Here is a 1,153,433-nt window from a genome sequence, read left to right on the forward strand (position 1 = left end):
CTTTAACATAATTTATATATACATATGTGTATGTGTATTTATGTATGTATTATATATATTAGTCTTTATTATAATTTATATATGTGTGCATGTGTATATATGTATGTATATGCATGTACACACACACACACACATTTTAAGGGGCTCCAACACTTGCCCTTATAATTGGAAACTGCTTGTGTAAGCTTTTCTTAACAATCAATCCAGTTTTGTTTCATTTATACAGCCATAATCAATGTTTGAAAAAAAAAGAAAGAAAGAAACCAAGAAAGTTAGTGTCAGGAGATCACTTCTACAGCCATGTAAACTTTTGTAATTTGGTGACCTCTGCATATCACCCAAACATTGCAGATATACCCCAGGAGCATGAAATTATGCAAACTAATAGAGCCTTCCTTAGAGAATGTGTGAGGCCCTCCGGGGCTGCGCTCACATGACCACGTGTTTGGAGATTAGGGGAAATCTGCTTTGCCCAGCCAGGCCTCGGGTGCCAGAGCCTGTCCTCGCGTAACCTTGGAACGGCCCACTCCCTCGTCTGTGCTGCGTGTGGGGCTTCAGCTGACGAAGCAGTTGCAAGCCCTGGGCTCTGTTGCTATTAGCGCCTTGGCCAGATCTCTGTAAACCATCTGCTGGCTTTCCCTGCAACCACGATTCTGCAGAGATCACGGTTCAGTCTGTTCTATGGCCCCCAGGCCAAGGCTCCCTGATGGACAGTGTTCATCAATGCCAAAGTCAGGACTCACCCACAACAGGTGATTTCTTAGATTCTTTGTGCCTCCCCAACTCCCCTTTTTACAAGTAATATTGATGGTGGCCTTTGAAATCCAGAGGCATTTCCTTAGTTCTCAACCTACAGGAAACAGGGGGGCAGATGCCTGAACCATATCTTGTTGTCCTTCTTGGACTGACCACTAGCTCATGGTGAGATGGGTGGGTCCACCTTTCCTGGCTGTAGGAGAACATCCTTAGTATCCTCAGAGCTTCCTCTTCTCCCAGCTACCACCCCATATCTCCCTGACTACGCAGAAGAACTACCCTCTGGGAAACCTGACCTCCCAGCCAGTCACCCGCCATCTTGGAGAATGCGGCCTTTCATAGCAAGCTACCCAGACTTCAGGTTTCCTTCTGCCCGGACACTGGCTCTTTAGCAATCTCCGACCCAAGTCCAAAGGAATGAGCTGGTCGGGCTAATGCAGGCCCCAGCGTCAAACTGCTGGGAGACCCATGCCATGCCCACCCCGAGCCAGTCTAGACAGCCTGCCTGCATCACAGGCCTCCTCACGGCGCCCCTCTCCTGTGGGATGATTCGATTACTCTAGCACTGAGAAATAGCAAAATAAAAATAAATACAATCTGTACATGTTTTATTTGTCCTCTTCCCACTATCAGCTATTTCTTAAATCCAGGCATTTGTTGTTTTTGTTGTTATTGTTGTTGTTGTTCATCATATGAGTAGAAAATGGTGTCTTCTGTGGTTTGAATGTCCCTTTCCAAACTCATGTTGAAGTCAACTGCCACCGTAAACCTTGAGAGGCCACTGGTCATAGGGCCTTCAAGAATGGATCATTGTCGTCATTGTGAGAGTGGATTAGCTCTTGGGGGAGTTTGGCCCCTCTCCTTCTCCCTCTCTTCCCTGCACTCCCCTGGGATGCATTCTGCCAGGTTATGATGCAACAGGAAGGTCCTCGCCAGGTAGTGGCCCCTGATCTAGACTTCCCAGACTTGAGAACTGTAGGTCAAGTAGACCTTTGTTGTTTATGCTCTACCTGATCTGTGGGATTTTGTTATAGTAGTAGAAAATGGACTAAGAGTGTTCATGTTCATGGTGGTGGAAATCCTGGATGCTCACCCATCGGCTGAGCTCTCCTGTACCGCCATGACCACACAGAAATGAGCCAGAACACAGTGCATTCGGTCACTCTTTTGGGATCAGTGGCTCTGAAGTGTTTGGGGCTGGTCTCCTACAGCATGAATGTTCTCTACTCTGACCTAGACTATACTTCTGTTTCATGAATGAATTTCCTTGTTTATTCTGTTTAATACAGATGAAACATCACCTGATTATTCTCTCATTAAATGCATCATTAGACTCTCCCACTAATTCTGCAAATTATTCTTTTCAGTGGTGTGTGGAAGCTTGCAGAATAATAATAAAGATAATTAATAAGTGATGTGTTGATGTATTTGTCTTGTTTCAGAGGCTTCTGAAGGAAAGAGCATAACAATTACTACCACAATCTTTTGGGTACTTAAGGCTGGTGTCATAACTAATTTCATGAATCTTTATAATAATCAAAATCTCCTCTCACACCTTCTGCCAGAGTTTTTGGGTCCTGCTAAAAGTGCCTCTAAAATCATGGGAAGTAGGTTCAAAGTAATTTAAGAGAACAAACTTTACACCTTTGCAAAAATAGCCCGCTGGGAATTATGGGTGTCAATTCCAAACCCTGGCAGACTGCCTGGTGTGAATTTCACCTGCTACTTGTTAGTACCCCAGGGCTTGATGCAGGGCAGGCTGGGAAGAAAACAGGAGACCTAAGGAAATATAATTAGAAGGGGACTCCTTGTCCCATGAGGTTTCTAAAAATTTCCTTCCTGCTCGCTGTAGAATGGGCCCCCAGCCTTCAAACACCACCTGATAGAAGCAGCCTAAGAGCCACGGGCACATGCATTCCTGTCTGCCATGCAAAGCTAGCACATGCCACTCGCGCTGACTGGGATGTTTTGTTTTAAACCAACTTGTAAATAAATGCATTACCAGCATCTGCAGCCTTGGCTGGAGGTCTCACCTCCGCGGCTGTTTGTCACGTGCCGGCAGGGGCTGGCAGGTGCCGAGGCGCGCGCGGGTCCCAGTCTCGAGTCCTGCTAGGCGCCCTCATCTCCGCATACCTCCTTGGTGAACCCTCAGGAGAGGCCTCTACTCTTCCAGGTGTGAAACCAGCACCATGACAACCTCACACATTAGGCATCTTGTCGCGGGGACTGGCCTCAGCCGCGTGGCATCTCTGTCTGTGTCCCAGCACTTGCCTGTACCTGCAAGACCCATGTGGAAATTTGCACAGGGGTAGGGGGGGGGGTCCTGCTTCTCTGTCTCTCTCCCAGCCGCTTTTCCTACTCCTGCTGCTATGCTGTCCCCCACTTCTACTAACCTCCATCTGGCTGCCAACTTCTTCCCACAGACCAGATGGACGACAGCCCAGCACAGCGCAGCCTGAGTGAGGGTCACCCACTGGCTCTGTACGCCCCTCCTGTGTTTGGGTGAAACTGGAATCTTTGGACATCATAAAATGATGATTCCCTTTCGTAGTGGTGTGTGTTCAAAGGTCAAGAAGAAAAAAAGGAGGAGAGTCTTTTCCAGTTTCTCTTTTCAACCTTCTGAGTCCCCTCCACCCAGGGGGGCTCTAGAGTAAACTTGTAAAAGAAGTAATTTTGCATGGATCGCCTGCTAATCTGGAAACACGAAATAGGGGGAGTGGTAGGGCTTTAATTTAATTAGCTCGGGCTTACCCTGCTCCTGCAGGGCCTGCCGGGTTAGGTCAATGAGACCATCACCTGCTTGGGGATTAGAAAGAAAGTAGCAGTAGAGGAATAAAACCGGGGTTCTCCAGCGCCAGCCCACAGGCAGCTTTCCTTACTTCTACTTGTAAAGAGAAATGGGCTCAGTATTATTTTCAAGACCAACTTTAAAAGCAAGGATCTTATCATTACTCCTCGGAAAACCTTTAAGAAGAAATACACGTACCAATACGGTACTTGGAGGCAGGGTTACGTGAGAAAGGCGGAGCCATCGCCCACAGACCCACAGGGAAGTCCTTGCTCTGCTACTCACCCTCTTTGTGACCTGGAACAGGCTACCAAGCCTCGGTTTCCTCATCTGCAAAAGAGGAGTGAGGAGTTGTTGTGAAGTGTAAGTGGCATTGCCTACATAAAAGAGGCGAAACATAAATAATGATGCAGAGCCTGGCATCGCTTACAAGGTGGGTGACTTTTGACAAATTATGCAACCTTTGGGCTGCTGTAGATTCAGAGACTCAATTGCAAGGGTTGAGCAAGCTTTTCCTTAAAGGGTAAGATAGCAAATATTTTGGTCACAACTTCTCGACTCTGTCTGGTTGTATGAAAGCAGCCACAGACCTGCACATTTGTGCTGCAGTCAAACTCTGCTTACAAAACCAGGTGATTAAAAAACAAAAACCGAAAACCAGGTGATGGGTCACATTCAGTCTGTGGCCCATAATGTGCTGATCCCTGCTGTAGTAGATGATTGATAAGTGATAAAACTCTAGCACGACATAGAAGCTTTTAAAATTAAGGCCATTGATAAAAGACGAGAGGTAAAGGGAAGGCACTGATGGACTCAATCTTGGTCTAGACCACTGTAAATTTTCCCACGATCACTCCACGTGAGAGTTCCATGTGGATCCCACAAACATCAGTGCAAATCACTTCCTTCTGACAATATCCATTGTGAAAAGTTGGCATTTCTGGCAAAGAGAGAGAGAGAGAGAGAGAGAGAGAGAGAGAGAGAGAGAGAGAGAGAGAGAGAGATATCAACAACAAAGACAAAAAGGCAAGATTACAAAACACCAAGCGAATCTAAATGTTTTTATCACAGAAATCAAAAATAATTACCAAACAGAAAGGGACAGCAAAATGACAGGCAGCGAGTTCTGCACTGTGGTGGACTTGGCCACGTCCCCCAAGACCTCAAAGCAAGAAGAAATGATCTCATATCCTCTAGGCTGTGCACTTGTTGCTTGTTGCTGGGCTGAGGAGGAGACCCAGGGTGCTCGACCATGGAGCCACATCCCCAGCTCTTTTATTTATTGGTTTGTTTGTTTGTTTATTTGGGGAGGAGATGGGGGCCTCACTAAGTTGCTGAGGCTGGCCTCAAACTCGCAATCCTCGTGCCTCAGCCTCCTGAGTTGCTGGGATTGCAGACATGTGCCACCATGCCCAGCCATGACCTGTTCAAGAATAGAATTCATGTAGCATTGATGATGTTCTTAAGAAACAAAAATCAAAGCTAAATTGCAGTGGTTTTTAAGATTGCAAAAAAAGGAACAGCACACCGAAAATACAGAACAAGAAGATCCAACCTAAAGCTAATAGGGACAGTAAAACAGATTGGGCCAGACAGAGAAGCACTGTGTGTCAACACAGCTCGGCTCGTCGTCAACTCAATATCCATTCTTGTTATTGTGAGGGAACCGTGTGGAAGAGAGCTTCATGCTGAGAATAGAAGAGTAGAAAAATAGAAGGGAACCCGGGCTGTCCGTGGGAATCATGATGGGTCCCATCACAGAGATGCCAGGCCAGCCCAGAACCACCTGGCTCCACATGCTTCCTGCCATGTGAGAAAAACAAACTATATTTACCAAATTTGATTTAGTTTTTCTTACACGGAGCTGAATACGATCCTGAACTGATCATATGCACTGTGTTGAAGCATAATTGCTATTTTTTTTCCTTAATAAGTGGTGGTCATTTGCCATTTGCACCCCCCCCTTCCCAGACCATTTTTCTCTGCTCCAAGCCCTCTCTCAGGCTATGAGACTGGGCTACATTTGACTTTCTTGTTTTGAAATGTCATCAATCTGTTCTAAAGGATCCCAGAGGAATGATAAAGGAGGCATTCACACAGTCTCAGGGACTAAACCAAACCTACCTGTGTGCACCTTCTTGTTTTAGGTCCCCAAAGCGTGCGGCTTTGACTTCTCAAGGTCACTGTGTGGTCACGTGGCCTGAGTTTTACACAACAGCACCTGAGCGCAAGGGTAAACGGAGCTGAAACCCAGCCCAGCTCTGGTATTTTGGCAACATGGCTGTTACCAAAAGGAGGGAGGGAAATCTGCCGTGACGCATCTGATTGGCACAAAGGCTCAACGCGGGATGGCTACAGCCCTGGCCCTGAGAACATGGTGGACAAAGGGAAGAGGGTTTCTGACAGGGTTGCTCCTACAGTCCTAAGGGGAAGAAAGATGAAGGACAATGGGGTGTCATGTGGAGGAGGAGACGCTCTGGAACCCAAGGCAGGGACAGAGGCTGGAACCTCCTGTGTGGAGGTGACTGGGTGAAGGGACAGCTTGGGGACGAGGAGCATGGCAGGAAGAAGAAGGGTGGTAGCCTGGATGAATGAAGGGAACACGTGATTGAGGAAGGAGTGACTCTACGAGAAGAATGTGGGGAGGGACTTTTAAAAATGGGGCAAGAACACATTGATGAGCCGAGGTCAAAAGAGGTAGGTTGTGTGGACCCTGATGAGCCTCAGCCTGAGGCAAACAGAGACCCGTCACAGGATTTCAGCCTGGAGAACAGCAGGATGGAGCTTGTGTTCTGCAAAACAGTGTGGAGAGGGGATGAGAGGTGTGGCCTGGGAATCTTTCACAGAGCCCAGGTGTGACGTCGCGGTAGGCAGTGTCCCCTGAACTGAGAGAGCTCTTCCCAGCCACTCCACCCCCGGCCTCCTGACCTGTTCTTCTCCTCCACTTTTCTCCTCTCCCGAGTCCAAGGCCCCAGGTTTTAGGTAGTCACCTCTCAGCACAAGACAGAAACAGGAAAAAAAAAAAAAAGTTTTAGGTTTTAAATTGGTGCATTATAATGATCCATAACAGCGGGATTCGTTGTGATATAGTCACACACACACATCACATAATTTGGTCAATTTCGTTCCTACACACCTGCCCCATTTTCCTTCCTTCTTCCCTCCCCAGATACCCCGTCCTCTCCTCGATTGGTCTCATAATCCCCTTTTCACTTTTTTTCTCCCTAAAAAAGAAAACATCTGGTCCTTGACTTTCTGAGTCTGGTTTATTTCACCTACCTTGATATTCTCTGGTTCCCTGGATTTTCCTGAAAAATGACATCATTTCATTCCATAATGGCTAAAACCCCATTGTGTCTATGCACTGCTTTTTCTCTTTATCCACCCATCTGTTGACAGACCCCTAGGCTGGTTCCATGACTTGGCCATTGGGAGTTGACCTGATGTGTGGGTACGCATCACTACAGTTTGCTGACTTTAGTTCTTTGGGATAAATACCAATAAAAATATATGAATGAGAAGGATTAACAAGTAACAAAGGATTAACAATTCCCAGAGAAGACACTTAACAGGAAGGCACTGAGCAAAGCATTGCGTACCAGAGTCTGAAGCAGTGCTGCCGATGGATTTTGTCCACTGGCCTGGACACTCCCCACGGTGATGGACGAATAGCCACCTTGCATCTGCTGAGTGAGAATGGCCTCTAGTGGGCTCCTTCTCAGAAGACAGCAAGAGGGCATTTGAAAGGCAGATTCTAACTTCTCTCCTTAGAGCCACCGAGGGTTCTAATCCCCCTGATACACCCATCACAACACAGTGAAAATAAATCCGTGGTCTTCTCCTGGCTTTACCTGCAGAACCCCTTTGTGTTAAGGATGGGCAACACCTGAGATGGGGACTCTTGTGCCAGGGATTGGTGGAGGAATTGCACCTGCCCTAGAGGAGGGAGGAACACAGAACAGGGCAGGAGGGAAGAGCCGGACAAGGGTGTGGTCTCAGCCTGAGCCTAGCTTCTTCCAGAGCTTTGGGACCGCTGGATGTAACCAACTGGCTACAGAGACTGAGTTGTGACTCCCAGGGGAGACAGCTCCATGCCAAGGGCAGTTCTGTGGATTAAGAACAGCTGTGGGTCAGAAGCAGCTAGAATTCACAGCACAGGGGTGGGCACACCAGGCTTGGGAAAGGGAACCTGAACAGAGGAGAAATGGCTTTCTTCAAATCAAACTCTCTCTCTCTCTCTCTCTCTCTCTCTCTCTCTCTCTCTCTCTCTCTGCCACAGTCTGGCTGGGCACAAATCACGAGCCACTGAAGCAGGAACAAACTTTATTTCTGAACTCCACCAGCACACTCCACACACGCTCCCGGGAATTCTCCCGACCGCCACCCACGAGGCTCCTCTCTGGACACACCCCACACCAACTGGAAATCCCGCCTCTGGCACTTCCCCAACCAATGGGAACTCTCCGGGAATCCCCATGAGAACTCCAAAGTTGCAGGCCTAGGCGAACAGCAGGGGTCTAATATACACAGCTTAACATCACCATTATCATCTCAACGGCTTGCTGGCCACCTCTCAACCACTCCGTTCTGGCAAAAATGCCATGCGTCATTCGGACTCGGCTATGGCTCTCAGCATCTCTCTCTCTCTCTCTCTCTCTCTCTCTCTCTATCTCTCTCTCTCACACACACACACACAAACTGCTGCCAGATGGTTCTGCCCATACCTCTGCCCCTGAGGCAGCTTCATAAAATACATTTTGATTCTTAGGAGCTGGGTGTGGTGGTGCACACCTGCAATCCCAGTGTCTCAGGACGCTGAGGCAGGAGGATCACAAGTTTGAGGCCAACCTGGGCAGATTACTGAGGCCCTAACCAATTTAGGGAGACACTGTCTCAAAATAAGCAGGGCTGGGGATGTAGCTCAATGATAAAACGTCCCTGGGTTTAATCCCTAATGCCTGCTCCTCCCCTACCCCCACCCCCCCAAAAAAAACCCAAACATCTTTTGACCCCTTATTCCCCCATTAGGAGAGAAAGTTCACCAGTTTATATGAGAAACGTATAGGAGTAAGCTCTGTGTTTAAATATGTAGTGTTCGAAAATGTTAGAAAATCTTATCAAAATAGATAAGATCATTATCTCAAAAGGAAATCAAGAGTTTGAAGCATACTGTTAAACTCCTCAAACGCAGGAAGAAAGAAGAGCTAAAATAAAGACATATTTGATAAGAAAATGAAAAAAAAAAAAAAAGTACTAGCTCAATTACCAAGCCCAACACATGCTAAGTACTTAATAAAGATTCCTTGGGGGCTCCAGGCGTAGCTCAGTGGTAACGTACTTGGGTTCAATTTCCAGCATTTAAAAAAAAAAAAAAATCAGTTGAATGGAATTGAATTGAACTCCCCTAAAACATCATATACCAAATGTTTAACTTTTTGAAGTTTTATAAAAACACCGAAAACCTAAAGAGATAAGCAAACCAAATGTGAAGCAGTGGTTTGCTAGGTCATTCCCCAGCCTTCCCTGCCAACCAAAACGCCCTTCCATGAAAATCACTCCTCAGTCGCAGAACCGCACATTAAAGGCTTTTGCTTGGGGGGGGGGGGGGACACATTTGCATATTTTTAAACTGCTATTTCCCAAGCGTACTATTCCAGAATTCCTTTAACTTTTTATAAAATTATAAGTATGCTATTGTGGGTTAAATTGTGACCCCCTCAAAATTCATGTGCTGAACTCCTAACCTCCCCACCCAAAACTCACCATGTGGCTGGTCATCTGGGGCGGGGGAGGTCTCTAAGAGGGAATCGAGTTAAAATAAGGTCACTGGGGTGGGCCCTAATGACCAGTGTCCTCCTAAAGAGGGGAGAGATGTGGACAGAGACACATGGAAGGAAGACGACGTGCAGAGCCTGGGCACCAGGAGCCACCCACAAACCCGGGAGAGCCGGGAAGAGCTCCCTGCCCCCCTCCAGAGGCGCCCACCCTCCCGGCCCCGGCCTCCAGCCTCAGGCCTCCAGCCTCCAGAACTGCAGGACGGCCGCTGTTTATGGCCCGGTGTGAGGCAGCTGTGCAGCAGGCCCAGGGCCCAGGGCCAGGGCGGGGAAACCCCAGGGGGCGTGGCAGCCCCTCTGGGTGATGGAGGAGATGCCAGAGGGAAACGCAGATGAAGACAGGCTTTGTGGGGTGAGAAAGTTCTAGCCAAGAAGAGACCAAGAACAACGGAGCCCTGCAGGAGGAAGACACAGGCGGAAACAGAACGAAATCTGAAATGTCGGGGTTCCACGCGACCAATCAAGAGGATCTGCCTTTAAGGAAGAAAGCATCGAGCTGATGAGTGAAATGGATTAGGGGAATTAACAGACTGGAGAACCCAGAAGTTAGGGCCTTTTTTCCCAGTGAATGGGTCGCCAAAAATATCCCCCAGATCAGGTAAAAGAACTGTCTTCACAGGAAGAGAAAAAGGGCAGAGCTTCTGCAGGACATAGTCCCAAAGCAAGAGGAGAACTGGACAAAGAGGAAAAAGTCAGGGCTGGGGTCGCAGCTCAGTGGTGGAGCGCTCGCCTGGCCCGGGAGGGGTACTGAGTTGGATCCTCAGCACCACTTATAAATAAACGAATAAAATAAAGGTCCATCAACAACTAAAAGACATATTTTCAAAAGCTATTAAGAACAGAACAGAATCAGAACTCATTAAACATTTAAACTAGGGCCTTGGGATGTAGTTCTGTGGTAGAGCATGTACTTAGTATGTACGAGGCTCTGGGTTCCATCCCCATCACCGAAAAAATGGGGAGGGGGCGCACTGGGGATGGAACTCAGGGGCACTTGACCACTGAGCCCCATCCCCAGCCCTATTTTGTATTTTATTTAGAGACAGGGTCTCACTGAGTTGCTTAGCTCGGAGCCACTGGGATTACAGGCTCATACCACGGTGTCTGGTTAAAAGTTTTTTAAATTGATCTCTTAAATAATAATCTTCATCACAAAAGAAATCTTCCAGTGAGAGGGGTAGGGAATAAGTATGGGAGGTAAGGTGGGGAGGGGGCTTCAGCTTTTTATGTATAAACATCCATTTCTCTTGAAGACTGCAAGTAAATATATGAAGACACTGGCTAATTCTGGATTGTGGTATATGGATAGCTTGTCTTATTTTTTTGTACTTTTCTGTATTTTTAAAATTTCTCAAAGTTAATAAGAATGGGGATCAGGATGGGAACTTTGTACCTGTAGAAGTTATGTTATAATGAACTAATTCCCAATCAGATACTAAAGTTTTTATAGAAAATATTTCTAAAACTTTATCAACAATGAGTGGGTAGACTTGCTCTCTATGTAATATGAAATTATCTATTTTATTGAATTGAAATGACAGCAAAAAAGAAAAAGAAATCTGCCATAAAATCCCAATATGTTCTTTTTTAAAAAGTCCCAATATATTGTAGAAAGTATATTCACATTATATAATGTACATACATGATCGACAAGATATAAAGTTGTACATAGAGCTCATTCATAATTATGTAAACAATAAAGAAGTAAATGCATCAAAACAACAAAAGTTGTCCTTGGGTTGTGGAGCTGAGGCATAATTTTTCTTATTTTATGCATCTTCTAAACTACTAGCTTTTTAAAAAGAAAGAAAGTCATTAAGAGAAAGTAGGAAAAGGAGAACAAATAAATTAAGCTTAAGTAAAAAGTAGAGGGAAAAAAAAACTAGAATCATCGACAAGAGATCCCCTGACAGTCTTTTAAAGTGTTAATCATTGAAATGAAAGGAGAACCCAGATTCGTAATGGGAAAAGCTATTATCATTGAAACCAACATTTTTTTTTTATTTCACTGAAATAGAGAAATAAATTTTCAATTGTATGTTAAAAACACTTGATAACCAAATTGAAATGGATGAGTTTTCAAAAATGTAAAATATAAGCACTAACAGAGCTGGCAGAAATGCAGGCCTTGCTCCCAATACGAGGGGACCTTGAAAAATAAATAGCTCACCAGGGTTTTGTTTTATGTCTGAGTACCAGGAATTGAACCCAGGGGCACCTAACTACTGAGCACATCCCCAGCCCTTCTTTTTTTTTTTATTATTGTTCTAATTTGTTATATATGTCGACAGTAGAATGCGTTACAATTCATATTATACTTACAGAGCACAGTTTTTCATGTCTCTGGTTGTATGCAATGTAGATTCACACCATCATGTCTTCTCACATATATTTAGGGGAATGATGTCCATCTCATTCCACCATCTTTTCCTACCCCCACACCCCCACCCTTCACCTCCCTCCCCTTAGTTCTAGCTAGAATTCATCTAACCCTCCCATGCTCCCCCACCAAACCCCATTATGAATCAGCATCTTTATATCAGAGAAGTCATTCAACATTTGGTTTTGGGGGATTGGCTAACTTCACTTAGCATTATATTCTCCAACTCCATCCATTTACTGCAAATGCCATGATTTTATTCTCTTTTAATGATGAGTAGTATTCCATTGTGTGTATATGCCACATTTTCCTTATCCATTCATCTACTGATGGGCATCTAGGTGGGTTCCACAGTTTAGCTATTGTGAATTGTGCTGCTATAAACATTGATGTGGCTGTGTCCCTGTAGTATGCTGTTTTAAGTCCTTTGGGTATAGACCAAGAAGTGGGATAGCTGGGTCAAATGGTGGTTCCATTCCCAGATTTCCTAGGAATCTCCATACTGCTTTCCATATTGGCTGTGCCAATTGGCAGTCCCACCAGCAGTGTATGAGTGTGCCTTTTTTCCCCACATCCTCACCAGCACTTATTGTTGTTTGTATTCTTAATAGCTGCCATTATGACTTAAGTGAGATGAAATATTAGAGTAGTTTTGATTTGCATTTCTCTACTTGCTAGAGATGTTGAACATTTTTTCATATATTTGTTGATTGATTGTATATCATCTTCTGAGAAGTGTCTGTTCAGTTCCTTGGCCCATTTATTGATTGGGTTATTTTTTGTTTGTTTATTTAGCTTTTTGAGTTCTTTATATATCCTAGAGATTAGTGCTCTATTCTGATGTGCATGTGGTAAAACTGTAGGCTCTCTATTCACATGATTGTTTCTTTTGCTGAGAAGAAGCCTTTAGTTTGAATCCATCCCATTTATTAATTCTTGATTTTAATTATTGTGCTATAGGAGTCTTATTCAGGAAGTCGGGCCTAATCTGACATGATGAAGATTTGGACCTACTTTTTCTTCTATTAGGTTCAGGGTGTCTGGTTAAATTCCTAGGTCCTTGATACACTTTGAGTTGAGTTTTTAGCATGGTGAGAGATAGGGGGTTTGATTTCATTTTGTTGCATATGGATTTCCAGTTTTCCCAGCACCATTTGTTGAAGAAGCTATCTTTTCTCCAATGTATGTTTTTGGCATCTTTGTCTAATCTAAGATAACTGTAGTTATTTAAGATTGTCTCTGTGTCCACTATTCTGTACTATTGATCTATAAATCTATTTTGGTGCCAGTACCATGCTGTTTTTGTTATCATTGCTCTGTAGTATAGTTTAAGGTCTGCTACAGTGATGCCACCTATTTCACTCTTCTTGTGAAAATTGCTTTAGCTATTATGGGTCTCTTATTTTTCCAGATGAATTTCATGACTGCTTTTTCTATTTCTATGAAGAATGTCATTGGGAATTTTGCTGAGGGCCATTAACCAAGTAGGTATGACAATTTCCTTGCCAGCGTACCCCATGTTGCTTAGTGGAAGGACACGTGGAAATAGGACTTGCATTAGACATTTTGCAGTGACATTGCATGTAAGGTGACCTTGCTCAAGGACCAGGGCGGATCCGGGTTTAGGGTGGTTTCAGGTTTAAGATTATTCCTGCTGGGAATAGGACGTATCCTGCTGCCTGAGTTCCTCTTGAGTTCTCCAGGGATTGAGAGAGTTTGTGGGAGGCAGAGGAGGTGGATTTGAGAGAGAACGTGGATTTCCCCAGAACGTGTTTGTAGACGGCCAGTGTGAGTTCGGGAATAAAGAATTGCTGTTTGAATCTACAAAGCTGTGAGTGGCTCGTGATTTTGTGCCCAGCCAGACTGCGGCAGAATTTGATTGGGATTGAATTAAATCTGTATAGTGCTTTTGGTAGTATGATCATTTTGATAATTAATATTGCCTGTCCAAGAACAAGGTAGATCTTTCTATCTTCTAAGGTAATTTCTTTCTTTAGCCTTCTGTAGTTTTTATTGTAGAAGTCTTTCACCTCTTTCATTAAGTTGATTCTAAAGTATTTTTTTGAGGCTATTGTAAATGGAGATGTGTTTCTCATTTCTCTTTCAGGGGATCTGTCACTGATATGCAGAAATGCCTTTGATTTATGGGTGTTGATTTTATAATACTGCTACCTTGCTGAATTCATTCACTATTCCTAGAAGTTTCTTATGGAATTTTTTTGTCTCCTAGGTATAGAATCATATCATCAGCAAATGGTGCTAATTTAAATTCTTCTTTTTCTATGTGTATCCCTTTGATTTCTTTCTTCTGCCTAATTGCTCTGGCCAGTGTTTCAAGAACTATGTTGAATAGAAGTGGTTGGCCTGGGGTTTGTCATAGATAGCCTTTATGATGTTGAGATATGTTCCTGTTATCCCTACTTTTTCTAGTGTTTCAAACATAAAGTGGTGCTGTATTTTGTCAAATGTTTTTTCTGCATCTATTGAGATGATCATATGATTCTTATCATTAAGTCTATTGATGTAATGAATTACATTTATTGATTTCTGTGTGTTGAACCAACCTTGCATCCCTGGGATGAACCCCACTTGATCATGGTGCACTATCTTTTTGATATGTTTTTATATTCAACTTGCCAGAATTTTATTGAGATTTTTTACATCTGTGTTCATTAGAGATATTGGTCTGAAGTTTTCTTTCTTTGATGTGTCTTTGCCTGTTTTTGAAATCAGGGTGATACTGGCCTCATAGAATGAGTTTAGAAGTGCTCCCTCTTTTTCAATTTCACAAAATAATTTGAGGAGTATTGGGGTTAGTTCTTCTTTTAAGGTCTTGTGGAACCCAGCTGTGTGTCCATCCAGTCCTGGGCTTTTCTTGGTTGGTAGGCTTCTGATGGCATCTTCTATTTCATTGCTTGAAATTGTGTATATCATCCTGATTCAATTTGGGCAAATCGTATGACTCGAGAAATTTGTCGATGCCTTAAATATTTTCTATTTTATTAGAGTACAAGTTTTTATACTCATTTCTAATTATCTTCTGTATTTCTGTGTTTTTGTAGTATGTATCGTGATATTTCCTTTTTCATCATATGTTAGTAATTTGAGTTTTCTCTCTCCTTCTCTTCATTAGCTTGGCTAAGCATTTGTCAATTGTATTTATGTTTTCAAAGAAGCAACTTTTTGTTTTGTCAATTTTTTAAATTGTTTCTTTTGTTTCAATTTCAGTGATTTTAGCTCTGATTTTAATTATTTCCTGTCTCCTACTAATTTTGTTGTTGGTTTGTTCTTCTTTTTCTAGGACTTTGAGATGTAGTGTTAATCATTTATTTGTTGACTTTTTCTTCTTTTAAGGAATGAACTCCATGCAATGAATTTTCCTCTTAGAACTGCCTTCATAGTGTCCCAGAGATTTTGACATGTTGTATGAGTGTTCTCATTTACCTCTAAGAATTTTTTAATATCCTCTTTGAAGTCTTTTGCAACCCATTGTTCATTCCATAGCATATTATTTAGTCTCCAGGTGTTGGAGTAGCTTTTATTTTTTATTTTATCATTGATTTCTAATTTCATTCCATTATGATCTGATAGAGCATGGTTGTATCTCTATTTTTCGTATTTTCTAAGAGTTTCTTTGTGGTCTATTTTAAAGAAGGGTCCATGTGTTGCTGAGAAGAAATCGTATTTTCTCATTGAAGGGTAACATACTCTATATAAGTCAGTTAAGTCTAAGTTATTGATTGTATTATTGAGTTCTATAGTTTCTTTGTTCAGTGGTGAAAGAAGTGTGTTAAAGTCACTCAGAATTATTGTGTTGTGGTCTATTTGAATCTTAAACTTGAGAAAAGTTTGTTTGATGAATGTAGACGCTCCATTGTTTGGAACCTACATGTTTATAATTGTTGTCTTGTTGGTGTATGGTTCCCTTGAGCAATATAAAGTGTCCTTCCTTGTTCCTTTTGATTAACTTTGGCTTGAAATCTACTTTATTTGATATGAGGATGGACACCCCTGCTTGTTTCTGCGGTCCATGTGTGTGGTATGATTTTTCCCAACCTTTCACCTTCAGTCTGTGGATGTCTTTTCCTATGAGATGAGTCTCTTGGAGGCAGCATATTGTTGGGTCTTTTTTTTTTTTTTAATCCAGTCTGCTAGTCTATGTCTTTTGATTGGTGAGTTTAGGTCATTAACATTCAGGTTTATTATTGAGACATGATTTGTATTCCCAGCCATTTTTGTTTATTTTTGGTATTTAACATGACTTGTTTTCTCCTCTGATTAGATTTTCCTTTAGTGTAATCCCTCCCTCTGCCAATTTTCATCACTGTTTTTCATTTCCTCTTCTTGGAATATTTTGCTGAGGATGTTCTGTAGTGCAGGCTTTCTAGTTGTAAATTCTTTTAACTTTTGTTTCTCATGGAAGGTTTTTATTTCATCATCAAATCTAAAGCTTAATTTTGCTGAATATAAGATTCTTGGTTGGCATACATTTTCTTTTAGAATTTGGTATATGTTCTTCCATGATCTCCTGGTTTTGAGGGTCTGGGTTGAAAAATCTGAGATACAAATTGGTCTCCCCCTATACGTGATTCTGATTTCTTTCTCTTGCAGCCTTTAAGATTCTATCCTTATTCTCTATGTCAGGCATTTTCATTATAATGTGCCTTGATGTAGGTCTGTTGTAATTTTGTACATTTGGGGTCCTGTAAGCCTCGTGTATTTGGTTTTCCAATTTGTTCTTCATGCTTGGGAAACTTTCTGATATTATCCCATTGAAGAGACTGTGCATTCCTTTGGTTTGAAACTCTGTGCCTTCCTCTATCCCATAACTCTTAGATTGGGTCTTCTGATGCTGCCCCATAATTCTTGGCTGTTCTGTTCATGGTTTCTGACTTTCTTCACTGTGTGATCAACTGTATTTTCCAGATTGTACTTTGTCTTCATTGTCTGACATTCTGTCTTCCAAGTGATCTAGTCTGTTGGCTGTGCTTTCTATTGAGTTTTTTATTTGGTTTATTGTTTCCTTCATTTCAAGGATTTCTGATTTTTTTTTCAGAGTCTCTTTTCCTTGAAGTAATCTTTTTCTATCTGTATTTGCTCCTTTGACTTTTGTGTGTGTGTGTGTGTGTGTGTGTGTGTGTGTGAGATCAATACCTCCCTCTGCTGATTTTGCTGTATTTGTCTCTCATCTCATTGTTGGAGTGATCAATTTTTGCTTGTATTTGCTCGTTTAGGTCATTCTTTAATTCACAGATCATTTTAACTATGAACCTATGACCTCCTCCTCTGACATTTCATTAACTCCGCTGTCCATGGGTTCTGTTATTACGCTCTCCTGGTTGGTTTGGGGCACTTTCCTCCCTTGTTTTCTCCTGTTGTCTATGTGATTTTCTTTCTTGCAGTGTGAATCTGAGGTATTACCGTTTCTATCCTATAATCTTGTAGTATCCTTGCAGATTATCTGTACCTCACCTTGATGTTGGGCTTCCAGACCCTGACAGTGTCCCACATGAATGCTACTGGAACTAAAGATGGTGGTGGCAATAGCAGAGGTGACTGGAGATAGCAGTGGAGGTGCCCCAAGATGGATGCAACGTCTTTCAAAGGTGGGGCTGAAAGGGTGGGCCTTACACTGGCTTTGGGAGGCCTGCTCCAAGATGCAGCTGCTTCTAGGCCCTGCCTGTTGTCCCAAGGTAGAGGCTACTGTAGGGGGAGGCTATGGCGATGGCTGCAGTGTCTCAAGATGGAAGTGGGTTAGGCTTGGGCTCCCAGGTGATGTGTTTGGGGTGATTGGGGTGGACCTGGGCCTATCCTGGGCCTGGGCTCCTTCGCAGGTTGGTGGAGGTGGATCTAGGCCAGGCCCTGAACTTTGGCGGGTAAGCAAGATGGACCTGGGCCTACTCTCTAGTTTTTATTTTGAGTCAGGGTCTCCTGAAATTGCTGCGGGCCTCACTAAGTTGCTGAGGCTGGCTTTGAACTCATGATCCTCCTGCCTCAGCCCCGCCCCCCAAGGCACTGGGATTGCAGGGGCTCACCAGGTTTTCTAGGGACTTCTCTACACCATGCCCAGGGCCACCAGCACCCTGGCAACCTCACCCTGCACAGAAAAAGCTCATTATTATCATAGGCTCGTTATAGGATAAAGAAAGCTAATTAGCTAGAAGAAAACAAAAGGAAGGAGCTTGTCCTGCTGAATCTGTAGGTCTTTCAGATAACAAATAATTATATCAGACATTGATTGTTTCAGAAAACTGAAAAATACAATGTGTGTCTGAAATGATTTGATAAGCTAAGTATGGAATAGTTTTCCAACCTAAGGCCCATATTAAAAAAGAAAATTATAATTATCAGTCTAGGCACAAAGGAAGAAAGAAAAGAGAAAGAAGGAAAAAAGCAAGAAAACAAAGGGAGAAAGGAAGAAAGAAAAAATAAAATCATTCCAAACACTTAAGAAGAAATCATCACCCACGGTCAGGTAAGGTCTGTTCCAGGAACGCAAGGCTGATAATCCAATGTTGAAATAAAACATTACGGAGACAATGCTTCTGATTAACAAGACAGAAAAAAGCTGTATAATTACATGAACAAGTGCAAAGAAAGTATCTATTAAATACAAATGTTTTCTTGATTAAGACTCTAGGAACTCTTTCTTAGTAGTGTGTGTTTAAACCTGACAGTGACAACCACACTTAGCACAGAACACTAGAAACGTTCGGCTTCCAAGTAGGAATCTGTCACCAGAGCCTCTACGGTTATCCTGCGTGTGTCACATCAGGGCTTGCTGAGCTGATGGAGAGCCCATAGGCGTGGTGAATGCTCCTAAAACCCGCTGCATTTTCTGTAAGAAGGGTGGCAAGCACCAGCCCACCAAGTGACACAGTACCTGAAGGGCAGGGTTCTCCGAGTACCCAGGGAAAGTGGCCTTGGGACAGGAAGCAGGTGGCTGTCATGGGCAGACCAAGCCACCTTCCAGGTAAAGTCTGAAGGTACAGGAGGTCGGACTGCAGCTGGGGTTGCTGAGCCCAGCTGCAGACCTCGGACGATGCTGCCATGGAGAGGTGAGCAGCTTGAACCACAGGAGGGGAGGAGGGGAAGGCCGGGCGAGCCAGTCCTCGGGTTCACCATCTGTTATATTATGATGGTGACAAAGTCTTGAGGTGATGCTCACTTCAAATAAATAGACATGCATTCATACATAGTTAAATATAGTTAAATATATGTGTATATACATACGTGTTACTAGAAAAATTGCCCATCATTATTTATAATAAAGAGTTGCAAATATGGAAGGAAAAAAAATACTGTATCACTTTTGACAAGATATTATGAATGAGTTCCATGAAGAAGCAGGTTAGAGAGAAGAGTCATATATTCTAATAGAAGTAGTTGTTTGTTTCAGAAAACAACAAACAATGACAACCAAAAGAATACAAACAGGAAAAGAGACATCAAGCTACTATTATTACTGGGATAACTGGATATTAATATCAAGAAATATGTTATTACCTCATATCATACAATGCAATCAAATCTGCTCTTAGAACTAGAAGCAATAAGGTAATATTATTCTAAATATGAAAGGTCAACAGTCACTGTGCCAGTCAGCTTTCTGTCACTATAACAAATGCCTCAGATAATCAACTTATAAAGAAAAACAGTTTATTTGGCTTAGAGTTTTGGAGATTTGAATCCATAGTCATTGGCCCCCTTGCTTTCAGGCCTGTGGTGAGGCAGCTCACAGAAGCGTGTGGAGAAAAACCACTTACCTCCCAGCAGAGAAGGGAAAGCAGGAACATCAGGGGCATGAACCCATGACCTAAGACGTTCCTATAGGCCCCACATCTTTTAAGATCCCATCACTTCCCAAAGGTATCAATTTGGGGACTGTTAGAGTCTGTAAACAAGTCTGGATGGCACCTGGCAAAATGCCAGAGGGAGTGGTTTGTGCAGTAACGCCAGTGAGCCATTAAGTGTGGAGATTCCTGATTGGTTGACTGCTGTATCTAGTTTATGTTTATTAGATAAGCTGTGTGGAATGTATATATACCCCTCCTGTCCTACAATAAACGGCTTCCACTCCTGCTGTATCAATCTACACAAGTTGCTCATCACCCCCCGGTTATTTTGCTGCAGCCGGACTGCGGCAGGGGACCAAGACTTTAACACATAGGCTTTTGGGGACACTTAAAATCTAAATGATAGCAGTCACTATTATCGAAATATCAAAGGAGATGAATGGGTAGCATGAGAAAATAGAGTGACACAATACATACTAATTCTCAGCCTCACCGTAGACTATGGAAATCAAGCTTTAAATGCTGGTGAGGATGTGGAAAAAAGGCACACTCATACATGGCTGGTGGGACTGCAAATTGATGCCACCACTATAGAAAGCAGTGTGGAGATTCCTCAAAAAATTGGGAATGGAACACCCATTTCACCCAGCTGTCCCACTCTTTACACCCAAAGGACTTAAAATCAGCTTACTGTAGTGACGCAGCCACATCAATGTTTATAGCAGCTCAATTCACAATAGCTAGACTATGGAACCAACCCAGGTGTCCCTCAATAGATGAGTGGATAACGAAAATGTGGTACATATAATCAATGGACTCAGCTTTAAAGAAGAGTAAAATTATAGCATTTGCTAGTAAATGGATGGAGTTGGAGAATATTATGCTAAGGAAATAAGCCAATCCCACAGAACCAAAAGCTGAATGTTTTCTCTAATATGCAGATGCTAATTCAAAATAAGGTGGGGGGCACTAGGGAAGAATAGTGTTACCTTAGATTAGGTAGAAGGAAGTGAAAGGAGGGGAGAGGAGGGGAGGGTGGACAGGAAAGACAGTAGAATTAAACAGACATTATTACTGTATGTATACATGTGACTGCATGACCAACGTGATTCTGCAACATGTTCACTCAGAAAAATGAGAAATTATATCCCATCTATGTATGAGATATCAAGGTGCATAAATGCATTCTACTGTCATGTATAGCTAATTAAAACAAATAAAAAAATTAAAATAAATAAATAACCCTAGGATCAACCTTTTAAATTAGGGTGTTAAAGTCAATTGAAATAGATACCAGGGGCCTGGGGGTGTGGCTCAGAGGTAGAGCGCTTACCTGGTAGGTGGGATGCCCTGGGTTGAATCCTCAGTACAGCATATAAATAAATAGATAAAATAAAGGTATATCGACAACTAAAAAAATATTAAAAGAAAGAAATAGATAGCAGGCCTGAAGAACCCATGATCAGACAAAGCCAGTCTGCCTCCTAAGTGCCCTTAACCTGGAGAGGCTTTGCCAATAGAAGCTAAACATCACTGGAGCTATTTCACGTAAATCCCTACTTTAAAGAAAAGCAGAGCTTAACTCCACCAATCAGAAGCAGCCCCAAAATAGGACATTACATAACTAGGAGCTTTCCATGGGATGGAAGGCAGCTTTATAGCTGTAGCCAATCACATGTCTTTGTGCTACTCCCAAATTCACTGTTTAAGTCTGACCTTTGTGCTTCTGTGACGGAGCCGAAACCCTCTTTGAGTTTGATGCTCCCCAAATCGCAAATTACTACGTGTTCAGATAAATGCTCTGAAGTCTTATTGTGCTTGACGATACCTCTCAACAAGCTGAAATTGATTTATGTCATAAGAGTGCAGTATGTTGGGACTGTGAACACGGAAGTGAACAGACAATATTGGTGAGCTATAAAGCAATGTGCCTTTCCAGGAAGCAACAGGGCAATACTGGAAAGCATTATAAAAATGTTTTGCATACTGACAAGATAATCATAATTAGGATGTAGAGTCTCATTCTCCCCAAACTCACAATTTTATACTTTTTTTTCCCTCCCTGTGGTGCTGGGGATTGAACCCAGGGCCTTCTACATGTTAGGCAAGGGCTCTACCAACCGAGCTATAGCCCCAGACCTTCCCAACTCCAAATTTTAAAGACAATTTATATAAGAATGTTCGTGGCAGCCCATTAACAGCAAGATGTCAGAAACAGCCCAAAGGTTGAACAGTAGGGGGCGCTTGTGCAGGTGAGGGTCAAGGCCATGAGGAGTCCCTCTTTTCTGCCTGGTGACTGTGAGTGACAGCTGTCTCAGTGAAGGACAGCTCCAGCCACCCAGGCACAACAGAGAAACCTGCCACTCCTTCCTTCACTCATTTCCACCCTTCCCCACCTGTTAGCTTCCTGCTTGGCCGGTGTCTTCCTGCCCCCGCTGGTTTTCCACGGTGGTGCCCGACTGCTGATTCTGAAGTGAGGCTCTGGGTCTACCTAGAATTCTATGATTCTCATCTTCCTCTCCACAACTGTCCCTAAAAGCAAAATCCAAAGAGCGTGGCACCCAAAGTCCTCCAGGACCTCACCCCACCTCCAGGGTCAGAAGCTCTGGACTCTCTTCAGGTATTTACAGCCCCGAGCCTCGCCTGGGCTGCCCAAGCGCCCTCTGGCCCTCCTGACTCATGCTCTCACCTCTCAGCCTTAACTCGGGTGTTGAGTCCTCACAAATCCTTCCTGGGGCACCGGGTGGAGAGGCACGCCCTCCACTCGGATCCGCCAGCATTTATGACCTTGTTCATTTCCTCTGGATTTTTCCTTGAAGTGGGAGCACCCCACCTTGCCAGTTAAAGGTAATCCAGACTCTTTAGGTTTGAAACTGCTGCTTTCGGGAAGGTAGGGCAGACTCCAATTCCCCACGAGGCCCGAAGTTCCAACTCTTCTTCCCTTTCAAAGGAGCTCAGGCAGCCCCGGGGCTTCCCAAGAGGGCGTTTGGAGGCATGAGGACACTCTCCTCAGTGTAGGGAGGTGACGGCTTGCGTTTCCTTACTGGCTCTGCTGCCATGTCACTTGCCTATTCAGGCTTCTGGTCATCCCACACAGGTAACCGCCAAGGCCTGGTTGTGTGCCTTGGCAATTAGTCACAATTAGATGCCATGATGATACCTGGTGCAGAAACCCGTGGCCTCTGGCACCTGGGGTTGAGAATCCCAGATTCGGAAGCCCCCCACATTCTGAGCCCAGGGGTCTTTCCCAGTCCCCTCATTTTTCAGCCCTGCCCTAGCCCTGCACTGACCCGTGGAGCCTCTGATCTTCTCAGGGCCAAGTGCAGGCTGCAGGACCCTGGTGCACCCTCTCACCCCCGCACAGTCAGACCAGACCCACCCTCTGCCAATGCTGCCTACTGTCCTGGCACCTGGTGGCACATAATCAAGGGATAAGTTGCCTCCCAACATGCCCAAGGATACACAGAATCTGCCCCCAGGATTCTTGGTGTCCACAATGCTACCCAATCCTGAAGGTGGAGTCTAATACTCAGGACTAAACTCTTGCTGTCCTCTCCCCTCTCCTGGGCACCTCCTTCAGGTGCAGGAATGGATTCCATAGCTCCTTTCCTGATCGACAGGACTTCTTCTACATCAGAGCTTCTCAAATTGACAGCTTCCTGTCCATATAAATCCCTCCAGCACCTTATTAAAATGCAGATTCCAATTCAGTGGTCTGGAATGAGGCCTGAGTGCATTTCCAGCAAGTTCCCACGCGATAGCACCGTGGGGCTGGTCAGTGACCACTCTTTGAGAAGCAAGGCTGATCAATCCTCGTCCTTCAGCGGATCATCTTTGCCTCCCCTACCCCCACTTCCAGAGAGCAATAATAGCTGACAAGGTGCAGAAAAAGGAAAATAGCTGAGCCATGGGGAAATGCCAGGAGTTTGTGCAAAGTGACCTCAGTTACGTACCACCGCCTGCGTTCCCACCTCCACGGCACCGCACTGCCTCGTGGGGACTGCTTCTGCACCGTGCACATTTCAGTCGCTGTCCCGTATTTGATTACATGTGTTTCTCCCTAAATATACCATAATTTTCTTGAAAGCATAGAGCAGAATTCCCAAACTGGTGGCGACAGGCCGCATATGGCCCCACAGATGTTTCGTTTTACCCTCGAAGTGTTTTAAAATATATGAATCGGTTGCTGAATGTAAAGCGCTGATTCTCAGCCCCAACTGCACATTAAAACCACCTGGGAAGCTCTCCCAAGAACGTCCGAGTCTGGGTCCCACCTTCTTAGCGATTTTCTTTAATCTGTCTAGGAAGGGTCCTAGACATCAATACTTGATTTTGATTTTTTTTTTTTAATTCTAGAGCAGTCATAAGCTTACAGAATGATTGAAAGGATAGGACAGGGTGTTGCCTGCACCTCATATTCGGTTTCCCCTCCTGTTGGTGTCTCCTGCTAGCATGGTACATTTGCCACGATCAATGAGCCAGTGCCACACATTGTTATTAACTAATGCCACGCCTAATTCAGCACTTCTTGAGTTATTTCTGCCTGTTGCGGAATCCCATCCAGGACAGCACATCATACTTAGCTATGTGTTCTCCATGGGCTATTCCTGGTTGACACAGTTTCTTAGATTGTGCTTTGGTAACCTTGACAGTCCTGGGGAGGATTGGCAGGTATTTGCAGAATGGCCTTCAGTTGGATTCATTTGATTCTTCTCATGATAAGACTGGGGTTTGCATCAATTTTTTTTAAAGTTTCCAGTAATTCTAACACATCCAGTTAGTAGTGCTTCAAAACCATTTGTTTTAAGATAAATGTGAAGAGTTTGCATGAAAGTTCAGATTCTAGCTTCTGTTAGTGTGGGGAGATCTGACCATGTTGAGACTTGGGTCTTTCCTGGAAAGGACTGGCTGAAGCGCAGGGCTTGCCCGCAGTGGAGGATGAGCTTAGGGGCAGAGCGCAGGCCTAGAATAAGAAAGGGCCTGGGTTCAACCCCGGTTCTCCACAACCCACTTCCCTGTTGGCCCTCATCATCCTAATCGCTCACACATAGTATCCAACATAGTGCCTGACGGGAGCATGCACCTGAAAATCGTTCATTAAATGGAAAAATGAATTTATAATGAGATGAATGTGTAGTGGCAGTAAATGGCAAATCTGCGGATTAAATGATCAGGTTAAAATATTGGGGTAAATATTGCAGATTGGCTTACTCAACATTCATTCTAACCCACTTCTGTGTAATTCAAGCCTCAAAAACTGAAAACTTTGTTTCCCAGACTCCTCGGCCGGTGGTTTCCTCTGAGGAAGCGAGTTCTGACGGGCTCGCCTCTCCAGAGTGCAGGGATGCAGGCAGAAGGGTCCCAGGTGGGGGGGAGACATTTGGTTATTTGGTTATCAGCAGCGTCCTGGTTGGTGGGGAGGGATGAGGTCCTGGGCCCTGGAAGCCACCTGGGCCAACAGGCAGCCCTGCAGGTGGCTCTGGAAGTTGTCCCTTGAAGCTTGACCTCCACAGGTCTGCCCTGTGGGTCTTACCAATTGTTGTAGGCAGCTTTTTTGCTGCTGTGACTAAAAGATCTAACCGGAACAATTGTAAAGGAGGGAAATTTATTTGGGGGTTCAAGGTTTCAGAGGTCTTAGTCCACAGAAGGCTGGCTCCATCCCTCAGGGCTCAAGGTGAGGCTGAACATCATGGCGGAGGAGTGTAGCAGAGGGAAACGGTTCAAATGATGATCAGGAAGCAGAGGGAGAGGTCTCCGCTTGCCGGATACAAATATATATCCCAAGCCATGTCCCCAGTGTCCACTTCCTCCAGCCATACCCTACCTTCCTTCAGCTGACCGCTCAGTCAATCCCATCTGGGGATTAATTCACTGATTGGGCTAAGACTCTCACAACACAACCCTTTCTCCTCTGAACCTTCTTGCATTGACTCACACCTGAGCCTTTGAGGGACACCTCACATCCAAACCATAACACCAACATTTCTCCTTGACCTTACAAGTTCTGTTAAATCCCTATACTCACCTCAAGTGAAACGACAATTGCCCAGAAGCTGCCGATTACCTACTCAGTATCTATTCTCCTCTTCTCTCACTTCAATACTGGGGAGGTGTTCTGCTTTTCTGTTCTTTCTTCTGGGGCTGGAGGAATGGGGTCTCCCTGAGTTGCCCGAGCTGGACTTGAACTCCTGGGCTCAAGCCACCCTCTTGCCTCAACCTCCCAAGAAGCTGGAACCGCAGACGCAAGCCCGTGCCCCTGGCTGGTATGTCACACCTTAAAGTCATGGGCTCTATTTCCCCATCCCATTGTGAAATGGAGGTCAGCAAAAGGAAATGGGAGATTTTAAACTTCTAGGAAAGCTCTTCACAGGAGTCCACTCAACTAGCAAGCACTCACCTGCCCTTCCAACTGGGTGAGATGTTTTTAGCTCAGGAAGGTATCTGCGGAAGATGGAAGAGAACACGGAGGTCAGGAGAGAAGAAGGAGCAGGTGGAATATTGATGCAACAGAAAAGCAACGTCATCTTGAAGCTACTGTCATCTTGGGGGAAGGGGTTTCAGTTTGCAAAAATTTAAAGAAGTGTTTCAATAATAGGCATATAAATGTAGCAGAATATCCAGCTGAAAATTAAGCTCTTTGAATGTTTTGTTCAGCTCTAGCAAAACAAGGACCCAGGTACACACCTGTAAATCCAGACACTTTGGAGGCTCAGGCAGAAGGAGGGCAAGTTTGAGGCTAGCCTCAGCAACTTAGTAAGACCCTTTCTCAAAATCAAAAATGAACTGGAGATGTAGTTCAGTGGTAGGGCACCCTTGGGTTTAACTCCTAGTACCACAAAACAAACAAAAACCACCAGAAGGTTCATTCGGCTTTTACCTGCACAGTCTAATCTCCTTTGACTCATTATCAAGAATATCTCAAGCTGGGTGCAGTGGTGTACACCTGTAATCCCAGCAGCTCAGGAGGCTGAGGCAGGAGGATCATGAGTTTAAAGCCAGCCTCAGAAACAGAGAGGCTAAAAAATAAAAAAATAACTAAAACAAAATAAAATAAAAATAAGGCTGGGGATGTGGCTCAGTGGTCAAGTGCCCCTGAGTTCAATATCTGGTACACCCCCCCACAAAAAAATAACATCTCAGCCTGCATCTTCGGAGCTGGCTTAAGTTTGTGGATGCTTAATCCCGGTAGCCAAGGAGGGAGGGTGGAATAGCCCTGTCATCTAGCACAGAGACTTGCAATCTAGTCAGGTTTTCAGAAATCAGACAGAGCCGTGGGGGGCGCTCGGGGGAGAGAAGGCAGGCTGGGCTCTGGGTTCCTTTGTTTCTGCAGACCCTCTTACATCTTTGTTGCGTGTCTCCTATGTGACAGGCACCATGCTCTGTGCGGAACAATGAATCAAAGATCAGGTTCCTGCCTTCAGGGAGCTTGCACAGACCTCTAGGGGACCTCTCCAAGGACAATTTGGTAACAATGTGTCACCAAATCAGCAAAGTGGAGGGGGCCGTGCCCTGAAACTGGCAAGACCTGTCCCCGGACCTCAGCCAGTGAAGCTGCAGCCTGGGAGGCAGCCCCTCACCCTCTTAGGAAGGCTCCCTCTCCCAGCCACCTGTCACTCTGATCTGCCCTCCCTCCTGTGATCCCAGCTGGACGCCTGCCCCACCAGCTCCCTGTTGCTTTGTAAGTGTGAACAGGAGCTCCTCCCCTCGCAATCTGGGGACAGAAGGGAGCAAATTGGGGTGCACTGAGCTTGGAGCAGAAGTGGAGGTCTGCCGCAGGCCAGCTGGTTGGGCAAAATATCCGGGGGGTGACGAATGACTTGTGTAGATTGATGCAGCAGGAATGGAAGCCGTTTATTGTAGGATCTGAGAGATATTTATACATTTTACACAGCTTATCTAATTAGCATAAAATAGATACAGCAGTCAACCAATCAGGAATCTCCACACTTAACGGCTCGATTTTGTTACTTCACAAACCACTCCCTCTGGCATTTGGCCAAGCGCCATCCAGACTTGTTTACAGACTCTAACATTTCTCTGGCAAAATAACAGGTGCCAATCTGACTTGTTTACAGACCTTAACAGAGGTCTGGCTAATCCTTATACTCTCTGGGCTTGGGAAGGAGCACCGGAGTCAAACAGGATGCCAACGCTGATCATAGCCCTTCACCGTCCACTCCTTCAGGTCAGGACAAACCGCCGGCTCGACAAGCAACGTGAGGGGCTCCCGATCCCGTTCATTTCTCATAGAAATCCTGGGAGCGAGGTCTGGTCATGTTCATTTCACACATGAGATGATCAGTGTGCTGAGGGGGTCATTATCTTGATTAGGTGCATTAAGAAATCAAAACAGAGCCTTCTGATTCTACAGCCACATCTTTCCACCTCGCTTTTCTGCCTCCCCTGAGCTGGTCTGCTGTCCTAGAGAATTCTGCCAGTCTTTACCCTGCAAGCCAGGCAAACACAAAACAGTCTCAGCAGCCCTCCACACAAGCTGTCCCTGAAAGCTGACCTAGGCTGTCCGACATGGAGGAGGACACAGGAGCCAGCCAAACCAGGAATCTGGCGCTCTTCAGTGGATCTTCCTGAAGAGGACGTCTAGCCCTAAGGAATACTTAACGGTGCAATACGTGCAGATGTCTCAGCCGTCTCCGCCTCCTCCATGACCTCTCCGCACACTGGAAGGGCCCTCCGTCAAGGACTGCTTCCTAACGACAGGAAAACCTTGTCCTGCCATTTCCCCTGCTTGGTCCGTGACAGTGCCATCTTCAGCACTATCCACCAGTTAGTGGAAACGTGCAGACAGGGGAAACTGGAGAAGAAAAGGGGTTGCCAGAAATGTTTTGCAGACCACTGGGTCCTCCTAGAACAATTAGCTGGAGGCATGTGAGGAACAGAGATTGTATGTCTTATGGTCAGTAGGAGTATAAGCTCGTCACCAACTGTCACCCTCCCCGGCTCAGGAGACTACTCCCCCAGACAGAATGCGTTTCTTGCTCTTCCCCCGTGGAGCCAGGAACTCGTGTCTGAGATCTCCCCCCACCACACTGTTGGATGCCTTCGGTGGGTCTGTCTACCACTCAGAATCAGGAGAGCTGTCTTTCCATCTCTGTCTCCGTATCAAAACTCAGTGTTGGTGGCAGAAGACATAAAAACTCATGCAAACTGGCTTCGGCTGAGGGGGAGGAGAAGGAAACCTATTGACTCGTCTCTCTGAGCACTTCAGGGCTAGTGCCACATTGATCTAGCCTGGATCTTGCAGCTCTAATATCATTTTCAAAACTCTGGGTTGTTTTTTTTTTTTTTTTTTATCTCAGTTCTGCTTCCTGCAGGATGGGTTTATTTTAGGTGCTACGTGGTGGCTCCTGGCAGTTCCAGGCTCATTTCATCCCTTCTGTTAGCAATCGCAGGAGAAAAATATCTTTCTGGTACTTCCCACTTGAGTCCTGATTCATCCGGGTTCTAGGAACCTCCATCACCTCTGAAGGAGTCCCCTCTACAGGGGGAATTCAGTGCAGCGACTGGCCAGCCCTGAGTCACAGGTTCCATTCTAGAACTGGGAGTGGAGTGAACGCCACACAGTGGGAGCTCAGAAGTCTTTGTTCAAGGCCAGGCACAGTGTGCACGCCTGTGAACCCAGCGGCTCAGGAGGCTGAGGCAGGAAGATTGCAAGTTCAAAGCCAGCCTCAGCAACAGGGAAGTGCTAAGCAACTCAGTGAGACCCTGTCTCTAAATAAAATACAAAATAGGGCTGGGGTGTGGCTCAGTGGTTGAGTTCAACCCTCACTAGACCCCCCCCACCACCACCACCAAAAAAAGTCTTTATTCAAGTGCTGTTGGGACAGACCTGGGCTTGAACTTGGCTCTAGACACCCATCTTGGCTTGTCGTCCTCTGTGGCTCCAATGCAGCGAGGTCACCTGCACGGGGCGAAGTCCTGTTTCCCAACATGTCTTCTGCTTTCCAGTCATGGTTGGTCTACCCTCTTTCATCCCAGACTCTGTAGATGGCAGGCCAGTCTCCTCTCTCCCAGGCCAGAGAGCTCGGCTGGACCTGAGCATCGTGGTGAGGCGTGAATTGGGCCAATTGCCTTGCTACATCAGGATGAAGGAAGTAAAGGAATGACAGATCCGACACTCTATCCTGCAGATCCACATTCCAGCCTCTTTCCAAGCAACCCATGGTCTCTTTTCCAGGTTTATCTGGATGATACCCCAAGAATTAACCCAGTGCCCTTTCAAGATGGTCGCTGCTGCACTGGGAGATTTCCATCTCACTCTTTCACCCGTTGAGCCCTGAGAAGAGTGTCAGCAGCTAAGCCCCATCTGGCATCTATGAGCAGGTGCCCTTGTTTTCAGGACATTTTAGAGAAAGTCTTCCACAGCTCCCAGAAGAACTTGGAGTTGACTGAATCTTCTAATGGCATAAAACTCTTCGGTGAAGTCAGCACAACAAGGTACTGGCAATCCGCTTTATTTTCCTACAATAATGAATTGATTTTTCCAATTTTTTTCCTATCTTTCCTCTTGATCAATATTCTCACTAAGAATTTATATAACAATAATAAGTTGTGCGCCACAAGATAAAATATCCAATTTCCTATTTTCAAAACCCATATCCTCTTAAATACACCTGAAATTTAAGACACTGAATTTAGGTAGGTATTCCAGTTCAGGCTTCATTTATAATCCTTGGGGGGTGACTGATTAACTTTTGATTCCTTATGCATTCCAAAGAAGAACTACAATAAAGGAGAATGGAAGTCATCATCCAGAACAGGGAACTGGCTGAATACCTGCAGATTTGTCTTAGAATATTGCTTTAGCAAAGTCTGATTAGAGAAAACTGAAAGTGAAATCCAGCATGGCTTAGGATGAGAGGAGGAACCATATCTACCATGCAGTGGATTTCTTTATAGCATTTTGTAATCCTTATCTTGGTGATCTTTATAACAACAAGGAGAGTCAGGTAGGTGGCTCAATAACTCCATTTTACAGATAAAGAAATTGAGTCACGGAATAATTGCATTTCTCAAAGTCTCATACATCAGAGATAAAGCTGAGAGTCAAATCCAATCCTTTAATTATCAGTCAGTCGAGAATGGCACCAACTCACATTTTTAGAAGCTGAGACCTAACCAGCTTGCTTATTAACCTTTATTCTCCATGTTGTTATTTTTCTGTCTTCCTTGTAATCCTGTTCTTGTTTTCTTCCCACATGTCAATTCTTTTTCTGACACCTGATTTTTTTTTCTAATCCTTAGTTGCTTCTCAGTATAAATCAATTTCCTGTTTGTGTTTCTGAAGCTCACGAAGACATTTATTTTACCAGCTAAAAGACATGTGCTCAAATCCTCATAACACAGATTGTATTGCAGTCAAGTCACTAAATGGAGCATGAAGCACTGCAGAAATCAAAGTGCAAAGGTGTTTGGGAGCCCAGTGTAGAAGTTTTACCTTCTCTACTCCTGACTTCCGGGGTGGGGCAGGGGTGTATGCCATCTGTCCATCCCTGATGTAAGTCTAAAATTGACAAATTGACTTTCTTTTTTCAGCCAATATTAAATAACTATTATTTTTCCTGGAGAATAACTTCCCTGAGGTGCTATAGCAAGATATCTTGGCAATGCCTGTTCCTGCCTAGGTGACAGAAAAGTTGAGTCTCTGGTTTTTAAATATGCTTTTGACAAGAAATAAGTAAAATGTTCAGAATGCCTCCCATGACTGGCACTCAGTTTCCAGCTCTTTCTTGATCGTAACGGTTGCTCTTTAACTTAGTGCAGTTTCTGAAAAAGGAAGCATTTCCTCAGGGTGCATTGCCTTGTAGGACACTGAACTGATCCAGCCACTGTCTCCCTGATCAAAAATGTACTGTTTACAGTTAAATACAGACAGTGAAGGAGTGATACGTGAGCTGGCCTTTGATTGACAGGAGAGGCTTCTGAGAGATGTGGATTCAGAGCTCAGCTCTACCGCTTTGGACTTCCTTGCCTGAACCCTCACCTACAAAACAGTGCTGGTGACACCCACTTCCCAGTGTCGGGAGGAGGCTGAAATAAGAGGGTCTACACAAAGTGCTTATTATGTGCCAGGAGTAGTGATTATTTAAAAATAGACCATGTTGTATGCCCTGCTCGTATTTAATGTTTGTCAATGAAAAAGTTGAAAACGTAAATTTAAATAAATAAGTAAAGCTATAAATTTCTCTGGGTCTATGAGAATAGGCAAGGCAATTTATCCCCAGTGACGGGTGGTAGCTTGAACTCTGCACTCTGTCCTGACCATTTTACATAATGGTAGACATCAAGCACAACACAGCAGCCCCTGGCTTGTCTGCTCATCTTTTGAATGAGTACAGCCAGTCCCTTCCTCAGGCCTGTGTGGAGTTCAGCTTTACGCTAACATGAGAAATGAGAGAACTGATTTTCCATCTTCCCAGAAGGAAGGAAGGAGGGTTCTTTCCACTTCCTCTTGGGTCACAGAAAGGTGTTGTGCCTCCTTGAAGAGTAGAACGCTGAGCTTGTGACCTTTCAAGAAATAGAAAACCTTTGTTGATGTGAATGGAATTGAATTTAGCTAGTTTTTCAAATAGTCTGATTTGAAGCTCCAGGCAAATTGAGCCCACCCCCCTCAAAAAAAAAAAAAGAAAAAACACTCACCACAAGTTGAGCATAATTGGAGCTTGTCACACACACACCCTGGGACACCACTGTAGCCATAAGATGGCTGAGTCACAGGAGCTTGGAGGTAACTCAAACATAGCTTCTCTTCCACCCCCTTTGCGGTCTGGAATATGTGTAAATGAGCAGGAAAGCCCGGGGCCCATGTGCACGGCCTCCCGACCAACATGGTAGCTGGAGTCGCCGCTAGCTGGGCTTTGCTCTCAGGCCGCTGCATATTTCTTGAGGTGTCCTCTGCTGCAGGGCAGCGAGCCCCGAGGATGCGCTGCAGGTTGGATCAGGGTCCTCAGGGCGTGAATGGAGCTCATCGGGGCCTCCACTTCCTGCGTGAAAGGGGCCAAGGTCATAGTGTTCTATCAAGTGGCAGTTGACTGCAATCACACCCATAACCATCTAGAAGCCACCGACCCACTCACCTGTGGACCAGCAGTGCCATCAAAGCGCCATCAGCTTCCCTAGGAATCAAGTCAACAGAATCCCTCAGTGTTGGGGAGAGGGGCGGTCCTGCTAGAGGAAGACTCCTGACTGTTACTGGGAATAGCAAAGCAAGTATGCCTTCAGAAGGATCTGGAAGGAAGAGTAAGGATCGGGAATGAAGCAGGGAGCAGAAACCAAACAGGAGATAATGCTGGTTAGCTATTATAATAATAATAATAGTCACCTTTATTTTAACACCATGAAATGTACTGATGTGTACGTGAGGGTCAAAAATGTCCATCAGTGATGTATTAGGTAACGACTTTGATCACATGACTGAGTCTGATGTGGTTGGAAGCACATTCATAGCGTTTAAATTCTACCTGTCATTTAATGCCCAACTTAAGTCCCAGGGCCTCTGAAAGCCTGCACCACAAGAAGAATCTCTCCTTCCTCTCACCCTGCCTTCTAGATATCAGAATACTTACACTTCTTAAAGGTCTCATTCTCTTTAAAGCCAGAATAGTCTTTATTGAGGATAAACATTTTGCAGAAACCAGTGTGAGGCCCAGATATAAGAAGAGGGATTTGGTTGATGTGGCCTCCTGGGCCTAGCCTGAGGAACCCCTGGGTACACTGTTTGTCTGTATCATTTACTTGGCAGTTAATCCTACATTGTCCTGTGTTTTCCCTGATTCTTGGAGATTTGCTAACTCCATCACAAATCTCTATAAGGCTAAGGTTCAAATGAAAAACAATAGAAACAGCAAACGCTGGAAATTGGGAGACGGAAGTTCTGGGTCTGGCCTGACTGCTAGCCAGAGCTTGTGCATAAAACCACACCAGGAGCTGAACTAGGCAGCTGAACTAGGCAGCGTACAAGAATCAGAACCAGCCGGGCGTGGTGGCACACGTCTGTAATCCCAGCAGCTCCGAAGGCTGAGGCAGGAGGATTGCAAGTTTAAAGCCAGCCTCAGTAAAAGCAAGGCGCTAAGCAACTCAGTGAGACCTGTCTCTAAACACAATACAGACTAGGGCGGGGGATGGGGCTCAGTGGTAGAGTGCCCCTGAGCTCAATTCCTGGTACCAAAAAAAAAAAAACCAAGAATCAGGACCATACTTTCCAGTTTCCCATGACAGTCCTAAATCAAATAACTTGATGGTTTTAGGAACCTCCCGCTCTCCATCTGGATGATCGATCACATGATCTCTCTATCCGTGAGGCCTATTTTGACTCATGATGCTGTGTGTGCTGGACCTTGTCCCCTTACCCCACCCTGGGATCAGCATGGGCAAAGGACATAATAAGTGCTCAGTCCGTGTTAAACTAGTTCAAGATAAGACAGTTATTGCCCTAAAGGAGCCTGAAACCCAAGGGAGGAGGTGACTTACAAAAATGAAGCTTCTAGAAATCAATGCAAATCAGCACATGGTGGAGGCGGGTGGTTGCGAGACACGCGAGAAGAGCCCAGGGAGACACCATGCTTCTGGAACCACAGGCTGTCGCCATTCTCCTCAGGGCCCGTTAGATTTTGAACACCAGAGCCAGGGAGAGGGGGCAGGTGAGGAGCAGCCAGGCCCCAGGGAGAGCAGCTCCTGGAACACGCGATGGGGGTGGTGGAGTTACCAGGTGGACAGTGTCCGGAGACCGGGGCCCGGCTGGTGTCTGGCCAGCTGGAACCCTCCACGGAGCGAGGCAATGGGTGGTGATTCAGGAGGCAGTTGGTGTCAGTGGGTCCATATGTGGATGGGCCAAGAGCAGGGTGGGCAGCACAGCAGGGGAAAGCAGGCACTGGGTCCGGGGAACCCCGCACAGCCCCCAGACCTGAGTCCGGTGGCTCAGCAGGCACTGTCTGAGAGGTGGGTGGATGTGGATGCAAAGCTGGGCTCTGTGACCGCGGCATCCTGGGACCTCCGTCGGGGGTGAGCACCGAAAGAGTGAGCTCAAAATTGGCAGTGACCAAGCCAGAGGGATTAATTTGGCTTTTGGCCCAGCCTCAAGGAGAAGAGTCAGCTGTCCAAACCACAGATAGGGTCTGCCGTGGGTGGGGCCAGCATTCAAATCTCCAGCAGGAGAGGCGAAACTCCAGGGCAAAACTGCTAGGAGCTGGAGTAGGTCACCGGGCACTGCTGTCTCACCCAGGGCGGCAGTTCCCGTGAGCAAGGGCAGAGACGGGGAGTCAAGTCAAATCTCGGACAGCAAATCCATAGCCAGGTCATAAATCAAGAGTTTGATTAAGAGTAATTTGGGGTTAAAAAACTCAATGGGAGATCATGAGGCTGGTGGGGAAAGTGCAGAATGGACAATCAGGACACAGAGGTTACCTCCCGGGGCAGTTTCATAGCCGTCAAAGCAACTTACGTTTATGAGGTGGACCTTCTATGCAGCAGGACCTCATGGGCGGATGGACAGGCTCTTCAGCCCCTTGAAGGGGGCTGGCAGGGGACGAGGTAATGACACACCACCATCCAGGAAGGGGCCATGCACATAGCGAAGCAGGAGTGGGGATCATGGTTCTGGGAAAGCCTGGCCCCAGAGAGAGGAAATGGGTAAGGTCCCGATGGATGTGAAAGTCTCAGCAAAGTAAACCCAGGTCAGGGCAGAGCCTGAGTCCCAGCGGTAAAGGTCAGGATCCGGGACAGAACCCAGTCATGTAGACAGGGCGCAGGTGTGAGGGGGAGACGGGGAGGCGGAGCCTGTGGGACCACCTCAAGAGTCCTGGACATTGACCAGGGACAGCAAGACTTTGGGGCAGCAGAATCCGACCTGCAGTCTGGACTCAGACTCATTGGGGTTTTCACCTTTATTCTACCTCTTAATGACTGAGTTAATTAACTGGTCTCTGAATTGTGTATGCCTCATCTGAAGACGGGGCTGAGAACACAGACTTGGCAGGGTCACTGTGGCCAGTAAATGGTGTAATGAGTAGGAAGCACCGAGCCTGGAGCCTGGCACCGGCATGGATGCCCATAAACAGAACTATCACCATCATTGAGACTGCATCCAAACCGCACGGGCAGGGAGGGGGCGGGTGGAGCCTGAAGACCCTGCCAGGCTGGTCTGGATCCCAGGAACGGGACGAGGCTGAGCCCGAGGGCAGAATACTGGAGCAGGCTGAGGTATCCAGGTCTAGGAGTGGGCGTGGTCTACAGAGAAGCCAGGGCTGTGTTCCTAAAACACAAGGTCAAGTTCAGAGAAGGATCACACTTCTGAGAAGTGCTGACTGACTGGCCTTCTCTTCCCGATCACGGAGCACCGAGCTACAGGCCGGGTCACCCACCTGTGCAGGAAGAAGGAAGAGAAATGGAATTAGGAAACCCACCGGCCCGACACTGAGAGCCAGTGGATCCTGTCACTCCAGTGGATCCTGGTCCGTCTCCTGAATTCAGGGGGATGCCGTCGCAGGTTCCACTATTCTATGTTCATTTCTTTGAACTACATACAGTTCGCCCTCTGTATCCTCTGGCGCCACAACCAACGGCAGATCAAAAATATTTTTTGAAAATTGCATCGTACTGAACATGTACCAACTTTTTTCTTGTAATTATTCCCCAAAATGCAGTGTAGTGGCTCTTTGCTATGTGATATCTACATTTTCTTAGGTGTTTGAAGCCATCGGGAGGGAATTTAAAGCCTGGGGAAGTGGGCAGAGGTTCTTTGCCAACATTGCACTATTTATAAGGGACTTGAGGACCGAGGACCTCGCGTCTGTGAAGATTCTGGAACCGATCCTCCCGGGGAACCTGGGAAGCGACCGTGTTCTTCTCTCCAGGCATAACTGTTGGGCGGTCAGTGTTGCAGGTTGTGGACCACAGTGGTCCCTCGTGGTTTCTGAATCCAGGCCTTGATTGCTGAAATGCCTGCCAAGGACCCAGAGGATACATGTGAGCCTTGGCCTTCCCCAGACGCACAGCTGTGGTACCCGAGGAGACGGGCATCTGCGGAACCAGGAGTGTGGGGAAGGATTGGGAAGAGGCGGGAGCTCCCAGGGGACTTCCCTGCTGTGATATCAGGGCTTCAGACGCTGCGGCTCATGCATCAGTTCTCTGCGGCACAGAGGGTGCTGGGCGGACACAGAGGGTGCTGGGCGGCACAGAGGGTGCTGGGCAGCGCGGGGACAGCCTCTGGCCGGCAGGAAGATGCTCTTGGAGGCAGGGGAAGGACCAGCCCTCGTAAGTCCCCCCCTGGGCCACACCTCTGACGGGACCTGTGGTCTCCAGACTTCCCCTCCAAGCCCTGGGTATGAGGTGGCCTGGCCACCAGGGCTGCCCTGGAGTCGCAGGTGCTGCTGTCCAGCGAGGGCACCTTAGCCAGGAGTGGCTCCTGGGCCCTTGAGAAGGGGCCGCTCGGAGCTGAGATGACGGCAGGTGTCAAACACACGCCAGACTCCAGGCCTGCTCAAAACGACACACACACAGCGACTCTTTATTAGCTGTCTACCTTCCTCACCTGCTGAAATGACCGTGTCGAGGTAGGTGGGGTGAAGTGAAATATGACCATGAACTCCACCGATATTTTTTTTGGAGGGGTGCTTGTCTTATTTTTAATGTGACCATTACAAAAATTTTAAATTTTAATGTGGCTCACATGATATTTCTATCAGACATCTCTAGTTAAGGCAAATGGATGAGTGAGTTTTGCCCAGGGAGCCCCGAGGACTGGCCACCCCCGCTGTGACTTATCAGCCTGGTGGGTAACTGACCTTTGGTCAGTCACCAAGAGTCAGCTCATCTGGGGCGAGGAAGGGGGTGGCTCCAAGGATACTTGGGCCATCCCTTTGTGCCTGCTGTGGGGAGGTCTGTCTCTCTTCTCATCAGACAGAAGGACACACAGGCCCTTGAGAACATCTCCCAGGTCCTCTCTCCCCACGCCACCTCTCGGGCCTGTTTCTCTGCTTGGTGGGTCCCCAGCTCTGTGAAGTCCTGCTCATCTGCTCGAGCCCCATCTCAAAACTAAGAATTACCCCTGAACAAGATCAACAAGGGCGCTCACTTCACCTCATTTCTTATTCGTTCGACAAACATAAGGTATTCAGGTGGCATCTACTACATGCTCAGGGGAGAGAGAAGAGCTAATACTACAGACATGAAAAGCTGGCTCCACTGGGTCCCCAGACCCCCTTGGCCTCCTCCCTGTCCTCCCTCCAGTCGCTGTTCGACTGGCCCCTAGTTGCCCTCGGTCCCACCTCATCAACCCCCCAGATGTCACTTTTCTGGTGACTGTAAACACTATCTGTCCCCTGGCAATGCCAGGACTTCCCCAGGACCATCCCAGTTAGACGCCAAACTCGTATCCGGCCCCTCGTCAACATTTCCCCCGGCACGCCTAGTAGGCAGAACGTAACGCACCCGCAACCAACCCAGCTTCTCCTTTGAAGTTTGGTCCAACTTGGTCCAGGGAGACCCAGCTTCTGCTTGTTCAGGGGACAACAAAAATCTGGGAACCGCCTTGACTGCTCCTTCTCTACTGTCCCACCTCTAATCTGCCAGAAAATTCCATCAGCTCTACTTCAAAATATAGACCGACTTTCTCCAGGTCCCCTCTGCTCCTCGCGTTCACGCCGCGGTCATCTCACATGGGGACATTGCAAGGGCTTGTGAGGCGTCCCCCAGGTGCTGCGGTCCTTGCCTTCCCAGACGGCCTGTTCCTGAGTCGCAGCCAGAGCCTTGGAGTTTGCTCTGCCCCCCCCCCCCAAGACTTTCCTCCTACCTCGTGGCTTCCTTCCTTCCTTCAATCTGGCTCGACATTGTCTGCTTGAGGAGGCCATCCCTGGCCCCTCATGACGGGGCCCCCGCCATGCCTTTCCGTCAGCCTAACCTGCTGCACTTTTCTCCCAGGGCTTCCTCTCCACTCGAGGTGCTCTGAGCACCTGCCTGTCGGCCGCCCTCCCGCCTCCGGCTGGAACGTGAGATCCCTGACCACAGGGAGCACACCTTTCCTCTTCTCTGCTGTTTTCCAGTTTGGGCACAGTGCCCGGCACACTGTAGGTGCTCATTAAGTGCTTACCGCCTGCGCAAAGGCAAAGAAATGGTTCTCCTTTGTGAAGATGATGAGAAGCCCACAGTAAGCAAGTGAAGAACTATGTGAGCAGGCCGCAGGGGAAAGCCTCCTTTAAGCAGGTTTTCCACCTTCAGTTTGGGATTAGAGGGAAGAGATGGGGCTGGCCCTGCAAATAGGGACAGGCCACAGGCAGCGGGGAGCACATCAGGAACCCACCCCTGAGGCAGGACTGAGCTCGGCCCATCAAAGGATTGAAAGGGGGCTGTTGGGGAATGAGGAAAGAGACGCGTGTGATGCTGAAGAGGTATTTAGGGGACCTGGTTGGCGGGTCCTTTAGATTTTATCTACAGCCCTATCCAAGGTTAGACCTGTGAGTGGCAGGTGGAGAGGAGAATCTGAGATGCTGTCCAGAGGTGGGATTTGGAGATCTGGACCATTAGTTTAAGCTTCTGAGTGGTTTCAATGTCGGAGCCAGAAATGGAGTGTCTACAACAGGTGAGGACAGATCGAACCTCCTACAAACCAGCTGCCAAGATACTACTTCCTGTAACACCACAGCTCTGCCCTTCTGTCAGAACCAGCCCTCAGCTGCTCAAGCTCTCCTGTTATTTGTCCCCTCTTTAATTCTATAGCCAGTCTGCTCTCTCACTACCACAAAAATCACACAGACATATCCAGCCCCTCTTCCCTTCATCTTCACAGCAGCCCCAGGGCCTTTGCATATGCTGGTTCCTTGCAAAGACCGGTCCTGTGCCTCATCTGCATCTCTAAAACCCAGCTCTAGTTCTAACACAACCAGTAGATCAGATTCATAGGCCTGGGTCGAGTGTAAAATTTATTTCATTACTGTGGTAGGCTAAATCTCACCCCCCTCCCTCAAAGATTACCACCTTGTACTCTCCAGGTCCTGTAAATGTGAATTTCTGTGGCACAAAGGGGCTTTGGTACAGGGAGGTCATTCTGGATCATCTAGGTGAGTCCTAAGTGCAACCCCAGGTATCCTTATGAGAGAGGCAAAGAACTCACAAGTAGAAAAGAAGGCAAAGCGGTCCCGGGGACAGGGACCAGAGTGACGCAGCCCCAGCCCAGGACCACCAGAGGCCAGGAAAGGTGAGGAACAGCGTCCCCCGCAGAGTCTGCAGAGACAGGAGTGTGACCCCTTCGACACCCTGATGGCAGCCTTGTGGCCTCCAGAGCAGTCAGGGGGTAGACTCCCTTTGCCCCAAGCCACCAGGCTGTGGTCCCAGGTTGCACCAAGCACAGGTCACTGACACCTGCTCCCTGGCATCGTGTCCCTTCATGTCACCTTTACTGCTCCCCTGCTGGCTTTCCTGGTGAGCTGCCGGGACTTCCTGTGCCCCCTCCCTTCTTCCTGTTACACCCGCTGTACCCACTGCACATATTTCACAGGTGGATGCAGGCATTTCATCCCTCCTCTTCTCTTCATCTTCAAGCCGCGTGCTCAAGCCAGACAGACTCCAGACAGATAGATTCAGCTCTCTCCAGGACAGTCCCTGCAGACGGTCAGGGAGCCAGAGGTGCCAGCCGGGAGGCCAGTTCGACCTTCCCCAGGGAGGGCCCAGGTGTGCCCAGGTGGGCAGCCTTAGCTGGCTGGTTGCTTCGAGTCTTGGACTTTGACACTCCTGGGTGCCTGGAATGGTGGTGGCTAAAGGCAGGAGACGAGGTTTCTCCAGGCATTTTTAGAGTCCGGGCTTTGGGGGCCTGAAGTGTTAAGGGAAGAGCTGATCGGGCTTCATGGTCGCACGGTGCCCGGGGATGACACACAGAATCACCAGGTTTTGAGCCTGAGCCACTGGGGAAATCATCCTGCCATTTATAGAAACAGAGGAATGAGGAGGCACTGAGGTATCAGAGAACAGCGTGGATTCCTCCATTGGCATTTGAGTTTTAGCCAAGTGGAAACGACCGCGTAAAGATCATGTCCTAAAGGAAGCTCCCTCCACCCCATCTCCAAATCTGGTGCTTCCAGAATCTTCTGGTTATGTCTTTATCAGAACTGATGAGCTTGGATCACAGGTACAGGTCTTTTCTGACCATCTGTGGGCTCCTCGGGGAAGAGATCGTGCCTTATTGTATCTCCACCCTCAGCCTTATACTGCCTGGCACCTAGAAGATGCTCAATAAACACGTTTTAAATGAATTAGGAACACGACAGAGTTCAGGCAGGAGTTCTCGGTTGCAGAGAGAGCCTGGAGTGGGCTCACAGGTAAGAGTTGAAGCCATGATAAATAGCGCCACCGAGGGAGATGACAGCTTGATCTATCGTCCACCGTGTTCCACGGCCACGGGAGGTTGTTGTAGCTAAGTAGATTTTAAAACTTTGACCTAATATTCAAGTGTCAGGGATCATGATAATCGAATAAGGAAGAAAACGGGAGTCTGAAACTGCCATCTCTCCGGGGCTGAAGCTGAAAGTCCTTCTTCTTAGGCAGCCAGGTCAAGGTTCGCTCACCACTATCCGTGTTGTCACGGAACATCAGAATAAGCATCAGTCAACGGCTTAAAGACTCACTGCACGTGCCGCGCCCAACTTCTGGGTACTTGTCATTACGCCTGGCGCCGTATCAAAAGTCTGCTCAAGTGGGAAACCCCAGAGGGGGATCTTAGATATCATTGTTTCTAAGAAGCTGCCAAAGGCATGGAAGGTCCTTACAGATGCAGTTTGAGCACCACTATGGACCCTCTCCCTGTGTTTCCAGCCAGGGGCAGGGTCACATTCTTCTGAGGGTGGGAGAGAACAATCCCAGCTGTTTCAGACCCTGTGCTTCACTTCTTACCCTTGACCTCTAATGGGCTCTCCCTGGGAACTTTATGACACGTTGATTGAACCTCAGTTAAGAACCTGCTCCCTGTCTCTGCCATGGCTGCCTCGGCCCCGAGCTATCAACTCAAACCACATTGACTGAGCTACTACTTAGCGAGGGCCCTGTGCTGGGCACCCGGGAGACACAGCGGTTAAGGAGACATGGCGCCTTATTTTGCAGCAGGCCACAGTCCTGGAGGGGCTGACAACCTCAGCACCACGTTTGCCATCTCTTATTGGGCGGTAAACGGTAAATATCCAAATTACTAGTTTGAAGTGGTCACGGCTCTATCTACGATCTTGAGCGTGAGGAGTACTGACTCACCTGGTCTCCCGCGTCGCAGCCACGTCCTGCACAACCAGGGGGGACCCTTGTTCTGGTTTCTCCTCTTCTGAGCGGCTCTTTGCAGGGCTCAGGAAGACAGGTTGTCTCCTACAGAAACGTGGACCGTGCCTTGATGACCGTGGGTAGCTTTTGTTTGTTTCGCTGTAGAATCTCCATTTCACATTCTCATTACTTGACTTCTGACGGTTCCGCTCGGAGCTGCCCTGGAACTTGGGCCACTGAGGTTCAGCATTCCTGTGTGTGAGTCTCCTGTCCCCAGGACTCTGCCAAGGACCTTGGCAACACTACATGGTACAGAGTCAACACCATTCACGTTTCCTTCTTGCTCCTTCTCCACGAGAGACAATTCTTGCATGTCTCAACTGCTGTCAAGGCCTCAAGCCAAGCATTTAGGAACTAGAGAGGGCTGGAGGGACAGGTTCAGGGGTAGGGCCCTCGCCAGGAAGGCACAAGACCCTGGCTTTCATCCTCAGCACCTCAGGAAAAATAATAATAATAATAACCATCAAGTGAAACTAAGCTTTCAAACAGACACCTCTCTACCCCAACTTTTAAGAAGAATGACGTCCAAAGAAAATCATGTCTATTTCTCTGAGACATCATTTTACGTGATCCTATCCTATGATTCGAAGGTCATAATACTGAACTTATGTGTGTGTGCTGGTCCATGAAGTCGTCCCTCAGTATCTGCGGGGTGTTGGTTCTGGGATGAAACATGAAAATTCCTGGACGCTCAAATCCATATGTAAAATGCCATGGTATTTGCATTAAAAAAATGCCCATCCTCCTCCATATTTCACATCATCTCTAGATTACTTACCATAACACCTAGTGCAATGTGAATGTTGGGTAAATAGTTGTTATACTGTATTGTTTAGGAAAAAGGACAACGTGGAAGTATGTACGCATTGAGTACAAACAAAAACTTTTTCTGAATATTTTCAATCCACGTTTGGTGAAACCCACAGACACAGAGACCACAGACAAGGAGAGCAGGCCGCATGTGCTTGGGGGCCGGTGGGTGTCGGGGTGTCTCTTCACGCCTGCATATGCAGTGGGTATTAACCTGTAATTTCAGACTTAGTGGTTATTTTCAGAAACTGCACCCGCAATTAGAGCAGTCTGCAACCCAGCAGGAGGTGCTTGGACTGCATCGCACAGACTTCCAGACTCACACTGGACGTGTGGTTCATTCAGAAGTAGAGCAGCACGTCTGTCCTCCGCGGGTGGGCTGGAGCAGTCCTCTCACCCGTCTGCCCCTTTTACAAATGGGAGCGACAACACCTGCCCTCCTGTACTCCCAAGGTGGCTCCGAGGCACACAGATGATGTTGGTGGCGAAGCCTCCTCTAAGGGGAGGGGGTGTGGTTGACATTCTCCAGAGGGCTCCTCCGCGTGGGGTCCTTCCCCATCTCCAGACCAGCAGGCAGCTTAGCCACGAGGTTGCTGGGGCCGGACTTCTTTGTGTCTTTCCACAAAAATCACTTGTCCTCTGGGACCAGTAGCTACTCCACTCAGTTCTGGGGCTTGGGTCTCAGTTCCATGTGCCTAGAGCGCTTTATTAAATGTCACGTGCACCAGGCACAGCGACAGGCCTTGGAGACCCTCAGACAGATCATTTCCAGTCCTCAGGAATAAAGTGCTCAGAACCTGGCAGAAGGAAACAAATTCGTAAATACGATGCAGCTTTACAGGTGCCGTCTGGGGCATGTGTGGCGAGCAGAGCGCCCAGAGGAGGGACAGGTGGAATCTGGCCATGTGGGAGGGTGGCAAACCCCGGTCACCTCCCTAGCCGACGTTCCTTGCCTCTGCCCCCTCACCTCCCACTCAGTAGACTTGAAGGTCAGCTGTCCGCCCCACCCTTCCCAGCCACTGGGCATGCTTGTGTGACATGGGTGTGGTCCCTGAGATGTAAGAACAGGTTCACTTCAGGAAAGCCACACACAGCCAATAGGCTGTCTGTCCAACAGGACCACGTCTGTGTCTCCCACCCAGTGCGCAGGTCTGACAGTGTAATCCTAAAACTCCTCGCAGCATGAGAAGGTCACAACGTCCACCTTCCTCTGCCCCAGGTCCTGGAGTGAGCGTTATCATCCTCTTAAATACTACACTAAGGTGGACCTGACACCGAGGGTGACCTCTGAGGCTGGATCATAAAAACGCGTGTGTTTCCACCTGTTCGTCTGGAAAACTGAGTCTGGCAGTGAGCAGCCAGGCTGGGAGGAAGCCCAGCCCTGCCCATGCCCTGGCCCACAGCCCACAGACAAGGCCGACCACCAGAGCCGCGAAGGAGGGTGGCTCTCAGTGGCTGTGGCACCAGCCATCAAGTCCCCCCATCTTCAAGTCTCCCTAGCTGAGACCAGGACGTGGCAGAGCACAGTCAACCTCTGCACAAATCCCTGTGCCTCAGAATCCGTGGGCATCACGGGACGGTTGTTTGGTGCACTTAGCTCTGGGGTGATCCAGATAGGACTGGCACTGTCCTCTCAACCTGCTTCCATCCTTGACTCTAGGAGCGGGCAGAAGGGCATGGGGGCATCTTACACCCACCTGGTGGAAGCACACTGCTGGCTTCCCCGTTGTTGATTCGATGATCCAACACACACAACTGCCCACCTCCAGGCCTCTTGGAATACAACGAAAAAATAAGCATTTACATCTCTGCGTGCCGTGATTTTCTGCTGCTTGCAGTTAGACGCACTCCCGTCCCATACCGCTGGCCCCTACTGGAAAGGTTTGGTGGATTTGAGAGAGGATAAAATTCCATTTCAAAATGTTGCCGATGCCTAGGCAGAATAAGAGGAGAGGTTGCAATGGTTGCCTGTGAATCAAATGAGAAAAATGAATTGGTAGCTAGAGGGATCCTAAGGGCAGATTTTATGGACTTTGAGGATCTGGCAGAGCAAAAAGGATTAAGAAGAGAAAGAAGATCTGCAGTCTCTGTGGCAGGGGCTCCTGCGTTGCTCCCTTCTAACCAGCAAGTCCCAGGGACGGTCTTGGGTTTTTTTTAATTTTAATTTTATTTACTTTTTAGTTGTTGATGGACACAATACTTTTGTTTATTTCGTTTTATGTGGTTCTGGGGATCAAACCCAGGGCCTCACACATGCTAGTCAAGTGCTCTACCACTGAGCTACAACCCCAGCCCTGGACTTGGGGATTTTTAAAGCAGGACTTTCATTTTTATTAATATTTAAATTTTTGAATTTTCATTTGCGTACTTATTTATATTTATTAAGTTCTTCTATGGGCTTGTGACTTGTACAGTTGCAGGAGGCCCTGGGCAGAGAGGAACCCCACATTTGATTTAATGCTGTGTGTCACTGTCCTGGAATTGATGATTTTGAATGAGGAGCTCATGTTTTTGTTTTGCATAGAGTTCCATAAATAATAGTCAGTTTAGCCCCCGAATTCCCAGCTCCCATTTATGTGCCATGCTTAGAAACAACCTTGGCTTTGGTTATCAATCGCTTTCTGTCTTAAGGCCACTATATTTTTTCTGATTTTTTATTCACATGACCTTTGGGCTCCTTGAATTTATTCTATAAATTTATGCAAACCAGCATGGCCATTATTGTTAGAAGCCTATATTGTTTTCTAATAATGTGGCATATGTTGTCATATTATATACATTTACACGTCCTCTGGTGGGTACGAAGACAATGGCCTTATCCATCTGGGAAGTCTCGCAGCCCTGTGTATCCTGAGGTGTATGGTGAGCCCAGCTGGATTCCCGAATCTCCTTACTGAGGCCCATGTGTCTCTGGCCGGCACCTGCATTACAATAGCCAATTGCACTAGCAAACCTGAGAATTCATTCCTCTAAAACTATGCCACTCGTCACCCAGATGACTGGGCAGCTCAGTGGCCCACTGGTGACTAACCCTTCCATGTGACCTACAGGAATATCCCCTCCACAGTAATCATGGCCTCTCCCATCCAGCCTTCCCACAGCCCAGAACTACAGTTTTGCCTAGAGAGTGATCTCGATGTCAGTCTCTGGGATACACTTCATGAGGCAAAGCTTGGTGTGAGCTCCCTAAACAATGCAGCAGGCTACAGGCGGTCCTCCAGGGGGGATGACCGTGGGCGCGGGCTCCTCTCCCCTCACTAACCAGAGCTGAGGACGTCTCTCTGAGGACACGGGTAGCTCAAAAGATCAAGCCAGCGAGAGTCTATCCATCATGGCTGATGTGAGTGAGCAGAGCAGCCTCTCTGTTCTCCTCCGTGTTCGGCCTCCAGGACCTTGGACTCCACCTGTTGCTCCTCACGGAGGTAGCACAAGTGGGACAACAGAAGGTTCTGGACAGCTGTCACAGTCAGCCGTCAGGTGTGGGCCATTCTACAGATGAGGGTCCCAGAGGCAGAGTGCATGCTCTTTGTACACAAGAGCAAAGTGGTCAGGCCTCTGGCCAGCGGGGCTGTGTTAGTCCTACCGAGAGTGAAAACCAGGAGTGGGGACAGGAAGTCCGTTGGGCCACCTATGGTGAGGGTTTGGCTGGACAGAGAGAGGGACTTCAATGGATGTCCATGGGTCGTCTATGGCTCCATCTTCCCCAGAAATAAGATAGTGGACCAACGTCCCTCGTCCTCCCCACACAGGGCAGTGAGCCACCAGTGAACACCACCTGCCCTTGCTCTGAGTAGCTCTGGGCTTGGGTGAAGCTGATGGCTATTTCCAGCAGAGAGGGATGTGTGCGGTGGGTTGGGGACAACACAGGCAGGAACTTATCACCCCCTTCACTTCTCCCTGTGCTCAGGGACTTGTGGGAGGGTGTCTGCCTCTACCTTTGTTACCAGGGCTCAATGACTTTTTTCCTTTTTCATTCTTGTAGTCAATGTTTGGAACTTTAAAAAAAAAAAAAAGACTTTCTTTTTTTAAGAGTAATTTTTAGTTAGCAGCAAAATTGAGTGAAAAGCACGGGTCCCTATATACCCCACTCTCAACACCTCCCGAGACAGCAGGACACCGGTCACAACTGATGAACTCACGATGACCCATCATTATAGCCAAGGCCACAGTTTATACCAGGTGTATCCTTGGCGTTGTACATTTTGTGAATTCAGAAAAGGCGTGACATGGATCCGCAGTGACAGCATCATCAGAGCAGTCTTGCTGCCCTAAAGGTCCCCTGAGCTTTGCTGTTCGTCCCTCCCTGCCCTAACCTCTGGAAACCACCTACGTTACCTGTCATCCTCACAGGGCTGGTGTAAATCGAGATGCCCTACACTTGGGACCACATGGTATGGAGCCACTTGAGACTGGCTTCTGTCACTGAGTAATTCAAGTTTCCTCCATGACTTCTGTGGCTTCATATTCATTTCTTTTTACCACTGAGTAGAATCCCATTGTACGGAGGCACCACAGTGGACCTGTCAATCATCTGCTCTGGGCATCTTGGTTCCAAATTATGCCAATTGTGAATAAAACTCAGGAACCATTTTTGAAAACCGAATCTTAGCATTGTTTCTTAATTACAAATGGAAAAATAGTATCCAAAAAACCAAAAAGTAGAAAATGGAATTCTCCCCACCCAGAGGAAAAGCCTGGTAGCATCTTCAGGACCCCTCCCTTCTGTGTCTGGAGGAGACAGAAGCCAGATAATGGCTGTGTAGCTTGGCAGCCTGAGGTCATTGTGGCCCAAATATCTGGGGGAAGCATGTGACCCACAGGTACAGTTTTTTTAAATGTCCCTTTTCTTCTCCCACCCATGGTCTCCCACATGACGGCTCAGCTCTCACTTCTCAAAACCCCTCGGAAAGCACCCTCCTCTGACCCTATCCAAGGTGCCTTGTCTTTCTTCTCCTTCTTTCTTTTCAATTCTCATCAAAAAAAGTCCAAAGAATTTTGTCTGGCAAGGTCAGTCCTTCCACAGAGAATGGGAGAGAAAAAGAAACCTGGTGGGCAGAGTGGACTTCTCCTTCACAGGTGGAGAGAGGGAAAAGCGAGATCACACACACTGGTTGTTGGGAATACAAATCAAGTCAAGATGGCGCCTGGCACTTTGCCAGGAGGAGTGGTTTGTGAAGCAACGCCAGCGAGCCATTAAGATGATGAAGATTCCTTATTGGCTGACTGCTGTATCTAGATGATGTCAATTAAGTTAAGCTGTGTGTCATTAGTTAAGTATATGTACCTCTGCTGTCCGGCAGAGAAGCGGCTCCCGCTACCTTGGGTGCCGCTACTTTGAGTTCTCGCTCAGTTCCCACTGAGTTCACTTGCAATAAAGTAATTCCCGTTTCATCCTTCAAGTTGCTTGTCACCTCCTGGTTATTTGCCCAGCCAGACTGCGGCACTGGTAATTGTTTTCTTGTCTTATATGTGTATTTTTAAAAAATGAATGTCTGTTCTACAGTAAATGGTTTTCTACATAATTATTTGAATGGTTTTATAGTATTCCATTGTATAAAGTATAGTTTATTTAACCAAACTACTAGTTTATTTGCAACTTTAACATATATAGGAAGTCCTGTGACAGATTCCATCATTCCCTAAATATTTGCATGTATTTTCAATTGCTAACTTAGGGTGAAGCTCCAAAAGTGGGGATTCTGGTGCATTAGTTAGGATATTTTTTGGTTACGCTTGTGATATGCAGCACTTGAAATAATGGAAGAGTCTGTTGATATTGGAGATGAAGTCAGGGCTGGCCTGGTGATTTGTCCCATTGTCAAGGACCAAGATTCTTCCCTTATCATGGTTCTGCAACACTGTTACCTCTGGTCTGGTCATCACATCTCTATTCCTGGTGGCAAGAAGGGGCAGAGGGATCAAGAGATCACACGCCTGCTCTCTCAGGACACAACATATTACTTACATTGCTTTTGTTCTCACCCATTGACCAGAACTTACATGGGGTCCATTCCTAGCTGCAAGGAAAGGAGGGAGGTCATCTTTATTTGGGCAGCCTGGTTAAAAATCCTATGCCAGGAAGAGAAAGCTAATATGACTTTTCATACCTATTACCTTATCAGTCCGCAAAAAGACTAGCGATTTATACTTCAATCACCCTTGACAACACAGGATACTCCAAAATATCTTGCCAAATTAGTAAGTCAAGAAAACGACCCCCCTGCTTTATCTTACAGTTTCTTAATTTCTCCTGATGTTTACAGCATTCTTTTTCCCAGTGAAATACTTCTCAGAAGTGCAGGTGATTTTGAGCACAGGGTTATGTGGGAGGGGCAGATTTCAAGGTTGGAGACCCTCATCGGGTGCATGCCAGTGTGCCCACCAGTGTGCCCAGGGCTGTGCTGCTGCCCAGTCCTCACCCTGGTTCTAGGGTCAGCCCCTTCCTTCCACCACATGTGAACCTATTGCCAAAGGTACCAGCTGCTGGGATTTCATATTTCAATGTTCAAATGTCGTGGGGTGGCGCCTCCCTTGAAGCTTAGGGGCAAATCCTCAGAACTTGAGAGGACTGTTCTAACTCCAGCTGGATCAAGTTCAGTGTTGTCATTGCTCACTTAGTGTTGCAGGCCACCCAGGACCACCAGCCCAGCGTCAGACTGGACAGCCTGATCCACGTCCACCGAGACTCCTGCCCCGTCTCGGAGACGGCGCCTGTATCCATCAGGAAGACTGAGATTTACTGAGGTGGCAAACACTCTCAAATCCCAGTGGCCTAAAAAGAAAGTGGCTTTTTTATTTTTCATGCTTATGTTATTGTCTATCTTGGGCCCCTGTGGGACAGGAGTCTATCCCAGGTCACCCTGACTAACGGACCCGGCATTCTAGAGCCTCACCAGGGCAAGTTACGCACTCAGCGATGTCGTGTGTCACTCCCGCTCACACCTTATTGGCCAATTCTTCGGCTGTCCCTAATTTTAAAGCAGCGAAGTACAATTTCACTAAGTGCCTAGAAAGAGGACAAAGAGAGCGTTGGAGTTGCGCTCCTGTACCCCCATGGAATGGGGCCTCCGGCCTCAGGAGGAAGGGTCTCCAGAGCCATCTCACGTGGCTTCCTTCGGAGTCTGGGCATGCTCTCCCTGGTCCTCACCAGCCTGCAGGCTCCATGCCTATTTGACTTGCTTTGAATCTCTAACACCTGCCACATGGCTTGGCCTATGGTAATCGGTCAGCAAACATTTATTGAATGGGGAAAGAGACAGGGGATGCTGTCCCTGGAACAGCCGTGACATAAAAGGAAGAGGAGGCTGAAATGCATCAGATCAAACTATTGGGAAGGGTGGTCAGTGCCTACGGCAGTCCCAGTCACCACATGGAAGGAGCCAGAAGTAGCAAGTACACTTACTACAACCAGGGGGTGTGGGTGAAGTGGTGGGTGGCTGGCTGGCTGGGGTGGAAGGACAGTGGCCTGCTACTCTCCTTGTCACACCCACACAGCCTTCACTCACACACACTCCCAGGGGACCAAGTCCATACATGGGTCAATCAGAGACCCAGTTGTCACCTGAGGATGTCCACACATGTACCCCCAGTGCTAGCTGTGGACAATACGATATTCATTCTTAAAGGGGGCATGGACCAGCCTAAAAGAAAAGCAAGAGTCAGAGACCTGAGAGCTTCCATGGTTTAACTCTTCACAGGCAAGAGGAGAAAGCGAATTCATTTGATGTTTTATCATGTTACTCTTTAAAGCTAAACAAGTCATACAGTTATGACTGTAAAGATGTTTTTGTTGCAAGCCTCAAAGGCTCATTTAAACCAAAGATAAAACAAATAGAAGAAATGGAGTCACCCAAACCAGAGTAATTCCTAAAACCATCAAGAAAGACAAAAACCATAGAAATTCCAAGGATCCCTTTCGACACTTCGAACTTCAGACTGCCACCCATCCATTTGTGCCTGTGTCAAAACTCTGACCACAGGAGAGTGTCTGATTCACTAGGGTCACATGGGGGTCACATGGGCGTATTTTCACCTTTATGCTAAGTGGGGAGGGAACACAGGAGAAGAGAAGGGAGGAATTCTCCTAGTTCACTGGACATCCAGAGCCACATGGACCGGAGATAGCTCAGTTACCCAAAGGAAGGGAGACTGATCAGAACAAAGGTAACAGAAGTTTATGACCTGTGCTTGCATTTGTTAAAAGAAAAGAAAATAAGGGGACTGGGGATGTGGCTCAAGTGGTAGAGCGCTCGCCTAGCATGCACGAGGCACTGGGTTCGATTCTCAGCACCACATAAGAATAAAATAATGATATGTGTCCACCTTAAAACTAAAAAATAAATACTAAAAAAAAAAAAAAAGAAAAGAAAAGAAGCCTAAGTGTACAGGAAGAAAATTAAAGTCACCTAGGTTCCTCCACATTCATGGTTTGGTATACAGCATACCAGTCATTTCTCTTATTATATATAACTTTTTCCAGCATAAATTGAGATATACTGTATATCCTGCATTATAATTGCATTATAGTTTGTCTTTTTTAAAACTTAAAAATATTTTATAAAAACTACAAGTGACAGGATCACAATATAATTCAGGGAGGGGAGACCCAAATGCAAAGATAGTGACCGGTAAACAAGTTGGTCAACACTAGAGTGAGAAGTCCTGAATCTTGATTTCTAGAACTGGAGTCCTCCCACAAATAGCACCGACTATGGTCTGATTCAACATCTGTCTGTCTGTATCTATTTATGCATGTGGCCGTCCATCACCTAGCCAGCTATTCCTTCCCAGAGGTACCGTGCTACATAACACTCTCCTAACAAACACCCCTGCAGTGCAAGATGCTTAATAAGTGTATTTCTCTGTCCTACTACCTATCAATGCAGGTGGGAAGACTCAGGTGTAGGCAGTTGGGAGCCAGAATAAAGCAGGCTCCATTCCAACCCAGCAGAGAGTCAGAACATGGCCAAGTACCTGCTCCTTACTGCCGCCCCAGAGGGGGTAGGTTCTTACTTCCACTCACCATGTATTGGCCAAAGTAAGTCTCACGGTCAGACCAACTGCAAAGTGGCAATCATCCCAGGCAACCTCAGGGCTCCCCTGGAGGAATTAGAGTACTTGCTAATGGCCAGGGTGACACTTTGTTGGTTTTTTGGAGTTTGTAAACAATGTCATAGTAGGAATTGGGTTGGAATGGAGAGGAAATCTTTCCCAATTTGAAAATCCTTTAAGAGGATCAAACGTTTTAACCATATTAGTCAGAGTTTTCATCATAACCCTTTTCCATTTCTACCTCAAACTCTATTCCGTCCCTGCCCCTAATCCCCAGATCATACAATACCAAATAAACCAGAAAGTAAGGAAGTAGACAGCTGGTGCCAGTGTCTTGCGTCTAGGTGAGGTGGCAATGTGCGAAAAGGCCCCGTGGCGTTCATTCTGGCGGATATGGGTAGTTTTGATGGTTTAAATAGTTCTAGAAGGCTGTAGGGGAGAACTGAATGTTAACATCAGGGTGTCATCAGGAGTAATTTAGACCAAGAAACTCTTATGAAAATAAACTCAGGAATAACACATAGCTCTGGCACCAGGTTATTTAAAATGTTACCTAATGAAATCAACTGATAAAATGTTTGAGATCTTTCTTAAAAAGTAGTATATTACATAAATTATAGGAAAACTATATCCATAGTTTAAAGATTAAATTTACTGATGAGTACAGGTATGGTGGTGCACACCTAAATTCAGCTATTCAGGAGGTTGAGACAGGAGGATCGCAAGTTTGAGGCCAGCCTGGGCAACTTAGATTCTGTCTCAAAGCAAAATTTTTTAGAAAGGCCAGGAGTGTAGCTTAGTGGTAGAGCACTTCCTAACATATGCAAGAACTTGATAGTTGTTTTAACCAAAGATATCTTAGCTTTAAGAAAAGAACAAAAGAATACATCATCATAGAGCAATTGAAACAAAGTCACATTGGTTATCCACTGGAGCCAAAGTATATATAGTAGTCCCTTGGCATCCATCTACAAGATCCATGTAGATAAGAAGATCCACAGAAGCCCAAGTCCCTTGTATAAAATGGTACAGTACTTCCATATGACCTGCAACATCCTCCCATATAGTTTGAATAATTTCCAGATGACTTATAATAACTAATACAATGTAAATGTTATGTAAATAGTCATTGTACTATGTTATTTAGGGTATAATGACCAAAAAAAAATTCTATGTATGTTCAGTACAGATACAATTTTTTTAGGGGGGTTGGTCCCAAGGGTTGATAGGGGTGCTTAACCACTGAGCAACATCCCCAGCCCTTTTTATTTTTTTATTTTGAGACAGGTCTTGCTAAGTTGCTTAGGCCTCACTAAGTTTATGAGACTGGCCTTGAACTTGGGATCCTCCTGCCTCAGCCTTCCCAGTTGTTGGGATTCCAGATGTTTGCCACCACATCCAACTCCAGATATTCTTTGATGCAAAGTTGGTTGACTCCCTGGATGCAGGCCCCACAGATATGAAGCACCACCTGTAACCATCTGTCCAGGTTGGAGGCTGAGATGGAAAGCCAGGTAGCTGGTAGGGTCCTGTTGGAGGCCACGGACCTGGGGCAGACAGGTTTCAGGTGACTCTGGTGAGGCTAGAACCAACTTCATCCACTCACCTGTGAGCATGCCCTTGGCAATGAGGAGTGAGATGGGAAAAGTGGGTGACAGTTCGCAGCCCTTGGAAGGTGGAGTAACGTAGCAGCAGGCACAGCAGAGGACTCCCTGGGGCTCAGGAAGGTGGGCTGAGGTCAGGACAGAGGACGAGGTAGGGGAGAAGAAGAGCGTAGACACAGCCAAAGGCTGAAGAGCAAAGTCCGTTGTGGAGGAAAGCTCCTGGCTGGGCTGGGGACTGGGGTTTAGCTGCTTCCCTTCAGTCAGCAGCTGGGGAGGAGACCCTGGGCTGTGACACACACACCTCCTCCAGACCTTGCCTGCCCGGGCTGGGAGACGTTCTCCTAGTCCTGCAGTGGAGGGGCCGGCTGAGGAAACGCTATGGACAGGGCAGAACTGGGACCATGAAAACACTGCAAGTCCAGCTCCCCGTCAGCCTCGTCCATCCGCTCTTTTGGAGTCCAGAGGTATCCGTTTGGTGATCCTGCGATGGTCTGAATCTTTGTATTCCCCCAAATTCACATACTGAAATCCTAACCCTGAGGGGAGGGCTTTTGGGAGCTGGAGAGGCCATGAACAGGGAGTCCTCGTGAATGAGATTGGTGTCCCCATAAAAGAAGCCCAAAAGGAAGACCCAGCACCCATTCCACCATGTGAGGGCACCCCAGAATGCACCTAAGAGCCAGAAGGCGGGCTGTCACCCAAATCTGCTAGTCCATGATCTTGGACTTCCCAGTCTTCAGAATTGTGAGAAATAAATTTTTATCATGTGTGAGCTACCCAGTTTATAGCATTTTGTTATAGTCACCCAGTGGATTAAGTTCAAGTTTTTATCAAATCAATTTCAACTCATTATAATAAGCAAAATGGTTAAGAGCCACTGTTTCTCTTTGATGCAACAAATATGTTGAACTATTTTTTTTGGGGGGGAGTACCATGTATTGAATTCAAGGGCATTCAACCACTGGGCCAAATCCCCAGCCCTATTTTGTATTTTATTTAGAGACAGGGTCTCATTGAGTTGCTTAGCGTCTCTCCATTGCTGAGGCTGGCTTTGAACTTGCAGTCCTCCTACCTCAGCTGCTGGGATTATAGGCGTGTGCCACGGAGCCCAGCTAAATATGTTGAACATTTTATAAATTTTTTTCCTAATCACAAAAGTAATAATGTGAATTGTAGAAATTTGGGGGAAAATATAAACTATAAAGAAAATATTTTATTGACCTTAATCTGTCTAGAGATGTTCACTGATAATAATATTTGAGTATTTCCTTCTTATCTCTGTCTACACAATTTTTAATAATTCAGATTTTAAGACATTTTAGATCATGTTATACCTAATATGAACCCTACATTTATCATTTAACTTAAAAATAAAAACACTTTCCTATGTATTAAAAAATTCTTAGCCAAGCATGGTGGTACATGGTTGCTAACATGAAGCCATCCATGGGCACTCAAGAAGACTCCGTCTCAAAAAATAATCTTTCTAACATCAATTTAATAGCTTTATTATATCTTCATGATTTGCCAATATTTATCTATTCATTTTCCTATTCTTGGTCATTAAGCTTACTTCTAGGATTTTATAATTACAAATTCTACTAAGATAACATTTTGACATTAAGTTTTATTCTCCCCCTTTGGTGGTAGGGTCTCTGCATGCCCAGACCCTGCTCTACCACTCACCTGCACCCCTAGCTTTTCCCCTTTGTGGATTATTTATTTTATTAAGATAAATTCCTACAAGTAAAATCTCTGGATCAAAAAAAAAAAAAAGTAAACATGATAGTTTATGAAACTGGCCCCCAAATTCCTTAACACTCTTCCCATGGAGGGTGAGGTCTATTTTACATACTCTGGAATCCAGGCAGGCTCCTGGCAGCCCCCACGATGGAGTGAGCAAGCCCAATGCTCAGTGGTCTCTGAACCTGAAGGGCTGGCTCTGGACCTCTGAGCGGCCGCAGAAACCACACGGCCAGGCCACCAAGCTGCCAGGAAGCCAAGCCACCTGGGGGCCACGTGAGGCATGGGGGACTGGCGCACAGGGGTCCTTGTATTTGGGTCATACCAGTCTTGGCACTGGACTGAGTGAACAAGCCTTGCTTCAGAAGGCTCCAACCCAGAGGCCGAGCAGCCCAGGCTCCAAGCCTTACCAACGGATGCACTAGGAACTGTGAGCAAAGACCACTCTAGCTTGCCCAAATCCCTAAGCCACCAAATCTGTGTCCATATGAAACGGTCGGGTTAAGCCAAGCTTCTGCGTAGTTTCCCATGCAGCAATGGTAACTGCAGCAGACCCTTTCAGGTTCTTGACCGTCCCTGTCAAATTGTTGCCCAAGCACCTGGTCGCAATTTGGCTTCCCACCTGGAGTCCACGAGCGCTCCCATCTCACTGCACTTGATCCACACTGGCACATTCCAGCGTGCATCTCGTTTGATTTCTAAAATTTTTATTATAGAAAATGAATAGTCATAAAAAGGAGATACTAGTATAATGAATGTTCACATACCCAACACCCAGTTTCAATATCGCTGCTTATTTCATCTGTCCCTCTTCCTGTTGCTCCTTCTCTTTCTATCAGCAGGACTGTTAGGTTAGATACTAAACAAATGACAACAAAAAAAGAAAAGAAGATAAGGGTCTGGGGATAGCAGAGTTGGTAGAGACCTTGCCTCACGTGCTCAAGGCCCCGGGTTCAATCCCCAGCACCACACACACAAAAAAAGAACAGCTGTCACAAACTAAATGGGCACCATGAGGTGAGCACCACTCTAAACACGCCATGCAAATAACTTGGTTATGCTTCACAGGAACCCTAAGAAGTAGAGAAAAATTGTGTTTATCATCCCATTTTACAGATGGGAAAAAGAAGTACAGGAAACTAAGGAATTTGCTCAGGTTTTCACAGAGAGCCAGGAAATGGTAGAGACAGAAATTGGACTCGGGCAATCTGGCTCTAAAACCTACGCTGATCATCACTCCACACATCACTGCTCTTGAGGGAGACCTATTTCTGTGGCTGGTTTTTGCAAATTAGCTTGTGTGACACATGGAAGAATTCCCTACTCTACCATTACCTTGATTATTGGGATGATATTAGAAAATTGGAAATAAAGTATGATACCATTTGATCAGATGGTTCAAGGGAAACCATGGCTGACTGATGGGGAAAGCCTTGTAAGAAAACAGCCAACCGCCCCCCCCCCCGCAAAAAAAAAAAAGAATAATAATGCCAGGGTTTCTACTTCATGGGGAGTAGGGTCTCATCCACGGTAAAAGGAAAAAATACAGTTTCTAGATTAATATGGAGAAATGAGTCTGCCTCGTAGCAAATTCCTAAGGAAATACAGAAAAAAAGTAAAAGCAGGTCCTCCAAACATTGACCAGCAGTCACCCAATGAGGAAAGGGCTATTATCCAACCTCCAAAGGGTGGTCCAGGAAGAAGAGCCTGTGGAGCTCAGCAGAACAGCTTCTTGGAGGACCTCCAACCCCAACTTCTTTTCTCATGAGTCACAAAGGCTTGAACACTGTCATCAATATTCTAAAAATTCAAAGCCCCACTCTGCATGGTTATCCGTATCTTTTCTGTTCTCTGTTTGCACTGAATAAAAATGGCTGCCGGATGTCAATCAAATGGAAGGAAGACCCTGGTGAGAAGCTCCAGGGCCACACTCTTGATTGGAGAGGGGTGCCAAGGCCTGGGAAATGGGGTGCCCCAGGAGGAACCAACCCTGAGCTGGAAATCAGCACTGAGCTCCTGGAGGGCACACACGGCCCAGAGAAGCCCCCTGCCACACACAGCGGGCAGAGAAACAGCAAACGCCAAGCACACACATCACAGCAGTTTGGGGAAAACAACTGGTCCCCGGTAAGGTGGGAAGGCAGTCACGAAGTCACCCACACTCCATCAGAACAAACGGGGGGTTTGACAGAGCTGCCCGAACTTGAGCAAGATGAAAAGAACCAGCCCTGGCAAGGAGGCAGCCGTGCCTGGTGCCTGCAGGGCTGGGGGTGGAGCGGGGGCGGAAGGAACTCAGCCCAACAAGAGACAAACACCGCCGCCTGCGTGAACACTGGCGGCCAGGAGAGGCAGGAATTGCCCTTAGCACATGGCAAGGACAAGGCAGGGCCACCCTGGGATCCGGGCTTTCAAGTGAGAACCACCACAGGGGAGACGCCCAGGAGAAGATGGAGAGCGAGGGAACAGCCCCAGGGGACTCCCTGGGACACCTCTGCAGGACTGGGGGAGTCAGCTCCGGATTTAGGAACCCTTCCAAACAGCCCCTCAAGCACCACAATGAGCAGGGCTTGCAACTCCTTTGGGGCCTCCCTCATTCCAGCCTCCAGCAACCCCAAGACATAGATGCCACTGTCCTCCTTTTTAGTGGACAAGGAAGTTTGCCAGAGAGCCCAAGACTTGATGCCATCCATGCCCCCTGGCTGTCCTGTACTCAAAAAGATGTTTAAACCCCCTCCAGAGGTGGAGGACCCACCAGGTTTACCAGGTAGATAGGACTAACCACAGGCTGCCCTGCCCGGCTGAGTCCCTGTATCCTCCCTGCCATCTGTATCGCCAGAAAGTAGCTAGGAGGAGGGAAGGCAGCCCCCCATCCAGCTACACTTTCTTTTGCTAGCAAGCTGTATTTTGCGTGTAAATAACCCCTTGAAATTAATCTGATCTCTGCTAAGTGTCAAGATCTTTCTTTTAGGTAAATGAAAACCCTTCACCAACAGGTTTAGCTTCCCAGGCTGCAGACTACACCCATACGTAAAACACCCACACGGGCACACACAGCTTGCAGCCGTGTTTTAACACACAAATAATTATGACTCACAAATAAGCATGGCTGGAGCAGAAAGCACTCAACTACAAGTTACATAAGCATGGAGGCCATCCGCTTTCCACCCAAGCAGGACTGACATGGCGCAGCGTGGACTGGAGATTGGATTAACAGAAGACAGAGAGGGCCATTTGTTGTAATGAATTCCTGGAGGTGGGAATCTGCCTCGTAATCACTGTTCCGCTGTGGGGATGTAATAGTCCACCAATCAACAATAAACCCAGCCCTAAGCTCAAATGCTGCTTCTACAAAGGCATCTGGCCGCCAAACCCAGGACTCCAGAAGCTCTCTCCAGACTTCATACCTGTCTTTTAGAGTTGACCATCCTTCAGCGGTCCCATTCCCACTGGGAATGATGGTGCACTTGGATAACTTCAAAAAACATCAAAATGTAATCAAACTCTTCACATCAAAGATGAGAAAGAGGAGCAAAGCCCAGACCTCCACTGAGAAGCGTGGAGAAGCACAGCATGCCTATTTAAGGCCTCCACATTACCCTCCTCCCTGCTCAGCACCCCCGTCTTAATTGCTCTTTGGTCCTTGTCCACATTTTTTGATGGATGGATGTGTACAAAACTTGCAGGAATAGGAGAGACTCAGAGAGAGGAAGTTGATCATGGCCCTACTTCCAATGACGTATTCTTTATAATAATTATTTTATATTGTTGATATCTTCGTGGCACATCTACCTGTTGGCACATGTAAAGATGTTAACTGGGAAGCGAAGAAGGCGGAGAGAACCAGAGATCTCACATGGAGGTGACAGAGGGCCACAGTGGCCCAGGTACAAGTCACTCTTGGAGGGATGTAGCCTGGCCCAGAGGATAGTTTCACATCTGGGGAGACTCTGGAGGCTGGCCTCAGGCACTCTCCTGCGCTCAGAGTTCATTTTGAGCAAGTCAATAAGCACCACACTGGTTAGGAGCATCGGAGGTGCATGAGATTTTGGGGTGTGCATATGTTTAGGGGACAGAAGAAGGAGGAACACCAGGGGAGCAATCAGGAAGGAGAGAAAGGAAAGTTTCAAGGAGAAGGAATGCAAAGTGCCCAAACCTTAGGCTCCTTGGATCTTTTGACTCTTTTTTTTTTTTTTTTTTTGAAATCCTTTCCAGATTCCATGCCCCCCCCCCTCCGGCTCTCTCCCCACTACCATCTGACCTCGGTCTCTCAGTCTTCCTAAAGAGTCCTTTCCTCTCTCTCAACCCCTCCCTGCGTGATTCCATCTCTAGTCACGTGCCAGATAAGGGCCCCTGGGTGGTGACGGGCGGTGTGTGTGATGGTGCCATAGGATGATATCTCCTGGTGACGTCATAGCCATCTTGGTGCAGGTACAGTCCATGAGGGTGGAGCAGTGACAAAATTGACTAACCATGCATCCCTCCAGCGTGTCCCCCTCGTTGACCGTGCGCTTCCACACCTTCCACTGCCTCCCCTGCATGCTGGCTCTCCGCCTCTTCCTCCTGCCTGGACCTCGCTCTTCCTGCATTTAAGCCTTTGGGGGTTGGGGGGAAAGCCTTGCTAAGCGATTTTATCTGGATGTTCCGCAGTCCCAACGGAATTTCATTCTCCTGTTTGGTCCATTCCTCTTCTCTGGACCCACTATGGGCTAGAGACCTGGGAGCATCTTTGAAGATTCCTCGCTGCCTCAACCCTCACGTCCAATCCCTGAGACCCGATACGTTTGCCTCCTGAACAGTTCCAAGTTCATCCTCCCTCTTCAGCCCGGTTCCAGCCTCACGGTCCCCCTTTCCTCTGCCGCCTCTCTGGTTGTTGGTCTCCCCATCCCCAGTCCTGCCTCCTCTGCGTCCATTCTCCCCATGTCCCCGGGGTCATCTGAAGCACAGCTCATCATTTCACCCTGCTGCCTATTTTTAGTGCAGTCAGACATTGAGCTTTTTGAGGACTTGCTGGCCGCCGTCCCTCTGCTGATCCACTCTACCTCTCTCTCCTGTGGTGCGGGAGGCTGTGCGGGAACCACACCAATGAGGAAGGTCAGGGTGTTTGTCCCCAGCTCCCTCCTTGCTCAGTGGCCATTGACTGACCGTAGCTCCCACTCTGACCGGGAGCATAACCGTGCAGCTTGCTAGTCGTTCTTGACCTCCTGTGTTCCAGGAATAAATTAAGGAGAAAGGGAGTTTGGTTCTTTGGAATGTGAGGAAAGGTTGGAACAAGTGATGTGAGAAATGGGATAAGGAAGATAAAGAAAAAGAACTGTCACTCAGCAGGATAAGCTGAGTTGGTGTTATTGTTTGTTTACATTTGCAAATATTTCTTTTGCACCAGGGCAGCAATACTCTGGCTTGGATGTAGGAACAAAATCTAAATCAACATTGACTAAACACTCGTGTGGACCAGGCAGTGTGCTAGGATCTGGAGACAGAGTAATGAAAGAGATACAACTTCTAGCCTCAAAAGTCATAGCACAGAGGGGAAGATAAACACATATGCAGATTTCACCACCTGCTGAGCACCGTGGCTACTGTGTGGAGAAGACCAGCAGCCCTGGGAAGGCTCCTGCAATCCGCCTGAGGGGAGAAGGAGGAAGAAGTCCAGAAGGACTTCCCGAGGAGGGGAGCACTTGGAGGTGCCCAGAAGGACTCAGCCAGATGAAGGGCAGTCTTGAGCTGGGGCTGAGCACAGTGAGGGGACGGGAAGGTCCAAGGGTCGAAGGACAGAGACTCATACACCAAGGCCAAGATCCAAATTATGGCCTGCTTGGGGGAAAAAAATCCACTTAAAAAAACTTTTTTAGTTGTTGATAGACCTTTATTCTCTTTATTTATACCTGCGGCTGAGAATCAGACCCAGTGCCTCACACACGCCGGCCAAGTGCGCTAGCACTGAGCCTCAGCCCAGCCCCCGTTACTGTTTTTTAATCAGTGTTTTTTTAATTACAGAAGATAACATTAAAATATTTTTACAAATAATTCAAAGAAACAAAAAGAAGTTTTCAGAGTAAAAATAGAAAGTCTGTTTTCACTCGCTGTCAATCTCCTCCCGTCCCCAGCCACAAATGACGCTGGAAGTCAGGCAGAGTTCCTCAGTTTCCTTCTCTGTGGGATGGGAGAGTATTTGGTTGTATTAATCACTACAATTTTGTATTTAATATTTTTCCTTTGGTTTTTGTGGTTTCTTCAGATGGCCGTTGTTCGGGTTTAGTGCTGGTAGTCGCACCCCGCCACAGGCACAGTCAGGAAGGCCGGGTCGGGAGGCACTGGGTAGGGGCGCTGGGCAGGTGACTCACAGGCCAAGCTTTGAATTCCAGAGACTCCGGGACAAATCAACGTACCCTTAGTTACCAGATCTTGGTGTTATACATCAAAATCAAAGCCCCGAAATATTTAGAACTGAAAATTTATGGCATGAACAGCAGTAGTTTGGGAATAAAATATGAAGAGCCCACGGAATGTTCTCTCTGATAAGTGGATGCTGATCAATACTGGGGGAGGGGATTGGAAAAATGGAGGAACTGTGATTGGGCCGAGTGGCGGGAGGGGTGTGATCCAAGGAGTGTTCAGCCCTCGTCCTCACCTGAGGCCCACTGTGTGCTGGGCGGGGCTCTTCTGCCCAGGCTGTAGAGTCGTCAAGCTGGAGTTTCTCAGTCTACCCAGTGTGTGCACCAGGACGCGCTTTCCTGCACCACCACCTTCTCGTATCCTGGTCACCGAGAGGACCTCCAGGGAGGTCTATGAAGGACCAGGGCAGGAATAGGAGCCTCATCTCCAGGGAACCAATGGCTGCCAGCTGCTGCCATTCACCAAAGGGCAACTAGATCAACAGCTGAGGTGGGGAGGGGGCATGGGGACAGGAAAGATGTAGAATGAGATGGACATCATTACCCTAGGTACATGTGTGACCTCACATGTGGTGCAACTACGTCGTGTACAGAGAAATGAAAAGCGGCACTGGAAGTGTGTACAATGCGCTGCAATTGTGTACAGTGAATCAAAGTGCATTCGGCTGTCATACATACCCAATTAGAATACATAAATAAATAAACATTTAACCACTCAAAAAAAATTGAAGACCCCAATTTTCTTGCTCCAGAAACTAGGCAGGAAGAGGAAGTAGAGCAGTGTACTTGGTGCACTTAGTGGGACAGCACATGCCAGGAAATCTGTGCAACTGGGAGTGAGGGGCAGGACTGGCAGTAACCATGGCGAGAGAAGAGAAGAGAGTCAACTTCCTGCCTTGGAGCACCAGGTGGCCTAAGGGACCAAGACAATGTCCACAGAGGTTCTGCAGCCACTTGAATGCCTCAGCTGTTGATCTAGTTGCCCTTTGGTGAATGGCAGCAGCTGGCAGCCATTGGTTCCCTGGCAATGAGGCTCCTATTCCTGCCCTGGTCCTTCATAGACCTCCCTGGAAGTCCTCCCTGTGACCAGGATACGAGAAGGTGGTGGTGCAGGAAAGGGCATCCTGGTGCACACACTGGGTAGACTGAGAAACTCCAGCTTGACAACTCTACAGCCTGGGCAGAGGAGCCCAGGCCAGCACACAGTGGGCCTCAGGTGAGGACGAGGGCTGAACACTCCTTGGATCATACTATGGACTATTCCAGGCTACGATCCTTCTAACTCCCAGCACCTGCAACAGCCAGGACACAGCAAGTCCTCAATAAATATTTGTTGAACCTATGTATGAGTGATCTTTCCATGCCAGAACATGTAGATTTCCACTCTTCTTTGTATTGGCTGACGCAGTAGACTAATGTGTGATACAATTGGTTTAACTATCTCCTACCAGTGGGCATTTCAGCAAGCGTGTTTTTGTAGGTTACCTGCAAACAGCAGCTCCTGAGCCCAAAGCATACAGACATTCTGATAGATGCTGCCCAACTGCTCTCCAAGAGCAGGTACCAATTCGTGTCCCAGCACAGGCAAATGATAATGAGCCAAGGCTGATGAGAGCTTATGGTACCTGAGGCAGCGTCCCGAACGTTCTTCATAGATTGCCTTATTTATTCCCTAAATGGTTCTTTAAGAAAAGTCTTTTTTTCTCTCTCTCTCTTTAGAAACTGAAGCCCAGAAGAGTTAGAAAACTTGACCAATGTCATGGATTAGCAAGTTGGACTCTTGAGCGCGTCCTTGACCATGTGTCAGCCTCTTGAAGGAAGTGTATCTGTTCCCACCGCTGCATCAGGAACAGGGGCCTAACATTTTGGGCAACCTTTCATGAGATAGCGTAGGTGAACGGGCTATGACCTATAAAGTGGGTGTCAAGGAAAAAAGATTAGAACATTGACCCCATGGACTACTTTTCCAGGTGACCAATTATTCGTATTCTAGGACTAAATGAAAAGTTCTGGTGTTCTTCCCAACAGTGTGAGGGTGTCAGGGATCTTAGTGTCAGACAGCAGAACCCACTCTAGCTAGTTTCAAAAGAAATGGGTGTACAACCAGAAAATGAAAAATTGAGGTCTATATGTGTAATATGAATTGTAATGCATTCTGTTGTCATATATAACAAATTAAACTTTTTAAATGGATTTATTATTGTTACCTAAGATTACAGATTTCTGGGGTTTTTTTTTCTTTGTTTTATCTGTGGTGGGGATTGGACCCAGGGATGCTCTACCATGGAACTACATCCCCAACCTTTTAAATCTTTTTAAATTTTAAGACAGGGTCCCTCTAAATCGCCCAGGCTGGTCTGGAACTTGGGATCCTCTTGCCTCAGACTCCAAAGTAGCTGGGATTAGCATGCATCACCATACCCTGCTTAGCTTGCAGAATTTCTAAGGGGATCAGAACTAAATTTGGTGGCCACACAGCTAGGTATAATGTCATCAGGAAAAATAACTAACCATACAGGATCCTTTCCAACACTGGGAAACTTCTCAGCTCCTTCCAAGATCACTGGACACCAAACACTTGTGCCTCTGTGCAGGAGCCCCGGGAGGGACGGTTCACCACCTGGAGACCCTAGCTCTGTGGGCTGCCAGCTCATGCATTCACTTCTCCTTCCAAGTGTCTGGTAGAAGCTCCTTACCAAGGAGTCTAAAAAGCAGCTCTAGCTTTCTAACCTCCAAGACACAACCCAGAAGGCATAACCTACTATAACCAAACCCTATGCATATGTCTTTTTTCCCCTATGTATTCAAAAAAATATTATGTTCTCTCTAGGATTGAAAAAAAGTGGAGGAACAATTTTATAAGCATCTCATTTTTTCCCCAAACTGGCCCTTTTATTTTGTCCAGAAATTTAGGCAGGGCTGAGCTATGAGTAAGAATTGAGTATGACTGAGAGACTCTAGCTGCGATGAGAACCAAGAGCAGGACGAGAAACTGGTAAAGATTTAACATTGCCAAACCAAGACAGCTGGTCACCCGTTCATAGAGATGTGTCAGGGGAGGACATCAGTGGCACAGTCCACCCAGCATTGCACTCACTGCTTCTGGGAAGTGTATCCCCCGTGGTCACTCCAAACCCATGGCCACTATAGGACCTGTCTTCTTCATTGCTGTCTTTACAATCTTGCATGACTACGTGTCCCTGGCCAAAAATGATCACACTGCTCTAGGGGTGGCCACCTGACCCTGGTTAAGACAATCAATGCCTCCACTGGAGTCTTATTGGAATCTATGAGATGAAAAATGAGAGAGTCATTGGCAGCCCTGTCCCTTGCCACTTAGAGGAAGCCAGTCTGCATTGAAAAGAAATAAATCCAACCAAAGAGGGAAGCCAAGGTCATAGTCAGAGTTCCAGTGGTGTCTGAGCTCCTCGTTCAATGACCCCCGAGACCTACCCTTATTACAGGCTTTTCACAACTTGCTCTAAGTGGTGTCTCAGACACCATCAGTTTAAAAAAGCACCATCATGTTACATATGTGCTCATGTAAAATACACTTGAAGTGAAACTGGGATGTGCCACCAATTGTTAGGCACATTTTATGTCAGCGATATTGAAAAGAAATGTAACGCAGATCTATCATCTATCTATCTATCTATCTATCTATCTATCATCTATTTTTTAGTTGTGTATGGACTCAATGCCTTTATTTGTTTTTATGTGGTGCTAGGATTGAACCCAGCTTGCGAGGTAAGTGCTCTATCACTGAGCTACACCTCAGCCCTGTAACGCAGATTTTAAAATCAATGAAATAGAATTGTTATTCTAAATCAATCTGAGTTGGCTCGTCGTGACTTACAATCACAGGAATGGCTAATATATTACGGGCTTTCTTATGTGAATATGATGCAGAGAAAATTTCCAACCTGGGAATGGGATAATGTGAAAAAGACATGGCAGTAAGTACTTCTTAAGGGAACAAATGTCTCACAGAAGAATGATTAAGACCATAAATTACCCTGAAAGTAATTGTGACCGCCTGCATCCTCATTGGCTCCAGTATTACTTAGAAGCATCTAGTGACCTATCTCAAGGTGAAGAACTAATGATAGGAACGAGAGTTTCAAGCAAGTTAATCAAGATATTTTCCTATAATTATGAAACATAAAATTTTGAGTTTTAGAGAATATACTTGAGCATCTTCTCCTGAGTAGTGAGATCCTCAGAATCCATCATCCAAAAAGCATTCAATTGTATTATAATAATTAGTGATGAAAGGATGATTCAAACTAAAGAAAGCTTGGGAACAGTACAAATAAGCTCACTCTTCTTTGGTAACTGAACAATTTGGAAATTAGGATTCACCTCTTCCAGGGCAGGTGAAGGGCCCTGTCTGAAAAACTGCAGACAGGGCTAACTGCTAAAGGAAGAGAGGACTCAGGTGGCCCGACGGGGACCTTCTCTGGTCAGGTAAGACCGTGCTGTAGCCCACTTTTGCTTTCAGTTTGGCTGTGGTCTTGCTTCTGCTGTAACATGAGCTGTGAACTCACGCAGCCTGCCAGATGGCGGTGGGAATCCATTAGTTATGCATCACACATCCTGATCAAAACCAAAAGAAATCATGCTCAGATTGAGAAGAGCTGCTTGGGAGTGCCGCAATGATTAGAATTTTCTGTATTTCTACAGAAATTTTCACACCATCATTGTCCATAAATAAACTCATTCTTATGATATATGGACCCAAATCTGGGATAAATATCAGAGGAACTCCTGGCACGGTTTGGGTCATGATGTACATGTTCCCATGATATTAAAGAACACCATAGAGCTGGTGCCCTTTCAAGGTTATCTAGAAAAGTCTGAGAACCAGAGTGTGAACTAATACATTAAATGTTGTGCCTTTCAGAGAAGGTCCATTCCTTAGTAGGTATCAGGGAGAAAACAGAGGAATTTAGTTACCAGGGAAGCTTATTAGAATCTTTTGGAGAGACCTAGGTTGATGAAAATAAATGGGGAAAATACTGTGTGGGTATTGCTAATGAGGAAGCTTCCAAGATAGCATTTTGATAAAAGGGCTGAGCGGCCCAAAGTGCATAAAATAACATTAAATGACATCAAGTTTATAATCTTTCAAGTAAAACAGTAGATGCGTTCATGGTTCAACAAAACCACGAGGTTGTATCGTAATCATATATTATCAGTTTTCTGCTAACTAGAAGACATTTATGGAAGGGCTTGTTCTAGTTACTCTCCTAAAAAAAAAGACCTTTCTTTTTGTTGCTTAAGGAGAGCCAACCACTGTAAACCTGCCTGTGGAAGCCAGTTCAAGCTCTGCTTCAAACTTTTTTTTTTGACAAGAAGCAGATTAATAAATACTTCTGGTCCTCAGTTTCCCCGGGTATAAACTTAGAGGGAAAAATGCCTGTCCCCTTCCGTCCACTGGGATGCTGTGATGGAAAATGAGACTCGGAGAGACACTTTAAGGTGGGGAGCTTTCTAGGATGAAAAGAACAAAACGGTTCTTTCTTCCTTATCCCCACATTTTCTGAGAAAGCAAGACCAGGTCCACAGACGTTGGTTGAGCATCTATTTTAACTCTGGCAATCCTTAGAGGCAAAGTCAGCTCTGAGGGCTGACTTTTTTTTTTTTTTTCTTCCATTCTGGGAGACCACAGACATATTATTCCAGTGACAGAGGTAGAAAAATTACTGCTGAAATCTCAGGGGAACTCCAACTCCAGCTGTGAAGGACGCAACATGAATAGTCTGCGATCCCAGGGAGCATCTCGGGCCTGTGTCCCGTGGACCCTGAGAGCCGGTTTCCAAGGCCAGCTCTGCATCAGAATCACCGAGGAGACTTCCCAAGGATACCAGACCCTTGCCTGTCCTCAGACCCAGTGATCATAACTGTGACAAAGGAGGCAGGATGTCACTGGACTTCCCTCTGGACTTGTGTCCAAGTAGCTCTGTTCAGCAAGGGTTGTTTGAACAGAGAATCCAACATCTAAAGCAAAACAAAAAAACTTTGATTTTTTGAAACACCACAGGTCGAATGGGGTGTTCTCATAGACCATGAATTTTTCTGAGTTTTGTTCATTCAACAAATGAAATTTATTGGGCACCTGCTGGGGCCCTGGGATGTCAGCAATGAAAAGGACAAAGTCTCAGCTCTTGTGAAACTGTCACCAACATGCTCTGGACATAAAAAGGCCCCTGGCCTATTTTTCTTTTCCTTTCCTTTGTAGGTTTTATTCTTTATTTGAACCAGAAGTTCTTCCAATAATTCCACACATTCCTTCTTAACCTGCCCCTTCCTGCCACCTTCTCTTCCCTGCAGAAAGCCACTGTGCTCATTCACAAACACGGATCCTAACTCTGGATGGTCTGAAGCGCCTTAGCCCTGCACAGTGTGGTGGTTCAGGAGCGTCTGGGTAACACATGTGGCTCCCTGGCCTCGTTTCCTTCTGTTTTCTATTCAACATGACAAGTAGGAAATGCGTCCCGGGGCAGGATGTTTACATACCTGGGGTGGATATGGTTTGATGGGCAACGCAGACATAATCAATCAATAGACAAATATTTACTAAGGCATGTCTAAAAGTAGGAAATGGTATCCCCGTTGTAGGGAATGGCATCGAACTTCCAGTTTGAAGGTCACCTCCTTTGGTAATCTGAGAAGAGGAAAAGAAAGGCTTTCAAAGGTGATGGACAAATGATCTCCTGTTGCAGTCCAAAGCTAAAGTAATGACTACACAGGGGGCAACTTTTCCGTTAGGTTCTGTTTCTCTCTTTCACTCTTTTTCTTCCTTTCTTCTCTCCTCCCTTCCCCCTTCCTCCCCTGCCCCCTTGTTAGTCAGCTTTTCATTGCTGTAACAAAATACCTGGGAAAATCAACTTAGAGGAGGAAATATTTATTCTGGTTCGTGGTTTCAGAGGCCATGGTTGGCTGGCTCCATTGCTTTGGGCCCGAGATGAGGCAGAACATCATGGCAGAGGGTGTGATGGAGGAGAGTAGCTCAGCTCATGGCAACTGGGAAACAGAGAGAAGAGACCAGGGACAAGAAATGCCCTTCAGGACATGGCTCCAGGGACCTTCCTCCCTCAACAGGTCCCACCTCCTACAGTTTTACCACCTCCCTGTAGTCCATCAGCTGTCCGTGGATTAACCTACTGATGAGGTCGGAGCCTCAGGGTCCAGTCACTTCCCCAAAGCCCCACCTCGGAACATTGCTGCAACCTGGAGATTCTAGACTCCAACCTAGGACTCCGTCCAAGAACAGGACTAGTGGGGACGCGGAGGACTGAGCTTCTCGCGGTTCCTGATGGCATTCTCACCATTTGGGGCAGGAAAAAAATCAGGTCAACTCCAGATAAAACCAACTGCAAGGAAAGATGGCCCCCGAGTGTCCTTTCTTCTTCATTTCTCCCCTTATTCCCTTCCTTCCTGATCAGCCTCTGCCCCGGAACACCCTCCTTGCCAGGGTCTGAGGGTGCAGAATCTCAGCTTCCTCGCCTGCCTCCAGTCATGGACAGCGTGGACGCAGCTGCTCTTTGGTGGGAGGACCTTCCTCCCTCCCTGCTCCAGAATGTGCCCCCTGAAGCTGGCTGGTCAGAGGCAGAGGATGATCTTTTCAAATAGAGTCTCTCCAATGGGTTTGGCTCATAATCCCCAAAGACACAATCCCAAATGCCATAATCCCCAGTGTTGAAATCCTGAAAGACCAAAATCTCTAAAGCTAAATACATTGCAATCCCAAAAGATAAATCCAGAATGTTGAAATCCTGAAAGCCCAAGTCCCAAGAATCATCGTTCTGACTGGGAGGGATGCAAAGTCATATAAAAGGCAAAGTCACAGAGAGACAAATTCTTGGGAAGGGATTAGTGTATTCGGGTTGTCATTGGTGCTGTGAATACAGGCAACTGCTTAAGATAATGGCCAGTCAGAAACCAAATTTTCAAATGGTTGGGCTATACTTGTACAATCTCTGGCTCACAACCACTCATCATGGAGCAGTGAGGATCACAGAAGTAAAAACATAGGTTAAAAAGACAAGGAATCCCCCTGCCGACTTGTTCAGTCACACGCTACTTCTGCCCTTCACACAGAGCACCGTGCAACGTCTTCATCAGAGAACAGAAAGAATTCAACAAGCTCAGCGACCTTCTGAACCAAAGATGCTTGCTGATAGAGAGCTTCCTCCAGGGTTACAAAACACATTAAATGGTGAACTATTCTTGGTTAGTGATTTAACTGTTGAAGGAGATAGATTTCTGCTCACCGCCAAATCTAACATAGTCAAACTCGTGCATGCTTCACCTTGGCTAATGGATGGCACCTGTAAGACTGTCCCCCACTCTTTTTCTTTCACTAACTATATATGATTCATGTCCCCATTGGACCTAAAAAAATCTAGAATTTATTTGCACATTTATGTACTGATGACTCGAAAGTTCACAGTATTATATACATGTTTATCTGGATATTTGGTGGACTTTGTGGAAGAAAATAGATTTAAACTGGATACCTGAACCATAATGACAGATATGGAATTAGGTCCAATCAAGGTTTCTAAAGTGAATTTCAAATTGTTACCAATCAAGTTTGTTTTTTTCCATTCAGCCCAATATATTTGGCAGAAAATTCAGATGAGTGGATCGGCCACTCTATTTGGCAACGAGGTTGAAAACTAGAGTTTAAAAATGCATCATTTGTCTGCATTGGTATTCTTTCCAGCTGGTGAAATTCCAGGAGTTTTAATGAATTAAAGCCACATTTTCCTTAAGAAGCAGCAAAATTACTAACTGGTTCAAATATAATTATGTGCACAGTAGGATAAGAAGGCAAGGCGATCTTGATGGTCCACCACCAGTATTGTTCCTAACAAATATGTGGTCTGTGTATACCTGCGTGTGGAACGGATTTGCACGCCCCCCAAAACCTAGAAGTGTGGCAGAGAAGATGGAAACACATAATAGATAATTGTCACATTGGTAGCCAGCAAATCATACAAGAATTTCAAAAAGAGCCACGCATGTAGAACAGTGCCCTAAAAAGAAAGGTTGACAGAGACTTGGAAAGATAGTTAATGGTTGCTGCCGGGCACGGTGTCACACACTTGTAATCCCAGTGGCTCAGGAGGCTGAGGCAGGAGGATTGCAAGTTCAAAGCCAGCCTCAGCAACAGTGAGATGCTTAGCAACTCAGTGAAACCCTGTCTCTAAATAAAATACAAAATAGGGCTGGTTGAGCACCTCTGGTTCCTATTCCCAGCACCCGCCCCCCCCCCAAAAAATCCAGGCTCCCTGCAGCTGTCCACTGTCTGTGGCTGTAATACACTTTCTCATATGTTGAATTCTCTTGTTTGCTTTTTCTTTTCATTTTTCTTTACTTAGTACCCTCGCCAAATTGTTAGCTTTAGTTTTCACAGTGTGCTAGGCCGTGCATTTCCATCTCCACGTCACTTTTAGCATTGAAGTGTAATTGTGGACAGACTTTTGAGTCCTAACTGGTTTTGTTTCTATGTTTCCTGGTGAGTATAGTTCAGTTGCTCATGGCCGTCACATATGGGGTCTGTGATCACTAGCTAGGGTTTTGCTTGCAAAGTTATTACTGCCCATTTTATTATGTAAAGTGATCTCTGAAATGTCCTTTTTCATGTTTTTACATTTCTCAAATAAAACTCCTTTTAAACAATGTAAATAAATGTTTTTGAAATAATTTTCTACATTTTTTTTCCAGAACTATATTTTTGGGCTCTTGATCTTTGTGGATTTTAGATTTTAGAGAGTTTGATATTTTGGATTTCAGCATTTGGGATTGCATCTTTTGGAATCAGGGCCCCAAACCATTAGTGGAAACAGTGAGAGTATGTATTTGAAACTCAGAAAAAAAGACTGGATTAGAAAAAAAACTCAAACAGGCTGTAGATTTATGCTTTCAGTGTACTAGCCCACATGTGATTAAAATAAAATAAAGAAATATCTTTATTTTTATTTTTTTAGTATTTATTTTTTAGTTGTAGCTGAACATAATACCTCTATTTTATTACTCATTTTTTACGTGGTGCTGAGGATCGAACCCAGGGCCCCGTACGTGCTAGGTGAGCGTTCTACGACTGAGTCACAACCCAGCCCCTCATGTGTGGTTTTAAATAAGCTAAACAGAACTTTAAAATTCAGTTCCAAACTAGTTATGATTTTCTGTGCTCATTAGTCACATGTAGTTAATGGCTACCATATTCAATGGTATGGAATTATAGATCATTTTCACTATTGAAGGAAGTTCTACTGGACAACATCACATAAAGTATAGTTAGAGCTGGGTAAGAACAAGATTGTCTAGGAAGTTTCCCAAGAAGTTAAACATAGAACTACAATACGACTCACAAATCCCTCTCCTGGGTATGCATCCAGAAGGACTGAGAGCAGGGGTTTATTTGTACTCCAGTGATCATAACATTATTCACAACAGCCAAAGGTGGAAACAACCCAGTGTCAGGGATAAACAGATAAGCAGAACATGCCGGATCCATATATAATGAAACACTATTCTGCCATAAAATGGAGCAGAATTTTGACATATTTTGTTACATGAAAGGACTAAGATTGCATGATCCCACTTATATGAGGTACCTGGAAAAATCAAATCCATGGATCAGAAACTCTAATAGTGGATACAGATGACGGGGAGGAGCTGGCATGGGGAGCTATTGTTTAGTGGGAACACAGTTTCCCTGAGGGATAATGAAAAATTTGGGGGTACAAATAGTTGTGATGCTCACACAATATTGTGAATGTATTTAATTGTACACTGACAAATGGTTAAAATAATAAATGTTACCTCAAATGCATTTAGCCATGAGGGAAAAAAGGTGATCCATGGAAAATGTCTAGAACAGGAAAAAGAGAAGGAAGAAAAGCTTTCAAAGGAAATAAAGAAGAAAATGAAAACGAGATCCAGAAAGCCCGAGGAGTCGAAAGAGAACCAAGAGGGAGTGCTGTCAAGGAAACCAAGGTAGAAAAGAAAACGTAATTTTCTACCCACAGGCCCTTTTAGGATATGCTGCCAACAACGTTCCCTGTTTAAAACCCACAAGAAAGAGGTACAGCAAGACGCCCAAACATGAAAAGGTAGCGTGCTCCTCTGCTTCCTGCTATTCCAATTCTCTTTGCAATCACTGCCTCAGTGAACCCAGGACCCTGACTCCCTTCTCATCTTCAAGCCACTTTTGCAAGTGCTGAGAATCTGGAGAGAAAACAGCTCCTAATTCTCCTCTCTGTAATGCTTGCGGAAAAATCTGCCTGTGTGCCGTTATTCCAATGGGAACCCAACAGTGGGTTCAAAAACCAATGTTTTAGAGGAAAAGAAAGGTAAACCTGAAGATGGCCATAAGATAAAGCCCCAGAAAACTAACCACATAAAAATGAGCCGCAGACGAGCTGTGCCTTGTGCAGGAAATGGGAGGAATCGCAGTGGACCGTACCCGGGAGCGCACAACCTTCCCCACCCAGACCAGGAGGTTAAGTGACCACCGTCCCTTGAATGAGTTGAAACTACTGTAATCAGTTACTACATATTTCGTGATTTTAAATGACAATAATGTGTTCCCTCACGGTTTTGCAGCCCGTGGAATAGATCCTTCTGGAGTCGCCAGTACTCATCTCTCTCCTGGCTGCCGGTGGCTGCCGGTGGCTGCCCGCAATCCCTTGCTTTGGATGTTCACACTTCTGCCCCAGCCCCCATTTTCACTTGGCCTTTGTGTTTCTCCTTTTCTCTTCTTTTATAAGGGCTCTTGACATTGAATTTAGGGTCCATCCTAAATCTCCTTTTGCTATCCTAACCCAACTGTTCCACAAAGACCCCCTAAGTAGGGTGAAATTCATAACTTCTGATGGATGTATGGTGTGTGAGAGTGTGTGAGTGTGTGTGTGTGTGTGTGTGTGTGTGTGTGTCAGTGGGGGGACAGTCAGCCCATTACATTCTCCAAGATACATTGTAGCATAAATAAAAGGGATGGCTGAGAAACCATTGACCAGAGAGACTTATAAGACTTCTCAACATTTTTTAAATGGGCCAGACGAAATTGGTACTCCTAGAGATGCATGCCCAGGGGATGATGACTGGAAGAAACACAAGGGGGTGAAGGCTATAAATGTCAAGCTAGTACTTACTTTTGGGGGGAGGAAGGGGTTGTTCTCAGGATGGGGTTTATGAAAAGAAGTTTAAGGGGGCAGGGAGAGTTCTATTTTTGTACCTGGCTGCTCATTACAAGGATGTTCATCTTATAATAACCCACGAAGCCATATATTTATTTGGTTTGGTTTTATTTATCTGTATTTTAAGAATCTGTTTCAAAACAACAAGGAAATGCATCCTTTGATGTAATAACTTTCTTTTCCACCTGGTATATTTTGTCTGAATCACATTTCTTTTTAACTGAACAAGAACTTTCGCAAAAGAGGCAACTCCCAGTCGCAGTACAACCTGAACAAACCCTTCTGTTAATAATGGTGACATGGGTTGCATAAAAGGGAGTGTTCTATACCACAGTTGCCAAAGAAGCCAATTTGTAGTGCAGAGACTCTACATGGAGGTGTTTCTCAAAGTGTGTTCTGTGGCCACCTGCATTGAAGTTACCCTGCTCAGAATGCAGATTCTTGGATCCCAACCAAAGAATGGACTCCAAAGCTGAGATCCCGAACATTGCTGTATACCAGAAGTTCATCCCGGGTTTATTGAAAAACATGGAAGCTCTATCCAAACAGGACCTTCCTAGTCAAAGAACTGAAGACAAAAAATTCCACACTGGTATCTAGACCACTGTCTACAATAACTATAATGGTCAATTTTCTAGGATATGCTCTTAGAAATTTTGTTATTAGTGTTTGATGTGGTAATGACTTAAGAATATGCTCCTCTTTTTTCCAAAGCAGGAAGATGAAACAGAGAATGTTATTTCATTGTGGGCAACTAACTGAATTGCCATATAAAAGCCTTAAGCTCTTAAACTAGTTTTCTCCAGATCTTAAAATTTAAAGCTACATACTCTAAATCTGATGTGGCAAGCAGATTTGGCTAAGCTAAATGAAAGGCACAATTTAAACTCTTGTTATACTTATGTTCAGTTTCCTTAATCACCTAGAATATAATTTTTCCATCTGAAGATTTAATATTCAGTTATCACAGAACTGCTGAATGGGATTGTTTCTTGGGAGAAATTTCTATAGACCTTATGGATGTTGGCAAAATTATATTTCTAAATTGAAAATGAAGACTTTCAGAGAAGATTGTTATACCAAACTTTATTTAGGTATCTATCTATCTCCATCCCTGGTCCCTTCCTCCCCCACCCACTCCACTTTCCGGCTGCTATTAGCTGAGCAGCCTTTCCCTGCCACACCCCTCCACCTGATGTTCTGTCTCATCTCGGATGCAGAGTGTTGGAGTTGGCGGACTATGGACTCTGAATCCATGAGCCAAATACACTTTCCCTGTACTACGTGATTCTCATCAGGTGTTTTGGTCACAGAGACGAAAAGCTAGTGTATATATGTACACACACACACACACACACACACTCTGGGGTGGCAATTCTAGTTGTAGCAATGGGAAATAACAGGAAGAAGTCAAAAGTTAGATGAAGGCCTGATCCTCAGTCTCTAGTGCTCAAAAAGAATTACCTAGAAGGACTTGTGAAATGCAGACTCTTGTGCCCTCCCTCAAAGGATTCTGATTCAGCAGGTGGAAGCTCATGCATTTTCACAGGTTTCTTAGGTGAATCTGCATTTTCTCCTCAGCAGGTCATACTTAGGAAAATCAACAGTGTCTATATCTCAGATTAGCAATTTGTATCATTGGTGTCCAGCAAGGAGGGTCTCTTGTCTCAATAAAAATGAAGTGAGCAGGAGTTGAGAGGTTTGAAGATTGAGGTAGGCAGGATAACAGGCTGTGTTGGTTTTCTAGGCTGCCATGCAAATCACCACAAATGTGGTAGCATAAAATAACAGTCATGCATTCTATCACAGCTCTGCAGGCCAGAAGTCCAAAATCAAGGTGTTGGCAGGGCTCTGCTCTCTCCAGAGGGTCTAGCAGAGAATCTGTTCCTCACCTCTTCCAGCCTCTGATGGCTTGTACCTGATCACTCTGATTTCTGCCTCTATGTTTCTCCTCCTCTCTGGGTGTCTGTTTAAAGGACACTGTCATGGGCTTAGAACTCACTGTGAGATAATTCAGAATAATCTTATCTTGAGATTCTTAGCTACATCACCAGAGACCTTTTTCCCAAATAAGATCACAATCTCCACTTATGAAGACTAAAATGTAGACATATATTTTTGGGGGGCCCCATTCTACCAACAAAACAGGGTAATTCTTGGAGAACAAGCTATCAGGGCAAAAGGAGACAGGGTCTGACTCTAGCACTACGGAAATTCTTTTAAGGAGAAGTAAGGAACACCGAGACTTAGGAAGCAGACAGAAGCTGGCCACTAACAGAGGAGCGGGTTGGAGTAGGATGAACAGCAGAACTGACTTTTGTTATTATCCTGAGTTTCTGAATCAGGATTCTCTAATCCCTACTAACGGGGACATGACTGCACTCCTAGTCTGGGACAAAGCTAAGCTGTTCCATCAAGTAGACATCCAGGGGCTCTAGGAAGATTAGAAACTGGGAGTCAGAATGAACTACAAAGAGCTGCAAAATACGATTGCACAAATAAGCAGAATCATAAAGCGCCACTTCTTATTGAATACCTGCTACTTGACTGACACTTTACATTTATTATTGCTTCTTTTCAACACAACCTTGCAATATGGGTATTGCAATGTGAGTTCCCATTTAACCTATGAGAAAAGAGGCTTTTAAAAATTAAAGCTACATAGCAAGTAGACAGCAGGGCTAGAATAGAAACCCAGACTATTCTGACTCAAAAGCCCATTCTCTTTACATGCTACCTCTCGACAAACAAATAGCCTATCTCACATTTTAGCACGTTATCTTCCAATACCTCCTCTTGTCTCTTGGAATGCCTCCCTTCTCCTCCTCACCCTGGAGTTCACCAGACACAAAATGCCGAAGCATCTGTTTTTTCTACCAAAGACCCTACATTCAAAACATTGCTAAACCAGATTCACGAGTATGGCTCTGGGTTGTGAACTCTTGCTTTCTTGCGGCTGTTATATTTTTCTTACTGCAATCACTTATGGAGAACCCAAGTTTTCACAAGGCTGGGGTCCCAGGTTGTTTCTAATGTAAGATGCAGGTCTATAACTGTATGAGTGGCACCATCCCTTCTCCATAACTCGCCCCCACCCACATCCACTGACTGCATACTTTAGTGATATTATGCAGATGATAAGTACAAGCAGCTACACTACTGTAGTGGAAAGCGACACAGATGGAATGCGATAAAGGATGTGCTATTATACCTCTAGCTCAACCAGGAATTCATGTCTTTGAATACCACCATTATCTGCCCTGAAGATAGAATCAGTCCAATCAGTGTCAACAAATGTTTGCATCCTAGGCCATCAATCTTCTGCTTGTTAAATCCAAAACCAAAATATTCCTGAGCCTGGTGCAGGGTTTAATAGTACTTTTAATTCACCCAGTATCAGAAAAGGGAACACAACTGAAGTATTAAGGAGCCTTAGCCTGAATTGACCTATGTGGTCTGGCCCTTCATAGGACTGAGTATATGAGTTTGGGGAAAATAATAATAACGGTGAAAAGGCTCAAGATATTGCCATCTTCTTCGTCATGTATGCACTATTTCAGCTGCTTTACAGGATTCTCAGTGCCTGGAACTGTAAATGATGACGTGGTCTTCACGTTTAGGCCTCTCCCCACATTCCTGCAGGGGTCCCTGTTCCGCTGCTCAGCCTCACAAGAGGCTTCAATTTTAAGACCCTTGAAAACTTGCACCAGTACAGAAGTCAGCTTGATAATCATTTACAATATTTCCCTACTGACAATTTCTAGTTTACTGAAAGAAAAAAAATATATTTCTTAAAGTATTTTGGAATGGGTTTGGGTCACCGTTTTGCTTTCGGTGGGGGAACTTCCTAGGAAACCGAGGGTGTGGAGTGCTGGTGCCGGCGGCATTCGTGGGGAGCACCACGTCATCATGAAAGCGTGTACTTCTTGGGATTACTGCTGCGGGGATTAGAAGCCTGCAGATCAGTTCTAGGTTAGCCCTGATTAACTGCTCTGGGTGTTTCTGGGCCAGAGGAGTTGCCTGTTGGAATCCAACCAATACGGTGGTAAGATTTCATCTGACAAAGAGTTAATTTTTTACTTAAAACAGATCTAGGCTAACGACGAAGCGAGCAGGAATGATCTGGAATGGAAGCTAAACGGTGCCCACAATCGCGTCAGCCGAACCTTCTGCCCCCACGATTCTGTCTGCCCATATGCTTCTGTCTATCAGCCTCGCCTCGGGTTCAGCTCTCGCTGCGGCATTGGTTGGATTTCAGGAAGGGGAAACCCCACGATTTAAAGGGCTCGGTTCCCACCTGCCAGGCATCGTCCGCATAGTCAGACTTGCCTCTGGCACATATTTGGGAGAATCTCTTGCAGTTTTTCATCGATTACACTGACCGGTCAAAGGAAAGAGAGTTACCGAAACTGTCCCCTTGGTCACCTTGAATATTTCCAAAAGCGAAACTTGGGCTCCACACTAGATCCACACTGAGTCTGCGGGGTGCGGAGTCCCTGCCCAGGTCAGCAGTGCCGGCCCCGCGGGCGGGGACAGGGGCGGGGCCTGGAACAGGCGTGGTCTTCCGTGGGAGAGAAGGGAAGACTTTGCCCCACCTCCTAAAAACTCTCCTCTGTTCCCAACCAATCAAAGCGGCCTATGCAAATAGAGCCCGTGTCGCCCCGGTAACCATGATGCACGGCAGCCAATCGAAACCAACTACTCGCGGCCTTGCTCCACGATTGGGACTGAGGTAAGGAGGTAGAGACCCAATGGGCTGTAGGAACGATCCTCGGCGGGTTGAGGGGCGGGGATATGCAAATATGGTTTGAAAAGCCGGCGGGAAATCCGAGTTTCGCGGGAGGACCTTGGCGCGTAAACCGTATCCCTTCATTCATTGTCAGCAGCAGCTTCCTGGAGCCATTTTTCAGCTGCCGGCCGCAGCACCCGGGCTGCCGCCGCCGCTCAATCCGTTGCATCGGCTGCCCCCGACGCCTCCATCCCCCCTCGGGGCCTGATATCCTTGCGGCCGGGACCCTCCTCTCTCCAGAGCCCCGATTATTTTTGGCTCCCGGGGCTTGTGCGGTGCGGAAAAATAAAAAGAAAAGAGAGAGAGGGGGCTCGGAAGCGTCGGGCGGGGAGGAGAGAAGGAGAGACTTGGAAACTCCGACTGCAAATAATAAAGAAATTGAAAGCAATACGTTAATATTCCATAACACTAAAAAGAGCAGGAGCGAGAGATGAGAAAGGGGATCCAGCCCGCCCTGGAGCAGTATCTGGTGACCGCCGGGGGTGGGGAGGGGGCGGCTGTCGTCGCCGCCGCCGCTGCAGCCTCCATGGACAAAAGGGCACTGCTAGCCAGCCCCGGCTTCGCCGCCGCCGCTGCCGCCGCCCCGGGCGCATACATCCAGATCCTCACCACGAACACTTCCACCACCTCCTGTTCCTCCTCCCTCCAAAGTGGCACGGTCGCCGCCGGCCCCCTACTCCCCAGTGCCCCCGGCGCGGAGCAGACCGCCGGCAGCCTCCTCTACACCACGCCGCACGGACCCTCCAGCAGAGCCGGGTTGCTGCAGCAGCCACCAGCGCTAGGACGCGGCGGCGGCGGCGGCGGCCCTCCGGTAATACTCTCCCTCCCCACCGTCCCCAGCCCAGGCGGGAGGTGGGCTCGCCCCGCGTGGGGTGGTGGGCGCGCTGCGGGCCGCCTGGGCGAGCGCGAGGCCGAGCGCCGTGGGCCTCGGAGGCTGCCTCTCCAACGCGGGCTTATTGTTAGACTTGTGTGCTTCCCCCAGCCCTGGGAGGACGAGGGGTCTCGGCCCGGCGCGCGGGGCAGCGGGGACCGGCTTGGCGCGAACCACACCAAACACTCCAAAACTTTTCGCGGCCCCCCCTGCTTTTCCTGCACTTTCCCCTACCCCCACCCTCCCCTCCCCTCCAACTCGAAGCTTCCTCTTTCTCGGGCGTAGGAAGGGGTCACGCCCCGGATGGAGAAGGGGTGGGGGAGGGAGTAGTGAACTGGGGAGTCGGGGACCCCAGGGGGTGGGAACTGGGGCACGATTGGGGTGCTTGACCCCCGCCGGCCTCGGAGGCCCGAGCCCGGCCGGGGGTCCCTGCGGCGTGCGCCGAGCGCAGGGGGCTCCCCTGCTGCGCTCGGCTTGACACATTTGGGATCTGGAACTCTGCGCAACAAAGGGGCTGGGGAGGCGGCGGGGAGCCGGGGCCGGGGGAGGTCGGGCTGGCAGCCGGGTGCGGGCCGGGGCGTGGGCGGTCTGGGCTGAGGGCAGTGGGCTGGGGCTGGGGCTCCGGCCTGGGCGCATCCTGGCAGCGGCGGCGGCGCCCGCGTGGCCGGAGCGCCCGGGCCTTCCACGCCGGGCCCGGGCCTGCCCTTGACCCGCCTCTCCCCTTGCCCCTTCCTTCCCCGCCCTGTCCCCCTCCCCGCTCCCCGGCCACGGAGGGCGGGGGCAGCTGGGTTCCCGTCCCGCCGCCTGGGTCTGTCCCTCTCTCCGGGACCCGCCGGTGACGTTTCGCACACGTGCGCGGAGGACGCGCCTGTGACTGGGGAGGAGGCGGCGGCTGGAGGGGGAGAGGGGGCACCCACTTCCTCCTGCTCGCCGGCTCCCTGGCCTGGGACGGTCCCGGCGCCCTCGCACCCGCCCCCGGCACCGCCACCTCCCTCCTCTCCCCACCCCCGGCGCCCGCCCGCGCCCGGCGCCGCCGGTCTTCGGCCCTCGGGCCCCCTCTCCAGCCGGCCCCCCACCTCCCCCCGGAGCCAGGCGGGTTTCGGAAATGCCCTTACAGCAGCAGGTTAGTGACCGGACGGCCCGGGCCGCCGCCGCCGCGGGGCGCCGGGTCCCGGTGGGGGCTGAAGCCGCGAGGGTAGGCGGGTGAGCGGGGTTTTGGAGTGGGAACGGGGGGTTGGGTGCTTGAGGGAAATGAGTAAGCAAGAAAAATCTAACTAAGTAAATGCCCCGGCCTCCGGTCCTAGGAACCCCTGGGCGGGAGTGGCCGCCCCGGGGGGTGGGTATGGTGTTTACGTGGATTTTTTGTGGGGGGCCGATGGATGGGCGATTGAAAACCGGAGGGGCTGCTCGCCAATGGCCGAGTTGAGCTCTGTTTTCTGTCTTCCTTCCCTTGTGCTGGAGGGGGAGGGGGCGGGTCAGAGGGTAGGGTGTCTGTAGGGTTCCCAGGCCACCCGCCACCCCCTCCCTTTGTCCCTGTAATTTATAAAGCGCCTTTGAGAGATGATTTAGGTCAGTATGCGGCTTCTCTTTTTGTTGGTACTAGAAAGAAGTATGGCCCGGAGGTCTAACCCTTTTTCCTTTTCTCTCCTTCATTCCCTTCCTCCATGCCTCCTGGTCTGCACCCTCGTGGTGAGCCTTGGCCCCGTGAGGCTAGAACCGAACCAGGCTCCTTAGATAAATGGTTGCTTGATCATACCGGTAGTGGACCTCACCGTGTCTTAGCTCCAAATGGGTTCATTTTTTGCAGAATCCAGGTTTTGCGGGGGTCTGTAAGAAAGTCTGCACATGGGCAGCACTTTGGGAAATGGGGTGGGTGTGGGAATAATTGCAATTTTTATTTTTTCCTTGTTCCTAATTTCTCCCCGGGTTCCATCTGAAGTGCTTTCCAGTACCAGAGATACTTGCCGGGGATGTGTGATACAGTCTCAGTCAAAAAAGCTCATCGTTCTTTTAGTGACTAGGGTCTGCCAGCAGGGGGGAAGTGGAGTACAGTACCTGCTTACTCTACAGTATTTCTGTGCTGGGTTTTCAGTTCCAGGAATATTCCACAGTTTTATTAGCATTAAATGTCTTGCTATTTGACCTAAACATGCTTGGACATATTTTAAGCATATTTCCCCCTACACAGTTCTGTTACTACATCGTAAACCTAACCTGAAACAAACAGCTTATTGACATACTTCTTGGATCAGATTGAGATTTATGGGTGGTAGTTTTGATAATGGGAAATTGTGAAACCACTAAATACTTTTTTTTTTTTTTAATCTTAGAATGCTAGTTGGACCACATCTGCAGGACGGACTGACTGAATTTTATGTAGTTTGCTGTTTTTAAGTATTTAAAGTATAAAAATTTGCCTTCACCATCTTCCAAGTTATTTCAGAACTTTATCCCCATTGTGGAAGGGTTATTATTCCAAGAATATATGTTCGTTAGAATTTGTACCACCCAATAGTTTTTCATTACATGAATGAATGTGCATAATGCAACTATGAGTATTCAGAAGCAGTTTTGTGTGAGATTGCAGTGCTGAATAGTGGTCAGTCTGTGTTTTAATCGCTGGATCTTCTGGAAGGGGTAGGCAGTCAGTGCATACAAAGTCCTAAACACTACACATAAAGTTTGATTTCTTTTTTTCTCATCATAATTTTATCAGATTTCTATTTCAGTTTTGAAATTTGTTGATATTCTTTCCCTAAGCAGGAGCTACCGGATGGGATAGCTAAGTGATTGTGAATAGCCAGGCCCACCAAAACACTTTCTGTCCAAGAAGAGCTTGAGAATTCTTCATATGGCCAGAGCTGCAGATCCATCTGGTTTTGATTCCAACTTCTGTCTCAAGAACATCTAAGAACTTAACCAGGAACAAATTCCTCACCTTTTTTTGATGGGAGAGAAATAGATGAGGGAGGCTTACTGACACAGCCTCCTGTCATTTACAAGGTGTCTGGTTTAGGCAAATAGCTTAATCTCTCAAAACTAGTTTCCTTTTCTGTAAAATAAGGACAATAACAATACTAACTTCAAGGTTGTTTTAAAGAACTAAATGTGATAATGCATTTTAAATAGCACAGTGTCTGGCAAAGAGTAGATTTCTATAACATTATTCAGATATGTAATTTTTTTCCTAACAGTGAGATGGTATAAGACCACATGCCTACTGCTCCTTTGTTTACATGTGAACAGAATAGTTGAAAGTTTTCTAAAGTGGCATGTAATTGATTTATACGTAAATAATTTTAGGTTTTTAAGGAAATAAACCACGGTCATCCTAGCAGTGGATAAAACAGGGATATTTCAGTAAGGCATGCCTGTGGTAGAGGTGGTGGTATTGAGCTTCCTGAGTGTGTACCTTGGGCTGTGACAAATTTAGGTCAATTCATCCTCTACTTTTAATACCTGGGTTCCTGCTTCCCATGATTCCCTGGGCCTGCCAACTTAGGATGCAGTTCATGCTTAGTGGCCTTTGTGAGAACTGAACTTTCAACCTTTACCACTTTCACTACATAAATCCAGTCTTAGATTTGGAGCTGTTGGAAATTGACGAACTCCAAAGAAACCTCAAGTCAGAAGTGCTCTTTCCTGGAGCAGACGGGCTTCATCATTTTCTGCCTCTTCATTTTTCTAGAAAGAAGCTGATAATATTTCATTCTTCCAGAAAATTTGGGATCTATTAATGCAAGAGGCAGTGGCCTGTCACATCAGATTTAATTTAATCCAACCATAGCAACCTGCTGGTTATACTTTGGGAAAGAACTCTCGATGCTTGAAATGTTCATCTGAGAAGGGAGGAACCTTAGGTGCTATTTCAGCAGGGTCTCTTTTCCTGCACGAGTATAAAAGAAGAAAAATGCCGGGCTCCTGTGGTTCTGTACTCAATAATCTTGCTGCTGAGATACACGGTTGATGCCAAGTTTAAGCTGACAGAGAATTTTTAGTCACTACATACCCCAAAATGGAAGTTTTAATATAACCCACGGCCCAGACTCGGGGCAGTACCAATGACTTCACTATAACCGGTCCCAGGCGCCTCTGGTCATCCTAGGAACAAAGCGCCCTCCACCGGGGCACCCAGCAGGGCAACTCCAGCCTGAGAACAGGAAAGCAGTTTTTTTTGTTTTTCTATAAATTGCCACCTTGTGTAATTCCGAGATTAATGTGGGGCTGTGTAAAACTAACTTGAAAACAGAAAATACTCTAAGCTGAGATGTGAATAAATAACAACACCTGGAGACTGAGGGGGAGGGCCTGTGGTTTCTCAAATCTGAGGCAGTAGTTTTCCTTTAACTCCTCTCTCCACTGCCATCCTCAAGATGCACCACCCACACCCTAACCCCCTTTCCAGGGACTTGGAACCATTTGGCAAATGGCTTCAGATACTCAGGTTTATTTTCTGGCTGGTTTTCTAACTTAACCTGATTTATAAATATCCCGTGTGTATGGCCACTCACATCCGCTTTCCCAAGCTAACCATCTACTTTCTCATAATCATTAGGATATGTGGAAATCAGTCACCTTCACTCAGCAGATCGAGCCCCTCAGAGAAACTACTCCAAAGATTGCAAGGTAGAGGGGTAGACTTCAGTTCTTATCAGATTCTGTTTCATTTTGTTTCTTAAAGAGGGGGACTTCTCTGAATTCTTGGAGGTACTAAGTACGTGGTTTAGTGCATATTTTCATGCTTGTTAGCAGTTAAAAATAGTGTTTCAGGGGCTGTATTTACCATTGCTAAAGAGCTTTCTTTTCTGCTAATCATTTTTCATGGGACCAAGAAGGGAAGATAACTGGGAAAGCAGTAAATATAGGAAACCACTAATGTATCTCCTTCCTCCTCCCTTGGTCCTGTCTGCCTTCTAAGAGTGACTGAGGAAATGTATCTCTCACGAAGGAAAGTTATGCAGTGGAAGGTACAAAAAGCACCCACTGAGGTGGGGGCCCGGAAACTGGCAACTAGGGGCGGGGCTAAAGGGATGACCTAGGGGGTTTTACTTCAGTGGGAGGGAAGTCTGTTTATTTTCTGGATAAGACTTGCTTGACACACTCCCCTACTATGTATAAGGATATGTTCTTAGTCTCCTCCCACCCAAAACTTAATGGAGGTTGGAAGGTCTCTGGCCGCCACAGCTGTCTACACTGTAACTTGGCAAAGTGATGGGACCCATGGGTGCCCTGATGGGATCCCAGCACTGCCTGCACTGTGCTTTGTAAACTAAGGCAGGGGGTTTTAATTCAGCTGGAGCTTTATAGCAGTGAGAACTGACAGCTGTTGGAATATGGGAGGGGATACAAAGAATAATTGGCTGTCCGTGGCAGTAGCACACCTGTCTGGGGCCGTTTGTAGTGTCCAGAAAACGATCCTACAACTGGACAGTCCCTAAGACCAGTACTTGAGGTTAGCATAAGCAACACTTGATACTCGCCATGGTGTGAAGTCAACACTGAGAGCTCTACAACTCAGTGCTCATCACCCCGTCCCCTTCTCTTGCAGGTGAGGAAATTAAACGTAGTCAAATTGCTTGCTCAAGGTCACTAGCCAGCTTGTGGCAAAGCCAGAACTGAAACGGAACACTTGCATTCTTAGAAGAAGCCTCATGTGCCAAGAGAGGGTGAACCATGTCATAGGGGCCCTCTATGGGAAAATTACAATGTCTAGAACACATTTCAGATTTCTGTCGGGATTGGTTACATTTCTTTAACGAGCACATAAAAAAAAGTGTCCTTTGAACAATTGAGTATAGATCGACAACTTATTCCCAATGATACAGAATAAGCAAGGTGACTTTAGATGTTCACACGAAAGTGAAGTTAAAATATGAAAGGAATGAGTTGACTTCTAAAGTAATAGTAGTATTTTTGATATTTGCACATTTGATTATTTTCTATGGATGTGACATGTCTGCAGCACCCAAAGTAAGGAATAGTCTTGACAGAGGATAGAACCTAAAAGGATCTGTGAAGCTCTTGGAGAGGGGTGCAGCACAGCTCTGGCCTTGGAGGTTTTGACTGAGCATGGACCTTCTGAGTGACTGCCCTCCTCCCAGGGTGACACTGACTCTCTTCCTATGTGGTTGGCTTAGGGAAGATTTCTGCTTTAACAAAGTGGCTGATGAGTTAACTCTTGCAGAGAACATCATTATCCCCTAAAATCCAGAACTAATTTCCTTAAAATGCCGTATTTTGCTTGTGGAACTAACTGGGAAAGCTTACAACAGAGTTGCTTCAAGCCCTGAAGCCTGAAAGTGAAATAGTCCAACATGCAGTTCACTGCCCAGTTAGGGACAGGGATCTGTGGCTTCTAATTCACAGGCCCAAAGGCGCCCTGCACAGATAGGGCCTGGCAGCCAGTAAGGTCGCGTAGCTATTGATGAGAGTGTGGTTGCCAGGGAGGCTGACTTCCTCTGGAAGACTTGGAATCTAGAGGCTGTGTGAGGGAGCGCAGTTAAAGGCTCTTGGCCTTCCCAATCAGCTCTGGCCTGGCCACCCTGGAGAGCAGTGTGGCTCCTTGGCGTGCTCTAACTGCTGTGAGAGGCTTCTTCCTGTCCTGCTCTTCATGATCTGGATGTGTGGAGGATCTGCACTCCGGGCTGCCTTCTCTGCCTGATGCCATTTCCAATGCTTCGACGTTCAAGGAATATAAAAGAGATGGTGTCCCCTCTGCGCCCTTCTGCATCCTGCAGTGAGAAGGATCCTTGGAGAGAAGGCTGGTGTATAAAAGGCAGAGGGAATGACAGCTGAGTTAAGGTCAGGTGATGGCCCTGCAGTGAGTGGGCTCTCATTCTGCCTTCACTTACCAGTTGAGACTTTGGGCAAAAGACAGCCACGTGTCTTCATTTCCTCGCCTGTCTCTCCTTGTGGGGCCCTGGGAGAAGAGTAAGTGGGGTCTCACAGAGGAGGAGCTCAGACCAGTGCCCAGCCTGGGAGTTCCATGGATAGAAGGTGAATGTGCACTGGGCCATCGGTCGGTTGTCCTGGGATTTATTTGTTTAATGAAGCTTTCGTGTGTTTTTCAGTCCTAAATGGCACCTCTAAAAGTGGGGGAGACGGGAGGGGGCCCTGTAACCACAGATTTGCCTGATGGTCCTTGGGATTTAGGGTCTTTGTATTTCTTTACAAGCTGTCCATTGACTTGGGAGAAAAACGGAATAAGCTGCTTCTTGTGATAGTGCTATCAGTGGAGATGGTGTCGTGAATGGAGCCTTTTTTTCTTGTGACTCGATGTGCTAATAGATGGCACTCTTGACATAATTTCACCTCTGTGCTGTAGAAGCCAGGGCGCAGAGCCCCTGGACCCTGGCACCCGTGGAGTCCCCACTGTGTCTGTCTCACCAGGGGCATGGACTTACCTCTGGGCCTCTTTCCCTCTCTGCCTGGCTTGAAAGGGTGAGACTTGCAGCCTTCTGTGAATGCTTCCGGAGCTACAGCAGTAATTACCGGGTTTCCTCCGGTGAAGGAAGAGCAGCCTCACCTCCTCAGCTTGGGTGCTGGTTCTGGTTCGTGGCTGAGGTTGTCCTCCAGCGCATCTGCTTAGGGGACCTCTCCTCCCACTCCGCATCACACCCTTGCTGTTCTCCTTCCCCCTGTACCTTTAAGGCCACTTTATAGATCTTGAATCCCATGCACAGAGTCCTGGCTTCCCTGGCTAGTAACTGGTGCCTGGCATCCTAATCTTGGGTGCTCGTGACTCACTCCTCCAACCCAAGCCCTCCCAGGAGCCACCTGGCCTTTCCCTTGCTCCACAGCACCCTCTGTTGTCACCTTGCAGCTGCTTGAGGAGAGGGGCTCCTGCAAGGCACCAAGAATCCATGCTTGGGTCCTGTTGGGGACACATGGAGGCTGTCCACCCACTGGAGTTGACGCTGTATTTGGGGAGCTGAGCTTAAACACAAGTTGATGTGTGAGAAGACTGAACAGGAGTCCAGAGAGAACAAGACCCATTAGTCCTAGGTGTATGGTGTATGGTGTCCACAGAAAGCACCAGAGCAGCAGTCACCAGGCTCCAGCTGGGCCATGCAAATGGGAGGCCACTGCTCCCTTGGTTGTCAATCTTAGAGCACATCAGGGTGCACATTAGGATCTACTGGGGTGCTTTGAAAAAATGCTGATAACTGGCGCTTCACCCCGACTCTTTAGAATCTCTGAGGGGTACATACAGGGATTTTAATGTCCCACATGGTTTTAATGTGCTTTCTCCATTCGAACCTCTGAGCTAGGCAGAGAGGAGGCTGGGGGCAGTTCCTGGCTGGGGAAACAGCCGGTGGTGGGGAGGCAGAAAGTCGGCTAATGTAAGGAGGGAAGAGTTGGACTGCAGTCACCATGTGAGAGTAGCAAGACCATTAGGACGTGTGGGTGAAACTGGTCTAGAGTAGGAGTGGCCTTCATTCAAGGGCCAGGCAGGAAGTGAGTGGGGTGGGGGGAGTCTGTGCTTGCACAAAGAAGAAATGGAGCTATCAGTGGGGTCTGCAGGACCTGACCCAGGCCATGGCTGCCAGAGGGGAAGGCAGGCCCTGTGTGTTGCCAGATTCTCAACCTTCTCAAAATGCCAGAAATCTACCAGTTCTAAAATGTTGGCTCAATTAAAAAGGAAAATGTGCAGGCCAAACAAAATAGGTCTCTAGGCCAGATTTGGCTCAAGGGCCGCCACTCGGCAGTCTCTGGTCTGGGATAATAATAGCTGATGTTTACCGAGTGTCCACGTGCGTGGAGGGCCCTGGACCGAGTGCACGTTATCCACATAACAACCTATGAAGTGGGTATTATCGCCATCCTTGTTTGACACCGGAGGAAACAGACAGCTAGGGGTTAAGGGGCTGGCCCAGGGCCCTCCTAATAAGTGGGACAACCAAATTAAACCCGAGAAGTCTGGCTGCAAGGTCTCAGCTCATTCTGTTGTCATCTTCTGGTTTCTGGCCTTGTGTTAAGTATGCAGTAAGAGCCCAAGATACTTGTCAGAAAGAATAATCCAGTGTTTTCCAAGTTCCCCTGATGCAGGGTGAGGATCAGCCATCTGAGACTGAAAAGAAAGGTTTCAGGTTTGGGATTTTTTTTGGCGGGGGAGGTTTGGAATATTTGCATATGCATAATGAGATAATCTTCTGGTGGGACTTGAGTCAGCCTCAATTGCATTTGTGTTTCCTACACAAATAGCTTAGATACATAGCTTGCAGGTCATTTTTATACTCTACTTTTAATAATTTTGTGCTTGAAACAAGTTTCATGATGTGAGAGTTTTACTTATTGGGACCTGGTGGCGCTCAGTTTCTGATTCTAGAGCATTTCGTGGTTTTGAATTAGGTATGCTCAACCAGTAATGGGAGTTGCCTGCGGGCCTTGTTCCAGATGTAGATTTCCAGGCTCCATGCTGAGCCATCAACCTGGTCTGAAACCCTGGAGAGCGCTGCCTCAGGTGTTTGAGCACAGGTACAGGCTCTTGGATGGGACTCTGCTGGCCAGGGCGGAGCCTCCTACAGAATCCATGCACCTGCGGCTCCTTTCAACGCTTCCTTGGTTGTGGAGAACAGACCTGTCCTCAGGGACCCAGGGCTACCGCCCTCCCTTGTGGTACCCACTTGATCTCCATGACATCTCCAAGCACAGAACCCAAAGGGGTGAATCGAGAAGGGACCCCGAGGGGTACATGCCCTGCCTGGAGAGATTTAGTTCCTTAAGCCATGGGAAGCTTTTCCCTTCTTTTGGATCCAGGCCTACCTGAACCAGATGACCAAGAGGACAGATAACCAGAAATGTGACTGGGAAGAGAAGCGGGGCACATCATTTGGAGTGTGGGTGCTATGGAGCTGGTGAGCCTGGAAGTGGACGGCAGCGCGAGGGTGTGAAGAGGCCTGGGTGGGGAGAGGAGTGGGAGATCCTGTCTCCCAAGATGCTCATTTGCTGAGGCTGGAAGAATGGACGAGGCCGAGCTGGGCTCAGTGCAGCGGGATTTGTTAGATGGGGGTGAGGGACTGATTGTGACACTGTGGCCCCACGGGGTTTCTGAGGGCCTGGGGCTGAGGCCTGGAGGTTCTAGTGGAAGTCCTAGTGGTCAGGAGCAGAACTGATCTCCCTGTGTCCAGGGGAATGAATGTGGTGCCACAGAAACCCTTCATCATTGTCTCCTCTTCCTCTGTAATAAGAAAAGGAGACAAATTCAGCAGGTGGATTTTGGGAGATCGATACTGTCAGGGCTCCCAGAGATGAACCACCAGATTTACCAGGTCTGTGCCTGGCTCCTAGCTGCTTTGACAAAGCCCTAGTTTGCAACCTCTCAAAGCCTGTGCCAGCTGGAGATGCTGTGCATAAAGGAAGGTCACATAATTATGTCCCAAACCAAGATGGCCCTTTTTACTATAATTTTCTATGCACTGATTTTGCTGATTTAAATATATATATATATATATAAATTTTTTTAAGCTCTATCATATTAAAGTTTAAAAATGAGAGTCTGAATACTCTTCTGGAGGAAACAGTCATGTCAATTCTAAATATCCTTATAATCGATTGTTAAAGATGTAACTGTTGAGGCCTCTCCGCGGCCCTCCTGGAATTGGCTGATTTTGTTGCTGTATTGCATAGCGACACTTGTGACACCCACACTAATAATGGAGTAAAGTTTCCAGCCTTTCACGTTGCTTTCCCTGTTAGTGTCTCAGACATGCTAGTTCTGGGGGTGGTCTTCAGGGTGCAAGTTTTCAGTCTGGAGACCCAGGGCAGCTTCGTGGCATACAGAAAGAGCATGGGACTTGCAGATGTGCCTCTGGAATTGTGCTCTGCTACTTACCAGTATGTGACCTTTCACAAATTACATCTGTGAGTGACACCAACCAGAAATAATGACCCTGTCCTCTTCACAGCTGGAAAGATTAAGTGAGATAGTGTTTTTAGGAAATGCACTTTGTGTTCCTTGCTGCCCCCCAACCACCGCCATCCATCTACACCCCAGGGTGAGAAGTGGTGAGTGTGGATGGACTCTAAACTCAGGATTTTTACTCTCTTCAACCATTGGACAACAGTTATTGAACACTCACTTTGTACATTTGTGAAAACTAGTTCCTGGTACCGGGGAGGATTCAGGGTGACTCAGTTGTCCTCTGGCCCTCAAGGAGTTATCTGGAGACAGGAGATGAAACATGTTCTCTAATAATTAAGGTAAGATAGAAGGCGATGCGGACCATAAGGAAACAGCAGTGAACTTTCTTAAGCATTGAACTTGGGAGAGGACAAAAGAGGCTTCAGGAGGTGTTGATTGACAGCAGGGTTTCAGCACCATTGATGTCTGGTGTTTCTTTGTGGTGGAGGGCTGACCTGTGCATTTAGGATGTCTGGCTGCGTGCCTGACTTCACTTAGATGCCAGGGCACCCCGAGCTAGAACAATCGCAGCCATCTCCAGGCACTGCCAAAAATCCTCTGGGGCAGAACCACCACTGATTGAGAACCCCCGGACTAGACCTTGAGGAAAGGGCAGAAATAGGAACTACGTAAGCATCTGCTAAATGTAGTGCATGTGTAAAGTTTAAATTATTATAAATTTTAAGAACAAATGGTTTCTTGTAGCTGGGTTTGATTACTGAACTGCCCCAGAGCCCCAGGGAACCCCAGAGCTGTGATTCGCTGCGCCCACTCTTGGTGGACAGTGCAGAGAACCTGTGCTCTTTGTGGCCAGCTGAAGCTCTGTCCTTTTTACGGTTGGACATAATATTAATGGGAAGCAAGAAACCTCTCTGTAACTTGGAGAAGAAAAGATCAAAGTCTGCAGTTCAGGGAAGGAAGTTTTGCATTTATCATTGACTTGCCGGGTCACTGAGAGAGACCTGCTCCGGAGCTTCCCGGCTTGGTTCTTCATGCTGGCTTCACCACTGGGTAGCTTGATGACCTGGGCACATCACTGGCCCTCTGAGCTGTTTTCTCTCCAGTTCGAGGCGGAAGGTCCGAGTCCCTGTCCTGTGGGTTTATGATGAGGGTTGGGAGCAGTAGTGCCCATTGGTGCCGGCTCAGCCTAGGCCTGCACTAGGCACTTGGATGCCAGTGAGGACTTTGCAAATAGTATTGGGCACCTGGTGTACACCATTCTCCCTCCTGGGTGCAAGGGACTGTGTTAGGACAGACAGAATTCCCTGCCATTGTGTGGTTTTGTCATCATTGATCGAGATTTTGCTATCTAATAGATACCCAGTCTGGTCTTTGCTGAGGTCTGGTCTGGTTGTTATTGTTACTGTTGTCACAACAGTGGGTTTAAAATGTGTTCCCTCAGACCAGCAACGTCACTCGGGGGCCTGTTAGTAGTGGAAGCTTCCAGGTGGGACCCCAGGCCTATGGAGTCACCCGCTCTGGGGGTGCGGCCAGCGAGTGGTCTAAGAAGCCCCCGGTCATTCTGATGCACCAGGTGTGACAGCCTTCGGGGAAAGAAAGTCCCAAGGCTTAGATTGGGCTGAGTGCTGTGTGCAACCCGGTGTAGCACTCCTGCCAGGTTCCAGGCAGGGCTGTGTCCAGACGCCCAAGCCGGCAGCACCTCTTGATCTCCCCTGGGCTGTCCCTTCCTCCTGAAGGTGGGAGGGATCCCAGTCGCACAGCACAGGTCTGGGTGACAGAAACTCTCAGCCTTGGCTTTCTATCACCCGATGAATGCAGAAACTGCCTCTTCTACCCCATTTCTCCAAGGAATTTGGATATGTTTGACAGTCATTTTGCTTCTTTTAATTCCTTTAAATTGTCCTTACTAGTGCCATTAAAAACCTTTGATTCCGGGACTGGGGTTGTGGCTCAGTGGCAGAGCGCTTGCCTAGCACGTGTGAGGCACTGGGTTCAATCCTCAGTACCACATAAAAATAAATAAAATAAAGGTTTAAAAAAAAAAAAAAAGAAGAATGCTTAAAAAAAAAATCTTTGATTCTGTGATCGAATTGCCCGTGAGACTGGGAGGCTTATCTGGAGATGAAGCGGTGCCGCTCCTTGCCTGTCCGGGCTTTGGTCTTTAAGGATCCTGTGAGGAGTAGGTGAAGTGGTAGACCAGGGGAGGGCATCCAGCAAACGGGGCTCGGAGTGGTTGGTGCCTTTCCTGCCCCGTGCAGATCGTTGTTCGTACCAGGGAAGGCATCACGTAGGCACCACAGTTCCCTCAGGAAGAACTCTGAGGTTATTCAGAGTTTGAGTGAGTATGAATAGCCATCCTATGAGCTAGAACCGAAGCTATAGAATCCGAAGCCTAAATGGGTTAGAAATTCTATTGGCAAAGAAATACATAATCAAATAAACTTAAAAGCATAAAATTATAAAAAAAGTTCCTGGATATCTTTCATGATGATGGATTAAAAAAGTAAAAATGATAGAAAACTCATATCAGATTGGTAGAAATACTTTTCTTTGCTCTAGCCCCAACCTGGGTTCGCTTGTAAGTAACTTGTCCACTCAGCGCCACCACTTAATTTGCAAACACTGATTATTTGAGCCACATTCAAAGAGTGTCCGGACCGTTTGTAGCTCCTTCTGAAAGAAGACGGCGTCCTCAGGAGGCTAGAAGGGTTTTAAGGCTCTGCTGTGGTCCAGGTCTGTGTTGATTCTGAAAAATGCCTCCCTAGGCCCGGATGGGCATTTCCTCTTCTCTGTCCACCTTCAGCCCAAACGGCTTCTGGTTGCGCGACAGTTATAAGTTTGCCTGTTGTGGTTGGCGGTGCTCTAGAGGTGGGGAAGGCAGGTGGCGGTGCTCAGTTCTTGCTTCACAGTGTTGGGACGAGCGTCCCTCACCCTGGTTTTCAGTTCTCTTCTCTATTTAGTAAGGGTGGCCTGGGTGTGGCCCAGGACCCCACCCCCACCCCCGTCTGGCCTGGCTCAGCGGCTGCCATCCTGTCCAAAACCAGCTGTGGGAACCCACATGTAGCCTTCTGACTTGGGGAGTACAAGAAACCGGAATCTTAGAGCAACTCTGGCCGCTGAGTTTCACAAATACTTGTCAGAAGGTTCTAGTAAGGTCGTGTCACATTTGACAGCAGCAGGTGGCCAAAGGTTGAGCTCTTCCGAGTTCTACTCTTTGTTTCCTGTCAAGGAAGAGACCTGATGTTGGCTGCCCGTCTTGGCGCAGGTAGGTCTCTGGCAATGTCTGCACCTTAGCGAGACCTCCCTGGAATAGCAAAGCCTTCCGTTTTGCAGGTTCTGAATTCAGATCTGCTGCTTTGGAAGACTGCTTTGTGGTAGGTGGTTCTGAGGGCTGGTAAACTTATTCATTCACCCCGAGAAATAGAACTGTCAGGTGGAACTGCAGAGATTGGTATCATGAGCAGAGTCAGAATAAGTGAGTGGCACGATCCCATTGGACTCCTCTGGCTGTGACAATGGCTCCTCTCTGGAGTGGACCTGCCGAGGGGGGACACTGCTGCTGTTTAAGGAACGTGTGGACATTACCGTTTACTTGTGTGTCCAGTTCCGTGGCTAGCAGGAACTGACTTTGTCTCCTCTCTTATTGTTAGCATACGCTTATTTAATTCTTTAAATCAAAGAACATGAAGTGGAATGAAAATTAAAACACCTTCTTCATTCCCTCCTAGTCCTGCTGCCTTCCCAGAGGTAACCACAATGAAAGCTGGGCTATCCGAATCCATTTGCAAATGTCTATTTTATGTGAAAGTACAGATGGTTTTAGAATACAGGAGGAGGGTGGTGGCTTGCGGGTCTGGCTGGGCAGGTAGGGGGCCTAACTCCAGGTCAGTGTGTTGGTGCTCAGGAGTCCGCGTGGGTGTGCCCAGACGTGCTCAGTCATTTCCCCTCTGACGGTCCTCTGGTAGGGCTGACTAACTGTTTTGAACATTTCTACATTAGACACATGAATAGTCACATGTCACCTGGTGACATCCTGTGCAAGGGGTCATTGGCAATACAGCAGTAGAGATGGTGGCTTGCAGGTTTGACTCCATAAGCCTAGGTGCTGTGGGTGGGCGGCCTCTTGATGCCTCAAGACCCTGTAAACAGGAGATGCATGAAACTGCAGCCGCCACAACGTGGCATACAGTTCTATGGTCTGCATTTTTTTTTATAAGTCGAAGGAGTATGTTCTAAAATAATGATAAAAGCATCATATGGTTACTATGTCAATTGCATTGTCGTGTTCATTTTCTGGTACTGGGGACTGAACCTGGGGTACTTAGCCATATCTGCATCCTTTTTATTTTTTATTTTAAGACAGAGTCTCACTAAGTTGCTTAGGTCTCTCTAAGTTGCTGAGGCTGGCTTTGAACTCGTGAGCCTCCGGCCTCAGCCTCCTGAGCTGTTGGGAATACACATTGTCGTTTTATTATCAAGTATTACATTCTGTCCGAAGTTGTACATGATGTATAAACTTTTATATGACTGGCTATGCAGTAGGTTTGTTTACACGGGCATCTGACAAACATGAGTAATGCTGCCTTAGGGTAGCCACATTGTCCCTAGGTGATAGTGCCTTTTCACCTCCTTATTATATTATGAGACCAAGGCTGTATATGGGGTTGTCGCTGGTTGAAACTTCGTTAGATGACATGTGACTGTATATATTTTTGGTGTTTGTGTGTATTTCTGGAGGCTGTATTTCGTTTGTTTGTTTGTTTCATTGCTGGGGATGGAACCCAGGGCCTTGGCATGTGCTAAGCAGGCACGCTACCACTGAGCCACACCCCAGCCCTGCGTGTTGCACTTTTGTGTCTTCAACACATATGCTAAAGTGCAGGTAGATTGGTAATAGGGAGGGCCAAACTGTCCCCAGGGGAGGGCTGAACCAGCACCCAGGGGGCCTCTTTTTGGCACTTTTGCCAGCGGTGGTTGGTGGTTTCGTTGGTGATGAGAGGCGGGATCTCTTGTTTGTTATTATTCCTGTTGCTGCCGCCACTGCTGTCCCTGCTACTGGCGACATTATTATTGAATGATGACAAACGTCCAGTGGTCTTAAGCACTTTATGTGAAGTTCACTAATTTAAACTCCACTGTCCCTATGAAGTGGGTGTGATTATTGTCATCTTTTGTAGATAATGAAAGATAATAGGTAAGTAAATTAAAAAGCGTCTTGCTTCCATTTGCATTTCTCTGTTTTCTGTTGGCAAGGCTATTTATAGTTTTCTTATTGAGTTATTTGACCTTCAGTGACTCGTAGATAGTGGGCTTTCTGTGGTGTACATGTGTAGTAAAGATTTTTTCCCCTAGCTTGCCATTTTTCGTATAATTTTATATATGATGTGTTTCTCTCTGTAGAAGTTGTATTCATTCCATAGATATAATTACACCATTTGCAGTTTATGGGTTTGATGGCTTGCCTTGAAAAAAACTTTCCTAATCCCCAAAGTATAGCAATATTCTCCTGTATTTTCTTCTTGACCTCATGATTCTATTATTTTGACCTTTAACTTCCTTGGAAGGGTGTGTATGTGTGTTTCAAAGATCTGACTTCATGGTTTTCCCATTTACAAGAGTGCTCTTACCGAATGGTGAAGGCCACTCCTCAATTCCAAATGCCAGTTTCACCATATTAAAGTGTGTGTGCGTGCACGTGTGCTGTGCGTGTGCTTGCGTGTGTGCGTGTGTGCTTGTGAGTGTATGCAAATCACTGCTTCAAGTAGAGTAGCTCTATAAACAGGGAAAATCCATCTCCTCATACTATTTTTTCAGTGAAGTTATAGTTTTCATTAATATTCTTTCTTGTGTTTTTACAGAGTGGGGCTCCCTCTCTCCCATGTGAATTTAGGGTAATAAGGAGGTTAACAACTGCCTGCACTTAGAGGGTATTTTCCTGCACTGGGAATGGCAGTCAGCATTTTATGTTACTGTTCCTCTACGATGGCAACCCTAGAGGGCTGGTGCCAGCGTCCTGGTCTGTGAATGAGGACAAGGAGGCCACTTGCTGATGCATGTGTCCAAAGCTGCACTTCTGCACGTGGTGATTCTTCAACCTTAGCCACTGTGCTTGATTCAGGAGCCTCTTGCCACTTGTGCTCCTGGACTGGAGTCTTCTCCCAGGACACAGACAGGCCCCAGGGTGGGTGATCGGGGTTGCTCCATGTCCTGTGGCAGTGAGTGGCATTAGCAGAGTCAGGTTTGTCCTGGGTAACAGACAACCTAACAAGACCTCTGCTACATTAGACAGCCATGAATAGTCACGTGTCATCTGATGATGAGGACACATCCTGCGCAAGGGGTCATTGGCAATACAGCAGTAGAGAATGGTGGCTTGCAGGTTTGACTCCATAAGCCCAGGTGCTGTAGGTGGGCGGCCTCTTGATGCCTCAAGACCCCGTAAACAGGAGATGCATGAAACTGCAGCCACCACAACGTGGCATACAGTTCTATGGTCTGTGTTTTTTTTTATAAGTCAAAGGAGTATGTTCTAAGATAATGTTAAAAGCATCATATGGTTACTATGTCAATTGCATTGTCTTGTTCATTTTCTGGTACTGGGGACTGAACCTGGGGTACTTAGCCATATCTGCATCCTTTTTATTCTTTATTTCAAGACCGAATCTCACGAAGTTGCTTAGGACCTCACTAAGTTGCTGAGGCTGACTTTGAACTTGTGATCCTCCTGCCTCAGTCTCCTGAGCCGCTGGGACTTACACATCAGGGCAGCAAGACATGAAAACTAGCCTTGCCGAGGAGACTTGCTCAGACATGAGTCCAGGTGGGACTCGGATGTGAAATTCAGGTGGCCCATGAGAGAGGTTGATCAGGTGCTGCTTCGTATGCACGAGCTGCTGAACCCTCTGTGGCCCTGTTAGGGAGGTGGGTCTAGGTGTGGTTCCCAAGACAGCCAGCCCTCCATGTCTGTAAGTCCCATATCTGTGGATTCAACCCACAGGATACAAAACGTTATCAAAACACTGTGTGTACTAAAGGGGCACAGGCCTTTTTCATTACATTAATACAGGTGGCAGCTGCCGCCATGGCATTCACATTGTATCGGGTAAGTGATGCAGAATGATTGACGGTGCCCAGGAGGAAGCAGGCAAGTTACAGGCAACGGCTACACCATTTTACACAGGGATTGAGCATCCTTGGATTTGGGTGCCCTGCGGGGTGGGGTGGTCCTGTGACCCATCTCCCAGCCCAGACACTGAGGAGGGAGCTCCCTGGCAGGAGAAGCCACACCCACCCTGCCCCAGGAGTTTTCTACCACCTTGAAGAAGACGCAGCATGTGTTAGTGGTCTAGTGGAGGAAGAGGTCCCCGTAGATCCAGAGTCTCCAGCTCTGCTGGAGAGGAGCCTTTAAGCCGGAGCATCATTCCTGTGTATTTAAATCAATCATCCCGACTTCTAAGCCTCTTCCCCTCAGGTGGTTGCCTCTTGATTTAGATTCTCTCTGGTGCCTTCGCTTGATTCTTAGGGACAAACATCAGGAAAGTATTTTCTTTGGAGGACTTTGAAGGCTGCCTCCCCAACAGAAGGCCCACTGAGCTCCCACCAGGAGCCTTAGAAAACTAATCCCATTTATTAGTAGTAGTATATTGATTTTGTGTGTAAAATGGACCCAGAGGCCTGTGACAATGAGTCCATTTGAAATTATAATTTAAAATATCTAGCAGAATTGCTGTGTGGAAATACTACTCTAGAATATGAATGATTAGACGCTTAGTGAATTTCTTGTGGTCAAATAATTAATTGGCAAGTTTGTTTTCATATACTAAGTCCTTTAATGTACCTTTTCTTCCACAATTGCTGGTGTAAGTTAGGGGAATTAAATCTTAGAGGCCTTTATAAACATATGGTTGTGTTTTGCTGTTCATTTATTTATCGGCCTCCATCACCCGATCTGATCTTGTACAATAGAAGACACCTGATCGAAGACTTCTCACTTCCCCTGCATGACTACAATCTTAGTTTTGTGAAAGTCTAGAAGGTTTCCTTCTAGATTGAAGGGTAAGTGGATAATTATTTTGTCGTTTATTTAGCGTGTTTCTTCTATCTGCAGTCCTGGCCGGAATGCCTGCTCCATCCCCAGCCCTCCCCACTGATGGTGTCTGTCTGGTCACCTGGTGTCGCTTTGGGTTTGTGGCTACACGGCAGCCCAGGCTGCACGGGTAGTGACCACTGATGCCTGTGACCCTGAAGTCTTGGCCTGGCCTCGGCCAGCAGGCTTTCCCTCCTGCCCAGGCCTTAAACTTGAACTCAGCTCACTGTTCTCAGCTTTTCTCTACGTTTCTTTAAAAACATACTTGGGCTCCTTCCTTTCCACGCCCCCCCATTACAACTGCCCGGCACCCTGGCTTTTTCCATTCTTGACAAATGATCTGTCCACTGTAACTGTAGCCCTGCTGTGCTGATATCTGTTGAAATTAGACCTAGAATCTAAATGTGGCTTCATGAAACTATGGGTGAGACATTTTTCTCTTCAAATAGTCACGTCTGTTGGCGCCCAGAGTCACCTCCCAGCAGCTTCTTCACGGTGATGTTGGGGGAAGAAAGTGGGGGTGCTGTGTCTGAAACTCGTCTAGAATTAAAAGTCCTACATGAGGCAGTATCGCCTGTTGGGGTTTGGTTTGGTTTTGCATCTATGGTGAGGTAGTGAGTTTCCCCCACTGCTGCCTGCCTCCCCCATGGATCGAGCCAACTTCGACCTAATTGCTTTTCTTATCATGTCATAGGAATCGTGACCCCTCCCTGTGTCTGCTCCTAGAGCTGCTACTTCCCTTAATGAGGCCTTGAAACCCCAAGATTGTTTCATTTGTACTTTCTTGACTGAGTCACTAGAGCACTTCGTCTGTGGCCCTTTTTCTCTTAGAAGTTCAGAACAGTAGTTTGGCTCTGAAACTACTAATACAAAATGCAGGTCCGTGACAACTGTGAGTTAGTTGGTCTGAGCTGTACGCAGGCCAGACGGCGTGGCACCGAGGGAACCGGAGGCTGCTCCTAGCCACAGGCACTCACTGAGGCCATTGAGTTCTTGGGGATGCTGGGGAAGTTTTGCTGCCCAAGTGGCCGGTAATTCTGCTACTGGGTGCTAGGACTCTGGTCCCTGTTGTTCCACACCTAAGTGAACCGCACTGTGAGGCACTGTTATTTCCAAGTTAAACAGCATCAAATATTTAGTGATCCCTGTGCCCCCCCCCACACACACACACACACACACTCAGGTGAGAGGTGTGGCTAAGGGCTTGGACTTTGGAATGGATTGAGTTTAAAATCTCAAAAGCTGGGAAAGCTCAGGGCAAGTTATTTCACTTTCCTGGACCCGAGTGTCCTCAGCCGGAACATGGGGTAATTAGTGACCTACCTCTCGCCTGAAGGGTTGGGCCGAGTGAGCGCCCCCTGGAACACACAGGGTGCAAAAGGTTGGCTCCTCCTGTGTGCAGTGTGCAGCCAGAGAGTAGGGCCGAGACACAGCTTTTCTTACATAAAGAGAACAAAAAGCACCATTAGGAGTAGACCTATTTATTTTAATCATCCTGTAAGTCTCTTTAGGGCAGTTTTGGTCAGTGTGGATTTGGTGCAAATTTTGTTGTTTCCCTGTTATTTTAAGCTACCCTGCAATTGTGTTTTTAAATATTTCTGAGAGCTCAGAACTATATAATTGCCAGGGCAGATCCAAGTTATTAAAGCCCTCTTGGGTCAGTGGTTTTCCAGTGGGGACACTTATGTGCCCCAAGTGATTTGGCAACGTCTGGAGACCTGTTTGGTTGTGGTGATAGGGGACGGGAGGTGCTGTTGGCATCTCAACGGGAGAGCCCAGGGAGGCTGTTGAGCATCCTGCGATGCACAGGTCAGTCCCTCCTTAAGACAGTCAGCTGACCCCAAGCGTCAATGCCCTGTCCCCTTTATCTGCAGTTTCACTTTTCCCAGTTCCAGTTCCCTTCATTCCAGAAACAGATGGAAAACTCCAGAAATAAACAGTAAGCTTTCAGGCGCACACCGCTGGAGTAGTGTCATGGACTCTCACGTCTTCCTGTGGCCCGCCCTGCTGCCCACCCATTGTGGCCACTCCAGTCACCACCCCAACCATCAGCTTTGCGACGGGTGCTTCTGTTAGAGTAGCCCAGGTGTCAGCTAATGGGCTCAGAGCACAGAAGTGGCATTGCTGTCAGTCTGGGTTTGCCCCAGAGAAGCTGTAGAGTGCTTCCTGTGAGTGAAAGGTGAAGAGTCCCTGCTCAGTAAAGGGGGGAAGGTGTGCTGAGGTCACCAAGGTCCACAGTAAGAGTGAATCTTCTGTCTGTGAAACTGTGAAGAAGGAAAAAAATCTGTGCTGGTTTTGCTGTCGCACCTCAGACTGCAACAGTCCTGCCGCAGTGAGTGGTAGTGATCTGATTAGAAGGAAGAGACAGCGGGGCCCCGTGGTGCATGCTTGTGATCCCAGCAGCTCGGGAGGCTGAGGCAGGAGGATATCATCAGCAACGGTGAGGAGCTAAGCGACTTAGTGAGACCCTGTCTCTAAATTTAAAAGGCTAGGAATGTGGCTCAGTGGTTTAGCACCACTGAGTCCAATCCCTGATACAAAAAAAAAAAAAAAAAAGGAGGAGGAGGAAAAGGCGTTGGGGTTGGGGGTGGACCATGAGAAAAGAGCACATGTCCAGACTGATGACCATGTATTGCCCCAGAAGACATTGAGCTCATATGATGACTTCAGCCAGGGATCCCCCAGAAACCAGTAATGCCCAGACACTGGCTGCCAGGAAGGATGGTTACAGACTCGGGGTGGACTGGGACACAGAGAGAACATTCCCATAGCTAACTGTTAATACCTGTTCTATTTTAATATCGGTTACTGTAAACTGTTTCATAGGCTTGTGTGTATAGGAAAATCATAGCATATACAGGGCTCGATTCCATCTTTGTTTTTAAATGTCCTTGGGGGTCTTGGGACGTATCCCCCATGATACGGGCCCGCTGTGGTGCGGAGGTTAAGAAGCCATACTCAGGTGGTCTTCCTTGCAGGCAATCTTTGCCTAATATCACTGGAAAATTTAGGACCATTTCTCAAACTGAGGGGAGGAGGAAGACGGAGAGTAAGCCATTTCTCTTCCCCTATGTAGTTTGAAATATATAAAAGTCTGAGATCAAATCAGAAATCTTTCTCCACAGTTTTTTCCCAGGACCATAACCCACACTGATGTTTTAGTTTCTGTAAGTGCTAAACAGTGGAGGCTCTACAAATGAAATGTGTTTCTTACTACATTTTAATTGCTCTTTTCTATACAAATAATACATGGCTTTTGTTCTTATAAATTGATTCCTGGGGGAATTTTAATATTAGTTTTTAAGCAATTTAATTTCTTTCAAATTGAACTACCCCAGCTGCAAAGAACCATCAGTTATGAAATGTGTGTGTCCTCTATGTTAAGAGGGTAGGGTACACTAATCAATCCTGCTTGGAGCATTTTGCAGTTAATTGAATTTAAAACAGAAAGTCTTATTTTAAATGTAAATTCTTTTAAATTCTAATTTTGCTGATTTTTTTTCTATTCTGAAATATTGATAGGGTTGCCAGATATAAAATATAGTACACTGAGTTCAATTTGAATTTCAGATAAACAACAAATAACCTTTTTAGTGTAAGTAGTACAATGTTTAGGATAAACCTATTGAAAAAATTTTTGTTATCTGTCTGAAATTCTGATGTGATGTTCCGTGTTCTTAGCTGCCACATCACCCTAAAGATAGGACTCAGCATAATTGGGAAACCCCACTCCTGGGGGATATCTCCCTGCACAACTGTATCTCAGATGTTGTACTTCACACCAGGCTTAAGCAGTAAATCTCCATATACAAGGAGATGAGTTTCAGAAGGTAATGTAGAAAATTTGTTTTTCAGTCGTATTTATTTGTCTTAAAGTGTAACTCCAGTAAACTAAAACTCAGTGATCTGATGTGACATTCAGAAGTGCCATGTTTGACCTGTCACCTTCATTCCAGAGGGACAGCTGGGAGGGAGGGAGAAGCCTTTTTACACGTGGGGTTCCTGGGGCTTACCTAGAACTTCAGCAAGGTGATCAGACACCTCCCCGGCTCTTCCTAAGGGGGAAAACTAACTCTAGAACTGAGGACCAGGTAGCAAGTGGGACAGGTTGATGGCAGTATGATTGGATCAGTGTTGGGAACTAGAAGAAGAACAACAAACACCCAAGCAATGAAAAGCTCATTTAAGGCACAGAATTCTCCAGAGTGCTGACGGGGGTGTGCCAGAGAGCGGCACAGGTCCTCTCACAGTGACCCAGGACACCGGGATCATCTTTGGGGAGGAAGGAGCAGGCCAGCACCCCACCTTATGGTACAGAGGAGCTCATTGCAGATTCTGGCTGCCGCAGCCACCTTAGAAACAGTTGGCCCTTGAAGTGTGGCCTTCTGCCCACAGGCCCTCCAGGCCCACCCAGGGAGCTGAGGGTGGCCTCCCTGAGGCTTGTTCCTTCGGGCATCACCGCCCCGTGTGGTGCACCGCACACCCACAGCAGCCTGGGTTGGGAGTGGCTGCCCCAGGAATTGCCTCACCCAGGGGGAATGGGAACCGTTGAAGAGATGACCCTGGTACCCCTGTACAGTTCGGCGGGGCATGCGGGGTGCTTCCTGGGGTCCTGGCCTTGTTCAGACACCCCTAGTGACCAACCCCTGCCTCTCAGGATCACCTCCACTACCCGCACCCAGGTCCTCCTCGGGGTCTGTGCGCTCGGTGACGTTTCAGTGTAGACACCTTCTCTAGGGAAGCAGGAGGGCTGCTGTGCAGAACACTGAGTGGGTGGCCTAGGCAGCAGAAATTTATTTTCTCACTGTCCCGGAGGCTGCAAGTCCAGAATCAGGGTGTGGCAGGGTCAGCCTCTCTCCTTGGCCTTTGGAAGGCTGCCTGCCTCCCCATGGCCCTCCGTCTGGCCACACATGCCTGCACTCTCCTTCTCTTGTGAATCCACATTGGATTAGAGGCCATCCTGATGGCCTCAGTTTAACTCAGCCAGCTCTTTAGGTGCCCTGCTGTCTCCAAGCACAGTCACATTCTGGGGCACTGGGGTCTAGGATCCAGTGTGAGGATCCAGGGAAGGCACACTCTGCCCACAGCACCCGTGAAGAAGAACTTGATCTAAAGCATCAGTCACATCCTGGGGCACTGGGGTCTAGGATCCAGTGTGAGGATCCAGGGAAGGCACACTCTGCCCACAGCACCCGTGAAGAAGAACTTGATCTAAAGCATCAGCTTCTCCAACATGATTGTTGGGCCTCCAGATTGCATTGCTTTCACAAAACCTTTCCGAAGTCTGTCTCTAGGGCCTTGGGGAGGCGGGTCTGTCGCATTAGTTGGCCATCTCCCCCAAGTCTGGCGAGCGGCCTCTGCAGCTCCCGCTGCCCCGTGCGTCCTGGAGAAGACCTGGACCCTCGCAGGCCCAAAGCGGCTTCGGTCACGTGAGAAGACAAGACCATGAGGCGGGTGTCATATGAGGACAGTTCAGGCCTGTGTGACACAAGCGGTATGACACGGACTAGCAGAGATGAAGGGGGAGTGCTTCAGGGTGAAGCTGTCACTGAGGCGGTGGTTGAGTGCGATGACGTGGAACAACTTCTACCCTGAGTACCCGGCCACACCAGTGGCCTGGAGGGTGAAGTGCGGGCAGTGGAGGCAGGGGGTGGGTGGGGAGAAACGCGGGGGTCGGCGTGGGAGGTGAGGGAGCCTTGCACAGGGTGCCTGGCCTGTGGGGAACAGCAGGGGCCCGGGGTGCAGAGTGGTTGGGGAGGTAGCGGGAAGGAGGGCCAGGCAGGCCAGCAGCTGTGCATCTTCCTGCCCAGCCCTCTGCATGGCCCAGGTCCTGCCTGGATGGCCGGCCCCATCTCCCCACTGTGTCTTGGTACCCTATCATCCCGGCTCCGCCATCCCTCAGAAGACCCCTGCTGCCCTCCACTCTGTGGCCACTGCTCTGCGTCCATGTCTTCTTTTCTAATCTTTCACTACTGTTGGAAGTCAGACTCATGTTCACCCGGCACCTCAGTGTCACCAGACACGGGGTGATGTGTGAATGAGGAACTCGACTGGCCTTGGAGTTGGAAGTTCCTTGAAGCTGCCTGAGCCACTTCCCCATGTCTTTTTTTTTTTAAATGCAGAATTCCTTGTGTATTGCTTAGTTAAATTCACCTATTTGCCGATGAGATCTCAGGAATCGAAAATGAGCCAGACCTTACCTGGGTCACAGACCAGTTCCATAGTCCAGGTTCTTAACATGAATCCCTGGGTAGAATTAAAGATATTCTTTTACTACCCTCTAACTGGGATTTAGCCTTTCCTTCCACGATGAATGTCAGCGGTAACCCCCAGAATTTTGACATCATCACCCATAAAAATATGTGTTTTCATCGCATATTACACTTGGCTGCAGGGATCTTGACATTCTGCTCACGCTCATTGTGACTTCCTAACCACAGTAATTTTTTTAAATGTTTATATTCATCGTGTTTTCAAAAGTACAGTTTTGGCCTGAGACTCTCTTTTTTTTTTTTTTTTTTTTGGTACCAGGGATTGAACTCAGGGGCACTCAACCACTGAGCCACATCCCCAGCCCTGTTTTGTAGTTTATTTAGAGACAGGGTCTCACTGAGTTATTTAGTGCCTTGCAGTTTTGAACTTACAGTTTTGAACTTACAATTCTCCTGTCTCAGCCTCCCAAGCCGCTAGGATTACAGGCATGCACCACTGCGCCCAGCAGCAACTGAGTCTTTTTATTTGTGTACTGAGACACATATCACTGCATCATAAATTCCTGAACTGTGAAGAGGTGGATGTCAGTACAGAGGGTTTCTTTGGAATCCTGTGTATTTTATTTTAGATATATGAAAATGTCAGGTTGAGAAGGGCCCATAGTCCCCACCAGAAGCCACAGGGGAGTCTATGCACAGAAAGGCTAAGAGCCCTGGTGGAATCTGGGTAAGAGAGGCCCTGTCACCTGTGTCACCTGTCCTAACCGATGGCCATCAAGATCTCTAGCAGAAGACAGCCCCATCCATGCTCTGGGTCTGTTGCCCCCTCCCCTCTTTGTTAATTTCAGGTGGCCCTTTTGAGAAAGGCCCTTCTTGGAGGTTGGTTGGAAGAGGACTCATCAGAGAGGACATAGCAGGGTTTGATTGAGCAGGAAAATCCTGGGGCAGCCCTCCCTGGTGGGAGGGACAGGGCTTTCCAGATGATCTTTTGGTTAAGACTTTAATTAAAAACAGCCTAGATTCACTTGTGGCAAAAATTTATTAAAGGAAAATAACCACAAGCAAATCATGTTATTGTCTAAAAAAAGAAGTGCCCCTGTAAGAGTCAGAGGCTTGAATTCTGGAGAACTTCACATGGGCTGGGGGAGCCAAGAAGCTGTGGACTGGTTGCTTAACAACTGTGTGATCAGGGGGTGGATCAACCTCTGAGACCTGGGAATCTCTCAATTGAAGATGCTAGAATTTGTGGCTTCGATGTATAACCTGCTACCGAGGTGTGAAAAGAAAGATGGACAGTACCCCTCAGCGGCTTCTCTGCTGTGCTAAATCTCAAACCACGGGCAGCATCTAAATGTAACTGGATTTTTCACCCTTGCTAAACTTATCTTGTTTGTTCTTTCTCTGTAAACTATGGCGAGAAGTAGGCTTCTTGTAAAATGCTTTTAAAATAACTGTTGTACAGTTGTGCTTTGCTTTCTTAAGGACCAGAAGGGGGCTGGGCAGCTGAATGCCCACCCCCCCTTGCTGGTTCCCTGCCCGTGCCTTCTGATGCTCCTGACCACCCTTGGTGTGGACGAGCACCAGGGGCAGCACCACAGGCAACCCCGCACAGAGACAGCTTGGCAGATGGAGGAGGCTGGGAACCGAAAGAGGGACCAGCTCCAGGCCTTGTCATCCGGGAGAAGGGCTCAGGAGCACAGGGCCAGAACCCTTGGCACCAGCCCCAGTTGCAAATGGGTGTGGCCCTGGACGGGTGAGGTCCTGCTAGATTATTTAGGCATACTTCATGTTGATTTTATCTGAGTTGCTCTTTGAAGTTATTTGGAGGTACATCCCTCTTACCGAGGAAGAACTGGAGGCCCTGGTGGGTTACAACGTGCCCACAGTCGTGTGAGACCATCAGGAGTCCACCCAGGTTTCCTGTCCGGAGACTTCACGAGTATTGATTTGAGAGTGGGACCGGACCACTTTAGAATAATGAGGCGTGGAGGAGGTTACCAAGCCAATTTGTTAACTTTTTTCAAAAAGAGGGAACAATAAGCATTACTAAAATTAATTGAATTATTGAACACACCATAATTAAGGAGCTGCAGGAGGTAAGAATGGCTCTTTTTGTTATACGAGTAGTACTAGTAGTAGTGGTAGTGACCATTATTATTATGGCTCTTTCCTGGCTTCTTGTCCCTCCCTACCTCCTGGGGAAAGAATTTTTCCAAACTAAGACACTAAAGGATTTTCTTTATGAGAGAGTTACTCGGCTTAACTCTTAGTGTATTTATGTTGGAGTGGAGACTCTAAGTTTTCCTCCTCTACCTCTGTGTGCTGGATGATTTCCCACATTAGAAGCCCCTTAATATTTCCGGGCAGGCTGGGAGCAGTGATTCTCGCCTGTAATCCCAACAGCTCAGAGGCTGAGGCAGGAGGATTGCAAGTTCAAAGCCAGCCTCAGCAACTTAGTGCAGCCCTAAACAATTTAGCTAGGTCATGTCTCAAAATAACATATTAAAAGGGGGTAGGGGGCTGGGGATGTGGTTAAGTGACCCAGCCCTTCCTGCGTCTCCCCGAAAGCTTGCCAGGCAGGGTTAGAAAGCATAAAGACAGACGGACACACTCCTTGTGATACAAGCTGCGGAATTCCAGTGAGTTTTTAATATGAAGAGTTTTGTAAAGTTGGGTCCGATTAGGGAGCAGGAATGTTTTCCATAGGTTAGTATTCCTGGCCGGGACATCCCAATGAGGAATAAAGTCTCTTGGTCGGCACGGCCTTCATGGAATTCTAGGCAGCTCAGGTGGTCAGGGATTTGAGCAAAATTCAAAAGCTTTGGAAATGGCATCCATTGGAAAGGAATGGTTCGTGTCTCTCGGGCCAGGGCAGGACTACTCTGACGTCTTACTCCAATATCCTTGATCTGTGCAAAGGTGTAAAGATGGGCTGATGCCCATCAGGTTTGGGATGGCACTAAGCAATGTAATAACCACAGAAAACATTAGATCCTTCCCAAACGAGTTTCTCCTGTAGAGTTTATGTATTGTCTTCCTGATTGCATTGGGTGAAAGTTATTGGGAAGCGTTTTAGAACCAAGCTTTCATTTAGTTAAGGAGGATGGAAAGCCACTGAATTGGAGAGGCGTCTGACGTCCAGAAGAGGAAGAAAACTAACAAGCTCCCTTCCAAGTACTTGTGAACAGGAAAACCTGAGGCCACCAAGTCTCATGATCTGCTTAATGTGGAAGGGACATGGGTGAAGTCCCTTGCCTGGGATCAGGTAGGGCTGTTGGGAAGCAGCCTTCTTCATTTCCACCTTCGCCAGCCTCAAGCTGCACGGTGGTAAGATTTATTCTGTGACATGTGTGACTCTAAGACTATTCGTGATGGTGAATACCACAGGTTTGCCTGGGTAACGTGATATTTTTTATTTGCTTTAAGTTAACTTTAGCCTTAGGCATGGTGGGACGGAAAGGGCAGGAAGCTTGGATCAGAAGACCTGGGTTCAAGTTTCACTTTGACTTGACTTTTGCCTGAGCAGATCTGAGGGCTCTGTTTTCTTAATCCATGAAATGGGACAGACATTCCTCTCGCCAGCTCACCTTGCAGTCTTCTGAGGCTTTGTGAAAAGTATGAAGTGCTCTGTCAGCCAGAGGGTGTCAGTCTCATGTCTTTGGTGACAGGCTACAAGGACAAACTTGTTTCTAAATTCCAGCTACTCTATTTGCATGATCTTACACATTCCCGGTACATTTTTACTCAGTACGTTTCCTTTTAGGATGTGTTGATGTAGAGCGCTGTAGTATCTCTCTCCGGCGTGGCTCTGTCAGAAGCAGGTACACTTAAAACATCACTTCCAGCTCATTTTTGGGCCCCGGGGCGTATTTGCAGCTTTTGATGACTATATTCAGTGTGTGAAAGCCGTGTCCTGTAAGAGCATAGGGCACTTAGGCAGGTGTTAAAATTTGTACTGTGAAAACCCTGCTGGTCCTTCCGTGGGGTCAAGGATCCAGGATGGCTTGTGGTGCAGCCACCCCCTTGGAACAGCCCACCCAGGTGTGGTCTGGCCGCACATCAAAAGGGGACTTGGCAACTACCCTGTTCAGCTCTCCCATGAGCATACCCAGTCTGGGCGATTGGGGTAGCAGAGTGAATTTTTAGGCATGAATTATCTGGTTAAGTTAGCCAGATAATTGCCAGATGTCTCCTTTGCGTCTGCTCCTAAGACCCCAGCCTGAACAATAGGCTTCTCTTGACTCAAGCAAGCAAGTGCTCGTGTCCATTTTCAAAGGGAAGCCAGTGCCTGTTAGAGTGGTGTCATAATGGAGCTGTTCTTGTTGCTGATTCAAAGGTTCCACCCCCCCTTGCCAAGATGAGAACCCACTACCATTGCTGACTTGGGGTTACCCTTCTTGACTCTGAGGAATGTGGGATAGGGGATTGGGAAGCTGATGGTAAGGAGGTTTTGTAGAACGGTCAAAACTTAGCTCATATTCTTACCAAACATTTTTCTACTAATTTTCCTAACCAAATGGAAACTCCAGCTGTATAAATAATGATTTTTGTTTGAAAATATTTCTTCCCTTGTTTTTAAAGCCATCGGGGGAATTACATTATAAATAAGTAGCAGCAACAAACTGCTTTGCCAATGTGAAGCCGAATGCAAACTCACTTGCATTGTGATCTGAGTTGCAGGGTGCAGAGGCCAGTGTGGACACGGGTGGACGAAGCTAGCTGCCCTTCGGGGAGGAGAGCCATGCGCAGATGTTGCTTTGCTCTGCCCCTTTATTTACTAGTGCACTCGTCCATTCCTCTCTGATCTGATTTTCATTCTGCAGTTCTTTCCATGTGCTCTTAACAAGTGCGATGGCACGTCCCCAGCAGCCATCTTTTCCCCTGTCACTTTTTCTTTTTTTAAAAAAAAAAAAGTTACCTCTCAACCTCATCCTATTTAAGATTATGTAATGAGGGGCTGGGGATAGAGCTCAGTTGGTAGAGAGCTTGCCTCGCATGCACAAGGCCCTGGGCTCAATCCCCTGCACCACATGCACACATACAAAATTGGCAAATCTTACTATATGTTTATTGCACCTCAATAAAATCAACAAAAAAGTGTTTAAAAAAAAGTTTATATAATGAGAATACTTACATTTATGACCAGTATGGTTCCTTCTCTTCCTTTAGGGTTGTGTTTTGGTTATAAACTCCAGTGGGGAGAACAAGGGTACCTCCTCAGGCCAGGGTACCGTACCCAGCACCCCCTTACCTCCCACACAGAAACCACCAGTGTCATGTGCCCTCTGACCCCTTCACTGCGGTGCTCCTCACTGAAGAGCAAGGCTTTACCCAAGTTATTGAACCGCTGCTTTCTTCACGTTTTGACCTCAGCTTCTCAATGAGGAGGTTGTTTTTACTATATTCTTCATTCCACAAACACTGAGCCAACACATTTCACGACAGGTGCCTTACAACCAACCCAGTTAATTGGGACATTACTTAACTCAGTCGTCCAGAAATGTTGGGACAACTTCGGTCAGTAGTGTCAGCATCAGCTTCCTTTGAACATGTTTCCAGAACGTTCCAAAGCATACAAGATGCTATGGGAATTTTTACCTTAGTCCTAATCTACTTCCAGACTAGGCAGTTGTCACTAGAGAAATGGACCCATTGGTCCAAAGAGAGAGGGGAAAGTTGTCCCTGAGTGAGGGACAGTGAGTGATCCCCACCCTACACCCAGCAGCCCCTTTCTTTCCTGGGCGGAGGCCTTGTGGTATCTGTGGAGGAAGGCCTTTTTCCTTGGGCTGGGTCTTGTCCTCAACCCACTGGGTGTTTTCTTTCCATAAAGATCTCAAGTGATGACAGTTTCCGTCTTTGACGAACTCGTGAGAATGACCTGTTTTCCTTTGAAGGGGGTCAGGCTGGAGCGGGCAGTGGGGTATGGGCACCCAGGACTGTAGCCTGTGCTGTGCCTCGCTCGGCTCTCTAGGTTGGAGCCCACCGTGGCTGGGACTAAACTCGGAGGATGTCTCAAATGGAGGGACGCGCAGATGGATTAAGGAGGGGAAAGTGGGCAGGATGGGGCAGAGACACCGCCGACCAGCGTGGACAGGTGGGCAGCTCCCACCCTTTGTGTCACATGACATTCCATGTGAGTCAGCGGTGTGGCCCTTGGGGGCGCCCAGCTCAACAGCACTAGGTGCACTTCTGTGCATTGGAGCCATCATCACCACTTCCAGAACTTGTCGCCATCTCTATCAGGAGCGGCCCTTCCTTTCCCCAGGCCCTGGTGCCCTGTTCTGCTCTCTGGGAACTTGACGACTCTGAGAGGAACCTAGAGGGCTTGTCTTCCACGTGGCTTGCTGCTCTGAGCCCAGTGCTCTGCCCTCACCGTGTCCCAGCATGTATCAGGATCCCCTTCCCCCGTGACTTAATAGTGTCCCACTGTATGAGACCCCGTTGTGCTTCTCCACCCTGGGGTGGATGGGCCCTGGGAGGAGAGCGCCCGAGTCCCTGCTTCGGTTCCTGTCCCCACCGTGCTGGCCACGTCATTGCTGTGTTCAGCCCTTTGAGGACCTGCTGAGCTGCTCCCCACTTTACATCCTGCTGGCCGCACTGGGAGGGCAGGGGCGGGGCTGTTTTCACCCCCCTGGATGCCTCCCCCTGGTTTGCTGACCAGGCCTCACCCCTATGCATCCCGGGGTGTCCTGGGCTCTTGCTCCTGGGTGAGTCTGCCTGCCTCTCAGGGCCTGGCTGGAGAAAGGAGCAGGTTTGTTTTGTCATTGACCTGGCTGGATGTGCTGGGCAGGCGCTGGGGACTGTGTCCTTAGTGTCTAAGGGGGCCCTGGTGACTGCTTCCGCCTCCTAATAGCTGCAGCTTCACCTCAATGAAAAATTGATCCTCTTCTGCTTTCCAGTGAGCGGCTCTTCCCGTGTCAGGTGTCATTTCGCCATTATCCTGGTAACTTGGGTCCTTCTTAGTCCTAACACCAGGCTTAGAGTGCCGGGAGGGTCTGCAGCAGGCCACGCTGATGGCTGCTGACCGTCGCGCAGTAGCAGGAGGAGGAGCCAGGCTGGGAGGTGTTGGAAGTGCTCCTGGGTGTGCCCTCACAGCGGGGCTCTGGTCCTCACTGGCCTCGCAGACTCACTGAACACCTGATCGTCATTTTTATAGACGCCCCAAGTCCTTGTTGGTGGTTTATTTATGTATTTTTTAACCTTTGAAACCTTGGGTACAGCAGGTGTCTCACGGTCACCGCCACCTTCTTTTGGCAGATAAGGAAACCTAAGCAGGTCTGTCAACAAGGAAAGCTGGACCTGCCCTGGAATCGCTGGCAGGACATGGGGAGGCGTGGGGAACGGGAACTTCTGACTTGCTTCCTGGGCCTGACTCCCTGGACCCTCAAAGTCCACGCGGTCCCCGTCCACGCGTTCCTTTGCTCTTGGTTGGGTTCCTGGGTTGGGTTGGTACGTTCCAACTCAGGACTTTCCCTACCTTACTCTTTGCAAGGTCACGCTGTTTTCGTCAGAAATTCCCAGTTTGGGATTAGTAGTGACATTTGTCGAGAACCGTGGTGCTCAGTAGCCTTTAGAAACGGCAAGAGCTGCCCGCGTGCCTGTCGCACGTCTTCCTCAGACTAAACGTCATTTCACGTGAATTATCCGGTTAATGGTTTGGTTTTCGGATCAAGCACTTTATCACTGCTGCGCATTGCCAAGCCCTTTTTCAGGGGAAAGACTGACATGTCATTGTCCCGTGGTGTCCTGTACATGGTGGGAACCGTCCACGTGTGTAGGGTGAGTTCCTTGCTTATGTGCCCGGAGACTCCTACCAGTCCATTCTCATGAAGTAGACTTCCTTTCCATCCTTGAGAAGTCCATCTCTCACGGCAGCTGGAGTGGACACCTTCGACAAGTTCTGTCTGTTGCTTGCTCGTTCCTTCAGAACACAGGAGTACACAGGATCTAGCAGGATTCCTAGTGGACCCTGGAAAACGTTAGTGTCCTCTCCACTGAGATTGGAGATGGCCGCTCTCATCTCGGCCACTGGGTGTGCCTGGATCTGGAAGGACAGGCAGGAGAGTGGCGTGGGCCCTGACCTTGCTCTACAGCCTCATTTAGAAGCAGGATCCTTGGAAATGAGATGTTAATGTCAAACACACAAGCAAACAAACAGAGAAAGCCTATTTTCTTAACCATTTGATTCAAGAGTTTGGTATTAAGTCTTGGAAAAGGCTTCGAGTTGATCCAATGGTCCTGGAAAGTCCCCCTGAGTCATGGCTGGGTGTGGTGGGACTGGGATCTGGGGCTCGGAGCCTCTGGGCTTAGTTCTCAGGCTGGGTGCCCCAGAGCAGTGGCCAGGCTGAAAGAGTCGTAGGTGCCCAGTGCGTCTTGAGCGAGGCTGTGTTGGCCTCTGCTTCTTGGCCCTTGGACAGTTTATCTTCTAGGTCTCAAGTTCCTCCTCAAGGGAGAGGGAGCAGGGCATGATGTGTTGTCCTTCTGCATAAGAATCCCTGCTGACGGCAGCACCCATCCTTAAAAACACGAGTGCCCACCTCATCCTCCTCCCAGGAAAGCAAGCCCTTGGAGGGGTCGTCGTCCTCAGTGTCCGTGGTTCCAGGACCCGCCTCTGGAGCTACAGTCCACATGCTGTGGCTTGTATCTGATGTCCCTACAGAGACACTAGAGAGGTGGTGGAATTTGAGGAGGTGGGGTCTAGTGGAAGGAAATTGGGTCTCCAGGGGCCTCCAGCGGGGATTTGGGAACCAGCCCTTGCTTTCTCAGCTGCCAGGAGGAGGAAAGCTCTGCTACCCCTGCCCTCCCCACCATGCCTGGCCACTCACCACAGGCCCAAAGTGGGGGGCCAGTGCCCATGGACTGAGCCCATTAGCCAAAATAAGCCTTCCTCCTCACAAGTCGACTACCCCAGGCATTTTGTCACGGCAGCAGGGGGCTGACGACACACCACAGATGATCGGCCCCTTGTATAAAGTGGCACGATGTTCACGCAACCTCCAGGCTTTTGGTTATCTCTGGGTTACTTCTGACTGTACTCTGATTGAGGCTGTGTTACACTGTGGCTCAGGGAATGTTGATTAGGAAGAGTCTGTTCCTGTTGAATACAGACACTGGTTTCCCAAGTGTTTTCAATCCTCCGTTGGCTGAATGCTGGGATGCGGACAGTCTCCATGTTTCAAACGTGCATTTTCTCTCATTTGTACATGGGAGTCGTAACATGGACCTCTACGTTTCTGAGTGAGACTGCGGTGCCTCTTGTAATCAGTGCCTCCTTTCAGCGAGGGAATGCAGTTTCACTCTTGGGGGCACTACAAATTGGGCGTTAGAAGGGCGCTCTCCGCTTGGCCACGTTCTAGCAGATGTTCAGTTTCTCCTTGGTGACTTCAAAGTTTGGGGAAGGTGAAATGACGCCGGTCAGCACAGCAACCTGACTTACAGTGGCAGCTCAGTCTGTGTTAACTCTAATTCTTTTCATTGAATGATTTTACCAGAAGCTTTGGGACTGCCCTTGAAGGGGTTAGGGGTGCCAGGGGGCAGGCGTTGTATGTGACTCCAGCAGGTGGCTCTGGAGGTCAGAATCGCTGCTAACTCCAGTGTAAAATGCCGTTCCCAGACTTGGAAATGGAAAGCGAGATTTGTGATCCACCCTCGTATATCATGTTTGATTGGAGCGACAGCTCGACATGGAGAGGGAGTTGGAGAATTTAGAAGTAAAAACACGTGGTCTTAACAAAAGCCGCAGGACCGCCACTGCCTCGCTGCTCGTAGGCAGTGCAGCCGCCCTGGGCCCAGAGACGATCGCCTCTTTTTAATTGTCAAGTTAGCTCCACGTTGCCCTGTCCAGTCGGACTGAAGGGGACAGTCCCCAGCCAGTGCTCGTGGAGCAGGTGTAAGGGACAGATGAGCTGAGCACTACTGAGTTACAGGGCGTGTGTGTATGGGAGAGATACAGAGAGAGCTGCTAGGTCTTGCCATCTTTCTTTTTACGACTGTGTTCATAACCCCAAGCCACTGTGTTCTCTGCCTGGGCCTCTGCACTTGAGCGGGTCTGGGAAGCAGCGCCACGGCCCCAGACCGGGACCCCCAGCAGTCCGGGACCCCCAGCAGTCCGGGCAGGTTCCTCCCACCGCCCGGAACGGCAGTGATTTGTACCGATCTGGCCTCGAGGTAATGGCTGGGATGAAGTAGAGTTATTTCTGCGTTGTGTCGTCCCATGCAGAGACCCCTGTACACTCAGGGATCAGATGTAAAGGATCGGACCATGAAGCCGTTCGCCCGGGAGCTGGGTCACGGTGCTTTCCTTCATCCTAGACACTCACCAGCAGTCACTGCCATAATTTATTCTTGCCAGTCACTGGGTTTTCCAATGACAGCAAGCTGACAGAATCGCAGCCTGGGTTTCAGCACAGAGGGCTGGGGAGACCATCGTGAGGCTCGGCTGGTGAGGAGGCCCAGAGAAGGCAAGTGACTGGCCCAGGGACGCCGTGAGTGAGAGCCTGCCAGGCCTGGAGGTGGTACGTGACACGTGGATAGGGTTTTACTCATTTCATTCCTGGGGTTGATGGAAAGGTCTTTGCCCCTGCCTACCCCCAGCCTTTCTCCAGGTAGATGACCCCTGGCAGTTAGGAGCTGGCCGAGGCACTGTGAATGCCAGCGTGGAAAGGGCTCTTTCTGCTTTGGTTGTCGTGAGAGCTCCATGCAGAGCCTAGAAACAGCTCCAGAGAGATGACCATCAGCTCTCCAAGGAGCGTGGTGTGGCTGGGCCTGCTGCCTTGTTGCTGGTCTGTGCTCCTGGAGGCTCCTGGGGCTGGGGTCAGCGTAGGAGCGGCCGCACCTGCTGGCTTGCTCTGGGGTCCTTTGCATGACAGTCCTAGAGATGGGCCTCTGGTGCCTTGTCACATCCTGGAGCAGGTCATGTTTCATCTTTATTTTATGTACCCATGTGACATCTGAACGTGGGAGACACTTTTTAAAATAGGATCTTTTGGGGAATATTTGAAAACCAGCATAGGACGAAGAACCTGGTCCCGTGCCTGGTGTGATTTATTGTATTTTAGGTCCTATGCAAAGGTGTTTCCTCATTTGAATTGAGTAGGACACAGGTCTGAGATGAGGGGAAGGGTAGATTGCATTTCTTGTCGAATCTGGGGTGTTTTATATTCCTGAAGTGGATCACTGGGTGCCTACGTTGATTGTCTGTTAAAACAAGGCTGGGGGTACCCCACGGTGGAGAATTCCACGTCAGACATCTGAGCTTCACTTAAAAGCACCGACTGCAAAGAAATGTGAATCCATCGGCTTAATTGGAAGAGAGTATTTATAGAAATGGAATGATCCAGTAAATGGTAAAAGCCCGGCTTCCTTCATCTGCACAGACCTGCTATGGTAGCCGGGGTTCTGGAAAGCCCTGCCTGGGAGTGGAGTTTGCCGTCTGATTTCTGGCCTCCTGGAAGCCTGTGACTGGTGACCCTGTCACTTGACTCATGTTTACTACGTACTTTTTAATTTTTTTTTTAACTTTGGATTGTACAAAAAACATATGTAAAGAAAAAAATGTTGATGTAACTGGTTTTCTCATTTTTACATAGTTCCATAATTTGATTTCAAAAACTACTATAAAGATACTTATAAGAGTTCACACCTTGCCAGATTTTGCTGTCTGACCTGCTCCCATCCGCCCTGTCCTCCCCTGACTTTCAACAGGCCACACTTCATTAAGTTCTCATAGGTTTTATTCCACTGTTAACGTGAATTCAAAAATTAATATTTCTTATTTTCTTCTTACTTAGAGAAGATGACAGCTAGATGTTATTGTGTACTTTGTTTTTACATCAAACACTAAAGTAAGTTTTCCAGGTCACTACAGAGTTTTTTTTCATATCTTTAAAGACTGTACGGAATTTTGTTTTGTGTGGATGTCCTGAGTCATTAAACCGGTCCCTCTGAGCAGACTCTTTGGTTCTCTCTGCTTTCTTCTGTTACAGAGTTGTAACTTTGTGTGAGCGTCACTTCATGTGTGTAGAGGTACCTTTAAGGTAGTCCTGTGAGGGGTTTTGGGCTTGGGCTGGCGGCATGTACACAGGCACCCGTGACCATTGCCCTTCCTGTGGATTCTTTCATTTTGCACTTGCAGGAGGACTTCACTAACAGAGTGAGTCAGCACACAATTGGGGGTTTTGCCAATCTCATATGCAAAATACATTGTATCAATATGTTCTAGATTTGCATACTTAAAAAATACATGGGGCTAGGGCTGGGGCTCGGCGCTAGAGCACTTGCCTAGCATGTGTGAGGCACTGGGTTCCATCGTCACACCACATTAAAAAAAATAATAAAAATAAAGGTATTGTGCCCATCTACAGCTAAAAAAGAAATTCTTTTTTTAAAAAAAAATGTCCATTTGCCCCGCCCCGCTTCCCATGCTGGGTATTTCTGTACTGGCTTTCCTCTCCTGTTGGTTTGCTGGTCTTTTTGTTGAACTGGGAGACGAGCTCTCAGTCTAATCTCCAGTGTTTCCCCGGTTCATCATTTTCTTTAGACTTTGAGGTTTTTGTTTGCCTCTGCAGAAGTTAATTTTTATGTAGCATTGTTCCATTCATTCTTTTATTCTTTTGGCTTTCGGGTTTCAGGTCACAGAAGCACCTTCCACTGTCCCCCTCCACATATACATAGAAGATTGGATTCATTTTCCTTCAGAATATGATTACTGTTATTTTTACTTACGTATTTGTTCCGTTTAAGTTGATCCTGATACTCTGTAAACTGTGGGTTCAACTTTCTTTCCAGATGGCCACACAGTTGCCCTAAGTAGTTAGTCAAAAAGCCCACTTCTACCCCCACTTAAATGCCACCGTTATAACACTTTGTAAATGAAAAATAGCCACTGTCCCTTGTAAAACAAGAAGTTATGGGTCAACAATTTTGGAAAGAACGCTAAGGTCCTTCTCTAACTTAAGACGGCTCTTGCACTCTCTTCTCCGAGGGTAGTGTGTGTTCCTGAAGTTAACTGGACCCCCCTGTGGGTTCCTCCCTAGGGAGATGACAGAATTTTGCATCTTGGCGTAGATCCCAAGATTTACCTTAAGACAGTATCTCACTCCACTCGGAGTAGCCATGTCTGTCACAAAGCGTGAGGCTGGGTAGGACTCTCTCTTGGTATTTATTCAGGGATCGTGCCTTCTGTAAGCTCTGCAGATGAGGGAGGGTTCTGTGTGACCCCCACACCAGCAGCATCGACGTCGGCTGGGAACTTATCCAAGACGCAGACTCTCCTCCTTGACCTCCAGAGTCAGAGCCCTAGTGCGGAGAGGCCCCGCAAATCTGAATTGAACTCCAGATCATTCTGGGCGGGCTCCACCTTGAGACCCGGGACCTTGGAAGTTACCTTTAATTTTGTAATAGCACATCGCAGCCCTCCAGCACTGCCTTCTGAGTGGATAGGATTTGTCCTTATTTTCTTGGATGTAAAAATGTAAAGATTACCAGGAAACGACAGTATCTGTTCTTTGACACTGGCATTCTAAGGGTAGGAAAGGTCTATGGGTTTTTTCCCAAAAGTCACTAGTGCTTGGACTAGTACATGTTCCATCCAAAATTCTGCCCACTGGATCAGTGTTTTCCTTTGTCATATAATTAAAAACCAGCAAAACTGGTTTCTATAATATGCTAGGAAGTTTTGTTGCATTGGAGACTTGTCTCACCCCACAAAAGCATCATTGTTCCTCCCCATCCCTTTTCCCTCTACTGTTAAAAATAATTTGATACCAGAACAGAATCCGTATTAACCTCTGCCTGATAGTCCCTCCAGAATGGGACTTACATTTGGTGGGGAAAGGCAGAGAACCCCAACACAGTGGTCACCTCTGACCCTAATCGCCAGCCAGGGTTCAGTTTTTCAGGACATTAAAACCCCTGATGGCTTTGAAACTTTGGGACACAGGGATGGGTATTTTTTTTTTTTTTTAATTCTTATTGATTCCAATGACTTTTTTTTTTTTTTTAAACTAGAGACTGGAGGCAGAGTAAGGAACTTGGCCAACTTTCAGATCCTTCCCTGAGCCTCAGTTTCTTCATTGGTACAAAGTGAAGGAGGACTAGAAAATTCCCTGGAATGCTTCCCAGGGCTTGAATGCCAAGTTTTGAGAACCAGGACTTGTGCATTTGTTTTAAAATAGCTGGTTATTATAACAAGGACCCAAAGTACCACATGCAAAAACAGTGGTCCTGAGTGCCAGTCCGATCCGAACAAGAGGCGCGTAGTTGAGTTAGCAACTTGCCTGAAGCTTACATGGGCCCCTGGCGGATGCCTCTCTTGTCTTTTGAAGAACCCACATTGCAGAATCCATCCGCATCCTCCGTATTTCCTTGTAATAGTCTTGCTGATTGGTTTTGTTGGCTGCAAGCAAAGCGATAAAATGCCAACGGCCATCTGTGCCAGGGAGGTCAGGGCTGGACTTTCCAACTTGGCTCCATTCGGATGCAGTTAGCAGATTGATCCGAACCCTCTTTGAGCCTCTGTTGTCGGCAGCTCCTGGGACAGCAGTGCGCTCCCCCACAGCAGCACTGGGTGCCCCCCCCACCCCCACCCCTGCACAGAGTCCATGGTTTTATTCACTGGTTGTGCGCAGTCTTCCCTGTGGTGAGTTATATGTAGTTGGCTAAAGGGAAGATGGGGATTGGGTGAAAACCTGACGTCCTGTTTCTCCGCAGACAGGCTCTGCTCGTCATAAAGCCAACATTCTTTCACATGGGCCCTGAGGCAGGGGTGGTCCAGCCACCTTGACAAGGGTGCAGGAGCCTGGTGCCATTGGTCCTGAGCTGTGTGTCATCCCTTTTACACCTCCAACCACTTCTAGAACCCAGCCCTTGGGAATCCTGGCTTGAACTTCAGGCTGTTCCTGAAGTTCAAGGAGCTGGGGGAAGCGCTGTGTGTGGCTACAGACTGAGCCCAAGCCAGGAGCCTCTGGGTGCTCTTCAGTGTTCTTAGGATTCTGTGACGGTCGTTGAAGTACATCTTCCTTACTTTGTGTTCCCAGCATGATCTGGTCAAAGTTTCTGGCCAGTCTGGGGGTATGGCTCAGTGGTAGAGCGTCTGCCTAGCATGTGAGAGGCCCTGGACCTGGTCCCCAGCATTGTGGAAAAAAAAAAAAAAAAAAAAGTTTCTGGTGAATTAGTGCTTGCCAAGTTCTGGTCAGTCTTATGGAGATGGAAAGCATAAAGAAAAAAAGCGGTGAACTGGTAAACTTCATTAGCATGCGAGGCTTCAGGCAGCGTGAGTGACAGGCATTCAGTCCTGGAAAGCATTCCAGGGAATTTTCTAGTCCTCCTTCACTTTGTGCAAATGAAGAAACTGAGGCTCAGGGAGGGATCTGTAAGTTGACCAAGTTCCTTACCATTCTTCCAGTCTTGGTTTAAAAAAAGTATTAACTTATATTTTGCAAACTGACAAGAAGAATTATACACTTAATACCCATGGAAACGACATGCTTTTGAACGTCTGTGCCCTGGGTGTATCCACCTGTGTAGACCAGTCTGAGGGCATCAGCAGGAGCATTTCCTAACCTGGAATGTGGTTCACACAGTCCGGTCTCTTCCTCTTGCATTTTATGAAACGACGTGACAGCCTACATGCTCGTGCACAGATCCCAGTGAGCAACGCTACACACAGGTGCAAACACAAGCATATTTTGGGGAAAAAAATAAAAACACAGATGTCAGTCTACTGGTTGGGGAAAAAAAAAGACCAAAGTCAGTAGCCATATATCTAATAAAATTCTTGGCCTTTTTTCATTAGGTGGTTGTAATGTATAAATAATGTTCTCAGATCTGTGAACTTTGTGGCAATCATGAAGTTAACTTGGTAGTGGGCATCCCCAGATGAATTTCTAGGTAAGAGCACTTGCAGAGTTCTTTGAAGGTCATTTGGGGGTCAGCCATCAATGAAGTGCGTTTCAGGGTAATGAGCTCACTTGGCCACAGGTGAGCTGTTCCAACTGCGAACCAGAGGAAGAAGCTGTAGGAGGATCTCATGGAGGCAGCTTCAGAGATGATGGGAGTGTTTCCCCTCCGCAGCTGCCTTGTCTACATCTAGAAATAAGTGTAGCCGAGGGAGAGACGGTTTTGCCACTTGTGAGGTTCCACTAGCATGCTTTCTGGGGTCCTTAGCTCTCTCTTCAGCCTCCCGACTAGCGAGCAGCTCTCTGAGCAGCATCTAATACCTCGAACTATTGTAGGATGGTGAAGAGATTATCAGGTGCTACCTTCACACATGCCAGTAATCCTAGCTACTTGGGAGGCTGAAGCAGGAGGATGGCAAATTTGAGGCAAGCCTCAGCAATTTAGGGAGACCCTGTTTCAAAATAAAATTTTAAGAAGCACCTGTGATGCTGGATAGAGCAAGTGTTCTAGACAAACGTCTGGTTTGCTATTGATTTTATCATTCGTGTAAGTTCTATCATTGGCCCTCTCCTGCCCAACACCCTTGCATTGTTTTTTCTCCAGAATTCATTTGAAAACATTTTTGTCTCTATATGTTCATCAACTTCAGTATCATCAGAGCTAGGAATCGCTTGGCTTCCTGTCTACATTTTCCAAAACATTTTTTTCTTAGTGTGTTTTCAAGATTTTTTTTTTAATGTGCATTTGAAAAAATGAACATGGTTTCATACGTGTTCATTAGCCATCTCGGCCAGAGGCCTTTTACTTTGGTTTTTCTTCTGACCCTCAAAGGTAGTGGCTCATTATGAAGTAGGAAAAGGAAGCTCACAAAGACCTGGTCCTGATCCCTTCGTGGTGAGAGGCTTCTGAGCCCTAATCTCTATCAAAATGTTTGCCCGCATTCGTGTGATGGAGTTCAAGTCCCACTCGTGTGGCCATTCCCTGGGAGTCGCAAAGTCACAAAATGTGAGCGGAGAGATCTCACTCCTTTCAAGGAGCCGTGCGTTTCCTGCTTTGATGGCCATGTTCTTTGCCCAGAAGATCTAAGGAAGATCCATTTGCTGCGTCCTCAGACAGAGGGGTCTTGAAGTCCTCCTCCAGCAGCAATCTCTGCCCCCAGAGGCTTCTGCACTTCCTCAGCCTGCAAGAGAAACTCCGGGTGGAGTCAGAGGTCACTTTGTGTTCTTCGCTGGATGTCGGTTTTCAGGAGAGCTGAGTTTGCATCCTGCAGCCCAGCTTGTCTCAGTGTAGCTCACCTTCCAGGGGTCCCCTGTCTGTCCTCTGCTGAGATAGCACAGCAGCTGGTAGGTCTATTGGTCACACTGCCAGGGTCAGCGGAGCGGGGCCAGGGTCTTTCTCTGGAAGCTATGGGAAAAGCTATTGGAGTGATGGAGATCCTATGCCTCCGCCCCACTCTGGGTGTTCCGGGATGGTTCTCCCAGCTCACGTTTGCTTAACTCTGCAGGTGCCTTTGGGGAGCACATGAAGTGGGGTCTGCAGGAGGTTGCCCACGGTAGTTTGCTCTTTAGGGACAAAACCAGGAAGAACTTCAGTGGGAGGAGGAGCAGCAGGGATGAAAGTGTAGGGATCATCTGCAGAGACGTATTGATCCAGAACCCTGGTGCCAGCTGTGCCAACCGAGAACCACTCTGCCTTGGGGAAGAGAATGTTCCCGAGCTCCGGTTACCAACGCGTTATGTCACTGCTCATAAATAGTCAGTGCATCTGAGGACTGACATCTTGACTGCATTGATATTTTTTTAAATAAAAAGAAAATTTTATCTTCACAAATCAAAGATTTTTTTTCCTCTTAACTAATGGAATCAATATGAAAGTACCCAGTAAGCATCAGGTACTTTTTAGTTTCCTTTCTGAAAATTTGGGGTTACCTAGCTATGTGCAGGGCCGATACTGAGGGAGAGTCCAGTGGTCCCACACCGGAGGCAGCCATTGCCCCCCGTCTTGCTCCTGCTTCACTAGATGCTGCTGACAGTTTCCATGGAGGCCATCCAGAGCTGGGCTATCCAGTGGCCCTGCCTGCCCTCCCTCTCCCTCACCTTAATTTCGGGTTCCTCTAATATTTCATAACCTCTCTGGTCCCCAGACTTCTTTTTTTCAATGTGTGTTTCCTCCGTGCATATTTTTTTTTCTTTTTCCTTTTTTTTTTTTTTTTTTTTTTTGGTACTAGGAATTGAAACCAGGGGCACTTAACCACTGAGCCACATCCCTGGCCCTTTCTTATTTTGAGACTGGGTCTGCTGAGTTTCTTAGGGCCTTGCTAAATTACCAATGCTGGCTGGCTTTGAACCTGTGTTCCTCCTGCCTCAGCCTCCCAAGCCTGTGGGATTATACGTGTGTGCTACCACACCCTGCTCACCAGGTTTCAAGATGAATGACAACAATAAGATATTCTCACACACATTCCACTAATTTCTTTGCCCTCCTCACAGATGGGCTTCCTTCTGAGCCCTGTTCTGTGTGTTTCGACCGTGGTTGTTTTTTAATTTTGTTTGCATTCTGGGCATGGAACCCAGGGCCACACAGGCTTGGCAAGGCCTCTGCACAGAGGTACAGCCCCAGCCCCTCTGCCTTTGTGTTTATGTGTGAAACTGCACTGCACATAGTTAGCACTTGCTTTTTTTTTTTCTTTTTCTTTTTTCCTTGCTAGGTAAAGCAGAGATTTACCTTAGCCAAAGAATACCAGATCTACATAATGTTCTGTAATAGGAGAGCATATATAGAATGGTTTATGTAACCATTCTCTTACTAATGAGCAAGTCATTTGGATGGTTTTTAACTTTAACTGCACAGGCCTCTGTCTACGTATTTCTTAGTACCAACTTCATTTCTCCCCTCCTTCCCTTTGTACTATTGTGGACGTGCCTTTTACTGAAACATATGTTGTGATCTCCACAATACAACTTACTATGTATATTTTTAGAGAGTTGTCTTTTAAGGAGATTCAAATACCAGGAGGAGAAAACTTACATAGCTACCCATGTAGTTACCATTTCTGATGCTCTGAATTCTTTCATGTAGATCTATGTTTTCATCTACCATCATTTCCTTCTACTCAAAAGACTTCCCTCAATGTTTCTTCTAGTGCAGGCCTGCTGGTGAAGAATTCTCTGCAAATGTCTCATTTTGCCTTTGGGTTTTGAAAGATATTTTTGCAAGGCATGGGATTCCAGTTTGACAGTGCTCTTCGGTACTTGTAAAGGTGTTGTTCTCCTGGCTTCCTGATAACATTGTTACAAATTAGAATGTGCTGTCATTTTTGTTTCCTTATCTGTAAAAGTTTTGTCTTTATCATGGTTTTGAGCAAGGCTTGATATAACTTTCTTTCTGTTGGTTTGGTTTTGGATTCCTGGAGCTTCTGGGACCTATAGGTTTATATTAGCCATGTCTCCACTAAAAATCTTGAAATGTGGGATGCAATTAAACTTTTTTTCTACGTCCTTGTGTACTAAGTCTAACGTTGTATTGTTTTTTGAGCAGGTTTCGGTTGATTGATTGATTATTCTCATGAATATGGGTATATTTTTTATGACCATATTGAAAGGCTGCTAGTCTTTGTTGGATACCAGCCTTGTCTTTCTATAAATATTTTTCTCGACTTTTTTTTTTTTTTATTGGTGCATTGTAGTTGTACATAGTGATAGGATTTCCTGTTATACATTCTACACACACACACACACACACAATAGAACAGAGTTTGACTTATTTTGCTTACCATGAAGGACTCATTTACCTGAAATGCCATAATTTCATTTTCCTTTATGGCTAAATAAAATTCCATTGTGTACATACGCCACATTTTCTTTATCCATTCACCCATGAATGGACACCTAGGCTGCTTCTATAGTTTGGCTGTTGTGAATTGTGCTGCTGCGAGCACGGGTGTGCATGCGTCACTGTGTGTAACGTGTGACTTTCATTCTTCAGGATACATACTGGGGAGTGGCAGAGCTGGTCAGACCGTGGTTTCATGCCTAGTCTTTACAGGAACCTCCATGCTGATTTCCAGAGCAGTTATACGAATCCACAGTCCCACCAGCAGTGTAAGAGTATTCCCTTTTCTCCACATCCTCTTCAACATTTATTATTGTTTGTATTTTTGATGACTGCCATTCAGACTGGCGTGAGATTAAATCTGTGTACTTTTGATGTGCATTTCTCTATTAATGATATTGAAATTTTTTTCATATCTTTGTTGGCCATTTGTATTTCTTCTTTTGAGAAGTGTCTTTAATTCATTTGTCTTTATTAATTGGGTTATTTGATTTTTGTGTGTGTGTGTGTGTAAAGTTCTTTGAGCTCTTTATATTTTCTAGATAGTACAAATATTTTCTCCCATTCTGTAGGTTCTGTCTTCACATTTCTAGTTGTTTCCTTTGCTGTGCAGAAGCTTTTTAGTTTGATGCTGTACCATTTATTAACTCTTGGCATTATTCCTGAGTTTTAGGGGTCCTGTGTCTGTATGCTGGAGTGTGGGCTCTACCATTATCTCTAGGTATTGCATAGCTTCTGGTCTAATTCCAAGGTCTTTGATCCACTTTGAGGTTTTTTTGTTTTTGTGCAGGGTGAGACATGAGGCCTGGGGGCTGGTTTTATTCTACATATGGATAACCAGTTGCCCTGGCACCTTTGTCAAGGATCAGGTGATTGTAGGTGTGTGGGTGTGTCTCTGTGTCTTCTATTCTGCACCACTGGTCCATGTGTCTGTTTTATGCAGTACCATGCAGTTTCTGTTACGATAGCTCTGTGGTATAGTTTAAAGTCAGGTATTGTGATGCCTCCAGCATGGCTTTTTTGGCTTAAAATTCCTTTGGCTATTCAGGGTCTTTTTTGTCCTTCCAGATGAATTTTAGGGCTGATTTTTCTAGTTCTGTGAAGAATGTCATTGGTGCCTTGATGGGGATTGCGTTGAATCTGTGTGTTCAGCTCCCAGGCTGAAGCGGTCTCCTGTGGCTGTATATAATAGTGTGGCTATTAACAATATCACTTCTCCTGTCCGTGAACACGGAAGACCTTTCCATCTTCTGAGGTCTTCCTCAATTTCTTCAGTGTTCTGTAGTTTTCGTTTGTAGAGGTCTTTCACCTCCTTGGTTAGATTTATTTTCTAGGGTTTTGTTTATCTGTTTGTTGAGACTATTGTGAATTAAACTGTTTTCCTGATTTCTTTATCAGCACATGGGTTGTTGGTATATAGGAAAGGTACTGATTTTTTTGTATATTGATTTTCGTAACCTGCTGCTTTGTCTTTTTTTTTTTTTTTTTAATTAGCTCTAGCAGTCTTCTGGTGGGATATAGGATCATATCATCTAGCACTCTATTAAATAGGAGTGGTGAGAGTAGACATCCTTGTCTTGTCCCATATTTTAAAGAAATGTTTTCAGTTTTTCCCTGTAAACATTCTTGAGTGTCATTCCGACCTGCTGTTAGGAACCACTTGATGGTACATTTATTCTGGGCTCTCTCGCCTCCCTGATGGGCCAGCACCCTCCCAGCACTTTGACCTGTGTCTCGTGGTTCTTTGCTGGTCTGGGTGCAGTTTCTGGCCCTGCAGGAGCTCTGAGCTCCCAGGCTGAAGCGGTCTGCTGTGCCCAGTGCTCTGCGGGATCCTCGAGGTCCCAACGGCTCTCCAAGGTCCTCCCTTCCTCCCGGTACTCTTGGGTCTAGCCATGTTGACCTGCCCAGACTCTGATCTCACTCCTCAGCTCAAGAGGTTTTCCAGCTCCGCCACAGTTGCTCCTCAAGGTGCTGCAGCCTGGGAACTCCAGCCTCCAATGCCGGGATTCCAAATACCGGAATAGAGTTTGCCACTAAGTGAAGGCTGAGTGAGCAGGAAAACAGCACCCTGGGCCCTCAGGTCATTGTGTAAGTATTGTATGTCCCTGGCATGGGGTAGGACGGAAGATCCCAACTTCCTGTCTTTTATCGTCCCTAAAGCAACATTGGACTATCTGAAAGTTCTCTGTTCAAACGTCTTCCAAAGGTATCATTACTTCTTGGAGTTCATTTTTTATGCTCCTGCAACGGGATAGTCTGCAAAACTGTGTCCACCAGGACAGAGATACCTGCCCTTTTGAGCCACACTGGTGATTACCCGCATGTGCTTTGCTGAGGTTTAATGCACGAGTCCTGTGCCTAAGCGATTCAGCAACTCCATGCTGAAGCATGCGCCATGAGTGGCTCTGGGTTAGCTTTAGAAATTCTCCTGCTGCTTCAAGAACTCCTCACTGAAGGAGCTGGGCTTGGTGGTGCTCATCGGCAATCTCAGCTACTCCGGAGGCAGAGGCAGGAGGACTACAAGTTTGAAGGCAGCCTGGGTAACTTAGCGAGAGCCTGTCTCAAAATAAAAACTGAAAGAGTCTGGGGATGTGGCTCAGTGGCGAAGGCCCCTGAGTTCAGTCCCCAGCATAAGAAAGGAGAGAGGCGGGAAAGTCTCAATGGAAAAAAGGCTTGCTGAAAGCCAGTGTGCTGGTGCTAGAACGGAGCAGTTCAATAGCTCCTCTAAAATAGAGCTGTCAGCCCGTCGTAGAACCTGTTCACAGCTCCTCATTGAACCCAAACTACCATTTTAGCTCTGAATGGGCGAGGACATACAAAGGAGTCCACTCATTGTTCTCTGCAGGATTGGGTCCAGCTCTTCAAAGGGATTGCTCAGTGTTGCTTTTATTTTTAGTCCATGTTTCTGGTCCTCAAAGGACTAAGCATGACAGGGACTTGTAATTCCAATACCTGAAAAAGTGATTGGCTTTCTCGCTTCATAGAATTTTAGAATTGGGTGTGAGCAGCTTGGTAAGCTCTCAGGAAAACTAAACCAGCTGGAGGGGGACTTCATCCCAGGAGTCCACAGACTGGTCTGAGGGCCACGTGTGGCCTGCTGCCTGTGCTTATGATTCTGTGGGAACGTGGCCAGCCCACTCGTTGACACCCCAGTCTGTTCTTGCTATGCAGAGGAGCTACAGCGCCGTCTTACAAGGCCTCACTTATTCACTACCTTGCCCTTTACGGAAAATGTCGCCAACTCCTGGGCCATCGTCCTGGAGATGAAGCAAGATAAAAGACCGAAAATCAGGGCTCAGAAGGCAAGTGCCGACGGCCTGAGTAGCGCCCGGCTAGGAGTGCTGGGCACTGGGGCAGGGGGCGGGCGGCGCTGGGGCCCCGCTTTCCTGACCACCCGCCCGGGCTATTGGCTGTTGAAGTGCCTGGAGGAATCTCACATTCCGTTTTATGGGCAATATCTACATATTAAAGGTTAGCAGCAATTTTAGAGAAATGACACCATACAAATCTGATAATACGAGTACATTTTAAACCCTCTGGTAAGTTACCAGTTTAAGTGCACATTTGTCCTGCAGTTTCTGTAAAAGCATATGAAATTTAGGCATCAGACAGATGATGAAGCTCCAGGGTCATATGGGGTATTTGATTCCTGGGCCACTCTGATATCGAAACCACGGACTCACAGGTGCAAAAAGGGTCATCAAGACATTTCTCATTATTAGAAATATTCCTGGTTTGCTCTTATTTGTTCATCCGAGTAAAATTAGGTCTACTTAATGTATTAATTAGACCCTTTGCCTTAAGCTTCTTATCCATTTACTCTTAATTTGTTATTACATATCATTAATCTATAACAGATTTTCAGAGATTTTTACTTTTTTAATATTTATTTATTTATTTTTAAATATTTATTTTTCAGGTGTAGATGAACACAACACAATGCCTTTATTTTTATGTGGTGCTGAGGACCGAACCTGGGTGCCACCCATGCTAGGCGAGTGCTCTACCACTGAGCCACAATCCCAGCCCAATATTTATTTTTTAGTGATAGGTGGACAAATATCTTTATTTCATTGGATGTGGTGCTGAGGATCGAACCTAGTGCCTCATGTTTGCTAGGCAAGCACTCAACCTCTGAGCCACAATCCCAGCCCCAGAGGTTTTTACTTTTTAAGATCAATATTCAGTTGTTAGGGTAAAGATGGGTTGGAGAGATATTAGCAATTATTTCATGCAAAAGAAAGTGTCTCTCTATGTAAATTCATTTATTAGTATAAAGTGCCTCACAAGTTCCTTACCTGCAGTGGGCAGTTGGTGTGACTGGCTGATGAATGAGACTCAAGTACGCAGCTTGCTATACATGCTGCGTCTTTTCCCTAGAGACCCCATGAAAAAAATAATAATTTTTTTTTCTTTTTTTTAATCTTTGGAAACAAGAGATTAAGTGAACAAGGTTATGCTACAGATCTCTGGAACACCAAAAATAGATGCAGGAAACATTGAGTAGAACATTGGGAGCTGTGGCCAGAGCGTCCATCTGTCCTGGAGAGTCATGGAAGCTCCAGGGTAGAGCCAAGGGCACGAGGGGCCTTGTGGAGGTCCTTATGGAGAATAAATGTTCAGCATCTAAGAGTTTTTCCCTCCAAGACGTAATTGTTGAGAAATCTGCAAATAAGGAGATAGATTGGTTGTATTCTGGCCTTGAAGGACACCACCCCAACTTGAACTGTCCTCTTTCGGGCACTTTAAAAGTATACAGATTGACAAGACTTGTCCACATTCATATAGCTGCTGGTTGTCATTGCACTGCTTTATCTTTATATATGAACAGACAGGAAGCATGACTTGATGATTGTTAAGATAGGGAAAGACGGGGCAACCTGCTCTCCAGGCACCTCTCGCACTGTGAGAGTTGTGTTCATGTTTCATAAATCCTGTTCCTTTACGCTTTAAAAAGATGACTGGGGACAAAGCAGATTAAAAGGAAACAAAACACTTGCATTTTTTCAAGTGTTTGAAAAAATCCAATCAGTGTGATCAGAAAGAAGATACTTTTTTCATGAAACAAGAACAGGGTGCTATAGAAATAGCTCAGTCAGAGAGCAAAGCAGCTGCCCTTGAGGACTAAACATCTAACTGCTAAAATAAAAAAGGGGAAACCAAATTTGATGTTAAGACAAATAACTAGTACAAGAAGACCAGGAAACAGACCAAAGAAAATTAGGAATTCCTGACAGATTAGATAGACAATAAGAGAGAATGATTTACAATATAAATATTGCTCATAGCTGAAGGCCAGGAGGGCCCATGTGTTCTTCACACAGTGGAAAATAATGCTTATCTTTGACACCTGAAGTAAATTTTTACAGTAAATGTTAGGCCTAGAAGCTTCTAAAGACATTTAAAATCAGGGCTGGGGATGTAGCTCAGTGGTAGAGCACTTGCCTAGAATGCACAAGGCCCTGGGTTTGATGCCCAGCACCAAAAAAGAGAAAAAGCAAAAAATATCTATATGGCTTCCTGAGAACGCAAATGCAGTGGGTTTCTCATCATCACTAAGTATAAACCCAGTGGAGCAAAGGCCCTCTGCATCTGAGGCCGCTGATTTGCAGCCTCGAATTCCCAGTCAAACTACCAAGTGTGAAGGTAAAACACATTTTCAGATAATAAGGACTGAAAATTTGTCTTCCATACTACTGTTCGGATGTGTCCCAGGAAGGCGGCTGATTAACCGTGGGATCAGGAAGCCGAGTCTGTTGCAAGCAACAGGCACCAACTCTGACTCATTAAACCAGGAAAGGGATTTATTGAAAGGCAGCAGATCGCTCCCAGGATCAGCGGGAAGACGAGCCCTGCCTGGAGACCGGGCAGCAGCGAGAACCTCCGAGGCTGGGGCCCAGCTTCCACAGCCCAGGGCCACCCCAAGCGTTCTCCACTGCCGTGCAGGAGCAACGCCAGGTCCAGGGCCACTCTGGGGCTGTGCCGGGCCCACCCGGGAGCAGGCCTGGCTGAGCTTCCAGGAAGCTGGCCAGAGGGGCTTCCCAGCCCACGGGGGTGGGCTGCCCCCCACAAAGGTGGGTAAGTGGAGGTTTTCCTGTCATAGGAGAAAAGGCTCAGACACTGGCCAGTCAAGTGACAAATGTCCACCCCAGGCGTCAACCCTGTGAGCTGTGAAGGGAGATGGCAGACTGGCAGGCGCACACAGGCCTGGGGACAGCTGGCCAGGAGCAGCAGGAAACATGGGGACCTCATGGAATCTCTGAAAAGGAGGGGAGTCGGAAGAGCTGGAGGGGTGCGGTGGAGCCAACGAGCAGGAAAGATTGGAAACGCCACGGAGAACGAGAAAGGCGACTCGACTCCGGTGCATTGTTCCCTCTGTACAATCGTGGGCAGCACGGGCTTCTCATTATTCTGACGTGATGGTGTGGCTCAGGAGGAAGGGAGGAGGGGAGGCGTGGGTGATGTTGCTGAAGGACAGCTGCACATCATAATCCAAGCAGCTGAATCAAGAAATACCCGGCCGGGCGCGGTGGCGCACACCAGCGATCTCAGCAGTTTGGGAGACTGAGGCAGGAGGACTGCGAGTTCAAAGCCAGCCTCGGCGACTTAGCAAGGTCCTGAGTAACTCAGTGAGACCCTGTCACTAGATAAATTACAGAAAAGGGCTGGGGATGTGGCTCAGTGGTTGTGCACCCTGGATTTACTCCCCAGTACCAAAAAAAAAAAAGAAAGAAAAGAAATGTCTATGTGAACATATTACTTAGGGACACAGAGGAAGCCACCAGGAGAAATGGCAATATTAGTTCCTCTGAGATGGCCCAGCTTTTAAAAAACGGGTCAGCCTAGCATGGTGGTGCACACCTGTAATCCCAGCAACTCTGGAGGCTGAGGCAAGAGGATCAAAAATTTAAGACCAGCCTCAGCAACTTAAACAAGACCCTGTCTTAAAATAAAAATGGCTGGGGTTATAACTCAGTGGTAGAGCACCTCTGGGTTCAATGCCTAGTTCAGTGATCTGCCTCCCTCGAATCATTTCCATCTATTTATGTTTAAACTATCTTAAATGATTCTTAAAAACAAAATAAATGTATACATTGTAGAAAGGAAGACGCTAGTTTGTTAAGTGAATGGCTTCTATCTCACAAGTTGAGTCGCTGTGAGGTTTCTTTTCCTTTAGAAACCTACCTACCTTTCTCTCTCTCTCTCTCTCCCCCCACCACCCCAAATTAGCCCACTTGTAGAATTTATAGTGACTTTAAAATGCCCTAGTTAATAAGTCAAGAGAAGCAAAATGACCGCGCGTGGGATCCACCCCAGTACCCCGAGTGGGAAACGGTGGGGAGGCTAGCTGCTGACCCCTGAGCTCAGGGCTGGCTTTCCTGAGTGGCGCCTCACCGGGGAGAGATTCTGAACTCGTCCTCTCACAGAAGAAAGCTCAGCGAAGGCCTGAGATCTCGCCTAAAGATCTCCAGTGTAGCCTGGAGCTTGGCGTGTAGGGGACCGTGAGGTGTCCCCACCTTCGTCCTGGTGTGCCAGGGCCCCTTCCTGCCCACGAGGACGCCCACGCCGGGCCTCTCCCAGGGCTCTGTGCTCGGTGCACGCACAGCCCGTGAGATGACCCTGCTTCACTCCCTCCTGCAGGACAGAGCCGACTGCCACCAGAGGCCCCGCTCCGGCCTTGCCACCTCCGCGTCCTCTTTGATAAGCAGGGACCACTGTGCCCCCTTTAAAATCACATGCCCATCCAGGGCCTGGCACACAGCAGCACTTACAAAACATTTGAATGGGATGAAAGATGGCAGATTGAGCTGGCATGAGGTCACATCTAGAAACTGGGTACTCTTGAAATCCCATGCCCTTGCCCAGTGCATGAAGTCCAAGTGCGACTCTGCCTCGGTGGAATCCCCTCCTGTGGATCCTTTCCCTAGTGGGCTCACCCTGTCCTCGCTCTTTATTTTCCTTTTCTTTTCCTTCTTCTGTTCAAAGTACTGCATCTCATCTTTGACTTTGAAACAAACTATATCATCTGTTTAGTTCTAGCCTGGCCCAGATCTCCTATTCACTGGGGAAAGGGAATTTATTTTAGCATTTGGTTTGTTAATACACGGTAGGCCGTGCCTTGTTCTTGATCTAATGTTTTTCCTGGGGCTCAGCTGCGGGTGGATAAGGATGACTTGGGTCCCACCCTGACTCGAGGATGCCCTTTCTGTTAGCCTGTCCCAGCCGTTTTAAACCTGCACACACTGAATGGTACCTGACAGTCTAAGAAATAAACCAGCAGGCTTCTTTGGTTTAACCCCAAATGAAAGTGATTTTTGCTTTTCTTGTTATGCACTTAGCTCACATTTACTTTAAAATGATTTTGAAGTATGAAAAGGTAAGAAGAAAGTGAAATCACCATAAGCCTACCACTCAAAGATTAATGCTTTAATACTATTTGGTGTGGTATCAGTCTTCAGATACTTTTTCTATGCATATAATTTCCCCCACCAAAAAATTGTTTTACTATTCACAGCTACTTAAAAAAAACTTGCATATATAGATGTACATCATTATTAATTACATAACATTCCATTATATAAATGTACAATGACTTAGGGAATTTTTCTTCTGAGATTGGGCATTTAATTTAGACATGTGGAAAAATACAGATATTCAAGTAATTGCTGTTTTTAATAGACAAGCTCTAGAAACAATGTAAATGTTCAGGACATACTCTGGAATCGTTAGTTTGAGTGATAGAGATTTAATGTATATATGTAGACATGGTACTTTTAAAATGCAATAAAATGTTTCAAGATTATCAAAATGAAGTTGTCATCCATATTTAATTTTACTTCCCAGAGATAACATGGCCACCATTACTTAACGTTCTGTGTGGATCCTTCCAGAATTCTTTCTTCTATGGATGTATGGAAAATTTATTATGAGATTTACAGTTTTTACCCCCATAGGATAATTTTTTTACGTATCTTTCTCCACCTTTAAGTCAGCAACTTTAAATTTTCCTCTGTATACTTTTTAAAAATCTTTCCAAGACTTAAGTAGAGATTAACTCCAACATACACACACATGTACACACACATATCTGTCCCCTGAAGGTGGGTAATGTTGGAGCCTTGTGGTTTACCCATCAAAGAACTCCGGGAATTCCTTGGTTCATACAAACTGAATAAGAAATACGACTCCATGATGCCGTGTGTAAGGCTTTGGGGAATCTGAGCCACTTAAGACCTGGGCCTGAGGTCTGACAGGAGACGTGGAGCATGTGTCATTGTGAAATCATGCAGCGGAAGCCTCGACAGCTATAAAGCAGAGGAGGGACTTCTCGATGAGACCAAGGAAGTCACGGACACTGACAAATGCTGAACAGACCACAGTTCAGATGCTGGTCCTTGTCACTTGTTAACTGAATCCTCAGGTAAATCCTGGACCTCTCTCTGGCTCAGTGCAAGATGTGTACATACGCCACAGAGTCATATGAATATTTACAGGGAAATGGTTATAGTAGAGGAGTGTTGAATTTCCATTAGTATATTTATGGTTAAGTAAAGGGACCAAGTGTTCAATCAAAGCAGCATTCTATGAAAAGTAAGGTCCTTCTGTACGCGCCAACAGGCATTAAACCCTTGAGATGGGTTATTGTGGAATAGTATGTGGTTTGCTACCATTTGTGTGAACCTTTGTTTGAAAACTGGTGGTGTTAGATGTCTGTGTACATACTTACATTAACATAGACAATCGGAAAGAATAGCCAAGTATCTTAGTGATACCTATCTTTGAGAAAGGGAGCTAGAGATCAGGAATAAGAGCAACGTTTTCTTTCCATGGATACCCATTCATGCTACTTAAACTGTCATGTTCATTTATGGTATAAAAAAGTTTTGTTTTGTTTTTTAATTATGAGTGCATTTTTTTTTTCAAATTCTTTGTAAACATGGTATCAATTTAATATAGCTTTCCAAATGTTTTTATATGGCAATTTTCCACAATCATCTTTTCAGTAAGGTTTTTTTGTTTGTTTTTTGTTTTGATATTGGGGATTGAACCCAGGGGCGCTTAACCACTGAGCTACATCCCTAACCCTTTTTTATATTTTTATTTTGAGACAGGGTCTAGTGAAGTTGCTTAGGGCCTCATTAAGTTGCTGAGGCTGGCCTTGAACTTGCAATCCTCTTGCCTCAGCCTCCCAGGCCGCTGGGCAGGAAATGGTTTGAAGTATAGACTTGAGCAACCATACTTGCCAGCGCTGGGTCTTAGCAGATTGTTTTAGGTGCTCTAGATGAGAGTTTTCTCCTGAATAGGAAGTAATAATAACAACAACAATCTCATGGAGTTGCCTGAGAATGAGATAGTCCGGTGGAAAGCCGTTAACCTGATGCGTGGTGGTAAGCCTCAAGTGTTTGTTGTGTAGTAATTAACACTAACAGTCCATATCCGTCGGGACTCTTGATCACAAGTGGTAGTGACCTCGCTCACTTGCCTCGTGCCCCCAGAGGGAGTCTCTTGGCTCACACATTTACAGGTATACTGTCCACCTTGGGGCTGCGTGGAGCACCTCTCGAGGGCATTGGGCCAGCCTCTCTTCGGCTCTGAACGAGGCTTTTCTTCTGTGTTGACGCAGTCGCCAAGTGGCTTCAAGCTTCCATCTTACCAGCATTTGCCGGCAAAAAGAAGCCAGCGGTTCTGACACAGTCCCAGGCTCGACTGGGTGGTGTGCTGGTTGTGGGCCCCTCCGTGGACCAGTCGCTCGGGCTGTGCGATTGGTGCCTCCACATCACCGTGCTTGTCTCTGCGGCTTTGGCGGGAAGGCTCATCCTGAAATGCTGAGCAGTCGCAGGCCTTCTGCCCTTAGTCTGGAGAGTCAGAAGCCTCCTGAACTCCATGTTGCAGAAGAGTCGCCTCCCCAAAAGAAATACTAGGAGCAACAAATGCCCGGCAGGCAGTAGCCGGGTGTCGCCCTCACCCCCGCCTGCCTGCCCCGGGCTTTCATTCCCTGCTGCCCGTGGGTTTTCAGAAGCACTCAGGACAGGGGCCGAGGTTCCAAAGTCAGCACGAGCCTCGTTTACAGTAAAAGTTGCCCTTGAAACTACTGCAGGAAGGTGCCCTGGGAGCTCTGCATATCCAGTCTCTACTGCTCATGGGACCAAGTAGCATCAGACAGATCACTTACGTGCTTACAGGCAGCAGAGTGCCTCTTGTAAGAATATCGAGGGACAAGACACCGTCGGCACTCACAGCTCAGAAGACCTCTGTGACCAATCGTGGGGATGGTGTCCCTGACACCCAGTGGGCCAGCAGCTCTGCAGTGGTGTTCTCTGGTTCAGCTCAGTCCTGACTCTCTGCCTGGAGGTACTGTCGGGTCCCACAGGTGGAGGCTCAGTCCCAAAAGACTGACCCCTCTCCCAAGGCAACCACAGGCTCCGGGTTGCTGGCCCAGGCTTCTGACCAAACATCTATAAATCAGGGTTTTGTGAGCTTTCTTCAGGGTACAACTACCATGGTGTAGCCAATGCGCACAACTCAGAAAGACTTTATTGACTGTTTCTTATAAAGACATTGTGAAGGAAATGAATGGGTGAGTCGGGAGGACCATGGATGGAGTTCCTCCGTCTCCAGCTGTTCCACCCTCCGGGACCCTCCCTGTGGGCAGCCACCCAGGAGCTCTGCAAATTCCGTCTTTTCAAGTTTGTGGAGGCTTCATTACTCAGGCATGATTGTTTAAGCTCTTGCCACTGGTGATCAATTCAACCTTCAGCCCCATCCACGTCACCACCTTGGGGTTGGTGATGGGGCCAGAAGTCCCAACCCTCAGTCATGGTTTGGTCTTCCCGGTGACCAGCCATCTGTCAACTCATTAGCATTTTTTAAAAATCACTTTGGAGAGTCCAAGGGTTTTAGGATTTGTGTGCCAGAAAACTAGACGAAGAACAAATGCATGTCACCACATCACAACTCTCCATTCAGTAAGATTCTCACATTCTGGGAAAGCAAAAGTTGGAATTTCCATGGGCTCTGCTGCTCAGCCCAGAGCCGGGCAGCGTAGGCGGAGACCACCTGAACTATTGAAATCCTGCCACCTCATCCGTGTGTGCTTGGATCTGCTGTGCACTGAGACCATCCTGCTCCACCGTATGTCAGTGCTCAGCCTGTCCCCCAAAGGAACTTCAGTCAGCGCACCCCGTTCAGACCCAGGACCCAGGTAGCCTGCAGTCCTCAAGTCCGGGTCAGCTTCCCCATCCACAAAGCAGCGGAGGAAAAATAAAGGACGACCCTCCAGAGAACACCATTCAAGAAGGGGTCACGCCGTACAGGTGTCACCTGCTGCCATGGCTCACGTTCTCAACGAGCACCAGCCACTGGGCGGAAGTGGGCCTGGTTATGGAGCCACTGTGGTCGCCCCGGTTCTCCCCCTGGAAGGACTTCCAGGGCTGCCCTTCTTTCACGCCTCAATTTATTTCCGGTGTGGACTTATGGGTGGGCCTAGGGATCGATTCCCTTGAGAGGCTGGGACCTTAGAGGCCTTTCTTTTCTGAACTTAATGATTCTCTGGCAGTAAAAGTGCCTTTCATCTGGTGTTTAGGTTTAGGTTTGGTCATCTCATCTGGATGCTTAGTCACCAAATCACACCTGGAGACTAGCCATGGTCCTTGAAGTTCCCAGTCTCTGAGCAGCAGACCTCTGGGAATGTCCCTAGCCTGTGGCTTCATGCATCTGTAAGCCTCAGGTCAATTTGAACCACTAGTATGGGATGGAGGGAGAAAGTGACAGGGGCAATTCTTGAACCGAGGGATTGGTAGAGAATATAGTTCCAGAGGCCCAGGATTTCTAGGTCTCAAATCCTCTTCCAACTCTGTCCACCTTCTATTGACTATAGCTTGGGCAAAGGATAAGCCGTGTGTCCTCGTGGATCGCCTTCTTCAGAGAAGAAAAGGCTTCCATAGCGAAGCCATTGATTTACTTTTAGGTGGTATGGCCACTGAGCACCAGAAGGGACCCCCACAGTCCGCTGGTCTCCCCAGGCCTGCCAGCTCCCCTGGCAGCCCCGCCTGCCTGGCTCAGTCTGTGCAGCCGCCGTCCAGGATCCATCTCAAAGCTGATGCAAAAAGGAGACTTTGGGGGCTGGGGATGTAGCTCAGTTGGTAGAGAGCTTGCCTCACATGCACAAGGCCCTGGGTTCAATCCCCAGTTCCACCAAGACAAAAGGAAGATTTTGTTGGCCATACAACTGCAACTGGGGAAGACCAGCAGTCGCCCCACGTACGGCCCTACCGGGTGCTCAATCCCAGCCTGGAATGCCCTTCCATCTCCACTCTGCCTCCCCTGCGGGCTTCCTTCCCAGGTAGCCTCTGGCTCCTGGCTTATCAGCCCTGCTGGAAAGGACACAACTGCTTGCCAGTAGTTCCAGGAAAATTCCTGGGGTTGTCCCTTGTTCACCCTTGGCCACGTGCCTCCCAACCATTCACCAGGGGAGGGACAGGATGGAGCACAGTGATTAGCCAAGCCTGGGTCACTGTGTGCGGGTGATCTGGCTTGATGGGGAAGGTCAGCCCCCAAACAAAGCCGGAGTGTTTGCCAGGCCACCCAAAACAACAGTGCCCCCTGACCCCAGGATTCATGGCAGAGCTGGGAAGGCACAGTGACATGGAGAAAGCAGCTTGCTGGGCTGGGACAGAGCTCAGCAGCAGCACTTACCTCACGCTCAAGTGTTCAATCCTTAGCATGGCCCCTGCCCCCAAAACAAGAAAGCAGATTAACAAATTGCCCATATGTAGAGATAGCTTCATAGCTCAGCGCTGTCCCGATCTAGTGGACAGAGAATATGTGCCACAAATGGAGGCCACAGGGCAACATGTAGGAACCAGGTGAAGTAATCACCAGTAGGGCTGCACTTGCTTAATAATGTTATAAAGCCAAAGTTCATTTTAATGTGGAATCAATGTCACGTTATGGAGATTGTACTTTCTTTATTTTTTTGGCAAAATGTTTACCACTAAACCACATCCCCAGCTCCTGTGTCCCTTTTTTGTACCGTGTTTTTGGAATCCAGTGTGTATTTTACGCTCACCGCCCATGTAGATTCAGATGAGCTAGTGGCAGGGTTTGCTGTAGAGGACAGTAAGGTTTAGTTGGTCATTTTTTCATTTGGGAGCTAGATATCTCATCTTCTTGTAAGTCATTACTGTTCTTCCGTATCATGGGGAGTGATTAGAAGTGTCTTCCCCACAATGAGCCCAAGAACGCCATTTCCACACTGGGGCTGGTTGGAGCCACTTGGGTCTGAACACACATCCTGGCTGTGCAGTTGGTACCTAACAGTCACCTGATAGTCATCGGTCTTCAGTCCGAGATGGACTGTAAGCCCCAGGAAGACAGGAACTCTCATCGGTCTTGCTTAACCTCTGTACCCTAAGCACAGTTCCCAGTAATAGAAGACACTGCCCAGATATTTAAAAGTGGAATAGAATTAAGTTAAAAACATAGGGCTTCTCCTTTGCCAGGCTCGGTGATAAACTGGAGAAAGTAACCCTGGTTTGAAGCCCACGGTTGCATATTTGCAGTATTTGTTTTTCTGATGATGGACCGTTTGTAGTCTGTGGCTAGTTGTGTTACCACTCAATCACTCTTTTGATGAATAAATAGAGAGAGAATGATTGAATGCCTACAGAAACCCAGGCTCTGCGCCAAGCACTGGGTATACAAAGATAAATGGGAAACAGTCTCTGCCTTAAAATGAGAAACAGATAAGTACAGCAACTTCTACAGTAAAACCAATGAGTGTTACGATACAAATAAACCGTGTTTGGGGAGCATGCGGAAGGGGGTCCAAGTCAGGCCAGAGCCTGTGATGTTTGTAGCCTCCAGCCCCATTCCTGGCACGGATGTTGAATTAGTGGCTCAGTGAGCCAAGGGGCACCTGAACTGTTGATGAGGGTTGCCAGGTCTGCCCATCGAGAGAACGCACGATCGCTGCGGGTGCAGAGAGCGCTCTGTGCGGCCTGGCCCCTGGAGGCAGCCCGGAGGGCTGAGAGCTGGCAGAGCCTGCAGCATTTGGCAGGGCAGAGCGCGGGCAGCCTTCTGTGGCCGTCGGTGTGACTGGTGACAATCATTGCACTCTCTCACTACAGGCAAAGCGAAGGCTGGAGCTGGGAGACAGCGGCCATCAGTACCTCTCAGATGGTTTAAAAACCCCCAAGGGCAAAGGAAGAGCCGCGCTGCGAAGTCCAGACAGTCCAAAAAGTAAGGGTTCTTCCCCGTCCTTCCTTTTCTCCTCAGTGTGGGGTCCCAACTGCAGAGCTTGTGGCTGGAAGGTGGCAAGGCGTGGAAAATTCTGGCATGATTGGTTCATTTTCATCTATTTCTGAGCCTGTCCAAACTGAATACGTTGCCTGCAGACACCTACGTTCACTATAGGACCCCACTACTGACTCGGGGTGGGGAGACTTTTCTAGCGGAAGGCAGTTTGACTCTCCCCTCGGAGACAGGCTTTTGGCCTATTTTTGTTCTATAATCAAATTTTATTTTAACTTCCCTTCATGGGCATTACTGCAGACGCCGAGACTAGCTGGGTGTCGATGAACCGTGCCTGTCAGTCATGTCTGTGCCGACCTCCATCTCGGCCTCCCACGTGGTGCAGAAGAATCGATTGCACCCAATACACTGCAGCCGGTTCCCATTTCCATCAAACACTGTCATCATTTCTTTGGGGAGAGAAAGAGGCCAGGGGTTAGAAATAGCCAAGTAGCCCCTTTACAAATTATTGGCATTATTTCATGTGAGAGCTACTTTATTCTTTAGCTGCAGTCTGTGCTTTAGGCCGTCCGCAGCGTGCACCCACTGCTGAACATAAACCTCGGTCCTGCACCTATACAATGATAAAGACAATATTCAGTAAGGAAATTCCATTTGCAAGAGATGGAGAGAGTCGATGAAAGACTTTTCCCCGTATTCTTCATCAACATTTGAGAAATGTTTCAAATACTCCACACACACCAGAGCCAGCAAGGCCAGTTGACATGTGTCTGTTTGAGACCCTGTCCTAGAGAGGGGGGTGGCCCTGTCCCTGTGTTCAGCCCACAGGTCCAATTCCCAGAGGCTACAGAGGTTTTTTCACTCACTTAACAGATCCTTTTGAGCACCTACTGTGTGTGAGGTACTTCATTAGATCCCAGGAGTAGGGTAAGCCAAAGTAGAAGCCACTTAAAAAAGTCCAGGGAAAGTCTAGGATCACACACAGGAATTTATCAGCTCTCCTTTTTCTAATAAAGCAGTCGCATAGCTTTCTGTAACCCCACCCCTGGCCCCAACAAGAGCTTTGCTTCAGATGCTAATTCTTGGGCTGCAGCGGGTCGAGGGCTTGCTGAACTGCAGAGAAACCCTTCATTTCTTTACCTCTCCCCCTATCCCCCACCCGTTCGGGTTTTGTTTTTCTTTAAGCTCCAAAATCTCCCTCAGAAAAAACGCGGTATGATACGTCCCTGGGTCTGCTCACCAAGAAGTTCATTCAGCTGCTGAGCCAGTCGCCGGACGGGGTCCTGGACCTGAACAAGGCAGCGGAGGTGCTGAAGGTCCAGAAGAGGAGGATCTACGACATCACCAACGTGCTGGAGGGCATCCACCTCATCAAGAAGAAGTCCAAGAACAACGTGCAGTGGATGTGAGTGGCCCCCGCTCCCAGCTCCCCCTCCTCGCCTCCTGGGCAGAAGTTCAAAGTCTTGGGCACGCACAGCTCCCGTCCCCATACTGTCAGGGGTAGAAGGATTTCCGTTTGAATTGCATCAAGCCAGGGACCCTGGGTCCAGGAGGCAGTTGTTAAGGGAACATTGTTCCTCTGTCGCCTTGAGATCTGCCTCTCGCCACACGTGATCAGATAGAGTTCACACGTGTCTAGCCCGTCTCTGAGAGGATTTGGAGATTAGGGCTGTACAACCACACCGTCACGTAGTGTGTGTCCCCTGGTTCTGGCGGGCTGACTCCCATTCTGTGTAAATTAAGCAAGACACACCTGTCCCAGTCTCTTCTGTAAAGAAGAATGGTGTCCCTCGTCCCCAGTACGCCCACACGTCCGTCATGGGTGGATCCTGGGCAGAGCCTCTAAACAGCCAGTGTTTTGTAGGTACAGCTTTGAACTGTCACAGCACATCAGCAGGAATAAATCTGTTTTAGGGTGGCTTCGAAAAAATAGATTTCAAGCATTATAAGATGAATAGGTAACCTTTTGGCGCTTTTTGGAATCGGATGGTCTGGTGACCCATTTTGACCTGTGCTTTAGAGAAACCTGTTGAGTGCCGGCTTTTGTTCCTACAGATACTTAGCACATCTCTTTCCCTTACCTTCTTTATAGCTGCTGGTGTAAGACCCCCGGAAATTACCTGGGTCTTCTGTGCTTATGGATGATGTTTTTTTGAATTTCGAACCATTCCATCTTACTGTCTGTCTATCTTTTTATGTGTTTTTCCCCCATTCTCTCCCAGGAGGCCTGTGGTGGGTGGGGACAGTCGGGAGCAAGGTGGCTGCATTCTTTTTGCCCTCTGAATTTCTGCCTCTTCACCTAATTTCTATGGTATGAGGAGCACAGGGCTGTGTTTATGAAAACCATATCTAAGGTTCTCACTTTAACACCTGGTTAACAAGCACTGTGATCTCCTATGGTAAGAGGGGACATTGACCCGAAGGACCAACTCTCCCTGTCCTCTCTCTCCTGAGTAGCCACAAAGAGTCTGTGTTTGGGTTTTAGGGGCTGCAGTCTGTCTGAGGACGGGGGCATGCTGGCCCAGTGTCAAGGCCTGTCCAAAGAAGTGACCGAGCTCAGTCAGGAAGAGAAGAAATTAGATGAACTGATCCAAAGCTGCACCCTGGACCTCAAACTGTTAACCGAGGATTCAGAGAATCAAAGATATCCTTTGTGCCGCCGGTTCACTGGGGCTGTGCCTTCTGGACTATTTCCAGAGTTCACAGTCTGACTTATGCATAAGGTAGATTTTACTGTGGTTTTGTGCAAATGAGTGTGTATGCGTGTGTTTGTACACCCTTGTGCGTGCAAACTCTCATAGCTTTGTCTCCAAAGTCAGTGTTTATGGTAAGATAGTCATTCGACTGGATCTTGTCATTATCTATTTTGATAGCCAAGAGGGAACTGTTTTTTAAAGCATTATATTCATGTGTGGTTGGAACATATGGATACGCTCATAGCGTAATGCCACACTATTAAAAGATACGTAAAGTGTCAGTATTAATATTAATGACAACACTCAGCAGATTCGTCTTTGGCTTCCCAGATTTTTGGTGGGTGTTAGCTGTCACTGTTGGGGTTCTCACATTCTATTTTCTTTCCATCAGACATTGTAGCAATTAGAGTTTGGTGCATCTCTCCGCCTGGGCTATAGTGGAAGGGTTTGGAAGAGAATAGAAAAATTGTACTCTAACCCTGAAAGTGCATTATGCTGATTCCAAGAACTGATTTCACAAGCACCCCAAGACCTGAGAAATCTCAACTTGCCTGTTCCTCTTCAAACATTAGTCCTCAGAAATAAAAATATGAAAAGCCAATTCTTATTTTCAACTTGCTGACACTTTTTTTGACTGTTAAAGGAAAACTTGTTCTTCATCATCTCACCACAAACAAAATAAGAGGGAGTTTGCTTCATTATGTCGACAAGATTTGCCAGTATTCTCAGTGATCAGATAAAAACAACAATTCATATGTTACCTCATCCCTAACTTTAGGTTCAATCTTCTGATGACTCCACGTTTATCTTTGTTAGAAAATAAAATGTGTCCTGCCCATATTCACCTAGGGTCTCATTTCTAGCAGACCCTGTTTTGGAGGATCTGGGGACATTTATTTTTCAATGCAGGTAGTTTTTGTTTTGTTTTTTTTTTTTAAACTTGCAACTGTTCATTTCCTGTTGACCAGAGGATTGACCTTGCTGGCTGATCATTTGTGAGCTGGAGAAGAGGGGTGATGGCTTGAAGCCCCAGGGTGCCAAGTGGGTTTAGGGAGAGACCAGCAGTGAGTTTCACTCCTTGTTCAGTGGGGCGCCCCGCTGGGCAGTGCTCTGTGGCTGCACCTGATTGGCAGCTTTCTGGAACATGTGGCCTGTACCACTGTCACCTATGTTCGCCTTCTCTGGGGCCTTTATTGCAGAAAATAAAAGCTTCCTTGCAGGGGACGGCTCACCCGAGAAGCAGATTCAGGAGAGAGCCACAAAGGAAGCACTTTCAAGATTGGAAGATTAGAAAATGTGTTTGCACAATTTATTTCAGTTCGCCATTCATTTCCCAATTTGGAGCAGCTTGTTCACAAATGTGTTGAAAGTTTTCTTCCTGCATCATGTTGAGTAATTGTAGATGAATTTTCATTTTAATAAGTTCTCGTCACCTTGCTTTCTGACAGCGGGCTGTAGAGTGGGAGCCTGGTTGTTGGCTTCCCTGGGGCTCTCAGAAAGGACCAGAACGCTCTGGTCTTCTACAAAGGCCCCATTTGGCTTCCTTGGGATAAGTGATGACCCAACACCCAGACTCTTGAAAGGGCGGTCACCATGGCGCTCACCTGACCCTCCTATTGTCCGAACTGCCGAGAGTTGAAGAGGAGGGTCCATGACAATTGTCCCCACGTGCGAGTGCAGATTTTATGTGGCTGTGCTTCTTCCGGGACATGGACGCATACTTCCTTCAGTGTATGAGAAGCTACAGTTCTCGGGGACACCATCTGCCCAGGCTCCCCAAGGCCCCGATACAGGTTGGATCACAGACACTATTAGCTGTATCGCCTGCAGAAACGCTTTACTTGATTTTGCTGTTTTATCCTACCCATATTTTGTGGGTGTATATAAAAAGAAATTGGCTAAATACACTGTACATTAATTATGTTCCTCCATGTCCCTTACACAGAAAGCCATGCAGCCTATTCTCTGACAGTGCCAGGTAAAAGGAAGTGCCGTATTTTGTCACCATGTCTCTTGAGGCTTGGCTTCCGGGACACTTAAAAAGAAGGGTGCAGCACTCAGAAGTTTCTCCCAGGAGTAGTGAAACCGTCCTCCGTCAGCGTTGCTCCAGTTCATTCAGGTCGTGAGCACCTGGGAGCTGCTCCCCCCTTATGAACACTGAAATCTCTGCAGAGTTCATAATATCACACAAAGGACGATTTTTCTAACAGAAATAGTGACACTTATCTGTAGGCAATATATAATCAAACCAGCCCAGGTGCACTTAAGAAAACAAGCTGTCTGCCTGAGCAGCGTTTGGAGTTCTGACACTGACACGTTTGCTACTTATTCATCCACTTGGTGGCTGCTGACACTTACTAATAGCATATAGAAGTGACTGGAGCTCCAAAAAAATCATGATTGGTAGACCTTGAATTTTTCCTGCAATTTGGGATCAGCCATCATTCCATTTGAGTGACAGAATGCTTTGTTAGAGTTCATGGAATACCCTTGGCCAAAGGGACCTGACTTCGAAATCCCTGACCTAAGTGAGATTTGATGTTTTATTTGATGATTTAACTCTTCTGTTTCTGTGTTTATTGTAATACTTGAAATAGCCATAGACTTTTTTGAGAAATGGGCAGGGTCAAGTATACATTTCTTTTGTTGTCTACAACTTCGACCAGTAAAGATTCATTGGAGGAGCCCCATAGATTGAAGATTCGCAAGAAGAGACATATATATTCTTCCAAGTCACTCAGTGGTTTGAATTTTTTCCATGTGTCTGTTTGTCATATTTCATGATGGCTGTGTTCGAGGCAATTAGACGGAAGATTTCCTTAACGCTCACTACGTTAGCTTATGTTACATATCAAGATATTCGAAAAATTAGTGGCCTTAAAGACCAAACTGTTATAGTTGTGAAAGCCCCTCCAGAAACAAGACTTGAAGTGCCTGATTCCATAGAGGTAAGGAGCCGGCATCTGTGTGCCTCTGCAGAGGGACCTCTGCGCGGCCTGGTGCTCAAGAACCAGTGACTCTGGTTGGCGTCTGCCCCTGCTGAGCACTTGGACAGTTCCTTCCCATTTATTTTGCTTAACCCTAAATTTAAAAACATTTTAACAGTTCACTGTTTGTTAAATATCCAAAAAGTCTATTTTCAACCTAGCGGGACGTTTAACTAGAGCTGTTAGGCACCTTGTCCCTTCCTGCTTTCTTGTTCACAGTTGACTCTCTGCTGGTTCTGATCAGTTAGAACCACTCGGGAAATTCTACATCGATTCCCCTGTGCGTGGGCCCCCACCATGAACAGAGATACCCGTGTTTTCAAGTATCTCCGTAACCTAGCACATTTTAAGATTTTTTTAAAAAAATTATTCATAGTTTTAAGAACTTAAACATGACTTTGGGGAAATGGAAAGATTTAAGAAAGTAGGGAGTATATTTTTGTGATTGCTTTTGGATATTCTTTGATAATATAGTCCTAAACTATAAGATAGAGATTGCCTAGAAGATAGAAAGAGACTGTGATCTTAAGTGCCAGATGGTGCCTGGGTGTGGATTTGTGAGCCGTGCACCCTCTGTGCCGGCTGTTGGCTCCTGAACTCTGCCGCTGTAACATGAAAACAGCCACAAACGACTAGAACCATCTTGATTCAGTTCCAGTAAAATTTTATTTGCATGGCCAGTCGGGGGTTGGGATTCAGCCTTCAGGCTGTAGCCCACTGGCCCTGCTCTAGCGGTTGACAGTTGTTCCTGGAGCTAGACCACTATTGAAGACCCAAAAAGAACAATGAATGTTACCCTCACAGTCCACTCGTAGATGAAAATGGCTGAGGTTTTCATTTCTAAAAGAGCTTCTGGGTTGAACTTCTCCCACTTCTGTTCCCAGAGCCTACAAATACATTTGGCAAGTACCCAAGGACCCATTGAGGTTTACTTGTGTCCAGAAGAGACTGAAACCCACAGTCCAATGAAAGCAAACAACCAAGACCACAATGGGAATATCCCTAAACCCACTTCCAAAGGTAAACACCCCTTTTGTCTTTTGGAAACAATGTTCAGAATGAAGGTAACTAGAAGGATCCTGTGTCGGAACTTCTCCTGTTACTAAGGGAGAAGTTTTTAAAAGTCAGGCTGTTTACAGTTCAAAATAATGACCTTGGGCACATGGCTCCTCCTCTGCTACCAGAGTCCCTCGGGCTTCTGGTATCGGCAGAACCATTTCCTCAGCGCTTTGGGGGCTGCTGAAGTCAGGACTAGGTCATGCCACTCTTGGAGGGCATCAGCTACACCTGGCCATGCACCTGTGAACCCTGTACAGAGACTGAGGGACGTGAAAATGTGTGGACAGAAGAGGCTTGGCTGTTTTTGTCTTGTCTCCCTCCCATGGTGGGGACAGGATATGGGGGGAAAATAAACCTAACTTCTCCTTCCCCCTCTGTGGCTAGGACAAAGCTTTTTGCATTTTCAGCTTGGGAATATGTATTTAATTTTTTCCCCTGCCGTCTCCCAGTATAGCAGCAAAAATAGGAGTGATTTCAGTGAATTGGTCTGATTTAATACTGAGCAAATACACGGCACCCAAGCTGGTGAAACAAAAGACCACCCTTTTCACCATCGAGATTCCAAATGGATGTGTCTTATTCTATGCAAAATCTCTAATAAGCTGGTTGTTCAAAAAAGAAGTTAAAATTAGTGAATTCCTACTAGGGAGCCGACTTTTAACTCTGTATGTTTTGTTTTTCTCAAAACAATGAGTAGGTACTGGAGAGAAGTCTTTGAACTCGTTAGCCTCCAGTCTTTGAAGCTGCTGGGTTCTTGTTTTCTGACAGTGGGTGTTTGAAAGGATGAGTTAGACTAGGACACACTCTTCCATGCCTGTTCGCATAAAAGGTGATCCGTACCAGAAAGCCGTCCTGGGGCGAGCAGAGCGACGGTGACCTACTCATTCTTCCAGAAAAATGAATTTGATTTTTCTCCTAACACTTTGTTTGCACCAATTGTTTCCCTTTCAGACTTGGCTTCAAACAACTCAGGACATAGCGACTGCTCGGTTTCTATGGCGAACCTCTCTCCCCTGGCCTCCCCCGCCAACCTCCTACAGCAGACTGAGGACCAAATCCCTTCCAACCTGGAAGGGCCCTTTGTGAACTTGCTGCCCCCCCTGCTCCAGGAGGACTACTTGCTGAGCCTGGGCGAGGAAGAAGGCATCAGCGATCTCTTCGACGCTTACGATTTGGAAAAGCTCCCGCTGGTGGAAGACTTCATGTGCAGTTGATCGTGCTTGGTGTGAACTCTCCTGAGAGACCGATATTTTTTTATGGTGGAACCAGAGCATCTGTCTGCAGTGTTGACCCTTCCCACCTTCTTCCTCTAAGAGAGTACCGTGAAGTAGACTACAAACTTCAGAACAAAGCTGACATTTTAATGAATTTTTTTTTTTTTTAATTGTCTAAGCGCACAGTTGCAGGCTCCCTTGGGAAAGCCCTGCCTTGTCCCAGGCTCCAAAATCTCCTGGACGAGTCAACAAGTGAGAAAATGTGCAATCAGGTGTCTCTCACCTGTCCTTCCTCTCCCTGTCCCTCTGCCCCCCCTCCCCCGGATTGGCTTGCTGTGCCTGACGGATGCGCTGTAGAATGGGGGCTGGCCACCTGGCCCGCTGGGAAACAGCAATCTTCCTTAACAGCATTTCAAGCCGTGCCTTCTCTGCAGAATGCATGTCTTTGGGGTCTGCTAATCTGGAATGGAACTGCAGCCAATGCAAACTTGAAGTTATGCAAAAGTATGAAATGGATTTCTTCAGCTCTTCTTAGGAATATTTAAATTACTGTCATAATTCAGTTTAAGCTATGGACTGTGTGTCCCACCAGGAGGTCGCGAGATCCTCCGCAGCCTCTCGGATGAAGAACCTGTTCTCAGAGTACTTGATGCAGACACAGAAGCTCTTGGAGCTCTGGCGCTCGAAGCTGCTGTGGGTTTTCCTGCCTCCACACACCACTCCCACCCCCGTCCCCAGCGTATTGTGAGTTTCCAGTTGATTTGTAGCAGATGCCTACTTAGGTGTTCTTTGTGGATTGTTCTAGACTTTCTATATTTTTTAGCTGCCACTGAAGCATTCCTGTGGCTCCCATCACCATTCAGTTTAATTGTTTACTTTGAAGCAGTTTTTGCAAATTCGTATTTCTTTAGCAGAGGGAGAGAACCTCGTGAGCCTGTGTGACCTGAGGTCCACCAGCCTCTGCAGGAAGCATTGTCCCATCTTGCTTCCTTTCCTGGGAGGGGAGCCCAGGGCACGTCGGCCCTGGAGCTCGCTGACACTCGAGGCTGTGGGGAAGGACAGCAGGTCAGACGACGAAGCAGTCCCAGGGAGCAGCAGGCATGGACCCCTCCGTCCTTGGGCTTCCCGGGCCCCTGTGCCCGGGGAAAGGGCTCTTATGCCACACTCAGGGAGACCACTTCTCAGGGTGGGGTCAGATGGAGAGGCCTCTGGGGGGAAGGCATCCCGGGAGCGGCCTTCTGCAGGGCCCTTCCGTCAGCTGGTGAGACGGGGCCCCGCTGTCGGGTGGACGGTCCTGGCCGAACCCACGCCCCTTCTCCATGAAGGAGTGAGCTGGATGAAGGGGCGCGGGAGGGTGGGAAACCCGGCGCTAGAGGCCAGGGCGCCTGCCTCTACTCCTCAGGAACCGTGTCCCAATCACAGGCCTCCTGTCACTGCACATCCTACCGGTCATGTACGTCCCAGATGGCCTTCCTAGGGACAGGTGGCCGTGGCCGCCCTGTCCTGGGAGTGTGGCACAGTACCTCAAATCCATCCTTGGATGCAAGGGCTGCGGAAATGAGGGGTCTTGAAAAATAAACCTCCAAGCCAACAGCTGAATGGAAACGCCGTGTGCCCGGCCTGCCCCTGGGCACATGGTGGGCACTCGACGCGTCCAACTGAATTGAAAATGTCCCTTAGGAAAAACTTTTCCAAAACCACAAGAACCCCGGCCAGTTTACTCTAGGTAGATTTCCCCAATATGCAAAGTGGTGGTGGGGTCGAGACAGACGACACCAGCACTTTAAGCTCTGTGTGTGGGTATGCGTGGTGTGTGCTTGGGAAGAAAAACCAAGGTGCAGACTCTCTTCCTCTCTCCTCCTCAGCCTCCATCCCCGGCCTCCCTCACACACACTGGACTTGGTACGGAACAGCCGTGTGGTCCGAGATGCAGCATGGGGTGGAGGAGGGGGGGACTCTGTGTTAAGTGCCTACTGGAAATGCACTGTGGGGATTTTCCTGTGCGGGAAACCGTTGATGCCAAGCGTTCCCCATTTCCCGTGTCTGTGTCCTCCGGTTAGCTGCCTCTGCCTCCAGCTTTGTGTGATTCTCCTCGCCAGCTGCACAGAGCTGATCTTTTTCCCCAAAGTCTAAAGACTGAGCTCCCCCCCGGCTGGGTTGTTGTGTGTTTTGTTGACTTTCTCGTTGAACCTCTTCGTAATGTAATGCCGTATTTATTGTTTTAAAAGAGAAATGAAAGGAATACTAATAAGTCTTAAAAGTTCCTTCGTGCATAAGATTTTTCCCAGTTATGGGGCTTGCCTGGTGTACGTTCATGAGACGTCCATCCTGTCTTTCTGTTTGCATTAACCCCTTTCTTTTCACATAGTATCTGGCACACAAAGTGGGTTGGTACTACAGTATTTGTGTTCCTTTTAAGTACTGAGTATGCAGGTTTCCTGGTACCATTGAGTTGCTGCTACTAAAGCTCACACACGAAATGGCTAAGAGTTACGAGTGCGGATTATGACTGCGTGAGCCTTAGAAACTAGAGTGTACAGCGGGCGACACATGAGCTGTCAAACAGTGTTAGGCGTGTGTTCATATGTACAGACTTGTGCATAGCAATCGCTTTATTTAAGTGGACATGTAGTCGACTCACCTTTTTCATTATTTAGCAATTTTGTACAAAAAAAAAAATAGCAATTAATTTGTAAACACTGCCAGAATATTTTCTAGCTGGTTTGTAATTTTTTAAGAGTGTGACCTTGTTTTCGTCTTTCGTTGTGGTTCTTGTTTTCGTTTTTGTCGTCAGTGTAGATCTGTAAATAGAACCGCAGTATTTAAAGCTTTAGCTTTCAGGAAAGAGGAGGGAAGACCTCTACGTGCCTGGCAGGCCGAGTGGGCAGCGCAGCGGCAGGAAGGGGCCTCGCGGAGCCGGTCAGGTGGCACGCGTCAGGGTGAGGGGGGTTCTTCCTGTGGGGTACGCGATTTTGTAAAAAAAGGAAGTATTTCTCCCAAGATTGGGAGTAGGCAACCTACTAATCAGTTTAGCTTTGTGTTGTACCCTAGTTTAAAAAAGAAAGTATGTAATATAATGTAAAAAAAAAAAAAAAGAAAAAACCAAACAACAACAAAAAAAAGCTTTTATGATGGATTTTGTAAATAGATTTGTTACAGGGCGACCTGTTCTCTAGCTGTGATCTTACCACTTCAAATGGATGTAATTTGAATAAATTTTGTATGGTAAAGGATCAATAAAATGATTTTTTTTTAAGAGTTGAGACTTGTGGATGGCTTTTCTTAGTATTGTCTTGTGCTCCTGAACCAGCGTAACTTTTAAACACATTCTTTACAAAGCCAAGGACCGGTGGGCAGACGTTTTCCACCACGTGCCTGGTCCTTCACCAGGACCCTGCGGTGTCGGGCGCCCACGGGGGGCTCTGCTCTCTGAGCAACAGAGCTCGCCTTGTCCCCGTGGCCTGTCTGTGGAACCCACTCCCCAGCATCGAAGGGGGATTTTTGCCCTGAGAAAATGACAACAGGTCAAGTTTATCCTCTCATAAGGAGCGGGAAGCCAATACATTTTAGTTCTGAACTCTGGAAATCACCTCCCTGCACTCGATTCTGCATTTCTTACAGTACCCTCTCTGAGTAGATCAGGATGCTTGACTGCTGGGTCCCGGGGTTGACTCCGAGTTTGTCATCCAGAGCCCCAATGGGCTGTGACTATTCACCTGGAAAATCCATGTAGCAGGAATGAAGTTCATAACGAAAACATTGCCTGCTCCTGGTCTTCAGCCTGGAGGTGACCTGCTCTCCCTGGCCCGGTGCTGGCCTTCAGTCCTGTCACTTTCCAGACACGCATCAACCTATGTCCGTGGACATGTATGTTTTAACATGGTTCCCTTTCACTCTGCATCCTGGGAAGCCACATGTTAGTATCTTGTTCATGCTCTTAAAGATTGTGGTTGAAACCTGTGCCATCATTACCCACGTGGTCTCCTGTTTTGAGAGACATCTTTATTATTTCACTATAAGAAACAATATAGAAGGTTTGTGGGATGGCTGGCATATGCCAGGAACTTTTTATTTTCAATACAGTAGGTATAAAATTGACCATTATGATGTTGAATACATTCATAACATTGTACAACCATCACCTCCAGGTCCAGAATCATTTCCTCGCCCCAAAAGGAAACCTTGTACCCATTAAGCAATGGATCTCTTTCCCGGCTACTGGCAGTCGATAATTCATTTTCTCTCCCCCTGGATTTTCCTATTCTGGGTTTTCCTTATGAAAGAAATAATACAATATGTGACCTTTTGTGTCTGGTTTTGTAGCTTACCGATTTCAAGGTTCATCTGCATCAGTACCTCAACCTTTTTCATACCCAAATAATAATCCATCTGTTCATCCATCTTCAGCTGATGGGAATCTGTGTTGCTTCTACCCTTAGACTAGAAGAACGCCAGGGACTATTTTAAGTGTTTCTGTGAGTGCTCAGTATTTTTCAAAGCATGCTTTACTACTTCATACTATATACCTGTTATCTCTCTCCTACATAAGCTCAGTGAGGAGAGGTTCTTATAAACAGTGTTGACCTCAGTTCCTAGAACGGTGCCTGGCATGGAATAAACATTTAATGAATATTTACATGGGATATTCCTATGTTGCAAATGAGTGCTCTGTGGTTTAAAAAATGACTGGGTTGCGGGGAGCTGTCCAAAGGCAGCACACAGGGATGTAGATGTAGTGGGCACTGAGTCTTTTTCGTGTGTGCCTTCCTGCTCTTCCCCCACACTTTGCATTTCAGTTATAGTTCTGGGAAGAGTTCTGTTTGCTCAGTTTGGAAGCCTGAAATCCTGTCATCCTACCCAGTGATCTGCACGTCGGATCAGCAGGTGTTCAAGCCCATAGTCAAGCCAGTGATAAAAACTGACAACAGAAAAAAACAAAAGCGATACAAAGTCCTTCTTCCGAGTGCTCTGCCCACGGGGGACAAGGCTGGCAAATAAAAAAGAATTGTCCACCCTGGAAAGCAGTTGAAAAGTTGAGACAGTGAATTTGAGCTGATGGCATAGGGCTGCATTCTTTAGCACGATGGACGCAGGGCTGGGATGTGTCAGTATCCTAAGAACTCAGCCTACTTGAGATCGTTTAGAAATGGGCTCTGTGCAGAGGGAAGTTTGGAAAGCAGTTCTCAGCAGTCAAGGCAGAAAGTAAGATTCTTTGGGAAAAGTTAATTGCATTTCCTCCTCCACAGTCCATGAAGGAAAAGAGTTGTTCACTTATTTGGTTGTTCAGTCGCTCTTCGAACATGAAGTTTTGACTATATGTCAGGCACTGCTCCAGGTGCTGGGTTCCAAATTTCAAAAGGCATCATTCCTGTCAGCAAGAGGAAGGTTGCATTACCTCGGGGAGAAGCAAGTGCCGCCGTCCTGCTGCAGCAAAATAACCGGGGGGTGACGAGCAACTTGTGTACATTGATACAGCAGGAGTGGGAGCCGTTTATTGTAGGACAGGAGGGGTATACATACATTCCACACAGCTTATCTTAGTTAACCTAAACTAGATACAGCAGTCACCAATAAGGAATCTCCACACTTAATGGCTCGCTTAATGGTGTTACTTCACAAACCACTCCCTCTGCAAAATGCCAGGCGCCATCCTGACTTGTTTACAGACCCTAACAAGCAAGTTTAGCTAAGAGAAGCAAATATGGACGTCTTGAATGACCGACTTCTCTTTCTGAAGCCATTGGCGCAAGACCTGGGAGGACAGGTTGGCGGATGCAGCCGCTGGAGGCGCCCCGGAGCATCAGAGGGTGCTGCAGGAGCACTGAGCCACTCCCAAGCTCAGACTTGAACACCCGGAGGCAGGAGCTGTCGCAGAAGATTCCGGAGTGGGCATGACCCCATGGAAGAAACCACTAGATCCATCCCCTGGGATCCAGAGAGGAGGGAGCCCCAACCTAGCACTAGGCTCCAACGCTGATGGGAAGGCAAACAACAGGATTGAATTGTCGGTCAAGCATCAGGAAGTTAACAAGAGGCCCGACAGCGGCTGCCTGGAACCAACAGCTGGAGTCCATCAGAAGTCACAGTAACAGGTCAGCGGGAGGTCGCAATGTGTCCTATACTGCAAAGAACACGCCGAGCGCAGTGGCGTGAGCCTCCACCCTAGAGACCAAGGCAGGGGATCCCAGGTTCAAGGCCAGCCTCTGCGACTAAGCAAGGCCCAGTTTCCAACTAAAACAATAAAGAGGGCTGAGAGTGCCCCTCAGAAGTAGAACGTCCAAGTTCAAAAAATGCTGAGAGCAGAAGCCTTTCACCAGGCCCTTAAATCTGGATCTCCAAGTCGGAGGGATGTGAAGTGTTCCCAAGTTCTTACAACACCAGACATTGTGATTGAGAGGGCTGCCGGACAGCTGGGGAGGGCTGGGGGGTGGCTCAGTGGTGGAGCGCTTGCCTGGCGTGTGTGAGGCACGGGATTCGATTCTCAGCACCACATCTAAATAGATGAGTAAAATAAAGGTCCATCAACTTAAAAAAAAGACGGGGGCGTTCCCGACAGTGACGTGTCTGGGATGTGCTGTGGGGATAAATCTCGATGCTGGCCCGCCCGTGTTGTCGGGGACTTGCTGTGGACACAGCGTGGGAACCCAGAAAAGTTTCTGCTAGGCTGCCCCAGGACTTGGGCATGTGCCCTCGCGGAATATGTCAAGTTTTGCCTAGCCAAAGGACAGGGCCTCTCTGTCCTTGTCACATTAGCCACCGAGTCTGACTTGACATGGATCCGGGAGACAGAGCCACGGGAACTAAACCCAGGGGATTGAGAGGAACCAGCAAAACAGGGTCTGGTGTTTCCATCCCGACTGCGGCTGCCATGATCAGAGTCCCAGAGTCTGAGTGGGAACGACCTCACATCCCACAAAGGGCCTTTTTCTTCTTCCTTTTTTCCATCCAGGAGTGGTGCGCAGACCCCTCGCTCAACACTCTTCTGCTGCATCTCCAAAGGCTGCTGGTCCTCGGCTCTAGCATCACGGGAGCCCAGCCTCCTCCTAGCCTTCCTCCTGGAACTGAGCCTGGCTGGCCTCGCTCATTGGTCACTCTGGAGTAACCCAAGCTTCTAAAGACGCTGGTCCTGTCCCTTCACCAGGTTTCCCAAGTGCAAGGCCGTCATCCCTCAGCCTCTGCACCAGAAGTGGGGGAGATGAGAATCCTTGCCAAGAAGAGCTTTGGAGGACTTGGTGTTTCTTTTGTCGTCAGTGTTGGATAAAAATAGACACGTTCTATTTAAATAGAGGAAGAATCAAATTGGCAGCAGCTTCTAAATAAGATACTCCATTTCCTCCTTAAAAGACTTCTCTTCCTGGATAGACCACTTTCTGGCTTCAGAAGTCTTCAAGACACTTTTTCTGTATAATCAAAATCTCGGGGGTTTTTGCCTAGCTGCAGCCTGATTTATACCATCTTTATTCCTGAATGGTCCTAAGCATTGTAGGGGGCTTTACGGTTTCCAGAGTATTTTTTATGTGCCTTTCTCTTCCTTTAAAGCCATTGTAACTGATGGCAACAGCTGCAGAATAACTAATCCATCCAAAAACGACAGAACAGTACACGGGCAGCACTGTGAATGAAGAAAGAGAAGCACTTATCCTTGAGCAGACCCTGGAGACCAAAGGAACAAGAGAGAGCATCAAAGGTCCACAGGAGAGATCTGAAATAAGGACATCAGGCTCTAAAAATTAAAGCCTGCCACCAAAGAAAGCGTGTGGCGATGGGTGGGAATGGGAATTGGGCATGGGGTTGGGGTGTGTTCAGAAGAGGAAGGAGACCCCAGAAGTTAAGAAGAGCCAGGAGCTAAGTTCTGTCCTTGGCAAGAAACCAAAGAATGAGAGTTCCTTTAGTCAAAGAGGAAGTACCAGCACCGCTGACTCAGCCTGGGTGTCTGTTAAAGGAAGAGCAGATGCCAAGGAGAGGGGCAGGCCTAAGGTGGGATGAAGGGAGCGGAGGAGGCAGGAGTGCAGGAGAAGTCTGCACACACGGTCCTGGGAAGGAAATCAGCCAGCAACTGGGGGCCAAGATCACTTGTAAAAAATAAAAATAATGATAACAGAAAAAAAAGAACTGGAGGGAACTTCAACTTCTGGCAATGGGGGAGCCCCCCCATGACAAAGCATCTGGTAGGAACAGAAAACATGGATTTTGTTTGTTGTGGAGATTACAGGAAAGTCCCAAAGGAGAAGAACAAGAAAGAAAACGGAGCCGAAAGGCAAGGTTGAGAAGCACACCCATGAGAAGAGAGAGACTCCTCAGCACAGCTACCAGTTCCATGGAATGAGAAGGAAGGTCACGGGCAGCAGAGAAAAGTCAAAGAAAGGACCTGAAGACCCCAGCGCTCCAGGTCCTGGGCGTCTCCCTGGCTTCCAGCAAGAGCAGATGGGTCCTGTGTGGACAAGGCGTTCCGAATGTCCTCCCTCAGACTGGACCCACCAAGTATGAGCTGACCAGCAGAGATCACCGAGTGCCTCAGGAAGCAAGCCACAGCCATCGCCAAAGCAGCAAAGAACACACTTCCACCTTTAGGAATTCCAACAATGGAATTATCAGATGTGGAGCGAAAAATGAACATTTATGAAATGATTAAAGCAATGTCCCCACAGAAATGAGTGAGCAAGAAGAGATGATCGTAGTTTGCCAGATAGGTTAGAAAAAGAATGAAAGTGAACAGTACAAAGTAAAAATGCATCTGTTGAAAGAAATTCCAAGAAACCACTGATGACCAAATCAATAGTTTAGATACGGTGAAAGAAATAATAATAAACTGGAAAATATTTCTGACAAAATTACCAGAATGTAGCACAGAGAGAAAATGAGATGAGAAAAATAAAGAAATGTTGAGACATGGAGCAGAAAGTTGAAATATTTATTTATTTATTTATTGAAATATTTATTTCCTGTGAAGAGCTAGGAAATAAATATTTTAGGCATTGTGGGCCACAGGCCTCTGTCAAAACTACTGTATTCTGCACCCATATGTGAAAGTAGTTATAAACCTTATATAAATAAAAAAGCAAGGCTATGTTTCAGTAAAACTTTATGGATGTTAAAATTTTATTTTCAGGTAATTTTCACTTGTAAAGTTTTATTCTTGTTTTGCTTAGTCATTTAAAACGTACAGAAATCATCTTAATCTCACGGATTGTACACCACAGCTGGCAACAAGGGGAAAACTCAACCATCTGAACCCGGAGAGCTGTCCTGTAGGTGCACCTGAGAAAGGAGACGCAGACCACCACCTGGACACGGGGACAGGTGGCTCCCGTGAAGCACAGGCCTCCAGGCAGAGATTGCCCCCGGAACCAGCACTTGGTAGGAAACTCTAAAGGGTAAGCGATTGACAGTTAGAGCCTGGACAAGACAGCTTGAGAGAGAGAAATCTGAGGACCAGATCTGGGGGAAGCCCGCACACCACCGTGAGCTTTTCTTCCACTAACTCAACCAGGTCCTCAAAGTGGAGATTTGAGAAAATTTCCATCATGCTTCTGGCAGGGCAGGGCTCAGGGGGACGGTAACCAGAGCGTTCTGGTCTCCTTAACAAAGGCCTGCCCTCCAGAAAACGATTTTACCATAACCCAGCCAACGTGGGAGAAAGAAGACACCAAACCCAGCCAGTCCACCTAATGCAGCAGGTGGGGACATGTGAAGGTCACAGACCAGAGGCACTAAAAGACCGAAACCAGTCAGAGGTTCTCGAAGGCCTCCCTCCTCTCCCCACATCTGACCACCACATCAGTGGGTATGTCTGATGACAGGGAAGGAACTGCACGTCTCAGCTCTAGAGTTGAAAGGAATCTCTAGAGAAACCTAAAACCTCATGCTAAAACCCCGCCTCCTTCAGTTCCTTTTACCCAATTCATAATGTCTGGTTTTCAGCAAAAATTAAGAGCCGTGCCAAAAGGTAAAGACAGCCTGAAGAGTCAAAGCAAGCGTGAAAATCAGATTCAGACATGGCGGACGTTTGAGAATCGACTGGGAAGTCAACTGTGATTGACAGGCTCAGGGAGCTAATGTGAAATGTGGGCTTTCTATAAGAACAGATGGGCAACATAAGCAGGCAAATGGAAATCCTATGGAAAAAAAAAACGAAGAAAATCTATAAATCAAAAACATGGGAACAGAAATGAAGATCTTGGTTGGGCTCATCAGTAGACCAGACGTGTTGAAGTAAAGAAAGAATCAGTGAATTTGAAGATGTGTCAGTAGAAACTTCACAAATTGAAAACCAAAAAGAGAAAAGAGACTGCATAAAAAGACCTATAATATCCTAGTGGGAAAAAGGGTGGAAGAGAACAAATATTCAAGCTATTAGAGCTGAGAATTTTTTAAAAGTAGGGACAGGAACCAAACTACAGACGCAGGGAGCTCACAGATCACTAAGGGAGATAAATACCAAAAACTTGACACGTAGGCATCTCATAGTCAAACTGCAGAGAACCAGAGACAAAGAACCTTGAAAGACCCTCCTGGGGGTGGGGTGGGGGCAGAATGCGGTAGGATAGAGGAGCCAAGAGAAGACTTACATCAGAGCTCTTCTCAGAACCCGTGCAAGCAGGGTGAGTTCCCTGAAACATGTGAAGCGTTGAAAGATAGACGCCACCAACAGAGAATTCAGTATCCAGCACAATCGTCCTTCAAACATCCATGGAGTCTGCTGCCAGTAGACCCACCTTGGAAGAAAGACTAACAAGGGCTGGGGCTGGGGCTCAGGGGCAGAGCACTCGCCTAGTACACGTGAGGCCCTGGGCTCCATCCTCAGCACCACTTAAAAATCAATAAATAAAATAAAGGTATTGTGTCCAACTACAACTAAAAAAGAAAGAAAGGAATGAAGGCAAAATAGGTTTTTTTTTTCTTTTACCTAATTTATCTAATAGATAATAGTTTAAAATAATAATGGCAGTGTATAAGAAGATTATGATTTATGGATAAGTGAAGAAAATGACCGCAATGTTACAAGAGATGTGAAAGAGAATTAGGATACACTTTTGCACTACCAGTAAAGCAGAAGATAGGTTGCATATCCCTTATCCAAAATGCTTGGGCCTAGAAGTGCTTCTGATTTCAGATAGTTTTGGGATTTTGGAATACTTGCATATCTACAATGCGATATCTTGGGAATAGGACTCAAGTCTAAATATTAAGTTTTTTATGGCTTATACACTTTATGCACAGAGCCCAAAGGTGACTTTATTTTTTGTACACATGTGCTTTTACTTTTTTTTTTTGGTGGTGGTGGTGGTGCTTGGGATTGAACTCAGGGCCTTGGGCATATGAGGCAAACACTCTACCAACTGAGCTGTATCCCCAGCCCACCTGTGCTTTTACTGTGACCTTTCATGTGAAGTCAGATATGGAATTTTCCACTTGTGACATCAATCATGCCAGCACTCAAATTTTTCAGATTTTGGAGCATTTTAGGTTCTCAAGTTACCTATAGTGTCTCTATAAAGTAGATCTAGACTAGTTGTAAATGTCTTCTGCAAACTGTATGTCAAATACTAAAACTCTTTATGAGTAAGCACGCTAAGTACTTTTATACTTACTTATAAGCAATATGCCAAGAAAGGAAGAAAATGGACTCATCCAAAATGCTCATTTAAAATTAGGAAAGACAAAAAAGGGTTAAAGAAAAAAGAACAAAGGGTGACTTTGGAAAAAAAGTAACAAATATGGTAGGTATTAATCCCACACTATCAAGAATCACTTAAAATGTCGGTGGTCTAAAGACACTAATTCACACTGTTAAGAAACTGTCAGACTGACGGAGCTGGGCTGGGGCTCAGTGGTGGAGCGCCTGCCTGGCATGTGTGAGGCACTGGGTTCGATCCTCGGCACCACATATAAATAAATAAAATAAAGGTATTATGTCCACCTACAACTAAAAGTATAAAAAGGAAAAGAGACTGTCAGGCTGAATTAAAAAACAGAAGCCAACTATGTTACCTACAAAAGATCCACTTTGGGTACATGGGAAGGCTCACAGCCAACACCACACACTGGTGAGAAACCGAGAGCTTGTCCTTCAAGATGAGTAGCAAGGGGAGGCTGACCCCTCTGGCCTCTTCTGTTCAATTAGCACTAAACGTTCTAGCCAGAGAGATAGGGTAAGAAACATAAGTAAAAGAGATCTAAATCAAAAGGGAAAATCATTGAAACCAGTTTGAGATGGAGCCCGACTCTCTGCTTCTGTTAGCTGGTGGAGTCTGTGCAAGCTGCAGGCCTCTGCCGCCAAGAAAGCCTGTTTCTTCCCTGCTACCCTTGAGTGCTGCAGCTCTTTATGGTGGGCCATGACCCCCGGGGCTGGGGCAGATTCCCAGCAACTCACCGACAATTTCTTCTTTCTGGGTTTTTACCTCAGGAGTCCCACGAGGATGAGGGGTGAGTCTAAGAGCAGAATTGATTCCAGTGTGAGTAGAAATAGAAGTCCCCAGGGTAAGAGGGCGCCTGCCAGAGGTTGCCCCCTGAGTGGGGTAGTCTAGGGGTTATGTAGCACTTGGGTAAAATACATTTGGTCCAAGTTTTTGCCAATCCGGGTTTGGGAAGGTACTGATGCTGTTGGTTACTCTTGAGCCTGGACTTCCATTCAGGTCGCCCACTTCCATTCTCACTGCTGGTCAGGAAGGGGAGGCAGAGGTCCTCGGATGGTGGAGGCTGTGGTTATGAGCTGCAGCGCTGTGGGCCTCTGCAGCAGGCGGGCCACTGAGAGGCAGCAGACCGGCGTGCCCTTTGGGTGCTGTGGCACTGGCTTGGTGCACCTCAGGTATTCGTGCACCTGTCCCGCAGCCCGGTGCCACAGCCTGAGCTGTCCACGCTGCTGTTCTGCAGTGTCCTGACAAGGACTTGGCTTCATTGTCTCTGCTTGTAGATGACATGATTTTACATGTAGAAAACTCTAAGGAGCACGCACACACACACACACACACACACACACACACACACTTTTAGAACTAATAAATAAGTTCAATAGAATTTCAGGATGCTGAATCAACAACACTAATCAGTTGTATTTCTGTACACTGACAGCAAGCTATCTGAAAAGGAAATTAAAACAATCCTATTCACAACAGCACCAAAAATAAGTAAAATACTTAGAAATAAATTTAACGAAGGATGTGAAAGCCATGTACACTGAAAAACCGTGCAAAACACTGACGAGCCAGGCATGGTGGCACACACCTGCAATCCCAGCAGTTCAGCCGCTCAGGTGGAGGTTCGGACGGGTTCAGAGCCAGGCTCAGCAGTTTAGCGAGGCCCTGAACAACTTAGCAAGATTGTCTCAAAATAAAAAAGGCTGAGGATATGGCTCAGTGGTTAAGTGCCCTTGGATTCAATCCCGGTACCAAAACAAAACAACAACAAAAATTGATGAAAGGAATTAAATAAAACATAAATTACTGGGAAAGCCATCCTGTGACTATAGATTGGAAAACTTAATATTGTTAAAATATCAATGTTACCCAGAGGAATCTACAGTTTAATGCAATCCTTATTAAAAATATCAATGGCATTTTTATAGGAATAAAAAAAATTCTAAAATGTATTTAGAAACACAAAGGTCCCCAATTAAAAAAAAAAGGAATAGAGAGGAAGGCATCACCTTTTCCAATTTCAACGCACATTACAAACCTAGAATAATCCATCTGCGTGGGACGTTATGAAGACAGAGAGCGATGGTGCAGCAACTGATCTTTGATAAGGGTGCCAAGGATACACACTGGGGAGAAATATTTTGTTTTCCCCAGGGGAAACAAAAATGACACATTTGGACAGTTATCCTACACCAAAAATCAATCCAAATGAATCAAAGACTTAAGGGTGAAGTTTGAAACTAACATTCCTAGAAGAAAGTGGAGGGAAGGCCCTGAGTCTGGGCAGTGGTTTCCCGGGGATGACGCTGGAGACACAGGTCACCAAAGCAAAAGAAACAAGTGGAAGCCACTTAAACCAAGTAGTTTCTGCATAGCCAAGGGAACACGCAGCATGGGGGGAAATATCGGCAAACTCCATGTCTGATAAGGAGTTCTGTCCAATGAGTATATAGGTCTCCCTTAATAGCAAAAAAATAAATAAATAATAAAAACCAAATAATTGGATTGTTTAAATGTGCAAAGGACTTGAAGAGACATTTCTCCAAAGACATACAAATGGACAACGTGCCCGCGAGAAGGTGCTCAGTGTCACTCCTCGTTCGGGAATGCAGATCAAAGCCATTGTGAGATATCACCTCACACCTGTTGGGATGGCTGCTATTAAAAGTGAATGATGATAAACGTGAGTGAGTTTGTGGAGACACTGGAACCCTGAGACACTGCTGGTGAGAATGTCAGGCGGAAGGATCGCTATGCAAAACAGTATGGCAGGTCCTCAAAAATTAAAAATAAAGCCACCATATAACTCGGCACTTCTTTTTCTTGGTATTTATCTGAAAGTGTTGAAATCGGGCCTTCAGAGAGATGTTTATGACCCATTTTTATGGTAGCATTTTTCACGCCAGCCATGACGTTGAAACAACTTCAGTGTCCACCAGTGGACAAATGGCTGAAGAAATATGACACATGCATACAACGGAATATTATTCAGCCTCAAAGAGAAGGAAATCCTGCCCTGTGTGACAACCTGGGTGAATCTTGGGGACCTTAGGCTAAGTGAAATAATCCAGTCACAGAGGGGCAGAATGAGTCCAACCCTAGAAGTAGGTAGTAGAATAGTGACTTCCAGGGGCTGTAGGAGGGGGGATGGGAAGTCACTAGTCAATAAGTCTAATGCTTCAGTTATAAAGACAATTAAATTCTGCAGATCTGCTGTAAAGCATGGAGCCTATGGTTTCATGTTGCACACTTATAAATCTGTTAAGAAGGTACATCTCATGTTAAGTGTTCTTACTATGATAAAATAAGTTTAAATAAAGAAAGTAGAGAGATGGAGAAAGTTATACAAGTGCTAGTCAAAAGAAAGCTGGGGCCAGGCACAGTGGCGCACGCCTGTCATCCCAGCGGCTCGGGAGACTGAGACAGGAGAATCACGAGTTCAAAGCCAGCCTCAGCAAAAGCGAGGCACCAGGCAACTCAGCAAGACCCTGTCTCTAAATAAAATACAAAATAGGGTCGAGTATGTGGCTCAGTGGTCGAGTGCCCCTGAGTTTAATCCCCAAACAAAAGAAAGCTGGAGAACTATATTAATTTCACTGAAACATACTATAGTGCAAAGCAAGTATCAGGGATGGGGGCCATTACACAATAATAACGGGGTTCATCCTCCAAGAAGACATATTGATGCTTAATGTGTGTGCACCTAAACAGTAAGTGTCAAAATACACAAAGAAAAATATATAGCAGTGTGAGGAGAAACAGATGCATCTACTATTACAGTTGAAGACTTAAACACTCTTCTGTTAGCAATTAGCAGATTCACTAGGCAGAAAATCAGCAAGGACATAGTTGAATAAACAGCAACATCAACTAGATCTAATTGACACCTCTGGAATCCTTCCTCTAACAACCAAGAATAGACAGGCCTTCTGAGCACACATGGAACATTCGCCAATAAAAACTACACTGGAAATCCATGAAAGGTAACGGTAGACCGGCCAGTGGTGCATGCCTGTAATCCCAGCAACTTGCTAAGACAGGAGGATGGCAAGTTCAAAGCCAGCCTCAGCAACAGCGAGGCACTAAGCACCTCAGTGAGACCCTGTCTCTAAAGAAAATACAAAACAAGGCTGGGAATGTGGCTTAGTGCTCGAATGCTCCTGAGTTCAATCCCTGGTACTGCCCCCCCCCCACCACCAAAAAAAAAGGTAACTGGAAAATCCATAGAGTTAGACGTTAACACACTTCTAAATAACACATGGATCAAAGAAATCTCTAGGGACATTAAAAAGTATTTCCACTAAATTAAAATGACAGTAAGACTTAATAGCATTTGTGGAATGAAGTAAAAGTTATGCCTAGAGGGAAATTTACAGAAATGAATGTATACATCAGGTCAGAAGATAGGTCTAAAATTAATCATCTAGGTTTCCAACTTAGGAATCTAGAAAAAGAAGAACAAATTAAATTCAAGGTATGCAGGAGAAAAGAGCTAAAGAAAATTAGAGCAGAAATCAATAAAGTTGGAGATGGGAAATCAATAGAGAAAAATCAATAAAATCAAATTTGGTTCATTGGGAAAAAACAACACTAGAAGAGTGACCAGCAGTACACACCTCATGGTCATTAAAATGATAAAAAAAAAGGAATATTATGAACAAATTTATGCCCACAAATTTAATAAACTAGATGGATCAATTCTTTGAGGACACAATCAACCAAATCTTACACAAAGAGAGAGAGATGATCTGGATGGGTCAAAATCCATTAAAATTATTGACTCAATGCTTAATAAACTTCAAAACAGATAGCACTCGGCTCAGGTGGATTTACTAGTGAATTCTTCCAGACACCTAGGGGAGAAATTATGCCATTTGTCTAAAATCTTTTCCAGAAAACAGAAACAAAGGAAATGCTTCCTAACTGTTTCTATGGGGACCACATCACCCTCATGCCAGACTCAGACAAGACATTGTAAGAATGGAAAGCTACAAAGATCTCTCATGAAGATAAATGCAGAAATCCTCAACAAACTATAAATAAAAGAATTACACAACAATGAAGTGGGGAGTTTACTCCAAACACGCAAGGCTGTGTCAATATTCAAAAATCAATTAAAGTAATCCATCATGTCAACAGGCTAAAGAAGAACCATCATGGGATCATACCAATAGATGTAGAAAGAGCAGTTCACTGAGTCTAATGCCATTCAGGAAACACTTTCAGCAAACTAGAAGTGGAGGCAGCTGCCTCAACTTTAGAAAGAAGATTTATAAAACCCGGGCAGCTCACATCATATCTAATGGTGAGAAACTAGATGTTTTGCCTCGATAATGAAGAACAGAGAAAAAGATATTTCTTTACATTAATCTATTCAAAATCATACTGGAAGTCCTAATGCAATAAGACAAGTAAAGAAAATAAAAGGTCAACTGACTGGGAAAGAAGAAATAAAACTGTTTTCAGATTAGATGATTTTCTAGGCAGAAAATCCCAATGAACAACAATGAAAAACCTACTAGAACTAATGAGTGATCACAGCAATACTGCAAGATACAGTTTAGTATACAACTTCAGTTGTATTCCTATTTACCAGTGATGAACAACTGGGATTTAAAATAAAAAAACACACACACACACACACAACATCACTAACATTTTCACCAAATCAAGAAAAATAAGTAGGTGTGAACCTAAAAAACTGTACAGGATCTAAATGAGGAAAATTACCACCTTGGATGAAAGGAACCCAAGGTCTATATAAATGAAAAGCTCTTTCATGTTCCTGGTTGGAAAGAATTCATCTTTTGACACATCCGTTCTTCCCTGCTTGAGCTATGTATTTAATCTCAGTCAAAATCCCAGCAAGTTATTTTGTGAATATTGACACACTCTGAAGTTTATATGAAGAGGCAAAAACCCAGAATAGGCAACCAAATATTGAAGGAGAACAATGCTGGGGCTGGAGCCCTGTCATTACCCAACTTGAAGACTTCCCGCAAAGCATTGATCAAGAGTGCATGGCGGGGCTGCGACTGTGGCTCGGTGGTGGAGTGCTTGCCTACATGTGTGAGGCCCTGGGTTCCATCCTGCGCACCACATAAAAGAAAGACTAAACAAATAAAATAAAGTTCTTAAAAAAAAAAAGACCGGATGGCATTGGCAAAAGGATGATCCTTGAAAAAATAAATTTACAGGTTGGTCACAGTTTAATACAACAGTATAGATGGCCTCTTCTTAAGTGGTGAGCTCACAGGTACTTATTTTATCATCAAACACTTACATTTATACTACATGTCACCTTTTTGTGTCTAAATTATTACATGATTAAAAATGATTTTTGGCGTTGGACCCCCAGATGCCGGAAGGACAAAGTGAGGGATTGACAGGTTCTTGGACAACCATCTGGTCTTTAGAAGGGCGAGTATGATGTCTCATTAGCCAGGGTGCTGATTTAATCATGGCCGCTATCTAAATGATCTATCTAGAGGGGACTACCCTGCTCCTTCAGTGCTTCTGATAGAGATAAAAGTAGAGAATGAGTTGAATTAAGAGAAAGGAAAGAGGTTCATTTTTAAAAGAGTCAGACACAGAAAACCTAGAAGAGAAGCAAGAAGACAGAAGAAGGTAGACACTAACTGTGCTGACTCTATCGAGTCTACTCACGCCTCCTCGCAGGAGAGATGTGCACAGAGAGGGTCAGGAACTGCCTTGATTCAAAGCCGCTTTTCCTCCAGGTCCTGGGTTCCGCTGTTCCATTACTTTCCCCTCAAAGCCTTGGGCAAGGGGGGCTCGTTGACAGGGGCCAACCTCGCAGGCCAGGGAGGAGCAAAGGCCCCGAGCACGAGACGTCACTGACCCTTGCTGGGTGCCTTCTTCCTTCTGATGATTTTATGAAAATACCAGGAAAAAACAGTCTGGAGTAAGAAAGGCCTTTCTGGGCTATTCTTGCTGATTTTTCCTTTTCTTTGTTCTTTGTTTCTCATTCTTTTTCTTTCTGTCTGTTAGCTGGGCTTGGGCAGCCCATGCCATCCCAGTGAGACACACCCCGTTTTTACCCCTTGACTGCGTCGGCTCCACACTTCACTGCCCTCTCCATGCCCACTTTGCCCTCCCTCACTTCTCCCCTTTCCAGTGAGTGTGGAGTGACCTGGAGACACCTGCCCACTGCCCCTGCGGCCGGCCATCCCTGCTGCTGCCACCCCGAGATAGTACTTGGCACCAAAAGCCTTTGTTGAGAGCCACAGCCGAAGGGGCCCAGCAAACTTCCAGCTGCCAGCAAACTTCCAGCTGCCAGCTGATGATTGGCTCACAGCGGCCCCAGCAAACTTCTAGCTGCCAACTGATTGGCTCCTCTGCGGTGATGCTCATTGGGCTGTTTCCCCACCCTTTCAGACCATGGAGCTGCTCATTGGGGGACTTTTTTTGGCTCTGCCCACGCGACCCAGCCAATCAGCCTCAAGAGCAGGAGGAGTGGGGGAGGTGGAGAGGCTTGTGGGAAGCCGGTGGTGGCAGTTGGGCTCTGAAGGTTTTTCCTGAGGAGCTGTGTGGTTTGGCTTGTGTGGTTCTAAAAATAAAGTTCGTTTCTTTTGACAAGTGGCTCCTGAATTGTGCCCAGCCAGACTGCAGCAGGCCTCAGTGCTACAATTCTGGCCTTCACAGCCCACAGTTAGTGGAAGAGCCGATGATCAAATGATCTTCCTAATAAATATTTTCTGGAAATAGCCACCACTTAATTCAGTTTAAGACTTTCTTTAGGCCGGTGTTCTCCCCCCCCCCCCATTTTTTGTCCTTTGAGGGAAAATGTATTCCATAGACATTCCCCATCCTTTAATCATTTATCTCCTTAAGTTAAAATCACAAAGGTATTCTCTTTGGTACAATGACCAACTTTCCCCTCGCATGTTTCTTCAGGCCATTTTGTGGCATGACTGAAATAGGTCACCCGACCTTGTAGCCAGCAGAGTTCTAGATCACCTGTGGAAACTTCTGGCTTAGGGCCGTGTTACAGTCAGCTTTTCTGCTGCCGAGGCTGAAAGACCTGACAAGAACAATCAGAGGAGGAAAAGTGTATCTGGGGCTCATGGTGGTTTCAGAGGTCCAGTCCATAGCAGGCCATCTCCATTCCCCAGGGCTGGACATCACAACATAAAGGAAGAGTGTGGCGGCGAGAAGTGGCTCAGGACGTGGCCACCAGGAGGCAGAGAGAGCATTTCCCTCCACAAGGACTAAGCCCCAAAGGCACACCCCCAGGGATGGCCCTCCTCCAGCCATAGCCCACCCGCCCACAGTCACCACCGGTCATCCCCTCCCAGATTCATGCCCCATCAGGTTGAGGCTCCACAGCCATCTCACCTCTAAACCCTCTCGCATCACCTCACACATGAGCTTTTGGGGACATCTCACATCTGAACCCCAACAGGCTGTGTTTTCCTCACTCAGGCCAGAGGCGACCTGATTAGGGTTAGGGTTAGGGTTAGGGTTAGGGTTAGGGTTAGGGTGATGCAGAGTCTCCTCTGCCACCTTCTGTCTCGGCCTGCCCTGTGGGAAGCTCCATCTGAGTCTGTTGGTGGGACTCCAGATGGGATGTCACAGAGAGCCCCGCTCACGGTGACGCTCTGTCTCTTCAGCGGCCACCCATACAGCAGATGGCTCCACTGAGCTTTCCACGCCCCTCAGGTAGAAGCAGAAGGAAGGAGACTTTCCAGAATGTTCAGGAAAACTCCTCTCCAGCCATGTTGGTTGGACAGTTCAGATGAGATCATCACGTCTCCTCCTGAAGCCGTGGCTGCCCAGCAACTCCCTGGTTTGCACCTGACTCTTCAGCTTTGCCACCTCTGAACAAAGGGCTCTGTTAGAAGTCAGCATTTTTGAAGATCTGAGATAAAGAGCATATGTTTTAAGATGGTAAGAGAAGAGCAATTTAAACTAGTAGAAAAAAAAAAAAAAAAAACAGTGCCTGGAGGTGTTTGACAACACATTGCAGCTTGAGTGCTTGACTTTCCTTAAGCTTTGGTGAGAGGTTGATGGCACGCACTGAGTTCCTTTTAGAAGTGTAAACAGGAATCCCGGAATGGAAAGGATGTGGGAATCAGATCATATGACGACTTTTAAAAATGCCAATTGTTCATTTCAGCATCATTAAAAATGAAAAAGTTTGGTCTTTGCTCTATGAAAAGAACAAGAGTTTTGACAACTGCTTTCTCCGTGTATTCATACTCTTGTCATAAAGGGCTGTTAAGTAAACTTAAAAACAAATTAGCGAGGCAATTAAGAAATGGAAAATGAAGGTAGTTTTAAAGATGATGTGTGGATAGGAATGAGTTTAGTGTACAGAATGGAAGTTACTTCGTATTTGCTAAAAAGGCAACACTAACTCAATTCCAACTTTTCCTTGGGGCACAGGGGGAGGGTACTGGGGATTGAACTCAAGGGGCACTCGTTCACTGAGCCACATCCCCAGCCCTATTTTGTATTTTATTAGAGACAGGGTCTCGCTGAGTTGCTTAGCACCTTGCTGTTGTTGATGCTGGCTTTGAACTTGGGTTCCTCCTGCCTCAGCCTCTAGAGCTGCTGGGATTGCAGGTGTGCGCCACCACACTGGTCTCAACTTCAGCTTTTTAGACCCAATATGAAGAGAAATGAACCATTCCATGATTTCGGTTGCACCAGACACAACAAACCAGGGCCCAGGAGAATGCCTGACCATTTCTGGTGCTGAGATCCCTAATCACAATTCCTCTGAGGGTCTTCATAAAGAAATGGGAACAAAGGTGGTTTAACCCAACTATGGGGACAAGTGCATGGGGTACTGCATACATGGCATACGTTAAGGGCATCTGAGTGACAGGCCACTCCCCCCGCTAGGCATGTGAGCAGCAGGCCGCTTACCCTGTAGGCACAGTCCTGGGCGTGAGGCCGTGTGTTGCAGTCCCATGTGTTGCTCCACAGCCCACTCCTTGCTGCAAGGACAGTTAGCAGACATTGCATTGGTGGCTGCCTGTACTCTGCCTAGCTCCTGCCTGAGTCTATATACATGGTAAAACTGTGCAATAAAATCAGACCTGCTTCCTGCTTAGTCTCCGGAGGTCTTGATTAGGGACTCTGCAGCCCCACTCTCCTCTCCGCTGTTCCATAGACCTCCTCATTGGACGAGAGAGAGCCCACATACCCAACTGCTGTTTATCGAGCACTGGAATTATCTTCTGTGTGGACCTCGCTGGACTGTGGTGCCCAGATGCATGGTCCAACAGGAACTGGGGGTTTCTGTGAGGGTGTTTGGGAGGAGCTTAACACTAGAACCAGTGTGGGTGAGCCACATACAATCTGATGAAGGACTGAATAGAAAAGACGGAACTTAGAGCAGAGGGGATGCTGCCTGTGGACCTGAACTATGTCAGCCCTTCCCTGGGTCCCCTGTCTGCTCATCTACCCTGAAGATCATGCACTTGCCAGCCACCAGAGTTACAAGAGCCAATGCCTTCAATGACCCTTTCTCTCTCTCTCTCTCTCTCTCTCTCTCCACACACACACACACACACACACACACACACATACACACACACACACCATTGGTTCTGTGTTTTGGAGAAACCTAATACAACATCTATGTGGCAGAAACCGTCTCAGCACCTGGCCTTCCCCCACTATCAATCCACAGTGGCTGGGGACAGGCACACGTGCCAGCACACGAACTCTGTGCAGGTGGCCGCCAGGAGAAGCAGAGTGTGGCCACATTTAGAAAGCAAAGCCTTTAAATGACCTCATATTCTTTGAATTTCAGATCAACAGGGCATCATTTTTAGCGCAAGTTCATCCCAAATATCTCCCTTGACAATCTCAGAGATACATCACATACAGGGTTAGAAAAGGGGGCTTCAGTCAGGCTGAAGCATCCGAGAAATTCCATTTATCTATCTACTTATTTACTTATTTAGTGATTTTTTGCAGAAAACAATGTTACAGTTGGTCAAATTTTAAAGGACGTGTAGAAGTTCAGCAGGTGGAGGAAGGTGGAATATTTAAGGAAGAAACAGAAAACAATAGACTAGTACAACACTAGCACAGCAGTGTGTGTGTGTGTGTGTGTGTGCGCGCGCGCGCGCGTGTATGCACACACCTACTGGGAACTCAAGCACATGGGTGACTAACGCTCACAACAAGTACCAGGCAATGAGAGAGCAAGTGCCAGTGGATTAAGATGTCGTGCTAAGCATAAAGATGAGTCCCTCCCTGCACACACGCCTGCTGAAACATCAAGAAGGATCCTGTAAAAGCAGCCATTCATGATGACCCTAGAAGGCTTACGCAGCATGTCAGAGATCTGAAGACTCCTGGAGAAGGAAACATTTTCAGGGTCAGATCTGCAGGGAAATTGCAAACAAAACACAAAGAGCAGAAAGTGGCTTCAATGCTATTTCAAAGGTAAGAGTGAATTTTTTCTGAGGAAACTCCAAGTTTACTGTCAACAAACAGGAAAAAAGGAGAAGAGCCCAGAGGGGTCATCATGACCTGGCTAAAAGTCTGACCTGGAGCGCATCCCTGCTGGGTGCTCCCCAGCCCCACGCACTGCGCCTGGCTCACTCCCAGGAAGACCCAAGGACGTGCTCTTCTGAGCCTCCTGTGGAAGGCCAGTTAGGCTCATCTGGATATCTGGGTGAGAGAATAAATCAAGGAGGAGCCAGGGGTGACTTTAGACTTCGGCAAAGACTACAGAGGGTGCAAAATGAAAGTCATGATCACTGCTCTCCAAAGACACAGCCGTGTCCTACAAGATGACAAGAGGGCCCCAGGGAAGAGTGAGGTGCTTCCCAAAGTCTAAGGCCAGAGCGATGGGGGTGTTGTGTGTGTGCGTGAATCACATGTGTACGTGTGCATTGTACATACGCACATGCACACACGTGTGTTTTATATCTTTGTATTCATATATATGTAAATAATCCTCATATGTATATGCATGTAACTATATCAACCTTCTGCCTTGATAGATAACTGCCCCTTTATAACAACAAACATTTTTTTACTTTTTCCTTTTTTTTTTTTTTTGTACCTTTATTTCACTCATTTATTTTTTATGTGGTGCTGAGGATTGAACCCAGGGTCCCGTGCATGCGAGACGAGCACTCTACCGCTGAGCCACAACCCCAGCTCCTACAAACATTTTTAAAGTGTGCGAAACTGTGCTCTGGCTTTAACCAGAATTGCACCTGTCTGGACATCTATGATGGACCTATTGTGTTTAGATGTGGAAAAAAATAAGCGTAGACATGTAATTGATAAATTTTGTGGGTTTATTTCATAAATTTTATTTTTCTTGACTTATTTCACAAAAAACACTAATTACATAATAATAAAAATTCTCACATAATTTAGGATCTGACAGTAATAGCCTGAGATTAGAAATAAAACGTAATTATATTTAATGTGCACAAAATTCAACTTGTCTTTATCAAAATGTGTAAATTAAAATATTGGGAAATAAAATCATTTTTCAGTGGGGCATGGTGGCACATACCTCTAATCCCAGCAGCTCAGAAGCCTGAGGCAGGAGGATCAGGGGTTCAAAGCCAGACTTAGAAACTTGGCAAGGCCCTAAACAATTTAGCAGACCCTGTCTCTAAATAAAATATAAAAGCTGGTGGGGCTGGGGTTGAGGCTCACTGGTAGAGTGCTTGCCTCCAATGTTGGAGGCACTGGGTTCAATTCTCAGCACCACATATAAATAAAAAATAAAGGTCCATCAACAACTAAAATTAATAAATTATTTTAAAAAAAGAGGTGGGAGCTGGTGATGTGGCTCAGTGGTTAAACGCCCTTGGGTTCAATCTCTGGTACCAAAAAATTTCAAAAAAAAAATTATTTTTTACACAAAGTTTTAGGAAATGTCGTTTTCTTCCAAAATATTTAAAGCTATCTATTAAATGACCGTATACAAATTAAAGTTAATAAATAATGAGCTTTCAAATCATATCTTTTTTTTTGAAATTTTTTTTAGTTGTTGATAGAACTTTATTTTTATTTATTTATCTGTGGTGTTGAGAATCAAACCCAGTGCCTCACAGGTTAGGCAAGCGCTCTGCCACTGGGCTACAACCCCAGCCCCTCAAATCAAACCATTTTTAAAGATGAAATTTAAGTTTGGCTTTTTGAAATTTAAATTCAACTTTAGTCATGTTTAGATAAACAATACTAAAAAGTGTCCACAAATTTATTTTTCCATGTTCATGGAAAGAATCGGCCTCGTGTTACAAGCCTATTGTGTTTAGACCTATCTGGCTACAAAATATGAAGGGTATGAATTATTTATTCCACAAAATTTTGTACAGCTGTCATTTGCTTCAAACATCGAGCTAGTTCAAGAGACCCTCCAGGTCTGAGAGACGTGCGGAAAGTGGGTGCTCAAGCCCTCAGGGAAGGTGATCTATTATCAGGAACCTGCCACATTCCTCCCAGAGGACGGATGTGCCACCATAATGAATCTGAGTCCTCTCTCTCCTCAGAGTCTCTGCCCTCGACCTGTCCCTGCTGAAGCGGTGCCCACTCCTGGACCTTCCTGGCATCTGTCAGGATATCTCCTTTCCTTTCAAGATGAAGGATTCGAGGTCAGGAAATGTGCTTCTCTGGGGCCTGAGCAGTGCTAGTCTGAGGGCAGATGTTTAGGGATGCAGCCTGCTGACGTGGGACTGAGAGCTGAATCCTGAGTGGGAAAGGCTCTGAGGTCACCTTTAAACCTGTATGTCTAGGTCTGAGGGGGTGGCAGCTCCTACCCTCCACTGGCCGAGTCACCTGCATCCTCGGGAGTGCTTCCCTGTGGTGAGATCTTGAACTCGCTGATGGGCAGTCGGATAGTTTCCTGTGGGTGGGGCTGTTTAATCTAGACCCACATAGCAAATACGAACGAGGAGAGCAAAGCCCACCAGACCTCGAAGGACAGCAGCCCTCCAAACAGGCCAGATGCCACCAACCAGGGCGTTGCAGGAATGCACCATGCCTGGAGTCCACGGGTCATGCTGAGGGAAATGGACTTCCTACAGCTGCCGGGGGCCAGAGCCAGGATTCTGTGAGGGGAATGCCTCTGCACATGTGCCAACAGGCCACTGGCTGCAGGGTGAAGAACAGTTTCAAAGGGAAGAAGATTAGAGGCAGGAAACCATTTGCGAATCTATTATTTAATAGCCTAGATGGGAGGTGATAGAGAGCCGAACCACAGCGGTGGGGTAGAGATGAAGAAAATAATCTAAAGCACCTGGCAGATAGGATCATTAGACTGGAATGACCAGATACGGAGAGTGAAGGAGAAAATCCGTCCAGGACAATGTCTAGGTGTGGGGTGTTCTCACAATCCGGATTGCCATGCCACCAAATGATTTTGAAAAACAGGAGAAGCCGATCTGGTTAAAATTGAAATATAAAAATCATAGTAATAACAGCAACAGCAACTAATGATGATAATGGGTGTCATTTACTCAGCTTCTACTACATGCTATGACTTCATTTCATGCTTTAATATATCGATATATATTATTTCATTTAGTGCTATATAAGCTTTCGGAGAAATTTCCATCATCATAGCAAAGAGGTCACGACAGTTGTTCCTTTTAATGGCTGCTTTAATCTGTTGTCATATAACAAGACGCCCCAAGACGCATTTCCTTAAGACAACAGCAAACCTTTGTTCTCTCACGGGGCTTCCGAGGGTCAGGGTTAGGGGAGCTGGCTGGAGTGTGCCTTGCCCGAGATGGCTGTCAGGTGTTGGCAGGTGGGGTTATCTGAAGGCTGTCCTGCAAGCGGACACTCATTTTGGCGCTGGCTGTTGGCTGGAGGACTTCCCCGTGGACCCCTTCACAGGACTAGTTGAGTGTCCTCTCCACAGGGCCCCTGACTTCCCCAGAACACATGACCCAAGAGACAAAAGGGCAGACGCTCAATGTCCTTTCGGACCTGGCCTCAGAAGTCACCCACTCCCTTCCTCGGTGTCCCACTGAGGACGCAGGCCAGCCAGTGTCACCGTGGAAGGAGAATACACAAAGGTAAGGATCACTGAGGGCATTTACTTACTAGCTGCCACACGTCCCTTAATCTGGCCACATGGCCCCAAGTCCCAGAACCTTTCATCAGTGCAGGCCAGCTCTCTGCTCATCTGACTTAACCCGCCGACAGATTTCTAGAGACAAGCATGCACTCCATACCCTGAAGGCGATCCTCTATTAATATTGGATCTGTCAACCGAGCTTGAGTCTATGTGGAGCATCGGGAAGTTTGACATTGTAATCCCTGACAAATTCCTGGAGGGCAGTACGTATCTCTTGCTGATTAAGGGCACGGAAAGCCTGGCAGTGCTGATCTCTGCCTGAGACTAATTCCTCCCCACGCAGCCCTCTCCCTCTGTGCAGCGGGCTCCTGGCCCTCCCTCCCACCCCGGGGCCTGGGTCTGCCCTGCCCTGCACCTGGATGGCTTCCCCTCGCAGCCTCACACCCTCCCCACCCTGGTGCCTCTCATCCCAGGCTTCTGCTTAAATGTCACCACCTCAGAGAGAATTTCCCTGCTCTCTTGGAATATAATTGGGCCCCTGAGCAACACCCTGCGGTGCAGTGAGGGCGGAGGAACCCGGTCCCTTGTTCCCTTGGTCCCTCGGAGGGAGGGTCCTTCAGCACCCTCGCAGGGAAGGCAGGGGCCATTTGTTGTCTCTTTCGTGACCGATGCCACTGAACACAGGTCTTGCTTCCACTTGTCAGGGCCTAGAGAGCAGCTGGATCCTTGGCCCCCATTTGTTCAAGAATCTGCTCACATAAAAACATTAGTGAATAAAGGGACCTTCCCAAAAGCATAAAGGAAAGAAGAAGAAACCCCCAAACAACGCTCCCTTCGGTTGTCATTGTCCAAGCCACTCCCGGCGCAGTTCTGACCTGGGAGTACTTTTTTCAGTCATGCTGGTAAATGGTCGCCAGTTTGCTCTTTGGGTTGTGGGTGGGGGGATGTCGGATTTGTAGAGCTGCCAGGTTCCGTGGTGGGAACATTCCATCTCCTGTGGCTGATGCACTCCACCAACCACCTGCCATCTGAGTGTAGGGTGGGAAGAGTCACCATGGACCAGCCCCAGAGCCCACGGGAACCGCTCCCACTGCCCCCTGCTTGTCCATCAGCACCAACTTCATCTGATCTTTCCCTCTTCTCCCAGCCTGATTGGTCCTTTAACTCCCACCTGTCCAAACGGGCACACCCAGACCTGTTCACTCTGAGGAATAAAGAGGCGTAGTGAATGGGATTGACCCTCCTCTAAGTATCTTGATAGTAGAACTTCACTCCTGGAGCCGTAGCCCCAAGAAACACATCAAAGCATTTTTCTCATATTGACTTATTAGGTCATAAGAGACTTTCAGAAAGCGACATAGATTCTGTCTCCTTATACAGACATCACATTTATACTCCTCACAACTCTCATTGGGATACTATTATCCCAATCTTTTAAATTAAGAAATTAAAGGTACACACCTGTAATCCCAGCAGCTTGGGAGGCTGAGGCAGGAGATTTCAAGTTCAAGGCCAGCCACAGCAACTCACACCCTGCCTGTAAATAAAATACAAAAAAAGGACTGAGGATGTGGCTCGGTATTTGAGTTCCTTTGGGTTCAATCCCAGGTACTGAAACAAAAAAACAAAAACAAAGCAAAGTTCAGGGAATTTAAGTGATGCGCCCCTTCACTGAATTAGAATGTGGTACGTGATAGACCCAACCTGATTTTCTCTTAAGATTGGGAGCCATCTCGCTGGGGCCTCCAAAATGTTAGACCAAGACGCAAGAAAAGACCACTGACTCCAATTAAAATCAAATTAAAGCAAGCTTATTATTTCAACCGGCTGGGCTGTCTTGTTCTCGAGGTTTTGGGTGGGAGAGGCAGCCCGGCCGGTTGGAATAATAAGCTTGCTTTAATTTGATTTTAATTGGAGTCAGTGGTCTTTTCTTGCTTCTTGGACTAACAGTACAACTAAGATTCGAGGATAGGACCAACTGATTCCAAGTCAGGCTCTTAACCCTGACCCTGCATGACAGGCGCCTGTGAATCAGTTCTATGACAGGGTCCTGATGGGGAAGCCCTGCTGGGGGCATTTCTCAGTCAGCCAGAATGTTGCTGGGGAATGATGGACTTCACATCAGGACAGACAAAGAGCGGATTGAAAATGAGGAAATTCAGAAACTCGTCTTTTGTGTCTACTACAAAGGAAACCGAGAGCCAGGTAGAGAAGTGGATATAACCTACGACCAAGCCTTCTTCTGCGTGGGTAGAAGACCAGTGAATAAGGTGTTTTAAGCCAGGGTCTCCAAGAAGGGCCACCCAGGGGTGACTGTAGACTCTACAGGACTGTAGCTCTCAGACCTCTCAGGTAGCTTCCCGAGAAATCAGCCATGCCATCTAAACTCAGTTTGGGGGGCCAGCCCCCCTCTGCCTTCCTCTTCTCATGTCACTGTACTCTGGGAAGCCAGGCCCTGCAGGTGGCGCCACCCCATGTCCCAAACTTCCAAAGAGTTCACATGGTGTAGAGAATAATGTACGTGAATGATATCTCAATACACAAACATGTTCAGGGACAGCTATGTCCTCCAATCAAGTGAATAAAAACAAATCAGATAATGCCGGGATTACTAAAAGGCACACTTGAATTCTTTTTACCGAGTTGAATCAGGTCACTGTAGGCTGTCATCTTGCTGTCCCTGGAGCTGGAGAATAACACTAACCTTCTCAAGACACAAAATCAATGGCATTTCTGTTTAACCTTCATCCCAAACCAGCCTTGATTGATGTGAGATGAAAACCAAGGTTTTTCAGTTACATAAGCCAGTAACATTCCTTTAAAAAAAAATCTATGCCAGTTCAGATTGTGACTTCTGTTATTTGTATCCAAGAAGAAGTTCTAAATGGTGAAGGATTTTATCCTGGAATTGGGCATAAATTAAGGCACCAAATTATAGAATCATATAATCTAAGGGTAATTTCAAGAATGAGGACCTTTCTGTCCCAGGCTGAAAGTTAATAATCCTAACTTTTCTTATGAAATAGGAAACAGCTGGCCAAATGACTATCATGCATTTTATCTTGGGGACTAGGACCATTTTTTGGTAAAAGTCTGAAATGTTAGAGAACATAGTATAACAATGTCTGAATTTTGGAGCGTGTTGACTGTGTCATGTGGCCTGTGTCACAGCTGCAGAAGGAGGCCTTGGTTCAAAGTGGCTCTTCTGAAATCTAAGAGCTGGCATCAATATTTTTAAAACACTCCTGGTCCCACAGGTCTCATCCAGCCACCTCCCTTAATGCAGTTCTGCCTGACAAAGTGGCCAATTACCATTTACAAACGTGTGGCTGGAATGCGGGCTGGAGCAGACTAGCCTCTCATCCCGGCCCCAAAATGGCATTTTGAATTGCCTCAAGACAGATGTGGAGATGAAGGCCTTTATACCTAGGGCTAGAAGAGACGGACAGAGCATTAGAATCCACTGCTAAGAATCAGAAGCCCCTCGAGCCAGGTCTGTGGCTGGTCGTCTGACTTCGCCCAGAGGATTGCATGGAGGTGAACACTAACCAAAGTTCAGGTCTGGCAAAAAAGAAAGAAAAATAATCATTAGTCCTCCCCCCCTCCACCCCGAATTAGTCAGCTTTCTGTTACTATAACAAATGCCCAAGAAAATCAACTCATCATTAGGAAAAGGTTATTTTGGGTTGTGTTTTTAAAAGTTTCATTCCACTATCACATGGCTCCATGATTTTCGGGCCTGTGCTGAGGAGCACAGCGTGGTGGTGAGTACGTGGTGGAGCAGAGGAGCTCACCTCATGGCCAGCATGCAACAGAAGAGGAAAAGTAGGAGGTCCCAGTGTCCCCTTCAAGGACACGCCCCAGGAAGACCTCCCATCTCTTCAAGGTTCCACACTACCAACAGAGCAAAGTTGGGGACCAAGCCATTAACACATGGCCTTTGGGGCACACTCCCGATCCAAACTACAGCAACCTCTAACGTTCTTGCCACACGATTGGAAAAGGAAGGGTCCGTAACAAAGTATTACCTTTTCTTTCTCTTTTTATTTTTTAGGTACTAGGGATTGAACCGAGGGGTACTTAACCACTGAGCCACATCCCCCCGCCACCTGCTCTTTTTATTTTTTATTTTGAGACAGGGTATTGCTAAGTTGCTTAGAGCCTCACTAAGTCGCTGAGGCTGGTCTTGAACTTGAGATCCTCCTACCTCAGCCTCTGGAGTCAGTGGGAGTAGCCAGGTAGTTGTTTTTGGTTTTTTTTTTACAGACAAAAATAATTTTTTTTCACAATTATTTTTTGCAAGCACCTATAGTCTTACATAATTGGAGGCTGAGCCCAAGAGTTTGAGTTTAGCTTGGGCAACATAAGAAGGCTAAATTTCAATTAAAAAAAAAAAAAAAGTTTGGTTTCCTTAGTTTTCCTTTTGTTCCAGATTTCTGTTTAAATATAATTTAAATTTTAGCAGGGTTTGTGGCCTATAATCTGGGTTTAGGAGGCTGAAGCAGGGTTACAAGTTGGAGCCTCTGACAATTAGCAAGGCCCTAAGTAACTGAGTGAGACCCTACCTAACAATAAAAAAAAAAAATATGTATAACTTAAATTTTTGTTGTTATGGTATTTTTTTTAAATAAAAACTTTTTTTAGGGGCCAGGATATAGATCAATTGGGAGAGTGCTTGCTTTGCATGCATAAGGCCATAGGTTCAATCCCCAGCACCACATTAAAAAAAAAAAAGAAGAAGAAGAAGAGCACAAAAACTGTTTTTACTCATTTTTAGCATTATTCCTTTTGTGGGGGGTAACTGGGGATTGAACTCAGGTGCACTCAACCACTGAACCACATTCCCAGCCCTATTTTGTATTTTATTTAGTGAGACAGGGTCTCACTGAGTTGCTTAGAGCCTCAGTTTTTTGCTGAGGCTGGCTTTGAACTTGCGATCCTCCTATCTCAGCCTCCCAGGTCGCTAGTATTAGAGGCATGCACCCCTGTGCCCGGCTAGCATTATTCTTTAATTTTTTTGTTCGTTCAAAAAGTTTTAAAGTTAGGTTTGTTGAAGTATAATTTGTATACAGTAAAGTCCACTATTTTTAGTGCATACTTCTAAGAGTTTTGACAAATGCATATGCAGTCAGGCAACAAATACCATTACCAATACCGCAGAGACCGTGGCTGGGAAGGCAGAGGAACTTTGCTAGTCAGTCCCTCCCTTGTTCCCAGTTCCTGTCAGTCTCTGTTCTGTTTTAGGTTTTACCTTTTTTCAGGATGTTGTGTACTGTGCAGCCACTGGCATGGGGCTTCTTTCATGAATCCCAATGTGATTCCCCCACACTGATGTATGTATAAGTTCATTTTGGGGGGGTGACATGCCATTGTATTTATGTACCAGAGTTTATATATTAACTAGTTGAAGGACGCTGGGTTGTTTGCAGGTTGTTTCAAAGTGAATTTTATCAACATTTCCTAATTCTATAGAAGCTCTCTTATGATTTTTTTTCCCTTGTAAGTTCATGTCCCTTTTGACGTTTGCCATATCTGTCTTCTCATTTTTATGTATGTGTGCTTTTTCTTTTTATTGTGTTATATTCATCACTTCTTCATTTTATTGGTCTTTTAAAAAATATTTTTTTTAGTTGTAGTTGGTACAATATCTTTTATTTATTTATTTATTTAATGTGGTGCTGAGGATCCAACCCAGTACCTCACATGTGCGAGGCAAGCGCTCTGCCTCTGAGCTACAGCCCCGGCCCCTTGTTGGTCTTTATTTTAAAATCAGCTTTGGGTTTTGTCAAGTGTTTTTAATTGTTAATTTACTTAATATGCTTTTAGTTTTATTTCACTCAGGGTTTTACATTTTATTTTACTTTTCTTAGATTTTAATGGAACGTTTAACTAATTGTCTTTCTGTTAATAATAAAATAATTTAAAGGCATATATTTTCTTCTACAGAGTTTTCCTGCACTTTACGGTTTTAGAGACGTGCTTCCGCAAAGGTATTTTATTTATTTATGTATTGTAGTTGTAGATGGACAGCTTGTCTTTATTTATTTTCATGTGGTGCTGAGGATGGAACCCAGTGTCTTACACATGCTAGGCAAGCGCTCTGCCTCTGGCCCCAGCCCCAGCCTCACAAAGGTATTTTCTTAAATTATTATTTTTAAATGTATTTTTATTGTGTTCTTAGTTTTTTCCATGTTAAGTCAATTCTTTAGAAAGAAATTGACTTTTTTTCCTGTAATTTCTTTTTTTCTTATGTTTTCAGTATTAAATTATGTTTCCATGGCAAGTTGGAGGGGGAGCTAGAGGTTACTTAAATGCATTATAAATACATATCCTCTAGCTCATTTAATTTATTGCAGCTATCAACTAATTTTATATATGTTGGTGTCAGGACCTGTTATACAATTATATTTCATCTACTCAGTCTCAATTTATTGACACTGAGAATAAACTCTCCAATATAATTTGATTCTGTCAATTACCATATTTCTAGAAAACACGTTCTTCTCTACGTGACTTCAGCCACTTTCTTAGGTAACTTATACATTCCTTTCCTTAGCCTCACAGTCCCCACCTCCCTCCTACAACGAAGGCTTCCTACAATGACAGTCCACTCTCCCAGCCACATCCTGGATCTTGTTACAATTTAGGATTCATCTACTTTGCCATCTCACTCTTGGAATATATCCTGCTTTCCTTCCTCTCAGTTTCTGACACCCACAGGGCGGCAAACTCATACTGCCTTCCAAATCAGACCTGTTCTAGCTGCATTTATTCCATTTTGGATTCTCTTTCTTCTCAACCCAACTTGACCCCCATTTGGAGCCATAGAAACTACATTCCCGAGGGTCTATTCCATTCCTTCCTTTCCTGTCTTTTTACTCCCAGAATCCCCACCCTGGATCAATACATTCCTCTGCCTTCTCTGAAAACACCTTCAGGAGCTGCAGGATTAGTTAAGGCTCTTGACTGACAAGAAGAACCAACTAGAGCTGGTTTCCAGCAGGAAATGAATTGGAAGGGTCAAAGGCGAGCTCTTAGAGAACCAAGAATGGAGGGCGCAGCCTGGCCTCCGGGATCAATCAGGAAAGCTCCACTCATTTTCCCAAGGGGCTGCTCTCTGCCGGCTTCTTTCTCCCCCCACTTTCTCTCCAGAACAGCGTTCTCTCCTCCCACAGTCACAGGGTATTTTCCTAACGTACAATCTCTCTGTTAGAGCGAGGTACTGGACACTGGGCATACACTGCAAGGATGCTGGACTCTCAGTCCCAATTTCTCATCCATGAGGAAAGAACTCTGGTTTGCCCACAGGGGTAAGAGGTCTAGTGTAGACGGATCAGTCAGGGTCAGAGGGCACGGCTATGTCGGATTACAATGTTAACTAGGGACTTGGGGCCATTGCCTGTGGACTCTCATTCGTGGACTCTCTTTCAGGGAGGGTAGTGTGGGTTGAAGGGGCCACCGGGTCGTATGGACTCACCAAATCCTCTGCAGTGGCCGGAGGATACTAGGCTCCAGGAACTGGTCTTAGTTACATGCCCAACATAGAGGCCGAGGTGGCACATCCCTGCCCAGAATCGAGCAAGCAAGAGGAGGTCCTTCCCAACAGGAAACCGAGCACCGTCGCACATAGCTGTACAATAGATAAGGAAGCTGGGAAACTTCCAGGTGATCGATTCCCACGCGGTTATTGCAAGTTCAGTACGTGTAAGACCTGGCTCTGAACGTCATCTGTCTCTACTCCGTGTGTTCTCGTTGCTTTATTCGAAGACTTTAAGATCTTAGATTGTTAAAAATACCAGGATTCATTGCTATCTGACAATTCTTTCTTCAAAATCAAATATTAATGGCATTAGATTATTTTGGATTAACCACACCATTGTTTTCTTCCATTATTTCAGATGATCAACAATCAATTCAATAAACTGACATATGTCATTTGTATAACAATGCATCATATGTAAAAGCCAATCAACTTCAGGGAGTAGTTTTGCTGGGAGTAAATTCATTTAGGATGTGAATTCTGCCCATATTTAGACATAACCTAATCAAATATGTGCTTTGAAAATAAGTGCTGTAACAAGTCACTGTCTTCTTACCAATCATTTGAGAAATTGTAGAGGATGAATATAAGAACACAACAAAATTAAAACAAAATGTCTCGTTTCCTTTATTTTCTCCTGGCTTGCATTTTCTTTGATCTCTGCTCTTATTCTCCTATTGAATGGACAACCTCAAAGAGGCTCTTCAAGAAATTTAGAATAAGCAAATAATCTGAAACTGAATACTCTCCTCTGCTCTCTCCGCTCCCAGCTGTTGCAATTTAAATCTGCTTTTTCTGTAGGTTCAGGGAGTAAATTCTCATGAAATCAGTTGCTTCGAGGGTTCTGTTCTGTTCTCTGACAAAGAGTTTCTCAGTAGTAAAACCCTCTCTGACCTTTGTTATTCTCCTCGCTCACTCTCAAAGAGATTTGCTCTTGGTGGAATTGCAAATCTCTGAATTTCTCCTACAGATTCATCACTTGCAGGGAAATATTTGGAAAGAAGCCAGTGAGAGATGTAACCAATAGAGATCATTTAGTGAATGTGTTTTATCCCCAAATAAAAACCATGACTGCTCTATGGTGAGAGAGAGAGAGAGAGAGAGAGAGAGAGAGAGAGAGAGAGAGAGAGAGATATTTTTCTCTTTCCACATCTTCCTGGCAGTGACCACATGCTGATTCTTGCCAGCAAAATATATTTCCAGTATATTATAGTTGACTATTGACAGTCACTGCTGTCTTTCTAGAAAGCTCTAGTTTCTTAGGAAAATGACATCTTTCAATTTGGATTTGAAAATAACATCAGCCAAAGGTATTTGATTTTGAAAAGTAAGTAAACAACTCTCCTTCATTCCCCAGGTGTCTGTACCTACAGTGGTGTGACACGGTGCTTTGGAAATAAGTGGGGTAACAAGTCACAGAGAGTCAGTGGCCCTTCTCAGGCATCCCCCTGCAGCCCTCCCCCCCTCGCCCTTCATCCATCTCCTCATCTCCACAGGCCATTCCTATTTAGCATATGAGTGGGCTCCTGGTCCTCCTCTCTTAAAAATCAGTTCTTTCCTTCTGAACCTCCTTCCTCCGTGCTGTACCCCACGTCTGCTCCTCTCTGCAGCAAACCTTCCAGGAGCCGCCTGCACTCCCTCTGGCTCTCCCCTTCATCCTGGAATCCCTCCACTGGGCTCTCACATCACTGCTCCAGAACTGCCCTTCCAGGGCGTTCACTCTCACGACAATGCCCTCTTCATGGTACGTGGCCTGTCATTGCCACCCACCTGTGATACGCTTTCATCCCCTGGCGTCTGGGGCCCGATCCCCCACAGAAGTGTTCCTCCCTCCCTGGGTGATCCTCTCAGCATTGTTTCCGGGCTTAACATTGGGTGCCCTAAGCCTCAGTCTCACTCCATAGGTGATCTCATCCCCTCTCCTGGCTCTGTAGGTCACCTTCGTGCCAGTGACCCCCAAGTTCATATTGTCAGCCAAAAGTTCTCCTTAAAATCTCAGAATCAAGCTGGGCCCAGTGGCATACACCTGTAATACCAGTAGCTTGGGAGGCTGTGAGGCAGGAGGATGGCAAATTCAAAGCCAACCTCAGTAATTGTGCTGAGGCGCTAAGCAACTCAGTGAGACCCTGTCTCTAAATAAAATACAAAACAGGGCTGGGGGTGTGGCTCAGTGGTTGAGTGGCCTTGATTCAACTCCTGGTACCAAAAACAAAAAAACAAAGCCAAACAAAAACCCTTAGAATCATAAATCCAACCACCAAGCTAACCATGCTCTTGGATGCCTGATGGACACCTCTGACATCCCAGCTCCTGAGGCAGTGACCCAGACAAGCAGCGAGCACCTCTGGTGCCCACATCTTGGGCATTTCCAAATGCTATTTTAAACTAATGGGAACCATGGATTCCTGGAGAATTGCCTGATGCCAGGGTTGGGGCAGGGAAGGTGCAAGATGAGCCTGGAGCCTCTTGTGGTTACAGAATAAGAGGGAAATGTATATATATGTATATATGTATAACTGTATTTGTATATGTATATGTCCATGTATATTCATATCTAGATTTTTTTTTTGACATGGAAAAAAGGACACAGAAGTCAGCCTAACCATGGCCGACTTTGGAATAATACCGGCAACTAAATAATGCTAGTGGTGGATTACAAATCATAGCATAAAATAAACACCGTGAGTCCATCCTAATATAAATAATTACTAGACAAGTGAGAAGGAAAGCTCATTCAGGAATATAAGTGGGAGTGATGTAAATGGAAAAGCACCATTTGGCAAACACCACAGTAATAATCATTGCCTTCAAGTACCATTAAAGGATGCCTCAATTAGGGGGCAATAACTAGCTATGGCACTAGACACTTCTATAATCTCAAAGTGCCCTCCCACCAGACCCTTGTTAATAACAAAGGGAGCAGTGGTAATGTGACAGGGGGAGACCATGTTCGAAGGGTGTCCCTGCTCACAAGACTGAGCTGAGGCTTTGATCTGACTGGTGGAGAGGGCTTAGCGTCACTTCTGTGGGTTCTTGTCAAAAATCCACAACCTGAGTTCAGCTGTGAGGGACCATCAGATGACTCCCAGGGCGGGACATTTTACAAAATAACTGGTCATTTTTCTTCAGAAGTGTCCAGGTCATGAAAGATAAAGGATGAGGAACTGTTCTGCACTAGAATAGTGAATAGCATCCTGGGAATTCCCTGTGTGGATGACTGTGCTCCGGCTTTATAGAGCCTTATCATCTGGGGAAGCCGGGTGAAGGACACACGTGAATCAAGTGTAATATTTTTGCAACTTTTATGAACTCTGAAATTAAATTTCAAAACGAAAAGTCAGGTAGAAAGATTAAAAAGTTTCAAATCCTGAGTTCTTGATCTCAACCTTCCCACTCCCAGATGATCTCTGTCTACGTCTTTTCAGTGTCTGTTTAGGGAGATTTCATTCTTCTTGTCCAGGCCTAGACCTTTAAAGTCATCTTTATTTCTCTTTTTCTCTCTTATGTCAAATCCAAACTACAGAGAGTTCTGTGGGTAGTGTCTTTAGAGATGTCCTCAATCAAACCACTTCTCTCAACTCTCTTGAGTTCCCTACTATAGGACTGTTGGTGCTTTCCTGGGTTATTATTATTTTTACTGGTGCATTATAGTTATACATAATGGTGGGATTTATTATGCCATATTTGCACATGCATGTAATTTGATCAGTTTCATTCTCTAGTACCTTCCCTTTCCCTCCCTGATCTGCTTGCCAGGCGAGTGCTTGATGGCTGAGCCACAACCCCGGCCCTGCAATTCTTTTCTTCTCCGAGTAAAAGCCAAGGATGAGGTCCTCCACGATCTGGTTTCTTTCACTGTCTCCAGGATCTCGTTTGACCTCCTCTGTTACTACTCGGCCTCACTCCATCCCAAGTACTCTGGGCTTCCGCTGCTCCTCCAGCAGGCCAGGACTCTCCTATCAGGGCTCTCTCACCAGCTGGACTCTTTTTCTTGAATGTCTTTGGCTCACTCCCTCCCCCCTTCCAAGCCTTTTTTTTTTTGGAGGCCCTTTTTTCTCAATGAACCTACTCTGACCTCCATCCTTAAGAATCTCAAGCTCTGGTTCTTGGTTCTCTGTAATCTGCTGTCATTTTTTGGCCATCTTTATCACCACTGAACATGTAATGCGATCTTAACGTCATGTTTGTTTGGTCCGTCTCTTCCCGCTAGCATATAAATGCTTAAAAGGGCAGGACATTGGTATGTTCTGTTTCCTGAGCACTGAGAACAGTGCTTAGTATACTGCATATGTGCAATAAATGTGTTATTATATAACTTAACGAATTTGTTATATATTGAGTCATGCATTACAGAAGGATGGAGAAAACATGTTTCCCTCTGACACTTATAAGCAATTAGGGAGTTAGACAACAGATTCGAATTATTATTCCAGGGATTAACCACTTAACTGCTAAGCCACTTCCCCAACCCTTTTTATCTTTTATTCAGAGACATGGTCTTGCTAAGTTGCTTAGGGCCTGGTTAAGTTGCTAATGCCAGCTTTGAACTTGGGATCCTCCTGCCTCAGCCTCCAGAGCCACTGGGATTACAGGCGTGCACCACTGCACCTGACTCATATTGTTATTTTTAATCTTTAAGAGAATAGGAGCTTTAGCCAGAACTCTTTTGGTTGAAAATCATAAAAACCCATTTTAATTAGCTTAAGGGAAGAAAAGTGGAGACTTTTATTCACAAAACTGAAGCGCTCAGCTCCGGGTACGGCGGGTACAAGGGCCGTAGGTCCTTTTTGGAACTCGCTGACCTCTCTCTCATCAGTCACCCCTGCTTTCCTCTGAGATAGCTTTGGTGTCAGGCATGAGTCCTCCTCATGGCAGGTCTGGAGACTTCAGCCTCGGATTCTTGCAGTTGATGCTGAGCCCAGAATGTGCTCTGGTCTGGTGTGGGTTACATGCCCTCTGGCAAGAGAATGTGGTGCTCTCATTGCAAGGTCCTGGGCCACGGGCCACTTGTACAGCCTCTACACCACTTGTACTGAGAGTGGGAGAGTGAAAGATAGAATTAATTATGGAATTGAACCAAACAGGTTTGCATAAACTGTTAGGATGGCTGATATTAGAAGTATAGCACTCTGACCCCTAGTGGTCACATTACAAGGAGCATACTCGGGGCACATACAAAGGAGGCTATTTCATGTCAAGCTTTTCTATTACCTTCGATCAGTTTATTTAGGAACAGCAGCAGCCTTCTCTTTTACCCTCCACATTGATGCATTCATCCATTTCATTGATTTTTCTTTTGACCTAGCAATTACATTCTTCTTTATTTTCTTCTGTCTTTACCATCAACATCTTTCTTTTTGGATTTGTGTAACACACTTGATAAATCCTCCTAGAAAAACCACTTTAGTTGTATGGTGTCCAGGTGGGGAACTTTATTCTGACTCCCAATTTATTAGATTGAATTCAGATCACTATGTAATGTACCACTGATTGACATGTGCCAAGCTAACCTCTTACATAAGAAAAATTGGAGCCGGGTGGTAGCATGTGGCTCAGTGATAGCCTACTTGCGTTGCAGGCACAAGGCACTGGGGTCTGTCTCTAGCTTGGAAAAAACATTAGGGCTGGATTTTTGTCATATGCAATGAAAAGCTAATATAAATAACAATATACTTGTGCATGCACAGTGACTTACTGAACTTTAACAACAGCATTATTATTCTTTCCATCTCTGACATAAGAACTAGATTAACCTGTTTTAAATCTTTTTTTACTGTGTATCTAATATTCCACACTGAAAATTTCATGTTAACTTTTTAAAATCACTTTTCAATAGTGAATTAAATACATGAATTATTCCTCATAAAAGGATATTGATTGACATACATTTATAAGTACAATGGCTAATTGCTCAAATCATAAGCAAAATCTAAATACATGTTCCTACTTTGAAATTTATTTTATTTTATTCTTGCTTAATTCATGTCTGAGATAGTAAAGATTCTCTCATTTTATTATTGCTCACAATTCCCTTCCATTTTCATTATCAGACTAATATAAAACATCAGATCATTCTGAAGGCATATGGATTTTATTCCATACATTCTCTATCATTCCTTTCTGTTTTCTTGCCAATATTTTTTTAATTTGAAATTTTGCATTATTATTAATGGAAGTACACAGCTTCTTTCGAAGTACTCACAGAATTGTTAAAACGTTTGACAGCATAGCCTGAGAGAGAGGATGCTAAGAAGACAATATTCCTGATAATAAGAACTAGAACTAAGTAGGGCTACTTCAGAGCTCTAGGGATGAGTAAGGATGGTTATCCACAAAGAGGGCTTAACATGGTTACTGGTACACATTTAAAAGTGCTCCCCAAATTTAGCTTTCCCCATTATTTTATAGGTTCATTTGCATTTTAATGTGTCTTTGTCTATATTGGCTTGCCCACTGCTAAACATTTGGTAAGCATTAGTGTAAAATTGTGGGCTGAGAAAACAATGATAAAATGAGGTATATTATTTTTGGTGTATCTATTTTATAATCTGATTTGAGAAATAATGCATGAAAGTTTAAAATTGATAACAAAATGTAGTCTATACCTGCAATGGAATATTATTCAGCCTTAAAAAGGATGGACATTCTGACATGTTCCATGAACGAACTTCACAGGTATAAGAATGAGTGCAATAAATCAGTTGCAAAAGGACAAATAGTGTACGAGTCCAGTTATATGAGTCACCTAGAGTAGTCAACTTCATGGAAACAGGTAGCAGAAGGGCACTTGCCAGTAGTTGGGGAGAGGGAGAAATAAGAAGGGTGGGGAGATGAAGAAGTTCCAGAGACGGATGGTGGTGAGGGTTACACAAAAATGAACGTACTTAATGGCACAGAATTGCCTACTTAACATAATTAAAACGATAAATTATATTTTAAATTTATCTCACCGAATTGGAGATTTAAAACTTAAATATTACTATAAAGTTAAATCTCAAAATAATTGTTGAATAATATTACAATACAACAGATAAACTCTCAAATGTTATTTTAATTTTTCTTATAAAATCTGTTTTTTTGTAATTCACTTTTTGGATAAATAACACATTTGCAAAACATAAAAGGTATGAAATGATAAAGTAAGGAAAAGAACATTTCCTTTGAGCTACCTTGTTCTCTTAGTGCTTTATCTCAGGGACAACCCCATACCCCGTTACTTATATATCCTGCCAGAAATAATACGTATATTTTACTCCAATTACTATATACAACCCTGCACTTCCTTTCTTGCAAGTTGCTTTTTCCATTTAAGAAATAATCTTGTGTCGCAGATTAAAAGCATCTCATTCTTTTCCAACAGCTGTACAGATACTATAAATGCATGTAGGCAATTCTCTGTTGAGGAGCTGGAGAGGGTTTCTACTCTTGCTATTATAAGAGATGCTTCAAAAACACTTGGAACATATGTCATTTCTCTAAGAGAGATTCCTAGAGGCAGGGTCCCTGGCTTTTCAAATGGTTTAGACTAAAAGTATCTGAAGAGCAGATTTCCTGGAGGAGGAATCTGGGTTGATTGCTTCAGCCAAAAACCTGGAGACGTTCTTGCATCTTCTCCGTTTACAACCAGAGATCCCTAAGTCTCGCTGATTCTACCTCCTCAGTAGCTCTCCTGGTCCATCCTCCCTCCCCACTCCTCACAGTTAACAGCCCACTTTAGGCCTTCACTATTCCTCTGTGCCTGAAGTACTGTCCTCAAACCTGTTCTCCTGAGATAATAATTTGCTCAGATACTGCATGCTGCCTAATAAATCCATGGCTAGGACTAATGTCCATGGTTTACTGCACAAGGTTCACCTGAATCTGTTCCTGCCCTGCCCCTCTCCAGCTGACCTCTCCTGTCTCACTCGTTCTGCTTTACAGTGTTGAACCGTCCACAGTTCCAGGCCTCCATGGATTTGCTCTCCCCCATCCTGGAGTGAATCTGCCTATCTCCCTCACTACACCTTTGTCCTGTGCGCTCCTCTTTGCCACTCTCTACCAAAACTGCTTCTTCCCAGTAGCCTACAACCACCATGGAAGTCTCTTTCTTTCTCCGTAGCTCCAAAGCCTATCACAGTGCTTGCAGTAAAGGGGCGCACACTCAGTACAATTTTCTTAACCCAATTCAATTAGATCGTGGGGAAAAGAAGTAGAATCATTCATTCATTCATTCATTCATTCAACAAATATTTATTGAGAGGCTATAAATTCAAGGTTTTGTGTTAGGTAGTGGAATTACAACCAAGATGAGCCAGTGCCTACTTTTGGTGTAATGAAAGAACCAGAGTAATTTACTCATGCATAATTCTAGTAGGTAAGGGTTACAGATGGGTCCCAAGTCACAATTTAGATTGTCTTGTGGGAATGGATGAGCAAAAGGTGGAATTTGGAGTAGATGAGGTATACTAGGAAAGACATACTAGGAGAGACATTTGCAAAATAATTGCCTCAAATTGTGATGATACTCAAAGTGGGGCAGAGGACACGATTTCTGACTCCTGTTAACAGTCTGCTTCCTCCACTTTTTAAGCTGGAGAAACTTTTCTGGTAAACAAAGTCGAATAAATATACTGTCTTGGGCAAATACTAATAAAGTGAGATAACTTATATAAAGGTCAGAATCAGTACAGTCCATTGCAGGGACGTAGGAACTGCCTGGGTGTTAAATGATTCATATTAGATTTAATCTTCCAACTCTTCTTTATCCTTCCTACCAAAGTTTGGTCAAACTACCAAAATACAGCGAGGACAGCAGTTTCTCTGGGAGTCAGAAGTGGATTGGGCCTAGGGAGCATCACTCTGGTAGAGGAACTGTGGGTGTAAGCCAGGAACACTAATAATAAATAAATAGAGAGATTATGTTTATGTAAAGTGCTTCGCACAGTTCCTGACAAGTTGCAAGAGCTCGGGAGTTAAGTCAGTCGGCGATTCTAAGAACTCTGAGGACTTGGGGACTTATTTTGGCTCTTGCAACCAAAGGAACTGGAAACTCAAGCATTACTAAGTAGAGTTCAACCGGGAGTCGCGCTTTCAGCAGTGACGCAATTTGAACTCTCAGGGCCACCGTCGCCGAGCATGCGTACATAAACGTGGCGGGACGTCAGTGTCATGGCGCGCTCCTTGTAAACTCCGTGCAGTTTCCGGAAAGCGGCAGGTACATTTCCCCCACTTTGGAAAGGTGAGTTATTTCCCTACTGCGGTCAGAATGTGACCTGCACCACTTCTGTGGCAGAGCCTCGTTTCTGCGGTTGTCGTGGTCGCGCCGATCGCTCTCAGTCTCTGCCACCAGCTGGGACCGGGGTCGGCGGGGATCGGGTCTTCGGCCGCAGCCTTGGCCGGCGCGTCTGGCCATCTAGATCCCGGGTCCGCAGTTGGCCTGCTTCATTTGTCCTCCCACTGCCTGCGTGGCTGATTCGTGGGGCGACGGACCTTCGCAGGTGTCCGGCTGACCCGCCGGGGACCGGCGTCGACACCCGGGCGCTCCCCCGGAGCCCCAGCCCAGCCCGTCCGTTTCCGACGGTGAGACGGGGCCTCGCCAAACTGCAAGTCTGGCCTTGAACTTGGCGATCCTCCTGCCTCAGCCTCTGTCGCGGGGATGACAGGTGTGCGCCACTGATCTGGGCTTATCCTTAGTAAGGATTTGGACTCAGTCGGGCAGAGGGCCAGGTGCTGCCTGTTCACTTTGTGTTCTCTACTCCATAACCGCCCCCCACCCCAACCTCGGGACACGTCTCCTTGGTGTGATCTGGGAGGCGATCTGCACGCCTGGTCGGTACCTGCTTCCTGTGTGTAGCTGTGGGTTACTGCGACCGCCCGAGGTCTTGCAGCAGTGGGTAGCATCTTGTCAGAGGGCCAGATGCAGGTAGGCAGGTGTCTGCACCGGCAGCCTCTGTAAGCAGCAAGCCAGGCGTGGAGCTTCATTAACCCCGCTGTACAGAAAGGCCTTCCTAGGTAGTTTTGAAGAGTCCTTACAGTGGTTTTGTGAGCGTATTGAGGACTTGCATTTTCTAATCAGTTTTTATTTTCCAGACTCATCTTTCAAGAGGACTTGAGACTAATTGCAAATAATTAAGGTACTGATTTACTCTAAATCTTTTATGTTTGAGTGCCATATTGCACATTAGCATTGCAGAAAGGTAGCCCAATTTCTTAGTAATTTGCCATCATTTCATGAAAACACGATGATTTCTATATCATTAAGTCCAAGGGACATTTTCATTTATTTTAGTCTTTCATTTTTATTCAACAGTGCTGACCATATTCACCTCCTTCACATGTTCTCTTCTTTTGCCATCTTTGGCATGCTTACCTTCTTTGGTAGCTGCTGCTTGGTTTCTCTTATAGGCTCATTTTGCTCTGCTTGACAGTGAAATTTGGAGTTCTTTGAGGTTTGTTTCTGTACCCCTTCTACCTCTGTTTTTCTCTCTGGGTGATCTTACTCAAGTGTTGTCAATATAGTTAATCTGTTCATTTTATTCCAAGTGGTTGATCATTGTGGTTTTAATTTGCCTAGTGGCTAATGGGATTATCATATTTTCATGTGTTTATCAGCCATTTGTGTATCTTTTTTTTGGAAATGTCTGCTCAGATCCTTCAACCAAAATTTATTTTGGGTAGTTTGTAATTTGGGTTGTTTGGCGATCCTCCTGCTTCATCCTCTATCGATGGGATGGCAGGTGTGCACCACTGATCTGGGCTTATCCTTAGGATTTGGACTGAAATTGGGCAGGGGGCCAGGTGCTGCCTGTTCACTTTGTGTTCTCCTCTACTCCATAAAACCCCTCCCTGAACCACGGGACACGTCTCGGGCTTAGTTGTTGGTAATTTTCTTTTTGTCTTTTTTATTGGTGCTGGGGATTAAACACAAATTGTTGCTAATTTTCAAAAGCTCCTCAGGTGGCTAGAATGAACACTCAAAGGGCTTCTACCATTGCTGAAGGAGAACTCTGTGGGTTTTTTTTTTTTTTTTTTTTGGTATCAGGGATTGAACCTGGGGTGCTTAACCACTGAGACATCCTCATCCTATTTTTATGTTTTAAATATTTAGAGACAGTTTTTTACCGAGTTGCTTGGACTCTCTCTAAGTTGCTGAGGCTGCCTTTAGAATTCAAGATCCCCCTGCCTCAGCCTCCTGAGAAGCTAGGATTACAGGAGTGTGCCATCCTGCCTTTCTGTGGTTCTCAATTAGGGATGATTAGTGGCAGCATCTGGGAGGGATTTTTTTTTTTCCACGTGCTGGGAATTCATCCCCGGGGCCTCCAGTGTGCTGAGCCTGGGTGGCTGCTGAGCTCCACCCCCAGGCTTACCTGGGCGGCTTTTAAGTTCTTGTGCCTCTCGGAGATTCTGAGTCAGACCGGAGCCTGGGTGTGTGATGTTCTGAAGGCTCCGTGATAACTCTCCCAGGTAAGTGAACGTTGGTCTAGGATAGTGTCTGTTGTCAGAATTTCCCCTTTTCTCTGATTTACTATTCCCTTTATCAGACTTGATTGCCTCTGCCTTTGAGAAAATAATTTTGTATGATTCTGTTGCCTTATTTAAATGTTGTCTTCCTTTTCTTTTATACCCAAACTTTCATTTTTATTACTGATTAAAATTTTTCTTGAGGGCTTAATTCCTTCTATCAGTTTGTTTGAGGTCAGAACTTCTCATGGTGATGAATGAGATTGTGTATGTGCTCATGATATGCAGCCAGGTTTAGGAACCTCTACATCACGTTATAGTCATTTCCTTTGTCCCCAGCCAAAGGGAATTTCTAGAAATAGAATTGTTGGGTCAAAGGATATACAGGTTTCAAACTTTCAAATGGATTGCTGAGTTGCCCTGCAGTCCCTTTGAAACCCATTTTATACATGTTTTCAGGTAAAGGCCTTTTGTCAGTGTAATCTGTGAAGTGGAGAAAAATAGCAAGTATTGAAACAATCAGCTTTTAGTTCGGTTGTACATACTTTCCCATTTTTATTAGCTGTTTTTTTTTTTTTCCTTGTGATACTGAGGACCTAGTCTGAGACTTCCTATTCCTGAGCTATATCCTTGGCCCCTCTTATATTTTGAGATGGGGTCTTACCAAGTTGCCTAGGCCGGCTTGGAACTTGCAATCCTCCTGCCTCAACTTCCCGAGTTTTGGGGAATTACAGGTGTCCACCCATGTGTCCCGATATTTGTATTTAAGTTAATAGCCTGTTTTTCCTTTTCCCATTTTCTGGCACGTGTTGCCCCTCGGTGATACATTAGATTCTTGCATTGCTCTTTGCCAGTGAGGCCGAGCCACAGGGGGAAGAGCATGGTATTTCGAGGAAGCCTGCCTTCTAATTTTAGCTCCACTCTGGACTCCAGTTCTATAACGTAAGGAGCTTAGCAATACTCCCTGCTTCCTTAAGTCTGTAATGGCGTGGCGTGTCTCCTGCAGTAAACTCCTTCCACCCCTCTTTCCATTCTGTTTCCCTTCGGTGGATCTGTACTCAGTTGTGTATGGATGTAAACATTGTGTACTTCTTACAAAAGTATTGCTTTTAATTTGTCATTTGGTTATTCGGAGTCCTTCAGTAGTTCTCAAACTCTGAAAGGCATGACCTTGCCCTCTATTTATGCAAGCTTGGTAGTCAGGTAATGACTGTTACACGCCGCTGTGTGCTCAGCGCCCTTAGGTGTTGGAGAGAGTGGTGGAAAAGAGGCGACACCTGTGTCTATGGAACGTGAGCTGTAATGAGACACGAGGCTCGTGGAAGGTGTCGGTGAGTGCTGTGAAGAAGCACGGCGCAACAAGCAGGGGTGGTGAGGACACCTGGGCGGTGCAGGTGTTTAGGCAGGCAGCCAGTGAAGGCTGAGGAGGTATCAGCGGTAGAGAAGCGGGCAGCGAGCCATGCAGGGACCGGGGGCTGAATGTCCAGTGTTGGGAGGACAAGTGTGAAGGCCTTGGAGTAGACGAATTTGACTTACTCAGAATACCCAAGCCGGGCGCCGTAGCTCACGACTGTCATCCCAGCAACTTGGGAGGCTGAGGCGGGAGGATTATGTGTTCAAAGCCAGCCTCAGCAGATTAACGAGGCACCTAGCAATTTGGAAAGACGCTGTCTCTAAATTTAAAAAAAGGGCTTGGGAGGTGCTCCTGGGTTCAATCTCCAGTACCTCCCCCAAAATTTGAAATAGTGGGAGGTGGAAGAGGGAGGTAGCCAGCTCCATATCTTGTTTAAAAAAAAAAAAAAAAAAAAAAAACTGTTGTCTACACTAAAATATTTAGAACCTGGTGCTGGATATAGTTCCAGGCTTCTGAGATAAAGCTGTGAACAAAGCATGCAAAAGCCCTCACCCCCATGAGTAAATATTCTAGAACAAAGAGGCAGCAAAAGCCCGTAAGCAGGTGATGAAGTATGTGGTTAAAGAAAAGATTGGGAAGGATGGGAAGTTTGCAAGGGTGGCTTGCAAAGGCCTCGCTGGTGACGTGTGAGCAAGTACGTGAAGGGCTGGAGTGAACGGACTCGGCTGTGGAGGAAGAGCCCTCCAGGCAGGAGCGACTGTGACAGGGCTCTGCTCACAGGTGGATTCTGAATATATCTTAAAGGTAACACCAATAGGATTTTGCTGGTGGATTGAATTTGGGGTGAGGGAAAGGAAGGAGTCGGATAATCATATTGGTATGAGGAGGTTGGGGTGGGGGAAGCTGGGAGAGTCCAAGTTCTGGCTGACTGTTGAACTTTGAAATGGCTGATAGACATTCAAGCAGGGATGTCCAGCAGGCAGTCCGACATCTGAGTCAGAAGTTCGGGGAAGAGCGGGGCTGTTATATAAGCACACAGTTGGTATTTCAAGGCCACAGGACGGGATGAGATCACCACGGAGTGCCTGTAAACAGAGAAGAGCTCCTGTCAGGGAGCCATGGGCGTCCCAGGGGGAGAGGGACTGAGCCGGCTGGCCCCTGGAGGCTGGCCCCTGGAAGAGGAGAATGAGGAAAGGGCATCCTGGGCCCGTGGAGAAGAGTGCCTTGAGGTGAGAGTGGTCGGTATTGTCAGATGCCACAAATGGCGTCTCATCAGCCGGCTGAGTGTTGGTCATGGTCTGTATCATTGGCGGGTTTCCTGAGGGCCGTTTTGGTGGAGTGGTGGGTGTAAGAGTCTGGCTCGTGAGAATGGGAGGGGGAAATTGGAGACAGTAAATACAGGGAGCTTCTCTTTAAAGGTGAGCTGAGAGGAGCAGTGGGTTCATGAGAGGGATTTATTGTCTTTTAAATGAGAGAAGTAGTAGAAACAGTGTGTATCCATAGATCTTGATTCCATGGAGGGCGATCAGTGGTGGGGAAGAGGGAGCACTGCCGGGGTCCGGGCTGACCTAGAGAGTAGAAGGGTTGCCTTCAGGAGTGGTGGTTGGAAGGGAGAGTGCTGGGGTGAAGAGACCATGTCCCGGTAAAGGCAAGAGGCCACCGTATGTGCAGGGGCAGGGGGTGAAGGGGCTGCGCCAGTCGGGCCTGCTGTTTCAGGGCCATCTTTTAGTCTAAGGAGATCTGTAAGAAAAGAAATCTTAGAAAATTCCTAAGATAATGAGTTTAAAGTTTCCTGACTGCAGCTCTTCACAGTTCTTAATCATGTACACAGTGCATATAAAAGGAGGCAGAATTTCCCAAATTCCGCTGAAGACTTTTTCCCCAGAGTGACTTCAAGAGTAACTGGTAAAGACTAACTGGTGACTGGGGTTATGGCTCAGGAGAAGAGCGCTCCCCTAGCAGGCATGAGGCACTGGGTTCGATCCTTAGCACCACATAAAGATAAAGGTATTGTGTCCATCTTCAACTAAAAAATATTAAATAAAAAAGCCTGAAATTTGGTTCATTTCACTTTACCTGGGCTGTACCTGGGCTCTTGTTTGCAAGACCAGGAAGCCCAACTCAAACTAATTTAAGTCTCAGGGAATTTAATGGCTCACGTGGTTGGGCAGAAGTGGGCTGCACCAGGGTTCAAGCACTGGTTGGGTCCAGGTGCTCAAATGGCATCAGTGTGGCTGTTTCTCTCCCTGGCTCCTATTAGGCTTTGTTCCTTCGCGAGGCTTCCTCCTTGTGGCAGGCAAGATGGCCCCTGGGATCCCAAAGTTGACATCCTTCCAGTTTAGCCACTTGAAGGAGTAGAGAAGCCATCTCTTCTATTAGCTGTGGCTCAGAAGACCTTGCAGTCCTTTCTGGTTGGCTGGGCTTGTCCTGACCAATCGGTGACTTATCACTGTGCCCAAGGAGACAGGTGACTGGCGGAGTGGGGCTTGGGTCCTGTGCTTTGTCCTTGCTTTAGGGAAGGAGAGGGCTGGGATTGACAGTCCTACTTTGACCATGGATTATGTATGTTGATTACATCCAGGCCTAACGGTGGACATTTGGGTTATTTCTTACTAACAATAAAACTAGATGAGTTTCAAACATTCATTTGTCTGATGGACGGCACATAATTTGTTGTAAAGAACACTTTACAAAGGGCACAAAATGAGCCTGGCTGGAAGCCACTGTTAGTTGAGTGATATGAGTGGAAAGATGGGAATCTGGTGTGAAGAGAAGGGACCTTCATCAGGAAGGCTTGAGGCACCTGAGAACACAGGCTCTGGATGCTGGTTCAGTGACACCGCTGAGAACAGGTCAGCATGCGGTGGGTGGGCGTGGACGCATCCAGCTTGGGAGCCCTTGTCTTCTGTGGGCAGATTAGCCCCCTCTGCTTCCACTTGCTCACCATAGAGGGAGGCTAGTGCTGCCGTGTGCCTCCTGGGCTGTCTGCTGCGCCCACCCTGTGAAGGGCTCCAGACTCGCATTTCAGTCTGGTCTACACTGACAACTGTGGGCCTCATTGTTGGTTGGTTCAGAAGTCGGGGTCCTCGCCTGGCCTTCTGTGTCTCTACTCTCGTGGGGCGTGTCAGGGCATCGTGTAGGGGGAAGTTGGGCTCCCCACTTGACCCTATGACTGCCTGCGGGTGGGACTACAGTGCGTGTGTGGGGCTGAGGCTGGAGGAGATCGGCGATTATCCAAGCTTCCCCTCTTCTGGTTCCTGATGAGAGGCTGACTTGTTGGACCTGCGTTGTCTGCACCTGTGGGCATCCTGGACTGCTGGCTGCTTCGGCTCAAGTTTGGATATAGGAGGCAAAAGAGAACCCAAAGAACTTGCTGTCCTTTTCCAGGGTTCTGAGGTCCCTAGCTAGTGTGCCTTCTTTCAAAGTCTCATGTTTTCTTTGACGTATGACTCCAAAGTTGTGCTTTCTGTGAGGAATGTGTGTCTACCTGGAAGCTGTGTCCACATCTTCTTTAATTCCCAAAAATTTGGTATTCATTATATCAGGTATCATGATATAATGAACACCAAATAGCTGTTGTTGGGCTGCAGGTGTAGTTTTGTGGCAAAGTGATTGCCTAGCATGTGTGGGGCCCTGGGTTCCACACCACAGAAGAATAAAGAATAAGTAAGTGAAATAAAGGTATAAAAAGTACAATAGCATTTAACAGAAGAAACCTACCTATTTTCTGGTTTTCAGAGTTAAAAATGTTTTTGATCTTTTATTTTTTCGGTACCAGGGATTGAACCCAGGGACACTTAACCACTTGAGCCACATCCCCAACCCTTTTTTTTGTTTGACACAAGGCCTCACCAAGTTGCTTAGGGTCTCACTAAGCTTCTGGGGCTGGCTTTGAACTTGTGATCCTCCTTCCTCAGCCTCCTGCTGGGATTACAGGCATATGCCAATGCCCCTGGCTAATCTGTTTTTTTTTTCCCCCTGAGGAAAATCTGAGGTGGATATATATATAAATAAAATATAGTTGGACACAATACAACACAATTTTACGTGATTTGAACCTGTGCCTCTGCTGTGCTAAGCAAGTGCCCTACCACTGAGCCACGACCCCAGCCACCTCCTGAGGTGTTTTAAAATAAAATATAAACCCGATATTTCACCTTGAAGTGTTCAATATGTACCAATAAAAATAGTTTTTGAGGGCTGGGGTTGTGGCTCAGCGGTAGAGCACTCGCCTAGCACGTGCAAGGCCCTAGGTTTGATCCTCAGCACTGCATAAAAATAAGTAAAATAAAGTATTGTGCCCAACTATAACTAAAGAAAAAATAGTTTTGAACATAAGGACAATAATGATTTATAATAATATCCTCATCTAATATCTAGCTCATGTTCTGATTTTTTTTAACTAGTTCCCGAAGTTTATTATAGTTGGATAAAATAAGAACATGAATTGCATTAGTTGTTAGACCTTTTTTTAACAAAATTAGAGGAATGATTTCTTAGCTGACACAGGTCAGTGAGAAACTTCCATGGAACTCAATTCAAATAAATTTTTTATATTTAAAGATCATCTTGAAAGACAGCGGCCTCAGTCTTTCATGCAGTCATAATTTCTGTAGACATCTGCATGTGCCTGTCTTGACTTAGCCACAGTCGCCATAGAGAGTGGCAACCCCCAGGGACACAACATGAAACTGCTGAGGCTTTGCCTGAAGGCCACTGAATTTTTCCAAGCCCTGGAGACCATGGTAATTACTGTCAACAATGGCCGCCTTCCTAAGCTGGTGGAGTTCTTGAGCTTTTAAATCTTTTAAATCTCCTTTTATCTTTTTTTGGGGGGTGGGGTGGGGGCGGTGGTACCAAGCACTGGACCACTGAGCTGCATCCCCAGCTCTATATTGTGCTTTATTTAGAGACGGTCTCGCAGAGTTGCTTGGCACCTCACTTTTGTTGAGGCTGGCTTTGAGCTCTTTGTGATCTTCCTGCCTCAGCCTCCTGAGCTGCTGGGATTATGGGCACTTGGCACCATGCCTGGCTCCTTTCCTTTAATCTTGATGTCCTGCCTTACTTTTTTCCCCATGGAGTCGCTTTGTTGAGGAAATAGTTCTGTTGAATCTTGGAATGTCCCATTATCAGTGTGACTTCTGATCGTCTCCTTGTGTTTATCCCCTGCATTTTCTCTAAACTTGAAGTGGACTTAACAGGCTTGATTAGTTTGCTGAAATTATAGGTGATGTCGTGTTAAGCAGATTTCATAAGCTTGTGCTGTTTATGACTTTATGTGATAGAAAAGATGCCTTCTGCATCCTGTGATACCCTGCTGGATGACATAGAAGACATTGTGTCCCAGGAAGATTCAAAGCCACAAGACAGACATTCTTCAAGAAGGCAGGTTGTTCCGAAAGTGCGAAGGCGCAATACCCAGACGTTCCCGGAAGAGGAGAACCGCCCGCCAAGTGACAGGTAAGCTTTCCTGGAAACGTGTGCAGCTTAATTTCTGGCAAGATGCTGGCAGGACTAGTCTGTGTGATCTGCATAGGGTTTCTTTTTTGGGCTCTTTGGACTTTTGGTAGGAAACATGAGAGTTCCCCCACCCCCTATTTCAGTGGCTTTGAATTTGGCAAGGCAAGGTGATTGGTTAAAGAAAAGGATGTCCAGTTGGATGTTCTTGGAAGGCAGGGCCCAGAACAATAGAAACCTCTTTCACTGCAATTGGTATGTAATTCTGTGGTACTTGTAAATTAAAAATTTTATTGAGATTTGTGATTCTTATGAGGTGTTTTGGATCTTTGGTAGTGAATACTTACAGACCAGCTTAAGGCATTGGGCACAAGAGTTATTACCATTTCCACTGTTATGGTGGGATTCTAGTCAGTAAGATTCTAATGCCACATTGCCAAGAAGGATTGCCAAATTGTAAGGTTTTAAGGAGCTCTACAATTGTTCAGCATATTGTTGAGAAAGTTTTAATATAGTTGATTATTTTTATCTGGAACATTAAGCTTTTAAGCAATTTTTAAATTTATAAATTCTATTTTATGACTGAAGTTTATAATATTTGTCCTGAACACACCCTTAAGGTAGTTTCTTTTTACCTGAAATTATTAAAGTAACATAAGTTCTTTTTTCCCTTCCTAAAAATATTACATTTTAACCTCTATTTTTATAGATGGAGTACTTTTTAAAAACTGCACTATGAGGGATTGAACCTAGGGCATTCTACCACTGAGCTGCATTCTACCCTGTCCCTTTTTATTCTTAATTTTGAGACAGGGTTTTCTTAAATTGTCCAGGCTGGCCTTGAACCTGTACTCCTGAGCCTCCAAGTCGCTGGGGATTATGGGTGTGTGCCAGCACACCTAGATGGAATACTTTTAATAATGGTGTAGGGTGACAGTTTTTAATTTTGATTAAATTGTTCATTTTTAAAGTAGATAATGATTGCAGCTAATATGTAGGAGTCTGAAAAGATATATTATTTCATTTGCTATTGCTGCTAGATTCAGTTTCTGTGCTCTTATTGTGTGTATTTTTTTTAGAAGTTATGGTAGTATGGTCAGTAGTAGGATTTAAAAGCACAATTCAGGGGGCTGGGGTTGTGGCTCAGAGGTAGAGCACTCGCCTAGCATGCGTGAGCCACTAGGTTTGATCCTTAGCATCACATAAAAATAAAATGAAGGTATTATGTCCACCTACAACTAAAAAATGATTTTTTAAAAAGATACAGATCAGAGGGGCTGGGGTTGTGGCTCAGTGGTAGAGTGCTTGCCTAGCATGCATGAGGCCCTGGGTTCGACTCTTAGCACCACATATAAATACATGAATAAAATAAAAGGTCCATCAACATATAAAAGATATTAAAAAAAAATTCAGACACTTTTTTTTTTTAAACACTTTTTAATGTGGAGATTCTTGAACTTTTGTGGTTTATCTTGATTAGTCGTCTTGTAACAGGTTTTTAATTGGTGCCTTTAATGAACAGCCAGTGAATTAATTGTAGTTTGCTTTGTGTAATATGCTCTGAAATCATCCACTGCCTTTTTTTTTTAAAACACTTAATGAGACTGCTTATTTATTTTTTAAACAGCACTATTCCAGGCATACAGAAAATTTGGATACGAACATGGGGTTGCTCACATAATAATTCAGATGGAGAATATATGGCTGGACAGCTAGCTGCTTATGGCTATAAAATTACAGGTAATGTGTTCTGTAATGTATTAAGTCTGTTACAGGTTTCAAAGAGTCTGGTTGCAGCAATCGACAGGTATTTTAGCATAACGAATGATTTTAAAGCAAAATAATGATAGCTACTATACCTAGAAAACTAAGGATCTTTAAAGTTATTTTAAAATATATCCATTTATTTTGAAGGAAGTTTAGAATTTGAGAAGTAGCAAGCTGCAGAGAGCTCCCGTGTGCCCTTCACCCACCTTCTATTAGTGTTGCCACCTTACATAACTCTTATGTAATTAATAAACTAGGACATTAACACTCATGCAGTACTCTTGTCTAAACTGCACAGCCTTTTAGTCTTACCAGTTTTTCCTTTAACTTCTTTTTCTGTTCCAGGGTCTAGTTCAGGTCCTACCTTACATTATTGTGATATCTCCTTGGTCCTTTGAATCTGTGACAGTTTGTCCATTTTTGTTTTTCCTCTTCTTTCATTGCCTTGACACTTCTAAAGAAACTGACCTATTATTTAGTAGAGTGTTCTGAGTTTGTCTGATTTCTTGTGATTAGGACAAAATAAAAACATCTGGGGATGTAGGTCACTGGTAGAGTGTGCCTGGCTGGGGGCTGGGTTCAATCCCCATTACTGCCAAATAAAACAACAAAACCTCAAAAACAAAAACAAATTATTTTTGTATTAGTAGTTTTTACTCTGGGCATGCTTTAACACATTCCAATGGTATGGTTTTATTATTAAGAAAATAGCCTTTAAGATAATTTCCTAAAACATTAAAAAGATATCACATGTTGACTTAATATATTTTGATTTAAATTTAGTCCATTTGTTTGGTCTGATGATGGCTGTCTTCTGTATAAAAGAACAGTCCTCATATGTTTAAGAATGTTAATCTTTGCTTTGCACACATAATTTTGATTTTTTTATTTGGGAATATTTAAAAAGTTGTTTGAATATAAAATTTTCTTTTTTGCTGATGAGTATGTTACTCTTACATACTTGCATTATCTACACTTGTTTGTGATAATCATACTGTTGACTGTGCCTGCTGCAGATGCTCACAGTCCGTCTTTCCTTCTGAGGTGGCTGATGTGTAACAGACTGCAGGACTGCTTCCTCCACTGGTCCAGGTGCTCGAGGCCTAGGAAATACAAACCAGATTGCTTCTGTCAGGCACTTGGAATGAAATCTTATTTATTTTTATTTTTTTTTGTATTGGAACTTAGAATTGAACTTGAACTTACCGATTCTAGGCATTGAGCTCCACCACAGCTCTCTGTAGATCTGCTATTTAGATAAATGAGTTCTGGATTATACCTATGTCTGTGTGGTTTCATTATTATGTAGCAGTAGGAGTTTATAGAAATGAATAATTTGTCTTTGTTAATAAAATATGGACCTAAAATAGCAAATGTGTAATTGATATAAATAGGTACAAAATGTAGATTATGTATAACGTATACAGAGATTATTGAAAACAATACACAGAAGATTAAATCAAAATTAGCTCTCAATTGCAGTTATAGATGTTTGCACTATTTTGCAAAGAACAGCTGTGTGGGTAGTTACTTGAAGTTGCTTTTACTGTGTTGAGAATAATTCATAGTAAAACTTTATAAAGGCCCAGGGAAGTTGGCTGTTATTTTCAAACTTTTTAGTTTTGAAGAAAAAGCTGGTTCATAACTTTTGGATTAAGTATTAGAAATCAGTGCTTGCTTACCTCTCATCTCAAAGAATGAAACTTAGAGGAGAAATGATATTAGTCCCTAAAACTCAGGATATCGTGGATGCATGGAAACATGATTAAATTAGAATCGTGAGAAATGGTAAAACTTCCCCTGCAGATAGTATTGCTTTTTTAAGAAGTATGCTCTGAATGCACACATTCCAGGAATGTATTTTCCAAGTAAACCACTTTCGTAGGTGCCACTGTTTTCCCAGTAATGCTTTGGTTATTGCTTTTGAATTTTACCTTTGGACATACTGGCAAATTATTTTTGGTGTGGTCATTGGTGGCAAATTTCATATTTTGAGAGTATATTTAGTGTTAGCAATAGTCGGGACAGAGGCCAGATCTGGTGAGTGAGGTACGTGATGTGTTGAACAACGTTACTTTAAAGAATTTATCACCAGTCTCTAACCCAGTAGTGAAATAAAGGCTCAGTCTTCGAAGGTGACTACTTCAGGGATCACTCTCATTTGGATACGGCTGTGGTAGATACAGCTGTGTTAGGTGTAGTTTTTAGTTGCCTGCTGTGAATGGTAGTATGTGTATTTGGTTAGTGTAGTGGGGGAAAGAGTCCATCTCAAGGACACTGAGGCCCTAGCTCATAAAACAAGAGAATAATGTGTGCAATGCATACGAAATATTTGTGGATAAGCTTAGCTAAGTCAGAATTGTTCAGTTTGGAATCCCTTCATTCCAGAAAACAATCATTTTAAATTGCTGGCTGTTAAAATTCTTGATAGTTTCTTTGTACAAGTTGTGTATAGTTTATTCATTCAGTAAATGTTCTCTGAACCTGTCACATGTTATGGGTCTAGGAGGTGTAGAGATGTGAAATGAACTAGCCATGGATTTCAGCAGACAAGTTTATTTGGTTTTTGGCAAAGGAAAAGCCTCAGGTTCCATGTCAAATCTAGAAATTATTTTAGTAAATCTCGGGCTTATAATTATTTTTCCATTGTATAGTGCGGTAGCAGGACCTGTCTTAAAGGCATTTTTATGACCTGTATCTTCTGAATACTTTGCAATGATGTCAATTAAGGAAAATTTCTCTTCGTAAACACTAGTTTATTGGGTATAGAAGTTACTAAAATTGAGTGATTAATATAGCATGTTCTTTAGTTCAGACCATTTAACTTGAAGTGCCATTAAATTTTTTTAACTGAGGTCAATGGGATATCTGTATGGAAAAGTTTGCACAAGAAAAACATCCAAGAACCACACTAGTCATCAGAATTTGAAGGATGTTAGAGCAACCCTTTTGTGTTTAGAGAAATCATGCTTGTTGCACATAAAGTAGGAGTGTATGTAGTTTTTAAGAAGTGACAGATTTTGCCTCCTTATGTCAGTATTCTTTAAGAGTTGGCAACCTTGACATTTCAGACTAATCTTTTTTTGAGTACTCCCCGGTACTTTTTTTCCTTTCTTTTTTTTTTTTTTTTTTTTTTTGGAGTACTGGGGGCACTCGACCACTGAGCCACATTCCCAGTCCTATTTTGTATTTTATTTAGAGATAGGGTCTCGCTGAGTTGCTTAGTGCCTTGCTGTTGTTGAGGCTGGCTTTGAACTCGCAATCCTCCTGCCTCCGTCTCCTGAGCTGCTGGGATTATAGGTGTGTGCCACCACGCCCAGTCTCACACTAATATGTTGTGGAAAGCAAGAAAGCAGTAGACTCCAGCTCCTAGGATGCAACTAATGGAGAAGCCAAGGCATGTTGTGCTTATCTTGGGCAGAGCAGTTCTCAGTGGGGACAGGATTTTTGTATACATTCCTAGGAGGGGCATTGATTTGGTTGTAAGACAGCGTGTGTTGGGCATTACTGTGTTATTGCAGGAATCGGCTGACACAACTGGCATGAGGTACCTCAGTTTTAGAGTGAGATGGAGATGGGAGAAGACGGTGCACTGTGCCACTTCACCCAGCTAGTGCATGCTTGAGCCAACACTGGGCACAGCCTCACTTGTGTTAGCCACCTTATCTTTGTGCAAAAGACGGAAATCTGTCAATAGTAACAGCTTTTATCAGAGGAATTTTTGCTGCCCAACATTTTTGAGATTTTGTCCTTCCTGAGAGCCTTCCTTACATGTGACCCTTTATTAGAAGGCTTTCGGTCCTGGGAGGGGAAATGGGGGTAGATACTATTGTATTTGCCCTACAGGAGCATGCTCATATTAGTCTCATTGCCGAGTTAGGAGGTGGAAGTGAGTTTTTTAGTCACAGGTAGCAATGTCAGCTGAGAGCTGCCTGGTTTATCCCCACCTCCTTAATAAAAATACAAAGTCATCACCAGTGGAAAAACACATGGAAAATCCTTGAATTTTTTTTTTTTTAATTCTTCTTGAACCTTTTGTGGAAATCAGTGGGAAAAAAAAAAACCCATCTGCTTATCGTAGTACAGGGCTGTTGACTTGCTCTTTAAACTTCTTTTCCTTTATCTTCACCATGATTATATTGTATCATGTCATACAGACTGAAAAATTCTCCTCTATCTTGAAATTTTTATGTAGCATGCTCTTGAGGATAAAGGCCTGACTTTGTTGTCTTAAAAAAAGTTATTTAAAAATATCCTGACATTTTGGGTTTTGATTTCATATTATACCATATGTAATAGTAACGAGTAGTTATAATGAGCTATTTAGTTTTGTGTTGAATAGTATACTAAAAAAAAAAAAAAATGGGGGCTGGGGTCATGGCTCAGTGGTAGAGTGCTTGCCTAGCATGCGTGAGGCACTGGATTCAATCTTTGGCACCACATAAAAGAATAATTGAATGAAACAAACAAAAATAAGCTAGGGTACATTTGTAGAATTTCTTTTGGAGGTCAAAGATGATGACTTATAAGATTCTGAGATCCATCTGGTATTATAGAAGAAATAAATTATACTCTGATCATGTGCAGAGTGTCTGAAATAGTAAGCTTATAGATGTAGTTGAATCTTAGCATTATTAAAAAATAAAGTTTTTATTGGTGAATTATAATCATGCGTAACAGGCTTCCTCGGGGTACATTCTCACCTGCACAGAGCATAATTTGATTTCCTCTTTACCCTTGTACCTGACCCTTCCTTCCCCGATTCCCGTTTTCTATACCCCACTGGTCTCCCTTCCCTTTTCATGAGATTCTCTTTTTTTCCCTCTTTTTTTGTCTAACTTCTGAATTTCAACAGTGTTTTAAGGCTTAAAAGTTGGACGCAATAGGGTTATATAAAGATAAATAAAATGTTTCATGCTTTAAAATAGGAGCTGTATCTGCTGGTGTGTAAATTGCCCTTATGTGGGTATTCAAGCTAAATTTATAAGCTTTTACTTAATATACTTGGATTTCTGTATTCTATACTTAGATTTCTGTATTCTATATGATATTTATATATCTGTAGATATATATAGAACAAAGATCTCTCTCCTGTGTATGGGATGACTCTAGACTTGAGCTCTTTTATTTAAAGCACTTGTTTGACTTGCAGCAGCTCGCTGGCTCCTCTCCTGGTTCCTGGGAGTCTTCCTGTATTAACTTGTATGAACTAAGGTTGTTCATAAGCCTCATGCATTTCTAGTTCTTGTCCCCTTTCTCATGTAGAAAGCTGAGAATTTATTCAAAGCTGCCTAGAGAGGATCTGATAACACAGGGTGGTGGAGGTACACACTGTTCCAGGAGGTGACTCTGGAATTGTGGCAGGGGACTTTCTGACCATTCTCTCCAACTTTCAAGGAGAAAAGTCATAGAGGGGTTTTATCTTTCTGGATGACAAAAAGAAAACAATTCATAGTATTGGGATCTGGGAGAGAAAGTAATTTGGAGAAATCTAAATGTAGGATGAGACTTTTCTAGCATGTGACACTGTGGCATGTCTAATACACAACTAGGATTAAAAGAGTAAATGCAGCCTCTTTTTGACCAGACCTTGTCTTACAGGTGAATGAACTTTGGGAATCCTGTACTGGAGTTCTGGAATGGCTAGCCTGAGCCAGGAAAAGTCCCTTTGTGATCTCAGAAGGAATTTGAGTTAAGAGGATTTGCTCTTCACACCACATTTCCCTCTTATTAAGGAAAGTAGATTGGAAATAGTGACAAAGTAAAAGATGGTTGACGTTGTGGAAGATGAGCCTCAATTTATGGAGGTTAAAAGACATTTTTAAAGTGGAAATTACAGAGAACAGACTTGATTTTTCTAAGTAAAACCAAAGACAGCAATGAAACAAATGTAAGAAAATTAGAGCATGGTGTGTTTTGTGTATTAACGAATGACCCCTTCATTTGGAAGGATGTGGGCAAATGTAACGGAAACCATGTATGCAGCTGGATCTTAAAATGCTGCGGTTCAACAGGCCATTGACACATAACTGATTGTTACCTGATACATAACTGTGGAGAACTCACTATGGCCTTTGTGGCCTCAGGGATAAGTACACCTTGCAGAAGTGTGATGACATTATTAGGTGACTGCAGATAGACCTGAATGGATACGTTATTTAAGAGTGCTGTGGTAAAGATACTATATCGATTTATTGGCATATTGTGACCAGTATTTTCCTAATGAATCTTCAAAAAAATCTTAAGGTGCTTTTAAAACAAATTCTTAAATATAGTTTACGTCAGATTTACATAGAAACTTACTTTTTTTTCTATAAGACCTTTTAAGGACATTATTTTGAAATGAGTCCAAGATGACACAGAAATTGAGAAAAGTGGCTTTTTATAATATAAGGAGTTACATTTTATATTACAAACTGATTCAAATTCCTACAATAAGGTCTATAGTGAAGTTTATTAATACTAGGCATTGAAACCAGTCCTTTTTAAAAAAAAATTTATAGTTGAAGATGGATAGGATGCCTTTATTTTGTTTTATGTGGTGCCAAGGATTGAATCCATTGCCTCTCACATGCTCGGCAAGCGCTCTGCCACTGAGTACAGCCCTATCACCCATGAACCCAGCCTTTTTGAGGTGGTGTGTCTCTAAGTTGCTGAGGCTGGTCTTGAACTTGGTGATCTTTCTGCCTCAGCATCCTGAGTGGCTGGGGCTTACACTTTATTTTAATACACTTTTCATGTTCTTTCAGTTTTGTACTACTAAAGTTCTGTGAAAAGTTCATCTTTTTATTTTTTGTGAACTCAACATTTTTTTAATCCTGGTCAAGTTTGGCCTGACCTTTTCAGTCCCTCACACTTCTGGTTTGTACTTTTTGTAACATGTGGTAGTAATACTTCAGCACATACTTGTGTTAATTTTTATGAGTAAACTTTGTGTAGCATTAAACTGTTGTCTAGTTTTTCAAAAATTGCTTGCCTTCTGAAATTGAACAACCTAAAACATTCTTTTGTATTGAATTTTTGTGAATAAGTCAACATGCCCATAAATTTTCAGAAACTTGATATTTAATTAATCACTGAGTAATTCAAATTATTCTTGGAGATTTCATAAAACATTTTTTAGATGGTTCATTTATTAATAAACTTCAATATAGACCTTATTAAGATTTAAAATTAAATCTTAATTTTCTTTAAAAAAAATGAGCAGACACGTTACCATGAAGGTATCATTTAAAAATTATCTTACATCATCTTTAATTCTGGGGGGCAGGGGACCCTTCAGGGATGATAATTGAACATGTAGAATATTGCTGGCTCTTCTGGCATTCAGTTTAAAATGAAATGGTTTGCGTTGAAGATGCGATGATTTTTAGCTCTTGAACGATAGATGGCAGTGTTGTACCACATGATCACTGCTGTGGTCAGCACTGTTGTCTGAAAATGAGTTTCATGTCACAAATGGTCTCATAGTAAAATTATCAGAAGTTGTTAAATTAGTTGATGCTTTATTTTTTTTCCTCAAAAAAATTTTAGCAGCATTTATAAGAATTGGACAAACTTGCATTTTCCGAGGCAGCCTGATCCTGTGCAGACACCTGTTGCCATGTGTGGTGCAAGCCAGGTACAGGAAGATTCAAGACATTGGCTTGCTGCTTGACGCCCACTGCTCTGTTGCCCTAGATCTGGTCAGGTCACTGTCCGTATGAACATATTAAGGCAGGGCTCTTGAGTCTGAGGATAGTATATATCCCCTTTATCACCGTTACTTCCACACATAGGAAATAGTAACCTTTGCATAGGATTTGATGTTGAGGAGCTCATTGATTCTCAGAAGCACTAGTATACTCCGGTTAAAGAGGTTTAAAAGTACAACAGAATGGATTACGCTGCACTTTAAGATGCTGCCCCTCCCTGCTGTACCAACGTGTGTTTGGTACAACTAATTTGAGAGATGAACATCAAGCATCTGCAGGGACTTGCTTTTGCCTCATCATAGTTTGTTGATGCTCAAATTTCTAAGGTGTCCTCCCGCCCCCTTTAGTCTAAGAGGTTGAACCCTGAGGTACTTAAACACTGAGCCATATCCCCAGCCTGTTTTATTTTTTATTGAGATGAGGCAGGGTCTCGCTAGATTGCTTAGGGCCTTGCTAAGTTGCTGAGGCTGACTTTGAAGTTGCAGTCCTTCTGTCTCAGCCTCCCAAGCCACTGGGATTACAGGTGTACACAACTACACCCAGATTCAAATAATTTTTATATAGTATCAGACTTAAATTCCATAGGTGCTGTGTTTATGCTGATTTAAGGACTTTTTATTGATAATTGTGACAATATGTGATGATAATTACTTTTTTGTCCTAACCTGATCATTTTAGGTACCAAGTTCTACTTGTTTATTTGTCATTCACCTCTTTCCCCGATTTGGAGAAAGTAACTCTTTGTCCATTTCCTTTTTTAGGGTAATTGATCTGTTATATTTCCTTTTTCCTCTGGTGAGTTGTTTGTGTCTTGCTCATCTTTACCTTTGACATTTTAGAGATGCTGTTGCTCAGTGATTAAGAGCAGATGTCAGCCAGTTGTTAATATTAAGCCAGACTGGAAAACTACTGCCATTGATTAGCCATGTAATTTTGGGCAAATGACAGTATCTGTGCCTCAGTAATGAAGATAACGGTCCTTTCTGAAGAATGAATGAGTCAGGGTATGTAGGGTTCACTGGCTGATATTGCTGGCATCATTAAAAATGGCTCCTCATGCAAAATCGGAATTTGAGTGTGTGTGAGCATTAGTGAACAAGTGAAAAACACTTATTTGAATATAATGTATGGAAATAACTTTATTTTTAACTTTAAAATAATGAAAGATTGAGGTATATCCAGGAGGTTCAACGTATGGTGTGTGTGAGTCCCTCGTGGTGTTCAGTAGTATCCTGTTGAGGTGGCTGTCAAGTCCATTCTGCAGTCTTGACATGTCTTGGATAAGATCCTTACACCATCACTTTTCCTGACAGACTACAAATTATATGTAATCAGAAGTCTAGTTTAATCCATTCCTATTAAATTGGAAGCAGTGATTTTGCTTTCAATTTAATGGGATTGAATTTAGTATTAGAAATTCTGATGTTCCTTTAAAATTAATACGGTAAAGTTATATATTTCAATTTGTGTTCCTGTAACCTCCCAGAAAGAGAAAAGGTCTGGGAGCATTTCTTGTATTCAAAACTTGAGTTACTTGCAGTGATTGATAAACAGCCCAGTATAAAGATGGGAATGAGAATGACATTTTTCTTTTCTAGGGGAATAAAACAAATCTAAGGGCTTTCAAAATGGAATTTTCATCCACCCAGAAATAGGGGAAGGAAATGAGTCCCTAGAAAGGATCTGTAAGCTATTTGCTCCTAAATGTGAGTACCCGGCCCTCCTAAAGATGGAAAAGCTTTGGGGTCCTTATCTTAGGATATTATTTCAGTTTTCCCACTAAATCACATTTAGTTTGCCAATTTCCGTGTCTATGCTGTGCTTTCTCTTAAATGTGCTCTGAGGAAGTTCAGGCCAGACAGCCACCCAGGTACGTTTTGGAGTCAGTGTCTAATGCCTGCCTTTGATCCTGGGTTGGGCTTTAGAGGAGATGTGCATACAGCTTGCCCTTGGGCTCTCTGCTGTCACCCTTTTGGTGAGTTCAATGGCCATTTTGTCTTCATGTGATGTCTTTCTGATCTTTTTGCATTATTGTGTAACTTATGGTGAAATCATATGTTTAATCTTGATTTTAAAACCTCAAAAAAGAATTTGACTGTAATTTGAGTAAAATTATAGTAATAGTTGAATGAAAGCTAAGGATAGATGACTGGGTATAGTTTCTCCTTTCCCTGTGAATTGTTAGCTGGTTTACAAAGGAGTTGTGAGAATGTTCTGTGACAAATGTTATGGTCTGCTAACCCTGCTCAGGACATCACTGAAGAGTGAAAGTGGGAGACGGTGAAAATGGTGTGTGGACAACAGCATGAGGTGAAATTAAGCAAAGAAGCTGCAGGGAGAGTATTGGACGCTTATCATTTCTGTCTCATTTGTAGCAGCATTTTTGTGACTTGGACAAGGTGTGAATTATGAAAGTCATAAGGAAGGACTTTTGTTTTTTCTCTCTCATCGACATAGATAAGAATACTGTATTGCACAAAATTTTTTGCATTTGTAAAATGTAAATAGCTACGTGAATGCAGTCAGGGTTTATGTATTCATGTAATAGTTTAAGCATAAACATCTTTCCTTGCCAAATGTATAAAAGAAACATTGTAAAAACAATAAAACTGTTTTGTAAAATCTTACGCAATATAGAAATGTGTGCATTACTTGGAACATAATTATGATTTGGCTCATTACATAAATCTAATGAACTAATGTTGGAAATTGAAAAGAGGCAGTTTGAGCCAGTAGTGTTCAGCCATTCTTAACTGAGGGAGTTTTGCATCAGTCATTAACATTTTCCAAACCCGGTTAAGATGGGATGATGACCTACCAACCTCATGGAACTGAAGTGAAAACAAGGTAATAGTTTCTGAACATATTTATAAGTTAAAATAGCTAATCTTAAGTTTAGACACTCTAAAGTTAAAAACATTTTAAAATTTCTTGCTCTATCTTCTTTATCTGTGCACATTAAAGATATTTTGAACTTAGTTCCTAAATATGCCAAAAGATGGCACTGTTGACTCATGTTTAATATTTTAATTAATTTGCTTTTTGAGGAAATAATGTGTTGGATGTCTTATCTGCAAATGTCTTAAATTGAGGTTATATTTTTTACATTTAATTTTCTGTTTTGTAAATGGGTCTTTAATTCATGTATGGTTTCCTAGGACTTTTATTTTTATTTTGAGATGGTTTGGAAATTCATTTATTTAACAATCATTTTGTAGACATAAACTCATGTTTAATCCAGCATAATTAATGATAAAACCTTGTCTTAATGTGACAGCTAATGTGTCATGGAAAACATAGTTGCTTTTGTGTAGCAAAACCATTAATTTTTTTTAAGCCTCTAAAAACAATCCTGTGATTAAAACATAACAGCCATAAATAAATGATTTGTGTGGCTTTTAGGTCACACTACCTAGGTTCATCCATTTTGGAAAGTCATTTCATATTAAACTACCTTTGAAAATTTAGCAAAACCTTTCAGAGCTTGATTTTTTTTTTTTTTCCTCTGGCATTGTGTGATTAAAAAGGAGAATCTAGGTTCTACAAATAGCTTTTCTAGTGAGAAATGCAAGAATGAGATAATACGAATTTGACTTGAAGTGAGGATTATTTATACAGCAGGATGTGCTGAATCCTTCTCCTCTTTAAACCTCCTGTTGGCTGTTCTTGGAGCATGTTACCTCTAATACAGTTTGTGACCCAAGCAGGATAGTTCTAGACATAAAAATATTTTATTAGTATTATCTGCAGTTGTTTTTTTCCACTGTAAACAGCATTTGCCAGTGTGATTTTTTTTTTTTTTTTTTTTTTTTTTTTAAACCAGAAATAGAAAAGCACAAACCACCACCTCTTGCATAAATTCTTGACTCTCGTCTTGGGGTTAAGGTTAGAAATACAAGATACTGTAAGGTGCACTTTGTTTCCTTTATTTAAAAGTATAACTTGTACATTCAGCTTTTTCTCTAAAAATCATCTATTAGGATACAATGCCTTGGACACAGTTGTGTCTCATCCCATGAGAAGCCCATCCTCCTACCTCTGAGGGCTGCCTCAGTTATCATGTGTACGCACGCGTGTGCCTGCGCACTTGGGGGATGTGAAAACACACTTGGCAGTGAGGTGATGGTTTTTGGTTCATGGAGTATGTGTGCTCACATTTGAATGTTCACGCTCCTTGCTGTCTTTGTTGATGTTAGTAATGTGATACGTGTGTGGTGTGGCTGAGTTGTTGAAGAATGCATAATTAAGAGGATTTGATTATTCAGCAGTAGTTTAGTAGCTGAAGACCGCCTTCTAGATGTTTTCTTCCAGTATTTGACAGAGGTCCTGTGAGCTGGGGATAACATGAGAAGTATAAAGATTGTATTGTGACATTCAGTAGTTCCGAGGCCACATCTTGAGTTATTCCTGGTAGAGATTGAGTGGTGTTTTGATGATTGAACAAGAAATGAGTCTGCGATTGTGCCCCCTCTTTTTGTAGGTGTAAAATTCTACAGATTTGGTAAATAACAATGATGTATTTTCCTAGGTAGCTTCATGTTCCCAGATTTCATGGCCCCGGATTTTTGTAAGGAAATTAGAAAAAGCAAAAATGTATTCAGTATTTTTAAAAACATTTTGTTTTAGTTTTAGGTGGACAAAATATCTTTATTTTACATTTATGTGTTGCTGAGGATTGAACCCAGTGCCTCAAACATAATTGGCAAGCACTCTACCGCTGAGCCACAACCTCAGGCCATATTCAGTAATTTTTAAAAAAACCTTTGTTCTGAACAAAATGACAAAGATAATCAAGTATCTCAAAAGTGCTTTCCACCAGTTTCTCCCACCCCACTCTCCCTGAGCCTCCCTGGGTCCTCTGTATTCTCCAATTTGCATCTCGGGGTAGGAATTAAAGTAGTAAAATATAGTGTAATTTTTTTCTCCAAATAATACTTGTGATTAAAAGAAATCCAATCAAATAGCATTATATATTCCTTATGAAAAAAGATCTATCTTGCAGATTTGGTCTGGCTCTTCTAGATGCCTTGTAATGATGTGCTAATTTATGCTGATGATCTTACCTCATGACCCTCTGTGTGGCCTAGATATGCTAATATGTTATAGCTTTTTAATTTCAATCATCTGTGTTGGTTGAATCTGCTTGTTAGTCCATAGTACCACTCACCAGTCTGTGTCAAGGACTGGAAAAGAACAAGAAAAATGTATCTCAGAATCAATTTCTTTAAGCATGCATTAGTAATAGAGGAAATTATAAAATAGACATAATTTTAATAAGACTTTTATGTCTGAACATTCATTGCAAATAGTAAGTACTCCAAGTACTGTCAGCTTTTAATTAGGAAAGGGAGTTGGGTCATTGGTTTTATTAAGCAAGGGCTTATTAACATCTTCTGATTTAAAAAAAAAAAAAAATTTGTTTAATGCCAATGAGAAAATCTCACAAGAATGAAAGCTGGATGTCATAGGCAGTTTTAAAGAGGTAAACCACTGTATTACACCCAATTTTTAAATTTCCTGAACTTTGAGGGTTATGTGTTTAAAAATCCCCATGGTAGGAAAATGGTGTATAATATGTGGTTGAGAAATTTAAGACCTTATGTGGAAATGGGATAAAGAAGACCAAGCCCCAAAACAGCAGGGAGAACTCAAATATAAAAAAATCTGTTAAAACGAAAATTCCGTAGAAGTAATTTATATTTTTTAAATATGACTAATTCCATTTTTTCCTAATTTACACTTTCTTATAAATTATTTCTTTTTCCTTTCTATAGAAAATGATTATTAAGAGGAATATTTCTTTGTCTTGCCCTGTTTGTGAAAGAGGTAATACCATGTCTGTCTTGAGAGTGTTGTCTCCCAATTTTAGGTCTAATTTTGCTTTGAAAGACACTGTTAACTCAAATATCAAACTTGGGGCAATTTTTAAATTGGCATACCTGACATGATCAGAGAAATATTTCTAAAGACTCTGAGCCTGTGATTCTTGATCTAAAGTGGATTACAGTGTGGTGGTGGTTAATGAATAGTTGGTAAACGATAGCTATTAAAAATTAATGAATTTGAGCCTACCCAGGGACACCAACAAAAAAGAAAATTTGTTGTCAGTGTTTTAAACTTGAATCCCTGAAACAAACTGGTATGCTGATAAAATCGGATTTAAACAAATTTTTAATCCATTTTAATCTATTGAAATGTCCTTCAGATTTTTGTTTCTTTTCTGCACAACTTTTTCTGATGTCGAGTATTAGGAAGTGAGGCAAAGTAGGGTATTTAGCAGATGGCTTTTTTGGTAGCCAGCGAGGCAGAGTGGAGTGATGTCCTAAAAGGAGAGTAGGGCTGGGCGTGGTGGCACACACCTGTAATCCCAGCTGCTCTGGTGGATGAGGCAGGAAGATTGCAAATTCAAAGCCAGCCTCAGCAATGGTGAGGTGCTGAGCAAATCAGTGAGACCCTATCTCTAAATAAAATGCAAAATAGGACTGGGGTTGGGGCCCAGTGGTTGAGTGCCCTCAAGTTTAATCCCCAGTAACACCCCACTCTTGCATTTAAAAAAAAAAATCAGGAGTTGCAATATTTGGGGTCTCTCTGGGGGTGGTGAACGTTTCTAACTATTCCTCCTTACCATGACCCCTCCTGGTTGTGCTCTTCCTTGACACACTGTGACCTACTCTGTCCTCATTTCTTCTTGGCACGTAATTGCTCCTGTACAGCTGACTGTATATTTGTCTGCTATTAGCCTGAACTAGAGTGCAGACAGTCCCCTTTTTTCTTGCATTCATAGTACTACTACTCCCTTATTTTACCACAGTAAGCATTCAATTAGGTTATTTTAGATGAATTTGTATCCGTATTTGTCATTTATGGGAAACAAAACTATACAGAAGTGGTTTCTCATTTGTGTTGCTGTCAGTTTTGCTGTGGGGTACACTACATGGCATGAGTTAACACCTGGAAGAATTAAACGTAGCACCTTTCTACTTCAAGTTGTTCTTTGGTCAGGCTCATAAAAAGGCCTCAAAAACTAAAGTAAGTGGCCTTATTGGTGCTTTTCAAGCGCTGTGATTCATGGGCCCTGTAAGTATACATTTCATGTTTGAAGTGACGGAATAAAATAGGCACATTGTTCTTTGTTAGTTTCCTCAATTGGTTCTTTTCACGTTGGGGTTCTTCCTGGTGGTTCCTTGAGGCGCCTGGCCAGTGTGGAGTGTTTCTTCCTGACTCATCGTTCCTCTGCCACCTGCCAAGGAAATGCTTTTACTTCGGCCAGGAACAGTTGGAGTCAGTTAGACTTCATTGTTGGTGCAGATCATGGGCCACTGAGAAGTCTAACCATGTCATACCAATTGGCAGCAACTGCCTGCCACCAGAGTGCTGAGTGCTGGTGGTGTTTTAAGCTTAAAAGGTGTTACTGAGTCTGGAAAAACCCTTTATCCAAATATGCAAATAGCTATTAAATTGGAACCCCTCCTCCATGAAGTTTTCCTTTGTATGGATTCCAGTGGGTTGTACTATATTTACTTCTATATATAGTTTTAGAGTGATTAAAGCTTTCTCCTTTGTAGCTAAGTGCCCATTTTTGAGACTTAGAAAAGAGGAAATTGAGGATTGGGAATTAAAAGGGGAGAAAAGTGGCCGACAGAATACGTGTAGAAGTTTGAACTTTTCAGCCTTGGCGAGTGGTACTGGACCCTCGTACTTAGGTCAGAGTTGAGATGAAGCTATGTTGGAGGGTCCTGGGGCTGGCAAGACCCTAGAGAACGGGAATCTGATAAAACAAAGCCGACTGCACTTAAAAAGGTTCAGGTACACTGAAATCTTTTTGAATGCATTTTATCTGCTGCAACTCAAAAGATGCTTTTGAATGAAACTGTAGAAGGGAAGTGCTGAATTTTGTAGAAAGTGAAGAATGGTTAGAGAACTTGACAAGTGCAGTAGCCATTACTGTGGACTGAAAAGGTAAAACATCACCTGAGGGTCCTTATATTTGGTGTGCTGTCTTTATTCTGGTAAGTTTTAAAATGTTGATATGGGCTTCCATAGGAAGTTCCTGTGCTTCTGTCTTGCATGTTCTGTCTCACCATTAGATCTTAAAATTCCCCCCAAATATATTCTATTAACTCACGGATTTTCAGAAATATAAGCCCCTCATTGGGAAGGGATTGCTCCCCACCATGTTTCTGGAAGCGGCAGCCTATCTAAATTTCCACAGAATTGTGTTGAACTTAAGAAATCAACACTGCAGATGAAAGGAAGAAGGAAGAAAGAAAAAAAAAGGAAAAAGCTCAATGTTCGAGGAGCATCTCTTGAGCTAGAGCATGCAAGGCTGCCCAACTTGCCTCGGGATCTGAACAAGCTGTGTAATCTTCCAGCTCCTCTGTTTAGCATCAAGAAAGTGAATGAGTTGAAAGTGGACGTTGGGTGGTACTTTATGAGTTCATTTATTAGATATTCATCATTTGCCAGTTATGGTCTGCATTCAGAAGTGAACACTACAGTCTCCCCTTGTGAGAAGACCTCTGTTTTTCACTCTGTCCGCCTGTCCTCCTCTCTGTTCACTTATCTGGTAGTTGGGTGGATAATGAGGAAGTGAAGCAATGTGAAAGGATTAATTACTAATCTGGGGGGACCTGTCTGCTTTTATGTACACATGCATTGAATTTTTTTGGTGGGGGGGACCCTAAAGAAGACTGTTTGTATTACAAATTTTATTAAAATGAAGAGACACTACAGATTACGGCAGGTACAAATGGAAAGGACAGATCCTCGACATTGGAGAGCAGTTCCAGAGGATATCTGAGCATCTGGGTGGTAGTTACTCGTGCTGTTTCATGTTCTGAAAGTCAGATGGAATTCTATTTTTGGAAAATTAAACCTGTTTGGCATAAGTCAGGTCTACTATCTTGAGCTTTTGATTATTCAGGAGGACTGAAATTTATACTCCTAAAAAATGGAAAAATAATTTGGAGTTATTAAAAATGGAAGGACTGATTTAGAAATTCAGTGAGGCATCCAAAATGAAGATGGAACTCTTACTTGGCCTCTAGGTCTAAAAAGAAGCTCCAGACTGTAGGCTGCTTCAAGAGCAGTTGGCTCTGGAGCAGCCAGGTTAGCTTCAAGCAGGTTAATTCTGACTTCTCCTGAGACACTGATGAAAGCAACTGAATTCATTGGTTCCTAGGTAGCAAGTTTTCTCCAGACTCAGAGGTTGGTTCTAGCATACCTCATGCTTCAGCCTCAAGGCAGCCCCATTTGGGAGCTATTTTGGGGAGGTGACCTTGTGACACGATTTTTTTAAAATACATTTTTAGTTGTCAGTGGACCTTTATTTATGTGGTGCTGAAGATTGAACTCGGTACCTTGCACATGGTAGGCAAGTGCTCTATTACAGAGCTTCAGCCCCAGTGAGCACCTTCTGTGCCTGCGGAGGGCCACTTGGAGTGACTACCAACCTGCTTGGAAGTCTGCATTCAGATTGGTATGGTAGTCTGCATCCAGCCTGCAGCCATTCATTCTGTCGAGCACATGGAGTAAATTAATGGTTAAATCCTGAACACCTCAGGTTCAGCCAGTGCGCAGGCTCCGTCATAACCCTTCCGAAGTAGTGTTCCTAGATGTGCTGAGTGCTTGCTTACACTTTATCATTCATGTAGATGGGTCCGCATTGTAGTGTTTGCAACAAGCTTGACCTAGTCCTGGTTTTGCAGTCACATGTTTCAAAGTGGCCAAGGAACTTGACTTATTTTTGGACTTAATCTTTGCATATTTTAAGTAAACTTGGTACTTTTAAATATATTCCTGTGCCATGCAAGGCAACTTGTTACATTTTTATATTTTAAAATCAAGTTAATGCCTCACTTTATTTTTGTCAAATGATCCTAAAGATTTGAAAACATAACGTTAATTTAAAAAACATTGGTGGGGGTGGGGAGTAATGTATGTTTGTGATTATGTAACCAAGATGTTCTTGAGAGGATTTTCCTCACATACCACTTGTTCTTTATTGGTTAAGAAACATTCATGGCAGATGTAGTAATGGGGAAATTATATTAACATTTAAGTATTAAATTAGAGTGTAGCCAGAGTCTCCTCCTAATATGATGACATTCAGTAGGTTCAGGATTGTAAGGACTACATTGTATAACTCATTGTTGCACGTTTCCTGTTTATGGCTTTTTTTTTTTAAAAGATCTTTTTCAGATTGGAAATTTCCATTATGGATTTCAGTGTTAGTGTTTTACTCTGCTTGTCAGTATTTGATATTTATCTATTAAGAGTAAGCGTGTAGTGACCATAACAAGAATAGCATGATTGGTGCTGTATGTGAGCAGCAGTTTTCATAATGTTTTGCAGTTTCATTTTAAAGAAAATTCTCAAGTTATGTTTATTAGCAAACATATTTCAACTATGGACTTTTCATGTTATAAAAAGATGGCAGATGGAAGTGAACCTAGTATGTGTTTAAAGAAAATAGATTGCTCGTTTTTACTTTCTCGTCTATCAAGGATGCTTTGTGTGTCCTTAAAGTCAATGCCATGGTTTTGATGTAAAAATAAAAATCGGATTTCTTTTATGTTGGGCAATTTATTTTTCTGTTCAGAAATAAACTATATTAGGTTTCGGATATAGAACATCAAATAGCCACTGTTAGATTATACTTAATACACTTAGCATTTTCTGAATCTTGGGTATACCCAACATCAGAAGAAATGTGCTTTCCCTGTGGTACAGTAGCTTTAGATTGGATTTGGAAACGTTGTACAGAGAACACCTATTGTTTCCGTTGAATGATGTATGCCCTCCAGAGGTGAGCTTTGTGACCCACCACTCTTCCAGTAGTAATGGATTCGCACTGATTTGAGCACAGTCTCCTTCTTGGTCCTGTTCTCAGTTCTCGTGTGTAATAGCTGACTAGCACAATCAGACATCTGATTTGTGACTCTGGAAGGCAGTACAACTAGCTGGCTCAGACTGGTTCAGATTAGAAATTTTGACTTGTTAGTTTGGGTGTCAAAAGCAAACACTAACTAGTTATGTGTAGATAAACTATCACATGAATGTATTCATTTTGGTTCTGCGTGGAGAATTTTGGTGGTCCTGAAAGATTTTGGAGAATACTGTATCAGCGAGGATTAATTGGAGAATAAGCATTTTAATACCACCTGTCTTCTAGTCAGAGACTATGATTTTTTTTTTTTTAAACCCAAAGCTAATATGTAAGAGATGATTGGGGCTGTTATTTCCTGATCCAATTTTTAATTTGCTTCTATAATCTGCGGCCCCCCCCCCCCCCCCCCCCACACACACACACCATGTTATACCTCTCGGGGGTAAGAGGATGCTATCTGAGCTGTTGTGGGATGGAGTCTTCAGGGCCGTTTTCAGTGGAAGCTACCCCTGTTCCTCCATGGATAGAAATATGATGGCAGACATTTTCTTTGGTGAAAAGCAGCTCAGAGCTGACCAAGATCCGCTTCTTGTAGCCTTATAGATTTGCTTCTGAAGTCTGGTTACTCAGAGCAAAATATGTGCATGATTACATATAATCAAGGTTAATTTTTATCAAGGGTCACCATGTTTTTGCTATGGTCTGACAATCATGACCTACATTAAAAGAGCCCTGTGGGTCTGTCTGGTGTATTTTTGCTTGATGTCTGGGTAGTTTATTTCAGATGCTTGTCAGTTTCATTATATATTATCATTTGGGGCCCTTCCTGGATTTCCAGGTATACCATAAAAACAGTGTTCTTTGCAGTGAGATTGTCAGGAGGGAGCTTCTGTTTTATGGTGTGTAAACATTCTTTAATCTTAAAGGCTGAATAGTTGGGACATTTTCCATTCGGTGTTATGTTCAGTTGGTAGATTATTTTGAAATAGAATGGACTTCAGCTCTACAACCAAGATTCTAGATTTGGTTCCATTAATTTGTTCTTCAGGGTGCTTTTCTTGGGAAAATATTTTGGAATTTTCAATTTGAATGTATTTTCCTTAAGAAAAGCCTAGATGAACAGTTTGTTTTAGCATGAACCAACCAAATACAATTTAAAAAGACAAAAAATTTACAAATATTTCCCCCTTTGCTGGTACAAAAGGAATGGAGGCTGCTTTTTTTTTTTTTTTTAAATGTGATTTAGGAATTTTGGTATCTCAAAGAGAGAACTTAATGGCTGTTAAACTGGGTATTTGGTTTTGTAGTTTTAAAGTCACATTTAATTCTGGCCGTATTTATCTTATTTAGTAGTTTAAAGGATAAACAGTTCAAACAGTAAGAAGAAAAGCAGTTTGTGTTTTGTCAGTTTTCAACTTTAGATATCAGTAAATCATTGCTGTAGCCTTCTTTATCTTTTGTTTGCACAAAAAACCTGTTAGAATTATGTCTGGGGGGACCATCTGCTGTGGTTCCCAGTCTTGTCAGTGTGATAAGGGATAAGCTGTATAAACAGGGCACCACAGAAAGCGCAAAAAAAAAAAAAAAAAAGGTTGCTTTTTTTTTTTTGGTGGGGGGCGGGGTGGGTGTATGTGGATTCAATTTATAGCATTGCCACAGTAGCTCGCTTGTAGCCCATGAGGATTGAGGTTGTAATGTATATATTCAGAAACCATAGGTCCAGGTCATTTGTATGGTTTATCTTTATGTTAAAATTGTGTTTTTCTTTTTGATTATGGGAGTCCTATTTTGAAGGTCAGAGCTTTTAAAAGTTCTTTGAAAATATTTCAGTGCAGTGCTTGACATTGCAGTATTTTTCAGATTGTGTGTTTAGCTTTTGGATCCTTTTTTTCCTAGCCATTAATTTTTCTCTCAGTCGAATCCTCAGAAATCATCCTTTTCCGTTTTCATTTGCAGTGAGGTCATGGTGCTTCATGAGGAACAAGCCAGTCGTTTCCATGGCAACACGGTCTATCAAAACATCACAAATCTGTCTTGCCCCTTACCTTTAAACTCTCCAGTGTGTGCAGGGGGGAGGAGGGGCGTGAGCAGTAGTATTGTTCTTACAGTGAGGAACTGTGGGATCCCAGAGGAGAGAAAGCCCGTGTAAAGCAATTAATCTCTAAAGTACCTTAAATTCACTTAGGTATTGACTTAGATGTGTAAGGGCTTTTATTTTATACTGTATTAACTAGTATTTCTTCAGGATGGAAAGAAATGAAGATTTCTAAAGAATTGATTCTAAGACCCTTGTTTAGTAAGCACTGCAGTAAGAACAGAAAAAGAGTAAGTTGCTGAGATCACTTTTACATGGGAATGTGTTTCGCTCCAGCCACAGGAGTTGGCCTTTGCCTAAAGGCTCTGATTGTATTTGTCAGTCATTTGGGCCTGAGATAATAGAATTTTAGCCTCCTAGTGGCACTCTGAACTTTGACATGAGTTACAGAAAATTATTCTCTTTTCTTTATCCCTTTAAGTTGGGGCTGGTGAGATGGTGTGATTTCTTATTTATGGAATAGAATAATCTTATTATAGGAGAGAAATCTCACACCAGATATTATAAAGTATCTTAATTTTTGTTTGTGATTTTTATGGCACATCAATTACTATTTTATTAACTGTTTCAGAATTTTCAGCATTTCATTTTATGAATACCACTCTACTATATCTATATATATATATATATTTTTTTTCCTGGGAGGTGCATCTATTAGTGTGATTCATGAGGGTGCCGGTGCTGCCAGGCCCTTGCTGCCTCCCTGTGTTCTGTTCCATGCCTTGCAGTGGGCTCCATGCTGCATGCTGGTCCTTGTAGACCCCCCACCCCGCCCTTCCATTTAGAGTGTCTGTACTGATTACCTCCTGCCTCTAGACCAGCCTGGCATGGAGCAAATGTCCGATAAATGTCCACTGAAATAATGGTCAGTGGGAATGGAGTCCAAACTCTTTCTCCTGCAGAGGTATATATCTAATCTCTTCTGTATATGTATAAAATGAAATTGGAGTATGTTCTGCATACCTGTTTTTTTTTTTTTAATTTCCTACTGTGTTTTGATATCTTGGGGGCCGGTTTCCATGTACCTGTGTAGGCTTCAGGCATGGCTGTTATGACAGGACCCTTCAGCCTGTCAGTCCCCCGTTTCCCCTCATTTCTGGTGAGCTAACACTGGTATCTCCAAAGCTATTTGAGGGAGATGGAGCTGCTGGTGATGGAGGCTTTCAAAAGATACAGATACTGTGGCATTAAAATTTTTATTATGAAATGTTTGAGAAAAGCATTAAAAAAAATTAGAGAAGGCACAGTTGTATACCACCTACCCAGATTTAGAAATAAAGCATTCCCCTATAGCTGAAGCCCCCATGCATCCGGTGGAGTTGGGTGGGTGTATATTTTCTCATTTTCCCATTCTGCCTTTTTACACCAGAAAAGCTCTAACCTTCAAAGGAAATCTTGCCCTGCTCTGGGCTTTCATGGTACTCCCCAGACCTCTGTGTACTATTGAACCTGCCAATGTATTATAACCATCTGTTCAGACGTCTATCACCTCCAGCAGCCTGTGCTTCTCTTTGTGTTCTCAGCATTGTACAGAACAGCTGGAATGGAATGTGTGCTCAGTAAGTGCTTGTCGCGAGAGGGAGTGAATGAACCAAGAGGTGCAATTCTTTTTTGACGAACACCATTTGATCGCAGGGTTCCGTTTAGCAAAACCGTTTCCTTGTCTAGCCATAGTTAGAGGGCCTTGCTGCTCTGATGTGAACAAATTGAATTAAACATAGAGTCCTGTAGAACAGATGCATTTACAAGTCTCTGCTCACACAGCTGCTGGTCTATTTAATAAAAACATTGCTGTTTTGATTGGGTATTCATAGTCTTGCTCTTTGTTAACTCCATTAGTATCGTGGTCTAAGCAGCAACTGCAGACTAGGAGATGAGTGGAGGAAGGAACCGTGATCAGGCCTGAGCGACACAATAGGAGGATGTAAAGACGATGGGTAGGGACAGGGATTTGTGCTTAGCTATAATAGAATAGATAAAAATATTCGTCTTCCCTGGGCCGCAACTCATAAATCTTTGGCTCTGTATTTCTCAAGCAATTACTGTAATCTTCTCTCACCTGAATTGCTAATTGTGTATGATATATCTACACTACATACAAAGTGTATATACGGATGCATTTGCTATTCAAATTTTTTAAAAATCCAGGTGTAATTATGTTGAAATGCACAGATCTTAAGTGTTCTGCCCCTACTCATTCTTGTGAGACACATAAATGGAGTTCTAGTACGTGCCTGTATGTCTGGGTTCTTTCATCAAAAATATTTTGGACATGTATTCATTTTGTTACATGTATAAATTCCATTTGCTTCTAGCAACAAAAATGTATGCTAGCAGTCAAATACAAGTTCATTTTTTTGCCTTAAAAGTAGAAAATTGAGTTTTTTTTTTTAAGGAGGGGTGTTAGTTGAATTAGTAACTCACATTTACAGTGTGCCAGCCCTGAAATGAAATTCTTGACATGTATTTTTTTTTATTTGTGACCACAATTATTTGTTGATTTAGTTCCTTTTGGCAGACACATTGGGTAAGTCTTGACATCCAATGAAGGAATTAACATTTGCCAAAAGCAACTTGCAATACCAAATTCTGATGGTTGTCTTTAGGACTAAGTGCTGTTCACAGTGGGTGTTGATGATCTAATGTCAGGAACCAGGAGATGAATGTGGAAGGGCAGTGGCAGGAGACATCGGGTAAGAATGCCAGCAGCTCTGTGGCCCAGCCGAGGCTCCACTCGGGCCGGCGGGGAAGACGACATCTTTGTACATCTGTGTGAGGAGTCATGCTAAATGTTTCAACATCTCTCAGGCAAGGCCCTTCTCTGTTCAAAACTGTATCAGCCCAGCTTTGCGTTTGGATGTGTGGCTTGTACATCGCCTCCCGTGCGCCACTCCTAGCTGCTGCACATGTGTTCATTCTCGCAACTTGGAGAATTGGGAATTTTTCTTTTCCATTCTTGTTTTTCCAGTGGCCTCTGAGGGATTTAAAGGGTAAAGGACTGGGCTAGCTCGGATAGTAAGGGCGGAGCTGGGGACACTGGTTTCAGAGCCTGCACTTTCAGTCCCTGTGGTGTGACAGTCTCCCCTCCCTGTACCCCACATGCCCGCACTGGTACTCCATCCTGGGGATGAGGCAGGATGAGCATTCTGAGGGTGTGTAGGGATGGCGGTGTCAAACGGATTTAGTGGTTGAAATGTTTGTAACTTGTATAACTCACAGAATAGGTATTGAAATGCCATCGTTCTCTGGCGGGGGAGGAGGGTATATCTAGGATGGGATAATTTACGGTTTGAGTCTGCTGTGGTCGGCAGTGTAAGTACTTCAGGCCTCAGCAGAGCTCATTGTGTAAAGATTCGGTGCTTTTTCCAGCCTGCGCTCACAGCCCTGGCTAGTTGGCCCTGGGACTGCAGGCCTGGGGGTGGGGTCTCTGGGTGTGGGTGTGTCTGAATTAGTCAATAGTACCATGTGGGGTCCCTGTACTCTGGGAGACTGGGCCCACCTGCAGTAGATCCTTGACATTTGTGAATTTAACATTTGGGGCTTCAGTTGTTTGCAAGCACCCGAAAGTCCATGACATTCGGTAGCTTGTTGTGAGAATAATATCAGTTTCATAGAGTGGTGTGGTTGTGAGAATTAAATGAAAATAATGCCTTTAGGACTGGGCTGCTGGAGGGATGGAGCACAGGTTCCAGTCCCTTGTTTGTGAGCAGTGGTTCCTGTCTGCTTCACTTGGGAGGGAGATGAATTTGGAAGGCCTCAGAGTGCATCTTCACTGCCAAGGGCCTGCTGTGCTGTTGGGCCACTGCTGTTCCTGCTCACAGGCCTCCCACTTCCTTCCTTGACCTGGGCCTGCAGGGTGGCCTAGGGCCCCTTTCTTCACAGTGCTGCTTGTCACTTCTGTTTAAAGATGACGTTCCTTTACTTTGACTGTCATCTTTCCCAGCTCTGTGGTGAGGCATTCTGGATGCATCTTTTTGTTCCTGGGCCAGGGCCCCTGTCTTGCCCTCAACTCATGCTTAGACGGTTTTGCTGGCACTTGGTTGTCTTTTACCTTTTGCATCTTCAAGTCAATTATCAGTTTTTCCAAGAGAAGCCCAGATGTATTTGGGGGCCCACCCTTGATGTGGTAGAGCACCCCCTTCCCTCCTCCTAACCTGCTTCTTGATATTGTGAAACCCTGAGTGGGATTCTGATGAGATACACTTTTTAAAGTCAGACTTCCATATTCTGTACTATAATTTGAAAAATCGGTTAGATCACATTTATATTTGAATAAAGATACCATAGACTTTCTCTTTGAAGCTTGTTCTCATTTCACAATGTTTTGTAAAGGAATACTTTCCTTTGACTAAATCAAAGTATTTGTATTTGGTAAGAAGAATTTCAGGAGTCCTTTCACGGGCCTGGGCAGTGTCACCTTACTATGTAAAGGAAACTGAGTTAGATACTGTGGGGCCTCAGATGAAGCCCTGTCTTTTCCTCTTATAAAGCGATCATCCTTTTAAGACCCTTGTTAAAATAATGATTTGGACAGATCAAATTCCTTTTGTTATACTTCAGGGAAACACTTGAAGAAAAATTCTGTATACTCCGTCAAAGTATTAATTTGTCACCAGTTTCATTAGCTTTCGTTTTTAATGCTGTTCCTCATTAAATGTCAGTGTTGAAGTGACCCTAGCAGTATGACAGGCACAGGGTCAGCAGTGACGGCTTCCTTAGCCTTCAGAATCGGGGTGCGTGGGGATTGCCAGCCAGTGTAGATTGCCCCTCGGTGACTGTGGTACCCAAGTCTGGAATTTCTTTACTGGTATATAATTTATAGCAAATGACTTGAAAGTACAAGTTTTGACTTTTGCAATAAAATACAAGTCAGTAAATAATGTCACAACCTTTGACCCTTTTTCGGTTGAGTAGTTCATGGCACTGTCTGAAACTTCCTTGGCTTTTACCACGGGCTGGGCATTGTTCTGAGTGCTGCACAAACATGAGCTTCTTGCTAAGGATCAAGCATGATCAGAAAACAATAGTTTTCTTGTGGACTCTGGGTTTAGAAAGCCCATTTTTTTTTTTTTAATAGCGCACATCCAGATGCATAGAATAACGTATTCAAAAGTGGACATATAGAAAATTCACAATTGGGGATGGGGATAGAGCTCAGTTGGTAGAGAGCTTGCCTTGCATGCACAAGGCCCTGGGTTCAATCCCCAGTACCACCAAAAAGAAAAAAGAATTCACAATTGGCTTTTGAAGTTTTTTTTTTTCCCCCCTTATGAATCTAACCTTGTAAACATCAATTTTTTTCCCACAAGACATGGTGATTGTTTTCATTTATAGGAAGTAAAATATTAACTACCCGACCTATTTGATTATCTGCTCAAATGAGATTATGCTTTATGCTGGGGAATATAAAAAAGCAGAAGACTCTTTTTTCATACTTGCAGGTGGCAAATATAGATGATTCCCAAATAAAGTGATGCCCTCACTCTCCCAAGGAGAAGATAAAAGTCTTTCGGCTGACTTGAATACGTAAATTTAGGAATAAAGATGGAATTGTCAGTTATCCCTACATGTAATTAAGTTACATGTACATCTTTAAAATTTCCTTAAGATAATTTTTTAATGTTTTCTCCTGACTTACTGTGAGGCAGTCTTATTTAAATCCTATAGGTGCATCTTTAACAAATTAAAAAACTTTCTTTTTTGGTGGTGCTGGGCTTGAATCCAGGGCCTTGTGCATGTGAGGCAAGCATTCTACCAATGAGCTATATCCCCAGCCCAATGTAAGGATTTTTTTTTTCTCTTTAGAACAAGCTTTTGGTTGTTTTCTAGACTTGAGATCCATATGATTTGTTTGGAATCCAGCATATTCTGAAACCATTTATGAAGTGGTCATTTGTGATGAGTTCTCTCCCAGGTGTCCATGCTCCTGAGTACAGAATGGTGGTTTTGTCTTTGCTCCTGTGGAAGCATATATGTTGATCTGGACAGTGTAACCACTTATTAGTGTTTCTTAAAGTAAGTTTTGAAAGGCTTGTTTGCTGGGAAATCTGACATTGGCCAATGTGAGTCTGTATCTCTAGGGTTAAGTTGGTGGTCAGTCTCTGCAGCATTTGTAGGTTTTATAGTGAGTTGGGTGATGGGTGCCCAGGAGCTCCTGTAGGCTGCCAGAGGGCCTGTTGCCCAGGGTGGTGTCTGCCTCAAGTTTCAGACATCCTTCTATTTAAGAATATTTGAGTTCTCTAAGTGATGCTCTTTTTGGAATAAGGTGATAGATTAAGAGCTTCTGGTAATGAATAAGACTACGTCATTTGAAATACAGTATAGCTGGGAGTGGGGTACACACCTGACACCCCCCCTCCACACACCAAAACACACACTTGGGAGACTGAGGGAGGAGAATTCCAAGTTTGAGGCCAGCCTGAACAACTAAATGAGATCCTGTCTCAAAAAGGGCTGGGGCTGTAGCTCAGTGGTAGAGTGCCCCTGGGTTCAACCCCGGTACCAACCTGGGGGATACAGTTTTTGGGAAAGTCAGCTTTGCCTTGCCTTTTGGCATTGTTTAGTGGCTGACTCTCCTGGAGGACAGATAGGGTGTATTCCAACCAGGCTTTGTCGTCTTGGTGTTCTCTTCAACCTTGCGTACTGCGCTTCCTTGCTATGAATTTAGCCACCCCTCCCCGCTCGCCATTCTTCATTTTCACATGGCTGTTTTACATTAACCGATTAGATTTTTTTTCCCTCCTTGAGTTAGATTTATCAATATTGATGTCTTCAGTATCATAAATATCTGTAGTTCCTATTTCTGGTGTGAGAGTAATTTCAGATATAATGTTAAGATTGTATCAAATTGACTTCCAGTACATACTGATATATTTCTGGAAAGAATGATCCTGTGATCCTTGCCTGCACATTAAAGCCTTCATGTTTGAATCAGACCAGTACTAGGTGGAAAGACAAAATACACTCTTGAAATATTTGCATGATAATCCACGGAACAAAAACATTTGGTGGGAGTGGTGGTAGGAGGTTTTCAGGATCAACACTTGAATGCTATGGGAGAACACTTTTTTTTTTTTAAATGGATGGCAGGTGGCAGAGTTGAAAAACAGGTTTTTATAATGGAAATGCTAAGAGTCTTGGTTATAGTGGTGTGAATGGTATTGTTTCAATACATATAATAGATGTATTACATTATCTTGTCTAATCAGACACTTTTGTTAGTAAAAGCCCCCTCTCCCAATTAGTTTCAGCATGCTGTTGTAGAGAACTCCTTTCAACACTTCTTGCTACTCACAAAATTTTTGAGATTAAAGATTTTGTATCTCTGGCAAATTTTTGATTTAATAAGCATAGACTTCTCTATTGAAAATGAAGTCAGGAAAGTACGTTTAGGAAGCAGACTGGAATCACTCTGCAGTAGAGGGTCTTGATTGGCTCCTTTAATGAACATCAGTTCTGTTGAGATGTTTGCTGGTTTCCTTTAATGCAGCTACTCGCATTTCACATCTGATTTGTTTTCAATATCCTTACTCTTTGAATGGGGCTCAGGAAATTGAATTACGTTTTATATAGTTAGTTCCTAATCTCATTCTTATTTTAAAAATCTACCAATTGTAAAGGCTTTTTGTGAATAAGGGTCTGTGGTGTCTGTAAGTCTGGGGGAGGAGGTGTCAGGGGAACACACAGGGGTCAGGTCTGGTCACAGTGGATGAGGCCCTCTACAGTGTGCTTGAAGGCAAAGAGGATCAACTGTATTCCAAGGAGATCAGAACTGGGCAGTCTGCTCTGAGGAAAGAGGGTGGTCAGTGTCCGGGAGGTCAGTAGGAATAGTGGCTAGTTGCCATTTTGGGGTTTTAATAAAATAAGCAGGAAGTCATTTTGGGGCAGGGCGAACACACCCAGCCCTCCTACCCCACCCAGGAGTAGTGCAGTGCAGGAAGAGGATGGGAGAAGGGATGTGGGTGATGGCCGTGACCCTGTTTCCTCTGTGTAATGTCGGGGTTCACAGTTAGTTCAAAGCTGACACTAAGTCCTACATGAGTTAAGGATTAAACCCAGGTTCCTGGGTAGTTCTGAGTGTGTGTGTGTGTGTGTGTGTGTGTGTGTGTGTGTGTGTGAGAGAGAGAGAGAGAGAGAGAGAGAGAGAGAGAGAGAGAGAGAGAGAGAGAACACGAACACTCTTGAATAATTTAGTGTGTGGCAGCTTGTTAGTACCAAGATGACTGAAGCAGCCCGCTCCTTTGAAAAGCTGTCAGTGTGGGAGGTGCTGGTGGTAGAGCCACACCCGCTGGACTTGACTGGGTCTGCTGCACAGGCCCTGGGGACTGGTCCCCTGTGCTCCCTTGGAAGCCAGCCCCGCAGGCCGCGTGTGCACTTCCCTGTCACCTGCTCAGGGCCACTGCTCCTACAGTTTGCTCCTTTCTCTGCTGGGCGGTTCCTGTCCAACTATTGCATTTTTTCCTTTTCATGGCAGGACTCTGAGGAATTGGTATACTTACTGCTGCTGCTTCTCTCCCTACTCCTCTCCTCTTCTCTCCGTCCCTCTACTCAAAATGCCCTGCCAAGTTCACCAGTGCTCTCTTTGTGGCCAAATGCGACTGCCATTTCTCAGTCCTTATCTTTTTTTTTTTTGGTACTGGGGATTGAACCCAGGTGCTTGGCTACATCCTGAGCCCTTTTTATTGTGAGACAGGACCTCACCAAGTTGCAGAGGCTGGCCTGGAACTGCGATCCTCCTGTCTTGGCCTCCGAAGTCTCTGGGTCACAGGAGGCGCCACTGCCCTGGCTCTTGGTCCTTGTCTTCTAGGCTGTATCTGTTCGCGTTGGCCACCCTGGCCACTCAAGAGAACGGCTGTCTCGTGGACCTTCTGACTGCTCTTCCTTGGCTGCTGGTTCTTTTCCTAGTTCATTGGCTGCTCCTTGAAGCCGCTCTGGGTCTCCTTCATTTTATGAGGTCTACATGTTGGAGGGCCCCAAGGCACTATGCTTTACCTCTCCTCCCTGTACTCACTTAATTTGGAATTTTATGGCGCTCCATGGCTTTTAAGTACTTTGTATATGGGTATGCTTCCCAAATATTTCCTTTGAACTCTGGAACCTCTGCTTCCGTACCATCTGAATTTGGGTCTTTAAGAGGTACAGACTATTAGACTCCCCCCTAAATTTGCTCCTCTATACTTTCCTGCCTCAGTAAGAGGAACCTGTGTCCTTCTGGTCACTTGGGCCAGAGACTTTGGGGTTGAGGCTGACTATTCTTGTGTTCACGTCACACATCCGTCTGTCAGCACATCCAGCCAGCCCAGTTCCCCTTCTGTTTTATCACCACTCTTAGGCTGTCTCCTTGGTGGCCCAGCCTCATCTTGCCTAGTGTAGAGTAACCCGATTGCCCTGCTTTTCCACAGCTGTTTCCCGCACAGTAGCCAGAGAGTCTTAAAACCTCAGTTGGGTGCTGGGATTTGGCCTCATAGTAGAGCTCGTGCCAGGCCCTGGTTTCCATCCCAAGCACAGGGGTGGGGTATGAAAAGACCTGAGTCAGATTATTTTGTTCTTCTGCTCGGTGCCATCCAATAGAACTTTCTGCAGCAGTGGAAATGCTGTCCTGGGCCAACATGGCAGTCTCTGGCCGCCTGTGGCCTGCCTAGTTCAATGAGGAATTTAAAATTGTACTTAGTATAATTAAATAAATGTCAATAGCCACGAGTGAAAGCCGCAATTTTTTTTTTCTTTTTCATTTGTCCTGAGGTAGTGTTGGATGAGCTGAACCTCTCTTGGCTTCATCTCCTGCCACCACGCTCACTCCTGATTTCCTCCTGTTTGGACTTACTGAGCATGTGGCTGCACTCTGGCCCATGCCCTCCCTTCAGGTGTTTGCTGGAGTGTTACCTAATCAGAGGGGCCTTTCTTACCTCTGTATAAAATAGCCTTTTCCATCTCTGTTTTTGTATTTTGTTTGGGTACTGATCCCCATTAAAGTGGAAGTTCCAAGAGAGCAGGGGCCTTGTCTGCTGATACTGCTGTAGCACAACCTGGAGTGTGGCCAGCCTGCAGTAGGCATTAAATAAGAGTGAGTGAAGGAGTAGCAATTAGAGTCAAGGTGAGAGGCTCTTGTGGGCCAATGAGCAAAGACTTCCTACCCAGAGGAATTAGTGATGGCTTGCCTTAGGACTCAATGCTTCACCTTGAAGAATGAGGGGAGATACTAAAGTCATCTGACTTCACTTATATTTTAGCTTTACTTTGTTTTAAATACTGCCCATGCGTAGGCAACAAAAACGAGCATATGAGTTCTTTAGCATGGGGCCCTGGGTTCTGTCCTGGGCATTGCAGAAAACAAACACAAAAACCAATGTACCCCTCCCCCTGCCCCAACCAAAAATATAAACCAAACCCCCAAAAAACAAAAACCCAACAATGCTGAAAAATAAGGTAAGATGTTCTTGCTTCTTTCAGGGAATATCATATTTGTTATATGATGTAATAATGGTATCCACTGATTGGAAATAAAATAGTGAAAATGTCAGTATAGCTGTTTTAACACTTTAAATTTGTTTAATCTTTCAGAGATTAGTATTTAAAAATAAGAAATGTGTCTGATTGCAATAGCACCTATGGGGCATGTCTTTCAGTAGTTGACTGGCTGCAAGCAGCTGTTGATGGGATCGAAATGTTTTCTCCCTTTTCACCCCCCTCCTGCCTTTCTCGTGAAGGGGTGGGCATTCTGTAGAAAGCTAACTGGGATAATAACACTCAGCAGTTGTCTACAGACTTTCCAAAGTTGAAAATGTGAACTGAGGTCTTCAGAAGAGAGGCCCTAACTAGGCTTATGTGCTAATCTTGGGTTCTTGGCACAGCTGCTACATGCACGTTTGATGACTGAGGCTTGTGGAGTCCTAGTGGAGGTGCATGAGGCCATCCCTGGTCCTGTTGCACAGTGCTGTGGTTTTCTTAGGGGCCCCAAGTGAGGACCCGGCCTTCCATGCTCTTGCCTCCCCATAACCCAGAGGATGCTTTCCCCAGCTGCCTTCTGCACCCGGGACTCCTTTCCTCCTGCTGCCTTACGGTACTGTTTTGAGCCCACCTTTGAATTTAGGACTTGAAAAATGATAAACATTTATAAATGTTTGATCTCTATGTCCATGGAACAGCTTTAAAAATCTTCTTTAATCTCTGAGATGAGGTAGTCGAGAATAAGGCGTCTTCGATCACAGAATCTCTTTGAAGTTTTCTTTCTTTTTTGGTTTTTCCCTCTAGCACTCCTACTTTCAGTGGCTATGAGGTAAACTTTTATTGAAAAAAATTTCCCCCTTTGCTTAGGTCTCTTTGGCAGTCTTTCAAAAGTTCAGAGGGAAAATTAGTCCAATTATACTTCGATTGAACTTTGTTTATTGTTTTCTATCTCCTTTACTGACTTGCATGGGGTGGGTGGAGAGAGACTGCCTTTTAAAACATTTTCATGTACTTTGCATTTTATTGCTGCTTCTGTCATAGATACACTCCTGAGAACCAGCGGTTATTTTTCTTGTGGTTAATTAATCAACATGTCTCCAATCTAGTTTAGCAATTATCCATTTTTGTTTTATAGGATATGTACTTAAGTTTTATTTTGTGAAATGAAGACTTTGAAATCTTATAATGTAAGACTTTCCTTTCAGGTTTTACATGAAAAGGTCTTGTTCCTGGCAATGTAAAAATTTGACCTCAAAAAGTCGGTATCTTGTTTTTCCTCATTGAGGTAGTGCTGTGTGAAAGTGTTGGTGGTCTTTCTGTGTCTGTGGTACCCAGCAACATCCGAGTTTTCTTTGCGGTTTGTGTTCAGATTCACCCTTCAAGAATGCCCAGGCTGGGAGTGGGGGTGTGGCTCAGGGTAGTGTTGGCCTAGCATGCTCAAGGCCTTGGGTTGGATCCCCAGAACTGGAAACAACCTCAGCAAACATTCAGGCCGGATCGCATTAATCAGAACCACTAAAATACACTGTCACAGTGCCTTGCATATAAATGTTGCCTTTTTACTTTAGTAGTGGTTCATTTCTGTTTTTATATTTGTGTGTCTCTTTCACACATGTTCTGAGAAGAAAAGATTTCAGGTAATTTTGTTTGATTTTAGGCGTAATCAGTTCTCTTACTGAAACTCAGTGAAATTGAAAACCTTTGCAAGTAGAGTTGTTTCTAATTCTGTAATTGATGAGTGGTTTTCGAGGTTTTCTGGGGTGGATGTTCTCCTGGAGCACCTCAGGATCTTACTTCCAGTTTGATTAGATCATTGTTTGTCATCCCCTCAGCTCTGTAAGGGTGTGTGTGGTGGGGGATGCTCCTGATTCACAGCATGGAGCCCAGGTTTCAGGAAGAGAAACCTGCTGATCATTTGGCTAGGTAGTTTTCCTCCTAGGGAAGTGAAGTGTTAAGAATTGAGGCCCAGAATGATTTTTTTTTTTTTTTTTTTTTTTAAGATTAAAGCTTCAGAGTTGCTCAGGACTGTGGACTTACAAGGCTTTTTGCAGGGATTGGAGAGGGGTGCAGGGTAGCAGCTAAGAGTGTGGGTGAGGGCCCCAGGCTGCTTCATGCGCTGTGTGACCTGGAGCAAACTGTTCAGTCTCTCCCAGATCCTTCATCTACAGGAGGGTGACAGCCTCTGTTCCATGCAATTGTTATGTATTGCAAGTGAATTTAAAATATTCAAGGCACTGAAAGTTCTTCCTATGGGAAGAAATAGTGGATACAAAACTAGGGGGCTGCTGCTGCTTATTGTTGTGGCTGGTCCTATGAACATCAGCGGCCTGTACCTGAATTCTTGCGTGCCGTTTAGCTGTTATGAGACTGCTCACCAGCCCACTGTACTTTGAGTCTGATTTTTCATCTTTAAGGTGAAGATTGGTATGTTGTACTTAGTGAGGCTATCCTGCCTACTCTGGGCAGAGTAGAGGTGCTAATAGTAGTCTAGTTTTTATAAGTTTTCTCCTGAAGCCCTGCCTGATATGTTTCCTTTTTTCTTAATCTGTTGCAGTGTTTCAGTGTGTCCTGCTAAATGGAAACCTAGCAGGGACTGTTTTGGGTGTTGAGGTTTTAGATGTGATTGGAATGTCACAATTGCAGGGTGAGAGGAACGTGGTGGAGACCCATTAGGGTCTCCACCATTAGATTTAAAAAAGCGGGGGGATGCTGGGTTACTTCTCTCTCCCTCGTCTCCCATCATTCCCTCCTCGGTGTCCTCTGGTATCTGCTGTGAGCATGGTAGCTGGAGCTCGGGGCAGACCTCAGCTTACCCTGGGAGAGCAGCCTGTATGTTGTAGAGTCATGGGGTTGGGGTGCACGGACCCCGGGGCTCGCCAGGGTTGCAGGGTTTCAGAAGCATTGTTAGGTGAAGTTGCATTTCCTTGAATCCTTACATTTTGATGGTTAGAGTTGCAGGAAGCATGGAAAGTAATTTGGAACCTGGGGAAAGCAGTGGCTTGGTCTAGTTTTGTGTCAAAATTTGCTTTTGTTAATGTCACACACCAATTTTCTTTGTCCCCAGAAGGCAAAATTGTTTTATAACTGAAACCTCAGCTTACTGAGCTTAATATTGATTTTGAGGACTCTGCAGTGATGACTGAAAAATAGGTTACAGCCATTTTTTACAGCCATCTTTGAGCGTTTGCATTTAAGTGTGGCATGTGCTGTATGTCAGACACATCTTGCTAAAGCCGGTCATTAATGACATGACCTTCTGTCATGAGCGTAGACATGTTTGAAACTCATAAAAGTGGCCTACTGAGAAATGTCTGTGTTCATTAAAATATACATATGAAACTAGAATCAAATTGAATATTTCAAATAACTAATTTTATCAACTCAATAATTAACTAGTTTTTGGTACTGAGAATGAAGGTAATTAAAATAGATTTACTACATGCTGTAAGATTTCTGCCCCAGGAAGATGAAGGGGACATTTATTTTTCATAGACCTAAAACACTGGCATTTCTACTCATACAAAACTCTGGGGGTTTTGTATATAACGAGAACTGAGTTTAATACTATAAAATTACAGGAGAGCTTCAGTGCCTTTTGGTTTACTCAATTTTAATTGTAATCTGTTGGAATATTAAAATTCCATTTTTAACTTTTGTAGTTAATGAGTCTTTTCTGCTGTGATACTGGCATATCATTTTATTTACATTTTTTTATTGATATTAAAGTGGGCTATATCATTACATGGTTTAAAAATACTTAAAACTTGTAATCTTTTTTATATTTTATCTGCTCAGTTTTCATGCCCTTTCCAGGTTAAAACATTAGTTTCTTGTGTCCTTCCATATTTTACACAAATGCAAGCATGTACAAATATTTAAAGTTTTCTCCCCTTCATCACATCTTAAAAATATAAGTCCAGAGTTATTATTTAACAGATAATAAATGTTAGCTGACAATTTGCAAAGAATAAACTCATAGCATTTTAAACTTGGAAATAAATTCTTTCAGCTGTGTCTTCCCCTGATTTTCCCCAGGTGCTTCAGGTTGAAGGTGCATGTTTGCTTCATCTTCAGAATGGAAAGTTTCTGGAGAAGATCCGCCCTCCCTCCACCCTCCCTCCACCCTCCCTCCACCCTCCCTCCACCCTCCCTCCACCCTCCCTCCACCCTCCCTCCACCCTCCCTGGATCTGCTTATGTCTGACCCGTCCTATGCAAACTGACTCAATCATGCAAACACTGGGTGCTTTATTCAAATACTACCACCTGTATTTTTCATTTGTGTTTCTCAAAGGAGTTTTGTAAAATTTGCATAATGACTTAGCTTATTTAGCTTTGATGTTAAGAGTTCAAATGCTGTGTGTATGAAAGATTACATTGTGGGCCAAATAAAAAGGGGTCTGGCAGGTCAGGTTCCTGGGATAACTGTCTTAGGTATTTAAATGAAATTTGCATGTGGAATCTAGACCTATGATTATTAACCCAATTTCGTTTACACTTGATGAAAATTTGCATAAAATCAGTCTTGATAGCTTAAGGCACAGTGAGTGAGCAAATGTTAAGCCTTATGTAGCCTATGTGACTCTGGAATTGACTGTCGAGATGGAAAGCTAATCTTGGCACATCTGGTTTACTGGTTCCCTTTTCTAGAAATTAGCTGAGTGTCCTGTCAGGGTGTCAGCAACATGTCTGACAGTTTACCTTTTCAACTGGAGATGGTGGGTGGCGTGTTTGAGGTTCCGGCAGCTGTGCTGTATCAAATCTTGTCCACAGGAATCCCGTTCTTGGTAGTTGGATCAGAGGGGACCATGCCTGTGACTTGTTCTCTAATTTTGACACTAATTGTATGCACTTCATGTTGGCTCTTGGTTTTTGAAGGTTTTATTTGTGGCATTAATGGATGATTTCTCAATCCCTTGGTCCTTTTTGCGGTAATGGTGGTGTGGATGTGGCAGTTCTTTTTGTTAGAGATCATGTGTTTACATGTGTGTCAGACAGCTTGCTGGGACAGCGAGCTGATGCAGATCTCCTTTTCAGATGAGGTTCCTGGCTGTTGACCTCTGGGATTTGCAAAGGCACCCTGTGTTTTGCCTTCTGCTATCTGTGAGCACACCTATTGTAAATACATCAGTAAGAGTTTTAGGCATTGAAGAGACCTCTGTGTTTGAGACGTCTGATGCTGTCATTTTCATTGAAGCCATTATTGTTGGCAAGCTCTCAGGATGAATGCCACTTTTGAGGTGGTGACTAAACATTAGTCCTTAGTTTCCCAAATGTATCTCCTTTTATTATGAGTGCTCCGTTTGCCTTTTGAAATATATTTTAAATAAGATGGCAATTAAATAATACACAACATATTAATATATATAGTATTTGCTGTTATTTTTTTTATAAGGTTTTGTTTGCCTTGAGCTAATCTAAAGATGGTGTTTTAAAAAAAAAAAACCTGAATAGAGGGGAATATTGAAAGTTTGTGTATGATAAATTATTCTGTAATAGTCTATACATTCTTTATTTCTGGCTAGCAAACACCCTTAGTTTATTTAAAGGATTAGGTTTATAAAAATCACTTCCTGTACAGTGTTGGATGGGGATGAGTATTGCTTGAAGCGAGGCATGCCGTTTCAATGTCTAGCATGTCCTTATTTCTGCATTTTGTGTGTTGAATGAGTCAGTAGTGCCTTTGGTCAGCTTGATCCAGGATCCCTGAGGGTGCTGGCAGCTTCCTAGATGGTTTTGCTGAGTCTTGAGTTTCTTCGTATCTTGCTCTCCCCAGGGCCCACACTTTGGTCAGATTACTGAGAAAATCAGTGTTATTGATGAATGCCTTGTACATGATTATAAAAGCCTCAGTACCTCTGAGAAAGAGCAGAGACATACAATTAAATGTGAACGGTGTCAATTTGTTTAATTTTGAGTTAATGTAGGTTGATCCGATGCTATTGATCACTTGGCAGTAGCACTACTTGGGACCATCTAATAAAGATCATGATTTTTTTTTTTTTTTTTTTTTTGCATTGGCCAGTGAACCCAGGACTGCTCTACCACTGAGCTACATCCCTAGTCCTTTAATTTTTTTTTTTTTTAACTTTGCTACCAGGGATTGAACTCGGGGATGCTTAACCACTGAGACACATCCCCAGCTCTTTTTATATTTTATTTTGAGACAAGATCTCAATAAGTTGCTTAGGACCTCACTAAATTGCTGAGGCTGTCTTTCAACTTGTGAACCTCCTGCTTCAGCCTCCCAGGCCAATGGGATAATGGGGTATCACTGTGCCTGGCCAGTCTTTTAATTTTTAAATTCTGAGACAGGGCCTCACCTGGTTGCCCACGTTGGCTTTCAACTTGTGATCCTCCTGCCTCAACCTCCCGAATTCCTGGAATTAGAGGTGTGAGCCACTGGATGAGGCTTTTTTTAAAATTCTTTTTTTCTTATAGGTAAGTTAATGTTTGAATTTGAGAAGAACATTTTTATTTCAGAAATAATGCATAAGTTTTAACTTAAGTTTTTTTTGAGGGGGAGAATAATAAGTGATAAGTTAAAAGTTTTGAATTGACTGGATGGAGGGAAGAAAAATTGAGAATCATATTTTGGAATCATCCTTGGAAAAGAGGGGATTGAGTACTCAGCTCTTCCCTAGTATTGAGCTACTTATGAAATAAAATTTGAGAGGACTGATCAGAAGTATACTAATAACACAGAAATTCAATATGTAGTTATTGCATTGTAGACTCATGAAGGAGGAAAGAAGTCGAGACAATATTTAGCTTAAATTTGTTTTATAATTAAGAAAATGGAGGCACATAGAGATCGGGAGACTTGTGCCAAGTTATTGAATGAGTTACTGCAACCTGGCATCCAGGTTTTATTTATTTAACCTAGTGCCTTTTTCTGCACCATTCTTCTTTCATGTTTGTTAGTTACACATCATTGTTACTGGGTTGCCAGATGGTTAAGTGTGATTGGGAAAGGAGATAGGAGTACCTAATGGAAAAGTTGATTTCACAATTCTGCTGAAGGTCAGGGCTGCTGTCGGTCAGTTGATAGCAGTATTTAGTAGAACTTTGAGGACTTGCTGTGTAAGAGGCCCCGTGCAGAGAGCTTTATGTGTACTTGCATGTAATCCTCGAGAGATCTGGGAGATAGATGGTATTATTATACTATTTTATAGACAGAAGGCGAGTCTCAAAGGGCTGCAGTGACTTTGCTAAAGATACAGAGTGTGGGAGCAAAAACGGGAAGTTCTGCCACATCCCTGCTCCCCACTGTGTCAGTCAGCACTAAGGGATGCCTTGTGCTCTGATGTCCAGTGACTGCTAGGTCTTAGCATTGAAACTTTTTTCTGGGGCTGGGATTGTGGCTCAGTGGTAGAGCACTTGCCCAGCACTTGTGAGGCACTGGGTTCGATCCTCAGCAACACATAAAAATAAAGGAATTGTGTTCATCTACAACTAAATAAATACATTTTTCTTCCCCGATTTTCAGTTTTTATTTTCCATTATAATTGGAAAGGCAACTAACTCGTAAGATCTCCAGCTTCGAAGGCATTTGATGTGCTGTAGTTAATTCAGAAAGGTCTGCTGGCTCTTGGGAAGGGAGGCATGGGATTAGCTCGCTGTCATTTGGTCCTTGGAATTTCAGGCTTCCCATTGGTTATTGGTTTACAACCATCTTTAAAGAGGCGGGATTATGGTGTCATGAGGATCGGTGGCAAACTGCCAAGTTACTGATTCTCTTTTATGTGGGAAATTGGCAGACTTGCCCTTTCTGTCCATGTGTCCTTCTTCCTCTGATTCTTCAGAGGATGCTTCCTGAAAGGTTCAGCTGCCTCACCTGCTGTTTCTCTTATTTCCTTGGGACATCAGTTTTGTGGGCTGGGTGTAGAGCAGCAAGGTTCTTCATTCTCGCCCATCTTGGCTTCTAATTCCTTTCAATCATATTCATTGTATGTGTGTTCTAATATGAAGAAGAGGGTCACATCCAGTTTCTCAACGTAACGGCGAAAAGCTCACTGATAAGCTTTCTTATTGAACGGGACTGTAGCCCTACTGTTCCATTTCAACCTTAGGAGTGTAGGGTTAGGGAGTGGCATCCACTACATACCACTGAGTTTGGAAACAAGAAATGGTACTGTGAGTGAAGATTATAGTCAGTGATTTTTTTCTCCTACCTTTTCTTTTTTCTGCTTTTAATTGCCTTTGGCAAACACCAGTGGAGATTCACGGTGGAGACATTTAGGAATTTTGGAGCAAAGCTGTGCCTTTTCTGCGAATAATGGTTCTCCCTTTGAGAAACAGTTCCTGGCCTTCTGTTGGCCTTGCTAGAGGCTGAACACCTAATTCGGAGATGTCGGGTGAGCCTGCCATCCAGTTTCCCATCATGAATTAGTGGTGTTTGACCCATTTAGCCTTAGGTTATATGAAGAGCAACCTGTTATCAAATGGAAATGATAAATAAGAGAGCTTGGATAGGTGCAGAAGTGAAGATAAGTCATTGAGGACATGGCTCAGACTCCTTTGATGCCAGCTTATACTTCCCCCTTTCATTGGATCCGTGCCTGTGGCTTTCTTGGATGACACTTTTCACCAGGTGAGTGCCGAAGAAAGAAACTTGAGCCTGATTTACAAATGGGTCTGGACAATGCTGGTACTACTGAAAAGTAAACAGCACTAAAGCCCCACCCAAGACTAAGAAGGACAATGGCAAAGGAGAATCCTCCCAGTGGGCAGGACTTTGAGCAGGATGTTTTGTTGCCTGTTAATGTTTGAAGTAGGAGATGACCAGGGACAGATATCTGCATTGCTTACTGGACAGTGGCTAATGTTTTGCCTGGATGGTCATAGTCTTGGAACAAATGGGATCTGAACACTGAGGACAAGGACATCTAAGGAAGGGGTGTGTGCATGGACCTCTTTGAATGCCCACCAGAGAGCATCTACTGCAGAGAAGACTGTTCCTGATGAAGCGAAAAGATTGGCCTCTGTCTAGCCTCCCTAGGCCTTGCTCAGTGGACTAGTGAAGAAATGGCCATGTTGGCGGTGGTGAAGGCTATTCATGGGTTTCAGGAGCAGGACTATTGTTGGTGTGTGATGAGGCTCACCTAGCTAGTGTTACTGCTGAGTGCCTGGCCTGCCAACCGTAGAGTCCCAACACCGAGTCCCTGATGTGACACTATTCTCCAAGGAAACCAACCAGCCAACTGCTGGTCTTGGTTTATGGACCTCTTCCTTCATGGAGAGGGCAAAGAGAAATATCCTCACTGGAGTAGCCACACGTTCTGGACACAGATTTTAATCCTCTCCCTAGGATGCTTCTGACAGCAGCACCGTCTGTGGATCTGGAAAACCTTATCCATTGTCTCAGATTTCTGCATTCTGTTGTTTCTGGTCAAGGAACTTGCTCCACAGCAAAGAAGTGGTAGCTCTGGGCTCATGCCCTTGGAGAAACCTGGCCTTGCCGTGTACCCCATTGCCGCAGTCTCTGGCTGGGCACAAAGATATGCCAGCATTACCACAATTAACATGTGGTGCGCTGGCACCCCATTACTCAGAGGGGCTGGTCTAAGTGAGAGGTAGAATGGCTCACTGAATGTGCCATCACAGTGCCAGGAGAGAGACAAAACCAGGAAGGGACCAGGTTCTGTTTACAGGGTATAGTATACACTTTGAATTGGAGCCATTACCTGTGCTGTTTCTCTAGTAGCCGTAGTTCATGGCTTTGGGAGTCAAGGGGTGGAAGAGAGTGGCTCTACTCGCTGTGGTGCCTGGTAACCTTCATGGGGACTTGTGCTTTCTGTCCTGGAAACACTGATGCCTGCCAGTTTGGAGGTTGTGGTCTCCTCAGTGGAGACTGTTTCCATTCGTGGACACTCAGTGGTTACATTGAATTGCAAGATGGTGGATACTTGATCATGTGGGGTCCTCATCCCACTGAACCAGTGGGCACAGGAGCCAGTTTGCTTGTGGGAGTGACTGACTGATTACCAAGGAGAAGTTGCGTTGTTACACAGGGAATGGAGGAGATGCTATCTGGAATCCAGGGGATTCTCTGGGCCACTTGTAGTTCCATTGCCACTAGTAAAGGTTAACAGAAGATGACATCAGCCACACAAAGGGCAGGGTGAGTGGTGACTCGGATATCTTGAGAAGGAAGGTTTTAAGTCTCAGGTGAAGAACCCAGACTGAGATGTTTTCATTTCTAGAACTTCATTCTGAGTCTTTTGTTCTTTCCCCTTAAGGGGAAAGATCTTTTAGGTCAACACTTAAGTTTTGAACATAGGTAATGTAGTTACAATAGCTTGCTAAAGTTTTTGTCGACTTCTAACATCTGTCAATTCTGGGTCAGTTTTGATTTACTGATGTTTTTTCTTTTATGATCATATTTTCCCTTTTTTTTTTGGCATGCCTAGTTATTTTCGATTAGATTTTAAACATTATAAATTTTTCATAGTTGGATGCTGGATTTTTTTGTGTTCCTGTAAATATTCTGGAGGTGTGTTCTGGGTCACAGTGAAATTCCTCGGAAATGGTTAGAACCTTTTGAGCGTGACTGGAGCCATGCTCAGTCAGAGGCTAATCATTCCCTGGCTTTGAGGTAAGGTTCCTTTGTGCACCATGCCCAGGGCCGCATGAGTCATGAACTTTTCCCATCTTGCTGGAAAGAACAGGCATTTCCTAGCCCTGGGGGAGCTCTGGGCACTGTTGCCTTTATTCTTTTGAGGTCACCCTCCCTCCAGTTTTGGGTGCTTTGCTCACTCGTGGGCACTGATGAGTACTCAGTGGACATTGGGACTTTGTTGCAGACTGTTGCAGACTGTTGCGACTTTGATTTCTCCCGCCCTTCACTGTGTCTGCCTCTGGACTGCCTTGATCAACTGCGGGGGAGTGTGTGGCTCTCATGGCAACAGGGTGGCACAGTGTGAGACCCACCTCATTCCTTTCCCACCTTTCAGGGGTTATTTAGTTATGTCATATTGAGTGTTTTGAAAACCATCATTTTGTGTGTGTTGACTATTTTGATTATTTCAGGTGGGAGCTTTTAATTTCATATTTGAGACCATGTATTTATGCAGCCCTTAATGGGTTAAGATCATACAAACCCCCCCCCCCCCCATTTTTGAGTACTTAAAAAATTAAAACCTTTCTGTATGATGGGAACCTGTTTTTAGCCACTTGGAACCATTAAGTGATCCCGATGGATACTTTGTTTCCATGAGAGATCTGTCTCTCTCCAGGTTTCTTCCATCTAAACAGTCGAACACAGGCAAGAGACAGGCAGGAGAGATGCCCCTGACTGCCTCGCTAGGGTTGGGCCCAGAGAGAGGCTGAGTGTGTGGACTTTCAAGAAGGTCCCAGAAGTCGGAGTTGAGTTCCCCAAAGAATTGTTGGTGAAAACATGCAAGATGAGAAAAGTGAAGAATCAAAAAGAAGCTTCTGAAGCTTACTTAATATCTGGTGTCACAGTGTCAGCACTGATTCTGAAGCACAGTATGTCTTAAGGACATATTTTCATGCTGTTTATTGAATTTTGAGATCATCTTGGAGCTTCTTGGAAAATTTATCAGTCAGATAAGAGTGGATCCTAAAATGCTGAACAGAAGTTGCATGTAAAATGGAAAAGAGAACTCACTTTCCTGAAGTGCTTCATAAAATCTGTTCCAGCTCAGGGTGAAAACGGCAAAGCTGTGTGTCTGCTGGGGGTTTACTGGCTACTCAGGCTATTGTGATTCTTATGAACTGATGCATTTTACTTTTTAAATTCCTTTTGCCTGACTCGATGCAGGCGCTTTACGTGCATTATCTCAGCTTGTTCTCTGACCAAGTCCTGTGAGGTACGTGGTGTTAGTGTCATTTCAAAGATGGAGATTTGGACTGCTAGACTATGGTTGGTTGATGTGGGATGTGGGGCCACTGGCATTCAGCAGGGATTGTGCCCGGGACTTTGACCCCTCAGCGAGTCCTTCACGCCTCGCCACACACGGGTTGTAGTAGATGAAGACGTTCTTTTTCTGGAGTGAAAGAGGAAAAAGACAGGAAAGTAGTTCTTAAGTTATCAGTCTCTTCCAATGACCAAAAAAGGGTGAAGCATGGACCGAGGAACCAGGTAGCCCAGGTTTATGTTCCCCCTATTGTTGGGCTAAGGTAATTCCATTGAAATGCCCAAACTTATTTGTTGCAATAATCATACTTGATCCTAAATGAAATTGTTACGTATTTTTAAATGAATATTTTATCAATTTTGCTTTTATTAAAGGATCCATTGATTCTTAGATTTTTTTTTATATCATATGATACCTGGTGTCACAATGTCAGCACTAGAAGAAAGATTCAGAGTTCCATTTTTCAAAATAAAATCATCTGCCCCTGAAGCACAATTTGACACTATAAAAGCAGGATTGATGGGATAGCTATTTTGCCCATTTTTTTTGGCAGGATTTCATAAGAATACAGATGAACACTTTGAATCCCTGTTAGTATTTGTTTAAACCTTTTTCATTAAGAATGATAAGGGTTTGTTGAGATAGTGCTTAGTAGATACGGAGATAGCTCAGGATATTTTAAAAACAGCCCAGTGATAGCCAAGTGTGTTCTGTTCCTGAAATGAATTACCATGTGTGTAGTGTATGCTGAGATACTGCTGTTAGAGCGGTAAAGCTGTGCAGAAGAAAGAAGGCACTTGGTGTCTGTCTTGTGAACAGTGTCATTACTTCAAGCCACGTCTGAAGCCCATGGCCAAAGTTGAGGCAGTTTCTGAACTGATCATAAATTCTCATTGATTGAGAGAGTGAAATTAGTGTGCCTGCGTTTACTTTTGGAAACTGAAAGTTTAAAAAATTGAAAGACGGTAGAATGAATTGGGCATAGCTTTTCTATGTCCATGTATGAATACATGGCCAGTGTAACTCCACATCATGGACAGCCACAGGAATAGGAAGTTATGTTCCATGTTTGTGTAATATGTTCAAATACATTCTACTGTCACGGATAACTAAAAAGAACAAATTTTAAAAAGGTGAATATCTGTTTTTCCTTTTTAGTTTTTTTTCTTGGTTCCAAGTTAGCATAAGTTTGTTTAGCTACACGGTACTATGTTCTCGATCCAAAAATAAACAAGTCAGTAAAACTCAGTGTGCTGCTTCCTTGACGAGCAGCCTGCCTCGGGGCTGACATATGGCTAGTCATTAGCTGCATTCAGTACCTACCTTCCTCGTTTAATGGCACCATCTGCTAGAGCTGTGGCTGCCCCCAGCAGTGAGCAGGCCAGTTAGCTTTTGGTTTCTGAGCATGGGGTGAGGGGAGGAGTGTCTGAAGCTGCCTGCAGTCAGGTTCTTTCAGCTTGTTTAGTCAAACAGTTGAGCTGGTGCACCTTGGGCAACCCATCAGGATGCAGCACCCTGGTGCCTGTTTGGGGTCTTCACTTACTCATAGCAAGGTTTGATGTGCTGTGGCAAAAGCACATAATTGTTATTAAAAAAGATTTGCGTGTTGTGACTTCGATTTAATGGTATCAAACTGTTGGTGTGTGTGGTTTGTGACCACAGCTGGCAGATTGAGAGGTGGTGAAGGCTTTTCACGGAGGCAAAAGTTTTACAAGAAATATTTTTCAGTCTTTCTGGTTTGGGACAATATTATTATAAAGAGAATCTTAAAATTTTCAGACATTTATAATGGATTCCTTTTCATGTCTGACTCCTTGCTCCCCAACTGCACTAAGAAATAGTTTTGCTCTTTATGAGTTGATGGCGGAATGCCTGGCCTTGGGGCAAGGGGTCTTTGCAGTCACATGTTGCGTGTGGTGGCAGTGGGCGTGTGTGCCTTTGCTCTGCGGCTGTCCCCACCTGGGCTCTTGGACATCTTTGAAACTATGTGTGGGTATGTTTTCCTGCCCTCTCCCCTCGCCCCTCCTCAGGCCCAAACTCGCAGTGGGACAGTAGCCCAGAGGTCCAGCTTTCACTGCCTCCCGCCTGTGAGCACACTTTACCTGGATGAAAAAATACAATTGAAATCCAAAAGGAAGGGAGATGTAGCCATGAACTTCACTTTTGTCCAGTCTAGTCCAGTTCTTGAATGATGCTTCTAGAAAAGCTCTGTGGTAGTCAGTTCTCTTTCATGATTGAGAATGTTTTGTACTTATAGTGATGTCTCAATTTTTTGATTGAAAGTAGTTTTCTTACAGCTTTGAGGTTTTCTTTCCTGTTATTTTCCAAATTTTTAAATATATGAATGAATTCAAAGTTTCCCTCTCTATGTGGGTATATTTTCTCTATCAAAAATTCTCCAGAACCTGGTCTTTAGACTTAGTCACTATAAATATTAGCAGGATATTTCCATTTTTTTCTTTTTTTCAGGTACTGCTTAGGACTCTGAAATTCTGTCAGTTTGAAGCTTCCTGTCTTAGAGAAGTTTTCTTGTTCTGTTCTTTATTTCCAGGTGCTTATTTTTTTCTGTGTTGTTAATCAAGAATATTAAAAACATTGCTTTGAATGGATAATTTATTCATGTGATACAGAATTCAAAAGAATCAAAAGGAGGGGCTTGGGGTTGTGCTCAGTGGGAGAGCAATACCTAGCATGTGTGAGGTCCTGGACTCAATCCCAGTGTAGGGTGGTTGGGGAGGGGTCAAAAGTATGTGCGGCAATGACTCCAAAGGTCCTCTTTGCCTTTTAACTTTTCTTTCATATTTTCTGTTTGCCTTTTTACTTTGCTTTCTGGAATTTCCTCGACAGCAGTAAAGTATCCATGGTAGCAGTTAATTTTACTGCATGTTTAATCATCCATGTGTGCACTGACTGCCTAAGGAATCCGTGTTGAGCATTCCATGTTTTTATGCAGACTAGCCCTGCATTCCTGACACCATTTACCTGTAGTGGTTTTATGTGGTAGGTGACTGTCCCTGTTTCCTCAGTAATTTCTGGGCTCGTCTTTCATGCCGATGAAACTTTTCCACATTTTCTCTGTCGATACTTTTCTTCTTCTTTAAAATGTTTTAGTTGTTGATGTACCTTTATTTTTTTTATTTATGTGTGGTGCTGAGGATCAAACCCAGTGCCTCACACATGGTAGACAAGTGCTCTGCCCCTGAGCCACAACCCCAGCCCTGGTTACTTTCTTCTTACCATTTGCCTTACCTTACTTCTTTTTGGCCAGAGATGTCCAAAACTAACTGCTCCAGAGTAATTTCCTTCCATTGATGTCTATCTAATCCTCCAGGCAAACTGTGCATTGTTTCTTGTTAATTTGTACCTGTAAATATATTGATTGTGCCTGCTATCTCTCTAGTCTCCAGCGAGCTAATTACAGATTAAATATGATTTTAAAATGATAGTCACTTTTCAGGAGCTAACTCTATTTTGGCTATATATTGGGTGAGGAAGTTTCTCCCTATGACCCAGCCCCAACACATTTGTCAACTAGCGCAATTTACTAATGTATGTTCTCAAGACTCTGTCTCCTAGCACTGCCACAACTTTGGGCTAAACCAAGAATATGAAAAACATTGTTTTGAATGGATAATTTATTCATGGAATACAAAATTCAAAAGAATCAAAAGGAGGGGCTCCAAGCTGGACACAGTGGCACACCCCTGTAATCCCAGCCGCTTGGGAGGCAGAGGTGGGAGGATCGTGGTTTAAAAGCCAGCCTCAGCAATGGCGAGGTGTTGAGCAAGTCAGTGAGACCGTCTCTAAATAAAATAGGGCTGAGGATGTGGCTCGGTGGTCAAGAGTCCCTGAGTTCAATCTCTAGTACCCCCCCCCCCCCAAAAAAAAAAGGAGGGGTTCAGGTTTGTAGCTCAGGTGTAGAGCACTTACCTATATATGTGAGGCCTCGGTTCAATCCCAGTGCAGGGTGGGTGGGGACGGGTCAAATGAATGTGCAGCAATGACTCCATCCATCTCCTAGCTACTGTTTTGAAGAGAACCCAGTGTTGTGTGGGTTCAGAAGAACAAAAGTACAGACACTTGTTTTTGCCTTTTCCTTTTTCACAAAGGCTGTGCTTTGCTTCTTCATTTAATAATACAATTTAGTGACCACTTTCGACTAGTTCATTACAGATTCCTCATTCCATTTAGGTGGCATTGCATTCTGTTGCCTGGATGCAGGGACAGTTCATTTCACCGGGCCTTTATTCTGGACATTCATGTTGCTTCTTTTGGCTGTTCCTGACAGTGCTGCAGCGCTTCCCGTGACCTTGTCTGCATGTATGGTTTTACACATGTGAGAATAAATATATCTTTAGAATAAATACCTGAAAGTGTAATTACTGGGTCAAAAGGGTGCGAAATTTATAATTTTAATAGGTATATTGCTGAATTGCCTTCTGTGGAGATTACATTAATTTATACTCCCATCAGCAGTGTGCGAACCTGCTAGTTCCCTTGAGCCTCACCAACATATTACATTATGAGCTTTTCTGATCTTTGCTAATTTGACGAATAAAAAATGGTAGCTCAGTATCTCTTAATTTGCATTCCTCCTAAGAGCCATTTTTATTTGCTTTTCCATGACCTGTCCACATCCCTCCGTCGTTTTTCTGTTGGGTGACACTAATTTGAAGGTAGTCTGTCAGGGAAATTAGCCCTTTCTGGCACATCGCCCCCTTTGTTCTATTTATGGTTACTTTTGCTGTAAAGCAAGTACTTTTTCATTCAGATGAGTTTCTCAAAGTTTTCCCTATTCCACGATGGTGGTGATTCTCATTGCTTCTGCTGTTACTTAATTGGTTTCATTTTCCTGCATTTGAACCTTTGTCAAGTGGAATTGATTTTGATCTATGTGTGATGGATGGTCCAGCTCGGCTTTCCCCTCATGACTAACTGGATCTCCTGGTGCCATTAACTGAGTAATTTATCTTTCCTCTGCTAATTTGAAATGCTAGCATCATCACATACAAATTCCTAAATATGTTTGTATTCTTTCATATTTAAGAGTTTATTATGAAAAAATTCAAACATGCACAAAAGCAGAGAGAATAGGTGAATAAACCTCCACACCTGTCAAGAGATTCAGTAATTAAAGTTATCACTTGTTCATTTTTGTTTCTGCTGAAGACATTTAAAGAATCTTGGATACCTTGTCATTAGTCCCTTACATTTTTTCTGCATGTAACTCTAAAAAGTATGGGCATTTTAGAAGGTAAGTTAAATATTTTAATTTCATAAATAAGAAAAGCCCCTTGGAGGTATCACGTGGTACCTCTGCTTTTATTAGAAATTAGTTGCTTCAAGCTGGGCGGGGTGGTGCACGCCTGTAATCTCAGCGGCTGAGGCAGGAGGATGGCGAGTTCTCAAAGTCAGCCTCAGCTGATTAGTGAGGTACTTAGCAACTCGGTGAGACCCTGTCTCTAAATAAAATACAAAAAGGACTGGGGATGTTGCTCAGAGGTCAAGCACCTCTGGGTTCAATCCCTGGAACCAAAAAAAAAAAAATTTTTTTTTTTCTTTTTTAGAGAGTGATACCCTGTTAGCCCTTTAATTGCATAGTATTTAGGTTTGCACGAGGCTCCCTGCACTTATTTCTAGGGAGGCCTGCCTCGGTGGCTTTCCTGTGGTGTTGAGCATTTGGTTAGTGGAGCTGTCAGATGACCTCACTAGTTGGCCATGTGATGAGCCTGTGGTGTGGGCTGTGACCCTAAGACTGAGTGGTGGGCTGATCCAGCAGAGTGCGGCTAAGTCTCTCAAAGTGGGTAATGGTGCAATGCTATAAATTGATATTTTAATCAAATTTGTGGCTTAAAAATATGAGTGTCAAGGCACATGTTGTAGTTGAGTCTAGAATTAAACCACCAAACGGTTCAATTTATTGGTCTCATCCGAGAAGATGCTTCCCCATACTTCCATGACATTGAGTACAAATGTCTTACGTTGCTGTAAATTACAGTGTAGATCACATTTGTAAAGTCCGTGAACATGTGTTTCCTTTCAACTTAATCTATAATTTAGCTACTCTCACGGTGCTCCATATTGATAGCTGGGATATAGCCTTAGACTGGAATGCCAAATGCAGCTTCAGAAACTTAAGGCACGGTTCACGTTCTTTTTGACTATAAAACTTTTTTGAAGGTTCAGTTAGATAGGAGGACCGAGTATGGAAGATCTGTTGAACAACGTGGCAATTGTAGTTAACCATATATTCTTGGAAAACTCCCAAAGAATCAAAGTGTTCACAAAAACAACTATGTGAGGTAATACATGTGCCAGTCAGCTAAACTTGGTCATTTTACAATGTGTATACACTAGGCTTCAAGACATCACGTAAGGCCATTTCACCTGTCAATGATAAGCCATTTTCATCAAGTAGCCCTAGTATTCACAAAGTATTTACCAAATAATTAAAGTCTGTATTCACTCTATAATGCTGCAAGTTATCATTTGCATAATTTGCATGTCCAGTTTGAGAATTCTTCCTTTTTTGAGCAGATCGAGTTGGAAGTGTTCTGTTTGTCCTGTTGCATTGTGTCCACGTGCCTTGTTAGTCTGTTGCAGTCCAGAGAGTTCCATGATATGGCTGTTAGTCTTCTAGAGCTGTGCAGTTTCAGAAGAATCTGAGGAGGCACTTCTGAGTCAATCTGACAGTTTTTGCTGTCTGGTCATTTGAAAGTTCTTACATCTTTTAAATACCCCTGTAATTTCTGCATGTGTTCAACTCACTTGGAAAGGTCACAGCACATTGTCTTAATAAATGGCTTAATGTGGGCTGGGGAAGAGGCCCTGGTAGTGCTTATCCGCCATGCCCTGGGTTCCATCTCCAGTACCAAAAAAGGAAAACAATAATGACTTAATACCTCTCTGTTTTGACTTCGTGTAATGAACTGGAGTAATTTTTTTTCCTCCCTTTCATTCAATATATAGGCAAATTGTGAAAGCAAACTCCGTTTTCCATGTTTAGACAGAGTTTCTCAGTTTCCTCCTGGTACGTGCTTAGCTGTACTATTCACGTGTGTTGGTTAATGGATGAAACAAAGTTTATGATCAAAAGCTTATTTTTCTGTGAATGTAAAATGCTAACTTATCATCAGCTGGCCAGGCTGGCGATATGAACTGGGTTCAAGGAGCTAGCTGTATTGATAATTAAGAAATCGGGGAAGAATCCACGTTGCACACGAACGTAAGTTTCTAAGGCAGGACGGCTCGGTGACCCATGGGTCAGCTCCAGCCCTGGAAGGAGCAAGAGAGCGGGCACCTGGATTCTGTTTATTTTTATAGGGGGAGACACAAAAAGAAGTTCAATGGAATGTTCCATCCAAATTAGGGGAATTGAGTTTCAGGGGGTTGCCCATCCCCATTAGGTAAGGCCCAGGTAGGACTTGAGGTGGCTCTGTTCCCAGCAAGGGTGAAGGCCACTTGCCCCGCATAGCTTTCAGGTACGTGCCAGACCCACCCCCACCCCCACACTCAAGGGGCAGGAGCAAGCTCAGCCCAGGGGCGAAGGGTGGCCCTGTGTATCTGGGGTGGGGCACAGGGAGGAAAGCTCCTCAGTCTTTAAGGAGGGAGACGGTAAAATCTGGAATAGTTGGACCGGGTGATAGATATGTCCTTAACAGGATAGTGGAAGGCACTTCATTTCCACATCTGTGACGTCCTTTTCGAAATACTGAATTTAGAATTACTGAAAATTTTTCTATATTCAAGACATTTAAAGGACCTGAATATCTGTAGCCCTTGTTAAGCTTTCACACAGGCTGGATCCGTTGTAAAGGCAGCTGTGCTCCTTAATCTTCACGGCAAATCCACGGAGTCAACATTATTCCCATAGGTAGGTGGGAAAGCGGGGCTCCCCAGGTCAGATCTCTCGACTATCGCCTCCCATCTGGGGTGTGATAGTGAGGGCTGGAAGGCTGCGTTTCTGAGCACAGTGTTCTCTTCAACATTCGATGGTGTCTGTTGGATTCATGGAAAGTTGAAAAACTAGTGCTCTTACTTATTGTGTCTGTGATGGAAGGAACTTTAGATTTTAATGTTTTAATAACTTCATTCTTTGGCACAGATGCAGACGTGAAGGACCATGGAGTCGATGCTGGGGAGCGCTCCTCTGTGTCCCTCCCCTGGCTTCTGTTAGCACCTGACATCTGAGTGATGGTTTGTGACAAATAGTGAACCCCAGTGAAGCACTCTTATTAACCAGGTCTGAGGTGGTTTTGTATTACTCTGTTTTTGCCTCTGTCCCTTTTTGGTTCCAGGATGCCATCCAGGATGCCACATGACATCCACTCGTCTCCTCCCCGTGGGCTCCTGTCTCTGTGACAGTTCTTCAGACTTTCTTTGTTCCTGACACCTTGTCATTCTTAAGGAGCACTAGTTTTTGTTGTAGCATGCCCCTGTGTTGGAACTCCTCTAGGATCGTCTTTTGACTATGGTTTACGGGTTGTTTGGAGGACGAGTGCACAAGTGAAGTGCCATTTCATCTCCCTCCTCCTGGGTATGTGCTGTCAGCAGGCTTTGTAACTACTGCTGTTAACGTCAGGTCTTTCCTCTGTAAAAAGTCATCCTACCTTTTTCCAGGCTGCACTTTTTGGGGAGCTAGGTCCTCCTTCCTTTGGAGTGGACTACCTACATGATGTGTGTGGACTTCTGCACAGGAGATCTGTCACTCCCTCTCCTCGTTTATTAGTCTTGTATTTACCCTGCTGTAGATGCGTTGACATTATTTAACAGGGTGGGTTATGACGTCGTCCTGGTTGATGGATCCGGCTTTGGCCATTGGGAGATCTTTCATTTGCTCCTGCATCCTTTGTTATATATATCCCCATCAGTTTTTTGTTTTTGTTTTCGTTCTGGCCTTAATAAGTGCTCTAGACTTACCTTGTATGTTTCCTGCCACCCCCCCCCCCCGCCCCGCCCCCGATCCTTTTCAGGGTACTTTCCAAACTTGGTAAGAAAGCAAATTTCTGTTTTCAAATCTTGTTAAAATCCTATTGATACATTTTATAGAAAGGTTGTGGCAATTTTAAAAATGTTTGTATGATGCAGGATGCTTGCTGTATGTTTTACAAAATGAAGCATGTGGGAGTTAATAGGGAAAAATTGTTTTCTAAGGCAAGGTGCTTGACATGAAGAAAAACGGATTTACATGACAGCTCCTTATTTTATTACTCATCTATTTCTTGGTGCTCTTGAATGCATTTAACAGCCTTGGTGACTAAGATTGCAGAGTCTGGAGCCAGAGCATGAAATTCAAATGCCTGTCCCACCTTTTTGTAACTTGTGACCTTGGTGAGTTACGTAGGCTCAGTCTCCTCATCTGTAAAATGGGGATAATCGCCGTGTGCCTGCCTTGTGGAATTGCTGTACAGATTGAATGGATTTCTGCATGTGAAAAGTGTAGGCCATAGTACAAGGAACACACTCAATGCAGAGCAAGGAAATATATGCATCTGTACTAAGGAAAAGTGTGACTGTATTGTTGTTGTTTTAGGAACATGTTTTATTGGTGCATTTTCTTTGAAAGAGTGGAGAGCTTTTGCCATACAGCTCTTTTGGAGTTCTTTTCTTGATACTAGATCCTGTGCAGTTTGGAAGTTCACTACCTAATTCCAAGGATTGGGCTTCAGACTTTCCAAGTAGGCATTGGGTATTTTGGAGTGCTCCCGAAGGTGAGGGACGTGCAAAGGGGCTGCTGTTAGCTCTCCGCTCTGTTTATTAACCTTACACTGGAGGAGGCTGTTCAAAACTGAAACCAATGGCATCAGCCACCAGCGCGCCCCATCACGCCGTGTTCACCCCTTGTCAGTGAAGGGGGGCCGTTAAATAACAATTTTAAAAACCTGTCATATATATCTGCTCAGTATTTTCTTCCTTCCTGAAGATGTTTCATGTAACCAACCTCCTGCTTGGGGCAGACTTGGCAGACGATGGGCGTAGCTGACGCTGCATCCTGCATGTGCAACGTCAAGGTCCTGCCTTTGTGATTCAGTCCTTGCTTCTCTCATCCTAATGCCTTCTTAAAACCCCCATCACCCTGCACCCCACAAACTCGCACAAAACTGGGCCACAGTCTCACAGATTATATCTGAGGGCTAGAATGAATCACAACCATCCGTTTCTACAAATGAAGGAAAAAGTGGGGAAAAACTGAGATATGAACATTTGAGAAGTTCAAATTACATAAGATTGCTTAGCACTTTCCCCCTTTTTATATATGATTCTGTGTTCTATGTAGTACTGAATTTTTACAGAGTGTACAGAAGCCCAAGTTTCTGGAAATGTAATTGAGTTTATCATATTCATATCAGTGGGTATGAATATACTATGGAAGAGAAATGGCCTTTTTGTCATAATAATTTTGTTTGAGGTTCTGTTTGTAATGTTTTATACTTTTTGGCATAGACCACATAGATTATGGTTTATAACTTATTCTCTTTTCATCTGTTTTCTGAGTAATAGGATGATTTCCTGGAATATCTTGCACACCTAATTCAAAAAGACAATATTTGTCTATGCTCTGGTTACAATAAGATAAAAGTTCAAAGCATTCTGGATAAAGTTATTACAGAAAGTGAACTAGGAAAAATTATTCTGATTCTGTGGGGGAAGGTCTATCTTTTTGTAAGAATATACCTTAGATGAGACTTGTATCTGTCTTTATAACTAATTTTACATATTCTTTTCTACCTCAACAAACTTCTTTTGAATATATTGCAAAGCTATCATTATCTGTATTTTTTCTATGAAATATAAGAAGGCCGTCAAAGAAAATCTTACTGGTAATGTTAAAATGTTCAAGTAGGATACAGCCATTTTACCTTTTTTTTTTTTTTTTTTTTTTTTTGAGGGGGGATACAAGGGATTGAACCTGGGGGCACTCAACCCCTGAGCCACATCCCCAGCCCTTTTTTTATATTTTATTTAGAGACAGGGTCTCACTGAGTGCTTAGATCCTCACCGTTGTTGAGGCTGGATTTGAACCCACGATCCTCCTGTCTCAGCCTCCCGAGTCGCTGGGATTAGAGGCATGTGCCACTGCACCTGGCTCATTTTACCTTTTTGCAAAAGTTAAAATCAAGGGCTGGGGGATATAACTCGGGGGAGCGCTTGCCTTGTGTTAGAGTCTGTAAACAAGTCAGGATGGCACCTGGCATTTTGCAGAGGGAGTGGTTTGTGAAGTAACCCCAGCGAGCCATTAAGTGTGGAGATTCCTTATTGGTTGACTGCTGTATCTAGTTTATGTTAATTAAGATAAGCTGTGTGGAATGTATATATACCCCTCCTGTCCTACCATAAACGGCTCCCACTCCTGCTGTATCAATGTACACAAGTTGTCACCCCCGGGTTATTTGCTGCAGCCGGACTGTGGCAGCCTTGCATGCACAAGGCCGTGGGCTCAATCCCCAGCACCCCACCCCAAAAGAAAAAAGAAACTTAAGCTCGAGTTTCAGTAGTGTGTAAGTTTAGTGTGGTTCCCACAGTTCTCACCAGGGAAGTAAGTGCAGTTCACTAAATTAATTGAAAGGGTTTGAATGTTTTGTAGTTTACAATCCTTGAAGATTAGGGCCTTCTGAGGACTCCAGTTATATAGTGTATAAAAAGGTCAATATATTGCTATAAGGTACAGTTTAATAAGCATTTAATCTTTTTGGTCTGAGATGTGTTCTGTGTATTTTAACCTTCTTGAGTGATTTGTAATATTTAGATCTATTTTCCCTGTAGGCTTAGGCAAAAGTCAAGCATCTACAATCAATGAATTGCTTCTGGGTAGAGCTCAACGTAAACAGATTTTGTTGTAGTAAAGATTATAAATACCTCAAAAGAAAATGTAGACTGTCATATAAAAAAAAAAAAAAATCAAGTCAGATTCTGTGAAACTGTAGTTGGGAGACTTGCCTCTTTGACCAATTTTAGGTTTTCAGCTTTTCTTGGGCTTGAAACAACAGCACTGTGTGTAAACCCTCTTAGCTATGCTTCTGGTCCCCAGCCATTACAGTCTAACTTGGGATCTGAGTTTTCTTTCCTGTAGGTACCTTGCATGGGTGCTACAAGGGCTCATAGATGTGAGTGAGCATATACATTTTTTTCCTACCCCTTGTATTTTGTAGTAGTAGTAGTAGTTGTTGTTATTTTGGTACTGGGGATTGAACTCGGGGACACTCAACCTCTGAGCTACGTCCCCAGCCCTTTTTTCTGTTGTATTTAGAAACAGGGTCTCACTGAGTTGCTTAGGGCCTTGCTTTTTGCTGAGGCTGGCTTTCCATTCATGATCCTCCTGCCTCAGCCTCTCAAGCTGCTGGGATTACAGGCGTGTGCCTCTGTGCCTGGCTTGTAATTATTTCTAACTTCATTTTTGTTCCTTTTTTTCCCCCCTCCTAAACACAGTCTAACCATTCAGAAGCCCCTTCCTTTATTTTCTGATGTGTGGAGCCTAGCTTCAGTGCCTTGTAAGCAGCAGTGTTAGCAGAGGTCATCTCCCATCTGTCTTACTTTGCAAATAATCTTCTGACTAGAAACTGAGCTGGATGTTAGCAGGGGTCTTGATTAAGTTTCCATCAGCCTGTTGACCCAGCACCTAGAAGAGGATCTGACATGCAGTAGGCACTCAAAAATGCACGTTGGATGAGAGAGAGGAAGTGAGTTCCAAAGAGGCTAGGTGAAGTACGACAGGAGAATGTGTGACAGCGTATCAAGTGGGTATGTATGAAAGCACTGAAAAAGGCACTAGAAATATTAGTGTTAGTGCATTAATGATACTTGAATATTTATTAAATGTTTTAGTTTGGGGTGCTTTTCACTGTATGTAAAAGAATAACCAATTAATGGTAGCTTGAGTGAATGAGGGTGATTTCTTACATAGGAAACACTTTGGAGGTGTCTGCCTGCAGCGACTTTGGCTCTTGGTCTGTAGCTCCTTTGCCTTTCCTTAGTGGTTGCAAGATCCTGCTCCTGCTCTGAGTGTCAGCTTTCTGTTGGAGGTGTGACAAGGGGACATGGATTGACTTGCCCCTCTTCATTTTCCCAAGGAGCCAAAGGCCTTCCTGAGAACCTAGAGCCCAGCAGACTTCCCCTGTGTGTGTGTGTGTGTGTGTGTGTGTGTGTGTGTGTGTGGTGGGGGGCTGTGAATGTGGGTGAGGTGGGAGGGCTGAGGAGTCTGGGAGTAGTCACTGGGCTTGCTAACCCACATCTGTAAAATCTAACTGGAGTCCAAGTGTACCCTCTTTCTCAGGAATGCATTGTGCAGGCCACTGTCTCTTCAAGAGTGACAATGTGTATTCTTAGCCACAAGTGCATCTACCTCAAAGTCCAGAATTTTAATTTTCTCCATTCAGTTTGGTTGTAGCTTATTGTCAAGTGGCCAATCTAAGAGAAGATGTGTGCTGTCAGAACACTAGCAGACTGCAGCACATGAGGAACATAGTAGACCCCCCTTGCTTAGAATGGGGAGAATTAGAAGCTCAGAATAGCCCCTGGTCTGCCAGGATGTGAGCATCGCATGCTTTCTGTTCTGGCTGTGGAGTAAATGCCTCAGTTGATCTGGGGTTCTTGTTTCCTGGGAGGATCTCCTGTGTCACTTTAAATCGCAAAGTCTGGATTGCTAGAGCTATTTCAGTCCTTAAATCGGGTACACTGGTTCCTCCCACTTGATTCTGTTTTCAAAATTGTTTTGGCTATCTAGGAACTTTTCTTTTCCACGCAAATTCTGGAGTAAGTTGGTCTAAGTCTGACAGTAACCTTGCTGGGGTTTTGATAGGAATGTTCTGAACTTTGAGGTTAATCTAGGGAGAATTGGCATCCTTATTTACCATGTCGAGCCTTCCAGTCCAAGAACATTGTTAGTTCTTTCAAATTATTAAAACAATAATGAGATAATTTCTTTCCAAAATTTATGCTTTTTTAATATAAATTCTGAACATATTTTGGTAAATAAGTACATATTTCATTTTCTTTGAAGAACTGTAATTCTAAGGGATATTGCTTTTTTGTTTCAATTTCATTTGTCACTAAGGTATACATACTGATTTTGTATTTTGTGATCTTGGTCTCATTTGTCAGTTCTGTGAGTGTTTTTGTAAACTCCTTGGAATCTTTTTTGCATAGAAAACCAGGCTATTTGCAAATAGACACAGGTTTTTCCCCTTCCTTTCTGACGTGCATGCATTTTTTCTTGGTTTTGCTGGTAGAATTTCCTGTAGTGTGTTGAATTTGAATGGTGAGATTGGACATCTTGGCCTCATTCTTCATGTCGGGAGAGAATTCAATCTCAACTGTTAAGTCTCGTGTTAGTTGTAGGGTTTCTGGTAGATGCACTTTATGTGTTTGAAGTAAGTCTTGTCTCTTTCTAGTTTTATGAGTGTTTTTATCATGAGTGGGTGTTGGAAGCTTTATAGATACTTTCAGTATACAGGGAAACTGTATGATTCTTTTTTAGTTGGAAATAGAGTAGTAGATGAATAATAAAATGGGAAAGTCTGAATATCCAAGACAGAGTGCTTAGGGCACTGTGGACATCACCTGGCTCCGAATCAACTCGATGTGTTTCTCTCTGTATAGGGAGAGATTTATGAACATAATTACATGTGAGTATTCCTTTTTCTCTTTGGCTTTTAAAATGTTCCTTTCATATAAACATTTTTAAAGCACACTTTTTTAGAGTGTCTTGCTGCAGTCTGGCTGGGCACAAATCACGAGCCACTGAGGCAGGAACAAACTTTATTTCTGAACTCCACCAGCACACTCCACACACGCTCCCCGGGAACTCTCCCGAATGCCACCCACGAGGCTCCTCCAGGAACCACCAACCGGAAATCCCTCCTCCGGCACTTCCCCTACCAATGGGAACTCTCTGGGAATCCCTGCGAGAACTCCAAAGTAGCAGGCCAAGGCGGACAGCAGGGGTCTAATATACACAGCTTAACATAACCATTATCATCTCAGTGGCTTGCTGGTGTCACCTCTCAACCACTCTGTACTGGCAAAAATGCCATGTGTCATTTGGACTTGGCTATAGCTCTCAGCAGTGTTTCTTGGTCCTCACTTTGTTCCCATCACACTGATCCTTATTTTACTTCTAGAGAAGATACTTCCATGTGGTCGAAAGCCACGTTCCTTGTTTTAGGGTGCCTTTCATTCCTTTCCTTTTTTTGTGGGGGGCAACTATGTACTCTTACACTGCAGAGCATCCTGTCTAATCTCTTCTGTTTCACAAATAAGACTTAAAAAGAGAAAAATATTTACAGAAAATTATGAGAACAATTCAAATCATTTTTCCCTGAGCCATTTGATAATCAACTCCTCACTCAGTGCCATATCATCCCAAACACTTCAGTGTATATTTCCTATAAAATCATCCACAAAACCATACAGCCATCAATGATAGGAAATTGACATTTAGGTAATCCTCCCACCTAAGGCTCAAACCTTGTTCATGTCTTTCCTGTAGTGTCCTTTACAATGAGAAATCACGTTTTGCATTGAGTTACCATGTCTTTAGGATTCCTTTAATCTGGACAGGTTTCTCTGTCTTTCCTTTATGCCTTTGACATTCGTGACGTGTTCGGGCAGCTCTTGGACTGATCGTCCTGGACTGGGGTTTGCCAGCTGTCTCCTGGTGAGTAGGTTCACCTGTGCATATTTGGTGGGACCATCTCCAGAGGTGATACCGTCTTCCTCGCAGTGCATCCTGTCAAGTGTTGCCTGCCTTTGATTGATTCCCTTATTGATGACATTGACCTTGACTGTTGGTTTAGGTGGTGTTTGTTTTTTTTAAACTGTAAGAATTATTTCCCCCCTTGGTAGTTAGTATGGATTTTATGCGAAGGTTCTTTGAGGCTTGTAAACTTCCTGTTCTAGATTTCACCCCTTTTGGACGCCTTGTGGTCCACAGGTGCTGCCCCTCTAGAGGACATGCTCCTCACCCTGCAGGGGTTGTGGTGGGGAGGCTGTCTCGAAGCCCCAAGGCCGTTCTCCTGCATGGGTGCTCCCTCACCCCATTCATGTTTCACAGTGGACACTTGGGCAGCTGCGACCTCTTGCCCAGCTTGGATACCTTCTTTACCTCCTTGGGCTGTGACTGCCTAGGCCAGATGATGTTCATGCAGATGCTCACTTTGTTGCACTTGAGCTCTGCCAACCCATACTGGCTGTCCCTGCATGCGCTCATCTGGCCACCTTGGCCTCTCTGGCCCTGTGACGGGCACCCTGTGCTAGTGGATGCTTTTACCTTGCTCAGATGGACATCTTGTGCCAGGGTGCTCCCTTTTGTGGCCACCCCACCTTGCTTATTCTCAGGCATTGATGCCCATGTCATGCCTTGCTCCTCTGTTGTGTTTTGACTTCGTGTCCCTTGGGGTCTCTGGTCCCTTTCCTGAAGCTGCCTTATTCAGCTTCTCCCGGTGACTTGGTGGCTTTGTACTGAGTTGGTGTGGGAGGGGAATGTGAAGGTCCGCCAGGCTCCTCAGGGTTGGTGTCCCTCATAGTTCCCTGCTGATAGCTGCTAGATCTCTTCATGAAGAGTTACAAGAGGAAAACTATAACATTCCAAATACAAAAATAAATGAAAAACAGATGAAAAATATGCATAGCCTGGTTGTTTTGGACATTACAAAAGAAATAATCCCTGTACTTGGGCAACATCAGCTCACCTCACTGGACCTAATCTTGGGCGGGAAGCAGATGGAGCAGCTGAGCGGGCTTCATCCCTCCTGGGGAGCCCAGGCTCCCTCCTGGCCTTGCTGCCTGGCTTCTGGCTTACCATACTCACCTGCAAGTCACAAGATCTCTTTGTGTCCCTGTTTCCTCACCCATGAGATGGGGATTATAAATATCTCATAGGGCTGTTGGGGCGCTCAGAAGAGACATTATATTTGAAAATGCTTTGCAAGTGGTAAGATGCTGTGCAAATGTGGCTGTTGAGTTCTAACTTATTCCACAGTCAAAACCAAAATGTACAGGAAATTCAGTGTTTAATCGCACTAAACTTCACCACCTTGGCGGAGTCCATTGTCCTGTTGCTCAACCAGCAGGCGCTCCTCTCTGAAGTCCTGCCCACTCCTTATTCCTCTGACCTATTCCACCTTGATATTTTTGCCCCTGGTGTGCAGTGGTCCTTGCCACCCTGGTGCCTGTTTGACGTCTTTGGTGACATCAGTATCTTTCATTCAATGTGACTTCTCTGGTGCATCTTCAGGCTTATGGTGCAGTCCTGTCTGCATGCACACAGTGCAGGGATCTTGGCACGACCGTAGTTGACACTGGAGTCCTCTCTGACCTGCTCCCAGAGATTTCATTGATGTCACTGGGGTCACAGTTGTACTGGCCTTCTACATGGGAACCATGGCCTCGCCTCTTTGTTGATGGCCATTTCTACTTGGTAATCACATTATTAGTGTTAAAAGAACTTTAAGTATTAGGTCTTGGGCATCAGTTCCTTCCCACTCAAGCCCCTGTCTCCCACAGTCAACAGCGCACCTCAGGCCCTTGCTGATCTATTGATACAGGCTTTTTCAAGGCATATGTAAGAAACACAGCTCTTTGGGTCCCAGTGTGGGTCTCTGTTGTGCAGCTGGATGAAAAAGACCCTTGGCCATGAGCCAGCTCTCCAGATCAGGCAGGCAGGTAGGTGATGCTGAGCACCTTGCCAGAGACCTGTGAAAACCTGTTTGACGTCAGGCTGGGGGGAAAAGACTGGCCTTTCTGTGTCCAGATTCATGCCTTGAAGCATCTAGAATCTAGGAAGGCCAGACTTCAAGAACTCAATTCCATTATCTAAATATAGATGCTGTAAACATTTCAGTGCATTTTTTCTAGTCTGTTTTTAATGTAGTTTCTTTTCTTGGGCTTTTTCTATAATTACACAAAGGTATAAGTTTTCATAACATCCATTACACAGAAAAAGCATTTTCCATGATCTTTTATTAGTATGAATTTTTTAATTGGTACACAATATCCCGTAGAATCCAAGGTTGCTCTCTCCCTATAAGAAAAAGAAGATACCTTGGAGGAAATAGTCTCGATTAGAGCTTGATGCTTCCTACTGAAAGTGTTTCTCTAGTTTGAATTTTTGAGTATTTTCCCTTTTTCTTTTTACATGACAGAATGCATTTTGACATATTGTACACAATCGGAGCACAAATTCTTCCTCTGGCTGTACATGGTGCAGAGTCTCACTGGTCGTGCAATCATACATGTATATAGGGGAATAATGTCTCTTCCAACCGTCCTTCCCATCCCCACAGGGCCCTCCCCACTCCCTTCTACACAAACCAGAGTTCCTCACCTCCCACCCCACCACTATGGATCAGCATCTGCTTATCAGAGAAAACATTCAGCTTTGGTTTTTTAGGATTGGCTTATTTCACTTAGCACGATATTCTTTAGTTCCATCCATTTATCTACAAATGCCATGATTTCATCCTTTAAGGATAAGTAATATTCCACTTTGTATATGTTTTCTTTATCCACTCATCTGCCTGGTGGACTGCACATTGATGCAGCCAATATGGAAAACAGTATGGAGATTCCTCAGAAAACTGGGAATGGAACCACCGTTTGACCCAGCTGTCCCACTCCTTGGTTTATACCCAAAGGACTTAAAATCGGCATACTACAGGGACAGCCACATCAGTGTTTATAGTGGCACGATTCACAACAGCTTTTAAACTATGGAACCAACCTAGCTTGAGTTCTTGATTTGGACGGCCAGCCGGCCTGTTTCCCTGCCAGCTCGTCTTGTCCCTGCCTCCTTGGTCTTTGCTTGTCTCTTCACATTCGTTTGTTCGTTCATCAATAATCAGAGCACATCATCTTCCAGTTCTGAGCCTGTGGGGATTTAAGGGTCCACAGACTGAGGGACCATTTATTTATGGAGCAATGCCGGGATGTGCCTGGAGCCCTTCTGTGTGCACATGGGGAGCTGCGCCTTCCTCTTTGTGAAAAAAAGAGAAAGCTGCTTTTGGGAGGTGTGTGTAAACCCATCTATGAGAGATGAGTCAGAGTTTCTGTGGCAGATGCTGGGAGAGACCTTCAGGCAGCAAGCACAGGAGGGGGAGCCGAGTGACCGCGTGGCCCCAGCTCGTCTCTAGGTGCTCTTGTTTTTAACAGCGCGATTGAGGTTCTCGTTCAGGTGCCGTGCAGTTCATACACTGGATATGTAATTCAGTGTGTCTGCTAACATCACTAACGTTGGTCACCAGTTGTAAAACATTGCCGTCACCACATAAAGAAGTTCCACCTTCTTTAGCAGTCCCCGTTTGTCCCCTATCTTCCCTATTCCTAGGCAGTCACCAGTTTACTTTGGCCTTTGCATTAGTCTCTTCTGAACATGTCATTGAGATGGAGTCACATAGCATGTGGTTTCTGGCTGCTCTTTCACTTCACGTAACGTCTTCAAGATTCCTCTGCATTTTAGCAGGTATTGGCCTATCAGCCTGTCATGTCTTCTTCGTGCTGAATAATATTCCATAATGAATGCTACTGCATCGTGTTTATCCATCGAACACTGGATGGGCATTTGTTTTCACTTTTTGGCTGTTGGGAAAGATGTTACTGTGAACATCTATGTGTAAGTTTTTGTGTGAACACGTTTTGATTTCTCTAGGGCATAGACTGAGGGGATGAATCGCTGGACCATGAGTTAACTCTGTTTGAAAATCTGGGGAAATGTCAGATTACGTTTTGATCAGCAATGGCTGAGGGTTCGTTTCCCCATGTCCTTGCCAGCACATCTGTTTTTATGAAAAGTCGTAGCTCTCCTGGTTGGTGTGTAGTGCTTTCTCACTGTGGTTTTGGTTTGCATTTCCCTGGTGACCAATGATGTAGACCATATTTTTAATGTGCTTATTGGCTCTTTGTACGTCTTTGGAGAAATATCTATTCAGATCTCTTGCCCATTTCTAAATTGGATTATTTGTCTCTATCATTGAATTGTAATATTTCCTATTGTGTGCAGTTTTTTTTTTTAAGCCAAATTAGAGATTTGGAGTTGAGGGTGTTAGCATTAATTTAGAAAGGGTGTTATCAGTGCATTCTAGGAGTCAAGTTCCACTTAAATGATCTTGGTCATTTTATTAAGATAATTCTCCTTCCCTGTGTGCAGGAATGTCAGATAATTAAATGTCCATTTCTTTCCTCAACAAGTGTCCAGCTTCTGTGACATGTGTCATGTTTTCGGATAGTTCTTCTTTCCCAAATGGTCCTTTAAGGCAATATTGTTCCTTTGTGGCTGTTTACCTTTGTCTCAAACTGACGAAACATGTTTGTGACTTTAGAAAGCTTGACATGGTATATGGTGATATTGCTTGTGAATGTCTGTCGATCAGTTTGTAGCATTGGCACAGCTGGCTTGCTTTGCTTCTCTGCCAGGGTCAGGTCATTTTCAAAGTCTCTAGCATGAGTGTGGCATGACCACTGACCAGTTGAGGAGGACACTGGCCTCAAGCTACCTTGTTCTTTGTATTCAGTGTCATCATGTTACTCGTTAGATCTTTGATGTTATTTTTCTTTGCACTTTAGAGTCAAAACTTTATTATTGACCTGGATCTTCTTTGTCTTGGTAATTTCCTATAGTTGTCTTTCTTTTTTCAAAATTACCAAATTGGTCATTGTTTTGATCCAGTAAGTTTGCTGGGTTAAAACCCAGAGTGGCTTTTGCATTAAAGATGCTATTCAGCAGATAATCTACCCTTCCCTTTATCTAGAATTTTGGCTGATCCTGGAAAAGCACATTCTGAGCAGATCAATTACTGGTTTGTGCTAAACAGCTGAGTATAATCTGACTAGAAACCAGATGTTTGGCAGTTTACTAGTGAGTGAGTTTCTATGGTTGTTAAGATTTGCTCCTTGGTTACATAGGATTACTTTTGGTAAATCACTTCTATAATATTTGAATAAGAGGAGATTTTCTGTGCAGTCCACAGGTTAGAGGATATCGTCATATTCTGGAATTAACATATTAGGTCCTAAAGCTCTGTGTGGCAGGAAAAGAGCTTGCAAGATGGTGGATTGGGTGAGCTGTGGCTTGGATGGGGAGGAGTGGTGGCTAGATCATGAGTGACTTTGTAGCATACATTGAAGTATGTATCGATTCTTGGTTTATAAAACCTGTTTGATATATAGGTGTCCGATTTGTGATTATTTAGACACAGTAACATCTCAAGTAATTACGTGTCAGGATCAACAGACATTTAATTAGAAACGAAGACGGGATTATTAGTGTTCTTATGTAGTAAGTACAAGGTCTGTTGTGCACTCTCATCTTGATTATGAGCAGGATTACTTAGCTATATAATGGATTTTTCTGTAGTTATTGGTAGAACTTTGCCTGCTGTTATTTTTCACATTAAAAAAAGCCTTTTTTTCTCCCTTCAAACAGAGTTCAAGTTGACCCTCAGTTTCCTTATCTTATTTCTGTGAAGTGCTCAGCAGGACTATTTTAAAAGAGCAAACTCATTATGCAAGTAATACCCGAGAAAGACTGCTTCCCTGTGGGACTGTGTGTTCCGCCTCCGCGACTCCCCTGCAGACCCCACCGCCCAGTCCAGGGCATCCGTACTGGGAGAGCTTCAGACTGGGGCTGCAGGTTCCTCAGGCTCCCTTCTCCTTTTCCTCCTCCTCCCACTTCTTCATCCCAGGCCAGCTAAAGGGAGAATCCTGCCTTCCCTCTTCTTTCTCTCCTCCTTTTTAAATTTTAAAATTTATATATTTTTTTAGTTGTCGGTGAATTACCTATTTATATGAGGTGTTGAGCATCAAACCCAGGGCTCCCTCAAGCCAGGCAAGCTCTACCACCGAGCCCCAGCCCCAGGCCTCTTTCCCTTTCTTCCTTTCCTTCTCTGGGGATGGGACCCAGGGCCTCCAGGAGGCTAGAGGAGCATCCAGTCACTACCCGGAGGGAGAATACTTCTAATGAATCGCTGTGACTGCTCTTAGAAAACAGATTCAGAAAACACGGTGGCCACATGCTCCGCCTTATACAGTCCCATAAATGACATCTAGAGTAAAAAAATTCACTGACCAGGATTTTTATTTTGTCTTGTATTGGTTTCAAGAAGTTATTTTTCTAGATACACCTTAAAGGCGCTTTTCCTTCTTTATGAGAACATACTCTATCCTCTTAAGTTTTTAGTGGGCTTGCGGTGATGGGTGTTATGTAAATAAACTCGCTGGGCGTGATTCGGTGGAGTGGACATTTGAACTGGTTGGACGTGACTTGTCCTCCAGCAAGAAACTCCAAATGTGCCCTGGGGTCCAGAGCACCAACCGTCCCCTCTGTTGCTGGTGAGCTTGTGTTTGAGTCGCCTACTCCCCTCCCGGCTTAACTCTACCAAGAGCCTCCCTCACTGTGCTGCCTCTCTGGTTGGCTGTCAGAGGAATGTTGTGTGTTCCTGGGGGAGCTGCTGTGAGCCAGGCAGAGGGGCGACGGGGGTTGTGAGGCCCCCTGTGCTTCTGGGTAACAGTCCTGCCCTCATCATGAACTGTCCCTTTCCTTCCTGTCTGCCATTACCATTGATTACAGAAGGACCAAGGGCTGACAGAAATTTTGGTAATAGCAAAACAGCCGCTTTTGAAGCCTGATTGTTAGTCTTCTGAGAAAGACTCAGAGACACCCTCAAGGCCATGCGGTACTTCTCGGTTTTGTTTTCAGACATCATCTGCATTATGTTTGATCAAGGGACACAGAGCCACTAATGAGGCCTGCTAATTCCCCGAGTTCTCGGGCTGTGGAGTCGGTTTGTCTGGACTCCTAATCCCAGACCACCCTTACACTGTGTGATTTTAGGCAAGTAACTTTCCTTCCTAAACTTTAGATTCCTCTTCTGTAAATTGGAGGAGTGAACCCATGTCAGATTGGGGGCATTACAGGAAACGGGGCCTGTGACATGGTCGGCTCACCACTGGACATATGAGGACTACTCAGTAATGTTGGCGATTTCATTACTAATCAGGTTTTTATTGCTTTGGATTCAAGTATAATTTGTAGCATATGAGTTTAGAAAGTTAAGTTACTTCTGATTAAGACAAATAGTAGTTTCTTCTCCCACTCAAAGTGGCTGGTTTGTTGATGGCCCTCATTTTCTTCGTTCAGTGAATACAAAAGATTTTAGCATGGGGAGGAAAGTCCCTGGAAAATATGTACCAGGCCACTGTTTTTGTGATGGATCACAGCAGGAAATAGTTTATGTCCTCACCTTAAGAAGAAAGGAGCTATTGATTTCTAAGCTCCACAGAAAGCAAACTTTAAAAAGGAATACATGCTTGAAAATTCAAACAATGCAGGTGAATATCAATTTAGTATCCTCATGTACCTGTTGAGGATTAAAATTAAAAAAAAATTATAAAAGCAATGTCCATGCAAAGCTTAGAAAAAGAAAAATGTAAAATGGGGGCTCATAGGAATAGACCACGGGAGGATACCTGGTACCTCTAACTTCCAAGAGGCAGATAAATGCCTCCGTTGTGTGCATGCTTCTGAGATTTTCTTTACTCACAACAGAACATGCCTCTCTCCCTGTTCAGAGTGCAAGTGAGATGCTCGTGTGGTCTTCCACCCCTTGCTTTGCTGCACCCCAATGATGTGACAGGTCATTGCAAATTGGCATTTAGAGACCACACTGCTCTTAAAGTGCTACTGCTATTCCAGCTGCAGTCCCGTATTTATTCACCCATCTTTTATAAAGGACACGTGGGCTTGCTAGGTTTTTGCTTTGTCAGTAGTCTCCAGTGAGCATTCTGACATTTCTGTCTGTGGTATGTACGTACACATGTGCATGGGGTGTGTGTGCCCAACCAGGGCGCAGGAGAAATTCCAGTGTGCCTTCTAACACTGGCTGTTCCCCCGGCGACTTTCAGTGTATGTCAGCCGTGTAGACTGCCAGGAGCAGGGTAAAGGGGTGGCCGTTCCCCTGCGACTTTCAGTGTGTCAGCCGTGTAGACTGCCAGGAGCAGGGTAAAGGGGTGGCCGTTCCCCCATGACTTTCAGTGTGTCACCGTGTAGACACCAGGAGCAGGGTAAAGGTCTTCACCCTCCTTTCTGTGATTGCTGTGGGTAGCATCATGCTTTTAAATGTTTTCCAATTTAATGTGAGAAGATGGGACTTTGTTTAAATTCCTGAAAGATGACAGATCTAAATGTAAAACCACATGTATGTTAGAGGAAAACATGGGTGAGTTCCTTAGAAGAAATGTCATGAGTTACAATTCAGAAGCAATAAAAGCCTGATGAACTTGATATCTCAGAAATAATAAAGTACAAAGAAACTATAAAAAGGTAAAATGACTGCCCGGAGAAATACTGTGACTTGTATGACAGATATGGAACTAATGTCCTCTGTGATCTGTCCATAGAAGTGAACTGAGGTTGAAAATATCATTAGCCTGAATGAAAAACAGGCACAGGGTCAGAACAAGTGAAAACGGTGGGAAACCCAACAAACCAAAAACCCAGTGCCAAGAGCTGTTGCTCAGCTCATAGTACGAGAACCGCATTAATCCTGCCCTGGGTCCTGCTCCCTAGCAGACTGTCAAGAGTCCTGGAGTTGGATAACAGTGGGCAAGGCTGAGTGTGAATGACACTCATGTGCCTCAGTGGTGGGTGTGCACAGGGACACACCCTTATGGAGGGGAATAGGACAATATAATTCCGGTGAATTTTTTTAGAATCTATTTTTTTTGATTAGTTGTACATGACAGCAGAATGCTTTTCCTTTCATTATACACAAATGGAGCACAACTTTTCATTCCTCTGGTTGTACACAATGTAGAGTCGCACCATCTGTGCAATCTTCCCTGCATCCAGGGAGTGAACTTGCTTTTTGTCTTTGGACTGAAGTCCAAAAAGATTGGACTGTTGAATCTGGGAAAACATCAAAATGTTGTGTGCACAGTGCTGTTCACTGGAGTGCCACTCATAATGGTGAAGGACTGGGAAATCGGATCTTGAGGTCCCCTCTGGCCAGCCTGAAGTCGCAGGCTTCCAAGCCAGACCGACATCCTGCTTGGCGCTGGCGACATTCTCCTCAGCAGTGTACAGGCTCATCATGGCGGCAGGCCAGACCCCGCCGCAGGTGGACCTCTCGAGTCCGCATCAAGTCTGACCCCGAGCCTTGCGCCTTCTACCACCCGTCTGTTCATCGCCTTCCCTAACTGCTCTTCTCTAGTATTGCTCCTGCCGTGGCCCTGGGAGGCCCTCCTAGGTGCTTGATACAGACCATGCGTGTCCACCTGTGAGCCTGTCCTATCACAGCAAAGTCATCCACAGGTGGCAGGCTGCTTGCAGTCTTGGGTTTTGGGTGTGGAGTCCTGAAAGGCAGTCTCCCAGTGTTCCCTGCTTGTTCTGGATGTGGTCACTTCCAGGTGGACGTCAGTTGGTGGCTTCTTCCTCTCCAGGTATGTTTCCGCTGCTCCTCCACATGGGTGTTTGAAATGGGGACGTTTCTTTACAACTGGTAAGAATGTGAATGTAGCCTCCCACCTCTCTGGAAGAACGGTCACAGATTTGATAGCGTGGACACCATCTACCATTTTAGAAGCTAGAACCATGTTCATAATGGGGCAGGCCACATGGAATCGCCACTTTATTGGCGAATAGCCACACATAATTTTTCTATCCACTTTCCTTCTGTAGTGAGTTTTTCTGTTACTTGGTAAAAAGGGCCATAGCTAGGTGATTTGGGTTCAGGCAGAGTAAGCCAATACTCTAAATTGAGAATGGAAAATGAAAAATAGGAAGTATTTTCCTGTTTTATTAATAGTGTAAACATTTATCCCTAGGTTGTTCTTGAACTCTTGGTATTTGACATAATTCCTCTTCAAAAGCACTTTCTTCTTTGGACTTCTATGACATCATGCTTCCTAATAGCTTTCATTCTATCTTGTTTATTTTTGGGGGATGGGTTTCACTGTGTTGTGTCTAGTCTTGACCTCCTGGGCTCCAGCGATCCTCCTGCTTCAGCCTCCCCGAGTAGCTGCCTGCTTACCCTTGCACCCAGCTTCGTTCTCATTATTAACTTTCCTACCGGATCTCTGAATAACCCATGATTCTGCCTTGTACCACTCCCACCCATTTTTTTCCGTACTTTCTCGCTAGGTGAAACTGTCCATTTCTAGAATTTGAGTTATTCAGGTGTCTTTAGTAGACCGTTAATCCTCTCGGTCTGTCTTTAGTCCGAGACTCCCCCATGCTTCCATTTATGTGTGCAGAAGGCTGATGTGTGTTTCCAGCCGGATGTTCAATAGGGATCTCAAACATAGCACGGCTGAAACAAAAGTAATGATTCCCTGTTCCCCAAATCCTGCTTTCCACACCTCCTTCATCTCAGCAAACGGCATTGATACGTCTGCTGCTCAGGCAGAATCCTTCCCGTGTGCTTCGGAACCCGACTTGATTCCTCCTGCGGGTCTCCTGTTTAATCTGGCTTCTCGTTACTGTGCTCTGGTTTGGTCAGATGTTCCGTGAAGGCCCGTGTGTGAAAGGTTTGGCCTGCAGGACGGTGTTATTGGGTTGCGGTGGAGCCTAGAGGGAGGTCAGTGGACTGTGGACACTGGCCTCTTTTTCTTTTGCTTCCTGGCCATGAGTTGAACGGTTTTGCTCTTCCATTTCCTCCCTCCTTGATGTGCTGCCTCATAAGAGGCCCAAAAGAAGGGGGCCAATTGGTCATGGACTGGAACTTTAAAAGCTGGGCCAAAATGAACCCTCTCTTTATAAGTCAATAATCGCAGGTGTTTTGTTAGAGTGTTGGAAAGCTAACACTCTATTTTCAAAATATGCACCCCCTGCTTCTCTCTTGCCATAGCTGTGATCCCGGTTACCATGGTGTTTCATGTACTCCTAGGAACAGCTTTGCTGTCTTACTGCCTTTACTTTCTTTCCCCCACTGCCTTTACTGTTGTCCGTCTGCAGTCTTCACAGTGCAGCCAGGGTGTTCTTCCTGAAGTAGAAATTGGCTCTTGTTGGAAATCCAGTGGTGACTTTCTGTTACACTTAGAATAAAATCCTAAGTTGTTCATTTTCCAACAGACTCTGGGCCTTGCCTGCCTCTGACTTTTCTTCCCTACTCTCCAGGTATCCACACACACGGTCTTTTCCCTCTTCCCAGGACATGGTGAACGTGGTGCTGTTTCGGGGCCTCTGCTCTGTGGTGTGCTCTTCCTTCTCGTCTTTGCATGGCAGATTCCTTCCCATCATTTCCACCCCTGAGGGAGGGCTCTTCGAGTCAGCACCCCGGGTTTTCTCTGCTGCCCTTCTTAATCATCATCATGGGTTGGCATTTCAAATAATTCTGTTTATTTCTTTGCTTTTTGCTATTAAGTTTTTTTTGGAGTACCAGGGATTGAACTTGGGGGCACTCAACCACTGAGCCACCTCCGCAGCCCTATTGTGTATTTTATTTGGAGACAGGGTCTCACTGAGTTGCTTAGCGGCTCACTTTTGGTGAAGCTGGCTTTGAACTCACAATTCTTCTGCCTCAGCCTCCCAAGCTCTTGCAGGCATGCACTGCCATGCCCGACTTAATTTAAATTTTAATGTTTCATGTGTCAGACATCAAGACTGTGAGGAGGGTCTCTTCGCAGCCACGTTCCCGGTAGCTAGTCTGGAGCCTGCTCCTCAGAGATCCTTAGCGTGTGCTGGCTGCGTTGTAACTGATTGAAGCCTTTCAGTACAGCCGCTTTGTGACAATATTCAGTAAGATGTACTAACTCCAGATGGAGTTGAGAAACAATTAGGAATTTCCTGTGTTCATTGGAGAAGGCTTATTCTCTCTTGGGTGGGGGCTCTAAAAGTGTATGTAATTTTGCCTGCATTTGGTATGTTCACAGGGTTCTTGTTGATTGCAATTACTGGACCATCAAGCATAATATTGATGATCTTTATTTCGAAAGCCACCATTGGCAAAATTCCAAAGTAGGCTAATTTCTCTTATTTATTGCTGGAGTTTTCCTTGAGTGCCTGTGGCATGAGTTTTCTAATAATTTGAAGGTAATTGAATGGACGGATGGACCAGGAGGCAAGCTGGCATCTGGTACAGTTCTGTCGTTAGTGTGGCTTTTTTTTTTTTTTAAAATGTGCAGTCGCTACATGTTTTCAATCATCAGTTAACAGGTATCCACAAGTTTTTCTTGTCTGCATAGTGCATTGCTCAGAGCAGTGATGTGTTTTAAATCCAACATTTATTCAGTAAATATTTAATAAGCGACTGCCATGTTCCAGGCACTGACGTAAGTGGTGGGGATCTAGCTGTGAACAAGGGAGAAGTCCCGTAGTAGACATTTAAGTACATCAAACTTCTCTGAAGTTATTTCAGAAGGCCACGTTGGCCTCCAGAGCATTGGGAGGCTGGTGGGAATTGGTGGAAGTACCCTGTGCACGTGGCCCCACAGCATCCCACTGTCCCCCATCACCTCCCCTACCTACGTGCACCTCGGGTCTTCCATGGCCACTTGAGTGTCTGGTCTGTACCCATCTCAGCATTGGGATTTGGACATTGAGAGAACAGCAGATTAAAATACAGCCTTCAGTATCTAGGAGCAGGAAGACAGCCTGGAAAGGTGGATGATCTTAATACAGAATTTTAAAGTGGAAGAATATTCTCTGCATGGTCGGTGATGGGGGTGCAGAGTAGAGGCAGCCGACGAGCCTGCAGCTGAGACTGGAGGCTGGGCCGAGGGCACTGGCTGGACAGGGGCAGCGGGGAGAAATGCATACTGACTGGGGACAGCAGGTGGCTAGAACTGGATAGGCCGAGTCTCCGTCCTGAGAAGGCAGGCTGGGGACAGATTGGTGTTAGAGGAAGGACCTTTCAGGTGGCCTTGAGGGGAGAACTCTGAGGGACCTAAGAGGAGATTGGTGAATGCTCTTCTTTATCTGAGCAGGGAAGTGACATCAGGTTTGTCTCGGAGAAAGCTAATTGGTGACAAAACAGACCACAGGGTGGTGGTGGGGGAGTGAGAGGAAGGCGTGAGATGAGATGGAGGATTCTCGTGGTTGACATAGAGTAATAATGCCTTCGCCTTGCTTTTTGTTATTTCAAGAATTTTTTGATACTGCCTCTTTATTAAAAAAAAAAAAAAAAAAACTATCATTTTTTTAAAATTGAGGGGAAAGAAGTTCTTACTAAGTTGCAGCCTTTGCTCCAATCTGCCTTCCTGGGAAGGAGTGCACGGGCACCTGTCTGTCCTGGGAGTCCTGCAGCCGTCCGACCCGGCTTCGGTTGTTACTGCAGTGCTGTGGAAGCGCTCTGGGGCTCGGTTTTCGTTTTCCTTCCTTTAAGTCATTCTCCTTTAATGTCTAAGGTCCTGTTGGGAAACAAAAGTATCTAAACTAAAGGTAGAATAGGAACAAAGTTGTAGGTATTTGTAAATTCACTTTAAAATTTTTTTTTTAGTTGTACGTGGACATAATACCTTTATTTTGTTTAGTTTTTTATGTGGTGCCGGGGATCCAACCCAGGGCCTCACACATGCTAGGCAAGCGCTCTGCTATCGAGCCACAACCCTAGCCCAAAAATTCACTTTAAATAAGCATGAGTTTAGAATATTTCTTGTGTTGCCAGTATTATAATAATGATTTATATACATGTATGTACACCCCCATATATAGTGTGTAATTATATTTAATCAAATTGGTGATAGTAATGAAAGATTCATTTTGAAGTGACATTAATTTTCAAGGCAGACAAGTTATACTTTTAATAATTTCTCCAGCAACAGAATACACAGTGTATGCTGATACCTGTGCCTGAAAAGTGTTGAAATTATAAATAAATGACAACTAAATTTTGTTCTGGTACTGTGGATTGAACTGGGGAGCACTTAACCACTAAGCCACATTCCTAGTCTTTTTTTTGGTATTTATTTAGAGACAGGGTCTCACCGAGTTGCTTAGTCCTGCCTAAGTTGCTGAGGCTGGCTTTGGACTCATGATCCTCCTGCCTCAGCCTCCTGAGCCGCTAGGATTACAGGCGTGGGCCACTGAAAACTAATTTTGTGTTCAGGGATCAGATTGGGCCCGTTTCGCTTTGGGTCAGAAGTTGTGGAATGGAGCTCTGGTGGAGACGGGGGAGGGGACTGCTGTGCTTGTTATGTTGACATGCCAGGGGCCGCACAGAACACACCTTCAGGTCCACTGCTCCCAGTGGCCGCCACCCACCTCCTACCTTCTTCCCTCCCCAGCAGTCTCATGCCACGGGGTGAACACTTGGGTGTTTTTGATTTGATTAAAAGTGATACTTAATTTTTCTTTTGTGTTTGTTTTTTAAACCTAGAAAACGCATCAGATGCAGATCTGTGGCTCCTGAACAGTTGCACTGTGAAGAACCCAGCTGAAGACCACTTTAGAAACTCCATTAAGTAGGTGGAACTTGTTCCGTTTTACCTTTTTTTTTTAAATATTTTTTAGCTGTCAATGAATCTTTGCTTTATATGTGGTATTGAGAATCGAACCCAGTGCCTCACACATGCTAGGCGAGTGTGGTTCCCCTGAACTACATTCCCAGCCCTCATTTTCCTATTTTTAATAATCATGGAAAGAGTTAAAATCAGTTAAGTGGCCTTTAAAAGTTTCCAGGCATCAATATAAATAAGTAGACGGTGTCAGCGTCCGAGTTGGGCTTGTAAGATCTCACTGTTTTGAATTTGATGAAGAATGAAGCTGTAGTGGGGACCTTTCTTGTGACGCGGGTGTTTGCGGAGTTACCCAGCAGGTGGTGGAGGTGCATGGCTGTGGGTCTTGTGGTCCTCTTGGAACCCAGTGATGGTGTGGAGTCCCCAGGTCCGGCTCCTGCTGCCCCTAGGCCCTGCCTGCCAGCCCTGCTCCTCCCATGGAGTGGCAGGGCGTGGGGCAGATGGGTGCAGAGGCCCTGCCTGTGCCATTCCCTCAGGAACGTGGCAGGGGCGCTCTGTCTTCATCCCACCCACCTCCTGGGATACCTCTTCCCTACTTCAGCCTCTCCAATCCACCGGCGCCTTTCATCAGGGTTTACACCACCCCCAAGCCCCCCCCCCCCACCTGCCCCGGGGCCTGTTGTCCTGTCTTCCCCTGCCTTCCGGCTCAGACCTCCTCAGGTTCTCCGCTTCTTCACTTTACCCTCCTACTCACTCTCCCCTCACTGGTTTTACTATGAAATCTATTGCACAGACACAGCTTAAAATAACACGTACCACCTGGGTATAAACCAGCCAGCATGAGAACTGAATCATTTCAGAACCATAGAAACTGCCCTGTGTCCCTCTTTGAGTAATACCCCAGAGTCGTCCTTCTCCTGCGTTCTGAGTCATTGCCTTCGATCGTCCACCCAGGGTACCTTTAACCCCACTGTCGATCCCGTCTTGAACTTGATTCCATGGACACTGTTCTGAGATCTGCCTCTTTTCCTCACATTGTACTTTGTGGTTTATCCGTTTTGGTGGGTGTGTAATGACTCGGGCTGTTACCAGCATTTCCTTGAATGAATTTGCCACTGTTTGTTTGTCCATTGTACCATCGACCTTATTTTCATTTTCCCTGGTGTTTGGTTTCCTCTCCTCCCTTCCTTTGTCCCTTCTTTGGTACTGGGGATCGAACCCAGGAACCCAGGAGCTTTCTACCTCTGAGCTCCAGCCCCAGTCTTTTTTTTTTTTTTTTTTTTTGAGATAGGGTCTTGCTGAGGCTGTCCTCAAACTGTATGATCCTCCTGAGTCACTGGGATTGCATGCAGGTGCCACTGCTCTGGCCTGGTATTCCACTTTCGTGAACACTGCTGCCGTTGAAACCTTGCATCTGCACAAGAGTTGCTCTAGGCAGTGCACTGAGTCCTTGAACGGTTGGGTCACCGTGATGGATGTGTACGTTTGGTGTTCTCTGTTCTTGCTAGTGATGACAGTCAGGTTTTGAAAGTCTTGCAAATCTGACGAGGATGGTATCTCAGTGTGGTTTTAATTTGCATTTTCATTACAGTAATGAGCTTGGGCATCTTTGTGTGTTGGCCATTTGGGTCTTCCCTTTTTTGTGAAATGGCTTTGTAGATATTTTGTCCATTTTCCTGAGAATTTTTTCCTTTTATTTTGTGGCAAAAATACATCATCTAGCATCCTGAATCCCGAGATGTTGCACCTGGTGCAAGATGTCATGCGTTTCCAGTAGTGCTTTTCACTCTCGTCAGTGATTTATTTGAGAAGAAATGCTGGTTTAAAATTTGTTCATTCTTTTGGTCTGTGTTCTTAACAAGTCCTTACCGTGAAGCTGCTAAGACATTCTCCTGTATTTTCTTCTTAAAAGTTTCATGATTTTAACCCACATTGAGATCTGTACTCTATCTGGAATTGTTTTTTTCTGGTGTGGTCCTGGGAATTGGTCCAGTTTTATTTTTTTCTTTATCCATACAGGGGCTCCAGTGTCAGTTTTGTAAATTACACTTTTGCCTTTTACCCATGTATTACCCACTCTGACGAGTTGAGTGTAGTTGTGTGGGTCTGTCCCTGGGCTGTTTCGTTTCATTGACTAACTTCTTTATTCAGGTTCTTGTTTTCACAGTCCTAAGTGGTAGGAATCTGTATGAGGTCTAGGTATTTGGTAGTGCTAGTGCCCTTATGTGTCTTATCTCTCCCTGCTCTTTCCTTCCAGTAAACTTAATATCGGTTTTTAAGTTCAACAGGGAATGCCATTGGGATTTTAATTGTGAAGATACTGAAGTTTTAGATGACTTGGAGATTTGAACCTTCAATTTTGTGTTTTCCCCTCCATGAGGAGGTACAGTTCCTGGTCACTTAATGATGATAGGTGTCAGAACTGTATGGTTAGGTCACTGCATCTTTGCGGGATCATCCTAGAGTGTACTTACATTGCTTGGCTAAGGTGTTACCAGGTGCTGTCATCTCATGGGGACATTGCTATCTGGACATGTCTATAGTTAGGTCTACTCTGACTTTCTGAGGTTTTAAAAATTTTAAAATATTGCTCTTGTGCATCTTTTAGATATCCTCCATTGTAGTAGATACTGAATTGCTTCAGTATTATTTAAAAAGAAACATTCGTTCTTTTGACTTTTATCTGGATAGTATTTTAAATCTTTCTACTATTGTAAATGGTAAAATTATTATGATTATGATTATGATTATTATTTTGGTGATTCTGTGTTTGCTCCCTTGGTCTCAGGATTGTTTCTAGAAACAATGTGAGGGATGCTTGGGTGTAAGGAATAGGGTAGATTAGTCCTGTTAGGCCTGGACTGTCATAGTCCAGGATCTGAGGGGAATTGGAGTAGGAGGAAGGATTTCTTACACTTCTCAAGTTGAAGGTGACTCCAAGGTCTGTGGCTACAGTGCAATAAGGAATTTCAGAAAGGCCGATCAGCTGAGGGAGGGCTTGTTTTGTTTGGAACGTGCTCTTTGTAATCAAGTGGAAGGAATATATTAACAGGGTCATGACTGTGCTTGGCTCTTCTTCTGTGCGTGGCAGGCGCCGTTCCTTGCACTTTCATGAGTTGTCTATTATGTAGCATAATTCTTGCAGCTTGTCAGAGTGGTAGACTCCATTTTTAGTGTTGTTTTAGGGATGAAGTAACATCTGTCTGACAGATGAAGTTCTTTAAGGCTGTTCAGTTCATAAACGGTGGAGGTGGGATTTTAACCCAGGCAGTCTGACTATTGTGTGTGTTTAACCATTTTATTTTTCTCCACAGATGAAGATGTCACTAAGCAGTTGTAGTCTTGAGGCAGGGCAGGCATCAATGAATTGAACAGATTTAAAACTGCAAAGAAGTGATGGCTGGGTACCATTCTTCCTGAGCTGTGGCGGGAGGCGAGGAGGCAGGGTGGAGCTGGGAGGCTGGGTGACGCTGGGAGGCAGGAGAAGGGAGAGTTTCACTGGGGCAGAGATGGCTTCCACTAGATGCTATTCACTTTGGAGAATGCTTTTCTTACTTTTTCAAGTGAGAAGTCTGCCATATTCTCAACTTATGTATTTTCCCCATAAGAAAGAAAAATTAATATAGAGATATTTTATTGCTATTGCTACCCCCTAAGAATAGAACCCAGAGAATATTGTTTCCCATGTTTATTGTATAAGGTAGCTGGAGGGTATCTTCTAGACCATTTCTAAAAGTTAAGTGTTCACATATCATGGGTTGGTTGTGCAGCATGTGTGAGCTGTGTCAGAAATGTGGTTCACAGTAATGACACGGTGGTTAAATGATTAAGGGAAGTAGGAATGGCCCATACAAAAAGCTTGCAATTACAAAGAAAATTTGTAGTTGTAGACGGACAGCATGCCTTTATTTTTGTATGTGATGCTAAGGATTGAGCCCAGTACCTCACTTGTTCTAGGCAAGCGCTCTGCCACTGAGCCACGGCCCTAGCCCAAATGCTTGTAATTTTACCACCAGACTAGTGGTGGCAGGAACAGGTTCCTTTAGTCTACTGTTCTGCTTGTTTGAAAAATTAAAAAGAATATTATATGTGATAAAGTATATTTTAGTGACTTTGAAGACTTTTGATCATTAAAACTAGTTCTTTCTAAGGTAACGCTTTAGTTAACCATGGATTCGTTTCCTGAGTAAACATATTCTGTAAAAAGGTACAATAACAATCAACATTGAGAAGACATTAGATTCCAGTGTCGGTGCTGCCTTGAGAGGCGCTGAGTGACAAACTGCCAACTCAAGTCAAGCACCTGGATTTATTTAGGTGTCTTCACGCTTCTTGCCACCTCCTGGCAAAGAGGAGGAGGAGTTGATGAACCTCGCTGCACCCGAGTCACTCGTGCATGTGTCTGCTCTCACCCCTCAGCTCTGCCATCCCCTGCAGCCTCTCTCGCAGGCATTTCGTGTTTTTCCTTCCTTTCCCGAGAGGGAGGTAAAACGCAATCCAGAAGAGTGCAATGGCATGGTCTCCTTCCTCTGCAGCACCCAATCTATTTTGCCCAAATTCATTTAAAAAACTGCACTAGCGGTGGGCCCTGTGTTCTCCTGACCTGGACCACTTCCCCAGGGTGCTCGAGTTTGCACCCTCTTTGTTGGGCTGGGTGGAGCCCAGGGCTGTGCCCTCTGGCGAGCTCTACCTTGGCGCTTGGCTCTCCTCTCCTGTCTGCTTCTCTTTCTTTTCCAGAGTACTCTTGGTACTTAATAGTTGTCTTTAGTTATTTGTCACTTTATTTTACCTCTTGAGCCACCAGGCAGAAGACCCCCTCTTTGTCGCAGGAGCAAAGAAAAAGAACTGAGGGATTTCTGTGTTTCGTGTGATTGACGGTCTCTTTTATTAAGATCCAGGAATTGTGAATTCCTCAAGACAACCATGGACTGAGTTTCATGCATTTATTTTAATATTTTTAGTTTTAGATGGGCACAGTACCTTTATTTCGTTTTTATGTGGTGCTGGGGATTGAACCCAGTGCCTCACACATGCGAGGCAAGCACTCTGCCACTGAGCTGTAACCCCAGCCCCCATTCATTTATTTACTTTTCCTGAGGTTTTACAGTGCCTTCTTGTTCAGATTAATAAGAGTAGGAGTTTAGCAAAAATAGAGGTAGAACGACTTTGTGGGCCCCCTTTGAACTTGAATGCGTTTGCCTGCACTCGTTTAGAAGGAAGCATGCAGGGCCCTGTGCTTTATCAGGCAGACCATTTCCTCTGGAGCATTTCTCAGGTGCCCTGCCCTCGTTTTCTCCATTATTCCAATTTGATTTAGACAAGATGGCCTTTAACTTGAGGGGCTCTTGAGTAAATGGAAAAGATCAAAAGTTTTAAAAAAAACAAAATTTGCTCCTAATGAGAGTATCAAATAAGAAAAGTCCTTTGACTAGTGCTTTATAGAAATGTGGGATCTTTTCCATGCCACCTACAGGAGGTCATTCAGAGGCTGGTAAAAATAAACACATCCTGTGTGTTCTGTATAAATGACAGAAAGAATCGCCAGCTTGCTTTGATCATGAACTGACAACCTCTGTTTGACCTTGTGCATTATTAACCCAATGGGCACCGTGGTTTAGCCATACTGATAGTGGGTAGACGAGAGCCACCCGCTCTCTGAACTGCCTTTGCCTACAGAAGTAAATGGTGATGCCAGGGGATGGTCTGGGTTCCTGGAAAGAAAAGTTGAAAATCAGGGAGAAGTGGATCTAGAGGGAAAGAGAGTGTCTGGCAGAGGAGACCTGCTTTTGTAACATTGTTTTTTATAGTTTCCTGTAAATGCTCCTTAAGGAACGTTCCATTGAACAAACTTGTGAATTGTTGGATGCTCTTTTCTACTGTGAGAATATTCTTGTTTTATGTCCATTTATCTTTGAGTTCTTATTTATCTTTTGAGTTCTTATTGATAATTTAAAATTGGGGAGGTACAGGAATATTATTCCAGCTTGAATTCATAAAATAAATTGTCTTCAAAAATGCTGACTTAGGAATAGAGAAGTGAATGCCCTTTCAGTCAGTAATTATGAAGTTTAGAAGCAATTAAAACCCCCAGCTGATTCTGTTAACCAGACTCACTAGTAGCCAGGCTATTTATTTATAAGTAAAAACTTCTGGTTAATTTTTGATTAAAAATTTTTGGCATTGGAAGATAAAAGCACACTGGGTTTTAATTTGACTTTGGCTAGATTTTTTTTTTCATTTGTACTTTTTTTTTTTAAACACTGTTTGGGGAAGGTTGTGTTTTACTTGGTTATTTCCATTTAGACTTTTCTGCTGTGTTGTGGAAGTGTCAGTAGCAGCTGCAGCGGGCAGTCCATGTTTTGTGGTCATTATACTTCAGCCACCGTCCCTCAACAGTTTCCAGTTCAGAATGTTGTACTCTTTCACTTAATATGCATTATTGATCAGGTGTTGCCTTTAATAAGATTCTTTTCTCTCTACAGTGCCATGCTTAAATGTCAGTTTGTTTTCTTACTGTTTCTGTGTCCATTGTTCAGATGCTGATGGATAGATTTCTTCCAAGTTTGTTTCTGACCCTTGTCTTCTGAGATCCACAGTGTTCCCTGGACTTCTTCATGTGGTGACCCGTGGAAACCTCAGCTCCCCATGTCTGAGCCACCTCCGGGTCCACCTCGCCCTGTCCCCAGCTGGTGTTTCTGCAGCCGCCGCCATCTTGTTTGAGGCCAGCTGGGGGTTTTCATGGATTGGCATTTTCCGTTCTGTCCTTTACCCATCCTCAAGGCCTCCTCCTCCTGTCCTTGCGCCCTCCTTCCCCTTCTCTTGGGCCCTGGGTTGGCGTTGCACTGCTGCTATGCCTGATGAGTGTTTTTGGAACCTGCAGTGACAGACACACTGTGTCCTTTTGCTTTGGCAGATGGTTGCAGCCCGGGCACATGCCTGTTGACCCCCTCCTGTCTTCCTCGCTCTTGCCCTTGCTGGGGTGCGGTTCCCATCATCCTCCACTCTTAACATTGCAGTAAGTTGGAAGCTTATTCTCAGCGGCTTTTCTCTCCCGGTTCATGCTTTCCTCATCTTCAAACCTTTCACTGTCGTCTTTCCCCCTCAGCTCTAGGATAAAGATTGACATCTTGGTACAACACGATGGTTTAAAGTCTGTTACTTGCTTATCTCTGCCACCTTTTCTCTTGCTCCTCCCCTTAGGATTGTATCCTCTCTCCCAGGCGTAAAGTCTATAAGCACCTGCTGTGTTGGGTATACCCTTCCTTTGTCCTGGACAGTCCTCTTCCTCTCTCCCAGATGTGTGATGCGCTGTGCACACCCACAGCCACCTGCTCATTCATCCCACCCGACTCCTGTAGGGCACTTTGGCACTGATGTCACAGGCAGTACCACCTGGGAGGTATTACCCCGCCTCCAGGGTTCACAAAGTGAGCACCCGTGGTTCTGGCTGCATCCGTGCCAGGCCAACATCTATTGTTGCGTGTTGCATTTTATTATTTTAGCATTTGGCTCTTTTCTAGATTGTGAGTCTTGGTGTCAGGGGATTGACCTCAGGAAAGCCCTTTTCTATAGAGTTTGACTCTCAGACTACTGTTTTTCTTTGTCCTGGGAAACAGACGATTAATAGACTGCTCGTTGACTCTTCTAAGAACAATCTCCCAAGATTACTGTGAGTCCCTTGTCAAAGACAGTATGTATATTTCCAAAAAGAGGAAGAAACATTCTAATTTTTAAATATCAAAGGGTCTTCTTAAAAAAAAAAAAAGTCTTGCTTTGCTTTTTATGCTTTGCTTATGGGAGAGAAACCTGCCTCTCATCCTAGATGAGGTGAGAAGTTGTGTTTGTTACCACTGGTCCACACTTACCTTCCAAACGAAAGTTTGACAGGGCACAGTCCCCTGGTCATGCTGGCAGAGCAGGGCTGTGAACAGAAGGTTCTTACTCTCCCCACCAAACTGAAGAGCTGGGCCAGCTTCAGAATCACGATCAGTTGGATTAACGGAAGCATCTCATCATGAGTCAGCGTGTAGGGAGGGTGGATGAAAACCTGGTAGCCTTTGGCCTTGAGTTTGGCACACGATTATAATTACTCCATGCGTATTTGTATAATTAGGTTAAATGGATTCTTTCTTTTTTGCGGGGTAGGGGAAGAGTTTAAAAACCATCATTCTGTTATTGTATCAACAGGTTACAGCTAATGTTAGGAATATTGGAATTTGTATGACTGTATTTCTACATTAATATCACAACATTGCCTTACATCTGAGTATCAAATTGCTCAGTTTTGATGAATGAGCAAAAAATACCAGATATACCACCCAAATTGAAAGAAATGAAAAAAAAAACCCACAAACAAATTAATCAGGTGTTGTGAGGGAAGAAGTAGAAGTTTGGAAAGATCAACTTGACTTGGGAAGGATCTCCTGAGAGGAGACAGAGCTGTAAGGTTGGTGAGGTTGTCCCTCTCCTTGGGGAGGTAGAACAGTGGTGTCTAGAACAGTGCCTGGTAAATAGGTAGCATAGAGCTGTTCTAAACTGATCTGAAGGAGGCCAAATCTATCTGGACAAGTTGGTATCATGGGTTAGGGCTTCTGAACTCACTTTATTCACACGTGTGTGTTTGTCGCAGTTGTGTTGAATCTGCTTTCTGGGGTAGCTGGGACTTTGTAGTCTTCCCCACCTGCTAGAGCTCATTTGGAGTTAACAGTGGTCCCTGGAGGAAGAAGTTTCCTGGAAATATTCAATGAAGAGGTTTGTTGTCCATTCCTGAAGCTAGGGGCAAGAATTAGGTGTCCAGTGCAGGTTTTGGCTCAGTTTCCTCTGTGGACTTTGTTTGTCCCCAGACGATGGAAAGTGAGAGGTGAATGGATGTGGAAGGAAGGAAGTGGAAGATGATCACATGCCATGTTCCAGGAAGGAATCTGACTGGAAATAAACTGGGAAGTTATATTTCAGAGTTGAGTTCGTGGTTGACTTTTAAAAAGAACAAACACAATATGAAAGAATAAGTTCACAGTTAAAAAAAAAATTAGTAACTTAATTTGCAAATGAGGAACAGAAAGGCAGTTCAGGGGTAGTAAATCATTTAAAAATGCAAAATTAAGTTTTGTGGTTATCTCCAGTCTTTTTTGGAGACTAGTACTTTGCATATTTCATGATTACTGTCACATCAACAGTTGCTTTGTTTTTGCCATTTTATGCAAGAGAGTGAGTGAAAGAGGTCAGTGTATTATGTACTGGCAACAGCTGGCTGATAGCAGTGAGTACTTACGTAATTAAATATATGTGTTGGCTGTTGTCCTAACAGCTCTGTAGGTGGAGGCTCCGGAGAGCGTGCAGAAACTTGCTCTAGCAGGATTAAAGAAGAAATCAACATGATCTAAGCCTGTTCTTTCAGCCAAGAGTGATTTCCTATTGTTTTGGTTTGAAAGACATTCTACTTATTCTTGGTGTGTGTGTTTATACAACACAGAGAGAAGGAGAGAGAGAGGACTCTTGGTTTTTGCCTCCCCTTAGTCTGTGCTCCAAGTGTGACAACACAATTTTTCTTGATTTTTAGTCACTCCATAGTGTTTAATAACTGATAATAAATGAAGTAAAAGATGTTTCCTTTAAAACCACAGTGCGCGCTCCTGAAGTGTAAATATTAACTGTTTTGCTCCTTACTCCTGGTTGCACTTGGCTTTCCTGTTCTCTGGGCCACATTCATGAGGTGGCTTGGGTTTTAGAGGGCAGTAAGGCCTGGTTTTCTGAGACCCTGGAAAGCTGGATAGGGGTTGCAGTGCAGGAGAAATAAGATCCATAGGTGTAACACAATTCTGCTCTCAGCCAGTAAAAGTCCTTTAATGCTTTGAGGAGGGTTTTCATCCATAGTTACTTCCGAAGAGTACATTTACCTCTTGCATTGTTCTGTGTCTCTAATGTTTCAGCCAGTACCTGTGGCACATTTGAAGATGGGGTGCTACTTTTGTGGGTGTGAGTGACACAGTCCACCAGCTGTGTGACTGCCCTATGTAAATAATCTTATTTATTATTTTTGGTACCAGGGATTGAACCCAGGGGTGCTTAACCACTGAGCCATATCCTCAGATCTTTTTCATATTTTGAGAGAGGGTCTTGCTAAGTTGTTTAGGGCCTCTCTAAGTTGCTGCGGCTGGGCTTGGAACTTGCAATCCTCCTGCCTCGGCCTCCTGAGTAGCTTCGATTACAGATGTATGCCACTGAGCCCAGCAACTCTGTATTTTAAAAATCTCTTCATCTATCTTTTTTCCAAGTTCCTTGGGGGCCGCCACTGTGTCTTCTGTCTGTATCTCCGCACTGAGCTGGAGGGTGACATTGATAGGTACTCAGATGGATGCACCAACTCATGTTTGCTCTCTCTGTTCCTTTATGCTCCTGATTGTCTCCACCACTGCCTCTGTCAGAACTAATGCCTTCCCTCCTCTGTGGATTTTCAGGGATACTTTTTTGTATTACTTTCTTATTAGATTGTAATACTTTGAACTTAAGTTCAGCTATGTGTTACAAAAAATCTAAAAAGTAGAGGCTTAAATGACAATCTAATTTTCTATTATGTTGACAAGTGCGCACTTGCAAGTTGCTGGCCTTGGTTTACAGTTGAGCCTGCAGTTTCTGTGGTTTTATTGGTCTTTACCTTACGGTTGCTACTCTCTGGCCATCACATGCACCTTGCCAAAAGGAGGAAGTGGCAAAGGGGGCAGGCCAGCGAAGACTGCCCCTCCGTGGGAGGAGCTGTACAGGATGTCCTGTGCTGGCATCTCATTGACAGGAGCCACCGCAGAGGACTTCCGCTGGGAAATGGGTTTCATTTGATTTGTCCTCGTACATTGTTGTATCCAATAGAAGTGGAATTCTGTACTGAAGAAAGGGATGATGTTCCAGGGACTGACTTGATATCTGTGTTACTGGTCTAAAATTTGGCCCAAGAAGTTAGAATGGCAGTCATTCAGAATACAAATAATAGGGGCCGGGCTTGTGGCTCAGTGGCAGAGCACTTGCCTCACACATGTAAGGCACTGTGTTCAATCCTCAGTACCACTTTAAAAAAAAAAAATGCATCCAGCCAACTAAAAAAAATAAAAATAAAAAAGAATATAAACAATAATAAATGCTGGAGATGATGTGGAGAAAAAGAAACACTTTTATACTATTGGTGGGATTATAAAATAGTACAATCACTACGGAAATCAGTATGGAGGTTTCTCAAAAGACTAGGCATGAAAACACCGTTTGACAAGCTATACCATCCCTGGTATGTATCCTGAGGAATTGGTCTTACTACAGGGATGCATGCAGGCCCCTGTGGATAGCAGCACAATCACAAGAGACAAACTATGGAACCACCTAAGCGTCCATCAGCAGATGCATGGATAAAGAAAATGTTGTATATACCCACAATAGCTTTGTTCAGTCATAAACATGAAATTGTCATTTGCAGGAAAATAGATGGAACTTGAGATCATTATGTTAAGCAAAATAAAGCAGACATAGAAGGTTGAGGTTCGTGTTTTCTCTGAGGCAGAAGCTAGGGAGGAAAAAGGAAAAGAAAGGTGGTGCTGATCGCATAAAGAGCACAAGGAGATCAGTAGACAGAGGAGAGGGTCGGTGCTGGGGAGTGGTACTGAGTGATCATCTTGTCACACTGCGTGTCATCACCACATACACGCCTGTGTGTAGTTGGTCACCAGGATGTACGGTGGTCATCACCAGTCCACATAAAGAAAGGCAGGAAGGTTGAAATAGAGAAACAAAAATAAACTACTTAGAAAATGATAAGCAAAATGGCTGATGTAAAATCTCACACATACGCATTTAATTTTGTGTAATATGAACTCAAAAGTTTCGGGGCAAGATAGACATTTATCACTTCACAAGATCAGTGAACTGGAGGAGGTATTCATCATTTGTGAACAAAAGACCCTCCTCCCTGATTTCCTTTACTTCAACATTTAAGAAATAACAGTTGACACTTGAAATTTTCTTTTTGTTTACCCCGATTAGTCTTTGAAGTAACAACAAAATACACGAAAGTTCATGGCTGAGATACTATAAACAGACTTTTTAAAAAATTGGGAATTGCATTTATTTTCTGCTCTTAAGTGCAGTGATCTTATTCAAAATGGAATTTATAAAGAAAGGATCTTTCATTGTTTCTGAGATCCAGCTCCTTGAAGCAGTAATTATAATCCTGGTGTAGAAACTAGAAGTTTTAAAGAAGTTGATACTATAAACCAATTGGAAAAACCGTTGAATGAAGTTAAAATTATTTTGAAATTAAATGGTAGAAAAGAAGATTTTGTATGATTGCAAGAAGTTTATTACAGCTGAGAACAATGTATTTTTTCACTAAGATATAAATTGATCCTTTGGTGTTTAACCCGAAGGAAATAGAGAATGATATGAAATCGCTGAAAATCTAGCCAACGGGAGGGGGTTGCTGTGCGCTTGGTCTGGGCTGGTGTGGTTGGAGCTGTTGGAGGGGGTCACAGGTGTCAGATTGCCCTCAGAGTGCATCGCCTGTTCCTGTAGAGTTCTACCACTGGTCATGAGCTGCTGGGCGGGATTATGCTCTAATGGCCCTTGCTTGGGTGTTTTTCTCACAGCGACTGTATTCCTGTCTGCTTTTTTTCAGTGTGGGTACATTAAGAAAGAAACTGACATAATCACATGATAGAAGCTGTTTTAGGAAAAATACAAATTAAAGTGGATGTCAAGGATCTCCTTAACAATATGTTTTAAAAGTCAACAGCTCATCCTTTGTGCCAACCAATGATGTGCTTTCAAGCTCATAAATTTCTTTTCTATTACAAGAGGGATCAGATAAGCAGGTTTATAGCAAAACTAAAGTTTAATTTGGTGCTTTCCTTAAATGCCTTTCAATATTTTATGATAGTTTCTGAAAGGAAAGACATGCTTTTCTTTAAATGAGAAAATGGTTTGAGTCAACATATTTTCTAATTTGGTCACCCATAGTTTAAACATTAACTAATTCATTGTTTTAATGTTTTTACCATTTTAATGACTAACAAAGAAATTATGTCAATGATCAAGTAAATTTAAAAAAATGGAAATTATTCAAACACATGAGAGTGGAACTGGATATACCACTGAGAAAATTCTAAGAAACTTTAAGCTTCTCTTCTAGATTGCAAGCTTTTTGTTATTTACCTTGGCATTTCAGATTATTTGTATATAGAGAAATATGAAATAAACCTAGTTGGTAATAAGTAATGGGGGACTTTCACAACTCGTAGTGATCATGGGTCCAGTGGTGCCGGAGTTTCTGACTCTCACTGTCCCACTGCCTGCAACTACTGGAGCCTCAAGCTGGGTCTTGGGGAGCCTCGAGCTTGGTCTTAGAGAACACGGATACAGCAGGGATGCTAGGTCCTGGGCTGAAGATGGCCTGGGTTGGTGGAAAGTGGGGAGGAGCTTCATCTGATTTAGTGGTGATGGAGGGGAGGGTCAGACACTTAGAATCTGATGGGAAAGGTTGTTGTGTGTTTCAGATCTGGGGAAGTGTTTTTGAAACTGATCAGAGCTATTGAACCCCTTTATAATAAGTACTTTGCAATATACCTTTATTATTCCTGACTGAAACCCATGAGAATGTTATGATCTACCTATGCATTAATTACAAATCAGTTACCACAAAGCTCTGAATGTAATATAAGAAATAAAAAGGCAATATGATATATATTTCAAGGGGGAATGCTCAGGCATGCCTACTCAAGAAGACTTGATGACATGGCCTGTGTGGAGAGCGACAGGGAACGTGCGAAGGTACTCTGATGTTGGCGGAGGGAGCCTCAGCAGCTTAGCCAAGAGCCCAATGCCAAATCCCATGCGCCCTTCCAAAAGGGGTAGCCACTCTTGCTGAAGTTCTTAATAAAACAAAGTACGCTCTTCCCTGTTCGATCCCAGAAGTTGGATTCCTGAAACTCTACAAGAAATACTTGGTAATAAAATGCAGTTGGATTCCAAGGAAATGTCATAGACATGTTTTTTGTTTTCATGGTAGTAGGGCTTTAGAACCCGTGCAGTACACGTGGAACTCTTCATACAGGTGAAACCTGTGCAGTGGGAGATGCCTTGCACCTGACTTGACCACAGAGTGGCAGTTGCAACCTCAGTTTCACAGCCAGAGAGATTCAATAGGTTAAACTACCTAATTAAAATTTCTGTATGGCCTGACCACCCTTAGCAAAAAAGAAAAAAACCCCCAAAACCCAGGAGAATAGGGACACCCTCCCCCCACATACATATGTTACAGGGATATACATGACGTTATATACATGTTAGATATGCCACATATTATAAATAATGTTAAAGAACTCCTGAAATTTGGCAACTTGATTGAAAAATATCCAAAGGATATAAAGAAACAATTTATGGAAGAGGAATTGCTAGTGGCAAATAAAATTGGGAAGATTTTCATTTTTACCAGTAGTCAGGGAAAAGCATGTTAAAATGAGATGCTATTTTTTTGGCCCACTAGATTTTCTCAAAATGGGTTATTTGTTCCCAAGGGTGTGTAGAAATGGGTCTGCCTGGGTACATTGCTGGTTGAGTTGTGAATTGCTATGACCTTTTGGGAAACCAACTTTTCAATAAATACTATAAAAATATGTATGCTCCTTGAGCTAGCAACCCTGTGTTTTATGCCTTACTGGTAGGGAAAACACCTGTCTGCCAGGAGAGGAACATAATGTCATTTGTCACAATGTTATTTCTAGTACAAAGTCTTGTTGCGGGTTTTCCTTACGCTGTTTTAGGCCTTTGCCTCTGTAGGCAGGCATTAAGGCACTGTGGAGCTGCTGATCTTAGAATCTGCTCACATTGAGCTGCCCAGGTGAGAAGCAGCACGAGGATCTATCTGCTACTGGATTTCAGAGCACTTTTGACTTACTAGTGATCGTGATGGCGTTACTCTTTATTGACTTCCTTAAAACACAGAAAAATGTGCCCTGTGATATTTTTGAGGTGTCTGGATTCTGTTTGTTGCTGCTTAAATATTAAACTAGATCATTTTGTAAGTTAATAGTGAACCATGAGAACTTCATCTTACCACTCATAGAACAGATCACTTGGCTCATCTTTCTATTTTAGGGCTGGTCAGAAGAGACAAATTTCGAATATTAATGTAATGGGATTGATGCTTTTATCTAAAGTAAATGTTTATGTACTCTGGCCACTGCGTTAAATATGTATGGAGTGTCTCTCCCATTGGTTGCAAATAGTTTTTGCATTTGATTTCAGTTTTCACTGTCCTTAAAAATGAAATGTACTTGTCCTGAATGACATTCTTAAGGATTTTCCAAAGCAATGATGTTTGGCACCACACTCAACCAGCCATTTTTATGTGATACTCAGATGAGCATGGGTATTCATTATTTGATGAGTATTTGTTGAATGCATTCTACATGTTACAGGCTTTGGCAGTTCAGAGAATGACAGATGCAATCCCTGATCTCAGGAGTTGGTGGGTTAGTAAGAGGAGCAGGCTCAGCCAGATGGTGGTAGTGAGGTGAGGTAAATCGGTCGCCCTTTGGGGCAGGGATTCCTGAATTGAGAGGAATGTGCTTCGTTTTTTAAAATCTTGGGTCTTATTCCAGTTGGCACTCAGGCTGACTCTGTGTATCCCATTTTACAACTCTCTTAGCCCACCAATAAACAGAATTTATTATCTCCGAACAAGAGCCTTCACGGAAGCATAGCTCCACTATTGATTGATTATTTTGGTGGCTCGAAGATGTTATCAGAGATCCCGGTGTAGCTGCTCGTCTCCCTTATTTTCTTGGTTTGGCTGAGTTCAGGGTAACGGCTTGGTCTTGGGTGAGGTTGTGAGGTTACCAGCTTCATTAGAAGGCTGCCTCAGTTCCACATGCCATGTGCAGAGGCCTTTTTTTTTGGTGTGTTTTAAATTTCAACATAATTTTTGTACTGGGGATTGAACCTGTGGTGCCCTGCCATTAAGCTGCACCCCTTGCCTTTTTATTTTTCATTTTGAGACAGAGTCTCACTTAGTTGCTGAGGCTGGCCTTGAGCTTCTCAGCCTCAGCCTCTGGAGGCATTGGTGTTGTAGGCGAGCACCATCCTGCCTGGCTCAGTGTGGTTTTGAACTAACAGAAAAGTTACAAGAATCGTACACTGAAATTTTGTATGTATATTACCCAGGTTCCCCGGATGCTAACATTTCACTACATGTACTTTTCCCTTGGTGTAGGTAATATATTTCACAGCTGAAATTTCAAAAGAAACCAGCTTCGTCACCAACCATTCTGTACCCGCTGTCATAGTATATACAAGTGGGAATGGGTCCCTCCCCTCCCCTTCCCCTGTTTCCTCCTCTTTGTCCTCCAGTTCCCTGTCCCTCCCTGCCTCCCTTTCTTCCTCCTTCTGTAGATATTGGAATAATTCAATACGGGTAAAATTTTGCCTCCTGTTACTCGTGAGTCCATGCTCCTGTGTATAGATTCACAGTGTTATAGGTTTATGTACCTGAAATTTTATTTATCCACCTGTCTGTCGATAGATGTTTGGTTTTCTCCCTAATAATTGGCTATTATAAGTATCATTTATTAAAAAAGAAATGTCTTGGGCTGGGGATGTGACTGAAGCGGTAGCGTGCTCACCTGGCATGCATGCGGCCCGGATTCGATCCTCAGCACCACATACAAAGATGTTGGGTCCGCCGAAAACTAAACAATAAATATTAAAATTCTCTCTTTTTTTTTTTTTTTTAAAAAAAAGTCTTGTTGGAACTTTAAATAATTTTTAATTTGCATGTTGAAATAATATACCTACTGAAAATTGCAAAAAAAATAGTACAGAGCCTTGCTTAAACTTCTCGCCTTGCTTAAACTTATTCCTCACTATTTAAAAGTTTTATATAACCATTGTGCAAATATCAAACCAGGAAGTCAGTATTGATACAATGGGTTTTGTATGAACTCTATTCAAATTTTGTCTTTTCTCTGGTGTAGGATCTGATTTAGGGACTTGCATTTACATTTGGTTGTCATGTCCATCTCCTCTGGTCTGGGATGGTCCCTCAGTCCTTGTTTTTTATGACCTTGACACTTTGAAGAATATTCAATAGCTAGGTTCTAGAATACTGCTCCATTTGAGTTGGCCTAACATTTCCTGTGACATTCAGATGCTCTGTGTTGCCTTAAGTATACAGGTGTGATGTCCTGTTAGTCTTGGTGTATGTCACACCAAGGAGACTCGAGCCCTTTATGCATCTCTGTACTCATTAACTTTAATTAACTTTAACATGTAGTAATCAGGTGTTAATTTTACTTAGGATGGTTAACTGTCATTTTTCTCCATCATAAAATTAGCCATCTTTGTTTTTGAAATTAATGTGTATTTTATGATTCTTTGGGAAGCAGCGTCCTGTCCATCTTGCTTTCACCCTTATAGTTTTGGCAACATTGATGATGATCATAGCAATCAAAACATTGTTATTCCTGTAATAACTGAAACCATGGGACTTATCAAGTGGTGATTCGTCTACTGCCAGCCTGCCTTTTCCAGTTGTTAATTGGAATTTTAGTGCAAAGAATGATTTCTTTTCTCCATTTGTTCTGTCATTCATTTATTTATACCAGTATGTCTTTAAGATTACTCATTTTATGGGATGTGATCCATTACTATCCTATGATTGCTTAAATTGCTTCCAGTTTGGCCAGTGGAAACTTCTTTAAGTTTCTGTATATTTCTTTTCCCCTTCCTGAGATGGAATTTTAACAACAAATTGAGCTTGGCTTACTATGAATGCAAATGGCACAAGGTTGAACTGCTTTTTAAAGCCTTCTCACCCATTTTGAAGTGTGTAATTGGATGAAGTTGAATCCATTCACACTGTAATGTAGCTTCTGTGTCCTCGAATACACTTGTGTCTTTGGGACATTTCCTTACTTGTTGACTCTTGAAAGATTAAGTTTGGGCTCATCTCATTTTCCTCTAAAGCCTGCATTGGGCCATTTCTCCAAGGAGCCTGGTTCTGTTCATTGGTGAATTGCATCAGGACATGAGCCAAGAGCTGGGCGCTTGGCATGTCATTGCTGCTGAGATGCCCTTGTTTCTAAGTAGTAGTACTCTTACTGGACGGAGTTAGGTGATGTGTGTGTGTGTGTGTGTGTGTGTAAAAATCTAAAGGTGTTTTTGTTTTATCTCTGTATTTAGAAAAACATGATGTTGTATTTTTCCCTCTGATTGTTACAAGTTCATGAGACTTATTCTGCCCCTTTTCCTTTTCTTAGATGTATATCTATTCTGTATCAGTGAAAAACACAAATCATCTCATATGCTCAAATGTTTATTTAATCCTATTAATTTCAGAATTACCCATTCTCCTGTGAAAAATAAATTTTGCTAGTGAGAATATAATATTTATGCCCCCCCCTCTTTGTTTTTTTCTTTTGCTTTTTCCCAGTACGAGCGATTGAAACTAGGAGTACTTTATCACTAGTAACATCCCCGGCTTTTTAAATTTTTTATTTTGAAACAGATTATTGCTAAATTACTGAGACTGTCCTCAAACTTGTGATCTTCCTGCCTCAGCCTCCTGAGTCATTGGGATTGCAGGGGAACACCACTAAGCTCAACTTTTCAGTCCTTTTGATAAGTTATTTAGGTTAGTTCATTCCTTTGTCATCCCAATGTGATTTTTTTTTTTTTTTTTTTTTTTTTGGTACTGGGGATTGAACTTGGGGGCACTCAGCCCCTGAGCCACATCCCCAGCCCTATTTTATGTTTTATTTAGAGTCAGGATCTCAATGAGTTGCTTAGCACCTAGCTTTTGCAGAGGCTGGCTTTGAAATCGCAATCCTCCTGCCTCAGCCTCCAGAGCTGCTGGGATTACAGGAGTTCGACACTGAGGCCGTCACTAATGGGATTTTTTTTTTTTTTTAATTTGCAATGCAGTTTTGATCTGTTATCCCCTGTATGCCAGTAGGGATTCTGCCCACTTTCTAGCTGACTTTTGTTTTTGAGAATGTGAGTTGAGTGGTGGTTTTCTGTTTTGATCTGTTTTGATTTACATTTATTAGAATTTTATTATAAGGAAGGATTGTCTCATTCCTTATTTACTTAGTCAGTTAAATATGTCAGCATAGACTCATGGTTATTTTTAATAATTGCACAGATTATGTATAAAATCTATGTAATTAAAAGAATTTCCATTTGATCTTAAATGAGTATATTATGGATATTTTGTTGTGGAAAACTGCTCTATCAAGTGGATGCATGATGTTTTATTCAACTACTTACATGTGGGTATTTAGGTTATTTCCAATAGTTTGCAGTTCTTAATACTCCAATGAGCAAACTTTTTTGTATGTGTTTTTATATTAGAGATATATCTTCAAGATGCATTGCTAGAGTGAGGACTGCTGGATAAAAAGTTAAATTCACTTACAGAACAGGTAGTTGCCCTTCATCAGTATTTTCTCATTCTGTGGTGGCAGTTATCCATGGTCAATCATAGTCTGAAAATATTAAAAGGCAAATTTCAGAAATTAACAATTTATAAGTTTTAAATTACGTGCCATTCTGAGTAATGTGATGAAATCTTATGCAACACCGTTTCGTCTTACCTAGGATGTTAATCATCCCTTTTCCAGTGTATCCATTCTGTATTTTCTACCCACCTGTTGGTCACTTATTAGCTTTTCCTGATGGACTCCAGGGTATTGCATTGCTTGCATTCAGATAACCTTTACTTAGTAGCTAAACTGCATACAGTGTCTGCATCATTCTCCTCCCTTCGTCTCCCCATGTTGACATTGTCACATCATTATGAGAAGAAAGGTGAGTCCAGGTGAGTAAGATACTTTGAGACAGAGAAACCTCATTCTTTTAACTTTTGTTGCATCACATAGTTAGAATTATTCCATTTTATTGGTTGTCATTCGTTACTATTACATCCTGTACCTAATGACTTTATCATAGTTATGTAAATATGGGGGAAAGCATAGTATATGTAGATTTTGAAACTTTGTGGTTTGAAGCTTCCACTGGTGGTCCTGAAATGTACTCCCTGCAGATAAGGCAGTGACTACCATGTCATAACACCATGCTGTTTTCCTAAAGGGTTGTAAAAACTTGTATTCTTACCAGCAGTATGTGAAAATGGCATTTCCTAAATCTCTCAAATGGAATGTCATTGTTGTCATACTTTATAGTTTTCACTACTCAAGAGTAGAGAAATGGTATCTCAGGGTTTTAATTTTTATTTCTCTAGTTGAGTTTGAACACCTTTCATATGGTTGGCTGTGTGTGTGTATATAAAATATATATTTACTTATATAGATATAATCATGGATCTGTTTTTTAACCTGTTTCAATTTTTACAGGGTTTTTTTTTTTTCCCTGTAGTGCTGGGGATTGAACCTAGAGCCTTGTGCATGGGAGGCAAGCACTCTACCAACTGAGCTATATCCCTAGCCTTGATTTTTACAGATTCTTAAGTTTGTTATTTATGTTGTAGACCAGGCTTAGTCATAACTTTCTGTACTCTGAGGCTAAAGGGAGATCCCTTCATGTTTTCTCCTAGCACTTGTTATTGGGAGGCTTGGTTACAATAAAGAAAACCATGTGGAGTCTCAAGTATGGTGTGAGATAGGGGTCTGCCTGTGTCTTTGTCCAGCTGTCCGGGTGTCCTAGCGCTCTGTAGTGTGTGAGATGCCATCTCGATCGTCCCACATTTCCTGTTAGGTCTCTGTTGGGCAACCTGTTGTATTCCACACGTTTGTTTATCTGTGTTCCGTCCACACTGGTGTCTGGAAGTTCTATTTATATTATGATGTGACATTTGTTAGGAGTCATTCTGCCTTGAGGTTCTTTTTAAAATATTTTTATGATTATTCTTTCATGTCAATATTTTTCAAAGGAACTTTGATGTCTTGTCACAGTTCATGAAAAATCTAGTTGTTACTTTTATGGGTAAACTAGAAATTACAATAAATTGGGAGAAGTGACATTTTTATGAAGTCGGGTCATCCTTTCCGAGAACAGCAGGTAGCTTGGCATCTATTGAGGCCTACTTTTGAGTCTTTCAGCCGTGTTTGATATTATCCCAGTACAGATTTATGATGTGTCTTGTTATAATTATTTCTTTGTTCTTTTGTTTCTGTAGTAAATGTTTTTGCTACCTCATATAGAGGTTTTCTCTCTCATTGTGACCGGTTACCCTTTTCTAAATAAAGACTAGTGTTTCTTTATGTTCATTTTATAGTATCCTACTTAACTGAAGTTCTTTGTAGTTTATTTTTTATCATCTTTCCCCTGCCAGGATTCTTTAGTAGACTGTCATTTTATCTGCGAATAGTTCTAATTCTTTTTCACCAATTTTTAATACTCCAGCCTATTTATTTCTTGTAAATTGCTCTGGAAAACACTCACAGGTATTAAAGTGGTGCAGATGATGGCTGATCTTGGTCCCGTGATTCCTCTTACTGGAAGGGACATCAGTGTGTTCTTCATTAAGTAACATGTTGGTTTTGGAATAAAAAATTGTGTGTGTGTGTGAGAGAGATGTCCCATAGATTTCTGTTTTCTTAGTGTATCAGGTGTGGGTGAGGAATTGTGTTGAGAGCATTTTAGAAATAATTATGAATGTATATATAATAAATATAAATAAATAAATCTTCCCCCTTAGTTATTCATATGATGTCTAATATTAATGGGTTTTCTAATGTCAAAGCAACCTCTCACTATTGTTATGAATTCCATTTGCTTTGACTTCTCTGTGCAAAAATACTAAAAATATTACCATTGACACCCATTTATATTGGTGTACGTGTAATTTTTTCTAAAGCCTTTATTGAGTTCAGGTATTAGTATTGTACTTGCTTCAGAAAAAAAATTAGGACATTCTTCATATTTCACATTCTGGAACAATTTACAGAACATGAAACTGTCTGATCTTTGAAAACTTGGTAGAATTTCTCTTGTGAACTTACCTGGGTCTTCTGCTTTTTTGTGGGATGATTATTAAATAAACTTTTATCTTCTGTGGAAATTTGTCTAACTGTTCTATCTCTAATGAGGACAATTTTGGTACTCTGTATTTTCGTAAGCAATGACCTATGTCATCTTAGTTTGAAGATTTATTTGAGTTAGAAGTCTGTTAAAGTGATCTTATAATTTTAAGTTTCTTCTTTTTTATGCATATTTCCTGTCATTAATTTTGATGTTTTTGTTTTTGCCTCCTTTGTTGCTTTCTTGAGTTTTAAAAATATTTTTTGACCATGAAGTGTTTCTATCATAGTGAATCTTTTTTCTAATACCGTTTTTTTTTTTTTTTTAATGTGGTGCTGGGATCGAACCCAGTGCCTCACATGTGCTAGGCAAGTGCCCGACCACTGAGCCACAGCCCCAGCCCCTCCCTTGAGTTTTGAGCTAAGCAATTAATATTTTATTCTTTTTTAGTGGATAAGTTTGATCAATATTAAATTTCTTTGCTTAAATTGTTGGAGATTCTGATGCATAGTCTATTCAACATAATTTTTAGAAATTTTGTAATTTCAGTTTACATTTCCCTTTTCACCCAAGAGTTGTTTAGAGGAAGGAATTTTTCCTTTTTAATTTTCTTTCTCATCTTACTGCCTTGTGAGCAGTGTTTCAACATTTTCTGCTTAGAATACCTTCGTGATATGGGGATACTTTCTTTGTGATTTAGTGTGTCATTAATATGGAGAGTACTCAACGGGTGCTTGAGAGCACAGTGTACTCTCTTGCTAGGCTGTTCTATAGATCCCCGAGATCCGCCTCACCCACTTGTCTACCACCCCCACCTTGAATGTATCGCATTGGGAGAGTGTCTAAAAACTAAAGTCTCCTCTTGTTAGTGCTTTTCTTTCTTCCTCCTTCCTTCCTTTATTTGGCACCAGGGATTGAGCCCTGGGGTGCTTAACCACTGAAACACACTCCCCAGCCCTTTTTATATTTTATTTTGAGACAGTATCTCCCTAAATTGCCCAGGCTGGCTTTGAACTCATGATCCTCCTGCCTTAGCCTCCCAAGACTCTGGGTTTATAATCGTGTGCCACTGTGTCCAGTAGCTACTGCTTTTCTTTTGCAGGTTCACTTTTGTTTTGTGGAGTTGGCTCTGGGTTGTGTGTGTGTGTGTGTGGTCATTGGTTGTTGATCCTTTATAGTATGCTTCTGTTCGTGCTTCACTCTCATTTGCTGGAGTTCTACTTTGTTCTCTTGCCTGCCGTACCTTAGTTAGTACCTTTAATTGTATATATTCCGAATTGCTTAGTTTTAGGCATGTCTGTCTCTATAGAATAGTTGTATCTTTGTGAATTAAATTTAAAATGTTTTCCTTTTAATATACAAGTTAAGATTCTTTATATTTACTGATATGACTGCAATATTTGATCTCAACTCTATTATATATTTTTTATTTTCTATATTTCTTGATGTATTTTCTTTAAATTAATAAAATGTTATTTAGAAAGTTTTGTATTAAAATGTTTCTTTAGTTGTAGATGTGCATAATACCTTTGTTTTTATTTATTATTATTTTTTTGTGGGCACTGGGGATTGAACTCGGGGGCACTAGACCACTGAACCACATCCCCATTTTGTAATATATTTAGAGTCAGGGTCTCACTCAATTCTTAGCACCTCGCTTTTGCTGAGGCTGGCTTTGAACTCATGATTCCCCCTGCCTCAGGCTCCGAGCGGCTGGGATTACAGGCGTGCAGTTACGTTTATTTATTTACTTTTATGTGGTGCTGAGGAAGCACTCTACAGTTGAGCCATAACCTCAGCCTTGAAAGTTTTGTATTTCTTTCTTTTAGTCCATGCTTTTTGATTGCCTGTATCTTGTTATTTATTTCACTGTTCACTGTAGCTGTGTCAGTGTTTAATGATGATCTGCCTAACTTTGGCTTATCATTGAATTTTTTATCCTCCCCCCTTTTTTTCCTATTTCTGCTTTGTTGCAACATACATCATTTGCATACCCATCTTCTCCTTTATCTTCACTTTTTGATACATTGTATTTTCATGAGGTAAAGATTAATGTCCCCACCTTTTAGTTTTAGATCCACAGTTACATGTGGGAATGAGCTCATCTACTCCCTAACACCTGCTGACTGCATTCGTTCATCCTCTGGGAGATTCTTTAAGAAGCAACCGTGGATTCTTCTATATTTAACTCTTTTGATACTTAAAGTAGAGCTTAGTTGGATGTAAACTTCATTATTCTTAATTGAATTTGAAAAAGAGCTGTTTCTCCATTGTACATTGCATTTCATTTTGATAACTCTGATGCCCGTTAAATTTATTTGCAAAATAATGCTTGCCTTTCCCCGCCCCCCTTCCATTTTTTTTTTTTACAGAGTTTACAGAATCTGCCCTGGAATGGATTATTCCATGTAATTTCTCCCAGGTTCTGGTTAGCCCTTTCAATATAGGGTGTTTTTTTTTTTTTTTTTAAACTTTCTGGAAAGTTCTCTTGGATTATAGTTTTAAATACTGTTTTTATTTTTGCTTTTTTTTGAATGTTTCCTTTGTGAATTCTAATTGTATGATTTTTTTTCTAATTCCACCAATTTCTCTTTGACTTACTCTTTCCTATGTCTTGTTTTTATTATATTGATGGCTTTCCTGCATTTAATACTCCCTATTAAATTTTTATTAGAGTTTTAGAATGGAACTCTGTGTTAAATTGGATAATATTGGGGTAGGCCTAGTTGGGAAGGTTTTTTTTTTTTTTTTTTTTTTAAAGGCAAAAGTCCAAATCCAGGTCTCTAATGAATTCTAGGATCTTCATTCCCAGGCACTAACGGAGAAACACTGCAGACAGTAGGAAACACTCCAAGAACACTTTTGGCTCTGGCTGTTCCTTCCATGCCTCTCTACCGTTTAGGCCCTGCCCTTCCAGGTGAGGCCTAGATTAGTGCTGGGGGTGGAGATAATGTGAGCAGTGTTTGACTCTTTGAAGCCAGCTCACAAAGGCTCTTTTACAATTAGCAGCAGTGGATAGTTATTTTCCTGTTAGTAATTAGATTTTGTGGCTAGGAGGTAAAGAGAATGCCATTGTTATCCAAGCCCTGGGCTACCTTGAGTTCATACTGCTCTTTGGGGAGACCTTTTGGCCATTTGTTCAAAAGTCCGTCATCTTGGGTTGGTTGGACACCGCTAGGCACTGGAGATGTGCATCCCTATGCTCAGCTATAAATGGCACTTTTTAAAGGAGGGCTTCAGATCTAGTTCTACTGTGTTGAATGCTTTATGCAGAGGTGCAGGTTGCATAGCTCCTGAGAAATTAATGAATACCACTTTTGAAATGTATTGGGAGAATATATTTTTAAGAAAATAATCATGTTAGCAATGTTGATTCTGAATGAAGAATTTAAGTTTTTTTAGATTAGATTCCCAAGTGTTAGATTTTAAAGTTCCAACATTATGTTTGAAGTCAATGTTTTAATTTTTTTTAAAAAATAAATACATACCAAACTAAGGAACACCGAGGAAGAATTTTCTGCCAGTAGAACACTGTTAGCAATGTCCAGTTCCTTATGCTCACTTGTTTAAACCACAACATTCTGTGCTGGTCCTTTTGAAGGCTGGAATAGCAGCTATAGGTTGAAATCCCTCTGGAGTGGTTTTTTGTATAAGCAAGATTTTGTTAACAGTGAATGCTGTCTCCCTCTGAGTCTGTGTTTCTCTTGAAAGCACTTTATTCTGATTCAAAGATAATCTTTGCTTTGTAGATACTGCTCTATATACAAACGTGGCATGACAGGTCACTTGGATCAAATCTTGAACATTAAAAGACATTGAAAAAAATACAAATTATCAGTGCTGCCTCCGTTCAGCAAGGTGAAGCTGTTTTATCTGGCCAGAATTAAAGCTCTGCTCCTTGTTTGCTGTCCACAAAGAGGCATCTTGTTTTATCAATGTTTTCTGACATCAGGATGTGAATTTTAAGAAGGCAATGTAACAGCTTTTGACACCAAAGATAATAAAGTATTTAGTACCTTAAAGGAACAGATGGTATTCTGTGGACAGTGGAGAAATGGGGTGGGAATGACACAGGACTTGAGTTCTGCTTATGGCAGCACATCCTCTTCCCTGCCGGCCCACTTTACCTTAGCTGTTTTAGGGTGGTGTGTATGTATTCTCAGTTCTTCTAGAAGGTTCCTCCGCATGGAGATGCCTCCTGCAGAGTGTATTATAAAAAGCTGTGACAGTAACTTCCGAGTGTGATCTGGACTTCAGAAGTCTCTAGGCAGCAGTGGTCCTGTGCCTGCCTAACCTTTGGGAAACCCAGTTCTCCCTTCTGTTTGTCTGGTTAGACAACCCACCCACCTTGTGCCCTGGCTGACTGGGATCAGACTCTGCCTGAGTTGAAATTTTGTGTTCTTTCAATTATTCTGAGCTTTACAGACTTATCAAATAATATTTTATGCCTGACATTGTTTTAAGGGCCATGGATCAAAAGATGAATAGAGCAGAGTCTCATGTATTCTTGACAGAAAAGATAGTCCACAGTTTTCATTTATCATTTCTCACCACTCCTGAACTGCCTTTGCCTTGTTTTAGCCCTGGACCTGGACCTAGCCATGAGACAGTTGTCCTGGTAACTGGTGTACCGATTGCTTTGTAGGTAGAGGGTGCCAGGGGGAATCTGCAAGGTGGGTTCCAGCAGAAAGGCATTTCTTCAGGGTTCCAGTCCTAGTCAGTTTTCATTTGCTACAGGAGTCAGGGATGCTGTGTGGGAGGGCTGGTGGAGCTCACAGGATAGTATTGATCCTGCCTCCTTTCCAGTGATATTGCAGGCTGGCTTAGTTTGCTAGAGCTGCTGTAACAAAATCCCATAGGGTCGATGGCTTATAGAAAATGGAAGTTTATTTCTCAGTTTTGGAGGCTGGGAATCCTAAGATCAAGATGCTTTCAGATACAGTGTCTAGTGAGGACCTGCTTCTGGATTCCCCGAAGGCACTATGTAGTTTCTTTAAATAATAGAGATGGCAAGGTAGCTCTGTGGAACCTCTTTTATAAGGATACTGATCCCACTGACGAGGGCTCAGCTTCATGACCTCAACACCTGCTAATATTAACGCGTTCATGATTAGGTGTCAGCATGAGTATTTGGGGGAAGGTGGGCACAGTGATTTAGTCATAGCAAGAAACTTTTTTTTTGGTTACTGTGAATTGAACTCAGGGGCACTCAACCACTGAGCCACATCCCCAGCCCTATTTTGTATTTTACTTAGAGACAAGGAGGTCTCATTGAGTTGCTTAGTGCTTCACTTTTGCTGAGGCTGGCTTTGAACTTGAGATCTTCCTACCTCAGCCTCTCCAGCTGCTGGAATTATAGGCGTGCACCACTGCACCTAAAGTCTGGTTTTTGCCATAACAGTCACTGTCCTTAATGATCTTCCATTCCTTCTCTGGATGACACTTACTTTTTATCCAGATCCAGCAGCATGTCCCTCTTAAAGCCTTCCCTAAACCTCCAGCCCAGGTAGTCAACTCACTCTCCTTTGACACATCCTGAAGTTCCATAGTTGTACGACACCCTCTGTGTTTTAATTTTCGGTTAGGTTATATTTCCTCTTAATAACTCTGAGCTCTTTTTTATTTCAGGATCTTCAGGTTTAAATTGCCTCTGAAATACCAGGCTTAAATTGCCTCTGAAATACCGAATGAATGGATTTAAGTCTATTCCCTTCTTTACCCCTTCTTTCCACTTAGTGAAACAGCTTGTTTCTTTTATTGAGCAAAGTAAGAGACACTTTTATGCACTATACTTATTTAATCTCAAGTTTAGAGAAGTGTCAGCCCTTGAGTTTATGTGACTAAGAAGTGAAGGAGTTGATTTTTAAATTTCATTTTTGTTCCAAAAATCCTTAAATATCCAGAAGAGGTTAGAAGTTAAGTAAGTCTTGGGAATATAACCCTATTGAATATTTCCAAAGTTTGTTGTAGTGATCCAACATTAATTTAAGGAGCCCTAGTTCTATTTATAAAGCCTACCTGCCTTCTCTGTGGGTTCTACATCTGGGATTCAATCAACCATGAATGGAAAGTACTCAAAAAATTGTGACTTTACATGTATAGGCTTTTTTCTTGTCTTTATACCCTCAACAATTAGTATAACTATTTATATAGCATGCACATTGTTCAGGTGTTAAGTAAACTAGAGTTGATTCATTTTATATGGAGGGATGTATGTAGGTTGTATGCAAATACTGCACTCTTTCATGTAAAGGACTTGGTCATCCACAGATTTTAGATTCTTTGGGGGGTCCTGGAGCTAATCCCCACAGATAACAAGCAATGACTGTACTTGTAGATTGATTTATTAGCAGAAAATTGCTTATTGATCGTATCATCCTCTTAAAAAAACGAAATTAATAAATGATTCTTTCATCTTTTCCACAGTGAGTTCTTTTAAGAGATTTTCTTTTTTTAGAGCAGTTTTGGGTTCATAGCAACATGGAGAGGAAGGCATAGAGAATTCTTACAGGTCCCACATCTCCACACCAGCACAACCTCCTCCATTGTCAGTATCCCGGGAGTTGTCCATTTGTTAGCATTGATGAACCTACATCGACACATTGTTAAACCTACATCGACACATTGTTATTACCAAGGTAGTTTCATTAAGGTTCACTGTTGGTGTTGTATGTTCTGTTGGTTTGACAAATGTGTAATGCCATTTATGTACCAGTATGGTATCATGGAGTAATTTCTCTGCCCTAAAAATTCACTCTTCTCTGCCTTTTGATCCCTAGCCCTTGACCACCACTGACATTTTTACTCTTCATAGTTTTGCCTCTTTCAGGTAATCAAATAGTTGAAGTCACAGAGTTTGTACCCTTCTCAGACCTGTTTCTTTTACTTAGTAATGTGATATAATTTTTCTCCATATCATGATAGCTCCTTTTTTAATTGGTGAATTTTACTTATTTTTATTTTTTTAAATTTATATGACAGCAGAATGCATTAAAATTCTTATTACATACATAGAGCACAACTTTTCATATCCCTGTGTATCCTTGTATCCATAGTATATTCACACCATGGGGCATGGGGTAATTAATGATGGTGGAATGTGATGATCATTATTATCCAAAGTACAGGTATGAAGACATGAAATGGTATGAATATACTATGATAGCTTCTTTTTAAAAAAAAATGTTGAGCAGCATTCCATTATCTAATTGTACTGATTTATTTATCCATTTACTCAGTGATGGACATCTTGCTTGCAAAATTTTGAGTAAAGGTGATATAAACCTCACGTGTGGGATTTTGTTTGGACATGAATTTTTAACTCTGAGGTAGATACAAAGGAGGTCAATTGCTAGGTCTTTTGCTAGGACTATGTTTAGTTTTAGAGTATGTTTAGAAAAATTGCCAAACTGTCTAGCAAGTGAGTATCATGTCCCATTTGCAGCAACAGTGAATGAGAGCTCTTGTTGCTCCACATTCTTGCCACATTTAGTATTGCCAGGGTTGTGGATTTTGTCCAGTGTAAAAGGTGTGTGGTGGTATTTTATTGTTTTAATTTCATTTGCATGATGATATATGATGTGCTTACTTGCTTTATTTATATGCTTGGTGAGGAGTATGTTAAGGTTTTTAACTTATGTTTTTTTTTGTTTCATGTTAGGTTTTTTGTATATTTCGGACTAGTCTTTCATCAGATATATCTTTGCAAGTATTTTCTTCTAGTCTGTGGCTTTTTTTTTTTTTTTTTTTTTTTTGCTACTGAGGATTGAATCCAGGGGTGCTTATCTGCTGAATGATATCCCCAGTCCTTTTAAATATTTTATTTAGAGATAGGATCTCACTGAGTTGCTAAGTTACTGAGGCTGGTTTTGAACTTGCAATTCTCCTGCCTCAGCCTCCTGAGCTCCTGGTATCTGTGGCTTGTCTTTTAATTTCTTTGAGAATGTCTTTTGAGGAACAGATTTTCTTTTCCTTTTCTGGTATTTTGTTTTGTGTTGTTTTGGATTAATGATCTCTTCCCAGATCATGCCTTTGGTGGTGTTTCTAAAAACATTATCACACCCAAGGACATGTAGATTTTCCTCTCCTCTGGAGTTCTGTGGCTTTGTGTTGTACATTTTTGTCTGAGTTCTATTTTAGGCTGATTTTTGTGTGGGTGAAGTATTGGTCTATTCCTTTCCAGAGGTCAGTTGGCCATATGTATGGGAGTCTGTTTTGGGCTCTCTGTTTTGTTCTTTTAACTAACAGTATGTCTAGATTATTGTACTTTCATAAAGTATTAAGTAGTTCCATTCCTCTGAATTTGTTATTCTTCAGTTTTTTGTTTTAGTTCTTTGGCCTCTCCATGTTAACTTTAGAATCAGCTTGTTGCTATCTATGACACAACGTGCTGGGATTTTGATAGGGATTTCATTGACTCAAGTCAAGTTGGGAAGAACTGACATTTGGAAACTATCCAGCCTTCCTATCTATGAACATGGAATATCTCCTCATTTGTTCAATTCTTCTTTGATTTATTTGTCAGAGTTTTGTGGTTTTCTTCATATAGATCTTGTGTATATCTTATCTCCCTTATCTATGTCCTAAGTGCATTTGGCTTTTCAATAACACAGGGATTGAGGAGCCATCCCTCTCTCCAGTCAAAAATTCATGGACAATTTTTATCTCCTAGAAACCTTACTGGTAACAAACAGTGAATCAAAATATTTGTTGCATGTGCTATATGTACTGTGTATGGTGTAGAGTATGCAAGAACTGCGAAGGTCACATTTTACTGCAGTACAATTTACCGGAGAGCAGTGCTGCTCATGTGGCCATGAGGAGCGTTGCAGTGTTCCCAGTGAACCCTGCACCACCTCGGTTAGGATCTGACTTAATATTACGCTTCTGCACGCTTCTCTCCATGGCAAATGGTACCATGCATTGTCTGTTCTGTGTGCAAGTTTTGATGATTTTTAACTTTTGGTAATAGATTTGTGTGTTTTATGGTAATAAAGGATAAAATATAGCTACATATACTTTATGCATTCATAACATGTATATTTAATTTTTTTTTTTAGTATTTTTAGGTTACATGCTTTATCTGCAGGTTCCCCCCCCTCCCCCAATTGTTACAAATCTATGGGGGGGGAAAATGTGTAAAGTGGACCCTGCACAGTTCAAACCCTTGTCATTGAAGGACTAAGTGTACCAATTTTTTTTTTTGAGTGTTACTGTAGAATATTGTAGTTTTGATTTTACATTTCACTTGCCTATTGCTGATATATAATAAAGTGATTGACTTTTTGTATATTAACTATGTATTTTGCAACATTGCTAAAATAGTGAATTGCTCTAGGAGTAATTTTTGTCAATCCTTTTGAATTTCTACATAGACAGTCGTTTTATCTGTGAACAAAAAGAGTTTTAATCCTTTCTTCTCAATCTTTTCTTGTTGAATAACCTAGGACTTCCAGTATGAAGGTAAAAGGTAGTGGCGAGAGGGGACATCTTTGCTTTGTTCCAGATCTCAGTGGGGGAAAGTTTAAGTCTCTCACCATTGAGTACTACAATAGCTGTGAGGTTTTTCTTACTTAGTTTTTTTCCTCCTGTTGAGAAACTTGCTTTCTACTCCTGGCTTGCTTATGCTTTTTGTCATGAATGTGTGTTGGATTTTGTTGAGGGTTTCCCTACATCTATTGATAGGCTCATGTGATTTTTCTTCCTCTGTCTGTTGGTGTGATGAATTACACTCATTTCCAAATGTTGAACCAGACTTGCATACCTTCCACAGATACCACTTGCTCATGGGGTGTACTCATTGTTTTTTTTTTTTTTTTGTTTGTTTGTTTGGTTTTTGTATTGTTGGGTTGGATTTTTAAGATTTACTTTATTTTTATGTGGTACTGAGAATGGAACCCAGTGCCTCATATGTATGAGGCGCAAGTACTCTGCCACCAAGCCACAACCGCAGCCCCCTGGGTTAGATTTTGTTGTTGTTGTTGTTGTTGAGAATTTTGCATTTATGTTCATGAGAAGTGTTAGTCTGTTGCTTGTGTTGTCTTTGTTTGCTTGTTTTGTTGCTAGGGTAATGCTGGCCCTCAGAATGAGTTAAATTATTTTTTCCCTTAAATGTATTGTTGAATTTACCAGTGAACTCAACCTGGGCACTGTGCTTATTTTTAGAAAGTTATTCATTATTGATTCAGTTTCTTTAATAGATTTATGCCTATTCACAGAGTCTCCTGGGTTCAATATGTAGTATCAAAAAGTATTCATTAATTTCGTTGAGTATTCTCAAATCTTTTTAAAAATTTTTAAATATTTATTTTTTAGTTTTAGGTGGACACAATAACTTTGTTTTATTTCTATGTGGTGCTGAAGATCAAACCCAGTGCCTCATGCGTGCTAGGCAAGCACTCTACTATTGAGCCACAACCCCATCCCTGAGTTTCATCAAATTTATGGACATAAAAATTTTCAAAAGCTGCCTTTAATTTTCTTTGCATTCTTAGGATCCACAGTGATGTGCTTCTTTTATTTCAGATAGTCATATGTCATTTAATGAAAGGGAAGCATTCTGAGAAATGCCTCACTGTATTGATTTCATTGTAGTGTGAGCATGATAGAGTGTATTCACATAGAGATGGTACAGCCTGTTTCACATCTATGCTGGGGCATGCATGTACATATGTGTAGCACATATGCATACATACATGCACACCTGTTGAATATGTACATTTCTTGTGTGTGTATGTATGATATAGCCTACTTCTCACAGGGCCACAGCAAACAAAACAACACAAGATTAAATTAGGCACAAGAGAAAATGTTGCAGTCAAGAGATGGTAAATATGAGATGCATGCTGTTGGCATAACATGCATATTGTTTTATGGTAATTAAAAAAATAAACAGAAGCTGCATACTCAAAACTTGTGATCTAAAGTATAACATGGTTGATACATAAACTGGTAACATAGTAATTAATTACCATTATCAAGCATATGTACTGTGGGTAATTGTATGCACCTTTCTTTTGTACAACTGGTGATGCAGGAGGTTTGTGTACTCTGCCATCACCGTGAACCTTTACGTAACATGCGTGTTCTGGATTCAAAAGGGGATGGGAATTTTCATTTCTGCTCAATGTTGAGGAAGCTCCACCATATGTATGGTTCATCATGCGTGTGGTCATTTGTTTGATCAAAACATTTCGTGTGTTGCGTGATCACTGACCATTTGCTTCCACTATTTTTTCTTAGTTGGCCTTGGAAGAGACTTGGGGATTCATGATCTTTCCAGAGAACCAGTTTTTACTTTCATTGATTTCTCACTATTGATTTACTGTTTGAAATGGTATTGATTTCTGTCCTGATTTTAATATATGTTCTCTTCACTTGGGATCTAATTTCCTGTTTTCTTAGTCTCCTAAGGTGAAAGCTTAGGTGATTGGTTTCAGATCTGTTCTGTTGTGTGCATACGAGGCTATAAATGTCCCTCTAAGCATTGCCTTTGTTGCATCTCACAAATTTTGATAAGTTGTGTTCTCATTTTCACTTAATATCTTTAAATTCATCAAGAAGTTGTCTTTGACTCGTGTTATTGAGGAGTATGTTGTTTAACTTCCAAGCGTTTGGGGATTTTTAGCTAGCTTACTGTCGAGTGATTTCCACTTTTATTCTGTCGTGGTCTGAGAGCAGACATCATGTGATTTCTTCTCTTTAAAAAATTTAAGGTATGTTTTATGGCCCAGAATATGGTCTTTCTCGGTAATGTTTCATGTGATCTTGAGAAGAATATGCACTCTGCTGTTTTGGTTGATGTAGTTTATGGATGTCAATTGTATCCAGTTGATTGATGGTGCCTTTGAGTTCCACTGTGCCCTTAGTGATGTGATATATATATTTTATTTGCTGTTGTTCATTTCTGATAGTGACAAAATCTCTCACAGTACTGGATTCATTCATTTCTGTGATATTTTTCTTTGCTCTGAAGTTTGTTCTGTTGGAAATTAATATATTTACTCTTGCTTCTTTTGTGATAAATGTTAGCATAGTATATTTTCTCCACCTATTTACTTTAATATATTTGTGTCTTCATCTTTAAAGGGTTTTTTGTAGATGACATATGGTTGAGTCTTGTTTTTTTCCTGTTTGTCACTGATTTTAAAAGATTATCAATCTCTTTTACCAGTTTAAATGATCATTGATATTCAAAGGGATTGTTGATGTAGTTGATATAATCATGTGGTTAGTTCCTTGATAGCTTATGTGGCTTCTGTAGAGAAATCAATTGTGATTTCTGTCTTTGCTTCTGTATAGGTAAAGTATTTCTCCCCTTGAATTCTTTCAGGATGCTTCCTTTGTCTTTGGTTTTCTGTCATTTGAATATGAACTTAAATGGATTCATAGTCATTCAGTGAATGACTTCGAATGCATTGTTGCGGAACATCTCCGGTGTTTCTCCCATTCCTTTACCGCTCTTTCTGCACTGGCATCCCAGTGTAAGTTGTGCATTTGGTCTGCAGCCCTCCATTTCTTGCATATTCTGTGGTTCTCCAGTGGGCTGGCCTCAGTCCCACTTAGCGCAGACTTGGTGTCCTCACTAAGCCATGCCTAGTCTACTGAGGAGCATCAAAAGCACCCTTTATTATAGTGGCTTTGCTCTTGGGTGTGTCTTTTTGAGCATCTTTCCATTGCTCACCTGTTCCTGCATACTGTTTTATATACTAGAGCACTTGCGCCTTGATCATTGTTTTAAATTCCTGTTCTGATAATCCCAGCATCTCCACCATATCTTTTTGGTTCTGGTGTTGGCTGTCTCTTCAAATTGAGTTTTTTTTTTTTTTTTTCCTTCAGTAGCCTTATAATATGTTGCCTTGGCGCCTGGACATGGTATCCCCAGGGGAAAAGGAACTGCTCTCAGTAGGCCCCTAGGAATGTGGTCATGAGATGCTGGGGCAGAGAGGTGTGCTCTGAGGTCCTATGAATGGGTCTTGGTGTCTGGGTGAGCTTGGCCTCTGAACTGTGACCTTCATGGTGCTTCTGGTTCCCTCTGACAGAGACTGGATGCTAGCTAGAGTCAGCAGAAGGTGGGTATGCCCCTGTGGTCAGGTCTCTCGGGCTTTGAGCAACCCCAGCAGGTTTGGCTTTGGTTGGTTTTTCCTGGGTGCAGACCTTGTTAAGTACCAAGTACTTGCTGGGCATGGTGGCATACACCTGTAATTCCAGGAGGTGGAGGCAGGAGAAATGAAAGTTCAAAGCTGGCCAGAGCAACTCAATGAGGCTGTGAGCAACTCGGTGAAATCCTGTCTCAAACAAAAAAGGGCTGGGAAGCTGGTTACTGGGACCTCATCTACACTGAGAGCAGAATGTGCAAGTTGATCCAGTAGTTAATGTTTTAGACTTGTCTCTTCCCATTTCCAAATTACATGCTTATTGTATTCAGCCAAATCAACATGAGGCCAAGTCTGCAGATGTTTGAAAACTTCCCGATGATTCCTTAAGTTGTTCATTTTTGTCCTAATCTGAAGATGCCTATGTTCACGGACTATGTTGTATACTTTAAAAGTGTTCCAATAAAACCAAATGTTCTGACCAAAAAAAAAAAAAAAAAAAAAAAAAAGTTGGGGGTGGGGACTGGGGAGGTGGCTCAGAGGTTAAGTGCTTCTGGGTAGAACTCCTGGTACCAAGAAAGGGGGGGGGTAGTACTGTGGAACATTTCCAAATGGCCCCCTTTCCCTTTTCCCTCCTGGAAGCCTGAGGGGTTTTTCTCAGACAATGACTTTGAGAACCAGATCAAGATCCTGAAAGTAAAAGTCATGCAAGTGTGGGGCCACCATGAGGAGTCGCTGTGCACTGCGGAGTATTAACCCTTGGAGTTGTCCCTGGGAGCTCCTGCCACCTATCAAGACAGCTCGGGCTTCCTGCCCCAGCGCTGCTCCTGTGCAGGTCCGCCTGGGTACGCCGGTTCCACCTGCCTCTGGGTCCCTCTGATCCTAAGGGCAGTGCCCGTTCTCTTACCTCACTTTTGTAATGTGGCTAAGAGAGTTAACTGATCCCAGGGTGTTTAGTTTTTACGTAATGGGAAGAGGAAGCAGTATCTTCCAAGCTTCCTACATGCTGATCCAGAAACCTGAAATCCCCACAGTTGTCGATAGAAGAGCAAAAACCACTGGGGAAACCCATAATGCCCATTTCCTGAGTACTGTTGAGTGTTGCTTGTGGTGTTTTTACCATTGTCTGTTTCTAAGGTTATTTTGTGACATTGATCTTCAAAGAAATTACAGAATTATCCAGAAGTGTATGATAAATTGTTTTTATTGTATGTGGCTTGTCTTCCATGAAGCTGGTCCTTGTGTTAAAAATACCCAGTTTTCAAAAAGTTTGGTGTTGAATCATGGATTTTAAAACCTTTTTCTTGCCAAGTATAAAATAGCATACAAATTATAGAGCTTTTGGAAAATAGTTTAAAAGTCATCTGTATCCTCTGCTGCTGTGGCTAACATGCCAGTCTGCTTTTCCAACCTTCTGTATTGGTTTCTCATTTTAATTTAAAAAAATTTTTAAATTTATCTATGACAGTAGAATACATTACAAGTCTTATTACACACATAGAGCACAATTTTTCATATCTGTGGTTGTATACAAAGTAAATTTACACCAATTCATGTCTTCACACATGTACTTTGAATAATAATGACCATCACATTCCACCATCTATACAAAGGACTTAAAACAGCATACTACAGGGACACAGCTATATCAATGTTTATAGCAGCACAATTCACAATAGCTAAGCTGTGGAACCAACCTAGATGCCCTTCAGTAGATGAATGGATAAAAAAAAGTGTGGCATATATAAACAATGGAATATTACTCAGCAATAAAAGAGAATAAAATCATGGCATTTGCAGGCAAATGGATAGAGTTAGAGAAGATAATGCTAAGTGAAGTTAGCCAATCCCCCAAAATCAAATGACAAATGTTTCCTTTGATATAAGGAGGCTGATTCATAGTGGGATAGGGAGCTGGAGCATGGTAGGAAAAGACAAACTCTAGATAGGGCAGAGGGGTTGGAGAGGAAGGGAGAGAAGGGGTATGAGGTTAAAAATAGTTTCTTTTTATAGAGAGAAAATTGTTTAATAAATACTTCTGTATCTTTCTTTTAAAAAGCCACTTAAACTTATCACACAGTCATTTAAATATCTTTTAATATTTCATTTTAAGGATATAATATGTAGATATCCTTATTGCTGAGTATTTAGATTTTTTTCGAGTTTTCCATTTGCTACTATAAATGTATTGTAATCATCAATTCATTGAGCATCATTCGGCATAAACCTGTGCCATCATTTCTGAGTATCATTTTTTTTTTTTTTTTTTTTTAAGTGTAGGTCAGTTTCCTGAAGGTGTAATTTTGGGTCAAAAATAAAGCACTTTTAATGACTGCCCCATTGCTCTCTCGAATAGACAAATGAGTTAGCCTCCCTGCCCCAGCGCTGCTGGGGACACCCTTCCTTCGTGTGGTTTTGTATTACCATCATCATTTTTGCTAATTTAATGGCAAATAGGATGGTAGCTCATTGTTTTAATATGTATTTTTGATTATAAGTGAAATAGAATATTTTACATTATTTGGATTATTTTTCATTTCAATGTCTTTAGTATAGACTTCATACTTTCAGGTGTGCTTATGTGAGTTGCTCGTATGTTGAGAATTAGCCACGAAAGGATTTCTAAAGACGTAAGTGCTCTAAGCATGCTCATGGAAACAATCATGAACGAATTCAACATACAAGCCTTGAGAGAAGTTTTGCAAATGTCATGTGAATTCATCAAGTAATGTTCTGTTGCCAGTATTGCCTGCTTTTGTACCTTTATTACTGTAAAAACAAATCGACAACGATTAATATGAAAAAAAAATCGGATATGAAGGACTAATATTTTGCTCTTATATAATCAATATACTTTAAGATGAAATGTAGATCTGGTACAATAATACAGATTTTCAGAAAAGCAGGAATTACCCCAAGTAACAGATGATAGTGGCTTTGAGGTTCTTAGGGGATCTGGGTGGGTAAAATGTTGCAGGACCCCTCCTGCCAAGAGATTAAGTGGCTTGCATTTGAAAGCTGCCATTTCTTTCCCTTCTTTTTGGCTTTCTGCAGCTCTTCTTCCTGCAGGAAATATGAATTCACAGTGCTGCCCTGGGGCTGGGTGTCTCCCTGGGCAGTCCTGCTGCTGGGAGCAGGTGTGTGCAGATGTCTGGGGGCCAGCGTGCCTTCTGCTTGGTGATGCTGGAGAGGGTGATTGATAATGGAGCTTGCTCTGAGTAATGGCCTGAGACAGGGCCTGCTCAGGTACCTTGCTAGGTGACAGAATGAATCCAGACAATGTAGTCTATCGTTTTACTGAACTTCCTTATTAGTGTTCTTGGCCAGCAGCCTTGCTGCTGGTGGTTTGTCCCAGTCTTCGAGGAAGAGGATGTCCTGGGCACAGAGAGGGCTGAAGGCAGTGCTGCTGAGCTGTGAGGGCTTTCAGTGGGCAGTGCCTACCTAAGAGGGTTCCAAGGCTTTTGGGAAGGAAAGAATCTCTGCCTGGTGTTGTCTTTTCCTGTAGTTATCTCCAAAGTGGGGTGCACATGTCCCTATGCCAGGTGAAAGAGCACATGGCACGGGCCGAGAAAATGTTAAAAACTTTATTTTCAACTCAAAGTCAATTTGTGCAGTCATGCAAGTATCTTATTTACAAATATACATAAATTGGGCACACACTTAAGTGTTTTAAGTTTTTCTTGTGTGCCTTCTAAACATGTGGTAGAAGCCTGTTTTAGGGATTTGTTGGAGAGGTGTGGTCGCTTCTGCTGATCCTGAGCACTGGGACATCTGGACGTCCACATAAGCTGACTCTGATTTTTGCAGACTTTCTAGGATTCCTGTGAGGGACATGGAGCTGAGGACAGTTGTCAGTCTTCTTTGCTGGGATTTTAAGTTGAAGAGTATTACGTCAAAGTGACTGAATGTTTACGATGGCCAGCAGAGGAGTGATCTCCATGTGTTTCTTAGGCTCCACGTTTCCTGACCTTTGTGGGTGTGCTGGTCAGCTTTGCCTGGAGCCTGGACCTCATGAGATGATATGAATTGTGCAGTGAGCTTTCCTCAGTCGTCGCTTGTCTTTACATCTTTTCATATGCTTTGCTTATAGAGTTTGAAACTATTTGGGGCTTTTGATCGCAGAGACCACAGAATTCCTTCTGGGTTTCCTTGCTCTCAGAAACTTCATTCCTGGTTTCAGAAATAATGAACCTCAGATGAAAGCAGGGAGGGAAGCTTGTAGGGGGCATCATCTATGGGACATATTGAATTGAAAGGTGTCCTCGTGGATTCCAGTCACATGTTAGAGGATAGAATGGGATTAGCGCTGAGCAGCCCTGTCCTTAACTTCTGTAGCCACCCAGGACCCTGCCTGCTGCTTCCTTCCAGATTTTCATGGTTAGACTCGATGCACATGATGCAGATAAGGGGCATTCATTTTTTTTCCCCAATTTTTTCCTTTTTATTTTAATTAGTTATACATGACAGTAGAATGCATTTTGACACATCATGGAGTATAACTTCTCATTCTTCTGGTTGTACATGTGGCATTCGATTTTTGACAACATCACTTGTAATCAGTCTCAGCATTTTTCCATGTGTGCTCAGGGGGATTAAAAAAAACTCGTCTGTGTTGCTTTATCAGAACTTATCCACGAAGATAACCTGACTTCTAGCAGTGCTGCTGGTGGCTCAGTAGAATGCCATTTCCTTGTGCCAGTTCACTCAAGGTGGAAAAAACCTCAAAAGAATATTGGCTGTTCCCTAGCACTGGCTAGATTGGAAACCACACAATGTTTGGCAGACTTTTAGTGTGAAGGGCCTGTTGAATATGACTGAAATACAATTATGTTATTTTGGGACAAACTGAGAGGTGCAGACCATTTGTGTCTCTAGGTAAAATAGTTTGAAATCTAAAAATGCACCATGCATCAGCCTGACTTCCTCAAGACAGTTGGTTTCTGATTTGGCTTATCAGTTCGAAATGTCAAATTGTTTTCTTCTTATAGCGATCTTATCAGGTTTTTTTTTTTTGTCGTTGTTGTTGGATCAAAAGAGGAGCCAATTTTTGGAAAATGAAATTGCGTCATCTAAGGAAAAATGAATTTAATTAAAAAAACTTTGCCCATTAATTTGTAGGAATTTCTTTTAAGTAACCTACAGTTGATCAGAAGGGGATTCATGATAAAAATAGAAGATATTAGAGAGAAGTGGGGAATCTAACAATTGCCTCTGGAACTAATGATCATAGCAAAAAATGTCTTCATGTGAAATTTTGCTTTTGACGTTTTGGAAAACTAACTTTAATTAAAAGCAACTGTTGCTGTTAAGAGCTATGTGGTTTTGGGGGATGTTTGAGTCAGACTATTTTAATAATTCCCCACCCCCAAATCACATTTAAAAAGAATAAAAAAATTTCAAACAATCACATTTGGTTTCTGAAAGGCCATACCTGGATGTCAAGTTAGAAATACTTTCAATAAAATCGGCCCTAAATTAAGTTAGCTTTGTTATTTGCAAAACTTAGTTTTTGCTAAGCAAGTTTCAGACAGGTGAGCTGCTTTTCCTCAAGACTCAGGCCCCATTCTGCTGTACAGAATGTCATCAGTCATTGGTTTCTCTGGGCACTGAATTCTGATCAGAGAGCCTGGGGCCCACCTGCCTGAATGCCCTGGAGTTGAAGAGTGGACCTGGACACACACCTCATTCTTACTTAAGGATTTTAAAGTAACTTAGAGCTGTTGTGACAGAAATAACTCAGTCGTTATCACTGAGACTCCTTGTTTCAGACCGAAGTCCTTTAGCTGTGTGTCTGTACGTGGAGAGCTTCTGCCCAGCCATGGGTGTTACCTCCACTGTCATGGTGCTTTGTATTGTTCCTGGCTGCAGCACAGTGGATTTTGGTTGAAGAGACATTCAGAATTTCACTAAATGCGTTCTTTTTTTTTTTTTTTTGGTACCAGGTGTTGAACCTAGGGGTGTGTAACCACTGAGCCACATCCCCAGCCTTCTTTAAAAACTTGTTTATTTACAAAGTCTAAGTTGCTCAAGGCTTCATTAAGTTGCTGAGGCTGGTTTTGAACTCATGATCCTCCTGCCTCAGTCTCCCAAATTGCTGGGATTAAGGTGTGCCACTATACCTGGCACTAAATACATCTTTAGGCAATCTTTTTATTTTAACTTTGGATTAAGTGAAAAGTTGCAAAGATGACGTAGAACATTCCCATATATCTGCACTCAGTGTTTCTATTGTTACTGATACCATGATCCTTTTTTTTTTTTTTTTAAACAAAAAATGAGCGTTGGCCTGTCACTTACTGTTAACCAAATGCCATACTTTATAGAGTTTACTAGTTTCCCCTTTATGCCCCTTTTCTGAATGAATCACATCCAGAATGCCTCATCGCATTTAATTGGTGTGTCCTCTTAGTCTTCCCTAGTCTGACAGTTTTCAGATTGTTTTCGAGTTTATTCTTCAGTTTGGGGCTGGTCAGCTGTTTGGTAGGAAGTTCCTCAATTTGGTTTTGTCTGATGTTTCTCCCTTGTTTAGAGTAGCACTGGGGGTTTTTGGAAGGGAGACCACAGAGGTGACTTGCTGTTCTCATTACTTCTTATCAGGGGCATATGTTAAGTAATTTTATTTTTGATAGTTCAGTCTCATAGTGGAGGATGGAAAGACAAAGGAAGTGAAATTTATGTCAGTATTGCTTGGGTAAAAACTGTGGTAAAGATAAGGGAGAAAAACTGAATCTAAAAGAAAAATCTATTTGGAAGAAGTCAGTCCTTGGTGGTCTGTCTTGCCTCACTTTGGCTGTTTATTTTTTGCAGGACTGGGAACTGAGCCCAGTGGTGTTGTCCCACAGAGCTATATCCCCAACCCTTCTTATTATTTGAGAAAGGGTCTCACTAAAGTTGCTGAGGCTGGCCTTTAACTTAATCCTCCTGCCTCAGCCTCCTGAGTAGTTGAGATTACAGGCATGCCCCACTGTGTGAGCTTCACTTTGGATGTTTAAATGATAGAAGTCAAAATGAAAAAGCCATTAGTTTCTAGACATACATCAAGGCAGAACTGCAATGAAAATTTAGTCTCTTAAAGCCAAATTTTTTCCCATCCTTAATTGGATTTGTATTCCTCTTTCTCTTCTGCTATATATTTTTTTCTTTCCCTGTGTTCTTTTGCATCAGAGTTTGTTTTTCAAGTTGAGTTAATGATATTGAGAAATATTTCAAAGCATTTGTCACTAGAGTGGTTTATTCCTTAATTAATGGTGAGGCGGTTTTGCAGACAGGTGACAGGCTTTAATTTATTACACAGACTAGTCTTGTTAGTTATTGATTAGTGATGAATAAATTACTGCCATTTTTAATCATAAGAAATTTTCTTCTGGGGATAATTAATCAGAGCCTGCTCTTAAGCAGTGCAGCAGTACCCTCGTTAGTTACAGGAACGAAGCTGCGTGCCTCTGCCCTAGGTAAATTCAGGGCAGAGGCAGACAGGTTTCCAGGTTTGTATTTTGATCTTTACTTTTATTAAGCAGACGAGAAGTGTACTTGCTTAAAAATTGCTTCAAACTGCCTTTCCTGTTGAGTAGGTTTTGAACTACCTGCTTGACAGATGGCGTTGGAACTAATTACTGAAATCATGTGTTTACCTGCTCATGGACATGTGTTCACCAGATGCACCCTGTTTACCCAGGGCTGCTGATTTCTTAAAGAAATATGCACCTTCTGGATAGAGTTGCATAACTTAGGATAAGCAAAGCTCAGCAAAGCAGAGTTTTAAGTCTCTACATGGCAGAATGGGCTAGGGTGAGAAGACTCATTTACACTTCTTTACTAAGTGGTCACAGAGCTATTCTCAGTGTTGTTTACGCAGCCTGCTTTTGAATGAGGTGGGCTTTCATTTTACCTGCCCACTGAATCATTTAACATCTAGCCCCCCAGATTGGATTCATTTGTAGTGGTAATGACTAAATAGTCTTTTAAGATGATGGTGTTGGCTTATTATATTTTTGTATTACTTTGTAAAATGTGTTTTCAGACCGCATGTTAAAAATGTATCTTCCATCACCTTCATTTCTAAACTTTGCTTTGAGGGGTCTGGCTTTTGGATTCATTAATCATTTGCAGTTTTTTCTTTTTAAGAATTCATGGGTACTTCCTATGGTCATGAAGATGGAGATTGGCTACTTTAATATTTTACTGTCAAAATCCAGTTTATTTTTTCCACTCATTTTTATTTTACTTCTGTTAAAAAAAAAAAGTTTAGAGAACTGAGTGACAGTGAGCGCCTTCATATGCCTTAAGCGTTGGTTTTGAAACACTTAAGTTTGAATACCGTCTGTAAACCCCGAGAAACAAGGGGAGTCATTGTTGCAGAATTTTGACAGGTGCAAACTATAAGTAATTACAGGTCCAGGCAGAAACTGGAACAGAAGTTGCACAGCAGCTGGCAGGCCCGACCTGTGACAGGTCTGACCTAAGTTAAGTAGCCCAAATTTCATGGCAAGCTCAGATTTGTTTTATAGCATGAAATTCACCTTCTGCTGCAGGAAGAGTCTACTGATGGAGGCAAGATAGCAGCTGAATAGGGAGTAGCATATACAGTGGAGTGGGAAAGAAAGCTGCCCACTGAGCCTCTGTTGGTGTGACTTCAGGGCCAGATGGGACTTGTGTGGATGTATTTCAAAATGATATACACTTTGACTGAAATCACTCAACACCAAATGGTATACAGTGGTTACATCTGAGACGGGTGCTTTAGGGGATTTTTAAACCTTTTGTGTTATCTTTTTCTAAAAACGTTTGTAGACTTATGAGCATGTCTGGCTTTTGTGGAGAGGAAAGCAGTTTTAATTATTTGATGTTGGGGATGGATGTCTGAATAATTTCTTTTCCCAGTTTTCACAGCGTAATGCAAATTTGTAGAGATGTTTTCACTTGTGGGTTCCATTAGAGAGTTGCCTACCTTCAAATGTCAGATCTGCTGCTGATCCATGAAGAAACCTGCGCCCTGCCTGCGGCTTTTACCCACAGCTTCTGCCCACACATTGCTGCCACCCTGGAGAACTGCCGTGGGCAGGACAGGGTCTCGCTGGAACAGGATTAGTGCTGATGACTTGGGGCCCAAGGGAACCCATACATGAGTTTTCTTTGGCTTGCACATGATTTAAGAATCTGACAGTTTCACATTTCAAAACCTCTTTCTGGCCTAGAATAACTGCTCATATGCCCCGTCCTGCGTTCCTGCAGTTGGTAGGACCTGTGGAGTGGCTGCCCCTTCCGTCTCCAGTTGGTCCCTACCTTGTTCTCTGTTGTGGCTTCATTCACTTCCCTTACTTCCCTACCCACCTATGAGTTAGTGACTCTCCACGATAGACATGTGGCTCGGAGGTGGGCAGGTGTGCTAAGGAAGGACAGACCCTGGGAGTGGGCCAGAAGGCTCCTGCAGGATTGGTGGGCTGTGCAGTTTGGGGCCTCCCCTCCACACTCTCCGCTCCCCCACATGGTACAGCCCTGGAACTGTGAGTTTTGTCACCCCACCACCCTTATGAAGTGCCTGGGCAGAAGTTGTGCCAGTTAAAGGGCAGAAAATGTTCACAGGTTAATTATTTAGTTTAATTGGTTTTTCTCCTCGTTTCTTAGTAGAGATCAGCTTTATTAAAGGAGAAGAGATGCAGAAACGGAATGTGGACATCTTGAAAAGCTCCAGGCACTTGCGAGTGAGGGCGGATGGTGGCGAGTTGTCAGGGTGGGTGATGAGGGGCGGCGGGCAGCAGTGGGCTCTGTGAGTGGCCAGGAGCAGGGGAAGGGTGCCAGCGATGAGCACCCCTGGGGAGGCAGCACGATCGCCGCCTTCCGTCTCTGCCTGGTGCGCTCTGGTGTCCAAGTCTTAGGACCCGGGTCTGTGGAACGCGTGTTCCTCTGTGTATCTAGAATCTCTCAACTAGTTGTTACATAATTTCTGTTGGAATAAATTCTGCAAACATAGTCAATGTTAAAAACAAAATTGACTTTTGGCACGTGACCATTCCAAAGTTGGGTGGTTCTGGGCTTAAATAAAGTTAATCCAGTGTAAGTGATCAAGACCAGGGATTTGGCAAACTGTGGCCCTCAGGACGAATCTAGCTTGCTGCTTATGTGTGTAAGTTAAGTTTTATTGGAACGGCCTTGTACCGGTCAGCTAATATGCTCTCTCTGCTGCTTTCATACTGCTAAGGAGGTTGAGTAGGTTTAACATGGACAGTATTGTCCTCCACATCTAAAATGGTCAACTGGCACTTTGCAGGAAAACCGAACCCTTGGTTTAGTTGGCTCTGTCCAGAAAAGAAGCCGGCGGGGCGGGTGGTGGTGGTGGTGGTGGTAAAGCTCCTACCGGTGCATTTATGCTATGTAACTTTTATTTAGCTGTATAACTACTTAGCCATATAATACTTTTCCAAATCCACGTGACTGTTTGATGATTTTGGAAATATTTTAGTTATTATCCTATTTGTAAATTTTGAAATAATTTATTTAAAATAGTACTAAAATGAGTTAATGGTAAAATAAAGTAGAATCGTTTTATTAGTACTGTTTTTTCTAAATAATTAGTTATATGTAGATTTACTTATGTACTTAAATTTAATTTCAGGGTTTTAAAATTAATGTGCAATATTGTACATATTAACGAGTAGTATGATGTTTCTGCACAGGCAAAAATATGGAATGCTGCCAGGCGAAGTGATGCGTGCCTTTAATTTAGCTCCTCAGGAGGCTAGGACCACAAAGTCAAGGCCAGCCTTGGAAACTCAGTGAGACACTGTCTTGAAATTAAAAAGGCTGAGGATGTTGCTCAGTAGTGGAGTGCTTGCCTTGCAAGTGTCAGGCTGTGGATTCCATCCCTGGTAATCACCACCTCACCCCACACCCTGTGCACACACATACCCCAAACAAAGGGGAATGCTTCATGAATTTGTGTGCCATTGTTGCACATGCTAATCTTCTCTGTCAAAATTTCTCTCTCAAAATTTGAGAGCATTTATATCCCATTGAAGAAAGCACTATCCCACTTACAGACAATAAAATTGTTTATAATGTCTTGTGCTACAGTTGGTCTGTGTTAGTCAGCTTTCCATTGTTGTAACAAAATACATGGCCCAACTAACTTATAAAGAGAAGGTTCATTTAGGCTCAGACGTTTTATGGGTTCTAGTTCTAGTCTGGACCCCTTGCTTTTAGGTCTCTGGTGAGTGCATACACCAGGCCCTGGTTTCAATCCCGAGCACCACCACCAGGGACTGGGTTCCATCTCTAGCGCCACCATCAACCATAGTGATCATAGGTAGCAGGCCTGTATTGTGGTATTTAGTGTCTCAAATATTAAGCACTATTTTATCCACCGTGATTTCAGCACTGAATAAAATACAGTACTTTTTACTGTGGGGAAGGAAACAAATGCTTATGGGACTTTATCGAGTACTTCAAATCCTTGGGATATAGCAGTGACCAAAGCAAATTTTTTGCTTTCACGTAGTTTGCATCGCAGTTGGAAAAGGAGGTCAACACAGGTAGCAAATGCTGTGAAGAGGTGAGAGAGTCTCTTGGGGGATGTGGGGTGTTATTCTGCGAAGCTTGGTCAAGAAAGCCTTCCTCCATGAGAGGACCTGACGGAGCAGAGACCTGAAGGAAGTGGGACGGCAGCATTTAAGAACTTTGTCCACAGAGGGAGTAGCAGTGGGAAACCGGGAGGAGTGTGCTTGGTAGCTCAAGAAGCAACAGAGAGTCTAGGGGGTGGAGCTGAAGCAGCCAGAGGGCATGGTAGGTGAGGAGCTTCTTCCAGACTTCATGAGTGGCTCTGAACAGGAATCGGTTCAAGTCGCCTTGGACCAAGTTAAGTTCTATGTGAGGGGACAGCAGTGTGAGCAGAAAACAAAGATCCAAGGAAGAAGTCCCTAGACAGGCAGCCAGGAAAACGGTTAATCTGCTCGTTGTTCCTCAAATTAAACCTCACTTGTGTCAAGATGGAATTCTGAGTGAGATAGTGCAGTGCCCTGAGCCTGTGTATGTTGTTGGATTTATGGTATGCAGGTACCCATTGTGCACGGGTGGTCATCTGTTTAATTTGCAACAGAACACGAAGTTTGGAATCAATGGGTCAGAAAGCCTGACAAAAAGGAGAATAACAATTCACATTCAATTAAAATGTGCGTAGCCTGCAATAATTATTCATTGTACTAGGCTAAAGGGGAGAAAAGGAGGAGGATGATAATTAATAGTTGTAAATTTAAAAGTCAGCTTTACTCCATGTGTTAATTTTTCCTGGAAGTGTGGTACAAAACGGTCAAGTTCCTGAACTTGTAGAAACAATGATCCTGGAATTTGTAATTGCCACTCATGGTAGGTTGCAGACCTCAGTGGGAACTAATTAACCTAGGGCCTGTGTAACATATGTAAGCAAAGGTAGATATTTAAAAATAAACTGACTTTTCCCCCTCATTTTACAAATGATAATATATTTACGGGATTTTAGTTTTGTTTAATATCATTGAGCACATATTTTTATATGGTGTTTCTTTGTTATAAAGCAGGTATATATTGAATGTTCCTAATTCAAAAAATCTAAAATGCTCTGAGTCAAATGTTTGGAACTCTGACACGATATTAAAAAACTTGGATTTTGGAGTGTCTTGGATTTCAGATTTTTGAATCAGTGCATAATGGGTACTTGCATACCATAAATTTCAAATTTTTGGTAAAGTCTCTACAAATATTCCAAAATCTGAAAAACTATAAAACCTGAAATACTTCTGGTCATAAGCATTTAAGATAAAGGATGTGTATCAATAAATGAAATTTTGTTTCTGGCATAGTAACATAATTACTTAAGCTTTTCCACAAAACATATGTTTTATAAAAAATAGCACCAGTCACAACTATTATATAGCTACTGTTTTTGAAATAGTATAGACTGACATTCAGGGTTAGTGATAGTAATTGAAATACCACACAAATTTAAGACAAATGTAGACATTCAGACGTTTAGAGAAGTAGTCCCAGGAAGGTCCCCCACTTATAAACAGTTCAGTCAAAACTCTTTGCACACATTTTTTGGAATTAAGGACACATTTTTTTGCTCGGTAGTAATAATATGGTATTTCAATTCTCAAACCCAAAATGTATCAGGAATCTATATAGAGTTTGTGCGTTTTAGAGTTGTCTGTTACCGCCTTGGAGAAAATCTGAGTCTGTGTGAAAACCTAAACCATTTTCCTTGGTGTCCGCGTATCTGTAGTGCCGCCTGGTGCAAGCCTGTTTAGGGTTTTTCTGTTTGTGGTCTCTGTCTCTGTGCCTGGTGTGTTGAGTTGTACGTGTTTGCAGAGGAGCTGCTCTGTGAGTGGGTCTGCAGTGAGGCAGTTATTAATGTTGCCAAACATTTAGGCCACGTCTCTCTCATGGATGTCCATGCCCAGGACCAGCAGCCACAAGAAAGCACACATTTTGACACCACCCCCCCCCCCTCACTTCATAGGACAGAACGAGGTGGGACAGACCAGGCCCCTGAGGCTGGGGCAGGTGGGCCCTTTGAACAAAAAGCCTTAGGGTGCTACCCCTGAAGACTCCTCTGTCATACATAACTCCGCTGCTGGGGCAGGATGCTGTGCCCTCACTAACCTTGTCTGGTCTCCCATGTGGGTAGACCCTGTCTGTGGAGGGTGTGGTGGACAAGGGAGACAATGAATCATCTGTTGTCTTAACCGGCCCCTCTTCTTTTTGGATGAATTTGATGTGTACTGGTCTCCTTGGTCCAAGGGGAATAGTTCCAAGACTCTGGCTGCCCGAAACTCGATGGTACTAAATCTTGTATATACTATGTCTTTTCCAATATAAATGGACCTATCATAAAACTTAATTCATAAATTAGACACATTAAGAGATTATCAGTAGCAATAAAACAATGATACCAATGCAATGTAATAAAAGTTATTTGGAGCTCATGGAGGTGTGTGTGTTGGGGGGAGAGAGCTGCTGTAGTGATCAGAAGTTCATTGGCTGACCCAACCAGCTTCTGCCCACTTTGCCCTTTTAAATTTTAGTACAAATATCCTACAATTCAAAGCTTAAATGGCATTGGACACATCTTTCTTTTCATGGACTTTATTTATGATTTGTAACATTTTGCTTTATTTACTCAAACCAAAGTGCTCATTTAGTTTGGCTCCCTAACTTTACAACTGGGAAAATGGAATACCATCAAGTGCCTGCCCACACCTGAGTACATCTGTGTACGTCTGTTTGCACACATCATTTGCACGTCTGTTGTGCCAAGTCATAAATAACCCAGGAGCGCAGCATCTGCCTCACCTGTTCTTTATGATGTGAAGTGATGAGTCACATGAGTGATCGTCCCACTTGCATGAAGTCCTGGGAGGACAGTTGCACTCGCAGAAGTCCTGTGCCGTGCGTCATAAAGATGAAAAGTTGGAGCCATCTGTTACTTAAAAAAAGGACCCTGGTATACCACCTGGTGTTTAATGAGGCCTCAGGATTGTTCCAGATACTGCGCTGCTTCATTGAACAAATACTGGAGTGAGGGTGTTGGGTCAGTGCCACCTCTGGGTCTTGGGAGGGGCCCCTTTCACTGTGTCCTCGGCAGTATTCCTTGGACCATTGTTTTTTTCCTGTTGGGGCTTGTCTGTCATTAAAAATGATTTTGTCCTAATTTTGAAAATTGGATATGAGGGGTTGTATTACACCCAATATTATGCAGTGAGGGTGGTGGTGATCTGTGCAGCCTGATCTCCTTTGGAGCAGTGGATGGCCACCTGCTAGGCCTTTGTTCCTGTGGCAGCCTGGCAAGTGGCCCCAGTGTTTTGGTGCCTTCTGTGGTCACGTGGTTGTTGAGATCTGCCCGGGTTAGTTGCAAACCATTAATCTGGTGGCACAGAATGATGGAATATTTGACTACTGGGCGTTTGAATTATGAAAACAAATCCCTTTTAAAGTTATTATTCAGCAATCACAGAATGCTTTTATCATGTTGATATAACATGGGAGTCTTTACATTTTATCTAAGGGTAGCTTATTCTTATCTACAACATAAAAAAGAAATCTAGGCAATATTTGGCATTATGGTAACTAGCTACCATACAGCACCTGTCTGCTTACCCACCTTGGCAGGGTGACCATAATTCAGTGACTAAGCTGGGACACTTTTCAGAGTGACAAAGGGCTAGCTACTAGTCACATGCTGGGATGAGAGGTGCAGACAAGGACAGTTTTCCCATGTAGGAGCCACGGCCATTTCACTGTGCTCTTGAGCTGAGCCTAGCCAGTGTTCCTGGGTGTTTGACAGCGATTCCTATGGTTAGTGTCCCCCATCGGTGGCTTCCCCCGTGGAGCCACCCAACTTGGGACTGAAAAACAATTGCATTTGTGCTGAACACAGTCTTTTTTCCTTATTGCATTTTTTAAAAACATAGTTGTATCTCTCTACATAACACTTATAATACATTTGCAGCTGTTTCCATGGTGTTAGTTATTACAAGTAATCTGGAGTTGACATGAAGCATGTGGAGAGTGTGCAGGGGTTACAAGCAGGTAACGAGACATTTTGGGGAAGATGCTTTGAGCATGCATGTGTTTTGGTATGTGGGATCCTGGAACCAGCACCTGAAGATACTGACGGATGTGTGTGTATGCGCGTGCGCTTTCAGTGTTGGAAATATAATGCTGGGACTTGCACATGCTAGGCAAAAGTTACACCCCCAGCTTGACAACTGTATTTTAAATGGTATTAATTGTAGTTGGTATGGTGGCTCTGTATATACAAAGTCAACACTAAATAAACACTTGCAAATCAAATGTTTATAGTTTTTTTTTTGTTTTTTAAAGCTTTCTGCTAGATATCTTTTCAAATGAACATTTCAGAAGAGCTTTGGATAAAAATTCTCTGTTCTGTGGATTAAGGCTTAATCTCACACATCCCCATGGTGATGTTACCATTGATCTATGATTTGAACTCCTGAACCATTTTAATATGTAGAATATTAAAAGTGCAATATCATAGCACTTAAAAATTGCAATGACCTATTTTTTTCTAAAATAAACTACATATTAGAAGGATGACCCATTAGTTAGATGCTCTCCTGATAACTCACTTACTTTACTTTTTTACTTAAAGTTGTTTATTTTAGTGGCTACTTGGTGATTATATTTCTTTTGAGCAAATGAGTCCAAGTTATTTAATCTAATTGCCTAATAGCACCTGTCCGAAACTTGCATAGTAAGGAAAGACTGAAAATTTAATTTTTTCTGTTAATTAAAGAAATTGTCATCTAGCACCTTAGAATTTTTGTTTCTTAAATAATTTCCCTTTCTGCTTACAAGCCCCTATTTCCCATGAAATAGAAAAGGTTGCAGGAATTTGTCTTTTTTGGTAAGGTGCACTGTTCCTTGACTACTCGGCCCGCTCACGTGACAGGTGGACTTAGTAGGACAGTGGGCTGCTGTGGGTGGCCTAGGCAGAGTGAGCTTTGGCTTGGAGACACCCATGTGGGCTGGGGACCTGATCTTTCCTCATGCTCTGAGAGTCTTGAAAAGGTGTTGGGAGATCTCATGTTGGAGACCTCCTTAAGCTGATACCCCTCTGCCCCAGTTCCTGCTTCTCCAGTGGTGAAACTGAAACATGCTGTTTAACTTCCCTTCTCTTTATTTTTGGAAGGTGAGTATGTGTGTGAGGTGGTTTTGTAATCTTGGTCTTTCTGTATCTTTCCTTCTTCTATACTTCTCAGTAGTTTTGGTTTGATTTTTTTTTTTTTTTTCCCTGTTCAGATTTTCTTAATCTCATGGCTTTTTTTCTGTCTCTTTCACCCTACTTGAGTAAAAAAGTTCACCAAGACCATCTTGTCTATGTCTACCCAATGGGTCATAATTTCCAGATACTAGAACTTGCCTGGATGCTTCATGCTTTTTATACTGTGAGAACCAAATCCACGAGGAAGCTGCTTATGTTCTTATAATTGTGGGTGGGCTCCAAGAGCAGGTACTGTGGTCAGTTCACTGCTCTATCCCAGATCCCAGAGTACACTGGGTGCTAATAACTATTGGTTGGGGGGAATAGAAAAAGAACGAATGAATGAATAAATAAATAAATAGAATTATTTTTTAGTTTTTTGACAGTTTGCCAAATCAGATTATTTGCATCCAACCTGATGCAAAGCCCACGCCTGGGACCAGGCATGCTGGTGTTACCTGCCAAATCAGATATTATTTAGGGAGAGTGTTGGAGTCCCTCATGCTCTATAGAAAACCCATGCACTGCAGCTAGTATTTGAGCCATTTAATGAAGGAGAAGAACTTCTGTAGGATTCCTTTGATAATGCTGTAGGTTTATAGTCTTTCCTTTGGAGGGCTTGTTGTCTCTAGAGTAGAGTTTACTGCTTGATCAGTGAAGATGCTTTTTGCTTCAAGTAATAGAACTCTGAAGGGAAACTTCCTCAACAGTGAGGAAGAGGATTACGTTGCATGGTGGGAGGTTCCAGGAGGCTTCAGAGGGGGTTAACTGAACTCAGTGTTGTCATAAGGGACTCAGATTGGTCCCCTGCCTTCTCTGTCTTGGCTTTTCCTTTAAACCTGGAAATTTCTGTGATCTGAGGATAAGAGCAACAAGTGTATCCTTATTTTCCTTGTTTACATCTCCTGGGACAGAGAGTGGCCTGCCTTTCTTTGAAGAGTGAGAGTGTTTCTTCATATTCATTGGTCCACAGTGACTGCAGGCTGCTCTCTCCTGAATATGGGCAGAGGAGGTGAAATTACAGTGATTGCTTTGGGATAATCATCTTGAGTGACATGGATGTTGGAATCAACTGTGACATTCACTAAAATCCCACATGAATTAACCTTTATAAATAAGTTTCTAAAGACTATTGATTTCCTGAGCTCAAGGTTAAGACTTCCCAGAATAATTAGGTTCATAACCAAAAGGCTGCTGGGTGAAATCAACATTACATGATAATTACTTCATTAAGGCAATTACAGCATTTAGCTTAAAAAAATGCAAGTTTGATCTCCTTAAATTTAATAAATCTGAGATGCATCATTGTTTTTGAAAAGTAGAAAGTAGATACATAAAAATCAATTGAGACTGTGACTCCACTAAAACACGTTTGAATAGGTAACATATTTAAATAAAATGCAGTCATCCTGACTGGAAGAGAAGAAGAGACAAGTAGGACACAATGAAGCTCACTTACAAAAATAAAAAGTCAATGTATAAGGCAGTGTGCGTAATGGGCGTCTATCTTCTTGCTGAAAGGTTTTTGATTTACTTGAATATACAATAATGGATTATTTTTTGTGGCCAAGCTTGGAAGCATTCTGAGGTTGTGGAGAAGCCCTGAATTAGGAATTGGGATCCAGATGTCTGGTTCTGGGTCTGGGTCTGCCTGAGTATCTGTGATTCTAATAGAACATTGGGTCTCCGAGTCCTTGTTCCTTTACCTGTAAGTTCCCATGTGGTTTTCTAAAAGTGTCTCTCTCACTGGCTGTGACCACTCCTTTCCTGGGAACTGGTGGCCGTGCCTCTGTTCTCTAGAGGTGTGGCGTTTAGTGGAATTAAGGTCACATGTGAGGTGAGTTTATTTGAGCAGGGAGGGGCGAGTCAAAGGTGCAGCAAGGTTGTGCTCTGGACGTGTCCCCTGGCACTCAGTGATGGCAGACAGCTTTAGTTTTGAAGCATGTCGGTTCATCCAGTAGGGGTGCGCCTGTAACATCCCACTACCTCTAGTACCTCAGAGCCAAATATGAGCTGTGGTGGCTCCTGGTCTCGGAACACTGTCACAGAATAAGTGTGCAGATACAAGATGGCAGCGTGGGTTTCTGGGACCACCCGAATACCATCAAAGGAGGCGTGGTGGGGAGCCTGGCCCCACTGGCTAAGAAAGCCTGATGGCACCGTAGTGATAAAGGGCACCAGAGTTAGACGGGGTGTCCGCCAGTGTGGTTTCACAACTTGCTTTGCTACGTTTTGATGACAGGAAGTGATTTCAGCTTGATTATCTTTGGCTGTACCTAACAGACGACTCGACTCGGCTTGACCCATCAGAGTTCATCATCTGGCATAAGGGGAAGTCCGGAGACTGGTGGTCCTAGCTTGATGAACTCCGTGGCTCCGTGAAGTTAAGGTGGCAAGGGGCCTTCTGCCTCTGGGTTCTGACATTCTTACTTGTTCTGGAATCTTCCTCCATGGTGGCAGTAGTGCTGCAGTAGCAGCAGTTTGATGACATGTGCAGCCCCGAGGACAGCTGATGAAGACGTTCCCTCTCGTACTTGTCCTAGTTCAGAGGAAGACCATTTCCCCAGGATGGACTGCACACGAGTTGGCTGAGTCGGATCCTGGAGCTCCAGACTCGTGCAAGAGCTGTTCACTAGCTAGGGAGTGAGGACTCATGACTGAGTTAGCTTACTTTTATTTTTACCCACCTTTGAACTTTGGTGTGGGGAGGATTCTCTCCTGAGCACAGTGCCTCATAGGACAGATGACAGAATGCTAGGAGGAACTAGGTGTGTCGAGGAGACAATCAGAATTGCCTGGAGTCTAGTGCTAGACAGGCACATAAACCAGGAGAATTGAGGAGCAGAGCTAATACTGTCTAGAGGAGCTGAACAGGGGCAGCAGGAGAGCAGAAGGGGACATCTCAAGTCCAAAGCTGCAGTGATCGGGACTAGAGGAAACCCCCCAGTTATTACCTGAAGACCGAGTGGGCTTCGGGTAACCCTTCTTCCACGCTTACCAGAGTGCAGAGCCAGGCTGTGCTGGTGTGTCAGCGCCAAGTCAGTGGAAGGTGTAAAACAAGTGTTGGATTCAACACTCAGTCAGATTTAAGCCCTTGGTTAGCGAACACTATAATAGCCAATATTCAAACTGACACTTGGTCTTCAAGAAAAAGTTAGATAATTCTAAAAGTGCTGTTTATTTGCAGTATGAAACACTTTTTCCTGTGTAAGCTTTTAAGAATTCAAGACTTTCAATTATGTGGCTCTTACCTCTTCCATACAGCTTGATGCCTGTAGTAGAAAGAGCATGTTTAATTATTTCAGGAAGCACAGGTAAGAGGCTTCCCTCCGGCCTGATGCAAAGCCCACGCCTGGGACCAGGCATTCTGCCGTTACTCGCTTCCTTTAAAGCTGTTTCTTCTGGAGCTTTGGTTGGATTAATTCTGGAACGTGGGTAAGAGCTCACTAACAAGGGTTTTTTTCTTCTTGTGTAGAGATGAGTTCCCTTTTTCTGTCCTCTACTGACATTCCTAGTATCTGAAGTTTTTTTTGTTTTTTTTTTTAAAGAAATGATGGGGTGTTTCTAAGATGGGAATGGTGAGGATTGTTCTTGACTCCTGATCCTCACCCTCTAGAGACATCCTACCATGTCAGGAGGTTGACCACCTTTTTCATTACTCAAATAATTCATGGGCAAGTACATTCATGGAGAATGTTTGCAAGGCTAGCCAACAGGGTTTTCAGGGTCCCCAGAAAGAGGGTATGGTAAGAAGTGGTTCATGTAAATACTAGAACTAGAGTTTATGTAAGGTTAGATGATCACATTTTTGTGATTAACTTCAACTTGTGAATATTAACTTTTCTCACTAAAAACAAAGCAATGTAAGCTCAAGAAATGTAATAATTACAATTGAAATACAAAATTCAGACCTACCCTCTACCTGTAGAGCTTTTTAGTTCAATACGTTATTACACAATAAATGTGTTTGAAAAACGACTCACCTGCTTGGTTTGGTCTTTGTCAAACCAAAGTGTGTGAGAGAAGTGAACCTGGCCTTCAGTTTTTTCAGGGTATTCAAGCAAGCCAGTGATGTAAGCTTTGGTTGCATTTGGACTCCCAATAAAGTTACCCTGTTTTTCAAAATATAATTTCAAGGAAAACGATTCATGGCATATTATTTTAAGAATTTAAAAAATGATTTTATTTTTACTAATCAGTATTTTTATCTTTTTTTCACTAGCTTACATATATTGCTTTTGTGAAAAATAAGCATTAAAAGAGATTTCGTATTGGAAAAAAAATTGGAGGTGTTATGGAACGTGGCATTTTGCTGTGGTATAGGTTTATTTTACCATTTCATTTGTAATCTTTAAACTGAGATGTAGAATGTGGGGCGAGGGCAGGCTAGAGCATAATCATCTAGAAGGGAAGGGATTTCCTAGACTACCATGCATTTTTATTTGGCATTTGGGAAAGGGTGGCCCTGTTCTGGCTGTGTGAATACTGTGATGTTAGAGTTTCTCACCCTCATGGGGGTGGGAGATGTAAAAACCCAAACACTTGTATCTTTTGGGTTTTGAAAAGCTCATCAGGCTTAAACTATGAGTGGTGGAGCTGAAGGGGCCTGTGTTGTATGGAGTGGTCGGGACAAGCCTTCTGAGGGTGGCGACATCGGAGATGGGACTAATGCGGAAACAGCAGAAGTTTGTGAAGACCTGGAAAATAAGATTTTTGTTTGATTTTTGGTACTGAGGATTGAACTCGGTGACAGTCCACCACTGAGCCACATCCCCAGCCCTATTTTGTATTTAATTTAGAGACGGGATCTCACTGAGTTTCTTAGTGTCTCACCTTTGCTGAGGCTGGCTTTGAACTCAGGATCAACCTTCTTCAGCTTCCCAGCCCCTGGGATTACAGGCGTGCACTACTGCACCCGCTGAAGAATAAGATTTTAAGATCATTCTGCTCATGACTGGAGAGCCCAAGCCAGAGACGGCTGTCTTCCGGACAAGCGTGGTGGTGGTGGAAGGGCTTTCTGTTTTAAATGGAGTCAGTGGCCTTTGCAGGTAGTTGGTGGGATATGAGCAATGCAGGGGGACTTCTAGTTTTGCTTTTGGTGGCAGACAAGTTGATATTGGGCACATGTTGGTGTCATTCATCTTGGGGGGGGGGTTTCTAGATCTTGTGTGGGGTGAACATGGAATGGGAACCCAAGAGTTCTTTTGTGTCTACTGCTTGAGCTGCTCACTAGGTAGCTCAGTTGATATGTTATTTGTGGTCAGAGTTTGAGATGCAAGTTTGGGAAAAGTCATCTTGTAGGTGGTGTATAATGCCATCGGACTAAAGGACATCATTAGGGAGTCGGAGTGGGCAGAGAGACAACCTACAATGAGAACCAGCAGAGGCAGCCGAGGAGCACTGACATGGAGGCCAGAGTGTTAGTGAAGGATGTTTCCAGAAGAGGGTGGGTACGGCTGTGTAATATGCTGGGAGACTAAGTCCAGTGAAGGCTGAGGATGATCTATTGCATTTGCCAAGAGGGTACTGGTGGTGGTCTTTTATGAGCAGGTTTAATGGAGAGGTGGGGATGCAAGACTGATTTGAGTGGGTTTGAACAGAATGAGGTGAGGCTGTACTTGCATTCAGAAGAGGTTTGCTACGATGGTAAGCATAATTGGAGCTAGAATTGGGTAGGGAGAGGTAAAGGATCAGCAGGGAGTTTTTATTATATATTTTTAAGATGGATATTTGTATACTGTTGGCTGTGATCCATTGTAGAGGGACAGAGTGCCTAGTATAAGGAAAGAGGGTGATTACAGGAAGAGTGTGATCAAAGGGCTGGAATCTTGTGCACAGGCAGAAGCATCGGGCTTCCGAGGAGTAAGGGCAGGTGATCTGTAGGAGATCAAGTAGTTTGTTAGATGCGATGGTGTGAAGAAACAGCAGCTCCTTCCACTTCTGTTTCTATTTCCTGAGACTCTTAATTGGGGAAGACCATGTTAGAGACAAAGAAAATGTTTTATTTTCAAAATGATACGTTGGAAGCATTCTTCACGTAGTTAGATTTTTTTGTTGTTATGGTGAGCAGCATGCACCCAAACACCTTACTGAGAAGGGAGAGTTGAGTCTCACTGGGGCCATTTATGGTGCAGCACAAGCCCCCCGTTTTTGGTATGGGTTGTTGGAAATCTAGAAGCTGTGCCTTTTGCCTTCTCCTGGTTCTCTGAGAGCTATCATGGTAGAGCAGCAGACAGGGCCTTGAGAGTTGAGCTTCACCCCCCCAGATGGTGAAGTGTCCCACTTTCACGAAGTTCTGAGGCCTCCTGTTTCTGCACAGGTGACCTGAATCGAGCTGTTCTTTTCTCAGGTTTTAATGTGAAGTCCTATCTTTCTGTGCCAGCAGGGGGGATCCCCTCCTCCAACCCCTTGGGTGAGTCTTCCAAGGATCCCATTTTGCTGGTGATGGGGCCCATTGTTGATTCATCTCTCACTCTTGCATCCCGTATCTGTTCACGCCCCTGGCCTGCCCTTACCTGGTGTGTGAAGTACGTGTCTCTAACTCCCGGGTTCTGCCCGAGGAGCTCATGAGGGAGCATGTGATGCCTGTGAAGATGGTTGTGGCAGAGCCTGTAGCAGTGTAACGAGTGCAAGCACGACACTGGGCCCTTGTTGTCCCTCTCTCGGAGACACTGCTGGTTTCACAGGTCCACTCCCTAAGGCCTTGCCTTTGATCCTACAGAGATGTTCGGTTCTCATTTTGTGCTCCTCTGTTAGGCCTCAATGTCGTGACTGGGGATTGTTGAGGGTCTGATGTGTCAGGTTGACATTGGTGCAACACAAACCCGGGGCAAAAGGAACGGAGCTGAACTCATTGTCTGTTTTCTTGTATTTTATTTTTAGTTATAGATGGACACCATATCTTTATTTTATTTTGATGTGGTGCTGAGGATTGAACCCAGGGCCCCGCACCTGCTAGGCGATCACTCTACTGCTGAGCCACAACCCCAGCCTCATTGTCTGTTTTCTAATAGCATATTCTTTTAGCTTTTAAAAATCGTTCCCTCTTTTACAAATGGATATATGAAGAAAACAGAACTCAAGATGTTAAGATGACTTTTGTTCTTATATTTTTGTTTACTAATTTTCAAATATACTAAGGATTGTCTCAACTGGATGTGGAGAAATTGTACCCAGATTGAAGCTTTTTGGGGGTGGGCTCAAATAATTCTACCTTTTTATAATTCAAAAACATTACTATTTGGAAAATAAAAAAATTAATAATATCATTTGCTACTGTGGTATTTCTTAATCCTGTTTGAGTTTGGTGGCAATTATTGCCTGTGGGAGCCAGTGTTTCCTACCACAATCATAGATTCCTGAGTGCTGGAACAAGCTTCAGGGTTCATCTTGTTTAATCATTTTCATTTAATCTGTGAGAAAATTAAGATAGAAGAGATTTGCTTTTCTGTTATTTCCTGGCAGTGCCAGGATCTGAATTGAGGTCTTCAGATGGTCAGTGTGGGCTTTTCCTTCTTGAAATGTGCCGAGCCAGCGTCCCACGGCTAAAATGAAACACCCAGGACCGTCAACTTACAAAGAGTCAGTTTTGGTTTGGGAGGCTCCAGTCTGTATGGATTGGGCCCCTGCTTTGGGCCTTGGCAGCGCATCATGGAGAGAGAACATGGTGCAGCAAAAGCACTTCCACCAGGAGCTGGGAAGGGTGTGTCCCCTGTGACTCAAAGGCCTCTCACAGGCCCCTCCTCCTCAGGATCCACAGCTCCGCCCACTAGAGCACACCCTGGGGGCTGAGCCTTTCATGTGCACCTTTGGGGTAACTTGGCATTCCAACTGTAGCACACCTTGTCTTTGAAGCTGTTTTATTTTCAGAAAGAGCACCAATGACTTTGCCCAGGCGCACATGGCGTGGAAGGGAGCTCCGGAGCTGTGGGCCATGAACCTTTGTGCGTTTGGTTTTCCTGACAGTCTTCTCAATAGTGTAGGTTTTAATTACCATCGGATATAGAAAACAGGCTGGTTTGTGGTGCTCCCTGAAATCCCCGTCGTGACAATTCTGCATTAGTTGGTCTCTTCAGCGCCATCCTCGTCACTTGGGGGATGGTCAGAAAACCCAGTGCAGTTTCTGTGCCTCCCAAGAGTGTGCCTCAGGGTTCTCTTCCAGCTAACTGTGACATCCTGTTTATATGCCATGGGCTGAAACCGCGTCTGTGTGGGTTCTGAGATGCATAGGAAGGTTCAAAAGACTTCGGAGGCAGGTACCACAGCTTATTTCTCTTCCTCTTTTTGTTTTGTGGGAAGTCTCTGGTTATCTAGTTTTAGAGTAGTTTTTATGAAAGTATTTCATTTTTAAACTTTGTATTATGATGTGCAATAAAAATTTAAAGTCCCCCAACGATGTATAGTCTGGTGAATTATTTTAACTCAAACACCCGTGCAACTCTATTCAGGTCAAGAAGTAAGACATTGCCACGACCCCTAACCCTTCTGAGGTCCCATGAAAGTCACAGCTCTGTCCCGACCTCCACAAGTGGCCACTCTTTGATATTTATTTTAACTATTCTTTGTTTCATTTTGATTTTTTCCCCCTAAATGTTAGTTCTTAGGGAGTAAAGCTAAATGTTGTTGCTTAAAAAACCTGCCATATATATTGACTCTCTTAATCTACAGGTTTTCTTCCATTTTTTTTTTTTTGCTTTACAATTTACCTTCTAAAGACCCGTGGGCTTTTCTGAACTTTGCCAGTTGCATCTCCAAAGCTGGCAAGATCCTGGGATAGGAGACTGGATGGTCCCGAGGTGTGCTCTTGAGTCCTGCGGTGCGCTGACGTCAGGTGGAGATGCTCTCCTGCTCCCTGGATGCAGCGCTCATGTTCAGGGCCCTGTGTGTGGGCGCCTCCACTCCTGTGGGGAGATGCACTTGGGCGCTCAGCGACTGGCTGATTCTGTAAGCTGCTTGCTGTGAGCAGGGGACTCCAGTAGTCCCCTGTCCATTTGTAATCATGGGTATCAGCTTGCTCAGCCCCTTTCACCTTTGATTTGTGGCTTTCTTTGTAAATGTCACATTTAAAAATCTTATATGAGTTGCCCTGTAATTTGGGCTGCTCACAGCCCCTTCCCCCTAGTTTTCCATCAGTGTCACAGAGTGGCTCCTACTTCTGTGTACCTTTTTGTCTTTGTAATTTTGGGAAGACACAGGTACTAACTTGTGTTTATTTGCCTGCCACTCCTTTATAAGTTCAGACCATGTTATTTAGCTTCACCTTTTAGAAGGATTGAGAAGCCAGTCCTCTGCACCCTTGCGTGTGTTTTCAGTAAGATTATAGTCACAGGGCCACTGTAGTTCCAGTTATAACTTGCTCCAACACAGTGATTCCTGTGGTAATTCTGAGTGTAATTCCCCTGTTTCTTTGAAAACTCCATTACTTTTATTTCTAGCTTCAAATTAAGAATTTTAATGTCATTTATATGGCTGTTTATTTTTTATGTGTGTAGAAATGAAAAAAAGTGGCCCCTTACTAGTTCTGGGATTAAAACAGTGTTCAGCAATAGTGTCCATTCTCTCTCTCTCCTTAGGTCTTGTGTGTGCACATGTGTGTGATGTGCCTCTACGTGGCGCTCACTTCTGTTCACTAGTAGGAAATGCAGTTACTTCAAGGACACGTAATGATTAATGTCAGTAGAATTCAGAGAAACATCTCCAGAGACAAATGACATTTTTAAATCAACCACAGATGTCAGCTAGCCCTAATAATTAAAAGAGCATCATCCCAAGAATGACATGCTTTGTTTGCTTGGGTAATTAATAGGACTGTGTAGTTAAACCAGCTCTTTAATCTTATCCTTAGCATACATTTTGTTCTTCATGTGGTGCTCATGGTGCTAGAGATCGAGCCCCCGAGACTCTCTTCCACTGGGCAGCATCCCCGGTTGTTCTTATTTTTTATTTTGACACAGGGTCTCATTAGATTGCCTAGGCTGTTCTTGAACTTGACACCATCCGGCCTCAGCCTCTTGAGTCCCTGGGATTCCAGAGGTGTGACATGGTGTCCTAGAGCATGTGTGATTTTTGATCCTAAATATCATGCCTTTCCCACAGGGATCACTCAGTAACTGTTATTGACCAGGTAAAAACGTCCTGCTTGCTGCACGTGGATGTGGGTGGGCTTCTTACTGTGGCCACTGCCCAGGGAGCTGGGAACTGGAACCCAGAAGAGGCCTTCTCCCTGGTGTTTGTCTTCCAGAGCTGCCGGGGCCAAGGCTGACGCCTTTTCTGTATGGTCGCTGAGCTCAGTTCCTTCTGTGGTGGAGACACCAGTCTTACTGAACCTGGTGGGCAGTGAGGCCTGCGTCAGGCCTCCGAGCGGTGAGTGCAGCCGTCTTGGTTACTTCAGTTGGTGCTTTGAACTGGTGTCTGAGTTGGTCCTTCACCTGGCATTGCCAACAGACAAGCTGTGTGTCCATTCATGTGGACAAGGGAACATTTTCACACAGTGGTGGGCAGCGTTTCTTTAACTAAAATTGCTATGCTCTCTGGGACAGGGGTGCATGGTGACACTATTGCTGTTAAATGAACCTTCTTCCTTCTCTGCGGTTACAAATTTGCATTAAGTTACTTAGCTTGTGACAAATGACTTTCTGATCTGAGGACAGACTAGTCATAACCCGTAGTTGTATTACTCTTGGGATGACAAAATGGAAATAGTTTTCTTGTGGTGTTAGGGAAGGGAAAATGGAAGGGGCAGAAAGGAGAGGGTTGGGGTGGGGTGGTGTTTAAACATCAAGAAAATAAATTCTCAACAGTTCTACAGTAATTATAAACTAATTGTGAAAATGAAGGTGAAGGATTTGCTGTAAAATTCAAATGTAGATAAATGAGGTTGACCCTAACCAAATAAATTTTCTTTCATTGGATCCTCTCTATTTCAAATGATGAAAAAAATGGATACCTCTTTAAGGGTGACCTTTTAAAAGTTTTTTTTTGATTTGTTTGAATTGTTATACATGATAGTAGATGCATTTATGCACTTTGATGTATCATACGTAGATGGGATATAATTTCTCATTTTTCTGAGTGTACCTGTTGCAGAATCATATTGGTCATATAGTCCCATGTACACATATAATAATAATGTCTGTTTTATTCTACGATCTTTCCTTGAGAGGGCACAGCTATTAATCACAACTTGAGTTAATAATTCTAGTTTTATTTTCTGGTCATCAGGTTTTCTTTCATTTGTTAAATTGTGAGGAGAGAAGTCTACAGAAAGGGCCAGTGAGACAGGGGTGGTGACACATGCCTATAATCCCAGTGGCTCCAGAAGCTGAGGCAGGAGGATTGTGGGTTCAAAGCCAGCCTCAGCAGTGTCCAGGCACTAAGCAACTTAGTGAGAGGTTGTCTCTAAAGTACAAAATAGGGCTGTGGATGTGGCTCAGTGGCTGAGTGCCCCTGAGTTTAATCCCCTGTATCATGCCCCCCTCCCCCAAAAGGATGAGTGATCTGAATCAGTGCAGAACCTTTTAAATGATTTCCCCATAACACCTGTACTTTCTGAATTAGCTAGTTAACCAAGAGCATGTTAAAAATGAGTTTTTAAAAGTGTCCTAAAACATTTATGGCCCTCAGTGACACCTCTTGATCCTGCAGCAGTGGAGGCTTGCTGAAGGGGGGGGGGGGGTTGGTCTCTTTGCTCCTGTCCAGTAGGTGAGGGGTTTCATGGTCAGGGAGGAAGGAGCCAAGGAGACCATACCTGCAGATGCTGGCCTTTCCAAGGAGAGGTGACTTCTGGGAGAGGCTTGCCTTGCTACTTTCTAAAGCACTTTAAATAACAAAGGGCTTTTCACTTACACCTTTCTCCCAAGGGAACAGCTTTTACATTAGTACCTCTTTTGAAAAGTGACTTTGAAGAAGGATGTGAAGAACTGAAAGTTTTGCTCATGAATTTCTATGGGTTTTAAACACATTTTAAGTTCTAAATTTGGCTGGGTCTTCCACCAGAACCTGGACCGGAGTTTAATAGTCCTCCAACTCATGCAGTATTCAGGTAGGGGGAGCCAGAACAAAGCCCAAGTGTACATTTTCCTTTTAGAAAACATTAGAATTATCTTACAAGCTTTATCCTTTTAATTCAAGGAGCCAAAACTATGAATTTTCCCCCTAAAATAAGGTAGACTGATGCCTTCATTTAACTTTAGACATTCTTTTTTTTTTTTTTAATTGGATCAATTTGCACAGCAATTCTAGGAAATTGTATAGAGGTTTATACACATATGGTTATTCCAAAGTGTTTTTTTTTTTTTTTTGATAAAGTAACTAACAGGAGTCTTTTTTAATCTTCATCAACAGACAGCTAGTTACATATAAATTATCAGTCATTCCATACATTGCCATGCAAAGGTAAAAAGAAAAGTACCTGTACAATGCGCTGGTCTGGGAGGATCTTGAATATATATTATTTTAAAATATAAACTGAGAATAGCTGAACGTATACAGGCTTATATTTGCTTTGAAAATAAGTATTAACACACAGACCCAGCTCTCCTTTTCATAGTGAGAACAGTGTTCCTATAACCTATTTCAAGTTTGCCTGTCCATTTGCAGAAAAATAGATGTATTAGTCGTCTGCTGCTCTGTTTCTGCAGTGTCCAACAGTCAATGAATCTTATTGTCAGATCAGAACAAGAACACGGTCCCAGCCCGGAAGCTGGAAGGAGTCGCTGCTTTGGTGACTTTAGTCATTCTTGGCGATTGTGGTAATTACTGTAGAATGAGATGTGTGAGTTAGATGATAAATTCAATAAATGTGGCAGTTAGACCCAGGAACAGGGGCCTGGGCTTGTTGAGGGCTTGCACTGTGGAAAAGTAACTAAATTGGGGTGAATAGGGGTCATGGGAAAGTTTTATTTTTTAAAAATCAGATTAGGCTTGGTCTTGAAAGTATTCATTTGTATATCTGGATTTTGATACTTTTTTTTTTTTTTTGGGGGGGGGGCATCTTCTCAACTTCATGTGTCCTCCAAGCACAAATTCCCTTGGCAGCTGGTGGGCCTCTACGTATATGACATATACTATAACCAACAAATAAATATTGGGTGATGAATTTGCAAATGCAGTTGTTGATTTTCATTGTTTACTTTAGAAATTTCCATGGATTCATTGCATAGCAGTCAGGAATGGTGACATGGATTAGAAGTTGGCACACTGAGGAGAAGAACATACACCTGGCCTACTGAGATGAGCTCTTATGGGGCCTTAGAGCCCTGTGGCTTGGGCAACCCTTGGCTGAGGGCATCAGTATATCGAAGCAGAGGGCCAAAATGGCGGACCCAGGCTGACCTTGTCTTCACTGAGGCCTCTGGCCGCCTAGTTAATCCTTGTGATTCTCAGCTTCGTCTTCATTAAATGAAATGACAAGACTAGAAAGGTCGGGTGCCTCTTACGGAGGGGAGATTTCCTGTGTACAGGGATTACCTGAGGTGATCGCCCACAGGCCCTGTTGGGCTCACTGTGCTGTCCCTGAGGGGAATGGAAGCTCATCGGGGTTGCCAACATTTCCTGTAGAATACTGACTTTTTTTTCCTTTTTGACTAATGATGAATTGGGATGCAGCTGAGTGCAGGGGATGAAGGTATTTGATAAATCGGTGGAAGCTCGTTTGGAGGTGGAGTTTAATAAAAGAACGGTTTCCACTGGTTCACCCGGAAGTTTTGGGTAAGGAGGACTCTGTCTCTGAGGAAGGGAAGTAGAAGCCTCATTATTTCTAAAGGATATTGTACAAAATGTGGACCATTTGGGTCAAATCTATTCAGTTGAGCAAGCTTCTTGCCCAAGAGCAGCTCTGGGAACACTGGGTGTTGGAGGCTCAGGTCTGTGTAGCTCACTAGCAAGGTGGACGGGGAGGCGTGTGACTCCTTGGCCTTCATGGACTGGTCTTGGTCTTAGGATGATGCCCATGGAGGGACTGTGGAATGGATCCCTTCACAGCTGCCAGGACCGGTTTCTCTTGTTCAAGAATGATGTTGAGCTGTCGTCTTTATTTTCTTAATTCCTTATGGTGGAAATAGTTATTACAATTTAGAGTATTTCCTGTTATGTACAATTTAGAGTATTTCCTACATGTCCACCTTTTTGATACCTTCTGAATAACAGTAAGACAGTGTGCGTCCTGTGCTATAATCAGGTCTTTTCTCATGAGCATATACTGTCCGACTTTCCCTGATAGCGCTTGGTCTCCACGATTCTCTTAAATAACAGTGAATGTTGACCAAGCACTTCCCAAGTGCCGTCCCCTTCTAAATGCTTCTCATGTATCAGCACATCAACCTCTAAATGTATGAACTTTCATTGTAGATGAAGAAACTGAAGCACAGTTAAGTCATTCCCCTGTGGTTACAAAGTAAATAGCAGAGCCGCTGTTGGAACCCGGGCGTCTGGCTCCAGTCTGCACTCTTACCGCTCCGTTACCCTGTTGCTCTTCCCAAGGACCATGGTGTTCCTTGCTCTTTTTTCTTTTTTCCTAGGGATTGAACATGAACTGGCACTTGACCCCAGTACTTTTTGTTTCTTTGTTTTGAGATAGGGTCTTGCCAAGTTGCTGAGGGACTCACCAAATTACTGAGGTTAGCCTTGAACTAGTAATCCTCATGCCTCAGCCTCCTCAGTGCCTGGGATGACAGGTGTACGCCATTACACCCGGCAGGAACCTTGACGATAACCTTTGTGAGACAATGAACTGTAGACCTTGAGGGGTGGGGTGCTGAATTCTGGCTTCTGTCTTGGCGGGACCCCTCTGCTGCTGCGTGGGGACTGCTCTGTAAGGGCCCAAAGTTGGTAGCTGGCAGGGTGGGGACACCAGTGCCTCAGCCAGGGAACTGGGGCAAGTGTTGGAACCTGCCCATGTTTCCAAGGTACCGTCGGTGGGATTTCTTGGTGGGCCAAGTGGGAGGGAGCAGATATGTTGGGAATAATTCTGAGAGTTGGGAAGAACAGGAAGGATGACCTGCTGTTTGCTGGTTTGCCTTTAGTTTGCACAAGTGTGTTACTGCTGAACATCTGAATCAGAGAAACCCACGGCCTTCAGCTTTTCAGAAACACTTGTTGAGCTACACTTAGAAGGTGGACAGTCTGCACACTTCATTATAAAGGATTTGGGGTTTCGGTTCTGGAGAAATGGAAACACATGCCACAGAGGCAAGCTGACTTTCCACGTGACGCAACTAGGTGTCCCAGTATTTTTCCAGGGTGTGATCCTGCAGGTTCCGAAACTTGACACTGTAGGTTTACCTAGAACTAAATGAGCCCAGGCACCAAGTCACCAGCCTCACCACTCTCTAAGTTGTGGGTACCTGCCTCACCGTTGCTAGCCTCCCAGGATTACGTGGATTTCCCCCTGATTTTGGACTGCCAGGGTATCTGGGGAAGGTCAGGTTCCTGATGTCCATCCTGGCAGGCTTCAGAGATGAGCACCTCCCAGAAGCCCAAGGAATCATTACTGTTGTCTGCAGTGGTTCCCTATGGAGTCCCGAGTCTGCCTGACCCCCGGGGGCTCCTCATCCACATCATGTTTGTCACCCTTGACCACCTTGCAGGCACCACAGTCCATATTTTATGATTTCTCAGCCACATGTTGCCACTTCTTCCCGGCTCTCCTGTCTCTGGTCCAGTCATTGGCTCTCCTCTGTCACTTTCCCCTGTAACTGCTTTTAAAAACCTTTTTGTGTGTCATGTTGAAGTGCCTTCCTAAAGTGAACCGACTAAACCTCTTCCCAGAAGTCTGTGTTTTTATTCTTTTTCCTTTCCTTAAAATAAAGCCACAAAATCCTTTCTTCAAACAAAGTATTTCACAGTCCCTTGCTACTCCAAGTGGTCAACAGCAGTGACAGATTGTGCTTCGATGGAACAGGACTCTGGTCTCAGCCCCTCACCGCTGTCCCTGACCTTAACTGGGAGTCTTCGCTTCAGGGAAGCCACTGTCCATAATCATGCTACCCTGAGGTCTGGACAGTGGTGTGTGCGGATTGTCGCCAGGGCTACTTTTAGTCTTCCTTGCTACCTTTGTGTATTCTTTCTTTCTTTCCTAAGTTTTTTCCCAATTGTGAACATTATTTATTTAACTTATATATGACAGCGAAATGCATTACAATTACAATTCATATTACACATATAGAGCAGTTTTTCATATCTCTGGTTGTATACAAAGTATATTCACACCAATTCATGTCTTCATACATGTGCTTTGGATAATGTCCATCACATTCCACCATCATTTCTTTTTTTTTTTTAAATATTTATTTTTTAGTTGTAGTTAGACACAATACCTTTATTTACTTATATGTGGTGCTGAGGATTGAACCCAGGGCCTCAAATGTGCTAGGCGCGTGTTCTACCACTGAGCACAACCCCAGCCCCTCCTCCATCATTTCTAACCCTTGCCCCTCCCTTCTCCTCTCACCCCTCTGCTTCCCCTCCCTACCCTACTACGAATCATTCTCTTTATATCAGAGAAAATGGTCTATACCCAGAGGACTTAAAAATATAAAAACAGCATACTACAGGGACACAGGCACATCAATGTTTATAGCAGCATAATTCACAATAGCTAGACTGTGGAACCAACCTAGATGCCCTTCAATAAATGAATGGATAAAAAAAAAATGTGACATATATACACAATGGAATCTTACTCAGCAATAAAAGAGAATAAAATCATGGCATTTGCAGGTAAATGGATGGAGTTAGAGAAGATGATGCTAAGTGAAGTTAGCCAATCCCAAATAATCAAATGCCTTTGGGTCTTTCTTGTCCTTCATGTGAGGGAAACGGCTTCCAAGCCCATTTCTTCCTTCTTTCTCTAAAGTGAACTTGATTTTATTGACTTTTTATCTTCATTTTTCCTTGTATCTGGCATGAAGTCCACAAATGAGTGGTAGAATGAAAATAGAAATGCTGAATTATTTTTTAATAAGCAATAGTTCTTACAGGTGTTGGCAGTAAGCATAATAAAGGAACCTGGTTGAACTGGGAATCAAGGGGGAACTTCGTCCTCTGTGTGCATGCCCACGTGAGCACTGGGGATTCACCCCAGGGCCTTGTGCATGCTGAGCTCTCACTGTACCACCGAGCCACACCCATGGCCCCCAGGGGAACTTCTTCACTGGTTTATGGTGGCCACTTCTTCAAGGTGTGGCAGTTTGTTCTGTTAGGCACAGCAGCCATTTCTTTAAAAGTGAATCTAAATGGAAATGGGAGGAGACCCTCATTGTTATACAAAATTACATATAAGAGGAAGTGAGGGGAAAGGGAAAAAAAAACAAGGGGGAGAAATGAATTACAGTAGATGGGGTAGAGAGAGAAGATGGGAGGGGAGGGGAGGAGGGATAGTAGAGGATAGGAAAGGCAGCAGAACACATCAGACACTAGTATGGCAATATGTAAAACAGTGGATGTGTAACCGATGTGATTCTGCAATCTGTATACGGGGTAAAAATGGGAGTTCATAACCCACTTGAATCAAATGTATGAAACATGATATATGTCAAGAACTATGTAATGTTTTGAACAACCAATAATAAAAATAAAAAAAAGTGAATCTGAGAGGACTGTCTTGATCATCTGTGGGGGGCCCCATTTAGCTGCCCTTGTCACAGACATGGAGAAATGACTACCTTTGGGGCTCTTCTTTGGACACAGACTAATCCCCTTACTATTACAGTGTCTTCTCACAGAGCACAAAATATAGAATTATGTTTTTGTTTTGTCAGGTGTCGCATTCGGTCTTGTGATCTTGGGTTTGAACATGCACCCCAGTTACATGCATCAATGTAGGTAGATGGAGAAACCCACCGAGTCCTGTTGTGATTTTATTTCAACTGTGGGCAGTTCATAGCCTAACCCTCCAGCTTCTAGAGCGGAAGGCAGTGGCAGGCGGTTGCATGAATGCCAGCCCCCCCCCCCCCCCCCCCCCCCCCCGCCTGGTTCCAGAATTCAGAGAGGACTCCATGGCCAGTCCTTACCTGCTTCCTGTAGAGGATCGACCTTTTTGTGTTAGCCCATGAATTGACGGCTCTGTTGGAGTATTGTTTGGTGAGCAAGAGCTGCCAAAGTTTCCACTGTGTTGCTTTCTACCTGGAAGTCGAGGCATGTGTCACAGCTCTGTCGATTTCTGCGCTGCTCTCCTGAAGGGATGTGTCTCCACGGTTGGTCTCGCAGTGAGAACCCAAGTGGGACCTGTGTTTAGAAGGGTGCTCTTCAAGGAACTAGGAGGCCCTGGGTGTTCTTCCCTGCTGCAGTGCTGACCACCTCCATCTCTCTGCATCTTAATTTCCTGACCTGTAGAATAAGGAGATGGTATTCGGGCAGCATTAGGTAGTTTTGATGATGCCATGAATTTTAAGATTCACTGCAAATTATTTCTGATATGTGACGCTTGGAAGACGAAAGGCTTCTTATCTCTTCTGTTATTCGAATTAGTGCTCATGGCAAAGGTATGCCATATTTTTATTTGAAAATGTTTCAAGAGTATGAAACATTAAGTTAACTGTACGTTCAGTTTTCATTTAAATTAGCATGGGGGCCTTATAAGGGGAGATATGGTAATTTGTATTGTTTTAAGCTTTCTTAAGGTATTGTTCTTATCAACATTCATATTTTGAAGGATAAAAGCTTTTAAAAATATGTCTGTGCTGGGTACCTATCTGAATAAAAAAAAAAAATCAGGCTTTTATTAACCCAAACAAAGCTCCTAAAGAGAAAGAACAGGATGTATGAAGAGAATATTTAAAGGAAGACTCTTTTGAGAATTTGCATTTAAACTTTTGCCGCCCTGCTTGGTCCCATATAAAGTGTGGCATTATTGCTCCATGATTGGACTGTGATTTTTGTCTTCATTATAGTTCTGGTCTGCTCTTCCATTTTCAAGCCAAATTCAACAAAAGCCTGAAATAGTGTTTTAATAAACGGTTAAGTCGGGCATCTCTGTTCTGAAGCTCCCTTCCTGTGGAGTTTCTCATGGTGTCCTTCCTACCTCCTGGTCATCCCTGAGCGTCCCACCACCTGATCCAGGCTCCCAGGGGCCTGCTTTCTGCCTCGTGTCTTTGTCCCTGTGGCAGCAAGTCCCTGGTCGGCCTTCGCCTCTGTTCTGTGCCCTTCTCCCTCAGCTGATAGACGCCCTCCCAGGTGTCTCCGCCAGGCTGGTTCCTGTCTTCTTGCCGCACAAGTCTCGTCCCGTCCCTGTTGGTCACCGGTGTGGCCCTCTGTCACTGAAAGCTCCTTCCCTGATGCGGTGTGCTGTTCCTTGTCCTTTATCTCTCATCCACTCTGTGCCACAATTCACCGGCTCCGGACCTCTTCTGTCCTATGTCCTCAGACACTGAATAGTTAGGGATCGACCATTCACTTTCTAGGAAGCAGGCTCTGTGTGTGGGTTTGTGGATGGTCAGCGTCTCCTTGGCTGTTTGGTGACTCTGGGTGGCATGGCTGAAGTTCCTGGGAAAATCATCTCCTCATAGAGATTGTTAATGAAAATGGAAGGAATGTTCTATTTCTGGTGCATTTCACATTTACTGTAAGGAAAGTGTGTGTATGCAGTGATGTGCTTCATACTGATAAAAAGGTAGCAGAACAGGCAGTAATTCTCTTGCATGATTTGTGCAATCTACCAAAGTCGAATATTTAAAAACATTTATTAACAAGATTTCTCAGAATTCTAAATGCGAAAATTATATCAAAGTGCTCTAAGAAGTTACTGAAATGAAATATTCACAGGTGCTCTTAAAGTAGGACTTTGCTCTCTCTTTATTGAATTTTTCTCTTGTACTTCCCAGATTTTGGTGGTTCTCTTATCACAAAGAGCTAGTCCGTTAGTCCCAGTTTTGGTTGACTTGCAGTTTTAAAGGTGTGCTCCCGAAAAGGTTGACACAGTGTGCGAAGTGTTGTGATTGGCCATTTCACAATAAAGTCTCATGTCGAGAAACTGGGCTTAGACACCCTCAGCTTTGTCTTGGGTTTCAGGAACCTAGAGTGTGCTGGGGCACCAGGAGACCCAGATTAGTGCAGAAAACACAGAAATTAAGGTAAACAAGGGCACCAGAACACCCCAAAGCTCTCATCCCCACAGAAGAACTGAAGATCTGGAAGTTTAATTTCAAAGTGTGTAAAGGATATGAATAGTTTCTAGGAAAAGATAAAAGTTCTGCTGGGTTCCTTGCTGTCTCTAGCCCCAGAGCTGGGTGCAGTGTGCACCAAGGAGCTCTGTCCACTCCAGCTCCCTGTGCAGTGAAGGAATATTCAACAGCCAGACATGTACCCCTGCGGGCGACATTCTGCTTAGAGTTTGTTGTAGGGAAATCTGTGACAGATTGTGGATTTCACATCCAGGTTTGTGTATCACAGAAATCCATTCTGAAATAGTCAAGTGTGCGCGTGTATCAGTGTTGAGTGTGGATACGTGTGTATGTATACGTGTTTGTGTGTCTGTATCCCACAGGAATCTGGTTATGGTGGATGCTGGTGTGGACGTGGGTGGCAGGCTGGCAGAAAGCCTAAGCAGTCAATAACTGTAGGTTTTCTAGGGAGCAGAAATGGGAGGAGGGTGTCGGAAAGAAGTGGGAATGTCCAGGAGAGGGGATGCTACACCTTCTAGTTATTCTGCTCTCCTGTTTGAATCTTTTGAGATGTAATTTACTTTGATATTAATCTAAGAACTAGGAAAGATGATGTACAGTTTTAGGCCCATTTTATTAATATTTAAAATAGGTACCTAGTTAGAAGGGTCATCATGTGTACCTGGAAAATGTGGTTTTCAAGGATGGTTCAAATCCCTGTGAATGCTGTGTGATCCTTGTTTGGTAATGAGAGGATAATGATGCAGGCCACTCCCAGAGGGTCTGCTCTCATTCCATAGTGGTGTGGTAGACAGTGCAGAAGTCTGTTATTTTCCTCAGCAGTCGTAAGACGATCCTTCTGCTACAAGTAATGTTCATGGACAGCCTGTTATTCTTGGGGACCTGCCCTACTAAGAGCGGTTTCAAGGATGTATTTGTGAGCAAAAGAATTCACACTGTTCTTCCCTCACCTTTCAGAAAAGCTCAAGAGGAGAACAAGAAAGTCGTGCTTGCCGGGTGTGTGCCCCAGGCGCAGCCTCGCCAGGACTACCTCAAGGGACTGAGCATCATCGGGGTGAGCTGGCGCTTTGTGGCAGAAGCCACTCTTCTGCTGTGAGCAGATCAGAGCCACATTCCATTTCCTGTTATCCTAGACCTATTTCCTTTATTGCCTTTGAAGCTTGGTCACGTCTAACTTTTTTCATTTTGCCACAGGAACTTTCTGGGTTTTCTCATTAAGAAAGAGTAGCACAGTATAAAACACGGCCATGGGTTTGTGTCCCTGAGTGACCTGGTCTCTGTCCCTTGCCATCTTTCTCCATATCCTTTTCATTTTCCCATCTTCTGAACTTACCTGTCACCCCTAGTGCTAGGTGCCTTTCTGGAATGCCCCTCCCCACGTCTCGGCTCCAGCACGACATGTCCTGCCCTCTGCGTGCCACCCTGCCCCTGGGCCCCCCTGCTGTGCGTGCAGTTACCTGTCAGTTACCCTCACAGCATGCAGTTAAGAATTTTATGTTTAGAGTCATGCTTTTAGGTTTACATGTGATCTTTTTTTTAAGTCCAAATCTCTGTGGGAATTACTATCCTCATGAGGACCACTTTTCAGTCCTCCTTGTTTTCCTCCCCTCTTTCCCAGCCGTCCCCACAGTGCTGGCACAGTGGGCGCATGCTGTGCTCCCTGGCTGCCACCTCAGCCTTGCACTATCCTGCTGCCAGCTTGCTGTCCCTGATGGCAGTGGCTCTGTGGAGCCTGCAGCCTGCCCTGCTCTCTCCCTTCTCCTTTGGAGCCTTCTCTGTTCACAGAAAGCCATGTGTAGTGGTCAGTTGGTCAGCGTTGGTTTACAAATGGTGGCACTTCATTCCAAGCATTCTAGTAGGCAGTGCTCTGTAAGCTGACCAACAATCCTTTTTAACACAGGCTTTATTAATGTTTTGAAATATATTAAAATACCGCATGTACCTAGAAAGGTTCACATGGGCAGCTGGCATTGAGCTTGCTAATGGGGATTCCTCTTCTGACACCCTCCTGACAGGTCTCGTGTTGTAATAGGCTTGTTTTCTGCTGTGAAGCCCTTGTCCCCCTAGCAAATTTAATAATCTTTGAACAAACCTTCTCCCTTTAAACAAACAGCCTGAATGTTTGGTGACTCTAGTTTGTTTTCACCATTTGTCTATTTACATTGTGATTCTTCTGGTTTAAAGAATGAAATGAAAATGGGCCTCCTTAGTTGTCTCTTCATGTTGCACTAACTCTGCAAATAGAACCCTGCTGCGGTGGGGAAATGGGAAACTAGTCAGAGTTCTTTCTTAGGATGGAATGTGTACATGCTTGTAGTTCATCTTGGGTTTCATCCCAAGGAATTACATGGCTGGAAAAGCAGACTTTCTGGGGAATAGAAAAAGCCTCTTCTCTGTGTACCTTATGATGGTGTTTCTGAACTCTGTTGTGTGCAAGGAAGAGCTTCCTGTGTGTTTGGGTGCAGGGGAATTCTAACACCGTGTGGGGGTGCTGGGAGTGTAGCTCAGTGGTGGAGCCTTGCTCGAGGTCCTGGATTTGCACCTCAGCACCGAAAGAGAAAGAAGAGAATAGAATCCCTAGCATAAGGTAGGGTGCCTGGTGCTGTTTGTGGGATGCAGTTTGCAGTGCTGAGACACAGCCGTCTCCCTGACATTGCTTGTCTTGTTCAATAGCACCCCTTTTTTCTGTCTCATATTCCCATTTCATTGCCATTAGCATTCCTTGGATTTATTTTATTTGGCTCCTTTATGATGGGAGAAATAACTGAAGAACACATGTTTTGAAAAGTGAGTGTAAAGACATGTTTCTATACAAAATTATTATGACTGTTTATCCCTGTGAACATTTTAACCTTTGCATTGTTTACTTTGCAACCTCAAATTGTTTTGTATGTGTATGTTCTGTTTTTTACATGAGCTTTTTAACTATTGAAGTCCTGCAAATTGATGGTCTATTGAAGGGCTTGCCATCACTTGTTTCTTTATTGTTCAATATAAACATTTCCTGATATTTAGGAAATACACAAAATACATTAATTCCCACAGTGTGCTTTTTATTTTCACTTAGCATATTGTAAAATGTTTCCACAATTATATATCATTAACATTTCATGTAGTAATTTGATTTTATACTCACCAGCATGAAGTATTATCAAAGTGTTACTCTGTCAGTACCCTTTCATAGAACTTTTTTATTGTGAAAACTGTATGACATCTTATTTGTCTTCATTGACTTTATATATGAAGATTGGATACACAGGACTGAATTAAAAAAAATTTAGGTTAGGAAACCAAAACTATCTTTAATTGGATGCCTGTAGAGGACTGTTTCTGATTAGAATTCTTAGAAATGCTGCAAAATTAAAACTTTCTGAATTATAGTAAGTCACAATAAAATGAAGAAATGAATCACATTATTTTGTGCTAAGAAAGAGTAGTTCTTTTTTTAAAATATATATTTTTTAGTTGTAGATGGACACAATGCCTTTATTTTATTTATTGTTTATATGGTGCTGAGAATTGAACCCAGCTCTTCAGATGTGCTAGGCTAGTGCTCTACCACTGAGGTACAAACCCGGCCTGGAAAAGTAGTTCTTAAGTATTAAAAAGTTTACTTTCAGTGGCATGAGGAGCTGTTTTTAGCAGGATGCTCGGGGTTGTATTGCACAGTTGACTTGCAGGCCGAGTAAAGGATGAGACTTCTTCATACAGCTCCTGTGATGGAAGGTGTTAACAGGTGGAAGGAGAAACAGCTTTAATTGGATTCTGTGCTTCTACAAACTTCCACTGAGACTTTCCTGTGTCAGGGCACACCCACCACGGCACCTGTTCCCCAGGTGACCAGATGGTCTTACTGCATGCAGACCTGGTGTTGGAACCTTCTAGATGCTGGCCGTGCAGCTAATATGAAACGACCAAAGTTCCCTGTCCTCAAAGAGCTTGCATTCTGGTTCTGAGACACAATGGCTGGTTTGAGTCCAGAACTGCTCCAGCCTCCTAGAGACTTCAGTGGGATGATCCCTAGAACACATGGAATTGCTGGAAATGTCGACTGGTCAGGAGCAGTTAGTTCTTCCTGGAGTGGGGCTAATTCTCAGGTATCATCGCAGTATCCGCGTTAATAGAGATGGCGTTTGTTAATGACAGAACTTCCAGACGCGCCAGCTGTGTGCCCTGCAGGCAGAGGGCCTTGTCGGGGAGAGTGTGGAAGTGTGCAGAGCACAGGTGTCTGCTGTCTCGGGGACCGTTCTGGGTCGACTTGCAGTGGTTCCGACATCCTTTCAGGCTGGCTGCTGGAATCCTGAAGGTGCAGACTGTGCAGTAACTAACTGGTTCAGTGTGGACCCTTGGATTCTGCAAATCATGTGTGTGAGGCAGTCAGCGTGTGAAACAGGCTGAAATGCAACCTGTCTCTGCCATGTGCCATGCTGCCAAGGGCGAGCAGAGCCAGGTCGGCCTGGCACAGTAACAATGGTGTGGGTGCCAGGGCAGAGCTTGGGAAACTATTTCTGTTCATCTCTGCATCGTCTTCTAATAGTTTTTCTGTCATATTCCAGATTTTGACCCTCTAGTTATTGGGGAAAAAGAGGGAGGTGGGTGTCAGCACCATACCTGAAGGACACGCAAACTCAGAGCCCATTTTAAAATGTCACTCACATTGTGGTTAAGAGCATGAATTTGGGGGCTGGACTGCATGTGGGTGTCACCCTGCTGTACCACCTCCTAACCGAGTGACCTCACACAAGGTACTTAACTGTCGCTCTGCTTGGAGCCTGGGACGTAGTGTTGTGTATTGCTGCTGCTGTTCAGTGACTGCCATGGACTTCCTCAACTTTAACAGATTGGAAAATTCTGTTCTCTTCTGATACCATTTAAGGTAGGGACTTTCCTAACATCTTAGAGCAAAATTTTTAGAAATAAAACATTTTCTCTAGAGAAGTGAATATCAAACTTTGACCTGCCTGATGTTGTTACAGGTTCAAATCCCCATTATGGTAAAAGTGAAAAAATTGAATATATAATTGATGGGGAAGACTTTTTTACATGTATAATTCTTAACAAAGATGGACGTTATTTCTTCCCCTTTTACCAGACTCATTTATAATGTGAAACGTGCATCTGGTACATGTAAATCGAGAGGAGTTAGGGTAGCCAAGCAGATTGCTGTCCCTCCTCTGCTGTGATTGCCATGGAGTGTGCATGCAGAGGAGCACCTCGCCTCCCTCTTAGCAAGTTCATTGTAATATGACGTCACTAACCACAGTTCTTGGGAGGCCCACTGGGTCTCTGGTCTTAATCATTGTATGTGACTAAGTTTTCACTCTTTGACTTACTTCTCCAAATTTCCTTCCCACCTCTGGTAACCCTGGGGCTGTGCCCTGTTGCTGTGTGTTTGGCCGTTTTTCGTGTTTAGCTTCTACCTACGACTGAGATCATGCAGCACTTGCTTTTCTGTGTCTGGCTTATTGTCCTCCGCAGAGGGTCCTGTAGGTTCATCCATGCCTTGGCCATTGGTGGTGTTCCTTTTTATAGACTGAATAGTACTCCATCATTTATGTTTACTACAATTTCTTTTTCCATTCGTCTGCCACAGGGCACCTATTTTTTCTTTTTTTCAGGATGGTTGTCATGAGTGATGATGGAGTGATCAGAGAGACGGGCGTCTCTCCCAGGTGCTGATTTCCCTTCCTTGACTGTGTATTCATAGGCAGGCTTGCAGGGTCCTGTGGCGCATCCCTCCTTAGTCTTAGAGGAGCCTCCCCAGCTCTCCCACGGGGCTGCCGCAGCCTGCACTGCCCTTGGTGGTGTGCGGCTCCCTTCCCTCCCACCCACCCCTCCAGCATGCCTTAGTTCCTGTCTCGCTGATGACCATCCTAACAAGTGTGCCCTGGCATCTCACAGTGGCTTGGCTTTGCATTTGCCTGGAGATTGGTGACCCTGGGTACCTTACATGGACTTGTTGGCCATCTGTGTTCTTTCCTTAGAAGATTGTTATTCTGACTCTTGCCCACGTTTTAATTGGGCCCTTTGGTTTTCTGCTGCTGAGTTGTACACAAGTTGTCTTCACAAGTCCCAATGTTCTCGATTTCCCAGCCCACTCAGCAGCCTTTTCGTGTTGTGGATTGTTTGCAAGCCACAGGAGCTTTGGAGCTGGATGTAGCCCCCTTTGCTTATCTTTGCTTTCGTTAATGGAATCTTAGGTGTGATACCTCAAAAGTCTTAGCCAAGGTCAGCATCATGACGCTTCTCCCCATTTATTCTCCTGGAAGTTTTATGGTTTCAGGTCTGGTGTTTAAGCCTTCAACCTCTTTTGAGTAGATTTTTATGTGTGTGTAATACATAGATTTGATGCAATTCCTATCAAAATGCCAATGGCAGTTTTTCACACAATCGTAAAAACAATTCTAAAACTTACATGGAACCACGGAAGATCCCAAGTTGCTAGGACAATCCTGGCAAAGAAAAACAAAGTTGTGGGATCACACTTTCTGGTTTCAAATATTGTACAAAGTGACAGTGATGAAAACAGTGTGGTGCTGGCACAAGGAGACGCACAGACCAGTGAAACAGAAGAGAGTCCAGAAGTAGGTTTGCATGTATGCTTCTATTTGTCTTTTGTTTTCAACAAGAGATGACTTTCACCAAGAGCACCAAGAAGACCCAAAGGGGAAAGGTCAGTGTCTCAACCAGTAGTGCTGTGAGCGCTAGAGCTCACATCTGAAAGAATGAATCTGGACCAGTTTATTCCTTTAAAGAGACCTGAATTTCTGGGTGGTTTTGAAGTTCTGGTCTGATATTTCTCAATTAGAATGAAAATGACAGATTTTTTAAAAAATTGATCTAAGATTAAGAGAGCTGAGAAATTTCTTTTGTGTGCATTTGTGTGTCTATGATGTTTTAGCCCCTTACTTCTATAATAATTTGAGATGTCCTGGGATAACATCAAGAGACTGTAAAGCCCCAGCCAGATTCATGCAAGTATGAAGTGAGTCATACATTGCGGCTAAGCAGCAGTCCCTGCAGGTTCTCAGTAAACCGGTCTGAGCAATCTTCACATTGCTCTGCTAACTCCCAGTGGCTTTCTTTTGCAAGCAGACTTGAATCCAGACTGTGATTTACGATGTATCACATCATCATCTCCCCTGGGTATCTGGCCTCATCTCCTACCTCTGTGTCCCTCGTGTGCTGGCCTTCTAACCTCGTAATCCCTCATCATTTCTCTCTGGGCCCTTGTCCCCCCCCCCCCCCCCCCAGCTCTCACTGATGCCTGTGCTGTGTGGTTTAGGATTAATGCTGCCTGTTCCGATGTCACCTGCAACACTACTGCAGAGCCGTCCCGCCTACCCCTTATCATTCCCATGTCGTTCTTCTTTATAGTGTCTGTCAGGATAGGAAAGCACAATTTTCAGTTATCTGCATCTGCCTCCCCAGTTAGAATGTAAGGTCTGGAATGAGGACTCCGTTTTTCACCATGATGTCCCCAGTTTCTCTAACAGTGTGCGGGGCAGGGTTAGCTTCTCAGGTGATTGCATTTATAATGTGAGAGTTTGTGGGGAGAGTTTAGGGGGATGAGTGTCGTTGGGGTACCTGGAAGGTCTGGGGCCACTTGGATAGCATCCTCCCATTATTTGGGTTGGCCTCCGTGTTCCTAGGGCAAAGGAAGTTCAAAAGCAGGCCACCTGTCTGCCATTCTGGACCCAAGATCTGAGACTCGGGGGCAGAAATTTAGCTGGATATCCTTGTACCTTAGTCCCTCCGGCCTTGAAAATAGCAGTGTCTTCACTAGTGCATGTGAGGACCCATGGTGACAGTGCTTGTGAGGTATCAGCAGGGACCCTGAAGCCAAGCCGCTGTTGAAGAAGCACGGCTGTCACTGTGTTCTTACAGTCATTCACTTATCCAGCCCCTATGTTTTCGGTGTGTGGGGAGATACTTCATGGATGCTAGAGTAGAATCTCAGATTTTGGACAAGAGAAGGGCATTGGCTTATTCTCTGATGGCCTCACGTGATTGGACTTCTTTTCTAGCATAGTTGGCAGAGTTGTGTTCCAGAGTGCACTGGTTTTCTGGGTGGCCAGAGCAAGTGCTGCCATGAGCTACCTAGCCACAGGCGACGATTCAATCCAGATTTCTGTTGGTAGAATTTCAGCTCCTCAGAGCAGCCTGCCTCAGGTCTGTGCCACCCACGTGTGGCCAGTGACCACTGGGAACAGCCCAGCCTGGGGATGTGTCCACCACTGCAGAGGACACCAGGGACCGCTCTGCTCCCAGCAGTGAGGAGGTTTGGGGCAGCCCTCTCCTGGCTTTAGGCGCCGTTGTTTAGCCTTGTTTCTTCAATACATGATCAGTTATAAATTTGGAGTAGTTGATAATAGTGGGATAAAATATTTTTATGAACTTCTTTTTAAAGTTCCTCGGCAGAATGACTCATGAGCGTTATTTATGAGTTGTTTATTAACTCCTTTCCTCATTGTTGAGAACATATGGAGTCTGTAATGGAACACACTGCCTGCTTTTTTTCTGTGTATTTATAACTAAGTGCCTGAAGGACACAAGATACTGTTTTATTTATTTTATTTGAATTATATGCCAGAGAATAAGCTCTTGTGTATTCAGGGCTACAATTTATAGTATTAATTAAGAACAGCTTTCCTTTTCTCCGAGAATGAATTCGGTCTATTCTTTGTCAGCGTATGTGAATTTGGGGTTGTGCTCCTGCTCACATTGGCTTTTCCCCCTCTCCTGCCTCCCACCCCATCCACCTCCTGAGCTCTCCTTCCACTCCCGCCCCTCCTGCTTCTCTCTCACTCTCTTGTCATTTCTCCTTTTTCTTCCCTCACCGTTTCTTCCATTGCCCACTTCACTGGAAATGCAAATGGACATAGTACGTTGTTCTTGAAATCGTCTAGTGAGCTTCAACTGTTCTGCTGCTTTTTATCAAGTACTTACTTGTTTTTTGTTTTTGTTTTTTCCAGCGCTGGGCATGCAACAAGGGTCTAGAGCATGCTAAGCAAGTGCTCTACTGCTGAACTAGGTGCCCCCGCCCAACTTTGTACCTGTTTAAGTTTTGTGGACTCTTAAGCCCTAGAGTTTCTCATAACAGCCAGTAATTATCATGTGTGGGTAATACAGAATCTTTCACCTTTAAGACAAATGCTATCGAGTGCTTTTTAAAAATCAGAATATATTTTCAGCTATATTAATTGAAGCATATTCTGTGCAACCAGCAGGTTAAAAGGAGAACTGCCCTCATTTCCTCTATGCATATGTAAACATACACAGTGAAACTTTTAATTTTGATATAATATACTTACAGAAAACTTGGAAAAGTAAGCAAAGATTTCCGATATGCCCTCTACCCAGAATTCCCCAATATTACTGTTTTAACAAATTTGTTCTGTTTTCATATGCATGTGTTTTTTTCCTGATCCTCTTGAGTAAGCTGCAAGTGGTGCCTTTGCTGAGTACCTGTGTGTTTCAAAAAGGCAGGTCATCACCAAGATCACGAAGTTAACATTGGTAGAACACAGTAAGCTGGTATACAGACTTTTATTTCATTATGGTTATTGTCACTTGTCTCCGTAATGTCCTTTATACGAAAAGGGGTGGGGAGCACATCCAGGTTTCCACAGTAGCAATTAGTTTTCAGGTCTCTTAGTTCTTTAATCTAGAAAATTTCCTTTGACTTAATGATGTTGACACTAGAACAGGCGACCACCTTCTGCTTTTTCTTTGGCCACATCACTTTATTGAGCTACAATCCACACACTGTACAGTGCCTCCAGTTATATGGGTAGCATGGCTTTAGGTAGGCTCATGGTTGTGGTCATCACTGCATAAAGGAACCCAGCACTCTTCAGCACCTCGTTTCTCCCCAGGCAGTCACTACCCTCTTGTCATTCCCTTTGTGGACATTTCGAATAAATGGAATCATGTCACCTTTTTTTTGTCTGCCCTGTTCATTTAGTGTAATGCTGTATCAATGCTTCATTCCCTTTTATGACTTGATACTTAATTGTGTAGATATGCCACGTTTTGTTTACCCACCTATCAGCTGAAGGGTACTTGAGTTTCCATCTTTGGCCATTCTGAATAGAGCTGTGAACATTGTGCACTAGTTTTTATGTGGCTGAAACTTTAATTGCTCTTGGGTGTATGTCTGGGATTGGAATTGCTAGGTCATAGGGAAACTGGTCAGCCCTCTGAGGAGCTGCAGATCTGTCCAAGCTGGCTGCATTGAGTCTAGCTCCATTAGTGGTGCTTCCCGTTCTCACCATCGCTGTTATCAGCGTTTTTTATGATACCATCTCAGTGGGTGTGAAGTGAGAGCTCATCTCGGTGGTTTTTAAAAATTGTGGTAAAATATGCATGATGAAAATGACTATTTTAGCCATTTTTAAGTGCACAGGTCAGGGGCATGAAGTATGATCATCCTGTTTTGCAACCTTCACCACCGTCCATTTCCAAAATATTTTCATTTTTCTAAATTTCATTTTTCTAAATTGTATGCGCACAAAATCCCAGTCTCCTGCTTGTTGTCGTGATTCGCATCCTCTGGTTGGCTTAATGGTGCTGAGCATCTCTTTATTGGCCATTTGTATATCTCCTTGGAGAAGGGTCTATTCAGCTCCTTTGCCCATTTTTAATTGGTTTGTCTGTTATTCTTCAGTTGTGGGACTTCTCATAATTATAAATATCCCTTATCAGATTCATGATCTGTAAAAGTTTTCTTGCATTTTCTGTGTGTCTTTTTACTCTCTCTTAATGGTGTCCTTGGATTGACCAAGAGGTTTGGCTCTTGGTGATGTCTGGTTTATCTATTTTTTTTTCTTTCATTACTCATGCTTTGTTGTTATATTTGAGAGATCATTGTTTAATCCAAGGTTGACGTGGATTTATGTCTGTTTTCTTCCAAGAGTCTTATTGTTTTAACTCACCGTACTTGTAGCAGACTGCTCCTCCACATGTTTTCTTCCTTGGCAGTATGGCCTCTTAGTTGAGGTGGTCCAAGGCAGGGTGCAGTGCTCCCTTGAACTTCTGTATCTCCAAGTGCATGGGAGAGCACTCTTGTTCTGGCCCGCAACCGAGTTATTTCATATTTTGCTCTTTTCACTCTTATTCTTCAACTAATATTATCAGTTGATGTCTTGGTTGTTCATCTACATTCAGTGGAAAATTTGGACAACTCTTTCCCGTCCTGCCCAGCTCTCTGTCACCCTGGGCAGTGTCAGTGTCGTCCCTTATTTGATGTCTCACCAAACTCCAACCTCACCGTTCGTTATTCCTGAGCTCCACTGTGTTTCAGCAACCTATTTCTGTGACCAGATCTTGGAACTTGGAATTACTCAAAAAGACCAGATGCCTGTATCCATACTCTGGATTGTACCCTCTGCGTGACTTTCTTTTTCTCTCTCCTTCTTCCCCTCTCGCCCCAGCCCTACCCACTTCATTTCTTCGTTTTGGTTGTACTTCTTCACCTATGTTCCAAACTTCATGTTATCCAAAATGCTCAGTCAGCTTTTACCTTCCATTCCCCTCTAGTCTTTTCCATAACCTCTTAATGCTGCTTCTCTAGCCCTTTGGATCTGTGGCCCACATCAGATACCAATAAATGATGAGTGAGTGATGGAATCTTCAAGTTTGAATTGGCCTATTTGCCTCCTATACTGAAGCCGCTAGGCTTTGAGAGTGAGTCAGCTGTAGTGAACTCACTGCTAGAAATTTGCTTCTTAGTCCTGACGATTTTTACGAGTGCCTAGTCCCACTGGCTCCTGCTCTTATAACAGGCGATTGTGGACATTCCCTCTGTTCTTATTTCCTCATGTTTTCTCACTCTTAGCACATGAATTTCTTACTCCATTGAGACAGACTGAGGCCGGCAGACGAGAGCTTGCTTGGCCCTCTCCTCACCCCACGGGAGCATGGGCATCGCTCCCCTGCTGTCCTCTGACCTCTGCTTTCACAGGAAGCCTTGCACCCTGCCCCCATTCTCCAGGGCCCTTACACCATCATTTTTTTCTCCTGTAGTCAACTCTTCCTTCTCTATTCCTGTTCTTCTGTTAGCATATAAACTAGAAAAACAAAAAGGGAGAAAAGAAAGAAATGCACTGATCCAAACAAAAACACATCGAGTCTCCTTTTCCTCAGCTACCTGGAGTCTCCCTCCTTCCCTTTCTGCCCACAGCTTTGAGTGTCTCCATTTTGTTCATGATTTGTTACACAGAGCTGACTTCTTCCTCTAAGTTTGTCGACCCCTAAACACACGTTCATTTTAGGCTGTGTGTACTTACCACCTGAGCAGCCTTCGACACTGCTGGCTCCTCTCTGTCACTTTGCCTCTGGCAGGGCAGGGTTTATGCATGCTTGTCTTTCCCTGTTTTCCTGTAGGACACTGAGGGTGAAAGGAGATTTTAGGAGACTTGATATTGTATTTATAGTAAATTTTTTGAACAGGTTCTTCTCAGTTAAGTTCTTCCTAGCATTATTGTAGAGTGATGACATTCTTTCATCAGTAGGGTTGTGGATGAATACATTTTGAACATCCATGCAGTGAGAATGCACAAAGAAAAAAGTAGAGAAAAGTCAAGGGGCAAAGCCTGTCTCCCCCCCCCCCCCCCCCCCCGTTTCCAGAAAAGCACTACAGAGAGATTCAGGGGGAAAAAAAAAACTTAAGAAAACATTTGTAGTTGTAGATGGACAGAATACCTTTATTTTATTTATTTCTTATGTGGTGTTGAGGATCGAACTTCGTGCCTCACGCATGCAGGCGAGTGCTCTGCTGCTGAGCTGCAGCCTCAGCCCAGGAAAAAACTTTTTATATAAATGTTCAGCATGAGAAAAATACCTGGTGCCTCATCATAAAGTGATTTTATCTGTGGAGTGGAATTAGAGGAGGGGGATGTTGTTTGCTTTTTTTTAGTGGGGGAGTACTGGTAATGGAACTCCTGGGGGCACTCGACCACTGAGCCACATCCCCACCCCTGTTTTGTGTTCTATTTAGAGACAGGGTCTCACTGAGTTGCTTAGCGCCTTCCCTTTGCTGAGGCTGGCTTTGAACTCGAGATCCTCCTGCCTCAGCTTCCTGAGTCGCTGGGGCTACAGGCGTGCACCCCCACGCCCTGCTGCTGTTTTCTTTTGGTAGTTGTATTTGGTTTTAACTTTTCCAGTGCGCACAGGTTTCTTCTATATGAAGACAGTAATAATTTGAGCATCTTTAGAGAATCATCTTTGACCTCTACCTAATTCTTCCTGTAGCTTCTTGGATCATAATTTTACTTTGCCTTTTCCGTTTTCCTTCCGACCTCGAGCCATCCTTCTGCAGTCTGCTTGGTAGGCTTCTCCCGTCGGCACTCAAAAGTCACCTTGGTTCCCTTGGTCTGATTTTATTATCTTTGTCCTGTGTCCTGTGAGCCTGGGAGGGCTCCTCCAGTCACGGGCACATGGATCAGGAGCCTGTTATTCAACCTTGAATTTCATGGACTTGAATGCCTGGTAGAAATTCTTAGGGTTTTAACAATTAGAACAATAAAGCACAGCATTTGGGATAGCACTCCTTAGTATTAGCATGTCCTTTTGGGTAGATTGTCGTTATATCCTTTTTGCTTAAAGCTCTGTGGGAGGAGACATGTTTTAATTAAACTTAAATTTATATCTCCGATTACATTGAGACATAAATAGTCTATCCAGGCAGTTTGTTTGAATGCAGTACGATTATTTTTTTTAATTATCATTGGGGGAGAGGATGGTGATAATTTCATACTTCATTATTACACAAAACATTAGTATAGAATTTTTAAATAATCTCTCCAAATGTGTTAATTAAAGAAAATCAACATTGATGTGCTTAGGAAATACACATCGACTCGGGCAGAAACTTGAGTATGTTTTCTTCTCCATTACCATTGCTGTCTGTTTTTTCTTCTAGGTTCAACAGATAGATCGAGTGGTGGAAGTTGTGGAGGAAACAATTAAAGGTAATTGTTGAAAGTGTGATAAGCAGGCACCTGTATTTTCTGAACCATGTTATAAAAACACTTCTCTGTTCACACTTATGGGCCATCTTTATAAAAGTTATTTTACATCTAAAATCATCCAGTTTTGTCCTTGACTTCATGCATTGACCAGGAAGTGTATGTTTGATTGCCGTACAAATGAGTCAATGAAGTAGGCTCTAGTCAATTTTTTTAAATTTTATTTTTCTATATAATGGATTTAGTTTGAATCTTAGATCAGAAGACAGAATTTAATCAGTTTTAAAATAGTGAAATGTTTTTATTCACATCAGATAATTACAGTTTCTCATTTTAAGAGTACTATTTTATAGACTTTCAGGTATAAATTTGGTAGTGGCACTAGAAAATAGAATTGTGCTTTGTTTGTTTCATTAGCCAGTGCTCACTGAAGCATGTCCTGTGTCCAATGTCTTCCATATGTTTTTGTGCATTAATTTTGAACTTTTGTTTATCTGGGATTGACGATTATAGACTGAGAATGATACTTAGTTCATATTATTTTGGAATTTCAAAAGATGACTATCAGAATTAAAAATTTATAGTAGTGTTACTTTGAATTTTCAAAATTATACATTGGAGAAGGTATTGCAGACCACCCCCCCCACCCGACCCCGCACGCGTGTGTGCACGCACTTTCCTCCCTTTTCTTTTTTTGTTGGTGGTTGTTGTTTTGAGGTGCTGGGGATGGAAACCTAGTCTTTTCTTATGCTGGGCTATCACTTCACTGCTAAACTCCAGTCCCATGACTATCTACAGAGTAGCATTGTCTGTGCACTGTTGTAATATTTACGACAGTACTGTAAAGTAAAATGGGTTTAAATATTTTGCTCATTTTTGCCGCTAAGTTGAGACACCGGACCCATGACTAGTATGTGACAAAGATCCAGCCAGATCCCCTGGATCCAAAGCCTGTACTTTGACATTACACTGTGATTTCCCTGCTGTCATCCAGCAGCACTGTTGTCAAGATTGTTGGATGAGCTGCTTCAGCAGTGCCTAAAGATGCTTGAGAGGTTGCTGCCTGATCGGATCTTGAGCACCAGACACACATTGACCTTTCAGTAACTTTTAGAAAGATAAATAATGGTAATGAAGATACCATAGGAGAAGGTTTAGGTGACCTTGGATATGCAGCGACTTTAGATACAACATTAAAGGTCTGACTCATGAGGGAAATGATTGAAAAGTTGGACATCATTAAAGTTAAAAACTTTAGCTCTACAAAAGACTGCCAAGAAAATGAGAAATCACAGTATAGGAGGAAATATTTGTAAAAAGTACATCTGATAAAGGGTTTGTATTCAAAGTAAGTGAAGAACTATTGAAATTGGACAGTAAGAAAATGTGCAACACAATTAAAAAATGGACAAAAACCTAGCAGACACTTTGGCAAAGAAAATGTACACCTGGAAGTTAAGCATTTAAAAAAGATGTTCAACATCATGTGTCATTAGCGAATTTCAAGTTAAAGCAACAAGACTACATTGCTCATACCTAGTAAAATGGCCACAGTCCAAAATATTGACAGTACCAAATGCTAGTGCATTGTGGAGGAACGGAACTCTTCTGATGGGCCAGCAAAATGGTGCAGCCACTCTGGTAGACAGTTCGGCTGTTTCTTAACAAAAACTGTACTTCAGCAGTTATGCTCCTTGATATTTACCTAAGTCAGTCTGAAGTTAATGGGTGCCTGCACATGTTTATAAGAGCTTACTTCACAATTGCTAAAACTTAGAAGCAACAAAGGTGTCCTTCCATAAGTAAATGGATAAATAAACTGGGGTACATCTAGACAATGGACTACTATTTAGCACTTAAATGCACTGCCAAGCCTTGAAAAGATAGAGGGTCCCTAACTGCATATTACCAATTAGAAGAAGCCAATCTGAAAAGGCTACACATTGTATATGATGTTCTGCAAAAGGTGAACTGTGGCATCAGAGTGTCATTGGTTGTGGGTGGGGGTAGGGAGGAAGTGAATGGGCAGAGCACAGAAGATGCTCAGGACAGAGAGACTATTCTGTATAATACTCTAATGGTGGACACATGTCATTGTACGCTTGTTCAAAGCCACAGAACGTACCCTAAGTGAACTTTATTGGCTCTGGATGGTAATGATGTCAGTGTAGACTCTTTGTGATAAATGTACTAATCTAGTACAGCATATTGGTAGTGGGGAGGCAGTGGTTTATAGAAACTCTGTACTTCTGCTCAATTTTGCTGTGAACCTAAAATTGCTCCAAGAAATAGTATTTTAAAAAATTACTGATTGTCATCAACGTTCATAGAAGTTGCCCAGATGGCTTGCAGAGATGTAATTTCTTTGGAAATCATAGAAGGCCTTTTGTTCCCAGGCTGGGTTATCTAGGGATTATTTCTCACTGGTGAGTTTGGACTTGATTGGATTTATTGGAGAGGCTGTGAGAGTCTGCAGGAAGCCAGGAGTTGAAGATCAAGGTGATGGGAATACTCATGGGCTAGTTTGATTTGAGGATGGGAAAGCTGATGGATTAAGTGCTATTAGTGGGAAAAGATAGTTTTGGAAACAGGGGATTAATTTTGGTAGCTGCCCTTGGTTTGCAGTGAGCTATGAAGGAATCAGGTGATTTGTCTGGGATCTCCAAGTTGATGGAAAACAGGGCCTGGAGGTGAACTTCTGTTCTTTTGTCTCTCCTGGTTCTCCCTGGAGGCAGCTGCTTGTTGGTGAAATAATGTGGCCTTTGTAACCATCAGCCAGTTGTTGGTTGTCTTCCAAAGAGAGATTCTCCTGAGGCTGTTTTCTTACTTTAAAAAGGAGAGTATTAAAAGGATGTGAATTTTGAGGAACCCAGAACATATTAGGGGCTCAGTTCTTGTTAGTGTTGACCTTGTACTGCCCACTTAATATTTGGGTGGCTTGACAGACAAACTGGTCTAAGTCATCAGTGATGCTCCTTTCCATCTGACTTCGGGAGCTGCTGCCCTTGACCTGGGATTATTTCACTGACCTGCATGTGTACCTTTGTGGCAGCCTGATACCTTCAAATTATCTTGGTCCTTTGCAGCATGATGCTACTAGCTTTCTACTCCATTCTTCCATTTCCATTTTTCCTATATTAATGCCATTCATGTACCCTTAGCTCGAGACTTTGATCTATTTGATGTTTCTTACATAGTATTTTCAATTTTCTTTACATTTATCTTGGAGTTTGCAGCAGCAGTGGGCTATTTACCACTCCAGGTCTACCCCCACCTTGATCTTTGCTCATGGAGATGAACCTGCATCGGTTCCGTGGTCGGATCCCTGCCATCTGTCATTCCCTGTGTTTGGCCAGTAGAAGGTTGGAATTGTGATAGGAGTCTTGTCCCCATCTCTTGGCTCCCCCTTGTCTTGTTTCGGCTTTTGTCTGGTGACCCTCTGTATTGTTTCTTTGTTTGGGATCCTGGAGCTGTTCCTGTCTGTGCCTCTTCAGGCCTGGGGTGGAAACTGCCGCCTGTTCGCAACCCCCAGTATTGCATTGTCTCTTACTGTTTTCTAACCTGCCCTAACTGTCTGGAGTTGTCCCTTTATGAAATATTTGATTATGCAGAGAAGACATCTGGTTTGCTGCTACCATAGTTGTTAAAGAGGTAGCCACGGAGAGACCAGGCTCTGCTGTGTTCAGAGCCTGCTTTCCATGTTTGGGCCTTGCTGGCTTCTTCCTTGAAGGGGGTTTGGATGCATAGCTTCTGCCACAGACCGTTTGAGTTCTTATTGCTGCTTCTGCTACACCAAGTGATGTTTTAAAACGGTGTTATTAAGATACATCGATAAGGACTCAACTCTGTTGTCATGAACACAGTCAGACAGAACTCATTTTCATTTTTGTCTCTTTTGGTTGTATCCAAACAGAAAACTACTCTTGCCTTCCTGCATCCTGTTGCCCAGCAATCCTGGACAGTGGTGGGCTGTGTACTTCCCGTGTTGATGGAGAGCTTTTGTGTCTTTGAAGCCATTTTCATTTCCTGGGTTCATTTTGAACAACTCCTCATTGTTTCAAAGTGGGTCTGAAAATTTTATCTCCTGACAATTTTTGCTTTAGGTTTCACCAGGTTATAATGAATCTGTGTAAGTTTGATATTTTGGAAAGTTATAGGACTGAATCTAAGGGAAGAAAGGTACGCAATGTTGAAAGACTGCACATTCTTTTTTTTTTTTTTTTTTTTGCTTATTTTTATGTGGTGCTGAGGATCGAACCCAGTGTCTCACGCGTACAAGGCAAGTGCTCTACTGCTGAGCCACCAACCCCAGCCCCTGCACATCTTTCTTAAAAACATGTTCACGTTAGTCTTTTATGTGATCATTAAAAGCTTTTTTTTTTTTTTTTTGGTATGAAAGATCTGAAAGGAGTTAATTATATGTGAAGCCCCTAAACAACACTAAAATCATTAAAAATATTCTCATCTTTGTAAAACTGTAGTCTAACTGGATAACCTAAAGCACATGATTGCAAGTCAGTGTGGCCTATTGAAATCAGAAAAATATTTGTTATTAAGTCATATTTTCTCTCCTGTCAACCCTGTTGAAAGAGATCCTATTGTTCTTACTATGTCTGCTGGTATTTCATTCAGCCTAATTCCAAATGCCTCAAGTGGCGGTAATGCAGGGTTTTCCCAGTGTGGCCTAATCTACAAGTGTAATTGATTTTCTGTTTTCTCTAACTTCTCAGTAATTGATGCCATCTTGGTTAGACTGACCTAAATTCCCGGGTTGCTTCACAGGCAGCTGTTTCTTAGGTAAGCCATTGCTGCTGATTGTCACCATCAGGCTTTGCGCTCGGCTTGTGGCATCTTTTCTGAGTGTAAGCTGCTGGTAAACAGGCTGTGTCAGGGTGTGCAGGCAGAAGTGGATCACGTGTGGGCTCCCCCCCCCCCAACCATGATGCTCATCACCCCAATTAGTCCAGGGTGAATTTCTCTTCAGATGTTTTCTAGACTTAGGAGGTGGGACAGTATTTGACCCCCCCAAACCATGTGCTTTTTCACTAGAATACCATTATTTTTGGTACATGCTTTGAAAATACGCTTTCATGCATCCTGTTACGTGTAATCTCACACACCCTGAATGCTAGAAAAAGGTGTGCATTGGTTTTGCCAGTTAGGAATGGGAGGTAGTCTCACTGGTGTGAGTGAATAGGTGATGACTTTCCCCTTCTATTAACTAAAGGAACAGGGATTCCTGTCACTTTTTCCCAGTGAACCTGTTTGTTTTTAATTCATGCAAAGTGTTCATTTGTGGTTGGTTTGGTGGCCAGGCATTTTTTCACCTTATTAAATGCAGTCCGTTCATCTCCTTGGCTATTGCTCCTTTCTATTATCTCTTTTGTAGTTGTCTTCTACACAGATACATGTGTTCTTTCTAGAATGAACTTCTTTGTATTCATTGCATTCTTTCTAGAATGAACTTCTTTGTATTATCTCTTTGGTAACAGTTTTTCAAGTCGTAATATTTTTCAAAATAAGAGGAGATAAATTTCATTCTGGTCCCCTGGAGCAAAATTCTGCCAAGGACTTCATTTGGTTTTTCATGTTGCCTTATTCTGTGCCTTGGTTTCCCATCGTGACTGGGAAGGCGTCTCTGTTAGAGGAACCACTGTGTGATGTCTCGTCTATATATTTTGACTTTATGACCTCTTTAGCCAATGGGTTAGTCTTACTTCCAGCCACACACATATTCACCAGCATGGGTATTATTTATCAACTCTAGTGTGCGTGTAATTAACGTGTTGGAAAAAGTCTTCCTTAGGCAGTGTAAATGGTCTATTTTACCTTTTTCTTAGTACAAGTGGCTAATTAACTTTGTCTAATGTTTTTCGACCTTGAAACCATTTTGGAATGCAAATAAATGTGTAAATTTGTCTCCCAGGTGATTCTGCTGCTTTATGACAGCTTCAGAATTGTTTTACATTTTTCTTCTTTGTCTTAAATTTTAATTTTAATGTGCGGCTTTATTGTGTTCACCACTCACATTTTCTTTTCCACTCAGATGCATTTTCTCTCATTTGAAACTATCTTGCTTCAGTGATAGAATTTATAAGATGATTTGGGTGTTTCACTAGCTTCTATTTGGTGCACAGTGTGGAATAGACTCAGGGGATCATCTTATGGCAAATAACATGCTGTTACGATGCATTACTGGATCGGGTTGTTGAAGACAAAGGACATTCAGACCAAGGCTCCTGGGCTTTCCACGAACCAATCCTTTTGTTAGTAGTTCTTCTACCGATCTGGTCAAGTAGCCCATCATGCCTTGTTTAAATGCCGACAAGGACCTCCCTAACATTAAATTGTGTTTACATGCTTAAACTTGTGAACCTGGTAGTGTCTTGGAAGATTGCATAAAGATGAGACTACTTAAAAAATGTATTGTTAGTTTCTAGAATTTTGTGCAAACTGTTACTGTAAACCAGTTTATATTTAACAGCTTTATGTCTGTATGTTAATCATTTTCATTTCAGGTGTTCAGTATATTCAGATATGCCAATTTGACTTCTAAGGTTCTCAAACATTAATTTTTACTACAAAATAAATGACATAAAACCTCATTTCCAAAATTTGTGTTATATCTAATTTTATCCTATGTACTCTAATGGGAGTTGTATTATTAGAAACACACACATACACAAACACACATACACCCTCCACCCCCCAGTAAATCAGTTTACTTGTGTTTTGAAACTCCCACAGAAAACATGTTCACTTGTGTGTGTGTGTGTGTTTAACTTTTTGTTCTGGGGATTGAACCCAGGGCCTGTGCATGCTGCCACTGAGTTACATCCTCGGCCTAATAAATATATTTGTAAGAATTTTAGTATAATTCTTAAAATGAGAAATTTAAGCCAAATCACAGTTATGTACACCTATAGTTCCAGCAAATCTAGAGGCTGAGGCATGAGGATTGTGAAGTTCGAGGCTAGTCTCAGCAACTTAGACCCTGTCTTAAAATAAAAAATAAAATGGGCTGGGGGTGTAGCTTAGAGGCCTAGGATTTAATTCCCAGAACTGGAAAAAACAACAACAAAAAACATGCTTAAAGAAGACGAGATTTTTTTCATATCTTTTAAAAATGAATTTCTACTCTTCATATGTGTTATTAAGCACCTGAAGAGGTTATGTTTTTCATTTACAGAATCTCCTATTTTCAATTAGTAAAATATAATCACAATAGATGAGATCATGAACTTAGGGAAACATGCTAGCAAGCTTAACTGCAGTTTTCAAACGGGCTGAAATACTAGGTGCACTGAGGTGTTTTCTGTTTTGACCATTTTAAACAGTAAGTTAAACGGATAGTTCTCCTTTAGTACTGTATGTCTGAGTGCTCCCAAAACAAGTGGAAACCAGGTCCTCAGTATCTGAAATTTTGGTAGGAAGATAAATATACAAAAAAGTTATGATTTATAAGATGACTTGGGTGTTTCACTTGGGTGTTTGGTGCACAGTGTGGAATAGACTCAGCCATGATTTTATTGTCAGGGAAATAACTTATTTCACAACCAAGTGAATATAAAACTTTTCAGCTTAGAGTAATTTTACAGTTTAGATATGGCTTTATAGGAAATTTAAATTCAATTTTCTCTCTAAATAATTTACTATTAGAGTAATCACTTGTGGGATGGACCTTTATCAGAAAACCTAGTACTGAAGTATTATTGGCACATGTCGATTCTGACATTTCATTTGTAATATTTGGTGGATTTACACGTTTTCTTCATCCTATAACACACTAAAAGCATTTTACAGGTATGTTACAATCATTTCTGAGACCAAGAGTAAAAACCAGTTTCACGTACTTACTAGTTTGAGGGGGGGAAACTCATTTGCAGAATTTGTAGTTAAGATATCAACTGTGAATGGATCTTAGGTAGACGTTTATGGATTTTAGGTAGAAATTTATCTCAGTGCCACCATTTTGTAACAAAGTATACATTTTATTGAGTAATAAAGACATAGTAATTGAAATGTCCTTATAAAAAATGGCCTTGAACACATTAAATCTTTATTGTAACTCCAAAAATGCAGGTGCACTGTTTTTTAAAGGTACTCTGAAAAGTCAGGTGCTGTGGCAGACCAGGGTCCTAGACTGAGCCTGCGAAGAGCTGTGTTGAGACACTTGTGTCTGCCACTGACAGGGTCATTGCCAGCAACCCACACAGCCTCATTTGCTCTCGGTTTCCTGGGTTGTAAATTGTATGACATGGAAGGTCCCTTTACTCTGAAGTTCTTGAAGTGTGAGTCTATAATGGAAGATTGAGTTCAGAGTTTGTCATTGGAAATGAGATGCTGACATCTTTGACAGTGGTCTCTAGCAAAAGGGATTAGGATGTGACTAGAGTTTGTCCCACTTCCCGGTCTCTACTTGCCATATTTTACTTCTTCTGTTCCTTCCTGTTTACAAAACGAAGCTGTGGCGGGCATTCTGTACATTTTCTGTGGGGTAGTTCTGCATTGAGCTGGTGTTGGGTGGAGCCCAGCTCTTGGATTTTTTTTGCCTTCCCTGGGCTCAGTTGCCCTGGGATTCTGCACAGCAGGAGGCTGTGAACTGCTTAGTGTTGCTCAGGAACTTCCAGAGCAACTTTGATTTCCATCCAGGGCCATATTTATTTTTAGGATTTTGAGATTCATTTTGGGTGACAATTTTTAAGGAAAAAGGTACTTTGAGAAGATAAAAACAGAATTGTCACCTGGGTGGCCATGGTGGTGCATACCTGCTATCCCAGTGGCCTGGGAGGCTGGGGCAGGAGGATTCCAAATTCAAAGCTAGCCTCAGCAACTTTGCAAGACCCTGTCTCAAATATAAAATATAAAATGGGCTGGGTATGCGACTCAGTGGTTAAGCACCCTGAGTTTAATACCTGGTACTTCCGCAACCAAACAAAACCAAATACCTATTACCTGGAGCAGTGATTCTCGTGGGTGGTTGCTGGTCCCCTGGCCAGAGAGGGAGGACAGCAGGCTGGTGATCAGAACCTGGAGAAACTGTGGCTGGTGAGTCTTTCCTGTGGCCCTCCACCTAGACTCCTGGCCATGTGAGCCACTCTTACATCTGGGTATTGTTGACGTCACTTAGGTGTGCAAGGTGGAATAGCCATGGTCCCTCACCTTGCCCTGGAGTGCACACACCCAGCTTAGCCAGGATCCTGTGTCACCTCGGCCTCCTTCCCTCCTGTCCATGAAAGCACATCTCAGAGCAATGGAGCCATTTCATGGGAGTGAAATGGCTTTTTTTAACATATCTAATCTTTTTTATGTATCTAATAATTATTCACAAATATGATAATTATCAATACAATTATTTGTGACCCATTTCTTAGCCCCCCAAACTTTTTAAAGAAATGGGATTTGACTTTAACTTACAGTGTTTAAATGTTTTAAAGGCCTACTTGCCTTGCTTTAAGCAACATCATTAGGGGCTGGGTGTGGCGGCACACACCTGTAAGCCCAGGAATTCAGGAGGCTGAGGCAAAAAGAGCTCAAGTTCAATGCCAGCCTCAAAATAAAAAAGTAAAAAGTCTAGGGATGTGGTTAAGTGGTAAAGTGCCCCTGGGTTCATTCCCCAGTTCCACCCACCTCCCCACTGCCCCCACCAAGACATTGTCAGTCTCCATAGGAGCACAGTGGCAGTCATTACAGTGGCTGCTATAACTAACTTCCATTTACTCCTCTGGCTAACCCTCCATGTGCTCTCACCCTCCATCTGTACTCCGGCCTTACTGGCTGTGCGGCCAGGCCTTGGCTTAAGGTGAGGGGAACCTCATTCTCTGGTTCCAAAGCCCATGTGCCTTCTCTTCTGTGAAGTTGCTTATCTTGAACAGAGGGAAGGGAGACGGGGAGGCCCCTCCACTGTAATACCCTTCCTCACACATGTCATCCAGGATGCTGCTTTCTCGTTCTCTCCAAATCCTCCCGAGTATTTGCCTGGTCACACATCTCATTTTCTATCTGATCTCTTTTTCCATCTTCGGGTTTTTCTTGCCATCTAATTTTGTACCAGTGTGAAAACATTTTTTGGTAGGAAAGAAACCCTTTTTCCCCCCACACAACTTTATTTATAAAGATTTTTTTCTTTAAAAGTCTGGAGTAGACTATTTGAGCCTTCTCTTGCTGTAAGGTACTTCAGTTGGGAAATGAGTGGGTAAAAAGTATTTTTACTGTAGTCAGCAATGAAAAAAAATGGTTTAACCAATAAAAAGTTAATGAGATTCTACAGAGGAAATTATTTTGTCTATGTGTGTTTTTAAGGGTAATTTTTGAAATTTTTATGTAAAACACATAGGTTTTTATTGTCAAATGCTTAGGTCAAGAAAACTGTTGCACATTTTTTAAGAGAATGACTTATTTTAAAATTCTTGTTAGGCATTTAAGCCAGGTAAGTATTACAGCTCTAACCAGAAGTATTTTAAATCAGATAGTTTTAAATCTTTAACAGTTCTTATTCATCAGTTGTCAATTCTTAAAATTAAAAAAAATTTAAAACAACATTTGATTCATCTTTTGACCAGAGCTCAGAATCTTGAGCCCACGTAATTTTTGTAAATTATTTTGTAAATAAAAATATTTGGAATATTTTTATTTTCAAAGGTGTGCCTTTTCTCTGTGCAGCTTCTTCATGCCAAGTCTTAATCTCTTGAGGGCAGTCTGGCTTCAGTGAAAAGCCTTTAACTGGATTGGTTTTGAAGAAGTGGAAAATGGGCAACAATAGGAATTCTGGCAGACACTCTGTGAAGTACACACGATCCTGTGTAAAAATGGTGTCCTGTCACCTCTCCTCGAAGCTTTGCTGATTTTATTCCTGTGAGAGTCCATGGCTCCCTCCTGTGTCCCGCCCTACCTGGAATCCTTGATCAGATCTTCTGTCATTTACCAGTGGATTTTCCTGGAGATCTGAAGTCCCCTGAGGGTAGAAGTCAGTGTGGTAGCTCAGGACAGAATTTTTTAGGGGAGCCATGGGGGTTTGTATTTTGGCTGTCTTTATTTTGTATTTAACTTTTGAAGAATTTCTAAGTACCACTTAAGCTCATGTATAGGATCGTGAAGCTTTTGCTTCAGTCATATGTACTCATTAATGTATTTGTTTTTCTTGCATTTCTAAACTTTGCTTTCACCATTTCTGTAGCAGGGCCCTGCCGACTCCCTTCCCCAGGGGTGCAGGGATGAGACTGGCTTGAAGGCCCTGGGAGCTCCTTCCCCCTCCCTCTGCTCCTGTGTGTCCTGCCCACGGTACAGGGTGCAGCTCTTGGTTGTGATGTGTCAGCTGTGCATCGGATCAGAACTGAAAGGCCATGGGAGACTCAGGCCCATCTTAAGATGCGTGGATGGACGGATCCCCAGCTTCCTCTCCTTCCTGTCTCACACCTGGGGGTGGCTAGACTGGAACAGTAACAGGAGGGGACTTGACATTTTCATTTGTGGCTGGCAGTGGGAATCTGAGCTTCTGTTTGGAAGGTCAGCACCACTTGCAGGCTCCAGGTTTCTTGTCTTTTGCGGTTCTCATTTTCAGAAGGCCCGATGCCACCTTTTGTGTGGTCGGTTGCTGCTTTTCTTCCTGGTGTGGTAATTGAGGGAGTGTAGGTCTGAGCATGAGCGGTGCTGCTGCCCTTTATCGCTGTGTGGCTGCTTTAGGTACCGACAAGAGGCATTCACAGTTCTGTGTTGTAGGCCCTGAAGTTTCGGAGCTGTTGAACAAATTTGGGATTGAGGCCAGTCTCTTGTAGTAAGGCAGAGTGATCAGAGGAGCTCCATGAAGGTTCAGTGCTAATGCTGAGTTGCTGATGGGAGTCCTCTGGCTTGTGACTATGTCAATGCACATTTGGTTCAGATTCTGAGAAGTAAGTTGGTACTGCAGAAACCTCCCCGTCATAAAGGGTACATCTGCTTATACAAAATACAGTAGAGACATAAAGCTGACTGCTCATTGTAATTTGCCTCTGGAAGGCATCCTCGTTAGTCTGAGGGCATTTGCTTATGTGATTGTTTATCATAAGACTTTTGTTTACAAATAACTTATACCAGCTGTAACAAGCCAATGGAAGAAAAAATGCTTAAGAACCTTCCATTCCAACAAATGCTTTCATCTTTCCATGTCCTTGTTCATAGGCAGATTTCACATTATTGGTATCAGTGTGGGTGCTTTTTATGTGCAGTAGGAGTTTGGATACTGATCCTCATGTTTCTAGAGGTATATGTGACCTTACCTTGCTCTCCTCCTAGCCCACCTGCCTGCAGGTGAGCTGTTGGGTTCATTGTCCCCAGCCTGGCTCTGGAGACAGCAGAGATGATTTGAGTCCCATCGTGAGTGTCCTCTCTTCTCTTGCATTGATTTGCACTTGGACTTTTGTCTCTTTGGACAGTTTATTTTTATTGTTCTTTTCTCATTTTAAAGTCTTTTCTAGATGCTGTTGTAGCTGACATTTAAAGCTTTTCTACTGGCTGAAGGAGAAGCTGTCTAATCTTAATAGCTAAGAATTGGGTTTGAATCGGGAAGATGTTTTTGAGTCAATTCTGACGTCAATATGTGTGAAAAGTTTTGCAACCCAGACCCGTGACAAACCTGCTGCTTCCATTCAGCCCAACTTTTTGTTTCATTTTTCTTCTTTAAAGATGTTAAACACTTCAAGAGAGGTTTTCACTTTTGCATGGAATCAGAAAATGTTTTTTCCCCCAAGAAGTACTGGAAGTGAGGACCTGTATTGGATAGAGTAGTTGGAGAACAACTTTTGCTCTTCTTGGAAATTGGAAAGATATGTCCAGTGACAATGCTGAATGTTTGGTTAAAAATACAGATTAAATTGATCACTCTCATCTGGTAATCTCAAATGGTAGTCCAGTTGACCAGATTTACGTGAGAGTGGATGTCGTCAGTGTGTTAATTACTCTTTTCGCCTGAATTTTCTGCCAATCTCCTCCTGCCCTCTGCCCCCAGCATCGTGTTGGGTTGCTTTACTGGGATGTTTTCCAACAGGCTGACCCAGAGCTTAGAGTTCAGCTGGGTCTTCTGGGTGTGTACCCTACAGGGCGGAATCTGTGCAGTGAGTGCCATTGGCAAGAGACCAAGATGGCCTGGCAGGAGCGCTTTCTGGTGGTGAGGTAGGTGGTCACATGAAGGGAACAGTGAATGGCCTTCACAATTAGGCAGATTGAACAAAGTCCTGGAGGAGAGGCTGCCCATTTTATAGATCCTTGAGGAGGGGAAAAAACTAAATGGGGAAAAATTGGCAGGATCCCATTCTGCCAGATGAGAAGACTGGTGTTCCTGTGCCCGGTAGTGCAGCCTGGGGCCGATCTCCACCACCCCCTGGAGCTTGGGGGATCCCGAGCGGTGAGAGTGTGTGCAGCGGCCATCACCAGTCAGTCAGCACATCAGTTGTGGTTAAGCGTATTTCTGACCTTTAGCTGGTGCACACGTGCTCCAGGGCCGGCTCTCTGGCTTCCTGGGTGACAGCAGGCTGCTCCCCCCTGCTCATGGGGTGGGTTCCCTCTGCACTAGCAATGTGCAGTGCGGCCAGCTCTGTGGGATTCAGGAAGGATCTCTGCTCTTAAAGGTTTACGGACAACATCAAACCTCGATTCAACTGGCACAGGGCAATTACTGCAAGTAATACCTGGTGCCTGGGTACACTTCATGTAGGGTTTTCAGCATTATGAATTCAGGAGTGTGGACGCAACAGGGAATTATAGAAACAACTAGAGTTTTGGTACAGAAATTTTCAGTAAATAATAATTTCAGTTGATAAAATGCTTTAGTGACGTTCTTTGGATTAGATCAGATGTACAAATCAGCATGGCATTGGGGCTTTGTATCCGATTTATAAATACCTGCTGAAGGCTTTTGAGGTTTAAAATAAACTTAGTTTCATCAGAGTTGGATTTTATGTGATGCAAGTTACAAATTAGATGTTTATTAAAGTTGGTTAATAAAAACACTGAACTACCATTATTTAGATGAGAAGAGACATGAATTTACGTTTAAAATGGATGAGATAAAAGATCTCAAAGATGCAGCGTCCCAGCGTTTCCATCCGTGTACCAGCAGCCATGGTGCTCATCCTGCTATTGGAACTGAGTGTCTCCATTTCTGTCACTTCCACCTCCTCCTGTTCTTGTGTTCTCAGTGTCAGTTTGTCACACTGAGCACCCTTCCTCCCTCTCTTCCCACTAGCACTTCCTCCTCCAGGTTCTCCTTATGTGGAGTGGAAATGATGTCAAGGGATATTTCAGTCTTTATTTCCTGTCCCTTTCCTCAGCCAGAGGGGTGGTGACATTCACAACAGTCGGTGCTTGCTGAGCTGCCATCCTTTCTCCATCTCAGCTCTGGGCCTCGCTGGCTACGAGAAGGGGTCAGACAGGGGGGTGTGGGTGTCTGGCGGTAATAACGTGAGGTGCTTCGTGGATTTTGAGATCCGTTTGCTCCCACATTCCTTTTTACCCACATTCCTTTTTACCCGCATTCTGAGTCCCTCAGTGTGCTTCTCTGGCCCTGAGTCCTTGTTTCTTCTCCTTTTCTTCCTAAAGAGATGCATTCTTTAAGACATTGCTTCAGTTTTATTCCTCATCTGTCAAGGTGGTTGGTTAGGTGGCTCCAGTATTGATAGCTTGCACGTGGCTTAGATGATGTTCACAATATGTTCTTCTGTGGTTTCTGGTTTTAAGGAATTAAATTGAACCCGGAATTTCATATGAAATAGGATTTCTGAAAGAGGTGGGAGATCACAGAAGTTTTGTTTCATTATTCCATTTTTTAAAAAAATGATTGTTATATGGATGAAATTCCTTTCTTTTGTCTTTGGCCAGATATGACAAGCAACTTTTATATGATTTTCTACTTTGTCTTTAGTGTACTGTATTTTTCAGTTTAAAAGGAAAAAAAAAAAAGCCTGAGACTCATTGTTAGGTCTGCTGCTCTCTAATGAATCGTTGGATTGGAAAATAACTCATTATATCATCAGGCAGAGATATGTTCCTTTATTTGCATGTAGATAGTGAAGATGAATAATTTATCAAATGTTATTAGTGCAGGCTACATATTACTGGAGTCTCAGCAGGAATATAATGAAATTTGTCTCATCCTACTATGAACATAACATGCCTTTGCACAACCATGACGGCGCCTTGGGCATCTCTCAGAAAACTGTGGTGTAGCCATGCCAGTCTTGTTCACCTGCCCAACCGCTGGACTTTTGACTGAAGAGTTCAACTTTTCTTGAAAATCTATGGAATTTGGTTTGCCAAACACTTGCTTGACTCTAGTTGTGTTCTTGTGTCAAAGTAAAACTTTCCAGTATGAGTGGATTCCTTAATGTTTCTTATTAAAGTGATTAGTGCAAAAAGGCTGTGACTGATGGTTTTATTACTTCTGGTCGTGAGAAGCTGTCTGTTCAGGAGATGTTTAAGCGGTCTGTCTTTCTGAAATGAGGGGTGATGAGACGTGTATATAATTGCTTAGAATCTTATATCTGCACTAATTATGCATCTGCAGTATTTTAAATGATTGCCTTAAAGGTTGCCTTTGATTTGCCTTTGGCATGATTGCATTGGGAGCTCAACAAATTACCCCACAAAAGTCACAATAAAGCTGTACAAATGGTCAAAAGCAAATTATGCCTTATTTTGGAACTTGACTAAAAGCATTCAACGAATTGAGAAATTTATTCATGATGACAACTGAAGTCTCTTTAAAAACAGTATGAGTCTGTGGTGTTTGTACCGGGACTGCTCCTGTTTTCTCAGCTGATGGACAAGTTCGTTCAACCAGGGGGAAGCGGGCTGTGAAAGTGAGGAGCTTTATTGCTGCTACTAAGATGGCTCAGTTGATTTGGGGAACTGTCAGTTATGGTGGAGATTTTGGTGGCAAGTAATAGAGAAGGTCTGCAGCTCTACTGGACCTAGGTTGGTGGCATTTGATATACAAACTATGGACAGGCGAACTAGCCTGGATTTAACAGGGAATTCTGGTAGGTGAAGCAGTGATAGGAAGTTTGAGAAGCTCTCCACGTACTTTCAGTTGCCTGGAGCTTCTACGTGAACAGAGCAGAAACTGGAGTGAGCCCAAGCTACCCACCCTGTCTGCCTGATAGAGCCTGCATGCACATCCACAGGACCTCAGAGAGGACCCAGGGGTGCCCAGGAGAAAAGACAAGGTGGGGCCAACTGGACGTAGATTTAGTCTTCAGGAATCAACTGTCCTGGGGGGGTGGGCGATGTGAATTTTGCATTGCTTTGATATGTAATCCAAGAGGTCAAGTCTTCAGACTCTATTATGATTCATTTAAAGAAATCAAGTGTAACCATGTTCCTGATGAAGAATAGTTGATCCTTGTTCCTCAGTGACCATCAGTGTTGGATTTAGAAGACAAGGATTCAAGAAAGTAAGGGAAGGCATAGTGGAAAAATCCAAGAAAAGGATTGTGATAGTGACTTGAAAATTATGAAGAGGAACACATGGAGAATCTGGAGTTGAAAAGCGCAGAAACAGATTGAAGCCTTCGTTGGGGCCCCGTTGCACGTTTCTAGGTGGCTTTCGGAAAATTACCAGTCACGTTGGAGAGTGATTAGAGAAATGATCCTAACTGAAGAGCAGAACTAAAATGAGCAGGACCTCTCTCATTGCTGACTTGACTTGTCACCCTGACTGGATGAAGGGTACTCAGCTATCTGGTGAAGTATCTTTACTGTCAAGGCTGTGACAGGCACTGAGCCTTCCCCTCTGCTGAACGGGAAGCTGTGAGGTTTTGATTTGATGGGGATGCCCTGAGGGTGTCTGTGATTTGCTTCCAGAGGGGATGGCCTTGGGGGTTGGTGGACTGGGTGGTGAAGATTTGCCCTCAGTGTGGGTGGGGACTGTTCAGTCATCTGGAGACCCATGGACAAAATTGTGGAGGAAGGGTGAATTCTTATTCTCTTTTCAAGAGCCCGAGCACTTGTTTGCTCTTGGCTTTGGACTTCAGAACTTCAGATTCTTTAGCCTTTGATCTCTGAGACTGGTACCAGTTGCCTCCAGGGCTATTAGCCTGAGCCTTGACTGCAGATTTGCACCATCCACTTCCTGGGTTCTGAGGCTCTGAGTGCTTGGACTGAGCCAAGCTCCTGGCTTTCCTGTTCTCTGACTTGCAGATGGCCCATCATGGGAACTCTTGGCCTCCACAATCAAGTGAGCTTACTCTCTAATCAATCCCTTCCCATCTCTCTCTGTGTAGCCTCTCAGATCTGTCTTTCTGGAGAACCTTGAGTAGACAACCTCAGAGACCTCTGTGGCTACATCAGCACACTAACACAATGTCATGGGAGCCGCAGAGGACTAGGATAGAGAAAAGTGCGAAAACGAAAACAAAAACCTACTGGGTGAAAACATCACAAACCTAAGGAAAAACTTTGTGGATCAAAAAAGCTAACTCACTTCCATATGGAAAAATCAGATCTGTGCCTGGACTCGCCATCAGCAACTGTTGAAAGGCAAAGTGAAAATTTTGAAAGGATAGGAGAAGAAGTAACACTTACCAGGGAAACAACAATGAGATTAATAGTTGACATCAGAAGCCAAAAATGTCAAAGGAATGTGGCATGTTCAAAGAAAAAACAGGCAATTGGTAACCAATCAGTGAAAATTATCTTTCACAAATGAAGGAAAAATATATTCTCAAGTACAGAATGATTGTTGCTAAATGACTTGCTTTAGAAAATACTAGAAAGTTTTTTAGGCAGAAAGGAAGTGGTATCGCATGAATTTCAAGAAACAACAGAAAGTGCTAGAAATGGTATACAGGTGGGTTAATATACTCCAGTAAGAATGTATTTCATGTTTTTTCTCTTTTAAAATGAAAATTATAGTGCTGTTTTTAGCTTTGTGCAACTATGTATGTAAAGTGTGATAGCAGTTCCATTAAAGAGGAAGCAGGAAGAGAAAGGGTCTCAGCTGACTGAGAAGTGATCTCGGACCCCTGCTGTACAGAGAAGAGGCAAAGTAGTTCCTAGACCTCAACATAAGCAAATAAGAAGAAAACACAGAATCTTCACGTCCTTGGGATAGCAGATCTATGAGTTCTTAGATATGACACCAAATCCATGAGCCATGGAAGGAAAAATGGAAAAATTGGACGTTGAATTGAAAAGCATTCACTTTTAAATAGAAGCTACCATCATGAAAATGAAGCTTTGAGCCACAGACTGGGGGAAAATATTTACAAATCTCCTGATGAATGTGGGCATACAAAATGGTATCACTACTGTGGAAAAAAGTCTTTCTTAAAAAGGTAAACATAGATTCACCACTTGACAGTTTTAGGAATATGTGCAAGAGAAATGAAACATGTTCATAGAGACATTATTGTAACGGCCATTCTTTGAAACAATCCAAATATCCATCATCTGGTCAGTGGGTCAGCAAAATGTGCTGTATTTGGTATGGGGCTATTTTGAGAGGTGACAGAAATGGTCTAAAGTTGGGTAATTGTGTTGATTGCAAAACTGTATAAATTCACTTACAATCATTGAATTGTATGCTCACACTGGGTAAATCTTACAAGATACAGCATATGTCTCAATAAAGTTGTAGAAAATAGTACTGTACATAAAAAAAACCCAAATGACAAATCTGGTAAGACAAATGAAGAATGTGAAAGGGGTATGCAAATTCTTAGTACTGTCTTTTGTATAAGCCTTAAATTATTTTAGTGCTTAAAAAGTTATAAAATTGTAATGGCTGTTAGTAGTAGTCTGCTTTTCTTATGTGACATTTTATAAAAATAAGTTTAAAAAGTTGTGTTTTAAAATATTGAACCATAAAATGCGATTTTATCTTGGCTTTTGATTATTCTTTGATTTTCTGTTTGCTTTGAGGGGCTTCTGATTGTTTTTTTAATAGAGCATTCATACCTGTGGGACTCTATTCCGAGGACATGCCTCTTTCTGTTTCTCAAGTATAGAACATGAGTATGCAACTTAGCGTAAGCAAAATACTTTTAACTGCAGACCTAGAACACAGCTGTTTTTCTTACACTTTTTCCTAGGTTCAAATGACCACATCTTCTCTAGGGTGCTTTTTTCTTTCCCCTCATAAAAGACTAAATGCAAACGTTAGCGCATTTGTTGAAAGCGGAAAATTAAAGTGGAGTTGTGTGACTCACTGATGTGTACTTACGTTCTTGATTTGAAGGCCACTCTGTGCGACTTCTGGGCCAGAAGAAGGATAATGGAAAGCGGCTGGGGGGAGCGCGGTTGGATTTGCCCAAGATCAGGAAGAACCCACTGATAGAAATAATTTCCATCAATACCGGGTAAGCGTCTCTCAATCTTGCTCATAAAATATCCAGTATTCTGTATGCTCACCTTTTTTTTTTTTTTCCTGGAGACATGATGTTGAAAAGTAGTTGAGCATTTTCTTGGGAAGGAAAAATCACAAAAGTTCAAAAGTTGTGGATATAAGATTCTTCTAAAATGTTTTCTGTCTGCAGATCACAAGTTTGTAGTAGGATTTTATGTCTTTGATATTCTTCTCATTTTTGGTAGTAAATATAGGTTTCATTTTCTAGCTATGTCCTTGGTTAAAATCTTTTGTAAAAAGAACATTCTCTGGAAAAGCTAATGACCCATCGGCTTTGCTTACTTGTTCAATGGGCTCATGGTAAATGTGGTCCAAAACATAGGCTTTGATTATTAGTTATTAGAAGGGCTTTTTTTGTTAGGTTACTTTAGTAGTGCTGGGGTGGAGCCTGGGGTCCTGCCCACTCTTGGTAAGTGCTCTAGCGCTAAGCTGCATCCCAAGACCTGATGCCTATTTTAAAATGTCATTCTTTCAAACTGGAAAAAAAAGTAGCCACATGATTATGATTATCAAGTACATTTTTAATTCCCACACCTTTGTCTAAAATCCGTCTTGATCATGACTCTTTAACTACTAATTCTTGGTTCTATTTGCATTGATTTAATTTTGGTTTCTTTCTCTTGAAAGAGCTAGATTTTCTCTGAAAGTCCCAGGAGACCTGGGGCTTCTGTTCTGGGAAGTGCTGGGAGCGCCCATGTTCCCCAGGGATTAAGCTGTGCTGCTGTCTCCTGACTGCCACTTGCCTCCTGGCCTTGGGTCCCTTTCCCCCTCCTTTCCCCCGAGGACAGGTGGGCTGAGCGTCCTCCCTGTCTCTGTCTCCTGCTCTGCGGCAGCTGGGTTCCTCGGCTCATCTCTCCAGTCTCACTGCAACGTGGTTCATACTTCACTCTGTTGGCAAAGGCCAGAGAAGGCTGAAGGAGTCATCTGGTCTTTAGTTCCAAGCCCCGTAGGGTGGCGCCCAGTTGGCCTGGGGGATTGGTTGTAGCCCAACCTCTGGCCTTTAGCGCTGAGGATCAGAAACCCAGAGTTCAGGAGCTGGGAAACCAGAGACTAACCAGAGTGAACAGTGAGAAGCAAGGTGTCCCCTGGCTGAGCGCCTGTCACACTCCCCTGGCTGCAGTCACACTCCCGCACAGGGGTTTCTGTTCCCTTTTTTGTGTTGCTGTTCCCTCTTCCTGGACATAGCGGTGCCTGTTTCAGCTCCTGAGTTTCCTGTTTAAGATTGCCGTGTTCCTGTTCGCTTTCCCCGTATTTGCCCCATTTTCCTCTCTAACTTTCATCACCATATAAAAAATACACGTATGTTCATTTATATTTAATCATTGCTCTTCACTGGTGTGGAGCCCCATAAGGATAGGGACCTCTGATGGCTCTGTTACCACAGGACAGTGTACCCAGTGTGGCCCTCCTAAATGCTGATTACTGAAGGATTGGTTGAGCTATACAACTTGAAAGGAAAGGGATTATACTAAATTTTCTTCATAGTGCGGATTGCTTTGCCCATTGGACAGTAATTCTTGACGTTTGTAATTCTGTCAGGTATTTGGAAGTCGTTCTTTAGGTTTGCTGCCTAAGCATGCTTTCTCCCAACAGTGCCTAGAGGGCCAAGTCACAATGTTTTTGAGTCATCTTTTTTTTTTGTACATCAATTCCCTTTTGGGCAGACACATTCCTTTATCTGTGTTACCATGTCACCGTCTGTCAGCCCCTATTGACCAGGATCTGTGTGTGTCTTCAAGACAGCTTTGCCTACCTTAGCTGTCTTCTAGAACCTCTGTGCTTCTCCATTTTGTTTGCTCCCCATGGTTGGTCATCCTGAGGTCCCTGACACTGTCCCATCCAGGCCTTCTCTATCTTCATTCTAGGCCTTTCTGTACTCGGAAGGCTTTGCGCGCATGGCTGTCCTTTCCCATGATCCTTCAGTGCTCAGTCATGTCTGCTGTCCATGGATGGCGGTCCTGCTCCATGACTGGGTAACTTGCTCTCCTCCGTTATGCACCAGAGTGTTCCCTGCTTAGCAGACATGGCCCTTGGACCACGTCACTTACAGTCCTCTTGGGTACTGGCAGTACTCCAATTATTTTCACCTTCTTACCTCCAAGTTCAGTGTCTAGTACAAATTTAGTTCTTAGTAAATATTTGTTGAATAAATGTTTTAAGGCCAAAAAGTAAAATTAATTTTTTTAAATGTTTAAAATTTCAAATTAAAGAATTGCTTCAGGCTAACCATTTAAATGGCATTAGATTAAAATTTTTCACATAAACTCTCTCAATTTTCCTTGTGGATTTAGTATTTTCTTCAAATGGAACTGTATTCTAAACTACTTAGAACTCACTGGGAATTTGCTGTCCCTCTCATCTTCTCCTAGTACCTCATATTAGAGTATAGAATTGGCCCTTTGTAAGTACATTAGCAGACACACCTGGATATTGAGAGACTTCCATGCACCTTGTCTTGAATTGGATGCTAAGCTGCTGACTGCTCCTCCTCCTCACAGTAATTGCTACCCGCTCACATGCTCATGCATGGAAACAGCCTCATGAATACCTGTGCACAGCATCCTTCTGTAACAACGCAGCTTGACTTTCTAGTTGTCTTTTTTGCTGCCAGTGGAGTGCTGTCCTTTTTATTTTTTTTTAAACACTAGCTTTTAAATACTTTAAAATTGTATGACCATAGTTAATTTTTCAATAGAAAATTATCCTTAGGGACTGGGTTGTGGCTCAGCAATAGAGCGCTCATCTAGCACACGCAGGGCACTGGGTTTGATCCTCAGCACCACATAAAAAAATAAAGGTTTTAAAAAAAAAAGGAAAATTATTCTTATTACCACAGACCTAACATTCTTCAATAGTGATATAGCTATTTCATACAAATTTTTCATTTAAAAAGAGTGTCACATTTGCATCCAACTTTTATTACGTGCATTGGTGAATTGTGAAGCTACCATTAGATTGTACAGAGCTGTGATGCTGCACTATGTTTCTAAACTATAAAAGGAATTTTAGTTGCTTTCTTCAAGGCAGAAGTTGAACATGTGGATGGGCTGGAGGGACAGCTTATGTGATCACAGTATGTATAATAGGTTTGTTAGTCCTGTTTTCAAATTATTCCTATTATAAAGAAAGATACAGAAAACCATTACAAGGGGACCTTTCATTTTTAAAATAACATCTTTTTGCTTCATATTCTTCCTTAACTTTTTGTTCATTGATCCATTTCTATTTGTTTGCTATATTGACTGTATAAGTAGTTCTGTGAGATGCATATTGCTTCCTGTACTTAATCTTACAACAGCCTTTAGAGATTTTCTTTTAAGCATATAGATGAGGAATGTAAGGTATGGAGGTTAAGTGGCTTCACAACTGTGCAGCAAGGAAGTGACAAATATGGACTTACCTACCGATGTCCCCAGAAGGGATTGAAGTTCTCAGGAACCTGGAGTCCTGTTAGTACAGTCAGCAGAGAGGGCTTTTGTGGGAACAGAATAATCTTTGCATTTTAATGATCTTCCAAATGGTTCCTAAAAGATCCGTGGAGCTTTGGTAATTGCTTATGGAGCTATATTCTGTGTTGATGGCTGCTGTAAGAAATTAGCACAAACTTGGTGGCTTAACACCAATTTATTATTGCATGTTCTTTGAGGACAGAATTCCAGCATAGTTCTTGGTAAAATCAGGTTGGCAGGACTGCGTTGGAAGCTCTGGGGAGAACAGGTTTCCTTGCTTTCCAGCACCGACAGGCTGCCCACATTGCTCCGGGCTCTCGGCTTCGCTCTTAGGGCTGCAGTGCTCTCCTCCCTTGGCGGCTGTTCCGTGTTCCCTCTACCTCTTCTACTTTCAGTGGCTTCCTTGGACCACTGGAATCATCCCGGATCATTGGTTTTAATGTCAGCCCATTGGCAACTTAATCCCATGTGCATCTGAAATTCCCCTTTGCTACGCAAGCTTCTAGAAGTTAGAAGGTGGACATCTTTGGAGGCCCATTGTCCTGCTTATTGCTTGAGGTTTGAAGAGAAAATATAGGAGGAGAGAAAAAATAAAGGCATGGAAGTAGAATATGTGAGTTTTTTCACTTGTTATATGAAAAGTATGATTGTTTCCTCTTATCTGGAGTTCCCAGCATACAGAGGAAAATTGAGAAAAGTATCTTTTATGTAGATAATCTAGTTGTCCCCTAGAGGATGGGGGAGCCACTGTAGCTGGGGCAGGTGGCAGTCATGGTCAGACAGGCATCAGGAGAACCATCCTGCAGCAGTCGTAAGGTGGGTGCTATAGGGGGAGAGAGGGGCAGGAAGAGCGCCTAGCAGCCATTGTGGTCACCCAGCAGGGAAGGAAGGAGGGCAGAGGGTAGTTTGGGGGTGGGAAGCACATAGTCGTACTCCGGTGGAGTTTACAATAGTGGGTTTGGAATTCCAAAGAAAGGTTGGCGGTAGGATGGCAAGACCATAAAGAGGCTTCTGTGGGAGCCCAGGGAGCATATAGGGTGGCTCGTGAGTGTCTGGGTGGGAGCAGGAGGCAGGAGTCCTGCTGAGTCCCCCAACAGTCAGAGTTGACTGCCTTGCAGTGTCTCAGGGCACCCCATGCCTCAGGACATGAAGGGTGTTGTAGACTGAGAAAGTGAGAACCAGGTGAGAATAACAGAGGTGGTCTTTAGAGAATAGAAAGCCTGCCTCCCTCCCTCCCTCCCTCAGTCCGAGCTTGTTGGGGAGCAGATGGGCAAGGCTCAGGAGGCCCTGCAGGAGGAGGAGCAGATGGGCAAGGCTCAGGAGGCCCTGCAGGAGGAATAGTTTCCTGGGATCCAGGGCCCAGGAGGAGGAGTCGGCCCTGGTGGGAAGGGCTGCTTTCCTGCTCCCCAGAGACGGGAATTCAGAATGAGAGAAAGCACAACAAGTTGTCAGTTTGTTTTTACAAAAGAGTCTTCAGACAGCAGATCAGTGCTTTCATGATTCCAGGCCAAGTGAAGGGGAGCATTTCAGTTTAGTGTCAAGTAGTGTTTCTTTGATGACGCTGATAAGATGGAGCTGTTTCTGTCACTGTCCCTATCTGGATTTGTCAGCTGTCTCCCCCACCCTTTCCTTCCTGCCTTACCTGCTTCTATCCTTCTTGATCTGGTGGTGAGGGTCAGCTGTCTCTCTAACCTATGTATTTTCTATGAACCGGAAGCTATATCTAAACATGTTGGATTCCAATTAAATACCTGGTAGAAATAATCGAGTTTCTGCAGTGGAGATAGGAGACTTGAAGATTCATGCAGGAGTGTTTCATTCTTATTAAATTAGCAGGGTGAGGTCATCATTCTGAAGCATAATGGGGTAGGGTATGTGTGGATATTTGTGAAGACTTAAAAAAACAAAATATCAACCAAGTGCTGTAGTCCAAATAATCAGGAATCAACTTGTGCCTTGTGGAAGATGAGATGAGGTTGAGAATCTCGATTTTTGTCAGGCCCCACTTGTGTGCTTTCTTTATTTTTTGTAGCAGTGGGGATGGAGTGTGAGACAAGGGTAAGGGGCGGTGCAGGGGACAAAAATAAAAAGGTGGACATTGGGAAATCTGTGTTTTGCTTTCTCTATCATTGTTAAAGTCATCTTTTTTTTGATAATCCCTTGGCAGTTTTCATCTTCTAAAGTCAAGAGTTGGGTGCTGCTGAGTAGTTGTTAAGTTCTGTCATTTTTTAGATACCCTTACCAGATTATCCTTAGTTGGGAGATTTGAAATCCTCCCCTGGGTTGAGCACACCTTAGAAAGTCCTGCCCGCCTTTGATACTTACGGTTTCTCTATTCAAATTCATCTGGTCTGTCTGCTTGTTTGCTGTTAGTGAGACGTGAGACGATGGGGCATGTGGAATAATGGTGTATGGGGACTTTTCAGAGGAATTCAATTTTCCTTGAGAATACATTCTTCAGTATCATTTTAAGAGCATCTGTGCCCTCCCCTCATAACATCTTAGCTGTGGGAACGTTCTAACTCTTTTTGAAATGTGTAGAATTTAGGCATCTCTGTTCTAGTCCTGGATATACAGGCTCTGTCCAAATGTTTGAATAAGGTGAAAGAACAGAATGCAGGTTTATTCCATGTAAATGAAATTGTTTAAATATTACTGTCAATAACACTTTGTTAACTTTCTGGTTCTAATGATTAAAATACAAAAGAGTTATTAATAGATGTGTTTTATAGTGCCTTTGAAAATATAGCTATCATGTGCCTACAACATTACCAGCTACCGTGTTAGGCACTGGGGCACTCTCTTATTTGGGGAGGACTGTGCGTCCTAGTACATCGGACACTCATTGGTTAACGCCTGCCTTCTGTCTTAACGTGGAGTCCAGAGCAAAGAGCTCCCCATGTTTCTGTTCACTCCAGATAGTTGCTTAGCTGTTCTTCTCACATGAACCACGGGTCTGTTCTAAGTCTGCTTATGTGATGGCAGGACATTCAGCCTCAGTACTGTCCTAGGGACAACTGTTTGTGACACCTTTGTCCAAGGCAACTTCTCAAGATAAAACATTTTCTAAAAATAATTTAGACTTTATTGTCACTCAGAGATACAAAATTGTGGATCGGGATCACTTTTGTCTTTCATGCTCTGATGGCTGCAAATCGGCCTAAGCCTTTTGTCACATATAATTCCTAGTGTTGTTGGATGATTGTGAGGCTCTCCTGAGCCAGATGAGTCATGGAGTATGTCACTGTGGACCACCTGGCCTCAGCAGCCAGAATCCTCCGCCCAGTGAGGTGAGAGTGGCTCACATCCTTAATGGTTGAGGCCAGTTCTGCCCCAAGTGTGTACCGTGGACCAGTGTCATGTCACTAATGGTGGATTGCTGGTTTGTGACATGGACAGAAACTGAGAGCAGGAGTCTTAGAACTTTTTGGCAGTTGAACACTGCTACAGTGTCTCGTCATTAATGGTGGATTGCTGGTTTGTGACCTGGACAGAAACTGAGAGCAGGAGTCTTAGAACTTTTTAGCAGTTGAACACTGCTACAGTGTCTCGTCATTCATTCTTACTGTATTTTACATAAATACTAGTTTAGAAAAGGTTGGAAGTAACAGCCCTGTTCTGTCAGTGTAGATGGTTTGAGAAACGGTCTAGGCTTGTGTGTTGTGAGATTCTTCACCCTATTCTGGAAAATGTTTCAGGCAATCCACTTATTTAGAGCCCAGGTGATCTCACTACTAAGAACCTGTCTCATCTTTTGTGCCATTCGGTAACTACTATGGTTACTAGTTAACCACTACTTTCCAAAATGAAAATTTACTTATCATTTAATAGGCTAATTAGCAAAGCCTGTGGTATTGACCAACAGTAAAAGATGGAGAAGCCGTACAGAGTTGGAAAGAGCGTGACTGTTCTTAGAGTGATAGCCTAAACCAATTTCTGGTCTTTCTCTTCTGTACATTAATTTTTTTTTCAAAAGTATGAGTTTTCTAACATGGCACTTGTGAAACGTGAAATCTAGGAGTTATAACTGTAATTTTGGCACCTCCCTAAGAGGAGTCCAGAGTTGCTCTGGCTCATGTTCCTCTCTAGGCTGTGCAGAGCAGGAACTGTGTCTTGGGTATGATTCTGGAGTGTGACACCACCCTGTTCTGGACAATTCAGACTGTACAGAAGAAGAGCTCCGTGTTTGCGGTTGGGAGTCGAACGCTGGCCAAATCCCTCCAGTTAACAACCTCTTAGGGCCATCTCTTTCTGGACATGGACGGGTCCTGCTTACTGTCTGTAGCCTCACATAGACTAGTAAGTTTTTCCTTAGAATTTCGATGCTGCTATATCTTCTGGACTCTGCCGACATTCTCCAGGATCTTATCTGGTTTCACCTCTTCTCATCCTTTCTGCTGGAACTAGTATGTAGGTTTAGGACTTCTCCTGTTTACTGCCCTCAGTTCTATCTCCTGCTTCACCTCTTCTGTTGTGAGTGGTGCTTGACAAAGGACAGCGCAGAAAACCCCGTCTTGGTCTTTCCTGTAGCTTCTAGTCTACTGCCTCACAGTGTTTACTCCATAAACATTTGTTAAGCATTTCAATGACAGCAGGGTTACTCCAGTGCAGGAAAACTTTTCTGGCTGAGTTGGGATATAATTCTAGTTAATTTTCTTGCTATGGATAATTGTTTCGTTGAGAAAAAAAGAATGTTAATTTGGACTATGAATGGAGTGAAACTTAATTAAATCTGTGAAACTGTACTACTTATGGCCATTTTGAACTTGTGGCAGTTTTTTACCCTTTTATCCAAAAGTTACTTGTCCTGAAATTTGTGACTCTCTTGATGTCTTCCAGGGAGTCCCCAAATGTATTTTCACTAGATAGCGTATAGATGACAGTTGAAGGTACTGTTTCTTTGTGGTGCTTTATAAAGCTGTGTTGGGGAAGCTCATTCATAGGACAGTGGATGGCACTGTTGTCTCAACCTGTGAAGTCATCCTGAGTGTCACAACTCCCAAATCCAGCCTTGGGAATGTCTTCGAAGCTAGTGGCTCAGTTAACAAGGTTTAGACAGAATCAGGATTGGGATTTAATGTTAACCTTTGTAAATTTTCCTTTATGGAATCATTATTTTTTTATACTTTGAAATGCACCTATAAGTTTCTTACTAGCACTGAGTCAGAGAACCATTTATATTCTGTCATATTAGAGGGGTCTATTGGCCTCATTAGATACATGTTGCTTTTAACTTTTCTGACAAATCTATGTAGTTTGAAGACTTCACATTTGGTTAAAAAAGACAGTCAAATTTAGGCACACCAACGTAAAAACCTCAGTTTAAAGTTGAATAGAATGGTTAACACCTTCTTCTGTTCACAGTCTACATGGTATGGGCACACTTAATAGAACAACTCGGAATACTTTCACAGTTTAGCGAGTTTACTGTATTTGTAAATTCAAAAATTAGTTTATTTCACATGTAAAAGTTGTTTGGATTTGTTTTTTGAGAAAATCGAAGTGCTTTGCATTTGGACATTTATTCTACAAAAGTAGTTGAACATTTATTAATTTCTGAGACTATAATATGGGTTCCTTTTGTGTATGCCTTTGAGAGTCCTGAGTAAATGGGGAGTGATACATGCACAAAGCAATTCAATTGTAACATTGTAAACAAAGGAATTCTGGAGTGAACAAAGTTATCTTAGCACCATGATGGATGGTTTGGATGAGTTAGAGGGGTTTCATTGGAAAGTAATGGTTAGGCTGTGTATTAAAATTTGTCTCCTAAGTGGGTTCAGAGGTCAGTTTAAGCAAAGGGGGAAAAAAACCAACCAAACAAAAAAACCAAACCCCGAATGACACCCAGTAACAGTGGTGCTGAACTGTGAAGGCCACATCGTGCCCAGGAATGAAGAGAGGGTCGAGGTGGTGCTGTTTTGTGAGGGAACAGAGCAGGTGTGGGAAGGCTAGAAGGTGGGAGGAGGTCCTGTGGATTCCCATCTGGCCATGACCCTTTCATCGTTTGCAGGGACACTACATGGGTCTCTGTACCCCTCATTGATTTCACCTTCTTCACCTATAAGCCAGGGACAGTAACAGTGTTGTGAGAAGAGGTCATGTTAAGGTGATTAGCATAATGTCTGGTGTAGTATCTCTTCGTACATAAATAAGTTCATTACTCTGGTCACTGTGTGCAGACAAACCTCAGGCTTCGTGACACTGCAGTTGGCTGAGGATCACAGAGCCAGGAAGCAGCAGAGTTGTGATTCCAACCGCACCAGCTGACCAGGCCTTTTCTATTAAACCACAAGGTCAGTGGCTCATACCTGGTTTTCTGTGCACAGATTGGTTCTATGGTAGTTTAGCTAAAGGTGAAATTTGAGACTCATCTAGCAGGTAGCCTATTAAAGCTGAGAAGGACGTCATAGACACCAGTTTTTTGCAGAGAAGGGAGAACTTGGGCTACTGGACCGAGCTGGGCAAGCTGAGGTGGACTGGGGGAAAGTCTGCTACACGTTCAGCCTGTGCTGTGTCAGACACTCTTGAAATGCAGTTAGCTCATCGGTGGTATGAACTTGAATTGCTTACAGTGATGATTTTTTTAAACTATGGGACTCCTAAATCATATAGCTTTACACGGAGAGATAAGTACTGTACCCTTCTTTCTTATTTTTCTTTTTAGGCTCTATTTGAGTTTGGGATGCATGAAAAGAGTTGCACTTGGAAGGGCACAGGAGGTGTGGATGTGTCTAAAGAGGCACCATCTGTCAATTTCAAGAAAACCACTTTTCTAGCTCTGTCATTAGAAGGGGGAAAAATACCCCAATTTGTGCAGCCCAACTTTAATTATGTATAATTGGCTACACATGTAATTTTTGGATGGCGGCCTGTCAGTTTTCTCCAGTCAAGAATAACATATATCTCATATTTATTTTCCAAACCATGTTGCTTTTATTTTTCTGCATCTCAGCATGGTAGCCTAGTTGTTTTATTTTTTCTAACCCTGACAAAGCAGAATGTTTTGTTTGGCTTTTTAGAAAGGCAATAGTGCATGCAGTTAAGACCTCATTTGCTTTATCTGATGAAACAGTCTCTGAGGAATGTCTGTTTTTCTGTAACTCCACTGAAGAAACTTGAAGACAGGGTCATTTTTAAAAAATCTTGGTTTTCGTTTTTAAACAATGTATATAGCTTTGTGAGGTGAGATGTGTGTTTTTGCAGTTCTCCAGGCTGACCTGAAATAAGCACAAACTATGAGGTCATGTGGGTTTGTGAATGGCCTCTGTCTTGTCAGGTCCCTGTTAAGTCTGGTTCTGTGGTGCGCTGGGGAGTCGAGCTGTCTGAGTGGCTCCTCTGGTCTGTCTGTCGCTGCCTCCTCTTCCCCAACTCCTATTCCCCGCCCCTCACATCTATGTAAGTGTATGAAAGAAAATAGTGTTGTTTTACTGGAGGAATATGCCCTTTTCACATGGGTGGGAGTTAGAGTTCTGCACCTGACCACAGATAAGAGAATGGGAAAGCTGCGCCCGTGCTGTGGAGCCTGGTGACGAGTCTTGTGTCCTGTGCACAAGTGCCTGTCCTGTTAGCTGGTCGCCCCCACTTTGGTAATTGACTGCCACTGAGAAATCACCCACTATTATCATGTACTGTTTTTTACTCTGGAATTCGGGCAACACATGGTCCTTGAGACATTTATTTTGTGCACATTCTGCCAAAATAAGCACCTCTGATTTCACTTCTAGAGACGGAGATTGTTGAAGCCCTTTTATGCCTACTGCAACTTTTTCTCATTGTTTCTATTTTGAATTTGATTTTTTCCCACCCATTTTCTTACCTTAATTTTTCATTGTCTGCAAAGGAATGCAATGAAGTGTCAGTGGCGCTCTTGATGTGGCTTCTTGAATGCATCTTGGGATTAGAGATGTTCCTCTGTCAAATACCCACGGGTGGGCAATGAGGCTGGTTTTGCGGCTGGTGAAAGTGGGTTGGTTTTCAGGGTGCTTGGTGGGCTACCTGATGGTTGGCTGAGGAGAGTCGTCTGTGTGAATGAGTCGGCATGAACTTATGTATTTTGCTTTTTTAGTTATTTTTTAAATGATTGGCTTTCTTGGGCTGGAGTGGTTGCTCAGTGGTGGAGTCTTGCCTAGCACATGTGAGGCACTGGATTCCATCCTCAGCACCACATAAAAATAAAAGTATGAGAATTATTAATTTTCTTAATTTTATGGGAGCCTTGTTGTCCAGATACTCTAATTTTATTTGGAATGTAATGGACATATTGAACACACTGTTAACTTTCAATTCTTAATGTAGATTTTCAAGGGTGAGTGATGGAAGATCGAGAATAATGTAGATTCTTTGAGGCTTGTCTTTAATTTTTCATTCGACCACCTTGTTTTCCTACACCCTAATCCAGAACCCAGCGGTGCCTAGGGCTCCCTCCTAGGCATGTCCCTGTGGTGCCTCATGAGAGCTTATTTGGGGCAGCAGCAGCGTGGCGCCCAGTTCCTTCCTTCCTCCCTCCCTCGCTCCCTCCCTCCCTCCCAGGGCTGCTTGGCTTGTGTCTGACAGGTTGCTGAAGCTGGAAGCCTCCAGATCCTGGGCAGCTTGGATGGACTGGTGGTCTCGTGCCTGTGTTTTCTGTTGTCTTTTAGTTTTTTCCTTGTCTTTAAATCAGTGCTGTGTTTCCTTCCCATCTTCCCACCTTCTGCACCTCCAGAGGTCTTTTCCTTTTAAATCCACTCTTTGGACCTTGCTGTCGTGTGGTAGATGAGGAGGAAGTAGGTGAATTTGAGCATTTCTGCTGTAAATATGTGGACTCTGGATTCTTCCTTTGTGATGTTTCCTTGGCAAGTATTTGGATGGGCAGAAGGGAATCCGATAGCTCACGTTGTAAAAGAAGTTTGGTTCAAGCCATTTATTAAGGGGTTGGGCTGCTTAAGATCTTTTGCCAACCGATGAGAATAGTCTGAAGCTTTTTTTAATAAGGGATGGAAAAAAAGCCCTTTTAATTAGGGATAGCTTTTACAAAATATTCAATAAGTTCCTTTATTATTTGTAGCCCCCTGGCCATATCCCAACTGCCCACACACCTTCTTAATACAGATCTATTCTTAGATAAGTAAAACCCCTTTGGCATAGTCACACATTCATAGACTGAGCTGGAAAGGATTTTAGAGATCAAAATCTTTCTTTCATAGGCCCTCTGGGCTTCAGGGTCATCTCCTATCATCCCCTGGTTTGATGGCCTGCATATTGCTATCACCTTTGGGAGAAGGAGTTGCTCGCACAGGTAGCACACCTTTACCTTTAGGGGTTTGGGGGCTGATGGATGCGTTAGAAGCTTTCATGGTGTTCAAGACATGGTTAGAAGATGTTAGCTAGCATTGAATGTTAGCTAGTCAGAATACTAGAGAATGGCATGGCCGTGCCCGTAGTGTTCAGTCATTGTCTGGAGTGTGACCTGGATCCCCTGGATAAAGGGCTGTCCTTTTGCTGTTGTATGTCTTCACAAGAATTCCAGTTTTTGTGCCACTTTGGTGTCCTCTTCCTGAGAGAATTGGCTAGCGCGTGCCCTCTCCGACTGTTTCTGGACCCACCGTTGTCTTGTATTAATATAATTTCTTGTCCTTTCATCTCCAGCCCTTAATAGTGACTAGCACCTGGGAGCTCTCAGTAAAGAGTTCCATAGCTCAGCTTCCAAGTGTCAGTGATGTGGGTTTGTTCTGAAGTCTCGTGCTGTTTCCAGAGTGTTGACCATGTCAACACACAGCCTCTCCCTGTTTGTGTTCTCGGAGAGAACTCGGCTTAAACTTACACCTAAGCCACTCTTTGTAGTGAAATAGCTGCTCTCCCAAGCTTCTAGAATGATACCATCCTTGGAAGAATTGGAAAATAACCGCTCAAGTTCCCTTCTGTTGGCATAGTTGGCTTGGAGCACTGGAGGTAGGCTGATGGGTGCACCTCTCCAGATACTCTTAAGTCTTACTTTTCTAAGAAACACCATAATTGATTCGTTTCATGTTAACATTAATTCTTCTTTTTTGGTACATAAACTTGATTTTCACTGTGACTTATTGCCAAGTTGGTGTTTGGCTAAATAGCTTACAAGTAAATTTGGTTTATTCTTTGAAAATAAACAGAAGCTGTAAGTGTGCTTCTTCTCACGTTGCTGTGCTTTTCTTGTTTAAGGAGTACGCTACCTGAATGTCGAGCTGGTCTTTGCCTGGGTGGGCTGCGTGTGGGACCTGCTGGGTGGATGGGAATGCAAGCTCCAAGGGAAAAGGAAAGAGACTGAGTTGAGAGGGGTTGACGGTGAGTTGGCCTGAGAGCCAGCCTGTATTTATTTAGGGATGGCATTTGAGAGTAGTAACTGCCTGAGTTCTTTTTCCTGAAGAAGTCTTACTAGTTATGTCAGTTATGTGAGAAGGAAGAGATAAAAATGAACCTCTTCACTGATGTCTACATAGCAAATCCCACGGAGTTCACAATAAAGCTCTTAGAACTCAGTCGGCTTAGCACACTATTTGTATATACTAGCAGTACATAATTGGAAGCTGAAATTAAAAACATTTTGATTCTACACAGCTCCAAGAAGTGAAACATTTAGTTATAAATCTAACAAACTGTATAGAATCTGTACGTGGAAACCTTTCCAACCTGAGAAAGCGACGGGACCTAAGCACATAGTCCGTACAGTGTGTGTAAATCGACAGTGTCAATGCCATGAAGATGTCACATCTCCTCCAGTTCCTGTATGGAGTTAAAGAAGTTTCCATGTAGAGTCTAACAGGGTTTTTCTTGAAGAAATAGACAAGCTGATTCTAAATTGTACATGGACATTATAGAAAATAGTTACCTAATACAGTTTTGAGAAAGAATGAAGATGGAGGAATCACACTTTCCTATTTTGTGGTTGAGAGGACGTAACAGTTCGGGACGACATGGAAGCGCTCAGGGGATGGGCACAAAAGTCACAGAAGCAGGTGGTGAGACCAGAAGCAGACATGGTCAGTGCCAGAGTCTTTTCAAGGGAGAAAGCGGTGTTTTGCCAAATCTCACACACACACAAACACACACACACACACTCTCACACACACTCACACTTATATATATATAAAGCTTTATCAATTTCCTACGTATGTGGAAAGAGATCAAAGATCAAATATAAAACTTCACAGATTTAATACTATAATATGAAATGGAAAAAGAAAACAGTATTTCTGCAACTTGTGGTTAAGGCAAAGAGTTCATGCACAGGACACCCGAAGCACAGGCTAGAGAGGGACAGAAGATGGCCTTTGTTACAGTCAACCCTGGCTCTGGGAGCCATGTTGTTAGGAGGACAGAATGCACACGGCCTGGTGCAAGGTCTTATTTGCAAATCTCATATGCAGCCTAGGATTTGTATCCCAAATTCACAAAATAGTAGAATAACAACTCAATTTTAAAAAATGGAAGACTTGGACAAGTCTACAAAGAGAATGTATAAACAAGCATATGGAAAGCCTTTTTGTTCACATCATTACCATGGGGGATTCTAAAGCTACCTGTTACATTAGTGAATAGAACATATACTGTGGCTCAGGTGCTGGTGAGGGGGTTGAGCCTCTGGAATTCTCGAGCTCTGTTGCTGAGGAGGCCAAATGTACAGCCATTTTGAAATGGTTTTGCAGTTTCTTTAAAAAGGTAGGCATATACTATGACCAATATACTGTATATACAATATACTGTATATCCAATATACTGTATATCCAATATACTGTATATCCAATATACTGTATATCCAATATACAGTATATACCAATATACAGTATATACCAATATACAGTATATACCAATATACAGTATATACCAATATACAGTATATACCAATATACAGTATACATATACTATGACAATATGCATATACTATTCACTTTTGGGTATGAGAAAGGAAAAACTTAAACTCACACACAAGTGTAAAAAAAAAATGTGTAAAGCAGCTCCCTTTCTGATTGCCCCAAGACAAAGTAAACTCCCACATCCTTCAAGGGGTGAGTGGATAAATGAACTGGTTCATCCATTCAGTACAATACTGTTGAGCAACAGAAAGGAAGGAATGATCAAGGCCCTCAACATCTTGGATGAATCTTGCAAGCCTTGTGGTTGATTGATTGCTGGGTTCAACCCCTGGTATCAGTGTTTAACAACTGAGCCACATCCTCGGCCCTTTTTTAAATTTTAATTTTGACACAAGGTCTTGCTAAGTTGTTTACGGCCTTGGCAAATTGCCAAGGTTGGCCTCTAATATGAGATCCTCCTGCCTTGGCCTCCTGTATCACTGGGATTATAGGTGTGCACCACAAAGCCAGTCCCATGATTTATTTACATGATCTTTCCTAAAAGATAAATCCTAATGATGGAGATCAGTGGTTTCCTTTGGTAAGAAGTGTGCATGTTTGGGGCAAGGACAGAGTTCCTATGAAGGAATGGCGTGAAGGATTGTTTGGGGTAACGAAACTCTTCTGAGCCCTTATTTTGGTGGTAATTATATAATTCTATACATGTAGAACAGTATGCTGTCCAGCAATCAATCTTACTATGATAGTTTTAAAAAATGGATTTAAAAATTGATTCTCTCAAGTGTGTGTGTGTGTTTGTGTGTAAACATCTTTACAAATGATTAGGTGGAGAACCAAGGTAGATTGAAATTTATGCAAAAGTCGGTTCCTTATTTAAATAGGAAGCAGTGTTACCTGGACTGAGACTGGGTCTGGGTATCTGAGGTGAAATGAGCTTTGGAACAGTTGCTGAGGGCAAATGAAGGATGACTAGATTTGTCCTCGGTAGCAAATAGAATATTGTCACCTCTAGTAATACAAGAATAATAATAATAAGACAGTGAAATGACAGGACTGTGCCATGATTTATTAAATAAAACTTTTAAATTACATTGTGTCATTTCCCATTAACAAAAGTACTTCCGTTTTGGGAACTCTTGCCAATCTCCATTTGTTCCTCAAAAGACAACTTCAAACTGTTCTCTTGCTGCCAGAGGTAGGAGCTGGCAGGGGTAGAATCGGGTTGGAACAAGCGCATCATGGTTGCACACGGCAGGGTCTGGCCTGTAGGCAGGCTGACTTGTGCGTGACTTGCACATGCGAGTCCCCTAGCCTGGCGGCTTCCTTGCTCTGCACAGCAAAAGTTCACAAAAGGCCTTGTGATCTGTGCTATAGGAGGGGCAAACGTCTGCAAGTCTGCGGCCATTTTTATTCTCAGAACAATTTGTTTAAATTTAACCTTTTTCATCTGAAAAGGTACTGTACAGCCCTTCTTCAGGTTTCGGTATTCACTGGGATTCATCTTGACCATGTGGTTGGAAGAGAGACCCCCTATTACTGTGTGTGTGTGTGTGTGTGTGTGTGTGTGTGTGTAGCACTTGTCAAACTGTCATGAGCAGCCTCTTTAATTCTTTTGACCCTCAATAGGAGTTTTTTCCTGTTTTGATGACATCATTCTTTCCTCTTTTTCCCTAAATGATATCTATCCTCACCCCCCACCATCTATTGTTCTTAGAAAGTGAAGATGGGCGGAGGGGGAAGCTGCAGCCTGTGCCCGGATCTCCCAGTGCTGCAGGCCACAGGAAGCAGCTGCGTTCGCCATCCCTGGCTGCAATGTGTGCGTTCCAGGTTTTGTGTCCAGTCCCCTAAGGCGGTCACTGGCACATAGTAGGCACTCAGGGGTAGCCCAGCTGTTAGGAATCTCCAAATTTCTGACATTTAACTGACTCTGTTTAGAGATACCATTCATGATTCAGTTAGTGCTCGTCAATGCTTGTTACGGGTGTTAAGAAATGGGAAGGGTGGAAAGTCCCAGTGCAACCCCACTGTGTGTCAGTAGGGCATTACTAATGCCATCCTTATAACATGCTGCTTTTTGTGAATATCTGCATCAAGGTATACATTGTTTTTACTGATTTTTCCCTAGTTTTAATTTCTATGACTGCTGTGGCCCCTGTAATCAACATTTCACTTTTGGGTATTAGAAAGGAAAACTTAAACTCACACACAAGTTTAAAAAAAAAAAGTGTAAAGCAACTCTCTTTCTAATTGCCCCAAGGCAAAGTAAACCCCCCTCCCACCACCACAAAAGGTTGGGGGAGACAATACACATAGCACTTTACATGTTTCTGTGTATTCTCCTGGAAGTCACAGAATCTTTGAAACCCATATGGATACCCTTAGGGATTCAGGAACCCATATTAAAAACCTCTGGCCTTGGAGGTGATGCTTACTGACTTCCTTCCTCCTCTCCCATTCCCTAATCCCCTGGGCTGGAGGTCTAAGCCCAGGGATTACGTGCTCTGGCTCTGCCGGGTCTGTTCCCTGGGTGGGCTGCCTATAAAGGCTGTTAGTTTCCTGTTAATTTTCAGTGTAAGGCATAGTAACTCCTAAAGGTCGCGGCAGGTGCCCTTCGCAACCCTGTCCCTTTGTACCTCCCTGGTGTCATCAAATGGTATCTCAGCCTTCAGCATGTCAGACATTATGAAGGCTCTGGTGATCCTCTGTAGGTATCAACTTGGAAATTAACTCGGAATCACAGGAAATGTAATGGAACAACGAAAGCCGGTCAGCATGAAGGGTGATTGTGAGAGGCACTGTCTTGCTGATGCTGTTGGGTGGTTTAGGCAGTACGTTTATCCTGCAGTACTAGCTGGTAGGTGTGTGGATGACACCAAAGCAGGCTTGTTTACTTTGTCCTGGCATTTTATTTGGAAAGATTCCACGTGGCAAAGGTGAAAGGATTTTCCAGTGTATACCTGCACATGCACCATAAAGACCCTCTCCTTAATATTTTGCTATCCTTGTTATATCACAGAGGACACCTCAAGCCGTCCCTTTCCGCCTGCCCATCAGCCCGTTGTATTTTTTCAACTACATCTTCACATGGCAGGTGTCAGAGCCCTTAGCTCTAAATCCTTCATTAGACATGATATTAATTTTAGTTCAATGTTTGTTGTGAAGTTTTTATCTAACAATAGGAAATGACGCAATACATGTGTCTTAGGAGAATGTTGAATTTTGAAAAAAATCATATTCGGTATTTACTGTGTTGAGGGAAAATCTGTAAACACACTCTCTCCCCCACTCCCTCTACATCCTTGGAATAATGGAATGAGATTATTTTAGTATCCTTCTTAAATGTGTTAAACATTTTCAAGCTTGCTATTATGCAGCATACTTAATCAAATAGTATTTTCTTCAAAGATGTGTTTCCTTATCACTTGCAATATTTTCTGTTTACCCTAAAAAATTGAGTTGTTTTTCTTTTCCAAATGATTTGTCTTCATGTTAAAATACTTTGTCTATGTTTCTCAAATACTAAAAGCATACACATGTCCTTCTATTCATCCAGTCCTCTCACAAAGGGGAGGAAAATGAAAATATAATACTTCCTCAAGTATTCTCAGCCTTTGTCATAGTTTAAAAATTTTTTTTAGTTGTAGTTGGACACAATACCTTTGTTTTTTATTTATTTATTTTTATGGGGTGCTGAGGATTGAACCCAGGACCTTGCACACGCTAGGCGAGCGCTCTACTGAGCTGAGAGCCAGCCCCCTGTCATATTGTTTTATTAGTCAAACAAAAAGACCTTTATAGTCTGTGTGTCACACACACACACACACACACACACTCTCTCCTCCCCTCCCTCCCTCTCTCTCCTTCCCTCTCTCTCTCCCTCCCTCTCTCCCTTCCTCCCTCTCTCCCTTCCTCCCTCTCCCTCTCCCTCTCCCACTGAAAAATAACCATTCTTTTCAATTGGGTGATTACAAAGGGTTACCACAAAGTCAGACTTGAGAGTCAATTTAAAAATACCTCAAATCGCAGCCATTTATAAACAGCTTAATAGAAATTTTTGCTTTTTTTCTCTTTTACCATGGGCTTTCACAGTATGGAGGGCTGTTGGCATCTGACTGCTGAGGCTGGTGGGTGGTGGGAGCCGGCAGTCTGTGGTATGATAGAGCACCCTGACGGGAAGCTTTTTCATTGGACGGTGGGAGAGGAGGGCACTGCCAAAGGTGCTGTATAGAGTGCATCCCAGGCGTCCTGAGGTGCTGTCCTTCCAGCAGCAGGAATTACTTGAGGCCATTAATGGGCTCAACCTCCAAATAGCTGATAGTGTCTACCCTCAATCTGGGAAAAAAAAAAAAAAAAAGAATATTGAGCAAACCGATGCAAAGCCTATTGCATTTGTCACTTGTATGCGACTAGAATTGTGAAAAAACCCTCACCTAATATTTGCACGGGCATGCCTTTGGAATGGAGGTCAGAGAGTTCCCAAAGGAGTTAGAGGAAACGTTAGCAAGACTGCAGCCAAAGCCCCACGGCTCCCGTGGCCCCTCTCCTCCCTGCTGTGCGTGTGCTCGTGGGTGCTGGAGCGCTGATCTGGGCCTCTGTTCTGTAGCGCTGTCGATGGCTTGGCCTGCTGCTGTGCATGCTTGCTCTGCCTTGTCTGCCTGGCCAGCGCCACTGGTCTTCCAAAACTTGCTCGGCCTTCCCTGTGTTGGTGAATTCTTCCCTCATTCTCCAGGAAGGGCTCTTCTCTCTTTTGGGCTATGTGTATGTCGTGCTGAAGTCTCAAGGATGCAGAGTGGTGAACAGAACTTGAAGCCATTGAAATGGACGGTAAAGAGTTCATCAGAAACCTACAGCAATTTCAGGAGAAAGAAGTTTCTGCCATTGGGAGAGTCCAGACAGGGCTCTAGATTGGGAGAATCAAGGGAGCCAGTGTTATTGGTGTGGTTTTGGGAATGAAGAAGACAGAAGATAATTTTATATTTGGGAGAAATTACTATGGGAGAAGGTAAAAACCAGTTAAGAAACAAGACTATATGGTGCAATATGTTCCTGGTACATATGAGATGGAGAATGTACGACCTGTTTAGAATGGTGTAGCACCAAGGCAGAGCACTAGAAAAGGATGGATGGATTTTAATTTCAGTTCTGCTTAGAGAAAACAAATGAAATGTGACATTTAGATTATTTGTCAAAAAATTTCCAATATTTTGAAAATTATTTTCTCATTTGTGGACATCTGTGGTACTTTGTAGATCTGAATACAACTGCACTCTACTATTTTACAATGACCTACGACAGATTTCAAAGATATCTTCAGAGGTTCAAGGATTGCAGTACATGTTGAATATTACTTATCCAAAATGCTTGGAAACAAGTAGTTTGAATTTAAAAATTTTTAAGATTTTGAAGTATTTGCATATGAATAATGTGAGATCTTGGGAATGGGACCCAAGTTCAAACATGAAATTCATTTGTTTCATATACACCTTATGCTTTATGGTGTGGAATTCTCCACACTAGCATTGGCTTCAAGTCAACGCTCAGTTTTGGATTTTGGAGCAATTTAGAGTTTGGATTTTTCGTATAGTCACTCAGTAAAAACTATCTTGAGGGCTGGGGCTGTGGCTCAGCGGTAGAGTGCTTGCCTAGCACGTGTGAGGCCCTGGGTTCGATCCTCAGCACCACATGAAAATAAATAAAGAAAACAAAGGTATTGTGTCCAACTAAAAAATAAATAAATAAATAAATAAAGCCTATCTTGAGGGCCTACTGTGCTACTATAGTAAATGACAGGATACAATGATAAAGAGTGGTGAATTTTAAATTTCAGAAAGCAAACAATGATAATATGGACTCAGGGAGAGATAGTAGAAGGTGAGAGGCAAGAGTGACTGGGTTCCGGGGCACAGGTAACTGGTTAGTTCAAGAGCTGGCACGCTGCAGCCTGGAGGCTGAATCTAGCCACTGCCTGTGTTACTACAGCTCATAATTGGAGTGGCTTTTACATTTTTAAATAGCTTGGGAAGAAAGTCAAAAGAAAAATTGGTGACACATGAAAGTTACATGAAACTCCAATTTCAGTATTCATAAATAGTTTTTTTTTTTTTTTTTTTTATTGGAGCATAGCCACATTCATTTTTAACTCGTCTTTGGCTGCTATGGGGCTGCAGTGGCAGAGTTGGACAGAGCAGCAGAGAAGGCACGTGGTGCTGCTCGGGAAAGGGAAGCAGGTTTGCAGCTGTCAACTTCAGAAGAACAGGCATGGGCTTGAGGCTATGGGAGTGAGGTTGATTCCTGGGTGGCACCTGGTAACCTAGCTTGTAGAATTTTCATTACGTTTTTAAGACTGGCTTGCCTGCTTAGGTTACAGAACATCTGCTTTCCTTCTGGGGTCTGCCATTCTGAAGGTTATGACTAGACATTGTACCTTTGTGACCAACTGAAAATAAAATTCCTGAACTGAGTCTGGATTGGGCTATCTAAAGCTGAAAAAATCTCATATAGGTGTTGCTGCATTTCACTCCTAGAAGAAGTAGTGTGTTCTCTGTGGCACCTCCTGAAAGGAGAAACAGAAAACTGTGCCTAGACTCCTCTGGCCTTCACTGGGTGCATTTTTCCTCTTGCTGATAGCTGTGCATGCAGCTGTCTCCCCAGCACTGAGTCCTTGTGAATTGCTGAACGTGTGTGGTTTCAGGACTCCTGAAACAGGAGCTCTCAGTGTTCATATTGCTTCTTGGCCCACCAAGAATCACACTTATAACTAACTAAACAGCGTTTTGAGTGGATGTGTATCTCATTTTTTCATTTTACTTTTCGTGAGCAAGGCATACCCATTATGCCACAACAGAAGACAGCTATAGTGGTGCTAAAAGAATACAATATGCTTTAGAATCAGCAGATTAAGCACTCATCACGATACTCCCAATTCAGAGGAAAGTAACAGTCAAAAAAATTTTAAAAATTAAAGTTGAAATCACAGAATTCACAGCAGAGTATCTTGATAAAAGTAAAAAAAAAAAAAATGAAAATAAGACTACAACCAAAGTAAGTTTCTGACTGGCATATTTGTTAGCAAAATGAGGAAAGCTGTAATAGGATTAAATTATGTTTGTAGCAATGAAGTGTGTCCATCAAAAATAAACTAAGACTATTAACTTTTAGGTGAGAGCACTTACCCAAAGATTGGAGCACATAGGAAGCTACAGAAATAGTTAATTTGAAAATAAGGTAAATGGTTTCAAATGCTTGTCTTTGGAACTTGATTAGTCAACATACATTTCCAGTACTACTCAGTTGTTTATTAGAGAAGTCAATGCCAATTTTGAAATTAATGAAAATTAGCTTATCTGAATAGTCTCTGTAGAACAGCTACAAGTAAGAATATTTACAAAGAGGTTAAGAAAGCACTAATTCAGTTCCAGCTGAAGTGGAATCTACTAAGATGAGCTAAAACTAACGATGGTAGAGATGTGTCTGGAAAAAGTTGTAAATTTGCAAATTTGTAAACATGTAGGATATTTAAAGAATATATTTATTTCTTGTATTTGGTTATTTATTCAGTTATTCATTATTTATACTCATGGTATTATTCAAATATTGATGAAAATATTAAACTGTCATGTGTTGTTGAACCAATAGTGTCGTTGGTGGATTCTGTTTGCTTTTGAACACTTGTCCTTTGTCAGTTCCATGAATTGTTAGAGACTAACACTAAATATCTTGAATTGACCTTAAGGTTCACCATTTTGGTGTCTTAGCAGTGCCAATGTTTTACTGTGATCATCCCCCCCGCGGGCCCCCCCCCCCCCCCCCCCGCTGAGGGAGAAGAAGCACCCTCAACAACTACTACTACTAAACATTACATAGCTTTGAAGTCGGATTTTGCTGAAGACTTAACAATATTTAAGTTAAAACCAAAAAGCAAAATAATACTTATGTATAAAACTTACTTGAAAGTCATTTAAACATTTCTATCATAAGTCATGTCAAGCCGCTTGCTATACTTAATGCATTGTCGTTCTCTTCCAAATTTGTAGCAGATAAATATTCTGAACTCAGGGTGATATGGTGCACTCTTGTAATCCCAGTGACTTGGGAGACTAAGGCAGGAGGATGGCAAGTTTGAAGCCAGCACTAGCAACTTAGAACCTGTCTCTCCAAAAAAAAAAAGTTCAAAAGGGCTGGGCATATAGCTCGGTAGTAAAGCAGCCCTGAATTCAATCCCTTGCACCCACCCCCCAACAATTCTGAGACCAAACTTGAGTCCTAGAAGCATTTCTTTGGAACTCAATATAAGAGAAAAGAAAAATTTCATATTTTAAAACTCATTTAAGTGTTTAAGAAACTCTCACCTACCTTCATTGATGTTAATAATTTGCATTGTAAATACATCTTAAAAGACAAATGTGAAGAATTCTACACTTCCAAGTGATGAATTTGTCCAGTGAAAATCACATGCTTGTGAATTTTTATTTTATTAATATTTGCCATCTGTGTGAAAAGGCATTTTTATCTCCTTCCACATTTTTTTATTGGTACGTTATAGTTGCACAAATGATGGGATTTGTTGTTTCATACTTGTACATGCACACAATATAACAATATGATTTGGCCAATCTGACTTCCCATTTCTTCCTCGTCCTTCACCATTTCCCACCCTTTGGTCCTTTTCTCTATGGATCTTCCATTGACTTTCGTCAGATATCGCCCCCCCATACCCCCACTCCCCCCCGCAGCTTCCATGTGAGAAAAAACATGTAATCATTGATTTTCTGAGTTTGGTTTATTTCACTTAATATGATGGTCTCAATTTCCATCTATTTTCCTGCAAATGATATAATTTTTATTTTTGTTTATGGCTGAACAAAACTTCATTGTATATATGTACCACATTTTCTTCATCCATTCAGTCATTGATGGACACCTAGACTGGTTCCATAGTTTGGCTGTTGTGAATTGTGCTGCTTTAAATGTGGGTATGCATGTATCACTACAGTATGCTGACTTAATTCTTCAGGATGAATACTGAGTAGTGGTATACTGGATCGTATGGTGTTCCATGCCTTGTTTTGTTTTGGGAACCAGGGATTGAACTCAGGAGCACTCAACCACTGAGCCACATCCCTAGCCTTTTTAAAAATTTTATTTTATTTAGAGACAGGGCCTTACTGAGTTGCTTAGCACCTAAAGTTGCTGAGGCTGTTTTTGAACTTGTAATCCTTTTGCCTCAGCCTCCAGAGCCACTGGGATTACAGGTGTGCACCACTATGCCAGCCCATACCTAGTCTTGAACATGGATTTTAAAAGATGAACTTAAAAAAAAAGTCTCTTTACATATCGCTATTAACAGATGAACATTTTTAATCCATTTTACTATAAGGCTCATTACCTTTGAACCTAAATTAAACAAAAATTTTTTTACAAGAATAAATATTGCCTTCTTATTAATAGGCTTGTGCTAAAAATTAGTATTTGTATTAAAATTTTGTCAATGAAAAGCTTATTGTAATTTGTTTTCTCTCATTATATAAGGAGGTACATAATAACCTTGATATTGCCTTTTGGCATGGAAAGCTTGGCCTGCAAAAGTATTTACTATGTGTTTTGTTTTTGGTACTAGGGACTGAACTCGGGGCACTCTAACACTCTACCATCCTCAGCCCTTTTTATTTTTGAGAAAAGGTCTCACTAAGTTGTCCAGGGTGGCCTCAAATCTTTCATCCTCCTGCTTCAGCCTCCTGAATAGCTGGGATAACAGGTGTGTGCCACTGTGGTCAGCCTGTGCAGTCCTTCATAGAAGAAAAAGCTATCCTCCTACTGTTAGTTGATGGGATGTAGAAAGGAGGGAAGTGATGGAAATAGGGAGAGATGGTGCTCACAGTTTCTGGCTGGGAAATTTTGTCACTGTATTATGGCCAAGGAGCTCAGAAGGAAGGGGAGATCGGGGTGGGACAAAGGTAAGTTAGTGAGTTTTGGACCTATGTTTGAGATGCTTACGGGAAATTTTTAACAGGCAATGATTTGGATCTTGGCTCCATGAATGAAAGTGGAACTGGATGTGTTGTCATTAGTACAAGACTGTAATAGGTGTGGGTATGGTTTATGTGATCTGTATTCCTGCAGAAGGTAAATACAGAGGGCTGGGAGTGTGGCTCAGAGGCAGAGCACTTGCCTAGCATGCATGAGGCTCTGGGTTCAATTTCTAGCACTGCTCCCCCCCCACACCCCAAAGTAAAAATTTTAAAAATACACTGATTTTTCTCTTACGAAATAAGGCTAATTTTTAAATTGACCTCCTGAAATTCAGACTCTGGTCATTAAGTAGCTACCATTCTTTGATTTTAGGCTGAGGGAGATCTTTCACATTCTCTTGACTATGTGATTGTCTTTCACTATGTATAACTACTGTAATACTTGAAGTCGAATCCAGAAGAACTTTTTCTGAAGGCAAAGAGCATGCATGCATTCCAGCTCTGTTAATGTTGCTTACAGAAACCACAGTGTTTTTATCAGAGGGAAAGCAAAAACTTGTTTACAGTGGAAAACATAACAAAATCTATGATCTTTTTGCCTGAGGACTCTTTCCAAAACAACTTACTGTAACAGACATCTAAGGTCAGTATTTCCTAATTAAGAGTGTGCAGCTGGAGCTCCCAGTCCCAGCCGTCACTCTGGGGCCATACCTTCCCTGACTCAGTGTGCACCGCATGTTACTCATCAGCATCAAGGGCCATACCGTTTTTAGTTTAAATGAAATTTTTGTTTTACGTTATGTAACTAGTGATTTTCAACTTTTTGGGGTGCCTTTTGCTGGTATGAAATTCAGTAATGCAGCATGCCAAGTAGGAATCAGTCTCAGCCAGCTTTGAGCAGAAAATTTGATGTCAGTACATTAGTGCTGTAGAAATGGTGGGGATGAGGTACTTTCTTCCTGGTCTCTGAGGAGACAGCATACCTTTGTCCTTTTTTGTTTTTTTCTCACTTGTTCTTCATACAGTAAATACTCAATAAATATTTATTCAGTTGTATTGAATAAAATCAGCCAAATAGATAACCACTGAGAATAAATAAGCTTAGGAAGGAAGAAGGTACACATGTACTGCTTCCCATTCTCGAATCTACCAAGTGACCTGTTCAGGCTGATTGACCTGTTCCTTTTTGCTGTATTCCTAGCTGATTTTTGTCTCATTTAACTCTTGCAGAACAATTTTTTAATTTTGATTTTATTTAAGAAATTTGTTTCGTAGTTGTATATGGACAGAATGCTTTTATTTTGTTTATTTTTATGTAATGCTAATGATTGAATCCAGTGCCTCACATGTGCTAGGCAATGCTCTGCTGCTGAGCTATAGCCCCAGCCCGAACAAAGATATTTTTAATTTTGATGTCTTAGGAATAGAAATTGTTCAGAAATATTTATAATTTATAATTATAAAATTGTTCAGAAATTTTATAATGTGAAAAAAGTTTTAATACATGGAAAGAGAAGTAGCAGGTTGGTTGAAATGGACATTTCTAGAGAAGCACCGAATCACATCTAAACTTGTGTGTGGACAGCTCCACAGACTGACCTTGGTCATTTTTTTGTCCACATTTTCTACATATTACTATTCCACGTCTTTTCATCCCCTGTTTTCCTTTAAAATTTGAAAAACGATAACCAGCTTTAGACTCTTTGGAAAGAGAAGGTAGTATAAGAACCCTCAAGTTCTTAGCAAGCCCCAACCAGGGACCACCCACATCATTTCATCTCTCTTCCCCCACCTTTCCTTCTCCTGTGTCTTCAGCCAACCAGGATTGTTTTGAAGCGGATTCCAGGCACTATGCTATTTAATTGTAAATACCAGTTATGTGTCCCTAAAGAAAGCATCTCCTTCCCTCTTTCCTTGGACCCCTTGCAAAGGCAACATTACAAGGCAATGTCCTCGGGTTGGCAACAGCTTCTAGCACCATCCAGCACTGGTCAGGCTCTGGGCTTCCTCGGCTGGTTCTCTTGTTCATTTCCCCTCCACCCCCTGGTCTTCACAATTGGCCCAGATGAGAGCCACAGGGTGCTGTGGTTGACCCTCCACACCAGCACAGCTCTGATTGTGCGTCCAGGTTGGTCGTGTGGACTCCTGAGGCTCAGATGGCTTGAATGGTCTCCTATTGAGATTCATTTAAAGACCATGAGCAGGAGACAGGGCAGGTGCCGCTTCTTCGTCTTGGTAGGAAGGTGGCTTCTTTCAGCCCCTCACTGCCTTGAGTGTTCTGACTATCGGGGATGAGAGCCCAGGTGTGTGAGCCCCCCCCCCCCCAACACAGTGAGGTCCCAGCCTTCAATTCTGGAAGTTTCTGTTTTATATATTTTAAAGCTGTGATTTTATTTACATACAAATTTAGGATTGTTATTCCTCTTGATAAATGTGCGCTTTCTCAGTATGAAATGTTACTTTTAATCTCTGATAGTATTCATTGCTCTGAGATCTGTTCAGCAGACCCTTCAGATTTCACTACCTTGGTAAAGGCACACCTCATCCTTCTACACTGAGACTAGGACATTGTGCATAACAGATTTCTTTCAGAATTCAAATGCATTGCTCTTGTTTTTCATGGATTCTGACCATGTCTGCTTTTTATTGGTATCTTGAGGCCATTTTGAAATTTAACATGGATATACTTGTGTTGGATTTACTTCTCCCACTCTACTCTGTTCAGCTCATTTAATCTCATTTCTCTTTTCCTCTTCTGCTTTGTGTGCATTAAGTGTGTATTTTTATTTATTCTACTTTACCTCTTTATTTTGGTCCTGTTTCAGTAGCTGCTTCCCCGTTGACAGCGTTTGTCCTCAGCTCTGTGGTCTTGGGTGTTGCACTGTCCACCTTGGGTGTCCTTGAAGAACCCTGCAGCCACCCAGGCACTCCTGCCGCTCGGCTTCACTTCTGTGTATCGTGGACCACACAGTTAGTATGATTTTTGTCCACAGCAGACAAATGTTTATTGAAGATCTTTTCCAAACAGGCGTTCAGCTCTTCTGCGTGAACTCACTGCCTTCATTGGTCCAGGCACTTGTCATTTCTTTCAGAGGGTCCAGATCTGCTTGTGTTATTACTTTTTCTTTGGGAAGTTTTGACATTTCTGTGCTGGTCTGTGGCTGCTGAATTCCTTTAACTTCTGCAGGTCTGAGAACATCTTTGTGTCACTTTATTTTTGAGTGATACTTGCAGTGAGCTTAGGATTCTAACTTGGAGGTTGTTTTTTGTGGAATACTTAGAGGACGTTGTGCCATCTGTTACCCCTTCATTACTTCTGATCAGAAGTCAGCTGTCATTTAGATTTTTGTTCCTATAAAAAGGGTCCACTTTTTTTTTCTTCTGGGTGTTTTAAAGTTTTGTCCGTGGCTGTGACGTTGTAACTGGGATTGGTGTTGTGGTTTCTCTGGTTTCTACCCTGCATTCGCTGAGTTTCCTGGTTCTCCATGAGTTCTGAGTTGGGTCAGATTTCAGGAACTTTGGGCGGGTGATTCCTCCTGGAATCCCTGTTCATGCCCCCCACCACACTCTCCCCCACGCCCCTCCCAGGACTGGGGTTGTATGGGGCACTTTGCCTGCTTCCTGCAGTCCCACAGCTCACAGCCTGTCACTTCCAGCCTTCTCTCTGTATTTCATTCCGAGTTCCTATTTTGTCTTTAAGTTCCCTTAGTCTTATGGAGTAGTGTTGAATGTGCTGATTTTCCCATCTATTTGTTTTTCTTCTCTATTATTCTCTTTTTAATCTCTGGAAGCTCTACTTGGGTCTTTTCTGCATCTTCTGTGAATGTCTGTTCCTCTCCTGGATCCTCTACCTTGGGGACACATGGGATGTATTTAGCTGTTTGCACTCTTGCTGACTAATTTTATCATCTGTGTCACCCTCATTCTGTTTCTATTGACTTATTTTTCTCTTCATTATGGGTCACATTTCCCTACTTCTTTGCAGGTCTGGCAATTGTCTGAGGATCCAGGCTGTAAATTTTGTGTCATTGGGTGCTGGTTATTTTTATTCCCTGTGTTTTGGGCACAGTTAAGTTGCTTGGAAACAGTTGGTCTTTGCTGGGTTGCTCTTAATTTACGACAGGCAGGTACAGCCTAGCTTTTAGTGGAGGGCTAACTTTCCTCCTCTGTGAGGGCTGTCAAGGACACTGACTCTGCCCTGTCCTGTGCCCTGGGAGGTCATTTCTCCCAGTGGGTGAGAGGCGCTCTCTGTTTCCGGGCTTCCTCCCTGTGGGCCCTTTGGTAGGTAGGAAACCTGTCTGGAGTTCTCTCCAGAGTTCCCCCGAAACTTGCTCACTTTTGGCCCTGCCACCACTGACTGGGCTGACTTGGGCTGTGCGCCTCTTCTCATGTGGACAGGGTGCCTGCTCTAGTTGGACACCCATCTACACTCTGACTTCTGGAAGCCATTACACAGTGTGCTGCAGAATTAGAAGACCTGGGTCATGTATTTCTCTTCTCTCCTCTTACCACTGATTGGCACTGCCTTTCGTCCAGTAGATGTTTTTCATCTATCTTTTCTCATTTTTTAGTAATTTATTGAGGGAGGGTAAATCCAGTCCCTCACTCCTTGGCCAGAAGCAAAAGTCTTTTCCAGGTTTTTATTTAGCACTTTTATATTATTTTTTTCTGCAAATGGTAGCAGTTTTCTTTTTTGGTTTCTTTGTTAGTTTTTAAAATCTTACAGAAAGAAAAGTTTTGGATATTATCTTTCCTGTTTTTAGGAATAATTTATGTAGCACTTAAATCATCCAGTCTCCAAGGGTTGAGTGGAAGAAGTTTTTAGATTATCTATTTCTGTTATGGTAATTGGACTTTTTAGACTTCTTGTCTTTTCTGGGATCAGATTTGGCAAATTGTATTTTTCTGCAGAATTACCCATTTTATCTTGATTTTCAAAATCGTTTACTTAAGTTAGAATAAAGTAGTGTCTTATTTAAAATGCCTGTTTCCCTCTCTTTTGATGGTTTTTTCTTTCTTGTCCTTTCTGATTTTGCATGTTTTTTCTTTAAGGCTTGCATGCTGATTAGCTTAGCTCTCTACTGTTTTTTATGGGGTGACCATTATTGGCTTTTGTTCTGATTATAAAAGTAAACATGTTTATTGAAAAAAGGTTTAGAAGATTTGGAAAGAGCATAAATAGTAGGATAAAAGTCAGCCAGTCTACCACCCAGAGATAATCACTGTTAGCAGTTTGTTAACTTTCATGTTCTTGTATGCACATCATAGCCTGCTAATTTTAACATGGAGATCGGTTTTCTGAGCACATACTTGCTTGTATTAGTTTCCTATGACTGTCGTAGCAAAGTAGCAGAAACATAGTGGCTCAAAATAATGGAATATTGGTCTCTTACAGATCCAGAGTCTAGAATCCAAAATCAAGATGTAGGTTAGGGGAACAATCCTTCCTTACCTTGCCCCTTCTGGTGTCTGACAATTCTTGGCTTTGACAGCATAGCTCTGGGTTCATCTTGACGTGGCCTTTTGTTCTGACTTGGATCTAGAATATCCCCCAAAGGCTCATGAAGGCTTGGTCCCCAGTGCAGCAGTGATCAGAGGTGGGGCCCTTGGGAAGTGACTTGATCAGAGGCTCTGACCCCAGCAGTGGATGAATCCACTGATGGGTTAATAATCTGATGGCATTCTTGGGAGGTGGCAGCAGCTGCAGGAGTTGGGACAAAATTGGAGGAAGGAGGTCACTAGTGGTGTGCCCTGAAAGGGTGTAATTTGTTCCTGTTCCATTCTTGCTGGCTGTCTGCTTTCTGGCCACCGTGATGCTCTGCCTTGCCTCAGACCCAAAGTAATGGAGCCAGCTGACCATGACCTGGAACCTCAGAAACCATCAGCCAAAATAAGTCTTTTTTCCTGTACGTTGTTTCTCTTAGGTTTTTGGTCCCCGTAATGGATAACTAAGGCACTTTCTTTGCATCTGTGATCAAATTTCCCTGTTCTTTGAAGGACATCAGTGGTTGGATTAGGGCTTGCCCCTTTTGTAGTTGGACTTCCTCTTAATGACCTGTAGCTGACATAGGTTCCATGTAAATGCAAATTTGGAGGGAACTGCTACTAAAACCAGTGCAGTTTTTGGTTGTCATTTTCCTTTAGTGATTTCAAGGTATTCTATTCTGAAATGAATACTGCTGCCAGGCAAAATCAGCCTCAGAGTTTATCAATGTTGAGATGTGCTAGTTACCACCTATACTTACAGTTTACCCATAGATGCAAATTTTTATCATTACCCAGCAGAGCTTCAATATAGAAAGGGGAATCTGAGCTCATAAAATTTCCTTAGGGCTTGTATCTCAGTTAATATTAGAAGATGAGAATTTTCTTCTATCGTTCTAAAAACTAATTTCTTTGTATCTCTAAGTTCAATAAAATTAATGAATATGGTATCCTCCCCCCCAACTCATGTATCATAAAAGAGCAAAGGTAATCTAATTGCATCAGAAAATGCCAAAAATTAATGCTGGCTTGAGATTGCTTTAACTAGCCATTTCTAGCCCTTTTCTTGTGATATTCATGTAGCTCCTTATATAATTTGTAACAATTGTAACATTTTTTAGTCATTTTCTTCCTTTCTTGAATAAAAGTTTATTTACATCATTATTTTTGTTATTTTAAGAATTAATAACTCTATAGTATTATGGTGAGTTAATTATTTTTGTTGTGGTGGTCTTAACACTTTGCATTTTTAATTAGCCTGCGTAGTAGATTGTGGGGGCAGGTTATGGAGAAGGACCCCACATTCTGTGAGGTCTGTGGCGTCATGTACTGTGCTGTTACGTGCCATTCTTTTATTCTTGAAACTACAAAAGCTAGGAATTCGAATTATTTATGTATTAGAAAATGAAGATAAAATCATGTTGTAGTTATTGGTATAATTGGAACCAGACCTTAGGACTTAATTTCTACGATTCTGCTTGTAGCATTCATTGTTTCTGATTAAAAATAGGAGTAGACTGTACCTGTAGACTAAAGATAGGAGTTCTGTGTGAACAGCCCATATAAGCTGTTCTCAGGCCACTCATTTTTAAAAAATTGAAGTGGGATTTTGCTCAGTCTTTTAAGTTTTCATTCATATACCACCTCTTCAGAGTAAATCACAGGTTTTTAAACGTTGTCTATTTGTAGAAGATCAGGGAAAGAGGATGTGAAATTTTATGCTACTGAAGGTTTTTCATTAAATGAGATGGGAAATTTTTATGCTACTGAATTAAAAAATTGAGATGGGGAATTTTAGGTGTTCTAAGAACACTTTCTGGAGGGCTGGGGTGTGGCTCCAGGGGAGAGCTGCTTGCCTAGCCTCTGCCAGGCCCTGGTTTGATCCCCAGCTCCTCTCTCCAGAATCAAAGAGTTGGAAGGGCGGTTGGGTCGTTGTTGCTTGGCCCCGGGCAGCACAGACGCTCCATGTGTCTCAGCAGCTCTTCGTGGTCCAGGAGCTCACAGATTTGTTGTTGGTGGCTGAGGGTTTTCCTGATTGATACCACCAAGGAGCTTTTATCCAGGTTTAATGACAAGATGGCTTGTGCTCACGGAATGCTTATGATGGTGCCAGTCTGCGTGAGTGTGTCTCGGCCCGAAGGTCCGCCCTCCGTCCTCCTGACCTTGAGGAAAGGTCTTCACCTGCGCCAGGGCTCTCGCCCCCCTCGCCAGCCCCTCAGTCCTCTCCACCCTCGTGTGGGGCCAGCTGTTCCAGAGCTCCCTCAAGCTCATGAGTCATTTCTGAGAGGAGCGCTGATCTCAGAGGTTTCACAACGTCTTGTTTGGTCTGTCGGGTTAGTTTATGGTCTTGGCTAACATGTCTCACAGTGGAGTTAGCAATTTCTTCACCTGAGATGTGCTTCCGGATTAAATCCTACAAATTGCACATTAATCGTAATGTCATGGGTCTCACACTTCAGTCATTACATGCTGTGGAGCATTGGACTCAGATTATTATAGCATTGTCAGATGGTGTTATAAATAGCGATTCAAGTATCAACCAATTATCTCTTTTGTCTGTTTTATATTTAAGAAAATTGATGAGTCGTCTTACTAAAATTGAGCTACCAGGACTTTCTTGTCCTGTTAATTGAATCAATGTTTAAAAAAGTTACGGATTAAACAAAAGTTGTAGGACTGTATCCTGACCACTGAAAACAGCATGATTACACAATTACCCACTGTGGCTCAAATTTATTAGGCCTCATTCAGAATCAGGGAGGAGGCTGTGTTAGAACAGGTACTTAAAGTTAAGCAAACATTTAAGAATTTATATAAATTCATAGAGATTAAAGTTCTCTTAAGTATGTTACACCACACCAGTATGGTATTTCTTTTTAAGTGCTCTGTTCCCGTGAAGTCACAGAGGGGATATGGTACCCTTGAGGTAGTGAGAGAAGCTATTAATCCTAGTGAGACAGGTTGATTATTGCATAAGTTCAGAATTCAGATCAGATGGGATGTGTTTGGGAAAGCTCCTCGCTCCCCGTATGTTCCTAACTGGATGGGACAGGTGCCTGCCGATTTGTACTTTAATCATGTGGTTGAAGCAGAGTTATTTGTGTCTCAGAAGGAACTTGTTTCATCTGGCTCTATGGTACAATTTCTGGGCCTATCATTTTCATACGATATTTTCTATATTTTCCTGTTTCGTGTAGCTACCATACGTTATTACAAATCTTTGACTTGATGGAAAAGTAATGCAGCCTTCATTATCTGGAAGCTTAAATGCTTTAATCTAGAATTATTTTTTTGACCCGTGTTAAGGGATGATTCTCACTAAGATGACTATCTTCTGGTCTGTTCTGAGAAATTTCAGCTGACTTTTAAGCAAGCATCTCATATTGACAGGCAAATTGATTAGACTATATCTTTTAAGAATATCTGATAGGTGTGAATTGTAAACATCCCCTGACTCCAAAGTTCTAGGAGTACAGTGATTTTCTATCTTTAAAAAAAATCACAGCATATACATTTTTACTGGCAATTTTTTTATTATTTTGGGGGACGGGGGGCTCTATATTCTGTGCTCCTGATGGTCAGACTGATGTATGAACTTTGTTTCACAAAACTTTAGTTGCAGAACATTTAGCTCAGTAGGCTAAGAGGACCAGGTATTCATGGGTGAAATCTAAAGAGCATGACATATGCCATCTTGTGCTACGTTAAACGCTTCTATCAGTAATCACATGAGGCTCTTTTTAAAATACAAAGTGTGAAGTTTTTAAAATGTACATAAATTTCTTTATATTCTACTTTACGAAAGGATGTTGAGTATAGGAACAGGAAGATAGAAGTATATGTGATACCGAAAAATACCAGTGATCACTTTTGTTAAGTACTTACGGAGTTCTCTGTGGGCCACCCCTCACCAGAAGCCTTGTGCAGCAGAGCCAGCCCCCTCAGTGAGGCCACACACAGAGACACATGCTGCCTAGGGCCCTGGGGCTCCATCCAGAATAGACTTTCCTTGCCTGGAACCTGTGTAGACTTAGAACACCCTTTGTGTGCAGAGATCCAGTGTGTGGCCTGCCAGGGGGTAGGGTGGATCTTAAGAGCTTGTTCTTACTTTCTTTGCTCCCTAGAAGTCCCTAAAGTAAGCAGAGCCTCCTGGGCCCGAAAATATGTAGGCAGCACTATCGCCCCCCCACAGCTCCTCCCAAGGGAGCGCAGCAGGTGGAGAGCAGGTGGGCTTCTGATGCGAGTCACTCCTCTTCTGCTATCCTGGGTGCACCTACCTGCACTTCAGTCTAGTTGGGGTCAGGTTGTCATGCCTGGGAGCCATTTCAATCCAATCATCAAACCAGTCAAGTCAACGAAATCTATGCTGTTCCGGGTCTTTTCTAAGCAGTCGATGGATGTCAACTTCTTTATTCTTCCCATCTACCCTATAAGGTTAAGAACTTATATTACTATGGACTTATAGATGAGGCAGTTACAATTAGGTAATTCACTTGCTTATAACAAAGCTGTGAAACACAGGCTGGTGCTCTTCAGCAACAGCTCACCTGCTGTTAGAGTGACCTGGTCCATACTAGCATGGGCACTTCCTGATGTCTTCTCTGTCTGCTGCTTCCCAGGGCTAGGCCTTAACAGGTTGTTGGCGAGTGTCCAGTCGAATTAAGCCCGAGGCCTGGTGTGGCCGCTCTCGCCGCATGGTTTTGGGATAGCTTTAGTTCTTCTTCTATAAGGTGGTGCCTCTTTCCCTTGTTCATAGACATTTTAATTCAGAAGTGTGTATTGAAGGCTTTCTATGTGCTGGGCACTGTTGTTGGAGGTGTTAGGAGGCTGTACTGGGAGCAGTGTCTGTCTTCAGAGTTCGGATTCTAGAAGGAGAGGCAGGTGAACACATGGCTACTATCTAGAAATGTCAGCAGCAGAACGCGTAATGGGGAAAAGTGAAGCGGGCCTGGGGAACGTAGGGCGACAGAGACCCTGTGGGACAGGAGGGTTTGGAGGACAGCCTTTGGGGTCGTGGTATTGAGATGTGAAGGAGGTGTGGGAGACGGCCACGTGGATGTCTGGAGAAGAGTATCTGAGACCATGGCCAGAGGCCTGGGAGAGGAAGGTGCTTGGCAAGGCTCAGCGGAAGCCTCTGGGTGCAGGCCACTGTGTGGAACCACCCTGAAATGAGAGGGGAGGGCAGTAGGGTCCCAGTGAGGCTGCTCTGGTGGGATTCGCTGGACATGGCTGCCATAGGAGGACACTTGGGAATAGATCAGAATGGAAGGAGAGAGAGCAGGCCAGCTGCTGCAGCCCAGAGGCTTGGGGAAAGCCCTAGCCCCAGCCTCCTCTGGAGCAGTCTTCCTGGCCACTGGAGCCTAGCCTCCCCCACCATTTAAAATCCCCTCCCCCTTCCCTGGCACCGCCAGCCCACTATTTCTTCTCCTTTGCACAGAGCCCATGCACTGACTTATTAGGTTCACTGTTGTGGACATGATGCCTCTCCAGAATGCAAGCTCCCCTCCGTCAGGGCTTCTCTGTCTTGCCCTGTGGTGTCTGGGCACCTCCAACCTGTCCAGGCACAGAGTGTGTGTGCTTGGGAGTTGTTTGCTGAATGAGCAGCTCGAATGCTAGTGGTGGAGGTGAGAAGATGTCAGATTTGATTAGAGGACAAAGCTGACAGTATTCTCTTTTCTGTGTTCTTACCATTCATTTCCAAAAGCTATTGTATTAAATTGGAGGTAATAAACTTAACTTGGTACCTGGCATATAGTTCACCCTCCAGGAAGCATGACAGAATCAAATCATGAAAGGCCAGTGTGCAGAGAAGGGTTGTGTTGTACTCTTATGGGAAGGAAATCAGTGGAAGAAAATAGAGATTATGGGTCACCTGTGTATGGCTCAGGCCAAACCCTTCCCACTGACTGGTTTTGTAAATACCCACCCTTTGGTGGGGATTGTAAAAGAGACTCTGTGACCCTAAAACTTGATCTACTTACTTTGCAGAGAAGGTGTGCTAGCCCCCGATATTGAGCTGAGTTTATGATGTAATGCATTTTAGATCATAATTTTATTTGAAAAGTCATTCTAATGAAGAAATGTTGATGAAAACAGATTCCAAGCAACAAAAATCTATTTGGTTATGATTAATGCTGACTTATTTTCTCTGACATGGTTTATTTGCAAAATGTGAAGAGAGCCAGTGGAAAGGAGGCTCTCCATGGGATCAGCCAGACGGAATCATCCCTGAGTGTGTGGGTCCCGTCCAGTCCCACTCTCCATGCTCCCGACTGTGCTGACATCAGCCTAGCCCTGGGGATGCTGCTCGGATGTCACTTCTAGACTCTCATAGCACCAGGCCACCTGCACACAGCACCCCATTCTTGGGCCTGGTGTGTTTAAACTTCTGCTCTGGATCTCTAATAAACAAAGCAGATGCTTGTCAGCCTTGTTTGGTGGCCTCTGCAGTCTGATGAACAGCCCCTGCTGGGGACACGCAGGCTCACATTCTCCTTTTCTTTCTCTGCTTCCCTTTCCCTCTCTGTCAGTGTAAGGCGCTGGCTGTTGACTGCAGGAGACGGTATCACTCCTGGCCACGGCCCTGGTCCGTCTGTAACATGCTGCCTTCTTACTCGAAGCCTGTCTGAAATGTCCTTCATGGTGGCCCCCTGGATCTACTTAGGGCTCTTCCTTCCTTTGGTGGCTCTTGCTGCGGTCCTGTCATGTTTTCTTACATATGGCTACGAGTGCATGTGTCCCTTCCCACCTCTTGGATCTTTCCAGCTGATGACGGGTTGCCAACTGGTCAGTTGTTATAGAATTGAACTGAGTTGATACAGCGAGTGTTTACAAGGGTGCACTCTGCTATTTTCTAATCTGTTTTAATATTGAAATGTCTACCACAACTTACAGTTTAGCAAATGGTGCTTCAGGTCATTTTTGTGGCTGGCCATGGTGATGGCTGAGAGTTGCAGGATCACTAGTGCATGTGCCCTCCAGTGGGTCAGTGTGGGAGGGACCAGCAGAGCTGCAGTTCCTCTCTTGCCTGCCTTAGGCAGTGAGGCTAAGTATGTGACTGTGTCCTGACCCTCAGGTGATCATACACGTAGAAGATGTGACTGGTCTAGAAGCTCCGTCATAGTATTTACCAGTGTATGCGATATTCCCCCAACACAGCTCTTTCAAATGAGCTTCCCTACACCTGCAAGTTGGGAGTCTGTGCACAGGGTTGGGTTTCTTGCCAGGCTGCAGGCACGGTGTCTGAGAGCTGAGGTTTCCTCTGAAGTCTTGGCCAGGGAAAGAGGCTTCTCCAAGTTTCCATCTTGGCTGGGTGTGTCCTTATTGGCTGTTGGATCAAGGGCCTCTCTGTTTCTCGTTGTCAGCCAGAGGCCTCCCTCCCTGCAACACAGGCCCCTTGCAGTGTTGCCTGAACAGAGTGGCAGTTTACACTGTGACAGTGACATTTCCAGAGCCAGAAAAGGCTAGCTCCCTCACACCCGGAAGCTGCAGTCCTACAGCATGTATTGCCCAGGTGGCCTTGCGTCACCTTTCCCAAGGGCTGTTGGCTAGAAGTTAAATGTCTGCCACACTGAGGAGGAGGGACTACAGGGGCATGAATTCCAGCAGGTGGGATTGTGGAAGCCGCTCCGCAGATGCAAGAATGACGTATTTGCATTAGTGCCATGGAGAGGGACTGCTGTCTGTTCCTTCTGTTTTAAAACTCCTGGCTACTGCAGTGGCATATTTGTGATAATTAACAGAAGAGTAGTGAGGTATGCGCTCGTTCTAGGAGAGGGTTTGAGCGGGGTAGTGAGTGGAGATAGGTTAGTGTGTGTATCTCTGCTTTTTCTTGCCAGTGTGTCTCGGGAGCTGGCTGCAGAGAGCAAGTACCAGAGCTCGTCTTGGGAGGATCTGGAAATGCCGTTACTTTCCTGCCTTCACCCTTCACTTCCCTTCTGCGGAGCTCCTCTTCCAGTTCTCCTCCTCCTCCTTCTGTTCCTTTCCATTCTCCTCTCCCGGTTCATACCCTTAAAATCACTGTTTAATCACTTCTGAATTCTGCAAATACCCTTTGTATGTTCAGTGATTGTGTGTTGAGCATGATTTAATTGACAAGATCACCTGAAACCTGGTTCGGTAAGCCCTAGTTCTCAGACTTGAGTTCTGTTGAGCCTGCAGGTTTCCCAGAAAGGGGTGCAGGTGAAAAGCTACACAGAGAATCTACCCCAAATGGGGATGTGTGGGTTTGTGAGAGATGACTGCTGGTCTAGGACAGTACATACAGAGGAAAGAGTGTTGAGAAACTTTGGTTGGGTCTTACTTTGTTTGGCACTTTTGTTGTAAGTAATAATATTGTGTCACACCCTGTGCTTTTAAAGCAGCTCTTGTGAACTCTTAAAGCACTGCCTGATTCCTCTTGGCACTGTGTGTGACATGAAAGCATATCCCTTAGTGACAGGCTGTATTTACTGTAAATACTTTAAAACTGTTGCTGACAATACGAATGTAATTAATGAATCTTAAGTGGCTCCAATTTACTGATATAAAGCCTCTCTGATTATTAGTTCTGACTTAATAAAATATTGCCAAATTCCAAATATGGGCATGCTCTATAGACAGGCCCCTCCCCCCCACTGCAATTTTCTTTTTGTTTGTTGTTGGACTTAGGTCTTTTCTCCATCCTTTTTTTTTTTTTTTTTTTTTTTTTTTGTGGTGCTGGGGATTGAACCCAGGGCCTTGGGCATGCAAGGCAAGCGCTCTACCAAATGAGCTTTCTCCCCAGCCCATCTATTTTTTTTTTAATTGGGACATTTTAGGGAGATTACATTACATTTTAGAGACATGAGCTTCTTTGTCTCTATGCATAGAGAAGTACTGAATTTGATTCCAGAAAATGTGGTCTTGGTACATGTAGTTATTTCATGTTGTCATCTTCAAGCAGAATCCATGTTTAAATCTGTGTGTCCACCCTCGGTCTACTTTGAGATAGGAGCTGGGGTTTGAGGAAAGGTTTTTCTGATACAATTCTCAGCTAGGGAGACTTGGGGAGAGATGTTTGGCCTTTTAGAGTTCACTTCCATAGAGGGAGGAGAACCCACTCAAAATAATATAGCCAGTGTGACCAGGGTTTTTTTTAAATCCCTAAACATAGCAATTTCTTACTACAATATATTGTATCCTCTGACTTACATAGGGTCAGTCTCTTTTCTTTCTAGCTTGTCTTGTGAAACTTGCTATTTTCAGATGTTTTGAAATATTTTGGGAAGTTATAAATGGAGTTGTGTACTTCACAGAAGGTCAGATTCAGAAGTGATCTCTCATCATGTGCCTTTCTCCCCTTCTTATTTTTAAATGACACACGAGTGTCTGACTCGCACATGGTATTTCTTGCTTCTTAGGCTGGTGCCAGACTCATTGTCTTTTGTTTTTAAGAGATAAATGTCTGGTGGTTTTTGTTTTGCTGGGAGATGCCTGTGAGTCAGACTTATCGTCAGCTCTGTCCTTCCTCCACCTCTTATTTTGGACAATTTACCTATATCTCAACGTCTTGAGGCTCAGATGTTGAAAATGTTGACCCTGCGTTCATAAAAGTTCTCATTAATCACCTGCCTTTTTCATTCTCTGAAAAGTTTGTTTATTCCTTTGCTATTTGAAGTACCGGATTCCTTGGCTTTATTTTTATATTGTGTATTGATTGCAAAATTAGGAGAAGATTTTAAAGGAGTAGCCCTTCATCTTTATGACTTACCTTCTCCTGGATTTTGGACAGTACCAAAAAAATCTAGATTTTATTACTGTCTAATCCTGTGAATGATACTCTTCTAGTACGGTGCCTCACAGTTACAAAACAAACAATAGATCCAACAAAACTATGATCAAAAAGTCAGCTGAATTATTTTACAGTGTGTCATAATTACAGAGCTTGTTCAGAATTATCAGAATCATCCATTTCCCCCAGTGGGTTCCGATGGCTGGTGTGTGCCAAGGTTGAGAGTTCGGACACTACAGTCTCACCATCTGGGCTTTCCTGCTTAACCAGGTGTCTGATGTGTTTGATATTTGTCCAATTATTTTTGTTCTCCATGCCTTAATTTCATCTCTGTGAAACAGGAAATGATATTAGTACCTGCCTCTTGGGCTGGATTTCAGGATTAACAACCCATTATGTCCCCTTTCCCATTTATGGAATTGAGTAACAAATTGAGCAACAAATATATCACTGATGGTAAGTTTGAAATATTTGTTTTTATGGTTCTATTCTTTTGAGAGAATTCGCAAATGATGAGGAATAATATTCATAAACATTGGTGATGTCATTAATATCATTAATGGTTATAAATTATATAATAAGTTCTACATTTTGATTTCCCAGCTGTTTTAATACAGCTGAGTCAGTTTTATTGAACTGCTTGTGGAATTGAAAACTCAGGACTTAATGGGTTAATTCACACAGGTAGAGTACTTTTAGCAGACCCTAACTGTGCTGTCCCTGCAACTTTTGTGGTTCATCTTTGTGACAAGCTAGTGCTACAGATGGGTTTTTAGCAACAAAACTTCTTTATGAGATATTAAAAGTATTTGCTAGGGTTTAAGCTGTTTTAAGCTTCACATTTTCAATAGAAGCCAGTTTTCTACACCTCTAAGAAATGATCCATGAAAGCTAAACACTTTTATTATCAAGGACAATTGCAAAGTAGTTTTTAAACTATTTTTTGAAAAAGTTCATGAAATTATGGAATTGCATGAACTCAATAATCCCGTCTCCCCTTTTAAAGCATTTTGGACTTTTGAGTCTTTTATCATTTGTGAAGTTCCTAATTGAAGACATAAGGATAGGTGATTTTTCCCATGAGGAGCTACCAAGTTTTGCATGGCTTACATCTAGAACTCAAGTTTCACCAAGTTGCCATTTACATTTTCCAAAGACTGTGGATGCCCTTCCACATTATTTTTTTAAATAGCCTTTTTATTGAAAACATTTCCTTGAACCTTCACTTAGAGTATCAAAAGAAGTTTTGTTTGTGGTTGGGGAAAAATGTGTTCGGCTTGCCAACAGAACTTAAAGTTGCATAAGAAGATGGGTGTTGATGCTGAGAAGTGGTGTGTAGGCAGCAGACCTCTTGTTCTGTCTAAAAGCAGTGACGAAACACAGCAAATGTGGAGTCGCTCTTGCTGTCTTTCAGTGTGGGAAAAACAACCTCGAACTAGGAAGAACAATTTCTGCTGTTTCAAAAACTTTTATTATATTTAGACATGAGATTTAGTTGGCAGTCATTATAGGAATAACAGAGCTGATTCTATAAAAAGGACTACATTTCCTCTTTCATCATATTGTGTTGAAATTTAGCAGGCATTTATAATATGGGGTTCATTGATCGTTAGGTGATCAGTGAACTCTTGAAGTATTTATAGAATTTTCTTTAGAAGGTTTTATGGTGTGATGTCAGTAACCAGTCTTTTTTTAATTGTGGCAAAATATGCATTATATAAAGTTGATCGTGTTTACTGTTTTCACATGTCTGGCTCAGAAGCATTAATGTGTTCTTGTTGTGTAACTGACACCACCATCCATCTCCAGAACCTCTTCATTTTCTCAACCTGAAACTTAGTCTCATGAAACTTGGTCTCTTACATACCATTCTGCTTCCCATCTCTGAAATCAACTGCTCTTGGTACCTCGAAAGTGAAATCATTTAGTGTTTGTCTCTTGGTGAGTGGCTTTCCTGCTTTACAGATGTCCTCACGATTCACCCAGGATGTGCTGTGTGTCACCTTCTACTTTTTAAAGCCAGGTCTGTTACTTGTATATGTGCACCACAATGTGCTGATGCACACCTCCCCTGGGCGGCACTAGGCTTGCTCCCACAGCTTGGCTATTGCGTGTGAACCCTGCTGTGCAAACCTCCAAGTCCCTGCCTTCACTTGACCAGGAGTGGAATCCTGGGACATCTGGGAGTTTGACTATTGGCTCTTCGAGCATCAACTCGGCTGTTTGCCATAACAGCTTACCCTTTGCTTTCTCGCCATCTGCCACATTTTATTTTGTCCACTGTTCTTGAGAGTCTGTCATTACATTCCAGCAAAGCCTGAAAGGAATCCGTTCTTCTAGAACAGTCCTTAGTGGTTCATTTGGATCCCTGCATACTTCATGAAGTGAGTGCTATGGGTTACCTTAGGCCCTCCCCTCCTTTCCTCATTTCACCAACTGTCCCTGGATACGTGAGACACAAGGCATTGCCCTTCGGCTTCAGTCATACTGGTGAGTGAACTGGCTATATAGGTGAACCCTCGACTTAGGTAGAATACTGTGAACAGGAGTCTTAAACACTACTATGTTTACGGCCTACAAAAGACTGAAATAAGGAAGTAAAATATAACATCAAATGTTTTATCTGAGGTCTTGTACTGAGAGTATGGAACAGATTGGCATTAACACATTTGATTTCTGAGACCCATAGAATTAATGATTATCAACAAATTAATAGAGGTGTGACTACATTTTTACTTTCTCCAAATAAAGGTGACCTAGTTACAGAGAAAAGTACAATGCCGTCTTTTGTTCCCAGGTCTCTGAAGCACTTTACAGATATTATATTAGTCGAGAACAGTAATCTTAGATTCTATTCAATATTCCATTTATGATGCTTTGTTTTCAGAGACGGTGAATTTGTAAGAAGATTTTATTTTAATAAATTAAATTTAGAATGATGCATTTTGGAACTGAATTTAAAAACTAATACAAACTAATAGAAAGTGACAGAGGACACCTGAAGTAGTAAGATCACAATAAAAGAAGCTATTTTTCCACCAACATTGAGAATGCTCCCTCCGCCCCCGCCCCCTTCCTGTCTTCCTACACTGTTGTGGGTGGGACTGGGGCACATCTCAACCTTATCTTTGCTGTGGAAGACAGGTTAGTGTGGAGTATCGAACGAACTGCATTTCAGGAAACCTGGGCTTTTTTACTAAATCGGTTAGCTGAATCACTTGGTTTTCATTTCTTATTTATAAAACCAGAAGGTTGAGCTAGAATAACTTCAGTTTGGGGTTCTTTCTCTGATTGTTTTTTTTTCTTATGATTCTTAAGTCTTAGCAAACCCCAGAATTCAGGAAAGCTAACCTGTTCCCTGCAGAATATATTTTATAGAGTTTTGGGGTCATGACATTTCTAGTTTGAGGACAAGGATGCTCTGTTCATCTTGTAAATCTCATATGACCCAATACTTGGCATTTCTCAAAGTTGGCACATAGATTGCAAATGCAAACAGAACTGTTTAGGTTAAGAAGCATGTGAGATTATTGTCGCAAGCACCATTTAGTTGGCTCTTTGAGGGTCTCAGTGGATTTAGTGAATATGTTGCTTATTTAGTTCACATCTTTCAACTGCAGGTCATAAATGACCTGATGATAATGGGATGCAATGACAGGTGTAACTTGAGATTAAAAGCTGCACCTAACCCAGTGCCTTGACTGCATTCTTCTGTGGTTTCTGTGGTGATAGCTCTCCTGGGTATAGTCTGAGGATCAACTCATCCTGTCACCGTCTTTGAAAGGAAGGGACTCTGTTTTGAGACTAAAACACTGTTCTCTCACAGTGATTTTATTGATAGGAATCCTGTCCTGCATTTCTTAGCTGATTCCAGGTTCCATGGTAATGTCGCATGTTGATTGGCATGGGTCTGAGTTCATGAACTCTCCACTTATTGGAAGAGGAAAAGTATGCTCTACGCCAGAACTGGTGCAGGTTCGTTTCTCTCAAGCTGTCTAGTCCTGGAGAAAACCAGTACTCAGTTTCCTGCTCAGGGATTATCCTTAACAACACGCAGTACACCTTTAATTTCCAAATGACCACATACACTGTTCCTCCTGTATGTGTTCTTAACTAAGACTTACCCTTTCCTACCTCCCCAAACAGGGACACCCAGAGTCTCATCTGGTGCCAAGACCAGGATCTCTGGGTGATACACAGTCCATCCTCCCTGGTCTGATATCTCTCTTCATGTTCTTGCGGTTGACGGTGAAGGATGACATGTATGTCTATTCATAATGGTGAAGAATGACAAATGTGTCTCTCTTCATAATGGTGAGGCAAGTGCAAGATGAATGCATGCTCCCTACCCCTTTGGAACTGGGGATTGAGTCCCGGGACACTCTGCCAATGAACTACATCCCAGCTCTTTTTTTCTTTAAACACAGGGTCTCATTAAGTTGCCTAGGGCCTCACTATGTTGCAGAGGCTGACCTCGAAGTTGGGGTTCTCCTGCCTTAGCCTCCTGTATCACTGGGATTATAGATGTGCACGGTGTGCCTATCTAAGAATTCCCATTTTTAAGAGGAAGATAATGTGACTGGAGGTGTGGCTCAGTGATAGAGCACCTGTGTAGTATCCATGAGCCCCAGGTGCTATCCTCAGCACCACAAAAATAAAAAGTAAGGGAGGATGATACAAAGCAACACACGCTGGTCCTTCTTTCATACTCCAGGCATGTTGACTACCTGTACTGGCAGGAGGTTAATGTCACCATTTCTTAGTGTGGTGGGAGAACCCAGAGTGTATTTTCTTTCCTAACCCTCTGTGCCACACCCCAGGTGACCACCCTTTTGGGAACTGCAGCTCCACTTGGAATGAATGCAAGGCTGACCAGCAGGGCCTACAGGCTTGTCGCACAGCAGGGCACGGCAAAGTTTTGAATGTCACCTCTGAACTCCTAATGTGCTACAGTCTGTGCTTTGATCTGTCCTCCCAGTTTAAAAACCAAGACTGGGGTGCAGCTCAGGGGTAGAGTACCTGCCTTGCTGTGAGAAGCCCTAGGTTCCACCCTAGCCCTGCAAAAAGTAAACAAGAAGTTACTGACTTAGACATTGTGCGTGTGATTTGGGGGAGCTCCCTTTAAACCCACGTGATGGACTACAGTGGATTTGCTGTGGTCAGTTCCATTTGCAGTTAGCATACCAGAGCCCCTGCTGGCCATCCTGTCTGATCCTGGAGGTTTCTTGGAAAGCGAGCGGACTCCATTGGTACTCCTGGTCCTTGTGCAGAGTCCCTGGCCCTACCTCAGCCTCTGCTGTAGCATCTGGGCTGCTTCTCAGTTTGGCCTGCCTTGCTAGGTGGGGCATGCATTCCTGCAGGTGCTTGGGAAGGGACAGCTGTGCAGAGGGGGCTGGCTGTCTCTGCGTTCCAGTTTCGGCTCCTGTGAGTCTCTGACTTGGCCAGCTTCTGCTGTCACAGACCTACGCTTGACTTCCTCATTAGGCTTTCTGTTCTGTTGACTTTGGTTTGAACCCCACTGGAGACTTAGTGTTTTGGGGTTAGAAAGGCCAAGAAGGCTGTGCTGTCACAGTGCCATTTGCCCTTCTCTGCTGTCTGCCTCAGCTTGTGTGACTCTAGAAGAGAAGCAGCAGGCTGCACCTTGCGTCATTCTTCACTTTGTCTCCACTTGAAGTTCTTTTCGGTGAAGCAGCTATAATAATGGTTGGCAGGATCATGAAATTTAAGGCATAGCTCATTGGTTAAGAGTAGTGATGTTAGATTCTTTTTCACCTTTTGAAGGTGATGTTAGATTTTTCTCACCTTTTGAAGGTGGAAACTGGTGTTGGAAATGCAGACTGGAGAGATGTGAGTGTAGCTCATGGCAGGCACCTGCTTCGAGTATGCAAGGCCTTGGTTCCCTCCCCAGCACCCAGATCTAAGAGAGGATAAGCAAGATGGAGAAAGCCAGTCCCTCTCTCATCCAGGCCCTCTGTCTCCCTTTGTCCCCTCTACTGTCGTGGCTTTGGAGGGGGCGGCCCGCAAAGCTTGGTGTACATGGAAAACACTCAGCAGGAAAATGGAACAGACGGCCGTGCGCCCCACAGGTGATGCCCTGTCTCCTCTCTTGCCCTCTTCAGATGGAAACATGCCAGTGGGTCTCTCCCTCAGGCCTCCAGACATCCCCCTCCATGCATATGGAAAGAGAAGCCAGAGTGCAGCTCCTATGGAATGGCTGCAGCTACATTTTTTGTTAGTGAGTTGGTGGAGTCACTGTTTTGAAGTTGAAGATACCTTCAAGAATTAGCAATGGGGGTAATTCTGGGTATTCAGGAGCAGAGGCGGGAGGATTCCGAGTTCCAGGCCAGCAGCCTGGGCAATAGAGTGAGACCCTATTTAAAAAAAAAAAAAAAAAAAAAAAAAGGAGTGGTGAAAGAAAAGCCTTTAGGTAAATCAAATTGCTGCGTTACAAAGTCTGTTTGATATACCAAGTTCTAATCATATTATCAAAAATATACATGTACTTAGTATAAAGTGCTATCATGAAAAAAAACATGGGTGTTAGAGTCTGTAAACAAGTCTGGATGGCGCCTGGCAAAATTCCAGGGGGAGTGGTTTGTGAGGTGGAGCCAGCGAGCCATTAAGTGTAGAGATTTCTTATTGGTTGACTGCTGTATCAAGTTTATGTTAATTAGATAATCTGTGTGGATTGTATAAATACCGCTCCTGCCCTACAATAAGGGGCTTCCATTCCTGCTGTATCAATCTACACAAGTTGTTTGTCACCCGCCCCCACCCAGGGGTGTAGCTCAGTGGTACATACTTGCCTAGCATAGATGAGGCTCTGGGTTGGATTTCCAATACCACAGAGTAAATACAACTCCATTAAAAAAAAAAAAAAAAAAAAAAGCAGCTCAGTGAGGCAGTGAGGTAATCATATAAGGAAACTGCTTAATCCAGTATCGCCTGTCACGCAGGACCGCGTTGCAGTCGGAAAGAAAGTGATCTGGGGAAGCCAGGGCTTTCTGGTGAGTCACTTTGCCAGGATGGCTTCTAGATTAAACTGCACAGGGGCCACCAGTTCCTGGTAAGGAAATTCCCCTCCATACACATCTTGCTCGTCTCAAAGGTGTTGCCATCAGTGTTCATTTTGATTTTTTTTTTTTTTTTGACTGGGTGTTGAGGATAGAACCCAGGACCTCAGACATCTTAGGCAAGCCTTCTATTGCTCTTTCTGAGAATCCATGGTTCTTTGTAAGGGACAGAATTGTGCATTTAATGGGGTAGTTTTGACCACTTCCCTCATGCTAATAATGAGAGAGCTATTACAGAGTTAACAGATCCTTGCAGTCAGTCATGGAAATAGGGTGTGGCGTCCCAGGGAGAAGACACATTGGACCACTGGGCAGTAGAGGCCTGTGGGAGGAACTCTCCCGTCAGCGACCTTTGGGAATCAGCCTGATGACCAGGGGGCTGCTCAGCAGAGGGCCTGCTTGCTCCCTGGTGGGCGTGTCTGGTAAATGGCATTTGTCTGGACCCTGCTTTTGGTGGTAGTCTCAAAAGGTGGGGACAGGGATTTGAATTCTGCTTACGTTATTATAGTGCTTGCTGGAAGTATACCTCAAATTCGGAGCATTTGTTGAAGTAAAAGTGGAGGGCAGTTGTGTAAGTGCTCAGGTAGTGCTTTCCCACTGAAGTCTCCGTTGGTCTTCCTGATGTAATTACACCATTATTTGACCAAAACAATTTCAGTCATTTTCCCACACAGTTAGGAATTTATCTGAATTTAGCTTTATAGTTCCAACACTCTTGAAATATAAGTTTAGTGCCCCCCCCCTTTTCTCAGGATGTTTTGACCAGTGTTAGAACAATGCCTTTTATCCCAGGCGCCAAAATAGGGTACCTGTTATATGCTATAGAATTAGTTCCAGCCAGTGTTTCCTGTGAGATTTCACCTTGGCAGACGTCAGTCTCCAGAGCCACTGAGGAAGCAGAAACAATAGCTCTCCTCCCTGATACCCTGTGCTTTTAGGCCATTATTGTAAGATCCGTATTCAGGCCTTTTGGTTGGTAGAGTTAGCATATGGCCTCATCAGATCTTTGGGTTGACCCCTAGGTTGGTCTTTGTTACAGGTTATTTCCCACATGTTGACTGTTGCAATATTTGGAAATGTAGTTTTGGTTTAATAGCAGATGAGCGTCAACTATTAATTCACAGGAAATAAATATTAATTTCTAGTATTATCACAAAAATTCAAGCATATAATGACTCAAACATATAATTATAGTGCAAATATGTGACTTGTTTATATTCTTGCAGACCCTGATTCACTATATCTGGTACGTGGGCCAGGAATCTATACCTAAAAAGAGTAAAACCAAGCCTAAAAGCCAAGAAATTCTTAGGCCTCAGGGATAGCTGTGGTGGAGGTGGAAAGAAGAGTGAGTGCAGGTGCACTTTTGTGGGTGATTTACATGTGTGCAGACTTCTACCTGGTGGTCTGTGTATATTTTGTGTGTGTTAGGGATTGAACCAGGGCCTTGGGCATGCAGAGTGCATGTTGTGCCACTGAGCTTTTTAACTGCACAGTGTACAGACAGTTCCTTTAGGGTGCTTTGACTTTAGGACAGTGTGAAAGTGATACATTCAGTAAGAACCATTACTTTGACTTTTGATCTTTCCCTAAGCTAGCAGTATGTGGTAGAATCCAGTCTGGGGAGGCTGGGTAGCCTCAGTGAGCCACAGCTCCCAGGTAGGCCCACACCCTCAACAGGAGACCACTGACCCTCTGAACTGCGCTGTGCTGCTGAGCCACGGTGTTCCATAGGTAAGTGCATTGACTGCATTTTAAATTTACAATGTTTGCGAGGTCAGGTTCTCAGGGTATGGTTCCAGTGTGACTCAAGGATATTAGGAACATGTCTGACATGAAAGAATCATTTTTAAAGGATAAATCATATGTTTATACATGATTTATATGCCCACTGTGTAAATGAAATCTCTGGCTGTGGTAGGAGATAATGTTCTTGCTGTGAAAGTTCCTTGATTTCCAGGTTGGACATTCCTAAACTAATTGAGATCTGCAGCTTGCTGTGGGCTCTCCAGCTCCAATGACCAACTTTATCAACAAATCATATTTGGCAACTGCAGCTGTCTCTACTGCTGACTTTGGAAGGGACAGATAATATCTTAGCCTTAATTCTTTGACTGTTGCTATTGTTTTAGAAAATTAAAAATAACAGTGTAGGTGGAAGAGGTTAAAATTTGCAAGAGTGCACTCTTTGGTTGACAGTTCCATCTTTTATGTTGCTGTTTTTGTAAACACATTCAGAAAATGGGTCTTCATGTTAGGGGTAGTGGAGCTCCAGTCAAGGATTGACTACAAACAGAACAATTTAAAGTTGCTGGTGTTGTCACTATTACCTGTTAATGACCTTTACTCTACATCTCTACCAATAGAATATCAGCTGTTTCAGACTGGCCTTTCAGTTATAGGTAGCCACTGTTTTGCTCATTTTTTCCTGTATATCTTTGATCCAGAGATTTCCTTAGAAATGTAACACAAACAGTAATCGTTAAGAGTCACCATAGCAGTCGGTTCTGGGGACCGTGGTGGTTTTCGCTGGACTGTGGTGAGGTGAGACGTGGGGACAGCGGATTGGGTTTCTCATGAAGCTGTGTGTTGGGGCTTTCATCACGACCTTCCTCCTAACTCGATGATAGGCTGTTTCTTATAAAAAAGGAGTGGTGTAGTATGAGGTCATCTAACTTCTGAAAAAGAATGTCCTCACTTGGCAAAACAGAAAGTTCATATCCTATTTGATGCCCTGTGTGTGCATTTTAAATGTGTTACTTGGTGTCCCAAGTTCTGGAAACTGACGGAAATGGTCAAGACTGAAATGGGTGCTCTTTGGGGGACCCTCGGGTCCTTCCATTTCTCTTATTTGCCATGCTAGACAGATTATAGTGTATTTCTGCGTAGGGTTTTTGGTCTCATAGTCTAGTCTTCACACTTCAGTTTCCTGTTCCCAGCTTCCTGTCCTGGCCTCTATGACAGAGCTTTGATCTTTTTGCCTGGCAAGATCCATACTACTGCCCCGCGCCTTCTACACTCCTGACTCCCTGTCCCTGTCTCGCTGTGGCTCACTGCTCACCTTTTCCCTTCATGCTTCCTGGCTGTGCATCAAAGTATTGGTTTGAAGTTGATCTGGTCCATTATGAATTCACCAACAGCTTCAAGTATTTATTGTCGTTTAATAGTATATAAGGTATTTTGATAAATGCTATAGTAGATATTAAAACTGGTAAAAATATATACCTGTTCCTTAAGTAAACTGTAATTTTATAATATTAAGATAAGCACACACTCCATGTATTACACACCGTGAGTCATTGTGACTAGACAAGCACAGGGTACAATTGGTGCTGAAGGAGTTTCAGCTAAGATTGATGAGGCTCTTTGACTCTATATAACTGTCTGCAAGTTTCTTAGTCTTTTAGAGCCTCAGTTTCCTATACAGAAGACAGGAATAAGAATATTTTTATCAAGATTGTTGCAATGATCAATGAAACAGTTAACATAAAATGTGTAATTGACGGTCTGGCGAACATTCAGAAACTGTCTTTTACTACTATTAACCTCCCTTCCTCCCAAAGTGATTTTCAAGTTGGTGCTGAATTTTATAAGCACTGCTGGGTCCTGATGATCAGAATAATTCTTTTAGGCAAAGTGAAAGAGAAACCAGGGGAGTTCAGATACAAGGGCACTTTTCAAAGCAAAAAATATACCAAGTAGGAAGAAACAAAGAGAAATTCCAATGCAAATGTAGTTTTATTTCTCATAGATCATATAAATCTTTCCTCTTTCACTAGAATATCTAAGGACAAACCAGAGTATAGTACAAATATTCTAGGGCAGGAAAAAAAAAACTCCAGAAATGGCACAATTGAAGATAAAATTCAGTTATGAAGATAAGACTGGCGTGGGGAGAGAAGCCTGAGTCTGACGGGGGAGGGGTCCTGGCAACAGTCCCTGAGGAGTTGAGGGCTTGGAGCTGCATCCTGCTTGCTCACCAAGTGCACCATCCTCCTTTGTTCAGGATTTTGATCTTGGTGAAAAGGTTTCAATGAACTATCTCTTGAAGATCTAATCATGTTCTGCTGATGTGAGTGTCTCTTGCATTTGTTTGAAAGGTCAAAAAGTTTGGACTTTTCCTGGAAGAACTTAAAACCAAGTTGAGGACTCAACAATAGGCTATATTTAACGGTGTAGCCTGGCGCAGCCTGGGTTGTGTGAACTCTTTGTTTCTTGGGTTTCAGTTTTTCCTTTGCTGGATGACGCCTCAATATGGAGAATGTGGCCAGATTACAGTATGGTTTTTGCAAGATTTAGCTTACTGAGGACTTATTGTTTTGTAACATTTGAAGCTTTGAGAAAGACTTTATATTCTGTCGGTTGATTAAAAGTGAAAAGAATATGCCAGTTTTAAGTATTAATGCTTGAAATCAAATAATTTTTACACATTCAGATACATCCTTGACCTGCAGTAGGGGAGAAACAGAAGCCTGAGTCATATCAGCCACCCTCCTTCATTTAAAAAAAAAAAAAGCAATAAGGGTTACTTTTTTTTTAAGAGCGTAATTCTGGTTTTTAAAAAATTATTCCAGACTTGTGATATCTGAAGATGCACTTTAAAAAACAAAAAACTAAATATGTAAAAGCTTAGTTTTTATTTGCTTTATGTACTTGTGTATTAAATTGATGTATAACATGTTTAAAATCCTTTGGCACATTACAATCTGTGAATTTATTGTTATATGTAATTTAAAAATATTCTTCCACAAATGTGTTTTCAAGACCTCAGGGTTATACTGCTTCTAGGACTCCTTACTTCCTGGCTGGTGGCCTCACAGCAAGGTTGGGAGGCTTGTGCCCATTTGATCCTGGGGTCCCAGGGGGGTCTGCTAGGACTCTGCATCTTCTTGTAGTTCAACAGCCCTCTCGTTTTGGTTTTGGCTTCCAACCGTCAACCTTGAAAGATCTTTTGTTTTCTGAAAGTTGAAGAAACTGGCTCAGTGTTTTGACTCTTAGACAATTATTTAATTGTTTGCTGATAATAGGAACCCTTAGTAGATAGTTTCATTTATGAAGTTCTTTATTTTTAAGGGAAGCTTGACATGTTGAAACGATGGGTCAACACAAATCCTGGTTTTTGAAAAATTGTTTTTGAGCATCAAAAAGCTCATTCTTTCTTTTCTGATTTGGCACCTTGTGTTTTTCCTGTGCATTATAACAAAGCTCTGTTCTTTTTAAAAGTAAGACTTAGCAGATTTAATGCTTGAGCTTTTCCTGTTATGACATGCTTAAAGAAATGTCCACTTTAGAAACCTTCACTTTAATATGATGGAATAAACACTATAAAAGTATATTAATAATTCAAAACATGATTTTGACTACCACGGATAAGAATGAATTACTCTTTTATGATAAAGAGTAGAGACTCCAAAAATACCATGTCAACAACTTTAACCCCTGGGAAATAGTTTAGTGAAGAATATTTTGAATTCTCATTGTAATATTTACACTTCCTGAGTTATTTTGAATGTGATGTTTTAAACTATCGGCTTGTTTTATTTAAACTTTTTAGTACATTTTAATGAGTGATTTTTCCATGAGAATACCTTTCTACCTTTATTAAATGAGACAGTAGGAAGATATGACTTGGTTTCCACAGTTGACTTTTAAGCCAAGCTATCAGCAGCACATGTGTTCCACAGAGTTGGGAGCATCATGTGTGATTGCCACGTGTGATTGTCTCCTCACAGCTTTGCTTAGAACAGTCACATTGAACCACCTACTAGGGGCAGAGACTCTTCTAAGTGCTTTACGTTTATCAGTTTTTGTTATAAATGTTTAAATGTTTAAACATGTTCCCCTTCTCTTCCTGCTTTCCTTCTGCCATCAGTCCCTTCCTGCCACTGGCATCCCACGGGACAGAACATTTTAAGAAAAACAGAAGTCAGAAACATGAGCAGCTGCTGTGAAGATGGTCCACTTAATTTGTGGAGCTCTTCACTGATAAAGGAACACATGAAGAAAGGATCAGGAGTTCTGAGGTGGTGTTGGGAGTGGAGAGGCCACAGCCCAGGAGGTGCCCTGCACTGAGCGGCTGACCTCAGACACTGAGGAGGGTCTTCTGTGTGCCAGCTCAGGGCTGCTCCAGACAACATGGCAAGTCGGACAAGGAGACACGATTTGCTGCAGATCTAGCAGGAGGATGGGAAATAGACATTGGATGAGAGCAGCTAGGTTGGAAGTGACCATTTCAGCTGGTGAATAGATGAGAGGTCTGGCTTTAGATCCTCAAAAGGAAAGGAGAGAGACACACCTGTGTTAAATAGCTTCACCCCTGGAAGGATCTGTACCTCATGACATGGAGGGTGTGAGCAGTCTGCCATCTTGCCTCCTGCTGGGCGATTGCCTGCCTTATCTTTTGAATTTTGCATTTGTATGTATCTGGGATTTGTTGTTGCTCTTGTTGGTTTTTGGAATTTTTTTGGTGCTGGTGATTGAACCCAGGGCTTGGCACTTGCTGAGCACATGGTCTCCTGCTGAGCCACACCCCCAGCTCCAGGGTAGTGGACATGCACTTATTCTGGGGGCGGTCATGGCTTCATTACAGAAACTGTGTGGCATCTAATATCTGGCAGGCCTGGATTTGTCTCAGCTGTTGGGTGGCCTTGAGCAGGCTCTTGACTGTGAGGTGGTAGCAGTGGCCTCTGGAGGGGCTGCAGGAGGTAGTATATGTATGTCAGTGTCTCCAACAGTGTCTGGGACAGGGGCTAAAGAGAAGAGACCACAGAGGCAGCAGTGCTTCCAGACCAGGGAAAGGCCAGAGACGAGACAGAGAAGACCTGCAGCAGTTAGGGTTAGAGCCTCTTGCCAGATGGCCACTGTTTATGTTTACTAAATGTGAACTGCTGAGGAGGGAGGGGGTGCTGGAAGTGTAAGGTTGGGTGGAGGTTCAACAGGAAGACGTGTTTTGAAGTATAAGTGTTACCTTCCTTACAAGGTTCATGCAAAGTTTTCCAGAGAAATATATATATTTCTGAGGACAAGAATTCGTATGTATTTTATGGTTCTATATCCATAAAACCACATGTTGTTCAGGTTCAATTATTGAAACTCCAGTTTTTCTTGATAGTAAACTCAAAGCATGTGTATAATGATGGTCTTTTAAAAATCTTATTGCTCATTATGACAATTGAATCATCAAAAAGATGTTCCTTTTTGTTCTGTTCAGTGTTGTTGAGCTTCATCTTTTTGACATAGGGCAATTTTTTTATGTTACTGATTATTATGAAATAAGAAATTTACTTAACTTTTATAGTTATAAATGTAGAATCAACATTGTCAACAGAAAGTTTTTTAAATCATGTCTAAAAACTCCTGGGAAATGCCTATTTTTAAATTTCTAAAAGTAATATTGTCATTCTGTTTCATTGTGTGTGTGTGTGGGTGAATGTGTGTTGGTGCGGTGCTGGGGATGAAACCCAGGGACTCATGTGTGCTGGGCAAGCACTGTACCACGGAGCTGTCCCCCAGCCCTCCATTTCTTTACTTTGACTAATATAATTCCAGAGAATGATCGCTAAATGTGTTTTAATACTTTGTTTTTATTTCAAGGAATGAAAAATTTCTACTGGCGTATTTTCTTTAGAGAATGCTATGTTGCCTATTCATATATATAATATTATGTAAATACACATAAATTGCATAATCTATATAACAAATGTATGTGTATTTTATATATACATACTTATGTCTCATTACTCAAAAGCTACATGAATTTGCTTTATCATTTCTATCTTTGTCAATGTTTTTGCCACTGTGAACAAAAGACTCAACAAGAACAACTTTAGAGGAGGGAAATTTTATTTGGCTCATGGTCTCAGAGGTCTGATCCATAGATGGTCCACTCCATTCCTCTGGACCCAGGACAAGCCAGCACACCATGGTGGTAGGGTATGGAGGAGGCGAATAGGTCAGGACATGACAATCAGGAAGCAGAGAGAGTGAGCTGCCTGCACCATGGACAAGTTATAAACCTCAAAGGCACACTCCAGGTGACCTATCTATCTCCTCCAACCACACCCTACCTGTCAGTAGTTACTACCCAGTTAATCCCTATCAGAGGATTAGTGCACTGATTAGGCTAAGACTCTCATAACCCAGTCTTTTTACCTCTAAACTTTCTTGAATTTATTCCTTTATTGGACACCTAATATGTTTATAATATACCAATGCATATAATATATTAATATATGTATAATATATACTATATATTTTGTCGACACCTAATAACAATGTCTAATAAAAAAGTATGTATAAGAAATACTAAAATATTCTACTTATTTGATCTGAAGAAATATCAGGGGCTTACAAAAAAGTGTGTTGAATTTCTTTTGACTTAAAATTGTAATATTTTATGAACTTTGTTTCTCATGGATATTTGTATTTTAAGATAATATTAGGGTCTGTAACAACCATTAAACTAAGACAAATTGCAACTTGCTTCACCTGGTGGGAATAAAATAAACTCGAGACATTCAGATATTGATTGTTTATGTCTGCCTTATAAAGTAAGTGAATGTTATTAAAGTAGGACTAGTTTGTCCCTCTTCATGTTATGTACACATTGTTTTTAAAACTTTGAGTCTTATCTATTGCTATCATTTGAACAGGTGTCTCAATGCATGTACCTACTGCAAAACTAAACATGCCAGAGGAAATTTGGCCAGTTATCCCATTGATGAACTAGTAGATAGAGCCAAACAGTCTTTTCAAGGTAAGTGTTTCTAGAATTGTGCGTGACGTTAGTCTTCTTATTGAAACAGTCAGTATTTTAAGTATTATTCACCTTAGATCCCTGCTGCTTCAGCTTTCTGAAGTTGACAAATGCTGTGGCTTAACTAATAGATATTATCGGATTTAACCACTTAGGTTAAATCTTATATTTTTCTGTTTTAGTGTTTTCTTTTTACTGCAAGGTAAATGTCACATTTCAGAGCCTTTACACCCCATCTCTTGTCTCCATGGAAAAGAAAAAAAAAATAAATCCTTCAGCCTCTGAGATCTGAGAGAAATACTTGGATTTCCCCCCCACCTTTTTTTTGGTGATTTTCTTGACAGTTTAGAAAACAGAGCCAGTAGGGTGTCCAGGAGTCTCTGAAGGAAAACAGAGATTGCCCATCCAGGGACAGAGGAGGCCACTGTTCTTCTCTGTGGGACTGTTGGTTCAGGGAAGAATGGTCCTGATGGGCAGATCTGAGGGACAGAGGGCTCTTGAGCTACCCCTTGCTGGCGAGTGTGATTGGCTGGTGTATCTGAGCGTGGAGGGAGACTTATCTTTAACATGAGTAACTGTGGTATTGACACATAACTGCTTAGACAAGAACTTCCTCTTCTGTCCTTGTTAATAATATGTGTGTGTGGAACAGTGGTGTGTTTTGTCATCCTACATCAGATAATCTATTGTCTTATAATCTTGTGGGCTAATAGTTATTGGCAATGTGCTTTTCCTTTCAGCAAGTGGCTGGGAGGGCTGCTTTCAGTACCTCATACCCTGTATCTCAGAAAGTGTGCATTCCAACACCTTTTCTGTAAAGTCTAGTCTAGCCAAAGCTTTTATCAACACTAATTTGGAATGTTTCTTTTAGTAGAGAGAAATAGACCCTTCGTTGATTTATTGACTCCTCCCTACGTTTTTTTCTGATCTTGTCCTTATTCTTACCTTGAGTGTCCATACTGAGCTAATTTTGAATAGAAACAGGAGACACAGTGAGTCTCATTGCCAGTCAGAGGAAGGCCGGGATGAGTGTCTTCTCTGCAGCATGAAGACTTGAAGGATTTTTCAGAAGGGGCAAGAATTCACCTAGAAACCTAATTTATGCATCTGGTGTTCTTGCCAGTGTTCTTATCTACTGCTTATTATTTCATATATCTGTCAGTTTATGAGGATATTAAACATAGGTGATTATCTACTAACTACTGCAAATTGGAAGGCATACAAATTAGTGTTTTTTCAACATTGTGTGTTTTCAAGTGCAACCACATATAATTTTTAGAAACTTTCTACTTTATCGTACTTGAAAATTTAATTGATAAACCTGATTGCCCAAATTGTTATATTGTATATATGTAAGAATGTGGAACAACAAATACCACTAAAAAGGGGAAAAAAGGAAAAAATTCCAGGAAAAAAAAATACACCATGAGTTGTGAAAATCATGATTCAAATTCAGTGTTCACAAGTAAAGTTTTGTTAGAACACACATACAAAGAAAAATATAACCTGTACAATGGTGGTCTAGGAGAGACACTATTTTCTTCATTCCCTGGTATCTATCCTTACTTGTAACTGAAGCTAACATTTGATATGATGGCTTCGTGATTTTTTGTGGACACAGTTATGTTTTATATATATGATGGGGGAAAAAAGGAAACACAGTTGCTATGACCCAGTTGGAGAATTCTTCTAAAGACATCCAATGTAACCCTCTGTTTCTTTAGCACTGTCCTCTGGGCAACAGAGGTATACTGTGTTTCTTCAGGAGATGTGAGTTATGAGTTAAGGTTTTCGTGTTCAAGTGAGTTGGGCCAGTGAAGGTGAGTGATTCAAAGAACTTGCCAGAAGTTAGCAGTGGTGTGTTGTACTACACATGAGACTATTGAAATACCCTAAGAGTGACATTAGTGATGATCATAAAATGACAGCTTTCTCTGTTACTTCTAAAATATGTTGAATGGAAACTTCTCTGTGTATAAACTAGGTCATATGACAGTTACCCTCCATTTCCTAAATTTGGGAAGTGCAAGTTCATGGATGGGCTTATCCCTTACCACTGTAGGAAACATCAGTCTATTAGCTCACATTTTAAAGATACTGAGTTGCTAGCATTATCCTCCCTCCCTCTCTTCCCTCCCTCTCTTCCCTCCCTTCCTCCCTCCCTTCCTGTGGTGGCTGGTCAGACCCCGGACATTGCTCGTGCCCTTCCATGGAGCTACATCCCCAGTCTGGGAGAGTTACCTTTTTTTTTTTTTCCTTCATAGACTTTGGGATTTTGATAATCTTATAAAAATTCCTGTTTGAGTTTTAAAATTGTTCAGCATAATTATAAAGGTAAATATGAGAAATAACCCATTTTCTTGTTTCTGTTTTTTCTATATTTAGTTCTTTAATAATTCAGGTGTTAATGGTAAAAACCTCTTGCATTCTGTATTCTACCCTGACTAGCTTGCCTGCCTGTAGTGAGTTCACAGCATGACTCTGTGAAAGTTGCTCAGAAATGAAAAGTCTAAATATGTCGTCAGCAAATTTTAGGACTGTTTCAGGCCCCACACTGTCAGTAGTAGTTTGAGTTCCTATCCTTATGGTGGCATTTTCTTTACTAAACTATTCAAATAGCTACTACGTCAGCCACACACATTGGTCTTTTTTAAAGCTATAAGAGTGTGTGGAATATGGATTGGAACTTGGGTTTTCTGACATCATAGAATATGCAATAAAATCACAATTTCCTATAGAGAAGCATATGTATAAAAAGTTTTTATTAAAATTTATTTTGTAGTATAATGCTCACCAAGGCACGTGAGCATTCAGTAGAGAGGGAAACAATCACAAAATTGCCCTGAATGTGAAAGGGCTTCCAAGAGAACTAAGATCATGCCAATCATGCATCCAGCTGCCGAAAATGAGAAAGAGTTCAATAAAGCTGAATGGAGAGCATCAAAGTGAAACAAATTTCTAAAAAGAAACCTTAGTTTCTCTTATATATATACATATATGTGTGTGAGTATTTTTTAAGTTTGACATATTACACGTACACAGAGTGTAACTTACTCTAATTAGGATTCTATTCCTGTGGTTGTTCATGATGCGGAGTTTCACTGGGGTACATTCATATTTTAGGATAGAAAGATGGTAGAATGTATCTGATATAACTCCCCCTGGAATTTCAACAACTGCTTTTTCCTCTTAGTGTGCTTCTCATTTTTTTGGCCCGACCTGCATCTGAGTGCAAAATGCAAAGTCCAGGTCACTCTCTGGGTGTCATCTTGGTCCCACTGGGAGTGATCTTCTGCCCTCCTGACCCATCTCCTCACTGCCTCCCCTCTTCTGATGCGAGTTTAAAGACATCCCTGGCCTTAACCATGTCCTGGGGCCTAAGGCTGCAGGGTGTGACATTGTTGCATTTCAGATAGCTAGAAAAACATGTCAAATGGTGACCAGGACTTTGTTAGGGACAGAATGAATTTGCAAGCTGGTGTTTTCTAGGATATTTGTATTGATTTTTCTCCAGCAGCTAATCGGTCAGTTTCAGTTGTGGAGGTGGCGGAGCAAGCTTCTCAAGTGCGCTAGGTGAGTGGTGTGGAAACGCCACCTTTCACTGCTGTCTCTGGAATCAAAATGGAGAGATGATGAATGAGCTGCTTTTATAGCTATCCTGTGCGACTGTAGAGCTCATTTGTGTGCTGCTGCTTTTTTGCTCTCTGGTAATCTGAAAATCCTCTGCAAGATAGCTGGCATAAACCAATTATGGGATTGTCATGTAAATTAAGATGAAATGTTCAGAATAGGAAGAAAGTATCCGGATGCCCAGGGATTTCACTATTAATGTTGGAATTAAGACAGAATTCTCTTTCAAGACTTGAGAAGAATGCTGTCCATGGAATACAAGATGAATTACAAAATGGAGCTGGAAACATTGCTTATCCTTTTAGATAAGGAAGGACATGAGCAGTATTGGTTTTCCATGGTGAAGCTGCAGATTGTTGAATTGCATAGTTCGCACCACGCCCCATTTGACTCGTCACCTTTAGTCATTAGTATACGAGGATTTTGATCCAAGACCAAAGAGAGGCCAATAATTGTGTTCTATTAGTGTATATGGCAGTTAAATTAAATGTCTTTTTAATTCCTTTATCTTTTCATTTGGGATGTGTTCAAATAAAATTGAGAAATCCATTTCTTCTGTAGGAATAATGATGTTAATTTACATGTCTGTTATACATTGTCAACTTCCAAATCGGATTTTGGGCAGCTTGTATTAAATAATTACATGTAATAGACCATGAAAATAAAAGTTGTGTAAAATGCAGTACTGTGTTTTGAAAAGGGAAGATAATTTTACCAATTGGTGAATTCAGGTTCTGCAGAAGAATGGAGAAATAGCATGGATTACATAATTTGATGTGAGCATGTGAAAGGAAATAGGGATTGCCATGAGAAGCTTCCTGTTCCTATGCTCCGAATACTAGGAGGAATGTTTTATACATCCTTTTCTGAGCGACATTGAATAATGCATTAGAAATGCTTTTAACTGGTAACATGTGGAAACTCTGGATGTGTTGTCTTTATGGCTTTTTCTTCCATTGTTTCTTACAAAATCCAAGATATATATAAAAACCTAACTTTTAAAAGCTATTTCATACAAAAACGTGACTTCAAGTAGTCATTTTTAGCCGGGCATGGTGAAGCACACCTTTAATCCCAGTGGCTCAGGAAGCTGTTGTAGGAGAATCACAAGTTCAAGGTCAGTGACTAAGTTGCTGTGAGACCCTGTCTCAAAAAACAAAAAGGGGCTGAGGCTGTAGCTCAGTGGCAGAGTGCTCGCCCAGCACCACATAAACATAAACAAACAAAGGCATTCTGTCCATTTATAACTATAAAAAATAAAATAAAGGCAACAAGAAAGGGCTGAGGATGTGGCTCAGTGGTTAAACAACCCTGAATTCAACCCTGGTACCATAGGTAAATTTAAAAATAAATAAATATTATGGGAGAGGTAAGAAAATGTAATGTACATATTACTTGTAACTGGATGGGGGTACAGTGCTTAAATGGCTGTTTATCAGATAGTTCAAATGCGTGGAGATGAGTGATCACTTTGATTTCAGGGAATGTTCGTGTAGGCTGTCCACAAGAAAACCGTGTCATTACTTGGCTTTTACCCATTCAGATTTCTGAGCTTCTGTCAGTGGTGTTCAGATGTTCTTGGCAGTAAAGGGAATGCTTTCTCCACATGATGTTGAAGTCCAGGCACAGCTGCCTCCACTGGAGGAGCAGTGAGGCCTTTCCTCTGACCCCTTGGGTTCCAACTGGAATCTGCCTGCTAACTCCGTGTTTCTCCAGGGTGTTTCGTATCTCACAGATCCAAGGGTAGGAGACATTTTCTTAAAAGGCCAGATAACACATTTGGCTTTGTGGGCCACACAGTCTTTATTTAACTATTCATTTTTAAAAGTAATTTTTAGTTCTTATGATACACGATAGTAGAAAGTATTTTGACATATGTGGAATGACTTTTCATTCTTCTGGTTGTACATGGTGTAGAATTACATTGGTGGTGTAGTCATGAATGCACGTGGATAGTAATGTCCCATTCATATTATCTTCCCTATTCCAATTTCCCCTGCTTTCCCCTTTGTTTAATCCAAAATACTTTTGTTACTCCTTAGCATCCACAGATCAGAACCGAGTTAGCTGAGTTAGCATCTGCAGATCTGAAAAAACATTTGGCCTTTGGTTTTTTGGGACTGGCTTATTTCACTTAGTATGATATTCTCCAGTTCCATCCATTTAGTGGAAAATGCCATAATTTCATTCTTTATGGCTAAGCAATAGTTCATTGTGTATATATATATATATCATATTTTCTTTCTCCATCTGTTGAAGGACACCTAGGTTGATTCCATAGTTTAGCTATTGTGAGTTGAGCTGTTATAAACATTGGTCTGAGTCAATATGCTGATTATAAGACTTTTGGGTATAGACTGAGGAGAGTGGGATAACTGGGTCAAATGCTATATCTGTTCCAAGTATTCAAGATTTTCTATTTTATTACAGTACAAAGTTTTAAAATAGGTTCTGTTTATTATCTATTTCAGTAGTGTCTCTTGATGTATTTCCTTTTTCATTATAAATTTTAGCAGTTTGAGTTCTCTCTTTGTTAGCTTGTCCAAGGGTTTACCAATTTTATTTTCCCAAAGAACCATCTTTGTGTTTTGTCAATTTTTTGGATTATTTCTATTTCAATTTCATTGTTTTCATCTCTGATTTTAATTATTTCCTGTCTTCTACTGCTTTTGGTGTTGATTTGTTCTTTTTCTAGGGCTTTGAGATGCAATGTTAGGTTATTTATTTGTTGACATTCTATTTTTTAATGAATGAGCTCAATAAAGTGACATTTCCTCTTAGTACTGCCTTCATAGTGTCCCAGAGATTTTGATTTGTTGTATCACTATTCACTTATTTACCTCTAAGTGTATTTTCATCTCATCTCTAATTTGTTCTGCTATCCATTTATCATTGAACTACATATTATTTAGTCTCTAGGTGTGAGTAGCTTCTGTTGTAAATTTTCTCATTGACTTCTAATTTCATTCTATTCTGATCTGATAGGATGCAAGGTATTATTCCTTGTTTTTGTGTATGTCAAGAGTTGCTTTGTGGTGTAAGATATGGTCTGTTTGGGGGTTGGAGTTATGGCTCAGCAATAGAGAGCTCGCCTCACGTGCACAAGGCCCTAGATTCAATTCTTAGCGCCGTATAAAAATAAATAAATGAATGAATGAATAAATAAATAAAATAGACTTATTGTGTACAACTACCAAAAATCAAAACAAAAACAAAAAAAAAGAGATATGATCTATTTTAGAGAAGGATCCATGTTTTGCTGAGAAGAAAGTGTTTGCAATCTTTGGGTAAAATCTTCTGTATATGTCTGCTAAGTCTAAATCATTAATTGTATGTTTTAGTTCTATAGTTCTTTATTTAGTTTTTGTTTGGAGGATCTATCCAGTGGGTGAAAGAGATGTGTTAAAATTGCCAAGTATTGTGTTGTGGTAAGTTTGCTTCTCTAAATTGAGTAGGGTTGTTTGATGTACTTAGATGCTCCATTGTTTGGGGCATAAATATATGCAATTGTTGTCTTGTTGATGTAAGATTCCCTAAGCAGTATGAAATGTTCTTTTTTGTCCCTTCTGATTAACTTTGGCTTGAAGTCTACTTTATCTGATATGAGGATAGAAACCCCTGCTTATTTATGAGATTTGTGTGAATGATATGTTTTTTCTCAACCTTTCACCTTTCGTCCGTGGATGTCTTTGCCTATGAGGTGAGTCTCTTGGACACAGCATATTGTCGTGTCTTGTTTGTTAATTCAGTCTTCCAGCCTGTGTCTTTTATTGATGAGTTTTAGCCATTTATATTCAGTGTTATTATTGAGATATGATTTTTATTCTCTATTATTTTGATTTATTTCTGGATTTTAATTTGAATTAGATTCTCCATTGATTCACTGTTCTTTTAGTGTATTCCTCCCTTTGCTGTTTTTCACTTTTATTTTTCATTTCTTTTTTCATTAAATATCTTGAGTTTTGTAGTGCATGCTCTCCAGTTGTGAATTTTTTTTAACTTCTGTTTATCTCGAAAGGTTTTTATTTCTTTATCAATTCTGAAACTTAATTTTGCTTGGTATGTTATCCCTACTCAATTTCAAGAAGCAAATGGACCACAGCACAATAATACTGTGCGATTTTAACACATCTCTCTCAACACTGGATAGATCCTCCAAACAAAAACTAAATGGCATCCATTTTCTTTCCAAGCTTAGTAAACATTACTCCAAGACCTCCTGGCTTTGAGGGTCTGGATTGAGAGATTAGCTGAGATCTGGATTGGATTTCCTCTAAATGTTACCTGTTGTTTTTCTCTGGCAGCTTTTAAAATTCTATCCTTATTCTGTATGCTGGCGTTTTCATAATAATGTGCCTTGGTGTGGGTGTGTTTTAATTTTCTATATTTGGGGTCCTGTAAGCCTGCTGTATTTGATTTTTCCACTTCATTTTTTAGGTTTGTGAAATTTTCAGATATTAATTCATTGAAAAGGTTGTGCTTTCCTTTGGCTTGTATCTCAAAGCCTTCATTTATCCCCCCAAAAATCTTAAATTTGGTCTTTTCATGTTATCCCATCTCTATTGGAAGTTCTGTTCATGGTTTCTTTTTTCTTTTCTTTTTTTTAAAGAGAGGGGTGAGAGAGAGAGAATTTTTTAATATTTATTTTTCAGTTTTCGGTGGACACAATATCTTTGTATGTGGTGCTGAGTGTCGAACCCGGGCCGCACGCATGCCAGGCGTTATCATTGTCTGAAACTGTCTTCCAAGTTTTCTGTCTATTGGTGATGCTTTCAATTGAATTTTAATTTGCATTATTCTTCATTTTGAGGGTTTCTTTTTTTTTTTTTCCCCAGAATCTCTTACTGAAGTGATGTTTCACTTCCTGTATTTTCTCTGATTTCACTCCTTATACTATCCTTTACTTCACAGATCAGTTTAACTATGTACATTCTAAACTCCTTCTGGGGCTGGGGATGTGGCTCAAGTGGTAGCGCGCTCACCTGGCATGCGTGCGACCTGGGTTCGATCCTCAGCACCACATACAAACAAAGATGTTGTGCCCGCCGATAACTAAAAAATAAATATTGAAATTCTCTCTGTCTCTACCTCTCTCTACCTCTCTCTCTCTTTAAAAAAAATAAACAAACAAATAAATAAATAAATAAATAAACTCCTTCTGTGACATTTCTTCTACTGTTATTGGAGTATCTTGGTTGTCTCTGATGATTTGTTCTCATTTTCACGTTTGTGTGTCTACTTACCTAATACTATGTGTCTGAAGCAGTAGCACTTCTATCCTGTGGACTTATGATGTCCCAAAGTTTTCCACTACTTCAGTATTTTGGGGAGCCGAGATAACCATAAATAATGCAAACGGTATATTGCATTATTTAGTTAAGGATGGTGAATGTTGGTGTGATAGTAATTCTCCATGTAGAAGTGAGTTTTAAACTTTGCTGTCTCTAAGAATAACCTGTGGATCTTTGGAGAGAGTACCTGAAATGCATGTGTCTGGCCAGATGCTTCATGCAGTAGTCTTGCTGTAGGTCCAGGAATGGGCATTTTCGTTGAGTTCTCCTACATGACTGGGAGGCACTGGATACCCAAACCACTTCTAGAAATTTTTGTCTAGAGAACTGTCTTGATTAAATACACCCACTCATTTGCTCAAAATGTTCAATTGTGAGCAATAATACATTCATGCTATTTGCAATATTACTTAGTCTTGGGATGTTTCGTTATAGCAGCTGGGACCGATGAGACAGCCCAACTGTAGGAATGTTTAGTTTAAAACTCCCAACAGTTTAGGAATCACTAGCCCAGACCACTTCTGAGGACTAGCTTGTTTTTTTGTTTTTTTGGTTTTTTTTTAAGTCTGTATTGATTTTTTTTACCCCCATCTCATTTTTAAGTATCATGTTTTTGGTACAGTTTGAGTTAGGTTTTCAAAACAGAATATCACACTGTTATAATTAGAAAAAGGAGAACTTTAACTCCCTTAAATACATTTTTATAAAAGAAACATGCCTATATTAGGGAGATAATTTTTTACTGTGTATCAGCATAATCCAAGTAATTAACTCATTTGTATATATAGGAATACTATGGAAATTTGTATAATTTTAGAACATATCTTTTTTTTCCTTGAGATGAATTATACCTTTTTTGTGTTTCTCTTTCAGAAGAATGAATTTAAGAAATGCTAAATTTCTATATTTTAATGGAAATTTCAAATCCTGTTATTTTGGAAAGCACTTAAGTTTGGTATATTGCATGGTGGAATATTATACTTGTGAGTAATGTTTGTGCAGTTCATAGTAATCTGGAATAATGGTGGTCTTGGTTAATGGTCATGTTGTAAAATTATAAACTATAGCATCACAACCATTTTTAAAGAGAAATAAACAGAAAGAATTGAGAACACTAACAAGAATAAATTAAGCCCAAATGTTACTTTTGTTGGACAAAGAGCACATTCAAGTTTTTTTTTTTTTTTCCTTCTGTCAGTATTTCCTAAATTTCCATGAATGCGTATCACTTTTGTTAGACTACATAATCACAACAAACCTTGTTTTTAAGGAATTACATATTAGATCAGTTTTTGAGAACAGAAAGTAAGATCATTTGTATTTTAAATAAGTTACTTTCTATTACTTGGTTAATATAGTGAAACACAATTGACTACTTGAAATATTTGATACATTAAAATCTATTTGTAAATGATGTGGAATTGGTAGATTCTTCTTGATTATAGAATAGCCTGATGTTCTGAGAATTTTCTTCCAACAAATAATGAGCTGTATTAAACATCTCCTGCAGGAGAAATCTGTATGCCACCTGGCTGTCCCCTTCCTGTCCCCTGCCTGTTTCCTGCCTAGCTCTGTGGTCTTAACTACAGTTATATGAAGAGAGCTAAATACTTGCAGTTCTGTCGACCTCTTCATTTCAGATGGGGAACATGAATGCTGGGGGACAGGTGTCTCCCAAGCTGAGCGCCCACACCAGCTCACTCCCACGGTACCTGGATTCTCCATTAGCTCCTCACTGTCAATGCCAGAAGCATCTTAGTCACCCCCAGGATATGGGAGGAAAAGAGCAGGCGAGGAGACAACATTTAAGGAAAGGGGTGGCGAGGCCTGAAAGAGCCAGCGCAAGGCCTTGGGAGAGGACGACGTCACGGCCCTGTGCTCCAGATGTCCTCTGTCTCCCAGGCTGGCCTGGTCACGCTCTCTGGGGTGACAGCGCTGTTCTTTCTTAGTGCCCTGAATGCAGCATGCCCTTCCATTCCTGGGCAACTTTGCCATGTGGCCATCGCTCCACCAAGGCCTCAGCTTAAACATGGCCGCCTCACCTTGCCCTTCTGACACTCGAGAAGGGAGCGTTTCCCTCGGATGCTCCGCATTTCCCTGTTTATCTCCGTCTCAGTTAAAATGTGCACTTTGTATCTTTTTGTCCGTTTGTTCATTTGTTTCTTGTCAGTTCTGAGATGTTGGTGAATCCAATCATCGTTGGATTCTGTGAGCTTGACATCTTTCAGGGCATACAGTTGGCCTCTAATAAGTACTTGCTGAATGAATACATGAAGGAAGTGATAACAAATTGATGGAATTATGTGGAAGTCAGTCCTGTTTAAAAACACTTTAATGTGTTCTACTATTTTCTTATAGGGTAAAATATAAACGAAATCATGTAAATGCTTGTCTTCCTCCCTCGGGTTATTAGGAGAAACACATTTGCTTTTCCCGAAGACTCTCCCCCATGGGGGTGAAGTGACAGGCTTCAGTGATGAGGACAGGTGGACTTGCGGCATCTCAGGAGTCAGGTCTGATGTAGGATCTGGGTACATACATGTGTACCTGACATGTAGACTTGATGGAGCCCAGAAACATGGTGGCATTCTACGAAGGAGGGCCAAGTGAAGAAAGGTAGCCCAGAAAGCCTTCTTTAAAACAGATGAAAGTCAGAGCTTGAAGCCAGACTGTGAAATCAGAAGTAGAGAATAAATAAACCAAGCACACGGATGATAAGTGGCCAAAAGCTAATTGATTAGAATGGGCCATATTTTTTGCCATTTGCAGTGTGCTGGACTCGACTCGGGTTTTAAACACCATGTGTATAATGGGAAGTATTTGAATTATTAAAACTTAGTTCATTTTATGTATCACATAATTATTACATAATTCATTAATATATTTTTAAATAATATGGTCTTGTTACGAATTCTTGTTTCCTTCTCTGCAAAATGGGCACTTGGTACTGAAAATTCCAGGAAGACTCTTATTTGGAAGCCGCCATTGACTACCTAGAAGACTCTTAGCTTTATCTTTGTGCACATGTGCCCATCTGTGTGGATTGCTGGACCACTTCTTGTCCTGCATTAGAGAGAATGAAAGCAGAGGTTTGATAAGTGTGTTAGTTGACTTTTCATCACTCTAATGAAAATACTTGGCAGAAAGGACTAAAGGAGGAAAAGATGATTTTGGATTGCGTTTGAGAGGTTCAGTCCTTGGTCAGCTGACTCTCTGCTCTGGGCCAGAGGCCAGGCAGATTGTTGTGGGGGAAGGGTGTGGCGGAGGAAAGCTTCTTAGCTCAAGGCAGCCAGGAAGCAGAGGGACAGGAAGATGGGACACCCAGCAGGCTACTCAGATTATTAATCCACCACCTGGATTAATGCACCCATGAGTTTACAGCCCCCATAATCTAGTCGTTTCACCTCTGAACATGCCTGTATTAACACAGGATTTTCTGGGAGCACAGAATCAAAGCATTTAACCACTTGTGGTCTGGGGTCTGTTCTTGTGGAGTGTTGTTTGGAACTTTGAGCCACCTTGTTAGGAGGTCCAGCTGTCCCTACCAGCAGTGATGCCTTAGCCAGCCCAGAGACATTGTAGTTGCCTAACCGAGACTCTGGTCACATGAGTAAAGAAGCCCTGGTGAATGTTCTGGCCTCCACTTTGATTAAAAGTCCTGCCCAACCAGGCTTAGCCCAGATTGTAGAATGCCAACAAGTTATTTTATGCCACTGACTTTTTGTATGGTGAATCATGTAGCAATGGATGCATTGTGTTAGGTATTTTAAAAAAGTGTATTGTCAGGATAAGATACCCTTATGCCTTTCTTATGTTTCTCTTGGCTTTTAAAATTTAATAAATGAGAACTTGTTTTCCATTTAACTAAATATGTGGTAATATTCAGATCAATGTTTTAAATTAAGAATTACTGACCTATCAGCAGTAACTGTGAAGTATAGAGAAAGCTAACGTCACAGAGCCAATGGCCAGGCAGCAGATAGCCTGAAGCCTGTCACTTAGACCACTCCAGGATGAGAGTGGTTTTTCAGGTCAGCTTATGGGGCCTTTTCATTTTGATTAAGAATAGGAGAGGCTCAGTTCCGTTTCCATAGTTTGTTAGCTCTGTGACCCGCACAAAGTTAGTTATTCTCTCTCAGCCTCAGTTTTCCAATCTGAAAAATAAGGATAAGGCATATTTACCTGATATTCAGTATGGAAACTAAATGTTTAGTGCTAAGTCTGTGATTCTTAGAAAATGCTTAATAGGTTCTTGTTGTTGACAGTATAAGAGTGCAAGAAAGGGGGAGAACCGGAGAAAATCAGTACCTAAGAAACTACTTAGTTCTCTGTGACCCAGTTTTTCATATATGTGCACATACACATGTGCTTACGAGCTCCCTTTGAAGAAGCAGCAGTGGGCCACCCATGAGCACATTTCTGGCATTTTAAAGTCTATTCAGACCACCTGGGGATTTTGCTCACAGGCAAATCTTACCTTGCTGGGTCTTGGGTCTGGCCCCAGAGTCTTCATTTTTAAGGTTCAAACTGTGCCGCTGCGGGTGTCCTTGGAGCACACTGAAGGAAAGGGCCTGAAGGATGACATGATGTCCCTTCATATTTTGGTCATCTCACATCGTTTCTCACCACATAGTCAGTTCTCCAGCCACACAGAATTTTTTCTCTAGTCATCTGTGATAGTGCTGAAAAGATTTAAAGTGATTTATTTTGTTTAGTTTTGCTTTGTTGGTACTAGGCATTAAACCCAGGGGTGCTCAACCCTCAGCCACATCCACATCCCCAGCCCACCCCCCACACATACACTATGTATTTTATTTGGAGACAGTCTCACCAAGTTGCTTAGGGCCTCGCTAAGTTGCTGAGGCTAGCTTTGAACTAGTGATCCTCCTGCCTCAGCCTCCTAAGTCACTGGGGTTACAGGTGTGTGCCACCACACCCAGATGATTTATTTAATATTTATATCCTATACTCCACCTTCTTTGCACTAAGGACTTTGGTTTTAGTTATCTTTTTTTTTTTTTTGGTAGTTTTAGATGGATAGGATGCCTTTATTTTTTATTTGGTGCTAAGGATCGAACCTAGTGCCTTACATATGCTAGTCAAGTGCTTTGCCATTGAGCTACAATCCCAGCCCATTTTCAGTTATCTTGATGTCACAGTGAATGTTTCATGAATGTGTTTTAAATGAAAGCCTGTGTGTCCTTAGGATTCGCAGAACTGCAGAGTGGGCAAACTGTATCTTTCCCCTTCCCTACCAGGCTTGTGAGTGTTCTCAGAACAAACCGGGTAAATGTCTGGTTGTGGCTCCTGGATGTGGAAGCCATAGCCAGCCTAGTACCCTTGATTGGTAATGAGGGAAAGACGGATTGTTCACAGATGTGAGGTAATTTTGGGAGGACAGTCTGGATTGGGCACAATTAAGACTGTTTATTTTGTGGATAGTAATGTATACCCATCCATATTATGTAAGCAAATAACGGCAAGCGAGGCAGTATTTGAAACAAAGTGACTCTTACACAGGAAATGTTGAAAAAGCCTGAAATTAAAAAGAAAATGTTTCTTTTGAAAAACGGGGTTGCTGCAAATAGTGTTTAAGTGATTTATTCTGTTTTATATCTATTTGTTCACTGTAACCGCTGTACTTTATTTTTCTGACTTGAAATAACTTATATGCAATTGTCTGACCTTTGGTTACCATTGCACTGACTTTAAAATGTAATTCACTATGTAATGAGTTTAAGAAAAAGGGGTTAGAGTAGGAGAAACTTGGCACTGTGTTAAGTAGAGAATAATTTGAGTAAAGATTTTTAAATAACTTCTCTAACAGTATTAGCCTGATATTCGAATGTCTCTCAAACAATATTTTTGAAACTAAATTTTCAAGTAGTACTTGCTTTTTGTAAATTTACAAATGTTGTAGTCACTTGGAAAATACCCATTCCCTGTAAATTTTAAAAATCTGTTTTTGCTCAGAATGACTAGTAGTTTGCATTTATTTGTATGTTTCTTAACTTAAATTGATGACTTTTCAGATAGCTTACTTTGTATAAATAGCAGAGAATGGTTGAGATTTTTTCCTGAGCACATTAGCCAAGGTTAGTTTACACGTTAATCTTGTTTTTACTATTATTTGTTTATTTAACAAATGTCTGTCAAGTACCTATTAAATAGGGGGTTTATGATAGTGAAATGTTTCTTACACTTTCTGTAGTTAATGTTGGAACATTAGAAGTAATTTGCAATTTTTAAATATGACTTGGTAGCAAGTTTGAAACATTTTTTATTTACTGAAATATAATATTGCCAAAACATAAAGTGCTACTCAGTTTTGACTGTCTTGTTCTGAATAAAAGACACACAAAATGGAAATCTGGACCATGTCTTTCAGGCAATAAGATGTTTCTTAAGTCAAATATCAACTAATTCTTGACACCATATATTCAGGCAGTATATTGCTGATTTTTCTCAAATGTGGACTCCAGCAATCAAAACTGCTATCCCTAAATAAATACAAATTGATTTCGTGTGCTACATAGTTTTCATTATAATTTCTGCCAGGGAATATAAAACAAAAACCTTTGCACATTCATGATTTTGTTCCTCATTTTATTTTCACTCTTATTTGTGATGTTTGTTTTTGATGACTGAATGTGTGATTGTAATATAACTCAGACATGATGCTGTTTTGTGGTCCTTATGTTAATAAAAATGTCTAATGCAGTGAGTATCAAATAATTTCCTTTGTGCTTTTGCCCCTAGTTTCCCATCTCATCCTTCTCTTTGCTGGTGAATTGCAGCTGCTGGAACTTGTTGTCCCTGTTTTACTGAAGCAGAGAGAGGTTATACTCAAGTCTGAGGAGCAGCATGGAGATAGAGGGTTCTGATTGGTGGTTGGGTGCACTTTGCCCTGTGGCTCGCCCCCTGTGGGGCAAATATTGTGCTTACAGGTTTGGGGTTGCAAGCATGTTGGTTGCTATGGTGCAGTTTACTTTAAGGTGATCACTGGGGTCATCTCATCAGTTGGGACCCTCTTTGAGGCTATCCTTAGTGGGGTTGTAGTCATGATGTTGTTGAAAGTTCTGATGTTCTCCTGGGGCTTCCTTTTTGTCCTCCTAGGCTGTTTACAAAGTTCAGATACCTCTTATAAACAAAATGCTGAAAACCAGACCCAAGCTATAATTGTAGTGTCTTGGAACCATAATACACAAAAAGTGTTTTAGTATATCTGATAGTAAGTATGACAGCATTTAAATACACAGTACTTAAAGCCCAGTGAGTAGTCCAGTAGGATACATTTTTAAAATGCTGCTGAAATTATAAAAATGCCTGCCAAGTTTGGACATTGGAAATGTTTAAAAACCCTTTATTTCATATTTTAGAAACATACATAAAATGGATATAGTAATGATATTAATGATGCAGAAAGATTAGTTCTGCTACATGGACCTATTAATTTGAAGCTTGGGATCCATGAAGTCTCCAGTCAACTCACCAGAGTAGCCTGATTGCCTAAAATCTATGTTCTCTTCATGCTACAGACTTGCATCAAATGAACTGTGAATTTTAATTTGAAATGTATTTGCAAACCAATTTCTATTTAAAAATGGATTCATAGCTTGAAAACTAGGTACATCAGAAATAATAAATCCTGTTCATCTTCAGTTGCCAGTTGCGCCTGGTTTTAATTTTAGGCAATTGGATTTGTGATCTTCTCTTATTTTGCTTTACTTTTTGAGAACTAATACTCAGAAGAAAGAAAAAATAAACGCACTTTTGTTCCTAGTTTATTTGCAAACCAGGTCAGACGCCCTTGATTAGCTCTCAGTTGGAGGATAATTTGAACCTTGACAGATTGAACCCAAACAGCAGGGTTTCTCTAGTCTGGCCAGCAGATAGAATAAAAAATAAAATAAAAGCTAATTCCAGTTCACAAGCTGTACAACAGGCCTGAATAAATGTGCAACTGTTAATGAATAGTTATTTCAAATATTTATAAAGGGCCCAAGAAAAAAATAAAAGATTAGCATCTGAGGCAGCTGTTCTGAGCAAAACCTATTAAAAATAAACATGATAAATGACTCCGAAGAGCTAATATATCTGTCAAATATCAAATACACTCGAAGAACTGTTTCAGGGGGGAAGAATCAACTATTAAGACCCTTTGGTCATAAGAGCTGCTATGTGTTTTATGCCAGATATTTGTTCTCATTCATTTTTAAGTTCATTTTTTTATTCCTCAAATATTCATGCAGATAATTTTTTTTTAGATTGTAAGACCACGTGATAATAAGTGGAATCACTCAAGTTGTGTCCAGTCGATTAGAAATATTTCAATTTGCCCATTTATCATTTGAATGAAGACGTGCTATTAATTGCTATTTTATGGGATTGCAGATTATGTGATGGTTCATGTATGACAGTAAAACCATTTTACCATCATGGCTATTTTGCTGGGAAATGCTACGTAAAAATGAAAACTATTATAGCAGCAGAGTAATATGACATATTGTTTAGAGATACTTGGCAATGCTTCCACAAACCTGGCTCTCTCTCCTCATGCAAAATACCTTTTAGCATTTAGGTAAAATTAACATAAACTGGACATAAATAGACCATTGACATTCAAGATGTACTGTTCCTATTTTTAACTGTTTCTTGATACCTTGACAGTCTGTGGGAAGAAGCCAATTTAATTTTCCGAGGTTTGAATTTGTGTTTGAATAGCTTACACTCAGAGGCCCAAACGGAGGATCAGCTCATTTATCTGATGAGTGAGCTTAGCCAGCAGCTCAGCTTTTATATCTTAGTGTATACAGAGTAAGCCCCTTACAATTTTTTAGTCATAAATTATGAAGTCTTTGTTTCCATGTGCAAAATGTCACCTGAAAGAAAACAGAGTATTAGTGGAAGAACAGTTTACTTGGATACTTGTGCTTGAGAACAATCTAATGCGTTAGTATTTGAAAATTGGTTAGTACTTATCGATTCAGATTTGAGTTCCTTTCAGTTTATAAAAGTGTGATTCTTCCCTTGCAGTGTAGATAGTGTCATTTTGTGAAACTTAGGAAAGTATGTTTGTGCTTGAAGGATGTTCTGTTGTGGAGTCTTGTCTCTGGTGCAAATCTAAATCTCAGCTAGCAACCTGGCCGGGTAGATTGCATTATTAGGACCGCTCTGTCTTCAGGGCAATTTCTCAACTAATGCAGGAGTGTGGCCATCCTCAGCCTCTTCTAGAGAAGATAAACATTACCACAGAGACTCTGGCCAAGCTGGGAGAATCACAGGACTTCACAGTCTGGCTCTGACCTATTTTTCTCCCCTTACATTCCATCCTCCTCCCTGGCCTGCACTGTTTGAGCAGGATCTTTAATGGATGCCTGTCCTCTACCCACTTCCAGACTGGAGTAATTGCAAGCTCCATAATTACCTGTCACCTAGAATAGCTTTGGATCACCATTAATTCATTTCTCCTTACTAATGTAAAAATTACCAGATGGAAGGAAATGAACACAAAACTGCCATACAGAGAGGGGCATGAGTGAGCAGTAAGTAAGCGGATGGGGAGGGAAGCTAGCCAGGTTGTCCCTTTTAAAGACACATGTTGCTTCTTTGTAATAAGCAAGGCTGTTGTTATATTCTATTTAATTAATGGAAAGACACACACGTGCACACACACTAACCCGAGGGGAGTTGCAGTTGGTACCTATGAGCAAGCCAGTGTCTACACTGCTGTTATTTTTAATGAAGACTTTCCTATTTCTGCTGTGTTGAAAGGGTACTTAAATATCGCCTCCATTCTGGAAGTGGTTTTGGTGAAATCTGAAAGGGTGAGCTTCTTATTTATTAGACCTGCACTCCACTGATAACGCTGAATTTCCACACTGTTGTGCAGTTCTATTAGACCCTTAAACGTGGACTCTCTTTGTGCTTCATCATTGTAATTTACACACTGGGTTGGTGCACTCTCTTCAAGACAGTTTGTCTTGTGCCTCCAGCTGCTCCCCAATAGCCATTGTGCTGAATAAGCACTTATTTCAGTATGGCCTTGATACAATTAATGCAGGCATCTGCAGAAGCGGCCTGGCAGCGGCAGCTGCCTGCCTTATGGAAGCCAACTTCTGCTTAGCATTGTGATAAAAGAAATAGTTTTGAGCTGGAAGCTAATGTTGGCTTATTTTTAGCATAAAAAGAGTTGCACCTGCCAGGGCTAGCAGAGGACTGAGGTTTGTTGATTACACGTTCTTGTTAGTGCCATTGTTATTGGTAAAATGGGCATGATGTCATCCTTATCAAACTGAATTGGCACCCTGTAGAGTGACAAATAATTTACCCTCTGCAGTTTTATCAGCATGGGCCCTGTGTTAGAAGTGACTGGAGTGCTGAGTTTTCACAGTTGAATGCTAAGGAACTGCAGAGGTGTATGAAAATGAAAGGGATTGATACTTGTAATCAGTGCGCATAGTAATGGCCAAGGTGTAATGAAACATAAGTGCACATTTAGGGTAATTATGCTGCTACCAGGTGGGGCCCTGGGGCTTTGCATGTATAGAAGCTGCTTGAGGTGGCGGAAGTGCAGGGAGCAGCGCGGAGGCACCATCTGGTAGGTTCTCATTTCCTCATTAATTCTTCTGTCCCCTAAGTCTGGGCTGCATTGACTTTGAACAGCACTTCATCTGTTCCGTATCTCATCTCATTTTCATTGGGAGTCACTCTCCACAGTGGGGTTGATATGATGTAATTTACAACCCTGGCAATGTGAAACAGATTAAAAAAAATCATCTCGTCGATTTTTTTACTTAGTAATGCCAACTAACCTTGGTAACATTTACATCACCACCTGATTCTAAGTCGCTTACTATTTTTATAGTTATTTTTTAATAAAATAGAATAACTTTCTAGTTTACATTAGCCAATGAACTTTGTCCATCAAAATAATTTTTAAGTGAAAGTATAATGCGTGTCTAAAAGAGTAAATAGTTACTAAAGTGCATTTTCTTCGGTCATTTTTTAAACTGTATGCCTTATTTCTGCAGTTCGGAGTTTTTGTATCAGATGTAACAAAAACTTGTTTTTCAGTCAGGTTTCAGAATAAGAAAATGTAGTGACAGTTTACAATAATATGAAGATTACTAAGTGCCACTGAACCTAGGCACATAAGAATAGTTAAAATTTTGCAAAAGAAAGAAAATATTGTTTTTGGCTTTTTGTTGTCTACGGAAGTAAAATGCTTAGAATTTGCTGAATTAATTTTAATATTTTCATATAATATTAAAAATACCATATTGAAGGCAACAGCCAATGTTGGTACATAGTTTATATATGACTGCTTTATTAATCTTAATATGAAATATTTGTAAGGCACCTGTAGTACATATCTGTAATACAATTAGCGATAGTAAAGTAACATCTGATAGTCTACTTTTTATACACTATTTTATTAGCAGTGCAGAGTGTCAGAAGAGCTTGGGTAGTGTCCCTAGAGTCTGTGCCATTAGTGATTTCACATTCTCTTTTCCAAGCACAAGTGTGCTATATGTACAGTCTTGGTGCTTCCAGAAGTTTTCTGTAAATAATAGAAATGCCCTGATAATTTTTTTTTCTGTAAAAGAATTCCCATTCATTTTTCATGTCCTTACCACAAATGTTCCTAAAATGGAAAATGCAAAAATATATGAAAAAAATGCAAGCTTCTGGTAGAACCTACCTGGCTGCTTCCAGTGATCAGGTAGGTCCCGAGGTGAGTTAGCCAGTGCAGTGCTGCTGTGATGTGGAGAGCTCTTCTGTCGGTGACACAGCTGCCACCTAAATGTCCCAACCTGGTGTCCAGACCCCTCAGGCTTTAGGAAAAAGAGTTATAGGCTTGTCTAGTGCCTAGAAAGGCCTGGCTAATTTTTTTTAACACATTTGTATTGAATAAGTCTGATAGGTGAATAAAATATGTTTCAGCCCCCCTCCCTCTCTCTCTCTCTTTTTTTTTTTTTTTAAATAAATTCATTTAGAGCAGCAATGGGAAGTGGCTGAAAACTCCTTTTAAGTTGCACGCTGTGTAGTAAGGGAATGTGTTTCAGCAGTACTTTCCTGAAATTACTCCTGTATGTTTGTCATTTAAAATATCAGGACTATTTCCTCATGTATGTGAGAGACCCTTGGTAGATGACCTGTCCACCACACTTCTCATGTGTAGTGTGGTGATAATCACCCTTTACCTTACACACCTGGGAGGATTCACGGGAGTGCCCTCGGCGTAGGGCCTGTGCGTGGCCATTCATAGGGGGTCACTGCAGCTATGGCTCATGTTCATCAACAGAAAATTTGTGGTACAAAAATGGCTTAAGACCCATGTTCTCATGTTTAAATTATCTTCATAAGACATCATATGCAGGGAAGGCACAAGGATAAGTGCTTTTCTCATATTTACTGGACTGCCTCTCCCTTCAGGCAGAGAAGGCCTTCTACCCACTGTTCTAGATAATGGATGGGAAAGCCCGGCTGACTGAGGACAGGAACCAGTTAGGAGAAGATGCCTGTGGAGCTCTTTTCATGGAGATATTTTTAAATGCCTATCATGAAATTCATACGATTAAAAGAAAACATTGGAATATGATTGCTACATGAAAACTGTATTTTGCTATATAGGAATATGTTTGCTTCCTTATCACTACATTAAATAACAAGATGTATTTGCATGGCTAATAATCACCATGTTTTCAAAGTAGTGGATGGTATTTCAGGATAATCTGGAATAACTGTAATGTGGTGTGAAAGTGTTTCATTTCTTATGGACAAAAATCACAGGTACTGCGAATATCTGTGACTTATCACCTTTATTCATAGTTGTAGAATTGCTAAGTTTTGGCAAGAAATATGTGAAGGCAAAGTTGTGATCTTGTTATTCACCCATCTGTGTTCGGGGTTTTCCCCCACATCTGTCCATGAATTCTTCAGGGTTTCTGAACCCAAGGTAAGGAACTCCAGGGAATGTAGCTAACTCACAACTATATTTCTTATTGAAGGAGATACAAACAACAATAGTAATGACAAAAACTAATAAATACACTTAGCAGTATTGAGGGGTTTGGTGGTAGAGTTCTGGCCTAGCATGCATAAGGCCTTGGTTCTACACCAACACTGCAAAAACCCCAACAAAAACAAATAACAGATTAGCAGGATCAGACTAGTGGGTTGGTGTTGCTTGGCCCTTGACAATGACCCTGGTTCATTGTTCTCTGGTACTTCCTCTGTCAGTCCCCCTGGAAGGTGGCTGTGTCTTAGAGGGACAGATATCAGGACAATTGGTTTCATTCACTTTTTCATTTGAACCAGAATCCTAATTTTCTATGAAATTGATGTCATCGCTGTTGAATTTGTGTGTCACGGCTGTACACCATTCTTTTAGTTCATAAAGAATCTGTCCCTTTACCTCTGAAGAAAGAATGTCTAATATACTAGAGTTGGAGCTCACAAATGATTTGATCTGTGCTCAAGTAGATGCCTATACTAAAATTGTTTTGCCCAAACATGGAGCAAGAGAACAGACTTAAGAATATTCCTTTGAGACTCTAGTTATAACTTCTAGGTATCTTTAGTTATAGAAGGGAATGGCCACAAAAGTATATCGTGTCTGAAAACCTACTCAACAATTTATATTGTTGAACATATTTAAATTTAAAATGTATATATTAGAACAGCAATATTTTCTTTATTACTGAGTGAACTCTTCCTAATGTGCTCTTTCCTGATTATCTCTTCAAAAGGTTAATTTACTGTAGTTTTGATGATCAAACTTGTTCTCAGAGCTAAGTAGTGATTTAGCAAGGGTCATCCGTGTGGAGAGAGATGAATTTTGGTTTTCGAGCTGTTACTGGGTTGTAGGAGGTAACCTTTACGCTGGTTTCAAAGGGCCTGTGGGATTTGGAAGATGGTAATATGGGGAAGGATATTCCTGTTCATGGCTAGGGAAAGGGTGTGAGCAAATTCTGAACAGATGCACATGCGCGGTGTGGCAGGGAGTACCGCCCGTCTGAATAGCTAGGCCCGTGGCAGCGGGCCCGGGACTCCTCAGGGTCATGCTGTTGAAGCCACATGCCAAGAAGCTTAACTGACCTTGTATTTATTGGGGGGAAAAATCAAGCCTTCCTTTTTATTTTTCACTCAGAACACATGACATATCTCTGTTGTAGGAAAATATTAGGTTGTAATGTAAAAGACGATTTGAAAAGGGAAGACACCGGAGATAAAGGAGGTCGTTAAGGGCTGTCACAGTGTTACAGGTGCCAGACTTACACTTCAGTAATGGTAAATGGAAAGGAGACGAACCAAAGGATATTGTAGACTCATGGATTTTAAAATATTGGAGAATAAGGACAAGTTCTCTTCTTTATAAATTACCCGGTCTAAGGTATTTTGTTATAGCAACCTGAATAGATGGACATGTTGCCTTTTTCTTGTGGAAAAGTAGAGGTGTCCATTCCAAATTACCACCTGAATTCAATTTTCCAGTTCAAGTTCAAGGGAAGGTTGGGTGCCAAGCACCAGAGTAGACAGCTGAAGAGGGCCGAGTCTGCTGTTTTGCAAAGAGTTAAGAAGGATGCGGTTTCCAGAGTGATCATTTGATATGACAACTAGAGACTCATGGATTATTTTGAGAAAACAGTTTAATCAGTTACTCTTGGGACTCTGGGGTGCATAAGAATCACCTAGGAGGCTTGTCAGAGATTCGGGAACTTTATCACAGGAAACACAGGATGATGATGAAGATGAAGATGATCATAATTGTAGGATTGTTATGTGCCAGGCACTAACTTGATTATATGTACAATCGTGGTCTCCCTAAGGTCCTTTTTAAGTATGTCGTCTAATTTGCCTGCTTTGCAAATGAGAGATACTGTGTCACAAAGGGATGAAAGAACTTTCCCAAATTTCAGTGGTACTAGGGATTGAACCTAGGGACTGTGCATGCCAGGCAAGTGCTCTACCGCTGAGCTCTGCCCCCACTCAGCCCACAATCGTGTTGATTCTGTTATTCCCAGCGAGTGCTGGGGATCAGCACCTTTGAGCAGGGCCACCACATGTGATCCATTGACCCAGTCTCACATCCGCCATGGCCTTCAGTCATTATATTTATTTCTGGGAATTTTTTTAAGGCACTGCCTTGTTTCATAGTCTAATTCTTATAATGCTGTATTGACCATGCTTAATTTTTAATATTCTTTGAACCTTAAAATATGTAAGTAACCTGGCTTTAAAAAAAAAACAAAACAAAAAAACATCCAGGAGGCTCTAGTGAATAACTGCAGAGCAAGTTGAATCACAGTGAATTGGCTAAGGTGAGGCAAGGAAATCCGTGGAACTAGATGTCACGGTGGGGCGTAAGGAACAGTAGTGGCAGATCCAGAATTGTGTGTAGAAGGGGTTTACATGTAGCATCCCCGAATGGGGAAGCTCTGGTTTGAAAACATGCTGGTTGGACTAGAGTTGTCTGTACTGACTTACGGGCATTGGGCTACAGGATGTAGTTGGGATGGGGTGAACCTTGTGCCCCCAGTGGACCTTGCTTAAGCCCCATTAAAAACTACCTTTTGGTGCCCCGGAGAGTGGAAACGTTGTGGTAGTTGGTGAATACTGTGGAGGAAACAGTGTCTTGACAGCGAGCTATTGACGCGTTTTCAGGGTTCTGAGGAGCAGGGAAGGAGCAAGCCAAATTTGGTATTCCTGGATGTGAGGCCTCTTAATTGGGGAGAGACTGATTTCAAAGGAGATGGGAAAGGATGATAATGATACGGTTAGACGAGCAAAAGATTAGGGACATTTCCTATGCTGGCACAACAAGGAAAGGGGGAGTTCGTGTCAAAAAAAATTGAGGGATTTTGAACTGATGGGAAGAAGGCTAAAGACTTTCAAAATGAACGCTCCCTCCTCCTCTTAATAAGTGGGTAGCAGTTTAACTGGGGATTCGAGAATCGTCATTCATGACCTGAATAATTGTATATCTTTATAGACCTTTAAATTGATAGAAGGAACAATTAAACTCCTAGAATTCTTTATCAAATGTTTCACTACTTGGAATTAAAATATCTCATGTTGCTATTGTTTAAGATGTGGTTGGGGGGGTTGGATGGCTGATTCCAGGAGGGGGCAGCAGCGCTGTAAGCATTTGATTTGGGTACATGCTTGCTTTTCTCTCTTCATTTGGCTTTTAGAAATTAAGTAGTAATGTGCTTTCTGTCCCTATTACCTTAACTAATGAAAAAAAGGGTCTATAAAGCTATTTAATAATCTCACAATTTATTAATTTATTAGTCTCACATTACTGAACATGGCAATTGTGGAAAATACAAAGGTACTGAACATTATTCTCATATATAATAGTTCTATTTGAAACATTTGGCATGATTTAGGCCTAATTTTGTCCTGTGTGTGTGATCTGTATCATAAGACATTCAGAAGAGGCTCACCAGTTTAAATAGCTTTTAAAATATAAACTGTGGGAATATAGGACTAATTGGGCTTGTTGAAAGAATTTTTAACATATAAACATTAATTTTTATTGAGCATGGAGTGAATTGAAAAAGGCTAAACTTACAAGTTAAAATAATTTGACAATCTAACTGCAGATTCAAAATTTTGGAAAATGTAAATAAATGAAAATGCAGTTTGCATTTTACCATCTGTAATGAATTAGCTTCCCATTCCTACCAGCTGCTGCTGGGGGTTTTGAAGCTGACTCAGGGTCAGAACACACTGGTGGGTTGCTGCCGATGAATCTGAGAACCTGTAGTTTCAAGCCGGCAGAGCTGGACTGGTGATCACAGAAGTGTCTGCAAGTTCAGAAGCGGATTCTTCCACTTGGAGCAGGAATTAAGTGTATCTTTTGTGTGAAGATGTTGCCAGACAGTTAGGGTGAGCTGCTGCTACTTGCCACCAACACATCAAAACATCAGGATGCCTCTTCTGCCTCGTGTAGAGTCATCCTGAGCAAAAGCTCTTGAGCAATTGTCTCTTACGATGCAGATTATTTTAGTCAAAATGACTGTTTATGTTGGTGGGAAATTTCATACTCTGGATTAAGTGCATTAATATTTTTTTCATTTCAAAAGCTTTTTTATTTTGAGCATGTAGGAGATAATGATTTATTAGAAAGAGTATAAGTTTTGAATATATCCAGACTCAGATATGAATTCAATTCTGTTGCTTCTCAGCCATGTGATGTTATGAATCAAATTTCTTCAACTTTTGAGTCTCATCTTCCTCATCTATAAAAGAGCGATAATAATATCCTCCTGATAGAGTTGTCGGGACAATTCATATTCCTTGGAAAGCTACCTCAGCCTGATGCTGCTTCTATGGGCCTGACATGTGTAAATAAAGGGAGAAGAGCATTGGCCTGCATTGTCCCAGTGCCATTCATAGGGACCAGCGCCCACCCGGGTGATCTGTTGAGGTCACACAGTGCTACCAGGTGTGATCCTATACTCATAAGAAGTAGATATGAAGGTTAGCCTGTTCTCTGTAATGTGTCTGAGGGGGCAGTGTATTGATTTCAAAGATGAGAAATTACCTTCATGTTTTGTTTGCTTTCATTATTTTCCCCTTGGTATAAACTTATTAAAATGACAAATTTATAGTGAGTGTTTTGCATACTTTAAAATTCAGACATGTTAGCATCTTACGTGTGTGTACTTTGTCAGTTTCTTGCAAACTAAATATCTTCTGATTGTTTAAGTAGTAAGAAACAACTTTGGAATCCATTGTAGGATTATCGGACATTTTGTTTCTTTCCTCATTTTGATGAGGTAAGTCATTTTCCTTCTGAGTATTTTGCTTTAGCACATCCAAGTTGTGAAAACAATTAGTTGAAGGGTTGACCAGGCCCTCGTGTGATACACATACGGGTCAATGTCTTTCTCTCTCTCCTCTCCTCTCCTCTTTATCACCAGCTTCTCATTACAGGTTTGGAGTTGTAGATATTATAACTTTATGTGCTAGCAGAATCAGCTGGCAGCAGCCAGTCCCCTTACTCAGTCGACAGTGTAGTTAGCATACGCTGGGATTGGAAGTCATGTTGGCGACAGTGCCATCCTAGTCTCCTGGAGTGCATGTCTAATGGACGATGGTGTGACCACAGTGAACACAGGAGAATCGATAAGCATTTGCACTGTGGTCTGATCGGCCCTGTGATGGGAAGACCTGCACAGTTAGGGAAGTTTTCCTGCAGGCAGTGAAAATATGGAACACTTCACCCAAAATAGGTTTGCAACAGCAGTTATGACTCAGAGGCACGAACATACCTCAGCTGTTTAATGAGCATAGCGATGCTGACCCTGACAGATCTGTGAATGTCACACACAGGCCTTTGTCACCTAAAGCCCGAGGAGGTTTAAGGGGTTGTTCATCTAGTGTCTTGAAAACATCCCTGGAGTTTTGAATCCCTCTTTCCGTCAGTGCTGTCTGGAATCTTCAGTGTCCTCACAGGCTGACCAAGCCGAGAACTACTGTTCTAGCCCTTGAACAGGCCAGCCTGAGCTTTGTCGCAGGGCTGAGACCCATGTCACTGATTTACTAGTGACTCACTGTACATTCCCCTGGCTGGCTCTGACCCTGCTTCCTCAGCTATGGTTTGAACTCAGAGAACCTGTTTGTCACCCTAAGTAAGTTCTGTGTGCATTTCTACCATTGCTCATCCATGCACAACTCATGACGTGGCCCTGGCTTTAAAGTTGGGCACTGGGATCACACTTAACTGAGCATTCCTTCTCTGGGAAGCAGAACCTCTTACTCAGGCATTTTGACTTGCCCCCTGAGTGCTTGAAGTGTCTGTGGTTGGCGTGGTGTGGTTGTGACCCCAGCTCCCTAAGAGGGGACGTTAGCCACATATGGTCTCTGCTGCCAGCTTTAGCCCTGGCCACCCCACTTCCTGCTGCTCCTGACAAACGCACCTGCCCACACTTTTCCATGTGTCTCAGATTAGGTTTGGAATTTGCTGATTTCTCTCACCAGAAACAGTCTCCCTTCTTGACATTGTTGGGTATTTAATGACATTTTACTTTTTCTACTTGGTGTTGTAGTTATTGTTGTACCTTGTCACCACTACTAGGTTGAAAGGTGTCTGTATACCATGGGGTAAATTTTGCTAGTAGAATAGAGTGGGACTCAGACTTTGGGAAGTAAGATGACCAGGGCTGAGTGCCCTTCTTGTCTGTTTTTATCTTCTCTCAGCTTTGACCTACAAAAGCCTTTTCTGTACTGCGAACCTGCCCTGCCCATGTTCCTGCATACTTGTTTTAGCAACTTTTCTTGTCATTGTGACCAATACACTAAACAAGAACAATGTGGAGAAGGAAAGGCTTACTTTGGTTCATGGTTCACAGGTTCGGTCCGTGGTCGGCTGGCTCCTTGGCTCTAGGCCTGAGGTGAGGCAGAGCATCATGGTGGAGGGTGTGGAGGAGGGAAGCTGCTCAGGACCTGTCACTCAGGAAGTAGAGAGTTCCGCTCACCAGGGGAAAATATAATCCCCAAAGGCCTGTCCCTAGTCACCTACCTCCTACAGCCACATCCCTCCTGCCCACGGGTGGTGACTCTGCAGCTGAGACACTCGGGAGTGTCAGGAGGGGGCAGTGGGAAGCTCCAGTTAGTGTGAAGTGTTGCTCTCCCTGGTCAGAAGTAGAGTTCCTCTCTGGGATTCAGACTGCTCCCAGGTGCTTACAAAACACTCTCCATACAAAGACACTTCCTGCTTGTGAGGGAATGTAGCAGTTTTTATGTTGTTTACAGAACACCCCTTTTGTGTATTCATTATTCCTACTTTGGATGAAGAACAGGAGAGATTGAAAGATTCATTCAGAAGGCAGAAATGTAGATCCTGGTCAGAGTTACTTTGAAAGTCAACTTGGTTCTCCTTTGATGCTCGGTGGCAGCAGATGCCTCCTAACCTGGCTGAATTTCCTGGACTGCGCCCTGCAGCCCTCCTCTGACTCTTCTTACCTGCCTGCCTCTGAAAGCCACCCGTCTTCCTGGACTCCTGACCCCTACCCTAAGCAGTGACCCCTGAGGTGTGCCGCCCACCCTGGAGTGATGCTGAGTCCCAGAAGCAGCTTGCCCAAACAGGAAGTGGACCAGAGCCTTTTCCTAAACCACAAGACCACATTTGATAATAAAGTTCTATTTCCAGCTTTTCCTTATTTTCTGTTTCTTTACTTTTATCCCCTCTCCCTTCCATGGTTTTAATTCTCTTAATAGCTGAATGATTTCTAGAAAATATTTTTATAAATAAATTCTGCCTTCTGCATACGTTTCTGACTTTTTCTCTCTCTCTCTCACACACACACCCTCCCCCCCCCCCCACACACACACACAGAGGGAGAGAGAGAGAATGAAGCAGAGAGAGAGAAGCATAAAGGGATATATTTTCTCTTGCTGGAGATTCTGTGAGTAATTCCCTTATGCATCAGCAAGAAGATGTTTGCCAAGGTCTCCAGAATACATAGAATGGCAATGTGAGGTAGTAGTAAGTACTTCTACATATTTTATGTTGTCATCAAAAAGCTCAATACGTTTCATAATTTAAAAATAGGTAGCCAAATGCCAAGTAGTCATATATTTTATGGTTAAGAATACATTCTTTCATGATCTTTTCTGTCTTTTATAAATTTCATTATATGTACAACAGAGCCTCCTGAATTTAAAATGTGACTCAGAAAACACATTTGAAAGTTGATTATCTAAACTTCAAATAATGACCCTTGTGTTACAAAGGGGAATGGTTGCTAAAAAGTCTCCAGAGGATAAAAATATTAACTTCCTGTTCATTCACACTTGCGCAGCTGAGCAGGCTGAAGAGAACAGAACGCACAGGTAAACTGGTGGGCGGTGAGGGGCTGCCGTGGCAAGGGACCTTTAGCTCTGAGGAGATGGGAGATACCTCCCGCATGTCTGTCTTTCCCACTGATCCATTTGCACTTAACTCTGTATACATCTGGAGCTTATTTCAAGACATTGTAGATGCACGTGGAGAAGGGAGGCTACTATGGATCTAGTGCATCGTCCTCCCTGTAGCTGGATCTCTAAATGTGATCCTCAAAGCAGCAACATCAGCGTCTTTCTCCTGGAACTTTAAGGAACACCCCCATTACCCGGCAGGCTTGTTAAAAACAAAGGTTGCTGGACCCCATCCCCAGAGTTTATGATTCAGTAGGATCTGTAGTGGGGCTTGAAAATGTCCATTTTTTTGAGGTTCCAAGATGATAATGATGCTGCTAGTCCAGGTCTCCATGAAACAAGTTGGCTTAGGATTCCCTCTTTGCCTTACATGCTCATAAGTGTGTGTTCTGTGTATGTGTGACACATGGACAGACTTTCATAAGTTCCAAGAATTCCTCATTTGCTATTGAGAGTTTCTTTTTTAGCTCACTCTTGTGAATGGACTCCCTTATATTTTCTAACTTGATCACTTATAGCTAGGAAAGCTATTGATTTTGCTATATTCATCTAGATGTTTGGTTGAACTTTCTTGTTAATTATTAATCCTGTAGCTTTTTAGTTTATTCTTTGGGGGTTTCTAGGTGAACAACCATGTTAGTTCTACTTTTCTTTGGGCTCCACGTATCCTGCAATGGCTGTCTGAAATGTCTTCTCTATCTCCCAGCACTTTGCTTTATTTATGGTTTTGTTTCTGGAGTCTGTCCTCCTCAATCCATTTTTATGTAATCTCCAGTTTTCTATTTCTGCCTTCAAAAGAGTTGTAAAATATTTTTAATCATATGCTTTAAAATATCTTCTTTTTGGAAGTTGTATCCACAACTGCAGACCAATCATATCACCCATCAAAATGACATTCTTGTCCTTTATACCTAAACCCTCTTCTCTCTGCAAAACTTGCTACTTATTCCTGTCTTTGTGTCTTTTCTAGGTGTTATATTAATGGAGTTACATGGTATGTAGCCTGATAGGGTCCAGAACATGCCACTCCAAAATAAGGTATCTTGAAATGTCCAATAGCTGAAGGAGTTTGAGAAGGGACAGTTATAGTTAGGACTGTGTGACCTTGCCCTGGAGCAGGACATAAGATTGTCATGCGAACTGCCCTCCCTACACCCAGAGGAAAGGAGCATCCTGATCTTCCAAGACAGAGGCTTAGTGCAGCACAGTGGATTGGCCTTGCTGAATCTCCCCAGGTCCCTGCCTCCAGTCCAAACTTCCCCTTGAGTTCACATTCTTCATCATACCTGTATGACAAACTCAGGTTTGCCATTTCTTGGGGTCTTCATTTCCTTATTAAGGATCCCTTGTCACAAACACTATATTAAATACATGTGTTTACTTTTTTTGTCTTTTGCTAGTCTAATTTGGAGGGTCCAGCGAGAGAGAGCCTAGGAAGATGGAAGGAAAAGATTTTTTGTTGTTCCCCTAAAATCCCTTTCTGTCTGGCTTCTTTCACTTAGCATCATGTGGTTGAGATTCGCCATGTTATTGGATGTGTATTGCTTTTCTTTTCTGAATGCTGTTCCACCGTATGCACATACTGTAGTTTGCTTATCTATTCATTAGTTGGAGGACCCTTCCATTGTTGCCCATTTGGGGTGATTATGAATCCAGCCACACTAAATATGAGGATACAGAAGTCGTGAGAATATGCCTAATGGATGTTATGATTTTCCTACCAAATTTTTCACTTTTGTATAAATGTGTTACTGTGTCATTGTCTTTCCATAATAATCTCCTTTAATTCCTAGAATCAGTGTTTTTTAAATTTCAATCTACACATAGTAATTGTACATATTTGTGTGTCATGGTTTGATTTCAATGCATGTGTAATGATCAATTGCATATCAGTGTGCTTTTGAATATCAAGAACAAGATTCAAAACCTGAAAAATATTATCTTTTCTATTACACTTTAAATTGACGAGAATTAATATCTTTAGTACCTTCATTTATTTCCCTCTTTCTGCTAAAACTTTCCTATACTATACAATCATTTTTCTGTTCCTCTTTTATAATTTTGTTCATCCTTTGTAAGAGAAGTCTGTGGTCACTTTTGAGGTAAAGGCAAAGGTAGGTATTACAAGTACTACTGTGAGTTGTCACGTGCAGTAGTCCCTGTCCTGCTTCCAAAAGGACCTTCCTAAATCCATCTTGAAGGAAATAATCAACCTTGACTCTTGGTAAATGACTGGACGGGAAGGGGTACTATAGGGAGTGGGATTTGAACTACAAACCTGAGCCTCATGTCACCTGCTTAGGGTGTGTTCTCTCTCCCTCTTGTTGCATTTTTAGCTAACACAGATGTGACTGATTCCAGGCAGATGCCCCGCTTCTGCTATGGTGGGTGAAATTCAAACGTGGATCCCCCAGTTCTCAGCCTTTGCTCTATGTACCTTGTGTAATTCCCTCCCTCTGGATGTGGGTATCGATGGATATGATGGGCCATTTCTCCAGTGGTTATGGAGCCACGAGATGCATGTGGCCCTTGAGCATTGAAATGTGGCTGGTATGACCGAGCAACTGTTTTCTTTATATCACTTTACTTAATTTAAAAGGAAATAGTCCCATGTGGCTCATGGCAGCTCTAGCTAACAATGTGCTTGCCAGAGTGTTTGGGTGAAAAGTGTGCATCCTCCTTTGAAATACATAAAATCTAGATGGATAGGTATGTGGTAAACAAGAGTGGTGCCATGTTTATTGTAGAATCCAGGTAGTAGGTATATAGGGTTTGTGGTGAAATTGTTATATTATTTCAACTTCTTCTGTGTATTGGAAAAGTTTTATAATAATATGATAGGAGGAAACCTTTCAACAGACGTTAATAAGAAAGTAATTGTACCAAATAAAGTTCAAGACCAGATGGTTTCACCGGTGAAGTCTAGCAAACATTTAAAAAAATTAACACCAGTCTATCTCAAAATCGTCCAAAAAATGCAAGAGGAGGAACATTTTCTGACTCATTCTCTGAGGCCAACCTGATATCAAAGCTAGAAAAAGATATCAGAAAAAAAGTCATAGATACCTATCTCTGAGTACTGATGCAAAATTTGCAAGAAAAACATTAGCTACTGAAACTCAATAGTACCTTAAAAGGATTGTATACACCATCCCAAGGGGAATTTATCCCAGGAATTCAAGGGTGGTTCATGTAAGAAAATCTAAACATCTCATCCTGATAACAATATTCAAACTGTAAATGCAAGGGAACCTCCCGAGTATGCTCAGGGCATCTCTAAACGTCTCAGCTGTAGCATCTGCTCACTTGAGGAAGAGTGGACAAAAGCTTCCCCTTAAGACCAGGAACAACCGGGGCACCTGTTTCCAACATTGGCCTGGGCTTGCTGATCAGATCACTCGGGCCCCAAAACGAAGGAAAATGTATCGAAAATGGAAAGTAAAATTGTTCAGAAGTGACATGATCCTGTATATAGAAGATCCATAAGAATTTTAAAGAAAACTGGTAAAGAAATTGATTAGGCAAAGTTGTATGTTATAAACACAAAAATCAGATGTGTTTTTCTACACCAGCAGCAAACAACCTAAAAGGGAAATTAAGAAAGCAGTTTCCTTAACATCTGAAAGAATAAAATGCCTAGGAATAAATTTAATACCGGAGTTGAGAAATTATACACTGAAAACTATAAAATTTTTCTGAAAGAAATTAAAGAGCACCAAGATAAAGGCAGAGACAGTCGTGTCTGGGGATGGGAAGGAAGACTTCATACTGATGAGGTGTCAGCACTGCCCAGAGTTCCACACTTTCAAGCCAAACTTCCAACAGCTTTTTTTGAAGAAAGAGAAAAGCTTGCCCTCAAACTCCTGAATAGCCAAAGCAACCTTTAAAAGAATAAAATTGGAGGACTCACACTTCCCAACAAAACTTACTACAGAGCTGTGGTGATCAAAATAGCGCTGCACTTGCCTGGGAGTGGATGCTGATTAGTGGAGCTGAACTGACAGTCTAGATAAAACTAAACCCATTCACTAGTGGCCAGTTGATATTTGATGAGCACCTTGTCCATTTAGTGGGGAATGTAGTCTCTTCAGTGGACGGTCCTGGGCCAATTGGTTCCACATATAAAAGAATATTGTTAAACCCTGGCTCATACCATATACAAAAACTGGGTCAAGGACCTAAATATCAGAGTTCAGCAGTAAGACTCTTGGAAGAAAGTATAGGGCTAAATCTTTCTGACCATGGATTTAGCAATGGATTCTTAAATATGTCACCAAAAGTACAAGAACCAAAGAAAAAATAAATTGGACATCATAAAGATGTAAAAAAGAGAAAAGCTTGCCCTCAAATTCCTGAATAGGAATTATCAAAAAGATAATCTATAGAATGGGGGAAAAAAATACCAAATCACCTGGTTAGAAAATGGCAAAGGACTTAAATAGACATTTAAAAAAATTAATACATGGAAAAATGCATTGGTCTATCCAAAAGAATTGCAAACAGTAATTTAAATACTCATATATCAGTGTTCATTGTAGCATGTTTCACAGTAGCCAAAAGGTTGAAGAAAACCAAGTGTCAATCAACAGCTGGATGGAGAGACAGACTATTCTACATGGGTCTGAGTGTAGTAGCAGAGTAAGCATTTGCCTAGCATGCACAAGGCTCTGTGTTCAGTCCTCATTTTGCCCCCCCCCCCACTTAAAAAAACTCATATACTCATTATTAGTAGTATTCAGCCATAAAAAGGAATGAAGTTCTGATACATGCTGTATCATGATAAACCTGAAAAACATCGTGCTAAGTGAAATAAGTGAGACATGAAAGTCTTATATGGATATTGTGCGATATAAAGGCTGATGTTGTGTAATTCCACTTCTGTGAAACATCTTGGATAGACAAATTCATTAAGACAGAATGTAGGTTAGAAGTTACCAGGGACTGGGCAGAGGAAGGAATGAGTGTTGAATGGATTAGCGTTTAATGGAAATAGAATTTCTGTTAGTGGTGACAAAAATGTTTTGGACTTTACAGTGATAGCTCCACATTATTATAAGTGTCATGAAAATAGAAAAGTTAAAAAGCACTGTGACAATGGTCATTAAAGCCATAGCCCATGAGAAAATATACCTAGTGTATTGATACGTCAAAGGATTAATATCCAGGATATAAAGAATTTTTGCAACTCATTAATAAAGACAATGGGTGAATTTTAAAATAGGCAAAATATTTGGACAGATATATATAAATGACCAAATAGTACATAAAGTTTTCAACATTGTGATTCACAAGGGAAATGCAAGTTGGAACTGCACTTCAGATAATGGCTATACTTGGTGCAGTCACCAAAATGACAAGGTGGGCAGCACAGAAGGTGGCGTTAGTGTGGGTGGTCAGCCGATTCGCACTGTCTCCCTTGCACACTGTTGTTGGGAACTGAGCCTTCTAAGCACTTTGGAAGAAGGTCTGACGGTTTCTTATACAAATAAACAGATTTGTCATGTTATTCACTAATTCTATTAATTGACCAAAGAAAAATTTTTAAAGGGTCATAAAAAGTCTTATATGCAAATATTTATTATGACCAAAACTTAGTCTGTGTATCTCTCAATTGAATCATGAATAAGTGAAGTCGAGTTTATTCACACAATGAAATATTTTTAGTAATTACAAGGAATGAACTACTGTTTTCAACAATACCATGAATTTATCTCCATATTCAGTCAAACATTGCACAGCAAAGCACATGATGTGGTCCCTTCAGGCAGGCCTCTGGTGGCCAAAGCCGCCCTGTGATGGGAGAAACGTCACAGTATTTCTTGCCTCCATGTGTGGGTGTGGGGGATGGTCTGATACTGGGCTTGGGTCACTTTACCGGACCAGCGTTGTTCTATTACTTGAGAGTATTTTGAGTTACACAGATGTCTACATGTGTCAGAACTCAAGATCTGTGTGTTTGATTTTATGTAGATTTTTCATCAAATCGGCTAGTGAAATGTACAAGGAAAGCAGATGATAGCCATGCAGAGACTTAAAACACCTGCATGTTTCTGGGGCCCTTGGCACTCGCCTTGGGCAGCCACCCTGATGTTTTACAGGGCACCGGCCACGTTACTGCCCATACATACCGTAGGCTGCATCTCGAGGTTGCTTGCCACTTAATGATCAGATTGTAGACTCTAAGCAAGATGCTCAGGAAGCAGGAGTTTCTTCTCCAGAACTTTCTTTCTAGTGAAGGAGTCTTTGGTGTCCAGATTAGAGCACTGAAGTGTCATGAGGAAAAACGGGCTCAGCAACATATGGGATGGATCAGTGTGCAGTAAATAATTCCGTGCATTTTCAGGGAAGAGGAGGCATTTAGAAATTGACGTTTTCCTGTTAACTGCAATGGTGATATCAAACAATCTGATGGAAAATGAATGTAACGCATCTTAGGACCTTCTGGTGACATTCAGGGTTTGTTGGGCTTTAATGTTCCTTAAAATAGAGTCATCTGGAATAATAGTTCTAAATGTATTTTCTATGTTCCTCCCCTCCCTCGGTGGGTCTGGGATGACACCTTTAACAAGTGCGCAGGCGACCCACAACAGGTTGTTTGGGAAACGCTCAGCTTGTGGGAAGCACTCTGGTGATTCCTAGTGGTCTCCTCCACCACCACCCCAAAAAGAACAGACCTTACTCAAAAGCTCGGTTTGATTAAGGCAATGCAGACAACATGGGGTCATGCAGAGCTAGGCTTCAGAGATGCAGCTGGCAAAGTGCAGGCTGTGAGAAACTTCACAGGCCCCAGGACAGTTTCTTCAACAAAGAGAAGTGAGGAGCAGTTGGGAAGGAGCAGAGAGAACGTTGGGGGTTCTGACAGATTAAAAGAGATTCAATAGGGGATTGCAACATGTTGACCTCATGTGGATCTTTATTCAAAGAAACTTTAAAAAGTGCGCAATTACAAAATTGACTATTTTGAAACTTTTTTAGGTGTGGTAATAATGAAATATTTTAGATGAAAAGACAGATTATTAGAGCTGTTCTCATTTCTTTTGTGCCAGTGTTTTCTGTCAGTGCTTTTCTAGATAAGCCAAACTTTCTGGAAGCAGTTGCCTTAAGCATCTGTCAATAGAGTTTGATCAGATTGGTTAAATTGAATGAATGAGACGGAGGCCAAGTCAAGTGGGTGAGAACCTCCTGGTCTTCCGCCGAACATCTGCTCCTCCTGACAGGCGTACAAAGGTCGCTCCCACGGATGTACCTGAGCTGCGTTCAAGGGAGCAGGTGCAGAATGTATGCTGCTTTTGTCTGCACCTGCCCCACCTCAGGTAAGCAGGAACAGCTGTTGGGAGCAGCACAGCATTACCCTGTGGGTGGGTCTGGAAGGAGCCCATGTGAGGCTGCGGCTGCCGCACTTCTTAAAGTTGATACTTTTGACTTGGCATCACAAAAGCAGCACGTGGGGACATCTTCATAACAACTAAGTTCTTTGGGATTTGACCTGTCAGTAAACGGGGCAACTCGGGGCATTGAGTTGCTGCCCTGCGTGTGGCTTAGAGCCTCTCTGCTGGTGGGAGGTGCTGGCTGTCTTTGCCTCAGAGCAAACGAACGCTGGCTTTCAGGGAACCTGGGTTCCCCACCCTGAAACTGAGTGTTTCTTGGCATTTTCGATTTAGCTTTATGCCTTCAGCAACTGTTTTTCCATAATCATGCTAACGATTAGGGGATGTATGTTCAGGAATATATGCCTGGATTATTTGAGTGAGAGGGGCTGACCGTGGGGGAAGATAACATGAATTTTGCAGTGTATTTGTCTCGTTTTTCAAATGTTTGTTCTAGCCATAGCTCTACTTATTTATATTCTTTCTAAGGTTTATTGTCTCTGTCAGATGAAGCATTTTCTCCTATTTGCAAAATCTGTGTGCCTTGGGATAGGATAGTTACCATCTGTATCCTCAGTTGCCATTCTGCAGTGTGAGGACAGTAGTAGTCACAGAGGTACAGAAGGGATCCCATGGCTGACACAGGGCGGGGCATGGTCTGCCTACTCAGTAACTGTGGTTGTTGCTGCTAGTAGCAGTATTGTCCCGGTTAGTGAGCAGAAAGATTGGGATATCACTTCGGATGTTTCTTACTAGAACAGAGATTCACATTTCTCAGGCTGATACAGTCCTTGTCAAAGCACCCAAGTGGTGTGGGTATAAATGAAATCTAAACACATGGAAGAGAAACATACTTTAAACTTTGGGTTGTGTAATTGTGTGCTAAGTACGTTTCCTGGGAGGGAGAATGGAATTGTCAAGGGTGGTACTTCGTTCATGGGCTTTTGCTTAGGATTAAAATGCTGGTCGGAAATCAGTCTGATGGGATCAGTCCCAGTCCACCATGCTGTTGACCTCAACTATCAGTTGTTCTTGGTAAATAAGTATATTTAAGAAAAATTATTTTTTCTTATCATACCAGTTGGATTATCGTTTTAAGTAAGCAGTGATAAATTTAGTACCATTAGTGATTTGTAATTCAGTGGTCTATACCTTACACTTTTTTCTGTGCTTTCAAACATAATATATAATTTTTTTTGTGACTTCAGGGGGGAACAAAGGCTTTGGCACCTTAAATTTGCAAAAACTGTCCAATCGTGCTGCTTTGTTTTTGAAAGAAGTTTGAATGATACTCTATTTTTCGAAACCCACTCTTCTGAATCAGAGATTTTCCATGTGGGGAAGTTGGAAGAAGCCTTTTATCTTGTGTTTGAGTGTTGCAGGCATAATAACTGCCCCTTGTTCAGACAAGTAGCTGTTGCTTTTATTTTTAGACAAGATTATGCACTTTTTAAACTGGATTTTGGGCAAATAGATATAACCACTAGGTTGTGTACTCTGGGTCCAGGGTGTGACTCAGTGGTGGAGTTCTTGCCTGGCATGCACGAGGCGCTGGGGGAAATAACGTCTAAAATAGAGCCACACTCACTAGTGGATTTTCCAGAGAACAAATAAATGTTGATTTTATCACATGCTCCTTAGATTCTCTTTTTTTTTTTTTTTTTCTTAATGAATCTGAAATGACATGCTACAGGTAAAATTGGGGTTGGCTCCCTTTCATCTTGTACCAGGTTCTGCTACCTGCTGCTTATCAGAAACAGCTGCTGCCGTGAATTAGGTTTGTATCGAGGAGCAGAAGGATGTACATTTGATGTGAAAAATGGTTTTGTGCTCTCAGATTCTTTTCAGCTTTACTCTTTTCACTCATTTTATTGAGTTATCTGTGTTGCTTCATTTATCAGTTTCTGTCATTTTAATAATAATTTATAATTTTTTCATCTGGTGATGGACATCTGGGTTGTTTCCAGCTATAAATGGGGAATTGCAGGGACCGTATGCATGTTTACTTCTTTTTGTGCTCGTGTGAGTTACTTTAGGTTAATGAATATACTACTTGCAGTTTTGCTGGGTTTTACCTAAATGCTCTTATAGGTTTCTTCCAAAGGCGTTTCCCCATATTACTTAGCTACTCACTTTTAGAATTCTTCTCATTTTTAAAATGTCTGTCACAAGGATGAATCAGTGCCTTCTGTTTCTATGTGTAGATGAGAGCTAGATGGATGCATTCACCCAGTAGGTGTTCATCACGACTCTGTTGTTAATTTCCATCAGGGGGTTTCAGAATTTGCAAGTCACATCTCAACATTGGCAGTTGTGAGAAGCCTGTCATGTCTCCGTCTCTTTAACGTCGTTAAACTGCCACTATTCATGATCATTCCTGGAAAGAGTGGAATGACTTCCCATAACAAGCTGCCCCGCGCAGGCACCGCACTGCCTAGACTCACACACTCTGTGTGCTCCTGTGGTGGAAACGTGCAGATTGTGATAGGCGCTCCTCAAGTTTTGCTCTTAACTTTTGTCACCCTGTGGCCCTTTTAATAAGCTAGAAACCTTATTTTCCTCTCTCCATTGCAGCCTCTGATATGCTGCCACTTACTGCTTTGTCTACAGCATCATTGGAGCTGCATTAAAAAAAAAAAAAAAACAATTAACATTCTGGGCAACGACTGAAAGGGAACACAGACAAATGGAAACGAAGGATTGGCATTGAGAGTGGCTTTTTTGTTTTAAAATCATTTTGTGAAATTTAAAAATGGTCTGAGAGTACAGATAAGAAAGTTGTGATAAAATGAGTACAACATTTGGAAATAGCCAAATTGATGTAAAAAGCATATTTTTGCATTTTCTCAAATGCAATTGAAAGAACATTTTACATCAATAATGACAGTTTGAATTTTGTGGTTTAGAAACAAATGTATATAACGGTGTTTGGTTTATGAACTCAAGAGGTTGATTTTTCTGTTAACATTTTATTTCATTTTGATTTTTGTCCCTGTCTTTGGAGACAGGCCACTACTTGGAAGGGTCACCAGGTTCATGCTCCCTCTCTCTCCTCTTCTCACCTTGGTCAAAATAAACTTCTCAAGGAGAACTGTGGCCATCAATCATGTTAAAATGATCTTGGGTTCAGAGGGTAGTGTCAGATTTTTCTACTTGGTCCTGCACGTAAGTCCAGTTGGGCTGCTACAGCAAAACACCTCAGATGGGGTGATTTATCACCAGCGAAAATTCATCGCTCACATTTCTGGAGGTTGGGAATCGAAGATCGCGGTGTGGGCAGATTCCATGTGTAATAAGGGCTCCCTTGGACTTCAAAGATGATGCCTCTGGCTGAGTGTTCCCTTGCAGAAGGAATGAAGATGCCCCTCATGCTTCTTTATTCACAAGGACATTGACACCTCCTCCCTCAGGACCCAATGGCCTCCCAAAGGTGCATCTCTTAATACCAGGAAAACCCAACTTTAACTAAAGATGACTCAATTATAGGGGTTTGTTCAGAAGTCAGTTGGGTCACATGGATCAGTACAAGAAAAGAGGCCACGTTTCCTAACCCAGAGGAGATGCAGCGTTCAGGAATGGGACAGGAAGATGCAGCACCAAGGGAGGCTGCCCTCCCGTGTCATGCCAGAGTGAGCTGGAGGCTGCATGTCCTGCACGCAGCCTCCATGGCCTGGGAATGTGGTGGTCGGCCCGGTGCTCTAGACAACATACCTGTACATAGGAGAAAACAAATGTGCTTAGGAAAGTCTTCCAAGTAATAGCTCCGGTTTTGTGTCTCTTTTCCACCAAATCTTCAGCTTTGCATTCAGGATTTTTTTTTTTTTTTTTTTTGTATTGGGGATTTAACCCAGAAACCTTTACCACTGAACTGCATCCCTGAGCCTTTGTATTATTTTGAGATGGGATCCTCCTACACTGCTGGGGCCTTGCTAAATTGCTGAGGCTGGCCTTGAACTTAGGATCCTCCTGTCTCAGGCTCCCCAGTTGCTGCATTATAGGCATGCGCCACCATGCCAACTATGTTCAGGTTCTTTCTTTTTTTGGTAAGGAACTATATTAGTAATCAAATGTAGAGGAAAGACATAGTTTCTTTGCGTCTGTATGGAAGAGTAGACCAAATTGAAATAAAATATCTAAGTTATTCTAGTTTTATATTCAATGTGCATTCATAGTGAGTGTTTATTATCGTTATTTCCCACAATGAACATGAATTAGCTTTCTTTTGCTAACCATAGTTAAAAATACATTTAATTATTTAATTAAAACACATTTTAAGCAATTAAGACTACATTAAAACTCTAAGCTGGGTCATGGAACAACTCGGAGGTCAGCCGAGCTGAGGAAATGCTTCTGGATCTGCAGAGAAGACCTTGGAAATGTGGCTGCTCTTCAGGGAATAGATTTGCCTCAGCAGAACTTTCTCATTTGCCCCTGGGCAGGAGGTTGGCTCAGCTGCTCTGGGGTGAATGTGGCTCCTGATGGCTGTCTTCTGTCATGGCGGACTTCTTGGCTCCTTTTACTGTTTGACCTTGGCCTGAGCTTTGTTTCATTTGCTCTTGTTGGCTTGTGTGTCTTCCTGTCCTGCTTGTCTTTGTCCCTCTCCTTGGTCTCTGGGTCTGGAGTTGGTGTGTTTCATTCTGTCTGCTCTCTCTCTCTCCCTCCTTCTCCCGCTCTCCTTGTTTGGGGTGAGTTCTCGTTCCTTATGACTTTTTACCCTCTCTCTAGTGAGCATCTTTTGCATGACATGTTAGGCAGACTGGACAGGGACTGGAGCAGATTCCCTAAGTGTGACCTCCTGCTGAGTTTCCCCTTAGCTCTTCTTAAGTGTGAGCTTGTTTTTATGACCATACTGTAGTTATAAAGTGACCCACTCTTGACTATTCCTCTTGTCATCTGAAGTTGGAGAGACGGAAACCCAATTCCTCTTTCTAAACCCTGTGGATTCAATAGGAAAATGAATCAATGTGACTTTAATCCAATCATTGTTCGTCTCATCATGAAGATCATTGAATGAGATGATATTTTAAGTCAGTCATTGTTAGGGTTTGGATGTGAGGATAATGCAGGGATGTTCAGAGGGACACTGACTGGATTGTGAGAGCTGTGGCCTAATCAGTCCGTCCTAGTCTGGGCTGACTGGGTGGTCAGTGTAAGCAGATGGTGAATGGTTGGAGGAGGTGTGTCCCCGGGTTGTGCCCTGGGAGGGGTCAGCCTCCCGGTGCCCCCTCCCCTTTCCTCTGGTTGCCTTGAGCAGAGCAGCTTCTCTCCCGCCGCCCTCCCATCCAGAGCAGTGCAGAGGCAGACCATGGACTGAACCTCTGAAACTGAGCCAAAGTAAGTTTTCATCCTCTAAGTTGTTCTTGTTGGGTATTTTGGCCACAGTGGTGAAAAGCTGACACAATTAAACATAAGTATTTTCATTTATGCAGTGGGATTCTGTTTTTAAAATCTTATTTCATAAAAATAACATTCTATTAGAGCATTTCCTCCTAATTTATGTACACTCAAGTAGTCTACACTAAAATTAAAGCCCTCCAAATGTCTCCTGTGTACAGAGCAGTGGTGCCAGGAAGTATCTGGAAGTCCGTGTTGCTGTTCCACATTTCCTCTGTGTAGAAATGGAGAGGCAGGGCCATGGGCACCTGCAATCAGGTGTCACTGGGCAGGGGGAATACGTTCTGACAAGTGTGTGAGAGGAGATTTCATTTTTGTGCAAACATCATAGAATGTGCTTGTACACGCCCAGTGGGGAGAGCCTATTGCACACCCAGGCTGTGCGCAATAGACATCTTCTACGGGTGCGTCGTTGCTGAGGTTCATTATGGGGTGCACACTGCAGCATTTGTGAGCACAGGGCAACCTGGACAGTGTCCTGGATTCTCTGCTGGTTGTTGACCCTGCGTCATGGAGTGTTACTGGTAGAGCATCGTGTGTGCTTTCTTGCTGCAGTGAATCTTGTGCTGCTTTTGGGGACTGTTCAGTGAGAATTTACTGCTGACCGGGGACAGGACTAAGCAGTTGCTGCCCTGCTAGTGTTGTTTGTTAGTCACAGTACTCCATGAAGTCGTTACTGGGACCCCCACTTTGCTGGTGAGGATGCCGAGGCACAGAGGCTGAGACCTGAGCACAGCAGCACAGGCGTTTGCTTTCTCGAGTGTGCTGGATGAGGTCTGTGACGGGAGATGCTGCTGGGCCCCTGCTCTCCCTGCCCTTGACCCTTGTGCACTGCTCATCCTTCCATTTCTACCTGCAGCAAGGATTATTCAGAGAAAAAGTGAAGTTCAACAGTGGCGCCCCCCCCCCTTTCATTCTCTACCACAAATATCCTCCTTCAGACAGCAAGTGTGCACTGCAGGCGCGTGGAAAGTGGTGAAAAACGCACACCTGGAATCACACAGCAGATTTCCCAGGCCAACAGCTGAAGCAGCAGAATGAAAACCATGATGGTTGCTCTGCCTTGGGGAGACAACCCCACCTTTGCTAGTGCTCATCATTTTCCTGCATTGAACAGTGAGAAGCTCTTGGCTTCTGGCCTGGTCCTTACTGTCTCGTGACCTCTCTCGTGGCCTCCCACTTTCCCCCTTAAATATGCAGTAAGCACGTTAGAGCACAGCACCTGAGGAAGGTACCCTTGGTGGCACATCACTCCTTGCAACTTGAGTGGAAAGGGCTGCTCTTAAAGTGACTACGAGAAAGTGTCCTTCCATTGAGCTGTTCCAGGAGCTTCCCCTTGTCACTTTGAACACCATCCATGGGGGAGAGTCCTTTCCAGCTTTCTCGTTATGGGATTGCCTGTTTTTCAATAGCACATTGCTTAATAAAGGGGGGAACACAAACTTGGTTCCTTGATATCTTGTCGTCGTGTCTCTAAGAAATGTGCTGGGAAACGTGAGGAAATGGACTGCATTCCTTAAGGAAATCATCTCTGTGTGGACGTGTGAGCATATGTTATCATTTGTGTAAATTTTTTCCTGGAAGTTAAATATTAAAATTAAATGGAAAATCTTTATCATGAAGAGCTTGTGTGATTCATAATGGTTTTTATAGCCATCAAGTACTGAAAATCATTGGGACATGTCGTCTTTCCTATTTATGACAAGAGATAATGTCCATTGGAGTTCAAGTATTAAAATAGGAGCATCTGTGCTCTCTGAAGTCCAGAGGGACAGCCTCGCTGGGCTCGCTCTGTGACGGAGAACCTCTTGCAGCAGGCTGTGTGAGAGCCCCAGCCATGCTGTCACCCTTTCATGATGTCCTGTTTATATGGAGATGGCATTTGATGTGACTGTTGCCTTTATTTGCAGGTCTGGTGTTGTTCCATCTGTGATTTTTTTGGTTTCATGTTTTTATTTGATCATAACACATACACCCCCAAATCCGCCCATCTCAAGTGTGTAGTTGGGTGATTTCCGCAGACCCAAAGCAGTTCCTGGCATTCAGGAAGACAGACGCTTCTCACTTCCTGGCACCAGTAGTGCCACCACTACCCTGACTTCTTGCATTGGAAATAGCAAAAGGCCTTGTAGGGATTCTGAATTTTATTCCAAGAACAATCGGAAATCACCAAAGGCTTTGGGCAGTGAGATGACATCTTATTTACATCTTAAAAATATCTGTAGCCATGTGGAGAATAAATTGTAGGGGCCCAGGTGTAAGTGGAGGAACCCAATAGAAACCTACCTGACGAAATCACTTGTGGTTGATTTAGCGCCGGGGAAGTGGAGGTGGGAGAGAGGAACGCTCAAGGCACTCTGCCATGCGTACACCCATGTGCACGATGTATTTAGAAGGCAAAATAAACTGAATTTAGAAATGAGAGGGGAGCAAGACTGAGGGAGGCATGAGCAGTTCCAGGTTATGGAAAAGGTGAAATATACTTAATATGGAAGATGGAAGAGGCGAGCATTCAAGTGAGAAGTTGCAGCTTTGGTTTGGATACGTTACTGTGAAATGGCCAGGAGATAACAAGCAGGTCCCTTTGAGGAGGCTGATAGCTATACTGACGATTAGGAAAGGAATCTCTGCTGGAGATCTCAATTTGGAATTATTGGCATGTATGTTACATTGAGAACCATAATGCCAATGAAATCTCAGAGATGGAGTGCAGAGTAAAATCATGATGATATTTAAGAATGTATGGCATACAAAAAGGCACAAAAAGAGAAAGATTTCAAAATGGCAATAATAGAAGAATGGTCCCTGGTGAGGTGTGACAGCAGGTCATTTGGGCATCTAAACTGGTGATGTGTGGAGCTGAAACCCACCTAGTGAGCCAGCATGGGATTGGCTGTGACCCACCTGGGCTTGTGCATACAGGTGGGAATCCTCCTTCACTCTGCTGTCACTGTGTTCTACATGGGGACAGTGTTCAGCTGATGGGAAATCAGTGACTTTTGAAGGAAAATGGGCACACTTCAATTTGTGACCTCAGGGTGGGGAAAAACAAATTTTTAGCCTATCTACCTGCCAGTCCTGTTCACCAAGTCTGTGCCAAATTTCTGTATTCAAATAGCCACACTAAAAACTCAACCTGTCCACTTGATGTGTGTGCATGCGCACACAGACACACACACACACACACACACACACACACACACAGAGTTAATGCTGAAAGTCTTAATTTTGATTTCAAAGCTTTTCTGGAATGTTGGTCTTTGAAACACTACCTCCTTTAATCTTGCCAAACACCCTCATCTGGAGATGTGTTCTTGAATGGAGTGCTGTGGAGTTGGTAAGTGCATGTCCGTTACTTTACTCAGCCTGAGTTCCTTTGAGATTTTATAATTGAACATTAGTAATATGCATCATTTTAGAAGTCTGTAGAGATTGGTCTTGATGTTCCTTTTAGCTTTGCTTTTACAGTGCTTCTTACATATTTATTGGAGGAGATGAGATGATTTTCTGCTCCTGTATGCTTTAGTTTGATTGCTTAATCATAATTGTATTTTTCCATATACTTGCACATAGTGACTGAGAAGAAGAGAATCTGGTCAGGAAAGTGCTGCTGCTGAATAGAAATGTTTTATCTGAAAGTGCTCAAAACCACCACTAAGGAATGAAAGACTTAGAAACCTGTTTGGAGTTGGGCTTTCTTGCTCTCATCAAGATGAACATAAATCATTTTAGGGTTAGTAATCACAAACCCAAAAAGTGAATATGAAGAAGAGATCCTAGTAATACTGAACAGTTCAGTGCCACAAGAATTTGTTTCCCATATATTCAGCAAACTCCCTGGAGAACCCATTTGGTGTAATTATTTTGAAACTCTGGAATGTGTTGAGGGCTTGCAACTTCTAGGGGGAGGCTTTGATTGTAAGATGTGGTTCATTTTGGCTAATTTAGTTCTTAGCAGAGTAGCAGCTACTCACCCCCACCCTTTGGCCACACGGCAGGCAGGCGCTTGCAGAAGGAGCCTGCATGTGAATCGCAGGAGCAAGAGTGGGCAGCAGGGACTCCGTCCTCTCCTGCTGGAAATACACACTTCTGAGTGTGAAGCAGCTCACAGTTTGCATCCCACACCCCCTCCCGCTCCACCCCCCAAATCCAACTGAAGTGAGTTCCAGGGAGTTGAGAGAGCCTGTGGCTGTTTTTCCCCCTTTCATCTCTTCTCCCTATTTGCAAGCCAGATATGGAAGGCCCTTCAACAACCGTGTGCATGCAGGAAATGGGAAGATCACTCCACATGGGCAGAGAAAGATGCAGCCCCAGAAAATATCTGATAAGACCACCACCTGTGGGTGATCCCTAGCACAAAGACGGCCACCATACACCCTGGGAAAGACAGGAACCCAGTGTCCAAATGCTGTATGTGGAACCAAAGAACCACGCATGGAAGGTTTTTCCCCAGGACGGTGCCATCTGGGGGTTGGGAATGTAGGGTCAAGTGGGAGGTGTTCTGGTCCTCAAGGGCATGGGTGACCTTGAAAGGGACTCTGGGACCAGTCATTAGTAACATTTTTGTTAGGTTCTTTTTCAGTATGTCTATTCCTGTTTTGAATTTCTCATTCATATGGTCTGACTTCCTTAGTTCATTCCATTGTTTTTCTCTTGGAATTCATTGATCATTTTTATAAGGACTCTTTTGAATTTCTTGTGTGATTCTTCATCCACTTCAATATTTGGGAAGTAATTTGCTGGTGAATTACGAAGTAGATAGTGTTAACTTTCCTTATCATATTCCTTGTATTCATGCATTGAGTTTCATGTGTTGTTTAGTTTGGATTTCTCGTCCGCTCTTACGTGAGTGCCTTCCTGGGGCTCAGTCTCCAGTGGCTGATGTGTCCTAGAGTTATCCAGTTTGAGAGTCCCTTGTAGGTGTAGTGTCCACAGCCTTTGTGTTATTCCTCTGTTTTTGCTGTAGCAAAGGAATTATGTAGGTGGAACCTGGGGCCCACTCCTAGCTGTTTCTCCTTGGGGCCTGGTCATTACTGTGGGTTTTTGTCACTTCTTTTCTTTGTATTAATAGTACTAAAGATTGAGTGTCATTAATTTGTATGTGGAGCAAGGTGCAGTTTGGTTGAGTTCAGCAGCAGAGTTTCTACCCTGTGAATTTGTAGTGTCCCTGTAGGTTCACAGCAGCCTACTGAACAGGGGAAACACTGCAGCAAACAGTACACAGTATTAAACTAAATGTTGGTTCCCACTGCAACATGTGCTGTGTGTGGCAATAAAATACTGCATATTGCCAGGAAAAAAAAGCAGATATGGTAAGGTTGGTCAGCAATTGCCAACAGAAAAAAAACAAGTTACCATACACTATTTCTGACATTAAAACAAATAGTAGGTGTCAACTTTGTCATCCACAGCAGTAATAATTGCAAAGTCATCATTGTGATGGGGGCAGCAGTTATAAAAACCAACTAGTGCTAATATATGGTAAGAATACAGTTAATTGTGAGAAAATAAAATGATAGATAAAAAAGTTCACCATTTCAAAAAGTGAACAGGGAATGTGGAAGAGATGCAGCTTGTGATGTTTACAAGGAAGGAGGATAACAAAGTAAAGGGGGTGTGACAGAACGAACAACAGAATTGGCTGTTCACAAAAGGAGAGAGAAAGAGAAACAAATGAAAAACAATACAAAACAAACCAAAGTGTACTAATCAAAAACCCCTACCTTCAAGGACAAGGCAAGGAAAAGCAACTGCCATAAAAACACTGAAAATGAGGAAAAAAGAAACAAGCTTGTGTTTGTATGTATGTCCATGAACCAGTCAGCACAGCAACATGCTCCCCAAACCAAAAACCAAAAACAAAACAGAAGAAAAAATGAATTCTGACTCGAAATAAAAAATAAAAATGTCTAGGGATGGGGCTCAGTGTAAAGCACCCTGGGTTCAAGCCCTGCTACTCCCCAGCCCCCCAAAAAGAAGAGGAAGTAGTAGTCAAACAATCACCCACCAGCACTGGGTTCTCCTTGCCTACTGTGGTCTAGATGGCATGTGTCATCCGGGTCAGTGCAGGGAGGCAGAGCCACTGTGAGATGCAGGATGGTGTATCATGGGAGTTGGACCTAGCTCAGCAAAGGGGAGCAGGGGGAGGTGCAGGCTCAGGTGGAGAGTCGGCACCTAGGCAGCACCGGGCCCCCCCAGTTGTGTGGGCAGGCGGGGAGCTGCTTCAGGCTGATGATGGTCAGCTGGGGCAGAGGAGGGGAAGCCGGGTCCCTTAGCATCTCAGCATTGCTGTCACCTCCTCTGACCGTGAAAATTCATTCAGAGGGCATGGGCTGCTGCCTGGTTTCTGCAGGTTCCTCCTTACACTGTGAAGGGAAGGCCTTCTGGAATCCAGCTGAGCCATTTGAAGCAGGCCCAGCACCACAGGTGGGATCTGAGAAATGTGGCCTCTGCCTGCAGCTCAGTGGCATGGCACTTGGCTAGCACATGTGAAGCCCTGCTTTGAGCCCCAGCAACCCCCACCCCAAATCTGTAATGGGGCTCCTGAAAGTTGATGTGTTTTTCCTACTAATACTAGAATTGTTAAAGGGAGGTAAAGGCCAGTGTAATTTTCACTAAAAGGCAAAAAGTGAAGGCTTAAAAATGCAAAATCAACTTACTGAGAATTGAATAGTGTATCATTTATCACATTTGGATGAGCTTAAGTGGATTTACTTGAAAATATTTAGTGTTGATTTATAAAAGTGTTGTTTAAGATGGATTGGGGAACTGGGATTGGGGCTCAGTAGTAGAGCGCTTGCCTAGCACCTGTGAAGCACTAGGTTTGATCCTTGGCACCACATAAAAAATGAATAAATAAAATAAAGGTATTCTGTTCATCTACAACTTAAAAAAAAGAGTTAAAAAAAGATGGATTGGAATTGTTCAATACAAATTTAAAGAAAAAAAATTTTAGCTGTTGATAGACCTTTATTTAACTCATTTACATGTGATGCTGAGAATTGAACCCAGTGCCTCACTCTTGCGAGGCAAATGAGCTACCGCTGAGCCCCAGCCCATCAATACAAATTTAATTGAACAGTTACAAAAAATTCCTTTCCGAATCTTGTTTGTAGTCAAATGGAAGCAAATTGGCCTGGATATCACATGATCTAGATTTTAATAGTGGCTCTGTCACTTCACATAAATACTAATTTTTCTCATCCTTCAATTCTTTATGAAGACTAAAATAAATAACATATTTACACAGTATGAAGCAGAATATGATCTTCAGATGTTGCCATGTCTGTAGGGAAAATTGTTTCCTCCACTTGACAAGAAATTGGCTCCTACAATAAGCATTTTTATCCCAAGTAACAATCCTCTAATGAGTAGACTCCCTACAGTCTATGTTTTCTCATTTTATTGTAGTCTATCTCAGAGCAATTGTGTTAATGTTTTTGTAAAAAATTAAATAATTGATTCTTGGCTGTTCTTTCTGAGAGAGAACCATGTACACTTCTGGTGGAGTACTGGTCCCACTTCATTCCTGAAGAGTGCTGTTCTTCCTGTTACCCTAGGGTGTCCTGCCCCAGTACGTCCAAGTGAACACTGACCCTGGTGTGTTCTGATGAGTCCTCTCACTTTCTGTTGGCTCCTCTTTATGGTTGTTTCATCCTTTCCTAAGTAAGCAAGCTATATAAAATAAAAATGCACAGCATCAGTTAAAATGCTAAACTAAAATAAGCTGTAATACGTTGATGTGTGTGATTTGTGTATATGAAGTGAGACATAAAAAGTGTTCCTGTTGAATTTAAGCCTCTGTAGGAAAGTGTTCAGCTTACACAGAGCTCAGAGATCTTTCCAGACATCCAATGCAAGAGGAAAATGGGATTAGGTAATCAGAATTGGTAAAGGGATCAAAAATGGCTCAGGCTGTCCAAAGAACATATCTCAATTCAGCATCATCTGAATTAATCCACAAGTCTACTTACTCACTGTGGTTTAGCTTTTTAAACCAGTGCCACTGCTTTAAAAAGCCTCTAGTCATGTCTATTATTACTGCCTATGCTGTCAGTGAATTTTATTTAATGCTTTAGGTGCTTTGGTTGAAGTCAGTTTAGGGCACAGCTTTATTTTAACATGGCACTTGCCTGGCTTGGCCTGCTGACAGGGTTGGACACACATTTCAATACTTGGAGCTGCAGAAACCACCCACAGTGAGCCAGCATTCTGCCCTCACAGTCTCCACCTGTAGGGAGAGGTTGTTCCCCTGTGCCAGGGGTGCTGAGCGTCCTGAGACCATGGCGGCACCCTGACACCCTGCTGGGCGGGTCTCTCTGGTGGCAGAGATGCAGTGCCAGGGCCCAGGCAGCAGGGCCCTCCCCCCCCCTCCCTACTGGGGGTGGGTGGGGCTTGCTTCAGTGTGCTGGGTGCTGCCTTTTTCCCCTAGTGGCATGAGCTCAGGGGACAGACCTTCTGGAGCAGACTATGTGTGCCGTCCACATTTCCTGTGGGTTCCAGTGCTCCACGTCAGGGAGGCAGTCGCTGTCCCCACTGTCCATTTCTCCCTTTGGTTTCCACCAGGTCACTCCTCCTGGCGCTTCTTGTTCTAACCACTCTTCAGCCGTTTCTTGTCCTTGCTGATCCCATGTTTTCCAACTGTCCCTGGTAAGAATTACCAGGCTCCTGGTGACACGTACAGCTGTCCAGAGCTGCCCTCTGCAGTGTGCAAATCTGGGTCTGGGGTGGACCTTGGAGATTCGAATGTAGCAAGTATGTCTGGTAATTCCAATGGGATGGTGGTGGTGGAGGAGGATCTGGGTACTGCTGTGTGACCTTGAGGTAGATCTCATTGGGACCATGCATTCCCCCTGTGGGTGGTATGCCAGTGTCAGCCAGCACAGATACAGGAGTCTCAGGGACATGTTTATATTGGAAAATCAGTTATTGTTGATTTGAAACTTGAATCTAATGTGGAGTCCTACGGGAAAGAAGCAGGGTTACCTATGGAGAAAATCGTTTCATGCTACAGAAGCAGCTGTTTGGACTTGTAGCTTGGGCCAGATGAGTACAAGGTGGGAGTTCTGGACTTACAAGGTAGGTATCATGTCTGACCCTCATGTGCTCTGGTTACTGGCCTCTGGTGAAGGAGACTGGTGTTATGGGTAAATCGTTCTCTGACCCCAAATACCTCAGAGCTGGATCTTATTTGAAGCTAGGGTTTGTCATCAAGTAAAGGTGAGGTCAGCTGGGGGAGCTCTAAACCAGCATGACTGTTGTTCAAAAAGGGGAAATTTGGAGATAGGCAGGTGGGGGATGGCCAGGGGGTGCATCTCCTAGACAGGGAGCCCAGACACTGCCAGTAGCTTGCCAGAGCCCGGAGGCAGGAAGGCCTTTAGCTTCCAACCAGGAATTTCTGTCCTCAGAGCCACCCCGCTTGTAGTGCTTTGTTCAGAAAACCCTGTTGCTGCATCAGTGACCAGAGCCAATGCAGCAAGCCATCGATCAGGGAGTCCATGTTTACCAACATGTCGTCATGAGACTCTGGAATAGTTGTCAGTAATAAAAACTTTAGTAGTGAGGGCCTTGTGCCAGGTACCCAAGCATTGTCTAACTTGACCTTGGTAGCCAGTTAGACACTGTCTTAGACCATTTTGCCTACTGTAACAGAAGAGCACAGACTGTAATTTATAAACATAGAAGTATATTCGGCTTGCAGTTCTGGAAGCTGGGAAGTCCTGTATCGATGGGCCATGGCTCACGAGGGCCATTGTGCTGTATCACTACGTGACACAGGCATCACGTGGCAGAAGAGAGCATGAGAAAAAGCCAGAGAGGGCTGAGGTGCCTTCCTAACAAACCCACTCCTGCAAGAGGGCAGAGCCTTCGTAGCCTTTTTACTCTTAGAGGTGCCACCTCTTAACACCCCAACCCTACAGATTAAATTCCCAGCGTGCACGTTTAGGGCAGCGTATTTAAACCATAGCAGCCCTGGTCACTAGCTCTGCCTTGCAGGTGAAAACTGAGGCTCTCACAAGGAGAAGTTGGGTGCTAGTGAGGTCGTGGTCACTAAACTGTGAAACCAAGAGTCAACTCAGGTTCCCAGCCCCATGTGCTGCTCTGTGCTCCTTCTAGAGCAGGATGCTGCCACCACATATTTACCTCCACAGAGGTTTGGAAGAGGGAAAGGGTATTTGTTTTTGCTCTAGAATTATCTCCCCCCCCACACACACACATTCTAGCTTTGCATGTGTGCATGTGTCAGTTATCTTTTATGTGGACAAAGTCGCCTGCAATGTATTTGTTCATGAATTTACCAATAATAAGAGAATTGATACCTTGTAAGTCAAGCTTATGTATTACTGTAAACCTGTTATTCACGCTCTTTTAGTTTGGCCTTTAGACCAGAAGACACAGTTAAAATTTAATTTCTGGGTTCTACATTCTTGGTTGTACCTAACAGTTTCCCTGAAGGATTCCTGGCAATAACATCTTTCTGGTATAGAGAATTCTGTAGATTTTCTCTCTCCTTCCCCTTCCTGTAGCCCGCCCAGCCTTGAGATCTGTGGCTGAGATCTGATGCCTTTGGGTTTCCTGGTGGTGTTTCCAGCGCTGAAGCGGTTAAGGTTCGCTGAGGGCACTGGCAAGGAAGATTTCTCACCAGAGGTGTTTTCTGGCCTGCAGTGTGGGGCTTCTGAGATTTATTATTTTTATTGGGTGGAGAATTTTCTCCAGGCTATTTCTGTGAATGAGAGATCAAAGTCAGATGGGTCTGACGACTTTCATCTGAGAGAGACCACCCAATAGTTTGATAGCTCTTATATTTTTCTACCACATGGTGACTGATGTAACCATGATCCACTGCCATTTTGTTTTGAGTGAAAGTGTATGAAGAAGCCTCTGTTTCTGCTGTTGATTTTTACAGTCAGTTTTATTATTATTTTTGTTTCATTCATATTCATAAAAATTTCCAGTGTTCTTTTCCCTCCAACCCCCGCCCCCCAACTTTCTGTTAAGCTATTATTTGTTTCTTCTTCCTTCGTCTGAGGTGAGTTTAACTAAACCCATTTGACTCTCCCTGCCTGGGTGGGAATAGAGGGCTTTCTTGGATGGGGTCCTGGGTGAAGGCCAGCCCTCTCTGGAACTGAAGGCAGTCTCCTCGTTTCTGCACATGACAAGGGTTTGAGGGGGGTGGCTTCCGATCAGACCTTCAGTTCCTAAGCAGGATGAGGCATGCAGGAGTCTGGACACGACGTGGGAAGTGATGTCCTAATTCAGGAATTGCTGAGCGAGGCCAGTCACCAGTGGCCTCAGGTGCCTGTGACAGCCAGGTCGCCCAGTAAATAAGCTGGAGGCCCAGGGGTCAGCCTCCCTGGAGAGATTTCTGAGTGTCTTGCTTTCCGTCCATCCCTGTGGGAAGCCAGAGGTCCTCCCTGCCTTGAAGAGCCCAGATTGTACCAGCACGTCACTTTCCATCCTTCTTCTCTAAAGTGGCACCCAGCACCATCTGCACCTCCGTCTTTTAATCTCCTTCCTAGATTTCCCTCTCAAGAATTTACAATGAGTGACTTTATTATGCATTTGTGATTTTCCCCTCACCTCCCTCTACTCCAGCCCATTGTAGATTCCGTGAGCTTTGGGGTGGGATGGTGTTTTCACTGTTAGACCTCCAAAGCCTAGGGCAGTACCTGCAAGTAATAGAAGGTCATTAGAAATTTGTCATTAAGGTTTGAATGATTTTTATCATGACAGTTACTGCCTTTACCTAGGTATTCCTACGTCATCTTTCTAAAACACTGAAGTAGGTTTTTAAAAAACTCTGCTATTGTATAGAATATATTAATAATTTTCTTATCAGTGACATAGCCCCCTGAAAGGTCTTTAAGACTACACATTATGGTACCACTTTAACAAAGTTTGAGTTTCATTTGTGTCCCTGAGGGGTTACTTCTAAGCTTAAGTTACAGGCCTGAACATTTTTTTTCATTAGCTTATCATGGTGGGTATAAAAGTAGGCATATGGTCACTTATTTTTAACTCCTTTTTATAGAATATACTTGCTGAAATACATTGAATTTCAGTTTTAATCTTTGGCTAGCCAATATGCAGATATGTAAAATAAATATATTCATCTCAAATTTGTTTAAAGTCATATATATTTACATAATGGGGGAAAATTAAAAAGTGATGAGAGTAGACATCCCTATTTTCCAATCTTAGAATACTGTATTAGTCAAAGTTCTCCAAAGAAATAAGACCAATTCATCTGATTATCTGTGTGTGTGTTCACATACATACAAGTGTGCACACAGGAATTGAGGAATTGGCATACATAATGGTAGAAACTGGGAAGGCAAGGCGGGCTGGAAATTTCAGTAGGAGTCATCAGTGTTGCCTTCTTGAATCTGAGGCGTAATTTCTTACTCTTCTAAGAACCACAGTCTTTTTTATTTTAGGTCCTTCAGCCAGTTGAATGAGGCCCGCATACATTATGCAAATAGTCTGCATTACTAAAAGTAAGAATCTACTGATAAGAAAATTGTGGTATATCCATATGATGGAATAGTACTAAGCTATAAAAGAAGCACGTATTAATGTATGTAGCCAAACAATCAAATCTTAAGAACACTATGTTGAGCTTTTTAAAAAAGCAAATCTCAGATGATTACATTCTGTATGAACTTGTATATCATATTAAAAAAGTGACAAAGTTACAGAGATGGAGAACAGATTAATGATTGACAGATTAGAGTTGGGGAAGTGCTGACCATAGAGGCATAGCTCGGGGGACTTGGGGGGCTGTGATGGAATAGTTCTGTGTTAACTGTTGCATGAATCTGTAATGCAACGAAATATACAAAATTGTTCTCTTTCCTTCTAGAAGAGTGAATTCATAGGAAAACTGGTACAATCCAAATAAGACCTGTAGTTATGAGAATTGTCCGTGACCTGGTCTGATGCTTGATACTGTGGTTACATAAGATAACATAATTTGGGGAAACTGAATAAAGGATACAGGGAACTCTGTTATTCTTACAACTTCTATGTGAGTCAAACTAATTCAAAATTAAAGATTTTCGAAGGATGGAAAAAGAAATGGAAGATCTACATACATTGGAGAGGCCATTGATAAATGGCAAATAAGTGGGCAGATGGGCAAAGAAATAACGGCGCAGCACTGAGTTGGACCAAATGGTTGTGAGTGTGAAAGTCAGAAGAAGAAAAAAAAAAACCTGATTAAAGAGAAGTTTGAGTTGAGAAGAAGCAGACAGACTATTGCCTGCACAGGGTAGGGCCTTCTTGCAGATCTCAGCTGAATACTTGAGACATTCGGAATCTTATCGTCTGTGGAGAAACTGGGAGAGCTCCTCGATTTTCCTCTAAGTTAAATCTAGTGTCATCTAAAAGGGCGTTTATATTTTAGGGCTGAAAAAATGCAAAGCGTTAAGAAGTTCAAGAGATTGTGTTTAACCAGTGAAGTGTTGTGTGTGTGTTGTGTGTGTGTGTGTTGGGGGGTGTTTGTCCATGTGTCTGTTTTGATGGTGCTCAGGTAGACCTCAGTCCTAACAGTCAGGCCCTACCTGACAGGTCTTGTGTGAAGGAGGGACCTCTGCTGCTAATTAATAGAAAGCAACCAGTCTACGCAATATTTTGGAAGTCATTTCAAGTAGCAGGCTTTCAGATATGTTTATTGCACGAATGAGTGAGCAAAAGCATTTCATGTGCAAATGCGCAGCGAATGCTCATGATTTTTATCATACGTGTTTTTAGGAGATTGAATATGACGCCTGTGGTCTGAGTTCTTTTGTCCCTCCCAAACCCATATGCTGAAACCTGATCACCAAGGTGACAGTATTAGAAAGTGGGACCCATGGGGAGTGACCAGGTCCTGAGGGCTCTGAAAAGAGGCCTGAGGGAAGGGCCCCATCCTTCTTCCAGGTGAGAACACACAGAAATGTCATCCATGGGGACGGCACTCACCAGACACTGAATCCCCTGGCCAGTTGATCGAGATGTCTGGCCTCCAGAACTATGTGGGATTATTTCTGTCAGCCCTGAATGACCCAGTCTGAGCATTTTGTCACAGGCTGAATAGATTAAGACAATACCATGCAAATATTGCAAACTTTACCTGATGTGAACTTTCCATCGTACATGTGCTCGTAAAAGGTTATTTTAAAAAGCAAAATGAGGATCCTCCTAATATTGAATTTATATTTGTTGGAAGGTAGATGAGTTTGTGGTCTTGGGGTTTGTACTCCAGTAAAGCAGCCTGCTGATGCTCAGTCTTTTACATAACATCACACACACACACACACACACACACACACACTCTCTCTCTCTCTCTCTCCCTCTCTCTCTCTCTCTCTCTCTCTCTCTCTCTCTCTCTCTCTCTCTCACACACACACACACACACACACACACACACACACACACACACACTTAAAGAAGAGTTAAGAGTTAAGCGTTATCATCCAGCCTACATCTAAGCACTGAGAGTCTGTCCTGATCGTTTCTCAGGCGTATGAAAGCTTTCTGTCTTGGCTGCAAGCGATCCTTCTCTTGCTTCTGTGTTTCGGCTTCTTGGCTCACTCACATTCCTGTCCCTAGGTATGGTTTGCACGTGGAAGGCACATACAGCCATGTTGTGGTGGGGCCTGAGGAGACCCTCCGTCAGGCCACTTCACTGGTTTATGTAGTGGGAGGAGCAGTGGTTGGCAGGAGCGCAGCCCTGGGGTGCACAGCATTTCTGCCCCTGCTGTGGCCAGGAGCAGGGATGTGCCCCTCGCATCCTGGAGTTCTGCCCTTCCTGACCAGTGCTCCTAAGCAAAGCGGGTTCTGCTCAGGTGCATGTTCCTCATGAGGACGGGGGTTTTCTCAGAACCACCAAGAAAGCCTGTCAGTGGGCAGTGGGTTCCTGAGGCCAAGGGAGGAGGAAGGCCATAAGGCCACATTCAGGGACATCAGTGAGCAGGTATGGGTGAGTTATTGCAGGGTCGGCAGCACCTGCAGTACCTGCCTGGCAGGTTGAAACTGAGAACCCTGTGGATCACCTGTCGTCACCATTCCTGGTGCACTTACACCAGGATAGGAGGCTCTGCTGTGTCTGAACCATATTTCCTTACAATATTTATGATTTAATTAGTTGCTTTAAAATCATGTGTCTTTTTCAGGATGAAGAAATGGACACTGTTTTCTTAGGCTGTTTTCAGTTGTAATTACCTATTTCAAGTGACAACCCTGTTCAGTGGGCATTAGTAGTACTTTTGGCTTCTTGACAGTTTTTAACACTTTAGCTATCATGGCATTTCCAGCCTTAGGACAACCAACTCCCTACACTAGACCTCAGATAACTTATCTACAAGAATGGGACCTAGCAACTCTAAATCCAGAAATGAGCTAGCGGAAGACAGAGTTTCTACCTAGAATCATTTTTGCTGGCCCCAGAGGTGGAAGTGGCTTTGGCCTTGGGGGTGACAGTGTCTGCAGGAGGGTATTCTTGTACAACAGGAATGTTGACACTTTGCTCTTTGGGCCTGTTGTGTACTGTGTTGGCATTCTCTGGAGCTCGGTGTTGAACCGCATCTCGGTATCCTTTGAATTCCTTTTCCATGGGATTAGCCAGAATCGGCTGCTATCGCTTACAAACAAGTCCCCAAAGGAGATCAGTTAGCAATTAGCCTGTGAAACATCTCGTTAGGGTGCACAGACTACATGTGTCCAGCTGTGTTTTAGTGACAGGGCCAAGGGCAGGATCTGAGCTCAAAACCTGAATGATGTCATTTCCAGGAAGACATTGAAATGTAGAACCATAAATGAAGAGTGAAGACCACATTAAAGATGGACTTTTGGGTGGGACCTGGAGTCCACACTTGGGAGCGCGAGCTCCAGGATGAGGTGAGGCACAGTGAGCCAGGAGGTTCCATTCTTGATTGAGAGACAAGGCATAACCCGTGATCACTGTCTCGACGTTGGGAACTTTCAGCTTTCCTTACCATTCCTGAATTCTGACTTCCCTTTGTCATAATTCCAAGATCGTAAATCTTAAAATAGGTTCAGACAATCACATTTTTGTTGACTGTATATGGAAGTAACTAAACCAAGACTACTTTTGTTGTTTTTAGGGTTATTTACTGGCATCCACAGTTCCACTTAGTATTTAAAGAGTGATGCTAGTTTATCATTGTTTATTGACCCATGTGCCCAAGAAAGCACTTAGAATGAAAAAAACTGCTTCTAGAGTCTGTGGACCTCTGCTCATTGTTTGCCTTTCCTGAGCTCCATATAGTGGATCTATAATCTAAAGTATTCTTTAAATTTTCTTATTGAAAAATAATGGAACCAGCTGCATGTGGTGATACATGCCTGTTATCCCAGCAATTTGGAAGCCTGGGGCAGGAGGATTGCAATTTTGAGACCAGCCTCAGCAACTTAGCAGAGCCCTAAGGAACTTAGCAAGACCCTGGTTTCAAAAAATAAAAAGGGCTGAGGATGCAGTTCAGTGGCAAAATTCCCTGAATTCAGTCCCCAGTATTAGAAAAAAGAAAAAATAATATGTATAATAATGGGGCTCGGTGGTAAAGCTATTGCCTTGCATGCTCAAGGCCTGAGTTTGACCCCCAGAACTGCAACATAAACAAATAAATAGTGATGATAATGGCTTGACTTTATGAAGAGTTGACCAGGTATGGGTGTTGGTAGATGCCTGACATCAGGATCTTTCAGCCCTTCAAACCCTAGCAAGACAGATGCTTATTCCTGTCACGTGAAGATATGACTAAGGCCCCAAGATGTCATTGCTTCTGGCTTTCCAGGTCTGTTTTAAGCTTATGTCTCACAGTAATTTCAAGTGAAACGAGAGGAACCTGAATGCATTTTCTAGGAATCTTGACTTTTTACTTTTTCTCAACTTGACCTCAGAATCAAAGTCGGAGGGCTCTGTGGTCCATCATTGCCTGTTTTCCTCCAGACAGTTGTCAGCCTTAATCTCCCGGCCAGCTCTGTGACTTGATTTCAAGGTTACCTTTTAACATCTGGCAACAACTACTGAGAATCACTTCTTTTCATTCCTGTTGGTGAAGTAACTTCTCGGGCTTGAGCTTTACCTTCTCTGGTTTCTGTTCTTCACACGTGGCTCAAACAGCACCCAGGTGAGAATGCTCTGGGAAACTCAATCCCTCTCTGACTAGCTGCTCCACAGCTGCAGACTCCGGCTGTTTTTCTTGTTTAGGCGGGAAGAGTAAGTCAGCCTCTCTCCTCAGACCAGGAGGCGCTGGCCCTGATGTGCAGCTCCTCTGCAGGCCTTAGTTTGTTCGAATGCTGTGGCGCTCGGTGAGGTACCTCCATGGGCTTTCCAGAGCAGGGTTCTTCAAGGCACTTTGAATAACGTGTAACAGGATATTTGCACAAATTTCATACTGGTTTTGCGTGAAGTCATACCTTCTTAGCCAGTGGTAGAGAGAGGGGGAAAAAAACCAAAACCTTATCAGACTTAATTCAACCTTGTGGTAGTATTTGAGGAACAAATTTTATATTCAGATGAATCACTGCCCACTAAAATGCAAAGGGTGCACTGCACTTCCATCATGAATCCACATTCAAAACCAAACAGCAGGAATCATTATAAAGCCTTTTGACATTTTAGGCTATAAATAAATCCTGATTTTAAAGTTTACTTTTTCTTAGCGTACTTAGTGCAAAGTTTGGGTTGATGAGTCTAAATAATGTATAGAATGAAATGTCCATCATTTACCAAATACTTTATAATTTAAACTGCATCTGTATATCATTTGAGATGGCATGTTATGGTAAGTGCATAGTATTTAAGGCACATGCCTTCAATTAAGCCTTAGGCATAAGTTCTTTGTTAGGAGGGATGGTATTTGACTAAAATATACTTTATTGAGACAAGCCAGAGGTTACAGAAGAAAGAAAGTGACTTTAAAAGGTATTGGGTGTGGGGGAGTATATACATATAAACTCTTAGGTATGTAAGATGCCCAAAATTCTAACAGAGTATTAATTTAGTAGTTTGACCTGTGTCATGTCAATAACTCTGGAACTTACATTTTAAATACCATGTTAGTATGCTCAAGGATATAGTTATTATAGAACATTACTATTTCACAGCAGAAAATTAGAGCACCTTGTTTAATAAATTCTAGGGTGCACTTATTTTTACATCTAAATGAAGATGCATCTTGCAGTTGGTGAAATTTATAATTATGTGAAAGCATTTTTGTCATTTTTTCCTTAATGCATTTTGAAACAAAAGATTTATTTTGCATTGATGAAATCTGTTCCATGAAATACTGTAGAGCAAATGGGAAGTTATTAGACCCTTTACTGGTAATCAGAGTATCTAGCTGAAGATACTAGTTAGAAAGTTCTACAGCATTTTGAGGAATACTTTACCCAGCTTTGTTTTCTTCTAGGAAGTAGTGATGGTCTATCTAAATGAGAAGGAAGATGTTAGTGTTAACTATGTAGGCATAAATAAAAGTCTTGATAAGTTTCAGCATTTTCTTCCCATAAAATTTTTAGAAAAAATGAATCCATGAATGTTGCATGGTATCAGAGCTTGTTAGCAGGCTGAGGTTGGTTTTCTGCAGATGATTTTAGACTGGAACAATGTTGCATTTTATTTAGTAAATGGAATGAAAACATACAAAGGGTATTGAAGCATGACATGAATATAGGAGAAATTGGAGGCATCAAGAGAATAGAAGAATTAAATTAGCTGTGGAAAGTCTGGTCAAGCACATCAATAGCTCTATGGTATGTTGAACTGAAGGGTTATTTATGTAAAAAATTGGGGCTTGGCACTCACCCAACAAGAGAAATAAAATCTGGGTAGCACACATAGATTATGTCGAGGAGATATTGTTCTTGAAAGATTTAACATTACCCTGGGGTATGCAGTGTAAATGTTGAGAAATAATTTTTCTGTTACACCCTGGAGAAAGTCATTGAAAATGGGTTAGGAAAGAGACCTGAGAAAATTTAAAAGGTGTTGAAATTATTTGATTGGACAGAAAATCCAAATGATCAGGACTTCCAAGGAGAAGAGGTGCCAGTTCTTCATTTCTGTTGAGGTGGAGTTAGAACAAGGGGGTGCTCAGCAGAGTGGAAAGGATGCAGGCCGGCTGCCGGACCAGATCCAGGAAGAAAAAGGGCATTTCTCCTGAGAAATTGTCAGTGCAACCTGTGGTTGGACCTGGTAATAGCTGCACACACTTATTTAATTAATGCACATCGAATGTCATCAGTAGAAATGTCCAGTGTTAAATGTTGTTTCCTTTTGAATACAAGAAACTAAAACCCGGGCCTCGAGATCTGTGCCCCACTACTTCTGTGACTCTTCTGCATATAGGTAGTAGGTGGACACTTCTTGAGAGCTGGAAAGCCAGTGTCAGACTTCCCAGTGGAATATTGTACCAAGAGGGCATATGCACAGCTGGAATGGTGTAGCTCTACAGAGTTATTCACCCTGTGATGTCAGTTAATTCGACCTTCATACCTAAGTGTCTTCTGAATATTCCTTAAGAAATGTCAAGAGAAGCGAGATGCGTTTAGTAATGCTACTCATATTTTCTTTGTCATTATTTACAGTGTATTATGTATACAATGTAATCCATCAGCCAACTTTAATTTCATAAGCTATTCATTGTGTTTAAAGAGTGCCTTTCTTATTTTAAATATTTATGGAAGTCTTTGGGAACAATACATTAAAATGGCAGATGGGGGTCATTTAAAACATGTCCTTGATTGAAGGCAAGGGACTCTCTTGTGAATTTATAGTCTGCTTTCAAAGAAAGTTCACACTGTCTGATAACCCAGGGAGGCAAGAATCCCACCAATTCCCAGCACTGTGATTTCAAATCCAATGGCTGCAAACAATCTTCATGCTTCGGCGCCTCCCATTTTGAAATTGTTTGCAAGGGCAGTGAAGAATGGTAAACAAAAACATTGACAGTTGTATTGCCTATTAATAATTCAATTCCAGTACTCTTCTTTTGCATTAATATTACTTTTTAATCGATTTTCAACTGCACTAGTATAGCTATGTGGAAAATGAAAATTTTTGTCCTATGTTGGACAGGAATATGTGTTGTAGGCTTTAGAATTTTGGACTATGAAGGATATTTGAATAATTGCATCCTGGATTTTTTAAAATCAGAGATGTGCTTTTTTGCTTTACTATTTTCTCTTTGCCTTGGTAACTGGTAGGCCTGAATCCAGGGATAAGAGTTATTCTCCCCTGACCCTGGGGTGTTTTCATAGTTTAAATTCAGAAGAACTATATATCCTAATTACATTATATTTTCTTTAATAGTCATCTTGACCTTAATATAAAATTTTTTTCTTAATTTTTATTAAAATCTTAGAAGATATTAATTGAACTATCATCTATTGGTAGTTGGTTCTTTCTTAACCAGTCTTAATTCTGTTTTGCAAAGTGAATAGCTTGTGTTTGATGTAAAAGGGGAATAGTTTGTCTCTGAAGATCTTATTTAGTTTTCATTAGCTATGTTATTAATGTTTGGTGAGAGCTTTGAAAGTCTCAGGCCAGGGAAATTATGTAATACTTAAGACCTATGCCAGTCAATACTGGCCATCCTTGCCCGATAGAGAATTATGTTACAGTCATGCAGAAGGAGTGCGTGGGAGGCGTAGGCAGGCTGTGAGGAAATATCGTCTTGCAAATGATCCTTCAACATTCATGTAACGGGCATGTGAAGAAATTCAGTATTGTTTGTTTTAAAAATGTTTCATTAGGCACATTGCACTTTGTTTTAAACAATGTTTCATTAGGCACGTTGATCATAACATCTCATTGGAACATACAATCCAGGAGTTTTCCACAGATTGTTCTCTGAGGATCCATGAGTCACCTGAAGTTCAAGCCATGTGTTATGTGGGGCTTGTTTTCAGAAGTGGACCCATTCCCTATGTCCGTGTCAATAGAATCTTGAACCCAGAAACCTTGAGTAGATAGCCTGGTCTACACTCCTTGTTTTTCAGATGAAGAAACCAAGATCTGACAAAATTAAATATTTTATTTAAAGTGTGGCAATACTGGAAAAGCTCCAATTAAAATCATTTTCCCTCAGAGACTGTCTCTGAGATGTCTGAAATTCTTCTATAAATAAGATGCTGAGAACCCAGAATAGGTGGGGGCAGGGGAGTACCTTTTTCATACAGAAATCTGTTCAACTCAAATTATGCTTGAACTTGAGTCCTGATTCATATTATCTTGGGATATTGTTTTGAGTTGCATCTGAGCTTGAGGATAATATCAATAGAGCCGATCTGTCAATATTCATGACATCTTCTAATGAAAATACACCGACCCCAATCTTAGGCCTGTGAAGTACAGTGAGCCTCTCCTTCCAGCCGTTGTTAGTTCCTGGCAGTTCCTCCATATGGCGGGTTCCCAATGGTGGCAACGATCCCCACTCGAAGGTCTAAGCTGAGTGGGTATCTTCCCTGGGCAGATGGTGCAACAGATGACTTTAATGTATGCAGCCATTTGTCAGCTGGGTTTTCTTTGGGGGAAAGCCAGGTCTTCCCTGAGGAGGGGGCATGTAAAGATATTGCCCCATTCTTCCTCTGGTACAGTCTCACCTGGGAGCCAATGAGAGCATCTCCTGTATGGCGCAGGGTAACAAAATGAGAAGGAAGACCCAGGAGAACAGAAGAGCAGGGCGGAAGGCGAGATGGTGGAAGGGGCAGGGACGAGACTTCCTGTCTGGGCCTTGGGTGTTTTCATGTTACTAGCAGGAACATTTGCTTTATATTTAGCTTTTTCTTTCACATTCATGATCATCAAGTTAGGCATTGTTATTGTTTTGAGGCCGGCAGAGAGCAGGCCAATGTATTATTTTTAAGTTTTGCTAGATGACATCTGAAGATGTTCCACCTGTCCACCTCTAGGGCCACCAGCAGATGTGTCCACCCACTGGCCAGGGGCCCTGATAACCCCCTCTAGGGCTCATCAGCCAAGCCATGACTCAAGTCAACACCTCCTCCCCTTTTATCCACAGAATACAAAGGAAAAAGGCTCCAAGCCTTTGTACATGGTTTTTTAAAGGGTATCAGTTTCTGATTTATGACTCGAGGGTTTGTTTAAATACTCTAAAACTGTGTTTTCTTATTACTTTTAAATTATTTTCATAAAGTTGGTTTACAGGGTAATTTCTTTATCAAGTTGATTTGCATTTTCTGGAGGAAAAGTGTAAGTACTTTCTGAACTTCTCTCTTGATAACAAAAAGTACCAAGAGAAACTGCATTCAAACAAACAAAAATCTAATTTTGTAAACACTTAATGACTTAAAAAAGATTCAAACCACACTAATGGAAGCTATTTAAGAGAAGTCAGTTGAAGTGGTTTTAAGCATTTATTTCATTGCTTTTTTAACTCCTTGACTGTTAACACCATAAATGTGAATTTGAGAAAAATTAACTTGTTTTTGAACTCTATAAAAAGTATTTTTTTTCTTTTAATTAACTTTATTGTTTTTCAAGCCCTGCACCCAGCTCTATTTCTGTGCTTGGGTAGTTCCCATTTGCAGACGGGGCAATTTCTGCCTATAGGTCTGAACAGGCTATGCCACAATTATCCCTTTTATTGTAACTTTACTGTCTAAGAAGTAGTTTTCTCCTCCAAATTGCAATTCCAGAGTAACTCAAATGCCTTAGTAAACAAATTGTCATTTCCTATTTCCAAAAGCAATGATCCCGGGTCCTGCTAAGAAGACCCATGTTGTGACCTGGAAGGGATTCTTATCCCCTCCTCGTTCTTTGGTATCTTACAGACTAAGGACAGTGGCTGGCATTTGTTGTTTACATGAGTGATCTCATGTAACCTTTACGTCCACTTCTCCAGGTGGGGTATTACCATTACTGTCATATCACAGGTGGGAAGACCTAAGTCCAGGTGGTCAGGGCTGCCTAGGCTACCGAGCTGGTAAGTGTTCAGGCCAGAACACCCACCCCCATCCCCATGCAAACGCTAAAGCTAGTCTACCCCGAATCACCGTTCCACAGGATATATAGGAATGTGCATTCCTTCCCATCTGTGAGGTGTTTTCTAGTTACAGTTCACCCTTGAAGTCACTTCCCCTGGAGAGGGACTGTAAGACCCTTGGCCTTGTGCGGGTACCAGACTTGCAGACTTGTGGGCAGTGAAGGACAATCATCCAGTGCCACTGTGCCCGTAACAGACACATTCACAGGGTGTGTTAGTGTGTGCACTTCACTGCCCAGGAGAGGTAGAACCAGGAGTCGCCCTCCACATAAACTACACCGTTGCTGGTAAGCACCCTGCCAGCATGCTACCAAAGGGAGTAAAAAGTGCAAGGACGTTCTCTTTTAAAATGTGGTGGCGTTTGTCTCTGGGACTCTGATTACCTCTAAAACTGATTCCTTAACCACAGTAATAATGGGGAGAAACTTCAAGTGCTTTTTGTAACAGGTGAAGTATTTTAGGGTGTCCCTCGCTTCTGCCCCTTTGCTTTCCTTCCTTTAGTGACAGTAGTGATGAAGCTCTAGAGTCACTGAGCTAAGAGCTAGGTGACCTGCAGTGGGAAGAAAAAATGACCTTTACCTGAGGGGACTTGATATTTTTTTGAACAACAACTGTCTATTGCTCGCTTTAAAGTTATAAATGGAGTAAAATTCATAAGATCTGCAGTGGATTGATCTTAAAATATAGATCATCTCCATTTATTTATTTTGCATTTCTGCCTCTGCGTTAGTGCCCACCCATAACCATAGTACATGGCATCCTGTACTTCTCTCTCAATTATTTCTTCCAAATGTAGTAGAAAACATCATGGTGACATGTGAACCAGTTCCAAGCCATGACAATGGAGGGTCCATAATGGGGAAAATGAATTCATAGTATGAAAGTTAAATATATTCAAGGAGGGAATTTTGAAAGGTTTTGAAAGGAATTAAGCTTTTTAAGGGTTTTGATGACTCTGATTAAGTTGTTGTATACTCTCTCATGAGCCCCAAACTGCTCTGTCAAGATGCAGTTGTCAGGATCACAATCACCCAGATGCCCCCCACCGTGGCCTACTCAATCTTGCCCACCCAGCCGCCATCTGAACTTCTTAACATGCTCTCTACATAGGAGCACCCGACCCGTTTCCTGTCATTTTTATTTACATTTAAGTAAGTAGAAAGGAACTTTGGGTAAAAGAGGAACTGGAGAGGGTTCCTGATGACCTGTGAGCCCTGAGGGAGGCCTCCTTGGAGTCCCTGAGTCGAACTGGCACAGGCCACCTGCCCCAAAACCTGCCTTCCTGAGCAGAAGGGAGCGCTCCAGTGGATCTGAACTAGGCCGGAGCTAGAGTCCCCTCATACCAAGTTCTGGAGTCCCGAAGTTCATTTTAGAGAAATGAATTCTCCAACCAATCTCCAAAAAAAGTTTCCTGAAAGAAAGACGTATGAAGGCATTTTCAACTTGGTTCCAGTGAGAGCACGTTTTCTGAGGAATTCGTGTGGTCCACGTGGCCTCTCCTGGGGAACCCCCCACAGAATTGTTTCATCCCGGCCATGCGCCAGACCTCCATGTTGTCTGTGATTGAAGTTAATTGTGTTGCTGCATCCAGCAGTCAGATGAGATGGTCAGTCTCTCCCCTCAGTCCATTAAGTGACTTGCCTGGGGACCCGAGTTAATCAGCAGAGGAGCTAGGAACCACACCCTGCTTGGCTAGATTTCAAAGCTTTTTGCTTGAGGTGCGGCTTGGGAAAGAAGACGGTTATTATATTCTGAATCTCAAAAAATGCACCCCAGGAAGCAGAGTAGCATGGACTAAGAGGACTTTCTTCCGCCATCCTGAAGAAAGAGGGCCACCTTCTTTGTGAATGTGATTGTCCACCTCCTGCAGGAGCACACTGTACCCTTGGCTTGAGGGCAAAAAGATACTTGTTTGGGTTTCAAAGATCTTTCCTTCTGATTCTTATAGGACTAGAGAATACCAAGGTAAAGTTCATGTTGAGAGCTATTTAGCCAAATAGGTGACATTATGAGTTTGAAAGCTGGTGGTAGTTGACTTAAAAAGGATGAGGTAGTCATGAACTAAAACCAGAGGCCTAAAATTAAGAATGTCTGCGACTGTAACTTTAGCACATTTGCCTGAATGTTATAATATATTCACTGTAAAGTCTAGAAGCCTTATAAATATATGACTGGCAGTTGCCTCAGGCAGAAATCTTTTACTGATGCAATGAGATAAAAGTAATTAAGCTACATGTAGACTGATGGGTAATTAAGTCCATGTGAAGCATTTTGTGACTAATTGCCATGTTCTAATCACAGATTGCTTTCTATTTGTCAAGGTAAGTGTGTGTAATTGCACAGTCCTTATTTTCTTTAATCTGAAATCATCCCAGTTGGGTGAATATTTTTAAGCACTCAGAATCTTAGACTGTTCCGTACATTGCTGGTATAAAGGTAATTTGCATATTTTGTAATTTGAGGGCCTTTTTATAGAAAAATAGCTCTAGTGTCCCTGACAGCAATTCTGTGGTCAATAGTAAATTCTACAATTCAGGCTAGTTTATTCACGTGGTAAAATACAGTTGGTTAATGTGTGAAATACCAGTAACATTCCAGGCATTACTTGGACTGGGGCCTTGATCCCAGTGGGTAGACAGAGACCAGGAGCAGGAGGTAGACTCCCTTGACCTCGGGGTTGAGGCCAATGAGTACTTGGGAGGGTCCAGGAGAGCAGCTGAGAGCATTCTTCAAATCAGAGGACTGGAGTGGATTTCATCTCTCGGTGGAGGAGTGGAATTATGATGGAGACACCTGTTCAGACTGGAGCATTTTTGATACAGTTGCCTCTGCTGCTGTGTGACACTGGCAGTGGCCCTCCCTCTGTGTTCAGGGTTTCTTCCCCGCTGTGCTCTTGCATGGTGCCCAGCACGTGGTGCTCACTGGGTTATTCATATGTGGAATCTCTAATGAGTAAGAGCAGACTACCAGGAAGTCAAAGGTCCTTCTATGCAGATTTTCTCATTTGTGAACTTTCCTTTCTTATTTCATGAGGCTATTTTCTGATCTTTAGGGCTTATTATCAAGCCATTGTAATATTTCAAGTCCTGAATGTAATTCTGTTTTCTACATACACTTTATTAAATCAAATGTTTCACATCATTTTTATTGCTAACAACTTTTGATAGCTTTGCAGTTTATAAGGAATGTTCTCTAGATGTGCTCTTCTTTAATCAGTAGTTACCATGGATGCCTGGTTGTCTCAGGCTGAATCGTGTTGCATTTGTTAGGTAGTCAGATACTCTCCAACCCACCTTCTTCCCTTCTATCCTGTGACCGTTAATGTTGCCCTGTGAGGTGTGCAGACTTGGCATTACATTCTGCTAGCTGCATGCTATATGTCCCCATGTTTTCCATGAAGAAATGTGCTGCCAGCCTGCCAGTGATTGGGCTCTCCCTTTGGAAGAGAGGAATACTGTGTTGACTCTTCACACGACCACTTCTTGTCCCCTGCAGTCTCGTTTCTATGAGTGAAGACATAAGATGTGGAGATGTAATATGGTTTGTATTTACTGTGTCTCACCTCAATACCTCAAAAACATGGAATGCCTCATTTCCTACCTGCTAACATGACCACTTTCTCCTCTCTGGCCCCTGTTTACAGTGTCGCTTGCCTAGTTTGTAAATATTTAACTTCAAATCTTGTGCAGATTCGTTTTCTTCAGTTCTGTGTTGTTGAAGTTGTGTCATCCGTGTGTAAGTGTGTGTACACTTGGGACAGTCCACGTGGGGCCTGGGGGCAACTGCTTCAAGAACCCCATCTGCTGGTGATGATGACAGTACTGTGATGGTTTTAAAGGGTGGTCTTTTAGTTTCTATTTGTAGATATGGAACATAAGAATTCTGTTTTGTGTGATGCTTCTTATTTGAAGAAGAATAATTTTTTTTTCTTTTTAAAATAAGGTGGTAATTTTGGGAAGTGCCCTAACAGCTGCTTTAAACCGACAAGCTTTGACTCAGTGCTGGGATATGAATTGGGAAGACTGTTGGGTCTGTGCTTCTCGCACTTTGCCTGCAGCCTCTGGAGTAAAGAGGAAGGGGAAGGTCCGTGTCCTCGTGTCCCTTCATCTAAACCCAGTACTCGGCCTCCTTCACTTCTGTTGTGTAAGAAACCCAGACTTCCAAAAGTGGTGCAAAAAAACAGGTGAAGAGTCTACATTTGCCCTTCCTCCAGCTTCCGTAGATGTCGGTACCTCACAGACCCCTGGGCAGTTGTCAGTACCAGACCTTGGCATTGCAGCATGTTATTGCGTCATCTGCCACCCCTGTCCCAGACTCTCCTGTTGTCCCACTCACATCATTGCTCTGCCCCCAGTCCCAGCCCAGGATCCACCGTCATGACTGAGTCTCGTCGCCTCTAGTCTGAATCGGGTCTTTTCTCTTACTCTTTTAAAATGTTGATATTTTTTAAATGTATTGGCCCATTATTTCTAGAACCTCCCTCAACGTGGGTTCCTCCATGGGTGCTTCCATGTGACTAGATTCAGATTGTGCGTTTTTGACGAGTGCCGCTGAACAACATGTGCTTTCCAGCTTCAGGGTCCACAATGTGCAGGCACTTAATTTCGGGTGGGCTTGATATTTGTCACTTAGTAAGGTGGTGCCCAGTTTCTCCATGTGAAGTTGTGATTTTTTTTCTGATTTTGTTAAGTTTTTTAGGAGAAAAAACTTAAATACTATACAAATGCCCTTTCTCTTCACTCTTGCCCACAAACTTTGACATACATTGCTGATTCTTTTCTCCTACAAGTAAGTACTGGGAAATTTGCTGACAGCTATTTTTCAATCTTTCTTTTTACGTTTACTAATTGGAATGATAATGTGGAAAAACTGCCCTCACACTTTTGTTTTTGAATATTTATTTCTATAAGTGTGGACTCATAAGTATTTATTTTGTTCTATACTTGCTAGTCCATTACTATTGTGGTTGATTTTATTGCTCAGATTATCCCAGACTTACCATTGAGAGCTTCTTCAATTTGGCTCCTGTGGTCTTTTGATTTCTTTCATAGTTTTCAAGTACTTTCTTACTTTATCAGCTAGAAAATATTCCTGGCTGGCTTGTAGTCTTCCTATCTCGATCCCTGGGATTCCTTATTTTTCTAAGATACATTTGTACTTTTTTTGAGGAAGGTGGGAAATTAACCTTGATATATAGATATACAAAACAGCAGATATATTTTAATTGTATTTACAATAAATCATTCAAATAATATGGTAAATAATTTTTTAACAAAAAAATTCAACAAAAATACATATCAAGTTACAGTAATTTTGTAGAATATATTTCACTTGTCAAAGCTAATCCAACAGTTTGGGAACATCGATTGACTTACACATGTGACATCAATTAGATGAGTTAAAAGTTACCAAATCTTGAAGAGTGGGTCAGGAATTGGGTTTCAATATGTACAAAAGAGAACAATTATTAAATTGCTAAATTGCAGACTTAGTTCAAAGTATTTTCTAGATACAAAGGTCGATGTCTATGAGATAACCAAAGATAATAATGAAAAGTATGTTGTGGTCAATTTACATAAAACATTTAAGCCTCTGGATTAGTGTTTTTATTTTTTTCTCCCCTTCAAGACCAGTTAAAAGTTTTTCCAAAGTCTTTTGCGCTCCACTTTCATTGCATCTTGAAAATAAGCAGCTTTGGGAAGAACAGTTTGTAGGTGGAGTATGCTCTAGGGAATACTAGATGTAGGGACACTTGGGCTTCCCATCAGGGATGGGTTTCACATCTGGCTGCTGGTTCATTGCTGCTGAGTTTCATCTTCTGAATGGATCCTTTAAATGTCATATTCCTGGGTATCTTAGCTCTTTTGCTACTGTGGCCCAAAGGCCTAAAAAAAGTAATTAAAGGAGGAAAGTTCATTGGGGCTCATGGCTTCCAAGGTTAGTCCTTGAACGGCCAACTGCATTCCTCCAGGACTGAGAGGAGGCAGAACATCAGTGTGGTGGGGGAAGCACCAGGAAGCAGGGCGAGGGGGAGGGAGAGGGAAGGAGAGACTGCTCACTAAGGAAGAAATACAAACCCAGAGGCAGGCCACCAGTGACCCACCCCCTCCAGCCACACCCTTCCTGCCTGTAGTGACCACACAGTTATCCCTATCTGGGATTAATGCGCTGATTAGGTTAAGACTCTCACAACCCTATCCTCTTACCTGTAAACTTTCTTGCATTGTCTTACATCTGAGCTTTTGGGGGACACTTCACACCCAAACCCAAACACTGTAGTTATGTTAGAACAAAATGGTAGCCAGTGCAGTTCTGTCTAGAATGTCCTTTAAGTAATTGCTAACAAATCTCTTGTCTTTTTCCTACTCAAATAAATTTTCCCTCATTTCAGGGGGAAAATTGATTAGTTCAATGGCTAAGACCATCTCAATTTTTCATATTTCTCAGAAAACTTTTTCTTACTGTTTTGGTGGCTGTGCCACATTTGGGTCTATCAAAGATGATAATTAGTGCATAAGTAGGAAACGGGGATAATAGACAATTTATTTCTGCAATGTCTTTTGTGTTGTGTTTAATAAGTACATGGTAGGCATTTTCTGATTGTGATTCATTCTGTATCAGGAATAAGCATTCCTGTCTTGTGTTCTGTTTGAAATACGATGACTCTCCTGTGTTCCTGCTCAGTGAACCAATCTCAGAGCTGCAGCTATAGGCTCTCCCTTCAGTGCCGCTGGTTCTGGTCCAGTGTCGTATCTTTCTGCAGTCCCTCATGCTTTTCTTCCTTCCCATCTTTTAATTAATTCCTCATTCAGTCAACAAGTCCTCACTGGTGCCCACAATGTTGCATTGTCGGGGACATACTAGTGAACAAAACTGACAAAACTCTCTGTTGAAGCTGTCACTCAGTTGAAGATGAGGTGAACACCATCTGAGGCCAGTAACCCAGTGCCATTCCCCTCTGCCGACTCCTCCCTCCTCTGCATGCACTGAGTGATTTCTCTCCACGGGACACTGTGGAAATCTTCCAGACAAATGATGAATCATAGAGACCCTCTCTAGGACCTGAGCTGACTCCTGAACCAGTCCAGGCAACATGAAATAACACAAAACAACTGGGGAGTTGCAGAATATATAATGAACTTTGTTTTTTCACAAGGTTTTTGTAGAATATTTAAGTGAACTCAATTTTGCAGTATCAAAATTATTTTTTCTAGAAGAGAATTGACAGACTTAATAGAGGTAAACAAACATTTTTAAAACACAATCAGCACTCTTAACAAAAAAAAAAAAATGATTTTGTTGTAATTGGCTAATTTGGGGCCAGAGCAATTACCACAAGTACTCAATTTTCTTTTACAATTGTGGTGGGAGGGTGTCACAGTAAAATATTGGCTGCAAAAGAGGAAGGAAAGGTAGAGAGTTTCCTTGTAGTGGGTTTTTGGAGAGGGTTGAGAGATTGTGAACACTGAGGTTTATTAAGTCAACCTCAGTACTTTAATGATATTCATTTTTTTCTGAACAAGACAAGTTAGAAATAATATACAACAAGCTGATTGTAGAGCCAGAGATTTGTTTATGGAGTGTTTTTATTAACTCTGTATAATTTTCTGAATTTCAGTAAATGTCAACAGTCAAGAAAATAAAAACTAGTATCTGTGAATGGCGTACAAATTCTTTAAAGTATGTAGCTTATGTCTACTAGTCAAATTATTTAGTCATGAAGAATTTTCTGGTTTTGTGGGCTAATTATATAGAAGGAAGTATAATTTATAATATAGTTCTAACTTGTAAGTTAAAATTTACTTTAATTATCTTTGATTTTTAAACAGAGATTGAATTAGGGACACTTAACCATTGAGCTACATCCCTAGCCCTTTTTAGTTTTTGAGACAAAGCCTCACTAAGTTGCTGAGGCTGGCCTTGAACTGTGATCCTCTGCCTCACCCTCCCAAGCTGCTGAGACTACAGGTGTGCACCACTGGGTCAGCTCATGTTAGTTCTTAGCTCTTCATCCCAGGTTGTTGTACAGTCTGTAATAGTGCTGTCCAGTAGAAATACCTACGAGCCATGTGTGTGACTTAAAATTGTCTAACAGCTATATTAAGAGGTCACAAGGTACAGATGAAATTTACTTAGGCTAGGCATTTTAATTAACCCAGTATATCCAAAATGTAAGCATTTCAACTCATGATCAATATAGAAAGACTTCATCAAATATTTGGCGTTGGTTTTTCATACTAAGTCTTCAAACTCTGCTGTGTGCTTTCTACCTAGGAGAACCTCTCAGCTTGGCTGCTTGAACCTCACGTGCTCAGTAGCCCATGTGCTTGGGGTTTGTGAGGGCTAGTGCTGGTTTATGCTTTCATGTGCTTCATGTTTTACACATTGTCTTGATTTTTCATCGGTCATTTCTTATTTGTGATGACATTAAATCTGCCTTCTGAGTCTTTGGTTGGTCAATCTCATGTCACCGTAATTATAGCCAGTGTTTTATAGGTGTTCTCCTTGAGTCACTGAATTGACATACAAAGAATTATGTTGAAGGTCCTTCCAGGAATTAAAAGACTAATTCTAATTTCTGCTCTGCTACAAGGTACTGTATAACTTTGGATAAATCTTTCAGCCGTTCTGATCCTCAGAACTGGTGCTTGTAAAATGAAGTAGATAAAGTCTTTTGCCATTTTCTATCTGGTTAATTCTGATTTTAAAAATTATCTCTGAGGTTAAGCACAGGGGTGCATGTCTAGTACTCTCAGGCACTTAGGAGAGTGTGCCAGGAGGATCACAAGCTTGAGGCCGGCGCGGGCAACTTACCAGGACTCTGTCTCAAAATTAAAAATAAAAAGGGCTGGGGATGCAGCTCAGTAGTAAAATATCCCTGTTTCAATCCCCAATACCTCTCCCCCCATAATTGTGTGTGTATTATTCAAACACATTGATGAATCCCTCCAATAAGCATTGCGTTAGGTGTAGTGCCAAAACATGTCTATGCAACAGGATCTATTGTTAGTGAATAGGGTGGTAAACCCAAGAGACGTAGCTTCCCTTCTCTTCCAGGCCCAGAATTATTAAAAATTTTTCATCATCTCCAGGTGCACACCGGGGAGCCCTGGATAGGTGAGGTGAGGCCTGGGCCAGGCCATTGGTTTGTTGTTTCATTGGTATCACCAGGCAACTGTATTTGACCTTTCTTTGAGGAGTTGAGTTCTTAGTGGTGAGAAATTATCATTTTTCCCCTATGAGGGAGTTATTTTAAACTAGGATTTTGGTTTCCCCTTGGGCTAGAGGAGAGTTAACATTCTATTTTCAGCATCATATAGTCAATCACATAAATGTGATTACACTCAATTGTGCTCATAGGGCCACTCATTTCAATACACACTGCCTACATTTGCCGGCTTAGTTCTTTTGAAGCATTTTATGAAATAGGAAAATGAAGATCACTAACATTTGTGTAATCAGAGATTATTGTCATTAAAATTTTAAGTTAAAAATGACTTCAACATAAAACCTACAAAAATTGGCACAGTTTAATTTAAAAAACGACAGTCTCTATCATATCTTAACACTTTATCTGATTTATGTCAAACTTTTTTTGGAGAAAGAATTAAAGGTAATGATTTGTCATGCTCCCTGGTCCCATTCCACTTCTGTCTCTCCGGAGTTAATGGTTTATTATAATCCATGTCATTTCTTTTTTTCTTCTTTCTACTTTTCCTACCTTCTTTTGAACTGAGTATTAAAGTTCAAGTTTATTTTCATTATTTCCTTGTTAGCTGAACCTTTTTGGGGGTGGGTGGGGGAACTAGGGATTGAACTCAGGGGCAGTCGACCACTGAGCCACATCCCCAGCCTCAGTTTGTATTTCGTTTAGAGACAGGGTCTCACTGAGTTGCTTAGCATCTCGCTGTTGCTGAGGCTGGCTTTAAACTTGGTATCCTCCTCCTCAGCTTCCCGAGCTGTTGTACCTTTTTGTTTGATTGGTGGTTGCTCTAGGGTTGAAATATATAACTTTTACCTTTGCAAACTACTTTTAAGTAATATTTCACTACTTTAGTTATAGTGTGTGATATATAATTGTATATTTGCATTTCTTTCTTTTGTCCTTTGTGCTCATTTTTCTTTTAAAATAATGTATAATACTCTGGTTTCTCTTCAGATCGTATAAATCTTTCGCCTTTTAAAATAATGTATACACTGTCCTGTCTCACAACTAAAACACTCAGGAAATAACCATACAGAGACAAATACCTCTTTCTTTGGGTCTGCGACGGCTCCTCTGACCTTAGGGATCCGTGGAAAGGGAGGAGGAGAGAGTACGTGCTGAACCCTTTTACTGGGGAGAAGCCGTTCAAATGAGGCAAGGGGTCAGGTTTCAGGGGGTTGGGTCTGGCTTCATGATGTCTGGTGTCAGCAGGTTGACTGACATTTGGGGAGGCCATGGCCATCTCATGAGCTGTGTGGGGATCATGGCAGAGCGAGGCCTGCCCAAAAAGAGGGGCAACGTCGGTCCAGTCCACTTTGTGCGCTCAGTGCCCACAGTTCACACACACACACAGCCCGTGGCTGGCTGGCCACATCTGCACATTCTCGTCTCTCAAGGCTAAGGGGCGCTCGGTTGCTACGTGGCAGCTCCCAACAGTAGACCCAACAATGTGTTGCTTTAAACATTCAATTGTATTTTGAGAGGGAAAAATACTTTTTATATATTCCCACTCATTTACCATTTCTGATACAATTTATTCCTTTATGTATTATCTGATATTTTCCTTTCTTTTCTATGTTATTTCTCTTCTGCATAAAGATCTGTATTCTCCAAGGGTATATGGATTCCTCTGGTTTCTGATTCTTTCTGCCTTGTCTGTCTGAAGAGTCTGTTTTGCCTCATGTTTGCAGTGTTTTCCGGGATGACTGCTTCTCGGTATCAGGGCTGACTCCAAGTTGCACTCCGGCTTGCAGAGTTTCTGACACCAAGTCCTCCTCCCTCTTCCCTTTAAGGTGTATTCAGCAGCTCTCTCCGCCCATGCGTGTGGCTCTTTGGGCATGTATCTCTGTGCTCTTTCCTCCTCTGTAATATTCCATCCTGTGAATCGTTGCCTTCTGAGCTGCAGTGTTGACCTCATCAGCTCAACAGGGTCAGCAGGCTCTGCTCAGCTTCCCGCTCTCTGCACTGGGCAACACCTCACACAGTCGTGGGGAAGTCGCTGCTCACCTTGTTTCTGTCTCTCAAGAATGGCAGCTGTGCACTGCCGGCTGCTCTTTGTCTGGTTGTTGGGTCATGGACTTTGCCAGTTGTTCTTTTTGAGAGAGAGAATTTTTTTTTAATATTTATTTTTTAGTTTTCGGTGGACACAACATCTTTATTTTATTTTTATGTGGTGTTGATGATCAAACCCAGCGCGCCGCACGTGCCAGGTGAGCACGCTACCGCTTGAGCCACATCCCAGCCCCTTGCCAGTTGTTCTGATGACTCACAGTATTGAAGTAGTTCTTGTAACAGTTAATCCTTTAGGTGTGCAAGTGGAAGTCCTCACAGTATTTCCTTTTAATTAAACTATGTGTTGTCGTCATTGTGGCTAGAGCCAACAGTTTGCACTGTAGGTAGCAAGTAGGTCTGCAGATACCACTTTGGTTAGCATAGCTTTGGACAAGTTATAGAGCTGGTTATTGGAGTGCATGCTGTTCTATCGTAATGAGTATTTTTTGGAAACTAATTTTAGTTATAGATGGCACAATACCTTTATTTTATTTATATTTATGTGGTGCTGTGGATTGAACCTGCTGCCTCAAACAAGGTAGGTAAGTGCTGTACCTCTGAACCACAATCTCAGCCCCTATTTTAATAAATATTAAAAGCACCTTTCATTAATCCATCTGCAGGTGTTTATAGTGCTTTGTTCTTGGAGATTTTACATTGAAGAGGCAAGTGATCCAGTCCTTGGGAATGGGATATCATGATAACCCTAACGTTCCTATCTTGATGAGTCTTCTTTTTCTCAAAGGAGAACTACTTACTGCTTTGAAGAACATCCAGACTTGACTGGTTGTTTGTTCTAGAGCTGCTCTTTGCTCTTACATCATATAGGAGAAGCATGTGCACATGCACACGCCTGTGGCCCCTCACCTTCACCACCTCAGTCAGTTCGGGAGAGTCAGTGTGACCCGAGTTACTGTTGTTTGGTGGGTGGTTAACAGGGGCTTGAGGATGAGTCTGCTTTCCTTTCCTTTTCCCACCTCCCAAGAGACCTTCTGTTTTACAAATTCTAATTTGTCCCTCCAGAAGCTGTGGCTGTGGCTGGACCTCTGTGAGACTCTAAGTTTGTGGCAAGTGTTGGTTTATTTGTGGGTTTTCAATGTAAACGATGCTGAATGCACACCTGGGGCTGTGTGCCAGGAAGGAAGAAGGAAAAGGAGAAGCAGAGCAGCACCCCTCCCTTCGGCTGCGGTGACACTGTCGGGAAGGCAGGAAGGTGTTACTGACTGGGATTCCTTCTACTCCTACCTATTTATGTTTGTCTCTCTTGTTTCATGGATTTTGTTCAATTTTACTAAATTCCCTGTGCCTCCCCCCATAAAATTTAAAGAAACTAACATAATTTAGAAAGACTGCGAAGCTGCGTCCTCTTCTCCCGCTCCCTGTAGTGCAGAACTGCATTCAGTGTTCAGGAGTCTTTCTGCACCTGGAGTCCCTGAGAGCTCTTGCTGGCGAGCATAGTAGATGGTGGCTTCTTTATCACACTTGACCACGCAGAGCTTATCACCTGTCATTTGCTCACCTGTCCTTCCCGGGGAGGCTGAGCCTCCTGTAACGACTTCTGTAACACAGGCTCCCGTTTCACACTTATGCCTCAGCCCAACCCAGCCTGTCGCTCACTCGACCTAGCCATGCTGACCTCTTGGTGTGGCATGGGAACTGCTGCCACGTGTCGCCGGGTCTCGGTCCTGGTGGGCCCTCTGCTTGGAGAGCTGTTCTTTTAGATTGCTAGTCTGGCTGGCTCCCTCGGGTTTGGTGTCATCACAAGTCTTCCTCAACTGTTGCTGTCACAAAATAACAGTGTCTTCCTCAATTCCTTTATCACCCATACTTTTTATCTTTTAAAATTGAACTTGTACTTATTGCCCTTCCTACTGAAGTTTCATGAAGGCAGATTTTATCTCTCAAATTTAGAGCAGGGTCTGGCCCATAACAAGTACTCAGTTTTGCTTGTCAGAGGAGAGAATGAATGAATGAAAGACATTTTTCTTGTTTGAGGACCTAAACTGTATACCTGATGCCCCTTCGAACTGAACGCAAAAGAATATAATAAAAAGCCAGAAAACAATACATGATGTTGAGTCGAACTTCCTTGATTATAATAAAGAATGTCAGGATCCATTTATACTTTTGGTGGAGGTCACTTTTGAGAAGGACCTTCAGGACCAGAAAACGTGAGTCATGAAGAAGTTGTTCTTGAAAATTTTCAGTTCTGTTCATTTTGTAATGAGGTTTAATAGTCCAAATAATAAAAAACCCTTTACATCTTTAGTTTTCTTTGCTCTCTAAATTATTCTATAGCTGTATAAGTTAGTGCTAAAACTTGAGTAAATTTGTGTACATTACTGATCTACAGAAACTACCAGGTACTGTGCTGGTTTTCTCACGGCCTATCCCGGCACCTCCTGCGCTCCTGTGCACAATCTCTGTGTGTCTACGCAGTGTTTACATGTGTTTGTGTGTAGGAGGAAGGACCTTTCAAATGTAAGTTGAAGTGAATTTTTTTATAGCAAGTAACCTCTTAAATACACTGATGGAACCAAAATTCAGCAAGAGCTTACCATGTGGTAGGCACCACTGTATACCCCAGGGACGTGTGTTTTAGTAAGAGTTTCAGGTTTCTGCCTGTGGGATGCTTGTATCCTGTTCAGGACAGACAAACCAATCACTGCAAGATGTTGGATTACAGAGTTATATCCAAGGTGGGGGAGAGGATGGGAGCCAAGCATTTAAACTGGTCTCAGTGGTCACAAAGGTATTAACTATGCAAATAAGAGTACAGAGGCCTTTTAGAGAAGACAAGATGTGCTTAAAGCATAGAGATCTAACTGCAGCGACTATTAAGATTATCTGAGTCCCAAGGGATTCAGGTATTCCGGCTACAGTGAGTGTTCCCCACCGTTAGGCTTGCTAAGAGCATTGTGGGGTTGTGCTTATGAGGGAAAATGCTCTTGATCATAGAAGATATATGTGACATGTTTAAAGTGCCATAATGTCCACATCTGTTCTCAAATGGTTCAGAAAAAAGGTACCTGCGTATGTGGGTATGGAGCGGAGGTTCACAGCACGGCAGAACCTTACTGAAGAGGCTGGTGACGGAGGTGCAGGTGTTCTTGGCTCTTTTGAAACTTTTCTGTGTTTCACATTATTCAAAATGAAAAGAATTACAGGGCTTGTGGCTCTGTGGGAGAGCTCTTAACCTAGAAGGCAGGAGACCTGGCTTCAATCTCCAGAACCCTGGAAGGAGGGAAAGAAGGGAGGGAGGATGTGAGGGAGGGAGGGGAAAACTCTGATGTCAGTAAGACTTTTTAAGAAAGTTTGTAAAGGTACTATAAACATAAAATTGAGGAGTTTGCTAATTAACAATTATCTTGTATGGGGGCCTGTGAGAGAGGTTATTGTCAGATTTATCAATTATATAACAGCATAGTGTGGTTCTATTATGATATCATTAATAGTCATTAGTATTTTTTTATTTAGAAAGGCTGATGCACATTCAAGGGAGAATTAGAGCTGTGTGGAGAGTACGCAGCCCCACCTTGGGCTGGGTCCGATATTTACAGAAGGGCTGTATCAGGAGTTGGGCTGGAGGTGGAGCCAGGTGGAGCTGCACAATTTTGTGCCCATTTTCCCTGCACTTGCCCATGTCCCTCATTTTACAAGGGCATGGGCCAAGGGGATGTTGCTCAAGATTTACAACTGGGCCTAAGAAGGTTATCTTAAGTCCTTTTTTATCTACAGAACAGCATGGAAATTTTGAATGTCAACTAGTATTATTAAAAGGGACAAAAAGGATTATATTATCTAACTTGCTATTAAATAAGTAGGCTGAAGAGGCACCTGCCTCTGTGTGTGTGTAACATAGAAGTTTCTCTTGAAGAAAATTTCATGACCTTTCAAATAGAGGGTCATATTTATTTCTGGAATCTGTAACTTTTTATAAAGAAAAAGCCCATACAATCTTTTTGTATTCCTTATTGGGGAAATGAAGACTGGAGGAACTGGAAAGGAATCGTGGATGGAATTGAGAGGAGGAATGGACAAGCTAAAGGTGGGAATGGAGAGCAGGAGTCGGAGGCAGAGGGCGAGAGTGAGCTGGAGAAAGGAAGAAGGTTTCTGAGGATGTTTGATTAACGCAGGTCGTCTTGCCATCTAGTGCCCTTTAACTGCCACACTCTCGTGGCTTGCTGCTTTTATATTTTTGCAACCCTTACTTTCAGAAACTCGTTGTGGAGTAATTAAACAATTTATGGTGGAAGCTTTCCCCAGCCATAAAGCAAGAGCTGCCAGAGAAGCATAGTGTTTCTAACCAGTTGAACCAGTCTTCACCTGTATTTTAATTTATTACAGTGAAGCGCATACACAGGAAAAGTTGTAGTCAGTCATAAGCTTTTAAAATTGACTTTTGGCAAAGTTTGATTTTTTTTTGTTATTTTGGGATAATTTTATTGACTATTATCTTTTATTATTTTAACCTTTTATGTTTTCCGTTTTTTCCATTTTCTGCCATATCAAATTACTATGGAGCAGAGATTGGAATCCAGCTGTTGAGGTTGCTCTCTATTCAGGGAAAAGTATTCTTATCTGAGCTGCTGGCTGATCTGCAGTTGCCTGTGTGAGAGGAGAGTGGAGCCTGGTAACTCAACTTTTCAAAGGGTTCCTCCTGCACCGTGCATTTCTTGCCTTCCTCATATTTGCTTCTTACCAAAATTAACGCCTTGTGGATGGGATTAAGAATGATGGATGATCTGATGAGGTTCAGAAAAGTCAGGTAGACTGAACGATTTGGGGAAAATGAACCAAACTGGAGAGATCAACAGTTTTCAGAAAGTGATATATCTTCTTTGAATGGAAAGCTAATTTCTGTCTCCCACTTTTCCACCCACACTTCTTTGGCTGCATGTATTTCTTTAGTTGGACTTTCACTTTGCTTATCTTAGTTTTTCTTGTACCTCTTTTTCAATTTCATGTGTTCATTTTTTTTTTTTTTTGACACGTATTAATCCAAGGCCAAGTTACAGTGCAGGGTGGGGCCCTCTCCTTGGGACTGACATCAGATCCACTTGAGGGCAGCCCAGCTGGCTCACATCTAAGTCCTTCTCCAAGGCCACCCCCTTCCAGCCCCACCACCAATAGGGCTGCACACAGGTCCCCTGTATGACTGTCAGTGTCCCCTTTCTAGCTCCTGGATGACAGCCAGCCTTAGATAGCAGAAGTTTAGTGGCATGAGCTGGAAGAGCTGCAGGGCACATAGTAGGTAAGGGCCTAATAAATATTTGATGGACGTACAAAGAAATGAATGTGCAAAGGAATATAACTGCTAACTGAAGTCCTTCAGGAACGAAGCTGTTGAGGCGAGTGCTTCTGTCCATAAGTATGGCCAATTAGGTGTGCAGGTTTAAGCATGAGTGTGTCCCAGTGTGTGTCCATTACTGATTGCTGCAGCCCGCAGGTTCCCCAGTGAAATCATATGCAAGCCTGGCCTGACAGGAACTGCTTGCCAGATGAGTAATCACGGGACTTCCCAAGAAAAAAGGATGTCAGGCCTGGGGATTCCACACTTAGCTTTACCTTTACTATGAAATGCCTTCGTCACCCAGTGATTGGAAGAATCGAATCTCATTAGAACTGATGCTTGAGACCTGGGCTTCCTCCAGTTGATTAGCAGCAGGACCTACTGGCACACTTTTTTTTGGATTGAATTGGCAGGGTTCTCAAGTCCAGGGCTTCCCACTTGCACAGGCTCTTGGTTCTTTGTTTTCCACCAGGTCCTTGTTTCACGGGGTACTTTAGCAGCCTTGATTAGAGCGGTAAAGACTGTTGTTCCTGTGGTTGCTGATTTCCTATTACAGCTCTTCCCCTTGTGTGATTTGATTTGAAGTCTCAGCCCACCAGGGGGCCTTTGGTCCCACCTCTGCCTTTCCCAGAGCTGACTGGTTTTCTGCATGGCTGCTGTTTCCATGCTATTCACGGTGACTTTCCCTCTGTATTCCTCTCCAGCAGCAAGGCACTACTCCAGAATCTCGCTCTCCACAGAAGGCATAACTTGGAACCATTTGGGTGGAAAAATTATAAATTAAAATTATTCTGTTCATTTTAAAATATTCATATTGTGTTGCTCAAATGCCAGTAACTGGAAAATCATGGATAATGTCCTGTTTTCATAACCTCTTTGAGAATGTTTGAGATCTGTTTATGTTGTTGCTCACCATTTATCTTCCTGGAGTGGATTTTATGATAAAGTATTTTTTTAAAAGGTTGCATGAGTCTAGAGTCTGATGGCATATATAATATTAAGAATTTAAAATACACCATTAATTGCAGTTCATTTTTAAAATAGAAAAATATTTATTTCGTGTACAGAGCATGTTTATAAAAATTTTAAGACTTACAAAGATAGCCAGTAGACATGCCAGCCTCTTTCTTGGTAGCCAGTGATATGCCATACTCTTCTTATGAAATGATTAAAACTAAGCAAAGATTGATTATTTCTGGAGCTTATATATTTAAATGAAACAAAGAAAACCTTTATATTCACAACACAACTGTTATTTTGTTTTTTTTGTGGGGGGAGGGGATCTTAGGATTTGAATCCAGGGTGCTGTATCACTGAGTACATCCCCATCCCCCCCTTTTTTTTTTATTTTGAGATGGGGTTCACCTAACTTTGCCAGGCTGACCTTGAACTTGGGCCTCTCTTGTCGGAGTCCACAGACTAGCTGGGATCATAACATGTGCCACGAGGCCTGGTTAGGATTTTTATACTAAAAACATCTCTCTTTTTTTTTTTACTGGAGCCCTCTTTTGAGATCTTCTGCTCTCATTGCTAAACAGTGATACTTTAATTTGGAAAACTAAAATAGCATTTCTATCTTTGTATTTTCCATCTTTGTATTTTCCATGTTGTGTGGGTGTGGGTGGGGCTGTGTATGTCTCAGAAAGCTAGGAAAAAGCTGGGTGTAGCTTAGTGATAGTGTGCCCCGCGTGTCCAAGGTCCTGAGTCCAACCCCAGCACTGGGAGGAAAAAAGGGTATGAGCTTTAGATGAGATTTTTTTTAATAAAGTGAATTTGCCCCTTACTCTAAAGCAAGAACAGTGATTAGAAATCTTAACTCCAAGCTGTGGAAAAATCTTGATTTTTTTTTTTTTTGTTTTTTTTGCCTTTTTATACTGTAAATTTTATCCATGTTCCTGTAAATGCCGTAAGTTATATTTGTTGTCTCTCTTGGCTTGGAAAATTTAAATGTAGTTTTGAAACTCTTCTATCAACTAAAGTCAATGTAAAATGATAATGTCAAGACACTTTCTAGAAACTTCCACTTTGGTTTGGGCTGACGTCCTAGCTCATGCGCCCGCCTGTGTGTTGAGGTTCTTCAGAGGCAGGAAGTCACTGGAGCATGAACATTTTCACAGGCTGGTTCCTCTGTGTTAGCCTGCGAGTCACTTGGCCTTCTGCAATAGGCTGATCCTTTAATTGAATATGGGTTCAGACATGTTCTGTGTGTGCACAGGAAACCCTGGGTGACTCTCCTTCACTCTGTTTTATTCATTTGAAATGGCATTAGGTGATCCAAAGGATTTCCTCTTGATTTTTGGAAGGATGTTTTTGCAAGCTGTAATATTTGACGAGAGAATTCTTTATAATAACAAAAATATAAATGCACTTTCTTTAAGTCTGACTGGTGGGAAATAGGGGGCACGCAGTCTGGGAATGACCTTCCAACACAAACACCGTTTATGCTGCGACCAACATTTTTGGACACAGCAATAAAATGAACAGTATTTTTACCTGAATAGAGGAGAAAGATTAGAATAAACTACTACAGGGAAGTTGGAATTCCTTGGAATTAGTAATTTGACAGTTAATCCTTAGCTATGCTTGACATGTTTCCTTGGGTTGGTGATAGGCTGACTGCTGACAGTACCTGTTCTCTCCAGGGACAGTTTCAGCTCCAGAGCTCATGGTGTTCAATAAGCTGGGTATTCTCTGAGGTGGGCCTGAAGCCCTAGCCCCGACAGAGTGCTGGGGAGGGAGCTCAGTTGAACCGATTGGCTGTGAGCATTAATCACTTCCTAGGACACACTGACAATTTACAACATTGGTAACTCGGTGGTGTTCATAAACCAGACTTAATAACCCCTGCCACTAAGGGATGGCTGCTTTTCCCTGCAACTGAGTACCCAGACTGCCTGCATCATGGTGTCAGAGGCTGCATCAGGAGGGTGAGCAGCTGTAGAATGCGGCAGCTCTGAACAGATTTGTTAATTATCTCCTTTGATTCGCAGAGGGAGTCTGTGAGATCTGGTTGACGAGTGAAGACACGGGGGCCTACGGCAGGGATATTGGCACCGACCTCCCCTCGCTCCTGTGGCGCCTGGTTGAAGTCATTCCCGAGGGAGCGATGCTGAGGCTCGGCATGACGAACCCCCCCTATATCCTAGAGCATCTGGAGGTAAGGACAGTGACCTGGTGACACCATTGCCCGCCCAACCTGAGGCTGCCTGGGATGGTCTCTTCAGCTTCACTGGAAGCCATTTCACCTTTGTGGTGGCACCTCACAGCGGCGAATCGAGTCTTTCAGATCCCCTTGTGTCAGTCCACATGGTCTGTTGCTGCTTCCTCATCATCAGTGGATGCTCCTTACATTTTTCAATACTTGACCCCTTCTCCTGGATGCTTGTCAGCTCCTTGCAGTCCTTCAGTTCCCCCACCTAAGGTCCCCTCCACCCCTCCCTGCCTACTTCAGAACTGGTAATACGTTGTATTATTTTGCAGTCAATAGCCAATATGATGTCATCCAAACTCCGTTAGCCATGCTAATAAGAATACTGCACCCTATGTTTAGGGGTGTATTGAGTTTGTCCCTTTGTCCAGGGACAGAGTGGAATCAAAACACAGAGTGATGCCCTTCCACTTGATTCATCTGTGTTCACTGAGAGCAGAGGAGAAGGCGTCCCTCAGGCCCCTGGTTTCATGTTTATATCCACAGACCAGGACGTTCTCCTTCATAGCTAGGTGTCAGACTAGAAAAAGTAGCAACCCTTACAGATGACAAATGCATAGTAAACTGAGCCCACGTGCCTGTAATCCCAGCAACTTGGGAGGCAGGAGGATCACAAATTCAAGGCCAGCCTCAGCAATTTTGGGAGGTCCTAAGCAACTTAATGAGACCCTGACTCAAAATTCAAAAAATAGAAAGGGTTGGTGATGTAGCTCAGGGGTAAGGTACCTCTGGGTTTAATCCCTTATGGTGTTGGTGGTACTACTACTACTACTACTACTACTACTACTAATATCTGAGCAAAGAGTGTGGACAGGGGAACAACCATGTAAATGAAATGAGCTGAGTGTGGTGATGCAGGCCTATGATCCCAGTTACTCTGGAAGCTGAGGCAGGTGGATTGCAATTTCAACGCCAGCCTGGACAATTTAGCCAAACCCTGTCTCAAAAAACTAAAAGGTCCACAGATGTAGCTCCCTCACCTGGGGCGTGGAGCATAGTCTGGTATGTGCAATGTCCTGCATGCAGTGCCCAGCTTGGCAAAGAAGTGTGCATGCTAGGATGCAGGGCGTTGTTGGAAAGGCGATTGCTGCAGGTTCACGACATTGGACCTGAGTCCGGGAGCTCTCAGAACGTCTTGTGAAGTGGGGAAGGAAGTCTCTTATTTTTAATCAGGTGTGACCTTTGCTGTACATTTGTGCAGAAAAATAACAAATCAACCAAAATTGCTGAAAGTTAATGCATAAATGCAAATACGTATTTGAATATTAAAAGTTATTCATGTTGATTTGATTTTCGTTCTACATTTGTGAGGTTTTTGTTAAATAGCCACCTTAGTATCCACAATGTAATTTAGAAATTCTGAGAACAGTGTTAATAACAATATGATTGTTAATTCTAAATATATGATGAAGAAATATAGCAATTTCAATTGTGTTATTTACATTTTCTCAGCTAGGTCTTTCTAGTAAAGGGTAGAGGAATTTCATGGTAAGTTCGGTCCCTCACAGCATGTGGGATGATGATGATTTGCTTTTGAAAATAATTCACAGACACGTCAACTTTCACTTAACACTTTGACTCAACACTTGAAAAAGCAAGTGATTCTGTGTAAAAATGAAATATGCTAAAAGCTGTGGCAGTCTTACCATGTTTGCAGTAAATGTGGAGCATGCATCGTTGAAGACCCAGCAGCGTGCTGGGTACGCAGTTGGTAGGAAGGGAGCTGGGCCCTCCAGTGTGCGGTTTATGATGGCATGGTGAGAGAAGGAAAAAATACGATTATGGTTCCGGGACAGTGCAAGCTAAAGTGGGAGAAGTTCAGCTGTAAACACAGGGGGATCACGCTCTGGCTCTGGGGTGACTTCAAGTACTTCTTGGAATAAACTCAGCATTTTAATGATTGCAAGATTACAGCAGCCCTGCTGCATCCAGATCCAGTCCTCCTGCTCGCCACCGACAGGAGTGACCGTCTCTGGCCTCCCACAGATGCTCCAGGAGAGCTGCTCAGAATCAGCCCCAGGTGCTAAGCATGAGTTTATCCTTCACCTGGAAAACACCACGTTGAGTTCATAGAGCTCAGAGAGTCTGGGAACAAGGCGATAGCCACATGTGATGGTTTCTAAATCCTTGCCTTGAATTGGGTGTGATGTTGGCCTTCCCTCTCACAATGTTGTTGTCTTGAAGTGAGGACATACATGGTCCTGTCATCCCTGCGTCTACCCCTCCCAGTAGTTCTAGAGAAATGAGTGTCAAGGAGTGAATGAAGGAGGAAGCTCCTTCCTAAAGTCCTTGTGGGGCCCCCAGCCCAGTCAGCAGCTTTGACCCCTCAAGCTTCTGACCTTGACAGGCAGCAGAAGGTGATGGAGGGTGAGAGGTTTCCCCTGAGCAACGATTTCTGTGTGCTTTACAGGCAGGAGTGGGGCCCGCCGGTGTGCCACCTGGGGGAAGCCGGCACCCAGAGGTGTGCTGGGAGGAGCTGGGCCATCTGCACCCAGGAGCTTTGCACACCCTCCCCCTCCCCCTCCCCCTCCCCTCCTCTCCCTCCCCCTCCCCTCCTCCCCCTCCCCCTCCCCTCCTTCCCCTCCTCCCCCTCCCCCTCCCCTCCTTCCCCTCCTCCCCCTCCCCCTCCCCTCCTTCCCCTCCTCCCCCTCCCCCTCCTCCCCCCACCCCCAGGTTCATTGCTGGGACTGTGCTCCTTATGTTCCTGGAAGCTTCACCAGCAGACTGTAATCACAGAGCACTTTGCTGGCCCTGCCCTCCTCTGTCATTCTGTTCACTGCACATCCCTGACTCGCAAGATTTTTTTTTTTTTGGTTAAAAAAAAAATATATATATATACACATACACACACACACACACACACACACACACACACACACACACACAGTTTAAAGTGAAATTATTTAAAGGAAAATTCCAACTTTTCTATTGTGTTATGTTAAAAGAATAGTGTGGAAAAACATGAGTTGAGGAAACGTTTTACTAAATCTCTGTAGGAATAGAAGATGGCGACACCACCCTCAGGATGTGCTTTGAAGGTCTCGTCCAGCGTCAGGCATTGCGTTCGCACTCTGTGCAGGAGCTGTTGCATACATGCCTACTGAGTAAAAGGCAGAGCTCCCCATCACCACCGGCAGCCGAGAGTAAAGTAGCTTCTGAGGCCTTCACAATCCTCATTTCTACCTCCGCATTGCCTTAAAGATACACAGGATTCATTTTAATGGTGACATAGGTGACAGTGTGTCAGACATAAATATGCTGGCAACACCAGCAAACCCAAGGAACAGCCACAAGCGTGTGCGATACTGGACTGATAAAATAGTAGATCAAAAGTATTTACTGTCATATATATCTAAAAAGACCAAATTAAAAAAAAATTGACCTTATCCTAAAGTCTAGGGCCTCTCCATCGCCTATTGGCTAAGGATAAGCTCTTCAGTGTACATTCAGGTGCCTTAAATACTATTTCATTACATCTCATTTTTTTTATTCTTTTAGTACCTTGTGATGCCTCCTGTGTAGCCCAGAAACAACACTCTAGTGTGTGTGTATATATATTTTTCTCAATCACACACATACATATACCTCCATGTACATAGTTTTAGCCATTTCATACTTGTAAGATTTGCCCTTAATCATTTTCCTGTTCCATGTGATGACCGTTAGTAGTAGGGTGTTCATCAGCTATACTTACACTTGTTGACTAATATATTGCCATGCTAGTGTCAAATAGGCAGTATCTCCCTGAGTTTGCTTTCCCATCAGTTCCCCTCGTGCAGCAATCCCCGTGTGTTGCTCTTCGGGGGACTCTGGCTCTAGAGAAGGTCCAGCATCTTGTGCATTTGATCCCTCTTGTAACTGCATTGCTTAGCCCTGCCCTCCTGGTAGCAGGCAGCCCCCAGCCATGGTGTTAATTCAGAAGAGAGTAACAAGTGAGCCCAGGTGTGGTGAGACCTGTGATGGTGGTGAGGTGGCTGCTGCCAGCAAGACCCTGGGAGTTTCTGGTCACTTATTTTCAAAACTGGACAACAGGAGCAACAATAATAAAATCAGCACACTTTACCCCATGCGTAGCATTCCCAAGATGCCATGTGCTTGCTTTCCCCATGTGCTTGCTCTCCCACGGCAAGGGAGCTCTGCAGGTGTTTGCACCTCCATATTATTGATGAGAAGCTAGCTACTGGAAATGCCAGCTAACGGGGTGACCCAGTTGCTAGTGGACTGGGAACTGGTTTTGGTCTCCTCAGCCCCACTGTGCTTTCTACCACTACCCCTGCATGTTCCAGGAACCTTCCTGAACCTTCCCACCACAGGCCTCTGTCTGTCTCATGGTGCACCATGACTACCTACTGCCCTGGGCTCCACCAACTTTAGGGAGGCGCATTTCCTTTGTGTGCTAACACTTCCACTCGGTGCACACTGAATGCAGACAGCTCAGGTCTTGCCTGTTAGCTGTCCTTTGACTGCAAGTCTCATGGAATAGGCTCCGTTATCTGTAGGCCCTTCTTTCCCTTCCTCCTCCTCGGCATTAACTGCTGTTTAGATTCTTTACTAGGGAAGTCAGCAGTGGATACTCATGGAGGAGAAATTATTAGAAATTATTAGAAGTTTTCATTTTCTGGATTGGCTGGTAAGGAAAAGGTGTTAAAGCTGTTTAGCAGGAGGGACAATAAGAAGAATCTGGATTTTACATAAGCTATTCTGGTCCTCCCCATAACATGATGAATAATTTAAGAGACCTGTGTCAAAGTGGTCTCAGAATTTTAGTGATCATTTACAACTTGCCTCAGGAAGGGCCAATAAATTACTCTAAATGGGGCTGGGGTGGTGGCTTAGTGTAGCTAGTGCTTGCCTAGCATGCATAAGGCACTGGGTTCGATTCTCAGCACCACATAAAAACAGAATAATGTGAAGTAAAGATACATATATAAATAAATATATTTTTTTTTAATTACTCTAAATGAAGTATTTGTTTAGTTAGGACTATTCCTATATTCACGTTAAAAGTTATGTTACTTTATAAAATTTTCCTGGAAAATATTGGCTCTAACATTTACATTAATATTATGCTATATATTTTATTTAGCTTGAATTAAAATATTTGGCACTGTTTAAGACTTAGGTTTAATACATTTATGTTACGTGTCATCAAAAGGTTAACCACAAGTAGTGATATTTTAAATATTCCATCTGGTTTTGGTTGGAATCTTTGACTCACTCTACCCGCCAGCCTCCTGCTACCCTGGATATTTGTGTTTGCTTCTAGTTCACTGAGTTTTTGCTCTAACCTAATTGTATGTTTAGCAAAATGAATGTATCTGCTGAAAGATGGTAGATACCTGTCAAGGATTTTTGTTGCAAGGCAGTTCATGAACATTGATGATACCTTTGGCTTGGCAGACTTCTGAAAAATGTCTCCTAGTTTCAAAATGATAGCCAACTAGTGCCTGCTGTGCTTATGTTCCATCAAAGCAATACAGAATTCCACACTGAACTCAAACAGTCCAAACAGGCTCTTTACAAATCTGTTTTCCAAAGGTTTTATACTTTCCAGAACAATAGAAAAATATGTAAATAGATTCTTCATTGTTGAATTCAAAGTGTTTTCCATTTTTTGATGAATAAAAGGGTGAGCTATCAGATGATTCATGTTGAGCGAGAAAATAAAAATGAGGCAGTCTTTATTTCTGCCATCCTCTCCCTGCAGGGCTTTTGAAGCTTTTCAGGCTGTGGCTCTACTGACTGTTGCCCCATTTCCTTGCTATTTATAGTCACCGTGTCCATTTCATGCCTACCTTGGCTCTCAGGAATAAATACCAAGAGGTCAGCGAGACCCCAGAAAGTGGGAACCAAAATGCCTCTGAAACTTGGGGACTCCCCACATGCAGGAAGCGGGCGTGTGTGTGTCCACTTCTCAGGGCTTTACTGGAGCCTGGTTCTCAAAGTCCAGAGACTCCCCCCCTGGAGGGGGTGTGGATAAAAGAGGTGGCCCCCCTGGCCAGCTGAATGATTTGACTACTTCCCATAAAAGTGAAATTGAAATGCTGATCCCCACCTGCAAGAGTTTAGGCTCCACCCCACATTCTAGTGCTGCAGCTTCCTGGATGGATCTGGCTCTTGGCTCAGCAATGATTCAGTGAGGCCCTTCCACCAGAAACCCAAAATCCAAAGCAAAGAGCTCACGCCTCTGCCCATACAGGAGTCTCGGCCTCTTTGTGCCTGTGATATCACTTCACCCTGTCCAGACTTCCACCCCTAATTCCAGCCCTGCCCACGAAGCCAAATTTCCTTCATCTGGGTCCATAGCTTGCAGCTGTCCCTGTCTTGGCCTCGGTGTGTGACATTACCAAGGCTGAATCCCTGTTGACTGAGGGACCCAGAAGAGAAATGAGCTCACTGACAGACGGACTTGGTCCCAGGGCCGATTGCTCTTCATTACTGCTGTTACTTTGTGCTTGTCATCCTTATTGTGTCTTCTGAGGAGAATGTGCTGTTTTGTGGATGAATGCTTTGTGTCAAAAATACTGGGTACCTCTGTCTTCCCGGGGAGCACAGTGGAAAAAGCCTTACCTACAAGTTATTTTATGGCCATTAATACTTACATAGGGAGGCCTCCCCCGGGGGCCCCACTGCAACTCTCTGATCAGTTTCTACATTACAAAGATTATGTGGATGTGTGCGTGGATTTATATTCCACTGTGGGAATATAAATGTCCAAACTATTTTTGGATATCCTAAAATGCTTTAGTCTACACGGTGGTATATTTTTTCTGGATTTCTTAAAGATTAATATCATCGATTATTTTTCTCTTGCCATTGACCTAAATTACTACATATTGCTGTTGAAAGGCAGTGACACATAGATGTTCAATCCCAGAAGAGATGATGACTTTCCGGACTGGATAAGAAGAACCTAGGAATAGAATCTGTGTCAAGTAGTGAGTGAAAAGTGCTTAGTCAAATCCTTTATGAGGAAATCGTTGCCATAGTCGGCTATCTGAAGCCATGACACCGTGTAGTTTTTAACAGTTATATTTATATACATATATAGTATTTTACTTAGTTTTATGTGTGTGTATGTATATGGCTTTCATTCTAGCATACTTGAGAAACGTGAAAATTGACGTATTTCAGTTATTACATACAAATATTCACATTTCATCTTCTAGTGGTCCAGTATAAATTCACATTTATTCGGGAGGACATTAGAGATGTATATAGTGTAATTTGCAACTAAAAGGCATTTCACTGTGCTGTTCCCGGAATCCTTGATTTAACCAGGTAGCTAAGATGACCTCCACTCACTGTCAAATCAGTGTGGTTCACACTCCGCGCTCTGCGTTGTGGGCTTTTCTCCCTCATTCATCTGGAAGCCAGTTACCTGAGGCCACTGAGGAAAGCTCTGTGCAGTCTTCCTGAGCACACAGTGGTGCCATCTAAGCAACCTGCGCTCCTTCCTTCCTGCTTGGTCCTCGGTGCCACGCGCTCTGCCTTGGTGGCTTTGCTCTGAGGGCCTGTGAAGGCTGTGGCAGGCACTTGCTAACCTGGCACTTAGTAAAACGAAACTTGGCAAAATGACATCTTCATATTTTATACTAGGCCGGTAATCGGCGGCTCAGGTGGTTCATGGTGTAGAAGAGGAGAGTTGGTATGAAGTCAGGGGTCCTAGAAAGTGGAGGGACATTGTGCATGTCTGTCAGGAAGAAAAGTTCATTTCTTCAGCTGCTTCTCTCTCTTTTTTTTAATTTTTAATTTTTTTATTGGTTGTTCAAAACATTATAAAGCTCTTGACATATCATATTTCATACATTAGATTCAAGATGGTTATGAACTCCCAATTTTACCCCAAATACAGATTGCAGAATCATATAGGTTACACATCCACATTTTTACATAATGCCCTATTAGTAACTGTTGTGTTCTGCTACCTTTCCTACCCTCTGCTATCCCCCCTCCCCTCCCCTCCCCTCCCATCTTCTCTCTCTACCCCATCTACTGTAATTCATTTCTCTCCTTGTTAATTTTCCCATTCCCCTCACAACCTCTTATATGTAATTTTGTATAACAAGGAGGGTCTCCCTCCATTACCATGCAATTTCCTTCTTTTCTCCCTTTCCCTCCTACCTCATGTATCTGTTTAGTGTTAATCTTTTCTTCCTGCTCTTCCTCCCTGCTCTGTTCTTAGTTGTTCTCATTATATCAAAGAAGACATTTGGTATTTGTTTTTTAGGGATTGACTAGCTTCACTAAGCATAATCTGCTCTAGTGCCATCCATTTCCCTGCAAATTCCATGATTTTGTCATTTTTTAGTGCTGCGTAAAACTCCATGGTGTATAAATGCCACATTTTTTTTATCCATTCATCTATTGAAGGGCAACTAGGTTGGTTCCACAGTCTAGCAATTGTGAATTGTGCTGCTATGAACATCGATGTAGCAGTATCCCTGTAGTACGCTCTTTTAAGGTCTTCAGGGAATAGTCCGAGAAGGGCAATAGCTGGGTCAAATGGTGGTTCCATTCCCAGCTTTCCCAGGAATCTCCATACTGCTTTCCATATTGGCCGCACCAGTTTGCAGTCCCACCAGCAATGTACAAGAGTACCCTTTTCCCACATCCTCGCCAGCACTTGTTGTTGTTTGACTTCCTAATGGCTGCCAATCTTACTGGAGTGAGATGGTATCTTAGGGTGGTTTTGATTTGCATTTCTCTGACTACTAGAGATGGTGAGCATTTTTTCATGTACTTGTTGATTGATTGTATGTCCTCCTCTGAGAAGTGTCTGTTCAGGTCTTTGGCCCATTTGTTGATTGGGTTATTTGTTTTCTTATTGTTTAATTTTTTGAGTTCTTTGTGTAATCTGGATATTAGGGCTCTGTCTGAAGTGTGGGGAGTAAAAATTTGTTCCCATGATATAGGCTCCCTATTTACCTCTTTTATTGTTTCTCTTGCTGAGAGAAAACCTTTCAGTTTAAGTAAGTCCCATTTGTTGATTCTTGTTATTAACTCTTGTGCTATGGGTGTCCTATTGAGGAATTTGGAGCCCAACCCCACAATATGTAGATCGGAGCCAACTTTTTCTTCTATCAGACGCAGAGTCTCTGATTTGATATCAAGCTCCTTGATCCACTTTGAGTTAACTTTTGTGCATGGCGAGAGGAGGGGATTCAGTTTCATTTTGTTGCATTGGTGGTGGTTTGTAGCTCTGATGTTTCTGTTTTCCCCATGTTTTACTCAGCCTTTTTGTTACTGCGACCAAAAGACCTGACAAGACCAATATAGAGAAAAGATGGTTCATTCAGGGCCCATGTCTTCGTGGGTCAGTGCATAGATGGCTGAGCCCACTGCTCTGGGCCCCGAGTGAGGCAGCACGCCATGGGGAAGGGTGCGGAGGGGAGGGCAGCTCGGGATGTGGCACCAGGAAGCAGAGAGCACACCACTCACCAGGGACAAAATGTAAGCTTCAAAGGCACACCCCCAGTGACCCACCGCCTTCACCACCCCACCTGCCTGCTGTTACTGCCCATTTAATTAGCAGATTGGTCCACCAGTTAAGTTACACCATCATATTCTTATCACTTCGCCTCTGAAAATTTTTGCATTGTCTTACGTGAGCTTCTGGAGAACCTCACATCTAAACCACGACGTCCCCCATCTTCCAGCCACACAAGGAATCCACCTGAAAATGTTAAGCTTTTTCAAAACTTAAGTCCAAAAATTTATCATCACTTAATAGTAAATAACGATTGCATCTGAAACTGGATATATTAGTTATTTTTACTGCTGAGAATTTCTTTATTTGAATGTATTGGAACAGAACTATCACGTAGGTCATAAATTTTAAAATCAGAATGCAGCGTGTTGAACAGAGAAAAATCAAAGTGATTTATTTAGAGTAAAGTTGAAAGTTTTCCAGTTGTTCATTAGTCTAAAGGGAAAAATCTATTCTGTTTCCTTTTGGGGCATGTGTCATTGTTTTTAAATATTGCTGTGGAAAGTTTGCTACCTATAATGCGTTGTTTGCTTCCCAGCAGATGTGTTGTGGGTAAGTCTGCCTCTGATATGTGGCCGTAATGGCCGACTCTGGGTGAGACTGGATGGGTTGTGAGGGCTTTTGTTGTGTAGTACTGGGGGTGGAACCCGGGCCTTGCTCATGGTAGGCAAGCGCTCTGCCGTTGAACTACCTCTTCAGAACGAAAATGTACCCTAAAAGCAGACCTTCTGTCTTTTTCATTTGTGGTGTGACATTGAGCATCTGGTCACATTCCCATCAATTGACACTCAGGCCCTGGCCTTTCAGGTGATAGGCTGCTGTGTTGTCACCCTCCATGTCCCTGCTCGGCAGACCCTCGCTGGTCTTGTTCCTCTGTTCTTACAGGACTGCATTGGCGCCAGTTCAGCCGCTGCCGCGGTCCCACCCACAGGGGAGCTTAAAGAAGTGGCAGTTAAGTGTCTGCGCTCTGAGGCTGGAAGTTCAAAGTCAAGGTGGGGAAGGGGTTTGGGTTCCCTTTGAGGCTCTCAGGAAGAATCTGTTCTGTCTCCTGTCCTGTCCTGTGGTGGCTACTGGAAGTCCTTGGTGTCCCTGGGCTTGTGAGGAAGCACCCCAGTCTTCAGACTTCCCAGGGCCACCTCCTGTGCCGGCAGGTGCTCTTCCCAGCCTCCTGGCTCCGTACAGTCGCCTCCTAACTTGGTTCTATCTGCAGACGCTGTCTGCCGTACGCTGGGACCTCAGCATGTGTTTCTGTGGGATGGGATTAAGCCTGCACCACCCTGCTTTTGTAATAAGTGGATATTCTTTTGTCATTTTAGGGCCTTTATTGTTTCCTGAATTTTTTTTTTTTTTTAATGGTTGCCTCAGGGACCGTTGCCATCATTTTTGTTGGCTGTGCTGGGCGCCAAGCCCACGGCTGTGCATCCCTGTGGTAGCAGGCTGAGCTGCACGGCCTGCCTGCAGTAACCACTTACTTTATAGCCCTCTCCTTGGAGTAACAGGAAGACTTGGCTCCTAGGTGCTCTCCTCCTCTTTCCCTTCTCTGTGCTCTTCTTTCCTGAGCAGTAGCACATCTCTGTACACGGAATGCCCCTCCTCACAGTCTTAGGACGAGTGCTCCACCCACTTGTCTTTAAACCAAATAGTATGCAAGCAGTGGTTCAAACAAAACACATCTCAACTGTCTGTTATTTACTTACACGGTGCCTTTGCTGGTGCCTTTCATTATTCTTGTGGTCTGGACATTGTTTCAGCGGCCTTTCATTTCCGCTTGAAGGTCTCCATTAGTGTTACCTGTACGGCAGGTATAGGCAACAGACTCTGTCAGCTTTGGGTGATCTGAGAAAATCTGACTTCATTCTTCATTTTTGAGAGAGAGCTTCTCTGGATATAAAATTCTTGGTTAATGATCTTTTTTTTCCCCTTTGTTGTTTCTTTTGCTTTTTGTTTTCTTGAGTGGTTGCTGTGTGAATTAGGGGGTGGGGGATGCGGATGGAGCCTAGAGCCTCATGCCCCCCACATGGCTTCTGGCCTCTGTGGTTTCCTTTGAAGAGTCAGCTGTTAGCTGGGTGTGGTGGTGAGCACCTGTAGTCCAGCTACGGGGAGGCTGTGGTGGGAGGATTCCAAGTCGAAGGCCAGCCCCGGCAGCTTAGTGAAACCTTGTCTCAAAAAGTTACAAGGACTGAGGTTGGGGCTCAGTGGCCGAGCACTCCTGGATTCAGTCCCTTGGAAAACAAATAAAACTTCATAAAAGAAAAATCGACTGCTGGTGGTCTCACCGAGCTTTCAGACTCTGGGGTCAGCTGCTTCTCCCTTGCTGCTGGGTGTGATCCCTTCTGTCAGGAGGCAACATTTGACCCTGATGTATCTAGACATGAGTCTCTTTGATTCACTTTACTGGAGTTTGTAAAGCTTCTAGCGTGTGTAGATCAATGTTTTTCTCCAAATTAGGTGGGTTCGTCCATTAATTGTTCCAGAATTCCTTCTGCCCATTGTTCCTTCTGGGCTCCCAGTGTGGGCACCCAGGTGTGCCTGCTGCCTGGACAGACCCGGCTCTGTTGAACTCTCGCACATTCCAAGGTGGTGTGAATTTTTATTTAGCTATTTTTCTTTTTATTCATCAAGCCAGGTAATTTCAGTTGACCCATCTTTAAGTGTACTCCTGATCTTCCTGTTCAAATCTCCTGCTGAACAGCGGGGTGGTTTTTTTTCGTTTCTTTTTTTTCAGTGTTTTGTGTATTTCACACCAGAATTTCATCTTATTCTTTTTTTTTTTTTTTCCAGTTTGTCACATTCTTGTTTCTCTTTATTAGAAACCATTCTCCTACTTACTATTTAAGAAAGGTTTTTCTTTTGTTTCTAAACATATTTAAAATGCTGATCAGAAGTCTTTGCCTAGTAATTTTTGGGCTTTCTCAGGGACAGTTTCTGTTGAAGGTTTTCCCTGTGTATGGGTCATGTTTTTGTCAACTTTTTCACTGCTTGACTGAAAGACCAGAACGATTGTAGAGGAGGAAAAGTTGACTTGGGGGCTCACGGTGTCAGAGTTCTCAATAGTCTGAAACCATGACTCTGAAACGGCAGGTCCATCCCTCGGGGCTCTAGGTGAGGCTGAACATCATGGCAGAAGAGTGGGACAGAGGGAAGCAGCTCACATGATGATCAGAGAGCAGAGAGACTCCACTCACCAGGTACAAAATATATACCCCAAAGACACACCCCCAGTGACCCTGACCCTCCAGCCACAGCTTACCCACCTTCAGTTACCACTCAGTTAAACCCACCATGGGGTAATTCACTGGTGGGGTTAATTCGCTGATTGTGTTGAGACTCTCATAAACCAATGATTTCTCCACTAAACCTGCCGTAGTCTGGCTGGGCACAAATCACCAGCCACTCCAGCAGGAACAAACTTTGTTTCCGAACTCCACCAGCACACTCCCCGGGAACTCTCCCGAACGACACCCATGCGGCTCCTCCAGGAACACACCACACACCAACCGGAACTCCCTCCCCTGGGCTGGGCGTGCACTCACTCCCAGAACCCTGGGAGAACTCAACGGGAACTCCAAAGTAGCGGTAGCCCAAGGTAGCAAGAGCCATCCTATTACCGGACAGTAATATACAATTGAATACACAACCTGCTTCAATCCAACATCATCTTAATGGATCGCCTCTCAACCATACTTCTGGTAAAATGCCAGGGGCCATTCCGACTCCGCTGTGGCCCTCAGCAAAACCTTCTTTCACTGTCTCATGCATGAGCTTTTGGGGAACACTTCACATCCAAACCATAACAGCCCATAATTTCTTCTTGTTTGGAAGCATTTTTTGTTTTTGTTTGGTTTGCATGCTTTGTAATTTTTTTTGCATTGAAATTGGGCATTGGAAATAATATAAAGTAGTAGCTCTGGAAACCAGATTCTCTCCCTTCCCTGGAGTTCTTTGCTGCTGTTTTTGTTTAGTGACTTTTCTTAACTCATTTTGTAAGATTGTACTCCACGTCATGTGAGAGCCTGCCTGCAGGGCCAGGGCAGGTAGCTCACAGCTCCGCCTTCACCTTTGCTCCCTGCTAGTCTCAGATTCATGCAAAGATGAGCACTTACCGCCTCTTCAGGTCCTTACTGAGCACGTGTAAAACCTGCACCTGCAAGATCCCTAGGAAGAAGTCGCTATTTCCAAGGTCCCCTATGAATATCACATTCCATATTTTCCTTTTAAGCTTTTTGGTTTGCTTGCTGTTTGGCCCACACAGCCATAGACAACTCTGATGATAAACAATTACAACTGATTATTTTTGACAAATGCCCCTGGGCCAAAGGCTGTTCTTGCTGGGTGAGTGCCAGGTCATGTTGAACAGCAAGCTGTGCAAGTGGAGTGGTCCTGGAACTCCCAGTCAGGTCAGATAATGATAATTTTCTGGGAATGAGACTTTGAAAGAGCTCCAGCCCCCTGGTTCCCATCCACTGGCTGGCAGGCTGTTGGTTCTTCCACGTTTGCAGCCTCTTGACTTTCTAGGCTCCATGGAGCCAGGTAGTAGGAGGGGAGAGCAGGGCAGGTGCAAACGCCACTTGATTTTTTTTGAATGAAGACTCTGTGGATTGCTGCAAGCCTTGAGTCTGTCTCAGCGTTCTGAAGAAGTTGATGCTGACGGTTTTTGACATGTCCTCATTGTGTTGAAGGAGGAGAGGACTTTCAGAGGTCTCTACCTCCCCATTCCTGCTACTTCAGGGAATGTCATTTATGCCTGGAAATGGCTTGCCTCTCGGTCAGGCCATTCCTAAGTAAGGTTAAATCCATTTTCTTAATGTTTGTGTTCTGTGTCAAAGGTGCCGCTGGCCACTACGATGCTCCACCCTAGTAAAGCTTTTTAGGACGAACTCATGTCATTAGTGGGTTATTGACAGCAGAAGAACACTGTTAATTGATTCACTGTCAGAGAGAGCACAGAGATTCACAGAGTAAAATGCTTACTACATTAGATACTTGCAGCTCTGGATACCACACAAGAAAATAACCTGCATTACTGCCCAGGGCAATTAATTGCTTCATTCCTTTCCTTTACTGAGTCTTTTTCCAAAGCCACAAAATGTTATCTTGTTATTCTTGTTGTGGTGGATGACTTAGGTCCCCCACTCACTGTGTCGCGTGTCCTGTAGGTGCTTGGTCTCAATTTCCAATTTGCTTTTTTACTTTTTAATAACTCTATTTATTTATTTATTTTTATGTGGTGCTCAAGATCAAACTGAGGGCCTTGCACGTGAGGTGAGCGCTCTACCCCTGAGCCACAACCCCAGCCCCTCCAATTTGCTATTTTGATAGATATTCTGCCCTTTGCTTCACCATCATCTTTATAAACACACACACACACACACACACCCCCCACACATTTTCCCTTACTGGGGACCGAATCCAGGGGTACTTTACTACTGAGCCACACCCCTGACCCTTTTTTTTTTAATATTTTTATTTTGAGACAGGGTCTTGCTAAGTTGCTGAGGCTGACCTTGAACTAGTGATCCTCCTGCCTCGGCTTCCTGGGTGGCTGACAGGCGTGGGGCACCTGGCCTAGCGCCCATTATCTTCATGGTGCTCTGGAACACTGGGCACATTGGTCGTCAGTTGATTCTCTGTGAATCGGAGAAAAGACATTTGGAATTGATGCTGCTTTACTAAAGTAAAAAGATCCCATCTTGAAATTAACATCTACAAAGCACCGAATTTGTAATATGGGCTTGGTAAATATGGTTCCTTTTGGGTGTCTAGTTTCCGGAATTCAAAGAGTCATTTGGAATTCACAGCACATCATCTCCCCGTCTCGGAGGTAAACCCTCAATCTTCTGACCAACACTTTTCTTATATCTTTATGATGACTTTGTTATCTGTCCACGTACATGGATTGAATAAAGTGTTCCCCAAAGTAGAAGGTCTGAATCTGGATCAGGGTTATTTGCTGAATCTTGATCAGTCCATTCACAGGTGAGCCTCTGTTTTGAATGGATCGAGCTGAATGAGGTAGATGTAAAATTTTCCATTTGGTGTCTAACTCAGAGCCTTCTAAAGCCCTGGAGACTTGTTTTTCTTGATGAGACATGGAATCCAAAGGAAAAAAAAAGAATACATGTCACAGAGCTCTTGTGCCATCTCATCTGGCCATCGATGTGAGAGGGTCACCCTGACGCTTGCTTTGACAGGCGTGCCTCATATTGGGTCAGCCTGTGTCAGAAGTTGGCAGTGAGGCAGGCCCCGGCCCTGAGCAAGCGCTCACTGGACTGCAGCCCTCCCCGCAGCACGGCTGTGGGTAGGTGCTCCTCACCCGCAGGAGAATGGTATAACACTGAACTTGACAGAAAGCAGGCTCTGCTCCCTTCACTGCGTGCTCCTCCTCTGGGTCAAAGGTGGCTCTTTGTCTTACCATCCGGTTTGTATCCAGGGCAGCAGAGGGGACGCAGGCTGAGGAAAGGCACGCCATTGCTAACGGGTGTGCCCAGGAATGAGGGACCTGTTCTGCTCCTGGCCCTGTCTTGGTCTTAGGGCCATGTAGGGACTGAGTATCTAGCTGGGTCTTCCTGGTCTAATTGGAATTTGGGAGTTCTGCTCTTGAGGACGTTAGTGGGCAGCCAGCAGTCTGCCACAGAAGAACATGGTCTCAGCTCGGTGGCAGAGCCCTGGATTTGATCCACAGAACTTAGCGGCGGGAGGGCACACAACCTCGATAATGATTCATGTTTTGTTTTCAAAGCTTTTTCTTTATTTTCACTCAGGCTCAGATTATTGTCTACAATTAACATATAATGTTAATATGGTGATGATTCTGTTTGTTTCTCCCCGCAAAAGCTATTACTGACTGTGTCTTGCAATCAGTTACAGCTTAGAAGTGAGATATTTGGACTGTGGCTCCAAAATAGGAAGGCAGTTTTTAGCAATGCGTTAATATAGATATTTCTATTATATGCCTGTGTCTGCCTCAAGATAAATCTATTTGTTTATAATTGGAGCTAGCTGGGAAGATAAATTAGAGATATGCTTTTATTTTGGACTCATCCCCACCAAGCCAACTCACTATGAACCCACTGACCAATTACAGAATCTCCGTCTTCTCCATGTGAGAATCCTGCAGTGTAGACATCATTGCTGCAATTACCCACATTCAGTTTAGGTTTCCAGTGCCTGGTTTTACCATCCAGTTGGTGTATCCCTCTTCCTACAAGCCCGTCACTATATTTAGGACTTCTTTCTGAAAGTATCTGTTCTACATGCATAGTTCATGTTTCATACATGATTATTTTTCACTCACATGTCATTGCATAAATTAAATGTGTTCAGCAACATCAGGACAATATTTCTGCAAGGTGTGTGGATACAAAGTAATATTTAAGCAACAGGTATTGTTCCTAGTGTAGAAATAGTCCTTTTGACTTAGTCATTTTATAAAGTAGGTACTGGTTAGTGTAACTAAAAACTTGCTAGAAGTTCTGGAGATCTTCAGTCAGACATTTGAAAAACTCTGCTGAGCAGGGAAAGAATAAACATTCCCCATGTAAATTAGTGACCTGAAGAATCTTCAGCTAAACCAGAAATACCTGAGAGAATTTGGTTGACTTTTTGTGCTCTAAAGGGCTGGGATTCGGGGAGTTGGACGTGAGTGGAGTCTGACAGTCGACTCGGGGTCCGTTGTTTCCGGTGGGTTCTCCCTTGCCAGGTACATTCCTGGTGGTCGACATGTGTACCGTGGCGTGCGTCTGCCACTGTGATATCCTGAGGCCAGTCTGGCCACCCTAGAAAGCCCCGCTCTCTACCTGTTCATCCCTGCTTCCTCCACCGCACTGCCCACCACCATGCTCTTGCTGTCTCCAGGGTCAGCCTCTTCAGGAATGTCATACAGTTAGGATCCCGCAGTGGACAGCCTTCCACTGGCTTCTTTCACTTCATAATGCCATTTAAAGTCCCTTTGATAGCCCATTTCTTTTCAGTGCTAAATAATATTCCATTGTATAAATGAATCACTGTATAACTATAGTGGTGATTTTTTTAACTCACATTTGTCATTAGGTATTAATAAAATTTACTTTTCATTAGCAAAGTATTTTATGTAGTGCAAAGGAAGAAAAACTTCCTGTGGTTGAATCTGCCCCTGGAGGTAGAATAAATGAGTCCATCTGTTTCTTCCCTCATGGCAATGGACCAAAACTGCCAGCTTCACCCAGGCTCATGCTTGACACCAGCCAGCCTCTGGGTCCCCTTCCCGTTGATTTTGTTTTTCTCTTTTCTGTATAGTAAACACACATAGCAAAGTGCAGTGACCACAATTCTCTGTGAATCTTTACAAATGCTCTCCTGATTGTGACCACCCCCTGGACACTCAGAGCGTGTCCAGGACCGCGTGTGATCTTCTCCTCGCCCGTTCCTAGCAGGTGCCTCCTCAGTGGCGTCCTGAGGATGCGCTGAGCCGAATCAGCTTCTCCAGCGTGACAGAAAGTTCACAGGGGTCGTTCATGTTGTGTATCTCCGTAATTTATTTTTTATTTTGGTGGTGTTCAGTGTTGTGTGGTGTAAATACACCGTGGTTTGTTTACTCCTTCTCCTGGCGAGTATTAGGTTAATCTCCAAATTTTGATGATTTCAAATAATGTTTCTGTGAACATTCTGCATACATTTTTTAGTGGATAATGCAATCATTTATCTTAGGCGACATATACTGGGCTTTCATAATCTTGGAAAACGTGTGTAAGAGTTGCTGCTGTTAAATAGACTTTTTGAGGAGAATTAGAAAATATCCTTCAAGAAATGTCCTAGTGTATTTTCCTCAACAAGGATAAGAGTTTGTGGTTGGTTGTGAGTTTTTTCCTAATGGGTTATTGAATATAGCCTCCAAGAGAAGGAAATAATTCAGAACATAGAATTTTGTTGACTATAATATGGCAGATGGAACCACACAATAATTAAACCACATACTTTATTAGAATACATGTCAGTGCAATTTACTTAAATCTGTAATTAAAAGGTGCACATTGTCTTCAAGAGCACTGTGCTGAAGACCTGGAACCACTGGTTTCTAACTCTGCTTCTTGCACTCTGTAACTTTGAGGCTTAGGCAAGTTTTGTGTCAGCTGCTGACCCCTTTAGATCTTAATTTTTTGTTTGAACATAGGCATACTGGACAGGAGTCTGGTCCATGTGATCTCTTAGCTTCTGTCCAGTTTCTTTATTCTATGATTTTAAAAAATCCATGTGTTCTGTTTCCTTACATATCTAATTAAAAATTAATCTAATTAAATTTCGCTGACTGAAGAAAAAAGATAAATACATGCTTTGAAGTCATGAAAGTGAATCTAAAATTTTAGACTACTGAGATGATATTGGGTATACTAAGTTAAAAATTGTGTGTTTTTGAAAACAGCACTAAGAACTTCTTGGCAACTTCTTTGGTTCTGTAGTGTGTCACAGATGTGGCCCCTCAGCTACGCGTAGTGGGAATCCTGAGGGACAGTCCACTTGTGATGTTGCGAAGGTTCCACGTTGGACAGGGTTGACAAAGTCAGCTTGAGATGCTTACAGTGCGACTCTTCAGACCCTTCATTGTCGGGGCTTCACATGTGGTGGGCCTTTTCCTTAAAGTTCTCAGGAGGTGCTGTGGCGAATGGAAAAGCTCGTTAGCTGTTTCTGTGATGATTGAAGGTAGACATTTCCTGTCACAGTCTTGCCATTTTAAAATCTGATTCCCTCATTACACCCACATGAGACTAAGTGGCGTTTGGTATTATGCTCTTTCTTACTGCAGAAACGTATGATCATTCTTAGCAATGCAAAGTACTATGAATACATAAGCAGAAAACGGAGGTTAGGCATACAGATTCTGTGAAGTTGAGCTGTATTTAAAACCACAGTGTTCTTATGCTCTTTTAGAGTTACAGGCTAATAGTTTTATTACCAAGTGATGACACACGGTATATCTGCTTGGAAATGGACTGCAGGAATTTCTCATGTTGCATATTTTAATGTTCAGTGAAAAAGATGAATTGATTATAACTTTATAATTGGTCTAAGGCTATCAAGAGTGAAAAGGCTAGTGAATGTAAGGTTTTTAAAATTTTTTTTAAAAAACAATTTTTATTTATTTTGAAAGTCTTCTGTTTTGCACAGAAAATTTAAAAGAAGATTAGGCACTAGCATGGTATTTGAATAGTATCCTTCCCTCTTTGAGTGATTTATCTTGTTAGTTGATCTTGCATCTTGTTTACCCTAAAAAGGGTTTTCTTTTCAGGTTCTGTATATACTTTGTAATATTCATGATTTGTCTTTGTTTTATTTAGCTTTATTTTTGTCTCTGTGACCAAAACAGCCAACAAGAACAACTTAGAGGAAGAAAAGTTTATTTGGGGCTCTTGGGTTCAGAGGTGCCTGACTCACCTTCTGTGGGCCTAAGAGGAGTCGGCACATCATGGAGGAAGGGCCCAGCCAAGGAAAGCTGCTCAGCTCTTGAAGCAGGGAAGCTGAGAGAGAGGGAGGAGGAGGGACTAGATACAGTCCCCAAGGGAACACCCCCAGGACCCACCTCCTCTAGCCACACCCCACCTGCCTACAGTTGACTCCCAGCACAGTAGTCTTATCAAATGGATTAATCCACTGACTAGGTTATAGCTCTCATATTGGAATTATTTCATCTCTGAACATTCCCTGCACTAAATCAAGAGCTTTTGGGGGACACTTTATATCCAAACCACAACAGTGATGAAATTTAATCTCCAAATGCTTGTGATCAAATGACTGCTTCTGTTATCACTAGGCAGAACCTTGCCAAGAGGGTGCATTAGATATTTATATTTGTAGAGGCTACAGAATGGCAGAAAAGAGGAAAATAAAAGTCTTCCTTTCTCCCTCTCAACTGAAGAAGTGTATTTTAATTGCATGAAATTACAATTTTCATTTGATTAAAAAAATAACTGTTGTAAAGGCTTAAGTCTTAAAAAGTAAACTTGGCTCATGGAATGGGACTTTCTCCTGGTTTTTCTGCCCATGCTAGAAGAGCTGTCTGATTTTTATCTTTGAAGCTCAAGTGTTTAAAAAGCAGCAGGTTCGGATCTCAGAAAATGATCTGACAAGGTGTTCTGAGACAAGCTGGCCTGGCACGTGCTAACTGGAAGTGCATACATTTTAGTTCCAATTAAAGAGCTGATGTGGGAAGGCAGTTTTACCAAGTGAAAACATTGTAGAAATGGGGAGAAGATGTTGCTCATATAAAACATTATATTCCTCTTTATTAATTTATACTTAAAATTCATGTTGTTCAATAGCAAAAGATTCTCATGAACTTGTCAACTAATTTCAGGTGTTACAGTAAAAGCCATTTAGTTTAAGCATTTGAAATACTTGAAGTATCCACCTATTTCTGATAAAACTGAATGCTATGGTTTGGATGGGACTTAGGTATGTCCCCCAAGAGTTCCTGTGTTAAAACTTAGCCCCAGTAGTGGGGCGTTAACAGGGCAGAAACTACTTTATCTAGGGTGTGTAGTGGTGGGGCCTCCGGGAGGTGATGACGACCAGATGAGGTGGTGCCCCCTTTAAAGGAGAGGGGGAGAGACCAGAACACAGTGCACTCCCAGTCTCTTGTCGTGTGATGCCTAGAATCACCTTGGACTCTGCTCACACAAGGGCCATCACCGGATGTGGCCCTTGGGTTTTCTATTTGTAAGCCAGAACCTCTTTTTTTTTTTTTTTTTTTTTAATAAAGCGTTCAGAAATTTTGTTATAATATGGACTGATACACTGACCGAAGGAAATTTTGCAGATTGTAAAATTTGCAAACTACATTTAATGTATATTATATGGTATATAAATATATGTACACGTACATACAGTTCCTGATTTATGGTGGATTCATGCATGATTTTCAACTTTACAAAGGTACAAAAGCAGTAAGCACTGAGTACAAACTGTACTTTAGATTTTGAATTTTGATTCTTCACTGGGCTACATGGTGCGTCCTGTGATACTCTCTTGGGGTGACAGCACAGGCTGTACCACTCCCAGGCCGCAACTGGAGAGTGCCCAGATGCTGTGTGGGAGAAATAGAAAACCTGTTGGTTCATGGTCAGTGTTCAGCCTTAATTGAATCAATTGTAGCACTTTTCTTTTTCCTGCCCTAATTATAAAATTGGCCTTTATCCATTCCTCTAGGTCATCACCTGAACTCCTCCAATCAGAGTGAAGGGCAGCCCTGCTTGAGGTTTGAGATAAAAGCAGGTGGACTGCCACTCAGGTGCGCCCGCTAACCCCATTCCTAGCTCTCTTGCCACCCAGAAGTAAAGGTTGGCCTTGCCCACCACTTTCAAGCGTGTGTTGGATGTGCTAGGATGTTGGGTAGACTGTTAGGTGCAGTTTTTACTTCTGATATTTTCTGTGATGTGCTCATTGGGATATAACCCAGTGTTAGCTGAGGAACATCTGCATTTTATCTCATTTTTGTGGAGACTGCTCTCCAATGTTTCCTTCCTCCCCAACTCTCAGACATGGTTTGTTGTTAATACTTTTGTGCAAATGAGTTCATCTATTTTTCAAGAATTATTACAGGGTTAGGAAGGACCACAGATGGATCCGTCCATAGGAGGTATACTTTTGGAGACTCATTGGCTCCGGCAGTGGCAGAGAAGGAAGACGTTTACATTCTAGCCCCACCATTGTGCTCTGGGCCTGTGATGGACTTGCTGTGTCTTACATGAGTAAGATGCAACCTCCCGGAGGTGTCCTGGAGCCTCAGTGGCTACTGAATGAAACTCAGAACAGCGTCCAGCACATAGAATTGGTCATCCTTGAATTTGCCCCTCAGGTGTAAGGTGCTGGGAACTTGGTCTCCAGGGCCGCAATCTTGAGAGGAGGAGCTCTGGGAGGTGACTGAGGCACTTGGTTCCTCCATTCATGGGAGAGGGGCTCTGTGGCAGAGGCGAGCCCTCTGGTGTTCCTGCTGTGGCCTTACCATAAATCACCCAGCTTTGGTATTCGAGTACAGCCACAGGTAACAATCTAATACAGATGGGAAATGCTAGTATCGCTGTCACACTGCTGTTATTGTCCAGTGGTCTTCAGTGGGGTTAGGAGGCCCGTAACAGGCCATGGCCTGTACCCAGTCCCCTCAGGGCTCTGGGGTAGGTGGTGACAAGTTAGGGGAAAGCACCTGGGGACAAATGTCTCATTGCACAGGTACAGTCTCTCTGGTGGTTCTTGTGCTTCGCCCCCAGAAGAAGGGATGAAAAGTCGGCCTGGGGAGGGACTCCGGGACTGTCTCTAGTCTCTCCCCTGGTGACTGGTTCTCCCTGGGAGATGAGGTTTTAGGGATGGAGTCCAAGGCAATAGCACTTCTTTTGGAAGAATTCCTTCAGACCAGGAACTCCAGAGAGCCCTACCCTGTGGTTGGGGGGGAGTAACCAGGGCCTGTTAGAGACCCTGCTCCTCAAGCAGCCCCGTGTCCCTTAGTTCAAAGCACCCAGCCTGTTGGGGTGTCTCACATGATAGCCTGCTTCCTGAGCCCCAGCGTCACTACAGCCCTGTTGTAATCTGGAAGGGACAGGGCCTTCTTGTTCCTCACTAGTCCTCCATCTAAATGACTTCTCAAGGTCCCGGTTTCAGCCTTGCTTACATTAGGTGGATTGGGGTGGGGGGCGGCTGCGGGCCTCCTTTCTCTTTCCTCTTCATTGTTATGCTCTTCTCCCACAAGCCCTTCCTTTCATGTCTGTTTATTCTTTCCATTCTCACGTCTGAGCTCCAGGGACCGCCTTTCTCTGATGTGCAGAACCCCAGCACTGGTTGAAGGTGTTTTGCTGATTTCTATCTCTGCAGCTTCTCTGTGTGTGTTTTCATATTCAGATTTCTCCCTCCTGTTATGCTAATGTGCAAGCCTGGGAGCCCCAGGGGTGTAAGTGCCTGGGTGATTTGGACCCTGTTTAGAAGAAAGGTTTTCTTCCTCTACTTTTGAAGAAATAGAGCTCATCCCTGAGGAAGAATTGTCAAGAAATATTGTTAGCTTAATATTTTGGTCTTTGAAAATCATTTCACATTCCCCAAGCCCACTCGATAGAATCAGATACATTTTTATAATTTAGTTCTTTCAGGATGATGTAAGAGTAATGATTTTTCTTTTAATAATCTTTTTGGGGGGGGCAGGGGTGATGATTAGCGTTTCTTCTATCTTTGGTTTTCAAACATCTTAACAGGAATATGGCATTTCTTTTATATTATGGGAGATCACTTATTTTTTAATGTTTTCCTGTTATGTGCACTGGCTATGCATCCTTTTCTAAAGGAATGTAACAAGTTTAGCCCTGTAAAGTCCTATAAGCCCAACCATCAAATGGACAAATTTCTCTTTAGAATGATTTCAAACAAAAGTGCATTTACTACAAGAGCAAATACATAGAGAATCATTACTCCCCGTGGGCCTTTTATCCCCAAATGTAAAAGATAAGTGATGAATAGAAGTCTAAAAAAATTGCATGTCACTGGGCTACTTTATAAAATATAACATACAATAATCTTAAATAAACATTTTATGTAACATATAACATAAAATATATATTTGTCAAAATTAAAGTCACATCAGTTTAGGATCTTAAGCATTTGTTTTACATACAGAAGAACAGTTGTGAACTGGGAAACCGCAAACCAAAAAGTGGCCTGCAGTCTCCATGTCAGTCACAGAACAGTTTATTGGGCATGAAGGAGGGCAACTTGGACCTTTTTTCAGGATGATCAGTTATGATTTAAAAAAAAAAAAACAAACTGGTAAGTTGATTTGTTTATAGTTGAGTGGTTTAATTTCAGTGCATCATGAGGATGAGGACAAAAAACTCAGACTGGCCTTTTGTTGGTTTTTATGGTTAGGTTTGGGGGGTGGGATCAGAATTTCCTATGACCAGTTGGCCTGGAGCTGCTGAACTCTGGCCTCTGTTTTCATTTCTGCCAGTTCACATGTCTCACCTCTTGCTGTTTCCTAGAAAACGTTTTGTTTATGATTCGAAATTGCGCTCTCCCTTGGCTGCCATCTAACAGAATTCCTGCTTTCCCTCCCGCATTGTACCTTGGTAAATGAAGTTCTTTTCCACCCTAGGACTTACTGAAAGTCTGTTAGGAAAAAGGACCTTCCCTGGACAGGCTTCAGTTGTGAATCCACTGAGTCTCCTCCTCTCAATTATAGACATTGAATTTGAACAGTCTCTAAATGCTTTTGTTTTTTGGTCTGTAAGATGAGATGTGCCATTCCATCCATAAAACAATTAATTGGGGTTCTCCAGAGATGCATATAATACATGTACGTATATACACGCACGGCACATGCACACAGGTGGGTGGGTGGGTAGGTAGACACACGGGTGGGAAAGTTTATTATGGGAATTAGCTTGTCCCAGTGAGAGACTTAGAAGTCTAATCATCTGCCATTTGCTTACTGGGGGATTAGGAAAGCCAGTGGTGTAGCTGAACCAAGGGGTTCACTGGTGTAAGTCCAAATAACCAAAAGCTGAGGTACCAGGAGTACCTGTGTCCAGAGTAAGAGAAGATGGCAGTCTCTGTTAGAGTCTGTAAACAAGTCAGATTGGCACCTGTTGTTTTGCCTGAGAAATGTTAAAGTCTGTGAACAAGTCTGGATGGCCCCTGGCCAAATGTCAGAGGGAGTGGTTTGTGAAGTAACAAAAGCGAGCCATTAAGTGTGGAGATTCCTTATTGGTTGACTGCTGTATCTAGTTTATGCTAATTAAGATAAGCTGTGTGGAATGTATAAATACCTCTGTTGTCCCACAATAAAGGGCTCTCATTCCTGCTGCATCAAGTATACAAGTTATTCGTCACCCCCCCCCCCCCATTTTGCTGTAGCCGGACTACAGCAAGTCTCTTCTCTGGAGAGAATCCCCCCTTCCTCTGCTGTTTTGTTCCATTTGGATCATCCATGGATTAGATGACGTCCACCCCCACTGACGAGGGGAGAGCATCTTTTACTCTGTCTGCTGATCTGAATGGCAGTCCCTCCTGGAAACACCCTCACAGACACACCCAGAAATAAAAAATCACCAATTATCTGGGCATCCCTTAGCCCAATCAAGTTGACGTTTAATGTGAGTTATCAGAGCCAGTAAAGGTAACTGTTGTTAATAAATGACCCCTAAAACTCAGTGGCTTGTATCAGCCAAAAATTCTTGGTCAGGCTGGACATCCATCATGGACTGATTGTCCACATACAAGTTGTCTCCTCTCCAGAATTTAGAAGGGGGAAAGAGAAAAGACTGACGTAGCCTACATATGCAATTTCTCTCCCTATTTTATTGGCAAGGTAAGTCACATGCTACTCCTGAGTGTCGGGGAGTAGACTGCACCCCAGTGATGGAGCACAGATGGGGTCCCACTGCTTCTACAGAGTTCTTGGCAAACAGTAATACAATCGCCAAAGAAATCCCAGAAGTGCCTGTTGAGCACTGCTCCTGCGTGGTGAGGAGCTGGAGGCGATACACGAAGCTACCTGCAGAGCGCCTCATATTGAGCAGGAGGCGATTACGTATTCATTCATCTGCTCATACAGCGTAGAGGGGCGTGTTATCAGCTTTTCATCCCAAATCCTAGAAAGACGGTTTGATGTTCCACAAGTCTTGCTTAGCTGCGTACATACCACACCACATACATACCTAGTCACTCATAACTAAAGCAGTTAAATCACTAGGCCATTCTTGGTACTGTGTTCTACCTTCAACAAGACGGTACAGTCACCTAAGGTAACCTTCTACTTGGATAATCAGACCATAGATAGATAAGGATCTTAAAGTGAATCTTTAGCATCTGCCTTTCCAATAAACTCCTTAATTATTTATGTCATGTTTTAGAGAAGCCAATAGAACTATCTCAGCTGATTGTTTAACTGCCTTTTTCCCATTAAATTGATCAGCTGTCAATTTGTTCTTTTAGTGTTTCACATCCTCAATCTTTCTTTTAATGGGAAAAAAGGCAATTCTAGGTGGATTGTGCCTCTTTTTGGAAAGGGTGTCTTCATGTTATAGATAGCATTTGGATCACAACAGTTTGCTGTTAGCTTTTCTCTTTGTTGTCTTAAGCTAATACAGTACTTTTAACTTTTTGGTATGTGTTCAGTTTCATGAATTTTAACTTTGATGTAGATTTGGGCAGCTGCCCCTACAATCATGACATGATACAAGAGCTTTCTTGGCCTTGGTCTTATCGGAGCAGAGTAATAATTTTAAAATAAGATAAAATGCTAATGATGTCAGTTGAAAATAAATTGTGTGTACAACCACAACTTTCAGCCTTTTGGCATTAGCATGAAGTCGCGCGTTATGTGTTGATGTGCAGAAAGATTGGCTGATGCTGAGCTGGAGAGGTGTGGGGGAGGGACGCCGGAGTGCCCAGGTCTGAGAATGCTCATTAAAAGGGATGTTTTATCTCAACCTGCTTTACCGCAAATCCTGAAGATGTGAACCCTTTAGAGTTTAAAAGTGAATTTCCTAGTACGATGAAGTTACAGGTCAACTGTAGATTAGACTGTTCACGCCTCCAGTCCTGTCCATTCTGGAGGTAAGGACGGGAATTTCCCTTCTGAGGCTTTCTCCTCCCCTTTCTATGCTTTTAGTGGTAATTTATTATTAAATCTCCGAGTGTAAATGCAGGTCCTGGTGATTCACTTAATGGCTGTTATAATGATATTAATTAAGTGATGGATGAAATATGCCTCGGGTCCTGTTCTGTCTGGACTTGTGTGACTTTGCGGCTGTTGAAGGTGACTCTAGAAACAGAACCTCCGGAGAACACGCGCGCCGCTTTCTCCACTGTTCCCTGGGCGTGTTGCAGGACTGGCTGGAAACCATCGTGCGTGCCGCAGGATGGTGTCATCTCGTCTCTCATGCTGTAGTTCAAGGGTGCGTGCCAGCACTGAGAAGCAGACAGAGAAGTAAAGATAAGCAAGTTCTGCCCTGGGCGTGAAGGTGTGTGGTGCGATTGCGGCAGAGAGACATGGAGACTGTGGTGAGCTCGGGCACGGAGCCGTGAGCTTCCAGCTGTCTGAACAAAAACAGATAGAAAACCAGTAACATGACATTTCCACAGCAGGAAGGGGCCTTGGAAACATGCTCAGCGGAGTCAGCCAGGCACCAGAGCACAAAGTCTGTGTGCCGCTGCTCTGGGGCACCTTGAATGGTCTGCTTCAGAGGTAGCAGGTAGATGGGGGCTTGCCAGGGACGGGTGCTGGGAGTGGGAGCGGCAGTTAATGTGCATCGAGTTTCAGATTGGGAGGGTGAAAATGTTCTGCAGATGCTTAGTGGGTGATGGCTGTATGGGGTTTTACTGTCCCTAATGTCACTGAACTGTTCATTTAAACATAGTTGAAATTTTACGTGCTATATATATTTTGCCAAAAACAGGAATTTTAAAACCCACATAATATCATCTATATCTCATTCTTCTCATTTTAAAAGAACCAATTATTTTTTGGTCTGGTATTTGTTTTTGTGGGCACCAGGGTAATCTATCAGTGAGCTAATGCCCTCAGCCCTTTTTCAATTTAACATGGTCTCACCAAATTCGTAAGTCTGGCCTTGAACTTGTGATCCTCCTGCCTTGGCCTCCCCAATGCTGGGATTCCATGTGGGTGCCACCATGCCTGCCTTTTTTTCTTAACGAAGTGTCTTTTTTTTTTTTTTAAGAGAGTGGGAGAAAGAGAGAGACAGAGAATTTTTTAATATTTATTTTTTAGTTCTCGGCGGACACAACATCTTTGTTTGTATGTGGTGCTGAGGATCGAACCCAGGCAGCACGCATGCCAGGCGAGCACGCTACCGCTTGAGCCACATCCCCAGCTCAACGAAGTGTCTTAGATGACCTTAAACCAGTATAGAAGCACAGAGCTCAGCATTGTGGACTACAGGAGAGTAGGGCCTTCGCATGATAGTCATCAATGTGAGTGTAAAGGAATCTGACCAAGTATTACACGTTATACTTTCACGTCCTGAGGACTTTGGTAGCCAGTAGTATTCAAAACCAGGTAAAATTTGGTGATTAATTTGAACATACCCACATATAGGACAGTTCTTTAAAACAAGACTGTTTCCATTCAATTATTTATTTTCCCTCCTTAGTATATTAAGGGAACATAACAGACATTGAGTTTGTGAAATGAGCCGGTCAGGTGGACAACACCCCTGCCATGTTGATCAGGGAGGAGCCAGTTCTCCAGTCCCTGCCATCTGTGTCTTAGAACCTGGAGACATGGACCTCTGAGTTATCAGTGGCCTTATGTTCCAGACGCGTCTCCATGCTGCTCACTGTCAGAGCTCCGATGATGGGAGCACACGCAGGTGCACAGTCATGCCACCACTACCTGCCCTCTGCCCAGGCGCTCAGCCAGCTCGGAGCAGAGTGCATCCATGCTTCATCAGAGCTAGGTGCTCCCCAGCCTCGGGGAGCCTGGACCCCACATCATCTGCATGGGGAAGTACGTTGGGATTCTGCATGTCAGTCTTCCTCCTTAGGCACACCTGATGACCGTCATTTACTTACACGATAGGCCAGTGGCTCTGTGAGGAGGGACTATCAATACCTCCATTTCATAGATGAGGAAACCAAGGCACAGAGGCTGCGGGCAAGTTCGTTTTATAAAGTGTTAAGATGTCGTCTCTCACTTCACCTCTGTCTAGTATGAGACAACAGCATGTGGGTGGCCTCTGGGCCTTCTGTTCTGTTCCACTGGTCCTCGTGTCTGTACCATGCTGTTCTTGTCACTCTAACTCTGTAGTATAACGTGAGGACTGCATTGTGATGCCTCCTGCTTTGCTCTTCTTGATGAGGGTTGTGTGGATATTTGGGTCTTATGGTCTTATTTTTCAAAATGTATTTTGAACTGTGTTTTTAGTTCTGTGAAGAATGTCGTGGGTATCTATATTGGCGGAAAGCCTTTTTAAAAATATTTTATAGTTGTAGATGGACGGCATGTCTTTATTTTGTTTATTTTTATGTGTTGCTAAGGATTGAACCCAATGCCTCACATGTGCAAGGCAAGTGCTCTGCCACTGAGCTACTGCCCCGGCCCAGGAAAGACTTTTTAACAAATGGTGCTGGGAAACCCAGAAATCCATATGTAGAAGAATAAAATTTGACCCCGTCTCTCACCCTGCACAAAAGTTAACTCAAAGTAGATAAAAGACCTGGGAATTAAACCAGGAAATCTGCAACTGCTTGAAGAAAAATGTACGAGTGCTACCTGATCCTCAGACACAGCGTTCATATCCAGGATATACGAAGAACTCAGAACTTAACACCAAAAACAAATCACCCAGTCAACCAATGGGCAAAAAACCTAAACAGACACTTCTAAAAAAAAAAAAAAAAATACAAATGGTCAACAAACATATGAAAAAAAATGTTCACCATCTCTAGCAATTAGGGAAATGCGAATCAGAACTATATTGCCATTGCATCTTACCCCAGTCAGCATGGCGGTTATTAAGAGTACAAGTAACAATAATGTTGGCAAAGATGTAGGGGAAAAGGTCCATTCATACGTTGTCGGTGGGACTGCAAATTAGTACAGCCATTCTGGAAAGCAGTGTGGAGGGAGATTTGTCTAAAGACTAGGAATGGAACCACCATATGATCAGGTAGCTCACTCCTTGGTATATATCCAGAGGATTTAAATCGGCCTACTTCAGTGACGCAGCCACATCAATGTTTATAGCAGCTTAGTTCACAATAGCAAAGTTATGGAACCAACCTAGGTGCCCTTAAATGAATGGATAAAGAAAAAGTGATATTCTCTCTCTCCCTTTCTCTCTCTCTCTCTGTCCTACACACACACACACACACACACACACACACACACACAGTGGAGTATTACTCAGTCAGGAAGAAGAATGATATTAAGTCAAAAGTTTTCTCTGATACGCAGAAGGTAATCCAAAATGGGGTGAGGGGAAAGGACAAAACAGGGGTGCAGGGAATTTCATCAAAATAGAGGAAAGATCAGTAGAACAGACCATGGAGATTGAATGGGAAGTAGGAGAGATGGATTAGGGAAGAACAGGGGAATGAATCTCTCTGAACTTTTCTATGCACATGATGAATACACCACGATGGATCCCAACATCAAATATGTTCACCACACTAATAGGAAAAAAAAACTAAATAAATTGCAGAAAGGAGGTCAATGGAGTAGAGGGAGGGAGCAGGAAGAGGGGGAAGGGACAGGGGAGTGCTGGGGACTGAATCAGCAAATTATATTCCATGCTTTGTGAGTATGTAAAAATGCATCCTGATGTCATATATAACTAGAAAAAATCAATGAAAAGGGACAACGTGTCATTTGTCACCATAGTAGATACACTGAAAGGCCGGTAAAGCTGGTGCACCTGCCCCACCCCGTTAGAGCATAAGGTCTTTTTGCAGTTATTTTCCTCGAGCGTTTTGGGATCCTGTTCAGTGTGAAAGCCTGAGAAGCAGAGAGCGTGGATGGGCAGTGTGTTTTCTGTAGGGCAAGTGGGATGAGGCCATTCTGCCAACACAGCCTGTGCAGTCGGTGCTGAGCCAGAATGAACAGCTACCAAGTGCTCAGCCCAGAAATGGAAGTCCGTGAAGGTGAACCGCTGTTTTACCACTGGATAGCGAGTCAGCTGCAATCCCAGTATAGTAACGCAGAGATGCCTAGCACAGGAACCCCAGGATTTCTGGAGGAGAAACTGTAGAAAAGGATAGCTGTGAGTTGTTCTATTTGGTAATACAAATTCCTTAATGGGAAGAACCTTTCTAAAAACAACTGAACTTCTGCTAAGAAGCTGACTGATTCAGTTCCTCTGTCTCCTTGTACTTCGGTAGAAATGCTGAAGTTCCCAGTGAGCAGAAAGAAGATGGTGACGCAGGGGGCCAGGTTGATTCTCGTGCAGGGCTGACTGGTAACCAAGAGGTAACCGTGAGAATCAGCCAGCTCTTGGCTCTAAGATCCTTCACAGTGTCGTCTTGAGGACCAAAGGCTATAACATGTGCAAGTGTCGAACTCTCAAAGCTGGGAATCACTGGGCACACACAGGTTATTGAAGAGCAGCTCCGTCCCTCCTGGACTCTGTGCATGGTCTGTCTCTCATGGGTGACCTGGCTGTGTGCAGCGGAGAAGGGCTCAGTTTGTCATCGCTTACGGCCTGTGCAAATGGTTACGTCACCCTGGCTTTATGTCTGCCACTCTTCTTTGTACCCACGTAGGATCCTAGGAGATTTTAAAACATTGAGTTTCCGAGTTTCACTCACTGTAATTTATTCTCTTCAACTTTGTGTCTGAGACTCTTCTTCTCTTTCCCTTCTCTCCAACTCTGCATCTTAACTGTAGGTACCCAGTGTCGAACCAGCTGATCTCATCGGTCACGTGCCTTTCCATAGTAGGTACCAAAATTATACATGATCAGTAACCAAGTGCAACAAGAAAAAAGAAATATTAACTTAAGTAATAATTTAACAATACTTTACAAATAATAAAGTAATGTTAACAACAACAAATGTGTTGACTTAACCTAAATCTGGAAGCTTCCTCCAATCAAATGCACAGGATTACGAGGTCTCAGCTGCTGCTCAAGTCTTGCAGTTTTCCTTCTTACTTGATAAAGCAGAATCAGGGACTGGGAGGTGAAGGAGTGATGTTTACCTTGAAGTACTTCAAAATCCCTTTGTTCTTTAGGCATCTTTTGATTTCATGTCTTTTTTTTTTTTTTTTTTTTTTTGCTTACCTAAGAGGGACAGTGAACTCGAGGAGTGAACCTGAGGAAGGGACTCTTCTCTGGGCTCCTGGAAGGGATACTAACTCGCCACATGTCATCGTAGAAATCGCCAGCCGAGGCTCCCTGGGAGAGCGCTGAAGCCCATTTTCAGCTGTTTTGTGCTGGCACCAGGTGCTGATCTCGGGGATATCACCCTGATTTGCTCCAGGGATTAATGTCTTCTCCTTCTGTTTCTTTAAGGAAATGGCGAAGATCCTTAACCATCCCCGAGTCTACTCCTTCCTGCACATACCCGTCCAGTCCGCCTCCGACAGCGTGCTCATGGCCATGAAAAGAGAATACTGCGTGGCTGACTTCCGAAGAGTCGTGGATTTCCTGAAGGAGAAGTAAGTCTCTGGCGCTTACGAAGTCACCATTTCTCTTCGTTCAGAAGTGTGTGGGGACGAGGAACTTAGCGCAGCCCTCAGGAAAGGTGCAGGGAGGAGGTGGGTCTCGAGGCTCGCAGGCCTTCCTTCCCTTGGGCACTTTCGCTGTGGGTTCTCCTGTCCCCGCAGTTTGTGCCCCTGCCACCTGTGCAGGTCGCCCCATGTGTTGTCTAGTCTCTAAGGAAGTGTGAGCCGTGGTTATTTTCATACCTGACCTGGTGGGTGAAACCTGCCTTGGCTTTGCTCTGCTCTAAGTCCCCTGAGAGGCTTTCTGAAGTCATGAGTGGGTTTTGACATGGACGTAGGGACCAAGTCGTGGCACTAAAAAATGTTATTTTCTACTGACTTGCATTTTCTGAGGAGTGTCTGGAGCATCGTTGCTTTTACCCACTGATCCCCGTTATTTACTTGAGTACTTGTGATGTCAAGGAGGCGGGAGGATTCTGGTGTTTAAAGTTCAAATTCCTACTGACCAAAGTAAGGCATGTTTCATAGTCCCAGATGTGAATGGTAGTTTAGTTTCCGTAAAGAACACTTGCAGCCCGTAATCATGTTCTTCAGAATCCTGCTCAAATGGGAAGGGTCTGTGACCAGGCCAGGCAGGGAGCAGAGGTGGCCAAGGCCCCGAGACCTTCCCAAGCCCAGGCCACAGCTCACCCTCGGGAACTGGTCTTTCATCTTGGTGTACTTTGGGGGTCTCCCCACTTTCCATAAATTTTTCCACTGTTGTTTTTCTTGATTAAGATACAACTTTTTCTATCCATCTTCTTGTTTATAATTGCGTACCTTTGTACCATGTTGAAGGACTAGATGGGTATGGTTGCTCGGTACTGACGGTGAGCAACTCCTTTTTCCACCTATAATTAGTCGCTCATCCGCATAAAATTGTTTTAAGATATTTTTCTCCTTCTGTTTACTCTTTTCTTCTTTTCTCATCTTTCCTTTATGTATCTCTTAATTTTTTTTCCACCTCTAGACTTTTCTTGATTATCCTAACCCTAGAAATAGGCACTTGGTGGGCATCCACACAAATGCAGCCAATCATTCAAATATTCAATGTAGTGGAAAGAAAGCATATTTATTCCAAGATACCATGATTATAGTCCGTATATACATACAGCCTTCAAAACAGCAGAATAACAACGCTCTCTACCATGTCTAATACTCTTGGATCTCTAACAGAACTGGTCAAGCCTAAAGAATACAGATTTTTATATTAAACATCTCTTGTTGGTCTGTGGCCTGTCCTTAATGTCATTCAAGCTTTTGTAGGTAACTTGTCTCATGTAGGGGAGTCGTTGAAGGCACGCTGGCACTGGTGTATGGAATGTGTTCAAAATTGGAAAAAAAAAAAAATTACACCTGTGAGATTCCTTCTCTTGCTTATTGAAACAGCAGCCGATAACGCACACACTTCGCACATCTTGCACAAGGCTTTGCCAAGCGCAGACATGCAGCCCTGGTGAGGAACAGACCCAGAGGCTTCCCAGATCAGCTGTTGCATTGTGCGGTGGAGTGAGCTGAAGGAATCATCACCGCTCTGGCCTCCCTTTGGGGGAGCGCTGACTCAGTTTGTGGAATTACTGTGTCTGTTTACCTGGACAGCATTTGCCAACAAGTTCAGTCCTTTCAATTGCTCTGTAGATGGACATGTTGAATCCGCTGCATCTTGAACAGTCTGAGCAGCCTCCTTGAGCTTTGTGGAGGTCAGAGACGATGAGCACGTCGAGGCGTTAGAAAATGATTTCTTGCCATCGTTCACTGACTGCATTCAGGGTCTTTTCTTTGGACTTTCAACTACCTGAGGCATCTGGGTATCTTTTCGAGAAGTATGTGACTAGCTAGAGGTCCTAGAGCAAAGTTCTCTGCCCAGTGATCTCCAGAGCAGAGAAGTTTGAGAGGATGATGGACATGCCTGGAGAAGACCTTGCCTCCTTCCATGCAGCCCAGCCTTCATTTCAGTTTTAAGTGCTATTAATTCCTGGAATATAGATAAACCTCCAGCCAGTTAAAGTTTTAACAGATTAAAATTAACTCTGTATTGTGTATGTGCAAGGACAGAATCAACCCTGCTGTTTAAATTCACATTTAGATAGTAACTAATATATATTAGAAAACTATAGCAAGCAGCCAATATGATATACTTACTTTGTGTAGCAGATAACTGAGAAAATTTCAGGTTCTCTACTTGGAAAAAGTCCAATTATTGCTGTTAATATAACAAAATGATCGTTGCATAGATTTAGGCAGCTTATTGGAACCCGGAAATTGTCTGTTTCCTCCAGTCCATTTTGTTGCTTATGGGAGTAGTACAGCCCTTTCCCATGGGGTGGTATGTTCCAGCTTCTCTCTTCAGTGGGAGGAAGTTTCCTGTCCTCTTGGGAGGACCCTGATCCAGTGAATAACTTTCCATTATGGTGGGTGTTTAGACAGAGGTGAAGTATATGAAGCAGATTTCTGATCCTTATTTTCTTACTTTAGACTAGTGCAGCTTTATGACAGATTAGCGCTTGTTTTGGAAACACCACAGTTTCAGGGCTTCTGTGGAGGCACTAGTCAGGATGTGCCCCGTGTGGTCATCCTAAGAAGGTGTGACCTGTCAGTACGCCCAGCACTCGTTCATAACACACCCCGACCTAAAATGGTAGGTTTGCTCCTTTCTTATCTGTTTGCTCTATGAATCCCGTATAAATGTGGCCCTTTTCATTTCCTTCTCTTTTCCCCTAAAGTCTTTGAACCTTTTTTAGGTTTTTGTAATGAAATTTTCACTAATAAGAGGAGCTTCTGCCTTTCTCTCCTTCCTCAAAAGGCTTCTCAGCTCTTCACGTCGGGAATGAAGGAGGCGGCATTTCCTAGACTGTTTCTACAAAAGACCATCTTCAGAAGAATCTGTAGGATTTAAGGCAAAAATCCAAACTAGGAATCTACCTGAAGCTGTAGACTCTTAAGCTCTGCATCCATTGGTGTTTGTGGAGCCCTGTGTCTCAAACAGTAGAGGTGAAGTCTTTTGAATCAATGTTCCTTATGTTGCACATGGCCCCTTTCAGCTGGGAGCGATGGAAGCTGACATTTGAGCCAACTTGAAGCCTAGTCATTATTCTCTGCAGTTGTTCGAACGTTGGCAGCCATCCTCCCCACAGCAGCTGGATTGAAGATAACCTGGTGGTGTTGGCACATGTTGAGGCATATGGGGATTTATTAAATCATGCAACCTTTGTGAAAAAAGAGTGTCTAAATTACTTCATATACTAATTTAAAACAGCTGGTCTTGAGCAGACACTCATGACTTAAATGATTCTTTTCAGTTTTATTAATCCAGTTGAACATTAAGTAATTAGATGTTTTTATTTAAATGAATAAGATGATTTCTTGAAGTACATAATGGGATTTACAGGGTCGTGGAAGAAAACTACTTAGAACAAAGTAAGAGGTGCAGTTCTGATTCAAAAAAAATGTTTTATGTTTTTTAATAAGTACCTCATCAATTTTACTACATTCATAAATTGTCACAACTGGTTTCGCTGTTCTCCTTTTAATGTTACTGGGATTTTTTTTTTTCAAGTGTAAAATTTGGACGGTGATTTTGAGATACTTACTTCCCAGTTCTGGGATTCTTGGAGTGCATTGTGCGGAGTATGATATGATTAGGGTTCCCAGGCTGTGTGGCCTTGGACATGGGCTCTAACTGGGGACCCTCATTTGCAAGGCAGTGATTGCACAAAAACCCTCCCCAGCATAAGCCACATAATAGCATTCGGTCAGGAATCAACACTGTGCAGAGCGCTTCTCTCAAGCATGTTTGAAAGCTAAGTAAAGGAATCTGAAACCTCAAATTCACACATAAAAGTGTAAAAAAAATATAAAAGATATCCTATTGATTTATACGTTTTAAGAAGTGAATCAGATTATGTATCAGTGTCTTTTTGGTTTATGTTAATTAGACCCTAACAGTCAACATCTCTGTCCTCCTCGGGCTTGGAGACATTTTGGATGAGTTAGTGAGCAGTAGCAGGTCGCATCTTATTATAGCGCTTGTGTTGACTTTTTATCCCATGACATTGTTCATCTCAGAATTTGCCATGATCACTTGTCAAAGTCCTGTGCACCTCTGAGTTTATTTGTCCCATCTCTTGTAGAACATTAACCATTTTTAGTGTGTGACATGGGTTCTCATCCCGCTAAGTTTACAGAGACTACCCAGGGAATTGCCACAGCTAACAATCCATGGGCACCCGGGGAGGAAGAGGAAGGGGTGGACCCAGGAGGAGGCTCTCCCCTGAGAGCTGGTCATCCTCTGACCTCTCTACCTGGCACTCATGCACAGAAGGGGCACAAGGGCACGAAGCCCGGCTCAGGCTGGCAGGAGAGCTCAGAGTCACAGTGGTGACTCACATGGCCTGTCTTATCCGGTGACCTACTTTTCCAGTCTGTCTGCAAATAATAATGCTAATTCATTAACATCCCAAGTCATTTTCCTTTCCTGTCGTTAGTCTGGGCTGCCCTGTGCTCTTACGGGAACAGATCTGATGAAAGTTGTTAAATTTGTATTTATTCCATCTTGTCCATGTAGTTTTATTCCTAGTGGCTTAGAAACTGAAGTAGCAATATTTATCAGAACAGGAGGAAAGATCTTGAAAAAATAAAAAAGAAGGATTCAGCAAGGATTAGACAAGTAACTTGCTTCCAGCTGCACCCCGTGTATGGCTGCTCCCGGAAGGGGCACCTCCAGATGGACTTGGGCAGAGCAGCCCCTCACAGCTGTTTCCTGGGGCCTTCATCGTCCCTATAGCTAGGTGGTTGAGGTGTCCCAGAGGCATGGTGCACTATTCTATCTGTTGTCAAATTTCTTCTGAAGGAGAGAACTTCTTTTCCCTTTCCTGTATTGTTACACCCTGAGTTTCTCAGGAGGATGACTGTAGCATGGGAACAGTTATCTAATAGGGAAACGCATGCACTTTCTTTTCAACTCAGCACTGTGTTTGTATGCGGATGGTTATATGCCAGATAGATTTTGGCATCCTGTGCCAGTACCATATGATTTGGGGACTACCCCAAAGTTAGTCCAGGTTTTGAATGTGAGCAGACTTCCGGACAGCCTAGCTTTCCATTTTGTTTCTAGTTTGGTCAAGAGAATAATCTATCATTCCTAAACTCCTTCCACCCTAAATCCTTTCTTTGGGATATGACTGTGTTCTCCTTCTCAGAAACCAGAAGCTCTGGTCCTTTAACCTTGGGGCCCTTCCCTCCTGAGTGCAGTGGCCCAGCCACCAGGGTCCCTCCTCCGTCTGTGGAGCAGTGAGCCCTTCCCTGGTCTTGGGGTGCTTTCCTCGTGCGGCGCACGTGGCCCCCCATATGTTGCCGCGGACTCTGCATTTTATGGCGTGAATGTCCGGGTTCCGAATGGCCAAAAGCCTGCCGCAGGACGAAGCCGCAGGGACTGGCCCTAGTTTCTGCCGAGGCTCCTCCCGGTTCGTAGGTAGCGGTTGTCCGCCTGGAACCGAGGACCTGCAGCGACAGCGACAGGGGCGACAGCGCTCCCACACAGGAGGAAGGGCACATCTGAGGTCCACGCAGGGCCTTGCAGTTAGCCAGGCTCCGATGAGCCCCGGCTCAGTCCACCGCCTCCCACCTGGTGCCCTCAGGGCGCCCTGCGTCCCACGCAGGAACCTGCATCCAGCGAAGGCGGAGGGAAAGCGCAGGGCGTTCCCGGCAGGGGCTGAAGAGGGCCGCACAGGTCCCCACCTGGCTCCTTGGTGTCCCCTGTCTTAGGACGTGGCAATGTGGGTGACCGCGACGGGGGAATGAGGAGGAGGCGTTGGGGCGGCGAAGCCTGGCTTGCGCTCAGGCTGGAGCTTGGAAAGCCGCGTAGGGAAAGTCCAGGGGTCAGAGGGAGACCAGGGCAGAGGTCACCAGGACCTGAGCAGTGGAGAAAGCTGGGGACGTCCAGGTCATCCAGAGGAAGGAGACGAGTGGCGGAGAAGAGCAGGACAGGGAGCCTGAGTTCAGGAGATGGAAGGTTCTGGACAGGTCCAGAGGCAGAGCCAACGTTGGGGGACACCTTGGAGGGATAGCACCAGGGAAGCCAAGGGACGGTGCCGCTCTGGGAACAGGAGGTGCCAATGGTCACCTGTCAACAAGAGTGACCTCCTGTAAGCAAGCTGGGCCGGGTGCTCTGGGGATTAAGGAAAAAAAAAAAAAAGTCCAATTATTCTCTCTCCCAACTACCGCAGGGGTTCAAAAGCAGTCGAAGTGTCCTAGGTCTACACTCAGAAGTCTTCCCGGTCTCCTGTTGACAGCTGTGTCCCCGATGCCTAGCATAGTACTCGGTTGTCCTCTGACATCCCCACCCCCACCATACCTTTCTACACTGCTGACAAGAGACCCCAAATCAAGACACTGGGAAGCATGCACTTGTTGAATGAATAACAGTTACTCGGGAACCCAGAAGAGTAAGACAGGGTGATATTTTCAGTGTTTTAATTAAAGCTGTGTTTTCTTTCATAAACGAGAAAATATCCTGCTCCTTGCAGGGAAACTGATATATTCCCTTTCAGGGAACCCACTTTTCCTTCTAGAGACTTTGTCTTCGTGATCCCCTGCTGCCTAATAGCTAGCATACTTATTAGGCAGTATTCATTGAACCTATAATATGTTGACAGCAAAGAGCTAAGTGCTTTGCAGGGCCTCACTCTTTTAATCCCCACCATCGCACATGTTAGAAAATATTATCACCCTATTTATAGGTAAGGAGAGGTTGAGTGACTTGCCCAGAGTTCAGAGTTGGCCTCTAGCCTCTAATTCTGGGAACGCTATTCATTGCCATTGTGATTGTTTCCAGAGTGGATAATGTCTGGAAACTGTGGAAACTGATAACTTTGTAAAAATGATACCATGCAATCAATCAGAACTTTTAAAATTATACGTGCCTTAGAGCTGGGGTGTGGCTCAGTGGTAGAGCACTGGCCTCGCATGCATGAGGCACTGGGTTCATCCTCAGCACCACATGAAAATAAGTAAAATAAAGATATTTAAAACAAAAAGACTCATTATACATGCCTTAATGCACCCTCCCCTGCCACCCTCCCCTCCCTTTGACTTTCCCCCTCCCTCAGCTGAGGGCTGCTGGGTTAGGGGAGATAAAGAAGCTGCATGAGAACTGGACCAAAAGAAGAAAACCGTAAAAGCAAGCAATGAGGGTTTAATATCAAGTATGTTTTGAATTACAAAATTGCCTGTTTAGAGTCAGTGCCCTGGGGACGCTTGCTCCAAGTCGCAGGGCTTTCTCCCAAAGTCCTCCGTCTTCCTCCTTATCCTTTTTTCCCCAGAATCGGGAAGCCAGATATCCAGACGGAGCTCAAGCCCCCTGCAGTCCTGGCTCCCAGCGCTGCCCTCCTCCTCACCTGTCACAGGCACGAGGAGAGTCTGCTCTTGGTGCTGTTGGAGGCTCCTGGGGCACGTCCTCCCTATTTGCTCGACTCTGGGACCTTGGGTTCTTTCTGAGAACCAGGAGGGCATCGGGGGAGCATGGAGTCCTCCGTGTTCTCCTGGGCTGTGCAGCAGGCACTGTTAATAAGACCACAGCGGATGGTAGGAAGAAGGCTGACGGTGGACCACGGTTACTGTTTTTAAAGAGTGAACCTCAGATTCCCCAGATCTGGCCAATTTAAATTCTGGAAGTGAGATCCCATAAAATCTTCATGAATCAACATTGATTTCCCAAAGACGTAACTTGTACATTTATTTGACTAATATTTATTTGTTCTAGACTGTCAGACACAGGAATTAACCATAGGAGATTTGTAAAACTTGGTAATTGTCTTAACTGTCTTCAAGGGTGTTGAGGGCCACAGCCGAGTCGGGATGACGCATGGCATTTTTGCCAGAAGTAGTAGTTGAGAGGTGACGCCAACAAGCCATGAAGGTAATGACTTTTGAGTTCTCACGGAGTTCCCATTGAGTTCAGGTTGAGCTCTCGCGGGGATTCCTGAAGAGTTTGCATTGGTTGGGGAAGTGCTGGAGGAGGATTTCCGGTTGGTGGTTCCTGGAGGAGCCACGTGGCATTCGGGAGAGTTCCTGGGGAGCGTGTGTGGAGTGTGCTGGTGGAGTTCAGAAATAAAGTTTGTTCCTGCTTCAGTGGCTGGTGATCTGTGCCCAGCCAGAATGCGGCACTAGGGAATGACTGTGTGTGCGTGTGTGTGTGTGTGTGTGTGTGTGTGTGTGTGTGTGTGGGAGAGGAGAGACAGAGATCGTTTTATTTTTTGAGAGACAGTCTTGCTAATATCACCCACGCTGGCCTTGAATTTGTGATTCTCCTGTCTCAGTCTCCCAAGCAGTGGGGTTACAGGAATGTCCCACTGTGCCCTGCTGAAGTTTTCTTTTCTTAAGTCTCTGTAACCCGCTTGCCCTATCTGGGTTCCTCGTTGCTAAGTGCAATCAGAGGGACCCCGATGATGATTGACAGTCTTTCTTCTGACACTGCATAGGCGTAGCCCATAGTTGGTGATGATTTGACCTAGCATTTTGCTAGCCTGCTACAATAATTAGCTTTCCATTCTCCAATATGAATCCTGGTAACCTACCGCCCGGCTAAACTGAGGCCATAGTTTTAGGTTTAGAGTATCACACCTTAGATTTAATTTGTTTGAGCTGCAAGTGACCAAAAATAAAATATTATCTCAAGCAAGATATATTTATTCTTTCACATAAAAAAAATATTACAAGTGGCATGTCCACAGTATCCAAGGTCTTAGGATTCTCTCTTGTTGTTCCGATCTCCTCAGCAGGAATCTCTCTCTCCAGTCCCAGGCTCTGCTTAAAGTCGACCCTCAAGGCTGCATTCTGCCCAGCTAGTGCGTCCCCCTCCTACCACCTCAGGTGTCGTACGTGACACTTCCACTTCGTTGGCGTTGGCCATTCCTAGCCTGGAAATAGAGCATCTATTCCAGGCAGCTATGTGTCTAGCTCAAAATTTGTTTTTCTGGAAGAAGAGGGGAACGGGTATGGAGGGGCCATTGTTTAGTCAGCTTTTTCACCACTGTGCCCGAAAGACTTGACAAGAACAGTTGTAGAGAGGGGGAAGTTTCTTTGGTTCCAGAGGTCTGGGTCTACAGACAGCCGACTCCGTCGCCGTGTGCCTGAGGTGGGGCAGAACATCAGGTGAACAGGTGGGGTGGGGGAGGAAAGCAGCTCAGGACAAGCAACAGGAAGGCAGGGAAAACTGGAAACCCCCGGTGCACGCCCAGGGACCAGCTCCTCCAGCCACAGTCACCCTCCAGTGATCCTGTCAGGGGGCTGGTGCCCTGCTTAGGCCAAGATGTCCCAACCCCGTCTTCTCACCTCTGAACTTCCTCGCACATCTCACATGTGAGCTTCCGGGGAACATCGCATGTCTTCACCCTAACAGCCACCAGAGTGTCTACTGCAACATGAACTTTTAAAAATTTCTCATGTTTCATTAGCAATTGCCCCTAAGAAGAACAGATTTAATAATCACGCCAAGCACCTAGTTTCTCTCTGACATGAGACCTGGCTTCACAAAGGCTCCTGCCAGTGTCTCTAGAGCGCTTGCCAAGTGCGTATGAGACCCCCTCAAAAGGAAATCCTTTAGAAAGTATGTTTTCATCCTGCTGCCCAGTAATGACTCTTTCTTATACACTCGTTAGTGATTCAATCTTTTAGTTGTATCACGGGCAAAATATTGACTTCTTAAGAGTTTCTTCCTAGAGACATGTTTTCATTGAGCAGCAAGTTTGATCTCCTGTCAACAGTTCTGCCCACTGGGTTTCTTTCTTTTTCTCTTGCAAGTAACTAACTGGTGCTTTTAGGACTCCTGATACCATTCAGTCCTAGGTGACAACAGCATCATTTAAATGCGCAGACTCTGATTGGTGGGCAGAGATGCCTGTGCCAAGGGTGCGGCTTGGTAGGTGGCCACCTGCCTCCAGAACCTCACATGGACAGGCCCGTGCTTCAGAGCAAAATAATGGTGTTCAGTAGAATAGAAAGCAGTATTTTCTTCCCAGAGCTGGCTTGTTAATTCTTCTCTGGATGACAGTGATTTGTTATTGTTTTTGTAAGCAAGCTTGTTTCGCTGAGCTGTTTTGTATTTTTTAAATGATCAACTTTCATACTGCATTGCTGTCCCTGTTTAGCAGCAAAAATTGTTCTTAAGTCCCTTTCTTGGGTGCCTAATTTAAAAGAATATAAAATCTAATCCTTCTGAGATGTTTTCAAGGGTGTGGGCTGGGGTTATGAACACTGTTAGGTGAGGTGACCAGCAGGAATTTGACATTTGTATGAGTAAGAATAATGTCCACCTTCTCTAAGCTAATGTCGACCTGCCCTCGGCCTCTGTGCTCGCGCGGGCCAGAAGTCAGTGGGGCCATACAGGAGGGCCTGTGGGTGCATAGCAGTAGGGTAATGTGAATTTCCACCTTCCCCAAAACAAATTGCTGGCATGTTGTCCTCTTTAGAGAGGTGTGGATTAATAGCACTTCTTACATAGGTAGCTAAACACAGAATCCAAGACTGTTTCCAGAAAATAACATCAAGCCAGGGGAATATACCTAGTAATCCAGTCAAGGGTCTGCAGTTAGGTCGTGCACTCTACACTGGGGTATTTGCAGATAGTTTCTTTTTCTTTTTTATGAAAGAACTGCTGAGAAAAATAAAGGAAAATTGATTCCAAATGAAGCAGTTGCCTGCTAATTTGCCTGAAACAAAGTGCTAAAACCAAAATTCATTAAATCGTTTAAAACATGAACAGGTAATGTTATAATTTTGTTGATTTCTGTTTTCTTCATGTCGCCTTAGTAGAATGTATTTTTATAAAAATGAAATTGCCTTTTATTAAGTCTTGGATTAGCTCCTGTCTATATATTGAAAGTTCTATTTGATGTAAAATGGAAGGATTGCTTATGCTTTTTTTTCCTTTTCCTGGACTGGGGATTAACCCAGGGCCTCCCACATGCTGGGCACACCAGGGAGCTATGTCCCCATCCCTTTGTATTTGGAGTCGGCCCCAGTAGGCCGCCCAGGCTGCTCTCAGCTTGCCTTGGCTCCTCTGAGTGGCTGGGATCGCTGGCTCACAGAGGGTCTGCTCCCTCACAGGTGGGATGTCCTCGCTGGGTGCTTTTGGTAAAATGAACTCATTCAGATCACAACAGACTTTTGTTTCTAATCAGTAGTTTTGGATTTTGAGTGTGAAGGGAGGGCGGGTCGGTGGTCTGCAACCCTCTGCAGGCTGCTCAAGTGCAGAGATATCCTGTGAAGTTTTGCTTTTTCAGTGGCAAATGACCCACTTCCCTTGCCCTCTCCCCTGTCATGCTCCTTGTTTGTTAGGGTGGGTTTTTTGTTATGTTTTGTTTTGTTTTAATTAGTTGGTGTCTACTTTTTCCCTAGTCCATGAGCTGTCCCTTTTTCTGTGTCTTAAGAGAAAGCGTTTCTACGGGTGCCTGTTTGTTCCAATACTGTACACCCAGCACATGACCCTGATGAGCTTCCCGGTGGCATTCTTTATGCTGCTGGGTCAGGTGCTGCGTGTGGATGTAGAGTTCCTGGCAGGATTTCATTTTGCATTAAAAGATAGTCTTGAGGCTAGCACAGATATTAGTGATGCAGGTGTATGAAATGTAAATGATACTATGCCACAGCTCTGAGAGTCACTCAGCTGTCACACAGCCTGTGGTTGTGCTGGTGTGGGTGAGTCAATACACGGGCTCGCACTCTGTGCCTTGCAGTGATTTTTTTTGTTTTTCTAAAAATAAAAAAAAAATTAAAAAAAACCTTCCTACTCAATTAATTGGATGTACATAGGAAACATGATCCAAACTCTGGTAGACGAAATGAAGCCTAGTTAACTCATGCTTCAGAATGCTTCATGTGCCAGCAGGCCACTGGGAGATGCTAAATAGCAACATTGCCATTTAATTTATATCTACTAGCATTGAGGAAATAATCCTAAAAGTGTCTTCCCACTTAGTTTTTTACCTTTTTGCCTCTCCCCGCCCCCCACACAGTTCTGTCTGCACAGTGGTCATGGTCTCCCTTCCACACCCCATCCTTCTGCAGCCTTCCTTCCTTTGGTCACCTGAGGCAGCCCTGCACTGTAAGTCACCCCCAGTAGTTGGAGCCCTCCTGACATGCCAGTCTGTCCTCTTGTGAATGTCACTTTCCTGGGTCACCTGCAGTCCTGGTCCCTGGTGGCTCATCTCATATAACGTCATTTCCATGAAAGTGTTGTTGGTGATAATACCTGGAACATTATCTTTCTTAAGTGTGATTTGTGTCTGACCGGGGTCTTTGGGGTCCTAAAGCAAAAGAAGTAACAAAATGACAGGGAAGGGACCCTGGCGGGCCAGTGCAGATGCTGTGTTTGTGTATGGTCTAGTGTCCCCAAACGCTCACATGCTGGAAGCTCGGCCTCCAGGGTGGTGGTGTCAAGGTGAAGGGACCTTTAAGCAGTAGATAGAGCCCAGCAGAGGGCCTTTGGCATCAGTATCCTCAGAAGAGAACAGCAAGTCTGGCCCCTGAATCTCCCTTGCTGCCTGTCTCTCCATGTGACCACTCTTTCTGCACACAGCCAGTTCTCTTTCTGCTTCTTTGCCTTGTGGTGAGACAACCAGGCATCCCTTGCCAGGAAGCTGATGTCATGCTGTTTTGACCCTTCAGCTACCAAAGTCATGAGCCAAATAAACTAGTCTTGTCTTTATAAAGTAGTCAACTTCAGTTATTTTGTTATAGCAATAGAAAAAGGACTAATACAGGAAGACATTTTGTTTAGAAAGAAATTTCATCAGTTGTGGTCCCTGAGCAGAAATTGTATGTGCTTCTCATAGACGCACCAGCACTCTTTAGACAAGCTGCCAGGCTGCGGAAGGGTAATGATTACCAACGCTGCTTCCTCCTCGCTGGTGTGAAATTTACTTACTTAAAATCAGCATTAGCTCTTTGATCTTCAAATAGTGTTAAACATTATCTCATCCTACTGTTAGCTTAAAAATAAATAAAAATAAACAGTGTTTATTCCAAGTTGTTCTACAGGTTCATGCCTAGTTACAGAGTTAATTTTGAGCATTATTTGCAGGGGGTGAATTATGTTTAAGAGTCTCATGGACTGGCTGCTGCCCAGAGTCCTGAGAGATGTAATCAGTTTCAGTTAATTCTAACAATAGATTGTGGCGGGAACTCAGGTCAGTGGCGGGTTGACTGCACCCACACTGTTGATTCAGGTTGTCAAGAACTTGACTCATGCTCAGACCTGACACTGGCTTGGGTCAGCTGGCCCAGCTCTGAGCCGTTACCAGTAAGCCCAGCTGCTGTTGTGTGTGTGCACAGGGCGGGGGTGACCCCTCAGGTCAAGTCTCCCTCCTGGTGTCCCTGCAGACTCCAGGGCCTGGCCCTGGGGCCCTGGTGCCTTTCGCTGTGTTCAGACCTCAGGTTCTGCACACCACTCAGGCCCTGCCTGGTCATCTCGGGGGCCTGTGGGAAGCGCTGGTGCCTGTGCTCCGAGTGATTTCTGCCCAGTTGTAGCCGTTGTTGCTGAGGTTTGATGAGAAAGGCGTCATTGTTTTCTGTTTCGTAATCCTCGTCCATACCCTTAGCACTTCATGGTTCACAGAAACTCATGTCTGTCCAGCCTATTCTGGGCGAGGGCAGAGCAGGAATCGCATCGTATCAGCATTAATCACTCTCTGCCTGTTGATTAGATCACTCGGGTTAAACACCGGTGGGAAGAGTGATCTCAGGGTGAAGGCATGAGGAAAAATACAGGGGAGAAGCAGTTTGTTTCTCATTCTTTTTTCTTATAATGTTTGGAGGTAAATATTTCTCATAATTTATTTATTTTTTCTACCATTAGCCTTTGACATCAATAGTAGCAGTTTTTTTATTTTAAAAAATATATACACAAACAAATGGAAGTTGTTGCCCCCGGGATACATTTTTGCCCTGAGTTAAAGCCCCTGTGTGGGTGTGGGTGTGTCGGTCAGATGAGGGATGCCTGGTCTGATGGTGAGTGCAGCACAGAGAGGGACCTCACGGGGAGGGGGCCCAGGTGACTGTGACCTCCCCTGTCGGTACCTGGTTCTGCATCTGGGGGAGCCTCGCCTTGCCGTTGAATTTTAATACGTGCCATTTCCTTTCTTACTGATTTTTAAGTAAATAGGTGACAGATATGATAAAATAGCAAGGCTTGGCAGTTATATTTTAACCAAGAAAAGAAGAAATACAGCTTCTCTTAGTTCATATCTGCTGCGTTTCACATCACTGTTATGAGATGAAGATTCACTTTAGCGATGAGTCAATTAAAAAAAAAAACAAGCAGTAGCAGTTTTCTTTCCTGAGACAGGGTACAGAGCAGTCTGGTAGGTGACATGGGCCTGTGTGATCGTGATGTATTAGCAGAATTTGTTTTTCTGCACTCGGGTATCAAAGCAGTTTACAGAGACACATGTGAGGTATAGGAGTTTTAAAAATGCAGTTGAAGAAACCAAAGGACACAATTATTGTAGGCAGATTGCATTGTCAAGGTCATTATCCCAGCCACAGGCCTCCAGTCCCAAACACCGTTAGACGGGAGTGTGTGTCACCCAGGCTCTCTAGAAGCCAGTCCGAGAGGCCAGGTGCTATCAGTTACGGGACTGAGTCCTGTGGAGGGCTGATGGTGTCTGCGTGCAGGGTCACAGCTGGCCGTTCCTGAGACTCGCAGCAGTTCCTCCTGCCACCCCCTCATCGCTGGCCCCGGGGGAGCTGTTCCTCTCCCTCCCTGCAGATGAGGTGCCGGGTCATGTGCAGGAAAAAGTCCAAGCACATAGTGTGTTCAGAGCCGGGCTAAATCAAGAACAGATTCAGACAGGACCAGAGACCTCGTATTCTTCCGCATCTGTTGACGTCTTCATCAAGTACTGAGTACCAGAAAACCTGGTCTTACATTATCCAAGTACTACCTGGAAAAAAGATGCCTTTCATTGCTACTAAGGACAGATGCCCAGGGTCTGGGGTGGACACTTGTCTTATGTGGTCAGTTGTACATGTTTCCAAATGGCGAGAGAAGGGATGCCCTGAAAGTTCTAGAAGAAGAAAGGAAGGGACATTTATCCATCTTTTCATTCTTTAAAACTTACTTCAATACAATAAAAATAAGAAAAAGTAGCTAGAACAGATATAACCTTTAAGAAAAAAGAAAACCATGTACAAAAGCTGGTGTGTAAGTAGTTAATTAAAAATGTGTCTGGCTCTTCATTACACTGGTAAAGGTACTCTCTTAGCCCATTTTCAAACCAAAGAGAAGTTTGAAAAGAAAGATAAGTTGGGGGAGGTGACCTGTGGCCCGAGCCTCGGCCAACCAAGCAAATCTGAGGATCTTCCTTCCGCATCAGCACAGGGGGGAAGGATCCGTTTGTCTTCATCTAGAACTTCTGCCATCCGCTCTGGCTCGTCTTTCCACACTGGATTTCGGTTTGTTTGTTTGGCGATAGGAAGGTAATGAGCGACGAAATGAAGTGACCAAAGGCAGAATTCAGACTGCTGCTTCTCCAGGCCGCGGCACTGACCGTCCCAGGGTGTTCTTGGAGTAGCTGGGTGCTCCAGCCGTTCGCTTGGACCCGAGCCCTAGAGGGGTGTTACGAGTCCCCGTCGCTGTTTCTGACTGCAGAGAAGTGCGCCTCTGCACTGCCTGACAGCGGGCTCTTCCTCTGCTTGCTTTTCTGTTGGCTTAGACTTTAGAGAAGAAAGAATACAATGAGTACTAAGTTTCATCTGTTTATGTTGTTCTCTGAACTCGCACCTGAATCCCTATTAATTCCTATTCATTCCTCGTCATTTCTATGACTCAGTATTATTCCATAGAGTTAGACCATTTTTCACAGGTTATGTAATGTTTTGTTGAGTTTACTTCCTGTCTTTGCATTGTCCTCAAATACGTGGTTGTTTCATTTTCTAACTATCATAGAAAGAGGGTGTTTTTTTAATGTTTATTTTTTTCAAGGTAGAGACCATAGAAGCAAGATAAAATTAATTAAGTACCTATGTGTCATATTGTGGCAAGTAATATACTAATGGTAGATAATATAAAACTGGCATAGAGCACATTTGCGATTTGTTTTATAGGTTCCCTGTAAATTCACTGCATATCCTTATAAATTTTGGTCATTTTGTGGAGTTCAACTGAAATAGGTAATGAAGACATTTAGAAGGCAAGAAATAGGTTTTATTGGTGAATTGGAGAAATGACTCTGTCTTCCACTTGAGTTACATCTTTTTTAGAAAATATTTTTTGGTTGTTGATGGACCTTTATTTTTATTGTATTTATTAATTGTGGTGCTGAGGATTGAATTCAGTGCCTCACACATGCCAGCCAAGTGCTCTTCCATTGAGCTACAACCCCATCCCGGGTCCCACCTTTGGAACGAGAGAATTTGGTTAAGCAAACTCCAAGGCTCACCTTTGTTCTAGAATTCCCCACTTTGGTAACTTGGAACCGTTTCACCCAGTGACTGTGTAGGGTTGTGATTGCATCTTTGCCTGATGCCTTACCATACTCGGCCTGCTGTCGAGTCACGGTCCGTGTTTGTTCCCATGAGAGCAGGCCGACTGCATGAGCGCGTTCCAGGAATTCCCTGGGGAGGGTGATGGAGCCGGCCTGCGTGTGGAGCCAGACACCTGTGCCGTGCCGGCTACGATGTTGTCAGAGGACACCCTTCCTCTCCAGACTCAGGTCATCTGGGCATCTTGATCTGTTATTGGACGTGAGTCTATGCATCATTTTGCTGGTCACAGTGGCCACTCACTGCTCAAGGTGCCCGGAGACTCCTCAGCGAGCCCCAGCCCTGTGTGCTCCCATCCCTGGGCCTCTCCCGGTTCTCTGGTCTCGACTTCTGCCCAGCCTGCACCTGTGGTCCTGCTGTGGTCATGGCTCCGACAGCAGCCCAGCGTCCTTCCTCCTGACCCAATGGGCTCCTCCACCATCCCCCACTCTTCGCATCTGGCTTGAACCTCACCAAAGAACATGGCAGTTGGTCTCTGTTGAGCCCTCTCTGCGGCTCTGCTCCGCTCTCCTTTGTAGTCCCTTTGCAGCGTGCCATCGGCCACCATGGGCTCAGTTCCCCCCAGTTTCCGTGCTGACTGCCTAACCTGTCCTCGGCAGACACACGGGGCCTCCCAGCAAGGCCACTTCAGGTGCCCTGCTCATCCACCTGAGGTCACAGGACGCGCTGGCCAGCTTCTCCTCCTCCCTGCGCAGGACCTTGTCACCCCTCCCTTCAGCACACTGAGGCACCTGCTGATGGCAGGGACATGAGAGGGTGGGGACAAGCAGGAGACTTGATTGTCAGCCTGGTTCTGGAAAACAGGGACAGGGCACAGTCCGCAGGAGGCCCTGGGCAGGACTGAGGTGGAACTGTCTGGGCCACCCCTGCTGAGTACGACCAGAGGGGAGAAGTAGGGTGGAGAACACAGGAGCCAGGAAGGCATCCGGTGGACCCGGGGGCTGGGGGGTGTGGAGGAGGAGTGGGGAAGGTCCTCTGGGCAGAGGGGAGACCCGGTGGCCTGGGTGCTAGGGCATCTGCAGGAGGTGAGTGGTGGGGACCTTGGGGCCCAGGGGAATCGCTGTGGTGAAGGCAGCCCTGGGTCTGTAAGTCGAGTGTCCTTCTGGACTGCTGGAAGGGCTTCCCATGTGGTCACTCTCCCCAAGTCTGATTCGCCTCCTAGGATCCCAGCAGTGCTGCGCTCCCCAGGTCAGGGTCTGCTCTGGGCCAGTGACCAGGACTCATCTTCAGTGCTCAGCTGGGGTTGGCCGGTCTGCGCGGGCCACCAGACTGCAGCCGCACAGGGAGCCCACAGAGGCTTGTTGCCTGAGGGCTCTGGAGGCTGGAGTCCCAGGTCAGGGCAGGGGTCGATTCTGTCTCTGGCAAGAGCCCTTCTCCTGACCTGCACCGGCCGCCTTCCCGCTGTGTCCTCCCTTGGCCTGTCCTCCGCTGTGGCGCAGGAAGCCACCTCTCTGGCGTCTCCCTTTCCTTGTTAGGGTGCCAGTGCTAGGGGCCACGTTCTGCCCCTATGACCTCTGTCAACCTCAGGGGCTGCGAGCCATGTGTTGGGGGTTAGGGTTTTGATGCATGGATTTTATGGGGGTGAAGTCCCATCTACTGGCTGGGTGTTGTCCTCGATTTGCACTTTCAAAAACGGAGACTTACAGTGGCTCTGAGTCACATAGCTAGTGGCAGGTGCCTGCTAGGCCATAACTGGATGACACTGCAGCTTCAGCTTGTCTGTGAAGAGGGAGATGCACATAGTAGGGCCCTGTGATTTCCCTTCATTGTTCTTTCACTTTTAAGTGAAAAAATGTGGAGATAATGAGATTGGCACTTTTTTTCTTTTTGCTTCTTATATCCAGCATTTCACTAGAGGCTTCAAACTCATTTTTCTTTTTCTTTTTCTTTTCATTTTTTTTTTTTAGTTGTAGATGGACACAATACCTTTATTTTACTTGTGTATTTTTATGTGGTGCCGGGGATTGAACTCAGTGCCTCACGCGTGCTAGGCAAGCACACTGCCACTGAGCCCCAGCCCCAGCCCCTCATTGTTCTTTTTCTGGTTTAAATGTGGATCACTCTTAGAATGAACATGAACAGAAAAGAGAGATGCTGTAAGAGTGAAAGTAGGCAGTGGGAGGCGGGGGCACACTCACCCTCAAGAATGAGGCGGTGACACGGGGGTCAGTCTCCCCAACTTTTAGGTAACGTGGCAGCGTCAGCCCCACGTTTTAGAGTACCTCTATGATCCAAGTACTTCCGACACTGAGGCAGAAGACTACGGCCAGCCTCAGCCACTTAGCAAGAACTTGTCTCAGATGAGACAGGATGGGGCTGTGGCTCAGTGGTAGAACGCTCGCCTAGCTTTTGGAGGCACTGGGTTCGATCCTCAGCAGCACATAAAAAAATAAATAAATAAAATAAAGGTATTGTGTCCAACTACAGCTTAAAAAAAAAAAAAAAAAGAAGGGAGGGCCCTTGAGGCTCAGCAGTGAAGCACCCTGGGCTCAATCCCCAGCCCCACAGGGGAAACAAAGTGTGCATATGGGAAATTTTTTCAAAAAGTTTAGAAGGGAGCACTTTGAAAAGTCATCCCCTCGCCCCGATGAGCGGGGGAAAGAGCCCATCGAATCTCCTGCCTGTCCTCTGTCACTGAAAGCCAGGGTGCAGGAGGAGTTGCCCCATTTCATGCTCTGCATGTTTGTTATCTCTTGCCTCAAATTGAGGCGTTTAGGATAGTACCCACAGGTCATCTCCGTCTGTGTGGATGGAAGTCTGGCTAGTACCAGCGGGTTCCTCTCCTCCGGGTCTCATGGCTCTGGAATGAAGGTATTGGTCTGGATGGGGCCCTGCCACCTCTGTCCCACCTCACTGCACTGGGTCAGGCCCTGCCACCTCTGTCCCACCTCACTGCACTTGCAGATGGTGACTCTGTCCTCTGGGAATTGACAGAATTCATATCCTGACAGTTTTGTGGCCTGTTCCTGCTGGTGGGCTGGCTGGGAGCATCCTTAGCTCCTGGAGGAGCTCTGGGTGCCTTCAGCGTGGCCCCCTGCTGGTTTACACCCGGAGCCTGGCTTCCCTCCAGGCCACGGGAGCCCATCTCTGACTCCCCCAGCCAGCAGTGGGAGGAAGTACCTGGGGTTAATCTGGTTGTCTTAAGATGTCCCCTGACCTGGGACCTTGATAGCACTCCCAAGACCCCTGTGTAGCGTTACCCAGATTGGAGTTGGGTGGACTAGCCAGGAGCAGAGCCCTGCATGCCAGGGCCCATGCGCTGGGACCGTTTGGAGACGTGCCATCTTACTATGGAGGTTCCTGCCAGCCCTGTCCCCTCAGCCCCTCCTTCCTGCCATCCTGGTGCTGTTCTTGTGCTGACGACCTGTGGACCTGGCTCAGTCCAACCTCGTCTCAGGCTCAGAACCTCCCAGCCCATTTTGCGCCTGTCAGTAGCTGGGAGTATAGTTGGGCAATTGTGGTTCTTGGTTTCTCTGCAGGACGGAATGGTGCCTGTGGGCTTGGCATGAGTTTTGGAAAGAGCTGCAGGTAAGAAGGCTTAGCTATTCCATTTAATTTCTTTACTCCCGAGAAGCTCAGAAGCGGGCTGGGGCTCTGTTCAGTTTTACTTAACAAGTTACTTAACCGTTCAGTTCTCTGGTCTCCCATATGGGTCTGATTATACCAGTCTTCATCAATTTGTTGTAAAAATTAAGTAATTTTTAAAAAATATTCCAAACATTTAAATAACGCCAGTTCTGTAGTAGTCACTCAATAAATGTTTACAAATGGTTTCCGTTGAAGATCATCTCCTAAGAGTTTCTGCCTTTTGCATTTGGCTGGATAGGAGGGGTGCCTCCAGTGAGGGTGTCCCCAGTGCCAATTGCAGCATGATCATCAGGGCGCATTAGTTTGCCACTCTGGAAGGTGGCTGGGTTTCTGAAGAGAGTATAGTTGGGAAGTTGTGGAAGGCCAGGCTGGTGAACTGTGATGGACCCAGATTTTGAAGGGCTCAGAAGCCCCACCTGTGTGTTTAGACTGGGGCAGTCAGTGAATAAGCGACCGTGTTTTCCAGCAGGCCGAGGCGTTGAGCAGTGTGCTGGGTCTGCTGATGAGCTCCGAGCTGGCAGCGGAAATAGGGAGGACAGCAAGCTCTGTGGACGTGTCCAAGCTAATGCTTGACTAGTTATAAAGAACAGATGAGTTAAAATCAACCAGGTTTTCTAACACGGAAACCATTGATACTATTGGAAAAAAGGTACCCAAAAACTTTTAAAAAGAGAGAAGGGGCCATTGGATGTGGAGGAGAGACTTCAAAGGGACCAGCTTTGTGAGGTTTAGAGAACCTCAGGAAGAAAACACTTGGAGTAGTTTTCAAGTCAGCCTGAAAGCCAAGCTAGGGAAGGAGTGTTGCAAGAGGAGGCCCTGGTGTGTCACTTTCTTGGGTACCTTCCCTGCTGCCTCTGTCCCATCTCACTGCACTTGCAGATGGTGGCGCAAGGCCGTCAGCACTGCTCCAGACCTGGCTTGGATGTAGGTGCCCGGTACATTGTGAAATGGGCAGCCTCAGTGGCTGTTCAGTAGTGTCAAGTGTAGGTAAGTAGGTCAGGTAGAATCAGGACAGAAAGGAGCATCTGTGGATTTGCCGGGACTGAGATCTGAATTTTATCAGCATGATGGGGCAGGAGCCAGGATATAGAGAGCTTACCAGAAAATTAAAAGTGAGGAAGAAAAAGGAGCAGCTACAGCCTGTCCTTGTAGAAATTTGGAACAGAAAATGTCTGGAACCAGCCAGAGAAAGGGTTTGAGGAGCCACAAGACAAGCTGGGTTGATTTGGTCCTTCAGTGCAAGGACAGCACGCTTGGAATCAGGAAGGGACTTGCAAGGCAAGAGAGGAGACAGGACAAGGGCTGAGCCCCGTTCGGCTCTAGAAGCCTGGGATCCAGAGCACGGCTGCTCCAAACAAGACTCCTCAGCAGATGTGTCCTCAGAATCTGGAGAGCAGTTACGGAAAATTAAGCCAAACCACACCTGGTTCTGAGGGTGAGACGGAGTTCTGGGGCCGCCAGGTGGTCTCTGTCCTCTGGGCTGTGGAGACAATGTCATCTTCTGTAGCCACGTGTTGGCTTTGTCATCGTCACTCTTGAGAGCAGCTCCAGTGTTACCTTTGAACCTTTGATGTCTTATCGCAGGAGACTTTAACATCCTTCAAGTCTTTTCAATAAAAAATATTTATAAAATAAAACTCCATGTTTGGAATTACACATGCTAAGTTTCAGTAAGCGGCCAACTAAGGAAGCTCACAGATGAGCTGGTCTGGTAAGTGCAAAGAAAAAAGTAACCTGATCTTAGCAAATTATTTTTGTTGCTTGTATTTTAAAAAATAACCATTCTTGGTTTGTCTTGATAAATACAATTGTAGGGGAAATGTCATATTTGACTTCTATCTAAAAAAAAGGTCACAAGGGTACGAAAATTCATTTTAGGAATCTTATTTGTAAATTGTAAACTCAATTACTTCAAAAAAATATTTTAATTTTCAAAGTTTACAGTACAGTAGATTATTACACATCACATATGAGGAGATACTGTCTTTTACCGGGCTTATTATAATGAAATAGAACAAAATTGAAATGGCATATTAAGAATTTTTCATATCAAAATATTTATTCTGTTAATGTTTGTGCATATTGATATTTATACTTGAGATTCTGTATGGATTTTATTTTAGTTTCTCTCTATCTAAAGCAATCTCAAATAGTCATGGCAAAGTATAATTAAACATGGCTTCAAGAGTTAGTTTTTCAGTAAGCAAGAGTCCGAGTCTGAGGTTGAAGACTGGGATGGTTTAAAACCCACTCAGCTTTTCTTTATAGAATTATTCAGAATAAATCCTGACTGTCATGAAAATAAGACACATCCAGCCCAGTGCCCTGTGGGAATCTCCTGCACAGTGATGTCTTGTTTACTGTTTAGAACATTATTCAGCATCTACATAGTTTGTTTTGAGCATAACTCATGTTTGAGAGGAAGGTTTTACATGAATTTCAAGCTAATTAGTATCATTAGGTAAGCATCTAGACTAGGAATCAGCAGGCTGTTTTGGTAAAAAAAAAAAAAAAAATTGAACACATACATTTTTTTTACTCACACAAACCCATCAGTATATATATGTATTTAAACATATATATTTTAAAGAAGGAAACACATTTGTATTGGTAAAATTGAAAATATTAATATGATTTTTTAAAATATAGATCTGCTATTAAGAATGGGATTGCTTTGTTTGGGATAACATTTTACTCTATGCAGTTAAAAGTTTAATATTCCCTATCAGCAAAATCAGTTGTTAATATTGATTTTTCAGTGCTGATAAATAATGAGGTTTTATGTATTTCACCTTTGAAAATGTCTCAACACAGATGCATGCTGCCAAATGTTAGTATCAATTTGTGATCAAAGCATATCATTATTCGAACAAAGCATATTTATCAACTGAAAGGCATTTATAGAATTCTACTAGATTCTACTATTTGTTCTACATTAGATCAGTCACTTTCAATTGAAAATAGATGTAAGCTTCTCTCAGTGGCACAGTTCAATGGATTTTTAAATATGGACATTTCCTTTGCATTTGCATTGAGATCTTAAATATGCTATAAGTGATCTCAGAAAATAACTGCTACAATTTTTTTGTGGGAATGGAGAATACATTTAACTTTATTGTCATTGTAAATGTATAATGAAGCTTGATATCGCTTGTGAAGTTAACACTAGTTGTTAAAATGACTTTACTATAATATACATTTAGCATGAATGCAAAATTTATTTTAGGTTGAATTTCTTAAGAAACATTATTAAGTCTGTAGCAAAAACTAACTTACAAGTGATTCTTAATAATGGTTTTTCAGCACAGCACATAAACCCAGAAGATAGTTAGGGTTTTAATGGTTTTAGGCATCTGAGGAAAAAATTCAGTCTTGGTCATGAGCAAAAAAAAAAGTCCCATAAAGTGTACTAGTACTAAATCATCAAACTACTGTGTAGCGGGATGAGTTAAGATAGTCTTTTTTTTTTTTTTTTAACAAAAGTTCACAGAACTGATGAAAATTATTCTGAGAATGAAATGTACTTTTGACATAATAATATATGATATTTGAATATTTTATAAAATACCTGCTGAGGAATAATACAAAGGCTTATATTTCACAAACTTTGTAATTCATTCATCTAAACCTTTTTGTGTTTCACATATTTTTTAGCCACCATCAGTTGTAGCACATCATAGCAGATTCCACTTCAGATTGTAATGAATTAGTGTTGTTTCAACTGCTTTGAAAATCTTCTCTGTAGTTGTTCCATGAAAACTGTTTGAAAATTTTACTCATTTCCATTTCGACATTGACTTTACAAATAGCAACTTAGCAGTATTAGTGAAATTAGTCAATTCGTCAAAGCCAAGTAAAACCACTCAAAATAATTGCTTGTTTTTGAATTGATTGCTGATGTTTGTTCCAGTGTCCTGAGCTCAGTGCATGTAGAACAGTTAAAGGCTGGTAGGGAAGGAGGTGAAGCCGGGGAGTCAGATGGTGCTGGGCCTTTCTGCTTGGGTTCACAACGCCTGCCTGAAGTTACAGCTTCCAGGACATGGGTTTGGGGATTTTTAAAGTTTGTTTGCTTTGCCTCACTGATAGTTCTTTAATGGGGGAAAAAAATCTAAAGGGGAAGCTGCATATATAAGGGTTAAATCTGAAGCTGTTTTTGTTGAGTCAGGAAATAGGAGGCCTATAACACCACGTCTCTACAGGGCCCTTCAAGTTCTTTCCCTTTCCTGCAGAATAAGCTGAAAACCACTGTTTTAGCCCTGAACATAAATAGGAGGGGAACACATGATATGTGTTGTTTGAGCAGAGTACCTTTGCATTATGGGAGGAGAAGAAGAGTGCTGATTTGATCCTCCCTTGTGTGTTAGACAAAGAGCAGGTGTTTTTGAGCATCATTTCATTCACTCTTCATGGTAATCGGGTATTTCACTTTTATAAAATGAGGAAAGGAAAATTTAAGCGTTTGTTTTTAAGTTCTATCACTTACAGTTGCCAGCTCCCTGTACAATGCCGTCCAGTAGAACTTTGCACAAGGATGGAAATATTCTACATCGATGCTGTCAAATATGGTATACTGGCTGTTGGGCACCTGAAAGGTATCTAGGACAACTCAGGAACTGAAACGTAAACTTTGTTTTCAGCTCACTTTAATTAGGATAGCCTAGTGTAGTTAGCTCCTATTGTATTGGACAGTTCAGCTCTATTTAATGGCCTTGTTCAAACTGGTTCATTCTCCAATAGTTCGTCCTTAGTTTGTTAATTGCTTTGAAGGCTTATTATGCAATTTACATTTATCTTAAAATATGAAATGTATTACATTAATATTTAATTTCAACTATCCCAGATAAAAAATTGAGAGTCACATCTCAGTAGATACTATTTATGGGAATTGATTTTTCTTCCTTACAAAGGAACTTTGAAGTCTTCCATTGACTTACTTGTGTATGAAACACCTCTTCTGTGCCAGGCACTGAGCTCTGCACCCTGGGAGTGTGTGGCATGAGAGACAGACATGGTCACTGTCCTCAAGGGACTTGAGTCTTAGTGGGGGAAATAAAACAAGTAATAAGCAATTATGATAGAACATTAGAAAATACAGAGGGTTTAGCTGCTTGAAAAAAGCACAGAGTAAAGTTTAAATTCAAGGATGTTCTAGAAGAAAGCTCTTCGAGGTCTGAATAGAGCAGAAGCTAGTCCAGTCAAATAGACTCAGAAGAGCAGTAAGAAAAAGTGCTGTATGTGTGTGGAGGCCCAGGCCAGAAAGCATGGGGTCTGAAGAAGGGAAAGGAAGCTCAGTGGGCGGAACTTGCGAGGTCTGGTGCCCCTGTGACCCATTCTGTGGGGCCCAGCCTCCTGTGCACCCAGCAGCACAGAGAAGGCGGGAGTGGCCGGGGCTGGAACGGAAAAATCAGCACAGCACATAAACCCAGAAGATAGTTAGGGTTTTAATTAAAAATTCCTACAGGGATATTCCTGTGTTATTACAATTCCTTGGTTAATTAATTCAAGCTTCACAGAAATTTCTGAATATCAGTAAAAGTAGAGCATAAATCTACATCTTAAGAGACTAGATATGCTCTGCAAATGTTGATTTTCTTCTTGTGTTTCAGAGATCTCCGTGTTGGACACATCTGAAACTCCTTTGACATGGCCATCCCTTTTTTCTCAAACTGCCCTTACAGAGCACAGTACCATAAAGGTGAATTTGAAAGATGGTCAATCTAAAGAGCTTTTCCTTGTTTTATTTTTAACCCTTACTTTTCTCACCTATATTAAAGAAAATTATCTGGTATACCCAGCAGTAGTAATAGCATGAGTTAGCAATGAATATTCAGGAATTAGTAGTGTACATTTATCCTCACATTCAGCCTCTCAGTTGAGAACTGAGTCTTCTGAAGGGGCTTATACATGTCTCATGTAAGTGGCGTGAGCTTAGTCCATGCTGATGACTTGGCTACCCCCAATTTCACTCAGCAGTTGGTTTTCTTGTTCTTATACTGTTAACCTAAGGAGAATCGGCAGCCATTGAGAGAACCCAGCTTCGAATGATCACTTTATAGAACAGAAAGGACAGGTAGAGGTCGGATACTGTTATATCTGTATATTTTTGTATGCTTAGTTTCTTGCTAAACATTAATGCACTTTGTGGTTCCAAAAGGATTTGATCAATTTTAACTTTTGAAAGGATATATTAAAAATATGATTTCTGAACAATATTACATTCTGAATGAGTTAGTGTTAGGCAAAAAAAAAAAAAAAGATAATGCAAAGATGTGGTTGAAACACGGAGGACTGAACCATATAAACCAATGTCAGTCAGAAGACGCGCTGTGTAATTTTCTCTCTTGATGTCTGCTACCCATTTTTTTTCTGTTCATGCATGACAGTTTTAATGTCTTACATGAAGAGTTGTAAAAAATTAGTATAGCTTCAGTGGCTGATTTTGTGCAACAAACATTAAGTCAGTTCCCATGAACATCCCCCGGTGCAACCCTTAATAAATGCAGACTTTATTTTTAGTAATGACCTTTCGTAATGTGAGCCTTGATCCGTTGAGATGCTGTTCACTTTTGATGTATCTCCAAATCCCTTTTTTTATGCATTTTAAATCAACACACGCTTGCTCTGAATTTATGCATGTGGATAGACGGAGATGTAATTTAAACACATCTGTTCAAATATGCATTTCAGATCAACTTGGTGCCGGTTCTCATAATACGATGGAGTTTTTGACGGGTATTATATCCCTAAAGTACACAGCAGATGGTATTTATTAGAGAATGAATAGAAATGAAGTTTAAGGATGTTGAGCTTTTTGTCTTAAGTCACTCATTTTTCAGTCATAAAACAATAATGGTCTAAAGGCCTGAGTCCCCATGATAAACCTGAGTGTGCCACTGTTCTCTGAGATGAATGTCAGTCAAGTTGGGATCCGATGTTTTTGTTGAGTAGTCATCGTCACTGTGAAAAGTGAGATGAGAACGAGGTGGAATACATAATAAGCTATTAACAGTTAGTTGCTTGCTCCAGTTAATATTTCATGTCATGTAAATTATAGATGCAGGTGGCTCCAGCAGCCTCACTATCAATGCTTATTTGCTTGAGGACTACGTCAACAAATCGTTTTAAGTCCATTAAACCATCTTATGCTTTGGATCATTGTTTCAGTTTCTAAAGTAATATTTCTTTATTAATCTTCAAAACTAGCCTTTATTTCCTCAAATGCTTGTACTAGGAAGATGTGACATCATCTATCCATAAGATGTGACCTGGAGTTAATGTACAGGAATTCATTACTTTTCAGATTTACTAGTTTCTATCACAGGTTGTACCTAAACAACTGTCGTTTCAGTAAATATAGAAGAATGTGACAGGCACCTAATATCTAGCACCCCTCTGAAGCCTCGTGCCCTCACGTACCTTCATGCCCTCACCTGCAGGTGAGGAGCTGCAGAGAGGGCAGCGCCCATGTGATGGTAGACCTCCAAGGGACTCCAGGGATGGCCACAGGGTCTGCAGAGCTGAGCAGCTGGCTCTTAGCTCCCACTACCTTCTCCAGAATTCGTAACACTGGGAACCAGTGCCAAGGAGCTGATCAAGAATAACAACCAAATCTCTGCCTGCCTACCTTTCTCCTGCATTTGATAGGAAGCTGTGTTCTCATGTCTGCAATCAGTTGCAAGTAAACCAGGCTGAGATGACTTGGAAGCTATTATTGACTTCTGTACACACCACCACAAATAAGTCTTTTTCTCATAGATTTAGACAGAGTGCGAAAGGAATGTGATGATTTGTTAGGTAACCTGCAGTTATGTTAGGCAGTAATAGAAAACATTTTAAAATATTTGAAATAATATAATTGCTTTGCACGGAGAACACGTACACGAATAAAAGATGTTAGCAGGTGTCCTGCCTGTATGGAATCTCACACTGTTGTATTTATTGGGAATATGCACACCGTCAGCAGATTTGAATTTGTAAAAAGTAATCGAAACAGAAGGTTTGGATAAAAAACTCAAGCTTAAAATCATGTAACGTGGTGCTGGGATTGTGGCTCAGCGGTAGAGCACTCGCCTAGCACGGGCGGGACCCGGGTTCGATCCTCAGCACCACAAAAAATAAAGGCATTTATTGTGTCCATCTATATCTAACACCTTTAAACAATTTCCGATTTTATACGAATTTGTGTATCAAATTTCTATGTGGAGTTTTTATCACTGATAGTATGAAAATGATTTGTTTTTCTTGTTACTTCAGATTTTTCTTAAGATGTCTTACCACTTAGCATGGAAATACTTAGAACATTTGGTATTGGATCATTTGATAAAAGTTTTTGGTAGCATTTTTAATTTTTGACATATAGGAACTTGATGTTCAGTATTATCTCTGGGCTACCATATTTGTGGATAGTTGCAAAATCACATTATTATAGTTAAATTTCCTTTCTGTTTTGTGGTCATCAGTAAAGTCGATTTTGAGAAATTATATTGAAACAGTGTTAGCTTCTTGTATTCCTTTTCAAATCTTTAATGTGGAAATTATTTTTGAAGCATGTAATCCAAGAGTAGAGGGGGTTTGGTGTGCGTTTTGAACCTGGTAAATAAAATAATGCTCAACTAGAAAGCTCTGAGCTTCCTGGTGAAAGTATTTCCCTTCTCTTTCCCCCTCTTCTTCTGCAGTATTTTTATCTCTTCAATTTTTTCCACTACCTGGGAAAATTTCGAGTCTAAGTGGCCCGGTCCTAATCCATTCTGAGACTGCGGTGGCTTCGTCCCTCATTAAATCCAGCCACACACTCATCTGCCCTCTGGCTTATCTTAGAACTTCATGCCTCTTTCCAGCCTCCCTGCCCCCACCACACCTCCCCTCTGCTTCTCTGCGGGCACTTCTTCAGCAGCCCTGGGCCTCCAGCCCTGGGAGATGAACCCTGGATGTCACCTGTCTCCCGTCTCTCCGCACAGGGTAGGTATGTGGGCTAATGGCCTCCTTCTCTTTTGGGATCACTTCCAGGACTGGAACCCTGGTGTTGTCTGGCTTCCCTGCTTCACTGTGTCCACCTCTTCCCCCACCACCTGCCTCCACCCGAGCCTTCACCCCAGTCCATCACACTTCCAGAGGTTGTGCTCCTCCTCCTGCCACTTCCCCTCTGCCCCTGCCTGTCACTGAGATCAACATTGTCTTGTGCTCTGTTCCTAAGTTCTCTCCAGAATCTTCTCCCTGATGCCCGGCTGTGAAAGCCTTGCTCCTCCCAAAACCTGTGGTGCCAGCCTTCAGCTGCTCCTCTTGATGCTGCCTCTGTCCTTAGCTGTAGCCCGGGCTCCTGTCTGTGTGCACCATGCCCATGGTGGCGGGGCTTGGTGATTTTTACCTGAATGCCCTCGTCATGCTTCTCCTCCTGCTGAGAGTGCTCACTCCTGCCTGTACCTGGGCCACCCAGTCCTGTGGCACGTGTCTGATGAGCGTGTGGAATGTGGATAGTCCAGATTGAGATGTGCCATAGGTATAAATTACATGCCAGATTTCGAGTCTTTATATATATATATATAAATTTAACATTTCCCATTAGTTTTTATATTGACTACATGTTGAAATGATATCGTATACATATTGGCTTAAGAAGGTATTGATTTCACCTCTTTCTTATTGTGACTGTTGGAAAACTTTGAATCAAATGCATCTCTTGTATTTTTATAGGACGTGGGCACCTGTGCCATCTCTCTCTGCCCTGTCCTCCTCAGCTGCTCAAATCTGAACTAGCACACCACTGTCACACAAGCCTCTTGCATCTCTGCCCCCTGTACACTGGGGTCTGTTTTCTAAAGCTCTCACTTACACGTGATGACTTGAGTTATATTTATTTACCGGGAGGTCACACAGTCCTGAGCAATGAGCTCATCATTTGGAACCACACTGCTAAATTCAGATCACATCACTGATATTTACTAACTTTGTGACCTGGCGGACGTCATGTAACCTCTTTGAGCTTCAACAAAAAAAAAATTTTTTTTTTTTTTTAAAAAAAGAGAGATAATAGAATACCCACCATGTTGAGGATTAAATGAGTGTGTATGCAGAGCACTTAAACAGGCCCTGGCCAGGGACAGTGCTGGGCCAGGCAGAGGTGAAACCTAGTGAGTGGGTCAGTCCACTGCTCTGGATTAGCTGGGTGGTGGCTGTAGGCAGCTGGGGTGTACCTGGAGGAGGTGGGTGTCACCCCCCTCCTGGGGGTGTGACTCTGGGCAGTTGAGCTCTCTGCTTCCTCCTCGTCTAGGGCCCACAGCTATGAAGACTGCCATCTATGGACTGAGACCTCTGTTGAGCCCCAAATGAACTTCTTCTCCTCTGATTGTTCTTGTCAGGTCTTTGGTCCCAGTGATGAAAATCTGACAGAGACACTTGGGTCAGTCCACCCATCTTTACATCAAGCCTTCACCCTGTAGACCTTTCCACTCGGCCCGTGGCCAGCAGCCTTGGGCGCGTTCACACCCTTGCTGTGTGTGTACACTGGTGATCACAGGCAAAGTGTTGGCCTTTAGGTTCTCTCGGATCATAAACCAAAAGTCGTCTGTGCGTGCAAAAATTAATACCAGCATATTAATTACGTTCTAATTAATCTTCATAAATAGTAATAAATAATAAAATCATTAATTATTATTTTAAATGAGTTGCGAGGACTATGAGCATTTTTTTCTCTCATGGTACTAGAGATGGAACCCAGGGCCCCACACATTCTAGCTCTACCTCTGGGCCCCCCCAGCCTGAATCAGCAGTGTTGAGAAGCAGGAGTTAGTGTTCAACTTCTGGTTCCTCCTTGCAAAACTTTGCCTTTCTGAACCTCTGCAAAGTAAACATATCACCCGCTTTTATAGGGTTGCTTTGATGTTTTAGTCTCATAATTAATTTGTGCGGCTAACAAAATAACCTGAGACTAGGTAATTCATACACAATAGTAATTTATTTCTCATGGTTCCAGGGATTTACAAGTTCAAGGTCAAGGCTCTGCAGGTTGGGGTGTAGTGAAGGTGTAGTGAAGTCGCGTTTCTCACAGGTGATGCCATCTGGGTGTTCCCACGTCGCAGAAGAGACAGCAAGAGAGATGGCTCCCTTCAACTGGGGTCCCTTCACCAGTGCTGACCCTCGGGACCTTGCCCCTCGCGAACCTGGAGGCACACCTCTGAATGCTGTAGCACTGGAGATAGAGTTTCAACGTGGACTTTGGAAGGGACACCATGATGCCAACTGTTTTGCTGATGAGTGTCGAGAAAGGGCCATTCGAGAGTGACCCTTCCAGGGCCTCAGTGGCCGTGCTAACTGAGTCACATGATTGACAGGTGCTTTGGTTTGTGCGTCTGCTTTGAGACCATTAGAGTTTCCTAAATGTTCCTTAGGTTCCTCTGCCAAGAACCATGTGCAGTAAAGTGTTAGCAGGATTTTTGGTGTTCTTGCTGAGCCAGGAGTGAGCTCTGCCTACTAATGGCTCTCATCTCACAGGGTCCCGTCTTTCCCTCCTTTCAGCGCCACTGAAAACGAGCCTGTTGGCGTCTGATCTTTCTCTTTGTGTTGGCTGTTGGCACAGGTGTGGGCTCTGTGGAGAGGTGTTCCGTACTTCTCCTCCTTGCCTTCAAATAAATAAATAAATAAATAAATAAATAAGTAAAGAGTAGAGAGTGGAGAGTAGAGAGTAGAGAGTAAACAGTAGAGAGTAAACAGTAGAGAGTAGAGAGTAGAGTAAAGAGTAAAGAGTAGAGTAAAGTAAAGAGTAAAGTAAAGTAAAGAGTAAAGTAAAGTAAGTAGGTAAAGCACCTGGAGGCCGAGGTCCGAATCCCAGAGCAGCTCTGCTGTAAAGTGGCTCTGTCCCCCTGGAGGAGGGACCTTCTCCCAGGGCCTTTGCTCTGCAACACTGGAGGAACCTGTGATGGAGGGGAGTGCGTGTGAAGAGAGCGTTAAGTGTGTTCTTATTTAGCAGCAGTGGGGTTGTCAGCCAGCTCTCCTGCATCTAGACAAGGGTCTCAAAGTCACTGTACAAAGGCACCTGATAGTCACTGTTTTAGGGAAAGGAGGCCTTTGGGGACAAATGTGTCTAGCACTAGTCAGTATCCATAGCTCTCCATCAGGGGAGGTGGCTCATCACTAAAGATCGCAGACTCACTAAATGGACAGTGAGGACTCAGATCCAGAGTCTACCTTTAATGTTGTGTGATCTTAGGTGGATAACTTAACCTCTCTGTGCTTCTGCTGCCACATCTATAAATTGAGGAAAAATTTTCCAGTGTGATTGACTTCTCTGGGGACTAAAAAGCCACTATGTGAGAAGCACTTAACAGAGCACCTGGCAGAGTAACCGCTCAAGAAGCATCCGCCGTCTCGCCTGTTCCCCTAGGTTCAGGGAGGTTGGTGTCAGGAAGTGCCATAATGTCAGTGTGACTGAGGCTGCGCTGTTCCCTCCGGATGGCTGGGGTCGTTGTAGTGTCCTGATGCTCTCTGAGGTGTGGCTTTGTTCTTGGTTTGGGATCTGCTCCCACCAGCATGGCTGCTGACAAGGAGTGTGGGAAGCAGGCAGCCACCCCAGGCAGCTGGGTGGCAGGAAGCAAGTGGGGTGCTCGGGAGCTGGGGAGCGCATGCAGGTCAGTGAAGCCCATCTTGGGCAGCGCCGGGTGGCTGTGTGGCCGTAGGAGCTGTGGAACAACGGCAGCCGACAGGCACCCAGAAAGCCGTGTCCTAAAGCGTTACAGGCCCTTGACATCAAGCCGGGTGTCTGATGAACAGGCGTGTCATGGGAGTTCCGAGGGGGACGGCTCTGGGCCACCTGCTGTCTGTGGCAACAGCCGTCCTGGTGGATGCTCACGACTAAGGGACGCTGGAGAATGTGTCATCCGCTTAGTAAATGAATTTGGAATGATGGGGTCACCGTCTTCAAGCAGAGTTGAGCAGCAGTGACCTGGAGTCACAGATGCCCCACGGCTCTTGCCCAGCTCCCCAGCCTCTAGGGGTACCTGCTCCCCCACATTTTAACTGTCCACATGAACTCCTGGTATTTAATGTAAGCGTCAGCTCGGTCTCGCCATCCTCATTATGTGTAGATATAGAACTTTAAGGTGCAGGAACGCTCAGTACACTTTTTAAAAATGTTCACTTAGAAAGTGATGCCGCCATCGTAAGCAGCTTGGTCATCTCGTGTTTCTTCATAAGGTCTGTCCAGACTTTCCCCCAGAAGAGCCTTGTTGTGTATAAAGCCCTGTGAAGTCCGGCTGCCTCCTCTGCCGCAGTTTAACTTCCAGGACTTAAACTATTCATGTTGACATCAGTCACAACAAAGACTAACCACTAAGTAGGCACACAGACTTGCTTCATTGGGTGCGTGGATTCGGTTCCCCGCCCTTCCCGGCTCCCCCTGCAGGTCGCCCCAGTTCTGGGAGCACCTCTGCCCAGCTCGGCTTCCTGGGGGGTTGCGGCCTCCTTGCCACAGTGGGCATGAGCATGGTTCAGCCTTGTCCACCAGGACCGTGGAGTCAAGGATGGAAGGGGAGAAGCGCCACTCAGATCCTCATGGGATGTCAAAGAAGTAACAAGGGAATGGGGAGGAGGTAAGGTGCCCCGAGAAAGTCAAGGGAAAGTCCATCAGAGCTGGGCCCCAGGTGCATATTCCAGAAAGGTGCTGAGATGGTGTCTCAGGAGGTCACTCAGAGAGCAGGTCTAGAGAGCCGTGTGTGCCACTGCCCCTCAAATTCACCCTGCAAGGTCCCTGGGAGCCTATGTCCAAGATCAGAGTCCTGGACCAGGTTGGTTGGAGGCTCGGCAGATGGCCAGTGTTTCTGGCTCTCTGGGCCATGTGGTCTCTGTGGCAACTGTCACATCCACTCAGCTCTCACTTGGAACTGCAGTAAAGAGCGTGTAAATGAATGGGCAAGGTGTGTCCCAAAAAAGTTTATGTATAAAATAGATATCAGTTAGATTTGGCATAGGAGCTCTAGTTTACCTGCCTCTGACCTGATCAGGGTCAACTGAATTAAAAAACAAAGTGAGTTCAACTAATAAGTAATAAAGAAAGTAATAATGAAGCATTCTGTGTTAGATTTAGAGAATTTTTCATTTCTATCACTCAGCTGTAACATCTCATCTCTTCTTATGTGTGTTTGCAAATGTGCACACACTCATTCCCATTTGTATGTGTCTACCAGTAGCAGTGTGATGGTGCCGTACAGATCGTACCTGAGAATGGCACATGACTTGCAGTACAGTGTCTCCAGGTGCCAGTTCTGGATGACAACACACCATTACAAGTGATGATGTGGCCAGGCGCAGGGCAAGGGCCCAGAACCCCAGACACTGAGGAGGCTGAGGCAGGAAGGCTGCAGGTTGAGGCCAGCCTTAGCCACTTGGCAAGGCCCCATCTCAAAAGATAGAAAGTCCTGGAGTGTGCATCTCAGTGGTAGAGCACCCCTGGGTTCAATCCCCAGTTAAAAAAAAAAAAAAGTAATAATTTGCCTGATTTCTTCCTACTAGTAAACTGGAGACTAGGGCCAACTGCATTGTCTTTATAATTTATAAATTATTTCTTCCTGAGTCCTGATGGTTAGTCATTTTCCATTTACGCTTTCCAGAATGAGAGCTATGCTTTGGATTTAAGTCTCTCAAATTTCAATAAGTGGTTTTTTGAAAGTTTAATTTTAAAAGATTTAAGAAACTTGCCCAACTCTGTAGTTTTGTGCCCTGTCCTGATATTCGTTTAATTGGTTCTGCTAATGTGAATGCCCTTTCAAATATGAAAAAATAAAGCAAGAGGGAAAAGTTGATTATTTCTGTAATTGGATTTTCTCTTGAATAAAATGATTTCACCCACTTTATCTTTCTGACTTCAGGGATGGGGGCGGGGACCAGTTTCCTTTCATATAGTAGGCAGAGGCGGAAGCGGAGGTAGTCTGTTCCAGGGTATCAGAACGGCGACCTGGTTTTGGTTGTAATTAATTACTGATGCTGAATGTACACCGGCCCCTGCTTTCATTCCCAAATGTAAATTTCCACTGTGGGCAAAATAATTCCATCCAGGAAGAATTCTAATTACTTTAGTAATTATCATCTTATCTCCAAATGGAATTCAGACATTTGCTGCCGTTTATGAATGTTAGAAATGTTTCATTTCCTTTTCACCTAGAATAACAGAAAAATACACATCACTGACTCCGGCCTCATTGAACCTTATAATTCACGTTACCATAGAAACGGGAAAACTCATATAAGAATTGTGTTAACAGTACCGCAGACAGTAAATACCTTCACTTTAACCAGCAGTGCCATAAAAATGATTTTAATAACAGATGTGTAAAAATTCCGTGAAATTTAATCTGGCTCCTTTTAAATATTGTAACAGTGTTACACAGTGTGCTTGCTTTTAATTTTTAAAGCAGTATCTTTGGTCTTCTGTAAGTCTTTGTGCTTATTTTATTCCAAAATATCTGCTGTGGAACACAAGCATGATGTTACAGGATGAGAAACTTATTTAACATAGTATGTATTTAGTTTTTAGTTAACAGCGATGATTCATTTGGGTTTTGCTTGAAGCCAGCTGTATATTTTGGATTTATACGAGGCTTGGAAAAGTCACGGGTGACATGAGATGCAGTGGCATCACATCTTTGGGTTGTACCTACCTGCCCCCTTATTTTTTGCCTCTGTTTTTTTCTGAGTTTGGGAAACAATTTCCCCGTATATTTGATCAGTTTTTGCTACAGGAATTTAATAGTTTTGTTGTTTTGTCACTTTTAACCCTGGTCTCTCAGTATCCAGTCATTTATGAAGCGTTACCAGATCTCTTGCTGTTTTTTTCCCGTATATTTCTTCCTTCACTCCTGTCGCACATATTCCCTTCTTTCTTCAAAAAAGTAAAATTCTACCAAATTTAGCCAAATGACTCACCTAGATTATTTTGGTTTATTATAAGTTGATTTGTTACTTTTAATAACAAGGAATAATTAGGGCTGGGTTTGTGGCTCAGTGGTACAGAGCTGGTCCAGCACTTGTGAAGCACTGGGTTCAATCCTCAGCACCACATAAAAATAAATTAATAAAATAAACGTATCATGTTCAACTACAACTAAAAATTTTGAAAAGGGAATAATTAAAAACTACCAAATTTTCATCAGGGAGAGGTCTTTGAAAGTCTACTTTTAATTATAAATATCATGACAAGATGTCAGTTACACGGTAGCATGCAGGTTTTGCCTATATTTGAAAACAGTTTCTTTCAACAAGTAGATTTAAACTTCTCTACAGGGCAGAAATTGCTGGAGGTGTTCTGTGAGATATGTCACACTTGATGTATATTAACAGGAATACATTTATAGTCCTATTGTTTTCAGTTTCCAGACAAATCAGGTTGAGGCTTTGCTTTGTGAGTCTTTTTATTATTATCTTCCTCTTTGAAACTTCATCCTAGGAGAATGTGGTGTGTGTCGGTGGGCCTCGCTGAAGTGGCAGGAGCTCAGCATCAGTGGGCTTCGTCAGGGTGCCGTCAGGAAGAGGAACTGCTGTGTGCTAACAGAGAATATTAATATAGGAAATTGGTTATAGAGACATTAGAAAGCTAGAAAACGCCAGTTTTCATCTTCTTAGAATCACATAATAAATGACAGGATGGTGCCTCATTTTACATTTGTGATCTTCTCTTAGGTTAACTATATGAAGATGATCATTTCTACTCAGATTACTCAGACACTTTACCTTCTCTGTTAATGAAATCTGTGTGTTTTTGTTTTTTAAGTCAAAGATTTCCTAGTATCCTGAGTCAATTTTTCTTACATTTTTTGGTTGATCCAAAAGCATTACAGAAATATTTACTAATTGTATTTGAGTCACAGAAGCGTTTAAGATTCAAAAGAAAACTATGAACACTTTCTCCATAAAAGTATATGTATGTTTCTATGTGTAATTTTGGGGGGCCCAGACACCAAGAAAATGAACCTTAGAGTGAAATTTTAAAAAGAGCAGTGTTGGCAATGCCCTTGTTTGTTCTGCATGCCCGAGGTTGGTACTTGTTACAAGTACGGCTGTATGCTATATTCTGTACATCCACAGGTCCTTCCATGAGCTCCTAGTAGGAGCGTGATTCTGTGTCCTTCAGCAGTGAGTGGGCATACTTAGAAGGACAGAGGGATGGGTGAATGGACGATGCCTGAACTGATGGAGGGGAAAATACTCATGCATTGCAACAAACTTCCCCCCCAAAAATTGTGTGTAGAACTGCTACTTTAGCTGATTACTTTTTAAGTGAAAATTTGCCTGAGTTTAGATCATCTTTAGTTTTCAGCTTCTATTGACCTGTTTTTACTAGTGCAGTCAGTTTTATCATAATTCACTTTCATAAACAGAAAAAAAAAATACTAAGTAGGATTCTTCATTAGATATTGGAGGTCTTGGTCAGGTTTCACTGCAGCCAGAATGTTGCTCAGATCTAGAGCATTTTAAAATTTCTTAACTTGACACATAAACCAGCTCACCAAATGTATATGTCTTCCAATTTTAGTGAATATTGTTTGTGGTAAGAAAATCAAACTTGTTATATAAGCTCTCTGTAAGTATGTTTTATATTCTGATTATATACTCCTTCTATAAATTCTCTTCTGTTTTGAACTGAAGGGTCCTTTTATTTTTTATTTTGAGGCAGAGTCTAAGTTGCCCAAGCTGGCCTAGAACTCGCCATCCTTCTGCCTCGGTCTCCTGAGTAGCTGGACTGACAGGTGTGCACCACCACACTGGCATCCTTCTATATAATCCTAATATTTAGCTGTGGCACCAGGTCACAAGGCACGTGAACCGAAACACGAGCCATATGTGTGCTGGAAGGGGAAGAGCCTAGGTTGGGGAGACGTCCCCCACTCGTCAAGCAGTAGGTCAGTGCAGGTATTCCTGTCTGGATGGCTCAGAAAGAGGAAGAAGCAGTAGTGTCAGAGGAAGGCAACTGAGACTCGGGAAGATGTGCGCCCGAGTACCAGCCACATTAGCACCAGGTGTCTTCCTCACCTGAGCCTCAGGAGGAGGAAAACGGCACATCCCTTCTTAGACTGTTGTGAGGATCAACCGAGCGCAAGACACACAGAACAGCAGCCAATACCCAGCAGGTGTGATTGGATGGCCACTTGCTCTCCCATTCTGCTGTCATAGGTACCTAATTAGAGTAAATAAATAAATAAATAAAAGAATCAATGACCTTAGGAAGAATAAGTTCAGCCAGTAGCCATCTTGGGTTTGCATCACCTGGTGTTCACAGGGCCAGTAGAGAGCCGGCCCAGACCAGGTGGGAAGGTTTGGGTAGGAATTCCAGTCCCACCAGCAGTACTCGGGGTGACCTTTTACAATTCACTTGACTTTGATGGACCATGATTACCTTCTTTTTAAATGCAATTCCAAATATACCAGCTGGCAGTACTGTATTTCAGCAAGTTGATATACAAGTATTGTTACGAATAATGGTTTTGTTTTCTGTTAATCTATGATCACCTAGTGTTCATAGAGCATCAAAGCAGGGAGCACATCATTGAGTCAGGTAAAAAGGAAGATGGCTGTGGATGGGGACTGAAAACTTCAGAATGGGTCCCTCCTTCACACCCCAGCTTGTCTGTGACTATCGGTAATTTACTTTTCTGAATCTTAGTTATCTAAGGTTATTATGGTCGTGTCTCGTGGAGACTGAAATAGAATCTACCCCACAAGAAGGTGGTATTAAAGAAGGTATAAGTTGTTAACGAATTGTCTGACTCTTAGTATTTCTGTAATAAATGGTATTTGGTAGCATCTCTGACCTAGTTACAGTAATGTAGCAAATACAGTTCTGCATTGTGTGGTCGGCACCATATTGAACAATGTACTAATTAAGCTTCTCTATGAATGCCTTTAACTATACCTGTTTTATGGAAGAGAAAACTGAAGCATATTAAGGCTGAATAGTGTGCAGCAAGTTGGGGTGGAAGGTCTTACTTACCTGAGGGAAGGTTTTACTACCAGCCCTGCTAAGGGATCAGGAATGGACTCCAGGCCACCTAGTCTTTTTTAAATCTTTTTTTTTTTTTTTTTTGGTCTGAGTGACTCGTGGCTTTTTAACCTTTATTATAATGTTTTGATGCTTTTTCTGTTTTTAGCCCCAGTTTTTTAAGAATTTTTTCATAAAATCATGAAAAAATTTAGAACTGCTGAAAAAGTCCCTAGGTTGAAGTGAAAATGTTGCATTGTTTCTCAGGTTTCCTGTCAGTGGACTGCTTGATTAGTGTCACATGATAGTATTTGATAAATAGGTCCAAGTTTTCTTTAAAGTCATTGCTGATTTCTGGCTCTGAACCTAATTCCTTGCAGCCTTAGCCTTGTCTTTCAGCATCCTTACCTTCAGTCCCTCTCTCTCTCCACATTTAATTGACTATACCCATTAAAAGTTCAAGTCCTGAGACCTGTTAGAAGAATATATTATGGAGGATCCCTGCTTTCCATGTCTTCAGAAAGTCTGCCTCCCACACAATGTGTGACAGATTTGTTATTGGTCTCATCTAGACAGCATCAGACATTTGCCCAGTGTTGAGCAGAGAGTGTGAAGGTTTGTAGTAAATGCATTTATGTGCAGCAACCAACAGGATCTGTTTTTGACACTGGGATTGTTCCACAGTGCTTCTTGATGCCTGTGTTATTTAATTCTTCTCCGGCACCAAGTCTTGGGCAGCCTTGACCGGCTTCTGCCTCCTACAAGGTATGCTGCTTCTGGAAGTGTCAGAGGAGTGGAGTAATAGGTAGCCCTTTTGTCCACCTTTGTCTCCTGTTTTTGAGATCATCCGTGCTGGTGCAGACTCCACCAGTGGCTCTTTTACTTGAAGCACCTTTCCACGGTGTGTGCATGCCACATCTTGTTTTCCCTTGCACAGCTGACACACGCTTGGACTGTTTCCAGGTTGGGGCTGTTATGAAGAATCCCACCCTGAAAATCCACATGCAGAGCGGGGCATGGCCATAGGTTTTCATTTCTCTTTGTGTTTAACTCTTTAAGAAACTGCCCCAGTATTTTCTAAGGTGACCACATCAAGTCACCTTCCTGCCCAGGATAGATTGGGTTCAGTTCCTCTGCATGTGCACCGACTGCTCAGCCCTTTCAGAAGAGCTTTGTGTTGTGTGTGGCCTTTGACAGGCGTGATGCCCCCGCCTGGCGACTGGTGGCTCTTTAAGACTTTGGTGGAGAACCCTTGGTCACAGGCCTTTCCCCAGGTGGGACTGTGTTCTTCACCCTGTCAGTGAGCCGAAGAGATCTGAATGTATCCTGGGAATAAGTCTTTTCATGAAATGAAGGATTTAGGAATATTTTCTCCTAATCTCTGGCTTGTCTTTTTCAGTTTTTAGTGTTTTCTTATAAAGAGATTTATCAGTTTATCTAGCTTTTCTTTTTTCTTTCTTTTTGCAATTGGTGTTACAGCTAAAAAATCTTTTTCTAACCTGAGGCCACAAAGATTTTCTCCCTCACTTCCTCCTACAAGTTAAATAATTCTAGCTTCTACATTTGGGTCTGTGATACATATTGAAATTTTTTATTATATTAGGTAAGGGCCTAGTAAGTTCGGGGCTGTGCGTGTGGTACCCAGTTCTAGCATCATATTAACAAGAGCACTGTGTTCCTTTCCCTCCTTGAGTTGCTTTGGCAGTTTGTTGAAAACTGCTGCCACACTGTATTGGTATTTATTAAAATTTATAATAAATATTTACATCAGATTCATTCATTCTACCAATTTAAAAAAATGTTTTCACTCTTCTGAAGTTCTTTGCCTATCTATGTAAATTTTGGAATCGGCTTGTCAACTTGTGTAGAAAAACATGCTGGTGTTTGATAGCAGCTGCATTGAATCTATAAACCAGTTTAAAGAGATTTCAATCTTCCGCTCAGTGAGAATGTTCTATTTTTCTTTTTGATTTCTCTCTGCAAATTTTAAGAAAAATTTCTTTCATTTGTAGCATACAGCACTTTTACTTCTCAAATTTATTCATAGGTTTAGTTATTCTGGGTTTTCTTGACTTCATTTTCAGATGGATCATTCCTGAGATATAAAAATTCAGCTGAGTTTTGCGTGTTGGCCTCGTCCTCTGCCTCTCAACTCTCTCATTCTGGAAGGTCACTGGGTTCCTTAGAGTCTCAGAGCATGAGCTCATGCCACCTGCCCTGGGGACACTTGCCTTCCCCCTTCAGCGGCCATGCCTTCACCCCCGTCCTCACCTCTGTGCTGACACGCCCAGTGGTAGGTTGGGTTGAAGAAGGAGAACGGACATGCTCTGGCCATTGCCAGTCCTCCTGGAAATGCTCTCGGGCTCTCACATATAAGTATAGGGGCTGCAGGTGCCATGGATGTCTGCTGGGTCGTGGGAGTTTTCTGAATCTCTTCAACTCCCAGGAGGCCTTTTAAAGTCCTTGAGTATGGTTCATCACATTGAGGGTATTTGCCTGTGTCAGACCAGCCTGTGTTACAGTGGGTCATGGCATACGGTCCTCCTTCCCTGTCACTGAGTCTGTTTGCTAATACTATTAAGAATCCCTGATCCTGTTCTGAGGGAGTCTGGTCTAGGATCACTGCTCATCTTGGGTTCCCATAGCAGGGTAATGCTGGACTCATAAATGGGTTCTTTTTCCCGTCTCTCTTAATAGTTTCTGTAGTCAATTTTACTGTCTCTTAAATGTTTAATAGAATTCACCCTAAAGCCACCTGAGTCTGCCTTGTTTTGTCTCAGTGACAAGATGTTAAATCACAAATTCGATTTTGTAATAGTATAATCAGATTTTCCGTTTTTTTTTTTTTTTTTTGGAGCCCATTTTATAGCTTAATTTTTCAAAGAATTTGCCCAATTCATCTAAATTGTGAATGGGTTGGCATAGTTGTTATGATACACTGAATGTTTTCTTAATGTTGGTGGCATCTGTGGTGACATCCTCTCCTTCATGCCTGATGTGGTCATCTGTGTGATCCTCCTTCTCAGCTAGTACCTTAGAAAGTTATTGAAGTTTTCTTTACAAAAATACAACTTTTGCTTTTATTGCTTTTTTTCCCTTCTGTTTTCATTGATTTCTTCTCTTACCTTTATTTTTTCATCTCTGTTTTACCTGGAGTTAGGTTTGCTCCTCTTTATTAGCTTCTTGAGACTAAAAGCTTAGATTATTGCATATACCTTTCTTAGATACCAGTTGTATGAATTTCTAAGAAGTCCATTAACTGCATACCACATATTTTGATATGTTTTCAACTCTACTCAGTTCAATATATTGTGTTCCCTGTCTACCGCCAGTTTACTTTTCTGAAAAGTTTTGAATAATTGTCCTGAAATAAATCTTGGCAGGACTCAAAAAGATGTCTTTTAATTATGTTTTAGTTATGCCTAATAATTTTGATGGCTCTGATCTCTGACTTTGGAGATAAGTAGCTTTGCATTGGTCCTACTTTTTTCACATGGAATTCAAAGCTCATAATTTATTGATTTAAAATAACATCACCTTTTTCATGTTTTTGCCAGTAAAACAACAAATTGCAAATGGAAGTCTTGAGATGAATTAAAGTACCTGTTAAGTGTTTGGTGTTCAAAGTGTGTACATTTACATATTTTTATTCTAGGCAAAATAATAAACTCTTGAAATATTTAAGGATTCTTCAATACCAGCCTAGAGCTTGCAAATAGTACGTCCTCCTTTATGTGTTCCTGATAGATTTTCCTAACTGAGCATATCACTACTTCCAATAAGGTCAGGTGCATAATTGTAATCTTTCTTATTCCATTCCAAGTTATTTAACAAACCAATTTTGCCAGTAAATGTAAGATAGAAAAAGAGTGGGTCAAAATTTCCCTGTTACTTAAACTAATTGAACATTTTTATCTTTATCTTTCAGAATTATTCTCTGAAACTACTATGAAAACATGAATATAGAAAGTTTAAAAAAAATTTAAAACATAAACTAATGATCTCATACATTGCACTCATAGGTTCAGTAAATTTGTGGAAATGATAATTTAAAAAATTTGACTGTTTTGAAAATTCATAGCATCTTAAACACAGTGTTTATCCAGAATTAGCATCTTGCATAGTTGGATTAATATTCTGTTTTACACTCCTTATGATTTCTTCTTTGCTACTTAAATCATGTGATATTGTTAGAATTTGCTCCACTTCAAATTTCTGTGATTTTCCCATACATAGGAGAATTATTTCCTATGTAAATTAACGGTGTGAGATTTGCGTTCCTGGGGGGCCAAATGATTTTCAAGAGTGTAAGTAGCATCATTTGCATATATAAAATTAATGTCTAGATAGATGAGCCTCACCTCACGCTAATGTGTAGCCTTCACTTTCAAAACATGGTCTAAGAAATTAGCTTATCTTGTTTAGTGGATGGGACGCTAGCCTTTGTGTTTGTTTTAGGGGGGATTTGTTTTTGTTTTACTGCCATGTGTTTTCTTTTTAAATAAAACCTTGCTGATATAAATCTAAAAAAAGAAATTAACTTATGTTCTTATGTACTTTGAAACCAATTAAACTGTTTCTGCTCTAAAATATTGACTAGAATAAGTCACTAAATCATGCCAACCCCTCCCCTCCTGAGTCATTGGCCCACTTTTTGTGTCAGTTATCAAATACCTGGGTGAACAGAACATCCCCTCTGTTAACATTATGACTCCACTGGGCCCTGAGGCCAAAGTCAGCAGGTGTTGCTTAATGCTACCAGCTCGACTGGGGCAGGATCCAGGAGGACAGCGGAAATCAGGACTCGGGAGGGGGCTTTCCTGCGGGAATACCCTGCGCCCCATTGCCAAGTTCATTCCAATTCATAGGCTGGGACAATGACCAGTTGTCTCTGTCTCTGCAGTCTTTCACTGGCATTCTTTTTCTTCTAATTTCCCAGGGGAGACGGGCTTCTCTGTCATTATCTGCTGTGATCTGTTACTTCTATTCTTAGTTGTGAATTTCTTTTGATTAGGTGTAGTTAAAAGGCAAGTGGAAGTCTGGCTAATTGAATATTATTTATGTAACTTTCGTGTTCCACATGCTTCAGTTAGTCCAGAGAAGTGGGCTTTTTATTGCACCTTACTGTAGAAAGCATATGATTTTATGTTTTTTTAAAATGCAGTTTTGATAATAGCCCTTTAAAGAAGAAAAATGCATTTATATCAGTAAAATTTTAAAAAATTTTCTATTGCTACAAAGAAAAATTCTAGTCTTTGGAATTTGTCTTATTAATTAAAGTTTGGCCAAATTAATAGCTAAATGAGACAAAGCAGAAATCAGAAGTGAAATATTTCCTAAATAAATTTCTCATGCTTCTTTGAGTGTGCGAAGTGTGGAAAACTGTTGTTCTTATGATGGTGCCTGTATGAAGAACTTAGTGATTTGACATTCCTCCATGAAGCATCCCTGTTCTTTCTTCTGCCCCCAAACTGTTGAAATCATTTATATAGAATTATATTTATATGATAGGAAATCTGATATGGGTTTTTATTGTGTGATTTGAAATGGTTTTTTTTTCCTTGTTCATGGATTCAGAATAATATTAAATTTTTGAATTCTTTTAATACGTTTTTTATTCAAAAGTTTAATGTTAAGTTGTTGCTGTTGAAGTACGAGAGGACTTTGTAGCATACTTAGGAGAAACTGGCCCACAGAGAAATGACCCCGAGACCCTCACATTGGGCCTGTGAAAGACAAAGGCAGCCTGCTACCCAGTCACTCTGTGATAAAAAGCTCTTCGTGCTTTGCCCTTATAAATGAAGGGAGAGCAAAAGTCACTGTCCTCTCATAGAATGTCTCAAACCATGAGAGAGACCAAGTACCAGCACCTGGAGGACAGAGGGACTGACTGCTGGAGTGAGTCAATGCTTTTTTTTTTTTTTTTCAGTTACAGTTGAAAGAGTTGCTTAAGTAAATCTTCCAGAAAATAGAACAATAGCTAAAATGTGAAAAATAAGAACAAACTAAGGATCAATCCTAAAGTCTCAACATTCAAAAATGTCCTTAGGAAAGAAAAATTGCAGAAGAAATTAAATAAGATAGTTTCCTAGACTGAAAGAATGATCCCGCTGGGCCTTACCTTGTGTGAATGTTCTGAGACCTAAAATCATGAAATTTTAAAACATTGAAAATTTGTAACCTGAAAGTCTACAAAGAGAGGATTGTGGAGCAAAAAGAAAGGCGTGGGGCCTCATCGGTCTCTCTCCTGCTACCCTCTTTGGAAAAGTACCCAGTTCCATGTGCACGTACCAAAGTGAAGCTGAGGAAGACCAACCACAGCAAGTCTCTCCGATAATCTGAGGTTACATTCTCAGTCCTAAACTCTGCGCCGATTTTTAAAATCTGAACAACTTCCTCCAGTGTTCCTCGGCAACCAGAGGTTGTTTCCTTTATTGGTAGAAGCGTAGTCAGGTGTGTGCACAGGCCTTTATTCCCCTGGACTCTCACGGCAGGAAGATCCCAAATTTGAGATCAGCCCCACATTTTAATATTTAGGACTTTTAAAAATGATTTGCAAATTTCCTTTTCTTAAAATGTAAGAAAAATGTATTTTTTTTAACCTGTCAGAGAAGTGGAATAATGAGGGCTTGCTGTGTCCGCCTCTTACTCTCTTGCCTTGTTATTTTCTAGAGTTCCTGGAATAACTATTGCTACAGATATCATCTGTGGTTTTCCTGGAGAAACAGATGAGGATTTTCAAGAAACGGTGAAGCTGGTTGAAGAGTACAAATTTCCAAGCCTCTTTATTAACCAGTTTTACCCAAGACCCGGAACTCCTGCTGCAAAACTGGAGCAGGTGCCAGCACAAGTGGTAAGATAGTTTTCTCTTAAGGTATTAGTTGGTGCCAATGCAGTGCATCTGTCTTGCCCACCCAGGGGCCCTGGCTCATGGGGTAACCCTTGAGTTTCAAAATATGAGAATCCCAAGTTGGAATCAGGCAGAGGGTAGGGGGAAGAACCACAGAAGAGTCAAATGACCTTCGGTGACTAAAGATGGCTAAATGTCACCTTTTTCTTCATTTGAGGAGTGAGGCTTAAATATCATCCTGAAAAAAAAAACTAACTATTATGCAGTATCTGCCTGCATGTCTGAGATCGTTGGATGTTTCAAAATTAGGCAGCATTTAAATATTTAAATATCTGTGTGTGAGAGCATGAATTGCAGTAGCCTAGCAGGCCCCAGGTTCCATCCCCATTAACACACACACACACATACACACACAGACACACACAGACACACACATCTGTGAGCAAGTAAGATTTTGTATTTCCCTGCTACTTAAAAGACTCTTTTCATAATTTATTACAAGCCCCATGGTTTTCCTACCTCTCCATGAAATAGATGTGCTGCTGCTCATCTGTCTGGCCGTCCAACTGTCCCATGTATGTGGCATTCACAGCAAACCTCAGTTTACTTCCCTCCCTTCACATTCATAGATACGGTAGAATAATAGAACTCAAGGTAAGTGTGAAAAAGTTTGCGATCCAATAAATCCATTTCTCAGAAGGCTCAGAGATTAATGGTCTTGAAACAAATATTTAAGTTCTGGATTCATTGGCTGAAAATGGGTAAGTGTAGTATAAGCCTTAAGAGAACGTAGAATATTTTTGAACTGAAAGGATATAGAATTTTTCATACTGGAAATTTTCCATTGTTTTTAGTAACTTAAAAAAATCATGCATTCTTATCACAGTTCCTCAAATGCTTTCATAAATAATAGAAGAGGGAATAACCTAGAGTTGTTATCGTTTTTCTGTTATGTCACATATGAATATCAAAAAAAAAGCATATGAGCCGGGTATTGTGGTGCACACCTGTAATCCCAGCGGCTCGAGAGGCTGAGGCAGGAGGATAGCAAGTTCAAAGCAGCCTCAGCAAAAGTGAGGTGCTAAGTGACTCAAGAGACAAAATACAAAATAGGGCTGGGAATGTGGCTCAGTGGTCGAGTGCCCCTCAGTTCTATCAGTACCAAAAAATAAATATATTTCCACTACTCAACCAAACCATAGGCCTTCTCAGTTTTTAATTTATTTCCATAGATTTTTGTGGATGGGGGGTAAGACAATATCTGGTAAATAGGCCACACAGTTTCCTTTCTTCCTCTCTTCCTTCCCTCCTTCCTGTAGTACTGGGATGGAGCTCAGGGTGCTCTACCCTTTTCACATTGCAGACAGTGTCTCCCTGAGTTGCCCAGGCTGGCCTTGAACTTGTGGTCCTCCTGCCTTAAATCACCCACAGCATCTGTAGTGGTGTTGTCGTAAAGTGAATGCTTAGGTACATCCCCATTAACTCTCTCTCTCTCTCACACACACACACACACACACACACACACACACACACACACAAACTGTACTAGCCTGGCAGAGGGTCCCATCGTGCTGTAAATGGATTTTTCTCCTCTCCATCCGCAGAGGAAGCACGTTCCATCATCCTAACACTATAAATTAGTTTGAACTGTTTTTAAACTTGATGTAAATGGAAGAATTTATCAGTGTTTGAATTTGACTTTTTTTCCCTAAATATTAGGTTGGTGAATCTAGGCTGTTTTTAAATGTAGCTGTAACTTAACCATTTTCATGGGCAAATAGTGTTCCATTGCAAACAGCATGAATTATCCATCTTATTAAAATGGAAGTAGATATTCTCAGCATGATAATAATAATGTCACTGATACAGTTGGCAACATTCTTGCTTTTACTCACTGGTGTGAGAAGGTTTTTGTGTTTAGGAAGGAGTGTAATTGCTGAGTCATGGGAAATGTAATGGATTGATTTTACTACATTTTGACAAATAAATTTCCCAAGTAGTTGAGTGACTTTACAGACCCCATGGCAAGGCATAGAAATGCCAAAGGCTCCACATACGTCCAGAGCTTGGCAGCGCTGTTTTGGTGTCCACACGTGGTGGCATCCCCTCGGCTTTACGTTCCCTTGTAGCTGTGGTGTGGGGCACAGGTTCACTAGCCACTTGGGTACCTTCCCCTGAGGTGCAGTTTGGGTCTTTTGCCGTTCACCTGTGTGCCTAGCAGTTGGATTTGTCCCCACCCAGTTCACAGGAGTTGTATGTGACATGGGTGCTGTTTCCCGCAGGCCGAGGCCACTCTAGATTCCCCCACCCTGCGGCCGTGTCCACACCTCCTTCCTGGTGCTCTGAGAGCGACATTCCTCATTTGAGCCTGGTGCCACTCGCTCTTGTCTTGTTAGTGTTGTGCCGTCTGCGTTCTGTGTGTCCTTCTCCACGGCGTCATAAGAGACCCTCCCTTGGACTATCCTAGAAAGCTTCCACCTTGGACCTGTCGCCTCCCTGGAGCTTACTCCTCCTGTGGCAGGAGGTGCACTAGGAGGGGGTCCAGGGCTTGGTCGTGGTGCTTTCCTGGGAGGACTTCCACTTGAGCCAGTGCCATTTATTGAAAAATTTCATTCTTTTCTCGCTTCTCTGCTTGGTCACCTTTATAATAAATGGAGTGTCTGTGCAGGTCAGGGTCTGTCTTGGAACGTCAGTCTCTCTGTTAATCTTTCCATCAGCACACAAAGTGGATCACCTTAACTTCATCATAGGTCTTGGTAGTGCAACGTCAATGTTGCAACTTTTGTGTGTCTGTGTGTGTGGTGCTGGGGATCGAAGCCGAGGCCTTGTGCAAGCGAGGCAAGCGCTCTACCAACTGAGCTACATCCCCAGCCCCTCGACTTTTCTTGAAAATTATTGTACTTATTCTTGTTCCTCTGTTTTTCTAAATTTGTCAAATTTTTCTGAAAATTCTGTGGACTTTTCATGAAGATGATGATGATCCTGTTGAGCATTTTGAGAGCACTTACCCTGGGCATATCAGGCTTTCTGTTTCTGAATGAAAATCTCTCTTCATCGATTTTGATCTCCCAGCTTGTGCCAGTCATGTTTTGGAGCCATCTGCACACGAGTCTCGTGAGTCAGTGAAAGTCATTAGTTCTCTGTGATGGTATTAGAAGCCTTTATTTTCATGTTTGTCATTTAGAATTGGACTGATTTAAATGTATTTACCTTTTGTTTGTGTTGTTAACTTAATTCTAATTGGTTTTCTGGATTTTGAAATTCTGTGTGTGCTGTTATGTCATCTGATGGTTATAGTATTATCCTTTCCAATCCTTGGAATTTTTTTTCCTTGTTTTCATTGTGTTGGCCAAAATGGCCAGCGTGCCCACAGATGGAGCTGACCATCTTCATCTTCCTCAACCTGAGGGCAGGGCCTTTCAGCACTGAGAGTAAAAGTTAGCTGTGGCAGGTGTGGGGTTAGAGAAGCTCCTTTCTGATCCTAGTTTTCTGAGAGTTTGGAAATACTTTATGAAGACTTCTGCACTTTTGTCCATGGAAGGTATTGATCTGTAGTTTCCTTGTAATCTCTTCTTGATTTTGATATCAGAGTAACATTGGCCTCATCAAACGACTTGGGGAATATTTTCTCTTCTACATTTTTCTAAAAGACTCTGCACAGAACTGGTTTATTTCTTCCTTCAATATTTGTAGAGTTGCCTGTTGGGGTAAGCTGGATTCTAAGTTGGCCCCCAAATTACTTCATGCCCCTCCGCCCGTAAGTCCGTCCCCACATGACCCCCCGACGTGGGGCTGTGAATTTGACATCGGTCTGCCCTCCGACTCCTTGGCCTGCCCTCTTGAGATGGCTTTTCGGTTTTATGAAGGGACGCGTGTGTTTGCAGTGGGTTGATTTCTCAGCCTGACCTGCCATCAATATCAGGAGTGCAGCCGCCTCTCCTCCTTTTGGGCTCTGTCCTGTGTGGGTTTTGCAGGGCGGGGCCTGGAACCCGGGGCTCACCCGCGCTGGGCCTGCGCTCACCACAGCTCGACCCCAGCCTCTGCCCCCTTTAATCTGTGTTTGCACTTGTATTTTCTTGTGTGTGTCTCCTGAAGTAATTTCTCAAGAACTCTGTGGGTCTCCCTGGGCTTCTGAGAGACAGAAGCTGCCCCCACAGGTCTCACTGAGACGGTCCTTCCCTGCGTGGCCCAATGCTCAGCGCATCGCACTGGGGAGGACTTTCTTTTCCTCCATGAGGTCTGGAGACCTCCACCATCCTCCTCAGAGGTTTTTTTCCTGCTTCATTTTCTCTCAGGTCTCCCTCTGGGATTTTAGTGGTATATGTTGATATTTTCACTATGTCCCTCAATGTCTGGTATGTCTTCTCCCGTACTCTCCATACTTGTTCTCTGTATTTCTGTCTGGGTATTTTCTTGGTCCCTGCTAGTTACTTCATATTCAGAATCAAAACAACAGCATCATGTGGTCCCTGAGGAGCAGCACCAGTTACCACCCAGGAGGCTGTGTGTTACGCAGCTTTCTGTCACTGTGACAAAATACCTGAGCTAATCAACTTACAAGGATGGGAGGTTTATATTGGCTCGCAGTTTCAGATGTTCTTGTTCATGCTCGATTGGCCCCTCTGGTTTCAGGCAGTGGCTGTACTGGTTACTGTGGTGGGATTGTGTGGCACAGGAGGCTGTTCACCTCCTGACAGCCAGGAAGCAAGAGAGGAAGAGGGGGGTTGGGGTCCCCAGGTCCCCTTCAGTGCATCACTCCCAATGACCTAACTTCTTTTTGCCACCACCTCCCAGTAACATCACAAGCTGGGAACCAACCTTTCCACTCGTGGGCCTTTGGGTGTGTTCAAGATCCAAACTATAGGAAACTGTTAGAAACTCAGACTCTCGCGCCCTGTCCTGTCCTGTACCTGCTCAATGGTGATCGATCTCTCTCTCTCTCTCTCTCTCTCTCTCTCTCTCATGCTGGGGATTGAACCCAGGGCCTTGTTCATGCGAGGCAACCATTCTACCAACTGAGCTATGTCCCCAGCCCCATCCCTCGTAATCTTTAATTAAAGATTAATTGAGTAATTAAGTTAATTATTTAATTATTTCATCATTAAAATTTGTGAAGTGCTGTTCTAATTCACTAATCCTTTCTTCATTTGCTGTGGTCTGCTGTCAAACGCACATATAGAATTCTTAATCTTAGTTAATTTACTTTTTTGAGGGGTGATAGGTACTGAGAATTGAACCCAGGGGCACTCAACCACTGAGCCACATTCCCAGACCTATTTTGTATTTTATCTAGAGACAAAGTCTCTCTGAGTTGCTTAGCACCTCGCTTTTGCTGAGGCTGGCTTTGAACTCACTATCCTCCTGCCTTGGCCTCCCAAGCTGCTGGGATTACAGGCGTGCACCACTGCGCACAGCCTTACTTTTTACTTCTAGGTCTACAGTTGGATTGTTTTTCAAGGATTCCAGGGTTCTGGTGAAATTCTTCTTATGTCCTGTTACATCTTGCACCTGTTATTCAGTTATCCAAAAGTGCATTCTGCAGTCTCCTGTAGCTGCATCTAAGTTTGATTTGTTCTATTGTCTTTTTCTTTTCTTGATTTTGATCATCTGTCTTCTCTCTCTAGTAATTTTTTATTGAATAATGATTGTGATTTATAAGACAAAACAAGCACCAAGCCATTTGGGTTCCAGACCTCACTGTGTCTTCTCTGAGGCAGGATTAGTGTTACCTCTGGCGGAGGTCAGGCCAGGGCTCTAGTCTGAGACTGCCCTCTCTGTTTCGGATGAGCACACGGGCCCTGTGTGTTTTCTCAGTTCCTAGCTTTTGCTCAGCTGCTCCGCTGCTCAGTGGCAAGGCCACTTCCACAGGATAAATCTCTAGAAGAGAAAAGGGGCTGCACATATTGAGCGCTCCTTCCCCTTCCACCCGGTTTCCCTTCTGCTCCAGGCCTCATAACCTTGTAGTCTTTTGAGGCTCATATCATACGTACTGTAAGATGCATTCATCTTTGTGAGTGTTCTTGGCAAGAGCGCTGCTCTGATGCAAGCGAATCTGCCTAACCAGGAGCAGGTCCACTGCACGGAGTCGGCTTTCGAACGCTCTTCCTGTCTAGCCTTTCATTTTCTGAACATAGCCCTATAGTGCTCCCTTGCATATTCAGACTTACGCAGCCCTGGCGTGGCAGATCTTAAAGATTTCATTGCTAAAGTGGGTTTAGGCGTTCAGGGAAATGGAGCCAGAAGGGCACAGGCTGGCCCAGTCTTCCCGGCCCCACACATGCCCAACACCCCCTGCCAGCGTGGTGCAGTCCTCTCAGCGACACACCGTTTTCACCCCGGATCCAGGGCTTATGTGGGTTCCCTCTGGGTGGGGTACCTTCTGTGGGCGTTGATAAGCACGTCCTGATAGGCTCCCACCACGATGGCACCTGCATGATGGCACTTCCTTTGCTCTGAAAGTCCTCTGTTCTGCATAGCTGTCCTCCTCCCCTGACCCTGGACAGCCACTGGTCCTTTTACTGTCGGCCTGGTTTACCTTTTCCTGACTTCCATGTTTGGGAACAAGCAGTGTGTAGGCTCTTCAGACTGGTTTCTGGCACTTAGTAAAACGTGTATGATCCTCCGTGGCTTTTCCTGGCTTGGAAGCTCACTTCATTTGAGCACCAACCATTCAGTGCTGAATAATACCCAGATGTGCCCCAGTTCATCCATTACCTCCTGAGGGACAGCTTGGTCACGTCCAGGCTTTGGTGATGCTCCTGAAGCTGCTATAGACATCTGTGCGCAGGTTTCTGAATGACGCCGTTTCAGCTCAGTTGTGTGGGAGTCGGAGAGTGTGGTTGCTGGTCACATGGGTTGAGATCTGCGAGGAGCTGCCACACGGCCTTCCAGGGGGCTGGCCTTGGTGTGTCCCAGCAGCCCTGAGCGGGGCTTCTGTTGCTTCACATCCTCCGCGACATTCCGCTCTCCGTGTTCTGGTGTCAGCCCTTGCAGTTGTGCGGAATGGTGTGTGGCTTACTTCTTTCTTGGGGCAGTGTTTTCTGCACTGGGAATCCAGCAGGGCTTGCTCCCTCTGGCTGAGCTCCACCCGCACGTTGTATGGTAATGTGGGATCCGCTGATGCTGCGTTGTCTCTCCGTACCTGGGTTTGTCCTGTGTACTTTTTCTTAGACGAGGTGTCTGTTCATGCCCCTTGCACATCTGTGTTCCCTTACTGATCGGTTTAGGAGTTCTTTGTGCAGTTTGGACAGCAGTCCTTTCATTGATGTGCGGATTGTCTTGTTCTTTTCTTGAAGCAGAATCTTTTTGGGGGGTGCTTGCTGGGAAAGTTAACTATTTTCGATTGCACTTCAAATCGAAGCAGCAGCCTTAGGTTTGGGTTGCTGGGGCCTTCTTGGGAAGCGGTTTTACTTCATCATTTAATTCCACTATTTTGTCCTGAGGGATCAATACCTTAGGATTTTTTTAATGAATTTTTGGTTTGGTCAGTTTTTAGGATTGTTCACCTCCCCATGAAGCTGATGCTTTGGTAAGCCTATTTGATATTCTCGCAGGGCCACTGAAGTTGGGAGACGTCAAACAAATTTTCTCTCACTCCAGGGCTGGAGGTACAAAGGCAGGCCCCTGACCCCCACCCCCTGTGAGGATCCCCCCTCGCTTCTTTACGGCACCTGAGGTTTGCCAGCTGTCTCTCGTGCTCGTTGGCTGTGACGCCAGCCTCTGCCTCACTGTCACCCGCTGTCCTGTGTCTTATGTGACTCTTTCTTACTAGGACCATCAGTCCTTGTGGACTCAGGCCCACCTGCTCCTCACCTTAACTCATCCTATCCATAACACCCTAAATCTTTGGACTTGTTTAAGTTCCTTTTATTTTATAGTCTTAATATGCATGTTTACAGGTAAATACATTGCAAAAGTATCAGTACACAAGTAATATTAATGTAGATTTTTCCATTTGTTTATTGGTGCATTTTAATTGTACCCAGTGGTGGGGTTTGTTGTTACATATTTGGACCTACACACGTGTGACAGTAACTTGACCAATATCATTCCCCAGTACTTTCCCTCTCTTTCCCCTCTCCTGTCAGTGATCTCTTTCCACTACTCTGTTAATGTCCCTTTGATTTTTTTCATGAGACCCCACATGCACATTATTTTTTATTTCTAGCTTCTACATATGACAGAAAATATGGGGCCTTTAACCTTCTGAGATTGACTTATTTCATTTAACATAATGGTCTCGAGTTCCATCTACTTTACTTCAAATGACATAATTTCATTTTTCTTTATGGCTGAATAAAACTCCATTTTGTAAGTGTAACCACATTTTCTTTATCCACTCATCTGTTGAGGGACACCTAGGCTGGTTCCCTAGTTTGGCTAATGTGAATTGTGCTGCTGTAAACGTGGGTGTGTGGGTGTGTCACTGTAGTGTGATGACTTCAGTTCCTCAGGGTAAATACCCAGGAGTGGTACAGCTGGGCTGTAAGGTGCTCCATGCCTAGGATTTTGAGGAGCTTCCATGCTGATTTTCATAGTCGTTATCCTCATTTCCATCCCCACCAACAGGTAAAAGTGTGTCCTTTCCTCCATCGTCTCCAGCGTTTCTTCTTGTTTGTATGTACTCTTGATGGCTGCCATTCTTACTGGAGGGAGGTGAAATCTAGGGTGTAGTTTTGGTTTGCTTTTCCCTAATTGCTAATGACTACCAAACCCTATTCCTAAGTTAGGTCCCACTCAGAGGTGCTAGGATATAGGACTTCAAAACAACCTTTGGGGGGATATGCTCCAATCCCCGATGCTCCTCTGGATTTCCATAATGATGCTATAAGTAAACTGTTGCATAGAGGTTTATTTCTATACAATTCAGAAGCTTAAATAAAAGAACTAAGTATTAGAGTTGAAAGTTTAGAGATCTACAGTCAAGACAAGACACATCTTGTACAGTGAGTCTTATTGCTACTCCTAAATTTTCCAAAAATTAGCAGTTGTTATTCGCCTGTGTCAGGTAGTTTTTGAATAGAATCCACTAAACTACAACACTGCTGGAGCATGGTGACAATTATGTCCTGTTTGATTTACTTCTAGTTCCCTTGCCTGCCCTCCTCCCCTGCCCCAAGGAGAAGCAGTGAGGGTGAGATCCAAGTCCTTGTTGGAGGTGGAGCCCACCACCTGTGTTCAAGTGACGGCTTCCCGTTCTGCCTGTAGCGTGACAGTGAGATACACTGTTTTCAGAGAGAGATTTCATTTCTGCTAAGCACAAATCTCCAAATGTATTTTCCCTGTGTCAGAAAGTAGATCTCAATATAGTTTCCCCTTTCCTCATAACTGCTTTTACATAAATACTATCATTAATATAAATTAATTTCAGTGTTTGAAAGTATTATAATAGAGATCTGCTAGGTGACTTGGATTATGTATTTTTCTTAATCATGTAAATCACCAAAGGGGTAAAGTACTGGCTGGTCTAAATTTGCAGTTTGTAAGGCAAGGGTTAAATTCTTTGCCGATCCTTTACCGTGTTCGGAAAAAAAGAGTTGAACACTCTTAAGTTCTATGAGGGAAAAAAAAGTAGATAATGCGTTGTCACGGTCAGGGTAAACTGCATTTTTTTCTTAGTTTTTGCAAGATTAATTGTATGTAAGATATTTGACAGTGAAATCACTTGACCCAAGTAAGACTTGGAGATGAAAGGTCAGATTGTGCCCGTATGCCTTCCCTGTTCCATGCAGTCTTCCTTCATATGTGATTCCAACAGTGTTCTACAGTTGTGGCTGAGCTTCTGGGTCTGCCTACCAGAAAAGGCACTGAAGTCTAAAAACTCTTTTGTTCCTATGCTGTCGATCCCTGACTTACCTTGGTAGAAAAATTTGATGAGAAATAAATTGTGATGAAATCTTTAAGAGGTCCAAGACTTGGACACACCCTCCAGGTGTCAGGGGGGGCTGCCGGAAGGGTTAGCAGTGTTTCCCTGTGGTGGTAAGTCCACCCACTTGCTGACCCTCCTTATTTCAGTGAACATAGCGTCTCCCATTTCCATCCATGTTGCTGCAAATGACAGGATTTATTCTCTCTGTGACTGAATAGCATTTGTCTATGGGGGGACAGGCAGACAGAGACATTTTCCTTGTTCATTTACCTGTAGCTGGACACCCAGACTGTGGCATATCCTGGCTATTGTGAAAAGCCGGAGGGCAGGTAGCTCTTTGGCTTGCTGATTCTGTTCATTTGGAATGTACTCCTTGCAGTGGAATTGTCACTCCATTTTAACTCGGGTGGAGAGAAGGCTGTGGACTGTCTGGGCATGCTCAGTTGCTGCTCGGTGCAGTCACTAGGATCCTTGCAGGAGGAAGGCAAGAGGGTCACAGTTAAAGAGAGAGAGAAGCAGAGGTCAGATGGGTGCATTTTGCAGGTCCAGGAAGAGATCATGGGTCGAGCATGCAGAGAGGCTCGAGAAGCTGGGGAGGTATCCATGGGTTCTCCCCAGACCCTGCAGAAGCCCAGCCCTGCCAAAAGCCTTGCTTTTATCGCATTCAATTTTTTTTCTATTTCTCACCTCTAGCTGCAAGAGAAGAGATTGATTGTTTTGAAACACTAAATTTGTGGTAGCCTGTCCCTGCAGCAGGGGGACATTTGTGACCCGTTCTGGGATATTTCCACCTGAGAGTGCTGTCTGGCTTTTGGAGACAGCTGGGCTACTTGATCTGTGGCTCCTTCTATTCCCCAGGGTTTGCTGTGCCACTGGACACACGATCACCCTAGGGCTTAGCTAGGTGCTTCCCTGCAGGCACAGTGATTGTCAGGCCCAATCAGAGGGACAGAACAGAACTTGTAGAGTTAGCATTTGTTCAGCCATGAGCATGTCAGGCATTGCTCTGAGCACTTTGTATGTAGTATGGAAGCTCCTTCTCACAACAGCCCTGAAGAAGGCCACTGTTAGGTCACTTTACGTATCAGAGACTGAGCTCAGAGCAAGGAGTTCACCTGCCAAAGGTCACACAGAAGAGCCCCCCCCCCCCGTGCCTCTGCACCCCTCTGTCTTAACTGTGCCTCCCCACCCCTGGCCACTTCCTGCACCGGCATCCTCTGATCTCATGCAGGGCTCAGCCTGTTCCCTGTTCCTCTTCTCAGCCCAAACTCCTTTGTCATCCTCCTGTGTGGCTGGGGACAGTGCAGCCAGCAGAAGTGGGATCATCTGTGCTCTGTATTTAGGCCCGTCTTCCCGGGTCACCCCAGCCCCGTTATCCTATTCCTTGGTATTCCCAGTAAGGTTCTGCCCTGATCTATACCACAGTTCATCATGATCTGTGGTCATTTTCCCTATATCTCTAGGCTTTTAGAAATTTCGAGGCCATCTTTCTGTGTCACTTGATAAAATACCTGGCACGCAACAGAAATCAAGTACAGGTTCAACCAACAGATGCTATAAAATTTAACTCTAAAGGCTGAGATGCTGTCATCCGTGAGGAATGGGGGGCACCCGTGTGGGAGAGAAAGAAGGCTTGCCCGTTACAGTGTGCAGCGTGGCAAGAGAACTGGGCATCAAGGAAATGCGGAACATTTAAAGAGCATGAAATTCATTCATCTGGGGCAGTAAGGTGTGTTACTGGGGTTGATGTATGTTTTGGGAGAGGTGGAGGACAACTTGCAAAAATAAGGTTGCTATTATCCAATGAGTCAGGAACTTAGATAAGATGGCTTAGATAAGATGGCCCGAGACTGAGGCAGGAGAGTTGCGAGTTCAAGACCAGCCTCAGCAACTTAGCAAGATCCTGTCCAAAAATAAAAACGAAAAAGGTTGGAGACGGAGCGCAAATGTACTGGGAATTGAACTCAGGGTAAAATGCCCCAGATTCAATACTCAGTACCAGAGAGAACGAGAAAGAAGCCATCGCTGCAAAAGCCATGTTAAGTAGCTTTAAACTGTCCTGAGGCAGTAGAGAGCACCAAGTAGTAGTGCTCATGTGTTTGTTGTAGAAGGTTCATCCTAGTACTAGGTAGAGAATGAAGTGGAGAGGGGGCAAAGGAGATATTGCAAAGGACAGGGTTGGAAATCATGTACTAAGTGGATTTTAGGGGTCTCTGCACTCATTCCAAAACCCTAGACAGACATTCCTGTTAGGCCTTAATGATTCTGAGCCCTGGACTTAGCGAGGTGCACATCAGCTGTTGTGTGTTCTATGGGAATATCAAGTCACTAAACAGAAGGTCCCTTCACTGGCTTTTTGTGTACCCCAGACCCTCCGAGCAGACATGGGAGGGAAGAGCACCTTAGGGCTGGTGAGCAGAGCCTGAAGTGGAGAAGCCCAAGCACAGACCGAGCCTTCGCCCCAGCGTTGCTCCTGAGGGTCCTGAGATTGCTTCCTGGACCAGGCCTTTGAAGTAGAAGCCCCCCCACACACACCCAGCTCGCCCCTTCTGTCGACTCCCTTTGACTCCCACTTCGTTTTCTCCCTTTCCAAACTGCTTTCCCTGGGCAATCTCTGCATTGGCTCTTTCCTTAAACTCTCTCCATCTTTCTTTGTGTTTTTGCTGTTCTAAGCCCCACAAGGTAAGTTTACTAACTGTGTATCTGTGGATGGGTCAGGGTTGCACCTGCAGAAAACCATGCAGATTGGAGAACATTTGAAAAGCTGAAGCTCTGCTTAGATCTTTTCCCTCCCTTTCTTTTTTCTTTCTTTCTTTCTGTTGCACCCTTAAGTCAAATGCTTCCCTTTTATTCTTTTATCTGCTTTTACATTCAAAAACTAAAGAAATGGAGGTGAGAATGTCTAGAACTTTGAAGAATGTGAAAATAACAGAAATTATTGTTAAACCTCAGCCATGCACAGGGTGCTAGCTTTAGCTATATTTTTGCTGAAACTTGCTCCTGCTGGCTGGGCTCTGTCCTTGGCTGTTCAATAAACCCCTTTGATTGTCCGCCATCTTGCACCTGAAATGTTAGGTTAGCAAATGTGGTTAGTCCAGAGCAGACTGAAGCAGAGTCCTGGCACTCTCATGGGAGGACAGTGCTGTTTCTAGGGAGGAAGTGCTCCCCAGGGTGGTCACTGCAGGACTAGGGCCATGGGCCCAGGGATCCCTTGCTCCCCAGGGGCCTGCCCCAGTTGAGTGCCACCAGGAGCCTGCTGTGCATCTTTATGCCCACAGGAGACTGTAATCAAGAGCCTGCTCCTGGTTCCTCTCAGTGGGATGCTCTGTCAGAATCGGGACCTTCTCTGTGCTTCCTCACTGTTCCCCTGGTTCTCTGTGCTGTGGCCTGACCTGCTGACTACCTGCCCAACTTTTTCTTCAGTTCTGATGTGACATAGATGAACTGAATTCTAGTATCAAGAAAAGCGACTTCTTCCAGCAGTCAGACCAGAGCCAGCCTGTTTACTCAGCGGGTGTAGACTCAACCAGGATGGAGCCACTTGTTCCTGGGTTGGTTTTTGTTCAGGATGGTAAAGATAAGGGGGAAAACAGACTTTTGTTTGATATAAAGAGCTTTCTCCTATGGCTCCTTCGTCAACCGTGAGCCTTTTCAAGAAGAAATCCGTGATGGCCCTGTTTGGGGGCTTGTGGACGGCCATGGGAGCCAGCGCTTCAGTTGTCTTGAGCAGTCCACCAGAGTCAGCGCCCTCTGAGGACCCTGAGTGCAGTGTGGCAGCCGTCATCTGTGCTGTGTGAGCTCGGGGAAAGTTGCTCAGACCAACCAGCAAAACCCATAGCTTATCATAAATGTTTGCTTTTTGGCATTTATTTTTATCCTCCTCATGATTTTCTAATTGCCAAAGAGTAAGAAGATTGGTGGCTATAAGTTTTTTCCTAAGATGCCGTGTAGTGGTGGATATTAGGGTTGAGAAAGAGGGGATTTATATTAAATATAGAGAATGTAAATTCTGTGCTTTGAAAACTCATTTTTATTGTATTTCAATCTAACTTTTTTCTAGCAGTGATTACATGGTTTATACAAGTTTCAAAAATATTGCAAGGATCTACATAATTCTTTTATATGAACTTGATTTATTAAAATTATACTATTCAATTTGAACTCATTTTTATTATCGTAATAGCAACTTGAGAAGTGAGTAGACTTTTTGGAATATGTTCCAAAATTAAAGAATCTTACAGTGCTATATCTTATTTTTTGATCTTATATTTTTTTTCTGTGATAATTGTGGTTTGTTGAACATCTTTCTATTTATAATCTTCCCAGGGACTTAAAAGTATAGCTCCAAGTATTAGAGCTAATGCTAAACGTGTATTCAGGTCAACAGGACATACCGGCATCCTAACATGCGACTCTTGGCTCACTCTTGCCTCTTGGGATCATGTGCATTTCATAATTATGGTCAGACTCATCAAGTGTGAACAGGCAGACAGTGAGGAGGGTAAACTGCGCTGGACCGTGTTCCATCTGAGACCTCAGAATCCAGGAGTCAGACCTGATTCTTCATTTTTGTTGTCATAATAAAGTGTCTTCAGGGAACCATGAGAAGAGCTTGAAAGTTGTGAGTGTCAGCAGCGAGCTCTGAGCCTCTCCCTGCTTGTCTCCTGGTCACCTTCCACCACATCCTGGTGCCTCATCCTTGTGCTCTGCAGACCAGTCAGCTGAGGCCCAGAGAAGCGCGTTTGCACAGCTACTAAGTGGATGATGGAGACTCCTTTCTTTCTGACTATTGTTCCTTGATGTTATAGACAGTAAATACTCGTATCAGAATTTGAAAATAATGCTATGACCAAATGGTATTGACTTTCAGGACGTTTTGCTCTTACGGCAATTTTGTCTTGTAGCTCAGTGGAGGCCCAGAGTCACTCGCCCTCCCTGGGAGGTGGGGAAGGGAGCGGAGCCCAGCGGAAGCCCTCTGTGCTTGGCTTTCTGTCTCACAGTGTGATCTCTCCCTCTCACGTGTGTGTTCACACCATTGTGGTGACATCCTCCCAGAGGGCCTCACCAGGGAGGAGCTGACACCAGCACCATGCCCTAGAACTGTCATTACAAATTACCCAGCCTCAGGCATTACATGATAGTAATGGAAAATGGACTAATGTAGGTGCATGTGAAGATAAAGACCTTGGAAGATGCTGGGATTGAAAAGAAAAAAAGTAAAAAGAACATATAGCTCCCCGCCACTATGCATTGATTGACAAAGAACCTCCGACATTTCATAGAAATAAAAAGGTCAGTGAAGAAGTTACTGGTGGGCAGTGGCTCTCAGTGATCGAGGACGCCAATAGATTCAGACTCTGGATGAAGGTAAGGGCACTAAATTACCGATAAAACGGATGGAGCAGAATTTACAAATCTTTGAGTGAACGAGTGAATCTTATCCTGAAAATATAGTGATGAACACTTTGAAAATATAAAGCTCTACAGAGATGCCACAGAAGTCTGGCCCTTCCACAAAGCAACCCCTAGAAAATGCAGAAGATAGTCTCTGATTCCTTGCATCTTAATCTCTGATGGAATGAGATTAGAAATCAACACAAACCGTACAGAAACTATATGAGCATAGGGAGATTAAACAATACTCTTTTGAATGATGAGTGGTTGATAGATGAAATCAAGGGAGAAATTTAAAAATTCTTAGTCTCAGGTGAGAATAGTGGTACAGTATACCTAATATTCCCGAACCTCTGGGACTCTGTGAAGGCAGAGCTGAGAGAAAAGTGTATAGCTCAGGAGTGCCTACGCAGGAAAATCAGGAAGATCCAAATTAACAACCTGATAATGCATCTGAAGGCCTTTGAAAAGACAAATTCCAAAAACTGTAAAAGGAGAGAAATAATTAAGATCAGAGCAGAAATCAAAGAAGTTGAAAAGTAAAAAAGAAAAAAAAAAAACAACAAAAAAGAATGAGGAACTTTGCCAATACTCCTCAAAGTATTGGATGATATAGAAAGGGATGCAATACTTCCAGCTTCATACTATGAAGCTAGTATCACACTCACACCAAAACCAGGTAAGGACTCGTCAAGGAAAGAGAACTACAGACACATCCTGATGAACTTAGTAATGCAGAAATCCTTAATACAATATTAGCAAGTCTTGTTCAACAACATAATAAAGAGATTGTACACAACAACCGAGTTGGTTTTACTCCAGAGGTGCAAGAATGGCTTAATGTACACAAATCCATAAGTGTAACTTGTCACATTAACAGAATTAAGGATGAAAATCACTTGGTAGTTGCATAGATAACGAGAAGGCTTTTGACCAAATGCAGCACCCATTCATGATAAAAAAGCTGAAGAAGCTACAGGTACAAGGAACCTACCTCAACACTGTAAAGGCTACATATGAAAACCAAACTCAACCTCATAGTAAGTGGGGAAAGGTGAAAGCGTTTCCTTTAAAATCTGGAAAAACACAAGTATGTTCATTCTCACTGCTACTGTTTCATGTAGTCCTAGAAATTGTAGCCAGAGCAGTTAGGCAAGAGAAGGAAATTAAAGGGATAAGGAAAGGAAGAAGTCAAATGATCACTGTTTGCAGAAGGTATGATCCTATACCTGTAAGATACAAAAACTCCACCAAAAGACTGCTAGAGCTAATGAGCAAATTTGGCAAAGTAGCCGGTTGCAAAAACAGCATACAAACATCAATAGCTTTCCTGTGTGCCAGTACCAGATCTGCTGAGAAATTAGGGAAACAAGTCCATTAACAATAGCCTCAAAGGGGAAAAAAAAAAAAACAAAAAAACATCCCTAGCAATAAATCCAACGAAGAAGGTGAAAGACCTCTATGATGAAAACTGTAGAACCCTGCAGAAAGAAAGTGAAGAAGAAGAAGTCAGAGATGGACGGACTTCCCATGTTTACGGACAGGCAGAGTTAATGTTGTTAAATTGGTCATACTACCAAAAGCAATACATGGATTCAAAGCAATCCACATCAAAATACCTATGAACAAAGCTTAGGAAGAATAAAATACCCAGAATTCCTGAAGTAATCTTAAGCCAAAAAATCATTGCTGAAGGCATCATAATACCTAACTAAACTGCATGGTACTGGCATAAACATAAACACACAGACACATACTGTATGGTACAGAAGACACAGAAACATACCACACATCTATAATCATCTGATCCTCAACAAAGGCACCAAAGACTTTGATAAAAGATAGCCTTTTAAACAAACGGTGCTGAAACAACTGGTTATCCATTTGTAGAATTAGATGGACCCTTATCTCTCACCCTGCACAAAAATTAACTTAAATTGAATCCAAGACTTCAGAATTAGACCAGAAACTGCAACTCCTAGGAGAAAATATAGGGTTAACTCTCCTGCTTTTAGGCACAGGCAATGACTTTTTCAACAGGACCCTTAAAATTCGAGAAATAATGTCAAGAGTTAATAATGAGGTAGCATCAAATTAAAAAGCTTCTGTACGGCGAAGAAAACAATTAGGAATATGAATAAAAATCCTACAGAAAGGGAGAAAATGTTTCTAGCTGCTCTTCTGACAGAGGATTAGTATCTAGAATATATAAAGAGCTCAAAAAACTTGAAGCTAAAAAAGCAAATAGCCCAATTAATAAATGAAAAAATGAGCTATATAGACACATCTCAAAAGAAGAAATACAAATGGCCAACAAATACATAAAAGAATGGTCAATATCATTAACAAAACGGGAAATACAAATCAAAACAAGGCTGAGATTTCTTCTCACTCCAGTCATAATGGCAGTCATCAAGAAAGTAAATAATAATGCTGGGAGGATGGAGAAATGGGATCCCTTAAACTGCTGGGGGGACTGTAGATTGGTACAACCCCTATGGAAGTCAGTATGGAGGTCAGAGAAGTCTAGGCATGGGACTGTCATATGACCCAGCTACACCACTCCTCAGTACTTACCCTGAAGCATTAAAGTCATGTCACGGCAGTGACGCATGCATTTCCATGGTTACAGCAGCACAATTCACAGTAGCCACACTGGGATCCAGCCTAGCTGTCCATCAGTGGATGAATGGATAAAGAACATGTGGTAGATGGACACAGTGGAGTTTTATTCAGCCATAAAGGAAAATGAAATGATTTCATCTTCAGGAAAATGGTTGGAACTTGAGACCATCATATTAAGCAAAATAAGCCAAACTCAGTAGGTTGAGGGTCCCGAGTTTTCTCTCACATGTAGAATCTAGAGAGGAAACAGGAAAAGGAAGATGGGGTGGATGTTGCATGAAGATCAAAGGGAGATCAATACAGGAAAGGGACAAGGGAGGGGGAGGTTGAGAGGGAGGAGGAAGCGCTGGGGAATAATATTGATCAAAACTGTTGTGTTGTATATTGTGTTTACATACAAATATGTAACCCCAAATCCAGTCCGTATATACAGCTATAATGCACCAATTGAAACCAAGTGTGAAAGAGAAATAGAAGTTCAGCCTTGGACATTGATTCTACTCACTTTAAGTTCACTTCCTTTAAACCATCACGGGAAGGCCATTGAGTAAGAGACTCTTGTCGATTTTCATCCTAAACGTGTATTTTAAGCCATTTGTCTCTAAGGAAAACCATACGTACCCATCTTAGAATCCTGTCCCGGTGAGAAAGCAGAAAGCAAGTGACACCCAAGAAGTGGGTGGCAGGGCCGTGTCTCCCCTCAGCTCTTCCCTTGCAGACGTTGGGAAAGGAGAGCGGGGCCAGGTGGGAAGCCTGGCAGAGCTGGGGGCTGCAGCCCACGGCTGGGCTGAGCCCCTGACAGTCTGCAGACTCCCTCAGAGCGGAGAGGGCCTGAGAGAGCGCGGCAGTGCTTCAGCCTTGGGGTGCTGGGGTGGCTATGGGAGCATCATTTTCTGCCTATTTCTTCATTTCTGAAAATGGCCAAGCCTGGCACTTAGTGTAGGAACCTACCTGGTCCGGGGTCTTTTTTCTTACTCAGATGAATGTGGATTAATCTGCAAGGAAGCATTTTTTTTTTTTTAAATATGTTTTTGGGTTGTGGTTGTAGCTCAGCGGTAGAGCATTTACCTAGCATATTACAAAGCCCTGGGTTCAATCCTCAGCACCACATAAAAGTAAATAAAAAATAAAGGTATTGTGTCCAACTATAACTAAAAAAAAATATATTTAAAAATATATGTTTTAGTTGTAGGTGGACACAGTGCCTTCATTTAATTTTATCTGATGCTGAGATGGAACCCAGTACCTCACACGTGCCAGGCGAGTGCTCTACCACTGAGCCACAACCCCGCCCAAGGAAGCAGTCTTTAACAGGTGCTGTGTACATACCTGGGATTTTTCGAGGCTGCAGGGAGAGCTCAGCCTCTCTATTCCCACTGTGGCCTCTGCTGTTTCCTAGCCCCCTCACACACACACACACCTGCACTCTTCCTGCTCTGGCTGAAAATACCACTTTGTGAAAAGCCAGCCTCAGACATTTCCACCCACTGGCCATCTCTGTGGTAACCTCTCGCTGTACATAAAATAGAATGGACTGATTTCTGAATTGACATAGAGACAGGAGAATGGGGAAGATAGGACTGTATATTAAATTGTCTGCTGGTTATCAAATAAAGACTCCTTTGTCATAAAGGCCAAAGATAAAAAGAAAATATGTATGTTTAATATAGGGAACAAAAATAAGTCTATTTTTGACTTAGTACTTGAGGAGAAGATAGGTCAAAAAGCCCAGCCACCCCTGAAATGAATTTCAGACTCTGGTTATTGGTGTGCTGGGGCAGAGGAGATAGCAGAGATGTTGCATTGCTGATAGAAATGATTTTTTACAGTAGGTGCTAAATTAGATGTGGAAAGTAGGAGAGTTATCAAACCGACATTGTCACGTCTGACCTTCCAGGTCCCAGTCACGGGATCATCATAAAAACGAGTTGCGTGCTTATCCAGAGACGCAGCAATAACTGGCACAGAACAATTTTCCAGGCTCTCCTCAAATGCGGGTGACCCCAGGGGCTTTTCAGGGTCACGAAGGAGATGCATTGGTTTTGATCAGTTTTTAGAGCTGTATAGCAGCTTATCTGTGGGTCACAGAAATTTCGTTTTCTCTATTCTTTTTTCATCATTTCTTACCCCTGGGCACTGTGTGGATTCGCCTCTGGAAGGCTGGTCCCAGGCACGAGTGTTAATAGGGTTTGTGCAATCCTGCATTGCACGCCTAGCTCAATCCCTGAATGGTGGATTCACTAAGGACACATTACCATCTCTCCGTAAGTCAGATTATCTTTAGCAACAATTTAGAAGTGCACAAAACTCTAGGAGGCTGATTAGTAAAACCCAAATGCATTGATCTTACCCGGTTGCAAAATGTTACTCTCTGTCCTTGGTACAACTCTAACTTGATTTCGTTTTTTGTTTTCTTTTTGCTTAATTGTAAACAGTCTTTACTTAATTTACAGCTATCAGACACCATTATTAAGCAAATGGAAAAAAGCTAAAATCACCTCCCCTATCTCCCTGATTTCAAAAAATTTATCACACGGAACTTTAAAGACAGAAATGAAAGCAGCGTAGTACACAGACAGCACATTTGTGGCCCTGAGCTGCCTGCTGGGTCTGAGGAAAGAGCCAACCTTGGAGTTTCACCACTAGCACTATTAACCCTCCCGAATGTCACCAGGGAAGACATGCCATACACTAGAGCCATGTCTTATGCTCTAGAAGTAACAGTGAAACCTCTTCCAGCCTGGGTAATGCTGTACCTGGGAAACACAGGTTGGGTTTCCCTCACCTGAAATGTTTTGCACCAGGATTCAAGGTTTTCAGTGTTTGGAATATTTTTATAGACTTTATCTGCTGAATATCTCTAATCAGAAATCTGAAATCCAAGGATGTCAGATTTTTGGACTCAACCAGTACTGAAATTGTTGGAAACAAAATTTAGTTAGATTACACTTTTCTTTCTGTGCTTTGTCAAACAGTTTCTTCAAAGTAAGCACAGGGAAGGGAGGACCTGCGTAGGACACAATATTTATTCTTACGCTCTCAGGTGCTTGAGTATGTTATAAAAACAAAACCAGCATCTGCTACATGGAGAGATGATAGTCATCTAACTACATTCCAAACTGTTACTGGTTGGTTTATTATTTAAGGTAAGGTAAACCATAATAAAAACTGAAAATTTGTGTCCCTCCTAATATTTTTCTACCAAGCACAAGATACCAAGTGATGTCATTCCCTTACCCTATGTAGAACTTTTTTGGAGAAAAAAGTTTGAGAGTGCAAACATGCTAATAAATTCATGGCTACAGTATAAATTAAATTAAAGCAACATCCCGTGGCAACATGTTTCAAATTCAGAGTATTTTACAGTTCTCACCTGAAGGAACCATTTGTAGTTTTAAAAGTAGTAATTATATCCACAGTAAAAATTTGCATTTAATTTAGTAACCTATTTAAGAACCACGAACAGGTCTTTCTTTGCCATAGCCACTTTGTGAGCAGAATATTAATATCCAGAATTTTGGGAACACGGCAAACATTTCAGTACTCGCTGTGTCTGGTTTCTGGTTAAGGATCGCCATTGTATTCCTCAGGTTCTAATCTCTGTTGAGTCCAGCAGCCTCGTCTGGGGCACTCACTGGTACAGACTCTGCAGCGTGGTCAGCAGGTGTGGAATGAGATGTGTGAATGGGATTTCCGGTTAATGGATTACGTTGTGGAACTCAGAATGGATTTTAGATGGAGCACGTGAGAATGAGGCAGAACCCTGGCTGGGAATAGGAGGAAGAGAAGGAAGCACGGTTGAGTATGAATGCGGAGGCAGTGATCAGGTGGTGCTCAGGTGGTCTCAGTCCACAGATACACAGGGATGGGGGACTGGGAGAGCGCATGGGCGTGGGAGTCTGCAGGGTGAACGAGCACAAAGAAACAGGGAAGCCGAGGTTATTAAAAAGTGCTTTTGTGTCATGAGTTAGGTCTCATCAGCAAGGGTACGCTGGGCTGAGAGCTTGAGAAAGTAGAAGGCCCTCTGCAGGTGACTCTGAAATGTGGGATGAAGGGGTGGCCAGCAAGTGATTTACCGACATCTCCCACGTGCAAGCCGTAGTGAACAGGTACAGAGGAGGGGACGTTCCTCAAGGAGTCAACACAATGAGAACAGCTAAGAAACTGCAGGAATACGTAGTTGAAAAGTTTGCTTTGGGTAGAGGATCCAGCTTGGAGGAACCCACGTGGAGGAGGCGGTGGAGGGGTTCTTGGCCAAGGAGAGGCTTAGTGAGATGTGGAGCCAGGACGACACTGTCCGTCAGGAGCAAGGCATTGTCTCTGGTGTCAGTGGCGAAGGTGGGACAGCTTCAATGCTGACTGGAAACTTGATCATTTGCACAAGAGGAAATCCTTGAAGGTTCCTAAAGACGTTAGATGACTGTGCACTAGAAAAACTCACTCGCCTCAGTAAAGGGGTAGTCCAAGCAACGTTTCTGACCCTGGCTTCACATTACGTTCACCTCAGGAGATTTTTCAAAGCCCAATTCCCAGGTGATTTTTCAGGCAGGATTGCAAAAGAATAAAATGGAGCTGAGATTGGCAAAGTCTAGAAAAGAGCCAGCTACTAAATGTTTTCCCCTTTGCTGGCCCGTGTAGCCCCAAAGCATAGAAATTACATGAGGAACTAATGTGTTTGTGTTCCAGTACAACTTTACATAAGTTGTAAAAACAAATCGGACAGTGTATAAAACTAGAGGCCAGCTGGGCATGGTGGCCTGTAATCCCAGCAACTCAGGAGGCTGAGGCAGGAGCATCACAAATTCAAAGAAGGCCTCAGCAACTTACCAAGGTTCTAAGCAACTTAGTGAGACCCTGTCTCAAAAGTTGAAAAAAGAATTTTTTGTTTGTTTGTTTTTAGGGTTGGGAATTTAGCTGGGTGGTTAAGTGCCCTTGGGTTCCATTCCCAAGGCCAAATTTAAAAAAAAAAAAGGAGCCGGGAGGCCAGCAGTGTTTGGCTCATAGGCCATATTTTGCCAACACTTGATTCAGATTGGGCTCAGGTAGTCCCGAAAAGAAAGCATTACTACAGTAATCCAGATAAGAGTTCAGACTTGCTCGCCTGTTGTGGTCATTTAGAGGACAGAGTGAAGGTTAGTGATATGGAGTTGATATTTATAGTAACCCATGGTCTTGCATGCCACTTTGGGCACCCAGAAGTTGCCCTACAAAGGACTGTGAATGAGCCATTGTGCAGTGTGTGCTTCTTGGTCCCCTTTGACTTGGTTTATTTGCTGTGCAGGGATTTGAGTCTGTCGAAAGCCTGTTTCTGTCCTGTTGCTTATAATGGCTGCTCATTTTAGCAATAACTAGTACCTTCTCTCCTTTGGTGCCTGCCATGCCCTTGTTGCTGAAAAATGACCTTTTCTTGTAAATTACTGTTCTCTTTAGAAAATAAGGTGAGCTTGACAGGACAAAGTGTGGCTGTTTGTGCGTTACCTTATCAGGTACCCTGAGGTAGTGCCGATTTCGCCTTCCTGGCCGCCTCCTTAAGGACCTAACAGGGAAGTGGCGCCTGCTCGGCCTCCACCCCACTCCCTGGCCCTGTGAGCCTGAGGGGCTGACGGTTGCACCTTCCTTCCACTGAGGTCGGTTTAGAAACCATAAGGCTGAAACCTGCTGCTGGGCTTTACAGTCAGCTGTGCGCTGTCACATTGGCCTGGTCATTTTCTTCGAATACCATCATAGTTGAGTGAACAAATTGACTCATCTACTTTCTAACCTGTGCTCTTAGACTCTGGCCATGTGGGTGTCCTCTAAGAAAGGTTACACTGTCCCCCGCTCCCTGAATTCGCTGCAGCTGGATGGAGATGAGGAAATTTAAGACTCATCCAAGCCTTACAGCCACCTCAGTTACTTTGCTGGTCTTACTAGAGGCTAAGATTGAAAAAAACACAGGGCTAAGCTTGTTTTTCTTCCATTTTCCTACTGTCACAGAGGGTTATTTCTCAAAGAAAAGCAAGGAAGTATTTTAAATGCCTTATGGAAAAAGCAGAGGGGCTGGGGGAGCGCTCCCTGGGTGCAAGGCCTGGTTCAGTCCCTACGTAGAGGGACAGCAGGTGAGGTGGTGGGCTTTGCCTGCTTCCCTGTGTGTTTTGTTTTATCACAACCATATTTCACATCATTGATTTTTACAACTGATCTCTAAACTTTGCAGTTCATTGTTTTAAAGTTGATGAATCCATTCCCCCTCTTCGACCTGGATCTTGACTGAGTATTGCCATCTTAGCGACACCCTCAGCACAGCACAACAGTAAGACTGAGATGGAGTGCTGGTATTGTGGAGCGCTCTTAATGCAGCTCTGGTGTTCTGTACGTGAATAACAAAGTAGAGGTTCAGGTTTGCTGAAGTAGCTTTCCATTTCTTTTACACAAGCACTCACCAGCGAGGGACTAGACAGACAGCAGTAGCCTGTCCTGCAGCCGAAGCCTCAGTGTCCCCAGAGGAATTCCCACATGTAGGGTGCCTCTTTAAGTCAAGGAAGAGGTCAGGAAATAAGGCAGAGCTTCAGGCAGGAGAGGCTAGGCAGGATGTGCCCGTAGGCTCCAGAAGGCAGAGCGCAGCAGCTAAAGCCAGCGGGTGCTCTAGCAGCTCAGAGGTTAAAGAGTTGGACGTCACCTTAGAGATGATCCTGGCTGGTGGCTTCACTTTCCACATGTTGGAAATACCCTCAAGCTTGCCAGCGTCCACAGAACCAGTGAAACCAGAGACCCTGGGGAGCAGGAAGGAACTCCGGTGTATTCTAAGGGTTTCCTGGTGACCTAACCTGCAGCAAGGCCGAGAACCGCCAGCCTCCCTCAGTTTGTGTAGGAAGTTCAGAGTGAACACCTCGCCCAGGGTCCAGAGCCATTGCTTCCAAGGACTTCAACCTGTCTCCTCCTCCTTGCTCTGTACACGCCTGTCATCTCGCCCCTGCCCTGCTTTAAATGACACCGGGGTGCTCACGACTCCCAGGCCTGTGGCCACATCTCTCTCTGAGCACCCGCCCTCGCATCCGACTCCCCTCCTTCTCTCTCCCTGTTTTCCAGGCACTGCAGCCTCATGGTATTTGAGACTGAACCAGGTCCTCAGACCCACTTCTCATTCTAGATTCATGTCATGAGCCAAGCCAGAAACCTCGACCTTGTCTTCCGCCTCTCCCTCTTGTTCTGTAACTAGTCGCCGACTGTTGTCCCTCCCGCCCCTTGGCTAGTTCCCAGTCTGCCCACCTTCTCCCTGGCCCTCCTCCTCTGGGCCATCTTTTGCTTCAGCACAGTCACGGTAGCCTCGGGTGCCTCTGTCCTTGGTCTCCAGCCTGCTCCCACTTGGCCTGCATCTCCAGCACCACTAGAAGGCTCTTTGGGAGATGCAAGTCTGATTGTTCATCGCCCGTTCATCTGGCCTGTTTCATGTGTCCTAATCACTTGGCCATGCTCCCCACTCAGCACTAGGGGTTGAACCAGTGCTTTACCCCTGAGCTTCACCCCTGAGCTTCGTCACCAGCCCTTTTCATTTTGTATTGTGAGGTAGGACCTTGCTGATTTACCCAGACTGGCCTTGAACTTGAGATCCTCCTGCCTCTACCTCCCAATTTGCTGGGATGACAAGGTGGGATAAGAGGTGATCCCTCTGTGTCTGCAGGCCAGCTCCTTAATCAGCCTCGCCCCTTCCCTTTGTCCCCTGTGCCTGTGTGAGTCTGCTTCCTTACAGCCCTCACCTGGCGTGACCTCACCTGGATGACCTAGCTGTAGATTTAGTTGGGTTTTGTTTTACTTTTATCAAGAAACTGTCCAGTAGGCAACAATATTTTTCTTCTCCAACCAATTATTGTCACATTTCAGACTGAAGTTAATGGGCCCAGGATGTCCACATCCTACCACGGGAACCTGCCATTCAGGAAGCATAAAAGAAGACCTCAGGGCAGACTCAGAGCTCGCTCAGCATGGGTCATATCTTTGGTGGCTGAAATCTTCCCTTGCTTGGCAAGGGTTTGGGGCTACCTCATTTCCTGTCCCTGCTCCAGTACCCCTATGGCTAAGCCCCAGTCCTCACCTTCACTCTCCCAGGCCTGACCAGTTCTCCACCAGCGGCCTTCTGGCTGTCGCCATGTGAATTTTGTCTTTTCTTGACCCTCCCAGCTGTTTCCACCCCATGCCTTAAGGTGTGGCCTCCCCGCTGTGGGTCACAGAAGTCCTGGACTCCCAGCCTTTACCGTGGAGCCCTGACCCCAGTGTCTCTTGGGACTTCTTTAGAAGGCAGCTCCCCGGTTCCCACAGGCCATCACTATCCCGGTGCCTCGGGCACCCTGTGTGGCATAGAGGCATGCCAGGCAGAACCCAAGTGTCCAGTCTGCAGCTGTCTTGGCTCCTGATCTTTACCTTTCTGCTGCTAACTGCCGGCTGACCAGCTAACCACTTCTTACCATCTTTGCCAGCAAGGGAACCGGAACTAATGAGTGTGTTGAAACCCAAGCCGCCTCCTTGGGCTTCTTACCATAAAGGGTGATGAAGGCTTGCTGAGCACCTCAATGCTGTTCCAACATGCCGAAGATATATCAGTTCTCAGCCTTTGGGCTGCACCATTTGAAAATCTTTTTTTAATGAAGTCCATGGCCTTATTATAGCTTTACTTTATAGCAGTATTTTATTTAAGAAAGATGTAATCTGCATCTAGAGAAAGGGCACAGAAATCATTGCATTTGTATGGGAAACCAGAACAAGTATGTGACTGTTGGTCAAATTCAGTTGACTGTGTGTCTTCACGTTCAAAAGGCAGCTTCTCATTTCATCTGGAGCCACCTCCGAGTCAGAGCTCTGGTGTATACTACCTCTGGTCAAATTGAAGTGCTTTCGTCATCTGGCAACTGGGCTGTTCAAGATGCTCCCTTGGGGCCTCTAGTTTTGTGTGGTTTTGTCTGAAAGGTGGTTTACTCATGAGTAGAAGAAACAGGGTCATCAGTGTCTTGGGTCCTCGGAGTGGAATAAAAGCAGTTTGTAAAGTGCAGTCCCTGTAGAGTATCCCTCTCAGGATACTCAGTTTTCACCAGACTTGCACGCCTCTTTTTGGGACCCGGCTGCAGCCCGCGGAGATCACAGCACCCAGCACGCACTCTTCAGCATCTTCTCCCTATCATGGCCTGTGCCTTGGCTCAGTGATGAAGGTGACTCGGGACCTGGTCCAATTCTGGGAGAAACGTTTGTGGCCCTCACTACACTTTGGCCACAATCGCTCAAGTTCATCCCCGCACTTGTTTCACATGTTTACTTTTCAAACACTTGGAGAATGAACAGGTGGTTGCATGACTGTGGTGTTTGTTTTAACAGGCTGAAAGGTGGAGGTAACTTAGACATGTCCTATGATGCAATAGGAAAATACCCAATTATTCCGTTTTTGGCTCAGCTTTGGGTTTCAGTTAAAACTGCTGATGGCAAAGCTCAGCAGGTCTTGCCAAGTAGCACTGTGGCAACTGCTGCATGGGAAGTGGGCTCGCTGGTAACAGTGGCCTGGTCTTGGTTACCTGTGACCTTCCAGTGGCTGCAGTGCGGGAACTTGGTGAGGCAGCTCCTCTCAGAGCCTTTGAGATCAGCTGTGCCACTGTGACTCCCGAGGGGCTGGAAGCCCCCGTCTGTTCGGCATGCTCTAGAATCCAGCTTGCAGGACCCTCGGCCTGAGTGGAGGACACGCTGAAGGCAAATCCCCAGAACAGCAGCTGATTGTTGCCCCTCATCCTCATCCATTCAGGACAGAGGCCAGGATTGGCTTTGGAACCACTGTCACCGAGCAAGTGGAAGGAGCAGGGGTTTCACTGGATAGTTAATCACTCACGATTTCAGGGTGTTTCTTCCTGAACCTCAATGACTTTCAGATCACGGGTGAACACACACAGCCTTCATGATTCACAGCCAACTCTACTGGTATATGACCAAGTTGTTTTCAGTAACAACGGGGCTGGGAGCATTGTTTCCCTGCTGGCTTCTTCTGAGCCACTCCAAGTCGCATTGTACTTCCCTCCTGAACTTAGGCAAAGTTGCTTATGATAGAAGACGATAGGGCCGGGGCGTAGCTCATTGGTAGAGCATGTGCTTAACACACATGAGGCCGCAGGATCAATTTCAGCACCAAAAACAGAAAGAGAGGGGGCATGTGGTTCTTGGCTGTGAACATGGAGGTGCCAAACCCACACACCAAGGTCACACAAAGGTTATACAAAGCAACTTGCTTATCTATCTGCCAGCTCAAACTAGTAGCTCAACCATTTCTAAGACTGATGAGTCTTAAATATTGATATGCTGCCTATTTTATCTTCTCTGGCACCATTTCCTTTATGGAAAAAAAATAAAATGTTCCCCAGTGTGGTATATCAATTCCTCTACCAAGGGAAGTGTTAGTATTCGTGAAGTATAAGCCAAGAATAGTTACATCAGCTAAGTGTGTAAAAGGAGAGGGAGAGAGAATCGCCAGCTCGTGAAAACTTAGACGGCAAGTGATGTGTTCAAAGCAGATCGCAAGGCTCCCAGAGCAGCCTTTCATAGCCAAGGTTGCTGCGTCCAGTCCCTGGAAGGTGCAGCTCACTGTGCAGCACTCTAAGTGACTCCCGAGCCAAGGGGTCAGAAGGCCCATCCAAGAGCAGGACACACAGGACAGGAATTTCGGCAGAATCTGGGAGGGATGACTCTCGATGGGCATCACAAATTGAAAGTAGTTCTGGAATAGTGCGCTGGCTTCTGGGAGACGATGAATGTGTACGACTGATTTGAACATCAGAGGTGCAGTTGTGCGGGTGGCTGCAGAAGTTGCACAGAACTCTGCAGGGGATCTGCTGTGACCCCCAGCACTGGGGAGGTGTGGTGACGTGCCCACAAGGGTAACCAAGTAAGTAGGGCATGCTCCCCGATGCTAGGTGGATACTAGATAAGGAGTCGCTTCCAAGCCAGACAGAAGCAGCCCCAGCCCCTGGTGATTGGAAGATCAGAGGAGAAGCAGAAGCAGGACAGGGGCACTGTTAAGGACACATGGACGACCGCTTTCATAACAGAATTATAAGCTGTGGCAGCGGGCTAATTCTATGATGGAAAAGAATTACATAGAATAAATTATCAGCAGCTGAGAACGTTTCGTATCCATTCTAAAAATGTGTGCATGCACACATGGACACGTGGAAGACTCGCCCGGGGCACAGAGCTGTTCGTAGTGGTTGTGGGGTGGGCAGGCCACAGTGGAGGAGAAAGCAAGCCGTGGCTCTAGTTGACTGTAATGAGAGACGCCCACACTTCCCACTTGTCGCAGGAGGTGGACAGGGGACTTGAATAGTGCTGTTCAGCTTGAAAGGTGCTCATCATTACAGATGTCAGGTTGAGTGTCTAATTCAGATGTACTTATTCATTGATTTAGCCAACATTTATTGAGTGCCTACTGTAAGGGACACTGTGCACAGCACCTGGGCTCTGTAGCAGAGAAGGAACAAAGTGCTTTCACCTCGTGGACTCGGGCAGGCAGGCTCAGGCTGTGCCAGGGAACCGAGTGGCAGAGCCTCCAAGGGGATGCATGTGGCCAGTTCTGAGGAGGAGCACTTGTTGCTACAGTGAAATTAAAAGTGACCAAAATGCATGTTGAGTTTTCTTTGTTTTTACTATTTTTTCTCATTTCAGTCTCTGAGTCATGCATTTTTGATGATCATTGGTTTTAATTTTGAAACTTAGAGGGTGCACAGCTGCTCTGTGACTGTGATCTGCATGACCGTCACGTCACTGGTTTCTGCTCTTACCCATGTGTCCCCTCAGCTTGCACAAAGGAAGAATCTCTGAATAAGTGACGCATCTCTGTACAGATGGATGCAGGCTTGTGTGCCTTGTGTGGACTGTGCCACCATCAACCTCAACGCTTGTCTTTTTCTTCCACAGAAGAAACACAGGACCAAAGACCTTTCTCGGGTGTTTCACTCCTACAGTCCGTACGATCACAAGGTAAGAGGAGCATGCTGTCATGCCTCGGGTGTTGGTTATTGGTGATGATTGGCATTTTAATATGAAACCTCCAGGATTGTATTCGGTAATGATACCTTCAGACTGAGGTCTTTCTGGACATGGAGCACAGTTTTTACCAATGTATGCTTATTTTAAAGTTACGCTTACCAATTACATTTATGTTTCGATTTAAATTGTCAACACCTATAAAGATAACAGAAAATTTGAATTTCTAAACTAAAATAATTATATTTCATTTACATTAAAATCCATTGATAGGGCTGGGACTGTCACTTAGTGGTAGAGCACTTGCTTAGCACATGGGTTCTATCTCTAATACTGCCAAAAAAAATCATCAACATGCTAGTGACATCTCAAAAACTGAAAAGACAGATTGGGGGTATTTGTTTGGTTTTTGCTATTTTGTTGTTGTAGTTGTTGTTTTTGGTTAGTTTTGTGTATTATTTCTGAACAGTCCAGTGAGTAAGCTAGGTTTTTAGATTGGTAAAGGAAGTTGAAACGTTGATTGCCAAATCTTGGTTACCCTTTGCTCTGGTTGTTATTTGGCTAAATGATAATTTTTACAAAAAGTGTGCAGCATTATATCTGAAATATTTACTATTAAGAGTTTTGCTGGGCCAGTGTGGTAGTGCACACCTGTATTCCCATGACTCAGGAAGCTGAGGCAGGAAGACACAAGCGCAAGGCCAGGCCCAGCAATTTAGTGAGGCCCTAAGCAACTTAGTGAGACCCTGTCTCAAAATTTAAAAAAAAAAAATTTAAAAGAGCTGGTGATGTAACTGACTGGTAATGCACCCCTAGGTTCAATCCCTAGCACCAAAAATAAATAAATAAATAAACAGATTTTAAAAAGAAAGTTTTGCTGGACAGAATAAGACCAAAAACTGTCATGGCCTCCCTGTACCATGGCCTGCTTTATGAAGACTATCGGTCATTTTTGCTTCATTTTATACCCCACACTTTCCACCCCCTCTCCATTTGAAGAGTTCCCAGATTTCTAAGTATTTTATTCTATATTTATTAAAGATAAGAACTCCCTTATAAAAAAATCACATACTTTAATTCATTTTTGAGAAAATGCTTAACTCTTCATGGGAATATATCACAAAATCTGTAAGACTCGTGTTAAGCTTCTGAGCTAAGTAAGGTTCCAATAAATCTGTTAATTTGAGGTGATTTCAAGAGCAAACAAAAAATGTGCACAGTTGAAATGCTAATATAAACTTAAATCTTATTCTTTGAAGTTATAGGCAGACTTGTGGTGGGGATTGTTTAACTAGCCAAAATAAGTGGTGTGAAGGCCGCTTCCCTCAGCTGGGAGCAGAGTTGTCTGCCTCGGGAGGAGGTGCTCATGCCAGTTGTTCATGGAAGCGAAGAGAACTGAATGGTTTCTGGTGTTTCTAAAGTGACCATTGACTTAAGAACCAGAGATCTGTAAAAGATGTTTATGCTGAACGTGACCGTAGCGCCAGGCAACACTAAGTCATTTCAACTTAACATTTTTGAAGCTAAATCAGTCACTTTGCAGAGCATAGAACTTTGTTGGTGACTGAGAGAGCCAGTGACCTCTGACCATGCCGGGGTCGGAGCAGGCCGATGGGTAATGCAGCAGCAGAAGGAACCAGACTGGCCAGATTACTGATGGGCTGTTGCCTTTAGGGGGAGGGAGGGTGGGGAGATAAAGCCTTTAATTAACCCCAGCACTGGCTAAAGTTAGCATTTAGCCACAGCAACACACACACAGGCTGTGACATATCAAAGGTTTTGCCTGGCTTGCCTAACTTTTGCCCACTTCTAACATTCCTGAATTTGCAGTTCAGGGAAATTCCACGACTCTTTTATTAGAACTTCTGATGGAACCTGGCCATCTGCAGCCCTCCTAGCTTCCTCTTCATATCCTTTGTGGCACTGTATCAAAGTCACCTCCGATTATTTTGGCTTCTCTTGTGAAGACTTCATTCCCCTACAAATTAGTCATCAGGCCATGAAGAGTTGGATATCCCTGCTGGATGCAGTTCCCTTTGATCTTTGCTTTAACCTTGGTAATAAATTATTGTAAGTAGGTAGGTTGCTTGATGAGTGATTTCTGAAGCTCCAGGTTTGGTCTGTTGGCTTTCTGTTTCTTATTTTGTGTGTGTGTGTGTGTGTGTGTGTGTGTGTGTGTGTGTGTATGTGTGGTGAAGGAAAAAGGGCACTTTTGTTGTAGGCAGCCCCTGGGCCCTTCGTAACCTCCTCCCATTTTCCCAGGCAGCATTCAGGCAACTCTAACCAGGTTACTCTTGACTTCTTCTCTTGTTTGGCCTGTCCACCAAGACTGGAACCATATAAAGTAACAGGCACTGTGTTCTCAATTTAGCATGCTGTTTTCCCCATAAATAAAATAATAGAGGGTTGTGTTTCAAGTTACTTTGTCATTTTAATTACCCAAATACATTCAAGCAAATTAGTTCTAGGCAGATAGGTTTTATTGTAAAAACATTTTACAAGGTGTGGTTAACGTTGGTTCTAACATCTCATGCTCAATGAGCTCGCTGGAGTGATCGTCAGAAAAACACACACATAATTGTAAATGAAAGTTCTATAAAGCACAAACCAGTTGCTTGCAATTTTCTTTCTGAAAGTCAAAGAGGGGGTGAGTTGGGACAGTGACATAACAGGGACAACTGCTGATCAACAGTGGTGAGGGATGGGCTTGTGGTGGCTTCTCCTGGGTCTTGTCATATGATTGAAATTTTCCATAATAAGAAAGATGCAAAAGTAAAATGAACCCTCGTTGCCCTGGGGAGCGCATGCTCCGATTCTCTTCCTTGCTGGCTAAACCCCTTTAGAGTTAATTTTCCCCTTGACCTACATTTGTCCCAGGGGAGGAACACTCAGCATTCAGTGGGTTCATCATGCTGAGTAAACTAAAAAATGCCACTCCTGCTCCAAAGTTGGCCTGATTTCCTGGGATTTCATCCCAAATTATAGTGGGTCATTTAAATGCTAGCCTTGCCTCCTAGAAACTGTTAAAGCGGTTCTAATTACAGGGGTAGCCAGCGCGACCGTTTTGTTCTTGGTGAGTCAGCTATATGACTCTTTCCTGCCCCCAGCCCAGATTGCTACTGCCTGACCCCAGACACAGGAAAGTCACCAGGTTAAACAAACGTGTTGTTCGAGTGAGGCCAGGTGCATTTCTTAATCATACCCCAAAGTCCTTGTTGAGGTTGTAAGTGGTCAGTTGGTTTTCTCTGAAATGCTGTTGCAAAAAGCAAACAAAGCTCAAAGCAAAAAGTGTACCCAGAATAAGTCCTAGGAAATGCATCATTCCTTATACTAAGAAACGTGGCTCCAGATTGGAAGAATTTTATTTCAGACTTTTGTCTCCGGTTGCATGTCCAATTTTTTAAAATTGTTTTCAGGAATTCTTGTAGTCTTTTTAAAAAAAAAAAAAAAAAACTTGCACAGAAAGGCTTGACCAGAGCCAGTTCCCATTTATCTGTAATAAAAGGGAACATTAGTAAATGTAATCCAAAAGAGTAGGTAATCGGATTGTATTTTAGGCATTCTTTCCCATGTGATTTTAATAAATAGCAAACATGGCTTGTGGTTTCTGAAAGCATGCCGTAATCCCTACCGGGAAAGGTCACAGGGCAGAGGCCTTCCAGGTCACAGAAGGTCAACCTTCCGTGGGTTTCCTTCAAGTAAGTCACAAGTGAGAGAAGGCTACAATGACAGCACTTTTATGCCAGCCATGTGTGGTGTGTCCTTGGCCTGAAGAAAATCTTAGTGTCTCTTTTTCTTTCTTTCTTTTTGTTGGATTTTATCAGAATTGTGTGTTCAGGGGGAAATCTACGTTTATTAGCCATACGCAGATGTTTAGAATCTAATATAAAATCATAAAATATGAAAATGCTTGGAAGGAAAAAGAAAATTCTGTTTAAGTCTGTGACAGTCTACAACATCTGGAAATTTGAGTAAATTCCTAAATGCAATTCATTGGTGTGACTTCACATCTACTCCACCATTAGAGTGAGCCTTCAATAGGTTGTCACTATTGCGCTGTATGTGCCTTGTGAAGAGGGCATCTCGTTTTCGTGTTGGTCATCTTTTTTCCAGGTACAGTCATAGACCAAGGTGTGCTGAGGGGGTCATGTAATTCATAGCTCCGTGTTGGGCTTTGCTTTCTGACTGGTGACTGACCATTATTTTAGCTATCTTTCTCCATACCTAGATTTATCTCAACTAAGCTTAAGTAAATTCATGCACGTCCAGGGGGCAGCTCTGAGTGAGTGCTCTTGGTAGGGTCACTCTGCGTGGAAGGAGGGAGAACTGGCTAGTGCTGTGTTCCGCCAGCACTGTGCCGGTCTGGGCGGTTCGAACCCAGCTTGGAATTTGCAAGAAAGCCAGGCAGGCTGTTCAAAGCATTATTTCATTCTCTCCCTCAACCCCATTACTTCTTCAGCCCTTATCTACCCACACCCCATTCTTTTCCAAAAAAAAATCAGTTCTACAAAGGTAGAGTCCCAGTTACCCAAGCCACAGTCAGCCTAACAGAGGGTGGCTATTGCTTCAGGAATTCAGAGCTTCAGAGAGCAGTGACAGCACACTAAACGCAAGCAAGGACAGGCTGTAAAGACTGCAGGTCGTTAACAGAGGAACTCAAAAAGTGCAGCGTCCCAGAGCACTTAACTTCAACCCAAACCCAGAGTCCCGGTACAGGCTCGTAGTCCCAGGGGGAAATAATTGGGATTAATTTACATTGAAAAGCAGATGTTTTGTTTAAAAACATTAAGATGTACATATCCTATTTTTGAAAACATTGGTGTTTTAGGAACAAATTGCACTTCTCTTAAAAATTCTTAGGAACAGCTAGTTCTTAAGATTGGGTAAATGAACTGTGGAGAGTGGTGGGGTTAACAAAAGCAAAGAGCGAAGATGTGTGGGCAGTCAGGTAGGGGACAGCAAATATGTGCTCAGGAGACACAGGACGCAGAACCAAGAGTAGCCCACACGATTCACTTATAATTAGATTTTATAGAAGTACTAAAATCTTTGAGAATTATTATATTTTTTTATCTTCAGGAAAGATTGTTGCAGACATAACTTGAATGGAATGACTGTGAGTACCATATCAGCGCAATTAATTCTTAATTGCAATATTAAATGCACAAACGGTATCCATATGTGCTTTGGTAAACCACACTTCCTAAAACTACCTTAAGAACTGTTACTCCAGATACATCTGGGATTCATTTCTACTAGGGCACAGTGAAGTATTATGTAATGCAAATGTAAAATAATGTTTTCTGCGGCCTTGCTTGGGCAGTAAAATTGTGTGTCAGAGGTCTCCTTCCCTGAGTGTCTAGTAAATCTCTGTGACATCAGATTTCAGAAATACTCTTGTCATACCTCATATGCAAGAGGCAGTTTCATTCCAGAGATCACTTATTGATTTATATTTCTCTGTTCATCAGATTTGTCTGGCAGTTTAAGATATCAAAAGTCACTTCACCCAACTCTTTAGTTTGGAGACAGAGGCCCCTTTGCTGGCTCTTGAGGAGGCCGAGCTTCGTGGAGCCTTCAGTAGCCTCTGGGCTTTGAATAACATCACGTGCCCCCGCCCTGGGTCTTGGAGCTGCCCTGGAGAGATGTGAACTTGGGCTTCTGCCTGCTGGCTCCATGGAGCTCTGAGCTATCTGCTGTCTGGAAATAGCAAATATAGTCTGAATGGATCCGGCACCCTAAGATAGCCAGGTTTTCATGGCGTGTGCAGATAAGGAAATAAGCCTGGATTTGGCGTGTTTATGCCATGCTGAAAACAGTCCTCTGCAGCAGGTGGCCCAAAGCCAGTTGTGCACTTAACTCTCTTTCCCATCCTTGGCAAAGATAAAAAATGTTTAAAAAGTAATTTTAAGGATGTTGCTAAATATTGGATACATGTCTAATTGATGGAGTGTCCTCATGTGAAAACCATGCTCAGGTTGAGGCCTTGGGATACAGTGCAGTGAATACTACAGTAAACATGAAATCCATTTTCTCAGGCTCACTCTCAGGCCAAATGAGTGGCCCAGCCTTGGAATGAAAGACAGGTCGAAGCGCTCCCCTGGGGTGGAATCCGCCTGTGGTTATTAAGATGTCACTTCTCCAGGTGACTGTACAGTGGTTGCTGAAGCTGCAGGCCTAGCTCAGCTGAGAGCTGTGGCAGCCAGCGACTCTGCCCACTCCCTGCTTCCAGTCTCTGCCAGGGTCCACAGCTTGTTCCCCTTTGTAACCCTCATCAGTTTGTGGTTCAAGTTGCAGAGCAGATCCTGTTGCGTTGGACCTAACTTTGATATTGTACCTGTATGTTTTCCCTTTTCCTTTTAATGCAATACAGTTCTAAAAATTAAACATTTTATACATAGTGGTGTCACTGCAGGGGTGGGTGGCTGGCAAGTATGTACAAATGCAGAGAGTCTGATGCTGTTGAAATGATGTATCCAGGCACTACAGATGCCAGAATCTGCTCTGCCAGTCACCCTGAGAATTGGCAAAGGAAAGGAAAGCTGCATAGATCTTTTTAATGATGATGATGATGATGATGATGATGATACCTTTTAAAGCCACTACATAACTGCACTATTCTAACAGCTTTCTGTGTGCTACACCAACTCACTCACCCTACACCGGCTCTCTAAAGTGAGTGTGCTTCTTGTTCCTTTTTACACATTAGCAAACAGAGACAGAGAAGTTCAAGAGTAAAGTAAAAGCAGGTCTGTTGCAGAGCAGCCTCACTCCACGCCCATGCTTATCACCTCTAAGCCACTGCGTCAAAAGGTGTAATGGCTGACAATCCCAGCATTAGATTCTCTGATGGAAGGGGGATGTCAGGATCAAAGTGGGCCTTCTTACTGCTGGATGGCAGCGTAGTGTCCAGTGGAGATTGAGTTCCTAGAGCCCAGGCTGCAGGGGATACCTTTAGGCTGAAGGACAAAGAAATAGGCTAAGCTGCAGACTACTTAAAGCACTAAGCAAAGCTGGGGCCGGGGCCTGGAGATGGGGAGGTGGCAGCAGAGCCAGTGAGAGTGGCCAAAGTGCTGACCTGTTCCCTGACCAGGACCCCAGCTGGGCTGATCACAGTCTGCAGTACAAATCCTGCTGCACAGAACGGCTTTCAGACTCTGTTTACAGAGAACAGAGAATGGAAGGTGTTTCCACAGACCAGCGGTGGTCTTCTCTAGGGTTTGTGTGCAGGTAAGAAGCCATGAACATAGTCAGCATTCATAGCAGTTTTTAAATGTATGCACTCACATTCTTCTCTTGCCACCCGGAGACCAGAGGTTTTTAGCTTCCAGGAAGAAAATAAGTAGGTAAACTTTGTGACTTCTTTTATGGGCATATTAACCATTATAATGCAGAAGTGAGTTTGCCAGGCCATGGTTTAAGAATGTGATAGTTCGTAGAAGATTCTCTCCCCTCTACCATGTGGTCCAAGCACTCCCAGGAATATCAGTAATAGAGGAAAAGCTAAGTTCATGATCAAATCCTTTACAACATTCATTGTAAAAGTGCTGATTTTAAAAATTAACCCAAATATTCACATAGATACATACCTCCTGTGTTTTCAGATTATTTGTCAAGCTTAAAGGTACCTCCATGTCTGCTGTTGTGGGCTAGTTACTGCCTCTGTGAAGTTCTCTTCCACAGGAGGAGGCCAGCAAAGGTTCAGAGAGGTTTCTGTGTTGGACCAAGAGTCACAGTGGGCACTGTCCATTGCTAGGCTGCTGGCTCGCCACTCTGCCACCACTCACCAGTGTCCTCCGTCACCGCTCCTGGCACCCAGGAGGATGGTCACCATTCCCTTTCCTTCTTGACAGTGTCGGGCTTGCTCCATCCCTGCCCCTCAGCCATCTTCCTCTGTGTCTCCCCAGCCACATGCACTACCACCAACCAGCTTCTCTCCCTCCTGTTGGGGTAACGCACAGCCAGCACGCTCCACTTGGTATGTGAGGCCAGTGGCATGCAGATTGCCAGAGTCAGCAAATAAAAATAAAAGACACCCAGTTAAATCTGAATTTCAGGTAAGCAGTGTTTTTCAGTAGAAGTATGTCTCATGCAATATAAGGGACATATTTATACTAGAAATTTATTCATTGGTCATCTTAAATCTATGTTTAGGTCTCAATTTTTTTTTTTTAAGCTCCACTCTGGAGTCTAAGGCTGTGGAGAGCCCTGTGCTTGGTGAAGTGTGTCTGAGGCTGTTAGGGGAAGGCCCCAGGCCTGGCCTTCATCTTCCACAGCACATTATGCACCAGGCCCGAGCTGTGTGGGGCTCCCAGATGACCACAGGCCTTCCACCCGAGTTCTGAGCTGCATCAGACAGCTTCCAGAATAATCTACAAAGACTAGTGAACCAAAATGTTCTCATCAGCCAATAATTCATTCCCTCTAGGGTTTTGTTTTTTTGCAAGATTAGGAAGAAATAATTAGAGTTAGCCTTTATGGCACTTATAAATATATACATTTAACACTCTTCTCTTGAACTGAGAACTAGAGTTTTTACATCTGAGAAGAAAATTCTTTAACCATCTTCTCCTGATGAGGTTACCATCTCCCACCACCCCACACTCTGCCTTCAGGTGCCTTCAGAATTCCAAAGGCATCTTACTTGCACATGTCAAATAAAAGTAAAGGAGTTTTAAAGGTTCAAGTTCTTTTCATTTAACTACCATTATAAACCAGATAGGTGGTGCATACCTGTAATCCCAGTAACTGGGGAAGCTGAGGCAGGAGAAGCTCAAGTTTGAGACCAGCCTCTGCAAGACTCAAACTCAGAATGAAAACAAAAAAGGGCTGGGGATGTGGCTCTTTGGAAGAGCGCCCCTGGGTTCAATCCCTAGTGCCGCGAAACAACTACAGCTGCCAGGATCGTTATGTCAGACACATCAATTAGAAAGGAGGCTTCCATTTTTAATTACTGGAAAGTGCAATAGTAACCATAAGACAGATCCATAACCTAAGGAGGGATCTTCTAACGTGTTTCTTTGTATTCTCTTTCTCTCTCCGTGTAGTTCTAGGGATGGAACCCTGCACAGGGCCTTGGCGTGCTGGAGAAGTGGTGTGTGCCCTCATTCCCCTTATTTCTTATTTTCTTTTATAATTTAATTTAAAATGGAATTTGAAGCTGGTACAGGGAGTGTCTTCATGATGTCCTGCTGTCTGTCCTCCCTGCTGTCCACGGCCTCTGTTCTCCAGCTCACTCCCTTCTCTTGCCGTCCCCCGGCCCTTCTCTGTGCATGGTTTCCTCACTCTCCTCCCACTCCTACGCCTCCCTCGCCGTTTCTTGGGTCTCCTGCTCTCTGCCCTCCTCACGCTGCTGCGTGGCTTTTGGAATTGGTGGGCTGTTCACTGGGGCACCTTGTGGCACCCATTTCCCACGGCGGGAACGTTCAGTGCAGCTTCCTCTGCTCTCCCCAGTGAGTCTTGCCCTCTGGGTGGGGAGGGCCCAGAACTCCTGGACCCCCCACTGCTGGACAGGAAGGGACGGGAAGGGCTCTCTCCTGCCATCATTCCTTCAAGACCAGGGTCACTTGGCCTTCTGCTGTGGAGTCTGCCATCTGCTTCCAGTGTGGCCTGAGGGCGCCTGGTGTGACTTGTCGTGTCCTCCACAGCTGGGTTCCTTTGCTGGGAGGCGGACAGGCCCACAGCTGGGGTCAGGGGCTTGCCATCGAGGGGGCAGAGGCCACGATGGCTGCATGGTGGCTGCTTTGCTTTGGTGTGTGTATCTGTTGACACCACTGTCAGGCTGTGGGTGTCTTCAGGCACGAGGTCACATCTTCCTCTCCCTCGCTCCCACCGGCCCTGTGGGCTGGGATTTGGTGTGTGTGAGGTGATGTGAGTATTCTATTCTTCTTGGTTCTGGGTCGTAACTACACTAGGCCTTTCCTATCATCCCCCGGCTAACACAGGACTGAAGCTCAGCCCTTTAGTTCCCAGTCTGGGGCTCTGTCTACGGGAACAGAGTGGGACGTGGGAATGTCCTGTAGCAACCCCCAGCAGTGGGAGGATGTGCCTTAATCACGAAATAGGTAATAAGTGCACCTAATACCTTATTCAAAGACACTCCCCCTGGAAACCCTGCCCTAGAGCCCGTTTCCCTCTCCAGAGGAGCCACTCTTGCTGGGTTTTTGCGTACGCTTCTCGAGGATGTTTTTGTTTTTGCTTTGTTTTATGGGACTGGAGGTTAAACCCAGGGTGCACTCTATAACAGAGCTACAATCCCAGCCCTTTTTATTTTGTGAAAGGGTCTCACTAAGTTGCTGAGGCTGGCCTTGAACTTGCGATCCTCCTGCCTCAGCCTTCTGAGGCACTGGGATTATAGGGGTGCACCACTGGGTCCAGTTTACAGTCATTTTGTGTATAGAGAGATGTCCTTTTTAAAATTCAGACAACATACTATAAATCTTCTGTTTATTTCTTGGTTTTCAGTGTATTTTGAAGCTAATTTCAGTGTGCAAAGAGCTGCCTCATTTCTTTAAAAAAAAAAAAAACAGGTATACATTCTATACTAGATGTTTACCGTATTTATTTAACTAAACTCACTGATGGGTCTCCTGGTGTTTTAATCTGAATGCTGCAGAGTGTAGCGTCACAACATGTCATCGCATGTGTGAGCCCCATGGTAGCGTGGAGCTGGAGGGGAGCTTGTGCTTTTAAACCAGGTGGCTGCTGCCTGCTCAGCAGGCCTGAGTGCACACACGTTCCCACCAGCAGGGTGGGAATCTCGCTTCCCCACTCCCTGCCTGCACACCGCGTCACCCAGCTTTTAAGAAATCTCTTCCTTAAAGGGGAAAAAGCATCTTATGATGGTTTTGATTTATGTTTGTCTTATGGGTGTCTCAAATCTCTGACTCTTCTACCTGTCAGCTTTGTGATGTTGGGAAGAGATATAAGTTCTCTTAATACTTCAGTGTTCTCCCGTTCAGTCAATTATAAGACTTGCCATTAGTTTATACGGCAGTAGGAAGAAAAAATATACTGCTCACTCCAGTGGTGAGAATTTCTCCAATTCAGAGAAACTGAAATGTAAGGGGAAGATGTGTGTCTCCGAGTCGGAGAAATTTGCCTTTTTATAGGGTTGTCACAGGGAGATGGAGACATCTGGGATAGTGCCAGTGTGTGCTGCCTGCTCAGTAAGTGACTGATAGCACTTGTCTCCAGAGTGCCGGCTCTACCACTCATGCCACACGGTGAGTTCTCAGTAAGTGACCAAGTGGCCCTTGTTAGCGTGGAGTCGTAGTTGCTACAGCGTAAGCAGCAATTCCGTCCGTTGTTGAGTCATGTTTTCTGACACCTGGCACAGTGCTTGGCAGAAGGAGGTGCTGTATAGATACTGATGACTGGAGGGACTGACCATTTCCTCCTCAACACGCGAGTGGAGTTTGTGGGGAATCTTGATTTTTTCTGAGGAGCAGTTCCAGGAGCTCTAGGGTCTTTGCCTGCCCTCTCCCCACCCCACACTCAGGGCTTCTCGACCTCATCGCAAACTGCGTGACTCCAGTTAAAACGGCTTAGCCCGACTAAGCATGGTCTACATGTGAAGATCCTTAACTTTCAAAACCAAAACCCTGAACTGAAAGGGTTCTTGAAAATACTATTGATCAATAATTTTTCCCAGATCCGGGTCACAATGTGCTTTCCGTAGTCTGTAGGGAATCCTAATAAGAATTTGACAGGATCTCTGTGAATCCTACATTTTGGAGTTTGTGTGTTTAAAACACAATACCTGGTTATGCGGTTCTTGCAACTGATGTGGTCTCAGGCAGTAATTCCACTACCAGAAAGAATGGAGAAACACAGCCTTACCTTTGAAGTCCCGTTGTTTTCCTGGCTGAATCTGAGCTGGGATGATCTGTTGTTTTTGCCTTAACTGAGGCGCGGGCTGGGAGGACGTCCTCGCACCTGCGGTCCACTCAGTGGTGACCTCCCTTCTGACTCGGGGTTTTCTTACTCCGCAGCTTCCTCTGTACTTATACTTTATTTACCTTGGTGATAGCTATTTAAATATTTCTATATTACACAGGTCTCTGTTCTGAATCTTTGAGACTATAAAAGATAAACTGCCAGGCCTGGTGGCGCACCCCGGCAATCCCAGCCACACAACAGGCCAAGGATCGAAAATTTGAGGCCAGTCTGGGGAACGTAGCAAGATTCTGTCTCAAAATAAAAACTAAATACGAAAGGTTGGGGATGTGGCTCAGTGATAAAGTGTCCCCAGGGCCAATGCCCAGTACCAAAAAGAAATAGTAATACCGATTTAGTTGTTTGAAGAGGTGTAGAACAGAAATGCTGAGAATTTGTAAGTGGAGCGCTCTGGCTGGAATCAGCATTCACTGATGTGAGTAGCACCCGTCTTCTGACTGCATTCTGTTCCCTGTCTTGTGACACCCTGCCACTGTGCACCACCCGCGGTGTGCGTGGGGTTAAGCCTGGTCCTGCTGCTGGAAGTCGCTGACCACCATGAGCCCATTTTCTTGGAAGCTCGTCCTGTGCATTGCATCCCTGCAGGCCCCGCTCACAGACCTCACAGAGGAATGGAGGTGCTCTGTGGCTCTCTGAGCACCTGCATGAGGTCAAGTTCCCCCCTCCCTGTCCCACAAGTCCATTCTTAGCAGAATGTGTACTGGGGTGTTCGTCTGACGGTGTGGTCACTCTCCCTTCACTGCTTGAAGACAATGAGGTCAAGCCCTGAAAGTTGCTCTGAGAAATTAAGGGGACCCTAATACCTCCCACTCAACCACCATCCAAGTCTGCAGGGAGGCCCAGAACAACAAGAGCATTGGCACCGCACTGTCACCAGATGAGGGTCCCCAGAGGCCAGCAGCTGCCCCGCTCCTGCTCTGCGGCACCTCTCCAGACTGACTGCTGACTTAATATTTGCTTTTTGTCCTTGATAGATCTAAACATTCAGCACTTGGAACATGCTGAAATAAAGCAAATGGTTTTGAGCTAATGGTGAAAACTCCTTCCAACTGAGTGTTTGTGATAATAAAGTTTGAACGTATGATAACGTCCCTCCAGGATTACAGCACTCTTGTCAGTGTGTGTGTGCTTCGCAGAATTCAGGTGAGGGATTAAAACAGTCCTTGTGCGCCGCGGGTTGATCTCCCACCCTCATCCTGGTCCTCTCCCGCCATCTCTCTCCAGTTCTTGGGCGGCCTACCTGGCTCCCAGGCGGCCCACCTGGCTCCCGGGCATGTCTGAAGTGCGTAGAGCAGAGAAGAGCAGCCGCCTTTCCTTTTGGGTGGAGCCTCACCCCCACCATCTCTGGGCACAAACTGTCCTCCCCAGCCTGCCCCAGCCCCGCTCCTGGGCACTGTCAGCAGCAGGACTAATGTCAACACAGCCTCCCAGCAGCTAAGCCCCAGACCATGCCATCTTGGGCTCCTCCGCCAGGTTCCCATGAGTTTTGATTGATCAGGTTTCCCCCGTCACTCCCATGACCAATCTAGAGCTGGCTGTCCTCCTTCATGGTCATTACCTCCATGGAGACCTGGGCAGTGCTCTCCTGGATTTCTTATCTCTCCAACTGCTATTCCTGTTTCCATGCTGACCGACCTCTCCCAAACCCACTTTGCTCTCCTGCTGCTTTGATGAGGATATGTACAAAATGCAATGAGACTACACTCTGTTCTCACATCTCTGCAGATTGTTCTAGTAGCTGCTGCTTCTCCAGCTCCCTGTTTTACTTTCCCCTTCAGAACGCAGAGCTCCCCCTCTCTCTTGTCGGGCTTCTGTACTCAGCTTCTCGTGAAAGTTAGGTGTCCCTTTCATGTGCTCCCACAATCTCTGCCTCTCCTCCCTCCTGGTCTCTGTCTTCCCTGCAAGACTGAGGACGGGGTTTGCTTGGGAAGCTCTGAAGGACTAGTGCAGTGGTCAACACAGAGTGGATATTTAAGAAAGTTCACTTGAAGAATGGATCTGTTTTCCCAAGGTCTAATTCTCTCCCACGCAGGTGCTTTGAGTACAGATGTCCAGAGCATCTTTTTGTTCAATGCACTCACAGGAAATGAAAGGGCATATGTGGACGACAGTGGTTCCGCAAGATTTCCACATTCTGTACTTAAAATCTCTCTCTTCTGTTTCTGGTTACAAAATGAGAGTTTGGATGAAACTTGATGCTCCACTTCTGTTGGCGGGTGGGATCTGCAGCTGAGCAAACCTTGTAGTGTTAGAGCCGCCAGGGCTACAGCTAATGCTGGCGTTGCTCTGAGGGTCTCAGTTCCTCTCCATGCCGTCGAGTGGCCTGGTGCAGCTGTAGAGGGACCTGCGCCCCCAGTGTGCGACATACCTCAGCAGATCACCACCAGCTTCTTTCTGGGTTCTTGCCTCACAAATCCAAAGAATGAAATTCTCGGGACGACAGAAGGCAAGAGTGAAAGGAGTAGGGTTTATTCAAGTGTGAATAATAGAGACAGAACTCCTGCAGGGGGTCGAGGCCCCCTAAGCCAGCTAGTCTAGGGCTTTCCGTAGCATGTGGGTCCATACCGTTGCTCCGTGTTTGTGCCAGTCGGGTTTGGAGGAGCACCAACACTGCTGCTTAGCCCTGCCGTCCTGGGCCCCCACTCCACAGCTCTAGGACAAGGGCTTGGCTTCAGAATTCTCCAACTTGATGGCACACTTTTGTCACTGGGTGCTTAGGTCCCACGTGTCTGTGCAACCCGCCTGTGGCATGGCCGCTAACAGTTGGAAGTGAACAGATACACAGGTTGGTTTCATTTCCTTCATTCCCCTCTCAGTGAGCGCCCTACCTTGGCCCCTGCCTGCTTCTGCAGTCAGGTCCCTTTCCCGTTTCTCCTGGTGTCCCTTCTAAGCCTCACGACTTCCCCCAGCCCACCTGCCTCACCTTGGTCTCTGCATGCCACCTCCCAGCCCCTTCGTGAGTTGCTTTCTGTTTCTGCCACTCCAGCAGCAGTCCTGAGTCGACCGCCATTTTTAATTTCTTGTGTTACCCACACTGTTCTTCATCTGAGAATGCGATACGTCCCTGGGGATCTTACTTGGCTCATTCAGGACTCTGTTGTGAATAACTTAGCTCATGCTCTTTTAAACAGAGATAATTTATGTTTATAATTTATTAGCTTCCTTAACTGAACTGTCAAGGTAGTTTTGCATTAAGCAGGGTTTGATTCAGGGCTCCAGCCGCGTCACCAGGAGGCCTCACTTGGCAGGCTTTGGTATTTCAGCTGTTCTCAGGCTTCTCTCCTTGGAGGTAGCAAAGTGGCTGCTGCAGCTCCACACCTCGTTCCTCATACTACCAAGTATAAAAAGAGAAGGCCTCTGCCCTGGGAAAGCCAACCAGAGTTCCACTACACCTGATCCTGTGGGTCATGGTACTTCCCTGAATTGGGACAGTGAGCTTCTGTGTTGATTGAAAACCCAGTCAAGGTTTTCATTCCAAGATCTGCTGGTGAGGTTCCCTGACAAAGGTGTGAGGGACTGAGAGCAGAGAATTCTCTGAGGAGAGAAGGAAGGGCACAACCTAAATGTTCACAATACTGCAAATTGTCATCATGCCGTACTTCTGTAAGGGCTTACCAACATTGAGCAATATCTATTTAATTTGAAATGTCATACATACAGATATAGTAGAATTGCTTACTTGTAGTGGACCATTTTAAAGTTCTAATGAAGTGAATAAACACACATATTCTATTTTTATATACAGTAAAAGAAATAACTTGTCATAGAATTTATGAGTGCAAGTTTTCTTACAAGTATTATAACTTGCTCCACTAAATATAGAAAGAATGGTACGGCAGAGTGTGAAGAACCGGCTTTTGTGCTTTGCCATTTAACTACCTAGATGACCTTGAAAAGTTTTTTGTTTTCTCTGATCACTGGTTTTGTTAACTGCTAAATGCATATCTAAATAATGCCTTTCACGGAATGTGTATCAGGTGAGACCATGTGTGTTAAAGCATCTAATGGAAACGCAGAGTTACACGTTTCTGTTCATTTTAGTACCTCTGCAGGTTGACCACCTGCCACATAAATGTGATTCCATTTTACTAATACATTGCTTTATTACTTAAAATTTGTTTTGTTTTTATTTTGTGTAAAGAAACCTCAGAATAGCTTATATTAAAAGTATATTAAATCCAGACATGGAGTGCACACCTTGAATCCCAGCCACTTGGAAGGCCAAGGCAGGAGGCTTGCAAAGTTGAGACCAGCCTGGGCCACTTGGCCAGCCCCTATCTCCAAATAAAATGGGAAGGGTTGGCAGTGTAGATCATCGGAAACGGCCAGGCTCAGGACCCAGTGCCCACCAACACACACACACAGTCTAATAGGAAAAACATAAAATCTGAGTCACTGCTGTAATTGAAGAGAAAAGCCTGGGCTCTGGGGAAACAAAGGCAGAAAGACAAACACAGCCTGAATCCCAGCTACTGGGGAGGCTGAGGCAGGAGGACTGCAAGTTCAAGAGCTGGCTGGGTAACTGAAGACCCTGACTCAAAGCTGAAAAAAGATTAAATGGGCTGAGGCTGTGGCTCAGTGGTGGCCCTTGGGTTCAATCTCCAGGCCCCCTCCCCCTGCAAAAAAAAAAAAAAAAGACAAGCACAGCTCAATGCTGACATTGTGTAACAGTGGGAAGGAGACGATTCAAAAGCAGTGAGGACCTGTGCCCAGGGAGGGCCTGGGGACTCTTGGATCCTGTTCAGTGGAGACGCAGGATTTGGACCCACCGTCTCCTGGGTGTGTGTCAGATAATTTGCCTTCTCTGAGATCAGCTTTCTCGTATCTAAAATGGGAATTAAAAGGTAGTACCTCTCCCAGTGAAGATAGCATCATCGGGTTTGAATAAGGGAATGCGTGTTGAAAAGAGTGTCACAGTGCTCTGAATGCAGTAAGTGCTTAATAAATTTCAGTTATTATGATAATCATTATTACAAATTCTATCAAACATTTATTGCTCTAATTAAATATCTATAAAAGAATATTAGCAGTGAGATAATGACTTCATTGTTAAAGAAATCATAGGATTGAATACTGAAAAATATTACCAGGGTCCTTCAACTAGACAAAAAGAGATCTAACCAGCTAGAGCCCTAAAGGAGAAAAATGAAAATGGTATTCTGAACCCATTGAAATTGTCTTGTTTTGGGAAACAGATGACTTTAGAATAGCACCAAAACTCTCCCAGAAGCCACCTCAGTGACAAGCCCGAGGTGGGAGGGGTCAGAAAGCTCACTAGCCTGAGTGCAGAGGGAGCCACAGTCCACTCCCTGTCCACCTGCACTGGATGCGCTGCTTCCTCACGTGGTCTGCTCAGCAGATGGCGGTCATGGGACGCAGGCCAGCTGTCCACTGTATGAAGGTGTACGAGGTGCTACCTTCCGGCTCTAGTCCACCCCCGAAAAGAACAGGGAAGAAAGCAGAGGCACTGTCCTAACAATGCTGGACGCCACCCAAACACGGCTCCCTACAGCACTCCCGGCGCTCTGGGCGTTGGTGGCAGACCTGTCCCTTAGATGATCCATCAAGTAGCAGAGTGTAGTCAGGGAAGTCATGAAGCGCAGGGGAAGCAGAGGCTGACAGGCCCGCTGGATGGAGCCCTTCCGCTGCCTGCTCCCCAGCGTGGGGACGGGGCCGCCCGGCCAGCGGGCTGACCACCGCAGAGGGGCTGGGTGCTCTCCGTCTGCGGCCCCTCACTACGGGGCACTGCTCCTTTGTCGGTTGTGGTTTCGTTGTTTGGTTTATTTTTTCCCCTTCATTATTGTTTATTTTTAACTTTGTTGGTTTCCAGTTTTTGCTTTCCACAGGACGGAGGAACCTCCATTTCCAGTTTTCTGTGATGGAAACTCTAGCACATTCCCCCTTTCGGCAGCCCCTAGCCCTGTGACGAGGCCCTGGGGTGGCTGTGCTGGGGAACCTGTGCACCTGGCTGCCTGCCTTGGCCAGGGCCCGCGCCCCACTGCAGCCCCTGGAGGTCTGGTCAGGCGCTGCGCCTGCCGTGGTGCTGGGACCGGCCTGCCCCTTTCCCCCAGTACAGAGCCACACAAGTGGCCAGGCCGGAGGAGCTCTTGGCTTCGTGGCAGCCTCTTCACAGGCAGCACTCAAGGGAGAGTGTGGCTCAGTTGGGAAGTGGGGTGGGGTGAGCGGCCTACTGTCAGAAACCCCGTGTCCGCACAGAAGACCCTAACCCTAAGCGGGGAGTAGGGTCGCTTGTCCCTGGTGCTCTTGCGCCTCTTTCCCCTGCACCAGCCACCTCTGAGGGTAAAAGCCGGGGTCTGAAGTCTGCACGGTGGTGCAGGATGGCACCTGAGATACACTTCCACGTGCCCGTGCCACGTGGGTGTCTGGCCGTAGCTGTCCACCTTGGTGACAGTGCTGTCTGGGGCAAGGAGCAGAAGTTGTGACTATTACTGTTTTGGAAAGGTTGATTGTGTGAGAAAACATTTGGGTGTCTCTGATCAAGATCAGGTTAGCTCTGATCCGTGAGTGTGTGCACATGCGGGTGATTTTCCTCTTTGTCGTCTACTTTAGACATGAAAACCCTTGAATTTGGAAACCCCAATTACTCACCATTGGTGCTTCCTTTTAGGGGTTTTACCTCATTTACATCTGGTTCCAAACAGTGCGTTCGTCCCCACCCGTGCAACTTCCATTTGTTGGGATGTTTCGGTGACCTTCCCACGTGCACTTAAACCTCGGCCCCCCATCTGTTGTGTGCTGGAGAGCCCCAGAGAGAGGCAGGAGCAGGCTGCCAGCTGTCCACAGCCAGGCTCCTTCCATGGGAGGGGTCAGTGAGAAGGACAGCTGTCACTTAACATTCCTGACGCTGAAAAAGAGGCAGAAACGTTATTGATTAGCTCAGGGCCATTACTCCTGTCCGATTTTCACCACTTTGAAGCGGCTTCAGGAGACACGTATCTGAAAGTCTTTATTTTAAAATATCTTCAAGGAGTGCAATTATTACTTCCAAGTAATCAGACAAATTCAATGTTTCAAAGTGGGAAACTTTATGAATCATTGAATTAATAGAGAAGAATGATCTATTTTTAAGCCATCAATAAAACTTTAAAAAGAAAAAGTAGTTATTTAGCTATGGATAATTAAAGCGATACAAATTTCAGTTGTAACATGATATTTTTTCACCTATAAAATTACCAAAGATATTTGGGTTGAAACTACAGAGTGTTTCATGAAAATATACATTTTAGAGAGGGCTTTAAGTTCATGGCAGTCCAGTAGCTCACCTTCTGAAAATCCATTCTCCTTAGAATTATCTTAACCAGAAATCCTCTTCATGAAATGTTCTCTGCATTATTATTAGTAAGAGAGAAAACACAAATATTTGCTATTAAGGAAATTAATTATATAAGTAAATCACAGTTTACATAAGTAGTGGAATAATAACTGATATTATTCATGCAAAATTTTACTGGCATGCAAAATCCTCATGCTTTAAAGGAAATGATGTAACAAAATTTTGTGTATGTTAGGAAGCCAGTCTTATTTTAGAACTACATAATAACGAAGAGAGAAGGAAATAGCCAAAATCTACAAATCTCTTAAGTGCATTGATCTTACTTAAGATCTTATTTATGTTAGTGAGTAGTCAGTCTTTTTTCTGTTAATGGTGTAGGTAGGAGAGAAGTTCTCTTTTCAAACTGTCTTGCACACCAAGTTACGAGGGTCACAGTGAAGTTTTTTGCCTTAAAGCAGAAGTATCTTTAAATAATGTGTGCATCCCTTCCTCGTCCTTCAGGTGTGTGACTGTTAATGTGTCGTTTAGGGGGTCATCTTCCTGCCGCAGAGCTCTTCTGGAAGAGGCTGGGTTTCCTGGCGTTTTCTCCTCGCTTGCACATCTGTCCACCCCTCAGAACTCCACAGAACGAGAACTCAGAGGTGCCTTTTCATTCACTACTAGAAGGTGGAACCTCTATATTTGTCTTAATTTCTTTGTGAGGCTCTACCGTACCTGGGGATTGTTCCACGTTTCTCTAAGCACACAGGAGCCATCTGCGAAGACAAAGCACCTTGTGTTTCTATAGTATTTTTATGTAAAGATGTTAAAGGAACAGGAAACATCTTTTGGCTGCCTTTCTCCCTGCAACTGCCCCAGAAATAGTCGTTCCTATTAAACATAACAGCGACTGAGATGGTTTCCCGTGGACCCGTGGAGGACGGCTGCAGCGCACCCAAAGGCATGTGGTTGTTTATAATGAAGCCTGTGGGAAGGGGCAAGAGGCCGCTCACGTGTCAAGCAGACGGTGGCAGCTGCTTTCTTGCTATGTGGCACTGTCCCATCCTAAATCAAAGGGAAATGGGGACTGTTTGACAGATACTGTCATCAGTGCACACGTTATTAAAATAATTTAAAAGCTGCTTCTTTTTTTTTTTTAACTTAAGGACAGGCTGCTGCTTTGTTTGGATTTTCTGACTCTGGATCTTAGGATTCCAGGATCAATATTCCTGTACCAGATTTTTTGTCTAGCCAAGCCTGAGCTGTGACTTTTTATCCCAGTGGGGCAGGGCGGCAAGGTTCTTGGCGTTTCCTGCCTATTACCAGTTAGGGTCTGTGAGCAGAATCTCCATTTGTGAGAACCTCATTGTGGGGAGCACGCAGTGGTCTTTTCATTTTGATTGATGGTTCTGGTTCTGCACCATCTGGCTCCTGCTAGGCCGCATTCATCATATCCCGAACTAAGACGGTGTAGACATGTCTGCTTAATATGTACCCATACATAATGTAACATCAGTTATTCATTCAGCTTGTAGAGCAGAGTCATAATGTATGCAAGGTCTTTATATAGTAAAACATAAATATTAATATGCGACCCATTAATGCCGTTTCTGCTGGTACTAACCTCCCCCTAATACATTTGTTTATGAAGAGTGAGGAATTAAGAGAAAGAAGACCATGTGCACATTTACATGAACACATACAATTTTGCCTGCGTCGTGTATGAATTTAGAGTGGTTGTGCCTGTCACACTTATTTACCATTTTGCATTATTGGCCCTCTGATTGCCTCTGGAAATACAGGTTAAACTCGAGCTGAACACAAATTCGTTTTTTCTCATGTGAACTACTTGCACCAAATGTAGGTCATCCATTTGCAGGGGTCACTGGGGCCCATGTGGCTCTGCTCTTTTGTGCTGCCTCTGGCTGGATCCAGTCTTGACACACTGTCCCCTGCTGTGTGATAACTTCAAGAAAAAAAGAGAAACCAGGAGAGGGAGGATAGGAATTACAAGTCAGACAAAGTTTGCTCCAGATTGAGGACCGTCGTACCCATCAGTAGCTCAAATTTTGTTTTTGCAATTTGTTAGGCCCTTTTCCAGTTAGGAGAAACGTAGTGTGCATTAATCATAATCCTTTCAGTAACCAGAGGAGGGAGGGTGAGGGGATTTAAATTCTCCTGGGAAGTTACCTTATACAAAATTGCTAGAGCATATTTCTTGAGGTAGCAAATTAAAACTATAACTTCATAAAACACATTTTATGTTTTATTAATTACGTTTTGTTGAAACAGCACTGTATTCCTGTGTGGTTACATCTTCTATATGTGCCCCAAATTCAAAGTATGTATTTTAATGAATTATACTATTGAGGAGTGAGCGAAGATTAATGCTTGTGAGCCACAGAATGCGAACGCGGCCCACTCTGTACTGGTAATCAATCATGGGATAATGCGTGGGAAGCAAGAAGTGATCGCGGCTTGTGTTGAGAAATAGGTGACTGCGCCTCTGTTTGAAATGGAATTGCAGTGAGTTTAATTAGGCACATAAACACCAGGAACAGCTCCAACAGAGAGAGTACGTAAAGCGCGATGCCTAGGCACAAACTGTCATCTCAGAGTTGAAGATACTGAGATAATATCAGCTAGCAAGATGGAAAACATTATTCTGAGAGTAAAATCAATAATTTAGTACTTGGTTCATCTATTTCTTATTTTAAAACTACAGTTTTTAAAAAAACTAAATTTTTCCAAAAATTTAGATCCCATTATTGCTTAATTCATTGTATTAATTGATTTCTTTTTCTAGTGCTGGGGATTGAACCCAGGGGTACTTTACATCTTATTTATTTATCTATTTATTGAGAAAGGGTCTAAGTTGCTGAGGCTGGTCTTGAACTTGCAAACCTTCTGCCTCAGCCTCCTGAGTTGCTGGGATTACAGGCATATGACGTCATGCCCATCCTTTTAATTGATTTTTAAAAGTACATTCACTACCTAGAACACGGCATTGACTTAACCAGGAAGGAAACCTTACATAGCGAGGGCACTGTCAAGGTCCTAGCATCCTGGGAAGAGGACCCCTGTGAGAGACAGGGGTCGAGCCTCGGCTCTTACTCTCAGCCAGCTGGATGGTCTTAAAGATGGTGCAAACTGGCCAGCCTGTTTCCAAGTTAGCCCTCATTTTAGGATATAACAGTCTGAGCCTGGTCTCCTGCCTTGGAAATAGAGAGGTCCGGTTCCACCTGCCCTCGGCTTGTGAACTTCTCGGCACTCTGAAGACGCGTGTGCCGTTGTTTGTCAGCTAGCTTCCTGAATTCCATCTGCTGTAAGGCGTGCCCAGTGGTACGTTCTCCTCCTGGGTCTCAATCCATTTGAAGAACCAGTGGAATGATGAATACCGGTGTTTCCTGGGGCCTGCATTTCTCTTCTTATACAAGTTCCCTCTAGGGTCTACAGCAGAGGGTAAAAACTATTTTCCCCTACGAGGGACGATATGCTAGTGAAATGCAACATAATTTAATCTCCTTCTTCAAGCCATGTATAAACTGTTGGGCTGTATGTCTTTAAAATTAAGGACATCCATCCTGAAGCGTGGACAGGGCTGGGAGGGAGACCTTTTAAAGCAAGCCCCTTCGTTAGCTCAGGGAGGAGGGCAGACACTTAGGAGGCCAGGGCCTCCCTGCCTGCGGCAGCGCTGGTGAGATCCAGCAGGGAGGCAGGGCAGAGGGGCCAGTGGGCCAGCCTGGGGGCTCTCCTCGGCCGCCCTCCGTCGACCAAGGGGGTGCAGCAGACCCGCAGAACGCCAGGGAACTTCTTTCAGGAATATAAACCCCAAAACACAAGGATTCTTTTTTATTTACAACTCTTCACAAATCTAGCTTGTTGTGGTTTTTTGCATCATAACCAACCTATGGGTGTCCATCCTGGTGTCTGTGGACGTATTCCAGAACCTTCTACGCTGCCAGCTCTTCCCGAGGACAGCCAGACCTGCATATGGCCGTCCAAACCCGGAAGAAGTGGCTCTCCTTCTAGGAGCTTTCTGCTCAGTTAGACCCCGGTGAGGTCAGCGTCCTCGTGCCACTTGTCCCTAGTGTCTGTGAGTGGGGCTCGGTCACCGTCACATAGGATGTTATGAGTCACATTCCTGGAGTCAGTGGCTCCGCTTGAGGCCCTGAGAGCGCAGCTCTGCGTGGTCCCTCATGTTGACACTCATGAGCTGAGGAGGGTGAAGGGGACCAACTCATGTGGATTCTGGAGAGCCTGGGTAAGGCCAGGGACACCCGGGACACCCGCCCTGTGCTCAGCAGAAGCCACAGCCTCAAGAGGAAGCATGACATGGGTGAGGGAGCCACACTAGCCACTGTCACTGAGCAGGGGACCTGAAACCTCGTTCCACGTTCAGAGGTCACATTCCTGAAAAGGATCGCGAGGACCAGGCCGCCGTTCATTTCAGCCCTCTTTCTCGCTAGACTTAGAAGTGCCACTGGTTTCTCTAGGATCCACGTTCAGAGGTCTGTAGAATTGGGGCCTTAAGCCCACTTCACCAAGAGCATGGTGGTCCCAAGGTGCTGTTCTGATTTCACACCTGTCTTAAATTGTAACCCCCCTCCAAAAACAGAGCCCATACCCACCCAATAACTTTCCGGTGTATTTTCCTTAGTAACAGAGCTCGTGTGTGAGTTCTTCCGCCTCTATCAGAAATCGTAAAGACAGCACTGAGGAATTCCTTCTGAGCTCGCTCTCCTGTGCTGTGATAAATGATTTGCCCTCTGCCCTTTCCAGAGGTCTCCAAGGTCACCGATAGCCCAGGTCAGTGTGGACCATTCAGCACCCATCTGGCACCCATCCCACCCTGAGAATGCAGATTAACTGTGGTGGGGCCGCTGTGGATCATGCCGTCAGTCAGCTTTACACAAACCAAGGTTCACCTCGGATCCATGATGAATCTGAGAGGCTTTTAAAAATTCCTCATTTCGTAGTCAGCCTACTACCCTGCACTTGTTTTGTTTCTGGTTGAGCTAGAAACAAGACACCTCTGTATTTTTAATCAGAGTTGATCCACCTGCATATCACTAAGGATGAATGATTTTATCTATTTGCAGATTGACCAGAGGAAGGAGGAGCCATCCACTCCTCAGCTTCCTGGTGTTTTTCCCCCACAGCCTGTTACGGCTTCTAGAAGGTCATTAAAGGACACAGAAGCCCTAAAGTAGGCTGAAGTCATTTTCTAGCCATGTGAGAGGTTTGCTTTTTGAGAGAATCTTTATGGTTTGGGAACTCTTTAAATCAAACGCTTATAGAAAATGGTGGGTTTTCTCCCCAAAGCAATAATTTCATTCCAATTCTTCATCAAGGACCTGGTCACAGGGTAAAGTGACAGCGGGATTGCTGTTCAGGCTTGTTATGTTCAGGTGGCAGAAATACAGACTAATGAAAGGAACAGCCCTGGAGGAGCCGGGAAGGTGCCTGTCAGAGCCAAGGATCGAGGATCGTCTGAGCCAGGGTGCCCAGGCCCCATGTCCCAGCAGCCAGGTCCACATGCACTATGGGGGCACACTCCTGAGCAGCTCAGGGCGCTCTCCCTGTTCCTTTAGTCTTGCTCCAGTTGGACTCTTGTTTTGCTCCCTTCCCTGTCTTTCCTCCACGTCAGCCCAGCGGTCTCCTTTCCTGTGTTTTATGGGAGCCATATTTCTGTTTCACATGACACTTTTAGCCCTGCCCGGAGAAGGCTGGGTAAATGTTCTTGGTTCCTATGTTCTGTCATGCAAAAGAAGGAGATGCCTCCAGGTGAATTCGGTCAGCCTCCACCTCCACCACTGTGACCCAGGGCCTCCCGGGCCCGTCCTGTAATAGGCATGACTTCAGTTTGACGTTTCTGTGCTCTCGAGCGCTACAGCATCCAGCTGTGTCACGTGGCAGGAAGAGCAAGAGCTTTGCAGCCAGGGGGACTGGCGTGGAATGTGCATCCTCCTGTTGACCGTTCGGAACTGTGGCTCCGTCCTAGGCTGCCTGGCCCTCATTTATCTTCTCAGAAACAGGAAACTACTCACTATTCTTTATGAGAAATAGAATCTGAAAACAGCCGATTTGTGGTAAGAACTCTTGAAATCTCTTTCCCGTTTTCCTTCCCTTCCTTCTGAACAATCACTGTGTAATGCGCTCCGTGCTCTAGACATTCGGAAATACCGGGTTATGAGTATCTTCGTGCGCATCTCTCTCTCCTCCCGTCTCCCAGGGCAGCTGAAGGAAAGACCTACTATAATGGAGGTGCGCACGCGGATTCGCTCAGTGGGTGCTGCTGTCGTGCATATGTTCAAGTCAGATCCAGCCTGGAGAAAGCTGGCGTTCACTTTGCCTCACCCTGCAGTGACCTCCCCTTTCCTCTGTGGGTAACCCTCTTGCTGCTGCAGATGGGGTGCTGCCCGCTCCTGCTGCCCCGGCCCTCCACAGTGAGGCCTGCTCTGAGGCGGTGTGAGAAGCCCCTCCACCGGGATGTGTGGACTATGGAGAATAGTCAACAGGAGAGTCTCCGGGCCATTCTCAATTTTAACCCAAGAGACAAGGATTCAAGCCAGTGTGTGAACTACTGACCGTCCACTCCCATGTGTTAGTGACCGCTTCTGCTTTGTAACAGGACTTTCTGGAACTTTTCCATTAGGATGTCTCTGACAAGTATCATTCTTAGTTGTCTCTTACTCCTTGAAGATGTTACTTTTGATGACTGGTGACCGAGCTGAGACCCGCAAGTCTCTGGAACTGTCCCTGAGGCAGAAGTGCAGTGCCCCTCCTGATCTTGTAGCCCAGCAAAACAGTGCCGTCGAGGAAGGGCACTGCACGGAGCAGAGGACGGCACTGCAGCAGACCTATCGAGGTGGTTATTTCCGGTCATCAGCATGTCCCAAGAAAAGCAGAATAAAGCTGAAGAAGGTAGAGGGAAAGTCTGTATTCAGTGCAAAATCATTTTCCCTGAGCTTTTCCTTAAAAGCTTCACGTGTAGAAAACACTTAAAAGCAAGTAGAAGGGTGAATTACAAAACTCTCTAGCACAGGCAGGAAGACCAACTGCCCCGACTCAGGTGAATGGCGTGGTGTTTTCCTCACAAGTCTACGAGGGAAAGACCGGGGCCCCACGCAGCACTGGTCATTTGGCTTTCTGTTGACTTCTTTTTTTGTTTGCTTTGTTGTTCTCTTCCAACGGGGGATTTGGGTCAAATATGAAAAATCAAGAAGGAACAGAGAGGACCCACTTAATGGCTAAATGTACCCAAGAAACGTGAGGATGACACCCTTTCAGACACAGCATTATATACCGCCCTGCCTGCTGGCTCCCTTTTACCTTAGCAACTAGACTGTGAATTTATCGAGGTGGGGACTGGGTCTTGTTTTCAGATGCCCCTCAAGGGGCTGACGCTGGTAGTTGACATTCAGCAGGTTCTAAGGAGAAGCTCACGAGTGGAGCTCAGTCAGTGGCACAGTGCCTACCCAGGACCTGCGTGGAGGCCAGAGGGGAAGGCTGGCGGAGGCTGCTGTGCTTTCCTTTGGACACATCTGGTTGTCGTGTTCCCCTTCCTTGAATGTGGTTTACGGTGATGCTTTAACCCAGGCCGACTGAACCACAGCACCTTCTTAAGAGACTTGTCCACGTCCTGACCAAGTCAGCCCTCTCCCGAGGTTCTCAACCAGAGTCAGTGTCTCTTGTCATTCCCGGGGGGTGGGAACGGTCTGCCACACAAGACGTCGCGGTGCTCGTGGTACCACCAACACATTTAAAAACACTGGATTCCGTAAAATTTTGTTCTGCTGATTCCTCAAGCCTCTCATTTTGCCACCCGTCTTTACTCTGTACTTGAGGATACAGACCTGCTTCATACTTTTTCCTTTTCTTTTCTTTTTTTTTGGTGCTGGGAATTGACCCAGAGTCACTTAACCACTGAGCCACACCCCCAGCCCTTATTTTTTGAGACAGGGTCTCACTAAGTTGTTCAGGTCCTCACTTAATCGCTGAGGTTGGTCTTGGACTTGGGGTCCTCCTGTCTGAGCCTGCTGAGTCCCCGGGATCACAGGTGAGGGGCGCTGTACCCTCGTGTGCTGCTGCGTCCCTGGTCCTGCGGGCTCTCTGCCTCTGGGTCTTTGCGGGTTCCATCTCTTCTGCTCCTGCTCTTCTTTCTCCTCTAGCGCATGTTTCTGGGGCCGGGCCTCAGGGGTAGAGCACTTGCCTGCCACATGAGAGGCTCAGGTCAATACCCTGCAACAACACACACCCCCACACCCCCCCCACACACACACACCCACCCACACACTCACACACCCTGCAGGACGGGCCCAGACATCATCTCCTCCAAGGAACCTCTGCCGGTCACATCCACCCGGGGCTCACGGGCACTTTTAGGTGCTTTCACAGCACTCTGGACTTGTCTGCCTTGATGGTTGTGCCAATGGTTTTGTGGTTATTTGGTGACATTCTGCCTCTGGCACTGGACTAGAAGCAGCTGTGTGCCCCAGCAGTTCACTCGGCTCCCAACACATGGTGGGTGCTTAATAAATGACTTTCACTAAATGAATCGGTCGGTGACATCGTCAGGCAGGAATTGTCATTCAACAAGCGTTCATTGTCCTCTCCATGGCAAGGCAGGGACCCCGCATGACATGTGCCTGCCCAGCAGCAGCCCCGACGTCGTGGCCTGGAGCCTCGGGGTGCAGGAGGCAGGAGATGTGAGGCCAGCTCAGGCCCTGAGCGGGCATGGCAGCCAGCAGGCGTGGCCAACAGCGGTCGGCTTCGCAGGTCCTCGGCGTGGGGAATCGGCAATGAGGTGACTACGGAAGTGGGAATAAGCGGTTAGGCATTTGACCGATAACCTTATGTATCTTGAATTTATACCAAAGCCCAATGTTTTGTGTGGCGGACCGTACAACATTTAGTTATCAGGCACCTCTGGCCCCTGGGCACTAAGGCCAGTAACCCCATCAACAACATACCACCCCCCCACCCAGTGACCCTGACCCTGGTTGAGAACCTCCAGAGAGGGCTGACTTGGACAGGAGAATCGGACAAGTATCTTTTAGTATAAAATGGAATAATGAATTTAGAATAATAGATTTTTCTTGAATTCCATTATTCTAGTCCTTAATTTTTATTATGTTTTATAAATAAATTAGTTCCTGATAGATCTAAATTTTTTTCCAAAGAAGGAGGACAACATTTTACTCAGCCGGTCTTTGCCATGGGAAGGCCCCCAGCGCTGCGTGGCTGTCCCAGTAATGTGCTGGCCTGTACCGGCTCCGTCAGGACGCTGCCAGGACAGGAGCCCGCATCGAGGTCCTCCTGACAGAGGAGCGGCTGACTTGAGACGGAGGCAGTGAGTTGAATTAGGGCCCCTCTCCTTACAGTGCTAGGGCCAGCAGTGCTGAGCAGAGCTGCATATCAGGTGGAAAACGAAGCAGCCTTGTGTGCATGGAGCCAGTCTGGCCAGCGCCGAGGCAGGGTTTGTGGGGCTCAGCCAAGGCCAGCCCTACCTCCAGGCGCACCCTGACTGCCAGTGCGCTCTTCACCCTGACGGTGCCCAGTGAGTGAGGCTGGCGGATTGTCAGGCTGATGTGGGAGGCAGGGGCTGATTGCCCAGGATCTGAGCAGCTCTGTGTCCGTGCTGGACGTTAGGGAGATTTCAGATGAGCCGTGTTTGGTCCAGAAGCAGGTGGGAGCACAGAGAGAATACTTCAGAGGAGAAGGGGGATGAAAGGCATAAACAGCCTGAAAGAGTAATGGGAACTAGCCTGTGTGCAGATGCAAGCAAGGGGACATGACTTTTACAAAATTATTAGAAGTTGGTAATGGCAGTAGTACATTTATTGACTTTTAAATGAGAAGCAGGGTGACCCTCATAAAGATTGTTTATGTACAGCCGGGTTGGAGTGCCACATGATCAAACTCATAGTTTTACTGACAAGAGCTCTAAGTAGTGCACAAAAAAAATCCTGCCAGACAGCATGTCTTCTTTGTTTGGGATAGAAGCATAAATATCTAATTTGCGTTGTTACAGAGAAGAAAGCATGATCTATGCAGCTCGAAGCCAAATAATCATCCTATCAGGCTCAGAGTGGATGGAACATAATTAATTTGCTGATTCGCCCTAATCCTTATTCTCAGATGCTGCAGCAGAAATCTCTAAATTCATATTTCATTTAGTCATATTTTATTTCTTAGAAGTTAAAAATGCAATTTTGCCAGAAGATCAAATATAAAAGCAGCCAATAGCAAACGCCAGTGTGTCCTGTGTTAGGAAAGTTAAAGACACACAGTAATAAATTTCTAAAAGTTTGTTTTTCTCTCGGCGTTTCTCAAGTCTGAAGGGTTTTTTTTGTCTTTTCTGTTTAAGTGGTGTGTCATCAAAGCAACTGTGTCTATAATGATAAATTTGCCTCTTGAGTGCAAAGCAGACCCTTACTGCTGCATGTCATCACAAAAGTTCTCATTTTCCTTCCGAAGAAAAATGAGGGTGAATAGCAGCCTCAGACCAAAGCTGAGCTCTTGTTTTTAAACAGAATCGACATGCTATTATTCAAATTAGAAACTTGTGTTTTTTAATTTGCCAGGCTTTTGCTTCTAGCTGGGTCTTGCCAGCCACGCCGTCCTGCGGTGGATGTACAGTTTCCTGGTGTATTTGCAATAAATAGAAACTGATACACTTTTAGAAACCGTGAACGTGGTCAGCTGCGCCCTTGTATGTATAGAACACGCGCCACGGAATCATTTCATGTGCTTTCTTCGCACTTCCAGTTGACCCGAGAGACTGCTGACTGAACCAACGCTGGTTCTTAATGCTTAGTTCTGCAGACCTGTGTCTCGGGGACCTTGGTCAGGAGGGCAGAGGTGTGTGTTGCTGCTCTCTGTTGATCACTGGTGACGGCCCGTCTGGAAGGGCTCAGGCTGTACACCATCCACTTCGTGAGGACTCTTTATGGCTAATGAAGGAGTGTGGAGTGGGAACCAGCAAGACTTTAGTGGGCGTGGTGTACTAGAAAGACCATTCTATGTCAAATTTTAGATCCTGCCTTATAGACCTGTGCCAAAATTGTCATATTGATTTTTCATTTGCATAGAGCTTTGTAGAATCACCTCGCCATCCAGCCGTGCTTTCTTGAACAAGTTCTCTAACTTCCTCCATCCTGGGTGTTCTGATCTGAGAAACTGGGCGTAAAGTTGCAAGTTGCCCTGATGCCCCTGGAGCTGGGAGGGCTCATGAGGGGGAGCTTGCTGAACCTGCTCATGTGCTGTAGGTAAAGGTAAAATCCCCGGAATTGACAGCTCTTGTACAGCAGCTCCATGTGCCAAGTACGAGGGTGAGAGTGCATGCTCACCTGGATCAGCTGTTCTTGAGCACCCAGGAAGCGAACCAGGACAGCTGGGGTGGGTGAGAGGGCAGGCAAGGAGAATGCCACAGCTTCACGGATTTTCTGATATTTTCATTTGACGTCTCCTTCCCTCTGCATCTGAGGTCTACACAAAGTGATTTCAACCTCATCAGGTGCCCAAAATGAGCTCTGCTGTGCAGGCTGGAGCCCTAGTTGGCCAGGTCCCCTGGGCTGACCTAGAGCCTGAGGAGCTTAATGTGTTGCCGCGTGCTGTGGGGCTGCGGCCCTGGGTGGCATAGCACAGGTTGACACTCCAGATTAGCTCTCCCCACTGTCAGAGGTGCCGGTCCTCAGCTGTGTTCCCAGTGATGAAGAGCACAGGCCTGTGGAAGGCGTAAGATAGGGTGAAAGTATAAATATATTTATTTACTGGGCTGATCTTTGCACATGGAGAATAAACTGCTTTGGAGTAAAAATTCCAAAGTGCCACAGTCTGGCTGGGCACAAAATCACGAGCCACTCACAGCTTTGTCGATTCAAACAGCAGTTCTTTATTCCCGAACTCACACCGGCCCTCTACAAACACGTTCTGGGGGAATCCACGTTCTCGGCCAAATCCACGTTCTGGGCAAAATCCCAAATACTCTCTGAATCCCACGAGAACTCAAGGGGAACTACAGGAGTGGGCACGCCTGAGGCAGCAGGATACGCCCTATTCCCAGCAGGGTACACCTTAAACCTGGAACCGCCCTAAACCCAAGGAGAGCCCTAAACCCTGATCCGCCCTGGTCCTTGAGCAAGGTCACCTTACATGCAATGTCACTGCAAAATGTCCAAGGCAGGTCCATTTTACCATGAGTCCTTCCTCTAAGCAACATGGGGTACGCTGGCAAGGAAATTGTCATACCTCCTACTTGGCTAATGGCTCTCAGCACCAAAGCTTTGTCACATTATAATAAAAAGAGGTTTTCTTCCTTTTTCTCCTGTGAGACTGCGTCAGCAGCATCCAAGGAAATTGGTACTCTCTCCCATGCCGTAGGTCAAGCACCTGTCTTCCCACCCAGCTCTTGTATTCCACCTCATCTGTGAAGCAGCACTTTATTCCCAACTTGTGTGTGTGTGTGTGTGTGTGTGTGTGTGTGTGTGTGTGTGTGTGTGTAGCACTCTACCACTGAGCTATGTCTTCAGCCCAATCCCCAGCTTCTTTTTAGGGGACAAGGACAATCTCAGCAGAGAACAATATATTGCATTTGCAGTCTGTGATAGTGACAGTAGAGTGAAATCAAGTGATCTCTGCATTAGAATCACAGACGTCATCTTATCTAACTACTCTGCACAACAGAGGAGCTAAATCTGTGTCTGAAGTTCCATGGTAGGGTGTGTGGCTCAATGGGAGAGCACTTGCATAGCACACTTGAGGCCCTGGATTCAATCCCCAGTAGTGCAAAATAAAAGAACTAGAAAGAAATCCCTAAATGGCTAGCTTATGGCTGAGCCTATTAGTTTGGTGCTGTTTGTTGGCACAGCAATCAGAAAGTGATGTAAAGGTTTTATTTAAACAAATCTACATGAGAATTGGCTTGTAGAGTATTTGCTTCTTAACTTCTAACATCCAATGTGACATCTGTCTACTGTCCCTAAGTCTGCACTATGTGTAATACAGTCACCTAGTGAAAGAAAACGTCATCAAACATTGCTTTGAGTGTCAGGGACAGGCAGTTGTCTCAGCTCCAACATATATTTTCTGAGTCTTAGGGTTTTTTCCTACTTTGAAATCAGAACAACAGTGCAGCTGACACAACCAGCCTACATCTCCATGGGGTGACATTCCTCTATCAAAATTTTTTTTAAAAAAGTTCATATGCCCATAGCCCAGGGGGAAGGGGTTTTGATTTCTGATTCTCATCTTTCCAATCTAACCTGTAAATTCCAGGTAGGTTCAACTCAAAATAAAGTGCCGAGTCCCAACTGGGCCCAGTTGCCTTCCTGCAGAATCATCGTAGTTTGGGGAGGAGAAGGAACATAGGTAGAATCATTTCTAGTCTAGTGTTATTCATAGGATGGACTGCTTTCTGTAAGAGACTCTTTTCATTTGGGGGTTTGTTGTTATTTATTTGTTTATGTGGGGTTTTCAGTACTGGAGATTGAACCCATGGTACTCTACCACTGAGCTACAGCCCCAGCCCCTTTTAGTTTTTATTTTTAAGATAGGGTCTTTCTGCATTGCCCAGACGGGCCTTGAACTTGCGGTCCTCCTGCCTCTGCTTTCCAAGTCCCTGGGCCTACGGGCGTGCACCACCAGGCCGGACTCCTGTAGGATACTCTCTAACTTACCTTCCTACCCAGGGTTCTTTCAGTCCTGTGGTCAGAGTAAACCTCTGCTTTCCTCTCTACTGCCTTCATCTGATCCAGGCCCGAAGCTACATTTTTAGCAGGCTGCCGGTGTCCGTGGCGCATCAGTGGTAATGTCTACTGGTGTGACCAAGGAGGGCTTCTTCAGCAAGCCAGGCAGGGGAGGGAGCAGGAAATGTCCCTTTCAAGACCACATCTGCCGAGAGATGGTTTCCACTGTGTGCGTCCTCAGTCAGGGGAGGACCAGCATGGGTCTTTAACCCAGAGCTGGGGTGATTCAGACACTTCTGCCATAGAAACGGCCCTGGCCTGGGAGTAGAGCTCCTGCCTAGCCTGTGTGTCACCTGGGTTTCGGCACCAGCTCTGCAAAAAAAAAAAAAAGATCCTTCAGTACAGAGAACGCGTGGTGAGATGGAGGCATGGAGAACTTGGGTTCTTGGCTCTTCTACCTGTGATCATCTGAAAAGTAGCACCATGTAGGTGACTAACTTCCTCACCAGGTTGTCAGAGCGTCCTGGGGACAGGAGGCCTGTGGAGCTGGAGGACACGGGGGAGATGTCACTGAGGGCTTGGAGGTGAGGTCTCGCAGCGGTTTCCTGCCAGGTCACAAGGCCAGGGAGGCCAGCTCGTCCAGACCCCGCACTCGTGCCCTGCAACTAAGACTTCCCTTTCCCCTGGGTCAGGCAGACTTGATTTGACTGGCGAAAGAATGACCAGCGACCCCTTCCACGCGGAGGCCAGCGGTCTGTGGAGGGAACACTCACGTTTTCACTACTGCGTGAACCGACTCGAGGAAGAAGGGAGGAAAAAATCTGAAGAATCTTTTGCAACATGCTATAAAATGATGTATTTATTCTTTATAATTAAACAAAAACATTTTTCTTCACATGATGTTACAATCACATTGCTAATACAGCTTAATGCTTACTTTTTAACTAATTCATTTTCTCATTTGTGGCAATCTAGAAAGGTTTATTAAATCTAATGACTGTTTTAGGATTAAGTAGGGAAAGAGCATGTTCTAATTACAGGGGTGGGTAAAAGCAAGCTAATTAACCAAAAGCGTGCTTCTTCCTCGTAGCTGTCTGGTCAGCCATAACCGGGGGGAACCTGGGTTACCTAGCTCCCGAGTTTTTAATCATGCTTTTAGATTGCATTTTTACACCATCTGTACCATTAACCTAACTATAATTTCTGTCACAGTTGGAAGCTTCGGTTAATAAATGTGTGGTTTTTTGTGAGGGGGTGGGAAGGCAGACAGGGTGAGGGTTCGTGAGTGAGTCAAAGAAACCGCCTCCACCGAGGGCCCGGAAGGCAGATGCTGGGCCTCCACTGTGTGAACTGGAGGCCGCCCTTCCCTGGCCCACTTAGTGGGGAAGATGCTCCTGACTCGTCTCTGGGGAAAAATCCAACCTAGTAAGAAGCGATAACCACCAGGTCATCAAAATCCCAACGACCTCATCCATGCCCAGTTTCTCAGAATAAAGAAGAATGTGTGATTATTTCACATAATGCAGAAGCACCTAATTTTGTAATGTTTTGTTTATTCTGAAGAAAGCACAGGATCGGAATACTATAGAGTTCCAGAAAAAACATTTTCATCCTTTTTTTTAATTTATAGGTTTTCTGGGGGGTTTTTTTGTGTGTTTTTTTTTTTAAAACTAGTAACTGTTGCTGCAGGCTTTTTCGAAATGCTGATTATATTTCTGAAATTAGTGAAAATGGTGAGAGTTTTAAGCATCTGATTGTGATTTGGAAGAGTAGAAGTATACGGATGGAAAGTTCTTAGAGGACATAGTAAGAACTAGGAGAATGGAGAGGCAGGATCGGGCTGCAGACAGGCCACTGACCAAAACCAAGATCGCTAATCCTGATCCAGAAACTGCGGACTATACAAGTTCTGGGTTCTTAGTTAACTCCTAGAGCAGAAGGTGAAGTTGCATGTCTTCTTATGTTGTTTATTTGTTTGTTTGTTTGTTTGTTTGGACAGGGCCTTGCTATTTGGCCAGGCTGGCCTTAAACTCACAATCCCCCTGCCTGAACTTTTACGTCTTGAGGATCAGAGGCCTTGGCTTTAGTCTTGTAAGGGACACATCTGTGTGTATTGGTATCTGCTGGGTGCCCAGGGAGGCAAATGCTTAAGACAGACGTCTCCCTTGGAGCTTACAGCGAAGCAAACATTTAGGGGACTAGGAGTTATCACAAAATAGAACATGCAATTCACTTTTTTTTTTACATAGTGAAATTCTTTTGGTAGTAGACAAAGGAAATAGCACTTTTCTTATCTGATTGCAATAATTTGTGGGCAATGGTCTTTTGACCTTTGCTGGGATGCATCTCACACCTTTGTGAGTTCTCAAATTCCTGACAGCTCTTGGTATGGTACATAGCTCCCTAAGTTATGCTAATGAAAGTAGGTGAAAATCGGGTGACACCTCCCAGACTTTCTGATGGTGACTGTACCCAGGCAGGTCAAGAGCCTGGTAGGTGCAAACACCGGGAAGTGGCAGCAGTTGCTCCTTGAGTCCATTCCATCTCTCCCCTGAAAGCAATTTGGAAATTCCAAGTGCGCCTCAGCAAAACAAGGAGGCATGCCCCAAGCATCCCTATTCAAGTAAGGAGCCCTGGGCATCCACAGCCACGTGAACTGCACGTTTGCCAAGCAGCACGGGTTTCCAGAAGCCAGGAAAGAGGGTTCCCTTGACTCCTGGCTCCTGAGACTCATGGGGAGCACCTGGTACCATCTGGTTTTCATGGCCCGCCCTTCCCCTGGGGCCTGTGTCCCACCACTCTCAAGGGAATTCCACCACGGCTGAGCAGTCCCCACGTTGAGTTCTCCCTGCACAGCTAACTCTTGGAACCCATTTGAGATGATGACACAGGAAAGTGTTGCCAAAACCTCCATCAAGCTGGCTTGAAACTTGACTTTCAGTGTCTGTAGCCAAACACTGGTCAGGAAGCCAGTGACCTTGGAATTGATCTGGTGAAGCCTCAGGTCAAAGTCTCATTGAATACAGCAGCCAGGTTTCAGGTGACCCGCAGCCTGTCCCATCCCGCCAGGCTTTCCATACCCCTGCTGGCTCTCCACCTCTCTCCACCAGGCTGGAATCAGAGTAATGGAAACAGTTGAACTGCCCATGAAATGTCACATTACTACGAAAGCACACATTATTTCTACAGATATTTCCTGTCACTCACTAGATCACGTCTCAACTGACAGCCGTGCCTGCCTGAGACAGGCTTTAAAATGACAGTCCCGTACTGTCAGGGCGCCTCAGCAGTGAGATCCACTGATTTGTCCCTTTGATCTCAGCCTACAGAAGATACCAAATGTTACTCAGGAATAAACAAAACATCTCTAGGAGAGGAGTGGGAAGGTTATATGCTTCGTTTTGCTTATCAACGTCATTTCCAAGCCAACGATTTTATTAGGGGTAGGGTATGGCGACATGCTATTTTTAGTTTGTGGGGGAGAAATGTGACATTTAGAACAAATGTCATAGCATTTCTTCAATAAAAATCCATGCTGTCAGCTGCCTAGCTCTGGAGAATTATAGAAAAGCTGCACTAAACCAGAGAAGTGACAATAACTTGATTTTGAGCTTAACCCTCTGTGGCCCAGCCTCAGGGTGAATGGAGGGTAAAAGCAGATTGTGTTGCAAGGTTCTGGGACACTGCCCTGAGGTGACAGGAAGGGTATTTTCCTCTTAAACCATCTGCCCGTTTACCTAAGAAATGACCCTGGCCAGCCAAAGCCCTCTGGCCTGTTTTGTCCACTGAACCTTGAGAGGAAATAGTATTTTTCACAAAAGAACTCAAATATCTACTAAATTAACTATTTCATTATAAAAGTAGGAAACTTACTATTTATTATAAATAAAATAATGAAAACAGATAATTAGACTCTAAAAAAGAGGTACTGTGTAATGAACAGGAGCATTTCGCCCTCACCGCTTCCCCTTTTGGGGGGTGGGAGGCAAGTATTCACGTTTTACCACGAGCTATCTCTGGGTGGTGTGTGACTTTCAGGGACCAGAGCCATATCTCGACTCTGTCTCAGTCTCCCACAGTGCCCAGCGCAGTTCCTGATGGAAGCACAGAACAGTCGAAGCATTGGTTTGGAATCTGCGATGCTTTTACCTTTCTGGCTCTCCCCAAGGCACACGGGTCACCTTCAGCCGTGGCCACTGTCGGGGCTCAGATCTGCCTGCTCCGTTGTCGGCACCCCGCTGGGTGAGTGGCGGTGTGTGCCGATGATGCCCTGTGCACGCTTCAGTCGCACGTGGCTTTCACTAAGAAGGTGAAGGCACCTGGGCCTCCTTTGGTCTCTCCTTTGCCTCTGCAAAGCCTTCGCTGCTTCCTGCGTGATCTCTGTTCTGGTCTCCTCTCTGTTGGCAGAGCTCCTGCTCCTCTTCTGAGTCGGTCTCTCCAGGCTTCCCCCGTAGTCTCCGTGTCATCCTTTGTGGAGGATGGCTTATTCCCCCCTTTCAGGTGGGCAGGGCACAGCAGGTCTCCGACTGGACCTGCCACCTTCTCTCACAGCCGTGCTTCGCTCACCGTGGACTGAGCGCACAGTAGGTGCAGCATGGAGCCAGCACTGATGGTGTGCCCTTGAAAGAGTGCTCTCACCTTAAACTGCTGCACGTGCCGAGCCTGTTCCGCCTGGGTCCTTCCTGTGTCACCCCCTACACCTTTGCTCATCAAGCCTCACCGCGTCAGGTTCAGGAGATGGGCGACTACTGATGGCAGTCCTTGCTCTCAGCAGCACAGCGCTATGCCATCCCCAGAGCCTCTGCCAGCTGCACCTTGGGACTTACTTACTGCCCCACATGATAACGTGTACTTGGTCGTATCTGTAACATGCTTAATGCCATTTTTTTCCATTTACCAGAAATCATTTTGAAGGCAAGGGCTGGTTTCAAAAACTGAATCGTTTTTTATCTTGCAAGACCATTGTGCAACAGGGCACCCTTGACCTGTGCCACCTCCTCCGGCCACTCCAACTGTGTGCTGCACAGCTCCAGGGGACCAGGCGTGTTGGGGCCTGTGGTCTTGCACATGGGTGCTCTTTCATTTGCCTGAGAATACCAGCAGGTTCGAAACCCTGTTTCATTTACTGAAACTTATTTTTTGAGTCTTTTCTTCTTCTTCTCTTTTTGATCCCCCTACTATATAAAGCCGTGTGAATAATTCATATTTCACTGGTTCAGCAGTAGGTGATGTTTTGAAAATTCATTTTTATATGAAGTAGACATATATGATTTAGTAACTTGTATGTGCCCCCAATTATATTCTTAACCTGTTTTTTTCTAATGGTGTTTTGACACGACTTTTTAGCACTGTCATCTGTATTGACAACCTCATTGGCAGGGTGGAGGTAGGCGATTTCCTTTTCTTATCATTAAACATTGTCATTTCTAACCATGGATTCTGAAATACAAAGAAAATAATTGCTTCTGAATGGATTTATTTAAGACGTTAATGAATTAACCTAATGTCATTTGAACTCGGATTGCTTCTGCCTCTGTTCTGATAAGTTAGTGAGCACATGTCAGATTTGTTCTATTACAGCAGCTGTTTAATCATCAATAGTAATACTTTATATTAATCACATTATAGGATGGCTCACCTCCGTTGGTGTGACATATAATTGTTCTCTCCTAGCAGCAGGGTTTATCTTCAGAAGCACTGGCTTTGCGTAGGAAACTGCCTTAGTAAACAGCTCGGTGGACAAGGTAAGGACCCGGGGGCCCAGCTGGAAGAGGGGAGCTCATGAGAGAAGCACTGACTACAGTGCAGAGGAACATTCTGGCATGGTGAGAAACGGTGATAAGAAGAGGGAGAGAGGGCACTCCGCTTTAGTTGGTTGCGTTTCTTTCCATGATCTGAATCACAGAAGTAGATCAGAGGACTAGACGTTGGAGGCCGTGGAGGGGGTGGGGGTGGGGGGGAGGGAGGGACCGTGACAGTTCGGGGTTCCTAGATGTTCCCAGACATTTCCAGAAGGGCACTGCGCTTTTCTCGTAGGGCCATCAGGGGTGGACCAGACCTGTAGGCATGTGAGTTCCATACACGCTGGTGTCTGCTCAGTTCCCAGCTCACCGTTAACTAGCTGTGCACCTCTGGGAGAGATACTTCCTCTCCTCGGTTTCGGTTTCCTCATCTGTAAACTGGAAATAGCCAAAGTACGTGTTTTCAGTGAGGTGTAAAGAGATGGGGGAAGTGTTTCGCATCTAAGAGTGGATAAACACGGTGCACATCACCTGCATCCTGAGAAACACACCATAGAAGACTTGGGTTTGCTTTTAATTTAATTATGAAGATATAATACAGAAAAACCCATTCTATGGAAAGAGGAGGCCCAGTACCCCTTATTTCTAACAACTTCATTTCTCCCTTAATTATATAGTGTTTTATACATACCCTAAACAAACAAATCAAGTAAGGGATCATGTATGCCCATTTTGGGGGTCTCCATCATGTATTTGTGAAGACCAAAATTTGTCTCGACATACTTTCTAGTTTTTGTGTATTTACTCTTTTTTAAAATGATTTTTAAAATTTATTTATTTATACGTGGTGCTGAGAATCGAACCCAGTACCTCACGCATGCTAGGCCCAGCCCCAGCCCCAGCCCTGTATTTACTCTTTGAGAGAAAGTGTATTGCTGTTCCTAAAGCAGAGGTGTAGCTGGGTCCCACTAGACATGGTGTTAAAGGTTTTAATCATTTGGTTCTTACCTACATGAAATGGAAAAGTAAATTACTTTCTGGTTAGGCTTCAGTGGTGGCTAAATGCTAAATTGTAAAATATTAGAATATAAGGATGACATTTTAAGAAGATAATTGCCGTGTATTTTGATTGTTTTCATTTAAAACCTATCGGCCATTGACTGGTGACCAATTTTGGTAGTCATTTATAGTCACTAAAATTGTTTATGTATTATAACATGTAGAAACTTAGTTATGAAAATATTATAATTCAAATCCTCATAATCTAGAAAACATTTAAATTTATATTTTTAAATGTTAGAAAATATTTTCTCTAAGTGTTTTTTGTTTTTATTGTTGTTGTTTTTTTCCTAATTTTCCTCCAAAATGACCCTATTTGTCACCGGGTATATGTGGGTGTGATGGTTTTGAGAAGTGGCTGTTTTAGTAGCGATTCTTTTCACAGTTGGAAGGAGCTTTTGAGATACAAGACTGTTTTACCCAGGTCCAGCTAGAAGGAGGAGGACAAGGCAGGATGCCAGGTGACCCTTGTGTGGCACGAAGGCTGGGGCTTGAGGAGGGGTGGGGAAGACTGGTCACCAGGTCACCTCTTATCACCACCTGCTGTGGCCTCTCTAGGCTGCTGCCAAGGCTTTGTCTTTTGTCTGGAGACAGCTGAAGCTCCGTGACAACCAGGGCCACAACTGCTGCTCTGTCCCCAGGACCCCAGATGTGTAGAAATGAGCATCTGTTGAATGAATTAGTTAAATCACTTATAAGTCACTTTGCAGTTTCGTGATTATTTGTTGTGTTTAAGAGACCCATGTCCCCTGCATTAGTTGTAAGTCCTTCTAGGAATGAAACTCATAAACCCTGTAAGAAGGGCAGCCTACAGGGTGAACCAGTGTCTTCCAAATGTGCTTAGGAACGAGTTAGAAAAAACTGGCCACGGAGCTGAGTAAACAAATCTCTGAGATGTTTATCATGGAACTGTTACAAAATGCTAACTAAAGAACCACCTAAAGTCAGGTGTGTAGCACACCTGTCATCCCAGCTCTGTAAGAGGCTGAGGCAGGAGGATTATAAGTTTGAGGCTAGCCTCCACAACTGAGCAAGACTCTGTCTCAAAATTTTTTTTTTTTTTTTTTTTAACAAAAAGGACTGGGGATGTAACAGTGGTAAAGTGCCCCTGGCTTTAATCCCAGTACTGAAAAGAACGAACAACCTAAATACCCAGTAATAGGTGGTGGGTTAAATAAATAAGCCACATTCGTGATCATAATGCCAGGCAGTCACTTAAATTACACTATAGCTGAATATTTAATGATGGGAGGGAATGTTTATTGACGATAGATCAAGACTTTTACAAGTATTTAAGATAACGCACATATATGCCAGCCAGCAGTTGTATACAACTGCACGTTTGCTTAGACAAACGAGACTGGTGTGAGTATACAGCATAGTGTTAATAGTGGTTAAGTCCAGATGGCAACATCCCAGGTGGTTTTATTTCCTTCTTATGCCTTTCTAAAGTTTTAAAAATTTCTGAACAGGGTATTCCTTTTGTAAAGAAGGGAGGGAGGGAAAGGAAAGTGTTTTTATGGACTGATGGTTCCAGCCTGTCTGTCAGGAGCGGGAACTTGGACGGGTTGTGCAGGGAAAAGCTTGCCTGTGAGGAAGAGGGTGAACAGCGAGGATGTGTGGCAGGCCGATGGCATGAGAGCCACTGGAGAAGGGTGAAGAGACCCCTCTTCACGCCGGAGCAAGAGTGGGGTGTGCTGTCCTCTTTGCATCGACAGGACCCCAAGGGTCACAGCGTAGGAGCTCTGGGAAACAGAACCCTGGCCACCTGGCGTGTTTGGCCAAGGAGCACAGTGGACTGTCCCCCTGGCTGGGATTTTCAGCACGTGCTCCTTTGGTTCTTTTTCGGGGCCCTGTTCTCTGTTTTTGCTCTGCTGTTTAGGGAGGTGGTGGGTGGCAGAGGAAAGAGCTGCTCTTGAGCTTGGCAGACTTCAGCAAGCGTGCGGTTTGACCCGCTCAGTGGTTCAGAAGCCACGTGACCTTGGGCACGTTGGCTCCACTGCTCTAGGTCGCAGTGTTGAAACAAGGCCAGGAACGATCGCTTTTCAGGGTTTTAAACAAGGAAAATGTACGCAAAGTCTCCAGCTCTGGGCCTTTCAGGAAGTAAACAGCTCTTGAAGGTCACCATTCGCCCTTAAGATGGTCCCTTCTCGTTGGTCTGGATGAAGCAAGCACAGTGTGCCTTAAAATCACGAAACCGAGAGCTCGTGGTGACACCTCGCTGGAGTTTGTCGATAAGTAACGTGAAGAAAATAGCGAAGTCAAGACCCTAACAGAGAAGTCACGCTGCTTGTGCTGGTCCTGAGTCGGCCTGACCTAAATCAGCTGCTCCGTGGCCCTCTGCCTCCTCACGACATCTGCCAGTCCCCGGAACTGGCCTCACTGAGACAAACCGCCTCTGAGAAAGGCAGCGCCTCCCTGGCCCTGGCTGTGGAAACTGGCGGAGCACCGCGTGCCCAGAGGGACCAGGACTTCGCCTCACCCTGCCCAGTGGCACCCTTCTGCTCTGAGCCGCGTCTTTGCCGTCGGGTCTGCGTGTGCTGTGCGTGTTTGCTTGGAAAGAAACGGCGTTGAGAGGCGTGTTGTTCTTGGTAGTTGTGGAGCGATCGTGTGATCTGGTAGCGCACCCTCTCCATTCCAGGGTTGCTTGCAAGCGCTGGTTCCTCTTCTGGCTTTACCGTCCCCTCTCATGAGGTCGGCAGACAAGGCGTTGTGTGCCTGTGTGAAAGTGTGATGTTCGCGTGAGTGTATTAAGGTAGCTGAATGTCACACACAGGCCGTGGGTGACTTGGGCGGTGTCTGAGGATTGCCTGTTGGTGACCTGGCTTCAGTTTATCCAACCCTGCCTCATTCAGAAAGGGCAGTGCCGTCCTGTGTCTCCCACCTAGGTGAGTTCAGCATCTGGAGAGGCGTAAGGTCCCCGTATCAGATTGTCCTAGCGTCCCAGGGACAGGTCAGCCTCTTGCTCCCCTTGCTCTCAGCTTGCAGCCTCCAGGGAGCATGAAGAAGGCTGCAAGCCAGGTCACCTCCAGCACTGGCTCACTTCCTCGCTGAAGCTCAGGAAGAGTTTGTCCCCTGCCGCGATGCTCCCAGGGCCACAGGTATGCAGTTCATCTTGTAACTGTCCCCCGGTGTCCTGGGCATTCCCACTGCTCTATTTTGAAACCTGAGTGAGAGCAGTCAGGGCTTGTGGGACGCTCCTCCAGACACTCCGTGTCACTTCCATCCCTGAAGACAGATGTGCTCTAGAACCTGAGCGCTTACCTTACCCGAGCAGGAACACCCTGTGCAAAGCGCCCCAGGATGACCAGCCTCCACAGGAATTTCCCACTGGGTTTTTAAGTTTTCAATTTGTTATTTTTCAGCTAGAAAAATACATGTCCCTAATTACACATTTTTAGTTTTCTGCAATTGCAGTTATATGTCTAGTTGAACAGGACTTATCTGTCCAGGAGCAGTACTTGTTGTGACAGCTCGTGCTTTCCAAATGTCTTTGTTTTGAACATTGTCAACATAATGATAATCTGAAGAATTTTACTTAATGCCTTACACTGGGGCTCTCCACCCTTGTTTTCTGAAACCGTTTTATGTATTTATTCTTTAATTTTTAAATGACGTCTGCAACTTTATCAGCAGGCTAATTGCTAAAGTATTGCTGAAAGCGAGCGCAACAGCCCTGAGAGAAATAGATGCAGCTCCCGAGGGAACGCGCCTTCTCTCTCCCAGGGAAGAAGAGGCCCGCGCCATGCTGATGGCAGCCGGCCAGCGCTGTCTCCTGGGCACCAGCGACAGCCCGGCCGCCCTCCTGTCTGGCTTAGCGTAGCAGCTGCTTTCTCAGGGCTCTCCTCTCAAAGCTGCCCCCAGGGGCCGGGGACAGGTAGGGCACTTGCCCAGCATGCAGGTCCCTGGGCTCCCACAGATCTCATTCTCCGAGGGGAAACAGGAGGGGCTCCCTGCACACTTGTTCCCCGCCCAGTCCTGCGGGGCTCTGCCTTTGGCCTCAGGGAAGGGCAGTGCCTGGCTTCTCTCCAGCTCCTCGGGACCCCAGCACTGCTGCCCACCCGGGCCAGGCCACCCTGCAGACCTCATCCTGAGGGCCTCCGCAGCAGCCTGTGGGGCTCCCAGGACAGTTACCGCTTCACACTTGAGGGCGTATTTGGTCTCTGTTCACTAGCATTTGGTCCACTGCTAGACTCAAGCCCAGCACAAGGACTAGCCTGTCCTCTGCCTGCTCCGTGAGGTGCTGTGTCCAGATACTCTGTGCGTGACGGTGTGGCCTCCCGCCCTGGCCAGCACGGCGCCCACAGCCTCCATGCTCCACAGTGACACCTGCTTCACTTGGTTATGGCTTCACTGAAATCTTACATCGGATTTCAGTTGATGTTAAAAAATGAGACCCCACCTTCAGGCAGAGTTTGAGAAGTTTCCCTCTGGTTCTCTCATCACAGATGGAGTCTGGGGTGTGTCTACCTCACAGGCAAATGGAGGTCACTGAGGCCCTTGCTCCTCTAGAAAAGGTCTTTGCAATGAGCGCCTGATCTTTTCCTATTCTGTATTTCCAGAAGAAATGTACAGAAGTCCACAGGGACACCAAATGTGCAGGCTTGTTCCTGTGGTTTTGGATTACCTTTCACTTTTTTGGTTTTGAAAATTCTCTGAGGAACCATTTTGGCAAAATGTAGTATGTAGTATATTGATGGCCTATAAATGTTTTTGCAGATCCATTTGGGAGGCTGAGGCAGGAGGATCACAAGTTCAAAGTCAGCCTCATCAACTTAGTGAGATTCTGTCTCAAAAAGGGCAGGTGATGTAGCTCAGTGGTAGAGCACCCCTGGGGTTCAGTGCCCAGGACCAAAAAGAAATCCGTCAGTGCCACAGTCTGGCTGGGCACAAAATAACCGAGCTGCCACGAGGCACTTCTAGGTTCAAAACAGGAACCCCTTTATTGCCCAACATCGGTGAATGCCACCCACACGGCCCTTCCAGGAACCACCAACCAGAAATCCCTCCTCCAGGAACCACCAACCGGAAATCCCTCCTCCAGAATTTCCCCAACCAACAGGAACTCTCCAGGAATCCCCATGAGAACTCCAAAGTGGGGGGGGGGGCAGGCGGACAGCAGGGGTCTAATATACAATTGAATACACAGCTTAACAACCATCATCATCTCAATGACTCACTGGTGTCACCTCTCATCCACTCCCTTCTGGCACAAATGCCATGTCATTCCTACTCGGCTGTGGCTCTCAGCATGTCAGTCATGTATATGAAAGTCTGAAAGCTGCAGTGAAGGGAAATAGGCAAGTCCCTTTGGCTCTACATGGGCTCAGGAGCGGCCCACCTTTTTGTTTACATTCTATTTTTTGGGTTTGAGGTGCAGGAGGGTGGTTTTTCACTACAGTGTTTGAACACATCTACTTTTACAGAAACAGTGGTTCATCCAATCAGGAAAACAGACCCTGTGCTGGGGGTGTAGCTCAGCAATAGTGTAAGCAGGCCCACATCCACGTGAGACCCTCGATTCCATCCCTAACTCACAATCAATAAGCAAATAAATAAATAATAAGAAAACAGACCGTGGAAAATTAGAAAATGCAAATTAAGGAAAAATATGAGTCACCTGTGGTCCAGCATGTCTCCTGGTCACGGTGTGTGGAGTCGGGTGGAGGAGGATGCCCGCCCTCCTGGGACACCAGGCCAGCCTGCAGTGGCTCAGAGCAGCCGCCACCTGCTCGTCCAGGTCCAAGGCATGGTGAAAAGCTCACCTTACACGGCCCGTCCTCCTCCTTCCAGATGTCAGGCACAATGGACAGTGTCACAGTGGAGATGTTCCTTGGTGGGTCTCTACACAGCAACAGACGTCGGAAAACCAGTCTAAGCAGCTGACTAGTGCCACATTGTAAACCATGTGTGTCCTGGAGAAAGCAGAGTGGAGTGGTCCTCGGGCATACACTGCGTCGCCCCGTCAGTGCAAGGAAGAAGGTGTCTGCCACAGTGGGTGCTGCTCTGGAGATTTAATTACTCTTTACCTTTCAGCAGGATTTATCCCTTAATATGTTCACAGGAGTGATCTTTCAGATTTCCGCTTTTGACTGTGTATGTTAAATGTACACATAAAAGTTAAATTTAGATGAGAGCCTCAAAACTCACCCTCTGTAAAGCCGACGCCAGCCCTGCCTCCCGTCTGTTCCCTGACGGCTGGGCGTGATTAAGCGGACATAATATAACCCAGAGAGGAGTTTATTAGGCCATTATTAAGGCTTGAACGTTTGTGTTTCAGATTTTAAGTCTCAAAGGACTCATGATTGTTGTCATTTTCTACTAAAAGCTGCATTTGGAAAGAAGTTAAGCTGTGATGCAGGGACAGGCATGTTGGAGTGGGAAATGCAAAGTGCCACTCGCTGTCGCTGGTTCAGCCCTGAATGCAAGTGTGTGCTGCACTAGCATCAGGCCCTGAGTAACTGGGCCCTACATAAGGATTGGGTTCTGCTGCTCTGCTCCTCGAGAAGCGTCTGCTGCAGGAAGCAGAGGGGTGAGGTTGAGATGCGCTTGGGAAAGAGACTGGTTTCAAACTCCAAAAATGCCACTTGCAAGCCAACTTCAGTCTGATAAAGAGGGTTTTCAGTTTGTCCACTGACTCAAGGAGAACACTGGGAGCGTCCCAGGGCTCTGCTGTGTGAATCTTGCAATGATCAGTAACTCTGAGCAGCTGTCTTGGTTAAACAGAGTGTCCTTATAGTTTGAGTCTTTGTTTCTAAATTTCTAAATTAGGCTTTGATGAGTATGGCTTATTTGATTCTTATGGATCTCTTTTCTAAATTTCTTTGGTACTGAAATTGCAAACCCCACTAAATTCTTTGAAATTTTGACTTTGCAAGATTCTTTAATTTACAGCTTTTCCCCAGGAGTCTACAGAACATCCAGAGGCATTTCCTAAAAGGGTGGTTGTCAGGACAACAGATCAGGATATGTCTTACTCTGTTTCGTGCTACTATGGCAGAATACCCGAGACAGGTTACCGTATAAAGAAGATTTATTTGTCATATTTCTGGAGGAGAGGAAGTCCAGATCAAGGGCCCCAAACCCCATGACTGCTTTCTTGCTATGTCATCTCAAGGCAGAAGGCACAGGACAGGAGAGAGTGTCTGTGCAAGAGATTCCCCCGCAGGGGCCTGTGTGATCACCTCGGGCCACCCATGAGAGTGGTGGCCTCCTGACCTGAGCTCTGCCCACTTCCCAACACCGTTGTGCTCAAGTTTCCAGCACATGCTTTGAGGGGACCCTGTTCAAACCATAGCAGGCTACAACTCCCACCTGTCCCCCGTGGACTGTAATGACCCGTAAATCTCAGTCTCTCTTGGGTCCTGAAAATGCACATGCTCTCGACAGTGGCAGCGCTTCACAGTCTAAGGGACACTGAACAGAAACGGCGCCTCTGTAAACGAGGCCCAGAGCTGAGGATCATTCTAGGGCTTGGCCCGCGACCAGCTCTGGCCCTAGGACTGGGGTTGGCAGTTCCCTTGGTGGAGATTTTCACTGGCGCAGACAGACTCCAAGGTGTATTTGTAGCGTCCTGCCACTCGCTTGCTCTGAAGATTTTAGAAAAATCCCAGTGTGAATCCCTGGACCAGCGCCACGCCTGGGCCACCAGAGAGGCCACTGTCCCCGAGTCTGCCTCTGCACTGCCAGCACGTGCTCGTGACATTGGCTCATATCTGTCACTAAGCTGTGAAGCCCCACCACGGGAATGTCCCCCTTGTCCCCGTGGCCACAGCACACATCGAAAGCCACAGCAAGGGCCACAGCACACACAGAAAGATGGTTCACGACTGGAATGAATGAGTCCAAGCCTCCCTGTGGCCCATCAGTGTGATGCACAGCCCGTCCCCTTCCCCCAGTGTCCATGGGGGGCAGCCTGCCTTCCCAGCCGAGGCCCAGGGCAGAGGGACTGAGCATCCGGTGCCCGTCTTGCCACTCCCAGGTTCCCTCCCTAGTGTCCTGAGAGGAGGGGCCACCCGGCCTGCTGCAGTGACTGTGGTCCCAAGGGTTTCTGGGCACTTGCTCCAGAGGTCAGCTTTGTGACTGCTCGGCTCTCCTAATGCATGGTGTTGAATTTTTTGTCTTAACAATAAAAAGAACATCATCCTGTGAGTTCTGGGGCTGACCCGAGAAGAGCCAAAACTAGTCGGAGGCTAATGAAAAGATTAAATGATTGTTGTTTACTTGGGGCAGTTCTTAATAGGTACAACAGATACACAGATAGCTTCACGTTACATCTTGGGGTCTTAAAAACTCTTTATAATTATAGCTTCACGTTACATCTTGGGGTCTTAAAAACTCTTTATAATTATCCATCTTATTTATTCTGCCTGATGCAGCAGGAAATGTTCGACAGTCTCACTGAGAAAAAGCTGCATTAGTAAAGGATGGTGTTAGTATGCTACTGTCACTTCTCGTGACACCTTTGGGTTCAGCAAGGCCTTTCCATAGCACCAGTCATGTGCTGAGAGCGTGGGAGATGCTCACTGCTTGGTCAAGGAGGCTGGTGGGAATCCGTGTCTGCAGTGAGTGTCCCAAGAAGAGCGTCCTCACCCACCTGAGGACAGGCCACTTGGGAGGCTTCAGGAGGAGGAGAGGCCTGAGCTGGAAGGCCACCTCCCGGACCACCTCCCGGAGGCCACTCTGGCAGCACACTGCCTGGACTCATAGCCAGGCCCTGCTGTTTACTTCCCCTGTGGTTCCCCTGTGGCCTTTGGAAAATGACCTTTCTGTGCTGGTATTTTCCACGTCGTAACATGGGACGAAGCAGACTGACCTCACAGGGTCGTTGGCGTCACTCAGGTGTGTCACACATTCCACATGTGAACCACTTAGAAAACACCTGGTGCAGGATCAGCTTCCACTGTGGTCTCGGCTGACCTAGTGATTGAACCAAGGAGGAGAGCAGGGCAGCTGCAGGCCCAGGTGCAGAGAGAGCCCACCGCATCCGGCATCGCCAGGATGCGGGATATTGCAGGTAGAGTGCTGCCAGGCCGAGCTGCACAAGCCGGGGTGGTGGGAGGCGGGTTTTGAACTTGACTTCAGGTCAGGGGAGACCATTAACCAGTTTCAGGTTGTGAGATTTGAACTGTGGGAAGGAAATCCTGTTGTCTATTTTAAGGCTTAATTAAAGGGAAAGGGAGAGATTGAGGGTAGCACCAAGTGGATCACAGGTAACATGCTGGGCAAGAATCTGCGTAGACCTAGCCGGGTGGCCATGTGCACCCGGGTGTGTGGAAGGCCGACTCTTTGAGCTCCTTCTTTATGGGCCAGGTCCATTGGTCCACTGGACATCAGCCAGAGCAGGTCTTGTCATCTGACACTGAATTATTGAAAACTGTTAGGTGGAAAAACCAAGGAGAGTGTTGACAGGGAAAGGTGGACCTCCCATGAAGTGTTTGAACGTGGGCTTTGGTGGAGGAGCAGCTGCTACGTACACCACAGCACGTCGTCTGTCCCAGCGCTGCTCCTGTTCACGCTCACATCACTGCCACGTACTCCAGGACAGGTGTGAAGACGGAAGGGAATCGCCCTTGGAGACGTTGGAGACGGAAAGCCCCGAGGGACGCCTGCTTCCACCACTTCCCAACCGGCTCCCCCTCCGCCTGTCGGGAGCCCCAGGAGCTCCATTTCCTGTCTGTGTCCTGAGATGATGGTGCTCCCGAGGGCTGTCCTGGAGAGCAGAGGAGATGATGTGGGTGAAACTCTGTGAGATCAGAAAAGCATGACAGGCCCCGCGGCTTGCTGAGCCCAGCGTGGAATGTGGACTGTGATCAGCTTTTGTCCTTTCTCAGGTTTTATGAATTTAGGTTTCAGTGCAGTTTTTGAGCCAGGAAAGGAGGAGTTTGAGTAATGATTCTGCTAGATTTTGATTTTCCAAAATACCCTGCCCGGTGCACTGTCGAAGCTGACAGTCGATTGACTTAACCACTTCTGATGAATGTGCCACTAAAAGTAACCATGATTGAACTTGGGAGGACTGTTCTATAAACACCAGCAAACATTTAATTAGCTTAGAATGAAAATGGCAACCAAGGTAGAACAGACGTGAGGATTGTAGCAAACAACAGCTACCCAATATCGCTTACCCTGTGTAACCAGTTGTTTAATGATTTTAGGCCTCGCTGTGACCAAGAGCTCACACTCTTCTCACATCAAATTTATGGCAAGTGCAAGGGTTTCCGTATTCTATCCTTGACTTTCCCTTGACATGTGACTGCCCATTCAGAGACAACTTGTAAAGCCTGTAAATTGATTAAGTGACCAAAATTCTAGGTGTATTATTAATGGATGGCCAGGTGACAGTGTCCTGTCTAACACACTCTTCATACCAATGAAATAAGTCAGGACTGTCATCAATTCATTTCATTGAATAAAATCTATTTTCCAAGTGGTTTCATGAGCCATACGGAGGCTCAGAGACCTAGTAGCTGACGTCAGAATACATGGTTGAGCTTCGCAGGCATTTTTTCTACAGAAGCCCCTGAAACTGTCGTGTGCTGCGCCCACCCGGGAGGGTCTGCTGGGTTATAAATGCTTTGCAGCTGGCCGACATTGCATTCTCATTCTTCAGCAAGCCTGAGGAATGGTGAGGTGGTAATTCCAGGCTGCATTTGGACATCTTGCGTGTCACCAAAGGTTGCAGCCAATTCCAGAGAACCGGCTGGTGGCTTGTGCACAGAAGTGTAATCACGTCGATGAGCATCGTCAGGTCGAGATCAACGCGATCGAGCAGCCTTGGTCCAGCACCATGCACCAGCCTCTTCTGGCTCAGGAGCACCACGCCCCTCAGGTGACACCACGTGGCAGTTGCTTCCACAGCATCGCTCACCAAGGGCCCCGAGATGAAATCAAGAGACGGTCATCCTCAGGGTCCTAAATCTCAGCCCGGCTGAAGAGAGCTCATTCGAGCGGATGCTATACAGACAGCACTGGAGGTTGCGGACAGATTCATTTCAATTCACTACTGGGAAGAATTCTTAATACTTAACCGACCTCATTGCACACGAGCAAAAAAATTTTATGTGTGATTGCTTATTTCTTTGGACTCAGAGCTATTGTCTTACAAATCAGAAAGTAATACACCTCAGCTGGGAAAAGTCGGAAGGGATTATCTGAAAATAAAAAGTGTACCATCTGTTTCTAAAGGGCTGAAGGGAATACTTAAAAATCAGGGTAGTTTCAAAGAGCCATGAAACAACTTCTGATGCACTGTGGTGCCCACAGCCCTGTAAATAGCAGGCTCTGAAGCAGTTTTCTTTTAGGTAATGTCTTTACCCACGAACCAACAGAGCTTCCCTGTTTCTTCATCTCTTTCTTTTGATTCCTCTCCATCTTGGTCTCTCCCTTTCTCATGGCCCCTCCTCTCTGCCTGTTGATAAGCACCCTCCCTCACCCAAACGTGAATGTGAAGTGTGTTCTTTTCCACCTGAGACAAGCCTGCCTTAAGGTGGACGCAACTCCTGCCCTGCAAGACCAAGTTCCAGGCCACACAAGAAGCAAAGAGGGAATTACTTACATCAAGAGAGCAGGAACCCACAAAGGGAGACTTTTACCCGGATGAAAGGAGGGCAGGCACAAGAAAAATTAGGGAGGGAATCTTCAGGGCGGTCACTAAGAAAGAACAGAAAGGACATCATGAAGTTCACCCGAGGTGGCAGAAGTGAGCAGAAGTTCCAAATGCTGGGCCCCACCAGGAACTTGTGTGACCTGACTCACGTGGCCCATAGTGGCTTTGTCAGTTTTCTGACAGAATAAAGAAAGAGTGACAGAAAAGCTGTTCAAATCTGATGAGTCTGAACAAATTCATACCCAACAGGGTGAGAAACAAAGCTACGGTGAAGGCGGCGTGACGTGCAGGACACAGCCCATGGAGCGAGTGGACGCCTGTCTTCAGCATTGTCCCTTAAAATGCCAGGCACAGGCCCCAAGTGGATGACCACGTCTGTGCTGGGCTCTGTGGAAGACACGCCCCACCACGCCCGGGTGGGGGGCAAAGTGACAAGTGGTGTTAGTGGTCAGCTTGTCTCGCACACAGTATTTGCAGAGCCGCCAGGTCTCCTCCTTCTCGAGGTCTGGGGGAAGCGTCACGGCACTGGCTGGAAGACGGTGCTGATGGGGTGGGTTTCCTCTGTGTTTTGTCCTGTTGGTTTTGTTTGGGGCAGCACTGGAGGTTGAACCAAGGGCCCTTGGGCGTGCCGGACAAGAGCTCTACCACCAAGCCACGCTCCTTCCTGTCTTTTTGATTTTTTGTTTTGATTTGCTCAGGCTGTCTTCCAACTTGCCATCCTCCTGCCTCAGCCTCCTCGGTAGCTAGGATCATAGGCCACACCACCTCACCTGGCCTTCTTGCTCTGTTTGAACATGACATCGGTGATGGTTTAGAAGAGTGCTTTTGACATTTCCTCTGTGTTATTCTCATAGGTTTATCATTAGGCATTTTCATAACAGAATTCTAGGTTCAACCCTTCAGGAAGCACAACTGTTGTCAAGAAAAATAAACATGCACTGGAACCCACTTCTGAGAAGAGAAAGCTGAATCTGCACTCGGTTCTATCTAGTGCCCAAGCACTTATCAGTCACCCACTGCATACTGGGTAGAGAGCTATCCTGGGGAGTGGAGCAGGGCACTGAGGTGTGGAAATGGCTTTCATTCTCCTCCATAGTCTGACATCCAGAGAAGCACACAGACAATTACAGCAAACCCTACAGAGTTAACTGAAAAACCAGTAAGACGATTGAATGTGTGCCAGCTACGAAATCCCTGGAAAAGTAAGACTGCCAGAAAGGGACAATTTAAACAAAAACATGCAACGGAAAAAGCTCTCATCCCCAGAAGAAAGTCAGCAAATATGCCAGGAAACAAATCTAATAGGAGAGAGTAATATCCAAGACCTTTGTGATGAAAACTGATACTTTCCTGAAGATTACAGAAGATATATTCAAACAATAAAACCTAATATGCTCTTGGGTAGGACAGTGTAGTATTCTCATCAGCTCTCCCCACCCTTATGCTACAGAGCCAATATAATCTTTTTTTAATTGATATATTATTTATACAGAATGGTGAGTTTTATTGTGGTTTATTCATATTTGGTATAATCTTAATCAAAAGCCCAAAAGGGTTTTTGATAAATTTTTGCACAAAAATACTAAAATCGTCTACATAATGAATGATATACTAACAAAGTTAAAAGATAAGCAGGAAGCCAGGGAAAATATTTGTAATAATTATAATCCAGTAATTGAGGTACAACAGAAAAATGAGCAAAGATATACAATAAATTTATGAAAGGTGTTTCCTCTCACTGGCAATTAGGAAAATGAAAATTACAACAAAAACATTTGTTCATCTTTTATGTTGGCAAGAGTTGTTTTTTTCTTAATTGCTAATGTACAGTGTTGTTGGCTGTAGGGAGAAAAGCTCTCATAAGCGATGTGAGAAAGTACAAATTGATAAAGCCATTTTAGGAGGCAATTTAACTGTGCATGTGAAAATCATAAGCATAAATATTCTTCCTTCAACCTGGTAATTCCACTTCTAGAGAAAGGCTCACCCATGTATCCAAAGAGACGTGTGTTACCGTTGGTAATAGCCAGAACTTGGAACCCGGCCAGGTGTCTATTAATAGGAAAGTGGTTAAATGAATCGTGGCGTCTTCATCATGCGGCCTCCCGGGTGCTTAGCTGAGGATGAGGCAGGGCTTCGTGCAGCAACATGAGGTGCTGGGCTTTCTCCTGAGAGGGGGCCCCTGCAGTTTCAAGTGGAGCCTAGACATGACCAGACTTGAGTTTTCAAAAATCTCTTTCTGGATGGATTATGGAAAATGGATCAGAGAGACATAAAATAGAGTCAAGAATCCCATTAGGAGGCTGTTGATCCAGTTGAGCATCAGTGACACTCCATGACATGGAGGAGCTGAACTGCTCTTACCCAGCCCAACCACCGTGTCTTAGATGTGGCAGTGCGTTTGGTGTTCTCTCTTGACATGTTCTGAGCAGCTCCTCCATAGTCTCTTTGATCCCTTTGTGACTTTTTAAAGGTGTCATTGACTTCTATCTCCTGCAGCTGTGACTATTTCATATTGGTTTAGCAAAGGTCTTCTATTAAGATAGGAATGGCTGAAGCTCCATGGCCAACCACCTGTAGGAATCAGCCCCAGGATTAGGTCAGGATTTGGGTGTGACTCTGTAACTACAATTTGGCTTTTAAATTAAAACAGCGGCATAACTTGGTGGTTTAGAGCTTAGACTTGGAGTCAGACTGTCCCACCTGAAGGCACAGTGTACCTGTCACCTGCTAGCTGTGCAACCCATAACTTAGTCCTTCAGGGTCTCCAAGCCCTCCTCCAGAGACTCACCCTGCATGAGGGGGTTCCAAGCATTCATGTTGCAAATACCAGTAAAGTGCTTACTATTGTTATGTGTTAAATGAGAAAACAAAATGGAAATCCTTTCCTGGCATATATCTTTAGATGAACGGGAGTTAAGTATGTCATTTAAAACAATATGGTGAGGGGACCCATTAAAGGCTTGGCTTTGGCTTTGGTTTGCATGCACCCAAATAGAGCATGTAAGTAAAGAAAGATTTTCTCTGCATTAATCGATTTAAAACCCGGATTGTTGGAACGTTTATGGGGATTACCTTGGTGGTTCTGCAGTGAGGCCAAGCAGCAAGATCCAGAGAGGTGACCAGGATGATATTTAAGAGATGTGCTGTTACCACAGACAGGGCTGCTAACTCAGCGGCTCGTCTGCTCAGTGCCGAGTCTGAATCAGCTTGGTCTCTTTTCCAAACTGTAGTCTAAATAAAGCAGACGAAAATATGACTTTGAATTCATTTGTGCAGAAGCCGCCTGCCTATAAAGGGTGATGGGTGTGCTCTGGAGCAGCGCCCGCAGAGGGTCCTCCTGCCCCTGCAGTGTGCAGAGGACATCACGGATGAAAGTCGGTTTCTGAGAAGCAAACCTCAGAGAAGGGTGATTGGAGAACTCCCCAGCTTTGGTGTTCACTTGAGTTATCTGCATAAGCAAGGCTCCTTCTCCTTAAATTAGAATCAGACTGAAATATGATTTTAGACTTGGGGGTATTCTCAGTTCATATAAGCAGGCTTGAGCAGAATGCAAATCTCTAAAATTCTACACTGTGTTTAAGGCTAGGTCTCTTCCCTTCTGCTTAGAGGTTTCCCCTCCACTTTGATGTATCACCTGATTTCCATTTTTATGACATTTAGTTTTTATGTATCGTGGTAATGATTGTTTTGATAAACTGACCAACACCCCCGCAACCCTGCATACACACTTTATTTTGCAGAGCTTGTATCTGTTATCAAATACAGGAAGAGAGAGTTCTGGGTTGTAATGCTTATGATTTGCTCCTAGGTTTGATTTCACCTCTTAATTCTGTTTAGAAGTTTCAATTCATGAGATGTCTTTTCTACTCTCCTTTCATTAACTGGTAAAACTGAACACATGAGGAAAGTAGGCGTTTTGAACACAGCCCGAGCTCTTGATTTATAAATCGAGATGTTTGATTTGAAGAGTGAGATACAGCCTTCGGTCTGGCTGGACATTATTTCAGGTTTTCAGTGAGTCTGTTTTTTCCTCTTCAGTAGCTCCATTGTTAGACACTATCTCAGAACCATTCCATCTCCTGAAACATTGTTCTGTATGGAAACCGAAGAATCCTCATTAACTGGTATACTCGATGATTTTTCAAAAATTGATGAGGGAAACGCATGCTATACATAGGATACTTTTGATAAAAATTTCCCCATAGCCTACAGCCTACCCAGAATGTCTCTGAAATGAGGCATGGAGGAGGCCTTTTAGTTGGTAATGTCAGCCCTTCCCATGTCCTAGCTGCGGAACTGAGCAGCTCATCTCAAGTCTGAGTCTCACTTCCATGGACCCTCATCACCCGGTGGTGATTCTTAGTCAACTGCTAAGGAGACGGGACTTAAAGTAGAATTCCAGCCAGTGGCGTAAGCAGAGGGCAGAGGAGAGGGAGAGATCACAGGACCAGCACACAGTATCCAGGGAAGGACAGAGTCATGGGGAAACGCAAGATGACAGACTGCCTTTCTCGTCACCGTTCTAAAGAGTGACTGGAGTTACGTACTTGAGGATCTTGTATAATTTAATTCTTGCACAGTGACTATGGTTTCTGGGTTATTCCTCGGCCACTTATGTTGTAACTCCAGTGACAGTGGACACAGTATGCCTGTGCTGTTAGCACGGTGTGTCCTGTGTAATTCTAAACTCAAGAGGCTGCCATATTTATTTGAAACATGGACACAGTTTTTAAAAATTGTTCTTAACTCAGTTTTGTATATAAGGCCTTCTATTTGGATAAAAGAAGGAGGTCATGTTGCAAAAGGAATTAGTCTGATTGAAACTGATAAACAAAATAATGTTTCCACACAGCAACTTACTTGAGCCCTCACTGGACCTTTGGAGGCGTAAGGTGACAGGGATATCCCAACAACCTGCTTTGCTGTAGCATCTGTCAGTGTCTTAAGGGACGGCACCAGTTCTCACTGGCTCAGAGCCCTGGTTATGCGTGGATCTCAGCGAAGCTCCAGGAGGGAGCGCAGCAGGCCCAGAGCCACTCCAGGTCCTCAGGGCCAGCACTCCCCTGCAGCATTGTGGAAGCCCACCAGCAGAGCGCGCAGGCGCTGGGGATGGTGGCTCCAGCCCCTGCCAGTGTTTCTCCTACTTCTTAACCAGACAACAACATTTCCACTGTAAAATCCGACGGTGCTGGAGACTGGTTGACGAGCAGCACTGGTTTCCCAGTGGCTGCTGTAAACTCACCCAGAGGGCGGGGCTCTCCCCTCTGCAGGACACCCTGGTCTTCTCTCAGGACTTCAGCGGGAGGGGAGGCGAGGACAGCTCTGCTAAGAAAGTAGGAAGGGAGGTGCCTGCCCAGGCTGGGGCAGGGGACAGCGGAATAGGCTTGTAGAACACATTGCCGTGACCCACCCCCTTGTCCTTACAGGGCTGGCAGACGCAGGGGTTTCCTTCCTTGATCAGGCTGGGCCCTCTCACCTCGGGAGGCCAGGCCTGAGGGGTCTCGTGAGAGCAAGTGGAAGCCGTCCCCAGGGGCTCTCGTAGGTTTCAAAGTGCTGGTTTTAATAACTTAATGAAGTCAGGGGTTTTTCTTTGCTTACTGCCTAGTAGCTTTCTGGCAATTATAAAGGACTTGGAAAGATGGTCATGTGTCACCTAGCGACACATTCCACCACATTGTCAGGCAGTTTTGCTGTATCAGAAGGTGAGCTTATACAACCAAGAGGGCTCCGGTGGCGCTAGGTGATATAACGCCCCGGGACCAGTGGCACATGCGTGGTCCACTGTTGGCTGAAGGGTGGCTATGCAGCACATGACTAATTGTTTGCTTATAACGTACATTTGTAACTTGAGATCAGAAATACAATTTTAGGGACTGAATATTTTAAGCTGTCAGCTTTTACCCGCATTAAACCATCTTTCGTCTGCTACACAAGTCAGTCTCTGCCCATGCACACTCCAAAGTAATCCAAGACTAGCACTTGACTTTTAGAATGTTTTAAAAACATGGAAATCACCCACCTTTGCGGTCATAAACTGTGCGGCTTTAGCAAAGACCCCCGGGTGGGCCTTGGTTTCCTTGAGTGTCGAGTGAAGATAACACAGTACTTGCCCTGTGGGGCCCTTGGCAGTGCCACGAGGCGGACCCCGTAAGCACAGGACAGAAGAGCTGCTGGTGGTGCCTGGGCTCCTGGTCATGGTGGCTCAGAGGAGGAGAATGGAACTTTTCCACTTGAGGCTTCGACTTTCTCATCAGTCCTTCCAACCCTCCACCTTCTGTGAGTAAGTCTGCAACATTTGAAGCAGCTTTTGCTAGTCCTTGTGAGGCCTGGAACACACCCTGGGCCGAGAAGTCAGCTGTCTCACCTGCTGGTGTTTTCAGAAGCCAGCCAACCCGAGATTGGTTGTCGGGTCCTCAGTACAGTTATCTGGTCTTGCTCTGATTTCTAGAAAGCCTCAGGAGCACTGACTAAGCCAATCAGATTAACTGTTCAGGAAGCTACTTTCATATTCTGTATTTAAAAACTCCTTCCCAGGTCTTTCTTGACTAGGTAGGTATGAGTGATCCTTCTGGCTACCAATTTTGCTTCATTAATTTTTACTCATCTTGTATGTCCCCTCGCTCCCAACAAAAAAAAAGAGGGAACAGTTGCATCTTTTAGAGAATTGTGGTTTTGTCTGCAGAAGGTACCCGATGAACAAGGACCATTTCTATCTGATTTTCATTTTCCCCAGTTCTCCCAACCTGACAGGAGAAAGCGCCTGTATCTACATCTTGCTGAAGTTAATTTAGAGAGCGCTGTGATTAGAATGTGTCCCCCAAAGCTCTTGTTTGGAGAAACAAGAAACTTGAAACTTGACCACCAGTGTGGGAGTCTCAGGCGGTGGGGGCTCAGCCCCATGAGTGGGTGGGCTAGTGCTGTCACTGCAAGTGGGTTCCCATGGGCAGGATGTGCGCAGGTCCCTTGCACGCTTGGCCTCTCCTGGCCATCCTACCTTCCACCACATTATGACACAGCAGGAAGGCCCTCATAGTGCCGCACCTTAGACCTCCCAGTCCCTGAAACTGAGAGAAAGAAATGTCTCTTCTTTACAAATTATCTAGTCTCTGATATTCTGTGATAGCGTCACAAGAGAACTAAGTAACTGCACATCTCCTATGTTGATTTTCTTAATTCACATTTTGACATTAACAGTTCTGTAGTTGATATGTCATAACCTAATAAAAAACAGAGGATTCTAGATGGCCCTTTTGAGAACATATTATAATTTTTCTCTATTGATTAGTGAATGGTAATAATGGAAATTCCTTTCATTTTCCATCTTTTTCTACTTTATGGTATTGATAGAAGATATGTCATTAGTGGTTCTTAGAGTACCTTTTCTTTTCTCCTAAAGAGCTTGTTTTATGCTTTCTTGTGCAGCGAAGAGATGGGATGGTATTGTGTACTATGGAAAACACCACCTGGTAGCTCTGGCCAACTCACATAGTAGCATTGAGCAAGTTATTTCAATTTCTGTGCTGCATCTTTGAATTAGAAAACTCCCATGTAAAAAATGACAAATAAGGAATTACATGAAATAAGATTGGTAGAGCTGTTCTTTGTTTTGGTGGAAGCAGAGGATGAAATTCTTCTAAGGCCCTAGGAATGAATTACAGAATTTAGTCCTTTGAGAAAAATGCCATTGATGATCAGATCCCAATTTGATTTTTTTTTTAAAACTATCATTGCTTGACAATAGAACTGCTGCTCACCTGTTAATAGCAGTTCACTCACTCACTCAACAAATATTCAAGAACCATTCATAGGCCAGGTGGTGTTTTAGAAATAGTGAGTAAAGAAGAGTCTCTACTCGTGGAACTTTGGATCTTGGGAACTTTCTTCCAGGTCATTTCTTTCCTTTTAGAAATGTCAAGGTAGTGCTGGGGCTGGGGCTCTGCAGTAGAATGCTCGCCTACGTGTGAGGCCCTGGGTTCGATCCTCAGTGCCACGTAAAAATACATAAACAAAATAAAGGTATTGTGTCCAACTACAACTAAAAAATAAATATTTTTGAAAATGTCAAGGTAATCAGTTTGCTCAAATTAAATAGGATATTTTCCCTACTGTAGTAATCCCTAGCCCCAGATCCTTCTCTTAAACTTTATGCTGTCCTACATCCTGTTTAGTAACAGAGAATTGTTGATTGTTATGATTCTCATATGATAATGAAGAGATACTCATTTGCAAATAACTGTTTAATCTGTAGTTAAAATCTGGCAGCTCTCTTAAAAATAAAGACAGTTAAAATGCATAGTCACTGGTCTGCTATATTGAATATGCAATTGCAGAGCATTAGGAAAGGCATATCCTATTTATCACTTTTAATGAATCTTTCACCCTGGTCCCACTTTAAACCCTTGATGGTATTCCTGTCATCCCATCCATATGCTTCTAAAAGCATTAACTGCTTCTGGCTCTGCACATGCCTTGGTATAAAATCAAAACTCTAGGTTTTGATCACATATAAGCAGGCTAAAAAAAAAATCATTATCATTACCATATCCTCATTAAGAGGATAGGCCCCCTGACCATATCTCCATGTTTGCTTAGCAATCTGAAATTCATGTATGCAGAGGAAATTTTTCTTATCTTTTTGAAAGAAGAATGATAAATATTTATACAGCATACAGCCTTAACTCTTTCAGGCGGGCACAGGATCATGTTTTAGAAATGACAAGAAGCTGCTTGGGTTTATTCCCCCCGGCACAATTCATCTTTCCATTAGCTACTGGAAAACTGAATTGCAGATTTATCAGTATTGGAAAATTTTCCTCTTTTTCTGCATTAAATGTTTTTTGTCTTATCCATGATCTTTTTGAGTTATGACTTTGAGATGGGAGCAAGAGGGTTCTGTCTGGTTTGGGGGACTGGTCCCTCAGGAGGGAGGGAGGAATGCCCAGCTGTGCTCCTCAGGGCAGAATTCTGTTCCTCCCACAGCCTTCTGCTTTGTTAGCATGTTGAACAAAAATCCGGACTCTGAATAATTCCTGTATATTCATACTACTTTGCTTTCTAAAATGTACTCCCGCTCTGAAGCAGCAAGTGGAAAGAGCTGCAAGACAATTTTTGACTTAAAATTGTCTCTTGACTACTTAAATAAAGATATCCAGGAGTACCATCAAAATCATGAATGTATTTCAAAAAGAGATACCTCTTTTGGGGGAACTGGTGACTAAATCCTCGGTTTAGTCTACCACTGAGCTTCTTTCCCAGGCCTTTTCTTTAATTTTTTTTTTTTTTTTTTTTTTTTTTTTTGGAGACAGTGTCTCTCCAAGTTGCTAAGCCTGACCTTGAACTTGTGATACTCCTGACTCTGCCTCCTGAGTCGCTGGGATTTACAGGTGTGCACCATCTAGTCGGGCTCACAGAGCTATCTTTATTGTAAATGGAAGATGCATTGAAAGTTGGGCCTTAGTTGAATACAGACTTACCACGCGCACAACATTGTTAATAAGTTCTTGGAGGCGGGTTGCCTTTAAATGCAAGCATATATTCAAACCAATCATCGAACAGAAATAATGCAAAATTGTTGGTGTGCTGGAGCACCCCAACTAGCATGTAATGCGCACTAATTAAACACTGCACGCACATCACACAATCCTATGGCGACCATGAGCCCTAAAATTCCTCTGATGCCACGCAACTTCTCTTAGTTGAAGAGCAGATGTTGTCATTGCTAGAGGTTCTCTCCAGCCAACAGCTGGTCATCAGGGAATGGTGGAGTCCACCTGGGGATGGACAGCAAGGCGGCCGGTCTCACTGATGTCCTCAGAGCAGGACAAGTGGTTTAAATATAGTTGCAAGTTGGTGGTGTAAGTTGGTGATTGGTCACACCCAGTGAAAGTCAGTGTCCATGGGTTATGTCCAGTGAGGTGATGTAATTGCAGCAGGGCAAGTTCTTTGCACGTGTCCACAGAGCTGTGCTCCCTATCGATTGTAACCAGTCACTGTCAGGGGTGCTTAAGGCTAGTGCCCCTTACAGCTCCTTATCAGTTGCAACCAGACATGACTAAGTATGCCTATGGCTGCTGTTCCTCATGGCCAGCAGCTTAGTGAGTCCCAGGATGTCCCAGCATGTCTATGGCAGGTGCTCCTTACAAGAGCCCACCCCCACCCCACCACCTGCAGGCAGCAGGAAAGCTCTCCCTGCTTTTCCAGGAACCCGCTCCCTTTCTTTCCATCACCTGCTGTTGGACTTGCTCTGCACTGTTTATCCTTTGGGCAAAATTGTTGACCTCAAACTCTGTGGGCACCAGAAGGGAAAGGAAGGAGCCTTGGTGGGGAGGCTGACTTCACACTCTCAGGCTGAGTGGCCCTTTCTGTGTCCACAGGAAGGGCTACTGCAGCAAAGCTAGGAAGACTTCCCTTTTCCAGCATGCACTGGGACACTTTGCTGATTCTCCTAGTTTAGAAACAGAATAGTTGACCCAGAAACAACTTGACATGCTATTGATAGCCCACCTACCTTTCCCCCATTTTTTTCAGGTAAAAAAACTGAGGACCAAAAGTGAAATAATTTACTTGCAGTTAAAAAAGCTAGTGTGGTGGCAAAGGTAGAAGGGACCAGAGGTTCCCTGACTTCCTGTTTAGTCACCTTCAGGTTCTTGTCCATTGGCTGGGTTCTGCCTCAAAACACAAGACAATCTTACTAACTTACCCCCTAGGACCATGGTTCATTTGAGAGATCTGGTCACTGATTAGGGACCAAACTACAAAATTGTGTGTCTGAACTCTAAAAGTAACATAGTGTAATCCCAGTGGCTTGAGGCAGGAGGATCTCAAGTTCATACGCAACTTAATAAGGCCCTAAGCAACTTAGCGAGACACTGTCTCAAAATACAAAATAAAAAGGGCTGGGGATGTGGCTCAGTGGTTAAGTACCCCTGGTACCCCCCAAAAAAAATGCAATACAGAATTTATAATGTGTTACATTTGCATGCTACACTTTGACAAAACTTCAAGGCAAGAAGTAAATATATGTACATGTTTGTATGTATTTTTCCTGTCTAACAGGAAAAATTCAGTGGGAGAAAGAAGCAAAAATTCCACCTGGGGGTTGGGAGGCAGAAACTGACTCTTTGATGCTGAGAATTTCACCATGTAGAGAAGGGCATTCTGGGATTCCAGTGATACCCCAAGGTTTATTTTAGCTGTACGCTGTCACATGCAGAGAATCATAGCATGAAACCGCTCACCCCAGGTCCCCAGGCCATGGCTTTGAAAGTTCTCAAGGTCTCAGCTCCTGTGCTGCAGACATCTTTCCAGGGCTTGGAAATCCAGGCATACCGAACAGCTTCAGGAGATCTCCCACCGCTCCTGTGACTTGGCTGGCTTTCTGCTGTTTAGTCTGGGGAGGATTGCAGGGTTCCTGTCTAAGTCTGTGATAAACAGCTCCTTCCAGAGAAGCTCCCAGCCGTGGCAGTGCTCTGGTTAAGGCAGGCGATGCCGCATAGTGTTTGGTCAGAGAGGCCATTATAATATATCAAAGCATCTCTCCTACCAAATTCCCTTTGGAAGAGTGTCACTGATCAAAAACTACAGACCAGAATTGAGAATTTATTTAGATTAAATAAGGGGTCCTGGGGCTGCAGTTGTAACTCAGTGGAAGGGCACTTGCCTGGTGTGTGCAAGGCTCTGGGCTGATCCTCAGCACCACATAAAACAAATAAATAAAGGTATATTTTTTAAAAATTAAAAAAACTGATCCTTTTTCTCCCCTCCCCACCCAGTATTCCTCCCAAAGTAGATTGATATGAAAAAGTACATTGAATTCCTTGAATTTCTTCGTGATCTCCCTGAAAGAAAAAAAAAATTCTTGGTATAGGTGTCATCTTTAATGCTTGATTTAACATATACAAAAGCTGCCCATTTGCTTATCTGCTGCCTCCACTTCCTTGTGGTCATTTCATGTGTTTTCTTACTTGTCATAAGAGGAAATAGGGAGGAGAGGTCTGAACCAAACTACCTCATTTATATCACACGTTGGATGCGTGCATGTGTGTGTGTGTACACATGCACACCCGTGTGCACCCAGCTAATTACTGGTTGCACTAAAATTGGTAGAATTTCAGTTTCGTTAAAGAGAAAATCAAAATAGAAGTGAAACATAGATCAATCAATGTTCTTTTAAATAAAGATATTTCAAGGGGGACTACTCTGGGTTTTTTTTAGGTGGCCATTGACCTTTCTCCATATTATATTCCTATAAAGAGCATAACAGGACTTGTATGTGCTTGAGGAAGCTACATTTTCGCAGCGGGAGAGGAATGGGAATAAAGCGTGGAGATGCAGGTGCACCTAACACAAGCGGGCTCTTTGCCTGCAGCCTGAACGCCTGGCCAGTACAGCTGAAGCTCTGCAGTCAGCTCTCAGGGTCCCGGAGCCCAGCCAAGAAAGGGGGGCTGGGGGGAGCCCAGAGCACAATAGTCATTCAGTCTTCTTTAATGAGATGTATTGCCCTCTGCTGAAAGATGGTGGCCGTGTCCTTTGTTATGCTGATTAGACACCATTAGAGCTGGCCCTCTGTGACTTCTGCCTAACCCTTTCTGCTCCCTCCGAGGCAGTCCTGAGTGGCAAATGGTTGAAAGATGGCGCGCTGTGCTGCATGTGTTACTTAGGGCTCACATCTATGCTGAGCTCTTTGGTAATAGGGTAGGTTAATAAAAGATTTATCTTACCAAAGGCAGTGTGTATTTTGGACATTTATTTTTGACTTTTTTGAAAATTTAATTTGAAAATGATCAATTTCTGCCTTTGAAGTCCAAACGCCAGCCATGCCATTGTCCTTTATATGGTTGCTTTTGCAGCCATACAAAATGGCAAGTGGCAGATTGGAAGATTCAGATAGCCTCTCCGTGGCCGCCTGGATTTCCTCAAAACAACCAGCAAGTAGATCTTGCCTTAAGATTTTAGGGCGACTGTACTCAGCCAGGAAAATGGAAGCCAGAGGAAATTAGCAGTCCAAAATCCCGCCTTTATGATATATTGACAAGTATCTGTTCTTTCCTAAAATCAAAGAAAGCATTGCATTTACAGGATTGCCACAATGATAGTTTGTTTCTGGTGAATTTTAAAATTTTTGGTTTTGAAAAGTGACCAAAAAAATTCCTTCCTAAATAGCAAAATAAGGGATATCTGTTAAGTCCTTAAAAACAACAACATAATGGTTTAAGACAACCCTAGATAATAGAAATACAGTATGAATGACGGATGTTATTTTAAATGATCTGGTAGCCACAGTTAAAACAAAAAGTTAAAAAGGTGCCATTTTAATAAGTTTTAATAATATATTTAATTGAGATCAATGTGGCAAGAGTATTCTTTCCAACATGTAAACAAAGTAAACATTAATGGATGTCTGACATTCTCTTGTTCTTGTTGAGTATTGGAAACAGTGTGCACTTTCCTCTGTTTGCTGCTTAGCACATCTCAATCTGGATTTGGTACATTTCAAGTGCTTAATAGCTGTGTGTAGCCAGTGGCCACAGTGCCTGACCGAGCAGTTTCAGAGTAATTGAGCAATTTGCCCCTTGCCTAGTACACCTGTCAGGACAAGATCCATTTTTAGTACTATGGATTAGGCACCATGATCTGCGTGACCTTGACCAAGTCACATTCTCTAAGGAGCCTTAGCTTTCTCATCAGAATTTGAACTAATAATCTGTTAATTCTTCCCTCATCCACGCCAACTCTGAATTAATGATTTAAAACATTCATTGTAGTTTACGCAGCCTCTTGTAATTTAGTACATGGAAGGAGCTGCCCCAGGCCACGGGGCGGGGGGGGGGGTGGTGCTGAAAGTGTCCCTCTCTCCCTCTCTCTCTCTAGCCCTCCAGCCCTCCAGATGCCTGGATCTTTGTTTGAATACTTCTGGGTCCTGTGCTGTGAACAGTGTGGTGGTGGCCAGGATGTGCTGGGCTCTCTGCAGCCCCCTCGCAGTGCCCTGGGATAAGGCCTGAGCAAAGACTGCAAGTGTGACTGCAGGTGACCTGGCCTCTGACACGGAGCCTGCTCTCAAACTCAGCTTTGGCCTGTTTTCTTTTTCTTTTTCTTTGTTTTCCTTTCTTTTTTCTCCCACCCCATCCCCACCTTTGTTTTTGTCTCACATATTGTGTCACCAGTGAAGGGACTTCCAAAAGCACCCCATTCTTCCTGGAAGCACAGCCCCCCTCCTTGAGACTTTTGCTCATTTGGGGAAAAGGGTATTTCTTTTTTCAGTGTTTATTTCTTTGCTGAGAGTGAGGTAGAACTTTTTCACATATATATATATATATATATATATATATATATATATATATATATATATATAAATGATCTGGATTTTTATGTTTTAAGTTGCTTTTTCAGCATGTTCTGTTTTAAATTACTTCTCTATGGGGAGCATCCATTGTTTTCTTACTGTTTGGTAAGGCATCTTTATATATGTAACGTATACCTAGCATATATTACCTATTATATATACTATATTTAATGTATAGTTATATATACGCACTATATATACAAACACATGTGTACCTATATATTACATATGCCTATATATATTATATAATATATACCTATTGTATGTAATATGTAATTATATGTAAGTAATAGATAACATATTACATGTATTCTAGCTCATTATGTATATATAAAACTCATTGTTACTGCAAATAGGCTTTCTGTGACTTTCAGACTTTATTTATTACAGTACTTGATATACAGCAGTCCTTCCTTATCCACAGGGGATACATTCCAAGGCCCCCAGTGGATGTCCAAAGCCAAAAATAGTACCAAATGCTGTATATATTTTTATTTTCCCTGTGCATGCCTATGATGAAGTTTTATTTATTAATTAGTCATAGTAAGAGAATAACAATAATAACTGATAGCAAAACTAAACAATTATAACAATGTAGTATAGTTAAAAAATTTTGTGATGAGGCCTCACCATCTCTCTCCATACCTCATTCCACTGAACCTAGGAACAGGTGGCACATACAGTGTGTACACTCTGGACAAAGAGTCATCCATGTCCTGGATGGGGTGGAGTGGGCTAACACCAGATTTCATCACGATACTCAGAACAGCACACAATTGGAAACTGTTTATTTCTGTGTAAAATAAGCACAGAAAACTGTTTATTTCAAACAACAGAAATGGTTTATTTCTGGAATTTTCCATTTAACATTTTTAGGTCATAGTTGACCAAAAATAACAGAAACTGCTGAACATGAACCCACAGATAAGGGGGGATCACTGCAAACTATTTTTTTTAACAGTATTTTAAAGTTTCTCATTTTATGGCAACATAAAATTTATGGTTAAAAAATGAGTATTTGGCAGTTTCTTCTCTATTTTTTTTTTTTTTTTGAGGTATAATTGACAAAATTGTACTTGAGCCATGCAGCGCACTCTTGTGCCTTTATGAGAAGCCCACCAAAGCAGATTGGTCCAGGCTTGCCCATGGCGACTGCCGGAACCAATGGGGAAAGATCAGGAGGGTGAAGTGTGAACAGAGTGTGCCCACATTTTAGGAGGAGCTTTAAGTCAGAAAGGGCTCCACACACATCTCACGAGGGCCCACGTGGTCTCATCAGTTAGAGCTCACAGAATGGTTTTGCCGGCACTGTGTGGCCACAGGACCTAGCTCCAAGTGTAGCACCTTCCCGTACTCCTGGACAGGTGGCGCTTGCCCAGTGTGGGGAAGAGTAGATGCAGCATGCGTGTGCTGGGTCTTGGCAAGGAGAGGGGAGGTCTCATGTTACCTTCTTACCACCATTTAAAACTTCCACAAAAGCATGGTAGGTAATACCTTAGAATGTTCTAGAAGATCCAATGTGCCAGCATTGGTCAAAACTTGGCAGGGTTTCAAGCTGGAGGTACAGTCAGCACTCAGTGTAGGTCTTTGAGGCTGATCAGTCATCGCTTGTCACTTAAGTATGTGGCATTGTTATGAACTCTCCATCAGCAGGTGAAAATTGCTCTGTTATGAAGAACGAGCTTTTTGCCTCCAACTAGGAGGAGATTCCCATGAGTTCTCTTTCTCTCACTAGAGTGAGCACATGGCTAGAAGAAAACCAGCCAGCAATTGAAGAGAAAGCACAGGGGTTCACAGAAACCACAGCTTCATAGATCAGTGTGATGCAGTTGAACTGCCTTGAGTCTGGCCTTTGTGGCTTGCACCACTGGTTTGGAAGGAAAGACTCTTAAACAGTCAAATTGTTCTGCAGTCTGTTTATTTTCATGTGTGGGTTATTTCTGAAATATGGGGAAGAAATAATAGGGCCACTAAGACACTCATGGCACCTAACCATTGAGCCTATATTGAATATTTAAGCCGGACACGGTGGTTCATGCCTATAATCCCAGCAGCTTGGGAGGCTGAGACTGGAGGATGGCGAGTCCAAAGTCAGCCTCAACAAAAACAAGGCACTAAGCAACTCAGTGAGACCCTGTCTCTAAATAAAATATAAAATAGGGTTGGGGCTGGGGTTCAGTGGTCGAGTGCCCCCAAGTTCAATCCCCTGGTACCCCAAATAAATAAATAAATAAATACTTAAAAACTTTAAATGGCATTGCTCTTATTACTGTTGAGTGTTTTTAATACAAAGAGGCCTGATGGGTTTTTTTGTTTTGTTTTGTTTTGTTTGTCATGCTGGAGATTGAACCCAGGCCTGGTGCATGCAAGGCAAGCACTCTACCAACTGAGCTATATCCCCAGCCCTAGGCCTGGTTTTTTAACTCCAGCATCTGCAGGGCCACAGAAACAGCCAGGAAAATGACAGGGTAGCCTGGAGACCAGCTTCGAATGCTCTGCCTATTGTGAGTGATGAGTCAAAATGGAAAGGTTATCGTTTTCATTTGCTGGGAAAGAACAAGACCAGACTTTCTCCCAGCATAACCACAGCGGTTCGCTGGCCACGGCACACTGAATAATTAGTTTAAAGGTGTGAGTGAGGCAGGCTCTTGTACAGACACTAGAAATATTATTTCAGAGTTTAAGGTCACAGCCTTGAGTTTAACATGTTCCAGGCAGCTTAGGGAAAAAAAATAAAACTAATTTGACTGCAGCTAAAGGAAGACATTTGACATTTTCCCAGAGTTACACAGAAAAGTTGTATTTTATTATCTACAATTAAAAAAAATTAGCTGCAGAAGTAGCATATCAGAATACTTTGTAGAATAAACAGATAATTCAAATTTATTAGGACCATGATATAAATGACCATAACAACTTTTGATGTATGGTTTTAATCTCCTTTTTTTTTGCCTTAGGAAAATATGGATAGGAAAAGTCATTGTTAGAAACTTTTCAAGGCAAGCAAAATAATTTCTTTACTACCTTATAACTATTTTCAAGAAAGAAATGTTTATCTTTCATGATCCTCAAATACATATAATCTGACCTTTGTAATTTTTTTGTTACTATTGTCAAATTGGAATATTGAAATTTTTCTCAGTATTTGAAAATAGAAATTGAATTGACATTATGTTCTAAAGCCATATCTCAGGTTTTCCAAATATAAAACAAAGGTGAGAAGAAAGAAAAAAGTAAACTTTATGCAAAGTTGATGGTTAAAGCCATATGTAATTTTAAAAGAAACCTTTTGCTTTTTCTAGTATAGAGTGCTTATGCAAGTAACATTTCCTACTGAGTTGATGGTATTAGCCCAAATACTCTAATGTCTTAGTTTAATTTTGGGTAGCATCTGCCTTTCTTCAAACCATTCTTTCCAGTGCCTCTCTTTAAATCCTTATATAGCCCTTTGGATTTTGTTTGTTTCAGGACAAATGGGGACATAGAGTGTACTATGAGCATTCATTCAGCAACTGAATTCCATTGGAAACCACTGCTTTTTTAATGCAAGTGTATGTTTTATGCATATTCTTTGGCCATATGGTTACAACTGAAGTTTCTTGCAACTTCAGGCACTTAGGAAATTTTAAGCAGAGATGTGACACAAATGACACAGCTAGCCGATTATGTAACATGGTGAAAAATCCACCCAGAGATTGAATTTTAAAAACTTTGCTTTTTGTTTGTCACAGCTGTTTCTCTACTTAAGGAAAAGTCACATGCTGCAGAATTAGATCAGTGATGTTGTACGTCTTCTGTAGCCAGCAGTTAGGCAGGAGGCAGTTAGTGGCAGAATGGTTCAGAGACTTCCTTTCCTCCTCTCTGGGCTGAGCACATCATCTGTCTTGAGGACCTTGCTTCCTTCTGAAACAGATTGCCAAGCGCCCTCCAAGTTCTTGGTCTTGGGCTGTCCAGGGGAGACTGCCTTTGTATTGTGCCTCCGTGGTTTAGAGAGAAGTACAGTGCTTTTCTGGAATCTTCTCACCCAGGCCTAGCCAGTGGGACCACACTCCCTCTTCCTGGAGCAGCCCCAGGAGCTCCCCAGTCCCACACAGTCTCTCTCCAGTGAGACCATTTCGCCACCTGTGAAATGCAGAGGTGGTTTTACAAGACTCTAATTCGGTTTTTTAATACAATGGCTTTTAAAGTAAGGTAAAGCTGTACTAAGTGACGATCTGGGCACCTGTACCTCAGCTGCGGAGCTCGTCCCTTTCTTTAATCAGCTCTGTGGACTTTTGAAAGTGCCTCCAGTCTTGCTCCACTCTAACAAGCTAGGTGGACCTTGTAATCACTCATCAGCTTCAGTGGAGAAAGGGCTGTTTCCTAGGAAGTCCTCTGACAGATGTGCGGGAGCTGGGCTTTGTGAAGGGGACCGTTCCCGCAGGAATACTCCAGGGGGTCAAGTCCCCAGGGAAAGCCCTCCAGCGCTGACACTCTACAGACAATTACATACGCATTTTGTGTGAGCAACTATAAATATTGCTCACTTAAGAAAGCAAACAAGAAGTAAGAGAGGCATCTTTCCTAGGATTGTAGAAAAGTCTTGGTTGACATTTTGAACCTCTTTAGGGAAACTTCCGGGCACTTCATAGCCTTTTGAGAGACTTCGTAAGCGTTCTTCGGTGGGTGTTAAAACTGCTGGTTTAAGAGCAATCAGAAGCAGCTGTACCTCGCAGAGGGCTGAGCCTCTGTGCGCCATGAGAAGAGAGCTCCTTCCTCCATCCGAGTCCCTGAAACCTGGGGCCTGGCAAGACTTCAGACTGGGCAGTCCTTGTGTGGCGTCTCCCTCCTCTTCAGTTCCGCCCTCCTCCCCCAGCTTTTAGGTGAGGGAAGTGAAGGCCCACGCACAGGCAGACCCCTGCTGTCCCCCTCCCTCCCGTCCGGTGTGGGCACGTGGCATTCGGTGCTTTTGAAGCCCTTCTCCAGTGTCCTCTCTTAGGCTCTGCTAGAGCCACCGCTCCTGCTCCTGAGCGTGTCTTCCTGACCGTGAACGCCACCTAAGCTGCTCTCTGGAGCATTCTGTGGCCCTGCAGTTACAGTGCCAGCTTTGTCGTCCCTGCTGAACAGTCACATGACATTGCCAACTATGATTTTTTATGAAAACCATGATTTTCAGCCTCTTGTGTATTTGCAGGATCTTGTTTGGCCATTTTCAAGGTGGTGTACCCTTCATCCCTGTGGGTGATTCTGCCTGGGCACCACGATCCACCCCCCCCACCCCCCCCCCCCCCGTGGTGGTGAGGTGGCCAGGGATGCTCTCAGCAGATGTCACGTGAGTGCACATGGCACAATGCTGATGAGGCCCGTGTCCTCTCGTCTTTGTCTATCAAGGAGCTTTGTCCCTTCCAGGGATCATCCCTGTCATCAGCATAATAGGAGGCTGGGTGGTGAGGTCCTAGTGGCCTCTAGAGAGCTGGCTTGGCCACTGGCTCAAGATGCCTTGCTTTTTTCTCTGGGGTTGGGGACTTCCTCATGGTAATGGGACGCTGGCAGGTGGGGCTCATGACGGTAATCTTGTTGTCTGAGGCTCTTGAACCACACTGTTATCCCGTGGGGCCAGGGAGACAGCAGTGGGAAGTGCAGGGAAGTGCTTCATTTGGAAGAGGGATTGAGGCTTGTGCACGTTTGCCATCCCATAGGCCCCTTCCCCATCACCAAGGCCAAGTTGCCTCTTCCAAAGTTTTATCTGAACCACCCCCTTCGTAATTCTTGTTGCTCTTAAGATTTGTTGAAATACTTGATTCTCTTAAAGGTCGTATTTGATATTCACTCCAACACAACTTCACTCATAAAAAAATATGCAGGAGAGTTCTTTATTGTTTGGTTTTGTTTTTCAGTGTATTTTAGGGCAACGGGGATGGGTTGCAGGAGCTTTTGGTCAAAGCCCTAGCCTCCTGTGCTCCTCCACACCCTGGGGAACTGGAAGGGCCTCAGCAGGGAGGCCAGGTCCGTGGCTGAGGGCAGTGGCTGGAAAAGAGTCCTCACTCACTATCAGTCACTGCACACAGGTCCCCTGAGCCCTCTGGCAGACAGTATCAGATAGTCACCTACAAATAGTTCCCTGCCCGTGGAAAGCCCAGGCCTCTGTCTGTGTGTGTGCTCCTGTCATTCTTATCTACAGATGAAATGGGACAGCCCAAAAATGTGGCCGCAGCTGTCCACATGCTCGCTAGTGAGAGCAGAGAAGCAGTGTGTGTGTTCAGGGCTCTCTAGTCTCACATTGTTGTTAATTTCCTGAAAACCTCATGCTAGACGAGGCTTAATTGCACATTTCCTTAAGAATCATCAACAGACACTCATCCTGAGTCACAAGCAACTCGCCCTGGGAAATGTGCAAACATCCCAGGTTGCCTTCCAGAAGAATAATAGACTTCAGCAAAACCCCATAGTCACCCGTCTTTTTTGACATGCAGAGCCATGAAAGCTCTGGGACTTTCTTTTGGGGCTACCTGATTTTCTGAAGGAGATAAATGTCACAGTTCTGGTTTAAAGTCTTGATGAATAGCCTCAGAAATGGTGTGGCCTCTGCCAAGAGGCCTCCATTCTGAAGGGAGTGCAAGCTGGGAGGCGCTCTGTGGCATGTTGGGACACTGGCGCTGTACGTGGCGAGGGGAGCTGGACTCTCTTCATTGTTCCTCCGTAGCGCAGCTGTGTTTGTGTTTCCTAAATGACAACTGCCTGTGTGTGATGACAAGTCCCTGCAGATGGGGGTAGGAATTTCTCTTTAAAAACCATCCTACCGGTGTGCATCAGTTTGGGAGGGTCTGTTTATCAAGTAGCAACAGCAGAAGTAAATCCAGGCATCATGGCTGAACACAGATGGTTTGCTAGAGCAGACATTTGACCACCTGGGGGGAAAAGCCATGACACTTTAAACGCTGTATCTCACAGTGGAACACACTTGGGAATGGTAGACTTTTTTTCTTTTTTCTTTTTCTTGGATAGTTACATTACTCTACCATTGTTTTGGCTATTTTGACTTCTTGGTTTATTAAAAATGTATGCTTAGGTTGTAAATGTAGTCCCATAAATTTTCTCCCTCTCAAAAACAAAAATAAACACAAGGTCTGCGCTGCAACAGAGACAGTTGCCTGTGGCAGAGAAAAATGTATATAATAAGTAAATACCTGAGCATCACGTGGGGCGTTGAGTTGGACACAAAGACCCGGAGACTAGCTTGGGAGGCACTTCCTTTAGTGTTCCATCCCTCATAACTCAAATTAATGTTTATTACTACCCTTTCCTATTGCCAAAATGTTTTCATGACTTTGGATTAGAAGCAGCTTGTTCTGGCTTGTTTTGTGACTTTATTTCAAGACGCAAAGTGATATTTAGAAGACTGTGTACGTCTTAGAGGCTTTAATTATCTTATGCCGAAAGAAGAAATACAATCAAGTTCTTTTCTGTAGCTAGGTGAGAGAATAAGAGTCATACTATGCTAATGTCAATCACCACTCAGTCCATGTTTTTCAAGGAATTTGAGTCAGTGATGGGAGCAGTGTGAGGCTGAACATCTGCCCGTCTGCTGTCTGATGCAGCTGGACATGACTGCGACCAGGACCATTTGGGCTGGATTTATTCTTGCATTTTCAGGTTTTTGTCTTCATCTTTCCATTTTTTTCTCTCCCCTTCTTTCCACAGATTGGTGAACGACAGCAAGTGTTAGTAACAGAAGAATCTTTTGATTCCAAGTTCTATGTTGCACACAATCGCTTCTATGAGCAGGTAAGAGGCACTTCAATAAATTCTTGAGTTTTCTGCAAAATCAGAAAGGGTTTTGGAAGTTTAAGTGAAGGGGATTCAGAAGGGGAAAGCGTCGAATCTTGCCACAGTGAGGCTGCTCTGCAGCATCAATCCAGCCAAGTTCCTGTGGGGTCTACCTTGGTGGCTTATTCTCCAGTACGATTGATACAAAGGAGTAAGTGTCCTTAGTGTGCTGCAGTCCTCCTTAATCTTTGACAGGAAGCCCTCGGCTTTGGGGAGTTTGGAACCAGGCAGTTAGCATTTTCCAAATCCCCAACAGCCTGGCAAAGCTGGGGAGGAGAGTCCTGCTCAGAGACAGGAAGGATGTCTGCGTGGGCGCCATCGGCGTGAAAGGGCAGGGTTTCCTCTCACTGTCAGTCATGTACAGCGTCTTTGTTTGGTCAGTGGGTTGGCTTGCAGTTTTGTTTAGTTGTAGCATTTGTTGTTTTAACTTCTGCCTTGATACAAATGCTGGGAGCAGAGGAGAAGGGCCCATTCCTGACTCCGTGTGAAAGACTGCGAAGACCCATGTGAGGATCGTCCAGCCTCCTTCCCTGGAGTTCTGGAGCATCCCTGGGGGCTCCCTCCTGCCAGCCTCCTTGCCCTGCCCACACCAGGCCCTTGCCCACCCCACCAGGAGCCTGACTTCCATGTCAGCACTTATGGGTCCACCTCCCCGGGTGGGAAAGCACCTGAAGGAGACAGGCCTCCCTCAGGGCCCGACAGGCAGAGGCCATCAAGGAGGTGGGATGCCCCTCCCTGGCGGGGCGCCTCTTGTGGAGGTCAGGGACACTCACGGATCGTTCTGGATCCTAGTTACTTTTCTCAGGGTCACAAGGGGTTTCCTGCTCTTTTGCTCTTCCTCATCAGATGAGAGTGTTTTCTCCTGTGGGTCCTGGCTGGAATCGGAGCCTGGAGGCTCTTGAGGTCAGCATGGGCAGCCAGTCAGGGCTGGGCAGGGGTGGCCACTGCCTGAGACAGCAGGCCAGACGCAGTGGCTAAGGGGGCCTCGGCTTGGTGTCTCACACGTGGTGATCTCAGACTGGCCGCGGGTCTGTGGTAACCCTGGGGACAGCAGTGAGTCCGCCTTGAGCCTCATTAGGAAATGTCCCCCAGAGAGCGCCTTCACGTTCGTGCCTGCCTTCTGCTCAGCTGGGAGGGACGTGGTTGTGTTGGGGCTGCCTCTCCACATCCTTCCCTGCCATCTGGGTCTGCCTCAGCAGGGGACCCCTTCATCTTAAAGGCAGTGGCATGCCTCATTAGCCGTCTCCTCCCATTTCAGGCATTCGGGCTTTTTCCAATGATTAAAACCGGAGGAGAAAAAACCCTGAGCCCTTGGTTCAGATCAAGGCAGCAGATCAAGGGGACTTATTTTCCCCTGGAGTAGTACCAAATCTCGCAGGATAGTTGGCTCTAGAGATTTTCTTATTTTATAAAAACTGATTTAAAAGGACTTTCATATCTTGAAACGGAAGTTCTTTCAGTTCGTTTGCTTGTCATAAGTAATTCACCACCCAGGTGACCTTTTTCGGAGACTTTGATGAAGCGTTATACTCAAGGGTCATGAAAACCAAACTCAGAAAGACCAAGATCCAGTTTTGCTTCCCAGAGAAACTGGCCGTAGAACTTCTGGCTCTGGTCTGATTTTTTTTTCCTCTACAGCTAAGCCCGAAATGTCATAGGAATTATTTTTCTAAATAAGATGAGTTTCAGAGATGAAGATTGTATCTTAATATTAAAGTATTGCTGGATTAGAATCAGCCTAGTTGTTTTGGATCCTAACTTGAAAAGACTGGCAGGTTGCTCCGGTACTAAAATAGAAGTGTGAGGCGACACTATGCACACACACTACCTCTTAGTCCCCAAGGAGGGGAACGTTTGCTCGAGGAAAACAAGTACTTTTACCAGTGATCTCCTGTGGAAAGAGACCATCTGACAGTTTCCTACAAACCAGCCAAAGTTCCCTTCAGCACCACGGCTCTACACGGAGCTCAGCTTCCAGGACTGCGTTTCCTCATAGAGCAAAAGAAGGCAGTGGCGGCCATTAGCAGGGACATCATTCAGCACTGAACACCAGCCCAAGGTGTCACCGAGGAAGTTGCTGTTAACTAACCTTCCTCTCCTGGAACATACACACGTGTACACACACACACACACACACACACACACACACACCCTTCATTGGAAGTGTCAACTCCAGCTGTTACTCTGACAGCTCATTTGGAAGGAACTGAAAGTAGAAGCTTTCATCATAATTGTCTGTTTTCTTCATCACCTGGGACAGCAAAGCAGTGACTCAAAGTCCTGTCCAGGAGTGGCCAGCTGACTGCTGGGGTTTCCCCGGCCTGCCTGCCACACGCCTGAGGATGACAGGCTTCTGGCCTGGAGAGCGCTGCCTGCTGCCCGGGGGCTCCTCCCAGAAATGCCTCCCACCCTACAGAATCACATCCGGGGCATCTGCAAGTGAGGGCCCTCCTTGGATGGGACCCCAGGGTAGAAAGAGGACATGAGGGGCCAACTAAAAAAAAAAAAAGGATCAATTAAGGGCTTTAGTCAGTACTACTCTGTCAATTTTGATTCATTCATTATGACAAATGTGCCATATTAATGTAAGAAATTAATAATGATATGAGAAACTAGGTGTGGGGCATACAAGAACTCTGTGCTTTTTCTATAGATCTAAAACTCTTCTAAAAGTTTATTTTAAAAATTAATCTTTCTTACAACTATTTTTAAAGGTTTTAGTGCCAAAGAACCCTCCATTCATGGGGAAGATGGTTGAAGTGGACATTCATGAATCAGGAAAGCATTTTATGAAAGGAGAGCCAGTATCGGATGCCAAAGTGTTCACGCCATCCATCAGCAAACCGCTAGCAAAAGGAGAGGTCTCGGGCTTAGCACAGGTAAGTAAAGGCGCTTTCTTCCCCCTGGCAAGCGAACGGCGGCCTGCAGCAGGGACCAGGCTCCCGTTGTCATCATGGAGTCCCTTTTTACAGAGCATGAGGCTTCGTCCCTTCAGACAGATTGAAACCTGCATTAGAAAGGGGTATTGCTGTGGATGCCCGCGGCTTTGTTTCCCTGCCTACAAAGGGAACGAACTGTCTCTGCTCCCACAGGCACAGGGTGACAGGCACCGTATTTGCAGGTAAAAGATGTAACCACCAGGGATGATCTGTTCCAGTTGTTTCTATATCTGTAGATCCTGAGTTGAAGGGGATGAGGAAAAGAATGTTCTCTTGAATGTTCTCCTGCCTCGGAGCCGTTTATGGCACAGCAGGAGCCTGCGCTAGAACAGCCCTGACCAGGCTGAGCCGCATGGTGCCTTTTACTGGGGTTGAGCCAGGGAACCACTAATGTCCTGGAGAGTGAAATTCAACGTGTTTTTTTCTTTCTATGAAAAAGTAACCTGACCCTTATTTTATACCTTGGTAAATGTGGCTGTTTGCCAAGTCCTCTCTTACATCTCATTGAGCTGCAGTTGTAAAAGCTGATGGAGTGTGAAATGAAAATGTGTATCGCGTTTCTAAGCATCATTTGATGTCCCTTCTCCAACACAATTGTTAAGTGCTCCAAAAAAAAGTCCAGAGCAATGCCTTAACACACAGAAAAACATTTACCTGGCCAGGTGATTCCAAAATCGCTTTAATCTCTGTAAAGCTTTCCCTTCAAATGAATTGAAAGAATATATTAATTAAAATGAAGAAAAAGTAGCTTTGCTTGGGCAACAGTGAGTGACACAGAGGGTAGGATCATCTGTGCCCTCGCTGATGTGCTGCAGAGGTCTCATGTCTAGCAGGAGTGGAGTTTGGGCATGACAGGTATAGGAGAAGGAACCGCATGCATGGCCCTGTGACCCCAGTGGAATAGCATGGACTATCTGTCATCAAGATCCTGACGGGTGTCATCCTGCAAAAACCTGATAAATATAACCTTTCACCTTGCTGTTGTTTCATTTAAAAAAAAAAAAAAATCTTATTTATAGGCTAGGATGGATGTCCTGCGAGGAACAGTCATCTAGCATTTAAATTGTATTGCTAGAAACTTGGCTTTTTGTATATTAGCTAATCCTTTTGAAATTTTTCAAGGAAGTGGGCTAGTTTTTTATTTCTCATTTTCCTACATAGAGCACTTTTCTAGGTTGATTTCAAGTTGTCTCCATGAGTAGGACTTCACAACAAATGGCAAATTATCATCTCAAAGACATTGCCAGGTTTAATCCCTTCTACATGCCTGTGGAAGGGTGGCATTCTAAAACATCGTGGTGATCACAAACAGAAGACTAGCACCCTTCTCACCCCTCCCCAACTACAGCTAAGGCCGACCTCACTTATATTCTGGGGGCCAGACTTTTCCGCCCCACCCTACCACAGCCTTTCTCAGTACATGGCCCCAGGGTCCTAGGTAAGACGGGGAGGAAGGTCCGGTGGCTGCTGTCCCACCTGGACTTCTAGAAATCGACTCTTATCTCTTGTGTGAAGCCATAGAATCAGGAACGTTGTGGGATGTGCATTGAGGGAAATGCCAGGCAAGTCTTTATCACCATGTGACTTCCTATAGATAAGTGGACATTGTTCTCACTCTGCATTATTACTGTCAGTTTTTAAAGATATGTCAAACTTTCTGGATCAAAAGGGCCTCTTAGTGAATTGCTCCTAGTATTACATGTGTTTCTGCTGATAAGAGAACCAAAACAAGTGAACGAGGAAGAGACAACCTTCTCTTTTCGTAGGGTTTAATGGGGTTGATGGATGTCATATCGTGTCTACGCATTTTGAGCTCTTGGACAGTGGTTAAAGGTGCAGGGACTCTTGAGTGGGGACCTCAGCCTAACTCAGTGCAGATGCAAGGTGGCCTTGGGGTCTGGGACCTCGGCTTGTACCTGGACTCGCCAATTCACCCCTGCCCAGAGCGCCTCAGGCCTCCGTTTCCCCTGTTAGATGGGAACAGTGGCCGCGTCTGTCTTGGTGTTGATGTTAGAGTGTGTGTTTAGCAGTGTGTGTGAGACACCCACTGCTGTCCCTGTACACAGCGTGTGAAGGTCTCTCCCTTCTTTCCAGTCTGTTGGTCCTTAAAAAATGAGCAGACTGAAGACTCCCTCAGTATTACCTTTTTCTATTTCTGTTAATTATTTGAGCCACGATCATGCAGTGCGAGCTGCCTTTGGCAGGAGTAGAGGTGTTTCTCTGTTAGGATGTTGTGCTCAGTGCCAGGGAACCAGTCCCAGCAGAATTTCTTCTGTGCCCTGCCACCGAGCTGCATCCCTAGCTGTGTTCATTTTATTTGGAGACAGGCTCTTGCTAAGTCGTGGCACTTGAACTTGCCATCCTCCTCCGTCAGCCTTCCAAGTAACTGGGATTATGGGCTGTGCCACCACACCTGGCTGATAGGAGTTGTCATAGATTCTGCGGGACGGTAATTCTCCAGGTGTGTTCCCAGACTCACAGCAGCGTCATCTAGGAACCCGTGGAAACTCCAGATGCTCAGACCTCAGCCTGGGCCTCCTGAGTCGGGAACTCTGGGAGCAGAGCTTGCCCGTCTGCTTCTGAGCAAGCTCTCTGGTGACACTGTTACACGCTTTTCTAGGAAATGAGTCTCATGTCGGCAGAGGGCCCTGCACCCCCAGGAGCAGTGTTCGAGTCTGATGCTGACCTCCCGGCTTTCCCAGGCCACCTCAGACTCCACAGCAGGACACGTCCTTGGAGGGAGATGTCTCCGTCCGTGTGTCAGTAGTTCCTTACAGGGTGACAAGATGATGTAGGGATGGCAGAAGGGCAGTGTGTTAGGTGAAGGGGCCCAGAGGGACAGGAAATGAGAGGAACACGGTGTGGGGTGTTGAGAGTAGTGCCTGATGGTTTTTCTGGGCACTCGCTGCCACCTGATTTCATGGCACCTGATTATTGTGATGATCCTTCTAGACGGTTGAGATTTCCATGGAAAATTACTGTGCTGTCAGTCCTTCCATCAGAGGAAAACTTGTGGGAGGCGACGTGATGTCACCTCCGTCCAACCCCCCACCGCTCAGCAATGCAGAAACTTCCCTGCATACAGACCAGAAGAATGCAGTGTTGCCAACCACCCCGTCACCTTTACCACCGTCACCTCTACCACGGTCACCTCAGCCAGTCTAATGTCATCTGTATCCACGTCTACCACTGCACCGCTACCCGGGTTTTCCCTAAGGAAATTCCATGTATCATTTTATTTTATCTAGACACATTTAGATAAATACCTCTAAAAGATGAAGATTCCTTTTAAAAACATCCATGATCAGATCTCAGAATAATCATCCTTAGTTGTCACTGGGGAAATGCTCCCTGCCTGCTGCTAGAACCCAAAGCCTGGGCCTCTGGGGTGCTCATTAGGGTCAGAAGGACCTGAGCAGTAATCGACGCGGATGATGACTTCACCAGAATCACAAAAGCAGAGAGTGGGAAAGGCCAGCAGAGTCGGATCCAGGTCTCCCCACGGTCAGGCCCACGTTTTGAAGCGCAGGGTTCCGCAGCGTCGGTACCATCACCTACGGTGCCGGCCACCCAGACCTGTGCGCAGCTTGCACACCTGAAGCTTTGACCCGGTAACAAGGCTCGCCCCCGCCCGCCTCCGGCCTGGATGGTCTGGGGTCTGCCTTAGCCCTTGGCGTACCTGGAATCGGACAGCGGCTTTCTTTCTCCTTGTACCACCCACCTTACAGCAGATCGCTTGAATCTTGGCACTTCTCAAGTTAATACTTAAGAAGGGAGCTGTTTTGTGCCTGGTAAAATATTAGAAATATTGGAAAGAAAAAATATTTTCTAATTTTAAATGTATAAATCGCTTTGTTGCAAAGATTTTCTGTTTTTCAGTTCATTCCTTAGAAGTATCAAGTCACTTTGGGGGGGGGGGGGTGGAACTGGGGATTGAACTCAGGGGTGCTCAGCCAGTAAGCCACATCCCCAGCCCTATGTTTGTTGTTGTTGTTGTTGTTTTTAAAGTTGTAGATGGATACAGTATCTTTATTTATTTTTATGTGGCGCTAAGGATTGAACCCAGTACCTCACACATGCGAGGCAAGTGCTCTACAAATGAGCTACAGCCCCAGCCCCCCAGCCCTATTTTGTATTTTATTTAGAGACAGGGTTTGGCTGCATTACTCACTATTGCTGAGGCTGGCTTTGAATTCATCATTCTCCTGCCTCAGCCTCCTGAGCTTCTGGGATTACAGGTATGTGCCACTGTGCCCAGCTAATAGATCACTTTAAGGAAAGAGATGGAGTGGTTTTGTGAACAAGCTCAAGGATTTGGAGTCTGCTAGGTTGGAGTGCAAATGACAATGACAAGCAGGCATGGTGGTGCAGACCCAGCTACTCAGGAGCCTGAGCCGGGAGGAGCCAAGTTCAAGGACAGCCTCAGCAACTCATTGAGACCCTCTCAAAAAATTTTTAAAAAGCTGGGGAAGGAGCTCAGTGGTAAATCTGAGTTCAGTCTCAAAACAACAACAGAAAATTCCTATGATCTTGTACAATTTCTTTGAATCACAGTGTCTTCATTTATGAAATGGAGATAACAGCTGATTCACAGAGGATTAAATTAGATAATGTCAACAAAGTGCCTGATGCATAGTAGGTATATTAAATATGTGATGAAAGAACTCAATAGCTTTAAAAAGCTGCAGTTTTTGGGCTTTTGATGTTTAGTACTTTAATTTTTTTAAAAAATTTCCTCTGCTTCCTTTAGTTTTCACTAATACAGTGTAGTATAGCAATTAAAAACAGGGATTCTCGTTACCATTCGAGTCCTTGTTCCACCACTTATGAAAATACATGATCTTGGACAGAGTCCACTTCAGTTCTCCCCTTTGCAAACAGGTTGTAGCACCTGCTTTATCAGACAGACACAGCTTAGCAGTCAGTAAATGTTTGCTGCTATTGCTGCTATCATTACTGGTGTTATTTGTAGTGCATGTGAAGGCACTATTTAATTAATGAAGGTCGAAAGAGCACATTGTTGTATCATTTCAAATGTGTTCACCACCATTGGTTCCTTACAAAATGGCACCTAAAACCAATCCACTTGGAGGTTCCTGCCCATACTGAGAAGAGCAAAAGGACCGATTCGCTTGCGATCCTGTAGCACTGACTGTTCTTGCTGACGGGTGTTTCTTCCTCTTATTCTTTGGGTCCTTCTTAAGGAGGATATTCCAAAATGAGACCTGGCCCCTCTGTATGTCTCCAAAGTGAAGGCAAGGCTGCCCCCAGTGCCTGGCTGCCCCTGTTTCTCTTCCTTCAGGACTTTGATCCTCATAACGGATTCACTTGGGTGGTTAGATGGCTCAGCACCAGTGCAGCCGGCCACGCTTGGAAAGGAAACAGAAGTTTGGAAGAGTGGCCTGTTTCCTCATCACAGACAAAGGGCCAGCAGGACACTCGGTGCACTGGGTTTTAAGTACAGACTGTACTGTGTTCTCAAAGCTGTGACCCTTAGAAAAACACCAGTAAAACACTTCCCACCTAGCCTACATCCAAAACCACCGGCGTGAAAGGTCTGTTAGTTCAGGGCCAGATTTGAAGCATATGAAAACTGCATTGAGGAGGTTAAGAATGGCTTAATAATTAAGTGAAATCAGGTGAAGGTGGATCTGATTTCAAACGGATCAGCTAACCGTGTTAGAAGCAAATGAGGGTGTGTTCCTTCCTATTTTCCTTCCACCCCAAGAGGTTGGCTGTAATCCCAAAAAGTTTCTCCAGCTCCTTGTTATTTTTAGTTTATTTTTAAAATCATGTGCATAAATCCTTAATACCCATATACTAAGTCGATGTCCCAGGCAGTGTGGGCAGTTTTGTATTGTACGAGCTCGGTTTCTGTTGCAGAACAGTTAGGACATACTTGAGTCCCACAGTTGAGACCTGTAGCTCCTATTGTATGTGAGCTGTGTCTTTTGGATATTGTCACCAAACCAGTATGATCATGTCAGTTAAACTCTGTTTAGTACGTTTACCACACCTTCCACTATCAATTTGAGTACCAGCCTCAGTATCATCAGAGTGAGCTGATGCTAGACAGCGAGCTTTCATTTCACTTGCAACCCTACTGGTGCGATCCCTGATGATATTCTGCCTGCTCCTGAGGGCCGCATCTGGGGCACAGCGAGGGGAATCGCGCGCATCAAGGAGCTCATTGTGCCCTGATGATGACCGTAGCTCCCTTAGTGAGCCTCTATTATGTGCTTGGTACTGAGGCTTTTACTTGCAATGCCTCCGTTTGCTGTCTAGCCTGGGTTAAGGGAGCAGAACACAGTGAACAGTGCTCTCTACGCTGCTGTGCGCACCCACACAGATGCGCCTGGTATCTTTGGCCTGTGTTGGGGTAGGGACAGAAGGAGTGGTGAGCTGGACACAGAGGCACTGGCAGATCCCAGAGCAAGGAAGACTGAGGGCCAGAGCCAAGAACCAGGCCCTGAGCCTGAATGGCTCGTATCTACAAGACGCAGGTAGCTCCTGGCTGCTTGGCTCCTGCCTTGGGCATGATATGATCTAGGCAGTGGGCTCGGTACTGGAGATGGAAATGATGACAGTGTTGGGTCAGCTTCCTCTCGCCGTGACAGAATACCTGGAGAGACTCCTTAAAGAAGGAAAGGTGGCTCATGGTTTCATAGGCTCGGTCCAGGGTTGGCTGCTGCATTTCTTGGGGCCTGAGGTGAAACAGACTATAATGGCTGCAGGAGCGTGTGGTAGAGAGCCTGCTTACCTCGTGGCAGCCAGAGAAAGGGGAAGGGGCCAGGGACAAAGTCACCCTTGAGAGACATGTCCCAGTGACCTGCTTCCTCCAGGTATGAACGCATGAGCTCAGAGCCCTGGTGAGCCAGCCCCTTCTCCAAGGCCACCTCTGAGGCACTGCAGCACTGGGGACCAAGCTGCCAGCATCTGAGCCTTTGAGGGACAGTCTAGATCCAAGTCACAACAGCTGTGTGGACTTTGGGGAGATTTGGATCTGGCTGCTCTGCTGGCAGCGCTGCTGTTGGGTGTGACTCTTGTGGGAGGGTTTGGAGAGGGAGGGGGAAGGGGTCCTAAGGAAGAGCACCGATCGACCCAGGCCATAGCTGCTCCCGTGGACATTTTTACCAAATCCAGGGTGAATCCCTTAGCCAGAGGTTTGTTCGTCATGAAAGCACCGAGTGGCAGTAGCTCCCTTGCAGGAACCACAGTGGCGTTTCAGCAGCTAGCTGACCCTGGAAGGTCACCTCAGTCCCCTCCCTCCCTGGCAACAGGAGGAGGAAGATGCCTGGAGAATGTTGTGTCCTGGTGTCCAGAACTGCCTTCAGTGCCGTCATTTTGAGGGACGCTTCTTCAGATGTCTCTCCTTGCCTTTTACTCAGTCATCAGTGCCAAGAATGGGCCTGTCTCAGCTTGTCTGGGACTGTCCCAGTTTGTCCCTGCTGGTCTGGTGTCATTACGACAGTTCTTTTTTCACTCCCCAAATGTACTGGATGATAAAGTGAATCCAGCCCATTAAGCCCTGCGTACATACAAAGGTCCAAGAAGTGATCCTGCCCGGAAGCACACTGAGGAGAGTTGGGAAGAGAAAATAGGTACTGTGGTCTGAATGTTGGCGGCTCCAGATTCCCCTGGGAAACCTCCTCAGGAGTGTGATCTTGCATTTGCACCCCGGGGGCGAAGGAAGCTGGGCAATGCTTTTTGGAATCTAAATCCGCATGGTGAAGCTTACAACTCGGGGAACTGTCGGTGGGGAGGACATTCAGTCTCCAGTACAGGGAGTCTCCTGGGTGTGGTGGGATCAGAACTGGACCTTGAAGTATGGAGGACTTCATCAGATAAGTGACGGTGAAGTCTTTCTCACTGTGGAAGGAAGATAAGCGAGAGAATGCACAGGAATCTCTGTGAGCAATTTGGGGCAGTTGGAAGACAGAAATAATGTTCAGTATGAAGACGGACCACAGGCTTTGAAGAGAGATGAGATTCATACCTAACACACTGGGCAAAGCACGTGTATCAACCAAGATCCATCAGGCTGTGCTGCAGGAACAGATTAACCCTGAAGTCCCCATCCTGCCCACCCAACAGGAGATTTTCTGCTTACACCAGGTGTCTGGCACTATTGAGGGCCACTCTGGAGTCGAGGACCGTCTGTCCCACACTCAGGGAGAGACCCAGGTGGACTGTGTTTCTTCATAGCAGGAGAAATGCTGGTGACCCGGGCCTCCCACGGCCTCGGCACAGGACTGGCACGTGGTATGTCTGTGCACTTCCATTGGCCAACAGTCCACATGGCCCCACTGACTTCAAGCGTCTTGGAGATACATTCTGTATAAACAAAAAGGGGAAGATATAGGTGAATACTAGAAGTTTCTAGCATGCATGCAGGCAAGTTTTTGAGCACACGGATCATATAGTAAGATGTCCATGGGAGGGAAAGCTCACAGGAGCAGGGGCAACCTGTAGGGCAGTTCACCACCTGCTGCAGGCCCCCGAACACTGTCCACCTGAGAGTCGATGCTCAGCACCTATTTTTTGAATGAACTTGGCTTTCAGTGGTATACAGGGTGGAGTGGATAGATTCTGTAGCAGCAGGGAAGTAGGCAGTACATAATATGTTGGAATTTTCTGTTGCTTCAACTTAGGACACTAATATAGTCTTTAAGCATTAAACAAATCAGTCAAGCCACTCAACCTTCTCTTTGAAGTCACTTTACCTCTTGATAAGCAGATTGCAAAAGCTCCTTTTTAAACTGATAGCAATCTTGTTAAGTTAAATTCTTTTCATGGGAACGTAAGGATGAGTACTTTAGAGCAGGGCCTGCTTCTAACCATAAATCTTAGTTTCCTTTCCTTTCTCTTTTCTGATGATGAAGTCACAGCCTGCTTCTCCTATCACACTCTGAATCCTGACTTTGCATTGTGCCTTAAATAAATAAAACTGAGCATGCTTAAAGAAATAGTGTATTTTCTAACATAGTTTGAATGTTTTAAACTTGAAGTGTTGAAAACACAAATTTTCTCCATTCTTCAGTGAATCACTGAAAAACAGTCAAACCGTATGTCAAGCCACTTATCAGGGACTGTTATCTGGTAGGAAGTCAACCTCTAAAATCAGGATGCCTTGCCTCCCAATTCTCCAGCCTGAGAGGGAGATCTGAGACCCAAAAGAGCAAAGACTGTTACCGACTTTATCAAGTTTAGCATTTTCCCTCCACAGGGCCCTGGAGCCCAAGGCTGCCATCTTGTGAACATTCTCTTTAAAAGATAGAGAGCTGGGCACGGGCTGCACACAGAAGGGTCGTAGGCCCAGGGCCAATCTGGGCAATTTAGCAAGATCCTGTCACAAAGTGCAAAGGGCACCAGACCCTGGATTCAATTCTCCATATCTCAAAAATAACAATAGTCCTTTTGCACGTGAGCTTTGGGGCAGACGGTGGCTCTTGGGATTCTGGCTTTACCCCTGTTGATTGCATCACCATCTCCTGGTCAGCCTCACTAGGTATGTCTTGTCTATAAATTGGGAATAATAAAACTTATTTGATAGGATTTTTTTGGTTTTGTTTTGATTCTGGGAATTGAACCCAGGGGTGCTTTACTACTGGGCTACATTGAGCTACATCCCTCGCGCTTTTTTTTTTTTTTTTTTTAATTTTGAGACAGTCTCTTGATGAATTGCTTACTGAAGCTGGCCTCAACCTTGCCATCCTCCTGCCTCAGCCTGCCAAGGTGGGATTGAGGTGTGCAGCACTGCTGATAGGCTGTTTTGACAATGACGTGAGACAGTGGCCAGTGACTAGGTGGTGTGGGATTGGCAGCATGACTGATGGTCAGTGAAGGTTGATTTGCAGCCTGAGTAATTGAGTCATATTTGTACCATAAAAAGTTGTGGTCACTGGTCTTTTTAGGAATTTTTTTTTTTTTTTAAAGAAAGAGTGAGAGAGACGGAGAGAGAGAGAGAATTTTAATATTTATTTTTTAGATTTCGGCGGACACAACATCTTTGTTTGTACGTGGTGCTGAGGATCGAACCCGGGCCGCACGCATGCCAGGCCAGCGCGCCACCGAATGAGCCACATCTCCAGCCCCTTTAGGCATATTTATAAGCAATAATAGCATTTGCTAAGGTGGTTGCCTAAAATGCTTTTTTTTATGGTGTTTTAAGTTCCCTTTTCCACTAACATGGAGTGGCGCTTTCTTCTGCACACTTCATCTGAGGTTCAACTCCTTTGAACTACCACCAAGCATCTACGGTATGGTTGGTGTCGTTCACCAGGAATCTTCTTCTTAGATATTCCTGACAGAGGAGATCTCCCTGCTGTGTGCTGGCTTATCTGAGAATATCTCCCTCTGCCTGTCTAGCGTCCCTTTTGTACCATGTGTGTAGCCTGGTGGAGTCTCTCCTCTGCTCAGAACCCCCTAGAGCTCCGTGTGACCCTGCACTTCTCCTCCCGTATATGTACCCAGGAGAATCACCCTCAGGTGTCTGGACTCACAGTAGCCAACCACCTGTCCTGCAGATGGACAGGCAAACAATGTGGTGCGCGATACCGTGGAGTTTCACTCAGCCAGGAAGAGAAGTAAAGTCTGCCACGTGAATACAGCTCGAAAATATTACGTGAAGTGGATAAGCCAGACCAGAGCAGGACAGACACCACCTGATTGCACTGTGCATGCTGTCTAGAATGGGCAGGTTCAGGAGACAGGAAGCCCATTAAGTTAGCAGAGTGGGCGTGGGGCTGCCCAGTTATCCCCCACCCCCATGTCTTATTGGTGCATTACAGCTGTACCTAGTGATGAGTTTCTTGTTACACAGTCGTACATGCACACACCGTGACGACACAGTTTGGCCAGTATCAACCCCCGCCCCCAGCACTTCCCCCTCCCTCCCCACCTCCCATTCCTTGGTCCCTTTCCTCAACTGATCTCCATTAGATTTTTTTTTTATTGGTTGTTCAAAACATTACAAAGCTCATGACATATCATCTTTCATACATTTGACTCAATTGGGTTATGAACTCCCATTTTTACCCCAAATACAAATTGCAGAATCACATCGGTTACACACTCTCCATTTTACATAATGGCATATTAGTGACTGTTGTATTCTGCTACCTTTCCTATCCCCTACTATCCCCCCTTCCCTCTCTACCACATCTGCTGTTGTTCAATTCTCTCCCTCGTTTCTCCCCACCTTTCCCCTCACAACCTCTTATATATAATTTTGTGTAACATTGAGAGTCTCCTACCATTTCCATATGCTTTCCTTTCTCTCTCCCCACTCGTCTTTGTTTAATGTTAATCTTTTCCTCATGCTCTTCCTCCCTGTTCTGTTCTTAGTTGCTCTCTTTATATCAAAGAAGACATTTGGTATTTGTTTTTTAAGGATTGGCTAGCTTCACTTAGCATAATCTGCTCTAATGCCATCCATTTCCCTGCAAATTCTATGATTGTCATTTTTTAGTGCTGCATAATACTCCATTGTGTATAGATGCCACATTTTTTTATCCATTCATCTATTGAAGGGCATCTAGGTTGGTTCCACAGTCTAGCTATTGTGAATTGTGCCGCTATATTGATCATTGATCATTGATGTGGCAGTATCCCTATAGTACACTCTTTTAAGATCCTCAGGGAATAATCCGAGAAGGGAGATAGCTAGGTCAAATGGTGGATCCATTCCCAGCTTTCCCAGTAATCTCCATATTGCTTTCCAAATTGGCCGCACCAATTTGCAGTCCCACCAGCAGTGTACGAGTGTACCCTTTTCCCCACATCCTCGCCAGCACTTGTTGTTGTTTGATTTCATAATGGCTGCCAATATTACTGGAGTGAGATGGTATCTTAGGGTGGTTTTGATTTGCATTTCTCTGACTGCTAGAGATGGTGAGCATTTTTTCATGTACTTGTTGATTGATTGTATGTCCTCCTCTGAGAAGTGTCTGTTAAGGTCCTTGGCCCATTTGTTGATTGGGTTATTTGTTATCTTAATTTTTTGAGTTCTTCATATATTCTGGATATTAGGGCTCTATCTGAAGTGTGAGGGGTAAAAATTTGTTAGTTTGGCTAGTTTTTACTTTTTGGTTATTTTCCTCCCCCTTTACTGAGATACCTCCTGCTGTTAGTTTTGGGCACTATTTTTCATTTCCTCTTCTTGTATTATTTTTCTCAAAATGCTTTGCAGTGCTGGTTTTCTGGCTGCAAATTCTTTTAGCTTTTGTTTATCGTGAAAGATTTTAATTTTATTGTCAAATCTGAAGCTTAATTTTGATGGATACAGTATTCTTGGTTGGAATCCATTATTTTTCAGCGTTTGAAATACATTGTTCCAGGATCTTCTCACTTTCAAAGTCTGTGATGAAAAATCAGTCGTTAACCTAATTGGTTTACCCCTGAATGTAATCTGCCTCCTTTCTCTCGTAGCTTTTAATATTCTCTCCTTGTTCTGTATGTTGTCTATCTTCATAATTATGTGTCTTGGAGTTGGTCTATTATGGTTTTGAATGTTTGGGGTCCTGTAGGCTTCCAGGATTTGACAGTTCATTCCATCTTTCATGTCTGGAAAGTTTTCTAGAATTATTTCCTTTAATATGTTGTCCATTCCTTTGGTTTGAATCTCTATGCCTTCTTCTATCCCAATGACTCTCAAATTTGGTTTTTTTTATGACATCCCATATCTCTTGAATAGATTGCTCATGGGATTTAAGCATCTTTTCTGTATTGACCATATTCTTTTCAAGTTGATAAACTTTGTCTTCATTATCTGATGTTCTGGCTTCTACTTGATCTAGTCTATTTGTAATATTCTCTTTTGAGTTTTTAATTTGGTTTATAGTTTCCTGCATTTCTAGGATTACTGTTTGATTTTTTTATAAGATCTCTATGTCCTGGTAAAGCTCATTCTTTGCCATTTGAATTTGTTTAATTCATTTTCAAAATATACTTTCATTGCTTGGACTTGCTGTCTCATGTCTTCTCTAATATTCCTTTCCAGCTGAGTTAGGTATGCCTTGAGTTCTTTCCCTATCCATGTTTCTGATGCTTCTAGGTCCTCCTGTAGATTTAAGTTGTCCTGCATTGTTTGTAATCCTTTTTTCCCTTGTTTTTTCATGATGTTCACGTTACTTTCCAGCTCTATTTGGTTGCTGTGTTTCTGCTCTCTCCTATAGATTTGTTTTGGTTTTGTATATCTCTGTTGTCTCTCCTTTGTGTTGGTAGACTATGCCTGCTAAAGTGGATTCCACTGGGAAGGAATTCCCACAGCCGAGCTCCAGTGACGTCACCTCTCTGCTATGGCGGGCCCCAGGCTCCTTGCCAGGGTGTCCGAATGGGGGGGTGGGACTGGACTGTCTTTGGTTGGTTTCAGCTCCCGGTCGCCATCGGGCAGCGGGTGGGTGGTCTCCAGCTGCCCAGTTGCGCGGGCAGCGGGTGGGTGATCTCTAGCCACCCAGTCGCGCGGGCAGCGGGTGGGCTGTCACCAGCGGGCGATCTCTAGCTGCCCAGTCGCGCAGTCAGTCGCTGGCGCGGGCGGTCTCCAGCCGCCCAGTCGTGAGGGTCTGTCCTCTAGTCCCCTGATTTCTCCTGCTAGACCAGATTTCCCGAGTGATGCCTCTCGGCAGTTCAAACTGTACTCTGGGCCTGCCGTTTGCTGGGTGTGGAGGGTGGCTATTGGGAACCCCGGCACTCTATTGTTTGGATTTTTTCCGCTTGCCCCTCCCCCAGCTCTGGCAAGACAGGTTTCGTTTTCGCCACTGATGGGAGGGGGAGTTGGAGGTCAGGTGTCTCTAGCTTTCCCAGCGTCTTTATGGAGGCTCGTTCTGATAATCCCTCCCCCGGAAAGCCTAGGAGAGATCTTATGCGAATTCCCTGCTGTATGGGAGATGAGCTGAGTAACACACCTGTTTTATTGTTGCAATCTGTCGGAGAGTGGCGGTGGTTACTTCAGCTCTCCAAGATGGTGGCCACTGGTTTCCTTGGTGGAGTTTCCGTTGTGGGGGATAGAACTGTACCGCTTCCTTCCCCGTCTGAAATCCCGAACTCAGCCCAGGACTCAGTGAGGGCTCAGCCGGCAGGATTCCACAGAATCCGCGGCAATGTTTCTCCCTACTTGCTGGTCGCTTCCCGGCAGCGCCCCACGGATCAGTCAGCCCGGATCTCCAGTTGCACAGTTGTCTCAATTACCCGACCTCAGTGCACCCCCATTTTGCTGTAAGTTCCCAACAAGATAGTTTTTTGTCGTTCTAACTCGTTATTTACCTGCGCAGTGGCGTGTGATGCACTCTATTCACGGCCATCTTGAAGTCCTATGATCTCCATTAGATTGTCATGAGATGTACCCCCACCTGTATTTTCCTTTCCCCGCCTCTAGCTTCTGCATATGAAAGAAAAATTATACAACCTTTGGCCTTCTGAGTTTGACTTATTTCACTTAACACCTGACCTCTAGTTGTATCCATTTTTCTGCAAATGCCATAATTTTATTTTTCTTCATGGCTAAATAAAACTCGTCTGTGTAGATACAGCACATTTTCTTACCTATTCATCCATTGATGGACTCCTAGGCTGGTTCCATAGTTTGGCTATTGTGAACTGTGCTGCTATAAACATGGGTGTGCATGTGTCACTGCAGTAAGATGACTTTAATTCTTCAGGATAAATACTGAGGAGTGGGATAGCTGGTCATATGGTGGTTCCGTGCCTAGTCTTTTGAGGAATCTCCTACTGATTTCCATAGTGGTTGTACTAATGTACAGTCCCACCAACAGTGTAAGAGTGTTGCTTTTTCTCCACATCCTCTCTAGCATTTATTATTATTTGTACCCTTGATGACTGCCCTTCTCTCTGGTGTGAGAAGACATCTCAGCATGGTTTTGATTTGCATTTCCCTAATTGCTAATGATGTTGGACATTTTTTCGTGTGTTTGTTGACCATTTGTATTTCTGCTTGATCGGTTATTTCCTAATGGTTACAGGCTTTGGAAATAGTGGAGCCTACACAATTTAGTAAACTAATGTTATTAACATAGTAAGTGTAGTGAATGTCACTTAATTGTGCCTCAAAAACGGTTAAAAGTGATAAATTCTGTTGTATATATTTTACCACAATAAAAGTTAAAGTAGTTAGAATTATTCTAGATAATAATAGGCACACACACAAAAAAAGATTAGACAAAAAACCATCAGGGCTTCTCAGCAAGCTGGGAGTGAAAGCCAGAGACCCTGCAGTGGCCTCCAAGGTCCTTCTCTCCTTGGGCAGCTTGCTGGCCAAGCGCACTCTCTCGGGGGCCCTTCCCTGTGAACTGCCAGTCATGAGATGTCTGCTGGACCATCTCCTTATCACTGAGGTCACCCTCAACACCCTCTAGAAAACCACGCCCCGGCCGTCCCAGCCTGGCACGTGCAGTTCTTAGTCTGCCGTCCTCCGTGGCACACACCAGTCTCTACGTGTTCAAGGACTTGCTTCCTCCCTGCTGCTCCCTCGTGACCACAAGTGCTGCCGTGGAGCGGACGCTCAGGAAATGAGGGGACGTCTTGTGCACATACATGTGTCCCCTTACTGAAAGGACACAGGACCAGAATCTGGTCGACCTGCACATGGGTTCTCTCTTCCCACCCTGAAGGCCCCAGGCTGACAACGACACAACCTCGGCGAGGTCCAGCCGCCCCCCGGCCGCTCATGCGTCTGCCTCAAAGGTAGGGTAGCTCAGCAGCCCTTCTGGTGGGGCCCAGTGCCGTGCCCACAGGCTCTGCGGCAGTTGGTGGATCCCGACATCCGCCCTGGGACTCGCCCTGCGCAAGGGCCCTAGGTGACCTCAGAGGAAGGCGAGACAGGCCTGCACAGGTGTTTTCAGGTTCGACGTCCAGGCGCTGATCCCTTCTGAGTTGATCTGCACACGTGGTCAGGGAGGGACCTGGTTTCATCCTCCGGCGTGTGTGTGTGCAGTCTTGCTGGCACTGGTTACTGAAGAGACTGTCCTCTCTCCTCTGGATGTTCTTGGCAGCTTTGTAGAAAATTAGCTGGCTTCTGAGCTCGCTGGGGTGTGTGTTTCATGAGGGTCACTTTGGCTACTCTGGGTCTTTTGCGGTTCAGTGTGGAGTGTTAATCTCTTTCAGTGAAGAAAGTTGTTGATATTTGATGGAATCCGTTGACCGTATAAATCACATAGGGTAGCACGGTTGTTTAACAATATTAATTTTTCTAATGCAAAAACACAGGATATCTTCCCGTTTCTATGACCTCTGTTTCTTTCATCAATGCTTTCTGGTTTTCATTGTACAGATCTTACTTCTTGGATAAATGTATTTCTAAACATTTTTTTCTTTTTGTAGTTTTTAAAAGTATTTTTTATATGTATGGACCTTTATTTTATTTATTTATGTGGTGCTGAGGATCGAGCCCATGCCTCACCCATGCTAGGCAAGTGCTGTACCACTGAGCCATAGCCTCAGCCCCTCTTGTTATTTTTTAACTATTGTGAATGGGATTTTTTTTTTTTTACTTCTCTTCCAGGAAGTTCAGTATTAGTATATAAAAATGCTGCTGTTTTTTGTATGTTGATTTTATGTCCTTCAACTTTACCAAATTTCTTTATCAGTTCTGGCTGCTTTTGGTGAGGAACATTTACATTTTTCTGTGTATAAAATCACGTTACCTGGAAGCATGGATAATTGAACTTCGCCCTTTATGGATCTCTCTGCTAAGACTTCTCGTACTCAGTCAGTGTGGGGAAGTGGACATCTTCGTCTGGTTTTCCACCTCCAGGAAATGTTCTCAGCTTTTCCCCATTCAGCCTGATGCTGCCCGTGGGTCTCCGTGGACACCTCTAGCGTTTAAGTGTGTTCCTTCTCTGTCCACTTTGTAAACAGTTTTTATCATGAAGGGAGTTTGAATCTTGTCACATGCTTTTCCAGCATCAACTTAGGTGACCATGTGATCTGAGATGTGTCGAGTTGTGTTCCTTGATCTGAGTTTGTGAAGCATCTTTCCGTCTCTGGGATGAATCCGCTGCATCGTGGTGAACGGGCTTCTCAACGTGCTGTTTGCCAGGATGTTCATCAGCTAATGGGTCTATGATTTTCATTGTATCATCGTTTGGTTTTGATACCAGAGTAATTCTGGTCTCACAAAAGAGTTCCTTGTATTTCATTTTTTTTAAGAGAGGGGGGAGAGAGAGAGAGAATTTTTTAATATTTTTTCAGTTTTCAGTGGACACAACATCTTTATGTGGTGCTGAGGATGAAACCCAGCGCCCCGCGCATGCCAGGCGAGGACGTTACCGCTTGAGCCACATCCCCAGCCCTGTTTCATTTGTTTGGTTGTAGTTTCAGAAGAACTGAAATTTGCTCTTTGTATGCTTTATAGAATTAGGTAGTAAAACCATCAGGCCCTGGGCTTATTTAGCTGTAAGATTTTTACTGTTTCAGTCTTAATACTCATGATTGGTCTGTTGAGATTTCTTGTTTCTCTTGCTAAGTTTTAGAGGCTTGGGTGTATTCAGGAGTTTATGCATTTCCTCTGTGGTTTCCAGTTTTTTGTCATAAATGTTCATAGTAGTTTCTTATGATCCTTTTTAATTCTGTGGGATCAATTTTAATGTCTCCCTTTTCCTCCTTGAATTTATTTATTTGGGTCTTATTTTTTTCTTGGTTAATGTAGCTACATGTTTGGGGGTTTCTTGCTTTCCAAAAAACCAACTATTTCATCGATTTTTTTTGGTATAGTTTTAGCTTTTTTTTTTATTTGTGCTCTCATTATTTCTTCTAACTGTAGGTTTGATTTATTCCTAGTTTTCTAAGTCCTTGAAGACACATCACTAGGTCATTTGAAGCCTTTGTTTTTGATACGTGCATGGATTGCCGTAAACTTCCCTCCAAGGACTGTTTTTGCCATATTCCATAGATAAGTTTTGACGTGTGCATGCATTTTTCTTTAATTTCCCCCATAACTTCTGGGTCATTTAGGACAGGCATTCAATTTTCATGCATTTGTGTATTTTCCATTATTCCTGTTGTTATTGTATTTTTATTCCACGTGATCTGACAAGATACATGATACACTTATTTTATATACTCTCTTTTCTTATTCGTGACTTGGTAGTTTTCTGTCATGCTGAGATTCTATTTTCTACTTTCCCTTTTATGTACCTGTTCTTCTGGTGAGTTTTGTACATTTGTGTTTCATGATGGTGGAATCATCCTTGTGTTCTTGTGACTCCCTGGAGCCCTCCGTGGAGGACTGTTCTGGTGATCAGGATTCAGTATTCCCAGGAAAGCAGAAAATGAGTGATTTCTTCTTGGGTTCTAGAGCATAGTTTTGCTGGGTTTATTCTTCTTCTTTGACAGTTTTTGTTTTCAAGACTGTGAATATAAACCCTGTCTTCTCTCTGACCTATAAGGTTTCTGCTGATTAATCTTCTGTAAGTCTTACATTTATTCCCTTATGCAACTTGACATTTCTCTCTTGTTCCAATAATTCTTTCTCTTTTGATATTTTTACTCTAATACACCTTTGTTGGAAGTCTTTTTGGTTGAAGCAAGTTGTGATATTTTGAGCTTCTTGTATTTGGATGTAAACGTCTTTTTGAAGACTTGGAAGGTTTTCGGCTATCTTGTGAAATGGGTTTCCAGTGCCTCCCCCCGTACCTCTCCTGGAATTCCCGAACTAGGAATGATCGATTGTTCACCTAAGGGTGTTCCATGTGCCTTCCTAACTTTTTCTCTCTGTCTAGGTTGGTTCAAAAGACCTGTTCAAGTTCAGAATGTTTTTCTTGCATTCATTCTGGCATATTTTTATGTAATTTTTAATTTACACATGATAGCAGAATGCATTACAGTTCTTATTACATATATAGAGCACAATTCTACATATCTCTGGTTGTATTCATAGTATATTCACACCAACTCGTGTCTTCATACCTGTACTTTGGATAATAATGATCATCACATTCCACCATCATTAATTACCCCATGCCCCCTCCCTTCCCCTCTGCCCTGTATGAAGTTCTTCTGTTCCTCCCATGCTTCCATTCCCTGTCCCACTATGAGTCAGCCTCCTTATTCAGAGAAAACATTCAGCATTTGGTTTATTGGGATTGGCTAACTTCACTTAGCATTGTCTTCTCTAACTCCATCCATTTACCTGCAAAAGCCATGATTTTATTCTCTTTTATTGCTGAGTAATATTTCTTTTTTGATTGCTTTTATTTTTTAAATACATGATAGCAGAATGCATCACAATTCTTATTACACATATAGAACACAATTTTTTATATCTGTATACAAAGTATGTTCACACCAATTCATGTCTTCATACATGTACTTTAGATAATGATGTCCATCACATTCCACCATTGTTGCTAACCCCTTGCCCCTTTCCTTCCCCTCCCACCCCTCTTCCCTACCTAGAGTTTGTCTATTCCTCCCATGCTCCATCTCCCTACCCTACTATGAGTCAGTCACCTTATATCAGAGAAAACTTTTGCCATTTGTTTTTTGGGGATTGGCTAACTTTACTTAGCATTATCTTCTCCAACACTGTCCATTTACCTGCAAATGCCATGATTTTACTCTTTTTTATTGCTGAGTAATATTCCATTGTGTATATATGCCACATTTTTTTAATCCATTCATCTACTGAAGGGCATCTAGGTTGGTTCCACAGTTTAGCTATTGTGACTTGTGCTGCATTGATGTGGCTGTGTCCCTGTAGTATGCTGTTTTTAAGTCCTTTGGATATAGACCAAGGAGAGGAACAGCTGAGTCAAATGAGTCCTTTGGATATAGACCAAGGAGAGGAACAGCTGAGTCAAATGGTGGTTCCATTCCCAATTTTCCAAGGAATCTCCATACTGTTTTCCAAATTGGCTGCACCAATTTGCAGTCCCACTAGCAGTATATGAGTGTACTTTTTTCTCCACATCCTTGCCAACACTTGTTGTTTGTATACATAGTAGCTGCCATTCTGACTGGAGTGGTTTTGATTTACATTTCTCTAATTGCTAGTGATGATGAACATTTTTTTCATATATTTGTTGATTGATTGTACATCATCTTCTGAGAAGTGTCTCTTCCGATCCTTGGCCCATTTATTGATTGGGTTATTTGGTTTTTTGATGTTTAGCTTTTTGAGTTCTTTATATACTCTAGTGATTAGTGCTCTCTGGTGTGAAAGGGGTAAAATTTGCTCCCAAGATGTAGGCTCTCTATTCACCTCACAGATTGTTCCTTTTGCTGAGAAGCAGCTTTTTAGTTTGAGTCCATCCCATTTATTGATTCTTGATTTTAATTCTTGTGCCACAAGAGTCTTATAAGGAAGTTGGGGCCTACTTTTTCTTCTATTAGATGCAGGGTCTCTGGTTGTATTCCTAAGTCCTTGATCCATTTTGAGTTGAGTTTTGTGCATGGTGAGAGATAAGGGTTTAATTAATAAGGATTTCTAATTTTCCCAGCACTATTTTCTCCAATGCATCTTCTTTGCACCTTTGCCTAATATAACTGTAGTTTTGTGGGTTAGTCTCTGTGTCTTCTATTCTGTAGTATTAATGTACCAGTCTGTTTCGGTGCCAGTACCATGCTGTTTCTGTTACTGTTGCTCTGTAGTATCGTTTCAGGTCTGGTATTGTGGTGCCACCTGCTTCGCTCTTCCTGCTAAGGATTGCTTTAGCTATTGGGTCTCTTGCTTTTCCAGGTGAATTTCACGATTGGTTTTTCTATTTCTATGACAAATGTCATAGGAATTTTGATCAGAATTGAATTAAATCTCTATAGTGCTTTTGGAAGTATGGTCATTTTGATAATGTTAATTCTGCCAATCCAAGAGCAGGGTAGATCTTTCCATCTTCTAAGGTCTTCTTTGATTTCTTTCTTTAGGGTTCTGTAATTTTCACCATGTAGCTCTTTCCCCTCTTTTGTCGATTCCCAAGGGTTTTTTGTTGTTGTTTTCTGAGGCTCTTGAGAATGTCCTCGTACGTGCCCTTTGGATAGTGTTGTCCATCACATTCCACCACCATTGTGTCTGCTATTTCATCACTTGAAATTGATCCGTTTAAATTGTGAAAATCATCCTGGTTCAATTTGGGCAAATTATGTGACTCTAGAAAAATTTCAATGCCTTCAATATTTTCTATTTTATTGGAGTACAGGTTTTCAAAATAATTTCTAATTATCTTCCATATTTCTGAAGTGTCTGTTGTGATATTCCCTTTTCATCACGTATGTTAGTGATTTGGGTTTTCTCTTTGTCAGCGTGGCTAAGGGTCTGTCAATTTTATTTACTTTCTCAAAGAACCAACTTTTTTTTCTGTCATTTTTTTCAATTGTTTCTTTTGTTTCAATTTCATTGATTTCAGCTGTGATTTTAATTATTTCCTGTTTTCTGTTGCTTTGGTGTTTATTTGTTCTTCTTTTTCTAGGACTTTGAGATGTAGTGTTAAGTCATTTATTGGTTGACTTTTTCTTCTTTTAAGAAATGAACTCCATGCAATGAACTTTCCTCTTAGAACTGCTTTCATAGTGCCCCAGAGATTTCAATATGTTGTACCTGTGTTCTCATTCACCTCTAAAAACTTAAAAAGACATCTCCTCCATGATGTCTTCTGTAACCCATTGTTCATTCAGTAGCATATTATTTAGTCTCCAGGAATTGGAGTGGATCTTGTTTCTTGATTTCTAATTTCATTCCATTATGATCTGACAGAATGCAGGGTAGTATCTCTACTTTTTTATATTTGCTAAGAGTTGCTTTGTGGCATAGTATATGGTCTATTTTAGAGAAAGGATCATTTGCTGCTGAGAAAGTATATTCTCTCGTTGAAGGGTGAAATATTCTCTATATGTCAGTTAAGTCTAAGTTATTGAGTTCTATCGTTCAGCTTTTGTTTGGAAGATCTATCTAGTGATGAGAAAGGTGTGTTAAAGCCACCCAAGATTATTGTGTTGTGGTCTGTTTGACTCTTGACCTTGAGAAGGGTTTGTTTGATGAACGTGGCTGCTCCATTGTTTGGGGCATATATATGTATAACTGTTAAGTCTTGTTGGTGTATGGTTCCCTTGAGCCGTATGTAGTGTCCTCCTTTATCCTTTCTGATTGACTTTAGTTTGAAGTCTACTTTATTTGATATGAGGATGGAAACCCCTGCTTTGCTTCCGCAGTCCATGTAGGTGGTATGATTCCAACCCTTCTCCTTCAGTCTGTGGATGTCTTTCTATGAGATGAGTCTCTTGGAGGCAGCATATTATTAGGTCTTTTTTTTAGTCTAACCTACAGTCTATGTCTTTTGATTGATAAGTTTAGCCCACTAACATTCAGGGTTATTATTGAGACATGATTTGTATTCCCAGCCATTTTTGTTTATTTTTGGTATTTAACGTGACTTGCTTTCTCCTCTGATTAGATTTTCCTTTAGTGTAATCCCTCCCTCTGCTAATTTTCATCACTGTTTTTCATTTCCTCTTCTTGTAATATTTTGCCAAGGATGTTCTGTAGTACACACTTTCTAGTAAATTCTTTTAACTTTTGTTTATCATGGAAGGTTTTTATTTCATCATCAAATCTAAAGCTTAGTTTTGCTGGATATGAGATTCTTGGTTGGCACCATTTTCTTTCAGAGCTTGGTATGTGTTGTTCCACCATCTCCTGGCTCTGAGGGTCTGGGTTGATAAATCTGCTGGGGTAAGAATTGGTCTCCCCTATATGTGATCAGATTTCTCTCTCTTGTGGCTTTTAAGGTTCTATCCTTGTTCTGTATGCCAGGCATTTTCATTATCATGTGCCCTGGTGTGGATCTGTTGTAATTTTGTACGTTTGGGGTCCTGTAAGCCTCGTATATTTGGTTTTCCAATTTGTTCTTCATGTTTGGGAACTTTTCTGATATTATCCCATTGAAGAGGCTGTGCATCCCTTTGGTTTGAAACTCTGTGCCTTCCTCTATCCCATAACTCTTAAATTGGGTCTTCTGATGCTGCCCCATAATTCTTGGCTGTTCTGTTCATGGTTTCTAACTATCTTCACTGTGTGATCAACTTTATTCTCCAGATTGTACTTTGTCTTCATTATCTGACATTCTTCCAAGTGATCTAGTCTGTTGCTTATGCTTTCTTTTTTATTGGTTGTTCAAAACAATACAAAGCTCTTGACATATCATATTTCATACATTAGATTAAAGTGGGATATGAACTCCCATTTTTACCCCAAATACAGAGTGCAGAATCACATCGGTTACACATCCACATTTTTACATTATGCCATATTAGTAACTGTTGTATTCTGCTACCTTTCCTATCCTCTACTATCCCCCCTCCCCTCCCATCTTCTCTCTCTACCCCATCTTCTGTAATTCATTTCTCTCGTTTTTTTCCCATTCCCCTCACAGCCTCTTATATGTCATTTTGTATAACAATGAGGGTCTCCTTCCAGTTCCATGCAATTTCCCTTTTCTCTCCCTTTCCCTCCCACCTCATGTCTCTGTTAAATGAGAATCTTTTCCTCCCTGCTCTGTTCTTAGTTGCTCTCCTTATATCAAAGAAGACATTAGGCATTTGTTTTTAGAAATTGCCTAGCTTCACTTAGCATAATCTGCTCTAATGCCATCCATTTCCCTGCAAATTCCATGATTCTGTCATTTTTAGTGCTGCATAATACTCCATGGTGTATAAATGCCACATTTTTTTTTTTTATCCATTCATCTATTGAAGGGCATCTGGGTTGGTTCCACAGTCTAGCTATTGTGAATTGTGCTGCTATGAACATCGATGTGGCAGTATCCCTGTAGTACGCTCTTTAAAGGTCTTCAGGGAATAGTCCAAGAAGGGCAATAGCTGGGTCAAATGGTGGTTCCATTCCCAGCTTTCCCAGGAATCTCCATACTGCTTTCCAAATTGGCCACACCAATTTGCAGTCCCACCAGCAATGTACAAGAGTACCCTTTTCCCCACATCCTCGCCAGCACTTGTTGTTGTTTGACTTCCTAATGGCTGCCAATCTTACTGGAGTGAGATGGTATCTTAGGGTGGTTTTGATTTGCATTTCTCTGACTGCTAGAGATGGTGAGCATTTTTTCATGTACTTGTTGATTGATTGTATGTCCTCCTCTGAGAAGTGCCTGTTCAGGTCCTTGGCCCATTTGTTGATTGGGTTATTTGTTATCTTATTGTCTAAGTTTTTGAGTTCTTTGTATACTGTGGATATTAGGGCTCTGTCTGAAGTGTGAGGAGTAAAAATTTGTTCCCAGGATGTAGGCTCCGTATTTACCTCTCTTATCGTTTCTCTTGCTGAGAAAAAACTTTTTAGTTTAAGTAAGTCCCATTTGTTGATTCTTGTTATTAACTCTTGTGCTATGGGTGTCCTATTAAGGAATTTGGAGCCCAACCCAACTATATGTAGATCGGAGCCAACTTTTTCTTCTATCAGACGCATAGTCTCTGATTTGATATCAAGCTCCTTGATCCATTTTGAGTTAACTTTTGTGCATGGCGAGAGGAGGGGATTCAGTTTCATTTTGTTGCATATGGATTTCCAGTTTTCCCAACACCATTTGTTGAAGATGCTATCCTTCCTCCGTTGCATGCTTTTAGCCCCTTTATCAAATATAAGATAGTTGTAACTTTGTGGATTAGTCTCTGTGTCCTCTATTCTGTATCATTGGTCCACCCACCTGTTTTGGTACCAGTACCATGCTGTTTTTGTTACTATTGCTCTGTAATATAGTTTGAAGTCTGGTATCGCTATACCGCCTGATTCACACTTCCTGCTTAGAGTTGCTTTTGATATTCTGGGTCTTTTATTTTTCCATATGAATTTCATGATTGCTTTATCTATTTCTACAAGAAATGCCGTTGGGTTTGATTGGCATTATATTAAACCTATAGAGAACTTTTGGTAATATCGCCATTTTGATGATGTTAGTTCTGCCTATCCATGAACAGGATATATTTTTCCATCTTCTAAGATCTTCTTCTATTTCTCTGTTTAGGGTTCTGTAGTTTTCATTGTATAAATCTTTCACCTCTTTTGTTAGGTTGATTCCCAAGTATTTTATTGTTTTTGAGGATATGGTGAATGGAGTGTTTTTCCTCATTTCCGATTCAGAAGTTTTGTCGCTGATATACAGAAATGCCTTTGATTTATGTGTGTTGATTTTATATCCTGCCACTTTGCTGAATTCATTTATTAGTTCTAGTAGTTTTTTTGTAGACCCTTTTGGGTCTTCTAGGTATAGAATCATGTCTTCCGCAAATAGTGATAATTTAAGTTCTTCTTTTCCTATTTTTATGCCTTTAATTTCTTTCGTCTAATTGCTCTGGCCAGTGTTTCAAGAACTATATTGAATAGAAGTGGTGATAGAGGGTATCCCTGTCTTGTTCCAGATTTTAGAGGGAATGCCTTCAATTTTTCTCCATTCAGAATGCTAGCCTGAGGCTTAGCATAGATGGCTTTTATAATGTCGAGGTAAGTTCCTGTTATCCCTAGTTTTTCTAATGTTTTGAACATAAAGGGATGCTGTACTTTGTCGAATGCTTTTTCTTCGTCTATCAAGATGATCATATGGTTCTTATCTCTCAGTCTATTGATGTGGTGAATAACATTTATTGATTTCCGTATATTGAACCATCCTTGCATCCCAGGGATGAATCCTACTTGATCATGGTGCACAATTTTTTTGATGTGTTTTTGTATCCGATTCGCCAGAATTTTATTGAGGATTTTTGCATCTAGGTTCATTAGCGATATTGGTCTGTAGTTTTCTTTCTTTGAGGTGTCTTTGTCTGGTTTCGGAAATAGGGTGATGTTGGCCTCATAGAAAAAGAGGGAGCTCTTCCAAATTCATTCTATTTCCTGGAAATAACTTGAAAAGTATTGGTATTAATTCTTCTTTAAAGATTTTGTAAAACTCCGCTGTATACCCATCTGGTCCTGGGCTTTTCTTGGTTGGTAGTCTTTTGATTGCTTCTTCTATTTCATCCATTGATATTGGTCTGTTCAAATTGTGAGTGTCTTCCTGACTCAATCTGGGCAGATCGTATGACTTAAGAAATTTATCGATCTCTTCACTATCTTCTATTTTAGTGGAATAAATTCCTAATTATCTTCTGTATTTCTGTAGTGCCCGTTGTGATTGCCTTTTTCATCCCATATGTTAGTAATTTGAGTTCTCTCTCTCCTTCTCTTCGTTAGCATGGCTAAGGGTCTGTCAATCTTATTTATTTTTTCAAAGAACCAACTTTTAGTTTTGTCAATTTTTTCAATAGATTCTTTTGTTTCAATTTCGTTGATTTCCACTCTGATTTTAATTATTTCTTGCCTTCTGCTACATTTGCTGTTGTTTTGCTCTTCCTTTTCTAGGGCTTTGAGATGAAGTGTGAGCTCGTTTATTTGTTGGTTTTTTCTTCTTTTGAGGAATGACCTCCAGGTGATGAATTTCCCTCTTAAAACTGCTTTCATTGTGTCTCATAGATTCATTTATCTCTAAGAATTTTTTAAATTTCCTCCTTTATGTCTTCTGTAACCCATTGATCATTCAGTAACATTGTTCATTTTCCATGTGATGTAGGATTTTTCTTCCTTCTTTTATCATTGATTTCCAGTTTCATTCCATTATGATCCGATAAAATGCATGGTATTATCTTCACCCCTTTACATTTACTGAGGGTTGCCCTATGGCATAATATATGGTCTATTTTTGAGAAGGATCCATGTGCTGCTGAGAAAAAAGTATATCCACTTGATGATGGTTGATACATTCTATATATGTCAGTTATGTCTAGGTTATTGATTGTGATATTGAGTTCTATAGTTTCTTTATTCAACTTTTGTTTGGAGGATCTGTCCAATAGTGAGAGAGGTGTGTTGTGGTCTATTTGATTCTTGAACTTGAGGAGAATTTGTTTTATGAACGTTGCAGCACCATTATTTGGTGCATAAATATTGATAATTGTTATGTCTTGTTGGTGAATGGTTCCTTTTAATGGTATATAATGTCCTTCCTTATCTCTTTTGATTAACTTAGTCTTGAAGTCAATTTTATTCGATATGAGGATGGCCACCCCTGCTTGCTTACGAGGACCATGTGCGTGGTATATTTTTTCTCACCCTTTCACCTTCAGCCTGTGTATGTCTTTTCCAATCAGATGTGTCTCCTGGAGGCAGCATATTGTTGGATTTGTTTTTTAAATCCATGTTACCAGCCTATGTCGCTTTATTGGAGAGTTTAAGTCATTAACGTTTAGAGTTACTATTGATATATGGTTTGTACTTCCTGCCATGTTTGATTAAAAAAAAGATAAATAATTTGGTTTGTTTCTCCATGATTAGCTTTTCCCCCCACCCTTTGTCTTTACTGAGGCACTTCCCACTGATGGTTTTGGTTATTGTTTTTCATTTCTTCCTCGTGTAGTGTTTTGCTCAAGATGCTTTGCAATGCTGGTTTTCTGGCTGCAAATGTTTTTAACTTTTGTTTATCATGAAAGATTTTCATTTCGTTGTCTTACCTGAAGCTTAATTTTGCTAGATACAGACTTCTTGGTTGGCATCCATTGTCTTTCAGTGTTTGAAATATGCTGTTCCAGGATCTTCTTGCTTTCAGCGTCTGTGATGAAAAATCCGTTGTTAACCTTATTGGTTTACCCCTGAATGTAATCTGCCTCCTTTCTCTTGTAGCTTTTAATATTTTCTCTTTGTTCTGTATATTGAATATCTTCATAACAAGGTGTCTTGGCGTTGGTCTACTGTGAGTTTGTGTGCTCGGTGTCCTGAATGCATCTACAATTTGTATATCCGTTTCCTTTTTTATTTCTGGAAAGTTTTCTATAATTATTTCATCCAGCAGGTTGCTCATTCCCTTGGTTTGAACCTCTATACCTTCCTCTATCCCGATGACTCTTAAGTTTGGTTTTTTTATGTTATCCCATATCTCTTGGATGTTTTCTCGTGATTTACCAGCCTGAGTTGGCTAGACTCTTTTCAAGATGATATATTTCGTCTTCATTATCTGACGTTCTGGCTTCTACTTGCGCCACTCTGTTAGTGATACTCTCATTTGAGTTTTTAATTTGGTTTATAGTTTCTTCCATTTCTAGAATTATTATTTGATTTTTTTATCATCTCTATCTCCTGATAAAGATGCTTAACTTCTTCTTTCATCGGTTTATGTAATTCATTTTCAATATGTTCTTTCACTGTTTGGATTTGCTGTCTCATATCCTCTTTAAGGTTCCATTCCATCTGTCTAAGGTATTCCTTGAGTTCTGTATTTGACCATTTTTCTGATGCCTCTAGGTCCTCCTGAATATTTAGGCTGTCCTGCATTGTTTGTACTCCTTCTCTTCCTTGCTTTTTCATGCTGCTCATGTTACTTCTTGTTCTGTTTGACTGCTGAGTTACTGTTTACTCCTATAAATTTATTTGATGCTTGGGAGGAAAGATATTAGAAGGGAAGAGAAGAAGTCACTAAAGAGAATGAGAGTAAGCAGGTAGAATTCAAGGAAGGGGGAATAAGAAAATTGAAAAGAAAAAAATAGAAAAAAATTTTTAAAAAATAAAAAACCCCAAATTTTTTAAAAAAATTAATTAATGCAGTCTTAGAGTTTGATCAACTTCTCTTCCAGTAGGTGGAGCTGTGCCCACTGGGCCAAGCTTCCCCTCTCAATATGCAGGAACCAATCCCTGTGCAGCAGCTCCTCCTCCCCGACTGGGCGGGTCTCCAGTCCTGAGTGCCTAGGGCCTTCTCTTGTGTCTAGTCACTTCCCCACTTTTCCTCAAGCCAGGCCCCGCTCACCAGTGATAGTCACCACAACACTGGCTACACGCCAGGTCTGCTGCTCCCAGGACCCCGTTTGCCTCCCTCAGACCCTAAGTTTGTAGAGCTTGGGGCTCAGAACCCTCAGTGAATTTTGCTAGCCACGCCCCCGGTAGCTGGTGGGAGAGACCTCAGTTGTCAGCACTGGTGGGAGCGGTAGCCGGGAGTTCCACGCTGCTGTCCCGTGCCACTCCTGCTTCCCTCCATCTGGCTATTGCTTTCACGGGAGAGCTGGGAGGGGCCCTTAAGGTTTCCCCGCTGTGTGGAGAGGGAGGGCTAGGGGGTTACACACCTGTCACCGCTGGTTTCAATGAAGTTATCTCCTCCACTGCATTCCGGTGATGTCACTTCTCTGCCATGGTGGTATCCCATGCAAATGGCGACAGTTCGTTCCCTTTGCCGGGTGACCAATGCAACAGGTGGGTCCTGACTGTCTCTCCCAAACCCCGTTTCAATCCTGTGGCCACTGCCTATGAAAGCTGAATTCAAGCTCCCGTTCGCCTGCTTCTCGCAGACAAACTGCTGTGACTCGGCACTGAACGATCCCGCTGAGACAACTGGTCGGCCCTTCTGATCCTACGGAGGTTAATGCCAACCAAACCTTCATAGGCTGTAGTTCTTCAGTTTTTTGATTTATTGTTTCCTTCATTTCAAGGATACTGTTTTGGGTTTTTTTTTTTTTTCAGGGTCTCTATCTCTCTTGAAGTAAGCTTTTTCTACCTGTATTTGTCTCTCATCTCCTTGTTGGAATGATCGATTTTTGCCTGTATTTGCTCATTTAGGTCATTCGTTAATTCACAGATTATTTTAGTTATGAACCTTCTGAACTCCTCCTTTGACATATCATCAACTCCGCTGTCCATGGGTTCTGTAATTACAGTGTCCTGGTGGTTTGGGGCACTTTCCTCCTTTTTTTTTTCCATGTTCTCTAAGATATTAGTTTCCTCCCTCTATTCTTGTAGTACCTGTGCAGATTGTCTGTAGCTCACCTTGATGTTGGGCTTCCAGACCCTGCTGCTGTCCCTCAGTGAATGCTACTGCATCCTGGGACCTGTGTAAATCTGCAGTGGGTGGATGTAGGCCACTGGGCTTGACCTCCCATTATAGTCTACTGGTAGGAAGGGGTGATCCTGTACCAAGGGTTAGGCAGTGTCTGGCCCCACCGGGGGAGGGGTGAACCTGCCTACTGAAATCTTGGATCCCGAATGGGCTATTGTGAGCTCTCACGGGAGTGCACTGGTCAGAAGCGGGGTCCTGCACCAGAGGCTAGGCTCCGGTGTCTACGCCCTGCAGAGGCCAGTGTGGTCATTCTAGACTATTGTACATGCTGTCAATTAGAAGTTCTAGCTCTACCCTTTTAGATTGATTCTTTTATGATTTCTATTTTTTGGGTGAATTTCTCATTCATATTCTTGCATCCTACTTAGTTTCCTTAGGATCATTATTTTATCAGGAATTTCAAAGATATTCTTCAAACTGGTATGAATAATCTGGATGCTTATTGTGTTCCTTTAGAAGTTATATTTCAAATTTCTTCTACCTTTACATTGATGTCTGGTATAACAGTTGTCCTTTCATTTTTATGGAGTTTATTTCACAGGAAGATGTTTTTTGTTTAGATGGAAACTTAGGTACTAGGTGGGTAAGTCCTTTGGTCATAGATGGACTTCAACGTGTAGCCTGGGTGAGTTCCCTGGCTGAGGCCAATGCCCGTGGTGTCCCTGAGTGCCTCTGTCGTGTGGCCTGCAGCGAATCATGATTGTACTTATGCCGCTTTGTAATGTCAGGCACGGATGGGCCTGGAGCCCAGTGTCAGTGATGCAGGACATGAAGACTGTCCCGCACAGGTGACACCAAGGATGGTGGCTGCTGCAGCCATGTCCCAGTGCCAGAGGATGGGAAGGGGATTCTTCCCTAAGTCACCCAGAATGAATGTGGGAGAGGTAGAGAATGGGATGGACCTTCCCTAGGTTCCGGGGAGGCAGTAGGTTTAACAACGGTGGTTACCACTTTGCTGGAGTTACAGAACCCAGATGGGGTCTTCTCCAGGTTCCGAGGCACCATCTGAGTAATGCTGGGCTTTTTGCACCAGCAGTTTCAGTCCGAAGGTCAGGGGCTGGAGAGAGATGTTGAGTTTCTGCTGGACAAGTGCAGGTGGTGTCATGTTTTGTGCATTGGTAGCCAGGGTCCTGATAGCATGTGCCCAGAGCCTGTGGTACAGCTGCAGGTGACCATGGGGCTCTTTACAGTAGTAGCTACAGTCTTAAGGCTCTGAACTTCAAGGAATACGTTCTCATCTGTGCAATTGGGATTGGGCTTGTGGTTATGGCAACCCTTGTCCTGAGGCTACAGGACAGCCAGGGGCCTGTGAGGTGCACACCAGCAGGTCAGCTGCTGGCCCTGCACTGGCTTGGCTTCTGGGTTGAGGGGTGCCCGTGTGACCTCCTTTGGAGCAGAGCAGTGGTTCTTAGACCAGCCAGCTCCTTAAACCGGACGGGAAGCCTGGGAGGACCAGTCTCATGCTATGACCAGGGCTGCTGGGCCTCCCTACTTTCTTTGGCGGGGCAGCGTGGCTCCCCTCTGTAAGGAGGAGGTTAAGGTGCTCTTTTGTCTGGACTGTCTTCCTGTGTGTACTCTAAAGTCAGCCGTTTACAAAGCAGTTGTTTCTGTTTGAGGCTTGTCGTAACCTCCCGTTAGGACTTTTTTAGAATACATTTTGCGGCTTAAATACCTGGAGTTAAATCTCATTGCTTTAGGCATGTACACCAATTGTTGCAGAACATTGTATCCAAAGTCTACTTCTCCTTCTGGTCTGCAATGCCTCTGTTATGAATTAAGTTTCCACGTGTGTGAATTGGTTTCTAGCCCTGTTCTTGGCATCTTTTGCCATGTAACGAATTATCTCCATTTAGCAGCATAAAACCACACACAGTATCTGAGAGGTCTGGTGAGGCTGTAGGTAAGGAGCTGCTGGGAATACAGTCTCATTCCAAGGCTCAGCTGGGCAGGACCTGATTCTAGACTCATTAATTGGGGCTTCTGCATAGGGCATGAACAACATGGCAGGCCCCGGATCAAGTAAGCAGAAACCCAAGTTTATCCCATAGTCGAAGGCAGGGTATTACCTGAGGGTTTGAATATAGGGGGCCATCTTCAAGGCTGCCTACCACTTTGATAAACATAAGTCACTTGAAATGAAATATCGTTAAAAGTATCTGTATTCAAAATGGAAATTAGGGCGAGTGGGCATAGCTTGGAATCGATTTTTGGAAAAATGCATAAAGGAACTTCAGAGATGTGAGCTTTCTTCCAATGGTTGAATTCAGTGAATTATAGTATGTAATTTTTCTTAACTGGCTTATCAGCATTTACCTATCATGATGATCTGCAGGGAACATTTTTACATGTTAGCTCCTCAATTACAAGACTCTGAGACAAAAAAAAAAAAAGCACCTGCTGTCTCCTTTATTCACTTTATGCAGTTCCTGGAGCTCATTGATGCTAAAACCATATTTCTAGTATCATTGAAAATGATACTTGGAACTTAGGAGAGGGTGGCATTACAGTAACAGCTCGTATCACACGCAGCTTTTTCATTTAAATCAAACCAAACATCTGCCACTGTGCTCTCTCCTGGTTACCTAGGTGGAAGGAAACTCTTAGGACTAATTATTTTGAGTTGAATTGATTAAATTCAGTGTACCCGATTGTTATGCTTATCAACACCCTCATTATCCGCTTCCGGTGTGGTTTAAGAGATCATTGAAAAACTGCATCACACATAGCTTTACCTGCCCACTTCTCCCGGCAGCACCTCTGGGCCCATGCTCATCCCCGGCACCATGTCAAGGTCCAGTATTCAAACCCTCAGTAATACCCTGCCTTCGACTATGGGCTAAACTTAGGGTTCTGCTTATTTGATCTGGGGGCTGCCATGTTGTTCATGCCCTATGCAGAAGCCCCCATAAGTGAGTCTAGAATCGGGTCCTGCCCAGCTGAGCCTTCGAATGAGACTGTATACACATACTTGCCCGCACTCTTGCGGCTGAGGTTTTGAGATTCTCATGACATTTTCTAGAGTAATTCCAAACTTTGACCCAATAAATAAGCAACTTAGAGACAATTTTAAGGGAAATCTCTATGCCTTCTCTTTGGCAAGGAAGAAGTAAACGTATCCCCAGCTGAGACGCCAAGCTGCCAATACACACACCTCGCAGCTTTTGTGGATCTAGAGAAGTTATGTACAAACAAATGGTAATGCACCACTGTTGGCAAAGGTTTTTATACTGTTATTAATGCTAGATCTGATACTTTCCCTGTGCCCCCTCCCTTGTTTAGGTAAATATACCATGCCAAAAATAGGAATAGTCCAAGTTCACTTGCATAAACATTTGGTGCTAACAAAGTGTTAACATTATTAGGGCCTGTGGCAGAGCGCTTGCCTTGCACGTGTGAGGCACTGGGTTCGGTCCTTAGAACCACATAAAAATAAGACTGTGTCCAATTAAAAACATTATCAGGGTGTGGTGGCATACCTGTAATCCCAGCAACGCAGGAGGCTTGTGGGTTCCAGGACAGCCTGGCGGTTCAGCAGTGAAGCACCCCTGGGTTCAGTGCCAACATGGGAGGGAAAACTCCGGTCTTCAAGAGCATTAAGCAGCCACCTCTGTTGGCTCCTTAGTGCCAGGGACCAATACTGCAGTTCACGTGAGGTAGAACACGTTATTGTCCTTTGCTAGTTTATTGCAGCACAGAGTGTGTTTTAAGATCGCATCCTCACCTTGCTCACATGCTTGGTGAAGGAGGTGCTCTGCAGAGCCCTGGTGTGGTGGGTACTGGTACAAAGCCTTGTTTATCTTGACCAGAGCAATCAAACCTCAGCAGCTGCTCTTCGAACTCTTCAGTGTCTGAGCAAGCCCTGAGGAAAACAGAGGAGGTTTTGAACCCTTTAAAATAAGCCCAGAGATAGTGCGTTTTCATATCACAAGGCAGATGGAATCTTATGGAAAGTAATGATTGGGCAGAGGCCATATCAGATCTGGTCCTTTGGTGGATGTCGAGGCAAAGTTATTCAGAATATAATCTGAAATTCATTTGATCATACAGTAGATAGCTTATGTTCAGCTGTATAAGTAAAGCCCTTATTTACTTTCCTATCAAAAGAAACCCATCCTAGACATTAACAGGGTGATTTTCTTGTGTGTATGTTCAACTGTGACAGAAAGGCTGACGATGTGCTCTTGTGAGACTGACAAATTGTAAGTGAAAAGGCCTAATTAATTGCAAACTCAATTTTGTTGATCCTCTTATATTCCAGGGTGCCTATAATGCTGATGGGCTATGCAAGTAACATTTATTAAACAGAGCTCAAGAACTATAAAATACCAACACCTTTGACTTGGATATAAGTTGTGCATTCCAACCTCTAGTAAGATGCTTGGGTGCCTAGAAGAATAATGGAGAAAGAAAGCAAGCTTGGCACCCTGAATCCCCTGTGGGTCCTGGTATGTGGTGGTGACATGAAGCATAGGGATAGGGTGTCTCACAATCCGAGGATGGGAGCTGGCACGTGCTGTGCACTTGCAGGGCCCCTGGCAACACCTGCAGGTGTCGGGGACAGCAGAACTCATGTAGAAGCTCCCCTGCAAGATGGGAAGACAGGTGGCAGCTCCCTTGCAGAGCTCCTGTTTGAGCAGACCCAGAGCCACTGTTCCTCATTTAAGCACGTTCTCAGTGTGTTCTAACAGGAGCATGACAAGTATGTGTGCGTGCGCGCCCATGAGTGTGTTCAGAGAAAACTCGGCCATGCACAGGTCCCATTTAGACAGTGTCGATGCAGCTGAGGTGCATCTGCGTCACCCAAGGCTGGCTTTCCTGGAATGACCTTTTGTGGGGAAACAAATGGCCATGGCCTCCCCAAGCTCTCAATCCTGAGGGTCACTTTAGTGACCACGCAGTGCCTGGTGTTTGATTCATGTTGGACTGCAGATTCATCTCTGGTGTGGGGCTGTGCCCAGGATGACTAAAACCCAGCTTCTCAGTCCACCTCCTGTGAGTCGGGCAAGTGACTTCACAGGGCTAACCCCCCCGACTCCTGGGGTACTTTGGAGATTAGAGGAAAGAACGCATATAGGGCACATTCCTTCTACCTAGGGTGGTTTTAAAAAAAAAAAATACCACAAGGAACCAGTCCTCTACCTTTCCTGCTGAAGAGGAAAGAGGCTGCAGAACTACAGGCGTATTAGTTTATAAATATTTCTATGAGAATTTGGAGGAACTGCAGCATTCTCTGAATGGCATGACTTCCTTCCACTGGGGCTGCAAACCCATGTAGTCCAAGAAAAGAGCACAAATATCTCCTGCAGCAGAATAAGTAGAAAGGCTAACAACCTTTCAGCAGCATTGATTGCCCTCTCTGCAGGCCTGGCTTGGGGCTGGAAGTTCTGGGAGCAGGACAAATCTGGGAGGCCCATTTTCTCTGTAAGCAGCTGGGTCAGCAGGTCTGTTAGCTCAGTAGAGAGAGAATGCTGAGCCTGCACGCTCCCCACCCTCCTCTCCAGGAGCCTGTTGCCCGCCCGCTACACTCCCTGGCAGTGCCCCTCTGTTAGAGGGCGTCCTCTTGTGCAGATAGGATTGATTTTGCATCCTGGTGGGTTGAGCCTGTAGGACCACTGGTGGCTCTAGAGATGGTCACAGTAGTGACCTTCTTCCCAAGTTGTCCATGTGTTGGGCTTTGGAAGTGGCCAACATGTTACCTAATGGAGGAGAAGTGATTCAGGATCTCGTGACGATGGTTCTGATGTACAGGTCACAATAAAAAGCCTGCTGCTATGGCTTTGAAAGAGGGAAGGGCCATCTGCCAGTGGATGCGCACATCCCCGCCAACCTTGATTTTACAACTTCTGACCACAGAATTGTAACAAGTTTGTGTTGTTCAGAGCCCTAGACTCATGGTGATTTTCAGCAGCAGCAGATGCTAGTATACCTTGTCACTTCTCCACCACAAGCTTTGCCTCAATGCTGCTGTGTTTACACCACATAGTGTTAGGTTGAAGCGACAGTCATACATCACTGATAATCTAATAAGACAGCCAGCAGAAGAGTGGCATTTCACATGAAGAGAATATTTGTACCTGTATAAAATGAGATTATATAGTACGGAGGAACAGTAGTAATGCCAGAACCCCTTCAGCTGGCACCGTCCTGGACATCAGTGCAGAGGAAGGCACAGCCCACCGCTGTGGACACACAGCTCTAAGGCCCGAGCACAGGACGGGCAGGCGGTTGAGGCAGGCTTTCCTGAACAGGTCATGTCCAAGCTGATGGTCTGAGTTATCAAGAACTTTCCCAGAAGGCTTCCTCCGCAGTCCTGCTCACAGCCCAGGGAGCAAGAGGGAGACTGTGTAGCTTCCTCCTCCAGGACAGTGTTCAAGACAGGACCTCACCAGCCGGGTGCCCTCGGAGGCTCTGAGCTCGTCTTCCAGGCACACTCCTGTCCATGACGGTAACTGCAGCCCTTCAGGATGAACCTCCGGTTCCAGCAGCATCTTAGGCGAGAGGTTGGTGTGCTCCTTCACAGGAAGTGCTCAGGACCCTATGGCACCAACAACCCTGTGAGGCACCAATGAGGAAATAGAGAAAAAATAATTTGTATAGGAACCTTCAGAACAACCTGGCATTGAAGCCCAGGAGTTCAAGCACTTAATGGCCCTCAGAGTTGGTCCTGTGTCCCCCTCACGGCATTAAATGTGCTCCAGGTAAAGGCACCACTTCTTTCTCCAGTGGTACATTGTGTAACTGCTCCAGAGGGAGGGAACAAGACTATTGGTATCGTTGCAAATGCCTCATCTCTGGTAGGATTTCTGAAGCTAACAGATCTTTATATTTTGATGTACAGGCTTGCTTCTGCTATGATAGTGCTTGATAAGCTCTGCTTTAAAATCCGACTACAATAAGGGACCCACTGAAAACCAACTGCTCCCTTCATCTGTTAAAACCGGATAAATACATCGATCTCTTTGAACAAAGGCCTTGTTTCAAGTTTGTTTTGAAAAAATGTAGATAGTGTTTGAGATGTAGCTTTTTAAGAACTTAAAGTAGACACCTTAATAAGCAATAGAATTTCCTGAATTTGAGGAAATGGTAATGTTGATCATGTCCAGAAGGTTTAGCTTCCTCTTTCCTTTTAGGGACCATTGGTCACAGTATGTTTTCCTCTGAAGTCAGTAAATAGCATTTGTCACCCTGTGCATTGTGTTAACTTTTATTCTATCAGTGCTACATTGTTTTCTGTTCAAAACCCCTGCTTCTGACTAAAATCTGCCATGGTTGTGCATTTACATGTTTCAATACCTTCATGCCCACTTTTCTACATTAGTTTTTGTTTAGTAACAAAGCTGGCTGTCATCTGAGAAACTTTCAGTCTTGTACTAAATCGGCGTCAGACTCCTTTAGTCAAAATCTTGGTTCAGGAAGAAGTGGGAATAATGGAAGTAGCACAGGAGGGGCCTGTCCCTCCCTGCTGGTTGTCACACCTGCCTTGATCTTGCAGGGGTGGCAGGTCGGGGCTGCTTCATCTGCATGATTCTAGGATACAGATTTGCCCACCAGGCACAGGAGAGAGGCTCGGCATCGAATACCTTGGCAGGTCAGTTAGGTTCTAAAACGTTGAGATTGAGCAAAAGAAAAAAGGTAATGCCCAGAGAAGAGTGACTAAGGTGAACGTGAGGACAGATAACCTACTCTGGCAGCTTAGTGGGCGATTTACATTTTGAGCAAAATTTTATGGCAAATGAGTTAGAAGAAGTCAAAGAAGAAATTTTATAAAACTGTCATAGAAAGTCCCAGGATATTAGGAGGGGCCAAGAGGCCCATTACCTGACTGCAGGTTTGTGGAGCAGAATGCGTTGTAAATCCTGCCAAATGCTTAACACTGAGACTCGCCCAGCCCCGCCTGCAGCCTGACCCCTGGGCTGGCCCTACCCAGCATGAGTGGCAGTTTCTTCAGTTGAAGACCCAGAACCAAGGTCCAGCGTTCTGAACTGGGAACAGGGCTGGGTCCTTCCCAAACCTCGTGGAGCTGAAGGTTCAGGCCCTCTTACTTTAGGTACAGTCGCTCTAAAAAGGCCCCATAATTTTTCATTTCTGTTTTTTTCCTTAGAGGGAATCCTGAAGGACTTACCAAATCTGGATTCAGTCCTAAGGGAGGGCATTTGTGAAATCTCTAAATGACATAGCGCGAGTGTGGCTGCGTGCCTGTGCGGCCAGTGCCCGCCGCGGCTCTCGTCCTCCTTGGCCTCTCAGATCTCCCCTTAGACCATTCACTTTCTAATTGTAGTTTCCCAATCTCTCAGGGCAGCCACTCATGAGGCATGTGGAATAGGGCCCCAAACACAGCACAGGTCACGTGTGCCACCAGGAGCTCTGGCACGTCCGTGGTGGCTGCACTCCTCATGGGATCACACGGCCTCGTTTTCTCCACCGGATCAGTTGTTCAGACCTGAACACTGAGGACCAAGAACTCGGAGATAAGCGAGCAGCTCTGCTTTAAAGCTGGGTTTTGATACACTCCATACAGGCATGGAGCACTCGCAGATCCCTCCCCTCCACCCCACATCTCTAGTGCTCATTCTCTTCAGATCAGCATCGTTTTGGCTTCCCCATGAGAGAATGTGCGGTGCTTGGCCATGTCTGGCTTATTTCAGTTAATGCAGTGACTTCCACTTCCACCCGTTTACTGCAAATGATGTAGTAAAGGATTTCATTCTTTATGGCCAGTTAATACTCCATTTTGTACGTAACCAGAGTTTCCTTATCCATTCACCGCAGCTCTCCAAGGCCAATTCCTATCTTGGCTGTTGTGAATAGTGCCACAGTGAACATGGGTGTGTAAGTGCTTGTTGGTGTGTCGGTTTCATTTTCTTTGGATATATACTCAGAAGTGGGATAGCTGAATCATAGTAGTTCCATTTTTCACTTGAGCAATCTCCCTATTTTCCATTATGACTATACTAATTCACATTTCCACCAACAGTGTCTGGCCTGTCCACATGCTGGCCAGCACTTGCTATTGCTACTTACAATAGCCATCGTACTAGTAGATGACATGATTTTGGTTTGCATTTCCCTGGTGGTACTGATAGAGCATTTTTTCTCTATATTTGTATTTATTGTTTTGGGAAGTGTCTATTCAGATCATTTGCCCATTTTTAATTTTACTATTTAAGTATTTTGAGTTCTTTATATGTTCTGGATGTTAACCTTACCAGATGAATAGCTGGCAATTTCCCCCCCTATTTCATAGGTTCTCTTCACTATTTTGTTTTTATGCATAAGATTGTTTGAAGTAATCCCATTCATCATGTTTTTTTCTTGTGCTTTGGGGTCTCATCCAGAAGTCAGTGCCTGTGCCCGTCTCTTCACGTTTCCCCTGTATTTTCTTCTAGTTTCAAAGCGTCTGGACGTGGGTCCACCCTGGGTCAGTCTGCTCTACAGAAGGCTGGGTGAGCCTCAAGTCGAGGCTCCTGTAGGTACATGTTCGGTTTTTCCAGCTTCACCTCCTTCTCCAGTCTGGGCCTTTGCTGGGTGATCTATGTTCTGTTCCGTTGCTCTGTGTCCTTTTATATGCCAATGCCATGCTGTTTGGGTCACTGTGACTCCATCTAGAAGTCAGGAATGGCGATGTCTCCAGCTTTAGCTATTCAGGCCCTTTTGTGTTTCCATATGAACTGTACGATTTTTTCCTTCATCCTGTGAAGAAGGTGTTTTTATGGGATTGTATTTGAGCTGGAGGTTGTGGTAGGTGGTGTGGACATTTAAGCAGTATTACCTTGTCCAGTCCGTGACAATGTTCAAGAGAAAAGTGCCAAGGTCATACATACCGTTGACCCTGGTGAGTGAGCCTCTGGGTGCATGGTTTACTTTTACTTGCTGGTGTTTGGGTGGAAACTTTTGCTCTGTCGTTTTGTTGGCGTGTCCTATGCTGGCCTTGTATAACGAACTCCTTTCAGAAGCATTTGTGCTCGTCTTTGAGTTTAGAAAATTCAGCAGTAAAGCCATCAGTCCTGGACTTTTCTTTATAGAGATTTTACTACTGATCCTGTCTCAGTGTTGATTCATGCAGGTGTCCTGTTGTAGAGAAATGAACAAGTTTCTGGACACTTTTCTAATTTGTCATAGTTTTTTGTAATAAGTCCTAATGATCTTTTGTATTTGTTCCAATTAGTCATACATGACAGTAGAATGCATTTTGACATAAATGGCATGTGGCTTCTCATTTGTCTGGGATCGCTTGTATTTCTGTTATCATTTTAAATGTCTCCCTTTTCATCTTTATTTGGGTCTTTTTCTCGATTGTTATAATTAAATGCTTGTCCGTTTTGTTTATCTTTTCAAAGACAAAAATCTTTGTTTCATTGATATTTAAAGTCTGTAGTTCTGCTCAGATCTTTGTTGTTTAATTTGGGACTTGTTAGATTCCGGTTTCATTTCATTGTGATGAGAAGGAAAACAGGATACGATTTCCTTGATTATTTAAAAGTACCAGGAATTGAGCCCAGGGCTTTACACATGTTAGACAAGCACTTCATCACTTAGCTACATCCCCAGTCCTTTTTAAAATATTGTTTCAGATAGAATCCACAAGTTTTAGTATACGATGTTACTATTTTCATTCACTTTGAGAAGTGTTAAAAATCTTCCAATTTCTTTAATGCCTTAAAAATAAGTTTAGTCTCCATGCATTGTACACGTCCTACAATTTGTTGGATTCTGGTTTCATTTCATTGTGATCCAAAGGGGTACAGGATATGACTTCAGTGTTTTTGAATTTTCTTGGGATGTTCTGTAAATGTCTATCAAGTCCATTTGAGTCTGTTTTGTCCAAGTTGTCTGCCCATTAACAAAAGGGGCATATTGAAATCCATATGCTAATCAGAGCCTGTCTCTTTAGACTTAATGTTGAAGCAGCCAATTTTACCAAACTATTAAGTGCATGTGGGTTTGTGTCTTCTTGTGGATCCCTTCATCAGTGTACAGCTACCTTGTTTCTCTTGTAGTTTTCACCTTCAAGTCTATTTTGAAGGAGGTCATTGTAGCTGGTCCTGCTGACTTTAGGGTTCCACTTGCTTGGATCATGGCTTCCCAGCCTTAGAGGGTGAAACTTAACTTTCACACTATCTTTCAATGGGAGAATTTAGTCCACTTACATTCAGTGTCATTATGATGAGGACTTTTTTCAGGTTGCCCATTTCCTTCTAGTTTTCAGTATTCTTTATTTCCAGTCCCTCTTTCACCTGGTGGTTTACTGACTATTAGTAACGTTCTATTCTTCTCATGTTTTCCATCACCTCCAGATGTAGGACTCCCTCAGGTGTCTTGAGAGCCTAGTCTGATGGTCCTCAATTCCCAGTTTTAATCTTGGTTATTTTCTTTCCTTTCTTAGTAGAAACCTTACCAGATGGTAAGGGAATGACATCCTGATACTCTGCTATTGTTTTGATGGGGATGCCTTTATTATGTATGACCTTGGCACTTTTCTCTTGAACATTGTCTTTAATTTTTCAGTTTGATTGGAATATGACCAGATCCATTTTCACCAGTCTATTTGGGGTTTTCTTAGTGTCCTGTATGTCTGTCCATATCTTTTCCTAGATTATGGAAGATTCCTGCTTCATTGAATAAGTTTTCTAGGCCCTTAACTTTCCCTACTTGCCTTCAAGTACAGATATTTTTTCTTCTACTTCATCTTGTCTTTTGTTGAGGTTTTCAACATCTCCCTGAGGTTTCTAATTCAGATCCTCATTTATTTTCCTCTAATCCTATAACTATTTTCTATCCCATTAAAATACCTGACAAAGGATTTGAAGATTTCATCTCTTTCAGTGTTTGGGGTATCCACTGTTATATTCCTTTGGAAGCCTAGTTCATACCCCATAAGAATAGGTGACATCTTCTTAGAAGGCAGCTCTCTCCTGGAGGTGTTGGCTTGTTTCTAGCTGGACACCATAGAGTTGTCTTCCTTACCCTCTCAGCAGGTCACACGTTTGGTCTTATTCTAGCAGTTCAGGCAGGAAGGAGCTCCCTGTGTCTCCTATTGTAATGGGAATGTCCTTGGGCACCGATGAAGCTAGTTCTGCAGCAAGAGTCTCTGCCCTGATGGCACCTGTCCTCTGACCAGAGAGGGCACACGGGTGGCAGCAGAACTGTGGTGTTCCCCTCTGCCAGTGCCGTGACAGTTCCTCCTGGGAGCAGGACCTCAGCAACAGTGCATTTGGACCCCCGCGCTGTATGCACTGGGGGCAATAGGCAGCCCCCCTCCCCAGTGCAATGCCATCTGAGGATGGGCAGGTGTGGGGCTCAGCAGGAGCCCAAAGTTACCCAAGATTCCCCCCTTTCAAGCTCAGGTGACAGCCAGCGTTGCTCAAGGCCCCCCCTCCAGCCATGTGGCTCTTGAGGCGTTTACATACCTTCAATCTTTCAGTGTGAGGGCTGTTCACAACTCAGTGGAAACTCATCAGTGCATTCCCAGCTCCCAGATATGGTCCAAAAGTCGGTCTCACAAGTGCTATCTCCTAGAGGTGGCGGGAGTGTGGGTGCCCTACGGAGCTCCTGCCAGCGGGAAGTTGGCTCCTTGTTAAGGACCGAGTGCAGGGAGACCTGCACGGTATTTGCCCGGATGCCTGAGGAGAACAGAGGTAAACAGTGGTTTGGTAGCCAATAGCTTTATTGGTTTTGCAATTATTCTCCCACATCCATCACATGTAAATATTAGCCTTCGGAAAGTGGGTCGTAAACATTAATTTTCCCAGTTCCTATTTTATTCTTCTTCTTACTCACTCACCTATTGATTCTCTATCAAAAAACTGTTGTTCCACTCTCTCCATCCCTTCTGCCATCATCTCCCCCTGCCATGGACACTTACCAGTTGCTTCTCTGCTCCTCGAGCACCATCCAGGGCTTCTCTGCTGTGCGTGGCAAAGTCCTGCTTCCCCACCCAGGCCAGAGGTGTGCAGGCTTGGGACGTGGGTGGTGGAGTTCCTGCTCTCTCAGTGTGCCTTTATGCAGTGTTTCTCAGCTGCCCCTTCCCTACCTCCATCTCTCACCATGAGGTTTTGGCTGAGGGAAGTCGGGGATTCCAAGGGAGATATAGAAAGTGAAAGTCTTGTACAAAAGGACTCGCAGAACCACTCAGTCTCCAGGTACTCCTCCCTCTCTGTCCCCCTCACCAGAAACCTAAACCGCAGCAGAGTCAGTTCCTGATCTCAGTGGTTTCCCGACCTTTTCCTTGTCTGGGAGAAGATAGTCGTTTGTACGGTATGCCAGGGTCCATGGAGAGGACTGTGGGCAGGGGGCCTCCTCTGGTGACGGTGACCCCTCCTGCTGCTGTAGACTGGCTGCAAGTCTGTCCTAGGCAATGTATTTGCTGAACGACAGGAAGAAAAAATAAACATGGAAGCCATTTCATTCTCCTCTTGCCGAGAGGATACGGTCAATTCCTAAAAGATCCGTCTGAGGCGACTACATCACCTGTGCCTTGATTCAGCATAAACACCGTCTCAGTCATGTGTGGCTCTGGGGACCACGGGGGTGTTCAAGTGTGCCCGTGCTGAAGGGGCCAGGTAGCAGCTGGCCGAGACCATTACTCGACTGTGCCACACAGGGCTCGCTCTACCTGCAAAAGGGAAAAAAAAGAACATTTCTTCTTCTGTTTCTCTTACAGGAATTCAGAAGTAGGCTCGGGGCTGCGAGCTCGATGCCCCCCACCTCTGCAGCGAGTCCCAGAGCCGCTCTGCGGGGGCTCCATCAGGACCCTGCGCTGCGGGTGGCCGTGGGCCTGGCGCTGCTGGCTCTGCTTCTGGCGTTTTTGGTCAAGGTCTACACTTAGGACACAGCTAACTGGAGCATCTGTGAAGAAGAAATTAAGATGCTCAGCGGACAGGAGAGCCACCCCGCCGGGTCTCAAGGGCAGCCGGTTGTCGGGGCCGGACTGCCTCCTCTGCAGCCCCTTTCTGACGAGGCTCACCCCGTCTCACACCGAGTTGGGCCCTTTGGCTGTTTGACCCAAAACCAAATCACAGCTGGTGTAGCACATCTTTCAAATTAAAAAAAAAAGCCAAAGGGTTGGTTTTGTTTTTTGGTAAGACACGCACGCGATTGGAAACAAAAATGTGACCGTCGAGTCTGACCCCAACTCTAGGGCAACTCTAGTTTTCCTCATGTGGAAGGATTTTGGATCCCTAACAAACATTTTTAAGTGTATCTTCCTCTTCGTGCTTTTTCAGTTACCTGAGAAGTTTATATACAAACCCATTTTTGGAACTAGAATCCCTTTAGACTGGAGAGTGCCCGCTACTTCAGGGACTCTTGGCGGTGTTGAGAGGTGAGAACCGTCTGCTTAACAGCACAGATTTTGAAAGAGTGGGTTGGTCCAAAACAGCATCCCTTTTTGGATATTTTGGATCAATCAGGTCACATTTTCATTTCCACCTGATGCCTCAGTCTTCACCTAGTGACTCCCTTCGTAACTGAAGGTGCTGGTGTCCCAAGCAGGCCTTCCCTCAGGACTCCACAGACGCCTGCGTCCCTTCTCACTCCCCCACCCACCCTGGGCTTTCCTCTTCTGCCTGAAGGAAATGACACACCCATCCACTCACCAGCCCCATGCGTTAGCCCCCCCATGGATCCTCCTCAAGGATCGTTTCAAGGGTCGGGGACCCTTCCCGGCTGCAACTCCAGTCTGCACTTGGTGCAAAGAGAGAGCAAAGCCACTGTCCTGCATCAGGGCCTGGTCTACTGGCCAGGTCAGCCACACTGTTGGTGGTGGCAGTGGTCTGCACATCTCCTGCTGGAGGGGTGGGGGTGGGGGAGGAGGGTGGAAATACCTCTCCTGAGACAAGAACCTGAATGGGTTGAGCGGTGGGTGTGTAGCCCCAGGGAGCTACCTGTCCCTACCTGCCCTAGTGCAGCCTGTCTACCCTGAACTTAGGCAGCCCTTGAGGCTTCTTTAGCCAGTGGGATGTGAGCAAGAGTCCCATCTCTAGGGCACCTTCAGAGCCCTGTACTGGGCCGCGTGCCCTTCCTGCTGCTGCGACCATGGCAGGGTGAAACCTTCCTCAGGCAAGTTGCTGAGGCTGGCTCTGAACTCGAAATCTTCCTGCCTCATCTGTGAAGAAAGAGATTCAGGTGGGGGGATTACAGGCGTGCATCATCACCCCTGGCTACATGTTTTTAGTTTACCAGTCTTTCTACCTGGGTCCTTAAGTAAATGCCAGGAGCGGAGTCCCCACCAGCATGCCTCTTGCTGGGGGGAAGGATTGTCACTAAAGTGTGACCTCATTCAGAAGAGGATGGTGGCACCTCATCTGGCCTGCAGGTTGTAGGGGTGATTGTCATTAGGCCTCATGTTTCCTTTTATGTTCTCTAAGCACCAAAATGTTTTTATGTCTTATTTTTAATGTCTTTTCTTTCTCCTCACTAAGAGATCGACGCTTTGGCCACTTGTTTTTCTTAAACTTAGCATAAAACATGAAAATGTACATAACTTGCAGTGATTTTTAAAATAGGAGTATGTACTGCAGCCAGCCCCAGACAGCTCCTTGTGTCCTCGTAACCTTGAACTTCACCCCCAAAAGGTGACTGCTACCCTTTATCTCCAATTTCTACCTGGAGACATTTCACCTCTTTATGACATTTGCATAAATGGAATCGTACACTACACACATTTCATGATTTCATGTGTTGAAGGAGATGCGGCTCCTCTACGTTCCTTGAAGAGCCTGTTGGCTAAAAGGCCACATTGTGTTGATGTATCTGCATTTGAGTCATTTCCAGGTTTTTGGTTACCGTGGATTGTGCTGCTATAATGATGTTCTGGAACAACTAAGTGTTTGGATTTTGAACTCTGATCTAGGAATGGAACCACTGGGCCTTAGCACTTGAGCATGTCCAGCTTTAGTAGACACTGCCAAATGGTTTTCTGAAGCAGTTGCACAGCCTCACCAGCAAAGGACATGAACCTGGCCACTCTGTCTTCTCTTAGTGCCTCTTCAGTTCTCCGTCAGACCTGCTCTGCTCCTCCCCTTCAACCAGCCAGCTCTATTTTAATATTGATAACTGTTACCTGTCCAGGCTTTAAACACACTAGACATTACAACATGCATTGTATTGGTGCTGATGGGTCCTGAAGAAACAGCTTTGGGATAGATATTATTCCCATTTAATGGGGGCGGGGGGACAAGGGGGGAGACACTAAAACTCAAAAGTTAACTTGCAGAGGGGGCAGAAAACTAGGAAGCTGTAGGGGCAGAACTTGCTCCCAGCCCAACTCCCAAGCCAGCCCTGGTGCAGTGGGACGTCTTCCTGCTCATCCCCCATCTGGCCTAAACGCGACCAGCTGCCAGCACGTATATCTAGGATTGACCACGTGGACTCCTGGGTTCTGGGGAGCCCAACTCTCAACTCTTGTTGCCCTGCTCTGGGAATGTGCGTGGTCTTTAATATTTGTTTAAAACATTTATCAATCTTTTTCTTTTATTCCCTGCTTTAAGCATAAAATAGTCAATTTGAGACTCTAAAGAATTCCTTGGTAAAAATTTTGCTTTGCAACTGAGAACCCGTGTCTAAAAATTAGATTTTCAGGTATGCTTCAGTCAAAACACTACTTGTATTGCCTCTACGTCTGGCTGAAAATTTCATTATACGTTAGATGTTATGGGGGAAGAATTCAAGCTAGAAATGGAGCTGCAAGAAGTCTTGTATTTTTTAAATGAGGTAAAGTAGGAGATAGGAAAGTCATGAAGAGCCAAGACAAAGGAAAAGGGAAAGAGAGATTCTCAAGTTTGGCACAACCATCCAACTCTAGAAACCGATGGTAGATCAGAAGCACTGTATAAATCAAAACATCCTGTGGAATACCTTACAGTTTAAAATCAAATCTAAGTGTGTGTATGAAGAGGCTTGCCTGGGCCCAAAGGCACCCCAGTTGCTACAGTGAGCTCAGGAATACCCTGGGATATTTTAAATTTTTGAAGAAACAGCATCAGATACTATGTAAGCTAATAGCTCAAAATGGTTTCTAGTTTTCAACATCATTTTTTTGCAATTTTTTATGCCATGTTTTTGTAAGACACTATTCTTAATGGCTTCTATGATTAAGAAGCACATATCCAGTAAAAAAAAAAAAACCCTATGTGGAGCAGAAATGAATACAGTTGTCATATTCCAAGATCTGAGATGGGGCCCAGTGCCTGGGAGATGTACACTTGCCATTAATAATTGTGGTCATTTTAATATGAAGTAAAAATACGTTAAGATACAGGTTTTTTCCTAAGAAAATAGTTATGATATATTAGGACACATACAAGTGCTTAGTAAGTTCTTAGGGCCTACCTACTTAATAAACAGAACACCTAGTTGTTTCTTTGGCCGAGAGATATCAAGAGTCAAGGAAGTTTGAGAACATCTGCTCTAGGGTTACAACCTAATTTAGAAGATCCATGCTCAACATACTTAATCTTGGGTCCTACTCACTTCTCAAAATATTTCCCCCTTACTTTCAAGTTGACTTGGCCGTAGCACATCTTTGATAAGTTACACTTGGCTTATCGCTGAATTTGATTTCTAAGGTGTTGAAACCATATAGGAGTTAAAGATCTGAATCAATTGGATTCAGGTTCTGGTTGTTGCCAATACGAATTTTAAGCAGATATCTAAGGAAAAGGAGCTGTGGTTTTGAGCACCAGCGAAACTTTGGTTTAAATTCTACCAGGCCACTGGTAGAGCCTTGCCTATAAAATGAGAGTCATTGAAAGATGACGTGAGATCATGACCAAAGATTGTCCCTCTTCTTTTGACCATTGATATACCATTTCCTCCCATTTCTTGATAACTTCAGCTATTTAAAGGTGACCCCAGTTTTATAGTTGGGTGTTTTAAATTCTGATAAATGCATAACCACCCACAATTCCATATAGCATAGAAAGTCATCCAAAGTTCCTGGAGGCACAAATCTAACAGATACAGTCAAGGAAGAAAAATTCAAAGAAAATGGATTCCAGCTGTATCTGAAGAGATCAAATCAACGAATAGTGTAGAGCACAGATACGGGTGGTGAGCCAAGATCAAGGGGACTTTCTATGGCCCAAGATGAAAAGACCCAGATTAGTAGGGAGGCCTCCAAGTCATGCCCTCCCCCACCCTGCCTAGAGGGTAAAAGGCGATACAGATGTTATTCTTCAGGAGTTTCCTGTCAATCATTTCCTCCCAATACCTTTCTTGGAGTTCTGCGGCCAAACATCCCAACTGTGGGGAGTCCAAGCAAGGAGTGCATCTGGTCTCTGTGGCTCTCCCAGCTAAGGACGTCTGACACACTGTGTGTTCTGATGAGGTAAGAGACCAGGGAAGTGGGGGGAGCCCCAGGGAACGTCGGGGGGAGCCCCAGGGAAGGTGCGGGGGGGAAGCCCCAGGGAAGGTGAGGTGGGGGGGAGTCCCAGGGAAGGTGGTGGGGGGGGAGCCCCCGGGAAGGTGGTGGGGGGGGAGCCCCCGGGAAGGTGGTGGGGGGGGAGCCCCCGGGAAGGTGGTGGGGGGGAGCCCCCGGGAAGGTGGTGGTGGGGGAGCCCCCGGGAAGGTGGTGGTGGGGGAGCCCCCGGGAAGGTGGTGGGGGGGGAGCCCCAGGGAAGGTGGTGGGGGGGGAGCCCCAGGGAAGGTGGTGGGGGGGAGCCCCAGGGAAGGTCGTGGGGGGGAGCCCCAGGGAAGGTCGTGGGGGGGAGCCCCAGGGAAGGTCGTGGGGGGGAGCCCCAGGGAAGGTCGTGGGGGGGGGAGCCCCAGGGAAGGTGGTGGTGGGGGGGGGAGCCCCAGGGAAGGTGGTGGGGGGGGGAGCCCCAGGGAAGGTGGTGGTGGGGGGGGGAGCCCCAGGGAAGGTCGTGGGGGGGGGGAGCCCCAGGGAAGGTCGTGGGGGGGGGAGCCCCAGGGAAGGTCGTGTGGGGGGGGGAGCCCCAGGGAAGGTCGTGTGGGGGGGGGAGCCCCAGGGAAGGTCATGTGTGGGGGGGAGCCCCAGGGAAGGTCATGTGTGGGGGGGAGCCCCAGGGAAGGTCGTGTGTGGGGGGGAGCCCCAGGGAAGGTCGTGGGGGGGGAGCCCCAGGGAAGGTCGTGGGGGGGAGCCCCAGGGAAGGTGGGGGGGAGCCCCAGGGAAGGTGGGGGGGAGCCCCAGGGAAGGTGGGGGGGGGAGCCCCAGGGAAGGTGGGGGGGAGCCCCAGGGAAGGTAAGGGTGAAGCTGGAGTCCAGAAAAACCTGCAGAACTAGAAATCTTAACTCCTGTTTTATCTAATCTGCTTATAATATGCCTAATTAATCATAATAGCTAACGACGTTATCCCAGACTTGTTCCAAGGCCTAACCTTTTGACTTCTATATTTACCCCAATATCCATAAACAATAAAATTATGGTTTTTAAGTAGATCTAAGGATATAAGACGTGTTAGTTTACTCCAGCCTGACTTTATGAACCACACAGCATACCATCCACATAGAATATACGTAAGTAGGGATTCCGATCACACCCCACAACCTGCTTTCAAATTGAGTATTGTCTCCCTCATGGTCACTTGAAGTGACTGATGATACTCTTTGCCCTGAAGGTAGGTCCTGGTCCACCTGTGGAAAGATACCGTCTGGTATTTTTACCTTTGCAGAGTAGTTTGTTTGAAATAACCAGGAATAATGTAAATTTATCTGACAAGTGAACCTAAGATTGAACTAGGGGGTGGGAGGGTTCCTGGGACAATTCTGGTTTTCAGGGCTTGATCCTCTTAAGGAAATGCCTCATGACAAGACTTTCTTCCCCTAGACTAGGTTCCCCCCTGAGCAGCATGAAAGACACATTATACTCCTAACAAAGGAAAGTCCAGACCAGATGGCTATAGAAGTGAATTCTAGTTGAGGAATACAAATCCTTCCTTTCGAAAAATTGAAATGAACACTTTCAAATTCATTATATAAAGTTAGCATTGCCCTTATGCCAGAACCAGAGAAGGACAGTATGAGAAAGGAAGAAACCAGCCAATATCCCTTATGAGTATATAAATGCCAAAATTAAGATATTAGCAAATTGAATCCAATGCATATTAAAAGGATTATTTATATTTATGATGACCAAGAGTGATTTATCCTAGCAATTGAAGTGTTAACATAAGAAAATAAATGTAATACATCACTAATAGAACAAAGGGGGTTGAGGGAACATGGTCATCTAGTTGACCAGAAAAGGCATTTGACAAAATTCAACTCTTTCACGATGAAGAGAGATTAGAAAACAAGGAATAAAAAGGACAATTTTCAGCCTAATAGAGAGTATTTATGACCTGAAGTTACCATCATACTTGATGTTGAAAGGCTGAAAAGTTTTCCCCCTAAGATCAGGGATAAGACAAGAATGCATACTTACACCACTACTATTTCACATCTTAGATAAGTGGAAGGAGTAAAAGGCTTTCAAGTTAGGAAGACACGATTATCTGTATTTGTAGATGACATATATGGGTCTGTGTCTAGAGAATCCCAAAGAAACTGATAACTCACTAGAGCTATTAAGTGAATTTGTTACAGTTGTGCAAGACCAAAATACAACAATCATTGTTTCTGTTCACCAGCAATAAATAATCCAAAAAGAAATAATTCCATTTTCAGGAGTATCCAAAAAGTGTTTGGCTGTTTTAATTAAATATTTAGGAGTAAATCTAATCAAGGAAGTGTAAGACTTGTATGCTGAACACCAAGAATCATTGCTGGAAGAAATTTAGTAATACCTACAAAATAAGCAGGTATCCCATCTTCATGGAGAGGAAGACCTAGCACCACTGTTAGTACTACTCCAAAAGAGCTACAGATGTCAAAGCAATCTCTTTTTTTCTCCTAGAAATGGAAAATTCAACACAAGATCATTTGGAATTGCAAAGGGACCCAAATAACCAGAGCAACCTTGAAAAAGAAGTTGGAGGACTTACACTTCCCAACTGTGAAGCTACACTACTTAGGACAGGTGTACTGTCATATGGACAGATATATAGACCAGTGAAATAGAAGAGCAAATTGGAAACCAAATGCCACATATGCGATCAATTCATTTTCAACAAAACAATTCAATAAAGATTCTTCCAACAAATGCTGCTGAAAAAAACTGGATATACATGTGCACAGGAATAAGTTTGCACCTTCCTTGATACCATCTTAAAAACCCAAAAGGATCAAACATAAAAACCTAAACAAAATTATAGACTCTTAGAAGAAAACCCTGAAAGAAATTCTTTACAACATTGGATTTGTCAATGATTTCATGACTTTGTCACCAAAATTACAGGTAATGAAAGATAAATTGGAATCAATGACTTTGGCGCAAAGGATGGACAGTCTTGAGAATGCAGATGACATACAGTGAAAGAACATATTTGCAAATAACATTTTAAAAGGGCTCGACATCCAGAATATAGTAGATAAATACACCTCAAAAAAAAAATGACCCAATTCAAGAATTGGTAGGAGATTTAGATAGGTATTTCTCCAAAAAAAAAAAAAAAAAAAGGGATATGAGTGGCCAATAAGCACATGGAAAGATGGTCAACGTCAGTGTCATCAGGGAAAAGCAAACCAACAGTACAATGAGACCTTACATACCCGTTAGGATGGCTACAAGGGAAGAGAGAATGACATGTCAAGTTATGGGGAGAAATTAGAACCCTCAAGTCTGGAGTGAAAATGTTAAATGATGTCACTGGATAATGGCATAGTGGTTCCTCAGAGTTTGAACCTAGAACTCCCATGAGACCCCCAATTCCATTCCTAGGTCAATTTTCCAAAAGAATTAAAACTAGAGATTCAGATGTCTATATCAATGTTCATAGCCGTATCCTGTGCATGGCCAAAGGCGAACAGAACCCAACTGTCCACTGATGGACAGTCGGAGAAAGTGCAGTCCATATATAAAATGGGATGTCACTCAGCCCTGAAAAGGTGTGAAATTCTGATTGTGCTATAATGCACACAAAGCTTTTTGGGTTTTGGTGCTGGGGATGGAGCCCAGAACCTCCTGCGTGCTAAGCACACTTGCACCATTAGCCCAAATGAACCTTGAAAAAACTTGTAGTGAAAAAAAGCCAGACGTGGACAAATATTATATGACCCCCGTCATGTGATAGGAGGTGGCAGACACGTGAGTGGTGACCAGAACTCACCAAGACAAAGAGAAGCAATTAAGAGTTTATTAGAGGAAGATATGCGGCACCCTGATGGCAAAGCTGACCAAGACCCATCTATGGACTCAGCGGACGTGTGGGCCTGTATGTGCTTCTGAGTTGTTCGCCTTTGTCAGGCTTTATTGTTGGGAGTGGTTTATGCCAAGAGGCGATGGCAGAGCCCGTTACTTGCCCGTAATGCCTTGTGCACTTGTGCTTAATGTCCATTCCCGGCTTCTACATCAGATGCACGAGAAGCAGTACATGTGGAGTCTTAAACCTCCAAGTCAAACCTGGGTCCCTGCACATGCTCCTCATGATAGGTGGGCATGCTGTTTGGAAAACAGGATCTTGATGTCAATGCTTGGAAGTTCCCACTTCTCATAACTCCCAGGGGCAGGATAAAAGGGAGTTCCTTAGCCTCGCGGCTCCACTAGTCAAGGTGAAGTAGGGCTGCAGACAGGGTCCCTAATCTACCTTGCCTTGATCCACTTACATGGAGTACCTAGAATAGGCAAATTGACAGTGGGTGTAATGCAGATTCCCAGGAGCTGAGGGAAGAGGACACAGATATCGTTATGATGAAAAGCTATAAGTAGCAATAATACACATGGGAATTAAGTTCATTGTCTGTTAAGAGTTTTGATGGCATGCTAAAGAACCTGGGCTTTGTCCAACAGCTAAAGATGAGCCAGTGTAGGCTTCTAAGTAGGCTCCTAGGTATTGCATGCTGCAGGTTCCTCTATGCTTGGGAAGACAACCCGCGACAGCAGGGAGAGGCCGATGCTCCCACTGATGCTCCCAGCAGCGAGCTCCCCGTCCTCACCCTACACCAACCACCAACCCTGGGAAACACAACTGGGGGACCACGGTGCCAGGCTTAGGAAGAGTTAAGCCTCTGCCCTTGGGTTCTGTGCATTGTCCGTGACCCAGTTTCCCGACAGGCCGGTTTCCAGGACAGCATTGGTGGCCCCGCTGAGCCAGAGGGGCGGCTCTCGTCTTGGGCACTGCTGTCACCTACACTGGGGGTGTTGCCGACTCTGGGGGTGTTGCGGCTCTGGGGTGCGTTTGTGTTGCAGTGTGGCTGTAACACGAAGCTCAAGCTGGAGGTGCGGGTCCCACCACTGTTTTAATCAGGAGAGTGCCTCCGTCAGAGGCAGCTCCTGTCTTTGTAGTTCAGCATCTTTGATCCTTAATCTTTTTTTGGCTCTTCCACCCTGAATGGCTTCTGGGGCCCTAGCAACCCTTTATCCCTGCAGCACCTGCTACCTTCTCTGCTCATCTGCTCCCATTTAAGTGACCAACTCCAGCTTTCTGGATTTGGAACTTCACCTGCCAAGAACACTCTCTTAATAAATGGATGCAAATGCGTAACAGAAAAGCCACCTGTGATAACTATCTCGAGGTTGGGATCTTAGAGGGCAGATGTTCCTGGTTTTCTGTTTCTCTGTAAGTATGTGTTGTTCCCTAGCCTGTGTGACTTCCACATCCTCATTTGGTATCATTTGACAGGTAAGAGAAGGGCTTCTGCTTCCTGTAGATGCCACTTTATGGCCCACGACCCTCAATTCCAAACTTCATAGGAAACTCCACATTCCTGATCACTGACCCATCAAAGTGTTAAAGCTTGTCCTGTCTACAATGCTGCAGAAAGAGGCCAGGTTTCAGTCTCGGCTCCATGGTCAGGGCCCGAGTGAGTGAGCCCAATTCTGGCACTGTATCACCCAGCAGACACTAGTGAGAGTCATCGTCACGTCTCATCTGTCCCCATAACTGACAGTAAGACTAGAAACCAAACAGAAATGAGCAGGAGGTGGAGCCTACAGAGGCTGGCTTACCTGGAGGTCAAGGGTCTTTCGAATGCTATTTTCAGGTGTTTCACATAGAGAAACATCCAGGCTGGTTTGGGCTTTGAGCCTTCTATGAATGACTGAGCCACCAAAGGAAGGCCTGCCACGCTGTGGCCCTTGATTACTCCATCTTTCCCTGGTTTTAGGTGTTCATCTCTGATAGGAGAATGTACAAGAAGAAGAACTAAGGTGTAAGGTCTCTGACCTCCATACAAAGATTTTCAAGCCTTGAATTTGGATCCTTCTCTTTCTCTTAACCCAACATCCTCCAAGATCTTTTAAAGCAGAAAGTTTGAGAGTTCCCAAGCAATGTTAAGAAAGGCAGAAGCTGAGTGGTGAAGTTGCCCAGCATGCACAAGGCCCTGGATTCAGTCCCCAGCGCTGGGGGTTGGGGAGAAGTTGGTTGAATGCTAGCTTAAAAAAAATGTTACCTTACCAAAACAGATTGTCTTGGGCCATCAGAATTTTTAAAAGCTATAAGAAAATCCTATAGCTAAAATGTGATAGTTCCAGTTGAGGAAATTAATACTTTTAAGTATACAAATTAAAAGTTTTTTAAAAAGGCAATTTGACACTAGCTCTCCCTCGAACTATTCATATTGAAAGGAAACCCTGTGGCAGGCGACCCAATGTTCAAATCATCAACTTGGAGCCCCAGAAATTCCCACCAGCTGCCTTCTGGTGTTCAATCCGAAGCAGCTTCTGTCTCTGTCTTCTGTCAGGAAACTGACGCTTTCTTACAGTGATTTTGGAAATGAGAATTGAGACTTGGGAAGGCTGCACAGAGGACCTCTTGGTACATGGCAGAGGGGATCTGTGCATGTCTGTCCCATCCCCATCGGGAACCTGGCCTGTCTTGATGGGGAAGAGCCAGAGGCCCAGAGACAGGGAGGTGGACCTCCTACCTACAGGTGGAGGCTTGCGTCAACAAGCGAGGCAACCTGGCCAAGGCCGGCCTTCCAGCTTGGACAGTTTCCAAACAAGGGGCCCAACACTGTCCTGGTGTTGAGATGCTTCAGGGCTCACCTACAGGCTCCACTCCTGAACTGCCTTTAATAGAGTCCCCCTTACATCACTGAGCCTCTCCTGCGTGGAGAGAGACATCAGGCAAACAAACAAGCAAATGAACGACCAGGAACCGATCTCGGGGTATTTGGATACCAGATTAACAAAAAAGAATGGCTGAATGGCCAAGCTTCCGGATTTGCTAAGAAATGGCAAAGGGTTGTGTGACTGGTTTGAACTCTCTTCTAAATACCGAATATCCATCTCTTGGGCCCCAAGATCTGGGTTACAGTGTAACTACACAAGCCAGTGCATCACGTGGTCCTCCCCGTGAAGTGAGCCAAGCCAGCACACCTCAGCGGACTGTCCAGCGCCGGCTCGTTGTGTGTACTCCAGACCCTGCTGGCTCCCAGGAGACCTCACGTGGTTCCTACCATGACCACCCACAGATCGAGTTTGGCAAGATTATATTTGGTGATTTAAAAAAGGGAACAGGATTTTTTTAAAAATGCTTCCTTGTAAAACAAATTTTTTCGTTTGGAGAGGGAAAAATACTTCTTGGCAGAGAAACGTGGAGGAACCAAAACTTTACTCAGCACCGGCAGGTGAGAGTGGGCCTTTAAATTCCCAAGTCAGGGGGCCAGGGTGTGGGAGAGCCCTGGCCTTCAAGCCCCAGCACCACACACTGGAAGAAAACAGGATCTCGGGGGGCCAAGAGGTGGGCAGCTCTGCCCCAGAGCACAGCCAGGGTAGCAAATACCCCTCTAAACCTCGGGCACCAGAGACTGAACTCGGGGACTCAGCCCCTGAGCCACATCCCAGCCCTATTTTGTATTTTAGAGACAGTCCCACCGAGTTGCTTAGCACCTCGCTTTTCTGAGGCTGGTTTTGATCTCAATCCTCCTGCCTCAGCCTCCCAAGCCATGGGGATTATAGGTGTGTGCCACTGCTCCTGGAAAGAAAATACTCCTTCCAGGACAGCCATTAAGGGAGATCTGGAAATCAACAAGGGAGTGACAGAGGCAGAGAGGCCACCTGGAGTGGAGACCTCAGCCAGCTCCAGCTCCGTGGGGTGGAGGGCGTTTCACACCACAGGTGTTTCAGGCAGCTTTTTCACTGCTGTGACTAACGACCCGGCCAACAATTAGAAAAGGTTGATTTGAGGGCTCACGGTTTCAGAGGTCTTAGTCCAGAGAAGGCCGGCCTCATTTCTTGGGCTCGAGATGAGGCTGACCATCATGGTGTAGTGTGTGGCAGAGGGAAGCAGCGCACATCATGGTGACCAAGAAGCAGAGAGCAACTCCACTCGCCAGACACAAGTATATACCCCCCAACGCCACGCCCCAACCCCCTCCCCAGCCAGACCCAGCACTTCAGATCCCACTGTCCGTCCTCATCAGGGGATCAATTCACTGGTTGGGTTCAGGCTCTCGTAACCCCATCATTCCTCCTCTGAACCTTCTCACATCATCTCACATGTGAGCTTCTGGGGGACACCTCACATCCAAAAAGATAGGGAGAAAGTGCCAGCAGCCCTGACGGCGGGAGTTCTCAGTTCTCAGGCTCTGCGTCCAGCATGGCAGTGGGCTGGTCTCAAGCTACTGCTCTGCCCTGGAGGAGAACCTTGCACGGGCCCTCCGACCCCGGGAGCCCAGCTACTGCAACAGCCGTGACTCGATTCCACCCGACTGGGGGCCAGTGGGCAGAGCCCCGGCAGTAGCAGGAGCTTGACGCGTCTCACAGGCCTCAGCACCCTGCGGTTTCAGGACTGGCAGCTCACAGAGCCACAAGCGGGACCCCCACCCATGCCAGCCCCTCAGGAACTAGGGAAGGCCACTTCCCCAGCCCACGCCTTGGGGCTGTGGTGCTGGAGCAGAAAGCCCCTGGCACCACTGGTGCTCATCCTCTCTGTCCTGGAGCTCGAACACATGCCTACCAATGCCGGAGTCCCTCTTCATGAGCACTTGCTCCCCGAGACCTGGGGACACTCCCTGTCCTACAGCTTGAGGATTACAGATGTCAAAAGCCCCAGTGCCACTTGCACTCACTCCACAGGACCAAGAGGAGGGCTCCTCCCCGTCTTGACCCTCCAGGATCACGTACCAGTGCTGTAGGTGCATACATCAGCCCCACGTGCCCAGGACCAGTAAAGGCCTCCTCCGTGATCCACAGCCTTGGGACCACAGGAAGTGGTTCCCAAAGCTCCACCAGCACCTATGCTTGTCCCTTGGGAACTGAAGAAGTCCGCATGCACATCCTGCGGCTCCAGGAAAGACGCTGTCTGTGCCACAAGCCCAGTGCCACCACGTTCACCCACAGGAGCTGGGGAGGCCTTCTTTACATCCCACAACCTTGAATCTGTGGTTACCAGTGCCAGAGACCCAACGTCACCATGCTAATCCCACAGGAAGAGGCCCCATCCAATCATGTGGCGGCATCTCCCACATTCATCCCAAGGGACTTGGGGAAAGTGTCCTTCACATAACACGGCTCTGGGGGTATGGATGCTGGTGTCACAACCCTTGAGATCACCTGTGCTGGCCCTGTGTCACCTGGGGACAGTCCTCTGCATCCTGCACCACAGACCACGGCAGCTGCCGTCACAAGCTCAGTGCCATCAGAGCTTGACAACATGGGACCTGAGCACATGCTCCTTGGAAGACCATGTTCACTGCAAAGGTGGACCAGTCCTCGGTCTTGCCCGTGGGCACTTAGACACTGACAGCAGTCACAGCTGAGCAAGTCACACAGGGCTGCACGTGCGCTCACCTTCAACCAGAGCCAAATCACCTGCCAAATGACCTGTATCCCATCTAAATGAAAAGACCTTTTCCTGAAAAAGATACCCCATAAAAAAATCAGAAGAGGTGACTGTTACACCTGATGCACAGACATCAAGGTAGGAACCCAAGAAACATGGAAGTAAGGTACTCAAAGGAAAGAAGTTCCCCCGGAATAGAGCCCAGTCTAGAGGAAACCTACGAACTATGGACACAAATTCAATAGAATGATCCTATGAAAACTCAGAACTGCACGAGAATCCTGGTGGACAGCACAGAATGAAACAACTCAGGGTGGAATGAGACAGTCGACCAAGAGATGGAAATCACAAAGAACGAACCAAGTGGAAATGTTGTAGCTATAAACCTCAGTCAGTGAGATATAGATTCCAGTTGAGAGCACTCACAGCAAACTAGAATGAATGGAAGATGTAGTTTCTGAACTTGAGGATAGGTCTTTTGAATTATTCCAGCCCCAAATAGAAAAACAGCATTCAGGCATGGTGGCACAGGCCAGTGGCTCAGGAGGTGAGGCAGCCAGCCTCAGTAACTGAGCAAAGTCCTAAGCAGCTCAGCGAGACCCTGTCTCTAAATAAAATTTTAAAAAAAAGGGCTGGGGATGTGGCTCAGTGGTTAAATGCCCCTGGATTGAATCCCCTGTATTAACAACAGAAACAGCAAGGAAAAACAAGGAGTTCACAAGGTGTATGTGAAGAAAAGTTCACATTACCAAATTATAGAAGTAGAAGAGGAGAAAGGCACTAAAACTCCATTTTTATAAAATAGGTGAAAACTTCTGAAATATTCAAGCTCAAAAGGATCCCAACAGGATTCAATAAAAGACCTAACTCTAGGTTGTCCGAAATAAGTTTTAATACACATGTAAAATACATGGAAAAAATATAGCATGCGAATGGAAACCAGAAGTGAACAGAGTAGCTGCACATAAAGTAGGCTTTATATTAAAGACCAAGAAACAGCAGCAAATTCATTAAAAGGATCAGTTCAGCCAAAAGATGTAACAACTGTAAATACACGGGTACCAAATACAGGACCACCACAATATAGAAATTAGATCCAAAGAGGGAGACTCCAGTGAAATAATAATTGAAAACTTCAATGCCCCACTTTCCTCAATGGACAGGTCATCCAGAGAAAAATATCAACAAAGAAATATCCAAGTTGCACTATAGCAAGAGAAAATAGCAAATGGACCCAACAGACATTTACAGAGCATTTCATCCAACAGATACAGAACGCTATACCTACTTCTGATCATTACATGAACCGTTTTCCAGGATAGATCATGTTAGTCCTCAATTCCAAGTCTCAGTAAGTTTTTTAAAACTGAAGTATGATGCGTCTTTGTCAGACCCCACGGAACAAAACAAGTCAAGAATAATGGAAAATAGACAGTTACATGGAAATTGACCGACACGCTCCTCAACGCGAGTGGGAGGCTGGGGTGCAGTCCCGTGGGCAGGGCACGCGTCTCCCACAGGCAAAACCCTGGGTTCGACCCTCTGTGCTGGGAAACTCAACTACCCATGGGTAACGGGAGAAATTAGAAGGGAAACCAGACAGCTTCTTGAAGCACACCTTATCAAAATCTGTGGAATATGGCAAAAGTGGTGTAAAAAACAAGAAACTAGAAAGACTTCAAATATATAAGGATGCATCTCAGGGACAGAGAAAGTCAAGAACCAACCAAACCTAAAATTGGAAGAAATAAAGATCAGAGCACAGTATTTAGGGGGAAAAACACCCCCCAAAATTCAATGAAATAGTTAATTTGTTTCTATTTTCAAAAAGCTGAAACAAACCATGGAGAAAAGACCCAACTACATAATTCAGAAGTGAAAAGGGAGACATTATAACTGATAAATACCCAGAAACACAAAGGATCATAAGAAACTACTTTGAATAAGTATGTGCTAAAAAACCTGGAAAATTTAGAAGAAATGGACAAATTCCTGAATACATACAACCCAAACAAAATCATAAGAGATCCACACCTAGACACATTATAATGAAGATGCCCAACATACAGAATAAGGAGAGAATTTTAAAAGCTACAAGAGAAAGGAAGCAGATTACATTTAGGGGTAAACCAATCAGGATAACAGCTGATCTTTCAACACAGACTCTGAAAGCTAGAAGATCCTGGAATAACATATTTCAAACACTGAAAGAAAATGGGCTCCAACCCAGAATTGTGTATCCAGCAAAATTAAGCTTCAGGATGGAAGATGAAATTAAAACCTTCCATGATAAACAAAAGTTAAAAGAATTTACAGCTAGAAAACCATCTCTTCAAAACATCCTCGGCAAAATATTACAGGAAGAGGAAATGGAAAATATCAATGAAAACCAACAGCGGGAGGTAGTACAGTAAAGTGGGGGGGAATAATGAAAGAGGAAAACAAACCATGTTTAGTAACATAAATAAACAAATATGTCTGGAAGAACAACCCATATCTCAATAATAACCCTAAATGTTAATGGCTTAAACTCACCAATTAAGAGACACAGGCTAGTAGAATGGGTCACAAAACAAGACCCAACAATATGCTGCCTTCAGGAGATGCATTTGATAGGAAAAGACATACATAGACTGAAGGTGAAAGGTTGGGAAAAATCATATCACTCATATGGACTTCGGAAACAAGCAGGAGTGTCCATACTCATATCAAATAAAATAGATTTCAAGCCAAAGTTAATCAAAAGGGATGAAGAGGGACACTACATACTGCTCAAGGGAACCATACACCAACAAGACATAACAATCATAAATATATATGCCCCAAACAATGGTGCAGCTATGTTCATCAAATTCACTCTTCTCAAGTTCAAGAGTCTAATAGACCACCATACAATAATCATGGGAGACGTCAACACACCTCTCTCACCACTGGACAGATCTTCCAAACAAAAGTTGAATAAGGAAACTATAGAACTCAATAACATAATTAATAACCTAGACTTAATTGACATATATAGAATATACCACCCAAGATCAAGCAGTTACACTTTTTTCTCAGCAGCACATGGATCCTTCTCAAAAATAGATCATATATTATGTCACAGGGCAACTCTTAGACAATATAAAGGAGTAGAGATAATACCATGCATCTTATCTGATCATAATGGAATGAAATTGAAAATCAACGATAAAAGAAGTAAGGAAAAATCATGCATTACTTGGAGAATGAACAATAGGTTACTGAATGATCAATGGGTTATAGAAGACATCAAGGAGGAAATTAAAAAATTCTTAGAGATAAATGAAAACACAGACACAACATATCGGAATCTATGGGACACATTGAAAGCAGTTCTAAGAGGAAAATTCATTGCTTGGAGTTCATTCCTTAAAAAAAGAAAAAACCAACAAATAAATGATCTAATACTTCAACTCAAAATCCTAGAAAAAGAAGAGCAAAACAACAGCAAAAGAAGTAGAAGACAAGAAATAATTAAAATCAGAGCTGAAATTAATGAAATCGAAACAAAAGAAACAATTGAAAAAATTGACAAAACTAAAAGTTGGTTCTTTGAAAAAATAAATAAAATCGACAGACCCTTAGCCACGCTAATGAAGAGAAGAAGAGAGAGAACTCAAATTACTAGCATACGGGATGAAAAAGGCAATATCACAACAGACACTTCAGAAATACAGAAGATTATCCGAAATTACTTTGAATCCTTATACTCCAATAAAATAGAAGATAGTGAAGGCATCGATAAATTTCTTAAGTCATATGATTTGCCCAGATTGAGTCAGGAGGATATTGACAACCTAAACAGACCAATATCAATTGAGGAAATAATAGAAGAAACCATCAAAAGACTACCAACTAAGAAAAGCCCAGGACTGGATGGGTATACAGCAGAGTTTTACAAAACCTTTAAAGAGGAACTAATACCAATACTTTTCAAGCTATTTCAGGAAATAGAAAAAGAGGGAGAACTTCCAAATTCATTCTATGAGGCCAACATCACCCTGATTCCTAAACCATACAAAGACACTTCAAAGAAAGAAAACTACAGACCAATATCTCTAATGAACCTAGATGCAAAAATCCTCAATAAACTGCTGGCGAACCGGATACAAAAACATATCAAAAAAATTGTGCACCATGATCAGGTAGGATTTATCCCTGGGATGCAAGGTTGGTTCAATATACGGAAATCAATAAATGTTATTCACCACATCAATAGGCTTAAAAATAAGAACCACATGATCATCTCGATAGATGCGGAAAAAGCATTCGACAAAGTACAGCATCCCTTTATGTTCAAAACTCTAGAAAAACTAGGGATAACAGGAACATACCTCAATATTGTAAAAGCAATCTATGCTAAGCCTCAGGATAGCATCATTCTGAATGGAGAAAAACTGAAGGCATTCCCTCTAAAATCTGGAACAAGACAGGGATGCCCTCTCTCACCACTTCTGTTCAACATAGTTCTCGAATCACTGGCCAGAGCAATTAGACAGACGAAAGAAATTAAAGGCATAAAAATAGGAAAAGAAGAACTCAAATTATCACTATTTGCAGATGACATGATTCTATACCTAGCAGACCCAAAAGGGTCTACAAAGAAACTATTAGAGCTAATAAATGAATTCAGCAAAGTGGCAGGATATAAAATCAACACGCATAAATCAAAGGCATTCCTGTATATCAGCGACAAATCCTCTGAAATGGAAATGAGGACAACCACCCCATTCACAATATCCTCAAAAAAAATAAAATACTTGGGAATCAACCTAACAAAAGAGGTGAAAGACTTATACAATGAAAACTACAGAACCCTAAAGAGAGAAATAGAAGAAGATCTTAGAAGATGGAAAAATATACCCTGTTCATGGATAGGTAGAAGTAACATCATCAAAATGGCGATATTACCAAAAGTTCTCTATAGGTTTAATGCAATGCCAATCAAAATCCCAACGGCATTTCTTGTAGAAATAGAGAAAGCAATCATGAAATTCATATGGAAAAATAAAAGACCCAGAATAGCAAAAACAATGCTAAGCAGGAAGTGTGAATCAGGCGGTATAGCTATACCAGACTTCAAACTATACTACAGAGCAATAGTAACAAAAACAGCATGGTACTGGTACCAAAACAGGCAGGTGGACCAATGGTACAGAATAGAGGACACAGAATCCAATCCACAAAACTACAAGTATCTTATATTCGATAAAGGGGCTAAAAGCATGCAATGGAAGAAGGATAGCATCTTCAACAAATGGTGTTGGGAAAACTGGAAATCCATATGCAACAAAATGAAACTGAATCCCTTTCTCTCACCATGCACAAAAGTTAACTCAAAGTGGATCAAGGAACTTGGTATCAAATAAAAGACATGGCGTCTGATAGAAGAAAAAGTTGGCTATGATCTACATACTGTGGGTCGGGCTCCAAATTCCTCAATAGGACACCCATAGCACAACAGTTAATAACTAGAATCAACAAATGGGACTTACTCAAACTAAAAAGTTTTTTCTCAGCAAAAGAAACAATAAGGGAGGTAAATAGGGAGCCTACGTCCTGGGAACAAATCTTTACTCCTCACACTTCAGACAGAGCCCTAATATCCAGAATATACAAAGAACTAAAAAAATTAGACAATGAGATAACAAATAACCCAATCAACAAATGGGCCAAGGACCTGAACAGAAATTTCTCAGAGGAGGACATACAATCAATCAACAAGTATATGAAAAAATGCTCACCATCTCTAGCAGTCAGAGAAATGCAAATCAAAACCACCCTAAGATACCATCTCACTCCAGTAAGATTGGCAGCCATTAGGGAGTCAAACAGCAACAAGTGCTGGCGAGGATGTGGGGAAAAGGGTTCACTTGTACATTGCTGGTGGGACTGCAAATTGGTGCGGTCAATTTGGAAAGCAGTATGGAGATTTCTTGGAAAGCTCGGAATGGAACCACCATTTGATCCAGCTATTCCCCTACTCGGTCTATTCCCTAAAGACCTAAAAAGAGCACACTATAGGGACACTGCTACATCCATGTTCATAGCAGCACAATTCACAATAGCAAGACTGTGGAACCAACCTAGATGCCCTTCAATGGACGAATGGATAAAAAAAAATGTGGCATTTATACACAATGGAGTATTACTCTGCATTAAGAAATGACAAAATCATAGAATTTGGAGGGAAATGGATGGCGTTAGAGCAGATTATGCTAAGTGAAGCTAGACAATCCCTTAAAAACAAATGCCAAATGTCTTCTTTGATATAAGGAGAGTAACTAAGAACAGAGTAGGGACGAAGAGCATGAGAAGAAGATTAACATTAAACAGGGATGAGAGGTGGGAGGGAAAGGGAGAGAGAAGGGAAATTGCATGTAAATGGAAGGAGACCCTCAGGGGTATACAAAATTACATACAAGAAGAAGTGAGGGGAAAGGAGGAAAAATATAAGGGGGAGAAATGAATTACAGTAGAGGGGGTAGAGAGAGAAGAGGGGAGGGGAGGGGGGATAGTAGAGGATAGGAAAGGCAGCAGAATACAACAGACACCAGAATGGCAATATGTAAATCAATGGTTGTGCAACTGATGTGATTCTGCAATCTGTATATGGGGTAAAAATGGGAGCTCATATCCCACTTTAATCAAAGTGTGAAATATGATATATCAAGAACTATGTAATGTTTTGAACAACCTACAATAAAAATTAATTAAAAATTTTCAGTATAAAAAAAAAGAATGATAAAACATTACCACTATACATACACATGCACACACCCATGCACATACAAGCACGCATATGCACACTTGCATATATGTACACATACACATACGACTACATGACTGGTGTCAGAAAAATGAGTAATTATATATACATATATAAATGGGGTAGGTATATCAAGATGCATACATGCATTCTACAGTCATATATAACAAACAAAATTTTTTTTAATTTGCAAAGTGACTTCATCGTCATGTCAAAAAAGTTTCTACAGCACAATCAAGTTGGATCCATTCTTTAGATGCAGGACTATTCAACATTCAAAAAAAAAAAAACATGATAAACCACATTAACAGAATGAAAGACAAAGACCATGATCAGATCAATAAAAGCAGAATAAACATAAGATTCACCTTACTTCATAATGAAAACTGAACAAATTAGCCATGGAAGGAACATACCTCAGAATACTAAGGCCCATAGGAAAACCCAGACAATATCATACCAAACAGGGAAAGGCTCATTTCCTGAGGTCTGGAGCAAGACAGGAATGTTTCCTTTCACCATTCTTAGTAAATAGAGCCCAGAAGTCTCAGCAAGAGCAGTTGGGCAAGGAAAGGAAGAGGTTAAATCATCTGTTGGCACATGACATGATTTTATACATGAATACTCCACCAAAAAGTGTGAGAACTGATAAATGCCATACAGTTGCAGGAAACAGAAATCGATGTACAAAAGTCAATGCACAAAAGACCCAGCATTTTTATACACCAATAATGAATTTGCTGGAAAAGTCAAGAAAGCCATTCCATTGACAGTAGTCACAAAAAATAAATTGGAGAGGAAGATCTTTATAATGACAATTATAAAACACTGATGAAAGAAATTACAGAGAACATTTTAAAAATGGAAAGATACACCATGTTCATAGACTGAAAAAAATTAATGTTATTTAAAATGACCATATGGCCCAAAGGGATCTGTAGATTCATTGTGATTTCCATCAACATACCAATGACTTTCTTCACCGAAATAAAAAAAAAAATCAGAATTTGCATGGAACCATGAAACAACTACAGTAGCCAAAGCAAATGTGAGCAAGAAAATTAAGCAAAGCTGAAAGAAGACATCTCAATACCTGACTTCAAAACACACAAGGTACAGTAACCAAAAACATGGTACTCGCACAAAAACACACACCGACCCACGTAACAGAAAAGAGCCAGAAATTAATCCCCCCACAGCCATCTCTTCAATACATGGCACTGGCAAAATTGGATTTGTATCTGCAGAGTAAAACTAGATCCCATTCACTCACCATATACAACAATCTACTCAAAATGGGTCAGAGACTTGGACATCAAACCTGAAACTATGAAATCCCTACAAGAATTATCAGGGAAACACTTCAAGATACTGGTGTGAGCTATGATTATCATTATTATTTTTTTTGAGGTGGGGGTAGGATACCAAAGGCACAGGCTACAAAACAGGCAAAGGGAAGACCAGATCAAGCTAAGACGCTTCTGCCCTGCATGGGAGACCATCAGAGACGCCTGCAGAATGGGAGAAGATATTCGCAAACATTGCATGAGGGATTAGTGTCCAAAATATATGAGGGATTTAAAAAGCTACAACATCTCTTTAAAAACTGGGCTAAAGATCTGAATAGACTTTTCTTGGATATGCAGATGGCTAAAAGCATATGAAAAAAACGCTCAATATCACTAATCAGGAAATGAACATGAAAACCCGAGATTTCCATTCATAACTGGGGTGAGAGATCATCAAAAGGACAACCCCCCCCCAAAAAAAAAAAAAAAAAAGAAAAAGGGTTCTGACAACACACTGCTGGTGGGGAAGCAGATTGGTGCAGCCATTACGCAGAACAGTATGGGGATTCTTTTGCAAACTAAAAACAGACCCGGTGTGATCCAGCACCCGCCACGGGGTGTGCATCAGTGGTGATGAACTCACTCTGCCCAGGTGACACCTGCCCCCCACGTGTACCTGGGGCTTCTCAGTGACTCAGATACGGAGTCAGCCTCGACGCCCATCAGGAGTAGGCTGGTGGGTGAATAAAAAAATATGGTGTGTCCACACACTGTCATTCAGTGAGGAGGCAGGAGACCTGTGCTCACAGGAAAGGGATGGAGAGCCAACACAGACCCCAGTGCTGCCTCTGCTAACTCAGCAGAGACTGCAAAGCTGACCTCCAGGCAGAATGGCAAGCCTACAAGAGGGGCAAGGAGACGTCAAAGCACAGGAGGAGACAGAGTCTGGCTTTCCTGTAGCACAGAAAGGTATCTGTTGGTTAAAAAAAAAAAAAAAAAAAAGAATTCAAGATGACCGGAAACTAGTAGGGAATTCAACTTTGGAAGCAATGGAAGTACTTTCTACCCCAATTTGATTATCACACATTATATGTGTATTGAATCATCCTACTGTACCCCATAAAGAAGTATAAACGTCTTTTAAAAACCACCCAACTTTAGTTTGTGACAGCAATGACAAAGTAGCACTCAAAAATAACAGTGACCAAAGCAAGACACAGCCCTGGCCACTGGTCTTCCCTGAGAGGCCGCAGTGGGCACCAGCACCTTCTAAGCCAAGCCTTCTTTAACAGGGAATCGACTTTACCATGTGGAATTCACCCTACAATCCATCAGAGGAGGAAAAGTAAAGCCCATATCTGACTTCTCTGGAATTTCTAGAAGAAAGATGTAATGCTACAATCTCAAATTTTTCTTAGAAAAGGAGCCAAGTAATTTCTTTGGGGAAGGGGGAAGTGTGATTTCAGAACCTCTTCACGCTGCCCAAGCTCCCGTGTTTAGAAGACGGCAGGTGAGGGTCCTGCCTTATGCAGGTAACTCCCCGTCTCCAATGTTTTGTAATGAGATGTGGAGCTCAGGTTCTCTCTATGCCAACCATAGCCAGGAAGCGATTTTTCAGACAGTTTAACCTTGATAGCAGGTAATTTGAGTCCATCACAAACATCAACTTGACACGGTCTTTTTATCTTCATTATTTTAATTACTCTTTGAGCCCCCCCACCCCCACCCCACACTCTTTCCAGGAAGCACTGGGTAGAAATTGGTAGCTCTAATCTTATCATGCCACAGACTGATAGTTTTTTGCTTAATAATGACATCATCTAACCGCAGACCTTAAGGTATGGAATTTGTTTGTGAAACTCTTTATCTTAACCAAAGAAAGAGGAAAAAGTTGCCTTTTCTGATGAGAGTCACCCACCTGTCACACTGCTGTCTCTGCCGCTCTGAGCGGCTGACAGTTTCTGTTAATTTAGTTTCACTCCCCAGTCCACTTCCCATATGGAAGGCTGGAGTGATTTTTGAGTAACAGCAAGTGATATCTGATGTGGCAGCAAGTGGCAACTCTGACATGCAGCCTGGCTGTGTCCCTTACCCAGGATCCCTCACTCCTCCTCGAGAGGCAATTACAATTTCACAGACTGGAATTAAAATTCCCCGTGGCATGCAAGAGAGCCACCGACACTGTCAGAGTGATTTCAAGCTGCTAATCTCTTGCCGGGGCATGAGTGAAGATACGGTTCCTCTTCACGACAACTTGAAAGCTCAGCATCTTTGATGCGTTTTAATTCGCACCGAGGTCAGCCTGCGCCGCCTCCCGTCCCCGGGACTCCTTGTGCCCCTAGTTGGAGGAAGGCAGGTGTGTCCATGACGACGGAGCCCAAGGGAGGCTGGGAGGGAGAAGGGTTGAGAGATCAAAAACAAACACGGCCCCGGCTCTTGTAGGACCCCAGTGAAGACAGACGGAGAGTCAACCATCCCTGATCTATAACCTGGGGAAGGACAGGGGACTAGTCCTTGGTGATAGGTTCTCCAAAGGGTCTTCTTGAAGCAGCTCCACTCACCCATCAGGGGGCAGCCCCCTCTCTTCAGGGAAGGGCCCAGGGGCAGCGCTCACCAAGAGGGTCCCCAAATCTCACGACTTCTGCTGGCAGAGCTAATTGCCACCAGAATTGTTTACTTAATGGTTTCCCATGAATTATTGAGGCCGATTTATTTTAGATGAAAACTTGACATCGTGAGTGGAAAGCCTCTAGTTCTTGCTATGAACAGGTCACCAACAACAGTGAAAAATGGTGTTAATAAATCCCACTTACAGGGCATTGCTCGAGGCCGGCTCGGGGCGTGAGGCCAATGGTGTTCAGTTTAAAACCACCAACCAGAACAGGGAGACGGAACTGACAGGCGTCAGTCACCCCAGCCCACCTCTGCCTCCAGCCCTGGCCTCCGCCCCCGTCCTTGCCACCTGGCTGCCTGCTAGACTTTGGGGGCCTGGTCCATTATGTCAGCTTCTGGTCCTTGTCCCCTGTAGCGTCAGTTTCTTCTGCCATTTGGAACCCGGGAAGCAGCAGCTAGCCCAGAAGTGGTCCAGCCCTCAGGTTTTCCTCCCCCTCTCCTGAAATCCACGAGGAACACTTTCTTTCCCACGAAGAAATCTGCAGCACCCACAGACCCTCCTGGGGGGATCCAGCACCACCCGCCTCACTTCTGGGCATCAGCGGTCAGGTGGAGCACAGCCAGCCACGTTTCCCAGTCACACTTGGTCCCCTCTGAGTGCCCTGCCCTGGATTCAGACCCAAGCCTCCCGGTCACTGCCCAGTTGTCCAGCCCACCCCCCGGGCTTAAGTGGGCTTTTATTTAAAACAAAACAAAAACAAAAAACTGATTTTCCTGTTAAGTTTATTCTCCTCCAACTACCAATTAACAGTGTGATTTTATCATTTAGCAATTTGATTTTTTTCCAAGAATTTTCTAAGCTCTTCCCCGCTAAAGCCTGTGTCCACTCTTGGAATAAAGAAGAGCTGTTTCACTTATTTAAGAACTGCATTTGAGCCTGGCACAGTGGGGCACACCCGTCATCCCGGGGCTTGGGAGGCTGAGGCAGAAGGATCACGAGTTCAAGGCCAGTCTCGGTAACTTATTGAGGTTCTAAGCGACTTAGCAAGGCCCCGTCTCAAAATGAAAAGGGCCGAGGATATGGCTCAGTGGCTAAGCTCCCCTAGGTTCCATCCATGTTACCAAAATAAGACAGCATTTAAAGATAGATCATTTTTAGGTAAAGGCCCAAGTGGGCCTGGGGTAAATGCAGGTTTGGAGGTTTGGACAATGGAAACTCTGCATTTCCACAGCTGCCTTTGTCTGGCTCCTCATGTGGCCTCTTGGTGTGTCCTCGCAGGTCACCCACAGAGCCGTATGCCCTGCAGAGCGAGTCTGCACATCTCCCCGTCCACAACCTGAACCCAGAGTGAACCCAAGGGAAGGTCATTATGCAGGTGGATGGGGTGTTCATGACACTGAATAAGAGTGAGGTTTAGGACGGAAAGTCGCCCAAACTGTCCTGCAGGACACAAAGACCTGAGTCACCGAGGTCGGTCCTGGGCCCATGCAGGCCTCGGACCCACCTTCTATGAAGTAGCAGCTCTTGGCGTACCAGGTGGCACCTTAGCCGTGGCCTGGGTGGGCACAGAGTAGGGCGTCTTCTAGCTTTCAAACTATTGGGGCCTACTTCATGTCAAGACTTCTGTACCACCAGACTTTGAAGAGCCCATTCTATCAGGGAAGGCATTTGTGCTGACAGGTGGAGGAGGAGTAAAAATCTGACAGATACCATCAAGTGGCATCATGGCGTCAGTGATGATCTAACATTGAAACACGGCCTGATTCTGTGGACTTAGTCTAATTAAACCAACAGTTTTTCCCGAGTAAAGACTCTGGATCCGACTTTATACAATCACATTTAAAGAAAAAAAAAAAAGCACTTTCTCCAAGGAATCAAGCAAGCTCAAGGGGATTGAGAGGTTGTGTCCACCTGTGAAGTTCAGTGCTCTGCAGACACCTGCCCACACGTCTTCCCATGGTCAGACGAGACCTGCGGGTCGGTGTGAGGAACCCTGACGTGACCCCACCTCAGCCCTTCCTCCCAGGGCTGCACCGCCAGCTCCCATTGTTAAACTGGGGTGAAGCGGCATAAACTCAACCACGGTACAGAGAACTCCCGATGTACGACCACAGTGCTGGGGACCACCTCTCTCCAGGCGTTTCCTTTCCCCAAGACCGCAGCTCTGCCTCCACCAAGCAACGGCTCATTGTGCCTCACCCCAGCCTTATGCTGATTTGGGGGAACTTAGTTCTTGGTTCTATGAATTTGCCCTTGAAACCTGATGTCCATGGAATCATAAGGTGTATTTCTCCTTTGTGTCAGGCTTATTCCACTTAGAGTGCTGTTTTCAAGGTCACCCATGATGCAACATATCAGAACTTCATAATTTTTATGGCTAGTTGTTTTGTATGGCTGAATAGTACTCCAATGTATATACCACACTTGGTTTATCCATCCACTGGTAGACATTCAGGCTTTTTCCACGTTTTGGCCATCGTGAACAGCATGTGAGCCCATGTGCACATGTATTTGGGTACCAGTTTGCAATCCTCTTGGATCTAAAGCAGAGTGGAATTTCCAGGTCAACTGGTAATTCCATGTTTAGGTTTTCGGGGATCCACCAAAACGTTTTCCTAGAAATCCACCTTCAACTCTGCAACCTCATGAATTCCATTTCCTTAGAGCTGCTTAATGGTTTGCTATGAAGATTTTCAAGCATTTTAAACACTTGAGAACAAATCCCACGCACCCCATCCTCATCTTCAGCAGCCACAAATGTAGCATCCACTCTCCTCTTAGTCTTTGCTCGAGTACTTTAAAGCAAATGACTTCCATGTAATTTCCATCTTCAACTAAAGTGGGAAGCGGCCTCTCCTTATGCAAGCACCATAACAAAATTAAAACCAATCCCTTCACATGGATTCAGAGACCATGTTCACATCTCCCTGGTCACCTTGAAATGCCACCTTGCCTTTGGTTTCTTTGGATCAAGATCCAGACAATGGCTATTTGATTTGATTAGGTTATATCTGAAGTGTCTTATTTTGGTGCTGGGGATTGAACCCAGGGCTTCACATTTGCTAAGCACGCGCTCCACCACTGAGCTACAACTCCAACCGATATGCCCTTGAAGTTGGCTTTCATCTCTCTCCCTGTTATCTGTGATGTTGGCTTATGAGGAAAACCAGATTAGTGGTCTTGTAGAAGCAGCTGATTTTACCTAGTGGCATTGCTTATGTACTTTTAAATACAGCATTTTATTTCTGTCAGTGATAGTTCCTGTGGCTGGCACTCTCCAGCCCTAACATGGGCCATAAGAACCACCGAGATACTTTTACAAAAATGCAGATTCCTGGCAATGATGCCCCTCACACCCCTAGTCCCCCGACCCAGAGTGACCCCAGAGGCCTCAGTTGTAGCCTGGAAGTCTGCCTTGAGCCAGCCCCTCAGGTCATTTGGAGGCAGGTGGTCCCCAACTACAAGGAAGGAGCACCATCCTTGTGCAATGGGTTTTGCCAGGTCACCTCTGTTCCACAGCTAGGAGCAGCTCTGTCCTGCTGAAGGACTCCCAAGGAGCCAGAGGGCCCAGCAAGGACAAACATACTGCCTTCTTCACAATCTGGCCCTCTACAGTCAACCCCCCCGGGGACCACCCTGGGGATGCAGTGAGCTCCCAGGGGCCGGCCGACTCTGGAATGAAGACCCTCTTTGAAAGGAAGCCATTGTGTGCAAACCACACTTGAGGGGCTGGGGTCCTACTCCACCCGCCCGAGGGGAGCCTTACCCAAGTTGTATGGAATTCTCCAGCACAGGACACTCATTGGTTCAGTCCCGTTTCCATTAGTGGGGACTCGTGGGGACTTATTCTACCTGTTGGGTCATAAACCAGTAGTACTTTGTTTACTCTTGCCCAGATTGTGCCCCTTTAGCCTCTCAGAGCTCTTTGGTCTCCACTGCACCCCGTTCCTCTGAGGCACTGCCCTCAGTTTGGTGCTTTTTGTCTGGTCATTCTACTCCTGGCACCACGTCGTACTCCATGATCGTCTTACACGTTTCCTGTACCAGTCTTAAGAGGATCCACTTCTCCAAGGACCCCCAATTTCTTTTTAGACAGTGGTTTTAGAAACCAAGATCTGGTGTTAAGTGTGCTTATTGCTATTGGGGTGACATTTCTTTTAGACTCCCTCAGCTATGTTAGGAAACGTGTGTGTACTGCACTGTATGTACATGTGAACAACGATATGTAGCCTTCTGTCCCTACACCAGGTTAAACTTTGCTCATTCAGTCTCCTAAACCAGTACCTCGTGTACAATCCTAGCCTCCTCTTGCTTAAGTGTAAATCCCCATCATAACACTGAGAACTCGACTCCCACCATCTTCTACCCCCCGAATAGTTCCGTTGAGCTCCAGGATACATACGTGCACAGCAGTCTCAGAATCGTCAGCTTGCACCCCGTGGGGAGCAGGTTATTGGCTAGAGTACAGCTTACTGCTGCGGTTCCTTTTCCTTCATTATTAGGCACCACTCCTTTCCAAAGTTCATTTGTTGAGCACTTTATTCTGTCACCCCCTTTACTGAAGCTGTTCCATGTATTGGGGATACATTTAGAAACATTTTGCATTCTGTCCTGACCTCTGGGATACTTTAAGTTTTCATGCGTTGAAGTTTACTCTTCATTCTGAGTTTTGTTTTTTTTTTTTTTTTAAGACAATGCTCAGTGCCTTATTTTCGTCATGACAGTGTTACAGTTTTTTTTTTTTTTTTTTTAACTTTTGTAGGTTTTTAAAATTGTTTTTATATGACAGCGGAATTCATTACAATTCATTTTACACTTATAAAGCACTTTTCATCTCTGTATATAAAGTATATTCACACCAATTTGTGTCTTCATACGTGTACTTTGGATAATGATGTTCATCACATTCTACCACCATTTCTAACCCCATGCCCCCTCCCACCCCTCTGCCCTATCTAGAGTTTGTCTATTCCTTCCATGCTTCCTCTCCTTACCCACCCCCCCATTATGAGTCTGTCACCTTATATCACAAAACATTCCGCATTTGTTTTGGGATTGGCTAACTTAGCATTATCTTCTCTAACACCATCCGTTTACCTGCAAATGCCATGATTTTATTCTTTTATTGCTGAGTAAAATTCCGTTGTGAATATATGTCACATTTTTTTAATCCATTTATCTATTGACGGGCATCTAGGTTGGTCCTACAGTTTAGCTATTGTGAATTGCTGCTGTAAACATTGATGTGGCTGGGTCCCTGTAGTATGCTATTTTTAAGTTGTTGAGTGTAGACCGAGGAGAGGGATACCAAGGTGCCAAAAATATACATTGGAGAAAAGATGGCCTCTTCAATAAGTGGTGCTGGGAAAACTGGAAATCCATATGCAACAAAATGAAATCAACACCTCTCTCTCACCATGCACAAAGTGGATCAAGGACCTAGGAATTAAACCAGAGACTCTGCATCTAATAGAAGAAAAACTAGGCCCCAATCTTCATCATGGGGGATTAGGCCCCAACTTCCTTAATAAGACTCCTGTACCATAAGAATTAAAATCAAGAATCAATAAACGGGATGGATTCAAACTAAAAACTTTTTTAGCAAAATAAACTGAGATGAACAGAGAGCCTACATCTTGGGAGCAAATCTTTACCCCTAACACATCAGATAGAGCACTAATCTCTAGGGCATATAAAGAACTCAAAAAGCTAGACATACACACACACACACACACACACACACACACACACACACACAAAAAAAAAAAACCCACAAATATCCCAATCAATAAATGAGCCAAGGACCTGAAGTAAACCTCTCAGAAGAGGAAATACAGTCAATCAACAAATATGAAAAAATGTTCATCATCGCTAGCAATTAAAAAAAATACAAGTCAAAACTACTCCAAGTAGTTCCATTCCAGTCAGAATGGCAGCTATTAAGAATACAAATAACAATAAGTGTTGGCGAGGATGTGGGGAAAAGGCCACTCATACTTTGCTGGTGGGACTGCCAATTGGTGCAGCCAATATGGAAAGCAGTGTGGAGATTCCTTGGAAAACTGGGAATGGAACCCAGTTCTTAACTTTTGTAATCCTCTTGCCCATCTTTCACAACCTTGGAAACCAGTCTGTTTTCATCTCTATTTCGTCTTTTCTAGAATGTCCTAGTTGGAATCATACAGCTTATAGCTCTTCTAGACTGGCTTCTCCTCCCTCTCCGACCCTTAGCAATAGCATTTAAAGTTTGCCAACACTGTTGTGGATCAACAGCTTCTTTTTACCCCCATCGTGTGAATAGACCACTGTTTCTTTCACCTGTAGAACACTTTGGTTGCTTCCAGATTTGGGCAGTTATTAGAAAGCTGCTGTAAGTGTGTGTGCAGGGGTGTGCGCTTGCTCATTTTCAACTCATTTGAGTGAATACCAAGGAGCACGATTTCTGGATCGTTGGTCCAAGATGTTCAGTTTCCTGGAACTGCCACACCATCTCCAAGTCGCTGGGCCATTTTGATTCCCACCAGCAAGGAAAGATACTGCGGTTCCACAGCCTCACCTTTTTACTTTTGGATTTAAATCTGGGGGCATCCTAGCGGTTGTGGAGTGGTGCCTGTGGCACTAACATACGTCCTGTGGAGGAGGATGGCACAGGACCCTGTGTCTTGCTGTCTAGCACACAATTCAGGAGCTCTGGAAACTGGATCACCATGCCGGTGATCCTGCACAAGGTCCCTTTCCTCATATCTCACCCCAGACACCACAGAGGGCCAGCTCACAGCCAAGGACTCAGTGTGGATGTGGTTCCCAAAATGGCATGTTTACCATAAAAGTGCCTGAAGACAAATCAGAACACCCATGGTAGAGCAGTCCCGTATCACGGATCGGTCACCAAATCCCCTCCCCCAGGATCCCTTCAGCCTGTCTAGAGAGCAATTCCCATTACACGTGTCTCATGCTGTGACCTCGACATCTGAAAACCCAGAGCCCTTCTGCAGGCAAGAGGTGCTGCTTGGCCCCCGCCCCTTCTCCAGGGCACATGCACTTTGAGCCACTGCAGGACAAATCGTCTGTCCCTTTCATACTGGATGCAAAAACGTGGAAAAAGCCAACAGAATATGAAGTCCCCAGAACAAACACCATCAAAATCCACACCTCCAAACAGGGAGGTTCAGCACAAGTTCTTATTGGCCCCACTGGCCGGCTCCTTCCAGGTGGCCATCTGCAGACCGAGGCAGACTTGGCTCGGAAGCTGCTCTCCACACACCAAGCTGGGTTCCCACCACCCCACGACGTCATCTGTCACCTCGTTGCAGGAAGGAACTGGAGAAAAAGAACTAAAGAGGGGGAAAGCCGCCTAGGAGATACTCTGTTTTACCCTTCGTTTCAGCGATTGCTGCACGGGAGCGCTGGTCCCCTGCACAAGACACCTACTCACTGTAACCGCACAATGGGCTTCGGCCACATCACAAAGTCAAATGAGAGTTTGATAAATCATGACCTTGGGTCTCTTTGAACAAAAATGGAGACACAGCTGAAGGGGAAAAGCTGTGCGATGGTACAAGGATCTGCCCCCCAACAAGTGACCCAATCCCCACTCTTTAGAAGAGCCCAGGATGCTGTCCATGGGTGTGCTCTGGACCGGAATGACCACTTGATTCCAGTGGGCAGACCCACACTCAAGACACCGTGGTGAGCCAGGCGCAGTGGCACACGCCTGTCATTCTAGCAGCCCCGGAGGCTGAGGCAGGAGGATCAGGAGTTCAAAGCCAACCTCAGCAATGGTGAGGCACTAAGCAACTCAGTGAGACCCTGTCTAAATGAAAATACGAAGTAGGGGTGGGGATGTGTCTCCAAGTCTGAGTGCCCTAGTTCAATCCCCAGTACAGGGAAAAAAAAAAAAAAAAAAACGAAAAAAAAAAACCCAAAAAACCAAACCAACCAACCAAAAACCACTGTGGCAAGACAGGAAAGATTGTTATGTGAATGGACAAAATCTATTTAGACTTTTTTTTCCGGGGGAGGGGGGTTGCTTTTTTTTTTTGATACTAGGGATTGAAATTAGGGACACTCAATAACTGAGCCACATCCTAAACCCTATTTTGTATTTTATTTAGGGATGGGGTCTCACTGAATTGCTTAGTGTCTCACCATTGCTGGGGATGGCTTTGAACTTGTGATCCTCCCATCTCAGCCTCCAGAGCTGGATTATAGGCATGCACCATCACGCCTGGCTTCGTAACCATGTGTTTTAATTAGCTAGCCAACTTGACCCGGTATTAGAAATAATAGTTCCACCATAAAGTTCCCCCAGGCAGTCCAGAAGCAAACATCCATGTCCCTAGCTCCAGTTCAACCACGTGAACTTGACTACAACCTCATTATTCAGTAAAATGTCTAAGTTCAGGCTCTCACCTGCCGCAGTCTGGCTGGGCACAAATCACGAGCCACTTGAGCAGGAACAAACTATTTCCGAACTCCTCCAAACGCCACCCACGCGGCCCTTTCAGGAACACCACACACCAATCAGAACTCCCTCCACCGGAACTTCCCCAACCAACCGAACTCCCCAGGAATCCCCGCAAGAACTCAAAAGTAGCAGGTGCCTGAGGCAGACAGCAGGGCTCTATCTACAGTTGAATACACAGCCTGTTTCAATCCAGCATCATCCAGTCACAGCAATTGTAGACAGCTTAACTTAATTATCATCATCTTAATGGCTCCCCTCTCAACCATTACTTCTGGCAAAATGCCAGGGGCCAGGGACTGGGCTGTGGCTCTCAGTACCCACCCAGGCCTCCAAAATATTGATATCCTCAGCCCCGAGGAACACGGGGTGGTCTGAAACAGAAGTCCCCACTATCCACAGGGGTGCTTTGCAAGACCACCAGAGGATGCCTCAAACCTCCAACAGGTCCAAACCCTGTGACCACCTTTTCCTGTGCCCAAAGCACTGCCACACAGTGCCCGAGTAGACGCACCCTCTGGGTTTTATGCCCTGGTGCTTCCTCGGATCTACACTTGCAGTTGGGGCTACTGAGTAAGTCCAGGTTCACTTGGACTCCAGCGCTGTGACAGGTCGGGGACGTCCACCTACTTCTGCAGGAGCCGAGCTTTCCCCTTGTTCCCATCGCTGGCATTTATGAAATGACGGGTTTACTTTTCCATTCATCATTGGCTTTTTCCTTAGAGGTTCTTATTTCTCTGAACTAATTTCTGATGTCGTGAGCCACAAAACATCAGGAGACCATGTCAGTTCACTGCCCTTTCACATGAGGGGGGCAGCCAGGGGAAGGAGACTAAGGCCCCTCACCGCTCATGACAAAATCCTAGAATTGCTGTCCCCCAGTTGTCAGCCACTCCCCAGCACCTATTCTGACTTAATCTGTCACCTGTTAGAGAAAAAGAACTAAAAGGGGAAGGGGAGAGAGACTGGGAAAAATATTTTGATTTACTATTTAGTTCAGTTATTTCTTTTGATAATTTTTTCAAAGAATTTGAAATAGCACATGGAGGGACCAGATGAGCAATATTCCAATAACCTAATACCTGTCAGCAACCAGGACCAGCACTGAGAGAACTACTCTAGCCGGCATGGAGTTCTCAGTCGGAAGGACCAGCATGCGCTTTTCCTCCCGCCAGGGATGTCAGGCACTGCACAGGAGTCATCTCATGGAACACAAGTCTTCGAAGTTACCAGAATTTGGAAGTAGTTTATTAATTCACAGTGTTGAGAGAGGGCTTGCTAATGGGACTGACAAAAGTGGTCAAGCCTAGAAGCAGAGAGAAGTTGAACTCCACAATGAAACAATGTTACAAAGACCTAACTGTTTTGTGTCCCATATATCATTTCATACGCAGGCTGGACAACTAAGCTGTCTTAGGCCAACTGCACCACCTACTGGCCAGCAAAGGAAGTTGTGTACAAACTATTCTACCCAGGAGACAGCAAGATGGCAGCCGTGTTCGTCTTCCAACAGACACCAGTTTGAATAAATATTCATGCATTGAACTATCTTCACAAGTGAGAGATGATGGTGCCCGATTTAATAAGAAGACTGAAAAAAGCAGAGAGGAAAGAATTCCTTGTGTCACCCCTCCCCCAATTCCAAATGGCATGGAGACAGGTGCCTCCTGGTTGGGAGAGGGAGAGGGAACTCAGCTGGGCACTGGTCCTTAAGACCCAGTACCAGTCCCACCTCAGCACCTGGGCAGAGCCTAATGACCCCTACACCAGGCCAATACCTACAAAATGAGTGTCTGGATTATTTAAACTAGGTGGCTCACCCCCTTCACTACCCATGACCCAACCTCTGGCAGCAGAGGTGACAGCAAAACTCCACTTACTGGAGGGCAGGGCATAAAAGAGCATAGACTTCACATTGGAGTTCAGAGCCAGGTTCACCATGGCGAGATGTGCCACCAGGCAGAAAATGAAGGCCTCTATCCCCAAGCCAGAGCTCACAGATGGAGCCTCCAGACCTGCTCCAGCATCAGATGGGGACTTGTGTGCTAGGGAGACAGATTTCAGTCTTGTCTGTCTTACTGCTAGCCTTGGAGCTGGCCGGGGACAATCTGTTGCCTATCCCAACTACACTGTGAGGCTCAGGCATGACCCAGATCAGCCTCAGCCTTGGTGGATGAGGGACTCTCTCCACCACCTGTCATTCCTCAACTATGGACAGAATAGCTATTGCCATGGCTCACAGATATGCTAGGACAGAATGGGAGGCTCCAAGTAGAGACCTGTATCATGGTGGGACAGTTGTGTTTGGGCCTGCAACACCACCAGCTATGGTATGGACCTGGGCCTGGGTGTACCCCCCAAGATTATGCAGGTCCTTGCAACTGTGAGTCTCCGGCATGAGCCAGCTTTGCATCAGCCCTGGTGGTCAAGGGGAATGCCTTTGCCAATACTACCCCAACCTTGGGCAGCAAAGCACAGGGCAAGACTCCATTCACTGAGGGTAGGCGGGCACTAAACTCAGGACTTTGCCTTGAAACCCAGAGTGGAGCTGTTGTAAGATCTAACCCATGGACAAAGCCTCTGGAACATCCCTGGTACCAGTGGAAACACGCAGCCCCCGTCTATCAGACGTCTGTTCTGAAGACCTGTAGATGGCTGCAGAAGTCCTGGGCTATGAGTCCACCTTGGTATTAGGCAGTCCATCACAGGGCTATCCCCCAGTGCCATGCTTAGTGGACTGTGGGCTCAGTGTGACACTGCTTTGCATTACTGGTAGCCCAGGCATGGCACAGGAGACTGGGCTGGTCACTCCATGGTGACTGTGCCCAGAGCCAGACAGAATCCCGGTGTCTGGCCACAGCCTGTTGACTGTGAATGAGATGTCTGGGCTACCCAGAGGCTTGGGGATGGGCAGTTCTCAGGTACTCTGGAACATGCTGTCCCATGCATCACTCGGGTGCCCCACCAGAGACATTGCACCAAAAGCAGACTTGAGGGAGGCCTGCTGAAGTGTGGAGTGATACAGGCTTGGAGAAGATAAGCAGCTGCTTAGAGTCGAAGAAAGAGGGGCAGATCATGAAGTCAAGAAAACAATACCAAATCCTTCACCATGCCTAGACAACGTGCCCCAAGATCAAGAGCTTTCAGAAACCCAACCTCATCTAGTGGTCAAAGTAAAGTGCCAGAAAATGGGCAGTTAACAATGAGGATGGGTCAGCTCTTGGATGGAAAATTTAAAGTAGCTTTTTAAAGGAGATTCAAAGAGCTGCAAGAGAACAGAAAAGATTCAATGCTCTATTGGAAAAATAGAAGGAAAAACAGAGGAATATTTTTTAAAAGTCAGATGTAAATCCTTGAGCTGAAAAATATACTAAGTGAAACTAAAAATACAAAAAAAGAAATCACCAATAGGAGGACAGCAAATAGAAAATGGGTGAACATGAAATAGCGAAAAATGAAAGAGGAACTATGGGAAAACAATAAAAGAGCAAATATTCAAGTTGTTGGGAAGAATTTGCAAGTGCCAGGTGAGTAGAGAAAAAGTTCATACAAAGAGAACAGAAAACTTCCTGAACCTGGAGAACATAAATGTCCAGGTTCCGGAAGTCAAAGGTCACCAGAGTCTACCCAGTGTCACCAGCCGTCCCCGGGCTGTGCGTGGACTGTTGTGCACTCTAGCCTTGTGAGGGGCAAGTCTGGCACTGGGGACATCCCGTGGCACCCCCACAGGGACTGACTGCCTGATGCAGGTGAACTTCCCCCTCAAGCTCTGCCAGAGATCCCACTCGGCACCCGAGACGGGTGGGACCCGAGAAGATGCCAATCAACCTGCTGACTGCAAGACATCCCAAAGCAAGCCTCCACCCTCGAAACCTCATCCCTGCCTTTGATGTACCCCCTTAGATAAGCCACCGGAGCCATCTTTTCTTTGTCTAGTTCCAGAACCATGAGGATCTATATGGGGCTTTGCATCTGTAAATTATTTCTGAATACCTGTTTTGTTATTTACCAATTGAGACTTTACATTTTAGGGTGGCTTACATTCTTTGGGGCAGGCAGAAGAACCCCCCCATGAGACACTGGCCGTCGCTCCTGTTATCCCTAGGTACATTATAATCTATCATAATTAAGCAGTCCAAGGCTGCAAGTAACAAGTTACACATGAGACTGTCCAGTTTGCCTCAGTTGACTTCTCAGAAGAACCTTAGAGGCCAGAAGAGAATGGCAAGAGATTGTCACGGTTCTTCAGAAAGCCCCCTCCTACCCCAGAATACCATGCCATCAAAACTCCCCTTAGGAATGGAGAAGACATTCCTGAACAAAAGCCGAGAGAATACGTCTTCAGACACGTCCTACAAGAAACGCTGCAGGGGACTGAGGGTGCAGCACAGTGACAGGGCCCTTGCCTAGCACGCATGAGGCTCCGGGGTCTATCCCGGCACCACAAACCAGTCAGGAAGTGCTAAAGGGAGTTCTTCGAATTGGAAGACGTTAGTAAGCAGAAGCCACCAGAAGGTATAAAACTCACTCATAAGGGTAACTATGCAGACTAATCCAGAACGCTCCAGTATGGTGAACTTGTAGGTAAGCCGTCCACATCTTTTGGATGAAAACTAAAACCCAAAATGTCTAAACGTTAACTTACATTAACGTTTAAAGACAAGCAGTATAGGAAGATCAAAATGGGTCACCAAAATTCCAACGTGGCCAGGAGCAGTGGTGGGTGCCTGTAATCCCAGCAGTTTGGGAGGATTCTGATTCAAAGCCAGCCTCAGCAACTTAGAGAGTCCCTAAGTAACTCAGCGAGGCCCCGTTTCTAAATAAACTATGAGAAAGGACTGGGGATGTGGCTTAGTGGTTAAGAGCCCCTGGGTTCAATTCGCAGTAAGAAAAAATACCAGTGTTTTTTTTTTTTTTTTTTTTTTTGACAGTACTGGGGATTGAACCCAGTGCCTCGCGCTTGCTAGGCAAGTGTTCTACCCATGAACTACATCCTGAACTACATCCTCAGCCAAGAAAGCCTTTTAAAGTCAGTGTATTTTCTGTTTTTTTGATGTTGTTCTTCCCTTTATGATGTTGAGTTGCTATTATTTCCAAACAGCTTGTAATAATCAAAAGAAACTTTTGTAAGCCTCATGGTAACCACAAAGCAAAACTAACAGCGATACCAAAAATAGTAAGATTTAAAACATAGTAGTAGAGCAAATCACAGCCACAAGGGAAAACTAGGGGGAAAAAGAAAGGAATTACGATGAAACTAGAAAACAAGTTACAAAATGACTGCAGTAACAACTTACATACTGATAATTACCTTAAATGTTAGAGGGATAAATTCTCCAAATAAGGAATGTAGAGTGAATTGATTAAAAAAATAAGACTCAACTGTATGTGGCTTATAAGAAACTCACTTCATCTCTAAAGAGACTGAAAGTGAAGGATGGATAAGAGTTTCCACATGAGTGGAATACAGAAGAAAGAGGAGCCATACTTAACACTGGGTAAGACGGGCATTAAGTGAAAAGCCGGAAGATACGCGGGAGGTCATTAAGCAAGGGGTCAGTTCAGCAAAGTAACAGTTCTAAACACCTGACCCAGATAGATAATGAAAATTATATCTCCCTTTAGGGTGATTAATAACTCTACTATAATAATAGTTGGGGACTTTAATAATCTGTCCATTGCTGAAAGTGGGTTATCTAGACAAAGTCCACAAGAACACATTGTACCCCAGATGAAACACACACATTTTCATCAGCACATGGACCACTCTCCAGAGTGGATCAGATATCAGGCAACAAAATAAGGCTCAACAAGTTAAAAAGCTAGAATCCTATCAAGTGTCTTGTGATCACAATGCAGTAAGACTAAAAATAAGAAAAACTCCAGAAACTATACAGATACCTGGAAATTAGACAACTTGCCCTTGGACAATCAATAGATCAAGAAAGATCAAAAAAGAAACATTTCTTGAGACAAATGAAAATGGAGACAATGTACCAAAAACTGCAGGATTCAGCAAACACAGCCCAGGGGGACGGTCACAGATGTCAACATCTACACCAGGAAAAGCAGAAAGATGTCAACAACCTATTGCTGCATCAAGGAGCTAGAAAAGCTAGAGCCAGACTTAAGATGAGTAGAAGTAACGAGGATCAGAGCATAAATGTGAAATAGAGACCAAGAGACTGGAAAATGCAAAGAGACAAAGAGCCGGTTCTTTAAAGAGATAAAATTGATGAGCCCCGACTCAGACTAAGAGAAGACTCAAGTCAGAACGTCAGGTGAAGAGGGGGGTGCTGCAGGGGACACCACCAAAATGCACGTCCTTGGAGCCCGTTGTGAACAGCTGCAGGCCAACAACTTGCATAACGGAGAAAACTGGACAAGTTCCTAGACACATCCCTTATTGTTCCTCACAAGAAACTACAGCAGGCCAACAGGTGACGGGGCTGAGTCAACAGCAGGACCACAGCTTCACTGCCGAGTCTCACGCTAACTCTGCTTCAGTTACTTAAAAAACCCAACCACACTGGGGAGGGAATTCTCCCAACACTCCGAGGCCGGCATTGCCCTCATAGCAAACCATCGCCTTCCCCTCGTGTCCGTCCTCTGCTCAGGGGACTCTCCCAGGGAGCTCTGAGTGGGGGGTGGGGCTGAGGGTGCCGACTTCCCGGGGTGGGGGGGGCAGCCTGTCCATCGCGGATCCTCCTGCCGAGGATTTTGATTTCAGTGAATGGCCTTGTCGCGCTCTCCTGAGGAGTCTGGGTGGGCAAGGGTGTTGTCACAACCCACCTGCTTTTAATTTAAAAGGAGCCGAGGAAATGTGTGTTAAACTACTATTACAAATGGAAAAATGTCATTGCTTCACTTACGTTTGACCTGGGCGATTCCACGTATGGCAGATAGATTCACTTCAGAGCGCTTGTGATTTTAGAAGTACTCAGAACATTTCCAGAGCTTGAAGTCAACCCAAAACTTGCTGTAGGGACACACTAAGCACAGGCCCCTCCGGGGAAGCAGAGTCAGTTCCGTAGCAAGGTTGAAAGACGACTTGAGACTTAGAATTACCATAAAAGAAAGATTTGGCATAGGACAGATGTGGCTGTCAGGGTGGAGGCGAACCTGAGGAGGGCGTTTCAGGGACAAGTCCTCAGGATGTCACCCTGACCACTCACCCACAGACCGGTCCCTCTTAAAACTTGTCCATAGCCTTTGGAGGTCTTTAGGGCTCTCAAAAGGACTTTGTAACAGTAAGAATGACCCAGTACTAAGCACCCGTGTTAGCACTAAGCACAGTGTTGTTACAGGTGTTGTTCTACTGCCCAGTTTCTGGTCATTACAACAGTCTGCTGTACAGGAGAACTCAGAAGTGATGTGACCGAGTCCACATGGCTAGACAGTGACAGAGCCGGGGTCTGAGGTCAAGGCTCCCCACTACTGCAACTTTTTAGAGAAGTAAAAGAAGTTTGACAAGTGTAACAGAAATGCTCAATCTGCACCCGATTTTCTCGACATAGTTCCACCTGAGACTCTCCAGAACATTCATTTCTAGATGCGGGATGTGGCTCTCACCAGAGCGGTGAGCCTGGGGCGTCACGGTGGGCCCTCCCTACATGAGGCAGACGAATGAATGAGTGGCCTGTGTCCAGGGTCCTCAGCAGCAGGTGAGGGCGGCGGAGCCTCTCTGCTCCACCTGGAGAGCGACAGGGTGCGTGGGTAGGGCCTGCAGCATCCACAGCAGTGACAGGAGCATTGGGTTGTTGGAGGGCATTCATTTGTGTCACTGCATCTTTGGTGATGTGCGCACTAGCGGCTAAGGTTTGGAAAGTGATAGACAGGCCTCCCATCCTTGCCACGGTCCCTCCCTCTGCCTCTCTGGGCATGTATTCAGGGGGATCCTTCTAGTGCCTTCTGATGTCCAGCACCGATCCAAGCCTTGTGCACGTCCCAACCATCATTTCCAAGCCACAAACTTATTCCAGTTGTTAGTAAGACACCTTAAAGCTAAAGGCACTTTTATGAGCTGTGACTGGCAGCTGGTTGCTGGCCACGTAACATCTGGACTCCCTAGTTTTGTGCAGAGTTTCTCTCTACACCACCGAGCTGCCTTGCAAACTGACCCTACAGTCCTCTCCACAGCAACACACTCCCGTTCTCCCGAGGTCGGTCATGGTTTAGATGTGAGGACTCCCCCAGAAGCTCACACGTGAGACAATGCGAGGTTTAGAGGCAAGAGGACGGGTCATGAGAGCCTTAACCAATCAGCAGACTGATCCCCTGGTAGGGATTAGCTTGGTGGTAACCCGGGCAGGTAGGGTGTGGCTGGAGGAGGAGGCAGGTCACTGGGAGCGTGCCTTTGGGGTTTATCTCGTCCTTGCTGAGCAGGACTCTGCCTCTCGGCTGCCACGTCCTGAGCCGCTTTCCTTCTCCACACCCTTCCACCATGATGTGCCACTTCATTTCAGGACCCAAGGAATGTGGTCTGATCTGTGGACTGAGGCCTCTGAAACCATGAGCCCCAAATAAGCTCTTCCTCCTCCAAAGTTGTCAGGTCTTCTGGTTACATCGCCTCAGCCCACTGTTCTGCCAAGTTTCCTTATTTCCCGAGACCATGCATACACTATATGTCGGCCACCTGGACCACCTTTCACTTACCTGTGGCGTGCTCCTGTTCATCCTTCAGAACCCTGCCCACACAGCCCCTCTCTAAGGCCTCCCTGACTGCGAGGCAGAAGGAGTTGCACAGGTTTCCGTTTCCTTTTCCACAGTTCTGTCCACACCTCTGGGTGAGATCTCCTATTGGAATTTGGGTCATCCAGTAGAATTTGAAATACTCAAGGGCTGGGACTGTGTTCCTTATCTTGTTTTTCCTCTAATGCCTCCCTGTGTTTAATAAAGTTTGGGCGAATTAACCAAATTACACAAAATTGAAACTGTCAGATGACCTGGATGGTACTGTGAGAAACAGAAGGTCCAGTGGTCCCTTTTCAGAATGTAGGATCTAGCCTCTTAATTGGGATGCAAGAGCCAATCACAGCCATTTTAACTACAGCCCATCCCTATGCCCACCCCAATTTAAAATTGGCCAACAGCATAGACTGACTCCGAGCTCCTATCAGAGCCAGGGGCAGCGGGGCCTTGGGGATAAGAACAGGTGGCCTACCTGCCCAGGTGTGCTTGCTGGCTGGGCTCTGTTGCGTAGCAAGCCCCTCTGAGGAGTCGAGTCTGCCTTGCTGAGCTACGTCCATCAGGTGTTTGATGGCCTGGAGCACCCAGTGCTTCCGACAGTACTAGGTATGAGGAGTATTTGTGAGGGGTGCAAGTGCTGGAAAGATTAACATTCATGGCTGCATAAGTTTTAACGAGTTAGAGTGAGGTGTTCACCAAGGAGATTGCCGGGGGGTTAGCTGTTTGAAGTTAACATCCTGCCTAGCAGTATGACGAAGTGCAAGCAGAGGGTGGTACTGTCAGCTAGAAGTCATTCCCCAAAGCCTTGTGGAGGAGATGGCTTTGGAAGGCAGTCTCTTCACAGTTCGAGGGAAAAATGGGTCCCAAAAGTCATTTCTAAGAAGGAAGAAGCACGAATCTCCAAGTGTTACAGATCTCAGGGAGCGTTTGCTGTTGGGGCGTGTGGAGTAACCACTGTGCACCCTTCACCTTCTCAGGGTTCAGCAGATTGAAATAAGCACATGGTGCCAAATGGGGAGCAGGGCAGCAGCCTCTGCACCCTAAACAAGACCCCCACAAGACAGCAGACTACGCTCAAAGATGGAGGGTGCTTCCCACCAGGTGGGGGCAGGGGCTGCAACACACAGTCCCCCAGAAAGTCCAGTCACCTAGGCAGCCGGGTTGGTTGCTCAGCAGAAAGGACAGAGCCTAGAGAAGAGCACCGTGGCCCCCAAGGCCAAAGACAGACCTGCTCCCTGCAGCAGGGGAGTGCCCGTGGGGCTGGGGAGGGTCAGGCCCATCTGAGGGGAGGCGGGAGGGAGGGAGGGTAAGAAATGGGGAGTGAGGAGGGAGGGCAGGGAGGCTGGGAGATGGTGGGGCGGGGCGGGGGAGGGAGGGCAGGGAGGAAGTTGAAAATCTCCATCTTTTCTGAACTCTAACAATTGTTAAAATTCTAATTGCGATTTTTCTCTTTTCTAATTGTGACATTAATAGTTCATGGATATTTATGTATATCCATATTTGCTTTTTCCTTATTTCTAACATTTGAGGCCAGTTATTTTTCCATGAGTCAGTATTTTGAGGACTAGAATGTTTGATTAGTATATTCCAGTTTTGTTATTTTTATTTCAACTTTTTACTTTGTATACTTGTATTTCCCTTCATTCTCTTTTCTGCTAATAGCCAATCTCTATTGTTCTCTCCTCTAATTTTTTACTTCTATCCTCTCCTCCTCCATCATAATCATCCCATCCTACATCACTTGTTCTCTCCCTGTCCACCATTTGAAATTGTGAGCCATTTTGCAAACTTATCATTTATTGCCTACAGTAATAAAAACAATATCATTTTTTATTATGACAAGTAACATTGTGGACAAAGCAGAAACTATTTGGCTTAATGTTGTATGTTGTTTGCATTTATTATTATTTGTCTCACTTTACCTAGTAAGATACTAAAAATCTTAAGGGACACTACATCCACAGGATAGAAACTCTGCCTTAATGCCATACCTAGGTGGGTAGACGTGCAAACAGTGTGTAAAAGTAAAGAAACAAATTGCCCCAAATAAACCAAGATACTCCAATAAACAGAGTCCACCAATACCACATGGAAGAAATATCATAAGGAATTTAAGATGTACATATTTAAACTGATCTGCAAGGTAAAGGATGATGTAAGGAGGGAAATCAAGATACAGAAAGTGAAAGAAATTCTGAAAAAAAAGTAGAAATACTCAAAATGAAAGAAATGATAAACCAAATTAAAATTTTAATGGAAAGTATAATGTGGTAGACCACTTGGAAGACAGTTTCAGGCAAAGAAGACAAAAATATATGATCTTGAAGATAAAGTTTACCATGGAGAAAAAGATGTTAAAAGACCGTGAATACAACTTCCAAGCTATGTGGGATAACATGGAAAGACCAAATTTAAGGTTTATTGGGATAAATGAAGGCTTGGGGCTATAAACCAAAGGAATGCACAATCTTTTCAATGTAATAATATCATAAAATTTCCCAAGCCTAAAGAATAAAATGAAAAAAAAAACTATCAAGTCCAGGAGGCTTACAGGACCCAAATATACAAAATTATAACAGATCCTCACCAAGACAATGATGAAAACGCTTAAAATACAAAAAAAAAAAAAAAAAAAAAAAAAAGAATCTTAGAGGCTGCTAGAGAAAAAGAACCGGTCACATTTAGAGGAAAAGCAATCTGAATCTCAGCCAATTTCTCCACCCAGACCCTCAAAGCTAGGAGGGTCTGGAATCATACACACCATACATACCAGAGAAAATGGATCCCAGACAATGATACTGTACCCTGCAAAATCAAGCTTCAGAACTGGTGAAATAAGAACCTTCCATAATAAGGAAAAGTTAAGAGAATTCACAATTAGAAAGCCTGCACTACAGAACATGCAATAAGACATTTGATGAAGATGAAAAATAAAGGTGAAAACCAGGAAAGGGAGGAGCTGCACTGTAGGAATGGTCCAAGGAAACCAATTCAAGACCCAGAATCTCTTGTTTAACACGACTCTCCTGTGCCACGCCGTGCTAAGTGTCTGATGCATGCTCCCTCACCTCATCCTCCCAGTACAGGATGACACAGTCCCTATCACTAGGTCATCTGTGCAGGTGAGGAAACTGAGGCTCATTAAGGTCTCCCAGGTCATATAGTTAACTGGGGTGGATCATCTCCGACTTCACCTCCCCCAATGCCCCACCACTGCTCCCTTTACAGCGACCAGGGACAGAGAAAGGGAAGAGGGGGCCAGGTGCCGCTCCCAAGAACCTGCTCTCAGCGATGGTCTTCCTCCAACTCTGCCCCCTGCCTACATTTCCCACCACATCCCGATTCCCTCTGTGTATTGACCCACCGATGGGTCAGAGCCCCGATCCCCGTCACTTCCCAACAGCCCCACCTCTGAACACTTCCACACACAAGCCTTTGGGGGACCTTCCAGAGCCAAGCTGTGCTGAAAGCGCAGTCTTTGTCCCAGATGCCCACCCAATAACCAGGGCAGGATTTTGAGAAAGAGGACAAATGGTTTACTGCATTGCTAACAAAGGAGAAAAAACAAAAATAAATCAAAGTGACAGAGAATAAAAGTCATTTCTCATTAATAACATTGAATGTGAATTGCCTAAACTCATAGATCAAAAGACAGACTGGCAGATTGGATTAAAAAAAAAGACACAACAATATGGTGTCTCCAAGAGACTCACCCCACAGGCAAAGACACCCAGAGACTGAAGATGAAAGGATTGGGAGAAACATCCTTCATGTTGATCTCGTAAGTGTGCAGGGGTCTCTGTCCTCAGATGAAGTGGACATCAAGCCAGACTTACCAGAAGAGACAGAGAAGGACATTTCACAATGCTTAAGGGAATCTTACAGTAACAAGACACAATTGTTTATATTTATTCCCCAAACCACGGGGAATATATGTTCAATAATGTATATTGAAAACCCTGCTCAGTTTCAAGAAGCAAAGACCCCAACAATACTGGGTGACTTTAACACCCCTCTCACCACTGGATGGATCCTCCAAACCAAAACAAAGACGTTATAGTACATATGATTGATTTAGATTTAATAGGCATAGAACACTTCATCCATCGATGACTGAATACACTATTCTCAGCAGCACATAGATCCTTTTCTAAGATATAGTCTATCTTAGGCCACAAAGCAACTTTTAGTAAATACATACAAAAAATGATAATTCCTTTCATTCTATCACACCATGATGGAATGAAATTATAAATCAATTATGAAATAAAAAATAGCCATTCTAACCCTTGGAGACTAAATAATACACTATTGAATGACCAATGGATAGCAGAAGAAATAAGGGACGAGTTAAAAAATACTTAGAGGTAAATGAGAAAAGTGACACAACCTATCAAAATCTCTGAGACACTAGAAGGTGGTTGTGAGAAGAAAGTTCATTGCATTGAGCTCATTCATTAAAAAAAAAAAATAGGTCAATGAATAAATGACTAACACTACATGTCAAAGCCCTGGGGAGGGGGTGGGGGGGTCACCAAAATCAGTAGAAGACAGCAAATAGTTAAAATCAGAGCTAAAAAAATGAAATTGAAAAAACAACAAATTCAACAAAATAAAAAGTTCTTAAAAAAAATGGAATTGATATACCCTTTGCCAAGCTGATAAGGATAGAGAACTAAATTTACTAAAATACACGATGAAAATGGAAATATCATGATAGACAGTACCGACATTCAGATAACTAGAAATTATATTAAGATGTTATATTCTAACAAAATCTTGAAGACATTGATAATCTTCCAGAGACATGACTTACCCAGATTGATTTGTTTTAAATTTGTGTCCTCCTGATTCAATTTCAAACAATGAAGTTGAAGTCACCATCAACAGCTTACCAACAAAGAGAAGCCCAGGACCAGACAGATTCTCAGCCGAGTTCTACCAGACCCCCAAAGGACTAACACCAACCCTTCTCAAATTATGCCATGAAGTAGAAAATGAGGGAACCCTTCTAAACTCCTTCTGAGGATAGTATCACCCTGACACCAAAAGTAGACAGAGACATCAAGGAAAGAAAAATTCAGACCAATATCCCTGAACATAGATGCAAAAATTCAATAAAAATTCTGGCAAATTCCATTAAAAACACATTAATAAGAGTGTACCGTGATCAAGTAGAGTTTATCTCCAGGATGGAATTCAATATATGGACATCAACAAACATCATTCATCACATCAATAGTCTCAGAGAAGCACATGATATTCAAGAGAGGCAGAAATGGCATTTGACAAAATACAGCATCCATTCATGTTCAAAGGACTAGAAAAACTAGGGATAACAGGAATTTACCTTAACATGGTAAAAACTATCTATGCTAAACCCAAGGCCAACATCATTCTCAATGGAGGAAAATTGAAGACATTCCCCCTTAAAAAAAAAAAAAAAAAAAAAAAAGAAGCAATGAGTGTCCTCTTTCACCACTTCTACTCAACACAGTCCTGGAAACTTTGGCCAGAGCAATTAGACAAAAGAAATTAGAAGGACACAAATAAGAACTCAAACTATCCCTCTTTGCTTATGACATGATTCTATATTTAGAAGATGCAAAAAACTCCAAGAAAACTTCTAGAACTCAAATGAATTCAGCAAAGTAGCAGGATATAAAATCAACACCCCTGAACCTGTTGTTTTCCCACACATCAGTGAGGAATCAACTGAAGAAATTAGGGACACTGTCCCATTCACTACAGATCGAATCCCGATTTTCCCCCCAGGCCAACTGAAGGGGAGAAAGCTCTCTACAATGAGAACTACAGAACACTAATAAAATAAAGACTTAGATGGAAAGATCTCCTTATTCTTGGCATTATTAATAGTCAAAATGGCCATTCTACCAAAAGCACTATACAGATTTAATGCAATTCCGATTAAAATTCCAATGATATTCTTCATAGAAAAAGCAGTCATAAAATTCATTTGGAAGAAATAAGAGGCCCAGAATAGCCAAAGTAATCCCTTACAAGAAAAGTAAAGCAGGAGGCATCACAACGCCAGAGCTTATATTGTACTTCAGAGCCACAGTAACAAAAGCAGCATGGTATTGGCACCCACATAGACATGGAGAGCTATGGTACAGAATAGAGGACACAGAAACCCACACAAATACAGTATCTCAAACTAAGCAAAAGCACAGGAACATACATTGGAGCAGAGACAGCCTCTTCAACCAATGGTGCTGGGAAAACTGGAAATCCACATGTAGCAAAATGAAGTTAAAACCCCGCCTCCAACCCCACACGAAGAACTCCAAGTGGATCAAGGACCAAGCATTAGACCAGAGACCCTGCTCCGACTCGAAGAAAATGTTGGCCCAACTTTCCATCATGTCGGCTTAGGACCTGAATTCCTCAACCAGACGTCTGAAGCACAAGAAAGTCAAGAATCAGTCAATGGATGGAATCCAACTCAAGAGCTTCTTCCCAGAGAGGAAACGGTCAAAAACGTGAAGAGAGCCTATAAAATGGGAAGAGACCTTTTCCACCTGCACCTCAGAGCATTAATCTCTAGGGTAGATAAAGAACTCAAAATACAAACAACCCAATCCATAAGTGTGCTAAGGAACTGAACAGACACTTCACAAAATACAGTTGACCAACAAGTATATGAAGAAGTGTTCAACATCTCCAGCAATCAGAGAAATGCAAATAAGAATTACTCCAAGATTTCCTCTCACGCCAGTCAAGGGCAATCATCAAGAATACAAGGAACAATAAACGTTGGTGAGGACGCGGGGGAAAAGGTGCACTCATATGGTGCTGGCTGGAACACAAGTTGGAGTAGCCACTCTGGAGATTCTTTAGAAAACTTGGAATTGAACCACCATTTGACCCAACTATCTCACTCTTTGGTATATATCCAAATGACTTAAAAACAGCATACTACAGTGACGTGGCCATGTCAATGTTTATAGCAACTCAATTCACGATAGAAAAGCTATGAAACCAACTGAGGGGCCCTTCAACAGATGAATGGATAGAGAAAATATGATATACACACACAATGGGATATTACTCAGCCATAAGGAATGAAATTATGGTATTTGCTGGTAAATGAATAGAACTGGAGACTATCATGCTCAGTGAAATAAGCCCAATCCCCCCCAAAACCAAAGGCCTAGTATTTTCTGATATGCGAATGCTAACACATAATAGGAGGGAGGGGAAGGAAGAACAGAAGTTCACTGGATTAGACGAAGGGAAGTGGAGGGAGGGGGTGGGAATAGGAAGGACAGTAGGATGAATCAGACATAACTTTCCCATGTTCATGTGTGAATACACGACCAGTGTAATGCACGTCATGTACAACCACAAGAATGGGAAGTCAGACTCCACGTGTGTATAATGTCAGAATACACTCTACTGTCGTATCTAGAAAATAAAGTATTTATGAAAGTGAAAAAAAATAGAAAGTAATCAGTTTTAGTCAAATTCCTGGGAACAGAAAGTAGGAAACAGTGGAGAAAGGACGGGCACCCCTTAAACGGGCAAGAGTTTGTTTTGCAAGATGAAAGTTCAGGGCGTAGGTGGTACAACAATATGAATAGACTTAGAGATGCTCACTTCAGCCAAGCACAGTGGTGCACCCCTGTAACCTCAGTGGCTCAGGAGGCTGAGGCCGGAGGACTGCAAGTTCAAAGCCAGCCTCAGCAACTTAGTAAGACCCTAAGCACCTAACAGAGGCCCCGTCTTAAAAACAAAAAACAAGCTCATTTCACTGATTAGTAACCTTTCCACCACTCCAAGGGCATCCAAGTGTAAATGCTAAATTAAACTGTATGTGCTGTGTATTTCACCAGAATGAAAAATAAAAACCAAAACAATTCATCAAGACTGAAGTGTGCAGCTGAGATGAAGGAACCTGGCTCCAGGGGGAAGCCAACCGCCCTGCAGGGCCTCCGTGGTGCCCTCCTAAACTAGCACGCCCTCAGGTGCCATCCATGCCTCCCGGTGCTCTTTTCCAGGACCCAAGGAGAGTCACTGTCCCTGTGTGGTCTCTGCGGTCTCCTGGCACACCACATGGACCTGCTGGTGCCCCTCTGTCAAACTCCCGAGTGAGGCTGGGCTGCTGGGCTGCGTAGCTTCCTAGGGCTCCAGAACTGACCTCCCCCAACAGGGCTGAGAGTGGACCAACCCACTGCACAGCTCTGGGGGCCCAAAGGCTGGAACCCACGTCCCAGAGCGGGGCTCTGTGGGGTCTCCAGTGGGGCTCGGCCCGTGCCTCTTCCAGACGGCGGCTCTGGGCATGGGACTTGGGCAGTGCTCCAGTCCCTCCTGGGTCTGCATCTCCAACACCTGCCCTTGCTCATGAGGACACCCGGCATTGGACTTAGGGTCTGCCCCAAGTCCAGGGTCACTCATCTCGGGCCCTCAATCCCACTGGTGGAAACCTTCTCTAAATGAGGCTCACAGGTTCTGGTGGCCTGGACTTGGAGCTGTCCTTTTGGATCGACCTCTACTTCCTAGTGAAGTGTCACCTAAAGGGGAGCAGTCAGCTGGAACCCCTGGGGGGGGGGCAGTACTGGTTCAGCCCCGACCATCCCGCAGGCCCTGGGCCTGCCCAGCCTGTGACGCCCAGTCTCGCCGGCCCTTTTCTTCCTGCAGCCTCCTTGCCGAGTGGAGGACGCCCTGCTAACCCACACAGCTGAGCACTCAGTGCAAGGCTGCCCACCGGGGCGTCAGGGGAGGCAGCACAGGAGCTTGGCCTCCGACTCCCAGGGGGACCGGCTCTCTGAAGGCGCCATTTTGAGTCATTTGCCGTGGTCACAAAGCACAGGGAGAAGACCTGGGAATCATCGGGATGGGAAGCTTCTGAATTCCTGGCAGCCTTTCCAGGCCGCCCGTTCATGTCCTCACCTGGTCCTCTCCCTTCCAGTGTTGTGGGCCTGGCCAGCACAGATGGGCGCTCTTCTCCCCAGCCTTGGTCACCCACATCGTCTCACGTCCCCTGTACAAAGCCCAGGATGGCCGTGACTTCCAGGCGCCGGGCCAACCCCCTGCCTGAGCCGTGCGTCAGGCTTCATTTTCCTCCTTTACCCGTGACTTCACCTGGGCTTGGCCACACCCCGTTCAAATGCCAGGCCCTGGGCCCCCACTGACTCCTGGGCCCCGTTAGTGCCACTGCTGCCACTACACAGCGGGCTCTGCCCTGGCACTCAGGGAGGGTCCGGCTCCCATGTGCACTCCAGCTTCCTGGGCCGCTCCCGGTCCCCCGGCCGCCGTCAAGAGGAGCCAGAAGTCCCATCTTTACCTGGGGATTCTTGGCTCTGCCCTGGGAATCGGGCTCCCCCCTCCCTCCTGCCGTCTCCTGAGGGTGGGAATACACAGGTGCCTGCGGGGCTCGGAGGACAACCCCTTGGGAGGCTCTAGAGGGGCAGCGGGGTCTTCCCGGCCCGGCCTTTGGGTGCTTTTCAGGTCAGCAAACGCATTTCGGGGCAAGAGTCATCTCAGATCAGATGGGAAGGCTTGAAGGACGTTCTCAGCAAGCACCAACACCGGAACGTGCCGGAAACTGGGGTACAGAGAGGCCCCTTTAGTGAGCAGCGGGGTCACCTCCTAGGGAGGGGCAGAGGCCCCTGCCTGAGGGACGAGCCTGCTGGTTCTGCCCCTGTGCCGGCACACCCAAGCCCCAGGCTCACTCTAAAGTCGGCCTTGGAAGATCCACTCTTGGCTGCGTTGTGAAGCAGAGGTCAGCCCCAGGTCAGCCTTGAGCCTATTTGAAGGCTCCAGTTCCGAAAAAGCCAGGAGGTGACTTAAGTTTCACCCACACCCCGGAAGCCAGAGGAAGGGGCAGAATTCAGCCTGTAGGACAAGTTGGGAGCCAGGGGCAAAAGTGAAACCGCGTTCGATCATCTCACTTTCCAGTGGGGCTAGAAGTCAGCGTTCCCAGAGTACATCCCGGTGGGGGACCCCAGTGGACAGGTTGGGACCACAAGCGTTTTGCCCAACCCCTCGATTTTGGGTATTTGTATATAATGATCTTGGGGATGCACCCTGACAACCGAAACACAGCATTCACTCGTCTTTTCACACACACCTTGTACACACAGCCCAAGGGCCCTATCTATGAGTTTTTTAGCGCACCTGTGTTCTGACTGCACCTGTCACATGAGGTCAGGTGGGGACTTTTCCACTTGTGGGGTCCGTGGGTGGGGAGAGGGCTGTGCTCAGAAAGTTCCAGATGTTGGAATATTTCCGATTCTGAGTTTTCAGATTACGTTGCTCAGCCTGTACTAAGATTTAAGTCAGCTAGGCCTCATGAAAGAAGGGGGTTCCCAAGTTTCTCACACTTCAAGTCAGATTTCCACCCGTGTTTCCCCGTTTCCTAAAAGTCACCAGCTCCTTTTGCACACCCATGGAGAGCAGGCTGGGCCCTCGGGGACTCCGTGGTGCCTAGAGCAGCAGTTCCCAGGCTGTGCCTACGCCTCTGCCTCTCCCTAAAGCAGGAGCTCTGACCCAATGCCGAGGGAGCCCCTGCTCACCTTGTTTGCACAAGCAACGCCACCTGCCTGGCCGACCATAAAGGCACAAACTGATAAGTTAACCACACCAGTAAGGATGACCAGCTGGGAGCTCATCAGGCTCATCAGAAGCACATGGATACAGGGAGTACCAAGCATGTTGGCAAGGCCGGCCACCAGCTTATGGACCAGGAGACCCGCCAGCATCCAGGGACCCGCCACTGAGGCGGGCCGTGTCGCCCGTGACTTTGTTATTCACCAATCCCGACTTCGTGGAAAGACACAAACTGTTTGGTCTGTTAGTGACATAGCTCACTCATGACGACACCCAGTCCAACAGGGCTTTGTCCCTCTTTTGAGGCACAAGATGACAAAGTTGAGGTGGATTAAGAAGTTTGAAAAGCTGGCGCAGCAAGTAAAGCCAGGATGCAGAGCCGGCAGCTCAGACTCCCGGGTTGGCGTTCTCCGCTTGCGGGGAAGAACAAGTGCCTTAGACTCAGTTTCAGTCGGCACCAGGACTCCCGTGTAGGGGCCTCGGGTAGGGGAGCAACGGTCAAGACCTAGGAAACACCACAGCCTAGAACCAGCAGCTTGGAGCCACTGGGTGGAGAGCTACGGGGCTGTTGGGAGCCTGTGGGGACATGCCGAAGCCCCGGGAAGGAATCCCCCGTCCAGGGACGGCAGACCACGCGGGCAGGCAGAGGAGGAGGAAGGGCCTGCTGGGTGGGGAGGGAGGCGGAGGAGTGCTGGAGGAACCCCAGAGGAATCCGGGGAGCGGGAGCCCAGGGAGGCAGCTGGTGAGGGCAGAATCCAAACTCAGGGCTCGCAGGGAGCGAGAGAGAAGAACCCTGTCTTGGTCCATTCTCTGTTTCCTTACCAGGAGTCTTGAGACCTGGGCGACTTATAAGAAAGGGGGTCGAGCTTACTCACGCTTCTGGAAGTCCAGGGACACTGCACCCGGAGCTGGTGGCCTTGTGAGAGCACCTCGTGGCAGAAGAGGACGCGGGGAGAAGGGCAGCTGCCGAGGAAAGCCAGCCCTTTATAGCAGCAGGCTCTGCTCCTTCTCGTGGAGAGCTAATCAGCCCAGAGTGGGCACGGGCCGCCCCGGGAAGACACAGGCTTTCCTAATGACCATCACGGCCCAAGGCCTGGCCTCCCGGCACCTGGACTCTGCCCGGGTGCTGTGAGGCCCTCCACACCACAGCAGGCCCATGTGAGTTAAACAAGTAATTGACCCTAGATTGACCTTAGATCTTCGTTCTTCTTATTGGACTTCCCAGAAGAACCTCGGATCCTGTGTTCCCCCGTCCTGAGCTTAGATCCTCCTCCCTCCCCTCCCCATGCGCTGCCCCTTCCTGGCTCCTGATTCAGTGGTGATTCCGAGAGTAGCCGAGGCAATGTCCCTTCCTCCCCTGCTAGACAGGATCTGATCCGTCTAAGTGGAGGGAGGCTGGGAAGTTGGTCAGAACTGGCAGGGGTCTTCTGTGAGGGGCCGGGGGTAAACATTTTAGGCTTTGCAGGTCAGTGGTCTCTGCTGGGACGTTCAAGTCTCCCTCAGAAGAGCAGGGGCAGTTGTCTAGCTAAGGTCCCAACGGAGCATGCACCTTCCAATAGCCTTCGTTGGCAATCCAGGCTGCATTTGGCCCACGGTCGTCTGCTAAGCCCTGACTTGGAAGATGGCCCGTTTCTAAGAGCTGAGCACATTGTGGCTTCACACAAACTCGCGGTTCCAGAAACCAGAGGTCAGAGGGCTCACGGTGGGCCGTGGACAGTGGCTGCCACACCTGGCCAGGAGCACTCCCTCCTCAGGGATGTTATTAACAGCCACACGCTCCTGGCGCTCTTCGCGGCCCGTGCAAGCCACGCTCGGGTTTTCGCTGCGGAGCACAGCTGAAGGCCTTTCCCCCTGATTGCTGCTCTTTCCCGTCGCTCTGACCTGTGATCGTGGCCCAGGGTCCCGCTAATCCTACAGATCACCAGGTCATACAGCTTGGAAACTGATGCTCTGGCTCTTGGAAGTTGGTGGAAGGGAAGGTGGGATGGAAATAGCTGGAGGGAGCCGTGGGGCCGGGGCACCTGTGCCGGGGTGTATGTTAATCTGTTTGGAAATATTTATCTATGCACACATAGACGGTGCACTGATGAGGAACTATATTTGTGCTGCACTTACATGCTTTTTCCTGCCTTTAATGCAATCAGTGCACATTATAGAGGCATGAATATGCAAATGTTGAATAAAGCTTGAATTTTTTAATTAAAAAAGCTAAATCGGGGGAATTGTAAGCACCCAATTTAACATGTTAAATATGAAATGAAAAGTTCTCCTTCATTCCATTCATCGTGGTGGATTTTGTTGATATTCAGCATGGAACTTTATTATTTTGTCCTGAACTGCTTTGAAGGAGTCGGCTGGGGTTTGGTGAGATCAAGAGAAATGGGGAATGGGAGAGTAGGAGGAGAGAGAGGAGAAGATGTGATGTCCCTGCACACAGGCAGCTGGAGAGTCTGAGCCCAGGAACACTTGGTGGAGAACCAGTCTCCAAAAGGAAGCATTTGCCACTCAATTTTCTCTTAATCCAGAAAAATTACTTTAAAATTAATGTCACACAGCAGCACGTAACAGTTGCATTGCTGTCTCCCAGGAATGAACTCAGGCTTCTCTCTCCTCCCTTTTCCAACTGGAAAGCAAACCCTTTCTCTTTCCGAAGAGGAGAGTGAGCCTGTGTGCGGGCTTGGGATTAAGGAGCCCACAGCGCAGTCAGCTGCTCATTTACTAAACACATCCTCACCTGGGACTCGGGGCTGTCCATAATCAGATCACGAAGACCCAGGCCAGGCTCTTTGGAATCTAGACTCTTGCGGGTGGAGGCAGCTGTGTGATCCTGGCCCAGTGACAGGCATGATATCAGTGGTGATTACACCTTGTGATTGTGCAGCTTCCAAGTACCTCTGCCTGTGCGTCCTTGTTTAATTTAAAACCTACCTTTAGGTCTCAGGTGGAGAATGGGTGAAGCCATCCCTGAGTCCCTTAGGAGGTGACCGATTATGAATTCTATAAAGCATGGGGGAGGTGGCTAGACTATTGATACTTGTACCAAATTTCACCTAATCTACATGCCGGTGTGGGCAAGAAGTGGAGACCCAGCGTGCAGGAGGCGAAACGGGGCTTGGGAGCTCCCGGTGCTGAGGTTTCCCGGGCTGGTCCCCTGATGAGGGAAATCCCTCCTGTGAGTTGTCTTCTCCCCTGTACCTTGTGCCAGTTCCTACCCTCAAAGCTCAAGCATGGAATCTAGAATTCTCCTTCAAAGGCTGAGGTTCTTCCTGCTGCCACCGGGAAAACAGGAAGCCCTGAAGTAGTGACTTCATGATCTACAGTCGTGCTGTGTTCACAGCTATGGCACATTCAATGCCTGGTCTATTGGTGTCTTTTCTGAGATCAGAGGCTGGCAAGATGTTAGGTTGCAATGTCTAGTATAAACTAAATATTACTTTTGTTTACATGTGGGGAAAAAATCTATTTTTTTTTTATTTTTTAAAATACATGTTTTAGTTTGGAGTAATTTTGGGCTGATGGGAAAGATGCGAAGGTAATAGAGTTCTCAAATGCCCCTCAGCCGTTTCCATGGATGCCGACATCTTCCATTACACGGTGGTACATTTGTCCCATCTAGGAAGTCAGCTGGGCACGGTGGTGCACATCTGTCATCAAAGTGGCTCTGGAGGCTGAGGCAGGAGGATCGCAAGTTCAAAGACAGTCTCAGTAACTTAAAAAGGACCCTAAGCAATTTAGTGAGACCCTGTCTCAAAAAAATAAAAAGGGCAAAAAGGGATGGGGACGTGGCTCAGTGGTTAAGGCCCCCTGAGTTCAATCCCCAGTAACAAAACAAAACAAAACAAACAAAAAAATCCTAACCACACAAAACATTAAGAAGGGGCTGGGATTGTGGCTCAGCGGTAGAGCACTCCTCTAGCATGGGCGAGGTGCTGGGTTCGATCCTCAGCACCATATAAAAATAAATAAAATAAATGCATTGTGTCCAATTACAACTAGAAAAAAAATTAAAAAAAAAACACTAAGAAGTCAACACGTACACATTACTGTTAACTAAACCCCGGGTTGCCACTTTAGGAATATGTTTTACATTCCAGGTATCTGTTTGTACAGAGAGGTCAGCTTAGCTGTTTCCAACTTGACAACCTGAGTTTATGGGATCAACTTTACTGAGTCACAGAATGTCATATTGGTGAAGAGGTCTAGGTTCTTTATGGAGTGCTGCTTTTGTTATTTCGTTGGTTTTTGAGGGCTGGGGTTGGAATGCAGAACCTCATGCAGTCCAGGCAGGAGCTCTGCCACACCCCCGCCCCAGGAGTATTACTTTTAATAAATCCTCACCTTTACAAAAAAGGCAGACGAGCTCTTTGAAGACCCGAGTCGTAGAGCCAAACATCTTGAGCGCACACCAGGTTCTGCCGCACAGCTCTGACCAGTCCTTGGGCCCTGGATGTCCTTTTCTTGGGGAGGAAGAATCCTTGCAGCACAAGCCGCACACTCGCCCTGCCTGGACATGAGAAGCCCCTTGCGTTGTCATCTGCAGAAAGCCCCCGCTTCTCACGCCCTTTTAATCTAGGTGAGGAGGAGTTCTCTGGCATCGGACCTTGCCGAGCCGATAGCGGGGGTCCGTCTCCAGCTGTGAACACACCACAGCGCCATGGCCCATCCTCCCACTCCTGGTCATCCTGGGAGCGGGCACTTCGTCTGGGTGGACCCCGTGGCTACGTGTGAATCCCAGGTGTGTGTAAGGCGATGTCATCCTGCCCGTCCACACAGCCAGGCGCTCAGGAGATGCCCTGTCAACACGCATCACCATTAGTCTGTCTCCAGCTGATGCCTTGGAGTCATCCTGTGGGGAAGCAGGGCACCCGAATAAATTTCTCCTTCAGTACAGATGGAGACCAGGAAACGGAGCAGATGCATGGAAGCTAATCAGGCAGAGGCACAGCAGGGTCACTACAGCTAGGATTCTCCTGCCTTGGAGACCCTTAATTAAAGAGCTCCATGCCTCCTTTTGTTTTATCTGTTGACAGTGTTTGGTCTCCTATTGTGACAGTCACCCCTGTCCCCCACCTATTTTTTTTTTTTTAAGTAACCTTCAATTTGCTGCGATAATCTCACAGGGAGACAGCAAGCACAGTCAGACCTCTGTGAAAGCACAGCAGCGGTTGCAGCTGCCCCAGGGTTAAGCTGCCGCTGTTCCCACAGCTACAAGCCAAGGCTTACAAGAGCAAGCTCAGGAGGCCAGGAGACAGGGCGGAAGGGACCTGGTCCTGTCCTGTCCATGCAATAGCTGACGGAATCAGAAGTCTGTACGGGCGCGAGGGCTCAGTGGCTGAGCAGACTCTTGACAGCAGGCGGGTGGAAGAGGCATCTGCAGATTGGCGCTTCACACCCCGGTAATAAATACAGTGTTGAGAGGAGAAATCTGTCCCAGCAAACTCGGGGGTGGGGACAGACGGTGCTGAGTCTCTGCAGACAATGTGCAGACACAGAACGAAGCTGGTTGCTGGGCCCCGTGCCCTCCTGTGTGAGCTGGAGGGAGGAAGGGGTGAGGAGAGCCCGGAGCCCATAAATAACCAGGCTTCCTGTCCACCAGAAGCCAAGGAAGAACTGGTCCCTGTGGAGGACGCCTCTGAAGCAAACCCCACACAGAACTTCAGTTTTGCAAGAAAAGCCTTTTACAGATGGGTGGTGGAGATGGTCCCGCAATGATGCGAATGTGCTCTGTGTTACTTACCTGTGCAATTAACAGTGGCTAAGATGGTCGATTTTGATGTTGTGTGCCTTTTACCAGAAATTTAAAAAATAGCATCTCTAGGCAGAATCTGAATTAAGGGTGTAAGTGTGTTGTCCCAGAGCAGTCTTCTTGAGAGCGAGAATGAGCTCTTCTGTGCTTTTTTCTGTCTGGTGTTTTGCGTGGCCTTGACACGTGCTCTACTCAGTGGGCATTTCTTGCGCTTGGCCTTGCTTGGGTGCATCTCACCAGCGTGACTGGGCAGTGGAAGGAGGCGTTGCGACCTGACATCTTGCACGTAAAGGTGTCGGGCAGCCCTGGAAAGAGCATCAGACTCAGAATCAGAGCATGTGCGCTTGTGCTGTGGTCCGTGTTTTACATTCCTGGCTTCTGGCCAGCACTCTTGACCCCCCTTGGCCCCATTTCCCAGGGTGGGCTGCTTTGCCGGTGAGGAGGCTGCTGCAGGGCTCATCAAGCCACCCTGGGTCCTACTTCCTCACCTCTTCGTCACTCCTCCATCTAGGGGAATTCCTATCTCTAGAAGACTGTCTCGGTCCCCTCTTTTTGTCACCCCACAAATCCAGCCGGGAGGACTGAAGAGACCAGGGTATCCAGAACGCACCACATGGAGATGGTGTGGAGGTTGGCTGTCTAAGGCTGAGCTCAGCACTATCTAAGATCCCCTCAATTCCGTGTCACAACTCTGGCTCACTCGATCACACATCACTGAGAGCTCGCAGTCACCGGCCCAGGCTGGGTGACCTCTGGCACTCCTCCTGCTGTGCCTGCTTGACTTGCAGCTCCCCTCTCCTGTCCCCCAGCTCTCGGACCATCTGGCCTCATGTTCTGGATTGTGATATCAAGCTTGGGTTCGCCATGTTTGGGTGACCCGTTGGGCTCTTCCCTGCACGCTTCTCCGCAGAACACAATGGATCCAGAATGGTGACAGAAATGAGTCCTGACATGTGTGAGTCGCTGCCTGGTGTTTAGTCAATTACAATTAGTAAGTTATTGAGTCAGGCTAGAAACAGAAGCATGGATTGGTTTTATTGTAATCTCACATCTTACAAGAGACCAGCTGAAAAACCACGAGGATTTCTGCAACCTACGTTTGGAGAAGCCCACCATGCATTATCTTCTAGAAAAAAAGACTGGGAAGAAACTCCCATGGCCCCTTCTTCTTTGCTAAGGGGTGTTCTATAAAGTGCAGCCACCTCTCCATATCTTCAGGTTCTTCATCTGTGGATTCAACCAACTGTGGATCAAAACTATCCAGAAAATAATTGTGTGTGTTCTAAATGTGTACAGATTTTTTTTGTTATTATTCCATAAACAATACAGCGAAATAACAGATTTCATAGCATTAACCTTTTATTACATATCCTAAGTTATTTAGAGAGAAAGTCTATGGGGAAATGTGCATAGAGTGTGTGCAAATACTAAGTCATTTTATCTAAGGGACTTGATCATCCTCAGATTTTGGTATCTTTGAAGGGTTGGGGTATAATCTCCTGTGGATATCAACAGATGGCTGCCTTTACCTAAAGGTAAAAAGTACTATATTGTCATCAGTTTCTTGTGAACTGGAGTGAGGGGCTCATAAAAGAAACATTGACGCTGAATTTGTGGAGACTGCTTCAGTTTTAAATTGGGTGTTTAAAGTTACCCTGATTTTCTTTGAAATAAAAACTTGAAATAAATTTCCTGTTCTTGAATTTTTGAGCTGTATGCAGACCTGGAACCCAGGGTGGGGAGTGTAGGTCGGCTTGTTTGGACTGGGGATGTCTGCTGGCTGGCCTGGCTAATCCTCGGATTCTGGAAACCTTCAGCCTACAGCTCATGTGTTAATTTAGGTTTGCTGTGCAAATATTTCTGTTCTCCCAAACTGCTTCAGAGTTGCTACGGTGCACTTAGGATATTTAAGGGCAGGTTCGGGGCTCACGTTAGTCTTATCCCTGCACATACTCTCACATATCTCTAAACGGCTCAAGGCTGGCTTATTCATTCTTACTAGAACATCCTGGGGAAGTACACCCATTTTAGTCCATTTTCTTTTCTTTTCTTTTCTTTTTTTTTTTTTTTTTTTTGTACCAGGGATTGAACCCAGGGTCCCGTAACCACTGAGCCATATCCCCCTTTATTTTTTATCTTGAGACAGGGTCTCACTAAGTTGCCAAGGCTGGCGTTGAACCTGCGGTCCTCCTACTCACCCTCCCTCACTGCTGTGATTACAGGCGTGCACTCTGTGTCTGGCCATTGTCCACTTTCGTAACACACCACCAGCACTGGATAAAAGAGAAGGGGCCTATCCCAGTTCACAGTTCTGGAAGCCGGAAAGTCCAGGGCCAGGCAGCCTCATCTGTCAAAGGTCGTGTACTGCAAGAAGGCTAACAGGCAGTCCAGAGTGAGAGGAGGGCTGGACCCCACAGCAGGTAACGCATTCCTGAAGGCAGGCGTGAAGCCACCCGCTCATCCCCATGGCCCAGACCCTCCGCCATGTCAAAGAGCGCTGCCAGCACTGAGGAATCCGGTTCCACACATAAATTCTAGGGGCGTTCTAGCGTTTGGAGCCAGGTGAGCCATCGAGGAGGCTGCAGGCCTGACAGAAGGTGCTGGAGCTCAGGGCTCGTTTGCAGCTGGCTGTGTCCTCCGGATTCAGAGCCCCCGCCCTGGTGGGTGCTCACCATCACCTTGGAAGCAAAGGAAAGGCATCCTGGACTGGAAGGTCGCAGCTCCCGAGGGTGTAATGTGGGTGGCAGAGTGGGAGCTAAGAAACAAACCAAGGGCGACAACCGGCACCCACAGCCGGCCATCCTCCTGGAGGATGGCCGGAGCCACCTTCCCAGCATCGAGGGTGTGGGATGGGGTCTGCCTGCTTCTGGGTGCAGCTGCTGCGGCCTCCCATCCACAGCCCACATGCATCTGCACCCAGCGGCTCTCCGACTACACATGACTTCACAGCCCTGGGTGGCTGGTTGTAGTCACCCCTCTCCAAGCTGGAGAATGGCGTCACAGTCCGCTGGTCAGGCCCTTGGGGTGCTCGTGGGAGTGCATGGCCCACAAAAAACCCTGTGTGACTTGGGGGGGGGGGGTGAGTGGACCCCGTGGGCACAGGCCCTGCTCCCTCTGCCCTCCTGCTCCACAGCCCTGCTTCCCCGTCCCGGCCTCTCGGGGAACAGGACCGGAGGCCTGTGATGTGGCCTGTCCTCAGGTGTGCGGTCCTTGGGCCTCCCTGGTCCTGGCAGAGGGAAAGGCCTGCCCCACTCATGTCCAGGGTTGGGCTCTGAAGCTACCAAGAGTCCCCTTTGGTAGGTAGCCCTGAAGCTTCCAGGCAGCTGTGCGCTTCGCCTTCCTCCGACCTGTAAGGACACCCAGTCGAGGGTTGATCCGCGTTCCTTGGTGACGCTGAGGACAATCAGTAAGCCTGCAGGCATCTCAGATGCAGTCAGGGAACCCAGGCACGGCTGGTTGGGAGGGGGGCGCGGGGCCTGCCTGTGCCTCCTGCAGCTGGCCTTGATATCCGTGACGCTTGAGGTCCCAGAGAAGCTGCCCCGGCAGTAACTCTTGCTCTTTCCTCTTCCCAGATCTTGTGAGCAAAATTCCCATTTCTAGACGTCTCCTTCATTAATGTCTTGAATTCAAGGTTCTCTTGAGAATCTCTGGGCATTTAACAGGATCTCATGGGTCCAGACAGTAGAAGGTGGCTGATTTTTAGAACTCCTTAAGCAGTTAGGGTTCTGAAATGGAATAGGCTGGACGTCTCAGGAGGTGACCAGTCTCCAGGGCAGAAGAAATGAAAGCTGAAGCCAGCAGGGTGCTGTGGGGCAGGTCTGCGGGGAACTGCGTGGGAAACCTCTCAGACGGCCCCTGTGACCCGCCTCCCTGACCCAGGCCCTGCCGAGTCCCCCTCCTGTGCTCCCGGGCTCCTGCTCCTAAGCAGAAAAACTCGTGGGCCATGGCTTCCGAGGCTGGCCTGCCCCTGACCCTGATGTCGGCCCTGTCCCTGCTTCTTCTGCTGTCTCCCCGTTGCTTGCTGAAGCCAGCTGCCCTGTGTGGCTGCTGTATGAAGAGGCACACGTGGCAAGGGACAGAGGGGTCCCTGGCCAACAGCTCTTGAGGAACAAAGGCCCTGAGCCCAGCGGCCCAGGAGGGGCTCACAGGATGCTGAGGGGTGGACTGGAGAGTAGACTCTTGCCCAGTGCAGCCTGCACGGGGCGGCACCCTGCAGTTCACCTGGATTGCAGTTCACCAGGCAAGCCACACCTGTATCCCTGGCCTATGGAAACTGTGGGTAAGGGGTGTGGTTGGTTCAAGTTCCTAAGCTGTGGGTCGCTTGCTATGTGTCAGTAACGGACTAAATCCAGCATAGCGAATCGTTGCCCCCAAATCCCTGTCAGATTTAGTATTTTATGAGTTTTCAGGAGTTAGAAAGGAGACTTGAAGGTATTGACCATACTGACGTCCAAGCTGTTCTTTCTCTCTCTCCTTTCTTCTGATGAAGTCCTGTAAATAGCTGTGCTTGTCTGCTGGGATTCATTTTTCTTTGTGTGGAGTCTTGTCAGCTGGCTGGAACCTTAATAGGCTGCAGAGAAAGTGGACGCATTCAGACAAGCATCTTTGGAAACCCCAGGAAGTCCAGCAAGGAAAAGGCAGGTACCATCTGGTTGCTAATGCAGTGTGCTTTGCATGTGAAATAAGAGTGATCACAGCTCAAATAAGCAATTCCGAGGTGTCATTGACTGCTCTGGGTCTGAGCAGTCCTTTCTCATCCAGCCTATTATTCTCACCTTTAGCACAGGCCCCATCAGGGCTGGCACTGAATGGTTCCTCCAGTCCTCTATTTGAGGAGCTGACACAATCGCTTTCTGCATAGATATATTTGTGCCTTAAATGCTCCTGATTCAATCAAAGAATCACAGAGCTTTCTCCTGACTGGAGGAAGCCCAGGCAGGTTTTGCCACAGAAGTTGTGAAATCTATTACGCTGCCAGTTTGGCCCACTGAGTTAATGTTTCTTATGAAGATTTCTAGTCTCCATTCCTGAAAACAGAGAGGCAAGTGATACCCTGATGCTTTATGTTGTTGAGAAAAATAAGAGATGGAGTTTGAAACGTCAATGATTTAAAATGAAGGAAAAATCTCAGCATGTTGAAGCAAACTGCCCTTCTTTTCCCCACAGGCTCTCAGCTCCACGTTGAGCCTCTGACAGGGTCTACAAGACCCTGTGGATAAAGCCTCTCGCGCCCTCTGCATCACAAGTCCCTATAGTGCACTAGGAACACGCGACCACAGCTTCTGCTCCTACGTCAGGTTCCAGTTGTAAATTGTGATTGGCAATTTATCTCATGAGCTGCTTTGGGGTGAAGGGAGAATATTGAGGAGGCTGTGACGTGTGCTGGGTGCAGCCGTCCCCTTGACGTCCCTTTACCATCTTGTCCCCGGGGCCCGGTGTCCGGGTGGCTGTGGCTACCAAGGGTGTACTCAACAGAGTTCTTCTGCTCCACTCACACATGTCCCTGTGCAAAGATTTTCACAAAGTAGCTTGTTATAGATTTCCTGCAACATATCCAAGAAGATAGACCCAAGAACATGCTGAGATGGAAAATCAGAGGTCAAATCCTTTCTAAAAAAAAGAAAAAAAAAAACTATGGTAAAATACATGTAACAGAATTTACTACTTTTTGCCATCATCAAGTGTTCAGTTTACTGGTAGATCCACAAGGTTGTGTGAACATTACAGCTGTCTAGTTCCAGAACTTTCCATTAATCTAAAAGGAAACTCCACATACATTAAATAGTCATTTCCTGTTTGCTTTCCCGCTGGCCCACGGTAACCACTAATCTCTTCCCTGTCTCTCCAGATTTGCCTGTTTTGGATATTTCGTGTAGAGATGATCATAGGATCTGGGCTCCTCTGCCTGACCCTTTCACTTAGCATAATGTGTTCAGGGTACCTGTGTGGACTCCATATCCACGCATCAGTGCTGCATTCCTATTTATGGCCAAATGATATTCCCTTATATGGATCTACTACATCATGTTCAGCTGATGAATGCAGGGTGCAGGTTAAATGTTCATTTTGTTTATTTTTTATTTATGTTTTAGGCAGAGTCTCACTATGTTGCCTAGGCTGGTCAAGGGAAACTGGGTTTAAGCCATTCTTCGGCCTCAGACTCTTACATTAAATGCTTTTAACATTAATTAATTGACAATATTAATTGAAAGTATTTGAAACATCTATAACCAATCAGGAGATGACTATATTGATAATAATTATCATGTATGACTCAACTTGGGGGTTGGAGTTCTTTTCTTTTCATCCCGTTGGTCATAGACAGGCACTCTGCCGAGAGTTAGATTCACGACATCTTTTTCTTCTAAAATGCTGAGACAGACAGAAAGATGTGGTTCCCGGGAGAAACCGTATCTTCTCACGCCGTGGGACCCTGCTCCTGGCCTCGGGGCTGGAGGTGCTGTGTGGCAGGCGGTGGGGAGCCTCCTGGGAGGTCCTGAGAGGAGGTCCGGAACGTCTTCTGAGGGTGCGTGTCTCCGGAGGCTGCACCCTGGCTGGGGTTCTGTTGAGGTTCGTGTCTACTCCTGGCCTTCCACCATGTCCACCACGGACATCCCATGCTTGGCTTTCCGTGTCTCCCGACATCACCATGGCTCTGTCACACTGTTGGGCTTGGAGAACCCACAACCAGAGGGCTCAACCGAGGTCTGAGAAGAGGAGCCTGGGGCTGGTGTGGGCAGAGGTGGTCCAGTCCACACCCTCACAAGCACAGGGAGACCCATTCTGCTGCACAGTGAGCAGATTTGGGAACGTGTGAAGGAAAGCCAGTGTCCCAGACAAGAAGAACAGGGCCCCCCCGGGCACTCTGTTCTGTAGTTTACACAGGTCTCCGTCAGTTTTAATCAGCTCCTCCTTGTGGGTGGAGACTCCTAAGTCTTCTTTTAATGTAGTTCTCAGAATTTGATGGTTACATCAGAGGAGATCAAAAGAAAAAAAAAAGTTAAAGCTTCTGAACCTGGGAGGTGAGAACATAGGTGTCAGCTATGGCATGAATTATACCTTCTCTAAATTTTATTTAAAAATCGCACAGGTTCTGGTCTTGCTGTGCCTTCTTAAAATGCCTCACACAAGCCGAGCAGGGACAATTAAGATGGACAATAATTGCCTTTCCTTTTAGGAAAGCAGCCCATGCACTTAATGAGATCGCCACGCACGCGGCACAGCATCTGTTTGCACCGTGCCCGGTGGAAAGCCTCAATGAGCAAAGCTGAATAATGCTGCCCTGGCCCCCCACTGCTGCAGGTCCCAGATGTGGCCACCACGTCCACCGTAGATTCTGGCTTTGGAACTTCTCCTGAGCCCACTTTTGCTGTAATTAGCACAAGATCCCAAATTGGCCCGATTCTGCATGTGAGCATCATGTGGGACCCAGTGATTCACAAACAGGAACATGATTTATCTACCTGTGCAGAATGGCTTTCACAGAGAAGCTACTCCGGTTTTCTAGGTCATTGTCATAGCACCTTAGTTACAACAGCACAGCATACCCTGGCGTCAAGGCATGTGATTAAACAAAACTTGTACATAAAAGAAAGCTCATAAGTAATCTGGATCCCAGTAGCTGCCCAATACATCATCCTTAATTCTGAAAGCACTGGCAAAAGTCTATGTCAGGGGACTTGGACTATTTTCCATGTGGAGAGGATATTAATGACCAAGACATAGGCCAGGTTTTGGAGCACAACTTGCCAAATGCTTGTATTTTATTTAAGATGTGACCAGAAAGACATAGATTCAGCAGAGCTCTCTTGAGGGACCTTTTGGATGGAGGTTTAGTCTAGGGCAAGAGGCCTCCAGGTGATTTTAGAGTCCAGCTTTTCATATTGGAAGGTTAAGTTCCTTCGGCCTCTCTGCTGAGTGGACATCCCGTCTATGTGGACGTCTCCTTCAGCAGCACCCTGGCTGCCCTTGTCTGAAGATGGGACATTGTGTGGAAGCACAGGAAACTCACCGATGGCCCTATTCCTCGTAGCTCTCCGGCAGCTCGACTGCTTGCGCTGTGTCGACGACGGGACCCGCTGGAGTCCAGCAGCCCCACCGCATGCTCCCTCTGTGCCTCTTGTGTTCCCAGGGCTGCTGTGACACGGGGCCGCTCGCTGGGTGGTTAGGACAACGGAGCTGGATTCCCTCGCAGTTCTGCTCCAGGTGTCCCTGGGTTCGCCCTCTGCAGGTCCAGGGGAAGATCCTGCCTCCAGCGAGGTAGCCCCTGGCCTTGCCGGGCTGGTGGAGCGGCGCTGCAGGCTGGTTCCCGGGCCACCTGGTGTTCTAGGCGTCTGTGCGCCTCCTCCTCTCCAGTCTCGCGGGATGCAGGGTCCACAGCGCCCAGTAGGCCCTCGTCCTAACTTTCCCAAGTGAGTCTGCAACAGCCCTGTTTCCAAAGGCCGCATTCCGAGGCCCTCGGAGTTAGAACTCCATCATATCTTTTGGGGAGAGCGGGTGGACACAGTTCAACCCCACGAAGCCACTCAATCAATTTTTTCCATGTTCAAAACCTGAACTTGACCCCGCCAAATGCCCGGGAAGACGACGCCCCAAGGACTGTTAGGAAGTAGGGAGTGGGGGCTGTCACTCGGTGTCGTGGTACCTAGCGCATCACAGAGGGCTTTGCACAGGAAGGGACACGGCATTTCTGATTCCGTGGTGGTTCCTTAGACGGGGGGCTCCCAGTAACTCTGGTGAGTTGCAATGCTACAGTGTTCACCAACCTGTTCAAACACCCACAAGCTCTCTTGCTTTATCTCTGGGTACCCCCACCAGCTGAGCATATTGAACTTTACTTTGTGTGGGTTTTGTTGATAAACATACAATCAACTCGGTAGGCTTTTGCCAGCCACCCATGTGTGGTCCCTGTGTCCCCATGACACCTTCTGGGGGAGGGGGCATGCTCCTCCCCTCCCCCTGAGAACTGCGGTGGTGATGCTGCACGCTCCTGGAATACGGGGTGCCCTGAGCTCAGAGAGCAGGTCAAGATCTCATATTCCCCTTTGTGCACTTGCACAAACGGAGGGCAGGGGCTCAGCCGTGGGATGGAGCACCATGTGTTAAGGTTCGGTTGAGGTTCCTGCTTTGGAGGAGATGATGGTGCTGGGTGCTTGAGGGAGGGACTGGCATTGCATGTCTGGAACTAGCAGGCAGTGCCATGGCAGGATTGCTTGTCTCTGGGTGGGGTGGAGAGAGCTAGTCTAGCTGGGCATGGCAGAGGGGTGTGGTAAGTGGGGAGGTCTAAAAGCAGACACCATTCATTGCATAGTTTACTTGGATGATTTAGGGGAGGTCAGGCTATGCAATCTCCGCCTTCCTGATATGTAAACAGGGATCCCTGCTTACACATCTTCCAGATGACTTCGGGCTTAGCAGTTGCTACCATATGATATACTATGGGCTGTTCCAGGCATGTCCCAGGGCTGGGGACATATCCCCTGTGGATAAGGGGCTGCTGGGTTTTTTATCCACCAATGCTCATGAGCACACACCCCGAGCACACACACCCCACTTTGAATCGTGTTGCTCAGAGAGTTTTATAGCATTTTCCCCTTGATGACATTGTTACTAGTTCCTTAAATCGTTAATTATTCCTCTAAACCCCATTTTAAATGACTGTACAATATTTCACTTAAATGACGCTTACTATTTCAATGTGAGGCCATGATGTATTTATCTGACTTTCTTATTAGTGGACATTTGTTGGTGTCCAGCTTCTCATTGATAAATAATGCATGGCCGGCATCCTTATGTGGGACTGTAGTTGATTCGCACACGATTTCTTTTCTGTTCTTTCCTGTCTTTGCTCTTATGCCATGTGGACATATCCGCTTCCCGTTGTATCCCGTTGCTCTTGTTTGATCTGTTCCCATCCATGAAGCAAGTGTATTTTCTATCTTAAAAGCATCCTTTAAATTTATTTAATTATAATGAACTTAAAAATGATTATATTCGACTACAAAATACTGGAGAGCTGACCTGCTTAGCTCTGCTGTTACAGAGTATCCAACGGGAGGCTGCAACAACAGACGCCATCTCTTCCTGTTCTGGACGCTGGGAGATTCCATTTCTGGTCAAGATTCCCTTCCTGGGCTTTGGCGTGATCTCCTGAGGCCTTGTCCTTGGCCTTGTCCTTGGCCTTCCCGTACCCTCTCGGAGGCCGAGTCCCCTGGTATCTCTGATAGGACACTAACAGTCTCTGACCAGGACCTCACCCTTGGGGCCTCATTCAACATTAAATGTTTCCTTACAAATTTCATCTCCAAATATAACCACCCGAGAGGTTGGGGCTTCAACAGTAAATGCTGGGGCGGGGGATACAAACATTCAGTAATGGACTGAGATTTTGGAAGTTCATTACCAGGTCCTGTCTCTTTATAGCACTTTTAATTTTTAATACTTTTATCTATATTATCCTATTTTGTTTGAAAGAAATCCTGTGATCTTCCTCTGGTACTTTCTGTGAATATTATTATATTTTTTACCCAAATAATACCTGGATATAATTTTCAGAGTCTAATGGTAATAATAACAACAAGAGTCTTGTGGCAACAACTATGTAGCCCTGCATCCCTGTTTCTTGCTGGCTGCTGGCATGGAGTGCTCACAGTCCCTCCGGGCCACCCAGCGTCCCTTGCCACCCTCAAGCTGACATCTGCAAGGTCAACAGAAAAACCTCTTTCAGGCTTTCACCTGTGAAGTTGGGCAGACGAAGCCCCTCCTTCCTGTCTCCTCCAAGGCAGCCCCTTTGGGACTGCATGGCGTCTGCCACCTCCTCCCCCGCTGCCTTACCCAGTAGGTACGAGGGAGTGGCAGGCGCTCCCACGTTTGAGGGGAGGACAACCCAGGGGTCTGGCAGGCTGCACTGCCTTTACCTGGGGCCTCTTGACAATGAGGCTGGTGTTACTGCGTTCCCGCGTGGAGTCACATTGCTCTCAGAAACACCGGAGCCGTGTTGGGTGGTATTCATGGTGATGCTACGAAACTGGGCGGTGGTAGTCACCATACTGTGGCTGCTCTTCCTGCCTGAGGACTTTTCCTCCTGGTGATCCTGCCTGCGTCCCTCCTTGACCTCCCAGCCTCTAACGCTGGTGCTGAGACCCCGGTGCTGCCCCCAGTCCAGCCCCCTGGTAAGGAGCCTTGCTTATTTATATTTTTCTTCCCAGAAGCAGTTAAGATCTGTCCTTTGCTTCTAGGGTTCTGAAACAGAGCACCGGAGCTGAGTTCCATTTACTTCAGTTTTGCAGTTTTCCTTGAGTTATTATCATCATCATCATCATGTAATGCTCTCTCCAGTGTTTTCTGTTTTACTCTTGGAACTCTTGTGATGTGAATATCAGACATTCTTGTCAGATCCCTGATTTTCTTGTCTTTCTCCCTCTTATTGTCCTCTTCAAGATGTATTTTTAGAGACTGCCTGATCTTTCTGCTTTACTGAATTTCTACATTTGACTCTTGCATTTTTAGTTTCCAGAAGCTCCTAACTGCAGAGCATTATTATATCATTTTAAAGTAGCATCTTATTCTTGCTGCGGGAATGTCATATCTTAAAGATTTCTTTTGCTCTCGGCATTGCTTTTATTTTCTCTGGATCTTGAGGATTCGGTGGGGCTGGGGGAGTTATCTGGTGATAGCCTTCTCCGTTCTGGAGGTTTCCTGGCTGTGATGGAGAAGGAGACCAGGGTCAACCTGTTTCCCAGGTGGAGTGGCAGACAACCCCCCTGCATTCATTTCCTGCCTTGCCCGTACCTCCCTTGGACTGGAGTGGATGCCTGCAACCCCCGCGAGGCTCTGGATTTCTGAGGAGGCAACTTGGCCTGCTTCTCCGCTCCATGGACGTCCCTCCTCTGCCCAGCCCTCCCCCCTTGCTGTCTGTCTCCCTGCCTTGTAGCCGTGGTCATGGATTTCTCTGGCTCTGTGGTAGGTAGACACTGGGTTTCTGTATCTTTTCTCTTTGGGGTAGCCTTGGCCGTTCCGTTGTCCCATTTGAGGGAGGGAGCACTGCCATCGTAAACCTTTCAAATGATCTGCTTTTCTGGTGGCAGAGGCAGGCACAATGATCCCCTTGTCAAGATAATGGAATTGCAAGCCAAGAGGGGGACTTTGCAATGGATAGAAAAGAAAACTGGAAAAACTCAAATCCCATCGAGGATTTTTCTGAAATGCAGAAATGGATAAATGGTCTGTTTGAATTATGGAATTTCCTGTTTGACAATGCCTGTTGCTTGTAACTAGTTGGTCAAAATTAGGTTTCACAGAAACATTACGTCTCGATTACAATGTTATAATTCTACAGCAAGACACACAATGTGATTTGAAGTCCACGAACTCCCTAACTGTCAGACCAAATCTTTGTAAGCTATTCTCATTTAGCCTTTAGAAAAACAGAAATCTTGGCAAAGCTCTTCTGGCTGGGATGAAGCAGAGTAGGAACAACCCTATTAGGTTTATGCTGGTAATAGCAGATTATTATTATTTTTCCCTCCTAAACAGTCAAGGTGAAAGAGAGTGTTCCTGAGCCAGGCAGTGATCCGGGACTTGGCTTCGGGATCCATTAGGGTTCAAAGTACTATTCTGGTTCCTGCCCTAAAGGTTGGTGAAAGGAGAATATTTTTTGAAAAGCCTTAGTCATTTTGTGTTTGCTATTTACCCAACGTTAGACAGTATGGTTTGCATTAGCAGGAGTTCTGCAAATTGTGTAGAAGGGATTTAAAACCCTTCTCTGGCTTATGTGAAAAATGAGCCTGTGATTCCTGGCTCCTCGGGTTCCCTGTGGGAGTCCTGGTGTAAAGTGATCTTCGACATGCCTGGCTGGAACTGTAAGCCACGCAACAGCTGCATTTTTTTCTTTAACAATCAACATTTTGTATGTAGAAACCGAAGCTTTTTTAGCCTGTTTTCAGTGCTGAATCGATTGATTTGTCATATAAACAGATGAGCGCTTCGAGAAGCACTGTCAACAGACAGAAATACGAAGGACTGTGGCATCATTTTGGAGTCAGGGTTGTCTGCTCTTGTCCCAAACATTTTGTTTTACAGGAAAATTCCCAGTTTATAGGTGTCTATGGGCAAAGCAGTCTTCTGCTTTCTTTATCTTTCCAAATCATTGATTAAAGATATCATCTTCTGATAAAGCCTTTTATTGTACAACTGGAGCTGTGTTCTACACTTTCAGCCTCACTGGGAGAGATGATGCTTTGACTTAAGTTTCCCACGTTCCCAAGTCTGAGACCTGAGTGTGAGATGTACTTCTTAGCACAGGAGTGACAAAGAAGGGGTGCTGGAAATGTCAGTCTAACAGGGAGAGAGTTAGGGTACCAGGAAGGATCGTACAGCCAGACAGGCAATATATTTTGAAAACCACAAACTCCTTAGCTGTCAGACTCAATTGTTAGAAGCCCCAAAGCCGGAAAGTTTGCAGAGGCTGATGAAGGCAAACTTTTCTGACTTGGCAGTTCTGCTGAGGGCTAGACCTGCAGATGGCGGAGGGGGAAGGAAACTTCTTGTTGTCCTTGGTAAAGAGGAGAAAGTCAGGGCAGTAAATCAGACCTGGGGGGTGATTTCCCAGGACATCTGGTGGCCTTTGGGGGAGGTCCCTTCACCTTCCCCTCGGCCCCCGAGTTCCCAGCGCACTTGGCTGGATGTGTGGGTGCATTCCTCATCTTTACAGGGTAGCTCCACCTGGGAAGGATGGGAGCTATGTTCACCAAAGCACATGATCACGGGATTTCCTGATACTGAGTAAGATGACATGAGGAAGGGACGGAAAAGGAAAGCAGCTTCTTTAGAAGAAAGTAGGGACGGTTGTTAGAAGCAATGATTCAGAATTGGAATCCCAAGCTCCTTGCGATCCAGGAGGGAAGGTTATGTGGGCCTGACATTCTCCAGCTTCCAAACGTTGAATTGCCCTTTATCTACAGCTACAGTAATCTCTCTGAGAATTTTTTTTTAAACAGTCTGCAACTTAGTGAGACCCAATGTTTGGGACAAGAGCAGTCTCCAAATTAAAATAAATAAATAGATAAATAAAAGGGCTGGAGGTGAGGCTCCATGGGAGAGCACCCTGGGTTCCACCCCCCCGATACCACAAAGGAAAGAAAACAGAACCAGGCACCTCTTCCTCTGGGAGGTCTGAGAAAGGCAAGGTCCCGTCCGCTCTGCATCTCCAGGTTCAAGTCCTGACTGAGAGTCACCTGGCATAAGGACTGTCTTCCTCTCACCTGCAAAGTACAGGGGAGCGGTTTCCTAAAGAATCTCTGTTAGCCCTTCAAGCTAATGTTGCTCAGCTGCTGTTACAGCCGTGTCAGCCCTCAGATGACCACAGGCCTCGGACCCTCGTCCCCGGGAAACCATGATCTCAATCATCACTCTGCTCTTCTGAAAAAAAAAAAATTAATAAACGATAAAAAAATAGTTCTTCCAAGGAAGAGAGACCTTCTTCAACCCCCACCTACTGCCACACTCTTATAATTTTAGGACCTTGAACATTTCCATATGAAGAGCCTTGGACTCTGGGAAAAATCCGAATTCCTTCAGGTTGTGTTCCAGGTCTTCCGGGATGCGGTCCCAGGTGCTTCTCCACTAAGGAGTGACTTCTGTGACCCGAGGGCACCTGGAGGGCCCGGGCAGTCTAGGGCGTCATGGTGTGTCAGAGCTTCCTGAGGGGAAGACATGGGGGACAGCGAGGGAGGAACTGAGGGGGCGATGCGTTCTGTGCCTCAGCTTTGTGACCGTAGGCCGAGTGAGCTTAGCTCTGGGGCTCAGTTTCACTGACAACAGAACCCAGGTGAGTCACCACCCATGGCTCTTGGTCACAGGCTTCTGGACCCCAGGTGAGTCACCACCCATGGCTCTTGGTCACGGGCTTCTGGACCCTAGGGTGAGTCACCACCGATGGCTCTTAGTTGCGGGCTCTGGACCCCAGGGTGAGTCACCACTGATGGCTCTTAGTTGCGGGCTCTGGACCCCAGGGTGAGTCACCACCGATGGCTCTTAGTTGCGGGCTCTGGACCCCAGGGTGAGTCACCACCGATGGCTCTTAGTTGCGGGCTCTGGACCCCAGGGTGAGTCACCACCGATGGTTCTTAGTTGCGGGCTCTGGACCCCAGGGTGAGTCACCACCGATGGTTCTTAGTTGCGGGCTCTGGACCCCAGGTGAGTCACCACCGATGGCTCTTGGTCACGGGCTTCTGGACCCCAGGGTGAGTCACCACCGATGGCTCTTAGTTGCGGGCTCTGGACCCCAGGTGAGTCACCACCGATGGTTCTTAGTTGCGGGCTCTGGACCCCAGGGTGAGTCACCACTGATGGCTCTTAGTTGCGGGCTCTGGACCCCAGGGTGAGTCACCACCGATGGCTCTTGGTCACGGGCTTCTGGACCCCAGGGTGAGTCACCACCGATGGCTCTTAGTTGCGGGCTCTGGACCCCAGGGTGAGTCACCACCGATGGCTCTTAGTTGCGGGCTCTGGACCCCAGGGTGAGTCACCACCGATGGCTCTTAGTTGCGGGCTCTGGACCCCAGGGTGAGTCACCACCGATGGCTCTTAGTTGCGGGCTCTGGACCCCAGGTGAGTCACCACCGATGGTTCTTAGTTGCGGGCTCTGGACCCCAGGGTGAGTCACCACCGATGGTTCTTAGTTGCGGGCTCTGGACCCCAGGTGAGTCACCACCGATGGCTCTTGGTCACGGGCTTCTGGACCCCAGGGTGAGTCACCACCGATGGCTCTTAGTTGCGGGCTCTGGACCCCAGGTGAGTCACCACCGATGGTTCTTAGTTGCGGGCTCTGGACCCCAGGGTGAGTCACCACTGATGGCTCTTAGTTGCGGGCTCTGGACCCCAGGGTGAGTCACCACCGATGGCTCTTGGTCACGGGCTTCTGGACCCCAGGGTGAGTCACCACCGATGGCTCTTAGTTGCGGGCTCTGGACCCCAGGTGAGTCACCACCGATGGTTCTTAGTTGCGGGCTCTGGACCCCAGGGTGAGTCACCACCGATGGCTCTTAGTTGCGGGCTCTGGACCCCAGGGTGAGTCACCACCGATGGCTCTTAGTTGCGGGCTCTGGACCCCAGGGTGAGTCACCACCGATGGCTCTTAGTTGCGGGCTCTGGACCCCAGGTGAGTCACCACCGATGGTTCTTAGTTGCGGGCTCTGGACCCCAGGGTGAGTCACCACCGATGGCTCTTAGTTGCGGGCTCTGGACCCCAGGGTGAGTCACCACCGATGGCTCTTGGTCACGGGCTTCTGGACCCCAGGGTGAGTCACCACCGATGGCTCTTAGTCGCGGGCTCTGGACCCCAGGGTGAGTCACCACCGATGGCTCTTAGTTGCGGGCTCTGGACCCCAGGTGAGTCACCACCGATGGCTCTTAGTTGCGGGCTCTGGACCCCAGGGTGAGTCACCACCGATGGCTCTTAGTTGCGGGCTCTGGACCCCAGGGTGAGTCACCACCGATGGCTCTTAGTTGCGGGCTCTGGACCCCAGGGTGAGTCACCACCGATGGCTCTTAGTTGCGGGCTCTGGACCCCAGGGTGAGTCACCACCGATGGTTCTTAGTTGCGGGCTCTGGACCCCAGGGTGAGTCACCACCGATGGTTCTTAGTTGCGGGCTCTGGACCCCAGGTGAGTCACCACCGATGGCTCTTGGTCACGGGCTTCTGGACCCCAGGGTGAGTCACCACCGATGGCTCTTAGTTGCGGGCTCTGGACCCCAGGTGAGTCACCACCGATGGTTCTTAGTTGCGGGCTCTGGACCCCAGGGTGAGTCACCACCGATGGCTCTTAGTTGCGGGCTCTGGACCCCAGGGTGAGTCACCACCGATGGTTCTTAGTTGCGGGCTCTGGACCCCAGGGTGAGTCACCACCGATGGCTCTTAGTTGCGGGCTCTGGACCCCAGGGTGAGTCACCACTGATGGCTCTTGGTCACGGGCTTCTGGACCCCAGGGTGAGTCACCACCGATGGTTCTTAGTTGCGGGCTCTGGACCCCAGGTGAGTCACCACCGATGGCTCTTAGTTGTGGGCTCTGGACCTGGTGGTTCCAGGTCGACACACCTCCTGGGACCCGCCCCCAGGAGTGCTGCATGAGGTCAGTTATGATGTGAGGGACATTGCCAAGAGCTCGTCCTGGTGGAGTGCAGGGTCCTTGCCACCGTGCTGGGAGGCAGGTCCCCTTAGCCAGCAGCCCTGGTCCTGATGACAGAACTGTCTCTGCCCAGTCAGTGCCTGTTCCGGTCCCCCCTGCTCTGGTGTCCCTGGACTGACTTGTCTGAATCCGTGGCAGGAGGACAGCCTCGGTCGGCCCTACCTGGGCCAGCTTTTGCACACCGCTGCGGCATCTGATTCCTCTGACGTGATTTGCTGCCTTGGCCTCTGCCTGGTCTTGGCTCTTCCAGTCTCACCCCCTCGGCAGCGAGCTCCTGGGGCCTGACTTGGCCCCAGCTCTGCATCGGCCTCCATCTCACAGACCTGCGCCCTGAGGTGGACCGTCCCTTCACGGGGGGTCTCTATGAAGTGGCTTCCAAAGGAAAGAGCTTGCCATGTGGGCACAGCGGGCAGGGAACTCGGAGGCTCTGGGTGTTGGGATCCGCAGCCCTCCATGTTCCCAGCGCTTCTGACTTGAGCGCTAGAGAACCCTCTGACGCCCACCCAAGCCCCTGAGAAGCCTCACCCTGGAACGTGGGTGGACAAGGCAGGTTTTCCTGGGAAAACGTCGGTCGTCGTGAAACAAACCGAGTGGGAGACGGCGGCAGCGACTGAAATAGAATGCCTTCAATCATTCCCCTCGGATCCTGCGGGCGTCTTTCTCCTGGAGGGACCAGGGACACAGTTCACGCATCCTCTGGCAGCCCTCCTGCCGGAGAGGTCTGCAGACAGGAGAAGGGGATCGCTCCATCATCCCACCAGGGCCCAGCAGAGCGAGTCTCCAGTGGTCGCCTTTCTGATGAAGGTCAAGATGAGCAGACCACCAAGCCCATTTCAAGGAGGATATTAGATTTCACTGGGGCCAGGAGCTCAGAAGTGAGTTATTAGAGTTTTGTTTTCTGTGCCCTCTGGGCTATATCCTTAATTAGGTGGAACTGATAAGCTTGATAAATTTGGAACTATTGCTTTCTGTTTGCCAATAACAAAATATGGCTGTGTGGGATGTTAGTGATTTTCTGCATCAAACACCTCTATTTTCCTGAAGATATCGCTGGTTTCCATTTCAATGGGTCTTTTGTTTAGGGCATTAATTTCAAAGGACAAAGAATGTCTTTTTAACCTTTCTTTTTTTTTTTTTTAATTAAAGTATCTTGGTGACTAATCTAGGATTTCTGCAGACTTTCCTGAACCCCATTCTCGACCTTTCCTTCACTTTAGGGCTCCACGGTTTTGCTTTATCGGGTGATAATTAGGTCAAGTTCAGGGCTCAGACCCAGAACATTGTTCCCAACTCTCATTAGCATTTCTCAGCTTATATCTATCTCTTTCCCTTCCCTCTCTTCTCTTGTCTTTCTCTTGTTTTGATCTATACTGACCTACCATCAAGGATATCATAAACATAAACATTGGATTCACACTTTTAAACAAGGGGAGGAGTTAGTTATATGGGCAATATTTTTAGAAACCCCAAACCACCAATAGTAAAAGCAATAACAGAACAACACAGAAAGCAGATACGTATTTATGCTGATGAAGCAATTACATACTTAGGTTTTTGAATAGGGATGGCATGTTGGAATATTTTCTTAATGACCATAATTTTATCTTGATGAAATATTTAGTCAGGTTTTATCAGGCCCAAGAATAATGATTTTACACTTCTTTGTGGAATGCAACCTTAGAAGTCTGAGTTCAATTCATTATCCCAGAGTTGAAACAGTTGGAATTCAGAAGGATTTTTTCCCCTGGGTGTTGTTTATAATAGATTGAAGTCTGGGCTCAGTTGTTGCACTCCAGAAAGATATCCTCCTGCTAACCCTTTATTCAAAAGTATCTAGGAGGAATATTCTAAGGAATCACAGCCAGGAAATAGACCGGACACTCAGAGGTGGAGGGAAATGCCACCTGTTAGAAATGTCCAGGAAACGGGGTTGCCAGGGGCAGGTGCAGAAGGAAGAAAATCAGCGCCTGTCCCAGGATGAGGCTCGGGAGTTGCACCGAGCTGCCCTGGGAAGAGAAGACCTGACTGCAGGCCGCGGTGCTCCTCTCCAGAGTTGTGCAGGAGACCGATTCCAGGAAGGGGATAGCTACAAGGTGGGGCCTGAGATGAGTGTGAACAGTCTCTTCCCTCAGGACCCACGTCAGAAATCGGATGTCTGATGTTTTCTGAGGTGATGGCCATGTCTTCCTGTGCTGGCCACTTGAGAGTGGGAGGGAAGGTGGAGGTAGGGAGTAGGTGGGGAGAGAGCAAAGCCAAGGGTGGAATGGAAAATGTGAGAGATCACTGACATTCACTTTTCTCATTTCTTAAGTTCTTTAAAAGACATTTAAAGTTGCCTGGAGCATTGACTATCACACGGTCTTGTTGGTGTGTGGTGATACCTGGGGTCATAATAGCCCAACAGAGGAGGGAGGAGTGGGGCTGTATGAAGCTCAGCTGCCATGCTGTACCAGAATCCGGTCAGAAGCAAAGGGGAGCAGATGTTATGTGCTAGGACACTCAAGGTAATCTGTAGAGCAACCATTAACAAAACAACTTTTTTAAAAAGAGCTAAAAAGTAAAGAAGCAATTAAAATAGAACACCAGAAAATAGCTATTTAACACAAAGAACACCCTGAAGAAGAACAGAGGACCAAAAAAGACTTGAAACATGGAAAACAAGTAGCAAAATGACAGAGGTAAGTCTAACCACATCAATGATTCTATTAAATGTCAATGGGCTAAATACTCCAATCAAGAGGCAGAGCTTCCTGGAATGAATGAAAAAGGAAGATCTAACAATAGACAACCTAGAATAAATGTACTTTCAGGTGAAAGACACCAGCAGACTGAATGGAAAATAGTAGAAAAATATATACCGTGCAAATAGTAACCATAGGAGATCTTAAATGGCTGTGTTCAATTAGAGAAAGTAGGCTGTAGTGAAAATGATTATTAGACACCCCAGCAATCCTGCTTCTGAATTCATATCTAGGGGAATTGAAGTCAGTGTGCTGTGGAGATATCTGTGTTTCTCTGGATGCAGAGAGAGTATTTCCATCTTTGTTTTAACACTATTCGTAATGGCTAAGATACAGAACAACCTAAAAGAATGGATAAAGAAAGGGTGGTATTTACACACAATGGAATACTATGCAGCCTTTAAATCATGGAAATTCCATCATTTTTGACAACATGAATGGACCTGGAGGCTATTTGGCTCAGGGGAATGAGCCAGGTTCAGAAAGGCAAATACTGAACACCCTCGCTTATTTGTAGAATCTGAAAACCACTGAACCTGTGGAAGCAGAGAGTAGAATGGTGGGTACCAGGGGCTGTGGGGGGTCTGGGGAAGGGACGATGGGTACAAAGTTTTGGCCCAGTGATCTGCTGCACAGAGTGATGACTGTAATGAATAATAAGGCATTACGTATTTCAAAGTTGCTGAAAGAATAGATTTTATATGTCTTCACCACAAAACAAATATGTGATGGTGGGTATGTTAATTAGTTTGATTTATAATGTAAGGAAATATCAAAACATCACATCATACCCCACACATATATACAGTTATTATTTTTCAATTAAAATAAAATAGAATAATTGTCAGGGACAAAGGGGACATTTTATAATGACAAAAGGATCAACATTTGAGGGGATATAACAATGATAAATGCATACGTATCTAATAACAATGGTCCAAAACCCATGAACCAAAACTGTCAGAAGAAAGAAGAAATGTTAAGTTCAACAGAATTGGAAATATCAATACCCTACCTTCAATAATTGATGAAACAACCAAACATAAAATCATTAAAGATATGGAAGATGTAAACAATATTATCAAACTTAATTTACATGGAATTTATAGAACATTAACTCAATAACAGCATAATATATATTCAAGTGCAAAGGAAATACTGTCCAGGATAGACAAGTTTTAACAAACTTAACAGGATTGAAATCATTCAATCACAAGAATTAAAGTAGAAATCAATAAAAGAAATAAATTTGGGAACTCCTCCAAATATGTGAAAGCTAAATAAAGCAATTTCCAGTAACATATGGATATAAAAAAATCAAAGAGGGATTAGAAAATATTTTTAGTTTAATGAAAATGAAAACCAATATACCAAAAATTGGGAATGCAGCTAGATCAGTACTTTGAGAGAAAGTGATAGCTTGTAACAGCTGTACTAACAAAGTTGTGAATCCACAATCTAGCCTTCCACCATGAAAAGGAGGGCAAGTGAAATCCACGGGAAGTGGAAGGAAGGAAAAAAGAAATCAATGAAGTAAAAAGCAAAAAATTAAAAAGTGCAATAGGGAAGACCAGTGAATCCAACACCAGCTCTTTGAAGAGAACTGGTGAATCTTTAGCCCAACTGGTGAAGAAAACAGAGGAGACAGAAACCATCAGAGTTAGGAAGGAAGAGGGAGCTCATTGCTGACCTCCTAGAAAGGAACAGAATTGAGGGGAACAAACACATAGGTAAGTGCAGTAAGAAGGACGGATTAGATAGGGAGCAAGGCATTAATTATCACAATTAATTCAAGAAAAAAAGCAGGAAATCTGATAGATGTATAGTCAGTAAAAAACATTGAAATAGTAACTAAAAATCTTTCCACAAAGAAAATCCTAATCCCCCTCCCTTTTTTTTAAACTGGGGAATTCTAACACCTATTTAAAAATGAAATGAAACATATTCTAGATGAATTCTTCCAGAAAATAGAGGAAAAAGAACGCTTCCTAACCGATTCTGTGAGGACAGTATTATCCTCATACTTAAGCTAAACAATGTCATCGCAGGAAGAGAAAACGTTAGGCCTGTATTCCTCCAGAACATGGATGCAAAAATATTTAAAAAAAAAAAAAAAACTAACAAACTCAATCCAGCAGCATACAAAACAAGATGATATCTCTGACTACATGGGATTTATTCCAGAGATGCAAGGTTGGCTTAATAACAAAAAGTCAATTAATGTCACATACCGTATTAACACAGTAAAAACCAAACCTGCATGATTAATTGATGATAATCTTATTAAATGCAGGAAACGCATTTAGCAGCATCCAACACCTATTCATTCACAGGAAAACAAGGAATAACAACAGAGCTTCCTCAACCTGACGCATGTATAAAAACGTCTTCAGCTGACCCTGCTTAGCAGAGACTGAAAGGCTTTTACCACTCCTGTTCAACCTCAGTGCAGCGGCTAACTAAGGAAGTAAAACAGGCCAACAGCGAGGAGCTGCAAGGAAGAAGCAACACTGTTTTTGTTTGCAGACAACATGATCCTGTGCAGAAAATCCTAGACTCTCCAAAAGAGCTACCAGAACTAGTAAGAGTATTCAGCATGGTCCCAGGATATAAGATCATGATACACAAATTAATTGTTTCTCTATAGTAGCAACAAACAACCCAGAAATGAAATTAGGAAACAAACTTATGCACCATACTTTCCAAAAGAATAAATTAGGGTGCTTTTTTTTTTGGTACTTTTTCATTTGTTTTTGATAGAGACTGGCAAACTTATCTAAGTGTATAAGACTTAGAATAGTCAAGGGACTTAGAATAGTCAAAACAACTTTTATAAGGAAGAACACAGATGAATGACTCACCCCTCCCAATTTCCACTTTCACCATAAGTGTTCTGTAACTAAGATTATGGTATGGGATAAATGTACAGATCAATAGAACAAAAGCTGAGTGTTCAAACATAAATCCTTACATTTGCATTCTACTGGGTTTTGATTGTAGCGCAGAGTCAGATCAGTAGAGAAAGACCAGACTTTTCAACAAATAATGCCAGAATAATTGGCAGTTTTCTCTATGGGATCTGAGGAGAAAACCCCAAACCTCCACCCAAATCCTACATTACTCACCCAAATCAGATGAAACTGGATTATAGACTTAAATATAAGAACTTCCATTCTAAAGGTTCTTAAAGAAAAGAGAGGAAAAGCTTTGTGACTATGGGTTGGCCCATGGTGTCTTAAGTACCGTCCAAAGTCACAATCTGTTTAAAAAATCATAATTTGCACTTCATCCAGATTAAAACTCCGTGCTCTTTAAAAGACACCATTGAGAAACTGAGAATAAGCCATGGGATGAGGGAAAATGTTTCCACATCTGGTGACCTGTACCCAGCAGAGTCAAGCCATCAATCTGCCTTTCTGCAAATTGTGTGTTTGTATACATTGAATATCTGCTATATCTTTTCTAAAAAACTCTGTTACAACTAGACAATAATTCAATTTTTAAATTGAACTTGGAAGGACGTTCTCATTTCTCAATGAGAGATGTAAATGAAAGCCACAGTAAACTACCATAGTACACCCACTAATCTGAGAATACCAAGTGTTGGTGAAAACATGGAGAAACTTGACCCAGTGCACAGAGTTCACATACAACTGAGCAATTATACCCTTAGGTATTTACTCAAGGGAAATAACAGCCGATGTCCATGCAAAGATTTGACGGTGTTTTAACGTCATTCTTTATAATAGACCCAACAAGAACGGTACAAATGTCCATCTGCTGGTGAATGGATAGACAAAATGTAGCATATCCACACAACGGAATCCTGATCAATTGAAATGGAACCACATTAAAAATGGAACCACAGTACGACGGGCGTGAACCTTAAACCACACCCAGTGAAGAAGAGCAGGCGGAGAAGCCACAGGGCTCCGAGCACTGGGAAGGAAGTGCCCAGAAAGGGTGATTCTTAGAGAAGGAAATAGGAGGGTGGTCTCTGCAGCTGGGACATGGGACAAAGATGAACTCTAAAAAGGCACATGGGAACCTCTTGGAATGTTCTAGAACTGGATCATGATGGTGATATGATAATTACACGTCTACATAAATTAACCAGCAATCATTGAATTTTGAACCTATAGCAGATGAATTTGATGAAAATTAAATTCATAAAGCTATTTTAAAAAATTCCTATGTAGATGTTTGGAGAGGAGTTTGCTTGGTAGACGTACCAAGAAATTTTCTAATCCTCGAAGTCTCTCAGTTGTTTTTTAAAGGCTGGATGCAGCTAAAAAGTTTGCTCTGAGGCCATCACTTGCCATGTAGGGATGGATAGAACTGGCCAACCGGGTTTCCAAATGTATTGTGTGATTGGGTCACTGGTACAGATTCTGATGAAATATATTTAGTTCCAAAAGCAGATTTTCTTTTACCAAGGTTCTGTGAATTTCACTGTTGGTTTTTATAAATGACCTTTTGTAGTTGTGTAGGAGAATATATTTGGTGGACAACAGAAGAATCAACCTTACAGACTGCAGTGGTGAACTTGTCCCCTGAGTGGTTGGTGCTATGGTGGGCTGGGTAGGAAGGGATGTGGGGTGGGAACTGGTCTTTCACTGTGAGGTTTTAAAGAGATCTTGCATTGATGCCCATCGTTGTACCAAAGTTGGTATCATTCTTTAAGCAGAGGAATCTCAACAACTGAACCTAAGAAACATTATCACTTCCTTTATTTTTTAGAAAAACCCAACCAGACAGACAGTTTATTATAACATGGCTGGTTTGCATGCATTAGTTACATTTTGCTTGGCCTATAACCTCAAGAACAATGAGATTCTAAGAGCATTCCGTTAGGATCTTGACTGTGTCCCTAGTACATGAAATGCTTGTGCTCTCTGTTTGTATCCCCATCATTCCAGTGCACCCGAGGATATCATATGATGGAAAATCACGCGTGACTTTTAAAAAATACATATGCTAGAAATTATATCCCAGTGACCTCTACAATTTTGTCACTTTCCCAAGACAATAAACTTATCCAAACAATGTTTCTCAAATGTTTCTGTTGCTAAAACCAGTTTTGATTATTTTTTGAAAACAAAACAAAACATGCTGACCAAATTTGTCTCAGAGTTTTTTTTTAAAAGAGTAGCCTTGACAAGTCTTTCCCCTTAGTGGGTTGATTTGATGTTTGGAAACAACTGAGAAACTTCTAGGGCAATGAGTAAGATGGTTTATCAGGATGGAGGTTATAGTTTTTAGTTGAAAACAGAATATTCCTGTTAGCTATTGGACATTTACTTACGTGGTTTACAAATTATTTTATGGAATGGTAACATCTGTAGGCCTCAGAGCACCTCTTTAAATTTTATTATCATTATTTTATGGAGAAGGGTTTTCTTGTGAGGTTAAATTGATCTAGCAACTAGCTACCCTATAAGTCTTGGGAATCATAAAAATCATATATCAGACTGAGCTGGAATTCAGAGAATGTGATGATTTTTCAGAATTCAAAGGCTCCGACTTTTGGTCCATGTTCTATTTGGCCTTAAGAGTGATATTTTAGAATAAATGGGTGTTTTCTCACTTTGAAGTCTCTCTGGCTCTTAAGTCTGCACTCTGATGGCTGCTGACCTGTTCCCCTGGGTCAGAGGGAGGGTCCCTTTGACAAGTGCCCCAGTCCCTTCCTCCAGTCTCTCCACAGACCTGGGGGCCAGGAGGGAGCTCCCCCACCTGAAGCAGCACTCACCCCCCTCTGCCTGGGCTGCTCTGGCTGGGCCTCTCTTTTCCTGTCGGCCCGGGCCTCTCGGAGGGGTCCGGGCCACTGCCTTCTCTCTCCCCTTGCTGGGAGACTGGTCCCTTACCATACCCCTGGCGTCACCTCTGCCGCTCACTCCAGTGCCTGTTTCCAAGGACCTGCCCACTGCAGAGGGACTGGGGCCTCACAGGCAGAGTTCCTGCCATTCCCTCGCAGGCCCTTCCTCTCCCATGTGTGGGACCCCGGAGCAGGTGGGGACTTCACACTGCACTGCCCTCCTCCACCCTTTTGACAGAGGCCCAGCCTCCGGTCCAGCCGTTCCCACCAATCACTCTTCACGTGGTGATCTTTGTCAGTCGGCTCCCGCCTCACCCCCTGCACACCCAGAGTCCGTCCGCCACGTTAGTGGGCATGGATTCCCAGTGGTGGACAGGGTTAGGGTTCCTTCTCATGGGGCTTCTTAGAAAGCAGAGTCTGTGACAAGATAGCGGTTCAATCGCCTATAAATATTCTTCAGCAATGAAGGAGGTCTTGACCCCATGAGGCATGGTCACAGGAGACTCAGGGTCAGCTCAGCCATGACATTGTCCATGCCCCCTATGGTGGCATCCAAGAATGTTTACCTTCTGACTCTTGTCTGTTTTTTTCAGGCTCCTCCTCTCCCATCCTCTGACCAACCTGGACGACATGCCACTCTGTAATAGGTCACGCACTGCCTCTCCTTCACTCGTCCAAAACAGCGGGAGCATCCTATTAGTCTATCTTCTGTGGCTGTAGAAAAACACCCGAAACTGGGCACCTTACAAAGAAAAGAGGTTCATCCGGCTCATAGTTCTGGAGGTCCCAGGGTGTGGTATTGGCTTTTGCTCGGCTCTGGTGTGGGGCTCATGGAGGGTGGCATCACAATGGAGGAAGTGCATGCAGAAGAGACCACAGGGTGAGACGTCAGGCTTGCTCTTTAGAGTAACTGTCTCCCACCCTGTGAGACCAAAAATCTCCTCCAGAGGGTGACACCCCCATGTCCCACCTAGTTCCCACTAGGCTCCAGCCCACACCCTCTTAACCTTACCACCCTGGGGACCAAGCTCCAGCCTGTGAGCCCTGGGCTGGGGGACACGCTCACCCACTCCCTGCCACAGCAAGCACCTACTGTGGTCTGCAGTGGCAGATGAAAGTCTGGGAGTGGGATGAAGGAGCAGGCTTCTGGGGGGGGGGGCGGCAGCATAGGAGGAAATAGTAAGAAAATGCCAGATGGCGATGGACACCGTGAATGAGCCACACCGATGTGTCGGGAAAGGCCCCTCTGGATAAGTGACACATTCATCTGAAATCTGGAAGGACCTCGGCTCTCGTTGTCCCTCTCTAGGACCAGGACAAGGAATTTGTATTTTATGCTGAATCTGGGGGAAGCCTGGGGGTTTTCAGCAGGGTAGAGATGTGGTATGCTTTCTGCTTTATGGAGATCCCGCTAGCTCCTGTGGGTGGTGGATTTTAGGAGGCAAGGCTGGGAGCAGGAAGACGAGGGTATTAGTTTACTCAAGCTGCTATAACAAAATATCACAGGCTGTGCAGCTTAATAACAGGAACTTACTTCTCACCATTCTGGAGGTAGGAAGCCCAAGGTCAAGGTATGGGTAGGTGGTTTCTCCTGAGGCCTCTCTCCTTGGCTTGTGGATGGCATCTTCTCCCTCTGCCCTCCTGTGGCATCCCTCTGGGCACAAGCACATCCCTGCTGTCTCTGTGTCCTAATCTCCTCTTCTTAGAAAGATGCCAGTCAGGCTGGACTAGGGTTCATCCTAACGACCCCATTTTAACTTAATCATCTCTTTCAAGGCCCTGCCTCCAAATACAGTCTCAGAAGGGACAGGGGTCAGGACTTCAACATAGTAGCGTCAGGGAGGGACACATTCAGCCCACAACATCAAGTTGGAGGCTATTGCAGCGTCTGGAGAAGAGAGGAGAGGGCCTTTGTGCTGTGTAAAGGAGACTGGATTGGTTTGGAATATGCTTTGGAGTTAAGGCAACAGCACCCAGAGTGGATGTGGGCTGTGGTAGTGTCTTAGCCTCATGTTACTAGAGCAAAATGTCCAAGGCAGGCTACTTATGAAGAGGAAAGGGCTTTTTAGCAGGAGGTTCTGGTCCAGGATTGAGTGGCCCTGATGTTGTAGACTTCTGGTGAGGGCTCTGGATGGCAATGGTGGGGAGCGTTTGTCAGAGCAAACAGCTTCCCTTGTGAGCTGGGAAGGAGGGAGAGCAAGGGGAAGTGTGGGGTTCCCTCAGCCCTTTCATAGCCACGCCCACAATGACCTAGAGACCTCCCTTTAGGCCTCGCCTCCTACAGTTTCCACCACCTCTCAGCAGAGCCATCCTGAAGACCAAGACTTTGGGAGACACTGCCCACATTTAAACTCTAGCAGAGCCCAAGAGCAGGGAGAGCGTGGATCCCAGGTTCCACGGCTCAGGTCCGTTGTGCCATTCACAGAGACAGGGTCTGCTGACCCTGGGTGCAGAGCGTTTCTTGGGGGGAGTTCCCATTTATGGACAACCAGCCCCCCACTCTCATCCACCCTGCTTCTTCTCCTCCTGGCTCACTCCTAGTCTTTCTTTAACCCTGCGGATCAAGAGCTCCCTCCTGCCAGGTCTCCTGGTCCTTCTGCCCACCCCCACAGGGGAGCGTCCCTCCACCTGTCATCAGCTTCTGCCACTCGTGCCCACACACTCTCAACCCGTTTTCTCCTTGCTGGGTCGCTTGTCTGCCCCCTCCATTAGACCATGGGGGCAGCGGGCCTGAGGCCTGTCCCTCACCACACTCCAGGGCCATGGGCAGTGCCTGCCGCGTGCGCAGCAGGTGTTTGTTGAGATGGAACAGAGCCACTTGCTGAGGTCTTGATGGTAGAGTCTGATGCTTGGAGACCTGCACACTCACATCTGCTCAGCACTGACTGTGTCCGGTGACGTTGGCTGAGGATGTGTTTATCTAAGGTGCCACATCTGGGGTTGGAATAAGTAGGGCTGTGATTGTGGCCACATATCAAATCCCGGATGCACTAGGAGCTTTTCTAGTCCTCGTGTGGGCTCTACTGATGTAGTAAGATTTTTGCACATGATTTTCCTCAAGTTTGTTGGGATTTTGCAAGCATATTACTTTCACTTGTTTTCTCAAACACCTCAGGATAGCAGGCAGCAGGAGAAATGCTGCTGACCCTTTCAGAATAAGGCCTCCTTGCCTTCCCCGAGCTATCATTTGTGGGGCTGCTGGAGGTCTGCAGGTTGAGGCAGGCAGCACAGACCCCAGGAGGGGAGTGCCTTTTCCATGGCCCACTGGAGTTTATGCAGGAAATGCGTGGGCATGGGCGTGTGCACGGGCCAGTCGTACACACCCATCACACTGGGGCTGCCCTGGGGGCAGCAGATGGAGGCTCAGATCAGAGAATCACCCTCAGCCGCTGCAGAGACACCAAGGATGATCAAAAACACCTCTGGTGGGGGTGTCACAGCCGCTGCCTGGGCTTCTCCTTCCTGCCGTCCTTCCTCCCTCTTTCTCTCTCCTCTTCTTCCTCCTTGCCATTCTTCTGTCCTGAGGGTGGGGGTGGAGGACCCAACTGCTAGGCACACCAAGTGCTACGTGTTTGTTCATGCAGCAGCCACACACGGGCGCACACACGCAAGCACACGCAAGCACACGCACACACACGCTGCTGGACTGCGTGCCCATGCTCCCTGTTCCCATTTTACCTCCTGTCTTTCTCTCTCAAAGCCTTTTGGCTTTGAATTTGTGAGCTGTCATCTTTCTTTCTTTCTGATAACTGGAGGACCGTGCTGAGGTGTGTGGGAGCGGGAAGCCGAGTCACAGAGGGCAGGGGCCCCACCTTTGCCCTCCGCCTGGCCAGAGCTATGGTTGCCCCACAGCTGACGGAAAGGCTTCTTCTCCTTGCAGAAGTGCTTTGTGCTCAGCCGCAACCTCCTCTCCCAGCGCGGCCCAGTTGCCAGCTCAGGGCGCCGTGCCCAGGAGCCTTCCCCAAGCTGCGCCCGACTCTCTTGTCACTGCAAATGAACCAGAAAATTCTCCAAGCGATGGGTCCTGGCAGATAGGGGCTTGATTTCTTTAATGTGCACATTTTTTTTTTTTTTTTGGTGTGTGCACATGTTATGCATGAGAAATCATCATCTCTCCTTAGACTGGGGCCATTTTCTTCCTTCTTTTACTACAAAGCTATAAATTTAATTATTTGGTCACTGCTGCTTTAATTAAAAAGTCTTACTTATCTTTCGAGGTTTCCTTTTTTAATTTCTGAAGATTAGGAATATCCACAGCGTGTCAGCTCTTTTTATGTTCACGTACTATGTGGTTTCTATAATAATATAAAAATGAATTACCGAGATACCAGACGCTAATCATGTTCTGCATTTCTCTCCCAATAATCCCAGATTACATTGATCATAAATGTCAGCAGTGTCTCTGGATGACTTCTTGACTTTTGACAAAAAGCCTTCATTCTGGCCCTTTAAATTCCAAGGTCAAGGAGAACGTAACATTCAGAATGATTATTAGCATTATTTTACCTTGACATTTCATCCCTGCTTCTAGTTTAACATTCCACCCGGCAATGAAGATGAATGTCACCTTTCGATTCACTGGAGGGAATTGCCCCAATTAAACCTGACTTAAAGGCTATTGGAAACGCTGTATTAATTTGCTGTTCTTTAAAATAGAAAATATTTCATGAAGGAGAAGAATTTTCATTAAAAGCATTAAGGATTTACCATGACATGAACAAGCAATTTTTGAAGTGACTTTTTTTCTCCCCAGGCTTGAATAATAATCACTGCTCTGGCCGGACCAGGGTCTCCCGTCTGCAGGGGTCCACTGGATGAGTCCCCTTCCTGTCCTTTTAGCTTGGAGGTCATCGTCACAGGTTTGTCACATCAGAAGCAATTGCAAGTGTCTCTTGGGAATGCCGGGCTCTCCAGAAGCAGGCGTCCTGCTGGAGTAAGCCCTGCAGTCCCCCCATCATGCTTCAAAAAAAAGGTCAGGCTGTCTACTGGAGCATCCACCCTGACATTCCCTCCTAGAAAGGCAGTGGCGACTAGACGTGCCTGCTGAGAAGGCAGGGAGCTCATCAGTGCTTCAGCACTCCACCTCCACCACCTGCAACAGGGTCAGGCGGGCGACTGGGTGAGTATTTTTGATGAGCACAAAAGAAAATTATAAATAACAAGGACTCAGACTGTGAGCTCTGGAATCAGGCAGGTTGGGATTTGATCCCATTTTCTAAGCCTCCATTTCTTCCGCCATTAAATGGGGATCATAGTACCCAGATCACTGGGTTGTTGCAAGTATTAAATGAGCTACTGGACGTAGGTGAGTGACCCAGTTCCAAGCCTGGCCAAGGTGAAGTGCTCTCAAGTTAGGCAGGGTTAGTTCAGGGCTGCCCCAGGCACCCCACTTCTCTCTCTCTTTTGCTGGCATTTTCCCTGGGCATCGGGGAAAGCTGTGATCACCCCAGCTAGTTTGGGGCCTCTGTTCAATTGCAGTCAGTTTTCCACACGTCGGGTGTGGAGTGACAGTCCCTGGACTCGAAGGCAAGACGCCAGTCCCGTCCTGCGCGGCCAAGCGGAGTTTCTACCCAGCTTCCAATGCTGGCCCACTCCCTGAAGCAAGTGTGTCCCTTGGATGCCTGTCTGTTTGGATAGCACTGCTGGGCCCGGCTCCCCGGGTCTCGCCCACACCTGGGGCACAGCCACGTCCTTCCTGCTGACCTTGGCCCCGTCTCCTCCACTCCGGATGCTGTGGTCCTCTCTGCCTGTCTTAGCCAGCCTGATCTTCCCACTCCTGGACTCTGGTCTGACAAGCACTTTCATTCCCAGGCGAGGCCAGCAGTGTGGCCATGCTCCTGCCCCAGCCCTTGCTGTTGTCCTTCCCGTGGCCCCTGCCTCTGGGTGCCCTTGAAGCATTTATTATTATTATTATTATTATTTTCCTGTGGTGTTGAGTTGAGCCCAGGGCCTGGCACATCCTGGACATCTTCACCTGAACAAAATTAATGTTGCCTTGAGCTGACAGTGTCATCTAGAGTTTACTACAGCCAGGAACATTTCTTTTCTAAAATGACACTTTCTTAAATAAACAAACAGAATTTCTTTGAAATACTTCAGACATGCAGACCAAGAGCAGAGAGTAAGTGATACCCACCGTGAACACTAGGGTGGTTTGAATGTGTCCCTCACAAGCTCACTCAATCCCCCTAGTCAAATGTCAGTGTGTTAGAAGGTGGTGGGCCTTTGAAGGTCAGTAGGATTAGATCAGGTCATGAGGGAGAGTCCCGTGATGGTCTTTGTGGCTTTAACAAGAGGCAGACACTCAAGTTAGCGGCTTGCTCTGTCTCATCATGTGATGACCCTGTCACACCATGATGAAGCACCGGGCCCTCAGCAGAGGGAATTGTAGAATTCCCAGCCTTGGAACCATGGCCCAAATAAACTCCTTTTCTTCATAAATTACCTGGTCATGGGGTTTTTTGTTATTGTTGTTGTTGTTTATTTATTTTTTTTCTTTTTTAAAATTGGTGCGTTATAGTTTTACATAATGGTGGGCTTTGTTGTTATGTAGTCGTACATGCACACGATGTGATGATATTTATTTATTCATCTGTTTTTGCAGTACTGGGAATTGAACCCAGGGCGTTACACATGATAAGCTGGTGCTCTACCTCTGAGCTACATCCCAGCCCATTTTATTTGACTTTGAGACTGGATCTCTGCTAAGTTGCTGAGATTGGCCTCGAACTTGCAGTCCTCCTGCCTCAGCCTCCTGAGTAGCTGAGGTTACAGGAGTGCACCACACTGGCTGGTCATAGGTATTTTGATATTTAACAGAAAATGGACTGAGGTAGATGCTTAAATGTGGACATTTAGCTACATCTATTTCATATTTTATAAGAAATGGTAAATATCCAATTGGCTCTTTCCAGATCTCTTGTGGAAGCCATTCCCCGCCTTTTCTCTGTCCTTGGAGAGACGTTCTATTCTGAAGTTGTTTTCCCTCCCGTGTGTTTTCACACTCACTATGCATGTAAGTTTTCATAAATAATACGCTACATTGCTGTGGGTCATAAAATCATATACGATTTAAAACCGCACGTTTTATATGATCCATTCCTGTTGCAGGTTGCATTGAGTCACCCTCCCTCCCTGAATGTCGCGACCCCTTGCCCGCAAGGAAGACGCAACTCAGGAATCTTCTTTCAGCAGTTTATTCAGGCCTTGATTTAAGTATCTTTTAGTGACTCCCTTTCTTTCTCCTTCTTCCTTTCTTTCTCCCTTTTCCCGAGGGCCCAAGCACAGCCTAATAAAGCCTCCCACGTACCAATCTTAAACCGCCGCGTGGGTCTTTCTTATAGGGTGGCAAGAGATAGCGAGCCAACTCTCCACAAAGGAATTTGATTTATCACAGGCCACAGTGGAAGCCGGCGCCATCTTCTAATGGCGGCCACAATTTACAACAATGGCTTACTACAGTTCCCCCTTCTAATTTATAAAACAATGCAGGCGAAAGTAGAGGTCCTATCCCACTGTGCAGAAGCGGCTGCAATGTATGGTTCAGTCCTAAGGAGGCGCCTTCCCCAGACCTGACCCCATATCAGCCGACGCCTTTTTCCGTAGGGCGGGGGTGTGGACGTCAAACCCGCATGCAATAGGACATGCTTTCCTTGAGGTCCGTTGAGGGATCACTCAAGTGCAGTGCTTTGCCTCGCATCCTGCATCGTGATGAAGGTGGACGAAGGGGGACAGCTGAGGCTGTTCTGTGGCTGTACACAACGACAAACGAGTTGACAGCACCCTGAAAGAAAGGCACGGACTTTAAGGCGATAGAGAAGTATTAGTGTGGAAACCCACCTGCGTGCAATGGCAGCAAGACCGGCAGAGTGCAAGGGCTTTCCAACACTAAGAGAATAACGAGGAAAGACATGTCGATCCCAGTGCAATGTTATAACAACTTGGGGTGCAACGACCATGTCAAAGATTTACTGTTTTAAGCTGCGCAAGCCAGACTTGAGGTGAATTGCCATTTTCTAAAGCTGCAAGAGCTTGGATGATCATAGCCTTATCGTGAGCATTGCGGGCCTTGAGGCGACAGAGAAACCACAAACAGAGAAACATACCGAAGCAACACATTGCACCAAAAATGCCTACCCCCACCCACTCTTTAAAAAAGGAAAAAAGCAGAAGATATCCAATCGGTGAATTGACCCAAAGTCACGGGATCAACACGGGTGTTATTCAAGACAGCTATCTGGGTTAGTTGAGACTGGATCATGTCTTCCGCTTCCATGGACCAATTTCCAGCCAAATATTCGCCAATGATGCGGGAAGCATTCCTGGAATCATTAAATCTGACAGAGGTTATGCATAAATGTGCACGTTGGTCAACACAACCCAAAAGTACTAAGTCAGCCAATTATTCTACCTGAGCTTGGAGTAAATCTATTCTTTGGTTGGCAGCTAAAATCCCTGACAAAATATGTTGATTAATTGTATTTTGGGATTCAAGTATAGTGGAAGTTTGTTGGACAACTTGATTAATGGTGGCAGCAGTTTGTACTTGATTGGCCATAGCCATTCCGGCCGTAACCGCTGCAGCAGCAGATATCGCCACGGCTGTCACTATAGCCACTGTGATTCCAAAATCTCTGTGGACTCTAAGTAGCTCAACAATAGGGAATTTATCAGGATCCGCAGTGACCGGGATTGGGACAAAAGTTGGAATTTTCATAACCACTGCTACAGTCCAGGAACCATTTCAACACTCAGATAAGAGACAGGTAGTATGAGAACAATCCAGCATCCCCGATGAGGTGGCCTCAGCCAAAAGGAATAAGAAAGGGGATTGGACACAGACCATTGCAGGAGGCAATGCGGCATTATACAACAGAGAGTTGAATGAAACAGATGTAAGTCTATTGCCTTGTTCACTTTCCCTAACAGTACCAGAAATATTAGCCAGCCAACTTTTGGCTCCTAGCAACTGAGCCAATGCAGAAATATCGGCTGAAGCCCCCTTTTCATTGGAAATCAGCCACTGAAACCAGGACCAACCTACTCCTGTAGAGGAGCTGGCACTATTGTTAAAGTTATAAACATACCTCTTAAGAGAGGGGGAAAGAGAGAAACCTTTAGCAACTTGATGTTTCTCCCAAGAATGATCCTGACAAGGCGTAAATGTTGGGGGGAAACCAAGATTAGGGGAACAGTAAGGAGAGGCCTTAAAATGAGTGGCATTATAAATACTACTAGAAGAAGGAGGCACTGGGATTAGTACCTCGGAGATAATAGCCAAGGTAGTTATGTTAAGAGCAGAGCTGCTGTTTGCGGGGGTCCCTGAGCCTGATTGCTTCCCCGAAGCTACTTTGCTCAATACAGCACTGATAATGCTTCCTGAGACCTGATTGGACCGCAATGGTTCCTCCCAGTTAGTCAAATTTTTGGTCTTAAGGCTAATGCAATTAGCGTTTCTAAGGCTGAAACAAAAAACTCCTGTAAGATTAACTTGAGATTGATTAAAAATTCTCTCCATGTCCCCTCTAGGAGAGGCACAGGGAGCAGACATCTCACATGAGGTAGAAAAAAGAGTGGGGAGGACATTAGAATTACCATGAACCGGCATCGGCATTGGCCATGCCCGTGCCACTGCCCACCACTGCATTGGTGTCGCCTGTGCCATCGGCACCAGCACCAGAGCCAGAGCACTTAGCAAATGAAGATCCTCATCACAGGATTGTTGTGGTATCTCTTGTTGCTGGTCAGCTGATGTCGAGACTCTTCTTGTCAAGCGTTCAGGGACCCACAACGGTTCCGTACGATCCTGGGGTAAAACACATACAGATCCTCGTGCCCATGTCAGCACGGGGTCAGGGCCATTCCATTGGCCCGTAAGAACATCCTTCCACTTAACATAGCCAATCACAGAGGGCTGAGGGGACACATGTCTATCGGCCGCAGAGCGACCATGAATATCCAAATTCAAAAAATTAATGGTAAAGAGAGCTAAGGACAGGCGTTCTTTAGGAGTGTGTTCAGCTCCTATTCCCCCTTTTTGTTTTTGTAAAGTTTCCTTTAAGGTGCGATGAGCACGCTCAACAATGCCTTGTCCTTGAGGATTATAAGGCAAACCATGAGTAAGTTGCACTCCCATAGTAGAACAAAAAGCTGTAAATTGTCTGCCAGTATAAGCAGGTCCATTATCAGTCTTAAGGGATGCAGGTGCACCCCATGCTGCCCATGCCTCTAAACAGTGAGTAATGACATTACGTGCCTTTTCTCCCGATAAAGCAGAAGCATGGATAATTCCAGAGCACGTATCAACGGAAACATGCACATACTTAAGGTTACCAAAGTCAGGTATATGTGTCACATCCATTTGCCAAACAACCAATGGCTTTAATCCCCGTGGGTTTACTCCATAATTAGGGGGATGAAGAAATGTGACACAATGGGGACATTGCAATATTATCTGCCGAGCATCCGCTCTTGAGATGGAAAAACGCCTGCGCAGCGTTAATGCATTAACATGGAAGTTTTGGTGAAACAACTTAGCCCTCTCTAAGGAGGAAGCCAAGCATATCAATTGACTTCTAGTGGCTAAGTCCGCACAGGCATTACCTTGGGATAACGGACCAGGAAGAGAGGTGTGAGCCCTGATATGCATTGGATAAAAAGAAGCAGTGCGGTTAGAGATAAGCTGTTGAAGCTGAGTAAAGTAAACAGACACATTGTGGGCATCACTAATAGTTCCCACGGCCTCCAGGACTTTTAGTGCTTGTACCACATAACTGGAGTCCGAAATAAGATTAAAAGGAAAAGAACACTGTTTAAAAACTTCAATAACAATTTGTAGTTCTACCCATTGTGGATTTCCAGGAGCAAATTGATGCTGGATAGGGGGAGAGTCATTAATTACGTAGGCTCCCATTCCAGACTTGGAACCATCAGTAAAAATGTTAACAGCCCCCGGAATTGGACTGGATGAAGTTACCTTAGGGAAAATGATGGGATGTTCTTTAACAAAATGGAGTAATGGATGAGAAGGGTAGTGATTATCAATACTCCCTTGAAACGAGCAACACAGAATAGCCCAGTTGTCTAGAGTAGCACATAAAACATTAAGTTGAGCTTTAGTGTAGGGTATGATAAGAGAAGAAGGTGATTGGCCGAAAAATTGAATGCTTTGTTGAATCCCTTTAAGTGCCAATGCTGCAACAGCATCAGGATAATATTCTAAGGATTTTCCTGGGGATACATGTGGGTGGATCCATAGTAAAGGCCCATCTTGCCACAGTACTCCAGTAGGCTGCCGCATAGTGGCAAGCACACATAACTGGAAAGGTTTATCACTCTGGAGCCTGCATAGAGTGGCATGCTGTATAGCTTGTTCTACTTTTATAAGGGCCGCTCTAGCCTCAGTAGTGAGGCTACGAGGGGAAGCAAGATCTGGATCACCCTTAAGAGTAGCATACAAAGGCTGGAGCACAATATTAGGAATATGTAAATATCCTCTTATCCAATTAATATCTCCCAGCAATTTTTGAAAATCATTTAAAGTTCGGAGATCTTGAGTCCTGAAGGTAATTTTTTGTGGTTTTAATTTGTCATACCCAATTGTTGCTCCCAAAAACCTGATAGAATCCCCTGTTTGAACCTTTTCAGGTGCGATGTGCAGTCCATGTTGAGCCAACAGCATCACGAGTTCTTTATAAGCCTCATAAACTGTCTGTTCTAATTTTGCAGCCAATAACACATCATCCATATAGTGAATGATCTTGGTGGAGGAATACTTATGTCTGAGAGGTGCGAGTGCCTTTCCCACATACATCTGGCACATCGTGGGACTGTTAGCCATCCCCTGTGGCAACACCACCCACTCAAACCTTTGATCTGGTTCCTCATGATTACACGAGGGAAGGGTGAAAGCAAAACGTTGGGAATCTTTAGGATGCAAAGGAATGGAAAAGAAACAGTCTTTAACAATTATATGCCAGCCTTGAGGAACAGAGGAGAGCAGAGGCAGCCCTCTTTGAATGGGCCCCATAAGCTGCATCTGAGCATTAACTGCTCGTAGATCATGCAGTAGACGCCACTTCCCTGATTTTTTCTTAATGACAAATATGGGAGTATTCCATGGAGAAGTAGAAGGTTGGATGTGACCCAAATCAAGTTGTTCTTTGACTAGATCATGGGCTGCTGCCAGTTTAACCGAGGGAAGAGGCCACTGAGGCACCCAAACAGGCTCCTCGGTGAGCCATGTTATGGGCATTTGAGCCCCAGTGGCCCCTAGGAAAAACCCAGACCAAACCTGTTAAGCTTTTGATGACCTTGCACAGGATGCTTACGTCCCTGTAGGTGCCTTCCTAGTCCTAGACCTGGCTTATACCCCATATTTTGCATGATATGTTGAGACACTGGGGAATAGTCATTACAAAGAGTGAACCCCATGTCTTTCATCAGATCACGGCCCCATAAAGAAATAGGTAAATCAAATACATAAGGCTGAAAGGTACCATCATGTCCTTCCGAGTCCTTCCAAGATAGATGTCTACAGCTGATTTGAGGGGCTTGGGCATATCCAAGTCCTCTTAAGGATTGATCAGAAGCCTGCACTGGCCATCCCCTAGACCAGTCCTTAAGGGCTATGATACTACGATCTGCTCCTGTGTCCAGCAGTCCCACAATAGATTTACCTTCTATGCTTAATTCCAAAGTGGGGCGATTGCTCATATCCAGTGACAAATAGGCACAATTTCCTCCGGTGGTACCAATCTGATTTCCTGTCCGTGACCTTGAGTTAGCAGGGAAGTGATTATGCAAACTAGGCAAAATTAGCAATTGAGCAATCCGATCCCCTGGGGAGATAGACACAATGCCCCTTGGAGCTTCTACCATAACCTTTACTGCCCCTACATTATCAGGGTTTACAACTCCGGGGAAAACATGAAGACCTTGTAGGATAGAGGATGCACGTCCAATTAACAAACCTACAGTGCCAGGGGGTAAAGGCCCTTTGAACTCAGTTTCCACCAATTGGACTCCCATCTTAGGTGTTAATACGAGTCTGGAGGTGGAACAGAAGTCCAATCCCGCGGCACCTGTAGTGGCTTTCCGCATCTCGTGGGATGGCGCAGAGAAGGCCATGTCTCGGGTTCGGGTGTGACATTCTCCATTGCCCCATATATTCGTGGGCCCTGGGGTCGGGGGCCCCTTTGGCCGTTTTTTGGCCCAGCTGAAATAGGCTGTCCATGGATGTCCCTCACTGATCTACACTCCCTTGCCCAATGCTTCCCCTTTTTGCATTTTGGACACAGCCCCGGTTGACGAGGGCCATCAGAAGGGCCACCGCGAGGAGGTCCAGTAAAATTGCCTTTTTTGGGACAGTCACGTTTGAAATGGCCGGATTGACCACAATGGAAGCATGTTCCGGCACCAGGACCGCCCCCTTTTGCAATCCGAAGGACAGCAGCTGCAAGACCTGCATTAGTTAAAGGTCCTCCAAGCTCTCTACACACTTTCATCCAAGATTCTATGCCCTTGTTTTTATAAGGAGCGATTGCTGCTTTACATTCTTTGGTGCATTGCTCAAAAACAAGTTGTTTAATCAAGGGCATTGCTCTATCAGGGTCACCAAAGATTTTTCCTGCGGCATCCACCATCCTAGCAACAAAGTCCGAGAAAGGTTCTGTGGGGCCTTGCATGATTTTTGTTAAATTGCCAGACACTTCTCCTCTATTTGGGAGTGATTTCCATGCACGGATACAAATGTTATTGATCTGTTCATATACCTCAGGGGGATATCCTGTTTGTTGATTAGCATATCTGCCTTGTCCCAAAAGCATTTCCTTGTCCCAATGGGGGTGTCCCGCCGCATAGTTTTGGGCAGCCTGCTCTACAGCACCCTCTAGCACAAAGGCTCTCCAGTCCAAATATTTGCCTGGAGAAACACAAGCCCGAACAAGGCTAGCCCAATCAGAGGGAGTCATACAGTATCTAGACAGACTCTCCACCTGAGTTAATGTGAAGGCGGCATCCACCCCATAAGTGCGCACAGACTCTGCCAGGGTCTTCACAATTTTGAAATCTAAGGGCTCATGGAATCTTCCCCTATTGTCATCCTGGAAAACTGGATAAGCAAGACCCATCTCAGCATTAACAGCCCTCCATGTTTGGGCATGGAAAGCTCTCCTCGAAACACCCTCACCGTACGGCGGCGGGTCCGGAGGATCATTTTTCTTGAGCTCCTGTTTATTTTTGTTTCCTTCTCCCATAGTTAAACTCCCTAGCTGCCGAGACAGTCTCCCGAGCTCCTCCTGTTCATCCTCCTCCTCTTCTGACCCACTTTTGCATGGGAGTGTGCGCAGTGTACTGAGATCTGGATACAAGCGTTTCCTCCCCCGTTTCTCGCTCTGCACATTCCCCTCCTCCTGAAATATTTCACTCCGTGCCAGAGACAATCGCCTCCTCCCCTGTTTCTCGCTTCGCACACTGCCATCCTCCTGAAATACGTCACTGCCTGCCGGAGATAATTGTTTCCTCCCCTGTTTCTCGCTCCGCACACTCCCACCCTCCTGAAATACCTCACTGCCTGCCATTTCTGATTTTTCTTCATGTAACTGCTCTAAAACTTCTTGTCCTTTAGTAAGTGCTTCCTGACATCTGCTATCTGTGAGGCAACTACGAATCATCTTCCAAAGGGGTATCACCCCACCCTCTAATATGCCCTGCTCAGAAGCAAAGTCAAGGTCTGTGCCTAACTTATCCCAGCTAGGCAGAGTAAAGCTGCCCCAGAACGGAAACCACGATGCAGCAATATCTGTCTTTTGTAAAAATCTCTGTAAAGTACTACGTTTCACTTCTAGGCTCTTGGAACGTAACAGGTTATCTAGGGCCAGGAGAAGCGGACTTGAAGATACGGCACCCATGACACAACAAAAGACACACAACAAACAAGAGTGAAAGTAAGAGCAAAAGTACACAGTGCAGCTGCAATAAGATTTAATGCTCTCTCTGGCTTTACAGAGGAGCTGCCGCCTTGACAGCGAGTCCTAAATTACCTAGGATTAATCTCCGCTTTAACAGCGGGTCCCAATTAATCTGGGACTGATCTCCGCTTTACCTGCAGGTCCCACCTTACCTGGGACTAATTGGTGCACCACCCCTGACTGCTGAAAGTTCTGGTTCCCGGGTCTCGGCACCACTTGTCGCGACCCCTTGCCCGCAAGGAAGACGCAACTCAGGAATCTTCTTTCAGCAGTTTATTCAGGCCTTGATTTAAGTATCTTTTAGTGACTCCCTTTCTTTCTCCTTCTTCCTTTCTTTCTCCCTTTTCCCGAGGGCCCAAGCACAGCCTAATAAAGCCTCCCACGTACCAATCTTAAACCGCCGCGTGGGTCTTTCTTATAGGGTGGCAAGAGATAGCGAGCCAACTCTCCACAAAGGAATTTGATTTATCACAGGCCACAGTGGAAGCCGGCGCCATCTTCTAATGGCGGCCACAATTTACAACAATGGCTTACTACACCTGAATCCCATGATGAAGTTCTTGTCCCCAGCACCTCAGTTTGTTAAAGCCACCAACACCATCACGGGACTCTCCCTCATGACCTGATCTAATCCTAATGACCTTCAAAGGCCCACCACCTTCAAACACACTGACATTTGACTTGGGGGATTGAGTGAGCTTGTGAGGGACACATTCAAACCACCCCAGTGTTCACGGTGGGTATCACTTATTCTCTGCTCTTGTTCTGCATGTCTGAAGTATTTCAAAGAAATTTTGTTTGTTTATTTAAGAAAGTGTCATTAGAAAAGAAATGTTCCTGGCTGTAGTAAACTCTAGATATTAGGACGTGTCAGCTCAAGGCAATATTAATTTTGTTCGGGTGAAGATGTCCAGGATGTGCCAGGCCCCAGGCTCAACTCAACACCACAGAAAAATAATAATAATAGAGAATACTTCGATATGGCCAGAATATGGCCTTATCTGGAAACAGAGCCACTGAAGATATAATTTGGTAAGTTATGACGTGGTCACAGCAGGTGGGTCCCCCCATGGTGTCCATGTGGAAAGAATGCCAGGTGAAGGGGTGGAGCGATTGGAGGGATGAGGACTGGAAGGCCCAGGGCGGGTATGGGCATCGCTAGGCCAGGGAGCGCCTGCAAAGCCGCTGTCTTTGCCTTGCAGACATACTTTCTAGATTCAGCCATGCTGGGTAGCAGACCACCACCCCCATTTTAAAGAGCCGATGTGGGATCCGAAGCTATTTTGGAATGTACCCCAGGCACACACGCAGCTCCACTTCAGTCTTTCATTGAGTAAAAGTGTCATGAGTACCTGCCGGGGCCGGCCCCAGAGGGGCAGCAGGGCGGGCGAGCTAGGGGACCCTCTAGAATGAGGCCCAAAGCTGGGGATTTGCACGTGGTGCCTACAGGGAAGGCCTGAGTGTCGCCTAGCTCCTCCCCCTCCTCCTGGGGAGGAGGAAGGGACCTTGTTCAGAGGGTTGGATCTGCAGTTGCTGGGCGCAGTTCCTCTCCCCAGTGCCACCATTTTAGCAGTCACCTCGGTGACCCTGGGTCCCTCTCCCAGGATCTCTGAGGACTGAGAAAGTGCATCCCCAAGGAGTTCCCAGGCGATGCAGGCACTGAGGGCCCAGGGAGCATACTTTGAGAACCATTACGTTGTGTTTGGTGGCTCCTGCTGCAGTTTCTCTATGTACTTTGTATTTTATATAATTAATTTCCAGCAGGATTTAAAAGCCAATCTTTGTCACACCCTGGATAGTAAAATTTTCCTCTGATCAAGTTTTTGTTTGCAGTTTCTGGTGGGGGGTGGTCTAGAGGTTCCAGTGGTTCTGAAGCAACATGGTGAGTTAGTTTCTTAGCCCAGGCTTCTGCACAAGCAGGGAGAGATGGGTTCAAAGCCCACAACAGAACGCTTTAGAAGGCTGGGTTTCTGTTCCTCACTGGAGAGCTTTCCTCTTCCCATCTAAAGCCACTGATCAGAGGCACGATGTCCTAATCTTTCTTGCTGCCTCTGTGGGCCCATGTGTTTTTTTTTGTTGGCCCCCAGTATAGACTGAATCTCCCCCTACCCTAAATTTATATGTCGAAGCCCTGAGCCTCAGACCCCAGATTGTGGCTGTATTTGGAAAGAGGGCACCTAGGAAGCCCCCAATCCAGCAGGGCGAGGTCCCTCCATGAGGGGAAGAGACACCAGGGATGCAGATGCATAGGGTAAGGCCAAGCAAGGACACAGGGAGAGGACAGCCCTCTGCAAGGGCAGGAGAGGGGCAGGAGCCACCTCCCACAGCTTGACCTTGGGCTTCCAGCCTCCAGGCCCTGAGGACACACATTGCTGGCACCTAAGCTGCCCAAATGTGCTGTGTTTGTGGCAGCTCCGTCAGCTGAGATAGTGTTTTCTGACGGCCTTCCAGACTTTACCCTGTGGTCAGTCTTTACCCTGTGGTCAGTCTCTAGAGGCAGACCCCCCAAACTCTATCTCCGCAGGCACAAGAGGAGCTCAGCACACTGCATCCAGGGCCAGGGAACCTCACAAACAGCCGGGGCTGCCCCATCAGCTCCTGGCCTTGATTTCTTTCATTTCTGTCCCTCTGGGGGCTGCCCTTATTGTTCCTTCGGGCTTACTCCCCTGCAGTTTTAGACACTGTATTTTGTCTTACGTGAGTGTCCTCCTGACTTGAAGAACCCCCGTCCCTCAGGTTCATGTGGCCGTTGCTGGAAGTTCCACACTCCTTCCTTAAACCACTCCACAGTTTCCTGCGTCCAGCCTCATCCTCATTCCTCCTGATGATTTTGTAAGACGACTCCACCACCCTCGTGGCACAGATGGGAAACGGAAGCTCAGAGCTTCTGGTGCATTTCCTGGTGTTTCCTAGTAGCTGATGGCGCTTGCCCTGGAGGGGCCTGGGGGTCCTCGGCCGCACCTCGCTGCTAAGCCCAAGTGCAGTGGTGGCCGTCCTGCAAGCCCCAGAGCGATTCCAGCTCTATGGGTGACACTTGGAAAAAGCCATGGAATATTTCAGAAGACTCCAAACCTCAGGAAACTCTGCTGGAATTCTTCCAAGTCAAGCTGTGAGGTGCTGCAGGGACATCTACGTTGACTGTTTCTCTTCTGAGGATAGAAAGGCATTTTTTTGAGAATCCATAAAAAAATTTCTTCTCCATACCATCCTCCATGCCAGGAATCCCAAGAGAGAGATTTTTTTTTCACTTCTGTTTATGACTGAAATTTAGCAGGTATTTTCTCTCTCTCTCCCTCTCCCTCCCCCTCCCCCTCCCCTCCCTCCCTCTCCCCCTCCCTCTCCCTCTCCCTCTCCCTCTCCCTCTCCCTCTCCCTCTCTCTTAGATTCTAGTGCCAGCATCTGAAGGAGTTTCCTCATTAGGATGTAATCCTGGAGCCCTGGGAAGTGAAGTGCATATTATAGAATGAAGATGATGGAATACAACGGATCTGCTGGGATATGGATTCTAGGTGCTTAGCTTAGAAATAGATTTGAAAGTGTTTTCTTTGGGTCTCCACTGGTTTAGGCAGAAGGAGGATCCTTTGGGGAGCAGAACTTTCTCTGATTCATGCAACAGTTGACCGTGACCCTGCTCTGAATTAACTCACCCCTCGATGCTCTGGAATCTATAGTTAGCATCTTCTATTGTTCTTAATTTTTCCCTTTTAATTGTTGTGTAGTAATTGTGCATATTTACTGGTGTGATAGTAGGAGCAAATGTGACTCCATTTTGTTTTATGACTTCATCCTGTAAAACAACCAGGCCAAGTAGAAGAGTCATGACTGGGGCAAGATGTTCTTTTCCTTTTGCTATAGAAACCTTTAAGAACACAAAAGTACCTAATGGGGCATTGTTTCTGTAACTAGTATGACAGGGCTCTGTTTCTGTAACTGGGGTGACTGGGCTAACTGTGATTGGTTAGGCTTCCCTCCGCTTGACTGCACTGTCCCGCTTCTGTCACCTGGCTGGCTTGCATTGGCTAGACCCCCGAACATCCCTTTTGTGGTTTTCAGGCTTATAAGGAGTGCCCTTGCAATTGTTCGGGGCTGATCAGGGGAACAGCTTTATGTTCTGGTCGGTTGCCACCAGTGTGCTTCAATAAAGGCCTGATTCGATGATACGTGAATGGTCTGGAAGTCAGTTTATGAAATCTGGGACGAAGCTTTAACTATAACACTGGGTACAGTGTGAAAACTCAATACATGTACGCAATATGCAATAAGGGCATCATGGTAATTAGCATTTCTGTCTCCTTGTACCTTTATTATTTTTTAGTGTTTAAAAACTTCAAACTCTCACACCCCAGCCCGAGTCAAACAAAGTGCTCTCAGTCCTACCATCTGAGAACTCTAGGAGGATACTCTGGTTTCCTTAGGCTCCTGCCAGGGTCTATCTACTTCCACCCCTGCAGCTCCTCCGTCTTGATCACGTCCACGCCTGTCACACACACCCTTGCCCACGTGCACCCCTCTTGCCCACGTGCACCCCTCTTGCCCACGTGCACCCCTCTTGCCCACGTGCACCCCTCTTGCCCACTGCCTTTCCTGAAACTAATTTTCTGGCTGGTCTCAGGGGCAGCGAATTTGCTTGTGGCTCCCTGCCACTGCCTGTCCTTCTCTGTTTACACCAGCCTGCTAACAGGCCTCCTGTGAAATCCGTGACCTGGCTCTGGCAACGTATGGAACCTCAGCATATGCATTTTACATATTAGAGCAACAGACTTCATGCTCCTGCTTCCTGGGCTGGTCTTTGGATCTGATTTCCTTGCTGACCTTTTTTAAAACGCTCCCAAGTCCAAAGCTTTAAGGAACAGCAAAGATCAGCAAAGACCATTACTATGCCATGTTTTTTAAAGTATTTTAGATCTCCATTAAGTAATCCACAAACGGGTTACAAAAAGCAACTTGTTAATGGGGAGTTGTTTCATGGATATAGAATTTCAGCTTTGCAAGATGAAAAGGATCTGGACTTTGGTTGCAGAGACACGTGAATATGCTTAACACTCTGTAGCTCTGTAATTAAAAATGGTTAAGATGGTATATAGCTCACCTGTCATATGTGTTCTACCTCAATTTATGTTTTGTGTTGTTTTTTTTTAAAGAGAGAGAGAGAATTTTAATATTTATTTTTTAGTTTTCGGCGGCACATCTTTGTTTGCATGTGGTGCTGAGGATTGAACCCGGGCCGCACGCATGCCAGGTGAGCGCGCTACCGCTTGAGCCACATCCCCAGCCCAATTCTACCTCAATTTAAAAAGCAAACTAACGTTTCATTTTAAATTATGTGTTCTTCTGAGCTGCCCAAATCTTTTCTGGAACCAGACTACTTACAAATAAATATCTAAAGGGTCTGCATTGCTACCATTTCATTGTGTCTACTGATACCAGCACACAAAGCCCACCATTGCTTCTAGAGGCATACATACTTTTATAGATGCAGAGGTAACGTTACAGGATTTTTTTTTTTTTTTTTAAGGCAGAAGAATCCCTCTGCACCCTCACACATCTTGGCACCTTTGTTGACCTTTCAGGGCTCCGAGTTACCTGTCCAGGCAGATGGCTGTGCTCAGAGCATAGGGCTCCTGGATACTCCTGGGTCCCTGGATTGTCACGGTTACAATATGCCCCTTGCCTGGGTTCTCAGGAACACCCAATGCTGTGATGATGGTGGACAAGAAAGTTTAGGTCTTTGGAGTGATGTCTTCTTTCTCACGACATGAGAAAGAAGGTTGGGGCCAAAGCCCACGCAATCTTAGCAAAAAGGCCGTTTCTGCAGGATTGCTCCGGGGGCGTCATGTGGACTAGCAGTTGTGGGGAGATAGATCCTCAAAGCTCTGCACAGCTGCAAGGGTTCTCCATCACCACCTCTGGCTCCATCACCTTGCTCCCGGGCCGCCCAGATGGCAGACGGCCCTAGTGATGCCAGGGATCTGTTTAATTGTCTAACGTGAGTTAAAGCTTCTCAGGAGAGTCCGGTGATTATTTCAAATGGCAAAAAAAAAAAAAAAAAAAAAAAAAAAAAAAAAAAAAAGATGGGGGGATCAAACAGATTCAGAAACACAACAACACTTGGATCATTTTGAAGTGCATCTATTTTTGTTTTCTGTTTGATACCGAAGTGCTCCTGGCAAAGTCAGTCCCTGAAATGATGAATATCCTGAGTCGGGGAATCCAGAAGGAGGCAGAGGCCCATTGCACTAGGAATAAAGGGGAACGGTGTCCGGGTTACAGCGTCTGCCTGGGACGCCTGGTGAAGGAAGCCCTGGGCAAAGAGAACTTTCTTCCTAGGAAAAACACCCTGAATATTCATGGGGACCCCCACCCCTTCCTCATTATGCTGTTGGTCTCCAGCAAGTGCGTGCGAAGGTCCTGAAGTTGCCATCTGCTGATTAAATGCTCTCGGAGTTCTTTCTACAAACACCAAAAACATCCTGTGACTATCTGCCATGGAGGGACTCAGCTTCCCAGACGACCTGGGATGTCCCCTAAGGGTGACTGCCTTTCCTCCCTACACCTGTGTGTGTGGTGGGGTGGGGGTGTCGCAGGTGACACACTATATCCCACGTGCAGTTTTGCATTTCCTCAGCCTGATTTCTTTTACTCCTATTTGGTGAATCTCTTCCTCTGTTTCTGCTGGTCTTCTTGGCTCACTTTGAAGAGTTCTGACCCCTGAGGTCTCTGACAGGCCACAGCTGACTGGTGCGGCAGCTTCGTTTGGGGGTATTTTTTTAGTTTAGTTTTTTTTTTTCCTTTTTTAAAATCAGTATTCCTCAATCCATTCTGTACTCTGAAGTATTAAAAGCAAACAATGAATGACTGGGACCACAGTGGGCCCAGCACACTTCTTCCTGTTTTCAACAAGTTAGCTCACTCCGTCCTCGCTGGGAACTGCCTGTGTTCCACACGAGTGGTCAGAAGGCTGGGAGGGGAACCCAGGCGTTGGGGGCCGTGTATCAACAGGCTCTGGGATAAACCAGAGCCCAGCGGCAGCATGGCTGGGTCAGACCCTGGGGGGTTCCCTCTGGCTCCTAAACTTCCTGCAATACGCATCATCTGCTTCCCGGAGCAGGTGCAGGTGGCCCCGCATGGCACCTATGTTTTCAGGAGCAAGGACTGAAGGAGGTGTGTGCTGGGGGCTCCGGGCACTGGGGGGGCTTCCTAGGGAGAGGTGGCCACTGCTGGGCCACCTCCTGGGCCCGTTGCTTATGGTGCTTCCCCTTTGTGACAGGGATGGATCCCTCGAGCACTGTGCCAGGGCAGTCAGGAGTGGGCCCCTGGGGTCGGCTGGAGGAAGACTGGCAGAGAGAGAGTTCCGGAAATGCCATCCCCAAGTAGGATGAGTTGGCATTTGAGCAAACAGCAGAGGCAGGAAGGTCTCTCTGACCTTCTCCCGCTCTTCTCCCCTGAAGCAGGCCATGAGACCTCGATGAGAGGTGATTCTGTGTGCCCAGGGGAGGGCATGTCCTCATGGATGAAGACGCAGGCTCCAAGTTCCCAGCTCACTCACTCCCATCACGGCATAGCGCTGCGTCCACTCCTCATCCAACCTAAGCATGAGAGAGCACAGCTGTCCCCGGTCCTCTGGGGCCTCAGATTGGAAGGTTCCCATGTTATGTAGAATTTCCATGAAACACAGTGGACACTCAGGTTGACCTGCCTGCTGTGCAGGGTGGACCATGAAAGTCATCTTCTCGGAGGACGGCTACACTGCTAAGGGGAGTGGCGAAGGAGAGCTGAAGACCTGACGCTCTCCAGGGTTCATCCTTCCCCACTTCCCTGGTGAGGACCTTGGCCCACTGGGACAAGCCCTGTGTCTAGGAGGGACAGTTAATTCCCGCAGACACAACTTCCAGGCTCAGATTTATTTAAGGCAGATTAACAAGGTGTATGTGGGTCCCCAGCCTCCAGTGGCCTCTCATTGATCCCTGACCTTAGTTCACACTGGGGTGGGCCATCAGAAAGACACACAGCAGAAGGGGCAGTGGCCTCCCTGCTGCAGGGTCCTCAGAGGACCCTTCTTGTATCCCTTAGACTTTAATTCCCTGGGGGCTGACCTGTCGCATTTCTCCTGTGTCTCCGGGTGGCTTTCCCTGGGTCCCTGGACTCGCCCTGGGCCTTGCCTGATGTCCACAGGGCGGGGAGGGGCATCGCGCCCAGCAGCTTCTGTTGAGGGTGCAGGACGCACGGAGAGCACCAGAGGAAGGGGTTCTGCCTTTACTTTTTGAAAGTGTCCATTTGGAGGTGGAGGGTGGGCAGTCCCGCACTTCAGTTCTGGTGTCTGGATTCCAGTCCTTTTCCGTTTCCGAGAACACGGAGGGAACAGCCCCGTTCACTTCCCAGGACAGTACGGGAAGGAAGCGCTCGGGAGGGTGTGGCCAGGCGGCAGGTGGGACGTGGCCTCTCCATCCAGACCCTGCGGCCTCCCCGCGGAGGGCACCTTGTCACCGCTGCCCCATGGCTCTGGCCTCCCCCTGCTCCTGGACGCTTCCCCTTGGGCTCCAGACAGAATGATTAATGGCCCCGAGGCCAACCCTAAAAGACAGAGGAGACAAATATACCTCATTCACAGGGAAACAAGCCCCAGGACATACATTACCTAGGAAAAATGAGGCGGCTATGAGCTATTTCCTTGGGTATTCAGCAGCCGATTGCAGGATCGTATGTGAGCATGTGTGTGTGTGTGTGTGTGTGTGTGTGTGTGTGTGTGTGTGTACAAGAGAGTACATGTATATTCTTAAGATATATAAATTATATATATACTACTTTTTAAAAACAACAAAAAGAAATAACTAGATATTAAAATACCATTAAGGGATAGCTAACAATTTTTCTTTTTTTTTTATTATAGAAGGTGAAAGAGACTGAGAAAAGTAGGTATAAAAAAGAAAATAAAGATGATCCGTACATTTCAACTCAGAGAAATACACTCCTGTTAATCATTCAGTGTATATCTTTCCAGTTATTTATCTATGCTTATAGAAGCATCTCCTTAAATGATTAGAATCACTTGTTCATACAGTGTTATAATCACTTTTTAAAAATTTAATAGGTTTATTGTGAGGATTAAACAAAAGAATTTACTAAAAGCTTTTAATGTGCTGCCTAAGGCAGGTGCTAAATAAAAGCTGAGTGTTGTGGTCATCGTCCATTTCTTCCTTACCTGTTTTATTTTGTAACACCATTGTTCAGCCGTCCGGTGGCTTCCAGTGGTGGCCATGCTGTGGCGATCGTCTTTGCTGGTCGATCCCTACACACATGTCATGGTGTCTGTAATGTAGCTCCTTGGAGGAGGATGGCAGGGACAGAAGGATGTTCATACGTTCACTCAACAATTTTTCATCAAGCGTTTACTGTTTGCCAGTAAATATTTTGGGAACCAGAAATAACCAGGCTATCGGAAGCACTTGGCCCCTGCCCTGATAGAGTTTGGGCTCCTGGGAGAGAAAAGCCATTAAACAAGTTCAGAGAATTCAAAGCAAAGAAAATTCAAATATTCCAGAAACACTCTGAAAAGATGTTCAACTGCCCCAGTGAGGGAAATGCAGAGTAACCAGGAAGTGCCACCGCACACCCATTAACCGGGGAAAGGAGACCGACAAACCTCCAGCACCAGCCGGCTGTGGGGGAGAGGGTGCTCCGGGATCCTCATGTGGACGGGAAGGAGGATTATTGTTACAAGGCTTTAGGAAAGCAATCTGGTCACACCTATAAAAACTAAAATGCAGATGTACTTTAACTGGGCACTGCAGGGAATTTGCCCCATAGACATAGTATTTAAGGACAGTCAGCAGTGTTTTTTGCAGACTTGCTCATGGTAGGAAACAGAGATCCAAAGAGGAATTTTGAGACAGTCACACCATAAGAACTTCCAGGCATTCATTAGTTCTCCTATGATAGTATCCCATAAAGGTGATAATATCTTTATTTTTTATGTATGCATATAAAATTAGGGGAAATTAGATTCAGGGCTACCCTGATAAAGAAGTGCAGGAAACATTACCCCAAAATGTGGCTCCCTGGTTTTGAGAAAACGGCACATGCAGGAAGGCCGTATGACCGTCTCCCCTGGAAACTCTCATGTGACAGTGGCCTGCCCCTCCCTACAGGAGAGGAAGACTCAGACATAGGGAAGAATCTGAACGAATCACCGTCACTGTGGCCCCCAGGACCTTTGGATCTTAGGCCCAAGCCCTGGCCTGCTTTCCTCCACTGGGTCCTCCATTGCCGAAGGCACCTGGGGCTGCGTCTCCTTGCTCAAGGCTCCCGGGTCATGTTGGCTGTGCTTTTCCATTAATCTGTTTTACTGTTGAATCTCAGCCATAAACCTTGCCAGGTGAAGAAGAAATATCACCATCACTCTACCCCGTGGATTGATAAAGAAAAAAGAAAGTGAGTGAGTCACAGAGTAGCGAAAAGGGTATGAGTGTCTTCCAGTGGAAAAGAAGCAAATTCTTAGAGACGTGAGAAGCAGGCACACTCAGATGGTCAGGGAGAAGCGTGTGTCCAGGCCCTGCCCACACAGGTGTTGGCCAGGGCAGGGAGGTGGTTTTCCATCCCACTGGGCCTTCCTTCTCTAAAATATCCCATGAAGATGATTCAGCAATCAGTTCTAATAAAGCATGACGTGCACATCGCTCTGTCTCTCAGGGTCACCAGGAGCAGAGGGCAGGGTGCCTGAGGTGGAGGTCAGCCCCACAGTGAGGCTGGGAGACAGGCCCTGAGCCGGGCGGCAGAGGCCGGGTGAGACGTTCCAGGCGCTCGCATCTGCATCTGTTCTCGGATTTGCTTGTCGCCAACTGAGGCTGCAAAACGTTTCACTGGTTCAAGAAATTTTTACTCACCCCATGGCCAGGAGAGTGAGGCCCGGATTAAGTGGATTGCTCCAAAGGAATGTCTGGCACAGAGTCCCCATTTCCAGAACTTTCCGGCACTGGCAGGTGTGAGATTGTGCCGTCACCCAGGGCCTGCCAGGGAGCCTCGGGCTGACTGTGGAACACTCTGGGGAAAGTCTGCGGGGGCTGTGTGCTGTCAAAGGCAAGTCCGGAGGAGGTGCAATCAACGCAGTTCCCAGGGCACTCTGCAGACATCAGACCCGGCCAGGACGGAGTCAAATTGTGGGCCAGCTCCTAAGTGTGGGGAAAGGTGACGAGACCAACCTTGTCACCCAGCATTCTTTTCATCACGTCCTGTGTGTAGCAAGCGTCTCCCAGGGCACAGTGGAAGACACTTGAAGAGGAAAGAAGTCCTGGTTCATATTCACAGAGCTGAGGCCTTGAACGTCCCCAGTCTCCACAGTGGGCCCCTGCCTTCTTTCAAACCCAGCTTTAACTGTGCCACACACTGTGGTTTGTTGTATGCTTTGACCTTGAGCTAGAGATCTGCTTCCAGACAGACCCCAGTCTCTGTGTTCCCAAGTGAAGGAGGCGAGTTGTGTGGTGGGGGAGGCCCACGGGGGCCTCGCTGTGCGGGAGTGTCCAGGGTCTGCAGGTAGGTCTAGGCAGAGGGCCAGGGTTGTGACCCAGAGCAAGCACAACACTCGGGTTCGGTGTTCTGGGTACAAGTCTTGCCTTGGCCAACTTGCTTTCTTAACGCTCTCTAAATCGCCCCTTGCTAGAAGGCACAAGTATCTCCAGTGAGGGTGGCGGAAACCCTGGGAAATGACCTCAGAACAACTGCCTCCTGTTCTTCCTCCTGTGGTCAGCAGGCTCCTGGGAAGAGGGTCCTTAAGGAACCTTCTAGTCCTTGCTGTTTCTGGTGGCCACCAACGCACAAAGGCTCCGTGCACACAGCACCTCCTAATCACAGCTCAGCCATTTGTACAAATATTCAGAAAAACTGAGAGTGTTTTGTATTAAACAGCTTTAAAAAAAATCAGTCACAAAACCGCTCTCGTAGGAAACAGCCCCTTTGTGGGATTCTGGGCCTGGCTCTGTCACCGTGAGTGAAGGCTTCTTGCTCCACGGCTGCTCCCATACGTAAGGGGAAGAAGTGAGAGGAGAGCTCGGCGGTTCCTCTTCCTTAAAAAGAGAAAAAAATATCTATGAGTCCATGATTCCTCTGCCCGGCAGTCCTTTAGGAGGGATAGACTTACCAGTCTTTGGGACACACCTGTTCTAAACTCTTTGTCATTTATTTGAAATTCCAGTTTACCTGGGCGTTCTGTATTGTATCTAACAACCCAATCAGAATTAGCAGCCAGGGGAACAGAGACAAGGTGACAGTGAGAATGGGTCCCCTCCCACCCCAGATGTCATGGTGCACCACACGCCAACCCACTGCAGAGCAGGAAAACCCTCCACGCGCACCCCCTAGCCTCTCTCCAGCAGGGGACGTGGCAAACCCGAGGCTCCAGTGTCCAGTCAGGACATCTCGTGTGACGTGGCGGTCCCTGGGCATCCTCGGGGGTTTGTGATAGGCGGTTCCTGAATACTGCACCTGCCAGTGCTCCACTCCCTCATATAGAACAGGGTGGCATTTGTGCTATGTGACCCGTGCACGTCTTCCTGTGTACTTTCCAGCATCTCTGGTTCACAGGACGAGGATGCTCTGTAACTAGTTGGTTAGAGCCAGTGTCGGGGACAAGTTTGTACACGTTCACTTCAGACATGATTTTTTCCCAGATGCTTTCCCTCTGCACTTTGGGATCTGCGGATCCCTGTGGATGCAGAGGCTGCCTGCCTGACTCCCCTGGTTTTTGGTCAGCTTTCTTGGAGGAACCTTTACAGGGAGACAGTTCTTGTTTTTTCTGTGTGGAATAAAGTTCCCAGGCGGCGGATCACTGCTCAACAGGGAGGCTTGGGTGTGTACACACTGGAGTAAAATGGCTCTGTGAGGGTGGCCTGTCCCTCCCCGTGACAGTAAGAGCCCTGGGGTGAAGAGGCAGGGTTGCTCTGAAAGGAAGCAGGGGGGAAAGTCATGTCCACTCAGCATTTGAGAGCTTGTAACGTTTTAAAAATCAAACTTGTTTGTTTTTGGTTTTAATTTTTACAAGTGACCCAGCGGGAGATATTGCATTGGGAACGTGGTTTGGAAATGCTAGGGGACTTACTCAACCCGGTGAAAGGCGTGAAAGGTCTTACCCAACCCGGTCAGCTAGTGGAGAGTGACCTGCCCAGGCCCCCAGCTGCTCCATGGGGAAGTGGGGCTTAGATCCAGGCCTCACACAGCCACCTCACTCCTCCTTGAGTTGACACTGATGTTTGGGGACCCTTTCACAAGGCAGTCACACATCTAGAGGGTCCCCTCAGGAAGAAGACGCTGGTGCCGCTGGTGCCTTGGGCAGAATGGGAACGTGCCCCTGTCCACGCAGGCCCTGTCTGCTCCCTACTCTTCCGGGCTCTCAGGCAAGCGCAGCACAGGGGTGCCCCAAGCTGGCAGGTGGGAACCAACCGTCTGATTAGCTCATTCCAACAGGCAGAGGGTTGTTGAAAGGGAGCCTCAGCTCTCCCACAAACCCAGCTCGTTCTGTCCCACCCGAGGTCATGCTGGCAGCAGCCCCTGGAAAATCATTCTGGGAAAAGGTTGAAAGCCTGGGCAGGTGCCGAAGGGCCCAACACTCCTTCCTCAGCGAGGGCTCGGGGAAAGGACACGTGGAGCTCTCTGCCCACCTGTGGACGTGGGGACCCACCCTGCCCGTGTTCGATTTGTGACTGGCGATGGTCCAAGGGCTGCTAATCAAATTCACTTCCGTGGTCTCTCGAAGGGTTGTTTGCACTGGGAACGAAAAGATCGACCCAGGAATCACGTTCTATGTTCTGCTATACTGCTCTGAGAACAACCAGGGCCAGGGTTTTGAGTACTAAATCGCATCGGTATGTTTTAAAATGCCTAGCCCCAAAGGGTTTTGAATGTATGCGATACTGACTTTATCCCTTACTCAGTGCAACAGTTATGTATTTACTTAGCTCCCAGGAAATAAATTATTTCATCTCCTACATCCTCTGTGTTTATACACACACACATACATACATATAGTTTGGTCACTTGTGAGGAAGAAGAATGTAAACCATTGAAACCACATTGGACAGATGGCTTTAAGAAAAGACATGCTAGCTGGGATCATGGGCCACCTTTGGTTTCTTCTTTCACTCTTATAAATACAAAATCCATTTTTAATGAGTTTTTTTTTTAATTACAAAGGAAAGAAAACCTTTATTGCCCAAACCTACATCTAAAAACCAATTTCCCCAACTGCCTCGCAGTCCCGGCTCTTCCGAGCTGTTGACAAACAACACACATTACCATAATCGAGATAATTAAGGGCAGTGCCAGGTACTGCTCTCCAGGCTTCTGTGGCTCAGGGACTGCCAATTTCCGCTCCCTTCTAACAGCCCGAAGGCGTGGAGATTAACACCTACAAAGTGTGGTGGCTTGAATATAGATGAGGGGAGAGAGACAGGCTGCCTCCTCTGATTAAAACATTAGAAGAATAATTATTACAATAGTGAAATGGCTTAAGCCTTCTGTTGAGATTTTTTTTTCCTCCCCTGGTTTACTGTGTATCTCTGGAACTTTTTTTCATGCCTCCATATGGCGAATTACTGTCATAGAAAATCTTAGGCTTCAAGTTGAGAACCTTTTGCCTGGTCGAGCTAGTGGTCCCCAAGGCTGGGTGGTCCTCACTGTGGCGGAGAGGAGAATACTGCTGCTGGAGACCCAGCAGGCATCTAATTTAACAATTGCACCAGCTGGAGGCAAATTATGGCCTTTATTGGAGTCTGCCATTCAGGAGTCGATGCTTTCGTTCCAGGGGACATAAGTGCTGGGACCAGCAAGGCTCTTCTGCTGGTGGCTTCTAGGCAGGCCGAGCTCGACCCAAATCATGACTGGCCTCGAGGCCACGGGCCCTTCTGACGGCGAGGCTGTGATTACTGTCACTCCTTTCTCTGTCCAACGCTCTGGAATATTTATGAAGTCACAGAGGGATATGCACATACACCTTGGACAAAGTTCAAATGCAATATTAATGCACCCCCTTCTTCAACGGTGATTTCTACAGAACTCTACCATGTAGCCCTGCTACAGCCCCCAGGGCCCGTCCCCAGCGTGAGGTCAGAGAAGAGGCAGGCACCACATTTTTGCAGAGGAAAAAATTGCGGGCTGTTCATTCTAAAGGTCTTGTGATCCAGAACCTGGTTCAGCTCTTGGAAAAAAGAAGAAGAAGTGCTTCTGCCAAACGCAGCACAGGGCCGTGTTATCAGCTGGTGCCTACCTCCGCTCTGCATGTTTAGTGGGAAAACAAAGCTCGCAGGGGACAGTGGCATTTAGAATTTCCAGGGCAGGGGAAAGAGTGCTCTTCGGTGCCTTTTTGGTGGAACAGATCTGTTCTGGCAGGAATTTCCCGCTTCCCTTCTCCTCCCTCTGTGCACAGTCTTTTTCTTTCTCCCCCCCCCCCATTCTCTTTTGTAATGGAAAAATACAGTGCGAGACCCCGAAAGTTGAGAAGGGACTGCTGGGGGCACCCGATTGCTTTCTTATTAGAGCTTGCTTACTATGGGCCTCCTGCTGGACCCCTGCTTATTAGAAAAATTACGTGCCTTCCTGCCGGAAACGTAATTGAATTGGGCCCGTTCAAATCCTGGGGGACACTTGCCTTCGGTCATTTCATTCCTTCGAAATCTGCTGTGCCTTTTGACCTGCTTGATTAAAGCAAAACAAAGCAAAACAAAAAAGCCCTCCATGTAATTGTGCGTATTGGGAACCCAGGTCATTTTCTCAACCAAATCGTCCTCCTCAGCGCTGCCCCTGGGTTCACCCTGGCCCTTGTGGTTTCTCAGAGGAGACGAGAATCAACTTTGGGTAAAGTTTTCTTTTTTCCTGGGATGATGAAACAAACAAAATTAAAATATTACCCTAGATTAAATGGGGAGGGAGAGGAGGATGGACTTCAGATTCCAGATCCAGGAAGTGGGCCAGATAGAATCCCGGAATGGTAGCTCAGATGCTCACCATGGGCACAAATGTACCTGCTGTTTTGAGCACACAAGGCCGTGTGCGGTTTGGTGGCATTGCCCTGGTTGTTTCTTTGTGAAACTCAGGTCCCTGGTGAACGTTTGTGACCCCTCCTGCTCCACTTGATTTGGCCGATTCACTGGGTCTCCTTGCTGGTCACCTGCACCCCTCCCCAGCCCAGCAATGCTTCCCTGGAAGTCCAGGGGATGCCTCTTGCCTACTTCAGAGTCAGGAGTGGAGCTGAGACCAGGACTGTCCATAGGCCTGGAGTGAGGGTGTGGTACCTGGAGCCCAGAACCACAGGTCAGGACACGCGAGGCTGCGTGCGTAGCGGTCTTTGAAATCTAACAGAAGCTCATTTTTTAAACAATTGGGCACCTGTGTTCACTTCCTGTGGTCGCTGTAACAGATGACCGCTAGCTGGTGGTTCAAAACAGCAAAGGTTCATTCGCTCACCGTCTCTGAGGTCAAGTTTTGAAATCAAGACACTCCCAAGCTTCCCCCTGGGGGCTCTAGGGGAAGGTGGGGGCCTCGTCTGCCAAGGCGACTGGTGACCTGGGCCCCCAGCTTGTGACTCCATCCTCTGCCTCTGCGTGCCTCTCCCTGTCTTTGGATTTAGGGACCACCTGGATAATCCAGAGGGATCTCCTCCTCTCAAGACCTTACTCATGTATAAATAGACCCTTTCCCTAAATAAGGTCACACTCGCAGCTGCACTTCTTTAGACCATGAGCCCTGGCTATGGCTCCAACCTGGTTTGTCAGAAAGACCAGCACTGGGGATTCGGGGCACTTGTGCCACTAGTGAGCGTGTGGATTTTCATTCTCATCCTGGTCCTGTTCCCTGAGCACTGCTCCCGCCCAAATCCTGTAGGGGATGGGGTGTTTGCAGTCCAGGGGCTGACCTCCCTGGGTTCCCAGTCATACGCCTTCGAAATATCATCAAAACTCACGTCATGGGCTCAGTGAAGTATTCTACTGATGAGTTATTTCTTCAGGATCTTGGACTCTAACTGAACTGCACTCTAAATCCCAGCCAGGGCCTGTCCCCTCTGCGTGAGGGACTGACTAGGGGAAAGAGAGGTCTGACCATCAATTTGGATTGTGACTAATCAGATTAGCGATTTCTTCCAGGATGGAATAAACAAAAACAGATAAACGAACAACGCCAGGGGCAGTTACATTGTCCTACGGGTGAGATGCGTTTTCCTCCCTGCTCCGTTGGGTTGCTTTGGTTGGGTTGAACTTGGGCACAGGTGTGACAGATGCCATCATTCAGTTTCCCCAGGGCTGTCTGAGGTGGGCTGCTGTAGGGGCCTCTACCTGTCTGCGTCTCCGTCTGACATTTCTCCCCAAACGCCCTTCTCTCTGCTTAGTGAAGGGTTTCCTAGACTCCAGTCCAGGAAACATGGATCCTAACAGCTTCTTGGACATGAAGCAAAAAGGATCTGGTGTCTGATATGTTTGGAAAACTCAGCGCATTATAATCCCCTCTTAGAAATTTCACAGAAAACACGAACATTCTCCATAACCTTGATTAATGTGAAGTTTTCCAAACTTATTTAACCCCAGAACTCCTCTTTCACCTAGTGCCCATTACACAGGGAGAGACAAATTCTGAAAAATACTGGTGTGGTAGTGGATGGATTGGACTTGGAAACAAAAGGCCTGTGGCTGGGTCTCCACCGTCATTTTCTGACTGTTCATATCAGAGAAGTTGTTGGTGAGCCTCAGTTTCCTAATATGTAAAGTGAACGTGTACAACACTGGCCCCACCTGCTTCCCTTAGCTGTCCATGAAAATTCCCTAAAATAGTAATGGGCTGTTCAAAAACATAGCACATATATGCATATATCGGATTAAGAAGAGTCGGCCAACTATGGCCCACACGTGAAATCCGGCCCGTTGTTTGATTTTATAAATAAAGTTTTATTGGTACACAGCCATGCTCATCTAGGCCTGAGTGTCAAAACTGAGTACCGGAGACAGATGGGTCACTCCTGGGAAGGCGAAGAAGCACGGTGGTGGCAAAGTGCAGAGAACAAAATACTTTTCTCTCTATATGGCTCAGAAAGCAACAAGTGTTTCCTTATATGGCCTTTACAGAAAAAAAAAATTTAGATCCTGATCTACAGTAAGAAATAGTTCATATTCAAGGACATGTGTTGAGGGACGAGAGATGACATAGATGTGGCTCTGCTCCACGTGTGGCAACAGGGCAGAACCCCGGCCTGGATCCTTGGCTCAGCGTGCCCAGGTGGCTCAGTCCCCTCCCCAGGCCTGGCAGGAAGGTGGTGAAGCAACACACAGACTTTCTGGACAGTAAGTGGACGGTGAATGTGCCTGGACACCGTGGTGAATCCTGGAGGCTGCCCAGTCCACCCCGAGGAGAAGGCGCCAAAGGGCGTGGGGCGCCAGGCTGTGGGGAGGGCCGGAGGGACCCTCTGCCGCAGATGCACATTACAAGTCATAGCTGTGAGTTTCTGAAAACCTTAGGGATCAAAGACAGAGGGTCACCTGCGAGAGCACATCCCACAGGATTAGCCAAACACAGAAACATCAGTGACACTTTCAAATGCCTCATCCCCAGGCCCCCTGGGAATGGCCAGGGGCCCCAATTTTGAAATGACCGAAACACTCAGAGCCATGTTTGAAAATTCATCTTAAGGACTTTCTAGAGCTTGGCGGCCTCAACGCAGCTGGTGCGTGTTCACGGAGTCGGGAGGCCATTCCTGGAGAGAAGGGTTTTCCACTCAGCAGATGGGCGAGTGGCATGACGGCAGTCCGAGGCCGGGGGCTGGATTACGGGGTATCTCGAGGTCCCTGTTTCTGGTCACCCTGGTCTCGAGCTGCTAACAGCATCTGGCGTCCACAACCCTTGGCAGAGGAATGCTTGCAGGGCTATTTGTGGCACGTATCTCTGAGTGGGCACTTGGAAACCTCTGCCTTCCTCCCCGCCCAGCACGGGAGTGAGGCTGGCCATGTTCATGGCAGGGAGGGACGAGGTGTTTCAGACTCACTGTGATACTGCAATGCTCCATGTCATTTTTATTTTGGTTCCTTAGATTGAACCCAGGGGCACTTAGCCACTGAGCCACATCAACAGCCCTTTTTCATGTTTTATTAGAGTCTGGGTCTCTCTGAGTTGGTTTGGGCCTCACTAAGTTGCCGAGGCTGGGTTGAACTCGCAATCCTCCGGCCTCAGCCTCCCAAATTGCCGCCTTGCCTGGCTGCTCCTTGTCTTTTGAGAATTATTTTTTGCAAGTGAATACTTACCTCTGGGCCATAAGGAGCAGTCTGCCTGTCTCCCCCCTGCCAAGCTGCCACGTCCCTTTGTAAGTTAGAGGCAAATGGTCTCCCTCCTGTTTGGAACCCAAGTCCCTCCACAACCCAGGAGAAGGGATGCTCCCTGGCACTCTCCTGCCTCCCAGAGCTAAAAGTGGATGCATTACTCTCCCCCACGCAGTGTCCAGCCTCAAGCCCTCGTCCTTGTCCTCCCTGTGACCATCCCTGCTTCAGGAGCCTCCGGCCACCTCTCAGCCCTTCTCTCTGAACTCCCCCCGGACCCGACCTATTCTGCATTGTGGCATTTAATTGGATGCTATTGTTTATGCTTCACTCTTTAAAATCTGTATTTTACTTTTCCCCGGCCCCCTCTGGCAAGAGCATCAGCTCCTTGAGGGCAGAGACCACTTGAGCCCCCCGGTACCAGTCTCAGATGGCAGTTAGTGGGTGGTTTAGTTGTCAGTAAAAGCTGTTGAAAGTGAGCATTTTGGAGGCTGGAGTTTCTGGGGAAGGAGCACATCCTCGCGGAAGATGAGTAAAGGGACATAAAGGGACGTGGCATTGGGACGTGGCCCAGGCTGCGGGGAGCGTTGGGAGAGGTGCATTGATTGTCTGGGACCACCCATAATAAATCACCACGGACGGGCGACTCAGAGCAACAATAACCTGTCCTCCTACACTGTGGAGGTCCAAAGTCTGAAATCAAGATACCGTCAGGGCCATCTCTCTTGGAGTCCTCTAGGGAAGACCCTCACTGGCCATTCCAGTGTCTATCCCCAGCAATGCCAGGTGGTGCTAGTGTGAGCCCAACCTCCACTCCATCTTCATGGCCACCTTCCGGGCTGCGTCTACACAGGGCATTCTCCCCCTGGGAGGGTGTCAGTCACAGTGGACTGAGGGCCCATCCTACTGCCCTCAGCATTACCTGACCACCTGTGTTAAGACCCTACCTCCAAAAAAGGGCCTCATTCACGTGTACTGGGGATTAGGACTGGGGTGTAACTTCTGGGGGTACAATTCAACCAATAACCAGAGGCATCTTCAATAGAGGGGTTTTTCTTTGATATTGTCCCTTTAATAAACGCTGAGATGAAACTCTGGAGGAGTCATAGGAAACAGCAGATCTTCATCAAGCACTGCTTTTTACATCCTTTATCATGCACACACAGGCCAGGGCACTGTCTCGGAGCTGGGAGTGAAGAGCAAGTGAGGTTCTGGGCCATTGTCCCTGCACAGACTGGAACCTGAGTCCCCTGATGGCGTGGTCTCCGCCCTGCCTGGAACAGGGGGGCAGCCTGGAACAGGGGGGCAGCCGGAGAAGAGACTTCAGTGGGGCCCTGCAGCGGCAGCAGGAGAAAGGTGGAAAGGACCGTCCCCGCGCACCTTGGAGGTGCTGCACCAGAGACCCTGAGGGACACCCCTCTCTACCTGCTTCAGGGCTCCCCTGCCCTGGGCCTGCTGGTGCGTCCTGGCTACTCGGAGGTTGAGGCAGGGGGACTGCTTAGTCCAAGAGTCCTAGGCCAGCCTGGGCTACACGGCAAGGCCCTGTGTCAAAACAAACAAACAAAAGCCCTACAAAAGCCCAAAGTCTCCTGCTCCTCCAAACCCGTCTGTCACTTCTGTAGGGTGCCTTTTAAAAAACCCGTTTTCATCACCTGAGGACTCTGTCTTTGGTGGTGTAGCTCTCCTGGTGTAGGCTCCCCTGCATCTACAACTGAATGACCTTTGCTTTCACTTAGGAACGGAGTCATTTATGGGGTGCTGGGGCCTCGCCACTTTTTATTTTTTATTTTTTCAGTCCTGGAGATGGAACCCAGGGCCTCAGCCACGCTAGGCAAGTGCTCTGCCTACACCCCAGCCCTCCTCTGCTGCTCTTTATTCTGGCCTTCCCAGTGCCGTCAGGGGGTGCACCCTGCTGTAGCTTTAGGTGGAAAGATCCATTTCTACAATAACATGACCCCCCGCCCCACCAGTCTACTAGGCAGGGGATGGGGTTTCCGGATGCTTCCTGGTACCGCGATGGCCCTCTGACTGTAACAGCTCAGATTCCTGGCAGAACTTGTGGGTCAGAGCTGACTGTCCCTGCACTGGCTGAGCTGACTTTTAACTGTCCCCAATGAGCCCTTTTGTCACGCTCTCATTTGGTTACGGGCATCACCTTCTCTGACACAACCCAGCAATTAGACTACCTCTGCCTTTCGGTTTGGATGCGCTGATTTGTGTCTTGGGTCCTTAATCTGGTTTCTTGGGGGACAGCCGGGGTGGAAGGCTGACCTCGGGGGCTGCCCAGGAGGCCCTCTGAAGAAGACTGCAGAGATGGATGGCATCGGTGGAAACCTCAGCCAGGGCATCTGCAGAGCCAGGCCCCTGAGGATCTCGAGACTGGACCAGGCTCAGCGGGTCTCAGAGGCCCATCCCAAGGGGCGGAGGCAGCAGGGCAATGAGCTCCTCTTACCTGCCCTGGCTGGTGTGGCTCTGGGCCCTGGGTTGGGGGAGTCTGTGGTCACCAGCCTGCCAGCCAGGCCCCCCCCGGACGCTTTTGCAGAGTGCATAATCAGGGCCTGAGGGGAAACTTCCCAAGTGGAATAACAAAGGAATCTTGAGAGAGGAGCTGATTTTTAGGAATTAAGAAATTTTAAAAAATTTAAAAAAACACCTCTTTGCTAATGTGAGGGTGTCTGAGGATGATATGTTCTTGCTTACATATTGACTCACAGAGCTTACTCATTAAACCTTGGACCCCAGAAGATGTTCTCAACAGTGACAAATCTCTTGGCATGAAATACATCACGGCAATAAAAATGACTCCTGACAGGCAGGCGGCTGCTGGAGTGTGTAAAATAAATCTTAAAAACTGGGTTAAAACAGCAGGAGGCATGATCGTCTCGCAGAAATAAAAATGACAGCTGCCGAGAGTCAAATCTAGATCCTCTTTTCCCTGGATAATCAATGAACTATTTTTAGCTTTAATTTTTTTTTTCCCCTGACAACGCCTTGCCTCCCAGTTCTTGCCCAGAGCTTCTCCGTATTCCTCCAGCCTGGAATCGATGCTGTGTTAAAAAGAAGAAAGAGGTCATTAACGGGTGGACTGATACATTGGTTTGACAAACTGGGTTAAGAGTAAGTGGTAGGGCTGGGGGAGGAGAAAGGAAGCCACGCTGGAGAAATCAGCATACTTCCCTGGTCTTAAAGGGCTTCTGGCAGCGTGAAACTGGCTGTGAGTTTTAGCCAGGCCCTGCTCAGTCGAGATTGATAACAATATGGACTGTGCGTGGCCCGCGAAGAGCTTGGAAGCGTGTGGGGATTGTCCCTCACCACTCAATGCATGTCTCCCCGAGGAAGCGGCTCACACTCCCTGTCTTACAGATAAAGACTAGGTAAAGTGCCCAAGACCAGGTGACCACGGGTGACGGAGGCTGGCCAAGGGAGCATGGAACGAGGTGCCGTGTCTTCCTTTTGATACGGAGGCCGGTGTTCCCTGGGCTGCTCAGCCGCGTTCAGTCGACCTCAGCCTCCTCGGGTCCCCAGAATCCTGCTCTAAATGCTTCCTCCACCTCTAAGTTCCTGGCTACTTAGCCCAGCCCACACATAGAGAGGGACTTGTCCTCCAGCCAGTCTGGAGCGAGGAATCGGGCGAGCGTGGTGGCGAGACCCATCTGTAGGCTCACAGTCCTGAGAGTGGCTGGCTTTCCCTTCCCATGCTAAGGATGATCTGAAGGGGACACAGTGACCGTGCCCCAGCTGGCAGGTCCCAAGGAGTGTGAGGACCCAGCTGTACTTAGCCTTGGGGTCTGGCGGGTTTACCAAGAACAGCCCAGAGGTATACAGATGTGCATCTTACTCTGCCTGGGAATGGCTAGTCCGTACCACTCAGGAACACCCACTCCCCAGGGTGCTGCGTTCCTTGTCCTTTGCTCCGTGGCCCAGAGGGACATCCTCTGCCTCGAGCTGTCTCCGCTGGCAACAGAGGCTTCGTGATGTTCGCTTAGGGGATGTTGGAAAGCATTTTCACTGTCCAGGAGGGGAGGGCTCAGGTTGTGAGAGCTGGCTAGGCAGGTGCAGGGACGGAGCACGCTCCATTTCTCAAAGTAGCATTTTGGTGGCCCCTGGTTCTGTTGGTTGATACCCACTGGGAAGGAAACTGAATTCTGCTGCTGAGTTTGGGAAAACCACATAGGCTTCAAATCCCAGAGACCTGGGATAGCACCCACCTCCCAGAACCTGGGGGTGTGCAGGTGCTGTGTGCCAGTTAATGTTTGTAGCAGCGTCATGAGCTGTGCTTTCCTGGAAATCCTCCACAAAAATGAGTAAGTGCTGCAAATCAGGGCTCCCTTGTCCCAGGAAAGCTGGTGATTACGCATTCACATGCATACCACTGCCTCAGCCCCTGGAGGTAACCTGTGAGCGTGAAATTGGTTTAGGAAAGTTGACAATATGTATGACTAAAATAAACTAACCCGCTTACCTCTATGTTCAGCCCATGATGCTGTCCAGGAAAGATTTTCATTTGTCTTTTAAGAACCGTAGCATTTTTCAGTGTATGTGTACTTGCTAACGAAGTCCAAAAATGATAATAGCCACAGAAAAGATTTTTTTTTAACATCTGGAAAATATCATCTTTGGTTCTACCAGCTAAGCATAACACTTTTTGAAATAGAAATTTGCAGAGTTAAGTTGCTTGGTCAGGTTTTATTTATTTATTTGCACACTGGGCATTGAACCCAGGGCCTTACACGGGCCAGGCAAGTGCTCCACCATTGAGCTACATCCTGGCCCTTTTTATTGTTTCTTTGAGACAGGGACTCATAAGTTGCTGAGGCTGGCCTTGAACTTGCCATCCTCCCGCCTCAGCCTCCTGTGTGGCTGGGATTACAGGCGTGCACCACTGCACTTGCTTGACCAAGTTTTGTTTTTAAGAAAGAAAACAAAAAGAGGGAAGCACTCTCCTTCACCCTGTTGAAATGAGCTTTATTCATTGTGGGAGGCCAAATGGAAGGAAGAATTTTCAGTCTTTCATGATCACTCAAGTTACCCTGATTCCAAAAATAAAAACCTGCTTTTCCACAAATGTCAAGCAAGTGCCAATTGCCCTCGTCTTGTCTTTGATTCCAGTGTTCAAAAGTTATATTTTCTGACCTTGGTGGCTTAGCAGGAGTTTCAGGGGTTATGCAATAATGAGCTGAACTCTTCCTCGAAATTCTCACACTTTGCTACATCTGAGCTCCCTGAGAAACCATTCTCTGAAACGAGTTCTGTCTTTGGAATCATTTAAAAACGAGGCCTCTTCCAACTGGACAGTGAGGAAGTCAGCAGTCACTGTCGTATCCAAGTGTCCACAGGCGGCCACGGTCCACCCACTGCGGGGAAGCTCACCAGGGAGCCATGACTGAGGCATGTTTGCTTTGGAAGTAAAAGTGTTTCAGAGAGAAGTGGGGAATCCAGATGTAATAAAAGAAGTGGGGCCAAGGCTCTCTTCTTTCTGAGCGACACTTGTAACTGGTCACCCTGCATTGGACGTTATCACAACGCAGCTGGTGTTGGACGCCCTGCACCGGGCCCCGCTTAGTGAGACCAGCAGACCTCCCCGGCACAGGAGAGCACGTGCAAGCCCTGGTTCACACGCGCTATCAAGTGCACCCCTCAGTGGGGCTGTTGAGAATGGGGGCGGGGGGCCCGGGAGACCTCTGTGCCTTCCTCTCAACTTTGCTGTGCACAAAAACTGCTTTAAACATCAGAGTCTGCTTGGAAAATGCAAAAGCTTCCATTCCCTGAGAAGGGTGGGGAGGTCAAGAGCACCAGGGCTGCGGCACTTTTGGTGGCTGTCACAAAGCAAGGGCCTGAGTGCGTATCTGAGGATGCCCCATCCCCCATCCTTGGGTGTCTGGCCACTGGAGTTTGGGGAGGAAACAGAGGAAGCCACGGGTTGTGAAGGTCCTCGGTTAGCAGTGGTGGGAGAGAGATCCCACAGTTTCACGATGGTTCCTCTAAGAACACTGTTTTCTGAAGATTTAGTTTATTATTTTAGCTCAGTGTACCCAGGGGATAAATAAAGGTGACAGGTGGGACAGTCAGACAGTTGAAGGCCACGTGACCTGCAGTGTGAGTCCTTCCTGGGAGCCCACAAATGCCTGGCGACCTCCATAGAGACAATGACATCATCAAAGCCAGGCTGAGTGGGTTGATTAAGGGACACGGAGAGGGGCTAAGCTGTGTCCTGGGCCTCTCTGGAACAACTCTGGAGGGCTTCTGAGAGCGAAGGCAAAGAGAAGTGTGGAAGAGAACCTGACTGTCAAAGGAAAAAGGATTTGATAAGCGCCGTGGTCAATTTTGAGAATACCGTGGCCTTATTGTGCCCCTCAACTAGAAATTGCTGATGTCAACACTCAAAGCAGATGGTGATTAAACTGGGTTAATAATAGAATCCAGAGCTATCGCAGGAGGACTTTCACTAGCCGACCAGTTTAATCCCAAACGGTGCTCGGAGGGCAAAGGGGAGAAGTCCAGTCACGTGGAAAGGTGCTCATGATCTGCAAATCCTAGAAGACTGTGCTGGAAACAGAAGCCACCAGGGGACACGGACCTGCTGCTCTCTGAAGGTAGAGGAAGCCCTGATGGAAGGAGTCATCTCCTAGGTGCTTTGCAGATGGCTGGAAATACTACATCACTTCAGGTGACTGACCTCCCCAAAATGGCTCTGATGGAACTTCCTGCTTTGCCTCTTTAGCAGCGCGTGTCTGAGGTATTACAGTCTCTATGCTTTAATCCTGTAGAGTCCCTGCAGGTTACCAATACCTTGCCTCCGGTGTAACCAGGCCTAAGGGACCTTGGCTTTGGTCTTCCTGGTCCTGGCCGTTGTCTCTAGACAGACAGAAGTGGGCTGGGACAGCCACCTGTTGGTAGATGGGGGGCTGCTGCAGATCGGTCTCCTCCTCTGCATGTTGCCTGGGTGGGTCTGCTCTACCTCCTCTGCACGGCAAGCTGGGGTCTAATTGTTTTCAACATACCCAAAGTTGCACAGGAGGAAGGTGACAGGATTTGCGGTGCACACAGAGAATTATGGAGAAACAGGACTGTGCTAGATCTTCTGCTAGATCCAGCACATCCTGGTGTTGGATCCATGGAGAGGAGGAAGGGTGATGGGAGAGGGAGGGTACTTCATGGGACCATTGGGGCCACATGAATTCAGCCTCTGGGGTGATGGGGCATGGGGGGCCAGGTGCTGTGATCCCTGATGAGAAGCTTGGCACTGAGGGAGCAGAGCTGGCCACGGGCCACCTGGCTTTGACAGGAGAACCGCAGCCAGCTGCCCACTGCAGACTGGGGATCAGACCCTCTTCCGTTTTCCTGGACCCAAAGCCAGGTTTCATAACCAGACTAGTTAAGCTGCCCAAGCATCTATGTCAACTTCTACCTTCATCTGCCGCCTTGCACGCCCCTTTAGGCGGGTGCCATTCATTCCTGTGCCTAGCAAGGGCCAAGTTCCTGCTGTCCACAACAGAAGACCGCTGCCTGCCCCAACTGGAAATAGTCAGGAGCATCTTGAGTCCTGCTTGTCCCGACTGATCTCAATTGGCGTCACCTGGGGAGGATTTTAGACAGTGAGCCCCTCCCCTTCACATTTGGAATCAGCTGGTATGGAGAGGGATGGGATCTTGGGTTTGGATTGCAGCCCAGCCCAGGTGACCCTGTTGGTCAGGGCTGAGCACGTTGCTTAACTGAGTCTGGGTCCGAGCTGTGGTTTCCTGCAGTGCACTGACCCTGCACAGACCCTTGTGCCTGGGCTCCAACCTTTGGCAGTGTCTTGTTGCGGGCACACCCCGCTCACCGCCGGCCTTGTCTGCAGGGACGACGCCTGGTGTGGGTACGCCCTGCGTGGTCTCCGTAGCTTGTGTGCACACAGTTTCTCCTGGAGAGCACTCATTCACGTCAGAAGGCATTGCAGTAGAAACCGCTTCTCGTCACCAGGTCATGTCTTCTGGCCCCCACTTCAGTCTGTGGCTGTGACAATACACCAGGAAGACTAGCGAGCCCTGGAGGCGCGACCTGTCCTCAGGGTCTCCCCTTGACACAGTTCCTCTGCTCTGGGCCCCAGGGGGACCTGGGAGGGGCGTGTGTCTGGAAGCTTCTCCAGCTCAGAACTGGAGTTCCTTTTACAGGAGGCCGCACAGGCAGACAGAGAGGCGATCTGAGTTCACTCCGTGCTTAGGGAGAGGCCGTGCGGCTTCTTCCCTCTGACCACCTGCCTGTGCAGGACTGTGGGGTTCCTGCGTGATTGGACGGAGGCCCCAGTGAAATGTGTGTCCTCTGGATCTAGACACAGCGTTGACCTCCCGTAAACTTGGGGCCTCACAAGTGCCTTCCCAGCTTGGTGTCTGTCATCGTCAGGCGTGAGCACCTCCTTGGTGCTGCCTTCAAGAAGAAAAAGAAAAGTGAGGATCCTCCGCGTCTCCGCGGCTTTGGTTAACCCCCCCCACCCCCATCCAGAGGACTGATCTATTGCAAGTGAGATTTGAAAACAAGTCCAGATGTTGTGAACTCCACTTTGAAATTCTCATTGGCTTTTGAATGCACACTTCTGCCTTCCAGGGGGAAGCCACCTGCCTTCCCCAAAGCCAAGGCCGGGGGGCAGGATTCTCGGATCTGTAAAACTAACCGTAACTAACCGTCTTTCTATTCTTTCTTAGAAGTTTTTGCAGTGTGAGGGAGTGGTGATTAGATGTAACAGCCCTGGGTTATCTACCTGAAATACAGCTTTACAAACCTAGGTCTGGTTGGGCGTGGTGGTGCACACCTGTAATCCCAGCAGCTCGGGAGGCTGAGGTAGGAGGATCACAAGTTCAAAGCCAGCCTCAGCAACTTAGTGAGACCCTGTCTCAAAATTGAAAGGACTAGGGATGTGGCTCAGTAGTAAAGTGTTCCTGTGTTCAATACCCAGTACCAAAAAACCCCAAACAGACCACCCCAGTGGGTATGGTTGTATTTGGAAAACAAAAACCTAACCAAACCAGCCAATGAATAAAAACCCAACTCCCAACTAGACTTTTAAGTGAAATTGCCCTCAAAAGTTATTGAGTCAAGTATTTTCTAAGTTAGAAATATTACTTAATGCTTTTCCCCCTGGGTGCTGGGGATCGGGCCCAGAGACTCACGCGAGCGAGGCAAGCGCTCTACCCCTGAGCCACACCCTCGGCCGCCCTGGTCTCTGTCCCTTATGTGAGGGACTGATGGGACTTAACAGTAGTCTCTGGGCTTGCCCCACTTTGCGCTATGGGGAGCGGTGCTGATTTTTTAAGAAACTGGAATAGGGGTTGAAAATGAAATATGGGTTTAGGCTGTGGAGCAAAATTCAATGAAATCAATAGGAAGCGCCTATATTTGCCTTCTCAGCGTTGGAACTAAGGGGGTGTCAACGCACATACATTTCCCAGTAATGAAACTTCAAGATGTGCTTCTTAATGGAAGATAATCAACTGCAATGCAAATTTAATGAACTCTGATGTTGAAATGCAAACCAAATCCAATATCCCACGGAAAATTAACCTAATCAATAATCTAATTTGAAGCTTTAAGCTGCGAACAATCCGCTGTGCTGACCCAGCCTGCCTTTTCAGATGTCACCCCACGTTGGTGGCCAATCCCTCCCAGGCCCGCCTCCTGTTTCTGCAATGCACGGAATTGGCTGAACACTCTGGCTGCTGTCCTTAATGAGGATGCATCGAGCTATTGCAGCCACCCATGCAACCTTGGCCCCATAAGACTTTGTAGGAAGGAAAAAACAAAACAAAAAAAATCATGTGTGCTCATATAAAAGAAAAATAGAGGGACAGCCCTCCTTAGCCACCAGTTCCAGGTTCATTCCGGCCTCCCGCTCCCCACGTTGGCTCCTTCCCCTCCCCACCCAGCCTCCATATCAAGGCTCTGGCAGATTTCCCTGGACCATAAAGAGTTGGTTCCTGGGCGCCTCTGCCTCAGACGATGGGGTGACTTGCCCTGCATCTGCCCTTCAAAGTGGAACTCCCTTCCACAGCCTCTTACCCTCTTTCCAGGGTCCCCAGAGAGGGTGCCCCTGTTGGAGCACTCAACCTCTCTGAGACAGCAGGGGCTGCACCTCCCACCATGCTTTCTGAGGAGTGTCCTGCAGGTGGTGGGGTCAACGTGTTCTCCTGGCTCTGCTCCTGATGAAGCTCCCTGCGCTCAGGGTGAGAGGCAGCTGATTCTGCTGGCCTGGGCACAGCAGAGGGAGCCTGGCTGGGGCGGTTCTGACCATCCCCGCAGAGCTGGGGTAGTTGACCCCCCAGCAGAGGGTGAGACTGTCAGCTAAGAAGAAGGAAGGTGGAGAAGACGTCCACGGTACCCTAAATCCTCGGGAACAGGTGGACAGGCTCCATGAAGCCTGATGTGAGAGAGAATGCACCATGCAGAGGGAGCACAGGAAAACACAGAAAAAAAAGAACATGATGTATTTTTGTGTAGCTTTTCCTGAATTAGTGAGGAACACAGGTTATTAAGCCTTTCAAAGCATATTCTGGAGGCAAACAAAGGCTTCCATAGCAGTTAATGTATAAAGATTTGCAGACTTTGTTCTGAACAACTGTACTTGAGTAAATGCATAAGGGAGATGAAGCTTAGCGATCATGGCTGGGAACGGTAAAGGGCCTACTGTGTGCTTGGTGCCTTGCAAACCACCTATGGGGTGCACACTGGTGTCCAAGCTCAAGAGGGATGGAGGCTGCTTCCCAGGCCAAAGCAGTCAGAATTTGTCCCCTCCTCATCCCCTAGTTCCTTAAGGAAAGGAATTGGAGGTGGTGTCAAAACCCTGCTGCAGACCATATACCGCTCATTCTGTCAAGGATCACAGTGTGCGGAGCCAAGTAGATTTGGGCTTCAAGGCTCAGCCAGTGAAGACATGGAGGCCCAGGTAAGTCGGAATTTCAGATAATGAGTAATTGTCTTAGTGTCAGTGTATCCCACACAGTAGCCTTCTGACAGACCGAAAACTCAACTTCCATCTAATTGTCATGGGAGAGCTGTGACGTTCTCAGCCCCTCCTGTGGGCCTCACAGTGCCCATATTGAAGGCTGCCTGGCCACTGTGATTTGGTCTGACTGACCCGTCCACCTGCTGCACCACCTCATCTCTCTGTAAAGAGCCCCTTCTCTTGGATACCAAGAGCTTAGAGAAACACTCCAGATCTCACCCGCCAAACCCGCTGGGGCTTCGGGTATTCCTGTGGCTGGCCCTTTCCTTCCCTCCTCCCAGCTCCCACCTCTTGACTTCCCTGAGGGCGCCTGTTTCCCAGCCACCCTCCTCTCAGCCAGGGGCTCTGCTGCACACACCCACAGCCGGGAGCAACCTTGCCTGCGGCCAGCTGCAGCTGACTTTGAGGGTCATGGGCCACAACGTGCTCTGCACCCAATTTACCCGGCTCACCAGACAGGTCTGATGGATCCTCCCCAAAGTCGCTCTTCCAGAATGCTGTCTCATTAGGCCTGAGTTCTGGGCGGTTGCTCGCAGCCACGGGGTGTGGATGTGGCCCTGCAGGGGTCAGGAGCCGTCCTTGGCCACCACATGGCTAAGGTGGAGGCCTGTACACCTTGCTAAGACGGTATTTTTAAAAATTTTATTTTATAAATATCAGAATGGGGGACATTGCATAATTTTCTTAGGAGCTCCCAACTCAAGCTCAAAGCTTAAATCCAAAGAACCCTTTCATATTTACTCACCCTGAAATAAAGAGATTTTAATTTGAGCTGACAATCTCGACATTTCATTAGAGTTAAAATGATGTAAAATCAATTCAGGTTACTAAGATTGTTCATTACAGACAGGAATAAAAATGTACAACCCGACAGTGGCAGATTTAACCAGTGGTTATGGAGAGAAGACAGCTTTCTCTCTACGGAGGGAACGTGAATCCACCTGGTTTTTCTGAAACCTTTCTCCTGGGCATGTCTGTGGTGTTCTCTCAGCATTTTTGTGGGACCCCAAGCCCTGGGATTTCTGTTCTTGGGTCTCTGAGGCATTTTTACTCCCGTCCAACTGATGGTGTTAATTGCTTATCTTTTTCAACAGAGGTCATTTCTACCAGAGTTCTGCTAACCCATGTCCACAGCTCGGTGCCTCGGTGAGCCTTGGGCAGCAGCGCAGGGTGGGTCAGCTGCAGGCAGGAGCAGGGCAAGCCCCAGGAACCACTCCCAGCCCTTTCAAACATTATTTCCACGTGAGCTAATGCCCTTCCTACGGCTTTGATGGAAACAGCTCAGCATTATCTAGCAACATCTGGAAGGACTCTCTTTCTCTCTCTTTTCCCCCAAAGCGGGACACTGTGGGAGATTTTCCCTCATGTGACTCTGTGCCCTGCGAATGTAAAGATTGTTGTGACCGTATTTATCCTTGTGGACAAATGAGTTGGTACATGTAAAAATCGTTGAGGGTGAAGCCGAACAAGGCCCCTTTCAGAGGCACAGAGTTTTCCCACCCTTCATTCCTCGTAGCTTGCAGCTATTTTTATAGCAGCACCAGAGTCTGGAGTTTGGGGACCGAGCCAAATGTTCTGGGTGTGTCTGCCCAGACTCGGAGATCTTTGGAAAAAAAGCAGTAAAAGCCAACCATTTTTTTTTCCCCCCTGTGGCTTCTAAACATTCCTGCTAATCTGGATCATATACGTGAGTCTTAGGCTGAAATGTTTTACTTTGGGGGGAGGCAGATGTATTTTAATGTTTTTTATAATCTCGTTTTTCCATCCCTCTTGAGCCCTTTATTCTACTGCCAAGTGATCGCCCTGTCTGACCTTGGCTATGGGGATGAACTCTGACATTGGTGGAAATTCCACCACCACAGTAAAGGAAAACTTCAGTTCCAGCCAGGCATATAATCCTGCGACTAGGGGAAGCCAAAATGAGACTCATTTATTTACTTATTTTGGAATAAGGCCCTCCTCATGTGGTTTCCTCAACATGAACCTTTAAAATGATTTCTTTTGTTAAAAAGTTATCTCTAGCATTATTGTTTTGAAATATGTAGCGTCAGGTGGCGACTGGAATAGAACTCCAAAAAACCAGTCAGGTGATCCTAAAAGCCCAATGTTTCCTCCTAGGACACAGAACTGAACTTCAACTCCTCAAGTTTTCTAAGCAGGACTATAGTTCTCAAAATCACGAGTATGGAAGCCACTTCATGAGCAGTGGTCTCTCTCTTCCCTGCCTGCCCAGGGCCCTTCCTGGTCCTGATGACCATTTTCAGCCACTAAATATGTCGTGATATTTCTTTTTTCGAACTTCTAATTCCATAGGCTATTGAGGTTCATTAAGATGAGCATGATTCCAAGTCCACAGAAAAAGTATTCTCTTTCTCGGGGAGGATACCCAGTCACAAATCTATATACTTACTTGCCAAAGTGTTATTTAATTCTTTTTTTTTTTTTTTTAAATTTGTTTGAATTAGTTACACATGACAGTACAATGATCTTGGCATATCATACATTTGAATCAGACGGAATATAATTCTTCATTTTTCTGAGTGTCCAGGCTGCAGAATGTTATTTAATTTCCAAAGGAGAATTCACATATCAGTTTGCGGTCAGAGAGGCCTCGGCTATGAGGAAGAGTGAAACAGAAGTCCGCAGGAGCTGACTCCGGATACAGATCCACCTGCCACGCGGGCTCAGACAGGGCCTGCCTTTCCAGACCCACGGTCCCAGGGGGCTCTAGAATATGGGACAGAAATCACCATTGACTGGCTGATCAAATGAGAGTTACAGTAAAACGCTATCAGCAGGAGCCCCTTCACCCGCCCATTCCCTCCCTGGGATTTCCCAACTCCTCTTCTCTCCATCAAAAGCAGGAGAAACTACCAAATTCATATCTATATTGAGCAACTACAATGCTGTCAAAGACTTCAGAAACAGGAGGACGGGGCCCTTACCTGGCTGCCTAGCCTCACTAGGAGGCTGAGCTGCTGCTCAGACCCAGATTCTGGGACAGAACATGTCAACCCATTGGATGAGCCATCCTACAGGCGTGTGCTCTGGAATGGGGCATCACAATGACCACAGTCCCCAGAAGAACTAGTTCAAATGCAACTGAGTAGGGTGGTGCACTCCTGTAATCCTAGAGGCTTGGGAGGCTGAGGCAGGAGGATTGCAAGATCAATGCCAGCCTCAGCAACTTAGCAAGGCCCTAAGCCACTTAGTGAGACCCTGTCTCTAAATAAAATATAAAAATGTCCTGGGGATGTGTCTCAGTGGTTAAGTGCCCCTGGGTTTAATCTGTGGGAACCCCCCCCACCCGCAATGCAGACTACTGGCACATCACCCCCAAAGACTTCAATCTAATTAGTGGGATGCAGAGCCCAGGAATCTGATTTCCAGGGGACCCACGGCTTGCAGGCACAGCTGATTGAAGTCTCCTGGTTCCTGGCTCACTTACACCAGCTCAGCTCCAGTAAGCACAGTTTGCTTGGTCTTATCTTTGCACTGAAAGATAGTGGACTCTTCTGGGCATGTGTGTGGGGGTAGAGGTGACCACACAGAGACACGGAGACGCTTGGCCTGCAATGCCTTGACTTAGGATTTTCATCTATACCACCCTTCTGCTTTTTATTTTCTGTACAGTATTCGATAAAATCATAAACAGGCTGCATGTGAGATCACCCTAATGCAAGTCTGTGTTCACAGTGGGTGCAGGAAGGCCAGACGGAGCCAGGATATTTGGGGGGTGAGGTGTATTAAGTGCATTTTCGACTTGTGATATTTCCAATTTACCACGAGTCTCCTGGGACATGACCCCACCATCAGTTAAGCAACATCTGTGTAAATCAAGGTCGGAAAATATTCATCCCTCTTGCTAAATGCACCATATGAGAACTATTTTTGGAAAAAAGAAAAAAACAAAACAGGAGAGGTCTGTTTCTCAGACTCTTTTAGTTGAATTCTAAAAATCTGTTGTGGAGACTGTGGCAGGAAGTCTCCCGGTTCCGGGCACATAAGGAAGTCGTATGCATATAAAAATGTACATAAGTGGCATCTATATTAGGAGGAGGAGGAGCCAGCTCTGCAGAGCTTTGATTCCGTCCCTTGTTCCTTCACCAGTGCACAAAGTTTGATTCCCTAAGTGACTGTGGGCGGAAGTTCAAACCCACTAGGAGGCGTGGCCACATTCCTGACACCCGCCTCTCATTTCAAATGCCTGGCAGCAAACCTATTTTCAGAGTTTCTAAACTGGCACAGGTTTGGGGTGCCAGCCAGTCAGAGAAGGTAGAACCTATTAATAGACTCAGGTAGTGTGACTTGAAGGTGGTGCGTTCACGTGATAAATAAAACCTCTGTTTTTCAAATTGTCCCCACCTGACCCTGGGTCTCCCACACTCCCTACAAATTGGCCCTAAATCTTCAAGTTCCTATAAGACAGGATGGTGCTTTCCATTAAGAGTCCTTGAGATGTGTTAGAACATGGGTCCAAATACCCGCTGTGCTCAAGAAAGCACCCTCAAGCCCTCCTCCAACATCCCTACCCCATGAAGCCCCGAGGTGCATTTTAACAAGCCCCTGAGGAGTTTCTGATGAGGGTGATGCTTGGACCACGGGTGGAGACAGTTCTTCCTTGGGGTGTGCATGCCTGGGGCTGGGTCTTTTCTCCAGAAAAAGTGGGAGCCCTGTGCTCAAACATCCTGCAGAAGGGCAGGGATATGCAGGCTAGGATCACAATCCCTCTTCCTGTGCATTTTTTTTTTTCTCAAGATTAACCTTAGATAACCCTCTGTCCCAGACAAGAGTTGGAAATGTACAAGCAGGGCTGGGGGTGTGGCTCGGAGGTAGCCTGTGGGCTTAGCATGTTCCACCCCCAGCACCCAACAAACAAACAGCAACAAAAAACAAATAAGAGGAAAAGATCTTCACTTCCTTCAAGACTCAGCTTGGATAGGATCATGTGACGGGGCTCTTTGTGCTGGGGGGAGGAGGGGTCAGGTGGAAACCTTCCTGTTTGCAGCGGACATGGAGAGTGGAGATGGGAGCCCCACGGAGAGCGAGTGGGGCGCGGGTCCTTTCTCTCCCTTCTTCTCCAGGAGCAGGCACACTTGGAGTTGACTCTGAGGGCACAGCACTTCAGCAGAGGAATCTGTGGCTGAACTCTTGACCGAGTCTGCTTGTGGGGTCCAGTGTGCATCAGAGTTTCCAGAGCAGCCAGGCCTCGGCAGGGCTGGGGGATGGAGCGGGGCTTCTGCTGGGCTGCAAGGGAGTGCCCAGGAAGAACTGGGAGCCAGAGAGGAGAAGTGCGGGGAGCTCACCCAGAAATGACCTGGCCCAGCACTGGAAGCTTCTCGCCTCTGCCGTGTCCACCTGGGCATGGGCTGATGCCACAGGTGTCCCCTGTTGCTCAGTAAGTGCTCAGGTCCAGGGATGGGGGACATTCTCTGGTGCTCGTTTGCATTCTAGGATACACAGGTTGTTTTGTGCTGATGAACCTGGAGCAGCTCAGTTTGTGTGTCGAAGTCCCTACTGTGCACACGACTTATCTTAGAGCACACATTGGATTACCTATTTGAAATCAGAGTTAGGGGTCGATGATGAAAACGTTGGGGGAAAACCGATTCCTCCTTCTGATAAAGGCCATCGCGTCATCGTGTCGCAGACGTGTGTGGTCCTCGTTGAAGAACTCGTGACCTGCCCGGGAAACAGCAGACCTGTTCTGTAAACAAGGGGCACTGTGGCAGGGGGTGGCAGACACGGGAGTGACAAGGTTGTGATTGTGAAGGTTGGAGAGGCTTTCTGATCTGACGAGGAAGTGAAGTCCCAGGATGGCCAAGTGACAGGTTCTGTTGGAGCAGCCTGTGGAGCTGGTCAGGGCCCTTGACCCTGGGCCCTTGACCTTGGCCCTTCGTCCTTTCTATTGCACCAGGCCTTGCCCTGCTGGAACCACAGACGTGGTGGGTAGGGGGGAGCCAGGACAGTCCATGGGGTCTCCAGGCACCTTTATAAACAAGGAAAAGGGGTTTGCAGAAGAGATGGAAGGGGAAGTTGCTGGCACCCATCAGAGCCACCAAGGACAGGGTAGGTCAGTAGGGGAGATCATAAGAAGGTCATAAGGAGCCACATCTGCTGGAGGGAACTTGGAGAATACAAGGGACATCAGAGTCTTATGGAGAGCAGGGTGGGACAGGAGCCCAGAACGCCGTGGAACACTGGAGATGTTTCGGATTGCTTGTTGTCATAGGTGAGGCTGAGAGCGTGCTAGGGCCAGCACAGGGCTTTGTTGGGCAGTTTAGAGGTGTGTCCATGTGGGTTGAGTCTGTGTTTGAACAGGTGAATACAGTAGTCTTCCATCTGAGGTTTCACTTTCCAAAGTTTTAGTTACCTGCAGACAACCACAGTCTAAACACAACAAACAGAAACTTCCAGAGTATAGTTTTCATAGGTTTTAGATCATGAAATTTGGCATTATCCAGCCCTGTCCCTCCTGGCATGCTAGTCGCCCTTCAGTCCAGTGTTTCCATGCTGTCTATGCTACCCACCCACCAGCCACTTGGCAGGCATCTCAGTTATCAGATCAATGGTCACAGTGTCCCAGAGCTTGCGTCCAAGTTACCCTTGTTTTGCCTAACAATGACACAGGAATAGGGCTAAGACACAGAAGGACAGATGAACAGGGGATTGTGTGGCAGTACTGTAGGGCACAGGGGGTAAAACATGGACTGTTCAGGGTTCGGTACTCTCTGTGGTTTCTGCATCCCCTGGGGGTCTTGGAGCGACTGGAACATAATCAAGCTCATGTTTTAGGAGCACAGGTAGGATGGCTCACACAGGTGGGATGGCTCACACAGGTAGGATGGCTCACACAGGTGGGATGGCTCACACAGGTGGGATGGCTCACACAGGTAGGATGGCTCACAGGTAGGATGGCTCACACAGGTAGGATGGCTCACACAGGTAGGATGGCTCACAGGTAGGATGGCTCACACAGGTGGGATGGCTCACACAGGTGGGATGGCTCACACAGGTGGGATGGCTCACAGGTAGGATGGCTCACACAGGTAGGATGGCTTACACAGGTAGGATGGCTCACAGGTAGGATGGCTCACACAGGTGGGATGGCTCACACAGGTGGGATGGCTCACAGGTAGGATGGCTCACACAGGTGGGATGGCTCACACAGGTGGGATGGCTCACACAGGTAGGATGGCTCACACAGGTGGGATGGCTCACACAGGTAGGATGGCTCACAGGTAGGATGGCTCACACAGGTGGGATGGCTCACACAGGTGGGATGGCTCACACAGGTGGGATGGCTCACAGGTAGGATGGCTCACACAGGTGGGATGGCTCACACAGGTGGGATGGCTCACACAGGTAGGATGGCTCACACAGGTGGGATGGCTCACACAGGTGGGATGGCTCACACAGGTAGGATGGCTCACAGGTGGGATGGCTCACACAGGTGGGATGGCTCACACAGGTGGGATGGCTCACAGGTGGGATGGCTCACACAGGTGGGATGGCTCACACAGGTAGGATGGCTCACACAGGTGGGATGGCTCACACAGGTGGGATGGCTCACAGGTGGGATGGCTCACACAGGTGGGATGGCTCACACAGGTGGGATGGCTCACACAGGTAGGATGGCTCACACAGGTGGGATGGCTCACACAGGTGGGATGGCTCACAGGTGGGATGGCTCACACAGGTGGGATGGCTCACACAGGTGGGATGGCTCACAGGTGGGATGGCTCACACAGGTGGGATGGCTCACAGGTGGGATGGCTCACACAGGTGGGATGGCTCACAGGTAGGATGGCTCACACAGGTGGGATGGCTCACACAGGTGGGATGGCTCACAGGTAGGATGGCTCACACAGGTGGGATGGCTCACACAGGTAGGATGGCTCACAGGTAGGATGGCTCACACAGGTGGGATGGCTCACACAGGTAGGATGGCTCACACAGGTGGGATGGCTCACACAGGTGGGATGGCTCACAGGTAGGATGGCTCACAGGTAGGATGGCTCACACAGGTGGGATGGCTCACACAGGTAGGATGGCTCACACAGGTAGGATGGCTCACACAGGTGGGATGGCTCACACAGGTGGGATGGCTCACAGGTAGGATGGCTCACACAGGTGGGATGGCTCACAGGTAGGATGGCTCACACAGGTGGGATGGCTCACACAGGTGGGATGGCTCACAGGTGGGATGGCTCACACAGGTGGGATGGCTCACACAGGTGGGATGGCTCACAGGTGGGATGGCTCACACAGGTGGGATGGCTCACACAGGTGGGATGGCTCACACAGGTGGGATGGCTCACACAGGTGGGATGGCTCACAGGTAGGATGGCTCACACAGGTGGGATGGCTCACACAGGTGGGATGGCTCACAGGTAGGATGGCTCACACAGGTGGGATGGCTCACAGGTAGGATGGCTCACACAGGTGGGATGGCTCACACAGGTGGGATGGCTCACAGGTGGGATGGCTCACACAGGTGGGATGGCTCACACAGGTGGGATGGCTCACACAGGTGGGATGGCTCACAGGTGGGATGGCTCACACAGGTGGGATGGCTCACACAGGTGGGATGGCTCACAGGTGGGATGGCTCACACAGGTGGGATGGCTCACACAGGTGGGATGGCTCACAGGTGGGATGGCTCACACAGGTGGGATGGCTCACACAGGTGGGATGGCTCACACAGGTAGGATGGCTCACAGGTGGGATGGCTCACACAGGTGGGATGGCTCACACAGGTAGGATGGCTCACAGGTGGGATGGCTCACAGGTAGGATGGCTCACACAGGTAGGATGGCTCACACAGGTGGGATGGCTCACACAGGTAGGATGGCTCACACAGGTGGGATGGCTCACACAGGTGGGATGGCTCACACAGGTGGGATGGCTCACACAGGTAGGATGGCTCACAGGGCCAGAATGCAGGCTGACCTGAGAGGGTCTTGTGACAGTTATGGGAAGTGCCAGTTAGGGCCTGGACTAGGGAGTGGCAACGCTGGCCTTTGGGACATGAGCTGATGAAGCTGGCACTTCAGGGAAGGATGAGTTTGGTTTGGGAGCTGTTGATTTGAGGTGATAACAGGTTGTCCCTATGGAAGTGTCCAGTTGGCTGCTGGAGAAATAGCCTGGTGGACCGGCACTGGGCGAGAGGACCGCCCCAGGAGCTGCCTGGTTGGGGTCAGGGAAGGAGCCAGAGAGAGGCATGGGGTGTTAGGACAGCTGGGACACGGCATGGAGGAGCGAGGAGCCAAAGAATTTCAGAGGGTCGGGGAGGAGGTAGGCCAGGGCTGATGGTGCCTGGGGTTGCAGACGTTAGTGGCACTCGCAGGACAGACAGGCTGTGCAGGGTCACTGGGAGCCTGAGCCTTGAAGTGGGGGGGGCACTTCAGGGTGACCCAGGGAGCAGCAGCGTGGCAGGAAGGCTTTGGGAACCGCCAGCTCATTCACTCACAGGCGCCTGCCCAGGAAGGACACGGTCCCTTTTCAGAGTGGGGTAAGGAAAGTGCAGAGACTGAAGGCAGAAGCTGGCCGTGCCCAAGACCATGGCTCTGAGCCGGCTGGAGAAGGTGGAGAAGGTGGGAGGGACCGGCCTTGGCAGGGGACAGGCCCCTCCCTTCAGGGACAGGACAGAAGCTGCTGGGGAGTCAAACGAGAAAGGCCGCGTAGGGCTAGTGTCAGGCTGGACAATGGGCAGGTCCTGGAAGGGGTGGTGGGAGGTCAGGCGACAGACAGGCTACTGCCACCAAGGGGTGCACTGAGGACGGCGAGGATGGCCACGTGCTGTCCTGCTGCACAGTGGGATGCATCTGAAGGGAGAGAGCGGCCTTGATCTTTTCTCCAGGGGAAGGTGGGGTGAGTGCTGAGAGGTGGAGAGAGCAAGGGAGGGGGGATGGGAGGCCCCCCAGGGACGACTAGGAGGCCCCCCGGACGGGCTGCAGGGTGGGCCAGCTGCAGGGCTGAGGAGGGGGAGCCTGCTTTTCTAGGGAATCCCAATCCCATCATGACCCTCCTTTGCTTACCTCTGTGGATGGTGCCCACTTCTCTGAGGATAGGATGCTGACCCTGCCAGGAGTTCCTGGGGGATGGGCGGTCGCTGGACCCCACCTGCCTCTCCAGCCCAGCCTCACCCCCTGCCCCTGAGACCTCAGCCGGGGCCTCTCAGGCTCCAGGCACGCCGGCTGCTCCCCAGGGCTCCTGCCTGCGCTGTGCCCTTTGGGGCCTTTGGCTTTGCTCACTGGATGCCTTGGTGGACTGTCTCCCTTTTCCGCCCAATAAAGATTTCCCCCGTGGGGAAGCCTGGGAAATGCCTGCTGAATGGTGAAGGAAGATCAGCCTCTTGATAGTCTGCAACACTGCCCAGCGGCGTGGGCATGAGAGGAGAGAGGGCAGATGGCGCTGACCACCCAGGCCTGGGGATGAGAGCTGGGAGGGCAAGGGGCCCCGGATGTCGGGCAGACCAGTGGAGGACGGGTTCAGAAGGCCAGGGCGGAGGTGGCAGGAAGCCAGGGAGAGGTGGATGGGCTGGGTTACTAGCACCTGAAGTGAGGGAGGGACCATCACTCTCATCAGGAGAACCCTTTGTGTCTCGTGTCCGGTTTTCTCTGTGGTGTGCCAAGTGGAGGTGGGCGGAGTGTTGGACTTGAACAAAACATAGGTACGCGGGAACCCACTAGGGCCTTGAGAGGAACGAGAGAAAAACACCCAAAGGAGAGATGCGGATACCTGGGTTGCTCTCATATTTGTGTTCTGCAAAGGAAATAAGGGTCTTCAGGCCAAAAAAGCCCATTCGATTCTCTCTCTGGATTTACCCTGGGCCTAACACCCAGCGTCCGGAACACACCAGCAGTACAAGCAGCTACTGAGCCCTGTTCTGAGTGCACCCTGGTACCAGGGATTGAACTCAGGGCCACTCAGACACTGAGCCACACCTGCCCCCCCCCCCCGCCCGGCCCTATTTTGTATCTTATTTAGAGACAGAGTCTCACTGAGTTGCTTAGTGCCTCACTTTTGCTGAGGCTGGCTTTGAACTCACGATCCTCCTGCCTGAGCCTCCCGAGCCACTGGGATGATAGGTGTGGGCCACTGGCCACCCCACCCTGGGACTTCCCCCCTCAGCCCCTCAGTCTTCAGGACAGACCCGAAGGTAAGTGCTTTTCTGAAGATCAGACAGCAAGTGGGTGGCAGAGGCCTCACCCAGCCCAGGTCGGTCTGTCCACAGACACCTTTCTCTTGGTTGTCTCCAAGGGCTCCGGGCCCCAGGCTCCTGCTCAGAGAGCCCCAAAGCTATTGCAGAGGATGGAAAAGGAGGGGCCTCAGAAGGCCTGGGGAAGACATGTCTGCAGTGTCCTCGTAGGAGACTCACAGCATCAGGGGCCACGTTGCCTGCGGCCTGGATCCTGAAGACTGCCCAGAAACACCTCGAGTGGCTGCTGGCCTCCCTGCTTGGAGACCCCTGGAGGACTGCATAGGGAGTCCCACCCGGCCACAGCCACTCTCCCCCTCTCAAGGACCCAATGTCGGCTATGGCCCTTGGCAGGGTGGACATGAGGTGTTGCCCTCGGGGACAGGAAGGGAGAGCACGATTCTTATCCCTGTTTAAGGCTCCAGCTGTTTTCTGTGATGAACAGGATCAGGCTCCCTCGCGCTGGGAGCGGCACTTGGGTGGATCTTGTTGAAAGTTCGGCCTGGGAGCTTGGAAGGGAAAAGCCAGATCAAAGGGAAGTGATGTGAGGAAATGTAAATATGGGGGTTGGTGGCGGCTGCGACGCTGGGGACAGGGCCTGGAGAGGATGATGAAACCCCGTCCACCCCACGGCAGATTTCCAAGAGCAGCGTTTTCAAGCCTGGCTCCCACGTGGATAGTCACCGCAAAATCCGGAAAATCGACTTGACAGCACCCAGTCAGCCCCCTTGCCTTCCTGGGGATGGGTTTTCCAGCCCAAGGCTCCCAAGATGCACAGGAGGTGTGACCCCAGGCAGGAAGGCTCCCAGATCAGTCTCCTTTGGGGAAGGGAGACCTGGTTCCATTTGGAACCTGCTGCACAGGTTGGAATCCTGAAGGCCCCAGAGATTCAACTGTACTTTGAATCTTCCGGCCTCTTCCTGACTCTGGCGGCACCCCTTAGCGATCAGCAAGGAAGATGTTAATGCACCGGAGGGTCTGAAGCAGCCCGCTGTGGCTGGAGGAGGAGCTGCTGGTGTCACGGATCTGTGACAGATTTTTCCTTATTTTCATTCACATCTACACTGCTCTTTGGGGAGGTGGGCAGCACCGGATAAAGGACGCTTAGGAACCCAGTGAGATGGTTCTGGGGTTCTCCTGGGCTTAAGAGGACCATCCCCTCCTCATCCGGCCACGGCTGTGTGGGAAATAAGCCCATCTGTTGACGACCGAGTGACGCGTCTTCCCCAGAGGGGATGGACTTTTACATCTTTATATTTTGATTTTATCATAAACGATGAAGAGTTTTATTCATTTCCATGAGACTGTCACAGACTATTCTCAAAGAGCAGAGCTGATCTTGAAACCTGTGGAAAGGTGTCCAGTGACTCTGGTCATTAGAGTGCCCTGCTCACAGGTGACAGCATTTTGAAGTACAAAGATGTATGAGTTTGCTAGGGCTGCTGTAACAAGGCGCCTCACACAGGGTGGCTCCCATGACAGACATGGATTGTCTCATGGTTCTGGGGCCAGGAAGCCCGAGATGAAGGTGTTGTGGGATCAGTTCTTCCTGAGGCTGTGAGAGAGGTCTGCTCGATGCTCGCCCCTCTCTCTGGGGTTGGCTACTAAGCTCTGGTGACCTTTGGCTTGTCCAAACAGTACCTGGTCTCTGCCTCTATCCTCACCCGATGTCCTTTCCGGGCGCCTGGGTCTGAGTTCAAATTTCCCGTTTTTATAAGGACATCAGTCAGGTTGTGTTAGGGCCCCCATCCCACAAATGCCCACAAATGTCTCGGTGTAGCTTGGTGACCTCTGAAAGCCTGGTCTCTAAATCAGGTGACATTCTGAGGTCCTGGGGGGCAAAGACTTCAACGTGTGAATTTGGGGTGAGGATCCACATAATGTAACCCTTAACAGGAGAGTTAGCCTCTTGACTTAGGAGCTGATTAACCAGTTTATTGGCCATCTGGGCTCTTGACTGACCCTTTCCACACCATTTTGCTGCCCCAATTCTTAGGATAAGCATTAGGGGAAGGGAGGAGAAGATGGGACCCTCAGGCCACCGCGTCTCTCTCGCCTGCACTAAGCCTGGGTACTGGGAGGGTTGGAAATGGGGCTCTGAGTTCACAGTGTGTGCTGATGGCCTCCTTCAGGTCTGGGTGGGGCGGTGGCTGAATCAAGTCTAAAATGCCAGACCTCGATAGCAACGACAAGGACCGAGTCAGGCTCGTAATCCGATTTGACACTGGGACCCACCGTGTGTAATGTGTTGTCTCTCGGCGGACGCCCACTGGTGGTGTGCCACCTTCATGGACAGTGTAGAGGTGGCCGGCTCTGCTCTGGGCCCAGGGTGGGGAGATGGGGACCCGGGGAGCCCACCCTCTGTGGGCAGAGCTGCGACAGTCCTGCCTGGAAGCTCAGGACCCAGGATGCTGCATGTGCTGGACACAGACTGGGACACTGTTGCTTGAGGTCAGAGGGTGGCCTGACTCACAAGGCCTCCCCGGCCACTCCACGCCCCGAGACCTCCCTCAGGTGAGGCGGCTCACTTTGCCCCCGGCCCCACCCCACGCCCTTCTCTTCAGGGGAAAGTTCTAACGTCTTCCTCCTAAGGAAGCCACTCTGAAATCCCAACCACCAGGGTTTTTCCAGAACATTCTAGAAGTCAGCGGTGACTCCTGACGGCATCCAGGGGCAGGCCTTTAGAGAAGGAAATTTCATTTTGCCAACTGCCACGCGGCCCGGCTTCCCGAGGGCTGTGGTCTGGATTGTGGGAGGCGGCAGTGTGGCTCACCACTCAGGGCCGACCCTGCCACCCGCGGCAGCTCGAGGAGCAGACCACATCCAGCTGACTAAGCTACCTGCGTCTCTTCTGGGAAATACCCTGGAGTGTCCGTTGGTTTGTTTTTAAGGTGGTTTTCTTGCCTGGGAACAATCCTAAACGTAAGTCAACAGGGTTTCCTCACACTCAGCTCCTGCCTCCTCGGGCGGCTGGGGCCTCCCTGCCCAAACACACGGCAGGCGCCCGCGATGGCAGTTTGTGCCCAGCCGGTTACAAATCTCAACCTGATAAATGTGAACACAGCAGGCGTGATCAGAGCTGAACAGGACACTTTAAAACAGAGGAAACAAAAACAGCAACAAAGAAAAGAAACGAATCGGGGTCCTCTCTGGGCCATCGTGCCATTGTCTGGTCCTGCTGTCTCTCCTGGTCTCCTTTCCACAGCTGTCATTCTGTCCCAGCTTCTTCCACTGAGATCACGGAGCTTTAAGTACAAGCTGACTGTCCTGTGGTCCTGACAAAGCCTGTTTCCCTTCCCAGAAAGGGCGCTGTGGGGACGAGGTGCAGCCGGCGAGTGGACTGCTGTGTGGGGAGGTGGCCCTGGGGGCCAGGTGTCCTGCCCTGTGGTCTGCCCTGCGGGGACAGTGGCTGATGTCTCTTACAACCGAGGACCGTGCTTGCGCGGATGCTTGCCTCTGCCTTACCACAGCACGTAACGGGAGGGCTCCGCTTTGCAAACCAGGAATTCGAGGGCAAAAGGAATGAGGTGACTTGGCCCCCGCTACTCCCCAGCCCCAGCAGAGTGGAAGAGGAACCAGGTCTTTCTGGCCTAGACATCTACTGTGCCCCACAACCAGTGACAACAGAGGACGTGCCGGGAGAGCAGGGAGGCGAGAGCAGATTTATTCAAGATTCACAATGGCAGTGCTGGGAGCGTGCGTCGGTAGGTTCCAGCCCTGGCCATCCTCCTGGACCTCCAGGGAAGGGTGACTGTGACTCTGTCTACCTGGGAATCTGGAGAAAGGTGAAAACTGAAGGTAGAGCTTCAGATGCGGGCACACCATGGAATACTACTCTGTCTTCAAAAAGGAGGAGGTTCCCTACCTACAATAACGCAGATGAGCCCCGAGGGCATTTGGATCCAGGAAAACATCAGGCACAAAAGGACAAATACTTCATGATTTCACTTATATGAGAAATCTAAAATAGCCAAATACCTATTGGCAGTGGCCAGGGCAGGGCAGGGGGAGTGGAGGGTGTGAACCAGTGGGTGTAAAGTCCCATTTAGGCAAGGCCATCAAGTTCTGGAAGCCAGTGTTGTGCCTGTAGCTCACGACACCAAACTCTCCCTGGAAGCACCTGTCAACAGGGTCAGTCTCACATCACCAAGCGGCCCCCAGACATTCCAGGTGATGGAGCCCTTCAACATGGCCGCCAACTCCTTCCAGCCATGGATGGGGGTCGGAGGCTGGCCTGGCGGAGAAGAGCAGGGAGTGGAGCTGGAGGGGTGGACCGTGGGCAGAGCCCCAGAGGGAGACCCTGCGGGGATGGAGGGCCCCACCAGGGAGGGGAGGGAGCCACGTTGCTGCCAACGTGGGCGCCATGTCTGTTTCCAGAAGGACAAAGCTCCGGCCGTCTGCCCTGCTAGGAGGGACACCCCAGCTGACTCCTCTTGGTGGCCAGGATTGTGACTCATGGCCACCCAAGGCTGAGGAGGAGGCTGGGAAGACCAGCCCCAGCTGGATTACAGCCACAAGGAAGAAAAGCAGGAGCAGCCCCCTCCCACCGGCGGCCTCCAGGCCTGATTCACACCTCAGTGTAAGTGACCCCTCGGTGGCTCTGGCCCCAAACTGGTGACGCCACCAGAAAGGAATCTTTGATGGGTGCTGAGGCTGCAGCGAGAGCTATATGAGGAATGAGATGGTTTGGGCACATTGTACACTTGAAGAAAAGGGGCCTGTGAGGAGCTCGAGTGCAGACGGTTGTGAAAATAGAAAATAGCCAGGCTGCTGGAGTGCCCTGTGAAGTCCCCAGGTGAGGGACAGCGAGGATGAGGAGCAGGGCATGAGAGCAGTGACCAGCCTGGGTCATCCTGTGATGTCCCCAGGATTGACAACACCCTGGGGTTCAGCTGCTAAAAATGTGCAGTCGTGTTTTTTCTTGATTGTTTCCTGGACACACTGGCCCTCCCAGGTGCCTGCTGCTAGAAACACACCTGAGGCCATTTCCCAGGGTTGAGAGAGACGCAGCAAAGTGCAGCTGTTGAGGCTGCAGGTGGGGGCTTGGGGACAGCTCTGCCTGGCTTGGGTCACATGGAGCCAGCCCCTGGGAGGTGTGGCACCAGGGCTCGGCCAGGACAACCCCCTAGCAGTGGCTTTCCTGAGCTCAGGACGAGTAGGGGTGACATCGAAAGCATGAGTCAGGAACTGGCCCCCACCGTGAATCAGTGCAGCAGAAAGAGCCAGAAGGAGGGAGAGTGAGTCCTTCCATTTCCGGTCTGTTCTCTCACATTGCTCCCAACCAGTTTTGCTTGACTTTCATTTTGGAAGCTTTCTGGCTGCGCAGGTGTGGGTTCCCCTCTGGGGTCGGGTGCTGGGCTCTGAAGGACCCTTGGATTCTCAGTCTTGTGATGGACAGAACAGCTGGCCGCTCTCAAAGGCAGACAATGACCTTTGTGGACACCACAGTGGGTGGCACCTCCTGTGACTTGCCAGAGGTCACCATGCAGGGGGAGGGGCTGCTGCCCCAGGACTCCTGGTGACCTTAGGAGGTTTTGTCCTTTTAGTATAGCCTCAGGTCAGTGCAAGAGGACTCTGAAAACTTGCCTTATTCCAAGAGATTCTACCCAGTTCTCCTATGAACGCCTCCACTTCAGACTTCCCATATGAAAACAAAGGTGACCCATGAAAATCTTTCTGTCTTTCTTCTAAAACTTTAACTCCCGAACATGGGTGTGTTTTTCTTGTGTGTCCTCAATGAAGCCACTCCACAAGGCACCACCCACCCCACTTGAAGTTAGAGCCCTCTGCAAGGTGTCCTTGGCAGTGGAATACCACACCCTCAGCCACATTGACAGCAAGTTAAACATGTTTTCCAGCAAATAAAATAATTTTATCTAGGGAAAGTCAGATCATGAAGACTGCTCTGTTTATTTTAGAATTTTGATATTCAAATGAGGTTGCTATGTTAAGAAAGTTTTTCTTTCAGTTGCCAACAGCTGTCTAAGTGCAGTGCTAGAGTGAGATGTCAGGCACTGTGGAAGGAAAAAGTAGGGCTGGGGCTGGGGCTCAGCGGGAGAGCGCTTGCCTAGCACGTGTGACGCACTGGGTTTGATTCTCAGCACCACGTATGAATAAATAAGATAAAGGTCTATTGACCACCGAAAAATATTTTGGGAATGAGACAGAAAGTAAATTTAACAACTAGTAATGAGTTTAAAAAATCCTCCAGAAGGCGGATGTTACGTGAGCAGAAATGCACGGTTCATGGCACAGACTAGGCAGGAGCATGAATATGCTTACATCCTTCTGCTGGTGGGAGACAGGGTGGTCCCAGGGCCGATTCTCTTCCAGCCCACCAGGACTCGCTCCTGGGGCGGCTCCTAAGTCCCGTTGTCATCCACACTTTTGTCACCTCTAGGGGGCTCCGAATGCAACAGCGCCTACTTTGATATCCCTGCTGTGAACTGCTGTGTGGGCACCCCCAGAGTCCCCTGGTCAGGGGGCAGGACCTTTGGGATGAGTGTCCTTGTTAAAGGGACCTTGAGTGCTCTCTGGCCCCTGGCCACATGAGGAAACCCTTGGAAGGTGCCGTGTTCACAAATTGGGCCCTCATCAGATTCCGTATCTGCTTGACTTTGAACTTCCGAGCTTCCAGAATCTGGAGAAATAAATTTGTTTTAATGAGGTGCCCAGTTCACAGTGTTCTCTATAGCTTTCTCCAGGAACCTCACCCTCCACTCAAATAATTCTCCGAGTTTCAGTCCTGATGATGTCATCCCTCTATTTAAAAACCACCCAAGACCTCATCTTCGGCTTGAAAGAAAGAAGATAAAGAAAATCTCCGATGACTTGCCTGACCACCTCACCCTCACCGACTCACCGACTGGGCCTGCGTGCCGGTCTCCCCCTGTCTGTGGACTCACTTCCCTTTGCCCTGGTGGAAACCCCATCCCCAGTCTTCCGGAGTCCACTCAAGGTGAAGGCCCTGGGAACCTTCCCTTCCTGGCCTCCCCTGGGCTCCTGCAGAGCAGGTCTAATTCACCCAAAGGTCCCGAGATTCACGCAGTGTGTGCTGCGCTGTAGGTGCCGGCTGCACGCGGGGAGAATGAGGTGGGAGAGGGATGTTTCCAAATGGGGGATGAGGGGTACCTGGACTTCAGGTCCGAATACCTGAAGTTTGTCAGTTTGGTGAAGTCCCCTTTCGGGTCCTAGAGTGGGGAGTCGCCAAGTGGAACCCCCGTCCGGCAGACAGCCTCACCTGGGAACTTCTAAGAACTGGGAATTCTCCAGCCCCACGCCAAACCCCCCGAGGCAGAAACTCGGGGACCAGCCACCTGGGCTTGAACAAGCTCCCGGGAGATGGGGAGGCAGCTCCAGTTTGAGAGCCCTGGCCCTCGGGATCCGGCAGTCAGGATTTGATGACCTGCTGTGGTGCTCGCTTGGTTCAGGGCAGATTGTGAGCGGACCCTGGTTCACCTGCGGGAGGAGCCCCCAGTGACTACCTGCGGTTGGCTTTAAGACCCCCCTCCCCTCTTTCTGGGACTGGATTTCCCACACTGCTCTGCTTCTAAAGGCAGAACAGAGAGTTCTAGAGGATAAGATCTAGAGCCTTTGATTAACGTGAAAAGAGAGATCTGGAATGAAAAAAGCCTGCTTATGTTGGATCAGCTCCACTAGCCTCTGGGTTTACCCTGCTCCTTTGGGGAGCGGGAAGGAGACAGCTGTGAGCTGAGGGCAGATCCACCTCCGAGCTGGGGACGCCCAAATAGTGTTTAGACAAAAACATTGTTTGTCATTTATTTTAAATTCAACTTTGACTGGGTGTCCTGTGTTTCTGTTTCCAAAATCTGGCGACCGTGGGGTGGAAAGACTCTCGGGCCATGGCTTCTCCTCCTCCCTGATGTTTTATTAATAAGGCTATGTTGGAATGGAACCTTCCAGGCACGCCTGATGGTGAGACCCAGCCCTGGACAGACTGGGCAGTGTGGAGCTGGAAGAGGAATCCCATCCAGTTGTCTTGGGACTCTGGAGGGACAGGCGGCTGGTGCAGGTCACCGTGCCTCATCTCCACCAGCAGGACGGGAAGCCATCCCGGCCCCTCGTCCCCTCCGTACCCCTGGAGGTGGAGCTGTGGTCATCACCCCATTCCTGTGCATCTGCCGCCCAAGTTGAAGGCCGATAAGGTAGAGGAGCAAGGCCTCTCCTTGCAGGATTCTCTGGGGCTTATTTTTATTTTTCAAGCTGGCATTTGTAGGGTGAAGGAGCTTCACTGCATCTAGCAAGCAAGCTGGATCTTACAGCATTTGCTTATTTTCACCCCTTTGAAAATGGTTAGCAGTTGAATTATTTCAACTAGAAAAGGGAGTTGGATGGGAGGGCCGTCTGCCCCAGGCACGCCAGGGGAGGGTGCTAAATGTGGTTATCAGGAGATCAAAGAGCCCAGAAGAGACTCCTTTGATCTGATGCTTGTCACAGTTGCAATTAAATCTTGCAGCCGCTCCCTCCCTTCTTCCTCTCTTCTTTCTTGTGGACACCTGGAGGTGCTAGGCCAAAGCCTGCCCTGGGCGGCTGGGGGAATCCAAGTGGGCCCCAGGGCTCCACAGACATAATCTCTCCCTGAGGAAAACCCCTTTTTATAAATAAGTGGCTTTCATTCATTATTTTTGAGTGGTAAGAAGGGAAAGGTGACCCGCCCCTACCCCAGTTATACCTGCAAAAGCATGCCCTGGTGAGCAGATTCGGTCACACTGTGGTTTCTGCCCCTGTCCTTTGATACAAGTAGGAAAGCCACGGTCGGCAGACACTGACTTTTGGTAGCCTGTATTTTCCAAGTGTCTGTTGAGAGAAGGCCCAGAGAGGATTGCCGGATCTAAGCAAAGCCAGCTTCCTCCCCAAGCCAAATGGTACCCTTCTGATTTCTGTGAGTTTTTATTTGCTAAACAACATGGAACTCCACAACCGCACTGAGAGCTGCTCTGTCTTGCTGCTACCCAGCCTGGGCCTTGCTTCGGCAGGGCCGTGAAGATCTCATTCACGGAGGTCCTCTGAGGATCTCAGCTTGAGTCTGAGGATATTCTGCAAAACTTGTTCTAGTCCAGAAGCCCGGGAAGAGTGGGTGCATTTCTGCAGCCGAGCCAAACACTTCTCTATCAGTCTCTGCGTAATACAGAATGTCTCGCGGTTTCGTGTTTGTTTCTCTAACAGACAAGACTGGATATGTGTATTTCCTAATCCCAAGCCATTGAAATCTTGGTTCTCATCCTGACCTGGCCTCCTGGGAACTGAGCCAGCATATCTGAATCTCGGGCTCTGAATTTAGACCGTCTCCTTGCTGACCTGGCCTGTGAGCACCAGGATGAGATTAGATTTGCTCCAGCGGGTGGGGAATGTAAATCCCTGTGAAATAGCCGTCTGGCCTCATTTCCATTGGACAGACTGGGCAGCCACAGCCGAGGTCTCAGCCCCAGTCACCCTACGGTTACCCTAACATCCTGTCTGCTCTCCTTTTTCCCATTTGATCTTAATGTACGTACGCTGTTCCGTGAGAATAAGAAAAGAAATCCTGGCTGGAGACTCATTTGAACTTCTGAATAAGATTGTCTGGAAAATGTAAGATATTGTATCCTGAAGCCCAGAAAGATGGATGATTTATAGCACAGTGGAGACGCCTGACGACAGGGAAAGGTGTCGGAGGCCTTTCCACGACTTTGTGATCTTGGGGTTCAGAGGACAAGGTCTGGAACCATGCGGTCACACCTGGTGCTGGGCACGGCGTCTGAAGGGCTACCATCCCATCCCGTTGGAAGCTGTGGCGGTGGGGAGTGTGTGCCAAGTGACCACGTAGCAGCCATCGATCCCCCAACTCCTTTAGGGCATAACAGTGTGTAGGACACAGAACACAGGCCAGCCCTGAGGAGACCCCTCGGCCTCCCCCAACAGGCTCCTGGCTCTCCCTCATCTCTGGCTCTCACACGTTTCCCACTGGAGCGACGCGGTCATTCACCTGGAGCAGGATGTAGGCCCCTAACAGGCCTCCCTTCTCCCCTGTGCCATATTCCCCCTCCTCACTACCGCCAGACTGAGGGTTTGAGAACACCTCCCTGTGTGCAGTCTCCCAGGGCTCCCGTCTCTCAGAACCCCACCTCCCTCAACTAACATACAGAGCCATCCACCACCGGACCCTCCTCCCTCCACACCCCTGGCTCCCTCCGACGCCATCTTGAACTTCACTCCCCAGAAACTCTGAAGAGCTGTTCTCGTGTTTGCCTCTGCTCACGCCGCTCATCTTTCTAGGCCGTCCTTCCTTTCTCTTTCCCTTCACTGTCCCCCTTTGGGACCGCCCTCAAGGACATCGCCTCCGGAACCCTTTTCCAGTTGTCCCCCCTCCCTCTGTTAAATGCCCATCCTCTGTCCTTCCTCCATGGTCCCTGGGTCGGCTTCCATCACAGTCCTCACCACATTTCCTGACCCCTTGGTTCATCCAGCCCCCTGACCACGATCACACAATCCTTCAGAGTAGGAACAGGCCTCATTTCCCTTCCCATCCACAGCAACACAGTCCGTGAGCAGAGAGGTGCTCAGGGGTGTTGCCAAGATGAATTTAAGATACTTAGAGTAAAAAAGGAAATAATAAAAACAGAAGGAAATGGGTCTCAATGCCATTTGATGTTATTAACAAACCTTCAAGGAAAGATTGCCATCTCCATTTTACTGAAGAAGAAACCGAGGGTCATAGAGATCAGGAGTTTGGTCAGGTGTCCGGAGCGGCACGGGGAGAAGTCCTAACTCGATTGTGACCACCTTGAACATCTCCAGGAGACCCTCAGTAAATAACTGCTGAGTTTAACAGGTCACTAGAACATCTACCAGCATTACTCCTGAGTGGGCTTATCATTGAATCGCATGTGTGAACGGATTTCCTGAAGACCGTTTAATTGGTTCTCTTCTAAGTGTAGGGCTTTGTCTTAGTATCAATGTGACATAGTGACATTAAGTGACAGTGTCCTGAATTAAAAACATCTATTCATAAGTCCATGCTGTTCACTGTATGCCAGATACCACGCACCGAGGGATGTTATGTGAAGCAAGAAAACTTGCCCTAATGAAGCTTTGGTGAATAATAATCTGCCCAGAAAAATTCCTCTAATACTGAGGAATGCGCTACTCCTCCGTTCCCTGTTTGATCCATTAGACGGTGTCAATCACCACGCGGGTAGGCCTGGAGAACTCGAGCCAGAAGCACTCACCAACTTCCACCATCTGCCTCAGTCCAGCTGCAGCACAATAACCGGGGGGTGACGAGCAACTTGTGTACATTGATACAGCAGGAGTGGGAGCCCTTTATTGTAGGACAGGAGGGGTATTTATACATTCCACACAGCTTATCTTAATTAGCATAAACTAGATACAGCAGTCAACCAATAAGGAATCTCCACACTTAATGGCTCGCTTTTGTTACTTCACAAACCACTCCCTCTGGCAAAATGCCAGGTGCCATCCTGACTCATTTACAGACCTTAACATTTCCCCCTTTTGTTTAATTTAAATAACGACCATAGTGGTTTTTACACAAACACCATAAATAATCTGCTACAAGCAGAAGGGGAGGATACAAAATGCCACAATACCAAGCCAATTGATGGCTCCATGCAAGAAGCCCTTGGAAAAATTATACCAGCAACGACAGTGTTAGCAAAGATACCAAGTTACAATTTGTTGTAGATTACAGTTTGTTGTCTCAGTCCAGATAAAGCAGTGTCTCAATAGATTAACTCACAGTCCAGGTAAATCACAGTCCAGGTAAGTTCTGTAGGCAGCTAGCTTGATCCGAAGTCTCGTCCGGTTCTCAGCAACACTGGAAATTCTTCCACCTTCGTCTTCACCGGCACTGGGACGAAGGCAGGAACTCCGGATGGTAAAGAAAATCCTGTAGCATTTCACTAAGAAAACAACCTTCTGAACAATTTAGTACATTATCTCAAGGTTTTTTACATTTGAAATAAACCTTAATAGTGCTCATTACTCATTAGCTTCCAGGTGTGGGAGAACCAGTGTAGTTACTGGCCTTGGAAATGATCAAACTTCAGGGATGCAGGCCGTCTTCCACCTGCAGCTTCCAGGGCATCCCCAGATGGCCCCGGGGGAGAGTCCCGGACTCAAACTGCCACTGGGCACAGGGAGCAAGAGCCTGCGAGACTGTGCCTCCGGGTAAGGTCTGGATTTGGGCTCTCACAGTGGCATCCTACACCCCGGGCGGGGGGGCGGGGAAGAGCCGGCAAAATGCCAGGCGCCATCCTGACTTGTTTACAGACCCTAACACCACGGAATTCCTGGAAGTTCAGGGTTTGCTCATTGCAACAGAAAGAACCAAAAGCATAAAGGAGATTGTTGAATTCCCTTTTTAGTTGGCCCAGAGGCCTCTAGGACACCTGGAGGACCAGACTTGGGGACTGCGCAGAATTGTGCTGCCCTGGTGTCCTCAGGTCACAGGCTCCTGCTCCGCATGGGTACGTCCCATTGGAGATCCCTGTGCACGTGAGCCGTGTCCTGCTGCAAGGGATGCTGGGGACGTGGTACCCAACCCTGTAGCACCAGAGGGGACACTGCTGCACCTCCCCCGAAGGCTCAGGCACAGGGCGACCTCCAAACACAGGAAGGGCGTCTGGACGCCAGAATTAGGTCAATGTCCATCAGAGTCACAACAGGTTTTTGTTTTTTTACCTGAGTATTAACATAGTCCACCAATGACCACATCATACAATATGAAACAAATGTATTTTTAAAATATTACTCACTGAATTCCTGAACTGCCTTTGGTAATCAGGTTCACCTAATTTTATAAAATAGTTCCTGTAGAAAGGGTTTTATAAATAAGAGGGAGGGGCTGGGGATGTAGCTCAGTTGGTAGAGGGCTTGCCTGGCATGCACAAGGCCCTGGGTTCAATCCCCAGCAGAGAGAGAGGGAGGGGGGAATGCTGGAGAAGCTATTCACCAGAGAACCCGGGAGGCCCAGCAGCGGTTTGGCTGGGCAGAGGCTGGTGGGCCAGCCTGAAGCAACTCACTGGGAACTACCATTGTCCCTTTCCAGAGAAACACCCGCAGTAATTCATGGAAAGTCTAGAAAATAAACCAAACCCAAGATTAATCTGGACTTGATTGGCCACGTTGCTTTTGCAGGGTACCATCCTGGGGGAGATAAGGCCTTGTGGTCAGATACAGAGGGCAGGGGCTTGGGAGAGAGATCCAGGATCAGGGTAAAAACGGAGATTTATTTCTGGAATTATCTTAGGGCTCTCCTAGTGAGGTCTCCGACTGGAAAACTGGAAATCCAGCCTTAGTCTCCAAATCCCAATACAGAGCTAACGTTTGCATCCTCCTAAATCTCAGACTTACTCTCTCTCTCTCTCTTTTCTCTCCCTCTTTCAGCTCTGATGATTGGACTCAGGGGTTCTTCTTACCCAGTTCTTTTCAGTTTTTTGGTGAAAGGCTGTTAAGTTGCTCAGACCAGCCTTGAACTTGCAATCCTCCCTCCTCAGCCTCCCAAGTAGCTGGGATCACAGGCGTGTGCCACATCTCTCACACTCTTTAAAGTTGAGAAGAAAGACGCATTTAGGAGGATTTGCCAGTTTTGACAATGGAAGTGCCCAGATTGGCAGCTGGCTCTGTGTCCTTCTGTCTAAACCTCCCATCACTTATGAAGGATGTAGATTAATCTGGACTTGGTTAGTTCTTCTGTGCCAAATCAGAACTGACCCATCTCTGTTTTTTTTTTTTTTTTAATTCTAACTTGGCCTGAGTGACTGGAGTCCCACCCTGGATACAGTGAGGCTGTGTTCTTTTGTTCTTCAAATTAAACTTGACTTGAGCTTCCAGGATACACAATCCCTCCCTTTAAATCGTCAGGATCACTAGTTCTGGCAGGAACACCTCCAGGAGAGAACACAAGCTGTACGTGACCAGTCCCTGGGCAACCCACGACTGGCCGAGTGGCCCTTACACCCTCTCACTGCAGGCCCACACTTGCAGCTTGGGGTGCCCTGCTCCCCAGGGACGCCACCCCTGCTGGCCCAGACCTTGGGCTCCCCAGGCCTACAGCTCTTGGTGTGCATTTCTGTGCTCAGTGGTGACCCCAGGACACCCCTCGTGTCCCTTGGCTAGGCCTGGAGAACTTTGCAGGCCTGGCACAGCAATGCCAGAAGGGCTTCTTTCTCCCTCTGCTGATCAGGGTTTGGTTTATTTTCTAGACTTTCCATAAATCACTGCGGGTGCTTCTCTGGAAAGGGGCAATGGTAGTTCCTGTGGAGCCTGGGATTAGTTCTGGTGAGAAAGTTGTTACAAAAAGAGCCAACCACCCGCTCCTGGCACTCTGGCTTCCTGTCTGGCCACGTGGTTTCCCCCTGCGTGCACCCCCGCCACTGTGATGTCATGTGCTGGGAAGTCCTTGCCACTGCGGCCAAGCCTTGAACCTTCAGAACCAGGAGTTAATAAACCTCTTTTCCTTATAAGTACCCAGTCTCAGGTGTTTCATTATAGTAACTGAAAACAGACTAACACAGCCAGTTCACTCCAGTTCACCCGAGTGTCTTTGTGGATTCACTCCTTTACTTTAAGTTATGTGTCCCAGATCAAGGGAAACCCCCCAGAGGATTTGCTAGCTCTGGGATAGAGAAGTGATTGACAAATTTTCAAAGGCTATCTTCTTTCACTTAAAATTAAAAGTTAAAAGGTTTTGATTAACAACCATAAGAGAAAAAAAAAAAAAGACACAAAAGGTGGAATGAGGAAATCTCACTCTGAGAAGTAAACATTCTGTCTGTCAGCGTCCCACTAAGCAGTGACGTCACCAGTTGCAAATCATCTGCCAGAAACCAACATTTCAGCTGAGTCTGTGGGAAATGCTTTTAGTCTGTGGGTAGCAAGTGTCCATCTTCATGACAGAAGGATGGGTGGTGGACACTCCCACCCACTTGGTGCTTCCATCTGCATATGGTGGCCACATGCTGTGGACGGCCCCTCCTGCTTCCCCTCTCCTGGGAGAGAGAGGTGCAGGCCCACCACAGACTGCCCATGGGGGCTGGGCATGAGCACGTCCACCCACAGCACCCCGCTGGGCCAGCAGCTGAGTGATTTTTCATGGAAGAGAAATGGAAGCTTTGCAAGGCAGCATGGAGAGCAAGCTGGGGCCTTGTACCCAAAGGCAGAAGAACCTAGAAAAGACCACCGCTGCCCCACCTTCTCAGCGCGTGCGTCACTCAGCACGGGACAGACCCACATGTGCAGCTGAAATGGTCACTAGTAGAGTCCCCCTCTTCCTGGGCCCCATGCGGCCTTCAACACTTTCTCCCTACTGACGTGATAGCCTGCAGGACAGGGAGATATATGTTCTTATTAATCACATGACAGTGTGGGCACAGAGCCAGAGGACAGGCTGGTCCTGGATGATTTTTGGTGCCTGTAATTTAAACGGCTGGATCTTTTAATAACAACCACACTGCTATCCTGGTCTATTATTTGAAATGAAGGATTCTGGTTTTATTGGGAAATCTCTGAAATCTGGAAAATATTGTCTTTAACTTTGTTACTTTCTAAAGAGGGCTTCTTGGAAAGCCGGAGTGCTTTTCTACTGTGCTCATCCTGAATGTGGGGCCTCCCATACAGAGAGAGTCTCAGCTCCCACGGCTCCCACAGCTGTGGTCCCAGGACCCTGCACCCCATCTAGGGCCAACCTAAGGGGTGACTTGCTGATCCCTAGCTTCAGATTAGAAATCTGCTGGAACAAACCAAGTGTGGAGAGAAGGCACATTTTTATAACTAGTGGTTTCTATAATTAAAGTTATTAGTTAGGGAAGGGCTGTTAAGACTTGGGGCAGAGCCATGAGAAGGAAGTGCTAGGAAAGAAGTGAATCTCACTGTGGTGAAGAGGATCCTCTGACCTGCTTTCTGCAGAACAAAATAACCTGGGGCCAGTGTCCTGTGCTTCCAAAGAGCATGGTGACTCTGCGGCGGTCAGAGAGCAAACAGTGCAAGGGAACGGTGCTGTTGGCCCCATCCTGATGGAGGTTGATCAAGAAAGCTGTGAGCGGTGAGAAGCCGCAGGCTTGTCTTCAGTTCCATCGACGAAATCCCTGACATGGGCAGAACTGGTGTTTGTCCAGGACCAGGAGAAAACTGCCGGAGGCACTTAGGGGAAGAGGCTGACAAGGAAATCTTCAGGTGTGGCACGGGACGTCCCGTCTGAACACAGCAGAGGGGATGGGTCTAAATTCCAGGTGCCATTTGGCTCCGATCGGGGCCCAGCTCTGCCCGGCCAGGCACATCCATCTGGAGTAACCTCAGGAGCAGCAGCTGGGGCCGGAGACTGGGTTCCTGTCCTGAGCCTGCAGTTAAGGCGCCGTGTGGTGGGGACGGTGGGATGGACTCTGCCTGGCATAGAGTCTGGGGGCCTTCCGCAGAGTCCAGGCTGGGAAGCACCCAGCCCACCTGCCCGTGTAGCCTCTTCCGTGGGGAAGGTGGGCTCAAGTCTCCAGCGTGGGCTGGTGGGAATGCACAGCCCCCAGCGCCATCTCTGCCCTGGAGGGGCTGAGAAAGACGGGTCCATCTCGCTGCTGCTGGGGTCCTGGCCAGGACTGGTGAGGGCCTTGAGAGCAGGCAGTGTTGGGGAGCCTACATGCAGGGGTCCCTGAGGCCGGGGAAGCTCCTGGCTTCCTGGCTGGGCTGCAGTCCACCAGCCTTGGGTTGGCTGTCCCTCCTCTCTCCCCAGCCATCTCTCATCCCCCCCCCCCCAGCTTGTCCCTTGAGGCCTCCCCCCATGGACGCAGCGTTGGGGACTTGTGAAATTGCTTAGGGGAAATGGAAATGGAGCAGGGAGAGCGGCTAGGCAGGAGTTGGCCTGCTCTCCTCCTCCCTCTCCCCAGGGGAGGTCACCAGGGGTCCACTCCCAGGCAGAAACTGGCCCAGAGCAGAGCCACTAGAGAAGGCCAGAGGGAAGGGCAGCCTCTCAGGTGGCCCAGGAGGGAAGGGGGACGTGATCCTCGTCCTCGCTGTGGTCTGACACAGGCCACCCGTGACCTCAGAGGCAAGTTTGCAGCATGATTTCTTCAGGCCTTGGCTCTCTGCCAGCATCTGAGCTTCTGTGGTGACCTCCGTTCCAAGTTTAACCCCTGTGGGCATTTTTAAAGTCTGGGAAAAACTTTGACAAGGATGAGTTCAGGGATGTAAGGAGTAAAAATAAATCTGAACGATCTTACTTCCTGGGGTGCCTAGGAGCAAGGATTTCATGTGCCTGGGCAAAGTGAGTGCAGGGAAAGTGAGAGGCCGGAGAGACCCTGTGGGTGCATGGAAGGGCCTCAGGGCATCCTTGGGGCAGTCTTCACAGCAAGAGCAGAGGAAAGGGGTGAGCAGGAGCTGAGCGGAGCCCAGTTGGGGGAACTGAGCCAAGAAAACGGAGCGGGAGAGAGCGACCCACTCGGGGAGACTGAGTACCTCAGGAAGGAGGTGCAGGTCCAACCCAGAGTGCGGTTCTGTGCCCAAGGGGAGGAGAGGGCAGGGCCTGCTGCCTTTGAACAGGACCTGAGTGCTACATCTGTCCTTCAGCCAGTGCCCACTCACGACAGGCCAACCAGAGGCAGCGAGAGGCAGAGGAAGGCCCCACGTGCAGGGAGAGAGGGCAGCTGGTGAGACCAGACGAGAAGCCACACTCCTTCTGAGCACATGAACCATCTCTTTCTACAAATTCCTCCTTCCAAGTCTCTGAATATCAAACGCTGACATTCTCATCTCCCTAACGAAGTCCTGCGTGTCCCTTAGTGTCCACGAAGAGTCTGGCTGCTTTGCCCTGTCCTGGTGAAGGCACTTGCCCATCTAGGTCACATGTGTGACCGACGAACTAAAATACGCAGCCAACCTGGACAGTGCACGGAAGGCCCCGTGGCGACCGTTGGTGCCCGGAGTGGCCACTGCGGGCGCCCTCCAGGGCCAGCTCTTGCCCCCATTCCTTTTCCCTGGGAGCATGCTTTCATTCATGAATCTGCTTATCCCACACAGAGCAGGACTTCCTGGGCAGGTGCCGATGGGTTGAAGAACAATCCGAACCCACTGGTCAGAGATTGGTTCTGGAGTGCGGCTCAGATGTGGGAGTGTTCTGGAAGCCATGGTGAAGATGGCCTTGCTCTCCAGAGTCAAGGAGAGGGCAAATCTGTCTTGGGACGCTGCTGGGCTTGCCTGATGCCTGGGCATGAGCCAGCCCGAGGGTGGGAGAGCAGAGACGGGAAGAAACTGGGTCCTTCATGGAGCCAAGCTTCAGGGGCAGCTCACTCACCAACAGGCCAGCCCTGGGGACCCTGCCAGGGGGACCCCACAGAGCCTCGTGTTAAATCAGCTATAGCCAGCCTCCCAGAGATTTTGGCCCAAAGCAATTTACATAGTAACATTTGTCAACTCTGGGTGGGTATTTCCCCCAAGGGTATGGTGGAAGGCGTGGTCCACAGGGTGTGCCATTGGCGGGAGGTGGGGGCCTCACTAGGGTCCTGGGGTGGGCCTTGAAAAGGAGTGTGGAACTCTGCTCTCCACACTCTGCCCGCTTCCTGCTCAGGATGTGAACAGTCTGCGGTGTCTGGTGTGCCCTCCGTCCCACTGCCTTCCCCAGAGCCCAAAGCAACTTCCAGATCTTAGACTGCAACCTCAGAACTATGAGCCAATCTTTTCTAAGTAAGAGCCTCAGGTATTTTGTTGTAGTAACTGAAAGTGGACCCATACACCATTCTACCCTCATTTTCTGTTTTAGCCTCATGCCCACCTGGAATCTTCAGTCAACACACTTGTGTTTCTCTACCGTTGCCCCCCAAGTTTCCTCTTTCTGTCCAGCTCCTGAAACTGTAGCTATTGAAACCTCCCCTAAACCTCATCACCACAAAGGAGTCTTTTTTGATAACCTGCTTTCAATTCTCAGCAGCCAGAAAGTCTTCTAATCTTTGAATCCCGTGGGCTGAGTACTATGTATCCTCCTCCCTTGGCCTTCATGGGAAATTGGTTCCAGGACCCCCAAGGACACCTAATCCAAGGATGCTTATGTCCTTTTTGTAAAATGTCATGGCATTTTCCTAGAACCTAGGTACATTTTCTCTTGTACTTGAAATCATTTCTACATTACTTACAATAACTAATGCAATGGAAATGCCACATAAAAATTTGTATTCTGTATTATTTAGGGAATAATGACAAGAGAAAATGTCTGAACATGTTCAGTTCATAGGCAATGGGAAAACACTGCAATCCACAGTCGATTAAATCTCCAGAAACAGATACCATGGGTAGAGGGGGCCACCTGTACAGCTCATAGGCATTTTTGTTGTTGTTGTCACGGGGGATTGAACTCAGGGCACTCAACCACTGAGCCACACCCCAGCCCTATTTTGTATTTTGTTTAGAGACAGGGTCTCACTGCGTTGCTTAGCACCTCCCTGTTGCTGAGGCTGACTTTGAACTTGCAATCCTCCTGCCTCTGCCTCCCAAGCTGCTGGGATTACAGGTGTGGGCCACTGCACCTGGCCTCATAGGTATTTTTAATATTCTAGTTTGCATCATGGTTATTTATATGAATGTCATGTTTCTGTTACCAACTGGAGAGTTGTTGAAAACCGGGACTTTTTTTCATGTGTATTTCTGTGTGTTCACCCCCTCTTAGAACAGAGTCTTGTGTTTAGCATAAAGCACTCAAAGTTGGTTAAAGGGAATCAGCTAATACTCATTGATTTGCCACTCGTTCTCTGTGAATTCGGCAAAAGCTAATTGGTGTAATAATAAAAGTAAGAACACTAATTATGCAGCTGATTCTTAAAATGTCACCTCCACAGGAGAAGTGTACTAAAATTAAATTTTAGCCATAGATCTCTCTGGTAGGTCTGATGGAATGAAATCTAGAGATCATAATTGGATTACACGGTAAACAATGGTGTGGATTCCCTGGGAGACCTCTTTGCATTTAAACTGTAAAAACAAGTCATCTTGGTGGCCTGGCTGTGGTTTTCAGTCAGAGGCCCAAATTCACAGCAAAATGAGAACCAAAGGCAGTCCAGAAAGTGTTCTCCTGACTCATCTGATGGAATAGAGGCTGATAAGATTTATGATTCGGTAACGAACCTGATGAATTTGGGAATGGCCATCTTGGTTTGAGATACAGATTTCACTTTGTGCCACCAAACAGCAAGAGCGTCCCAGCGTCCAGTCACAGGTCGTGAGCTCTGCATTTCTGTTTCATGAAGTCTTTTTAAAACAAGGACGTGATTCACCCATCTCCGACCTCTGCCTCCCTGGAAGGGTACAAGCTGGGTTGGAGAGACATTTTTTAACTTCATGGTAATTTATGACTTTATTTTTATTTAAGACATTTTACACATGTCAGAGGATAATGGACACTCCACATCCAGCACCCTGATTCAACATGACAATACTTTGCTACAGTTGCTTTCCATTTTTTTTTTTTTTAATGAGATGAAACACTTCAGATGGGGTGGGCATCTCTCCCTAGTCTATTCCTTCTTGCAGCTCTCAGAGGTAACGACTGTCCTGAAGCTGGTCTCTCTTCCTGTCCTTGCTCCCCTAGATTTGCTGTGGAAGGTGACTCCACAAGAAGCACACAACATGTTTTGTGGGGGACCACGTGTGCACTCTGAGCTCATCTGCCTGAATTCACATTTAATCTTATTATTTATTAGTTTTTGTGACTTGGGACAAATTATCTAACCTCTCCAAATTGCAATTCTCTAGTTTATAAAATGGTATAATAATTTACTTCCCAGAGCTTTCTGTGATCATTAAATGAGTTAAAATATAGAAAGGGCTTAACACTGTGCCGACACACAGGAAGAACTACGTGAGCATTTGTTGGATGACGATGTGGACTGTGATGTGGATGATTTCAATGTGCACTTATGGCACATGCTGTGATATCCTGTGACAACTTGCTCTTCTAAGATTTATCAGTACTGCTACATGTAGATCTAATCCCTTCATTTAATTATGTCTTAGTGCATTATTACTTGAATAAGCCATACCTTGTCTATAACCCATGGATTTCTTATGTCATTTCTCATTTTTTTAACTATTAAAAAGCAAAGCAAGCCAGGCACAGTGATGCACACCTGTAATTCCAGTGACTTGGGAGGCTGAGGCAGGATTGCAAATTCAAGGCCAGCCTCAGCAACTAAGTGAGACCCTGTCTCAAGATGAAAAATAAAAATAAAAGGGACTGGGGGTGTAGTTCAGTAGTAAAGTGCCTGTGGGCTCAATCCATAGGACCAACAAAACAAAAGCCTAAGCCTTTAGTGGTTATCTTTATACCCTTTACACATCTTTATCTTCACATTTTAGCAATAGTTGAGCTGGGTATAGGACTCTTGGCTCAGAGTTTTCCTTCCTACTTTTGAAGCTATTGTCTATTATATTCTTTCATCAGTATTAACAGTGTCTAATGTGAATATGATTCTTGTTCTGTTGTAGGTTTATATGTTTCTTTCTTGAAACTCTTATGATTGTCTTGGGAATTTTGCCGTAAAATATCTGGGTAGAGGGTTTTTGTAAAAAATGATTTATCATATTTATTCTATAGCTGCTTTCACACAAAGACCTAATGTCTTCTTTCGAAATTGAGAAAAATATTTTTCTATTATTTTCTGAAACATTGGCTCTTTTAACCTCTTTATGGTGTTGTTTAGAAATTGTAAGTGATGGTTTGAATCTGGAAAATTCCCCAACGGCTCGTGTGTTGAAGGCTGAGTCCCTTCAGGGCATCAGCGTTCCGAGGTGGAATTTGGGGAAATGATTGAGTCGTGAGAGCACTGACTTTGCCAGTGGATTAATCCACTGAAGGCTGAATGGACTGATGAAAAGTTGTAGAAACGTAGGCAGGAGGGACATGGAGGGGACGTGGACCGCTGGGGGTGTGCCCATGGACCGGCTCTCCTCCCGGCTCCTCCTGCCCTCTCTCTTTCCCAGCTGTCGTGAGGGGAGCGGCTTCCCTGTGCCGTGCCTTTCTGCCACCACCTTCTGCTAATTCAGGACCAAGCAATGGAGCCAGCCGATCGGGGACTGAGACTTCCGGAACTGTGAGCCCAAGTAAACCTCCCTTCTCTGAGTCGTTCCTGTCAAGTATTTTGGTTACAGTGATGAAAAGCTGATGAACACATCATACAACAAAGGTGTTTGTCACTTGCTGATCTGTTATCTCCATATTTTATATTGTGCATCTCTTCTCCTTTTGTGTGATACTAAGGACAAAATTCTAGTCAAACTTTGAGTTCATTAATGTCTGATTCAGTTATGTTCTGGTGGCTTTCTTGAATTTTACTTTTAATTTAGTAAAAATTTGTAGAGTGAAACGTACAGCTATTAAGCACAAGGATTTTTGACAGATGTATACGCCGCTGTAAACAACATCTCAGTCAAAGGCTACATCTTGGTCACTCTAAAAAGTTCCCTTATAAGGTATTGCTGCCAACTGTCCTTCAAGAGGCAAACTCTTGATCTACTTTGAGTTTTATGTATAGTGTAAGGCGTTAATTAAAGTTGTGTGTGTGTGTGTGTGTGTGTGGACACTCAATTGTCACTGTATCATTGTTGAACCCATATGGCTATTTAGGTACTCTTCGTATTTTAAAAAAGTCCTTGCTCTAGAAATTATGTTATGAATTCTTATCAGATAAATGTTATACTACTTCATATAAGATGAGAATCTTGAAAAGGTATAATTGCATCTATCTCTACTCCATCTGTTATGAATCCTTGTCAACATATTTTACTTCTGTACATGTTATAAGATCCAAAACACCATGTTTTTATAGTTGATTTAAATATTTGATTTTCTTTTAAAGAAATTTGAAAAAATAAGAAGGGCAGGCTTCAATGCTTTCCCACACAGTTACTCTGGTTGGTAGCATTCATTTCTTTCTGTAGAGCCCAGTTTCCATCTATTATCATTTCCCTCCAAACTGAAGAACGTCTCTTGTCATTTCTGCAAGTGGAAGACTGTCAGGCGCAGCCCTTGGCCCTGCTTGTGTGTCTCCATGCAGCTCCTCTGTGGTTCTCCCCCCAGTTCTAGTTGTCTCCAAAACACTTTTTGAATAATATGGTTGTATTGGGCAGCTTAATCTCATTTCTGATTTTAATGGAAATTTATTTATACTTTGTTGATTGGCTTCTGATGAATCTGATAAATTGGTTTCTACCTTTTAAAAGAAGTTCACGTTACCTAGAACTTTTTCCACGAATGCCTATTGGATTCAATCAAATGCTCTTCTGCCATATATTGGTTAACCTGTATTTTCCCCTTAATTTATCAATACAATATGTTGCTATAATTTCTAGTGCTCAGTTATTCTTAGATTCCTGTGACAAAGTTTTACATTATAGACACTTAGGCGTGCTTTTCAAATTTTCAGGCCCTTAACATTGAAATTATACAACAGAATAATAATAAGCTTTAAAACAGATAGTGCTTAAAGAAGGAAAAGCACTTAGACCTATAAAGGTACGTTGATTAATTATGGTGAAGACACTTATCCTGCATTTCTCTACCCTCCAAGACGATTGCCCGTTAAGAACGCGGTGACTACTGGGAAGTGAAAGAACTCAGCATCCTTGCTCTGCCTGCTTGGGAGCCAAGGGGTTTGGTTTAATCTCTTATGCCCTCTGAAAAACAGTTTTACTTTCTAATTTAGTAAAAATTTAAAGTTGTGTGTGTGTGTGTGTGTGTGTGTGTGTGTGTGTAAAATGGGGGTGAGGCCAGACTCAGTGGTGCACACCTGTCATCCAAGAGACTCTGTAGCTTGAGGCAGGAGGAACTAAATTCAAGGCCAGGGTGGGCAACTTAGCGAGAGTCTGTCTGGAAATAAAATAAAAAGAAGCAGGGCTGTATTTCAGTGGTGGAGTGTTTGCCTGGAGAGCATGAAGCCCTGGGTTCAATGTTCAGTGCTGCAAAGGATTGGAAAGGGGTGGAAATCACACCTGCCTGCCCAGTAAGGATTGTGAGCCTCAGATGTGGCGGCAGATGTGTGTTTTAAATAGTAAGTTACTGGACCAGGTCAATGGTCAGAGCAACTGCTCTCCATTGGAGGGAGAGAGGAAAGGAGAAGTGAAGGGCCCTCAGTCCCTGTGTGGGGAAGTGGAGAGGAAGGTGCAGGAGAGCTATTTTGGGGGACTGGGCCTGCAGCCAGGTAGGGTTCTCACTCTGCTTCCGATATCCCTGGAAGGACTATTTCAATCATTTTCCCAAAGAAACAATGAGAAATTGCCAGAGGACTCCAATTCGACTGCCTTAAAGTTCCAATCAATTTCCAAAGACAGGCCTGGAAAATGAACTAACAAAACAATTTTGTTTTTAAGAACAACTACAAAAAAACCTCTTCTGGATTTAAAACATTTTTACAGAACTCTGACAACATAGCCCACCTTTTCATTCCACCCTTTAAATGCATCCAACAGCTTGCATTCAAAGTGCCTGAACTGGTGACAGTAATGCTTAGGAAGGGTTTGTGTGGGAGGGAGCCTTGGAACGGCAGAAGAGTGGTGACAGAGCCTCACAGGGGATAGCAGGGGAGCCACGGAAGAACCTCAGAACAGTCACCAAAGCTCTAGGTGAGTGTTGGACGCTCAGGGCTGCCCTGACACCAAGCCATTCCAGGGCGCCAGGTGCCCCCACGCTTGGCCAGATGGCCCAGGTTTGCCTGCACTCAGCACAGAGGTGAAGCACATACCCTGCTGAGGCTCTGGGCAGTTGAACCCCTGAGGATAACATTGGAACTTGCTTGGACGGATTTCACTTACTTTTTTTTTTTAATTTTAGTTATTGGTGGATCTTTATTATTTATTTATTTATATGCTGTGCTGAGAATCGAACCCAGGGCCCCACACATGCTGGGAAAGTGCTCTACCGCTGAGCCCCAGCCCCAGCCCCAACTTACACTTTTGATAATAGGAGAGTTGGCCAGGGTTCTCCAGAGGAACAGAACCAACAGGAAGGAGGATTATAGAAAGGGCATTTATTAGGGTGGCTTCTGCGGCCAGAGGCTGGATCGTCCACAATGGCTGCCTGCAGGCTGGAGAGCTGGAGGAACCAGCAGCAACTCAACCCAAGACGGGGAAGCCCCAGAACAAGAGGGAAGGACGTTCTAGCCTAGACGAGACCAAGGCTCCTGGGGAATCGCTGGCAGAGAGAGAGCCTGGTATCCTCAGAGGATCACAGCAGCAATCATCAGCCGCGGCTTGTTCTTCCAACTTTCAGGGCCTCCAAGCCCCCTCCTATGGGATGGGGCGGCCCCGGCCTAGAAGGGTCTCCATTTCAGTTGGCTGTCCCACATGCCAATCATCCCTAGACCCACCCTCATGGCCACACCCCGAAGCCCCTTAAACCTTGGCATCCCTGAATCCAGTGGAGTCCAACTCAAACTAACCACGACAGTGGGTCAGTGAGTGCTTGGAGCTCAACTGCTCTCCCTCTTTTCTTGGATTTAAATCCTTGTACACCTAGGGGTTTCTGTGTTCCGGGAGACGGATTTGCCAAAATCAGAGGCAAAGAGGAGTCCTCTGTAACAGTAGGTAGAGCCGCGCACCGTCAATGGTGCCCAGACACACTGGGGACAGCGGGGCGGGGCCTAGGCACGTGTGGGGGGATGGACGGCTTAGCACCCCTTCTGCGTCTCATTTGTGATGTTGCATGTCCTGTTAGTAACGTGGATTTTTGTTTTTTTCAGCACAATAGCCACAGAGATTTAAAAAAAAAAAAAAAAATAAGCTTCAATTTTGCCTGCTCTTGGCTTCCCCAACCCAGGAAACAGGCCTGCCTTGCTTTTCAGTTGGCCTCTCTTAGGAGATTTGAAATTGATTGATTACGTTGAATCAGCTTGGGTTAATGCAGAGAGGTCAGACACGTTGCCAAGATAGTGATGAAAACAGAATCTTTTTTTTTTTTTTTTTAATCGAAGATGACAAGAGAAAAAAAAATAAGGAAAAAAAGTGGAAATGATGATAGATATTGAGGATGTTGTTTTTAACTGAGACTTTTAAAGGCTGCAAAACATTGAGAAATCAAATTAATGACCTGGAAAATAAACTCAGATTAAGAAATGTCAGGTTGGGGAATCGTCGCGCTGGGGTGGAAATGAGAGGAGCGCTGACCTTCCCTCCCTCCCCACAGACGACGTTGCAAAACTGCTTTGGATGAATGACTTTCCACTCTTTCCACCAGCCCTGCCATCGCTTCCCCGGAGCCTGAAGCGGTGACACAATCTCTCCTTCCGATGTGGGAAGGGGTCCCAGCAGGGGGAAGGCCAGCAGCTCATCTCTTGGGACTCCGAGGGCTCTGGTTTCCGTGCAGGGGCCGACAGAGCCACCCACTTGGACTGGGTCTAGGACACAGGACCTGGGCTCCAGTTCCCAGGGCTGCCGTTGTGACCACATGCTCATCTGGCCGGCTCTTCACCACATGCAGAACATCCAACCCCTGGACCAGCGTCTCCATGATGATCTTTTCAAGATCTCGCTGAGTCAAAAGCTCCTAAGTGGTAACAAGGGGAATGAGTCCCAGAGAGGAAGTGAGAAGAAGAACATTTTTTTTTTTTTTCTTCTCATGCCTCCTGGAGAGTCCCAGGGTCTATTCCGCAGTCTGGGAGTGAGTGGCATGTGATTGGCAGCATGGGGCCTGGCACACTAGATAATAGCAAGCGACTGGGCATTGAGTTGATACCAGACCTACTGCCCGTGCTTTGGTGGCACTCCAGTCAAAAAAGGAAGGTCTCATTATCCCCATTTTAAAGATGAGAACAGTGAGCCAGCAAAGGTTGAGTCATTGCCGGAGGTCACTCAGCTATTATAGGAGGGGCAGGATGGTCCCCATCCAGGCTTCCGTGGCTCCAGAATCCACCCTTTCAACCACAGCACTGTGGACCTGCATTATATATAGGCCCTGAAATTTTAAAAATAATCTATTTCTGGCCAGTTTTGGAAAAATATATTCACTAAACCCAGAAATCGTTATTTTAGCAATAGTAAATCTCCTTTCTGTCACCCCTTCATTTCAGAACAAGTTTAAATACAAAACAAGCCAGAGTCTTGAGTCTGCCCAAAGAGTACACAATAAGGTGTGGACTGAAGAAGAGAAGCCCATGCTCAGGAGGGACTTAGGATTTCCTCCCTGACCTGAGTGGGGTGACTTTTATATGGTCCTTTTTTAAAATGTGGAGATAGAATGTGAATAACTGATTTCAAAGCTTCATTTTGGAGCCTCTCTTTGGACAAGATGCTGGTTTATGTTAGCGGTGGTGAGGGACACTCTTAACATCTTTGCAAGGATGCCAGTCAGAGGCGTGGGACTCTCCCAAGTTTCCAGACACTCTTGGAAGAAAGCAGTGAGCTGAGCCGTCAGGGCCACAGCAAGTGCTGGGTCTCTGGACACGTGGGCATCTCAGCACCCCAGGTTGAGAATAGTGTCCATCCCTCCCAAGATGGTCAGAGAGCCTCTACCTGGGACAGTGTTCCTTCAGGGTGGGGGTGCTGTGTGAGTCCAAATAGACAGGAGTTCTAGGGGAAGAGACAGGAGTTCTAGGGGAAGAGACAGGGGTTCTAGGGGAAGAGACAGGAGTTCTAGGGGAAGAGACAGGGGTTCTAGGGGAAGAGACAGGAGTTCTAGGGGAAGAGACAGGGGTTCTAGGGGAAGAGACAGGGGTTCTAGGGGAAGAGACAGGAGTTCTAGGAAAAGAGACAGGAGTTCTAGGGGAAGAGACAGGGGTTCTAGGGGAAGAGACAGGGGTTCTAGGGGAAGAGACAGGAGTTCTAGGGGAAGAGACAGGGGTTCTAGGGGAAGAGACAGGGGTTCTAGGGGAAGAGACAGGGGTTCTAGGGGAAGAGACAGGAGTTCTAGGGGAAGAGACAGGAGTTCTAGGGGAAGAGACAGGGGTTCTAGGGGAAGAGACAGGAGTTCTAGGGCAAGAGACAGGAGTTCTAGGGGAAGAGACAGGAGTTCTAGGGGAAGAGACAGGGGTTCTAGGGGAAGAGACAGGAGTTCTAGGGGAAGAGACAGGGGTTCTAGGGGAAGAGACAGGGGTTCTAGGGGAAGAGACAGGAGTTCTAGGGGAAGAGACAGGGGTTCTAGGGGAAGAGACAGGAGTTCTAGGGGAAGAGACAGGAGTTCTAGGGGAAGAGACAGGAGTTCTAGGGGAAGAGACAGGGGTTCTAGGGGAAGAGACAGGGGTTCTAGGGGAAGAGACAGGAGTTCTAGGGGAAGAGACAGGGGTTCTAGGGGAAGAGACAGGAGTTCTAGGGGAAGAGACAGGGGTTCTAGGGGAAGAGACAGGAGTTCTAGGGGAAGAGACAGGGGTTCTAGGGGAAGAGACAGGAGTTCTAGGGGAAGAGACAGGGGTTCTAGGGGAAGAGACAGGAGTTCTAGGGGAAGAGACAGGGGTTCTAGGGGAAGAGACAGGGGTTCTAGGGGAAGAGACAGGAGTTCTAGGGGAAGAGACAGGGGTTCTAGGGGAAGAGACAGGGGTTCTAGGGGAAGAGACAGGGGTTCTAGGGGAAGAGACAGGAGTTCTAGGGGAAGAGACACGGGTTCTAGGGGAAGAGACAAGAGTTCTAGGGGAAGAGACAGGGGTTCTAGGGGAAGAGACAGGGGTTCTAGGGGAAGAGACAGGGGTTCTAGGGGAAGAGACAGGAGTTCTAGGGGAAGAGACAGGAGTTCTAGGGGAAGAGACAGGGGTTCTAGGGGAAGAGACAGGGGTTCTAGGGGAAGAGACAGGGGTTCTAGGGGAAGAGACAGGGGTTCTAGGGGAAGAGACAGGGGTTCTAGGGGAAGAGACAGGGGTTCTAGGGGAAGAGACAGGGGTTCTAGGGGAAGAGACAGGGGTTCTCGGGGAAGAGACAGGAGTTCTCGGGGAAGAGACAGGAGTTCTAGGGGAAGAGACAGGGGTTCTAGGGGAAGAGACAGGGGTTCTAGGGGAAGAGACAGGGGTTCTAGGGGAAGAGACAGGGGTTCTAGGGGAAGAGACAGGGGTTCTAGGGGAAGAGACAGGGGTTCTAGGGGAAGAGACAGGAGTTCTAGGGGAAGAGACAGGAGTTCTAGGGGAAGAGACAGGGGTTCTAGGGGAAGAGACAGGAGTTCTAGGGGAAGAGACAGGGGTTCTAGGGGAAGAGACAGGGGTTCTAGGGGAAGAGACAGGGGTTCTAGGGGAAGAGACAGGAGTTCTAGGGGAAGAGACAGGGGTTCTAGGGGAAGAGACAGGGGTTCTAGGGGAAGAGACAGGGGTTCTAGGGGAAGAGACAGGGGTTCTAGGGGAAGAGACAGGGGTTCTAGGGGAAGAGACAGGGGTTCTCGGGGAAGAGACAGGGGTTCTCGGGGAAGAGACAGGGGTTCTCGGGGAAGAGACAGGGGTTCTCGGGGAAGAGACAGGAGTTCTAGGGGAAGAGACAGGGGTTCTAGGGGAAGAGACAGGGGTTCTCGGGGAAGAGACAGGGGTTCTCGGGGAAGAGACAGGGGTTCTCGGGGAAGAGACAGGAGTTCTAGGGAAAGAGACAGGAGTTCTAGGGGAAGAGACAGGGGTTCTAGTGGAATAGACAGGGGTTCTAGTGGAATAGACAGGGGTTCTAGAGGAAGAGTCAGGAGTTCTAGGGGAAGAGACAGGAGTTCTAGGGGAAGAGACAGGAGTTCTAGGGGAAGAGACAGGGGTTCTAGGGGAAGAGACAGGAGTTCTAGGGGAAGAGACAGGGGTTCTAGGGGAAGAGACAGGAGTTCTAGGGGAAGAGACAGGGGTTCTAGGGGAAGAGACAGGGGTTCTAGGGGAAGAGACAGGAGTTCTAGGGGAAGAGACAGGAGTTCCAGGGGAATAGACAGGAGTTCTAGGGGAAGAGATGGAAGGGAGTGAGGGGAGGTTGTGGAGAGCCAGGGACTTGGAAAGAGACTGAGAGATGGCTGTTCCTGAGCTGGCTATTATACCCCTCCCTTTTTCTTTCTGCTTGAGAGATGACGTTTACCATAAAAATGGGAGAGATCATCCTCGGGAGCTTGAGAGTGCTAATTGTTGAGGGGAACGTCACTTGAACTAAAAATAATAATTAAGAGGTAATGAAAAGCCACAAAATTGCATTCAAAACTCAACAGCGAGAGCTCTCCATCTCCAGCACCGTTACTTGGAGTTGAGTTTGGGGTCAGATCTCTATACTGCCTCTCCATGTTGGTAATAGGGAAAGTGTCATCTTCCCTCTTACTAAGTACACTGGCTACATGGGAAAGAAACTCCTGAAAGGTATGTATGAGGGCTGGGGTGGTGGCTCAGTGGCAGAGCGCTTGCCTAGCACGTGTGAGGCCCTGGGTTCCATCCTTAGCACCACATAAAAGTAACTACAGGCATCTGTCCACCTACAACTACGATAAATAAGTAAATAAATAAATATGTCTGTGGGATGTTCGTGTCCAGAGTGGAGAACTGGGGCCGGGAGGCGGGTGCTGTCGTGTGGACCCTGTTGGAGAGGGGTTGCTCTGTAAGGCCACTGGCTCTTCTCCACCAGGGATGGGGGGCTGCACAGTCAGCGGGAGGGGCTGTGCCAGCACCTGTCTTTATTTCCAGAACATCCGAGCACAGTTTAGCGTATTCTACTTGGGAGGGAGATGAGTTCCTGGGAGGAATACTCAAGTAATAAGAAGAGAACATGGAAACTTATTTCCTGGAGACCTCTGAAGGCAGAAGGGAGAAGACACCATTGCTCCAGTAGGGGTGAGCACGTCGCACACTAAGATGGGCACACGTGGGGGTATGTTCACTATTTCTGAGCTTTAGATCTGTAGGGAATGGGGGGGGGGAACAAAACACAAAAACCTCCACAAACCAAACCACTAGAACCATTCAGCACACTCCTGTCAACAGCCAAAGCGGCTTGCAATTCTGGTACCCACATCTCCTTCTAGGTGTGGATCTTACAAAGGCAGGGTTAGCCATCCTTCCTGTCTCCCTCAGCGTCCTCTTGGGACACTCCTGGGAAGTGCGTCAACTGCTGAGTCTTGGGCTGTGCAGGAAACCTCTTTCAGGAAACTCTCTGGCTACCAACAAAGACGCACGTGTTCCCCGTCAGGCACGCGCCTCCTAGGCAAATGCACTCCACAGTTCCTGGTGCATCCGACTCATTGAACAGTTTGTGAGTTCATTTCTAATTCCGTCTCAACCTCTCCGGCAAAGCTTTGTGGTCTAAGGCAGGTCATGAGCCCCAGAGTGGCCCCCACCTCCAAGCCCCGCAGAGAAAGCCCTGTTTTCTGTGCAGCAGGCCCGCCCGGCCCCTGCTGACTGTCACTCGCCTTAGCATTGGCTAATCACCAATATGTTCTGTTAAGTGAGATTCATAGATGCTGATTGCATTTATTGCATAAATTACTTCATTATTAAAATCAGGTCATTTGAGCCCCCAAACCATTAACATGAAGGCTATTAACATAATTTCATAAGCTAATAAATCAAGCACAGGAAAAGAATTAAAGGGTTCTTAGTGATAAGTGTTTCTTCAGAGATTAAGGAACACAATTTTCTTATGCATATATTAACATTTACGAGTGGATTCGTGCAAGAGCAGGTTCTGCTGCCTGGGTGCACGGCTCCCTTCATCTTCTCTGGGCTTGGCCTCTGAAGCTGATTTTCAAAATTAAAGATTTTTTTTTTCTTTTCAAATCACAGTAAAGCATTTATGAATCGGACCCATTAGCCTTCTGTGATAAGCACTACCTATAAAGTTCTTATCTCCTTACATTTCTTAGACAGCCAAAGCTTTAGGGTGGGGAGAGGAAGCCAGGGAAAGTTGTTTTAGGGGAAATTTTCCTTGGGTCGGCCTGTGTTCATGCAGATTTTATTCTAGGTGAATATCAAATGTGTCGCTAGTCTGAAGAGGTTCTAGTACAGTTCTAATTATCTCTCTAATTACAACACATACTGAGGTTAAGTGTTCTTATCAAATGGTGCATTAAAAATGGGTTTTCCTCCCTGGCTGGGTGTAATAGGCTGTGATACCGGCCTGCACACAGAGAAATGGGCTCCCTCACTCATTTCACCGGATGGTGAAAGATTCTGAGGGTCGGAGCCATCATTAGCCAGGGTGATGATGTTGCCTAGAGACGAAGAGAAGTTATGTAAATTAGACGATAACAACTTCATCCTTGGTGCAATTTGTGTAATGTTTTTAGCAAATAGCAACCTATGGATCATAATTGGAATATGCAGAATGCTGCTAGCAAGCATCGCCTGTGATTTTATAGGTGAAGTTGGGAGGCCGGGGCGGACAGTTCTTTCTGTGAACAAGGATAGTGACTACTTTCTTCTACAATGACTTTAAACTGTGCCCTGAATGAAGAAAACTCCCCTGGCCCTCTCATTCTGTCCAGTTAAACCCTTCAGCAGTTCCTCACACTCTTGAATAAACAAACAGCAGCAGAGATGGGTGTGGTGGCGCATGCCTGTAATCCCAGCAGCTCGGGAGGCTGAGGCAGGAGGATCCTGAGTTCAAAGCCAGCCTCAGCAAAAGTCAGGCACTAAGCAACTCAGTGAGACCCCGTCTCTAAATATACAAAACAGGGCTGGGGATGTGGCTCAGTGATCGAGTGCCCTGAGCTCAATCCCTGGTACCTGCCCCAAAAGAAGAGCAGCGGGATGTGTCCCAGGTGGCCTACCAGCCCCACGTGGTCTGGCCTGCTCCCAGGGGTCTAGCCTTGTTGGTCTCGGGCAACCTCTGCTGGGCTGGTTTCTTTCAGCTCTTCGTAAGTGCTGTTCCTCTACCCCAGGGCCTCTGCACAGGCTCCCCTCTGTGACTCCGAGGCCTTTCCTGCTCTCTGATCCCATAACTCCCATTTATTCTTCAGATCCAGCTCAAGGGCTGCTTCTTCCAGGAAGAGCTCCCTGACCAGTGTGACTAGCTCAAACCTTTCTGGCTGTGATAAGGCCACGAACCTCTAGTTTGTACCTTTGCCACAGTTGTAATTTCAAATGTTGCCGTGTTAGTACTTTTGACATTATTAATATATGTAAATAGTAAAGAAATATGAGTAAAATGGAAGAGTCTATGCTAAACCATCTAGTTTTGATTCCTTTTCTCTTTTATCCCAAAACTCCATCCTGTAGAGGTCAATATTATTTATTAGTTTCTTATCTTTACAGTATTTTTTTTTTCCTGCAAGAGAAAATTCCCCTACTGTGACACCAAAGATAATATATGTCTCCATATTCACCTCCTGATTTCCTGCTTTTAACAAACACTCTGGAGTCTGCTGAGTGTGAGGACATGAAGAACCTCCCCTCTCCTTTTCACAGCTGTGTTGTATTCCACAGTAACTATTCTATTCCCCAAGCTGGCTGTTGGGTTGATTTTAATCTTTTGCTATAACAAATAATGATGCAATATTATCTGCATGTGTGCTACTTTGTGCACTATGTTATTTTGCACAGAAGCTGGCTTTGCTGGTGAGAGGACCAAAGCATCAGTAGTGCTGGTCTGAGCCGCCATGTTGCCTGTTCTGTGTGATCCTCATAGTGTTCTGCAAGAAATAATCTCCAAGGGTCCACTGCTCCACACCTTCACCAGCAGAGCAGGCTGCTTCTCCTCAGCCTGGCCAGTGACACTGTGCTCCTTCTGGTGGAGGTGAGAACGGCCATCAGTGTGGTTTTAATTGGCTTCTTTCTGGTTTTGAGTGAGGTCAAACATCTTTTCAGGTGCGTAAGAACCGTTTTCTACTTTTCCCTGTGTCGACCATTGGTCCATGATCCTTGTCTGTTTTCTGGGGGGCGCTTTGTTTTTTCCTTTCATCACGTGGGCCTTTATTCTTAGGGACATCAGCCATTCAGCTGTGACATGTGTTGGAGGTAACTCCCAGCTGGTTATTTGACTCGGGATTTTCCATCTGGTGATATTGGTTTCCCTGCTAAGACCACTCATACGAGGGAGGGCAGGTGCACATCTCTTCTGCGCCCCTTGTTACGGATGGTGTGAGGACCCCCTTTGCCCCTGAAAGCCTGCGATCCTGCTCTCTATCTCTGCACCGTCCTCCCTGGGCAGGGAGGGGCCTGGTGGCTGATGCAGTGGTCGCCTCCTCCGAGGCCCCGCCTCATTCCCAGCTGACACTTCACCTTTGGTGCCTGTCTCCTCCCTGCCCTGTGGCCTGCTCTGGTCTGGGCTGTCTCTTGTCTGGATCAGGGGGGTGTCCCACCTGCCCGCTCCTGACTTGCTGCCTTCAGGGAACTTCTCATGGACCCGCCCTGCTCTGGGTTTTCCCCACTGAACTTTCTGGAGCTGCCCATGTCCGTTACCTCCACAGTCCCAGGGCCCTCCGTGGAAGGACTCCATCCACACTTTGAGTGACGCGTCCCCTCCGCCTTCTCTGGACCCTCAGGCTCCATCACCTGGGCTGTTTGCCCGCCTCCCCCTCTGAGCCCTCTGCCGTCTGCAGCCTCCATCTGGGGTGACCTGCTTCTCTCCAGGTAGGTCAGCTCCACTCCTACTATCGCCATCTCTCACCTCCTTCTCCCACGCTGGGACCAGGTCCTGCTTCCCAGGGCCCCCAGAATCGCTGGGTGGGAGAAGGAGTTGCGTGTTTTCCTTGGAAGGTGTGCATGTGGCCCTCTCTCAACCAGAGTAGAACTTCCTCGAAGGCAGAAATGGATCATGTTCTTTGTGATCCTCATAGTGTTCTGCAAGAAATAATCTCCAAGGCATTTATGAACTAGAATGGAAATCACACTCACTCCTGGGAGATTTAATTTCAATTTAATTGGTACAAGACTCCCGCATGTGTAGCAAGCTGCCTTAAGGAGCTGAGAGTTAGTAGAGCAGATTGTTAGAGTTTTACATTATGGTTCATGGAAACATTAGTACACTCCTCAGTGCAGGGCTGTGTGTGTGTGTGTGTGTGTGTGTGTACATGTGTGCACCCACCATTCCATACTGGTGGGACAGCAATCTGTGAGGAGGGGGCACGTGTCAGTTAGACTTGAAGGACGCTGAAAAAAAAATCAAAAACCTCTCTTTACTTTGTTCTTTTTGCCAAAGAGCAAAATCTGCTCATTCTTGAAAGAAGCTTCCTCATTATTCTGCCAATTTTTACCTTTACCTAATCGTTTTATTTTAGGTAAAATTCATCCATGAACGCTTTTCTGGTTAACCCACAGCCACTGCTCACTGCCTCGCCCTGGCAGGTTGACACAGTTGTGCCTGGATGTGTTGGCATTAAAGCCATCTAATATCCCCTAATTTAATCTTGAAGTTTTTCCAGAAAAACATCTCATACACATTGACGGTGGAAGGATTCGTCAGGATGTGTGATCTGGGGTGGATTCCTGGGATCTTTCCCCACAGTGTGCCCAGAAGTTCTGCCCTTGACTGCCTGAGATGAAGACTACATTTCCCAGCCTCCTTGCAGTCACGTGATTGAGTTCCAGCCAATGAGATGTAAATGGAAGTGTCACGTGACCACCCAGAGCCGGCCTTTAAAGGAATAGGTACCACTTTTCAGGCACTTTCTTTTTCCTGGAGAGCAGGATGCTGAGGTATGGATGATGCTGGAGCAGCCACCTTGGGCTCGAAGATAGACATCCTGTGCTGAAAACAGCAGTCTAGCGAGACAGAAGAGCCATCGATGGACTTCCTGAAAATGCCCTCTAGACGGCCTACCTCCAGCGTTTCTTTATGTGAAAAAAGAAAGAAGATTTCCATCCTTCTATTTAGTGTTTATTTTTTATTTAGTGTTTTATCATTTGCAGCTTCACCTGATCCTGAGTAAGTATAGTCATAGAAAAGAACGAGATTTAAAGAATTTTGAAGAGCCCTCGAGTGAGACCCAAACTAATACCTTGTCTGGAAAACAGAGAATCATTAAAAGAGAGAGGGAAAGATCAGCATCGCATGCTAACTGGAGCGTGGGGAATGTCAGCTCACGTGCTGGGGTCCTCACTGAAGGACCCCCGAGGCCACTGTTCATATTCAGATGGAAGATTCTGGATAGGCAGCCAGTACTGGCAGACAGCAGTGTGAGCAAGAGGAAGACCATGGGGTGTCAAGGAGTGGGATGAACACTGGCCTTGAGGCTGGGTTTACAACATGCAAGACGTGGGGTCCGGGAGCGTGGTGTCTGCGTTCCCCAACCGTGGAGTGAATTCTCGTGGATGGTAATGAGCATAGTAGGGTAGCTTGGCAGTCAGATCTCTCTTCTCTTTAAGCTATGTCCAGTTGGACGTTATTCCAGAGCACACGGCCCAAGGATGTCCTTGCAAGGACGTGGTAACCTGGAGTGACACACCAGGAGAGAAACTGGGGTCCAGATAGGAAAGAGATTCGCCCTAGACTGCTCAGCTACTGCTCACAGAGCAGGGCTTTGAACCTGCGCCCCGAGGCTCCTGGGCCAGCTCTGTCTCAGCACCCTGTTCCGTCTGCCCATTGAACTCAGTCCTAATCAGGAAAGTTGCGGGTGCCGTGGGAAACTGCGCTGACCTGCAGTGGATGGCTCGTCCTTCCTGTCAGTCCAGGGGAGCGAACCTGCAGGCTTTCACGGCCACCCACGAGACAGAAATCTAGCTTTCAAAATTTCTGCTGAAGATTCTTTCAAGTTCCATCTTTCTGGCTGTAAGATCATTTGTAATGAAGCATTTACCTGCTGAGAGGTGCGGTGCCTGTGGAGCACAGCACACCATGTCTCTCCTGTGGACTCCCAGATCTCCAGGGGACAGGGACGACAGGTGGGCCAATCACAGTGGCAGGTACAGAGTTTTGCCTTGGATAATGAAATGAAAGGATTGGTATCACTAGCCTCTCCTTTGGTACTGACTGGCAATTTCTCAAAACACAGAGCTCTTCAATCAATCCTATTGCCACTTTTTAAAATAAAAAAAAACCCTTATGTTATTTCTTTCTACTAAATCTTTCAGTGTATTCCTGACTCATTACAAATTTCTCACATCTGTTTTTGTACAATGGGGCTAACTCCAAGCTGGAAGCCATTATCAATGCCAGTATCATGGAGCTGAGCCTTTGTGAAAATCACCTAAGTTGAAATCTCAGGTTTTTAACATTGGAAGAAGCCTCTTAGTTCAATGTATAAATAATCCAATCTCCTTGTTTACAAATGAGAAAGATCGAGGTCTCAAGAGAAGACTGTGCCCAAGGTCACCCAGCTACTTGAGGTTTTAAGAAGTATCTCTTGCATTCCTTTTATGTCTTTGCAGAGCAGATTAGAAAGAAATATTTTCCCTCCCCCTTCTGTTTTCTCACCCTCCAAGCATTCCAGATGAGGTTCTAGTTTGCAGCCGTAAATATGGCTTCACAGAGTACCACTATATACAATTTATTTCATAACTTTTTGGAGGAACAAAATGTATCATAACCTTTCCTTCTTTCTCACTTGTCAACTTTTGAGTGCGCGGGTTGAACTGCCTGTTCTTTGCGCTGAGCTATGTGAAATGTCATGTGTTAACATCTAATTAGGAGATTTCAGAGAAGCAGCTCTTGCTAATGCAACAGGCTTCTGTGTCCCAGCGGTGCTGGAGGAGGCTGCTGCTCTTAGGCGTCAACAAAGCCCAACACAACTAGGGAAACTGGCCCAGGGGTGGGAGGTTTCCGGAAGCAGCCAAGATCTTCTGGGGCTGCCAAGTTGCTGTGTTGAGCAAACTGTGCGTGTGTCCAAGGTCCCTGGTAGCTCAACGCTGGCCCCAGCGCCCCTCGCAGACATCCTCCTGGTATAGACTGCTGGCACCCAGAAGGGGCAGCAGATACTTGCAGGAAGGGGCAGGGTGCTGAGGAAAAGAGACGAATGTGGTAGCTGCCATGCTGTCCCACGGGACCCCATCCACCCGGATTGCCAAAATAGTATTTGACCGAATTTCACTCCATCTTAGCAGGAAACAGTATGATGAATGAAACGGCATGCGCTGGTGGAAAGGGGAAGCCACTCACAGTCAGGGTCACCAGGAGATAAGAAGACCCACGTCCACTGCAGGTGACTCATCTGACTTGCCCCCACAGGGCAACCAGCATGTGACATAGCAAACTCTACCCAGTGCTTTCCGGAGAATTCAATATGTCGCCTTCATTGAAACTGATGGGGAGGTGGGACTTCTCACCACCCACTTAGGACATTTGGAATGAGCGGCTCCTCCTGGCTTCAACACCGAGAGAAGCAATCAGCGACTCCATCACGTCCTTATTTAGCACCAGCTCAGTATACATGGGGCTGTGCGCAGAGGTATCGGGATGGAGGCCTGGACCCGTGTGTCTCTTGTAATTCATACAAATGCCCCGTGGAACACCTTCCTTGGACCAGGCAAAGGAGGCTGTTTTCACATTACTATCTTGAGGTTGCCGCTTGGTAATTGCCACTTTTAATCCATTTTTTTTTCCTTCACAGGGAATACAAAAACATCTAAACTCTTGTCACTGGTGTTTAATGAGAACTAATGGAAACTGGTGGCCATGCAGAACACAGAGGATATAATTGGTGCCACAATAACTGGGCGCTTCTCAAAGCCACACCGTGGGGACTTCCAGCTAAGGAAACAAGCTTTAAGAAAATGAGTTTTCCTCCAACCTCTCTCAGAGCCCCACTAGGAAGACAGTAAGGAATGAAAAATCCCCCTTCCATAAGACGGATTAAGAAAAAAGAGGAAAGAACAATATTTTGAAAGCTGAATAGAATATGGATGGCAACAACTGGCCCGCTGGACAGAGGAAGGCCACAGGAGACTCTGTGATGAGCAAAGCCACAGATTAGGCTGAATGGGGTCACAGAGCCCCGGACAGGCTCAGAAGTCCAGGCACAGCAACCTTTGCAGGGTGTGGGCAGCACTGGAGACAGGAGGAGTGGTGAGGGGTGAGTCGGACCCTTGGATTGCCCATGGTATCTGGGGCTTCCAGCCACCATCCTTCCCCCTTGGCCATGGCTAGAGGTTTACTCAAAAGAGGTTGACTGAGAGGGTCCGGGCTGGGGAACACTGGGCAGAGCTCAGGGTGCTGGTATCATCTGGAAACCCAGGAAACTACCAGGGCATCTGCCAACCAAACAGTGGCATCACCAGCACCAGCTACCATCCTAGGATGCTGGCAGCCAGGCTCATAGGGGCACTGCTGCAGGAGAGGGGCGTCCTCCCTGGGTAAGCTGATTAGCCCAGGAGGAAGTGTCTACAGACGTGCACTAAGAAAAATACTGTCCACACCCTGAAACCTGGGAGAAGGTAGGTTCCACGGCAAAGGGGGGATTAAGGTGGGAAATGGAAGTAAGGTTGTTAGCTGACTGTCACATTGGAAAAGCACCCGAGGTCACCCAGGTGCGCTCATTGCGATCACCAGGGGCCTTAGAAATGGAAGAGAGGGACGGAGAAGGTCAGAGTCATGTGATGTGGGAATCATGTGGACCTGCTGTGGTTCTGAAGATGGAGGAAACGGGTCAAAAGTCAAGGAATGTGGGAGGCTTGTAGAAGCTGGTGAAGGGAAGGAAATGAGTTCTCTTCAGGAGGCCCCAGAATCTTAGGAACACAGCCCAGTCAACATCCTGATTTTAGTCCAGTGAGACTGTATCAGACTTCTGACTTGTAGGACTCAACTGTAGGATGATATGATCTGTTTTAAGTGGTTTTAAGCTATCAAGTTTGTGGAAATTTGTTACTGCTGCACTAGAAAGCCGATGCACTGAGAGGGACCCAGCAAAATGCATGATGACCCTACAGTGAACCTCAAAAGTTGCAGATCACATCCGTATACTCTGGGATACCATTAACATTCTAGGACTTCTCTTAAGTATTGACAGTCAAAGAGTAACAGATATTTGAATAAAATGCCCAACACAAAAGGCAAAGTTCAGGATTAATAAACATAACAGAGAAAAGAAACCATGTAGGGAGCAGTGCTAAAAAAAAAAAAAAAAGAAAGAAAGAAAACCCTTCAGAGGTATAGAAGATATTGTACTTATGAAACAAGAACAGAGTGTTCTTAAAAAGGAATACTTGTTAAACTTAAAGAGCTCTTAGAATTGAAAAGAACCCACATCAAATATATTAAATTGAAAAAGCGAGAAATTAAGTTTAAAAAATTGAAAAACAAAACAAATTGTTTTAAGAAAAAAAAATAAGATTAGAGTATCTATAAAGGATATTCAAGAGGAGTCTCAGAGAAAAGTAAAAAAGTTATCAGATTGAAAGAGTCAGTGTACCTTTATGAACCCATAAATGATCTCTATTGACATCTCCTATCACTTTTCCAAAGTCCAGTAATAAAGAGATGATCCTTAAAATGTCTAGAGAAGAAAATGTGGTTATTTACAAAAGATCAGACCTCCTATTGGCCTCAGAGGTCTCAAAAATATTGGAAGGAAGGAGGTCAGTTCCTTAACCACTCTGAAGAAAATCCTTCCATCTCAGCACTCCCACGCAGGCTCTCAAACAAGTCTGCCAGTGGAGTCAGCATTTTCAGGCATAAAAAAGTCTAAAATAATTTATATTTCTTAGGACTCTCTTGGAAGATGTGGTGCTCCAAGATGAGGAGGAAGAAATAAGATGCTAGGAGCCAAGAAATAGGGTATCTAGGGAAGAGCTTACTGAAGGGACTTGGGAGTGACTGCCAGGTGGCAGGCCCCAGGGACAGAGGGCTCCGGGAGGGGACTATCCCAGAAGGGATAATGGTGGTGGAAAGAACCTGCTGAGCCACCGACTGGGCTTGTGCTCAGAGCAGGTGTGCTGACCACAAGGGTGTGGAGCTGACTCAGTTCTGAGCCCAGGCCCCCAACCAAGCAAACAGATAAAACAATTATTGCTCTGTAGATCACAGCAGAAAACCTCAATAAGAAAAGATGACTCTAATGCACCATGAGGTCTAATTATAAATAAATATCATCCTCCCAGGTGAGATGCTGGATGCCGGTTTAATCCGGGTGGTGATACCCACTGGGTCATAGCTGTAAAGGAGCGGCACAGGGGAGGGTGGCGCGTGTGCGGTCTGGCCTCCTGGCCCTCCTATCGGTGGGATCCACACCTGTGGATTCAACCAACCTTGAATCCAACGTATGTTTTTAACAACTGCACCTGTCCTGAACATCTGCAGCTTCACATCTTTGTCATTATCCCCTAAACAACTCAACGTAACAACCATTTACATGACACTCACGCTGCGTTAGATATTGTAAGTAACTAAAGTGAAGGGGGATGTGTACGGGTTACATGCAAACGCTTCACCACTTAGCACAGGTGTTCCCGGGATGTCCAGGAGCCAGCCCACCACAGCACGTCTGCATGTTATTTGTGCATGTGGCAGAATGTAATTTCTCTTCTCTATGTTCTTTGTGAAGAGAGTTAATGGTACCTGTTGAGGGGTGGAGCTGACCTCTCCCCACCCTCCAACAGAGCTGGCCTTCCAAGGGAGTTCAGAGTCCCCGGGAGCCAGTTCTGAGCCTCTGCACTGTCCTCTGGCTCCTGCAGCCCGCCGCCCTCTGTGTGAGCAGGCCTGACCGCGAGAGGACAGCGGACCCAGGAGCATGGGACAGCCATCCCAACGGGGGCCACGTAGGTGCTCCAGCTCCACCTACCGCCACGGCTGCAGGAGTGAGCTCCGCCGAGACCAGATTCAAGTTCAGGTGGCTGATGGCAGGACCATGAGGAAACGGTTTCTTTGAGCCCATAGGTTTGGGGCTGGATCGTCGTTACACAGCACACACTGATTGAAGCTGTAGGTGTGTACGGTTTTAATAAGGAAGATCTGCTTTTTGTGTTCTATAGTGGGAAATCGATACATCAGTGCGAGTCTGAGAAGTCGTGGAACAGAGCAGAAGCATGTTCTAGAGACACGGGGAAAACGTGACCAACTTTTCAAGTGGATGATCCAGAGAGGATAAGCCGAGGGTCAGGAGGGACAGACGGTGGATGGCACGTCCTCATTACAGTCTTAGTGGAATGGTCTGATTTTTCTTTAATGAGGTGCATATTTCATTTTGGTAGAACAGCCAATTAAGTGGAAAGCGGAAAGAAGAACAGCTTTCCAGCCAATGGTAGGCAGCGGTGCCTGGCATCTGCCCACACCAGCAACGTTGTGTGCTTGACAACGTCCTCTGGTGGCAGGGGATGTCCAGCTAAGACAGTGCCACAGCTGGCCCACATCTCCCTGTGGGTCAGCATCCAGTCTCCATGCTGTGGTCAGTGTTCAGGGTAAACTGGAGCAAAAGTGCATGGGAAAGTGGACGCAGAGTCTTGGGTGCTATGGGTGTTCTTCAGGCCAGCGTCTCCCCTCTGCTAGTGTCCAGGGAAGACCATGGACATCAGAGACAGTGGGAGAGCTGGATGTACCCAAAATCAGGGCACGGAAAGATGGGCCATTAAAAATCATCCCGCAGGGGCTGGGGTTGGGGCTCAGTGGTGCAGCGCTTGCCACACACGCGTGAGGCCCTGGTTTGATCCTCAGCACCATGTAAAAATAAATAAATACAATAAAGGTATTGTGCCCATCTACAACTAAAAAAATTTCTTTTTAAAAAAAATCAGGCTTTGGTAATGTTGTAGGATTGGCATCGATGAAAAGTGGAGCAAGCCATCAGGTTGAACGTGGTGAGACGGACAAAACTGCACCATGGCAGTCAAAATGACGGTTATCAGAATATCACTGTACTGTTCCCAACACTGCTCTCTGTGCTTTAAATGTATTGTTCTCTCTGAAATGATCCCTTTCAAGAGTGTCTATTAATTTCCCCTGGAGGTTAGCTTGAGAGGAACACATATTATGGTTTGGAAAAAGTTACAGAAGATCAAAACAAGATGCTCAGTATTAAGTGATGTGTTTTATTAGTCAGGACAGGCAAGTGTATGCCACAGGGAGGAAAAAGCCCAAATCCCTGTTTCTTAGCATTTCACACTGCGGTACACAAAGTGGGTCTGCAGAGGGAATCTGATTATTCAGGATGATTCATGCTGCCATTGTTTGTCTCAAAACTGATCCAAAGTGACATTCATCACTTCAGCTCATGTTTCATGAGCCAAAGCCACTCACCAGGCTTTGTCTAAATTCAAGAGGTGGGGAAATGCAATCCTTCCATGTAGCAGGAGGAGCCTGGGGTATCTGTGAACTGCTGCCACTCAGTTGGGAGTCCTCTTTGCTCTTCTGTGACAGGTACAATGTAATTTAGTTAGGTTTGTTTTTATCCAAAATATGCTTTTCCTCCGTGTGTTCTGCTTCAGGGAATCACTAGCTGTAGAGGCAGAGGATGATCTGCCAGGGTGGGGGCTGGAGGTTCTCTGAGGTCCTTGGGTTAGGTAAAGCTATGTGGCTCCTTTTTTTCTTCCTGTGGTTGAACGATGAAGTACAGGATTTGCAGACCAATCCTGGTCTTCCTTAAGTGGTTTCTGTAACAAGATAACCCTTTTCTTCACCCATCACTAACCCATTTGTTTTTGTTTGCAAGTGGAGTCTGACGTTTGGAGATGGTGAGTCTAAGGAACACCACCCTGTGCCTGTTTAAGAAATAACCCGAGGTGCCCTGGAAATTAAAATGCAAATGCGTGAGTGTGAGGGGGAGAGCTGTATTTATGGAAACTTCAAAGCGACTCTCACACTCTGAGACAGAGACGTGCAGGGGCGCAGGACCTGTGTGTCGGGGGGAGGTCGGAGAAATACAGTTCCAGGAGGGAACTGTGGTGTGAGAGGGCTGGTGCAGTTCCCAGCCCTGGGGACTCACTGAGCTAGGGTTTTCCTGCAGGCGCCTGAGGCCCTCTGTGGTAAGCACCGTGCACAAGGACGACTGAGGACAGGAGGGAGAAGTGAGGGTTCCAGACCTTTTGCCAAAGCTCCCCAACCCTTAGATTCCCCACCTTCAAATACCGGGTGCACCCAATCCAAGTACGTTATTAACCTCCTCACTCAAGTCCAAACAGCCGGAAAGCTGAAATAGTCAGAACTCCGTAGTGCTTTGGAGGAAGAAAGGACACAAGGCACATAACCAGCTGAAATCGGACACCCCTTCCAGAATGTTCCAGGGTGAGGACTGGTTTCAACCCATGTCTTCCTTAAACAACACACAGGTGGAAACAGACTTGGTTGGGATGAGCTGCTTACCAAACTTGGCTCTTTCTGAACTGCAAAATCTTTATTCTGGAAGCTCCCAACCTGTGTGAATTATAAGAAGAAAGGCCTTGAACCTCGGACTTGATGAGACTTGTGCCTACTCAAGCCCCCAAGCATGGGCCCCAAACTACAAACCTCTGCCAAGGGGCAGGGCTCTTCCTTGGGCTGACACCTGGGTGGTCTGAGCTGGGCTGCTCTGGATTCTTTTCTGTGAAGCCATGTCCCTTTGTCCCATGCCACACACACAGGATGCTTCTGGCCTTAGGCCCTTGATGTTGCAATGCAACAACGTACTTATGGATGAGGGGGTCAGAAATATTCCATGATATTGCCACAGGTTTGTAGATTGTCACCTCCACTCATTAAGCTCTTTTGACATGTTATTCACTGATTTCTCTGGACCAGGGTTTCTCAGCTTTGGCACTGTTGATATTTGAGGCAGGTAATTCTTTGTTATGGGGAAGGTTGTCCTGTGCTCTGTAAGATACCGAGCGGCATCCTGGGCTTTTAGCAACTTGCCAGTTGTACCCACTTGCCCCAGCTGACAACCACAGAATGCCTCCAGATACTACCAAGTGTCCCCGAGGACCCAAGTCACCCCATTTGAGAACCATTAGACCAGAACACCAGTACCCAACAGAAAGTACGACGTAAATGCAAGCTACAAAAGTAATTTTAAATGTTCTAGAGGATGTGTGAAACACAAGTTAGCTAGCACAACAAATATCCCTAAAATATCCCCACTTAAACATATCGTCAGTCAAAAATGATTAATGCGATATTTTCCTCTGTTTTTGTGTGTACCGAGTTTTCCAAGATTACTGTGTAGTTTATACTCACGATGCATCTGGGCAGGGAGGAGCCTCCTATCAAGAGCTCAGAAGCCACATATGGCTTACTTAGTGCCTGTCTTCTTGGACAGTGTAGATCTGGAGAGTTGCATGTTTATGTCCCCAAATTCATATGGTGAGTCCCCAACGGATGGTATTAGGAGCTGGGACCTTGGGAAGGTGACTATGTTTTGTTGAAGTCATGGGATAGAGCCCAACTGTGGGGTTAGGGACCTTGTAAGAAGAGCAGGACTCTATAGAGTCTCAGCCTTGTGAGGACACAGTGCAAACCAGGAAGAGACCTTCACCAGTGCCTTGTTCTTGGACTTGCCACCCTCCAGAACCAGGAGAAATAAATGTTTGTCATTTAAGCCACTCAGTCTATGGGATTCTGTCAAAGCAGCCCAAACCCGCTAAGGCGGTGGTTTGCTTCCCCCAGTGTTCTGCTCGTTGACAGTCTGGATACCATGTGTCAGTCAGCTTTCTGTTACTGTGATTAATACTTAGGATGATCAGCTTATAAACAGAAAAGGTTTGTTTGGGCTGACAGTTTCAGAGGTTTCAGTCCAAAGAGGCCCTTTGCTTTGGACCTGTGGCAGCACATCATGGCGAGAGTGTGGTGGGACAAAATCACTGAGCTTGTGGCTGGGATGTGAGAGAGCTGATACTCTCATCCCCTCTGAGAGCATCCCCATTGGCCTAAAACCTCCCACCAGGCCTGCGGCTTGAAGTTTCCATCATCTCTCCACAGCCTCAGCCTGGAGACCAAGATTTGAATACAGGGGCCTCTGAGGGACATTCTAAATCCAGACTCCAGCAGCCTGGTTCTCCATCTCTTTAGCCAGAGTGCCGGAGGACGGACGCTAGACAGGCAGGGCCAGGCCCACCGTGTCCTCAGCTGCACTCATTTCCAGTTACAAGGCCTGACACCCAGGCAGCACCCCTTTGCTGAATGAGATGGCCACGGGCACACGTGGGTGATGTGTCCTCCTGTCAACTCCACCTCTTGATTGCTGCCGTGATAAAAAGGGCAGACAGAGCACAGATGTTCCCACGTGGTCACTCTGTGCCTGTCACGTGTGGGTCCATTTGCACAACGAGGACTGAAGCTGCGGATGACCACCAACCGTGTGCCTCATCGATGTGGCCGTCTTCAGGATGTGTTTGCTGGTAAAAGCTTCATGTGGATGCTGACCCATCCGAATCACCAATCCTCCCCAAACTGGAGTGATCAACACGCCCTACCAAGCACTCTGGAGGAGCAGAGTTTTTTGGTATTGTTTCATTTCATTACATTTCATTTTGATTTTATTGTTACATTCTTTAATAAAACTGCGCAAGAAAGAGGACAGAAACAATGCTCCCTTGGTCGTCAGGAGTCAGTGTTTCCCACTGGAGACCACTCAGAGCATTAACATGGGTCACAGAATGACTCTTGAAAATCACGGGTGAGCCTGGGTCTGTTTCTGGGTAAGAATCATTTCCTCTTGCCAGACACAGTGGCACGGCCTGAAATCCCAGAGACTTGGGAGGCTGAGGGAGGAGGATCGCAACTTTGAGTCCAGCTTGGGCAAATTAGAGAGATCCTGTCTCCAAAAAGAAAAAAAAAAAAGAATGGGGGTGTTGTCAGTGGTGGGGCACCCTGAGTCCAATGCCCAGAACCAAGAAAGAGAGAGAGAGAGAGAGAGAGATGACCTCCCCTTCCCCATGGTGCTTTCTGTTGTGTCACATTATTTCTGAATCTTCTTGTCCAGACAACTGCTTTCACAAATGCCAACCCGCGGCAAGAAAGAGGCCCCGGGCCCAGTCGCTCCTCTTTCTTTCTAAAATGGAATTTTAAAAAATCATCCAGGAGCATCTGCTTCCCAAACTTGCATGAGCCTCAAACTTCTTTAGTCTTTTATAAGACTAAAGGGACGGAAAAGGTAGCAAGTGGGAAACAAAAACACAGACAAAGAGGATCCTAAGAGCAGGACGCTTCCAAATGTCCTGGAGCAGACCAGGGAGCCTTGCCAGCCATCCATGACTCCTCTCCCTCCCACTTTTTTTTTTTTTTTTTTAAAGAAGCGTAAGAGGACTCCTCCTCCAGACATGCTATTTAAGTGGCTCTGCTGTAGTGCACAACTTCTGCATGTCTTTAAGGCCTCTGAGTGATTTTGATGATTGACCACATTTGAACTTGCAAAGGGGTGTGTGCTGAGGAGACGCGTCCTAAGATCCTCTGTTTCCCCCTGTGAACCCTTCTCCAGGCTCAATAAGATCTTGCCCGGTGCTGGTGACATCCTGGACGTAAATGAGATTTTGTGAAAAGAACTTTGAGCTCAAAGTCAAGACAGCTGATTTGATTGTGCGTGTTATTGGCAATCTGTCTTGGGCCAAGTCATTTATTCTTGCAATCAGTTTTTCTATCTGCAAAATGGATTTTGTAAGCAATGACTCTTCCTTCTTGTCTGTTGGAAATGTGATTTGGAATGTATTCAGGCTGCAGAGCGGACATTCATTAAAACCATTATGATTCGACACGGGTCTACAAACAAAAGATCAGACTCTTCTTAAAGTTTTCCCCAGACCTGCTCTGACAGGCTTATTTATTGGTAGAAGATCCCTGTTTTATTTATTCCAGAAGAAATCATCTTAAGACTCAAACCCAGTATGACTGCATAAATAGAGATACGTACAAATACATGCAGCTTCCCTGTTCCCAAGTAAACTCTCAAGTTAACATAAAATTCGTCTCATAAAATTACTACTTATTGCTTCATAGTATATTTTAAAATATGTCTTTTATTTGAATAATATTTCATATTTGATGCATAGAAATTTAAAGCATTCTTTGTTAATATTTTCTAAGTGATAGGGCCAGTAGCAATAAGATTATGGTAATAACTAAGTATGGAAACATGGGTAGTTAGAATTAATCTGCATATGTACACTTAATTAATGTTTATTTTATTCAAATTGAGTCATTTGCATAAAATTTGAAGGTATTTATTGCATGGCATGTTTTCATTTTGCTGAAGCTCTGCTACTTTGTAAATATCACAATGGCTCCAAACAGTTATTGTTTTGAGCTAATCAGGATGGTCTAATGGTATCTCAAGTGTGGTGGTAAATTTATTTCCGTGGATAGCCATTATTACACAATCCATCAAGTGTATTAGAGTTCGTCTCTGGAGATAAAGAGAAAAACTCATCCTTAACTTCCTCTAGAAAATCTTGGGGATCTAGAGAGCTGGAAGGTCTTCTCCCAGCTCTGGGGTGCAGAGGATACTTCTCTGATTGCTTTCTTATCTAGCCCAAGAAGAAGCTCACAGGTGGAATCCACCCCAGGTCCCACCCAGCACCATCTGCCTCTCCTAACACACCCACTCTCAGGCCCGTCCCCAGCCTTTTCCCTGTAGATTCTGGGAAGTCACAGAACTTGGGGAAAAAGTGGATTTTTCAACATCTGGGAAGCAGGAGAAGATGCCTGGCACGGCCACTTTGATCTGCAACCTCCCCGTGAACTTATCAGCCACGGGTGATTCCAGAGGAGACGAACAATGGAGAGGGAGTCCTGCCCCAAACCCTCCTGGGCTGCTTCTGTTCGCTGCCACATCCTGTGCAAATGCCTCACACCATGCCCTGCCTGTCTCTCCCTGGACAAACTGGTCTTACAGATGCTTGAAGAGACTCCACTCTGCCTCTTCATTGCTCCTCCCTGTGTCCTTCCAGGGCCAGCCCAAGTCTCACACAGCAAAGATCTTCCCCGACACCTCCAGTTCACGCTGCTAGATGCGTTTTCTGACCTCACATTTTCTGACCTTTCATCTCTAACAGTTAATTTCAAGATTAATCATGTGCAAGACCATATTGTCCTTTGGTTGTCGTGTGTGAACTTGAGCTTCCTAGCGAGATTCTTTTTATTTATTTATTGTTTTTTTCTCTTTCCACATTTTTTATAGTTGTACCTAGTGAGGAGATTCGTTGTTACACATTCATGTATGCACACAATAGAACAATATAATTGGGCCAGTGTTGTTCCCCAACAATTCCCCCCTCCTCCCCTCCTCCCGCCCACCCTGGTCTCTTTCCTCTACTGACCTCCCGTTGATTTTCATGAGAATCCCCCCCAACACCTTTCTCTTCCTTTGTCTTCTCTAGCTTGTGCATATGAGAGAAAACATACAATCCTTGTCACCAATGAAATTCTCAGCTCCTTAAGAACAGCTTCTTTAAAATATTTTTCACATATTTTAATTGACACAAAATAATTGCACATATTTATGGGGTACAGTATGATATTTAAATACATAGACATTTTTTTTTAGTCAGTTTTTTATACCTGTGACCAAAATACCTGACATGAACAACTTAGAAGAAGAAAGGTTCATTTGGACTCACAGTTTCAGACGGTGGCTGGCTCAAAGGAGGTGGAAACGTCATGGCAGAAGGGTGTGGCCAAGGAAAGTCACTCAGTGGGAGGGAGGGAGGCCAGAGCATATATAAGTCCTTCCAGGGCATGGCCTGTGACCTACCTTCTCCACCTAGGTCCTACCTCCCAGGAGTCTGTTCAGCCATCAATGGATTAATCCAACAGGTGGATTAATCCACTGATGAGGTCAGAGCCCTCATGACCCAGTCATTGCCTAAAAGGCTCCCCCTGTACACATGAGATTTGGGGAGACTATACAATGGTCAGATCAGGGTAAATGACATATGCATTGCCCTGAACGTTTATGATGTCTTTGTGCTGGAAACGCTCAAGATCCTGTCTACTAGCTCTTCTGAAATGCATATGCCATGTACCCTGTGGACCACAGTCACCCTGCTGTACAACAGACACAGGAAGTGGTTCCTCCTGCCCATCTGCCCCAGGGAAGCTGTGAACCAGGCCTTCCTGGACTCTCCCGTCTCCACCCCCGTCCCAGGCCCTGGCTTCCCCTCTCCCACTCTCGACTTCCATGAGATGGACATCTTCAGCTTCCATTATAAGATGCTCCATGTTAGTAGGAACTTGTGGTATCCGCCTGGCTCGTTCCCTTAATGGAATGTGGTCCTGTTTGGTGACTGATGCCTGCTTGATGAACTCTTCTCTTTTTTTTTCCTGTTCTTCTTACTGGACGCCTACCATCTTCATTGATGTGATCGGGATTTTTCAAACCCAGTTAACAAGCAAATAAACGCTGAGGTGACAGCTTCCGGGCCCTTTCTTGTGCCTTCTCTCCTCCCCCTCCCCCTTCTGCAGTTAGACAGCAGGGAAACCATTCCCTCTGTACCTGTAATTAATGTATTCCTTCAACAGTGAGTCCTCAGCACCTGCTGGCGGTAGCCTCTCTCTCGTCTCTGGGGCTACAAAGGTCACTGAGACCTGGCATAGTCTCTTGGAGAGATTTGCCAACAAACACAGTGCACTGTGAAAACCACTGTGCTAGGGGCAGGTTTCAAGTTGCTGAGAGCACCTGGCTGCCTCGGTGGCGTCAGCTTTGCAGTCCGCTAAGTTCAAAGTAGACCGTTGCTGGGCTCAGCCGGTCTTGGTGGAGTCAGACCTGCTCTGGGCCCAGTGAGGGAAACAAGGAGGCTGACTTACAATCACACAGGAAGTTGCAAACCAGGAGCCAGCTGTGCCCTAACAGTTCATTGCTACGAATGTTTTTTGGAACTTTGGAACACCTTTTCTAACTCAAACAAAGTTTTGCATGGTGATTATGTCCTTGGTCGAGAAGCACATAAAAGCCTATTATATCCACTGTGTACCTAAAGTGCAGCCCAGTGTAATCTCAGTGCGTTGCCTTGAACCACATGTAAACTCATTTGTTCAGACGCTGATAGGGTTCCAACTCTGCACCCCGCCCTTTCACCTGCTTCCCTGGGCTCCCCCGCTTACCCCTACAGACCCAGGAGGTCTCGCCGCTGTGTCCTCCACATGAATGGCATTGGAACAGGGAGTCTCCCAGCCTGTGACCAAAGTTTGAAGGGGGCTGCTGGAGTAGACGGAAGGAGACTGAGAGCCCTGTACCACATTTGGACATTGTAAAAGGAGGCTACACAGTGTGACAGAAGACTTGCACGGTTTGCTTGGTAGAGAAGCAATCTGGAGATGTCCTTTTGTCACCAACTTGTAGAATGGTAAACCATTTTGTTCCTTCCTGGAACAAAATGATTATTTTCCCACAAAATTCAAACGACCTATTTAAGTTTTTTTTTTTAAAAAAGACACATAATGCAGAAACACTGAAGAAAGATCAGGGGGACTATTAATCTAGATGATGCTTTTTCTAAACTATTTTTAGAAAAAGAGTATTATAAGAATTGGAGAAAATGTCAAGGATTTGCCTGTGTGGAAACGGTAACTGTCAACCAAACAAGTTTTGAATTTACCGAGAGCTTATTATTACTGACAGTTGCTAATTAGGTAGTATTAAGTATCAGAATAGATGGGATACAATTCTAAACTTTCTAATACAGTATCACTTTTAATTTTCAAAGCAAGGAGCTGGGGTGCAGCTCAGTGGTAGAGTGCTTGCCTCCCATGGATATCTGGGGCCCCAGGGGCCCATCCCCAGCACTACACACAAACAGTTAAGTTTCAAAACAACCGAGAAGGTTAGGAAAGGTCACCAAGCAAATCAGTAGCAACACTGAGATTCAGACCTGAGCAGCCTGAGGCCAGAGTCCAGCACTCTAGCTTTTGGTACTGTTTGTAGGGCCAGAAGAACGGGATCTTTAACATGGGGAAGTTCTCTTGCTCGGCTACAGCACCTGCCTGACTTCACACTCCCCGTTTCTGCGTAGGTGGTGTCTAGAAGCCAGAGTGCCCTCTCCTTGGTCTCTTTCCTCTCCTGGGTTTTTAGGCCCAGAGCAAACCTGGTGTGTTAGTGTGATATCACTTTCAGCCAGGGAGGGAGACAGGTGCCCTCACTTACAGCATCTAACGGAGGGCTATTCTCAAACACCACCCTCTAAGGTCGGATACCAGCCACTGGCACTACTGAGGACTGCTTCCAGAAATTTCCAGAGGAAACGAAGCGTCAGAGGCTGTGGGTGGGCCCTGGGAGAAGCTGCAGGCGGAGTGGAGGAGCAGGCCCGGCTTCTCCTGCACCTTCTCTGTTCACACGTCACCCTTGTCCCCTCTCCCGCCTGGCTGTGATAAGGGGTCCACTGGCAGCAGCAACCATCAAGAGCAGAGAGCAAGTGCCCAGGCCTGTGCTCAGGGCCTGCTCGTGGGTGAGGAACAGATGCAAACTGGACCAGAGAGTTGCACTTCTTTGCAGTGTTTCTTTTCCCACAGAATTCAAACTACCCATTTAATTTTTTTTTTTTTTAAAGACACAAAAATGCAGAAACACTGAAGAAAGATCAGGGGGACTATTAATCTAGATGATGCTTTTTCTAAACTATTTTTATCCTATGCAAATAATAGAGTCTGGGGTCATCTCAGTTGCCCACTCCTCATGCGTGGTTTTATGGTGACTTCAGATTTGAGGGATAATCTTAGATTTAGATTGCTCAGGGCTCGTGAATGTAAAGGACTTCAATAACTTTTTTACTTCTTGTGGTCCAGGCAAAACCAGGAAACAGATAAAATCAGTAAAAATAAAGCTAACAAGGTGAAGTTCAAGAACCAGCATGTCCACAACTTGGTCTCCTCTCCCTCCCCCTCCCCCTCCCCTCCCCCTCCCCCCTCCCTCTCCCCCTCCCTCTCCCTCTCTCTCTCATCCTCCCTCTTTCTCTCTTTCCTGCATCTCTCACTTCTCTTGGTAGCATCGATAATGGATTTTTTCCAAACCGTACAGAAATCATTTGTCTTAGAAGAAGAATCTAGTATTATAACTGATAGCCAGGCATGGAGGCCTACATCTGTGATCCCTGTGATTTGGGAGGTTGAGGCAGGAGGATTCCAAGTTCAAGGTTGGCCTAGAGAACTTAGCGAGATCCTGTCTCAAAATAAAAATAAATGAGTCTGGGGGTGTAGCTCCGTGGTAGAGCTCCCTTGGGTTCAATCCCCAGTATGGCACACACACAAAAACATGATAACAGATAACGGGGAAAACTGAAGAGGGAATTTTATACAGCTGGAACATGCTTCCATTGAGGGCCAGAGGATATTAGGACAGGTGAATCCTGGACTGGTAATGGGAGTTGAGTTCAGGATCTGAGCCCCCAGAGCTCCTTACAGCACAACAGTAACAAGTGAGGTTGGCTGTGGAGAGAGGAGAGAGGGACGTGGCACCCCGGCTGGCCATTCAGCAGTTTCAGGGCACAGGACACCTCAGGACTGAGGTTCTGGGGGCTCCTCCCTTCCCATGGGTAAAGGATGGGGTGTGAACTTGAGGAGGTCTCGGTGAGAAGAAATAAAGTGAGACCCCACCCAGCTGGGCGGGCGCGTGAAGCTCACAGAGCAAGTTGGATTCCTGTATTTCTGCTGATGAAGCTTGGTGACCGTGCGTGGAGCAGGCAGAGATGGTCTGGAGCTGCCTGTGGATGGGAAGTGGTTGGTCCTCCAAAGCTTGGTGTGTTGAAGGCTTGTTTCCCAGGGTGGTGGTATTGGGAGGGGGTGGGACCGTAAGACGTGAGGCCTAGCAGAAGGTCTTTAGGTCATTGGGCTGTGCCCTCTGGAGGGATTGAGGCTGCTCTCATGGGGTCCCCTGGGTAGCTCTCCAGGGAGAGGTGTTATCAAAGGCTAAGGCTACCCCTGTGCATCTGTCTCTCTGCTTCTAATTCAAGGAGTGACCACAGAAACCCGTGCTCCCGCCGTGATGTGACACCATCCATCACTCTCAGCAGAGGCCCAACCAAAGGGACCACCTGATCTTAACTTCTGAATCCCTAAAATGGTGAATTAAATACATGAGCACCTTTTCTTCTTAAGTAGATCGCCTCGGGTATTTCATTTTAGTAACGAAAAGCTGACTGATCCATTTGCTCATACAACTGCGGTATCCTGACAGGCATCTCAAAAGCACTCACTATTCAACCCGAAATAGCGAGAGTGCTATAAACTCCGAAATAAACACGTTTTGTTCAACTGGGGCACCCTTGTGTGGCAGTTCCAGGCGCCACATTTTATTGGGTGCTGCGGCAAATGAAAACCGGGGTTTTCTGTCTTAAGTCATCGTGGCCCTAAAAGGTGTCTCCTGGATCTTGGTTTGCAAAATAAATGTGAGGCTACCTGCAGGAACGGGAGGACTCAACACAGCCTGAAGGAAACCACCTTCCCACCTCAGACACCAAATCAATCACAAGCCCGCACTTGGCTTCTCAACTAATGGCAGGTAACCTCTTAAAAAAAAAAAAAGACAGTTAATGGAGGCAGAATGCTACAAAATTAAGATTGTTTGCAGGATGGGACTTGTTTCAGGGCGACTTCGTCCGGGAGATCTTTGATGTTCATATTCTACAGCTGCTTTCCCACTGCCCAAAAGGTAATTAAGAGGTGATAATGATACGGACCCTCCTGATCAAAGTCATTAACACATCCCCACCGTTCATCCAAAGCAGCTAGCTGTTGCTGCGGGGTGACCATGCGCCCCAGGCCGTCAACAGTCCACCGAGGATGTCTGCCGTGGTGACAGAATTGCAGCTTGGGGGTGAATGGGCAGTGACATTCCCCTGACCTGGTGTCTTGTTTTCTGAGGGTTTGCAGTTTTGAGAACCCTCCAGGGCCCTTCTACAACTTTCCTCCTTCCCAAACTGACCTCTGTGAACCAGGAAGGGAACGGTTCCTTCCTGCCCATTGAATTGCACATGTACTACTGCACCTAACTGACCTGTTCCTGGGGCCTTCCCTGTTGGACTCAGACTCCATAAAGACACCCCAGGTTTTCCCAACACCCCTGGTCTCCCTGCCGCCACGTAGGAATATTCACTCAGATGGTGGTGAAGACTTGGGGGTTACTCTTGGACATCTAGGGAAAACGTGGGGCTATCCATTTAGGCAACCTCTTTGCATTTGTAGTGTTTCTTCAAATTGAAGAGGCAAATGCATTTGGACTGGTTTGGAAGTCTCCTAGGCTTTGTAATATTAGAAAATAGTCCACACGGTTTCCTTAGACTTGTGTTTACATGGTATGACCCTCTAGAGCAGAAACATACCTAATTTATTGGTCACAAGCCTCCTTGGTAATCAGTGTTATTGTGGCTTAATGTTTTCGAAAATCAGTGTAAATCTATATGAACAAATGCACACATTTTAAAAATAAAATTTTACTGAAGGGCTATAACAAATAAAAGCAAAGAAAAAAAAAAAAACACAGTCATTCCCCTGGCTCACTCTCTTTATCACCCTTTCTACTTCCTAGAGGCAGCTATTTTTAAGAAACTTTAGGTTTCTTCTGGTATTTACCTCTGAATTTTTAAATGATTTACCTACCCTACTGGTTCATTGTTTAGTGACTATTCTAGTTGGTGACAATTTAAGTCTCGCTTCCTCTTGTTCCTCTTTTTGGTTAAATCAATATTCAAGGTTTATATTATTATAACTATGTAAATAATTGTTCTCTGCCGACCCAACACTATGCTATAATTACTTTTCCTTTCTTGTACAGCTTTTTGTTTTTGTTGGAGTTAATAATTGCCTTGTTTTTCACCAGCTTGGCTTTGCTTACAACTGTCCCTAAGTCCTACCACAACTTCCAACACTCTTCCCCAAATCTTCCACGTATTCACATATGACAGATAGTCTCTCAGTGTGTCCAGATCTCCTTTCAGAGACCCTTGTCTTTTGTCCAACCTCGACTGGTTTTTTGGGGTGCATACCACTGTTGTCCCAGGACGTCCCCATGCCATCAGACTGGTGACCCTCTTGGCTTCCTTCTTGCATTGGAGCCTCTCCCTTCTGGTTCCCATGTTTTTTGTTGTATGCCCTCATTTTGGTGGCACACCCTTCCTGAGAGAGAGTGCATGTGAGGTAAGTTTACTGGGAACTTTCCTGCCTGAAAATATCTTTATTCTGCCCTGGCATTTGTTTGCAAGTTCAGCTAAAAATAACTCTCGCTTTGAATTTAAAGGCATTGAACCTTATCTTCTAGCTTTCAATGTTTCTCTTTACAAGTCCAATGTCATTCTGATTGCCTATCACTTTTTATTCATTTATGAAGTCCCTTAAATATAACAGTCATAGCCCCGTTTCCTGTTAACATAAACAGTGTGTTATCAATGGAAAAATACTTTAAAAATCAGTGGGAAGAGGAATATTGCTTTTACAATTTCTCCAATCTCTTTAATGCATGGTTTAATGGAAGACATCTGGATTCTGCTTTCAATCTGTTGCAATTTGTTGCTTTAGTTGAAAAACAGGAAGAAAATCTGGCCTCAGATAGGTAGTTGGAAAATGGAAGAATATTTTAATAACCTTTTCAGAGAGTTGTGGGATTCAGTCTTTGATACCTCACCAAGACTCAATGTGTGATAGTTTCTTAAAGGTGAGTTGTAATGAGGAACCGAAAGTCAGATCGATAAACTTTTCGTTTTGGGTTACATTAATCCACTGGCCTGTTGTGTACTTCAAGGGGATTTTGAGTGATTTTGTAACATCATGCATTTATCACTTAGAAAATAGTGCTTCATTGATTTCTGCAGATCTTCCAAGCACCTAAACTGTTTTTACGTGAGCACTGTGTTTTGTTTTCTTTTTTCTGGAGTTGTTGAAATTTCAAAGATATGTGCCTTGGTTGGATCTTTCTTACTTACTGTGTGGGGCGCTCTGTGGTTTCACTCCAAAAACCTAGGACATTTTCCCTTACTGTTTCTTGGACAGCTTGCTTCCTCCCTGTCCCTCCTGGCCTGTTATTGGTCATCTGTTGGCCCTTTAGATTATTAAACTCACATTTTCCTATCTTTTCCGACCTAATGCCTGCTCCTTCGTCTGAAGGATTTCGTCCACTTCATCTCCCCAACTTTCTATTAAAGTTTTAACATTAGGGCTTCTCTTTTTGATTTCTAGGAAATCTTCCTGTTCTGGGCTTGTTCCATTTTTTATGGCCCTATTCTGGTTTTATGGAGGGGATGTTTCTCATCTCTGAGGGAATCAGCGTGCTCTCTCTGGGGCTCTCTCTACTCCCTGCCTTGCATGTCTTCCTCTGACTGCCTCACCTTGCGCTTTCCTTATCTTTGCCTGGGCTTCTCTCATGATGGACACCGTTCTCGAACCTGCTGGTCCTTGGCTGGGAGGTGCGGCGTGCTGAGTGAAGGATTTTCAGGGCTGGCGACTGAGGGATTCCATAAAAGGCAGGGAGACCCCCGTTCTTCCTAGGCCCCCTGAACTCTGCGTGCCTTTCCTTGAAGCCCTTTAACTTCTGCACAGGAGGAACTTTCAAACACCTTGGGAACCACAAGCCTTTGGGATGGCGGGTGGAGGAAGAGGTCTAGGAGAATTTGATAAGCAGACTTCTAGGAACGGGCCCTCTTCCTCCGTCTTCTGAGCCTTGGGTCCCTGTCCAGAGCCTGTCTGTTCAATTTTTGGAGAGTGTAAACCACCTGGTGATAGGAAGCAATGGTGATAGCCGGATCTAAAGAGTAACCGCTGGACATTGATTTTCAATCCACCCTGACCTCGTTCCTGCAGCTCCTGCAGACCCCTGCCTCTGTTCCTGAGCCTTCCCAGAGTTCTAAAGAATGACAAGTCTGTTTATTGTGGTGCCACCTCTGTGGGCTCAGAGCAGACTTTTCTATTGTGGATAAACTGTTATGGCTCCTTCAATAGCTTTCCATCCAGCAGATATTTGTTGACATTCTTGTCCATGGATGTCCGTCCTCTTTGCTGATCTGTTCATTCCTGTGGATTTATGTTTTTGTGTTCTATTACTGACACCTAAGTGGGCTTCCAGGATGGAGTGGAGATAAATGAGTGTGTGTGTGTGTGTGTGTGTGTGTGTGTGTGTGTGCGCATGTGGGGGGGCATGTGTCATTTGTTCAATGTCCCATATTTAAATGGCTATGATTTTTATAATTTTGTTGATGATTGTTTCAGAATTATAACTTTTTTTTTTTCCTGTGGTGCTGGGGTTTGGACCCAGGGCCTTGTACATGCAAGGAAAGCACTCTACCAACAGAGCTATGTGCCCAGCCCCATTAAAGCTTACTTTTAAAAGGATGTTGGCCTTAACATATTGATAAATAAAATGGGAGGGGGGTTTAGATGCCATATTTTCATAGCACTTATTTCAGGGTTGATACCTGCCAAGACAGGTTTCCTTTGTGAGTTAAGCCACTTACATGGGGAAGTTGGATGTTCTGACCAGGCCTGGGCTTATCATTCAGTTCTGTGTTGACCATTCTCCCAGGACTCAGCATGAACCTGTATTAATAACCTTACAAACAAAACAAAAAAGAAAAGAATCAAGAGGACCTTACTTTTCCCCTCAATGAACATTTTAAAGGTTACCTACTATGCGTGACGGACACTGGGTGAGCTTGAGGTTCCCCTGTGAATGGGAGAGTTCTCATCTGGATCTGGAGGGCTTCCTGATCTAGTGAGGAAGCCTGACAAGAAAACAGAAAAGGATTATGCAAAAAAAAAAAAAAAAAACAGTATTGGTGAATAAATGTGAACCCAAAGCCACGGAGGAATAAAACCACTTTAAGGGCATGAAAATGCCCAGGTCACGTTTTCTTGATGCTGCTCACGAGGGAAGCATTGGAATCCAGGGGCCCGGGAAGGTTGAAATGGGTGAGTAGCTGAATGTCTTAGCAGTCCTGTTCTTTACAGAAGACGTCACCAACGATGGCGGGAACACTAGCCACACATCTTCCCAGAGGACTTGCCAATCTTTGCCCTTCAAACTTGATCCAGTGGCATGTGTGGCTTCCAAATCCATCTGCAGTGCCAAGAATAGTCCCGAGGAAGTGATATGGGGATACTCCTATTGCTGTTATTGTTTGTGAGTGTGTCTGTGTAATCTCTGAGGGCAAGGTGAAGGTCATTAATTTTGGAGATGCCACATGGGACAGGAGAAAGAGCCTGGTCTTTGTAGCCACCAAGGCTGAGCTTGAATCTCATACGTTGAGTCTGTGACGTTGGTCAAGTGACTGGATCTTGCTGTACCTCCATTTCCTATTCTGTTAGACTAAGTAATGATACCAAACTCGTGTTTTTGTTTTGTTTTTGTTTTTTCCCCATCAAACAAGCACATGTTGGTAAAGGGCCAAGGATAGTTCTTGAGAGGACATGGGTATAAAATAAATGGTAGCTTTTCTTTCTTCTTTTACCATCCTGGTGTGAACTTCTCAAATGCAGAGACCTCTTGCTATCTCGTAGAACCTCCCTAGCGTGACGCCGGGCTTGATGTCGGCATTTAGTGCATATCGTTGAATGGATGAATGAATAGATATTTGAATTCCATGGGCTGAGGCATTTCGCTGCTATAGAAATCACTCTGGGCCCCTTCCTTCCTTCAGAGTGCACTCCCTTCATTATTGGCTTGTACTAATCAGCCAGTATTCTTCTCGGAGCCCCAGGATTGCAGTTCTGTGGGCTGCTCATGGAGGTGAGGAACACTTGTCCTTTAGCTAAGTGCCCAGTGGTACTTCAGACCCGGCCATGCTGGTGCACACCGCAGCGAAGAACAGGGGAGGTGTGTGAAGTAAGAGGTGTCCCAAGCCCCAGGTTGTCTCCATTCGTAGTTCAAGAGTCCATCTGGCAGACCTTGCCCTTGGCAGCCCCTCAGATGATACGAGAGGCTCTGGCTGGGGACCCTGCCCGGAAGGGGCCAGCAGAGGCTGTGTGTTTTCTCGTGTGCTGGTGGCTTTTGCCACGGAGCTGGACGTGGTGTTTTCTAGTCACTCTTCCATTCGCGGCCACATGGTGACTGCCGGAGCAATGTGTGGTCAAACCATTCCGTGTCACCATCTGGCTCAAGCAGGTATGCCGTAGCTGGACAATGCAAGGCCACCCTGGCCTCAGTGCTCTCAGCTGCAGTCTGGACAGCGTCTGTCTCTGCTCCCCACGGGTCAGAGTCCTTGGCAGCCTGCACCGTGGCCACTACAGAATGCCCCAGCGGCTGTAAATGGTAGCAGACAATGTGGTGTTTAACACTGAACTGGCTTTGGGCCAGTTTTGTCCACTCACTTAGAGGCTGGGGCTTATTTTCCTTTATTGACTCCCCTTAGTGCTCAGCTCACCCTGCTCCCAGGGACCCACAAACCAGTGGCTGCTTCTCTTTCACGGATTCCTCAGTGCTCTGTAGCACCTGGCTCTTTTAAATACCACCACCCTCCTTTTTTAAAGTCAAGTCCCTTGTGGGGACCATTTGAACCTAGGCCTTTTGGTTGTCCTCTACCAGCTCTGATATTGCATGGTCTTGGCTTTGGTTTTACCCTCCCCCCAGGGGAATTTCGTCTACTCTCTGGGCTCCACATACTACCTCTGTGCTAACTTCCGTCAACCTGCAGGCTTTAAATAAGGTCGGGCCAGGGGGCCGTGCTTGAGCAGAAGGTCCTTCCAGTCCCGCAGGAAAAGGCAAGTGCAGCGTGTGTTCTCCAGAGACTAGTATAGAGCTTCAGACAAAAGAGGTATAAAATGAAATTCTAAGTACATGAATATACAACTTTTCCAAGTCAGCTTTACAAGGGAATTCATCAGGCCAGTGTAACCATGTCAGCTTACCTGGTGTCTCAATTAGCTCAAGGTTGGCTTTTTGAGCCAGCTGGTGCTGAAATTAGAAAAATTGTGAGCATCTTATAGAAGAAGTAACTTAAATTATCTTTTTTGGGTGTGATTAGAAAAACTCAAGAATAGACAAGGTTTTCTTCTTTGAGAGCAAGGGCTGTACGGACTCTGGTCATCTGGGGTCGTGGTGAGCAAGACCTTGCCAGGCGGCCCCCCAGCCCTGCGGGTGCCGTGAGCACCCTCATTCCCCTCGTTACACAGAGCAGAGCTGAGCTTGCTGATGGAGGACCCTAGAACTTCCAGCAAACGCCCCTCCCCGCCTGCAGTCGCCCCACAAGCTTTGGACTCACGGGAGTCTTAGGTGCCCAACAACTCAACAGTGGAAAGATGGACAAGGGAGGGGGAGCAATCTGCGGGTCCACTCTGCAGGTCTCCTGGGGCCTGTGGTCTGGCTTCTGTTTAACTAGGGCTCATGGGCTAAGTGGTGCTGACCCCTGTAAGACCCTCCAAGAGGGGGCTGCGAAGTTGACAGTGTCTCAGGTGGAGGATATTTTACAACAGCGGTTTCCATTGTGGAGGAGCTCTGGGTGGTCAGCCAGGGTTCCTGCTGAGGTGGGGTCAGGAAGAGCAGGCCAGGCGACTATGGTTCTGAGGTGCTCTGGGTCCTGAGCTGCGTCATCACGGACCTCGCTGCACCTTCGAACCACTCACATCATAAATGACTTCTCCAAGGGTCACAGCAAGGCTCACTCTTCTCGCTTGCAGGCAGGGATCTGTTGCTGACTCTGGAGAGCCCCTGGGACTGGCTTTCATCTAGCTCCTAGAGGGGAGCTCTTGTCACGATGAGGGGGCTGTTGAAGCGCCTCATGCTTCTCCCCGACATCTCGGTGCCCTGAGTCCGCGTGCACACGCGTGCCTTCGCCTAAGTTGCCCCAGCTCACTGTGTTTGTGCCTGTGAGCTGTGGTTGGATTCTCAGGCCCGTGAGCAGACACTGGGTGCCCCGGGTCTTCTCTTCACACCAGCAACATCTCCAGGTAGGTCTTAGGATTTTGATTTTAATGGAAGAAATTAGAATCCACAGAACTTTCCTTGAAAGTGTGACTGGAGATGATGTATTGAAGGGGGGTGGCAGCTGTCTGGCAGTGTACCGGACAGGAGTCCCTCCCTAACCACTGATGGCCAAGCAGAGAGGCTGATGGACTCCCGGGCCTTCTGAGCCCAGTTATCCCAGAGCCTGCCTCGCTGCTTCTCTGAGGCCCACGCTGTCTGTAACCAGACATAATTAAAAGATTAAAGAGACATTTGGCCATGTGAAGCTGGGCACTTTTTAATCAGGGGAGATTGATTTTTCAATCTCCATGTGAAGGTAGAATTTTAAATAATTTATAGGGTAGGAATCAGTGGCTTGTCACAACTTGGCTCAAAGAATAAAGCCCAGGGGGAAGAGGGACTGCACTTTCTCCTTCTCTAAATGCCTCATGGAAAGGAGCAGAGGAGGGAACTAGGTTTGGTTGTGGTGGAGGAGACATTGCCCAGCCTCTGTCTGCAGAATGAGGGTTCGTCCTGCCCCCCTCTGTCCTCCTTCCCCTCTCCCACTGGCTGGGGGTCTGGACAGGCTCTCCTGACTGCTCAGCACCATTTCTCTTTTATCCTAAGATACGTCAGCTTCCAATCAGGACTGCGGCACCGTGGTGCCTTCATCACAAGCAGGGCACATGCCAGGGGCCCAGCTTATCACACCCTTCGTAATGATCAGAGTAGGGAACTCTGTAGGCCATGCCACCCAAAGCGTCACACAGATGCAATGCAATCCTATCAAAATACCAATGACACCCTTCACAGAACTAGGAAAAACATCCCTAGAGCTCATTTGGAAGAATCAAAGATCCAGAATAGCCAAAGCAATCCTGAGAAACAAGAATGATGCTGGAGGCATCACAAATCCTGATCTCAAACTATACTCCAGAGCTGTAATGATAAAAACAGCATGGTATCAATATCCAAGTAGTCACGGAGACTGCTAGAGTGGAATAGAAGACACAGAGACAAAGCCACATAGGTATGGTCATCTGATACTCCATAGAGCGGCTGAAAATATATGTTGGAGCAAAGACTGCCTTTTTAACAAATGGTGCTAGGAAGCTGCATATCCATATGTAAATGAATGATTTGGTGCAGGCACTGATCTCCCCAACAAAACCCCTAATACCAAAGAAATAAAACCAACAATCAGCCAGGCACAGTGGTGTACACCTGTAATCCCAGTGGCTTTGGAGCCTGAGGCAGGAGGATTACAAGCTCAAGGCCAGTTTCAGCAACTAAGAAAGGTCCTTAGCAACTTAGGGAGATCCTATCTCAAAATAAAATATAAAACAGGCTGGGGATGTGGCTCAGTGGTTAAGCACCAGTGGGTTCAATCCCTGGCGGCTCCCCACCCAAATACAACAACAATCAAAAGTGGGATGGCATTAAATTAAAAAGTTTCTTTATGGCAAAGGAAATGATTAACAGCATGAAGAGAGAGCCTACAGAATTAGAGAAAATCTTTGCCATATTAATCCCCTCTGACAGGGGATTAATATCCAGAATATATAAAGAACTCAAAAAGCTTATCACCAAAACAAACAAACAAAACAAATCAATAAATGGGAAAAAGAACTAAATGAATACTTTTCAACAAATGTTCAAAAAGTATATGAAACAATGTTCAACCTTGTGAGCAATCAGGGAAATGAAAATCAAAACTACCTTGATATTTCATCTTTCTCTAATCAGAATGGCAGTCATCAAGAATACAAATAATAAGTGCTGGCGAGGATGTGGGGGGGGGGCGGAACTATGCTCACACATTTTTAGTGGGACTGCAAATTAGTATAACCACTCAGGAAAGCAGTATGGAGATTCCTCAGAAAACTGGAAATAGAATCATCATATGACCAAGCTGCACCACTCCTACGTATTTTTCCAAAAGAAATAAAATAATCATACTGTAGGGATTTAGCCACATCCATGTTTAGAGCAGCACAATTCACAATAGTCAAGTTATGGAACCAGCCCAGGTGCCCATCAGCAAATATGAAAAAGAAAATATGGCGTATATACACCCTGGATTCTTACTCAGTCATAAAGAAGAAGGAAATTGGGCCCTTTGCTGGTGAATGAATGGAGCTGGAGATCATCTTGCTGAGTGGGAAATAAGCCAGGCCCAGAAAATCAAGGGTTGAATGTTTTTTCTCAAATGCAGAAGCTAGATCTAAGGAAAACTGTGGAGGAGGGATCAGTTCTCATAAGGAGGAGGGAAGAGTAGTGGGTAGAAGGAGGAGACTGAGTGGGAGGAAGGAAGGGCAAGACATGGGAGGGAATGCAGGAGGAATCTGACAAGACTATGCTGAGTGCATGTGTGAATATACCACAATCTACCATGAATGCACAATCTACTGTGAATTCCGCCGTAGGTATACCATAAAAATAAATAGATAAATAAATAGACGTAAAAGCAGACAAGTAGAAGGAAGGGAAGATGAGGGAGGGAGGAGGGGAGAGGAAGAGGAGGCACCAGAGACTGAAATGGAGCAAATTAAATTCCATGCACATCTGATTATGTCAAAACGAATCCAACTGTTATGCATGACTATCATGCACTAAAGAAATCATTTAAAAAGAAACTATAGTGGAGAATGGAGTGTTCTGTGATGCTAACTCAGGGTACTTCTGATACTAAAAGAAACAGAGTTGTCCAGTATTAATGTAGGTTCCAGTAGATATTTGTGAAACAGTTTAAAACATGTGTCTAGAAGTCTTGGTGCAGTGACAGGCAGGTTTGCACCTCATCGGAATGCATCAACTGGACTATTTATTTTTAGGAGATGTTTCTCCAGAACTTACTGACCACAGGGCACTGTACAGGATCTCTTCCTGTGAATGGGCATCTCCTTGTGGCTACTGAGGTGGTGGCAAATAGATCAACATTGGAAGTGAAAGCCAACTCTTCAGATAGCAGGCTGTGGGCCCGAACCTAAGGATGGATTTCTAAAGAAGAACAACATTCAAGGGCCACATTTCACGTTCTTCCTTTTTATCCATTCCTTTCTGTTCATGAGCAAAATATAACTAGACATTATTACTATGCTACTGGTCTGTTAAGGTCTGTAAACAAGTCAGATTGGCACCTGTTATTTTGCCAGAGAAATGTTAGAGTCTGTAAACAAGTCTGGATGGCGCCTGGCAAAATGCCAGAGGGAGTGGTTTGTGAAGTAACAAAAGGGAGCCATTAAGTGTGGAGATTCCTTATTGGTTGACTGCTGTATCTATTTTATGCTAATTAGATAAGCTGTGTAAAATGTATAAATATCGCTCAGATCCTACAATAAACGGCTTCCACTCCTGCTGTATCAAGGTATACAAGTCATTCGTCACCCCCCGGATATTTTGCCCAGCCAGCCGGGCTGCGGCACTGGTCTATCATTTCGGCAAGTCTGGCCACTTGCCTGTGACTCTGACTGTTTCTCAGCTGTGGCACTATTGACATCTTGAGTCGGAAAATCCTTCTGGGGGACAGGCTGTGCGTTATGGACCCACATACCTCCCTCTATGCACCAACCTTAGGAGACTTCCCCTGCCTCTCCCAGGTGGGATAACCCACAATATCTCCAGAGACGCCAATAACCTTTGGAAAGTAGGACAAAACTGGTCACCATCTTAATCACGGCCAAACGAAACCTGCAATTCAATAATTAGTGAGCCAGGGACAAGCCAGCTTTCACAGAAACAAACTCTGAGATTATGACTATGTCAAAACGAATCCAACTGTTATGCCTAACTATCATGCACTAAAGAAATCATTTTAATTAAACTGTAGTGTAGAATGGAGTGTTCTGTGATGCTAACTCAGGGTACTTCTGATACTAAGGGGTGGGAGCTGCAGGAGCCACCCTCTGATGGTCGCTGCCTCTGTTGCACCATCACCACTGGTCAACCCTGTGAGGTCACCTGCACGTCACTCCCTCCTTTCTGTGGTGCCACCTGCACACCATCTTGGTCACTGCAGTGACTTCAACATGATGCCCTTTTGGAGGATGGTTCCCAGAAGGTAAAGCTTAACATAAAGCAACGGCTCCGTGGTGACCTGCAGGCGGTGTGGGACCTCTCCACTGTCCTCAAGTCGCTCCGGCCCCGGCCCCCGTCCTTGCGTTTGAGTGGCCAGCTCTAGGAGAGCAGGTCCTGTTGCCAGTTCCCGTTAGTCACTGGCAACGAGGCCAGAGCGCAAATCGGCTCTGCTGAGAAACAGATCTGGCTCCTAAGACAAGGACCTGTCTAAAGGATAAGGAAGAGTGTTGCCCCAGGAAAGGAATAAAAGCAATCAATGGTTCTTGCCGAGCTTTCTGCTCAAGTAATTTTGGTCCTGTTAAGCGAGTCAGTAAATTAAAGTGCTACCATCACAGACAATGAAAGGCAGAGTCTGATTTTAACAAAATTACCAGTAAAAGCGGGAGCTCTGGGTCAACAAAACAGAGCCTGTGCAAGTAGGAGACAAGAAAAGGGGAAATTAGTAAGAAGGACCCACCGACACCCTGCAGGGAGCCTGAAAGAGCTTTTTCCTTGAAACCTTCTGAGAACAGGCAGCAAAATCAATCTCTCTCCCTCTCTCTCTCCCTCTCTCTCCCTCCCTCTCTCTCTCTCTCTCCCCCTCTCTCTCTCCCTCTCTCTCTCTCTCTCTTGTGTGTGTTACAATCAGGTCGTCAGCTACATGTTGGGGTGGGGAGCCGGGTCCTAAGGGACATGTTGGGGTGGGGAGCCGGGTCCTAAGGGTTCTCTAGTACTGGGCTGGTTAGAAGGGAATGGGCATTTGGGGCCACTGTCACCTCATTGTAGCCAATCATCAGGTTCATTATAGCTGGACCTTGTCAATCTGCTGATTGAAAAGAGTAAGAAATGACCCTGATGGTAATTCTCCTGCTGTGGGTTCTGCACTTTTTTTGTTTTTTTTTTCAAAGGTCTGGCTCCAATGCACATGTTTATTCCAGATAATAAAATAGAATGGAACAAACACACAGGTAACAGGTGCCTCCACCTTTCTTGAGCTGGGACGCGGTTGCTGAGTTTCCCTGGGTCCGTGCAGCAGATGAGGCCATACAGGAAGCCAGCTGCCATCGGTGACTGTCATACCTCTCCCCGCTGGATCGGCCCGACTGTCCTGGGAGGTCTGCCATCGTCCTGTTGCAGGTAGGTGCCCTCTTTCTCGCACCATTTCGAGATGCCTGGTAAAAATTGGATCTGGCCTTATCAACACCTGCTCAGTCTCCAAAGCTCTGTTAGGGGGGCCATTTGCTTCTGGGTGATCTCATTCGGTTTTGTGACTTAACTGCCATCTGATGTCCCCTGGGCATCTTGAACCTGACACATTTGGAATCTTAGTTCCTGATTCTCATCTGGCAAACCTGTTCTTCCTGCAGTCTCCCCACCTCAGCAAATGGCAACTCTACTCTTATTCCTTCGGCTATAAACTTTTGTATCACAATCACATTTCTCATGTCCAATCCACCACCAACTATTGGCTCCCCGGTCCAAGAGCATCTGTGGAGGGTCTGGCCATGTTGGCTGCTCCCACGTGTGTACCTGGCCCTGCCACCTGTCTCTCTCCTGTTACATATAACAGCACCCTCACTCACCTCCCTACCTCTTGCTTCTGCCTAGGGAGCCCTATTTCTCAGCAAAGCAGCAAGAAGAGTCCTTTGAAGATTGCCATTCTGCTCAAAATCATCCCGAATCCTCCCATCTCGGAGTGTCAGTGTCCAATGGGTGATGAGGCCACAGCTATGCTCCTGGGGACATTTCATGACTCTCTTCCTCAGGCTCATGGTACTGCAGGCCAACAGTTCTCCTGTTAGGCCTGAGTCACCCTGGAATTCTGCATCCGGTTACTGGCCCCTGCTCCTACTTACTTGGGCTGCCAGGCTCCAACCTGGCTTCTCCCCTGCACCACGATTTCATGCCTGACTCATAAGAACTCCGTCTGGGCAGGAGCCAGTCTTCTTCTTCCCTGGGGATAGTTGCAAAGTGGCTGCTTTGGCAGGCAGATGTCTGTTGAACCCAATATACTTTATATTCAATCCAATATGCATTATAGATAACAAAACGGCATTTTCGGGGAGGGGGTTCTGATTTTTAGAATCTCATGTGCATTGTAACAATTAAGCTCCATTGCAGGGTGCTCTCAGTGATGAGTCCAGATTCTCTTCTCATCCTGAGAGGTTTTCTGTTTTGTTTCTGCACCTGTGAAAGGTAGAGTTAAAATTCACTTGGCACAGAATCAATCATCTTAAACTATATATTAGTTCAATGTTATTTAGCACATCTACAATTTGGTGTGACCGTCCTATCCAGTTTCAAAACATCTTCATCGCCCCCACATAAGCCCTGGTGCCCATGTCACAGCCACCGTTCTGTTCCCTTGGCTTGGCAGCCACTACTCCACTTACCATTTCTGTGGATCTGCTTATTCTGGATGTTCATCTAAATGGAATTGTATAATATGTGATGTTTTGTCAATGAGGTTTTAATATATGTGACTGAGAAAGTGTCTATTATAGCAGGACTTTGTATTTAATCCCACGGACGTGTGCGGCAGCAGATTCACCCAGTTCTCTTTCTCTGAGTACAGGCCCCTGGAGAAAGCCAAACAAATCAGCATGCAGAACTTTCTTGCAGGGTGCTGGGAGCAGTCAGTGAGCCGTGGCCTGTGTGGTACCCAGCGGGCCGTCACTTGGCTGCCTGGCCTCAGTGTCTCCTGGTCCCGTCTCCCTCCCAGTCTGCCCTCTCTGCCCACCTCCGGCTCCATCCGGGACTGAAGCATCAGCCATCAAAGACAAAGAGGAGGGACTGGTGAAAGTCCACGCAGTCATGAGAGGAGGGGGACACGTGTCAGAACTTGCTCCCCAAATCTCAGAATCTTTTTGAAGCTTAAAAAAGCCAGTTTAAGGGGAAAATAAAGAGAAGCCCTATTTATGTAGTAGATTGTGCACATACAGAAGTTGTTGCCATGGTGACAAGATAAACAGCTCTAGGGTTCGGACAAGTGCACGGATAATAGATCAATAGCAGGCAAGTGAGAGGGGCTGGGAGGGGGATTGACCTCCAGGGCAGCTACCATCGTGGCCTACAAAATGCCCCTGTGGGCAGGGCACCGTGTCCCGGGCTACAGTGGCCAGGGGATGCCAGCCATTGCCTCCCGCATGGATCTGCTACCCTGTGTCTTGGGCAAGCCTCCCTGGGGGTGCACTCAGCTTCAGTGTCGGGGAGGCCCAATCTTAGCCGCTGTGAATGAGCCTGGCCTTCCAAGGGGCATTGATGTTTTCCTAACTTTTGACTCTTTCAGAACTTGGATGCAAGAGACTGACAGAGGAGAGAATTTCATGAAAACCAACAAATTATTTTCCTTGTTATCAACAGTAGATTAAAATTTTCATTTGGAAGGAGACAAAAGTCAAGTTTTTGTATTTCCTCAGTTGTTTGTTTGTTTGAACAGCTCAGTTAATTACCAGGGAACATTTGAGAATTAGCAGAATAGTTTCAAAACACTGTGTTTGATTAGATACCCAGGGCAAAACCATACCTTCCATTTCATGATTTCACCTTAGTTCATGTTTTTACTTTTGGATTTTAGAGTGATTTATAATCTGCAGGTGGGCATCAGAGCACACAGTATCAACTTGAACCTGCTGTGCTGGAACACCCCCAGCGCTACCAAAACCCATTTGATACAAAACACTGCCTTGTTGGCTGAGCTAGTGGTGATAGTGTGGTCTAAACTTGAACACCACAAGGCTCCTCTGAGCAAATGAATGAACACTAAGCAAATACTGTTTCCTTTTTTAAAAATAGTTTTAATTAGTTAGACATGACAGTAGAATGCATTTACACACTTTGATATATCATACATAGGTGGGATATAATTTCTCATTTTTCTGATGCACATGTTGCACAATCACATTGGTCATGCAGTTACATATATACATACAGTAATAATGTCTGTTTCATTCTACAATCTTCCCTATCCCCATATCCCCTCCCCTCCTCTTCCTTCCCTTCCTTCTACCTAATCTAAGGTAATGCTATTCTTCCGTGGTGCCCCCCACCTTATTGTGAATTAACATCTGCATATTAGAGAAAACATTCGGCCTTTGTTTTGTGAGATTGGCTTATTTTGCTTAGCATGATATTCTCCAACTCCAACCATTTTTGGCAAATGCCATGATTTCACTCTTTAAAGCTGAGTAATATTTCATTAAGTACATATACCACATTTTCTTTATCCATTCATCTATTGAGGGACACCTAAGTTGGTTCCATAGTCTAGCTATTGTGAATTGAGCTGCTATAAACACTGACGTGGCTGCGTCACTACAGTAAGCTGATTTTAAGTCCTTTGGGTACAAACCAAGGAGTGGGATAGCTAGGTCAAAGGGTGGTTCAATTCCCAGTTTTCTGGGGAATCTCCATACTTCTTCCCAGAGTGGTTGCACCAATTTGCAGTCCCACCAGCAATGTATGAGTGTGCCTTTCCCCCCACATCCTTGCCAACAATTATTGTTGCCTATATTCTTGGTGATTGCCATTCTGACAGGAGATGAAATCTTAGAGTAGTTTTGATTTGCGTTTCTCTAATGGCTAGAGATGTTGAACACTTTTTCATGTATTTGTTGATCAATTGTATTTCTTCTTCTGTGAAGTGTCTGTTCAGTTCCTGAGCCCATTTATTGATGGGGTTATTTATTTTTTGGTGTTTTTTTTTTTAGTTTTTTTATATATCCTAGATATGAATGCTTTATTGGAGGTGCATGTGGTAAAGATTTTCTTCCAATCTGTAGGCTCTCTCCTCACATTATTAATCGTTTCCTTTGATGAGAAGAAGCTTTTTAATTTGAATCCATCCCATTTATTGATTCTTGATTTTACTTCTTGCACTTTAGGAGTCTGGTTAAGGAAGTCAGATCCTGGGCCAATGTGGTGAAGATTTGAGTCTATTTTTTCTTCTTTTAGGCACAAGCTCTCTGTTCTAGTGCCTAAGTCTTTGATCACTTTGAATTGATTTTTTTGCAGGGTGAGAGAGAGAGGTTTGATTTCATTTTGCTCTATATGGATTTCCAGTTTCGCCAGCATCTTTTGTTGACTAGGCTATCTTTTCTCCAGTGAGTGTTTTTGGCACCCTTGTCTCGTCTGAGATAACTGTATTTATGTGGGGTTTCCTCTGTGTCCTCTCTTCAGTACCTTTGGTCTATAGGTCTATGTTGGTGCCAATACCATGCCATTTTCATTACTATAGCTCTGTAGTATGGTTTAAGGTCTGGTATTGTGATGCCTCCTGCTTCACTTTTCTTGCTAAGGATTGCCTTGGCTATTCTGAGTCTCTTATTTTTCCAAATACATTTCATGATTGCTTTTTCTATTTCTATGAGGAATGTCATTGGGATTTTAATAGGAATTGTATTAAATCTGTATAACACTTTGGGTAGTATGGCCATTTGGACAATATTAATTCTGCCTGTCCAGGAGCATGGGAGATCTCTCCATCTTCTGAGATTTTCTTCAATTTCTTTCTTTAGTGTTTTGTAGTTTTCATTGTAGAGGTCTTTCACCTCTTTCGTTAGATTGATTCTCATTTTTTTAGGCTATTATGGAGTAGTTTTCCTAATTTCTGTTTCAGTGGATTCATCACTGATGTATAGGAATGTATTTGATTTATGGGTGTTGATTTTATATCCTGCTACTTTGCTGAATTCATTTATTAGTTCTCAGAGTTTTCTGGTGGAATTTTTTGGATCTTTTAATTTCTTTTCGATATAGAATCATGTCATCAGCCAATAGTGATAGTTTGAGTTCTTCTTTACCTATTTGTATCCCTTTAATTTATTTTGTCTAATTTCTCTGGCTAGAGTTTCAAGGATGATGTGAATAGAAGTAGTGAAAAAGGACATCCTTGTCTTGTTCCAATTTTTATCAAGAACCAGAAATAAATCAAAATGACAGGGAAAACAAATCATATCTCAATAATAACTTGAATGTTAATGGCCTAAACTCGTCAATTAAAATAGACTGGAAGATTGGATTAAAAAGCAAGACCCAACAAAATGCTGTCTTCAAGAGACCCACCTCATGGGCAAAGACATCCACAGGCTAAAGGTGAAAGAATGGGAGAAAAACTCATCATTCATATGGATTGGGTAAACAAGCAGGGGTTTCCATTCTCATCTCAGGTAAAGTAGACTTCAAACCAAAGTTAATCATAAGAGACAAAGAGGGACATTTCTTATTTCTTCAGGGAAGTACATATAAGCAGGACATAACGATTATAAATATTTATACCCCAAACAATGAAGCATCTATGTGCATCAAACAAACCCTTCTCAATATCAAGAGTCAAAGAGACCACAATACACCCATACTGGGTGACTTTAACACACCTCTGTCACCACTGGACAGATCTTCCAAACAAAAACTACATAAGGAACTATAGAACTAAATAATACAATCAATAATTCAGACTTAATAGACATATATATAGAATATTTCATTCATCAATAAGCAAATATACTTTTTTCTTAGAAGCACATGGCTCCTTCTCTAAAATAGACCATATCTTATGCCAGAAAACAACTAAGTAAATACAAAAGAAGCTTTTTAATTTGAATCCATCCCATTTATTGATTCTGTCAGACCATAATGGAAGGAAATTAGAAATTAATGATAAAGTAAAAAATAGAAGCCAATGTAACAAATGGAGAATGAATAATATACTATTGAATGACGAATAGGTAGTAGAAGAAATCAAGGATGAAATAAAAAAATTCTTAGAGGTAAATGAGAACAACATATAAAAATCTGTGGGACACTATGAAGGTCCTACTAAGAGGAAATTTTATTTCATTGAGTGCATTTATTAAAAGAATAAAAAGTCAACAATTATATGACCTAACATTACATCTCAAAGCCCTAGAAAAAGAAGAACAAATCAACATGAAAAACAGTAGAAGACAGAAAATACTTAAAATCAGAGCTGGAATTAATAAAATTGAAACAAAAGAAACAATTGAAAAAATTGACAAAACAAAAATTTAGATCTTTGAAAAAATAAATAAAATAAATAAACCCCTGGCCATGCTAATGAAGAGAAAAAGAAAGCTCAAATTACTAAAATACAAGATGAAGAAGGAAATATCACACAGACACATCTGAAATACAGAAGATAATTAGTAGCTATTTTGAGAATTTATACTCTAATAAAATAGAAAATATCAAAGACATCGACAAATGTCTAGAGACATATGACCTACCCAAGCTGAATGAGGAGGTCATACATGATTTAAACAGATCAATTTCAGGTAATGAAATATAAAAGTCCATCAAAGCCTACCAACCGAGAAAAACCCAAGACCAGATGGGTGGGTTCTCAGCCGAGTTCTACAAGACTTTCAAAGAAGAATTAACACCAACACTCCTCAAAGTATTCCATGAAATAGAAAAGGAGGGAACCCTTCCAAACTCATTCTGTGAGGCTAATATCACCCTGATACCAAAATCAGACAAAGACACATCAAGGAAAGAAAACTTCAGACCAATATCCCCGATGAACATAGATGCAAAAATTCTCAATAAAATTCTGGCCAATTGCATACAAAAACATATTTAAAAGATAGTGCATCATGGTCAAGGGGGATTCATCCCAGGGGGGCAGAGCTGGTTCAACATATGGAAATCAATAGACATAATTCATCATATTCACAGACTTAAAAACGAGAATCCTATGATCATCTCAATAGATGCAGACAAAGCATTTGACAAAATGCAGCACCCTTCATGTTCAAAACACTAGGGAAACTGGGGATAGTAGGAACACAACTCAACATTGGAAAAGCTATAGATGCTAAGCCCCAGGCCAGCATCACTCCAAATGGAGAAAAGTACTATTTCCTTCTGAAATGAAAGCAGATGGCCAGATGGGTTAGGCCAAAGATGACTAAGGTCGTGGGGGAGAGAGATGCTCACAAGCTCAGGCCTCTGCAACGGGGAATCAGAAAAACGGAGCAGTTTTTATTTCTGAAATCGAGGGTGAACTTGATCGGGGGGGTGGGGTTAATTTGGTGAAATTTAGCATAAAAGTGAAAACAACATCAAGATTCCAGGCACCACAGAAAGGCTCTTCATCTGGAGACGAAAGGCAACTGGCCAGAGAAAACAATGATCTTAAATGAGGACGACAACTTTCCAGCAATGGCCCAAACCCAACGAGGTCTTTCCAAGTAGCGCTGTAGTCCATTCTTCAAATTATGCGGTTTGGCAAAACACGGTGCGAGTGCGTTCTCTTAAATAGGGGAAAATATAATCAAAAGAAAAATGATGTCCCCAAGCAGCCTGCCCCTAGCTGGTGGTCATGACCTTGGAAGGTGCATTTGGTACCCGAAGGAGAGCCTCTTGCAGCCAAGGGTGGCAGCGTCCCTGTAGGAACACTGGGCCAGATGAGTGTTCTGATGGGTGTGCTCCCGAAGGAGGTCAGTGATCCACTTGTGTGTTTATTTAGCATATATTTACTAAGCCCACGTTATCTGGTCTGTAGGAGATTCTCCCACTAATCTCTCATCACCATACGGCCCCATTTAATGAGCACCTACTCTCTACCAGGTCCTTTAAGATAGCTATCTTGTTGAACCTTGGCAAATCCCTTGCAAAAGAGACATGATTTTTGTCCATTTGATCAGTAGGAAAACTCACTTTCAAAGCAATGGAGCAGCTTGCCCAAAGTCCTTTGTCAGTGGGAACATGGAGGTCAAAGTTCAGGTGTGACCACAAAGTCGTGTCAATAGGCGGTGTTCAGAGCTGTGTAGGAGTGGACACACTCATGTAAATCATGGGAGGGGGAACTCAGGGGCAATTGTAGGGATTTCCATGCCGTTTGTTGTACTAGTTTTCCCTAACTAGAATAGAGACCAAGATGAGAGACCTTCAGCATAACCTACTTGCATCCCATTGTTCACAGAAACTCAAATCCAGGGGTCAGAAACCTCCAGACCCAAGAGTCAACACACCGTCTCTTTTAACATTAAGAACAAACATTGCATTTTCAATTTCTACTCCTCATAAAGCCTATTGAATCAGAGCATCCATGTTCAGTCTTGTGGTTTGAATCCTCAATTGTTTGGGGGCAGTTTTAGTTCAAAGCAAAGTGAACGTTGCCTTCTCCATAAGGTAATGGAGGGACCTTCTCCAACTACGTGCTCGTAATTGTGTTATCAGCACCCGCGACAGCTGTTTTGAGGATGTCATTTACACAGCATGCAATTCACTCTTTTCAGGTGTGCAATTCAGTGGCCTCGAGCATGTTCACCAGATGGTACACCCATTGCCAGCACCCCATTTCAGAACCATCTGCTGTGGCAGTCACCCTCACGCCCTTCTCTCTCCGTGTCTGGCAGCCACTACCCTACCTCATGAGATTCATCTATTTCATTTAAATGAAATCACAAGATATGTGACCTTTTGTGCTTGATTTGTTTAAACATGGTAAAGTCTTCCAAAGTTCATCCATGGTGAAGGGTGTGTCAATGACTGATTCCTTTGTGTGGTTGCATACTTTTCCATTACATAGATATGCCATCTTCGTTCATAAACTCACCCATGGATGGTTTGTTTCACTTTCTGGTGAGTATCAATTATGAACATTCATATGTAAGTTTTTGCATATCAAGGTGAAAAATATCTTCTTCTCTTGAGTATATACCAAGAAGTGATATTGTTGAGTCATCTGATAACTCTATATTTAGCTTTTAGAAGAACGGCCAAACCATTTGTGTACCATCTTATACTCCCATCGGTAAGCTACGGGCTTCTTATTTCTCCACACCCTACCTGACCTGTGCTGTTACTTTTTAAAAAATAGTCCTAATGGGTATAAGGAGCCATAGCATCATGGTTTGATTTGCATTTCCCTAATCACTAATGAGGTGGACCACCTTTACTTGTGCTTGTTAGTTACATAAAAAGTTTTCTGGAAAAATATCTATTCGGGTCCTTTGCCAATTTTTAAAATGGGATTGTTTATCTTTATGTTGTTCAATTGTAAGTGTTTTTAAATATATTCTGGCTACTAAATCTTACCTTACTCATAAACTACATATCTGCAAATATTGTCTTCTATTCTGTAGATTGTCTTCTTACTGTCTTGATCGTGTTCTTTGGTGCACAAAGGTTTTTAGATTTTATAAAGTTCACTTTATTTTTTTCTCTTGTTGTTTGCGCTTTTGGTATCATGTCTGAGAAGGTGTTGCCTAATCAAATATCAAAAAGATTCACACCTATTTTCCACTCTAAGTTTCATAGTTGACTCTTAGACTTAGAGCTTCAATCCATTTTGAGTTGATCTTTGTATATGGTGTGAGGTAGGGCTCCAACTTCATTTTGGTTTTCTAAATCTAAAATTAAATATCTTGTCATAAGAGGCCAGTGGGTAACAGCGGAGACGCTGGAGTCTAACCGTCAGAGTTTAAATCCCTCTTCTTCCTTAGAAGTTGTGTAATCTTAAGGAAATGCCCTGATTTCTCTCTGCCTTACTTTTCTCCTCTGTAAAAGGGGACATAACAACACTGACGTCCTTCAGGTGTGTGTGTTAAAATTCACATCATAAAGCGGTCATGAGAACTGAGTCTGTGCATATAAAACCTAATGCTCATCTCCAGAGAAGATCACACCCCAGGTCCCGGGGGTCAGAACTGCAACACAGTTTCTTCAGCAGAAGGACAAACTAAAAAATAATAGCCCAGGAAATAAGCCAGGTCCTCAGAGCAGAGCTACCGCACCTTGAGACGTGCTGAGTGAAGGGAAGAAAGACCAAGGGGAAGATAATGGGGCCAAGCCGCAGGGACATCTGCAGTGGTGAGGGGGGACTGTGGGAGGTGGCCCGCGGGTCACTGAGTGAGAGCCTTGGGTAAGCTTAGGTGACACTGGGTGCCTTGCTCCATCTCGATGGCAGTGGACCTTCACATGGCCCACAGCGGCCCAGGGCACTGGCCCGAGCTCACAGGGCTGCCACTTGCTTAAATGCCAGTTTGTCTCTGTAGTGAAAGTCTTAGTAATTTCATTTCGAATTAATAATTTCATGTTTGAGTTTATCTGGTGTCAGTGAGGTCTAGGGGGACGGGAGCACCCCTAAGCAGAGCAGCAGGAGCCGTATGTGCCTCCCGCCGTCTCAGACAGGTGCTTCTGGGCGTATGGCGGGGTCTCGTCTGGATGAGCCTCCGGAGGTTGGAAGTCTGGTCAGTTTAAAGAATGCTCCTAGGTACGTATTGGCCTTCCTAGTCCAGTGCCACCAACACTGTGGAGTGTCAGTTGTCACCCTCGTGTGCCTAGGGTTGACTGGGAGCTGGGGCTCAGGGCCACTGCCCAGCATCCGGAAAGAGGACCGTGACACACACTGCTGGCCTGGGAAGAGACCCAAATTCCGTTTGCAGTGTGGTTTCTACCAAATACACATTGCTCCCGCATCACAGTGCAGCCAGGGAGTGGTCAAGCTGAACGGTCATTGGCGGGAAACAACCGTGCTGCTTGCAGTACCTCACCCCCCACTGGGCACAGAATGACAGCTGACCCTTGGGCACCAGTGTGCAGCCAGAGTCCCAGGGAGCGTGAGGCAGTGAGGTCTGACCCTCTGAGTGAGGCAGGCTCTGGGAGCCCCCAGAGGTCACCTTGTCCCTTCAAACTAGAACGTCCTCAAATGCACCAAAAGGCACTGGTGACCAAGCAACCCCCTCCTGTCCTTCCACACCCAGCTCTTGCCACCGTGAGCAGACACACACGCTGGAAATGGGGGCGCCAAGGGAGGGGAGCGAGGTCGCCCTGGCCCCTTCCCTCCCGGCTTCACACTGCCCGACGGGGTGGACCTCAAGCCAGGTGAGGCACTTCCCCCAGCGGCTCGCAGAGGCCCCTTGGGAAGAGCAGCCGAGGCACATCTCACGTACAAACTGCATAATCTTGGTGATCAAAATGGCTAAAGGCCTTTTAGAAGTGTCATTGCTTTATAGAAAGATGAATGGTAAAATTCATACCAATAACCTAAAATGTCCAATTTCCTTTAGTTAGAATATCAAAGAGTGCATTTAAAAATATACCATGACAATGGAAGAGAGAGACCGTGGAAGAAAGGAAAATGCCTTCTCTTTTAAAACCTTTCATCACCCTTTTTTCCTTGCTTTTTGAACAAACAGCCCTATGTTTTCATTTTGCCCTGGGCCATAGGGGGGGCAGCTGGCCCCAGGCCCCTGGATGTCACCAGATAAGAGAGATGTTAGACCACTGGCCACGCCCTCTGTCCTGAGCCCCAGAGGCTTCCCTTCCCTCTTCACGGGCTGCTCCTGAGCCCAAGTCCTTTCCTGACCCTGATCCCCACAGCGTCGCTGTTCTCCATGTCTAAGAGGCACATTGAGAAGTCACTTTGCTACGGAGGCAGGGCCACCAAACCTGACCCAGCAGAGATTTGTCTTTAGCTCCCCTCCACCTCTTTCCAGTGACTCCCCAAACCCTCACAGAGAGCCAGTCCTCTCATGCCACCGTCATGGTTGGGATCACATACAAAGCCACCCAGAAATGCCCAAGTCATGCAAACACGAGGGCTGTTTAAAATGCTACCTGGCCCTCGCTCACCCAGGTGGCCCTGCTGAGCACGCACCGCAGCTGATCATAGAAGACTCCAGTATGTCCTTGGCAGGCACAGAGCTCGGTAGGACGCTGACCCTCAGCCTGGGGCTCTGCTCGGGCTCCTGGGCTGCCCAGCGCTCCCTGGAAAGCTAAATCTCACCCTCCAGAGCTTGGTGTGGCTCTGTCTCTGCTGGGCCCCATCCAGGCGGGCAGGTTCAGGCAGGAATGAGAGGTTAATTGTTCCAGGATTGATACATTTTGATGCAGAAATGTTGTTTTTATTGTGAAATTCAGACCTTCGCAACAAGCCAGTGGAGGAATCGATTGATTTGGAGAGGAGCACATTTCCAGGAGTCCCCCATCACCCCACATAGGTGACCGACTGCCTTCGCAGAGTCAGACCTACCGAGAGGAAGAGGCCCTGGGGCCGAGCAGCCTGCGGGAACTATCTGCCAGGAGACTTTCAGTACAAACGACAAGAAGCTCATTTGCTTTCTGATGTGGACCTCTTGCAAAGCAAAGCCAGGGGTCAGCGCATCCTGAGGACTGGCTTTGACTGATGAACGCGCAGTTGGGGGCTTCCACCAGGGGAGCTGGGGTGGGGGGGTGTTGCTTCCGGGAGTCCTGTCAAGTGGGTAATTCAAAAAAGTCATTCCTTTTGAGCTGGGAGTCATTAACTCCTCCAATAGCCAACTGAGAGAGTTGAGTTGGCACTTGCCTTGAAAATTACTTTAAAAAGAAGCAGGCGAGGAGGCTGCTGACCTGGCTGTCCCGTTATTCACACTTCTCAAGCAAGAAGCTGCACGTGCCTGTTTTTAAACCTCATTGGAATACTACTGGCGCGCGGTGTAGACGCTCCTGTCTGTCTGAGCATCAGCAGCTGCTACAGCGGCCTGGGCTCAGAAGTGGTGACCACCTCCACAGTAACTCACTCCTTGAATTTGTTCCATCCAGGAAAAGCGGTCTGACAGCACTTGCTCTTATAGGCTCTGTCATCCGCACAGCGCGACGCGAAGGACGCTTCCAGGTCCTGGTGAGAACATGGCGCGGTCAGTGTTGATTCTGACTCTAGCTGATGGACAGGAGGAAGGGAGAGGGGACTTCGGCTCTCCTGGTATTGTGGGCCTGTGTGACTTTTCCAAGGCCACCAGCACAAAGTACCGCAAACCGAGTGGCTCCAGCAACAGACATCCATGTCTCCCATTCCTGGAGGCGGGAAGCCTGAGGTCAAGCTGGGTACAGTTGGTTCCCCGTGTGGGCTCTGTGGGCGTGCCAGGCCCTCTCCTGGGCCTGCAGGGGCCCTCCTGCCCTGTGTCCCTGCACACTGTCTAGCCCTCTGTGCATGCCTCTCAGTCCTGATTCTCCCCTCTGAGGACTGCAGTCAGGTGGTATTAGGGCCAACCCTAAAGGCCTCATTTTAGTTTAATTGCCCCTGGAAAGATCCTGTCTCCTGACAAGTCCAAGCCTTAGGACTTCAACATGTGAATTTGAGGGGACAAAATTCAACTCATTATGGTGGGGAGGGGTGACACGGAGTGAGAACCCTCAAGGGAACCCCTCCCACCCCATGGCGAAGGCGTTGGTCTGTCGGCCTCAGTGAAAAGCTTCCCCTGTCTCAAAGGAACCCCCTCGAAGGGGTTGGACCAAGTGTGTATGTCTGTCAACCAGTGCGCAAAAGTGTTCGGCACGCTTTAGAAGGACCCTCACCCCAAGGGGTGAACATATAAAAGGCTTGGTGCTGGAAAGACCTCGTTGTAATTATCCAGTGCACTGAATGTGTATCCTCATTCACTTATTTCCATTCTGAGTAACTGAGGCTCCTGCATTTAAAACTGCGCAGAAGCTTATTTCACCCTTGTCTGCAGGATGCCTAGAACAACGAGTCTCAGCATCGAGCAACCAGAGTCAGGTTTGGTAGGATGCTTTGCAAGATGGCGCGTCTCGCTGGCTGGTGGTTTTCCTCTTCCCAACTGAACCGGTGTAGGCTGTCTCTTAGCTGCTCTTGCTTCTCTCTCCTTGTCGGTAAAATGGCACAAGGAGGCTCCTGTGAATGGGGTAGTTTTCCTTTCAAAGGATTCAGCACTGATGTAAAGAAGTGCATTTGATTTATGGGTATTGATTTTATATCCTGCTATTTGCTGAACTCATTTGTACATTCTAGAAGTTTTCTGGTGGAATTTTTTGGATCCTCCAAGTATAGAATCATGTCATCAGCAAATAATGATAGTTTGATCTATTCTTTTCCTATTCGCATCCCTTTAATTTCTTTCCTCTGTCTAATGGCTCTGGTTAGAGTTTCAAGGACTGTGTTGAATAGAGGAGGGGTGAAAGAGGGCATCCCTGTCTTGTTCCTGTTTTTTAAAGGGAATGCTTCCAATTTTTCTCCATTTAGGATGTGTTGCCTTTGGTTTAGCATAGATAGCTTTCATAATATTGAGGTATGTTCCTACTATTCCTAGTTTTTCTAGTGTTTTGGTCACATATGCACATAGGGTGATAATGTCCTATTCATTCCACTATCACCCCTACCTCCAAACCCCTCCCCTCCCTTCACTACCCTCACTCTAATCCAAAGCACCTCTATTCTCCCCCTTTTTTATTGTGAATTAGCATCTGCATATCAGAGAAAACATTCAGCCTTTGGTTCTGTGGGTTGATTTATTTTGTTTAGCAAAATATTCTCTAATTCCATTCATTTACTGGCAAATGCCACCATCTCATTCTTCTTTAAGGCTGAGTAATACTCCATTGTGTAGATGTACTGCATTTTCTTTTTTTATTCATCTGTTGAAGGGCACTTAGGTTGGTTCCATAGTTTGGCTATTGTGAGTTGAGCTGCTATAAACATTGATGTGGCTGCATCACTGTACTATGCTGGTTTTAAGTCCTTTGGGTATATGCTGAGGAGTGGGATAGCTGGGTCAAACGGGGGTTCCATTCCAAGTTTTCAGAGTAGTTGTACCAATCTGCAGTCCCACCAGCAATGTACAGTGTGCCTTTTCCCCACATCCTCTCCAACACTTATTATTGCTTGTATTCTTTTTTAATGTTTTTTTTTTACTTACTGATGGACCTTTATTTGATTAATTTACTCATATGTGGTGCTGAGAATTGAACCCAGGGCCTCACACACACTAGGCAAGCGCTCTACCACTGAGCCACCACCCCAGCCCCTTGTGGCTTGTGTTCTTGGTAATTGCCATTCACGCTCTTGAGTTACCGACTGGTAGAAAATCAGAAACCCCTCTGCAGTCAGCTGTGTGGGTCTCAACGTCCCTTGGTCTAGTTTTCCCCTGGTTTGGTGGCCAGTGGCCCTCTTAGTGCCCGCTTTCCTGGCCTCACTTGTTCTTTGGTCATCTGGCCACTTGTTTTCTCATCCACTAACTAATGTCCCTGACTCCCCCCCTGCCGTGGGTGCAGATTCCTGTTGAGTGTTCTGTCCTGTTTCCAATCACTTAGTGACCAGCCAGGACTCTGCTTAATGGAGAAGTCCGCTCTGCTCAGCAGACATTTGGAGGCCTCCGGAACCTTCCTCCACGCCATCTTTCCAGCCTCTGTCACCGTCATTCTTTACAACAAACCTGTAATCTGGGAAAATATGTGACTGACATCTCTGATCCCCGATTCCACGTTGTGTTGTCCCTCGGATAATGGATAACGCTGTTTATCTCGCATCCTCCTCCCTCCCTTCCCGTCTCCCACTCAATGCACACATACAAACTGGGATTTCCAAGTGCCCCCCCCCAGAGGCCACCCCTCAGCCTTCCAGGAGGGAGCGGGTCCCCTGGGTCCCCTGGATGGCGTGAGGCATCTCGTCTGCCCGTGTTTTCAGCATGGTGAGATGGCTGCACTCCTTCTCCAGAGCCTGACCCTCTGCCTGTCCAAGGAGAGCTCAGGCAGTTTGAATGAAGGGGTAAGTGAGTGAACGGGAGCCACTGTGGTGGGGGAATCCCACACCTGACATAATCCCACATAACCCATGTGTGACTCTGGAATGTCCCGTTCAGAGAACATCAAACACAAAACTTCAAACAAAGTCATGGGGCCCGTCTGTGCAGATCCCAGTCGGGTGGGGTGGCCCAGCAAAAGGGTGGGACTCCTGACAGGGAGGGAGGAACGTGGCCCAGCCAGCCACCCTTCCCCAGCCTCCGAGGCCCATCTGGAAATCAGAGAGGGCCCAAGTGGCTCAGAGCTCAGGAGCACGGGGCTGGATAATTAATGAATGATAGCAAAGCCTTGGAAGCCAACGTGCTCTGTGCCTGCTAAAGTGTAGCAATACAAAAATAATCATCTTTCACCATCTTCTTCAGAGAGCCAAGTGGCCTGCTCTTTCTAATCTAAAGTGGGTTCAAGAAACAGCAGTGATTTCCACACAGAGGTGCACCCGGTGATCATGCAAACCCATTCGGCGTTCTAAATGCAATTACAGTGCTGACCATCAACCCTGAAAACAAATTACAGCAGCTAATGACAGGGAACGGTAATCGGAATGCTGGAGAAGATTGCTTGGAAACCGCGTTGTCAACAAAGACCACTCCAACACAGCTGTAAACAACTTCAGCCACAGAATAGCGCAGTGACCCCTGCCCCATGGGACATGAAGACGATGCCCGGCACATTCCGGGGTCCCAGCCACTGCCTCCTAAGTGGCTGCATCACATTGTTTTTAACCTCCGTCTTTCTGGGTCCATCTAAATGTGGCGGGAGGCAAGTGCCCTTGAACGTGCGGCTGTTCATAAGTCTTATCCTGGTTCGCTTCTGGCTCTGGATAAGTCCCCCGTCCCCCCTCTCCTTTGCATTTTTTGTTATCTTTGGCATTCGTTTTTTGAAAAACATGTGCTCGCTTGGAACAAGTCCACTAACGCAAACAACCTGAAAAGTTTCCAAACCGCCCGACGGTTGCGATAGCGGGCATCTCCCAGGGCTGGCAGGGCTCACAGGACGCCGCGGGAGAGGCTTTCCTTAGCTGTAATAGCAACTGACGTCTCCCTATCTCCCCTCTCATTCCCCAGAGACTGGCGCAGCTCAAGTCCGAGATAACGCGAGTGGGGGGACCAGGTAGAGGAGGGAAACCAGCGTGGGTGGAGGAGGGCTGGAAAAAGAGACCAGGGACACAGTGTGACTCCAGACTGAAACAGTGTCCTCGACTTGCTTCATTAGCAACAGGGGAGGGGAGCAGAGTCTGAGGAGCCGGTTGCTTCTGCAAACTGCCACTTTTCCCAGAAAAACTCAAGTTTGAAACAACTCATCTTACTGCCTGTAAGGGAGGGAGTGAGTGACTGAGTAACTTCTGTTCATTTTTAGGAAAAACAAGCACCAAGAATACACTTTGAAAAGAAACCATCCGAAGCAGAATTCTTTCTAGAATGTGTATTCCCCTTGCCTCTCTGACCAAACAGCGGCCCAAGAAGGACCAGTGCCTGCCATGGAAGACTCCATTGTCCTCATTACAGCCAAAGGCACAGAGAATGCTGGAGCATAGTCACGCGTGGTTATTCGTGGGTTATTCTCAAAGTCCTTGGTTCACTTTTAGGGGGACTTGACTGTTAGGCTGGAAAATGCCATTTTTTTCCCAATAGTGCCCTGCTTCCCTCATGCTGAGGCTTAGAAATTCCAGCTCGTTGGAGTCTGGGCAAGAACAGGCCCAGCTGGCTGCTGGCGAGGGGCCGTGGGTCCAGTGTGGACCCTCACACATTTTGCTTTCGAGAATCCTGGGGTTTTGCCCATTTCTTGACCACTTTCTAGAGCATTAAGTTGACCAGTAAATGGGGTAGCACTGAGTTTAATAAGAGATGAATTCACAGCTCAGAATTTAGGAATCTGGTGGGGATTCCCATGAGATGCCCAAGGTATTCATGGCTTCCTCTCTCTCAACTCTTTAAAGATTCCTATTTTCAGGATGATCCAATATGTTAAAACTGATTTCATCTTTCATTCATTTGATTTGAAAATTTGTGCCAGTTAGAACTTGCACAATTCTATTCCAGAGACCAGGGACACACAGAACCCCATTCGGCCACCGACACACTACCCTTTGCGTGCTTTCTCTGTCCTTCTCTTTGCATTTGCAAGCTCAGTGTTCTCTTACTCAGAAATTTGCATCCTATATTTAACGTACACTGGCTCGTGTACTAGTTTCCTTGTTGCTATATTCTTTATGATGAATGCCTACAGACTATTCCACCCAGTAGCTCTATTATCATTTATTTAGCCATTTCCCATTATTGGAACTTTGAATTAATTTATCATCATCATCATCATCATCATCATCATGATTTTGCTATTAACAGTCAACCTGCAGTGACTGCCTTCCTGAATCCAGCTTCCATTTGGTAAACTGATGGTCTTGAGATTATTCCTCAGGAGGAAATGACAACTTAGAACTTAGTCTTTAAAAAGGAAAATTTGGGGTGAGTATTGGTAGTTCTTGGTCCTTTCGTAGAGTTTTTGTTTAATGAGAAGAAAACAAAGTGGTTATTTTAAAAACAAAGCAAGGGCTGGGGTCATGGCTCAGTGGTGAAGTGCCTGCCTCATATGTGTGAGGCACTGGGTTCGATCCTCAGCAACACGTAAAAATAAGTAAATAAAGATACCGTGTCCATCTACAACTAAAAAATATTAAAAAAAAGAGAAACACTGTGCCCAGTCTCAAAGAAGGGCAAGGGAGACCCCTGGGCCTGAGTCAGAAGACTATTTTGATTAGAAAAACGATCTGGCTTCTTTGAAAGAAAGAAGTTGCGGTAAAGGTAATGAAATGATTTCACTTATTACATTAGCAGAAGGGTTCAGTCTGCCCAGGAAGTGAGACAAGGGTTGAGGAGCTGAACTGGGGCTTAAGGGCTTGGCACCCGGGAGTGGGGAGAGGAGCGGGGAGGATTCCCTGGAATGGGAAGGAAGAGGAGCTGGTCAACCTCCGCAGGCAGAGGCCGGGAGGCTGCCTGGGGTCATGGAGGCTCCTTGAGATACAGTTTCAAGGCGTGGCCTGCTGTGTAGGATGATGAGGCCCTGTAGTCCCAAGTCTCTAGGGAATAGCAGCTACTCCCAAGAGCCTATAGGAGTGGAGCAAGGTCCCAGTGGTGGTGAGGGGCCACAGCAACCTTGGGGAGCAGGAAGCAGAGGTCAGAGAGGTCAGGGTGAGAGAGGACCAGAAAACGTGGGGCTCCTGAGAATCCTCACTGGTGTTGGGAGACCGCTGGAGGCACCTCACTACATGCCCAGGTCTATACGGAGTTTAAAAGAATATGTGGCTGTTAAATGAAATGAAAACTCAAAGCTGGTACACATGGGTCCCCAGGCAGCAGAGGGGGGAGCTATAATTAAGTTATTAGGTTAAGGTCTAGCTATTCCACGTCCACAGATTAGACGATTGAATCGTAAGTGAAATTTTAACAGCCGTTTCATAAGTCCCACAATTAATATTTCCAAAAGCAAAGTCATTGCTGGTGTTTTTCTGGTCCCACTAGATTTTGAGAGGCTAACATGGGTACTTTCTTGTAATTGTTTTCTGAAAGGCACGTGGATCCGGCTCCGGGAGCCCTCTTCCTGCCACTCTTGGGCAGAGCCAAGTCCCGTTGCCCTGGGCAGGCACTCCTGTGACTCGAGACCTGTGCAGAGGACCCTATTCAAGGAGTGCGCAGGAACCCCTGAGACCCAGGTCCTGGCCGGGAAGAACGTGGCTGGGCTGCCCTTGGACTGGGTCACAGCGGTCACCAGGGCTCTGCCGAGTGTTAAATGAGACGCTGTGGGAAGGGCACGGGAATCGCTCTTGATGAAGAGTCAATGACAAGGGGCAAGAGAGCGTAGATATGGTTTCTGCCAACTCAGGGATATGCGGGGATGGACACCTGACAAGACAGGCTTTGCCAGAACATTCCAGACTATTTAAAGGATGCGATAGATCTAATAATAGCTGCCATGTACAGAGCATCTAGGATGTGGTAGACACTGCTGTGGGTACTTAGGTAGTATTTCAACGTGTGCCATGGTATACATAATTATATATCATGATTCTAGAAATTCAACTCATCCAGTTCCCACAGCGAGTGAGTGACAAATTCGCACTCAATTTTTCTGAAGCCGAAGCTCTTGCTTTTTCTATTACATTAGTTTTTAATCTTTTGGGGTCATGGGCCCCTTTGAGAGTTTCATGAAAGCTGTGGGAAAAAAGATCTGTTACTATAAAAATGCAAATGTGCACCAAGATGGGAACACAGACACACAAAATCAGAGGGGTTCAGACCCCAGGGCCTCGGCTACCAATACCATGCGACCCGGCTGCCAAGCAGAGCTCCCTCACTGCACCACCATGTGACCCTGGAGGCCTGGCAGCCAAATCCATTTTGAGGGGTGGGTGGGGGGGTATTGGGAATTGAACTCGGGGATGCTTAACAATATTGAGCCATATCCCTTTGGTTTAAAATGCTATTTTCTTCTATGAGACCAAAACACCATTAAAAACTGTGCTACAATGAAAATATAGCACAGAACTGAGAAATAACACACAGTTTGCTTCTGAATGCCACCAACTCTAAAAGTTCATTTTAAAGTTTCTGTCTGGAAGTTTATAGTATAGGAATCTGTGCAAATTATTATAATTGCTTGGGTGTATACTCTTGTTAAACACACTTGGCTGTTACAGAAAGCTTGGAAAATTACAGAAAACACAAAGAAGAAAATGGAACGTCATTCTCATGACCCTGAGGTAATCCTTGTCAGCTTTTTGTGAGTAAAATATCTAATTTTTCCTTGTGTAGGAGTGTGTGTGCAATTAAATAGTTTTAACAGGGAAAGTAACTACATACATTTTCAAAATAACTCTGTTTTCATATGTATTGACTTTTTCTTTAAGATGCTTATAAAATACTATAATAATACCAAGAAGACTAAATTGCACTGACTCTAAAACACTATAGTATATGTTAGATAATTTAAGATATAAAGTCATAGCATTAGATCTGCACATTGAAGCTTTTTATTTAATGAAAACAATGTCAGAGTGATAACTTCTTGATCCTATTTGACAATGTTTTCCTCTGCTTGAATCATATGACCACACTCCCTAGGAGTTTGGAAGAAGAAATAAAATAGATTTTATGTGAGTCAGATCACAAGGAAAACAAACAGAGAATTCCAGAAGAATCTGTCGAGTTTCACACTGTCATGCTTACGATCCACAGCAAACCTGGGATCCGGCTGGGACAGTCCCGGGGGGAGCCCCCAGCACTCTGAAACTCTCCTGCTTTACTTCACTGTGTCTGAGAATGTTGGTGGTCTCCGGCGAGAACCCGAAGGCAGAGGACAAGCAGTGGACTTCAGGAAACCGGCCCCGGGAAAGAAAAACAGCCTTTCCTTTGTCTACCAGAAAATACCGTTGCTCAGCCGAGACCGAAGCTTTGCTCAGGAAAGCCCATTTCTTGGATCTCAAAGACAAAATATTAAGACTTCCATTTAAAAAATGGTTTCTCTGGCTTAGTCGGCTTTTTGTCACTGTGCCCAAAAGACCAGACAAGAGCAACTTAGAGGAGGAAGCGCGTATTCTGGCTCATGGTTTCAGAGGTTTCGTCCATGGTCGAAGGGGTGGGTTGCTCTGGACCCCAGGTGGGCATCATGGCGGAGGTGTGGCGTAGGAGAGCTTCTCCACTCCTGCCGGCCAGGGAGAAAGGAGGAAGGCCAGAGGAAGACGCTCCCTTCTGGGGACACATCCTCTATGACCCAGCTCCTCCAGCCACGCCCCACCTGCCCACAGTTACCACCCAGGATGGACTGATGGGGTCACAGCTCTCAACATCCCTGGAGTAACACAGGAGCTTTGGGGGACACCCCGGGTCCAGACCATAACTGGGTGTTTATATGTTTCTATGACACAGATGATATTAATGAGTAGGATATAGTGTACCCACATTTTATAACTGGGCCTACTGGGGACAGCTAAACACCCGTGTTTTTGGTCTTAACTAGAGGCTCACGTGCCTGTGTACCCAGAGCCTTTTTTCAGAGGAGCAGCGCACAAGGAAAGCACTTGGAGGTCACTGCTCATCTTCCCCCAGAATCACATCCTCACCGAGTCCAGCAATGTCCTTGTCCTCCCTGGGAATCGCTTTCTGGGCATGACTTTTTGACAGCTGGGGTAATTACAGAATGAAGTCTCGTCCACCTGGAGGACTGTCACCCCCACGCCCTTTCCCGTGCTAATGATATGGTTCTTTCCTCCTTCAGTATTCGCCGAGGGCCCCTCTATGCCACTGCTGCTCTGAGGACTGTGAAGGAAACAGAGATGACCGAGACGGGGCCCAGGGCTAGGACCGTGGCTCCGTGGTGGAGCACTTGCCTAGCAGGTGCGAGGCCCTGGCTTCGACCCCCAGCACTGGGGAAAAAAGATGGGGTCCAGATGGTAAAGAAAATTTTCGTGGGCAGGGCTGGACAGGAGACGGTGAATGTTTGGGGGTCATGCTGAAGGTCTGAGCCATAGCTCTGGAGACAGAGGTCCCCTTCCCCACTTTGATGCTCCGAGAAGCCCACAATCCCAACGCAGAGCTGGCCTCCAGTGCAAGACTTCTCACTTCTAATGGATAACACAAATAAAGAACAAAAATGCAGTCCACAAAGCTTTGCTGCATGATGGGTTAGGCGTCCTGTGGGTTGAGCGGAGGTCGGCTGGAGCAACTAATGAGACACGGCAGCAGAGGTATTGAGCTTAAAAATCAATGCATTTGAAAACTTGCTGCAGAGCTCACAGCCGCCGTGGCCACAGCACTGGTGACAGACTGAGACCTGCATGCTGTTCTGTCCCTGGTGGCAAACCACAGCAGGTGCTCCATCGGCACAAGGCAAACAAGACCAGTTCTATTTCCATTATTGGGTAGGGACGCCCATTGAATTTGAATGCAGTTAAAGGAGGCTGATTAGAAGTTGATTAGAAGAATGCACACAGACGCACTTGAAGTGAATTCATGAACCTGCACTGTGGATTTGGGATCTGATCTATGAAACCTGGGGTCCTTGCATTTCCTGTTGGTGGCTACCTAGTATCTGTGGTTTTGAGAGAGCACAACAGTGCAAAGTCCTCAGGGGCAGGAGTGAGATGCACGTTCGAGTCTTGGCTGTACACTTGGTTGGGGACGGGGGTTGCTGGAGATGGAACCCAGGTCCTCGAGCATGCTAAGCATTTGCTCTGCCACTGAGCTCCACAGTCCTCCTCTACAAGGTTGTTAAACCTTGGACAAGGCTCTATTGAACCAGGGATGACTTCCATAACATAAGAATATTAGCACTACTTTTCAGGGTTGTTGAGAAGGATTAGAGATGAACTGTACCTAAAGTCCTGTCACATAGTAGGTGCACAATAAATTATGCTTATTATTGCTATCTTCTATTTCGATCTTTTTTTTTTTTTGGCTGTGTTATACTTCCTGACAGACAGTGATTTTGCTGGAAAGACCGCCCTGCTGGTGAAACCCATGACTATGTTCTGTAGCATATAATTTTCGCAAGTTTTGAATAGTAAAATTAACTCTAGAATAATCCCATAGGTATGAATAACTTCAGTTTAGCTGTTTTCTGTGTCTGAAAAAAATAATCACCCTTGTTGAAAAATTGATGTCAGAAGAGGGCCAAGGTAGCCTATAGAATAATAGGGGTACTGGATTTAAACAAATCTGTTTATATTTAATTCCCTCCACTTTCAGATACAGCAAACACTTTTATCAGGAAATAATCAGCACGTGGCTCTCGTCTTCCCCGGCATCCTCTCGCCCTCACCTCGCAGGCCCCCTTGATCTTCACGATTCTTGTAGACTTGGGTTCTTAACAGATAACGATGAATTTTAAGCCTGGTGGTTACTGCATTCTTCATTCTGTGGGGAAATTGGTTTGATGGTAACCATAGATTTTTTTTAGCTCCAACCTGGGGTGGGGTGGAGAATTTACAGAAACAAAAAAATAGATAATGCGGCAAAGTAAAGAATGTCTTTAGAGAGCCCATCATTCCTCCTCCAGAAAGGCAAGCAGGTGCTCGTTTGCTATTATCTTATTTCGTTGGAGACATAAATCCGAATTATAAGATCCGCCGAGGACTCTGCTATCCGACCTTGCCAAGTGAATGCGTGAGCTTTGCAAAGTTTCTGCAGGCTCAGCGCATCCTTCCCGATCCCTCGGGAATGTTTCATTAGAGGCTTGGGACATGTGAGTTAATGGGGTCCGTGATCCCCGTTCTGTTTTTCGTCTCAGCAGGTCTCCTAAGAGTGCCCATTGACGCCTTCTGTTTCAATAGAGACTTTAGCTCGAAAAACGTCCAATTACTACTCACATAATTTTTTTCACTTATTAGAGACATCTCAGTTGTCAAGTCCCCCTTCACCTGAGACTTTGGTGTGAGATGAGCTCCAACCTCTCCGCCGGGATCTGTGCTGAGACTCAGCGCCAGATGATCGTCTGTGCAAATCCCAACCTGTCGGCGAAGCTACCTTTTAACCTTCAGCTCCGCCTTGGGTTGAGACAGGTTCCATCCTGTCTGGTTGCAGACGCTGGTTAAAGCCTCCCAGTCCAATTCCTTTGCCTCTGTATCAGCCATTGGAGGTTCCCAAGTGGTTTTGCTTTTCTAGTAAAAAAGAATTGGGGGGAAATAAAGCAACTACTGTGTAATGGGCTCTGGTTTGGGGACACATGTCCGCAGTTCTTTCCAGAGGACCCCTTGGAGTTTGCTGGACCTCAGCCAGTCCCGTAGGAGGAAAACCAGAGTTCCCATGGAGTCTTCCACTCCGCGCCTGCACGCTCCTTCCCAGCTTCCTGCCCCCACAGAGCCAGAAATCCCAGGTGAAGTGGGGCCCTGCAGGACCCCACATCAAACCCCCTTAGAGCCTGGAGAAGGAGCACCCGGACTTACCAGAGGGCCCCTGACCTCGCAGGGGGGCTAAGAGCGGGTCCTTGCTCCTGCACCCTCTTGTTCTGTCTCCTCAGACTCCGCCCACCTGCCCGGGGTGGGCCTCTGGCCATTGGTTCAAATCTGCAGCAGGAGGCAGTGCCCATCTCCTGCCCTCTCTGTTACTCAAGGTGGACGTTGGAAGGAAGGGTATAGAAGCAGAGCCCCAGAGCAGCTCATGGACCCCAAGTTCTCACCTCCTTCCCACTGGGTTGTGATCGCCTGGGTCAGCCGGATGGCCCTCTGTATTCCAGACCCTGTGGAGCCCACTTGGAATGTTCGCTCTTTGGGGAACTTACGTTGGGGGGGTTCCTGTTGAGGGAGAAGGGGGACAAGCACTCAGATACTCTAAAAACCCAAGGGCTCTTGCTGCCCCGTGACTTTTTCCCCCACGAGGCCTCCTGTGCAAGCAGTTCAGGGACAGCACCTCTCCCACCAGGGGGAGGCCCTCCGGCGGCTGTCTCACCTCTCTGCTCCCTACCCTTCTCACTTCACGTCTCAGGCTCTGTGGACGGGCTCTTTCGCCACTTTTTGGACCCTCTAGCCTCTTCCCTCTTTCCTACTCATTGCCAGGTGGCCAGCATGCTTCTGCCGCAGGCCTTGCCCACGTTCTGCCGGCCCCTGGAATATTCTTCTGCATATCCTGGGCTCTTGGATGTCTTCACTCCACTGCGGCCTTCTCAAGGGACGCCCGCCTGGACCGCCCCATCTAAAATGGCTCGTGTATCTCTCTACACGTGCCCCCCCCGCACCTGTTCATATTTATTCGTGGCACTCATGACATCTAATGCACGACTGCTAATTAAAGAATAACATGCAGGACACCTTTAGTCTCCAGCTGTCTCATATTTTGAGTTCTAATGTAGACTTAGATATAAACAAACCAAATCTTGACCCAGTAGTATGTCCTGTGTGTGTGTGTGTGTGTGTGTGATAAATAGTGTGTTTCAGGCAGTCACAAATAGCTGGGTTCCAGCTAATCACGGGCAGCCAACTCATCACACCAGGCCCAAACAGGACAGAAGCCGTATTAGCCAACCAGGCGATCCCCCCACTCTCCCTTGGAGCCTGGCTGGAGTGCCAGGCTGCTCTCTGAATTTCTTCTGGTTCTGGAATTCCTGTATCATTCTCTGCTCAGGTCAACTCGGTTGCATGCAATTTATTGAAAGGCCTTTCTTTCAATAGGATGCACATTGAAAATGTTGTCTTATTATCTGTTGGCTTTTAAAACGTAAGTAGAGGCAGGGGCATGGCGAATTGGAAGCCGACCTGGTCAACTTAGAGAGATCCTGTCATAAAAAATAAAAAGGGCAGGGATATAGCTCAGGGGTGCAGCCCCCCTCCAGGTTCAATAGCTAATAACAAATAAACAAGATGTGAGCCCCAGGAGCCTAGGGATTCCATGCTTTTTGTCCATTCTTCCATCTCTTGTTCCTAGAATAGTGGGTGGCAGGTATCAGGCACTCAGCAAACCCTGGTTGAAATAAAAAACGCATGAATGAGAGTGAGGGCCATTCATTCACCCCATTCCTCTGTCCTCGGCCCAGGGCACCTCTGCAGGAGGTCGGAGGTGCTGCCCGGCTCTGGCTGGACGTCTGGAAGCCTGGAGTCTCCCGTGTCTGGCTGTTCACCTGCTGGAAGCGTATCCTGAGTTCCTCGGTTCTCTGTGTGAGGGAACCAGGCGTCTCAAGCCTGTGGTTGTGGGCACAGATAAGATGGTATTCAGTGACCTGTGAGTGAGAACGGCCCTCGGCACAGCGGCAGGGCCTCTCTGCCTCTGCCTCGACTTACTCTATCACATTCTTCCAGGGCAGCATTGCCAAGGCCCCTGCCAGCACCCAGGGAAGGGGCACAGAGTGAACAAAAGGCACGGCCCCCTGCCCTAGTGGGACTCACACCTTGTTTATTGGTTATTGGCTACTGAACCCGGGGGGCTCTACCATTGAGCTCCATCCCTGCCCTTTGTAGGAAGGTCCCTGCTGTGCCCAGCCCCTGAACTCAGGGGCCTCCTGTGTGCTGTGCCAGGCTCCTCGGGGCTCTGGAGGAGGCGGGGCGGCGGGCAGCCAGCTCTGTTTCTGCTCAGGGCTCTCAGTCTTTAGTGACGGCAGCTACTTCTGGACCTGGATCTATGTTTTCTGATGACCGTTTGCAGGCGACTGCTCAGGACGGTGAGGAGCAGAGGACGTGCTCTCTGCCTGTGCTCCCTGGTTCCTCTGCTCCTTTCAGTTGCTTATGCAAAATAGCAGCCTGGACTCCTGTGCCCAGCGCAGAAGTCTCTGTGCAAACGGATGCTAAGACTGAGTGTCTGGAGACGTCAGCCAGGTGCCAGGAGTTTCTGGTCTCCAACCTCATAGGACACCCTGCTGATTACCACTGTTACTAGAGGGTCCCTTACCTACTCCCTGCTGTTTACTCCAGTCTGTTTAGAGGGTCCCTTACCTACTCCCTGCTGTTTACTCCAGTCTGTTTAGAGGGTCCCTTACCTACTCCCTGGAGAGGAGGAGCTGGCCTTGGAAAACTCCCCCACTTCTCTCAGGCTTTTCTGGGAGAATCTCCTGCAGATTTCTGTACACAGACCACTCCTTTCTTTCTCTATACATAAGCTCACTGATGGAGCAAAACCCAACATGGCCCTACTGGACTGAAGGGCACCTGCCTCCTTGAAAATCAGTTTTCTTTTCATCAAAAAGAAAAATTTCCTGAGAGAGAGAGAGAGAGAGAGAGAGAGAGAGAGAGAGAGAGAGACCACCCTGAAATCATTCTCTCATTTTACACTTTGGTTTGGTTTGTTTATTTTTAGGGGCTGGGGATGGAAGCCGGGGCCTTATACATGCTGCAAAGGTGCTTTATCCTTGAGCTACATCCCTAGCCTCCACTTTGTTCTTAAGATCTCAAATTATGACTTTCAAATCCATGTTGTAATAATATCGATTTTAGCAAAATAAGATACATCCTTCAAGATGTGCCTTCACACCCCCAGTCTGTTCTGTTGCTGGTTTGGCCAGAGCTCCAAGACGCTGATTAGAACATCAGCCATGGAGTAGAACCTGCTGTCCTCTGAAGTGACCCGTGTTTTGTGGCCACCTCGGATTCCTAGAAAACAGCCGTTCATTGCTCCTGAGCAGGAGGTCACGCATAGCTGCTTCCAAGGCCAGGAGGCACCCCACTGCTCCTGGGCCTCCCTTTGCCCATGTCACGTGCACGAGTGTGGCTGAGTCTCGTGTTCTTTTGCACACTGCTTGACACACTTACCCTGCCTCCTCTAGCTCTGAGACAAACAGAAATTTGCCAAAGCTTCTAACACGTTCTTCCCTTTGAAAATGGCTGAAAACACACTGAGGATCCACTGCTCTCAGAGGCAGAAAAGGAAAAGATGTAGGGTTTGTCACTCCCAGGAAAAGGGCTGCTGAACTTTCACCCAGGATTGCAGACTGCGCCCTTGGAAAGGCCGCTCTGAGCTGGCTTCTTCTCACGCAGCAGCAGCTGGCCGAGAGTGGGCCTCGGACCTTTCTTACAAAGTCACCCTGCAGGGCCGGGAGCTGGCAAGCTGGCGCTGGTGCCAGTTGGCATTCTGTTCTAGAGGTGGCCCAATCTGATACTCTGTTCAAAGCCCACAAGTTTGACAAATCAATGTTTCTTGTGAAAAGGGTGTCCTGAGGCTGCTCCCTCGAGAACCCGTTTTTACTGAAAATGCGAGCTGTTTTTATCATCAAATGTCTTTTAGCCTTGTGACCTGAAACAAAGTTTCATAAAGTGTTGGATGCTATAAACTTAAAAACCAAACCCAACCAAACCTGCCTGCTTCAGCATTTTAATACATGAAAACGTCCATTTGTAGTTGAGGCTCGAATTTGCCATAGCCTAAGTGGCTGACACAGATTCTAGTTGGAATCGCTGTTGATTTATTTATCCTGGAATAAACGCAATGCCATTATGTCTTGGTGACAACAGAAACAAGCTTTGGCCAGGTCTGTGCATAGTTTGGGGATGAAGAAAATAAGTTTGGAAAGGCAGTGGGCATTGCTGATTATAGATTTTCATTAGGAACAGATGTGGACTGTGTGTTCAGTGGTAGACACGCTGTTACGGAGACAAGTCAACTGACTGAGAACCGTAGTGTCTTCTTTTTTAGGAAAGAGCTAACAAACTGTGCTCATCATCTTTCTTTAAGGCAGTGCCTAGCCGTCGGGAACAAACCCAGATATTTATGCATCTGTTGAAAGGGGAACAGTGGGACAGGGGGCACTATGCTGGTCAACCCGTCTCCAGGCTGAAGCAGAGGCAGACCTCTCCACTTAGCCTCTGCTGATGGTGGGCCCCTCCGGACAGCCCTCTCCTCTCAAGGGGTAGCACTGCAAAGGCCAAGTTACATATGGCAGGATCACGTTGTGTGTTCCAGGGCTGTTTTCTCTTCCTTCGCGGACAGCGAGATCATTCAAGAGTCCTCACTCCTGGGTCTGGGCTGGGCCAGCGGGGGGGAAGATCTTGGGTGTGCCGGATCATGTCCATCGCTCTCTGACAGCCACCTTTGCTCCCAATCACTTACTGAGATTCCCTCATTTAAGGAAATGCCCTGGAAACTTCAAAGGACACTTCCAGTCACATGGTATTGTCTGGACCTTATTCACCTGGCCACACCCAGCTATAAAGGGGACGGGGACACGAAGTTATCCTGAGTGGTGACACGCCACTCAAAAATCAAGATGGGCGTTGTAGAAGAGGAAGTGGGTATTGGAAACAACCAGGGGCAGTACCGGGCTTAGACTGAATCACTCTCCTCTCAATAGGGGGTGAGAGCCCCCTTTCCTTCTCGTTTTCACTCAGATTTGGAATTGCCAGACACTTTGGTTTTGGCCAATCTGATGGATGCTCATTAGTGTTCAAATTCTCACCTTCACATGCACATGCTGTTCCCGCGTCCCACCTCACAGGTGACCATTCTGATGCATTTACTATGGATCTATTTCATCCTGTGTATAATGGGTATTATGTGGAATGCATCTATTTACAATTCTTTACTTGGTAAAATCCACTCACTGCATCTCCTTTGCACTGGTCACTGAGTCTCAGGGTTTGCCTGTGCTGCTTTTGTCCTCCTCCATGCTGCATGGAGATACCTGTGACAGTCCCCACACCCTTTTCCCGGTGATGGATGTTCTGCCCGTCTCTGACTCCCCAGTGGCACTTTGCCTTACGACGGGCCCATCTGATAAGTGGTCTCACTGCCAGCTCTACGGATGAGGACAGAATTGCCCCAGGTTCCACAGTTAGGGGGAGGAAAGAGCGCCGGGCCGTTCACCTGCAAGTGGAAGATGGAGTTGTGAGCCAGCCGTTGCTACCAGAGGCTCCAGGTCATGTTTTCCTGCTCTGAATGTCTCCTCCATTCTGCTCCAGTGACGCCTGGTGGGTAACAGTAGAGATTCTGGGGCTGGGATGTAGCTGGTGGAGAGCTTGCCTAGCGCTCACCAGACTCCGGGTTCCACCCCCAGCGCTGCAAAACAAAGAACAAACACCAACAACATGGTGTGAGCACGCCGCACCAAGAAGCCCATCAGGATGGGTAAGGAAAACGTGGAGCCTACACAAAACCGAACACTCCACAGCCACAACAAGGAAAGGACTCCTGTCACTTGCAGCCACACAGAAGGAACAGGGGGACATTACACCGAGTGCAGCAAGCCAGGCCCCAACAGACAAATACTGCACATACTCACTCCCATGAGGAGAGCAGAGAATGGTCACTAAAGGCCAGGAGGGTGTGGGGAGAAGGGGAGAGGAAGCTTGGCTAATGGCCAGCACAGTAGACTTGGACAGGAGCCGCTCCGGTGTCCTGCTGCACAGCAGGGATAGATGTCCACAGCAGCTGACTGCATGTTTTATAAAGATGGTGAATGTTCAGGGAATGGGAAGTGATAACGACCCGGATTTGATCATTATGCCTCACATGCATCTATCAAATTATCGCTCCATACCCCATAAATGTGAATGATCATTCTATATGCAAAAGAAAAATGATTCAATTTGGTTGTAGGCAAAAATAGAAATTCTTTGATTTAGTGATTCCTCTCTGAACAGAATCCAAATAGATGGCAAACCTCCCTGGGCATTTATGTCTGTGGTAAATGAGTCCTGAGCCCGCTCCGGAGGTGAGGGGTCAGGTGGACCGGCTGGCCGTGGAGGATTTAGAAGGTGGTGTGTCAGGTGGGACTGTTCAGCTAGGAGCAGGTGAGAGCCTGACCAACATGGCTTCAACCTGGGTGACAGCAGCTTCACTGGGTGACATCAGCTTCACTGGAGTCAGGGATACGAGGTTCTAGGGCCCCACCCCAAACTTCTGGATCTTATGAGTCCTCCAGGTGACTCATACGGCCCCCCAAGTCTGGGAACCACAGGCTTCCTATAATAGGAGACCAGGGATTGGAAGTCCGGGCTGGTGCCACAGCAATGGCACCGAGAACCGAGTTCCTTCTGTCTGTCATGTTTAGTCTATGGCTTTCCTCTTCCTGGGAGCAAGAGGAATTACAGAGGCCCCATCTGCATTCCAAGTCCTGAAAGAGGGTGGAGTCACCAGGGGTGTCGCCTGTCCTAGGAAGTCTCTCCCAGATGTCCTCTGCTTGTCTCCTTGGCCATAGCATCACACGGTCACACCCAGGTACAGTGGTCTGCAGGGGCAAATATGTGACAACTGTGCATGTCACCACTGTCCTGTGTCGGTCAGCTTTCCATCACTATAACAAACATGTGACACAATCTACTTATGCAAAGAACAGGGCTGTTTTGGTTCCGAGTCTGGGAATTTCTGGTCCCCGACTAGTTGATCCCATTTCTTTGGGCCTGTGGGGAGGCAGCACATCATGGCGGAGGGAGCACGAGATGAAATGAGCCAGGGAGCGAAGGAGGGAGAGGAGTGGCAGAGGGCTTACCCTGCACCCACGAGGCACTGAGTTCCACCCTCAGCACCACATAAACACAAATATACAGTAAATAAAAACAAGGGTATTGTGTCCATCTACAGCTAAAAAAAATATTTTAAAAGAGAAGAGACCAGGGTCCCATAATCCCCTTTGGGGGCACACCCCAATGATCTAAAGACCTCTCACAAGGCCCTATCTCTGGAAGTTTCCACCACCTCTCAAAGACAGCAAGCTGGAACCAGGCCTTTAAAACACGGGCCTTTGGGGAACATTCCAACCCAAATACAGCATCTTCTTACCCCCGAGCTGAGGTTCCGTTATAGAGAAGAAGCGGGGACAGTACGCAAGCAGCAGATTCTACTCCTGTGCCTCCGGGAGCCAGGAGGGAGCACAGGCAGGAGCGGTGGAGAGCAGCCTTCTCCTGGCTTGGGCTTTCTGGGGCCGGTCTTCCCATGGAGAGCGGGGTGGGGCCCTTTGCCTATGGGAGCCGCAGTTCCCTTTGCCCTTGGAGACCCAGAGTTGTTCCCCAGGTCACAGCCTCTGAATCTCAACCCGCCCACAGACGGCCTCATCCCCCCAAACCGCGGCGGATGGGCAGCAGGGCAGAGGCCGACCGGGAAGGGCTGGACGGCTCACGCAGCCCAGCTGGGAGAGGCCTTGAGCCTGCTGTCCTGCCCTGGATAGCTCTTATCTCTGCCTGTTGACTTAGTCTTCGGCTCAGGTTTTGTTTTTTCCTCTTAACTTTCTAGGCATGGAAAGAAACTGCGTATGTTTATCTTAGTCCTCCTGGGGCTGCTCACCCTGCCTCAGGCACTGGGCAGTGACCGGGTGCCATGAGCTGGCTCCCAGGGGTGGTCAGGGCCAGGCATGGTCCTCCAGCCTCCTGCCTGGGAGGGGCTCCCGAGGCCTTCCAGGCCTCCCGGGGTAGAGGTGGGTTGTGCCCATCAACACTACAGGTGGGTCTGAAGCCAGTGCCAACCAGGCAGCTGCACAGCCCAGGGACTTTGAGCTGTTTGCAACTTGCTCTTTGTACCCCTGCCAACTCACGCACACCTGGGACTCCTCCAGCTGCTGCCCGCCACAGCCCCCTTCCCGCCATGTGACCTAATCCTCACTCCACCTGCTTCTCTTCAGGGCTGCCAGCCCCATCCCCGCCATGCCAAAGTGAGACCTGGGGAGGTTTGAACAAGACCGACCTTCTCCATGCCTGAAGCAGCCAACTCCCAGGAATTTCACGGCAAATTAGGAGAGATTGAGGTACACTGGAAGGAAAGGCCAGTTCTGGCAATGAGTCAGCTTGGTGGTTTGGGGATCAAATAAAATTGGACCCGCAGCCTCGGCTCTACAACAGAATCACAGTTTCTTGTTTGGCCTGGTATGTGCACTTGGTAGAGAGAACACGCACAGCTGTCCGGGTCCCCTTCTTTGCATACGGATGTCGGTTTAAAATTCTGAAATACAACAAGGAGGAGAGGCGAGAGCTGGGGTCTGGGTCTTTGAAGTGCACGCAGGGCTTCTATTCAGCTGACTAAGAGTGCTGGGGTAAGAAGTCTCACTAACACCTGATCTGCATCTTAGGAAGGTCAAGATCCAGAGAAGAAGATGGACGAGCTGTCCACAGACACCTGACTTTCCAGCCCAGGAAGAGAGTCAGAGCCAGAGAAGCTGCTCATTCTGTTTGGGGTTCAGCAACTTCTGGCGGAGGAGGTGGGGTCAGAGCTGAGATTTGAGAGGCGCCAGGTGGTGTCCTTCTCTCCTTGAAGACGCTCTCCCGTGACCTGTCGGCGGGACACTGCCCCTATTGTGTCTGACGTTGTTTTGCAGCATCCTTGCCCCTAACCTTCTGTCATGAGAGCAGTCCAAGGTTAACAGCGGTAATCACCTGTGGAAACTGCCAGCAAACATGAATGACTCTTATGGGGCCAATTTTTCTCAAGGAAGTAATAAAGCAGTCTTGTGGCTCCTGGCAGGACGCGCGGATATCTTTCTCCGACTCCTCGCTGCCTCGTGACTCTGGACACACAATGTACTCTGCTCATCCACTGCCTTTGGGAAGGAGAATCGACTGACTCACACCTCGTTTTGATGGTGCCAATCAGTCAGTCAATCAGTTGAAAGCACTCACTGTGTGCTTGGTGTTGACATTTCTTTGTGTCTCAAGAGTGCAGAAAAGATGAAAAAATGAGAAGATAAAGCATGCCGACTGTAATATATAAGTGAGCAGTTGTGTTCTTTTAAAACAGAGTGTCACTTTCAGAAGTCACTGGAGCGACCAGTGCAGTTTTTATATAGCTTGCAAATTTAAGAAATCTGGCTCTCACCGGGTCTTTGCTCCCTCGATTAGAGATCACCTACTTGCATAGGCTGGGAGCTATTGGTGCTGGTTGCTAATATTTCCCGTCCTCTCTTTGGAAACACAAGGAATTGCATTTCTTTAGCTCCCTGAGCTTCAGTCTGGCCACATCCATTGTTTTTACCAGTGAAATGTGCACATAAATGACATTTCACATGAGTCACACAATGAATCCCCAGGGCTCCATTGCAGGACCCTCTCTCTCGGCCTCAGCATCATGGAAGTCTATTTTGATAAGGAGGCACTTTGTTGAATCATTGTAAGAAGGAAACCTTCCCTGGAGAGGCACCTGGGGTAAAATCATTATTTTTTAAAAAGTAATAATAATAATAGTAGTGATAAGAGTAGATGTTATTTGTTTCTCTGAAAGCTACTGGGATTTAGAGGTTGCTTGTTATTGCAGAATGACCCAGCCTATCCTAACTAATGCGACAGCTAGATTTTTTTTTTTTTTTTTTTTTTTTTTTTTAGAGAGAGAGAGAGAGATAATTTTTTAATGTTTATTTTTTAGTTTTCGGCGGACACAACATCTTTTATTTGTATGTGGTGCTGAGGATCGAATCCAGTGCCGCGCATGCCAGGCGAGCGCGCTACTGTTTGAGCCACATCCCCAGCCCTGCCACAGCTAGATTAACCATCGTGAACTATGCTGACGTGTTAGAGGGTGGGGTAAGTCAGCACATGTCCATCTCAGGAAGGCTGACACACACAGTCCATCCAGGTATTTCTGTGCAAGCCGAAGCCCTTCCTGGATGAGCCCGTACCATTCACATAGATTGTCTCAATTCTCACGACAGCACTCTGAGAATTAAATGGGAGAGATAGTACCACCCACATTCTCACATTTCACAGATGAGAGAGTCATAGAGTTCATGTCACTCGCCCAAGATCACATTCAAGTGACCAGGGTGATGCCACAGCCCAGGTTCCTTCCTGTATCCTTACTGCCTCTGGCTTAGAATTCCTCCTCCATTGATGAAAGTAGTTCACGCACACTGCCACAAAACCAGAGCCCACAAGGACGTGGTCATGAGTGACCCTTTTTAAATGTTAGTCCTCCACTTAGTCTCACTGAAGTCTGAATCAAGGGTCAGGGTGTGGGGGTGGGGTTCCTTTCAAAGTCAAAGAAACAGGCAAGAAGGTGTGGATGGAATGGGGCGAATCAATTCCAATATCTGAAAAAAACAAACCAGAATATTGGTCAGCAGGGTCCTCGTTATGCATGAAGCACAGGCAAGATTTCCATGTGGCATGTGGATTAAGCAACAACTGCCCCAAACCCCGCAGAATTCCAAAAGCTCTCAAAATGTTGCTCACTCTATTTTTCTAGGAAAAAAAAAAGTGGTTGTAACCCAACCAGGCAAGTGTTTGTTTGGCGGGTGCCTGGGTCTGGGTGAACTCCCAAGTTTCCCTTTACTTGAGATGCCTTGCAGCCCACCCCAGAGCGTCCACACAGCAGTGAACTCCACAAAAACCCTGCTCAAGGGTAGACCCCTGCTCATGGGCAGGCAGTGAGCCCTCGGAGCATGTGGTAAACCAGTGAATGACCCCTGGCTCCCATGAGAACCTAACCACAGAACTAAGAATGAGAGCTTTACCAAAATGAAGAAAAGACCCGCTTTAGCCAATCACCCCAAAGCTCGTCCCCTAAGATCTGGTTAGGCAACGGCAACTAAGTGACCCAGGTCCAGTTGAAGTCCAGACTCAAAAACGGAAAATGATTCCTCCCTGAACATTCGAACTGAAAACCTCCTTAGGTTTCTCTGTCTTGCGCGCGGTGATTTGATATCTAAAGGAGTTCCATTGCTGTCCCTGATGTATGACTCTGGTGAGGAAAGAAATCCACACTAGGGGCCTGGGAGAAACTCGGTGAGGGCTGTGGTCACATCTGGACTTGGCTGGCACATGTGGAGATGACAGCCCAGCTGAGTGGCCAGGAGGCACACTCCACAGTGAGCCGCTGCACTTCTCTCCGCTGTGCAACCCGCCAGGCCCCATGACAGCCACCAGGCAACTGGGCTTTTTGGAGTATCTGTTGCTTTAAGTAAATCATCCCTAATATTGCAAGTCTGATTCCAATACGCGGGTCACCCATTCCACAGAGAAGATGAAAGATGAGAGTCCCCAGAGAGGCTGCACCAAGTCTACAAAACGCCCATCAGCTCGGGAGGCTGAGGCCAGGGGAACACAAGTTCAAAGCCAGCCTTAGTGAGGCTCTGAGCAACCTAGCAAGACCCTGTCTCAAAACAAAAACTAAAAAGGGCTGGGGATGTGACTCAGTGGTTAAGTCCCCCCGCCCCCCGGGTTCAATCCTGACACACACACAGAAAAGGATGCGAGACGTGTCCTGCATATACAAGTGTATGTCACAGGGGTCAGGCTCCAAGAACTACAGTTTGCCACAAATGTGATCGTTCTCTTTTGCACTATCACACCAACTGTGGACCCATAGTGGAATTTCCTTTATTCTTGCATTAATTTGCATGCATAACGTCTGGGGGGAAAATTCTGAATAAGGGCCAGGCATAGTGGAGCATGCCTGTAATCCCAGTGGCTCAGGAGGCTGAGGCAGGAGGATCTTGAGTTCGAAGCCATCTTTAGCAACTTAGCGAGGCCCTAAGCAACTCAGTGAGACCCTACCCCTAATTAAAATATGAAAAAGGGCTGGGGATGTTGCTCAGTGGTTAAGCACCCCTGGGTTCAATCCCTGGTACCAAAAAAAAAAAAAAAAAAAAAAGTTTTTTTTTAATCTACTACAATCATATGCAATGGAATTGCGATCAGGGTCATGCATGTAGGCAGATTGGGGGCTTTTTGCAAACAGTCACATAAGACTCATTTTCCAAAAACTCCTTTTAGCGCCTTGCCTTGCATCAAATAGGTGTCTAGCATGAGCCTGTCCTATGGGCTAAGAATCCGCTCATTTCTTACAACAAAGCTGAGTTTCTCCTCATGCAAACTCCACAGCAAACAGGTGGCTGTCAGATCTTTAATGGTGGGAAATTGTTGGTTTTGCTTGTAAGATTCACTGTGATCTTTAGACTCATTATAGACAATACTTTATTTTTAACTTTCAAAATAATCACAAAATTACAGAAATCCAGGAGGGCACGTTGGTGGCCGAATGTCCCATCACGCAGATTACTTTACTGCAGGTTTTTCTTGCCTACAGGACCACAATACATCCATCAAAGAAAACTAATACTGACATGGGGTGTCCCCCAATCCTCAGACACCATTAAGTCTCTCCAATAGCCTCGGAGATGATCCTTATAACCCAAGGATCCAGTCCAGAGCCACGCATTGCGGCCCTTCACCTGTCTTTAGTTGGGAAGAGATGCTGGACCTTTTCCTTTTCCGGAGCCCGACATACTTCTGAGGCAAGCAGGAGCTGCACCCGGCAGGACATCACTCCGTGGGACGCTGGGCTGCTCCCCAGGTTAGACTCAGGCTGTCATCTTGGGTAGCACAGAGGGGCCCTGAGCGCCTTTCCCCCACCCCCAGCTAAGTGGTGCACGATTGCTCTTTGTCCCTTACAGGTGGCCTCAGGTCCCTGCTTCCAGTAACGTTGCCAGGCTTCTCCCCTGCAGGGCGAGTTCCCCCCTTCCTAGTGAAAACCCCTGTGGAGAAGTGAGACTTCATGGCCAGATTTTCACGTGCTTATTAATACAGGAGGAGTCGCTATTTCCTGTTGGTTTGATGGGTTAAAACTAGTGACATAAGTTTGCATGATGATGCTCAAGTTGCCCTGGGCTTGGGCCAGGTGGAACCTCGCCAGCCGGCTCTGGGCCTCCCCACCCGACTCCCTCGCTCTTCCAGTGATTTCTGGCCTCTGGCACACCAGCGCCTTCCAGGGAGCGCCCACCCCAGCCCCAGAGCAGCCATTTCTCCAAAGACAGAGCAGGAAGGAAACTTAAAGAAAATCTAATGCAACCATCTTTTTAAAAGTTGAGTAGCCATCTAATTTCTAAGGATAATTTTGCTTATTCACAATTCACAAATTGAGTTTTATTTTTTATTTTCGGTGGCAGAAGGTCCGTGATTACCTGGAGTGATGGAAAACTGCATGTGGCATTTTCTATGTGGCTGACGGCCGTGAGGCAGTGTCTTTGTCCCTCTCAGTGTTTGTCTTGCTCTTCTATGAGTCTCGGGAACTGGCAGATGCAGATGACGGCACTGTGAGTCAACGGTTTGTTCTGTGTGGTTAAAACAGGAACAGTCAGTGACTCTATTCTTAACCTAATAACTATGAGAAAATAAGTCAATTCCATTATTGTCACCCCCCCACTCCCCCCCCCCACACACACACACACTCAGGACATGTGGTCTTGAGGCCGGGGCAGACTCAGGGATGGCTGTTGAGCTGGGATCAGCAGAGAGGGGTGGCAAAGAACCAGCTCCTTCAGGAGACTGATTCACCTGGGGATGGGAGGAGTTTATAGAGGTGCAGAAGGAACACAGCTGTTTCGGGAAGTGCATGGATTTGTTTTTTCAGCTACAAGAAATCTTTTAGGTAGGTCAAGGTCAATTGCAAATAATAGAAAACCCAACAAGAGTGACCTAGGGGAGTAGAGGTAGATTTTTTTATAAGTTTGGAGGTGAGAGGTTACTTACTGGGGGTGGGTCAGCTGATTCCTTAGGTCTTTCCCTCATGACCCCAAGATGGTAGTGCAACTCCAGGCATTACATCTGCATCCAAGACAAGAAAAGTAGCATTGCTGGACAATTGGTCATCTTTTATGGGGAAAGTCAAAGCTATCCAGAGCCCTGCTTCACACTAGCCCAGTAGGTATTTTGTCCACTGACCCACACGTTTCACACCTTTCCTCCCAGAGGCAAAGCAACCTGGGATAGTGAGTATGAACCAGGGTCTCCCTTTTAGAGGAGAGGGAGAAAAGTAAAAAGTGAGTAGGAATCAGGGTTGGCCCACCCAGCCTTTTGTCAACCACAAGAGCACTGGCTGGTTACTTTCCGCACATATTAAGGAGGCAAGAGAAGTCTCACTTGGACATAGCAAAACCTTTCCCAAACTTCGAGCCAGGCTACCCAGGCCTCTCTGTTTCAAGAGCTTCATGTTGAGAAATGCTCATTATGATGTGTCTCAGGGATTGAGATATTTGGTTACATGAGACCTGGAGACAGACCAGATGATTCTATTAGCTCTGTGATCCTTTGATTCACAATTGCAAACACACATTCTCTCCCTTTCACAGCCTGTGAAGTACCAAAGAATGCAGGATGGCCGTCCCCCCAGTTTCAGCCCTCCCTCCTTCATCCACCTCGTTGGGAAGTTTGAAAGGGGCTTTGTTTCAGCAATTCTAAGTGTAATGCTGTTCCTCTTATTCAAACACGGCTTCAAGTATGCAAGAAAAAAGTACTCAATAAAAGTGAGATATAAGCAAAATATCGGGAAATCAAGATGTGTTTAGTTTACCAAAATGCACTGGGATAAAGCTGAGAGTTCCTACCAGATAGAAGAGAAGGCATGACTTGCATATGCTGTGCGCACTTTACAGTCACAAAACTTCTCTAGACATAATATTATACAAGACTGTGTGTTATGCTTATTTTTAAAGTAAACACATTTGTAAATCACTTGCAAACGTGTGGAGAGCCTGTGGTTTATTTCTGTTTCACGTCTCCCTGTAGACTTGGCGGCCCAGGCTCCTAATGGCAGCAGCAGGCCTTTTCCAGACAACCCTTCATGCCCCGGAGGAGGGAAGACAATGCATCATTGTGGACTTGCCCAAGATCTGCGAATGTGGTGCAGTGTCGGTGTGCCAGCAGCCTCAACTTTGCAAACCCACCAAAGATTCCAGCCAGCCTGGGCTCATTAGCCAGAAAACTTGAGAATGAGTGACACAAAGCCCCCTTGCTGCACCAGGTTTAGAGATGTCCTATAAGGCACCTTCCCCCCTCTGGTCTTTTAAATGACCAGAATGGGAACTAGAACTAGGTTTCATAATATCCAGACAAATGATCTCTTTCATGCATATTTCCTTTTATTGCATGACCAGATTCGTTTAGGGAAACCCATGAGCATCTCTGGCCTCTGCAAAAAACATACCAGGCTCTGTGTGAAGCGCACTGTAGGTCATTTCTGATGCATTTTGTCCATCCAGCTGATTTTTATTGAGCACCTACTCACTGAGTCTTCTACGTGTTGGATGTGCATGGCTAACACACATGATGTTACAAGGAGCTGCTGTTCCCTACATTTTTAAAATTAAAAAACTGAGGCCCAGAGAGAATAAACAAACCTCTCAAAGCCACACGGCTAGTCGGTGGCAAAGCCAGGTTGGAAGACGGCTCTGATTCAGCCCACATCACACACTTTCTGCCTGAAATCTTGATGCCTGTAAACTGACCTTCTCACGAGGGCCGCCATTGCTGACACAAGGAATCACTTTTGAGACCAGGACTCAGAAACATTTAAGGTTGGTCTCTTAAAACAGTTGGGTTCCTGGTGCAAGAATTAAAAGGTGAACCTGGTGTTATTCAGTTCCTCCCTCCCCCCACACTGCTCATCCTCAGAGCTTCTTTCAGACCTTTAGCTCCCGGGAGAGCTGGTCTGTGCTTCCGCACGGTGGTCCCGGTGGTCCCGGTGGTCCTGGTGGTCCTGCGGCAGCCCCAGACGGGGCAGGCGGCTCCTGTGAGGGAGAATCCTCTGAGGGGCAAGGAAAGAGTCCGGCTGGCCATCTGGGCCCTGAGCGTCTGCAGTGGACCATGGGGACCGGCTCTGGCTGTTGGGCTCCCAGGTGGGCTGAGTCCAGGGCAGTGAGAGGCGTGAGACAGCACAGGTGGGAGCAGCCGGAAAACTGAAAGTGGTGAACGAAGACCAGCTGCCACCTCGATGGCAAAGCAGGTCGAGAGAGGGGACTTCAGCCCCTCTGCAAATTCGACTAAAGGATCCGTTGGCCATAAGAGTCCAACGAAGGCCGATGAAGCCAAGCACCTCGGTCACGGTGCCTTTCTCGGTGGTATTTGGGGCATGAAATTCTTTGGGGATTTTGAGGAAGCTGGGCACAATCCCAGTCCTGCCTCCTGATGCTGCAGCATCTCAGGAGAGACCTGTGACCTCCCTGGGCCTCAGTTTCCGCATTCTTACTGGTTTGTTTCTCATGGGTCGAATGAGATGTGTGCGGAAATGCTTGAAAACGCTACAGATCCGAATGGTCTGGCTTTCTCCAATTATAACCCATGCAGTCCTTTGGTAAGATGATAGCAGTTTAACCCAGGGGTGCTTCACCACTGAGCTACATTCCCCGTACTTTCCATTTTCAGTTTTTGAGACAGTCTCGCTAAGTTGCCCAGGTGGGCCTCAAACTTGTGATCCTCCTGCCTCAGCCTCCCAGGCATCACTGTGCCCAGCCCCGGGGTGTGAAATGTTGAAGAGTGTTCATTCCTCTTGAGCATAAACTCAGCTGAGATCAGGAGCAGTCCTTCTTGCCTCCTCGGTCCTCTGAGTCAGGTATGAAGACTTAGCAGAGGAAGCTGTCCAGCAGGAGATGGACCACAGCCTCTGAATGGGAAGGTCACCGCGTCTGCAGGTGTGGAGGGCGTGGGCCCCGGCAGCCGCCTCCTGAGTGGGTGGTGAACCGCGCAGTTGTGTGGCTGTGAGCAAGAGTCAGAGGCAGGTTTTGCAGGGTCAGTAGGCCTAGAAGCAGACAGGGAGGAAGGAAGAGCAGAATGATTTTGGTGTCCTTAAAGCCCTCTGTAAACGTGGTGTAGGGGGCCAGATGAGTCGTCCCCCGACCTTCTCCTAAACCCAGGTCCTCTTCATTCCGGTCCCTCGCCAGGCCACTCCACATCTCCAATCCGCTGGTCTTCCCCAGGTTTTACACCAGTGTCTCCTGACTTCAGCACCTTCTACTGGGGGGGGGGGGAGGTCCGTCCTTGCCCAAGGAAAACACATGGTGTCTTCCAAAGATGGAGCTGCTTCACATGAGAAATGCAGCTGCCTCACGGGAGCCAGCCCACCCCGTCCTGCCTCTTGATGCTGTGGCATCTCGGGCGAGACCTCTGACCTCTCTGGGCCTCAGTTTCTACTTTCTCTCTGGTTAGTTCCACACTGGTCAAGTGAGACGTGTGCAGAAATGCTTAAAAACGCTATGAACACAAGTGGTCTTGTGTTCCCCCAATTACCCCATAACAAATGCCCTCATTTAGTAAAGATGATCGCGTCCCAAGGACGGGCTGCAGGGGCAGGCCCTGACGTCTATGAAAGTTTCTTTAGGGCTGGGAAGAGCTGGGAGGCGGGTTTTGCAGGGATTGGGCGTGTTATTCTAACACCTATCTGTTTCTGGCCTTTTAGAGAGTTTCTTGACAGACCGCCTAACTGATAAAGTGTATGTCACTTTCTCATGTGCAAGTTTATTACTGTTTGTTTAGATACTTAATGATTAACTATCTCCTGGGCTTATCAATAAAGCAATTGAAGTCTTCTGGGATGGAGTAGATTAAAAATGGAAATTTACACTTAATGGTCGATTATACTTAATGATCAATCAGCTTGGCTAATTTTGCTCTTCCTCCTTTTTCTAGTAACATTTTGTCAGAGATAAATAGAGGAATCAGTGGACTTGAAAAATACTACAACTCACAAATATGACACAGTGCATACAGAAGGCCGTGGACCTTCCTCTTTTTCTGTTCATTTCATTTCCAGGAATTTATCCTAAGGAAATTATCAGGAACACTAAGTCACACATAAACAAGGGTGTTACTTAGGAAAGGGATGTCATTTCTCTTGATGCTTGAGCACCATATCATCTTTCTAAACAAATTAAGACTGGTGATCGCCACCAGCCAGGGTTGGTGACAACCTTTTCTTTCTTTTCTTTTTCAAGTTTCAGGTTCTTGGCTCCATCCCTCGGGATGGTGGCCCAACCTTGGGTTGGCATGACAGGAATTTAGGAAAGGCAGTTGCGAGCAAGGCCAGTCCCTCTGCGGAAGCCTTTATGAGGCCACAAGGATCCTGCAGGAAGCTGACCTTGCATGAGTTACTCTTTGACCCTCCTAGAGGGAAAGGCCCTCTGCTTTCCCCCTTTATTAAAATAAAATTTTAATCATACTTCCACAATTTGATTCTGTGACCTTGTGTTCTGAGAGGCCCACTCTCCTGGGGGACACCTGGGGAAAACCTGGACACCCCCCGGAGGAGCTTCATCCTTCCCTGGGCTCCACCCTGGGCGGGAGGACCGGAGCTCGGGAAGAACTTGAGTGGGAGTCCCCTTGGGATGAGCAAGCGCGGACACTGGAAACCCAGGCAGCGTGGGCGGCAGCATAGAGGAGGCTGGCGGGTGGAGGGCCAGCGGGGTTCCAGGAGGGGGCATTCTGTGACACCAGGATAGGGAGCACAGTGAGTTCACAGGGTGACCCAGCGGGTGCCAGGCACCACGCTAGACACAGACGGACCCACGGACACGTACGCAGCACGGGTAGCACACTGTACCTGTGCGCCGCCTGTACACACAAACGTCACCTGAGACTCCACGGCAACACTTTGAAGAAGTAAGGCTCATCCACTAACCTGCCCGCAGTCTCGCTGCCTGTTTTGTTGCAAAACTCAAGTTACAGTCCAGGTTTGTTTTGCTACAAAACCTGGACTCTCGGCCAGTCTGTTCCAGTCAAATACGATTTCATGAAAATTGGCAAATGGGAAGAATTCCAGGCAAGAAAGGCCTCACGCAGACTGTCCTGCGAAAACCGCAGGCTGAGGAACCTCATGGAGAAGGGCCCAGGAGACACCGCCGAGGAGGGGCTGCTCCTAGGTGCAGCTGGGGAGCGCCCTCATCCCCCCAGCCAAGGACAGGGCACCAGGCCCTCCTGCTTCTGAATGCGAATGTTGTGGACTGAAGCCGGGGGCTGGAAGCTGCCGTCTGGGACACTCGGCACATTCTGGAAGCACAGAAACCGTCCCCATTCTTCCGTGGTACAGAGACACCAATCTTGGAGAAGCTTGGTGTGGGGTTAAGAGAGAAGTGACTGATCTCAGGCCCAGGACCCCCAGGTGCAAGAGGCAGCTTAGCGAAGGGGTCTTGAGAGGGTAACCCTCCTCTCGCCACCCTCATCGGGACCCAAAGATACGGACCCCTCACCCTGGCTTCCTTTAAGCATTTCCATGAAAACGCGTGCTGGAGAGTGACCTGGAGAATGATGAGATTTGTCCCCTTGAGAAGAAAACCACGCGGAGTCAGGAGAGAATGGGAACGAGAAAGCCACGGAGAAAAGGTTGGGGAGCAGGCAGAAGAGGCAGAGGAGGCTGCAGTAGAGGGGCAGGGCGATTGCTCAAGAGGCCACTGGGTTGCTTCACGTGGGCCCCCAGGAGAAAGGAAAGCCTGTCCAGAGGCAAGAGCAGACCCTGGGAACCATCACGGAGGCCTGTACCTCCCATCCCCACACTGAGGACGGGCCTGCTGGGTGAGGCTGGGCCTAGATGGGCGGAGGCTGGGGAGGGTTCGTCTGCCTCTACCTCAAACGTCTCCCTTGCCACAAGCCAGGGACTTGTACCTTCCCAGTCATAATATAGAGTCCTGAGGGTTTGCATCCTGCCCTCTTCGCATTAAAGAGAGAGTTTGTGCCACACACACACACAAACCAACAGTGGTCTTCCCCACCCCCAAATTCTATCTTCATCACATACAAATTTTACTTAAAAGAAATCACTGTAAACAAATGTTGAATTCTGGTTAAACACGTCAGCAGGCATATCCTTAGGGGTGAAGAGTATTGATGTCTGTCTGCAACTTACTTTGAAATACATCCAAAAAAACTAGATGGATTGATAGGTGAATCAAGAGATGGGTAATTGCATAGATATGTAATAAAGCAAGTAGAGTCGAATGTTATTTACAGAGTTTGGGTGGCTGGGGTATAGCTACTTACAGTTTGGGTTTTTTTTTCTTTTCTCTATGTTCGAATACTTTCCTAATAGAATATTTAAAAGGTTCTTACTAGAGAGAATAATTTCTTTAAAAAAAAAAAGAAAGAAAGGAAAAAACTATCCATAGACAACATGATTATCTACCTTTTTTGATCATTCCATTGGGGAAAAAATATGTACCAAACAATGAAGTGTTTTCTTTCATCTTTACCTAATTCTTTTGTCTTCCCATCTTTTCTTCTGTGGCAGACTAGTAGAGCACAAATACTGCTATTGGGCAAAGGCATTTAAAACTTAGGAGGAATTATGCCAGGCCATTCATTGTTCTCGTAAAATAGTTTGATCAGAGAAATCCAGCTGCAGTTGCCACCAGTGAATGTCCTATTTGACTCCAAGTGAAACGCATCTATTCACCAAGGCATCTGCGACTAGTTAACAGATGTTCAGTGAAGATATTGCCCATGAAGAATTTTGACTGTTTGGTTTTATGTTGTCTCGTTTCTTTCTCCAAGTTGAACTTTAGTAAAAAGATGAAACTCCACATAAACTAATGGGCAGCAATGACAATTCGTGACGAACTTACACGTCCAATCTTAAAGGACAGACACGTCTGTGGATTCTCTGAATGTGTTAATGTGTTCTCATTCCTTGTGACTGTAGCTGACAACTCTGGAGTGACTGGAAATTAGGAGAAAAGACGGAGGGTTTTTTTTTTTTTTTTTTTTTTTTTTTTAACGTGACTCATGTTCACCAAAAAAACAAGCAGAAAGAGAAAAAAAAAAACCTAAAATTCAATGTTAAGCCATTGTTGTCCACGATTTCACTTCAATTATCCCCTGCTCATATGTTTTTCATGGTGATTTTTTATTTTCAAATAATATTCCTTGTAGTCTTTTCCTCCTATATCATACATATCCGGAGCTGTATAAGTAGGATGTGTCCATAAATAGTGAAGAGTTGTCAAAAATGGATCAAAATTAACTAACAAACTTCTTTTAAAATATCATTCTCGATCACTTAAAGTTTGAAAAGGAAATTTGACTTCAAAGTGATAGTAGAATTCAAGATTTTTGAGGCAGCAGTTCTATGGGATAAATCTGATTTTTATGACAAAACAAGTGAATTTCAATCTCATCAAACACTAGAACACAGGAGTAAATTCTCATATTTTAAATAAAAAACTGGCCCTTGCATCCTAAAGAAACAAAGCAAACCTCATTGCCCAGAACTCTGAAGCACAAATACTTGAATCAAAAAATAATAGGTTCCAAACTTGCCATGCTTATCAAAGGAACATAATTTGTCTCTAATGAGTTTCCCCAAAGTGATAGAGGTTTGATTTTGAATTATTCTTAGATATTTTTGGATACTGTGTGTTCCTTAAATACCAGACCTGTTCACCCCTCTGCTCAATCAATGGTTACTCTGCTCAAACTTCGAATATCAAAGAGACTTAGGATGCCAGAAATTAAAAACCCTTTGCTGAATATCAAGACTATGTGTTCAGAAAAAAAGAAAACACTCTGGCACAGAGGCAGTGTGGGTTTAAAAAGTCTTTTGTCACTAGCAGCAGAGCTTCTTTCTTGAAAAATAAGAATAATGGGCTCCGTATTAGAAATGAGAACCATCCAAAGAAAACAATGTGGAAAGAGAATTGATATCCAGTGAATTGCTTACTATTTTTAAACAAGTTATTCACTAAGTAAAACTGTTTCCTCCACCCCCTTTGAAAAGCATTAAAACCTTGAATGTATTTTGTTAGATAAAGAGAACAAAAACTAGATTTTAAATCACTTTTTTAAAACACCACATTTTCATTTGAACTTAGAAAAACACAGAAATAAAAGCAGTTGTGAGTTATCCCGGAGGGCAGTAAGGATAACTCGTGGGAAGAAACGATAACAGAACCACCAAAATCAGGCAATGAAGAGCGCACTGGATTATACAAATGATCAGCAGCACAACTTACCTCTTTGTGACGAGGTGCTTGTGGGTGCTGGACCCGGGAAGGGGTGAAGCCATGATGATGCGTTAAGGCACATATCAGAGCTGAGAGTCTCACGCAACGCAAACCCCCCGAGTACCAGACAGGTGTGCTTGAGACCCTCCTTCCTCCCCGGCGGTTGGCATACCTCTGAACCCTACCTGAGGCAAAGGACTCGGACACACCGCTGATTGGCGGGGACCCACATGCCATCTTGCTGCTGTTGGAAGGAAGATTCCAAAAAGTCATTGTGCCTATGAAGTGGCTAGAGTCTGCTCTCCAGGGAGGATGTGTGATCCGTGCCACCCTCTCGGGAGGGCACAACTGCCCTCAGACCAACAGGGCAGCAGGTCGGAGTAAAGCTTCCCCCAGGAGCACAGACCTCTCCACTCTGAGCACACACAGACAGAACCAGAGTCGCCCGAGAGCTTCGCTCCGTCGCTGGCGCGAGCCCACAGGGTCCCAGGGGGGGCTGGGGTCATCACCGGCCGCGCCACCTGGGCTGCTTTTCAGTCTGGGCGGTTTGTAACACACCACACCAAGATGACAGCTCCCCGAAAGGATTTCTAACCTGGAAGCAGACGATCTCTTTATCTGCGTTCCTCGGCTACTCTCAGAATCTTTCCTCCCTCCTGGTGAACACACGCTCTATGTACTAAACAAAGAAGGTGTCTAAATTAACAAGTCAATGCTGTCCCCTCACAAAGAATAAACCCCGTCTCATGACAGGCTCACCATTCTCCCCAAACAGCAATATAGGATAGTAGCATTAGGAAAAAAAAAATAAAAAAAAAAGATGCAAAAATGCAAACCATTTGAAAGAGACATTGTGACCTAAGAGGCTGCTCTTTGCTGGTCTCTCGGAGGTAACTAGGACACACGCCACCCCACTTTTGTTCCAGCGCGAGATAGATCCTCGGATGCCGGGCATGAGGACATACAATGGGAGTTAAAACCACAGTCAGTCTTAGCAAATTAGGTAAATTAGAGATCATTTGATGGCATTCTATTGTTGCTATCGTAATCACCGTCATTTTCCCCCGTAATGGGGCTTGGGGACGGAAGCCCAGCTCTCTCACAGGATAACGGTGAAAGGTGCCCAAAGACTCGGGGATGCAGCATCTGCTTTTAAAAGCTCTTCAGACTCAAATTGGCATTTTACTTTATCTTGAAAATTTATTAGAGATTCAGATCATGCCGGTTTAAATGGAAAGGTGAAAGCCGGGTAATTTCAATCTATGAATTATTCAATCTCAGCCCGGCGAAATTGCCATCCACACACTGACGCCCTGACGGTCCCCTCGCAGGGCCCCCATCACGGTTGTCATTTTTATTTCTTTATCTACGATCTCTTTCTCCGTTATTGAGCTTGTCCCTTAGGGCTCGGCTTCACAAACCCAGTATTTCAAATTGGCAATAACCGAAATGCGCCGCTGTCTCAAATTGCTCTCTCCACAGGCTGTCTTCCCCCACCCCCCCATCATTAAAAACCACATCCATGATGATATCTGTTTGGCTCTTCGATCAGATGAATTAAAATATGCCCCCCCCCACACACACACAGAGGCATCATTGCGGAGAAGAGTTATGTTCCGCTAACATCACAAGAGAAGACAGAGTGCTGCTTCCTGCTTCCTGCTTTGTTGCCCGCACGTCCCACCCTAGCTGCACAGTGTCCTGCAGGAGACAGCCAGTGCTAACCAGGAATTGCCCGGCACCCTGATTTCCAGCCAGAGTTGCCGGGAAGACTCATCCAGACCACTGTACGCTTAGCGATCATGATTATTTAGGAAAAATTAGAAGAAGCCATCAGAGGACCAACATTAGACTGTCACTCTCTCAGTCTCCACCTGCAGACTGCAGTCACCGCGTTCTCCACTCGATGGCTGGTGGCATCACAGCTAGTCGACAGCTGTCCCGCATCCAGAGAGGACTGGGATTGATTTAGGTCAGTGAGTCTGGTTTCTCTTTTAAACCGCGTTCTAACTGATTAGAGAGGATGGCGCCAGCCCCGTGACCAGGGAGTCCCGCAGCGGCCATGCAGTGAGTCGCCCAGGCCCCAGCCAGACAATCAGTGGCAGGCACCCTTGCTTTGTCCTAGCCTTTACTCAGAAGCCCCCCACACTGTTCACGCACGTGGTGGAGAGCCTGCCGCGTCCCGTCACAGGCACTTTGGTTACGGGGTCCCCCGAGCAGTACCTGCCCAGCTGAAAATTCACGCGGCCAAGTTAGAAGCCCCCGTGCGCATTCAGACTGCATCTCTGCTCCTGGCTACGGGAAGGTAAATGATCCTCGTGTGAAAATGCTAAGTAGTAGCAGGAAAATGGAACTTTAAAACTCGGTCGCCTCGTGCCCAGTTGGATGCCTCTGCTGTGGCGCAGTGCGACCAGGAGACTGTGGAGCCGGGCTGGCACGCAGCGATGACAGAGCAGTCAGCTGACTCACAGGGAATCATCATTCAGTGTCCTCCGCAGAATCAGGCCAGTGGCTGAGGTGGCACCAGGCGGATGACCTCGAATGCGAGGTGCGACAACAGGACACCCTGGCAGGTGCCTCAGGCACTGCTTTGGGTGGCCGGAGCCTTAACTCGGAGCCTTCCAGACTTAACTGTTTCTGTGCTGTGTGCGAAGATGGCAGGTCATTCTTTAGGTGACCCTTCCAATGAGGAACCCAGGTTAAAACCATCACTGTCCCTACTGTTTGGGTTCATTTCAGGGTCACAAGAATAATTCTGGGAGAATTCTTGCCCGGATTTTGGTTTTAAAAGCACACTTCTTTTTCTTTTTTCTTTTTTTCTTTTTGACAGGTAGAAGTTGCCTTAAGATACTGGAAAGCTGCAATGAACCAGTCAATTGTACCTAACAGGATGGTAAGAGCAGTAGGGAAGACCCCAAGGTAAAGGGGTGCAGCTGTGGCCTTCAATCACGGCTGGCGGTTCTAACAGCGGAGAGCATGCTCGGTCGTGGAACGCGGTGGTGCACCCCCATTAGTCTGACAATGGAGCAGAAGCCTTATGTGGTATTGCCCCAGTGGTTTGAGGAATTGCTAAAATAAGAAGTCAGTCATTACCAGACATTGGTTTAATGACTGTAATCATGCTGACTTAATTTAACTTGCTGCAATGTTTAACAGAGAGACAATTATAAATTTGTACTAAAAAGAATAACAATGCTAGTATTTGCCTAGCACCTTGCTCTAAAGAGGCATCCTCTGAAGGCCGCCTCATGTCCCTGTGATTTCCAGAGCACTCGGAACGTGCTAAGGGCTCTGTGGACCAGCACCCCGAGGACAGGTGCTTATGATTCTGAGCCAGGGTCACATCTACACGTTGCATGAAGAGCTTGCACAGGATCCCTCCTGGACTCCGTCATGCTTCTCACTGTAGGAGGTTTTCAGTGACTTTTTTCATTTCTCTCTTAGGAATTTTATTTTTCAGTTTGCTTCTCATTTAGTTCTACTGACATGACTTCCACTTGAAAGAGAAAACTTCTAGATAGTAAACAGAAAGGTCAAAACTAGATGAAAGCCAGACACCGTGGTGCACGTCTTTAATCCCAGCGGCTGGGGAGGCTGAGGCTGGAGGATTGCAAGTTCAAGGTCAGCCTTAGCAACTTAGCAAGACCCTGTCTCAATTTTTTTTTTTTAAATGTACCTCAGTGGTAAAGCATCCCCGAGTTCAACCACCAGTACCAAAAGATAAAAAAATGACTTTAAAAACATAAATTAAGAAATTAAAATACAAAGAGGGGAGTGGGAAATGGATAACACATTTTATGAAAGAAAGTCAACTGAAACTACATGGCTGATATATTTCAGCTGATTTCATGTATTTATTCATGCATTTTGCAAGGAGAGGCCAGAGAGGATGTGGCTTCCAATGCCTCTTCTGGTTTGGATCTTAAATATCTCCCGAAGTTCGTGTGTTGGGGACTTGGTCCTGGGGGAACGGTGCCTCTGGGAGGTGTCACTGCTTCAGGTGTGGCCTAGTGGGAGGCAGTTAGGCTACTGGGGCTGCCCCTGGAAGGACCCCTTGTGCTCCACCACGCGCTTCTGCCTGTAATGCTCAGCCCCATGGAGCCCCTGAGGGACGGGGCCCAGTAGCCCTGGAGCAGAGCCTCTGAAACCATGGACCAAACACAACACCTCTGCAGGAAAGAGAAGGGGGAAATCACTTTCTTCAGCCTTCTGGAGCCTTCCATTCCGATTTATTTTATTTGTATTTAATTAACTTACCGTTTGCCACCTACTCTCTGGCCACCTTGAGAAGTCTATGGGTCATTCTGATAATGGTTTTCTAGGCCCACGCAGTACAGTCAGTAGAGTTCAAAGGAAGCTAATTATATTAGATATCTTGCTTAAGAACCTTCTCCTTGGTCAATCAAAGCACTTCCAAGGTGAAACTGCAAGGTCTCTCTGTCCCAAGGATCACTCAATAAGGAAGCAAGCTCAAGAAGAACCCAGGCAGGAGGAGGGGGTCAGAAGGAGGCTAGAAGATTAGTCAATGAACTTCATTAAGCTGAACACTGAATTGTGTTTTTAAAATACCTTTATTTTTATTACTTATTTTTTATGTGGCTCTGAGGATCCAACCCAGTGCCTCACATGTGCAAGGCAAGCGCTCTGCCGCTGAGCCACAGTCCCAGCCCTGAATGTGTGTTCTTACAGAGATCTTTGGGGGGGACCAGCAGATTACAATTTTCACATTTAAGACATACTCTACTTTCCAAACTGATTAATTCACATGGCACAGACCCTTCGCCAGGCTCCTTGGGTGCAGAGTGTGGAGGAATTGATTCTTTCAGTTTTTACAGCTGCCGGGGTGGGGGTGGGGGGCCTGAAGCCCAGAAAAGGATGAGTCTCGCTGTAGCACCATGCAGACAGAGGGGCAGCAGGCCCAAGACGCCTCCTGACCCACGTCCAACTCCCTTCTATCATACTGATAGTCAGTGGCAGGCTGGGACCAGCTGATGACAGATTTCTTTCTTTTTTTTTTTTTTTTGTACCTGAGATTGAACCTGGGGTGGGGGGGCCTCAACCACTGAGCCACATCCCAAGCCCCTTTTATATATTTTTAGAGATAGGGTCTTGCTAAATTGCTGAGGCTGGCTTTGAACTCACAATCTTATTGCCTTGGCCTCCTGAGCCACTGGGATTATAGCAAGAGAGAATTCTAAAGTATTCAGGATTCTACTCAGTGCTGCCCCATTGACAGCTAGAAATCAGCCCCATAAATGATACCCTACAATTATTTATATAAAGCTTTCTTAGGTGTTATAAGTAACCTAGGAGTGATTGAAAGGACATGGGAGAATGGACACTAGTATCACACATTTCACTGAAGAGACTTGAGCATAGAGGCTCTCGGTCTCCATTAGGATCCTAGAATTCCCCACGCCCACTGGTAGACACCCGCACAGATTCAGGGTCGCTATGGGCAGAACTTAGCTTTGCCTCTCACCCCACAGCCCGTTCCTGTTCGCACTTGTGGACTCTGGTCAATTTGCACACCTGCCCAGACCCACTGTGTATTCAGAGCTAAAGTTCCCCTGTACCGAGACTGAACCTCAGGAGGAGAAGCTTTGCCTAGAGGTTCCAGAGGTCACGGTCCCCAGAGGGCAAGGGGTTGTGAGGTCAAGTGGGCTCTGCTGGGGGGTAGGAGACACCAGATGCGCCTTCCCCCTGGCCTCAGGGTGGCAAGTGCGTGGGCCCTACAGGCTGTGTCCCTGCCCTTTGGCTTCTCTATAGTGTCAATGAAGGTAGAGCCATCTCCACAGGGAGAGGGCAGAGAAGCAGCTGAGCGGGGCAGGGCACAGAACTCCCTAACTTCCGTCCATCTGGCCATCCACCAAGAGAAAAGAGAAGCAAGGTCAGCACCTTGGTCTCTGGGCTTCAAGCAGGCCCCTGCAGGAGAACACAAGGCAAAGCTGGGTGTCCGATCGTAGACCACGTCTGAGCATCACAGGCGGCAAGTTCTACGGGCTGAGAGGAGGCCGAGGGCGCCCTGCTCTCCTGCGCCTGCTCTCCTGCTCCATCCTGGGGCAGGTTGTAGATCCCCTGTCCAACCCATCCAGGCTGGCTCATGCTCAGACCTCACAGTCCACTCCCCAACACGGCATCAGATGTGACAACAGGCGCTCGCTATATGGCCAGACTATGGCCCAAGAGACACCAGCCTCCCAGCACCTGCAAGAAAAAGATGTTTTAAATCAAATACCAACTCTGTATAATAACAGAACTGCAAAAAGAATAAAAACATTCACTGTTTACCAAGTGTCTATAAGGTGCCAGGTGCACATGATAATCTTAGTATTCCCCCATAATAAATGCAGTAATAAGTCCATGTAAAGGGCTTTCTCTCTTTTTTTTCCCAAAATAATTGAGGTATGCCTGATAAAAGATGCATATTTAAGTTGTTCAATGTGATGCTGTGATATACACGTACATTGTGAAATGGTTGCCACAGTCAAGCTGATTAACATCCCCGTCAGCTCCCACAATTATCCTAACAGTAACCCATTTAATTCCTACAACAACCCGATAAGGAAGATACCATTACTATTTCCACAATGGCTCCATTAGTTAGGTATTTCTATGCCCCTTCACATAAAACCAAAAGGTTGAAGAAGTGAATATTGGTCAAATCATACACCTGGTGAAGTAGGCTAGTGGATTCAAACCTAGGTGTGTTTAATCTGGGTTCAAATTCAAATCTTGTTCTCTTTACCACTAATGATCAAATATAGGCTTCCTAAAAATTAGTGTTTAGTTGTAATAGTCTCTAAGTGGGATGGAAAAAAAAAAACTAGAGAATGAAGGAAAAATAAAAACTAGACTTAGGAGTTCCTTTGACAAAGGGCAAAGTTTTGAGTTGGTGAGTAGAAAGACCTGTCCACAGATTCATCAGAAAGTTGGGTGTCTTCATCATGGTGCTCTTTTAATGATATTTGACTTCAGAACCAGGCTAGTAAGTTGGATGCCTGAGTCAGGGTGAAGCCTGGTTTGCAGTGTAAATATTCCCATTGTGACTGAGTTCAGAATCCCAACAGTTTAATAATCTGTTAAATTGCTGGATATTTCGCAATTTGCTCTTGCGAATCAATAGGAGCTAGCTCGGCACAAACAATTTGGGCTAAAGTAGCCAATAATTCTGCCCTTTACAGAAGCCATGTCATTTTATAACACCTGGCCCTTACATCCATGAGTTCCGAATTTGCAGATTCAACCAACTGTGGATCAAAAACATTAGAAAAAAATTGTCTGTACTAAATACACACAGTTTATTCAGGTTCCCCCCCACACACACTGTAATCAAACGACCTGACAAGAATATTTAGAGGAGGAATAGTTTATTTGGTCTCAGTTCATAGATGGCCGAATCCATTGCTCTGGGCCCACGATGAGGCAGACCATCATGGCGGAAAGATGTGGTGAAGGAAAGCAGCTCAGGACATGGCAATCAGGAAGCAGAGAGAGACTAGGTTTGGCCCATCCAGGACGAAATATATACCCCAAAGGCACATCCCCAGTTCACACCCCCTCCAGCCACAACGCACCCACCTACAGATACCACCCAATTAACCATTCAAGTGAACCGATGCACTGAGTAGATTAAGACTCTCATAACCAGATAATTTCACCTCTAAACCTTCTTGCATTTTCTCATATATGAGCTTTTGGAGGCTAACTCGTACCTAAACCATAACACACACAGACCTTTCTTCTTGTCATTAATTCCAAACAATATAAAAATAACTGCTTAATAGTATTTATATCACATTCTATTAGCTATTATAAATAATCTAGAGCTGATTTAAAGTATATTGGAGGATGTGTGCAGGGTGTACACAAATAATGGGTACATTTTATGTGAGGGACTTGTATGTCCACAGATTTTGGTATCTTCAAGGGCATCCTGGACCCATCCCCCAAAGACACCAAGGGATGGTTCATGTTCAAGGTAGATTTTTACTAGACACAGGGTTCTCTGGCCTGTAATGGCCTTAGGTAGTCTCTAGTATCTTTTGTGCTGTCTTTTCCAAATTTTGTACTTTTACTCTTAGTATATAATGATGATGTTTTTACTTACATTTTTCTTGATTTTTAAAAGAAAGTTGAAATATTTGTTTCTTCTCACTTGACCATGGACCAAATCTAAACAATATGAGTTACTTTTTAAATGGAATGGTCTTGAATTGACTGGGTGAAGGTTTCTTCAGCCTAGTAAAGTCAGTCCGCCTATGGGAGAGCTGAGGAGCCTGCAGGGTGTGTATGCTTACCTACACGCGCACGCACGCACACACACACACACACACACACACACACGTGCATTCAACAGTGTTTATTGTAAGCCCTGTACAAGTCAAGAGCATGTGAAAACACATAACCCTCGCCATGATGGGTCTGTGCCTGTTCCTAAGACCTTTCCCATGGTTTAGCCCTGCACAATATTTTGAGGACCCACAGCCATGAAAGGCACCCTATAAGTGTCTCATTACCATGCGGTCGTGATATGAATTCAGAGCTAGCAAATTAAATGGCAATTACCCTTTGAGAAGCCATGTAACTCTAAAGATAATCACCATGTTCCTATGTAGTTCTTTTTAGATCTTTGAGGGCGCTAATTTGTAAAGCACATATGACCAAATGAATAATTACAGAGCAAGGGGCTGAAAGGTAATTGCAAAATAATTGCATGCTACTTGATCCCTCTATGAAAACATGCTTAATAGAATAGTCACCTAAACGAGTTCTTTTGCCTGAGGAACACTTTCAGGCTATTCTTTCCCCCTTAACTCTGTTTTGCACTAAGCCATAAGCCTTCTAAATAATATTGTCTGGTAAAATGCACTAAAGTATAGGCTGTAAGTATAGGTTTAAAAACTAGGTTATAGAGCTTGTTTTCTCCCCGCTACATTGTGTAAATGTTATTAGCTTTTAAAAGTTGGTTGTTGAAAGCAGTCTATCTTTGGACAAATACACAGTGGTGTCGGGTTTTGTTTATTTAATGTAAGGCTCTTTCTAGCATCTGGACATGCTGGGAACTGTACTCCAGATATTACCAGTTCCATATTCTAATAGCAATCCTGGTTACATTTCTCTCTCTCTCTCTCTCTCTCTCTCTCTCTCTGTTCACTCAAGGAATGGAAATTAATGGAGAGTCAGAGATGAGATTAAACGAGTATGTGTGTGCAGCGTGGGAGAGAAATCCTGGAGCTGAGAGACAGGAGACACTGTGTAAATGGCTTCCGCCTCCATCTCAGGCTTATAAATTTCAAGCTGGGAATGAAAACACTTGCATGTAAAGCACACAAATGTATAATGCATGAGAATGTGCTTTTAAAAGTTTTAAAGTGCTATTTTAAAATATAAGCACTGATGCGATAGTAGTCGCTAACAGTTGGAGGAATTCTGTCCATCTAAGAGTCTAGTCACCTGCCATTACTCACTTCCTCCGCATTGCTGCCGGACCCTGCCTCTCCATCCATACTTTCTTTAGCAATTTCTTTCTCTAATCATGCTCAGCAGTTGGCCAAGAGCCAAAAGTTGCAAGAAGATAAATAACTATCAGGTAGAAATTATTCTCTGCATCTTCACAAAACATTAAGTTCACTTCCTCTTTTAGGGTTATCCTTGAAGGCTTGCTCCCTACAACTGCTGCTTACAGAAGTGGCCTAACAGTTCAAATCAGCAAGAATTAGGACTTTTCAACAGCACCAGCGTTCTTCCTATGTCTGAGATGGTAAAGTTTAGAAGTGTAAATTTAATGTACATGTAATTAGTACTTAGGACCCTACTCTGTGAAGCTCTCTACTTCCAAAATGTTTTGCCAAAGTGATTCAAGTGTGTGCCATTTTCAAGGGACCTGGTACTGAACATGACAATTCAGGGACAGACGCAGATAATGAATCTTCTTTGCTTAGATCCTTTCTGGCACTCACGCCTATGCTTCTGATAATCCAAAAGGGAACCAGCCACTTTTTATTCACCGTTATCACTCAACGCACCACTCTTCCCAGGATAAGTCAAAGACGGCGGCAGCCACCAAAAGTATTGCCCGAGTGTAAAAGATGCAAAGCAGTGAGCCTCCTTGGGTGAAGAAGAATGTGATGAGAAAACTAGTAGCAAGCTAGGTTCACAGTGTGATGATGAATTAAAAGTTCTGTTGATTTGTAGGAGAGCACATTGGTGAAAACCAGACAGCCCTACCGGATTTATGAACGTCTTCTGGATGCACACCAGATAAGAGAGCAGCCTTAAGATACAAGCATCTGTCTGTAAACTTCGTATAAAGACAGATATCACTGAGGAGGAACTTGAATTTGGCAATTGCTGGGGATTTGGATACGATGCATGGGAATTGAGAGGATGAAGAGAGAAGTGTAAGGAGCATGGGTTGGAGGCTCTGAAGAGGAAGGCCAGTAAGGACTCCTCAGAAACAGCGGATGAGACACACATTCCACAAATGGGGCTCTGTGGGGTGACCTATTGAGGTGGGAACCTGAATAAATTTACTGGCTGGAGAAAAAACAAGTAAAATGTGCTACATTGCAGATATGGGCTACAGAAGGGTAAGTGATAGAATTCCAGAGACCGACGGTGAGCAGACTTCTTATCCTCAGAGACAGGTAAAGGTGGCACCGGTGTAGGAAGGAGCTCTCCGTCCCTGTCTGTGTGGGGGCTCTAGAATTGACTGCAATGTTGCACGTATGTTCTGATCAAAAAAGACCGTGACTACTGTCTTTTTAAACATAAACATTATGATACTTTTAACATAGTCCAAGATCTAGTAAGCTTTTTAGTCAGTAGATCACTTTCTCTTGGGGAATACTATAACATAGAGGTCATCAATAAGAGCTCTAGGATTAGGTTCCAGTCCTGATTTGCCCACCTACCAACTGGAGGCCTTGGTCCGATTACTTAAAATTCTTAGTTTTCTCAAAGATAAAATGTGGATTATAACAATAATATATCCATCTCAGAATCCTAAATGACCTAACAGTATACATTCAAGAAAAGTCAGATTTTCTTTTGATTGCTGATAATACTGCTGTATATGTTAAAGTTAATGCACATTTTTATAGGCTACTCTTCAGAAACATTTCTCCCATCCTGTCTGAAATTCTATCAATTGATCCTTCCATCTCCCATGTGTCCAACTTGATAGTTCTGTCTCCGGGGCAAGACTGTAATTCTACCTTCTTGAATCCTGCATGTTAGATCCATCCTGTTATTCCACCCTCCCAGGTCCTTCTGAGTTCTCTTATCATCCAGGGTATTTCTTGTCTTGAGTCCACCTGAGTCCCCCGGACGGCCTTAGCTAATGCACACCTGATGACTACCCTCAGCTTCTTCCTTACTGACAAATCATTGCTTGGTTCTACTGTAGCAATGGATCCAGTGAAGGTGCTTTCTCTCCCAGCCTCCCCAGCAGCCAGGAGTGGGCCTGAGATGTAGATCTGGCCATGTGGCAAAAGCAGAGGTCACTGGGCGGTCCTCCCGGTAAGTTCGTGAAAGAGGCCAGACCTGAGAGGATGAAAATCAGATTCCAAGATGACGGAGCTGAGGCCTGAGGCTGTGTGGAGCCGCTGGCTGCCGCTCCTGGGACCCCCAAACTCCTTGCCAGGTGCTAGAAACAACTCTTTGATGAGGCCTCTGTCACCAGGTTTCCAGCCCACTTAGCAAGTGCAGTTCTACCAACCTGCCCCTGATGCCATCTATGTAGTTGCCTCAAAATATTTAAGGAACAAGAAACCTGAAGAGAACAGAGCTAAGTCAGAACCCAAGGGTGCACAGTCACCAGCCTCGCCGCGGGTGTTCTACACTATGACCACACACTGGCACATCAGCCAGCAATCGCTTGGCCTGTGCTGACCTTGCCCCTACCATTAAGTGAGGCGCAGGCTGTGTCTTTTCTCTGTCTAATTGACACAGCTAGCGCTTGCCCTTGTTCTGGATGGAAGGCATGTGTTAGTGTAAATCTGCAAAACTTAGAGCAGCCTTGCCAAGATCTTCTCCTGGGACCGAGGAGGAAGCTGGTGCTCCAGGGCCTCGTCCCAGCTCAGTGCAGAGTCCTGGGGCTGGATGCACACTCACGTTCTCATAGCCAGTGGTGATGACGCTGCCCCATGCTGTTTGGACAACTCCAACAAATCTTCCTTTTATCCGACATCATCTCTTTGTGTATACCTTTATTTCATTCATTTATTTGTATGTGGTGCTGAGGGTCAAACCCAGTGCCTCACATGTGCTAGGCAAGTGCTCGACCACTGAGCCACGACCCCAGCCCCTTACAGTATCTCCTTAAGACCTCCCTTTACCTTTCCCCGAATCACACCATCCACCTTTCCAATGTCCTTGGGCATGAATGACGATGAAAGGACGTTTTTGTTTTTCAGGTCACTAGGGCCCTGAGTGTCCTGCTCACAATCACGGGAAACCAGAAGAAGTAATGAAGGAACACTCAAAGGCGGTTGGCCACTTGAGCAGCCACAGTGCCATAAAGGAAATAGACAGATCAAGGGTCCCCCGTTCCCCTTTGGACTCCAGATGGGTCGCATAACCTTTGCACCCATGGCTGGGACCTCAGGATGAAAGGCTCGTCCCTGTTAACAGCTGTCACTCCAAGTGGCAAACAGCTTGTAAATTTCTGGGCAATACTGCATACACATTTCCTTGATATTTCATAACCTCTCACTCCCTCCAACGGCTGCAGCTGCCGCACGGCAGACGCAGGGCAAGATTAGATACGGCGTTTGCACCTGGCCAGCCATAAACTTTCTTAGTTGCATGCAAAGGTTGACAGGCCCCATGCCCTTCTCTCCTCGGATCCAGAGTCCTGGAACATGAAAGAGAGCTGTGACCACTCACAAACAATAAAGACGTCGGTGGCGTGTATGAGATGAATGGATTTATTTGCCTACTCAGAGTGGAAGTCGGCCTTTTCCTGGTTGTGCTTAGGGACACCTCCTCCCTTGGCCTTTGCGTTTGAGTGTTAGACTGCAGGTTCCTTGCTCTCAGTGTGAGGGGTGCCCTGGGGACCAAGTGTGGGCGCTGGGTGCCCCTTAGCCAGTCAAACCTGAGAAACCAGCACCTGCTCTTCCTCACTTTGCCTTGGTGATTTCTGCTACACCCCATTCCGGCCGGTTCTTCTCTCGCTGTTCTGGGTTTCCTGACCCAACCCAGGTCCTGGGGTGGGAGAAGTGTAGCTGAGCTTGGGAAACGAGGCAGAGCTGGGCACATCTCCCTGACCATGCTGCAGGGGAGCCTGGCTGGCGGAGACCACCATTGCAGGGATCGCTGCCGTGTGGTAATCTGAAAGCATTTAAAAAACAAAACAAAACTCAAGGACTCCATCTCAGCTGATGATTTGAATGTGCTCCTTTCCCACAAGCCCCAAGTCTACCCGGCTGTTTCCCGTATGTTATGGCAACAGGATTCATTCCTAGAGTCAAGTAACAAGACCACGTGAAGTTCAGAGGCACAGGAGGAACTTCTGTGACAGTGAAAACTTGTCACGTTAGTGACAGTTTTTAGTCTGGATTTTTAGTAGTTTCCAATCTTTTCACACACGAGAGTCCATTTTTTTTAATGTGATATTTTATTTTGATCTCTGTTCTTTGGGAAATCCCCAAACTACCATGAAAGCATCATATTTTCTATTTCCTTACCATTACAGTAGGTACTTACAGAAAACAGAGCACATGCCTTGCAATACTGTTTATTCTGTCCTTGATGATACTTGGAGTAAATACAGACGCCAGGACTCCTAAACGTAACTCCAGGGTCTTCCAGGAGTTCAAGGCCCAGGTTATCAACATAGTTACCCTTTGAAAGAGGCAATGATCCTAGCAGGGACTTAAAAAGAGGGCTATTCACATCATCTTGTGAGATGCTTTTGTACACCACATTCTATAGCGCAAAAGGAGAGGAATTTTGGGGAGACAGCTTCTGAATGCCCAGTGACATCTTTAGCAGCCAACCTATGAGTACTGTGGTCTTTAATAGACCAATGCAATTTCGTAACATTTCTAATCAGCTTAATTTTTTTAAATCTTCTTGTAGTGCATAACCCTTAGCTAGTGTTATCAGTGCATTAGTGGTAAGAGCTACTCTTGAAAATCCCTATTTAGTAAAACTACATTAGGTGAAATACGGTTCTGATGAGCAATCTGATTTAATTTTTGTATGAGATTAACATATTGAGCTATCCTCTCTCATTTTAAAATCATGTTCTCTCTACTTAGACCTGCAAAATAGTCTTCAGGTAATTGGCTAGGCATTAAAAGGTATTCCTAGTTTCATTTGCCCTTTTGATGTGGATAAGCAATTGTTCCTAAATGGTTCCAAATTCACATCTTAAAACAGGAAGCAGAATTCCAGGGTAAGTTACAGTCCTTTCTTCTCTTAAAAAAAAAAAAAGTGGGGGAAAGAATGCACCTTATCTCATTTTCCAGCAATTCTCAACTGTTTATATTTTCCCCTGGGAGTCTACTCTTCCCAACGAATGTGTATTTGGTTTGCAGTCTAACCACCTGACGTTTTCACTGGGTGAGAAGAAATGAGAGGATCAGTCTTCCACATAAGCCCACCTATTCCCAGGATAAGCTGATCCAGATAGCAAACTCAGAACCAAAAAAGACAACCTGTGGGTGGCAACCTCAAGGCCGTGCATCTCAAAGAACACTCCGAGACTGCCCGGGGTGCCCAGTACAAGAACAGTAGGGCCACGGGCAGGAAAGACACACATTCCCATGCTGAGTTTATACAGCTGAATGGAAACCTCACTAAGCACGGCCCAGAGAGGCCGGGAAAACCATAGGCCACTGACATGAATTCACTGACCCGCCAACATCTCATGGCTACACACCTAAGCAGATCTCCAAACGGGGTGAAAGCCAAGGCTTCACTCAGTCCTGTCTGAGCACCTGGTTGCCATCTCCACTCATGACCAACCCCCTCTTCTTGGAGTCCACCTCTGAGCCACTCTGCCCAGATCTGCATCCAGGTGCAATTCAATTCAAGGGAATCCTTGGTCCAAATATGCAAATCATTGTTGCAAGATCTAAATTCTTTTGCTCTAGGACTATAGAGGCTGGTCTCTAGGAAAATTTTTATTTTGACTGGTAAGAGAGGCATAGCCATGGGTTATAGAAATGAAGAGACAGAGAGATCGTTACAAAATCAAAAAACAAATGAGACACAAATGTACTCTATTAGCTGTCCGTGTTTTTTGAAGCAGGAAGAGACTAGAATTTAGAATGCTGAAGCGCATCCAACTCAAAAGGGGCAAAAAATAATGTTAGTCAATTACAACACAACTTGAGATGCAGACTGGATAATTAGCATCTCCGTTTATTGTGGCTGTGGAAAGCTAGCTTGATTGAGTGCCTTTTCGATGATGCGTGAGAAAATGACTGTATTTTGGATTAAGAGTTCCATAGAGTTTGTACCTTAAAGACAGCTTAGTTAGGAAGCCTCTTCCAGCTAATATTAGACCATTTTGAAAACATCTCCATGCAAATATTTTTAAATGACTTCCTCAGACAACACAAGGCAAAATTTTCTAGAGTATAAAAAAAAAAAAAAAGAAAGAACATTTTCTCCAAATTTAGTTCCACGTATTTTTCTTTGGAATTCCTGTGTTACTTTTTTCTTTGGGTCATTCTCTTTAATCAGACTGTTTTGATGCTGAGAAAACAAAACATCTAGCACCAGTGAGGCGGATGAGTTTGAGGTCAATAAAGAAGGACAGGGCAGTATCACTAGCAATCTGAGAGGTGGAGAGGCAAGAACCCTGGCTACCGAGGACACAAACTTGTGTAAAGACCAACGTCACCTACCCCTGATCCCTAAGGTTGATCTGGACATCTGTCCATGCCCCAAACACAGAGAGTCTTATCTCAGAATATTTGAGGCTGTGCATCAGCCCTGTGCACACCTGGGCGTTCCACATATGGAACTAGAAGAGATTAATCTTCCTGGGAGATGCGGCTGCTGAAGTAGTTTGCAGAACCCCTCAGGTTGGCCTTAGACACCGTGCAGAATGGAGGACACTGAATGTGCTCTCCCGTCTCCGGGCCTCTAGCTGCTCACAGCATTGGAGCTGCTAACGTAGAATCCCTGAGATTGCGATTTGTCTCTGCAAGTGGGCTGCAAGTTTCTGAAAGCAAGAGAAGTCTCCTCCAACCAAGTGCCTGACATTGGACCTCTGGATCATTGACTGGAGTGGGAGCTCTAAGGTGGGCAACCTGAGAGACCCTGTCTGGGACCACTCACTGTGGTTACTGACCCATGATGATCACACGCTGGTCTCTCATCCTCTCTCTCTCCTACCTTCCCTTCCATTGTTCCTGAAGTGTGACCCTCCTAGCCACATTGGACTGTAGTTGCAAAGCTCTTTCTTGTCACCAAAGACTTGAAAGCCTCCTTCTGATAAAAAAGGAAGAAAAAACTCACCTCACCTGCAGCTCCTTCGCCCTTCTCCTGGCTGCAGAACTTCCCTGGCTGGGGCCCAGGGCCAGGCTCCCACTCCTAACAAGGAGGCAGGTGTGGTTTCACGGTGCCTTCCCTAAACCACATGACGTTTTGTGCTTTCCCCTCCAGTCCTCCCCCAGGGTCGATGCTGGGCTCCAAATTCAATGATATTCTAAGGTTTGCTGGCGTTCTCTTGTGATGTGCTCTGTTCAGGAGTCAACAAATCCAATACGGCACATGTGGGCCGGGGGCACAGTGCAGTGTGGTAGAGCCTCTCCAAGGTCCTGGGTTCCAAGCTCAGCACTGAAAAACAGTCAGGCATGTACTAAGTGTCTGATAGTAGTTCTTTGCCTTTTGGCAAAACCTTTATCCTTAAGGCCACCTGAAGGTTGGAGGTAGCTTATGCCCCATGCTATCTACATCACTAAGATGCTCATGTCCTTACCAGACATCTGTCTGCTAGGCCTCTTCAGATGATTTTAAGCTCATTAACTGTTCTGGTATACACCATGGTTGCGATCCTTCCGTGAGTCATGCTGTGGACATTCCTGCAGTCTCTTTTCCTTGCTTTGTGTCCAGCCTCCCAGGGAGGCTGAGAAGCAATGTAATGTTGTGGTGAAGACAGCAGGCACAGTACCAGTCTCTAGCAAGTAACTTCGGTGCTGTTCCTCAGTTTCTTCATCTGTAAAATGGAGATGATTATAACATCTGCCTTCCAGGGTAACTGAGGGATAAGTGAGTGGGTTCTGTGAAATGCTCAGAATAGTCTGCTGCACATCAGGCACTTGGTAACTGAGTGCTATTTTGATGAATTTGCGAATTCGTTGCGGGGGGGGATTGGCCAGGCATCCTCAGATCCACAGAGGGATTTGATGTGTCCCAGGACTCTTTGAAATTATTCACAATATGTAGGTAATTTGCCTCAAATTTAGCATTTTCATCAGATTCCCAAAGAGGAGATAGAGCAAAAAAGGTCCAGATGGAGAGACCAGGGCAGTGTTCACCCAGGCAGAATTCTTTCCCTCGATGAACTCAGTCTAACCTGGGAGACGGACATTCAGTGACAGTAAAACATGACAGTGGTAACATAGAAATGAGCTCCCCAAGCAATGGACAGAGAGAGGGTCACCAAAGAAACCAAAGTGGCAGCAAGTTTCCCTAGAGCAGGTGGCACTGAAGAACAGTCTTGAAGTGCGGCTACGAGATTGTGATGGGGGCAAGAGTGTTCGGGCAGAGTGAGAGCCTTATGCAAAGGGAGACCAGTGTGGTCTGTTGGAATAGGTTGAATGGCCTCAGTGAGAAGAAACCAGAGAACAGGGAGGCCAGCAAGGTGGACAGGGGACGGACCTGTCATGAAGGACCTTCACTGAGCGCTGTGTTGAACGCATGTCTGCCGCCGTCTGGCTGGGCACAAATCACGAGCCACTCAAGCACATTCCGACTCGGCTGTGGCTCTCAACACATGTCCTACACAGAGGCCATCAAGACAAGCAGGGCAAGGGCTCACCAAGACTCCCAGTTGTCCTCTGTCCCCAGATGGAAGAGTCAGTCCCTTGCCCCTCTGCAGCTGGACTCGCCATTCGACAGATTGTGACCAATGCGCAATGACTAAGGACAAAGGGCGAATCCATTTCAGGCTGGGGCGTGAGTCTCCACTGCTACCAAGATGGTGGCCTTTAGAAACTTATTTTCCATGTAACAAACGACAACCAAGAGCAGTAGGGATGCAAATAGATTGTCATTGGCCAGGCCTTGGAGGAATGGATTGCAGGGAATGATTTTAGAGGTAACGAGAGTGTTCTTACACGGACTGTGACAAGGAACGCACAACTCTGTGAGCTTGCTGAATGCCAATGGATTGCACACTTTCCACGAGGGAATTGTGGTTTAAATGAGTGAATGAGTTGTTCCTGCACAAGATCTCAATAAAGTGGCTGAAAAAAATCAAATAAAGGAAAAAGAATGGCAGACGTGGCTGTGCAATGCTCTCCATGAGCTACACCCTTGGAGGGCAGACTTGAATGAGTGGAAAACTAACAGTTGTTGCTTTAGACCAGAGAGAACTGGAGGGGGCTGTGACTACGGCATCTCTCAACATCAGCAGGGCAGCCACAGGTGGCCATTAAAACACCCTCCTGAGTATTTCAGGTGGGAGTGAGCGGTTTTACAGGTAGAAGGTGCTCCAGAGCTATTGAAGGGTCGTGCCCAGGGCTGTGGTGCCATATCTGGGTTTAGGATCCCCTTGGTAGCAGCATGAGCCACGTAGGAGGCCAGGATGCCAAGATGGTCAGGAGGCTGGTGCCCTAGACATAAGGGAGCCTATTATTCCTACCGTCCTTGAACACCAACCTTAGTCACTGATTCTCGTGGTAAAATTTGAAAAGTCTTTCAAGGGGGCTGAGGGGGCAAGTTTTGAAAGCCAACTTATTTGTAAGAATGAAATATTTCCAACTCTACCATGACGCATCTGGAAATCCCGCTGGGATGAACTCGTGCCTTCCTTGCACGTGGAACACAAAGTGCCCCTCTAATCATTTCGGAGACAGTGACTAGTTTTGCATATTCTGAGGCTGAACATATCGATCCTGTAGCTTCCTGATGATCTGCTTTGCGGAGTTATTATTCCTGATGGCAATTAGTCAGCATCAAAGCAGACTGCCTAGAATGAAGCAAGTTCAAACACCCAGCCTCGGCTCGCCACACCTGCACAGGAAGATCCATCATGGGCCCTGCCTGAGTGTGACAGGCACATCAATCGCACAGAGGAAGGAGAAGGGTCACTCTGTCCCAGAGAGCTCCAAGTGTGCCTCAACCTGAGTCCAGCCTGAACAAAATCCACAGTTGTCCATGACATTGAAATTAAAATTGTTTTCTTCAAAAGGCTTGGCTAGTTGTGGTAGTTTGTGTTACAAAATCCCAACCCCCCCAAAAGAAGGTGGGTGAGTGAGGGGCTGTTTTGTTTACTCTGGATGGTACCATAGAGCAGGTAGAAGTTCACTACTACATTTCAGATGTTCCCACATTTAAAATTTTAAAAAAAGGTGCTTTTGTTTCCCCCAAATTCTTATTTTACATTCATTCTTTTCGTTGTTGTTCTGTCCGGCCACGCACTCTGTCGCAGAACTGGGGAGAAGTCGTAGAGCCGGAGGGGAATCTTAGAACCAGAGGGGAGTGCAGCATCGTCACAACAGCCTGAAACAGCACCTGGCACGTGATGAGCACCTGCACATGATTTGTGATTGCTAGAGTGGTTGCTGTTTGGCACGTGACTTTAAGTTCTCTAGGCCTCCGTTTCTTAGTGATATACACATCATGGCCCCACCCACAACATAGCATTGTGATGAAGATACACGAGATAATGCAATACTTTCTTTTTCAACTAACAAATGATGTAATAGCAATGGTGATAAAAATGATGCTATTTTTGAGAGTTTGTTATGTGCTGACCTCTTTACACATGGTGTCTCAGTTTTCCTCATCACGAGTCTAAGGTGGAGATACTTATTTTTTAACAGATGAGGAAACTGAGACACAGAGGGATGAAGGAACCCACCTCTGCTCAAGCAGCTTAATAATGGATAGAATCAGGACTCTGAGCAATGGGTCTCATTCTAACATTCCTGCTTCTAGGATCTATCCCCAGTAAGAAGAAAAGGAGAAATCAAAATAAAACGTGGTTTGTGTCTGTTTTGGTTTGAACGTGGTTCGAGTGCTTCCCCAAGGGCTCGTGTGCTGGAAACCTGGTCTTCACCGTGGCCATGCTAAGAGGTGGCGGGACCCTCAAGAGGTGGAACCTGGTGGGATGCCCTTAGGTCCCCGGGGTGTTGCCTTCAGAGGGACGGTGATCTCATGTGGGTTCCGAGTCAGCTCCTAGGAAAGGGCACTGATAAAGCAAGCTGGCCTGTTTCCCGTCACTCTTAGGCTTTTCATCTCACCGGATCCTCCCTCCCTCCCGTATCATTTTCTCATACACCCCCCTCCGTGTGTGATGCCATCGGCCATTAAATGACACAGAAGAGGTAGGGGACCCTCCATCAGGGCTGGGACTATGCTGTTTGGAGTTTCACCTTCCAAAACTGTGAGTTAAACAAATTCCTTTTCGTTGTAAGTACCTGATTTTAGGTATTTTACTATATTAACAAAGGAGATGAGTGCATATCCTTTAGCTGAACACCTACATTCCAAATAATATGATGTAGAGTCTAGGCCATCCATTTCCATCAGTGTGATTGGAATACATAGATATAATTCTGAGATACTTTTAGATGGGGAAAGAATGTTTCTAGATTACAGGCCTAGGGAGACAAAAAAGTTTTGAAGTCCACATTTTGCAAAATTGGATAGATATAACAGTGACACTTATCTTTTAAAATGTAAGCATGTTTGCCTTAACAGAATTCAAATGATAAATCACATTGATGAACTGACATGAAAGAATAACTTTACAATGAACTATCCAAAAAAGAAATCAAGAAAATGATCCCATTTACAATAGCATAAAATTCTTAAGAAAAGATTTGTGGGGCTGGGGATGTGGCTCAAGCGGTAGCGCGCTCGCCTGGCATGCGTGCGGCCCGGGTTCCATCCTCAGCACCACATACAGACAAGGATGTTGTGTCCGCCAAATACTAAAAAATAAATATTAAAATTCTCTCTCTCTCTCTCCCTCTCTCTCACTCTTTCTTTAAAAAAAAAAAAAAAAAGATTTGTACATTAAAAACCAAAAAACAGCTGGGTACCGTGGTGCATGCCTATACCCCCAGCAGATCAGGAGGCTGAGGCAGGAGGATTGTGGGTTTGAAGCCAGACTCAGGAAAAGTGAGGTGCAAGCAACTCAGTGAGACCCTGTCTCTAAATAAAATATAAAAAGGGCTGGGGATATGGCTCAGTGGTTGAGTGCCTCAGTACCATAAACAAAAAACAAACAAACGAACAAAAATTGATGAAACACAAGTAAATGGAAAGATATTCCCTGCTCATGGATCAGGAGAATTAAATATTGCTCATACAACTCAAAACAATAAATCGAAGGCAGTTCTTACCAAAATTCCAATAGCATATTTTACACAAGTAGAAAACAAAAAGATCCTAAAATTCAGATGGAATTGCAAAAATACCCCAAATAGTCAAAACAATTCTGAACAAAAAGAACCAAGCGGGAACCTTGCACTACCAGCCTCACAGCGTCCTACAGAGCTGTCGTAATCAAGAGGGCATAAGAACTCACGGACCGTGGGGCAGAGGAGAGAGCCCGGAACCAGACCACTCGCCTGTCATCCACTGATCTTCCACAAAGGTACCAACAAGTGAGGAAAGAACAGCACCTTCAATAAACGGTGTCAGGGCCATCGGATGTTCAAAGGCAGGGAGATGAAAGGGGATCCCCTACCTCATCTCATGTACAAACCTCAAAATGAACTAAAGACTTAAATATAAATGAAAAACCTGAAACTCTACAACTACTAGAGGAAAACAGAGGGGGAGCTTCTTGATGTCCATCTTGGCAAAGACGAGGACTGGGAGATGTTGGTCGAAGGACACAGAATTTCAGTTAGTGGGGAGGAGCAGAGATCGTCTAGAGATCTGCTGAGAGTGTGGGGATCCCCACAGGGACCCAAGAAGCTTGGGTTAGCAGTGACAAACTCCAATCTGCATATTTAAATGACCCCTGTCCTAAGGAGGAGGAAGTCTTGAAGGGGACAATACCAGAGGGAGGCAGGGAGGCAAGCAGGAGAGGGTCCCAGTGAGCCAGGCAGCAGGACGCGGGCGAGTGGAGAAATGGCTGCCTCCTCACGGTGGATGCCAGGTGGCACCCATGGACGTGGTGGTGAGCACTGGAAGGAAGGAGCGAAGGAGTGGAGGGATGGAGGCTGACTTTGGTTTTCCTAGAGAGAGACCTCCAGGCAGATACTCCAGGCAAGTCCTGCACTTGAGGAGAACACTGGAAGGAAAGGGGGAAATGTTCTGGAGAAGGAAAGGCTACAGCAGAGTGTGCGTGGTCAGACGTGCTGTGCCACAGCTGTGTGGAGCTGTTCCCGGGGAAACCCTGGGAAATGGTGGAGGACAAGTGCCCTCCAGTTGGGCCACCCAAGAGGGTGAGGGCCTGGACAACGAATAACTAATCCCCACTGGTCACTGGCTGGTGGCTTAACTCCCAGCATGTCCAGCAGGGACCCACGAGGGGAAGCAGCTTCCTGTCGCTCAAAGGCCCTGGGGAAAAAAGACACAGGTACAGGCCGTTAGAGATGCACAGGGGCCAGAGGTGGGCTGAGTCCCAGGAAATATCTGCTGCAGGTACCTGTCTCCGGTGGGCATCACTGTGGTCAGAATCAACAGGTGGGACCCAGATGCTGAGGCAAGACAGAGGGCGCTGGGAGAGCAGAGCTTGCTGTGGACAGGTGCATTTGAGCATCGTGGAACATTTCAGTAAACTGTCAGGCGCTGGGATACGCGGGTGTGCGTCTTTGCAGGGATCTCAGCTAGAACTACAGATTCGCAAGTTATCAGGAGTAAATTCACCAGAGTGGAAGACAGAAGTCAAAGAACACAATATTTAAGAGACAGCGAGAAGAAGAGTGGCTTATAAAGGAAAATGGGAAGACACATCATAGACTCAGGAGTAAGACCAGAAGTTCTTGGTGTCAAGAAACCAAGCAGAGAACTTTTCAGCAAGTGGAGTTTTAAAAAAGTAGTACATGCTGCAGGAAAGGCAGGTAAAACCAGAGAAGACGCCATGGGATTCAGCAACAAGCAGGTGGTTAGTGATCGACTGGATCTAAGAACGAATGTGTGTAACTGTAGGTAGAAAATACAGATAACTCGAGGCTTAATAGAGAACAGGAGGAGAGAGAGAAGATCACAGTTAAAGGCAGAGCACCTGCAAAATACTGAGGACATGAAGCATATGATAGTGATTTTTTTAAATCTGAAAGTGAACAACAGGCTAAAGAAGGGCTTTTGGGTAAGGGAAGGATTGTTTCTAGAAAACGAAAGAGACTTAAAGTTTCAATGGGGACGAGCCAGTTGAGGGGCTAGAGAGTGAAGGTCGGGGACGATGACAAACAGGCCTGGAGATGGCCAGGGGACAGAAAGGGTGGAATCCAGAGGCCAGGGAAGCAGCTGAAGACCACAGACAGACTCTGTTTTCCTTGCTGAATGTGGAAAGGAAAGTCTGTGATGGACACAGATTAAGGTTAATTTGCAGAATTAGGGGCTTGAAGCTAAGAGAAAATCCCTGAGTATTTCTTCCATGGATTAGGAGTTCAGGGGACAGGTGTGCATGAGGGCCATCTGGGGATGACACTGGCTTATGCGTCTTACAGAGGGGGTGACACGTCTGTAGAGAACTGAAGAGAAAGATGACCAGGTAAATGGTTGTGGGATTTCCCCTCACAGTACCCAGCTACTCAGGCTTGAATCCAGAGGCTAAGAGTTGGATCTATTCAAAGTTGGATTCCAACAGGTGATCAAGAGGGAATGTTAGCTTTCTGTTACTATAACAAAATAACTGAGATAACTAACTTATAAAGAGAAAAGGTTTATTTTCATTAAGTTTGAGGTTCCAGTCCATGATGGATTGGCCCCACTGTTTTGGGCCTGTGGTGACAGAGTGCTTCCTAGTGGACAAGTGGCAGAGCAAATCCACTTCAGCACAAGCCATGACCTCACTCCTCCCAGTAGGTCCCACCTCTCAAAGATTCCACCACGGCCCAGTACTGCCTCCCTGGAGACAGGCCTTCATGACTGGACCTTTGAGGACATTCAAGGTCTGAACCGTAGAGAAGGACAGAAGGGAAAGGAGATGACTGAAGTGGTGGAGTATGGGGGCAGCAGAGAGTGAGGGACAGGAGCGGTGTGTAGGGAGGACTTTCTAGGTTCCTGACAAGGGATTGGGGTGAAGAGAGATTGCGCCAAGAGGCAGACCGGTCCATCAGGAACCTGTGGCCACTGAAGAAGGCCGGCATTGACGAGCTGGTCACCACAGGGTAAAGCGTGACGTGTCTCAGAAGCCAAGTGAGCGGGCCTGTGGCTGCACCCAAGTCGGTGCATGGCATTGTCCACCTGCATCAGAGAAAGACACACGGATATCCTAATGGTCACGTGAAGGTGAGGACGTTTAGTTGGGTCCTAGTCCAACACGAGTGGTCCCCTTAGCGGAGGAGAGACGTGGGTGGAAACCTCGGGGGGACGCCACGTACCAACTAAGCAGAGACGGGGGTGACGCGTCCTCTAGCTAAGGAGCACCGAGGATTGCTGGTGGCACAGAGAAAGCACAGAGCAGATCCTCCGGAGCCTTCAGAGGGCGCAGGGCCCTGCTGACACTGACCTCAGACTTCCCGTGTCCAGAACCGCCCAGAACAGAGTTCTGCTCCTTAAGGTCAACCAGCCCTCGAAAGCTGACACACCCTCTCTGCCCACCTGGGACCTGGCCTGGGCGGGGGCACATTCCCTAATTCCCAGGGCACCATCAGGGCACCGTGGTGCAACCAAGACTGGGCAGTCCTTGCTCTCTAAGCAGACAGTGGACCCTTCCACTGTGAGGGCTGTTTTCCACTCTCATTCACTGACGGGGCAATTCAGAGCACTCTTCTCACCAAAGATGTCCAAAGGGAACTTCATCCAACAGGAAGAGAACTAGAAAGTTAGTTCTGAAAATGTAGAAGTATTAGGATGTTTTAGACCAGAACCAGTCAAAGTGCCAGAATACCTGGTGTTTGCTCTAATTTCACCTTCAAATAGGAGCCAGTTGCTTTTCCTGGTGCCCATTCTGTGCACCAGAACCTTTTTTTTTTTTTTTTCATGGTAGTGTTGACACATGATTCAATGTTCCCGTCTCTAATGATTGATTTGGCACAAACAATGCAGGTATGTGCCAAGGAGTAAGACGGATCTACGTGACCCCCTTCCACACACAGAGAGAAAAAGGAAAATGTATCATTGTTTGGTCCGTGAGCAAATATTGAGAACGTGTTTTAATCAATCAGTTATCTAATAAATGCCACACCCTGCTCCCAAGAGGTTTGGAGTCAGGGAACTTTTTATAGCCAAAGGCTTGGTGAAAGGTAGAGCTTGGCTAGAGCTTTCACATTTTGTTAGGTAGTTTACTTTATACATTTAAAACTCTCAGCAGCCAAGAGCTTATATACATCAAGGAGGCAACCATGGCTGTCCCCAGGAGCCGGGCAGGTGATGGACATAACGGGTCTGGGCCACACTGTATTCTTGGGACACGCTTTGTTTAGTCACTAAACACCCAGCTCCTCGTCCTCTGAGGAGTGCGGACGCCCCCTTCTCCTCAGTCACAAGGGCCTGTGGAGTCTGTCCTTCATTTAATGCTCTTTGTGAAGGCGTGACTCTAGAGGTCTGTCACCCATTTGTCAATTCTGAGGGACAGACAGCAGGGTGCACCCAGGGTGAAGACCCCCAACACCCAGGGAGCAGAGCAGGAGGTGCCGACTGAGGCTCAGGGTGCCGGCCTCCCTGCCCCCTGAGCCACTCCAGGTAAGAGTGGAGCCCGGGACCAGAAGCCTACTTTTAAAAGGGGATTTCTATAGGACATCCTCGGATTTTACGTGTTGGGAAGTATTCTCGTTTTTGTTTTCTTTATTCAAACACACACACGTGTGAGCACACACACTTTGGTACCCTAAGAGTCTGAGGCCAAACGAGACGTGTCAGACAGAGAGCAGACCCGGTCAGTGGGCTGCTAGTCACCCCCTTTGCTAAGCCTTGCGGTTTTCAATTCGTGGGAAACACGCATAACACGAAAGTCGTCCTGTCTGTGGTCTTAATGTTGGCGTCCCCACCCAAATTCGCAGGTTGAAACCTAGTTACAGGTGGGAGGGGCTGGAGCCCGGGTCTTTGGGGTGGTGAGACCATAAGGGTGGACCCCTGTGTTCTAGGGTTGGTGCCCTGTGAAGAGGCCCAGGGAGCTCCCTCACCTCTTCCCACAGGCAGGGGACAAGGGGGCGCCATCTGTGAAGCTGGAAGTGGGCCCTCACCAGGCTGCACCTCCCTGTGCCTGGACGGTGGCTTCCCGTGAAGGTCTGGGGTTCACGAACCGCCCCGTCGCTGCATGTTGTGATAGGCAGAGGACCGGACCAAGACGCCAGTGTGACCGCCTTTCAGTGTCCACCTCAAAGGTGCCCAGCACATTCAGGGCTGTGCGGTCATCACCACCTCCAATTCCAGAACTTTCTCATCTTCTGAGACACAAGCTCTAGATTCGTTAAATTGTGTGTACTTCTACGATCAACTTTACATGCCCCCGCAAAGTCACCAAATCGGTGGAGGGAGGGAGGGAGGGAGGGAGGGAGGGAGGTCAGCGTGCGGACCTGGTGCTGGGCCTGCTGCCCCTCTTCCAAAGCCCTGCCGGAGCAGCGGAGAAGAGCCTGGCCCAGGTGCCAGATTCCCTCTCCCTACAGAAGCGCTCCCGTCCCCCGCAGCCCCCCTGCTTACCTGGGCAGCCTCCTGGGCGCATGCTTTCTCCCCTGGGACTCAGACCCCCCAGCCGATTCCCACTTTCCTGCTCCTCCTGGCTGCCGTCACCCGTCACTCCTCTGGTCCCTTGAGATTTCCACATTCCTCCCGTCCACCTAACGCCTACCATCGTCTTTGGCAACTTGGACGCGTCTTGAGTGACCCATCCAAAATCCTGACCAGCTGTGCACTGGACTTGAACCCGGGGCGGGTGGCCTAGGGAGCCTCCGACCCTCAGGGGGCAGCGCCCTGGGACTCCGGTGTCCAGGCGTCCACTGCAGTGTCCATCTCACACTTCCAGGCTCAGCCCAGGCTTCCCTGTGCCTACCCCCACCCCCACCCCCTTCCCCTGGGTTTGCCTCTGCGCTCTGGGTCCCCGGGGTAACTCCTTGGCAAACGCTGCAGTGACCCCTGGCCTCTCGCCCCTGGGCCACACACCCACTCCAGCCCCAGGTGAGCCCAGCCACCGGTCTTCCTGTTCCCCTGCTCAGGCTGAGGGTCACCGTCCACGGATCGGTGTCACGGGGAAGTCACCATCTCCAGCCCTCGGCACTGCCTGGCGACCTCATCACGTAGCTCCGGTGACCCCGGCAGGGGCTTTCCAAAATGGTTCTCTTCTCTCTCTTCTCAGACCTCCCTCCCCCAAGAGAGCAAGTTGATACAGCAAGCTCTCCGGTTTCCACCTCACCGCTGACCACTCTCACACCATTGTGAGGCTCTCACTGGAGGCTGATCTTTGGGGCCACCTGATCTTTGACTTTCAGTCTCCAAAACTGTGAGATCAGCAAACCTCTTTGCTTTATAAACTATCCAGACTCAGATATTTTGTTATAGTCATAGGATGTGGACTAATAGACTTAAAAAAATACTTTTGCCTTTTTCTGATTTGTTTTATTTATCTTTTTATTAAGGTATATGTACACTAAAGACAAAAACAATACTGGTTTTTAGTATGATTTTTGATAGATTTCTACATAAATATACACCTATGCAAGCATTTCTCAGATAAATATATTGAGTATTTCAAGTATTCTAAAAGTTCTCTTATAACCATTCCCATCAACCCCTCCTAGATAGGTGACCACTACTCTAACAATTCAATTTTCTTGACTTTTAAATAAATGGAATCATATAGATATTCTTTTCCTTCCTTCCTTCCTTTCTCCCTCCCTCCCTCCCTCCCTTCCTTCCTTCCTTCCCTGAATACCTTCTGTTCCTTTATTTCTATGTAACATTCCATCACATGAAAATGCCATAATTTATTTATCCATATTTCTGTTAGTGGACAGTTGGGATATTTCCAGGTCTGGGGCATGGACAACCTTTTTATGTCTTTGAATGTAACTAGTTGGCGGGGTGGGGGGGAGAGTTAGTATGAATTAGTGTGTTTCCTGGACATAGCAGCTGAGTAAGTACTGTAAGTTTCCAGAGAATGGTACCAATGCACATGGCCAGCAAGTGAGTGAGAATTCCAGATAACCCCTATCTGCACCACCCCGGACAGTGTCATTCTCTTACATCAGCCGTTCTTGTGGGTGGTGTCTCATGGGATCTGATTCTGTATTTCCCGGCTAGGTCTCTCTTCATAGGTTTCATGGCCATTTATAAAACTCTTGTGAGGTGCCTGTTCCAGTGTTAGAGTCTGTAAACAAGTCAGGATGGCGCCTGGCATTTTGCCAGAGAAATGTTAGGGTCTGTAAACAAGTCTGGATGGCGCCTGGCAAAATGCCAGAGGGAGTGGTTTGTGAAGTAACTCCACCGAGTCATTAAGTGTGGAGATTCCTTATTGGTTGACTGATGTATCTAGTTTATGCTAATTAAGATAAGCTGTGTGGAATATATAAATACCTCTCCTGTCCTACAATAAATGGCTCCTACTCCTGCTGTATCAATGTACACAAGTTGTTGGTCACCCCCCCCACCCCCCGGTTATTTTGCTGCAGCCGGACTGCGGATTCAAGATTTTGGGCTGTTTTTTCTTAAATGGCGAAATAGGACAGCCCTCATCAGATACATGTTTTACGAATACCTTCTTCCAGTATTTGGTTCCTTTAAGGGTTTTTGTGTCCTGTGCAAAATCGCTGCCTGTTTCAAGTTCATAAAGGTATCTTTCGTATTTTCTCTGCATACTTGGGTCTGTGATAAATATAAATTATTTTCTATGCCTGGTGTAAAGTAGAGGTCTAACTTTATTTTTTTTCTCCATGTGAATGTTTAGTTGCTGCAGCACCATTTATTGGGGATGGGGACCCACAAGATTGTTGGGCTGTCTTTGTTATACATCAAGTTCCTTTTCGGATGGAGTCTATTCCTGACTCTCTGTTCATTTGGTTTACACTTCAGTCTCATACTAGTACCACTCTGTGTTAATTACTGTCCATCTTAAACCTTGACAGTGTAGGAAGTTCTCCACCTTTGGTCTGCTTCTTCAGGATGGTTCTACCTATACCAGGTCCTTCTACCTAATTTTAGATAAACAATCAAGAAGTTAGTTTTGGAGAAATTTGCAACTTACAAAATTGAGTTTTCCACCCTAAAACATGGTATACCTCTTGATTTAGTTCATTTCTAACTTCTCAGAAAAGTTCTAGAATTTTCAGAGCAGAGGATTTTCACTTCTTTTTGTGGAATTTATTCCTATGTATTTTGTGATATTTGATGCTGTTTAAATGGTAAATATATTTGGGGGGGGGAGTAACAGGGATTGAACTCAGGGGCACTCAATCACTGAGCCCCACCCCAGCCCTATTTTGTATTTTATTTAGGGTCAGGGTCTCACTGAGTTGCTTAGCGTCTTGCTGTTGCTGAAGCTGGCTTTGAATTTGCAATCCTCCTGCCTCCGCCTCCCAAGCCACTGGGATCACAGGTACCGCTTGGCTTAAATGGTATATTTTTAAAGTTCTGGGTTTTTTGATGTTAATATATGGAAATAATATTGGTTTCTGTGTCCCGAGTATGTGGCACACACCTGTTAATTTTGATATTTTGTGGATTGTGTTAGTCATTCGCTGTCCGAGGTGATCAAATGGTAAAGAGGAAAGGTTTATTTGGGCTCACAGTTCGGGAGGTGATAGTCCATGATCTGTTGACTCCATTGCTTTTAGGCCTGTGAGGAGGCAGCTCAACCCGGTAGGGTCACATGGCAGAGTAGAGCCACTCACTGCAAAGCCGGGACGCAGAGTGGCAGAGGAAGAGCCTGTGTCCAGCTGCCTCCAGTGACCTGAAAAAGCCCACTAGGCCCCGCCTCTTCAATGTTCCCAAGAGCCTTTAACATGTGGACCTTTGCAGGGCGTTGCAGATACAGACTACAGCATGGGTTTTATTTTATTTTATTTTTGCAATTTCTATATATAAACTCATGTCACTTGTAAATAAAAGCAAATTTATTTCATTTTTCTAATATTTAAAATATTAGAAAAAATATATGTCTCTCTCTCTCTCTCTCTCTCTCTCTCTCTCTCTATATATATATATATATATATATATATATTTTTTTTTTTTTTTTTTTTTTTTTTTTGGTACCAGGGATTGAACTCAGGGGCACCCACCCACTGAGCCACACTTCCAGCCCTATTTTGTATTTTATTTAGAGACAGAGTCTCACTAACTCAGTGCCTCACCATTGCTGAGGCTGGCTTTGAACTCAAAGTTCTGTCTTCCTGTCCCAACCTTCCACTGGAATTACAGGCATGCACCACCATACCCAGCTTATATATTTTACTAGTTTCTCACCTTGTTATGTTGGGTAGAAATTCTTGTAGAATATCTGAATAAAAGTGGTGAGAGTAGACATTCTTGCAATATTTCCACTTCAGTCAAAATGTTCAAATTTCTAGTGTGTACTATTTTATGTAATGAGATTGAAATATTCCCAGTTTCCTGGGGGGAGGAAAAAATATATATATCTATCCATCCTTACAGAATATGAATTTTATCAGATGCTTTGTGTGAACTTATTGAGATGATCATATGGCTTTTCTCCCTTAATCTGTTATGGGGTGGATTTCATTGATTATTTTAAGTATGAAGTCAACCTTGCAATCCAGGGTAAACTTTACTTGGTCATGAGGCATTATCCTTTTATAGACTGCTGGATTTCACTTACTAGTGCTTTGTTGAAAATGTTTGCATCTATCTGCTTACAGTTTTGAACATATTTTTGTATTTCAAAAAGTGAACTTATAAAAGTTCTAGGTCTGCAGAAATAAAGATACCACAAATGTTTTAAAAAAATTGTTTGCATCTGTGTTCATGAAGAATAATGGAAAGTAATTTTCTTTTCTCATGATATCCTTGCATTTTGAGTTTTGAAATTATATGGTTTAAAAGAATTGTGAAGCATCCCCTCTTTCTCTGGTCCTTGGATTTTATTTATGAAATTTATTTTGTATAACTGGTGATATTTTTTCTTTTAAGATTTTGGAAAATTCAACAGAGAGGTCACCTGACCCTAATGTTTTCCTGGTGGGAAGGCTTTTAAATTATGGATTCCGTTTATTTAATAGAGGTAGAATTATTCATATTTTCTCCCTTATGAATTAATTTTTATAAGTTGTGTTTTGTAGGCAATTTTCCCATTTCCTTCAAATTGTTAATTGATTTGTCTACAGTTATTAATTATACTTTTTTAAATAAACTTTCTCATGTCCATGTTATTTGTATGAGACTTAGAAATTAACTAATAGATAAAAACAACCAAACACCAATAAGATTTGAACACTGTCAACTAATTTGACTTAATTAACACAGATAAAATAATACACCCAATACTGAAAATACACAATCCTTATTAAATTTTGTGTCTTAAATCAAGTTTCAGTAATTTCAAATTGTGAAGACAATTCTTCCATTCACAATATTGGTAATTTGTGTGGGGGTTTTTCCCCCTCTTAATTTACTGGGAGTATTAATTACTTCCAGGAACCAACTTATTTTTTTCTCTGTGGTAAATCTGCTTTGGATTTCATTGATTTCTGCATTTATATTTATAATTATTCTTCCTTTTACTTTCACTAAACTTGATTTACTCCTTATACTTTCTTTAGGCAGAATCCAAGAGGTCTTAGGTTTTCTTTTGTATCATATATATTTAACGTAAATTTTCCTTTTGCGGGCTGGGGATGTGGCTCAAGCGGTAGTGCGCTCGCCTGGCACACGTGCAGCCTGGGTTCGATCCTCAGCACCACATACAAACAAAGATGTTGTGTCCACCGAAAACTAAAAAATAAATATTAAAATTCTCTCTCTCTCTCTCTCTTTAAAAAAAAAAAAAAAGATAAAAAACATTTCCTTTTGCATATATTTTGATGTCATAATTTTTATTTTTTATATGTTCAAAATAATTTCTATCTTCTAATCTTGAAGTATGTGTTATTTAAAAATATGCTGCTCAGTTTTCAAACTAACATTTCATCACCAATGCTATTCTCAGAACATTTTCTTCATTCATTTTTAATTTAGTCCCACTGTGATTAAAGGCAAATTCTGTGAAATACTAGTCTTTTGAAATTACTGAAACTTGATTTAAGGCACAGAATTTAATAAGGATCATGTATTTTCAGTATTGGGGGTATTATTTTATCTGTGTTAATTAAGTCAAATTAGTTGATAGTGTTCAAATCTTATGGGTGTTTGGTTGTTTTTAGCTATTAGTTAAGGTCTTAGTCTGTTTGGGCTGCTATAACAAAATAGCTTAGACTGAGGAGTTTATAAACCACAGAAGCTTATTTCTCACAGTTCCAGAGGCTGGAAAGTCCAAGATCAGGGGTCAGCACCAGCCACGTCTGGAGAAGGCTAAGCTCTCTGCTTCATAGATGGCACTTCTTGCTGCGTCCTGACAAGGCGGGCCCCTCAGACTCTTTCACAAGGGCACTGATCCCATTCATGTAGCTGGAGCCCCCCCCCACACACACACATCCCAATCACCTCCCAGGGGCCCCACCTCCCTAAGCCACTGCATTGGCAATTAAGCTTCAGCACGGGAGTCAGCTAGGGGACACAGTGAGACCACAGGAGTTACTCAAGGGTGTGAAGTCCCCAACTTCAACTTATATCTCAATTACATTGTTATCATGAAATGTTTCATCTCTAGAAATATTTCTTGCCTCAAAATCTCTTTAATATTAATGTAAACATATCTGCTTCCTTTTGGCTAGTGTTTTACAGCACTGGTCTATTTATCGATTTTTTTTTTTAAACTTGTCTTCTGTACCTAATTTTCAAAATGTGTGTGATAATATTCAAATGTGTCTTTTGTAAACAGCACAGAGCTGGGTCTTTTAATAAGCCAATTTGGCCACTGTGGCATTTTGATAGACACGTTCAGTCCATTTGTAGGAGGGATTTTGTTTGCTTTTAAGTCTGGTCTTGTTTTTTGGGTTCTGTTTATTCTATCTATGCTTTGTTTCTTGATTCTGCTTTCCCTGCTGACTTTTGAATCAATCAAATATTTTAATAATCCATTTTATTTCCTTTATAAGCTTCTTAGTTTATATCTGCTTGTATTGTTCTTCCAGAGGTTTAGTAGCTACCTTAAAATCCGCCTGTGCATATTTAACTTTTGTCATCACTGTTTTTCATTTCTTCTTCTTGGAATATTTTGCTGAGGATGTTCTGTAGTACAGACTTTCTAGTTGTAAATTCTTTTAACTTTTGTTTATTATGGAAGGTTTTTATTTCATCATCAAATCTAAAGTTTAGTTTTGCTGGATATAAGATTCTTGGTTGGCATTCATTTTCGTTCAGAGCTTGGGATATGTTCTTCCACCATCTCCTGGCTCTGAGGGTCTGGGTTGAAAAATCTGCCAAGGTAAGAATTGGTCTCCCCCTATATGTGATCGAATTTCTCTTTCTTGCAGCTTTTAAGGTCCGATCCTTATTCTGTATGCCACACATTTTCATTATAATGTGCCTTGGTGTGGATCTGTTGTAATTTTGTACATTTGGTGTCCTGTAAGCCTCTTGTGTTTGGTTTTCCAATTTGTTCTTCATGTTTGGGAAACTTTCTGATATTATCCCATTGAAGAGACTGTGCATTCCTTTGGTTTGAAACTCTGTGCCTTCCTCTATCCCAATAACTCTTAGATTGGGTCTTCTGATGCTGCCCCATAATTCTTGGCTGTTCTGTTCATGGTTTCTGACTTTCTTCACTGTGTGATCAACTGTATTTTCCAGATTGTACTTTGTCTTCATTGTCTGACATTCTGTCTTCCAAGTGATCTAGTCTGTTGGTGATGCTTTCTATTGAGTTTTTTATTTGATTTATTGTGTCCTTCATTTCAAGGATTTCTGACTGTTTTTTTTTTTTTTCAGGGTCTCTATCTCTCTTGAAGTAAGCTTTTGCTACCTGTATTTGTCTCTCATCTCATTGTTGGAGTGATCAATTTTTGCCTGTATTTGCTCATTTAGGTCATTCGTTAAATCACAGATCATTTTAATTATGAACCTTCTGAACTCCTCCTCTGACATCTCATCAACTCTGCTGTCCATGGGTTCTGTTATTACAGTGTCCTGGTTGGTTTGGGGCACTTTCTTCCCCTGTTTTTTCATGTTCTCGGAGACATTACAGTTTCCTCCCTCTATTCTTGTAGTACCCTGCAGATTGTCTGTACCTCACCTTGATGTTGGGCTTCCAGACCCTGCTGGTGTCCCTCAATGGATACTACTGCATCCTGGGTCTGGGATCTGCATGTAAGTTGGAGTGGGTGGATCTGGTAGTCTGCTGGTAGGAAGGGCGGTCCTGCACCAGAGGCTAGACTCTGGAGGATGTCTACCCTGCCTGGAAAGGGGTGGATCCGACCCGCTGCGCTCCTGGCCCTGCAGAGGCCGGTGTGGGTGGATCTGGGCCACGGGGCTTGACCTCTCTCAGTAGTTGAGATCTTCTATTTGACTTTTTACTACTTCCAAAACACCGTAGGAAAGGTACATCAGTTTTACCCCAGCAGTGCCCCCTGGATTTGTGCTATAGCTGCTGTGTTTCACTGTTGTACATAAACCCCAAAGATGTGGCCACCAGGGGGTTTTAAATAGCCAATACCCCTTTAAATCTACCCCCGTATTTATACTTTCATAGGCTTTTCATTCCTTCTGGTATTTCTGTGCTTTTCTTTGGGATTATTTCCCTTCAGCATAAATTTTTCCTTTAATCTTTCTTTGCGTGTATGTCTGCAAACCCCAAATCTCTAAGCTTTTGTCTAATTTCTTTGTAACCTTCATCTGTTTTGGGGATTTTGATTCATTTGTTTTAGGGATTTGATTTGTATAATTTTAGAGACAGTTTTTTTTTATTATTATTTATCTTTCAGCACTTTAGAGATGTCCCTAGATGTCTTTTGACTTCCATAGTATCTGTTGAAAAGTTAGCCAAAAGTCTTACATTTTCTCCCTTCAGATAATCTTTTATCCTATACATATTCTAGTATGTGTTTCCCCCTTTTTGGCAGTTTTTAAGATTTTTCTCTTTAATGCTGTTTTCAAAGCTGTATCTAGGAGTCGTTTTCTTTGTTTTTAAGCAACTTGGGGCTTATTAAGACCCTTGGGCCTCTGGGTTGATATTTACCATTGATTTGTAAAATCCTCAGCAAGCATCTCCTCATGGGTTGCCCCTGGGCCGCTCCCTCCCTCTCCTGCCCAGGTCTCAGCAGCTCAGTGTCACCCCACGAGTCTGTATCTCACAAGCCTCTCAAACTCTCTTTACCCTTTCCATTTCCCCCTGGACTTGCATTTGAATACTTCCTACTGACTCTTTTTGGATCCACTGATCCTCTTCCTTTTCTAGTTGTACATAAAACCCATTCAATGGATTCTTAAAATACTGTACTTTGTGATTCTAGAATGCCCATTTGTTTGCTTTTTAAAGATTCCAATTCTCTGTAAATGCTTCATCTTTCCCTCTACTTTTTCCATATATTCTTCCATTAAAAGCCTCATAACAGCTGAAGTCCATGTCTGGTCACTCTAACCTCTGGGTGACCTGCTGGACCACATCTACTGTCTACTTGTCCTTTCGACTGATGATATTTTTCTGCCTCTTTGCACATTTCATTATTTTGTGTCTCCTGTTGTGCACTGTATGGAAAAGAACTTCAGAGACTGAAGTTCTTCCTTCCCCAGGGAGGGTTTGTAGTTTTGTCTGTGGGGCAGATACATGGAGGGGGCTGACCACTGACACCCAACCTTTGGGTTCTAGCTTGCATTCTGAGTTAGACTCAATCAGGCTGAGGTTTCAGCTGGTTCAAGGGCCAGGATCTTCTTGTGTTTGTTGCAGACTCCAAACTCCAGGGGAATTTTGTCTTCCCAGGGACAAGAGACCTTATGAAGACATTTTACTCTGCCATTCCAGCTTCTCGTCCAGTCCCTCCTTGGGCATGACTTTCCTGTACTTTTTTCTTTTTGGAGCTGGGATTGACCCCAGGGCCTCGTGCCTGCTAAGCGGCACGCTTGCTCTACCATTGCTTTACCCCCAGGACCCTTCTGTTCTTCTGACTGACAGTCTGGTAGGCCTTTCTGTCTGAGATTTGGAACTTAGCTCTTTAGCTTCCCTCCTCATCCAGGTTGAAAGCCTAGCAAACATTTGGAAAGGGAGGTGTGTGTGAGGGGTGTGTGTGTGTGTGTGTGTGTAAGAGAGAGAGAGAGAGAGAGAGAGAGAGAGAGAGAGAGAGAGAGAGAGAGAGAGAGAGACATGTTACATAGCAAGTGGCTCCACCAGGCAGGGGGTGCTCTGTTTTGTTTTGCGTGTCTCTTCCTCTAAGGTGACTTCAGCTGATTTCTGTCTTTGTGACCTCACTTGCCAGCCTCATGTATACACTGGTACTCAGAAAATATCCTTTAAGGAAAAATGGCTGTCCATCTGATGATGCCGTAACTGCTGTGTGTCCGCGCCAACCCACATGGCCATAACCCCCATCCCCACCCCACCCCCCCCCACCCCCCGCCGTCTCCCTCCAGCAGGGTTGTCTGCTCCATCTGTGAACACCCTTGGGAAGCCTCTGCTCATACAGCAAAGCCTGTTCTCTTTCTAGATTTTACTTCCTCTGGCCTCATATGCTTCTGTAGATCTCTAATCTTTTAAATGGTTTTTATAATGTCTTTTCTTTTACTTATGATAGCTTTCTGCTACTGCCACATCAGACTCAATAGTACAAGTGTTTATGTCTCTAAAGATTGCTTTTTTAATCTTAAATGTGATTAAAAAATATTCTGCTGGGTATACTAGCTCAGTGGTACAGCACTCCCCTAGTGGGCACGAGACCCTGGGTTCAATCCCCAGCACTACAAAACAACAAAACACAATACCCTAAAATATTAGTTCAGGTTAAAAAAAAAATTTCCTGGAAGAGCATAACTTTTATTTTGAAGCTGAAAGAGCAATAGTATTTATGTTACGGTTTAGATATGAGGTATCTCCCGTAAGTTTTTAAGTGAGACAGTGCAAGAATGTTCAAAGGTAAAAGGATTATGAGAGCTACAACCTCATCATTGGATTCACCCACTGATATGGATTCACTGGGTGGTAACTGTAAGCAGGTAGGGTGTGGCTGGAGAAGGAAGGTCACTGGGGGCATGACTTTGGGGTTTGTATTTTGTCTGAGGTGAGCAGAGCTCTCTCGGCTTCCTGGTGGCCACAGTCTGCGCTGCTCTCCTCTGCCAAGGCTTCCGCCATGATGTCCTGCCTCACCCTAAGCTCAGGGCTATGGATTCAGGCGTCTATGGACTGAGACTTCTGAAATTACCAGCCAAAATAAACTTCCTTCTCTATGTTGTTCTTGTCAGGTCTTTTTGTCACAGATACCCCCTCCCCCTCCCAAAAAATCCTGACCAAAACACCTAAATTCACTTGATAGGTAAAGCATGTCAATTCTATTGATAATCTGAACAGCTTTCTAGGATTCGCCCATTCCCAATTTTCCTCCTTGCTGGGATACAGAGGTGAGCGGATTTCCAATCCTTCTAGGCAGGGTCACAAGCCTGGTTAAATTCAATGGGCTATGAGCACTTATGATACAGGTCACCTCCAGGAAGCGGTGTCTGCAGAGAGGCAGGGCAGAGCGTAGTGGTGGGGCACATGCTTAGCCCTGGGTCTGATCCTGGTACTACAAAAACGAACTGTCTTGGGGTTGGGGACAGAGCTCCATAGTAGAGCGGTGCTTAGCACATGCCCAGCCCTGGGTTTGATTCTGAGAACCGAGGGAATGTTCCCTACATATTTTCTCTACTCTTTTAAAGTGCTGAATTCTAAAAATCTGGAGACTGAAATTTGGACTAGACCTGGTTATCATAATAAAATCACTTCTAAAGGAAGGTTAGTGAAGAATATCCCCCAATCACATAGTAAGATATGGATTTTCCTCAGGAGCCTTTTAAAAAATTTTCCCCTTGATGCATATGAAAAGGAAAGCCGTGTCTATTCTGAGTTAAGCTACAACATACCTTAAACTCTAAGCCATTTTAGTGATACTATCTTGCATATTAACATCAGGGACTTTCCAGCCTCAAGAAATTAAAGCTGTATGTTTACGGAGGGTTGCAAGTTTTAACCTTTGGCTCTCCCTTTCCTCATTTGTCACACATGTCCTTTGGCCAGAGCACTGTGCCCAAACCACCCCTGAGCGAGAGATCTTTTGCTCTCCTTGTCTGCTCCCACCCATATCAGAATCTTCCTGAACCTCCGGGCAGGAAGTCACCACCTACTGTAAGCTATCAGATAACATCCATCTTAATTAGGAAAAATATATATTCTAATTTGAGGGTAAATCTCAGTCACTGGGGCTGTACTGTTATTTGTTGGCCGGAGGGGCCAGATATCAGAAGGGGTTGAAGAACTCTCCACTTTTCTGTGGATGGCTACTTATTAACCTATGCTCAAAGTCATCCTTGAATAAAGTCATTTCTCTAAGACGGAACCCTGGTAACTATGTGTGATGTTTAATTTTATGTGTCCACTGACGGGGTCATGAGATGCCCAGAGATTTGTTCAGACATTCTGGGTGTTTCTGCGAGGATGTTTTTGTTTTGTTTTGGTGTGTGTAATATTTTAACCTATAGGCTGAGTAAAGCAGATTGCCCTCCCTCATGTGGGAGATCCTCAATCCATGGAAGTTCTTAATAGAATGAAATGGCTGATTCCCCACCCCACACCCCACACCCCAAGGAAGAGAGCATTTCTCCTTCCTGTCTTCAAGCTGCACATTGATTTTTCCTGCCTTTGAACTGGAACCGTGTACCACTGCCATTCCTGGGTCTGCAGCTTGCCAAGGACACATCTTGGGGTTGGTTTGCCCTCATGATCATGTGAGCCAATTCCTTATGAGAGCTTGCTAGTGCCCCATGGGCTGAACCAAGTCAGTGAACAAACTCAGGGAGAAAAAGGGCCACACAAAGTCACCAATACCAGAAGGCCAACCTATTTCAATCTCACAGGTCTGATATAAAAGTTCAGGATATCAATACTGCCCTCATTATTTAGAACTTGCCTGGCCCCCATTGTGCATAATTCACATCTGGGCAGTAGTACTCCCTAGGGAGAATTTTGGTTCTTCCGGGCAGTTCAGACATTCCTGTGAAATACAGCCCTATGACACACATTTGAAGTGTATACTGTTTTATTATAAATTAGGTAGGTTGTATTTCTCTACCATAGTATTGTTTCAGCATTATGTTTTTTAAAATAATGATATATGCATAGATTATATCACCTCCAAATTTTATTTCAGGATTACAAATAGGTGTTAAATCCAGATAGTATTTTGGGTCTGACATTTATAAAATTAGTTAAGTTTGAGGGAAAGACTAGCCTTTAGTTATTGACCTTGAGAGCTAAAGCCATTATTTTTAACTTATTTTAAATTTTGATCTGAGGGTTGTGAGAATGTGGGAAAGGAAGCGTGGGGAGTCTTGTGCTTGGGGGAGCAGAGAAGAAAATCACACAAATCCACAGATTAATTTGCCAGAGTCCACACTGTCTCAATCGCCCGCCTTGGCCTGGCGGCTTTGCTTATGTATTAAGGTTCAAAATGTGAATTTGTTTTACAATGCACACAGGATTCTTTTCTAGCTTATAGGATAACAGAACAGTAAAGGCCCATCGGTGGAGGGGAGCAGGGCTGCGCTCAGCACACAGTAGGAGCTTTATAAACGTTGAGTTCACGGCGGGTACAGAGCGAAGCCATCCACCCCCTCCCGCACCGCATTCATCTTTCTCCAGGCGGTAGCTGGGAGCAGATGGTGAGTCCGAAGCCAGGTGTGCAGCACGCCCAACACCGAGCGGGCGCGGGGTTCTTCGGTTCCTCCCCTCCCCTCCCCGCGCGCGCCCCAGGCACCGTCCGCTTCCCACGTGACACAAGCCTGCTCTGGGAGTAGGGGCGCTGGACCACAGCGAGAAAAAAGGTCCAGTGCCTGGCGGAGCGCGGCGTTCTACGCCAGCTGCCGGCCAGGGACCCACCTCTCTCCTCCTCTGACCCGCGTCTCGAGGCAGCCGGCGCACTCTCCTGTCTTCCCCTCTGCGGTCTAGCGCCCTGCCTCCTCCGCCGCCCCCTCTTTCTGCTATCTGACATTTTGCATTGCTTCCCTCTGCCCACTCCGCGGCGGGTGTCCCTCCCCGGCAGACGTGGCCGCCCCGGCCGCCCTCGCACGGCCTCCAATGGCAGGTCACCGGGTTCGTAACGTGGCTGAGGGTAGCTCCTGCTCCAGCTTTTTCCATAAGTGAAATCAGCCGCTTTCCCCACGGGCTTCCAAGGGTAATTGCTTCCACTTGGCTGTCGGGGTGGGGGCGGGGAACCCACGGGGCGTGTCCCCACCCACACCGCGTGCCAAGGCCACTGCGCTGGTTTCGGACCGCCCGGGCCGGGTGGGGAGCCCTGCTCCACGCCTGCGCCAGGCCTGACTGCGGCGGTTGCTTGCGGAGAGGCCGAGAGACCAGCGAATCCAGGAGGACAAAGCAAGCCGGGCCCTCTGCAGAGCCGGGCTTCCAAGTGACTGCGCCCGGGGCGCAGCCTGTTATCTACCTGCCATATGCTCCTTTCTCTCCGACCCAGAGCCGCCTCCTCCAGCTGCTAGGGGCCGAATCATCCGGAGCGTAGGCCGCGCCCCTTGGCCAGGGCTCCTGGCACTCTGGGGCGCCTCCGCGTCCCCCCGCCTTTCTGCCTTCTCCGCGCGAGTGGGCACCAAGGCACGCTGGCTTCTCTGAGGTCCCCAGGAAAGGGACGTTTGAGGATTCGGGTGCAACCAAATTGTCAACCTCCATGGGCTCAGCGCCTTTTCCCTCCCGCGGCGCGTCGCACATCCCCTCCCCCCGCGCCCCCCCCCGCGCCCCCCCCCGCGCTCTGCCCTCAAGAAAGAGACGCAGCAGCTGCGCGCTGAATGGGGCCTCCGCCTGCAGGGACGGGGAGGGGTGTCCACCCGCGGGCGAAGGTCGTGTGCTCGCTGAAGCGTGGGTCCGCGCCAGGTTCACAGCGTTGAGGCGTCGGAGTGAAGGGCGCTGGGCACCCAGAGGGCTGGGTGCCAGCGGCTGCCAGTTCCGGTCAGTGGCGGAACTGGGCACAGTCGCCGCTGGCCAAGCTGGATCCGGGCGTGCGGGAGGAGGAGCCGAGCGCTGGGGAAAGGACTCCCGCCCCGGCCTCGCGCGCCCGCCACGGCCCGCGCAACTTCAAAGGAGATCGGGGGCGCGCGGGGGCGCTGCGCGGGTCGCCCGGGTGCACGTGCACGCGCGCGCCTTGGGCTACTTCCCGGGCCGTGAAACCTAAACCGAAGGCTGGTGACAGGTCGCCTGGAACGCGTTTACAGTAGGAGAGACTTTCCTCCAGAAAGCGCCGCCGAGTCGGCACCCCGAGTCCCCGGCGGCGGCGCGCGCCCGGGCTCCGGTGCGGGGCACCGGTCCCTTAGGAGAAGGGGTGGCCTCGGGCGTCCTGAAGCGGAGCGCGCGGCTTCGCGGCATTCGCTCTCCGGAGGAACTGCGTCCGAAGCCATTGCTGCCTCGGCAGACGGAGCGAGCGCGGGGACCGCCACCTCCCGCTCGGCTGACCCGACCCGAGGGGCGTGCCTCCCCAGACTTCGGGACCTTCTGACAAGTGAACGGGAGGCGGCAATTGATTTATGCGGGGGGGGGGGGGGGGATCCGAATTCACCGACACGCCCTGTTAGCCGCCGAGCGTTCCCACCCCTACGTAAAGCAGGTAAAGTGGTGGAGGGTGCCGCCGCTCGGGAGAGGACCAGGAGGGAGAAGCAAGCAAGCTGACCACCCCACGCTTTGAGCGCCGCCTCGCCCGCGCAGGGAGGCTCAGCGCTGCCACCTGGCGGCCGCGCTCCCGGGAGTGGAAGCGGCTGGCTGCAGAGCCGTCCAGGCTAGGTCTGCGTGGGTGTGCCACGGCTCTACCCGCAGAGCGCCCGCAGAAGCCGCTCTTCTGCTCCAATCTACGTGGCCCGTGCCAACGCTCGTTTTCTGCTTGTTCTCAGGAAATTGAGGGGAAAGGAGTCATGGGCTGGCATTGATTGGCACTGCTCTGGAGAGCTTACTTGAGTCTACTGTGGCTAGTGAGAGGTGATGAGGGGAGAGAAAGTGGAATTGTTAGCAATGTGGGTTTCTTATATCTCAGTTTATTCTAAGAGTAAAAATATATCATACTTCGCTTACCCCGGAATTCTGTCTTGATACCTTGCGAGTAATAATTATTTCTATATTTTTATTTTGCAGTACAACCCCTCTCCCCTAGTCCAGTTCCAATACAACCTTATCAGCCCAGACACATGAGGTACAAGTTACGTTTGTCTCCTTGACTGAGGAGTAAATCGGCCTTGGATGGAAGGTCTTTTTCCATAAAGTGTGAAACAAAAAGCCTGGGGCCTTTCGGTGGACAAAGGCCACTGACATCATGTTTCCCGGGGCTTCTTCTCTGTCATCTAAAGTTACAACAATAGGGTTTTCCCCACTCTTTGTTTTATTTGAACAGAAGACTTGTCAGGTCAGACCAGCTCCTACAATCACAGTTTCTACAACCAAGGCAAGGCAAAAATCAAATCGTGCAAATCGGTGCAAATCCAGGAGATCTGTTAAACTAATCTCCAGCCAGGTCTTTCTCCCCCTTGGTTCTATAGGACTATATTAGGGAGTGGGAGAGAACCTTATTTTCTTCTATACCCCCTACACAACGTTTTATGTTTTGCAGGTATGTGACAGAAGAAATGCATTTGCAGACATTATGTGTGCATCTCAAATGGATACATTATTTATGTGATATTTTTTATTATTTTTTTACCTTAATTCAACATTTGAAATGTCTCACATCATTGCCAGTGAATACAATTAGTTTATTATTCTAAAGCAGGATTATTTTATTTTTTATTTTTTTATTTTCTTGCAAAATGATCTTGGCTTTTTGTTAATACAGCTAAGAGTAGCATTAAGAATTACTTCATGTACTGCAAAACCAGCAGAGGGAACACTCAGTACTGATCAAGTAGGGGCCACCGAAGAGCTGGTATTTGGGGAAAAAATGTCAGTAATGGAGAACTGATTACAAAACATATGAAATTAGGTAATGAGAACACAGAAATCTTTTCTCATTGTCTGGTTTTCAGAAGCCAAATACATTCCCGCATGCACATACTTATCCCAGTTGAAAGATGACTTTACTAAGAGGCTCTTTGTCACATTCCCCCACACACACACATTCTAAGCAATCTAACACCTAAGAACAGATCTACTTCAGAAGTCTAAGCACTCATGTGTATCTACATAAAAAATCATCTAGAAAAGTCAGTGGAAGTTTCTGATTTCATATTTCATTTTAAAGAGAAAGCTTTTCATTTCAACAGGGAGGTATCTTCCACATAGAAGGATAAAAACTGCCCCCCCATTGGTAGTTTTTCTTCCTTAGTGGCATATAAAGTAGAGGTGTGTCTTAAAATCTGTTTGATACGTTGAATACAGAAAAACATCTAGCAACAGAATTAGCGACTACTTTTTAATATACTCTTTAAAAAAAAATCTGTCTTAATCATGATTACTATGGCTATTTTAACTTCCATTTTTTTCTCCAATCATATTCAATGTGGAAGTGTAAATGATGTTAGAAATATAATCAATTACGTTGAAACTCACTCAATTATCAAACTAGCTACACCCTCAAATCATTAGTTAGTACAAATCCCAAAATAAACATATTTATCCTCTTATTTTAATTTAGTGAAAACACTGACCTCATAGATAACAGACTTCTTAGGATCATTTTTATATCAGATTAATAACATTTACAGGGCTGGGGTTGTGGCTCAGTTGGTAGAGTGCTTGCCTAGCATGTGAGGCACTAGGTTCGATTCTCGGCACCACATATAAGTTAATAAATAAAGGTCAATCAACAAACATTTACAGGTGTGTTTCTGTGCATAGCAAAAAAATGACAAAAATTTATTATGAGGACATACTAAATTTGTGATGCAAAAAAAGTTGTCATTGTGTTTTTGGTTTGGGAGCTTTTTTTGGTTTTGTTTCAAGATTCCCTCTTCTAGGGAAAAAAAAAAGTAGTAGTGAATACCCAAGGTAGCTAATGGCCAAAAATTATTTGCTTTTATCCACTAAAACATTCTTGCTTGTGGTTGATCCTTAGAGATCCAATCAGCTCTCTCCATAGGGTGTTTTTTTCATTAAAATTCTAAACCTGACAACCTGGGCCTCTCGCCAGCCTACATACTTTAAAGATTTGTCAAGAAAAAATGGAGATATACTATCCAGCCCTTGACTGCAAAGCTGACTTTATGTTGGCCTGGCCCTGTCTAACCCCACCTATCACTGACCTGAGGAAAGTGTTAAGGAAGGCCAGTTTTTACTAAAACTTGGATTTTCAGATCATGGGGAATAGGTTCATTTGTGTGGCCAAATGAACGTGTAATCTGAACACCTAGGCCCTGGTTCCTTGCCGCATCCTTCAATATTCTTCAAGAAGTTCCTTTCTTGGGATTGTTATCTGGGAACATCCTCATCATGAGGATAACAACCATGTGGCCCTGAGTGGTCAACATCTATGATCTGTGATGAAATTTCCACTCAGGGGCCACCCTGTCCCGTTTTTGCCTCTTGAACAACAAGCTGCTGTTTACTAGAACCAGTGTGTGAGGGGCCAAGGGTACAGCATTCACAGGGGGCTTACACAGTCCCCTAGGGTCCCAAAGTCATTGAACACCCACAACAATCTACAGAGGAGCTTCGTGTTCTGAAATTACAGATGACCTCAGCTGAGACAGTCCCAGACCCACAGTGACAAAACCAGTAAGAAAGACTGGACACCAGGCCTCACATTAATTCAGAGGCTGGGTCCTCCTCGGCTTCCAGTTAGTCCCATTTGATACAGTTAACACACATGTAGGGAAAATATGTGAGGGAGAGGAAGAGGAGGACTTTAGGGGAAAGGGAGGTATAGAGTGAACCAATCTTTCCTTTGGAAAAGGTGGAAAACAAATATTTAGAAACTAAAGTCAATTTCCATCCTGTCCTCACCATTATCATCCTATACAAAACCCCATGAAGAGTCTCCCATTGAGGTCATTAGGGAGCACTACCTAATGTGTTTCAAGGGAAAGTGCCTGTGTATGGACTCTTCAGGATTTACAGGGGAGTTTAAATCATTGTAAATAACCATCCTTAACCCCTGTTTGGTTAAGAGTAAGCAATTACTGCAAAAAGTCATCTTCTCTGCCTTCCACAAACAGCACAGAAACTGTTCTGAAGGGATTTACACAATACATCAACATCTGTGCTGTACCTAAAGTTGTTAAAATAATTGTGATGACAGGTGTCTAGGTACCACTTTCTTAACGGTTTTCAATATCCACTGATTTATTGTTGTGGCTTTCCCTCCCCCCTTACATCTTGGGCTTTAAGAAGGAGCCCAGGAACAGGTTTTGCACTAGAGGCTGATTCTTTATTCCAATGCTGAAAAGAACTAATAAAAATAATCACTCGGCTTTTAAGCAGAAAGCTTCCATTTACAGTATTTCACCCTTACCCCCCTTTCCAAGCCCCTTGTTATCTAACATAATGGTTAGAATACATTTCCGTCTCTCCCCTTAATAATTTCATGCATTAACATCCTCCTCTCTCTCTCTCTCTCTCTCTCTCTCTCTCTCTCTCTCTCACACACACACACACACACACACACACAGCAAAACGAAAAAAGAGGCAGCAGAAATCTCAGCTGTACTTCTAGCCCTTTTAAAAAGTTTGCTCTGTAAATTGGAATGAGGTCAGATTTGGAGCTTCTCATTGCACGCGGAGATTATTATTGCACCGGGTTCCAAGCCAATGGGAAGCCGGGAGGAGGGGCTTGGCACGAGGAAGCGTTAGTTACAGCGGCTGATTGGCTGAGGCCAAGTCTGTGAAAGGATAAAGAGGCGCGAGGCGGAATTGGGGTCTGCTCTAAGCTGCAGCAAGAGAAACTGTGTGTGCAGGGAAGAGGCCTGTTTCGTGGGTCTCTAGCTCTTGCACGCTCTTTAAGATTCTGCACCGGAGGAACTCTGCCATTACCAGCTCCCTTCTTGCAGAAGGGAGGGGGAAACATACATTTATTCATGCCAGTCTGTTGCACGCAGGCTTTTTGGCTTCCTACCTTGCAACAAAATAATTGCACAAACTCCTTAGTGCCGATTCCGCCCACAGAGAGTCCCGGAGCCAGAGTCGTTTTTGCTTTGCATTGTAGGAAAGGGACTGAGTGATAGAGACTATGTCGCTTTCCTGAGCTACCGAGTGCGCTGGTGAACTGGAATCAACTGCTTCAGGGGAAAGAGAAAAGAGAGAGAGAGAGAGAGAGAGAGAGAGAGAGAGAGACTTGCCTGGGAGGCGGCGAGAAACTTGCAGTGGAAGAAGCTTCAGCACCAGCATTCAAGAAACTCCTCTTCCACCTAGCACGGTCTCCAGACTCAGAGCCCGCACCGAGCAAGCTGCAGCGCGGTGAGACCCAGAGCGAGCGGGGGAGAGAGGCTCTCCAGTCTGGGAACTATAACTCCTCTGCGAGAGGCGGAGTACTCCTCTCCCGAATCTTTTGGGGACTTTTCTCTCTTCGCCCACCTCCGCCTCGGCGAGGAGTTGAGGGGCCCGCCTGGCAGCCGCGCGCGTCCGCCAGCTCGGCGTGTGCTTGGCCCGGGGAGCCGGGAGGGCCCGGCGATCGCGCCGCGGCCGCCGCGAGGGTGTGAGCGCGCGTGGGCGCCCGCGGAGCCGGGGCCATGGTGCAGCAAACCAACAACGCCGAGAACACGGAAGCGCTGCTGGCCGGCGAGAGCTCGGACTCGGGCGCCGGCCTCGAGCTGGGCATCGCCTCCTCCCCCACGCCCGGCTCCACCGCCTCCACGGGCGGCAAGGCCGACGACCCGAGCTGGTGCAAGACGCCGAGCGGGCACATCAAGCGGCCCATGAATGCCTTCATGGTGTGGTCGCAGATCGAGCGGCGCAAGATCATGGAGCAGTCGCCCGACATGCACAACGCCGAGATCTCCAAGCGGCTGGGCAAACGCTGGAAGCTGCTCAAAGACAGCGACAAGATCCCTTTCATTCGGGAGGCGGAGCGGCTGCGCCTCAAGCACATGGCTGACTACCCCGACTACAAGTACCGGCCCAGGAAGAAGGTTAAGTCCGGCAACGCCAGCTCAGGCTCCTCGGCCGCCGCCGCCTCCAAGCCCGGGGAGAAGGGAGACAAGGTCGGTGGCAGCGGCGGGGGCAGCCACGGGGGCGGCGGCGGCGGCGGGAGCGGCAACGCGGGGGGAGGCGGCGGCGCGAGCGGCGGCGGCGCCAACTCCAAACCCGCTCAGAAGAAGAGCTGCGGCTCCAAGGTGGCGGGCGGCGCGGGCGGCGGGGTCAGCAAGCCGCACGCCAAGCTGGTCCTGGCGGGCGGCGGCGGCGGCGGGAAAGCTGCGGCCGCCTCCTTCGCCGCCGAGCAGGCGGGCGCCGCCCTGCTGCCCCTGGGCGCCGCGGCGGCCTCCGACCACCATGCGCTGTACAAGGCGCGGACTCCCAGCGCAGCGGCCTCGGCCTCCGCCGCGGCCTCGGCCTCCACCGCACTCGCGGCCCCGGGCAAACACCTGGCTGAGAAGAAGGTGAAGCGCGTCTACCTGTTTGGCGGCCTGGGCGCGTCGGCTTCGCCGGTGGGCGGCCTGGGCGCGGGCGCAGACCCTAGCGACCCCCTGGGCTTGTACGAGGAGGGGGGCGCGGGCTGCTCGCCCGACGCGCCGAGCCTGAGCGGCCGCAGCAGCGCCGCCTCGTCGCCAGCCGCCGGTCGCTCGCCCGCGGACCACCGCGGCTATGCCAGCCTGCGCGCCGCCTCGCCCGCCCCGTCCAGCGCGCCCTCGCACGCGTCCTCCACCTCGTCTCACTCCTCCTCCTCCTCCTCGGGCTCATCCTCCGACGACGAGTTTGAGGACGACCTGCTCGACCTGAACCCCAGCTCAAACTTTGAGAGCATGTCCCTGGGCAGCTTCAGCTCGTCGTCGGCGCTGGACCGGGACCTGGACTTCAACTTTGAGCCCGGCTCTGGCTCGCACTTCGAGTTCCCGGACTACTGCACGCCCGAGGTGAGCGAGATGATCTCGGGAGACTGGCTGGAGTCCAGCATCTCCAACCTGGTCTTCACCTACTGAAGGGTGCGGGCTGGGAGAAGAAGGGACGAAGGGAAGAGAGGAAAAGAATAAAGAAAACAAGAAAAAATAGAAAAAAAAGAAAAAATAGAAAAAAAACAGATGAAGAGTTGAAAGAGAAAAGGGAAAATAAAAAGAAGATAAAGAAGAAAGTGAGCAGCGCTGGCTTGGAGAGGAGCGCGGGGGCGTTTGGACCCGCGCCGCATCCCCACCTCCCGGGCCGTGGCGCCGCGGTCCCGCGGAGGGACGCACAGGAGGCGAGGTAGACAGGGCGACCTTTATTGTTATTGATGTTGTGGTTGATGGCGAAAAAGCTACTTCGAGTTTCCTCCCCTTTGCTTGAAGAGACCCCCCCCCTCCTTCCAGCGAGCTTCCGGACTTGTGCGCACCCCCAGCAAGAAAGAAGCCGGGGAGTTTTTTGGAGACTGGAGGAATCTCGCCCTCTTGCCTCGCCTCTTTGGTGGCTTTTGCTTTTGTTTTTACTGGGTTTCTTGGTCGAGAGAGGAGCGGGGGTGAAGGCTGCGCGCCCCCACCCCCTAGCAGCGCCTGCAGGGGAGGAAGGCTCGGGGCGAAGGTCTGCGGCCCGCAGAGGCGGAGGGGAGCGCAGGGACCGAGACTCCACGCTGGCGAACGCCCCTTTTGGTTTTTCTGTCCCTCTTTCTTTTTTTCCTTGTCCCTGCAGCCAGAGGCGGAGACACGAGGCGGGCCCGGCGGCGTGGCCGCGCGGGGAAGGGACTGGGGGCCCCGGGGAGCCGCGGCGGCGGGCGGGGCGGGGGACGCGGACCCCAGGGTCCGGCGCCGCGCGGGTGCCCGGGGCGCAGCGCGGGTGCCCGGGGCGCGGCCGGCGCCGGGAGGAGACTGATGCGCGCGCGCCGCGGAGGGCGAGTGGCTTGGGGAAAGGTTTCTTCTCTTACTCGGAATCGTGATGGTGTTGGATTATTTCACTGGTGGGGTTAATATAGCATGTTATCCTGTCTATCTTTTAAAGATTTCTGTATAAGACTGTTGAGCAGTTTTTAAAATAGTGTAGGGTAATATAAGAAGCAGATAGATGGCGCTATGTTTGATTCCTACAACAGAATTATCACCAGCTTTTTTTCATTCTTAACTCTTTAAAGGATTCAAACGCAACTCAAATCTGTGCTGGACTTTAAAAAAAAACAATTCAGGACCAAATTTTTCTCAGTGTGTATGTGTTTATTCCTTATAGGTGTAAATGAGAAGACGTGTTTTTCCCTCACCGATGCTCCATCCTCGTTTTTGGTTTTTTTTTTTTTTTTTTGGTTGTTTTTTTTTTTTTTTTCCTTGTAAATGTAATCAGATGCCATTTTATATGTGGACGTATTTATACTGGCCAAACCTTTATTTTTTTTCTTATGTTATCCCTTTTTTCTTTCCTTTTTTTTTTTTGGATTTCTTTTCTTTTGGCTTTATTTTTAACGTTCTTCTTTTTTTTCTTTGTTTCCCTCTTTTCTTTTTTTTCCTTTTCTTTTCCTTTACTTTTTTCTTTTTTTTGTAGTTGTTGTTACCCACGCCATTTTACGTCTCCTTCACTGAAGGGCTAGAGTTTTAACTTTTAATTTTTTATATTTAAATGTAGACTTTTGACACTTTTAAAAAACAAAAAAAGACAAGAGAGATGAAAACGTTTGATTATTTTCTCAGTGTATTTTTGTAAAAAATATATAAAGGGGGTGTTAATCGGTGTAAATCGCTGTTTGGATTTCCTGATTTTATAACAGGGCGGCTGGTTAATATCTCACACAGTTTAAAAAATCAGCCCCTAATTTCTCCATGTTTACACTTCAATCTGCAGGCTTCTTAAAGTGACAGCATCCCTTAACCTGCCACCAGTGTCCACCCTTTCAACCCCAGGCTCGGAGAATGGGGAGGAGAATTAGCCAAGCATTCAGAGCTTTTTAAGAAAAATAAGATATTTAAACGAAATACTCTTCTGTCCAGAGGCTTTAAAACTGGTGCATTTACAGCAAAAAGGGATCCTGTAGCTTTAACTTGTAAACCACATCTTTTTTGCACTTTTTTTATAAGCAAAAACGTGCCGTTTAAACTACTGGATCTATCTAAATGCCGATTTGAGTTCGCGACACTATGTACTGCGTTTTTCATTCTTGTATTTGACTATTTAATCCTTTCTACTTGTCGCTAAATATAATTGTTTTAGTCTTATGGCATGATGATAGCATATGTGTTCCGGTTTATAGCTGTTGTGTTTAAGATTGAAAAAAGTGGAGAACATCTTTGTACATTTAAGTCTGTATTATAATAAGCAAAAAGATTGTGTGTATGTATGTTTAAAATAAGGACAGGCACCGGGACGTCTGCCTTCTGAGGCAGTTCCGTTAAGGGTTTTTGTTTTTAAACTTTTTTTTGCCATCCATCCTGTGCAATATGCCGTGTAGAATATTTGTCTTAAAATTCAAGGCCACAAAAACAATGTTTGGGGGAGAAAAAAAAAAGAAAAAAAAATCATGCCAGCTAATCATGTCAAGTTCACTGCCTGTCAGATTGTTGATATATACCTTCTGTAAATAACTTTTTTTGAGAAGGAAATAAAATCAGCTGGAACTGAACCCTAAATCTTGACTTTTGTCATTCTTCTGCCCAGCACTTGAGATCAGGAGGGCCCTACTGTGTGGGTAGACCACCTCCCATCTGCCTTGGCTTTGGAGGAGTAGGGTCTGAGTGCCACCTTATTGGCAAGTACCAAGTTCCTCTTGGCCAGATTTGGCAGGCCCTGACCCCAAAATGATGGCGTCAGCTGAATATGTGTCAACTCCACCCGGCTTTCGAGGAATTTTCTGAGTTTACTACATTTAAGGGAGCACACCCTTTGTCTTGAAATCTGAAGGGGGGGAGGGGCGTGGGGGATGGGATTCTTCACTGATCCCACTGGCAGGGTCTTTCTGTGGTTTTGTTTTATGCTTCTGAAGCTGCTTTCTCCTTACCTTGCCAGTACTTGACCATCTAGTAGTAGCTAGGCTTTGTTGCACCCAGACGAAGAACATAATGAGCCTGGTAAGTTATTAGTAGAGGTGGAGAAAGCCTTTGCTAGTTAGTTAGAGATGCAAAAGGTGTGTGTGTCTTCAATGACGGGGAGGTCACCAGGTGCCCAGATGGCCCATCTTGTGCTGTGCCCTGTGTGGGAAATACCACAATTGTAGTGCCTCACTGGCCCACTCGGTCTGAACAGCACGGTGGGCTTCATCTGGCAGGGCTTATTCTTTCTGAGCACCAGGCGCAGCACTATTATTGAGACCGGTATGTGAAGACACAAAAGTGCCTTGGGTTTACTAGGTCCATTACTATTTGGTTTGGAACATACAACTTAAGTAGCACCATTTCCTGTTTATTGGGGTGAGGCCACCAATCTCCATTAGCTGTAACAAAAGCCATCTTCACTTCTAAATGTCTGTTAAGTAAAAATGTGTAAAACATGATGTGTCTCAGCCATTCAGCACTGGAGAGGAAGGGTTAAAGAGCAGATGTGCTGGGGAGTAATCCCCCAGTCTGGATGGCTGCTAGGTAAGGGAGTGGCCTGGGTCCTGGAATGTGTAGCTGGAAGAAGAGATTCTTGGAGACTGTAGGCCAAAACAAGCATTTTGTTCAGTAAGAAGCAGTAGTTTTTCCCTCTCCAAAATAATATAATGATTGTTTTAATATAATTCATCTCTTAGAGATAGCTATTAATTTCCAATTTTTTTCATGTGTGCTGCTAACAAGTTTTTAATTACATGTGTATTCTGCAGTTAGAATATCCCATTTTTAAAAAAGATCTTGAAACAGCACAGCACCTTAAGTTTCTTCAGAGATCTTTGGGGAAAGGAGGAAGGACTCTTGTGCGGAACAATGCCCAATGTTCATCCTCATTGGGATGATACTGTGATTAGTTTACCTACATGATGCCTGTTTTTTTTTTTTTTTTTAATGATGCATGTGAAGGCTATTTTTATTTTGTAGGGTTCTCCTGCTAGAACTATTTATTTTCCCTTGATTTTTCCATGTAAGGGCAGATGCTTAAAATATTTTAAGAACTATGGGACTGGGGATGTTGCTCAGTGGTAGAAGGCTTGCCTAGCATGGAACAAGCCCTGGAATTGGTCCCCAGCACTGGGGGGAAACATTTTAAGGGATTTTGATACACATTTAAGCTTTTCTTTTCTTTCTTTCTTTCTTTTTTTTAAGAGAGAGGTGAGAGAGAGAGATAGAGAGACAGACAGAGAGAATTTTTAATATTTATTTTTTAGTTTTTTTTGGCGGACACAACATCTTTGTTTTTTTTTTTTTTTTTTTTTTTGTATGTGGTGCTGAGGATCGAACCCGGGCCCGCATGCATGCCAGGCGAGCGCGCTACCGCTTGAGCCACATCCCCAGCCCCACATTTAAGCTTTTATATGCAATGTATAGTATGTATTTCCTAGCAAGTAGTAGAATAAATGTATTTTTGGACTTTTTCTTCTGAATTAATTTTCATTCAGAAATGATACATGGTCGGTGGCTCAAGGCATAACACACCTAAGAAACCCAATAGTTTAGTGTGGCTTTTTCTTCCGGATAATTTGGATCAATGGAAAAGAGTAGGTTTCAGATTTTCTTTTAAGATGATCAAGCAATTTTTCTTAAAAGACACTGCTTCTGGCCCTGTGTTCCATCAGAAATGTAAATCAGTGTTACTTGCTGAAGTCGGTTTTATCGATACCTAGCTGAAACTCTTCAGGTACCGAGAAACATAATGGCCCATGCAAGGTGATGCTGTGGCTGTTGGGTCAGGTGCCTGGAAAGGCCATCTGGATCTTTGCTGAGGGTCTGTGGTGACAGGGGACACGAAGGGACTCTGGGGAGATAGTGGACGTCACCCTTTACCAAGTATGTCCTGTGTTGCAGGAAACACTAATTTGCAAACATGATGTGGTGAATGCCTTGATGCTTCATCATAAATTTTATTTTTTCTGTCTTGTGACTGGTTTATTGAGCAGTGTAGGTTTCATGGATTAACCAGCATTAATTATAATTTTTAAACAATTTAGGAGTTCCAAGAAAGTATATGAAAGATGCATATGTCCCCCTCAGCCCCCCCCCCAAAGGATGAATTCCAAGAATGAAAACCCATTTTACCTATTTGGATTTGTCAGGGTGGAAGGCCAGTGTGCTTTCTCCTTCTTTCTGGGGGTTTTTGTTTTGTTCTCCCTCTCCCCCGCCTTGAGTCCTGCAAAATCCCTCTCTAGCCCATGTTCATTCATGTTTACCCCTGACCCTCTGATTCAGTCTTGAAAATTACCTCCACACACATTCCTAGATTGTTCACTGTAGCTATCAGAAAGCTGCAGTGGGCAGGGCACCTCCAGGCATGTGCCAATGTCTACCTCAATGTCTCTTTGCCCAGAATAAAGTGCAGGATTCACATGTCAAGGCCTTGCACACGATGATTTTCATCCACCTTTTCAGGTCTCCAGCACTCCAGGATAGCCAGACCAGACCCTCCCATTAGACTAGACCTTGAATCCATTTTGTACCCCCAATTTTGCTTTCCTTAGTTCTTTTTGCATAACAAGGGTTTGTTTCTTAGTTGTTGACTTAACATTTGCATTGTTTCCATGGGGCCTGCAGAGCATCCAAAATGCATTTGCATCTTAGGCTGCCTGGGGGAAGTGGGAGCCCTGCACTTGGTGAAAACCTGGTGGAAACTGGCTCTGAGACTCCCTAGGGAGAGGCTACTGTCAGAGTTGTCAGCCTCTTGGAACTGCAGGGTTCGCAATCATAAAATCGACTGCTGTCTGAGGTGTACAGTTGTGAGGATGGAGTGAAACCCTATTTCCTGTGGGATGCGGGTAGTGCCCAGCCACTGGAGGAGCTCAGCAAATACCTCCAGGCCCTTTACCTCATGGCTATTATAGAAAGGTAATGCCTGTACAAGCCAGCACCCTGCCAGCCACAGGGGAGACACTACAGCCTCAGCAGTAGGCTCTGAGTCCACGTTTCCGGTCTGGTACACGAATCCCCAGCAAGAGGATTATTGGAGGATTCTTTTTAAAGGTAGAGATTTTACAGATTATCAGGCCTCGGTCACACTGTGGAGGTAGGATCCTCATAGGCTCCCCATATATTTCCAGTGCTCACCGAAGTTTGGAAATTACTGCTCCCATTGCATTTTAGCATATTCTCTCAATAAATTTGCAGATAAAGGATTATTCCCCACCACCCACTTTTTTAACATGGAGAAGCTGAGTTGAGAATGACTTGGTGACTGGTGACTGAGGTCACAGAATGAGAAAGGAGGTGCTGTTCAGTGGTAACCTTGCCTGGCAAGCTCTGAGCCCAGCAGGGAAGGGGAGGGCACTGGAACCCTGTTTCCTGAGCCCATCAGTCAGCTCAGAAGTGATACCTTAAAATAGATGTCCTCTCCATTTGAGTAAAAGAGAAATGAACTTCCCCAGGGCTGGGCCCCTGGTGAGGACTGGCCGCACCCCCCACCCCAACCAGCTTCCCTGCACCCTGTGATCCCCATGATTTTCCCAAGGATGTCTACTACCACTCCAGCTGAAAGTGTAAGTTTAATTAATTAATTGAGTAAACACGTGTGTGTGTGTGTGTGTGTGTGTGTGTGTGTGCGCGCGCGTGCGCGCACAAGCGCCAGTTCAAATGTGTGCTCACAGAGGAACATAGGGGACTGAGGTTAGAAGGCAGAGGAGAAGGGAAAGGGTATAAATATAGAGAGTGGAACTTCTGCTTTGTCGACAGCTTCCAACAAGTGTGAAAATTGGAAGTTGTTCTGGGGAGTGTGCGGGGCCTGGAGAGGCCGCAGCCTAACCATTCTATCCTAATGAGATTGACCGTTGGCTACAGTTAACTAGAAGGGTTTTATGGTTTCCTGCATGTGTTGTTTTCCTGCTTAAATGTTAAAAAGAAGAAGAAGAAGAAAAAAAAAAAAAACCCTCACATCACCAAACGGTATTTCCCAGGGGGCTGTGTGACCCGCGGCTGCATTTTGGTCTGTGCCTTCGTTAACAAAGCACTTCTGTGTGTGGATGTCTGTGGATACAGGTGATCGTAAATTTAGCCCATTTTATTTTCTTCTGACAGTTTCAATTCAGGGCAATTGGTTTCTGGAGTCCTGCCAGAGGAGCCAGGCCCAAGTCAAGTCATGGCAGGAACCTTCCACAGGGCCTTCTTCCTTCACCCTGCAGATTTCTTAAGGCCAGAGTTGGGACTCATTGGTGCGATGGTACACAAGATTGCTTTGCTTTACATACAAGACATTCGAATGAGAATTCCATTTAAGGTTTTTTTGTTTTGTTTCTAAAGGGTAGGACGTAAGAAATAACTGAAACATGATTGATTCAGCCTCCTCGGTTCTTGAGCTGTTTTTCCAATTACATAATTCTAGTTTAAAACCCAGTAAATGGGCTGTTTCCTGACGCAGCATGCAGGGGAGAAGCTGGAGGCCAGTGAGCGCACTCCGACCTCTGGGGCTGTCCCTAGTGTCTGGTGATGGTTGGCTCCCTGGATGCTGCATGCGACTGCTTTGTAAGAGCTGAGCACCTGGCTCTGATTAAAGATCAATTAGCTCCCATTGTACAGTGTGGTTAATTGCCACTTTCTTACCAGTGCACGTCCTGACTTTGCCAGCTCCAACACCTAAAACCTGGGAAATCGTCTCTTCTGGAACCCCCACCCACCCACCCACCCTTCAGCCCCTGCTCTCTCCCTCCCCTTTCCCACACTCCCTATGTGGGCCTTTTATCTCTCCTGTTTGCCAATCCCTGGAGAAGATAGACTTTGAATAATTTATTTGAAGTTCCTGGGAAGTTGTGGGGCTGTAGTCTCAAAACACACTGCACTTTGTTCCTCCCCTGGGCAGGAGGAGGTTCCGAGGCCTGTCTTTGAAAGAGGTCGTGCTAAGTACATTTGGAAGTTTGCTAAGAGTTTTAGTTTAAGCTTTTGGATGAGCATCCAGTGAATCCAGAAGTTGTCGAGGGGAAATTGGGAGGCTGGGGACAGAAGGATATTGCTGAGGTTGCAAAAAGTATTTCTCGAATGGTTTCACCCAAGATTATTCCCAAATAGTGTCTTTTAGGGTATCATGGGTATTCTGTAAACATCAGGGTCAAGTAAATTAAGGAAACACCAGCGAAGATGAATTTTGGCTTTTATGGTTATAACAATGTATTTTTAATATATGTCTTTTCTAATGTGGGTGTTTTTCTTGAGTAGCTACTAGAAGTGGAAAGACTTGTGTTATAGACATAGGCTCTTTTGACATTTTCTCACCCTGAAGATGGCTAAGTGGAAAGTGGGTATTGGGGAGAAAAATTAAAGATAAGTCTAAACAAACTAAGGTTCAAAATTAAACCAAACATTGAAACAATCATTTTGTCCTCTACAGAAGGTGAATAGGTTATTTTAGCATGTGTGCAGAGACATCTGTAAATCATGCTGAGATATTTTCCTGTCCCAGGTTGTGATAACATATGAATGAAAAAATAGAATGCTAGAGAGAGTCTCAGCACTGGGCCTGGCGACGAAATACAGCAATTTCAGCACTGCTGACCCAAACAGAGATCAGCTCTCCTCCATTGGAACTCTTCGGACCGCTTCTCGTTTCTGTTATTGGTCTTGCTTGGTTGCTAGGCTGTGATTGCAAGGCACAGAAATTCATTCAGGTAACCTGAAATCATGGGGCTTTATTGCAAAGAAATGAGTGACTATAAGAAGCTGGAAATTTCACAGGAGCTCTGGAAGAAGGAGCCCCCAAGAGGCAGGCAGCTCTGGGGAACAGGTTAAGCAGTTCCTTGTGGAGCCTCAAGCTGCAGGTGTTAATATGGCTCAGGTCTTGTTTTAGTCTTCCTATGTGCCTCTACTGACTTCCAACACTCAATCTTCCTTTTCTCTGTGTTTCACCTTCACCAAGATAGCTGTGCACGCTCTGATATCACTTGCCAAAAAGTGAACTGCCTGCAGGACACTTCTGAACCCACGTTGCAGCATCTACCCTCTGATTAAGTGAGCGGATTCACTTTCCTGTCCCTGACCTTTGCATCCGCTGCTGGGATCTGATGGCCCTCCCTCAGGTTCTGCCTCTGACTGCCGTTTTCTGAGGGAGAGGAAGCCCAAGGTCTCTGCCATAATCAGTACTCTCTTAACAGCACCCATCCCAGTCCACGTAAGCACACGGATGGAAAAGAGGAAGGAAGAAAATGAAGAAGTGGGTGCTTGACTCATTCCAAAGCCGACTGATGGGAAAATTTCAAGGTTCTCTCCAAAACAACAATTTGGAGAGGTTGGAGTGTCCATAGGAAGGGAGGTGGGCGCTCCTTCTCCGGTAGTCACTCATCTGATTTGGAAGCTGGGCCGGGAGGCAGGCTGGCGGGGGTCCACTATCCGCCTTTTACCATCCAAGGTAAGAGCAAGGACGTGAGTCTGTGAGTCAGGTAGACGCAACTGGGAGTCCAGGAAGCAAGAAGGCTACGGAAAACACTCTGGGGAGCAGAAATTACAAGGGTCAGGAAGAATTCAGGCTGAAGAGCTCTAACCACATGGAGATGTCAGGAAAAACCCCCGTAAGTGTGCCTGGGAAAACCAGCAGACGGACGCCACCTGCCAGGAGGCCATCCTCCACCCACAGGTGTTGGGGGAGAGTTGACTCAGTGATAGACACAGCCTGGACCACATCGGTGGCCATTAGGTCCCCTGGATCCTTGCTTTCCCCACACCCTGTAGGAGCCAGGCTTTGAAACAGGGAGGAGGTGTCTCTCCACTCCAGGCATCTCCAGTTGACTTAGGAGAGGAGGAGGCTCCAGGCATGTCTCAGGATACATGTTACTACTGGGTTGACTTTTAATAACTGAGGGACCGGAGTGTTCTGGTCCCACACCACCATGTCATCAGGCACTCTTGTCTGGTTTCTCTCTGTGCCCATGACACTGATCCTGTCACTCCACATCGCACGGGTGGGACATCCACAGGGCAAAATGGCGAAAGGTATTTTGGGTGAGGTTTAGGGATACCCTGTCTAGAAGCACAAAGGGATCCCATTTTATCTAGTCATCTCAGAGCCTGAGATGCACCACCCGTTTCTGTCTTGACGGGAGCGTGCACAAAGAAAATCCACAACAACACAACCAGAGCAGTTCCCCTTTCATCTGTTCTACATAAAAGAGTCTTCTTTAAAACGAAAAAGAATTTTTTTTTTTTTTACCAAAAAAAAAAAAAATACACCTTAGGGTATCATCACGGAGTCGTTGCTCATGGAATTTTAAACTTTTTAGTTTAAAAAGGAACTTCAGAGGCCATTTGACCCATCAGCAGAAGGAGCCTACCAAATCCCCAACACCTGTGTGACATTTGGGGCCTTTCTGCCCTGTAAAATCATCTGCGATCCAAAGCTTAACTCTCATTATCAATGTCACCATGAAAATCCTGTCCCTTACAAACAAAAATTTCTTTCCTGGTTAGGCAGACGTTACAACACTAATATGATTGAAATATTTTGATTAAATTGTCCTTAGTCTCTTAACTACTAGATAGGTTCACGTTTTAAAATGAAGGCGCTAGTTAGGTCCAGGAAAGCTGTTCGTTTGTAGAAGTGGGGGTGGTTGGACAAAATGAGGTGAGGACATTCAGGAAGAGTGGGAGGGGATACTCACCTTCAGCAGAAGGTCGGTGACCCACCTCCAACTCCAACTCGCGGGCAGGTCGACTGCTCACAGGCCTTGGGAATCTGCCGGAGGGTCGGTTCCTCCAGGTTGTTTCAACTTCTCCCAATTAATTCCCCTAATTCTTCCAAACCCGCAGGCTGTCCACCAGAGTGGGAGTCGTGTTTTCAGGTTCAGGTAGGTATTGTTCACAGAATCGGCTGTAAGAACTGCTCAGAAAGCCGCAGTGCTTTATGAACAAACACAGCCCCAAACATTTGGGGAGTGGAGAAATTTCAAAAATCTCCTTTCCTGCCATTCCCATTGGTAAGGAGACAGACATATGCAAACTAGTGATGATTGCTTTCTAGTCTTTGCTACCATTAACACAGGCATTAAAAACAGTGGAACAACTAAAACTAGACCTGCTTAAAGGCCCCAGAAACTATTCACCTCTAGCTCTTACGGATGTAGTCGGACACGCCCGCCCCCCACCGGCAGCCCCATGGCATTTGCCATTCACCAACCTTGGGTTTGTGCATGGCTCTGTTTGGGGAGGATGTGCGTTTCCCTCTATCTTGGTGCCATCAATGATTCAAGCTGGTCCATCTGGAAATGATATTACCCGAGCCTTTATACCCTGCGCCCGGCTCTCCACAAGTGACTGCTTGTTTCCTGAAACCCGCGATTGGCAGCTGTTACACAGACATTTTCTCCTTTTTAGATACCTATAATTACACCCATTATGCCAATCATTGATGTTTATAAAGGATTTAAAATTTTACACACCCAGAAGAGTCTATCAGAAAGCTCCATCTGAGGCACAGCGACACCCCACAGAGGGACCTATTTGGCCATCACAATTGCTGCCGAGAGTCCCTAAACTGAGCATCAGCACAGGCTTCTGATGAGCCTATATGTCTTAGGCAAGTTAATCCCATCACTGGAATGGAATTCTGTCTGGTTAAGAGCCAGGGCACTCAATTTCCCGTTCCTTTGCCAAGGAAAGAAGAGTGTGTCCAAATTAATGAAGTTAGGCTCTCACCTTCTGACCCTCTGGACGGCCAGCGAGGGTGAGAGGGTCGGTATTTCTCTGTCCCGGGCTCCACCTTCAGATAGAATGAATCCCGGTTAGCAAAGTGACCTGGGGAACCAAGAGCCTTCCTGGCAGTGCCCAGCAAACCACATCAGAGCCTCAGGCAAAAGGGAAGTTTGAGGAACACTGATGGTGCCTTGCAGATGTTTATCATAGATATTTTTATGTAATAATGTTGTTTTTTTAAAAATATCATAACCCACTTGAATCTAATGTATGAAATATGATATGTCAAGAGTTTTGTAATGTTTTGAACAACCAATGAAAAAAAGAAGAGAGCAATTAAAATATATAAATGAATAAATAAATAAATAAATAAATATTACATGGGGCTGGGAGTATAGATCAGTGGTTGAGTGCATGCTTAGCATTCACAAGTTCCTGGGTTCAACCCCCAGTATACACACACACACACACACACATACACATTGCATTAAGATATTGTATATCTTGGGCTGGGATGTGGCTCAAGCGATAGTGCGCTCGCCTGGCGTGCGTGCGACCCGGGTTCGATCCTCAGCACCACATACAAACAAAGATGTTGTGTCCACCGAAAACTAAAAATAAATACTAAAAAAATTCTCTCTCTCTCTCTCAAAAAAAAAAAAAAAGATATTGTATATCTCAATTAGTGAATTTTCTGGCTCCCCCTAAACTTTGTGTGTATCCCAACCCTGGGCTCCCAGTCCTAGGTTGAACGGGGATTCGTGGGCTCAGGAGTGGGTCTGTGAGTCTGAATCCTTTTCATATGCTATATTTTACATGTTTGCCATTGGCCCCGCAGCCTGCTGGGCAGCCTGTGTTTTTAGTTGTCCCACTGAAAACATCAGAACAACCGTCCTTCATGGTTGGCATGCGTAAGGATCGTTTAGGGTGATTGTTAAAAATGTGCATTTCCAGTCCTCATGCCTGGAAATGTGGATTTATCGTATTGAGGTGGAATTTGAACTTCTGCATGTCTATATTTTTAAACAAACAAAAGTGTTTCTGGTGCAGGTGGTTTGCAAACCACACTTGAGGAATTCATTATAAATATTTTCGCAGGCCTCTGTGTTTTTTGTGGGCTCTATCCTCTTCCATTAGGGGCAAAGGGGGTGGCTGGGAAAGGGTAACTCAGCCACTACATGGTAACACAGACAAAGTTACTCTGGAGCCAATCCCGTGAGACAGAGAAGAGTCAAAAGCTCAAGGAAGCTGACAGCAACCTCCAACAAGTAGAATTTTCTGATGGTCCTGCATGCAGTAATTAAAATAGCACATGTGTAAGCACTTGGTGTCTACAGGCAACTCACAAACGCAAGGAGTTATTGTTATTAGATTTATTCAGTGTTTCAGAGACACTTAACGTCCCATAGAACACTACATTCCTTCACAAATCCTTGTTCTGCCAAATTCTCTAAATTTAATAGGATTATCCCCTAATGGAATGCTTTAACAGTATTTCTCAAATTGAGCTCTCAAGACCACCTATTTCTTATGCAACCCACAAACCATATGCTGACCTTTCCTGAAAGTGTTATCTGGGGCCTCCCAAGATGCTGCTCTACAGCCTCAGGCCCTTGCAGACTGTGGCAGGATTATCTAAATCAAGATGGGAGGAACTCAGGACGATGCTGACACTCCCAGGTTGTGCAGGCAGGTTCTGTGCGTCTGCATGGATTCCCGACCTCACTCGGTTCCCACGAGCAGGCAGGCACATTATCCAGATGGTGGAAACCAATAAGCAGCAGTATGACCCCAGGAAGGGGGCATCAGGAAGCCACTTCACCAGGCTAGTGGTGTGGAGGGCCAGCTCCTGTGAGCTGAGGGCGGCCATTCCCAACCAGCTTTATCAATGCTCTTCCCAGGACAGTAGGCCAGGTGACCCCCACCCTGCTGCGTTGTCTTGGTTCTCCAGAAGAGCCTTTGAAGACCAAGGCTCATCCCTCAACGTGAAGCCCACACTCCTCTTAGCAGCCCCAAACTTTCCTGTCTTCTTGGAGGTTGGTCACACCAGTGCTGTCTTGGGGGGTCCTGTCTTCCACCACGTGGACCTTTTCTCCTGTGGGTGCTGGGCCTCAGCACCCTCGTCTGCTGCTGTTGGGCCCATCGTGGATCTCACTCATCTCTTACTCTCCAGGGATCTGAGCTGGTGTGGGATGACTTCCATCTGTTCCTTCAGTGGTGTGATCCCTGACCAGCTCTCCAGTGGGACTCCACTTCTGGGGCCTGTGTTGGCTCCTGGAGAGGTGAGCTGTGTGCCTGGGATTCTCTGTTATCTTTGAAAAGCAAGATGGGCCCAGGGCAGCTGGTTAGGCGAGTCTCGCAGAGAGAGGGGTTTAGAGGGCCCAGGCGCTTCCTCTGAAGGACGGCAGAAAACGAGAGCTGTGCTCCTGCTCGGCTGTGGACGCCTGGACAGGGGCTTCCCGCTCTGAGGACTTTTTCAGCTGCTGTATATCTTTGTAACCTTCTGCTGTTTTCTTTTTTGCCAAAAGGGGAGCAGAAATTGTACCAGGTAGGAAGGGAGGGGTGGGGAAGGATGAGAGGGACACAGATCCTCAAATTGCAGAAAGTGTTGCTGTCTTTTTTCTTTTTTTATTATTATTATTATGTTGGGAAGTTAATGGGTGAAGTTAAAAGGCAAATCTTGTTTTTCTTCATCCTCCCTACACACACACACACACACACATGCACGCACACACGCACAGACACACACTGGATCCTGCTGGTCCTGCTCTTTCTCCCACTGTCCTCCTGCTGTTACATTGCCACCAGAGGAAGGTGATATTTTGAAAGACATTTGATCCATCTAATGGAAGAGGAAGAAAACAGGGAGATGAGATCAGGGGGATTTCTGAGAAAGAAACTCTGGAACACAAGGGACAAAAGAGTGAGTCATCCGTCCCAGCCCAGCCCCGGGAGCCCATCTGGCCCAGGGCTTCCCAGTATTTTTAGGGATGTTTGTGAATTTCTGGGTTGGTTGAAGAGGACCTGCTCTGATGCGTTTGGGAATGGGAGGGCTTTGTGGGTCTCTGTACCTCGGACAATGAGCCCTTGTGTAGAGGTGGAGGAAGGGCAGGAGATTTTGGCCTGGGCATCTGAAGTGAGCCTTTGGAAGTAACAGATCTGGCAGATAATGAAAAGGGGGACAGTGGCAGACTCCAGGCCACCTTTTTCCTTGGTGGCAGATCCCCTTCCCACTGTTGGGCTGGAGACGCCAGATCTCAACTTCCCAGCTCCTTTCTGCCCGTGGCAGCCCAGCAGCCTGTGTCCCAGGGGAGGACCTGGGGCAAGTCGCCAGGGAAGGGGGTTGGGGCGATTTTCCTGCCTGATAGTGGGTGAGAGGCCACTGGGGAGCGCCTGGTCCTGTTTCCTTCCTCCTCAGCATGTGGAGGGCATGAAGTTCAGAAAGCCGTGCTGTCCTGTGGTCAGGAGGGAAGGCCCAGCAAGAGGCCGACCCAGAGCCCTGCCTGTCACCTACATGCAGCCAGTTCAATAACAGCACCCTGGGCTCCTTCCTCGTCATGCAGGGGGAACAAACCCACATGGACCAAGCCGCCCTGGGCCTGGGCTGGCTGCTTGCCCAAGACAGACAGAGAACACAGTTCTCAAATAGGAAGTTATGCTGGCTTTCCCTGAGGCACGTAAACGTTACCACTAGGCTTTGCCACCACCCTTACCACCACTGATGGCATCAACAGCAACTTGTATTAAGCCCCTGTTAGATACTTGCTCTTTCCAGGCAGATACATTGTTTTATTTAATGCCAACTTTAAGAGATAATGGTGCACATTACATGGAAAATCAAGTACAGAGGGGTGAAGCATTCTGTCCCAGACAATGGTTAAGAAGAAGCAGAACTGAACCTGGGCAGTCTGTTATCCACCCCACCCTCTTTTCCATTTGGCATAAAACAAATATGTAAAGTTGGCTTATGATTTCAGGTAATGTTTTAAAAGTGAGTAGTGTCATGCATTGTTCACAGATAATAGCAACAGCCATCATATTTACATGGATTAACAAGTCCACTTGTATGAATGTCTTGAATACCAATGTATTAGATTTAATTTGCAAGACTTCCTAATGGATGAAGGAATAAGAGTTTGTCAAGAATGAGGCCACAAAGGAAAACAAAAGGTATGTTTTGTCTCCTATGTGGAAGCTAGAGAGGAAAAATGAAAAGAAAGGTGGGGGAAAACGGTTAAGATGGTCAATTTTATGTCATGTGGGTTTTCCACTTGTTAATAGTAAACACACACCAAGAAAACACGGGGAGGCTGGGGTGTGGCTCAGGGGCGGAGCACAGGCTTAGCTGGGAGGCTATGGGTTCCATTCTGGCATTAAAGAGAGAGAGAGAGAGAGAGAGAGAGAGAGAGAGAGAGAGAGAGAAAGAGAAGGAGAAGAAAGAAAACAAAACACACCTTTAGGAATCCCAAATCTGAGGTGAGAAAGAGACGGGGAAATGGCATGCGACTTTAGGAAATAGTCTGCTCAAATCAAAATTTGCCTTAAGTACAATATTCACATCCACCAGATTAGTAGCTCCTATTTGAGAATAAAGTAACAAGCAAATCATGATTCTACCAAAGCCAGTTGGGCTCCTTGTCATTCATTGGTAGTTCATTTTTCCAATGATCACAATTGTCTCAATAGAATGAAATTCTTGGATTTTTCTGGAGCTTCCTGTAGCTAATCTTACTCTGTTTTTTTCCCCCTGTACCAGGGATTGAACCCAAAGGCACTTAACCTGTGAGCCACATCCTCAATTCTTGTTTATTTTTTGTTTTGAAACAGGGTCTCACTAAATTGCTGAGGCTGGCTTTGAATTTGAGATCCTCCTGCCTCAGCCTCCGGGACACTGGGATTACAGACACGCACCTCCGTGCTTCTCTGCCTCCTTGGAGATGGAGGATGCTTGTTCTGCCCTACTGCCTACCGCCAGGAGTTGTGCCTAGATGCACAGGGCCACCCTCTGTCCCCTGTAGTCTGACTGGTCGCTGGGACCATTTCTGGGGCCTGGCAGGCGCACCCCCAGTGCACAGGCCAGCGCTCATGGTGCCCCTTGGCTCAGAGCTTCTGCTGGGAAGTCAGGACTCTCCGTGGCGCAACTGGAAACCGGGACGGGAAGCTGCTCTGCTTGCTCTGTAACCAGGCAGGAGACCGTCCGTTTCTTGTTGCGCTTCATTTCTGAGCCGCAGACCTTTCCAGGGTCAGGCCGATGCTGCGGGGGCCCTGGGTGCCCCCGGCCGTCGCTGTCCTCCGGGGTGTCCCTGTTCCACCATCCGCTCCTGCCCTTACACGCCCAGCTCGCCGGAACCTCCTGCGCCCTTCCTTCTCCCCTCGCCTCACCCTGGGCTTCCTCTGCGCGTTCTGACAACTCGGTTCCGGTGATTCGGTTTTCGCGGTCCTCTGTTCCCTTGCCCCTTCCAGGGTTTCCAGGCTCGGACCCTCTGCCTGGTGTCAATTCTGAAGTTTCCTCTCCTCGTCTCTAACGGAGCTGTCCTGGAATTCTTACCGTCCGCTCCACTCCAGAGACTTTCCTAGCCGGGCGCATGGCGCACACCGGAGGCCCCAGCAAGCAGGGAGGCCGAGAGGAGGGTGGAGAGCTGCAGACCGGTCTCAGCAACTCGGTGAGCCCTTGTCTCCAGATAGAAGATGTCACTCTAGAAGGTGTAGCCGGGGGTAGAGAGCTTCCCCAGCAGGACAAGGCCTGGGTACTGCCAGGTGAGTAACCTTCTGTTAACCTCTGTGTTAAGCCCACAGAGAAGGGCCAGATTTTACACTAGAGGGAAAATTCATTTATCCCAAAATTAATTAAAATCTCAAAACAAAGAAAACTTACCCTTTTTTTTCTTAAATCAATTCTGTATTCTCTCTTGCAAAAATTAATATAATTGTTCTTCTTAAGATATTACAGTTTATAATTGTGGACCAAAAATCAGGCATAGTTGTGTTGATCTAATATAAAGGCTTTGAAATAGGGCTGGGGCTGTAGGTCAGCGGTAGAGCACTTTCCTAGCCTGTGTGAGGCCCTGAATTCTATTCCCCTACCAAAAAAGACTTTAAAATACATTTTCTTCTGTATTTTTCATCTTTTAAAATTCAATGGGCACAAAACTTTAAAGCTTGAAATGTCTTTTATTATTAAATGTAAGTGATTTTTTAAAAAAAAAGTTTCATAAACTGGGGGCTGGGGGCATAGCTCAGTGATAGAGCCCTTGTCTGGTGTGTGTGTGTGTGTGTGTGTGTGTGTGTGTGTCCCTGGGTTAGAGCCCCACCACCACAAAAACAACAAAACCAAAACCATACTCTTAGTTGCACTATGGCCAAAAATCATGTTTTTTTTAATTTAATTTGATTGTTTCCTGCTTTTTGTTGTTGTTGTTTGTTTGTTTTTGTACCAGAGATTGAGCCAGGGGGCTTAACCACTGAACCACATCCCCAGCCCCCCCCCCTTTTTTTTAATAAAATATTTTTATTTAGAGACAGAGTCTCACTATGTTGTTTAGGGCCTTGCTGCAGTGTTGAGGCTGGCTTAGAACTCGAGATCCTCCTGCCTCAGACTCTGGAGCTGCTGAGATCATAGGAGTGCCACACCACTTCTGGCTTCTTGAGATGTGTGTGTATATGTATGTATGTGTGTGTGTGTGTATATATATAATTTTTTTAATGTAAACCATTTTTGTACCCTGATTTTCATCAAAGTAGCCCTTACTACCCTTGTGTTGGAACAGAGTACCTTTTCCCAACTCAAAAGACATTGGTGCACCCTAAGTGGTGTGACTAAACCCCTTTGCTTGTTAAGTCCCAGGTGAGAGATGTACAGTCCTGGAGTGTGTCTTGCACTGTGTGTGATGCGTAAAACCCGTTCTCTCCACCAAAAGGAACGGACGCCCTTCTAAGAATGGGCTTAGTTTTGAAGGTCACTGTTGTGCCCAGCAAGAAGTCAAGGGTGCAGTTCCTGGTGGTTTGACGGCTCTACAGCATCCCAGGGCCCTCTCTCTCCGCTGACTTCTGTCCTCAGGAGACAAGGAGGTTAGCAATGCCGGAATCTTACTCTTAATAAACACTTCTAAGCAGGACTGGAGGAGAGGCAGGATTTCCTCCTGTCTGTCCTTTCTTGGTCCTCTTTCTTTCTCTCTCATCTCTTTCTCTCTCACCTCTCAAAAGCGCGTGCGTGCGTACACACACACACACACACACACACACACCACACCTCATGTCTTATATTTACCAGCATAGGCTTCAGTTTCAGCAATGCCATGGAACACTTCTACCTCAAGAAAAATTTATTTTATTTGTCTTCATTATTTTAAAAATTAGATAAGTGAACTGAGGGAGGAGAAAAAATGTCTGAAATAATGCAGGAGGCGAGGGTCATCACTACCTTGACTTAGGCGAACTGGTTTATACATCACATTCTCTGAAGGAAAATGCTATTAGTAAAAGCCTAGTACAGCATGATTAACTATACTCCTAGGGGTTAATTCTAACCTCTAGCATCAGCACTCAAAAACCAGTTCATTCTATGAAAATAATCTTTGGAGGTATTTATACCTGTAGAAGGTGAGAGAACTTTTCAGGACATAGTTTTTAAATAATCACTATACTGTGATTGCAAATTCTCAGCATTGGAGTCACATTCTAAGTTTCTTGTAATTATATTCCATACGAGCAAACTGCATTAACTGGTTTGAGTTAACAATAGCTTTTGCATGTACGCCCAGCTTTAATGCAATACTGCAACAAACCCATTTCACAGATGGGGTTGGTTGCTTGTGCATGAAAATTAATGCATTAAGAAATCTGTAATTAAGAAAAGCATGTACAAGTGCTTTACTTATTTAATTGCCAACTAGATGAAAATGCTTGGGAAAAAAAAAAGTGTAAGCTTCACAACTGGTGAACGCCTTTAGCCAATGAGTTATGGATGATTTCTTTGTTTCGTTCAGGAAGTTCTATCAGATGAGAACTCGCGCCTGGCGCTCATTCCCACCGCTCTGCTGACCGGGCTCTTGCCAAGTCAGTGCAGGTCATCTCTGTTGCTAAGTCCCCCTGTGTGCTGTTCCGCCTTCGCCTGGCTGGTCCGGTCTGAAGCATTGGGTGCTACTGACCAGTCCTGTGACACCGTAGTCTCCTAGTTCGCCATCCCTCTGCTTCTCTTGGGCGTTCCCCTGCCCCCCACTCCTTAGATATGGTGGTCCCTGGCTCCTCCTCTCATCCCCACCTTTCCCAGTGAGGCAGAGCATGGAGCTGAGGCGCTCTCGTTCACATTCATGGATTCAAACACGACACAGCACTAGTGGACCAGGGGGACTCTGAGTCTAGGTGCTTCTGCCTTCCTCTTGAAGTCGTGACCAGCTAACCAGCTCCGCCGAGGTGTCTCCCGGCTCCTCCACTCTCAGGTCTGAACATGAACTCCTGGGCCGGCCCTCCTGGCTGCTCTTCCGGGGATGGTTACTCTGATGAATGACGCCATGGTCGACCCACTGGAGTGGGCTCCTTCAGCGCTCCTTCCCTCCAAGTCCAGGGATTCACAGCGTCTTCGCCCTCCGTGTCCCTGGACCGTGCCTCTTCAACTCCAGTCCTTCTGCCGCCATGCGTCCAGGCCTCCGTTACCGCCTCTCCAGCCTGTGGTATTGTCAGTTTTCCAGCTGTCTCCCTGTCCAGTCTTGCCCTGCGTCAGTCCACGCCTCACACTGTCCTCAACTGATCTACTCAAAGTCCAAAACCAGGGCTGGAGTGTGGCTGGGCGGCAGAGCACGCGCTTGGCCTGCACAAGGCCCTGGGTTCCATCCCTGCACCAAAAAATAAGTAAAGGATGAAATAGAAACCCAGCCACGTCCTCATGGTCGAAGCCCCCCACCCCTTCAGGGGGGTTCACCTCTGCAGCTGGTCTGGGCTCCCTGGGGACCTGGGCCTGGCTTAGCTTCCTGGACTCACTCATTGCCACCCTCCCTCCCCCTGTGCTCTCAACCGCTGTCGCTGCTGCTCCTCCTTCTTGTTTGTTCACTCTGCTATTTATTTATTTTTCCTCCACATCTCTTTTTATTGGGGCATTATAGCTGTCTGCTTCTTATACTTCAGGAGCACACAAAGATTTTCTGTTTCCAGAACATGCAGCACTTTCTCTCTTGTGTGCTCCTGAACACTCTGCAGGTTTTCTGGTGTCCCCTCACCCACCTCTTGGTCAGCTCAAAGCTCTTCCTTCAGGTTGGGTATCCCTCTTGGGGGCCTTCCCACTCCCATCTGGTTTGGGTCACCTCTGATGCGCCCCTCTCCCTGCGAACGTCGAAAGTCTTGTAAGCTCTCGCCTTCTACAGGCCCGTTTTTAAATGTCTGCTCACTGGATTGTGCATTAGTGAGGCAACCAGCCGGTTAAGAAGTAAGTGTAGCAAGGTTTTTAATGCAAAAGGAAAAATCAGAGGAATTTACAAATGACTATCTGAAATCATGTTTTGTTAGGAAATGTGGATGTTTTGATTGTACTTGAACACATTTCTGCTTATTTATTTATTTATTTATTTATTTATTTTTGTTTTATTGAGGAATACCCTTTGATAAAGGAAAATAACCCATGTTGGAGGCCCTAGATCTTTCTTCAAATACCAACCCAGTGTCTCTTGCAGAAACTCATTTTATCTATTTTATTATTATTATTTTTTAAAAATAGATGTTTTTAAAAAGAACCCTGTTCACAGATACATAGATATATCTTTATTTTGTTTATTTTTATGTGGTGCTGAGGATTGAACCCAGTGCCTCATGTGTGCGAGGCAAGCGCTCGACCACTGAGCCCCAGCCCCAGCCCAGAAACTCATTTTATCTGCTAAATGAGGATTGTATTCACCTTAGAATGTGTTGTGAAGGTCAAATAAGAGACATACAGAAAGTATCTGGATATAGAAAGTCTTCAGTAAATATTGATTACCTTTCGCTTCTTGAAGTAGCATATTAACACAGCAGGTTAATAAGTCATGTCACTTTCATATGAGGGAAGCACATCATTTGGCCTTTGCATAATGTGGGTTATAGAATATGGATACCTAAAATTGGGTCAATTTGTTTAATTCTTTAGTTATGGTAACTTTGTAAGATGTGGAATAAATTCATTTTATAATGATTAATAATACAAATTATTTTATCAGATCTTAATATAGAAGAACTGTCTATAATTTTTCTGATTATTATAATAACTAGTCTATTATATTGATGAGCTTGTCAATAAGAGTAGCCTAATTTCATTTCCCTCTTGAAAGCATTTTTAAGTACACCAATGTATAAGTGTATAGAGTTAAAATAAAACCAAATGATAACCCATATATTGAAAATTACCATGTGGAAAGTCACACATTTTATAACTCGTTTCTTGGTATTAAAGTAATATAAAGAATTGCTGATAATTCTGGAAAGCAAATCATATTAAAATGGGAAACTGGATTAAAAGAAAAATTATAATTTAGATGTTGTTAAAATAAGTTTTCAGACAAATAAGCTAAATATAAGCAGTAAATTGGACTGTTTTAACATTTAAAAAAAAATGTTTTATAAACTTCTTCTTCTTTCTTTTTTTTTTTTTTTTCCAGTGCCGGGATCAAACCCAGGGCCTCACACAAGCTGGGCAGGTGCTCTACCACTGAGCTCCATCCCCAGCCCTCAAATGTTTTATAAACATTTGGGATGACTTTTAAAAATTTTCCTCAAGCCAGCTCCATCCTTTTTTAGGGTAAATAATTGCTTGACTTGAAAGCGTTGGCAGAGTAGCAGTCTCCTGGTCCCAATCCCTCTGGCTTATGAGATGGCTAGCAGGTTAAACAGGCTACACTTTGGCTTCTTTTCACAAGATATGACTAATTACTTTAAATTGCTCTGGTTTATTAAGTGAAATCCAAAGTAGCTTCGGTGCCTACCTGACATTTAGTTAATGAGCACAGTGGTACCTCCAGGAGATTAATGGACTTTTGATAAAGGGGTAGTTTAATTGGCAAAATAAAATAGCATATCTGGATTTCACTGGGAAAGGGGTGAGATAATCCATATATTTGAATGCAATTTAATGTAATTACCTCGTAATTTTGGTTATTGCCAAAAGATGGTTTGTCATTGGAAGCAAGAGCCGGAGGTTAACTCATATAGGTAATTAAAATCTACCAACAAATATTAATTGAATACCTACTATGCTCAAGGCTCTGGGGCATATTATGACAGCTACAAAGAAACATAGGGCTTAGTAGCAACATATCCTGTAGAACACAAATTAATTGAGAAAGCTATATTATCATCCTGAACACTTGCATGTATTTTGACATTATTTATTTAGTAATCAAGTTTTTACATAAGACATTACGTTGGCAATGCCAAAAAATATTAAATGTGGTTTAATATTTCACTTAAAGTTTGTTTCTGGAAATAGGAGCATTGAAGTGAAAAGAAATAAGTCAAAGGCAGCATATGATGTGGCCAAAGAATAATCTTTTATTTGCATAATACTTGAAAACTGCTTTCCCATATGCCATATATTGAAATTGTCATTCTCAGTTCTGCTTTCTCTGGAAGCTACAAATCTACCTCTTCTTTTCCTGTCACTGGGCTAAGACTGCCTGAAAGTCTGATCTGTACTTGTGTCCCCACTGCCTTGTCTTTCTTTAACCTCAGAACCTGCTGTAATACAAATTCCCTCCTAACCTTCCGGATATTTTCTCCCATTAGCCAAATGTCATGGCCTCTTTCGGTTTTCTGCCCACTGGATCTCTCTGCCATGATCGAAACCAGAAACTACTGCCCCTGTGACCTCCCGAAGCCACTGGGCGCTGCTTCCATCTCCCACAGGAAGGTGGAGGAACTGAGAGGCTAGCAGGCTTCTCGGCTGACCCACTCCCTCCACGGAGGTCCCTTGCATTTTTCCAACATTGGTTCCGGGTTTCCTCCTCTCTGGTTGTTCTGAGAATCTGCATCCTGAGTAGACCCAGATCCAAGGGTTTGGGGAAGGCACGTGCTACATCAAGCTTAAAGTAAGTGACAGGGAAGACCAGGGTTTCTACTCAGTGACGATGAGAAGGATGGAAGTGTGGCCCTGGAGCCTGGGCACCCAGACTTGGGTTAAGCTTAATTCAGCCTCTTTCAAGTTCATGAAACCAGAGGAGACTTGCTCCTATCAGAACCCAGGGGTCTTTTCTGTGTCTCCTCCTTCACCCTGAATCTTCCTGCACATGCCGGCAAGCCCAGCTAATGCTATCTTCAAACCTGCCCTTTGCTCTCCATCCCTAGTTCCCACTTCTTATTCAGGCCACTATCTCTTTTGGCTGAGCCAGTTCACCGCTGCTCCTTGCCTTACCATGGTGCCATGTCCTGAGGAACCTGTAGGAATCTGAGACCTCTGGGTGCTGACAATGCACTGAATACACCCCACCTACTGACCGTGACAGCTTAGCAACACTCTGGAGCATCCGTGTTTCCCCTGGTGATCGCTGGGTGGGCAGGCTGTGGCTCACTGCTACTGCCCAGCCTCGGGAGAGAGGACTGGACTGCATATCACTACCCTGGGAAGAGATCCAAGAACACAATTCAAAGTGTGACTGCTGCTGAATGTAAAATACTCTGCGCCATTGTAACATCCAAGAACCGTAAGTCCAACCAACCATTGAAGGTGGAGACCTCTGCACAGGTTTGAACTTTGTGTCTTCTTTCCCTTTTCGCACCCCCCCCTTATATACCACATTCCTCACACAGCATCCAGAAGGATGGGGGGCAGGCTCTGCGGATGGAACCCAGGGCCTTGTGCAGGCCGAGCTCACACTGCACCACTGAGCTACACCCCCAGCCCTGGGGGTAGTTTCCAGATTGTGTCACTCCCTCCTAATGTTTTCCACTGCAGAGAGTAAGTTCCACTCCTCAGCAGGCCTACAGGGCCTCTGTGACCCTGACGGTGGCATTCCCCATTGCTCAGGAGATTGTGGCCATGCATTCTTTGTTTCTGGAACATTCCAAGGTGTTCTTGTCTCAGCACTTTGCAGTAGCTGTTTCTTGTGCCTGGACTGCTCCTTCTCGGTCTTCCTCATTCTGTGCTTGGCTCTTCATCCAGATCTCAGCTTCAGGGCTCTTTCACCATCCCTGCACTTCTTCACAGCTGACCGCAGTTGGCCATTATTTCATGGATTCTCCTGTCTCCCGCCAGGCACTGCCAAGACACAGATGACCCTGTATGACTGTGCAGTCTGCTCCCCCAGTGCCTAGGATGGTGCCCTGCACCCAGCACACACTCAGAGAATGCTTGCTGATGATCCAGTGAGGTCACCAGACCTCTTTGAGCCCAGTTTCCACTGAGAGAGAATAAATGAGATTCCACACTTATATTTGTTTTTTTTTAAAATTTATTTTGTTAACTAGGTATATATGAGAGCAGAATGTACTTTGATTCATTGTACACATTGCAGCACTTTTCATTTCTCTGGTTGTCACACCCTATGTGCAGTAACATGTACCTAGAGTAATGACCCCCATCTCATTCCATGATCTTTCCTGATCCTTTGTACCCTCCCCACCCTCTCTCCCCTTTGCCCAAGTTTCCTCCATTTTCTTCATGCCTCATCCTCTCCATTTTCACTTATCAGAGAGAACATTCAGTCTTTGTTTTTTGGGGATTGGCTTACTTTACTTGGCATGACTTTCTCCAACTCCATCCATTTACCTGCAAATGTCATGATTTTATTCTCGTTTAATGCTAAGTAATATTCCACTGTGTATATGTACCACAGTTTCTTTATCCATTCATCTGTTGAAGGGCATCTAGGTTGGTTCCACAATTTAGCTTTTGTGAATTGTGCTGCTATGAACATTGATGTGGCTGCGTTACTATAGTATACTGATTTTAAATCCTTTGGGTATGGGCTGAGGAGTGGGATAGCTGGGTCAAATGGTGTTTCCTTTCCAAGTTTTCTAAGGAATGTCCATACTGCTTTCCAGAGTGGTTGCACTAATTTGCAGTCCCACCAGCAATGTCCACTTTTATATTTGAATATATGGTATACATTATAAAATCTTCTTTAGTATATAATAACCTCATTTCCTGTATATTTATATATTATTTCTTAATCTAATTGTCATACAGATTTATATAATTTTATAAAATATAAAATGATATTAAATGTATATTAAAATGAAATAAAATATATGACATATACATTTCTCACTAATATTTCATATGTAACATATTCATACATATAGGCATTACATGTATATTTCTGTATGTGTAGTCATACAAACATATAAACTTAGCAAAGTGCCTAGGTCCTATTCAGAGTGTGCTAAATGGCAGCAGTTGTATGTTCCATGCATGAGACGTGGTTTCTTCAGGATCCCAGTACAAGTTCTGAAACTTATATCCATTTCACTGATAATACTTACTGAAACAACTTGTAGTTTCTTTTAGAAAGTTCATTTGAAGATTTTGCTGAAAAGAGTTTCAAAATGATGAAGATCTCCCTTGATAAATGGTCTTCAGAAATATTTTCTCAAACTAGATGCCGGGGTTCCAGGGCAGGGAAATCCTTTGTGCCTTACTCCCTGTGGTACCCCAGAACCTGCCAGTTCAGAAGGCCTCAAATTCTCTTCACAAGGCTACTTGGAAAAAGAAGATCTGTTGGACAAATGGCTTCTTCAATTTCATTAGGAATTAATTCTAAGGATTCACTTTTTCCTAAGAAGGGATAAATATCTTTTGGATATTTGGCTTTTCTTTGTCTGGAACTGAGAAATACTGAGTTCAATATCTGTTTTTTATATGGGCTGATAAAGATGGTTCTTTGATTCTTTCACCTTTTTTTACACCTTTGCAAATCAGTTAGGCTTGTCATTACTTGAAGTTTGTTATTTATTATTTTATTTTAAATTACTTACATGGCAAGGTATGCTCTCTACCACTGAGCTCCACTTCAGCCCTATATTATTGCATATTAAAAATTAACTAGCATTGCTTTATTTTCCTGGAATTTGCTCTTATAATTATTTTCTACTTGCAATGATACAGGACTTATGGTGATGATATAGCGTCATTTAAAATTATTTGAATAAAAAGTTATTTGCTCAAGAAGATACTGAATAAACAATAAAGTTGGTGTAAGACATGGTAAAATCATCAGAGTGGTATGTGGCCACTAAAGTTTGAGAAATGGAACTCTTGAGTACTTTTTATATTGGGGGTAAAGAACCGGTTTGGAATCTTAAATTCTCAATCTATTGCAGGTTCTTTTATTACATGGAATACAAATGAATTAGTAGAAAAAATAAAAGTAAAGAAATCAATATATTGAAAGGATTCGATTTTAAATTATTAGATCAATATTCATGAAGTAATTCTCAGATTGCTATAAAAGTTTTAAACACTTATCTCAATTTCTAAGCCAACCTCCTGTGCACCATCAACAGTCTGCAGTCCACTAGTCTGTGGCCCAGACTTTGAGAGACACTGCCCAGAGAAAGAGCACAGACTGGACACAGGGCAGCGTTTACCAGTGGAGCAGAGGCAGGGCAATCGCACAGCTTCCTGTGCAGATCTTACTTGCAGGGGGCTGCACTGTTCCTGCTCATGATGCCCTCTCCATTCTGCTGCCTGAGGTCAGGCTCTCCCCCATGAATTGAGTATAAATGTATTGTTTTCTAATAATTTTGTTCTTTCTCATCAAGTTATTTTTTAAAACATGAGATCCAGAAGACTTCCTAAGAAATTATTCAGGGATGGGGGTGCAGGTAAGTGGCAAAATGATTGCCTAGCATGCCTGAGGCCCTGGGTTTCATCTCTAGTCCTGAAAAACAAACAAACAACAACAAATATGTATATGTATGTATGTGTGTGTGTGTGTGTGTGTGTGTGTGTATCTCCGATGACTGTCCTGTATATAGCTCAAAACCCCTTTGAAGATGAATCTGTAAAAGTTTTCTTGAAGATGAATCTGGTAATCAGGAAGATATTCTCAAGAATCAGTTTGCTTCCTTTTATTAGAAACAATTGACTCTTATTTAACACATGCTGCTACAAACTTTATGGTTGGTTGCAGGAAAAATCAGGGCTTGATGTAATATACAATCACAGTAATTATGTTGGTATTTGATGTTTATATTCCTCTTCTTTCATATAGGTTTTTGTTCCCTGTATATGAGTCCCCAAACTGAGAAAAGGAATAGCGACTGGAAACTGAAGATATGATTATTTTGTAAGTACTTTACTTCTATCCAAGTGGCAGAGCTGAAAAACTTAGATCTGAAGAAAGAGAAATTAATAGAGGATGAACTGAAAAAACAATCCACGATTCTTCCTGTTTTTGCAGATTTCTGATGTCTTCTGAGAGTCTGGAGCAAACAAAACTGCCAAACGAGAGAATTAAGTGTGTGTGTGTGTGTGTGTGTGTGTGTGTGTGTGTCCTGCTGGTGTGCAGTTGGACTTGGGCTCTGAGGTTGAAATGGTTAACAAGAAGGCTCACCATGCAGCGACTTCTGCCTGCTTTTTCTGGTCATTGTTGGTAGACGGTTGGAAGTGGACCTAATTGTGTTCAGGATATGAAGTAGGCATGATTCATCCTGTGATTTTTGAAAGGGTTGTCTGTCCCAGTTCCCGGAGAGATGCTGTTGTTTGCCTGTTGGACAGAAGAGGAAGGCAGACAAGAAGTGGCCTGTGTGACACCGTGATTACTGGCCTCAGGGAAGGCCAAGAAGCTGCAGTGTCAACTCAAGGCCATGCAAGCCAAAGGGGCGGGTGGGGTCTGTAAATATCAGGAAGCAAAATCCTTGCCCAAGGGAAGCTGAAACCTCTTCCCTTAGGTAGGAGCCATTTAAGGTCTCCTTCTATTTCTTGAATGAGATCATTGGCCACACCTTCTGTGGGGAGCCCCACAGGGCTTTGAGGGTTCCCTGCTCTGTGTGACTGCTGCTGAGGGAGTGTTGGTGTTGGACTGGAGGTGTCTTGGGGTGTCAGGGGGATTGGAGCTGAAGGGGCTTTACTCAGCGTTGGCCGTGATGAATGCATTGCCATCTGAGTGGAGGTCTGGCTCTGTCATCCATCACGGACGCGGAGAGTCAGAGCAGATTGTAGCGCCCAGATCACCGTCATTCATTAAGGAGGTCACGATTGTCGGCTCTGAGAGATCTTCATGTGCTGCTCAGTTGAGTTAAGGAAGAGGAGAGGAGAGAGGAAGTGAGTTCCCCAAATACTCACCTTGTAAGAAAGCTCCGGCTACTTGCTCTTCTAGAAAAATGTCAATAATAATGCATTTCAACTCTGGTATGAAGTTACTTTAGGCTGGCATGTGCTGATCCTGGCTGTCTGGAATGTCTGTCCACAGGAAAGAGCTTTAGTTCAGAAACTGTGACTGAACTCATGGCTCACCTGTGACGAAGGAGATAAGGATGAATCAGGTAGAGTCCTCAGTCTTCTAATAAAGGACAAGAATCTCCAGCCGCATGAGGAATGTTCAGTAATAGAGCTCCAATAACAGACCAAGAAGTTTTGACCATTCCCCCAAACATCCTGCTTTGTAATTAAAAAAAAAAAAAAAAAAAAAAAAAAATATATATATATATATATATATATGATGAAGAGAATGGGCTCATTGAAGTGGTAATATTGTTTGATGGGAAAAAAAAAAAAGAACCCAGTGCGACATTGGCAGAGGCGTTGAGTGGCTCGTGAAGTGAGTCTGAAAAGCTCTGGATCCAGGAGCTGGTGGAGCTTAGTGGGGGAGCTCCTGGCCAGCACACCCAAGGGGCCCGGTGGGACGCCCAGCACCAAACATAAAAAAGCTTTACCGTCCGAGTCCCATTGGTGTGAGGCTGATCCTCACATGCTCTGCTATACAGACATGATGAAGCAGAAGTTCTGAGGTGTGTTTTAGAAGATTCACTGGAATACCGGAATTCGGAGAGAAAGTTCTTATTTTCTCTTACACTTTTGGAATATTTCATCCGAATAGGAAACTGTCCGGGGAACATGGGATACAAAAAAGAAAAGGCTTTTGTATGAATAAAAAAGTGCGTGCACAGGGCATGATGGCCCGCACCTGTGATCCCAGTGAATTGGAAGGCTGAGGCAGGAGGATCACAAGTTCAAGGCCAGCCTCTGCAACATAATGAGACCTTGTCTCGAAATAAGAAACAGAAAGGGCTGGGAAGGCAGTTCAGTGTCAGAGTCTCACTGGGTTCAATCCCCAGGACTAGGGGTAGTGCTGAATGCTGGTTACATGGGTGATAACTTTTCACTAGTAATAGGGACACATGTTGTGGAAGTAGAACTAGAATATCTTTTATCTTTTGGAAATGATTTTAAAACTGGCACACTTAAACACTTCCTATAACTCCTGAATATTTGTATTGCCAGAATATTCATATTTACTAAGTCTATCCATTAGACTAAAGCTGATGCTTCTATTGTTATAATTTAAAAAATAAGGTGAGTTGAAAGCTAAAATATCTGCATACGGGGTAAAAATGGGAGTTCATAATCCACTTGAATCAAATGTATGAAATATGATATGTCAAGAGCTTTGTAATGTTTTGAACAACTAATAATAATAAAAAAAGAAAGCTAAAATATCAACAAAATAGTAATAATGCCTTCTGACCAGAATGAAAACTATTTGCAGTTCAGATTAATCACCTTAAAGTATTTCATGTTCCAAGATACAGATATATATATATATAAATATAAATAATTTTTTTTTTCAAGCTAAATGATCACGGTGAGATTCACAGTTCTGGGGATCGAGCCCGGGGGCCCTTTCCCACGGAGCTACATTCCCAGTCCTTTTTGTTTTTTATTTTGCAACAGAGTCTTGCTGAGTTGCCCAGAATGTCCTTGAACTTTCCATCCTCCTGCCTCAGTCTCCTGAGTAGGCAGGATAACAGGTAAACAGCGTCTCACCCCCTGGTATTCACTTTTTAATTGAACTAATTTATACCTTGACATTAACTTCACTGCCTAGATATTCTAATATAAATCATATTCACCAGGAAATTAAGAGTCCCCAAAGAAGTTATGTTTTCATATTCCGTGTTCCCCAGACAGTTTCATATTCTGGTGAAATATTCCAAAAGCATAAGAGGAAATAAGAACTTCATCAGTGAATTCTGGTGATCCAGTGAATCTCCTAAAACACACCTCAGAACTTCTGCTTCATCATGTCCATGTAACTGATCAACAGGGGACAGCACTTGGGGTACAGCCTCACAGCCAGTGGGACTCAGATGGTAAAGCTTTGTTATGTTTCAGTGCTGGGGGTCCAACCTGGCCCTTGAACATGCCGGTCAGGATCCCCGCACTGAGCTCCACCAGCTCCTAAATCCAAAGCTTTTCAGACTCATTTTGCAATTTTTTTTTTTTTTTTAAAGTTTGGCTGTTAGAGCATTGTGGTTTTCAACCCTTAATATCGTCACAAAATTGCTTGACTTCCTTGCCCAAGTCCCTGCTATCAGAACGCACCAAATTTGTGTGAGTTCTCAGGGGAGTTATCTCTGGCACTGGGTTCCTCTTCTGTTGAGTTATTTTCTATTTGAGACTATCCATTCTTGTGTTTTTCTGGCTCTGTTTCTCACTGAGCCAGATCGGGTATTCATTCTTTTGTTTTTTTTTTTTTTTGTTTTAAAGTTAAAAAAAAAAAAAATCATTCCCAGAAGGTGTAGAAATCTTTCCTGAAGATTCTGAGTAAGATTGAAAGACTTACTCAAATATGAGTGCTATGAACATCTGGCTGCAAGATCATTTGCCCTTTGAAATCCTGGCCTTGGCTTCTGACAGTAAAGCCCTTCCTTTCCCAGGTCTTCATTCTCTGTGTCAGGGCTAAAATCTCTATTTCAAACAAAGAGCTGTTGAGTCACCTTCTCTCCCATACCCTGGATCCCGTCAGCCCCAGCCCTCAACTCCCCACTCCTAATTTAGCAAGAGAATTTTAACAAACAACACAGTTTCTTCCTAAAACCACTTCATTCATAGTAGAAGATGCCAGAGGGCAATTCCACACCCTCTGATTCCCTCCTTCATGCTCCTATTAGAACATCCAGTACAATACTGAAAAGAAACCATGAGCTTGGCGTAGTCATCTCCCTGACCATCAGGGAAAACTCTCACAGTTTGCCCTGATGCGCAGTGTTAGCTAAAGTTGTTTTAAGATATCCTGTATCCCATTTAGAAAGGGCTGATCCATTCCTAATTTGCTAAGTTGTTTGTTTTATCATGAACACATCAAGAATTTCAGTAATTGTTTATCTGAAATCATTAAAAGATCTGATCATTTACCCCCTTTAACCTGTGATTTGGTTAAATAACTTTAATAGATTTTCTAATGCTAAATGATTCATATATCCTTTGGGTAGACCAGACCTGTTCATGATTTATTACTTTTTAAAATACAGTGATGAATTAAGTTTCATGATATTTCACTAGGGTTTTCAGATCTATATTAATAAATGAGATTAAACTATACTTTTTCTTACTCTATCCTTTGTCAGTTTGAATATTAAGGCTATATTAGTTCCATAAAATGAGGTAGGAAGTGGCTCATTTTTTTTTCCAGTTTTCAGTTTTGAAATAGTTTATGAAAGATGGAGCGTGTCTGGCCCCTTCCTCTTATTTCTTTCATTTAGTAAAAACTATAAAATGATGCCATTTTTGTGAACAGATTTATGTTTCCTGACTTGATTTCCTTAGTGATTGCAGGCAAATTCAGGTTTTCTTTTCTTCTTGAACCTATTCTGAGATTTTATAAAATTTCAGATTTGTGTTTTCAAATTCATTGGCATGAATATTTGTTCACAATATTTTCTCATGGTTAACTGTAAGACCCGTCTAGATGGGTATGCACATCCTGTCTTTTCCCCCTGGATTGGTGTGGCCCAGATTTTCTATGTTCATTGTGTCTGATGGCTGTTTTCCGTGGCACTAATTTCTGGTTTACTTTGTTTTCTTTCTTTTCAGGTAGGTAACCAGTTGTTTCTGTACCACTTGTTATAAAGACTTGTTTCCCTATTTGATTTTGACATGCTGGTTGAAAACCAAGTGACTGGGCGGGGGGTGGGGGGTCGGGGTGTCCCTCTCTGGACTTTCCACTCTGTTCATCTGGGTAATCTGGCTGTCTGTTGACCTGGATACCAGGTGTCTCGATTGCCACAGTTCTGGAGTTTGGGAATTAGGTAGTGTTAGGATGGCCCTTCCATTTACCATTCATGTGACACCTAAAGTCTGAAATTCACTGCTCCTATCTCCCTCTTCCTGAACCATACAAAGCCTGTTAGAATGTCTTAATTTTAGTCTCCTCTTTCAATATTTGATGTTGTGTGGCTTCCCCTGTTTTTAATCCCCCGCCCCCATCAACTCTTCTAATTGTGTTTGCCTATCATTGGTTTTCTCGTGAATGCTTATCTACATTTCTCACAGCCTAGGAATTGCTTTTTATTTTTTATTTATTTATTTTTTTTGCTGTTCTTTCCATCAAGTATCATTTCCTTCTTGCTCAAAGTAGGCAAATGGCAAAGTGTCTTGGTCCTTTTTACTTACTTTACTTTTACTGGGGGTTGAATCCAGGGCCTCACACATGCTAAGCAAGCACTGCCACACTGAGTGACTCTCCCAGGCCCCGAGGTCTCTGTGGGTTTGAAGCATCTCCGTGTGTCTCCTTCCTGAATGGTAGCTACACTGCCTATGGAATTCCACATTACTTCCCTGAGCACTTTGATGATATTGTGATCTCATGGTTTTATCTATATGATTGCTAATGGAAGTTTACTATTTCTCATTTCTATTTATTAATTTGTTTGTTCTTTCTAGATATACATGACAGTAGAGTATATTTTGACATGTTATACATACACCGAATAAGTGCAACTTGTTCCACCAGGCACCGTGGTGCAATTTGTAATCCCAGGGGCTTGGGAGATAGGAGAATCACAAGTTCAAAGCCAGCCTCAGCAACTGTGAGGCACTAAGCAACTCAGTGAGATCCTGTCTCTAAATAAAATACAAAATAGAGCTGGGGATGTGGCTTAGTGGTTGAGTGCCCCTAAGTTCAATCCCTAGTAACCCTGTCCTCCCCACAAAAGTACAACTTGTTCCAATTAGGATCCCATTATTGTGGTTGTACAAGATGGGGAGTTACGCTGGTTGCGTATTCATATGTAAGAATGGGAATATGTATTTATTTCAGTCATCCCCCTGGTTGCATGAATAGTTAGTTATCTTTGGTTTTCTCTATCTTCATAATGTTGTAGCAGCACTTATTTTTTTTTTCTTGAGGATTTGAATTTTTCGGTGTGTTTGTTCATGTCTGGCATCAAAACTAAATTCTCAAGGATTTATAAACACATATTAATATATAAAAATTTCTCCTCTCCTTTCCCATACTTTTTTTTTTCCTGAAAAGTACTTAGTATATGATTATCCTTCTCAATTTAACCTCGAAAGCTTTTATTTTCTCTTTCATGCATTTTATCTTCATCTCTCTGTTTCATTCTGGGATATTTCCTCTGGCCTTTCTTTCACTTTGTAACATCTACCTGTAGCCATGTTCCGGTTTGCTCTGTAACTCAGTGTAGAGTGAGGGGTTCACCCATGCCCTGGGGATCTTTCAGTGTGTACTGGCTGACTTCCAGCCGTGAGGACTGCGGTATACTTTTTCCCTGTAACTAAAGGTTGGAATTGTGGGGAAACAAATACTCCTTCCACAGCCCACAACAATGACTCTCAGGAGCTGCTGCACTGAATACCCACCGCTCTTGCCCCTCAGGTAGGCTAATCCTCCAGCCTGCTTGGCACCACATCAGGGTGGATTCCCATGTGGTGGGCTCTAGTACCCTAGCATGGAAGTGCCCTTGGTAGCACACCCTTAGTTGGCTGCCTTCCTCTCCTCAGGCCGTTTTCTACCTGCCTGCAGTTCCACACAGTTCGCTAATAAGCTAGCAGCTTATTAGACTGTTCTGCTCACTCTTTATGGCTTTACTTCCTTTTTTACGGTTTTATTTTAGACATTCTTTATTTATAACCTCTCTTTGTATGTGAGCTCTTGTTCTGTGAGGATCGTGGTGTCCACAGGAGTCCCATGTGGCTGCAAGTGTCCATAGAGTTTGTGAGCATCTGTAAAGAGCAGTTTTGTTGATGCCAGAGTTCCAGAGTTTTTACTGATTTGATGCTCCTCTTTTTATTTTAACATTTTTTAGTTGTTGATGGACCTTTATTTATATATTTTTATTTATTTGTGTGTGGTGCTGAGAATCGAACCCAGTGTGTCACACATGATAGGCAAGCGCGCTACCCCTGAGCCACAACCCCAGCTCCTGATGCCCCTCTAATGGCAATTTTTCAGCTTGGATTTCCTGCCTCACATGGTAAGAGAAATGTGAACCCCAGGCTGGAGATAGAGCTCAGTGGTAATGTGTGCATCGCATACATGGGCCCCGAATTCAATTTTCAGCACTGAAGAAAAAGAAATAAATAATTTTAAAAAATGTGAATGCTCTATCAATGCAGGCTCGAAATTTTGACCTCTCAAGACTTTTTTATGTGGGTCTGCAGGCTGGTAAGAACACCTCTGTTGAATCTCTTAGAGGGAAAGTAGAGGTTTTTCTGCCTTCTTTTTTTTATGAAGAGATATTAGGAGATCTCAGCTGTAGATGCACTATTGTGTGGCGAATATTACATCTCCTGTCCTAGCACAGAAATGCCCCGTGAACCAGGGCCTGCTACTCCTCTGGTCTCTGTGCCCATAGGCTGTGGTTACATCACACACACACACACACACACACACACACGCGCGGATCTGGGTGTATGTAGTACTTCTGTTGTGGCGGTGATTGGGGAAGGACGGTCCATTACAGCTCGGTTTGCCTGTCCGCCATATTGGTGAAAGTCGAAGATCGTCTCATTAATAAATAAGTTGCCATTGCAGCCACTCCAGAGTAATTTTCCATGATACCCTGTGCATGGTGACTGCTACCCCTGAGCTGTGACAGGCTGCCATGTTCATGATGTCATAGTGGGTCAATCCATGCCCTGAACTTGGAGGTACAGATGATAACAAATGGCAAAAACAAAAACAAAAAAACTATGTTTAAAAATCTCAGAAAATCATTTTGCCTTGGAGAAGGAGGGATTGCAGATTTACAAATTAAAAGAAAAATGGGTGAAGAAACGATTTGGCCAAAGCAAAGAGGGCGGCACATTGACAGATTTTTCAGAAAATGACCTTAGAAGATTAGGCTTTCCTTTGGTTTCTGCGAGTGAAAGGATAGGTTGTATTTGGAACCCCTAACTATGCACCTAGAAGGATTTCCTTGTAAATGCAAACGTCTTCTAAAAAAATTGTATGAATTTTTGTGCCTTTTGGTTTTGTATAAAACTACAAGCATACTTATTAATTAAGACTGTTGGTTGAAAGTTTGTGAATTTCTAGAGTTTTAAATTCACTGTTATATTTGCTACTTCTGGGTAGTACAGAAGGTTTCAAGTGATATTATAATGACAATAAATAGTTAGTACATTTTTCCTGTTTATTCAGTTAACATATAGTTTAAGTAATAGATTTCAAAAACCAAAATGCACCTCTTAACATACTTTAAATTCCATATTCTATATCATACTTTATGTACAAATGTATTTTGATCACCAGTCTTTTTTGAAGTCAATATATCTGAATTATGGCATTATTATTATTCTGGAACAGGTCAGGTTCCAGGAAGTCCTGTTAATATTCTCCATTATTAACCCCAGAGACTTGGGGACTGTTTGACCCTGGAATCTGTGTTATGTATTGGTTATATTGAGGCAAGTCTAAAAGGCATCAGCTCGGGGTCTAGAACCAATGTTCAATGTTGATCGTTAGCTTTGCTGCCTGGGTTGGGGTGCTACACCTGCTATACCTGCTCACCAGGTACCTGAGTGCATGCCACACCTCACTTCTCAGATACAATTAATCCACCATCCAATCCTTTTAGTTTTTCTTTCCTTCTTGACACAAATTATAGTCAAGAGCTCAAAGTTCCAGGAGCCATTTCACAGAAAAGTAAAGTATTAAATAATAAACTGCCAATTTACACTTAAGAATGATTTTAGTGATCTCAGTATAGAAATGAAAAAGGAATGAAAACTCAAGGGGCCGTATCTGGGGTTGGGTTCTAGCTTTGTCTCTTACACCCTACAAGCTGGCACAGGCTCCTTAGTGCTATGGTTTGCATCTGGAATGTTCCTCCAAAGACCTGTGTGTTAGAGGCTTGGTCCCCGGTGTGGCGCTATGGGGGACCACGTCACTGGGGTTGTGCCCTTGAGGACACTGGAACCCCCATCCCTCCTCTGTCTCTCTGTCTCTCCAGCACTCCTGCAGCTGCCACCATGCTGAGGTGCCTTGCCACAGCCCCAGAGCAATGGGGCCACCCATTTATGGACCGGAACCTCCAAAACCGTGAGCTGAAGTAATTCTTTTCTATTTATAAGTTGACTTTCTCAGGTACTTAAAATAGTTACAGAGAGGTGACTAATGTACTTAGCCTCTCTAAGAGGCAGGCTTGATAGATAACACCTGCCCCTCTGGGTTCATGTGCCGCAGTCGGGCTGGGCACAAAATCACGAGCCACTCACAGCTTTGTAGATTCAAACAGCAATTCTTTATTCCCGATCTCACACCGGCCCTCTACAAACACGTTCTGGGGAAATCCACGTTCTCTGCCCAAATTCACACCTCCACTGGGCTTCTGTCTCCCAAAAATACTGTCTGAATCCCGTGAGAACTCAAGGGGAACTCAGGCAGCAGGATATGCCCTATTCCCAGCAGGAATAACCTTCCTAAACTGGGAACGCCCTAAACCCGGATCCACCCTGGTCCTTGAGCAAGGTCACTGCAAAATGTCCTATTTCCATGAGTCCTTCCACTAAGCAACATGGGGTACGCTGGCAAGGAAATTGTCATACCTACTTGACTAATGGCTCCCAGCATTCATGTAAGTATGAAATCCTGAATATAAACACGGCAAATTTATCGGGCACATAATAAACTCGTAAGAATCCTCTTTCTTTCCTCTTCTTCCCAGCATATGTGCTACTCTTTTTAAATGTTTAGGTTTCATTGTAAAATCTGTCCAAAGGAAGCATTTTATTCTGAATTTGTTTAATAGGTACCTGTCATCTATCAGCACAGGCTACACAAGAGTTGGTAGACGTTCTCAGGGAGCTAATAGTTGGTGCCTGAAATTGATCTAGATCTCTATTTAATGTATTAGCTTTCATAAATGAACTTATGTTTCAAGTGAATTCATATTGATTTACCCATACTATTTCATTCTTTCCTCCATGTGACCCAGGTCGCAGGCATTTCAGAGTGGCCAGGCCAGAGGCCAGAGGCCGAGCCTCACTAGGGAGAGGGCAAGGTCAGGGCTTGCCTGGGCGCCAGGAGTCAAGTCCATGAGACTAGGATACAACCTGGTCATAGGAACGGGTGAGGCTAAGGTTTGAATTCAGGTGACACATTCTCACTATGCCCCAGATATCAAAGCCAGCAAGTCAGAGTTTAAACTTTAAGATATTAGAAAAAGAAAATTGGTAGCAGAGAAAAAAAAAGAATCCATTACCTGGATGGACAGGAGGAGAAGCATGCATAGAAGGAAGTTTGATCTTCTACCTGAGGAGTCAGAAAGTCGTGCACAGGACCGACCCCTGGGGCCTTCAGCAGTGGACGGTGAGTGAGGAGTCATCCCGCGGGTGCAGATCTTCTGTGGAGAAGACAGGGTGTGCCAGAAGAGGGAGATGGCCAGACAACGTTGTGGATGTGCCAGGTGCCATTGAACTGTAGGCTTTTAAAAAATGTATTTATTTTTTAGTTTTAGGTGGACACAGTATCTTTATTTTACATGGTTAGTTTTGTTGTATCCATTTTACCACCATAAAAAATAATTAAAAACAATGGAGGTATAGAAATGCAAAAGTGGAAGTTGGCTAGCTGCATCTAGGTTTCTCTAGGACCCATCTCCCTTCTTTCTTTCTTCCTCCTCCTCCTCCTCCTTCTCTTCCTCCTCCTCTCCTCTTCCTCCCCCCGCCCCCCTTCTTCAAATGGTACTGGAGATTAAACCCAGGAGCATTCTTCCTCTAAACTACACCCCCAGCCTGTTTCTTTATTTTATTTGGAGACAGGATCTCACTAAGTTTCCCAGGCTGGCCTCTAACTTGTGATCCTCCTGCCTCAGCCTCTTGAGTCCCTGGGGATTACAGGGGTGCACCACTTCACCCAGCCCCCTTCCTTATTTCTATGGCTACAATGTCACATTGCTTTTAGCTTAATAAACCTTCCCATGAATATCTTTTTATCCTTCCTGTGACCTGTCCCACTTAGAGGAGTCAGAAGCTCTGTGTATAAGATATCATTAAGTAGAGATGATAACGATGTATTTTCTGACTCAAAGCCATTCTCTATTACTCATATAGTGCTCCTTTCTTAAAGTGCCTTTGCATCTATAATCTCGCAGAGCTGTGGAGGCCAGAGGCATGTACTCCTTTGTTCTTACAGATGTGAGGAAATGAAAATGGAAGTGTGTGGGGAGGGTCTAGCACTTGACCACAGCCTCATGTCTCAGGGTTATGAGTTACAATTCTTTAGGCATTGCCATGTGTGGACTTTGATTTTCCTGGGTCGAACACTAAAACTTTTATGGAAAGACTGAAGAGAGCCCACACACATTAGATCTAAATGATTCTAGGGCTGGGAGTTAGGTCAGCGGCAGAGCTCAGTGGTGTAGCATGTAGGTCCCAGGTTCCGTCCCCAGCATCGACAATTTTCTAAACCATGCGGTACTTACTTCATAGCTAGCCAGTAAGAGGAAGTCTAGCAAGACAGGCATCACTGGTTAGCCATTCATAAAGCACCTTCAGTAAGTTTATTTCCCTCTTGTAAAAAGAGACTGAAAGTTACTTAAGTCCTGATTCATGTGCACATTTTACAGAAGTACAAGAAAGTGAAACTTAATTTTTGAGATAATTTGTTGGACAGAAATTAAGGGTCTGGAAAAACTAAATGAGGGATCAAATGAGCACACACCAAAATGGTTTACCTTCTCACCTGGAACAGGTGCAAGGTAAAAGCAGCAAATTTGTCTATGTATTTTTGAGGACTAAAGCAAGAGGGCCTGCTCCATTATAGGACTTACTCATAAGATTAAAGCCAAACTATAAAGGAAACATGTTTTGATCCCAATACCTGTGAAATAGTTCTCCTGCCGATTCTCATAAAGAGGACATGGGTGGAGAGACTAAAAACATCCTTGGCGACATGGCTACAATAGACAAAAATCACTCTCATGCGTGGTTTTTGGATAGCCCTAAGGAGAGGTCAATGCCATGTGACCCAGGCACATCCTACAAGGGGTCCCTGAGATCTGTGTCTGCAAGTCCTAACTCTGCAGGGAGTGAAAATCATAGAAGTATAGCTCAGTTTGAGCTTAAACTCAATTTCAAAAATGCTTGAAACTTTTATAGAAAATTTTATCATAAATACAGGGTGCAGGAGGAACAGCAGGGGATGAGGCAAAGACAGACAGCACCAACTCCAGCTTGATGAGCGGGAAGCTTTGGTGACCAGGTGGACCCTCAGTGGACGTAGTTTAAAGGGCGGATGGCAGCCAAACTCAGTGGGTAAGTAAGCAGGTGAAATGTGAAGGTAATTAAAGAATCAATATCAGAATAAAAGGAGGTGTTCACACGGCCTTTCTCAGGGATCCGACCAGGATTTATGAATCCCTTTGTGAAATCAATAACTGGGTCGAAGGTGCGGAACCTGTGACTGGTGGATCCATCATATTAGGACTAAATGCCAAATAGAAAGGAAAAACTCCCAACAAACAGGAGCGCTGAGGTTGTTCCGGGGAGACCAAGATCAACAGAGATGAAAGGAGGTCAGGTGTTTTCACAGAGCAGGAAGGAAAACCTGTTTTCATATTTTCCCCAGGCTTCCGTCCTTTTTCCAATTAAACAAACATTGAGTACCTACTGTATGCCAGACACTGATGCTAGAAGGCGCTAGACATGCATTGATAAATAAGGCACGCGGCCTCCCATGGCAGACACAGACAGGAAGCCCAGAGAGTGAGGGCACCTCCCTAATAGAGGGGCACATTAAAGTGAGGCAAGGTTCAGCTCCCTGCAGGTCGAAGGACAGGGGAGGCAGCCGTGAGAAGGAGACCCCAGCTGAAGAATTGACCTTCAGTAGGGTGGGATGGTGTGGGTCCCCTGTGGGAAGGGCGAGGGAAGGGGAGACAGAGAGCAACAGGGGGAAGGCCCATTAGGGAGCTGTATGTGATTGAGATGGGTGGGGATGTGGATGTGTGGCAGGGAAGATGGCAGGAGAGGTAGATATGGGCAGTTCATCAAAGAAGCTGAGTTTGGACTCCAGCAGTGGATGGAGCCACTGATGGCTTTTTCCCACCTATTAAGTGCAGGCATAATGTGACTAGCATTGAATTTTTGCAAAGAGCATGGTGGAACAGTGCTTCAGAGGGCTTGGGCTTAGTACTGTGGTGATAACAAAGGAGACTTGTGTGGAGACTGTATGAGTCAACATGGGCTGCTATAACAGAAACTACAGACTCAGTGCCTTCAACAACAGAACATTAATTTTCTCACAGTTTTGGAAGCCAGGAGTCCCTGATCCAGGTGTGACAGGTCAGTTTCTGGTGAGGCTGGCTCTTCTTGGCATCACTGATAGAGTACTCCAAACACATTGATAAATAAGGTACACAGTTTCATAGGGAAGATATACCTTGAAAGTGCAGGCAGTGTGTCAGGGTTCTAGAAAGGTGTGAATTAGACACAGTGGTTGCATGGGGTGTGGGAATGTTCACAGTGAAAAGGTGACAGATAGCCACTTCTGACTGTCCTCACCTGGCTTTTCCCTGGGCTCATGGACAGAGGGGTGGGGGGAGACTAAGGTCTCCAGTGTTTCTGCTTCTAAGGCCACTAATCCTAAGACTCAGAGCCCCACCATGATGACCTGTTGAACCTTAATTGCTCCCTTCGAGGCTCCATCTTCAAATACAGCCACATTATGAGTCAGGACTTCAGTGCTGGGTTTGGGGGATGGTGCAGGGACACTAATGCTCAACCTATAACGAATCCTATTATACTGTTTAGGTAAAGGGCAGTGAGGGTGTTACCTGAGTGGGAGGTAGGAGAAGAGGGGAAGGCTGCAGAGATGCCAAGGACCTAAGACGGACAGCCCTTTGTAACTGTTCCAGCAGGGATGGGGCGGGGGGAGAAGGCCCTTCATGTTTTGGGGAAGATCATGTATTGCTAACAAGAACAAGCGAGGTGGGGGAGAGTTTCCGGTTCATGTAGAAAGCTGATGAAATCAGGGAAGATATGTCAAGTGTGAGGCGTGTGAGAGACATGTCGGGAATGTCCAGTGAGTGGCTGGGTTTATAGTGTTTGGCTCAAGGAAGGAAACCTGGGCTGGAGGTCCAGCCCTGGGAGCCAGCAGCCCTTGAGGCCAGCTTGCACAGACATGGGAAAGAATAGGAGGGGAAGACGGCCAGGGGTGGACTCCTGGGGGAGACTGGGCATGGGGATACGAAGAGACCCTTTTCCAACGTTTAGGAGAAGACTAGAGAAATACTTTTGGTTTAATCATCTAGATTTTTCCACGCCAGGCTCTCACCCTCATTCTTGATAATTCTGCCTGAGCACATCCCACTTTTATTGCTGGCTCAGGGTGATATTTTTGCTAATAAATGAGAGAATCCTCTGGAAGGTGCTATAACAAGTAAAGGATTGTACTTAGCTGTAAATTTAACCTCTGTAGCTCCAGCTGCAGAATGAAGTCATTTATTACAGGGAAAAATTGCTGGCTGTGAAGGAGAAGACAAATGGTTGCCTCTTTGCCCGAGTTTAAATAGGATGGTGACCCCAGTATAGTTCCCTGAAAACGAGGGTCTGTCCTCGGGGGCTACCAGCAGCTGTTTATGGGGCCACCTGTGGTGTGGGTTGGGAAGGTCTGCTGTCAGAGTGTCTGCCTGCTCAGAGGAAAGGACCCGTCCCCAGCTCTGTTTGTGAGGGCCGAGTTTGCCCGCAAATAAAAAAGCAAACTCAATAAGTAATGAGAGAAGAAAAGGCTCTCACTATGAGATTGAGAGGGAAGATTATGAGATTGACATCAACCAAAAGGGAAAGTGAATTTGGAACAGTGTAGAGAGCTTGCTGTCACAGGGCAGGGGAGAGCCCCGGCAAAGGCCAGGTTGTCTGTTCCAAACTGGGGCAGAGAACACACAGTCCACGTTACACCTGAGCCACAGGGCCATGAACAGAGAGCACAAGAGAAGGCTCCAGGTGACAGGGGCTGGGTGTGGTGGCCCACACTTGCAGATCCAGCTAAATGAGGCTGAGGCAGGAGGATCTCCTGCTTGAGTTCAGCCTGGGTGATAGCCAGACCCTGTTTCAAAAAAGAAAAACAAAACAAAAAACCAACTCAACCTAAAAAAGGCGACAAAGCTGTGTTTCTTTCTAATTGAGACTCCTGGTGAGAAGCTTTCTGGATTAAGTCAAAGCTATAATAAAAATGTCTGTCTCAGAAACTTCTAGGACCAGGATGACCTTGAGAGGGGTGTGTGTGTGTGTGTGTGTGTGTGTGTGTGTGTGTGTGTGTGTCTAGGTTTTAAAGCCTGCAGGAGAAAATCTAATAATACCTTTCTCCACAAAGCAAAATATTCATTCAGTTTTATTCTTGTTTAAGGTTGTTATCATCTCAAATAAGTATTTCCACAGGAAATAAAAAGCCATGACAAGTTACATGAATTTTGGAGCACACAGTTATTGCAAAATTGAAAGACAGCAGGTAAGGGCCTTTGTATTCACTGAACTGCCTTTGGGTTGCAGATGCTGTGTTAGATATGAGAGGTGAGTGTTATGAAACAGAACCAGGAGTCACACCCCATGTCGGTGCCACACAACCAAGAACAGCATGGGGTTCCTCCCTCCCCTGGGCGGCTGTCTCTGCCGCTCCCCTACCATCAGTCATGTGAGCTGTGAGGACTGCCTTCTCTACACAGGGCAACCACCCAAGAGCCCCTGCTGTGCTCCCAAATCGGGAGGTGACTTTGACTTAAAAGGTTTCCGCCCATCTGATTAATGCACAGGTTTCAGAGAAAGTTCTAGAACAGAAAGAATTCTACAGGAAGTGAGATTTATAGAAGCACAAATGAAGGGGTAGTCAGATGGTAGTACAAAAATCACTATGTGTCGAGGTGCTGGGGAGAAAAAAAAAGAAACCAACTACAGCGGGAATATTGTAAACTGTGTTTAAAGGCTATCGTGCAGGGTGGGGTGGCTCAGTGGTGGAGTGCAGGCCTGCATGCGTGAGGTCCTGGGTTCCATCCCCAGTTCCCCCCCTCCCCCAGGTCTTTTCAGCCTCTGCTGGGATGATGACCTGGAGATGCTTCTTGGTTCAGGCGTCCAGCACAACAAGAGGGGCAGGCGCGGCCGACTGGGCTGTCCCCAGAGACACCAGGTGGAGTTTGTCAGGATCTCTTTTTCCCATACATGGAAAAGCCTGCCATGACTCAAGTGAGCATTTGGCAACAAGACGGTTACACCAACCTATTTCTAAATGTAAGGTAAGATCTGTCCCCAGGAAAGGTCCTCCACAAAGGGGCTTGCCTTGTACACAGTTGCCTCTGATATAATCTCTCCTTTATCTTGAACAAGTTCTACTGGGGGTTCTACGTGAGCCTCCACCTTTATGCCTTTAGCTGCTTTTGGATACGTAGGGCAGCCACCTAACTACATAAGACAGAAAGCAGGCCAAGATAGCCTGTAGGGACTTAAACAAGGATTTGTTTCTGGGTTGTGCTGTTGTGACCATCAAGTTGTATCTTTGTAAATCAGTCTTTTAAAGTAAAGCAAGTGCTGTGTGGTGGCTTCCTCAACTGCACATTGAATAATATTGCTAAAATCATGTGCAGGAGTATTTGGGAAATGATTTATGATGTCAGCATGGAGAGCACAAAGAGCTGTGTTTTAAGCCATTTAAATGAGAATAAAGATACCAAACTCTGATTCAGGGAGACAAGTGGCAAATGATGTGTATGAAGAGAAAATAAGATTGTTTCATAAACTGTGAGTGGCCTGAAAAAAGAGAGAAATGTTACTAAATGATGACTTCTACATTTATTAATGTGACTAGATTAAGTTGTCCTAGTGAATTTGTAGAAATCTGATCTGAGAGTGCATATATTCATGTTGGTCAAAATAACTTTTAAAACAATCTTCTTATTGGGAAAATGGGAACTTGCCTTACATTAGTGCGTCATGTATGGACAGTTGGCTGTTCTTATCTGTGGGTTTTCATCCACGGGTTTAACCAAATGTGAATTGAGAGCTTTAGAGATAATTGAGTCTGTACTGAGCTTATGCAAACTTTCTTCCTTGTCATTATGATTCCCTAAAAAAATTCAGCATAAATATTTACATAACTATTTGCATTATAGAAGGTGTTATAAGCAACCTGGATGATTAAGGATGTACAGGGATGTGGCGGGGCTACATGCAAACACTGCCTCATTTCCTATAAGGGACTTGAGCACCCACTGACTTTGGTATCTGCCGGGGTAGGTAGACCAAGCCCCCTGGATTCAGAAGGACAACTGTACACAGAACAGAGAGAGAGAGAGATCCTTGGAACTTTGCGGTCAGCTGGATGAAATACTCTCCAGTCCAATATGATAACTAAATACATCGGATTCCTTTCCGTCTCTCAAGGTTTTGATGGGCTACTGTTCCTTCTACGTTTCAATATAATGAACACAGTGCTGCTGATTAGTAAATCTAGTTCCTGATGGAACTTCTTGTACCCTGAGTCTGGGTAGCTTTTGTTTTCAATGTTCATCATCCTTAAGGAAGATCATTTATTGCAATTCCAGAGGTTTAGAGCTGAGAATCAAAATAAATTTCATCAGCTACTGTTCTAGTACTTTAACTGTCTCTGCGTCTACTAGAAATAAAATGTACTCGATAAATGACAGCTGTCTTGTTACTCCTCAGGCTGGCGTGCTCCGTACTTTTCACTTTTGATAACATTTGGTCTCGCTGTCCTACGAGGCAGGTAGTGTTGTATCATTTTACGCGGGGTAATGGAGGTTCCAAAAAGCAAAGTGACTTGATCATGGGCTTGGTCACGGGCTAGTGAGTGGCAGAGCCAGGGGACATGCACCAAGGGGATTCCATTCTTAAGAAAATCCATTCCCTCCTGAAAGGGTAGACATAGGCAATAGGGCCCTGGAGGAGGGACACTTAATCCCACCTGGGGTTTCCAGAGTGCTGCCCACAGGGAATGGTGGCTGTAAGAGGATCCAAAAGCCCAGTGAGGATTGGAAATAGGAGGTAGAGGGGCTGGGTGGAGTCAGAGGCAGAGGCCCTGGGTTCTACCCCCAACATCAAAAACACCAGCAGGAGAGCAAGGCGTATATGTGTCTTCAGAGAGAAGAGTGTGAGTGAACAGGTAGCTGACAAAGCACTGCTACCAGCAGTTTAGCACATCTGGGAGGAGTGGGGAGGGCCTTGTGCACTGTGGAGCTTGTAGGGTGTCACCCTCAGAAATGGAAATAATTAGAAACAATAGAATTGCAACAGCAGGAGTATAAGCAAAATCAACTATCCGTAGGACTTAGAAACAGATTTTCCAGATACCTTTCAGGAAAGGAAAAAGATGGTTATTCATTATCTTAAAAATATTTTTTCAATAAAGTGATCATTGCTGGGAATTCAGAAAATGAAGAACTTCTCCAAATAGGCAATGTTTCTGACCACAGGGAACTTGCTAGGCCCGCCCTGGGGGGGAGTATTGGAAATTGAATGGTAGCTATTATTATGCGTAGCCCCCCGGATTAGCACTTTAATTTAGTATCTCATTTAATCCTCATCATAACCCCATGAAGAAGTTAATGACTTCTCAGTTTTATTAGGTAAATAAAACCAATGATTTTCCTCAAGAAAGACAGTAAGATAAAGATTCCTGGTGTTGATCCAATTGGTAAGCCAACAACAAAGACGGAAGGCCTTGACCATGTGGGCAGGTGCAAAAACAAGGCATAGCGCCCAAAATTCTGCTCCCTTCCCTAGTAATTGGTTGGTGGGCTTTTTTTTTTTCTTTTTCCTCAACAAAATTAGCTAACATTTTATTTTAAAAAACCATTTGCCCAGCACAGTCCGTACCACTGAGATTGAATCCCATATGGACACTACTGTGGGCAGTGGACATGAGTCTCTGTAGGAACGTTTAAAGATCTCCAAGCCATACAGAAGCCACGTGTGTGTCTGTGCAAAGGTAGGGAACAGAAGTACCTGACCAGAGTCACCCAGGTGGTGCTGGGGTTACAAGCAACCCCCAAATCTCAGTGGATGATGACAGGAAATCTTATTTTTCATGTACTAAAATGATCATTGAGACTTGGCTGGGGGCTCGCTCTGGGTGTTGGCTTTTATCGCTATGACAGAAACCAGAGAAAAATGACTTGGAGGAGGAAGGATCCATTTTGGTTCATGGTTCCAGTCCAGGGTCGCTTGGCCCTATTGCTAGTCAAGGCAGAGTATTATGGTGTGGAGCATATGGTGGAGCAGAGCTGCTCACCTCTTGGTGGCCAGGAAGGTGGGGGGGGGAGGGGGAGGGGGAGAAAACAGGCGCCAGGTACAGGATGCATCCTTCAAGGGCACACCCCAAATTCAAGGGCACACCCCAAGTGATCTGCTTCCTCCTGGGAGACCTCAACTCCTCTCCCACCCCCCAATAGTGCCACCCTCTGTTCACCAAGCCTTTGGGGGACGTTCTAGATCCAAATTATAGTGCTCTAGCACCCAGGATGCATCAGCTGAGACAGCTGGAAAGGGAACATGTGAAAACCACATGGCTCTCAAAGCTTCCACCAGAAAGAGACAGGAACACGACTTCTACTCACATCTCCCTGGGGCCAAACAACCACAGGACTCCATCTGAAGGGACTGGGAACGGCCCTACCTCTGCAAAGCAGGGCTTGATGACTAGCACTAATGGCTGCCACTGGGAATTTCAAAACAGCAAAGGCGAAGGTAACCAGATTAGGTAGGAAAAGGTTCTAGAGCTAGGGATGGCCTTAGGGAGCTATAATTATGTGGACCTTCGATGACTTGTTCATAATGATGGCTCACAGGAAAATGAGACAATATATCATTTCACACAACATGTTGCAATACTGGCCAGTTTGTGTCCTGAGAAATTTGCTGAAAGGCACACAGATCTCGTGAGGTCATGTTGTACAAGATATGCTTGTCCTCCATCTCACTGGACGCTACATAAAAAGCCCTCTATGTTACTTCTTTTTCATGTGATGCTGGGGATCAAACCCAGAACCTTATGCGTGCTAAGCACGTGCCTGACCACTGAGCTCCACCCCGCCTCCCTCCTAAGTGACTTCTAACTCATTTTTCAATAGAAGTGATTTTAAGTACTGGCCCCCAGCATCACATGAAGGGAGATCTTTGTGTTTGTTATGAATCTGTGGATAAAACTTTCACACATGATATATGATTCTACTTATGGCTACTTCTGTTTCATCCAGTAAGATATCTGATCCTGAACTATTGCATAGAAAATGAACTAGATAACTCAAAACATTTTTATTACTAAAATAACTTCTCTTCTAGGGAAAATCTGATGTTGCCTTTTCATTCTTCAAGTTGACTGCCCTCCTTTGCTTTAGGAAGAACGTATGGGAGTGGTATTCAACTTGGGTTGAGTTCTAAGAAGCTAAGCTTGGACGTAGGATTGGGGGCAAGTACTGGGGTCTCTCTGGGATGTGATTCCAGTAGCACCAGCAGTGAAGAGAGAAAGGAAGTGGGTAGGGAAGAGAGGACTGAGAAGGAGGAAGGAGGGAAAAAAGGGGGGGGAAAGAGGGAAGAGGGGAGGGAAGGAGGAAGGAAACCAGCAAGCCCACAATATTCCTTAAAGAGAAGTCCCTGCTGTAGGTAACTAAAACTCAAAGCTGAGTCAGCTGGATGCCCTTGACTGTGGTCCTACCTCCCAGTGAGAAACCTATCTTAGATTGATTGAGGTCCACTCCCTTTCGAGCCCATCCTCTGCATCAGCAAAAAGGGGTCTAGAGCCAGAGGAACCCTAGACAGAGAGGGGAGAGACACACAGTCAGATGGGTTGGTGTACAGTAGTAGGAAGGAGGCCTTGAGCGCTCCAGCGCTGTCAATACAGAGCAGATACCGGGGCTTCTCAACTATCCATCTTGGAGCCCAGATGGTGTTAACTTAAAAAAAAATAAAATTAAAAGTTTAAAATCCAAGCAAGGGCGGCATCCTTTTAAAAGACAGCCCGAGTAGGCCCTGCACTGGTCCACCCAGGAGTGGGCACTGCTATAGAGACAGGAGCTCTGTCCAGCTGGACATGGGCGCTCTCATTTTGCTCCCAAGCAGGCTGAGAAAGAGGGAGTCTCCAACACGGTAACAGGAGTATCTCACCCACAGGAGCGTCGAGACCCGAAGGCTGCCGCCATTTTCACCTAGCAAATGACCCTTATTTCTTGAGAAAAGAGAAACAGTCAATATTTTCAAAGGGTCAGCAATGGTTTCATAGGTTCTCCTGATACACGGTAAGTCGGCTATTGGATGTTAGAGTTAGAAATTATCCTGGTTACTTGGCCCTCTCAACTTCGAGGGGCCGCGGAAAAGAATCGTCTCCAAGTACTGACTTTTCATTATTTTCCACGCAGATCCCTGACGACAGGAGAAGGGAAGGGTTTGTCCGGGGGAGGGTAGGCTTCTCCTAAAAAGAGAATTCTGGAAGTCATCTTAATTAAACAAAGAGGAAAAAGCGCCAGACAGGAGTGGGTGGGGGCTGTTTTCTCTGTGTGGTTGGCTGTGGTGCGTTCAGGATTCCTAGCCTAAGATGAGCTTCTGCGCTTCAGTAGGAGAGCTGCTGCCCCGGAGACGGTGCTGGGGAGGCGGCGGCGCAGGTGTCCCGGTTCCCGCAGGTGAGGAGGCGCGGGGTCCCGGTGGGCCCCGGGTCCCGGCGCCGCGGCCTGGTGGCGGCTCACGGGAAGCCCGGGGCGGATCGCGGCGCGCAGCTACTCGGCCCGACGGGCGCGGCCCGCTCCAACTCCTCCTGCGCCCTCGGCTTCACGCAGCAGCCGGAGCCGCCGCCCTCCGCCTTCCCAGCGGCTGCTCCTTTATCTCTTTGCCACCGTTTCTCTCCGATCCCTCGGCCTAACACTGAGCGCGTCCGAACTAAAAACAAACAAACAAAATAACAATAAAACAAAACGTCTTCTTTTGAGGGAGCTCAGGAAAGCGCGCGCTCCGCGGCCCTAGCATTGGGGACCGACCCGCACGCGGGCTGGGACCGATGGCGCAAGGGGTGGAGGGCATCTTTGGTCCCAGGAGGCGATGGTCCGGGTTTCTTGGGGCCCGGGAGCCGCGCGCGCAAACTCTGGGGGAAGTTGGTTACAAAGTTTCCGAGCGCGGCGTGGGCTGGTGCGAGGGAGGCACTGGGCGGGGTGCGCACGCCCAGAGGCCAGGACAGAAGCGCTCCTCGCGGTGTCTTTGTTCTGCTCGGGTAGAGACCTGGCGGGGAGTCGCTGGGCGAGACCCACACCCGCGACATTCCAGACCCAGCGGGAGCCCTTTGCTCCCCGCCCTTGGCATTCCCCCAGCCCAGGCCGGAACACAGCTTCAAGTCCCCAGGCTTCCCTTTACCCCAACTCTCTGTCCCCAAACTTCACCAGCCCGCTAAGAACTCCAGGGTGGGACTGGGGCGAGCGAAGAGGCTGGAAGCCAAGGTGCGCACTGGGTCGTCCGCCAGCTGCCGGGTGGGTGTTCCTTTTGGAATGTTTTTCCCCCTTTGCCCCAGAAACTGCCTCCCCGGGAGGCCCCCTTTCTCTCCCATTTCTCCCACCTCGCTGCTTTCTTCTTAAATTCTAGTGAGATCTAGAAGGAAAATTAGCACTGCCTCCCAGTCAGTCACTCAGCGAGCCAAAGCTGGGGCCCACAGTTGGGCTGAGGTCGAGGGGTGGGGGATGATGAAGATGGGGGTCCCCAGTTCCGGAGGTCAAGCAAAAGACTTGGAGAAGGGTGGGGAGTTGTTCCAGATCCGAGACACCTGATTTTGTTCGGGACAAGGCAGCGGAGGAGGGGATGGTAAGAGGGGATACTGAGCTGGGCATTGCCAGTACCAGAGGATGTAAAATGGGGAGGCAGTTAGGTACCCCGAGTGAGATCTTCTGGGGCGAGGACTAGGACGTGGGTAGGGAAGGTCACGGGTGCGGAGCGCTTTGCTCCAGGGTCTGAGGAGCGCGGGTGTCCTGAGAACCTTCTTTCTTTGGCAGTTTGAAATAGGAAGGGATTTGGGGTCTGAGCGGGTGGGCGAGATGCTGGAGCTGGAAATCCGCCCTTGGGCCCCTGGACTGAGTTGTACAGCGCCTGCAGCAACAGGTAGCCCAAAGAGGTGGGCGAAGGTCCCGTCGGACCCCCAAGCTGGCCTTTGTCCTGCTGATTCGAGGGCGCGCCAAGGGGCCGGCGTGGGTGGCTAGGGATGGGCGAGGGAGGGAAGGAGGAGAGTTTTCTATCACTTAGAGCCCCTTTGACTTGTTTGGTGTGCTGGGTGGAGGAGGGTGTGAATCCAGTGGAGGATCGAGGATGGAGAGGCTCGCGTGCGCCCCACCTCTGATGGTGTAAGCGCCTTTATCTTCTAGGGTTGACCCCCGACCCTCCGCATTTTGTCTCTTGAGATGATGAGAAACTGACGGAAACTCGATGCCAAAGTGGATCTTTCACACTGATTGGCAGGGAAAGTGCAAACAAAGAGGTGCATCTCCCGGAAACAATGATTTTGGAGACCCCCCCTCCCTCCGTAGACTCGAGAGCGTTGGGAAGCTGGGGGTGGCCAAAGGATTGGCGGGGTGGGTACCGGGACCGGCTTCTCCCGAGAAAAAGTTGGGAGCCAGGTGGAGGGAGACGGGGTCGGGCAGACTGGCTAGCCACGGGGCCTGAGCAGCCCGGCTCGCCGAGGTTCCCCAGCCGGGCGGGAGATGCGGGAGAGGGAGGGGGCGGGAGGGAGGGGAGGGAGAGGAAGAAGGGGTGAGAGGGAGAAACCTGCCGCCGCTCGCCGCCTCTTTGTCTGCTCCGGGACTGGGAACAAAAGGGGGAACTCTGATGAACTCTCTCTCCTCCCCTCTCCCCCGGACGCCCGGCTCTCTCCCTCTCGCAACTTTGCCTACGCGACTTTCTCTGCTGTCAGGCCACAAAAAAAGTGTCCTAGAGCCTCGCCGACTGCAACGAGGGAAGCGGCGTCTCTCCAAAGTGCGACCAAGTGGGGAAGAAGGTGAGTGGAGATGGTCGTCTTGTTTACCTCCCGGCCCCTCGCTCGCCCGGCTCCCGCCCTTCCCAGGGCACGGTGTAGGCTAGTGGCAAAGTTTGGCCAGGGCACTCGGTGCCCCCCGTTTTCTCCTTCCCTTCTCTTTTGTTCTGTCACGAACTTCCATAGATTGTGCTACTTGATTTTATGTTTCAAATGGGCAAAACTCAAGCAGGCATTTCCCTCCGGTGCTTCTGCAATGAAGAGCTGGGGGTGGGGTGGGAGGAGGGTGTCCAAGGAGGGGCATGGGCTCACTTTCTCCCAGTGGCGCACTTACGCGCTGAGAATAGGCTCCTGTTGGCGGGGACCAGACCAGTCTCTCCCCCCACTCCAGCCTCGATTTTGCTCCTTGAAAAAAGCAGAGGGGCGGATTGGGGGTCATTTCTTCACCCGTTTTATAACTTAACTCTCTGCGGAGCGCTCCAGTCTTCCACGCAGGACACAAATAAGATTGTAACAATAGAGTGCAGAAGAGGTTTGGGTGTAAGGGGCCGGACTGTTGTCCCTGTGGTCCAGGGCGTTCCAATAAACAGACGAGAGTTTGGAAAGTTTTCCTGGGGGCCAGGGTGGGGTGGAGGAAGCCCCAGCTCCAGACTGTCAAGAGATGCAGGGATGGAGGGAGGGGATGGGGCCTGGACCACTAGCTGGAGCCGGCCATCCTCTGGGCCCCTTTCAGTTTCAGGACCCACCCCGAGTGGCCCCTGCTGTCTTTGGGACCCATCCTCAACTCTGGCTCTGCATACCCCTCCCACTTCAGGGTTCTAGCCCGGGAGAGGGCCCCGAGTCCCAGGAGCTCCCCCGACCCAGCCCTCCGCTCCGCCTTTTGTGTTTTAACCTTTTGTTTCTACCGGCCACGCCCGCCCCAAAGAGGGATGGTTGTTCCAGCTCCTGCGGGCAGCGCGCTTCCCTCGTTCGCGGCGAAGGGAGACTCCCTCACTTTGTTTCCCAAGTCGCTTCACTTTGGAATGTTTCTAGGTTGGTTCTTGACCCAGATGGAGGGGACTCTCAAAGACTAGCCAACGTCTTCACTGGATCTAGGATCTCTTTCCGTGCGTTTTCCACTCCACTACAAAAGCTGCCTGTCTTTTCCCGTCACTTGGTTACTGCTGCGAGAGGCATCTCGGAGACCTAGGCTGGGGGTTTGTTGGAAGTGAGCAAATGTTTGCTCTAGCTGTTGGGACGCATTTAAATATTATGAGGTGTATTGGTTCTGCAAGACAAATTTAGGTCATTATCCTCAGGTGTGTTTTGTGGGTTGGGTCCAAATAGGGAGATAATTTATCACCTTCTCCACTTTCCTCCCTCTTCTGTTCCCGAGTGCCGGAGGCTTTCTTCACACTTTTGGATGTGTTCGCGCTTGACAGACAAATGAAACGTCAGACTGAACGCACTGCTAATAACTCAGGGAAACACCCAGACACAGTCTTTAAACTTGTTCAAGTTATGATTTTTTTGTGGTGCTAGAGTCGCGCACCAGTGAGTTTTCATGTCAACGACTGAGCTATATTAAGGGGCAGTTGCTTTTGTCTGGAAACTGAGTGTAGAGAGAGAGACTTGGAAGCTGACCTTGATTCGTTTTAATTGTGCAGGTGTGATTCTTATGAGCCTCTAAAAGCATCATGCAGTGGCTGGAGGACCTCTGGAGTTGACCTTCTGTGTCCTGCAGTGTTCTCACTGGATCTATCAGGGGCCACCTGGAGGGCCAGTGCATCAGATCCTTCCTGGATGGGAAGCCACCAAACCCTTCATTTGGAGTTGCTTCAAAGTTACCTTGTTGGGATTTGGGGCAATGCCTTCCTCCTGTGGATTACTACACTCTGGTGACTGGGAGTCCTCCACCTGGAAAGGTTTGTTCTCACTCTGTGGGCCCTTCCTCGGGGTTGATAGGTAGGCCTGCAGAGAATGTCTCCCTGTTTTGATCTGTGGCCCGATCAAAGTGGTTTACAACTTCAGATTTCCTTGTTTGGAACTGGTTTTTATTGATTCTTTTTCACTTGCAATGACGATCTGAGTACTTCTGATGAAATTTTCTTAACTTTACAATGTGTTCTTTAACATTTGCACATATAATGAGTGTGAGTTTATGGCCACTAAGGAGATTTAGCCATGGGTCCAGCAGGCAAATGCCCTGTTTTATTTATGGTTGATTTTCTTCATAAATATCATAGTGGGTGTTTCTGTGTTAGACGAATTTACATGGTATGCATTATTTGTTTTTCACTTTGACACTTCATTTTGGTACATGAAATCCACAAGTGGCCAAAACTAAATGAAATTTTAATAATAAGGAGTCGATGTTAAAGTATAGGTTCTATCAGAAAAAAAAACAAAACAACAACAAAAAAAACTTTGACTAGTGACTGAACCAGTAGATTTGATTGATCTTTGCTTTTAGGTTTTATAGTGGCTACCAAGTTTTATATTCTTTCTTTTAAATCTCACAATTTATTTATTTATTTAATCTCTATGAGAATGCAGTTGAAAATTCACATAGATACTGTTGGTAATGCAAAAAGTTAGTTCTGATATAATGTTTACTGTCTTTGTTTAAGTGATGGGTTGCCTTACAAAATGAGAGTTTTCTTTCCATGGTCCGGTCAAAGGAATTACTTAAAACATTTTTATCCTGATATGAGTTAAAAAAGTATTGTGATTTTCTTATTTCTAGTTGTATAAACTTAGCTCCTCGGCCATCCAGAACTTCAGTTTATGAACTCTAAAATGAAGGTCTAGTTAATCTTTACGAAATCTTTTTCACCGTAAGATTCTCTGATTTGTTGATTGCTTCTATAATTAAGACTCATCCTCTCCTGTGAAGTTTATTTTCCAATTGTTGAACAACAGAGGTGCCGACATGGAAACCTTAGTGAGAATTAGTCATAATTATTTTGTATGAATGCTCAGCTACAGGAAGATAACTTCAGGAAACCTACTTTACATTTTCTGTAAAGAATACCTTAGCAAAGTGTGCCCAATGGAATTTCAGATGCCTTTATGTATTTTTACTAAAAGCTTATCTGCTGGAATCTTCTTTTGAGGTGGAGAGTACAGTTTTACTTCCCAGCAGGTGTTTTACCCACCAATATCTGAAGTGGGTATATTTGAATTCATTTTTAATGGTAGGCCAGTGTTGGTCTCAGAGGCTTAGACAGACTTTGGAATGAAACAGAAGGGACCTGGGAGCCCAGCCTAGGCAATTACTGTGTACCTTGGCCAGGTTCCTTGATTCCCTTGGGTCTCGGCTTTCTCACTTGTAAAATGAGTATCCTAACACCTATCTCATAGAGTTGTTGAGGGGATTATTATTATTTTTTTTTAAAAAAACATATATGTAAGAAAACACTTTGCGGTGAGGGCTGAGCATCTATAAAATATAATGAAAGATACTGTTATTAGCTTTCACAGTGAATTAGTGATGTTTCAATACATCAGATTTTTTTTCTTAACTGACTGACAAACTTCAAACCACATTAACCAGAAGTATTCACAGTCAGTTTGGACAGTTTGCATGTATTTTAATTATTTTTTCTCTGAACATACATCCTGTCAACTTTTTTATCCAACTCAAAGCCTGTTCATAGAGTTCATCAAACCTCTTGAACTCATCTCAACTACGTGTAAGTAGCCGAAGGTCAGGGCTTCCTCTCAGACCTGGTGGCCATTTTGTTCCCCTACAGGAGAACCTGCAAGTTGAGATAATGGTGACTTTCTAGCATTGGTTTACTCTAGTTTACTCAAATACTCTCTTTCCGTTGCTATTGATGAACAGCCTTAGGGATAGACTTAACAATTTTATTTATTCACTTGTCAGCTAAAATATAAAGTGATGGCTGAGTTACCAATACTTCCTGATAAGGAGCCCAAGAAGTATTACTGTGTTTTCTAATATTAGTCTTTACAGAATGGTCTTTCTATAAATAAAAAAAAACTTGTGGTTAATATAAATGGTACTTGGAAGACTAGTTAGCATTCTGAAATGAAGTTCCAAGTTCCAAATTCCTTTTCTAGATCTGTAATTTACCTAGGCGCATTGTTTTCTCTGAGTGATTATTTAGGTTAAAGATAATATTCATTTTACCTTCACAAAGTTTCTGTCAGGTATATTCAAGTATTGCCTCTTCACATTTGTAAACTGCTAGCAGATACTTGCCTAGAGATGATAGTGTTAAAAAATGTTAAAAACATGGATTCGATCAATATCAACATAGGAAAAGATCTTTTGAAAAAAGTCGTGTCCAAAACTTTGTTGAAAGCATTTGTTTTAGTTAGAAAGTTATATGTTACTCACATAGCAACTGCTAACATAACAACTTGTAATGTCAGAGTTTAAAATAATGAATTCATTAAGATTTATCTTTATGTTAATTGTTTAGATTATAAACAAATATACTTAATAACTTTATAATTGATATCAAATTTTATGGTTTTAGATATTTAAAACGGCTCATCAACTTGGAATAGTCTAAAATACTGTGATCAGAGCGATCTACCAAGGTGTCTGAAATAAACTTACATAGGAAGAAAATCTGATCGTGTAGTTGTGCCTTCAAGAAGTGATGACTATGATGCATGCTAAGGATCTTATAAGTTAATAAGAAGCATTTCTTTAACTTTGACTTTCACAATAAGTCCTAGAGGTGATTCTCTGTGTCCTTAGTTGTATTCTGGGTACCATTTCTACTTACTTATTTGCTGTGAGTTTTTTTAAGTTACTTGTTTGTGTTCGAATTTATTTTGTTTTTTTCCTCATAGCCTCAAACTTGTTGGTTTCTTAAATGCCAGCCGTCTCTGAGAACTGGGATGATATTTCTGCCCATTATTACTCATTAAAGACATAAGTGTTTAGAACTATATTGATCATGATGTAGGAAACCTACCTTGTTCATTCATCCTCTCTTCATTGATTTTTTTTTTTTTTCTGAGCCTAGCCTTAAACTTGAAATTCTCCTGCCTCAGCCTCCCCAGTCACTAGGATTATAGGCGGATGTCACCATCCCAGTTTCATTAATTCTTTTAGGTACTGTTTTTGCAGAGCTTTCTATGTGCCCAGCATTGCTCTACACATTGGGACCCATAAGTAAACAAAATAAGTAATACCCCCTGCATTCTTAGAGCTTGTACTGGAAACAGTCAGCCCTGTGTTCCCAGGTGACACACTATTGAGGAAAATGGAGCAGGGAAAGGAGACGGGAGCAGGAAGGGAAAGGGGCAGTTTTCAGTAAGATGGCGAGGGTTGAGCTCCTGGGGAAGGTGGCGTTGAGCAGTGACGTGAAGAAGCAGAGGAAGGAGCTCCAGGCATCAGGGAGAAGAGCCTCAGATGGAGGGAAGGACAAGAGTAAGACTTAACAGGGGACCGCCCGGAGGACAGCTGGCTGAGTGGGTGAGCGCAGGGGACAGAGTGGAAAGAGGAATGCACTGCAGACAGCAAGGGTCTTGAAGGCCAGGCCTGTGGAGTTGATGCCAAGGTTGGTGAGATGCCATTGACGGGTCTGGACAGTGAATGACCTGATGATGTAACTCAAGTGTGACAGGGAGACTCTGGCTGGTGGGTTGAGACCAGAACAGAGGTGAGCAAAGGCGAGACAGGGAGACCCCAGTGAGAGGCGATGGTGGCGTGCATTGGGTAAAGGCAGTGTGGCGTGGTGAGGAGTCGGATTCTGAAGGCATTTTACAGTTCAGGCTGGAGGTTTTCCTGGTGCCTTGGGTGGGAAGGGAGAGAAAGCTAAAGTCTTGCATGATTCCAAGATTTTTGGCTTAAGTCTCTGGAAAGACTGAAAGCCTTTAACAAAGAGGAGTGGGCTTGCAGGCTGGGAGACCAGGAGCTCGGAGGGACACCTTGGGACTAAGACACTTTTTAAGCATTTAAGCAATTGGGGTTAGTCATTGGGGTTTCAGGGAAGTGATCTAGAGGTTTGGCTTTTTGAGTTGGAAGCAATTAAATGGCACTAAAGCCATGAGCCTGGGTGAGATCAGAGGGGACCAGTGGGGAAAGAACAGAGGTGTCAGGGCCTGGACTTCCAGGGAAGGAGGAGCTTCCCAGGGGAAGGCAGGAGGGTGCTGCTGAGCCGGGGAGTGGAGGAGAAGCCAGGACCCATCTTGGCCTCTAGTGTCCTGGAGGGCCTGGCTGGGTGAACTCTGAGAATGCAGAGAGCCTGTCCTCACCCTCAAAGGGACGGTCCATTAGGAACCTTTAAAACGTCTATTCTAACTCAAATGTGCTGGTGCTTTATAATTGATGGAAGTACTTTCAAACGTATTATTGCAGGGAAGCCTCGCAGCAGCCCCCAAGGGAGATGGGAGGCTCCTTATTGTATCTCATAGAAGAAGAAATCAAGACTCACAAGTGCCGTGACTTGTCCAAACTCATCCAAATGTGAGCTAGAGCTGTATTTTGGCTTCAAACCCTTTGTCATTCACAAAAGGGGTCATAGTGACAAGGCAGCCAGTTCCCAAGCAGTGACGGAGAAGGTGATACACACCAAGTACACAATTAAAGCTGGAGGGAGTCACTATCTACTAGGGTCAGGGAAGATGGATTTGGAATTAAAAAGATGCATAGCTTTTTCTGTTTTCTTTCTTTCTTTCTTTCTTTTTTTTTTTTTTGCAGTACTAGGGATTGAATTCAGGGCAAGCACTTGACCACTGAGCTACATCTCCAGCCTTTTACTTATTTATTTATTTTTGTTTTGAGGCAGGGTCTTGCTAAGTTGCCCAGGCTGACCTTGAACTTGTGATCTCTTTGCTTTAGCCTCCCAAGTTGTTTCTATTGTAGGTGTGGACCTCCTGTGCCCAGCAAAGACGCATAGATAGCCTTTTGTCATGTGCTCAGAAAAGGAAGAATATTCCAGGTTTGGAAAATGCAATGTGTGCTACAGGTGTAATCCCACCCCTGAAATCCCAGTGACTGAGGCAGGAGGATCACAAACTTGAGGTCAACTTCAGCAATTTAGCAAGACCCTAGTTTCAAAATAAATAAAAGGGTTTGGGGGATGTGGCTCAGTGGTAGAGCACCCCCTGGGATTAATCCCTAGTCCCCCAAAGAAAATAATAAGACAAACAGGAAAATAAAAAAGAGAAAAAATGTAATATGCACAAACCTGGGGGTACGAAGCACACTGGGGGTATAACCCGGTATGGCTGATGTCTGGGTTATATTCAGGGTGCTGAAGCCGTTTGCTTCATGCCTAACATGAAGAGGAGTGGGCAGAGATAGGCTGAGTGACAAGCGCCAGTCCAAGCTTGGATTGAAGTTGCCTAGGTAGCATCTTAAGTGTGCCTCAAAACCCCTAATAGTTAATCACATTGTAGTTAGAAATGCTTGAACACACACATCATCACAAATGTGTGTTTTTAAAATTACATTCTTCATCCAAAATTAGAGGTGCATCCCAATCACACAACGCTGAGCAGGCTGCGGTGAGGGCGATTCTCGTCTGTATCCGTCAGGATGCTTTGGGCCTCAGGTAGGACATTTCCCAACTCTCAGTGGCTTAGAAAGTAAGGATTTTATTTTATTTTTCTTTTGGGTTTCTCACTAGAGGAACTCAGAGTGGGACTAACTACGTTCACATCTCAGCAACCTCATGGTTTCGGGGTAGTTGGCACCCTGAGATGGGAGGGGTGAGTCGATATATTGGAGGTGTTTCAAGCACATAATTCAGGGATTCTGTGATTTGGGGGCTAAATGTGCAAAGTTGGGCAGCCGACACCATTTTTGGATCTTTTCACACCCTAAGCCTTTAAGGAACAACCAGTCCTCCAAGTCAGCCCATTCCTGCCATGGCAACCACTCTGCAGCCACTGCCTCTAGATCAGCCTGTCCTGGGTGTCCACCTGAGTATACCCACACAGTGGCTTTTTGTCTGGCTCTTTGCTTACCATTGGATTTAGGAGGTCCCTCCACATGGTAGCATGTACTGGCCCCTTGGTCCTTTGTAGTGTCTGGTGGTATTCCATTGTAGAGATGTGCCCCTTGGGTGGCCTGGTCATCAGGTACTGGCCGTGGGAGTTGTTTCTGTTTGTTAGCTATCATCAAAAGTACAGCTGTGAACATTCGTGCAATAGTCTGGACCTATGCTTTCATTTCTCTTGGGTGATACCTAGGAATTGAACTGCTGGTTGATGTGATAATTTTTTTTGATATTTATTTTTTAGTTTTAGGTGGACACAGAATCTTTATTTTATTTTTATGTGGTGCTGAGGACCGAACCCAGTGCCTCATGCATGCTAGGTGAGCGCTCTGTCACTTGAGCCCCAACCCCAGCCCTGGTATGGTAATTTTTATTAAGCTTTTAAGAAACTGCCTGTCCTCCAAGTTGGAAATACCATGTTACAGCTTTATGAGGGCCCCAGTTTCTCCACATCTCGGCCTTTTATATATTTTTATGAGTGAGAACACCTTTCAGAGAAGCCCCAAGATGATTTCCTGAGAACTATAGTAGCCCAAGACAACTGGTCATGGCCAAGGGGATCCTCAGAGAGGCCTGGCTTGATGGGCTAGTTCCCTGGCCTGGGAAGGACCCATACCGTGCCAAGTGTCAGAACGAAGTTAGAGAGGACATCCCCCGGCTGTCCACAGGCTGTGGGGAGGGGAGAGATGTATTATTGACTTAAACATACAAAATAGAGCCTTGTGTTGTGTGTACACAATCGTGGCTTAAAAAACCAGCCAGAAACGCAAACCAAAGTCATTGATCTTATTGGGACCCAGGTTATTCAACTATCCTCTGTTTATTACATTAAGAATTTCTGAAAATTAACCTGTGTAAGTGAACAGCAGAACCCGCCCAGCCTGGCCATGGCAGGCAGCTGCTAAGCCCAGCATTCCTTTGTGATGAGGCAACATGTAACTTTTCTGACATTCTGCAACAGTGTTTCATAATCTTGAAGAAGTGTAAACTCACAGCCACCAAATCCTTGGCTTAAAATACAGAGAGATGCTGAGACTGGGTTAAGTGTTGGGCAATTTGGCAACAACTGGGGAAAGTATTTGAGCATGGATAAAAAATAATGTATTTTCATACTCCTATCCTTATTCTTTTATAGTTAAAAAAATAAATGTTTTGGTCTAGGACTATGGCTCAGTAGTAGAGCCCTTGCTTATTAACGTGTGTGAGGCCCAGGGGGGAAAAGATTATGAGGTGTAGGGATTCTCCAGAGGTGGAGAATAGTGATCCCTTTTTTTCTTCCCTGCTGGAAAATCCCAGAACCTGTGGGTCAGCACATTCATGATCAGTGGGAGGATGACCCAAGAGATACATGTATAGAAGTCTCTGAAAATCGGAAGCAACAAACAAACAAACAAAAAACAGAAAAAACTTTATTTTTAGGATATACCAGTAAATCATTGTGGTAATTTAGGCTTAGCATCAGATCACTGTGGGATCTTGAAATGGATTTCTGGCACACTCGGGCTTTAAGAAATTTTGGAATAAATACTCTATGATGTCTAGAATTTTCATTTTTGATTGTTTAGTTTAGAGTTCTCAGAGAAGTAGTAACCATTACATAAACTTTAATTTGTGCAACAATGTCTTATTCACGATCTTATTTGGTTCTCCCTGGAATCCCATGTATTAAGTGTTAGTAATATTCTCATTTTACAGGTGATGAAATGGAGGTTCAGAGAAATGTCTGGTTCACGTGGTCAAACGGGTAAATGGCACAATGCCCGTCTGTCGACTGCTCTAGATTAGGGATATACAGTGTCCACCAGGAAGGGAGAAAGGTCCCTTTGAGGCACCGACTCCACCTGACCCCTTGTCTGGTTCCATTTTGATCAGATTTCCTCTTATTCTGCAAATACTGTGGATATATTTTGAGGCCTAACTATTTAATCAGGCTTAAAAAGAGGAGGTCTACTCTACTGGATTTGTGGATTCCTGAGAGGGCAGGTTGCAGGCAGCCTGTGGGTGGGAAGGAAGGTGTCATTATTTGTAAGGAACTCCAGGAACATGATTTGTAACAATGTTCATCCAATCCTCATTCTACAGCAAAATAAAAATTATTTGGGGATCATCCTTTCTCCTCCCACCCAAGTCAGGGTCCAAAAAAGAGCTGTGGACAGGCTCACAATTCCTCAGTTGAAACTCTGAGTTGAAGACCTCTCTTTGGCTCTAGCTTGGTTTTGCCCTGGCTTGGTCCTCCCTGCCCCTCTCTGTCTCTCCCTTGCTCTCTCCCTCTCCCACACAGATATGGTGGTCCCTGAGTGTCCACAGGGGATTTCTTTCAGTACTCCCTTGGATAACCAAATCCTAGATGCTCAGTCCCTCTACAGCACGATGTGATTGCCTTTGACCTATCCACATCCTTTCCTGAACTATTCATCATCTCTACATTGTCTAACACATTGAAAACTCTGCGTAAATAGTTGTTCTACTGGAGTGTTTAAGGGATCAGGATGAGGAAAACAAGTCTACAGGTGCACTTGGTTATTCTGTGGTGGTTGAACCCAGGGATGTAGGACCCACAGGTAAGAGGACTGGCTTTAACCCAGAGGCAGTCCTGAACCTCCTGGACGGGCACCTAGTACTCTCCGAGGTCTTTCCTGTCCAGTACGGGGTTTCTAAAAACCTAAAGCAGAACTGGGTCAAGATGGGCCTCCTGCTTTGTCCCCTGTTCCTTGGGTCTGGGTCACTGCTTTAATTTAGCAAATCCTACAGTGGTGTGGTGTCTTGGATTGGAAGACTTCTTGAGCCAAGAGAACTTGAACCTCCCTCAGTATGCCACCCCAGAACTTACATGGCCGGTGTAAATGCCTTGCTTTGTGTCATTGAGGTTCAAGGTGGCTTGGATCCGGGTCTGCTCAGCTCCTGGCTAGCTTGAAGGGTGACCTCTAGGTGTTAGAGCCAGTGAGCCAGCCTAGTAGGGTGCTTTATGCAGCTCCTTCCACACTCCTTCATTGGGGTGCACGGGGTGAAAGAAAAGTCTGAAAACTCAAAACACCCCAGAGTGTTGGTTCTTTGCTCTCAGGCTCTGTGTGGCAACCCTGGGTGTCTGCTCCTTCTTTTATTCCTCACCACAAATTGTCATTCAGGGGAGCTGTCCTTCCTGTCTGTGTCCTTCTCTGGAGAAGTGTCATACACTGCCGGCACTGCCTGGACACTAGGTCCTAAGACGGGTGTGGAATGGAGCACCCATGAGGGCTGGCACAGTTGCTCATGTGACAACTGTGCTGGAATCATTCCAACTACGTTCGGCCACAGCAATTAGAATAAAAGAGATGGTAATGTAACCCAAAGCTACAAGCATGTGTGTTGAGCCTCTTTTATTTTACTTTTTGCAGATTGGTACAGTTCAAAGGACAAACAAAATTCACTTGCTGTCATTCTGTCTTTAGGGTAAATAAACCTTGGTCCTATCGTAACAGGTTTCCACCATTTGTCTCAGTGTGGGAATTTGGGTGAAAGTTCATGGAATGTTTTTCTTCAAAAACTTCTGTCCATTTCTGCTCAACTCCAGAGCCCAATTCAAAATTCCAACTTTTCTATCATCATTAAACTGCGGTACCTAAATATATTGCATCGGTTTCTAGCCAAATGGCAGGAGGAGTGTATCCGTGCAGCAAGCGAAGAGACAAGGGCAAGAAGTATCATGTTGTCAGGATCCTGATGCCAGGACCTGGCTCAGGGCGGCATCTCCTGAGCCCCTGGGGTTTGTGCAAGCTGAGGCTCTAGAGCCAGGAGTCTCCCTTGAACACAGGAGGCAATCCAGGTGCCCAGAAAAGGGGCTCCGAGGGTGAGTGCCTGGTCCCAGACAACAAAGTGGGCTCTGTCCTGTTTTACGACTGGGGTCTGCATCAGTGCCGGCCGCCCTTCCCTGCTGACTCTGACCTGGTCACTAAGTCTCTCGCCTTGTGTCCTCCGGGGCACACCCTGGCCTTCCGGGCTCTTCCATTGCTTTTCCACCCAGAATAGCTCTGCTGTTCCTATCCCAATGCTGCTTCTTGTCCTTGGTTGTTAATCTTCTTTCAACTTCACTCTTAGGGTCGGTCACCTCCGTGGATCCTGGCCAACCCCAGGGGTCTCGGATTCCGCCTCCCATTCTTATGGAACGATCTTGGATCCTAACATGTTGCTAAAACCCAAAGTCACCCAGCATCAAAACCCAAAACCCAAGCTCTTTATCTGCTGTCACTTCTGCCCTTCTGTAGGGCGTTGGTTGCTCTGATTCGCCGTGTGGGTGCCATTGAAACATGGTCCTATACCCAGCAGACCTCTCTCAAAAGCACTGAGCTATGCTGAGACCGTCTTCACGTCCGATGCATCTCAGTGTTTGTGCTGAGCCTTTGAAAACTGGTCGTGGAGGAGTAACTGTGTGGTGGGTCTCTATTAAGCAGACTGCTTGATGAGCCCACAGGAGGGATGGGGACAGCTGGGTGGCGCAGGCTGGCCCCGCTGACAGACCTGGAGTGACTGAAGGACAGTAGAATGCTTTGTTTCGAGTTGCTTAAACCCAGAACAAACAATATTTTATTGTGAACCTAATTTATAAGCAGCTGGCGATTGAAACCCCATTGCTTGTAAAATGACCTGGGAATTGGGAGCCCAGGGGACAGAAGGAGAGTGTTCCCTCTGTGCTCTTATGTATATTTTGAATTTTGAATCAAGCAACTGTATTTATCTAGTTGATACAGGATGATGAAAAGAAGGAAGGGAGGGAGGGAGGGAAGACATTATTAACTGTAGGGAACGATACATCGATTTACAGGTGTCTCTCAGTGACATGCTTGTGTTGAGCACTTTGTGCAGATCTTGGGAGATGAAAGTATCTGGTAAAGGGAGCTCTTCAGAGATCCCACCTGCTAGTCATCTTGGGGGACACGGCCTCTACACCAGTCAGCAGCCCCAGAGACCAGGGATTGTTACCCACATCTGCACGCGGGGACATGGCAGCTGTGGACCTGGTGACAGCATACCCCTGGTGACACTGTCTGCATGTCCCAGTGTCTCGCTCCTGTTCTTCTGTGTTCCCCTCCCTTGTTTGGCCATTCAGAGCCGATGGCTCTCTGAGGTTGCCCGTCTTCCCTCTTCCCTTCCGTCCCTCCATCCTTCCCTCCTGTCATCCTCCTTCACATACCATCAAGAACCTGTGGTGGGTTAGGACTGGACCAGATGCAGCAGATACAAGGCTGAGCAAAACCAGGACTGGCTCCTGCTTTATGTCACTTAAGGGGACAAGGGGCTTGTCACAAACGTATGTGGATTCTTTGAGAATTGACTGGGCTCTCTGAGCCTGGCCCTGAGATGTCTGGTGCCTAAAACTTAACTTTTTTTAAAAAAACTTTTTGAATATGGAATCATGCTTTCTGCCGTTTTATTTTGTCTGGTTTTGTGAGTACATTCATTAATAGAACTTTACAGAACCAACCTCTCAACAAACATATATTTGGGAAATAATGACTGAATATTTCTTTCATGATTTCATGAGCAATCTGAAACCGTGGTTTAATGTATAATCCACCACAAAATCATATATGTATATATATATATATATATAGGGAGGGTACCAGGGATTAAACTCAGAGCACTAGGCCACATCGCCAGTCCTGCTTTGTATTTTATTTAGAGACAGGGTCTCACTGAGTTGCTTAGTGCCTCACTTTTACTGAGGCTGGCTTTGAACTCACGACGACCCTCCTGCCTCTGTCTCCCGAGCCGCTGGGATTGCAGGTGTGTGCCACTGTGCCTGGTGTACAAAATAATATTTGACTTTTAAAAAAAAAATTTGATGCTCGTCATTGAAGCCAGAATCTTGTGTGTTAGGCTCATCTGCCACTGAGCCTCGTCTCCGGGCCTTATATTTGATTTTAAAAGGGACAGGGCAGAGGTGAGGAGTTTTAGGCCTTGTGTGGATCCTAAAATACTTTGGGGCAGCAGAGAGCTTCCTGACTCGGCTGTGCAGAGACAGGCCCCAGACCAACAAGAACGCCACGAAGCAACAGCAGTAATAAGCCGTTCAGAGTCATGATAGCTGGGACAGACGTGGGAAGCAGTCGCAGAACAATAAAGACAGCAGCGTCAGTGGGGGACCAAGAAAAGCAGCCCGAATGACGGCCTCAGCCAGGCTGAGAGTCTGAGAGTCTGAGCACAGCCTCACGGCCCCACAGGACCACGCGCCTGAGCTCGGGCAGAGAGTGCTTGACACACGCCTGTTGGCACCAATCTTTGCTCCGCTTTGCTTGGTTTTCAGTTTTTAACTGTAGGGCTGGAAGCGCCACCTTCCCAGGAGGGTGCAGAGCAGCGTTGGGCAAGCCCTCCCCCACCCCCCAGGATGATCAGGTTCTAAGTCCTGGGACCTGTCACGGTTACCAAAGAAGGAGAATCGTCTTTGCACAAGTGATTAAGGATCTTGCCCTGGGGACATTGACCTGGGTTTTCTAGGTGGGCCTTCAATCCAATCACAAATGTCCTTAGAAGAGAGAGGCACGGGAGCAGGTGTGAAAACAGAGGCAGAGGTGGCAGTGATGTGGTCACAAGCCACGGAGTGCCACGGAGTGCCACGGAGCCCCCATAAGCCCCAAGTGGCAAGGAACACTTTCTTCCCTGAGCATGGCCCTGCTGAAGCCAGGAGCGATGACACCTCTGCTGATTTAAGCCCCAAAGCCGGGGATCATTTGTCACAAGCAGCCCTAAGGAAGTCATCCAGGCCGCAGCCTTGCTGGGGGCCTTCCGCTCTGCTTGCTCCTGCACACCTCAGACCCTCCACCATGAGTGCTGGAACTCACTTCTTCACTGGTTCAGAAATTCAGGGCCTGGAGATTTGTATTTGAAGTTTCATTGGAAGGCAGAGAGACAGCATGATATTGGCATTTATTTGCAAAAGAAGAAATTAGTACCCCTGAGGCTTAGTACCTTATGAGTTTATTGCCACTTGAAGCTTGGATTTACACTGCGTTTTAATGTAGCAGTTCCTTTGCTGTGCTAGAATATTAATAAAACCACCAGGAAAGCCTCATCTAGCAGAACAAGACGAGCAAGTCCGTCAGGGCAGGGGTTTGATGTCTTAATTAGATACTACCTCGGTGCCTGCTCTCTCTCCTGATCTGACAGTATCTGAATGACAGCGTTCTGGGATTTCTGGATCCAAGCCGAGATGTCTTCTGCTCAAATCTTCCATGAAATGTAATTTTGAAGCTGTGAGCTTGGTTCTTACTCAAGCAGAACCCTTAGTGTATTTACTGGGGCTTCAGCTGGATGGTAACTGTGGGATCTTATTCTTTGGGAAGTATAAACAGTTTGTTTTTATGTATGAGGAAGCCACAGAGAAGTATCTGGGATTTTGGCTTAGTAGCTTGGTCGGGTAGTGAATATTTTTTCTTTCTAATAGTATGACATTCTTACAGGATTTTATTTTCTCCTGTATATTCACAGGGTCTCTGCAGACCATTTATTTAGAAGGTTCAGTTACATTGTAAACTCCAAGTTGGAGTTAAAATAAATCGCTAGAACATTTTACCAGTATTGTTTAAACTAACGACAAAGGCCAGGGAAATTACACACCATGCAGCTTTGTGGTTAACATGTTGATGATTTTGTTTTTGTTTTTCTATAGAGCATAGCTAGGGTTTTTTTTTTTTTTATAGATTTGCAGTGAGATTTATTTTTTATTAGTATTTATATTTTTGCCCTTTTCCACATTCAAGTATTGATAACACTATTAGATTTTGCAAAATTTAGTCTCTTTCTTTGTTGTTAGTAATAAAGTGTAGCTGGTACCTACAATAATATGGCTAATGTGCAACCACTTTGGCTATGCACGTGGGTGGGGTGAGGATCTGATTTGAAAGAGACCTTTCCCCCCATGGAATTGAACTTGTGTTTGACCTTATTTTCTGATTTAGGTTATATTTGACATTAGGGAATTTAGCATAAGGCTCCTCACCTCCATGTCCAATTAATGGCATTCTTGGGTTGGGGTTAGCACCAAACCCTTTCTCTCTGCAATACTTTGATATATCCCAATGCCATTTATTTTAATTACTAATAGCTGCAGCCCTATTTATTACTGAAGAATTAAGTGAGGTGATTCCAATATTGTCTAAAATATTTTGTATGAAATTCCCTAGAGACACGTCCATGCGACAAACCTCATATTATTTCACCCCAAATATAGTAATTGCTCAATAAATTATTATTTGCTAAATGAATCCATGGTTGAATAATGATTAAAATCAACAAGTTTTGATGTCAGCAAGGGCTTACCTAGTAATCTGAGTGTCCTGGGGTCTTGTGTCAATGTAATAACTAATCTGTTCTTACCTAGGCTCTGCACTCGCCAGGCAAGTGTTCAGCCACCGAGCTACATCTCAAGCCCCTAATAACTAACCTTGTGTTCCACAGAAACATAGTCTTAAACAGTTTATTTATGTGTCCTAGAGAAATGTGACCCGAGCTACAAATCTGAACCACGTTATGTGATTTTAAATTTTCTAATAACCTCATTAAAAATGAACACAGGTGAAATTATTTTTAATTGTATGTTTTATTTAACTAAATGTACTGAAAATGTCATTTTAACATGTCATCAAGATAAAGATGCTGGTATGTGTTCTTGATACTTATATATATTTTGTACTTGGGGTACAGCTTCATTTGGCCTAGCCTCATTTCACATGCTCTATAGCCACATATGTTTAGTGGCTACTGTGTGGACAGCCCACATTTATACCGTCTGGAGGCTCCTATTTTAAGTAATTGGTTTTGGTAGCTAGATGTAAAACTCAGATTTTTAGAAGCCATTGAGTGTGGTACATGGATTGTCCCATCAGTGTGCAACTAAAACAAAAATTACACAATTAAAAATTCATTGTTAGCTGGGTGCACACCTATAATTCTAGTGGCTTGGAGGACAGAGGCAGGAGGATCTCAAGTTTAAAGCCAGCCTCAGCAACTTAGGAGGCCCTAAGCAACTTAGTGAGACCCTGATTCAAAATAAAAATTAAAAGTGCTGGGGATGTGGTTCAGAGGTTCAGCACCCTGGGTTCAATCCTCGTACCAAAAAAAAAAAAAAAAAAAAAAAAAGAGAGAGAGAGAGAGAGAGAGAGAGAGAGAGAGAGAGAGAGAAAAGAAAGAAATCCATCGTTTGTTTAGATATTATGTAAAGAACATAATACCCTCTGAGTTTGGGGGGCCATGGCAAAGCTTTCATTGCTCTGAGATTCAGATGTCTCTCTGGTACCTTTGTTGGAACAAGGTTCTTATCCTCTCTTAAGCCTCAGTTCCCTTTTCTGCGGAATAGGAATAATGTTTGTCTCGAAGTATAGAGAGAACATTTGCAAAGGGCTTGAAACATTGAGTACTCATTATTAACTGTAATGAGTTTTTTATTTAGAATTTTTTTTTGCACACAAAACTATGGAAAAAAAAAAACTGGCTGATTTCCCCTCTATGTATGCTACAAGACGTTTTATAATATTTTCCCCCCAAAGGCTACTCCCCTCTTGCTGTGGTTGTTTGATGGAAATGAGATAATGGACACTTTGAATCCGTCCGCGCTGTCTGCTTCAGGTGGCTTCTGCGCAGGGGCCGTGGGGGATGCTAGGGAAGAGAAGCCTGGCATTGACAGGTGGGAAAGCCCCGGCAACGCTCAGTCAACCTCTTGGAGGCATTGAACAGAATTCAGAGACTCCATTAATGCGTTTCCATGAAGCATCTGTCAATATAAAGCCAGAGTCAGGCATCCAGAGTGGAAAGGTGACCCTGCAGGGGACATGATACAGGTATTGTCCAGGCCACGCATTCTGCCTAAGGCTCATCCAGCCCACTGCTCTCTTCTGATTTCATATATATTTGGCAATATAAGATTTATGATAGGAAAATGCTTTTAGCCACTGTGGTTTGCCTTGCTTTGGGGAAGGGTGGAACAAATAAATATGAGGTCACTGAAGACAGTTAGCTGACGTTACTGTGGCCTACCAAAGCTCCAAGGCTGGGTAGGTTTTCCTGTCTTTAGGGGGTGCACCTTCTTAAGAGTTTTTGCACAATTGAAGTAACTTTCTTTACTTGATTCTAAGTAAGATGATCTTCATGATAAAGGACTGGTGAGCAGAGGTCTGTTGTTGGGGACACGGTTGCTGTAGCTTTCACCAACAATTCAGCAATGTTCTCATCTTCCTTTAATTTTGGAAAAACACTCACCATGTAAAGATTAATAATTTCAATAAAATTTAACAATTCCCTGACAGATTTAGGGAGAAATTATGGTTATTGAGGCTGGTGTTGACTAAGGTTCTCCTGCTGTTAGTTATTTTTTTAATAAAACCTTTGCCTGATTAATGTCAAATCTTGGCTCACACACAGCTGGACATCCCCAAAGAACCATGAGCTGTATGGTTGAAAACGAAGCTTTGAATGTTTTAGTAACAGCAACGTGCCTATTGTTAAACATCAAATTTTCCAATAAAATAGATACGATGCTTTTTATATTTATGTAGGTTAAAAACACACCTCCCAATACAGAAAACTGGCCCTTGTATTTTTTTTTATGTTCCACAACATGGAGAACAGCTTGGTTGAAATAGACACACTTTGTCTGGGCGCTGGTGTGGTCTGTAGTCCCAGCACTTGGGAGCCTGAGGCAGGAGGACCACTTGAGCCCAGGGCAACATAGTGTAACTGTCGGACAGAAATAGACATTTGTGTAAAAGAAGAAACTCTCTTAAGTGTTGCCCTTAACATTTTTTTGGTATTTAGTGATGGTATGATGGTGAGTCTAGACAACCCTGAATTCAAGTATTCATTCCTTTGAATCTTTGGTTGTTCAAATCTTAGATTTGGCTTATCTTTGAATAGGGAACAGTTGGCAAGCTTAAGGAATTTTCTTTGGAGGAAATCTCCCTGGGTTGCTTTTGCTTTGGTGTGTGTGTGTGTGTGTGTGTGTGTATGTGTGTGTGTGTGTGTGTGTGTGTGTGTGCGTGCAGAGCTGAGATTGAACACAGGGAGTCACACATGGTAGGCGAGCACTCTACCGCACCCCCAGCCCTTTGTGTGCTTTATTTTGAGACAGGGTCTTGCTAAGTTTCCCAGGCTGGCCTAGAACTTGGGATCCTCCTGCACCAGCCTCTCAAGTAGCTTCGATTATGAGAGGGCATTTTTGGATCTTCCCTTTGCCGTAGAGCCGACCTTACTGGAGATGTTTGAAAGTCGTTCCTGTTGAGAACACGTTCTGTCTGAGTTGTGTGTAGGAGTGATGGTGGTGCATGCATGTCCCTGGCACTGACCCAGGGACACAGCACTCTACCAGACACTGAGTCTGATTTGGCATCGCCCTGGATTTCTGAAAAGGGACCATCTCTGAAGAACTTCTGGGGCACGTGTTGGAATCATAGGGGTGAACTGGATGGGTGCAGATTTTCTCTCCCTTGGAAATAAACTCACGCAGGTTCCTGTGAATAGAGAAGCAGTTACAAAGCTGTAGACATCATCTCCAGCTCAAGACAAGCGAGTTTATTTGGGGGACGAAGAAGTAGGAAAAGTAAGGGGCTGGGGGTGTGGCTCAGTGGTAGACCCTTGCCTAGCACGTGTGAGGCACTGGGTTGGATCCTCAGTACCACATGTAAATAATTAAAGTAAAGGTATTGTGTCCACCCACAACTAAAAAATATTGAAAACAAGAAGTAAGAAAGGTAAAAAGCTGGTGAATTGCAAATAGAGGGATCTGCTATTCTGTATCTACGGGTAAATCCAGTTTTTCCTTTATTGTGTTTTTAAAAAAACGTAAGTGGAGTAAACCACTTTTCATCTGGTAATTGTATGTTTGGAACCTCTTTTGGCTTTTCTGTGACAATGACTGGGGATAAAGTAATTTTCTCATCACCAAAGAAGCAAAAAGGCAGGTCTAGTTAATGCTCGTGGACCTAGGAAATATTTATTATATGAAACATGTTCGACTCCTGGTTTAAATGGAAATCCCAGGGTACCAAGATTCCTTCATGTCTCATGAGGAGCCTACTCAGTTTCTTTTCTCAAGGATTTTTATTTTTGTATTCTGATCAGTCATAGATTTGAGATTTTTTTAAATACTAAATGACAATAATGAATGCCAGTTTTTTCCTTTTGCTTGGAGATACTTGGTTTACTCAACAAATTAATAGTTCATTCTTGAAAATAACCATGAGTGCAGAACCCTGGGCATCGGTCTTTACTGAGAGGTAAAGTTGTATTCGTTTGCTCTTAAAAACTCGATAGAAAGCCTGGAGGGTAGGATAGACAAATATGTCAAATGAAGGATTTCAAATCTCTTTCTTGGAAATGAGGTGACTGTCAATTTACTTATTGGTTAAATCTCTCTTTGGGAATGAAGCGATGGCTGATCTACTTATTGGTCGTGAGCTGTCAAAGCGTCTCAGTTGCTCAGTGCTCTGTAGGTGGCTCGTTCCAGCCCAGGGGGATGAGAGGGAAGGAGGGGTTTCTTTCTGCTGAAGCTGAGTGACTTCCTGGGGGCCAGGGAGAGACCTTTCCCCGGCTCTGTGGGTGGTGACCCTCACTGGCTAATTTGCAAGAAAACTGTGCAGCAGAAGCAGACTAGGGTCACTCTGGGGCCCTCGTGGTGGCTTGGGTCACTCATGGGGCACGCTAGGTGGCTGCAGTCAGGTCAGGCTCAGTTCATACGTTTGCCTTCATGATTTGCGTGATCATCCCAGGGAGAGTGGAGTCGATTTTAAGGAATATTTCAGAATAGTCACACAAGCTTTCTCACAAGTCTCAGTTCATCTACCTTGGCATGACTTGGCCACATTCATATATATTTATGTATATAAATATATTTATATATATTAAATTTATGTATATTTACATTTTTATTTATTATTTTTTGGTACTGGGAATTGAACTCAGGGAATAAACTAATTTTCTCATCGCCAAAGAAGCGAAGAGGCAGGTCTAATTCATACTCACGGGCCTAGGAAATCTTATATGAAACATGTTCGACCCCTGGTTTAAATGGAAATCCTGGGGTACCAAGATTCCTTCATGTCTCACGAGGAGCTTACTCCTCATGAGTGACTTCCTAGGGGCCGGGGAGAGACCTTTCCCTAGCTCTGAGCCACCTCCTCAGTGATCCTATTTTGTATTTTATTTAGAGACAGGGTCTCACTGAATTGCTTAGTGCTGAGGCTGGCTTTGAACTCATGATCCTCCTGCCTCAGCCTCCTGAGCCACTGGGATTACAGGCGTGTGCCGCTGCTCCTGGCTCCCATATTTTTAAGCATCGTCTCGCCTGTGTTGAGTGTGCTGTCAATGTCGTATGTGTTCTGGTACGCTAAGGTGTTTGTACTTCACGCAGTGAAGTCACTTACACTCCGTGAGTTGTTAGGTTTTCCTGGACTCATTATTGCCTTGGGGAAGACCCTGGCTTCTTGAAGGTCAGTTTCTGGACTACGTTACTGTGGTCATCTGCTCCATGTTCCCCCAGATAGAAATTCTGTAGCAGGGGTGCTGGCTTAATTTCGGTGATATTTGATTAGACGTAACTTAATTAAAAAAGACAGTGGTGAAGTCCGATTGCGGATCCAGGATGAGGTGCTGGTGTGCCCACCCGTCCTGGCCGGTGATTGAAAGGCTCTGAGTGTGCAGCACCGCTCCCAGCACTGGAAGTGTGCACCCCGCAGGCAATTTGGATTCTTGTGTGCTGTTTGGGTGGTGTCTAGGAATGTCTGACGTCCTCTGATTCTGCCCAGGTGGCTCCTGAGTGTTAAAAACATATGCCTGCAAACATTTTAAAGGCTGCGGAGTGGATGCCTCATTTGTCATTTTAAAACTGAGCGTGCAGACCTGTAAGGGTCCCTCGTTAATTACAGGGCTTGACATTTCTAGGACTCGCTGAGGAAGATGCAGCTGGCTGTGAATCACGTCTGCCCGTGCTGAAGCTGCAAGCTTCTGTTTTATGGCACCGAAGATCAAGTTCAACGGAGCAGTCGCTTGGCTCAGCACCGGGATTTTTTTGCCTCTATCAACTTGCTGATGCAGCATTTGTATAATAAAAATGGACCTCTGCCCCTCTTGGAAGCGCTTTAAATTTAGACGAATTTATGTTTTATCAAAAGGTTAATCTTGACAAATTATTGTAAATTATCTCTGGAAGGTCTCTCGACAGGTGCTGCTGAATTAATTCTGTGCACTCAGGAAAGCCGGGCGGTGTTTTCTGTGGCTGAAGTTGGACTAGGAGATGAGGATGCTCTAATAAACCGCAAGGATGAGTCCTTGGTCCTGCCGCGCAGATAAATGATGTTCATGGGAGGTTAGAGTGGAACTTGATACCGCTCGCTCCAGGACTCTACTTTCTAGGGTCATCCATTTTCCCTTCCCGTCTTGTCTTTTTGACCCGCCCCTCTTCATTTTTTCCTCCTTTCTTTTTCTTTTTTTGGTGGGAAGGTAAATCCTCTATTCATTTATCTTGTGGAAAGAAGTATTCTTTGTGTTTTCATGACAGGCATTTCTCATACCAATTGTTCTAGAAGCAAGAAGACTTTTTCATTTGACTCTCTGGTCACATGGAGGCAGAAAGAAGATGAAACCAAAGTGGGGCTGGGGGGAGGGCTATGAGTTGGCTGTTCCAACCGACCACCCACGTACAGAAGAGTAAAAAAGTCTTGAGTGCACACCTGCAGGATGGGGCTTGATAAACGGAACAGATAAATTCAGCCCTGTGGATGCAGCCCTGCCCTGGGGAGCTTATACTCTGAGGGTGCGCGCGCGCACACACACACACACACACACACACCCCACAGCAAAGCACCAACCAGTGCATTTGTTTCTTACCTTTCCACAGTGAGTGAGCTGCTGGGGCTGCAGTGACAGAACCACAGACTGGGTGGCTCCAACAACAGAGATTAATTTTCTCATGGTTCTGGTGGCTGAAGGCCAAGATCAAGGTGTTGGTAGGATTGGTTCTTCCAAGCCTTTGAGGGAAGGAGCTTTTTCTCGCCTCTCCCTGGCTTGCAGAGGGCCATTTTCCGTCTTCTCATGGTCTTTCCTCTGCATAAGTGTGTCCGATTTCCTCCTCTAGCAAAGGAACCTGTCACACTGGATCATGGCCCCCCTGTGGGTCCTACAGTAAGCGACTCACCTCTTTAGAGAGTCTCAGGGCCTGGGGATGTGGCTCTGTGGCAGAGTGGTGGCTTCGCTAGCACAGGACCTGGGTTTGGTCACTGCAAAAAGGCCTTCCAGTTGCAGTTCTATTTGGAGGCCCTGGGACTCGTCTTCGCCTGTGACCTGATGGGCCCAGTCCATCCCCTGCACTTACCTCTGGTATTAACCACCGGTCCTCTCTCCTCATTTCCTGCAGCTGTTCTGCTAAATCTGTAGGAAGACAGCGTTGCAGGGTTGTGCTCTTTCTCTTAGACTGCTCCACGCTGAGGATGTGGAAATTGCTTTAAGGTTTTTTCAAAATTGTGGCCGCTCTCTGGTGGCCGTCCCTCCTCAGTGAGTCAGATTCGCTGACCTCCCTTCTTGTCTTCCGGCGTCTCCCTTGGTCTTGTTTCTCGTGGTGGCTGCTGGGGATGAACCCAGGACATCCTTCCTCCGACTTCCCCTCTGGACTCCTCCCCTTTTCTATCTTTCACTTTGGGTCAGGGTCTCACCGAGTTCCTCAGGTGGCCTCCAACTTGCCATGTTCCTGTGTCAGCCTCCTGAGCTGCTGGGATCCCAGGGGTGCGCCTGGGTTTGACGTGGAACAGAACAGTGAGTGGAAAAGGAGAAAGGGCACGAAGCAGCCAGTCGGTGCTGATAAAGGCCTCTTCATCTTTAAACACCGTCCATCACTCATCGCAGCACGTGTCTGTGGAGCTCAGAACTTTGGGATGTAAATAGATATGGTCATTTCTTGGGAATATTGTTTCCTAAACTTACAGTTAATATGCACAGAGAAAAGCACACCAGCTCTGAGCGTCCGGACTATTCAGCGAGTCATGGTGAACGGAGCTCTTGGGCTTAAGAATGTTGACAGGTCCCTTTCGCCTCCTGGTCACTGTTCCTCTGAAAGGTGAGTCCCATCAAGACCATTAGCCCCCACACGGAAGTTTCATGCTTCTTCCCGTTTACATCCCTGGAACTGTGCTCCGTGGACTGTGCCCCATGGACTGTGCCCCGTGGACTCTGCTCCGTGGACTCTGCTCCGTGGACTGTGCTCCGTGGACTGTGCTCCGTGGACTCCTGGTGTTCGGCTTCTTTTACTCAACATTTTGCACACGGGATTCCATCATGTCGCTGGGTGTAGCAAGCGGTAGTTTCTCATTGTCACGTGGTGCTCTTTTTGTTTCTGGTACCAAGGATTGAACTCAGGGGCACTCAACCACTGAGCCACACCCCCAGCCCTATTTTGTATTTTATTTAGAGACAGGGTCTCACTGAGTTCGTGAGCACCTTGCTTTTGCTGAGGCTGGCTTTGAACTCATGAACCTCCTGCCTCAGCCTCCCAAGCCACTGGGATTACAGGGGTGCGCCACAGCGCCTGGCCTATGTGTGTATTTAAATACACCACCCCATGTTTATCTGTTCTGCAACTGGTGAGCATTTGGGTTCTTTCTGGTTGCTGATTATTAGGAATAGAGCTGCTAAGAACGCTAGTTTCGTACAGACACAGTTTTTTAAAACAATTAATATTAAATTGTCAAGTAAAAATTGTGTTTATTCAATGTGTGTGGCATGATGAATTGATAAATGCAGATGTTGTGACTTCCTGGTGACGTGTCTCTTGTGAACATATGTGTGCATTTCTCTTGTGAAAGGGAGCTGCTGGGACATGGAGCACTAGTCAACGTTAGTAGATGTGCCAGAGAGTTTTCCAAAAGCACCTGCTGCAATTTCCCCCTCGCCAGCAGTGCATGGAAGGCCCATGTGTCACTGCAGCTGGGACCATTTTGAAGTCATCCTCTCAGAGAAAGAGTGGGATCTCATTGTGACTGTGTCTTTAATTCCCATGCAGACAAGTGGATTTGGGAATCTCTTCATCTGTTTCATCATTCACATGTCCTGATCAGTGACACCGTTTTGAGTAACCATGGGCACCACACTGTCCCTGACATCCCCAAACTCTTCTGAGCCTTCAGCCTGTGGTTGATGGGCTGATCGCAACCTGGTGCTGGGACAAAGGGTGGCTTTGCTTTGGTCAGTGGAGGTCCACTTATCATGGGAATCCTTGTCCATTCTCAGAAGTGTCGGAATTTGGACAGTTAATTTATAGACACCCTGTTTATTGTCATCACCTTTTCTGCAATACTTAATGCTTCTCTGTCTGTCACTCATTCATTTATTCTGTCATCGCCGAGGGCTGACTCTATGCCAGGTTGTGGAATCCAAAACTGGGGATGGAAAGATGCAAGAGGCGTTTCTGCCCCTGCAATCCCAGTACTGAGGAAGGAACGGGCCAAAGCAGTGTTTTAAGGACTTAGTCCCAGCTCTGCACTCAGGACCCTGAATTCCAGTGGAGCTGTATTTCTGCAGGACGTCTGTGCTAATGAGATGATTTGTGGGACCCAATAGCTTATGTTGATCTTTCAGATATACTGGGAAGAGCGGCCGAGCATAGGTTGGTTCCCAATCACTTAGAGAATTGGTGGTCTGTTTTCCTCCCTCTCTGTGAAATGCAGCTGGGGATCCTTGGGGGATCGGTCCCAGGACCCCGTCAGATACCATGATCCATGATCTCAAGTCTCTCATGCAAAATGCTGAAGCATTTCCATGCAACTTACCAACTCTTGACGTCCAATCATCTCTAAATTATTTATAATACCTAATACAACAGAAAAGCCATTACATTAAATATTTGTTACATTATATTGTTTAGAGAATAGTGACAAGAAAAAAGTCTGAGCAAGTTTAGTACAAACACAATTTCTTTTTTTTCCCAGAATACGTTTGATCCGCAGGCTGAATCTGTGGCTGTGGACCTTGGGGCCGACTGTGTATATCCCTTGGGCGTCTGTTGTCCTGGGACCTTAGCCTGTGCTGCCTATTTGTGGTCTCAGCATTCTGTCGTCATTAGCTTCCTACATCATGTTTGGGGCAGAAGCAGGGAGTATCTGAATCGTGATGATAAGGGAATCGAGTGTCTTTAGAGAGACTGTTCTGGTCCCTTTGTCCTCTAGCTCGTCTGCCCGTGGGAAGGAGGCCACTCACCCAGCAGAGCACCCTGCTTTACCTAGCTGTGCCTGTTGTCACCTCTGCCCAGCTGCCCAGCTGTCACTCTGTGCCCTCCCTGTGGCAGACCGTCAACGCCTACTCCCTGGTCCACTCTCTAGGCTAGATCAGCTCAAGATCCCTGGCGTCCGGCGCGTGCCTGACACACGGCTGTTCTGGTTGGTGAAAGCCTTTTGAATGAATGAAAATAAGCAAATCATATTAGAACCCACACACTCTCAGTCCCTCCGTCTTCTTTCCACGTGTGACGATGCACCAAGAACCCATAATGTGGTGTCACGGAGCTGGGTGCTGGTCATCTGAAAACAGACATGACCTCTGCTCCAAGGGCTTCCTGCTGGGGGCCGGTGAGGAGAGACAGCCCTGCGGGAATCACAGGGGACTGTTTAGTTACAAACTGAGATCAGGGCTGAGAAGCAAGGAAACACGGGATGCACAAACCTGACCCTGTTCTGGGGGACTGGGACAGCTTCCCAAAGAAAGTGCCTTTAAGATGAGATCTTAAGGATGAACCAAAATGAACTACGGCTGGAGGTGAGAGACAGGAAAGTGTTTCAGGCTAAGGTGATGTCTGTGCAAAGGCACCGTGGCAGGAGGAAGCACAGTATGCTGGACCACTGAAGTTTCCAGAAAAGATAGTCCAGGGGAGGCAGGCCAGGTCCAGGCTGCTCATGGCCTGGTACCCTCTGTGAAGGTGCTGTAGATTATGGGGGAAGATTAGCACTTTGTAAGGATTATTATTATGCTAAGAACTAGGTCATTATTTTGCAAATGTAAATAAAGAGAAAGAATCTAACCTGTATCCATATTTGACTACATAACTTGTATCTCACAGCAACCAAATAGCAGAAGAGAAGCTTCTAGAAGTGCTCCCGTTCTCCATGAGGAGGAGTATGATCAGTTTCAGTCCTTAATGAACTCATGTGTCTGAGGTGGCAATAGGTGGCAATTTTTCAAAAGAGAAACAGATCAGATTCTTGGAAGCACATTCCTACCACCATTGGGTACAGTTATCAGAAAGATCATTCCTGAATCTGACCAAGCTCAAGAACCGGAGTGGCATGTTTTCAGGAAATTGAGGTGAGATAAATGTGCTGCCCACATCAGGAGGTGCACCCAGTAAATCCAGGTCCTGGGAAACTGTGGGACAAACACTCAGATTAGATCAACAAGGAAATAATTATAGAGGGAGGAGCCAGGTGGAGGGGACCCTATCAGTTAAGAGACTCCCACAATGTGTAGGCCCCTTTGCAATTCCAATTTGGACCCATGGACTGCTCTGCAAAGCATTTATGATACAATTGGGACAACTCAAACTGTGGCCTGGGTATTTGGTGACATTAAGGGATTATCACTAATTATTCTTAAGTGTGAGGATGTTATTTTGATCATGTTTAAACGACAACGACGACGAGTCTATATTTTAGAAGTCCATTTGGTCCTGAGCAGGTGGTTGTTGAAGCTGAACGGTGGATCCATGGGAGCTCATTTTCTTTTCTGCTTTTGTGTGTGGTTGACATTTTTCATTTAAAAGAGTTTGGAAGTTATAGGGGAAAACAGTGATCACCCTCCCCACCCCAGAATCCTCAGTATGCTTCCACTCAACTTCATCAGCTGGTCACATTTTATTGTACTAATATGCTAAAGAGCTTATTTTTAATATCTGAACATATTAGCACATTTTAACAACCACTACACTGATTAATTTTTGGATAAACAAACATGTTGATATTGGGAAATTTGAATATCTAGGAGAAACTCAGTGAAGACAGTTAGTAGTACCAATAATCACCCCATCCTGGAGACAGCTATAGTTAATATTTTGGGGTATCCAATCTCATTAGAAATATATGCATATAAAAATAATTTTATCATAAACTGATGAGCCCCTTGATTCTTTTTTTTTTAAAGTTTAATGTGACCATTTCTCAAGGTATTAGTTCTTTTATAAACAAATTTTAGTGCTACTTAGTATTCTTATTTTTTCTTTCTTTCCTTTTTTTTGTTAATATTTTGTTTTAGTTGTAGTTGGACCCAATACCTTTATTTTTAATTTTTTTATGTGGTGCTGAGGATCAAAGCCAGTGCCCTGCTCATGCTAAGCAAGCGCTCTACCGCTGAGCCACAACCCCAGCCCCATGACTATTTAGTATTATATCAGACAAATATTTACGGCAAAATTTATTTAATCAATTCCTACTGTTTAACATTTTAAAAAAAGTTTAGTATACAAATGATGCTGCAGTGAGTAGCCACATATATGGGTGTTTGTGTGTATATATATATTCATATATAGATATCTTTTGTGCCTCCTGATCCTGTATTTCCTCAGAGTAAATACACAGTTAAATTACAGGGCCAATGAGCATGTATTTTTGTAGTAATTTTATAGCCTTTGAAGCGTCGCCCCTGACTCGTATCCTCATGAGCTGGCTCTAAGCGTGCTTGTTCACTCTGTGCCCCACCAACTCCGAATATTATCTATAAAAATTTTTAGCCACTTTGTTGATAAAAAATGGCATGAAATACTTTTTATTGTTATTTTTTTCTGATTACCATTGAGCCTGAATATTTTCCCCCTATTTTATTTTTCACTAGTCTTTCAGTTCCTAGACATATCTTCTACATTTTTCTATTTGTATATGCTATATATTCTCTATCTATTAAAGATGTTCACTCCCCACTTTGGGAGTCATTAGCAACCATAGACCCCATGTGCTTTGAAATTCAGTGAATGGGGCTTTCTGATACATAGATTTATATATATACACACACACACACACAAAATGTATAACATATAATGTCTATATACTAATATATATGTACATATAATGTCTCTGCATATTTACATTATAGATACTAATATAAGTGTATATATATACACACACACACGCCCCCCACACACACGTTAGTCTGTTTGCTTATGAATTTTCCTTTGTGTTACCATCTTTTCTGTTCAACATTACTGTGTTTATCTGCTTTTTCTTCCCTATTGTTGGCTTCTTTTACTTCTGCATGTCATTTGGGTCTATTGCTTAGAACAGGGATTCCCATTATCTTTCTAGGAGGGACCAGTCATCCCAGAAACTAAACAATTCTTGCGACCTGTCTTATGTGTTAATATCTTCCGCACGTGGCTTTTCCACACTGCTTCAGTGCCTGCCGTCTGCAGTCTTTATGAGTACAGCTCACGATTTAAACTTCACAATACCTAAGCACCTGCCTGGCTAATTCCTAGATGGTCTGTACTTGGTGATGTTAGAGTGCATCGGCTCTCAAAGATGTAAGGGCTTTGGGGCTGGGATTGTGGCTCAGCGGTAGAGTGCTCGCCTAGCATGGGCGGGACCCGGGTTTGATTCTCAGCACCACATAAAAATAAAGGCATTGTGTTGTGTCCATCTACACCTAAAACATAAATAAATAAATAAAAGATGTAAGGGTTTTGTGGAGATGTGGTCTACATATCACATGGAGGGCTTGATTTCTAACTGGCAGCCACAAAGCATACGTATCGCCTGAGCTACACTTTTATTTCCTATTTCTTCTCCTCAAGCAGGATTCTGACTACCTAGTGTTGTGTATTGCTTTTTAAGACAAGAAGCAGCTCTGTGGAGATCTCTGAATTAGGCACCTAGGAACGTAAACGTAAACGCTAACCTCGATTTTGTCACTGTCTGGCTGGGCAAAGGCTGTACCATTGAGCTACCTCCCTCGCTCCAGATCTGCATTTCTAAAGGCACAAGAAGTCCTCAAAATCAAGCCTCATAATCTGTGTTCTCGAGGGGGGTGGAAATCAGAATGTAAACGGAACCCCAGGAAGTAAAACGTTATTAAAAGTGAAAACTAAATATATTTTGTGTTTCCTCCTCCTCTCGTCTGGCATGGGCTCCGTTTGGCATTTAATTGTTCAGAATATCTGGCTTTGTGTCCCGAGTCTATCAGGACGATTAGAATAGAGCATGACCTCACTCTGCAGGGACACGCCACCTTCTATTTCAGACGTTAGTCTTCGCACTTCTGAGGGGGAGGACGCAGTTTTATTTTAGGTTTATTTTGATAACAGATGACCCAACCTGAGTCTTTTGAACCTGGTCACGTCATTTTCACAGAAGCTGTTTCTGTCACTTAAGTCTGAAATGAAGTCTGCAAAGCAACTTGAAGTCGAAAATGCTTATTGACTATGGGAAAGGATGGGATATCAATGACTTTGGGAAACCAGGCCACCGTCTAACAAAGTGGTGTAGGGGGTTCTGGGCTTCGTTAGTGGCTCTTGGTTTATGCCACGGCGTATCTAACCACAGGGCTTTCAGAAGCAACTGAACTTGCAGAAATAGCTCATGAAGTCATTTTCTATTTAAATGGTCTGCACTTTTTAGAATAAATACTCTTTAACTAGGACGATATTAATGTATGTCTTTGACAGCGACTGCATTGATAAGGCAGCCTTTGCAAACACTTTTGTCAACCATCCAAGTATGGGCCTCTTATGACAGATTGTTGTGTGTCTGAAGGAGCTATTGTGTCAACAATGGGCATCATAATGAGTCTAAAAATCTGACTCAATGGAACAAATGCATTTTAATGGCATGCCTTTTACTTTAAAAGGATGTACCAAAATAGAGAGAGAGTCTGAAAGCAGGGCATTATTGTATAATGAAAGACTAATATACGGGCAGTTCTTGCTAAAGAACTGGGAATGAAAATCGACTTAGCGGGGAGACAACCTCTCCCATCAGCAAACCACAGATGCAGGGGCAGAGATGTGGGAGCGAGAGGGGCACACAGCTCCCTTCCTGGGTGCTCGAACCTCCTCCAAGCAGCACGTTCTGGCCTCCCTGGGTCACATTTGCTCTGTTTACTAGAAGACCACAGAGGCAATTTAGGAATAAACGGTTTCATTTGATATTTAAATATTCCCTGTTAAGCTGGGTATGGTGGGCAGGCACATGCTTGTGATCCCAATGGCTTGGGAGGCTGAGGCAGGAGGATCACAGTTCAAGGCCAGTCTCAGCCACTTAACAAGGTCCTAAGCAATTTAGGGAGACCCTGTCTCTAAACAAAATATTTTAAAAAGGGCTGGGGATGTGACTTGGTGGCTAAGCACCCCTGGGTTCAATCCCCAGTACCCCCCCCCCCCCCCCCCCCCCGCCAAAAAAAAAAGACCTTTTAAGTGTGCTATTGAGGGAGACAAGAGCAAGTTAGAGACTGAGCTAAATCTCTCGCTTGTTTAGGAGAGTGCTTGAGGGGGGTCGTTTTAGAACCAGGGCCCCAGCTTTTCACATCTAAGGTAAAAGCTACATAATGATAATAATTCCATTGGCTATCGACAGCCCTGCACTTCTGGAATTGATTTCGAAGGGCTGTATATTGTTTATATTATTTGTAAGAGAACTAGAAGTTTGTGGAATTAAAATGTGGTACATTTTCTGCATTTATATTACTCTGTTCATCAGGTGCTTCTCTCAAGGCCGCGGAAGCCCTGCAACCTTGTATGTATATACTTCTACCCTGAAAATACTGGGTGTGTGATGTCAACCTTGGGATTATTTCTTCTTTCAGTTTTTTTGGTACTGGGGATGGACCCCAGGGGTGCTCTCCACGGAGGCACATCTTCAGAACTCTTCTTTTATTTTTATTTATTTATTTTTATATTTCTAGTTGTAGACGGACACAACACCTGTTATTATTATTTTTTTAATTTATTTAGTTTTTTATGTGGTACTGGGGATCGAACCCAGTGCCTCACACATATTAGGCAAACGCTCTACCACTGAGCCACACCCTCAGCCTCTTTTTTTTTTTTTTTTTTTTTTAATTTGGAGACAGGGTTTTGCTAAGTTTCCCAGAATGGCCTTGAACTTGTAACTCTCCCGAGTAGCTGAAACTTTAGTCCCGCACCACTGCACCCTGCTTACGTTTTTTTCTTACTGCCTGTGATGATCCACATGATTTTTTAATGTGAGATTTGCTGGCTAAAAACAGCAACAACTGTTTCACCCCAGGCCTCTTGGGAGGCTGGACCCCTTGGCAGGTGGAAGAGAGGGAAGGGGACTGGCACGTAAGGTGGGTTGTTTTCTGGCAGGGCTTGCTGCTGACCCGAGTGGCCCTGGGTTGTCCCCGCACACTGCTGGCTCCTGACTGCCTGCCGCTGTTCCGTGCTCTGTCCCTCAGATGCCTCCTCTTGGCGGCCGGCAGAGATGCCTTTTGAAGGAAAACTGTGTGATCTGCAGTCTCTTGTGGGTGCAGGCTGAGAAGAGATGAACAGCCATAAGAGTTAGATGAGCCCTGCCAACTGAGCGGGGAGGTAGGGTGGTGTGATGGTGGCCTCTGGGTCCTTTGGCATGAAGCGTCTGGGTGGCTTGCGGAGTGACACGGAGCAGGAGCTGGGAGATCTGGAGCACACATTTCCTAGTCTCCCCGGCTGAAGGCAATAAGACCCCCCTCGCTCGGGAAGGTGACATGGGACAGCTACTTGGGTGCAAGTGACACGCCCTTAGAGCGCTGCTCTGGGCAGTCACTCAGACCACGTCACATGGACCTTACGTGGTGTGCCTCCGGCTGCCCGTGAGACAGTGCCGGCCCGGAGCACAGGTGGCTGAGGCTCAGTGGCCAGCAGACTCCGGACGCCGGTCAGTGAAGGAGTCAAAGAGCTGGCCCCTCTCTGCTGCGAGTTCCTGACCTCCGGGCCCCTCGGTGTCCTGTCCCCACTGAAAGAGCCCTGGAATGCCCACAGAGCACAAAGAGGACATTCTTTCAATTGGCTCAAGAGAAAGAGGGGCAGAGGTTACCGAGAGAACAGGGAAAGCCGAGCTTTGGGGCTGAGGTGGACGGAGCGCTGTCTGAGGGGGAGGGTGGCCCTGCGGGAGGTCACGCTCCTGCCTTGCAGAGGCCCAGGAGCAGCCTCCTCTCCCAGAATCCCAGTCTGTATTGCGGGGAACAGAAAGGGGTCCTTTGTGTTGGGCAAACTGCGCATTCCAGAGGCTGATTTGGAGGAGGCTGATTTGGGAGTGATGGAGGGGAGCCTCTAGGGGGAGGCCTCTTGTGGAAGATGGAGCAGGGCCGGGGGGAGGGGGAGGTGAGGCAGATGCCAGCTGGGACTGCAGCCTCTGGTGCCCAGTGCAGCTGTGGATACAGTTGGCGCCTCATGCCTACTCACTGAATGAATACTTGATGGCGGTCTCTGGGGGTGTCACTTGCCCCATGTGCTTTAGTAACGAAGTATTTTGAAGGAGTCTTAAAACTCTCCTGCAGCATCTGAGGCCTCAGCAGTGAGCGGCAGACGTCGCTCCAGGGTGACGCTCACCACCAGCAAGGAGCCTGGGTTCCTGAAAATGTGCCGGGGCCCGTTTTCTACTTTGGGTTTTCCTTCTTAGAGGAGATTTCAAAGTGCCCTTGGAGCGGCTGGCCAGGAGGAACTGGTGCCGGGTGACCGAAGGCCAGCCCTGCCCACGTCTAGCTTAGACAAAGATAGAAAAGTGCGTCTGCGCCTCGCCACCCGCTCCCGGGCCAAAACCACTCGCCGGCACCAGAGACTGGTTTCTGTATTTTTAAAGTATCGCAGCCTGTGATTCTGTGCACTGAATCTGCCCGTGTTGACATTGGCAGCCATCTGAACACTGCAGACCCACCGTGTGGCCCAGGAGGCTGGCTTTAGGGTGGAGGCATCCCAGAGCCGTGCTCCTTCCGGAGACCCGGGCACACCTGCCAAGCACCCGCTGGCTGGCCTGTGCTGAGATAGATTTGCTGAACAGTAGACGTCACTGGCACAGGGTGGGAAAAACTGGGGACAGGGCCCTTGGGAAACACTAACTCACAGTTAGGCAAACACGGGGTGAACCCAGCGCGGTGTCAGGCTCTCTCCTGTGTTTGGGGCTGTGGGTGCGAATCAGGTGGCCGTTCCTCTCTTTAGGGACATGCGGAGTGAACTTCACTCTTCTCTGAGGGAAGTCAGAGCCCAATAAGCAACAAGTTCATGGGTAACTCCTTTTTTGGGTAGCCTCTGTGCAAGCCCCTCACATTACCTTTCTCATTCAATGCTCTGAAAACCTCTGGGAGGATTTTTTAGATGTGGAGACTCAACTTTTGAGGGTTTGGTTGTCTTTCCAAGGGCCATTTTGACTCTAAACCAGCGAGCCTCTGGCTAGTACAACCCAGAGGCTCCTGCCGATTCTGATGGGATCCATCATGTTCCAGGCCAAGTGTATTAAATCCTCCCAGATTCTGTCTCTGCACCCGTTTCTCACTGCTGCCTTGAATGGCAGGCTACATTGTTGACTGGGCCACAGTGTTCTCTCTACGTGTAGGTCTTGCTTGGAAAAAAAGATCTTTGTTTTTCCAGAGTCCATGGTCAAAAATGATTGGTCATAGATAACAAATAAATTAGCCTGATGTCAAAAGAAAACACTTGTTTTATTCTGGGAAAGAAACCTTGGAACTTAAGTCTAAATTTTATTTAAATTATTAAAAATTAGATAATTTTTTTAGCAGTCATTTCTTCTAAATGATTTTTTTTTTTATTTAAGAATTCAGAGATTGATATTATCTTAGGTGGTCGCATTTCTCTGAAGGACATCCAGGCTTGAATATTGAGTAGCTAGCTACCTGTTTGACAAATTGCATGTTTTAAGTAACTAATAAAATGGCAATATTCACTAGCAAAAAACACTTACAAAGGGTACTACTCATTTCTACTACTCTGCATGTATATTTGTCCATTAAAAATATATATATTTTAGGGTTGGGATTGTGGCTCAGTGGTAGAGCGCTCTCCTAGCATGTGCGAGGCCCTGGGTTCAATCCTCAGCACCACATAAAATAAATAAATAAATTTAAAGGTATTATGTCCAACTACAATTGAAAAATAAATATTTAAAAAATATTTTATTCTGGTAAGAACCATTTACCATCTGAAGATCTACCATCTGAAGAAGGTTGAAGTGCGCGGTGCGGTAGCTCGAGGTACAGAGCTATACCAGCAGACCCCTGGAATTCATTCATCTTGCTTACCTGAAGTTTTTAATAGCTGCTGCTCAGTAGCTCCCCATTTCTTCCCTCTCTGTCCCCTGGCAACCCCCATTGCACCCCGCATCTCTGAATTTCAACACTGTAGGTGCCTCTGTGAGTGGGATCCGTGGCTTCTGTCTTTGCCTGCCTTATTTACTTCCTTAATGGTCTCAAGTTTGTCCATGTGGCTGAATATTGCAGAATCCTTTTTTTCTTTTAAAGATATGCACATATCTATACGTGTCCTCTTTTCTCTGTCCGTTCACCTGTGGGTGACATTGGGTTGTTTCCACATCTTGGCTGGGGCATGGGAGTGGCTCTGGGACTGCTGGTATCTCTTCGCAATCCTGATTTTGGTTCCTTCGGGTGAATCTCCAGGAGTTGGACTGCAGGTCCCATGGGAGTTGTGTTTACGCTTTGAAGCTCCTCCGTGTTGGTGTCCACAGTGGCCACCCCAGCTCACATCCCACCAACAGTGCCCAGGGTTCCACTTCCTCCACAGCCCCACCAACACCTATCTTTCCTTGTCTGATGATCGTCTCCCTAACGAGCATGACGTCATGGCTCCTTGTGGTTTTTTGATTGTGTTTTGCATTTCCTGGATGACCAGTGGCATCAAGCAAAAAGCACAGCAGACCAAACGTTCAGCAGAGTGCAAAGGCAGTCCCTGGAATTTGGAGAAGATATTTGCAAGCCACACTGATAAGGGATTGCTCACCAAAAGAGTTAAGGAACTCCCACAATTCAATGGCAAAAAACCCAACGACAAACTAAACTGCAAAAAATGGACTAAGGACTTGAACAGACGTTTCTTCCCAGATGCACATGTAGGAGGTGTAGGAGAAAATACTCAGCGTTTCGATAATTTCTCTAAAATCTCTCCTTTTTTTTTTCTTCTTGTACCAGAAATTGAACCCAAAGGCACTCAACCCCTGAGCCACATCCCAAGCCCTTTTTATTCTAATTTTGAGAAAGGGTCTTGCTAAGTTGCTTAGGGCCTCACTAAGTAGCTGAGGCTGGCTTTGAACTTGTGATCCTCCTGCCTCACCCTCCTGAGCCCTCTAAAATCTTACTACCTGTCCTTAGGTGCACAGTCACAGAATTGGAAGGCGCTTCCATCACAATCAAGTTGGGCATGCCTGCCTTTCCCTGGAGGCCATGGTGCACGTTTAATTTCAACTAGACCTTTAAAATACACTGTTTTATGTGCATTGTAAAGTGGCAGCTCTTTTGTACCCAATGACTGCTTCACAGGAAGAGAAAAGGTACTGTCTTCCTCATGCACCACTGCAAGAGGAAATGTGTGTGTGTGTGTGTGTGTGTGTGTGTGTGTGTGTGTTTACTGTGCGTGCGTGTGTGTGCACGCTCTTACCGCCAGCGTGGATCCGGCACATGCGTGTGAGCTGGTGTGCTCGGGAGTGAGGAATTCCCTGTGGCTGGAGGCTTGGAGTGTTCTTGGAGGACTGCTTCACATGCCTCGTGCACATCTCAGTTGGCCTGGGGACTGCTGCTCAGAACTCTGCCATCTGTAGGGGGTGGGAACCCAGTCTCAGTCCTGAAGAATTCATCTGTTAATTTTCTTTTCTCTCTGACTTGATGACACCATTGTGGTTGCTTCTCCTCCCTTTCCAATCAATAACATCTCATTTTCCATTATCACATCTTAAGTGGACTGCAGTGGTGGCAAGCCGTTACACTTTCAGTTTGGAGACGGGATGGCTGGGAAATCAAAGTAGCAGGAGTTCCAGACAGGCCGGCCGTCTTCCCTGGGACCGGCTGAGGCGGGAGCTCACCTCTATCTGCCCACAACCCAGGCCCTGCCGCCCGGTCACAGGTAAGGCCCTGGAGCTCGGGCCGGGGCAGCTCCTGAGCTCTGGGCCTGCTCCTTCCCCCTCTTTAGTGCTGCGTCTGGGCTTCATATTTGAGAGACATGTTGGGGGATTTTGGAAGCAGAGTCTTAGTCCCATTTGGATAGCAGGAAAGAGATATTTGGCCATCAGTAAAAATCACCGAGAGTTTTCTCTGCTGTTCTTCTTTGCCTAATTGTGAGAATGACTGGATTGGGCCACCAGCTGGTCTTTTGGCAAATAGAAGAAATTTCCTGAAGGGTGATCTCCTCTGAGTCTCTTAGAGGTCTCCATGCTTTGTTTGATCTCTAACAGAAACACTTTTTTGGATGTGGGGTGTGAGTTGGGCCAGTGTTTCTTGCCTTTTACCAGAGCACTTCAAATTTAGAAAAAAACCGAGTGGCCTGTGTTGGGAGGTTGTATGGAACCTCCCTGGTAGAGACATTTAGATGTTAGGGGAATGTGTCGGGGGTGGAGGAGGAGTGTGGTTTAAGATTGGCCTGGTGGGATTGTGCAGCCTGGGCCTCTAGTCCCAGCAATCTCCGCGGGGCCACTGTCCCTAAACGTGGGTTCTCTGGGGTGTCGGTCAGAGCCGGGTCTGGGTATGCAGGACTTCCTCTCTCCTTTCCGCAGGTGTCTGTCTTGGGCCAGTGTGAGCCATGGTGGCTCAGGCTGGGAACAAAGTGGGGAACAGTGGACGCTCAACACTTGGGACACTCAACAGACTCCTTTTCAGGGAGGTGTGTCTCTGTACTTTGAGTTAAAATGCACACGAGGGCCTATTTCCTCTGGCAAGGTGCAGTATGATACTTTTTTTTTTTTTTAATGACAAAGAAAAACCCTCCGGTGGAGGTTTGGCCTCAAGGAGCAGATTGACGTGATTTCAGGGGTAGGAACGGAGCTGGTCTTGTTGACATCCATTTCTGCCTTCTGTCTCTTCCTCCTCTGCTTTCCCCTGCTCCCACCTCCTTCAAGGCCATTCTGTCAACCTTATGCTTTCCTAATATCTGTGTGTGTATATGTACATCTTTGTGTGTGTGCTGGGGACTGAACCCGGGGCCTTGTGCATGGGAGGCAAGCACTCTCCCAACTGAGCCACTCCCCCAGCCTGTCTGTACCTCTTACCATAAATGTAGCCCGTGTACTGTATTGGTTTCCTATGGCTGCTGTAACAAAGTGCCACAACAGAGAGGCACTCCCTCCCCGTCTGAGCACTCCTTGGCTTGTGGCTGTAGTGCTCCAGTCTTCAAGACCAGCATCTTTAGATCTCTGCCTCCTGGTCCCCTTGCCTTCTGCCACCAGGTCAGGGTAGCTTATCTTCTCTGGAGCTGGTGTTGAATTGACTGCTCGGGTGCTGGTGGTGGGAGGTGGGGCTATAAGAGGTGATTGAGTCATTAAATTTTCACCTGCTTGGTGATTGCAAGTGGGTTGTTATGAAGTGGGGCTGCCCCTATCGTTTTCCCCGTTCCTCTGACTCCCCCCATGTTAGGAAGCAGCTCGGACCCTCTTAGATGTGGCTGCCCTGTCTTGGACTTCCCGGCCTCCAGAAATGTGAGCCAAAGTAAATCTCTTTTCTTGATAAGTTACGTAGTCTTAGGCATTCTGATAATAGTGACAAAAACCAGACTAGTGGGACCTGGTGGCCTCCCCCCGCAGACCCTGCTACTGTGGAGGCTGAGGCAAGAGAGACACTCGAGCCCCAGAGCTTGAGGCCAGCCAGGGCCACAGAGTGAAACCCCGGGTTACAGATTGGATGTGACGTGTCCCCCAAAGGCTCCTGTGTGCGACAATGCAGGAAGGTTCAGAGAGCAAATGATTGGGTTGTGAGAGCCTTAACCAATCAGTGAATTCATCACCTGATGGGATGGAGTGGCAGCTGAAGGCAGGTGGGGTACGGCTGGAGGGGCGGGGCACAGGGGGGTGGCTTTGGGGTATATATTTGCATCTGGCAGGTGGTATTCTGTCTCTGCTTCCTGATCATTGTGTGAGCCGCTCCCCTCTGCCCCACTCTCCTCCCCCCGAGCCCCAGGGGGTGGAGCCAGTCCTCTATGGATTGAGACCTCCGAAACCGTGAGCCTCCAAATCAACTTTTCCCCTCTACAGTTGTTCTGAGTAGGTCTTTTATTCTCAGCGGCGAGAAAGCTAAAACACCCTGTCCCAAAATGCAGCCTGACTAAGGTGTGTTGTTGTCTCTCTTCTAGTGACACCCGTGACCCGGTGTGTAGCTCAGTGGTAGAACACTTGCCTAACAACTGTGACACTGGTGAGTGTATTCAGGGAACACCTGGAGTCCCAGGGCAATCTCCCACCTTATTTCAGTGGCACTGGCAGAGATCCCTTTTCTGGGTAAGGTAACATTTACGGTTGGTTTCCAGGGATCAAGGTCTGCTGTCTTTGGGGCCATTATTCAGCCTCTGATAGTACTGGTCACGCAACTTGCCTTTTAAGAAATCCCACCGTATATTTTAGAGACCTCCCCGCCCCCTGGCTGGTTAGCATAGACCTTTCTCACTTGATGTCACTGCTATAGTTTTTCCAGGGTAGGCATTCCAGATTTTGTTTTTATGTTCCTAAGCTGATGAGTAGTGTTTCATTTTTTTTTCCACTATGACCAACGGGCAGCGATGGTGGACAGAGGACCAAGAGGACAATCTGCACTGCCTCTCTGGGGAGGGGGATGGGTCCCCCATGTCCTCCTAGGCTAGCCCAGGGCTTTTCCATTGCATGACCTAAACCACTCTGCTTTCCCTGCCGATGGTCCTGACGGCTGCGGTGGAAACAGACGGCAGCACCAGCTGTTGGGCCTTGGTGTTGACCGCGTCTCCCAGGGCTCAGGTGCCTCCCACGGGCCTAATCCTCGTACCCAGCTCCGGGGTTCCTGTGAGGGTTGGTGAGTTAGTACCTAGAGAGCCCTCAGAATAGGCTGGTGGGCAGGTCTGGGGTTCATCCCCTGGCTGTGCTGCCTCCCGAGTCTGGGGAAACTTGGCCTCCCCACCTCTCCCCTCCCTCTGTGGCCTCCTGCTTCCCCACCCTCTCTCACCTTCCTCTGCCCCAGGCCGTGGTTCCGGCTGGAGAGTCAGGTATCCAGGGCGAAAGTCTGTAAGACAGATTCTACTTGGTGACCTCAAAGAATTTCCTCTTCACTTTGTGGAAAAACTAGGCTTTCAATTCCAGAACTTTCTATCTATATTTGAGTGTGCATGAACACGTGTTCATATTTTAAAGTCCTTTACTACAGATTTGCTAAATTTAAATCGTGTGTGTTGTTCATCTTAGGGGAGATTTTAATAGTACACATTTAAATGTTCTCAGGAAACACAATGTAATGTTTCTGAATCATCTCTCCTTTTTCACTAGTTCACGTTTTTCTAAACTCCCTGTCAATTTGACTCCTGACACAGGTGATCTAAACAGTGCTCTGGCACACCAATATGCCTGCACAAGGTCTGGCTCACGGCTTTTGTCTTCACCTGGTTTCAGGTGACAAAGTCCTACATGCTTAAAAAAAAATTTTTTTTTAATCATCTAAAATTAGTGAGACACTGAGGTTTGCAGTTACGTAATATCCAGAGCTGAAAATATAAAAAGTGAAGCTACAAGGGCAGCCCTTGGAACAGGCCAGTGGACGGAGGCCTTTCTTTTTGAGATGAGTGGAGATGTCACTGGGGATTTCTCTGGGAGGCCGGCAGGCGGTCACTTGGTCCCAGAACCGACTGAAAGATGTCTCCTTGGCCTCCCCAGACCTAGAGGGAAGTTCAGGCTCTGCTGGGTTGGCCCTGTTTGCTGTCCCCATCCTTTTTCCTGCGTTTGATGTGGAGCTGGTGAGGGCAGATCAATAATTCATATCATGGCGTCAGCCTCCTCAGAAACCCAGGCAGGCCTCGTGGAGGTCTGGATCCAGAATCCTTCTGAATTAAGCCCTGAATCATTATGAATACAAAACTCGGGTGGAGCTCCTGCCTGTGGTGTGTGCACTGCTAGATTTTGAAGCAGAATGATTTGTGGGTCTCTTTACTGGTTCCTCTTTTGGGGTCTAATGCAGATTGCATGGAGGAAATGGGAAGTTCTAGGTCTTTTTTTTTTTTTTTAAACAACCACGACTAAGTGTCTCTTATGGGTCTGATAAAATTCAGTAGATAAAATAAGTAGTGTCTGGAGCGTCAGTTTTCCAATCTGTAAAATTAGGATGTACACAGACGATTCTAGCTTTGAATTCTCTTCTTTGAGAACTCGTGTGTAATGTATAATATTTATGGGACTGAACTTAACCCGCATTCTTGCCTTTTTTTGGTTTATCAGTCACAGAGTTTTTTTTTATCAGCCTACACTCTGCCAATCCAAACCTTGTAATAGCCGCAGTGCGGCAAGATCTGATGTCCCATTATTATTTCTTTTACCGGAGGACGCTTCAGCTGGATGGATCTATCATAGCCGTTGATACGCTGGTGAGCCCCCATATCCATCAGAAGAAAATCCATCACACTTCTGACTACTTTCTCCTCTCCAAGAAAATGATCTTTAAGAGAATGACAAGTAATATAGACTTTACCGTTCTTAAGGCATTGGAGAAACTGCATCTGAAATAAAATCAATACATGGTGCAGTAGTTTATTTACATTTAAAATATTGAATGGCAAAGCATTTTATCCAAGATTTTGGTATAAGACACACATCCCAGACTTCGATGAAGTGGAAGGCACATGCGATGGGAATACAGGTGCCCGGTACCTGGTTGTGCTTGGTTAACCCCCCTGTCTAGCTCCACTCGCAGACCAGCTAGACTCTTGAGCACTCGTGTGCGGATGTTAGAGTTGGGACGTTTAGGGACTTGGTGTGTTTTTGTAAGTTCCATCCAGTAATCTCATTTTACGTGGCAGTGAGTTTACCAGGGAGAGCCTGAGTTGGCTGTGCCCTGAGTGTGTGTGCACTTGGTCAAACCCTTCCCTCTCTTTAGTCCCCACATGCTCATACTCTGTGCGAGGAGAGATCCAACACTCTGTTTTATAGGTAGGGTTATAAATTATGTAGTGATATTGCATCTTTTTAGAGATTTTCTTTTTTTAAAAAAAAGTTCTGTAGCAGTTTATATAGTCGTGAAAATGGCTGTCCTTGAAACTTAGTTTAATTGGCCAATAAAACCAGATGGGGCCTGAGGCTTTTGCTTAGTGTAAATCACTTTATATACTGCTTTCTTGTGTGTGTGTGTGTTTTTTTTTGGCGGGGGGTTGTTTTGTTTTTTTGTTTGATGCTGAGGATTGAACCCAGGGCCTTTCACATCTAGTACTGACTGACACTCTCCAGCCCCTTCTTTCTGTATTTCTTAATTTTTTCTGGAGCACTTGTTTACTTTTTCCTTTTTATTAGAGCTCACTGGTTATATGTAGTGGCTGGGTTGGTCCCGACACTCACACGCATGGGAATCGACTGTAGTTCACGATCCCCCATTTTGTATTGGCTTACTTTTGAGAATTGAAATCTGTGTAGAAAGCCACCACTTTCATTAAGATTTTAAAGCTCTATCATGAAATTATGTATGTAATCTTGATTTAAACCCAAAAGAGGCAAGAACACAGGTTATCAGTCACAGGGTTTTTTTTATCAGCATACACTCAGCCATCCAAACCCTGGAATAGCCACAGTGTGGCAAGATCTGATGTCCCATTATCATTTCTTTTCTAAATGTTAAACGCACGATCATGCCCACCTCTGTTCCATGTGGTCTTCAGTCTTGGCCTCCTCCAGCCTTGCTACTGTAGCCCAGTGGCCTCTGTCCCGAGGTGAGGTGGTGCAGTGGTGTGACCTGCCCCCAGCCCGTGCGTGGTCTCCAGGGCAAGCGTGTGGACATAGGGCCTGGGGAGGTGAGTGGACTTATCATGAGAGGGAGCCATGACAAAGGTGTCAGCTCCATCCTGCCGTGCGGTGCCCTTCCTGTGTCACAACAGTACAGGGCCCTCGTCAGGTGCCAGCACCATGCTCTTGGCCTTGTACCTTCCAGAGCCGCGAGCTGGGGACTCGCTCTCTGTTCTTTGGGTAGCGCCCAGTCCCAGGTATTAGGGCAACAGGAAATGGACTCGGGCTCGCAGTCCCAGGTGGGCCGGATCCACTGGCCCGTGGCCCTCCTGTGGGGCAGCAGGCCCTGGGGCTCCCCTGTGAGTCCCGTCCTTCATCCTGCTCTGGAAGGGTCCTGGATCGGCCACCTTTTGTGTCTGTGACGGTTTCCTGCCCAGCCGCGTGGCCTCCTTCAACTCCCAGCGCCTTTGCTCTGCGTGTTCACGGGGCTCATGGCCACCATCACTGCGCTGGCTTCCACGGGGCTCTTCCCCCTTTGATCACTCGTTGCGAGCTTCCACAGAGACTCTCCCGGCTTCCTCAAAGACTTCTGAATCGAGGCTGTCACATTCAACGTGACTTTGTTGGAGGTGGAGGAGAGCAGAGAGCTGCAGCGCAGAGGGTCCCTCCAGCCAGCTGTGTGTGTGGGGGGCTTGTTATTGGAATGCAGAGGCCCAGGCCATCCGTGAGGCGGGCCAGGGGCTCACTGGACTCAGAAAAGCAAGAGTCTTCCTTCCTTCACCTCCTCGGTTGAGATCTGTCCCTTCTCAGGATGGCTGACGGGAAGAATACACGTTCTCTTCAAGGAGAGCCGTGGGTCACCGCGGAGCTGTTAGCCTAACTGCAACTCCAGCCAGACACCCCAATAATGCAGGCGTTAGCTCTGAGTGTCCACGTTGAACGTTCAGGGATGTTGATCAGGAGACCTCAGGAGCTGTGTGTGATTCTTTGTGGGGGTGCACTTGGTATTGGGGAGCAGATCTGAGCCCTCATCAGATTATTACAGCAGTGCAGCACGTGGAGAACCACCTCTGGTGTCCCCCGCCAGGCCATTGCTTCAAGTCTGCCCCTGTCCCGAGGAGCGTCCGTGGCTCATCTAGGAGGATTCCTTGCTCTGTCAGCAAACAGAAGGACTTTTGTGTCTTCCTGTCACACATCTGTCGCTTCCTGTCTTTGAAGGGCTGCTTGGTGGCAGTTGTCTCTGGGGAGTACTTTGCTGTCCAGATCCCCCCAGCATGGCCTCCGTAGAGTCTCCATCTCCTAAGGGGTCTTTGCATAATTAAACTGCACATTGGGTCAGTCTTCTAGGAAAAGGAATAATCTCTACAAAAGGGTATTTAGTTTCTACAAAGAGAGACTTTTCTTCCAAGGAGTAGGCACGTCGTTGCACTATGTATCATACTCTCAAAGAGATTTGAACAATCTCAAAGCCAAGATATAGCTGGTCTAAATTCTTGCTGCTTTTTGGTGGTGCTGGGGATTGAACCCAGGACCTTGGCATGTTAGGGAAGTGCTCTGCCACTGAGCCACGCCCCCAGTTCTTTGTATGTGATTTTATTTTGAGTCGGGGTCTTGCTCAATTGCTCAGGTTAGCTTTGAACTTGACCTCCTCCTGCTTCAGCCTCCTAAATCATGGGGTCCTAGGTGTGCGCCACCACGGCTGCCATAGCTGGTTTATGTTCTGGAAACCACGCACACTCCCATCTCCCAGCAGCCTTTGCAAGGTGGAAGTTTTCGTGAGGACTTGGAGCCTGGCTGGGGGTGGCTTTCCTTTCCTCGTCCTGTCCTGTCCTGTCTTGCTGTTCTAGCTATCTCAACTGTCTCCTGTTATTCTTGGAGCCCAGGCATCCACCCTGGCACCATGCAGGGTACTCCAGGTCCCTCTCAGGTTCCCTGGACGCTCTCCATCCTGGACTCACAGGGCAGCTGGTCTGCCTGCCAGTGCCTGGACTAAAGGTTTGAGACTCATGGCTTCTGTAGGCAGCGCAGGATGCTCAGTCCAGGCGGGGCCTGGTGTGGAGGTGGACAAAGTCATTCATGGGGGGGACCGCAGCTTTGGGACTCGGGGACGAAGGCACAGTCTAGAGGCCTATGATAAAGGGACGTTCCGGGAGGGCCTCTGCTGCCCGCCTCTGAGCGCAGTGTTTTAGTTTGAGACCAGGTTGCTGTCTGCCATCATGAACTGTTCTTCTGTCTCGTGAGGCTCCCCTTGCCAGGGGTGTGTGCTAGGGTTTGAAAGCAACCAGCTGGACGGTTTCCAAGCCCATTCCTCAAAGAAAACCCGAGGGTGAGGAATCTGGGTCACCGACGTAGCAGGTTGTCCATTTTCTCGGGAATGGAGTGGCCAGGACTCTTACTCCATCTCACACTGTTCCTCAGGGGGTGGTCAGTGCCAGGGACGATGCTCTTCAGGATTTCCACCCTGACTGTTGCCCACCTTGCGCTCCAGGTTAATGTGTCTCTCTTTCCATTGGTGTTTTCTAGAAATTCTAGACTCAGGTTCTGAACTGCACACGTAACTTTGCAAATTTCTAGAAATGTGGATTTTTTTTATGTGCTGGGGGTTTAATCCAGGGGTGCTCTGCCACCAAACTATGTCCCCAATCTTTTTATTTTTTATTTTTTTTGTTTTGAGACAGAATCTCACTAAGTTGCTCAGGCTGAACTTGTGATCCTCCTGTCTCTCCGCCTCCCGAGTTGCTGGGGTTATGGGCATGGGTCCGACACCCCAGCTAGAAATGTGGATTATATAAATGTATGACTTGTGATCATTTAGTTATTAACAGGGAATTCTAACCAGCTCTGTGTGTCCCCGGGCTGGGGCTACAGCTTGGTGAAAGGGGCTCGTGTGCCATGCATAGAACTCTGGGTTCAATCCCAGCACCCCTCCCACGAGCAGATTTAAGAACAGTCTTTCCCCCAGCTTGTTAGCCAGCTTTCCATCACTGTGACAGAACACCTGGGAAAAAATCAATTTAGAGGAAGAAAGGCTCTTTTGGACTGACTGGTTCAGAGGTCTCAGTCTGGGATCACTGGGGCCTGTTGCTTTGGCAAAGCAGAACATCACAGAGGGAGGGTGGTGGAGCCTCAGCTCGTGGCAGGAAGCAGGGAGGAACGGGCAGGTCAAGGTGTAACTCCCAAGGACTTGTGCTCTCAAGTAGGTCCCACTTCCTGTTTCACCACCTCTCAATAGTCCACGGAACTGTGGGCCCATCAGTGGACTCATCCACTGATGAGGTCAGAGCCCCCTTGAATCTGATCCCTTTCCCAAACCCCACCCAGGACTTTGCTACATGGGGGAACCAAACCTTCAACACATGAGCCTTTGGAGCACCCTCCAGATCCAAAACATAGCACCTGGTGACTTTCAGAGTGTGAAGTTTCACATAAATCAGGTATAAAACTTGGAAGGATCTAATAGAATTTAAGATGAAAGGCTCTTTCGAGTTTAACGTCAACTTTTAAGTCATCAGTTATTTTACTATAAAAGACCGGATGGGCCCTTCAGCACTGTGAGGTGTCCTGCTTTGAACGGGATTAGAATATTCATCGACCTTTATCAACACCTTAGTCGAAACCACAGCAGATGTCAAGACATCCAGGAGACCAAGGCTGGGCACCAGTGCCTCCAACAAAAACTTCACCAAGGCACCCCTAGTTGAGGCCCGGCCAAAGGCGGAGGCAGCGGGGGTTTCTCTTCTGTGCAGTGCAGACTCAGCGCAGGGCTGGCCACGCCACCACCATCAGCACTCGGAGGGCACTCAGCAGGAGTGCCCAGGACTGCCACTGGGTCCTGAAAGCTCTGCACTGTCCCCTTTTCTTGGAACATAGATTACGACTGTACTAATCCGAGGTAATCAGGTGAGGAGAGAGTGAAATTGAGCGAGGGACCAAGTTACAAAGTGGCTCACCACAACCTTGGTCTTCTAGATCCCTCACGGCTGGCCCCTGGCCTCTGGGTAGATGTTTCCTCACGTTCCCTTCTTCCCACTTGTACTTTGTCAGGGTGAGGGGATGGTTGATACCTCGTGTTATGAGGTCTCCCAGACAACGCTTGGGGTGGAGCAGAGAGTCAAGAGCGAGAGCCTAAAGGGGCCAGTCACCTCACGGGTCCTGTGCCGTCATCTCCTGCGTGTGCCGACCCGGGCTGGAGAGTCTGGGTGATTTGCACATGGTGACCCAGCTGGTGGCAGCAGAGTGGGGGCCCCGGGGTTCTTTTCACCCAGAGGGATGCTTAGCCACGTCTCATGCCTGTGCCTGGACCTGTGTGCATCCATGTGGCACAACTCCAAGTGCACCGGGAACAGCAATGTCCCCCCCCTTGAAGAACATGAGTTACGACAGGGATCCGGTTCTTCTTCTTGGGGTTCTTTTGTATTTTCAGTACACTTGATGTAGCATATGCTAGGAGTCTGTGGGACTTTTTCACATGTGAACTGTTGAATTATCTCAAGTACATGTGTTGATCTGTGTTCAGAACAAATGTCATTTCTGTCCCTTCAAGTGTGCGAGGCTTGGGTGGGAGGTTGAGAGTTTGGTGCCCAGTGTGCGGGTACCTCTATTCAGAAATCTGTTGTGTGTGTAGTTAACAGAGGTTCAGGGGAAAACCCCTTTCTGAAAGTTTGGCCGAGTTCCTAGGGTGCGTATGTGCCTTTGCCAAGCGTTGGGGCTCTGTCGGGTGTCTTGTGTCCCTAGCCCCTCCCTGGCCTCCTTCAGCTGACCAGGCCAAAGGAAGAGGATTTCTTCTTGGCTACTGGGGATTTTAGTATGGCAAAATACTTTTTAATAATTTAAAGAGGTTATTGTAAAATGCATACAATCTAAAACCCCCCGTCATAACCATTTTTAAGTGTATAAAATGCATTCAAGTCGCTGGGCTGCCGTTCCCCCTCCGTCTCCCCATTTCTCTTCCTCTTATGAAGCTGAAGCTCCACATGGTCAAATATTTCATACATACACATAAGTCTCTAAGGTGAGGATAGTAAAATTCCTATGGTAGAAGGTGTGATCATGACTTATCAGTGGTTTGTAGTCTCCATTTTCTCAACATTTCAGCATCTTCAAGTACCGGAGATGTGGTGCTTTATCGTAAATATTCTCATTTAATATTCAAAACTCTTGTGAGGTAGGCACTGATATTCCCGTTTGGTAGATAAAGAAACTGCAGTAGTGTTAGAAGAAAGGTAGTAAAGGCGCCAGGGCCCCTGCTTAGTGCTGCCGAGTTTCAATCATGTGTCCCTTATTCTGCATTTCAAAAGACTGTGATGAATGTGTACTCGGTCGGTCTGTCTGTCTAATCCATTTTGTGGGCATGGGTATGTGTCAGGAGGGAGAATTTCTAGAGTTTTCTTGTAAATCATGGGTCTTGCCCTAACAACAGAGTCTTGTTCATCATGGTGGCATCTCGCGGGATCGGGGATTATTGTGTTTCCCCGGAACACTTAGTGGATGCGGCAGATGTCTATTCAAATATTACGTTAAAAAATGCCTGGGATTGTATTTAAATTGCTTCAATTATTCACTAATTAAATTGCAGCTCGTTTCTCCTGGGGATTTTGCACTCGGCTGAGTTTCTTTATTGTTTATGTTGGACAATGACACAAAGAATCTTTGGCACTGTAGCATCCTGAAGAATCCTGCTGAATGGGCTAAATAAGTCCACAGTCGTCCCACAACACACTTTTTTTAATACTACCATTTTTTTCCCTTTTTTTTTTTTCCTGGCAAGACCAAACTTGGACAGATAGTGGGCTTTTGTTTATTTTCATTTCTGTATTTGATTCCGGCCCTTAAATACCTGGAGGGGTCGCAGACACAATGGAGGCCC

At 45.1% G+C, this 1,153,433-nt stretch overlaps 3 protein-coding genes across 8 annotated transcripts; all 3 read left to right on the plus strand.

The window, feature by feature from the left end:
• The first annotated feature begins 78,896 nt into the window (after positions 1-78,896).
• Positions 78,897-150,632, plus strand: E2f3 (E2F transcription factor 3). 3 transcript variants are annotated; one of them, XM_076857921.1, is made up of 7 exons: positions 78,897-79,277; positions 139,356-139,467; positions 140,665-140,884; positions 141,965-142,123; positions 145,009-145,123; positions 146,047-146,182; positions 147,173-150,632. In XM_076857921.1, exons 1-7 carry the CDS (start codon positions 78,897-78,899, stop codon positions 147,433-147,435), a joined length of 1,386 nt encoding a protein of 461 aa, XP_076714036.1. In that variant the 3' UTR covers positions 147,436-150,632. The 3 variants fall into 3 exon arrangements, with proteins under 3 accessions (XP_076714036.1, XP_076714037.1, XP_076714038.1); XM_076857922.1 differs by lacking the exon at positions 78,897-79,277 and adding an exon at positions 80,249-80,460; XM_076857923.1 differs by lacking the exon at positions 78,897-79,277 and adding an exon at positions 80,249-80,460 and having other exon boundaries at positions 140,683-140,884.
• Positions 150,633-190,773: 40,141 nt separating this feature from the next.
• Positions 190,774-750,845, plus strand: Cdkal1 (CDKAL1 threonylcarbamoyladenosine tRNA methylthiotransferase). Of its 4 annotated transcripts, XM_076857924.1 has the most exons (16): positions 190,774-190,859; positions 191,711-191,754; positions 199,721-199,895; positions 201,520-201,632; positions 274,963-275,047; positions 347,974-348,070; positions 360,941-360,989; positions 380,194-380,314; positions 436,566-436,669; positions 521,838-522,004; positions 554,525-554,670; positions 600,473-600,653; positions 630,457-630,519; positions 703,880-703,963; positions 706,720-706,884; positions 750,460-750,845. In XM_076857924.1, the coding sequence occupies exons 3-16, from the start codon at positions 199,726-199,728 to the stop codon at positions 750,622-750,624; spliced, it is 1,710 nt and encodes a 569-aa protein (XP_076714039.1). In that variant the 5' UTR covers positions 190,774-190,859; positions 191,711-191,754; positions 199,721-199,725; the 3' UTR covers positions 750,625-750,845. The 4 variants fall into 4 exon arrangements, with proteins under 4 accessions (XP_076714039.1, XP_076714040.1, XP_076714041.1 ...); XM_076857925.1 differs by lacking the exon at positions 191,711-191,754 and having other exon boundaries at positions 190,775-190,859; XM_076857926.1 differs by lacking the exons at positions 190,774-190,859; positions 191,711-191,754 and adding an exon at positions 195,582-195,664.
• A 299,952-nt stretch (positions 750,846-1,050,797) lies between these two features.
• Positions 1,050,798-1,053,391, plus strand: Sox4 (SRY-box transcription factor 4). The gene has a single exon (XM_076857928.1). The coding sequence runs from the start codon at positions 1,051,283-1,051,285 to the stop codon at positions 1,052,687-1,052,689; it is 1,407 nt and encodes a 468-aa protein (XP_076714043.1). The 5' UTR covers positions 1,050,798-1,051,282; the 3' UTR covers positions 1,052,690-1,053,391.
• The last annotated feature ends 100,042 nt before the right edge of the window (positions 1,053,392-1,153,433 follow it).

The sequence above is a fragment of the Callospermophilus lateralis genome, chromosome 6 (assembly GCF_048772815.1).
Source record: "Callospermophilus lateralis isolate mCalLat2 chromosome 6, mCalLat2.hap1, whole genome shotgun sequence".
NCBI classification, from domain to species: Eukaryota; Metazoa; Chordata; class Mammalia; order Rodentia; family Sciuridae; genus Callospermophilus; species Callospermophilus lateralis.

Bases quoted from the DNA above. Each gene is read 5' to 3' on its own strand.
- E2f3 (XM_076857921.1), top strand. From the start codon at position 78,897: ATGAGAAAGGGGATCCAGCCCGCCCTGGAGCAGTATCTGGTGACCGCC. The intron at 140,885-141,964 runs GTGAGTGGCCCC...TTTGGGTTTTAG, and splicing joins AAGAACAACGTGCAGTGGAT to GGGCTGCAGTCTGTCTGAGG. The intron at 142,124-145,008 runs ATATCCTTTGTG...AACGCTCACTAC, and splicing joins GAGGATTCAGAGAATCAAAG to GTTAGCTTATGTTACATATC.
- Sox4 (XM_076857928.1), top strand. From the start codon at position 1,051,283: ATGGTGCAGCAAACCAACAACGCCGAGAACACGGAAGCGCTGCTGGCC.
- Cdkal1 (XM_076857924.1), top strand. From the start codon at position 199,726: ATGCCTTCTGCATCCTGTGATACCCTGCTGGATGACATAGAAGACATT. The intron at 199,896-201,519 runs GTAAGCTTTCCT...TTTTTTAAACAG, and splicing joins AACCGCCCGCCAAGTGACAG to CACTATTCCAGGCATACAGA. The intron at 201,633-274,962 runs GTAATGTGTTCT...TTTTAAACCTAG, and splicing joins TTATGGCTATAAAATTACAG to AAAACGCATCAGATGCAGAT.